At 43.2% G+C, this 895613-nt stretch overlaps 58 protein-coding genes, 2 long non-coding RNA genes and 1 pseudogene across 176 annotated transcripts in view; 27 read left to right on the top strand and 34 right to left on the bottom strand.

Annotated features, from left to right (window-relative positions):
- b3gat1a (beta-1,3-glucuronyltransferase 1 (glucuronosyltransferase P) a) overlaps positions 1 to 23303 on the bottom strand; it is a 66031-nt gene extending 42728 nt beyond the window's left edge. For 2 of the 3 annotated variants that reach the window (XM_086035876.1, XM_086035882.1), the window contains exon 1: positions 22805 to 23303. The gene's annotated coding sequence lies outside the window, so the exon portion shown is untranslated. The remainder of the gene's footprint in view (positions 1 to 22804) is intronic. The other variant, XM_086035883.1, reaches the window with a different exon arrangement.
- siae (sialic acid acetylesterase) overlaps positions 1 to 92382 on the top strand; it is a 93369-nt gene extending 987 nt beyond the window's left edge. Inside the window, exons 1-10 of one of the 2 annotated variants that reach the window (XM_086035865.1) lie at positions 84451 to 84715; positions 86944 to 87111; positions 88486 to 88640; positions 89711 to 89849; positions 89924 to 90089; positions 90201 to 90286; positions 90375 to 90508; positions 91015 to 91169; positions 91510 to 91696; positions 92060 to 92382. In XM_086035865.1, coding sequence (XP_085891991.1) covers positions 84604 to 84715; positions 86944 to 87111; positions 88486 to 88640; positions 89711 to 89849; positions 89924 to 90089; positions 90201 to 90286; positions 90375 to 90508; positions 91015 to 91169; positions 91510 to 91696; positions 92060 to 92359 — 1602 coding nt within the window. In that variant the 5' untranslated portion in view covers positions 84451 to 84603 and the 3' untranslated portion in view covers positions 92360 to 92382. Of the gene's footprint in view, positions 1 to 84450; positions 84716 to 86943; positions 87112 to 88485; positions 88641 to 89710; positions 89850 to 89923; positions 90090 to 90200; positions 90287 to 90374; positions 90509 to 91014; positions 91170 to 91509; positions 91697 to 92059 lie in introns of those variants that run through there. The other variant, XM_086035866.1, reaches the window with a different exon arrangement.
- A 250-nt stretch (positions 92383 to 92632) lies between these two features.
- Positions 92633 to 99433, bottom strand: tbrg1 (transforming growth factor beta regulator 1). Of its 4 annotated transcripts, none has more exons than XM_086035860.1 (15): positions 99126 to 99433; positions 98869 to 98987; positions 98639 to 98696; positions 98463 to 98545; positions 98305 to 98341; positions 97993 to 98055; positions 97420 to 97668; positions 96143 to 96213; positions 95756 to 95988; positions 94981 to 95117; positions 94759 to 94905; positions 94544 to 94641; positions 93858 to 93968; positions 93614 to 93753; positions 92633 to 92941 (listed from the first exon to the last, which is right to left on the bottom strand). In XM_086035860.1, exons 2-15 carry the CDS (start codon positions 98985 to 98987, stop codon positions 92862 to 92864), a joined length of 1626 nt encoding a protein of 541 aa, XP_085891986.1. In that variant the 5' UTR covers positions 99126 to 99433; the 3' UTR covers positions 92633 to 92861. The 4 variants fall into 4 exon arrangements, with proteins under 4 accessions (XP_085891986.1, XP_085891988.1, XP_085891989.1 ...); XM_086035862.1 differs by having other exon boundaries at positions 92633 to 92936; XM_086035863.1 differs by lacking the exon at positions 97993 to 98055.
- A 1206-nt stretch (positions 99434 to 100639) lies between these two features.
- On the bottom strand, positions 100640 to 106152 carry LOC147144386 (collagenase 3-like). Its single transcript, XM_086035875.1, has 11 exons — positions 105941 to 106152; positions 105656 to 105772; positions 105390 to 105517; positions 103293 to 103441; positions 103093 to 103218; positions 102848 to 103009; positions 102556 to 102739; positions 102335 to 102465; positions 102104 to 102269; positions 100956 to 101059; positions 100640 to 100815 (listed from the first exon to the last, which is right to left on the bottom strand). The coding sequence occupies exons 1-11, from the start codon at positions 106055 to 106057 to the stop codon at positions 100712 to 100714; spliced, it is 1488 nt and encodes a 495-aa protein (XP_085892001.1). The 5' UTR covers positions 106058 to 106152; the 3' UTR covers positions 100640 to 100711.
- Positions 106153 to 107091: 939 nt separating this feature from the next.
- On the top strand, positions 107092 to 128065 carry mmp13b (matrix metallopeptidase 13b). 8 transcript variants are annotated; one of them, XR_015087470.1, is made up of 15 exons: positions 107092 to 107565; positions 107652 to 107719; positions 113931 to 114163; positions 118215 to 118275; positions 123095 to 123171; positions 123961 to 124088; positions 124193 to 124341; positions 124579 to 124704; positions 124786 to 124941; positions 125061 to 125181; positions 125261 to 125394; positions 125493 to 125652; positions 125865 to 125968; positions 126061 to 126293; positions 127812 to 128065. XR_015087470.1 is itself a non-coding variant. In XM_086035868.1 (15 exons), the coding sequence occupies exons 5-15, from the start codon at positions 122873 to 122875 to the stop codon at positions 126159 to 126161; spliced, it is 1383 nt and encodes a 460-aa protein (XP_085891994.1). In that variant the 5' UTR covers positions 114018 to 114163; positions 114249 to 114312; positions 114919 to 114986; positions 118215 to 118275; positions 119510 to 122872; the 3' UTR covers positions 126162 to 126563. The 8 variants fall into 8 exon arrangements, 7 of the variants coding, with proteins under 7 accessions (XP_085891993.1, XP_085891994.1, XP_085891995.1 ...); XM_086035868.1 differs by lacking the exons at positions 107092 to 107565; positions 107652 to 107719; positions 127812 to 128065 and adding exons at positions 114249 to 114312; positions 114919 to 114986; positions 119510 to 122965 and having other exon boundaries at positions 114018 to 114163; positions 123061 to 123171; positions 126061 to 126563; XM_086035867.1 differs by lacking the exon at positions 127812 to 128065 and having other exon boundaries at positions 126061 to 126563.
- Positions 107662 to 112603, bottom strand: LOC147144385 (matrix metalloproteinase-20-like). Its single transcript, XM_086035884.1, has 7 exons — positions 110737 to 112603; positions 110482 to 110643; positions 110276 to 110405; positions 110056 to 110189; positions 109820 to 109976; positions 108683 to 108786; positions 107662 to 107804 (listed from the first exon to the last, which is right to left on the bottom strand). The coding sequence occupies exons 1-7, from the start codon at positions 110780 to 110782 to the stop codon at positions 107704 to 107706; spliced, it is 834 nt and encodes a 277-aa protein (XP_085892010.1). The 5' UTR covers positions 110783 to 112603; the 3' UTR covers positions 107662 to 107703.
- A 5824-nt stretch (positions 128066 to 133889) lies between the features above and the next one.
- tsku (tsukushi small leucine rich proteoglycan homolog (Xenopus laevis)) lies at positions 133890 to 141863 on the bottom strand. Of its 3 annotated transcripts, XM_086036251.1 has the most exons (4): positions 141348 to 141404; positions 137663 to 137668; positions 136848 to 137198; positions 133890 to 136159 (listed from the first exon to the last, which is right to left on the bottom strand). In XM_086036251.1, the coding sequence occupies exons 1-4, from the start codon at positions 141402 to 141404 to the stop codon at positions 135422 to 135424; spliced, it is 1152 nt and encodes a 383-aa protein (XP_085892377.1). In that variant the 3' UTR covers positions 133890 to 135421. The 3 variants fall into 3 exon arrangements, with proteins under 3 accessions (XP_085892377.1, XP_085892374.1, XP_085892376.1); XM_086036248.1 differs by lacking the exons at positions 137663 to 137668; positions 141348 to 141404 and adding an exon at positions 141641 to 141863 and having other exon boundaries at positions 136848 to 137165; XM_086036250.1 differs by lacking the exons at positions 137663 to 137668; positions 141348 to 141404 and adding an exon at positions 140005 to 140173 and having other exon boundaries at positions 136848 to 137165.
- Positions 141864 to 145918: 4055 nt separating this feature from the next.
- Positions 145919 to 161720, top strand: gucy2f (guanylate cyclase 2F, retinal). Of its 2 annotated transcripts, XM_086035697.1 has the most exons (20): positions 145919 to 146538; positions 146614 to 147396; positions 148790 to 148883; positions 148962 to 149088; positions 150048 to 150402; positions 150770 to 150854; positions 150951 to 151047; positions 153222 to 153344; positions 153503 to 153583; positions 154364 to 154540; positions 155000 to 155156; positions 155237 to 155386; positions 156237 to 156385; positions 156478 to 156641; positions 156724 to 156916; positions 157193 to 157367; positions 158059 to 158157; positions 158235 to 158329; positions 159187 to 159272; positions 160183 to 161720. In XM_086035697.1, exons 2-20 carry the CDS (start codon positions 146670 to 146672, stop codon positions 160286 to 160288), a joined length of 3240 nt encoding a protein of 1079 aa, XP_085891823.1. In that variant the 5' UTR covers positions 145919 to 146538; positions 146614 to 146669; the 3' UTR covers positions 160289 to 161720. The 2 variants fall into 2 exon arrangements, with proteins under 2 accessions (XP_085891823.1, XP_085891822.1); XM_086035696.1 differs by having other exon boundaries at positions 145923 to 146538; positions 148790 to 149088.
- Positions 161721 to 162992: 1272 nt separating this feature from the next.
- serpinh1b (serpin peptidase inhibitor, clade H (heat shock protein 47), member 1b) lies at positions 162993 to 167721 on the bottom strand. Of its 2 annotated transcripts, XM_086035040.1 has the most exons (8): positions 167561 to 167623; positions 167100 to 167131; positions 166465 to 166614; positions 166194 to 166386; positions 165094 to 165364; positions 164268 to 164366; positions 163946 to 164178; positions 162993 to 163756 (listed from the first exon to the last, which is right to left on the bottom strand). In XM_086035040.1, exons 3-8 carry the CDS (start codon positions 166581 to 166583, stop codon positions 163454 to 163456), a joined length of 1218 nt encoding a protein of 405 aa, XP_085891166.1. In that variant the 5' UTR covers positions 166584 to 166614; positions 167100 to 167131; positions 167561 to 167623; the 3' UTR covers positions 162993 to 163453. The 2 variants fall into 2 exon arrangements, with proteins under 2 accessions (XP_085891166.1, XP_085891164.1); XM_086035038.1 differs by lacking the exon at positions 167100 to 167131 and having other exon boundaries at positions 167561 to 167721.
- A 2163-nt stretch (positions 167722 to 169884) lies between these two features.
- Positions 169885 to 206082, top strand: gdpd5b (glycerophosphodiester phosphodiesterase domain containing 5b). Of its 10 annotated transcripts, XM_086035034.1 has the most exons (18): positions 169886 to 170196; positions 186144 to 186316; positions 192030 to 192133; positions 193031 to 193124; positions 193215 to 193274; positions 193535 to 193633; positions 194192 to 194285; positions 195921 to 196066; positions 196626 to 196708; positions 197494 to 197644; positions 198195 to 198416; positions 198504 to 198661; positions 198754 to 198901; positions 200387 to 200469; positions 201675 to 201689; positions 203306 to 203418; positions 203540 to 203577; positions 204740 to 206082. In XM_086035034.1, the coding sequence occupies exons 1-17, from the start codon at positions 170157 to 170159 to the stop codon at positions 203551 to 203553; spliced, it is 1797 nt and encodes a 598-aa protein (XP_085891160.1). In that variant the 5' UTR covers positions 169886 to 170156; the 3' UTR covers positions 203554 to 203577; positions 204740 to 206082. The 10 variants fall into 10 exon arrangements, 6 of the variants coding, with proteins under 6 accessions (XP_085891158.1, XP_085891160.1, XP_085891161.1 ...); XR_015087373.1 differs by having other exon boundaries at positions 169885 to 170196; positions 203306 to 203577; XM_086035032.1 differs by lacking the exon at positions 203540 to 203577 and having other exon boundaries at positions 169885 to 170196; positions 203306 to 203539.
- On the bottom strand, positions 197371 to 201690 carry LOC147144380 (uncharacterized). The gene is made up of 2 exons (XR_015087377.1): positions 198167 to 201690; positions 197371 to 197656 (listed from the first exon to the last, which is right to left on the bottom strand). It is a non-coding gene; the product is annotated as an uncharacterized LOC147144380 (long non-coding RNA).
- Positions 206083 to 206315: 233 nt separating the features above from the next.
- hspa13 (heat shock protein family A (Hsp70) member 13) lies at positions 206316 to 208865 on the bottom strand. Its single transcript, XM_086035037.1, has 5 exons — positions 208682 to 208865; positions 208188 to 208528; positions 207823 to 208036; positions 207567 to 207734; positions 206316 to 207368 (listed from the first exon to the last, which is right to left on the bottom strand). Exons 1-5 carry the CDS (start codon positions 208815 to 208817, stop codon positions 206806 to 206808), a joined length of 1422 nt encoding a protein of 473 aa, XP_085891163.1. The 5' UTR covers positions 208818 to 208865; the 3' UTR covers positions 206316 to 206805.
- A 1026-nt stretch (positions 208866 to 209891) lies between these two features.
- On the bottom strand, positions 209892 to 225290 carry samsn1a (SAM domain, SH3 domain and nuclear localisation signals 1a). 3 transcript variants are annotated; one of them, XM_086035354.1, is made up of 15 exons: positions 225161 to 225290; positions 222623 to 222778; positions 222242 to 222288; positions 221159 to 221199; positions 220847 to 220933; positions 220461 to 220555; positions 219902 to 220025; positions 219140 to 219549; positions 215330 to 215410; positions 214076 to 214204; positions 213885 to 213984; positions 213204 to 213355; positions 212874 to 213113; positions 212008 to 212155; positions 209892 to 210685 (listed from the first exon to the last, which is right to left on the bottom strand). In XM_086035354.1, exons 1-15 carry the CDS (start codon positions 225182 to 225184, stop codon positions 210531 to 210533), a joined length of 1989 nt encoding a protein of 662 aa, XP_085891480.1. In that variant the 5' UTR covers positions 225185 to 225290; the 3' UTR covers positions 209892 to 210530. The 3 variants fall into 3 exon arrangements, with proteins under 3 accessions (XP_085891480.1, XP_085891482.1, XP_085891481.1); XM_086035356.1 differs by having other exon boundaries at positions 219140 to 219546; XM_086035355.1 differs by having other exon boundaries at positions 220847 to 220930.
- LOC147144377 (uncharacterized) lies at positions 212798 to 214449 on the top strand. The gene is made up of 2 exons (XR_015087431.1): positions 212798 to 213660; positions 214066 to 214449. It is a non-coding gene; the product is annotated as an uncharacterized LOC147144377 (long non-coding RNA).
- Positions 225291 to 227211: 1921 nt separating the features above from the next.
- LOC147144375 (P2X purinoceptor 5-like) lies at positions 227212 to 234403 on the bottom strand. Of its 5 annotated transcripts, XM_086035361.1 has the most exons (12): positions 234113 to 234403; positions 233176 to 233326; positions 232522 to 232593; positions 230765 to 230840; positions 230028 to 230124; positions 229854 to 229931; positions 229629 to 229767; positions 229420 to 229556; positions 229249 to 229342; positions 228203 to 228268; positions 228032 to 228114; positions 227212 to 227958 (listed from the first exon to the last, which is right to left on the bottom strand). In XM_086035361.1, exons 1-12 carry the CDS (start codon positions 234247 to 234249, stop codon positions 227910 to 227912), a joined length of 1179 nt encoding a protein of 392 aa, XP_085891487.1. In that variant the 5' UTR covers positions 234250 to 234403; the 3' UTR covers positions 227212 to 227909. The 5 variants fall into 5 exon arrangements, with proteins under 5 accessions (XP_085891487.1, XP_085891486.1, XP_085891484.1 ...); XM_086035360.1 differs by having other exon boundaries at positions 229420 to 229767; XM_086035358.1 differs by having other exon boundaries at positions 227212 to 228114.
- Positions 234404 to 234512: 109 nt separating this feature from the next.
- Positions 234513 to 242598, top strand: dhx40 (DEAH (Asp-Glu-Ala-His) box polypeptide 40). The gene is made up of 17 exons (XM_086035351.1): positions 234513 to 235333; positions 235448 to 235593; positions 235675 to 235794; positions 236423 to 236659; positions 236834 to 236900; positions 236982 to 237113; positions 238124 to 238223; positions 238310 to 238396; positions 238474 to 238656; positions 239957 to 240037; positions 240120 to 240277; positions 240529 to 240643; positions 240737 to 240845; positions 240933 to 241027; positions 241800 to 241869; positions 241965 to 242193; positions 242285 to 242598. Exons 1-17 carry the CDS (start codon positions 235162 to 235164, stop codon positions 242404 to 242406), a joined length of 2223 nt encoding a protein of 740 aa, XP_085891477.1. The 5' UTR covers positions 234513 to 235161; the 3' UTR covers positions 242407 to 242598.
- A 2616-nt stretch (positions 242599 to 245214) lies between these two features.
- On the top strand, positions 245215 to 258990 carry akt2 (AKT serine/threonine kinase 2). Of its 2 annotated transcripts, none has more exons than XM_086035350.1 (14): positions 245215 to 245682; positions 248273 to 248438; positions 248636 to 248767; positions 248871 to 248982; positions 251564 to 251717; positions 251854 to 251985; positions 252985 to 253050; positions 253136 to 253204; positions 253342 to 253464; positions 253855 to 253983; positions 254084 to 254298; positions 255718 to 255805; positions 255895 to 255997; positions 256976 to 258990. In XM_086035350.1, exons 2-14 carry the CDS (start codon positions 248393 to 248395, stop codon positions 257053 to 257055), a joined length of 1449 nt encoding a protein of 482 aa, XP_085891476.1. In that variant the 5' UTR covers positions 245215 to 245682; positions 248273 to 248392; the 3' UTR covers positions 257056 to 258990. The 2 variants fall into 2 exon arrangements, with proteins under 2 accessions (XP_085891476.1, XP_085891475.1); XM_086035349.1 differs by having other exon boundaries at positions 251851 to 251985.
- A 2738-nt stretch (positions 258991 to 261728) lies between these two features.
- On the top strand, positions 261729 to 267442 carry ccnp (cyclin P). 6 transcript variants are annotated; one of them, XM_086036823.1, is made up of 9 exons: positions 261729 to 261905; positions 262289 to 262441; positions 263387 to 263502; positions 263607 to 263718; positions 264165 to 264263; positions 265342 to 265428; positions 265498 to 265656; positions 266742 to 266920; positions 266996 to 267442. In XM_086036823.1, the coding sequence occupies exons 1-9, from the start codon at positions 261855 to 261857 to the stop codon at positions 267162 to 267164; spliced, it is 1125 nt and encodes a 374-aa protein (XP_085892949.1). In that variant the 5' UTR covers positions 261729 to 261854; the 3' UTR covers positions 267165 to 267442. The 6 variants fall into 6 exon arrangements, with proteins under 6 accessions (XP_085892949.1, XP_085892953.1, XP_085892951.1 ...); XM_086036827.1 differs by having other exon boundaries at positions 265273 to 265428; positions 266817 to 266920; positions 267097 to 267442; XM_086036825.1 differs by having other exon boundaries at positions 265273 to 265428; positions 266817 to 266920.
- Positions 267443 to 267663: 221 nt separating this feature from the next.
- LOC147144371 (CLOCK-interacting pacemaker) lies at positions 267664 to 274050 on the top strand. Of its 10 annotated transcripts, none has more exons than XM_086036531.1 (5): positions 267664 to 268300; positions 268560 to 268690; positions 271267 to 271442; positions 271561 to 271785; positions 272426 to 274050. In XM_086036531.1, exons 3-5 carry the CDS (start codon positions 271268 to 271270, stop codon positions 273274 to 273276), a joined length of 1251 nt encoding a protein of 416 aa, XP_085892657.1. In that variant the 5' UTR covers positions 267664 to 268300; positions 268560 to 268690; position 271267; the 3' UTR covers positions 273277 to 274050. The 10 variants fall into 10 exon arrangements, with proteins under 10 accessions (XP_085892657.1, XP_085892664.1, XP_085892663.1 ...); XM_086036532.1 differs by having other exon boundaries at positions 267665 to 268300; positions 268560 to 268671; XM_086036530.1 differs by having other exon boundaries at positions 267665 to 268300; positions 268560 to 268671; positions 271263 to 271442.
- A 116-nt stretch (positions 274051 to 274166) lies between these two features.
- Positions 274167 to 282156, bottom strand: LOC147144370 (sodium- and chloride-dependent GABA transporter 2-like). Its single transcript, XM_086036528.1, has 14 exons — positions 281991 to 282156; positions 281794 to 281928; positions 280032 to 280172; positions 279720 to 279798; positions 279517 to 279649; positions 279294 to 279428; positions 279117 to 279220; positions 278788 to 278912; positions 277388 to 277500; positions 277178 to 277315; positions 276364 to 276466; positions 276029 to 276129; positions 274612 to 274782; positions 274167 to 274453 (listed from the first exon to the last, which is right to left on the bottom strand). The coding sequence occupies exons 1-14, from the start codon at positions 282151 to 282153 to the stop codon at positions 274355 to 274357; spliced, it is 1740 nt and encodes a 579-aa protein (XP_085892654.1). The 5' UTR covers positions 282154 to 282156; the 3' UTR covers positions 274167 to 274354.
- A 573-nt stretch (positions 282157 to 282729) lies between these two features.
- Positions 282730 to 293221, bottom strand: LOC147144369 (sodium- and chloride-dependent GABA transporter 2-like). Of its 2 annotated transcripts, XM_086036513.1 has the most exons (15): positions 293089 to 293221; positions 292015 to 293013; positions 291800 to 291934; positions 290353 to 290493; positions 290215 to 290290; positions 289996 to 290128; positions 289778 to 289912; positions 289590 to 289693; positions 288338 to 288462; positions 286932 to 287044; positions 286718 to 286855; positions 285608 to 285710; positions 284503 to 284603; positions 283192 to 283362; positions 282730 to 283092 (listed from the first exon to the last, which is right to left on the bottom strand). In XM_086036513.1, the coding sequence occupies exons 2-15, from the start codon at positions 292172 to 292174 to the stop codon at positions 282994 to 282996; spliced, it is 1734 nt and encodes a 577-aa protein (XP_085892639.1). In that variant the 5' UTR covers positions 292175 to 293013; positions 293089 to 293221; the 3' UTR covers positions 282730 to 282993. The 2 variants fall into 2 exon arrangements, with proteins under 2 accessions (XP_085892639.1, XP_085892640.1); XM_086036514.1 differs by lacking the exon at positions 291800 to 291934 and having other exon boundaries at positions 292879 to 293013; positions 293089 to 293215.
- A 732-nt stretch (positions 293222 to 293953) lies between these two features.
- LOC147144368 (sodium- and chloride-dependent GABA transporter 2-like) lies at positions 293954 to 303386 on the bottom strand. Of its 12 annotated transcripts, none has more exons than XM_086036517.1 (15): positions 303256 to 303327; positions 301560 to 301857; positions 301355 to 301489; positions 299456 to 299596; positions 299138 to 299210; positions 298932 to 299064; positions 298719 to 298853; positions 298534 to 298637; positions 297794 to 297918; positions 296925 to 297037; positions 296706 to 296843; positions 295627 to 295729; positions 295166 to 295266; positions 294313 to 294483; positions 293954 to 294173 (listed from the first exon to the last, which is right to left on the bottom strand). In XM_086036517.1, exons 2-15 carry the CDS (start codon positions 301717 to 301719, stop codon positions 294090 to 294092), a joined length of 1716 nt encoding a protein of 571 aa, XP_085892643.1. In that variant the 5' UTR covers positions 301720 to 301857; positions 303256 to 303327; the 3' UTR covers positions 293954 to 294089. The 12 variants fall into 12 exon arrangements, with proteins under 12 accessions (XP_085892643.1, XP_085892641.1, XP_085892642.1 ...); XM_086036515.1 differs by lacking the exon at positions 303256 to 303327 and adding an exon at positions 302288 to 303114 and having other exon boundaries at positions 301560 to 302188; XM_086036516.1 differs by lacking the exon at positions 303256 to 303327 and adding an exon at positions 302689 to 303114.
- A 60-nt stretch (positions 303387 to 303446) lies between these two features.
- On the bottom strand, positions 303447 to 309926 carry LOC147144367 (sodium- and chloride-dependent GABA transporter 3-like). The gene is made up of 14 exons (XM_086036020.1): positions 309767 to 309926; positions 309562 to 309696; positions 309143 to 309283; positions 308840 to 308912; positions 308634 to 308766; positions 307974 to 308108; positions 307794 to 307897; positions 307551 to 307675; positions 306736 to 306848; positions 306267 to 306404; positions 305131 to 305233; positions 304659 to 304759; positions 303822 to 303992; positions 303447 to 303682 (listed from the first exon to the last, which is right to left on the bottom strand). Exons 1-14 carry the CDS (start codon positions 309924 to 309926, stop codon positions 303599 to 303601), a joined length of 1716 nt encoding a protein of 571 aa, XP_085892146.1. The 3' UTR covers positions 303447 to 303598.
- An 838-nt stretch (positions 309927 to 310764) lies between these two features.
- On the bottom strand, positions 310765 to 324626 carry vwa7 (von Willebrand factor A domain containing 7). Its single transcript, XM_086036504.1, has 17 exons — positions 324496 to 324626; positions 322983 to 323259; positions 322665 to 322898; positions 322474 to 322570; positions 321682 to 321816; positions 320798 to 320993; positions 320335 to 320504; positions 318680 to 318792; positions 318497 to 318613; positions 316957 to 317178; positions 316765 to 316897; positions 315836 to 315988; positions 314895 to 314987; positions 314424 to 314725; positions 313354 to 313490; positions 312180 to 312339; positions 310765 to 311374 (listed from the first exon to the last, which is right to left on the bottom strand). The coding sequence occupies exons 2-17, from the start codon at positions 323220 to 323222 to the stop codon at positions 310871 to 310873; spliced, it is 3006 nt and encodes a 1001-aa protein (XP_085892630.1). The 5' UTR covers positions 323223 to 323259; positions 324496 to 324626; the 3' UTR covers positions 310765 to 310870.
- On the top strand, positions 323123 to 338521 carry LOC147144365 (von Willebrand factor A domain-containing protein 5A-like). 6 transcript variants are annotated; one of them, XM_086036506.1, is made up of 22 exons: positions 323123 to 323150; positions 328094 to 328174; positions 328465 to 328667; positions 328738 to 328960; positions 330201 to 330367; positions 330458 to 330572; positions 330686 to 330834; positions 331428 to 331516; positions 331614 to 331758; positions 332686 to 332765; positions 332840 to 332954; positions 333032 to 333193; positions 334542 to 334645; positions 335179 to 335387; positions 335613 to 335639; positions 335782 to 335814; positions 336048 to 336170; positions 336428 to 336457; positions 336903 to 337028; positions 337286 to 337422; positions 337507 to 337630; positions 338156 to 338521. In XM_086036506.1, the coding sequence occupies exons 2-22, from the start codon at positions 328132 to 328134 to the stop codon at positions 338233 to 338235; spliced, it is 2484 nt and encodes an 827-aa protein (XP_085892632.1). In that variant the 5' UTR covers positions 323123 to 323150; positions 328094 to 328131; the 3' UTR covers positions 338236 to 338521. The 6 variants fall into 6 exon arrangements, with proteins under 6 accessions (XP_085892632.1, XP_085892633.1, XP_085892631.1 ...); XM_086036507.1 differs by lacking the exon at positions 323123 to 323150 and adding an exon at positions 326524 to 326598 and having other exon boundaries at positions 336072 to 336170; XM_086036505.1 differs by lacking the exon at positions 323123 to 323150 and adding an exon at positions 326524 to 326598.
- A 449-nt stretch (positions 338522 to 338970) lies between these two features.
- On the top strand, positions 338971 to 345394 carry LOC147144364 (WD repeat-containing protein 20). 2 transcript variants are annotated; one of them, XR_015087552.1, is made up of 5 exons: positions 338971 to 339775; positions 340547 to 340729; positions 341490 to 342875; positions 343833 to 344004; positions 345313 to 345394. XR_015087552.1 is itself a non-coding variant. In XM_086036512.1 (5 exons), the coding sequence occupies exons 2-5, from the start codon at positions 339362 to 339364 to the stop codon at positions 343878 to 343880; spliced, it is 2031 nt and encodes a 676-aa protein (XP_085892638.1). In that variant the 5' UTR covers positions 338971 to 339248; positions 339326 to 339361; the 3' UTR covers positions 343881 to 345394. The 2 variants fall into 2 exon arrangements, 1 of the variants encoding a protein (XP_085892638.1); XM_086036512.1 differs by having other exon boundaries at positions 338971 to 339248; positions 339326 to 339775; positions 343833 to 345394.
- Positions 345395 to 346976: 1582 nt separating this feature from the next.
- hif1al (hypoxia inducible factor 1 subunit alpha, like) lies at positions 346977 to 357452 on the top strand. 2 transcript variants are annotated; one of them, XM_086035710.1, is made up of 15 exons: positions 346977 to 347137; positions 350009 to 350199; positions 350283 to 350455; positions 351139 to 351220; positions 351320 to 351435; positions 351572 to 351756; positions 352675 to 352781; positions 352873 to 353020; positions 353348 to 353526; positions 354370 to 354530; positions 354601 to 354690; positions 355539 to 355687; positions 356272 to 356392; positions 356491 to 356605; positions 356846 to 357452. In XM_086035710.1, exons 1-15 carry the CDS (start codon positions 347100 to 347102, stop codon positions 356902 to 356904), a joined length of 1914 nt encoding a protein of 637 aa, XP_085891836.1. In that variant the 5' UTR covers positions 346977 to 347099; the 3' UTR covers positions 356905 to 357452. The 2 variants fall into 2 exon arrangements, with proteins under 2 accessions (XP_085891836.1, XP_085891835.1); XM_086035709.1 differs by lacking the exon at positions 346977 to 347137 and adding an exon at positions 349506 to 349736.
- Positions 357453 to 357801: 349 nt separating this feature from the next.
- On the top strand, positions 357802 to 363530 carry LOC147144362 (uncharacterized). 2 transcript variants are annotated; one of them, XM_086035711.1, is made up of 10 exons: positions 357802 to 357868; positions 358500 to 358590; positions 358667 to 358790; positions 359514 to 359662; positions 360563 to 360705; positions 360772 to 360964; positions 361228 to 361361; positions 361436 to 361598; positions 362359 to 362426; positions 362523 to 363528. In XM_086035711.1, exons 1-9 carry the CDS (start codon positions 357831 to 357833, stop codon positions 362422 to 362424), a joined length of 1101 nt encoding a protein of 366 aa, XP_085891837.1. In that variant the 5' UTR covers positions 357802 to 357830; the 3' UTR covers positions 362425 to 362426; positions 362523 to 363528. The 2 variants fall into 2 exon arrangements, with proteins under 2 accessions (XP_085891837.1, XP_085891839.1); XM_086035713.1 differs by lacking the exon at positions 357802 to 357868 and adding an exon at positions 357914 to 357966 and having other exon boundaries at positions 362523 to 363530.
- Positions 363531 to 364203: 673 nt separating this feature from the next.
- Positions 364204 to 370098, bottom strand: LOC147144361 (sushi domain-containing protein 6). Of its 2 annotated transcripts, none has more exons than XM_086035714.1 (5): positions 369943 to 370098; positions 369189 to 369278; positions 367719 to 367919; positions 365232 to 365376; positions 364204 to 365147 (listed from the first exon to the last, which is right to left on the bottom strand). In XM_086035714.1, the coding sequence occupies exons 2-5, from the start codon at positions 369268 to 369270 to the stop codon at positions 364874 to 364876; spliced, it is 702 nt and encodes a 233-aa protein (XP_085891840.1). In that variant the 5' UTR covers positions 369271 to 369278; positions 369943 to 370098; the 3' UTR covers positions 364204 to 364873. The 2 variants fall into 2 exon arrangements, with proteins under 2 accessions (XP_085891840.1, XP_085891841.1); XM_086035715.1 differs by having other exon boundaries at positions 364204 to 365144; positions 369943 to 370097.
- On the top strand, positions 365762 to 419908 carry sptbn4b (spectrin, beta, non-erythrocytic 4b). Of its 7 annotated transcripts, XM_086035704.1 has the most exons (47): positions 365762 to 365974; positions 369894 to 370157; positions 372508 to 372665; positions 375707 to 375863; positions 377721 to 377880; positions 378166 to 378317; positions 378701 to 378874; positions 381346 to 381437; positions 381561 to 381641; positions 382331 to 382446; positions 382519 to 382631; positions 382705 to 382892; positions 383680 to 383797; positions 383870 to 384028; positions 384815 to 385117; positions 385736 to 385886; positions 385977 to 386113; positions 386182 to 386331; positions 387365 to 387733; positions 388849 to 389063; positions 389302 to 389439; positions 389744 to 389984; positions 390377 to 390535; positions 390656 to 390786; positions 391490 to 391715; positions 391794 to 391996; positions 393293 to 393383; positions 397230 to 397376; positions 402175 to 402438; positions 403580 to 403804; positions 403928 to 404017; positions 404913 to 405191; positions 405358 to 405488; positions 406280 to 406484; positions 406866 to 407111; positions 408271 to 408405; positions 408480 to 408724; positions 410041 to 410179; positions 410382 to 410466; positions 411386 to 411582; positions 412508 to 412843; positions 413859 to 414352; positions 414463 to 414523; positions 415106 to 415362; positions 416383 to 416553; positions 417692 to 417734; positions 417816 to 419908. In XM_086035704.1, the coding sequence occupies exons 5-47, from the start codon at positions 377736 to 377738 to the stop codon at positions 418101 to 418103; spliced, it is 7890 nt and encodes a 2629-aa protein (XP_085891830.1). In that variant the 5' UTR covers positions 365762 to 365974; positions 369894 to 370157; positions 372508 to 372665; positions 375707 to 375863; positions 377721 to 377735; the 3' UTR covers positions 418104 to 419908. The 7 variants fall into 7 exon arrangements, with proteins under 7 accessions (XP_085891830.1, XP_085891833.1, XP_085891828.1 ...); XM_086035707.1 differs by lacking the exons at positions 365762 to 365974; positions 369894 to 370157 and adding an exon at positions 370707 to 370874 and having other exon boundaries at positions 416386 to 416553; XM_086035702.1 differs by lacking the exons at positions 365762 to 365974; positions 369894 to 370157 and adding an exon at positions 370707 to 370874.
- Positions 370999 to 374910, bottom strand: blvrb (biliverdin reductase B). Its single transcript, XM_086035716.1, has 5 exons — positions 374707 to 374910; positions 372486 to 372647; positions 371789 to 371878; positions 371578 to 371709; positions 370999 to 371342 (listed from the first exon to the last, which is right to left on the bottom strand). Exons 1-5 carry the CDS (start codon positions 374789 to 374791, stop codon positions 371188 to 371190), a joined length of 624 nt encoding a protein of 207 aa, XP_085891842.1. The 5' UTR covers positions 374792 to 374910; the 3' UTR covers positions 370999 to 371187.
- A 1657-nt stretch (positions 419909 to 421565) lies between the features above and the next one.
- On the top strand, positions 421566 to 428605 carry LOC147144358 (uncharacterized). 2 transcript variants are annotated; one of them, XM_086036475.1, is made up of 6 exons: positions 421566 to 422060; positions 422441 to 422772; positions 422869 to 422938; positions 423604 to 424034; positions 424845 to 427516; positions 428457 to 428605. In XM_086036475.1, the coding sequence occupies exons 1-5, from the start codon at positions 421688 to 421690 to the stop codon at positions 426015 to 426017; spliced, it is 2379 nt and encodes a 792-aa protein (XP_085892601.1). In that variant the 5' UTR covers positions 421566 to 421687; the 3' UTR covers positions 426018 to 427516; positions 428457 to 428605. The 2 variants fall into 2 exon arrangements, with proteins under 2 accessions (XP_085892601.1, XP_085892600.1); XM_086036474.1 differs by having other exon boundaries at positions 423598 to 424034.
- A 3978-nt stretch (positions 428606 to 432583) lies between these two features.
- Positions 432584 to 441002, top strand: LOC147144357 (uncharacterized). 2 transcript variants are annotated; one of them, XM_086036757.1, is made up of 9 exons: positions 432584 to 432923; positions 434044 to 434145; positions 434652 to 434814; positions 435122 to 435171; positions 436178 to 436282; positions 436633 to 436792; positions 437862 to 438622; positions 439887 to 439991; positions 440160 to 441002. In XM_086036757.1, exons 1-9 carry the CDS (start codon positions 432771 to 432773, stop codon positions 440418 to 440420), a joined length of 1860 nt encoding a protein of 619 aa, XP_085892883.1. In that variant the 5' UTR covers positions 432584 to 432770; the 3' UTR covers positions 440421 to 441002. The 2 variants fall into 2 exon arrangements, with proteins under 2 accessions (XP_085892883.1, XP_085892882.1); XM_086036756.1 differs by having other exon boundaries at positions 436588 to 436792.
- Positions 441003 to 441745: 743 nt separating this feature from the next.
- LOC147144356 (uncharacterized) lies at positions 441746 to 449082 on the top strand. The gene is made up of 8 exons (XM_086035658.1): positions 441746 to 442220; positions 443173 to 443274; positions 443909 to 444077; positions 444226 to 444275; positions 445043 to 445153; positions 445889 to 446087; positions 446685 to 447424; positions 448711 to 449082. Exons 1-8 carry the CDS (start codon positions 442068 to 442070, stop codon positions 448975 to 448977), a joined length of 1791 nt encoding a protein of 596 aa, XP_085891784.1. The 5' UTR covers positions 441746 to 442067; the 3' UTR covers positions 448978 to 449082.
- A 1212-nt stretch (positions 449083 to 450294) lies between these two features.
- mark4b (MAP/microtubule affinity-regulating kinase 4b) lies at positions 450295 to 482839 on the top strand. 5 transcript variants are annotated; one of them, XM_086035657.1, is made up of 20 exons: positions 450607 to 450652; positions 451103 to 452047; positions 459525 to 459722; positions 460168 to 460221; positions 466977 to 467025; positions 467099 to 467164; positions 468223 to 468293; positions 468508 to 468564; positions 469166 to 469402; positions 469483 to 469602; positions 470418 to 470517; positions 470592 to 470701; positions 471287 to 471470; positions 471548 to 471768; positions 472487 to 472578; positions 474647 to 474934; positions 476170 to 476252; positions 478021 to 478065; positions 478685 to 478706; positions 479621 to 482839. In XM_086035657.1, the coding sequence occupies exons 2-20, from the start codon at positions 451997 to 451999 to the stop codon at positions 479952 to 479954; spliced, it is 2382 nt and encodes a 793-aa protein (XP_085891783.1). In that variant the 5' UTR covers positions 450607 to 450652; positions 451103 to 451996; the 3' UTR covers positions 479955 to 482839. The 5 variants fall into 5 exon arrangements, with proteins under 5 accessions (XP_085891779.1, XP_085891783.1, XP_085891780.1 ...); XM_086035653.1 differs by lacking the exons at positions 451103 to 452047; positions 478685 to 478706 and adding an exon at positions 450295 to 450504 and having other exon boundaries at positions 450581 to 450652; positions 478029 to 478065; XM_086035654.1 differs by lacking the exons at positions 476170 to 476252; positions 478685 to 478706 and having other exon boundaries at positions 450638 to 450652.
- Positions 482840 to 483660: 821 nt separating this feature from the next.
- ckmb (creatine kinase, muscle b) lies at positions 483661 to 488326 on the bottom strand. Its single transcript, XM_086035661.1, has 9 exons — positions 488262 to 488326; positions 486770 to 486882; positions 486444 to 486540; positions 486206 to 486360; positions 485914 to 486046; positions 485045 to 485216; positions 484605 to 484728; positions 484339 to 484528; positions 483661 to 484105 (listed from the first exon to the last, which is right to left on the bottom strand). The coding sequence occupies exons 2-9, from the start codon at positions 486860 to 486862 to the stop codon at positions 483927 to 483929; spliced, it is 1143 nt and encodes a 380-aa protein (XP_085891787.1). The 5' UTR covers positions 486863 to 486882; positions 488262 to 488326; the 3' UTR covers positions 483661 to 483926.
- Positions 485950 to 501673, top strand: klc3 (kinesin light chain 3). Of its 2 annotated transcripts, XM_086035659.1 has the most exons (17): positions 485950 to 486063; positions 486192 to 486380; positions 493400 to 493455; positions 493699 to 493776; positions 495164 to 495404; positions 495486 to 495551; positions 495631 to 495798; positions 496899 to 496977; positions 497046 to 497197; positions 497308 to 497390; positions 498139 to 498226; positions 498297 to 498398; positions 498983 to 499156; positions 499244 to 499343; positions 499651 to 499825; positions 500293 to 500359; positions 500441 to 501673. In XM_086035659.1, the coding sequence occupies exons 4-17, from the start codon at positions 493751 to 493753 to the stop codon at positions 500519 to 500521; spliced, it is 1602 nt and encodes a 533-aa protein (XP_085891785.1). In that variant the 5' UTR covers positions 485950 to 486063; positions 486192 to 486380; positions 493400 to 493455; positions 493699 to 493750; the 3' UTR covers positions 500522 to 501673. The 2 variants fall into 2 exon arrangements, with proteins under 2 accessions (XP_085891785.1, XP_085891786.1); XM_086035660.1 differs by lacking the exons at positions 485950 to 486063; positions 486192 to 486380; positions 493400 to 493455 and having other exon boundaries at positions 493719 to 493949.
- Positions 493261 to 493373, bottom strand: LOC147144353 (U2 spliceosomal RNA; annotated as a pseudogene).
- A 396-nt stretch (positions 501674 to 502069) lies between the features above and the next one.
- Positions 502070 to 512062, bottom strand: ercc2 (excision repair cross-complementation group 2). The gene is made up of 23 exons (XM_086036723.1): positions 511939 to 512062; positions 511676 to 511775; positions 510991 to 511068; positions 510857 to 510919; positions 510669 to 510782; positions 510475 to 510591; positions 510283 to 510399; positions 508821 to 508944; positions 508645 to 508741; positions 508368 to 508501; positions 508129 to 508297; positions 507927 to 508045; positions 507578 to 507647; positions 506813 to 506882; positions 506630 to 506731; positions 506161 to 506224; positions 505657 to 505778; positions 505463 to 505555; positions 505321 to 505393; positions 504100 to 504170; positions 503872 to 504015; positions 503092 to 503235; positions 502070 to 502676 (listed from the first exon to the last, which is right to left on the bottom strand). The coding sequence occupies exons 1-23, from the start codon at positions 511941 to 511943 to the stop codon at positions 502584 to 502586; spliced, it is 2283 nt and encodes a 760-aa protein (XP_085892849.1). The 5' UTR covers positions 511944 to 512062; the 3' UTR covers positions 502070 to 502583.
- Positions 512063 to 512718: 656 nt separating this feature from the next.
- On the bottom strand, positions 512719 to 517584 carry LOC147144350 (cdc42 effector protein 2). Its single transcript, XM_086036842.1, has 2 exons — positions 517414 to 517584; positions 512719 to 515136 (listed from the first exon to the last, which is right to left on the bottom strand). The coding sequence occupies exon 2, from the start codon at positions 514977 to 514979 to the stop codon at positions 514200 to 514202; it is 780 nt and encodes a 259-aa protein (XP_085892968.1). The 5' UTR covers positions 514980 to 515136; positions 517414 to 517584; the 3' UTR covers positions 512719 to 514199.
- Positions 517585 to 524915: 7331 nt separating this feature from the next.
- Positions 524916 to 536903, bottom strand: zc3h4 (zinc finger CCCH-type containing 4). 3 transcript variants are annotated; one of them, XM_086036544.1, is made up of 14 exons: positions 536565 to 536903; positions 533552 to 533867; positions 532253 to 532360; positions 531979 to 532177; positions 530767 to 530912; positions 530616 to 530694; positions 530375 to 530511; positions 529663 to 529776; positions 529468 to 529579; positions 529277 to 529386; positions 528716 to 529182; positions 528039 to 528253; positions 527642 to 527845; positions 524916 to 527442 (listed from the first exon to the last, which is right to left on the bottom strand). In XM_086036544.1, the coding sequence occupies exons 1-14, from the start codon at positions 536642 to 536644 to the stop codon at positions 525836 to 525838; spliced, it is 3894 nt and encodes a 1297-aa protein (XP_085892670.1). In that variant the 5' UTR covers positions 536645 to 536903; the 3' UTR covers positions 524916 to 525835. The 3 variants fall into 3 exon arrangements, with proteins under 3 accessions (XP_085892670.1, XP_085892671.1, XP_085892672.1); XM_086036545.1 differs by having other exon boundaries at positions 528039 to 528250; XM_086036546.1 differs by lacking the exon at positions 536565 to 536903 and adding an exon at positions 535431 to 536551.
- sae1 (SUMO1 activating enzyme subunit 1) lies at positions 536065 to 540793 on the top strand. 3 transcript variants are annotated; one of them, XM_086036549.1, is made up of 10 exons: positions 536065 to 536330; positions 537988 to 538097; positions 538220 to 538331; positions 538882 to 539055; positions 539407 to 539552; positions 539625 to 539727; positions 539873 to 539978; positions 540095 to 540239; positions 540316 to 540385; positions 540575 to 540793. In XM_086036549.1, the coding sequence occupies exons 2-10, from the start codon at positions 537997 to 537999 to the stop codon at positions 540665 to 540667; spliced, it is 1050 nt and encodes a 349-aa protein (XP_085892675.1). In that variant the 5' UTR covers positions 536065 to 536330; positions 537988 to 537996; the 3' UTR covers positions 540668 to 540793. The 3 variants fall into 3 exon arrangements, with proteins under 3 accessions (XP_085892675.1, XP_085892677.1, XP_085892676.1); XM_086036551.1 differs by lacking the exon at positions 536065 to 536330 and adding an exon at positions 536467 to 536485; XM_086036550.1 differs by lacking the exon at positions 536065 to 536330 and adding an exon at positions 537554 to 537572.
- Positions 540794 to 542436: 1643 nt separating this feature from the next.
- LOC147144347 (bridge-like lipid transfer protein family member 2) lies at positions 542437 to 561933 on the bottom strand. 3 transcript variants are annotated; one of them, XM_086036540.1, is made up of 40 exons: positions 561439 to 561933; positions 560854 to 560963; positions 560645 to 560771; positions 560491 to 560540; positions 560056 to 560200; positions 559286 to 559404; positions 559153 to 559213; positions 558900 to 559089; positions 558629 to 558752; positions 558427 to 558551; positions 558290 to 558357; positions 558082 to 558218; positions 557814 to 557968; positions 556663 to 556856; positions 556295 to 556583; positions 556020 to 556225; positions 554563 to 555604; positions 553980 to 554171; positions 553501 to 553703; positions 552635 to 552753; positions 552049 to 552272; positions 551758 to 551948; positions 550661 to 550760; positions 550173 to 550372; positions 549802 to 550099; positions 549380 to 549537; positions 548995 to 549201; positions 548412 to 548511; positions 548014 to 548196; positions 547822 to 547943; positions 547586 to 547741; positions 547038 to 547159; positions 546753 to 546933; positions 546364 to 546450; positions 544981 to 545091; positions 544752 to 544887; positions 544526 to 544650; positions 544346 to 544447; positions 543323 to 543457; positions 542437 to 542661 (listed from the first exon to the last, which is right to left on the bottom strand). In XM_086036540.1, exons 2-40 carry the CDS (start codon positions 560919 to 560921, stop codon positions 542470 to 542472), a joined length of 6744 nt encoding a protein of 2247 aa, XP_085892666.1. In that variant the 5' UTR covers positions 560922 to 560963; positions 561439 to 561933; the 3' UTR covers positions 542437 to 542469. The 3 variants fall into 3 exon arrangements, with proteins under 3 accessions (XP_085892666.1, XP_085892668.1, XP_085892667.1); XM_086036542.1 differs by having other exon boundaries at positions 557814 to 557932; XM_086036541.1 differs by having other exon boundaries at positions 561444 to 561933.
- Positions 561934 to 562075: 142 nt separating this feature from the next.
- Positions 562076 to 565438, bottom strand: glod4 (glyoxalase domain containing 4). The gene is made up of 9 exons (XM_086036552.1): positions 565065 to 565438; positions 564910 to 564959; positions 564734 to 564854; positions 564501 to 564645; positions 564277 to 564413; positions 563621 to 563707; positions 563120 to 563233; positions 562687 to 562773; positions 562076 to 562403 (listed from the first exon to the last, which is right to left on the bottom strand). The coding sequence occupies exons 1-9, from the start codon at positions 565146 to 565148 to the stop codon at positions 562338 to 562340; spliced, it is 891 nt and encodes a 296-aa protein (XP_085892678.1). The 5' UTR covers positions 565149 to 565438; the 3' UTR covers positions 562076 to 562337.
- Positions 565208 to 568237, top strand: mrm3a (mitochondrial rRNA methyltransferase 3a). Its single transcript, XM_086036547.1, has 4 exons — positions 565208 to 566041; positions 566134 to 566378; positions 567417 to 567578; positions 567642 to 568237. Exons 1-4 carry the CDS (start codon positions 565686 to 565688, stop codon positions 568187 to 568189), a joined length of 1311 nt encoding a protein of 436 aa, XP_085892673.1. The 5' UTR covers positions 565208 to 565685; the 3' UTR covers positions 568190 to 568237.
- Positions 568238 to 568757: 520 nt separating this feature from the next.
- nxn (nucleoredoxin) lies at positions 568758 to 604168 on the bottom strand. The gene is made up of 8 exons (XM_086036548.1): positions 603638 to 604168; positions 582660 to 582777; positions 576749 to 576882; positions 575416 to 575516; positions 575230 to 575336; positions 572582 to 572761; positions 571460 to 571584; positions 568758 to 569283 (listed from the first exon to the last, which is right to left on the bottom strand). Exons 1-8 carry the CDS (start codon positions 603944 to 603946, stop codon positions 569101 to 569103), a joined length of 1257 nt encoding a protein of 418 aa, XP_085892674.1. The 5' UTR covers positions 603947 to 604168; the 3' UTR covers positions 568758 to 569100.
- A 1583-nt stretch (positions 604169 to 605751) lies between these two features.
- txndc17 (thioredoxin domain containing 17) lies at positions 605752 to 607181 on the bottom strand. The gene is made up of 4 exons (XM_086035739.1): positions 606855 to 607181; positions 606692 to 606773; positions 606279 to 606354; positions 605752 to 606206 (listed from the first exon to the last, which is right to left on the bottom strand). Exons 1-4 carry the CDS (start codon positions 606997 to 606999, stop codon positions 606138 to 606140), a joined length of 372 nt encoding a protein of 123 aa, XP_085891865.1. The 5' UTR covers positions 607000 to 607181; the 3' UTR covers positions 605752 to 606137.
- Positions 607182 to 607667: 486 nt separating this feature from the next.
- On the top strand, positions 607668 to 630743 carry kiaa0753 (KIAA0753 ortholog). Of its 5 annotated transcripts, XM_086035263.1 has the most exons (21): positions 607668 to 608056; positions 609220 to 609522; positions 609877 to 610074; positions 610157 to 610354; positions 610997 to 611335; positions 611421 to 611483; positions 612199 to 612420; positions 612495 to 612660; positions 613472 to 613629; positions 613723 to 613838; positions 614537 to 614689; positions 615960 to 616049; positions 616173 to 616260; positions 618669 to 618740; positions 618840 to 618962; positions 619039 to 619114; positions 619797 to 619917; positions 623645 to 623866; positions 626476 to 626635; positions 626771 to 626811; positions 630590 to 630627. In XM_086035263.1, exons 1-19 carry the CDS (start codon positions 607949 to 607951, stop codon positions 626633 to 626635), a joined length of 2976 nt encoding a protein of 991 aa, XP_085891389.1. In that variant the 5' UTR covers positions 607668 to 607948; the 3' UTR covers positions 626771 to 626811; positions 630590 to 630627. The 5 variants fall into 5 exon arrangements, with proteins under 5 accessions (XP_085891389.1, XP_085891393.1, XP_085891392.1 ...); XM_086035267.1 differs by lacking the exon at positions 626771 to 626811 and having other exon boundaries at positions 609877 to 610035; positions 630590 to 630743; XM_086035266.1 differs by lacking the exon at positions 626771 to 626811 and having other exon boundaries at positions 613508 to 613629; positions 630590 to 630742.
- Positions 630744 to 630785: 42 nt separating this feature from the next.
- On the top strand, positions 630786 to 686290 carry LOC147144341 (membrane-associated phosphatidylinositol transfer protein 3-like). Of its 5 annotated transcripts, XM_086035268.1 has the most exons (21): positions 630786 to 631008; positions 631098 to 631160; positions 636987 to 637082; positions 646733 to 646840; positions 655189 to 655259; positions 655804 to 656030; positions 663075 to 663264; positions 664639 to 664767; positions 665641 to 665822; positions 668217 to 668389; positions 669581 to 669751; positions 673695 to 673862; positions 673964 to 674112; positions 677119 to 677235; positions 679487 to 679603; positions 679663 to 679811; positions 680738 to 680887; positions 680967 to 681150; positions 681227 to 681355; positions 682022 to 682392; positions 683292 to 686290. In XM_086035268.1, the coding sequence occupies exons 2-20, from the start codon at positions 631136 to 631138 to the stop codon at positions 682334 to 682336; spliced, it is 2850 nt and encodes a 949-aa protein (XP_085891394.1). In that variant the 5' UTR covers positions 630786 to 631008; positions 631098 to 631135; the 3' UTR covers positions 682337 to 682392; positions 683292 to 686290. The 5 variants fall into 5 exon arrangements, with proteins under 5 accessions (XP_085891394.1, XP_085891396.1, XP_085891397.1 ...); XM_086035271.1 differs by lacking the exon at positions 631098 to 631160 and having other exon boundaries at positions 630787 to 631008; positions 646736 to 646840; XM_086035272.1 differs by lacking the exon at positions 631098 to 631160 and having other exon boundaries at positions 630787 to 631008.
- On the top strand, positions 684833 to 717557 carry LOC147144340 (multidrug and toxin extrusion protein 1-like). Of its 11 annotated transcripts, XR_015087425.1 has the most exons (20): positions 684833 to 684973; positions 693602 to 693764; positions 693832 to 693933; positions 694818 to 694886; positions 694964 to 695112; positions 695191 to 695233; positions 696111 to 696155; positions 696620 to 696717; positions 696815 to 696912; positions 697079 to 697192; positions 697896 to 697963; positions 698044 to 698152; positions 698225 to 698300; positions 698780 to 699087; positions 699179 to 699450; positions 703896 to 704129; positions 705708 to 705789; positions 710049 to 710116; positions 716512 to 716663; positions 716947 to 717557. XR_015087425.1 is itself a non-coding variant. In XM_086035276.1 (19 exons), the coding sequence occupies exons 1-18, from the start codon at positions 684936 to 684938 to the stop codon at positions 706128 to 706130; spliced, it is 2169 nt and encodes a 722-aa protein (XP_085891402.1). In that variant the 5' UTR covers positions 684833 to 684935; the 3' UTR covers positions 706131 to 706157; positions 706247 to 708053. The 11 variants fall into 11 exon arrangements, 9 of the variants coding, with proteins under 9 accessions (XP_085891402.1, XP_085891401.1, XP_085891404.1 ...); XM_086035276.1 differs by lacking the exons at positions 710049 to 710116; positions 716512 to 716663; positions 716947 to 717557 and adding exons at positions 706030 to 706157; positions 706247 to 708053; XM_086035275.1 differs by lacking the exons at positions 710049 to 710116; positions 716512 to 716663; positions 716947 to 717557 and adding exons at positions 706030 to 706163; positions 706247 to 708053.
- On the bottom strand, positions 704359 to 721094 carry slc47a3 (solute carrier family 47 member 3). 2 transcript variants are annotated; one of them, XM_086035285.1, is made up of 17 exons: positions 720675 to 721094; positions 718355 to 718565; positions 717059 to 717294; positions 715115 to 715263; positions 714971 to 715013; positions 714680 to 714724; positions 714507 to 714604; positions 713838 to 713935; positions 713220 to 713333; positions 713073 to 713140; positions 712890 to 712998; positions 712111 to 712186; positions 708739 to 708808; positions 708538 to 708670; positions 708372 to 708466; positions 706684 to 706717; positions 704359 to 706500 (listed from the first exon to the last, which is right to left on the bottom strand). In XM_086035285.1, the coding sequence occupies exons 3-17, from the start codon at positions 717152 to 717154 to the stop codon at positions 706271 to 706273; spliced, it is 1458 nt and encodes a 485-aa protein (XP_085891411.1). In that variant the 5' UTR covers positions 717155 to 717294; positions 718355 to 718565; positions 720675 to 721094; the 3' UTR covers positions 704359 to 706270. The 2 variants fall into 2 exon arrangements, with proteins under 2 accessions (XP_085891411.1, XP_085891410.1); XM_086035284.1 differs by lacking the exon at positions 718355 to 718565 and having other exon boundaries at positions 717059 to 717127; positions 717193 to 717294.
- Positions 721095 to 724811: 3717 nt separating this feature from the next.
- Positions 724812 to 735839, bottom strand: slc13a5b (solute carrier family 13 member 5b). Its single transcript, XM_086035283.1, has 12 exons — positions 735584 to 735839; positions 734980 to 735108; positions 733366 to 733502; positions 731665 to 731864; positions 731410 to 731590; positions 731123 to 731245; positions 730838 to 731050; positions 730654 to 730760; positions 730467 to 730588; positions 729277 to 729438; positions 727088 to 727225; positions 724812 to 725798 (listed from the first exon to the last, which is right to left on the bottom strand). The coding sequence occupies exons 1-12, from the start codon at positions 735680 to 735682 to the stop codon at positions 725673 to 725675; spliced, it is 1737 nt and encodes a 578-aa protein (XP_085891409.1). The 5' UTR covers positions 735683 to 735839; the 3' UTR covers positions 724812 to 725672.
- Positions 735840 to 737899: 2060 nt separating this feature from the next.
- tada2a (transcriptional adaptor 2A) lies at positions 737900 to 747240 on the top strand. 3 transcript variants are annotated; one of them, XM_086035288.1, is made up of 15 exons: positions 737901 to 738054; positions 739007 to 739113; positions 739199 to 739258; positions 739640 to 739731; positions 740415 to 740572; positions 740736 to 740824; positions 741001 to 741073; positions 741162 to 741225; positions 742447 to 742490; positions 743799 to 743909; positions 744604 to 744675; positions 744755 to 744887; positions 745021 to 745064; positions 745251 to 745330; positions 746046 to 747240. In XM_086035288.1, the coding sequence occupies exons 1-15, from the start codon at positions 738030 to 738032 to the stop codon at positions 746229 to 746231; spliced, it is 1338 nt and encodes a 445-aa protein (XP_085891414.1). In that variant the 5' UTR covers positions 737901 to 738029; the 3' UTR covers positions 746232 to 747240. The 3 variants fall into 3 exon arrangements, with proteins under 3 accessions (XP_085891413.1, XP_085891414.1, XP_085891412.1); XM_086035287.1 differs by having other exon boundaries at positions 737900 to 738054; positions 745021 to 745330; XM_086035286.1 differs by having other exon boundaries at positions 738912 to 739113; positions 745021 to 745330.
- A 5473-nt stretch (positions 747241 to 752713) lies between these two features.
- Positions 752714 to 757628, top strand: dusp14 (dual specificity phosphatase 14). 2 transcript variants are annotated; one of them, XM_086036897.1, is made up of 3 exons: positions 752714 to 752877; positions 753499 to 753619; positions 755008 to 757628. In XM_086036897.1, exon 3 carries the CDS (start codon positions 755081 to 755083, stop codon positions 755738 to 755740), a length of 660 nt encoding a protein of 219 aa, XP_085893023.1. In that variant the 5' UTR covers positions 752714 to 752877; positions 753499 to 753619; positions 755008 to 755080; the 3' UTR covers positions 755741 to 757628. The 2 variants fall into 2 exon arrangements, with proteins under 2 accessions (XP_085893023.1, XP_085893022.1); XM_086036896.1 differs by lacking the exon at positions 753499 to 753619 and having other exon boundaries at positions 752717 to 752877.
- A 992-nt stretch (positions 757629 to 758620) lies between these two features.
- synrg (synergin, gamma) lies at positions 758621 to 785884 on the bottom strand. The gene is given in 25 exon segments (XM_086035438.1): positions 758621 to 759111; positions 760282 to 760314; positions 761897 to 761935; positions 762018 to 762128; positions 763206 to 763354; positions 763433 to 763529; positions 764371 to 764424; positions 764510 to 764682; positions 767302 to 767787; positions 771459 to 772343; positions 774055 to 774117; positions 774204 to 774310; positions 775377 to 775516; positions 776159 to 776398; positions 776623 to 776819; positions 777172 to 777252; positions 778416 to 778697; positions 779545 to 779768; positions 779770 to 779920; positions 780954 to 781065; positions 781143 to 781248; positions 782332 to 782459; positions 782685 to 782866; positions 784156 to 784196; positions 785799 to 785884. Coding segments are annotated over 25 exon segments (4248 nt in total). The 5' UTR covers positions 785834 to 785884; the 3' UTR covers positions 758621 to 758979.
- A 3713-nt stretch (positions 785885 to 789597) lies between these two features.
- On the bottom strand, positions 789598 to 837460 carry hnf1ba (HNF1 homeobox Ba). 5 transcript variants are annotated; one of them, XM_086036668.1, is made up of 13 exons: positions 837339 to 837460; positions 835738 to 835869; positions 829752 to 829954; positions 815919 to 816274; positions 812674 to 812873; positions 810985 to 811258; positions 809793 to 810019; positions 800586 to 800740; positions 799641 to 799767; positions 798992 to 799168; positions 798075 to 798193; positions 796542 to 796586; positions 789598 to 792273 (listed from the first exon to the last, which is right to left on the bottom strand). In XM_086036668.1, exons 3-13 carry the CDS (start codon positions 829920 to 829922, stop codon positions 792253 to 792255), a joined length of 1872 nt encoding a protein of 623 aa, XP_085892794.1. In that variant the 5' UTR covers positions 829923 to 829954; positions 835738 to 835869; positions 837339 to 837460; the 3' UTR covers positions 789598 to 792252. The 5 variants fall into 5 exon arrangements, with proteins under 5 accessions (XP_085892794.1, XP_085892797.1, XP_085892795.1 ...); XM_086036671.1 differs by lacking the exon at positions 796542 to 796586; XM_086036669.1 differs by lacking the exon at positions 835738 to 835869 and having other exon boundaries at positions 837339 to 837416.
- A 783-nt stretch (positions 837461 to 838243) lies between these two features.
- Positions 838244 to 841658, bottom strand: dynll2a (dynein, light chain, LC8-type 2a). The gene is made up of 3 exons (XM_086035460.1): positions 841469 to 841658; positions 840894 to 841065; positions 838244 to 840228 (listed from the first exon to the last, which is right to left on the bottom strand). Exons 2-3 carry the CDS (start codon positions 841023 to 841025, stop codon positions 840091 to 840093), a joined length of 270 nt encoding a protein of 89 aa, XP_085891586.1. The 5' UTR covers positions 841026 to 841065; positions 841469 to 841658; the 3' UTR covers positions 838244 to 840090.
- A 421-nt stretch (positions 841659 to 842079) lies between these two features.
- On the bottom strand, positions 842080 to 849022 carry srsf1a (serine and arginine rich splicing factor 1a). 2 transcript variants are annotated; one of them, XR_015087432.1, is made up of 5 exons: positions 848580 to 849022; positions 846688 to 846908; positions 844392 to 844564; positions 842802 to 844197; positions 842080 to 842511 (listed from the first exon to the last, which is right to left on the bottom strand). XR_015087432.1 is itself a non-coding variant. In XM_086035459.1 (4 exons), the coding sequence occupies exons 1-4, from the start codon at positions 848765 to 848767 to the stop codon at positions 843982 to 843984; spliced, it is 798 nt and encodes a 265-aa protein (XP_085891585.1). In that variant the 5' UTR covers positions 848768 to 849022; the 3' UTR covers positions 842080 to 843981. The 2 variants fall into 2 exon arrangements, 1 of the variants encoding a protein (XP_085891585.1); XM_086035459.1 differs by having other exon boundaries at positions 842080 to 844197.
- A 1433-nt stretch (positions 849023 to 850455) lies between these two features.
- Positions 850456 to 856317, bottom strand: aldoca (aldolase C, fructose-bisphosphate, a). Of its 2 annotated transcripts, none has more exons than XM_086036011.1 (9): positions 856211 to 856317; positions 855134 to 855278; positions 854303 to 854514; positions 853349 to 853403; positions 853071 to 853231; positions 852848 to 852931; positions 852602 to 852776; positions 851529 to 851728; positions 850456 to 850872 (listed from the first exon to the last, which is right to left on the bottom strand). In XM_086036011.1, exons 2-9 carry the CDS (start codon positions 855243 to 855245, stop codon positions 850780 to 850782), a joined length of 1092 nt encoding a protein of 363 aa, XP_085892137.1. In that variant the 5' UTR covers positions 855246 to 855278; positions 856211 to 856317; the 3' UTR covers positions 850456 to 850779. The 2 variants fall into 2 exon arrangements, with proteins under 2 accessions (XP_085892137.1, XP_085892136.1); XM_086036010.1 differs by having other exon boundaries at positions 855134 to 855281; positions 856211 to 856280.
- Positions 856318 to 858400: 2083 nt separating this feature from the next.
- On the bottom strand, positions 858401 to 865949 carry bbc3 (BCL2 binding component 3). The gene is made up of 4 exons (XM_086035837.1): positions 865671 to 865949; positions 864406 to 864628; positions 860997 to 861193; positions 858401 to 859519 (listed from the first exon to the last, which is right to left on the bottom strand). Exons 2-4 carry the CDS (start codon positions 864614 to 864616, stop codon positions 859424 to 859426), a joined length of 504 nt encoding a protein of 167 aa, XP_085891963.1. The 5' UTR covers positions 864617 to 864628; positions 865671 to 865949; the 3' UTR covers positions 858401 to 859423.
- A 6106-nt stretch (positions 865950 to 872055) lies between these two features.
- On the top strand, positions 872056 to 889130 carry ccdc9 (coiled-coil domain containing 9). Of its 2 annotated transcripts, XM_086035688.1 has the most exons (16): positions 872056 to 872356; positions 873167 to 873229; positions 874310 to 874414; positions 874514 to 874672; positions 877252 to 877596; positions 877680 to 877763; positions 878536 to 878700; positions 879925 to 880106; positions 880192 to 880256; positions 881023 to 881067; positions 882789 to 882897; positions 883528 to 883636; positions 883696 to 884149; positions 885107 to 885298; positions 885800 to 886108; positions 887683 to 889130. In XM_086035688.1, exons 2-16 carry the CDS (start codon positions 873227 to 873229, stop codon positions 887685 to 887687), a joined length of 2331 nt encoding a protein of 776 aa, XP_085891814.1. In that variant the 5' UTR covers positions 872056 to 872356; positions 873167 to 873226; the 3' UTR covers positions 887688 to 889130. The 2 variants fall into 2 exon arrangements, with proteins under 2 accessions (XP_085891814.1, XP_085891815.1); XM_086035689.1 differs by lacking the exon at positions 881023 to 881067 and having other exon boundaries at positions 872058 to 872356.
- The last annotated feature ends 6483 nt before the right edge of the window (positions 889131 to 895613 follow it).

The raw sequence follows: 895613 nt of genomic DNA, 5'->3' as shown, positions 1-895613 counted from the left end.
TGTGTGTGTGTGTGTGTGTGTGTGTGTGTGTGTGTGTGTGTGTGTGTGTGTGTGTGTGTATGTATGTAAAGTGAAACCTCGCATTTCAGTGGTTCTACATTATGCATATTCACAAAAGGTTTTTACTTGTGCATTTTTGTTTCTTCATGGCAAAATTCTGTCTGCAGTACACATTTTGAAAGCCAGACTTTGGCAAAATACGGCATGTGAACGCTAGCACACAGTCGGAGTGGAGCTACGACTTGTTTCTGCAGTGTTGGCGACGTTTTCAGTATATTTAGCAACTTTTCCAACCGCGTTAGCCACAATTTTTTCAAAAAGAGACAAGCAGAAAGGACAACAGTGCTTTTAATGGGGGCAACATTCTAATTTCCTACACAGTGGAGGGAAGATTTGACCTGATTATTTTGTATACAAATCTACAATTTAACTTCCTGTCGTGTACACTTTGGGTGTATTCGAAGCCATCGCTGTATCATTATGAATCACTGTCAATATGATACTTCCCATTCACCGATATATTTGGGAGTCCTGAAAAGGAGCGGCTAATGAGTGCGCAGTTGCTGGACAAAATTCATGTTCTACGTTTTTTAGAGTGTAAAGACAAAATTTTTAACTTCTGCTCATAATTTGGTTTAAAATGCGTATTTCCTATTTATAACAACACAATCCGTATCTACAAACGCAGCATTTCATCAAAGCAAGACAATACGCGAAATAAGTTTCAAATAATATCGACAAAATTGAGGTTAGCATGTTCGCTTGGTTCCAGTTTCTCATGTGGCCCCTTTGCAAAATGAATTGCCCACCCCTGGCTTAAACGATTAATATAGACATTTATCATCATTATAAGGGGGGGGTTAATTATTTGCGGATTTTCAACATAAGTTGGTCCTGGTAAGTGGCATCCCATGTCAATTGCAGTGGTCCACTCTAGTTACAATATGCCTCTAAAAATGTCTTGAGCGCAAGTGAATGAGACACAAAATGAGATGACACACAATTACTGTGAGGGTGCATGACAACACAAGTGAAACTAAGAGAGTCTTGCAGGCAAATAAGCAAGATAATTGGGAATCACTCTGACGTGAAGCTGACAACTGCAGGGGCTGCGCGAGTACGTGTAGGTGTGTGTGCGTGTGTGAAAATTCTCATTACAGATAACTTTGTTGCTTCAAAATGATTACAACACAAATATGTTGTTATACAGTACTGGACTTCAATTCGAGATAAAGTGGAAGCCCCCCAAAAAGGAACACAATCTGGTCTTTGACTTCTTTTGACCCCACCCCCAACTTCAAAGCAGGGGCGGAGCCAGAACGTGGCTAATGGGTGGGCCTGGAAAAATCAGGGCGGGCCTGAATATTTCTCTCACTGAGCATATATTCAAATAAAATGACAAATTGAATAATATGAAGTTCAGCTCTTCCTTCGGCAACCACAATTAAGCCATTCTTAATATTCAGTCAAATTAAAAAAAAACATCAAAACACAAATTCAAAAATAATGTATTAATAATTTACCAAAATTTGAAAAGTATATTTATATTTTTTTTAAGTCTGTCAACATCCTGAACTGCCATTACTCATGTAAAGAGAATTTAACCACCTTATAATGAAAATGAATAAAAAAATAAAGTCAAACTACTCCACAGTCAAACAATCGTAGTTTTTGGGAGTTCGGCGCTGAAGGGGGCTACGCTGTAGCACAACAGCCGCAAATAACAAAACGTATATTTGACGAAAGCCGAGCCGAGGACCCAATTAAATCAGACCACGCGCTTGCTTTTCCATAGGAGGCAGCGCTGCTTAGCGCACACAGTGCAATTAAAGTATCTGCCTCGGTAAACAAAGCTAAAGTTGCATCAAAGGCAGTTGATCCTCAGCGATTATTTACCACCCTGAGCAGACAATAAAAATCCATAACATGAGCAAACATCAAAAGCAAACGAGATATGAGACATGCCAGCGAGCTACCGGCGAAAAGAATTATCCCGGGAAGACCTTTATGGATTCCTCTACATTTGGGCCACGCTTGGTTTAAGCCGCAAATGAAAGTCACAGTCAAAGTCAGTTCATAATTAAGCACACGCTGTGTGTGTGTGCGGGTGTTTGTGCGTGGGCGCGTGTGCGTGCGTGTCCTTGAATGTGTCTTTGTGTGTGTCCTGTCGGCTCGACTTGTTAATGGAGGCGGATCAGCTCGGCCTTTATGAGCCAGGAGATGCCGTGTTTGACAGCATCGAATAACGGCCCGAGCACAAAGACAGACGATCGTGCTGCTATGTACTACAAGTAATAACCGGGGGGAGAAGAAAAAAAAAAAAAAAAAAGTCTCCAGATGGATTGCCGGTTGGGGTGCATGTTATACAGTCGCAGTATTGGGATGTTTGTCAAGTTCTTTTCAGATTTCAAGCAATCTGAATTTAAAAATGCTGAGGACGATTTATCAACTCGGCGTTAGTATATTGAGCCTGATTTGACACTTGCGGTATTTACGGGAGCTTGATGCATGCTCGATGACCTTGAATCAAAAACAAAAGACAAATGTCGTATGGAATTATTAGCATGACGACACATTGACACCATACAATGGTTTGTAATTCCATCGTTTGATCCACATCACAAACAAAAAAAAAGAACTCGATCGTTAGCCCATCTTCGAACTCCTTCACTTTATTGCTGTGTCTGTGACAGTATTTGGAAGCATGATGGCCTCACTTATCCTTCACTGAGCTGATGTGCATCACTAAGTGATGTCATCTCACCGCTGTAAAATATAAACTTCTATTTTAAAGCGGGGGTCGAAGTCAACCCGAACTTTTTTTTTTTTTTTTTTCAAGAATATGTTCTATGCAGGCCCACTAGTTGATACAAGGCATTCTGATTAATATCGCTTTTTGTGTAATATGAGAAATCCACCCGTTTTTAGCTAGCTCGGGGGGCGGCCATTTTGTCACTTCTGTCGACTGAAAATGACATCACAACTGCTCTCAACGACCAATCGCGGCTCAGCTTCAGAAAACAGGTCAGCCCTGATTGGTCGTTACCTGAGCCCTGAGCAGTTGTGATGTCATTTTCAGTCGACAGAAAGTGACAAAATGGCCGCCCCCTGAGCTAGCTAAAACCGGGTGGATTTCTCATATTACACAAAAGCGATATTAATCAGAATGTCTTGTTTCAACTAGGGGGCCCGCATAGAACATATTCTTGAAAAAAAAAACGTTTAGGTTGACTTCCCCTGAAGTTGAACCGACTTTAAAATACAAATTAACATTTAGATCAACTTTGTTTACTAGCACAACAAAGCAAGCAAGTTTTTTGCCCAAAAACAATTTGCTGAGTTGTTTACTTACATCTTGAAGTTGGAGGACAATTAATTCTGTAAACTTTTATTTCTTTGTTAAATGCGGGAAAGACCATTTTCACAACAAACTTCAACTATTCTGTTGAATTGCCAAACTTCAAATTTTGTTGCCTTGAAATTTTGAGTTCACCCAACTTCTTTTTTTTTTTTTTTTTTTTTTTCTTTCCGGTGTGAAGAATGTGTATGAATGGTAGTCAAAGTGCTCTCAGCCTCTCAGCAACGCACATTGTGAACACACCTATGACACCTGAAAGCTTCATTTAAATACCCTTTTTCAATAATGTATACATATTTTGGAAATGTCAAATGCGATTGGATGCAAAGTATGAATAATGAGAGTCATGGCGGCGACTCTTGCCGTAATGGTGACAAATAAACACACTGCTCCCCTCATCAATCACAGACAAGGTGCCCTTCAATAAAATATGGAATAAAAGGAGAAAATGACAAAAGTGTTTTCCTCACACTACTATGAAGTAGATGTATTATGAACGGCGTTTTTTCATACATCTACTGACTGACCGGCACGACGTATTATTAGTCTCCAGTCTTGCTCGTCCTTTAAGCAGTCACAGTTGAATAACCTTTTAATGAGTTTCAACTTTATGTATTGATGAGAGCGTAATTTCAGACTCAAAATCACTGTTCAAGGCATGGCCGCGACTGCTTGGCAGTAACTTAAGCAATGACGTTTATTATGAGCTAAAGAGGCTCGTACGGAGTGTTTTTAAGGTTAATTCATTCGAGGCTACATCAGCACGGATTGTGTAAAGAGACGATTTTGGAGCGAGTCTTTAAAATAAGCTGTGTAGTGCTGCTCCCACACCGTTAGCACATTTGGAAAGGTAATCATCAGCCATGATGCTTTTGTAAGGCATCGGCGCTATTTCGTTGCTTTATTGCTCCATTCCGTTTAGCAAGTCACTTCTGCTTTCCTCCTCCTCCCGCTTCATCCCACTTTCCAACAAAGCCTTCGCTTTCCAGTCAGCCGCCTCCTCTCCTCACTGTTCCAAATGCAAAAAAAAAAAAATTGATTTACGTGGCTGCAGGCTCCCTGTGCCGCATCCATCCAAGTTTCAGGGCGCACCTTTTAAAGTGCCAATTTTGGGTCGTTATTGAACCCGCTGGAACGCACAAAGAGCCATTTGTCATGCAATCCGTTGCTGGAGACCAAAAAGTTCAGAGGACTTTTATGGACTTTTGGTGTAATAAGTGTCCATTTGGGCACCTATGGCCGCGTTCAAGAGGGCCGTGTCCTTTTACGGGCAAGCTGGAACTTCTCGCAGACGTTTTTCAGCCCTCAGCGGGGTGCTTTGGAGGCTCATTTGTCAGTCGAGCCACCAGGCCTGAAGAGCTTGTCTGGTCCTTGATGAATGGAGCGTGGTGGCTCGCTTCTTACGCGGCCATCCATCAGCTTCGATACATTTACACCCCTAAAATCCCACAACTGTTGCTGGATGGACTGCGGATTACGGAGCAGGCTCCTAGTCTGGCCGCTTACGTGTCACGTCTGCTTCTTTTTAAAAAAAAAAAAAAAAAAAAAATGACAGCATTATGTCAATGTTTGGGATGAACGTCAAATTTGGTGAAATCATTTCATGTCACACTGGATTGTACAAAGGTGAATGGTGCTGCTCTTGTTGCCATGGCAACTGCGGGCCACTTTTTTTTTGGGGCAAAGGTCCATAACAGTCGTGGACTATGCAGGAGTGTTGCGACTGTGATTCAGCATTAGCATGGAAGCTAATGCTATTAGTGCGGTGGCTTAACGCCACGAACCAGCTGTGCGTGCTAGCCAGTCAGCATTTTTTTTTTTTTTTTTTTTTTGCGGCAGTGATTGACAATTGAGGTAAAAAAAAAAAATAATAATAATCCTCCAGAGGCTCAAATCTTCTCTTCCACTCTTTACGTCAAGAGCACAAATGTGAGTTGTGTTTGTAGACTCCCTGTTAATAATTGCATTGTTTGTCCTCCGGAAGCCAGGATGATGACAGTTATCGATTTTGGAGAGATTTTCTCATAAAGTACCAAGAAAAATATTAGATTTCATTTTTTTCTTTTCCTCCTTTTTGCGAAACATATTTCAAATGTTGAGCTGATCTATATCGTTAGAACTGATCCGTATCATAAGAAGAACAAATGGCCAGTGTTGCTTTTAGTTCATTTTGATCTTTTTCCTCATTAGATGTTCAAATGTATTCTTAAAATGATTGCGTACTTAATTAAAAAAAAAAAAAAAGCTTGCTTTTGTCATTTTGATTTGAACTGCCTGTGAATGTCCTCATTTGTCCAGGTCATTGAATTCTCAGGGCATTGAATCGATCCCAACAGGACTGTTGTGGATGAGAGGTGAAAAATCTTCTAAGACAACCAGAGCAGTCCACTTGCGATCGATTCAACGCCTTGAGAGTGAGTTGGACAAAGCCTCTGAAAAAGTTTTTTTTTTTTTTCTTTTTTTTTCTCTCCTCAGCTTGTTAGTAATTCATGAAGGCCACTCAATTTCCAAACCCCACGTGCTTTATTTGGGATTCCATGCATCTTATTAGCTGTCGTAGCATTCCGTAGCATCTTTTGTCCTCTATCTCCCCCAATGAGGCAGAGAAATCAACCTTATCCATCTAAATGGTGCGATATTGAATTCACCTACGGGCATAGGTTCATCTCCGGATAAGCTTCGCTGTCACGGGACATTCTGGATCCTATCGCTCTATCGTCTGCGTACACCCCCCCCCCCCCCCGCCCCTTCCACTTCAATTAACAGCACAGTTTGACCTCTTTGACTGTTTGGTATCAGGTTTGCCTTTGACAAGGTGAGAAACCACCTGCATGTTAACAAATGCCTCCCAACCGGTGGCACGGTGGTGCAAAGGGACGCTCGGTAACAGCTGTGTCCCGAATCAAAGCACAACGCCTTCAGGGCGGAAGTGAAGTGACGTGTGTGCAGATGGAGTCAGAATGTGAAGCATCTTATGGTCTGCAAAAGCAGCGTGATAAAAGCACCATGAGCGCAGTGACTTTATTTGATTTTTTTTAATTCATTTTATTTATTTTTTTTTATATTAAAAAGATGGGTTACAGATCATAGTACTCATCTCAAATTTGTTGAACATCAGTACGCAAATGTCCTAATTTATTTACTCAAGTGCAGCTGGGTGGGGCTAAGTCCTAATGTTGTTGTTTTTTTCTGGAGAATAATATTGAACGACATAACTTGTATACTAGTGCAGAATAAAATTAAAAGGATAGTTTTGGGAAAAATACAGACACACTGCAGGAAATGATGCGGGACAAATACGTCCTACATGACTGGGGGGGGGGTCACATGAATTTCTACTCAAATGCTTGATTGTCGCTCGCCGCAAGATGCTTTTTTACAGAAAGTAAACTCATCTTGTTTTGAAAAAAATGAAAGAAAATGGCAAAAACCAGATGAAATTCATAGCTCAAAGATTTGGGAAAGTTGGATTCACTGAATTTTTCTGGATTGTTTTGGGTGCTTTTTTTTTCATTTTTTTTTTTTTTTTTTCTCAATACATGGAAATTATGCAGAAGATATGAACTACTGTCACGCTGACTACTTTGATCTCCATCTCATTTATTTAGTGTAACACAGCTTTATTTGGATTTGACACTAATAGGGGGAAAATCCAAATGTGAAGTTATCTTTAAAAATATGCATAGTTAACTTCTTTTTACACTTAACAAGTTAGAAAAAACAGATGTGGAAGGTACCGTTTGCGTTTTTTATTTATTTATTTTTAATCTTAATCCTCCCAATACTGTACTCTGAAACTATTTCTATTTCCAAATGGGATTTTTTGGGGGGGGGTTGGAAAAAAAAAAACGACCCCGGCATCCTTCAAAAGAATCTATTCAATGCTAGTCAACATTAACATATTTGATGAGATAACTCACTCAAGCTATTTGTGCTCATCTGCACCATAGTCAAATATTTTGCCTCCTCATCTGGGATTTTTGATCAAAGACACGTCGCTCTTGTCTTTGAGTGTCACAGTTTGTTTGGATGAAGTCACGGCCGCATGACGAGTGCGAGATCGGGTTGCAAATATCGCAGCGCTTTCTAATCATCATTTCAAACTGCATTTCGCGCTCGGACTACATTTGCCGCGGGTCTGTCGATCTGAAAGTTTCGACGTTGTTTTGTGACTTCTTCGATCTTGACCGGCACCTCTTTGCTCGAGACGCTGAACTATTACGGTAGATAAGACCTATTTCCCAGATTTCCCGTGGAGGAATGAAATGTTTTCTGTTCATGGTAATGAGGATTGATATGTCATCCGAAATCCAACCATTCAAAATGCCTTGAACTTTTCTGCTTTGATTCCTTCTGGTAGATCGAGAGATAAATAGCTCGAGAGACAGTCAGACAGACGACCTGGTTTATTGGATTCTTAATGAGGGAGCCGCGAACAAAGAAAGTACGGGATTGTCTGCGCTTGCCGTAAATTCAGCCTTTATTTCCACTCGGCGTTACAGCCAATTTTTTCTTTTTTTGTCTTTTTTTATTGTCAGCAGGAAACAAACAAAAAAAACCAAATAAGCTGAGAAAAGATTCAATAAAGTCGGTAGTGCAATTACTGCTGCCAAATAAGAAAAAAGAAGAAGATGCTCTTTTTGGATGAGGAGCCAAACCGGCAAATCTTCAAGCAAGGAAGATGCAAAGTTGGATGACTTTGAACAATTCTAAAAGTGAGACTCTCAAGTCATGGTGCGAGCACGCTGGCGAGTATGTGAATTTCGTACCAAACTCATCAGTGAAAGGGCCGCTGGCGCATATCACTCTTCAACGTGCACACAAATGAGCAGACCAAGGTCACCTGCGGAGTGGCTAACACAAACACGGCGATGCGCCACTGCTACGTCGCTATTGTCCCTTATCTCTTATCGTCTTTTATTCTGTTTCACGTGCACATCCCCCCCCCCGCTTTTCTCACAGTTTAACAAGCGTTTGTGAGCTCCTGACGGTGAGAAAACCTCAGTCCCGTTCCTGACGGTCACAAATGCTCTCATCTGGTTCATTTTGCAGCATGACGCATCAAAAAAAAAAAAAAATGGAAGCTGTACGTGGCTATTCATCATGTGCCACACACCCACAAATCCATATCCATTATCGAGGCGTGCATGCTTTTCATTTGCACCGTGGCGTGGTTAGACCCGCATTGATTTTTATCCCATTACCAACCACCCACCTTCCCTTTTGACATGCTGTAATAAACCTTTTCACCATTTTTGCCTTTGACTTTTGCATGTTCAAGAAAAGCCATTATCCATGGCTGCGGGCCATCCCCGTCACATTCAAATGACAAAAGCTGTCAATATCTGTCTTGTTATGATTTATCTTCTCGCTAAAAGTAAATTCTCGGACCCGAGCACGAGCCCCGATGTTTGTCATTCTCTGATTGATTCCGTTCATTTCATTTCCATATGAGATCAGTCATGTATTAAGAATAGGCACTGCTTTTTGTATGCCTTTTTTTTTTTTCTATTGTGTTTAAAGAGGAAGTCAACCAAAAGTGTTCTTTCCAATATGTTCGATGCACCTCCACTTGAAACGAGGCATTCTGATAAATATTGCGTTTGTGGAATAAGAGTTAATCCATCTGAGGGGGCGGCCATTTTGCCACTTTCTGCCGGCTGAATATAACATCACAGCTGGTCAGTAACGAGCAATCACCAGTCTATACACGGCCGTCTGATTAGCATTGAGTTTGTGGAATATGAGTTAAATGGCGAAATCCACCCGTTTTTGTCCACCTCGGGGCGGCCATTTTGTCACTTCTGTCGACTGACGATGACAACAAAGTTGCTCAGGGCTCAGATAACGACCAATCACGGCTCACCTGTTTGCTGAAGCTGAGAAAAAAAAAAAAAAAAAGACAACTTCGATGTCCTCTTCATTCGAAAGAAGTGACAAAATGGCCGCCCGCTGAGACGACTAAAAACGGGTGGAGTTTACTCCTTAACTCATATTCCACAAACGCAATATTAATCCGAATGGGCCTGCATAGAATATATTCTGGGGAAAAAAATATGTTTGGGTTGACTTCCCCTTGAGCAACGATTGAAAACTTAACAGAAATGAGAAACAAGGACATTTGGTGCGGAATTTGGCCATGTTGGACGCTCCAGTGGACCAAAGTCCTGTTCTTGTTCCAAATGTTACTGCAAGAAACGGTGATCCTACTAAAGTGAGAGCGTACTAGTGCGGTCCTTCAAACCGACATCGAAGGTATCGAACGAGAAAAAACTCCGACGCCTCTCCATAGTTTTAGCTCATTTGCGCGATAGTGCTGCTGGAACAGTAAGAAAACATTTTTGACAAAACAATTTATTGTTTAGTCTTATTTATTTATTGTTTGTAAACAATAAACAGCTCCAGCTGTTATGAAACGCGCTATATAAATAACATTGTAATGACACTTTGGTCAGGGTTTCGAATCTAACGACGAGAGCGTCCGTATTTGACCGGTGTCATCAACGCAAGTGCTTTCATCAAGATCAAGATTGTTCCAGCACGTTATTCCTTCCATGAGGCTGCCTTCAATGAAACTTGACTTGATTGAAGAAGTGGCTTACACAGTAATTGCTAAGCGGTTCATCTTCCGTAGCGAGAATTGAAAAAAAAAAAAAAAAAAAAAAAAAAAGTGGGCGATGAGGAGACGCCGCTATTCCCGGCCAAAAGTGCAGCTCGTCGACTCGCTTCTCTGCGTGGAAGCGTGTCCACGCAAGCGCACGTCCGCCCTGGCATGATTTCCGCCCCCCCCCCCCCCCCCCCCCCCCCCCGCTGAATCGATTCATCCTCTGCTTATCTCATTAGCTTGTAGTGTGTAATCAATGACACAAGGGCGTTTTGTTTCTCGTGCCCGCAAGCCGGCGCGCGTTAGCGTCGCAACTTGCCTTGCCGGAACGTCGCGCGGTCTCCAGTTATCCTGGGCGGTCGAGGGCCGCACGCTCGGCTGAATGTCAATGAGGCGAAACTCTTGGCGCTCGTTCAAGCGCTCCATCGGCGAGACGCTTGGCGTGCGCCGCTGCTGCGAAACGTGTGCGTTGGCCATGCAGCCAAGGCGCACTTGGTAGTGACAAATAACTTCTAAATCAATGAACTCGGGCTCAAGCAGGAGTAAATAACGAGATGTTTGTAAGTGGCTTTTTCCAAAGCGATATCCGTTCCCGCAGCCTATATTATGGGACGAACTAGTGTATGTATTTGATGGTGAACGGGCTTAATTGCTAGGAGACAACTGCTCCAGCGAGTCGCATCGGGACCGCAGATCACAGATGTTAAAGACGACACACAAAAACACGCGCGCGCACACGTGCACGCGCACGTGCGTGCCCGAGGCCGAGCAGCAAATATTGTATTTGGCAAATTCACAGAGCCACTTTGATCCCCGCGCAGCACTTCACACGCACCACCACATCGCACAGATGTGTCACCAGACAGCACAAATGATGATCAGCAATGCTAAAAATACCCACGGTGCATTGCGTGCACCGGAACGAACACTTTTGTCTTCATCTCTACTTGCAACATTGACATATTTTCCCGTTTTTGATGAAGCATTTGTTGCAAGCATATGTTTTACAAGAATCCGTATGCTTGGTCGATGTGTTCAATAATTAGTTTGTATCTTTTAAGACAACTGAGTTTTTTTGTTTACTTCGACTAGTTAAATAAGAGATTAATTGAAGTTTTATAAGGTATTAAAAAATATATATTTATTTAAATAAAAATGTTTTATATATATATATATATATATATATATATATATATATATATATATATATAAAAAACATTTTACCGCATTGTGGGTTCCCTCCGCTTCCACTCTAATAATTGTCTTATAGCCACTAAATGACCATAATGTGAGCCTTCATATCTGCAGTCCGAAAAATACGTTTCATAGCCGTGCCCTAAAAAGAAAATAAAGGGCATCAAGTGGCAAGCTTGAACGTTGACATACTTTTTTTAAATTGAAGTGGCTTTAATAGTTGGCCAAGTTCGTTTGACTCGTTTCAACTTTGCTCATGGGCTCCCCCGCTTCAATTGTCTGTCTTGAAACGTTCTCCAATCACGAAAGCATGCGTGCCACATAACTCGAAATGCAGTCGTGTTAGCCTGGCACAACATGAGAGGTGTCCTGGCTGGTCCAACTTTTATTATCTGGCCCAGACGTGGCATAGTCTCGATTTATGTGACGAGATGGTTAGAAAGTAGGACACAGTCAGATCTCCCGACAGCATATCACTCCTTCGTATGAATTGAATCCGAGAATGTCGCATCCCTTTTTTAAATGAATTTTTGCGTTTTCATGTTATTTTTCATAGAGCAACAAATGGACACAGATGGGTTCGCTTTGCTTTGCGGTGATATTTTTTTTTTTTTTTTTTTTTTGGGCGGGGTGAGGGAAGCTACGCCTAAAACAAACTAAGACAAATGTACAACTTGCATCAACCGTGTCACCTTGCCCGAGCTTGAGAAATCAAACGCTCGCAGGTACGCACGCGACCTGCTCCAACAAAAACAAAAAAAGTCTCTCCCTTCTGAACCGCAGTAGGAGTTGGTTGAATACAATTTTCCACATGAACAGAAAATCCAGGAAAGAAAAACCAGACTAGGCGGGCTTCTGTCCACATTTGAACGATGTATTTTCAGAGCTTGTTGGCGGGAACAAGTGACACGTATGCATTTGTGTGATTCACAGATGCGACACTTGAGCGTGTGAGGTAATTGGCACCTAACGCACACGAAATGCCATGCAAGCAATATAAAATAAAAAAAAAACAATCATGCCGACGCTGACACTGGTTGGCAGCTCAGTGATGCAGGCGACCATTTTTTTTCCCCCAGCATTCAATTGTACCTTTTTTTTTTCATACCTGTTTAAGACTACCAGCCTGTCACTGCCGTAGCTAGCAAAGAGGTTGCCGTGTAAGGCAAGACGACGCACGGCAGTTTTATTTATAGAGCACATTTCATTCGCAAGGCAACTCAATGTGCTTCACACAAGCAAAGACACGACACCTACAAGCGTTAACAAACAACAGTTCAAGGGGGAAGTCAACCCCCCCCCCCAAATTATTCACAATCATGTCCTATGTGCCTTTCCATGTGTAAACATGGCATTCTGATTATTAATGCGTTTGTGGAATATGAGTTAAAGGAGAAATCAACCCAAACATATTTTTTTCAAGGATATGTTCTATGCAAGCCCACTAGTTGAAACAAGGCATTCTGATAAATATTGCGTTTGTGGAATAAGTGTTAATCCACCCGTTTTTAGCAATCTCTGAGGGCGGCCATTTTGTCACTTCTGTCGACTGAAAATGACATCACGGCTGCTCAGGTAACGACCAATCGCGGCTCAGCTTCAGAAAACAGGTCAGCCGTGATTGGTCGTCACCTGAGCCCTGAGCATCTGTGGCGTCATTTTCAGTCGAGGGAAGTGACAAAATGGCCGCCCGCAGGGATGGCTAAAAACAGGTGGATTAACACTTATTCCACAAACGCAATATTCATCACAATGCCTTGTTTCAACTAGTGGGCTTGCATAGAACATATCCTTGAAAAAAATATGTTTGGGTTGACTTCCCCTATATTGAATCAACCTGTTTTTCGCTCATCCTATCTCACCTCAGTGGGCGGCCATTTTGTCACTTCGGTCGACTGAAAATGACATCACAGTTTCTCAGGGCTCAAGTAACGACCAATCACGGCTCACCTCTTCTCTGAAGCTCAGTCATGATTGATTGAGAACTTTGTCGAAAGGTGGCTCATGAATTTTCCAGGGGAGCCTTTTTTTTGGACCGCATTGAGTCCTCCCCAGTCTGCTAGCTAACAAACCGATGCACAAACAAACCCAAATTAGATATGCCACTTTTTTTTTTTTTTTTTTTCCCCCCCCTCCACTTTTGTTAACAGTTGGCGCTTGGCAGTGGTCTGCTCTCATCTGAATATCAGCGCTTCACATATACGGAAGCATTGTGTGATTGAATGCATGGCCAGCTCATTCAGTCAAATAATTCCGCAAGCCAACATTTGTGTAATTAATTTTACTCTTCGAGCAACACCAGACAAACCTTTCATACCCAATCTTATTTCACACTGTTTAGCAGAGATGATTGCGCCATGGTTAAAAAAAAAAAAAAAAAAAAATGAGTGCAGTTCATTCAGTGTCGGTGAATAAAAACATGTCATGGTTTTAATAGTGTTTTCACGGCGTAGATTAGGAACGGCGACTGATCTAACATCTCGTAAATCGCAAAAAAGATGATGCCACGTTAAAACGCTATAGCGATGTATGATTATGCTTTCTGAGAGGGGATGCTAGTGGTCCGTGTCCAATGCAAAGTATGCATTCCCATTTTAAGCTTGCAAAGATACAATTGTTGTTGTTGTTGTAGATAATATTTAGACAAAGGTTCAAGTAAAGAGCCTATAGAAATGGACGCAAAAGGATGTTGTCCCTTCCGTTATTCACACTGAAACAAATGTTTTAGACTGTGACGGATTTTGCGACTGTTTCCGTTTTTTGGCTAATTTTCGCCTCCATTAGAGGGAAAAAAAAAAAAAAATGAAAGCCATCATTCACTGATTAGAAGCTACAACTAGTGGAATACATGTCAAGCAGACATAATTGGAAATCAATCGGGTCGTGGCTCCGAGAAGATTTGAAAACGATCACTTGGAATTTGTGACTGACGTGTCATGTCAATAAGGAACGTGGACCGATTCGATCGCTGGCCATCGGAACAACGATCGGTCGAGGCAGGAAGCCTCGACAAACAAGCTTGACGCTTGATTCGTGTTCGGCTCTTTCCGCTGAACCTGCATCATTGTCGTCATCATCATGCAAAAGCTGAGACGGTTCGAGAGATTGAAAGTTAGTTGAGAGGCTCTCTGCATACAACGCGGCAGCTTTAGCACATTAATTATTTATCGTCCTTAATTATCCCAGCAGGCGACAGGATCAGTCAGGCTCATACGGTTGAATCACAATATGCTTCCGCGTATTCCGCGGTCGTATTGCCGAGGCCGCTAGGTACATATTCACTTTTCTCGCATTTGGCGTGTGAAAGTAAAAAAAAATTCTCCAACGTAAAAGCCAATTACTTTCGAATTTAGCTTTAAAAATGAGGGAATGTGGCCCAATGTTCCAGCGTCCCGTTTCATCTCGTCAGGATTGATGGACACGTTGTTTTCATTCAAAGTGGGCGATTTTAAAACAAAGCCCGAAACCCTTCTTAACACGCTAATTACGAGAGCTATCTTGTGTCTCAAAAGCAAGACTGTTTTTGTTGTTAGCTGCTGTGTGCCCTCGCATTTACCTAATCTCCAAGTCATTACTGAAGCCGTCCCTCGAAGGACAAGATGTTTACCAGGCACACAGCTAAAAACCATCACGCTGTCGGCGCCGGCAACATTCACGAAGAACATTGAACAAGAAAACAAAACAAGTAATGGCTAACATGATAATTATTTCGTTATGATTATTATCGAACCGTTTTGAATACCGTGAGGTGGTGTGCCTCGCTTCTGAGCCGCTGTTGAGCTAAGAAAACACATAATGATGATTACTGATTGTTGAAGTCAATAGACCATTAAAAATCCTTTGAAATCACTATTTTAAAAGCCAATTCAAACCAATTTTTGTTGATTTAATATTGCGGTTGTGGAATAAGAGTTAATCCACTTGTTTTTAGCCATGTCAGGGGGCGGCCATTATGTCACTTTTGTCGACTGAAAATGAAATCACACCACCCTCAGGGCTCAGATAATGACCAATCACAGCTCACCTGTTTTCTGAAGCTGGGCCATGATTGGTCATTGGTCACAAATCCTGTCTAACATATGGAACGTTCCGAATGTCCTGTTTTTTTTTGTTTTTTTTTTGCTTAGAAGAAAAAAACAGAATGACATCACAACTGCTCACAAGGACCAATCACGGCTCAGATTCCGAAAACAGGTCAGCCGTGATTGGTCGTTGTGAGCAGTTGTGATGTCATTTTCAGTCGACACAAGACAAAATGGCCGCCCCCAGAGATGGCTAAAAACAAGTGCCTTTTGCTGCTTAATTTATATTCCGCAAACGCAAAATGAATCAGAATGCCGCGTTTCAACTAGTGGGCCTGCTGGGAACGTATTCTTGAAAAAAAAAAATATGCTTGGGTTGACTTCTGCTTTCATAACAATCAACACTAAAAAGTCCTTATTTAATATAGTACACAGTATGCTGAGATATAGTCCAATATAAATGTAGTATGTCAAGTTCCAGAGAGGGTTGAGGGATTAACCGTGTTTAAAGCGTCCTCAGTAGGCCGCATCCCCAAGACGAGGGCAAAATGTTGACGGGGGTTGACCTCTGTCATTATGTCAAATGATTCTCTCTACGGCGTGCGCCGTCCCTGCCGCATGTTCCACCTCCACCGGGCCGCACTGACTGCAGGCTAAGCCAGGGGCGGAGCCAGAAGGTGGCTAATGGGCGGGCCTGGAAAAATCAGGGTGGGCCTGAATATTTCTCTCACTGAGCACAATCCTCCTTTCACGACACGATCGTATATTCAAATAAAATGACAAGCTGAATAATGTGAAGTTCAGGCCTTCCTTAGACCACCACAATTATGCCATTCAATAAAATAAAATTCAAATTCAAAGATAATTTACCAAACATTTTCAAGTTGTTTGTTTTTTTTTTCCATGAATCCCACTGGGTGGGCAGTCTGTCAATCAGGGTGGGCCCGTGCACACCCAGGCCCACCCATGGCTCCGCCCCTGGGCTAAGCTCCTTTGATGTAATTGAACCAATCCGGAGGGAAAGAGAGGTGATGCCGGGGGGGGGGGGGCTCGGGGGGGGGAGGGGGATTTAGTCTGTCGTCTGCTGTTTTTATTCGCTGTGTGTGCGTGTGCGTGTATTTGTGAGAGGGAGATCGCTCGAGAAGCTTTGCTTATTGTTGTTTTGTTTTTTTGGGGCCTGAAGACATAGAATATGTGTCTTTGTGGGGGTGTTTGTGGGGGCGGGCGTCTTTATATTAATACACCATGTGACTGCGCCTCCGGTAGCATCCAACCACTGTCCCCTAATCTCCGGCAGGCCTGATGAATGTGAACACAAGTGACACCGCACCGCCAGCTGTCCCTAATGCTACCTCCCATTTCCCAGACAGCGGCACTTGCCCGAGGCAGCATGGCCAAGTACAAATAGACATAATGAGATTATGCTAAAAAAAAAAAAAATCATTATGAATAAGGAGAGTGGGGGCTGATATGAATTGTTCGGCATTTGTGAGTGAATTTGTAAACAAGCTTCAGTGGCAAGAATCGTATGTTTTTTTTTTTTTGTTGTTTTTTTTTTTTTAAACCTTGACACCAATGATAGGAATTGAAATGAAACCCATTTCATGAGCATCGCATTATTTCCCCTTTACAGGGTCGAGCTGCTTCAAAGTCAACCCAATTCCGCTGTAATCGATCCTGCACTATTTCCGTCGCCCTTTTAACTAACCGAGAGGTAACCAACTTAACGGCGCGTCAATTTGTAGCCTCGTGCTCTTCACGCTTGGCGCGGGCCAAAATGCACTCGCGATTTTGGCGCTGCATTATTGATCAGCTCGGCTGGAAACAGTCGAGCGAGGGAGCGGGTCTAACTTCCGCCCGACTGGCGTCACCTCCCGCTCGTGATCGCGGCGCTGTCGAGTGCGGCCTTTGTCAGCTTGCCGAAACAAACGCTGATGAAATTCATCTGCCGCAGGACTTTGCAAAATCCCGCATCTTATTATTCAGTGTCGCTGGTCAAGAGGCTTTGATGCACCTCGGGCAAACAACCGCAGTCCCCAGAGGAGAAAGGGGGGGGGGGGGGGGAGCTGCCTGAGGGAAGGGAACCGGTCATCGCCAAGCACACGGACACGTTATTCCAATAGCATCGGAGAAGCACGATAATATATCGAATTTGAACGCACAATATCGAATCGTTAGCTCTCGCTAGAGTATCGATACGCCAACGTTGATAGTCTCGCCGACTGACAGCAAACTGACTACCGGTAGTCGGTACTTTTGAATATGACGGTCGAGCTCACTTATCTGTGCCATAGCAACATATTTCCAAACAATCGATGAATGTGACGTCCTTTTTGAAAAGAAAATTTGACGTGCCAGTTCTTTTCTTAATGAAAGCGTGGACAACCTATGAAAAAGTTCCAGGACCGGAGTCGCAAAAGATCTTTTTCACTCGCAAAGAGCAAACTGCCCAGTTTTCCTCTCTTGAAGCGATCTCTCTGGAGTGGGGGATGCATTTTCCCCGGGCCTTTTCTGCCACACTTTCACACACTCCTGGAAGGATTCTGTGACATTGCAAACAAACACTGTCGGATCTCTTTGTACACTCGCTGGTTGATCTGCCGCTGTGGCAAGAGCTTACTCGCGAGTGAGCAAAGTCGTTGAGGAATTTTGATTTTTGGATTTTGATTTTTGGACTTTGACTGTCTTGCTTTCTTCAGCCCTGGCGACGTTGGACTTTTCCATTGACGTCTCTGGCTTTGGTCTCTTCTTGGTCATTGTCTTGACTCGCCGTAGCAAACTCTGGTCTCGTTGTCGTTATCGCTCACTGTGCTCATTGCGTGATGACCCGACATGTATGTAAAAGCATGTGGGGGGCGGGGGGGGGGGAAAGTGTCGTGGCAGCAGAGATCTGAGCTTGCAGTGGAAAGGCCGTAGTTTGTAGTTCGGGTTTGAAAAGACACCGTTTGCGACTCCAGTCCTGGAACTTTTCCGACACGTCATTCACTGCTTTCGTAGCGTTCGTGTCGCTGAGATGTGCCGTTGGCGTTCGGTTTGTATTCCATTGTCAAATTGTTGACTTGGACCAGGGAATATAAAGACGACCTCATCCACATGCTGTTTTGCCGAGACGGCGTCTACCTTCAATCAAAACTCCCGTCTCGGCAATTTTCTTTGTGTAATTATTTTCTCCTTCACCTTTATGGCGAGAATATCAATATTGCAATTTAGTCCGTTCCAGTTTCTAGCGTTTGTCCTGCATCTGCAGTCATGACTACGTACAGTATCGTTTTCAATGGAATTCAGTTACAACAACAACAACACCGCGACTGTTAATTTCGGCAGAACGTGGTTCAAAATCCTTCTTTCAGTCAAGCAATGCACACATTGTGCATGCCGATAATGTTGTGGGTGGTTTTTTTTTTTTTTTTTTTTTTTTTTTGAAAACACTGTGTTCATTGTTCCGAGCAATTGTTCTTCTTACCCAGTGAAACAAAAGCAACTAACACCTCCTTTGCAGAGGAGGATCTATTTTATATTTCGAGATTTTCAGCGGCCGTCCACCACTTGCATTTTTAGCTTGCGCAGCACCCACTGCTGCCTTTTTTTTCCCCCTCTCTGTACAGGTGAGATGAAATGACAGGCACCCACATTCTGACCCCCCCTCCCCCGTTTCAAACTTCCACAGTTTTGTCATTAGCTCCCCAAACATAATCCCACCTTCTTGTCTGGCTTCATACATGTGATGCAGTCTAACGTCATGTTGTCCAAATAGACTTGCGCAAATGATAATGATGTCGTTTTCAGAAAACAAGATGCGCACGATCCACTCGTGTCAAATAGTGGTCTGCTTTGTCGTATGCGAATGATTTCTATCAAATCTTTTTATTCTATGTGACTATTTGACACCCCATTGATATTGAATGCCAGCCTACACAAGATGGTCAACGTCAGGACAAGAAGTAGATTGATTGATGTTCCCTCTCACATCCCTTTAAGACCGGGATGTAGCGATTCACTCAAGGCGCGATTCGATGTTCAGTTCCCGATTTTCGATTCGTTTTTTAAAATGTTTTTTTTTTAATTGCTACCATGCTTGTCTCTGTGCACTAACGTGGTTCTACAGTCATCCACAAACGCAATTATGTTCGATGCAAAAGCATAATTTGATCGACACATTTTCTAAATGAAGTTAATCAACTCGATTAATCGGGGCGAATCGATTTTCGATTAATCATTACATCCCTACTATCATCATTACAGCCCCAATATTCAGCTGGTGTTAAAAATCCAGGAAGTCAAGGGAGGAACGCTATTTTTCTTGGAACAACCTACAACACTTCAAGGTGCAGTGTGCAAAATGCCGTCTAGTGGTGAACTAGTAGAAGGTTCAAAGGGCCTGAGAGAGGCCGAGGCGGACCGCGACTTCGCAAGCCTCCCACCAGTTTCTTGCGAGCAAAATGTTGTCGCAAACGACCTCTAGTATTCCCTCAAGTGACAAAGTAAATGCGTTGCATTTGTTACACATGCTATAGTCATTGATCCAGTGATTTGTCTCCTTTGGGTATCCGTAGCAGAAATGTGTCAGCCTCCCGTAAGGTGAGGCGCCACCCATAAAATATAATTAGCCATTTTTAGAACTACGATTATATAACACATTGATGTGAAAGAACTTTTTATTTTTTGCATATCATTGAATTTAATAGCAGGTTTTTGATGAGGTAAGTTAAAAGTTCAAATCAGAATGTGCTCCTTTGAAGCACTTGACAAAGTGTCTGAGATTTTTTTTCAGTTAAAGCAAGCACTTCAAAAAAAAATGTAATTATTTGTTGCATTTCTACCAGGTGTAATTTAACTCATTCCGCTTGCCAAGACTCAATGATTCAAGATGGGAACAATATAACCTAAACAACAGAAGAACTTTTCGACCATTGTTGTCTTTGCTTCAAGTTGAAACAAGAACCCTGCTGATTTGGAATAATATTTGACAAAGTAAAACTGTAAGGTCATCGCCTAACCGAGTTTATTTGTCTGCACTTTCCATAGTGTTTTGTCTCAGCCACCCCCACCCAAAAAAAGGTCACTATAATTTATCTGATTCATCCATTATTTGAAGATTCATCCGCGATGCGAGTCAATTGTATTCTCTTGTCTGCACAAGAAGTGCCGCCCGCCTCGTGTTATGTGTTGGCGGGCCCTTCAGCCGCGAACGCAGATGACACGCCAAGGTGTCCGCTTCCATAAGTGAGATGCGCATGCTATTTGCTGACATTGGCACATTGAGCAGAAACTAAATATATGCACGGTCAAAGAGTGCGGTGCCACAGGAGCGCGCTGACACCAGCGTCGCAAACAGCCGGGGGCAAACGCGCGCGCGCACGCACGCACGCACGCACGCACGCACACGTACAGTACGTGCAGCACACGCACTCCTTTCGCCGCACGGAAGCCATCCAAGCAGAGGAACGGCCGAGGTGTTGTTGCGCGCTCACTGTATCAGACAAAAATGCGAAGCAGATTAAAGCAGTAGCGGCCGGATTAATTGCCTGTGCATATAGCGTGTTATATTACGGGATGGATTGAATGAGGAGAAAACACGGCGGGGTTCATTTCACCGCACGGCGCCTAAGTGACAGCAGCGGATTGAAATAGCGCCGGCATTGCTCACGGACGTGTATAATTATTTCTGAAATGAGATTAACTGAACATTATTATGATGAGTGAATAGGTTGAGTTGCATTCGGAAGGAGGCGAGTCAGTACTGGAATCTGTAGCAGAAACATTTTGGGGTGGGGGAATTAAAAATAAATAAATAAAAAAAAGTCACGGCGTATTTTACCCAGCGTGCCTGATGTCATGCTGGGTGTCAGCCGCCTGCCACTGGACCAGTCAGATCTTCCAGGCAGTTGGACTGATGCGGACTGACACATGACTAAGGATTTAAAACTGGAGTTCGGACCTTTTGGCGGCGTATTCACACCGTGCGAGCTTTTCCTATGGCACTAAATGCCTGAACTCGCTGCAAAATTACGCATAGTGACGCAGGTAAATAAACATTTGGACCAACTGCAATAATAGAGAAGCTCTTGCAGCTTGCTAGCAATGCCACACTCAGAAATCCATCAGCCTGTAAGACGCATCGGCAGATGTTTTTTGCCAAAGAAACCTCGTGATTTGTTTCCATGCGTCCGTGGAGCCTGTCCCGGCTGACAGCGCAACCTGGATTGCAAGAGTACATGCAGACCACCAGTGGAGGATTTGGAGTCTCCAATGACTCTAACATGGGATGCAAATACCAGACAGTAAGGCCAGAATCGAGACTCAAACCTAGGGATGCAACGATTCAACGAAAATCCATTTAAAATGGATTCGCCCCGATTCATCGAAAGTCCAGTTGATTTAAATTCATCTGGAAAATGATGTCTTGAAAGTTTTTTTTTTTTTTTTGTTTTTTTTTCCATTCCAGACGCAGAGCACATTTTGAACGTGTAGATCAAATTATGCGCTTGCGCCAAACAGCATTGCGTTTGTGGATGGCTGCGGAACCACACTCGTGCACAGAGATGAGCAATTTTTTTTTTTTTAAATCGAATTGAATCAAATTGGGAACTGAAAATCGAATCGGGGCTTGAGTCAATCGTTACATCCCTACACAACCCCGAAATGAAGGTTCTTTCAAAACCAGAGGTTTTTAGCTAACCACGACTACCAGCTGACCAGTCCGGGGTGTACCCAACCTCTTTATCCAAAATCAGATCGGCTCCAGTCCCAAAGCAAATTTGGACTTTTCCGATTCTGCTGTACTTTTTTTTTTTTTTTTTCCTGACACTATGACCACACCTGGATGAGCTAATGTGACGTAAAAAGGCTTGACAATAAGATGTCAAAGTGTAGCTAGTGAGTCTAAAAGCACATCTCAGCGCAAACAGTCTCGGTTCTTTTTTTTTTTTTTCTTTTTTTTTTCGGCAGGTATCAGAAAAGCAATCGTACAAGCCACTCACGCTTCCCTTTTTTCCTGCGCCTCTTTTTGTTTGCCTCTGCAGACAAGTTGTTAAGCGAGGAAAAGGTAGCGCGGCCGGTGCTCCCCTGGGGTCACGAGCGAGCGAAAGTGGGTCTGTCAGGTTTTGGAGCTTGAGAAAACTCCCAGCAATGCGCGCAGCCTTCTCGCCGGATGAAACTTCGATCTCGTTTTCGCTATCGGGCTGCAAATTCATCCGCGTCACTCGCACAATTTGAAAATAAACAGAGCCGTGCATGTGCATCTCCTCAGCTGCTCAGTTAAGCGCAAATCGCCACAATTGCTATCTCAGCGGGCTGATCCCGAGGATTATCTTGCCCGTCCTTTTCATCAAGACTCTTCTTGTTGTTCGGAAGAGCTTCACCAAAGCCTTCACTGCAGCAGGCACGCTTGCAACACAGCGCCCCTAAAACCCCGGAATCGCCCCCCCCCCCCCCCCCACCCCCGTGTCGTGCACAACCGCAAGCAAGGGACAAAGATGGCAATCTCCTCCTCGCCGCCTGATCAGCATGGAAATTGCCTCACGTCCGTCCAAGCTCCTTTGCATCCCTTCAAGTGGGACCGAATCAGACAGAGGAAACGGGAAGATAGACTGAGCTTTTTTTTTTTTTTTTTTTTTTTTTCTTTACCTTTTCAGCGACTTGAGTGTGCGACTGCTATTCCCAGTGTGCGCGCGCGCGCGTGCGTGCGTGCGGCAGTCGAGCAGGATCCCCCCCCCCCACCCCCCTCCATTCATTCCAGAATTCCCGGTTTTGACTCCCTCTCCTTCTTCTTGCGCGCGGTTCAAAGCATCCTTTTCTTTGAGTCTCTCGTCCTCGTGATGGGGACGTTTGTCTTCCCTTTTGACTCCCGGGATGTGTTTCCTTCCTTTGCCTTTTTCCTCCTCTTCCGTGGTGAGTTTTTTTTTGTATTTTTTTTATTGAGTGGCTTCGCAGCCCTCCTTTCTATTCCTCCCTCCCTCCTGCTTTTGTCCCCCTCTGCCTCTCCGCTGCCGGCCGGCTGGTCCACTCTGAAGCCGAGCGCTCTATCCAGACGGATGAGGCGGCTCTACGCTTGCCAAGGCATATGTGAATGTGCTTATGCTAAGGCGGGGGTGGTGGGGAGGACTAAAGTAGCTTCTTAGCTGAGACGGAGACCACCCCTCTTCCTCCTCCTCCCTTCTAGGGATGGGCTTTCTAATGGCATGTACCATTAAAAGCTCAGAATAGGGTGGGTTGCCGCTCTGAGGGGGGGAGGAGGAGGAGGAGGAGGAGGAGGAGGAGGGGGAAGGGGGGGGGAATAGAGAGAATGTGAGCGAAAAGGGAGGATGGATAAGGAGGCAATTGGTAAAGGCGGTCTGTTTAAATGCGTCGGACTCGCTCCTACTTCCTCTGCGTTCATGCCTGTCAGCGGTGTTCTGACGAGAGCATGGCGTCGCGTACGAGCGTTCCACATCCTACAAAGCCCTCATTGAAGTTGTTTTTGAGAGAGCGTCTTGCACACTAGTAATAAGACATGGATAATAGTTGGATCATAACAGAGAGTCGGTCGTTTTGGCAGTGGGGCGTGTGAATGCCGCACGGTGGACGGTTGTGTCGTATGTGAAGCGTTCCCACATTCTTGAATGGCTGGACAGATGCAGGCGTCAGGGATTGGGTGGGACGAGGGACACTTTGCATTGGGTGCCAACACGTTCGGTGCACCTGCACAATTTACTGTGATGCAATAAATGTTGTAAAAATACATTAAAAAAAAAAAAAAAGATAAAGCTTAGTTTTTAATTTTTTTTACAAACACACACACACACACACACAAGAAAAAGGTTCATATTTAAAACTAAATTAAAAAAAATCCTAATAGCCCATTGCAAGGCATTTCAAATTGACTTAAAAAAAAAAAAAAAAAACTTTTTACCAAGACACTTACTGAGTATTGAGGTAAGAGTTAATTAGTAGCCTACTACAGGTTGACCCCGAAAGAGGATTTGGATTCGGAAATTTGAAATGGCTTTCCGAAGAAGACGAGGCCAATTAGTATAATGTTTCAATGCGATGTTCAAAACCCAATAAACTAGTTATACCCCAAGTTGCATTTGATTCTGTAAAAAAAAAAAAAAAAAAAAATTTTTTTTTTTGGGGGGGGGGGTCAGCCTGTACTACTTTTATTCTACAAAATGTCAACACATTTTATAGTCAGGATCAGATAATTCATGGTTGAGAAATCATGCGATTTTACTGTTTCACTTGAAGGTCTGTGAGCACCCTCCTAAGTTACCTAAATGGTTCATTTTCCAAATGAGGAACTACGTTGAAGTATTTTGTCCCTAAAAGACGCTGCCATTTTCAGCCTTATAAACACCCATCCGTGATTTTCTGACTTTCCTGTGCCAAAGCAGCCAATGTCTTTGTACGACTGCGGCTTCAGTGATGGACAGAGCCTGGCTTCTAAACGCCAATTCCACCACACTTCCATCCCATAAAACATCTCATTTCAGGCGTCACTGAATATAGAGCTTGTCAGTGGCGGAGGTGAGACAGCGTCTGGTCGGAGGGTCAGAGGCATCCTCTTGGCCAGCTCACCTCCTGTGAGCTAACACAGCACAGACTTGGCTCCGCTAGCTCCTCGGGGATTGGAACATAGAGGTGGCGGGACATTACCAGCCCTGGACGCTACACGGGGGGAAAATAAGACTGAAGCGGTAATAGTGGAGCACTTGGAAAAAAAGAAAAAAAAAAAGACTCAATACACAGACCTCTTTAGTTGCAAGTAGAGCCGGATTCTGAATGCTACACACACACACATATATATATATATATATACATATGTACTGTATATTGTCGTTGTCCTGTGAAAAACACTAAAGTCCATTTTTCTTATTTTTCATGGGAATGGTGTTGAAGCGTTACGGACATCGCATTAATGTGAAAAATAAGGAAAATTTAAAAAATTGACGTGTTTTTTCACACGACTGCGACGACATGCAGTAGACATATACATATACACACACATATACTGTATATCGTCGCTGTCCTGTGAAAAACACTTATCTCCATTTTTTTTCCCCCATTTTTCTTATTTTTATGTGAATTGTGTTTCTGTGTTACAGACATAGCATTAACGTGAAAAATAAGAAAAAATGAAAATAAATGGACATAAGTGTTTTTTCAAAGGACAACGACGATATATATATATATACTGTATATCGTCACTGTCCTGTGAAAAACACTTATGTCCATTTTTTCCCCCATTTTTCTTATTTTAATGTGAATTGTGTTTCTGCGTTAAAGACATAGCATTAACGTGAAAAATAAGAAAAATGAAAAAAATGGGCATGTGTTTTTTCAAAGGACAACAACGATATACAGCATACATATACACACATATATACTGTATATCGTCGCTGTCCTGTGAAAAACACTTACGTCCATTTTTTTTCCATTTTTCTTATTTTTATGTGAATTGTGTTTCTGCGTTACAGACATAGCATTAACGTGAAAAATAGACATAAGTGTTTTTTCAAAGGACAACGACGACATACAGAATACATATACACACGTATATACTGTATATCGTCGCGGTCCTGTGAAAAACACGTATGTCCATTTTTTTTCCCATTTTTCTTATTTTTATGTGAATTGTGTTTCTGCGTTACAGACATAGCATTAACGTGAAAAATAAGAAAAATGAAGAAAATGGACGTGTGTTTTTCACAGGACAGTGACGATACACTGTATATCTACAGTATACACTGCTCAGGCTGATTGCAAATTTAATTAACAGTTTTCACCTGTGACGTGTAGCCAGAGACTTGGCAGAATCGTGTAAAAAAATAACCATAAATGTGTATAATTTTGCAAGGAGTGTCTTGGTCAATCTGAAATTCAACGTAAAGCAGTGACTTTGCGCATTACAAAATCCCAAACTCAGTACAAAGCAATCTTTGCTTTTTTGCAAATCGTGAGTGGTTTTGCATTAGATATGAATCGTTTTAGAAACCGTGCTGGAAGTATCACAGTTCGAGTTTCAGCATTCCCCTAAACAGTCCTAAAATTGAAGTGACAAAAGAAATGACTTTGCTTGCAAAAACCTCTTCAGTTTCTTGACAAGTTCCTCAACAGTCCTCATATTCCCGCACGTATACATTTTGGGTTTTTGTTTCACTCTTCCCACAAGTTGAGATTTTTCTCACAACGGTTTCGGTTCATCATTCACGAGCACTGGTGAAGAGCATAGCCGCTAAATGATACGATGATGCGAGTCCAGACAACAAGAAAAGCTCTCCGGTGATTTAACACCTGCCCGCAATATTTCACTGCGAGGTGTTGTGCAGTATTTTGAGCTTCGCTCAGTCGGCCGTCTTGGACTCTCATTACATGAGCCGGCGAATCAAAAGGTGTGAGAGTGTGACACGGATGTTTGATGGGACGAGCTCCTAAAATTGGAGTCTGTTTCACGGAAGCTTCATCGCTAGGGGGAAAAAAAAAAAAAAAAAAAAGACGTGTGGGATGGTGCTGGGTAGGGGGTGATTCATAATCTGCTATCTTTTAGCCAACACTACATTTTGAAGCTTCAACAGGTTTGTGCTGAGTGCTGAAAATATAGAGAGGTTTTACTTTTAATATATGAGGCAAAGCTATTTAATACCGTAACCATTCAGAATTGGTTTTAGCACATAAAGTGGAAGCAAATACCGTACACACATCGATCACATTTAAAGCAACAACGTGTAATAAAATTGTAGCTTAAAGCGGAAGTCAACCCAAACATTTTTTTTTTTTTCAAGAATATGTTCCCAGCAGGCCCACTAGTTGAAACGCGGCATTCTGATTTCATTTTGTGTTTGGGGAATATAAGTTGAGCAGCAAAATGCACTCGTTTTTAGCCATCTCCGGGGGCGGCCATTTTGTTGACTGACAATGACATCACAACTGCTCCCAACGACCAATCACGGCTCAGATCCAGAAAACGGCTCAGTCGTGATTGGTCGTCATGGGCAGTTGTGATGTCATTTTCAGTCGACACAAGACAAAATGGCCGCCCCCAGAGATGGCTAAAACGAGTGCATTTTGCCGCTTAACTTATATTCCACAAACTCAAAATGAATCAGAATGCTAGTAGGCCTGCTGGGAACATATTCTTGAAAAAAAAAATGTTAGGGTTGACTTAACAATAACTTCAAAGTAGGGTCCAAAATATGAAATAGTGACACTGTCGACAACACGGAGCAGCCAATATGTCCACACGGAGACATGACCACACTCTTAAAGATGGGAGCAGACCCACAGGCAGACAGTCAACAATATTAGGGATGAGAAAGGTGCCAAACGATAGCATCTCAAATATTTTTTTCAAAAGATAAGATTGTGATTCTGCGAAAGGAAGTGATAGCGCACTAATGTAGGGCGCCTGCTGTAAAAACGGCTCACTGTGAAAATTACAGCAACATTCTGTCGTAGTGAGCTTCAAACGATGTGTAAAAAGCTGGTGTGATTTCTTTTGCGCATTGAAAACATTATTTGTCAACTCAAAGATAACGGCAATGGTTAAATGTCAATGGAACATGTTGAATCTAAATATAAATGTTGATGATACTTATAAATGTAAAAATATGAATGCGTTTAACTCATTCACTGCCAGACATTTTCGGAACCCTCTTTTTACCCTAACGTTTGAAAAAAAAAAAAATTAAATCAGCTCCTGGGATTGAATGGCCGGACTGTGAAAAGACAAATAAATACGTCAATGGCAGAGAATGCGTTAAATGTAAATAATTCGGGTGAGATTAAGCATGCGTGGAAGGTCCAGTGAGGATTCAACACAAGAGCCTATGCCCAAGAAGAAAAAGAAAGGTGCATTTTACAGACAATACCAGGAGACAACTTGAAATATGGATTTACAGTAACCGGTGATTCTGATGAATATTGTGTTCATGGATTATGAGTTAAGCAGCGAAATCCAGCCCTTTTTAGCCATCTCAGGGGGCGGCCATTTTGTCACTTCTGTCGACTAAGAATGACATCACAACTGCTCGCTGCTCACGAAGCAGTTGTGATGTCATTCTTAGTCGACAGAAATGACAAAACGGCCGCCCCCCCAGAGATGGCTAAAAGCGGCCGGATGAACTCTTATTGCACAATCGCAATATTAATCAGAATGCCTGGTTTCAACTATAGTGGCCTTGCATAGAACATATTCTTGAAAAAAAACATATGTTTGGCTTGACTTCCACTTTAACAATGCGTATATCGATTTATTGTGGGACCGTGATCGGAATTTTTGGGCCAGTCCTTCTGTGACGTCATTTTGACGTCTCTCTTTTCTGACTCACGAAGCAGACGCCGCCTCTAAAAAAAAAAAGACGGCCTGCCACGGATGGCTAGCACAAGTTTGTACGAGGTGGCTATAAAGAACATTAAACTGATACATGGGCAGGGGCCCGTTCCATTAATGGCCCGCTACTGTGTCCACGGCCTTGGGCTATATCATTACTCGGAGGTGAGATTGTTGCCTGGTGACCTCCTACATAGACGCTCGCTGGGACTGATGGATCGTTTGGATGCACTGGTCCCCATTTCCTCATGACGGATGAATGGCTGATCCACAATCACAATCGGGTGGCATCTGAGGAAATGAGACTCAATCTTATTAGTGGTCCAAAATCTGAAAGCGGCCAGTCTGACGTGGAGACTCTGAATAATTTAAATTAATTCAATCGTGCCTGAGTATATTCTGTGGAATAAAACGGCAATGCTGTGGGCAGCAAAAGAAAGAGGAGCGGCGTGCTAGCATATTGAGGCACCAGCGAATGCGGGATGAAACGCACGATTTTCACGATTTAACCACACTGCAAAGTGCAAAAATATACTAGAGGTGTAAAGGAAGCATCGTGGATAAAATGTTGTTTACGGTTGGGTGCAATCTGGTGTTGGGGAAGTGTACTTGGAAGTAGTTCAAACTGAAACCTAAAAAGTGGTAATCTACCCACACATTTTTTTTCAAGAATATGTTCCCAGCAGGCCCACTAGCTGAAATTTGATAAATACTGCGTTCGAGGAATATGAGTTAAGCAGCAAAGTACACCGTGAGATATCTCCGGGGGCGGCCATTTTGTCACTTCTGTCGACTGAAAATGACATCACAACTACTCGTTGCTCAGGTAATGAGCAATCATGGCTCAGCTTCAGATTGGTCGTTACCCGAGCACTGAGCAGTTGCGATGTCATTTTCAGTCGACAGAAGTGACAAAATGGCCGACTCCGGAGATGACTAAAAACGGGTGGATTAACTCTTATCACACAAACGCAACATTCATCAGAATGCCTTGTTTCAACTAGTGGGCCTGCATAGAACATATTCTTAAAAAAAAAATAAAAAAATAAAAAATAAAAAAAAATTGTGGGGTTGACTTCCACTTTAACGCAATTTTATTTACATATTTGTGTCATAGATTTGTGTTGCAACTTGTAACTTGCTTTATTAATCGACCAAAAAAATAACATGACATCTATTCTATTCAACCAACAGAATATTCAATTTATGGACAGATGGAGGTCAGGTCATTCGTAGATGCCAGCATTGTGAAAACGTATCCATAACATAACGGACCAATGTGATAGGCGTTAAGAAAAAATGTCCGCCAACAGTCAACAATTAAATACAGTACTTTATTGCGCAATCATTTCAATAGAAAACAATCCCCACATTACTTGAATGAATTTGAATATGCACAATGAAAAAAAGCCTACTTAACTTTCAGTTCCACGTGACTAAAATGTGGTCAACTGATGTAATTTGCTACTCTCTTCCTGAAAAAAAAAGATTGTTCTGAAATCACGCGCAACCTTACGTACAGGTCCGAATTAAGTAAGCTCCAATTGGACCAAAGGATATTTTTTTTTTTTCTTCTTCAGTGCAGTATGTAATCTTTCAACCACGTAGTTTGTCCAAGTGCAGTAGCCGTAGAAATGACACTGCAGATTTGAGTTCGTATGCATTTTGGGTAACCATGAGGACCAAAACCCAACATTGAGTAACATTTGCCTTCATGATGACAATGACCAAAACGGTTCCGTAAGAGTTGATGGACAAGAACGTTGCTGACTCGAACCCAAATCCTTTTAACCACCCGTTCCATTCAATTCAATGTATTGAACTTTTCTCCTCTTGTCCATTCCCACAGATCCCCGAAGTGAATGTATTATTCTTTTTGTGCTCTTGAGGTTTGAAAGGATAATGGGTTTTTCAATTTTTTTTTTTTTTATGGTGGGGGTGGGGGTGGGGGTCAAAAGCAACCTTCAAGCTGCCTGGCCATTCATGTTGTTTGTTTTTTTTTAATACGCCGGTAATGTTTTGAATTCCGTCTTTGCTAATCTTCAATACAATTCATGAAAAGATTAACTTTTGTGAGCAACAAAAAAAAACAAAAAAAACAAAAAAAACTGGCTTTTCACTACAACTCCATCTGCTGGATCTGGCATATCCAAATCCCATATCGTGCTCTTATTTTGGAGTCGGGACAGACGTTTGCAAAAGCAATGTTGTCGCCAACGATGCATCATTCTGGAGGTTTGCTTCGAAATGCACACGTGCAAATCATTCATTAAATGCAGCCGCGCGTGACTTGGCGCGATTTACATGTTGTCGCAGCAGTAATAATCACGTATGTATGAAATGTATTGGACACGGGTATCGAGCCCAATCACGACGAGGATGTTTCTTCACCAATTATGTAAATTCGCATAATCTGCCTCTTTTGTGCCGAGACAATGCGGTTAATCACGTGGCGCGACGCCGGCGCTGTTTTCCCGCGCTGCGTTATTAACGAGGACGGAAATATGCACGTTTCATGTCAGGGTCACACATGGCGCTATCCGCGATGATGCCTCGCTTTCCAAGTAACAATCTGCTGGCCACGGCGGACTGTTTTCGATGAAAACACCGGCGTCAGGATGCGCTGCTTTGCGGCGAGGACCGCGCGTGTCTCAAAGACATCAAGTACTGCGCGTTTCTTATTCCTACGCTCAGATAGAAGTGAAATTACAGTCGTTGACCGCCAAGCGCCTCAGAGGCCTCGAAAAAGCTAACTGCTACGAGTTGCTTCACAATAACGCCAATCATAACCATTTGATAAGAATCCATCTTTCGATTCCCATGCAAGTGTCAATAACAGCATATTTTGACTTTGGAAATAATATATAACATCATCATTTCCTGCTGCTTGATGAAGCCCAAAACTAGTTCATGCTTTTTCTGACCTTCGGGCTGGATTATTGTGACTCATCGCAAATAGGTTGCCAAAATTAGTCTGTAAAGACCCTCCAGCTGTTCCGAAATGCCTCTGCACGAGTTCTAACCATAACGTGGAAAAAAACAACATATTTCTCCTTTTTTTTTTTTTTTTTTTTTTTTTTTAAATCTGACTTCTTGTATAATTTGCATCCCCCTGACACAAAAAAGCACCACATGACAAGATGCCCTTTTATCAGCCTACCACACTGGCACACTCCCAGCGCTTACGTTGACTTGATTTTACTTGCTTGACTTTTCAATTAAATCGTGCGATGTTTTCCCACACGTTATATTAACGGATTATGACAACTGATTTTCTGAATCAAATGGAATGCTTATTACATTAAAATGACATCCAAGTCTGTTCTTGAATTAAACAATGCTCTGCTTACGATGCGTTTCAGACGAGTTTGGGCGTCAGTACATCAAGTGTCGAGTTAAACAACATGAATAACCTAGGGAATATCATATTGCACAATTAGACGCTTATAACGATTATAGCTGAGGAAGGCAATTTGTTTTCAAACGTTCAGAACATTATAAACATGTCATTTTAGTCAACTTTATATACTGTACAGTTGAAGCCAAATTGGCCAAAAACCTCTGGCCAAATGTGAAGTGAAGTTTTATTAAGTGGATGGCTATTGATTAGCTGGCAATGACACCAATAAATGGTAAAAGATTGTAAGATCGCAAATTCTGTTAAGATTACTGCTGTCAAACGATTAGAATGTTCTAACTAATCAATCGCAAAACGTTCCATAATTGATTGCGATTAATCGTATTTTTCAACTCCGTTTTTTTACGAGGCTTGGAACAGATATTTACTTGAGCAAAATCTTGGAATTAGTGTGTGGGGGGGAGAAAAAAAAATGAAAAAAAAAATTCGATTCAAAGACTGTTCAAATAGCTTTTTTTGATCCTTGAGTCCGATACTTTCCCTGTAAAATACAACTGTTGAACGATACACCAAAGACGTGTAACTAATATGGTATTTCAGTTTGGCTTTTGGAAAAAGTGTGCAAATTACTTTGGATTTCTCCAATGAGCCATCAAGCAACTTTTTAAAGTAAGACTACGTAAAGTTCCGTCCTTACAGCAGTGACTCTCCGCTGAGTTTGGCTGTAAAGTGAGCAGAGGGAAGCTCCCACAGGAAGTAAATCAAACGGAGTTTACTGAGTTCTTTTTTTCTCAGTATGCACCACACGCTGCTGTGGTGGGCCCAGAACATTAAAGCAAAACTGTCATAATTTTGTTGATTATGACTGCGCCATGTGGACAAAAGTGGTAGTGTGGCCTGGAAGTTGGACTGGAATTACATTTCTATTTCCAGCGGCTGTGTGAAAGATGAATAGCGATGAGGTCATGAATCTAATTTTGTTTAGACAATACTTTTGTTTTTTTGTTTGTTTTGGGGCTCCTGCCATGACACCAGCAATAGCGCGTAGACGCTCGAATCGACTTCCGTCCTTATAACGAAAGGAGGAAGTGAGTATGCCGTAAAGCAATTCAGGACATTTGTATTTTTTTGTTTGGTGTGCCAGGGTTGCTCCCACCCTCCTCAAAGTTACTTAGTGCCAGTAAAAACGACACAGATCCCCCCCCGCCCCCCCCAGGACATGACAAAAGTCCCATTCAGCTACTTGTTAGTCAATGTTTCATCAAAAGAGTTGTGGAACAAAAATTCGGAAGGTCGAATTCTTGCCCAGTGTTGCTTTAAGGAATGTTTTCCCTGTTTGACCAAGTTGTGCAAACATTACATTGCTGTCCCATCGGCAAGCTAAGCAGAGGATTTTTTTTTTCTTTCCTCTGGCTGGAAATACCGTCAAACAACAGTGATTTATATACGGCATAATAATAAAGCTCCACCTTTCAATCTGAAGGGAATTTGCGTTGTTGCCTCACTTCCTTAGAAGAAAGAAGTGGCGTGACAGACTGAGAAACTGCTGAAAAGGGAAAATATTCAGCCGTTTCAAAACCAGCACAGAATGCTGTGGGGGGTGGGGGGGGAATGGCTAAAAGACAGAATCTAAAAAACAAAAAATGTACACAATGCTTTTTTTTCTGCCCTCAGCCCTTTGCAGACAAAGAGCTCACATGAGCGTCCTAATACTCGCAGCGGAGATGAAGACAGATGAAGAATTACGCAGATATAATTACAAGTTGATTCAATATAGCCACAATCGCACCACTAATCCCCCGATGAGCCCGAATGGTTTGCTCAGTAATATTGCATAACAATCTCTGGAGTCAGGCCTAGTTTAGTCGAAACATGGCCTAACTGGCAATGTAGTCATCCGGCAGTGAGAGTTTGCGGGCATGTGGGTAGTGATGTTAAGCACAGCAGAGCTGCGGGAATTCCCAAAAAAAAAAAAAAAAATCACTTTCAAAGAAGTGCATGTATGAATGGGAAAAGTGGGTTTGTGTGGCTCGGCATCTTATGAAGGATAACTGATGACTGTGATGTCAAGGTCAAATCGGTCATTCCAACCACATTATTGATGGAAAGATCAATAGCTTTGCACTGTTCTGGTTTCAGCACTTAAATAAATGATGAATGGGACTCTCAATGCAAGCGGGCACATCAATAGCAGCCAGCAAAATATACAATGTCATTTGGAGCGTTTCCAGATTGAGGTTTTCGTACTTGACATCTTTCCTGTCTTTGGCAGTGTCGCATAAGTGCTTTGCTTATTATTTTGTTTAATTGCTTTTGCATCACGGCGGTCGGCTTGTGTTCTGTTTGAATCAATGTCATTAGCAGAAAAAAGGCATGAACGGGTTTTTTTTTTTTCTGGGGGTTTTTTTTTCCGGGTTTTTTTTTCCCAAAATTCAAACTCACTTAGGAATCAGTTTTATGAAATTTGAAATATTTGATTCTCATCAACTAAGATGTTTTGGTCCAGGGAGAAACCATACTATAGTAACATGAGACTACATGGTTTTTAGATCAATTAAAAGCAAACTGATGGCAGAAGGAACACCGTAACCAAGGCAACCAGTGTTGGCCATGAGTGACAGAGTATTGTTTTGAACTGAGGTTACAATAGATTTGATCAAAATGCTGGGAAATTTGAAAACAAAACAACAACAAAAAATCGTGCTATCACTGGCTTCTCTGGTGGCATGATGTTTTTTTTGGGGGGGGGGTGATGAATAGTGTTCACTGTTCTTTATCAAATTATAGTCATAAAGGTTTCCCAAACAAATGTGGGAAGATGTGGAATGGACCCTCATGAGTACTCCAGAATATGAACAGATGGACAAAAACTTAGGACAATGAGAAACCCGATCGTGCGATTTCGATCATGCTTTATAAATACAATTGAGTTGAGTTGAGAATGTTTGGTGTCGGATAAGCGCTATCGATAATGGATGGATGGATGTTTGGTGTCAGCCGTGTTAATGTTGGCCTGAGCTCAGTGTAAACGCCTAGGTAGACCAATCCGGCGTCCGCCAACTGTGACCGACGCTTACCCCCTGTGGCTGGAAAAATACACCGCGACGCTGACCATTTAAAGTACCTTCTGCGCATGCTTGAGATGTAATACCCCTCCATACCATCGGCGGCGGTAATCACTATTCCTCATGGTTAGAAAACGCCAACCGGAAAGCTATTGCCTGGAGGGGGGCGGATTCTAAAAACTTAAACAATGCATTCAGTTATATTTTTGTTAACGATGAACTCCCCTGCGAAGCTAACCCTCACTCTCTTGACACAGTATCGTGAAATATTTACATCGTCAACCCTCGCTCTTGTACTTGTAAGATTAAGGCAGCAAAGGCGTGCTCACTCTTTATCCGCATTTGTCACTTCCTGTTATTGCCCCGTGCGCTGATTTTGCTAGCTAGCAGCCAATCAGTGTGACCAAATCTCACTTTGTGTCCACGCCGTAATCCACCAGAGGTCAGGGACACAGGAAGGAGAATTGAGCCCGCGAGAACAAACGGTATGCAACAACACAAACACGGCGTCCGCACGGTGTAGTGCAGTCATTCTTCTGCTGCTTAGCGAAATATAGAGGACATGTTCAAACTGTCATATCGGCAGCAAGATCGTTAAAGTGAATAAATATTGCTCCCCTGCGATAGGCGGATGCTGGAAGGGTTGACACTCATCACTCCGTCGAGGTACGGGGCGACACCATTTTATAAATCCAGCCACCCAAATGACTGTGATGCGGTTAGTTTGAGGCTGTAGTTGCGACATGAAGGTTTGCCCGTCGTTAAGAGCCAAATGCGGCGTCGGTTTTACTCTCATTCGCACTTAATCGTGGTGTAATGGAGTGAGTCGTGAAAAATAAAGTGAGATCCATGTAAAGCTATACTCTAAAAACAGTTGAGTTAAAAAAAAACAACAACACAAATTTGGGTCGAAAATGTATCCACAACTTGGGTCAATTCGACCAAACTTTCTTGGTTGTTTTTCAAAACAGCAGCAAAAAAATGGGCTGTTTTGTACAAAACAATGCAAGAAAGTGGGTCAAATTGACCCAAATTGTGTATTGGTCCATTTTTGACCCATATTTGTGTGAATTTTAACCCAACTGTTTTTAGAGTGTAACTTAAGACATTAGAGTGTCGCTTTACTTTATGTAGCAAGCTAAATGAAAACTTTTAGGCATGTACCTTTTTTTTTTTTTTTTTTTTTTTTTTTTTTTTTTTTTTTTTTTTTTTTCTTGTTGTTCGGAAGAAGCCAAATGTATCTGTCCTTGAGCCATTATCTGACGAGGCAAACTCAAACACCACGAGAGAACACTAAGCACCATGCAGAAGGTTCAGGATAAGATACAGAAGTTTGCCAGTTAGCATAAACTCAGACGTGTGAGGGACACTCTGACATCTGCTATCAAACTTGGCAACCTGGTATGTATAAGCATTAACCTTTTTTTTGTTTTTTTTTAAAAAAGACTGTGAGAAAGTGAGAAGACCCTCAGGATAGCGGTGATACTGACCCGTCCGTTGTTCGCAACTGCTCTTTTGCACTGGAAAATGAAAGCCGTAAAAGAACACTTGTGACTTCATGTCAATTTCTTTTCGTTCGAGTTCCATCCATCCTTATTTGATCAGATTGGCATTGAGAAAGCTACCGTTCAGGAACCAGTATTGATATTGGTGCTAGCATCACACATTTACACACGGGTGCAAATATGGGTTAAGGGTACTACGACTCATCAGACATCAACAATGATACTGTTCGAAATGATATTAGAAGACGGCTCCCTGGCATGTCCATTTGAAGGAACGTTTCTGTGAACCGTCGATCGACCGCCACTCCTTCAGTTTGCCCTCTCCTCGTATCTTCGACGTTTTTCCGGGCTTTTTTGCTGGCCATGCGGCCGGCGTCGAGTCGCTCACGCCAACGTGCGTCCCCGCAAACTGGATGCTTTTGATCCTCAAAGTGGAGCCGGCGACTCGCCAGGCCTCGTCCGTCATCCTCGCGTGCATGTTAAGATCCCTTCCGGCGCTGATAGCAGCAGGCTAAGCAAGCAGCCCGGGTGTCCTTCCGCCCCCTTAAACGCCTCCTTGGGGGGCATCTTGTGGCGCTCTTACCGCCAGATGGGATGTCAAATGCCTGCAGTGGGTCTGGGTCTCTTCCTTGTTGGCATTGGTGTGACTTTAGACCATTTTGGTTCTGGGATTCCTTTTTTTCATCTAGGATCGTTTTTTTTTTTTTTTCTTCCCCCTTGGATGATAATGATAGCCTTTATAAATCTAATTTCTGCGAAGGATGGGTGATTGGGTATTATGATTATGAAGCAAAGGACCGTGCAAGGAAACTGAAACCAGACAGTAAGATAAAAGACTGTTTGCTCAGGTTTTTACATTCCTCTTTCCTCTTTGCCATAAAGATATGACAAGTCTGTGGCTCTTGGGGAAGGCAATTAAGTGAAATGCAGTGTACGTGCGTGTGTCCTCAATAAGACTCTGCAAATGAGAGTGCAGAGTATATATGTAACGGTGAGGTAATATCTTAAAGGACATTGCAATGGCTCTTTGCCAGGAAATGTTGATTTTTGATGTTGTTCTGCTGAATAAATGAGCTCAGCATTTATTCGAGCAAAAATGAAGTGAAAGTTAAGTATAGATTCTTTGTTTTGTTTGATGCAACCCTTATTTTGGCTCATTGGGTAACGCAGGTGTCCCTAATGGTTTGACCGCCACATGCATTTAGCTCACTGCGAATCTATTATTTATATGCCCGTGTTTTTTTTGTTTACTTGACTTTCATTGAAGCTATTTATGTAATTGCTTTTAACTGCAGCATTATCATTTTGGACAAATGACAACACCCACATGTGGTACTCCAGACGACAGACGCAAATACTTTTAACGGAAGTAGCGGAGGAACCGGCATTAAGCTAATGCAAGCCCAATTAGCCTAAGTGATGTAATACACAACTTGAACGGTCGGTCAAATTGGACGGCCAGCCCTTTTATAGATGCCATCAGTCTATTAAATAAGCATAATGTTGCTTGTGATCACCACCGGGAATGGCCCCGTTATTAATTCGGCGCAATATTTGGATACATGAAAACTTTGGAGTTTTAACAGCTTTGGAGCTGAGCAGCCTTGCGCGAACGTCGAGAGACAGAAGTTCGGATCATAATTCCTTCCTATTTAAAATGATCTGTGGTGAAATGAAATGTTTTAACAAATGCTAGAAAGACATCAACATCATCGCACTCAAATGAGCTGATTTAAAACTTATTTAATCACGTGTTTGATATATATATATAACTTGGTTGTCGTAGGCCAATAAACCAATGACTGAAAATGACTCGACTTGTACGATTAGTGTGCCGCAGTAAACATGAATCCCTCTACTCCCTCAAAGCTCTTGTTCCGTCCTCATCCAATAAAAACAAAACCATCACAAAGTTCCTATAAGGTGAAGGCTTCGAGACTACAAGGAATGATTAATGACAGAAGCATTCCAAAGTGTTCAGACAGCTGAATTATTTCTCGCTTCAGGCCAGAAACTGAGCTCAAGTGTTATAGCGCTGACACAGCCGGCCTGCCGCCCTCATATTTTCCCACTTTGTCCAAATCCTCGCCCTGGCCCAGCTGTCCTGCCGAAGCAGGACCCGCATTCAACAGAACGACAGGCAACGGTCGCATTTGCAGAACAACCGGACCGCGCCCAGGCCCAAAAAAAAAAAATCACACATCAATTGTAATCTGTCAAGCGTCACGACGTAAAGATGCAGCAAGATGGCGTTGCGTTGCAACGTTCTCCTTCCACTGCCGAGCGTTGAGCTCAAATCGAATTTCCGATGTTTAATTTCTGCTTGCGTGCTACAGAGGATATTGACGTTTGGATTTGAGCACACTTTGGATTTATGATCCATCAGGGTAGAGAAGGACCTGATTGTAGGTCGCCTCTGCTGGGACTCGCCGCTTTCACAGATAATACAGCCCCTTACTCCGAATCGGTCCCCCCACCGCTCCCCCCCCCCCTCGGAGACACGCCGCCCGCAAGCACATCGTCTGCTACGCTCAGATCCAGTCGATCATATCTGGGTCGCAACATTTGCCTCATTAAATGCGAAAAATAGTCGGCCGCCGTTCCGCAGCCGAGGCACAATGTGGATCTTTTTCCAGGAGAATTCGAACGTGACAGCGGATATTCGACGGGCTGTCGTGCCTCCGCCGATGACGTATCGTATCTCCTGCTCATCAGCGCAATCATTTCCTGCAGGAATCGCATTGAGGCCTTTGGTATTCAGTGGAGGATGTTTATCACGTTGCACGAGGCGGCGCCGTCTCATTTGCATGTTTCGCAGGGCCAAGCAGCAGAACTCCAGAGCTCGCATCCGAATGAGGAAAGGAACGGCGCACGCGTACTAGTTCAACGTTGAGCTCATTCACGGTATTCCATCCAGTCATTTTCTTATCTCATTTATTCTCACGAGGGTCGCAGGTGAGCTTAGACCATCCCACCTAACTTTGGGCGAGAGGCGGCGTACACCCTGGACTGGTTACCAGCCAACTGCAGGTCACAAACAGTACTGTAGACAAAGAAGCAGTATCGCTTACTTTTACTTTTAAGGGCAATTTCGAGTCTTTAATTGACCTCAACGGCCTGTCTTTGGAATGTGGGGGACGACCTGGAGGGAACAGACGCGAGCACTGGGGGGACATGCTGGTGGCATACGGGCTTTAAGACAAATAAATGCCTCTGTTTTCCCATCGCAGAAACTCAAGTGTAGTAGTAGTAAAACTTGTATAGCATTACACAGCAATTTTAGTGATATACAACACCTTTGAAATGAAAAAAACGTCCTTGCTGTCTTTCACACTGAACTTAAAGGACTGATAAAAAAAAAAAAATCCTTTATTTTCTATAGTGGTTGTCCTTATTGGGTTTGCGGAAGTGCCTGGAAATTAAAAAAAAAAAAAAAAAAGAAATTCGGTAATTAATCAAAACGGCTAAAGAAAAAAGGCATGAGAGTGAGCATTTTGAGTTGATGCATTCTTTGGGGGGAAAAATGTCTTGTGGCAATATTTTCTATATTACTATAAAAAAAAAAAAATGGAAAAAAAAATATAAATAAGTTCTTGTGATTGATTGGCTGGACTACGAAAAGACGAAAAGTAAATTTGTCAATGAGTCAATATGGAACCAAGGAACTTTTTGATTTATTTGGCAACTTCTGATGAAGAGAAGGAAGAAATGATCTAATTTCAGTCTAAAAAAAAAAAAATCTCTCCTTATTTAATTCATATTTGTTGTAAAGGGAAATACAGTTGTTGCGTGATGTGTATTTTTATATTGCAAAAAGCATTAAACCATTAACTTGTATGTTTGTATTTACCCTTGAATTGGTTCACGTTTACATTTTGTCTTCAGACTGCTTGGTAACTGTCGGACTAAGAGTGTAAGATTCAGCTGCTTTGAGCAGTTTATATCCCAGGAGTAAGTGTGAATTGCTGCGCCACATAAAAGCCCAAAGTAGCTATTTCGAACCACGCCGCACCTACTGACCCATGCGGAGTGTTTTGCTGTTTGATCTGCAGTTGTTCTGCAACATAGATCCCTCGCTCCATAAAAAGGTAGAGAAGTGTCTTCTATTTTCTGGCCCATCGGACAGATGGTCGCTTTCTTCTGTGAGGCATAATCTCCCGGCCAAGCCGAGATAAAAAAAAAAAAAAGTTTAATACCGCAAAATCCTGGGGTTTTATCCATGCTCTGGTCATGCCGCACATATGGTTCAGGCATCTGAACAGCGGCTGGCCAGCCGTCACGTGACCATTCAATATTCCCACTGAAGCAATTTATATTAATGAGGATGAAAAAAAAATAAAATAAAAATACAATATTTGACTCCTATTTTGAGAAAATCCTCACCGCCGGGATTATTTCAGAAGCAGAGATTTGTCTTGCACGTGTCACACAAGTGAAGGCGCGCTTCAGTCGTGACCGCAGACTAGCAGTCAGTTGGATGCAGACACTCGCCAAGGCGCTTGTCTATTGAGGACCAAAAATGTGCTCCAACGCGATCAATAGGTGCATCGTTTCAAAACAAAGGGTAGAATGTATGTATTCAAGTTCACCTTGAATGGAGAACCAACGGTGACAACATGAAATAAATCAAGAAAATCATTATTACGTCATTACTGAAGTGTGTCATGGATGAATTGATATTGGAGCAGAATGTAAATAAATAAGTATGCGCTAAAGAAAATCACGCCCACTCATTTGGCAGGGGGAGCTTGACAGATAAAATGGATTCGAGCGTGACAAAGTAGGAATGAATTGTCAAGTTAATTAATGAAAAACACATTGAATGACATATTTGATTACTTGTTTATGTAATTATGTTTTTATCCATTTAATGTTGTACGTTTGATTCCCCGTCAGTGTAAAATGAAATATACAGTTCAGTAACTAATGATGTTTTTTTTTTGTTTGGTTTTTTTTTTGTTTTGGCACTAATTTGGCACTTTTGGTCCCCCATAGGTAGATGTCTGCCTACAATTGAGAAAGAGTTGAAAACAAGAACACAAACCAACTTGGACATTGATTTTGTATTTTATGCAGCACCCTCCTAGCCACGAAACATATCGACAAACGGGAGCGAAAAAAGATATCCATGCAAGTAATTAATAACAGCATAGCAACAAAAAGCTGCCAATAACTCTAATGGGTTTTCATTAGAGGGAGCAAAGGAGTTCTTAAGCGGTAAACTTGACCATTATCAAATCACATTCCATTAAATCGAAGGCATTGCCTGCTTCCATTAAGAGTAACTTGCTAAGCGTCATAAACAGCTGAAACCACGGCTGCTGTGCGGATGGAATCACGTTCTGTCCATGCGCAATCTCACTCTCTCTCAAATTCACCAGAAAAAACAACCAGTGTTATGAGGATACATAATACCTCAAATGTGATGTCATTAGCAAATGAGTTGACGCATTCACTGCCATTGACGTATTTATTTGTCTCTTCACAGTCCAGCCATTCAATCCCAGGAATTTATTTATACTTTTTTTTTTTTTTCTATTTTTTTGAAACGTTAGGGTCTGAAAATGTCTGGCAGCGAATGAGTTAATTCTACGTTATTTTTGCAATGATATGAAGCACCATGGCCCGTATTTGTCAACGTTGCGGTGATATCACGTCAGTCAACTGGAATTTGAATGGCCAGAAATGATAGCATTCCCGCAAACCGTAAATTCATCTTTTTTTATCATATGTAATTTACTCGCAACTCCATTAATTGATCTGGGGCGAATGGATGGCATGATTCGGCCGCTGCTTTGATTTGCGACAAAGTTCAACATGTTCAACATTTCAAGTCTGTGTGTGTAAACAATGATATCGAGGTACAAGTACAGTGATTTAAAAAAGTGACAGACGGCTCCCTCAAATTAGCATAACTGGTTTACCATTTAGGAAAAAGCAAGTTGTTTGTCCCCTGCGAACAATTTGAGACGCGGCCACAATTTGATGAAATGTGTCCATCCGTACGGGTGAGCTGGAGCCTAGCCAAGCTGACTTTAGGCGAGAGGCGGGTTGGCCAGCGCAAAGTGCACATGTGAGCTTGCTGCAGAAAATGGCAGTCAGTCAGTCAGTCAGTCAGTCAGTATAGGGAGCATGTTTCATTCCAACTGATGAGCAATGAAATATTGGAAAAGGGCTCAGAAGCTGCAAAGGCAAAAGACATTTATTGCTCTATCTTGGAAATGGATTTCACTATTCATTACCCAGAGGAGCAGCGACATGACTTTTAATGCTGAATCATTGCAGCGTGACTTGTCCTATCCATCTTGCCTTTCGATACCGAGCGGCAATAAGATGTTGGCCACTGCGGCATCTTTGTGAATGCTACATATGAGGTCACTTCTACGTATGATAGCAAAGGCGATGGAGCTGCCTTAGAAAATGGCAGATCGCTACCCAAAGAAAACAACAACAACAACAACAAAAAATATCCTGTTCAGTGAAGCTTTTTCATGCTTTCAGGTTTGAGAATTTGGCAGCCCACTTTGCATCATGGTGGGCGTTCTGGCGTGCCAAGGACGTTTCCTCCTTCATTTGCTGGCTGAAAGTCACCTGAACATGGCTGGCAGCACGTCTTTTTTGGGAAACCAAAATATGGCCACCCGATGTTATGCCACTCATGCACGTTTACGAATAAAGGCCTCACACTTGTACATGACTTTCCTCATCTACAATTGACTAAGAGACTATTATGGTAATTTCGTTATCAATGTTATCTACTGTAGCTCGCTAACTGGCTAGCTAGCTAGCTATCCTTTATAGCTATCTAGGGCTGCGTCCTTTGAAGGCCACATGACATAACCTTCAAATCTGGCCGTCGTCTCCATGGAGACAGGCCCTGAGCGCCTACATTGCTCCGCTCTTCTTCTTCTTCTTCTTCTTCTTCACCACTTCACCGTCACGTTTACCGGCTGAGCGCATTGCCGCCATCTTGCCACGGAACAGAAGGCAGCCAAATGTGAGTCCAGATTCGCTTTACGTGATCCACGGAGGCAACGTGCAGAAGGGGCCTTTGAAGGACCCGAGCCTGCGAAGGACCCTTTGCATTCCAAATTGGACACGGCTCCTCTAGCTATCCAGCCAGCTCGCTTCCAAGCTATCTCGCTACGTTTAGCTATCCTACACTACAGTTGTGGGCAGGAGGCAAGAGCATTTATATTTGCATTTTTTTTTTTTTTCCCCCCTCCCCCTCCAGCCTTTAACCAAAGTTAGCTGGATAGTAAAATGATGCCGCGTGTGACGTTTCATTGGTTTCATGGTATCAGAGTGTCGCTGTGGGCAAAATAACGCCATCTGTTGGCACGGAAGCAACAGATGGACCCGGCGTGGAATCGAACGTGGTGGCAGCGGCGATGAAGCGTCCGAGAGGGGCCTCGAGGGCCACAGAGGAGACGTCACGAGGGGAGGAAATGTGTGAGGGAAACGATAGGTAGGGTGGTGGCATGAGACGCGCTGATCCATGCCGCAAAGGGCACGTTGAATGGCAGCGTTTGGGCTTGGGATTGCGCGCTTATCGTCTCGGCTGCTTAAAAGGAGAACCGACGCGCGTACGCACACGTAAGTGTCCTCCCGTCTGATTCACTCCCCAAAAAAAAAAAACCTGTCCGATTTTGTGGACTGCTTTCCTCCTCTTGGCTGTAAAAACGTATCCAACTCGGGCAATGAGTTATCACCGCATCATCAATCGGATTTGTCCTTTTCGGTGTTTCCGGCCGAGTTTGCAAAAGGATTTTGCGGCTAAAGATACAGAGACGCCGTGCACATTCATGCAGTTTTCGTCGCAGCGTTGTCTCCTGCCATGTATGGATGATTTAGCACTCTTAGCAACTAATGTATTACTTGGCTCTTATCGGTGGCTGCTGGACTTGCTCCTGTTGCACTAAAGATGCGGTAGGATGACGATATTGTTCGCGTTTGCTCCCGGGGTCAGTTTGAATCTTTTTTTTTTTCTTCTTTTTTTTATTGGGAAATATAAGCCCAAATTCTAATAAAAGCGGAAGCCGTAGCGTCTTGATGACTGCGTAAAAAAGCATTCAAATCTCATTTCCAGAGTTGGAAAAACATAATTTATCAAATTAAACACGTACCAGCTGGCAAATTATTCAGCAATTACACTGTAAATCACAGATGACTGTGCGGCATGACAGTGACTGCACACTGCTCCTGATCACTGCTCATCACGACGGGATTGGGCGCGTGCTAAACTGGAAGCACCCTCGCCTCCATCTGCAAAGCCCCACCCCCCCCCCCCCCGCCGCACGCGCTAATACTCTCGAGTCGGACGTAGACTGTTCCCGAATGTACGCTTAACTGTGTGCTTGGCTGGCTTTTATTAGCCGAGCCTTTCCACATTATCCATCATTTCTCTCTGGCAAAGTCGGACACTTAATTAGATGCCATGCTGGCTAGGGAACCACATGCAATGCTCAAGGAAAAAAAAAAAAAAAAAAAGCAGGAAATAACCATTTAGATGTTGATGGGGTTTTTTTTTTATACATCTCATATGGTCCAATTTCATATATGTGTATGTATCTCTCTCTCTCGCTCTCTGCTTTATGTATTTGTATATACGTATATATGTATATAATGTATAGCGCTGAAGCGTAATCCATCCATATTCCGTCCAATTTTTACTTCCCTATTTTGATGTAAATTGAATGACATTGCACCATGCAAGGTTCCTGTCATGTAAGTGTGCTCTAATAAAACGGCAAACAGTCATTTTTATTGGCTCCGAATACCCATCGAGGTAAGCATAAAAACGCTTCCCGGCCGTGATGTCCCTGAAGAACATGATTAATGGTGTGATCTCGCCCCGCAAAATATAAATAGCATTGGCCTCATAGTGCTGGATTATGATTATAGCGATGTGCGGGATCAAAGTTGGGCTGAGGGACTTTCACTATGTGCCAAAGCTTGAGGGGGATGTCTGGAAACAACCGCGTTCACCCATCCCGCAGTCCACAAAAACTGACATTAAATCAACATCTTCACTGTTTTGGCCCTGCTTTAGTTTTTTTTTTTTTTGAAGTTGCCATCAAAGGACTGATCACAATTGTGCTCGCTTGGACTAGGTTCACACCGCAGGTCCTAATGCTCAATTTTTATTGATTTATTTATTTTTTTGTGTGAAAGTGTTCATATTACATTATTATAATAATAATAATAATAATAATATATCTTTTCTGCTGTATGAACACGTGTCGTCAACGTGGCCCGCCTGCGCAGAAGAAGAGACGGTCGACGGTCACACTCGACGGTGTGTTTGCGGAAGTAAATGTGGTGCAGCGTGTCGGGGCATTCAAGCGATTAGGTAATAATTAATATCTCATTTCATAGAAACATCACTAAGGATGACGTCACGTCTTAACCGTGCGTTAAAAAAAGGAATCGATCTGAGCCGCGGCTGGATTACTACGATCTCCATAAATGTCCACTTTATGCTTCATGTGTCAAGGTGGATTAAATTCGAGTCAAATATAAAGTCAATCGTGTTACTAAAAACAACTTTGCAGATTTGATCCCCTGCTGCCAGCAGTTTCCCTGTGCCTGCGCGGAGACGGGTGCTTATACAAACCAAACACAAATTTACATGTCTTTTTGCAACTGAATATTCTGAGGGATCTGGACTTGGAGACAATTCCAAAATAACAACTTTGAAGGTTAAAGCAACACTGTCTGTCATACGTTAGTTTCTGTTGATTATGCTGGCGCCATGTGGACAAAAGCGGTAGTGTTTTGACAAAAGTCAACCACATTGTCGTGAAATCCTGAGCTCTCGCTGGCCTGCAAGTTGGACTGAATGACATTACTATTTCCAGTGGCTGTGTGAAAGATGAATAGCGATGAGGTAATGGATCTAATTTGGTTTAAACAATACTTTTGTTTTTTTGTTTGTTGTGGGGCTTCCGCCACGACACCAGTAATAGCGCGTAGACGTTCGAATCGACTTCCGTCCTTATAGCGAAAGGAGGAAGTGAGTGTGCCCTAAAACAAATCAGGACATTTGTATTTTTTGGTGTGCCAGGGTTGCTCCCATCCTCCTCAAAGTTGCTTAGCGCCAGTAAAAACCATACAGCCCGCCCCCCGGGGCATGACAAAAGTCCCCTTCAACTACTTGAAGTAAGTCAATGTTTCATCAAAAGAGTTGTGAAAAAAAAAATCTGAAGGTCGAATTCTTGCCCAGTGCTGCTTTAAAGTTTCATCGCCATAAAAGCTGGCAAAAGTCTCACTTCTTAAGTGTGGTTTTATGTGTACTCTTAGTTTCTGATATCTTGAATTAACCCTAACATGAAGAGAAGGTTGTTTCTATGTCTGCTGTCAAGACTGTGACCGCACAAGCTAATTCGTTTGTTTGTTGTTTGCGACCGTTGCCGAGCGTGGTGACGCACGTCCGCGCGAGCGCTGATGCTTATTAAATGGTGTGACGAACGGTCAAAGAAAGTGCCTGTGACCTTTAGTGGGGCTTTAAACCTCCGAAGTCCAAGTGGCAACTTCAAGACTAAGCAATTACCATCCCAAATTGAAACATGCACTTGCATATTCATTCTCCATTGCAGGAGTAGGCAGGTGTCACACCGGAGGAGACGAGAAGGTCTTGTGTTCGGATTGCTGCCAATTGCGGCGAGTTATTCTGTCACTGCCGACTTCTCATTTCATTGCGTGTTTTGTTCCAATGTGACTTTCTCCCGGAGAGTATATTTGAAAGACGTCAAGTGAAGAGACCCCACTCGACTTGAAGGCGTAAACGTCTTTCCAGCAGTCAAAGTCAGGGCTCGTAATCAGCGCAGTGTGACGAGTTACACAAAAGGCAAAGTGAGATGCAAATGGGAATTGACTCTGCCTTAATCAAAGTCAATGATTGTACAAGATGCATTGATCCGACTTCAGGGAGCCACTGTCCACGTTTGTGTTGAGCGCGGTGGACGCTCATGGAGAGACTCACCATGAAGGCATAAAATGAAATGCCATTATTATCTGTAGAAGTAGTTTGTCGTTCAGCAATTGGAATCGCGATATGGGACAAAGCAAATAAGTGAATGGCAAAATTTCCACAGGAAGAAAATCAGGAGTAAAATGTCCATTTTTAGCTTTGATTTAAGAAAAACGACACCGTGGAGGAGTCGCCAGACAATCGAAGGGCACATAAGGACAAAAAGACATTCTATGGACATTTTAGAGTCTTCATTAAACCCAAACCGATCTTGTTCTTGCCCTATTTCTTCTTTTATGAAACTTTTTTTCTTTGCTTCTAAATGTCTTAAATTCTTTTGTTTGTAAATGCTTTTCAATGTTGTCATTTCTCATTATGTGAAGCACATTGCACTACCTTGAGTATGAAATATAGGTGACATTAGGACAGCTCGATTATGGGGGGGCAAAAAAATATGAATCACGATTATTTTCGTAATGATTGAAATCACGATCATTCAAACAATCGTTTACTTTTTGGGACAAAACAAGGAAATGGTTAAGCGTAAAAAAGTATAAAGACAAATTTCTTTGAAACACTATCATTATTCAAGTTCCTTTTGGACTAAGCAAGAGTTATCGTATAAAAAAGGTTCAAATATATCAATTCAAGTATGATTTCCCTGTGTAAACTGTGCGATATATTAATAACCGTTTTTTACGATTATGCCAATTTTGTAATCATGGAGTGTAATAATCGTAATTGTAATTGAATTTCAAATAATTGCACAGCCCAAGGCGATATAAATAAAGCTGACTTGCCTTGCCTAACATGTTTTGAGCAAAGTAGCCAAGGAATAAAGTCAACGCGACTGGGAACAGGTCATGACGATTGACAGTAACGGCAATGAAATAATGATCTGACGGAAAGAAATTTAGCTTTCTTCTGCATAAACATTTATGAATTCATATTGCTGTGAGCAACATCCGGAAGCGCACGCACACACTCGCACGCACGCACGCACGCGCGCGCATGGAATGTCTGTCCGAAGTGAAACCGGCGTATGTGTGAATATGTACCCTTACGGAAACATCAAATCACTTCCATGGCTGTCATCAAATCCAAGAACATGTTGCCATGGCAACTGCGTCCCTGGCACGAGCCTTTGGTGACAGCCTGTCAGTCAGACACACACACGAAAACACACACGCCACAGACACGGGCCAGTTCGCTTTTCCGCCGTTGTGTCCCGGTGGGGGGGTGGGGGGGGGGGGGTCGCGTGGAACCTTCCTAAAATGGTGGCGTCAAATGCCATGTAAAGGTGGCAGCTTCCTCGGATGTCTCACTTGGCATTTAAAGCACAATGTCATGATTTACATCACCGAGAGATCGCTGGCGACGACGCAATCTTCCGGTTGTGTGAACTTGCACTCTTGTAACCTTGCCGCTGTGAAATTAACTTCCTGAAAAGAAATGTGGAAGAAAATGAGGCAACACTTGAGAGAGGCAACCTGAAACCACATGCCGGGCTTCAAATACTTGCGCAGTGTCCATTTTTGAAAATAACCCTGTTTTACTACAATTTTTAAGTAGAAATGCAAGTTACATTTTGTAGATTAATTTTTGGGGGCTGATTCAGAATCTGCCCTTGATTTTTCTCTAGCACATCACAGTTTTCATAATATTAATAGAATAACAATCATTTAATATGTCATTTTAATATATTAAGTAATTTTATGAATTAGGTTCAGTTTTTTTGTGTAACGTCATAGCTATAAATTACAACGCATGGTAAAATCCGTATTGTGGAAGCTTTTATAGGTCAATCTTAAAGCGGAAGTCAACCTAAACTTTTTTTTTTTTCAAGAATATGTTCCCAGCAGGCCCACGAGTTGAAACACGGCATTCTGATTATTTTTGCATTTGTGGAATATAAATTAGAAAAATGCACTTGCTTTTAGCCATTTTGTCTTCTGTCGACTGAAAATGACATCACAACTACTCACAACGACCAATCACGGCTGACCTGTTTTCTGAATCTGAGCCTGGCTAAAAAACGATAAGGCTAACACTTATTCCGCAAACGCAATATTAATCAGAATGCCGTGTTTCAACTAGAGGGCTTGCGTAGAACATATTCTTGAAAAAAAAAAAAAAAATTGCGTTGACTTCCGCTTTAAAAACAAAAAATGAAAATATTTTATATTAAAATTTCAAAGTTATACAGACATCTAGTACAGAGAGGGGGTAAAAAAAAATCTAAGAAACTATTAAGTAGGGCACAGTGACTCATTCTTTTATATATGTATTTATATATATATATATATATATATATATATATATATATATATATATATATATATATATATATATATATATATATATATATATATATATATATATATATATATATATATATATATATATATATATATTTTTTTTTTTTTTATAACATACACCAAAATTATTCCAGTTATTCTTAAAGTAACAGTACAATTGAAGCACCACAGATGTTGCACAATTTTCAACTGGAGGTAGTGGTAATGTTGCTAATGTTAACCGCAATCTAGCTAGCCGCCAACTTGCTAGCCGCTGTTGACGCGTTACCGAATGCACAGTGTACATATTTTACATTTTACAGCAATAGAAGCATTGTAAAAAAAAATATATAGATCTAGAACTTGGGAGTGCTGTATGACTGTGGTAACATTTTTAACCCTGGAAAGAATGATTAACATGTATTTGTTTTTTGGTCATTCTAGTTTCCTATCTTCATTCGGGTCATGAGTGAGCTGGAGCCTAGCCCAACTCACTTTGGCTTAGCGGCTGGGTACATGCTGGCAAGGCGGTCGCGGGACACCTGAGTGCAATTAGCGAGTCGACGTGAATAGCTTCAGGCGACGTTGTTAGAAGGAAATAACATGGCTACTTCTACGAATGAGTTATGACACATAAATTAGCAACGGTCGCTCTCATTTCGACTAAACTACCTTGAAATGTCACCAAACAAATTGATTTGTAGTTGCGCTGACTGCGCGCGCCACCACACGAGAAATTACTGTAAACATTTGGAAGAAAAGCAATTTTCCCTGCTGCGCGCACTATTGCAATGAACTCCTAAGTTGTTTTGCGATTTAATCTCTTTTCCATTTATATGCTAAGTCCGCCCGAAAAACGTTTTTGTGCCAACATCATCTTGGTTGATCTTAATCTTTGTGACGCTTAACGGCAGCGCAGTGGTGGCAGGCGAGGGGTGACCCGAGCCGACTGTGCGCCGCTGAATGTCATGTGACCACTGGGGAATCACGAGAGGCTTGACGGACATTTTGGGAGTGTCCAGACGGGATCGTCGTCGGGGGGGGGGGGAGAGTGAGAGTAGAGACTCACTGAGGTGATGAAGTGTTCAGTTCAAAAACGCAAAACGGGCGTTCAAGACAAGCAAGCCCGTTATGGGCCCATCACCGTGAATAAAATGCATGCTTGTCTTGTAAAATTGACAGATGGAAGACGTTATCCGGAGATCCTCCAGCTGATTGTCTGTCTTCAAGCCTCTCGCGGCTCGCACAAAACAAGCTCAGTCACAAGTATTGATATGCCTTAATGTACTGGGTTTTTTTTTACATTTCTGGTCAAAGTGTAGCGACTATAAGCTTTTTGTATTTTTTGGGTCAAATGATACTTCCTCGTGTCGGCTCTCGATATGATATTATTATTAATGCAGCCGAGTGTCGAATGTCTACAGTGTTTCTTTTAATTACTGCTTTTTCTCTGTGATACCACTTTGACACTGACTCTGACTGACACTGGATTAGAGTATGGAGTTAGGATTAGGGTTGAAGGTATTTTTTTATTTTTGTCATCGCATTTATTTTTCTCTTTTTGTACTTAGTCACTTTGATTGTCAGAGAAGCAAGCATCACACAACCACATATATATATATATATATATATATATCTCTATCTCTATCTCTATCTCTATCTCTCTATCTCTCTATCTCTCTATCTCTCTATCTCTCTATCTCTCTATCTCTCTATCTCTCTATCTCTCTATCTCTCTATCTCTCTATCTCTCTATCTCTCTATCTCTCTATCTCTCTATCTCTCTCTCTCTCTCTCTCTCTCTCTCTCTCTCTCTCTATCTCTCTCTCTCTCTCTATCTCTCTCTATCTCTCTCTATCTCTCTCTATCTCTATCTCTATCTCTATCTCTATCTCTATCTCTATCTCTATCTCTATCTCTATCTCTATCTCTATCTCTATCTCTATCTAGATATATATATAGATATCTATCTCTATATATATCTATATATTATATTATATTAGTGCTGTCAAGCGATTTACATTTTTTAACTAATTAATCCAAAAACTTTCCACAATTGATGGCGATTAATCCTATTTTTGAACTACAATTTTTTTTCACGAAGCTTGGAACCGATATTGACTTGAGTTCAATCTTGGAATTAATGTCGAAAAGAAATAAAAGTCTATTTCCATTCAAAGACTGTTCTAATAGCTTTCTTTGATCCTTGAATACCATTTATTTTCCTGCAAAGTGCAACTGTTGAACGATACACAGCCGATATGGTATTTGAATTTGGCTTTGCAAAGTGCGCAAATTATTTTGGATTTCCGCGATGAGCCGTCGAGCAACTTTTAATTAATTTTATTCTAAAGTGAAACTCCGTAAACGTCCGTCTTTGCAGTCTCCTCCGAGGCCGTGAAGTTCCCCACGTTACACGCATCACAATGAGCAGTTGTGACGTGAATACCTCTCCGGCAGTGCGAAGCAAAACCAAACACGAATGACTCTGTGATGCTTGATTAATCTCCTGTATCGTTGTCCCATTCCGATGTGCTCGCTATTAGGCCCGCGCTCCTTTTACCTACGTGCTCATCGAGACAGAGCGATGCTCCTTTATTATTCAGTGGACGTGCAGGAACTGAAATATATTTTAGAGGGAGTCTTACCTCATTTACCGCTGCATACCACCATGAAATTTTAATCCATGTGCTGGAATGTCTGAAGCTTTCTCTTTTCATTTATTAAGACACAAAAGTGGGCAAAGTCCAAGAAGTAAAAGCCTATACAAGCTCCTAGGATATTTATGAGCACTCAAATGAGCCAGTGAGGGTTGGTTGTTTTTTTTTTTTTTCGTGTCTATAGACAAAGAACATGTCAGATATGTCCTGGTTTGATTCATATTTCATACACTGCACTTGACGGGCACGTATATTCGGTCCGCCGAACTTTGCTCCACGCGGTGACAATGGCTTTCGTTATGCACCAATGAGCAGAGCGCTGAAAGGAAAACCCGCATTTGAATCCAGACAGAAAAGCCCGGGTCAAGCTTCATACGCCGCAATCCAGGAGCTGCATTAAAAGCGAATTGGGTTCGACTATGTGCACACGTGACCGACGAGGTTGGTTGTAAAGGGGGCAACTCGCTTTATGTTGAGCCCGACTGTGCTTTCGGCATAAAATGACGGCGCACCCGATACACTCTTGTTTATACGACTAATAAAACAGTCGGAGCGCTGTTGTTGAAAAGTGAATCATCGAGACAGGAGAAGGTTGCATGCCCGATAGTGGAAATAAATCGTACGCTATTAGCAATTAGCATTCTTGAATAGATGAATCGAGAATGTGAGGCGATGGTGGAATGCAAAATATGTATATATTGAATGTAACTGGATTTCGAATGAAACTTGTGGATGCCTGTTCCTATGACAACGCGCCCTCGTGGGAATTTGGTACAAAAGTCATGCGCAGCGCTCGGAGCAAAACGTTGCAAAGTACGTACATCGTCGCTGTCCTGTTAAAAACACTTACGTCCATTTTTCTTATTTTACTTTTCTTATTTTTACGTGAATGGTGTTACAGACATCACATTAATGTGATTTTTTTTTTTTTTTTTTTTTTCACTTTTCTTATTTTTACATTAATGTGATTTTTTTTTTTTTTTTTTCTCCCAAATTTGGACAATTTGCCACAATATACAGTAAATCGCGCGTGTTCATTTCTCTAACTACACATTAAAAAGTGGACGGACTGCACTGAAATCATATCCTGCAAATAGGCGTTCAAAATGCCATTATGTGCCTTTCGTATGCACTGCTGTTTTGGTTAGCAATAGAGTTCAAATGGGCTAAGCAGTTATTGCTTTAATGTTCCTGTGCGGGGAAAAATACTTCTGAATCACATCTATTATCTTTTTTTTTTTTTTTTTTTTCCCGATGGGATAAATGATGTGATGTGTTTGAGGTAGCCGTTCTCCAGTCGATGATAAACTATTAGACGGGATAAATAATAAACAATTTGAGGAGTTGAAATCACAACAACATTTAGTTGCCATCGTTTCATACAATGTCAACTTCCCTGGGATAACCCGGGAAAAAGAAGACAATGTTTATAGTTCTTCTTATTCTCTTGTGTCCGCAATGTTTAACGTGACAGCAAATACACATCCAGACTGAATGTTGAGATATTGTGCCAGTGCTCAAGCGCTTGTAAATGGAAGCAATCACATAGCTCACACGCACACACACACGCACACACTTGGATAGTGTTTCTTTTAACAAATGAAGGCCCGGTGGTAGTCAATAAAAAGGTCATTAAAAAAACTTACCGCAGGACCTAAAACACCCATTTGAAATAAGAATGAAAAAGCAACACCGCACGTAAGGTATTTTTTCAGTATTTCTTCAATGGGCTCATTCCCACGTGTATAAAACGCTGATTTTGGAATCGACATGAGCAGGGCTTTCTTTGGCCTAAAGTTGATTTATTTGAACGGTTTGCAGGAATCATTACACATAAACTCTGCTCAATGAGTTCTAACATCGTCTGGGCTGAGAATAGAATAGGATGGCGGCAACTCTCGGACAAAACATTCTCCTTTTTTTTTTTTTTTTATTCCCCAAATCTCAGCAGATGCCTGCATGGAGGCTTTCGCTTCTTCGCCTAATCAAGCTCATCAACGATGAATATCATATTTTCGCAATGGCTTTGTACAAACCAATGTATTCCGAGTCAAATATTTTAAGATTACTTACTTATTCAATGGTAAGATTGTTGCAGCACTTGACTCATTCACTGCCAGACCCTCTTTTACCCGAACGTTTGAAAAAAATTGGAAAAAAAAAAGTTCCGGGGATTGAATAGCTGGACTGTGAAAAGACGAATAAATACATCAATGGCAGTGAATGAATTAAAGGTACATTTTGTTCCTTTGGATCAAGAAAATCAAGATAAAGGAACAGCAAGCCTTATGATAATTAAGGAAAAGGGGATTAAGGAAAGGAGTGCAAGAACCTGCTTTGGCTTCGATTGGAACGTGCTATCTTTTACCGCAAACCCGAAAAATCTACAACAGCCACAAATGCTTTTGGAGCGGCAATGGAGGACAGTCCCCCGACTTATTCCAATGTGATGTGTTTAAACCCCCTGTGTGTTGTGTAAACAGTGAACATCCCTCAGGTCAGTGGAGTGAAACTCCTTCCTCAGCATGTTGAAGTCCTGCTGTGCTCCTTGTCTCACTTGACTGCTTTGCCTTATTGGAATCAATGGGAAAGCCAAGTTGACTCACTCACCCCGTTCAGTTGGTATCATGAAACTGCCACAACGTCAAGCCACCCTCACCCCTCCCAAAGTTTTATAAATCAAACAAAGCCACAGCTGCTTGACTTTGTACGCAGGACACTAACATCCATACCGATGTGGCAGGACAGCGCTGGTCCTGATTGAAAGCTGACCTGCAAAGTGACAATTCCCTACCCTCTCTGTTGCCCGCCAAACAACAAAGGGGCCACCAATTTTTCGTGTTTACGTGCACGTCGATAACTAATATTAATTATGGTGATGCACAATGCGATGGACGAATGAATCTGATTCGATGCTTAGGTTGAAGGGACATGAATGTATTTCTTCCGCCAAGTCTGTCTTGTTTCTTACCATTTCACAGCATTTCTACATGGCAAGTCATATTTACTTAGCTTTAAACTTCAGTTTCACTTGGCAAAATAAACACAAAAACTTGCTTGCATAAATTAAGGCAGACTCCTCCCCTGCGGCTGCTGTTGAATAAGTAAATGCCACTCTTTGCATTAATATGGCGCAACTGTGACATTATTGCACTTGCCGTCATCAAGCTACAAAGCCACCTAGTTAAGCATGGGCTGGTCACCGGTTTCTTAATATTTGTTGTCTGATGAAGGTATACATCGGTGTAGAAAGAAAAAAAAAAAAAAAGAAATTAAAATCTTCCAAACGGCCAAATCCCATCTCCCTTTGCTACTGTCACATTCAGGGACACACAAGCTGTTCGCTCGTCAACATGGCAAGAAAAGTAGTGGCCATGAAACCAAATGCTCCGCGCTGCGATGTAGCGGAACACCTGCGCATGGACTCACATGAATATGGAATAGCGCAACAGCCTCTGTGTGACAACGGGCTGCAAAAGCAGCTTTGGTTCATTTGGGAGAATTTGTTGGGTCCCTTTAAAGCACCTCGGTGAGGCGTAAACAACTGCAATCAAAAGATAATGGCTCATCCTGCAAGTTGATCATTGAAGATGAGTCGAACTAGCACAATGCAACCTAAAAATTGGCCGTTGAACAAATACGCCAACAGAAAACGCTTAAGATCTAACAGGGATGTAACGATTAAGAGAAAATCGATTCAAATGGATTCGCCCCAATTAAACCATTTGATTCATCTAAAAATCGAGTCGCTTAAATTCATCGAGAAAACGATGTCTTGAAATGTTTTTTTTCATTCCAGATTCATAGCAATATTTTGAATGTGTAGATCAAATGACGCTTTTGCGCCAAGCATCATGGCGTATTGCGTTTGTTGGATGGCTGCGGAACCACATTAGCGCACGGGGACAAGCGTGGTGGCAATTTTTGAAAAGAATCGAATCGAATCAGAAATCGGGAACCGAAAATCGAATGGAATCGGGGCTTGGGTAAATCATGACATCCCTAATATCCAAGTATTCACCATTCATGTTTCCACCACTTATTCAGTTCAGCGTAGCAGGGAGGCTGGAGCCTACCACTCACATTCACGCCATCACCCAGTAGGAATTTAACCCAGGCCACCTTCACAGACGTCAGACAAGAGAACCACTTAATCTATCTACTTTATCTTTATCCGTCCACCACCAACTCAAAGTAACGAAAGCGCTATGTGTGGCAGAAAAGTAGCATTCCTCATCGCCCTGAGCGCACCATGCCCACTGTGGAGCGTGGCGGTGACAAGATCAGGCTGCGGGGATGGTTTTGTTCAGCAGCGACGGGGAAGGTTGTCAGAGTTGATGGGAAGATGGATGGAGTTAAATACAAGGCCATCCTCGACGGTAAAAAAAAACCTTTTGGAGGCTGTAAAACACATCAAGGGGTGTTTTTGTGTTTCGACTTTCAGCGTCTTTTGGCCATCGGGCGCCTTTTCGTGATCCTCTTCGTCGCAGTCGAGCTAATGCTGGCTGATCATTGCCTCTCTCCGCTGACAGCAAAAAAAAAAAAAAAAAGAAAAAAATCGCGAATGACAATCTAAGTAAATTACACGAGCTTGTGACCAGGAGAGCGGGAATTGAAGGGAGGTGTGTTTAGATTGAATATGCCCGTCGCAATTAAGTTGTGCTGCTCAAGAGTTCCTATTTCCTGCCTCCCATCAGAGCGTTTGCTCATCAAGCAAATAAGATGAGCCTTTCTGTTGACTACTCGATTGTATTGGCTTTTTTTTTTTTTTAAAACAAGTCTGTGAGGTTGAGAGCTGTTTACTGGACCAAGACTGAGCTTGACTGTCAGTGTGGTTCTACAAAATCAGCTTGGTGCCTGCGTTCTAATTAGAAAGGGAAATATTAAACAGCTGTGATGGACTGGATTACTTCAGCGATGTGGAAAACGTAGGAACAGACAGGCATTTAATCCAACCCCATATGAGCATGCATGGAACTTTCTTTCCTTCATCATTTCTGGTTTGAGAAATTTGCCTACTGAGGGGAAATCAACCCAAACATTTTTTTTTTTTTTTCAAGAAAATGTTCCCAGCAGGCCCACTAGTTGAAACGCCGCGTTCTGTTTGTGGAATATGTGTTAAGCAGCAAAATCGAGCCCTTTTTAGCCATCTCCGGGGGGCGGCCATTTTGTCTTCTGTCGACTGCAAATGACATCACAACTGCTCAGTAATAATAATAATTCCTAATAATAAAGAACTCCACAAGAACCTTTTTATGAAATACCTGGCAGGAGCTGCAAGGGCAGCAACTTTGCTTCTGTATGAATTATCATAAAAGCGCCGGCTCTCAACTCAAACAAGGAGCACAAAAGTTCCCGGCGCCGACACTGCCGACATCGCGCAATCTTCACTCTTCAAATGCTCCCCTGGCTTTGAACATCATTAAGAGCCGACGTGGAGGGACTCGTATAATTCAGAGGCACAATTTAATAAAGCTTCACAGGACACAAGAAGCCGGCTTAGCATTCAAATAAACGTCTCATTTAAGGAATTCCAAAGGAATAAAGTCCTTGGAGTTCCGTTGTGCAACGGTGGTCATATTTTCACGCCAGATGTTTGCGCAGCTGGTGATTAACCTGAGAGGAATTGTGATGAAGCCATCTGTTGAGTCGTTTTACGCAAACACTTACCGGACACTTCATTGGATGCGCTAAGTAATCACCTTATATGAGCTGTGTGTTCTGCCTTTACAAAAGATCATGCAGCTCAGTTGGCAGTGTGCTTATTTGTGATCGCATCATGCTGACATGGGAACAGTAAATGCAGTCGGAAAATAGAATCACACATTAAATTCTATGAGGTTTAAAGTTGATTTGTTACTAAGCTAACACACTCCTCGATTAATAATATAAATTAACATATGTGTCACACACACATATATGTGTACATGTATATATGTGTATATATATATATGTGTATATATGTATGTATATGTATATATATATATATATATATATATATATATATATATATATTAGTGTTGGAAAAGGCTCAACATTGATTTGGAGTCCTTTGGATCAGTGCTGATGAAGTGGGTGCATTGTCCCCTTTTTAACCTTGTCAAGTAAACTCACCTTTGGATCCTGGCTGCATCACGCAGTCATCCGTCACAAAAGCAAACAATGGATCCACAGTTGCGCTTGTGTCCGTCCAACTTGGCTTTTTGGGTGTCCAATTTATTCCACTTGATGGATGGGTATTGATTTGGGACGAGCCAAAATATCCGTGACAAAGTCGAGGAAAACACTGCAGCAAAGAGGACGTTTCGTGCCTTTAAAGTCATTCTCACTCTGTTATTTGCATCAGGGCTGCACAATTACAATATATCGACAAAATATGGATATCGCCATATTGGCTTATGCGTATCGCAGCACATGCAATCATTTTCTTATGGAATTGTATGCTTTTATCCGAATTTGACCAGTCAGACTTAAATGCGCAACGCCACCCAATAGTTGAACATTATCTGGAGTAATTACAATTAATTAGCAAAAAAATACTTTGAGCTCGTTTATTCAAATTCTTTCTTTCATATAGATAATAAAAATGCCATTTTTTTCGGAATGTTAAATATCGCAATAATATCGCTATATTCAACAACCGTATTGCATATCGCATTTTTTTTCCCCCAATATCGTGCAGCCTTCATTGACCTGACTTTTTAGCTTATCAACCGTTTGACGCCTGAGTCGTTTGAGACCTCAAACGAGGGGCATGGTATGCCTTAGGCAGGACGGTCATCTCTCATCAGCTCGTCATGGTGCGTTTTAAACAACAACTGCAACAGTATGGACACGGACACGCACAACACTCTGCTCGTCGAGCTCGAATTGTGCCCCGTGTGTGCCACCACTCCACAAAGTTTTATGGAAAATGTGTTTACTTTTGGCTTCATCCTACTAGCAAACCAGCAAAACATGGACATCGAAAAGCATGCTTACATGTCATTTTGGCTTTCACGCCATTTGGCCGTTCAATTATAGTCGCCGGATTTATTCAACGTAAAATGTTCTATCCTATTCTGAAACAGTTGTCCAGTTAGTGGACGCTGCGCTCTTTTCTAAAAGGGGGCGGGCTAAATTAATGAGCTTTGCTAGCCAGTCAGCAGTTTGCGAATGTGCTATCATTGCACATTAGATTGATCCAAACAAGCACTTAATACATTGCTTTCTGGCCCAAAGCGCGCCGGCGATTCGGGGATGCAAAGCGACAAAGAAATCAATTGGCCTGATTGAGAACAGAGGAGCGCTGCAGAAGGTGATCGGATCGCAGCCGATGACGAGTGGCTTTGTAGTAATTAAGTTTTGACATGAGGCCCCAAAGGAAATTGGTGAGCCGCTCAATATCCAATTTAATCAGTATCGCCGAGCTCTATCCGAAAGCAGCAATTTCTTAAAAAGCATCCTTTTTTTTCCCTTTAAGCCAATCTTCATGAATAATATTTGAAAGGTCGTGGGGAGGGCGTGCACGCCCAAGTTACCTTTTTGGTGAGACAGCCTTCAGTCAATGAGATTTTCCATTCGAGTCAACCTGGCGTAGGAAGCTTCTGCGTAAGTGAAACAAATAGATTGGTTTCGATTAGATGTGCTTGGGAAAGAAAAAGCGCCTCCGATTAAAATGTTTACATGACATCAATGAGTTTTTGCTCGTGCTGCCGTGAGCAGAAAAACAAATAAGGCTCTGATCTGGTGATTGGTATCTGCTCATCACCAATTGGATATTTTAAATGGCGCTTTCTGGGTGCTGGGTAATGTTGACAAATCTCATTAGACGGCATTGAGAGCATGTCAAAATGAGCTGGCATTTTCACGATGTCAGTGGCATTATCATGCAGCAAATGTGCGATAGCGGGAATCATCGATTGACGGCAGAGATTCATTCCTAAGGCGGCGGCGTCACACGGTTTTGTTTGAGAGTCGGATACCGTGTCACAAGAAAGCCCGAATTTACAGTTTTTCGGTTAGATTATTATTTATTCATGGCCTGGAAGTGTTATTCATACAAATGTTTATTGTAATTTGTCATAAACCAAAGACCACCCGTCCTGATACTTAAAGCTGTGTCGTATGCCAGTTTTTGTTGATTATGGCGGCGCCATGTGGACACAAGCGGTAGTGTTTTGACAAAAGTCAACCACATTTCCGTCGTGGGGTCTCTCTGGCCTGCAAGTTGAACTGAATGGCATTTCTATTTCCAGCGGCTGTGCGAAGGATGAATAGCGATGAGGTAATGGAGCTAATTTGGTTCAAACTATACTTTTGTTTATTTGTTTGTTTTGGGGCTTCTGCCATGACACCAGTAATAGCGCGTAGACGTTCCAATCGACTTCCGTCCTTATGACGAAAGGAGTAAGTGAGTGTGCCGTAAAACAAATCAGGGCATTTGTATTTTTTGGTGTGCCAGGGTTGCTCCCATCCTCCTCAAAGTTGCTTAGTGCCAGTAAAAATGAGACAGACCCCGACAGGGTATGACAAAAGTCCCATTCAACGACTTGTAAGTCAAGGTTTCATCAAAAGATGTTGTGGGGGAAAAAAATGTATTAAGTTCGAATTCTTGCCCAGTGCTGCTTTAACATGAGTGTATTAGAATTATATCATGAGAGAAGCTGTGCAATATTTTGTTGTATTGGTATTTTTCGCCCCTTATCCAAGAGATGATTTTAAACCAAATGGAGAGTAACTTGTGCTTACTCATGTCATGAGTGTCTGAGAAAAAAAAAAAAAGTTACATTAAAAGATTCTGTGTATTGTTGTGTAGCTCCAGTAGAGACATGTCTGCATTTGTTATATTTACCTGTTTCTATATATAAGAAGACAAATTCAAACCGGCATGCCTAATGAGCAAACTAAAGCAAAAAATCTGCTGACAGTAAAATGGGCGACGGACCTTAGCGACGAGAAAGTTTTGCAGGGATTACCAAATCCTTTTTTTTTTTTTTTTTTTTTTTTTTGCTGTAAAGATGGAAAAAAAAAAAGTCAATATAAAAATAAAACGGGAATTGCCATTTCCCCCCCCCCCCCCCTTACATATCAAGTACCTGTGTGACGAATGTGATTATTTCTAAAGGAGAGGACCTTCCCGACAAAAAGCCCGGACAGCGCCCTTCTGATGCAGTGCATAATGCACGAGCAGATGGCGTTCGGAGAAGTTAAACTAGCTGAGGTGGATGCATGAATGCCCTCGGAAACAAGAGCGAGGCAAAAGGCAGATGTTCCACCTCCGCGGCCTGCCATGTTTTCCTCTGGGAGAAGGCATGCTGCTGTGCATCATGCACATGGATGCATATCCATACACTGAAGCCACGCTCATTGACATTTGCGCATCGCTAGCGATTAAGTGGAAAGTGTTTACAAAATGCATTCCCCCGGGAGTCTTACTATTTAGCATACAAACCGCAAGACAAAATGTCGACTTCACATGCACGATTACGATGTACGCCGAGCCCATCGACATTCACACGGCAGTCATCGATCCGTTGAAATATTTGTCCACTCGACCTTTTTTTTGCATTTTCCCCTAAATACACTAACATTGTATTTGCTGCGATCATGATATATCGGTGCAATATGAAATGGAACGGTTATCGGCCCGATAAAATCTCACATGAACTATAGCGCGGCAACCAAATTATTAGCAGGCAACAGTAAAACTACAACCACGATAATTATATGCAAAATTGTTACCGAGCAGACGGTGGCAATCACAACGGAGCGTGACTGTCTTTGGGCTAACTTTTACTGCCTGATACCGTGAATAAAAAGTTCATCCGTTTCACATTTAACTATATTCCAGCAAGTCAAATGCGATTTAAGCGAAGACCTTTTCAGAGCAGGCAGACGGAACACCAAACGCGTGGTCGAAAGAGCTCTGCGTTTATTCAGGATGGAAAAGTTCCAACAGGCCTCCATGCATAAGAGATCTTTGCCTTGATGACTCTTCGTGCTTGCACTTAAGCATTTCTTTGAAAACAAAGCAGCCAGCTAAGAAATATAATCCCTTTTTCTCGATTAGCCAGATGGCTGCACAGATGGTGGTCACATACATATCCATATATAGATACAAATTCCCACATTTAATTGTCGTGCTTGGCCTAAACAAATAAATGGATGAATAAATAGTGCCGGTTTGCTGCTCCTAAAATTATAGAATGTAAAAATGGCTGTAAAAAGACAAAACCTTATAAAGTAAACCGAGATGGTGAAAATGTATTTTCTGGTGTGCGTTCCTTTCTACATTTTCATGAGAACAAGCTGTGACTTCTCATACTTTGTCATTGTTGAAATAACTTAGTCGTTAAAAAGGCTTTTGGATCACGCGCACGCTCGCTCGCACGAAAAAAAAGAGGAAAAAAGGTGAGAAATGGTGAAGGAAGCGTGAAAAAAGTACTCCCAAGAATTCAGCTATCTCTTTTTTTTTTTTTTTTTTCATGCATTCATGTCTTTAAAGTCAAGTTTGCGTTGTTGTGTTTGTTTGTGTTTCCTTTTCATCGCACGGAACTCATCGACCTTCAGAATTTTGATTTATTCCGAATCCGAGTCACCTTTATCGGCCAAGTATGTTAAAAAAAAAAACCACCAGTAATTTGTCTCCAATAGCTTGAGCCACTCCACTATTGCAGCAACAAGCAACTATAACAGAAGAAAAAAAAAATTTCACCCAAGTACGGAGAGTTGTCAAGCCAAAGTAAACAGTGGTGCACTAGCTATGATACTTTGACAATTTTTCAGATGATGCGGCACTTGAACAACTTACGGTATAGCAGACTGGCGGTGCAATTCTTCCAAGTATTATTAAATTATACAGCACATTAAGCTCCATACAGTATCGGCATGTATGCGTACAAATGGCCAAATACGGGTTTGTGTTGCATTTTCTTGCCGCCCGAGGCAACAATCAGAGTGAATTCATGACTCCATAAAGGCTATTATGCTCCCATTAAAAGTCCATTATGAGATGATGTTGTTGGACGGGAGGAGATGTTTACGGGTCCTCTGGGTATCAGTCACAGATGCTTAAGAGACAAACAATTGGCTCACTTTCACATGTTCACTCGTTTCATTGCTGTAAATCAAATTAGGAAGTGATTGATCCATCTAATAGACATACCACTCAGACTCCGTTAGTTTGGACGTGTTATGGATTCTTTCATGATACGTGCTTGGCGAACGGTGTTGGGGAAATGCGCGGAGGGCCACAGCAGACGACCATCAGGACACGACGGCTGGTGGGCGACGTGAGCTTGGTTTTTGGAACAGAGGAAATTAGTAAGCGCAGGGCGCTGTCATCCGGCTGGCAAGCGGGAGGACCGTTTGTGTCTTCGCCTTGCTTCAAAGGTGTTGTTTCAGAAGGGAGAATGATGTGGCGGCAAACGCTTATGCTGTAAGTAGAATGCACGCAAGGAAAAACGGCAGTATTCTTTTCCTGTTTACTAGAACGTACAGAAAACAAATCTCTTGCGTAATCATTTTAAAAACTTCACAACTGAAAAAAATATATGTGTGTGTATATGTATATATATGTGTATATATATATGTGTATATGTGTGTGTATATATATGTATATGTGTGTATATATATATGTATATGTGTGTGTATATATATATATATATATATATATATATATGTATATATATATATATATATATGTATATATATATATGTATATATATATATATATATATATATATGTATATATATATATATATATATGTATATATATATATATATATATATATATATATATATATATATATATATATACATACATACATACATACATACATACATACATACATACATACATACATACATACATATATATATATATATATATATATATATATATATATATATATATATATATATATATATATATATATATATATATACATATATATATATATATATATATACATACATACATACATACATACATACATACATACATACATACATACTGACGGAAGTGGATTTTCATCCATCAGAGTAATTTTGGGGGGGGGGGGGGGGGTGATGGGGGGACGGACCGACGATTACAATTCAATTCGGCTTGAAAAAATGCCGAATGACGGGCCAGCAAATTTTAATAAAAGGCCCACCTCTGCCCGACAACACAAAAATCGTAAAGACTGAAGAAACCACACATACAAAAAAAAAAAAATCTGGTTCCTAAATTTCATCCATCGATTCAATATCTGTATTTTTATGTCACAGCTACTCCCAGTCACACCTATGAACAATTTCAAGTCCCCAGTTAAGCTAACGTGCATGTTTTTGGAAAGTGGGAGAAGGCTTTTGCTGTGGTTTTTTTTTTTTTTTTTTTTTTTTTTTACATTCATTCATTTCAGGCAATAACATTTTAACAATGAAACATTGCTTCCTTCATATCAATATTTCATTTTCCAAATGCATTACATTTCCAAAAAATGGCTGAAAAGGAGCGGGAAGAGGAAAATCTTCCACTTTCTCCTCAACATTGTTCCAACAAACATATTTGGTGCTTCTCGCGAGGTCAACTCCATTGTTCGAGCAATCGTAGAAAAGAAATGAGACACTGAGAAATCTTGCGTTATGGTTACAAAAATAAACACCAGCAACGGCTATGCTAGCACATACAACAAAATGGTAAGTTTGAGGCGGAGTTTGCATGTTGTTCCCATGCCATGCTTGCATTGCATTTCTGTGCACCAGTTTGTGAATGTGAATGCAGTCTCAGCTAGGATCCGCTCCGGATAATAAAACATCAATCAAGAGGTTTGAGATCTGCGATGATAGTGTTTTCTGACGTGACCCTATTTACCGTAACTCACCGGCACCATTTCACACCAGCTCCCCACTTTCTGAGCTTGATTTTCCATGTCTGCGTGCACGCTCCCTCCTTCCAGGTGCGAACGCATTTATCTTTGCTTCATCGCTTTTTGTCCGAGCTCGTTCAGGACGCCGTCACTTACCTCCAAAGTTGCCGCACCGCAGGCGGAGGAGTATTTGTTTTCATTGTCTCCGTTGACAAAGCAGGGCTCATTTGTCAAAAACAACAACCGAAGAGATACTGAGAGGCATCCCAGGGCCCTGCCCCCACGCCGTTAGTCTTGTATTGATTGTCTCCTGTCAGGCCCGCCTTTGCCGAAGGCGCCGGCAACTTTCTCTCCGCCTTGTCATCCTCGTTGAATGAACTCGCTCGCTGCCAGACGTTTTCAGGCCCCTCTTTTAAACCTCACGGTCGAAATAAATATGAATAGGTTCCGTGGATTTAATGGCCGTGGCAGTGAATGAGTTAAGAGAGGGGGCTGCCTTCTCTGAATTTGTTTGATTAGTGCATAATTAATTGACTGCAATCACAATGGTGTTGGAGACGTTACTCTCAAAGGACATTGGAACGGTTTATTCCATCCACATTTGGCTAAATGTAACAGCAGGTTATAGATTGTGCCAATTGTATGTATCGATGTGAAAAAAAAAAATATAGGAACACAATTTTATTTTTGATGTAGCTCGACAGAATTCCTTGGATTTCCTTTCCTCTTCCGAGGAGGCAGAGTTCCTGGCCCAAAACTGGCCTTAAACCCATGAAAATATTAGACTGATGTGGGTTTTTTTCAGGGCCGATACCAATAGCGATTAGTCGTCAAGGCGGCGGCCAATATCCGATATTTGGAGAGGATTCATTTTTCGTCCAAAAAAGAAAACGTTGGCATCAAATTCTAAAAAAAAAAAAAATTAAAAAAAAAAAAAAAAAATTTTAATTAAAAGTCTTTAAGCTTATGTTTATTGAACAATTTTTTTCACATTTGCATCATGTTGTTTTTTGGGGTTTTTTTGTATTATTACTAGAAATTTTTGACAGTATCCATCTTTGTTATAAAATTCTAACAAAAAGTTCAGGGAGCACCCAGGGTCGTTAGCACGTCTTAAAAAAGTTCAACGAAAACTTAAATGAAAACTGACAAAAACTGCTCCATGTAGTTTTCTACAGGAAATGAAGTTCTTCAAAATTTCAAAGTGACAGAAAACTTTGACATATCTTTATTTTGATTTCAACACAGTTTTAATTTGATTTATCATCGGCCATCAGATATTTTTAAAAAAATTAAAAATCAATCAAAACGCCGGATATCGGCGCCGATATTCGGCCCGGACGATAATGGGCCCATCCCTAGAAAACCTTGAAATAGGCTCGTCCATTAGGTTGTCCAAAAGGACAGACAGCATACTGTCTACTGCATACATGACATTGGGTGAACGTGGCACATGGACATATGATCCTGAAAGACATCCCAAAAAAACATCCCGGTGCCTACGACACTGTCGTCCAGTAGCCGGCCTCCTGCCGTGACTTGAAAGTCATTCGTCAACTCTGCAGCCTACCCGATCATGTCATTTTAAAGTTTCCTCTTCTATTGAATAGATAATGTGATGTTCGGTAGCAGGTTTTCTTCCCGCGCGTCGATAATATGTCCGTCTTCCACATTTTCTGTATTCGCAACTGGAAAGTGTCAGCGCCACTATTATTCCTTAGCAAGAGTACAGTATGCAAGATGACTCAGACTAACACGGCAGCCACATGTGAACGCGCGCCACCTGCCTGGCGCCAATAAACATCTAATTGTTGGAACGGAGTCCAAAAATACCTTTGAGAATGAGCCACGTGCTGCGCGTCATCATCAAGACCGACATCATTATCCGATCGCAGCGATGGCGGTCGGCAAATGGCATCACACTGGCCAGATGATTTGACCTTTTCCTAACAGCGCAAACGCAACCACTTTTGTTGTTGGATGTGTGGAATAGTTCCCTGAATAGTATCCACCGGTCATCTTTTAAGACGGATAAAAGATCACGAGGTCGCTTGTCGGTCGTCGGAACGCTGCCCCGAGCGCGCGTCACTCTTCTCGCCTCTGTGTCATTAGCATGCCATGAAGGTGAATAGCCAAGAAAACAAAACAAAACAAAAAAAAACACTCATTAGTGCCGATGCGTGCAGGGGGAGATGTGAGCCCAACACAAAGGCTGTTAATGGCTTATCAGGACGTCGCACAAGCGCAATGTGTGGACGCGTGGCCCGCTCAAATGTCTAATTAGGTCTGCCTTCCTGCGGCTGTAAAGGGGCTGAAATGAAACGTACACAAAAAAAAAAAAAAAAAAAAAAAAAAAAAAGGGCAGCCATCATGCTGCTGTTAGCATCGCCATAGCAACCCTGAATGGGCGAGGACCTCGATTTGCACGTACGTCCGCTTGCAAGCCGCGTGCCGCGTCAGTGCCGCGTCGTTCGCAGCTTAACGCTTCCGTGGAACGCGGCGCCGTGTGCAAATGAGAGCAGCAGTTCAGTTCATCTTTCTCAATGTCTCCAAATGACTCGCACAAAAAGCTTCAAACAGAATACGCTCGGGTCGGACATCACACAAAAATATGTGGAGTGGGGGGGGGGGGGGATCATTTATTTCATCCCTTCCTACTACACTGTGAAAAATGGAATGTTTACACTGTGCAATACCTCTGCAACACTTGAATAGTTTATATATATATATATGTATATATACGTATATAAATATATATATATATATATATGTGTGTGTATATGTATATTTATATATTTATATTTATAACAAAAGACATTAAAAAAAAAAAAAAAAAAGACGTAGTGGTGGTTGTTAGTCTAATTTTAAGCAGGAATCTTCCATTTCCAAGAAGGCCATCTTTGCTGTTACCCCCCCCCCCAATCGAATATTAATATTACTTCTATGTAAAAGGACAATCAATTGCCTGTCTCTGGTTAATTAAGCTAATGAATTGAATGAGAATCCAGCTGTTAAAACAAAAAACACATGTACTTTAATTAGATGAACTAGAAAAACAATCCTTCAGGCATTGTTTTGATCGTTTACATTAGTTTACGTGTAGTAATAATTGGGACTTGTTGAGTTAAAAAGTCTTAACATCTGGCATCTCGTTCCAGACTCATTAGGAGAGTCGTAATGGTTCAACATCACGAAGATATCATCCTGACACTAATTCCCGTCATGTAGACGAATCTATCTCCAGGATGACTGCTCTATATCTTCTGACACGTAATACAATAAACACAATTTACTGTGTTCATTAATACAAATTGAGCGATCAAACCTCACAGTGCCAAAATGCCTGCTGAAAATCATCTGTTGTTTACTTAGATGTACAAGAGTTGTAAAATGGTAGAAACACCTCCAAGTACGAAACAAAATAATACATGACAAAGTCTCATTGAATGAATGGACCCGTTGCTCAATTAGTAGCCACGCGTGTCATCCACTTGAGCGAAATAAACACCTCAAAGTTGTTAGTGGCAATTTTTTGATGTTCCGGTAGCACATGACTTCATTTCACACTTGTTTGCTTTGCTTCTTGCCGTTTGACTGGATTTCTCCTTGATAGTCAGTTGTATTACGTTTCACTCTCGTTTGAAAGAGAGACTCGGCCAGAATAACAGTATGCCATTTTAAATAACAACAACATTAAAGGAACATAAAGCGTGACAAACAAAATAACATGACTGTGTACAATGACACATTCCAAGGGAATTGGATACAAATGAGCTAATGAAGGTTTTAAACACAGGCAAGGAGTCGTGCTTTTAATGCTATTCCAGGAAAGTGGAGCACAGCACAAGAAAGTGTTTTGTTTTTTTTCTAAATTCAGTCCTGAAATAGGTTGGCAAGATTCTCACTTTTATCTCAGAATTCTGACTTTAAAGTCAGAATTGTTCTTTAAAGTGAGAATTCCGACTTCAAAGTTAGAATTCTGACTTTATTCTCAGAATTCTGACTTTGTTCTCAGAATCCTGAGAATAAAGTCAGAGTTCTCACTTTTTATAATTCCCACTTTAAAGTCAGAATTCTGAGAATAAAGTCAGAATTCTGACTTTAAAGTCGGAATTCATATCATCTGCATGAAATTGAAAATTGGCTCCATCCACAGTCCAACCTAAATTATTAATACAGTATAAAGATAGAATAGTAGTGGGCCTAAAATTGAGCCTTGAGCAACTCCACTACAAATATTGAGCTATTTAGATGCGAGCCTATCAAACTGAACACACTGAGATTGTTCAGACAAACCAACCCACAGCTTGCTCGGGAAAAAAAAAAAATATTCAGGAGTGTTTCTATTTCATGATAAGGCCATCAAATGTAACAAAGGCCTTGGAGTGCACAGCTCTGATATCTATTCAGAAAGCTGAACATATTTTACGCTTTCCAGGCAGCTTTTCTGAAAACGAATCGATGTGAAAATATATCGTTTCATGGCAAGGAATTTCTTTCACTTTCTTTTTTCTAAGGAAACCTTTACGATAAAGTGGTACACAAGTTGATGTCGACAGTAGTACAGTCGTATCATCCAATACGGTGTCTCAAAGCAATTTCCCCATTAAAATGAAAGTAAATGACATTAGTCCGTTCCAGCCCCCCACTTGAAAAAAAAATAATAATTTGTTACATGTTTTAAAAATGTGGTTTTAGTATTCTTGTGAGTGACACGTAGCTAGCTCTTCTGTCCCGGGAGGAATATTTTTACTATTTGTCTGAATATTTTGCTGGTAAATCAATTTGTAAGTGAACCAAGGCTTCACCACACGGTTCCACTTTAATTGCTCCAATTTGTTTTCACTTCGCAAATACACATTCATTTCACAATTGAATCACTTCTCTGTATTAAATATAAACTACATACTGTATTGGCGTTTTCCTCTTTGCGCCGATTCCCCACCAGCAGGAGGGTGAGCCAGCGCTGGATACAGTGCTGCATGTCTCCTCTAACCTTGCACTGATCATGGCGCCCCCGAGGTGTGCCGTGACATTCCATGTTTCTGTGAAACTACATTAGAGTGAGTCAGCACTCTGCCGCCACGGCATTACCATAACCGTGACTCAGTCTGTCCTCTTTTGTCCCACTCAACGTCCCGACCAATCCTGCCTAGTGTGTCGCTCGCTCGCTCGCTCGCTCTTTTCCTTTCCACACCGCGTCTCCTTCCACATGAGCCGTCCTTTGCCACTTCAGATTTTTCGATTTGCTTTGTCTTCGCTCGCCCAAATTCTCTCTTTGTCCACATACTTGCAGTTCTGAATATCACAGTTTACCCCCCCCCTCCCCATTTGAAGCACGGATTACCCAAAAAATATCATTATATTGTTATTTCATCATAGTGGATATGTTTGTGTTGTGAAATGGGAATATTGAGCGTATGGAGTGAAGGATTGGTAGTTAAAATGAAATAGTGAATCTTTCAACTCTTTTGTCAGTCCTCGATTGCTCGATTTGAAATATTTTGATGAGTGTCTGTTCTATTTTGGGCAGTATTTAATATTACAAATGACTTGCCTGTATCTATACGAACTCATGGTTACTACGCTGTCGTTTTATCAAACGCATTTGGCGACATCAAGAAAATGAACCGGTGTTGATCATTGTGCACTGTTTTTGCATTTCGCGCAATACATAAGCAACAACATTTTTATACATGTTGTATTTGTAAGTCACTACAACAATACTTCTACTTACAAGATATCCTCTTGTTTTTAATTAAAAATGGAACATTATAAGATAGACGCTTTTTTTTTTTTTTTTTTAATTAAGAATGTAGAAATAAAAAAGACAACACACACACAAAAAAAAAAAAAAAATCATTTTTTTGTGGGGGTTGTATTTATTTTGTCTGTGGCGGTTGAAAATTCTAAATCCCCCAACACTGACAATTGTACAGAAGCTCAGAGTTGTTTCATGAAGAAAAAGACAGTCGGCAAAATTGTCACACATCACTCCACTGTAAATATCAAATAAGAAGGTCTTAACATTGTGTTAACATAATAACATTCAAATGACGTATTTGTGTGGCTTTACATCTTTTTCATTACTCGCTAGATTAATCGGTAACTCCAGGAACGTTTTAGTTCATATTTTTCCCCACCAAATGCTTGCTTTTACCACAAAATCACTAAACTATAAAGTGGGTGTCAGCCTTGGATTTCACTGGTTTCCCAATATTATTTCTCGCAAGATAGCAAGAGATTACCGGTAGAAATGGAAAAGACATTTAAAACCTGAAGGCTTTTTGTTGATCTGTTGTTCCATTATATAATTGTAAAGCTAATGGCCCTTTAAAAATGCGATTCACTAGGCAAGAATATCTTTTCTCCCCACTTTTTATTCTTTACAAAGCAATGCCGGAGCTGCCATGCATGTCTGTCTCTGGGAAGTGCATTTTTTTTTCCCCCTTTGTGTCAAAACAGTGGCGTTACCAGGATGCCGGGTATCAAAAAAGTGCTACGATGCTCAAGTAGGTCGAAATCCAGCGTAGGGCTGCTGCACCTTAAAACGTGTTTTGTTTTCTCCTTAAATGAGGATGTTGTTGTGATTTGGGCTAAACAAATACAACTTGATTTGATTTAGATTTTTTTTTTTTTTATTTCCCATTCATCAGAACTACATCCAGTTTTCTTCGGCCGATTTTTTTTTTTTTTTTTTTTTTTTTTTTTTTTTTTTTCCCGGCAGGGAATGTTAGGTTTTAATTTTTTTTCCAGGAGGTAATGTTTGAACGTCCTTTGTTTTATGTTGTAATGTGTAAAAAAATTAAAAGAGATAATATTGGTTGATTAAATCAGAGTGTGTCCGTAGGACGTCTTAAGGATCGTCAGATCTTCACGCAGAACAAAACGCATCAAAGGATTTGGACTGGTGGAAATCAAATTAGAAGCTCGCTCTATAACGGAATGCCAGTTCATTCGCTTGCCTTTGTGAGTCTAACTTGATGTCACTGAAAGGAAGATTATTAGTTTACAACCAACGCGCTAATTGATTCTGATCCAAATATAACAACTGTCAACTTCCACCAGCTGCTGTGAAAGCTAAGATTCAAAATGCGTACACAGTTCATTGCGCGGCTTACGGTGTCCATTCCAACAGCATTTGTAATCATCAAAAATACAAATGGTGACTCGCATGAAGCGTTTTGGTAAAAAACGGAAGGAAAGTCTTACTTGTGTCAGTCATGTTTATTAGACCCCCCCCCGCGTTTTCTTTGATTCTATGACATCACACATTATCACGACTGCATTTTCACCAGCCTCTTCTGAACATAGTCAAATATGTAAAGTGATTTCATGATTGGGTTAGCAGCAGCTTTTCATCAGCACGCGGTTTAGACGCCGGCATATTGTCCAAGCACTCACTCTCAGCCCTCCGCTAATCTTCTTATCAGCCACTGATAGTCTCACGTCAAATGGGCTCCATTAATGGCTGCTCGTCAAATAATGATCTGTTGTTGTTTTTTTTTTTTTGTTTTTTTTGCACCTTAACACTTGCCAACGTTGCACAGGAAATGGAACGACTTAGCGTCTTTCAAACAGCTTAGGGCTAAAAACGTCGTTAGATCTTATACGGTGTCTTGAAATTCAAGATTTGATGTGGTTGACCAGAAGTCACTGCTTATGTATCGAATGTGTCACCAAAACCAGTTGGACCACGGTCACCCTGTCCTAAAAATAGCCCACCAGTGATGGAACATTGTGATTTCCAAGGAATGTCGCCGAAGCGACCATTTGAAAAATAAACACTGGCAAAGATTTCGACAAAGAAAAATGTCGCATGGTGATTTCTGTCTCCTACCTTGGAAATCAGCGTTGCTGATTATTCGGAGAAATCATTGACTACGTTGACATGCAGTCAATAGCCCTCTCGGTGCGTTCGACCTGCTCTCGGGTTCTGCCATTTTTGCAAGCCAGTCGGAAATGCTTTCACCTGTTTTTACAAATCCCGAATTTGGACGTGTCTTGAGCGGATTGGCTCGCTTTTACCACAACGTTGGAACCAAAGGTCGGAGAGACGTGACAACATACTCGACCGCCGTTTGCTTCCGAACTTTCTTTCGAGGCAACTCGTGACCGTTGCCTCCAAGTATGCGAAATAGCACTTGATCCAGGTGGGACGGAAATATGCTTTCGTACATATTCTGTATCTTTTATATGAATTATGTACGGCGTGGACCTGTCCAAGGTGCACACCCGCCTCTCATCCAGGCAGCTGCGGCAGGCTCCAAATGATCCACAACCGCGATGCTGGCTAACGGGAGGCCTGTAGAAAATAGTTTTTTCCTTCAAGAAAGTTCAATTCTCCAAAACTTTATAATATCAGACAGCAATTCTGACATTCCTCGGTAGCTTTTCTAAGAATGACTTGAAGACTTTTCTTTTATTTATGAGCGTCTTTGCTGCAAGTAAGCCCGAGTCTATCAAAGGCATCCGTTAGACCGTGTTCTTCTTGAGGAAACACCTCATCAAAGGAATAGAACGCCATTATCGGCATTGGGGGGGGGGGGGGGGGGTGGCGGCGGAGGCCCACTTCCATTTTCTCCATGACACCATTAAATACGAGCCAGAGAAAGGGGGGGTGGAAATATCTGCTCGTCTTCAAGAGACTGCTTTAATTAGCCTTAGCACAGTTCTGACTCTCGGTGAACAACGGTTATGCTTCCTAGGTTTTCTCTCGGTGGCTTCTCAATAAGGACACAACAGGAATATTTTTTGTCGAAACGTCAAAACTCACGAAACCGGGAGCGCTCGCAGCTAACCACGAGGTGCTCATTTCGCTTTGTAACGTCGCAGCCTCATCAATGTCAATGACGGTACAACCTCTGACTTCTGAGCCCCAGCACGACCAGTACGTTTTACAAAGGAAGCCCCGCTGCTACGATAGAGGCTCATTTGGCATCGTACAAGATTTTTATTTGCATCGCATTCCTTTCTAACGGAGGGAAAAGACACAGAGGTCCCCGTCGAAAGAGTCCAATGTGGATTTAGGGTGAAGACTTCATCGACACAGAGGGGAAATGACTAATTCCCGCTAGAGGGTGTCATATCAGGAGATTTGCTGTGATGGATTAACCGACATTGTTGTCCTCAGTCAACTTCTCGCATCGATTTACCGAGGGGAAATCCACGTAATGCGCTACTCGGCCTTTCTGTTGTTTAATACGCACGGACAAATGTTGGGCGCAAACATGGCTGCGCTCATTCCGTCGCGTACGACTGAGCGCCCGCAGGTCTCATTAGATGGTGATCAAATAGCACGTTCCGCTTCATTTGCCTTGTCGTGGCCTCTTTCTGTTTGCAATATTTGCCAGCAGGCTTGCGTTGTCTGATTTAAAAACATGACACGGTGTTGACGCTGTGACTCGTCACCAGGCGTCGGTCTTTAGGGGGGCGGGGGGGACATAAAACGACTGCATGCATGCGTGAGTGCATATATGATAACGACGGACGGGTACCCCGGGGCGCTGTCGGATGACGAATGACGGACCGGCAAAATTGAGTAAAATGCCCACCTCTGCAAATCAGTAAGTGTAGTAAAGGTTCAAATACTTGGTAGCATTTTCTACAATGGTACAATCAAATAATTTACTTCCAAAAAAACTTTTTAGAGACCCACGCCTCAAGTGGGGGGGGGGTGCACAAGCAACTTTCCGGGCAAGCACGGGCCCCCCATGACCCGCCTGAGGCGATGGGTCTCATGCAACGTCGAGCTTCTTAGCAGTGGATTTAAGATATCTTGGTGGTTCCTAAAACTCGGAGATCTTACCTTTTATTTCCATGTAGTGTATTTTTACATACTGCTGCCTTTCACATAAAACAATGCAGATTTTGAGGGTCTAAACATGCACGAAAATCTCACGAAACTTTGCGCACACATCAGGCCTGGCGAAATCAACAATATATCTTTTTTGTTTTAGCTCGCTAGCGCCCCCTAGATTTTTTTTTTTCTAAAAATCAGCCCTGGATGCGTTCAAATCCCAGTCATTTGTGTCAGGGAAGGCATCTGGTTTAAAAACTGCCAAACAAATCATCCAAGTGACTTAACTGTGATGCCGGTCATGAAGGTCTGAAGTCGACCTGAAATCTGCTTTAAATATAAACCACGGGAACGCATAGAGAGATTGAACCGCATCGCACTAGGTGACTCCCTATTGATTTTGATGGATGAGTCAGTACTTTGTCGCTGAGCCCATGAGCGTGTTTTAAAAAGTAACCAAGCTGCCGGTCCAAAAATGTGATGGCATCTCCTGGCACCAAATATGGGTCAACAGAAGAAAAAAAACACCAGCACTCATCCTGTTCTCGGCATCACATATCAAAGGTAGGAGCGGATTTGTTGTTTTGGTTGGCTGGCATCTATCAGTGCAAGTGAGATGACTTTGGGCGAGAAGTGAGGACCGGTCGTCGCTCAATTGCAGGTCTGCGAAGTATAATTTGCTCTAAATGTCAATGATGCGAACGTGAGGAGGGATTGAATTGCATTGCTTGAGATCAGGGGTACTCCGAAAGGGTTGCTTAGATACTGGATGTTTCTTAAAAAAAAAAAAAAAAAACTGTCCCATCCCATTCTTCCCCCGTTTAGAATAACTCGCACTTTTGTACCGCTCCCACTTTGGAAGTCAGCTACATTTAAAAAACTAATAATTAATTAATAAATAAATAAATAAATAAATAAATAAATAAAACAGTTTGCCCCACTTGATTGAACTTTATCAGATGACCTCCTCGCCTGTTTATCTCTGGACGTTAAAAGTCATTGCCAACTATTATAGTGGTCAGTTTTTGTTTTCCCTCACGCAACAATTTCATCTTGTTACCAAATGAAGAAGAGGAAAAAAAAAAAGTGACCTCCTTTTAGCTATCACAGGTGACAAATGTTGAATGCTGGCGTTTTGTGTCCTTTGAGTGCTTTTAGCGATGTCGTTCTCGACTAATGCTCTTAACTTTGTCACCATTGTTTCCATTATATTATGCATTATTCATCTATCACTGCCAACTTTCGCTGGTGTAGTGTATGACAGTTACTTAGTTACTCGCTGGCCAAGACAATGATGTATTGGAGTACTGCGCACCAAGCTGTAAGTGTCACTTTCATTTATGTAAAAGGAGGTGATGTGGAAAGCCACAGCTGCAACATTGGTCCGCTCAACTCTTTTCCCAGTGCCGAACCGAATAGATGTCATCCTCGGTTTACTCTGACAACATAATCACCTGCCCATGATGACTGCCACAAATGCACACAGGTTGACAATTTACTAACACAATCAATACAGGAGCGCTAGCAAAATATCGTGTATGTCATTTCCCTTAACACGTCAGAGGCACGTTAAGAAAATGAACCAAATAGTAGTTTAGAACTATGGAGGGCGGAAAGTGCCAAAATTCAATAAATAAATGCACCATTAAATGTTGAATTCAAAATGTCATTCGTTCATGAAATGTTCCAGTCATTCATTAAACGTAGAATTAAATCAATCAAATGAATACATGCACCATTAAATACATGTGTCATTAATTCATTCGATGTTGAATTTATTAATTAAACATGGAATTAAATGAATCAATGTATGATTAAATGTGTCGTTAATTAATTGAATTACCAACAATTTTATGTTTAAAAAATATATTTTTTCAATGATTTCACTACTTGATTAATTATTTCATGGTCCTGTGTTCTATGGAGGACTGAAAGTGCCCAAATTAAATAAATAAATAAATGCACCATTAAATGTTTCATTCAAAATATCATTCATTAATGAAATGTTCCATTCATTCATTAAATGTAGAATTGACTCAACCTAATGAATAAATGCACCATTAAATAACTGTGTCATTAATTCATTCAATGTTTCATTTATTAATTAAATATGGAATTAAATAAAACAATGTATGATTAAATGTGTCATTAATTGATTGAATTACCAACCATTCTATGTTATTGTATTATTATTATTGTATGGAGGACTGCCAAGTGCCAAAATTAGATGAATACCTCCATATAGAACTGCACTCAATCTTGCTGAGATGCGTTTCTAATATTTAGCCCTTCATTTGTACGGTGGCAACTTGGGACTGCAAATACTAGTTGCACGTGGCAAAATAAAGCTCGATGCGAATCTCGGCAAGCACAACAACAAACAATGAATACCTCTCCGACACTGTGAGCGCGTCGAGTTGTCATGTCGGCGGAATGTGCGGCGCTATGTAAATAAAAAAAAAAAAAAAAAAAAGCTTTGCACGGCAGAAAAGAAGGATGTAAGATGCATGAGGGAGAATGTGCGCTGCATGCTAAAATGTGAGTGTCGAAGATGCTGCTTTGCCATACTGCTGTTTTGTTCTCTGAATCCACATGAGCTGTTTAAATATTTATCACCACATGTGATGCAGTATTTCCTGGAACAGTCAGCGGCCATGTTCCTGGTAAGCGCTGCATTTATTAACCGACTGAATTAAATTAACGTAGCAGGAAGGTGGAACACAACCCCGAACTTCAGTGTGTTCACATTTAGAAGACATCGTGTGACGTAATCGCCATCATAAAATCTTCATGAACTATTCTGGAAGTTTTTAGGTCAAATTTGAATGACCGTATAAGTACCCAAGGAAGAACATGCAAACTCGCCACTGGCACTTTTTGACTGTGAGGCTATCAACTATTGCACTATTCTGTCCGTGTAGAGATGTAGTGGGTATACATGTCCGACTATACACTAGCTCCCATGGTGCATTGCAGTCACCAAAACACTGCAAGACATCTAGGAAGGTAAACGCATCTGATGGTGTGACAATCCTGCTATACAGTTTCCACTATGTCAACACAAATATATTCTTGTCTTAGTATGATTATGGTTGTTTAAAAAAAATGTTTGGAGAAAGGTGGATCAAGTATCGTTGCATGACTTTGTCGGTTAATGGTGCCGTTCTGACGGAGTTTTTTTTTGGCGTGTGGTCTGACTTTTCGACCGGAAATGCGTAATACTAAACGCACGTTGCACTTTGGTGCCAAAAAAAAAAAAAAAAAAAGCATATACTTCTTATTTTCAGGATTCTCACTGGGATGTACATCGTTAATAAAAAAAAAAATAATAATAATAATACATTTCCTCCATGGTGTGTTATTCAAGCTTCCCTTCAGAAGATTTTAATCAGCTACTTACCACTAGCTGCATGTTCCATTAGCCCCCACTGCGCAGGGGTTCAATTCCTGCAAGATACTGAACCCCCAGTTGCTCCTGATGCTGCGTCATCGGTCGGTAAATGCGGTAACAGGATCAAGCGTTTTGAGTACCGACGGTAGAAAAGCGCCAGCCCATTTACCAATTGTGGGTGCTCAAACTAGCACTCCAAAACCATGCATATTAAACAGCCATAAGACAGAAAAGACCAGAGAAATATATATCTTTTTTAAATCAATAATGTATCGTCCTTTTTTGGGGGGGTTTTATTGCATTTTTTTCCCAACATATAAGGTATTGGAGTAACCCAAAAATAATTGAGCATATTTAACCCTTTCATGCATAGTGGTCACTACAGTGGACAGCTATTTAAAAGTTGCTTTCGCCTATATTAAGTAATCAACATTTTTAAAAATATTTTTAACCCTTTCATGCATTAATTATGATTTAATGTTATTATTTAAAATCGAAATATATTTTTTAGATTAATTAATATAGGCGAAAGCAACTTTTACATAGCTGTCCACTGTAGTGACCACTTTGCATGAAAGGGTTAATTAAAGCCAAAGGCAACCCAAACATCTTTTTTTCAAGAATATGTTCTATGCGGGCCCACTATTTGAAACTCGACATTCTGATTCATTTTGCGTTTGCGCAATATAAGTTGAGCAGCAAAATGCACTCGTTTTTGGCCGTCTCCGGGGGCGGCCATTTTGCCTTCTGTCGACTGAAAATGACATCACAACTGCTCACAACGACCAATCGCGGCTCAGATTCAGAAAACAGGTCAGCTGTGATTGCTGAGTGCGGTGAGTGACATCGCTTGGCACTCAAGATGGCTCAACAGAAGACGTTTCACCAATTGCTCTTCCTGTTCTCAGCAGCACACATCATTGGAGGCGACAGATTCCTTTTCACGGGTGGGCTTCCCTCCGTCTGTTAGCCCCAGATGAGATTGGGTGGGAGGTGGGCACACTCTGAACTGGTCACCAGCTGATCAGAGGGAACATAAAAACAACCATTCACACGTATTCATAATCTAGCAAATAGATGCAAATGGCTGGATCATTTGTCATGAAAAGATCTCTTTTTTTGAAAAAAAAAAGCTACAAGCTGGGGTAGCTTTCACGGCACCATTTATGAAAAATGTATCTATTGACTTTACTTGATTGATTGGTGGATTGACATGATAAATGACTCCACTAAGCCACACGAGATGAGGAAAAGCTGCATAAAGTAGGCGAGGCTCTTGGGGCGGGGGGGGGGGGGGGTTGAGTATTTATCACCTCCAGAGCAGCAGAGCTGAGTGTGAACTCAGAAATAGAGTAAATAAATAAATAAATAAATGAACAGCTAATTCCGTTCAGTGTGTGACCTTTACCAGCCCGGGAGTTCACCGCCTTTTAATTCACAGAGGCTTTGCCATGAAGGCTGCTGATGTCGTTTTTTTTTTTTTTTTTTTTTTTGCAGTGCGTTGGGAACCAAAGCAATATTTGATTCTTGCTGTAGAAAGCCTCTCTTCTGCTCAATCTGCCTTCGCGACGACTGCAACAAATGCACAATGGAATATAATTCCTGTTTTCTGCGGTCAAATGAACACAATGCATGAAAGCACGCTGGCTCACTTATGTAGACGGCTAGAGCTGAAATAAAGATAGAAGCGTAATTCTGTGGCCCTGTGTTACATTCTTATGTGGAATGAAGAATTCTACAGTTTATTAGACAATGCGCTTGAACCATACACACAGTTTCAATGATACCAAATTTGAAAATACGAATATGTCACCCCTTTATGAGCTGTATGTTCTAAAGGGCACATACCTGTAGTGTACATTGTCTGTCAGGCATATTTTCTTGTTGCACTGCCATGTCATGGGGGCCCTCTAGCGGTCAGATGTGTGAATCATGTCTCCGTTTTTATGCCTCTTCGACAGTGAGGGAGAATGTCCGTTTTTCTTGAGAGGGAATTGTGCCTTAATTATTCACTTCTTCCCTTGGTCAGATCTCCCTTGTAAAAGAGATTCCTGAGCTCAATGTCACTTCTTGGAGAAATAAAGAGAACAAAACAAAGGACAAATCAATTGTACAACAACAGAGCAGTTTCTCCGTAGTGTGTGTGCAAGTTGCTTCAAAACCAAATGACTATATCTGTCAAGCTAATGCAATACTCATTTACTTTGTGCTTTGTATTCAGCTCAATTCCACTTATGACGACTTAACGATGACGATACTGAAAAAGAAAGTTCATTAATAATTGTGTGATATTGGAATAATGACCAGAGAGGCTGAAGAGCTGCTTTTTTTTTTTTTTTTTACACACAGTGTGAGCATAAATTAAACCTGCTAAATGGGGACACGTACTTTGGATCATTTTTGCACTGTGTATTCAAGCAATATCAAAATATCAGTGTGATACTGTAAAATAAAGAACTCATCAATAAATAACTTACTGAGTCATAGAGGATGGTGGAATAAATGTTTTTTTTTTTTTTTTAATTGTCACTTTGTTAAATTAGTGCAACTTATCCAAAGAGAACATGAATATCTTCACCGACTATTACACAGAGAGAATTTGAGCCTGCTCTTGAAGAAAAAAAAAAAATAGATGTCTTCAAAAAGTGGCTTATAGTTTCCCTTGGGTGTCGACTTCTTGCGCAGTCACTGCAGGTCAAGACATTTGAGGCACCTCAGTTACTTTTCGTTCAGTCGTGTAAAGGTTTACGCATCTGACTTGTGCATTTTACCCAACGCCATTGTTGAGAAAATGGTTCTATGGAAGGATTCAGTCATTGTAATATGTGGCGGCAATGAGTATCATCCTAATTATAATGATTACAGGAAATAATGGAAGGGAAAATACATGGTCATTATAAAACAATCAAATGAAACTAAGTGGGGCGTAAGCACAATGATGATTGAACATGACTTCTTGTGTGAGCAACAATTATATGCAGTATTATCCAAACATCCGTTATTCTGCTGGTATATAAAAGCTATATTATGAACATTAGCACTCGGTTTATTACAAATGCAAATTAAATGGTGAATTTCAGGGCATATACAGGCAAATAAGCATTCGCACTTAATGGATAACTTTGGCTAGCTTCACACCTCAGGTCTAAATGCTCAATTTGGATTTTGGGTCAATTCCGATTCTTTTTTTAATTTTGTAATTTTTGGGGGGCAGGGGGGGAAAAGCGTTCACATTGCATTATAAATTCGGCCCCGGGCTTTCTCTTGTGTGACCACATGCGTCCCGAAAGTGACCCACGTGCGCAGAAGAAGAAACGACATTCTCACGACGTAGTGTTTATGGAAGTAAATGTGGTCCAGCGTGTCGGGGCATTTCTACAGTCCAACGATTTGGTAGGAGGTAGAAATCTAGCATTTGGAGGAAATGATGAGGAGAGGCTTTTCGATCTCATTTCATGGAGACGTCAGTAAAAGATGACGTCACGTCATAACCGCGCGTAAAAAAATGAATCGATCCGTACCGTGGCTGAATTACGACTATGACCATAAATGTCCACTTTATGCTTCATGTTTCAAGTAGGATTAAATTAAAGTCAGATATAAAGTCAATACTGTTACTCAAAACAACTTTGTGGATTCGATCTCTCCACTGTCCCTCCGCCCACGCGGAGCGCATTTTGGGCTCCGGATGACGTCAATGTCGGATATATGCAATTAAAAATATCCGATGCGTATCCCATCTAGGACCACACATGGAAGCGACCCAGGTCGCATTTGAAAAAATAGTAATTGCGCCGCTGTCATTAAAAAAAAAAAAAAAAAAAATCTGATTCAAATCTGATTTGGGTCTCATTTGCCTGCGGTTTCTACTGAGAGAGGGCAAACTACTGTATAGAGCACAGGTGTCAAACTCAAGGCCCGGGGGCCAGATCCAGCCCGCGACATAATTCTATGTGGCCCGCGAAGGCAAATCATGCGTGTTGACTTGACATGTTTCTTTCAAATTCATTTTTGACAGTAAATATGAGATATTGCAAGCCTTTATCAGTGATCCCTCCTTTAAAATAAATTGAAAAATAGTTGAACAAACTATTTACTAGCTGATGAGTTCAAAAGTTGTTATCCAAAAATGCGTCGTGTGTACGCCTTGATATAAGGCAATCGTACATTTACATGGCTTCACAGTTGTAACGGCCCTCCGAGGGATACCAAAACTGTGATGCGGCCCGCGACAAAAATGAGTTTGACACCCCTGGTATAGTGTCAGCAGTCGAGGCGAAGCTCCGCCTCCTCTCTTGCACGTAATAGCTGCTGAGTGTCTTAAAGGGAGGCGCTAATTCGAGAGATTCATCACATGACGGATGTTGCATCAAGGGAGCTACGAGGGCCTTCGACGGCGGTCATAAATCTTGGTTCACGCATGGTGCCACAAACACATCTGCATCCGTCACCGCCGCGCATGAAATTAGCTGCGAAATTTGATGGAACGGCCCCGGGCCCATTCCACTGATCGCTGAAGGAGCCCGTCGCTATTTCCCAATCCTATTTTCTCCTGTCTAATTTGCCCTTGGTTTGAAACGCTCTATCCACGTTAGTTCAATGTTGTCTGGAGGAACATGATAAATAAATCCACACATATGGAGGTGACGCTGAATGATTGCAGTGTTTCTTTTATCAGTGCGCCGTCAACGGCATAGTTTCGGAGCTACTGTAGTGAGGAAAGAAGGTCGTGAGTCAGGATCGGTCAGTGTCAGTCAAAGCAACACACAAATCATACATTGAGGAGAGAAAACGCGTTATCATCCGAATGATGTGTGGTATTATTTATTCATTTAAGATGATTAAAACTCAGCCTGGCCTCCCTCGATCTATTCAGTCGTGATTGCAGCCGACTTTTCGGGGCGAGGATTGAATTGAACAACCATTTTCCACAAGCGACTATAGTGAGACAAGAAGAAGTCGAGGTTGCCTTCGCCAGCAAAAGATAATCAAGATCGCATGAAATTACACTAAATTTCAATGCTGTTGTCACTCAGTGGAAGTTATTGTAAGAGGAGGTATAAATGATTGACTAAAGTGGAAGTCAACCCCACAAAAATTCTCCCAAATGTTCTATGCAGCCCCACTAGTCTAAACGCGGCATTATGATTGGTATTGTGTTTGTGGAATATAACTTAAGTCGCAGAATACGCACGTTTTTAGCCATCTCGGGAGCAGGGGGGGGAGGGGTCGTCCATTTTGACAAAAAACATGACTACTCGCACCCAACAATTCATGAAGTCAGTATTTTGCAAATATAAATCATTCACAAACCAATGCATTTTGGGTTTTTTGTAACTATCGAACAAATACATCCTGCTTCAGAAACAAATCGTCGCTGTCATGTGAAAAACATTTATCTCCATTTTTTTTAAATGTTCTTATTTTTACATGAATCATGTTTCCGCCTTACAAACATCGCATTAAAGTGAACATTAAAAAAGTTTCCAAAATTGGAGATACCCGGTAAGTGTTTTTCACAGGACAGAGATAAAAATCGAGCTTATTTTTCACAGACAAGGAAACATTTCTTCAATTACAAAAAAAATATCCTTCAAGTACAAAAACAAGACAACAATCACGTTTAAAAAATAAAAATGTCACGTGCTTGTTCTATTTTTTTGCTTGTTTTTTTGTTTTGTTTATTTTTGTGTACTTGAAATATTTTAGTTTGTACTTGCGCTTATGTGCAAAACCAAATGCATTGTTGAGTGTGAGTAAATCATGTTTTGTGTGTTTGTGAGGCTTTGGCATGATTTTAACCCCATATTAAACTCTCTTCCGCCACATGAGACGCACGAGTACCGGGACCGCGCACGTGTTCTGACGTCATCACGTCGCTTTCCCGCTGGGGCGCGCAGCCGCGCACACGCAGTTTAAGTAAAAAAAAAAAAAAAAAACGTTGTAACACATTCCACTACTGTGAATATGTACAAAAAGACCAATGTGCGTTTTATGAAATCAAGTCCATCTTAACTTTTTGACAATTGTCCAAAACTTTATCGAACGGCAGTATGTAATTCCTCCCCCTGTGGATGTGCTCTCACGCCCAGCCTGTGGAAAGTGCAACCTGTTCCTGGGTCGAGGAGGTGGATGCATAATGCATTCACGCATGCAAATCAGGAAATGCACTCACAGTTGTCTCTGTCACTTTTCCACTGTAAACGTCCAGTAGAAGTTGGAACTAAGCGCGTGTAAACATGACAAGATATTTTCCTAAACTGGCATTTCTGTTGTGGGGCTACCTGCTTACGTCGGTTTTGCTCTTTTGTGCATTGCTTCTTCTGTTTTTTGCTTCCTTTCAACGCCGCGGTGAGTAGAAACAAACAAAACAAAAAAACACTTTGTTTCGGTTCTTCCTCGGTAAAACGTATCGGGCTGAAGTAAAGGGAAGATTACTATCTTGATTTTGGGGGGGGAAATACTTTCGGCATTAACATTAATACAACGTTAAGGATATTCACGGGGCCCAAATAGGAACCGTCTCAATATTTGAACGGAAAGACACCGCCCGTCTCACTTTAACGTCATGTACAATAGAATCATTTGGTCCATTAACTAACGAATGGCAACAGGTGGCTATAAGCAGGTTTATTGTATTTTATGGCATGTAACGGAAGAACTGCGAATTGTCCTGCCTGTAACTATGTGCTGCTAGCATTGATTGGTAAACAAATCCATTTGTCACCAAAAGAACGCCACACTGTACCTGCAGTCAAGTATTGTCACGCTTTGGGGCTGTCGTTCTATCGAGCTGCAAGTGGAGCCTTAGACAAGGTAGAGTGAATTTTGCACGGTTCAAAATGGCTGTCCGTGATGGCAAAAAAAAAAAAAAAAATACTCAAACCTTCAGGCTTCTGCTAGAAATCAAACGCAAACGCATGTCAAGAAAAGCCTACTAGAACAACTGGATTTAGGATTAATCAGAGACACGTAAAATTGGGTAGGCGTGTGCGGATACCCATTTAGAAGGAGTTTGAATGCGTATGGGTAATTCTGGACACATATTTTCTTCTTCAATTGATTTTAACTTGGTCTCATTGTTTATATCACCAAAAAATGGCATTTGAAGGGGGTGGGGGGGGGGGGGGGGTTACACCATATCCACAGTAGTTGAGAATGTCAATTTGTTTAGAAGTGCTCTCTCGGCTGGCTGACCCCGCCTTCCACCCAGTCAGCTGAGATTGGCTCCAGCGCACCCACAACTCTAATGAAAAGAAAGGGTCGGAAATGGATGGGTACTTATGAGCACTCAAGTCAAAATAATGTGGCCGAGCAGAGTGAGAATGTACATTGGAACTAAGGGATTCAAAGTCTGATCCGATCCATTAGCAGTACGCTGGGGAGATCATCGACCGCACTAAAAAAAAAAAAAAAAAAAAGAAAAAAAGGAGCTACCTCGGTCCTGATGCTATTCTGAAAGCTCTGCTAAAGTGAGCTAGCATAGTGGACGCAATCTGGACGAAGCTTGTCCTCGTGAGTCTAAGGAATGCCCGTCTCAAATTGCGGTCCTGAGATTATAGTTAAAACTGAGCCCAAAGACAGAAGTCAATTGCAATAACTACTTAAATGCTCCAATATTAGGGACCAGTTCAATCATGTTATTGATTGTAAGAATTGCAGTAGGTCGTCATTTCTTTAAATGGGAAGTAAAGCCTCAATTTTGATACTGAAGTCACATTTTTACCAGAATCAATCACAGTAGCAATTGACGTATTAGTTGTACTCTAAAAAGTAGTAATAGGGCCAAACTAAATCATATGGAAACAATAAGAACCAAATTCTAATTGAACTGGAATCAAGTCATAAATTCCGATTAATGAATGTAATTTTTTTTCCCAGAATAACGTGGGAATTTTATCAGGAAAAAAATGGTGAATATCACAGATGGAATAACTTGTACTCTACAAACGTATACAGTATTAGGGCTTCAGTAATTCCCAATAGTCTTAATACGACGATAATAAAGTCATATAAGAATAATACATTTGTACTAGGGGAAAGTCATCACAAGCGTGACATTGAAATTGAAGTTAACTTTGACCTCTACTAAGCAATTTTAAGACCACACTAAATGTGAATACTATAAAGGATATAAGAAGGATTAAAGGCATAAAATATATATATATATATATATATATTTTTTTTTTTTCCAGTTTTGCAATAGTGGCAAGTTGACAAATCTTTTTTTCACTGTTGAAACTGGAGTACTGATTGCCTACACGACAAGAGCAAAGGCAAATCCTTTCAGTCAATGTCGTAATTATGAGAACAAACAAACAGTATGGCAACGTTAAAATGGGAACCGTTACCTTCGACTGCTATCGTCAAATTATGCTAACTGCTGCTTTATGGTATGGCCCACTCTCACTTGAATAATTCCCCTTTGTCTTCTTTTTTTTTTTAACTCATGAAACAATGGTGATGAGTCAGTCTTTTTTTTTTTTTTTTTTTTTTTTTTACACAGTATTTGGCAAGTTTGTCTAGATGAACATGTAAGGCTTTGTTTCAAGAGCAGCCGTGTGTCCGTGTGTGTGTAGATGCGGTGTCTTTTGGCTTTGCATCCTACTATGGCAACCACATGGTGCTGCAGAAGTCTCCGGAGAGAGCCATCGTGTGGGGCTACGGCGAGCCCGAGGGTGCCCAGGTCACAGTCTACTTGTCAGGACCGATGAAATACAACAGCTCACCGGTCACTGTGGAGAAAGGTAAATGTCGAGCGGGAGGTTTTGTACAAACATCCACAGGGCTGTGATTAAAAAAAAAAAAAAAAAAAAAAAACTAAACAAACAAAAAAAAAAAAAAAAGAAAGAAAGGAGGTCAAACCTGACAAACCTGATCCTGACAGAGGCATAAAGATGTACTTCAAGTGCCTTGAAACTAATGGTGACAACAAAGTACAGTGCACCCCCCGCAAACTCGTGGTTCAGCATTTGCAGACTGATCGAATTGCTGATTTTATTTAAAAAATTAGAAGGAAAAAAAAAAAAAAATCCCAATATGTATATACCGTAATTTCCAAACTATAAGTCGTTCCTTTTCCCCCACTCTTTGAACCCCGAGACTTTGAAAGTAATGCCGTTCATTTATGAATTTTTACTGACGTCAATAGATTTAAATTTAGACTCGTCAAATCTGACCAATGAAATTGGCAAACGCGTCACAGCCGATCAAAAAATTGAGAGCGAAAAGAACAATCTGGAGTTGAGTTTAATGAGCATAGGGAACGAGTGCCATAAATACATCCTTCTCTGCAGTGCTCTCTGTTGTCCGTTTGGAGACCGACTCCCACCACCGCTGGCAACGTTCAACAGGATAGCAAGTCCAGCTACGGGGATGTATAATGAGCGCGTGCGTCCCCCGTGTTTTTTTTAAGATAACCCCATTTTATTGTGAAAATGCTTTTTGAGGTATATTCCCTTTTTAAAAAAAAAAAAATAAATTAAAATGGTCGCCAATTATTCTCACATTTTTGCAATCCTTCGGCCGGCCCGGCGAATAGCGGGCGTCCACCGTATTTGCATGACGAGCATCAGGTTTGTTCCCTCCGCTAAATCACAGCTTATTGTTCCTGTTAAGTTTGCGGGATTTGATCTCAAATCTTCTTTCCTTCTTAAAATGAATGGAACATTCGAAAAAATAGAAAAAGGAAAAATAGCATTCTCCAATATTATGCTTTTGTAAAAAAAAAATATATATATATAATAATATGCAAGAAAAATGTGCATGCATACAATAATAACAATGATATTAAATGTAAAAAAAAAAAAATGAAAATTGCATCATAAGGATAGATAGAATAAAATAAACATCAGGCAAATTGAAGAGGTGTCACTGCAGAGGTTCTGGGGCTATGTGTGAATTGACATTTCTGTAACTGACTTTGTAAGCTGCCGTTTCAGGGATCCGATCGACATTTTTTTTTTTCCACAAGCTAGCCCCTAATTAAAAAAAAAAAAAAAAAAATGTAGAGATTTATACTGTAAATTGAGCTATAGTTGGTGGGTGTGGAATGCGTCTCATGCAATGAATGAGGACTAAGTTGAAATTGAAAGCATTACGGTCCACTGTGACCCATGCAGGCATCTGGCGAGTCACCCTGGACCCCATGGAGGCCGGTGGTCCCTACAACGTGACGGCAAGGCTTCACAACACTTCGGCCACTCTGACGGACGTGCTGTTCGGCGACGTTTGGCTATGCGGTGGTCAGAGCAACATGTACTTTAAAACATCGCAGGTCAGCAGGAAGCATAGAAAATCCAATTAGGGATGGAACGATTCACTCAAGATGCGATTCGATTTTCGATTTTCAGTTCACGATTCGATTTCTTAGATTCTTTTTTTTTTTTTTTTTTTTTAACAGAATAAATGGTCATTTTATAACCGAAAGATGTTTTTATTTTAACATCTGCATTTCGTCCTTGTTACAAACTTCACCAAAAATTATTATTTTGACTTTATAACGACATTTTTGTCTTGTGGGTGTTTTGTTAGTGCCAGAACACAAAACATGAAAATAAATAAATGTACTGTTAGCATTTCAAATCCTTTTGTGATCAAAATTTCAATATCGATTCTTGTATTTTTGTTTTACACCGATGCATATTTAAAGCAGTTTAAATCGATTTTCGATGAATCGTTACATCCCTAAAATGCATACATGACTGACTGGTTGACAGATTTAGAAAATGTATTGTCTATCGTTTATGTTGAAACGCGTCGTTTGGAAATTCACACAGAATGGTCAAGATTTACAACAGCGAAGGGTTATTGCTAGGGATGTAACGATTAATCGAAAATCGATTCACCCCAATGAATCGATTCGATTAATCGAAACTCGAGTTGCTTAATTTCATCTAAAAAATGATGTCTTGAAACGTTTTTTCATTCCAGATGCACATTCGGAATGTGTAGATGAAATGATGCGTTTGCGCCAAACGTCAATTTTTAAAAAATCGAATCGAAAATCGGGATCTGAAAATCGAATCGGGGCTTGAGTGAATCGTTACATCCCTAGTTATTAACTATACAAAAAATAACAAAAATCCGCAAAACCCGTAGCCTGCGATGGAGGGGTATTTTCTGTCATTTATATGAAATAAAATTCTAGAGTGTCGATTTAAAAAAAAAAAAAAACTGCAAGTATGGCGGTGACCGAGCACGTGCCACGTAACAGTGCCGTTCGCACCCTCAAAATGATGAATGCCGGGATCATTGTAAACCGAGGACCCGCCTGTACCACTAGGTTAGGTTTCAAAAATGTCATTTTTTTTTTAATTTTGTTTTTTTTTTAATCCCCGTTAACAGATTTTCAATGCATCTGAGGAACTGTCTCTCGCATCCAAGTATCCTCACGTGAGGCCTTTTATGGTTTCCTTGAAGACGAGCGACCGTGAGCTGACTGATCTGATTGGAGTGACGCTTCCGTGGTCCGTGCCTGAAGCGGGTAAGGAAGTGGTTTGTTTGTCCATATTGCGGTCCAAAGACTGCTTTTGAGAAGGCGGCGTGTTTTGTCGCCAGCCGGCCTGTCACACTTCTCAGCAGTGTGTTGGCTCTTCGGCCGTTACATGTACGAGAACCTCAAGTACCCGATAGGACTGGTGGAGTCGTGTTGGGGGGGCACGCCCGTCGAAGCCTGGTCATCTTCGAGAGCGCTTCAGCAATGTGGACTGGACCAGAGGGAAAAGTAGGTAGGCAAAGAACGTTCACCGGCGATAGGCAGATGGTTGCCAGTCCGTGGCAGAATAAAAGGCTGGGGGCCACGGCTCTGAAGGGGGTCTAAAATCTTCGTCCCCAGTTCACAAACGGACAACTCCGTCCTGTGGAATGCGATGATCCACCCTCTGCTCAACATGACACTCAAAGGAGCCCTCTGGTACCAAGGTAACGTGCACAGTCGGAACCGATTCAATAGATCGAAACACACCGGTAGAGATGGCTCGCTTTTTTTTTTTTTTTTTTTTTTTTTTAGGTGAGAGAAATGCTAATTATCATCAAGACAAGTACAACTGTTCTTTCCCTGCCATGATTGATGACTGGAGGATGGCATTTCACCTGGGCTCAGGTGGACAGACGGCTATGGACTTTCCCTTTGGATTTGTCCAGGTACTTTTATGAGCAATGCTGGATTCTTCTGCGAAACGATTAATCGTTTGCAGACCTTGTTTAATTTTTAAATTGCCCAAATCCTTGGAATGTCAGCGTCTTAACGGTAAATATTCTCGGATGACTTCTGCAGTCCTCCATGAAAGCAGACTGGTTGCCTTTGCTTTGAATGGAAATAAAAGGCGTGCAAATGCTTTTACTTTGGAAAGCATTCGCTCGACATGTTTGCTTGTTTTCTGACACGCTGCGGGCCAAACCAGGAACTGAATCCTAATTTATTGTGCGTTTTTTTTTTTTTTTTGCACCGTCGATTTGAAATAATGTCCCGTTTTTAGTAAAGGGATGGAAATGAAAACTTTAAAAAAAAAAACTCAATTATTGAAACAATCTATAGTTAGAGCTCCTCTGAGTTTTAAATACCGATAACAGGAGGAGTCTTTCACCAGTCATTGTCGCTATCTTGTCAAGTGCCTTTTGGACAGTGATCGACTTCTCCCCCGATACAGCTGTGCACCAACATAAAAGGCTCCGCGGATGACGGCTTTCCAAACATCCGCTGGCACCAGACAGCCGACAAAGGCTTCGTTCCCAACTCTCGCCTGCAAAGGACCTTCATGGCTGTGGCTTTGGATTTACCGGATGAGACCTCACCGTACGGCACGTAAGAAAACCTTTTAAGAATAAAGGAAAAGGGAAGGAACTAAAGCTACGACGATTCATCGATAATTCGTTTTGAGATTTGATTATCATTGAGACACCTTTTATTTTTAGATGCAAATTTCAGCCCCTCAACAATGTTTATTCAGATTTCCGTAGTCACGAAAGCAGACTGATGAGCTTTCTTTTTTTTTTGTCGAATCAAAATAAAACATTTGGAAACGGGTTCACGTGACATCTTTGAAAGTGAAACTGCTCTCCGGAGCCGACAAACGGTCTCCCACGTGGACGGTGTGACATCAAAGCGTGCGTGTGTGTGTGTGCGTGTGTGTGTGTGCGCGCAGCATCCACCCTCGCGACAAGCAGGACGTAGCATACAGACTGACACTTGGAGCACGGGCGGTGGCCTACAACGAGAAGGGCGCGGCCTTCCTTGGACCTTTCCCCAAACAGATCCTGTCCACTCGGACGTACGTCAACATCACCTACGACCAAGCCGTGGCTGTCAAGTCGTCCAAAGACATCTTTGAGGTGATGAACGCGGACGGTGGGAGGCTTCCATTGACTTTGCAGCCGTATATATGCGGTCGACGGAAGTGACAAAATGGCCGCCCCCTGTGCTAGCTAAAAAACGGGTGGACATCCACAAACGCAATATTAATCGGAATGCAGTGTTTGGACTAGTGGGCATGTGAAGAACATATTCTGGAAAAAAAAATGTTTGGTTTAACTTTAAAAAAAAAAAGAACAAGAACTCAAGTGTAATATTTTTTCCCGTGAGTGTATAGTATTTTACCTTGCCCTGAGCTCTTGTGTCCGTAAATTGATAAATTGTCTCAATCAAGCCATTTATCGCTAAAATATTCTTTCTTTTTTTTTTTCCTCACCCGCAAGATCTGCTGCTCACAGTCACGGGTTCCATGTGGGTCCAAGTCCATTTGGGTGTCAGCTCCCATCATCCAGTGGGCTCCCACCACCATCCAGGTATTAGCCAGCGTCTGCAATGCGACGAGTAAAGCGGCAGCTCTGCGATACGCGTGGAAAGACTGGCCGTGCGATTTTAAAGCGTGTCCTGTTTACGGCGCCAACACCGCCCTACCTGCGCCCCCTTTCATCGTCAATCGCTATCGAGCTCATGGCGCGAGCGTCACAACCGCTAACAACTATTCTATCTGGAAAGATGTTTTTATATAAATAAAAATGTGTGTATCGTTCAACAGTTGCATTTTACAGAAAAAGAATTGTACTCAAGGGTCAAAGAAAGCTATTAGAACAGTCTTTGAATAGAAATATTTGTCTTTTTTTTTTCCCCCACGTTAATTCCAAAATTTTACTCAATATTGGTAAAACAATAGGATTAATCGCGATTAATCATGGAAGATTTTGCGATTAATTAGTTTTTAAAAATTCAATCGCTTTACAGCACTAACCGCTGTCAATAAGAATAATTATTATCCCAGGACTGCATGAATGCCACATGGTTTTATTTCAATGAAAGCTTGACCACACAAATCACTGCTTCTCGTTTGCAGAAATTGAACAAATACAAAAGTCCATTTGAATTGAGCTCCTATTTGGGAACAACGCAGGAAACACGCGGTCGACGTTTGTGGGCCCGGCTAACAGATGATGAGTTTTGCCGTCCTTGTCCCGTCAACTGTTGCGACCTCGGAGGCCTTTCAGGCGCAAGGAAACGTCAGGAGCTGAAGTAGGAAGTGGACGGCTTGGCGGCTGTGGCGGTCAGGTGCGAGGCGCTAGAACACTGCAGTGTCTGTGCTAAAAGAAAGAGACCACACGATGAAATATTCAGAGCGCTTTTGAGACCTACGTTCTTTCCTCGTCTAATCAGGGCACCGACTAGAAACTCAGAGATGAAGTCAACACGCATTCCGGCAACAATCGTTTGTCCTTATTCACTTTTAGTTAGAAGCGAAGACAATAACTTTTGTCTCTTTAGAGTACATACATTCTGGACACTGGCCTAAAAAAAAAAAAAAAAAAAAAAAACGTATTTTCCGTACTATATTTTGAACCAGGCGGCTTCTATAAATAAAGGTGCGGCTATTCTGTGGCTTTTTCTTCCAGCGCTAGGGGGCGGTCTGACCGGAATTGCAATACAACACAATTGCCATGAACAGGCTGTGACTGCAGGTGCAGGGGTTGAACAGGCGAGGGCGCTATGCACTAGGTCAGCAATTAGGTGGTATGCGCAAGTATAGGTGGACGTTGCCTGACAAAGTGGAGTGCTAGTGGGCCGTGAAATGAAGAGGAGTACTGTTTATCGTCTTGGTTTTGTTCTGTGAGCAAAGTTGCTGCCGTGTTAAAAGACACTGTTGGGAAAGAATCTGTTTCAGTGCATACATGTTACAGTCACAGTTCAAAATCGTTCTGCAAATGCAGGAAATATCGACGGTTCTTTCTTTTCAAATCAGCATTTGGCAAGCATACCTGAGATTTGCTCCGGCTCGTCGCCAAAGCGCCGGTGCCGCTGATAGGCCTCAAAGTTGATGGAGGCGTTGTCCTCCGACAGGCTGTGAGGATTCTGGCCATCGCCCGGGCGACACACTTCGAAACGTATCCATCGGTAGCTGGGAGGACAAACGAGACGGCAAAACGGAAAGCGGATACGACGTGCCGGACACGTGTGAGAGAATGCAAAAAGCAAAAAAAAAAGTATCGTAGATAAACATACTTGTTACACTTGCGCGCTCCGGGACAACTCTGGATGAGATTCTGGACGGCGGGGTGAGAGAAGCCAAAGAAGTCGGCTCCGGATGGCACGATTGGGGCAACAACCTTGGAACTGAGAAGAAAAAAAAACAGTCAAAGCCCATTTGGAGTAGAACTAAAATTTATAGGAAGAAAGCCATATCTCGTGAGACTTCAGCTCAGGGAGCATCTAAACTAGGGATAGACGATTATCGGACGGGTTCGATTATCGGCGGCGATATTCGGCGTTTTGACGAATATCGGCATCCGCCTTTTTTTAAAAATCTGTTGCCCGATAAATCAATTCAAAACTGTTGGAATAAAAACAAAAAATGTGAAAGCTTAACATTTCGGACAAAAATATTGTCAAATTGTAGTAATAATAATAAAATAAAAATCACCATTATGCAAATCTGAAAAATTGTTCATTAAACATATGCTTGAAGACGTTACAACAAAGTTCAGAGGTTTTCTTTTGTTTTGTTTTTGTGACTGCCAATAATTTCCTTTCACTGAAAATGAATATCGGCTCCAAATATCGATTATTGGCCACCTTGACTACTAATAATCGGCCCTGGAAAAAAACATTGGTCTCTCTCTAACCTACACTAAAGCAAGTCCACGTTTCTTTTGTCTGTTCTTAGTTGTGACGATTGATCAGTTTGGTACCTGGCGGCCGCGATGGCGTTGAGCAAGTTGGAATGGCACGTCAGGGCGGAAGAGGCCACGATGGCATTCTGGGGATCGTCTTCGGGCACAATCTCAAACTAAGCCAAAGCAAACGGGAAGGGAAAATGATCACGTTTAAACTTGACCTTGAGAGCATATCCCCTGCAACGGACTTAGTTAGCACATGCTCAAAACGCGTCATGCGTGATGATTACCTGCGGTCCGCTTCCTCCGTCTTTGATTTGGCAGGTGTAGAGGCATTGCAGCTCGGGGTTTTTCATGCCGGCAAAGACCCGCGTGCTGCAAAAGCCCACCGGGTAGATGGCACATTCGTCGTGGAAAAACATTCGGTCCGTGATGATCTGCGGAGAGGTCGGCAAAGGTTTGCGTCCGCCGAGGCGCCGCCGGCGCTGCGTCTTTTGTGTGACTTGACTGACCTCGCCCAAGCTGTAGAGCGTCAGGCCCCCCAGCACGATGGGGAAGACGGGGCGGCCGCAGGAGTCGAGCGGGATGGGCTGCACCAGCTTGCGGGATCCGTCAGCCAGTTTTCTCTTCTTTGTCATTTTCTTTGGAACTACAAATCATTGAAATATTACAATTGGAGACGGGCCGATATGACTTTTTCAGGGCCGATAATCGATATTTGGAGCCGATATTCATTTTCAGCAAAAAGGAAAATATTTGCAAAAAAAAAAAAATCTAAAAAAAAATGAAAGCTCTTAACGTTGTTTGAACGTATTCAAGCATGTTTTTGAATTTTTTTTTCAAATTTGCATAATGTTGATTTTTTTTTTTTTAATTATAATTATTATACATCTTTGTTGTACAATTCTAACAAACAGTTCAGGGAGCTCCCAGTGTCATCGGCATTTCTTATAAAGTTTTAAAAACTTAAAACAATAGCTCAGTGTATTTTCTACCGTAAATAAAGTTCTCGAAAATTTCATAATGACAGAAATGTTAAAATTTCAGTTTTTTTTGTTTTGATTTCAAACAAAAACAAAAAGTGCAGAGTGTTGCCAGGGCCAGTTAGAATCCCTTATAAAGTGATCTGAAATTTAGATTGATTTCTTTTTTTTTTTCCAAAAGGCCGATACCGATATTCGTCGCCGCCGATAATTGGCCCGGCCGATGGTCGGTCTACCCCTGTTTAGAATATCAACTTTTTCACAATGTCACGGTCCCCCCCAAGTGCTTGACAAGTGCACTCACGCTCATCCTTTCCGTTCTCCCGGCCTCGCTCTTTTCGTTCCTTCTTGGGTTTTTTAAGCTGCCCCTCGTCCACCGCCGGCGCCACAGATGTGAGGATGTGCGTCCCGCACAGGCCGGGGGGTCCTCCAGCGCCGCAGCTCGTCGCGGCAGCCGCCACGGCGGGATGAGTGGTCGAGCTGGGCGTGGCCAGGAGGTCGCCCTCCGACAGAGACTGGTAGTGCAACAGCAACAATCTGGACATTCCGAAAAATTCCCATGCCATGTGAACACATTTTCAAGCCGACCATAGATCAAAAATACGACTATCGAGCCATTCAAACAATGATAACTTTCAGAAGAAAATGTGACTTTAAGGGATTAGATCGATCAAGCTGTGTATTTACTTACTGGCGCTCTTCCTTTGCTCTTAAAAACTTCTCTTCTAAATGGGCAACTTCGTCATGCAAAGCCGCGTTTTCCTGCACGCGGATGACAAATGTCACAGACAAGAAAAGGTTCTTGACAGTAGAACCTCAGTTAAAAGTTGGGCCATCCTGAATTTCAGTGGAATTGCTGGATAAAATATTGAGCTGCTCACCTGCACTTCCAATTTTTTTTTATTGCGGCAAGACGAGGGGACGTGAAAATGAGGGACCGAACCCTCGGTGTGAGCATTTTGATATTAGCCGATGAAATGCCTGCCAGTCGCCGAGCTCCTGAGCTATTTTCGAGGATTTTGAACACAGAATATTGTGTTTTATGGCTAGAGCTACCAATAGAAAGATACGACTATCTTCTTTCATCGGGAAAAAAAGGTTGTTTCAAGCATTTGTCATTCTTTAGTAATCCGCAGTAGAACATGGGCAAATTTCACTGAAAATCTTGTTTCTTAGAAAAAAAAAAACGGTGAAATTGAGGGTTTTGTGAAAAGACTTCAATTAAAACTTTGACACCGATATTTGTTGCTTTTATCACACCTCAGATATATAAACAGTACAGTAAAAAAATTGGAATCTCACGATTTGCACTAAAGTCACCCGGAAAGGCCGTTAGTAGCTTCTTCCTGTTTCTTTTTCTAGCCACAAAACAGTACTGGCTATGGTCTGATAAACAACACTGATGACATCTGCTGGCGAATGCACGTCATTGCAATGCTTCCCAGGCCTGAAACTTTGTGATTAATTGCATTCGACCCTTGAGCATAAAAAAAAATGCATTTCTCAAGTTAACCTGTGGATGGCGCTATTCGATTGGTTTATAAAAATTTTTTTTTTAAAACACGAGTTAGCACGAGGTAGGCATCAAATGAGTGAAAGCGTTTGTGGAATATGAGTTGGGAAGTAAAATCCACACGTTTTTATCCATCTCGGGGGGGGGCGGCCATTTTGTCACTTGCTGTCGACTGAAAATGACGGTTGCTCGGGGCTCGGGTAATAACCGATCATGGCTCAGCTTCAGAAAACAGGTGAGCTGTGAATCAGAATATCGAGTTTCAACTAGTGGGGCTGTATAGTACATGATTGTAAAGAAAATTGTGGGTTTAACTTCCGCTTTAAGAGTATTTTAACTTTTTTATTTTTTTAATTGCCTATACAGTGAATAAAGGTTTAATTTGAAAGGTTCAACTGTATTTTGTCCAAGTCCGACAATGAAAGCAATTCTCCTGAAGACCTTTGCCTACTCACAAATATCATGGCACGCGCTGCTTTGCGTAGTCGAAGGTACTTCAGCCGGTACTTTTCGTTCATTTTTTTCCGTGCTCCTCTCCTCATCTTGGCTTTGTTCTCCGAGGGGACGGCAGGCGACGGGAAGGGGGCGGCGGCGGGGGCGGCGGCGCCGCCGGATCCCGTAGCGGAGACGATGTTCTGCTGCGGTGTGCCGAGGAAGGCCTGAGCGGTGAAGGCCTTCAGAGCCTGCTGCCGCTCGGCATCTGTCTGAGGGAAAAGACAATGAACACCGGGAGATCCCACAACCCCCAAGAGAATGGATCAAAACAAAAACCATCGAGGAAATGGCGAAATGATAACCGATGCCATGCGCAACGCACAAAAAGAATGGGACACAAAATGATTTCGACTGGGGATCTGAGCTGTGAGTACGCGTCAATGTTTACAAAATCCCACTCCAAACAAGCACCGACGGGCTCTTCAACAGTCGAACAACGTGGCTCAAAGCATTGAAATCATTCAATCCTTGCAATTATTCTACGACATTTGAACGCAGTGCGACTATTGCGTTACTGCCCCCGTTCAACTCACCAGCAATGCAAAGACTCCATTTCTGTTTTCAATCCTCTTGAATCTCCTGCTGCCTTTTTGTGTCTGAAACATAACGTGAGACTGAGGCAGACGCGTCCGGGCTGGAGGATGCCGCATCGTGGCGGTCAGTTTACTAAGAACTTGCTCGTGCAGCTCAACACGAGGTTGCCTGCACCTTCGTTATCTGCCCCAGTTCGGGTGAGCGTGGTGATGTGAGAGGATGGAAGCAAGACTAAATTAACTCAAAATGAAGTGTGCGTAGCATCGACTGAACAGAACGGGTGAATGTACAAAGTGTGAGGTCCCGCTTACCTCGCGGTACATGACAGCTTCCAGACTTGACTTTGCGCTGCAAACAGAGCAAAGTGATTATACGCAGTTTATACAACAACCTTGATTTTATTCAAGCTTGGCTATTTATTGCTTCTTATCGGGCGATAAGATGAAGCAACTGTAGTAAATGGCCATACTTGGACTGAACAAGTCCCCGGTCGATGATCCTCTGCTTAATCTCCTTTATGTGCATGGGATGTCCAGCTTCCTCCAAAACAATCTACATGTCGTCCGCAAAATAAAATAAATAGTCAACGTTTTCTGACCTTAGTCTGTTCACAATAGTAAAACGGGGTGATGGAAAAGCACAAACCTGAGCAGCATCGAGCCAGGTGAGGTTTGGCTTCTCTGCGATTTCACTGGGTGGCTCACTGTAAACGCTCATTCAATTAATAGAAAACAAATGTCCCTCAAAGAAAACTGAACCTTAATTCAACATCATGACCGTACAGGTGTACCTAATGTTGTGACCCGTGGGTGTATATCAACAAGCAGTGGTGCGAGTGTCATCCTGTCCCCTTTATCGCAAAGACGACAACAAACCTTTCGAGTGTGTCAGCCGTCCCAGACAGACCAGCAATGCTATCCAGAGATGGAAAAAGAGAATAGCTGCCCTGCCCGTCAGCCTCCATCTCCGATTCAAAAGTGTTGAGTGACTCCATCTTTGTGAGCAAGAAAACGAAGAACGTTTAAATAAGTCATCAGAGTTTACAATCACACAGAAAATTCTCCTCTGAGCTGAACGTCACCGCGGAAACTGTCATTGATTTTAGGCATGATAGGAAGAGAAAAGGACTCACCTCTGTAACAGTTGACTAAGAGTTTATTTTTGTACTGCGCGTTCAGGATCGTTCGTGTTTAGCGCCGTTGTTTACGTACAGATAAGCTAAAGGCTAACGTTAGCAAGCGGCTGAGAGTAGCAAACTCTTGCACCAAAAACTGGTGTAGAAAACGTCTGCGAGCGGAGTTTGAGCAAAAAATTACATGATTGCTCAGTGTAATTTGTTGCCGATAATCCTTCTTTTTTCCCCCGTTTATCAGTTGTTGCAAAGAAATTTCACGACGTTTCCGCCTCCCCTCTTCTTCTACTTTCGAAATTAAACTGTTATAACAGACGCGAGAATCACTACCGCCATCTTCAGCGTTACAACGTCAACTACATTTAGTTGTTTTAGATGACATTTTGTTTGGTGGTGCGCCATCAAATTTTGCTTGTGTAAAATGGGTGCCTCTGCCCAATAAAGGTTAGGAAACACAATGCACTATATTGGGCCAGCCGGCTCGAGCTTTGTGCAGTTGATGGAGCCCGTAAGATATAATTCTGTGATTTGATTTATAGAAAGAAGCGATGTGTCTATTGATTTCCTTTTGCATTAGATGTTGAATTATAAAGCGTCTTCATGGATACTGTAAGAATAACACCCTGTGTTGTCATCACAAAATGGCTTATAGTTTGTGGTGCTCAGATTTTCCTAAGAACAAAATGTGATTGCATTATTAAAACACAATCTATTTAAGGCTGCGTTTGCAAATGAAAAAGTAATTATTATTTTTTTGACAGACAGCTTCTGACCTTCATTTATGGCTCATTAATTTTCTGAGCCAGAGGAAAATTAAATTTTCATCCACAATCAAATGTGGGTGATGCGGCCATATTTTGAAGGCCGCTCATTATGGTAGGAAATTGTGCTTTCCATGTTGAATGTGGACTGGCTGTGCATCTCTTTCTGTCATCAAATGTAAGTATATCAAATTCCAAGTGCACATTTTTTGCGCATTCGTTTTTGCACAATGTTGTGGTGCTTTCGTGGTCACTTTCATGTGCAATGAACAATGCAGATTACAGGGGATTTTTTTACAACTAACTGGGGCATAAAAAAAAACATGTTGACATCTCTGTGGTGTGCCTTTTGGGTATTTTTGGGCATCATATCAGATGTTAATGATGTGTTGTACTATGTCACTTACGTACTAGTTCATCTGATTTCTTGTTTGGCTGTCAGTGCCAATTTTCTAATTCTAAAAATGCAGAATACTGGCAAAAGATGGAGTTCATGCAAGCTTGCATCATGTCACAAAATAACTCCAAGTAATTATTTTTTTAAAGATTCTTAACTATACATTTCCCATCTTTTGTGTGTTCAGAGGAAACCCCCTCATTTAGGTTTTTACATTAAAAAGGCTGTTAATTTTCAAGTTCATAAAATAAAAAAATAAAAAAAAAATAAAAAAAAGTAGAATAGCTTTGCTTCCAGAACTTGACATGTAACATTGTGGTGCTGTGTCCTGTTATTAGAAAAAGCAGAAGCGGCCATTGAGAAGGAGATCATTTATTGCGCAGTTTTCTAACAGCAAGAAAAAAAAAGTATACGCAGTGCTCTTACTCTTAGTAACAATTGAGCCAGCCGTAGTTTAGCAGCACTCGCACCACTGTCCGATACGACGGGTTGTATTCCATCTGCCTCGGGCCGGCTGAGAAATAAAGGTACCCTAAGAGAGAGAAGAATCACTTTTACGCAACATACTGTATATTTGTCCATACATCACTTTTAAACCAAAAGTAATCATGTTTTCAAGGCAAGGCGCGGTCAACCCCTGACTGGATCAAAACATGTTTTCGTGTTCCTCACCATAATTCTCAAAAACGGCATCAACTTTGGAACCCACGCCAGGAAAGTCACCGGCGATGGATCGTGGGTATCCAAAATCCATTTGGTTCCTGGCCTCATCGTAGCTGCGGGAGAGCAGAGAGACAGTGTCAGAACGCCTTTGAAACAAGAAACGCTAGTGTCCGAAACGATCAAGAAGTTGCAAACTAACAGCACAAGCGCTTTCTGCTCATCTACTTTCAAAATCTCTTGGACAGAGCTAATGAAAGAAAGATGTTTCTCATGTTCTATGCTAAGATATCGTTTTTCTATTCTAATCTCATTCTTTTGGTCCAGTCTGTGTAAGGCGTCCACTTAGTAAGTGTCGGCGCATGAGTTGCGGTCGACAGAGCGGATAGACCGATTATCGGCGATTTGATGAATATCGGCATGGGCCTTTTTTAAAAATCTGATGGCTGATAATAAATCAATTTAAAGCTTTGTTGGAATCAAAACAAAGGTATGTGAAAGTTTACCTTTTCTATCAAATTTTGGAGGACTTCATTTTCTGTACAAATATATACGGAGCTGTTTTTTAAGTTTTCATTTAAGCTTTCTAAAACATGCTGACAATCCTGGGCGCTCCCTGAGCTTTTTGTTTGAAAAAAAAAATTATAAAAATGTATAGTATTAATAAAACACAAAAACAATGCTTAAAGACGTTTCAATAAATTAAAGTGTTTTAGTCTTTTTTCTTTTTTTTTTTAGATTGTGCCGCCAACCTTTTTCCTTTTTACTGAAAATGAATATCGGCTCCAAATATCGGTCATCGGCCTACTAATAATCTGTATCGGTATCGTCCCTGAAAAAAAAAAACCACACCGGTCTATCTCTAGTCGACAGCAGCTCCTGCATGAGTGTTCTCGTTGTGTTTGTGTTTTCCTTTGCGTACAAGAAACAGCTGACGAGTCAATCGGCAACTGTGGCTCTCCTGTCCCATATTTGAGGGCAATACAAGAAGTGAAGTGTATACTGTACTGTCAAACTAAAAACTCGCTATAAACCACCCCCCAAAAAAAAAAAAAAAAATCAATATACGTATAACGTACATATAATCTACAAAATGATTTGAAATCCAAATCAAAAGTTCCCCGGCAAGGAAAGGATTGTGTTGAGCAACTTTCCCTCACCTCCAATACTGTCTGTTGGCGAAAAGCAGCGTTTTTCCAGTCGTTGCCACGTAAACGGCTGCATCCACCTTCGTGACAGTGGCGGGCAGGCCCAGGGTAGTCAGCGACTTTGGATAGCCTGCTAGCAGTGTCTTTGCATAGGCCCTTATGCCCCAAAACTGATTACCTGGAGAGAAAGGGGCGGTAGATATTCACATCGTCACAATGCAAGCACACTTGCCTGACCTTTACCTTCAAAGAGATAAAATGCATCTTTGTTTGGGACTTCATATGCAGCATCAACCGTGTTGATCCGTGACCATTTTGTGCTCACTTTAGTAAAACGGATTTCTTGGAATGTGGTACTCTTCCTCCAGTAGTATCTGGGGAGGTATATAAGAACATTGATGAAGTACTCTGATCCGATACGAACGGAATGGGGGTGAGAAATAAACAAAAAAAACACAAGGTACCCGTTTTTGAAGAAGAACAAGTCTCCCCTGATGGATGCGGCGGCATCAAAAACCAAATCGTTGCTGCACTGCTCATCACGTGGGTTTGGGAGAGGGTCTTCTGGGTCTTCCGTTGGATCCTCAGGCTCTGGTTCAGGGGGTGGATTGGGTTTGGGGGCTTTTGTGGGCTCTTGTGTGCGGCTACCTGAGGGTTGGAGAGCAATCCAAACGTCTAGCGACTGAAGCGCAGGCCTTCCCGGTAGTGCACAATAAATCTAAAATGTGAGGTGAGGTTAAATTGTCTTGAGCTCACCATAGAGCGCTTGAACCCCTCGCCTGTCGTCATCCGGCAGCCTGTAGCCGTTTGTGTTGACGTACCGGTAAGTGGGGAACATCAGTGCACGCCTGTCCCTGGAATGGTCCAATCCCAAAGCGTGGCCGAACTCGTGTGCGGCCACCAGCAGCAGATTCACACCTGAACCCAACGAGGACAAGTCAGGCGACGAGAAGTTAGCCGAGTCCAAGGCGTACGATGACTCCGTTTTTGCCACTTGGCACCTCTTTGACTTAGCGTCCATTGTTCATCGTCATCAAAGTGCGTGTCCCCTCCCTGCTGCCTCCCGGGAGAGTTAGCGTGAGCTAAGACTCCACCGGCTCCGTCAAAAGGATAAAAGTCCCCGTGATCTACGGAAAAACGGAGAGGACTACAAAAGCACGTGTCAATGTGTGTGGGTACCCTTTCTTGCGTCCGGACTTACATCCACCCTTAAAGAGGATCATGATGTCCGCAGTACCGCTGTAGATCTGCTTGAAGTCCAGTGGGATGACGTCACTGTAGAGCTGGAAGGCTTGACCAATGGTCTCATCCACCTGTCTCTGGCTCAGATCTGGAGTGTACTGAGTGATCCTGTTCGAATCACGTGGAAACGCAACAAACAAATAGGTCGGAGGAGGAGGATTGTTTTATTTTGTCACATGTACAACATGCATCAAATTCGTTCTCTGCATTTGAACCATCCCCAATGACAGAGGTGGGCATACGGTCCGGTCTGTCAGTCCGTCAGAGACGGCAAATGACGGGACACCTTATAAAAATGACGGAAGTGGGTTTTCATCCATCGGCGAAACTAACTACGGCCGTTAGTGACGGACGCCCGTTTTGCTGATGATTAACAAATGACGGGACACCTTATAAAAACGACGGAAGTGGGTTTCCATCCATCGGTGTAATCGTCACTAACCACGTCCGTTAGTGACGGACGCCCGTTTTTCTGATGATTGACAAATGACGGGACACCTTATAAAAATGACGGAAGTGGGTTTTCATCCATCGGTGTAATCGTCACTAACCACGTCCGTTAGTGACGGACGCCCGTTTTTCTGATGATTGACAAATGACGGGACACCTTATAAAAATGACGGAAGTGGGTTTTCATCCATCGGTGAAACTAACTACGGCCGTTAGTGACGGACGCCCGTTTTGCTGACGATTAACAAATGACGGGCCACCTTATAAAAATGACGGAAGTGGGTTTTCATCCATCGGTGTAATCGTCACTAACCACGTCCGTTAGTGACGGACGCCCGTTTTTCTGATGATTGACAAATGACGGGACACCTTATAAAAATGACGGAAGTGGGTTTTCATCCATCGGTGAAACTAACTACGGCCGTTAGTGACGGACGCCCGTTTTGCTGACGATTAACAAATGACGGGCCACCTTATAAAAATGACGGAAGTGGGTTTTCATCCATCGGTGTAATCGTCACTAACCACGTCCGTTAGTGACGGACGCCCGTTTTTCTGATGATTGACAAATGACGGGACACCTTATAAAAATGACGGAAGTGGGTTTTCATCCGTCAATGTAATCGTCACTAAACACATCCGTGAGTGATAGACGCCTGAAGTTTTGCTGACGATTAACAAACGACGGGACACCTTATAAAAATGACGGAAGTGGGTTTTCATCCATCGGTGTAATCATCACTAACCACGTCCGTTAGTGACGGACGCCCGTTTTTCTGATGATTGACAAATGACGGGACACCTTATAAAAATGACGGAAATGGGTTTCCATCCATCAGTGTAATCGTCACTAACTACGTCCGTGAGTGATAGACGCCCGTTTTGCTGACGATTAACAAATGACGGGCCACCTTATAAAAATGACGGAAGTGGGTTTTCATCCATCAGTGTATGCATCACTAACCCGTTTTTCCGCTGTTTTTGTGAGGGACCGAGTGACCGACCAACGGACGTCTTACGGACTAACTGACGGCTTGCCTGACGGACTGATGATTACAATTCAGTTTGTCACGGAAAATGACGGACTGGCGCATGACGGACGGGTACCCTGGCCGCTGGCGAATGACGGACCGGCAAGATTGAGTAGAATGCCCACCTCTGCCCAATGAGCAACGGGCAACAATTGTGCCAACTTTACATCATCCGCAAGTGGATATCTTCTTGTAGTTCCTTATAAACGTACTTTGCGCACGTCGATCCAGACTCCAGCCAGTCTGTTCATACTTTTGCCATGTGGACCGCGCGCCGCTCCAAAACTAAATTTAAAGGTAATGAGACGAACCGCTTCCATTGGCCGGTAAGCAAGTCAGCGCAACTGTGCCCATCTCCAAAAATCCCAAAAGAAAGAATCCCACCCATACACAGTTACACGGCGCTTTGCGCTAAACTGAAGCTGGGCACGAAAAATGGTGTCAGTACAGTATCTTGGTCAATGAAGCTGCTTGGAAATTAATTAGCCTGTTTTGGGAACGCCACACCACTTTTTCCACATTGCCACTAGCCAAGCTCGGGCTTAGTGTGAATATTAGCCATCATCACGCTTCACCTGTAAGTTATTAGTCTCTTGTTCCATTTGGGTTTCCCAGCAAAGTGTCCGTAGCGGCTGAGGTCCGACACGCCGCACCTGGGAGCTTTCATGACCTCCACCGTCTCCTTGTTCAAGACCCCCGTCACCTGTTAGCCCATATTCACGCATGAAAGGCAAAAGTCTCATTTATGCCCCAACGCAGCAACTTTTCGCCAATGAATACGTTCCAGCAGGATTGTGTCCATGGTGGGTTTTTTTTGGTTTTGTTTTTTTTTTTTTTTTACCTCCAAGCCGAAAAAAGCCTGCATGGATTCCAGATCCTCGCTAAAGTTGCTCCTCATGAGGCTTTTTCTTGTAGCGTTTCTGGTCCCGACATCGATGTAGAACTGAGAGATGTATTGCTAACGCAAAGCAAGACACATTGAAGGCATTTAAGTACAAACATTTGCTTGGTCTTTTTTGCAAGAAATATTCCATGGGGGGGGGATCAGAGTGGAGGAATGTTTTACACAACTTATTTCTAATAACTCCTAGTTTCGGGAGTTTATATCTGCATGGTTGCGTATTACCTCTGCCAGGTGGTTGTCCTCTGGTGAGATGGTCGGGGCGATGGTGGGTGCTGCGTGGCTCACTGCCAAAAACCCCACAGCCAGCAACGGCATCCATAAAGCTGCTCCCAGCATCATGTTTCTCCTCTTACTACTCTCTTTTCCACTAAGCCGATACCCCCAGAGGTTGCCGCGTCCTCGGTGGTGTTCTCGTCAATAACGTGAAGACAACCCCGCAGTGCAGTGGTGGACTCGGGGCCTCCTCCGATTACTCAATAACAAAGAATCAATATGAATTGAGCAATATACTGCCGCTGTGTTCAACTCGACTGGCCTACACGATGCACTCCATCACATTTATTCATCCGAATCAGTAATAAACATACGGCGGACTCTTGCTTGTGAGTGCCGTGAAACAGTTGAAAATTTGGCAAGTTACATTCTAAAAACAGTTGGGTTGAAAATAACACAATTTGGGGTCAAAAATGGGTCAATTTGACCCACGTTCTTGTGTTGTTTTGTACAAAACATCCCAATTTCTCAGGTCGTTTTGCATAAAACTACCATTTTTGGGTTGTTTTCTGCAAAAAAACAACACAGAAAGTTGGGTCAACTTGACCCAAGTAGTGGATCGGTCCATTTTTTTTACGCCAAATTGTCTTATTTGTAACCCAACTGTTTTTAGAGTGATTTGTCACAAAGACCGCTGCCATATTTTTGCTGTGAACAGCGGTCTCTTCACTTTTATTAAAAACAGTTAGGTTAAAAATAACACAATTTGGGGGTCAAAAATAGACCGATTCACGAATTGGGTCAATTTGACCTGCGTTCTTGTGTTGTTTTGTACAAAACATCCCAATTTCTCAGGTTGTTTTGTACAAAACTACCATTTTTCGGTTGTTTTCTGCAAAACAACACAAGGACGTGGGTCAAATTGACCCAATTCGTGGATCGGTCCATTTTCTTAACGCCCAAAATTGTGTTTTTTGTAACCCAACCGTTTTTTAGAGTGATTTGTCACAAAGACCGCTGCCATATTTTTGTTGTGAACAGCGGTCTCTTCACCTTGATGATAACCTTTGATAGAGAAAAAACATAGTCCAGCTGCTTTGGTAAATAGACTCGGAGTGAAGTCCAGCATTGCATTGCGTTATTTGGACCCACTGAAATAAATCTGGAGATAGTGAATGCGCGACGTATTTGACAGCATTTTCAGATGGAACAAATTCAAGTCCAGACTGCGGCACGTACGTAATAACGAGGTTGCGCCGATAAAACTGTCTCATGGAGGCATCGTCAATCCTTCCCATTGTCGCTCGTGCGCGGCCATTTTCTTGGACGGAGCCAACACGGCTTTACTGCCAACAATCTGGAAAAGCTCCACCATGTCACAGCATTTCGGGATGCCGCGAAAGAGCAGCAACATACCGCAGGACGTCTGCCAACTCGGTCGGCTTGAACTGCGACGCGGCTCGCTTCGGCGTGTAAAATGAAGACGCGACGACAGAACATGGCCTCGCTTTTGCCAAGCTGGTCAGGCTCAAGAGAGTCTTGCAGAGTGCTCATTACCACGCCGGCTAAATATGTTCGGCCATATGTTCCTCGCTCCTAAACGGCATCGATGTGAAAAGTGACGACCCAACTATGTGAGGAATTTGTTACTCCGCTTTTGGACGCGAACCAGACACATTCTCGGGTTTAAATGGCAATCCTTTATTTTTACTGACTGCAGGTCAAGAAGCGAAGAAGAAGAGTGTTTCTCATGCGAAGAATCGTGCTGAGCATCAACAGCCAAGCCAGGTATTTGCCCTCTCCACTCCAGCAATGTGCTTGTTGGCGTAGTCGTACTTGTAGACTTCTGGTCCAACAAAGAAGTAGATGAAACCTAAAATGGGGGGGGGGGGTTAAAAATGACTTATGCGATGGTTTTTATTGAATGTGGTTTATCGTTGGTGATCATACTGACAAATGATGGCCGCTCTAAAGCCAGAGGATTGCAGATTGTCTCTGTCCTGTGACAAACACTTATGTCCAATTTTGGAAAATGTTTTAATTTTGTAACAGGGAAACACCATTCATGTCAAAGTAAAAAAAAAAAAATGGAAAAAAAGTCTTTGTCACAGGACAGAGACGATTTTTCTCTTTATTGAGTATTTGATATTTATTGCAGCTCACTAAGTAGATTTTAGTGCAGTTTTCAATACGAGTTCATCCCAAACATATTTTTTTTCCAGAATATGTTCTATGCAGGCCCACTAGTCTAAAGACGGCATTCTGATTAATATTGCGTTTGTGGATACCCTCCCGTTTTTAGCTAGCTCAGGGGGCGGCCATTTTGTCACTTCTGTTGACTGAAGATGACATCAGAGTTGCTCAGGTCTCAGATAATGACCAATCATGGCTCACCTGTTTTCCGAAACTGAGCCATGATGTCATCGATGTCATCGTCAGTCGACAGAAGTGACAAAATGGCCGCCCCCTGAGATGGCTAAAAGTGGGTGCATTTTTGCTGCTTAACCTATATTCCACAAACGCAATATTAATCCGAATGCCGTGTTTCAACCAGTGGGCCTGAATAGAACGTATTCTGGAAGAAAAATGTTTGTTTTGACCTCCCCTTTACAGTATATAAATAAAAGTGTAAGACAGAGTTTAGGGGCACTGGGCAGTCAGCCGCTAGTTAGCCGTTCAAATAGCCAAGGGGGTTGCGCGGTATACACTGTTTGTTCATGTTTACTGTGGGTGATAATAACTAGCGCTTACCTGCTTTATGAACGGCTGCATTTATTGTTGAGTTGAGTCCAGGAAAGTCCTCGCTGATGTACTTTGGGTAACCAAAGTCCATCACTCTTCTGTTGTCATTGAAGCTGCATCAGTAATTGAGAAATAGTTATGAGTCCAAAAACCAAGTTGGGACCTTTGAGGTTGCAACTGCGGTTCCGTTCGGAAAGTATTCACAGCGATTGACTTTTCCTACATTTTTATGTGACAGCCTTATTCCAAAATGAGTTTCATTCATTTTTTTTCTTAGATATTGAGAACACAGCACCTTATTAGGAAAACTTTTTTTTTTTTTTTAAATGATTAAATCAAACAAATAACGATCCAATCTGGATGTCACATAAAAAATGTGGGAAGCCTTGTGAATACAAAAAATCGGTTTTAAATTCTACAAATAATGATGATGTCTGTCTAATGTCTATTTGCACTTTGTCACTTCTGTCCACTTAAAATGACATCACAGTTGCTCAGGGTTCAGGTAACGCCCAATCAGGGCTCAACTTCAAAAAGCAGCAAGTGACAAAATGGCTGCTCCCCGAAATGGCGAAAAACGGCTGGATTTTACTGCTCAACTCTTATTCCACAAAGGCATTATTAAAGCAACACTGTGTCACATGTCAGTTTTTGTTGATTATGGCGGCGCCATGTGGACAAAAACGGTAGTGTTTTGACAAAAATCAACCACATTTGCCAGCGCGTAGGTCGTGAAATCCTGAGCCGTCCTTATAGCGAAAGGAGGAAGTGAGTAGGCCGTAAAGCAATTCAGGACATTTGTATTTTTTTTTTGTGTGCCATGGCTGATCCCATCCTCCTCAAAGTTGCTTTGTGTTAGTAAAAATGATACAGACCCCCTCACGGGCATGAACTCCCATTCAACTACTGTACTTGTAAGTCAATGTTTCATCAAAAGAGTTGTGAAAATGTTTTTTGTTTTTTTTTTTTAATTAAGGTCGATTTCTTGCCCTGCGCTGCTTTAATCAGAATGTCACGTCTAGACGAGTGGGGCTGCATAGAACATATTCTTGTGAAGACCATTTTTGGGTTGACTTTCCCCCTTTAAAAGGCCATCTAAAATAACCTCAAAAGAACCAAATATGTAGTCTGGCGTGTATGTTGTACCTCCAATAAATGTCATGCATGAAGAAGAGGGTGCGTCCTGTTCTGGCGATGTGCACCGCGGCATCCACGTCGTGCACCCAGGCAGGAAAGCCAAAGTGGTACAGAGCTCTGGGCTTTCCTTTCACGATGGAGCCTTTCACCGTCCAGAACGTTGATTCTGTCACAAAATATGGCATCAAATTCATACAAAATGCGCAGTGAAAACTTTTCACTCCATAAGCCTAAAAGAGAGTTACCATGAATGAGGTAAACGGTAGACCTGCGCGGCACCCAGAAGGCGGCATCAACGCCGCTTTCTATCTTAGGCATAAAGTTGCTGATTGGACCTTCTTTGATATCGTGCGCCTGATTGTGTTTCATCCAAAGGTATCTGGATGGGAACAATGCGCTCAGTTAAAGGCTGAACCGTAATGAGCGAGCACAAAAAAAAAAAAAAAAAAATCATCATCAACGCACCTGCCTTTGAAAAAGAGAGTGGCATCCCCGATCGTGGAGACGGCGTCGAATGTCACACCAGGAGCACATCTGTTTGCTACGAGTCGAGGGAACGGTCTTGAAAGGTAGTCCGGGCCAGTTTGGAGCGGACCTGACACACATGAGCACACGTTTGAGGCACAGGATTGAGGATTATAAATGTCTCCCAAGATCTTAGATGACTTTACGGTAAAGTGCGTTGATATTGGCGACATCCTGTCTGGAAAGGAGGTTGTCCCCCGAGTGGTAGGCCTTGTACGTGGGGTGCATCAGTGATGCCGGTTTCCTGGAGTGCTTTAGACCCAACACGTGGCCAAGTCCATGCGCGGCCACCACGAAAAGATTCAATCCTGCACGGGGAAGAACGATATGGAACCGATTGTCGCGTTGTCGGATGAAAGCCGCTCTTGCCTTCTGGGGGGTTAAAAATGAGAAGAACCAACCCGATGTGCCTGTTGCTGTCCAGCGCTCGTCATCATCAAAGTGCATTTCTCCCGCGCCGTCCTGTCCTGGACCAAAAGCATGAGCCAGCGAGCCACCGGGTCCGTCAAATGGATATGAATCACCGTGTTCTTCATGATGTAATCCAGAACAAAGATGTAAGGGAGTACTCAATAGAGCGCAGACCCCCCCCCCACCAAGGGAGAGGTGTCAGAATAGTTCCAGGACCGCAGACCCGAAAGATATATTTCAAACCCGAACGACAAGTTTTACCCTTTGAAGTCATCTTTCTGGAGTCTAACGCACTTTCCCAGCCTTCTCTGCCACAAAGTTGCTCGAGCGCGGTAATATCGTTGGCCTCTTCTCGCACACTGAATGAAGCGAATGCTGCAGAATGTCTTTGTAGATGTTCTGGTTGATCGTCCGGCCCCCTTTGAGTTGTCAATTATATCTTCTGCGATACTGGTCCTGGAACCTTTCCGACACACCTTAGGCTCTATTTATGTCGGCAGCCCACGTGCACTCGGCGTTAAAAAACTGGACTAGACTAGTTTCATACTAGACTTTAGACCAAGTGAAAGCAGGTCTAAGTCGTGGCGCAGGTGGTATAACGCATTCGGGCATTGGCAGACAGATTCTGCGCTCTGCTGATATATGGTGGATGTCGTCGTATTTGGTACGGACATCAGCTTGTATCGAACCCTCTGAATCGTAGAAATCAATTCATTGAATGTATTATTATTATTATCATCTTTAACTCATTCGAAGCCAGACATTTTCAGACGCTCTTTTAAAGTAAGGTTTGAAAAAAATTTTTTAAATAAAAAAAATGACTGGGATTGAACGGCTGGACTGCGAAAAGACAAATAAATCCGTCAATGGCAGTGACTGAGTTCATATATTTTTAAAGGCAAACCCCGTATTGCGGCACAACTGGTGTGTGTGTGTGTGTGTGTGTGTGTGTGTGTGTGTGTGTGTGTGTGTTGGGGTGGTCACACACGAACTCATGATTGAGGGCTGAAGGCGGTCTCCAAGTGCCCATTTTACAACATCCGCGAGTGGAGATTATTATTATTATTTTTTCAGTTCTTTCAAAACCAGACCACACGCCTGTCCTGCGCTGAATTTAGAGGGAATGAAGCTTCGATTGGCCGGCAATCAAGTCAGCTGTGTTCAGTCTCACAACAGCGCAAACGCTCATTTCTAACTGCACCCCGTCTACGAAAACGCCACAAGAAAGAAAACTTACTCCACCCATGAGCACAGTTGGACTGCACTTTGCGCCCGACTTGCAACCGGGCATAAAAATAGGTCCCCATCGTGTTCACAAAAGTACGCGTGTGTGCGATGAAGTCATATTTGTTTGTGTCCAACTGCCTTGTGGCTTTTTACCGCCATCATCGGTGTGCACGCTGACAAGAGCGAGGCAATGGATGACAATTCAAAGACACGCGCAAAACACAAAAAGCCAGGAATCGGACGATTCACGGCGGGAAAAAAATCGTCCGACGCCAGGACCGTGTCGTTTTTGATTCTGTAGTGGAGGAGCGCGTCGCCAAGAAAAGAGATCACAATCCATCCTCCTCGACGCAGGACGACATTAGAATTCAAACAACAACAACGGCAACAAAAAAAGCCAAAAACAAAGCGCCGTGTGTTTTTTGTTTGGCAGTACATCTAAAAGTTTCCTAACTGGCCGGCGACTCCTTGGTTCATGCGGAACGGCGGAAGACGTTAAGATTAGACACAGAGGACCGCTTCCATCAAATGATGAAAAGGAAAATACAGAAAAATGTACGGGCTCCTTGCCCGGTATGTGTCTCAAAGGTTCCATGGAAATCGAGTGAGCATTTCTGGCCCAACGATCAAACACAAAACGGCTCACGTCGCTTTCTCATGCTTGGGCCCGGCAGATTTAATCATACTCTTTTTTTCACTCGAAGAGACAATCGCTGTTTTCACTTGGCGTCATCTAAAGTGCATCCCGGTGAAGGCGAAAAGCCTCATTCCTGTTGGAGCGCTCAAAGGAGAGGAAACCCACCCAGAGTGGCAAAGTCCACCGTGATGTCAGCGTTTGGGCTGCGCGAGCGGACAAACGTCCGACCGCTGGCTCCGGCCCAAACGCCGAGCGCCGACTTGAGCGCCGAGCGGACGGTGCTGCCGGGCACGTCTCCGGTGTGCCTGCCGATGCTGAAACATGACAAAATCTTCATTGCATCGCCGGCACGACGGCCCGTCACAAACTGGTTCGCAGCTTTGGACAATTTAGAAACGGAATCAAATATTTATTCGCTATGATTTTTCACAGTTGGCGTTTTTTTTTTCCCGTATTTGAAAGCGTTAACGCCGTCAGGCGGTCATTTTTGCAAAGTTGCCACTTTTGTCACAGAAAAAAAGGAACAAAACTTGGCTTTGTAATGAATCCTCCTCTCAAGCGGATTATAAAGTTCCGTTTTTGGGAAACGTGTTTAAAGGTGAGGACAACCCAAACATATTTGTATCCAGAATATGTTGGCCCACTAGTTGAAACGAGGCATTCTGGTTAATATTGTGTTTGTGGAATCCGAGGAATCCACCCGTTTTTAGCTAGCTCAGGGGGCGGCCATTTTGTCACTTCTGTCGACTGAAGATGACATCACGGTTGTTCGGGGCTCAGATAACGACCAATCTTGGCTCAGCTTCAGAAAACAGGTGAGCCCTGATTGGTCGTTATCTAAGCCCCGAACAACCGTGATGTCATTTTCAGTCGACAGAAGAGACAAAATGGCCGCCCCCTGAGATGGCTAAAAGTGGGTACATTTTGCTGCTTAACTCATATTCCACAAACGCAATATTAATCCGAATGTATTTCAACTAGTGGGCCTGAATAAAACATATTCTGGGGGAAAAAAAAACCTTTGGGTTGACTTCCACTTTCAAATGGATGCTTTTTTTTTTTTTTATTTGAATTGGACGCCTGGGATCGGTGCCACTGAAGTGAAAAGTTCTCCTGATTATAATTCACATAAAAACAATTGTATCGTATATTACAGCCTCCCGGGCGACTATTAAAATAATTCAACACCCTAAAAAGAATATGAGGAGCTTCTACTGTAAAGTGCCCTCTTTACACCATAGCGTACGGGTTTCATCAAGGTATTTATCCACCCAATCAAAAGCGAAATTCTCAAGCAAAGGAATCACTTCTCACCTGTAGGTGATGACCTTGCTGTTCCATCGTGCCCCGGCTTGGATATGACTGCTGTCCTCTTGGGAATCTGGAATCCCGCAGCGGGGCCTCCTCATGACCTGCAGCGTGTCGCCGTCCAGCCTTCCTGTCGCGTTGAGCCCGAAGAACGTCTGCATGTCTTTCAGCTTGGACGCAAAGGAGAGGCCGCTCTGCTTCCGCCGTTCCACAGGATCCGCTCGCAGCTCGTAGTAGCGCTTGAGGTATTCCTACCGTAAAATGACATGCGGAAATATGCAAAGCAGTCGTCCATCTCATGTTGTGTACACTCAACTGACATTTCAATAGGCGGTACCTGCACAGCTGTGTACATGAAATGTGAGAAAATAAGGAGAATCCTGCTTATGGCGAGGTACGTTGGTATCTTAAGATGCGAGTTCAATTCATTCTATTCATGACAGCCGTATCTAAAAATGGCCTTTCCAGACTGAAATGAATGGAAATGACAATTGTCCATTCCGGCGTCACCGCAAAAAAAAAGAGCAAAAAGGTTGGCAATGTATTTTTAGAAATGCAACTAGCATACTACAACATTGCACTTAATGAAAACATAAAATACAACCATTATTAAATGATAGGTAAATAACAGTTTTGTGCATCATGAGTAAGCCATTCCCAGTGTGTGTGAATTGGCCACGGGTGGCAGTAAAAGTCATGCAGACACAAAATGAAGAAGAGTTTCACAACGACTGTAAGTGACTCAGCAAACTAAGATGAAGAGTATGTTCCTGTGAATGTTTTTATATTGTCTGTCAACGTGTGTTGATGCACCACTTGTTTTCACGTATCAGTTGCTTAATGCGTGATAAAATCGCCACATAGTTGCTGTTTGTTAGCACGTCTATGCCACTTTGCATTGTCTGTTAGCATTACGCTAGCACGTTCTTTTTTTTTTTTTTTTTTTGTCAGTGATTTAGTTGAATACACAACATTAATCGAGTTTGATTTCTCCTTACAGGGCTCATATTCGGCTCCCAAGTCAAAGTAAAAAATCGGCCGGAAAACGACTCGTATCTCAAAAAACTTGTAAGTCGGGTCACTTGGTGGAATCTCAATGCGTCATTGTATTATTCACATCAATATGTTTCCATTCCACTCTGGTGGAAAAGTGTTGATGCCTTTTTTTTTTTTAGGGCTGATCAAGCGCTGTAAATGTCATTGTGGTATCCTTAAAAAAAAAAAAAAAAAACGTAGGTGATATTGGCCTTCAATTAAGCCACACCACAAAAACAAAGGCGGTCGTGATTTTTAACAAATGGTCTCTTCGGGCAGACTGCGTGAAAAGATTAAAAGTAAAGTGAAAGAATGAGTCCAAGTGTGGGGGGGGGGGGGGGAAAGAATTTCAAGAGAACTGTATTGACATACCTCTCCTACGTCCCTTGGTTTGCAAGTGATTTCACAAAAAACACCCCCGGGTTTTGCCATTGCCAAAAGAGACGCCATTTCAGGCTAAATCCCATGCAGTCCTGTCACATGAATCTTTCCTCCACTTACTGTGGCCGTTTTCAAGTCGGCGCGTGCGGTCGGGGAAGGAGAGGCGGCTCCCTTGGCCACGGACGCGGGCGCCGCCGGGGCCGGGGCGACTATGAGCGAGAGCAAGAGCCAGATGGAGAGCGCCATGACGTTCATTGGAGCACACAGAGATGCCACTCGCGCTTAATGAGGCTTTTAAACTCTTTGCGGACTCGCCCGGCCTCAGATCTTACTGGCGGCAAAGGGAGGAGTTGGCGGGCGGCGAGAAGCCAAGGGGAGCAAAGGCGTGACATTTAAGCCGTATTCAGATGGCAGAACATCATGTCACTTTTTATTTCGACAGGCGGCTGTCAAATGTAAATAGTTGCAGTTGTCTGATGTAGAGTACATATGCACTTTAGGACACATTTTGACCCACGTTTATTCGTGTAGCGCAATTCGTGCACAACACAAGTCCGTAATGGTTCACAAAGGCAAATGAAATAATGAGTCGAAACACGATTACACGAAAAGGTTCAAATGAAGAAAAACGACAAGATAAAAGCAGAAGGAAATGAAAATGAAAAATTGTGTAGATTATTGGAGTTAAATTCGTAAAAATCGAAGCAAGATGGTGAAAACAGGAAATCATATTTTGGAATTGTGAAGAAGTGGCCAATAAAGTTTGAGGAGATCTCAAATGTTCAGGAAGTTGGTTACACAAAAGCATAGACAGCAAAAACTGCTTTAGTTTGTTTGGTTGTGGTTCTGAAACCAAACCGCTTTATGAACCCGAAGACCTGAAGTCTCCGTGGGAATTCCAAGAACTTTGTTAAATTTCCAATTTCACTCTGCCCTAAAGCGAAAGTCAACAATTCTGATTCATTTTGCCTTTGTGGAATATAAGTTAAGCAGCAAATTGCACTCGTTTTTAGCCATCGTTGGGGCGGCCATTTTGTCTTCTGAAAATGACATCACAACTGCTCACAACGACCAATCACGGCTGACCTGTTTTCTCAATCTGAGCCGTGATATTTTTTTCAAGGATACTGTTACCAGTAAAAACTCAAGACATAGTTTAAGATGTTGATTTTTTTTTTTTTTTTTTTAAATCATGGTAATAGGTTTGGTATTTTATAAGAACCGATTTTGTGTCAAAGTGTACAAAACAAAACTGGGCCTTTGTAGTGTTCTATGAAATTATGGAACTTTATTAGGATTAATGTGCACTTTGAGCGTAATCTTTTGCAACACAACCGCCCGGATGATTCCCACAGACTGAGGAGGTTCCCCCAAAATAATCCCATCCTGAGCCTAGTCTGAAACCTTATCTCACGAGAAAGATGACATTATGGGCATTTTTTTTTTTTTTTTCCCCCGGGCAGACTTGGGCGGTGCCATCATAACTTGAGTCCACAATTAAGGTTGATGGGTTATTGTGGGCCTTTATAGGACTATTAACATTCCTCCCAAGGACAATTTAAGCCCCGCATTCCTTCAGGAGGAATTTCTGTCATTCTGGTTTCACGGCGGGAGCGCACAAAATGCAGTCAAGTCAAGTGAAGCGTAAAAGTGCAATTCATTTTTTAGCGGCACGGTAGTTGAACAAAAAATAAAACCCCACATTTTCTAAACTTAACATAACCCAAGAATTCCACAGCTGTATGAAATGAGAAGAACTCACTCAATGGTCATTTTGTTACGCGCACATGCTTGGGATCATTAATGTGAGCAGTTGATTAGAAGCACCTGTGGCTCGAGACAAACCGCGGCGTGGTTTTGAATTTCCCATCTCTACTCCTCAACAGAGAATATCCTCACCTCGGTGCTTCACCACATGGCATAGTGCAGGGGTCTTCAATCCTGTTCCTTGGGGGCCCGCTGTCCTGCCTGTTTTCCATCTCTCCCTGCTGCAACACACCTGATTCAAATGATCAGATAATCATCAAAGTCTCCAGAAGCTTGATAACGATCCACATCATTTGGATCAGGTGTGTGTGTGTGTGTGTGTGTGTGTGTGTTGCAGCGGGGAGGGATGGAAAACAGGCAGGACAGCGGGCCCTCGAGGAACAGGATTGAAGGCCGCTGCTTTAGGTGGTTGTTAGTTCAATTTCATTTCATTTCAGTTTAAATGTATTGTTAAATTTCCAATTTCACTCTGCCTTACAGTGGAAGTCAACCCAAACATATTTTATGCAAGAATATCTTCTATGCAGTCCCACAAGTTGAAACAAGGCATTCTGATTAACATAAAACGTGAATAAAGCAGCAAAATGCACTTTTTAGTCATCTCAAGGGGCGGCCATTTTTTTCCCCTTTCTGTCGACTGAAGATGACATCACAGACCCGCAGGGCTCAGATAACGACCAATCACGGCTCACCCGTTTTCTGAAGTTGAGCTATGATTGGGAATTATCTATGTTGTCATTTTCAGTCGATAGAAGTGACAAAATGGCCGCCCCCGGAGATGGCTAAAAATGAGTGGATTTTGTTGCTTAACTCATATTCCACAAACGCAATGTTAGAATGCTGTGTTTCAACTGGTGGGCCCGCTCGGATCATATTCTTTAAAAAAATATATGTTTGGGTTGACTTCACTTTAAGCGAGTAATAATGCACTGCCATGTTGTTAAAGTAGTTGATTTCTTTCACACGGTCGCTGTGCTGTGTTGATATTGACCAATAATCAACTCGGTGAGAAAAAGTACAGATTTGTGTTTTCATGATATTTTTCACGACTGAGCTCATGTGGCATTTATGTCACTACTGTAATATTCATGACAGATGTTCTTTCTCCTGCAGCTAAGGTGGGCGCAGAAGACTGCAGTCACTTTCACCTCTGGATCTCTGCTGCCCTCTTGTGGTGAGTTTTCAATTGGTTATTGCATTTTGTTCCGTGCGCCATTCTATTCAACGTTCAAGATTACAGTACTGTACAACTTCCTGCTGGAGACGGTTCGCCGTGACGTCACACCTCCTTCCGAGTGGCATTCGTGCCGATGGCACAAAAGTCGTGCATGTAGAATGTTTGAGAAAACAGAGTACATGACTTGAATGACTTATTGTAATGTCATCTTTGCATGCCACTGGCGCCAAACAAACTTTTGGCACAATTCCAAACATGAATTGGTCTATTGCATTCTACAGTATAGTTAAAGCGGAGGTCCACCCAAACATTTTTTTCATGAGTATGTTCCCAGCAGGCCCACTAGTTGAAACAATGCATTCTGGTAAATATTGCATTTGTGGAATAAGTGTTAAACCACTCGTTTTTAGCCATCTCCGGGGGCGGCCATTTTGTCTTCTGTCAACTGAAAATGACATCACACACCCTCAGTGCTCAGATAACGACCAATCATAGCGCAGCTTCAGAAAACAGGTGAGCCGTGATTGGTCGTTACCTGAGCCCTGAGCAATTGTGATGTCATCTTCAGTCGACAGAAGTGACAAAATGGCCGCCCCCAGAGATGGCTATAAACGGATGGATTTTGCCGCTTAACTCATATTTCCTATTAATCAGAATGCCGTGTTTCAACTAGTGGCCCTGCATAGAACATATTCTTGTGAAAAAAAATGTTTTGGTTGACTTCTGCTTTAAGAGGGAATTACCACAGAGTCCAACTGATGGTTTTATTTATTCTTTCTTTTTTATGTACCGGTATATTTCATTTTTGGTACAGACCAGTGATTCAGGTGCATTAGCAGCTGGAAAATGAAACCTCGGCAATCCATGTCACTGTCCTAACAAATTAATTTTTTGCTAATTCTCCTCCAGGATTAAGCCAATAATCAAAATAAATAGCCTACTACTTCTACAAATACATGTTAACATCCATCCAGCGTGAGTTTTTCAAAAAAAAAATTATTTTTTTGGGTTCACCAGTGAGCTGGGGCAGTTTAAAGAGATCATCTTAAAACTTACTTTGCGGATGGAATGTCAAACATTGGATGATCACGGGACACCTTCATTGTACTGCTCACAAAACGAATCCATGTTTCAAAACTTTAGCCAGAAACAAAGTGGTGACTTTTTTTTATCTATTTATTTTTTATACATGACTCCTCTGTGGAATCTGGCTCGTGTGCAACAACGGCAGAGAAATCTTTACCCGATTGACTGTCACGAAACATCTTCCGGGCAGCATGAAGAGAATCGCTCTTACGGCATCGCTCTTATCTGACACAGCGGGGCGGGTGATCATTTTCTACAGCAAACGCGGGGGCGCGCGCGCACGCGCGCGCGACACACGCTTGGGCGTTTTCAAGGAGTTGAGAGAACGGCGAGGGGTCAAGTGAAGGACGTATGGGAAACGGCGTTTCATGCGTCGACGTCACCGCTATAGAAAAGCTGAGGCTGAGTGGAAATTTCAGGAGCTCGGCACATTTCGGCCACGGGGACCGAGCAAATAAACAATTCCAAAATATGCAGACGAGAAGTGACGCACTATAAAAACACAACTCTGGCTTTGCAGACCTCAGCAACCAGTCAGCAGCAAATACATAAATCAACTTTGTAGCATCACTTGACGTCACTCGAGGAGGTACGGACAACATTATGGAAAGTTTTTGATATTATTTATACTGCAGGGGCTTTGAGATATGAGGTGTGGAAAAAATGGATTCTTGGGCTCGTTACAAGTCATGTTGACCCTTCTTATGAAAACATAATTATGAAAAGCAATCATCATGATATGAATAAGGTCTGAGTTGACTTTTTTTTTTTTTTCTTTAGCTTTGACCTGAGCTGTTTTTTGGTTGGATGGGGGCACTGCGTGTTGTAATCTTTTACATTGCTTTGACTTTATTATCATCTCGTTTTTTTTTTCCCGTTTAAAAAGACATTATGCCGTGGAACTCATATTGTTTTCGTGTCTTAAGAGGACATCTGAAAAACACTCACCAAGACCTTTAAAATCAGGTGTGAGTCAATTTGGTTTGCTCCAAATGACAAAAACGTATTCCGGTGAAGCTGGTCACATTTCACCCGAAAGTAAAATGCCACAATGCCAAAGAAGTGATTTATGGAATATTAAGTGTTTTTGTAACTTGTAAGATGTACTGGAAAGCACTCATGTATACCTTTAATATATTTATATATAAAAGTTGATGTGCTTTGATTTTTTTTTTTTTCTTTTTTTTTTTTTGATGTGAACTGAACACTTGAGATGTTTTATGCTCGTAAACACAGAAAAAGATTCTAATGCTTGCTAGGCGCGGTGTTAATAATGTAACTGTTACTGACCCTCAGATCTGCAATCATGTCATCCGGGGGTTGCAGAAAACGGGTCACACGCACACATGCAGAACATGTGCGTGTTTGTCAGGGCCCATTTTAAAATACGGTCCAAATTCCCCTCGACGGCCAACTTCCCCTCAATGAGTCACAACGGTCCGCATCGTCCCGCGCAAGCAGCCATGTCGCTCCAAAACATGAAACCAAAGTGTGGATACAGCATTTGTTTACTACGTGATATCAGGACGGGTGCAGATGGTAGCATCCGATGTTGAATGGGATATTTCCACCCAAAATTAAAAAATTCCAGTCAATCCGGATGAGTCGCATTCAGGTCATCCGAGCACTTTGCTGAACTTGAACACAAATCTTTTTGAGCACTGAACATACGGTACACTTGGTACCTCGACAGGGTGTCCTCGCGTTTAGCATCTTTTCAGCATCTTTTCGTGGACGGAAGCCAGCTGGCTCGATCATATCTTGACAAATTCATCAGTTGGGGCAGCACTCAGCCAAGATTGTTTTTTTTTTTTGTTTTTTTTTAACGGAAACAGGCATCAAGGAGCCGTCAAATAGAAACATTCATGTGTTCGTTTCTGAACATTTGTACTCGGAACGCTTCCATCGCAAAATGTACATTTACGGCACCGCCAGACCTGGACTTCGCTTTGCTGTCATTGGCACCATAGAATAATCATTGACAAACCTAGAAACCTGCTTTAAGCCATTTAATAAAAACTCTTCAGCCTCCAAATAATGTGTAATAAGTAGCAGGAGTCCATTGAAGTGCATTGCCGCCGGCCAATCGCAGTGCGCAATTTGCACTTTGTCTTCAACTGACCTAACATGCGTGTTTTTGATTCCAAAAAAGGAAGCCGTGTAACTTGGAAGGTTCTCATATTTACTTCGATTTTCATGCAACGTCACCTATAAGGTACTTTGCTCGCATGTGATGCTACTGCACACAAACCCGCTCCAAACCCGCTGTGATGCGCAACAGTATTTAGGTATGTGCAAACATTCGCGCCATCCTGGATTATATGCATATTAAGGATGTAAGGATTCATCGAAAATCGATTTAAAATCGACTCCCCCCCGATTAATTGAGTCGATTAATCGAAAAGTGCGTTGATTAGATTCATCTAGAAAATGATATCTTGAAACATCACTATATGTTTGTATATGTATATATATATATACACACACACACACACACACACACAGTATTCGGGGTGTGCATCTCTCCACAAAAGACGACGCAATACAATATCCGATACTTTATGTGGGAAACGATTCAAGGAGACTCTACACAAACTTAAACACGTTTGAATGAAGTTTAAATGTGCCATTTCCTTCAAAGATCTCTCCCACAAAAGACGATTTTTTTTATGTATATCCCGATTTTATATATGTATATCTCATCGCTCTCCTGTGAAAAACATGCATGTCCGTTTTTTTCAATTTTCTTATTTTTACAGGAACGGTGTTTCCGCGTTACAGACATCGCATTAACGTGAACATTTATTTCAAACGTTCCCAAAATTGGACATAAGTGTTTTTCACAGGACAGCGACCATATATTATGTTGTGTGAATATAAACAGGTGCTAACACAGGTTTATTGCACCTTCCAAGGGAGAAAGTTGTTCTGCTTGTCACTATACATCACTGGCATAGACAGATGGGCAAAGATCTTTCCCTGATGAATAAGAAATAATGCTCATGGAATGGAAATTTTCCCATCAGCACCCCGGATGGGAATCGCTGACGTGTAGACGGCAGAATCAGAGTGATGATTTACACATATTCTTTTTTGTAATGTCAACTGCAGCTGTCTGATTGAGTAATAAACTCATCAGCTTATCATTCCCATACGTACATCTTTTTTTTTTCTTTTTTTTTTGTTAACCCAACAAAAAAAATGTGTTTATTTGTGACGCTGCCGCATATCGCCTGCGTCCCATCATGAAATGCAACATCGGCATTTTATTTATTTATTTTTTTTTTGCCACACTGACATTTGCCAAGTGTGTTTGGCACTTCAGAAGCAGGCGCTCAGACAAACACGAGCGCCTTCTCGTCACTTAGGAGGAAGTGGCGAGGTGCTTTTACATGAATCACTTGGATCATTTAAGGGAAAAAAAAAAAAAAAAAAAAAAAGAGGAGGTCGAGCATTATAAATACCCCCCTTCCAGACGCACAGTATCAATGACTTGTAGACAGCCACCATGTTATTTTGGCTGCTGCTGCCACTGGCCACTCACTCCTCTCTGGCCGGGCCTTTGCTCGCCACGCAAAAAGACGAGCGGCTGCGAGCTGAGGTAAGAGCCCAGGCTGGATGAGCCCCCCCCCCCCCCCCCCCCCCCCCCCCCCCCGTCGTCGTCAATACATTCATCGCCTCTTTTGTCATACGCAGATGTACCTTCGACGCTTTTATGACCTTCCCGTAGGTCTGCAAAGCCAGAAGAGGACAGCAGGGGACTTTAAGTCCAAGCTGAAGGAAATGCAGAGGTTCTTCAACCTTGAAGTGAGTATCTGAGTCCGTATCGCATTTTTCGAGACTTCCACTGGCCACGTTCGCTCGTTTTATTTTTGCGGCGAATTAACTGGACGTGCAAACAACCAAATATGTGAGTGCGCCGACGGGGGGCGGGTGTGATCATTCCGGCTGACGTTAGCTCACGATGAGCATGTTGTGGACCTCCACTTAGCAGCACGATCCAGTCAGCGAGCCGAACGCGTACTCGCTGTTTAACAAATGAACAATTTCCGTTTTTTTTTTTTGGGAGGTCTTCATATCAGTTGACATTTTAGCGCGACAGAGTGGACACGCTAAGGTTTGACAAAATCCAGCAATCTTGTGAAAAAACATAAATGTAAATATTTGTTTCAGCCTTGATTGATGAAAGACAAAATGCCGGTTGCCTAGTCGCCGATGGTGTCAAAGTGTTTCTCAAAGAGCAGTTGTCCCATCATGACAGGGTGGACACCAATTTACGGGACGTGCATATTGTTCAAAAATGATTACGAAAGTGGAATACGCGTGATGAAAATGACTCGTTTTAGCAAATAACTTTTGGGCAAACAGCACGTCCAATTTTTTGTTTTTAGCATGATAGCAGGTAGCCGAGGTTCACTTTTCCTCCAGTTGTGAGTGTGAATGCTTGTCGCTCTCGATGAGCAACCGGTTGAGGGGGCAGCCTTCCCAAAGTCCGCTGCTCCAGCTCACCTGCGATACTGAACGGGATAACGAGTATCGAAAATGGACAGGTGGATTTACTGGAGCCGTGTTTGTGTCTTTTCGCCTCCCGTGCAGGTGACCGGCAGTCTGGATGACAACACTTTAGACTTGATGACTCAGGCGAGATGCGGCGTCCCGGACGTTGGCGAATATAACCACTTCCCTCGGCACCTCAAATGGAAAAATAACTTTGTGACTTTCAGGTATGCTTCCGGAGACGTAAATGTGTAGAAACGTTTTTGGGTTTTTTTGTTTGTTTTGTTGTTGTTTTTTTTCTGATCCGTCATTCATTTCGTAACGGTTTCAGGATTGTAAATTACACACCGGATTTGAGGAAGTCCGACGTGGACCGAGCCATCCGCGCAGCGCTCAATGTGTGGTCTGATGTGACGCCGCTGACCTTTAAGAAGCGGTACTCTGGCACCGCTGACATTATGATCAGCTTTGGGAGGAAAGGTACTCACCCCAAAAATGTCACATTCATCCGAATTTACTAGCGAAAGCCAGAATAACGCTTAAATCGTTCAGTGCCAGACTCTCTTTCACCCTAACGTTTGTCAAAAATATCTCAAGTAAGTCCCTGTGATCGAATGGCTGCAGTGTGAAAAGACAAATAACGGCAGTGAATGAGTGAAATGAATGTTGATCGATTGACACATTTAATCCCAACACGTCTGTAACCGCGCCACACAGAACATGGCGACCACAACCCTTTCGACGGTCCGAACGGGCTGCTGGCTCACGCTTACCCGCCGGGCCAAGGCATCGGAGGGGACACGCACTTCGACGAGGACGAGCACTGGAGCAAAGATTCGTCAGGTCATTAAACTGCCTTTGAAGTCGAGTTGGCATTTCGTGAAAAGAAAGACGATGACAAATGGATGAATGTTCTCCTCGCAGCCTACAACCTGTTCATCGTGGCAGCACATGAGCTGGGCCACGCGCTCGGTATGTCGCACTCCACAGACTCGGGCGCCCTCATGTACCCCATCTATTCCTACGCGACGGGGTACCCGCTTGCCGAGGATGACGTTAAAGGCATCCAGGCGCTATATGGTGACGACTACCAAATCAATCACGCGTGACAAAAACCCAAGGTTGCTTGCTTTGTCTTTTTTGATCAAATATTGAGATTTTTTTTTTTTTTTTTTTTTTTTTTTTTCTCGAAAATGCAGGCCCAAACCCAGATCACAAGAAAGTCAAGCCAAAGCCAGACGCCCCCAAAAAATGTGACCCCACTTTGAGCTTTGATGCGGCTACGGAACTCAGAGGAGAAACCATCATCTTCAAAGACAAGTGAGCCCAGGTCAAGTTGGTCAAATATAATATGAATATCCAATTTTACCAAATTCTTGCCGATTGTTTGACGTTGCAGATTCTACTGGCGTCTTCACCCTCAAATGCACGAACCCGAGCTGACACTGATCAAGTCCACGTGGCCGTCAATCCCCAACAAGGTGGATGCAGCCTATGAGAACCCAGAGAAGGACCAGGTCATCATTTTTAGCGGTGGGTTAACATTTTCAACACATTAGGATTTAAAAAAAAAAAAAAAAAAGATATACATAGAGTATATTTGAAGCAAAATCTCGCTGTGTGTTCGGCAGGGATCCGCATGTGGGCTTTGAATGGCTACAACCTTGTGGACGGTTATCCAAAATACATCCACAAACTCGGACTTCCCAAGAGTGTGAGGAAACTGGATGCGGCCGTTTACATCAAAGACACGGGGAAAACGCTCCTCTTTCACAAAGAGGAGTATTGGAGGTAGTGTATGTGACAATTACCGTATGCTAGCTCATAGTAATGTTTTATTTTTTTATTTTGTTTGATGCAAAAACTACCCTAATATATATATATATATGTACATACACATGCATAGAGAATACTGCCACTGTGACATTGTCTTTATTTTAAATTTCGTATTTCTAATCTGTGTGAATCATTCCTCACTTTTTTTTTTTTTTTTGAACTCCCAGTTATGATGAAGCAAGCGGCACCATGGATAGAGGCTACCCGCGATCCATAGAGAAAGATTTTCCCGGAATGGACGACGAGGTTGATGCTGCAGTTTATCACTACGGTAAGCAACTTACTTTTCCCTGTCACTCAATTTCAATCTCAAGTGAAATTTCAAAGTAGTATTTTTTTTTTTATTGTCTTTTTTTTTTCCAGGATTCTTGTATTTCTTCCATGAGCACACGATGTATGAGTACAGTTACACGGCAAGGAAGGTCATACGTGTCCTGAGAACCAACTTTATTCTGGGCTGCTGAGGTTGCCGACGAGATGCAAATGCATCCGTAGGGAAATGGAAATCCATAGCAGGTGGCGTAGTAGCAAAATGAAAATGTTTATTTGCAACAGTGCTGGACACAGACAACTCGAGATTCCCCATCATTGTGATGGTATTTATATTTATTCTTTTGGTTCATCATTTGTTCTGTTTCACAGCAAGTTTGCCTGTCTCGCTCAGTATTTGTACTGTAGAGGATAATGTGATAGTGCGAAAAGGTCTGCACGCTCTTGTATATGAAACATTTGTATTCTTTTTTTTTTTTTAAATGTATTACAAAAAGAAGGGATTGACAACTTTAAACACGGCCCATTTCTAGTACTGTACTTGTTATGATTTTCGTGCTATTTATTGCCAATGATAAATAAAACATGTTCAGTGAGTTTGCTTTTCATTTGAACATTACTTCATTGATGAACTCCCTTTTTCTGTCCTTTTGGTATTTTTGTCATTTATTTATTGAAAAGGGACAGTGCATATTAATGAACATTTACATGTAAATATGCCAGAATTAGCCAACGGCTACTTCCCATCTGCAGTCCCTGCCATATGTTAAAAACCGGGCGAGTTATATAAATATATATATATATATATATATATAGTACTACATTTTTTAAGGATTTGTCATTCTTCTGGTGTACACAGCAGCTTGTTAAATATTTATTCAAACTATTCTATAAAAGGTTGCAACCAACTGGGTGTACTACTGCCCCAAGATGCATTATTGTACTTACATGAATGATTTACGCCTTCAACAAGCAAACCCACGATGAAATTAGCTGTTAACCTTTAATTGATAGTATATTAAGCTATCTGAATGAAGAAGAAAGAAAGAAAGAAAGAAGAAAAGGGTCAAGTTTTGTTGAAACTCTGATTTATGTAAGTCCAACCTTTCACACTAGAGGGGGCCCGTATTCAGATTTTGACAGCATGAAACCGCCTTGTGTTGTGACTCAGCAGCTAAAGTTGATTACTGTCAATTTGATATTTGTTGACTGGATATCTTTTAGCTTGAAATGACACAAAAAGTGGCCCAGAAATTGTGCTATCAATGAAAACTCAAGCATTTCCGTTTATCCTTATTCATCTCAATGTTCAGCGCCAGGGGTAAAAAAAAAAGGTAATTACTTTTAACTAGATAATCAGTAATAGACGATTTCACAAATAAACGTTAATTAACTCCTGAGCCGTTCTGAACTCCGTCGTAAACCAAAACAGCAGCATCTATCATTGCATGTAAACAGTCTCTCGGATGATTTAAAATGTGAAGTCTTGTAAACAAGCCATGTGCACTTGTGCAGTATTAAAGATTCCCACGTTGAGATTTCGTGTCCCAAAATACTCTTGACTCAAGAGCCACTTTTAAGCCCGTTTTAGACGTCTGCCTCCTCCAACACACCTGATTCAAATCATCAGCTCATCAGCAAGCTCTTGCCTAATAACGATTCTTATCATTTCAGTAAGCATATTGTTGTTGTCATTGCTTTTTTTCTTTTCATTTGGTAACGGTAAATTGAAAATGACTTCGGCAATTATGCTGAGTGCAGATTATTCTTGTGTTTTCCAAAGGCATTCGTCAGCTTTAAATACGAAGCTCTAATTGCTTTTCTGCGCGATTCAAATCTTTCAGGTTGTGGCTGAAGCGATGGAACTTTTGGATGGAGAGTAGAGAAGGACAGCTGAAGGGGGGAAAGCCATAAAAAGCGAATGAGCAAGCATCCTTGGAGGAAAACCTTTGCACATTCCCGCCTAACGACGGCTGATGGAAACCAGATGGTGGGCGGAAAACGACAAATGAATCATAACAATGACTCCTCTTAACTCCTGAAAACTCCCCCCTTGAGGTCAGCAGGATGAGAGGTGATGATGCAAACACTCCCCACAAAATCAAAACAGACCTGACTTCCTCTTCGGTCCCTCGACTCGACTTCTTGCTTCAAAGCTGAACACAGTGCAGCCGACGTTTTGCAAAATGACTTCTTCTATAGTGAATACACGATTTGTATGTATGTTTTCACATTTTTTTCAAGCGTTAGGGTAAAATAGAGTCTGAAAATGTCCGGCAGTGAATGAGTAAATGAATGATATTTATCTCTGTGAAGTCACGCATCACGTTATTTATTTCTCACAAAGATTACCAACAATAATTTAACAAGGTCGGAAACAGATAAATATCAATATGCAAGACTTTATTTAAATTAATTTTTTTTCTTTATTCTTTCTGCAGTGATCTATTTTTAAACAGGCACCACAAGGTACTTTCTGCCCGAGGGCACCATTTTGATGCCCCCCGGGGTTTATGTAAATCCAAGTAATCCAATCATCTTCTTCTTCTGCCCTACTATTTATGATATAGAAAGCAATAACCAAATAATCAACCTGAAATTTAAAGGGTTAAAAATCTTAAAAATGACCGACTATTTAATCATTTCAATCTGGGATGAAGTTTATTCAGACATAAAGTCTGATCATTTTCACTTGACGAAATGAACATTGCCGCGCTAAAGTTTAACCTATACACTTTCATTTCATTGATATATCGTTTTTCTGAACTTCCTGAATTTTCATAAAGTGATCAAAGCGGTCAGAGTGACAGTAAGAGCTGCGCACGTGCACACAGGCACACACATCTGCCAGTGCACGGTGTTGTCCTGTAGGCTGCAGCAGAATGCAAAGTAGATTTGGAGCAACAAGTGACGAACGATACGAAAACACTTTTTTTTTTTTTTTTTGGCGATGTATCGGATTGGGACTTGGTACTTCAAAACCAAAGACTCCAAAAAATGTGATCAGGACATGCCGAGTAATTTGGTGTCCATACACCAACAAGTACACCGGAACTTCCTCCTCCTTGCGATTCCTGAGAATCCACTCGTGTGTCGTGTCACTAATCAGAATTGATAGTGTGGCCAAAATGATTAGGCCGATCACATTCTTTCGAGAGGAGAGATAAGAAGCAGCAATGGGCAAGGTTTACGGTTCTCAAGAAAAAAACAACTACAGCACAGCTGTGAATAAGTTGGCAATAAAGTAGCAGTGTTATCGGCAAAGTGACCCGGTTGCACTTGGACTGAATCCGATTGGATGCCGGGTGCGGCCTATATCAGGATGACCCAAAAGCCTTTCTCAAAGGGATCATCTGAAAACAAGAAGTTATAGAAGAAGAAAAATGAGGATGTGAGCTCGCCTAGTTGTTGTTGTTGTTGTTGTTGCGCCTCAACATGCAAAGTCATGTCCGCTCCCCTCCGTTGATGAAGATAACCGCTTGGGGATTACATCGCAAACCGGAATGGATATGCAGGAAACTAAGTAATAATAACTATGATGTTTTGGTTTTGGCCCCACAATAGACACACCTATAAACTATTATTACTTCTCCACTTGACTCAACATGAAGTCAGCCTACGGAAATGTCAGCCGTGAATACAGGAGAACAAAATAAGCCGTTTCCATCAACCCTGTGGACAATAAAGTGCGGAGGTGGGAAAAAGTTGGTGTTTAAAGGGGAAGTTAACCCAAAGATATTTTTTTCAAGAATATCTTCTATGCAAGCCCACTATTTGAAACAAGACATTCGGATAAATATGAGCCCTGAGCGGGTTGTGATGGAATTGGACTAAAAAAAAAATTTTTTAAATGCAGGATGCATAAAGTCAAGTCAAAGTTGGACACTTTGTCTAATTGTAATCTTTTAATGGAGCCGTAAAGAGATTTCAGGAGGTTGAAAAACACTTTTTCAATCTTTTGTCACCGTGTTGAGAGGCAACCAGCCAACAAGCCGATCTTTGTGCTGTGCAAGATGAGCCGAGCTTTTGTTTGTGTGACCAAAAAAAAAAAAAAAAAAAAGTCTGAGCCGAGCTGCAACACGCTGACACGGTTCATCTGCGTCCTTCATCACCGCTGCACCAACGAGCCAGCACGGCAATCGGATCAATACCACCAAGGCAAACATATTGTAGCTACCAAAGTCCGTATAAAATGAGATGGATTGTTGTTGTATGTAGACTTTATTCATATATATATATATATATATATATATATATATATATATATATATATTATTATTCTAAAAATACAGTTAGAATGAAGACTACTGTATACATAACGGTGGCCTTTTAGGGTTAAAAGGATTCGGGTTAGAAGCAATACTGGACTACAGGCGTAGTCAATTATGGGTTATTACTGGAGCTTAGTAGGGGACCTTCTCTGTCTCTTCTTCTTGCTCTTTCTCTTCCAGAACAGCTGTGCTGCCTGACATGTTGTGCCAAGGTGTGCTACACCTGAAACTCTTAATTCAGACTTTACTTTATAATATACTGTCAGAATCTGTTTAAAAAAAAAAGAATCTCTTCCAAATCTACAATATAGCGGGGGTGCAAACGATAAACCGACATATAGTGGGCGAACACTGTCGGTAAATTCTTCAATAGCAAACCTTGAGCTAGTCAGCGGTTTAGCGTACATCTGCTGGGATATTTATGAACATAGGGACAAGTGAAACCAAGGACATCTTTTAAAAACAAACCAACCCAAAAGGTTCAACAGCTAAGCTTGGACATTTTGATATCCTCGGTGAGGTCTGATTCAATTTGTGCGAAATTAAGAGCGCAGCGGCGCTTAATAAAGGCGGCTCCGACCGTTAATCCCTCGCCATCGCGTCTCACAGCGCCGTTGATGAGCATTTCATTCACTGCAGCCACCTTTCTCCGGTCCAATTGTTTATTGCCAAAAGAAAGATTCATTATCACAGTCCTCACACTGCCGGAAGTTGACATTTCTTATTGGGAAGAAGCCAGTGGCAAGGAAAGAGAGTCTTGTCCCGTCTTGTTCCACCAATTGTTAGTCTGTCTGTGATTACACAACAAGGCCATGTTGTATCAGCCTGTTGATCTGGTGGAAAAATCACTGCAATTTTGTCATGACCCACTTTCAACTCTGTCCACTGGGAGGGAGCAGAAATGGCTCCGTCTTGTTCTCGACGCCAGTGTCAGTCAAGTTGCGAGTGGCCTTTGACACTCAAACGCGGGGGAAGTGGAAGGGAAACGACCGCAAAAACGAGACGTGGGGAAGTCGGGATAAGCCGACGCAGCGGCTCGCTGCTCGTTCAGTCCATAATTTGAACAGTCACTTAGCAGCCGTCAGTGGTTAGGCTCCTCCGTACTTGGTGGTCATTTGCGGTCTGCTGACTGCCCTTCACGTACTGTCCCTCACACAAGATTAAAATGCTGATAGAGACTTGCAGTCTGTTGCTTTGCTCCCACATTGTGGAATGTGCTGCCTTTGGTTCAGCCCGTCCAAGTGGCTTGACTTGTTTTGATTTTTAAAAATATACAATAAAATGATTTTTTTAAAAATGGTCTCTCTAGGCTTCACTTAACATACATGTGTGTTTTTTAAAGCGCAAATCAACCCAAACATTTTTTTTTTCAAGAATATGTTCTATGCATTCTGATCAATATTGCTTTTGTGGAATATGAGTTGAGCAGCAAAATCCACACGTTTTTGGCTATCTCCACTTGCGGCCATTTTGTCACTTCTATCGACTGAAAATGACATCACAAATGCTCAGGGCTCAGGGAAAGACCAATCGGGGCTTAGCTTCAGAAAACAGGCGAGACGTGATTGGTTGTTACCTGAATCCTGAGCAAACTGTGATGTGATTCCCAGTCTTCAACAAGTGACAAAATGGCCGCCCTCTCAGATGGCTAAAAACGTGTGGATTAACAAACGCAATATTTATCAGAAGGCCTTGTTTGCACTAGTGGGCCTGCATAGAACATATGAAAAAAAAAATTGAAAAAAAAAATGTTTGGGTTGACTTTGCTTTAAGGCCTGACATACAGTAATTACTGTTAATATTGTCATTTCAAACTTAACATTTATACTGTACATTGTTTCTTAATATGTTTAAATTAGTCACAACCTTGTAGGTCTTTTTCTTTAAGCTTGAATTTGCGGCGATCCTTGTTTATTTGTTTGAATTTGCCACCCCTGTCAAGCTAGCTTTTAACACTTTGTCAATAGCACAGGGTGTGCGACGCACCTTATTTTCTTTAGCTAACACAAACTCAAAACAGTGACTGGATTTTCATCTTGAAAACACGAGTCTCCCTCCTTTTTCCATTGTTATTATCCACGTGTCCTTTTTTTAAAATTATTATTATTATATTCATGCAGTCTAAACATAACATGGCGCACACGTGACGTCACTCTCCCAGACAGGAATGCCAATTGTGAAGTCCCAGAATGCCCAGAATTATTGAAAAAAAAAAATGCATATACAAAGTACATCCATTACCAGCATTAGTGAAACCAAACAATAATTAATCCATACATTTATTTGCACTTCTCTTAACGGTTTGTCCTCGATTGACTGCTCTGTTCTCTTTGTGGTGGAGCACAATTGAGTATGTTTTATGTTACTGTAATCCACGTATTCTGAAATCGAATCAAGTCAAAACAAAACAGATTTTGTACATAATTAAGCTGATTTGCAGTGCTGGGGAATTCCACGAATGACTGCCTTTTCACGTGTTTTTTTTTGTTGGTTTTTTTTTTTTTTTCTTAGCGAGACTACGTGTAGTGGGAGAGAGTGGGGGACATTTTGTGATGGATGACCTTCTTCACTTGTAACATGTAAGTGCTTGAGGAGAAAACGCACACATCTGGAAGTGCTTAGTGCAATGGGCTCATCCACTGAGGGCTCACTTACCCTCCTCTCCTCCCCCATGCAACACAATCGTCACTTTCGCAAATAGACACTCCGGTGCGAGGCAAGTGTGTGCGTGTGTGTGTGTAGGGGGGTGGAGTGCTTAAAGACCTATCCGAGCATTTAGGGCTCCTCCCCCAAACCCCGCAAAAAAAAAGATGGAGTAGTGAAAAGCCCCACACTTGTATTTAATCTGTAAAGCCACTTTTATTTTTTTTTGAACGTGAGAACATTTTAGGGGGGATCTCAGGATGTTGTTGTCAAGAGAAAGAGGGCATCATGTGAATGTTTGCTTTGTGTAGAGCCACTTTTGTATTTATTCAAGCCTCTTTCTCTGCTTGTCAGCTTGGCAGTCGACCAGCCTAAACTGGCTGGGTAACATGCCAAACTCCAGCACGCCTGCGTAGGACCCACTTGACCGTTCCTAAGGCCCGTTACGCAGGACCGGTCCATGTGTTTTGCTCTCAACTTCGGAGAAAGCAAAATCTCACACAATTCTATCTCACGGCAGGTATATCGAGACAACTGACTCAAGTCAGAGAGCACTAAAGGAATGATTCAATATTCACATGAGCTTGTTTTTTTTTTTTTTCTTTGCCTTTTTAGCAAGTTTTTCAAGCTAAACTTGGGATTACGCCTGTCATCAGTTTGTTTTACTTGTATTAACAGCAGTTAGCACGGCGCTTTAGTGGTTAGCACGTCTGCTTCACACTTCAAGGTACAAATCTCAGCTGTCTTTCCTGAGCAGCTCAGCTGTGTGCGCAGGCCCACCCATGGCTCCACCCCTGGACCCAATTGTGCCTTATTTTGAAGAGAGACACAACACGCCCTGTCGGTTGCGAAGTAGTCATTGTGCTGAGACGCACATCACAACGACAAATATAGAGTGGACGGTGACACAGTCTTTACTCATGGGTGGTTTTTTTTTGTTTTGTTACCACTATTTACCGACTGACACACCTAACGTGGCTATGACGGACAGAACACGAGTAAGCAAAATAGGGGAAAAGTCTCAATTTATTACACGTTTGTATATATTTGCAAAAATACACACAGCATTGTGATGTCGATACAAATATAAATCTTTCCACAGAGAATCGCGGTACATTATCTGGTTGTGTTACACAGCAAGGAGAATGACAATTTTGAGGTCAGAACCTCATTCTGTTTTGAAGACCTTCAAACATGCGGTCATGAGCCCGCCCATTTATTCGGTCCACAGGAAAAGATTCATTCGTCATACTTCCTCCGTCATGCGTTACTCAAATGAGGACAATCAAAAGTGAACTGCTGGTCAATGTGGTCCCTGTTTGTTTGTTTGTTTGTTTGTCTCTAACGCGCCCGAGAAGGAAGTAGCCACCACGTGGAAGGGTATGTGACTGACTTACACAATGAAGAGCACATATGGACGCGTTGACCAGCTGGCTTTTTGGAAGTCCATTCAAGTTATGAAAATAGTCGTTTTGTATTGAACAAGCTCCTCAAACTCAATTAAATCGGTTTGCAAATGTTCATATCCAAGCAAACCGTGGTCATATAGATCAACTTGTGGATCAACTTCATTAACTCCTGATTTAAGTTGCAGTATTAATTAGACTTTTGTGAAGCTGTGCGACATCTTAGCTTAGCATATCTTAGCATAGTAATAAACTGCGGAAGCACGCTGCCTCGCTCTGAAAACTAGTGGGGTGTGGAGCAAGATTTTTCATAGCTTAAAACGGAAGCCAACCCAAACATACTTTTTTAAGAATTTGTACGCAGGCCCACTAGTTGAAAAACAGCATTCTGATTAATATTGTGTTAAAATCACCCTATTTTTAGCTATCTCTGGGGGCGGCCATTTTGTCACTTATGCCCACTGATAAAATGACATCACAATTGCTCAGGGCTCAGGTAACAACCAATCGTGGCTCACTTTCAGAAAACAGGTGAGCTGTGATTGGTCGTTATCTGAGCCCCGAGGATCTGTGATGTCATTTTCAGTCGACCGAAGGTGACAAAATGGCCGCCTGAGATGGCTAAAAAACAGGTGGATTTTGCTGCTCACATTTCATATTAATCATATTGCCTTGTTTCAACTACTGGGCCTGCATAGAACATATTCTTGGGAAAAAATATGTTTGGGTTGATTTCCACTTAAACATTTAATCAAGCTAATGTATTTGTACAGCCTTAAACTTAGGGCAAAAAGTACCTAACTGAAAAAGGCAGCGAAGTCACTAAAGACCCTCCAAATTGGCTAAAACGATGCCTTAATGTAGTGGTAACATGGTCAGTGGTGGTAAAAGGTGCGTACCATTGAGGTAATCAGTAGTTCTACGAACAACATTTGGATGACTTTATTTGTGACGAGAATAAGTGCAAAAAAAGCTAGCTATTGTGTGTATTCAGATGAAGAAGAATATGACATTACGTTTTGTACCATCTTAAACCATTTTGTGTCCATCCATTTGTGTCTATAAAGGCAACAAAAGAAAAAAAAAAAAAACCAAACCTCTTAAAGCTTGGGAAAGAGGGCCGTGTTGGCAAGATCACAACACAACGCCAACGCAGTTGAGCACCTCATAGTGTTGGGTCTGACCCAGCTGCCTGTGAAACTGCCCTTGTTTCTGGGTCCTCAAGCAGCGGATGTTCTGCCCTAGCGTAATGCTCTTTATAGCGGGGAGCTGCGAGAGCATGTTGTTTGGTAAGGACGTCACTCCGGAGCCGGATAAATTCAGCTCCTGCAGCGAGTCCAGTCCGGTGAAAACGGACGGACTGAGCGACTTCAGCTTCGGATTGTCGGAGAGATCCAACGCCTGGAGGCTGCGGAGGCCCTTAAAGCTGCGCGCCTCAATTTTCTGAAGCTGAGGAAGGCTGCTGAGGGACAGGAAAACCAGATCTGTCAGGTGGGCAAAGTCTCCCTCTTTAATGGCGCCGATGGGGTTGCTGTCCAGGTTGAGGTACCTCAGTATCTCAAGACCCGCCAGCCTCGGTATGCTCGAAAGACGGTTTGCCGTTAGATTCAAGCTTTGAATGTGTACAAGTTTCCCGTGCGGCGTAGTGGAAATAGACACAAGCTTGTTGTGTGACAGGTCCACGCTGACGGGTTTGCCGTTGACTTTAGCCACAAACGCGTCCAGGTCGAAGTCCCGGAAGCTGTTGTGGCTGAGGTCCACTTCGGCCAGAGGGAGGCCAAAGAAGCAGCCCGGCGGGAGGCCCTCCAAGTCGTTGTGGCTCAGGTCCAGAGTCTCCAGGTAACACAGCTTGGACAAAGCATTGGGGCTTACCTGGAAAACAACACACTCTTCAGCAACAAAAACAAAAGACGGTCAAAGACTGCGTCCGTGGTTGACACGGACGTTTGACTCAAAAGGGGAAGTCAACCCAAAAATTGTCTTTACAATAATGTCTGTTCTGTGTGCCTTCACTTGTCAAAACGCAGCATTGTGATTAATATTGAGTTAATCCACCCGTTTTTAGCCATCTCTGCGGGCGGCCATTTTGTCACTTCTGTAGACTGAAAATGACATCACAACTACTCAAGGATCAGGTAACGACCAATCACAGCTCCGTTTCTGAAGCAGGTTAGCCGTGATTGGTCGTTTTCTGAGCTCTGAGCAACTGCGATGTCATTTTCAGTCAACAGAAGTGACAAAATGGCCGCCCCCTGAGATGGCTTAAAACGGGTGGATTTTGCTGCTTAACTTATATTTCACAAACACAATATTCATCAGAATGCCGTATTTCAACTAGTGGGCCTGCATAGAAGATATTTTGGAAAAAAATAGGTTTGGGTTTACTTCTTTAATACCTTTTTTTTTTTTAAACAGCAAAACACAACACACAAACAACCATGTGGAGGTCATAAACATGACTGAGTGTCTTTAAAACAAACGTAAATAAACCATACAAATCAATCACATTGTTGCAACCATTTGTGATACAATGAATAGTTTTGATTTTCGATGTGCTCACCATTGTAATGTGGTTGCTGCTAAGGTCCAAGCTAACCAGGGTGGTGTAGCCCGGCCCAGCCAGCATGGTGTCGGTGAGGGGGCCCATGGCGTTGGAGGACAGGTCCAGGTAGGCCGTGTCCAGCGGTATGGGCACGGGCATGGCGGCGCCGGGGCCCAACCCTCGACAGTCCGCTGTGGTCAGGCTGAAGCTGTCGAACAGGCCGTAATTTTCCACCTCGCAGCGGCAGCCCGGGTGGCAGTTTTTGACCGAGGTGCACCGGACGCCCGCCAGCAGCAGTAGCAGCAGGTCGAGCCACAGGAAGAGCGCCATTATGTTCTGCAAACACAGCACATTATTTACAACAACGCCCTCGCGTCTGACAGTGGAACTTACAAAGCCAAATTGAACCTTTTTCCAAAAAAAAATAATAATAATACACTTAAATATGGATCCAATTCAACTGCAATGCACATAAAAGTTCAATAAAAAAGGTGTGAATTTATTATTATTTTTTCAAAATCAGTTCTTGAAGATTAAATGCAAATGTCCATCCATTTTCTGCCCAGATTTCCCGCTCCCCAGCCACTTCATCCAGATCTTCCTGAAGCTTTCCCAGGCCAGCCAGGGTACCGTCTCTCAAGTGTGTCCAGGGTCGTCCACGGGGGGCCTCCTCCTCCTCCTCCTCCTCCAGAGGGAAGCGTCCAGGAGGCTTCCTAACCAGATGCCCGAGCCACCTCACCTGGCTTCTCTCCATGCGTCAGCGGCTCTACACCAAGCTTCTCACCTTAACCTCCACTTGGGGTAGGATCTCATTCCCGAGCCGTAGAGAGCACTCCACCCTTTTCCGGATACCATGGTCTCACATTTGGAGGTACCGATTCCCATCCAAACCGCTTCACACAAAGCGCTATAGTGAGAGTCGAAGATCACGGCTTGATGAAGACAACAGAACCACATCATCTGCAAAAAGCAGAGACGTAATACCGCGGATAAAAATAAAACCCAGACCCCTTCAACGCCTTGGCTGTGCCTAGAAATTCTGTTGATAAAAATGATTAACAGAATCTGTGAGGGCAGCCTTGGTGGAGTCCAACCCTCACTGGAAACGAAGATGATTTACCGCCAAAGTCGGACAGCGGTAACACAGGTAGCAAAGCTCACAAATGCAAATGTAACTGAACAGTATGTCGGCAATAGTTTCACAAAGCACAAGAACGAGCCCCAAGAAGACAATCAGCTGATTGTTGCAACCTCAGAAGTTCCACAGGGAAAAAAAATGGCAAGTGTTTCACTTGATATTTGATTAAACAGACGCACGTTTGCGACAACCAAAGTGAACAAACCTAAGCCACATAATCAAAATTGTCATCAAGACTACCTTGGTTTAAATGCAAACCTCCACGTTCACATTGTGTTACCCTCCAAAAAGCAAACAGGGACTCGGTCAAACATAACAAAATTGACCTTTGATGTTTCTCAATCACAAACAGCACAAAACGCTTATCAATTGACATCGGCGGTCAAAAGCTTTTGGGTAATTTTACCGAGCCTTCCTGTTCCAGGCCAATTCTTATCAAGCACATGGTGTTCTCTCCCTCCAGAACTTATTTTCAATGAAGACGCCCTCGTAGCTTTACTTTGTGGCGTTGACTTGACGGTCACACAGTGTGCATGGTTGTGAAGGGAGACGGAGACAGAAGAGACAGCCCCGGCCGACACCACAGCGGTCACGAATGTGACAAGTGAGGTGGCGAGGGGAAATGATGAAGTGTCACGGTTGGGCCGTCCTGCCATGACACAGCAGGCCAACGATAAAAGCCACTTCTCTTGTTTGACAAACGACAGCCACATCTTGATGGCTTCGAATGCATCGTAAATTGTTTTTTCTGGCAATGGATCAGCAAGTCACAAGCTAAAGTTTAGATTTTTTTCAAATGAGTTTATTTGAAAGATTTCACATAACACATGAAATGATTAAAAAAAAAAAAAAAAATGAAATGAATTTGCTATTTTTCATCTGTCTTCCCTGGATGGCCATGATGTAAAAAAACATTAAAAGGGGAAGTCAAAAGAATATGTTCTATGCAAGCTCACTAGTCGAAACAAGGCGTTCTGATCAATATTGCGTTTGTGAAATAAGAGTTAATCCATCCGATTTTAGCCATCGCCGGGGGCGGCCATTTTGTCACTTCTGTCGACTGAAAATGACATCACAACTGCTCAGGGAACAACCAATCACGGCTGACCTATTTTCTGAAGCTGAGCCGCGATTGGTCGTTACCTGAGCCCTGAGCAGTTGTGACGTCATTTTCAGCCGACAGAAGTGACAAAATGGCCGCCCCCGGGGATGGCTAAAAACGGGTGGATTAACTCATATTCCACAAATGCAATATTTATCAGAACGCTGTGTTTCAACTCGTGGGCCTACATTCTACAACAAACATTCGAACAAGTAATTCACAATATTTAAGAGGCACACAACAAAAAAAAATCACAATTAAAAACGATAAACACATGAAGACAATGAGAGCACAGAAGTGTAGTTATTTCTGTAAACACCTGCTCAAATTTTCAACCAAGGCCTTGTTGGTTGTCTGGCATAAGAAATGCATGTTGTTGCTTCACTTGACAGGCAATGCAATAAATAATGTACTCAGATTCCTGGACAACTGTTCACGTTATTAACCGGCGATGTTTTATGGAGCACTACCAGTGGGTCAACAATCATTCTTGCTCAAAGTCCACTCCTCGTACCTCTGTGCAGTTTTCCTTTTGAACCCTGAGATCCAAACACTACTGGCTGCTTGCGTGCCACAAATCATCTCTTGTCATCACTACGCTCACTGTAAAGCTGAAATAGGAACGGTCAGCTTTTGGACTTTTCACGGGCACGTCTGTTGCTGGGAAAAGTTTTACAAGCAAACCGCACTTGTGACCGTAAAGACGTTAAACCACAATGGCTGTCCGGTGGCGCTCTGCAGTCAATCCCGTCTGAAAGCTGAACGTAATTATATGGCAAAAAAAAAAAAAAAGAGACATCATTCTGTAGAAAGAGCACCACTGTACACAATATGGGACCGTGCACATTTTTATCCGCACCAAACGCACGTGCCTTCATCGATAGAAGCCCAATTGGCTTTGCGATGGCAAAGGAAGAGCTTGGGCGGGGTCTCACCTCCTTATAAAAGCAGAGCGGCCATATGCTGACTCAACAACAAAGTGCCGGTGAAACAAAAAAGTGCAAAAAGCCACCGAGGCGCCTGATCACCTCAGTGATTTGCAAGCCGCGTTCACACTTTCTCCAACCTTTGCTCTGTTACGACGAAGGACTGAACGTCCCCTACCAGGTGTCCGCCACGCCCCCCCCCCCCCTCCCCTCCCGCCAGTAAATCTCCTCCATGCACCAAACGGCCTTTTGACTCGCATGCTGTCTGACAACAGAAAACGGCGAGGACACTGACCCCCCCCCCCCCCCCCCCACCCCCCACCCACCCGGGTGAACAGTCAGCACAAGCCTGCGAAAGAATGCCCCGGCACACTCTCACTTTCCAAGCCGAACGGAAAGTGAAAAGACAACTTCCTCCGGAGGAACGTCAACATTTGGCTCGTTTCGGCGTTCGCGTCCGCTGCAAACGACAAGAATCCCATTTAAAAGTCTCCGCCAATGTGATGACGGAGTTGTTGTCAGTGCAAATCCATTCGATAAAATCCCTCCAGTCGAACAAGTTTTTATTGCTCTAAAAGTGAGGCACAGGTATACCGAAGAAATGATGTAAGGTCAGCCAGTGATAATGCAGCGCTAGTCTTTCACCTCCAAACTCAGCTGGGCTTTTGCTCATTACACTAGTCCCGCACTCACATCGCATCGCATCACTCTGATCTTCGGGCTGAAAAGTGCTCAATTAGACGATGAATGCCAGGCTCAATCCCGTTGAGCCCCAAGTAATGCGTGACTCGAAACGGGCCCTCGAGGCTTTCAATGAAACCGATGGAGCTTTCGCGTTTTTTAACAATCGGGCAGCAAAGGAGACGAAAAGGGAAAACGATGAAAGAGTCAGCGAAGAGACACGTCTGACAGCCATTGATTCTGATTTTAACGATCGTTCCCGTAGTAAATTGAAATAGAATTCATCTGTAGCACGGTCAAACTGTACTGTGACTCACATTAAGCACTGGAATTCACACACACAAAAAAGTCAAGTACATTTGATTGATACAACGCCAATTCACAACATATGTATATTGTAGATTGTCCTTTCTCGTGTACTGTGTGTTTAAAAAGTGCAAATCAACCACTTATAACACCCACTTAAAGTTTCCTTGCACTTGAGTTTGACGGCAACTGTTAAAGTGAAGCTTGCCTGTGAGAATGCTGGATTCTTGGGAAACAGGCACTTTCAGGGAAGTGGCCCTTTTGCAAGCGCTTCCAGATCGCATTCCTGGAGCACATCAAACGTGCAACTTGCTCGATGGAGAATCACCTTCGAGGAACGGATTACGAATGCGTGGAAGTCCGACGCGGACGTCACAGTCGCTCACGATGCCCGACAAAGTTGTCCGAGCTTCGGGGGTCATTTGTGGCGTCGGTTGTGCGGTGGCAACACCGTGGGCGGTTTCTTAAAACACAGAGGCCAAATGAAACCTGAGCTGACCGCTGAGCCCCGAGCGTTTTTTTTTTTTTTTTTAAATGTTTTTTTTTTTTTTTTTTTTTTACCGAACTTCTAGAACAGAAACTTTTAGCGACTTTTACCAAATAAGAAAGTAGTGGGAAAAACTTCATTTTGTTCGGTTGGCTCTCGTTTTTTACTCGCCTTTCATCCAGAGTGTCCTCGCTTCTTTCTGACCGTTTTTCCACTTCACTTCACTGCTCCCATTTTCCAGCCCCCCGCTGAGCAGGGCTCCTCTGTGTCCGAGCGGAGTGTGCCTCTACGCGGCTACATGAGCTCCGTAGGTCCCTCCTTCCTTCCTTGCGTCGGCTCCGCTCTGTTCGAACCGTCAGCGGCCGTTAACACAAAAACCCAGACCACGTTTGCGACCCTCCCACTTTCCAGTCCTGCCTGCATGGCTGAGTCAGCCGCGGCTGCGGAGCTCAGTTCGAGGCGTGGCTCAACCTCAACGTTTGACTCCGCCCACACGAGTTCTCGACATCTAGGTTTTGATTTCCCCCCCCCCCCCTCCTCCTTCTTTATTTTAAAACGTAGATGATACAAAATGAATGAGTAAATAAGGAGCAATTGTTGTAACCAGTGCTAATACAAGAACAATTAGAACAGTCAGTCAAGATTGTCTAAAAATACAGAGAAATAACTATGACGGAAGGAAAAAAAAGAAAATAAAAGTTTATAGGAACAAATTGTTGCAAATCTCCATTGTTTTCAAAGCCTTTCGTTTGTTAGAATACTTAATAGAATGAATGTACTCAATTCGTTATAAAAGGCAGGAAAGCATGTCTTTCTTCCACGGAATTTCCAACAATATATATGATATTTTGCGATATTTCCTAAGAATCTCATCATATGTGAATGAAAGTCTTTCATCATTCAACAACTGAACGAACCAGATGATTTTGTTTTGAAACCAATACTCCATAAAGAAAGATTCATGCTTATAAAGAATGTCTTTGTTATTCCAAATCGAATAATTATAAGGGGGGGAATTATGTTTTTAGATCAGTGACCAAGAAAGAAATGCCTGGCGGTGCAAAGCGGACATATTAGCAGAGATCAATGTCATAATTGCAAACAAGAGAAAGTCAATACCACCTATCTTTGGTAATCTATGGAGAGGAATAACATTCCAGATTGAAGTGGGGTTTTGATAAATGTGTTTTATCCAATTGATCTTGAAAGTGTTATTCAAAGTAATAAAACCCAAGAAGTTAAGTCCACCATTTTCACAGGAGTTCGTCTTTTTTAAATAATGAGGCCTGTTTTTCCGAATAAAGTTAAAAAGTATTTTGTCAATCATTTTAAGGATCTCCTTGTCGACTTGAAACGCCATAGCCGCATATATAAGACGCGCCCTGATTCGGTGAGTAATATCCTACCTTTCAAGAGCCATTGGTTTAATTTATTGCTTTTTTTTTTTTAATACTTGGAGTAAAATTTGCCTTGCATCTCACGTTTTAATTTCTCGACATTTATTGATGTCATATTTTTAAAAACACGTAACTAATTTCACATCGAAAATTACAAACTATCAACTGACTGAACCCTAACCTCAAACATACAGGGAGTGCCCCCTCTGCTGGTGACATGTGGTACTACATATCCAACTCATTTCTGAGTTGAGGACGTCTTTTGACCACAACGTTTGAACCCGATGGCCTCAACAACACACAGAACCATCAACGACTGCCCCGTTTTCAGGGCCCCTTAACACGCTTTACAAGCTTTCGTGTCAAGTTCCTCTGTTTGGACATCAAATGGCCTTTCCGATCTTTCGTCCGACCACTTCCGTCCAACAGTTCATAGCTCCGCTCCGACTGACTGAGGATTGAGAGTTTGTAATTGTCTATGTTGATCAAGTGTTAAAAAAAAAAAAAGTAAGCGTGACGTCATAATACGGCGCATCATTAAAATCACCAAGGAAACAGTTGAACAAAAAAGGAAAAAGAAGGCGTTTCGAATCCGCGAGGGCGGAGTCAAACGTTTAGTGTTTCAATCGGAATCACTATCTGTGTTAATTTATCTGTGCCATGCGGTGATAGATACAATAAAACGCAACAGAAATGCGTTATGATAAAACATTATTGTAAAATTCTGCAAAGATTATTGCATTATAGTGCAAAGTATTGCGTTTTATTGCAATCTGAAATATTCTCGTGGCGGGCTCGCAAGGTTCCCCACCGTGAAGGTTGCTCAGGCAATTTTACAAGTTTAGCCAGAGGAGGGCGCAATAGTTAAATTATCGTGATATTGGGCTGACTGCATGACAGATACTTCTCATCGTTACATTTACAGAAAAGTGTAAAAAAAAAAAACAATCGAAGTGAATCATTTTCCCATCCATTTTCTATACTACTTTTGTTCACTTGCGTCGTGGATGATCTGGAACCTATGCCAAGTGACTTTTAGTCTTTTGACATTGTATTGGAATCTACAGTTCTAGACACCAGGCATTGTTTTCATTATTTCACATTGTAAAGACATAAATGGTGAAGTCTCCATCCGTTCATCCGGACTGACCTGTGACATGCTCCGTCTTTCCCCCAATGATTGTCATCACTCACCTGTTTCCAATAAACCTGTTCACATTTGGAATATTCCAAATAGGCTTTTTAAGCAGTCTTAACTTGCCGGTTTTTTGTTGGCCTTGTCCCAGCTTTTTTGGGAATGTGTTGCAGGCATCAAATTCAAAAAGAGAGAATATTTGAGAGAAAACAACAACAAAACAATAATGTTCATCAGTTAGAACATTAAATGTTTTGAGAAATTGTCATGTATTCCAGTGAATATAAATGAATGAAAAAAATGGCGTGTTGAATTTACCCTCTTTTATTTTATCGAATAAAATCACCTGGATTCAGATCCATTTATTTAATAGACGTATGTATCTACTTAAAAAATGTCTCTTTATCCAGATGATTATATTTTGTGCAGCCACTTGAAGAAATAAATTCAACAGAAACTTTTTTCAGTGGAAGTTGAAAAGGATTTGCAAATCATTTTATTCTGTTGTTTATTTACATTTTACACAATCTCCCAACTTTGTTGGATTTGGGATTTGTAAATGATTGTCATTAATGATTAAAAACATTGCATGATTAAAGGTAATATATGAGCAAATTTGTCATTTCAGAATTGCGTATCAAGCTGGTAGTCCTTACTGGTAGTTGAATGGTCAGTGATTTTTTTGCAAATCAGATGATTAAAGTGCAATGGGAAAAAAAATCGACTCCAAATTACAGCTACCCAAGAAGTGTCTCTCAGTTTCACAAATGTTGATGACCCCTGCTGTAAACAAACGACCATTCACACTTGCATTCTCATCGATGGGCAATTTAGAGCAACATTTAGAGGAAAAACATTTTGTTCATCAATTTGTATATTTTTAACACATTTGAAGTGCATTTTTATATTGGTGTGAGCTGTGGTGCATTCGCTGGGTGGCGAGAGTGCTGACTCATCATTTCTGTTTTCTATTCCGGCATGCATGCAGTGGTGTCAAGGTGTTACGTTTAAGAGGCTCATTGGCTTACCTGGGATAAGGGTCAGCAAAGGTGGAATCGTTTTTGCCACCGCGAGGAATATTTCTGTGCATATGAACTCAAATGTGTCTTTAAAATGTATTCAGAGAATCAACTTATTTCTTTATCCCTAATTCTTGTTCATGATTTCGGATGAATAGTGGTCCTGTGTTTTGGACTGCAGCCACTTGCAAACGCGTCACCATGGCGGATGTCGTGGCAACCATCTGGTGCTCATTTGCCAGGCACCCGCCCGCCTCATCAGCGAAGGCGGAGCCCTTTCCAAAAGTATTCGAAAAGACTGACGCAGTGAAAATCGGCGGCCATCCTCGGGGGGCGGCCGCATCGCATGCAGGCAGACTCCTTCGTTATCTTTAATTACCACCACTCCACTTAGGCTTCCAATTCATTTAATCTGCAGGAGCTGCCGGCTCCTAACAAGTACAACACAACAACAACAAAAGTATATTTTAGAGAGAGGAACTAAAGCTCAACTTGGATCATGCGGTTGAACTTGATTAACCTCAAATACATTTCTGCTGTTCTAGTAGGCTTTTCCCGGCATTTTGGTAAGCGCATTTTACAGCATGAATCATATTCTGCGGACAGCTTCACAAGGATCTCATTGAAATTATTTTTTTTTGGGGGGGGGGGGAATTATGTACACACAAATTGACCCACTACAGCAAAGGTTGAAACGCAGCATTCTGATTAATGCTGTGCTTGTGGAATATGAGTTAAGTAGCAAAATCCAGCCATTTTTAGCCATCTCGGGTGGGGGGGGGGGGGGCGGCCATTTTGTCACTTCTGTCTACTGAAAATGACATCACAACTGCTCGGGGCTCAGGTAACGACCAATCGCGGCTCAGCTTGAGAAAGCCGGTCAGTCGTGATTGGTCTGAAAATCGTCAACCCCTAAAAAAACAGTTTGGTGAACCCCGTTAGATACAGTCCACGGTCATGAGAGTTGTTGAGGGTGTTAAGCGATAAGAAAGAAGGCCTTGTCGCAGCTCCAGCCGCACCACGACGAGGCTTCTGGACAAGACTACGGCCGGCTGTCAATCCTCTTACAATGCTCCTCAGTGAAAATGGATTAGCGAGTAACACCTACGTTTTGGCCCACGGTCACTTTGGCCGATTGGATTGAACGAGGCTGACACCCTCCTCATAACGCAATACACTAAATACACTTGTGGTCGTATTTCAAGGCGGGGACGTTTTTCAACGGAGATTTTGGATTTTTTTTTTTTGTCTTGCCATATGAGTGCAGAGGATCACAGTTGTTTGTTGTCATCCAGATAGAAGGCGGAGTTGTTAAAGCGGGTGGCTGCGGGGCGTAAGTAGCTCTCCAGGGTGCTGAAGTCGTCTCCAAACGGCTCCCCCCGCCTGTCACTTGGCAGCCTGGCGGTCCAAGCGCGATGACTCGGCTCCCCGGCCGCTCACGCAAAGACGGTAAGGTCGCGAGGATGCTGAGGTGACGCCCGGACGGACGGACGCCTGATGACTTCAAAGGAGGGCTAGGTCAGTCATTTGACTTCATTCGTCCGATATCCATTCCAAATGTGAACATTCTGAAAGCGCGTGCTTACTTTTCAGACGACTCTCCCGCAGTGACCCTGAAACATCACTACCTCAAATTCACAGCCGGGACAATGCAACATTTTCGGCCTCTATGGGAGTCCAACCGTCCTTTTGTGCCTCTGCTTAAAAGACGGCGTTCGTTACCGGCGCCGCCTTTTTACTACTTTCTCCTATGGGTCCTCCTCGGATCGTCGACGTTCCCTTGCCGCGGCGGCTGCTCGGTATTCAAAGTGGGCGTCCTGGGGCCTTGGAACTGCGACCCGGTCTTCTACAGGACGCTGCCGGCCGCTGCCGCGAGGCTCGCGGTCTCCAGGATAAACCGAGACCTCAGTTTGAAATTGGACCTGAAGATGGACTTTGTCATCCTGCAGGAGCCTTGCGAAACTTCCAAAGCTTTGACTGAATTCATACGCTATGAGAATACGGCCGATGCGTTTGTGGGCCCCACTAATCCCGGATACTGTACCGCGGCGTCACTGCTGGCAAAGAACTGGGACAAGTCCATCTTCTCCCACGGCTGTGTCAATTTTGAGCTGGACCGCGCCGCGAGCTACCCGACTTTTTCCAGGACGGTTCCGTTTCCCCCGGAGGTGCTCTTCGCGGTGCTGAAGCACTTCCGGTGGGCTAACATGGTGGTGGTCTCCTCCACCGAAGACATCTGGAGGGACACGGCGGAGCGAGTGGCCGCCGCCATGAGGGAAAAGGGGCTCCCCGTCGCCTTGGTTACGTCGGTGGGCATCGGCGAGATCCAAGTTGAGAGCACGCTGAGGAAGATCCAAGACGCAGGGGAGATAAGAGGTGATGTTCATATTATTTCATAAAGTACATAAAAAAAAAATAAATAAAAGTCAGACTTCAGTTCAATGATGAAAGCACAATGCAAAGATGTTACCCGTCACTTTACTCATCGGCGATTTTTGTGTGTAAAAAGTAGTTGCCCGCCTTTAATATTACAAATGGAAACTCAGATTGCCTCAACTCCAAGAAAAGTGAATCGTGGTTGTTGCTCTCGGTGGGGGGGGGGGGAATCTGTCAAAATCTATGAGAAGCTACATGGACCATTTTTAATATAGTTTTCCTCTTCTTCATCGTTGTTCAAACATTTCAACTCTTTAAAAACGCACTTTTTTAAAAGTATTCCTGAGCACTTGTGCTCACTGCCTGGCACATTTTCTCCAAACAAGAGGCCGGGCGTGCTCGCTTCAAGTCGTTTGTCACTCCCATTTGGAGTGTTCCGTAAAAGTCGAACAGGAAACGCCGAGACAATAAATAAAACACCGTGTGTTCAAACGGCAAAACACTCAGCCAATCGATGTAATTTTGTCCAACAAAAGTTCAAAACATCTGCCCATACACTCTCTCCGCTTTTATCAGCAGCCTGCCCAGCTTGGATTCCCTCTCCAGCCCTCATGAACTGGCCACGCACCACAATGATAATCCCCATCATCTCCTCAACATACTAACGACATTAAAAAGCGGATCAGTAGCTTTCGCCGCCTCGATGCGCTGGTCCGCACCTGCTCTGTGACAGTTCAACTCCAAAGGACATCAACTGAAACGCCGTTCACTTCTCTCTCTCTCTCTCTCTCTCCACTGTTATTGTTCCTGCAGCATTCAAAACAGAAGCCATAACCCCAATCACGTAAAAAAAAAAAATGGGTTCAGATTCTAATCATTTCAATCGCAATCAATTCCTGGTGTCCGAACCCACCACGGTGCAGAAACAGCACTCGTTTTTTTTCTTTCAGCCGACTCCGGCCTACTCAGCGGCCGTATCCTGCGCGACCTGACTGCAACTTTCGATGCCATTTCTCACATCATCCCCCTGAACAGACTCCATAACATTGACATGACGCAAATTCTTTCAATGGTTTGGTTCTTTCATGCGCCCGGTTTGTTCAAATGAAAACGTCCCCCCCGTTGGTTCCGGTGTCCCCCAGGGCTCTATCTCGGCCCCACTCCACTTTATCATCTTCATCTTGGCAATGTTTTCTCCAAATTCAAATTCACACTTGTGACATCATCACCAGCCCACGTTTTTTATTTTTTTTTTTCCAGCGCACATAAACAACATCGCCCAGTCTGCATACTTTCACTTCCGTAACATTTATCGGTTCCATCCATCCCTCACCCCGTTGTCCTTTTGTCCGTATTGTATCATTTAAGAGGTCATCCCGCGTGTGTGTTCCAGTGATCGTCATGTGCATGCACTCTGCGCTGCTGGGAGGGGAGCAGCAGGCCACTTTCCTGGTCAAGGCGCAACAAATGGGTCTGACTTCGGGCAAGTACGTTTTCGTGCCCTACGACGCCCTGCACTACAGTTTGCCCTACAGCGCCCCCTACTCTCGCCTGCAAAACAACAGCAGGCTGCGCGAGGCCTACGACGCCGTGCTCACAATCACCATCGTCTCCGAGCCCGCGTCCTTCAACGAGGCCTTTTCGGCAGCCAAAGAGAGCGGCGAAGTGAGGCCGGGTGCGGCGGCCGAGCAGGTAGGAACCAGTTGGCGAGAAGCGTTTGGGTCGAGGCCAGCGTTGTGCAACCTTTTTTGAGCCAAGGCACGCACAAAATTAAAAAAAAAATGGCACACCAGGTGGATATTAGAGCATTTACCAATTGTTGTGCCTGTCGATATACGTCACCGCCATAGATAGATGAACAAATAATCAGCGCGTTATTCGTAGTAAAGGAACGCCTTTGGATCTCTCCCGGCTAATGCAGGTAGAGGTCGAGGCACGGTCTGGATTGGAATATTCCAATTTCTCTCTCAGGCTAACACGGAAGTGCTGATGCATGCCTTTATTTCCTGTCGTTTAGATTACTGTAATGCCCTGCTCTCTGGCCTCCCGAAAAAGAGCATTTCACCACTGCAACTACTGCAGAATTCAGCCGCTCGGGTGCTGACGAGAACCAGAGGGCGGGAGCACATTACGCCGGTTTTGAAATTGCTGCATTGGCTCCCTGTGTGTTTCAGGATCGATTTTAAAGTACTTTTATTAGTTTATAAATGTGTTAATGGTCTTGGGCCATCTTATTTATCTGATTTGCTTTTATCATACCAGCCCTCGCCGATCCTGAGGTCCTCTGGCGCCGGCCTTTTATTTATTCCAAGGGTGAGGACCAAAATGCATGGCGAGGCTGCGTTCAGCCGTTTTGGTCCTCACCTTTGGAATAGCCTGCCAGAGGACGCCAGGTCTGCAGAGACTGTTGATATTTTTAAGAGGAAGCTCAAGACGCACCTTTTTAGTTTGGCTTTCAACAACTTTTAAATAATTCATCTTTTCTTTTGATTGAAGATAATTCTATGTTTTGCGTTGAATGTTTTAAAGCACTTTGAGTTGCATTTTTATGTATGAAAAGTGCTATATAAATAAAATGTGATTGATTGATTGATTGATTGATATTCTCGACTGGACCTTCTCGTCCCAACCGTGTCCGCTTTGTATTGCAGGTTCACCCACTGTTCGGCACAATCTACAACAGCATTTATCTCCTTGCCAAGTCCATCCACAAGACCAAGAGAGCCGGCATGCACCCGTCAGGCTCAAACTTGGCCTACTTCACCAAGAACATATCCTTCAGTGGCTTCAACCAGAAGGTGCAGGTGGACAACGGCGGCGAACTCAAAACCGGCTACGTCATCCTGGACACCAGCAACGCCGGCAGCCAGCTGTACCCGACCTACGCGGTGGATCTGACATCCGGGCGGCTGCGCTTTGCTGGGAGGTCCATTCATTTTCCGGGAGGGTCCCCTCCACCGTCTGATTCCAGCTGCTGGTTTGTTAAGAGTGCTCTCTGCAAAGGAGGTAAGGGGCTTTGGCTCAGGGTCTTCGTTTGAGAGGTTGTCATTTGATCTACCGAGGATTCATTTAAAGGGGGAAGTCAACCTAAAAAAAAAAAAAAAAAAAAGTTGCGATATACGCACACAATGCGGTAAACGACGTCTAACACGGCAGCTGCCGTAACACTTAGCGATACCAAGCGGGCCGCCTCACGACCACATACATGCAATCGTCGACGCTGAATTTCACTTGAAGCGAGGCGCGCGAAAATAACTTTGGATGATAAGCCGCGCGCCGCTTCTCAGAGCCGTTATTATCCGATCATATGTAACAGCGCGCCGTGGTAAATTTCCAAATCGATCAACCGGATCGCTAACCTGTTGTCGTGCAGGGGTGGAGGTCACCTACATCATAGTGGTGTTTGCGGTCATCTTGGCTCTGGCCGTAGCAGGGCTCGTCATCGGTCTTTTCATCAGGTACAAGTTCAGGCTCGCCACTGCGTTTGGGAGGAATCCCATTTTCTGAGATGTCATCGATTGACGTTCTCATCTTTTGCGGATCTGACTCGACAGGAGGAGACTGCAGCAAATCCAGCTGGTCAAAGGCCCAAATCGGATCCTGCTGACCTTAGAGGATCTTACTTTCATCAACCCGCAGATTAGCAAAAGGGTGAGCGTTCATGTTGCATCCCACGCTCTGGCTTTGCTCAGCATTTCATCCACTGGCAGAGGAATTACACTAGAAACTATACTAAAAACATTCGAGAAACCTTCCATGGGAGGTGTTGGAATTTTGAAAATATTCAGTTGGATGAATTGGATAATTATAGCAGGGAATTCATGATCATGGAAATTTCTTTTACACAATATTTTTTTGAAAATATTCAGTTGGATAAATTGGATAATTACAACAGGGAATTCGTCATTTGGATAAATTGGATAATTAGAACAGGGAATTCATGATAATGGAAATTTCTTTTTCACAATATTTTTTCGAAAATATTCAGTTGGATAAATTGGATAATTACAGCAGGGAATTCGTGATAATGGAAATTTCTTTCACACAATATTTTTTTGAAAATATTCAGTTGGATAAATTGGATAATTACAACAGGGAATTCATGATAATGGAAATTTCTTTTTCACAATATTTTTTTGAAAATATTCAGTTGGATAAATTAGATAATTACAACAGGGAATTCGTGATAATGGAAATTTCTTTCACACAATATTTTTTCGAAAATATTCAGTTGGATAAATTGGATAATTACAGCAGGGAATTCGTGATAATGGAAATTTCTTTCACACAATATTTTTTTGAAAATATTCAGTTGGATAAATTGGATAATTACAACAGGGAATTCATGATAATGGAAATTTCTTTTTCACAATATTTTTTTGAAAATATTCAGTTGGATAAATTAGATAATTACAACAGGGAATTCGTGATAATGGAAATTTCTTTCACACAATATTTTTTTGAAAATATTCAGTTGGATAAATTGGATAATTACAACAGGGAATTCATGATAATGGAAATTTCTTTCACACAATATTTTTTTGAAAATATTCAGTTGGATAAATTGGATAATTAGAACAGGGAATTCATGATAATGGAAATTTCTTTTTCACAATATTTTTTCGAAAATATTCAGTTGGATAAATTGGATGATTACAACAGGGAATTCATGATAATGGAAATTTCTTTTTCACAATATTTTTTTGAAAATATTCAGTTGGATAAATTGGATAATTACAACAGGGAATTCATGATAATGGAAATTTCTTTCACACAATATTTTTTTGAAAATATTCAGTTGGATAAATTGGATAATTACAACAGGGAATTCATGATAATGGAAATTTCTTTCACACAATATTTTTTTGAAAATATTCAGTTGGATAAATTGGATAATTACAACAGGGAATTCATGATAATGGAAATTTCTTTTTCACAATATTTTTTTGAAAATATTCAGTTGGATAAATTAGATAATTACAACAGGGAATTCGTGATAATGGAAATTTCTTTCACACAATATTTTTTTGAAAATATTCAGTTGGATAAATTGGATAATTACAACAGGGAATTCGTGATAATGGAAATTTCTTTTTCACAATATTTTTTTGAAAATATTCAGTTGGATAAATTGGATAATTACAACAGGGAATTCGTGATAATGGAAATTTCTTTCACACAATATTTTTTTGAAAATATTCAGTTGGATAAATTGGATAATTACAACAGGGAATTCGTGATAATGGAAATTTCTTTTTCACAATATTTTTTTGAAAATATTCAGTTGGATAAATTGGATAATTACAACAGGGAATTCATGATAATGGAAATTTCTTTTACACAATATTTTATATGATGTTATATTTTTATAGTAAGAGGAACATCATGGATGAATGGATCATTTTGTCCCTGGGTGGGAATTTGGATAGGAATTGTGTTTGTCATGCGTGCTGCAATCTAGCAACCTGTCCATGGTGTACAGTGTCCAAAACTCGGTGAAGGGTGGCTCCAGCTCACCCGTGACCTTAATGAACAGAAGCGATATACAAACCGGATGGATGGGTTTTGATAACATTTTGATTCTATTTTGTGTACATAGACTAAATCATGCTCTTAGACAAACTTGAATTCCTCTTGAATTCCATATTTTTCTATTCTTTCCCAATTTCTTCCTAAAGTTTATAACTTTGAAAAGCCATTGAATTTTACTCCCTTCTTAGTGGGGTTGAGGTGCCACAAAATATGCGCCTACAGTAAATTCTTATTTACTGATTGCCATTATTATTCCATGTTTTATGACATGTTCCGTTTGGTTTCATGCGCAGAAAATCACTTTAGAGGACATGAGTGAGTCCAGTGCTCTTGAAGAGAAATCTGCAGACCGCTCACATTCAGTCAACAGCATGCACACGGCCACTCACGAGACCACCAACGTTGCCGTTTTTGAGGTAAACCACCCTGACAAAGGCATGTCTAAAAAGAGAGCCTCACATTTGAAATGTTAGCCCCAATTTTAAAAAGTAGCTTGATGCTCAGTGATAAATCATCAATCATAAAACATTTCAATATTAGCGGTATCATATTTAACATGTGACTTCTCCTCCAGGGTGACTGGGTGTGGCTAAAGAAATTTAAGAATGGACAGTTTAAGGAGGTGAAGCAGAGCGGCACAAAGATTTTTACCAAGGTCAGCGCTGTTAAATCTGAAAGTTTTTTTGTTTGTTTGTTTTTTTGTCCAAAAAGAAGCCTCAAGCTGTTTCGCCACTCCCTGTTGACGTTTACTGTCAAACTAAACTTAAAATGAAGAAAATGAAACATTTTGTATTAAAAACAACCACACACGATAAGTTTGCCTTTAGGTCTGCTAGCTTAATGCTAACATATAATGGAATACGCCTACTTTGTGTATTAAAAACAACCACACACGATAAGTTTGCCTTTAGGTCTGCTAGCTTAATGCTAACATATAATGGAATACGCCTACTTTGTGTATTAAAAACAACCACACACGATAAGTTTGCCTTTAGGTCTGCTAGCTTAATGCTAACATATAATGGAATACGCCTACATTGTGTATTTAAAACAACCACATTATAAATGTGGCTTTAAGTCTGCTAGCTTAATGCTAACATATAATGGAATACGCCTACTTTGTGTATTAAAAACAACCACACACGATAAGTTTGCCTTTAGGTCTGCTAGCTTAATGCTAACATATAGTGGAATACGCCTACATTGTGTATTAAAAACAACCACACACGATAAGTTTGCCTTTGGGTCTGCTAGCTTAATGCTAACAAATAATGGAATACGCCTACATTGTGTATTTAAAACAACCACACTATAAATGTGCCTTTAAGTCTGCTAGCTTAGTGCTAACATAATGGTACACGCCTGTAATGTTGTGTAGATTTTGCAACCAAAACAATACGAGGTAATCCAACCTCCTGTCTATTGCCCCTTTCAGATGAAGGACTTGAGAAACGAGAACGTGAATCCTTTCCTGGGCTTCTTCACAGAGAGCTCCATGTTCGCGGTGGTGACGGAGCACTGCTCCAGGGGAAGTCTGCAGGACCTGCTTAGGAACGAGGACGTCAAATTAGACTGGATGTTCAAGTCCTCGCTTGTGCTTGACCTCATCAAGGTAAACGCCAACGCCGTCCCGCCCGCCCGCCCGCCTGCCTGCCTTGCACGTCATCATGTGACGCTTCTCTATTCACTCTGGCACACTTGAGTTAAGCACTGACATTCCCAGTGGAAACATGCTGCCGCTCGCTTCACTCTATTATTCTTGTGCATGGACACATTATGCTGCCTGCAATGATATTTGTACAACGATGTTTTTCTCGAATATGAGCATAGAAGTAAAGCAAGCTAATCATATTTTTACTTCTTCATAATGACAAAGTGAGTAAAAGATCAAAGTATATCATAATACAGTTATTGATATTGGCTAAGATGAAGATTTAGATGAAAATAACAGTGGCGCCGTAGCGTGAAAAGAATCGTCAAAAGCTTGACTCGTAAATATTTTATAATTCATCAATGCGTGTGGGTGAAATTGGCTCATAACATAACATAATAAGGCACATTGTGCTTGCAGGGCATGAAATACCTCCACCATAGGGACTTCCCGCATGGGCGTCTGAAATCTCGGAACTGCGTGGTGGACGGGCGCTTTGTGCTCAAGATCACGGACTACGGCTTTAACGAGCTGCTCGAATCTCAAAAGGCTCCTGTCGAACAACCTCCACCTGAAGGTAACATGTCTTCCGCAAACATCGCAACTCAAGCGTTCGTAGCGAGTATCCCGTACCTCATTTTCCTCTGCTCCATCCAGACCTTTTTTGGACCGCTCCAGAATTCCTCAGGGATCTCGCAAGCGCCCGTAAAGGCACCTACAAGGGGGACGTGTACAGTTTTTCCATTATTCTCCAAGAGGTGGTGGTTCGAGGAGCACCGTACTGCATGCTGGGACTACCGCCCGAGGGTGTGTATTGAAAAAGGCATTGTTGAAAAACTAGCCATCCATTTTCTTTAGCCGTTGTCCTCATGGAGTCATGGGTGAGCAGGAGCCTACCCCAGCGGACTTTGGGTGAGAGGCGGAGTACACCCTGGACTCAATGCGTACATACAGTACACACAATTGACACGTATTAAAAAATAAATTGCTAGCGTGTTTTTGGAATTAGCGCGTGACTTCCTGTTCTTGGTTCTCAGCTTTGTGGGGAAACCCAAGTTAATAAGGAAACGGTATCAGGTGCCACCCCACAAATTCTGCCTAGCAACAGGTCTGATTTTGTTGCTATTGAACTGCTGTGACTGATTGTGCCATTTTGGTTTTGGACCTAAAATAAAAATGGCAACAATTTTTTTTTTTAATTAAATAAAAAATTATGTATGTATATATATATATATATATATATATATATATATATATATATATACAGATGCTAATGAGTTTTGCTATTTTGTCTTTCTCCGTGTGATGCTGCACCATTTGTGTTTAAATATCTGTTGCTTATAAAACTGCCACATGGATGCTAGTTATGCTTGCCTATCTATGGCATTTTGCATCAAGCTAGCGGGTCTTTTGTACGAGGCAAAGTATGTAGTTGTCTTAAATACACAACGTGCAATTCTCTTTGTTTTATTATTAGTTTGACAGTCAACTTCAACTGTATTGATTTGAGCTACACGGCTAGGCCTGCTCACTCTCTAAAAAATAAATTGCAGATCATTTGTCAATAAAAAATTTTTAAAAAAATCCTGCTTGTTGCCGAGCGAAATGTCAGCGCATTGTTCCTTTGTGGCCTGATGCCTTATATTCGTGTTTTCAGAGATTATTCGAAAGGTTAAGAAGCCCCCTCCAATGTGCCGGCCCACTGTAGTTCCTGACCAGGCTCCTCTGGAATGCATCCAGCTGATGAAGCAGTGCTGGAGTGAGCTTCCAGACCGAAGACCAAATTTCGATGAGATTTTCGACAGGGTTTGTTTGAAATTTAAGAAGTGGTGTCATCATTCTCTCTGTTTTCACGTTATTTCCCCCCAACACGTAATTGTTGCTTTTTTTTCTTGTAGTTCAAGATCATCAACAAGGGTAAAAAGACCAACATCATTGACTCCATGTTGAGGATGTTGGAGCAGTACAGCTCCAATCTGGAGGAGCTCATCCGAGAGCGAACGGAGGAGCTGGAGGTTGAGAAGCACAGGACAGAGAAACTGCTCTCCGAGATGCTGCCGCCGTCAGTTGACACGCGCCCGCGCGCAAAAATGAACGTTTGAAAAGAAAAAAGAAATGGCCTGATGGTCCTCTGCGTCCTTCAGCTCGGTGGCCGAGGCGCTGAAAACCGGCACCACGGTGGAGCCGGAGTACTTCGACCAGGTGACCATCTACTTCAGTGACATCGTGGGCTTCACCACCATCTCGTCGCTCAGTGACCCCATCGAGGTGGTTGACCTTCTCAACGACCTTTACACTCTGTTTGATGCCGTTCTCAGCAACCACGATGTCTACAAGGTGAGGCAAGACTCACTCAATAAAACGTGACCGTTTGTTTCTTGTTATCAGATTTTAGACGGCTGTACGTATTCGGGGTGTTTTTTTTTTTTTTTTTTTTAATTTTGTAGCAAGCCTGACCTCTTTATGCAAACACGGCAATGATGTGGACAATTGTTTGATAGCATATCCTGTGCAGCAGAATCCAGCATCTTTTCTAGACACAGTCAGCATAATAAACCCTCATTTTATTCCCCCAGCGGATGATCCCGATTAATGCGTCAATGTGTTATCCAGGTGGAGACCATCGGCGATGCTTACATGGTGGCGTCGGGCCTGCCCAAGAGAAACGGCAACAAGCACGCCGCCGAAGTGGCCAACATGTCTCTGAACATCCTCAGCTCGGTGGGAACCTTCCGGATGCGCCACATGCCCGACGTTCCTGTCAGGATACGGATCGGGATCCACTCAGGTAGTTCGTCCATGTCGATTGACCAAAATACATTCCTTCTTCTGTCTTAAACTGAGCTCGGAATTTCCCATTGTCCGGAGTATTGGTCGATCCAATGCAAAGAGAGACTACCAGTAGCAGTCAATCCAAAATGAACAGACATAAATGAATTTACAGTATACTGCGTTTTCAAATATTTTGTTCAATTTAGTTGGATGCCGTGTCAGGGGCGCAGCAGTTTGACGGACTGTCCACCCAGTGAGATTCATGAAAAAGTATAGACTTGTAAATGATTATAAAATGATTTTTGAATTTGTGTTTCGTTGTGTTTTTTATTTTATTGAATATTAAGAAGGGGGAATTAAAAGGGGAAAATCAACGCAAACATATTTTTTTCAAAAATATGCTCCCAGCAGGCCCCCTAGTTGAAACACGGCATCCTGATTAATAATGCGTTTGTGGAATATGAGTTAAGCAGCAAAATGAACGCGTTTTTAGCCATCTCCGGGGGCGGCCATTTTGACTCTTCTGTCGACTAAAAAGGACATCGCAACTGCTCAGGGCTCAGGTAACGACCAATCACGGCTCAGTATGTAAAAATTTGGCACTGTGTGGATTACAGAAAAATCCACCAATAGTGCAAAAGTCTGCGAGGTCAAATTTACCGTTAGCGTAGCTCCCAAACAAGCATCCTAACCTTGCGCCTTCCCAGGGCCCTGCGTGGCTGGAGTGGTGGGCCTGACCATGCCTCGCTACTGCCTCTTTGGAGACACCGTCAACACTGCCTCCAGAATGGAATCCACCGGCCTGCGTGAGTTTCCGGCGCTGTATTTTTACTTTGCTCTCCCTGATCAGTTACAGTAACTCTGGAGCGTCTTGTCGTGTCAGCTTACAGGATCCACGTAAACTTGAGCACTGTGAACATCCTGCGCGCTCTCAAGGAAGGTTATAAAATTGAAGTCAGGGGCAAGACAGAACTGAAGGTAACATTCCGTCGCTGTCCACTAGTCTAAACACGGCATTCTGATTGATATTTTGTTTGTGGAATACGACTTAAGCAGCAAAATCCACCCGTTTTTGTCCATATCAGGGGGCGGCCATTTTGCCACACTGTGTCGACTGAAAATGACATCACAGCTACTCGGGGCTCACCTGGTTTCTGAAGTTGAGCCGTGATTGGTTGTTACCAGTGCCAGGAATTATTTTCGCAGTGAGGCTTCAATGGCCGCAGCAAGGTCGGCCGAGGTTTTTTGAGCTTCAGGGTCCTAAAAGGAGATGCATTTAGTCCGACCGCGGTGAGGCTCCCATGCCGCGGTGAATCTTTTCTTTCAAATATCGCTCAGCGGGGGAGAGGCGGGTGGGGTGCTAGTGCAAGTTAGTCAAAGTTGGTCAACATAAACGCTAACGGAAGCCCGTTTAAAATGACAGGCAGACTGGCCTATAGGCGATTACTATTTGGCAGATAAACGAAGGGCGGAAGGGTATCCCGGCTGCAGGTGGAAGGTGATAAACGGACCAGGAATTTTTTGGTCATTTTAGTGCCCAGCTCTGTTTGTTACAACCGTGGTGTGATTTTTCAGTCGACAGCAAGTGACAAAATGGCCGCCCCCTGAGATGGACGAACTCGGCTGGATTTTACTGCTGAACTGATATTCCACAAACGCGATATTATTCCGAATGCCGTGTTTAGACTTGTGGGACTGCATAGGACATATTCTTATAAAGAACATTTTGGGGTTGACTTGCTTTTAAGATCCGTCCATTAAAACAAATGATTAAATGTTGCGTTCCCGCACATACAGCCACGCGGCCTGAATTTAAGAGTGCTCTTTATTACCAGGGGAAAGGCATTGAAGAGACGTACTGGCTCGTGGGGAAGTCTGACTTTGCAAAGCCCTTGCCAAAACCGCCAGAGATCAAACCAGGGTAAGATACCGCTCAGCATTTTTCACATTTGAACCCCCCCCCCCCGTCTGTACTGCGAATGCACTTGGGCAAAACTTGCACAAACTGCGCCTGTGCTACCTCAGCGAAGACAATCACGGCCTGAGCCCCGAAGACGTAGCCACGTACAGGAGAAAGAAGGCGGAGAAAAAGGCTTGACACGAAGGTAGAGCCCTGGCATGCCAGCCAGCTGGTGTCGCGTGGTGTCCTGTGGGAAACCTTGGCACGCTGTGATGTGATTTCCAAGTCTTGGCTTTGTGATCTTTTTCCCCCCTCATCTCTTGATTTGATCAACTTCCGCGCCCTGCAAATCCCTCTTTGTGTAGCGATTTAGCCTTCGTGATTGAACACTTATTGTGGTATTTGTGCTGTGTTTGCTATTGCGGTGTTTTGTGTGCTTATTAAAGCGGAAGTCAACGCAAACGTATTTTTTTTCAAGAATATATTCTATGCAAGCCCACTAGTTGAAACAGGGCATTCTGATGAATATTACGTTTGTGGAATAAGTGTTAATCCACTCGTTTTTAGCCATTTCTGTCGGCGGCCGTTTTGTCTTCTGTCGACTGAAAATGACATCACAGCTGCTCACAACGACCAATCACGGCTCGGATTCAGAGAACAGATCAGCCGTGATTGGTCGTTGTGAGCAGTTGTGATGTCATTTTCAGTCGACAGGAGACAAAATGGCCGCCCCCGGAGATGGCTAAAAACGAGTGCATTTTGCTGCTTGACTTATATTCCACAAACGCGATATTCATCAGAACGCCGCGTTTCAACTAGTGGACCTGCTGGGAACATATTCTTGAAAAAAAGATGTTTGGGTTGACTTCCGCTTTAAATCCAAATACGCCGTTTCTGCTCGAGATCAATTCCGCGCTCTGTCTTTGATTAGGGCCAACTGGCAGGAGATGGTGACGGACGAGATCAAGACCCTTTTCCGCAAGGCCAACAGGCCGGTGGACAAGCAAAAAGTGAGCGGAAAAGAAGGAAAGATGTGAAAGGAATGACGGCGTAGGACAGATTCCTACTGGGAAAAAGGAGAGGCCCGGCGGAAGACGTGAAAGCGGCACCCGGCCTGGCGGCCTCTGGCCCCCGTGGCTTACCGCGGACTCCTTTAAGAGGATTGCCCCATCGACCGGCTAAGCTGCGTTGCAGCTGACACGGCAGAACACGACGGCGCTAATGTAATGAGACTCGGCTCGTGACCTGCCCGCCGAACGGCTGCCAGTAGACCGGGGACCGATCTTCAGTCAAAGACTCATGCACTCTCTGGCCACTGCGTGGTCGTCCAAATGAGGCAAGGCTTCCCCCATCCAAACAGGGGAGTGCCCTGGATGCCTATTTGAAAATCTAATTTGTCTTGTCTTCTTAGATTGGACGTGAATGCTCATAATAGAGGACCTTTGGCTCAGGTAACAACCAAACACGGCTCACCTGTTTTCTGAAGCCGAGCCATGATTGGTCGATACCTACGCCCCGAGCAACTGTGATGTCATTTTCAGTCGACAGCAAGTGACAAAATGGCCGCCCCCTGTGATGGATAACAATGAGTGGATTTTGCTTCTTAAACTTGAAATGAACCCAAACTTGTTTTTTTTTTCAAGAATTTGTTCCCAGCGGGGGCGGCACGGTGTTCGACGGGTTAGCACGTCCGCCTCACAGTTCAGAGGTCGTGGGTTCGATCCCGGCCCCGGCCTTCCTGTGTGGAGTTTGCATGTTCTCTCCGTGCCTGCGTGGGTTTTCTCCGGGTACTCCGGTTTCCTCCCACATTCCAAAAACATGCACGGTAGGTTGATTGGACACTCGAAATTGCCCCTAAGTGTGATTGTGAGTGTGTGTGTTTGTTTGTCTCTGTGTGCCCTGCGATTAACTGGCAACCAGTTCGGGGTGTCCCCTGCCAACTGCCCGATGACAGCTTAGATAGGCTCCAGCAGGAATATGTTCCTAGCAGGCCCACTAGTTGAAACACGGCATTCTGATTAATATTGCTTTTTGTGGAATATGAGTTAGGCAGCAAAATTCCACCCATTTTTAGCCATCTCAGGGGGCGGCCATTTTGTCATTACTGTCGACTGAAAATGACATCACCGCTACTCAGGTCTCAGGTAATGACCAATCATTAGCCCTGAGTAGTTGTGATGTCATTTTCAGTCGAGGGAAGTGACAAAATGGCCGCCCCCAGAGATGGCTCAAAACGAGTGGATTAACTCGTATTCCGCAAACGCAATATTTATTTATTTTCATCAAAAATCTGGGGTTTGCGTTGACTTCCGCTTTAATCATTCCACAAATGCAATTGTAATCTGAATGCCGCGTTTAGACTAGTGGGGGTGCGTGCAACGTATTGTCAAGAAAATTTTGGGGTTAATTTAAATGAATATTCGGAATATTTCTAAATGTCTAAATAAATGGTCCACACGTGTGAATGCATGTGAATTGTTGTTCCATTGCATCCCCAATGAGGACAAGCACTAGAGAGCATGGATAGATTATTGGATAAATCACTACTCTGTATTAGATATAAAACACATAATACTGTACTATTCCTATCACAGCACCAGCTGCTGGATTTGGTGGGCCCCACGCGCCCCAGGAAAAAAAAATCACCACTGGTTACTGCTCTTTGTTACTATTGTCATCATTTTGTTTGGCTTAGTCTTGTTCATGAAGGCGTTAGTCAACATCTATTTATATACCCCAGCCCAATGATTCTTAACTGGTGGGTCAGGACCAAAAAGTGGGTTGCGGATTTGTTTTTGGGTGGGTCGCTGACTGGTAGGAAAAAAAAATAGCAGGTCCTTGGTTTATACTGACATATGACTCACTGCTTTTCATTAAATCATGTTCATCATGTTTTTTTGTATAAATAATGTACTGTAATCATGAGTTTGCTCATGTGTAAGTGTGTGTTTAAAATATGATAACATACACAATCTCTAAAAATACATTTTCTTTTATTGTTCTTGTTATATATAAAAGTGGGTCACGACTTGACGTGATAATAGGAAAGAGAAATGCGGTTTCCAGGGTGACAACAGTTGAGAATCACTGGCCTTGCCAATCCTTTATATTTGAATCCTTATTCAAGGAAAGTCAAATAATCGCTGATAATGTTCAGAATTTTTAATGAGCCAAACTCATTTTAAAAAAATCATTTTATATGTTGTTTATGTTCTTGTAAGAGAACACAACAGTGCAATAACACCCTGTACATAAACAGAAACGTCATATTAAAATTTAAGGGTTATACAAATTTCTTTTTACATCGCCTGTTTGTTCTGACATAGGGTGGCACATTTTCCAGAAGATTTTCATATTGTTTTTCATGTTCCAAAAGTCACTTAACTCCATATCATTTATTAAAGAGACAGGAAGGCAGAAAGTCAAACAAAAAGATTTTTTTGTTGTTGTTATATACCAGCATACAAAAGAGCCACCGGAGTGAGTTCCCAGCTCACCATGAGGACCCTGCACTCCGGTTTCAGCCCAGCCGCTCCTTTGTGCAGGTCATGGCCCCCAAAGACTTTTATTTTGTCTAGCAATGGCTGAACAAGTCAAGCCTGACATTCTTGGGATAGTTGACTGCAGCAGATAAGCCCTGGGTCAACCCCCCCTCCCCGTTCATCCCAAACATGGGAAAACCATCCACTCGAAAAATGATGATATGCCTTCTTCTTCTTAATGGCGAAAAAACAAGTCGCGTTTATCATTTTCTATGTTTTATTGAAAAACGACACTCGTTCATAATCACACAATTCCAACAGCATTTTCGTGGACAGCAATAAACAGGTTGCGTGTGCGAGGCATGTGAACACAAGTTCAACTCAAAAATGTAACATGCAAACTTAGCTTGTAAGATTCAGTGCAGGCAGGAAGACAAAATGATGTGTTGTTGATTTTTAGAGGGAAGCGCCAAACAAGATCTTTAAACATTAAAGTTAATGCATGTAAGAACCAACGGATCATTGCTTGACCTATGCTGGCATTAGCATTAGCATTAGCAGGCTGTGAGAGAGATCAAAAGTTCAGATATTCAGTCCACATCTGCTTTGATGGAATGTGTTCCTGAGGTAAAGCTAGATTTAAAAAAAAAAAAACAACAACAAAAAAAACAGTTTTCTTGACACAGTTTCACAAAATAACACTAGCCGGCGAAATGAACATTATAGCTCGTCACGCATCTTGTCTCCATTGGGTCGAACCACACGGCCGATGTACAGGATGGACTTGGTCTTGTTGTCCTTGACCAGGAAAATGAAGGGGTGGTCCACGTAGAAAAGCTTGGGGTCCCTCAGCTTGTCGGTGCCGAAGATGTTGGTGTCGAACGGGTTGCCTTCCGTGTTCAGCTCCAGGGCGGACGCGTGGAAGAAGTCGGAGAGGTACAGGTCCTTCTTTCCGGAGATGTTAGACAGGTCCGCCTTGGCCTTGTCCACCGCCTCGGTCAGGCCCAGCTCAGCCAGATGTTTCTACGGAGACGGAGAGAGAGGAAGAGACGACCGAGGGAATGTAAGGACACAAGCGCTTTAAAAGGGTGAGGACGGAAGACGACTATTTTTATGGATAAGGATTACAAAGTGGCTGTGAACAGCCAAAAACAAGTGAAGGAGAAGCCGCTGGCTTCCTTAACATTTCCACGAGATGTTTGGGCATCTTACCTGCAGGTTGTGGCTAACTTCCAAAGAGACTTTGGGCAGCGAGATGGCCACGGCTCTATTCTCCATCTTGCTGAGCCAAGCTTCCACCTGCATCTTAGTCAGCAATTTTTCCATGCGCGCCAGGGGCTCCAGTTGGTAGGGCATGAGAAGGATCATGGAGGCCTGCTTCTGTCCCAGAGGCATGTCCAGAACATAGACCCTATTCTTTGTGTCTTCGTAGAAGTCGTACAGACCTGAGGAGGAGCAGGACAGAGTGATCGGATCGCTTGTCTTGGCGGGGGGGAAAAAAAAAAAAAAAACACAAACAATTGAGTAAACGGACCTGTGCGGTGCATCATTGGAACTGCAACAGTGAAGGAGCGAGTCACCATGAAACCACGATTGTCCACCATATTTTCGTGGAACCTCTGATCCCAGTGAGCTATAAGAGAAAACGTAGCCCACTTAGAATTGAAACTGTTCGTAGGTTCCATCCTCAACTTGAGTGGCAGACCTCCACCAAGGCTGGACTATCCTAAATAGGATCAACAACATATTGTACACCTTCATAGCCACCCATTCAGATTTAATTAAGAGTAGCCATGTCTTTTCACTAGAATTCCCCCTCTCAGGGTCAAAGATTCGCCTCATCTTTTTAAGAGTTGTCGAGAAACGTGTGGATTTCACTGCTTATCTCATATTCCACAAACGCAATAGTACGTAATCAGAATGACATGTTTAGAACAGTGCAGGCGCATTGAACATATTATTCCAAAGAATTTGAGGGGGGTTGACTTCCCCTTTTAACGTCTTTGCTTTTTTTTTTTCGAGCACATCAGATTATTGACCTTTTTTATTTTCAAATTCAACCAATAAGAGCTTGCGCAAGACTGATTTAACTACGTGTTTCATTTATAGCTATGACGTTTCTGAAAGATACCACCTGCTGTTGCACCTGTCCCTTAATACATATTACTAAATATTTAACTACTAAATTGTTATTATTACTAAAACTTGATGTGCTAGAGACAAAACAAGGTAATCATTCATCCAAACATTTTTTAACTTTTATCTCTGATTATAGCCTCAATATAGTTTCTCCCTCTGCACAGCCCCGGCTAGCAAACACGACCTTGGCGGAGGTCATCAAAACAAGACAGGATACTGACGCTTGAAGAACATAGCATTGACGATCATGGCCCCGTCGGTGTTGACCACCTCCTTGGTGATCTCGGGCAGCTTGCCGCCGGTCGACTTGGCCGCCCACTCGTTGATGGAGTTGACGGCGCTCCTCTTGTCGCGGAAGTTGATTTTGGAATGGTCGTAGTTGTAGTGCTTCTTGCTGGTCTTCACAAAGTCGTCGGCAAAGGCCACCGAGCTGGGCCCGTACAGGCGGTTGTTGATCGTCCATGTGGTGTTGCGCGTTTTGGCGTCACTCACCTGTGGATGAACCACAGAACAATTGTGACAATTGCACGCGGCCTTTGATATTTAGAAAATCTGGCGGATACGGTCTAAGGCGGCATATTCATCCGAGACAACGAGATGAAAGTGTAATGGCAGTTAAAGTGTTCTTTCACTTCAACATAATAAATGGTACACAAATTGGAGCAGCTGTTGAATATCGTAGCTAGTCCCATTTGAGCATTATTGTGGTCATGTCCCTTTTTTTCTTCTTCTTTTTTTCAATATTTCAAGAGGCTTTGATTAAAACACTCAGGATCATGAAGGGGGGGTACATAGCTCTTAAAGTGGAAGTCAGCCCAAACATATTTTTTTTCAAGAATATGTTCTATGCAGGCCCACTTGGTGAAACAAGGTATTCTGATAAATATTGCGTTTGTGGAATAAGTGTTAATCCACCCGTTTTTAGCCATCTCTGGGGGCGGCCATTTTGTCCCTTCTGTCGACTGAAAATGACATCTCAGTGTCTCAGGTTACGACCAATCACGGCTCACCTGTTTTCTGAAGCTGAAGTCGTGATTGGTCGTTACCTGAGCAGTTGTGATGTCATTTTCAGTCGACGGTAACAAAATGGCCGCCCCCTGAGGGGTGGATTTTGCCGCTTAACCCATATTCCACAAATACAATATTAATCAGAATACCTTGTCTCAACTAGTGGGCCTACTGGGAACATATTCTGGAAAAAAATATGCTTGGGTTGACTTCCGCTTTAAGTTCCAAAGTTTTCATTGACGGTGTGGTTTTTTTCCCAATTTATGTGTTCTACATAGAGTCCGATTAAGACATCAAGTATTGCCCGTCTTACCTCTGAGAGCAGCTCGGAGAGGCCTGCGTGCAGATGCTCATCCTTGAGTTTGTCTGCGTGCAGCAGGGTTTTGGCCTGCGAGGCGGTGTTTGATTTGCCGCCGAGGGCAACCATGCCCAGCGAGGAGGCCAGCACCACAGGCGAGATCAGGATGTTCTCCGTGTCTTTGGCCTTGGCCATGTTGCGGTACAGGCTGCGGAGAAAAGGGATTGTTTGTCACAAAAATGCACCAGCTACGATTGCAATTGACGGTGGCGTCCGCCGACCTGACCTGAATGCCAGGTTGGCGCTGTTGTCGGCCAGTGTGGAAGCGAAGCCGCTCAGCTTCTCGTTCCCTGCGGAGGCCGCGAGGGCCAGCAGGCAAAGAGCTACGAGCTTGCTCAGCCACATCCCGTTTGTCTGCGAAAGAAGCTGTGATAGCCTGCAAACAAACGGCAAGTTTAGTGCCGCTTTAATTTGCGCGTGACTCAGAGCCAGTGTCGTTTATTGCATCGTCATCAGTATTAAATGAGGGCGAAATGCAAGGGTGCCGGCGTGAGGCGAGGTCAGGAGGTGGGCTTCCAATCGAGCAGACATGTTGCTCGCCACGTCAGCAGCGGGGCCTGGAATCTGCCGCCCACTCAGTGCTCACACCAAGATGTAACCTGATACCTTCTCTCGGTTGTCTCTCGTGTATGATGCTGCGAGTTTGGTTTCAGGGGATTTTTTTTTTTTTTTTTAAATTTAAACCATTTTTAATTTAAATCGATCCCAACTCTTTATTTAAATTAACGACACAGACATCGTTTCAAATGTCCTTTTCTGCATTGTGAATGGGACGCAGGGTGTCTGTACTGGAACAATTGGGATACTGCAGAAATCAGATGACATTACTTTCACACACATTTTTTATGTACTGTTATATACCTTGAGATCTTTTGATGTCTGTGATTTTCATTCTGAAAGACAAGAGGTGTATGCAGTAATCCCCATAAAGGTGGCAGTAAAACATTGTTAACTCTTGACTGCCTTTAGACGTAAAAATGGACTTTTTCCTCATGGGGAGAAAAAAAAAAAAACCCGACTGATTTTCAGCTGTGCCACATTTATGCAACACATTTCTAAAGGGCAACCAAGAATCTGATAGGTTGATGGATTACAGTTTTGAATAAAGTCAGATTTTGTTGCAAGATTGGAGAATATAGTAAGCGGTTTCTTTCCGACACATTGATTGGCTTGGATAGTTGCAAGAGCAATAGCAAACGTTAAAAAAAAAAAAGAAGAAAAAAAAAAAGAAAGACAAAAAAGCAATCAAAGAGCGTTGCACTATTCAAGACCTGCTAGCGTTCGATCCTGCAAGTTAAAGTGTGTTAGCTTCCTCTCCTTACCTGGCAAAGATCTGCAGAGCTTCTCCTCTCGGATGGGTCTTGTGAATAGTTCAGCTCGGGCGAACACTCCCTCTTTATATATTCCCTTGGAGAAAGAACTTTCTAGAAGTGGGAATGGGCTATTCAAATGTATTTTGTCGGGAGGTGGGAGGCGGAACGTCCTCCTTTGGAATGCAGAAGCAGTCCGCTGATCTGGGTTCAGTCCTGAAACTTTTGTCGACGAAATGTCTGTTTTGGAGAAATCTGACTCTGGGTCAGTTGGTTTTATGGTGCGCAGAACCACTTTTAAGTCTCTTCTAGGTCTCCCTGTGGCTTGCTGACTCAATCTCTAACGTTTGTTTCATCATATTTAAAATGGACAATTTCGTATTTTATTACAAAGTCGATCACTATTACACATGCAAATACCGTGCAAATTGAACGTGTGTTTTGACATTTTTTCTTCTAAAGTTGGTAGATTTGTGTAAGAATGAAGCAAAAACTGTAAACCGTACCTCATCTTTCATCAATTTGCTACCAGGACCTGTGAAAGCTTTCCTTGTTGCTGTGCTCCAAAGATTTAAAAGTAAAAGCCCTTCCCCCACCACTGCCACGTCAATCCAACTCAGATGGATGCAGGGCAGAAAAGGTGAGGGAGATTGAGATGACATCAATTGCAGTGATTCATGGCTCACATAATTGACTACTTTCTGCACAAGCAGCAACAAAGTCAGAATCATTTGAATGCAGAAAAAAAAAAATTTGACCGAAAATTTGTACATATTCTTTGAACCCTAGCCATAGATTTCAATCGTACGGATGCTACCATAGAACCAATGAAGGATTCTATTTTGAGTAGTGAGAGTTTTCCAAACAGCGAAGAATTCCTTGAATCTCACAATTCCAAACTTCCTCGTTTGCAGCCGTGTCCAGACAAGAAGTGATGTGACTCAGGTTCTGCAAAACCATTTCACACTCACCACCCTCATTCTGAACAGTTCAATTCGGACCCTTTTACAACCTTTGATCTGTGTTGCACTTCAGTGTGGAATCAAATTGCGGGGAACAAAGGCCAATTTTGCCTTCTGATGTAGTGTCAGAGTCGTAACAGAGGTGGGACGGTGACCGTGTAGGGAAGAGCAGAAAACCGGGTGTGAGATGTTCGACAACCGACACAATACTTTTTTCAGTGTTGTGTTGAAAGGAATTGTCGCTGTTTGTTTCAACACGTCTCATAAAACCCCACTTTTGATTGTGTGAAAGGCAAAGCTGTGTAAATGATGCAATTCTGTTGAATCTCTGTGTAAAAGAGGGGATTGCAAAGGCTAATTTGGGCCTGTCTAAAAAAAAATTAAAAAAAAAAAAACTGCGCCACCACCAGTTGTTTGTAATCTTGCCTGAGACTGAGAACAACAGTTTGCACTGAAATTCCTCATCTTGGGGGGAATCAAACATTTCTGCAGTGGAATACAGGGAGATTTCCATGGTGCGGGAAAGGAATAAAACAACTAAGGAGGAAACAAAACAAGACCACAATTACTTACAAATGTTTTTCATTCTTTAATGAAGCAGACCCCCAGAGGTTATTTACACACGTTTCCCTTATGCTTGCATGGCGAGTGGAGCAAAAAGAATCTTCCAGAACCTCAAGCTCAAGGAGCTAAGTTGCAGATGTAGTCAAAAATTGAAGCCTTTCAAAATTATATGATTTTGAAGATATTTATGCAACTAGTTTTTATGCATTTGTTGTATTTATTTATTCCTACCAATGAAACGGATGTACTCAAAGGGGAAGAGCACCATTGTGTAGGTCAATCAACTGTTTTGAAATTTCAGCCTAATGATGGCTAGAGGCAGCTGTTTCTAATTCAATTCCTATACGACATTCACCTGATTTGGATGTACAGTAAATACACTCGAATTAAAGCTGAAAGTCTGCAGTTAAAGCGCATCTTGTTCATTTCATCTCAAACCCATAGCGGCTGTGTTTAAAACCCAAAAGATGCTATTTGTATTGATGTCTCAATATTTATGAACCTCACCGTAGATTCTGACGTAAGTAAGTCTTTCACAAACTGTTGGAACTAAAAACATGCCTTAGTAAAGTTTTTATTGGACATAAGTTGTTTTTTTTTTAAAATCAAAACAGGCAAACAATTGCATGTAAAAGCCTGTTTTGATTCATGTTTTGTTGAGTTAGTGTCTGTGTAGTTTGTGCCATACGATTGATGGAATACAGCGCTGCTGTAATTCATTTATTTCTATCAGCTTTTGCGTTGCACGAAAGGATAACAGTCACTAGGTGGGGCTCAAAGCATCCAAATAAATGACACGTGGCCTCTGTATCAACATTGTTTGGCAACGCCACTATGGAACTGGGAAATCAAAGCCATGCTATTGTTATTAAACGCTGAAGGTTTACTTCCTGTATTGATATTCTCACCTAAACCTTTGTGGCATTAAACACTCCCACCTGCAGAGGAGACCCCCGCCAGTCATCCGTCCCTTCCTACCAGTGGATGCTGCCGGCATTTTGAAGTATGTGAAGATCAATAGAAGCTAAGCAGCTGGAACTCCTGATTGATATGCAACCTGTGGAGAGGCACAGGGACCACAAATGGGCAAGTGGCAAAACTGCATGTTAAAAGAAACCAGTGGTGAGCGCCTCCTCTGATCACCTACATTTACAACCACAATTTCTAATATTTGTTCCATCAAATTTCATTTATTACCAACCGTCTATTCTTTTCATTGTGTAACTTTTCTCCTGGCTGCTTCCAGTAGGTATGTGTGGATGTTTGGGTTTATGCCCCATTACATTTCAGCTATGTGCTGCCATGTGAATCTCATTTGCCCAGGGCCTTAAGAATCCAATAACTTGAACAGCAATGGGACTGTTACTTTATCTCACAGATTTCCTCCTCTGTAACCTCACCATTTGTCTGCCCTCATATGGCCTGGTCACCGCACACGACAGTAGCCTGCTTAGTTCTTACAGAGGCTTGCGCCTCCTGAAAGTATGTTTGTGTACAATTAGTTGACCCCTAATTGTGACTGACAACTAATAAGGCCAATAACGTTTATCAGACACGCTGTGTTTTCTCAGATTATGATTGCACATTTCTTGTGCAGTCAGTCATGCGTTTCTTTCGAAATAATAACCTCGATGTGCAGAACAGAGACCCATTTGGAAGTTTGGGAGTTATGGTTTCATTTAACAACGACTGGGAGATCCTTTATGTTTTGTTGTGAACTACATCGTAGGTCAGTTTGAGAAACGTAAAGGGGTTTGGGCGAGATCATTTGCATGTGTGGGCAAACACACAACGCATGTAGAAGAGGCATGGGTGTATTCATGGCCTTTCATATAATCTTATCTCTCAATGTCAACACGGTTTTATTTGATAAACAGACAGTAAACAGAGCATGCTCCTTGGCTACTCGCCTGTGAAATGTACTACTGTTGCATTCAGGCACCCTCGGATTTTCTGCTACAACCAATTCACGTGACTGTAAAAAGACAACGATGGGACAAAGTGTAACACATATACCACACTTGAGAATAAGGATGTCATCCCATAAACGCATTCGCTTGAATCGTTTTGTTGAAAGCCGTACAACTTTAGCTAAATTAAAGTTAGAAGGTTAATAAATTGCCGGGATTTCAATTTTCATTGAACGCACGCCGGCCGGGAGTAAAGTCAGTTTGGTGACGCTCTTCGCTGTGGCAGGAGAGCAGCAGATTAAAAAAGCACCCACACCCCTCCTACCTTTCACTGCTTTCAATTATTTGGCCGGCGGACGACTCGGCTCCCACGCCGAGGTGGAAGGAGGAGATACCGTTAACCTTACGGGGGGGGGCGGGAGCGCTAAAGGGCGAAAAATCGCTCTTTTAAGCTTAAGGGGAAAAAAGACGACGTAAGCACTCGTGCTGCTATTTTGTCTTTTTTGGGGGAGGGGGTTTCGACTGTCAAATTTCGCACTTTTACCAGGCTACCAACCTATCATCTCCTCTTAAAAAAGACAACAAAAAAAAAAACACGCCCAGTACCTCCACTTATCGGGGGTCTTCTCGCTGGGTAAAAAGAGACGTCAAATTCCTCTTTGACCTGGAAGAAAAGTGATCGCACTCCACGGACAGGTGAGTAATGTTGTCTCCTGACATTTAGTTGCACTCTATGAGTTTTGTTTTTACGCCCTGTGTTTTTGTCAGACCTCTGAACGCCACACACTAAAACCGTCATCAACCGTTGTTTGAACGTCTGATAAAGTCCTTAACGTTAAAAAATGTGTGTATATATATATATATATATATATATTCAAACATTTTCATGACCCAGATGTTTTGAACTATGCACCAATTTATTCTGCTTGTGGTGTTTACACTCCACCCTGACATCTAGCGCAACATTAGGAATGATTCACTTCGGTGTCATACTCAGTGCCGGCGACGTCACGTCATTTTGTCCCGCGAAAGCATTGCGTGACTTCTGTTAACTCGCCAGAAGAATGACAGCTAAATGTTGAGGAGCTTCATAGTGGTTAATTATTGTCGTCTTGTGGCATCTTTGTGCCAAGGAACTAAGTCAAAGTGAGTTGAGGAACTTCATTTAGACAAAGGTAGTGCCTTACCGCCACCTTGTGTCAAATATAGGCAATTATAAAATTGTTGGAGGGCGTCGATTACTCATGGAATTTTTCTTTCCGCAGCAGGGCAAATGGAACACTGTGTTAGAATGCCCATAACGTATGTAAGGGGCAAGCTAGTCCATAAACGCAAAAAGTGCAGTTCAGCTATGTCTTGGCTAACCATATGTTGAAAAGAAATTTCATAAGCAGCCGCCGCAGCTTTTTCAATTGAAGCCAAAGCAATAACAAATGCCAGTGTTTTATAGCATAATGATTCACACCATTCAAACAGTTTCTGTCTGGGCCATTGCCTAGAAAGAAGACAAAGTGTTGATGTTGAGCTTTCCGAATAGCAAAATACTTGCGCTGTTGCTGTGTCATTGTAAATGCCATCACATCTGTTACCGTTGACCAAAAAAGACAAGCAGTTTGCTTTGCTTGCCGTTCCAAAACCAAAGTACGTACGAGCCGAGTGATTTGTTGCGTGCCGTTACACCCCTTGCTATGTTGTACGGTCACTGTATTTGGTTTTACCGCTGATGTGGTCCACGATGAAAACAAGTTTGACACCCTCGCTTTAATGGCTCAAAACGGCAAACAGAAAGTGAGTCAGTGTTGGCATCACATGAAGTTTAACTTTGCCCAGTTATTCTTTTGGTATAGTTAATCCCGGAGAGGATTCAAAGTGCAATATTGTCCCGGGACTCCCATTGCTCAAGGGCCATCCGAGCAGTGCTTGTGAAACAGACCGACAGCTCTCTCGGAACCAGTTTAACTTGGAGTCGGACTATCAAGGAAAAAGGCCTAATTATGTCTTAAAAATTGTATTTTGGCACATCAAATTATGTATCAAACAATATAAAGGCTGAGCAATTAAATTCAAATCGATATGGCAATGTAGTAGAATGCAATTTTCAAATAGTAAAGGCTGCAATCCAGGAAAAAAAAAATCTGGCTTTATATATATATATTCCAGTCGACAGTTACGCGTGTTCGCTATCTCACTCTTACATGGATTTTGTTTTTGCAGCATTTCTTCATGATGCCTGTTGATTTTATTTTACCTCCAGTTTCACTCGAATTGCAATAAATTGTTGTTCCCAAAATACATTCGACCAACTAAACACTTCCTAATAGACAAATATAGACGCAACCCATTGGCAATTGATTAAGAGCGCCGCCCTGGTAACTCATTTAGTCAATTTCCATTATTTCCAACGGGGGGGGAATGTATTGAAAGCCGAACAAACGAGAGGACGAGCAGCGTTTTTAAGACTGGACTGCGTTGACCCGCTTCCACCGCATTTGGAACTGTGCCATCTTCACTGTGTTTACTCTTTGATAGCTGCCCTTTAAAAGGTCCGAAAACAGAAAAAGCACGTGATGCCATGCCTCGCCTGCATTCGCAGCGTCATCCCACCATATAGCCACCTGTACGCTCCGTCAAAGCAGAACAGACGTATCGAGAGGGCGTTGAACTCCGATAAACAACCACTTGTTATTATTGGCTGCCCTGAAGCAATGAGGTCACGTTCAACCCTGCGCGACGCTTTCGCTCGCACTCAAACACAAACATGCGCTCGTGTTGCGAGCCTTTCCCCGAGTGTGGGACGAGGAACTGCCCAAAAAAGATCTGGCGTTTGTCTGAATGCTTTCCCTGTTCGATTGCCCCCGAGAGACAGGTCGGCTTTGTGCGTTGTTACAAGCTATTAAAGTAGCTTAAATGCACCTGAAATGAGCGAGTCTAACGCATACACGCAGTACGTCCTTTAACGTGGCACTTTGCTGAACCCAATTTTACCCGGCGCCGATACATTTATAGAGACTTGGAGCCAGGTAAGAGAGCTGATTTGTTGTAGACAGAGGCGCAATTAACGCTTTGCTTGGAAAAGTCAAGTCAAAAAAAAAAAAAAAAAAAACGATTTTAGGCCGGAGCGATATTGACTACACTTACGACATCATTTGAAAGTTGACGCGTAGGGTGAAATTCCAAATTTTATTGCGGTGAGATGAGCACGTTTCTTGGACGTTTCCGATTGTAATTGTCGCAAATTCCCGTTGTAACATTAGAGGCTGCAAGGCGGCAACTTGAGCCGGCTTCAAAGTGCTCACACGAACGGAGAGACGGCCGGCGTTGACGTCCATGCGGGGTTCCCCTTTTTCAAACTGGCGACAATGCTCCCTTTTTAAGAAAAAACAATCAGACTGTCCTTCCTTTTAGGCTTGGTCATATTCCCACCATTTAAGGTTCACTTTCAGCGAGGGATGTAACAATTCACTCAAGCTTCGATTCGATGTTCAGTTCCCGATTTTTTTTTTGATTCGATTTTAAAAAGAATTGCAACCATGCTCGTCTCTGTGCATTAGTGTGGTTCTGCAGCCGTTCACAAACGCAATACGCAATGATGTTTGGCGCAAAGGCATCATTTGATTTACACATTCGAAATGGGCTATGCATCGGGAATGAAAAAAAAAAACGTTTCAAGACATCATTTTCTAGATGAATTTAATCAACTCGCTTTTCGATTAATCGAATCATTTAATCAGGGCGAATCGATTTTCAAATGGATTTTCGATGAATGGTTACATCCCTACTTTCAGCTGTTTTCCAATTTTGAAAACAGAACTTTTGACTGAACTTTCAAGCCCCGCGGAATATTTTGTTCTGTCACAATATAAGCAACGTATGATCACAAGGCCATTTGCGTTTGTTCTCGGGTTGCTCTTGCTCACGTTTCACATCCAAAGCACGTTCGGATCTGGCACACGGAACCCGTCTCCTTCCTGAGCTGTATGATGACTGGACATTCCCATGGCGTTTATTCTGACCTATAAGTGTTTGAAGAGATGAACGTGGCACCTTCAGGAATCTAGATATGAGCAAAAACGATTTTGTTTTGTCTAATCACGACCTTGAACTAATTGAAAATGTGTAAATAAGATCAGTTTTGCGCTCAAAGCGTTACTCACATTTTGCATTTTCCCGCCTTTTCCCATGTCGCAGTTCTGTGCAAATGATACGGACCAAGCAGATTTTCACCTTAGGCGGTACTATTTGAGCTTTAGCCGCAGATGACAACTCTTGTGTTACTTTTTTTTTTTTTATGCGACGATCTCTGTGTGAAAGAGGCCACTGATGGCACCCGCTTTCCTGGCCAAATCTTGACAAATCCGCGTATAATTAGATTTAAATGCATCGGAGAGGATGCTTATCTGGGGCATGGTAGCTGTCGGGAGTTTGGGGAAAATATGTGAATTTTCTCAAACGGCCGGTGTATTCCCGGGCCATCACGGCCGCCTGCAGCCGTCCCAACCCCCCGTCAACGATTACATTATATACTTCCGATTACTTATAGACTTCCTCTATATACACGTATACACAAATGTGTGTATACTATCTATCTATATATATATATATATATATGTATATGTATAAACCCTTCAACCCCCCAAAAAAATATACATATTGAAAAATATATCTTTTTTAATGAATGTGCCAAACCGCGACGAGACTATGCGGTGGTCCACTGTGATGTCATCGCGCATTTGTTAGTGAAGAGCCCTCATGCAGATATCCTGTCGGCGTCTCCAGTTAACATACCAGACCACCCACTTTTCCGCCTTTTCCCCCACATTGTCACGAACCCGTCAGGTGCTGAGGGGCCACGAAGCGACGGCGCCGCCTCGTTTGCCCCCTCCGACAACAATCGTTGCCGTCATGCCTGTGCATGCCGCGGATGTCTTTGTCAGCTGTTTGCTCTCCAGGCCGCACTATCAGCTCTGCAGTTACCTCCAGTCAACACCAGAAATATGCTTTGTCCGACACCCCAACAGGCAGTCACGGAGAGAATAACACTTTTATACCATTAACCCAAATACGGGTATATCCCAAGTAAGTAGACAAACGAGTTTAATATTACGGACTTGGAATACAAGGGTGTTCACGGCAGTTGCTGGTGTGGCTCCGTCCTGCTTCCAGGTCGTCTTGTCTTTTGATGTTTTAATGGTCATTAACAAGGAAATTTATAACACAAGTCAAGGCAAGGTGAAAGAACAAACGCTTCTTGGCTGACGAGACTGCTCGTTATGCTCTTGTGGAGTGAGTGCTGTAGGAAGGTAATGCGGACATAAGCAAGGTTACCACCAGGGGCGGAGCCATGGGTGGGCCTGGGTGTGCACAGACTGCCCACCCAGTGGGATTCATGAAAAAAAAAAACAACATACTTTTAAGTTGTTAGTAAATTATTTTTGAATTGTGTTTTTTATTTTTACCCAATATTAAAAATGCCATAATTGTGGTGGTCTAAGGAAGGTCTGAACTTCACATTATTCAGCTTGTCATTTTATTTGAATATACGATCGTTTCGTGAAAGGAGGATTGTGCTCAGTGAGAGAAATATTCAGGCCCACCCTGATTTTTCCAGGCCCACCCATTAGCCACGTTCCGGCTCCGCCCCTGGTTACGACCTAGTACCTAGTACCTCATGTCAACACAATCGTAATCTGTACGATAAGGACACGAGTGGGATTGGTGTGTGAACCGAAAATACTCGGCGGGTCAGGGAAAGAAAGCATCACGTCAAAGGTGGCTCAATTTTTCAGGTTTTACGTCGGTGCGAAAAGTTTGTACTTTTGAATTGCCATCCTTACATTCAAAATCGGGGTCTTGTTTCAAATGAACAGTGCGGAAAATGCACAACCGTAAACTGATCAGGAATCCATTCCTGCTGTGCTCTATAAAATCGGCAAAAATGTTGCTCATTGTTTTCCAAAGTAAAGGCACATGTTTGCAAATGTTTTATTTGGATTCAACGCAAAGTTGATCGAGGACGACAGAAAACGACGGCGACTGTTCCAAAGATGTGGATCATTTTAAATGAAACACCAAACGATTAATTGACAACTTATAAATTCAAGCGACGGCCCTCCATGTCCCGCCTTGTTTTTGTTCTCGGTTGAGCAAACTTGGTGAGATTGTTATTTTTAAATGGATCTTGTCGTGTTGCGACTTTCTTCATCTAAATGGGTCATTGATGTTCCCAAAACGCCGCGGGTTCGTCTGTTTTGAATCCAAAATGATCCCAACACAATTTTCCCTTTCAAATCGTTTTTTTGTTACACCCCCCCCAAATAATTATCGTAACAGGCCTAGCAACAAATTGGGGTACGTCCTTCATGATGGCCAATATTTCCGGAAATTCGATGTACAATTAGCAGAAATAGCCGCAAGCTACTCTCTTGTATAACTTATTTGACCAAACGTTTTCCCGTGAACACGTCCAATACGTGTTTTCTTAGCTGGAACCGGTTGTTCACTGGGTGAGGCTGATATGCCTTTATTAGGCCTTGACAATCAGCAGGGGGGGGGGGGCGGGCACGTCAAATCCAGAGGACGGCAGCTGAAGAAATGAAAATGTCTTCATATAAGGCTTGAATGAGTGGCGGTGTTTTACACCTGCTGCGTGGCCAGCGCCCGTCTCTCAACTCCGATTCGAAGCCTTTAGAATCAAACTCACATTTGGTGTGACATCCTTAATGGATGATGATGATGATGATGATGATGATGACGGTAGCTGCGCTTTTTGGGGCTTTGTTTGGCGTCCAGTGCCACTCGCAGGTCCTCCTCGAGTATCTGGTTCAGGTTTGCGGCGCGGGTGGAAAGTCGACTGCCGGCATTGCTTGGTCAAGCGCTTTCCGTGCCTTTGAATCAACGCAGCCCTGAAACCAGAACTTCCCCTCGCCGATGGAGGAGGCTCCATTATGTGTGCTGGAAACTATTTTTAACTGGAGAGCAAAAAACGAGAGCGATATTTTTGCAAGTCTCCACCCACTTGTAACTCCTCATGTTTCCTCGAGAGTCGGTGCGTATCATTGGTTTTATTTTGTACATTTTAGTGGTGGAAATGAATAACTTCCACTGATGGGCGTATCGGGCCCGAATAATTGGATCTTCTTTTTTTTTTTTTTTTTTTTTGTGGATAATCTGTGTCCTCCATTTGTAGATTGTCACAACGTTGTGACGATGTTCTGGTCTGGTTCAATCCCCTCCATTAATTCTCTTCTGTCAGACGGCTGGCCCGTTTAAAACGTCTGCGGTCCTCTCTCGTTTTCTTGCTAGCATTGAAAGGCAGCATCACAAGTCACTCGGATAAAGTCAAAACACGATTCTGTGTTAGTCATTGAGATTTGTGACAAAGAGAGACTTATCAAATGACGCAGCGTCATAAATGCTGACCGGGCATGTTCAGCCTCAGACAACTTCTTGTCCTCTTGGAACTGATTCTCAAATGCAATGTCGCGCTTGTCCTCTGACATGCTCTCACCTGAAGCACTGGCCTTTTTTTTTTAGCTCCGCCTTTTCATTTTGTAAATGTTGCATGCACATTCCCTCGCCGTGAAAGGACAACGGCTCGGCATTTTTTTTAAACGTTCTTACTTGTCATGCAAATGTCGAACGAAGTGATTTATCACTAGAGCAGAACACTGAAACACACGCATGGACACGGGGGGAGTCAACCCAAACTTTTTTTTGTTTTTTTTAAATCATGTTTAACATTTATATGTTCTATGCAGCCCCACTAGTCTAAGCACGGCATTCTGATTGATATTGTGTTTGTGCAGTATGAGTTGAGCAGCAAAATGCACCCCTTTTAAGCCATCTCCAGGGGCGGCCATTTTGTCACTTCTGTCAACTGAAAATGTCATCACGGTTGCTCAGGTAACGACCAATCACGACTCACCTGTTTTCTGAAGCTGAGCCGTGATTGGTCGTTACCTGAGCCCTGAGCGGTTGTGATGTCATTTTCAGTCGACAGAAGTGACAAAATGGCCGCCCCCTGAAACGGCTAAAAACAGGTGCATTTTGCTGCTTAACTCATATTCCACAAATGCGATATTAATCAGAATGCCCTGTTTCAACTAGTGGGCCTGCATAGAATCTATTCTTGAAAAAAAAATAGGTTTGGATTGACTTGTGCTTTAATACCTAAAAAAAGGAGGTTTCGTGTGAGGTAACGTGACAGCAGCTAGAACTTTTGGACCAATTCCATTTTCGTACCACTTGCTTCAACGGTTACCCCAGAACTGATCTTTGCGCTACCCTCAACTTTGAGTTTTGTCCAATCATGCTGAATAGGGCTGTGCAATGAATCGAAATTCGATTACAATTAGTAAACTCAACAATTACAAAATTGCTACAATCGTAAAAAACGATTACAAAGATGCATATATATCCAACGCGCTGTTTGTTTACACGAGGAAATCCAACTTGAATTTGCACCTTTTTTTAAATTTTCTTTCATTTCATCATTTTTTGTTTGGTCCAAAAGTAACTGACATAATTATAGTGTTTCAAAGAAATGTATTTGCCTTTTGTATTTTTTACATTTCAACATTTTCTTGTTTTGTACCCCAAAATAAATGATCCTTTGAATAATCGTGAGTTCAATCATCACCAAAATAATCGTCATTCATATTTTTTTCATAATCGAGCAGCCCTAACGCTGAATTGTCATTTCCTCAGCTAAGTGTTTGTTACTTGTGTCTGAAAGGTTTTTGCGACGCATTACAGGCAGCTGACTCGGCAATGTGAGAGTGGTTTGTGGCGGCGCTTTGTCAAGGTCCTCAGCGCGCGGGCCGGCGGCCATGACGGATGCCAGCAGTCGGTCGGGAAGTATCGAACGGCAAATATTTACGACGGCGCTTGAGGAGCTGTAGAAGAAATCCATCCGCTTGCTGGAGTTCGTGTCGTTAGGCAACTGTTGCCAAGTTATGCCAAGCGGCAGGTTACGCCCCGGACGCCATTTTGACCTGTTAATCACCTTGCTGACAAATAGAGAGACACAACCGTATATTGCAATGAGGTGACGACGCTTTTAATACACACGCTTGTATGGAGGCCAAATGATAATACTTTTAGGTGATGAGCCTTCCGAGATGATGTCATTAGACTGAGTACATTATAAACGCCCGGGTTGATGCGGTGGACAGGCCGGGGCGTAAAATGCAGGCGCTGCTAACAAGCAATGTGAGTGTGAGTCGAAAAAAAATAATCCCACGAGAGTAGGCTCGCCAGCACAGTGACTGAAACGAAAAGTGCGTTTTGCGCTGATTGTCTATCCAGCCTGGTATTGAGTTTAACCCAATAAGGCCTAAAGCGCCTGGGTCAACATCTCCCCAGAAACGAAGGGCGACTATACTGTAGAATCATCCTCTTAAAACGGAAGTCAACCCAAACATATTTTTTTCAAGGATATGTTCCCAGCAGGCCCACTAGTTGAAACACGGCATTCTGGTTAATATTGCGTTTGTGGAATAAGTGTTAATCCACTCGTTTTTAGCCATCTCTGGGGGCGGCCATTTTGTCTTCTGTCGACTGAAAATGACATCGCAACTGCTCACAACGAGCAATCGCGGCTGACCTGTTTTCGGAAGCTGAGCCGTGATTGGTCGTTGCGAGCACCTGTGACGTGATTTTCAGTCGACAGAAGACAAAATGGCCACCCCCGGAGATGACTAAAAATGAGTGGATTAACACTTATTCCACAAACGTAATATTCATCAGCATGCCCTGTTTCAACTAGTGGGCTTGCATAGAACATATTCTTGAAAAAAAAATGTTTGCGTTGACTTCCTCTTTAAACCTGAGGTTCTCCCAGAAATTCAACACCTACAAAATAATTGAGAGCTCAGGGTTCGTTCGGGGCCGCAAATGTTCGCCAAAGTTTCGTCAGACATTCAGCGGACGTTTGCCTGTGCTTTTCTTGTCGCAAGGGAATTTTGAACATGTTCAACAAGAAAAATCACAAAAACTCTTGGCGAACGTTTTGCCAACATTTGCGGCATTGAACGAAATTTGACGCGAAAACACACGCAATTCTTCGGCGCCGTGGGATAGGGGCTTCAAGGCTCAGGTGACGACCAATCACGGCTCACCTGTTTTCTGAAGAAGGGCCACGATTGGTCGTGACCTGAGCCCTGAGCAACTGTGATGTGATTTTCAGTCGACAAAAGTGACAAAATGGCCGCCCCCTCCGATGGCTTAACTGCTTAACTCATATTCCACCAACACAATATTCATCTGAATGTCGTCTTTAGACTAGCGAAGGTGCACAGAACATATCGTCGTCAAGAACATTTTGGGTTGACTTTCCCTTGAACAATCTTTTTCATTCTAAAATCAAAATATTGTCTTTGTTGCGCAAGTGTTGGCGACGTCTCAGTGCTGAACAGACTTTAACAGCTCTGATGAAACGACTGTCATAGCTTGTTGTGACTTTATCGCTCATGTGTCACCAATCAAGTCACTTTCTGTCGCCTCGTGGCTCAGTTGCCAAGCAGGCTGCTTTCTTACTTCATTTGGCTTTCCGTTTTACATCTCGCCAAGCGGCTGAGCTCATTCAAACATCTGCTGACGTCCTTGTACAAAGTGATTCTCATGCACTGACTCTTGGATTTCCCTTTTTTTTTTTTGGTGTGTGTCTAAAAGCACTTCAATATAAAGACTATGAATTACATCACTAATATGGGAACAAATTAAATTAAAAAGCGAATTTATGTATTAAATTGTTCATTCATTGAATTGTGGACACGGGAAAAAAAATCTGCGTGCAAAATTGTGTAGTTCGCCGGTGAAAATAGGCAAAGGAGAGAAATAATGTTTTCATCATCATAATCTATGGAATTTTCAAGTTTTGTTTTTTTTTCAACATGGAAGTGATTTTTTTTCAAAAATATATTCTATGCAGGCCCACTTTTTGAAACAAGGCAATATGATTAATATGAAATATAAGTTAAGTGTTTCACTAGCTCTGGGGGCGGCCATTTTGTCACTTCTACCCACTGAAAATGACATCACAACTGCTCAGGTCACGCCCAATCAAAGCTCACCTGTTTTCTGAAGCTGAGCCGTGATTGGTCATTACCTGAGCCCTGAGCAACCGTGATGTCATTTTCAGTCGGCAGAAGAGACAAAATGGCCGCCCGTTGAGATGGCTAAAAAGGGGTGGATTTTGCTGCTCAACTCATATTCCACAAACGCAATATTAATCAGAATGCCTTGTTTCAACGAGTGGACCAACATATTCTGGAAAAAGATATGTTCGGCTTGATTTCCCCGTTAACATTCAAGATAATGCCGTGATCTCCAACTCATTCCTCTGAGCAGGTACCGACATGTGCTTTTCCCGCTCACTTAATGACTCATTGTCGTTCGAAACGTCCCTTCAAGTTGAGTTCTCTGCTGCTCAGAAGAAGACCCTTGTTTGCGGGCAAAATGCTGAAGCGTTTCCTCAATGTGACTTTTTGGATGAGAGGAAGTGAAGCAGCAGAAACGGAGTTCACAGCCGCCTCGCGAGTTCCGCCAACCTTTGACAGATGCTGCAGATGATTTGGCGGCTTCCTTTTCCTTATTTCTTGCGGGGATAAAGATGCTTATCAACGAATAATCTCACTGCCTGTGTTTCGTCTGTCCGAAATTCCTCCTTTTCTGTGCTCAGAGGCGTTCCATCAAACATTAGTAAAATGAGGGCTGGGCAATGTATCGATAAAATATTGCGATAATGGCCTACGCGATACGCATATCGCAAAGACATGTAATCGTTTTTCTTGTTGAATTGTAGGCTTTTAACAAAATTTGACGAGTCAGATGCAAACTTAAATGCCCAGTAGTTGGGCATCATCTAGGGGAATTGCAATTCATTAGCGAAGACAACGTTGAGCTTGCTTATTTTGCTGCATGTAAAAATATGTACTTCATTCATTCGATATTAAAAACGCCGTTACTTTGGGTACACGTTAAATATCGTAATAATATCGATATCGCTGTAGTCAACAGCCATGTGGCACGTTTTTCCAATATCGTGCAGCCGTAAGTAAAATCATTCTTTTGGGTATGAAAGAATTCGACATCTTCCACCTGCTTTCGCTCTTGCTTACTGTTAAATCTAGTTGATTGATGATTTATTGGGTATTGCACTCCAGGTCGTAAATATTTCAACGAATAATCAGAAACCCGTTTTTTAAATGCATATACGGCACCGGTGAAAAACCAGAGGCCCGGGGGCCAGATCCGGTCCGCCGCGTTATTCGAAGTGGCCCGCCGAATGCAAATTATGTGCATCGACTTTATGATTCTTGCTAAAATATGAAAATTGCAAATTGTCTGCACTTATAACAACGCTGAGATATCGCAAGCCTTTTTTGTTCCCGAACCCTATTTGAAGAAAAAATGTAATCGTATTTGAGCAGAGAGTTTTGACGAGCCGGTGATCTCGAAACTCGCTATTCGTCAATTTTTTGTGATATGTAACAGGTGATCATACATTTATGTGAATTCACAGTCATAACGGCCCTGCGAAGGAAATCAGAACGACCATGTGACTCGCGGCAATAGTGAATTTGGGAGCCCTGATATACGGGATAAACATTAAGATAGCTGAATTCATACTGGGTCAGGCTGATGAATTGCAACACTTTCAATTTGTTTTCAGAAAGACGGGGTAGCTACAGTCTTGGGTTACTACGCTGACTTTGTGGTCTGAAATTAAAAGGGCCGGGCTCCCCTGTTGTTTGTGTCGCAACGTTAGATGGCTTTCATCTCTCAGAAGCAATTTTTTTGAAACTGCCCTTTTTTTTTTTTTTTTTTTTTACAACATTTTCACTTTAAAAGTAGCGTAGCCAGGCTTATGTAAATAGACTGGAATCTAATCTGAGGCCATTCATCATCTGTATGCAGTACTACTCTGCACTACACACTACTCTCATGTGACTCGTTTTACAAAATGTATTCGAACAGTGTCCGCAGGGCTGTGCAATTCATCGAAATTCATTGACAGTTACGATTATTACACTCCACAATTACAAAATTGGCACAATCGTAAAAAGCAATTATTAATATGAATTTATATCCCACACACTGTTTGTTTACACAAAGAAATCATACTTGAATTTACACATTTGCACCTTTTTTTAAAAAAAAAAAGGTTATAATAACAAAGCAGTTAATATGCAGGATTCAATTATTGCCAAAATGATCTTGATTCATATTTTTGGGGGGGATAATCAAGCAGCCCCAAAGTGTCTGCACTGCACACGTTGGCTGTGTGTCAGAAATCCAGGTGACATATTGATCGGTCGACAAGACCTTCGGAGCGTCCTTTGCAACATTATTCCCCGAATGTATGGAGACACACCTCTTCATTCCTTTCGATAATCCCTCGAATCTCTTGTGCAGTTGGATCCCTGCGGAGGATTCATGTGTGGGAGCAGTTATGTCAGGAACTTGTGTGGTCCTGCCTGGGGTGGGCCAGGTTCATTATCGCCTTGACTCCGACCCGCCCTCACCAGAGCGTTTGCGCTAATAACAGGAAACGCAGCCAGTGCGGCAGATGCTAATAAGATGCTGCCCAGAGTTGAGGCGCTGCGATTACAGCAGGAAGCGTTATCGCCATTCTCTGGGACACGTGATATTAGATGTGCGTGCTGCTCCGCGTACAGCATTCTTCATCGCTCCCGAGGTACAAGCACAGATTGACTTGAGCCTTTCGCAGCAGCAGGCCCGGTCGCGTCAAAATCGAGGAGCGATATTGTGATCGGAGCGCATTGCAGAGTCCCGATGCGGACTCGGCATCAGCTCAAAGCGGGCTGGGAGTTGGAATATTGACAGCCTGCACTCTTTGGTAGGTTTCACTGAAGCTTCACAACAGAGGGGAAAGGACGGAGAGAAAGACTTGCGACGTGCAAAGACACGCACAACTTCAGTGTAAAGGCTCAGTTCCAACACTTGTACCAATTGTGGCAATCATTTGGCTCGAATATTTGAAGCTGGATTTTGCCGGCGCACCTTTTTTCTGGGCTTATTTGACTCAAGCTCGGAAAGCGTCGTCGGTTGAGTCGTGAGTTTCTGGATTGCCTTGAAGTCATTGGGCTTCAACGGTCATCTGACACAGCTGTAAGAAAATGACAACTCAGTTTTACAAACGTGAAACTTTCTCTGTCAATGCCCAAGAATATGTTCCCAGCAGGCCCACTAGTTGAAACACTGCATTCTGATTAATATTGCGTTTGTGGAATATAAATTAAGCAGCTAAATCCCCCCCCCCCCGTTTTCAGCCATCTCAGGGGGCGGCCATTTTGTTTGACGGAAAATGACATCACAGCTGCTCAAGGCTCTGCTAATGACCAATCACGGCTCAGCTTCAGAAAACAGCTGAGATTGCATTTGTGGAATGAGTTAAAGGGGTCAACCCAAACATATTTTTTATAAAAATAAATAAATATTGCGTTCGTGGAATAATAGTTAATTTACTCGTTTTTAGCCTTCTCCGGGGGAGGCCATTTTGCCACTTCTGTCGACTGAAAATGACATCAGGTAACGACCAATCACGGCTGACCTGTTTTCTGAAGCAGAGCTGTGATTGGTCATTACCTGAGACCTGAGTAGTGGTGATGTCATTTTCAGTCGACAGAAATGACAAAATGGCCGCCCCCAGAGATGGCTAAAAACGGCTGGATTTTGCTGCTTAACTCATATTCCACAAATGCGATGTTAATCAGAGTGCTATGCTTGGACTAGTGAAGGCGCATAGAACGGCCACCATTCGTCAGTCTGTCACTTTTAGCGTCGAACCGAATTGTAATCGTCGGTTCGTCAGTTAGTCTGTCTGTCCAACCCCCCCAGCTCCGCACCGCCGAAAAAACCCGTCGGAAAACGGGCGTCCGTCAGTGACAGACTTAGGTCCGTTCCTGACAAACGTGGTCGGTGACGATTGCAATCCACTTCCGTCACTGTTCAGTCCGTCATTCTTAAAAAGTGTCCCGTCATTCGTTAACGGGCGTCCGTTAGCGACGGGCCGGTCCGTCAGTCTGACGGAATGCCCCTCCTCTGCTGATTTGAACAAAGTTTTGACATATTGTCCTTGCGCTGTCCATTGAAAAGCAGCAAGCATTGATCTGTTTTCCAAATATTATATTCCAGTGCCCTTCCGGTCTGTGGGATGTTTGACTTGCGGAAGCGGGACTGACAGAAGGAGCATGGTCAAACACCAACCCCTCCAAGTCTATGAGCGCCAGCTGTGTTTGTCTTGCATCACCGGGATCTACGGTTGCCGCTGGAAACGCTATCAACGCTCCCACGATGACAGCACCAAGGTAAGGAAGGAGAAGACGAGCGTTGGAATCTTAACAGGTTAAGCAGGCAAAATGGACCCATTTTCAGCCATCTCAGGGAGCGGCCATTTTGTCTCTTCTGTCGGCTGAAAACGACAACGCAGATGCTCATCAATGAATATCGGCTCCAAATATCGGCCTCCTTGACGAGTAAAATCGGCATCTGTATCGGTCCTGAAATGCGCTATATTTAGCGACGTTCCAGACCTTGGCTTGAAATCTTTCCGGACTGGACCTGTTGTAGGTTGTGGTTAATAGTAGCTACTTCTTATTATGTGAATAGTTTTCTCTGTTAGCTATCATTTTCTTCACAGTTTGTCAAAACAAAATGGCTGTGTAGGAGATGGAAAAAGAAAAAGAAAAAAAAACACACGCTGCACACAAATGCTGCATTTTGCAATCTGTTGTCGGTTGGGATCCATAAGAGCACTCTCAACCCTCAGGGACCCTTCGGTAATTACCATCTGAGCAAAAGTGTCCCGGCCGCGATCATACAATGACCTTCATCCTGTAACGCTTTGCGCTAGATCACAATACTGCACAGTTCTCCGGCGGGTCTTGCGTGTGCTCCACCGGCCATGTAGAATTCATGGAAATAGTTCTTAGCTTCTTTGCAAAGGGTTTTATTTTGCTTCATCAACTTTTAGACATTTCATATTTGGATTTAGTACCGTATAAATGTGAAAAAGCTGCATGAGGCAATTTTTGCCCAGTCGCATGCCAGCATAAATATCAATCCGGCAAAAGCATTCGTCCTGACCTTTTCCTTTGGCTCTTCATTTGGACGCAGGAGTCGTGTTGTTGCAACAATCCCACAAGCGCGCAGCCTGGTGTCCGGTCCCCACACTCGAAATGCACTTCAACGCCGACTTGGATTATTTGTTAATGCTCACACAGTCACGTCCTGTCACTCAACCCATCAGTCAGATCCACGAAAGACAATTTACAGTAGGGAGAGACCGATTATCGGCCGCGTGGGCGATGATCGGCTCCGATTGTCGGTGTTTTAATGAATATCGGCATCGGCCTTTTTTCTTTAAATCCGATGGCCGATAATATATCAATTTAGAACCGTTAACTTCAAGCAACTATTTATTAAAATGTTATACTGACCGTGGGAACACGCTGCACTTTTTGTTTTTATTTGAAAGCAAAGAGTCAGAATCAGATAAGTGAAATGTTATCATTTGTCATTTTGAAATTTTGGAGAAGAGCTATATAGAGCTATTCGTCGCTGTCCTGTGAAAAACACTTATGTCCAATTTTGGAAATGTTTTAAATGTTCACGTTAATGTGATGTCTGTAACGCGGAAAAATACGCATTCACGTAAAAATTTTAAAAAATGGACATAAGTGTTTTTCACAGGACAGCGACGTATTGTTTAAGCTACCATTTATCTTTTGAAGACATGCTGATGACCCTGGGAGCTGCCTTTTTGTTAGAATGTTACAACAAGACGTATAATGGCATACATTTAGAATAATAATAATTAAAAAAAAATCAACATTATGCAATTCTGAAAAATTGTTCAATACACATATGCTTAAAGATGTTTCAACAAAGTTAATAGTTTTTTTTTCGGGTTTTTTAGATTTTGACACCAATATGCTTTTTGCTGAAAATGAATATCGACTCCAAATATCGGTTATCGGCCTCCTACTAATAATCGGTATCAGCCCTGACAAAAAAAAACATATCGGTCTGTCTCTAATTAACAGCATACATTCATTTTCCAATGAGGGATAGAAGTACGGAAGGTGCTTTAAAATCAAAAGTGTTGCAGAATAAAAAAAATAAAAAAAACAGAGGTATCGATTTCTGCTCTCCTGTTTACAGGAAACGGGACACCGTGTAGCTCTATTTCCTGTTGCAAGTGGTAGTCCTCTCCGCTCTGCAGATAATGCTGAGTCAGCATTCTTTCTTTCGGCCGCTCATCCTTTTGTTTTGTACGTTTGAGCTGCTTGTCTTGGACGCTGCATGTTTCTGGGAAGTTTGTACAAAGTACAATATAGACTCTTAAGATTACACTCCTGAGGTTGAGCACAATCCATTGTGAAACAACTTGTTATGTCGCATTTTCCTTGCTGTCTGTCACTGGGACCCTTCTGGGCTTCATAGGCCGAGATTTGCTGTCAAATCTGGGGCAAATTTTGGTCTGCATTGGTCAATTTAAGGTGAGAATGATGGCATGCCTACCTTGTAATCTCCACAGACGGTTATCTGACCCTGAGCTTTGCGTTGAGCGTTTCCGTGGCAACGAGTGGAACAAAATCCAGCCGTCTGCAGCCCGTCCGCCGCAACTTGATGTTGTAAAATGAACCAGGAAAAGTTTGTTTGACTCAAATGGAAGAGGGGCGCTGGATTTGGGGACGAATGCGATATTGGTCGGCGCCCTCAAGATGAGCCCAAGTGTCAAAACGACAGCTTTAACGAGCCCCCCCGCCCCCAAATTAGAGATAGACCGATATTCTTTTTCAGGGCCGATAACGATTATTGCTAAAGGAGGATACCCAATATTTGGAGCCCATTTTAATGTTCAGTAAAAAGGAAAACATTGGCACCAAAATAAAAAATAAAAAAACAATTCAAACTCTTAACTTTGTTGAAATGTATTTATGCTATTGAACATTTATTCAGGTTTGCATGATTTTTTTTTTTTTTTTACATTATTACAATACATTTTTGACAATGTACTGTACATCTTTGTTATAAAATTGTCACCAAAAGTTCAGGGAGCACCCAGGGTCGTCAGCATGTCTTAAAAAGTTCAATGAAAACTGAAACGATGGCTCCATATAGTTTTCTACAGTAAATGAAGCCCCTCAAAATGACAGAAATGTGAAACTTTCACGTAACTTATAAAAAAAAATTCAACACAGTTTTAAATTGATGCCGATATTTATCAAAACGCAGAATATCGGCACGGATAATCGGTCCACCCCTACCCAAAACGAGTGAGGCCCAACTAAGAAGGCGTATCAGTTGCAGGTAACTGGACCTGAGTTATTGGTGGCTGCGTGAGAACTGACAATCTGATGCTGAAACAGTCGAGGAAGCATTCATAACTCACACACAAGGTTTTTCTGCCTCTCTCATTTTCCTTTTTTCATCTTTTCTGCGCATTCAGGTCGGCATTATGTCCTCCGTGAATCTGCTTTTGTGCGGAATTTGTGCGCGTGGGCGTCCAAGGTGCTTTGTAGGTGTCAGGCCCGCGTCACGCAGTGCAAGCCGATCTGGCTGCTCAGTAATAATTGAAAGTATTTCCATTGAGTCGCACAAAAAGCCTTTAGAAATTGCATCCACGCTGCTCCTGCTCTGGTGTCATTTGCCGCCGTCATATGTGACAACACCAGACGCCAAAGCGCTTGAACACTTTTTGTTACTTGCTACCATTTCGATTCCACTCGATTGCTGCTTTTGTCATATCTTCACAAAAATCAAGAACTGAACGATTCGAGTCAAGCAAAATATACAAAGTCAAGAATAAATCGAAGAAATTGAAATTAGGGCTGGACCGATTATCGGCCGGGCTGATTATCGGCACCGATGTTTGGCTTTTTGATGAATATCGGCTTCGGCCTTTTTTTTAAAACTCTGTTGGCTGATAATAAATCCATTTAAAACGGTGGAAATCAAAACCAAGATGTGTGAAAGTTTAACATTTCTGTCATTTTGAAACTTTCATTTACTGTAGAAAGCTACACGGAGCTATTGTTTAAGTTTTCATTTATCCTTTTCAAGACATGCTGACAACCCGGGTGCTCCCTGAACTTTTTGTTAGAATTTTATAACAGAGACGTATGTTGTCATCAACATAATGCAAACCTGAAATGTTGTTGCATGTTTAAAGACGTTTCAACAAAGTTAAGAGTAAATTTCTCTTTACATTTTGATGCCAATATTTTCCTTTTTACCGAAAATGAATATCGGCTCCAAATATCGTTTATCAGCCTCCTTGACAACCAACAATCGATATCGGCCCCGAAAAAAAGCATATCGGTCAATATCTCTAATTGAAATGAAGTGTGAATTCTACTATCATTCTCGAGAGGTAAAAATGGCGACGCATTCTTTTCAGTCTCACCCCCAGCGCTCTCCTTGCACTTGCACGCGCTAGACTGTCACTTGTCCGGGCGATATAGCGCCATTGTCGTGTGAAATTCCAGCGAGTTATCTGCAAACGCACAGGAATGTGACAAGGTTCGGAGAGGTTAATTCCAGCCACGATGAAGGCTGAAGCAATGTGCCTCTCCGTTCACGCCGTTCCCTCGCTAGCTGATAATGATGAACTCGGTCCCCTTTTGCTAGTGAATGAAATCCGACCCGTCAAGGACAAATCGATACGTGCATTAATCTCTTTTTATTTATTTATTTGTTACGCTCGGAATAAGCCAAGGACTTGAACTCGCTGTCTTCCGGATTTCTCACTTAAAGGCGAGCGGCTTCGCACTAGTGGTAACGATTATGTCATCGGGAGCAAAGTCTCCTTGGCAGCCTGATACATCGAGATTGGAATGTTCCCAAGGATTTTTATTGCCGCCAAGTCGCTTTATGCCACAGGGTGGGATAAATGCCAGCCGGGCAGAAACGGTCACGTGACGTCACCGGGGGCAAGTTCCGTGCGGCCTCAGCCTGCGCCGTTGCCGAACGAGCTGCGCAAACAGGAAGGAGAGTGCTTCGGTTAACGTTTCAAAACACACTCTTTTGTTTGACGTCGCCACCGGCGCTGTTTGCGTCCCCAAATCGGGACGATTGGGTGAGACTTTTCTGGAGACAAATGTGCCTCAAGAAGCCTGATGACAGCTCACTGAACATTTTCAGGATTCATTTCTGCCCTTAAAGCCGGGAGAGCGTATACGTCATTTTTTTTTTTTTTTTTTTTTTTTTCCCCTAATCCAATTCTCGGTCTCTCAACCAATGAAATGAATCCGAATATACACGTGACGATGTCGTGAGCCCGCGGAGGATGTTTCGGAATTCTTTCGAGTCACAATGGCGGCTGCCGTCGATCGCCGGAGCTCTGAAATTTTGAACCAGTAAAACTAATCGAACGTGATATATGTTTGTAGACAATGACAATATCGACGGCTTTGTAATAGAACAGAGGATGCTAATTACCACTCGATTTTTTTTTTTTTAATTAAAAATTGTGTTTCTCTTGCACTCACACTTTATTTTTACATCTTCGTTTGAAACAATAACGATTAATTTCTACCCCCCTTTAATAAATTAATTTGCATCGGGCCGCTTTGATGACTAAAACAAATAGACGTAATGGGCTCCACTCGCACCCCCCCTCATAACAATCACCAAATTGATTTTTACACCCATCCCTATTTTCAAATATGCATTCGGGCCCACGGGAAGCAAAGTCTGAGATTTCCCACGCCCGATACAAGCCCGCATACATTTTTGCCTGGGGTGAAAGAGCGGGACAGTAATTAGCGGCATTGCAAGTTTTAATGAGCAGTGTGAATAAGGGAATCATTTGCGCAAAAAGGTTGCTGGCTCGCTTCACCTGACGTGCTTAACCTCGGCAACACGTTTCTTGCAAAGGAAGTTAACTTCTAATTGGCTCTGACGCTGACAATATTGGATTCGCTAAGTGCTTTGAACACACAATATCCGTCGGCCATTTCGGTTGATGCTTGTCGAACTAACGATTGATTGTGCGTTTTACGTGCGTGTTGTCAGTGGGAGTTGCTGTGGTCCGTCATCCTGCTTTTTACCTTCTGTGCTCTGCTGGTCTGGTTCTACTTCTGGTTGGAAGCTCACAATGACTACAATGAGTTTAACTGGTGAGTGCTTTGATTTTATGTCTAAAAAATTTTTATGTCTTGTGCAAAGGCACAAAGAAATGACGTATGTGCGGTGCTCGTAAAATGCATTTGTTTTGGTTCGTCTAAATATACTGATAATACTACAATTACTTAAAATGCAAGTCAACCCAAACATCTTTTTTTCAAGATTATGTTACCAGCAGGCCCACTAGTTAAAACGCGGCATTCTGATTCATTTTGCGTTTGCGGGATATAAGTTAAGCAGCAAAATGCGCTCGTTTTTAGCCATCTCTGGGGGCGGCCATTTTGTCTTCCGTCGACTGACAATGACATCACAACCGCTCACAACCACCGATCGCGGCTGACCTGTTTTCTGAATCCGAGCCGTGATGGCAGTTGTGATGTCATTGTCAGTCGACAGAAGACAAAATGGCCGCCCCCGGAGATAGCTTAAAAACGGGTGGATTAACTCTTGTTCCACAAACGCAATATTCATCAGAATGTTGTGTTCCAACTAGCGGGCTTGCATAGAACACATTCTTGAAAAAAAAAAAAATGCTTGCGTTGACTTCCCCCTCTTTAAGCCTGCACTTTTTATTTCTTGCAACAATTTTCCCAGCAAGTATTAATCTTACATTCCCAAAAGTCTCGCCGGGCGCTGCGGCCGCGTTCCGGGTCGTGTCTGTGCTGACTTTATTACACCAATAACGCATCAATATCCACGGGACTTGCCAGACGTCTGAGTCACTTTTCATTTTCTACTCGCAATCTGTTCATGTGTAAGCAAGCACACAGTTGGGATTGGCGCTTGGCAAAATTTCATCTCGCCAGCAATGCAGAAAGTTGCACACGTTTGATGAAATGCGGGCGAGCACGCAATATGACAAGGCTTCTAAAAAGGCGTCGTCGCTGCAGGTCCCTCTACAACCGCTCGGGCCAGTGGAGCGATGGCACCGTTCCAGTCTTGGCCACCACCGCTGCCGGCTTCACCTACATCGCCTTTTTAATGGTCAGCGCCTCCGTATTCATCTTCACATTTCCTCGACAGCATCACATAGCCACTATTGTGTGTTTTTTTGTTTTTTTTTCCCTTTCCCAGGTTTTAGCCCTTTGCCACATTGCGCTTGGCCAGCAGCTGAATTTGCATTGGTTGCATAAGGTAATGTTTCAACTGTGGCTTTTTTTTTTTTTTTTTTTTGTGTGTGTGTGTGTGTGTGTTACTTCCAATGTGTGTCATGCTTCATCGTATGCGTGGACGCTCATTCGCGGATGACCGAGCTTACAGTTTAGACCTCGATGCCACAGGGAGGTTACGAAAGGCGAACGCGGGCACCGAATTCGGGCCGGGTTATTTTGCGATTGATGTTTGTCCGCGTTGATGGCCTGTTTTATTCTCTCCCTCTCCTCCTGTCCTCACAGATAGGAGTCACGGCGGCCCTGCTCGCAACTGTTGTCGCGGTGATATCCATCAATCAAACATGGCGGCACGAGTGGGACGTCATCCCCATCTCCCTGCAGGTCAGCAGGAAGTATTTTCCGTTTGACAAATACAGCGGAGGCAATCTGTTCGGTAAAAGATTAGTCCACTTGCGGTTTGTTTCGATTGGCATGCACAAATTTCCCATCGTGATCAATTGTAGTTGGAAAAACGTCATTCCGGGGTCAAAACTGCCGGTGTTATGAAGCCTAATTAACATTTTAGATACAAGTCATACAAGAACAAGCAGAAGTATTCATAACGTTTTCCGGTGCTAATATTCCGGGAAATTGCATCCTGTGTGTGATTGGAATGCGAGCCTGCAACTTTGGATGGAAATGGACTTGTCAGCTGTGTGTTAACTCTTAAGTCGTTTGAAGAAGTCTGCAATTAGCATCCCTGTGAGACCGTTGCAGCAGTAATGTGTGATGTGCAATTCCGCTCCAAGCGTCGCGTTTTTTTAAGGAAATGCCCGGACAAATTACAGCCATTATCTCCCACGTCTGTAATTCCACGACGACGTCTTTATCTTGCCCTCTTTCCTCGACATCCGCTTGACTGTTTGTGCGTGGGCTTCTGCCGTTGTCGGGCCCGCGCAGGCCACAGGTCCGTTCCTGCACATCGGCGCCGTGGCTGCAGTCACAGCCCTGTCCTGGATCGTGGCCGGGCAGGTCGCCCGCGCGGAGAAGACATGTAAGTTAGCAACGCTAATTAACGTTTGTCACTCTTGTTTGTCCGACTCGCGTGTGCAATGATTAACAGTTTGAAGACAGCGGCCGAGACCTTCCACCCGTTGAGTTACGCATAACAAGCATTCTTTCTGGCTCATGTCAGACAGAGCACTTTTGAAGATTTTGTTTTTCACTCTGGGATACAGCGAGCCACTATTAGCATTCCTCAGTGCGTATTCATGAATTTATTTTCTATAAAATCAAATGAAAAAGTCAACCTGAACTTTTTTTGTTCTATGCAGGCCTACTAGTTGAAACAAGGCATTCTAATATTGCGTTTGTGGAATATGGGTTAAGCAGCCAAATCCACACGTTTTTAGCTAGCCCAGGGGGCGGCCATTTTGTCACTTCTGTCGACTGAAAATGACGTCACAGTTGCTCAGGGCTCAGATAACGACCAATCACAGCTCAGCTGTTTTCTGAAGATGAGCTATGATTGGTTGTTATCTGGGCCCTGAGGGTGTGTGATGTCATTTTCAGTCGACAGAAGTGACAAAATGGCCGCCCCCTGAAGCGGCTAAATACGGGTGGATTTCTCATATTCCACAAACGCAATATTTATCAGTGGGCCTGCATAGAGCATATTCTTGAAAAAAAAAAACCGTTTTGGTTGACTACCGCTTTAATTTAACATGTGGCTGATTGTTATGCTACTCATACAACTGAGCCATTTACTCCGAGGCCACACCCCTAATCGCGGAGATATTCTTCCTATTGAGAGTTAAAAGCATATTTATCAAGACTAACATCTTTCTTTGTCGACAAGGCCCTCTTCTAGCTCTGTGTACGCGTGATGAGGTGGAAAGGTCTCTGACAAAATGCTTGTCTGTCTCCTTGCGCATGCGCGCGCGCACACACACACGCACATGCACAGGCACACACCTTGCCTTTCTCCCATTACCCACACTTAGACACACACAGGCCCGCCACAAAGACTGCTGACCTTGAAACAAATTCCTCTGTGGTGGCGTCTCGCTCACTCGCTGCTGCAATTGCTCAGTGGGGCTGCGGTTGCTGTCAGGTTACCTTCATGTAAACGTCCTCACACAATGTACAAAAACATACCCTGAATGGCACAAATGAAAGATTTAAACCCATTTCTTGAAATTACAGTATAGTGATATATTGTAAAAGTTGAAGTGGATTTGTATTTGGCGTCTCTTTAAGATGGGAATGACGCAAACATTTATGAGTCAGAGTTAAGCAGCAAAATCCAGCCGTTTTTAGCCATCTCAGTGGGCGGCCATTTTGTCACTCCTGTCGACCGAAAATGACATCAAAGTTGCTGAGTGCTCAGGTAACGGCCAATCACGGCTCACCTGTTCTCTGAAGCCCGTCCATGATGGGTCGCTATCCAAGCCCTGAGCAGCTGTGACGTCATTTTCAGTCGACAGAAGTGACAAAATGGCCGCCCACTAAGATGGCTAAAAACGGGTTGATTAACGCTTATTCCACAAACGTATTATTTATCAGAATGCCTTGTTTCAACTGGTGGGCTTGCATAGAACATATTCTGGAAAAAAATATGTTTGGGTTGACTTCCACTTTAATACCTCCGACTTGTGGTCCAATAATTAAAACGTGTGCTTTCTTGCAGCGTTCCAGGTGCTGGTCATGCTCCTGTACCTCGCTTTGTTACTGGGCCTGTACGTGGTGCCGCTGTCCATCACCTCGCCTTGCATCATGGACCCCAGCAACCTCAGGCCCCGACCCAATGTTATCGGTCACCAGGGGGCCCCCATGGTGAGTGCCAAGTGTGGGCAAAGCAATCGCAGTGTGCAGTTTTTGAAGTGATCTAAAGATGATTTGATGCGGCTGGCACAATCGCTCGCTCAATGTCTGCTCGCCAACGCAAAACACGCAGCCTTCGATTTGCTGTGTGGCGGATCGATCCTCTCAGCGGCTGCTGAAAAAATTGGGAGCGCTTCCGTGCGACTGTGAAAAACAAATCACGCGCCTGGACCGGGTTTCCCGCAAGTTGACTTGTATCGATGGGAGCATTCCTCCCGCGTTCCCGCTAGCTTGACTCACTCCGTGTCCACGGGAGGAAGCGTTTCTCGCAAGTGATGTTTAACCCGTGGGATCGTATTGATTTTAACCAGGTTAATTTATAATCCGAAGAGTTGTTTTCCCGCACCTTTCACAGCATTCCTTGTGTCGCAATCAGTGTTTTTGTCCTCAAAGTATAGCCAGGAATAAATCATCCAAAAAAGACACCCATTTTGTTATAGGCTCACTAAAGTCGTCATTTTCATGTTGTTGTTGTTTTTTGTTGTTGTGTGTGTGGGTTTTGTGTTTTCAGCTCGCGCCAGAGAACACAATGTGGTCCTTTCAGCGAGCGCTGCAAATGAACGTCACAGGGTTGGAGGCAGACGTTACAATCAGGTAGACAAACACAATCAACTCGCAGGGTATTTGTGCCTTATTGTGTGTTTGTAAGTTCCAAAGATGCGGTTGTTTAAGGGCAACTTGTTTCATAAATCCCAATGTCGTCACCATACTTTTAATTAACTGTACAGGAAATTGTTAGTTAACCTTTTCACATTTTTGACACTCAGGCTTGTGGTCACTTTGTTGCCTGCCTCCATGTTTATGTTACTGGGCGTTAAATGACATTTTTGTTCCATATTGTTTTGTGCCGTTCTCAATAAACTTGATTATTTATTATTCTTAGCCTTTATTGTTTTTTTTTTTTCAGAATTGTGTAGTTTCACTTTTGTGACAGAAACTCCACAGTTCACAAAATGTGAGTGGCGAATCAAAGGAGGTCCTATTTTTATGATGTGAATTCAAGATTTGAATGTTAGCCACAAGCATTGTCTTTTGCTAGCCTGTTCCTAATGTGATTCTGGAGATTAGCATCTAGCTAGCTAACGCCTGTGCCCTCACACTATGGTCATGTGACCTCGTCCACAACATACGTGATGACAAGCATCTTGTCAGCAAGTTCTGCCTCTATAAAGATAAAAAGTCTCACGTTTGATGAACTGCACCGCATATTGAAGTACAATACACAAGAGGGACAAAATATAGAACAAACATCTCAGTGTAACACATTGCAGTTTACTATTGGAAACTACAACCACAATAATAAACATGCTCGGAAATTAAAACCTGAGTCTATGAACTCCGGAAAACATTTTTTTTTTCCCTTTTGTGTCACATATTAGTGTTGACGGCATTCCGTTCCTGATGCGCGACCGCACCCTGCGCAGGACGACCGACGTGGTGAACATTTTTCCCGACAGGCAGATGGAGGACGCCGCGCTGTTCAACTGGACCGATTTGCAGCAGCTCAATGCAGGACGGTGGTTTCTAAAGGTGGGACCACAACTTCAAAATGTCCAAAAAAACGAAACAAAAAAACAAGTTAACCCAAAAATGTTTGATTCGGGCCCGCTAGTTGAAACAAGACAATGTGATTCATGTGAAATATGAGTTAAGCAGCAAAATCCACCTGTTTTTAGCCATCTGCGGGGGCGGCCATTTTGTCACTTCTGTCGACTGAAAATGACATCACAGATGCTCAGGGCTCAGATAGCGACCAATCACGGCTCAGCTTCCGAAAACAGGTCAGCCGCGATTGGTCGTTACCTGGGCCCCGAGCAACTGTGATGTCATTTTCAGTCGGCATCAGGTGACAAAATGATGTCACTGAGATGGCTATAAATGAGTGGATTTTAATGCTGAATTCATATTCCAAAAATGTTACTCAGAATGTCATGTTTAGCCCAGTGGAGGCGCCTAGAACATATTTTAAAGAAAATGCTTAGGTTGACTTCCGCTTTAAAAGCCTCTATTTGTGCAGAATGTAATGATAGAAATGAAATACATGCTTCTTACTTGTAAGTGTTTTGCGACCGTTGTTCAGGATGACCCCTTCTGGACGACGCACACTCTATCGGCCCACGAAAGAAACCTCATCGCCAACCAGAGTGTGTGCAGCCTTGAGCAGCTTCTAAAACTGGCCTCCTATCATAACACCAGTGTGGTGTTCAGGCTCAGGAGACCCCCCCTGGGCCACCCCCGCTACCACAGCTGGATCAATGACACTCTGCAGGCTGTGGAGCGATCGGGGGTTCCTCAGAGTCTGGTTGGTGTCGCCCGACTTAACGTAGCAGCCTTTTGCGGGTCTTCCTTCTGAGTTTGAATGTGGTTCTACCTGACCTGTGTTTTGCAGGTGATGTGGACTCCAGACGAAGACAGGGACCAGGTGAGACAGCTGGCGCCCGCTCTGGTCCAGACGTCCTTGGTGAAGCAAAGTCCTCAAAGCCTCCGAGAGGCGGGCATCAGCAAGCTGCTACTCAGATACAACCGGGCGAGCACTCAGGAAATCAGGTAGGAATACACGCCTCAGGTAAGCGCGCGCGCGCGCGCACACACACACACACACGCACGCCAAGGTGTTTAAAGACAAACATGTCTTTCAGGGACTTGTCAGAGAAAAACATTAGCCTCACCCTCTTCACGGTCAACGAGCCCTGGCTCTACTCGGTACTGTGGTGCGGCGACGTGTCGTCCGTGTCATCCGAGGCACCGCACGTCCTCAAAAAGGTGCCTTACCCCATCTGGCTCTTGGTAAGGACGCAAGGCATTGTCCTCTTTTTCCTCTTTACACTTTACTCGTCTTCTAAACTGACCACAGGAGGTGAAGTTTAATTCAGTGTAACCTCCTGCACACAGTAATGTTTATTTCTTTTTTCAAATGACTTCGGTAGGTATCCTTTATGTGGATGTTGCCGTCAACGTTTTAGCTGGGAATACACGCCCCCAAAAAATGCTCCGAGATAGCATTTAGCATTAGCCGCTGTAGTCATAACACAACCGGCAGATTGACTAGCGATGTTCAGACTTTTTTTTTTCCCCCCCCGTCCCTCAGAGGATTGCCTCCTCTTCTCGGCTCAAAGCGACCCCCGCGCAGTCGCATGGCGAACAAAAGCAAGCGAGACAAGACTCGATATTTCGTGTCCTGTCTGAAGCTAGCATATTAGCGCTAAATCTCACAAATCAACATACGGGACAATTAGGATAAAGTATTTAACATGCATGCGTCAAAAAATATTATTTGCCTTGCTTTATAACCTGGTGCGGTGAAATTTTTGTAAAATGGATCCGTTCATTGACTTTCCGCATAATGTTCTTTAAAACGGTACACATGACTTCTGTGTGTTTTCCTTCTTTCTTTAGGGGACCATAGTAGTTGTTGAACAGTGAACGTGGACATTTTCAATGTCAGTATCAAGCAAATTACATCCACGTATTAGTAACAACTGACGAAAAGAATCGGATGGTATCGGATCTCTGTTGGCTGATCCTGGAGCGTTGATATCGGATATGAAAAAGTGGTATGGAGCCGTCCCCATTTAATAGTATTGTTAGCCACGATAACATTATGCGCAGTTTGAATACTTTACAATGCGCTTAAATAAATTAAAAATGGGAAAAAAAATGCACAGTACACTATCGTTCTGAAAAAATAGATAAATGAAAATGTACCAATCATATGGAGTGAGTTTGTAATTTGTATGATTTTTACAGTTGCCTTGTCTGTAAAAGAAACGGCATGGCGACCTTTGAACTATAAAGGTCCTCGATCGTAGTTTGTGCACTCTTCCCTTTTGTCCTGCTTATTTCACTTGAGTTCCATCCCAGTCGAGCACAGAGTCTGCCCGCATCTCATCGACCGCTCGTCTCTTTGGCTTTTGCGGCAGCAGATCAGCCGCGGCCTCCCCGTCTCTCGCCATATGGGAGCTCAGCGTGGGAACTCCTGACCTCGGAGTCTCGCTGCGTTTTGGCAAAGTCAAACCCACCGGCAGATGTCGTCGAGTGGAAGTGTAATCCAAGTATTAAAAAAATCAAAATGAATACAGATTAATTCCCGGTTTGCAGGAGTCAAGTCCAATGTTAAATCCTTTTTCCATGTGATCCCTTTCGGAGTGTATCCTTAACCTACAGCGCCATCTGGCGTTGGATAACCGTACTGGATACTGTGGGACACAACCAATTGCATGAGTAAATTGCGTGTTTTTTTTTTTTTGTTTTTTTTGTTTTTTATTCCACCAGAGACCAGATGAATACTGCCTGCTGTGGGTGTGTGCTGACCTCATCTCCTTTGCGGTGGTCATAGGAATATTCATTTTACAGAAGTAAGTTCAGCAGTTGCGTTTCACTGGTGGACAGACACGTTTCCCTCACTTTGGCGCTTGAGTAAATTCACACTGTCACACTCATGCTGACTGCTTATTAACTCCTTTGCAATATCTTCCCGATTCCAGCGCTCCCAATTGTATGTACGTCGGGGTTTGTGCATTTGTTGGTGAGCTAACTTTGCGAGGAAAGCCCGTGGGCGGGGCCTCAATATGTACATATGTACATATTGTGTAAATATTTAGTTTTGTATTCAATTGTACTTATATGAATTGATTTATTTGACTCGATTTCAGTATTCTTATTGTTATTCTGCATTTTATTTCATTTTAAGCGGTGCCATATCGCTGGTGCGGGGCCAAAAGCGTGTACCGCTGAAGTAGCCACTTTTCAGGAGAGCCCAAAAATGGCAAGTTTATTCAACCATCAGCATTGCATCATGAAAGAGAGCGCGCCATTTTCGACGCTTTAGATTGGTCAGTAATGTGTAAAAAAAATAAAATAAAATAACACCAACGCGAGTGGACTGAACAATAGTATCGATTTTTGAAAAAATGTGAAAATTTCTCTCACCGAGCACAATCCTCCTGTCCCGACACATCGTGTATTCGAATAAAAGGACAAACTGAATAGTATGAAGTTCAGATCTTTCTTAGACAACCACAATTATGGCATTCTTAAAAGTCAATCAAATAAAAAACACAACGAAACACAAATTCAAAAATAATTTGCTAGTAATTTCCAAAAAATGTAAAAGTTATTTTTTTTCATGACTCTCACTGGGGGGGCCCGTGGGCACCCAGGCCCACCCGTGGCTCCGCCCCTGCTCACAAATCTTTTGGCCTGACGCCAGCGATTATGTGCGCCGCTTAATGACCCAAAATAAGGTGAACTTTTGTGTGTTCATTTTACCTCCGCCATTTCCTCATCATCTTTTATACGCCAGCAGTTCATTGTTCCTCAGCTAAAGTCTCCCCGGTCCCTCGAGGATATGTTCAGAGACGGATGATCAGATGATGGCAGGCATCGCTTTAGTTTGACGGCTTCCCGAGCGTCCGGCCTCTGCTCCCCGGTGGCTCGTGCCGGCTTCTAATCTTGACCTCTCTTGTCTCCCGCCTTCTTTTGTCCTTTTCTTTCTTTGTCCTCTCTCCTCCGCCCGACTGCATGCTCGTGTCCTCTGCTGCATTCTGGCATCTTCTCTCAGCTATCACGTGATCAGGTAACGCTCTTCACCGGTTAACGGCGCGCCCCCGCTTTTTCATGTAACCCACGTTTGGTTTGAGCATCTCTTTGGTTCTTTTTTTTTTTTTTTTTTTTTTTTCCCTTCCCCCGCGCTGCTCTTTTCTAAAATCACATCTATCCATGTTTATCTCTCCCCCCCCCCCGCTCTTCATGGCTTAACTAAAGTGCTGCCACTTCTCCAGTTCACATCTCAATTCTCTTTTACACCCATAACGCAAATTGGGGTTTTACACCAAAAGTACTAAATGTCTCAAATGAAGTATGAAAGCGCACCTAATAAGCCAAGTGCAGCTCTTTGATTGACGCTGATGGACTTCAGCCTTTCCTGCTGCTGGGCCACTTCTCTTCATTACGCTTCAATGAAGGCAGGCACTCTTTAATTAACAGTCTCACGATTACATTTGGAAGTTTCCAGCTTATTTCATTTATCAAGATCGATACAGTGTAGAAGCCCTTCACCCCCCCCGCCGCATATTAAATCAAGGATGCGAAACTTGAATGCTGGAGGGGGCCACCATTTTTCATCAATACTACGGGGTGGGGGGGGGGGGTCCACATAGGAGCTTGCACTTCCTAACCAGATGTATGACAAAAATGCTATTTGAAATCTGGACAAAATACGTCTTCATTTTTGACAATATAATGCATGTAAAAAAAATTTTTTTTTGAATTAAAAATAAATAAAAAGATCCACAATCCTAACCCAACAATAAAGGGTTTGAAGCAAACAACAGAATAACCTCTTACTGGATTTTTTTTTTTTTCCGGTGCAAAAGGCTCTACTGCATAAAAATGACCATTCAAGAATGGCACAAAACTGCTGAACAAGAAACCAACATTAAGTGCAAGAACTCATTTGGTGCATTTTTTTTTTTCTCAAAAATCAAGTCTTAGTTGCACTTGTCTTCCATTGCCCTATATTACGACATGAGCGGGCCTAACACATTTTTGCAGATTTGGAATCTTGTCTGCCATCTAGTGGTGATCGGTTATATTGAGTATATTGCGGATTTACATGTTCTCTGTCTCCTCCCTCCTTTTTTAAAATAAATTCAAATTAAATAAATTAAATTAATAAATGTAAATAAAAAAAATTCCCATTCCTCCCTTTAATTGCGGAAAATGTATATTGAATGTTTATCTGTTTTTTGAAGAATTTGCGAGGTTTGAAAAAAAAAAAAAAAAAATCTAGATTTTATTTTGGGGGGGGTGTGGAATTATGGCTGCCACTAAATATTTGTTTCTGAAAACACACACACAATAAAATGATGAACTTTATTTTTTGAAGTTTACATTTTTAAATGGCACATTATTATGTTCGATGAAATAGTTAGTGTCAATTACATCTTGACACATTTCCAATCACAAATGCCCGCACCCCCCCCCCACCCCCATGTCGACGGCATTTCCCTCAACATTTTTTTTTTTTTTTTTATGTTGCTAATCGGAAGCTAACGCTGGCCAGATTTCATTCCGCAGCAGCTAATCTGCACTCAGACTGTCAGCGTGTCCGAAAACGTCGGTCGGCTCTTATTTGATGACGTGCTTTTCTTCTTTGGCTGACATTTTGGATTCCCCCCCCCCCCTCCGCAGGTACCGCACCAGCGGCATGCGCGGCTACAACCCCGAGCAGATCATGCTGAGCGCCACGGTGAGGAGGTCCAGTCGCGACCTCAACGTCATGAAGGAGAAGCTCATTTTCTCCGGTGAGAAGGGACCTGCTCTGGTTTTGTCTCGCACTCCCGTCGTCTTCCTCCCGGCATGCCGTCGTCCGTTGAGTGTCTGGTGAACCTCCTGCTCCTCTTCCTCCTCTTCATCCCACCAAAGGTCGAGCCCGGTAGTCGCCTCAGCCTGCGCATCATCCCGTATGTGACGTGCCCATCGTCTGCACCATCATCCTTTTTTAATCCTGCGTCCCCCCCTCGCTACCCGCCGCCCGTTTTCCGAGTGCGCCGTCCCTCCACGCGACCCGCCTTCCGCGCTTCGCTCCAACTCCCTTTTGGGCAGAGCGCCATGCTTGGGGGGAGCTTACATGTGCCACGGTCTGTTTTTACACTGTGGGGGGGTGGGGTGGGGTGGGGTTGAGGTAAGACACAATACAGTGATGTGAAAACTTTCCATGCTTTAACCCTTGCGTGATATGTACGCCGAGGGGCTTGACTTGACCCGTGCCGTGCAAATCTCACAAAAGATAATTCGATACGACCCGATTGCATGATGTAACGATTGCATGTAATGATTTTATAAACGTCTTTTTTTTTAAATTTTTTTTTTTAACATAAACAATTCGGTTCTATTCAGTGGGATTACGATTCGACGGCAGTGGTTCCAAACCTTTTTTGATTTATTTTTTTTTTTGGCGTACCCCCTCACTCATACGTAGTGGAGATTCTCGAAAAGTAGAACGTAACAACCAATTATTCAATGAAAATACATATTGTTTTAATGTCATCCGTCTAATTGGACTGAGAATATTTCCTTGTCATCTTAGATGTTTCCACGTACCCCTGCAATGTGCTCGAGTACCCCTTACCCCGGTTGGGAAATACAGCCGCGGTATCTTTTGTCTTGCGTAATCGCCGTCCAAAGCCCAAAGTATCCAAGTTAATGAAATTCAAAGACAAATCATCGGCAGCGTCAAACCGATATCTCTCTTATATCTGGTGTGCATCTCCCATAAAAAGGCTTGTTACATGGAGTACAATTCAAGAAGGCATCGACTGCTTCGTCGAATGAAAACCGATTTTCAGATTAAAAGCGTTATTTGTCACACCTCTACTAAAAACATACAAAACTAAAGGAACTGTTATTTAAAAAGCCCCCGATAATGCTCCAAAAACGATAAGGCAATGAACCACGCATACTCGCGGATTAGCATTCACATTTTTTTTTTTTTTTTTTTTTTCATTCTAAAGAATACTGTAATAAATCCCACTGTTAGAAGTCCGTCATGAACTGAGGACCGGCGTGCGCTACGATGTAACTGATTGCCATCTGAGCGCTTGTATGTCTTTTGGCTCCCTGCAGAGGTGGGGAACGGCGTCGGGAGCGGCGAGGAGCCCTACGCAGACGGCCCCAGCGACTATGACTACTACACGGACCGAGGTGGCAGCCAGTGACGGAGGCCGCCAGCCGCCAGGTGTACATTTTGTAAATGAGCTTCGGCTTCCCGGACGCGCATGGGACTCAGCACTTTTCAAGCCGCGGAATTTCTTTGGCTTGTCGTTTTTAATAGACTTCCATATTCTTCATTTTAAGCTCATTTTCCCAAAATGGAGTTCCTTCCATTTGAAGCACTGTTGCCTTTTTTTTTTTTTTTGTGTGTGGGGGGGGGGGAGTATTTAAATGTAAAATCCACTATAGATAGATTATATACGAAACCAAACTGTATTTCAGCATGAAAAATGCTTCCAGCTCATCAAGTCAGTCAACCCAAAGCTTTTTTTTTTTTTTTTTTTCAATAATATGTTCTATGCAAGCCCACTAGTTGAAACACAACATTCTGATTAATAGTGTTAATCCACTCGTTTATAGCCATCTCCGGGGGCGGCCATTTCGGCACTTCTGTCGACTGAAAATGACATCACAACTACTGACCAACGGCTCACCCGTTTTCTGAAGCTGAGCCGTGATTGGTCCTTACCTGAGCCCTGAGTAGTTGTGATGTCATTTTCAGTCGAGAGAAGTGACAAAATGGCCGCCCCCTGAGATGGACAAAAAGGGGTGGATTTTGCTCTCTTATTCCACAAACGCAATATTAATCAGAATGCCGCGTTTCAACTAGCGGGGTCTGGCTGGCAACATATTCTTGAAAAAAAAAAAAAATGTTTGGGTTGACTTCCGCTTTAAGGTGTATAACAGTGTAAATGCTGTATAAAGAAGTCCTGCGGGTGCATGGAACAGTTATGATCATACAGGACATATGTGAGCTGTACAGCCAGGACGTAATAGCACAAAAAAGTGTTACTCCTCTTTTTTTTTTTTTTTTTTTTAAACCACTTCAAGTATGTACCCTAATTGTTTGGGTGTGTGTGTATATATATATATATATAAATGTGTGTGTTTAGCCCGTGCGCCGTGTCGTGCATGTGATGCTACGCAGCGCTACAACAGTGAAAATCGTTGTTTGCAAGCCAACACAGAACACAAATGTGAGTCACGTGACTATTGATGGACCTCGGCTGCAGTCAGGGCTACGCTAGTTGTTGTTTACAAACCAAAAGCATCTTCATGTCACTTGCTGCTGTAAAAATATGAAGTGTGAATAAAACTAAGTTAACTGAAAGGGACACTGATGGGGGCAACTTGCCTTTTTGTGTTTGACTTGTACTTGTGCCTCAGAAGTGGAATAAAATTTGAAACAACTTCTAGTCCAGTCCGCAAGTGCTTTGTTTGTAAACAACTTTGCGGCGGTTAAAATGGTCCAAATGGCAGCTTTTTTTTTTTTTTTTTTTTTCCATGCTTTGAATTATTTTTGAATACTGCTTGTTGGCCTAAAAGTTGACGATACGCAAGACTTGCTGACTGAGGCTTAAACGGTATGCTGGCAAGAAGACTGCGGTTGTGTTTGTGACAGGCACACCAAGTAAAGCAAAGCATTTCCTTATGATAAATAGACATCAGTTTTTAATTTATTAAATTACACTGATATTCAGGTGAGGGTGGGGGGGTGGGGGCAGATGTATGCACTTCATGACAGTTGCCAATGTCCCCATTGGGTGTTGAACCGACAACCCTGCGGTCCGGTCCCCCTTTAGCCAAGTCCATACACTTCCTGAGATTCTTCATTCCTGCCGATTTGGCCCTTTGATGTGGAATCGAGCCACTGAGACAAGAGTGGGCCAACTACGTTCTGGTCATTTCATAGCTTTCAGATGAAGACTGCTTTAAATCGTGGTTGGAATTCCAATCACAACAAACGGGAAGGCCAGAAGGAAAGAAAGCATTATTGCCCTGAGCCCTTTTTATAGCTTGAGCGCCAGCGCGTCTGCAGGTCACTTGAAGTCAATGTTATCGTTCTCATCATAGCCCGGTTGTCAGCGTCTCCAACGAAGTACATTCAGGCGGGTCCCCGCACTGTCCCGGTTTGTCGACTAGTTGAAGTTGGTCTTCCGAAGTTGCCTGTTGGGGATCTCGATGGCGCTGACTTGTAACGGCCACGATCCGCCCACGATGCCGGCCTGGAGGGCCACGCCCGTCACCACGGCAAGGTCGGGGTCCACCGAAGTGTTGGGCTCCTTGCCGAAAAACTCGGCGATGAGCCGGCGGATCCGCGGAATCCTGGTGGAGCCGCCCACCAGCACGATCTCGTCCACCTGGTCTTTGTCCAGGCGGCCCTCGGCGAGCACCGTCTCCACCGGGGCCAAGATCTTCCGGAAGAGGTCCTCGTTGAGCTCCTCGAAGAGCTCGCGCGTGACCGCCGCCTCGAAGAGCGTCGGCTCCGGGGCCGAGTCGTCACGGGCGAGCAGGCGGAGCGGCACCCTGACGGTGGCGCTGGCCTGCAGGGTGAGGTCGATCTTGGCCGCCTCCACGGCCTGGCGGAGGCGATGGAGGTCCTCTTTGAGAGTGGGCACGACGCCGAATTCCTGTCGCACTCGCTCTGTGGCGTACTGCAGTAACCTCTGGCTGAAGTCTTGACCGCCCAGCTTGTTGTTCCCTGCAGGAATGCACGATTTGAGCACAATTAGCAGGGATCGACCGATTATCGGCCGGGACGATTTATCGACCGGTTATCGATTATTGGCCGGGCCCGACTATCAGGCAGACCGATTTATCAGCCAGGACCGATTAATCGATTATCAGCGCCGATATTCTGCGTTTTGACGAATATCCTGAGGTAGAGAGAGCATTTTACCAGCCATGGCTCTGGTGAAGAACATGCCACCCTGTTTGTTGAGCAGAGACACGTCCAAGGTTCCTCCGCCGAGGTCCACCACCAGCACGCTGAAGACGTCCACCTTGTGAAGTCCGTACGCCATGGCCGCCGCCGTCGGCTCGTTGATAACACGCAAGATCTCCAAGCCTGTGAGTCGGTTTGTCAAATTAGTCATGCGACTGAGAATGATATCAAAATCATGAAGGATGGTGGTTGTTGTTGTTTTACGGCGGACCAGCGAGGTTGGCCGCTCTGATCGTGTACTCCCGCTGCCTCTCGTCGAACTCCGCGGGCACCGAGATGACGGCTTTGTGGACGGGCACGCCCAGCTGCCGCTCGGCCATCTTCCTCATCGTCAGCAGCAGCCGAGAGCCGATGAACTCGGGCGTCACCGTGAATGTGACGTTGGTGGTGATCGCAAACTCGGCACTCCCGTTGTTGCAGATCACCTGGAAAAAAGTTTTGAAAATAAACCTGTAAAATGCAGCATAAAGCTAAAGCGTCACTCGCAACCCGCCGCATGCCACCCTGACTGTTATTTTTTTGGGGACGATAACGTCCTATTGGAGTCACGTGAGCTCGGTCACGTGTCCAAGTCACCTTGAAGGGATAGCGGCTGCTCTCCTGCTCCAGCAAATGCGGAGTAAAGATCTTCCCGATGAATCGCTTGGCGTCATAGATGGTGTTGCGGGGGTTGTTGTCGGCCACGTCCACGGCATCGTGCCCAGCCAGCACTGTTGTGTTGGTGAAGGAGACAGCGCTTGGGATGCTTTTCCTGCCCTCCTCGTCTGCGATCACCTCCACCTCGCCGCTGCCGGGGTGGAACACGCCCACGGAGCAAAAAGTGGTGCCCAGGTCCAGGCCGATCACTTTGGGCTTAGGTGGAGGTAAGTACTGCTGACCCAAATAACCAGCCAAGAACAGAGCCAGGATCATCGATCCTGCAGTCAACATAAACAGCGATATTAGCACGCCCCTTTTCATTCGATTAGATTAGATTTGATGAACGTACATATCCGCAGGCAGACAGACAAAGATAGACATATAGGCAGGCAAATACTTTATTCATCTAAGTCGGTTATTTTTCGACTTACCAATTATTGACATTTCTCCTGCCATCGTCACGTCCGTTTGCAAATCCGCCCCCAGTAGAAATGACCAGAAGCGGTTGTTAACACCACTGAATTGGTACTTGTTACTGTCAATTTTGCCCAAAAGACGATGCGACATTCGCACTTCCTACTAAATACACGTCAGCACTGCATTTGTGTTGCGCGGGATGCTGGATAATGTAGTCAGAGAGCCGCACTGTCAACGGGGATAAGGGCGACAGGAATTGTCGTTTAGTACTACATTTCCCAGAATGACATGCGAGACGCTCGCGTCATCAAATAGAGGACTCGCTCCTATTTGTCACAAACGCACTTTTGATATTTGTTCATCATCATCGTTAAATAATGCAGTAACAGTAATGAAATAATAATGTTTTGAAATTATTACGTATGTATTTGCAGAGCGAAAGTATATCCTTCTTTTTAAGAAATAAGTGTATTTTTAAATATAATAAATATATTTAAATTATTAAATGTACTGCAGCGATGGTGAGGCCGTGCACATAGTTCCCAGGATATTTTCCAGCACTCCTTGTAAATAGTTGTTGCTCTTTATTTGCTCTGTTGTGACTGTGTTTGAAAGACAGTCGTGGAACTTTGTGGTCTCTCTCGCAACCCTCCGGCCACCCCATATTTATGGAATTTAGGTATCTAATCTTTAGACTCAAATGTTAGATTCTTAATCATTGTCAATCAAAAGGATTTATTTCACATGAGATCAGGCAAATAACATGGCTAAAAATGTTCTAATTGTTAAAACAAATATTATTTTGTAAGCAATTTTAATCCAAAGTGTTTACAGTATCATCGTGAAAATAAATGTAATTCCTTTCACAGTTACGCTTTGCACTTACTTTATTGTCATTTTAATTCATATTAATTCAGAGTTTCCAGTATTCAATTCAAACATTCAATTATTTGTTAGTAATAGTCTTAAAAGTTCATTTAAAATGTATTTATTTATACAGATTTTAACTGTTAATTCAAAATGGTTATAGTATTTCAACAAAATAATGCATTCTGAATTATTCAACATGTTTTAAATTAGTTTGGGAGAATTTCTATTTTTACCTCATTTGTACAAATACAAATGTTGATTTTATCGAAACAAATATATTGCTATTATGGTTTTGATTTGCATGAATTCAAAGCGTCTCCGGTACTGTAATAACAACAATAACGACAATCTCAATTAGACGGTTGGCAGTGTTTATTAATTGTTATTTACATAAATATTCACATGAATACACTGTTTCCTCCCTCTGCCATTCAGACAAGCATATTTAACTCCCTGCATAGTATACAGCAGCAGCAGCAACAGCAACTTTATTTATATAGCACGATCACAACAGCTGCAGCTGTAACAAAGCGCTCTCCAGACAGTAACGTATATATATACAATATAAGGCAACTTTGGAATTTATACATCATCCAAATACCATGCCGAAAAATCGTCCACTTTATTCAATCATTTTTTTGTCACTTTATTCATAGAAAATGAAAGTCACAAAGGTGGCAACATATTTAAAGGATGCATTAAGGGAGTTTCTAATGTGATAAAGCATAAAGAAGTACAAGTACTGAATGATTTTCAATAAAAAATAAATACAATAAAGTGGTGATTTTGAACAAAATGTCACACAAATGACTCCACCTAGAAATTAGAATTGCATGTTGATTATTGTAACAAACAGCTGCTCAGGATATCACCCCGAGTCAAGAGAAACTCTGTCCGCCGTGACGCGAGTTGCGTACGAACCGTTTGCGAATATCGAGGAGGGTCCGCATCTTTTTTTTTTTTCTTTTTTTTTTTTTACATTAAGTGAAAATGTTAAGAAGCCACGGCGTCTGTGAGCTGCTCTGCGTCGTCCTTGCCGTCCGAGCACTCGGACGGGATGAAGCAGCCCGAGTCCCTTGGACAGTCGCTGTCTTCCTCCTGTGGACCACCGGGCGATTTGCTCTCGTCCGCATCTCTGACATCATCGCCTGCAGGCACAAAAGTCCAAATTTGACTCCCAAACGGCCACTCGGGAAAGCGGTTCAATGATGCGACAAGCACAAGTTGCTTTTGGATGTTTGCCCTCTGTGACTTCCATCCATCCATTTTCTAAAATGCTTTAGTGCTTGCCTTCATTAAGGTTACAATTTTTGCCAATTTTAGTGATTATTGACCATTGTTGATTTTCTCTTTCATTTGAAAAAATAAACAAAATTCCAAGTGTAATTCAGAATATCATCGCGGTAAAAAAAAAAAAAAAAAAGTCATAAAATAAAACCAGTATACTACGCATTTACGCATTTAAAAGTGTCACCTGGTTCATTACTTTTGGTTAAACAAAAAAAAAAAAAAACACAGTAACAGCAAGAACAAAGTGCAAGAAGAAATAAAATCATTGATTTCAAAATAACTCATAATGTCAAGCAAATACTTCATAATGATGATGATGATAAATTAATGAAGTAACTGAACAGAGTCACTGGAAATAAGGTGACAAAACACAGTCTCACAAACAAATAGAAACAAGGGGAAAATGTCCAAATCTTTAGTAATGGAAAAAAAATATATATATATATATATATATATATATATATATATATAAATGGAGTCACATCTGATTAAACAACCGAGAAGGACCGACAAGCTGCCATCTGCCAAACAATGACCTTTATTTAGCCTCGGTCACATCTGCTCGGTTGGGTTCAGTGTGGTAAAACAACAAGCGAGGCTTAATTTAACCCGGCAGTTTTTGTTCTCTCTGAAAACTAACGATGGATATTTTTGGCTTTCTGCTTTGCGAGAGCTGAGAAAGAAAGAAACCCCTTCTGGCCTCTTCAGCACTTTCTATGTGACTAGCAGGAAGTCACCGCTTAAGAGTTCCTGTAAAGACTTGAAACGTCATGGCTTCTATCTGGCCTTTTACATTTGAAGGTGTCAAAAACATTTCCAACTAACCGATGGGGGAAGTTTGAGAGGTTCTTTATTAGAGTGATTAAAATCTTGTGGGCAACCTTTTTCCTCTTAGTCCTCTGAGGGTCATACTCAATGTGTGAAGAAATATGACACCGCCGATGTTTACCGTTACGGTGTGCTGTATATTGTGAGCCTTTTTGGAGTGAAATGTTTCGGAGCATTTTTGTTAGAACAGATTCTCTGATGTTTCGATATATAATATACGTGCATTTAATCTTTGAGAACAGTTTGTTCTCATTTTTTAAATCACAAGAAGGGCGTGTAGACTTTCTATATGGACAGAGATAGATTGCTAAACTATTGAATAGACTTTATTCCGCGTGTGTTGTGTGCTGACCTTCTGAGTAGTGACACTGGGAGGCGGCAAGCAGCTTGCTTCTGTGCTCGGGGTCGTTGACGTTGAGCTCGATGAGGTGTTTCTCTTGTAGGTGGGCGAGGTCGTCCACCGTCTGGTAGCCATTGAGCAGCAGGGCAGAGGCGTACTCCTGCGAGAGGCAACACTTGCAAATTATATTGTCAAAAGTGAATCGTGGCATTAAAAAGGGGCAAACACTTGCCGCCGGCCTAGTTGCGTTACGAGCATGTGCGGCACTACATCCAGCAGGTGGCGCTGTGCCGAAGGCAAGCCTGTTACTTTCAATATTTCTTCACCTATGGCATTTGCATCTTTTGGAAGGTCTGCCTTTAAGTCTTTAAGGAAAACTCAATGATATGACGACATCACGGTTTTTGTAGGAATTCCTTTGAGGAGGAAGGCAACCCCAAAAAATGATTTGCAATCATATGTTCTATTGTTCCGTCACTAGTCTAAGCATCGCATTCTGATCAATATTGCGTTTGTGGAGTATCAGTTTAAGGCAGCATAATCCACCCGTTTTTAGCCATTTCAGGTGGCGGCCATTTTGTCACGTCTGTCATCTGAAAATGACACCGCAGTGGATTTTACTGCTTAACTCGTATTCCACAAACGCGATATTAATCAGAAAGCCGTGTTTAGACTAGTGGGGCAGCATAGATCATATTCTTGCAAAGAACATTTTCGCGTTGACTTCTGCTTTAATTCTGTCTTACTTCCTGTTTCTCTCCTTGCCCTTTCCCTGCCCCTGCTTTTTCTTTCTTTCTTTCTTTCTTTCTTTCTTTCTTTCTTTCTTTCTTTCTTTCTTTCTTTCACTTTATACCAAATGTTAATGCAGACATCCTCACCTCCAGATTGAGTCGCTCCAGCAGCTCCAGCAACGTCTTGGGCCGAGGTCTTTTGCATAGTTTCTGTTGTCGTATCGTGGGAGCTTCGTCGTCGTCGTCATCGTCTTTTTCTTCTTGTTTTTCCTCCTCCTCCACCAAAACGTCCACATAGATGAACTTAAAGTTTCCGACCCTGTTGTTGAGCATGCCCGTCCAGATGCCCATTGGAGGCTTACTGATGATGCTGATAATGTCACCAGCCTGGAATATGGATGGAAATCAAACATTTGGATCAGACTTAAGTTGTGCACAAGCCATATACAAGTACAATTATCATGACACGCATCTGACCTTAAGTTTGAGAGAGTCTGTGTCATACGGGCTGGGGACAAAGTCCGTGTGGACACGGGCTCTGCCACAGAACTGACCCTGATAGGAACCGTCCTCCTCCAACCTCAGACTGTCCCTCTGACCAGAACCATTGGACTCACTGGTAACCCCACCTGAAGCAACAATATGCATAAAGCAAGTCTCATCACATAGTCTGCTCTGCATATCAATGTACCATTAACAGGGCAGATTTGACACATTCAATATGGCGGACATGTTTACGTTTTTGAGCAACTGCAATGGCAACACATTTTATTTTATTTTTTTTTTCCAATGGCAATACACATGCCAGACCACAAGATGACGCTGTGACGTTGTAATAGAAACACCGAGCGCAAGTGCACCATCTGCTCGTCTTCGTAACTGAAAGAATTTTGGCCCCTTAATCGGCATACATACGTCAAATATGAAGACTTTGGTGAGTAATACAACTCTACTGGCGACGGTAGTTGTGTCACAACAGTTCATTTAGTTGAGTAAGTGCCCCAAAAAATAGTACACATCTGTGTTCCGCCATTTAACTGTGATGTGTGACGTACATCGCTTATGCCAGAGGTTTTGCGCAGTAAAATAAAACAAAAACTGTCGTGTTGGAAGTTAATGTGCTGTTTTACAACTGGTAAAATATGATTATTTGCGTACTTGAGGAACTTTGGCCGCTGTAAAGACTTTCCAAAGAGTTGCTGGCCCTTGTCGAGTTTTTTTCAGGTGCAGGTGTCGTCTCTGTCTCGGTGTCATCACCCTGTCACACATAAACGAAGAAAATGTTCATTAACCTTCATTTGTGAATAGTTCAGTTAACTGCCCGAATTCTGCTTTTCAGGAAAGCTCACCATCTCTTCAGAGAAGGACTTGGCATGTTTTTTGCCCATTTTTCTGCGCATGGTCAATGAAATGGCTTTCATTTTCTTCCCAATTCCCGCCGACTTGTTTGGCTCCAAGCTCTCACTTTCTTCGGGGAGCTGTGAAAAAAGTTTTGTGAAAATGTCTCAATTTTACACACACTCTGCAATCCAAATGTACTAAAACCTGTGAAAATATGTTCCCCAGATAACATGTTGAGTTTCTCCCTCTTAAAAAAAAAAGCAAAATCTGATTTGCCAAATTAGTCGCTATATTAAGTGACTTTTCGGATTATTATTTATCATTTACTGTTTGTAAAGTGCTTTGTTATGAAATGCGCTATATAAATAAAATTGTAGGTCAATAGCGGAGTTAGTTTTACTTTCACATCAGCTGTGACATGTAGTTTGACTGTGTTGAATTCTGAAACATTTCAAATGTTAACCTATTAAGTATCACCTTTTACATGTTTCGACTAAACTCAATTATTTTCTGTTATGCCCTCGCTGTGAAGAAAAAAAACATTTTTCACTCCACCTAAACCCTCCGCTGCAACTATAAATCGTATCATTTGTTGAAAAAAATGTTGTAAGGGCACCTCTGCCTCACATTGTATCCTTATTGACATTAAAGAAAACTAAAAAGTAAAGGACTATAGATCAACTTACAACAAATAACTTTACTAACATGTAATTTCAGTCTGTCACAGAAAAAAAATTGTAGTTTGCCTGTAATAAATAACAAATGAGAGGGCTACTGCCACCTACTGTAGTGGATGTGCAATTACAATTTATACAATTGACTCTAGTATGTCAATTAAAAAAACATGTTTCGCCCCAAGGTAGGCCCGCACCACTATTTGAGAAGGACTGGACTGAAGGGACATTTTTATTTTCATATTATTGGTAATGAAAATAATATTCAATTATTTCTGTGGAAATTGATACACGTTATTTTTCATGGGTAAGGGGGGGGGGGAACTTGCCTGAAAACAAAACTTTTCAAAGCTTGTTTGGTGTTGGGAGAAATCAAACAAATCCCAGGAAGGAAAAATGACAACAAGCATTTGTTTTGGATAATGTAATAATGATGAATAATAATTTCATCAAGCAAAAAGGCAGGAATAAATCAATTGATTTTTTTTCTTTTATTGATTTTTTTAACGGGAAAAAGTTTTTTTTTTTAAATATATATATAATTATTGACAGCCTTTACAGCCTGACTGAAAAGTGAAATATACAAACCATATTTGTTCCATTCTCTTTGGCTTTGTCTGGAGATGGATTAGGTCTCAAACCCTCAAACCTCCCAAAGCTTGTGGAGCGCTGTGGAGGACATAAAATAGTATTAATATGGTTTTGTGTGGGGTTTTTTTTTTGTATTGGTGCCATTGTCAAAACAATCGCTCTTAAAATGTGACGACTATGAACACCGTTGTTGGATTGCACTGTATCATGCGGAGGTGTTTCTAAAATGTTGCAGTTCTTCAGAACTTGTTACCATTTAAGAGGTGTTCAATACTGCTACTATTGGATGTGCTCGGATTGCGCAGGCAGGTGCCAACTGTTGTGGCAGATGAGTATATATGAAGTAACACATTGTCGTGACAAGTATTTATGTAATATGGTAAGCAGAGTAAAGCCATTACGCACTCGTCACGCTTGCTTCCCTTTCTCTCCTTGTTATTTTCCAGCCCCAATTTTCCATAAAACTAATGTCATTATAATCTCTCCCAAACCCTCTGTCATCTGCACAACAGAGCGGCGAATAATTATATAAACCAAGTAATCCCTGGGAAAATCCTGGGTTAAATATGAGCCGCCCGCTCCTCGATAGTCCTCTGTGGATTGATTTAATGCCGCGACGGGGCTGAACGACATCCTTGCTGTCCAAAAATACAAACAGGCCAGTCGGAGGCTTTCACCCTAATGTGAATTGAATTGTCTGATTTTGCTTCATATAAAAAAAATTTTTTTTAAATGAGGAAATACAAGAACGCAACTAAATGATAACCGTTTTTTTTTTCCTTATATTGTCAAAAATCATTGGTAGAATTTGAATACACTTGATTTCCCGAAGGTATATTGCATTAATAGTGTCACCTCCTACCTTTGGTTTGCTGCTCTTTGTTTTGTCGGACACGTTGGAAGCGGCCCTCTGCAACATTTTCTCGTTTCTTTTTGGTCTCCTGACTCTCAAGTGCGGACTGACGCTGGGGCTGCGCGAGTGTGCGTCTGACTTCCTTGCAACACACAGGGTGTGAAGCAACCGACTTTGTGTCTGTCATTGCAGAAGCGCTTTTGAAAGGGGGAAAATTGAGGCTTTACGGCCCCGCTCGACTTAAAAAACATTGACACCACATCCAGGAAGAGTCGCATTTAGTTTTGAGTTAAAAGAAGCGACGTGACGTCGCAGATAGCAGCAGTCGAAGTTGTTTTGGTTTTACTGCGGTTCCACGCTAATGCGGTATTTCGTCTTTTTGCAGTTTCAAACATGATGACGGAAATTCTTAATGTGGGATAAACCCCTTGAGATGCAACGTCTCTTTTGCGAGGGGGTCCCGTTGTTGAGTTATTTATAACACTACAACTGACTTCAACTGCCCCCCCCCCTTGCCCCACTTGGGAAAAATGTAGTAGTCCTCAAACTAGCATTGGGGGAACAAATTGAGGTTACATTATGCCTGAAGATTTGAAGTTTCGTCTGTATTCATTTCTTAATGTTGGGCTTTGCTTTTGAGGAAGTGCTGCCGCTTGAAGTGGTAACTTTGTTGTGTCGAAATCCATTCCCGTCTGTCACTTGTTACTTGTTGGGCCTTCTCCTTTTATGAATCGTATGACACACTTGAGGGTTTTCACAGTGGGATGGAAAAAAAAAAACACGTGCCGGTGTCCACAGCAGATGACATTGCATTTCAATCACTCACTCGTTGCAAGCAGGGAATTCTAAAGACAAAACGCTTGCTTAATCCCTGCCTGCCTTTTCAATCAGACGCAAATTGCTGTCAATCAAGATTACGGTTTCAATTTTTTTTCCCACGCTGACCCACAGGGCAGCCGTTTTGTTTACAATTGTTGTGGCTGTTTTTCTATTGTGTCTTTTTGAACTTTGTGTCTGAGCATGACTTGGAATCGGCCTCCCTAAACATATTAACCATGCATGCACAAGACTCGAAATAAAATGTTTCATACAGCAGTTTGTGAGGCAAAATTTAAAAGAAAAAAAAAAAAATCATGTCGCTCACCTAACGCGGGTAGTCGGCGGTCGAGCGGGCTTGGTGCTACCTGCGCTACGCCGGCTAGCTAGCAACGAGCTTCGGCTGGCTTCTAGTGCGTTGAGTGTACTGCACTCTTCAATTAAGTATTGCCACTTCAATTACTGCCAGTAACTTTCAGACTTGCATACTATTTTCAGTGCAAGTATTTCATACATACGTAGCTCTACCTCATATGTATTTGCAGTGGGGGGGGAAAAAAAAAACTGAGCGTTTCCTTCTCTTGCATGGCCTTTTGACAAATGCTTCCTACCGCACACGTCTGCACGGTTTCACATACATGGGCCTACATATTTTCTGTTGACCTGAAAAGCCACTTTTCAGATACAAAACAAGTCTTCAATGATTCTCAGGAGGCGCTGCGTTTCAAACGTTCTAAGGATCAGTGACACTATAGCTTCTATAGGGATCTTGTCATCTATCTGTGGCGATCATCCTAGTCATTGTAAACAATCGCCCCACAAGTCTTGTTAAGCCGCAGAAAACGTGGCAAAGAGGACGCACGTGCCCAACCGGGAATTCTCATCAAGGGTCTTAAATTGGTAAAGATGTCAAACAAACGCATAAAGCTCTGACCTCTGAGGTCAGTCTGTCAGTACTTAGACAACGTCGAAGCTGATTGATCTGGATCTTGCATTAAAGCGGAAGTCAACCCAAACATTTTTTTTTTTTTCAAGAATATGTTTTATGCAAGGCCACTAGTCTAACCACGGCATTCTGATCAATATTGCGTTTGTGGCTAATGTGTGAGCTAATCCACCCGTTTTTAGCTAGCTCAGGGGGCGGCCATTTTGTCACTTCTGTCGACTGAAAATGACATCACAGCTGCTCAGGTAACGACCAATCACGGCTCAGCTTTAGAAAACAGGCGAGCCGCGATTGGCCGTGCCCTGAGCCCTGGGTAGTTGTGATGTCATTTTCAGTCGACAAGAAATGACAAAATGGCCGCCCCATGAGATGGCTAATAACGGGTGGATTTTGCTGCTTAACTCATATTGCACAAAAGCACTATTAATCAGAATGCCGTGTTTCAACTAGTGGGCTTGCTGGGAACATATTCTTCAAAAAATGTTCAACTTTAAATAAAGACATGAAGAGGTTAAGCTACAGAGTAAAAAAAAAAACTGTGGCTCACAGGATATTGGGTAAGGGGGCACACCGCATTCAGTAAATGTTGCCATGTTTCTCTCAAATATGAACGTTATATGAAGACAAAAATCACTCGTAGCCGCTAGTTTGCGTTAAACTGAATTTTGATGTGTTGAATGGATAACGTTCGGCAGGAAAGTACACATGGCAAATATTTGCGTTTGCAGTTGTAGTTGCCGTTTTCATTGTTCACCTTTACATTGTCATCAAGTTGACTTGCACCCCAGAGAGTTTTTGAGCAGCTCATGCTATTTGACTGTGCTTCATCCAAATAAAAGTGCACTTTCTCGCAATGTTTGGCTGCGGTATGGATAATGATGCCCTTAATTGATCAGACCTTCACCTGTGAAATTCAAGTATTAGAAATGAACTAGAAATTAATCGATCAGAAATGATTAGAAAGTAATTCCCTTGTGTTGTGTCTGTCTTCCAGTTCTCATTCAAACATCTTAGTGGGTGTCGCTGATATTTGGCAGTTTTTTTGGGGGGGGGGGGGGGGGGGGGGTCTATGGAGCAGTCCTGATCGAGCGTTATGACTGCCGCCTAGCAACGAGTGGCAGCAAACGTGACGTTATTACGAAAAAGCTCAAATATATGACTTGTGTTGTTGAATGCACTGCTGGAGACTTACGTTGGGTTCTGACAGATGCAAGTCGGTGACGGACCGCGTCACCTTTGGGGGAATCCGGGGTTTACGCTTGGTACCCGGGCCGCCTTCCTCGCCCGCCTGCCGTTCCATCTCCTTCTGGCGAGGGAGGCCGAAGTCATCGGAGTGCGCGCCGTACTCCGTGAGCGGCCTGCGGCATTTGTGCCGGACGGCGGCGCCCCAGGCGGGGCTGTTGTCAGCTGAGCCGCTCCATCGCCGGCTGTGCTGGTGAGTTGGTGTCGCACCGCCCGGCAGGCTGATGGGGTCGCTGCGGCGGCCCGGAGTTGTGTTTTCCTGCACGGGAAGCGTGCAGGACTTGCCCAGGTAGAGCCTCCCGTCGGACTCGTAGGGCGCAGCCAGGTGGTGTGGTCCCATTGGGGGGCTGGCGGCTCCTGCTGGGGAGTGAGGACAAGAGAAATATCCCGAGTTCTTAAACTGCAGGTCAAAGAGTAAGCTCATGTTAGCTTCCGTGTCATTTAGAGCCTTGCCTTGACAAATTTGACATATTTTGCTTATTGGTCTTCCAAAATGCATACGCCTAAATTCCCCGACCACGTAGCTGACATGGTACCTCGTAGTGCCTGCTTTGGACAGTTGTAATAATTAGTTGAGCCATGTTGGTATGTTGCAGTGGAAAAGGAACACTTATCGACAACATTGAGGCCCGCGCAGGATGTGGGTGGGGATTTATGGACGTGAATAATGTGGCGCTCTACTGAGTCGCATTTAGTTGTAAAACTTGATTACCTGTGCTATTGTAACTTTTCTTCGCCCCCTCTTTTCCACTCTTGCCAGCCGCTTTCTTGCCAGGTTTTTGGTTCCTTTTTGCTGCTTGTTTATATTCTGTTGCTGCTGCTTTGGCATTGATGTTCTGAAACGAGGTATAGAGAGACAACAATATATATATATGACAATCTTTATATATACATATAACTAATATGGCTGCTGCTCATGGCCTGGCTTTGTTTGCTTCTTACTGTTTTGAGCTTTAGCAGGAATGGACGCTAGGTGACCTGCCACAAGGGCTCTAAGCCCTTTCTCTTGCTCTGCCATGTGGCTCAGAGATTACACCGAGCAGTGGCGCTCTTTGGACCATCTGCACTGTATTAAAACCCAATCGGCATTTTTGTTCGATCTTCTGCGATTTTGCTCAGCAAAGACACACAGTTGCATTGCATCTAATTGCTTTTATTTGTGCGTTTATTTGAACAACTAGCAAAACATGGACGACCAATGACAAATTTGGACATTGGAACAGTTTAGTTTTAACAGGTTTGAAATAAACTGAAAATACAGAATGATTTACCTGGCTTGGGGAAATTTTGTCCCTTTTTTTGGTACCAGATTGATGAGCGGATTTCCCGCCTTTGTTGTCCCCCCTGTGCTTCGTCCTTTTCATCTCTGCAAAAAAAGAAACGTAATCAAAAGCAAATATAGCATATCATCACCGGAAACTGACATCCATCGATCCATTTTCGCTGCTCCTCATTTGGTGAGCTCGAAACTATTTTATTAAACTATTTTGCCCTGTTAATGTTGTCTATTTGTATTGATGATTATTCGGCATTGCAAAGCCCTGCACAGTTTGGGCCAAACTGTCTGCTAAAGATGGAGTGGGAGGGGAGCACCCTGCTGAGATCCCAAATGAACATTGGCCTATAGATCAGCTTAACCGATTTATTCCCTATTTACCTTCATTGTGATGGTTGGCGATGTGGACTAAATCTTCTGGGCTCTTGGCAGTCTTCCAAACCGTCGCATTATCGACGGCATTATCTGCTGAGCAGTGGGGGGGGGGGGGTTGCAAATCACAAATGTTAAGGATTTTAGTTGAAAAGTCGGGGTGAACTGAACGCGGGCAAAAGTGGAATGTCAGCAGAGTAGGCCAGTCAGTCAGAAAAATTGTCCACCCTTCAAGATTCCACTGGATTTAGATTTTTAACAATGTATAAAGAAAAGAAATTCACATCAGTTAAAAAAAAAAAAAATTAACAAAAGACTCACCCAGCGCCTCATTGTCTGATGCAGATTTGGATACTTGTGTTCTGAAAGTAAGATTCAATGAATTATATATTTTTTTAAAAATCATTTGCTAGTTTCATTGAATATTTTCGTGCGTAAATACAACCAAATATTTATTAGATGGCCTTCAAAAGGCCAACAAGGAGGCAAAGGAGTGGTTCTTAGAAATGAAGGTGCATCGGAGTCTGGCGACTAAGAAGGTGGGCTTTCAATCCGCTTAGTTCAACGATCCCAGAGCCATAATCCGCTTGATCTATTTTCTGCATTGGAAAAATGACATCTTCATAACTCGTCTTGTGCAATCAACAACGACTCGTTTCGATCAAGCTGTCAGTGTGCCTGCTGAAGGCCGCTTGCAGACAGATGAGGGAAGGATGCGCAGATCTTCGCGTCGCTTATCAAGAGCCTGTCGGCTGTGCTACGGGAAGGATTTACAGCATTGGCGTCAACCGAATGTAAACGTAGAGCCTTTCAAGCCATGTGGGGAAACCCCCTTTGGCTTGCACGTTTGCACGCACATCCCGCAGTTGAGGACGCTCGGGCAACGGGCCCGCATGCCAGGCTGGATTATGATTATGATTCACAATACAATTTAGCCTCTATCGTACAAGAGAAATATGTCGTAGATTTGATAGGGCTGTTTGATTATGAAAAAAAATATGAATCATGATTATTTGGGGAATAATTGAAATGACGACGATTCAAACGATCGTTTCTTTTTTTTTTTTTGGTTCAAAACAAGGAAATGTTAAAACGGAAAAAATATAAAGACAAATAAGTGTTAGTAATTTCCTTTTCGATCAAACAAAATCTACCAAATTAGGTATAACATTTTTAAAAACGGTACAAAATCTATAAAATTCAAGTATGATTTCCTTGTGCAAACAAACAGTGCATTGGATAGAATTGAATATTAATAATTGTTTTTTACGATTATGCCAATTCTGTAATCGTGGAGTGTAATCGTAATTCTAATTGAATTTCGATTAATTGCACAACCCTTAGCTTTGCCTTTGATGGCAAATTCTAATATGTTTTGGTAGCATGTAGGAATCGGAAGCTTACCTTCTTTTGGTTTTGTGGGCGCTGGTGCCTGGCCTCATTGTCATTTCCTAATGTAAAACATGACATCGTTCATGTTGCTTAAAGTCATATTATACTAGAGAAGTCTTGTATGTGTTGCACATATAATTATAATATGTCGCTACAGAGTACTGTGCAAAAGTCTTAGGCCGTCACCAGTTTTGCTGTTTTATTGGCATGTTTCTGTTCGTCATCCTTCATGAACCAGGATGTGGCCCGCAATTGACCTTGAAACAATCATGTGCTGAGTATAGCTTTCTTAAAACAAATCTAATTGGTGCTCCAAGACATTTGCACAGAGACGTCAATTCTTTGTGGGCTCGTGAACCTTCCAAATTCCACGGGCACTTGAACGCCTCTCACCATGGAAATGGACCTTCTAGAAGCCCCCCAGCTGGCGTCATCGTCGAGCAGGAGCGCCGGGCTGCACGAGCGGCTGGTGGAGCGGCTCGGGATGGGTTGAGGGGGGCTGTCGCCGGAGGTCTGGACAGCCTCATACAGGCTGTCCATTGAACCCTCCTGGTGTAAACACGCACACAAATCTTGGTCAGCCATTTTGGAACAGACTCACAGTCATTATAAGTGAATGTATACACAGAATTCATTTGAATTGGGTTTAGGTCTGGGTCTTTTCTCCTGATGAAGCCTTTTTTTTTTTTTTTTTTTTTTTTGATGACTTGGATGTAAGCTCTGCATCATTGACAGGTTGATAGGATTAGGGTTCTTCTTTAGCTTTTAGCCTAATGACAAGCCATTGCGCCCCAAAAAGTCCAATCATTTTTTTGGAAGAGTGAATGACTTGGGTTGGCAAAAGTGGCATTCGTGCCTTTGGTCGACACTTTGTGGAGTCATTTTAAGGTGGTTTATTTCCCCCAGCCACTCTAATTTATGAATGGATTTAATCTCGTCTGTGTGCTAAATCTGACCGAGTTTCAGCCATGAAGTACTCAGCGTGCACACCAAGCAGCTTTTAAAGGTTACACATGTGGGGAGGAGGGGTGTCGTAGTCGGGAAGTCATAGTGAATGATCAAGTAATCATTTTAGACGGTGGAGCACACACAACCGATTATATAATGCTGTTTTTTTTTTTTCTCTCTATACTGCTTATCCTCATTCGGTTTGGAGTTCAAGCCATTATCATTTGTGGAGTCTCAGCTCTGAGCATCCAAATTGTTAACCACAATAGTGCGCTCTACTTGTTCTTTGGCTTTCTGCGTTTTTGAGATGTGGATGCCAGTGATGGCGAGGCGGTGTGACAATAGCCATAGAATCATAAATGCAATGTAAGAAATGATCTGGCCGCTCAGTGCAATATGAGTCATACATTTAAAGTGGTGCCTTGACTAATGAGTGATGCTTGTAAATCAAAATACTCAAAACTTAAATCATCTTTCTTCACTGAAATGAGTGCAAATGCCATTAGTATTCATGTGCTCCTATTGGTCTCAGTAAACTGCAGTAACATTAGTCTTTTTTTTTTTTCTCTGAGGATAAAGAATATATGCCAATAAGTATTGTTGTCTACACGTGCAACCGGACAGTTCGTGTTCAAATCTCTATCGCTTAAGCAGCACTGCTATTCGTTAGCACGTCCGCGTTATTGCGTGTTGCGTTGTCTGTTAGCTTTTTAGAACACCTGTTTTCAACACACACCATGTAATTCTCTTTGCTTTATGTTTAGTTTTTTTGCAGATACTTTTGAACAGTGTGTTCGATTAAGGAGTAACACGAGACCAAGTATTGGATAGCGCACGGCTGCGTCACGCTAATGCCGCTCCAAATCGCTGATGTCGGAGTGGATCGAAATTCCTCCGAAGAGCTTTGAGTGTGGCTTAAAAATGTGTTTGGCTCCAGTTGTAACCAGTTTTTAACCCGCCCGTTTTATGACAAGGCCCACTTAAAGATGGCAATATGTTTCCTAGCCGCTGCAGCTATCTGCTCTGTAACAACTCATCGTTACACAACCCGAAAAGGTTATCCATCGCCGTTGCGTGCCTCCAATTTCCTGTCTCTATTAAAGCCAGTTTTCGAAAAACAATCGCGCACGTGACGTGGAGTAACACACGACAATCTAGCCAGAGGTTAGAGAGTAATCCTCATTATTGGTGCACAACCGTGTGCAACAGCATCTGCGCACAGATGTGTTGAGTCGCGTGCGCTCTGGGCCACAACATTAGGCACACCTAGCGTCGGCGCGCTCGGCTGTTAACCGAGATGAGGTGTGTGTGTGTGTGTGTGCTCGCCCAAGGATGAATACTTTTGACTTTTGCTGTTGTGTGACTGTATGGGTTGTCTCTATCTATCTCTCTTATCTATCCATCCATCCATTTACCTGTCTACCTATCAAAGTCTACAAAGACAAATGCCATAAGAAAAGTATTTCTCTTATACGTTGTCGTTTACGGTGTGCAAAATTTGTAATATTTGACACCTCTTGTAGCTACTCATTTTGTCCAATCACATCTTGGGAATAATAATAAACGTGTATGAACTGAAATAATAACATTTTTTTATGGCAAAGGCAATATCCTTCTCATTATTATTATTGTTGTTGTTGTTATGATCTCTGTAAGGATTTGCAATTAGAGATACATTTTGATCCCACTTTATTATGCAGTTGTACATAATGTGTGTGCTGCATCATTAGCGTGAGCGAACCCATTTAGCACTCTACAGTCATAAGAATACAATCATATACACACACACACACTCACACAAAAATCTAGATATTCAGTCGTAAACAATAGCTTTAAAAAAAAAACCAAAAAAACAACAACATACAGCAGCAGTCGTTCCCTTCCCATGCCGCATGCCCAATTTTAAATGCAACACTTCCTCAATCACAAAAGCGATCACATAACACACACATACACGTGCAAACGAGGTGGTACGCTTCTTACCAATGAAAAGCAGAAGAGGTTCATGTTGCGTCCCGATGGCAGCCAAGCAGCGGAGCGAGCGTCGCATTCACTACAACCCGACTCAGTCTGAGTCCAGGCAGGGTGGCCGGCCGGCCGGCCGGCTGCTGTCTTGTCAGATTAATACCGCAGTGAAATCCCTCCTCTAATCCAATAGAATAGATGGACCATCATTACTCGAGCTAGCAGATGAGGCATATTTTGACAACACACGCACACCCCTCATGCAAGTAACTACTGGAGGTGCTTTTGGACCTTTCACCATTCTTCCTCAAATAGCCACTTGTTGATTTTTCTTTTTTTATTTATTTATTTATTTTAACTTTTCGTCTGACCAAGGGCATTCATTGCTAACCACAATACATACCTGATGACAGAAATAATAAAATTCATAGTAAAATGTCAAATGTTTAAAGAAGCAGAACAGTTATTGATAAATGAAATGATTTTAACGCTCTTAATAATGTATGATATTTGATGGTATGCATTATAAACGGATGAATCCCTTCTCAATGGTGTGAAGACAAAAAGGTCAAACAATTTGCTCATATGAAAATGATACATATTGCAACCATAACTTATTTTGTTCATTGCTGTGCATGCTGAGAGTCACTATTCATATTTTTTTACTTGAAGTCTGTGAAGTGAAAGTAAGACTTCAATTAGCACAATGAAAAATATTCATATTTCTTGTGCTGTATACTATGTATGTAACAATTAAAAAGTAAAAGTCCCTCAGCATATTATTAGATCATATTAATTAATTGAATATATTAATGTACAAAAACAGTGTACTGTAGTTTAAGGTGTTCTCTGTGAATTCCATTTTTATTAGATGTCATGTGCACATTTGTGTTTACTAATCCTAAATATTTACTTTTGCGCAATGATGACGTCCTTTGACAATATTAGACAAACCAATAATAATGCGTCTACCAACAATGATTGTTGTTAAATATTGCATTATGTATGCATGCAGTGGTGTAAAATAATCATTCACGGGGATTTCTTCGGATATTCCATTGCCACTATCAAGACTGCCGTTATTATTCATTTCATGTTAATTATGCATATTAGTGCATTGCGTCCTCAGTGTTGGCAGACGGTGACTTTTAAAACTGGATGTGTGGGGAAAAACATGATGCCAAGACTGAGGCAGCACTGTATTGTTCAAAAATGGATGGATGCATTTTTGTCCACATGAACTAATATGAACCACTTTACACGTGTGGAGCAAAGGTTACTCCTCCACAGCTGCCCATTAATCCATCCAACCTTCACCTCTGCAGTCTGAGCTGATCGAATGAGGAGAAGAAGCAGCTGGACAGATTAACACATATGACCCATATTTGCACGCCGACCACCGCGCGCGCGCACACACACACACACGCGCGAACCCGTATGGGATAATGTGTGACGCCGATGCCAAGTGTGAATCCACTTTGCATATTAGAATCAACGCCGAGGTCAGTTTGTGTGTCAGCTGAGGACACATTTATGGGAGTGACACGGTTATTACTATGGAAGTGTCACCGATTGTTCTCCCGAATTCAGTCATTCCTCACCATAGAGGCTGTTACGCAACACTGACGTCAATTCTGTGTTGGTGTCTTGGTTCACTCCAGTTTAGCAAGCGCAATACACCGACAAAAAAAAAAAGGTCTTGATTACGGATTGCGCACGATTAAAATATGCTAAGCTGGCGTTATGTTCCCCTCCCCTCCTCAAAAATAATATTTCAGATCATAAGTAAACAGTCTAACTGCATTAAGGTGAACTGAACCTCCAGTTCCACACTGGTGTAAAAGTATCACAAATAATTCAGCGTTTTGTCACATTCACCCCACCATCATTTTTGCCGTAATATTATGATGTTATTCACAGAATTTTCTTTTTTTTTTTTTTTTGTTCACTGAGGCCCCAGTACTCCTTTGTATTTGGTATTGTGCAAAGACCATTGAATTAAAAAAAAAAATCCCTTTATAACATTCAATCACTCCATGGCATGTTATTAGAGGACAGCTGACAGACAATAATGAGATGAGAGGACGTCTTTTTATTATGACATTGGATTGACTACAGCGCATTGACAGACAGCGACCCACATAGTGACGCACTAAGCAACATGAGGGACGGATTAAGTGTGTGTTTGTCTATGTCACTTCTATCGACTGAAAATGACATCACGCACCCTCAGGGCTCAGGTAACGACCAATCATAGCTCACCTTCAGAAAACGGGTGTGATGTCTGTGATGTCATTTTCAGTCGACAAAAGTGGCAAAATGGCCGCCCCCTGAGATGGCTAAAAACGTGTGGATTTTGCTGCTTAACTCATATTGCCTTGTTTCAACTAGTGGGCCTGCGCAGAACATATTCTTGACAAAATACGTTTGTGTTGACTTCCTTTTGAAGTCATCCCTCCATCTATTGAGTGCAGTCTAAATGTGCGCATGGGTGGAGTGCTCCATCTACTGGTATCTTCGTAGACAGGCACAGTTAGAGAGGGGCCTTTCCACCGCTGTGGGAGTGAACACAGCTGACTTACTTTCTTTCGAATGAAAGCGGCTCCACCCATTCTCTTTAAATTCAGTGCAAGAGACTAATATTTCACTACATGACAGTATTTTCATTGGTACATTTTACTAGAAAGAATTCATACTTTGTATTAATGAGAAAAGTCTGACATTTGCAGTACACTCAAAAATACTTCGCAAAGTCGAAGTTAAAGTACTAAGATGCCAGAGTGGTTTGCTCGTGGCTGCCTCCAGCTGCTGACTGCCTGTGGACAACAAATTGACATTAGCGTAGCATCGGTGGTGGCGAGTGGTCCTGAAAGTATTAGCAGCACATACTGGGACCCTTCAAATTTTCTCTCCCGATAAGCGGTGCCGTTCTTCATGATGTAGAGAAGGATCATGTCACACAAGAACACTCCCTGTTCAATCCAAATTAGCATTGTGTCATGCATCTAAAACAAGTTAATGTGGGGAAAAAAATGATAATAAAAGATGGCTGCTACTTACCGCGCCCATTAAAGCTAACCCTGAACCGACACTGATGGCTGTTGGGACAATATTGAACATTCCAGCCTAAGAACAAAAGGAGAATTTATTCAACCACTCTTATTTCTTACAATTACATGTTTTATTACATTCATTAACTACGACACTTTGCTTGAATAAAATATATTTTATAGGTACTCTGCTATTTATACATTTTTATATAAAAAAAACAATGTCAAGTTGTAAGGCAGGTTGTTGTTTTTTTTTATTTAAAATGTAAACTAATTCTCTCTCTCTCTCTCTATATATATATATATATATATATATTATTATTATTATTATTTATTTTTATTTTTTTTAAATACCTTTAAAAATCGTATGACACATTTTTTTTTTTAAATGCACCAAACAAAAAAAGCTTTTAAAAGCGCTAAATGATAGTTGTTATAAATATAATATAAATTTAACAAATATCATGGTGCCAAACACGACAGCAACTTCAGCATGGGAAAGGTAACACGCAAATATAATAGGGGATGTCACAATATCGACAATATCGTGATATTAAAATTGCCACAATATATCGTCATGTCACGATATTAAGAGCAGCAAATCTGTTTAAGAGTCCCAAGTTGTTTTCCATTTGTGCAGTTTGAGCTCCCTCTGGTGGTTAGTTTATTAGTGCAGTTTAATTTGATGCAAATTTTTTTGCCACCCATAATGGATGGATAGATGTTTAAGACCCACGCTAATTGCCAGATAAAGAGGAAACATAACACATTTGAGTTCCCCCACAAATCGACCCGATTCACAATGTGTGCATTAGCAAGTAAGTGCCTCGATATTAGGTGTTCGGTCATTTTAGGTCATCTATATCTTTGTGAATGCTGTTATTATGTAAAAAAAACCGAATATTGTGATGTTTTATATTGTGATGTTTTTTTTGTTTTTTTTACAATATCGTGCGCTTTTAATATATCGCCAACCTCGTGATAATGATCGTATCGTGATATTATCGTATCGTGACATCCCTAAAATATAGTGTAAAGTGATTTCATTTTGCTTACCCTCCCATTCACCATGATGTTAAATCGGACTCCATAGACTTTGTATAGCGATCGATAACTCTCACCAGCGGAGTTTTTGTAATAGCGAGCGTGTCTGTGTGAAAGTAGGAATCGTACAATTAGCCAACATTTCAATGCGCAAGGGATCCTTTTCTCTTGAACTGCAAATACCTAAAGTTGAATCCCATTGCAATGGTCTTGTTGGAGGCGGCCATGTCCTGGCGGCTAAATTGGTACTGTGGGTGGCACTCGGAGTAGCCTTTGTCAAGGTCACAGTCCCACTGGATGTGGATGCCGATGGAGCCACCCTTTTGCGCAAAACAATACGTCCATTCATGGCGGACCTGCTCACGTGACGTCATAATAATGATAACACCAACATAGGTTGCCACGTCCTTGAAGTTGTATCCTGCTCGCGCGGTGATGTCTCCCAGGCGAAAGATGGGGCAGTAAGGATGGAGCTTTTCGTCATATCTGCATTTCAGGTAGGACACATCCGTTGTCTCCAGAATGTTGGACCTCAGGAGCACAAAGATTAGCACGGCGATACGGTGTCGCTCACTTTTGGATGCTTTGTCTTTGTTGTGTGGTGATGAAGAACTTACTTTGAAAATTTGAATCTGGGAAATTGTATAAAATTCTTGATGTAGATGGTGAAGTTTTCTGCGTTGGTCAGCAGAGAACTGTTGGGAAAGACAAAGTCATGGACGTCCCGACATTAAGTTAAATCCAATAGAGCAAAGTGAAAATGATCCGAGCGAAACAACATGGCTCCTTACTGTGGTTTCAACTTTCTTTCAACGGGACACCAGCCAAAGATTTCACAGGTTCCAGTTGCGTTTTCATCCCCGCGTACGCATCGCCCACTCATGGTTCCTTCGGGAAAAAGACAGAAGAATTCAACTTGACTTTAAAGCGCAAGTCAACCCAAACATATTTTTTTCAAGAATATGTTCCCAGCAGGCCCACTAGTTGAAACACGGCATTCTGATTAATTTTTGCGCTTGTGGAATATAAATTAAGCAGCAAAATCCACTCATTTTTAGCCGTCTCCGGGGGCGGCCATTTTGTCTTCGGTCGACTGAAAATGACATCACAACTGCTCACAACGACCAATCGCGGCTGACCTGTTCTCTGAATCCGGGCCACGATTGGTCCTTGTGAGTAGCTCTGATGTCATTTTTAGTCGACAGAAGACAAAATGGCCGCCCCCAGAGCTGGCTAAAAGCCAGTGGATTAACACTTATTCCACAAACGCGATATTTATCAGAATGCCCTGTTTCAACTAGAGGGCTTGCATAGAACATATTCTTGAAAAAAATATGTTTGGGTCGTCTTCCGCTTTAAGTGCTTCATCGAATGGCCGCTGAATTTGTACAACTGGAACCATTATCAGGAAAAATATGCCTCCAAAGGTGCACAAAGGTTTGGAGTTTGAACCGCCATCATGCGAGCGGTGAACAAATGTTGCGAGAGGACTTCTTTTGTGGCCCATGATGAGGGTTGAGCGTCCTACCGTGGCCAGACACTACGAGCTTTCCCTCGTCGCAATCGGCGTCTTCCTGGCAGAGGCCATCCAGCACTTTGGGGCTCTGGGGGAACACGCGCAACAAACTTTCAGTGACTTCCAATCAGGGATTCGCAACTTGTTTCAGCCACATTTTCTCATGATTATTAAGTCCTGCCCCACTTTTTACGTGAGTCGACCGGGTACAGTTACATTTATGTTTCAATTCAAAACAGCCTTAGAAAACAGCTCATTTTGAAACATAAATACACCTGTTTAAAATCACTTATCATCCATCCATTCCTTGTCCTCATTGAGATTACATTTAAAATTCCATTGACCCATATCAGAATTTTTTTTTTTTTTTACAATAAATGTTTTTCATTTTATCCAGTTTAAAGTATTACAAGACACACTCTGTACATGCACAGCAAAAGATGATCACTCGGTATGCAAAAGTATGACATGGCCAGGACGCAAAATTGAACATTTCACTTACCTTTGTTTTGCGCACAAACTGAGAAGGAACATGACAATTGCGCGTAATAAAGGACTAGAAACTGCTTAAATCAAAAAGGCCTACACTTCACTCACTCCCTGGACTTTCTATCGCACAACATTTTATAAATATAAACAGCGAACACGCATTACTGATTCTTGGTTTATGGCCCGTATTAGTTGATGTTATGGCAATACATGATCAATTGAAAGTTTGAGTTGCAAAATGTGATACTTGATCTGAAGTTGCGATCAATTCCAAGAAAGCCCTCTTTGGAGCCCTGACGCGACCGCTCTCGCAAATGAGCAACTGCGCTCGAGCGCCACAGCGCTTTGTGTAACTGCAATTTGATTTATAAGGACAGAGCGAAGTAAGCGGACACAAATGTACACAAGCCAAGTGCCTGCGTGACATGTTGGTTGTTTTTCTTGGCTGCTGCCAGGGTGAAGTGGCGGCGAGTGTGCGTGCGTGCCAGGAACCTTTTACAAGCTCAACATAAGGGTGAGCAATATTAGTCGGGTAAGTAACATTGTTTATTTGATTATTTACAGCAAATGCAATATTAAAACTCTTGTTGTTATTTCATTAGATGAATGAATACAAACAAATGAAATTAGGAATGGATTTGAATCTAAAAGACTGAAATGATGCAAGAAATGTCACAGGACTCAAATGCTCTGTCGGTCGGATGAAGGAACAGAGCGAGCCATACTTTTGAGTGTGTGCGGCATCCTCACACTCAAGGCCGTCCGGAATAGTTTCCAGATGATCGGGCGTCAGGAGAGCAAATAAAGTATGTTGAAAGTAAACGCTCCGCGACAGCTCGGCAACATGCGCGACCTGCGAAGACTTGCGGAGAAAGTACACAGTGACTTCCCGCCGCGTTGGCTTGCAGGGCTGAATTTGAGCGACTAGAATAAGGGAAGACAAACATTTCTGAGGCCAGCCATTCAGCCATCCATCCGTTCCCTATACCGCTTATCCTCATTGTGTTCCTTTTCTGCCCGCATTTTTTTTTTTTTTTTTTTCCTGTCCAAGTCAAGTGACCAAAAAAAAAAAGCCAAGAAAAGTCTCTTTCAAGTTTCAACTGCAATAAACAATCCCTGGTTGTGTTCTCCAGATCCACACCCAAATTTGAAATTCAACTTCTGAGTTGCATAGCGTGTGCACACACAGGTGACTCTCAATCTTTTGGAATATTGTGAAAAAAAAACTTTTCATTTATATCATTAGCTCAAATTAAAAGAGTGAAATATTCATACCATACCTCCGCACAGTATCCCAGCTTCTGATTGGGGGTCTCTAGGAAATTAGTGACAATAAAAAGAACAGCTTCACCCTGCATGTAGAGAGCAACGTAGGTCATAAAAACAACAAGTATGTTGAACATGGACATCTTTATTAGTTTAGGGCCTAAACTGCATACATAACGGTTTGCCTTTTAATTTAAGGCTAAAGGGATATGGGTTTTTTTTTCTGTTTAAGATGCTGATAGCTAAAAATTATATCATCATGCTAGTGGCTTGGTTTGCGCTTAAACAATAATGCTGTCTTGTAATAAAGATGAAGTAAAGTGAAGAGGAGGTGTAAAAATGTACTCCTTGCAAGCTTCCTGTAGAGCGCAGATGCAGGTTACGAGGAGCATCAGTTGGAAATAACCGTCGCTACGAAGCAGTTCTGCAAAACCACAAGTCTACAACCCTCAACCGAGGCCATGGCAACGACCATCATTCTGCATGACAACAAGGGCGTCAGTGGACTCTGGACCAACCAGACAAAGACATCTTTATTCTTTCACTTTTGATGCATTGTATAAAGGCTGGGTCTAGAAATGAAATTGTGTCGTTCCCGTCTACACCATCTCTGCTAAGGCTGAGATAGGCGTAGTGGGTGACCCAACTGAGGGTGTGTGTGTTTTTACCTGCGGTGGGATGACGTAGTCTTCTGGCCCCCACACCAGCACGCCCGACTCGGTGGTGTTGGTCACCGATGCCCCCTTCAGTTTAGTGATCACTGTGCTCTGGATGGCCTCGTCTTTCTCCTGGTAGCCCTTCTTGCTTAAGAAAACCCACCTGGGGGCGGGGAGAAAAAGCCAAATGGCGGTCAAAGCAATTACACAAATCATTTGGTGTTTTGGACAAGACACCCGTACAAATGTATAGTGCTCGTCCTTATCAGGGTTGCATGTGCGGTGGAGTCTACCCTGGCTGACAGTAGGTGAGAGGTGGGCTACACCCTTGACGCCGACCAATCGCAGGGTAACGTAAATATATAGAGTGCTGTATTTTTAGACTTAAAAAACAGATTAGTTTGTGAATGAACACATTGTAAAATAATCTATCACATCTGATGTAGATACCACTATTTTTCATCAATGCTTCTAGTGGGCCACATAGGAGTACACACCTCCCTACCAGATGTATGACAAAAATGCCATTTTAAATATGGACAAACTACGTGCACAGAAATGACGCCCATTGACATGCATAGGGAAAATTGGGGAAAAAACATTTTTTGTCAACTCCCAAAATTCTTCAAAAAAAAAAAAAAACCTCCAATGTGCGCTTTCAATAGAACACGGGGGTTGGCTTCCCCAACTAAAATACACACAAAAAAAACAAAATATTTAAAAAAATAACAATAATAATTCAAATCCGCGACTAGATGAATTTATATTTATATGAATTATTTTATTATTATTAAGTGGGGACCATCAGACTGTGGGGATGAGCCACATGCGGCCCACGGGCCGTTAGTTGCATATCCCTGATATAACCGTACGTTTGTTATCAGAACGTTACGGCCCATCCGTATAGACAGACATGGAATAAGACAGACTAGACAAGTGTCTCACTTACCCTATAATGTAACCGATGATAGATAACTGGATGAGTCTGTACAAAATCCCAACTTTTTTATTTTTAGCCACTATGTATTTTTCCGTTTTATAGTCCAAAAAAGATAGAAGTCGTCCTTTACACGCACTCGCGGCCATCCTGCGAACGTCGTCACGTAATGTGTCGGAATGGCCCCTCTTGGAAGTCAACGCGCCCCTGCCTCATCTCTGCAACTGGAGGTTGACGAGTCAGCTGGTTATTACCCGTGGCCATCCTTCGCTCCCACCCACCACCACCTGACCTGTTCTGTCTTGTGCGTTTTTTGTGTGTGAAGTTTTGGAGGAGATGGAGCCGCGGGGCGACCTTTTTTTTTTTTTATCGTTGCGTCATTTCCACGTACCGGCGCAGGTAATCAAACTTCAAATCAAAATGTTTTATTTATTTTTTAAAGTGTCGCTAATACGAGCTGTGGAATCAAACGTTTGTTTCTGCTTTTCCCCTATTTTTTTTTGTTTAAATAATCGTTACGTATGCGTCTTTGTTGTGTCCTTACGATATGTGAGAAGAATTGTTTTTTAAAAAACGCACGCGAGGGGAGAGTAGTAGTAAGTCGTATGCTTTCATCAACATTTATTATTGACAGACTCCTCTAAAAAAATTAACACCTTAACACCCATCGGGAATATATTTATCTGACGTATTGTGACTAAAGGCAGGAAAAAATATTTATTCCTTATATCTTAGAACTCCAGATTTCACTTTCAACGTGTTTTCTTGTTTTGTAACGTTATGTTGGTTAATCAGATGACAGTAACAATTTAGCACGATTTAACGAGTTTCAGCTACAGTTTACGAACCGGACCTGTTTTCTGGTCACGTGTCCACAGATCAACCAATAGGAAAACGCAAAGGAGTAGTTTGCGGAAATAAACGTGAGCGTGTCGTTTCCGAACTGCAGGACTTGTTGGCAAGACACAGTCTTAATATTAGAATGGTTTAGGGCTCAGTAGTAAACTGCATAGTTTGTATTATATTTTTTATGACTTCCTGTAATAACTTCCGGACCAGTCATGTCCAAATCGACGGCGAAGTACCGGAAAGACAACGAGTCAAAACAGTTGCCAATCTACAAGTATAAAGCTAAACTGGTAAAGGCTGTGCAGGAGAGCACTTTTTTAGTGGTCACCGGTGAGACTGGCAGTGGGAAAACAACGCAGCTTCCACAGTATCTGTACCAAGCAGGTAAACCACTATTACTGTGAATGTTGTGAATTGAAGAACTCCGATCGCCATTCCAGGGCTATATGTGCAACATTTTAGTTTGCGTGATGTGCGATTGCCATGTTTCGTTGGCAGGTTTTTGTAAGAATGGCAAAATTTGCATCACCCAGCCCCGCCGTGTGGCTGCCATCACGGTGGCTCAGAGGGTTGCTCATGAGATGCATTGCACTCTGGGAAGAGAGGTGGGCTACCAGGTGCGCTTTGACGACTGCACGACACAGGTGAGCCGGCACCACAGGGCCACCCCTTGCAGACTGAGTTGTGAGAAAAAGTGATGTGATGTTACCGTGTGATTGAGACAGGACACGGAGTTGAAATACATGACGGATGGCTGTTTGCTCAGAGAGGTCCTGGCAGACCCTGGACTTTCTCACTACAGCGTCGTGGTCTTGGATGAGGTCCACGAACGAAGCCTCAACACCGTGAGTCACCAAATCTTCATGAGAAATAAAGGAGAATTAGGACCACAATCAAATTCAACATTAAAGTCCAAAGTTCTATGCAAATAGGGTGATCATTTAAAAGCGTGTGCCAAAACTCTGCACGTTCCATTTTTAAAAAAATGATTATAGTCTTGCTAAAGCCATAGCAGTCGTCATTGTAACACTATCATAAAATTATGCTTTATTGCTGGATTACTTTTATCTACCAATGAGGTTATTCTGAGAATATTTCATTAGTTGTACTTGTACAGTTGCTGTGCAATTCTCTTAATACCTCTTCATGATGAATAAGAAATACTTTCTTATACTTATGTACTGACTTTATTCTCGAAAAATAAAAGTGGTCTCTTCAATGTATAACTATATCCTTGTCAAATTTCATTTGCTCGTAACATCTCTTAGTCATTGTAAAATGATATCACTTTACTTGTACAATTCAGACCTAATTTTTGTAATACGTACTACTAATTGTTTTCAAAGCATTTTATTCATTTTGTTGTTGTTCCTGTGGTCCCTCCATATTCTACTCAGCTTGGCTTTGTCTACAATGACCATTTTGAGTCTTGAAATGATGCACGCACTTAAGTGGAAGGTCTTTTCATTGCAGGATATCCTCCTGGGTTTACTGAAGAAAGTCTTTTCGAATCCGACTGAAGCTATGAAGGGCCGAGTTTTCCCACTAAAGGTGGTGGTGATGTCCGCCACCATGGAAACGGACAAACTTTCTGCCTTTCTCTGTGACTGCCCCGTATTTTCTATCCCTGGAAGGACTTTTCCTGTCACCTGTACGCTGGGCACTGCTGTGGGACCTAAAGACCTGCAGAGCACCGGTTATGTGAAAGAGGTACACGGCTGAACTTCTGCAGTTTTTGTTTAACTTTTGATCCATATAGTTACAGAAGATTTTGCACAAATTCCATGCTGTACCATTTTGGAGGTTCTCAAAAGTACTTAAAAAAAAAAAAATCTTTTTAAAGTTCAGGATTACTGAGGAAGCTTGTTTTATGTTTCTATGCAGGTGGTGTCTCTGGCTCTGGATGTTCACACCAGTGAGAAGGCCGGCGATATTCTGGTGTTTTTAACAGGTCCGATACACTCGTCACTTGGACGTCTAAGTCTGAAGCCTGTTGACACCAAACTGTAAGCGATCTATCCGTGTTTGACAGGTCAGTTGGAGATCGAGCGAGCCTGCGATTTGCTGTTTGAGAAAGCGGAGTCTATCGACTACCGCTATGATGTACAGGACAAAACAGTGGATGGACTCCTTATCTTACCCCTCTATGGGTCCATGCCAACTGGTAAATGCATACAACTGCCGTCATGCACTTTGTTCTATTGACTCTATTGAAATGCAGCATTTTCCCATTTAAATACAATGGCACCTTCATTTACAAGCTTTCCCTGTATAATTTTCTACTTTGCTGTTGATTTCTTTCATGGTCCTACATTAATAAGCCTTTTGGGTGGAGGCCCTGTATATTATGATGTAATACAATAGTTTTCAATTATTTCATATTCATTGTCTTTATACATATTACGTCCGTGTAGTTACTTTTTTTTGCATGCTCTGTTTTTTTTTTCCAGTATAAATTCATACTGAATATTTACCATTTGACATTTTCTAGGCTTTTTATCTTCTTCAAGCCATTCCTTATAGAAAGATTTAACGTGATATGCAAAAAATGTGTGCAGCCGATCATTCATGTTTGATCCGTTTAAGTGTATAAAACTCAAGATATGGAATATGAAATATTATAGAAGCTAGAACGTCTTGATTTCATCATATTGATTGATGAAACTTGTTCAGTCTAGTAGTGGCCTCAGTCCACTGTTAATGTAAATAGTAATTGACTGATATTCTTTTTTCATGGCTGGTACCGATTATTAGTCAAGGAGGCCGATAACCGATATTTGAAGCTGATATTCTTTTTTTTTTTTTTTTTTTTTTTTTTTTTTTAATGGGCGGGAAATGTCATCAAAATTTTGAATGATAAAAAGTCCATCCCTAGACTTTGTTTAAATGCATTCAAGCACATTTGTTAAACAGAGCTTCAGATTTGCATCATGTTAAAGGAACGTTTTTTTTATAAACCAATCCAATCCATCTATTTACCCCCCCCCCAAAAAAAAAAAACTTAGAAGATACATTTTTAAATATTGGGCAAAAATAAATAAATAAATAAATAAATAACCTTCGACTGCATATGCTGAGAAAACTTGGATTATTAACGATGGAGGCGAAGAACATTCCAGTCGATCAAATCTGTCATGTAGTCTACTTTGCATTATCCGTCTTTGTCCTCCTCAGAGCAACAGCGGCAGATCTTCCAGCCTCCTCCTGCGGGAATAAGGAAATGTGTGGTGGCCACCAACATCGCTGCCACATCCCTCACCATCAATGGCATAAAGTGAGCATGCCGCCTTGCCGTTATGCTTCCATCACTGTTTACGAGCCGAGTAAGATGCCCTTTAAGTTGCCGCGTTGTGTTTTCAGGTACATCATAGACAGCGGCTTTGTGAAACAACTCAACCACAACTCCAGGGTGGGCATGGACATTTTGGAAGTGGTACCCATTTCAAAGTCGGTCCTACCTCCCGATGGGTTACGCTTCTTCTTTTGCCGGCGACAGCCGATGAATTTACTTCTGCTGCCGTTAGGAGTGAAGCTCTGCAGAGAGCAGGCCGAGCCGGGAGGACCTCAGCTGGGAAGTGTTTCCGCATCTACACCAAGGAATTCTGGGAGGAATGCATGCCCGAATATACGATTCCTGAGATCCAGAGGACGAGTCTGACTGCAGTGGTCCTCACCCTCAAGTGCCTGGGTGTACATGATGTCATTGGGTACGACGCATGTGTCTTCTGCAGTCAGTTCTGTGAGAGTGGGTGACTCGGAAATGATTTTAATGTCAAAACAATTTGTGGAAACTCTGTAAACGCTCAGCGATTCACGACGGGGGATAGGAACCGAACCTTGCCTGCATATTGATTGTTTAATCAGGAAATTTGTTTCTGCAACACCTCAAGCTAAATTTAGCTCCTCCCCGGCATATAATCATATCATCTCAAAACAGTTGGGACGTATGGTCTCAACAAACCAACTTGACACCAATGACTACTTTTTACTTGGGCCATAACAGAACAAGCGCAAACATTATGCAGAGAGCCGGTAATAGGTGAGTTTTCAGGTTCCACAGAGGGGGAAAAAAATGCAAATAGACTAGCATGTGAATATGAAATTCACTATAATCTAACGTAAATAAATAATAAGAATAAGAAGGCCTTTATTGATCCCGCAGTGGGGAAATTTTCAGTGTTACAACAGCAAAGATATAGGTCACACAGAGACGGCGGCATAATGTAGCCATTCATGTATAACATTAACGGCAAACATTCATTCAACGTGAATTCATTTGTTCCGAGTTCAAAATGATCCGTCATAAAACCTTATTGTCAAGACAAAAAAATTCTTGACAATAATATGTTCTATGCAGCCCCACTAGTCTAAACTTGATATTCTGATTAATATTGTGTTTTGTGGAGTACAGACAAAGCAGCAAAATCCACCTGTTTTGGTCCATCTCGGGGGGCGGCCATTTTGCCACTTGCCGTCGACTGAAAATGACATCACAGTTGCTCAGGTCACAACCAATCATGGCTCAGCTTCAGAAAACAGGTGAGCCATGACTGAAAATGACCTCACAGTTGCTCAGCTCACAACCAATCATGGCTCGGCTTCAGAAAACAGGTGAGCCATGATTGGTTGCGACCTGAGCAACTGTGAGGTCATTTTCAGTCGACGGCAAGTGGCAAAATGGACAAAAACGGGTGGATTTTGCTACTTAGCTCATATTCCACAAACACACTATTAATCAGAATGCCGTCTTTCAACGAGTGGGCCTGCATAGAACATTCTTGTAAAGAAAAAAGTTTGGGTTGACTTCTGCTTGAACGCCGTCTATGACTGGCCCATCTGTTCCTTTTTTTTAAAAAAAAAAACCAACTCAAAATCAATCAAAAGTTTTCAGTGTCCCTTCTTTAAATGCTCACTCAGCTGCAGTCTCAAGTCTCTCTGCGAACATCTCACAGGTAACATTGTTGATCAGTGAGCTTCTCTCTCTCTCTCTCTCTCTCTCTCTCTCAGGTTTCCCTATCTGGACCCTCCAGAAGAGAGGTTTATCCTGGAGGCGCTGAAACAGCTCTATCAGTTCGATGCCATCGACAGGTTTGTTTGCGCGCGCTTTGCCTTTTTCGCCGTTGTTGACACAACAGTGCCAGTTGTCACGAGGGGGCGTGTTGTCTGCCAGGAGAGGTCGGGTGACGCGGCTGGGGGAGCTGATGGTGGAGTTCCCCCTGCAGCCGGGCCTCACCAGGGCCCTGCTCAAAGCCGCCTCGCACGGCTGCCAGGATCTGCTTCTCCCCGTGGCCGCCATGTTGTCTGTAGAGAATATCTTCATCCGGCCTGGTAATGTTCCTCTGCATCACGCCAACGTAGATGATGAAACTCAACCAGGAGAAAATATTGCTTCAAAAACATAAAAGACGGCGAACATGCACTTTTCACGGAAGATAGCAATGCAATTGACACCCCACCGAAAGGGTTTATACTCTTGCTTTATTTTTGTCGAAATGAAGCCCCTCAACTCATTTCAGCAGGAACCAACCCCTCGTTTTTTTTGTGGAAAACAAAAGGCGCCTGCTTTACCTCTCACCCAGGCCACGCTGAGAAGCAGAAAGAGGCCGATCAGAGTCACGGAGCCCTGGCGGCCAACAGCGGCGGCATAAATGACTTCGGTACGCTTCTTAGCGTGTTTCAACAGTGTAAATCCAGGTACTGGTCACAAGATGAGCATATGCTCTTTGTTCTCGTCTTTGTTTTAGTCTTCTGCACAAAATCAAATCTTCTTACTCTTGGATTGCGCAGCGAAAGGCCATCAGTGTGGTGCAGGGATAACTGGATCCACTGGAGGGCGCTCAAGTCTGCCTTTAGTGTGGAGACTCAGCTGCGTGACATCCTCCTCCGCTTGCAACAAGTATTTATTGATTTGAATTCGTTTCCGGTAGCTATGGCAACTCACGCTGCTTGTCACCTCATATTAATTTTGTGCTTATCGTGCCAGAGGAGAGATTTCCCTGTGGAGAAATTTGATGGCAATAAGAACGAACTCTTCCGACGGTGTCTGTGCACAGGATACTTCACCAATGTTGCCAGAAGGTAATATGAAGACTAATTACAAATCCTTTGAATATTTAGTGGCGTTTTAAAGTGGCAGTCAACCCAAACATATTTTCTTTCAAGAATATGCAAGCCTACTAGTTGAAACAAGGCATTCTGATTAATATTGCGTTTGTGGAATAAGAGTTAATCCACTCGTTTTTAGCCATCTCAAGGGTGGCCATTTTGTCACTTCTGTTGACTGAAAATGCCATCACACCTGCTCAGGTAACGGCCAATCACGGCTGACCTGTTTTCTGAAGCTGAGCCGCCCTGAGTAGTTGTGATGTCATTTTCAGGTTGCTGTTTGATTTCCAATTCGTTCAACTTTCAGATGAACATTCCCCTTCAAATCAATTATATTTGGAATCATTTTTTCCGAAGCCCCCAACTTTTGTCACCATAGTACGGTCTAGACTTTTCAGCGTGACGTCACACTACATAGTAAAAGCTTGAATGTGTGAAGTGTGAGTCAAAAAGAAGACGTTGCTCGAAGGTCATTTGCTTGCAAGTGAGATGGGAACGCTCGCTGTAATTCACATGACAGCAAGCTGATTTTTTTTTTTTTTTTTTTTTTTTTTATCGACATGGCGGAAATTCAGACGACAGTTAACATGATCGTTGAGGAACCGGCTAATCAATTGAATGTCCTGTTGCTCGGATAAAGTGGAGCGTAAAGCAGATTTCTGTATTCATTTATGTTGAGAGGTGCATAGTACACCATTACTCTTATTTATTTCTTTCTTTATTTTTATTTCTTTGCCTCGCATAGATCTATTGGAAAAGTATTTTGCACAATGGATGGTCACGGCTCCATGGTTCACATTCATCCGTCATCATCGGTGAGCTGATTAAAATTCCCTTTTGTAGCATCGCAATGAAGTCTTCCCCGTTTCCACTTTCTGCGATGCCCTCTGTGTCCTTTTCTCTTTGTCAGCTGTTTGACAAGGAGATGGAGCTGGATTGGATTCTCTTCCATGACGTGTTGGTGACGTCACGCGTCTACGTCAGGACGGCGTGTCCCATCCGATACGAGTGGGTGAAGGATCTTCTGCCCAAACTGCACGAGGTCGACGTTTACGAACTCAGCAGCGTGGCGAGAGAAGAAGTCACCGATGAGGAGGTGACCAAGTGGGAGACGAGGGAGGCCGCCAAAAGGCAATCAGGTCTTTAGGAGTGCTGTGAAGTCCGCTCGATTTTAGGGAATTGCCACGTTCTTGCGCGTGTTGAGTGTCGGCGCGATGTGTTTTCTTTCAGAGATTTCTGCCGAGGACGCCTTGAAGAAAGTGGAGAAGCGAAACGATGACAGTAGTGTCAGTGACGCACGCGCGCGCTATCTTCAGCGGAAGCTGCAAAGGCAGCAGAATAAAGTCCTTTGAGAGTGCGCTTGTTTTAGCAGTGGAGAAAATGTCTTTTGCCGGTAATGGGATATCAAAGAATTGCAAAAACAAGGAGCCATATGCAAGGATTAATGGACCTGATTCACGGTGTCCACTAATGTTTTTTTTTTTTAATTAGATCCTGACAATATTTTTGATACATTTTTTAATAAAACTTCTATCTTGATCCACCTCTTAATATTGTGCAGTGCCTGTTTTAGGGTAAACCTAACCCTAACCCTTTATTACAGTGTTCAAGGGGGTGTTTGGAACAGTCCCGAGAACTGTCTGTTAGCCGTGAGATCTGCACCTGCAAAAACAAGTATCTGCACAGTAGCAACATTAAAATACACTGAACGACATCTACTTATTTAATTATTTGTGATAATTACAATTGATGTAAACCGGGGTCGCCCAAAGTCCATTGGATGACATTTCAGCTTTGATAGTAGATGATTTTATCCAAACACAAGTGGTGTCAAAACCATTTTTTTTTAGATAAACTTTATCCTTTTTCCGAAACATTAATCATCCATTTATTGATGACAGACTAGCTATGAATACATTTTGCAAGTATGTAGGCCTAGAATAGTTCCTAGTATGAAAAGTGCTATATAAATAAATGTGATTGATTGATTAATTAAGAGTGGGCCATAGATTGATTCGATCGTAATACTCTAAGTGTGGTATGCGGGCTCCCTCTACTGGTAGGTGAATGAATTACTCCGTGATGCCAATTCAGCTGCATTTATCTTTCCAGTCCACCTCATTTGCATCTAATTAAAAACATTTTTTTTTAATCTATAATTTCTATTTACGTTTTATGGATGGCAGTGTAGTGGTGCATGCCGCTGCAGCGTTGCCTTTCATGCAGATGGCACGGGTCCGATTCCCGGCCTGTGCCTCTCTGTACTTTGTATTATTTGTTGAAGCACAAACATGCCTTAGTTGTCAAGGAAGAAGCAGATTGCATTGGCTACTTTAGCTACTATATATACTATAATAATCAAAAGGGAGCAAACAGGTGAGAAACAAAGAAGAGTGTGGATATTTGAGAGACCCTTGGCAATGATGGCCCCCAGAGACTCGCCGTCAGTTTTGGGATACAAGTTTGCATCTTTGATTGTTTGTTGCATCCGCAACATTGCAACGGCGTTTGTCTACTATTTTGATTTGAAATCGCTCCAAAACTAATGACTGTCGGTCGGTCATGAAAACAAGTTGCTTAACAGTTCAGTCGCCTTGGGTGTGTGACAGGTGTTAAAGGGGGGTTTTGTTTTCCATTTTTGAAACCGCTAGCAAGAGGTGACAAACTTACCTGTCAAGCAAAAATGTTGTGAATGTCACGTCGCTTCGGCATCCTCTCAGCTGCCTGCGGCGCCTCCACCTCTGAACGGGGGCTCTTTTGTCCACCCTCGGGATCTGTCCAATTCCGTTTGTACTTGGTAACTGGAGGTGGACATTCCGCCATAGATTCAGCAAAGCTCCTCAAGCCACACTTTGCAAGGCTGCTGCGGGAGTGCCAATAGAATGATTGACACCTTGTCAATCACGCCGTCCGTCTCTCATTGGTTGGTTTTCCTCAAGCGTGGTGCTTTCTTGAAAATCCAATTGATTTTACTATGTACTGACAGTTTTAACAAAAATATTTAATACAGTGGTGTCTTGAGATAGTGACTCGACTGATGAGTTTTTCAAGGTTCAACAGATTTATTTTTATTTTTTGCTTTGACTTGTGAGCTCAGACTAGAGGTTCAAGTGTGACAGTATATGGTGCTTAACAAAAAGTAGCAGTTTGGCAAATAATAAACAATTCATCACAAAAGGAGCTTCAAGCTGTTTATTGCCACTCCCAGCTTCCGTTTTCTGTCAAACTAGACATAAAACAAAGAGATACACGTTGAGTATGCAAAACAACTATTAAGCCTTAGGAATGGCCCGCTATCTTAATTTAAAGCGGAAAACTAGTCAAACGTTCTTTACAATAATATGCTCGATGCAGCCCCACTCATCTAAACATGGTAATCGGATTAATATTACATTTGTGGAATATGAATCAAGCAGCAAAATCCACCCGATTCTTATCCATCTCTGGGGGTGGTCAATTTGCCACTTGCTGTCAACTGAAAATGACATCCTAAGTGTCTAAGGGTTCATCTTGCGAACGTCACAGGACCAAAACCAGAAAACAGGTGAGCCATAATTGGGTAGCATATTGTAAAGAAAATGTTTGCCTTGACTTCCCTTTAATGCTATAATATATCCATTTAATATAATAAAATGACATTGACATGCTAATGGTTGGCTTTGCCAAATCCTTCACGCAACGAATATTTGAACAAAAAGTACAGTACTGTGTATTCTTTGTCCTGTCTGAAAGATGAGTAATAATAAATCTTACTTATAGTAGTAGTAGTCTTTGTTTGTAGTATTATAGTGCCTCCTGGTGACCAAGATAGGCACAACAGGAGGAGCAGAACAGTTAATGACTCCGTAGTATGAAGGCATTGAACATTTTCTGTCATGCGTCTGGTGTATTACCCGGCAAACGACAGTTTGCTACCCACTGAAATGTATCATTTGATGGTGTGGTTGCTGTGGATGACCCCCACGACCCCCTGACATGACCAGCGCCGCTCCCCCTTTGCATGCCACTCTGAATTATTAGCAGGTCATTGCTGACCCACAATTGCCCGGGACATACTTTATTCAATGAAGACTATATGAAATGGTTATTTCAGAAGCTGTACTCTTTTACTTAGGTATAGGGTTCGAATCACAAGTATTTGTAGCGTACTTTGTCTGTTCAGGTGCTCGCTTGGTCGTGGGCTTGTACGTCACTTCCGACTGGAGTGCCTGCGGGGCTCCTGTGTTGCCTGTCTGCTCGCTCGCCTGCCTTGGCTGGGAGGGGACGGTGTCACGGAGCGGAGGACTTTCGCGCAGAGCAGCAGTGAGCAGACCTCACTAAACCAACAGAGACGCGGTTTAATATGTCCACGAGTTGAACATTATTTATAGCCGCCTTTCTGCGCTCTCTAGTCCACCGAGTCGCGGCCCGGAGGACTTGCTGTGGCTCTCTCTCACTGGCTCGCTTCGGTGACAAACCGAGCACGCCGCCGCTGTTATTGTGAGAAGGAAAAACAAGCTAGTCGGCTAAGCTTGTGTGATCATTGACAGAGTTCAATACACACAAGCAGAGAGTGATAACCGGCGGAGGGAGCCTTGTCGGCCCTACTTGTGGAACTCTTCGAGAAGTGGGAATATTTCACAGCGGAGGTACGTGGTAATGTGAGGAAGAGGAGAAACACCCCGGCGTGGTGGTAGTAATAGAACGGCAGACGAGTGAGGTGGCTAGCTCGCATGCTAACTAGCTGTTAGCTTGGGGGGGGGGGGGGGTGATTGTATTTAGCTGCTTTGTTTGTGAATAAATGTCACGCTCGCCATCCACCGGAGGTTTGTGGTGAACGGTCAGGCCCGCTATGACGGAGAAATTAGTTTCAGCGTGGGAAGCACTTTTCCGCCTTGTGGACCCCGAGCGACACTGTTCGCTGACCCGTGCTAGCTTAGCTTGTAGCCTCCACGCTAAACGGATGAGGACGTGTTATGGGACTGTTATGCGGCATGCTTTTCACAGGTTCATTACAGCACCATTTACTCTCGTAGCCGTACGAGTCCACTCCGCACTGTTAAGCGGGTTCCCAGAGTGACCGATAACTGTGTTCTTGGTGTTTTTCGTCAAGTCCTGTCTTTTCACGACGACGGCAGAAAGTTTTGTTGTGCTCCATATGCTCCATATGTTTCATAGTGTAAAATCACTCACCCTTTGCCCACATTAGAGCTGCGTGAAATGGCCTTAAAAATCTCCCACAATCGCGGTGTTCAAAACAAGTTTGTCTTTTAGTTTTTAGATTTGAGTTTGTTTTTAAGATAGGAATATGAACTTGCATCAACCATCAGATAAATATCAGGAATACATATTTTTGCTTAACATATATATATATATATATAAGCATCTTTTTGCATTTTGTCAAAAAGATATATATAAATATATGAACCTCGTTCTTAAAGGTACAGTGTGTAAAATGCACTTTCCATCTAGTGGTGAACTAAGAATACAGTGACCTAAGTTTGCGGCGTAGCACGCGCACGACTACTGTACCTCAGAGAGACCACTCTGCACAAGCTAGTTAGTGTCGTGTAAAAGTTACTGTAGAGCCCTGCAATAATCAGTAGAACACTCCATTTTTAAAATAATCGATAGCCGCAGTCCTAGTTTTACAGGTAAGGCAAGGCGGCCTCTGTGAAAATATTTGTGGCTTGGAAGCACATACCTTGGGTCAAAAGTTTCTAGCATGTCAATAAATCAAGTAACGTATAAATGGGCACCTTGTCAGGCGGACTTGTTTCTTGTCATACTGAAAAGAATGTTAAAACGCCTCAGCTTGTGTTGTCCATTTCTTAGCAGGAATAAATTCACTAATTTGGCAACACGGGCTGACTGTGCTTTCCTAAATTGCAGTAGCTCCATTCTGTCCGCAGCCATGATGTTAGCGTCAGCCGGAACGCGCTTTGAACGACAGCCGCAAAAAGAAATTCCGTTTTTAAAAAATTGATTAACTCCAATTCATCAATGAAATTGATTAATCACCCGGCCCTAACCCACATATTACATTTGATCAAATTGATTGGGAAATACACGACATCATTGTGGCAAACAATAATCCGAAGCCAGTGACATTTGCATTTCAGCTCTTCCTGGTACTGCTTTAATAATATTAATATCCACTATTTATAACTTGGCACTGACACCCAAAAAAGTGGATGAGGTATCCAGTGGTGAGCACTTTCCCATCGTGTTGTCATAAATGTCAGATGGTCAGATAGGAAGGAGGTGACGTGCACATTTCAGCACTTTTCTGTGTTGTGGGCTGCTGGTGAAACACAAGACAAGGTAAGGACATGGTTGCAGTACTGTACTTGTAGAGAGCTCACCCGCGCAAATCGCAGAAAGTGTCGTTTGTTCTGGGAATCGGATTTTCTCAATGTGGTCACATACGCCTCGGCTGGCTGGACTTTAACTCGTTTTAACACAGCCTGCCCTACAGAATAAAAACCTCTACTTTTGTCTCGTGTTGATCCCTGGCACCCGATGCTATCGTTTTGTCGCACATCGTACGTCTTAGTTGTCACCGAGCAGGTTGCGCAATGTAGTACGTACATTTTGCCTCAGCTCTTAAACTTCTGTGAGTCGCGTTGCCAGCTGATTTTATGCAGACATTAAAGTCTTACGAGGAAACGTTCAAATTCAGAGGGGAAGGTCACAATGTTCCAAGAAACAAGTGACGATATTATGAGAAATGTATCATATGACCGTCGTTTCAACCACTGTGACTTGTAATATCGCAAGAAAATGTGTAATCATTGCTTCATGAAGTCATAAATGTGATTGGAAGTCGCCATTTTTGAGAAACATGACAATGCCAAATGGAATGGCGTTAATCCTGTACTGGGCGCAATTTCAAGGGCGGACTTTCATTATGGGCAAGTAAAAACCGAAAAGGTCAAACCCAAATTTTTAGTTTCTCGATTGCAAATTTATTGCAAAACATTGCGCCTTTTTTTCTTAGATTTTGCATTCATTCTTGCCATTCTGTGACTTCATTCAATTTTGCTTTCTTTTCAAGCCTGGCCTTAATACTTCTACCCGCAGTTGTCAATGGAGTCAATTGAATCCACTTTTCCCACGTTAGGTGTTCGTGCCGTTGTCGTCTCGGGCCCGCGCGTATGAACTTTCCTGTCACTAATGATGACCAAGTGGCTTATTCCTCGCCCTGTGGTGTTTTTCCGCCGTCCTTGTCCTTTCCAGGCCTTTTAGACGCGTGTCGAATCCGAGCCGCTGTCACTCTCTGGAGCAGTTGGAGTTTTGAACAGTTTGCACCAGCCGGTCTGCCGCCCCCTCCCAACCCAGACAGTCTTCTGCCCCAGCATGAATGAAGTCAGCGTTGTGAGAGAGGGATGGCTCCACAAGAGAGGTACTCGCATCGTTGATGCTCCTGTGTATTCCCGAATTTTTGGGACTTTCTGCCAAGCTTGCTCAGAAACGTCGCGGGCGTGCAACACACGATTCGCTCTTAATGACTGACTTTAGCGCACGTTTGTGCTAATACTAAATCCCGAAACGCTTTGGATCAGACAAACGTGAATTGAGCTCTGCTTTTTGTGTCCCCAGGTGAGTACATTAAAACTTGGAGGCCTCGTTATTTCATCCTAAAGAGCGACGGCTCCTTCATCGGCTACAAGGAGAAGCCCGAAGTGTCCAGCGATCACAGCCTGCCACCTCTCAACAACTTTTCCGTCGCGGGTGAGTCCCGCCTCCCGGCTGGCGCGCGTGAGCGTGCGTCTCTCCGTGTTTCGGCGAACGCCCGCCTCTCGTCGTCTTATGTGGCGGCGCTGTGCTTTTGTAGAATGCCAGCTGATGAAGACAGAGCGGCCCAGGCCCAATACGTTTGTGATCCGCTGCCTCCAGTGGACCTCGGTCATCGAGCGCACCTTCCACGTCGACAGCAACGAGGAGAGGTAGGTTTTAAAAGCACATCCGCACTGAGATCGGTTCGAGTTTGAATAATTCAGGTCAGTTTACAAATGATCACTTCATCTTACAACCTTTTTTTTTTTTTTTTTTTTTTAAACTTTTCAGGTAATGTTCTCAGTAACATTCGAACCTATTGACTGCCGTATAAGCAGAATGGGAAGTCTATTATCGTTGCATTATTATTAGGGCTGCAGCCCATCAAATATTTTGGTGTTCAGAGAATTCGATGTGTGAGTGGGAAAAAAAGAGCGCTTTTTCACTGAACAATGAAAATGAATATTTGCAAAATAACTGCCTGAATATTTATTTTATGTGGTTGATGGGACTTCTGCTCCTGAACTCTGCGCACAGCTTCTGCAAATCAGGACTGCCACTTTCGTCTTTGTGCAGGACTGTAAACTGCCGTCTTTAAAAAAAAAAAAAAAAAATCGTTTTTTTTGTCAGTGTTCATATTACATTATAAACGCACTTTCGCGTGTGAACATAATGCGTCCCTAAAGTGACCCGCATGCTTAGAAGAAGAGACGACATCACGGTGCAGCACGTCAGGACATTTTGACAGTGGAGCGATTCGGTAGGAGGTAGAAATCCAGTATTTGGGGGGAAATGATGAGGCGAGGCTTTTTTCGATCTCATTTCATGGAGACGTCACCAAAGATGACGTCGCGTCATAAGGCATCGCGAAATGAGCCGTTCTTAGCCGTGGCTGAAAGACTACTATCGCCATAAATGAATGTCCGCTCTATGCTTCATGTTTCAAGCGGGATTAAATTAAAGTCAAATATAAAGTCAATACTGTTGCTCAAAACAGCTTTGCAGATTCGATCTCCCGGCTGCCAACAATTTCCCTTTTTGGGCTCGGATGACGTCAGTGTTGGATATAGGCGACCTGGCGCTGTTCAGACTGCTGTCGCATTGCAAAAAAATCCGATACCTATCCGATCCAGGACCACATATGAAAGTGGCCAAAAACTTTGACTAAATAAGAAGACATGATGCACATTTTTGAGACAAATAAAATAGACTTCAATCGGACACTTAATTTTCCGCGAGCCGCGACATCCAGGTGAAAGCGCCGCGGGTTGCCGAGCCCTGGTAATATAGCATCAACAATTGTCGCTGGGGGTAGCTCGACTGCTTCTTCCTGACAATGTACACGAAAATAAGCAGGTACTCGAGGCAGGGGGAAAAAAATGCCTCGAGCGTTTTTCTGAACTGAGGTACTCGAATTACTGGAGGACCAGTTTCAGCCCTAATTATCCCTCCATCCATCCATTTTCCAAGCCGCCTATCCTCACGGTGGTCGCGGGCGTGCTGGAGCCCAACATTGATTTTAATTCATTCATTCCCCTTCAATAAAAAAAAAATCATGTTTGACAATTGAACATCAAAGTGTGCGAAACCATCTACGACATTGTCTGTTTCCTAGCGGAGGTTTTCCCTTCCGTGCTGCTCGCTTTGCTTTCGGCGGTCTTTCAACATACTTTGCTGCGGGCCGTTTGTTGCTCAATGTGCGACGCGGCTAACCCGAACCCAATTTCAAATGAGTGACAAAAAAGTAGCGCTTCCCTCTCTGTTCGGCGCTAGGTCTTCAGTGTAAACATTGTGCATCACAAAAAAAAAACAACAAAAAAAACCACCTGTGACCCAAAAAAAAAATTATTCATTAAATTGATTAATCGCCCAGCCCCTAAATTTGATGCCAAATTTACAGTACCTGCATGTTTGGATCATTTGTGACAAACATGGCAGCCAATAGACCGCGGCGCCACAAGTGAACATGATAACATAGCAGTCGGCAGCCTTGTCGCAGAACATCCGCATCCATGTTTAGTCTCAGAAATCGGGTCAATGCTGCCTTCAATTGTGAGTCTCATCAAGTCAATGGGAACAAAAGCGGGAAGTAGAAACCGACCTACAGTCAAATTAGTAAGCGTGTTAAACAGCATCTGAACAGATGCGGCGCGTCTGCCGGGCGTGTCCGTCAACCAGCTACTCGCAATCATCTCTGACTATCGAAAAAAAAAAAAAAAATTGGGGCGAGAATCCAAATTTTATGAGCTTTAAGATATTAGCTCAAGACTTGAAGTTCCACTGTAGACTAATGGAGCCGTTTGTGTTTAAATCCAATCTTGATTTTACAGTTGCCAATGTTCTCCTGGGCGACTCGCAAGTTTCAACACTAGAAGTAACGCGCGCTCCCCTCAGAAACACAGCCGGCCTAAATGACTCATTGTTTTTTGAAATAAAAGGCAGGGAAATCCATTTTGGATAATTACATTTGTGCTCAAAATAGAATTTGCGGATAAGTAGGCCCGATTACAACCGAGCGGGCACTTTTTGCTTATGTAACCTTTGCTAAGTCTTGAAATAACAAACATGGCCTGATGGGCAGTTGCGGCGGGTTAAGTTTTTGCGGTGCGTTTTGTTTTTACCAAGCGAGTTTCACTCGCTGTTAATTGTGGCTGATTCCGTGCATGTGGCAACCAACGTCATGGCGCCATTTTTATCCGAACGCGAGGGGACTTTGTCATTCAAGCGCGTTGGTGCGCGCCGTTGTTTCAGGGAAGAATGGATGCGATCGATCCAGGCGGTGGCAAACAGCCTGAAGAGTCAGCAGCATGACGAGGAGCCCATGGAGATCAAATTTGGCTCGCCGAGCGACAGCAGCGGCGCTGAGGAGATGGAGATCGCCGTGTCCAAATCTCGCTCAAAAGTGGTCAGTCAGCTCGCGTCTTATTTTGAGCTCGTCTTTTCACGCCTCTTGATTCACACCAAAGGGGGATTGTTTTTCCGCCCCAGAATGCGATTTGATGTGTTTGGTCATTGTGGCTTCTCTGTCATGGCCTCAGCAGACCATGAGTGATTTCGACTACCTGAAGCTACTGGGCAAGGGGACGTTCGGCAAAGTCATCCTGGTGAAGGAGAAGGCTACGGGCATGTACTACGCCATGAAAATCCTCCGCAAAGAAGTCATCATTGCTAAAGTTGGTGCTTGTATTTTTGAAATGTCTTCAAAAGTGGGGTTTAAAAACAGGCTTTCGTGTCTGGAATGATTACTTTGCCGCGGAGGTAGATTATTCCATCCCGACGGTATATACATTACAGTTGTAGTTGCTGGTGCTTAAAACGCATTTTATAAATCGCTTCTTTTTCCTCCGCCTTCTCTCACATACACTGTCACCCACAACGTTATTGCCTTGAAAAAAATACACGGGGCACCTCCAATAAATGCAAAAATAGCCGATAATATCCTAGTTGACTGTAGTTAGCTTGACTACTGTATATGACACGACGTCAGATAGCGCCAGGGCTGCACACGATATCGAAAAGATATCGCGATAATGGCCTAATGCAATATGCATATCGCAAAGACACGCAATAATCTTTTATCTGATTGTGATCGGGTACGCATCACCACCTAATAGTTGGACACTGTCGAGGGGAATTCATTAGCTAAGAACACATTGAGCTTGCATATTTTGCCGCATGAAAATTTTTTTTTACTTCTTTCATGGGATGGTAAAAATGTCATTTCTTTAGGCACATGCGAAATATCGCAATGATATCGCCAAATATCGCAATAATATCGCTATAGTCAACATCCGTATCACGGATTAGATCCTCGCCATGTTGCTCCTCATCTCCAAATTTTCGTTGTACTTGAACTTAAGCACAACACAAACTGCCTGTCCAGCGGGCGCAGCATATGTAAAGTTTACGGTAAAGCTGACATTTGCGGTCGAGGAAGTGCTGCTGCGTGCGACGCAAAGCATTTCACTCTTGACGTGAGTCACTTTAAATGCATTCCAAAAGAATCTGGACGATGAGAGTCCGGCGATGTCAATTAGAGGCCGTCCATGCCCGTACTCATAAGTAGGTTTGTTTTTATGCTGATTGAATTTGACTTGACAATCCGTGCATTGCTGCGTGTTTGCACGTGTGCATACTCCCGTTACATTGTGCAAAATGTACGTTTGCTTCAGGACGAGGTGGCGCACACGGTGACAGAGAGCCGAGTCCTCCAAAATACGCGGCATCCCTTTCTCACAGTAAGTCATCCGGCCCCCCCCCCGCTTTGGCTCCCCGAAATCCGACACTTGTCCGAATGATGCTGTTTTCCTCTTTTCCACACAGACACTAAAATATGCTTTTCAAACAAATGATCGTCTGTGCTTTGTGATGGAGTACGCAAACGGAGGAGAAGTAAGTCATTCTCTGCTTTCTCGCTCGCACTCGCGTTTATGACACGAGAGTTTGCTCGTCGGTGCACCAAAAGCGCGTCCGTGCAATTTCGGGACTTTGTTTGGAGTCTCCGGTGTCACGTCTTGGTTTATTTGCAGCTCTTCTTTCACCTATCCCGGGACCGAGTGTTCACAGAAGACCGGGCCCGATTCTATGGTGCGGAAATAGTATCGGCACTGGAGTACCTACACTCATGCAATGTCGTTTACAGGGATTTAAAGGTGAGCTGTCACGCTGCCGCATATTTTCAAGTGAAGCGATGCATTTGTCCATATGTGCTGTTGAATGCACGGAAAGCGATATCATGTCCGTCTTTACTCTTTCGACCCCCGGCGTCCTTAACTGGGGCTGAAATATAAGCCTTTGAACTCGCCCTTTGTGTTCAAAATGTCCTTTTACCTGCGTATAATTGTGGCATAGCCTTACCTATTCAGTACGTAGTTAAAGAATACATTTAGTGATATCAATACACACACACACAAGCACGTATTTAGATTTTAATTAGCCCGATTGAGCTATTGTTACATTGTCATGTCATTGAGTGTTGTGAATGCCTTCCGCGTGTTTTTTCTTTTAGCTGTCGACTAAAATTGACACCTTTCTTTGTTCAGCTGGAAAATCTCATGTTGGACAAGGACGGCCACATAAAGATAACAGACTTCGGCCTGTGCAAAGAAGGCATCACAGACGGCGCCACCATGAAAACCTTCTGCGGGACCCCCGAGTACCTGGCACCCGAGGTAACCCGCACGCCCGACGCGACGCGAAGTGTTCACGTCAAAATGGCCGCCAAAAATAAGGCACACTTTGAGACACTCCCCCTCACTCGACTGCCGACAGGTACTGGAGGACAACGACTACGCTCGCGCTGTGGACTGGTGGGGCCTGGGCGTGGTCATGTACGAGATGATGTGCGGCCGCTTGCCCTTCTACAACCAGGACCACGAACGACTCTTTGAACTCATCCTCATGGAGGAGATCCGCTTCCCCAAGAACTTGGCTCCTGAAGCCAAGGCACTGCTGGCCGGCCTGCTCAAAAAGGATCCCAAGCAGAGGTTTGCCCCGCCCACCGCCACCATTTCTTGCCGTGGGGTTTTGCAAAGATTGCTAAACGTTGGCAAAAATGCTTGCGCGTGCTTCTCTTGATGCTTAGTAAACAGTACACAAGTCGACTTAAAATGTGGCTTTCATCTCCAGATGGAAACCAAGCAGCAGCTGTAATCTAGCGCATTTACATGCAAATGTTCATTGATGTACACCCTCACCTTGTAACTTCTTTTTAAATGAGAAATATATATCGTAAATAGGGGTGGGAATCTCTGGGTACTTCACGATTCGATTCAATTCCGATTCAGAGGCCTATGATTTGATTAGATTCCCATTCTGATGCATCACTACATTGGCTTACATTTTATTTTTTTATATATTTAGAATTTATTTTTATATATGTCATATTTTTTTAACATATATGTTATAGTCCATGCAAAACACTGGTGCCTTTTTAAAAACTCAAGGAAGAGCAATGATTTTATACTGCGCTCGTATGAGGTTGTGCTTGTTCCGCCATCTTGGCACGTACTAGCTTAGCCTAGCACAGACATCTGACGTACAAACGCACTGAATCACTTGCGCGTGCTTTTAGTTTTTTGATTTAAACTTTAAATATCGATTATTAATGCGTATGAATCTAATCAGATTCTTTTTGATACGCCGAACGATGCATCGAAAAAACGATTATCGTTCCCACCCCTGATAGTAAAGAAGTTGTTGAAATAGACATATTGCTCCGTCTTGTGATGGCTCGAAGATTGTTTTGTTGTTGTTGTTGTTGTTTTAAACACTTCGATGGGTGATCTCCCCCCCAAAATCCTGATTGTGTTAACCCTCAAAAGAGAAACACAGATCGGTACTGGAGCACTAATTAGATACCGTTCTGGACCACAAAGAACAGGCGTTGAAATGCTCCATAACATCGTATAGCAAAGTTTAAAATGTTACTTTTCGCCGAAACGTTGTTGTTTTTTTAAGGATTAGGTAAACGGCATTACCTTTTGGCAACACGGAAGCAAGACGACGATGCATCCGTCCCCATTTGCTGCGCTGCAGCTTGTCAATAGAACTTAATTCGTTTTTTACGAGCCATTCTCTCTCGTCTCGCCCTCAGCCAGCACATACGCGGTAAACCGCATCATTTGAGCTCTCTTCCTTGATTCGTTTTGTTCGAGGCAAGTGGCCATAAACAAGGATGTCATTGATTGTTGTTTTGGAGGAGCTTCAATGTTTTTAGGTAACTAAAATAGTGTCAGGGCGCTCTGCCTGCAGGCGAGGAAATTACGAATGAATTTGTCGCAAATTGGCCATAATATGGGAACAGCACATTTTTAGTGTGGTGTTTACGCAGGCCGTGGGATCAGAAGGTTGCGATTAGACTTTTTCAAAACAGAAAAATATTTTAATGTGCGTGTTGTTTCCAGGCTCGGAGGCGGACCTGACGATGCCAAAGAAGTGATGACCCATAAGTTTTTCACCTCCATCAACTGGCAGGATGTCTTAGAGAAGAAGGTGACGCACTAGGAGAGGAATTGGCACGTTTTGGACCTTTTGACTCGAAACACAATCCGAATGTCAACATCGCTCGTTGTTCCGCACAGCTCGTCCCACCTTTCAAGCCCCAGGTCACCTCGGAGACGGACACGAGATACTTCGACGACGAGTTCACCGCACAAACCATCACAATAACTCCACCGGACAAGTGTAAGTACATCAACCGTGGTGCATCTTTCTCACAACACAGCTCACAAAATCCTAAATTTGTCCACATTCTCGGTCCGATCATCCCCAAACTCAGTGGCGGTGTAGTAAGTCGTTAGACTCAGGGCTGTGCAATTAATTGAAATTCTATTAAAGTTGCAAATTATTACAAAATTGGCATAATCGTAAAAAAAAAACGATTATTAATATTCATTTCATATATCCAATGCATTGTTTGTTTACACAAGGAAATCATACTTGAATTTTATACATTTGTGCCTTTTATTATTTTATAACAAAGTTTATGAATTTTGTTTGGTCCAAAAGGAACTCACTCACATTTATTTCTTTATTATTATTTTTTTTTACGTTGAAACATTTTCTTGTTTTGTATGATTGTTTGACTAATCGTGATTTCAATTATTACCAAAATAATCGTGATTTATTTATTTATTTATTTTCATAATTGAGCAGCCCTAACTGACAATTTCTGTGGCCAATTGAGCTTGACTGTCAAGTAACAAGCGCTCAGGGTACCACGCGCTGATTTTTTTTTTTTACATGAGAGTCCCCACATATGATAAGCGGAAATAAATCAAGTGCGTCCTTATGCTCTTACTGTGGCGTTCCCGAGATCACCAACACAGCACGCCGCACACACAGGGGCGGAGCCGGACCGTGGCTAATGGGTGGGCTTGACTATTTCTCACTGAGCACAGTCCTCCTGTCCCGACACATTGTATATTCAAATAAAATGACAAACTGAATAATATTAAGTTCAGATCTTCCTTAAACAACCACAATTATTAAATTGTTATTTTTATTATTATTATCTCCACCCGCAGTCGTGACCAATTCCCCTAACTGCAATTCTGGTGTCGTACCAATACTCACCTGTGAGAGGCAGCATGGTGTCACAGGGAATCCAGACTGTCATTCACCTTTGTTGGGCTTTGTCATGTCTTTCTCGTGTGTTTCCAGATGACAGTTTAGACCCGGAGGACTCGGATCAGCGTACACACTTCCCTCAGTTCTCCTACTCTGCCAGCATACGGGAATAGTGGCTCAGACCGTTGACCAAGCAGGCAGCAGCAGGCATGCTAACACACCACCCGAATCTCACGTTTGCACTTGCACTGCTGAGGACAAATCGAATGACACACAAACTGGCACAAGACACATTTTCATCCAGTCTTTTACCCAACGACACCCCCCCCCCCCACCCCCCACCCGCCCAACCCGCTCATCCTCCATGCATACAGACACATACACACTCAGACCAGCAGAGAACCATGTACACAATGAACACGCAGACTGTGAATTGTCAAGTTTGCGAGTGATGGACCTCAGTGGGGTTTTACGTGGACAGACGGGCAGCTTCGTCTCCGTACATCCTCTCAGGGGGGGCCCCCCAGCCCCCCCACCCCCCGCCGCACTACACTGGGCACACTTTGAAACCAGCAAGTACCAGCTCGTTACCAGCCGTAGACAGACACCCAGCCCTGACGCGCAGACTGCATCTTGCATAGGCACCTGATTGATACCATTTGGAAAATCCAAAATGAGAAGAATGGACGAGAGATTGGGTGATAATTGACCAGTTTTAACTTCGATTGTTACAGTTTTAAATACAAAGCCATATTTCTGCTATTTTTTTTTTTTTTTTTTTTTTTTTTTTAATAAGTGCTCTTTCTTGAACTTGCTGTTACAAATCAGTCGTGTGTGTGTGTGCGCGTGCATGTGCGAGAGAGAGAGAGAAAGGGGGCTAAGGTTGCCGTTTCTGCGTACGCACTGCATGTGTGTGGCGTCCGAATGAATGTGCGAGAGAAGCTACGAACAATTTTGTTTCGCAACCATCCATTTTGTCTGTTTTCACGGATGCCGGAACACGGGCAAGCAAGGACACTACACTGCGACGGCCTCCGAAAGGGAACAAACGTGTGATTTGTGAAAAGGGTAGCGAGCGGCTAAGTGCTAAATTGACTCTTTGGCTTTCTCTTGCATGGCTTTTGAAATCGCATCGCTTCAAGAAAAATGGGCGAGACACTCGGAAGGGCCCATGTCGCCGCGTGTCACAATGGCAGTAACGTGGACAAGTTCGAGGCCGCTTGCCCGGCGTGCTAAGAGAGCGACAACTCGACCTCGGCCATTCGCCGCCATCAGTCCAGTCATCTTCACTGCCAGGCTTCTTTCAGTTTAGCCACCTTCGTAATTTCAGTGCAACTTTTTATTTGACATGTTTTCAAAGAAGCCTTCTGAATGTTCTTATGTTTAAAAACAGCAAGTGTTCATAATATATATAGATATATAATGCGGCCCAAAAAAACAACAACAAAATACAATTGACTGACTTTGGAAAGATTCCACGTCGGATGTCGGTTTTGTGTTTTGCTGGGAAATTCTGACTCCCGAGCACGTAGACCTACATCGGCCTGGAGCATGCAGCTCGGGGGGAAAAAAAAAAAAAAAAAAACAGATGCAGCTCGAGTAACCTTCAGCCTAAATATGGGGGCGTACTAATCAATGGCCCCTTTCACACCTGTATCTTTCTGCCCTGCTCCCACGTTGATATTCTGTATAAATAGCACCGGTGTGTAATTGGGGTGAAGACACGGGAGCTGTTTGCAGGCAATGCCCTACTTTGCTGGGTTCTGTGTAAAAGGTAAATGCAGATAGATGCCAGATCTTCCGTAAGCGCTCTTGAAGCAGACATTTTAGCGGGAGAGTCTCATTTCGGCAGATGTATAATTTAGTCAAATCAAGTGCTGGCCAGATTTGTTACGCAATTGAGCACCTATTTTATTCTTTCTGGAGAACATGTTGGCTAAAATTTGAGCTTTGCTAAAGGAAAATCAAGTCCTTTTTATTTTTGTTTTTTGTCATTCTTTGTGTTTTGTTCCTCCCCGCCTTCTTTTTGTCCATATATTTCTAAAGAAAAATTGGAAAATGTCATGCATACGATCTATCAAATATATATTAAAATGTTTTAAATTGCATTCTTTTTTTTTTTTATTTTTCATTCAATTGCTTTTCTACAGTGGCCCGTGAAGTTCAAAACAACAAAAAAAGAACACAGCAGGCAATAAAAAAATGGATAAAATATAGCTAAACAAAGTGTTAAATACAGCCGCAAAAAAAACACAAATATAATACAAATCAGAAAACAAAACAAAAAATAAAAGCAAAACAACAGCAAATCAAAAACAAGTACCGCTAACTACAAAGTGAAACAGCAGCAAATTAAAAAAATAGCAAATCACACAAAAATTAAATTTGCCCTTCTGTTAGGTATTTGTGTTTTGTTGTTAATTTGCTTTTATGTTATTTGTTGTGTTTTGCACTTCAGGGCTGCTGTAATTTCCCACCGGCCGCCTCTCATCGCATATCAGCAGAATTTTTTGGGGCGTGTTTATTTTAAAATAATGGAATCCAGACAGGACGTAGACACTAAACCAAACAATTCACTGGGCATCCTCATGACCTTTTAATTTACTCTCATCCTTTTTTGTGAGTGATGGTGTGTTTGTGAGACGTTTGAATGAGAAATCGTGGGTCATGCAATTCTAAAACAAATTAGTCATTGAGTATGAGTTATGTGGGTGGCATACTCGTGGTTCAGCACCCGCGGAATTGCATGTTTGCGGGGTTTTTTTCTTCAAATTGTCTTTTCTGTGTTATCAGGATTTGTTTTGGGGGGGGGCGGAACATATATTGAATGTTCATCAGTGAATACCTTTGGGGGTTTGTTAAAAATATTTCTTTCCCCCCCCCACAATGCTTTTCAACTTGCGTAGATTTTCGCTATTAGCTAGCCGACCCGGTCCCTGTCCCTTACAAATAGTGGGGTCGACTGTAAACTTCTGAGAAACTTAAAAAAAAAAAAAAAAATCCCCCCACACACACACACAATAATAACCCACAATAATATTCAATAATACAAAATGATGTGGTTGCGATGTATTTTTCCTAAAGGCCTTAATGGAAATGAAACAGCCCCTGAGCGGAAAATGGTTGACCATCGGTGCTGTGATCAAATGTCTTTGAATCTCCAGTTGCCAACTGCATCACCTCGTTTCAGCGGCTCAGGCACCGACTGCAGTCACAGCCTCGCTCAGTGTCCTTCTTTAGTGTGGGCCACCACCTGGACATCAGAACTTCTGCACTGATGCACTCTACTGTGGATTTGCCATTATTTGCTGCCACGCCCAAAAGGGGGCGCTGCTAAACGTTTATTTATTTATTTTTTTGGAAGGGGATTTTTTTTTTTTTTTTTTTTTTTAAAGTTAATTAGTTGTGAAGCCATACACTGAACCTCGCTGCTGGCCACGCTTTAAAACTGCTTCATGGCTGAACATGCAAGTGGACCTCTCCTGTGGGGCATATGCTGGCACAACAAGTGCCTTCTCACTATTATTGTGTAAACACACGCATTGGTGGAGAATGCAGCATAAGTAGTTTGGGAAGTGTGCAGCTTTTGTAGAATTTGATTTGCAGCTTTATCTTGCTTCTCTGTGTATTTGAATGTGATCATTAGTCACAAATATCACGCTGGATGCTGGTATAACAAGACTACGTAGTTGTTTTTCTTCCGTTTTGCTTATTGCAATTAGTTAAGGCTCAAAGAGCTATTAAAAAAAAAAGTCATTTTAAAGGCAGGAGACTGTCCTGTTGGACAGTACCAGCCCCACATTTGCAAGACAATGTAACGGTTGAAACCTGCTACAGTACAGTAGCTTAAGACATTTGCAATGATAATGTGCCAGTAAACATTTTTACTGAACCAACCTGTGTGTGGATTTTAAATTAGTTTTTTTTTACTCTATTTAAACAGTTCATCTTAATGTATAGACAATTAATTTATTATGATTAAATTGTTCCCCAAGTATACAGTACACATGAAAAAAAAACAATTCAATTAGGAAAATGTCAACAACTGGTTGTGTGATCATTTTAGCCATCCAGTTCATTGTAATCATATTTTTTGTTTGGGGAGCCTTTTTCCAATGACGTTCGGTGTTCTTTAAGATCTTCAAGGCCCATATTAAGAGTCGTAGAATAATGTAATGGTCAAACAAATATTTTTTAATAACAATAATCCATCCGTTTTATATAGTGCTTTTCTGGACACCCAAAGACACTTTACAATGGATAAGCATAATAAGCAGGCATCACAGTGAGTGGTCACAGATCTGAGGTTTGACGTTCAACTCTGCTCTCTCTCTTTTCTGTATGGTGTTTGCATGTTCTTGCTGTACTTGTACGGGTTTAATTTCTTCAAGTAATCTGGCTTCCTCTCATCTTCCCAAAACATACATTTTCGGTTAATAGAACACTTAAATTATCCCAGAGTGTGAGTGGTTGCTTGTCTTTGTGTCCTACGATTAAATGGTGACCAGTCCGTTGTACGTGTACATCGCCTCTTGCCCAAAGTCGGCTGGGATAGGCTCCAGCTCACCATCATGGAGACAAGCAGTATAGAAATATCTTTTGTACATTCTTTATGCGATGTATTCAGAATTGCATGGCGGACCGTATATTCCCCACAAACCGTAAGTTCCAACCCTTGGTCAAAGAAGGTACAGAAATATTTTTTTGTAAGGAGTAAAACATTTAAAATGCGTAATTAATCCAAACGATCACTTCATTTTTCAAAATATGCCGAAACCGGAAGTCGTCATCCGGCTCCTGGCCCGTGACGTCACCACGCCAATCATTCCCGTCGAGCCCACCTGAGTTGCCTTATTTAATTGGCGCCAGTGGAAGCGCGCAATGGCGTCTCTTCGTGTTGCAGTCCTCCGTTGACTCCCGTGCGTAAGTAGCTGCAGTGGACCGGCAGCGAACTCCGTCTCAGGCTGTGAACATGGCCAGAATCGGGTTCTGCGACTCCAAGCCTCTGCTGGACTTACACAAGGTTAGCGTGGGCTCCAAAAATGCAACTTTTTATCAACCTTCGTCGTGACGATTTTTTCCTCACTTACTCCCCGCCCCCACATCAATAAAAGATGACGCATATGAATACCAAATTTCTTGAACCCTTAACTGGGGTCGAAAGTTTTTGTTTTTTTGTTTTGGTCACCTGTCATCTCATACTTTTACTGTATGAGTCACACGCGAGCATTTACGAAAATATTTTTTTTAAACTGTGGTGCTAAAGCGGCCTCCTTCAAGGCCAGACAACCTTTATTTCGATCAGCACCGACCGCAGCCAGAAGTACAACTTGTATTAATTGATGTGGTTTAAAAAAAAAAAAAAAAAAAAAAATCTCGTTGTCTCCTATTTGTTTGATCCTGCAGGCGGACGAGAGGCGATCACTAATTAGAACTTTGCCGACTGTCTTTGGGCCCACCGATTGCTGGCAGCCAGTGGAGATGTCAGAGTCCAGATTGGTGCCTGAAAAGAGGGAGCCAGAACCCACACGGGGAAATGCGCTGCCCTCTCTCCATACAGTACAGAACTTAAATTTGTCTTTTTTCCTATGATTTGTTTGAATTTCATCCCGTTTTGCCTCGTGAAAAAAAATTGAAAAATTAAGGTAACCATTCCCTGAGTCTGCTGGGCGGCGCCAGCTAAAACTGTTAAGTTCCAGGCAAGTCGTCTCATCAATACGTTTAAATGAATGAATGAATGAATGAATGAAATAAAGCTAACTTTAATGACAAATCTGGAGTTAGTGGATTTTGTAAAATGAACTCGTATGTACGTATGTTCCCAGCAGGCCCACTAGTTGAAACACGGCATTCTGATTTATTTTGCGTTTGTGGAGTATAAGTTAAGCAGCAAAATGCACTCGTTATTAGCCATCTCTGGGGGCGGCCATTTTATATTCTGTCGACTGAAAATGACATCACAACTGCTCACAACGGCCAATCACGGCTCAGATTCAGAAAACGGGTCAGCCGTGATTGGTCGTTGTGAGCAGTTGTGACGTCGTTTTATGTCGACACAAGACAAAATGGCCGCCCCCCAGAGATGGCTAAAAAACGAGTGGATTAACATTTATTCCACAAAACTCAAAATTAATCGGAATGCCGTGTTTCAACTGGTGGGCCTGCTGGGAGCATATTCTTGTATAAAATATGTTTGGGTTGAATTACGCTTTTAAGTGTAAATAGATATTAACCTCTTGCGTAAAATGATAACGGCTAGCTAATTGCAGCTAGCTAATGTTTGGGTTCACTGTCACTTTCTGTTATTTGGGGATTTGTATTTTATAAAAATGTGAACTGAGTTCTAGTGAGAAATGCTGACGTTTCACACGTGCTAGGTTTTTGATGCCTACTTTTGGAATCGTATCTTTTTTGAGGTGTTTGAATTGTGCGCTTCCACAAAAGCCTTCGTAGCAGATTCGTCTGATCTGATACAAAAAATGTTGTTTTTTTTCCTGTTTGCAGGACAGGATGTTATCGGCCAAAATGAACAACAGCCTCTTTGTTGGGTTCAATGACAAAGTGTGGAAATTCTCATCCGACAGCCTCACTCCTGCCCAAGGTGTTGAAACAATATGGAGGTGATCACTTGTGGGACGCGCCGCTCGTTTGCTTGCACTTGACTCTGCGATGCGCGTGGGGCTGATGGCTTTGTGGATGAGTCTGTGAGTGTTTACCTTCCCAGGCTCCAGGCACTGGTGCCCAGCCTCCTGCGCCATGAAGTGGAGCTCGCCCTTGAGAAGCTGGACCTCATATGGGACCGCACGTTCGCCTGGGAAATGTTCTTAGACATGATGGTGAGGCTGAGCTTGGACGCATGTGCTTTTTTCAATTTTTTTTTTTTCCCCCCTCCACCATTTGAAACAGTTCCCTGGTGACTTAACAGGTCTGTGACATGCTTTTGGTTAAATATACACCAAGGTTTAAGAATTACAATACACTTGACACACCTGATTAAGTGCAGCAAAACTCAATGCAGCTCTGCTTACCTTGTGTAAATTAGGAGTGGAAAGCAAGAACATCTTGCTCAAGGGCACACTTTGAGAAATGGGCAGAAAACATTTTGGGGGTTAATTTCACACTTGTTCGGGTGAGCAGGCAATGCAAAGAGCGACATTTAAAAAAAAAAATAAATAAATAAAATAAAAATTTTTTAATAAAAGCAGGTAACAATGTCGATCGTCTTTGACATGGAAACCAGTTTCTTTTCTTTCAATGAAGGATTTGCTGTCTTTTTGTGCAGAGAAGTCAAACTTGTCAATCTTTGCCCATCGCTGAGCTGCCGCGACACTTCACTGATGCCACTCGAGCTGTCCTGGTCGACTGGCTCGTTCAAGTCCACGTGAGTCGACCGCAGCCGCCAATGCAAGGATGCCAAAATGTCCGCCTTAACTTTGGGACTGCAACGATTGGTTAACTTGGCATCCCATAATATCCGCTTCATACGCAGGGTTCGTCGGCTCATTGTAGTGGTCACCAGACCACTACTTTTTCTCCTTAGCTTCTCTTTTTGTTTTTGTTTGTTTTTGTTCAGGAGTGACTTGTGTGTGTGGCGAACTAATCAAAGTTTCACTTTTTGAAACAAATTATTGAAATAAATGGACTTTCCCTCGATTTTATTTTTGGAGGCACCCACCTGTTAAGTTGTGCCACTATCAGATCCTTGTCTAGTTTACTCAATGGGAATGACACACTTGTCATTTTTCGGTGTGTTTTTATAGGCCTGGAGCGCATTACCGCGTTTCTACCACTGGAGTGCTGTTGTGTATTTCTAATTTTGCAGCCGATAAAGCTGATTAATGATTTTATTTTTTTTTTTTTTATTTATTTATTTTTTTTAAAAACCAATTCGTGTCGTGAGCTGTCGTAGTATATCCTGGACGTTTTTCGAGCCGTAATGGCGGCCGATCGCGAAAGCTCTGAAATAAGCGACTGTACTGATATGGTTGACATGTTTGTATACAATGTCGACGGCTTTGAAACAGAATGGAGGATGGTAACTACCACAATTTTTTTTCAAATTAGAAATAGTGCACTGCCACTATTTTTACATTTTTGATTCAAACGGTAAATAATTCAACTCGTGCCTTGTGTGTAAGCTCTCAAATTCCTTTGGAATGTTTCTATCTGCTCCAGGGGCTGCGATATCAACCATTTTGTAAGGTGTTGAATTTCCGGGAAAACTTGCAGGTTTTAGATTCCAAAGTCAGCCCTTCTAGGTTTTAGCTGGATGTTTGGCCAGGCGCTTTAGGCCTCATTGGGGGTCATGATCAAGCATTCCGAGTAGTTTGTACGACTTGAGCAAATGATGCGGCAGTGTGAGGCGCGCGTGCACTTTGTTTCCTTTTCAGGAGATGATGCAGTTCCAGGAGGAGACGCTCTATCTGGCCATTCACCTGCTCAATCGCTCCCTCCGTCAGATCAAAGTGAGCACAGCCAACCTGCAGCTCCTCGGCATAGTCTGCCTATTCCTGGCTGCCAAGAAAGAGGAGTGTCTCCTCCCTGAGGTATGTTTAATGGGCTGAAAAAAAAAAAAAGCGCTTTTCTTTGAACGTCAGCTCCCCCTCCCTCCTCAGGTGTCTGGACTGTGCTACCTCATGGAACACGCCTACACCAAGCATCAGCTGCTGCGCATGGAGAGAAAAGTCCTCACTGGGCTTAAGTTTAACTTGTCCTACTGCCCCCCTTTGCATTTCCTTTTGCTGCTCGCCTCCATCGCCCGCTGCAGTGCTCAGGTGAGTGTCGGGCAGCAGATGACGGAGTGTAACGTTTGGTTAGCATCTCCCAAATGTTTTTTTTTTTTTTTTTTTCTGCAAACGCCTTCCTGCTCTTGCGCAATTTGTCTGCACACTGGCTTGGACGAATGTCGGAATCGGCCTTAGAATCTGATGGCCGACGAATCAATTTGTTACTGTTAACTTAAAGGAACTATTTCAATTTTCAGTCGACTTTGTAAGAGATTCTACTGACCCCTGGGAACACGCTTCACTTTGTTTTTCTTTCAAAACCCCCCCAAAAAAGTGAAATTTTAACATTTCTGTTTAGAAATTTTGGAGGACTTTTACTATAGAAGGCTATGACGTTTTCCTTTAACTTTTGACCCTGAGAGCTCCCTTTTTTATTAGAAATTTACAACAAAGATGTAGATGTAGGCAAATATTTATTTAAAAAAAAAAAAATTATGCAAATCTGAAAAATTCAAATCAATAGACATGCTTAAAGAATTTTCAACAGTTAATTAAGTTTTTTTTTTAAACTTTAACGCTAGGGCTGTGCAATTAATCGAAACCCAATTACGATTATTACACTCCATGATAAAATTGACAATTGTAAAAAACGATTGATATTCATTTACAGCCAACATACTATATTTGTTTACACAAGGAAATCATATTTGAATTTATACTTTTGTACCTTTTCTTTTTTTAATTTTATGAATTTAGTTTGGTCCAAAAGGAACTTGCTTACATTTATTTGTCTATTTCTTACGTTTAAAAATGTTTGTTTTGTACCTAAAAATAAATCGGCACACAATATGATCGTGATTTCAATTACTACCAAAATAAGGATGATTTTTTTTTTTTTCCACTTTAACAGAGCAGCCCTATTTGACGCCAATATTTTCCTTTTTGCTGAAGATGAATATCTGCTCCAAAAATCGGTTATCGCCCTCCTTGACTACTAATTATCGGTATCGGCCCTGAAAAGAAATCGGTTCATCGCTACTCATTAGCGTATGGTGTGGCTCTTTGCCGTAACACAGTCAAAAATGTAGCGCTTGGCCACGGATTAAAGCACTGCGTCCTCACTTTGCCACCAGACGGTGTGGATGGCTCGCTACCTGCTCGAGTTGTCTCTCCTGGAGGGTCAATGTGTGGTGTTTCTGCCCATGCAGTTGGCGGGGGCGGCCCTTTGCCTGGCCCGCCAAGTCCTGCGGGAGCCCCTGACCCCGGAGGGCCAGGCCGCCTGGTGCCTAGCCTCCGGCATCCACGCCGGCAGGTATGCAGCTTTTGGTCTTCCACCACCTTCGTATCCGTCCGTCCCTTTTTGAATCTGCGTCGGCTTTATTTGTAGTGAGACCGTCCTCCTGAGGATCATGAAAATTCTGGCCGGCGCTGCAGCCAGAGCACGCGCCCGAGAGACCTGTGCTACTTTTATCAAATTCTCCTCCCCAGAAACCATGCATGTCAGCAGGCACCCTGGTCTTAACAGCGCCTCTGCTCCGCTGGGCGTGTGCACTTGACTTGCACTTGTGTCCTAATGCTGGACAGCAATGACGTGCTCAAGTCCTTAACTTGACTCCTCTGACCTGGGGAGGAAGATGGGTGAATGATATGATAGTAAATATTGTTAACAGCCTACTGCTTGTACCAGTTTTATGATCTAATATTGCAGCTCATTTAGAAAATTTCAAATTGTATTCATGTCTGTCTTTTCTTTTCTTTTTTTTTTTTTTGTGGCAAGAATGTGGCCTCTTTGTGGAATTAACTTTTAATGTAAAAATAAAGTGTCTGCTGCAAACCACTTGAGGAGTTAGTCAAACACGAACACAGAAGTAAACAAATATTCCTCACGGCATAGCATGTTCAGGAGCTATTGTGCAATATTGAATGCAATGACGTGTGGGGGCAGCAGCTGTCCTAAAATGACCTCTCCGTCGGTGTACACTGGGCCTGTTTACACTGACGCTCATTGCAAGCCAACCCGCAGCATGCATTGGACAGCTTTAGCATATGCACAACATACACGGCGGAGCCTTAGTTTTCTTTTCAATTTTCAATGCACGGTTACCTTTTAAAACTTACCGCTGCCCAAACGACATACGTTTGCTAGGATTACAAGGGCCATTGTTTTTACGACAGAGTTCAGTTTCCACACTAGCGAAGTTACCCGAATTTCTAAGTTTTTATCACCAACCTTTTTTTTTTTGTTTGTTTTAAATACTTTTTATTAACTTTGATTTTAGCACCAACATACGCCGACACAAATTGTCACGTAACAATTACAGCATATTTTGAAAAACATGACGCCGTAACCAAGGTCGTTTTGTTTTTGTTTTTTTGAAATGATTGTAAGACCTTTCACTTCCGACAATTTTGCGTGAGCCAAGCTCTGATTGGTTCTTGAGTTGTAGGCTGGCTCCGTGTGGGTTCAGGTCGGGTTACGCAGCAAACATTACATTCGTTCCAATGCCAAGCTGATCAGCAACTAAATTGTGTGACATGCGGAGTCCAAGCGAAAAACACGTTTATTAGTTTTGTTACACTTTTTAACAGTTCGTGGTCGCGTCGGGTTGTATGGCATCAAGTTTACGACAGTGTACCGATCGGAATTTCAAAACAGTGGTGTTCGAATTACCATTGATGCAATAACGTCAGGGTAAGTGTAACGTTAAGAGTGTCTTAGCATGACGGTATTTTGCTATGTTTGTAAAGGTTACGCATTTAGCTTTTGGCGTAATATGGTGGGTTTTTTTTTAAATTTTATTTAGTTTTATTTTGAAATAAACCGTGTGTGCTGCAGCTGCGTTCAAGCCATTTTGTCCGTCGGACATATCACAACCCGTTTCACTTTTCAGTACCCGACAGCCTTTAGAGATGAGTTGAAATTAAGTATTTCTTTTCTGAAACACCGACAGATACTTCCAACATGGCTCTGAGTGAGAAAAGCGGCGTTGCTCGGCGTCGTATAATCGAGCCGATGGGGAGAAGCGGCTGTTAGTGTTGGGAATAACTGGTTAACATCTGGAGGTAAATTTGTGAACACTAGGTAAAGACACTGCACACACACAAACACACACAGCCTCCAAATACACGATATTATCATAGGGCGCAACTATTTTTGTTCAAGCCGGCGTTTGTCTTATTTCACTCACGGTTACCCGTCTGTTAGCAGCACACAATTGTGCGCGTCGACCATTACAATTCCTGTCTAGGGTGATTTTTTTGTTTTTGTTTTTTTGTGCGTGCGAAACAATAGAAAATGTTTGTTAAGGAGAGGCGGCTGTGAAGTTGGGTATTACATAATAGGAAGGGGAGGGCGGTGTGCTGCCTTCACGTACTTCCTGTAATTTCCAAAGAAGGGGTGAAGATGAGATCACACGTGCTTGGAGATGCAGTGTTCGGACCTGGGCGATGTGCTTAAAATATGTTTTTGTCGCCATAATCCGATTTAACATGTAATATTTATTTTTAAAAAACAACACGTAAATTACATTATTCAAAATAAGTGTTGCCTTTTTAAATTTTTAACCACTTTGTGTATTTCTCCTGATACCAAACAAGTTCTGTATTTTTTCAACAACTAGCTTGAACCAATTTCTACAGAAATATGTTTTTTCTTAACAAATATGTGGGAAAAATGCTTCTTGGAAAAGAGCTTTTTGTGAAAACATGTATCTAAACAGTTAATTTATTTTTAACATATCCTCCAAAAATAGCCACTTTTCAGGAAACCCCAAAAATGGCAGCTTTGTTCAATTTTTATGCGGAGCTGACTTTGCAGTGTGGTTTTTCACTAACTAATTGACGCCCATGAAATGCAATGGTGGCGGTGGTGGGCTGGGGGGGTTATATATTTTTTTAGAAAACCAATGTGTTTTCCATGCAAAACAGAGGTTGCCTCCCCGCAAAAATAAATAGTGGGAACAAATTCTGTGGATAGGTAAATCTGCGGTTGCTGAACCACGAGTATTGGGTGTGGGATCCCACCATACATATATATATATGTTTTTTTTTTTTTTTAAATGTTTAGGATGATTTCATATAAATGTGTGAAAGTCACACTGCTTTGTGGAATGTTATGGCTGTGCATCATTAGCATCTGACTGCAGGTCTTTTTTAGTTTACATACATCATGTAAGAAGTTGTATACGGCCTATAAATATAGATACATAAAAAAATAACTTTAAATGAATGACTTCTTTGACACTGTCAGTCTCAAGATTGATTGTTGGAAATGACTCTTATAAGGGCAGCAGTTTTGTTCCATGACTTATGTAATGTTGTGACTGGTGCACGTATGACATTGCGCAACGTCCACAAGGTTGAACAGAAGGCAACATGACTGAGGACAGGTTGTCGTCGCTCACATCGCACGTCCTCCGCTTTAGTGTGAAGGTGTCAGCATACGACCTGGCTGCTCTCCCGAGCTGTTCTTTCGCACAAAGCACACGTCCAGAGCGGTGAACAGAAGCGAACGTTCCAAGTTGAAGGCTTCCAACTGGTGCAAGTGACCTTTTTTTGCCGCCGTCCTGTCAGTAAGCGGACATGCGCGTGATGTGTTTTTGTCAGCAGGGTGACCTTTTGGGGGGTCGAGCACTCACAAGTTCAAATCTGCGTACGCTTTCTGTGCTTTTTACCCCGTAACTTCTTCCCGCAGTCCAAAAAAAAAAAAAAAATGCATGTTAGGCTACTTGGTCAATCTAAATTGTACTAATGTGTGAATGGAAGTGGCAATTGTTGAGCCCAAAGCCATCGTGGACACGCTCCAGCGCTATATTTACCCACGCCAAGGAGGACGTAATGCGGAAATGACATTTGGTCCCAATCCTCGGTCAAACCGCTTCCTTCGTCAAACCGTTATCGTACTTTTGTCTTTGTCATGCCTTTCACCACATCACAACCTCTGGCCAAGATTGTTGACTTGGAGGAGTTTGACGCAGGCATTCGTCAGTTGATTCCACTGTTGAAGAATGTATCCACGGTGTCATTTCTATTGTAGTGGAAAGGCGAAAACACCATGACAGGTTGTGTTCCAGGTTGTTGAGGGGTGAAAGGCGGGGGCTATAACGGCAGGAGTTTATTATCAGCAACACACTGAATAGACATGATACCCAAAGTCAGCTCAGCCGTGACCTTGAAGTGGAAATATATATATATTTTTTTCAATATGTTCTCAGCAGGCGCACTTTAATCCAATTTGAGTTATTCCGCTCATTTTTATCTATTTCAGGGGGCGGCCATTTTGTCACTTCTGTCGACTGAAAATGACATCACAACTGCTCAGGGCTCAGCTAAGGACCAATCACGGCTCAGCTTCATAAAACAGCTCAGCCGTGATTGGTCGTAACCTGAGCCCCCGAGAAACTGTGATGTCATTTTCAGTCGACAGAAGTGACAAAATGGCCGCCCCCTGAAATAGATAAAAACGAGTGGATTAACTCTTACTCCACAAACGTAATATTTATCAGAATTCCGTGGTTAGACTAGTGGGCTTACATAGAACATAATTCTTGAAAGAAATATGTTTGGGTTGCTTTAATTGAGGAAACATGCTGTAGAAAATGGATGGATGGATGATGAATAGTTCAGATGTTGTTGTTGTTTTTTGTCTTCATAAGCCAGGATGGTAAAAGAGAAGCTCGGCCTGGCCGGGTGCAGCTGTCATCGCGAAAGCAGCAAGAACGCCAAAGACAAGAGCAACAGCTCGACTCTGAGGGCCATGAGAGGGAGCGAGGACTCTGACGACTGCAGCGAGCGCGGCTCCCGCTGCAGCTGGGAAAAGGACTCTGGCTACTCCGGTGAGTTGAACGGAAACATTTGGCGCGACGCCCGCTTTCAGTTGCCACTTTGTGCTCGGGGAGCACTGACCTAAAGGTCTCTCACAAAGCGGCGTCCCTCGCAATGCCTCCATTCTAGACAACGGCTCCGACCGGCAGCAGGCGGATGAGCGGAGCAGCAGACGTCAGACGCGAGAGGGCGCCGATGTGCAAAGCCGAGAGCGCGGCAAAGGAAATGCGGGCAACCCGAAACGGTCGCCAAGAGGCCAAGCAATCCAGCCGATCTACATCCTCAACAACGTCGCACTCAAGCAGGTAAAGACACATCGCATCTCAAAACGGGAATTGACGCTGTTCTTGCACCGTAAGTCGCTCCTGAATATAAATCGCATTTTGGGAGGGAAATTTGATAAAAAAATTAGACCAAGAACAGAAAAACTCTGACTTCTTCTCCTCCTTCTTTTTGTTCCTCTGATTTCTAATTCTACTGCTTATTTTCTTTTTCTGATCCTTCTCCTCCTCCTCCTCCTCCTCTTTCTCCCTTTCTTCTTTTTCCTTTTCTTCTACTTTCTTTTGGCAGTTGGCAAATACTTTTGGTGCATTTACGCCGCTTGGCCAAAGTATTTGCCAGCCCGCCAAAAGAAAGACAACGCGACGAGGGAACTGTGATTTTGAGCTACAATTTTAATGTACACAAGTCGCTCCTGTGTATACTGATGAAATAAAGTGTGACTATATAGTCTGAGAAATATGGTCATCAATACAAAGATATATGCCTTGACATTTTCCTATCATCCATCCTTGCGCAATCCAATGACTTACTTTCCCGCTGCGTGAGAGACACAACACAAGCCAGCGTTCCGTATTGGCTGCAGTAACCAGGCCATATTTGTCGCCTTTGTGTACTTGCCCATGAACAAGCGCGTTCGTTTGTGAACTTTTCCACTTCTTTACTGCCGTCCCTCCTGATTCCTATCCTTGTCTTGTCAATCCCCCCCAGCCAGAAAGCACCCCCAAAAGCGGGCCAGTTCTGTGGGCAACCGGTGGCGGCGAAGCCACCGGTTCCGGCGACGCCCACGTGCTCCTTTTCCAGCGGCCCGGCGCCCTTCAGCTTCACAAGTCCTCCTCTCAGAAGAGCAACAGCGCAGGGAAGAGAGTTAGCGCCTACTTCCCCATTCTCAACTCCTACCCCCGCATCGCGCCGCACCCCAGCAAAAAGCCCCCCGATAAATCGCTGTTGAGCGGCGAGGCGCACAATTTGAGCAAGAGGGTGTGCACGGAACACAAGGGAGATTTCCGAGCCATAGCCGCGAGTTTGCATCCCGCAGGCTCCGCCTTGGAGCGGCCCGCTTCCTCCTCCTCCGGTCTCACTCCGGAGTCCTCGACTTCAGCGCCCCGCGCTCCGCTCGCCGGCAAGGCGTCTCCGAGAAGCGGAAACGTCCGCCAGCGCCGCTTCCTCAACACGGTGGAGATCCTGCGGCAGTGCGGCCTGCTGGACATCACGCTGCGCACCAAAGAGCTCGTGCGCCAGAGCAACGCCACCGAGCGGGAGATCGCCGAGCTGCGCCGGCACACCGAGCTGCTGTGCCAGGCGGCCGCCGGCGGCGACGGCTGGCGCAGCGTGCACGCAACCATGGCGGAGTCCAAGTGCTACGCCGGTCTGCAGCTTTTACGATCGCCAGCTGAGCGGGAATCAGCCGGACGTGACGGCGCGCGGGCTTCGGGGCCGTGCGGCCGTCCCTCGACGGCACAGAAGCAGAACTGTGCGTGCGCGAAAGCGCGCCGAGAGGTCTTGTCAAGTGAGACTTCCCCTGAGAAGTTCACCTCCATGCCTCCTGATAGTTCCACTGGTTAGTGCGCGGTGACAGACGGTGCTCAGTTTGTGCACAAATTGGTGCTTAAAAGGCCAGGGGAATGTCAACCCAAACATTTTTTTCCAGAATATGTTCTATGCAGGCCCACTAGTTGAAACAAGGCATTCTGGTTAATATTGTGTTTGTGCAATATGAGATAAGTAGCAAAATCCACCCGTTTTTAGCCATTTCCGGGGGCGGCCATTTTGTCACTTATGTCGACTGAAAATGACATCACAACTGCTCAGGGCTCAGGTAAAGACCAATCACAACTCACCCGTTTTCTGAAGCTGAGCCATGATTGGTCGTTACCTGAGCAGTTGTGATGTCATTTTCAGTCGAGCGAAGTGACGAAATGGCCGCCCCTTAAGATGGCTGAAATCGGGGGGGCTTTTTCTGCTTAACTCATAGTCCACAAACGCAATATTAATCAGTTTCAGCCTCTATAAAAGCAGTTTCTTCTCACAGAGATGATCAGCTATTGATGCCTACATGCCTTTTAATCCAAATCGTGAAATAATGCCTTAAAAACAGTCTCACATCATCACACTGCTCACACAAGTTCAACAATCTTCGTTTCCTTTTAGGCAGCAGGTGTGGTTTGTGGTTTCATGATCCTCTTTTTTTATCCATTCAGCAGGGCTCCTAATTGCTTGTCTGAGTCAACACTGAGCATCCTTTTTATTTTGCACACACACACGTATGCTTTTAGTTATTTATGCACTGCCAACAATGCATTGTTCATACGACTTTTTAATAAATGTAAGGTGAACCAACCATTGTCAGTTTTTTTGTATGTTTGAAAATTACAGTATCTTGGTTATGCCCCCCCCCCCAAAAAAAACCCCCAACTATCCACTTAAGTACTGAAAACAAATGTCTCTGATGTATAGTGGATTCAGTTGTCTTTGTATGTGAATGACACAAGCCACCATTTTAGTTGATTTGGGAATCTTGGGACACCCTGATAGAAACATTGGATTGGGATACTTTCATGTTCTCAACTTCTTCTAGTGGGGAGTTCAGGCTCACTTCATCTGTTGTATTTTTCTTAAATTTTTTTTTTTTTCAGCGTCTGAATCATTCGAGATCCTCCTCGGTGATGTGATGCGACGCTGTCTCCCTCTTTAGGGCCAATGAGCAGTCCGGAGGCTCGGGCCAGCACAGGCGATGGAGACGCTAACAGACAAATACAAACACCGTTGAACTGAAACATGGCAAAATCAAACAGGTATACTACCAAACAGTTGATGGTGTTTTCTTTCTTTTTTTTTTTTTTACTCAAAGAACATGAATCGTTCTTCCACAGTGCAAGGTCATTGGTGAACTCGCCCCACCTGACTGAAGGTTCCGGTGACGGTGCTCAGCTTGTACAGTGCCCAGCATGGAACCAGCAAGATGGAGGACAGGGCCATCATCCAGCCCATCACGTGGGCCCAAGTGGGGTACACGTACCAGCGGTTGAATGTCAGTGGCTGGTACACAACTAGAGAACATGTAAACGAGCCCTGGACAAAAAAAAAAAAATGGAAATCTTTCTTACGTGTTTGGGTCATTTAAGCAAAATGTGGCAATTGGTGCTGGCCTCCCTCAGAAGTTTCTCTGGTGTGCTGTCACAAGGTTTACAGGACAGGCTGATGGATTCAATTTCCACACAGTCGGGGGTGAGTTAAGTCAAACAAAACTTGGCTTTTACGCATTTGCTGGCTTCCACAAAGTAATCGGCGCAATGGGGTCTTAGGGAGGCTTTCCGCCCTATTGCGCATGCCCAAATCAAACGCAATCTGTTTGAAGGAGAGAGCACGCAATTGAGTAGTAAATCTGGCCATTAGTGGGATAGTGAAAATCAACTAGGCCAGCTCAAAGTGATCAAAATAAACCAGTTCACTGTAAAGGGTCCTCTCACTTGTTTGTTACAACAAAACAAAACATCACCTCAATGTGGCGAAAAAAGAACATCGAGTTCTGTAACATTTTGTTCCTAATATTGGGTGTTGTATTTGCTGGCGTGTGTTCACGGAGTGAGGATAAAACAAGGAAGCGCAACTGCTATACTTCTCTTCTCGGCAGTTCTCCTTCTTTATTTGGACGCATAACGCCCTCTAGTGGCATCTTCCTTGTACAACAACCATTTCAACATTGGGTTTATTTATTAATTAAATAAATTGAAATAATCATAGGGGCGAACGTTTGTGAAGGTAGTGTCGATATCTCGTCTATGTTTGTCAGGGTTCGTTCAAGGTCGCGAACATTCGCCAGGCGTTCGCCAACGGTTTCAGTGTTTTTTTTTCTTCCAAATTTCCTTACGTCAATAAAAACTGTCGGCGACCATTACAACTGTTGGTCTTTGTGACCTTGAACGAACCGTGACGAAAAATCATGATCCGCTACCCTTAGTGTCAACACTTGTTTTGGTGGTCAAGCTGAATGTATGCTGGTGTACTGTAGCATCCGAGTGCCTCAATATATCACGACCGTGTGGAAACGGCAAAAAGGCAGAAATCATCATCTGAAATCTGTACCACAACAACACGTTCAAAAATCTCCCCCTGGATGTGGGGGCGGCCGAAGCGTCAGCCGCCATTGGCCACCGCGTAGCCCCGCCCATACCTGTCTCAGTTTCCTGTATTCGAAATTGGATGTTATCTTTGGGAAGAAAAATGTACCCAACCCTACATTAGATGGTGCAGGTATGAAACGAATCGAGAGCAAATTACTCCAGCTAAAAGCTCAAGAAAGAGAAATCCCACTCACCAGTGAGATCAAGGGGGTCAGGTAGCGCCAGCAGATTTTGAAGAAAGGGTTGGGGCGCTCGCCTGTCATGTCGGCGATGATGCCGCTCAGCCGCTCTGCTCCTTCGTGGAGAAGCGCATCATAATCAGACCAAATTGGAGCTGCTATCATACTTGAAGTCGTCAAGTTATTAGTAAAGACAAGCACTGGCAGGCCTGGAAAAAAAATGTGTGCGATTGGCGTTCACTTTGATTCGTTTTCGGTAGCGATTCACTTTCATCGTCGGGGGAGTTGCTACGGTCAAAGTTGACCGTTCATAACAAGGCTCAAGAAACAAAGACGAGCCATCAACCTACCAAATATCCAGCCCACCGACAAGCTTTTAAAGACACAGAGAAAGAGGATGCAGGCCCCATTGCACGCGTAGTAGTCGAAAATCTGGAAGATGTACATCCCGCCCTGGGGACGACATCAGGGAGAATGATTTGCATTCACTGGCCACAATATTAGGTACACCTGTACAACCGATTCTAGACGTGTGCGGGTATGCCCAACAAAGTGATGCATTCATTTCACTCAGCATTGTAACCTTTTGCAACTTCACGTTGCCGTAAAGTGTCATTTCTTCATGGGCTTACTCGCTTTTGCCAGATATTGTACATGGGAGGTAACAATTTCATCACATGCTTCTGCCGAAGACAACCCACACATTTTTATTGGAAGAATATGTTCTATGCAGGCCCACTAGTTGAAACACAGCGTTCCGATTAATATTGTGTTTGTGGAATATGAGTTAAGCAACAAAATCCACCCGTTTTTAGCCTATCGGGGCAGCCGTTTTGTTAATTCTGTCGACTGAAAATGACATCACAACTGCTCAGGTAACGACCAATCACGGCTCAGTTTTAGATAACAGGTGAGCCGTGATTGGTCGTTACCTGAGCCCCGAGGCTCTGTGATGTCAGAAGTGGCAAAATGGCCGCCGCCTGAGATGGCTAAAACGGGTGGATTTGGCTTCTCATATTAATCGTGGGCCTGCACAGAACATATTCTTGAAAAAAAAAATATGTCTGGGTTGACTTCCGCTTTAACATGTTTTTTTTTGTTTGTTTCCCCCCCCCCCCCACAGCCCAGCCTGATTCATTGCAAGTGCGAGCCAATAATTCCGACCTCGGTGATCATGACGAGTTGTGAGAAGAAACACGTGAAGCAGAAGAGCAGGAGGAAACGTTCCCGTCTTCCCGCGCGACGCATCACTGCAGGAAAAACGTCAGTGATGGATGTCATCACCACCTCCATGCAAACAAACTGTGAGGAGAGAGCAAAGCCATGCTCCAGGTCACGTCCGGCCGACAAGGAATGCCAAGACAGTGTCGCAACCTGCGTGTCCAGGCCCAGGAGGATGACCATGACGAAGAAGCAGACGGCCCACACTTGAGGCAGCGGCATCATGGCCACCGCCTGAGGGTACGCGATGAACGCCAAGCCTGGACCTGGCAAACGACATCCACGTTCACCGTCAACCTGTATTGGGCGTTAAACTCATTTTCTTCATAGTTATGGTTCCCCTTTGGGGCCTTTATGACTGGGAAAACATAAAAGTACAGTTACAGGGCTTGTTAGCGGTTGTTGATTTTTTTTTTTAAGATACTATCACCCCTGAGGACCTATTACCTACAGGTCTTCATAAACATTTCTGGTCTATCCACCTATGGAAAATAAAAAAAAGAATCCCCATCCCTCAGTTAACAAGTGGGCAAGACGAGCAAACAGAAGAAAACGAAGCAGCCCCAGACAGCTGAGAGGATTCAGAAGTGATGCAGAATTAGCAACATTTCTGCTCAGCAGGAAGAATCTTTTTGATTTTTGATTGATTGTACGGTCCAACAACAAAAAAAAAAGTAACTTCAAATTGATGATGCTTAGTGTTATAGTCAAACTCCATTATGACTAATGCTACCAATGTAGCATGTAGCAACCGCTAGCTAGCAAAGTTTGCTTGTTTACAGTGCTAATGCTAGTTTTGCATTGCTAGCACTGCTCTTTGGTTGAAGCTAGATACAGTATGTGTTTTCTGTGACTATCTAGGACAGCTTTAGTCGGACACCCGAGGGGGCGGTGGGCAGAGATTAGCAAAGTCAGGCTACATTCAAATCTTGCTATAGCGATTTGAAAAGTCGTCCTTTAAAGCAGAAATTGGAGAGTAATTTACGCCCCTTGAAAAGGGTCTGTAATTGATTGTGTATGCCAGAAGATGCTGGCAAATGACTACTAATGTCTAACTGAGGCCCCTCAAACTTGTTGGCAAAAAAATAGGAGGAGGAGGAGGCAGGAAATGTTGGCGCAAAGCCTCCTCTGTCTAGTTTAACTAGTACATCCACCCCTACAGATTTGTTTGGATTTTCAGTTGTGAAGGCAAAACTTCATCCATGTGAACTCATTGCCAAACACAAATCCAGTCAAGATTCAAGCTAACTCAACCACAATGTCAAATGAGCTGACTAGTTTCCTTTAAGAAGTAATAGCAGCTCCATACTCGTTTTTTTTTAAAACTTTCCTCTTCTTTTTCATACTAAAGAGATTTACACTTGCTTATAAATGCCACAAACTCCTCATGTTACTTCAACATAGCTGTTTGGCATCAAGACGCCACAAGACGGCGCCAACGCAACACTTGAATCGGCGCCAAAACCGTGAACCGGTGTCTTTTTTTTTCAGGATAGGTCTGCGACCACGGCATTTTTCCCCAATGCCGAAGTGCGAAAAATGCGTCACTCTACCTGACTCGGCCACGTCAGCAATAGGAACGCCTTGCTCATAAGCCATGAAGCCCAGCACCGAGAAGACAGCAAAACCAGCGACCACACTGGTGCAACTGTTCAACGTGCACAGCCAAAAGCAGTCCCTGCAACACACAAACACGTGCGGCATTTTCTGAATAATGCCTTCAAACTACTGAAAGGTGTGTGGTGGTCGTCTTCCCAGAAAAGTGAACGTTCACAATAGGGAAGGAAGACTCCATGGACCTACAAAGACTTTATTTGTATCAAAATGCTGCAGCAGTTGAGAGAGTTTAGTAACTGTTTTCTCTCTTTACTGTGATGCTTACTTGTAGCAATTGTTGTTGTGTTTGTTGTAGCTGCCCAGTACAGTCAGGGTGCCCACACCAAGGCTGTACGAGAAGAAGATTTGCGAGCCGGCCGCCATCCACACCTGTTCCAAAAAGGCTGTCATCGAGTGTGTTTGCCCTCCATCGCAGCGCATGTAGGATGGAACGCGGTCCTACTTGAGGGTCTGCGAGCCGCGACGGCTCGGGCAGAAGGTAGAACTCCACTCCTTGTCTGGCTCCCGGAAGAGTCAGTCCTCGGATCAAAAGGACGAGGAGCATCACGTAAGGGAACGTGGCAGTGAAATACACCACCTGGACGAGAAGTCTGGGTCACGAGACTGCCGCGGTATTTAAATGAGCTTTTTTTTTTTTTTTTTTTAGTTAGTTTGATGGACTTGACCTTTCCGGTGGATTTGACCCCTTTCCAGATGCAGAAGTAACAAACGACCCACATAGCCACGAGGCACAGGAGCACCTCCCACCTGACGCTGCCAATTTCCTCGATGCCCCCTGTGATACTCAACACTCGGCGCCTGCACAAAAACAACAACAATGACCAATCACATTGTTTTTTTTTTTTTGGGAGTGTATCATCTTCCTTACTCCCAGAATTCGGTTGCTGCTGAGGTTCCTTTTGTGTGGTTGGTGTGATTTTTCATTGTCATAACGTCGAAACAATCCACTGACAAAAGCGACAAAGGTACACACACACACACACACACACACACACACACACACACACACACACACACAGGATTGTACAACTTTAAAGGACATTATACTGTGTATTTAGTTATTTTGAGAGGACAGTAACTGGTCTTGTACTTCACATTGTAGCAAAGTGTGATTTTCTCTCCCATGTAAGAAAGTGCAAACAGAGGCTTCCTTGTCCCAAAAGAGAAAAGCTGACCTCACCTGTGTTCCAGGCGTTGTCGCAGGTGCTCCAGGGCAGTGGCGAGTTGAAGGAGAAGAGCAGGTAGAAGAGAGCCCAGGACAAAATAATGATGTAGGTCATGCAGCTGTAGAGCAGGATCAGCTGCCCCCCGTAGCCGATACCTGACACACACCACGCTGCTTTTGAGTTTTTTCAACATCGTGTTTGATGTCAGGCTGACCTCTCTTGAGGTCACGCCGCTGCATCGTGATCAAGTTGAGCTCAGCTCTCTGTCTCGGCCGCTCCAAAAATGCGTATTTTCTTCTTTTGAAGCCGTTGCGCCAACGATGAAGATTGAAATTCTTTCTTCTGTCCTTTGGCTCATTCTCCCGTTGCATCACCCCAACTTCCTTTAAGCTTCAGTTGGCAGACAGATGCTCGTAAGTTCACCTCCAAAATTTCTTGCCATTCATTTTGCATTCGTGTCCAGGCCCTGAGCTAACAAAAGCAGTCCCAAAATATGTCGCCCGTGTACTGCAAAATTGCTATGAAGTTTTACTGCGCTTTTTATTCTCCAAACATGAACGTGACGCGTTCCATCCAAACAAGTAAACCTCGGTTTCATCCGTCCGCACAATATTTTGGAACGTCCAGGCGCTCCGTTGCTCGCTTCAAACTTGCAGTAACATTTGCGGGGACAGCGGTGGCATGACTTCCATTCTTGTTGAATGTATCACTTATTGTCCATTTGTCAACAGAGATGTTAGCATTTGCCAGAGATTTCTGTCAATCTTTAGGTGACACTCTCACCTTGCTGACGAGTGAGAGAGGCAACAATCTGTCTTGCCATGGACTGACGTCTAGAAAGGCCTTCAGAGCTACTTTTGTGAGCCTTTCCAGATGAATGAAAGTTCATTCTTGATTTTAGCTAGCTGGTACAGTTATTCCGAGACCTCTTGTTGTGCGAGGCCTGGTTCACATTGGTCATCAATGCTTGTTAGATAGCAAACGCAAAACTGGCAACTTGAAGCAACAACTCCAATCTCCTGTGGACTCGAAATTGGTGGACTTGTAATTCTTAGAAAAGTAATTAGCCGAGGGATTAGCGTAGATGTTCACATCGTGTTAGGTTAAGCGGACTCCTACTGGCTTGAAGATCACATTTTAAAGCGGAATCAACCCAAACATATTTTTTTTTCGAGAATATGTTCCCAGCATGCTCACTCGTTGAAACACGGCATTCTGATTCATTTTGCTTTTGTGGAATATAAATTAAGCAGCAAAATGCACTCGTTTTTTTAGCCATCTCAGGGGGCGGCCGTTTTGTCTTCTGTCGACCGAACATGACATCACAACTGCTCACAACGACCAACCACGGCTGACCTGTTTTCTAAATCTGAGCCGTGATTGGTCGTCGCGAGCAGTTTTGATGTCATTTTCAGTCGACAGTCGTGACAAAATGGCCGACACCAGAGATGGCTAAAAACGAGTGGATTAACACTTACTCCACAAACGCGATATTTATCAGAAAGCCCTGTTTCAACTAGTGGGCTTGCATAGAACATATCCTAGAAAAAAAAAATGTTTGCGTTGACTTCCTCTCTTTAAGACCAATTTATTTAGAAAGCCAGGTAGCTGTAATTCCAAAAGGTTGCAACATTGCAACTGTATACCAGCATGTCAGTGAGCCGGCATATGCATATTGCATTGTAAGATATATAAAAAAAATATAAACATAAAAACATACAAGTAGGTCCAGCTTCATGATTTGTGCTTCAGAGAGGCGGACGGAGTGTTGCGCACCTTCAGCCAACGGGCAGATTTTCCTCCAGCAGGTGATGCCCCCCTCTTGGGTGTGCTGGCCCACGGCGGACTCCAAAAGGAAGATGGGTACGCCGCACGTCACCACAAAAACCAGATACGGCACCAGGAAGGCGCCTGAACGTCGCACACTCTTTTGTCATTTGTACAAGTTTTTTGGATGGCAACATTTTGCTTACCGCCGCCGTTTTTGTAGCACAAGTACGGAAACCGCCACACGTTGCCCAAGCCCACGACGTTGCCGGCAACAGCCAGAAGAAATTCCACTTTGCTGCCCCAGTGTCCTCTCTCCTCCAGTGCATCTTGGCCTGCTTGTCCACCATGATTTTTTTTGCTCCACATTCCTTCAACGCTCAACGTCAATCCGGCTGTGCTTCCAGCCGCGCATATACGCCACACCGGCTGGCCACTTTTATATGTAGAGAACATTTTCCACATCACGTAATGAGCAACCGGCCGAGCGGTTAAACAGTTTCGAGGGGGAAAAAAAATAAATCATCTCCAGAACATCCATCCATCCATTATCCAATCCGCTTATCCTCACAGGAAAGTTTAAATCCACAAAAAAAAATTATGTAAAAGACCTTTGACTGCGGGAATGAATTGAGGCACAGCTTCAATTAGGATCGAGCCCACTATTAGATGGAATAAATGAGTTTAGTCAATCAGTTGGCCTTGCTTGGCTTTGCCTACCTTAGTTCACCCTGAATTGAAGTTCTTCATATGCCCAAGAATGGGTGGTTACCAAGTTTGAATCTCCAGCCACGGCTGGACTGGTCGTCTGGCATAGCGGGCGGATGCCCGGTGGGCCAGCGTCTTTGGGAGCTGATGCACTGCAATTGTTGACTTTTTCAAGAATTTTTTTAAATTAATCATTTTTCAAGTATTTTTTATTTTTCCCCTTCATAAATCCTTACTTTGGCACTCCAGATTCAGGAGGGAAGGACATGAGTAATAAAAGAAGAAATTCAATAAATGAAGACACCTTTATTCCAAAATAAAAACGAGAAGAAAAAAAAGAGAAAAAAAAAAAAGTCAAGAAAAAAGGATCCTGGAAGATTGGGAAGCCAGGTGAAACACAATGTTGTTTTCATGTAGCGGATGAATTCATGTACATGACCGCTTCTTTTGGGGCGTTGTGGATGACTTCATTTTTTTTTTGTTTTTTTGTCTGTGTCAGAATCATTCCGGATCCTCCTCAGTGATGTGTTGCAGCGCCGTGTCTTTCTTGAGGGTCAGCGAGCAGTCAGGCGGCTCGGGCCAACACAGGAGACGGAGACGCTAACAAATGGATGCAAATGACAGCGTTACTGAATTATGTCACAATCCTACAAACAGTTTTTTTTTTTTGGTAATTCATAGAAAGCATATTCCGGCCACCTGACTGAGGGTTCCCGTGACGGTGCTGAGCTTGTAAAGGGCCACGCCCGGCACCAGTAGGATGGAGGAGAGGGCCATCATCCAGCCCAACACGTAAGCCCAGTTGGGGTACACGTACCAGTGGTTAAATGTCAGTGGCTGGTACTCAACTATGGAGTATATAAAAGTGCCCTGGAACAAAAAATGACAAAGTGACATGGGAGTGGATTTTCACTCCCGTCCCATCACACTCACAGGTAAAAAACCCATTCCGGCCTGTCCCGGACCATAGTAGAAGAAAAAAAAAAAAAAAAAAATCCTGCTTTTTGGTGAAAATGAATCCCGTTCTGCTCCCGTTCAGACTACTTGGGGATTATACTTAATTGACACCAAGTGAAACTTTGATCCCCGCATTGGCTCTGTTTGCGCCATGTACAGTGTAAACGTGGCTATAGAGTATTTTAGTCGACTTATATGAATTATTAATTGTCACCTCTTGTGTTGGAGCCATGATTCACGTTAGTTGACTTGGTGCAACAGCTCTCTAAGGTGTGATCGCCGCTGTTCAAAGCAGAAGTCAACCCAAAGATATTTTTTTTTCAAGAATATGTTCCCGGCAGGCCCAGAAATTGAAACGCGGCATTCTGATTATTTCGGCGTTTGTGGAATAAGAGTTAATCCGGACGTTTTTAGCCATTTCCGGGGGCGGCCATTTTGTCTTCTGTCGACTGAAAATGACATCACAACTGCTTACAACGACCAATCGCGGCTCAGATTCAGAAAACGGGTCAGCCGCGATTGGTCGTTGTGAGCAGTTGTGAGTTCATTTTATGTCGACAGAAGACAAAATGGCCGCCCCCAGAGATGGCTAAAAACGAGTGCATTTTGCTGCTTAACTTATATTCCACAAACGCAAAATGATTCAGAATGCTGTGTTTCAACTAGTGGGCCTGCTGGGAACATATCCTTGAAAAAAATATGTTTGGGTTGACTTCCGCAGTTTAACTGCAGTCTCGCGAGCAGATCTAATCTGATGCCGGTGTTAGTTTTGCTAATGCAGTTTTGCTAATGCAGATTTACAGGGTGATCCTGTCATTCTTTCCCCCTCTGCTTGGTCTAAACAAGTAACTGTCGCTGACTACAACATTTTCTTTTTGGCGTTTCTTAAAGCCAGAACGTTGCCATTTGAAATGACTTTAGTTTTTATGCCATGTCTTTATTTCTTCAAAGTGAAACCACCGAACGCACATCTTGGCAATTCCATCATTTTGTACCTAGTTGCAGGGTGTCACGCCTAAAAGCTGAAGAAACAGGCCTACAAATCTGACTCACCAGTGAAACCAGTGGGGTCAAGTAGAGCCAGCAGACTTTGAAGAAGGGGTTGGCACGCTCGCCTGTCATGTCCGTTACGATGCCGCACAGCCGCTCGGCTCCTTCAGGGAGAAGTGCAAATGCATACAACAAGACATTGTATGTAAGCCCATATTAGAAACAACGATAGTCATGTAGTGCTTAACAGGGTGATAATAAAAGGGTTTTGGACTTCTCATTATAGTACTGTAGTTATTTTTCATTTTTGTTTTTGACTTTAGTTTTTAAATTCAGTTTTTTTTTTCCTCCGCTTTATTTTAAACATGTAAGAAAAAAATAAAAAGTAAAAGAAAAAGGAAAAACAACAAAAAAGGAGTGTAATTTAAGTGCATAAAAAAAGAAAAAAGACAGACATACATTACATGTTCGAAAAGGAAAGTATATGTATACTTTTATATTCCTACCCCTTTTATCTCAATTTCATCAACAAGATATTGCGATACTTTAAAATTTTCCGCTAATTCTATGACAAGAAATAGTATTATGTATAATAGAAACTACAGGCAATGAATACACTTCCATATCTACTACTGATTACTATATTAATAAATGCTGGTAAGCGTAGTTCACTATTCGATTATACTGGATTCTGTTAATATGGATTGGCACACCTATTATTAGAAATATGGTTTTAATTCATTTCTGAGTGTGTTTGTTAGTTTTTATTAGATTTTTTTTCCCCCAAAATGCATCCTTTCAATTGAGATTTTTCTTTGTTTTAATATTAGTTCTTTTTAGACCACAATTGACCTCGCTTCTACCATCCAGTCATACCAAAATAAATACATTCAAAATCAACCCCAAAAACTCATATATGAATTGATTTGACAAAGACGAAAAATATTTTTTTGCTGTAATTATAGTTTGTTTTATTACTGTAAAACGTGGTTTCATTCATCGTTTTTTTTAAAGCACTCTTGTTTTTATTTTATTTCATTAGCATTTTTTTTTTAATTCTTGTAGCCATATTATTACGCCCTTGACAAAAACTTAACAAATCTTTAGTCCTTTTCACCAATAAGCCATAAAAGACCTCATAATGAAGTAAAAAATAAAATCAACCTACCAAACATCCAACCAGCTGCCAAGCTTTCAAACACACAGAGAAAAAGGACGCAGGCTCCATTGCAAGCGTAGTAGTCGAAAATCTGGAAGATGTACATCCCGCCCTGTGGACGACATGTTAGCTGTACTCACTGGCCACAATATTAGGTACACTTGTATCGTGGACTGTACACTTTGTGTCTCTTAGAATTGCACAGGTGTGTGCAATAAAGTGTTCAACGTGAGTTCCCAGTTTATGTCACTCATCTGGGAGGTTTCATCACGTGGTGATAAGCTACCAAGACGATTATGGCCTTTAACGTGGAAGTCAACCCAAACATATATATTTTTTTAAGAATATGTTCTCAGCAGGCCCACTAGTTGAAACACAGCATTCTGATTAATATTGTGTTTGTGGAATATGAGTTAAGCAACAAAATCTACCCGTTTTTATCCATCTCAGGGGGCGGCCATTTTGTCACTTCTGTCGACTGAATATGACATCACAACTGCTCACACCGACCAATCACGGCTCGGCTTCAGAAAACAGGTCAGCCGTGATTGGTCGTTAACTGAGACGTTGTGACGTCATTTTCAGTCGACAGAGGTGACAAAATGGCCGCCACCTGAGATGGATAAAAACGGGTGGATTTTGCTGCTTAAAGCGGAAAACAAACCAAACACATTTTTTTTCAAGAATATGTTCCCAGCAGGCCCACTAGTTGAAACACGGCATTCCGATAAATATTGGGTTTGTGGAATAAGAGTTAATCCAGACGTTTTCAGGCATCTCTGGGGGCAGCCATTTTGTCACTTCTGTTGACTGAAAGTGACATCACCACCGCTCAGGGCTCAGGTAACGACCAATCACGGCTCAGCTTCAGAGAACAGGTCAGCCGTGATTGGTCGTTACCTGAAGCGACAAAATGGCCGCCGCCACAGATGGCTAAAAACGTCTGGATTAACTCTTATTCCACAAACGCAGTATTTATCAGAATGCCTTGTTTCAACCAGAGGGCCTGCATAGAACATATTCTTGAAAACAAAAAAAATGTGTGAGTTGACTTTGAAATGTTTTTGTTTGACAGCGGCACAGTGAGATTTTCACGCTAACGCGAGGCAACATTGCGACCTGAGTGATCATGACGAGCTGCAGGAAGAAACACGTCAGGCCGAAGAGCAGGAGGAAACCTTCCCGCCGCCCCGTCCGCCGCATCGCCGCAGGGAACACGTCTGCAACTGACGTCATCACCACCTCCATGCTGACAAACTGCGGAGAGAGCAGAGGCGGCCGGGAGGTCACTTCCGAGCGGAGGAGAACAGAAGGCCCAAGATGGACGTCGAACCTCCGTGTCCAGGCCCAGCAGGAGGAACATGACGAAGAAGCAGACGGCCCACACCCGAGGCAGCGGCATCATGGCCACCGCCTGAGGGTACGCGATGAACGCCAAGCCCGGACCTGCCAAACGACATCCGCATGCAGCACAACTTTGGGTACGTTTAAATGATGGCAAGTGGATGAAAGTCCAGGTGGATTTAGTGTTTAGCACATCGGAGGTTCCGAGTTAGAATCTTGGTTCCTCCCAAAAACGTACAAAAACAGGCATTAGCGTTGGGGTCATTGAAGACGCTTCATTTTCCACGGATGGGAACGCGAGTGCTGGTTTGCGTTGTCGCACGGATTGATGACGGGAAGTCAAGCAAAATTGTGAGCCCATTTCGAAAACAACCAGGGCTGCCATCTTGTCTTCATGTCACACAATGACGACATCATGCATTGTTCTTTGCGTCGTCTCGACCACGTAGAACAGCAAACATTTGCAAATGGAGCATTTTGGGCGCTTCCAGTGGATTTTTTTTTTCTTTCTACGTCTCTGTATGTTTTGGGTGATTTATGCCAAGAATGTTAAAAAAAAAAAAAACAATAGAGACACAACATGCTTTATTTTCTTGCCTTGTAGCATACACGTTTTAATAGTTTATTCGTTAGATGTGTGTGTGCGCGAGTGTGGTCACCCTCTCGAGGTCAAAAACAAACAAAACCAAAAAAAAATGATAAAACGCAGCATTTGCAATTCTTGACTTAAAAATCAACTCTGTCATCCAGAAAGGGTTTTTTCAGGGTTTCAAAGTTGGGTTCGGGTCTCAATGGAGGGTTTCAAATCAGGGTTAGGGTTTCACATTAGGGTTTTAAACTAGGGCCAGTTTTTCAAAATAGTTTTAAAACTGGGGTTAGGGTTTCAAAGTAGGGTTTTAAACAAGGCTTTCAAATAAGGTTTTAAACGGGTTAGTGTTCCAAAGTAGGATTTTAAACTTGGGTTAGTGTTTCAAAGTAGGGTTTTAAACTATAGGGTTAAGCTTTCAAAGTAGGGTTTTAATGAGGGTTAGGGTTTGAAAGTTCAATTTCTAATAACGACGTACGATAACTATCAGACGGATTAATATCGGGCCAATAATAGGGAAAAAAAATGACGTCACATTCATGGGACCGATATCAACAAAACAAGAGCCGCCTCAACTACAGCGACGTTGGTCCGGTGCCCGTCACTTTAAGAGCGTCAAGCACTTTGGCATTTTGGAAAGATCAAAACATTGTTTTAATGACGCATTCCGATTGCCGTAGTGATGGGAAATGAAAACGGCCATAAATTGTGACATTTGAAGACTCAGAACTGTTATTGTGGTTACAGTTGCAGGAAAGTCGGATACATTGGGTCAAGCGTGTACGTCGGTAAGAAGATTTCAGGTTTACCTGACTCGGCCACCTCTGCGATAGGAACGCCTTGCCGGTGAGCCATGAACCCCAGCACGGAGAAGACGGCAAAGCCGGCCACCACGCTGGTACAGCTGTTCAGCAAACACAGCCACAAGCTGTCCCTGCGACGCAAAAACACACTTTTGTGCTGAACTCGCGTTCAAACTATTGAGATGGAAGCTCGGCTCTTCAGCTGCGACGAGTTTGCGCTCTCAGTACGTTTGTCCAAAGGGACCATTTGTTTGACCGACGTTTGTGATTGAAGAAGCTAAACAAGAATTAGACCAATTTGGACCACAACACTAACATATTGATTCCATTTTGGGTTGCAGTTTGTTTTTTTTAAATTTAATCCCTGTTTTATAGTTTGCTAATTGGCATCAAGCAAGTGAAAAACAGAAAGATTTCAGTGAACGGCAACTTTTATTTGCATATTTAAAAACGAGACCTATAATCGTTATCATTTGATAATAGTATAAAAACGCAAAGCAAATGTAATTACTGCATCGGTTTTTAATTAACACTGTAAAAGACATTTAATTGTTTTTAAACTTTGCAGTGGTGTATTTTCATCATTACTTTAAAGCGGAAGTCAAACCAAACATCTTTTTTTCAAGAATATGTTCCCAGCAGGCATTGAAACACGGCATTCTGATTCATTTTGAGTTTGTGGAATATAAATTAAGCAGCAAAATGCACTCGTTTTTTAGCCATCTCTGGGGGCGGCCATTTTGTCACTTCTGTCGACTGAAAATGACATCACAACTGCTCACAACGGCCAACCAGGGCTGACCTGTTTTCTGAATTCCGAGCCGTGATTGGTCGTTGTCAGCAGTTGTGATGTCATTTTCATTTTCTTATTCCACAAACGCAAAATTAATCAGAATGCCTTGTTTCAACTCGTGAGCCTGCTGGGAACACATTCTGGAAAAAAAAAATGTTTTGGGTTGCCTTCCGTTTGAAGGTGTTTATGATTCTAGAAAACTATAAGGAACAGCTCTCAGCATGATGCAGTGCTGTTCAACACCATTGCAAAGTACAAGCACAATAATACACAGTACGTGCTCTAGTGTTAAATTAATACCTTTCAAAAATAGAGTACCGTACAAATGATTATTTTTGTATAGGAAGAATTTGTTCCTTCAGCTCTTGAATTGGATCCCCGGCCAGTCCAGGTGTGCCTAATGTTCTGGCTGGTGGTGGTGAGTATGATCATTCTTGTGTTTTCTACTTTAATTGTTGGACATACTTGTAGCAATTGTTGTTGCGTTTATTGTAGCTGCCCAGTACTATCAGGGTGCCCACGCCGACGCTGTACGAGAAGAAGATTTGCGAGCCGGCCTCCAGCCACACCTGTTGAAAAAAAAAAAAAAAAAAATGTCCGCAGCCATTGAATGCGTTTGCCCTCCAATCCGTTAGAGTGCAACGTAGTCCTACTTGAGGGTCTGCGAGCCGCGACGGCTCGGGCAGAAGGTAGAACTCGACTCCTTGTCTGGCTCCCGGAAGAGTCAGTCCTCGGATCAAAAGGACGAGGAGCATCACGTAAGGGAACGTGGCAGTGAAATACACCACCTGGACGAGAAGTCTGGGTCACGAGACTGCCGCGGTATTTAAATGAGTTTTTTTTTTTTTTTAGTTAGTTTGATGGGCTTGACCTTTCCGGTGGATTTGACCCCTTTCCAGATGCAGAAGTAACAAACGACCCACATAGCCAGGAGGCACAGGAGCACCTCCCACCTGATGCTGCCAATTTCCTCGATGCCCCCTGAGATACTCAACACTCGGCGTCTGCACAAAAACAACAACAATGACCAATCACATGTCACGTAGAATTGTTTTTTTTTTTTTTGTTTTTACTGGATCATCTTCCTTACTCCCAGAATTCGGTTGCTGCCGAGGTTCCTCTGGTGTGGTTGGTGTGGTTCCCTGTTACAACCTCAAAACAATCCGCTGGAAGAATGACAAAGATGTTCAGATTAAGGCAAAATGACAAAAATGGGTCGGGCCGTCACCCGTGTTCCAGTCGTTGTCGCAGGTGCTCCAGGGCAGCGGCGAGTTGAAGGAGAACGCCAGGTAGAAGAGAGTCCAGGCCAGAACGATAGTGTAGGTCATGCAGCTGTAGAGCAGGATCAGATGACCCCCGTAGCCGATACCTGACACACATCACACGTCTTGACGATTCTCATTCTTTTCGGTGCCGAGAAATGCGTCTCGGACTTTGTGACAGCAGCGTGCTTGAATACAAAGAATCCTTCATCAATGTTACATAAAATTATAAACCCCCATCTCGCCTATTAGGGGTGTGCGGAGTAAAAGACGATTCGATACGTGTCTCCATACATGAGCAACGATACGATTCAAGGATGGATTCAACGATGACAATATGATTCCTGGGGGGGGGGATTAGGATTCTATTTGCTGTAGTTTTCGTCAGGTCGATTCATATGCAAGATTTCAAATCCCTCCAAAGCCCAAATGATTCAAGTTCAATACATTCCAAGAAATCCTCAGCAACGTCATTTATTTCATATTTGACGCTGCTGAGTCTGCACTGCCTGATAATATTACAATCCAGGAACACACGTCAATGTTTCATGCCGATGTGCCGAGCGGAGAATTTCGTCATGTCACGATATCAGTGTTTTGAGACTCAAAACCGTATCCAAACAGAACCATAACAATGGATCACAATGTTGATATTTGACGCGGTCGTTTCAGTGCTGGAGCATAACAGATGACTATAGCATTTATCACAAAATCAACATTTTGTCCCACCACGGTTAGGAAAGTATGTTTTGTGCTGTTAATGTTTGCCTGATGTTTACATTAACATTACATTTACATTTATGTTGCAGTCAGTGGGTAATGTGTCACTCACACTCCTCAACGCGTTTTCACCTCAATGAAACATTGAAGCACCTTCAAGTGGAAGTCAACCCAAACTCCAAACATTTTTTTCAAGAATATGTTCCATGCAAGCCTACTAGTTGAAACCAGGCATTCTGATGAATATTGCGATTGTGGAATATGAGTTAATCCACCTGTTTTTAGCCATCTCTGGGGGAGGCCATTTTGTGACTTCTGTCGACTGAAAATGACATCACAGTGCCTCAGGTAACGACCAATCGACTTGTTTTCTGAAGCTGAGCTGTGATTGGTCGTTGCCTGAGCCCCGAGTAGTTGTGATGTCATTTTCAGTCGACAGAAGTGACAAAATGGCCTCCCCCAGAGATGGCTAAAAACAGGTGGATTAACTCATATTCCACAATCGCAATATTCATCAGAATGCCGTGTTTCAACTAGTGGGCCTGCCGGGAACATATTTGGGGAAAAAAAAACATGTTTGGGTTGATTTCCGCTTTTACTGATGCAAAAATCTACAAGTGGCTCATTTTTGGAAAGAAGCAGCTCCTTTGTGTGCTAGAATGTCAACCTCGTACATGACGGAGTGTTGCCCACCTTCAGCCAGTGGGCAAATTTTCCTCCAGCAGGTGATGCCCCCCTCTTGGGTGTGCTGGCCCACGGCGGTCTCCAAAAGGAAGAGCGGCACACCGCACGTCACCACGAACACCACATACGGCACCAGGAACGCGCCTGAGTGCCACACGAGACCGGACGTCGCCATCTCGACAAATTTCCGAAGAGGCGCCTGCCGATCGCCACGTTTTGCTTACCGCCGCCGTTTTTGTAGCACAAGTAGGGAAACCTCCACACGTTGCCCAGGCCCACGACGTTGCCGGCAACAGCCAGAAGAAACTCGACCTTCTTGCCCCAGTGGCCTCTCTCCTCAAGCGCATCTTGGCTGGGGGTCACCCCGTGTTTTTTCCCCCACATGGCCTACGAGCTCAACGGGAGTCCAAAGCGTCTTTGTAGCCACGCGTACGACACTCTTCAGTTTGACTAGGACGCCAAATTCGGACTCTGACTTGCTTAATGAGCAACTAGCTGAGTTGTTCATCAGCTGCCCAGAGCCGCCATCCCCAAGGGGGCGGGTGGGGGTGGGGGGAGTGAGTTATTTGACTACTTAATACTTAATTTGTTTGTATTATTTATAATTTATTATTTGTAAATCGTTAAACTGTACTTTGATTTTTTAAAAAAATTTTATTCCATCCTCTTTGGCTCTCTTGTTTTAAGAAAAATAAATGATAAATTGTTGATATTGATATTTGATCAATTGTTACATCTCTAGATTTTATTAAAGGTGAAGTCAACCCAAAAATGTTCTTTAAAAGACTATGTTCTAAAGCGGCCCCACTAGTCTAAGCACGGCATTCTGATTGATATATTGTTTGTGGACCATGAGTTAAGTAGCAAAATGCACCCATTTTCGTCCATCTCTGGGGGAGGCCATCACAGTTGCTCCAGGCTCTGCTAACGACCACTTACGGCTCAGCTTCAGAAAACAGGTGGGCCGTGATTGGTCGTTACAAGAGGCAAACAGCTACAAGTGGGCTCTTTTTGAACTTGACTTACTCGTTCATGCTCCGTGTACTACTTCTGAACGACCAACTTGTACATGACAGAGTGTTGCACACCTGCAGCCGGTGGACACAGCTTCCTCCAGCAGGTGATGCCCCCCTCTTGGGTGTGCTGGCCCATGGTGGTCTCCAAAAGGAAGAGCGGCACGCCACATGTGACCATAAACACCAAATATGGCACCAGGAACGCACCTGAGTGTGACAAATATTGTCGTGATCGTGTATGGACAACTTTTGGAAGAAACGCCGACCGCCACGTTTGCTTACCGCCGCCATTTTTGTAGTATGGAAATCTCCACACATGGCCCAAGCCCACAATGTCCCCGGCAACAGCCAGAAAAAACTCGACCTTGCTGCACCAGTGGCCTCTCTCTTGAACCGGATGCCGGCTTGACTTTAGGCCACAATGTAAATTGTCAACATTATGGATTACAGGTTAGTCATCCATACCTGTCAACCCCGGGAGGGGTACTTTGCTCGTGAAAGTCGGCCGAAGTTTGCAGTCGCTCCGGATTAGAGCCGAAATGGGCAAGACGAGATCGGTCTAACAAATAACGAGTTTTTAAATTTTGTTTTCCCGTACAAAAATTGTTATACGGCATACACAATTTGAAATGATCAAAAAACATATAAAATACGGGGAAAAAGTACAAGTTGACAGGTATGGTCATCCAAATGAGTCACCTTCAAGTAAACATACTTGTTTTTGATAGGCCATTCAACAATTTAGGGTTCAATTCGGAATTTGCGCTCTCACACTTGAACCTTGACCCGACCAACCAATTTGTGGTAAAATGCATCATTTCTGCAAGCTATGAAGTATTGACAAAGTACATTCACGTTTTGGGGAAGGCAAATGTTGCTAAATGTGTATTAATAAGTTATTTAAGACGTTAGAATTTGCTAGCATCCTATGCTAGCGGACCTTCCATCCATCAATTATCCGAAGCATTTATCCTCACGAGGGTCGCGGGCGCGTGCTGGAGCCTTTCCCAGCTGCCTTCGGGCAATAGGCGGGGTACACCCTGAACTGGTTGCTAATTAGGCTCACTGTGTGGTTGTGTTATTTATTCTAATTAGAAGGAATGTTTTATCAAAAATTCATGCTGTAAACCATGTAGTGCACTTGACGTTGTGATAATTTGCACTTTATTTGTTTGCATTTTTGACATAGATGTGTGTTAATGAAGCTAGAAAACAATGTTATGTACGGCTTCTCCGTGCTGAGTTGCCCGCCTACGGCAACGTCAGCTGGCACAGGCGCTCCTTCAGGGATGATCGTCCTCAGTGATGCGTTGCACTTCTGTGTCCGAGCAGTCAGGCGGCTTGGGCCAGCACAGCCCGTGGAGACGCTAACAAATGGATACAAACAACACCGCTTTATTGAAATATGCCAAAATCTACAACCATTGAGGACATTATTAGCTTTTTGATTCATAGAAAGCATATTCCTCGTTTCATAGTGCATTTCGGTGGTAGACTCCGCCCAACCTGACTGAGGGTTCCGGTGGCCGTGCTGAGCTTGTACAACGCCCAGCCCGGTACCAGTAGGATGGAGGAGAGGGCCATCATCCAGCCCATCACGTAGGCCCAGGTGGGGTACACGTACCAGCGGTTGAATGTCAGTGGCTTGTACTCAACGAGAGAGTAGATGAAACAGCTCTGAAACAAAAGAAAAATACCGTTGGTATGTCCTCAACATCACCTGTGCGCACTCAGCAAAATTGGATTTTGAGGCCCTCTATTTCTGCAAATACAACTGATAATCTACTTTTCAGAAGCCTGATAATGTTCCTGATCATTTGAATTCGGTGTGTTGGAGGAGGGAAACATCTAAAACAGGCCGGGTAGGTGCTCTCGAGGACCCGATTTGGGCACGCCTAATCTAAGTGGACTCAAAAACCGGGCTGATCTCGTATCTGAAATGGGGCATCGCTGCCATCTACTGGTGGTTGTGTGTCGGTAAAGTTGTTTCCAAGTTGGAAATTTACAGTGGAGCAGCATCAGAGCCTCCAGCACCCAAAAACATAATTGACAAGTACGGTCGTCAATAGCAGTGAATGAGTTAATTAAATATTTATGTGATCTAAAATATATTTTTTGTTTTCTTTCATATCTTTAAATAATGACTTAATTCATCATAAATAGTGCAATACAAAGAATACATAATAAAATGTAATATCTTACTACAAAAATGATTGTATGTATACATTTGAATTTGTTTTACCTTCGTCGCCCATTTGTTCACTTTAAAAATCAAATGGCCCTTGGCGACAACTCATCCCTGCACCAAATGCAATATCCGATGAGCGTATTACAGATAAAATCTAAAAATCCCACTCACCAATGAGACAAAGGGGGTCAGGTAGCGCCAGCAGATTTTGAAGAAAGGGTTGGGAAGCGTGCCTGTCATGTCCTGAATGGCGCCATACAGCCGCTCTGCTCCTACATGGACAAGTACGTACAACAGCACACAATAAGCAAACCCAAATTGCCACTGCTATCATACGTGTCAAGACATTAGTCATGACAAGCACAACCAGACCTAGAAAAAAAAAGGTGCACGAGATAGGCATTAGTGTGATTCGTTTTTGGTAGTGATTCACTTTGACCATCAGGAGATGCTATCAATCATTTCAAAGTTCACTACTGCACGACTACCACGGCAAAATATGATTTATCAACAAAGCGCATAAACTTGACGTCAGATTCAAACCCTTGATGAGATCTTACCATATCTGTAATACTAGGAGGTATAAATGGCCGCACAATGAAGAAGAAAAAAAACGACAGCCATCAACCTACCAAATATCCAGCCCACTGCCAAGCTTTGAAACACACAGAGAAAGAGGATGCAGGTTCCACTGCATGCGTAGTATTCGAAAATCTGGAAGATGTACATCCCGCCCTGTGGACGACATCAGGGAGAATTGTTTGGACTCGCTTGCCACAGTTTGAGGTACAGCCGTGCAACATATTGTCATAGCTATAACTTGCATTTCATTAACTTGTATACTGTAGGTGTGCCTAAAAAGTGTCACATGTGAGGACTGCATTTATTTCACTCCATTTACAGGATCTCACAAACAGTGACTATACATCCTGCATAAGAAAATACGTTTTGTTACAGTCGGTCCCAAATTGGGCTCAAATGATGGGCCTCAATCTTCTTCAAGCCAAATTGTTGGATAATCAGAAGCCATAAAAAATGTATTGTTCAACTATTACTCAATTTATTTTAAAAGGGAGATTGTAAAAAAAAAATGCTTGCATTATATCCACTTCAGTAAAAGTGAAGACAATTAGCAATTTTGAATTTTTTATTTTTTTTTAAGAAACATGAAACATGATTTGCCCTCGCGGTCCACTTAAAATGTGGCGGGCCTAACCTGCCTCGAGCCTTGAGTTTGAAAACTGTCATGTAGACCAAAAATGATTTTTCTTTTTTCCAGATCCTCAGAAAGTTTTTGGATCAATTTGAGAGCGTGAAGGCGATGGCACCAAATTCAACACACTTGCTCCCCATTCATAGCTGAGACCAGGGAAAACTAACAAGTCACATGAGACTGAAGAGCGGAACTGGCTTATTGCGGCCCACGTGGACATTTTCACTTAGGGGTGTACTCGCTTTTGTTGCTAGTGGATGTACACACTGACGGTTGTACAAGCCGTACTCTGACTACTTTACATTTTAGAAAATTGTCATTTTGTCAGTGTGGTCCCACGAAAAGCAATAATAAAAGATTTGCCAAAATGTAAGGAGTGAACTCTTTTTGAGCTACTGTACATGCGAGGTACAAAGTGTGGTGAGAAGTTATCGAAATGCTTATGGACACTTCTTTGGCACATAGCGACTCATAGCGAGTGTGAGTCAATATTCTGACCTCTGTCATCATGAGGAGCTGCATCAAGAAACACGTAAGGCAGAAGAGGAAGAGGAAACCCTCTCGCCTGCCCGACCGACGCATCACTGCGGGAAATATGTCGGCGAAAGACGTCATCACCGTCTCCACGACCACAAACTGCAAAGAAAGCCATCGAGGTGGCATGTCAGGGGGGGACATTTGAGACCCCCAGGTAACATGTTTGTTTTTTTTCCCCACCTGCGTGTCCAGGCCCAGGAGGATGACCATGACGAAGAAGCAGACGGCCCACACTTGAGGCAGCGGCATCATGGCCACCGCCTGAGGGTACGCGATGAACGCCAAGCCTGGACCTGGCAAACGACATCCACGTTCACCTCCAACATGTAGCGCTCACATGGCAGTGCTGCCTTGAGATATGACTTTCATTTGCTTGTCCACAACGCTTGTAAGTCAAAACACTTGTATCCCAAATCCCCACTGAAACAAATGCAATTGGCCTCCCCACGCAAAAGAATAACCCCCCACAATAGTGTTTGTTTATTTAATCAGGAAAACTAGCTCTGTATAATTTTATGAAAACATAGAATGTACCAAATCAAACAAAGTTTGTGCATCATGATTTAATGACGCTTTTGTTGAACCAAAGAGATCAAATGAGCTCAGCTTAATTTCTACGAATGATCGTTTCGTTTACAGCTAGTAAGATAAATGCTATGTGGGAATAGGAGTTAGGCAGCAAAATCCATCTGTTTTTCGCCATGTCAGGGCGCGGCCATTTTGTCACTTTCTGTCGACTGAAAATGACATCGCAGTTGCTCAGGTAATGACCAATCACGGCTCACCTCTTTTCTGAAGCCGAGCCATGATTGGTTGTTACCTGAGCCTCGAGCAACTGTGATGTCATTTTCAGTCGACAGAAAGTGGCAAAATGGCCGCCTCCTGAGATGGACAAAAACGGGTGGATTTGACTGCTGAAATCATATTCCACAAACGCAATATGAATCAGAATGCCGTGTTTAGACTAGTGGGGCTACATGGAACATAATACCGGCGTTGTAAAGAAACTTTTTGGGTGGACTTTGGCTTTAAGAGGATTTCAAGTTTACCTGACTCGGCCACCTCTGCGATAGGAACGCCTTGCTCGTGAGCCATGAATCCCAGCACGGAGAAGACAACAAAGCCAGCTACCACACTGGTACAACTGTTCAGCAAACACAGCCACAAGCTGTCCCTGCAACACACAAATACACGTTTCTTCTGAACATCGATTTTACTGGCACTAAGAAACTTTGAGGATGGGAGCAACCCTGGCACACAAAAAAAAAAAATACAAATGTCCTGAATTGCTTTACGGCATACTCACTTCCTCCTTTCGCTATAATGGATGGAAATTGAAACTACGCATTACTGGTGTCATGGCAGAAGCCTCAAAACAAACCAAAAAACAAAAGTATTGTTTAAACCAAATTAGATTCATGACCATCGCTATTCACCTTTCACACAGCCGCTGGAAATAGAAATGTAATTCAATCCAACTTGCAGGCCAGCGAGCCCCCTGGATTTCACGACACTACGCGCTGGCGCGCATAGGAAATGTGGTTGACTTTTGTCAAAACACTACTGCTTTTGTCCACATGGCGCCGCCATAATCAACAAAAACTGATATATGACACAGTGTTGCTTTAAATCAATACCTTTCAAAAAACGGAGCAGCACATTATTGTCTTTAAAGACAGAATCTTTCATTCACTTCTTGTGTTGGTTCCCATTGGCTAGTTTCGGTGTACCTAATGTCGGGACAGTTGAATGTGTGCATTATGTTTTGTATCTTCATTGTGACACTTACTTGTAGCAATTGTTGCTGCGGGGGTTGTAGCTGCCCAGTACGATCATGGTGCCCCCGCCGATGCTGTACGAGAAGAAGACTTGCGAGCCGGCATCCATCCACACCTGTTGGGGGGGAAAAAAAAAATGTCCGCAGCCATTGAATGCGTTTGCCCTCCAATCCGTAAGAGTGCAACGTTGTCCTACTTGAGGGTCTGTGAGCCGCGACAGCTCGGGCAGAAGGTAGAACTCGACTCCTTGTCTGGCTCCCGGAAGAGTCAGTCCTCGGATCAAAAGGACGAGGAGCATCACGTAAGGGAACGTGGCAGTGAAATACACCACCTGGACGAGAAGTCTGGGTCACGAGACTGCCGCGGTATTTAAATGAGGTTTTTTTTTAGGTAGTTTGATGGACTTGACCTTTCCGGTGGATTTGACCCCTTTCCAGATGCAGAAGTAACAAACGACCCACACAGCCACGAAGCACAGGAGCACCTCCCACCTGATGCTGCCAATTTCCTCGATGCCCCCTGAGATACTCAACACTCGGCGTCTGCACACGGACAAAATGACAACATGCTTTATTTCATATATAAGATGATATATTGGTGTATCATCTTCCTTACTCCCAGAATTCCATCGCTGCCGAAGTTCCGTTGGTGTGGTTGGTGAGGTTCCTTGTAACAATGACACAATCAGCTGAAAGAATGACACGTGTAGACACACAAGGGCACATTTAAGTACAGCATACTGTACATGTACAATATATGTTGTACACATAAGACTCTGAACATGTTAAGCAGTACCAGTAAAGAAAATGAATGGACACATTACCGGTACAGCATACATTCTAATCTATTTGTTTGATTTAGGGGTGTACTCACATTTGTTGCAAGCAGTTAAGGGTTAAAATACTGCCGCCTATGAAGTGTGCTCGACCTCACCCGTGTTCCAGTAGTTGTCGCAGGTGCTCCAGGGCAGCGGAGAGGTGAAGGAGAACGCCAGGTAGAAGAGAGCCCAGGCCAGAATAATTATGTAGGTCATGCAGCTGTACAGCAGAGTCAGCTGCTCCCCGTAGCCGATACCTGACATTTGAGGTTCAAGGATTCTCTCGATGAGTCTCCATAAGGAGATATTTGACGTGGAGCGAAGCACAGCTGCATATCGATATATGACGCTGATCTGTCCACACCGCATCATAACAGAGAACTGTCCGATGCATATCATAATAGCGCTGTTTGATGCTGATGTCTTAATACTGCATTTTGAAATATTACGTCACTACTTCATGTGGATGTATCAAGTATCGTGTCGGATTTCACCCCTAAAGTCGAAATTTACGTCAAAGTACTTGGTATAAAAAAATCGAAAATACATTAAAATAAAAAGCATAAGAGAAGTGGATGGAAAAGGAGGAGAGGCGAAAAAGGCAAAAATGCTGCCGTGACACTCTGCGCATGCTCAATCGCGAGTAATGCTGGTCTTTGTAGTACAGCAAATGCTTGTAAGTGCGTTGTTTGGCGCGAAACCCATCGCAAATACACAAGCAGAGATAAACAAGCTCACAGACGCAGCAAAAAAAGCACATTTTTGGAGCGAGGAGGAAACCGGCTGCTTCATTCATGTGGCGAGTGACATGAATATCAAGTGTTTTATTGACAGTTCAAAGTAACAAGCGGAAATGACGTACGTTTGTGTAACCGACTCATAAATCTTCGTTTATTACTTTTGACAAGTTTTTTGTTTTCTACGGTCAAAATCCTGTTCTCGCCATTAAGTCGTAATTTTTTACACCGTGCGCTTTTATTTTGGTGCTTTTCCGGTAATTCAGGAAGTGCTGATCCACAAGCGATGCACTGACTTTACTGAAATGCTTCTAGGAAAAGGAGGTCATCGTTTTGACGCGTGGCTGATTGAATAGTAGTTGTTCGTTGTTGCTTTGAGATGTTAACGACTTGTATACGGCCGCAAGGACCTGGCTGGAACGGGAACAAGGTATTTGTGCTGCTTGATTTGTTTCATTATTGTTGGGTTTTTTTGTGATGTGACTTATCCGTGGGAGTGTGTCTTTTTTGTTATTTGCGTCGTGGTTACGCTAATCATAGCCTCTCACAAGTGATGCGTCGTAGCTACTGAAGTTTTTTTGAATCACTGTCTACTTTTAATGGCTTTCATTTATGTTTATTATTGTTTATTTCATGCTGTAACTCTTACGGCGTGTCCGTGAGGAACAAGCCTTCAATAAAGATGTATGTATTAATAACTGTGTTTGGTTTGTTAATGGTAATCAAATTTATTTTTAAAAAGTGGATTATTCAAATGCCGGAGCAAGTCTGTCTGCTTAATCATGTAAACGTGATATTAAGAATGTTTCAATATTTTATCCCGGCATAACCCAGACATGAAAGTACATTAAGGAACTCATTTTTTTGTTTGAATTCAAGAAAGAGCTCTTGCTGTGAAAGTTTGCCTCACTCCCACAACCACATTTTGTGTTTATGTTTGGGGTTCAATTGTTGGCTAACGATTCACTCTCATTGCACATTTCTCGACGTGTTTTGATCTCAATTAAACATTCAACTGTCCTGACTGATGGCAAAAGGTACAAGTGGGTTTGTCTCTCTAAATTGCCCCTAGGTGTGATTGTGAGTGCGGATGTTTGTCTCTGTGTGCCCTGCGATTGGCTGGCAACCGATTCAGGGTGTCCCCCGCCTACTGCCCAAAGACAGCTGGGATAGGCTCCAGCACGCCCCGCGAGCCTTTTGAGGATGAGCGGTATCGATAATGGATGGATGGATGGGTCCGGTTTGTGTTTCGGATCAGCAGACTTATACATGACACACCTTCAGCCAGTGGGCAAATTTTCCTCCAGCAAGTGACCCCACCCTCTTGGGTGTGCTGGCCCACGGCGATCTCCAAAAGGAAGAGCGGCACACCGCACGTCACCGCAAACACCACATACGGCACCAGGAATGCGCCTGAATGTCACACAGACTTCTGTGATATGTACAACTTTCGGAAGAAGCGCCGAGCGCCACATTTGCTTACCGCCGCCGTTTTTGTAGCACAGGTACGGAAACCTCCACACATTGCCCAGGCCCACAATGTTGCCGACAACAGCCAGAAGAAACTCAACCTTGCTTGCCCAGTGGCCTCTCTCCTTAAGTGCATGATGGCCAGACTTGGAGACACGTTTTTTACACCCCATTCCCAAAGAGCTCGAAGTGAATCCTACCTTCCTTTCAGCCACTCACACCACACTGGCTGTGCTGTTCACAATCCAAGTTGTTGTATTTGTTCATTGTCTCTACACGTCTTTGGTGCCATCAAGTGGACACTGCAGGTGCTGCAGAATGGTGGATTGTAGGAGGCAAGAGAAAGGTTATGACAATTTGATAATGTTCTCTTTGATAATGTTCTCTTAATGTTTTCATTCTGATCTTTAAGGTCCAGGCAGACACGTAACTCAGGGGAGTTCCTGTTTTTATCACACGTGATGGAATTCACCCCGTCGGTGGGTTCTGCCACTCTCTCTATGACTCCCATCTGTGTGATTCTGTTCAGTGCCTTTTTTAATCCAACTTTGAGAGGGGCTGGCACTCTCCTCGGGCCATGTACTACAGGTTTCGCACCTTCCTTGAGCCGTATTTTGTAAGTGTAAGGTAGCGTACCATGTCCTTTGAAGACAGAAAAGTATTTGTTCACTATACTCTTTCTACCTTCACTTTGTAACAGTTTCTTGTCTTTTACTGCATTTACAGCACGCTCTCGATCACCTTTAGTTTGTTGCTGCGCACAGTCTTCCTCACATGACACCATTTTGATGAAAAAAGTGTCACTTAAGTCATCACTGTCATCTGTGTCTTCCCGCACTGTGTACCTTTTTCTTGGTGTGGCACATCTTTGCATGGTGATTTTGCTTCTTACACTTTTCACACGTTCTCCCAAATGCAGGGAGCCGCTTCGGCTTGTGCATTTCGACATTAAGACAGACATTCTCGTGTCTTTACTGCACTTTCAAATGTTAAGTCCGCTTCCCTCAACAGCCTCTCTCGTAGCTTCTTTTCATTATTAACGAAGACATTCTGAGCCCTTATCATTGAGTTTTTCAGATCGCCAAAGTTACAGGACTTAGTTTTAATGTTGAGATCGGTGAGGAAAGTACCAAAGGACTCACCGGGCTGTTGGGAATCTTGAACGAAACACATCTCTCATATGTTTAGTTTTTTCTTTTCAAAATTTCTGTAGGACCTTATCAAACTTGTCTTTGTCTTCGGGATCATCATATACAAACGTGTTGAATACCTGGATGACCTCCACTCCGGCAATGGTTAGCTAAAGAGCTATTTTTCTTTCTGTTACCGACTCCTACGGCGGCAAGGTAGAGCTGGAATTGTCGCTTGAAAGCCCGCCAACTCGCGTCCACATTTCCCGTCATTTTCAGCGCTTCTGGCGGCTCTACGGAGTCCATCTCGCGTCAGTCCTTTTCTTGACCCGCGACCTGGTACCATGTAATGTTCTGCCCTCTGTTACTCATGAAGTCACGCAGGAACAGTAATGCTGCAAGCTGTCTCTTTATTTTTCTAACTGCATTCACGTCTAACCAGCATTCACACTTGTTCGTGTAGTAATCTAAGACATATAAGGCAATACTGCCAACTAGTGTCTACTGATATAACTGCTGTCATTACAATAACGAATTATTTAAGATGTTAGCATTTGCTAGCATCTTGTGCTAACATACCTTCCATCCGAATGACTTATCCTCACGCGGGTCGCGGGCGCGTGCTGGAGCCTTTCCCAGGCGCCTTCGGGCAATAGGCGGGGTACACCCTGAACTGGTTGCTGATTAGGCTCACTGTGTAAGCGTACCATGGTTGTGTTATTTATTCTAATTAGAAGGAATGTTTTATCAAAAATTCATGCTGTAAACCATTTAGTGCACTTGAGGTTGTGATAATTTGCACTTTATTTGTTTGCATTTTTGACATAAATGTATGTTAATGAAGCTAGAAAACAATGTTATGTACGGCTTCTCCGTGCTGAGTTGCCCGCCTACGGCAACGTCAGCTGGCCCAGGCGCTCCTTCAGGGCTTATTGTCCTCAGTGATGCGTTGCACTTCTGTGTCCGAGCAGTCAGGCGGCTTGGGCCAGCACAGCCCGTGGAGACGCTAACAAATGGATACAAACAACACCGCTTTATTGAAATATGCCAAAATCTACAACCACTGAGGACATTATTAGCTTTTTGATTCATAGAAAGCATATTCTTTGTTTCACAGTGCATTTCAGTGGTAGACTCCGCCCAACCTGACTGAGGGTTCCGGTGGCCGTGCTGAGCTTGTACAACGCCCAGCCCGGTACCAGTAGGATGGAGGAGAGGGCCATCATCCAGCCCATCACGTAGGCCCAGGTGGGGTACACGTACCAGCGGTTGAATGTCAGTGGCTTGTACTCAACGAGAGAGTAGATGAAACAGCCCTGAAACAAAAGAAAAATACTGCTGATATAGCCTTATCATAATCCTGCACGCACTCAGCAAAATTGGATTTTGAGGCCCTCTATTTCTGTTAATACTACTGATAATCTACTTTTCAGAAGCCTGATCCTTTGAATTAGGTGTGTTGGAGGAGGGAAACATCTAAAACAAGCCGGGTAAGTGCTCTCGAGGACCCTAGTTGGGCTCACCTGCTCTAAGTGGACTCAAAAACTGGGCTGATCTCGTATCTAAAATGGGGCATCGCTGCCATCTACTGGTGGTTGTGTGTCAGTAAAGTTGTTTCCAAGTTGGAAATTTACAGTGGAGCAACATCAGAGCCTCCAGCACCCAAAAACGTAATTCACAAGTACACTCGCCAATAGCAGTGAAATAGTTAATTAAATATTTGTGTGATTTAAAAATATATTTTGTTTGCTTTCATATCTTTAAATAATTAATTCATCATAAATAGTGCAATACAAAGAATACATAATAAAATGTAGTATCTTACTGTAAAAATGTTTTTATGTATACATTTGAATTTGTTTTAACTTCGTCGCACATTTGTTCACTTCCAAAATCAAATGGCCCTTGACCACAACTCATCCCTGCACCAAATGAAACGTCCGACGAGCTTATTACAGCTAAAAGATGAAAATCTCACTCACCAATGAGACGAAGGGGGTCAGGTAGCGCCAGCAGATTTTGAAGAAAGGGTTGGGAAGCGTGCCTGTCATGTCCTGAATGGCGCCATACAGCCGCTCTGCTCCTACATGGACAAGTACGTACAACAGCACACAATAAGCAAATCCAAATTGCCACTGCTATCATACGTGTCAAGACATTAGTCATGACAAGCACAACCAGACCTAGAAAAAAAAAGGTGCACGAGATAGGCATTAGTGTGATCCGTTTTTGGTAGTGATTCACTTTGACCATCAGGAGATGCTATCAATCATTTCAAAGTTCACTACCGCACAACTAACAAGTTGCAATATGATTTATCGACGATGCACATAAACATCACGTCAGATTCAAGCCTTTAATGAGATCTTACCATATCTGTAATCATTTTTTGGCAGGAGGTATAAATGGCTGCGCAATGAAGAAGAAAAAAAAAAGACAACCAAGTCAACCTACCAAATATCCAGCCCACTGCCAAGCTTTGAAACACACAGAGAAAGAGGAGGCAGGCTCCATTGCATGCGTAGTATTCGAAAATCTGGAAGATGTACATCCCGCCCTGTGGACGACATCAGGGAGAATTGTTTGGACTCGCTTGCCACAGTTTGAGGTACAGCCGTGCAACATATTGTCATAGCTATAACTTGCATTTCATTAACTTGTATACTGTAGGTGTGCCTAAAAAGTGTCACATGTGAGGACTGCATTTATTTCACTCCATTTACAGGATCTCACAAACAGTGACTATACACATTGCATCAGAAAATACGTTTTGTTACAGTCAGTCCCAAATTGGGCTCAAATGATGGGACTCAATCTTCTTCAAGCCTGGAGGCGGCCATCTTAATGGTGACAAACTCATTTTTGCTGCAGGCTACATCGGAATTATGTTATGGCTGCGAACCCATATGAATGTAAGATTGCGACATATTATTACGTGCTCTAAACATAACAAATTGTTGGATCATCAGAAGCCATAAAAATTCATTGTTCAACTATTACTCAATTTATTTTAAAACGGAGATTGTAAAAAACGCTTGCAATATATCAACTTCAGTAAAAGTGAAGACAATTTGCAACTTTGATATTTTTTTTAAGAAACATGAAGTTGACAAACATGATTTGCTCTCGCGGTCCACTTAAAATGTGGCGGGCCGAACCTGCCTCGAGCCTTGAGTTTGAAAACTGTCATGTAGACCAAAAATGATTTTTCTTTTTTCTAGATCCTCAGAAAGTTTTTGGATCAATTTGAGAGCGTGAAGGCGATGGCACCAAATTCAACACACTTGCTCCCCATTCATAGTTGAGACCCGGGAAAACTAACAAGTCACATGAGACTGAAGAGCGGAACTGGCTTATTGTGGCCCACGTGGACATTGTCACTTTTGTTGCTAGTAGATGTCGACACTGACTGTTGTACAAGCTGTACTCTACATTACATTTTAGAAAATTGTCATTTTGTCAGTGTTGTCCCATGAAAAGCAATAATAAAAGATTTGCTCAAATGTGAGGAGGGAAATCTTTTTGAGCTACTGTACATGCAAGATACTAAGTGTGGTGAGAAGTTATCAAAATGCTGTCAATATTCTGACCTCTGTCATCATGAGGAGCTGCATCAAGAAACACGTAAGGCAGAAGAGGAAGAGGAAACCTTCTCGCCTGCCCCACCGACGCATCACTGCGGGAAATATGTCGGTGAAAGACGTCATCACCACCTCCATGCCCACAAACTGCAAAGAAAGCCATCGAGATGGCATGTCAAGGGGGGACCCCACATTTGAGACCCCCAGATAACATGTTTGGTTTTTTTCCCCACCGCACTAAAATAAAGTGTTATTGCACACGATACAAAAACGTAACTCACAAAAGCAAATTCCCCACTGAGAATTGAAAAAGTAAAGAAACTATGTAAGAGCTGTAAGGTGGCAGAGAGAAAATGAAGGACAAATACAACCACTGTGAATCACCAAATACTATGTGACTATATGTGTTATTTGTCGTACATAAATGAGAGTTTTCAGCTAAATGAAGTGAGACTGGATCATTAGTCGCTGGTGCAACCTGCGTGTCCAGGCCCAGGAGGATGACCATGACGAAGAAGCAGACGGCCCACACTTGAGGCAGCGGCATCATGGCCACCGCCTGAGGGTACGCGATGAACGCCAAGCCTGGACCTGGCAAACGACATCCACGTTCACCTCCAACATGTAGCGCTCACATGGCAGTGCTGCCTTGAGATATGACTTTCATTTGCTTGTCCACAACGCTTGTAAGTCAAAACACTTGTATCCCAAATCCCCACTGAAACAAATGCAATTGGCCTCCCCACGCAAAAAAATAACCCCCCACAATAGTGTTTGTTTATTTAATCAGGAAAACTAGCTCTGTATAAGTTTATGAAAACATAGAATGTACCAAATCAAACAAAGTTTGCGCATCATGATTTAATGACGCTTTTGTTGAACCAAAGAGATCAAATGAGCTCAGCTTAATTTCTACGAATGATCGTTTCGTTTACAGCCAGTAAGATAAGTGCAATGACCAAAAACTGTTTTTGGACAAGTCTGTTTGAGGGAGGCGTTTGTCTTACATACGCGGTGGCTAATTAGTGCATGCTGTTGAATAGATGAATAGCCACTATGAGTATAGGTCTTACATTTTGGATAATACCTTCCATTCCCTTAAAAGGGACGTCAACCCTAAAAAATGGCTTGCAATAATATGTTCTTTGCACCTTCACTAGTCTAAACACAGCATTCTAATAAATATTGCGTTTGTTTTTCGCCATGTCAGGGGGCGGCCATTTTGTCACTTTCTGTCTGAAAATGAAATCATTGCTCGGGGCTCAGGTCACAACCAATCATGTTCAAGTTTACCTGACTCGGCCACCTCTGCGATAGGAACGCCTTGCTGGTGAGCCATGAATCCCAGCACGGAGAAGACAACAAAGCCAGCTACCACACTGGTACAACTGTTCAGCAAACACAGCCACAAGCTGTCCCTGCAACACGCAAATACACGTTTCTTCTGAACATACCGTACCGTACCGAACATATGTACCTAATGTCGGGACAGTTGAATATGTGCATTGTGTTCTCTAGCTTCATTGTGACATTTACTTGTAGCAATTGTTGCTGCGGTGGTTGTAGCTGCCCAGTACGATCATGGTGCCCCCGCCGATGCTGTACGAGAATAAGATCTGCGAGCCGGCATCCATCCACACCTGTTGGGGAAAAAAAATGTCCGCAGCCATTGAATGCGTTTGCCCTCCAATCCATTAGAGTGCAACGTAGTCCTACTTGAGGGTCTGTGAGCCGCGACGGCTCGGGCAGAAGGTAGAACTCGACTCCTTGTCTGGCTCCCGGAAGAGTCAGTCCTCGGATCAAAAGGACGAGGAGCATCACGTAAGGGAACGTGGCAGTGAAATACACCACCTGGATGAGAGGAGGGTCTCATGAGACTGTCAGGGCATTTAAGGTCAACCCCAAAATGTTCTTCACAATAATATGTACGATGCACCTTCACTCGTCTAAGCAAGGCATTCTGATTAATATTACCTTTGTGGAATATGAGTTAAGCAGCAAAATCCACCCGTTTTTAGCTAGCTCAGGGGCCGGCCATTCTGTCACTTTCTGTTGACTGAAAATGACATCACAGTTGCCCAGGGCTTAGGTAACGACCAATCACGGCTCAGCTTCAGAAAACAGGTGAGCTGCGATTGGTCGTTTGCTGAGCCCCGAGCAACTGCGATGCTGTTTTCAGTCGAGAGAATTGACAAAATGGCCGCCCCCTGAGATGGCTAAAAACAGGTGGATTTCGCTGCTGAACTCATATTCCACAAATGTTCAGCCTACTGGGGCCGCATAGAACATTTTCTTGTAAAAAAACCATTTTGGGTTGACTTCCCCTATAAGTGACATTCGTTTTCAAAGTAGTTGTAGTAGTTTGATGGGCTTGACCTTTCCGGTGGATTTGACCCCTTTCCAGATGCTGAAGTAACAAACGACCCACATAGCCACGAGGCACAGGAGCACCTCCCACCTGACGCTGCCAATTTCCTCGATGCCCCCTGAGATACTCAACACTCGACGTCTGCACACGGACAAAAAGACAACATCCTTTATTTCATATATAAGATGATATATTGGTGCATCATCTTCCTTACTCCCAGAATTCCATCGCTGCCGAAGTTCCTTTGGTGTGGTTGGTGAGGTTCCTTGTAACAACGACACAATCAGCTGAAAGAATGACACGTGTAGACACACAAGGGCACATTTAAGTACAGCAGACTGTACATGTACAATATATATTGTACACATAAGACTTTAAGCAGTACCAGTAAAGAAACAGATTATTACCGGTACAGCATACATTCTAATCTATTTGTTTGATTTAGGGCTGTACTCACTTTTGTTGCAAGCAGTTAAGGGTTAAAATACTGCCGCCTATGAAGTGTGCTCGACCTCACCCGTGTTCCAGTAGTTGTCGCAGGTGATCCAGGGCAGCGGCGAGGTGAAGGAGAACGCCAGGTAGAAGAGAGCCCAGGCCAGAATAATTATGTAGGTCATGCAGCTGTACAGCTGGATCAGCTGCCCCCCGTAGCCGATACCTGACATTTGAGGTTCAAGGATTCTCTCGATGAGTCTCCATAAGGAGATATTTGACGTGGAGCGAAGCACAGCTGCATATCGATATATCACGCTGATCTGTCCACACTGACAACCACATTTTGTGTTTATGTTTGGGGTTCAATTGCTGGCTAATGATTCACTCTCATTGCACATTTTTGTTGGATCTCAATCAAACATTCAACTGTCCTGACTGATGGCATAAGGTACGAGTGGGTCCGGTTTGTGTTTCGGATCAGCGGACTTATACATGACACACCTTCGGCCAGTGGGCAAATTTTCCTCCAGCAAGTGACCCCGCCCTCTTGGGTGTGCTGGCCCACGGCGATCTCCAAAAGGAAGAGCGGCACACCGCACGTCACCGCAAACACCACATACGGCACCAGGAATGCGCCTGAATGTCACACAGACGTCTGTGATATGTCCAACTTTCGGAAGAAGCGCCGAGCGCCACATTTGCTTACCGCCGCCGTTTTTGTAGCACAGGTACGGAAACCTCCACACATTGCCCAGGCCCACAATGTCCCCGGCAACAGCCAGAAGAAACTCGACCTTGCTTGCCCAGTGGCCTCTCTCCTTAAGTGCATGTTGGCCGGACTTGGAGGCACGTTTTTTACACCCCATTCCCAAGGAGCTCGAAGTGAATCCTACCTTCCTGTCAGCCGCTCACACCACACTGGCTGTTGTACTTTTCATTCCACGTCACATAATGAGCAACCAGACAAGCAGTTAATCAGTTCCGAATACAAGTGTCAATTATCTCCAGCACGTGCAAGTCATGTCTGCATTTTTTTTTTTGTCTGGTACATTCAGCTATAGAAGGTCCAATTACCGATAATTGAGGCACAGCTCCAATTCCCTCCAAGAATGGGCTATGCTTCAATTGGAGCGGAGCCAGTAACCAATTCTGGCAAGGCCACCACAACTTGGCTCTAGACATGTAGCGAGTACCGGTTTATCGTGGTTTTAAAAAGTCCAGGTTTCAACAACCGCTAATAGTGGATGTCACTTAGCTGCTCGCAGAGTTGATTAAACGAGCCGTCACTTTGACGTTTATTGCCAGAGTAGGAATAGCGGGCACTTGGAAGTCCCACGGACAACTTGAGGGACCACGGGTCTTTTCGAAAAATAGCTCACCAGTGATGAGACACTGTGATTTACTAAGAGCAATTAAAACAGAAGGCGAATGTGAAAGGAAGTCAACCCCCCCAAAAAATCTCTACAAGAATAAGTTCTGTGCCGGCGCACTAGTCGAAACATGGCATTCTGATTAAGATTGCGATTGTGGTGGTGATAAGCAGTTAAAGCCACCCTTTTTTGTCCATCTCAGGGGGCGGCCATTTTGTCACTTCTGTCGACTGAAAATGACATCATAGCTGCTCAGGGCTCAGATAACCAATGGTGGCTCAGCTTCAGAAAACAAATTTTGCACTCCAGGTCAAAGAGGATAGCGCAAGAGTGATAAAAGAATACATTCCGTTTATTTAGTGCATTTTCAATGACAGCATTCTTTTTTCTTCATTCCTGCAGCGATATGCTAAGAGCAACAATTTCTGACCTGCGCGACACTAGGAGAACACCTCCGAGCAGAGCAGCAACATTAAGAAAGACAAGCCAGTGGGCGTCGCAGACCCGGCGCCACTAAATTCTGTCCTTGTGCCACTCAGCCGCCTGTGCTGAGCAGATGCAAGACGGCAGCGCTTCATGTTTCCGGCATTGTCCCACACCAGCAGCTCAGCCTGGACCGAGCAACAGCCGGAAGTATAGTTCACCCACAGAGGCTCCAATGAGCCCAGCCCCCACCCGGACACGTTCAAAGGGGGGTCTCTCTCCCCTAATGCGGCCTTGTGCTGGACATGTTGGTCAGGAGGCGCCTCGCCCGGTTTGCGCCCTGCAACCGGTGGGACTAACGTCAAAGTGCCTTGTCCCTTGTGTAGTTGGAGAGCAGCCAGGCCGGAGCGACCCCTGTCCGACACAGCCAGTGACATGCTCCAGGTGGACTCATTGCAAGCCGGGGAGCAGGAGGACAGCAGGCGGGTGGCCGAGCACGATGGAGGGGATGTGTCGGGGTCCTAAAAGGGACATAGTCAAAGTGCAATTTATTTATGTAGCCCTTAATCGCGAGAAAGTCTCAAAGGGCTTCACATGCCATAGTTGGCAAAATATTAACGACATCCCCTGACCTTAACTTGCAGGAGGGCAAGGAAAAACTAAAAAAAAAAAAAAAAAAAAAAAAAAAACAACCGCGTAAAAATGAGAAACCTTGAGAAGGGACCACAGTTGTTGGTTAAAATAATGTGAAAGCCCATCAGATGAAGTGTTGTAGAAAGACGATCGGTGAAGTCTTCATAGCAGCACCTCCGAGGGTATGGACGTGAGAGGACATGAGATCCGACACATCGGGGGTGCTCTAAACTGTGTCCTAGGGGCGAGTTTAAAGCAGCACTGGGCAAGAATGAGACCTTAATACAATTTTTCACAACTCTTTGGATGAAACATTGACTTGTAGTTGAATGGGGCTTTTGTTATGCCCTGGGGGGGAGGGGAGCGGGGTCTGTATCATTTTTCCCATTAACAAGCAACTTTGAGGAGGATGAGAGCAACCCCGGCACACCAAATAGAAATGCCTGAATTGCTTGGGAAATGTGGTTGACTTTTGTCAAAACACTACCGCTTTTGTCCACATGGCGCCGCCATAATCAACAAAAACTGACAGATGACAAAGTGTTGCTTTAAGACATGAAAAATGTCAGAGTGGCCCTTGCAACCTTCAATTTTTCTTTACACGTCCTTCGGAGAAAGGAGTTTGGGCGTCCCTGCGACAGATCATCTGCTAACATGAGATCAAAACGATGCAATCGATGAGATGCTACTCACAGGCGGGACCACTGTCAAGTAGACCACCGCGAAGTTTGTGTCTGCAGAGTCGAGAGCGTACACTGAGAGCGTCAGCGTGACTGTGGCTCCAGCCTGAGCTGAGGCGGGGGTGTGGAGGCCCACCTGACTGTGGAAAAGATTGTGGGCAGCAACATGGAACCTGATGGGAAGAATGACAAGCTACTTTGGAATCAGGTATAATACATCCATCTTTGAAATTTCTATAGCACTTGTCCTCATTAGGGCCGCTGGTGAGCCGCAGTCTGACTTCGGCCGAGAGACAGGACACACGCTGAACTGGTCGGAGCCCCGCCTATTCATGTTTCCGCATTTGCAAATTCACCATTTTGAGGATTTCAATCAATCACATTTTATTTATATAGCACTTTTCATACGTAAAAATGCAACTCAAAGTGCTTTAAAACATTCAAAGCAAAACATTTAAAAAAAAAAATTAAATTATAATAAAAAATAAATAGATAATTAGAAAAAGAAAAAAAAAAAATCCGTTCATGCTCTCCCTCCCAACAAACTCAAGACAGATATCCATTAGTACATCAGCATTAGTACATCTTATTGATTGATTGATTGATTTCCTGTGACATTTTGGAGACTTCAGGATTTCACACAAGCCATCAATGCCTTGAGTAAGATTTGACAAATGTTTTATTTTGATTTGTGGGCCTCAGTCAGGACCCGATCCTCCGTTGACCATTTTTCGCTTTATTTATTTATTTTTGCTCAGGCTAAAGCTATGTCTACTAAAAATAAATAAAAGTATTTCCTGAAAAATATTGCTTTGGGGCTTGGTGTCAAGTAGGCGCTTCATTTCGTTATAGCCTCGTCTAATAGGAAAATAAAGTGCTTTGCTGCCATTTTGTGGCATCTATAGGTAATTACAAAGCTTTTGGGGTGGGCGTCGCCAACTATTTGCAGATTTTGGTGATTTTAGGCAGGACTCAGTCTCTATCCCTCATGAATAGCAGGCATTGACTGCATTAAAAAAAAAAAACAACCATTAACACTGAAATGCACAACTATGGCTACTTTTGAGTCTTTGGTTGACCTAACATGCATTTTTTTTGCAATGTTGGAGAAAACCCTCGCAAGAACGAGGGAGAACATGCCAAGCAAGAAACGCTGAGCCAAGAATGGGATGGTCGAATGGTGTTACCTGTGAGGTCCTCTCGTATGGAGATAGCCCGAATCATCCTCAGCTGTCAGACTGAAAAGTCTGTCCGGGCCGTGGTTCAGGATGTTGAAGTCCACAGTGGTGCTGTGACCAGGTGCTAGAGGGGGTGCGGACAGGACCTGAAAGGAGACACGAAAGACACAATATAACAACATTTAAAGGTCCCGCGCGCATTTTTCTATTTGTAGATATATAATCTTTGATGATGTTTTAGTGAGTTTTTCAAGATAATCTGGCTTGGAAATGGGTTGGTCCAAAATGCCTAGCTACTGACGCGGATGGATTTTTCATTAAAGGAGCACCGGGCAAGAATTTGACCTTAATAAATTTTTTTTCACAACTCTTTTGATGAAACATTGACTTACATGTAGTTGAATGGGACTTTTGTCATGCCCTGGGGCGGTGGGGGCGGGGGGGGGGGGGGGGGGTCTGTATGGTTTTTACTGGCACTAAGCAACTTTGAGGAGGATGGGAGTAACCCTGGCACACCCCAAAAAAATACAAATGCCCTGAATTTGGCATACTCACTTCCTCCTTTCGCTATAAGGATGGAAGTCGATTCGAACGTCCACGCGCTACTACTGGTGTCGTGCCAGAAGCCCCAAAACAAACCAAAAAAACCAAAAGTATTGGTTGAACAAAATTCGATTCATTGCCTCATCACTATTCATCTTCCACACAACCACTGAAAATAGAAATGTCATTCAGTCCAACTTGCAAGCCAGCGAGAGCTCAGGATTTCACGACAATGGGGTTGGCGTTTGTCAAAACACTACCGCTTTTGTCCACGTGGCGCCGCCATAATCAACAAAAACTGACATATGACACTAGGTTGCTTTAATATCAATAGGCAAACAAGCTTTGCTGTGATTGGATCGCCGTTGCCCTTCATTGAAATGTGTTTTTTGGGGTCACGTGGTAGCCAAGTGTTCATCTTAACCTCATCTATGAATGACTTGTCCCGTCGGTGTTAAAAATCAAATATGGCCCTTGAGCACAAGAGTTCACCGATCTAGAATGGGTGTAGCGCGTCATCACGCCTCCTTACTTACTTGTATCTGAACACGAGTGGGCTGCACCATTTCCGCGGCGACCCTCTCCAGCTTGTTTCCTCCGCCGTCCCGGCCCGTGAGGCTGACGCAGAAGGGCTCCCTGGGAATTGAGTCCACCCAGCCGATCAAATCCACCGTGGCGTAGCTTGACAGCGGAGAGGACGAAGAGGAGGAGGAGGAGTTGAGCAACACTTTTTTGAGGCTTTCGCCTTCTGCTCCCAGCAGCGTCGCGTGACTGAAGGAGACCTCCTTGTCGTGAGGGGACAGGCCAGTCACGGCCAGCACGAGGAAGGCGGGGACACCTAAGGGATGAAAGAGCATACCAGTAGTTGAACATTAAGATGGATACCATGCAGCGCTGGATTGGCACAAAAAAAAAAAAAGAAAAGCAAAGCCGTGGCATTTTGGCTTAGACTAGCAAGGGTTGAGGGCGCCACAAATTAAAATGAACACTAAATAAAAGACGCTCACCTGACACAGGACTGCCCTCCACTCTGGCCAATCCAGGGTGAGTCTCGTTGGTGACAGTAGCAAAATGATACAGGAAATCCACGCTGCTATCAGCTGAGGGGATCAGAAACCAGTCAAGCTTGCAACACTTGAAAAGATTTGCTCAGGAATCGAATTCGCAGAGCAGAGCTGGGCACTTGACCCTTTTTTGCCCGTCCGACCTTCCACCCTTGACCTGGGTACCCTTCCGGCCGCGACCCCCCGGGCATATTCATAAACATTGTCGACCCCCGCCCCCCCCCCCCAAAAAAAAAAAAAAAAAAAACTTGCATGATGCTCCCGCGGGACGGATGCTAACGGAAGAGGTTTATTTAAAGACAATTAGCTGGCTAACTTACTATTCAAACCCGCTGCGGACACGCTTCAAACGCGCCACTTACTCACGTACTTACCCAACTGCGTGTACTAACTTCCATTGCGAGCCCGGGGGTTGGTTTTGTCGTATCGTATAATTATTTGTGTCCAACAGACGACAAGTCTGTAAGCATTCAACAAGTTACCTATTTGGCACACTTCCCCTCCTTCACACTTCCCGGCCTTCAAAATAAAAGCATGCCGGCAAACCACTACACAGCGGTTTCCGGAAGTAGGAAACTGCATGATGCGCCCAACTTGAGTGCTGCGCGCAGCTTGAATATACTCCCGGATACAGGTTGTTTTGAAAGAAGCCTAAAAAGAAGACTTTCACCGAGTAGGCTGAGATGAAATTTTGGCCGCCTCGCGAGCACGTCACACGCATGAGGGCCGATTAGTGGGCCGGACTAAAATCCACTTCCGGCCATGCTTAGTCCAGCCATAGTTTTTTTTTAAATTTGTCACCCCACACCCCTCCGCCCCAAAAATGGGCATCCGGCCGGGCCGGAGGGTCCGACCGGTCCGGCCCAGCTCTGCTAATTCGGTACCTATTATGTTGAATGCAACGTGTCCATCAGCCTTAGCATGCAGGTACCACTGGCCCGGCTGGAGAGGAGGCAGAAGACGAACACGGTACAGACCGTTGAAGAGCTCCAGAGAGGCCAGAGAGCCTCGCTCACTCAGAAGCGACTGACTTTGGCCTAGGGGCGGGAAAAAAAAAAAAGGTGCAAAACATCCACGGATTGTCTACAGCGGTGCTTATCAACCTTTGCACATCGATTGACACTGACAAAAGTACCCCATACTTGGCTCTCCAAGTACCAACATTCAAATTATACTGTAATAGCACAGTAGGCCTAAGTATTCATCAAAAATGAGACGCAGATTTTAGTCTTGAAAAAAAAAAAAAAAATGATGTTACAAATATTTTAAGCCACTGCAATATTATGTTCAGTCTGTGTATTAAAACTGCAATTAAATAGTGATTAAATTCAAATTTACTGCACATAAAAGTGAATTTATAATTGCACCTAAATAAAGATTGAAAAACAAACAATTCTTGCAAATGTATTGGAATTAAAAATAGAATATAACTGAACTGTACATAGGTAGTAGCGAGTCGCCCACAGGCCTGTCCTAAAAATAGTATAAAAATAATAGACGCCAGCGATGGGACAAGTCATTTGAAAACGTAAACACTGGCAGAGATTTATAGCAACAATGCGTTGCATATGATATGATATTTATGTTTCCTAATTATTGTGACAAATCACTGACACGATCCTCTTCCTCACATAAACGAATATCAGCGATTATTAACAATGGCATGCAAAGGTCATTTGAGCAAATGTGTCATTTCAGAAGCGTGTATCAAACTGGCAGCATTCATCAGTAGCTACGAAGCATCTCTCACTTTCATCAATGTTGGTGAAAGTTGGTCTAAAGAGTTGTGAGTTGTTGATTCTCCTTTGTGTACCTGAAGGATCAATAAGGACGCAGTGGCTCAACAGACCGGTGATGTGCGCGGTGACGTCGTTAACGGAGCTGTCGACCCTGAAGGAGTGCGAGGACATCTGCTCCTGGTCCGTCTCGACATGGAGGAGGGTCACCTGGCGGGGAAGGAATCGTTGAACAAATGCGAGGTTGACAGCACACCTGGCTGCCTTACCTTTGCTGCTGCCGTGCTGTCCTCCACTATAGAGGAGACGCTGTGGATGTCAGAGTTGCTGGTGAATATCGTCAGTCCTCCCGACAAGGACGACAGCGCCGAGTAGAGGGAGAAACGGTCAGGGGACAAAGGTCCTGCGCTACTTTTCCTCCTCCTCCTTGACCTCCGACTTGCTGTGCTCTCTCTGATGTAATTTGGGTCTTCTGTTAGGAGAAACGTCACCTGTAAGAACAGCAGGTTGAGTGTGACTGACAGCAGAAGTGTCCTTGTCGATTGTATTATTATTATTATTATTGTTATTATTATTATTATGACTTAACTCAGCTTTCTTGATTTTACGTCCCTCTCAGCATGTTCACAGACATTTTTTATTTGTCTGACACAGTAGTTGTAATAATAATAATAATGATAATAATAATTTTCAATGTTTTAAAATTATTCATCATCAGTCCTTGTCATTCGTAGAAAATACCCATTCATTTTTTTAACATTTCAAATTCCAGTTTGTTTTTTAAGAATATATTCTCAGTAACATCTTTTCGTTTTTGTTTTTTGTTTTAATCTCGTTAATCCAAGTACAGTAGTACATCTTTCCCACAGCCAGCAAAGGCATTTTATACACTTTTTCAATTAAATAACGTCGTCTGTTTGCTTCACTCGATTGCAGTAAACCACTACAGGTAGTTGTGCGTCCTCTTGCGACAGGTGAAAGAATAACTGTACTTTTAGTTGTGTGTTTAACATTGGGCGCCCTCTTGTGGTAGGTGAAAGAATAACTGTACTTTTAGTTGTGTGTTTAACAAAGTTTAATATTTCATTCATCTTAAAGAGCAGCATGTTTTTTTTTTTAAAATGATTTAAGTCCACTTATTTTTAATAACATTTTTAAATGCAATAATGTTTTTTTTAATAATGATTCCAGTATTTTTTGTGTGTGTTTTCTTATATTTAAGCGCCTTGTTAATGTTCAAACCGCATAATGTGGCTAACAATAATACGACATACTTTTTAGGAATAAAAGTTGGAGGGCTATGGATTGTTTAGGTGGTACTTTGAGTAAGAAGTTTGAGAACCAATGCAGTAAGATACTAAACACCTCTGACAAGAACTTTGCAGGTCTGTTTTGATTCATGCTAATATTGTATGTACTATTCTTTCCGCAACAAGAAAATATTCTACAAAATTTCCCCAAAAACTGATGTATGATTTAATCTGGTTAAAAAAATAAAGTGTATAACAAAACAGCCAAATTACACAATTATAAAAATGGTATCATATAATCCCGGAAATAACATGGAATTTCAAAATGTATTTTTCATAGGACACAAAAATAGGCCCAAACACAGATAACAGGTACAATTAGATGTAAACAATATATTATTGATATAGTATAAGAGCTGAAGTAGGCAGACAAAATCCCCACCTGGGGCAAGTTTAATTACTTTTGCATTATTAACACAATTAAAATGGTTGAAAAGAGGGAAGCGAGGTGAACATAAATGTCCATCATAGATTCCAGAGGGTTCACGAACACTCTTACTTTGCTCTGTTTGGCAAGTGTGAGGGCCTTCACCACGTCAAACATGTGGCTGTCCTTGGGGGAGGCATCGGTGAACACAAAGATCTCCGACAGCGGCGGGCTGTGAGTGAGGGCCAGCTGCAAACACGCGACAGTTAGTACACGCACACGCACGCGCCCACACACGCGCACACACGCGCACACCTGAATGGCTGTGAAGCACATCTCAGGTTCATCTCCTCCTCCAAGGGCCATCAGGTTCTCCATGTGTTCCATAAACTGGTTCGGGTCATCCGTCTCATACACTGGACCGACTTCTGCACATAGCAGTGACATGAATCTATTACATTTAGTAACCTTAATTCTGGTTGTCTTCAGTAAAGTGTTTGACTGCAGTCTCCCACTAGATGGCGCCGTTTTTCTCCTACTTGACGAGATTTAAGTCACATGAGAAAAAATCTCGCGGCACACCATATCCTGTAGTAGCGTAGACGGCCCAAGTGTTCATCAAAAATGACTCCTATGGACAATTTAGATGGGCAACGTAATAGGAAGTCAACCCAAACATATATTTTCTCAAGAATATGTTCTATGCAGGCGAACTAGTTGAAACGAGGCATTCTGATAAATATTGCGTTTGTGGAATAAGAGTTAATCCACTCGATTTTGGCCATCGCCGGGGGCGGCCAATTTGTCTCTTCTGTTGACCGTAAATGACGTCACAGTTGCTCAGGTAACGACCAATCACAGCTCACCTGTTTTCTGAAGCTGAGCCATAATTGGTCGTTACCTGAGCCCCGAGTAGTTGTGATGTCATTTTCAGTCGACAGAAGTGACAAAATGGCCGCCCCCTGAGATGGCTAAAAATGGATGGATTTTTCTGCTTAAATCATATTCCTCAAAGGCAATATTAATCAGAATCTCGTTTCAAGTAGTGGGCCTGCATAGATTTTTTTTTTTTTTTATATATTTGAGTTGACTTCATCTCGAAATGCAGCAGGGAGCCACAATTTTTCATCAGTTCTATTGGTGGTGTGGGGCACATGGGAACACACCCTTCCTAACCAGATGCATGGCAAAAATGCCATTTGACATATGGACAAATACATGCAAAATATGTGCTCTTAATATATTTCATTTTTATAATACATTTCTCAATGCATGCATAAAAGATCACTATCCTAAGCAACAACAAAGGGTTTGAAGCAAACCAGTGCGGCACGGGCTATTTCTTTTCCACCAAAATCTTCTCATTCAAAATGTTAATACTATTGAGGTACTATTTTTGTCCTGAATGTCATTCCATATCTGCAAAAATTATTAGACCTACGCCTGTTGTAGTGTAAGCCAGTTTAAAAACCCCGTCCAAGTGCAACTAAGCCATCTGCCGTCTAGTGGTGAATGGTGATATTACAACTTAAAACGATACAGTTGCTAATCTCTGATTTAGAGTCTTCAAGTTGTCTCCAACTTGCTCCGTGTTAATCTCCAAATTGTCCACATATCAAAAATGTTAGTGTGGATTGTTGTTCTGTCTGTATGGGCCCGGCAACTGACAGGCGACCACGACCAGTTTTTTTTTACCTAAACTCATTTGCTTTATTGCAAGATTTATTTGCTGATTGTTAGCTTCAATATTCCCTCATAGTAGTTTGTTTAATTGCTGCCATAAATCTGCGGTTTTCAAGTTGGATTGTTGCGCTCACGCTTCGGTTGCCCGGCAGCCTGTACAGAATTTACTGCCACCCTGCTTCCGTTCTCACAGTGTCCATCTCCGGATGATTCGCAGTTGAACTTTTGCACTACTTTTGGGCCACTTAAAAAGTAAGGTGCAAAACAGCGATGGGCATGATCCTCACCGGGGTCATGGAAGGGTACCAGCACGAAGCTTCCAGGTTGCCCAGGGAGGTGGGCTCGGTTCCGGATGATGGAGTGAGCCCGCAGTCGAGCCGCCGTGATTTCCTCAAACATGCTCCCCGTGGTGTCCAGGACGAAGACCAGAGCCGGCGCCTGCTTCACGCTGAACAGCCTGTGGAGGTCGGAGGAGACTAAATTTGACTTTTGCAGAGGTTCAAGTTCCGATTCAACTCCTGTAGTTATCTATTATCATGCAATGTTTTTACGGGTTAGGATTTTGGATTTTTGGCGGGTTTTGGAGATTTTTGTTTCGTTCAAATTGACTTTCCAGTTCATGATAGACATGAATTCTTAAAAACCTTTGCAGCGCACGGATGAAAATATCAGCAACTCAAGCACAGTTGCTAAATATTCATTATGAGTTGAGGACTGACATGGTTTTGCTTGAGATTTCTGCGTTGTCACCTGAGGAAGGTCTTGCGCCCCACTGTGTCCCGGAGATCTCTCAGTACAGCCAGCGTGGCTTCGGAGGCCAGCTTGGCTGCTTCCACGTGGAGGAAATGATGAGGCGAGAAGAGAGGTGATGTACTGTCTTTGTTGATGCCCCCTTTGGCGCCCGAAGAGCGGCTGCTGTCCAGTATTCCTCCGTGACTGCATTTGCCTGACCAACAAGTTACATGTTCAGTGATTCTGCTGAAAAAGTTCATTTTAGAAAGCCAAACTCATCACAACTACGTTGGACACAGTTCTGAGGTTGTGGGTTTGAATCTCTCATCCTTTGAAAGTTCTATTGCGAGAAGAAAAAAACTGTCGCATTAAAAATCTGGCAATTTAGTCAATCTGTCATCAATAGTTCCCTTTATTTTCTTGCCCCAAAAAATAAAATTAATGACCAAAAATATGTAAAATTTTGCATAAATAAATCAAATGCAAATGCTCACGATTCATGATGGTTTATTAAATAATAAATATAACGTGAATAAATATTAGCAAATAAAACATCACACACATTTTTGAAATATAACTTTTTTAACTGACAGTCAAACTCAAGAATGTTTGTATTTTGTGATTTTTTATGTATTTATTATTTATTTTTATTCCACTTGTGTATTGGATTGTGTATCCAATGTTGTGGCCAGCGAGCCTGTCACACTTTGAGGCATTGATGACTCTTTGCTCTTACAACTGATTTAGATTTTTAAATATAATTTCACAATAAAGTTATGATTCCTTAAAGCCAATCTAATATTTGTAATAGAGACACATTTCTGTTGTTCAGCTGTTTATGGGAGATCTTTTAGTCCTTTTGGGCTACCAACAATTATTCGGGGTTATGTTTACTTGCATACCTGCAGGTTTTGGAGGGAAGGTGCTGAAGTAGCCGGTCGTGAGCAGCTGGGACTCCCTCTGTGTGCTCGTCAGTCTTGGGAGGAGGTTATTTCGACAGGTGATGCTAAAGCACTCCATACAGGTGGGGGTGTCACCTGCGGAGAGGACACAGTGAAGAAGGACCAGCACACTGAAGGGATTGTTTTCCATGTTAGCCACCAGTCACTTTCCTGTATCCCGGATGTACTTTTCAACATGAATAGTGCCTTCACACGTGCAAGTAACCCATGGCACGGGCATTAACACCGGAATATATTTTTTTCAAGAATATGTTGTCTGCAAGTAGTTGAAACAAGGCATTTGGATAAATATTGCATTTGTGGAGTAAGAGTTAAGCTGCAACATCCATCCTTTTTTGTCCTTGTCAGGGGGCGACCATTTTGTCACTTTTGTCGACTGGAAATGACAGCACAACTGCTCGGGTGAGCAACTATGATGTCATTTTCAGTCGACAGCAAGTTGCAAAATGGCCGCCCCTTGACAAGGACAAAAAAGGATGTATTTGCCGTGTTTCAGCTAGTGGGCCTGCTGGGAACATTTTCTTGAAAAAAATGTGTTTGGGTTGATTTCCGCTTTAAGTTTGTGTTGCGTGTGTTTATCTTTATTCGACTCCTCTAAGGGCCTTTCTGCTTTCAAATCATGACTCTTGAGCTAGTTGGGCAGGGCTTAAGTCACCATTTCAGAGAGACCAAACAGGAGGTGTTGAACCATTGTAAAGCTAATGGCGTAGGTACTGTATAGGTCCGCATTACTTTCAGCTACAGGGACGGCTGGCTCCTCAGGCTGTAGCAGGTGGAGGTAAATGGAGCGCTGGCCCATCTCCACCCAGTTACTGTGACTGTAGAAATCCTGATGTTTCCACAAAAAAAAAAAAAAAAAAGACAAAAAAACAAACATGTCCAAACGCCATCCTTATATCTTTTCAGCCATTGTTGTTGTGTACCTGCAGGGAGTGAAATAATTGCCCCAAGCTGTGACGAGCACTTTGGTACTCATTGGCCCGTAGTGACAGCAGAGTATGAGCCCAGAAGCGTCGCAGCATCGCTACGGCGCTGTCGACCCGCTCGGAATCAAAGTGGTACACGGGGTCCGACCTCGTGGAGCTCAGGAAATCCATTTCAGCATTGGAGTCAACCACCTCCCCCATAGCCCTCCAGAAGCTTCGTCCCAGTCTGGCCTGAAAAGGAATCCAAATATCAAACTCAAAAAGGTCAAGCTATTTTTTTTTCGGGCGAATATTTCCAGCGAATGCGCCGTCAACCTCTTCCTGCGCGCGCTGCTCCGGGTGCAGTTGCAGAGTGTCCAGGGTGACATTGAGGATGGCCTGCTCTGTGATGTATTGGTGCGTGTACGAGTCCCAGGACAGCGTCAATACCCGTGACCAGAAGTTGGGGAGGAAGCACGTGCACGGTGAAGCCAGCAGCAGGAGGTAAGCAAACATAAGCCGCTGCACGCTCCTCTCCTTGTCTTTGCAAAGTCTTCTTTTTCTTCCCTGTGACATCACGGCTCACGCGAACGGTCGCTATGTCGCATGCTACCTGCAAGAAAGCTTAATTCATTTCTAAGGCTGGACTGTAGAGTAGATGATGCTCTGTTTTCAGACAGCGTCCATATGCAAACACTTCAATAAAGGAAGTACAAAGTATCTAATTGTTTTTACTGAAAAATTAATACATCCCGCAAATACAACTGCATGTTTGTATTTATTTGTGGGGCTAGCTGATGCTGACTGTTAAAGGGGAAGACAACCTAAAACCTTTCTTGACAATAATATTTTCTATTGTAGAGTAAGAGTTACTCCAGCCGTTTTTTGCCATCTCCGGGGGCGGCCATTTTGCCACTTCTGTCGACTGAAAATGACATCACAACTGCTCACAACGACCAATCACGGCTGTCCTGTTTTCTGAATATGAGCCGGGATTGGTCGTTGTGAGCAGTTAACAGAAGACAAAATGGCCACCCCCAGAGAGGGCTAAAAATGAGTGCATTTTGTTGCTTAACCCCACAAAGACAATATTAATCACAATGCTGTGTTTCAACTAGTGGGCCTGCTGGGAACATATTCTTGAAAAGAAATATGTTTGGGTTGATTTCCCACTTTAAGCAGCAAAATGCACCCATTTATAGCCATCTCAAGGGGCGGCCATTTTGTCACTTTATTCTGCCGACTGAAAATGACATCACAGTTGCTCGGCTCTCAGGTAAAGACCAATCACGGCTCAGCTGTTTCCCAAAGCTGAGACATGATTTCAACATCCGACCATCATCATCATGTGCAACGCAATGGCAATCAACTCAATCATAGTGATGGTCCAGTCGTGTCATGTGTCACCCACTCCTCATTAAACCGCCCCCCCCCCCCCCTCAGACCCCAAAATAAGAAGAAAACCTCCTCTCTCACTTGTCTCAGCTTGGCCTATTGTCCTTTTCATCTTTATTCCGAAACAAGACTTTTGTTCTTGCGGCTTGCGCTTTGGCAAGGACTCAGCCCGAAACAAAGCACCATGACCCCACCCTGCCCATCACCACCCCCGCCAAAAAAGTGCATCCGTGGCTCTTTCCACCCTACAAATCTGTTTCAACTGATTAGTGTGGACACTCCTTGCACTCCAGGAGCGGAGGAGCTCCAGGCTTGGTGCAATTAAAATAATTTCTCCTTTGCAACAATTAATTGCCCGTGTCATAAAAGAACAGCAAATACACTTTGACTGATCCGACGACAACTTCATGAAAGTTCGTAAAGGATGAATGCAAACGAAGACAAAACTTCTCACCCTGCTCGCTGTCCTTCGTCTTGTCAGTCTGTTCACACTTGACGCAGACGATCCCACAGTGAGCACCAGACACGCACGCTCATTTGACCGCATAGACTTTCAGCACAAAGCCACGATTCCCACGGCGAGCAAATGTACAAAATGTAGCCGCGTCTTTCTCCGCTTTTCCACCGCGTACATCTAAAATGTAAATATGCTCCCAAAAAGCACGTTTTAGGACTCACGTGAGACTCCGGTTGACGCCGAGTGGTCAAGAATGTCTTTCTTGGGACCTTTCGCCAAAGCCCGCCTTCGGCCCTGTGTACCCCTCTTTGCCCCCCCCCCCCATTAACGCACGCTGCATTGATTCCCCACAATAGGGCCGCATATATTACTATCCATGGGCCTTCCCTAACTGCCCAACCCCTTCATCCTCCATCTATCACTCTCCCTTTTTTTTTCTTCACCACAGTTGATCACAATTACAAACAACACAGTACCTTCCTGTCTCCTTGGTTGCCGCCACTTTTAATGGCCGTTGCTAGCCATGTCTTTCACATAGTTGGACCCAGTGTCATAAAAAAAAAAAAAGCCCATAATCATTTGTCCATTTTTGGGGGGTCCGTGCATGACATTGGCAGGTAAACTGCAAGATGTCCCCTTGCAGATGATGTAGTTGGCCGTGCATGTGCACATTTTTTGGAGTAATTGGAGATTGACCACCGATTGCGTGTGTGAAATGTTAGCCTACCTTGTTGCACTGTAATAACAAAGACAAATGTGTTCTTTATTTTTATTCATATTCTCATTTGCAAGGCAACGTATTCAGTGATATGTTTGAGTTAAAAAGAAGACACGACCAAAGAATTATTTTCATTTAATCGTCGGTTTTACGTTCTACTTTTTGAGAATCGAACAACACGTATGAACGAGGGGGAATTCATGCTATTACAAAAAAAGATCGGGGGTACACACCGCAAAAAGTTTGTGGGAACAACAACTTTTTGCACAATGCTGCTATGGTGAACTTGAACTGCAAGTAGCGCATGAAGGTCTCTGCTGATGTGGTCGGGTGCACATGTCTCCTCTCATTTTCTTTGCTGCAAGTTAACCACATGGCTCAGTTTCCTCAATCACATAAACAACAGTGACATAGATCCTCATCAATTGTGTGTGGTTTTTTGTACCTCCTTTTATATGAACATTAAAACAAATGGCCAAAAGGTCAATTTTGTCTCTATGAAGGAATTTGGGCAGAAAGAAAAAAAAAAGTAGTAATTATGATAATATAGTGTAGTATATAGTCATACCCATCATCATACCCTTGATTAAGATCCTCTAAAAAAAAAGAAAGAAACCCACTTTTATTATTTGACTTTACTTTTAAGTGTTTTTTTAGTTTTCTGTTAATGTGTTTAAATGGCAATGTACATTCTAGAAATTTTTGTAAGCTACTTCTGTTCTCTTTGCTTTGCTTCCGAATGTCGTTAACTGTTGTGTTTCTAAACGCTTGTAGGTGTTGTGTGTTTGCTCGTGTGAAGCGCATTGAGTTGTCTTGTGTAGGAAATGTGCCATATACATAAGCCTTGCCTAGTGTAGCTCAATAAATTAAAATGTGAAATGTTTTTTTTTTTTCAATTTTCATGATAATAGCCTCATCTCGCTGAGGCTTTTTGTGTCGCAATGATCCTACACAGTACATTTTGTAGAGTACATTTTACTCTAAAACGACCATATTTGGTCCCAGTAAGCAGAGTAAAATTTGAGAGCAAAATAATCAGCGTAAAATTGACTCTTAGAATTGTACGCTAAATAGTTTACTCTGTTTACTAAATTACCATCACAATAAGATAAATATTATTACATTAATTCCTAACAGATTTGACACGGTTTGCAATTGTAACGAATTAAAGCTATAATGCACAGTATTTTTTGAAAAGGTTCGCCAATCGTTTGCTTTGAATCGACTCATATCTGCAGTTTCCCCAACTAGTTTTTTTTTTTACTGAAACCGAAGCAGGAGTGGCAAGTATCGACAGAGTGGGCGTGTTTTTTTTTTTCCTTCTGCTCTTCCGGGTTGTCTTCCCGCGGACAGCAAAACACTTTCCACGCCACCTCAGCAAGGTAGGAGCGCTATGCTCTCAGAATATCACTCTTCTTTGGTTATTATCTGTAGTTATTTGTTGTACTTTATCATGTATAGCGGCATTATCTCTAACTACGTTGTATGTTATCTAATGCGTTATAATAACAATCCTCATATTGTCCAAGGACCTGACTGCGTCAATCAAAAGTGAACATTAATATCTAAGGCACATATTTTGATACAGCTTGTGTATCGGATGCCATTCGATTGTGCTAGTTGTATGCATATTATTTCATAACCTTTATTAGGCCAAAGCACATATTTTATATTAGGAAAATCTCACGGCACACCACCAAATAAAAATATCTCAGGAAGTGGATACAAATGTCATTTATGGACCTAGATGGAAAAATACTGCATATTTTTGTTTATCCGTAGTAAATAAATAATCAGTTTTATGACCAATTTGGGTGTAATTTAGGATGTTCTGAGGCTACAAACGCAATTAATTAGTTGGCGTAGTGGCATGACAATACTTTACATATGCACAGGAAGGAACGTGTTTTCATACAAACACGTATTATGATTATAAGATGGCATTATTGTAGGTTCGTGACTACAACAGGCACAAAGAATGCGTTTCATGTGGTATAGAAAAACATGCTTACTCAGTGGGCATCTGGTGTCAACTCAACATCAATATGACATCAATTAACTCACTCTATCCCAATGACATATTTATGTCATTTCACAATGAGTGTGAAAAAGTCTGGTACTGAATTGACACCGTACTACTGTTTATTCATATTATTGGGATACGTTTATGAGGCCAAAGCAATTTTTAAAACAAACATGTATCGTAATTATGACTTTCCTGGGGCGTTGGTGTCAGGAAACACGTTCTGACTTCATTTCGCTGCCATAGGAACAGAGCTCCGCAGTATTTCCGTTCAGCCATTTTGCTTATCCTCATTCGGATCAAGGCTGAGCTGGAGCCTATCCATCCGACTTTGGGCAACGGTCAGCAAAGCATGTACAGACAAACTTATGTTGACAATCACATTCACAACGAGGAGTCTTCAGTTAAACCAAATATGCATATAAGATAAGATAAGATAAGAATGCCTTTATTGATCCCACAGTGGGGAAATTTTCATTGTTACAGCAGCAAAGATATAGGTCACACAGGGGCGGCGGCATAATGTGGCCATTAATGTATAACATTGACGGCAAACATTTAGAATCAAACCTATGTAGATATACGCAGTAACATGTGTATATACACATGTGTATACACACCAACCTACATCTACATAAAAAATATTTGGGGGAAATGGAAGAAGAAAAGTGCGACAGCGAGGCCAGCGATGAGATTCAAACCCAGAAGCTCAGAAATGTGACGCAGGATTCCAAAACCCCGATATACCATTCTTTCGCCCTGTGTGAAGTTCAAGTTATTATTCAAGGATATGCTCAATTTGTGTATGTCAAGCAAGTGTTAATTGTGTCTTTTTTTTCCTTTATTGTGTGCAGCAAACCAATATTAGGAAGTTACGCGTGGACTCGTCATCATGTTGAGCCGCTGTGGTCTGCTCACTGTCAACAAGGAGCCAGGTACAAGCTGGAATCACAGTTCAAAAACAAATGGCTGTTAATTAATTACAGGACAGCTCCCCAAAACTGCATACGTGTACTTGTCCATCCATTTTCTGCTTGTCCTCATTAGTGTCGGGGGTGAGCTGTATAGTGTACTCGTCACTAAATATTGAAGACTTAGCTTATCCAGGCTGAGAGCATTTTGATTTATGTGTGAATGTGTTTGAGCAGGAAGTATGCAGATGACGGAAGTGCATTTCACAGATGCCAGTGATTGATGCGTGTGTGTGTGCGCGCGTGTGTGTCAGTTCCTCTGAAGGCCATCGAAGTAGAAGTGGAGGTGAAGGACCACGTGGCCACTGTGGCTTCCACGCTGCGCTATGAGAACAAGGAGGACAAAGCCATCGAGGCGGTTTTTGTCTTCCCTCTGCCTGCCGATGCTGCCGTCTGCCATTTTAGTGCCAAGATTGGACAAAATGAGATTGTAGCGGATGTGAAGGAGAAACAGGAAGTGAGTGAGTGCCCAAAAGATGAGCGAGCTGAAAAGGACAGCGGCAATTTCATCAAGTTTTGCTCTCCAGGCTCGAGAGGAGTACGACGATGCGTTGAGCTCCGGGCAGCAGGCCTTCCTCCTGGAAGAGAGTGAGCAGAGCCCGGACATTTTCTCTCTGAGCGTAGGGAGTCTTCCTCCGGGAGAGAGCGCCTCCATCAGGTTGGAGTATGTCACTGAGCTGGCTTTGGAGGCAGATGGCGCGCTGAGGTTCTGTCTGCCTGTGGTGCTCAACCCTCGCTACCAACCTCAGGGTAGGACAACACATCACCACTTTCAACGTACACTCTACTCGAAAAACAGTTGGGTTAAAAATAACACAATTTGGGGGCAAAAATGGACCAATCCACTATTTGGGTCAATTTGACCCATTTTGTTGCATTGTTTTGTACAAAATAGTCAATTTTTGGGGGTTGTTTTGTTCAAAGCTGCATATTTTGGCCGTTGTTTTCTGAAAAAAAACAACAAAAAAACCCCAGAAAGTTTGGTCAAATTGACCCAAGTAGTGGTTTGGTCCATATTTGACCCCAAATTGTGTTATTTTTAACCCAACTGTTTTTAGAGTGTACAGACAGATTCATAGTTATTACGGTCATCCCTTTTTCATCGACATCTATTTGTTTATTTGTGCCTATTCTAGAGATAGACCAATATGTTTTTTCAGGGCCGATACCGACACAAATTATTAGTAGTCACGGAGGCCAATGACCGATATTTGGAGCCGGTATTCATTTTCAGCAAAAAGGAAAATATTGGCGTCAAAATCCCTCCCCCAAAAAATGACAACTCTTAATTTTGTTTGAATGTGTTTCAATATGTTTATTGAACATTTTTTTCAGATTTGAAAAATGTTGATTCTTATACATTTTTGCATCTTTGTTGTAAAATTCTAGCAAAAAGGGAACTCCCAGGGTCATTAGCATGTTTTATAAAGTGAAATGAAAACTTAGACAATAGCTCCCTATATTTTCGACAGTAAGTTCTCCAAAATTTCAAAATGACACAAATGTTCAAATTTCACTTCTCTTTGTTTTGATTTCAAACAAAAACAAAAAGGTGCAGAATGTTGCTAGGGTCAGTAGAATCTCTTATAAAGTTAACAGAAAATGTACATAAATAGTTCCCTGAAATTAACACAGCTTTAAATGGATTTATTATCGGCCATCAGATAAAAAAAAAAAAAAAAAGCAGATACCGATTCGTCAAAATGCAGAATATCGGCGCCGATAATCGGCCTGGCCGAAAATCGGTCTATCCCTAGCCTATTCTACAAACGGTGTGTTGTTATGTAATAGCATTATTATTCAGTGTCATCAGTTTTGTCAGAACAGCTAATATGTGTGTGTGTGTGTGTGTGTGTGTGCGCGGCATCAGAATATATCAATGGATGTATCCAAACTTGTAGTCAAATAACATTGGAGCTACTGGTAACTTGTTATGCTTTGGGGATGGATTTTTACATTCATTCTTATTCTGAATGTTGAATGTTTCCAGGAAGTGAAGGTGACGGCGTTCAGGTGACGTCTGTCCCCGCCTCTCAAGTGCCGTACAGTCTGTCCTTCTCCGCGCGGGTGTCGTCGCCGCGTCAGGTCTCCAGAGTGGACTCCAAGTGTTCCCTGGAGCCTCTGCAGTACCTCAACCAGGAGCAAACCCGGGCGCTCGTACGTAGAGCACTCATGTGATCCGCTGTTGCTCACGCTGGAGGCATGCTGTTTACTCAGGTTGCTTTTTTTTTTTGGGGGGGGGTTCAGGTTAAACTGGCTGCAGGACACACGTTTGACAGGGATATAGAGCTGTTTGTTTATTACAAAGATGCCCACCGGCCAGCTGTTGTTGTGGAGGCAGGAAAAGCCTCTGCCCAGCCTGGTGAGTCCAAATAGCTTTCACACACACACACACACACACACACAGACGCACGCACGCAATGTGTTTGGATGCCTTCAAATTCACCTTTCCCGTCCGTCTGTGTTGTGATTCAGGCACGCTGATGGGGGATGCGGCGGTCATGCTGAGTGTTTACCCCGAGTTCTCGCAGGAAGTGATGTCTTCACTCGCCACGAGGGGAGAGTTTGTGTTCTTGCTGGACCGATCCGGAAGCATGCAAGGTGCTCGCATCGGCAGTGCCAGGGTAATCAAAATATCCGTGGCGCCGCAAAGCAGGGGCGGAGCCGTGGGCCGTCTGCAGATTGACAGACAGCTCGCCCAGTGGGATTCATGAAAAAATGAATCAAAATTGGCATAATCGCAAAAAAAAAAATCGATTATTAATTTGCATGTATATCCAACGCACTATGTTTGTACAAACAAGGAAATCCTACTTGAATTTATACATTTGCACCTTTTTTGATAAATTTTGTTTGGAACTTAACATAATTATCGCGTTTCAAAGAAATGTATTTGTCTTTTTTCCACGTCTAAACATTTTCTTGTTTTTTGCACCCGAAAAAATAAATGATCGTTTGAATAATCGCGATTTCAATGATTCCCAAAATAATTGTGATGAACATTTTGTTCATAATCGAGCGGCCCTAGTGGTGTGGGGACTCCGAAAACCTGTCAGTACAGCACAGCGCGGTACGCAAACGGGCTTCCGGTAGCGTTTCCGTGAACAAAAGTGCAAAAACAAGTTCCGTTTCTATTTTTGCTGCGTATAGAACGCTGGCAACGCAAAGCAAAAGCGCTCGAGTTTCCCCTCACTCTTTATACCTCACTTCCACACAGGATACTCTGCTGCTGCTTCTGAAAAGCTTGCCAATGGGCTGCCACTTCAACTTGTACAGCTTTGGCTCCTCCTTCGAACACATCTTCCCGTAAGAATGCATCCACCCTTTTGTCAGTCCAGTCAACGACAACCTCCGACAGATGGTCTCGCAGCACGCGTGCTTGTGCGTGTGTGTTCGATGGCAGGAAAAGTGTGGAGTACAGTGAGAAAAGCTTGGAAAAGGCTCTGGAGATTGTCAAGACGATGCAGGCCGACTTGGGAGGAACTGAGATACTTAAGCCCGTCAAACACATTTACAGCCAGTCCTGCATTCCCGGTCAACCACGACAGGTAAAACGCACGTTGAACACTTTCAAAAGTATTGAGCTACTTTGACAAACTAAATTCGACCATTTGTTCCATAAAATTGTCTTCATTTTTTTTCCCCATCAGTCTCTTGTCTTATTTTTGTAGCATTTACAAGCTACATTTAAAAGCTAAGTTCGACAATTTGTTCCATAAAATTGTTTTATTTTATTTTTTTCCCATCAGTCTCCTGTCTTATTTTTGTAGCATTTACAAGCTACATTCAAAAGCTAAATTTGACAATTTGTTCCATAAAATTGTCTTCATTTTTCTTTTTTCTTTCTTTACAATCTGTTCTATGCGCCTCCCCTAGTCAAAACACGACCTTATGGTTAATGTTGCATTTGTGTAATATGAGGTGGACAGCAAAATCTCTCCGCTTTTGTCGTTTTCAATTTACAGCAAGCGGCAAAATGGCTGCCCCCATGGGATGGCTAAAAAAAAAAAAAAAACGGGTGAACTTTACTCCTTAATTCATCTTCCACAAAACGCAATCGTAATCAGAATGCCGTGTTTTGACTGGCGGAGGCTCATAGAACTATTTTGTAAATCATTTTTAGCTGTTGACTTCCCCTTTTAATACTTTTGACAATCAGCATCTCTGGTGGGTCTAAAATATTTTTACTTAATTGCTTTTGCTCGATAAATAATGATTCTGAACTGTTCCGGATGATGTACAGCTGATGTTGTACTGCATGTCCGGTCACGCCAACTGCTAATACAAAGACATTGTAGCTTATAACACGGCAGCGCACGCGCGGACACACGCACGCAAATTCTGCACAGCAGGTTGAGCAGGTAGCGCTCGCCAAATCCTTTTGTGTGCACTTTTGAAAAGGACATTTGCTCCACTTAAATAATCGCAGGATTGAAAAGTGTCACTTTTAAGGCCAATGTAAACTGTCCTTGCAGCTCTTTGTCTTCACTGACGGCGAAGTGGGGAACACCAAGGAGGTTCTAAGCCTAGTGAAGAAGAATTCCAGTTCCCACAGGTGAAAACCACATCGAGCGTACGTTGTCGGCAATAGTCACGCCGCGTTCCAGGCCCAAAGTCACTGTATTGCAGGTGTTTCTCTTTCGGGATTGGACAAGGGGCCAGCACTGCTCTCATCAACGGTTTGGCGAAGGAGGGAGGAGGTCACGCTCAGTTTATCGCAGGCTCTGACCGGATGCAAGCAAAGGTTCACAAGTCAAACGGTTTTAGTCAAATGCGACGGAAATGTACAGCTGGATTCAAGCATTGATTCCATTTCACCAGGTGATGCAATCGCTGCAGTTTGCTTTGCAACCGGCTGCGGCGGACATCTCGGTCACGTGGGATTTGCCGAGTGGGGTGTCCGTCACGCAGCTGTCGCCGCCTCTCACGGCAATTTTCCAGGGTCAACGCTCGCTCGTTTATGCTCAGCTGAGTGGAGCTCAGGTAAGCTCTGACTCCATGCGCAAAAGCAGGCGTCTGACGCGTCCTTCAAAAATTTCAAAAGGCATAGAATCCATGAATGTAGAAACAAGGCCGCGATTGGCATTAAGACGTCAATTCAAGCCTTCAAAAGTCTTTAAAATGAAACGGAATTTTATGGCCGTAATTGGTTTCCATTCTCAAAACAAATGAACATTACTTAACTATAAATGTGTTTACTGAATGACTGTTGTGGTAACCAGAGCTGGGCATTCCGCCTATGTGACGGACCCGATCGCCTATCCGCCTATGACGGACACCCATTTGGTAGGCGATGAATGGGAAATTGAAAAAAAAATAGTCCCGCTCAGCATAGTCGGAAGGCCATTTTTTTCCGTCTATGTAAACGTCGAGGTTTCTGTAACAGTAGTATTGTTAGATTGAGTTGTTGTTGTTGTTGTTGTTGTTAGGGGGACAGATTGGGGTGAGGGAACAGGCGAGAGGAAGTGACGTTTTCCCAATGAGACTTACGACGGCCGGACTAAATGTGTCTCAAATTGCGGCGAGGCTTCCAAAGTTCTTAAAGGGAAAGCAGGGGCGGAGCTATGGGTGGGCCTGGGTGTGCACAGGCCCACCCAGATTGACATCTCACCCAGTAAGATTCATGAAAAAAGATATGGTTTTAATTTTTTGGTAAATTATGATGAAATTGTTTTTGAATTTGTGTTTTTTATTGTATTGAATATTAGGAATGGCATAATAGTGAACTTCATATTATTCGGTTTGTTATTTTATTTGAATATACAATGTGTCGGGACAGGAGGATTGTGCTCAGTGAGGGAAATATTCAGGCCCACCCTGATTTTTCCAGGCCCACCCATTAGCCACGTTCTGGCTCCGCCCCGGAGGGGAAATCAACCCAAACATATTTTTTTCAAGAATATGTTCTATGCAAACCCACTCGTTGAAACAAAGCATTCTGATAAATATTACGTTTGTGGAATAAGAGTTAATCCAGGCGTTTTTAGCCATCTCTGGCGCGGCCATTTTGTGACTTCTGTCGACTAAAAATGACATCGCAACTGCTCAGGCCTCAGGTAACGACCAATCACGGCTGACCTGTTTTTTTTTAAGCTGAACTCTGAGCAGTTGTGATGTCATTTTCAGTTGACAGAAGTGACAAAATGGCCGCCCCCTGAGATGGCAATAAACGGGTGGATTTTGCTGCTGAACCCATATTGCACAAACGCAAAATTAACCAGAACGCCGTGTTTCAACGAGCTGGGAATTTGTCGATGGACTCCAGCAACTTTGAACATGAGACATTGGCAATACAACGTAGCATGCTTTTAACCCTGCAATGTTTTCTCAGAGTTCGGAGGAAAGAGATGCTTGTGTAACGGTCAAGTACAGCCTAGCAGGCCATCCGTCCCAGAGCAAGCTTGACTTTGCTTTCCACCCCACAGAGGACACCGGGTAACTTTATTTATGCATTGGACACGATACTGCAACACATCAGCCTCACGGGCAAGAAGTTTTGGGTTTTTCGGGCCTGATCCCGTTTTTGGGTGGAGTTTGCATGTTCGCCGGGTACTTCCTCACACATTCCAGAAACATGCACGTTAGGTTCATTGAAGTCTCAAAACTGTCCAAATGTGTGAGTGTGAGAATGAATAGTTGGTTGTGCCATCAGAATTTTTTTTTTTTTTTTTTTTTTTTTTTTTAACTTTATAGAGCCACAGTACTTTTTTTTGGCATGCGAAAGATCTCATCGCACTCCAAAGAAAAATGTCACTCGAAATATATTACGTCTCCTGAAACGATGATGATCTCATCACAATATACTTAGATGAGCATTTTCATTGTTCTGTCTCTCACTATACGTCGCTGGAATAGATACAAAAAAAAAAAAAGACATTATTGTTAGTAAGCAAACATGAATAGTCTTTATCGAGCATTCATAGAATTTGTGATTGTTCTGATAGTTTGTCCCTCTTTGCTTTCTGCAGCTTGACAATCCACAGGCTCGGTGCTCGAACTTTGATTCGCTGTCTGGAGTCCAAGGAGACTGAGAAGGATGAGGAAGTGAAGAAAAAGGTGGTGGATGCCAGCATCCAATCAGGAGTGAGCAGCTGCTACACCGCCTTCATTGCCATCAACAAAGCCAGCAGGGAAGCCGTACAGGGACCTCTGCTGCACAGAAGTGTTCCGGGAGCCCGTGAGTGCTAAAAAAAAAAAAAAAAAAAAATGTCCCTCACTCGGACAAAGTTAGCGTAGCAAAATTGTCACTTGGTGATAAAATGTGTGCTCACTATTCTTTCAGCCACTCTGTGGAGGGAAGGCTATTGATTTCCTAAGGCTGGGATATTATATGACATAATTCTAATATGATATTGTTGCTTACCAATTCCCATGTAATATTCTTGTTTTATTTCCCTTAAAGGCGATTTATATGGATCCGCACTTACAGGCAAGTAGCATCATGCCTACTGGGATTTTGACTGGAACTGTATAAGCAATTGAAAAATCACCCATTTCCCATCCATTTCCGAAATGGAATTGTGGATCACTGCATCTCATGTTTTTCTGTTGTTGCTGTTTTTTTTTTTTAGCTCCAATCGCATTTTGTTGTCTTCAAAATCAAGGCAAGTAGCATCATGCATACTAAGATTTATTTATTTTTGTCATTTATTTATTTGGTCGGGACAGTGCATGTTAATGAAATGCATGTAAACACACCACACTGGATTGTAGCTATAGGCTAATTTCCATCCGTTTAGAAAGAACAATTCAATACTATAGCAGCTACCTATTGCAGTCCTAATGACATGATATTATATTTTCACGTAATTCCATTTGGAAACATCCATCCATCCAGCCATTATCTCCCGCTTATCCGAAGTCGGGTCGCGGAGGCAGCAGCTTCAGCAGGGAAGCCCAGACTTCCCTCTCCCCAGCAACACCCTCCAGCTCTTCCGGAAGGATCCCAAGGCGTTCCCAGGCGAGCCGGGAACCTTCACATTCATATAGTCTCAAGTGCATTCCATCAATATTTCTTCATAATGCTGATGACATAAGTAAAAATCTACATTTCAGGAAGTTTTTCAATAATTAAAAAACGCTGAATTAGAGGGTGTTTCCAAACTTTTGACTGATACTGTATATGCAATTGAAAAATGAATGACCCATTTCCCATCCATTTCCAAACTGGAAGTGTGGATCACTATTCCTCATGTTTTTTTTTGTTTTGTTTTTTAGCTCCAATGAGATGTTTGCTTCAAGGCGAAGGCAAGTAGCATCTGGCAGGCAGAGATTGGAAAGGATAATTCATTTTTTAGCCGCTACATATTGATTTCCTAAGGATGGGATATTATATTACATAATTCCAATATGATATTATTGCTTACTAATTCCCAAGTCGCATTCTTATTTTATTTCCCTTAAAGTGGAAGTCAACCCAAACATATTTTTTTCAAGAATATGTTCTATGCAAGCCCACTAGTGGAAACAAGGCATTCAGATTCATATTGCGTTTATGGAATAAGAGTTAATCCACTTGTTTTTAGCCATCATCGGGGGCGGCCATTTTGTCACTACTGTCGACTTGTTTAAATGAATGATTGAATTGCTAGATCATCAAACAAACCAGTTCAACAAGCAACTAAAACACTTTCACTTGGTCTTGATAAAAAAGTCGTTTTTTTTTTTCTCCCTCTGTTCTTGATCCAACCAGAAAAAGGAATCAAAGGTCTTTTTCAAAAGAAGAGAATCAGTGCAGCAGCGCGTGCTACGCCAAGCTGTTTGCCTTTCACGGGTGGAATAAATGACTTCTCTTCCAAGAAAATGGATGCTGCTTCTTGTGAGTTGGACATGCACACAGACACCACCAAGCTGCATTTAGTTCGATAAACATAGCACATAAAGTTTTTTTTTCATCCGAGTGCATTTTGCTGCTTAACTTATATTCCACAGACGCAATATTCATCAGAATGTCGTGTTTCAACTAGTGGGCTTGCAACTATTCTTTTCAAGAATATGTTCTATGCAAGCCCACTGGTTGAAACAAGGCATTCTGGTAAATATTGCGTGACAAGACTTGCTTTCCCCACAACCCAGCCATCCAGACCCCCCCGGACACTTTGCTGCAGTTGGTGTCCCTCCAGAAGGCGTCGGGCTGCTGGGAGCTCAGCCCGGCTCTGGCTGCTGCGCTGCAAAAGACCAGCAAGCAGGTGGAACAGCCCAAGCCAGCAAAGGTAGGACCGGGTTTCAAACGTGCTCTGACACCTTTTCTACTTGTTTGTGTAATGGTTTTTTTTTCTTCGGTTGGGTGAGCCCAGGTGAACGGCAACGTGTGGGCCACCGTTCTGGCTCTGCTTTGGCTTCATGGGTTCAAGTCGGATGCGGAAGTCGAATGGAAGCTTCTAGCTCGGAAGGCGGCGTCATGGCTGCTGGCTCAGAATGGTAATTACATGTGCCTCAGAGATTACCTCGGAGTTTGCAGTCGGTTGACTGGTTTCGTTGGGCTGGGCATTGAGAAATATCTCTCAATTCGGTTTCGATTTTTTTTTTAGGTTGTGATTCAATTCGATTTCGATTGTTCTGGTCGCAATTTGGTTCGATATCGATTTTAGCTCCAATTTCGATTCGGTAAGGAGTAAAAATACACAAAGATGAGACAATTTTGAAATATTTACGTCATATTTTTAGCAACAAAACATCTGGAAATGAAAACTTAAACATAACTTATTTGCACATTTGGAGTACAAAAGAAAAAAAAAAGAAAGTTGTGTTACGTGCATGTAAACCTAGATAGTATTTATTGCCTCTTGGAAATTGCAATAAGAATGCACAATTACTTATTTGTGCATATGGAGTACAAAAGTAACAACAAAAAATCAAATAAAAATGAAAAAATAGATATTGCGATGCATTTGATGAACTGATATTTTTACCCACCCTGATTGTTTTTTGTGTGTTTTTTTTAAGCACCGTGTATCACAGAGTGTGTCCTGGCTGGAAACACTCTGTTGGGCTGCAACGTGCAAAAAGACACCCTGGGTCTTTAAAGTCTCCGATACAATGAACGACATACTACTGTTTTACTCTCTTTGCTCTGCATTTACCATTCCTCATTATTTGGTTGTTGACGGCTTTATTTTATTATGGTTTTCCAATTTAATGTAGTCATTTCATTCGATTGTATGTATCATTGAATGGCTTAAATATACAAAGGTACAGTATATGTCATCTTGGTTTTTGAATAAGATTCTAAATTCTGTTTGTGTCATTGATCTTTCCCATGTTATTCTGTCAACAACAAAGGACACCATTAAATAAAGACTTCACTGGCGATGTCATTTATTCATTCATATTTTTTTAAGAGTGTAGTCACTCACGTCTCTTGTCCCCTACTTGGAGCCTACTCAACTCACTGACGTTCATGAACCATCCAAGGGGAAAAGGTAAGGCTTTTGTTACCATGGCAACAGTAACAAAGGTTAATGTTTCAAAACAGGCGGGTTTTACAAACGAGGATTATGATTTTAAGACAGGGTTAGGGTTTCAAAGTAGGGTTTCAAGCCTGGGTTAGTGTTTCAAACAGGGAAGTAAAAATGTATGGGTTGGGACAGGGTTCGAAGTTTATACAAGGGCTAGGGGTGCAAAATGAGGTTTCAAGACGGTGTTAAGAGTTTCAAGCGAGAGTGATAGGAAAGTAGTAATCCCTTTCAATAAAGTTAAAGTGGGCCTTTAGAGGACCAAGGGGGTCCAAAATGAAGCCCGGGTGCCTCAAGTTTACTCGGACTGATTTTCGCGTCAGTCAGTGCGCAGCTGCACCAGGCAGGCAGGCAGGCACAAGCGCGCATTCCGCTCACAAGTCGCGGTCGAGTGGAGGGAGGCAGCGAGCAGCACGAGGATGATGCCGTCGCCGGCTCGGAGGGGCTCTCTGTCGGCCTTGAGTCTTCGGCCAGCGGCTCTCTGGTGGCCGATACTGGCGTAAAATGCAGCGGGTCACACTGGCAGCGCTGGTCGGCCTAGCTGAGCCCGGCAGCTCGCCTCCGCCGCTCCCGTTTCAGCTCTAGTATTTGCTTTATTCTTCTTTTTTTTTTTTTTTTTTTTTTTTTTTGCAAATTATTCTCGCGGCGTTATTGTTTCCAGGTCAAGAGTTTCCCAAGCGGCTCGTCTGGACTAAAAATGGCCGGAGATGGCGGCGCTCTGAAGGATATCAATGAAATTAAGTCGCAGTTCCGGACCAGAGAGGGCTTCTACAAGCTGCTTACCCTCTCGGACTCGCAGCAGCGGGGCGGGCTTCCGAGGGGTCCCTCCGCCGGGGCCACGCTGGGCCCCGCGGCTGGAGCCGGCCCGATACCCGGCGGAGCGGTCGGGCTGCTGCAGGGGCCCGGAGCCGCCGCCGCAGCAGCTGCCGCAGCCGCCGCAGTCGCCTCCTCTTCGAATGCCGCAGCCAACTCCTCCCCGGCGGGTTTCCTGCCGCCGGTGCGGGTCTCCATGGTCAAGCTCCAGCCCGAAGACCCGGGCGAGGAGTCGGAGCGGGTGTGCTTCAACATCGGCAGGGAGCTTTATTTCTACACGTACACGAACATTAAGAAGGTGAGCCCCGGCCGGGCGGCCCTGGCCTCCCTGGTCACGGGAGTGGACTGTCGGCTAGCCTCGCATGCTAACTAGCCTAGCACTTAGCTTCCATTTCACGGCTTCCGGACGAGCTAATGTTGCCGTTTGCTGCCAACAAACACCACGTTTCATTTATTTGAGCAGTTCTTGGTGTGACGTGGTGCTACAAGTAGCGCTAATAGTTAAGAAGGCAACAAAAATTGTGTTTGGAGGCCCTCTGAGGTTGAGTCATGTAGCAGAAGATGGACAGAGGTGGTCAAGGTGGTTGTCAAAACAATGCCCTCCAACTCAATTCATATATATATATATATATATGACTCATCTTGGTTGGTTTAAGTGGGGCAGTAGTATAAAGCACCTTCAATGTCATCACATTCTAATAAAACAGAGTAAGGACTTCCAACTTGGGGTTTCAAACAAGGGACAGGCTTTCAACTTAGGGTTTCTAACCGAGGTTAGGGTTTACAGTCTTGGTTAGGGTTATCCAAAGACAGTTTCAGACAAAGGTAAGGATTTTAAGACGGGTTAAGTGTTTTAAAGCATTTCAAGCAATGATTATGGTTCCACACTCAGATTGAGGTTTCAAGCAATGGTGAGGGCATCAAAGCCGCTATTAGGGTTTCAATCCCTGGTTATGATTTTCCGACACAACGCTACAGATTGATGTGTATATACTTGCTTTTGTTATTATTTGGTCTCACCCTGTATTGTCCGACTACCTGTGCGTGCGTGCGCGCGCGCTCGCGCCAGGCGGTGGACCTGAGCAAGCCCATCGACAAGAGGATTTACAAGGGCACGCAGCCCACGTGTCACGACTTCAACCAGTACTCGGCGTCGGCCGACAGCGTGGCGCTCATCGTGGGCTTCTCGGCCGGGCAGGTGCAGTACCTGGATCCCATCAAGAAGGAGACAAGCAAGCTCTTCAATGAGGAGGTACTGAATGCCATTTCGAAAGAGGCTTTCAAGACAGGGAAGTGGGATTTGGAGACAGGGTTAGGTTTTCAAGTTAGACACTTTTAGTATGATTTCATTGGTATTTTTATGCGATTTAAAAAAAAAAAAAAAGGCTTTCATGAAGGATTACAGAAATCAAAATAATTACTGTTGAGAGGCTGAAATCAAAGGATTTAGACAATTTCAAATTCAACAATGGCTCTAAACAATTACTCGATGAATAAAATAGTTGTAGATGAATTTGATAATTGGTTAGTTGTCTATTCATCACTTCTTTTTGAAACCTGGTTTCAAAGCAAAGTTGGTGTTTCAAATTCGGTTTTCAAACTAAGGTCAGGTTTTCACATTTGGGTTTGAAGGTAGGCTTTGGTGTTTCCATCTTGCCATCCATCATCCGAACCGTTTATCCTCATGAGGGTGGCGGGCGTGCTGGAGCCGTTCAAGCATTCACTTCGACAACTTGACCAAATTCCACCAAACAAGTGTGACTTCAACATGGGGCCGTAAATCATAAATCAGATGACACAAATGCAAACTAATCTGTGGCTTTTTTTTTTTTTTTTTTTACTTCAAAACGTCAAGAAACAGTGCTGTGTAAATGTACCTAGACAGCATATAAATCAAATATGCTTAGAGTATATGTAAAATGAGCGCAATGAAGCAAAGGTTGTTTTGTTTTGTTTTTTTTCTCTCACATTGCGACGTCGATTTGATTTTGTCTCCTGTCTTGCATGTGCAGCGTCTGATCGACAAATCCAAGGTGACGTGTCTGAAATGGCTGCCCAAGTCGGAGAACCTGTTCCTGGCCTCTCACGCCAGCGGCCACCTGTACCTCTACAACGTGGAGCACACGTGCGGCACGGCCGCGCCTCAGTACTCGCTTCTGCGCCAAGGCGAGGGCTTCGCCGTGTACGCCTGCAAGACCAAGACGCCCCGAAACCCTCTTCTGCGCTGGGCCGTGGGCGAGGGCGGCCTCAACGAGTTCTCCTTCTCGCCCGACGGGGTCCACGTGGCCTGCGTGGGCCAGGACGGCTGCCTGCGGGTCTTCCACTTTGACTCCATGGAGCTCCAGGGCGTGATGAGGAGTTACTTCGGAGGCCTGTTGTGCGTCTCGTGGAGCCCGGATGGCAAGTACCTGGCCACGGGGGGCGAGGACGACCTGGTCACCGTGTGGTCTTTCGGCGAGAGCCGGGTGGTGGCCCGCGGGCACGGACACAAATCCTGGGTCAACGTGGTGGCGTTCGACCCCTTCACCACCTCCCTGGAGGACGAGGAGCCCATGGAGCTCAGCGGGAGCGAGGAGGACCTGCACCAGGGCGGGGCGCCCAACAACAGCGCCCCGCACTTTGGGCGGGTGCGCACCAGCAGCACCCTGTCACGGCTCTCCCGGCACAGCTCCAAGGGCGGCGGCTCGGCGGCCGTCACCTACCGATTCGGCTCCGTCGGGCAGGACACCCAGTTTTGCCTGTGGGACCTCACAGATGACGTGCTGTACCCTCGTCTGCCGCTTTCCCGCGCCTTTACTAATACTTTCGGACCCGCGCTGCCCAACTCCGGGGGTGGCGGGGTGGAGGGCCACCACCACCCGCCTGTCGTGGGCACTTCCAACCCGCCCACGCTGCCTCTCCCGCTCCCTCGCTCCCTCTCGCGCTCCAACTCACTTCCCCACCCGGCGGTCGCAAACGCCTCCAAGAGCCAGGGCGCCACCGAGGGCGGCACCGGGGGCACGGGCGGCGGGAGCGGGACCGCGGGCGTGGGCCCGGCTAACGCGGCGCCGTTCAGCATCGGCCGCTTCGCCACGCTCTCCCTCCAGGAGCGCAAGTCGGACAAGTCGGCGGTGGGCGGCGGGGTGGAGAAAGAACACAAGCGCTACCACAGCCTGGGGAATATCAGCAAAAGTAACGATAAGATCAACGTGGCGCCGCGGGGCAGCGGGCGGCTGGATGCCGCCAAGGTGCTGGGCACCACGCTGTGCCCGCGCATGCACGAGGTGCCGCTGCTGGAGCCGCTGGTGTGCAAGAAGATCGCCCACGAGAGACTGACCGTGCTCGTCTTCATGGACGACTGCATCATCACGGCGTGCCAGGAGGGGCTCATCTGCACCTGGGCCAGGCCCGGCAAGGCGGTACGTACCCGCGCGGCCACGCCGCCGCGACATGCTTTGAGCGTGTCCACGTCGTCCGTCGCAATCTGACGGCCGGTTGCCAAAGTTGCCAGGTCTTTTATTTTCATGACAGTCAAAGTCTGACGGGCATCACGAAACCTTGATGGGATTTTGTTGTCGAGGCACTTTTTTCCTTTTTTTTTTTTTTTTTTTTTTAACCACCCACCCTCCAAATGCAAGAGATGTTCCAAAACCATAAATACTGTACTATTGATACAGGCCGATTATCGGCACCGATATTTGGATTTTTGATGAATATTGCCATCAGCCATTTTTAAAACTCTGCTGGCCGATAATAAATCAATTTAAAACTGTGTTGAAATTTTTTTTTAAAGTTACGTGAAAGTTGACCATTTCTCTCATTTTGACATTTTTTAGGACTTCATCTACTGTAGAAAACTACATGGAGCTATTGTTTAAGTTTTCATTTAACTTTTTAAGCCATGCTGACGACCCTGGGTGCTCCCTGAACTTTTTGTTGGAATTTTATAACAGAAATTTATGTTGCCCAAAAATTCTTGTAATAATCATTTTTTAAAAATCAACATTATGCAAACCTGAAACATTGTTCAATAAACAAGCTTAAAGATGTTGCAACAAAGTTAAGAGTACATTTTTCTTACGATTTTGCCAATATTTTCCTTTTTACTGAAAATGAATATCTGCTCCAAATATCGGTTATCGGCCCCCTTGACTACTAATAATCGGTATCGGCCCTGAAAAAAGCATATCGGTCTGTCTCCATACTGTACATATGATACATACTCTCTATTTTTGCCACGTTAATCAAAAATGGAACCAAAATGACACAAGACGAAACGCGTATACCAAGCGGATTCAATTTTGAAAAACGTACTGTTACCTCTCGCCATCTAAATTGCCCGTTTTGTTTTTATTTTTTTGTGTCTGCTCCTGCAGAACTTAACCGCGCAGAACGGCAACTCTCCAAGTGGCACGGTGGTATAGCTGCACCTTCATCCCTCCTCCTACCATCCCAAAATGGAGGGCAACCATCAAGACCGGAGCACCTCACCAATGCAGTATTATACCCGCCGCTCATCCTGCAGAAGCCACGGCCAGCTGTATTTAAGTAATTTATTTTATCATGAGACTGTGTCGTAATTTATACTGTAAATAGTCAAAGTACTCTTAACGGCAAGCAGACAGGAAGCGGGTGAACACATTGTACATGGCAACACACTGAATGTCTTTTGGGGAGTTATGTCATGATGTCACCGTCTCTTTAAGTTCTCGCCGGTTGCTCTCGTGATGCTTCGACGGGTTCTCGAAGCGGCGTGTCGGGTCCAAGTCACGTGACCATATGCACAAAACACACACACACACACACACACTGTTGCTGGCGGCGTAGCTGCAGCGTCATATATGTATGTCGCACTCATTCGCGTTGCACAAAGGAGTATTAGGAGCCTACTGGGTGGGCAATACTACGAAGATAACGAAAAAAAAACTAGAAAAATGTTCAATCAAAATGAAACTAATTAAAGTTAGATTTTTTTTTTAGGCGGAGAGTTCTTTTTGAAATGGCACTTTTCAAGAAAAAAAAACCTAAGAAAAATGACGCAAGTCTTGAAATGAAATGAGTTGTAAAAGTACATTTTCAAAGAATTCTTTGAAAAATGTACAATTTTTCAAGACAACTTTATTATATAATTTGAAAGAAAAAAAATAGTCATATTTCAGTCGGGGAAAATTTACATTTATTTTTGGCATAATTTTGAGGGGGGGAAAAAGTTGTTTGAGAAAATATTTTTTCTCACAAATGTCACAACTTTTTCCAAAAAAAAAACGTAATTCCTGAATTTTTAAGTTTGATGAAATAGTTGCAAGGCTTTTTTTCTTCCTTTTTAAATTTTTTTTTTTTTTTTTTTTTTTAAGGAAAATGTTTTGAAAAAATCTACATTTTACAAGAAAAATAAAACTTTTCAAGAAAGGACATACAGAATTTGATTTTAGGGGAAATGGAATACTTTGTGAAAATAGTCTCAAGTAAAAAGCATTTTTTTTCTTTTCGTTTTTTTGAAAGGAAAAAAAACCCACTATTTTGTCGACACACTTCCCTACCCTTTCTTGCAATATTATGCCTTTATTCTTGTATTTCATGATTTTTTTCCTTTCCAGTGTGGCCCTGATACTCCTTTGGTAGTGTTGCACCTGAATTGCCTCTTGCAATAATTTGCACACGCAAAACCCAATTCACGGACCCCTCCACTCGCCGCTCGGTGGACTTGACTCACGATATCTGTTACCAGATAAAAACCACATTTGTTTCCAAGTCTCCTGTGATTCTTTTATGCTTTGCAGCGACAATAAAGACGAGCCAAGTATGTTTGTGTGACCACGATGATGCCATTCATGTTTTTTTTCTCTCTCATTCCAGATCAGGAAGTTGTTCCGATTGCCTTGCTTGATTTCCTTTTGGATAATAAACATGATACTGTGAACACGCAGCGCACACGTGATGATGAGGACAATGAGGATGATTTTTTTTTTTTTTTTCAAAGTGATTTACTTGCACGCTACCACACGACAACTCCTAAATTGTGTAAACAAGCCGAAGCTGTTAGTTTAAAGTACCTTTGTAACTATAAGGCCGACCTTGCAAATAAACAGCTTAGTCCTAATAGTTGCCTGGCACTGTGCAGTTGACGAGATGAAACACCTTTGTGAACTGCACTACGTGAGGAGATAGAGACAATATAACATTGTGGTGTTTACAAAGCGACCCTTGCCCTAAAAGCTGTAGCCTGTCATAAGCATACGCTATGCTCTGAGATCCCCTCCGCTTGAGGGAAGGCCTCAAACAAAACAAGCTACTCGCTGACCAAGGAATGAATACAGTTTTTATACTATAAAGCTTCATAGGTCTTATATTCCCACGATGGCGCCCAATGTGCAGTTGTTGCCAGTACACGAGTTAAGAGCCAGTAAAAAGTCAACATGACGGATGCTGACAATTACAGCCACTGTGTTTTGTTATTGTAATTTTTTTTAAATTAAAGTAAAGTATGCCATTACAATAATACAATTAAAATATGGATTCCAATTCCACGAACAAAGTACAAATTCAATGAAATTAAATAACTATTCAAATTCAATTTACCTTGAAATAATTTTTATTTACATGAAATAAAACAGCAAGAATTTCACCAGTCTGTTAAATTAAAAACTATTTCGTCAAAAATATTTTATTCTCAACAAGTGCAAGTTAAAAAAAAAGATTTTTTACGTTTTTCCAAAATGTGTTTAGATTTATTGAAGAAAAAACATTTGCACAACTTCTCCGTAAAAAGTATCTTTTAAAAGTGTTCTTTTTCGAAGATATTTGTGTCACAATTTTGAAAATTTAGTTGCATATTCAACATTTTTTCGAGGAGAAAACGTTTCTATTTTTTTTTTTATGATTACATTTTGGGGGGGAAATTTTCCGACATTAAATAAAATCTTATCAATACGTAAAAAAAAACGTAGTAAAATGTTATAATTTCCATTAAATAATTACAATGACTAGTAACTGATCGCGTTCGCGTAACCACATCTCAACCTTCATCGCATCTTTTTGCTACTGAAGATCAACAGCCAAGATTAAAGGGGGGTGGGGCGACCCAGAAAAGCTCTCCGATCAAATCACAGACCAAGCGGAAGCTGCGTGATTTTAGTTACAGAATAAAACAGATTTTTAAAGCAGAAGTGCGTTTGTACGCAGTTGTCATAAATACATAGCAAATAATATTTAAATGATTCTTGCAGCCTCGTCTAAATGTAAAAGTTTGATGAAATAAATAAGTATAGAAACTAGTGTTTGGTTAGTAACTCATGTCTCAAGCACATGATCACTAATGTACTTGATAACGATTTAATCTTGATAAAGTAAATGCTCAGTGGGCCGAATTAAAGCTTTGACTGGGCCTTTCGCCTTACATTTCCCGCCCCTGCTCTAAAGCTTTCATGGCTCGTGTTACATGATCAGTTTGGAATCTCAGTGCCCTTGTCTACCGGGAAGCCCTGTAACACGATCTCCTGTTGACTTTAATCTTGAAAAAGTGCAACCGGAAACAGTATTTTTCTCGGACACTTGACACTTGAGTGGTGTGTTTTTTGTGAACATACCTGACAAAAAACAAGGCAAAAGACACAAGACATACCTCTGCACCGGCCAACGATAACATGGACGACGGAGACGAAGCGAATGTGACCGTCAAACGGTAAGGTTTGTTTTACCGTCAAAGAGCGTCTTCGTATTTTCCTGCCGTGCGTGTGTGGAAACTTTTGGGAAGCACGAGTCGAGTGGAGGCAACCCGACGGCGACTATCAATGGTGGCTCACTGGTTTCTGTCCAATAATCGATCATTTCAAGCCAATATGTACTTATTGGGATCAATTGTGCTTTTGTTTACTGCAGAAAGTTACCCTATTTGGATGCTTGAACGCTTTCAATGAGTAGTTACAGTATGTACACAAACATAACAAAATGCCATGTTAAACATTACACAGAGTAGCCTTAATTGTAACAATCGAAAAAAAATAATAGTAATCAACATCATCATCAGAATAATAATGCTTAGACAATGCAGTTCCAGTAGGAATTGTATGTGAATGCTGAGGTGCTGTGTAGTTTGTGTTGTTGAAATCGAGTGTCAGCCTTGACCTCGGATGGCTTGAATTGGTCAAGAAATCAAATGTGGAAGAAGGAGGTTAGTATGCAAGATATCACTTAGGCCTACTTGGGAAATTTGTTGTGAAAATGCGGGGGTTTGGGGAGTGAGAGTAGTGCCTCAATGAGCGGAACAGTTTCAAGTTGGAATGTTTTGAATCCGTCCAAAAATGTGGAATGAAAAGGTTATTGCAAAATATCTCCTTATTTGGCAGTTTTGAGTAGTGTGGAGTTATTGGAATGTTATAAAAAGACTACAGCAACCACCCCAATGTTGTGCAGGGTCAAACAAGGTTACTCCAACGACTGCAAAAGTTGCATATAGGTTCTAATATGATCATAAATGTATGTTAAAATGAGATCATTACGATAATTCCTCCAATAGTTGCACAGGTCAAACGACAGTAAAGTAACACTGACAGGCATACATCTTCATCGTTTGAAAAAAACCAACAACTAATATTACTGCAGCTTGTCGGTCGCCTATTTGCATTATTGTGTGTATGAATGTATCATAGCGCCTTTCGGTGGCCAAGACACACACACCAGAAGAAGCACAAGGGCTTGAACAACAGATTCAAGGCATTTCCATTCATTTCAAAGGGAAAAGCTGATTTGGGAAATGAGTGCTGTGAGTTTGTGTGTGGTCATGGAATCAGTTAAACTCTAGGTTAAGCAGGGACTAACTTAACCCCTCCAAATATGTGCAGGTTGATTAAAAGAAGAAGACTGTAAATCCTTAACTTACCAGTAACGGGACTACTTTATCTCACAATACTTGCCCAGGTTCAAATAAGACTCCTGTAGTCTTGCAAGTTGTGCAGGTCACGATCATTTTTCACATTTTTCTTTACAAGAACATGTTCTATGAGAGTCCACTGGTCGAAACGTGGCATTCTGATTAATATTGCGTTTGTGGAATATGAGTTCGGAAGCAAAATCCACCCGTTTGTATCCTTCTCAGCGGGCGGCCATTTTGTCGCTTGCTGTTGACTGAAAATGACATCACAGTTGTTCAGGGCTCAGGTAACGACCAATCATGGCTCAGCTTCAGAAAACGGGTGAGGCGTGATCGGAGAACTGTGACGTCATTTTCAGTCGACAAAACTGACAAAATGGCCGTCCCTTTACATGGCTAAAAATGACTGGATTTTGCTGCTTAACTCATATTCCTCAAACGCAATATTAATCAGAATGCCATGTTTAGACTAGTGAAGGCGCGTCGAACATATTATTGCAAATAATTTTCGGGGGTTGACTTCCGCTTTAAATCTGCAGGTTTAAATGTTGACTACCATAATAAGTGCACAAAAGTTGCATAAATTACAAGTCAGAGTCAAAATGGCGTACGGAATAATAAATCTTGGTCAGTGTAAAAGATGCCTGATTTTGGACCAGAGTCTGCCGGTTGAGAGCTTCTCATCCACAGCAAAACAAACAAGTGTGTGTGTGCGTGTGTGTGTGTGTGTGTGTGTGTGTGTGCGTGCGTTACAAGGCAAAGCACACACACACACACACACTTCCTGTTTTGATGAACAGCGTGTTCCAATCCAAGCGGGGCGAAAGTTTAATTTGCAATTCCCAGTTTAATCCCCGCCCGTGTCCTCTCCTTGAAATGTGTCGCGTGTGCGTCCCCGTCTCCCATTCACAAAACACACTAATACAAACAAGAGTAGCGCCCGCTCTCACTTATCACATCTGCTCACACACACAACACGAGCCAAGTCGCACAAGGACTGAGTGTTCCTGCGTGACGGCAAACTGCACGCGCACGCGCTATCACTTTATTGCGCAATGTGTGCGCGCTTGCCAGAAACGGACTTAAAGTGTGTTGTTGTTCTGTCTGCAATGTTCTCTGGTTGCGGGGGAGGAGGCGGGGGAAGGCCGAGAAAGAGAGGGGTGGGTCAAATGGCGAGTATTCAACCGTTTGTCAGCGGCTGAGAAGCTGTTTTTGAAACGTTCGCTCCTCTTTTGGACTTTTCTCTCATGTTTGGCATGCCAAAGTGTTTTTGCAGCACAAGGGTCGTTCTCGGTGTAGAAGGGGAGGAAAGAAGGGAGATGGGGTCTTGTTCTCAAGGTGGACCCACCGCATGCCCAAGGGACATTTTTAACATTCCTGCGCTAAGGCGTTTAAAAGGATTCACCAAATGGTATGCAGGGGAGCCGGATTATTTTGAAAGGCATTGAATAAATCTGAAGCAAACTGATTTCCAATCATGTGAGCCTATCAAGACATGCCGGGTGCTTACTGTTTTTTTTTACTTTATCAAGTGTTTTTCCCGTTAGTTACTATAATTATGAATTTACTGCTGTACTATGTCAGTGTATATCCGTGATGGACTACGGAGCATTGCGACTTGCGCACAAATAGGTACGTTTTGTTTTGAACTGACGATGGTGTCCTCCTTTCTTCCTGGTTCAGGAGCAGCTCTGAGCAGAGGAAGTTGCGTTCTCGCGATGCTGCTCGCAGCCGGCGAGGCAAGGAGACAGAACTCTTCTATGACCTGGCTCGAACCCTGCCCCTACCAAGACGCGTCTCCACACATCTGGACAAGGCGGCCATCATGAGGGTCGCCCTCAGCTTCCTGCGGATGCACCGCCTCCTCCATCCTGGTAGGAAGATTCACTCCAAAGTGGCCGCTTCCAACCCCAACGGCCGCTTGGACCTTCATTCATTTTTTGGGGGGCGGTCGCAGGGGAAGAGAGTCCAAGGGCGTCTGAGGAGGAGGAGGAGGAGGAGGAGGATGACGAGGACCCGGCGGATGTGCTGTACGCTCAGGCGCTATCTGGCTTTATCGTGGTGATTGCGGCAGAAGGAGACATCGTCTACCTGACCGACAACGTCAACAAGCACGTCGGCATCCCGCAGGTAACAATGCTGCCATGGATTACAAAAAAAACAGACGCTTAAAAAAAGTGCATAAATATTGGGGGATAAGATTGGGGAGCAAAAATTACAACAAAATACTATTAAAACATGTATGTATTGTTTAAAAAAAAAAAAGCCCCCAAAATGCCTAAATAGGAGGTGGAAGATATAATAATCCAAATAATATTAGTACAAAAGTAATATATATTCTTTGTCCTCATGAGCTGTTGAGCTTGTTGAGCATCTTTTGACATTGAAAAATGTTGCACAGTCCAACCAGATCCAAAGTAAGAATGCTCAAAATAGAATCAAATATATCCGCATGCAAAGTAATAACAACAATAAATAGAAAAATAGTCAAGAGAAAATGCAAAAATATTTGTGGAAAACTATTCAACAACATGCGATGAGAACAACACAAATATTAGAAGACAGAGAAATATTTTGGGGTAAAATAGAAAAACATGACCAGCAGTGAAGTACCACCAAAAAACACACAAAGAAAAAAAAAAAATTACAGATTTGTGAAATATGACAACATGCACATATATCAGCAAAAAGTACATACATATTGTGACAAAAATATGAAGTAGTATTAAGTTGGTTTCTCCTCCTGCCCCCTTTCTCTGTGTTTTTGTAAACGCATATCAATAAATGTGATTCTATTTATGTTTATTTTCCAGTTGGAGCTTCTGGGTCAGAGTGTGTACGACTTTGTTCATCCGCGCGACCAGGAGGAGCTTCGGGACCTCCTACTGCACCCAGGTTAGTTACACCCAATTATATCGGGAATTATTCATCTCATATGTATCGTATATAGGATAAGTTTAGCTTTAAACGAGCATTATTTCTCTTTGTTTTTAGTATGCAGTAAAAAACTGAGCGGGGGTCAGCTGAGCCAGATGAATTTCTTCCTGCGAATGAAGAGCACTTTGACCAGCAGGGGGCGCACTGTTAACATCAAGTCTGCCAGCTGGAAGGTACTTCCATTGATATACTCTTTGTAGTTGGTGTGTTTGAACAGATTTGGCTTAACTAAATGGTGTGTGGAAAGCCACTTGAAAAGTGAAAACCAGCTTTGTCATTTGGAAGCCTTCGATTGTCTTTCTCTGTCAGGTGTTCCACTGCACGGGTCACATGCGTGCGCTGGGCGACTCCTCTGCAGCGCCCCCTGTGGACACTGTGATGACGCTGCTGTGCGAGCCCGTCCCCCACCCATCCAGCGTGGACTTCCCCCTGGACACGCACACCTTCCTCACCCGCCACAGCATGGACATGCGCTTCACACACTGCGAGGGCAGGTCAGCACCAAGGCGCCGGTCTCACACATCCAGATAGAGGAAAAAAAAAAAAAAAAAAAAAGCTCCCTCAAGCACATGTTGAAAGTGTCATTTTATTGTGATTTGAAGTGAACTTTGTTTTGACTTTTGGTAAAGTCCGCTTGAGGCAGTGAATCAGGTGGAGCTGTTTCCAACTTAAATAGTTGAGTATAAAAAGATGCTGAAAACTGCAAATAGGCGAAATTTCAGCCAATAATGGAGGATTCGTCCCCCCCCAAAAAATGCAAATAGTTGAATTCATGAAGACTGAATTGCAAATATACGTGGAGTTCCTTTAATGTAGGATTGGCAATATGTAAAAAGGTAAATGTGTTTAAAAAAAAAAAAAAAATCTGCAATATAAAAAATAAAATAAAACAAGCAACCCACAAGGTGAATAAATAATTTTTATGTAGAAAAGTACTTACATTATAAGGCATATTTTTTTTAAAAAATTGCAAAATAAGAAGTCGGAAAATACCCTGCAGTGTATACAAAAACAAATTAAGAATGTTCAAAAAGCACAATGTAAAATCACCCAACAAGTCATGTATGTTAAAAAAAGCACACCAATGCAATATACAAAATAATTTGTTTTTCTTAATAGATAGTTAAGTCAGCTGAAATGAAAATGACGAATAAGTTAAATAAGTGATCTGGAAATAAAGCCAAAAGTCGTTTTTATTTTATTTTTTTGTTTTTTTTGGGGGGGAAGGAAAAAAAATCACCTTGGATGTAGGTGGCAGTCAAAATGTATTTTTTAATTTTTTCCCGCCACCAATTTTCCCTGTACGATGGTTCGAATATTAATTTGTAAGAGTTTTCCTGTTCTGAAGCATGAAATTTTAAAATGTATTATTAAAAAGAAAAAAAATCACTTTCTGTTAATTTGTTTTCCAGGTTGAACGAGCTGGTGGGATACGAGGCGGACGATCTTATTGGCCGCTCGGCGTTCGAGTTTCATCACGCGCTGGACTCGGTTCATGTCAACAAGAGCATTCACACGTGTAAGTTCTCATGATATCATCCCGCGGGGGAAAAAAAACCTCAATGTTCATGTCACTTTGGTTTACTTGATTTTTTTTCTTCTCCGTGCAGTGCTGGCCAAGGGGCAGGTGAGCACCAGCCCCTACCGCTTCCTGGCGAGCGGCGGCGGCTTCGTGTGGGCCCAGACGCAGGCCACCGTCCTCTACAGCAACAAAACGTCACATGCCGAGGCCGTGGTCTGCCTCAACTTTGTGCTCAGGTACGCAATAGACCAAAGCTGGGCAAAAAAAAATCCAAATTGGCCAACTGTATCGGATGTCGAGGACCACCATGATAACCTCAATTGTGTTCAATGTGAATTCATTTCCAAGTGAATTGTTTTACAAGCTGCTTGTATATGTTGTTATAAGACAATTGCAAAGTGAATTTGAAATGATATAAAAGTGTTTTCAGATTTTTGCTTGTAGTATATTTACGGTTTTAGCTTTTTCGCTATTCCTGGCAGTGCTCGTCACTATCCCCCGCAAATAGTGCGAAATAACGCATGATTAAATAAATAACAGTTACACATCAATCTTCTTTGCAGCGCCGTCGAGCAGTCGGACGTGGTTTACTCGTCTGAGCAGATCCGCGCCGGCCGCCGCCTCAAAGCCGAGCGCCCCGACGAGGACGCTGATGCGGGCCAGAGTCCCAGCAGCAGCACGCCGGAGAGGCTTCTTTCGCCTTCTCCAGAAGACACGGATGCCGTCGCTCCGCTTACAGGAGGTGGGTGCCATTGGCTGTATTTTTTTTTTTTTTTTTAACATTAATGTTTTTGTGACTTTTTTTTTTTTTCATACCCATAAATCTGTGTTGGAACTCTAAAGAGCACAACTAAACAAAAATAGACACTTGGCTTAGTTTAAAAAAAAAAAAAGAGCATAAGATATTTGTAAACAGTGATATAAAAAACATTCCAAAAAATGAAAAAAAGCTCCAATGTACTATTTTTTTTTTTTAAACTAACAACAAAATAATTACAAAAATGCAGAGAAATACCTGCAAAATGTAAAAAAAAAAATGTTGATGGATTTGGTAAACACTGATTTGCATCAAAGAAGTATATGGAGAGAAAACTACCTGCTGTTAAAAAACTATTTTTTTTAACCCTCCAAAGTAAAACGTTTTTAAAAAGTAAATAAAATCACCCACAGTGTAAGAAAGTAAGTCAATCATAAACAACGTAAAAAATAAATAATAGTGGGAGAATGTTTAAAAAAAAAAAAGCTGCAATACAAAAAAATACATTTTAACTAAAGTAAATAACTTCAACAGCTGTTTAAAAAGTACATGAAATCACCATAAAATGATTTTTTTGTCATCTGAAAATGATTCCTTTCTACTCTCTATTCATTTCTGCATTTAACTTCAAAATGACAAAAATGGAGTTAGCCCATTCGAGTTCTCAGTGGCTGATTGTACAATAGTCATTTTTTTCTAAATGTAACAAGCATGGTGTTTTGTTTTCATTCTGGAACAGATTCATGACATTTCATTGAGGGAAGTTGATTTGGTACCGTCGTACGTATCAAATTGTAATAATCATTGCGCCTGTTGTGCGTGTGGCAGACTTCGTAGCGCTTTCTTTCGTCACGCCACGCGGCCCAAGCGACGTCCCCGAGGACCCTCAGGACCTTTGCACTCCGCAGCTGCGCAAGCTCCTCCTTCCCATCTTCAATCCCGACACTCCCCCGCAGTCTTCATCATCGTCGGATCCTGAGCCAGCACCAGTAAATCCTAAAATCGCTCGCTCGCTGTACATGAGACACGAGCGGCGCTGACGTGATGTTTTTTGTCCAGAGCGACAGTGGGGATGCCAGCGAGGTCGAGAAGTGTTTTGCCTTTTGGCCAGAAGATGGCGACAAGACGCAGGATAACATGCAGCAGCAGGTGAGCGCAATAGTTTATTGTGCTTGTGAAATTGTATTGCATCATACTGAAATTTGCGAATGTTTCTTATTTTTTGTAAAATCTTTTTTCAAATACATATTTTGACTTTACAACAAATGCAAAAAGAAACATTTTTTAAAATAATCAAATACAGAACTCACATGGCATTTGATTTTTTTTTTAAGTATTTGAATTGAAATGAAATTACGGTAAATGCATAACGTCAATTTAAAAGGTATTCTTATTTTATTTTTTCCCAAAAATTTTTAATATGCTTAATTTAATATAAAATACCACAAATAACATCAAATGTAAGGAAAATTATGAAGCAAGATGGCGTCTTTGAGTTTTTAAAAGAATTCTTCAATATTTATACTATTATAAAAACTATTATAAATACATAAAATACATGTATTAAAACATAAATAATAAATACCGTAAATATAGACAGTTCTGGGAAAGATTTAAGAACCCCCGCTCCCACCCAAATTGTCCTTTTGGTGGTATTTTGACCATTTTTGGTTTTTAGCAAATACATGCTCTAAATGGCAATATATATTTTTTTTTTTATGAATTAATTCATTTTTAAGAAAACGGCACCTGGTATAATAATTAGCATTCCAGTGATACTTTTATGTTGCATATTGATATTTTTCCTATATAGTGTTATTTTGTTTTTAACTTCACATTATTTAAGTATCTATCACAAACATTGCTCAATATTTAAAAAAATGAAAATAAAGCCCTCATTCCACTATTTGTATAGTAGCTTTTGTAAAGGCCAAATTTTAGTATTGGCCGTTGCGCGGTGTCTCTAATAAGTGTCCCGTGGGTGTTTGTGTTGTCAGGTGATGGACGGTATGGATCTGGACATGTTGGCTCCGTACATCTCTATGGACGACGACTTCCAGCTCAGCTTCTTCAGTGCCGTCCCAGAAGCTAACACTGATGATAACACAAAGCCACCACCTGAGCTCGCTGCCATCAACAGGAAACGGTAGGAATCATGTAGAAGGAAAAAAAAAATGGAAGAATGAAGTCACAAGATTATAAGAGAAAATCTGAATTATGCTAGAACAAATTCAGAATTTTGTAAGAAAATACATCTATACATTTGCAATGTAGAAAATTAATCATTATAAGTCGCTTTTAAATAATTAAAAAACAATTTCATTGTAAGAAATGTAGAAAGTAACTTAAAGGCAACGCAAACATTTTTTCTTCAAGAATATGTTCTATGCAGGCCCACTAGTTGAAACAAGGCATTCTGATTAATATTGCATTTGTGGAATATGAGTTAAGCAGCAAAGTCCACCCCTTTTTATCCATCTCAGGGTGCGGCCATTTTGTCACTTGTTGTCGACTGAAAATGAAATCACAGTTGCTCATGGCTCAGATAACGACCAATCATGGCTCAGCTTCAGAAAACAGGTGAGTTTTGATTGGTCGTTACCTGAGCCCTGAGCAACTGTCATGTGGATTTGTATTCCATAAACGCAATGTATGTATTTAAATAAAATTTTAGATAGACAGATAGATAGATAGAGCTGCAGTGGTGGTTACAACGCTGATGTCTCTCAGGGCTCACAACCCGGACGAGGATACTCTGTCCCAGCTGATGGCGGCGGGCGACAAGCGTCACAAGTATGACAGCGACGCCGCATCTCTGGAGGACCAGCTCCTGCTCAGCCACGCGCTATTGGTGAGCCAGATGATCACGTGGTCGGCCGGCAGCCAATCAAGCTGGAGGATGTGGATGTAGTTCAATGTGGATGCTGTTTTTTTATTGTTTTCACACAGGGCTGCCTGGAGGAGAGCCAATCAGGAGGGGAGCCAGACACCAAGGGGCGGAGTCATCTTCTAACTGACAGAGATCCCATCTTGGGGGGCATGAGAGGACTCTGTGACAGCACATGTGGGTTTGCGCGACTAAAATGGCTAAAATAGGATGGAAATGCAGTATCATACATAAAGTATAAATATTACATAGACATGTACACATGAAAAATATTACCTAAATCTAGGGTTCATAGTGATTAAATGTGATGTAAATATTACACATGACTACATTACAGGTAAATTAACATTAAATTGTTTATACTGTACATAAATAAGATGTATTGATATGAAATCTAACATTTGATATGTTTGGTAGTACTGATGCTGGACATCTTCAAATCCCAGCCGCCACCTGACTTGTCTCCGATGACCTGACCAAGCTTTCATCATCGTGGTGGTCATCGTCTTCATCGTGGTCTTCCGTCTTCTGCACACGCTCAGACGGCGGCCCGGCCAACCAGCTACATCTTAAGCTCAGAAAATGATGATGATTTGCTGCTCTGACGCACAAAGGCCTTTCACTGACATATTTTTCTATATGTAAACCAATCATGTGTACATTCATCAAGTCCAAGTGCCAAGTCAAGGGCATTTTTTTGTATTTCTCCTGCATGTGCTTGGAGAGTGATAGTAACATGATTTAGCACTCCTTTTAATGGTCATTGAAAAAGTACATGTATGTAGTCGTCTTTTGCCTTATCCAAGTGTATTCTACTATAAACATGCAGTAATTGAGTAGTGATCTTAGCATCAACTAGATTTAGGCCTACAGTAGAAGGAATAAACTGCTGCTTTTTTTCTGAACTGTAGTTTTGGAAATGTTTTTCTGAACATGAATTTATGAACAAGGTTGATGCTACTTTCAATGACGTGAAAGATTGTTTTTAATGTGTTTATTGAAATAAACGGTTTTAGCAATGGCAGCAATATTCAATGTGTTCACACTAACAAAAACATGGGGAAAGAAATGTATGTGCAAGGCTGTAAAAAGTTTCTCTAAACGTCTTTGTTAGTTCAGGACTCCCATCTGCACTCTGGTGTTAATCAGGATTTGAGTCATTTGGGTGGACACACAGTTGATTATATTTTATGTTTGATTTGCTTACAATATTTTAATTTAGCTTCCTGAACAGGGTTTATTTTATTTTATTTTTCAGGTTCTTCCTTTTTGTCACTTTTACCAAAACACAAGGTGACGCTAAAGCCACTTTTAAAAAAAACGTTGGTCGCGTGTTGCGGACGTCATCAATGTCATCAACGTCATCAACCAACGGCCTCGCGCGGGGGATTTGAAAACAAAAATGTCGGACAAGACAGCAACAATGTTAGCCGTTCGAAAGTAAGTTTGACGTTTAAATGTTTACTTTTCGACGCGATTCAGCGTAGTCTGTTTTTTTTCAAATGTTTTAAACGCGGGATGCTCTTTAGGGAAAAAATGTACGCAAAAAGTTAAGAAATACAAATGTCCATTCAGAAGTCTGTACCTCAAAATGTCTTTTGAGACAGGATCCTTTTGCTAATTCCATCTGCATCACACCTACACGATCAAGCTATCATTTGGTTTTGTCCGAATTAATATATGCCCCAAAATTAAAATGTTAAATCGATTAAAAAAAATAAAGTTAAACACAAAGCAAGGGACGCATAACGTAATGGCGTCATTGATAAAATTACAAACGTCTCACGGCTGGTTTGTTTCCATCTGTCAAGCCTTCTGATTGACTCGGGACCCGTACATTGTTAGTCTACATGTGCCCAGCCATTTTGTCTGTCTGGCCACCAGCCGTCAGTGTACCCCGTTTCTCACCCGAACTCAGGTGGCATAGTCCTCAGCCCACCTGCGAGCCTAATGAGGAGGACAAACACTCTCGATCGTGGATTGATGGAAAACTCTAGATTCCACATTGTGCTGATTGCATTTGGACTGGATTCTGTGTGTATTTAATCATGAGTGTGTACATGTATGCCAGTGTGTTGCAGAGCTGTGACCTCACTCTCCCGGCGCCGTGTGATGAGGGGGAGGAGCTGGACCCTGCAGGAGAGAAACTCCTCTTCCTCCAGGTTTTCATCTTCTTCTGAGGGTTTTGGTCACCAAAACATCCACATGCTCATTCTTTATCTGTGCGTGTGTGTATAGGACAGGCGACGTGTGCAGAAGGTTGTGTGGCGTCAGTTGTTTGTTCTGGACTCCAATATGAGCGAGCTGGAGTGTCTTCAATCAACCCAGCAACTGCTAACACAGCCCTGTCCCCCGCAGTCAGGTAACAATCGAATCCAAAGAATGCGGAGGGGGGAAAAAAAGCTTCATTTCAGTCAGTAGGTAGGCATGAAAAGTTGAAGTAATAAGAAGTGAGAAAGCCATAGATTTGTTGGCATTGTTGTTAAATTCTGATTACAAATTTATGTTCTGGATCACATTTATATTATTTTTCAAAATTGGTCAGCCCTAGTTTTAACACAGTTAAAACACCTAAACAAACTATAGTGCACTTTTTAACGTTTTTCTAAGCACATTCTCACTCGCTCGCTGTCAAGAAATGGGAGACTGTCATATAACATCACTTTGAAAAAAGTGAAGCGAAGACTCTTGCCTGCACAGTTCTCCAAGTAAGATCCCACAGTGTGCTTGCTTCAAGCAGATTGTCATGTTATGGTCATTATAAACCTTCATACAACTACTTTAAAACACATAAAGCGGCGTCACATGCAAACGGAGCATACAACAATACTCACAGGCATATATTCTCTCTGTTCTGTGGGAAAACGGCAAAATCTCTTTTCTTGATTAGCTCCTGGCTCGTCTGTTTGTGTGTTAGCTCCTCCCACCAGAGTCGAGTACAACCCACGTGTGGTGAAATGAGAAGTTTGCGCCTTGATTTTGTCATTTCATGGTGACATCAGTTAAAGATGTCGTCAACACATTATTTTATTTTGATTGACATGTAGAGTATCATGTCGGTCACTTGTCTGTTTTCTGACCGCAGAGGGCGGAGCTCGAGGCCGCTGGAAGGCGTTGAAGGCGGAGAGCAGGAAGACATCGCAGCAGACGGAGGAGCTGGTCGACACGCTGCAGCAAAACATCATCAACAAACGACACAAAGTCACACAATTACTGCAACGGCTGCAAGCCAAGGTACACGCACAATGACGCACAGACGCACAAGGTGTGGACAAGATTTTATCGGTTGACTTTTTATTTCTATTTTTGACTTTTTTGCAACAATTTGTCAGGAAGGTCTTTTTTTTTTGGTGTTGATCAATTACATTTATTTATGTATTTCTACGTATTCTGTCGTTGAAACGGCGTCCTCGCAGACGTGCACTGCTTCCATTACATCAATTATTATTTTTTTTTTTTGACATTACCTTTAAATAAAAAAATATATAATTTCATTTTTTTCTGTTTAACTTGGTGCTGGGAAAAAAACAATTTGGTTTGTAGTGTTTGGTTTAAAAAAAACAGTATAACAAATAGCAGTAGGCCCAAAAAAAGCAAATTTTGTTTTGAATAATTTAGAGATATCATGATTAATAGTCTATAATCAAATTAATTGATAATTGTTTTTGAGAATCGATTAATCGTTTAGAATTTAAGTTTTAATTGTCCAAATTTCATCCTCTCAACAGCAAATATTCTCAGATTTCTGTAGTTTTTATTGCAATTATCAACATTTTTCCCTGCTTTCTAACATGTCAAGGATCAAACCAGTCACTGAATCCTAATGAATTCATGTTTGCGCATTTTCTGCACTGCTGATTTGAAATAATGTCTGGTTTGTGGATAAAGGGATGGAAATTCAAACTTTAAAAAAAAAAAATTCAAATCAAATTCATTGACTAATCGACAGAATCATCAATGATTAAAATAATCGTTAGTTGCGACCTTGGCATGAAAAATAAATTCTATAATATAGAAAAAATCAATTCAAATTGGAAGTGTTTTTTTTTTGTCACACCAAAAAAAAAAAATCTGATGTGCCTTTAAGGCCATTCCACCCAGCCCTATTACATGTGTTGTGTACGTGTATTTCAGAAACAGCGAAGTGAGGAGTTACAGGCGAATGTGAACGAGGCGCGCAAAGCGTTGCAGGCACATGATGGTCAGCTGACCCTGCTGAAGGCGGAGCTCGATGCGGAGCTGGGGCGCGTGGACGTCTGGCAGCGTTCCAGAGAGGCGTGAGTGTCGTCGGGTCACATGACGGGTCAGGCGACGCGTCAAATGACGCCACGCGCTCTTGTCAGCTTGCAGTCGTTCGCGGCGGCCGCGCAGGAGGTGGCGCACGTCGGCCTGCTGTCCTTCAACCAATCGCGGGTGTCTCTGGAGCTGAGGCCGCGCACCGCCGCCAACGCAAACCTGGCATTCGGTGAGCTGGAGCCGTTGAAGCTGTCGATCATCTGGAGCCAGGACGAGCGCTTCACACTCGAGATCGATCCGGTACGAAAAACACGAGTATGGTTTGGGGCCATTTTGATGCCAAGGAGCTTTGCTGAAGTGAGTTGTGTGCTTTCATTCAGACAAAAGTAGTGCTTTTCTGCCAACTTTTTAGCAGGGGGGGGGGGCGTCAATTCCCTTCTCCTTAATCACTAAAAAGGTTTTTAGTGGAATTTTTCCTGAACAATATCGTCCACTATATAAACATCTCAAAAGTAATAAAGGATTAATAATAATTGATGTGTGACTTCCTGTCACGTGATCAGGCAAGCCCGGCGAAGCAGCTGCAGGAAGACGTGTCGGGCCGCCCCGCCGAGCTCAGCGCCGCCCTGGTGGGGGTGGTGGAGAACTACGTGGGTCAGGCCGACCTGCTGGCCGAGATCCAGAGTCTGAGATCCAGGTGGGCTCCGCATGCGTGCGAGCCCCCGCCGTCCTCCGTGACCTGACGCAGGCGCTCCCGCTTCCTTTTTCCAGCTTCGCCATCGACTGGCGTCCCGCTCAGCGCGTTCTGGTGTACCTCAAGACGGCGTCCATCTTGTGCCATCTGGAAGTGCAGGAAGGCTACCCCGGTGACGGAGCCGTACGCCTGCGAGATGTACAAAGAGACGGACGACCATTGAACACCGCCGCATTGCAGGTGTGGCGCTCGGCCACCGTTGGCATTCGTCATTAGCCTCAATTATTAGCATTGATCGTTGTCGTAAAAATTTTGCGGCAATCCGTATCGCCAATCATCGGAGTGTCATTGACAATTGGCACCAATCAATCGGGCTAATCACTAGCATGTATCAGTTGCATCAATTATAGGGATGTTTGAGTCCTACTTATTTTCAGACCGATACAAGTACTCACTGATACGATACCAAGTAACCGATACCACTACTGTTTTTGATACATAAAATGTCATTAAACCAATGACAGCTCATTTTAAAGACCCTTTGTTTATTTCTCACAAAAAGGCAGAGCAGTCACGCTGCATTAGAGAATTAAAGTCCAAAATAAAAATTAAAAAAAAAACACAACTCTCTCTGAATTTAGGATTCGTTTGGAGCGAATTGACAATAATGCAACTTCCTGACAGTGGAACGGCCATAAAAGGGCGCCTTACGTATCAATGACTGGTATCGCCAGCCTTCGTGAGTTCCCGATAAATTGAAATTCAGCTGGTATCGACTCGATACCAATAACTGGTATCGATACTCGTCCATCCCTAATCGATCGCTAGCATCGAGTATTAGCACAAATGAGTAGCTTCAATTCCGTGATGTGCCTCAATTGTACGTAGCATTTATCATCATCAATTATTGACATCAATCAATAGCATCAGCAACAATGAACATTGATTTTTTTTTTTTTTTTTTTCTTTTTTTCTCTGTCTCTGTCCTTTTTGCCCTCAGCCTCGAAACCCCGGAGGCAGCCTCACCGAGTGGCTGTTTTTTCTCTGCACCAATCCTCTCATTTGAAGGTTCGCTGATCATGTCCTCATTTGTGATGTTCAAATAAACAACTGGCGAAGAACCGCTGTCATGTGATGGATGTTTTAATGTATGCACGTGTGTAGGGCGGGAAGGAGGAAGTAACGCAACACACCGCCCTGGGTCGGACAAACAACAAAGTAGCCGTCCGATGCAATCCGAACGAAGATACGGACGAAGAGTTTTACTCCAAACACCAGGCAAGAGCCCAAATTGCAAAAAAAATTGAAGAGCCGAGTCTTTTGACTTGACTTTAGCTGCACCGCGCACGGCGACAAACACTTGTGACGATCTGAGGATAATAGTGAAAACGTCACTTGGGGAGTTATTTCTGATGTGACCGTTTGAGCCTGAAAGCCAAGCTTGAGCCGCGTGCCGCAAAACCACAAACTATTTCAGTAGCATAGCGTTAAAATCCCCCATGTCGAGCAGCTTTTTCACCTTTGCTGCTGGAGAAGCTGAATTGACCAATTTCGGGGATTAACAAAGACTCATTCTCTCCTATTGTGTTCGTAAGCCTGACTGAGGTCATGTAGCCCTTTCCTCCTGAGGATGCTCACACTTGAGGAAATATTAGTCACGGTGACGAACTTGACTCAAACGTACCAAAATTTTCCTCTTTTTCTCAAGCCAAGACGACAAATGAGTAACAACTCATCAATGGCTTGTCCTCATTCATGTATTGGTGCGCGTGAGAGGGCGCGCGCATGCGCGTGCGTGTGTGTGTGAGAGAATGGGTGTGTGGTCGCTTTACAGTAAGTCAACTTCTCTTTTTTGGGACAAACCACAATTGAACTGCAAGCATTGTAAAGAAGGCACCTTTAGAAGAAAAAAAATATATATTTATGAGCTGTACCTCGAAGTGACTGGCGAATACAAGTCATTAGATCACTTTTTGAACCCAAGTCCGAATCAGAGACGTTTGTTTTTAAAGCGGAAGTCAACACAAACAAGAATATGTTCTATGCAAGGCCGCTAGTTGAAACGGAGCGTTCTGGTAAATATTGTGCTTGTGGAATAAGTGTTAATCCACTTGTTTTTAGCCATCCCTGGGGGCGGCCATTTTGTCTTGTGTCGACTGGAGATGACATCACAACTGCCCACAACGACCAATCACGGCTCAGATTCAGAAAACAAGTCAGCCGCGATTGGTCGTTGTGAGCAGTTGTGATGTCATTTTCAGTCGACAAGAAGTGACAAAATGGCCGCCCCCACAGATGGCTAAAAATGAGTGCATTTTGCTGCTTAACTTTTATTCTACAAATGCAAAATTAATCAGAATGCCGTGTTTCAACTAGTGGGCCTGCTGGCAACATATTCTTGAAAAAATATGTTTGGGTTGACGAAGTATTTGTCGATACAGAGTCTCGATCCGATACTTGGGCAATACATTACAAAATCAAAAAACAAGCGCGTCCAAATTCTTTCTTTCTTTTTTTTTTTTTTTTTAATTCAAATAAAGGTATCCCAACATGATAACGTTTTATAAGGCTGTAAGTCAGCAGTGGTTTACATCAAGAAAACAAATAAAATATTTTATTCTTGACTTTAGAAAAGAAGGAAGTCCCAAAATCTTTTTCAGCAAATACCGATCTGCTCAAAATCACGTGATCGGCCCCAATTTCCTCCTGCTCACACCTCATCGTAATAAATCGATATGAGACATTGTGTGTGCGGTGTGTGTGGTTTCTGGTTTGCTGTCGTGGTGGCAAATTCCACTCACTGGAACTGAAATGTCAGAAGGGAAACTTGAAACATGACAGAATAAACGGACGTACAGATATGTTTATCAATTATGTCAATAAAGGGAAAATACATTCAGTGTGCAAGTTACTCTCCTTCATATAAATATCATCTCATCTTCTAATATTCTGTTTGCGGATACAGGGGAACCTCTCAAGTCGCATAGTTGCAAGCCTAGCTTACCGTTTCAAGCCTGCGTTTAAATTATGGTCTCAAGTTAGGTTTCAAATTTGGGTTTCAAGCCTGAGCGTGAATTTTAAATGAGGGTTTCAAGTCTGGGTTAAGGTTTCAAAGTGTATAGTTTTAAGACAAGGTTAGGGTTTCAATGAATGATTTTCAAGGTTTGGTTGCTGTTCCAAGTCAAGGGTTTAAAATGTGGCTTTTAAATCTGGGTTCGGGTTCGAAGCCAAGCTTATTTGAATTGGCATTTCACGTTGGACCTGAGAGCTGCCATTGCACTTCTTCAGAGGAATCAGGCAATATGAATAAATTGTTCAAAATAACATCATGCGCACACACACAGGTACAGTACAACATAAGTCGGATGAGTGCAAACTGGCCAATCAGCTTTGGTCTGGACGCCGGCCCGCTGCGTCCGACCCAATACGAGACGAAGAAAAAAAAAGAAAAAAAAAAAGTGCCAAGTCGTCACATCCGGCAGCTGTCAATGGAAACCGCCTCGCAGTTTTGTCCTTCAAATGTCCTTGTCGTCCGACAGAGGAAGGCGTAGCCGTCGGCTGTCGCCCGTTCGTGATTGGACCTCTTCGTAAGGGGGCGGGGCGTTGTCGGGGCTGGGTTGCTCGCCGGGCGGCTCCCGGGCCAGCAGGAGCTGGGTGGGTCCCGGCGGGGGCGAGCGGGAGGCGGGGAGGGGCTGGCCCCAGCTGCCGTACACCGCCTCCTCGTAGGACGGCAGCGGGACGGGAAGTCCCTCGGCCATCAGGTCCAGCTGGTCCGAGGACCCGCGCCTGCTGGGAGATGTCACGGTAATGTGTCATGTGACACACGGGTCACGTGACGCATGTCCTCCCACATGCTGACAACAGGGAGCTCACCTGTGCGAATGGCAGGGGCAGAGGCGGGACTTGACCACCAGGCAGGCGGTGGTGGTGAGCAGGAATATGGACACGCCCACAGCCGTCGTGGCCACGTTGGGCACGCCGAAATCGACCCCGCTGTCGGCGTTGACGCGAGCGCCCCCTGTGGGAACGAGCGGGAGGCGTTCAAGCCAGCCTTAAGGTCTGGAACAGGAGTTGCGCTTTCACGATACGTCAAAGCAAAGGTGAGGCTTTCAAGTTACGCTTTCAAGACAGGGTTGGGGTCTCAAAGTAGGGTTTGAAATCTGCGTTGGGGTTTCAAACAAGTATTTGGGTTTCTTACTAGCCAGACTCTGGTATTCCATTCAGTTCTGTCTAAAGCACTGCAAAAAAAAAAAAAAACGTTTAAAGGCTATGATTTCAAAATAGGGTTTCAAGTCAGGGTTAGGGTCTTCACTTAAAAGTTTCAAATGAGGATTTCAAGATGTGGTTATGGTCTCAAATGAGGGTTTCATACTATTGAGTGTTGTTTGGCAAGTTAATTTTCTTTTTTTGTCGCAGCACTGCAGGGCATCGTGGGTAAAAGAGTGGACAGGTTTTTGATGTCGGTGCGGTTTGTTTGGTGCTTCCTGTCTGTCAGCTTCGCATTTATTCTGGTGGTTTCTTTCACTTCCTCTTCTGATCTCTCACTTCGTGTTTGCAGAACCACCGACAGACAAAGAAGAAGAAGACTACTTGGCACCAAAACCACAAACAGGATGGTAAGTAGATCAAACCGAACACTACGTGCACCCTTTAGTGATTACTAGGGTTTTAAGCCCGGGTTAGGGTTTCAAGCCAGGGAGATATCAAATTAAGGTTTCAAATGTTGGTTTCAATCCTGGGTTACAATTCTGATTTATGGTTTCATATTAACGTTTCAATGTTGGGATTCAAGTTAAGGTTTCAAATTAGGGTTTCGCGCCTGGGTTTGGGTTTCAAAGTAGGATTTCAAGTTAGGGTTTGAGTTTGAAAGTAGGGTTAGGGTTTCAGACTATGGTTTCAAACAAAAGTTAAGGTTTCAAGTCAGGGGGTGGACCTTAAACCTGAGTTAAGATATCAAATTGCATTCTGAAACCTGGCTTAAGGTTTCAAATTGTGGTTTGAAACAAAGGTCATGCTTTCAAATTAGGGTTTGAAATCTGGGTTAGGGTTTGAAATGAAGGTTAAACCTGCAGGTAAAATGTGTGTATGCGCAATCCTATAAATGTAATTCAGTGCTCAGTATGCGGCCTGGCCAAAAAGAGGAGGAATCACACTAATGCTAACGAGACTGAAACTGAACCAGCGTTTGCACTTGCGGAAGGACCAAAACAAGAAGGAAGAACTTTTCAGAGAAACTAGGTCAGCACGTTTAGATCTAGGTCCATGTTATGAAACACTTCAAATGTGCTCTCATCAAATACAATCGCATTTATGGCAAAAAAAAAAAAAAATGCAACCATGCACGCCCAAAAGTCAAATTCTTAAATGTTATCCTAAATGTAGGAGCACACAAACAAAATCTCAATGAGTCTAAAATGGACATTTTGGACCAAAATGGCAGCATTTTTGTGTCTTTTCACATATTGTATGGCTTTTTGAGATTTTTTTTTTGTGGGTCTACTCATGGTAAACATCTCGGCCAAGTTTTATGTTGCTAAGTCAAACTGAGTTGGGGGGCTGAATTTTTCAAATTTGGCAGCAATCGGACAAAATCTCTTCGGAATGTTCGTCAATAAAGGAGTGGAAATGAGCCTAAAATGGACGCTGTGAACCAAAATGGCAGAATTTGTATGGTTTATCGGACATGCCTTCTTAAAACGTTTTCGTGCGTCTAGTCAGGACGAACAAATTTCATGTTAAGTCAAACCGTCTTCACGAGCTGAATTTTCAAAACATTCATTAGCTAGTTTCCTGTTTTATGGCAAGTCATCAGAATTCACTGCCATGCTCCGCCCTCATGCAACGACCAAAACTCAAATTCGTCCGTCAAATCCGTCTAGTGTCCATGGATCAGACTTAGGAGCAAAAAGACAAAATCTCAAGAACGAGTTAGTCTGCGAAGGAGCCTGAAAATGGACTCCATGACATAGTTTTTTTCTGACATGGCTTCTTGAGATTTTTTTGTAGGTCTATTAATGATAGACAAGTTGACCACATTTCTTATTGCGAATATAAACTGGCTTCACATGCTGAATTTTCCAAATGTGCTAGCAATTGGACAAAATATCTTGACGGAGTTGTTCTTTGAAGGACACCCAAAAACGGCAGACTTCCTGCATCTTTTCAGACTTGTCGAGACTTTTTTTTTTGTGGGTCTGCACGTGATATTTGTGTTGACCAAATTTCACGTGGCCAATTTTAAACTGAGCTCAAGTGCTGAATTTTTCCAAACTCGGTCGCAATCGGACAGAACCCCCAGAAGAAGTTCCTCTTTGACGGACACGGGCAAAAGGTCGCTTTGAACCAAACCGGCAGACTCACCCCTGCTGCGGACGCAGGCGGGAATGGGCGGCTTCCAAGCTCCGTGATGGCACCACGAGACGGGAGACTTGGCTGTGTGATAGCCGTCCTCGCAGAACAGATGCACGGAGCTCTTGTGGGGGAAACCTCGGCACGGGGACGGCTCACAGCGGAAGCCCCCATGCTCTGGCACCAGGGGGTGTGTGCAGTTGCTCGGACGGCCTGCAGAGGGGGCGCAGCATTGTTTATTTATTCCTATTCTCTTGATTTTGTGCTTGATTTTTTTTTTTTTTTTTTTTTTGTCCAATCAGATTTCAGCCTCCATGTGCTGCCGAGTCAATCTAATCTGCCCAGGCCCTTCGGAATCAGTAGTTCTGGAGACCATGTAATTTATACACGTCTCTATCGATCTGCATACATTACAGTTTTTCTCAATCCGCTTTGGTAACAATTTTGATTTGCAAAACAGTAAGTGCATTTCCCAATAGAGTTTGTACACAAAGCAAAACATCACGGTCCACCTGCAAAGGGCATTTTCTCCCCCCAAATCCTTAGCACATCCCTCAAAAGTAAATATTTGTGTCGCTGAACACGTCAGTGCCATCCGAACGACAAGTTTTTGTGTGGTTGTGTACAGATGACACAGTTAAATTGCTTCGGCGTGTTGTCAATATAACAGTGTGTCCTCATGTGAACTGACGCTCAATGTTTTGATGACAAATTCAAAAGTCTCAATCGAAAGTTTGTTATGATGTCACTGTCCGAATGTTGTGCGCTGTGAGACCATTCAACAGAGCTCCATTGTCGCACATTTTGATCAACATGTCGAAAACGGCAGAGAATTGTGCATCATCATTTGCACAGATGTGCTAAAGCAGTTACAACTTCTTCGGAGAAATGAGGAACTGCTTTTTTTTTTTTTTTTTTTTTTTTTTTAGGTGCAAAGACAGATGCCTTTTTGCTCTGATTAATGTGCAATTCCCTAAAAAAAAAAAAAGAAAAAAAAAAGATGGTGCCAGCTGATACTAGTTAGCCCCAAGGACAACATGAGTAGCCCAGGATTCTCTCCTAAAAATAGCTCACCAGTGATGAGACATTGTGACTTACCAAAAAAAATTAAAACAGAAGAAGAATGTTAACATTTATGCATTTAAATTTAACTGCTCTATATTTTGTTTAAAAATAAAACAGATTGTGCTCAATTGTTTTCATGCCATTTTGGAACTGTGACTTCGATACCATGATATCTTTATCACAATGTTTTTGCTCACGGTTATCATACTGTAAGAATCGACTATCGGCCCATGCTTGGTTGATTCTGAACGGCTCCAGATGATGGTTCCCTTACATTGCGTTTTGAATAGCATTGATCGTTCGTTTCTGAAATCGCGACCCGATAGTGGCAGTACAGTATCAAGAAATAAATTCACTCGGGTAAAGCCCCCTGGATACCAAATGCATGGCCCATCATTGGGTTAGAGGTGTGGTTACCTGCAAAGAGGTGTGGTAAGGAGGTCAAGAGAATGATGATGATGCATCGACATGGCCATGGAGACGACAGTGATGCAGACATTCAACTTCCTGTAGAGCACATCAATTTTTGAGCACGACAATGGCTTGCTGTCCTTTCTGATGCATTGCCTAATAGATTAAAATACATTTTGGGGGAAAGTGATTGGTTTGGAGGTGTAAGAATTCTGCCTAATGTGTGTGAGTGTTTGTGTATAGTGTAAATATTCGTGTGTGTGTGTGTGTGTGTTGTCATGTCAACAGATAGGACAGCTGTGTGAGGTCAAGTCATCACACACACAGAGCCGCTATGTGTCACGTGACCATTTGCTGCGTAGGCGCGCATCATGTTCGCCACTCAGGCTTGTTGGATATCGCAACTTGTACTGAAACCAAGGAATTCTTTGATTCGGCTGGGGAAAATGCACACACACAAAAAAAAAACCATTTACAGCGGGTAATTTGCTTTTAGAATTGCATAGCTGTGGCCCACCGGCCATAGATTGTTCACCCCTGTTTAAGGGACCTCTCCAGAAAGTCGACAACATAAATCACCCCAGTATTATTATTATTGTTGATTTTTTTGTTACAATTGTTTTTACAGTGACATAACCTACCAATAAACCTACAATCACTTCTATGGATCATAAATGTAACATCTGCTGCTTGTTTATGTCGTCATGATAGTCGGAAGCTGACATTAACGACGAGAAGAGTTGAACCGTGAAGGTCTCACCTGGAGGCAGCGGAGAGGTGACGAATGAAGCCGACGACCGCCGCTCGCTGCTCGGCAACAACAAGTGGCTGCTTGGCTTGTCAGCTTCTTGGCTCCTTGCTTTTCTCCCCACCTCCGCAGCAGTTCCAGGATCAGCTGCGTGAGCGAACAGTCGCGAGGAGACTCCGATTGGCTGCGGGCGAGTAGTCAGCCGCTCCCCCACCGGAACTAACTAAGTGAGTCACGTGGGTGCAAGGGACTGCCCGGAATCTCCCACTTGATGACATTTTCCACGGGGAAAAAAACGCCTTTCGTGCGCTTTCTCACTTTTTTAACAATTTAGTCACACTAAATGTAACAAATACATGTACACACGATGGGGTTTAAGACGGGGGAATTGAATTAAGTTGAAACAAATCGCATGTGACCTCACTAGTCCAAAACTAAAATAAGGCCGATGTGAAATGTATATTCTCAAAATAAAGCGCCGAAATACAGTGTACAAAGGCGTCTTATGGGCCTACTCAAAAGAAATTTAAGACGGATCAAGTATTTTTTTCCGTGATTAAGAAAAATTGATTTTATCAAATAAAACATCATAATACTTAATTACATAATACTTCAACATTTTTTACACCGTTAACAGAAGGAGAAATCAAAAACACTTGTTGGACGAATTAAGATGTGGTCTGCAGTCGTGTCATTCTGGCCACTAGGTGGCAGCAAACGACTGCATGAAAATTGACAAACAGCAAATCTTTTTAACAATTGTGTACAAATAGTTGGATCTCTGGAGTGCCTGCCTGCCCATCAAGTGTGAAATTAACAGTGGATCTAATTAACATAATAACCACCCGCACACGGAGTTCCTCAGTGAATGTTATGACCAGCTCGTCTGGCCGAACATCCAAAGCGAAATGATCACTTTGAAGCAATCATGTGAAAGCCTATAGGTAAGTATAGAGCGGCAATATCTGCTTAGGTTAGCATTAGCCTCTGATAATCATGTTCGGCTATGCTGTCGACGTGGGGGTGGCTCTTATTCGTGGTTGGATGAGGACGAAAATTTCTCACATAGACATTTTCAATTTCATTTATTTGAAAGACACAAAACTGAACAATTGCGATGAAGTTTGGCACTTCGAAAATTGACTTTCATAGCATATACTGTATATGGTGGCTTTGACTGTAAGAGAGGCTGGTATCCTTTTTTCAAAAATATAGCTTTTGTTCATATGTTTAGAAAAAAAAACGGTGCGATGTGAACTATTTGTAGTCCCCCCACACGCCCACCGTCTTGGCATCCCACTCGTTGGTGGACAGACACTTGACCATGAAGTGTCCCAGGTCGTGTTTGGAGATGGCTCGGCCCCTCAGCGCATTCTCAGTGGCTAGGTAGCACTCCGTCAGAGGAAGATCATCTGTGCCGCATCAGAAATTAACAGAGGGAAATAAGGCATGTTAAAAGGTCCCTGATTTTCTTTTTGAAGGCACTGATAGCTTGATACAGATGTTTGTGTATAACACCCCCTTTGAGATGTATTTTATACATATATATAAGATATATATATATATATATATATATACAAAAAAATTTGGGGGGCAGAAAACGTGCATGAATTTGACAGAAATTTGTATTATTTAGTCCACACTCACTGCCAATGTGAGGCGGCATGACGGCCACGTAGTCCAGGCCGGACGACTTGAGGACGTCGTACATCCTGTCGTGGTCCTCGGTGACGGCCAGCATGCGCGGCGGCACTTTGGAGCGGTCCCACAGCAGGAAGGCTGACCCACGGGAGGAGGAAGAACACCGATTATTCGGAAACATCGGGGAACGTACAAATAGGATGAAAACGTGACGTACCCGACATGCAGCCCACCACTTTGCGGATGCCGCGAGCCTTCATGGCCTCCACGATGTTTTTGGTGCCTTCAGACATGGCGGTGGTCGGGCCTGACAGAAACACAACACAGACAAGTTTGATAGTTAGTCTGGGTTTTTAAAAAAAAAATTTTTAGGAGGTGGCATATAGGCCAAAAATAACTTTTACCACACACACACAGTTGACTTTTACAAAAATGTAAAGTGACCATCCTTGGAAAGGAAAACAAGCCAGGCTTGGTTGACGTTGCTCTTCACTAGAGTTTTGGGTGAATACGAGAACATTTGTGATGTGAGAGGTTTTTGGTGTGTTGAGTTTTTGTGCCTATGAGAAGTTTTTGATGCAAACGTTTTTTTTTCGAGTGAGAGAGGGTTCTTTCAGTGAGTGATTTTTGTGCTGTGTGAGTTTTTTGAGCGATAAGAGATTTTTTCAAGTGAGTGAAATCGGTTTTGTGTGAGTTTTGTTAGTGCGTGTGAGAGTTTCTTTGTGTGTGTGAGGGAGGTTTTTGGGTGCGAGTGAGTTTCTATGTGTGAGAGTTTTGGGGGGTGTAAATGAGAGAGGATTTTGGAATGTGCGTGTGGGAGCTTGTGTGTTTGTGAAACTTTTATGTGAGAGTTTGAGTTTTTGCAGTTGGATAGCGTGCGTTGACCATCTTGTGTATGTGTGTTTTCTTCTCACTGAGGTCGTTTCTTGTTCCCAGGATGATGATGACGGCGTCCTGTCCCTCCATGGCCTTCTTCACGTCATCCTTGTTGAGCACGTCGCCCACCACCACCCTGGAGGCCTTGTGGTCCGCCGGCAGCCTGGCGGGGTCTCGCACCAGCACCGTCACGTTGTAGTCTGCAGGATGGAGAGCAGGTGAGCCAAGGAGGGCCATGAAATGCGCCCTTGGCTGCACTATAATAAAAATGCAGCGCTAGGATAACATCATGAGAGTGGAACCTCCAACGCCCAAAAAGCCAATTCAGAATTGGCTTTTCTTTGGCTTTTTTGTGTTTTGGGGATTTCTTTTTTTTTTTAGCAATCCCACCATTAATAGATACGGGAGATGACTAAAAAGGAAAAAAAAAACTGTGATGATATCAACAGAACCAGAAATGTGCCTTATTGTGACGTAGGAAAATGGTACACAAACCAAAGCGAAATGCAAACTAGAAAAACAAAAACCTGAACTCAGGACGAATACTTCACTTGGGACAATGGTGATTACAGTCAACAAAAACGGATGAAGCAACTAAAACTAAAATTGAAAAAAAAATTTTTGTTCCTGAAACGAAATGAAAAATGAAAATGCTATAAAAAAAAAAAAAAAAAAGAAACCTCATCTTATCGTCTATGTAATATAATTCTAGCGGAAATTTCTTTGGTTTTCATCTTTGTCAATTAATATCATATATCAGCTATCAGGGTTCATTTCCAATGTATTTATTTCGGTATTGCTGTACTTCCGCACAGACGAAGGAGGAAAGTGAAACCATTGCTTGAGAAATGTAATTTACTGTACTTTATTTCACAGTACCTTTTTTTATTATCTTGCACTCAAAAAATACGCTGTATAATTTGACAAAAAACTAAAACTAATAAAAACTGACCTACAGTATAATGAAGCATTTTCAAAAAAATTTAAATGAATAAAAACTAACAAACTAGCTCTAAAAACTAATGAAAACTAACTGAATTTTTAAAAAAGAAAGCCAAAACGGAATAAATAGTAACTATATATTAAAAATGCCAAACTATTATAACCCTGCTTAGGACTTGTGTCTGGACTAGAACCTTCCCTCAGGACTCAAACCTCTCTCTAAACGTTCTCTTGGGAATAGAACCTTCTCTTGATGATATGACGACCAGTCGATGTACCTGATAACTTGTCCTTGTCTATCACACCCCCACACATACACACATTTGCCCCCCCCCCCCCCCGCCCAAATTGGACCAAACAGTCAGAGTGACATCGCCCCTTCTGTACAAACAAGATAACAAGCATCTATCATCACCATGCCCACCTAACATGACTCAGCAGTTTTTGAACCAGGACTATGATTGCTTAGTCACATTAAATTAAGTATTAAAGCAACTAATTATTGTTATTTTTACAGCTGATTGGTCTATTTGTCAAATTAATGATAATTAATTAATTTTCTTTTTTTTTGGGGGGGGTGGTTTAAGATAAAAAAATGCAAATAATTAGCATTTTTTTGTGTTTAATAAAATGAATGTAGAATTTTAAACAATATGATAGGATATATTTGTTGAAGGTCAAGATTGATCAAATAGTCAATACTACAAAATACACTGTGTCAATACAATACAAATTTCTCAACCAATTCCAGCCATTCACATTGAAAAAAGTTTACCTTATTCAGGACATTTTGGGAACCAGTTTTCACATATAATTTCACATTGAAAATGCTCAACATTGCAAATAAACAAAATCCTACTTTTTGAATACGTTACCAATTTCCATTAGAAATTATTGGAAAACTATTTAGTTTTCGCCCATTCAACATTTACTACATTTCCAATGCATTCAACAGCGTTAGCTCTTCTGCATTCACATGCAAATTTCGAGTTTGGATGATGATGATGATGATCATTATTATGTTACTTTAAGCGGTACAGACAATGTCTGGCTGGTTGTACTACTAGTAGTAGTATTTTATTTTAATAAATGAATCACACAACTATTGGTAATTACTTTATACGATATATTGTAATATTGTGACCCAAGTTCAACAATGACGTCACATTCTGCTTTCAATCTAGAACCTTTTTATGATTATGACTTTTATTATTATTATTATTATGATTATTTAACAAATTTAAGCGTAAGTCAGCGTTTTTTTCCCCAACGAGACAGTTACGTCATGGCGGCGTGATGTCATCGGTGGTCTCTCACCTGCAGCCGCTGCAAGAGGCAGGGCGGCCAGGCCGGTCATTCCCGTCGCCCCAAAAATGAGCACGTTCTTAACGGCGTCCGACATTGTCAACGATAAGACCGTCCTGAGAGCCAGAGAGTCCAAAAAATAGTTACATAGATTAAACTCACAAACATTAGTCGGTCAAGCAATGCTCAGCCTCCTTGTGCCGCTTCCGCCTATCATTAAGCTCCTCCCCTCAAATTCATTTAAAGATACAGTATCCCCTCCATCACTTTAGTTTACAGTTGTTATGTACTGTACTTGTCTGCGTTACTTTTAAGTGAGATTTAATATTTCAAGACAGTATTCTTGTCCATAGTTATATTTTAAGATAATATTTATATTCTGGTTGGATAATTGTTACCCTTTGTATTAACTTAAGACAACTTTATATTAAAACACATATGTAAGGTAAAATAAATACGAGTTCTAATCGCGTAATAATTATTACACTTGTCAACAGCCCATTTTAATCAAAGATGGCTTTATGCGTCCCAACGTATTTTTGATGCTGATTTTAAAAAAAGATTGACCTTTTTCTTGCACATCAGATTATTTATTTTTTGCTTTTAAATTTGACCTATAAAACCATGCGTTGTCATTTAGAGATACGGCGTTCCATAACAAAAAAAACTACTTGTTCCTAAATTATATTACTAGATATCTTACTAAATTATCCACCCATCTATTTATGAATTGCTTATCATATTATATGACTGTATTTTATTACAGTACAGTATTGCAGTCTTGATTGAAATGTGTTTATTCGAGAGCGCCCTCAAGTGCCAATTTTGTGATCTGTCGCTCTCTCGGCCCCTCCTGTCCCCACTGCTGCTGCTATTTCCCGCATCTCCACGTCGAGGAGGAAGCCGAGGAGGAGGAGGAGGAGGAGGAGGAGGTTTTGTCAGGTGGTAGCGGTGGTGGGGGGGGAGAGGAGCGGGTCCGTCCTATGGATGTCATCATCATCCTCCTCCTCAGCAGCCGCAGCCAGGCCAGCACCTCCCGGGCCGGCGCTTAATTGGCGGCCTCCTCGGCTCGGCTCGGCTTGCACCGACTCGCCGGGTCTGAGCAAGCCGGCGACGAGCACTCGATCGCCGGGAGACACAAAGGTCCGTCCTCGGCACACGCGCGGAAGGTAAGACGAAGCACTGCCAGGGAGGGAGAAGGAGAGAGAGGTGGGCTAGACTGAGAGGATGAGGTTCAACTCGGACCGGTGGGTGGGAGAGTCGGCATCCGGGTTTGCGTCAGGTTGCAGGGGTACCATACCGCAGTGGTCCGGCCGCGCACGCTGCACATGTGATGGACGGTGCACGCGTGACGAGTGTTGACGGTGCACGTCAGAGGGCGCATGAAAGTGAAAGCATCCTTGGCCACAGAAGCAGCAGGCCTTTTACTATATAGCAGCAGCAGCACACACTAGGTGCACTGCTTTTTCGTACTTTCTACTTTTAATGACATTGTTGTGATGGGCAGCGGGGGGGGGGGGGGGGGTGGGGGGTTGGGTTTGAATCTGATGGAGTTTGCATGTTCTGCCTGAGCATGAGGGGGAGCTTTCCTCCCTCATCCCAAAAACATGCATGTTAGCTTCACTGAAGATACTAAATTGTCCATACGAGAGTATCAATTGTTGTTTCTATTCTTGACCTGTCATTGACTGGTCACCAGTTGTGTTTAAATTAGTTGAAGGTTCTAAATGACCCACAAATGTAAATGTGGCTGCTTTTTGTCAGTGGTTGCCCTGTAATTGGCTCTCGACCAGTCCATTGTACCCCACTTCACACCCAAAGTCAGCTGGGAAATATTTGCTAAGCAATGAATTTACAAAGGAGTATTAGGAAAAGAAAAAATAAACTTTACGCAGGAAGGCCTGAGCCTAGATTCAAGCCCCAAACCTCAGAACCGCAAGGGCTAACCTCTAATCCACCATGCTGGATAAAGTCATAATATTACACGATATACAGTACAAATATGGATGCAAGCCAACCACGCACGCGCCAGAGCAAGGAACAAAAGTACTGATGATGCCGATCTCCTCGTCAATGCCTCTCATTTCTTGCACCACTGTGCTGAATCCTTCCGTCCGTTCTCCTTTTCGCGTTCAGTGGTCAGACATTGTATGTTCGTTTGACTTTTTCCTCCTCCTCAGCTAAATAAAAGAAACACAGGAGCCATTTTGATTAAATCTGCATGCGTTAAATAAAGTCAGGGACCAATGTGCAAGTGTGCAACACGTAACCTACCAACAGGAACCCTGAAATGTATTATGAATTGAACCAAATGTACATGAATGGTCTGCGGACATACCATGTGGAGGAAAAGTATGAATTGGCCGGAAGTACACCTGGCGCCATCTGAGCAAACAGGAAGTAGTTTAGTAGTTATCCCTTTCTAACACCTTTAAACGTGGTCTTTATATGAGCTATAAATTAAAATCAGGTATTCTAGGGTAATTTATGAGTCAACGTAGAACCGCAAAGTCATAAATTAACACTCGAAGATTGACTAGCTTAATAGTTAGCTTGTGCTAGTGAACTTGGTGCCTTCTTAGCAAACAGGATGTCGTAGCTTGCACGTTTCACCCATTTCCAACACACTTGAAATGATCATAAGCAATATATGCAATATGAAATATAAAATAACAAATAAGGTGTTTATGAGTACTTTATGAGTTACCATGGACCAATTGCAATTGACCTTGTCTGTCTCACTGGTTGAAGCTAACGGCTAGTGGCTACATCTACAAAGTAAATATACATGTTCTCATTCAACATGCTGAGCAGGCTCCTCGGGGCCAGCTGTTGGTCAGGTGTGCGCGTCATCTGGATTTTGCTTTTTGACATTTTTGACGAGAAGGTGACAGCTTTGATGAGGACTCAGATCAAAAAGGGGGAACACGCCCGCAAGGAACAATGTGACTTGATAAATTCTGGCAGCTGTCTCGCTCTTTCTTACATGATATGACTGCGTGTGTGTGCGTGTGTGTGCATGGTAGGGCGTCGGGGGCGCCATGGCGAATGCCTCACCAGACCTGGACAACGCCGACGCCCAGCGCCAGCTCAACAACAACAACCGGCCCGTCAGCTCGGCATTTTGGGAAACGGAGTGCACCAGCGCCAAGTTGTTTGAGTGCTCCCGCATCAAAGCCCTGGCGGGTAATCAGAAACGTGGATCACATGGCCTTCAAATAAAACAATTCAAAAAGCAAATGAAAATGACATTAGTCAAAACGAGCTTTTTCTTCCCTTTTGCGATTTGTTGTATTCCTCCCGATACCAAATGTTTTCTGGATATGAATCAGAATCATTCCAAAATTATTTTAAGATCATTTAGATGAATCGTTAAAATCAATTAATCGCCCAACCCTATGTAACGTTCTCTTGCCTACACTGAGTGAGTACAACTTCTTGTCCCAATACCTTCTGTCCAAATCCCCTCAGAGGAGCGAGACGCCGTCCAGAAGAAGACGTTCACCAAATGGGTTAATTCCCACCTGGCCCGAGTGTCCTGCCGCATCTCAGACCTCTACAACGACCTGCGCGATGGCTACATGCTCACGCGGCTGCTGGAGGTCCTCAGCGGGGAGCTGCTGGTGAGAGCCTGGGGATTTGCCATGCTAACATGTGTGCTAGCAAGGAGCAAGATAGCAATTTGGGACTTTGTGGCTGAGTTGTTGGGCATTTGGCCCTTAAACGTTTGAAAATCTTAATGGCGAACATCTAACATGCTAGGAGTCTGTGCGGAGTGCCCCCTATTTTGAAAGAAAATGCTAACAATGCTATTGGGCTAAATATGGGCATGCTCGAAACCTGCATGGATCCATCATACCAATAAGATATGGAGGATTTTAGATGCATTTGAAGTGCTCATTCCATGTTTTCAGCCACTTTTCACGTTGCTAATAAAATGCTGGCATGCTATCAATTGGTATGGGTAGCAAATGACAGCGATTTATTTGTTTTCTCGTCCCTACAGCCGAGGCCGACGCGAGGCCGCATGCGCATCCACTCTCTGGAGAACGTGGACAAAGCCCTCCAGTTCCTCAAGGAGCAGAGGGTCCACCTGGAGAATGTGGGCTCACATGACATTGTGGACGGGAACCACCGCCTCACACTGGGCCTCATCTGGACCATCATCCTCCGCTTCCAGGTACCAAGCAAAAACACGCCATGTGCTGGAGGCCCAATATCGACTCTGCTAGCATGGTAACAGTTACTTAGAAATGCTAACAAGATAGAAACTTGAGTAGGTAAAGCACCTAGGTTGATCCATCAGCATTATACATCATACCCTGTAGCTGGGCACTGTTTTAAAAGCCTGCTGGAACTAAAATACTAACATGCTAACAGCTAGTATGTTATAATCTAGCAGCCTGTATGGAGCCGTCATATGGAAATATGATTAAAAATTCTACGACCCTTATGAGTATATGCGGTTCGGATAAATGAATGGCTGGATGGAAAGACTAAAATGTTAATATGCATACATGCTAAGAGCTAGTGTGCTAACATGCTTACAAGCTAACAGCTAGTATGCTAAGTAACATCTAGCAACCTGAGAATATTTTGTAATACAACTCAAATGCAAACAATGCTAATGCAATATGCTAACATTTTCCAACCTCTATGGACCAATCATAGGGTAAATGCTAAAGGCTAGTATGGTAACAGCTGGTATGCTAACATCTAGCAATCTGTGAAATATCTTGTAATACTATAAAGTGTAATAATATTTTGTTGGGCATAGTTGCTAAAACTATTTTGAATATAAGAGGAGTTTAACTGTTAGTATTGTTAGAGTTAACTGCGGCTTTAGATAAAGCGCAGTTAAATAAACAGCAGACATTGGATGCACTTTGATTTTTATGTTGAGCTTTGATCTATGACCACCGCTGCTGTGGAGGATTTAGTGGTATCCTCCCCCAAGAAAAGCACAGATGCGCAGATACACAACCCCCTCAGCCCCAATGTAATAATAGTGACTGACCATGTGGAGCCCCCAGGCTGAGCTGCATTTAGGGCCTCAATACTGCCACCAAAACTGCCAAAATGAATATAATGAGCTGGCCTTGTAGCCACCCAATCAACTGCTTATTTTATGAATGTCACTCACAGCTGCAGGGGTCATTCCAGGCCTCACACAATGGAAAGAGTCATACACACACACACACACACACACACACACACACACACACACACACACACACACACGGTATTTGATACAGGATGATCCAGGGTGGTCTCGTGCTTCTCTGTTTATTATCAGTCACACTGTGCACATAACAGTAAAATGCTTATATGGCATCATCCAGACCCTCGCGTGGCATCTCGCCGTCTCAGGGGATTCCCTATTGTCATGTGAGGTCAACAATGTGAACATTTATGAGCCACATGGACCGTGTGTCTATACTTTATTATCTCATTATTCAAATGATCAATCCTACATGCTAATCTGTATATGTAGTAGCCATAGGGCCAACACTATGGTATCTATTTGTTTGTGTTTATTTCAAACATGTGACTAGAACCACCGTTGAATCAGTGATCAACATAGATTAAATGGATGTAAATTAAAATTTGAATAAAGGGGAAAAATTATATACAATGAAATAAAATAAATGTCAACAAGTGAATACACAGTTGAACTGTTCCATGTACCGCAATTAAAAACAATGCAATAAATAACACATCAAACATCAAATAAATAACATTGTATTTACATTTAAAACACATTTGAAATATCGTATATATTACACACACATTGCAAAGTTCTTATTTAGGAAAGAAAAACAATCCTTCATGTTCCTTCAGAGGTAGCATATAAAAAGTTATTTTTTAAATTGCTATTAATAGTGATAGTGTAGTAAAAGGGTAGTAGTAGAAGTAGTAGTACTTCTACCATAAATAGAATGTGCGGTGTATGAATCTACACAAAACTACTCATTTACCGTAGTATCCAAAACTATCCAAAATACTGTATAATAGTATTACATATTCAGGTTCAGAAAAAAATATATGCTGTACTGTATATGTTAACTACATACATCACATACAGAAGCATAAAGTGATCCATACATGTAAACTTTACCACATATTTCCTCATACATGTCGTTCTTTCATCAAGAAAGTCAAGTAGGTAGGAGTTTTGTGGGTTTCTTATAAGGAACAATTCCTTCTCGCACTTCTTGTTTCCGCCTTTCCTCTTTGTGCCGAATGCAGAGAGGTTTGGCAGTACTCTGATGAAGAAGACAAGGGAGATTAAGAAGAAAATGACAAGGAGGAGGAGGAGGAGGAGGAGGGAGTAACTGGAAAATGTATTTATAGAAGTGCACTTCCAATCATGTCAAGTGTTTAAAGTCAAGATGACACAAAGGAGTCGACTGAGGTTGTTATTTGGACTCTCACCATAACCTTGGATAATTAGCCACATGCTGCTTCACCCAGGCAGCATAATTTGACCACATAAGAAATAATGGAAAATATAATACAATGTGCAGCATGAGAAAAATGAAATAGTGTGCACATTATAAAAAGGGAACATGTTTGGGAAAATTGGCTTTTTTAATGACTTGTCTGCCAATAATTGTAGTTGTCAATCGTCATTGTTGTGTGTTTGCACAGATCCAGGTGATCAAGATTGCCACAGCTGACAACAGAGAGACACGCTCGGCGAAGGACGCTCTATTGCTCTGGTGCCAGATGAAGACTGCCGGGTGAGGGTCCACATCGCAGGAAACACACTTAGAATGTTTTATTTATATACAGTATATGTATATATACATATATCTTTTATATATATCTATATCTTTTTTTTTTCTTTTTTTTTTCCTTTTTAGGTACCCTGAGGTGAACATCCAGAACTTCACCAGCTGCTGGAAGGATGGCCTGGCCTTCAACGCTCTCATACACAGACACAGGTTGACATGATTTTTTTTTTTTTTTTTCACTTTACTAAGTGTACTTTTTGCACTGTGCATGAGCTAGACATGTACAATATAAAAAGAGCCGCCAAACAAAAAAGAGCCACCAAAAATGTAGTCCCCTTAAAAACCTGATACAACAAATATATATTTTTCTTTTTTAAAGCAAAAGAAAATTAAGTAAAAAGCTATCCGTCCATCCATTTTCCAAACTTGATTTATTTTGTATTTGTTCTAAATAAATATTTTTTAAATAACACTGTAAATAATACAACACGTTTACACTAATAATACATATTTAAAAAAAACAATACATGTATTCAGTGTAAAAATATATATAAAATAGAAAAAAGAAAATGAAATTTGTGAATTTTATTTGTTATTTTTTAGTATATAAATATATAGACTTTTTGCTAGTAGATGCCGCAATGTTGTATGTGTCCATGTTTACGTTATAGGCCACTTAGTTTGACCACCCACTTTGCCTCTTCATTCATTCTTTCTCCATAATAGCCTTTTTATTTTTGTTTTAAACTCCTCTTTCACTTTCCATAATAGACGGCTCGCATTATCTCCGATAGAGTGAATTCCATTTGTGGGAATACATTGCACCCAGATAGGGGTGCAGGTGTAATGGTCTTTTTAAAAGTGAGGCGTGTCTGAAGTGTCCTACTTCCTTACTGCAGGCCGGATCTGATTGAGTTTAACAAGTTGACCCGGTCCAACGCCACTCACAACCTGCAGCAGGCCTTCAACGTCGCCGAGCAGAACCTGGGCCTCACCAAGTTGCTGGACCCCGAGGGTGAGAACTGGACCTCACTCTTGTCACTCATTCACATATAAGTGTTCTTTAAATAATTTCTTCATGTGGCAGATGTGAACACGGAGAACCCAGATGAAAAGTCCATCATCACCTACGTGGTCTCCTACTACCACTACTTCTCCAAGATGAAAGCTCTTATAGTGGAGGGCAAGAGAGTTGGCAAGGTAACAAGTGGTTCAGACCCCTCGCCCCCTCTTCCAGTCATGTTTTGATTCAACCGGTTATAATGCGCGTCAGGTCCTGGACAACTGCATCGAGGCCGAGAAGCTGGTGGGCCGGTATGAGACGCTGGCGTCGGACCTGCTAGACTGGATCGAGAAGACCATTGCCGTCATTGGCAACCAGAAGTTTGCCAACTCGCTGACCGGCGTTCAGCAGCAGCTGCAGGCCTTCACCACCTACTGCACCGTCGAGAAACCCATCAAGTGAGTTGAATGACTTCTTTGTCCACAATGTACTTCTTTAAAGGAGACACGTTATGTCAAAAGTGACTAGTGCTAGTGAAAGTTTAGACGGCTACTATTTTTTTCACCCCCCCCGGACAAAAGGCGAATGACTTTGTAAGATTCCCAGCTCTGCGAACAGCGTGATGTGTTTGCAAGTTCCCGACATTGTGAAAGTAACCTGAATGCACCATGTTAGTTGCGCAGCAAGCATGTGACTTTATGTGATTCTGCCCTCCTTTGCTTCCTTTAAGCTGTTTAATGACACACCGAGTTGGAGTTTGTTGTCAAATGTGACTCACAACAAAAGCAACTATACACATTTTAGATTTAAATACAAGAAATGCTTCGTTTAAAAGACATCCTCAGAGCTAATGCTAAATTCAATGTTAAATCCCATTGACATGCCAACGAGAAATTAGCATCGAAACCCGGAGTGATATTCCTTCAAATAATGAACCCGAGGTCCCAAGTTAGCCCAGTGAATCCCAAGACATATGAAAATAAAAACAGAACAACACAGTAAGATAAAACTTCAATCACGTTTTTTCTGGCTGACTCGACTATGTAATAATTTGACTTGATTTAAACCTGAATTTGGATTTGATTTGAATCTCCAATGCTATGTAAAGGCAATGGCATTAGCCGCAGCAGCTGTATAGCTGTCTGACTTTGACACAGTAGTAAACACCTCCGGTGGTTCTCCGAAAACCTGTCTCATAGGATCAAAAATGACGTCACATGTCAAGATAACTTTTCCTAACTGCAGGTTCCAGGAAAAAGGGAACCTAGAGGTCCTTCTCTTCACCATCCAAAGCAAACTAAGAGCTAACAACCAGAAAGCCTACATGCCTCATGAGGGAAAGCTCATCTCCGACATCAACAAGGTGGTCTAAACAGATATTCTTTTCTACTTTTTAAGCACATTTACCAGTTAGCCTCACGCCGTCTCTTTCCAGGCGTGGGCGCGGCTGGAGAAGGCGGAGCACGAGAGGGGCGTGGCCCTGCGCAAGGAGCTGATTCGCCAGGAGAAGCTGGAGCTGCTGGCTCAGCGCTTTGACCACAAGACCACCATGAGACAAGCGTGGCTCAACGAGAACCAGAGGCTCGTGTCACAGGTACTGTGAAGAACAACACCCAAGCGTCCGAGGCTTCTTCATGTCACAGAATGACGTGGTAGCGTTGGAAAGCTCACCCCTGATAATGTGGGTCTAGAAGTTCCAAGAAGATTCATCCCTGTATGACTTTGCATTAAAAAGTTATTTCCAACTGTAATCGTCCGTGAATAGCTGAAACAGCTGAAAATCTTGGCTGGGAGGCTTCCCTATGTCATAGAAGAAAGCTCACTCGTAAAAATGTCAAGGTAGCAGTGAGATTCATCCCTGTATGACTTTCAGTTCAAAAGTAATTTCCATCCGTAACGATCCGTGGAAGGCCGAAACAGGTTGGATACTTTCCGAAATCCGAGAAGGACGCGGGCGATACCGGCGTTCACGCTCATCTCTACAAATATAAACGTCGAAGTCAGATTCAGTCCTGCATGATTTCAGACCGTCTGCCCGATTTGCTGATGGGGCTTTTTTGGGTTGGTTGGGGTGGGGTGGGGGGATGGACCGACGGACCACTGACGAATTGACCAACTGACGATTAGAATTCGGTTCGGCAGGAAAAATGACGGACTGATGAATGACAGACGGGTTTGCCCAGCCATTGATGGATGACGAATAACACACCAGCAAAATTTAGTAAAATGCCCAGCTCTGGTCATCGGCAACTCTAACAACCAAAAAACACACTCAATCCCAAACTTGCATATTTTCCTACATCCCAGAAGGAGGTGTGTATTTGGGCTAGAAGTTCAACAGGTCCAAAATGATCCTCAAGATGTTCTCCGTGCCTTCCAGGACAACTTTGGCTACGATCTCCCTGCGGTCGAGGCGGCCATGAAGAAGCACGAGGCCATCGAGGCGGATATTGCCTCGTACGAGGAGCGAATTAGCGTGGTGGTGGAGCTGGCCGCCGAGATGGAGGTGGAGAGCTACTACGACATCCGCCGCATCTTGGCCCGCAAGGAGAACATCCTGGGGCAGTGGAGTCTGCTGAAGGAACTGGTGGCGGGCAGGCGGACCCGGCTGGAGAAGAACCTGGCCCTGCAGAAGACCTTCCAGGACATGGTCTACATGATCGACTGGATGGAGGACACACAGGTAGCCGCTTTTCGAACGGGATTGGCCAAACGTTTGCGCTTAGGGGGCCACGTTTGACTTGGACACATGGTCCATCGGTCATTTGTAGAGGAGGTATAAAAAAAAAAAGTAGGAAATACTGATGATATACAAATTAAATCATACAATTATAATTGGTCATTTGTAAACTTGTCGTCAAGTCATGTTTATTTTGCTCATATTCACAAAAAGAGTCTCAAAGGGCTTCACATGCCCACATTGACAATGAATAGCAACATCCTCAGATCTTAAACCGCAAGCAGGCAAGGAAAAAACTTGAAATAGGACCGCAAATTTATTCAACAGCCGGGATAAGCTGCAGTGCGGAGAATGTTTTAAATGAAAATGAATTTGCCAAGTATTTAATAAAAAAATCTTAAATGTGTTTGTTAACTAGTTTTTTTTTTTTTTTTTAATGTTATTTTGTATACAAATATGGTATTGCTGTATTATGTATTTCACCAATTTAATGACATAAATTAATTAAAAAAAAAAAAGAACTTTACAAAATTTCAAAAACAACATTTTAATCAACCGGTTTTGGGGAAAAACACTTTCAAATCCCTCCATCCACCGACCTCGTTGCCATTTCCCTCGTAGGCCCAGCTGCTGTCCAAGGACTTTGGGAAGCATCTTCTGGAGGTGGACGACCTGCTGCAGAAGCACAGCCTGCAGGAGGCCGACATCGGGGTGCAGGCCGAGAGGGTGGAGACGCTCAATGCTGCTGCGCTCAAATTCACCACCATCGAGGGTACGCCTACACTAATTCACCCACATAAAGCCGGGATCCCGCGTCCTAGCGGGCGACGTGATTGACTGCATCGTTGTTGTCTTCTCCAAGGTTACCAGCCGTGCGACCCGCAGGTGATCTGTAACCGGGTCAATCACGTCTCGTCCTGCCTAGAGGAGCTCAAGGAGTTGGCGGCCAAGCGGCGCGCCGAGCTGGAGGAGTCCAGGCAGCTGTGGGCCTTCCTCCAGGTCTGAGATGGAGACTCAACTTCGATGCTCAAATGCTAACGTGCTAACGGGCGTCTTCCTCCAAACAGGAACTGGAGGAGTCTGAGGCGTGGATCCGTGAAAAGAGCTCCATCCTGGGGGCTCAGGGCTACGGGAAAGACCTCAGCAGCGTGCTCAAGTTACTCCAGAAACACAAAACCCTCGCCGGAGAGCTGATGGCACACCGAGCCCTGCTGGAGGTGTGTGTTTCCTTGTCTGCGTGTGCGTGCCTTTCGTGCGTTTCGTGTGTTTTTGTCCCATTACCTCTGTCAAGCAGAAATGGAGTAAGGAGAGAGGCTTTCAAATGTGAAGCCCTGACCTGAGCCTGGCTGGAAACACTAAATTGATGCCCCTAACCAAGCTGTTGAAACGTTAACCCAGGATTGAAACCCTAATTTGATACCCCACTCATTGTTTGAAATCCTTACTTCAACCCTAACCCGAGATTGAAACCCTAACCTTGTTTTGAAACCCTCATTTAAAACCCAGACTCCAAGCTCGAAACCCTAACCCAGGCTTCAAGGCCAAATTTGACATTCTTAACCCAAGCTTGAAAACTTAACCCAGGCTCGAAGCCCCGATTTGAAACCCTAACCCAGGTTTGAAACCCCAATTGGAAATCCTAACACAGTCTGCAAACTCTAGATTGAAATTCTGACCCTGTTTTGACTGACTTGTCGTTAATCTAACGCTAACCTAAGGCTTGAAGCCCAAATTTGAAACCCTACCCAGGCTTGATCCCCAATTGGAAATTCAAACCCAGTCTTCAAACTCTAGATTGAAATTTTTACCTTGTTTTGACTGACTGATGTTAATTTAACACTAAATCAATCTTGAAACCGTAACCCTTGTTTGAAACACTAAATCATTGCAGCAACGTTTAGGTACTGGGTTCTCATAAAGGCTGCTCAGCCACCGATACAAAAAAAAAAATCTGACATCAAGTAAGTCCTCCTCTGCTGTGGGTGGCGCTATTCTGCAGCAGTCTGACACATCGCCGAATCATTATCTGCGCCAGAGAGAGGTTTTGTTCACAATTTGTTGTCATTGTGCAAAATGAAATATTATATATTCAAAGGTACTCGAGGTATCAGTACTTTGTATTGGTGAGTGCTCAAAGAGTGAATACTCGTACAGGTATTGGTTTGAAAAAAAGTAACGTACACCATCCCTGCTCCCCATGGAGCCCGAACTCAACGACGAGTCCGTGTGATATTGTGGTAACGTCTCCAGACGACCATCCAGCGCGGTCAGCAGATCCTGACCGAGAAGAGCTTGGGCACGGCAGGCATCCACGAGCGCATCCTGGACGCGACTGACGAGTGGACGCGGCTGGAGGAGCAGGCGGCGCAGCGCCTCGCCCACCTCCAGGAGGCGCTCAACTTCTTCCAGTTCTCGACCGAGACGGACGACCTGGTGGTGTGGCTGCAGGACTCGTACCGCCTGGTGTCCAGCGAGGACTTCGGCCACGACGAATACTCCACGTGCTCGCTGCTCAAGAAGCACCGCGGCGTCAGCGAGGACATCGACAAGCATCGGCTGCATGTGGTGGCGCTGCGCAAACACCAGGCGGTGCTGCCGCTGCGCTACAGAGAACAAGAGGTAGCTGGTGTTTTTGCACTTGTTGCCCACAGCGGGTGCCATCTGTTTAAGGGAGCCAACGCGTAATTTAGCGCCTTCTATTTTTGATCTTGGAAAATTTGTCCCATACAATAAAAACAATGTTATTCGCGGGAGTTGCAGACCACTAGCTTTAGCTTCGAACATTATCCTAAACATTAGCTTGCAATGTTAGTACTACTATTTACTTTACTTTCCATCTTTGTGTATTTCAGAAAAAAAGGCATACATTAACAAGGGCTGAACGATTATGAAAAATAATCGCAATTTTTTTTCCCCTCAATGTTGTGATTGCGATTTATTAAGCGATTCTTTTTTCCACGGTTCTCTTCCCACGTGTTTTTTTTATGAAACACAGGCAGTAAAATAATCTGTATTACAATGAACAATGTCAGATTGATTATATTTTAATGTTTTGGTTTTATAGCAAATGAAGCATGCAGTGATATCTACTTAGAGTTGATTAATTTACGAAGCACTGTGACTTACTGTGTTTCAAGCTTTGACTACGACAACTTCAGAAAATTCTACTAAAAAAGTGTGTCGTAAACATGAGTACTGTATTTTCCGGACTACACGTCGCTCCGGAGTACAAGTCGCACCAGCCATAAAATGCATAATACAGAAGAAAAAAACATATATAAGTCGCACTGGAGTATAAGTCGTTATGACTGAATCCATATCAACGTATGATCATTTTATAGTATCACATATACACAAAAAATTGATGGATAGCTACTTTTGAAATCAGAAGCCAGTAAATAGTTTGTTGTACTATTTTTCATTGGATTTTAAAGGAGGGATTGGTTACAAATGCTTTCAATATCTCATATGTTTTGTTAACAGTGAAGACAATTTGAAAAAAAAAAAACGTCAAGTCAACACACATCTTTTGCCTTCGCGCGCCACATAAAATGATGCCGTGGGCCGGATCTGGCCCCGGGACCTTGAGTTTGACACCAATCGCGATATTGATTTCAATTTGATTAATTGTTCAGCCCTAACATGAAATAAAGATGTATGGAAATGGGAGAATCAGTGAGGGTTTAGTGTAATTGTTTCATATGTTGACAGCTTTTCCGTGCGTTTTTTTGTAGGAGGTGCAAGTTCGGATGGTGGAGGTGGAGCAACTGTACACGGAGGTGGTGGAGGTGGGCGTCCTCCGCCAGCAGTGGCTCCACGACGCCCTGGCCGTCTACCGCATGTTCAGCGAAGTCAACGCCTGCGAGCTATGGATAGACGAAAAGGAGCAGTGGCTCGACAAGATGGAGATCCCCGAGAAGCTGGAGGATGTGGAGGTGGTGGCGCACAGGTAGGGCACTGCCGCAAAGACCGGGAACGTCTCTTTTATTTCTTACCTATGTTTGGCTGCTTGCTCATGAATTGAGCTTATCTTGACCTTTTTGGAGTGGCGACAAAAAAGTGGCAAAATGAAAAAAATAACAGAAAACAATAGCAGAACAAAATGATCCATAAAAGTGATATCATTACATAGGAACTGTAAAGTGTAACGTTAAATTGGACATTCACCTTTTTTTTTTTGGTCGCAGGTTCGAGTCCCTGGACCAGGAGATGAACAGCCTGATGGGGAGGATCTTGGATGTCAACCAGATAGTCCAGCAGCTTCTGGATGGTGGACACCCGTCCTCGGCGGAGGTCCGAGGCTGTCAGGACCACCTCAATTCCAGGTAGTGACACAAAATGAAGTTCCGGCAAAAGTTGGGGGAAATGAGGAGCACGATGGAAAGCACGATGCGGAACCTCTTGAGGAGGCTAGTGATGAGGGGTGTGATGATGGTTCGCAGTTGAGGACCTTGGATGTGATGGCCACGGGAGCAAAAGCAAGGTGGGATTCATATATTGGAGATGAGGAGAGAAATTTTGAGTGAGATGGAAATGAGGGTGGGGAGAGGGTATAGTGGTGGCCACATACACACACACACACACACACACACACTATATGATCTCTTTAACATGTTGGTTCCTTGGCAGGTGGAACAGCATCGTGGGTCTGGTGGAGCAGAAGAAGGATCAGCTGGACAGCATGCAGCGTCTTCAGAATTACCTGCTGGAGTGTAGCGAGATCAAATCTCAGATCCAGGAGAAGCGCAAAGCCATCGACGCTACGCAGTACGCCGGCAGCGATCTGGGCGGCGTGCTGGCTCTGCAGCGACGCCTCTCCACCATGGAGGGGGCGCTGTCTGTGCTGGAGCCCAAGCTGATGCACCTGCAGGTGAGGCACGACGGGGGGCAGTTCAAATTCTTTTGTTCAGTGCACTTATAATGGGTGTCAATTATACATGCATTTTTGTTATTCCCAAGTTGGCCTGGTCTATCCCCCACAAATAGTGGGAGTCTTTCGTATTTCGGAAAACAATCGCTGCATATTTTCCAAAAGTTGTACAGTACATTTCCGATAAAGTCTTATCTTTAGAAAAAAAGAGTTGCACTGTATACTCAATACAAATCATTGATATCTACCAAAGTTTTATATTTTAAAAAACGTTGCATATTGACACAAAAGTTGTATATTTCCAAAAGGCACCATACTTTGGGTATTGAGGGAGAAAAAAGGCAGGAATGTCTCAGAAACTAAAGCCCTGGCTTTGTTTTTTACTGATGCAGGAGGAAGCGGAGCACCTGGCCACCGCCCACGCTGGCCGGGCCACGGAGGTCCTGCTTCCCTTCGACGGCATCAGCGTGGAGTGGGAAGAGCTGAAACGCACCCTGCAAGGCTGCGAGGACTCGCTTATGGTGGCCAGCAGACTGCAGTGCTTCATCCAGGTCAGCGGGTGGCGCTCATGCCAGTTAACTGCACCACAAAATCCCCAAATAGCCAACGACATACTTGGTCTGGTATATCTGCGAAAACAAACGATTTCTCCTGTTACCGCATGCCATCAGGACCTGGACTTGTTTCTGACCTGGCTGGTCCAAACGCAGACGTCCGCCGCCTCGGACCAGCTGCCCAATGACTTGGAGGAAGCCGAGAAACTCATCAACAAACACGCTGCACTCAAGGAGGAAATTGGACGGTGCGTACCTTACCTTTCCGTACCTCCTTTCTTCACAAAAAGTTGAACTCAAATGCTCTCTATTCAAGGTCTTTTGTTCACAAAAAGGTTGATACAAACGCATCATAATCAAAATCCTTTGTTCACAAAGAATTGAAGTCAAATGCAACACAATCAGCCATTTGATCACAAATGGTTGGACACAAATTAACCACAAAGAAAAATGCTCTCTATTCAAGGTCTTTTGTTCACAAAAAGGTTGACACAAACGCATCATAATCAAAATCCTTTGTTCACAAAGAATTGAAGTCAAATGCAACAAAATCAGCCATTTGATCACAAATGGCTTGACACAAATGAACCACACTCAAAGTTCTTTGCTCACAAAGTTGGACTCAGATTCATCACGCAGTACGTCATTTGTTTACAAAAAGTTGACCTCAAACACACCACAATAAAAAACAAAATAATAAAATCCACCACTGTCCAATTTCTTTGTTCACAACAAATGACTCGGATACTTTGTTGAAAACCATTTGAAAACAAAGTTGTGATGCGAAGCTGCTGTGACAAGCTGCTGTTCTCATACATCGCCCAAACATTGGAAGGCCGCTACGTTCTCTGCCTCCCCCCTATTCTGAATCTATGCTGCGCACTAGTCGCAGAAGCTCCCAAATCCAAGTCCTTTGTTAAAAAAAAAGTTGACTTGAGTTGTCCTCCGCAGGTACGAGGAGGACTACGAGCGTCTGCAGGCCATGAACGAGCTGCTGGAGTCGGAGGAGGCGCCTCTTCCGCAGGCCGCCCTGCAGCAGTGGCTGCACAAGCTGGACGTGGGCTGGAACAAGCTGCTGGAAATGTGGGAGAGCCGGCGGGACGTCCTGGTGCAGGCGCACATATTCCACCTGTTCCTGCGCGACGTCAAACAGGCAGAGTCCTTCATCAACAACCAGGTGAGGAAGGCCAAGGGTCCAATCGACTAGTCGGCCAGTCCATGTTGGCAAAAAGCATTTGGCGTGTGTGACTTGCAGGAGTCGGCGCTGGCCCACGTGGAGCTTCCCACCACGGTGGAGACGGTGGAGGCTGCGGTGAAGAAGCACAAAGACTTCACCACCACCATGGAGCTCAACCTGCACCGCATCAAGGCCGTCATCGAGGCCGGCGAGAGCCTCATCAGCCAGAACAACATCTACTCGGAGCGCATACGACAGCGCGTGGACACGCTTGCCAACAGGTACGCAACCTTAATATCGTTTTGATTGATTATGTCAAAAGACAATTCTGACCGTCGATTAATCGGCCCCGTTCATTTAAAAAAATCGAGCTATGTCAAAAGGAAATTCTGATCATCGATTAATAGACCGATTAGCTTAAAAAAAATCTTGCGAACAAAGTCACTTCTTTTTTGCCTGCTTAACGCTTCAAACAATACAGATATGAAGTACAGGCAGAACATTTGTCTGTTTTACGATACGTTGTCCTTTTGTATTTGTTTGAAGGGGAAATTAACCCCGACATTTTTGTGGAATATGAGCTAAGTAGTTTAAACCAGCCATGTATGTTCATCTCAACAGGTGGCCATTGTGCTACTTTCTGTCGACTGAAAATGACATCATAGTTGCTCAGGTAACGACCAATCGTGGCTCAGCTTCAGAAAACTGGTAAGCCGTGATTGGTCGTTACCCGGGCAACCATGATGTCATTTTCAGTCGACAGAAGTGACCCCCCGTGAGATGGACAAAAACGGGTGGATTTGACTGCTTAGTTTATAATCCACAAACGCAATATTAATCAGAATGCCATGGGCCTGCGGAGAATATATTCTTGTTAAGAACATTTTTGGCTTGACTTCCCTCTTTAACTTTACAACAGACAGATAAAGCAGTAAAAATTTCCCACCTATTTTGTGGCGGTGTTTGAACGTCATTATGTTGTAGTGTGTTAATGTGTACAAAAATAAATACATACAAATAACCGTAATTTTTTTTTTTTTTTTAAGATTTTTCTTTTTTTTTTTTTTCAGACTAATATGAGTGCAGCTGTCATATTGCTATTCAGCCACTATACAACACAAAGTATTAGCAGCCGGAACACAACTGACACCTGCCCGTGAAATCCGTCTGATTGTGTGCGTGCACGTTCGTGTGCGTACATGTGCGTACATGTGCGTGTGTGGTGGGGGCAGGGCTGAGTGTGTCGTCGGGTGAGGGGTTTGCGTGCCTCGCCGCTCACTACAAAGAAGCAAGTACGGCACGTACTCGCTATTACATTGCCGTGAAGGAACAATTCTAATGACCATGCACCCGCTTATGCCGCAATTATTATTTTTCATCGGTTATTGTTCGTTGGCATGCACCGAATTTGATTAAGATGATCATTGTGTGTAGTTTTCTTCGAAATGCTGCATTTCTGCTCATAAGTTGGCTAATATCACAGTACCGAGGACACTTGGCATCGTCCCTACTGAAAGATGCAGCGTTTTGAGCTACAGAGAGTGTTTTAAATTGACGTGCCTGCGCGTTGTGTTCAGGGGCAACCAGAACCGGGAGCAGGCCCAGCAGTGGTTGGAAAAACTCAATGACCAGTGGGCTGTCCAGAGGTTCCTTCAGGACTGCCACGAGGTGAGCACGTCAAATGATTTCTTCGGAACCTTCTTTCTCTGCTCCCACTCGGTCGGTTGGTTTGTAAACAAAGTATGTTTTGTTCACAAAATTCCAAACGTGTCGAAATGTGTCGTCACAAAGCATGTTGACCAAGCTATAGCAGATTACGTCCAAATTCAAATCCTCCTTTTGTGAAAATATGGACTCAAATGCTCTATACCAGTCACACATGATCCAAATCAAAGACGTTGTTCACAAAGTTTTGGACTTTAATGCACTGCACCATTCGCAGAATATCCCAAATCTGTTTGTTGTTGACAAAAAGTCGCAGTCAAAAATGCACCAGTCATGGAAGATCCAAATCAAAGCAAAGAGATGCTGTCAAATGCACCATTCCAGTCTTGTCGTAGTTTTTCTTTTGTGACTTTATTCGGTTTTCCAAACAATATGGAAAACGACACCTATCCACATATTACAAAATTCCCCAATAAGGGAGAGCACCACACCAGTGGTAAAATCTCAAAGCCCTTTGTTCACAAAAAGTGGGTTTCAGTTGTATCACATTTGATGACCCAAATGAAAGTCCTTTGTCCATAAAGAAGTGGCACTCAAATGCACCGCATCAGTTACAGATAATTTCAACTTTCTGTTGTTCACAAAATGTTACGTTCAATTGATTTTAGATTTTGTGATTTTATTCGATTCGACGTTTTTCATAACAACGAAGACAACAGTCATGAACCACGACAGCCAGAGAAGATTCAAATCAAAATCCTTTGCTCACAAAAGTCTACTTCCAGTTTGTTCTAGTGCCAGTTTGAAAGAGTACTTGTCCATTTGCTGATGTTTTGCCAAATTTGTGTTTTCTTTGTGTTTACATTCCTACGACCAATCAGAGAAGAGAGCAAGGTCACGTGATTTAAAAAAAAAAAAAAAAAAGGTAAAATTAAGTTTTTTTACTTGCTTGGCTTTTCAACTAATCTACAGCGGGAAAAAATGCACACTTGGATTTCCAAAGCACTCATTCTCTGTAAATTTGGGGCAAGTCCCATTTCTGGATCCCAAAACTGCTTTCGTTTGTGCAAATTTGTCTGAGTTGGCTCTGCTCAATTATTCATGAGTGCGGCTTCTCATCACTAATTTACTCCATGAAAACGACTGGACCTCACTCTCTGGATGTAAAAGTCAGATCTTCAAGAAAACACAAGAAATGTGAGAAGGGTTTTTCAACAGATTAGATCCACATTGGAGGTTTATAGACATTACATATGTCAATATGCTCTGTAGCCATTAAACTGCTAGCGTGGGGCGGAACCTCCGGAATCAGCACTTTTCAGGAGAGCTAAAAAATGCTGTTGGTCCAACCATTAGCATTGCGCCGTCAACAAGAGCAAGCCATTTTTCAACACTTTCAAGTGGTCCGTAATTTGTCAAAATGACACCCACACGTGTGAACTATAGTGTATATTTACACTATTTTTTATTCATTTTTTTTATTCATAAAAGAAATATGACATTTACCAAATTGTAACATCGGATGTTGCAAGTGAAATATGATGTCAACGTGGTGCATTAAAGTTTATAGCACATTAAATATACAGTAAATTTCTTTCTTTTGGTATTTTCATACACGAGCACAGTCAGAAAGGGTTGTTTGTGCCGTTGTGGGAGTGAACACGGCCGACTCGGAACCAGGCTGCTTCGGGGTAGAACTGGTACAAAAAAAAAAGGGCTTAAATGTATTAGCTCCGGGAACCACAAGTACCAAGGAATTAAGGCCTGTAGAACTTCAAAGTAGCGATGCAATTTCTGAAAAAAATCGTACCCAGAATGCCTCCCTACCATGGGCGCTGTGCGCCAAGGCTCGGCGTGCCGGCTCGTTGAGCGCAAGCCGTTGTCCGATTCCCCCTCGTTCGATGCAACTGCAGTGGGGAGTCCATCTGCAGAGGTGCGGGTGGGGTCTGGAGACGTGCGTGTGCGTGTGTGTGTGCGTGTGCGCGTGCGTGTGAGTGAGAGAGAAGTCCCTTTCAAAGAAAACACACATACACACACATTGAACCCCCTCCATCATCAGCTGTGTCCGGTAAGCCCTCCCCTCCTCTCCCCACCCCTCCCCCCTCCCTTCACTTCCCACCTCCTCCCTTCAATGAAAGGTGGGAGGCGCCAGCGCATCAATTCAGGCCGTCTGCCATTTTATTGTTTTGGAAACAGGAGGGAGAGGAGGAGGAAGAGGGTTTTTTTTTTTGTTTTTTTTTTCCTCCTCTTTCTCCCGCGCACGTGCTGGGATGCGGACCCTGGCGACGGACCCCCGCGCCCCCTCCTCTTCCTCCCCCTCCTCCTCCTCCTCTTCGTCCTCCTTGGGCCGTCCCCGCTAAGGAGCGTCGCCGGTAAAAGCCAGTTTGAGTTGAAGGCGATGCTGCATGCGGATGCGAGGATGTTGTTGCCGGGAGACCAGCATGCTGCCGCGTGTGTGTCGTGCGTATGTACGTAGGGTTTCCTGCTTGCTCGACGCGTGTACTTGCTGACTTCGTACAAGCACGTGTGTGTGTGTGACCTTGTCCACGTCTGCTGCTGTGGTGTCTGTGTTTGCCAGTGTGTGTGAAAAGTGACTTATGACAACATGCAGTGTGTTTCTGTGTGTGCGTGCGCCTCCTAAACTGTGTTAGGGAGGCGCGGTATAAAAAAATGTTTGGCTCAGTTTCATGGATTTTGTTGTATAACAGTTTTTTTTTTTTGCTCTATTGCTATATTTTTGTCATTTGAAAGGGAGGAGCATTCTTAAAAATGTTTGCGTCATTAGTAGTAGCGTGTGTGGTATTCGCTGGCGTCGGGGCAAAACCTTGTACCTCCAAAAGGGTCACTTCTCAAGAGAGCCCAAAAATGCCACGTTTGTTCACGCATCAGCATTGCATCGTGAAAGAGAGAGAGCAAAGCCATTTTCAACACTTTACATTGGTCAATAATGTGTCAAAAGAACACCCACGCGGGTGCAGCGACCAATAGTATAGATTTTTTTTTTTTAAATATGAAATTCACCAAAATGTGACTTATGAGGTTTTGGCCCAACGCCTGCCATATATATTAGAGCTGTAAAAGTTTAAGCGTTAACTTTGAAGATTCATTCAAATGATTTCAAGTGTTTAAAGAGGGGAAGTCAACCCAAAAAATGTCTTTACAAAAATATGTTCTATGAGCCTCTAACTAGTCAAAACACACCATCTCGATAAATATTGTGTTTGTGGACGATCAGATAAGCAGCAAAATCCACCTGTTTTTGGCCATCTCAGGTTCACACGTGCGCACGACCGATAAGTGTTTTTGTGGGAATTTTGTAACTTTTTGTACGAGCTGTCGTACGTTCGGTTAAAAGCAGGGAGTACTTTTCGTTTTTATAGAGTCGAAAAAATAGACACAAGTGTTTTTCACAGGACAGCAACCATTTGTGGAATAGTTGAGTTAACAGTAATATCCAGCTGTTTTTGTCCATGTCAGGGGGCGGCCATTTTGTCACTCGCTGTCGCCTGAAAATGACATCACAGTTGCTCACGGCTCAGGTAACGACCAATCACATCTCACCTGTTTTCTGAAGCTGAGCTGCGACTGGTCATTGCCAGTCAACTGTGATGTCATTTTCAGTCGACAGCAAGTGACAAAATGGCCGCCCCCTGACATCAACTATTCCCCAAATGGTTGCTGCCCCGTGAAAAACACGTATGTCCATATTTTCAACTCTATAAAAACGAAAAGGGTAAGTACTCCCTGCTTTGAACCGAACCATTGCCATTGCTTCGGCACGACAAAACTTGTTGGTGGAATTGATTGACTGACTGCCATGGTAAAGTTGTCTCTCCTCGCCCCCCTTAGCTGGGCGACTGGGTGAGCGAGAAGATGCTGATGGCGAGGGACGGAAACCGCGACGACGCGCAGAAGCTTCACAAGAAATGGCTGAAGCACCAGGCCTTCATGGCCGAGCTGGCACAGAACAAAGAGTGGCTGGGCAAGATCGAGCGGGTCAGTCAATCTTATCAAGCTGCAAGCGGCAAGCCGTCCTGATGTCTTCATTCATTGCAAAACGCCGTCTTCATTGACATCGCAGTGCGAACGCTGCTTCATCTTCTTTCTTTCTTATCACCGTCACCAGGCTTTCACGCGTATTTTGCTTTCCGAATCAATCCCGACAATCTATCCCGACAATCTATTCCGACTTTCCTCATTCCCGGCGGCAAGTAGCATTTCATTTTTTTTTTTAGGGGGCATTTTACTGTGATATACTGTACATACCTGTCAACCCCGGGCTGTGCTGAATCTTACAAAAGTTGTCATTTGCCCACACAATTCTGTATATAATCTTACACAGTATCAATTTTTAATCTTACACAATGTTTCTCTTTGCTCGTAAATATCGGCCGAAGTTTGCAGTCAGAATCGCTAACGGACGCTCCGGGTTAGAGCCAAAATGGGCAAGATGAGATTGATCTAACAAAAAATAAGTTTTTGATTTTTGTTTTTTTTCCCCCCCGTACAAAAATTGTTATACGGCGTACACAATTTGAAATGATCAAAAAAATCGTATAAAATACGGGGAAAACGTACAAGTTGACAGGTATGGATATATCTTTTTTTGTTGTTGTCTTTGCTATGTTTCATACTTGCGATATGTTACTTCAAAATCAATCCTAACATTCTATCCTGTCGTTCCTCATTCCTTGCAGCATATCATGTGCTGTCCATTTTTTTTTTTAATGCTGTATTGCTGTATTGCGATTGATCTTTTTCACTGTCGTCGATACCTTTCACACTCCTTTTAGTTTCAAATCAATCGCCGCAACATATCCTGACCTTCGACAACGAACATGTCATGCACTGTCAGGGTTTTTGGGTGACTGTGACTCATCATCTTCTTTCTTATTGATACCATTCACACTTTTTTCAGTTCCAAATCTACCCTGGCAATCTAGAAGTATTTTCATGTTCCCAGCAGCAGATCGTGAACTGTCTCTGCAATTTTGGCAGAATGCTGCAAACGGCATTTTATCCTCTTGTGGTTTTGTTGTCATGTAGAGCTCCACATATTTTTTTTTAGCTCTAAATCATTCCCAACAATCTGTCATGATTTTCTCCCTCTTTGCGGCATATCATGCATGCGTCGTCTGGGATATTGTGGAATCATATTATTAAAGCGGAAGTCAACCCAAACATATTTTTCTTTCAAGAATATGTTCCAATCAAGCACACTAGTCGAAACAAGGCATTCTGATTAATTAATCCACCCGTTTTTGGTCATCTCAGGGGGCGGCCATTTTGTCACTTCTGTGGACTGAAAATGACATCAAAACTGCTCAGGTATCGACTTATCATGGCTGACCTGTTTTCTGAAGCTGAGCTGTGATTGGGTGTTACCTGAGCCCTGAGGCGTTGTGACGTCATTTTTAGTCGAAAGAAGTGACAAAATGGCCGCCCCCTGAGATGGCTAAAAAGGGGTGCATTTTGCTGCTTAACTCATATTCCACAAACACAATATTAATCAGAATACTCTGTTTCAACTAGTGGGCCTGCACAGAACTTATTCTTGAAAAAAATATGCTTGGGTTGATTTCCCCCTTTAAGTCTTCTTTTTTCTTCTTCTTCTTTTCTTATTCCTAGCAGCAAGCAGTATGTCGCACACGGTTTTTGGTATAATACTGTGTTGTGTACTGCCTTTTGTCGTGTGCTTGTTCTGTTTCGTATCAAAACGCATCCTGACAATCCGTCAGGATTTTCTTGCTCCACTCTTAGCATCGATGTTCCGGCACAATACCGCAAACAGTCTTTTACCTTTTTGACCTGGCCAGTGGGAGTTATTTCGGGCTAACTTGCAAATCGCCTTTATTGGCATTCCTCTCCCTGATTGTGCTTCCATTGCCTTCACTGCTGCCTTTCGCGCTCATCATGAAAGTCCATTCTAGCGTCGAGCAGACGCTCCAAATGAAAGGAGATACCATTTGGCTCATTTCATGCTAACTGATGCTAATGCTACATCAGATGGCTTGCATTTCTTTTTGTGACAAAATGTGTTTGCCACTCCAAGTCAAAACAATCTACATAGCGCAAGCCTAGCGCGGCGGGGACTCAAACAGGCGACTTGTCGGCCGCGAGGCGTTCGCTGAAAACCAAAAGGAGGTCAGGCGTGCGCTCACTTGCGGCGCGCCGCATCGCGCTTCCTCTGCAGTGTGCGAGTGGGCAGGGCTGAAACTCAACTCCTCCGCCGGGAGTGCAGAGAAAGAGAGAGAACGGCCGGCACACCAACCGTGACTTCACATCACAAGTCGTTATCATATCCACGGCCAAATAATAGCAAATATGCCGTCTTTGTAATTGTTGTGATTGGCCATGAAGAGCTCTCCAATCAGTGAGGAGAACGGCTGCCTGATTAAAGGCCGGCCGTCTTGACGTGGATCGTAAGGTTTTTCGCTGTCCTGGTTACGTCTCCTCTGAGAGCTCGAGGACTATTTTTGTCCTGAATGAAGACACGCGCCCGAGGCCGCTTTGAAGGCAGCACATGCGTGGCTAACAAGCGAACGCCTCCACGGGCCTGAGAGGCACTTGACGGTCCGTTGTCAAACGAATTGTCCCAAACAAAGGGATGTATGCACAATAGGATGGAATTTAAAAAATGTTAGCGTAGTGCTAGTGGTAGTTTTCAATTGTAGATTGCGCAAGTGTTGCTTCCATATGGGCGGCCAGGATGTGGAAGGAATGACTGTCAGGTTTCTCACACTTGGGGGTAAATATTGACACGCGAGCTGCTAGCAACATTTGAAGGCTAGCAGATGTCTGCCGCGATGACAGACTGCACGTGTTAGCTTGTGTCAGACGGCCTTGTTCGCTGCGCTCCGTCTGCGCTCCGTTCGGCATCTCCTCTTTCATGCGAGGAGTAAACTACAAATATGGTTTGGCGGTGTTTCCCATGAAACAATTGTACGTTTGCGATCACGAGGTAGGATCCATGATTAGCGTAAGAGTGAAATCACCGCCCATGTGAGACAGAAAATCTTGTATGCTAAATTCCGGGCTTCTCTTTGTTATGAATAAACCAGAACGGCAACTCACGGCTGGGAAACAATTGTAGTTTTATGTCAACCATGACAGTGGCCGTTGTGTTAGTTAGACCTTATGCGCCGCATTCTGATCACTATGTCTCCTCTTTGGTGCGAGATATCCACGAGATTTGTAATGTTTGTAATCACAAGGTGGCTCACTGTTTAGTTAGAGGACCTCGGAAACTGCATTCCGCGCCTGGGTTCTTTTCAACGTTTCCTCTTTCTTATAAAGAATGACCTAGAAAGACAGCAATTGTATGTTTGTCATCAAGAAGAAGCTCAATGTTTAGTGAAAGGTCTAACCTATGGAAGCATGGAAGCGTCTGCTCTGGACAACATCTCGTCTTTCTTGCGGGGAATCCACGAGGATTGAATTGGTGGCGTACATTATGAGGAGCAGAGATAATATTTCCTGAGTGTGTGTGCGTTCGTGCCCGCGAGCAAACGTGGGGGGGGGAGTGTTGCTTTGGCCCACGCGGTCCTCCCACACTCACAAGGCACGTTTTAACAACAATTTAGCATCGCCGCAGTGGTGTCAATGCTGCATTGTTGCTGTTTTGCAGGCCAATAACTGGCCATACGATTAGGAACACCCGTGAGCTCTGATACAATGGATTTGAGGAGCATTGATCCGATTTTAAGATGACTTAAACATCTCAAATCCACCCATCCATTATCTATTTCACTTGTCCACATTCGGGGGAGTTGGGGCCTGTCCCAGTTGAATTTGAGGCGAGGGGCCCCTTGGACTGGGTGCTAGCCAATGTCAGGGCATGTGTACGCACGTCACACGCGGACAAACTTGCAAGCAGTCGGTGTGACAATGGTGTGGAAACGCACTAAACATGGACCAAAGAGTTGTCTCGGGAAATGTGAGAGATTATACCAAAAAAAATGAAAAATTATAGGCAAGCATGTTCAAGGTAAAATCTCCAAGCAGCTTGATGCTCCTGTGGCTGCAGTTGCACATATTTGTCATTTTTCTAAATCATTCTGTCAAACAACAATTTAAAAGCACTTTCAGATTTTCATTGCTTAATTTTCATCAGATTTTTATTTATTATTATTATTATTGTTATTATTATTGTCAGAGGGGTACTAACAATTTTGTCCATGTGTGTATTTTTGCCTTATTTTATATACCCGACACATTTTTTCAGGCTTGTGAAATGTGAACCACGCTCTAATCCGTGGTGCGTCAAATTTATAAAACATTTTTCTTTTCACTTTCACAGGGACTTTAAAAACACCGCATGAGGCTAATATTGCATGTTGGGGTTTCTTCTTGAAAAGTAGGGCGTCCGTGAAAAATCAGCCTTTCTTTCTTAGTTCTGTGAAATATAACACTTTTGAATTCTAGTAAGATTTGGATTTTTTGGAATGAAGATTTTCTATTCAAATAGCATTTTTTTTTTGTCCTGTATAACGTCACCCTTTTGCTGCTGGCGACAAGGCGACAAATGGTGAATAACATTTGGCTGGGGGGATGGGAGGGAGCAGGTGCATGTGTGTGTGTCTGCGTGTAATATAACGCTACATTATCTGCACTCACCCCCCCCCCCTCACCCCCCAATTACCATGCTATCTCCTTTTCATCCGCAGCCCCCGTCACGGACAGACTTACTCACGCTGGCGACATATGTCCGTGTTGTCTTTGTCTTTCATTTATAAAAATACAACAAAAAAAAAGTATGTGGTGTTGTTGACATGTAACGCGGTTGGCCTCGCAGGAGGGCCAGCACTTGATCCAGGAGAAGCCTGAGCTGAGCCCGCTGGTGCGTCAGAAATTGGAGGAAATCCGCGAGTGCTGGCTGGAGCTGGAGAGCACCACGCAGGCCAAGGCCCAGCAGCTCTTCCAGGCCAACAAGGCCGACCTGCTGGCTCAGAGCTACCGCAGCCTGGACCAGCGGCTGGGGCAGATGGAGGGCCAGCTGGCCTACGTGGACCGCGGCCACGACCTGGCCACCGTCAACAGGCAGCTGAAGAAACTGCAGGTTGGTCCCGTCGCTTGTCCTTTGCCCGCCCACCTGCATACCTTCGCTACCCTACACGACTCGCCTATCTAGTCATGCAATTCCGCGGAGGACATTTACACTTGGAAGGCAGGGGCGGAGCCAAAATGCGGCTAACGGGTGGGTCTGGTAAAAATCAGGGCGGGCCTGAATATTTCTCTCATTTCACACAATCCTCCTGTCCCGGCACATCGTGTATTCAAATAAAGTGACAAACTGAATAATATGAAATTCGGATCTTCCTTAGACAACCACAATTCTGCCCTTCTTAATGTTCAATAAAGTAAAAAACACAAATAATTTGATAATTTACAGAAAATGTAAAAGTCTATTTTTTTTTCATGAATCTCATTGGGTGGGCAGTCTGTCAATCGGCTCCGCCCCTGTTGGAAGCGAATAATATTCCGAGTAAATTTTACAAAGAAAAACATTGGAGAGTTATTGACTTGAAAAAACAATATTAACGATTTTTCACTCAGAAATTCAAAGTCAATTTTACAAGGAGAGTTTTTGAGTCGATTTTACTTGCACTGTATTAGTTTATTTTAAAAAAAAAAATCACACAAGGGTTGAGGAATGTACCAACAACCTTCAGGTTAGCAAATGGCCACTCCACCACACGAGCTATGTCACACCTACTGTGAGGTTTTTTTTTTTTTTTTGGGAATTACTGGTGTTTCTAAAAAGAGAACCCCCCCAAATCCTGTCGCCTTTTGGAGATACAAGTATTCCACTTGACATCGGCGATTGACCAAAGTCACATCAGGAGCGCAATGGCTCAGGTGGCAGGGTGGCCGTCTCCTCCTCTCTGTTCCTCAAATCTCAAGAGACTGACAAAAAAAAAAAAAAAGCTAATAGTATGCAAGTCAAATTGACTCAAAAGCTCCCCTTGTAAAATTTACTTCAGATTTCTGAGTGAAAAAACTTGAATGGCTTTTTTCAAGTAAATTACTCTCCAAAGGTTTTTTCTGTGTAAAATTTACTGTGAATATCATTTTCTTCCAAGTGTAAATTTTACTCTTGGTTCGACTGGGACCGAAACCTAGTCGTTTTTCGAGTCAAATATCCTCGAGGAAATGTATTGTGTCCCTTCGCTCCCTTCATGGTCTTCTTGTGCCTTCAGACGATGGAGTGCCAGATGGAGGAGTGGTACCAGGAGGTTGGTGAGCTGCAAGCTCAGGCGTCCGCCGTGCCGCAACAGACGCGAGCCAAGGAGACGGTGGCCGAGCAGCAGGCGGCGGTGGAGGCTCGCATGGTGCGCCTGATCGAACCCCTCAAGGAGCGCAGGCGCCTGCTGCTGGCCTCCAAGGAGGTGCACCAGGTGGGGCGAGACCTGGAGGATGAGATGGTGAGTGTCGTCCGCCCGGACGCAAGTGGAAAGATGTGCGACGCAGCGACGCAAAGTCATCGGCGCGTTCGTGTTCCTTTTTGGTATGAACGCCGATGTCGGACTTGTCATTGCGTGTTGCAGTTGTGGGTGCAGGAGCGCCTCCCACTGGCCATGAGTCAGGAACATGGTTCCTCCCTGCAGTCGGTGCAGCAGCTCATGAAGAAGAACCAGGTGGGAGCATCACAATCTCCATTTAGCACCACTCAAACCTCGAATGCAAAATACGGCTCACGGAACACATCCGGCACTCCCAGTATTCACATGATCAAGACTTTTGTCTTTTTTTTTTTGCATTAGTTCGCTGTTTTTTTTCCCCAAAAATTGGTTTGAAAAAAAAAAATTACATATTATTTATTTATCTCATTAAATAATTGGTTGATTGAATTATTGTAAATAATTGATTTAAATATGTGTTAAATTAAAATACATACACATTTTACAATGCTTTATTTATTTGAATAAATATTGGTTTATTAATTCTCATGAAATTATTACAAACAACAAAATTAAAAATGAAAATATATTTTTTCATAGTTAAACACTATTGTAAGAATAATAATCTAACACATGAATCATGACATACATTATTATTCTTACATTCCCCCCTGTTTTTGTGTAATATAAAGCGAAACCTACAAAGCTAATAAAGCTAACAAGCCTAATCATGAAAAATCTAACACATGAATCATGATGTACATTATTATTCTTACATTCCCCCCTTATTCTTACAACTATATTCCACATTTTACATGCTTGAACTTATTTTGTATTCATTTATCTCCTTATATAGTTGGTGCATTGACATACTGTGAACAATCAAATAAAATGTCTTAGTAAGATACACAATTATTTTAATAAATAATTGGTTAATTAATTATAATTAAATTAATTATAATATTAACATTTTTTAAATGAGGATTAATGACTATATTAATAAGTTCATTTTAACTTTTTAAAAATTTGTTTAACCTCATCTAAAAATGACCTGGTCCATTTAAAAAATGAAACGTAGCCCTTAAGCACTTGAGTCGAATGCGTCCTTTGCTTTTTTTTTTTTTTCTTGCAGACTCTCCAAAGGGAGCTGCAGGGCCACCTGAGCCGCGTGGAGGAGGTCTTGGAGCGGGCGGCCGTCTTTGCTTCGGTCCGCAGCCCCGATGCCAACGCCGTGCGGGCGGGCCACCAGCAGCTGTCCCAGCTGTGGGCGCTGCTCTGGGCCGAGACGGAACGCCGGCAGCTGGTGCTGGACGCCATGTACCAGGCGCAGCAGTACTACTTTGACACGGCCGAGGTGGAGGCCTGGCTCAGCGAGCAGGAGCTGCACATGATGAATGAGGAGAAGGGGAAGGTGAGGGGGGAAAAAGAAAAAAAAAAAAAAAAGGCGTTTTAGGGATCCGCAACACAACGCCACACGTAACACAATCAGTCGCATTTATTGATGCTCGAAAGTTCTTTTCAGAGGTGCCTCCATAAAACGGCTCCCTTCTTCATCACCTTTGCCTTCTTCCGTTCAGGACGAGCCGAGCACCTTGCAGCTGCTGAAGAAGCACCTGGTCCTGGAGCAGACCATCGAGGACTACGCCGAGACCATCGGCCTGCTGTCTCAGCAGTGTCGGCAGCTGTTGGAGATGGGACACCCTGACTGGTTAGCCGCATTACTATCTAGAGACTTTTTTGGACAAGCTCAAAGACTTATTAGATCGATTGAAGAGTGAGGGGAAAAACAAAGACGTTTTAAACCAACTGAAGCGTCTTTACAGACTTTTTAGACCAAGTGAATAGGCATTGAATACTGTTTGGTAGGGGTGTAACGATGAATCGAAAATCAATTTAAAATCGATTCAAAGTGCTTAAAATATGCATCGACCGAATCGAATCAAGATCGAAATTTTGATCACAAAAGGATTGGTAATAAAAACAGTCAAATCTATTGTAAATTGATGTATTTTCATGTTTAGTTCTGGCACTAACAAAACACTGATAACAAGACAAAAATGTTGTTAAACAGTCAAAATGATTAGTCCATTTTCAAGTTTTTTTTTTTGTAAAGTTACAAAAATTTACTGTTCGTAACACGGACAAAATGCAGATGTTAAAATGAAAACATCTTTTGGTTTCAAGATCAGTCATTCATTTTGTTACAAATAAAGGTTTTTTAAAAAAATCGCATCGAGTCCAAATCGGGTTCTGAAAATCGAATCAGGTCTTGAGTGAATCGTTACATCCCTACTGTTTGGTCTAACTAGAGAATCCAGAAGAAATTTGTGATTAAAGTCTTCAGCGACATTTTGAAGCAACTGAGAGGCCCGAGCAGACTTTACGGAACAATTAGAGAGAAGCTTTTGATTACAACGAGTGACGCTTGGAAGTAAACGGCACGATGTGACGTACTTGGAAGTAAACGGCACGACGTGACGCATTCTGTTTCTGGCACAGTGAACAGATCAGCAAGCGTCAGTCGCAAATGGACCGCCTGTATGTGTCGCTGAAGGACCTGGTGGAGGAGCGCAAGAGCCGCCTGGAGCAGCAGTACTGGCTCTACCAGCTCAACCGCGAGGTGGATGAGCTGGAGCAATGGATCGCCCAGAGGGAGGTGGTGGCCAGCTCGCCCGAGCTCGGGCAGGACTTTGAGCACGTCAGCGTAAGTCGGGACACTGACAATCCCTCATCAGCTGCATCAGAAGCGTAAATAGTAGCCCTGGGATTTTATTTGCGCCTACCTTTCAGACAGAAATCAGGGGAAAGTGTTGGAGGCCCTTTCACACAGACATTGCAGCTTGCCACATTCATATCTGGCTTTACATCACCAGTGTGTCGGGAACTTCAAGACCCCAAACTCACCCTGCCATGCCCCCATTATATTGAAAGCAACACAGGTGTCTCATTATCTAAATGCGGCAAGCTGCAACAACTCTGCGAACACATGTCAGGAATGGTATTATTCTGTCTGAAAAGAACAGCGTTGCCGTTGTTCTTCTTCTGAGGCTGCAATTTGGTATAATAACAGACGTTTTTTTTTTAGTTGCTCCAGGAGAAGTTTACGGAATTTGCATCCGACACGGGCAGCACGGGTCTGGAACGCGTGACGGCCGTCAACCAGATGGTGGACGAGCTTATCGATTACGGCCACGGCGAGGCCGCCGTCATCGCCGAGTGGAAGGACGCCGTCAACGAGTCTTGGGCTGAGCTGCTGGAGTTGATGGAGACACGAGCGCAGATGCTGGCCGCCTCGCACCAGCTGCACAAGTTCTTCGCCGACTGCCGGGAGGTGAGCTCGGAGCGCCGGACGCACAAAAGGTCGCACTGATGAAGTTACCTGGCCACTCTTTTTTTTTTTTTTTTTTTGTGAGCATCAAAGGTTGAAAGGAACAAAATTATACATGCGGAAACACTTGGGAATATCAAACGGTTCCTAAGACATTGCACACAGGATGTCCTGAACTCATTCACCGCCGGACATTTTCAGACCCTCTTTTAGCCTAACGTTTGAAAATATTTGAAAAAATATATAAATACATCATTGGGATTGAATGGCTGGACTGTGAAAAGACAAGTCAATTTGTCAATGGCAGTGAATGAATGAAAAGTCCCGAAAATTTTAATACGATGACATTTTTTACTATTGACGATTATTGTACAGACTTTTTAAAAAATCTTAATAGAAGCATATGACGTTTTAAAATCTTTTAACCTCTTGAAACATCTTTAAAAAAATCATATATAGTTTTCCAAAAAAAAAAAGTCTTGAAAATTTTAAAGTCAACGCAAACATTTTTTTTTTCTAGGATGTGTTCAATGCAAGCCCACTAGTTGGAACAAGGCATTCTGATCAATTGCGTTGCGTTTGTGGAATAAGTGTTAATCCACTCGTTTTTAGCCATCTCTGGGGGCGGCCATTTTGTCGCTTCTGTCAACTGAAAATGACATCACAACTGCTCACAACGACCAATCACAGCTCAGATTCAGAAAACAGGTCGGCCGTGATTGGCCGTTGTGAGCAGTTGTGATGTCATTTTCAGTCGACAGAAGTGACAAAATGGCCGCCCCCAGAAATGGCTAAAAACGAGTGCATTTTGCATATTCTTGAAGGTGAAGGTTTCCAAGTGTTTGTGCGCGAAGGTTGGAATGTTTTCACTTAAAATCTCAAACTCGTCTTGTGAATTTTAAAGGGAATATCAAACAAGATGTAAAAATCTAGTCTCAAAAATGCTTCCATTTTCAAAAAGGTCTTTATTATTCAATACAGCGCTTACATCTGTTGATCGTTTAAAATACTGAAATGTATCAAGAGTATTGTTGGAAAATGCGTCACATAAAATGTTTTATTATCATTATGTGTGACTTGACACTCCTCATTGTCCCAGTTAATGTAGGAGAGGTGCTCTTATTGGACGTCGTATTGGAAGTGGTGCTTCCGTGTTTCCCAGGTTCTGTCTCAGATTGAGGACAAGCGGCGCAGGTTGCCGGAGGTGCGCGTCCGTCAGAGCAGCGCGGCCAACACCAGCGCGCTGCAGAGGCTGCTGCACGCCTTCGAGCAGGACATCCAGCTGCTGGTCACGCAGGTAAACGGAACGCGTGGCCGCATCCGACCGGGACGCTCGGGACGTTTCCCTCCTCAGGCGTCGTGCTCCGGCAGGTGCGTCAGCTGCAGGAGGGCGCGGCCCAGCTGAGGACGGTGTATGCCGGCGAGAAGGCGGAAGCCATCGCCTGTCGCGAGCACCAAGTCATGCAGTGCTGGAAGGAGCTGCTCACCTCCTGCGAGGAGTGCCGGCTGCAGATCACCACCGAGACGGACAAGCTCAGGTTCTTGGGCCTGGCCCGCGATCAGATCACGTGGATGGACTCCGTCCTCTGCCAGATCCACACGGGCGACAAGCCAAAGTATGCGCGCGCCACCCTTTCAGAACCTTTTGGTTATTTGTCTTTTGATTGATTATGAACCCGTCGTGGTTCAAACTGGGGGGTTCGAGCCTGGGTTAGGGTTGCAAAGAAGTGGTAGCGCCTTGAAGGAGGGTTTCAGGCTAGTTCTGGGGGTTTCAAAGTAATGTCTCCAGTAGCCAGGTTTTGAGTTTCAAGCCAGGGTTAGAGTTTCAAAGTAGGGTTTCTAGACAGAGTTCTGGTTTCAAGTCGGGTTAGGGTTTCAAATTACAGTTTCAAGTTAGGGGGTTGGAATAGGGTGTCAAGTGTTAGGGTTTCATTGCAGGGTTGGTTTATTAAATCAGGGTTAGGGTGTCAAGCCAGAGTAAGGGTTTCAGAGTAGAGTTTCAAACCAGGGTTAGTGTCTTAAAGTATGGTTTCAAGTCTGGGTTAGGTTTCAAGCCTATGTTAAGACCTCCAATTAGGGTTTCAAACCATGTTTGGGGTTTTAAAAGGTTAGGGTTTTGGAGTTGGGTTTCAAGTCCAGATTAAGGTTTCAAATTAGCATTACAGTTTCAAGTTAGGGGTTTGAAGTAGGGTGTCAAGTGTAAGGGTTTCATTGCAGGGTTTGTTTTTAAATTAGGGCTAGGGTGTCAAGCCAGAGTTAGAGTTTCAAACCAGGGTTAGTGTCTTGAATTATGTTTTCCAGCCTGGGTTAGGTTTCAAGCCTATGTTAAGATCTCCAAGTAGGGTTTCGAGCCATGTTTGGGGTTTCAAAAAATTAGGGTTTTGAAGTTGGGTTTCAAATCTAGGTTAGGGTTTCACACATGGGTTTAGGTTTTGAAGTTAGGATTTGGGTTTCAGGTTGGGGCTTCAATGTAGGGTGTCAAATTCAATGCAGGGCTTCAAATTTGGTTTTCATTCAAGGTTTAAAGGGGGATTTCAAATCAGGATTAGGGTTTCAAGCCTCGACTAGGGTTTCAGACAAGGGTTTGGGTTGGACAACTCCTTTATGGTTTCGAATTAGGAGTCAGGCGAATTAGGAGTTCAGACGAACTTTTTTTTTTTTTTTTTTTTTTTTTTTTAACTAGCAGCACAACGACCCCTGACCTGAAATTTATTCGGGCGCACACCGTAAAGTGACTTGCAAAGTAAACATTCACATTTCCACTCATTCTCACTCCATGACTGATAATTGGGCTGACGTGTGGAGCACAAGTTTGTCGGCAACAAAAAAGCTTCAATGTGACTGCAGTTCATTGACAGCTGCGCGAGTAAGATGGAAAATGTTTTGGGGCCGTCTGTGCCCCTCCACCGACGTGCGACCGTGTGGTGTTCAGGGACGTGTCGTCGGTGGAGGTTCTGATGAACGACCACCAGAGTCTGAGGAACGAGGTGGACGCCCGCAGCCGCAGCGTGATGGAATGCATCGACATGGGCAAGATGCTGCTGGCGGCGAGGAATCCCGCAGCTCAGCAGGTCTCGGCTCACGACTCACTCTACTAAATCAACTGCAACACTCTTTCCCAACTTTTAGCGCGCCAAGGCACACCTTTTACATGAGTGTGGCGTAGAATGTTAACATAGCGCGACATAGTACCGTGCGCGTGGCGAGGACAACCTGGGCGCAAACGCTCACATGATGACGACGACGATAACGCCGGGCAATTTTTGAGCGCAGATCAAGGAGAAGCTGGACCAGGTGGTCGCTAAGCAACACGAGCTGTCTGTGAAGTGGGACAAGCATTGGGAGGCCCTGCAGCAACGTAAGCACGCCGACAGGAAATTATGCAAAGCCGCGTGAACATTTATTCGCCAAAGGCCCGTGTACTAGTGAGCTCTTTGTCAGCACCAACAACACAATTCAGCACACTGGCAGAATAACTTCCGTGTCTTCCACTGCTGTAGGACAACTTCGGCGTCCGAATGGGACAAGAAACGTGTTACTAGCGAGGCAAATGTTCGCTAGTTGACATCCGCGCACTTGAAGCGCAAGTCAACCCAAACATATCGTTTTCCGGAATATGTTCCCAGCAGGCCCACTGGTTGAACGGCGGCATTCCCATTGATATTGTGTTTGTGGAATATGAGAAATGCAGCCGTTTTTAGCTAGCTCCGGGGGCGGCCGTTTTGTCGCGTCTGTCGACTGAAAATGACATCGCAGCTGCTCGGGGCTCAGAGAACGACTAATCGCGGCTCGGCAAAACAGGTGAGCCGCGATTGGTCGTTACCTAAGCCCCGAGGAGTTGTGACGTCATTTTCAGTCGACAGAAGAGACAAAATGGCCGCCCCCGGAGATGGCTCAAAACAAGTGGACTAACTCTTATTCCACAAACGCACGTCCGCCTTCCCGTTTCCCGTTTAGTTCGAAACTGTAAAATGAATATCGTTGCTATGTACGTTGATTTGCTCAATTTCATTTCCATCTAGACGCGCACTTACGGAAAACTATTTGCGCATTTATTCAGCAGCCTTGCCATCCGACGTACTCTTGCGCCCCCCCCCCCCCCCGGCCATTCTACTAGCGCGCCGAATAGTGAGGAAAAAGAGCGGATGAGCGCATGGCGCGGAACCTCGATGACAAGGATAACAAATCAAATTCCGTAATGACTGCGACGCTCGCGTGTTTTTGCTGCTCCCACTTGAAGACGGACTGACGGACGGTGTGAAATGTTGTGCGTGCAGTGCTGGAGGTTCACCAGTTTGCTCAGGAGGCGGTGGTGGCGGAGGCGTGGCTGGCGGCGCAGGAGCCTCTGGTCAGCAGCAAGGAGCTGGGAGGCAGCGTGGACGAGGTGGAGCAGCTCATACGCAGACACGAAGCCTTCCGCAAAGCCGCCGCCACCTGGGAGGAGCGCTTCAGCTCGCTCAGGCGGCTCACCACGGTACGGCTCCGCGTCTTCTCCAGGGCAATGTTTGGTGTCTGTGTCCCAAGGAGTCCACAAACATTTCTGACACCTTGTTCCAAGCCTGCCTTAAGGGTTGAAAATTGGCGTTTGGGGTTCCTGCGTTAAGGTTTCAAATGTAGCTTTCGTGACAAGGTTGGGCTTTAATGTTTGGGTTTCAAGGAGCTTTTAGGGTTGGAAGTCACAGATCAGGGTTAGGCTTTCAAAGTTAGGGTGTCAAGACAGGGTGAGAGTCTCCAAGAAGGTCAAATAAGGGTTTCGGGGCTAGGTTGGAGTTCCAAAGTAGGATCTCAAGTCAAGTTTGGGTTTCACGATAGGTTTCAAATCTGGGTTAGGGTTTCAAATTCAGATGTCAGGGCAGGGTTGGGGTTTGATAATAGGGTTTCTTTTAAGCCTGGGTTAGTGTTTCAAATAAGGTTTTTGAGCTCGAGTTAAGGTTTCAAACGAGTCAAAGTCAGGATTTCAAATTTGGATTTCGAAGCAAGAGTAGGGTTTCACGTTAGGGTTAAGGTATAAAAGTAGGGTGTCGAGTCAGGGTTAGCGTTTCAAAGGTGGATTTTGTTTTCAAATGAGAATTGGAAAAAGTGTGTTAGCATTCACGTTTCAAGCCTGAGTTTCAAGTGTGATTTTCATACAAGAGTTTCAAATTAGGGTGTCAAGCTTGGGGTAAGGTCTTCAGAGTTGGGTTTCAAGGCAGGACTGGGGTTTCAAATTGTGATTTCAAGTTTCAAAACAAGGGTCAAGTTTTGAAGGCCAAAATTTGATGTCTTATTTTGGTTTGAAAGACGGGCTTCAAGCCTGGGTTTGCGTTTTACGAATTAGGGGACTCAGGTTAGGGTTTCGAGGTCGACTGTTGTGTTCTTGGTCATTTGTAGATGATGAAGTGTTTGCGTTGTTTGCGCAGGTGGAGAAGCTGAAAGCCGAGCAAAGCAAACAACCGGCAACGCCTCTGCTGGGTCGTAAAGTCTTCCTGGACCCCCAGGATGCGTCCGCGGCTCCGCCCCCCGGCCTCCCCCGCCTGCCCGTCTCCCCCGTCATGAGACAGACCATCTATGAGCAGAACGAGGCCAGCGTGCCGCCCTCCCCCTCGCCCGCCACACCCACGCCGTCCCCTTCGGGGGTCCGGCATCCCGTCCATCCCGCCCATTCGTCCATCTTGTCCGTGGCCACGGCCGCCATGTTGGTCTCGGCCAATCAGGCGCGAGAGAGCGGCGGGAAGGCGGGGCACCTTCAAACCAAGGTGAGAAGAGTTGAGCATTTTTCATGAGCTTCACTTTGCAGATTCTGTTAGATTCATTTCTTTTTAAAGTGTTTATGCTTTTGAAAATTTTCACAATTAGATAAAAGAGAAAAGAAAAGACAAATTGTGATTTCAGACCAGGGGCCGAGCCATGGGTGGGCCTGACCTGATTGACACACTGCCCACCCAGTGAGATTCATGAAATATATACTTTTAATTTTTTGGTAAATTATTATTAACCTCCTAAGGCCCAAGATGTTTTTTTTACATCCATTTTTTATTTTTCATCTTGCTATTTGGGCTTATTGGAACCTAATTAGAAGAAAAACTAAGCATCATCTTTTAGTTTTTTTTATTGTATTGTACTGTATTTCGTATACTGTATTTTGACTGTATGTAATACTCTTCTGAGACCACAAGATGGCAGTGTAAGTGCCCACATATGTGTCCAAAACACCCACAGCTCCACAAGACACAAGAGCTAGAAATCGGTGTCCACGTATGTGGCCACTAAGCCTTATCAGGTTAAATTATGTTTGAATTTGTGTTTCCTCGTGTGTGTCTTTTTAAAAATTTTTATTATTGTATATTAAGAATGGCATAATTGTGGTTGTCTCCAGGGAAGATCTGAACTTCATATTATTCACTTTGTCATTTTATTTGAATATACGATGTGTGGGGACAGGAGGATTGTGCTCAGTGAGAGGAATATTCAGGCCCGCCCATAAGCCACGTTCTGGCTCCGCCCCTGTTTCAGACGCTTCCTGAATGCAACACCTTTAGTTTAGTTTGACATACGATAGATGGACAGACAGAGAGATAAATGGATATAGTCATACAACAAAAATTTGAATATGTTATTTTTTGAAAATCCTTAGTTCTATGGTCTAATGATGGATGGTTTAATTCTGTCGATAGAAAACGCCGTCGCTATTGCATTAAAAAAAAACACCACACAATCGCTCCCACTATTTCAGTGAATAAAAATCGATCAATTGTGCTCACCTTTCTTCAGCTCGAAGTGGACGCCAAGCCATCGCCGTACCTCCGCCAACCCAAAATCAAACACCTGGACGACGCCGTGACGCCGCTTCTGGTTGCCAGCCGGCTGGAGAAGGTCCGGGAAAAAGGCAGGGAGATGATGACGGGGAGAGCCGAGGTGGCCGTGATGGCCGAGGTGGTCCTCCAGGAGCCCAACCGGGACCGGCTCCACGCAGGGCCCGGGCCCTCCAGGACTAACCCCGAGCCGCAGATTGCCCGGCTGGAGCGTCGGCTGTCTGGCGAGCAGCTGATCCAGGCCCGCAAGAACGAGCTTCCTCAGGAGGTGTGGCGGGAACACGCCGAGCGGCGGGAGCGCCGCACCCTCGAGAGGCAGACGTCCAGCGAGCAGGAGGGACACGGAAGCCACGAGGGCCGGAGGAGGGAGCGAGACCGCCACCGGCTGGAGAGGCAGGAATCCAGCGAGCACGACACCGGCAAGGAACATTCTGACAGACGCTCGGGAGGAGGGTGAGATGTTAAGCCCCTCATTTCTACAATTAAATCGCATCTCATCATTTTATCTCGCATATGTATTCATTGCAGTCGCCATCTTGCTTTGCGTGCTTTTCTTCCCGCAGAGAGAGAAGAACCACCATGGCAGAAATAGTGGAGCAGCTTCAGGAAAGAGAAGCAGCACAGGTTGGAAATTTACGCACTTCCTTTAAACGCAGCGTTTCCCAAAACGGCACAACAGGTGTTTAGAATCACAATCAGAATATATTGAGTGCGTCGTTTTGTAACGCTGTTTGAATGTGTAGACTATGTAGTTTGTCATCTATACAGGACCCTCATTGGCACAATGCATCTTGAAAAGTATAATAGGTTCACTACAAAAGCAATATCTCCCATCATGCATTGCAAAAATGATTTTTCTGTTCTCGACTCCCGTGGTATTGTTTGGATTTATGGCACAGGATGAATTCTTGAATTTCGGTGCAAAAATCGCACAAATAGAGCAATAAATGACAACACAGACGGGCAAAAAATGCTTTTGTATATACCGGTTATGTTATTATGATGCCTTTTTTCAATATTTATTATGGACGGTCTACCAGCTGACGATTTTTTTTTTTTTTTCTTCTTTTGAATCCCCAAAAGTGCTTCATAAAAGACTGGTAAATTCCCAGTATGCATTCCCCAGAAAAAGAGAGGTTCTGAACGCAGCTACACTATGTGTATTAAGCCATACGCGAATCTTCTTCCTGACCGCCTTTGCTCCAGGCCCGAGGCGAGGTTCCCCGCCTGCCAAACGGACTACCGGAGAAGTCTTCCCGTCCCGACCGGCCTCGAGCCCGGGACAGACCCAAGCCGCGGCGCCGGCCGCGACCCAAAGAGTCTGGAGAGACCACGCGCCGATCCCGCTCGGCTCCGGCTCAGAGTGGCCCCGCGGCCCCCCAGCCACCCACATACAGTGCACACCACGAGGGCTTCCTCTTCCGTAAGCTGGACATCGAGAGCCTGAAGAAGAGCACCAACAGGTGGGTATTCTGGGTCCTGATGCCACGCAGGACACGTCTGACAATACTCACGGCAGTTCACCGCAAGGTGGTCTTACACGCCAAACTTATCCAGCAAAAAAGGAATTTCACCAATGTTTCCCCTTCAGTTGGTTGGGAAAAAAAAATCTCTTGACATCCTTCAGCCAGTCCACAACGTTTCTGAAGACTATTGAGTTGGTCTAAAGTTTCGACTAAAGTTTAGAGAGTCAAAAGACTCTCCATTTTGTCTAAAATGCCCCAACTGGTCTTAAGTCTCGAAAGACTCTTCGGTTGGTACAAAACAAGCGCTCAAGACTTCTCAGTTCATCCAAAAAGACTCCAAAGACTATTCAGTCGCTCCAGAATTTTTCTAAAGGCTTTTCAGTTGGGCTAAAAGTCACCAGACACGATTCAGTTGATCCGAAAATTCTCTGAAGACTCTAAAGTTGATCCAAAATGGCCTGAAAAAAGTCTCTGAAGTCTCCTCCATTAGTCCAAACTCTGTCTAAAACAGAAAGTCTTTTTAACACGCTTACAAAAAGTCTTCAAAGGCTGTTCAGTTGACCTAAAAAAATCTCAAATTACTTTTTTTTTTTCTGGTTCAGGAAGTCTTTGAAGACTCTTGAAAAGTCTCTTCGGATTATTCAATCGATCAACTCTTTTTTTAACCAAACTTTCATACCGTTTGTTTCCATCATTACTGCTGCTGGCTGCCGCCCCCCTCATCACCTCCAAGGTAAGTGCGATTTAAGCTCCCCCCACTTTACCTCAAACTGTATGCAGCCCCCTCCGCCCTGCACGTGCCCCCTCGTCCCCCGTTGGCGTCCGTCTTGTGTTGTTCTGCAGTGTGTTTTCTCCCTTGTTGGTGTTGGTCCTTCTCGCCCACCTACCTGTAAGATCAGGTGAGTGAGGTGTTAGCTTAGCAGCAGGTACTCTGCAGAGCCCGCTAACTCTTCACGTCTCCACCCCCCTTCCCTGCCTTTTCCACCCAACCCCACCCCCTCCACCTTCCCACCTCAGCAGGTCTTGGGTGAACCTGTACTGCATACTGAACAAAGGCGAGCTGGGCTTTTACAAGGACGCCAAGAACACCGCCACGGCGTACAACAATGAGCCGATGCTCAACCTCGCACACTGCCATTGCGATGTCACCAACGGATACAAGAAGAAGAAGAATGTCTTCACGCTCAAGTACGAGCTTGTTCTCGTCCCTACGCTGTATATTTGGACCACCTGGTCTAAAAACTCGAAAAACTCCAAAGTTTATCTTAAAAGTCTTTAAAGACTCTTCAGTTTGTCTAAAATGTCTTTGAAGATTTTTCAGTTGGTCTTAAGAGTTTCAAGAGACTCTTCTGTTGCTCAAAGAGGTCCCTAAAGACTATTTAGTTGGTCCAAAAAGTCCATAAAGATCCTTTAAGTGGTCTTAAAGTCTGGTAAGACTGTTGAACTCCCAAAACGATCTGATTACTCTTGAGTTCCTCTAAAAACTCTCAGAAGACTCTTTAATCTAAAAAGTATCATAATTTTCTTGCAAATGTCCTCAATGTGGGACTACTCTCCAAAGACTCCAAAGTTTATCTTAAAAGTCTTAAAAGACTCCTCAGTTTGTCTAAAATGTCTTTGAAGATTTTTCAGTTGGTCTTAAGAGTTTCAAGAGACTCTTCTGTTGCTCAAAGAGGTCCCTAAAGACTATTTAGTTGGTCCAAAAAGTCCATAAAGATCCTTTAAGTGGTCTTAAAGTCTGTTAAGACTGTTAAACTCCCAAAACGATCTGATTACTCTTGAGTTCCTCTAAAAACTCTCAGAAGACTCTTTAGTCTAAAAAGTATCATAATTTTCTTGCAAATTTCCCCAATGTGGGACTAATAAATCTTCTCTTATTACAGTATATCTTATCCAATTCTCATCTTAATCTTATCTTCAATTGGTCCAAAAATGATATATACTCTCCAGCAGGTCCTAAAAAAGAATCTTTAAAGACACTTCTGCTAATTGACATCATTTTGAAATACTCTTCCTTTGGTCCAAAATCTCTGAAGAAACTTTGGCTCCAAAGTCTCCTAATTTGGTCTGCAAAGTGCCAAGTGACCCTTGGTCTAAAAAGTCTCTAAAGACTCTTCCATTGGCCCAAAATGTCTCTCAAGACTCTTCCATTGGCCCAAAAAGTCTCTCAAGACTCTTCCATTGGCCCAAAAAGTCTCTAAAGACTCTTCCATTGGCCCAAAATGTATCTAAGGTATCTCTCCAGTTGGTTTCAAATGTGTGAAAAGATTTTTCTTACCATTTTCCTCACACCTAAATAACATTGATTTGTCTACTGTGCTCACAGGACGAAGGACGGCAGTGAGTTCTTATTCCACGCTAAGGACGAGGTAAGTCATTCTTGTGTTTTCTAACACGGCTACAGGACTCGGCGCAAATTGACGTCCGACTCGTTTATGCGTTGGTGTCAGGAGGACCTGAAGACGTGGGTGAACAACATCGGCAGCGGCATCTCGGAACACGAGGAGATGGCCAAGTGGGGCCAAGCCCAAGCAACTACCTCATCCACCGACGAGGGCACGCGGCGCGACGGCAGCAAGGCTGGGTCGGAGCGCGGTGGCGAGCGATCGGACCGAGCCGACAAGGCGGAAAAAGAGAAAGAAAAGGACAGGGGACGGGACAAAGACAGGGCGGAGCGCTCAGAGCGCGGCGGAAAGGCGGAAGCCAAACGCTCAGAGAAGTCCAGTAAGAAAAAGTGATGTCTTCTCACCGCCTCCCAGGTGGAAGCGATTGGATGCAATGTGACGCAGGAAGGAAGAACTTTTTGAACTCACTTCTTCTCCTGCTGTGTCTATGCGGTAACGCCCCCCCAACTGGCTGTGCAGGGAAGTGGAGCGGGAATATGATTGCCGCTTGTGAGATAGAGTATCAAGTAGCTCGCGCTGTTCCTTTTTTTGATTTTCTCGTATGGACTGTGCGTGTGTACGTCTGTTTGTGTGTATGCGTGTAGAGTTCAGAGTAATAGCAGTGCAGTTAAAAAAGTGAGTAAAGCTCAGAATTCTCACAATGGCCTTTGTTTTCCGTCCCAGAACATTTACTGGCAACACTTCTACTCCAAATTAGCATCAAAGCTAACAATTTATCAAAGGTGTCACCCCTTTGAAGAATGTGAAGGGAAGTGGAATTTGGGCTGTTGGGGAGAAAAATGATCAACGATACAAACTTAAAAATGTTTTAAGATTTTTGCTTTTCTGTGATGCAACACGGATATGAAGCACGCTACAGTTGGTTTAAAACGTGTGAAGATTCTGGAGTTAGTCCCAAAAGTCTCTCAGGGCACACTTCAGTTGTTCTAAACCATCTTTGAAGATACTCCAGAACAAAGATGCTTTAATAATTTATGCTAATTAATAATAAATCATCTTTTTCAATGTGGTCTAATCTTTTCTGTAGATGGACTCCAGTCTGTAAAAGCCTGCAAAAACTAGCTAGTCCAAAAATCTCTTTAGACCCTCAAATCTAAAAAGTCTTTAAAAACTCTTAGTTGGTCCAGAAAGATAACTGTGAGATTTTGGACCAAATGTTTTGGGTTTCATCAAAAGGTCTTTTAAGATTCTCTACTTAATCCAAAAGGTCTCAAAAGACTCTTTGGTGGGGCTGAAAATTATTTGAAAGTTTTCCAGTTGGTCTAAATAATTCCTTGAGACGCTTCAATTAGTGCAGAAAGTCTCTATCGACGGTCTCTTAAGACGCCCTGTTTTGTCCAAAAAGTCTAGATTTTATAGTTGCTTCAGAAAATAAAATAAACACTCTCCAGTTGACTATTGTGTTGATCCAAACGTCTTTTACAATGCTTCAGTTCTTCCTAAAAGTCTTTGAAGATTCTCCACTTGGTCCAGAAAATGTCTTAAGATTCTTCACTTGGTCCAGAAAATATTTGATGAATCCGGGGGGGAAAACTCTCTTACCCTCCACTTTGCCAAAAAGTCCAGTTGCTTCAGAAAATCTCCTAAGACTCAACAGTTGATCCACAAAGTCTCTAAAGACTCTTAAGTGACTTCAAAAATAGTGGACTAACATCTGGCCCCTGTGAATTGTCATGCAACCTAGATGTGGAGCACTTTTTTTAAACACACTGCTATTATACCCAACACAACTGTGTATGTCTTTTAGTGGAGGAAGTCCTCTATGCCAAATTAATCTCATTTATCATCCCACGAAAATCATCCAAAGCTCTTTTTTTTTCTTTAGGATAATTTTTTTTTGTTTCCATCAAAAGGGAATCTGGTTGATGTGTACGTCTGTCCATGGCTCTCAGGTTTCTTACAGTGTTGTAAACGTGTGCTTGGCGTGTTCAAATGTCTTCCAGATGTGTGGTTCCAAACCAATGGAACCGTCAGCAGAGTGAAATCAAGGAGTGTTGGATGAGTGACTGAATGGATGGATGCATGGATGAATGAATGGATGGCAGACCGGAACCGCTTCAGCTATCACACCTTATGACTTTGCATGTCTGATTCGACGTGAAATTACATGTCGAAAAAAAATAAAAACAAAACACTGATTTGTTTTGTGTCTCTAGACTTATATTCAAAAGAAACTACTCCTTTGATTGGTTGCTTTAAGTCATCAACTGTGCACAATTGGACCCCTGTTTGCATGGCAAATGCTTGAAATTTTGTCTGGGATACCTGCTTCTGATCAGGGCTAATTTGATCAAATTTTCTCAATCAAAGAGAAGAAGCTGGTATTCGGAGCATTTTTTTTTCTGACTTTCTGATAATTCTCAAAATGATCATCAAACTTTGGCACCAGGATTTGCCCACAACGGACGGCATCGACAAAAAACGTCCTAGTTTGCCAACACCCATCCGATCCACCGCCCAAACAGACGGCTTTTGATCTTGGCTCATTTGGGCAAATGCCATAGTAGAAATTCGTCACTCAAGTACAAGCCATGGAATTTACCCCGGATGGCTGCTTCAAACCAAAATGGCCGAATTCCTGTTCAATATAGAGCCTTTTTGGTGTGTCCTTCAGACATTTCCACCCAATTTCATGTTGAACTGGTGTCGGGGGCAACTTTTTTTCTATCTTTCCAGGAGGTGCTACTGATTTTATTTTGGGGGTATTCCTATTTTGGACCCCTGATGAAAAAGTAGACATATTTAGCCTCATGCTAACCAATTGATGTCACTGCAACGTGCATTTCATTCTTTTTTTCTTATGCATTACGTGTGAATGGCAGATCAATGCAGTCGTGCTTGTCGGACACAACTAGCAAAGCCAGACAAAATGCAATGTTCTGTTTGGATACCGACAACCTGAAAATAAACTCCGAATTTGCAGGCTGCACAAAAAGAGTGTGTCAACAGTGTGGTTAGTCCATTTCAAAGTGGCAGCGGATGTGTATTGATGAATAAAATAAATACATTTTGGTCTATCAAGGAAAACATTCACAGTGTCTAATTGTGACAATTGAAACGCTGTACAACTGTACATGGATGCATTGGAGCACATAGGATCGTGTACCTAATAAAGTGCCCATTGAGTGTGTTTCTATTGAGAATACACTTAATGTTATTTGAAAAAACGCTTTATTTCTATTCTGTTCTGAAGTAGCAAAAAAAAAAATAATAATAATAATAATATATATATATATATATATATATATATATATATTACACTGTAATGCAAAGTATTAGAAAAAGACATAATAAATTAATATATTACATCCATTCATCCATTTTCAATATCACTTATCCGGTTCCGGGTCGCGTGGTGCTGGAGTCCCAGCTGACTTCAGGCAAAAGGACCTGAGTGGGAACTAAACCCACGGTGCCTACACAGAAGTCACGTATATTAGTTAAAAAATGCACAAATATTAGAAAACACAGACACAGTTAGATTAGAAAAATATAAGACATTTGCAATAATATTATTGTTGAAAAAACAATTTTCACTATCCAATTTTAGGGGGAAACGACTATAATACAATACAACAACAAAAGTTACGGCCCGTTAGCCAAAGGTTGCCTGTTTTAATCCAAACACTTCTAAAGAAAATATAATTATTTATATTAGTATATTATTTGTGACTTTTGTGTGTTTGACCATTATTTGAAATAGTAGCGAGATAGTTAAGGCCATCGAAACGTATCAGCTAGAGGCGGAAAAAGGAGACAAAGAAGAAAAAGAAACCGGAAGCGGAAATGAAACACGGAAGTTTTATAGAGACGCACAGTCAGCCATAGTCAACATGAGCCGTCATTGATCACAACACGGCTGTATTCTCGATTTGAGTGTTTTTTAATCGTCGGTTCGGTGTACAGTTGGCACAAACATGGGGGCGAGGTTCGACGGCGAGGTGGCGTCGATCGTCGATCTCGCCTTCCAAGCCACCGTGTCGATCTTCAGGGGCGCGTTGGAGAAACAAGCGCCAAACTTGGCGTGTGAAGAGGCGACGCTCGGCCTCGTTGGCGACCTGCGGGATATCGAACGCGATCTGCTGGCTCAGCTGCATCGGGTGTTCGCCGAGTTGTGCGACGAGAACGAGGCGCTGAAGGCCAAAGTGGAGCAGCTGGAGGACGTGATGCAGAGAAAGGCCGGACAACTGGAACAGGAGCTGCACGTCCGAGTAGGACGGCTAGGCAGGGATATGGAGCTGCTGGAGAAGGAGCTCAAGATCATCAGCGATGGAGGAGCTGTGGCAGGAGGCAAGACTCCCCTAAGCACCATACTAAAGTGCCTACTACACACTAGGACTGAACCCTGATTAATAAAACACAATCTTGCCCCCCCCAAGCAATAAATTAATCTGTATGACAATAAAAATCAAGTTTATAATACATAAATAGTTGGAAATAGGTTAGGCATAGGCTCAAATAAGAGCAAATCATGAATTAATATGAAAAACTGTTGACTTAAATTAGTAATTACCTACACTGCATTCTAACTATGCTCGTAGTAACCATAATGAATGGCACCATCTGAAATTTGCTTGCTATAGTCCGCTTATTTATCGGGATGAATTGGAAACTAAAAAAGTGATCTAGTCATTAATTTGCCATTATTTTCTCTCTGCGAATGAACACAGAAGTCACACTGTTGTCAGTCTCCGCCGACCAGACTGCCGCTGACACAGAATCCAGTCTGAGTGTCTCGGAAGTGGGTAATGACGAGGCAGTCCGGAGTCCCAAAACGGACCCCCAGTCCGAAGTTGCCCCTGTGATGATTGTCAGCGGGCTCGGCGACGCCCCCGCCGTGTTCATTGTGGAAGATGAGGAGTCTGCTGCTCAGGAGACAACGGAGGCAACGCTCGTCACGCAACTTGTCTTTCAACCTGCGTCCTCGCCTCAAGATGCTCCAAATCCCGATTCCTGCTCCCTTAGCAATAAGGAGCCGGCCCAGGAACAAGCACAAAAACAGGTTTGGTGTCTCCAACATTTGCTTGTCACCCTGTCATGTTTATTAATCTGTGTTTATAACGAGAAAAGCACTTTTAATATTTGGTTTGTGTTACAGGGCTCAGTGGAAGAATCTTCATCAGGAAGACCGAGAAGAACAAGGAAGCCGAGCTTCAAAGTGGAAATGGGTAACTAAGATGTTACAGTTGAACCTATGAAGTTAGGTAATTTGGAGGTCACCGGCTTTTGTGGTAAATGGGCCTTTAAGTCGCTAAACTCCTAAAATATTAGGAAAATATATGAAATACTGTTTCGACGCACAAAAAAAAGCAAAAACAAAAAAAATAAATATTCCTAAACTATTCCACAGTATGTTGGATAAAAAATATAGTAAATATTATGACAATGGTGCTAGACAATTATACAAAATATTAGGCAAAAAAATTGCACAAATATAAAACATTTGAAATAATGCAAAAAAGTATACCAAAAAATGAAAATATTAGGGAAAAAAATGTCTACCCACATTTTTTAATTATGCAAAATATCAGATTAAAAATACCCCCCAAATACGACAAAAACATTAGCAACCAAAATATTAAAATGGTAGACAATAATAGACACGTGTTAGGAAAGAAAAAAAAATTAAGAGTAATTTCAATATACACTGTATGTAGGCAGAGCATTTTTTTTCCCCCTTTTTGCAGCCTTGAGCAGATTATTTCCAATGAGAATTCTTTCTCTAAAGTGTTGGATTTATGAGGTTGTGCTGTATTTGGATCACGAGGAGACAAGTTTCTTTCTTTTAAATGAAGGCGTTGGCTTCCGTCTCTCTCTCTCTCTCGAGCTCGAGCTCTCTCAGCGTCCGCCGACATAAGCGAGGACGAGATGGAGTCCGGCGAAGAGGAAGAAAGCCCGAGAAAGAAGGCGCGGCGGAACGTGAAGCGCTTCTCCTGCGACCAATGCGACGCCGCCTTCTCCTGGAAGGCGGACCTGAAGAAGCACGCGGCGCTCCACCAGCGGCCCGTCGCCTCCCAGCGCTGCGTGGAGAGCTTTCTGGAGAAGTCTGTGGAGGATGACGCGCTGAGCAACCAGGCGGCGTCCAAGGCGCCGCTGCCCTTCCCCTGCCCGCACTGCAAGCGCTCGTACCGCAAGGAGGAATCTCTGCAGAACCACCTGAAGCGCCATCAGCCACCGGCCCAGCCCAAGCCTTTCGCCTGCGAGCAGTGCGGCAGGACCTTTCGCGTGGAGCGCTCTCTGGAGAACCACCTGCTGCGCCACCAGGTGAAGACGCCATTGCGCTACACTAAGAGCAACGCCGACATTTTATTCCATATCCCGCTGCAATTTTTCTGCATTTAGAAAGTTGAATCCTGATTCTGCTGCTCTGCGACTGGCCTTAAGTCTCTAAAAACCCAGCCAATCTGACGATTCTCTCCAGTTATTTTGTATTTACACGTGTTGCGATGTTGAGTATAATTTTTAAAAATACACTTCTATGTTCATCTTTTTCATTAAAAAAAAAAAAAATGTACCGTACTTCAAATTCAGATTTTACTATAGATGCTTTAACATTTTCAGTTAAGAGTCATTTTAAAAATCATGATCATAATCGAGATGTGACAAAATATATTGTGATTTTAATTTTTTTTTTTTTTTTTTTTTTTGCCGTATCGCCAAGCCCTACTAAAAACGATCCAAAAAATATAGATCACATGTATTTTGTGGGAACTAAAATACCAAATTAGTACGGCGGATGTCGCAGCGTCAGCCTTTTGTGGCTACGTTTTTTGTGTGCGTTATATCTACTGTACGCTGTGGCCTAAAAATCTGGATTTGGTAAAAGTAAAATATTGTGGCCCCAATATACTGAATTGTTGCCGCAAATGACTCGATTCCGGCCACAATACTCCCAAGTTCTGGCCGCACCTTCACACCAAATGCTAATTTGGACGTGGTTGCCAATCGTTTGTGGACACAGAATTCTACTTTGTGAGCACAACATACTTATTTGTGAACACCAAATTTGCGCCGCCTGTTCCTAAGACTGAAAAGGTTCTTTTGCTTTCTCCCCGGGATTTGTGCCCTGCTCAGAAGTGGAAAGAGCCGCTCCAGTGCCCGCTGTGCAGCAAGACCTGCAAGACGCCGGTGCAGCTGCGCGGCCACATGGTGGTGCACTCGGACGAGCGGCCCTTCAGCTGCGCCACCTGCGGCAAGGAGTTCAAGAGCAAGGACACGCTGCGTTTCCACCAAATGGTCCACACCAACGCCAAGAAGTACAAGTGCAACGTGTGCGACGAGACCTTCAAGTACGCCCACTCGCTGACCGTGCACAAGCGCAAGCACACGGGCGTCACGCCCTTCGTGTGCGCCGTGTGCGGCCGCTCCTACCGCACCGGCACGGCGCTCAAGCGCCACAGCGTGGTGCACACGGGCGAGAAGCCCTTCACCTGCCACGTGTGCGGCGCCCGCTTCAGCCTCAACAACAATTTGAAGCGACACCTGCGCATCCACACCGGCGAGAAGCCTTTCACCTGCAAGGATTGCGGGCACAGCTTCTCGGACAACAACAAGCTCAAGTCGCACATGCTGGTGCACGGGGCCCGCAAGCCCTTCATGTGCGACCTGTGCGGGAAGACCTTTCTCTTCAATTGCCGCCTGCAGATCCACCTGAAGTACGTGCACGCCAAGGGCGAGGACAAGCCCAAGGCGTTCCCGCCCAGGCAGAGGAACAAGCTCCTGGTCAAGCCGTACAGCTGCAAAATCTGCCTGGCCAGCTTCAGCGCCGCCTGCTCGCTCAAGCTCCACGAGAAGGGCCACAGCGAGCACAAGGAGTTCTCCTGCGCCCTGTGCGGCAAGGCCTTCCACAACAAGTACTCGTTCCGCTCGCACCAGCGCTCGCACTCGGGCGAGAAGCCCTTCGTGTGCGACGTGTGCGGCAAGGGCTTCATCCACGCCGGCAGCCTCAAGCAGCACGAGCGCATCCACACGGGCGAGAAGCCCTACAAGTGCGAGCAGTGCGGCAAGGCCTTCCGCACCGACGGCAACTTCTACCGCCACCTGCGCATCCACACGGGGGAGAAGCCCTTCCAGTGCGCCTTCTGCCAGCGCAAGTTCCACCAGTCCAACCAGCTCAAGTCGCACTTGCAGGTGCACACGGGGCAGAAGCTCTACTCGTGCCAGGCGTGCGGGCGAGGCTTCTCGGACTCCAGGCAGCTCAAGAAGCACAGCTGCGACGGAAAAGCCGTCTCCGTGTTGTTGACGTAAAACGCTTTGGAAGATGGCGGGAAAAGAGGAAAAGGATGTCCCACGCACTGGTGCTGGTCTTTTTTTTTTTCTGGCAAGACTAATCCGCAGAGGCCCGCGCCGCCAAAACTGAGCCCAAAAAACACTTGGTGGAAGTCAACCCAAACAGTTTTTGTTTTTTTTCAAGAATATGTTCTATGCAAGCCCACCAGTTGAAACAAGGCATTCTGCTAAATATTGCGCTTGTGGAATAAGTGTTAATCCACTCCTTTTTAGACAACTGCTCACAACGACCAATCGCGGCCGACCCGTTCTCTGAATCTGAGCCGTGATTGGTCGTTGTGATGTCATTTTCAGTCGACGGAAGTGACAAAATGGCCGCCACCAGAGATGGCTAAAAACGAGTGCATTTTGCTGCTTAACTTATATTCCGCTAACGCAAAATGAATCCGAATGCCGTGTTTCAACTATTGGTCCTGCTGTGACCATATTCTTGAAAAAAATACGTTTGGGTTGACTTCCGCTTTAAAGGAAAATAAAAGTAAATAAATTATTTGCATATAGGACAGGAAAATCTTTTTAAAAATAATTCAAAGGAGCTATCTTAAAAAAATGTCTTTACTGTACAACTAGTATATTTGTGCATCCCTTTTTCCTCTGAGGGCAGCACACTAAAAAAATTATGGAGGCACTGCCACTTTGGCATTCTTTGACTTTAATTAGTTGAACACGCAAAAACTAACTCATGTATGAATCCATCCCTTGATCAACTTTCTTCCGCTTATCCAGGCTCTGGTCATGGGGCCAGCTACTTAAGCAGAGAAGCCCACACACAGTCCTGTTGCCTTGATATGGATGCAAAGTGTGCACAAAATGCTAATTAGTGGTCACAATATGCGCATTTGTGGCAAGATTGGCTAGTTGCCCCTTGCCAGTCAATTGCAAGGCATATATAGACAAGCATTTACATTCACACCTATGCACAGTTTAGTGTCTTCATTTAACGTAACATGTTCTTGGATTGTTGGAGAAAGTTGGACTAACTGGAGAAAATGCACACAAGCATGGGGAGAACATGCAAAGTCTGCAAGGCCAGATTTGCATTATTAATTCAAAAAAGGACATATCTCCTATTTTCTTAGGCTATTTTCATAAACAGCTCTACTGAAGTATTTTAGTACGATACAGGAGTATGATTTGCTCTTTGCATTATAACATTGCATTAGTGAAGTGTGTTGTGGAGAATGTGCAAAAGAAAATATTTTATTTTGAAGTGTGTGAAGTTTTATTTTGAAATCCCAAGGTCGAGCGGCCTCCCATGTGGGAGTGTTTGTAAAAGGGGCTGCGATGCGAATTTACTAAAGATCTTGTTAGCGAGAGTATGCAATAAATCCAATGTCAAAAAAAAAATGTCGGAAAGTTCGGTGTTTTATTCCCAAACTAACGCCATTTTGGAGACGCTTATTAGTTGTACGCTGGATTTAACGACTGGACATGCTACAAAGGACCATTCTGCGAAGGTAAACTTTTTAATGTTGTGTTTATTTGACGTTTTCGGTCAATACGTATTGACGTTTGGGGTAGTTCCAGGTTGTACAGAGATGTTACATTTGAATGCAAGAAGAAACCTAACCAAGATGGCGCCTTGTCACGTAGCTTGGGAAGCAAGCTAAAGTTTCCACCGAGACTTTAGCTCACTTTGATATTGTCACGTTATTTTCTTGATCAGTGTTGGTGGTGTCAATACTTAGTTTAAACGGTTTAACTCGTGTCTCTCGAATCCGACCGTACGAATTGTTATATGCCTGAAACTTCGGCTAAATGTTAGCTTTTTGTGCTACTTGACGCCAGTGTAAGCGCCATCTAGGGACCTGGATGGCCACATTTATCAGCTAGCAGTAGCGCCATCTAGAGACTTGGAGGACGACACGCGTGCTGTTGCGTTTCAGTAACCTAAGAAAACACTTTGTGAACTCTGCATAAATTTGTCATAACGTGATCTGATCATCAACTAAGCTACAACAATAGACAAACACGATATTCTTAAACTAATGCAGTACCACACACAAAAGAAAGTTTTCCATGCATTTTAATTGACAGTCATTGACAAACCATGTAAACATTCACAGTGCTGGATGAAAAAAGTATTACCCTCCAAGATAGGAGTCCGCCAACCTAGACTCCATTCACTATTGATATTTGAGGGGTTGGTTGAAGCCCGATGTGAGCAATGCATCACGCAGTCAACAACGATATTCATAATACAATTGCAGGTAACAATGACACTCAAACAGTGCAGCACTGGCCGGAAATGTGCTATATAAATACAATTGTATTGTAAATAAAAGTTTTGATGATGTCAGAGCTTAAATGGACTGAAGTGGCCTGAAATTAGGTGACGGTATCTGCATTGAAGTTTTATGCAGAAAATAACATGTTCATTGTATTTGCTCCAAACAGGCAGGATTTGACAAAATGGTGGAGCTGCTGGCTCGGGAGGCGAGCAGAAAGATCAATGACGTTTTCCTGCAGCTGTTTGACACCACCAATAAGGAAAAGCTGATGCTTAAGGGCAAAGTAAACGAGCTGGAGTGCCATCTGAAGGCGGTGATGGAAGACTTTGACGCCGTCAAAGTATGGAAGGAGAACGTGTTGAGTGGATGCCCCGTGCTCAACGAGCAGACGGGATGGGTCTTCACCCTGAAGCCTTTCGGGGTGTTGGTGAAATCGGATGAGTTGGCGAAAGAAGATGCTGAGCACACAACATCAGCCGTCATCGTACGCATTAAAGGTTTGTTTATAAATATATTGCGATGTTACCGTCTGAATGTTAACCACTAAAAAAAGTCAAATGATCCCTTTAGAAGAGTCGGGGTTGGTGGAGGTGAATTGTGGAGCGGAGTCATCATCAGCCAGTGGACAAGGTGAGATCATGGGACTTTTTTCTGAGTGTGGTGACTCTGCATTTGGAGCAGGAGAGGATAGTGCCCCGCCAAGTAACATTCTTCTTCTTTTCTGACCAATGTGTAAAACTTGATTTCTTCAAATCATGTGTTGCATCCACTCCGCTTGATGCCGTACACCTAATTTGTCGTACTTTCAAAAACAACACTGAAGTGGGCTGACAGATGCCGCAATATCATATAGAAATCTGTGTTTCCTCAAATAACATGTAGGCTTTGCTCCACTTGAACAAATATTTGTCGCACCACAACAACCAATCGCGGCTCACCTGTTGTCTGAAGCTGAGCCATGATTGGTTGTTACCTGAGCAACTGTGATGTGATGTGAGTTGACAACAAGTGACAAAATGGCCGCCCCCCCGAGATGGACAAAAACGGGTGGATTTTACTGCCTACCTCATAATCCACAAATGCAATATTAATCAGAATGACGTGTTTAGACTTGTGGCTTGTAGTTGTTGAATTAGTTTAAAGATTATGAGGGGGTCAAAAAGTTTGAGAAGTTCTCCTACACACAGGCCATTGAGGCTGCCTTCGATAGCCAGTGTGTCAGAAACTGATTCGTTCAACTGTATTTTGCAGACATCGCCGAGGATGTCAACACGATTCCGTCCTCAGACTCCCAGAATCCTTTGCAAAGTGAAGTCACTAAAAAGGTATTTGAATGCGACGTGTGCGACAAGAGCTTCAGCCGTCAGCTTCACCTCAAGAAGCACCTGGACACCCACAAGGAGCCTCTGCGCTGCCACCTGTGTCCTAGGATCTTCCGCCGCAGAGCTGCGCTGGAGCGCCACCTACTGCGTCACAAGGACAAAACGCTACAGTCCTTCACGTGTCCCATCTGTGATAAGACCTTCAAGAACAAAAAACTGCTCAAGTCACACGAACCGGTGCACGGTGAAGACGCGCAGAACTTTGCCTGCGGTATGCTGCGAAAACTAAAATCCAAACAAGATCAAATCACAAAAAGTTTGGGATATTCGGCTTCCGGGTGGAATTTATGCATGAATTTCACGCGATGACTTAGCCACTCTGTAATGGCGGTTCTAGCTTGAGCTCGATTGATCGCTAAACACGTGTTTTGGCAAGACATGGGCGCCTTGCTAAAGTGAACAGGTGGTGGGTTTGCACAGCTAAGCTGTGGCAATAATTTTACTAAATATGACACCGGTAGCATGGTTTCTCGTAAAATATATACAAAAAGTATCCTCAAATATAACAAAAGCACAAGTGATATGTAAAGGCCATCTGAAAAGGCACCTGCTAACGCTAGCCACGGTGAGTCTAAAAGTATCCAAATATTGTCCAGTTGGTCCAAAAACCCTCTTAAAACGTCTTCCCTGTGTCTAAAAAGTATCCAAATAATCTCCATTTGGTCCAAAAAGCCTCTTAAAATGTCTTCACTATGTCTAAAAAGTATCCCAAATCTCCATTTGGTCCAAAAAGTGTCTAAAGTAAGTTCATCTTAAAAAGAAGCAAGAAGCTAAAGTTAGAATTTGCAGATAATTGTGTTTACATGAACATTAGTCCTGCTTTAATTACTTTTTTATTTTTATTTTTTAAGAGCAAGTTTCACGGGGTAAGGCGTTCACCTGCGAAACGTGCGGCGCCGGCTTCACGTTGCAGCAGAACCTCAAGCGGCACGCCCGCATCCACACGGGCGAGCGACCGTTCAAGTGCCACGTGTGCGGCGCCAGCTTCGTCCAGGACAAGCTGAAGGCTCACATGCTGCTCCACGGCGCCACCAAGTCTTTCATGTGCGACTTGTGCGGCAAGACCTTCCTGTACAACTGGCAGCTCAAGAAGCACCAGAAAGTGGCGCACCAGGAGGGCACGCAGGCGGCGGGGCAGCGGAAGGTCCGGGCACGGGAAAATCGCACTGTCATCTTCAAACGCGACAGGTGATGGAAAATTGATACGAACATAGATCGATTGACTTTTGTACCTTTGCTTGAAGATTAAGTCAAACATTTTATTTTCAAGGATATATTCGATGCAAGCCCACAAGTTGAAACAGGGCCTTCTGATAAATATTACATTTGTGGAAAAAGTGTTAAGCCACTCGTTTTTAGCTATGTCAGCGGGCGGCCATTTTGTCACTTCTGTCGACTGAAAATGACATCACAACTGCTCACAAGGACCAATCGCGGCTCAGATTCAGAAAACAGGTCAGCCGCGATTTTCAGTCAACAAGATAAAATGACCGCCCCCCAGAGATGGCTTAAAACGAGTGCATTTTGCTGCTTAACTTATATTCCACAAACGCAAAATGAATCAGAATGCCGTGTTTCAACTAGTGGGCCTGCTGGGAACATATTCTTGAAAAAAATATGTTTGTGTTGACTTTCGCTTTAAGCAGCAAATTCCACCCGCTTTCAGCCATCTCAGGGGGTGGACATTTTGCCACTTTTCTGTCGACTGAAAATGACATCACAGTTGCTCAGGTAACGACCAATCACTGCTCGGCTATCGAAAACAGGTGAGCCGTGATTGGTCGTTACCTGAGCCACTGTCATCTTCAGTTGACAGAAGTGACAAAATGGCCGCCCCCTGAGATGACTAAAAACGGGTGCATTCGGCTGCTTAACTCATATTCCACAAACGCAATATTCATCAGAATGCTGTGTTTTCTTTTCTTTTTCTTGTAAAGAACATATTTGGGTTGATTTCCACTGATAATACATTTCTCAATGCGTGTATAAAAGATCCACTATGTTAATGATTACCTTTAACAACAGGACCACCATGGAGTTGGCAGCGTACGCCTGCAAGACGTGCCACCGCGGGTTCGATTCGGAGGGGGCGCTCAAGAAACACGAGCTGCTCCACACGGGCGGCACCCCGTACGGCTGCGACGTGTGCGGCAAGGCCTTCCTCTACAAGACCACCTTCGACTACCACCTTCGCACGCACTCGGGCGAGCGGCCCTACGCCTGCGACGTGTGCGGCAAGACCTTCATCATCCGCCACGCGCTCAAGTCGCACCGGCTGCGGCACACGGGCGAGAAGCCGCACGCCTGCGAGCAGTGCGGCAAGGCCTTCCGGGTGTACACCAACTACCGGAGGCACCTCAGGATCCACACGGGCGAGAAGCCGTACGAGTGCGAGGTGTGCGGCGTCAGATTCCGCCAGCTCGGACATGTCAAGTTCCACATGCAGGTGCACACGGGCGAGCGGCCGTACGCCTGCTCCGCGTGTGGACTCGGCTTTTCCGATTCCAGACAGCTGAAGAGACACACGTGTGCTGGCAAAGAGCTGGGGAAGACTTTGATAACATCTTGACTCACAACGATTGTTCGACACAAGGAAAGAAACATCTTTTTTTTCAATTAAGTGAAAGTGGATAATTTCACATTAATGTACCATAGCACAGTCATGCCCTCTGTCTGACCTATCTGCCCCCACTCCACACACATGTACTTTTACAGCCATTAAAATAATTTAAAATCCCTTTAACATGTCTAAACATGCCTTTCTGAGCTGCTCTTGAACACCTCATGAAAAGTGTTACGGGATACGTTTAGGCAATTCCAGTCCTCATGGGTTCGAGGCATACTTGGTTCACAGTCCTTTCCAGTAGGTGGCGGTAACGCGCCTGGCAGTTTCTTGCCAACCAACCGCCATAGAACTCTCAAAGAAGAAGTACGTCACTTCCGGTTATGGATAGCGAGTGTTTTCTAATCTAGGGACAAAGTTTGAGAGGCAAAATTCACATGATGCTCCAGTTGTGTACTTAATTAGTTTCACTTTCTGCATTGTTGGAGTGGTCCTTGTCGCACGCCTTCTGTAGTCCACTTCAAGATTATAACAAATGGGGGACTTTGAGGCGAGAGCCACATCCATTTTGGAGGATATGGCGAACAAGGCTGTGGTGGAAATGTGCAAAGTTGTCTTTTCTTCCGACTCGACGCAAGAAATGTTTTGGAGCGAGGAAGAAAACGCTCTAATTTCATATCAGGATGTGGTACATTTCTTTACCTCCTTTCTTATTGCGCCCTTTCCGCCAGATCATAGAAGTGCAAGGGCTAGCTCGCTAGTAACGGTAGCATCCGACTTTAACCAACGAATGGACGATTTAGAATGTATTTTCTAGCTACAATCAGTTACAGGAAGTAATTTGTATCGCTCCCCATAACGAAAAAGCCACATTTAGGCCAAGCTAGTGGTTGGTTGTATGTCACGTCAGCCACATGTTATTGACCAATCGAAGAAAAGTCACTACATTATTGTCTTAAACATTGTCAGTAATGTCATCAAACAGATTAGTTTGCATGACAGCAGCATGACAAGTAATCATGACGAATGTGACGTTTGATAGCCGCGAGCAGGCCTGACTGACCAGCTGCTTCCACAACCTGCCGATTCTGAATGTCTTCTTTTGAAGTGGATTTATAGACCAATCTTTATGGAAAACAAAAACATTTATTCAAGTGCACAACAGACAATATAGTTATTAATACTTAAAATAATACAAAAGAGGAGTCGCCTTTTCGCCAGGACGTCACACGTTCTTCCGAGTGGCAAAAACTTTGATTAAACAAGCCCTGACATGTTATTTTGACCATGGCCAAGCTACTAAGAGAACATAAATGACTGTTAATGATGTTTTGGCATTCTTCTCTACTACTGTAGTTTAAATGTGTGACATGTCTGCCGAAAAAAATGTGTTACGTCACGTGTGGGTAAATTGCTTGCAAAGAAGACAGGTCACCGCCCATAACTAAAATTTCAACTGCAAAGTAGATTCCAAATTAGAAAGGGTGGAAATTCAGACAGGTGGCACGAGTGGTTAGCAGATCCGCCTCACAGTTCTGAGGTTGCGGTTCAAACCGTGCTTGTGTGGGTTTTCTCTGGGTACTCTGGCTTCCTTCCCCATTCCAAAATGCTTGTTAGAGTCATTAAAGACTATAAAATTATCCCTAGGTGTGGACAGGTGTTTGTCTATATGTGCCCCACTTCTGGCCCCAAGTCAGCTGGAATAGGCTCCAGCACACTTGCGGCCCCAATAGTGAGCTGTAGAGTTGACGAGGGCTTCCAGACGGACTGTGTATATATATTAATACATCTGTTGTCCCCCCCATCAGGTGATCCATCTTGCCAACACCTTCATGACATTGCTGGCTCAAGAGGCAGTCAACAACATCTGTCAACTTTTCCATGAATGTGCCGCTCAGCTGCGGATGAAAGTGCGTCACTTTAGTATTTCAAGTTCACACCATTTACACAGGGATTCACAAGCAGGGGTGGCCTAATGGTGAATGGGTATTTACAGCTTTTTAAGTGTTGGCGTTTTGTTAAAAAAAAAAGAACATTTGCTTATTAAAATGTAGTTTCTTACCCCCTTCTGTGAGTATGCAACATACAAAGTGTAATGACGGTCCGGTCAGGTTTTGTTTTTAACTCATTCAGTGCCAGACTTTTTTCATACCCATTGTGAAATGACATATAAATATGTCATATATGACACATAAAACAATACAAATTTTAAATGAGAAGGTAAAAATGCAGTGGGAGAGAGGTTGCGCAAATTCTCAAAAGTGGTCAAGGAGTGGTGTGGCTTCAAAACTCCGAGGAAAGACTGCATGTACACGTGACAGCATTATTGTCTTTTAGTTCTTCATTCCGTCTGATATTCTCATTCCTTCCCGGAAGGCATGAATGAATCTGAATATGACTCCTGTCGTGTGTGCAGGTGACGCAGGGGGAGGCGCAGCTGCAGGAAGTGAAGGCGAAGCTGGACGTGGCGGAGACATCGCTGAGCATGTTGTTGCAAAGCGCTTGCGTGCTCGTGGAGCAGCAGGCGCAAGAGCACGTCGGAGGAGAGGGCGCATCGGGAGGAGAGACGCAGAGCTCAGGTGGCCAGCAGTTCGTCGTCAACGTCAGAAAGAAAGTGTGTTTTAACGCGTTTAAATGTGTCTAAAGAGTGTGAGAGCCGTCAACTTTTTTTAAAAAAGACAAGTCTTTATACGTTATTTTTATTTCAGCTTTTCATTGATTTGTGGGTGGGACTGTAACCCCCCCCCCCCCCAATCTCGATAAATGAGGGTTCACATTACATGATTTTCTTCTCGTAGTAATACAGTGTAAAAGGCGCTGAAGAAAATGTCTTCCAAAGCACTAACCATCTTGTTCCTGACGTCTTGCCATGATTTGCGTTTGCAGCTGTGTCGGGTGAGGTTGAAAAGTCGTCCGGCGTTGACCTAACTCCTGAGGTACTCCAGACTCCGAGACACCTCTGGCTTATTTTTAGGGCTCCATTACTGTCCAAATATCACAGAGCCGTTTCATCTTAACGGCAATCATCCATCTTACAAACTTCCAGTCCTAAACAAAAAAAAGTATTACATTCCATCAAAATGACCATAAAAATAAAAATGTCTTACTTTTTAACACTGGACTAAAAAGGGTCCTACAAAGCTTGCATTTCATTATAAACGGCTCTTTAAAAGGCCCTCAACTCTTTTGTTTTGATTTTTTTTTTTTTTTAAAGTAACGTTCAGAAATTGTATTGGTGGGCTTAAGTCCTAAGATTTTAATTAAATCAAATTGGTATTACAAAGTTTCTAATAAGCTTTAAATTGATCACCAATGTCCTAAAATTTTTAATGAGCTCAAATTGGTCTTAAAAGTCCTAAATAAGACTTGCATTTCATTAATATTGTCCTAAAGAAAATCCCTAAGAGTCATACAAATTTGAATAATCAAAGTGGTCTTAAAAGTTTTATAGTTCATTAAAAGTGCCGCTATAAATGATCCAAAAGTCCTAAAAAACGTGAATCTGATCCAAAAAGTGACTTGAATTCTTCTAGTGGTCTTAAAATGTCCTTAAAAGTCTTAAAATAGAACAAAACGTTTTTTGAAGGTCTTCGATTAGATGAAACTTTTTTGGAAAATGTTCTGACAACCCACACACTCATCAAAAAGCTCTTTAAATCTTTTGAATTCAGTCAAAGTGGGCTTAAAAGATGGAATGTCACTCAGTATAGAACAGACCTCCGCCAAGGCCCGCCCATCCCACACACACACACACACACATCCACTTAAGTCCCTAAAGTGGGAACCGCGCCCCATTTTGTTTCACAAAAGAAACTGTGAGACTCAAAATAGTACTAAACAACTACAAACACTTTTGCACGCCAAATTAGTATCAATAAAAAAAAGTGATCAATACTGTGCATTCCATACATTTTGGACCGCATTATTTTGTATGTTTGCCAGGACAACGTGCTCGCAGCTCCGTCGCGGGACATCGTTGTTGACCAGGCCTCGTGCGATTCCAGCCAGCGGGAAAATAGCGCACACCACGATGAGCCGGACTGTCAGGTTGGGACTCGCATCAGATCGAGCATTTGATTTGACTTTACTCTGGTTTATCGTGAACATAAAAGGCACGAAATATCGCTTTATTTACTTATTGCGGAGCACTTTTGCTAATCAATGACTTCGTTTGACGAGGAACTTTCTAATTGCGTGCAGATTAATCCCAGGAACCTGAAGCCAGGGTTTTATATAAACATTACAAATATGACGATATAACGAATGAGCCGTTTTTCTTTTTCGTACAATCAGCAGTTTCTCTTTCTTAAATTGACATTGTATACAGCGGCCAACTGTCTTTTCTTGTGTAGAAACATTTTCAGTGGGGCAATTTCAAACACAAATTTGACCACAAGGTCCGAGCCAAAAGCGGAGTTCCATCCGACAAGCAGCTCCGAGTGCACCAGGCAGCGCGGCGCCGGGACAAGAACTTTGTGTGCTCACTGTGCGGGTGCAGCTTCCCCCTCAAACGCAGCCTCAGCGTGCACATGCGCAAGCACACGGGTCAGCTCACGGGTCAGTATTATGCTGTAGTATGTCTTTTACTGAGGTCTTGCATTTTATCCGGCTGGACTGTCAAAAATCCTAGAAAATCCGTAAAATACATTCAATACAAGTACCGGTCGTCAGAAAAAATAAAAAAAAAGTCTTGGGTTTAATCAGAATTGTCCTAGACAGACTTTCGTCATAAATGTGATGAAAATTGCCTTTTTAACGTGTTACAAAAATCTTTAATTTTACAATAGTGGTCTTCGTACTGTTCTAAAAAGTTGCAAAAGCGGCAAATTCAAATGACTTTGAAAAGCCACCGAGCAAGCAAGGCTCTCTCGGTGTGTGTGTGTGTGTGGGGGGGGTCTAAAATGTGTGCCTGGCCATGGAAAGGTCTCACATTGGATCAAAGTGACCATAAACGCTCTTACATTTGATTCGCATATAATAAATTCAAGGTTTTAAAACCTTTCTTTTCATCTGTGGTCATAAAACTTCCTATAAAGTCTTACATTTGAATGAAGCTCATATTGGCTACAGACGTGTGAGGTAGTGTAAGGCGCTGAAACGGATTCATTCTATGCCCATTCATTTAAATAGTAAAATGAATTCAGTTTGTGAACCAAGTCACCAAAGTAATTCAGTTAGTGCAGTATGGCAGTGTTTGATTGAAAGTCACAAAAAATTCTTGGTTGATCCAAGGTCTTGATCGATGAGCCCTAAAAAGTATGACATTTGATCCACGTAGTTGAAAAAAATGTTGTTTTTTGTAGTGGAGCATGTCGTCGTTGTGAAAAACACTTTTTTTCCATTTTTTTTTCCTTTTCATTTTTCTTATTTTTATGTGAATGGCGTTTTCTGCGTTACAGACATCGCATTAATGTGAAAAATAAAAAAAATGGACATAAGTGTATATAGGAATACAGTCCGATGTGGAATATGTTAGCGCCACCTTCAGCGGTTAGTTTCCAATCGGGGAAAAATAAACATGACCGGCCCTCGTTGTCGTCGAGAATCTGTAAGCGCCACGAAGGGGACCGCCGCCCTACTTTGTCTAACTCTCGGGACGACGTGCTGCTCTTGTTCTTTTCCCCAGGCAAACATGCTCACACGTGCGACAAGTGCGGTAAGGGCTTCACGCTCAAGCAGATCCTGCTGAGCCACCACCAGCGAAGGCACAATGACGAGCGACCCTTCAAGTGCGCCCAGTGCCCCAAGAGCTTCTACCGAGCCAACGGCCTGAAGACGCACAAGCGCCTGCACGTCTCGCGCGGCGCCAGGCACGCGGGCGCCGTCGGCGAGCACCGCTGCCACGTCTGCGACAAGATCTTCAGCCAGCAGTGCAACCTGCGGCGCCACCTGCGCGTCCACACCGGCGAGAAGCCTTTCTGCTGCGAGATGTGCGGGAAGCGCTTCAGCCAGGCCGAGACGCTCAAGATCCACCGCAGGATCCACACGGGCGAGCGGCCGTTCCAATGCGACGCCTGCGGGAAGAGCTTCGCCCAGAAGTCCACCCTGAACTTGCACGCGGGCGCCGCCTCCTCGCCGTGCGTGGCGTGCGGCTCGGCGGCGGCCTGCGCCGACGGATTGCGCAACCACCTGCGCACGCACGCCGACGCCACGCCGTGCGCCTGCGTCCTGTGCGGCCAGCCGCTGGCCGCGCCGGCCGATTTGTGGTCGCACCAGCGCCGCCACAACGCGGCCAAGCGCGCGCACGGCTGCCCCGTCTGCGACAAAAGATTCAAGACGGCCGGCTCACTCAAGTTGCACTCCAAGTTGCACAGCGGGGATAAGCCCTTCTCTTGCGACATCTGCCACCGCAGCTTCCCACTGCTCTGCAAGCTCAAGTCGCACCAGGTGAACTTTTTTTAAAAAATTTTTTTTTAGGGCTGTCAAAATTAAAGCATTAACTATGGAGATTCCTTTCAATTTCATAACGCACTAAAAAAAAAAAAAAGAACTCGGTTAACTCGGTTTTATTTACTTCCTGTATCAGCTGACCTCTGCTCACTATGCAGCCAAACTTAGAGGAGAGTCACTGCCGCAAAGATGGACTTTTAACGTAGTTGTACTTTAAAAAGTTGCTTGACGGCACATTGGAGAAATCCAAAATAATTTGCACACTTTCCACAGCCAAATTCAACTACCATATGAGTTGTAAGTCTTTGGTGTATCGTTCAACTGTTTCAACTCATTTTTTTCTGGAAAAGAATCTTATTCAAGGACCAAAGAAAGCTATTACAATAGTCTTTGAATCGAAATATATATTTTTTCCACTTTTACTCACGTAAATAATGGTTCCAAGCTTCGTAAAAAATTGTAGTTGAATAAAATACGATTCATCGCGATTAATTACGGAAAGTTTGCGATTAGTTTAAAAAAAACAAAAAAACGTATGACAGCACTTGAATAGGTTAAAAAAAGGTTCTGAAAAGTGTTCCATTTGATCCAAGTGGTTTTTGAATGTCATTAAAAGAGCCGCTGTACATCCAGCGACGCATCCAAATGCAACTGAACTGTTACACAGTGTGCGGGGTTCAGCAATGAATCTTCATGATTGGCCCACTGTCAGCCAGATTTCAAATAGGTGATTGAAAAGTCTTGCATTTTATGTAAAAGTCCTGAAAAGTCTTGGATTTGATCAAACTGCTCATTAAAAGGTGACAAAAATGACAGTTGAATCAAGATGGCAAAAATAGGTCCATTACAAAAAAAAAAACAATGACACCACAAATTTGGACATGTGGTAGCAGATCCTGATTGTGGATTAAAAATATGACACAATATCTTACCTTTGATTTCTAAATTGACTTTTTTTCTGTTAAGACTTTTGAGTTTATTTTACACATATGTAAACAGGTGTTGGGATTGGAATTATTTTTGCCTGCGTGTGGATTTTTTGACCATAAAACGTCCTAAAAACGCCCTTGAAGTTGTCCTAATAAGTCTTACATTTGATACAAATAAAATGTTCCATCTTACATTAGATTGACAAGTGTTACAGTTGACCAAAGTGGCCATGAGGGGGAAACCCAAAATCTGGCGAGTTACATGAGTATGTGCATTGTGGTGGACATTGCATGACAAAACCTTTTTTTTTTTCTCTCTCTCTCTTCTCCAGCAAATGCACACTGGTGGCAAACAGTTCTGCTGTGACATTTGTGGCAAGTTTTTCAGCAACTTGACCATGCTGACCCGCCACCAGCGCATCCACTCAGATGACCAGGTAAAAAAAAGATATTGCTCGAAAGGTCGTGAACTCATTTATTTTCTGACCCTCTTTTACCCTAACGTTTGAAAATAAAAAAATACAAATACTTTCCTGGTATTGAATGGCTGGACTGTGAAAAGACAAGTCAATTCTTTTATTTATTTTCTTTCTTTCCCTCTTCAGGGAGAGTACATGGGTGAGAAGGAATACGCCTGCGACATGTGCGACAAACGCTTCAACCACAACGCCAACCTGTCCCGCCACCGCCGCACCCACACGGGCGAGAAGCTGTTTATATGCGACGTGTGCGGCCGCCGCTTCAGCCAGAGCAGCAGCCTCAAAACCCACCAGCTGGTCCACACCGGCCACAAGGTCATGTGCGACCGCTGCGGCAAAACCTACAGCGAGGGGAACCTCAAGAACCACGAGTGCCTCGAATGCTGACTGCCCGAATGGTTAAACTAGAACCGACTCGGTAAATGTCGGCGTGCACAGAAGGAAAGTCTTCTTTGGTTCATTTGTGATGCTGAAATCTTGAAATGTTGCACAAGCTTTGTAATGCTCCGTGGCATGAATTAATAATGACCTTGTGTCAATGTACTCACAAATGTACAGTAGGCCCTCGATTATCGCGGGGGTTACATTCCAGTCCGCCCCCACAATAGACGAAAAACGCAAAGTAGCGACAATTATCTGTTTACTTCATCACCAACAAACAATACAGTACAGGATGCATGTCAGGCGCAGTTATTGTTTCTGTCACTTTGGTGTCGCTATGCACACATTCTGCACTTTAATTATGACTGAACGTTTGCACGCCTTTATAAGGCGAGTCGGCTCTGCTGACTGATGTGACAGTGAACGTATGAGCACATACTTCTTCCAACTATTTCCTGGCTGTAGCATTAGCGACTGTGGTGTGCAGCGACGTTGTCTGTTGAGGCTACCGACAGGGTTGCTACGAATGTTTTGATGACTATTTACGTTTTTCTTACTGTTTGTTTAATAAAGCCATGAGAAGAGGGAGACTGTTTTACCTGATTGTACGTTGCTGTTACAGATAGATGATCAAACTTAGTTTTTAATAAATGAATAATTATCAGACAATTTAATTGGATCTTTTCCCACATGACACCTGATCTCTCCTGAGTGGCGGCGATTTACTGGTTTATACTGCAAATGTCAGCCACATCAAAATTCAGCACTTTCAGTGGTGGCTGCTGGAGCTCAAAGGGACACTAGAACGTATTAGATAAATAAGTATTTGAGCATGTAAATCTCAATGACATTATTCAATTAGCGTTTCGACTAAATTATTACATGATATTCAAATCACGAAAATTATATTGTTGCCCTTTTAATTTACCCATGCAGACACATTCTTATGAGTAAAAGAGGAAGTCAAGTCAAAAATTGTCTTTACAATATGTTACATGCAGCCCCACTTGTCTAAACACGGGATTGTGATTACAATAGCAAAATTAAAGGGTAAAACCCATCAACCTGCCACTTGTTGGCGACTGAAAATGGCGTCACAGTTTGCGAATGTCACATGACTAAACCCAGAAAAAAGTTGCACTATGATTGACTCTAGTTGGAAAAATAGACTAAAAATACTTTAGGGGGAGGATACCAAAGAACAGGGGGCTTTTATTCGAGGAAAAACATATTGTTTTAACAAACAAAACAAAAAAACGATTTTAGGATTTCAAAACGTGTGCTCTTATTTTGAAACGCTATTCGGAAATACAGTAACGGCATATTCTTGAGAACGGCGAGCTGCAAACTGGAACCGGATACGACACAAAAGTCCCTATGAACTCCTTTTAATGCAATTTACATAACGCGGACTTTGTTTGTTATATTGAATTACTTAATTTGAGACATTTTGTACATTTTTAAACGTTTCAGATTGATAAACAAAAATTGCTTGTATTTTGAAGCAACCAGTGAGGAGAATGCGACTTCCGGGTGTGCGTTAAACGCGGTTCCTTGTGCATAAAGTTAACGTTGTTACGGTTTCTGTAATCTGTTTGCAGAAAATTGTCTTTTTTTGCACGTCGTCTATAGTCCATTCCTCGACAGTGTCAAATGGGGGACTTTGAGTCGAGAGCCACGTCTATTTTGGAACAAATGGCGAACAGGGCTGTGATCGAAATGAGCAAAGTTGTCGTTGACGGCAACACGACGCAAGAAATGTCGCCGGGCGAGAACGACAGCACTCCAGTTTCATCGATAGATAAAGTACAATTCATTACTTATTTTATGAATGTACTTAATTTCCTCCCGCCCCTTTTCCCTGGCTCATCATAGAAATAGAATAGCTAGCTCGTTAGCCATTGTAGCATCCGCGTTTAAGTCACGAATAGATGCATTACAACGAATTACAACATTCAAATGAATTAAAATGTATGAATTCATTTGTTGAAACCCCTGTGAAGAAACATGTTCGGTCGCCATTTTGTGTCGGGACAAACACGAATTAATCTAGTTGTTGTAGGTCTACAAGTACGCCATCCACATGTTAGCGACCAGTCGTACTAAACAAGTTACCCGGAGACATAACAGCCAGCAAATTGCTGACTCAGCTACTCATACATTAAATGTAATCTTGTATTGAATACTCAGAAGGCGTTTTTAATCGTTTCAGAAATATGGAAAGCTTCCAAAGGCCCTGTTCATACAGTCTCATGTTTATTTTTGTGTCCCTGCTATGAACTGATCTACTGCTCCTGCCCCAAATTAGTTAGTAAAATCCATTATTTAAAATATACAATTAAATAGAATCAATAAAACAAGAACATTAAAACGTATTAAAAAGTCGTACATTTGATCAAAAACCTTCTAAAGTGCTAATGCAGGTCATTTTAAAATGGCCATTTAAAGCCTAATCTTGATCAAAAAGGTCCTAAACCATCTTATATTTGAACAAAGGTCTTTAAAAGGTTCTAGAATGTTTAGCATTTCAACTAAAACTGTCTTCAAAGGTCCTAAAAAGTCTTAAATTTGTAAAGTGGTCTTAAAAGGTTCCTGAGGGAGTGATAGGAACAAAGAAAGAAAGGAAGTCATAAAAGTGGTATGGCGCAGAGATATTAGAGGGAGTGAAACAAATGTAATCAAATGAAACTTTTTCTTTTTAACTGTATGCCTACTGTTGATCCACCATGCATTTAATCTACCTATTGTCTCCCATCAGGTGGTCCATTATGCCAGCAGCTTCATGACGTTGCTGGCTCAAGAGGCAGCCAACAACATCTGCCAGCTTTTCCACGAATGTTCATCTCCGCTGCACTTGCAAGTATGTTACACAATGCGACACAGTGGCATTCAGGGTGCTTTCACAATGCAGGAACTTGCAGACACGCGCAGCGCCGTTCGGCACGTTAATCGTTTTTGTTTGATTGGAATGTTCTTATGATCGTGAGAATCCAAAATTGAAATCACAATCTCAATTAATAGCTCAGCCCTACAATACAGGATGAGCAAGATTACATATAATGTTATATCTTTTTCCCTGAAGTGATTTTTTTCCCAATACAAAAGCATAAATCTGATTAAATTGAATAATTAAATAAAATTTAGTTTTGAGCAGTCTCCAGGGGGTGAGCGCAACTAAAACGACTTAATGATGATTTGCGCTGATATATAGTCATATACAATAAAAAGCTTAAATATGAACATAAATTGTCATTTTTAATTCCACTAACATTTTTTGAGGGTGGTTTTTGGGGAGAGTGCCTGTGTCAACTCTCTTGGGAGGGTATTGGAGAGGGTACATGGATTAAAAGGAGTTTGAATTAGTCTGTATTTTACTGGATCGCTTCTCCTTCCCTCTCATATTCTGATTCCCCCACACCTGCCGTTTTGCGAGTCACAGATCACGAATGTGAACAATTTGAATGACCTTGAATAAGATTACGGCCTGTGTGCAGGTGATGCAAGGGGAGGCGCAGTTGGAGGACCTGAAGAAGAGGCTGGAAGTGGCCGAAACGGCGCTAGGCATGGTGACAAGCGCTCACACCGTGATCGAGAAAGAGAAGGTGCAAGAGCAGGAATTGGACGGAGAAGTCGGCATATCGGAAGGAGACGCGCATAGCTCAGGTGACCTCCAAATTTTTGCCGGTCACATCAATATGGTGATGGCTTTCTTCCAGTAAACTATCGTAGAGTGTAAAATGGGCTGTACAAAATGGCTGCCAAAGCATTCGCCGCCTTGTTACTGACTTATTGTCATGATTTGCGTTTGCAGCTGTGTCTGGGGACGTCAAGAACCTGGCCATCGTTTACCTAGCTTACAAGGTACTCCAAACCAACTCCATCATGTTGACTTGGCCTCAAATTCTGTTTTCTGCACTCGATTACTGTTCCATCATCACAGAGCAGTTTCAATTTAACAGCAACCCTTCATCTTAATAATTGCGCCTTTAAAACGTTGGAAAGCTGGAATTTCGCTCAGTAAAACGCAGACCACCAGCAAGGGACAAAAGATTTGATACAAACTACAATAGAATGTTATATAAAGTCTTGAATTGTGTCACTGGTCTCAAAATGGTCCCATAAAATGTTGAATTCAATCTAATAAATTTCAAAAGTCTTCATCTATGTTAGTGGTCTTCAAAACGAAATTACAGCCTGAAATTACATAAAAGTGATCTTAAAAACATTTTTTTGGGGGGGGGGTGAAAATAGTGCTAAAAATACGAAAATGTCCTTCAGTCTTAAATTTGATTTTAAAGCAATAGGATCCAAAACCTATTAAATTATATCAATGGTCTTAAAAAAAGGTAGCAAAAAGTTTCAAATTTGATCCCAAAGTTCTGAAAGGCTTGTCATTGATCAGAGTGATCTTTAAAAAGTCCTCAAATTGGACTGACAAGGTTACATGAAGACTTAAATTTGATCAAAGTGTCCTTAAAGGGCTCCAAAAGTTATTACATTTAATAACTTTAGAGCAGCGGGTGACTGTAGACCACTGAACACAGAGAAATGCACAAAAGGAATACCCTTCGGACAGTGTGACTCAAAACGTGAACGTTATTATCGTTGTGTGTGTGCGTGTTTTGCAGGACAACGTACATCCAGCGCTGACGCAGGACGCCGTTGTTGACCAGACGTCGTGTGGGTCCGCTCAGCAGGGAGGCAACTCGGACCCCATTGATCTCGATGATCCAGATCAGGTCAGGACGCGCAACAAGTATCACATGGGTTATGACATTTATTGTACTCTGATTTGTATTTAACATATTGGTATCAAAGCAATTAGCACAGGGATTCCCAAACTGCTTTGCTGCGGGAAATTATTATTGAGTGGGGAAGTCAACCCCAAAAAATTGTCTTTACAATCATTTCTGTCCTATGTGCCTTCACTAGTCGAAACGCGGCGTTCTGATGAATATTGCGTTTGTGGAATATAAATTAAGCAGCAAAAATCCAGCCGTTTTTAGCCATCTCTGGGGGCGGCCATTTTGTCTCTTCTGTCCACTGAAAATGACATCACAACTGCTCAGGGCTCGACCAATCACGGCTCACCCGTTTTCTGCAGCTGAGCCATGATTGGTCGAGTCACAACGCAGCCCGGCAAAGTAAATTTGCACATCATCATTTCATTATTATACTGAAATTGTTCTTTTACTGTATAGACTTTTTTTGTGCCATTTTTGTTTGATGGTGTGACGTATTTTTATATTTGTTACGTCAAAGGTGCCTTGGCTCAAAGGTTGGGAATTGCTGGAAAGGGAGCACGAATGACCATTTTAAGGCTTTTCGAAATTGCGTGTGCATACTGCAACCTTTCCACCAGCAGTTAAAATAATGACCATAAAAGACCTGGACACCCCCCCCCCCCCACCCCCCCTAAAAAAAAGAAACTAATGACAAGTAAACGACACCGTGGTCCTTCTTTCATGGGGCAGGAAGACGCCAATGACGGCGACATGGACGGCCCCGAACATGGCGTCCAAGCGGGCAAACGGAGCGGCAAGAAATTGAGCAATCGGAAGCCCAAAAGCCGCCAGGCAGCGCAGCACCGTGACAAGAAGTTCTCATGCTCACTCTGCGGCTGCACCTTCGCCCTCCAGCGGAGCCTCAACGTGCACATGCGGCAGCACACGGGTCAGTGCTCTCTCTCCTTATTCTGTTCTACATGCGCGTTACTCAGCTCTTACGTCTAATCAAGCCGGTTTGAAAAAGGTCCTAAAAAATCATCAATTAGATCCAAATTGATGTAAAAAGTCTTCCATTTGATTTAAAGAGTGTAGATTTCTTTCTCAGCAGCTTTTTTTTTTTGTACGTTTATAGCTGTTTCCTGACCAACTAAATAACCTGACAGAGATCATTAAACCATATTATGTGTATTTAATTATTGATTGTGTTTTTATTTTGGTGCGTTTACCTCATTGAATAATTGGCTAATTCATTTATTGTGAATACAAGAATATTATTGAAAAAACGATTTTGCTTATACGTTTAAGTTTTTTATATATTAACTGGCTCATAAATAGTTAAAAAAAATAATATTTCAATCTTATTGTCATCAAAATGAAGCATTCTAATATATATAATTACATTTATTTTGTACCTAATCTACAAATACCCTGACGTGATGTGTGTGTGTGTCTGTTTTCATAACCAAACGTGGCCCTTGAGCAAAAGAGTTAGCGCAGCCATGCTATGTAGCGATAAGAAACGGCCGTTTGACCCCTTTCCCAGGCCAGCGCGCCCACACGTGCGACGTGTGCGGCCAGGGCTTCACGCTCCAGCAGCTCCTGCTGGAGCACCTCCGGAAGCACAACGAGGAGCGGCCCTTCAAGTGCGCGCTGTGCGACAAGAGCTTCTACCGAGCCAACGGCCTCAAGTTGCACCAGCGCTTGCACGTGGCCCGCCGCGAGCGCCTCAACCGCTGCCACTACTGCAAGAAGAGCTTCAGCGTCGTCGGCAACCTGCGGCGCCACCTGCGCATCCACACGGGCGAGAAGCCCTTCGGCTGCGACACGTGCGGGAAGAGCTTCAACCAGGCCGACACGCTCAAGAGCCACCAGAGGATCCACACGGGCGAGCGGCCGTACGGCTGCGTCAGCTGCGGGAAGACCTTCGTCCAGAAGAGCAGCCTGGAAACGCACACGGACGCCTCGGCGCTGGCGTGCGTGGTGTGCGGCGCCGCCGCCAACTGCGCGGAGGAGATGCGCGGCCACCTGCGGGCGCACGCCCACGCCCTGCCGTGCGTCTGCATGCTGTGCGGCCAGCGGCTGAGCGCGGCCGCCGACCTGCGGCCGCACCAGCTGCAGCACTACGCGGCGGCCGGCGAGCACGGCTGCAGCGTCTGCGGCAAGACGTTCAAGTCGGCAAGCTACATGAAGAGCCACTTCAAGTTGCACGTCGGGATCAAGCCCTTCTCCTGCGACGTCTGCCTTCGCACATTCTCGCAGAAAAGCAGCCTCAAGACGCACATGGTACGCCCTTTTTTCTTTTTTTTTTATTCCTCCTTTCACACCGTTTGTTAAAACTTTCCTTAAAAGTCTCCATTTGAGAGATCCGAAAAAAGGTCTCGTTAATCTTCTCATCAATCCTTTGATTGACGGGATCATTGCAAGGCTGTGTTTTAAGTTGCAAGGCAGTTTTGTTTAGAGAGCGCATTTCATAGACAAGCAAAGGCAACGGCTGCAAGCGTTTACAAACAAAACATGTAATATGCATGTCATATTTTTTGCGGTGAGAGGGCCTGGGGTGCGCCAATATGTTCCAGACACCAAAAACAACAAACATGTTTTATATGTACATCTGTAGTTTCACCACTGCCACAGTCTTTAAAACAGATTTTTAAACTTGTTACAACACACTGTTCAAAGTTTTCCTCCGCCCTTGCTCACCAGTTCCCAAATAAGAGGAAACGTGTGCTTGCTTCAAGCTGTTTACTGTGAAACTGACACATAAAACAAAGAGAATTAAAAATTGTTTATTGAAAGAGGAAGTCAACTCAAACATATTTTTTTCAGGAATATGTTCCCAGCAGTCCCACTAGTTGAAACGCGGCATTCGGATACATTTTGTGTAAGTTAAGCAGCAAAATGCACTCGTTTTTAGCCAACTCTGGGGGCGGCCATTTTGTCTTGTGTCGACTGAAAATGACATCACAACTGCTCATAACGACCAATCGCGGCTGACCTGTTTTCTGAATCTGAGCCGTGATTGGTCGGTGTGAGTAGTTGTGATGCCGTTTTCAGTTGACGCAAGACAAAATGGCCGCCCCCGGAGATGGCTAAAAACGAGTGGATTAACACTTATTCCACAAACGTAATATTCATCAGAATGTCCAGTTTCAACTAGTGGTCTTGCATAGAACATATTGTTGAAAAAAAAATGTTTGCGTTGACTTCCCTTTTAAGCATCAAAATGTTCAGCCAAGCCATAGAAATTCGGCTAACAATTGTCCACTAGCTTAATGCTAACACAGAATGTAAAACACCATAGACAGGCTGACAGAAATTAGCATCGGTTATTTTAAGAATACATCTTCAAACAAGTGCTACTTTCGCGTTCACGGATCAGCAACACATACAAACAAAGCGTGCAAAACTACTCGCATGCATATATTCTCTCTGCTCTGTGGAAACGACGTGACTATTAACTGGAGGGCTCATTTTGCAACCTTCTCTGCCTCTTCTTAAAGTACAGTTTGGAACGAACGAATTCGGACTCGCCGGGTAAATCTGAGCCTTTTTTCCCCCGCACTTTCCAGGCGTTGCACACGGGTGAGAAGCCGTTCGCCTGCCAAACGTGCGACAAGCGCTTCAGCAACATGGGCAACCTGACCCGCCACGCCCGCATCCACACGGGCGAGAAGCCGTACATCTGCGACGTGTGCGGCCGCAGATTCAACCAGAGCAACAGCCTGAAGGCCCACCAGCAGGTCCACACGGGCCACAAGACGTTCATATGCGACCGTTGCGGCAAGAGCTTCAGCTACAGGAGGAACCTCAAGCACCACAAATGCACCGATTACTGACTACCTGAAAGGATTGAACTGAACTTGACCATTGGTTGAATGGCGGCTTGCCCTCAAGGGATGCATCCTTTGCTTGTTGTTTTTACAGTAAAATGGTGACATACAGCACAGGCTTTGTATTGCTCCCTGGTACGACTGGAAAAAATTCCACAGTCGAGGTCCAAGACCAAAAAACTCTTTATTGCAGTGGTCCTCAACCTGAGATCCTAGGCTGAGACCAGTGTTATCATAGTTTGTGATTCGTTTTTATTTTGTTTTGACTTTTGTTTTTACCCTTTGCTAATATTTGAAAAAGGCGCCCAATGTTCCCTATATTGCCTGGAGGACCATTTGGCTTGTTGGGGGGGGCGTGTTGCTGTGATTGGCAGCAGCAGTGGCAAACTGCGACCCAAATAATTTCTACACTACGACACACGACAAGCGATGCTAAATAAACGAACCAAATCCAATGCTAATGACGTTCTCCAACGCCCAGAAAGCCAAATTCGCATGCAGTGCCGTGTTTAACCTGAAGATGGCTCCACTCAAACGGTTTTTGCACCAAATTCAAGGTTTCAACAAACGTGCACTAAAATGTCAAAATAATCATCAGGTGTTAAAGACAGCGTTAGTGAATATTGTTTATCAGCAAAAAAAAAGGGGGGATTTGGGGATGAGTACCACTTTAAATTCAGTAAATAAACATTAAGTTATTTGGAATGTATTTTTTCCAAAAATGCTTTGTTTTTTTATTCTATTTTATAGCTTTATAAAGTATTTAATATATATGAGTGCAAGATTAAAAAAAATAAAAAAGTGGTCACGGGGTAAGACATTCATTGCTTGCAGGTTTCTAAATAATCTTCAATAAATTGTTTTCTCATTTAAATAAGTCCAAAAAGGCATATAATGAGAGGTTGAAGGCGTCCTTTTTTTCTGCTGATCAAAGTTCACCAACGTCTTAGGTCTCTACTGCCTCCGGAAGCTACGACGTGCAGGAACGTGTGGATCTTCTCCAGATTTGTAGTGGAGAGCGTCCATGGGCCCAGCATCCCTGTGTGGCGCAGCTGCTGCACTAAAGACTCTTCAAAGGACAGTAAAGCAAGGACGTGTCAGGGTAGGCAAGTGAGGCAGTGCCGCCCCCTGCTGGCTGTTCTCTGCATGCGAAGAGTCGGGGAAAAAAAGCGTAAAATGATTAGAAACGTACGTTTCATTTTAGTTCTATGGTCGGTGCCTACATTGAGTGTATTTTTCAGTCCAATAATTAACAATCATTTCATCATAAAATAGTTGAATGTAGGAAAGTCCTCAAGTGCCTCTTAAAACATCAAAAGATTTTGATGACGTTATTTTTATGCCGTTTGTCCGAGCTTCCCACACGGCTCCCATATCCTGCTCGATGTATTGATGATTCCACATCCATTTTTTTGCCCTCTAATTGCTTTATCCACAGCTGACCGGACAATTCTGCAGCTTCATGGAAATATGGATGTTCTTTCCGGCATCGATCCCCACAGACGGAGCAGCGAGCTCTCTGCGGTCCACTTTGTAAGCTTCTCTGACAGATGACAGTGCTGCTTTGGACTCTTTGTTTTTTTGACTTTTATTTACTTTTTATGTTAAGGAGTTATAACCACGAGGCGACGATTAAAGGATGAGGCCTTGGGTTCGGTCCATAAGATCCAGATCGGTCCAGGTAAGACACTATCTAAAATCAGATGCAAATGCAAATACACATTTCAATGCATGGATGCATTCAAAGGCGGAAATGTTTTTGAATAAATAACAATTCCTTTGGGGATAGTCCAGATGAAATTTCCAGGCTGTGTGTGGTAAAGTAGTGGTAGTACAGTATTTTTTTTTAAGCAGGCACACCAACGCAGTAGTGAAGTTATAATTACAGTAAACGTTTTTAGGAAAAACACTAATTGGCCATACTTTACAATTAAAACAACCAAATGGAAAAACGGTGTACGCACCGTTCTGAATGTATGTCCCATAAACCGAAGGCATAGATGACTTTTGATGTGTTATAAAAGAAAATACGGCAGTGCAGTACAGTTACATACTGTTCCAATACAGTAATGTGCGAAATAATCACCTTTCGATTACGTGGTGACATTGAACGCATCGCCACCGTGGGAAGACTGATGATCGCCGATTACGAGGCGCCAGTGAACGCATCGCGGCCATTGTCGGAGGGGGTGAGCGAGTGAGCAGGGAGGAGAAGAGAAGAGGGAGCGTCAGCCTGTCTTCCCCTCTTACCGTCATCACAGTGGACGATGGACGTCCGCCGGCCTCATTCTAGTGTCGTAAACTAACGCTCCGGTACCGAACGACTCTGTCAAGAATTCGAAAGACGCCGCGGAGGAGATAGTAGCCCTTTGCTTTGTCGCCGCACGACCACCAGACACCGGCTACTTTCCATTCGCCGCATCCAGAAGCGGCGCGGAGGGGAGCTTCTGGAGGCTTTCTTCGTGACAAGGCCCCCCCGGTACATCAGTGGAAATGTGGACTCTGGATGTGTTATCGTGACAATTCCAAATCTAATTCGACGCCTTTGTACAGCCTGGGGGCAAAAGCGGCTTGCCCGTTAGCCAGCTAGCTTCCTAGCCCGCTGCGGCTTCGCTCGAGTTTCTCTCCGTGTTACTGAGGACATTTGCTTCTTAACCTCCGGGATCATCCTGTTAGCGACGCCGTCTGTCCACCGGAATGCGGCGATAGAGCTAAAGGGCCGGGTGACTGCGAGTCCTCATTAAGTTGGGGTCGAAAGTCGGGCCCCTCTGTACAGTCTTTATTGTTTTCCTCGATGATGCTGCGTTGGTGGAGCTGCGTGGAGCTCACCGGACTCTTTGCCGTGCTGCCTTCACGGACCGTCACCATGAAGATTGTATGAGAGACCCCCCCATTTTCTCCTCCAATACGCTGCGTCTGCTGTTATTGACAGCCAGAGGGTGACTTGTCTGGCCTTGTCTAGTTACACACAGCAGTCTGCTCATTTCCCTTCCTATCCTGACCGGAATCGCACTCAGGGACGAGCATGTCTTTATTACGCGCCGCACTGCCCGGAAACGAGCGGAACCCGGATCATGTAAGTGCACGTAAACAACACACACACACACACACACACACACACAGGGGAGATGGGACGTTGAGAAAGTGATGCCTCCCATCATGTCCATTTTGAGCTATGACACACCCCACCACCACCCATGCCCAAAAGCCAATCAATATTTAATCCAGTTGATGCAAGACCACCCTGAACTAACCCACTCAGTCCCTCATCGCCTCTTTAAATCATTGGCCTCTGAAGCACGCACAGATTAAACTGGACGGTCAAAACGATCAGTGTGTAATCAGGATATTGTGAAAACGTGGGGGGAAATTACAAATACATGCACTAAAAGTACTAAAGAAAAAAAGAAGACATTTGTAACCATTTTGCCATTTGAAATTGTAAACATCAACAAGCGGGATGAATTAATTTTTTTTTTTTTTTTTTTTAAACCCTGCAAGTTTGCCTACATCCCACCAAATTAACAAAATATTATAAGAAAGTAGCTTCATACTGACTTTTCCCCGTGGCATGTTCTGAGTAGTTTTCTAATTTTCTGTAAACATACAAAAAAAAAAAAGCTTCTCGTGAACAGGGACAACAAAGTCACTTGACTTGACTTCTTGTTTGTTGACCATTGCCTTGAGCGTGGACGGACTCTTCTGCTCTAGTCCTCTTTGTAGGTGAAAAACAAATCGTCTTCATCTAAGAAAGTGATGTTTGTAGCATCGGAGATGTGTAAACAAACAAATGTGACGTCTTCATTTGTTTGAAATAGTGGTGCACATTGGATGGGCGAAGCAGAAACACTTCGGCGGCTCCCTGGCACACTAAACACACTATAGTAACAATAATAAGTAATAATAATTTAAATTTGCAATGGCAGTATCAACAGTCTGAAAGTTAGGACAATTTGTTGGTAAAAAGTCATCTTTCCCATTCTTCGCGTTTTACTATGACTTGATGGTCTTAGTAAAATAATGCCGAAATTTTAAAGAACAAAAAAAAACATGTTTTTGGATTCTGTGCATCCTCTTTATCTTTCAGCTCCTTTCTTTGTCCTGGCGTATGAAATATCTCGTTTGACTCATTTTAAGAGTGTCTAGTAATATTTCCTAGTTAGACTCCTCCATCTTCAGATCGCGTTTCTAAAAACAGGTTTAAAAAAAAAAAAAAAAGCTTCTCGTGAACAGGGCCAAAGTCACAAGCCATGGTAGTTAGTTAGCAACCTTATTCCTTTCCAGTCATTTGCATGTCCTTGTACGTTTTCATGACCATTCACAAGCTCGTCGAGTTCTGATGAATTAATTGAAATAATTATCCCAGGGTTGAATGAAGTGTGACCGTCAAACCTTTTTTGGTCGTACAGGCAATCTTTTATAGTTTCCTGGTCATAGCTACAGTAGTGTGACCTTGCCATATGACGACGGGTTTATCTTTACAGTCATTGCTGCAGGACTGAAATATTTTTGCTCAAGGCGAGTCGTGAGATTTGATCAGCATGTGTAAAGAAGTCACAAAGTGGGCGTGGCTTAGTGCCTGTGTGCACATGCACGGCTTTGTTGTTTTTCCTCTATAAAGTCCGCTCTATGTGCTCATGCTGTTTTCATTTTATTGTTAGTCAACTAAATGGACATTTTGAGGACATTACCATTCTCCAGAATGCAAAAAAAAAAAACAAAAAAAAAAATTCCAGTCTCGCTTGGCAACACATTTGGTTGTCATGTCTATCATGAGTAGAACCAGAAATAAGACTCATGAAGCCATGCTTGAAAAGACAGAGGGAGTATGCCAAATTGGTTCAAAGCAGCCATTTTAGGCTTTGACAACTCTTTGTACCAACGTCTGAAACGTTTGGAAATTTCTGCCCCTGAAGCCAGTTTCAATTAACAATATGAAATTGGTTAGGCATGTCAGTCATGAGTCGACCCACAAAAAAAGTCTCAAGAAGCCATGCCTGGATAAACAAATGGAAGTCTGACATTTTTTTTTTTTTGAGAGGGTGTGGGGGGGGGGGGGGGAGCAGGGACATGATTGGGAGTCCTTCAAAGATGAACTCGATATTTTGCCCGATATTCTCCAAACCAGTCTGGCGCACCTCCCAACCAGCTGCTTTAATTTTGCCTTTCACATTTGCCGGCCTCACAGAGTTAAGTCACAAACTTGCTGTCACGACTTGTTAAGCCAGCGCGAGCAGCACACCTCAGGCCCATCATGTGCTCCACTGAGGCCCAGTCAGCCATGTGTGACGCCTATAAACTTTGATCTGCGGCGACCTATATTTTGCACTTTAGTTTGGTTCGCCCCGACTGCGCGGTAAAGTCGAACAAGTGGGACAGTGACTGCGACGTTTCCGTCTTAAAGCTTGCGCTCTCGGGGGTGATTGAGGTGCCATCTGTTTGCTCTTAGCGTCTCCTACCAAGATGGCCACCTGCGAGTCGCTGCGTTTATGAGTGCTGATAAACCTCCAGTAAATTATATGACAAAGCTCTTTCCTTGGAGGCGTACTTGCTTGTGATTGTGACGTCACATTTTGCGTTTAGAGCCTCCACCGGGGCGGGCATCTGTGGCGGTTTTCCCAAATTCTCTTTCTGTTCATAAAACTCTCCTTGGCGGCACTCTGATGACACTTGCTGCGTGTTTAGACCAGTAGAACCCACAAATACTACATGTGTGTCCTGAGTGCAAATAGAGAATCAATTCTGCGGTCCTCAACTAACCCGATCCAAGACGCCTTGAGCCAGCTGTAGCAAAGCGGCGCCAGACAGTGTTAGGTCATGAATTTGTTCAGATTTTGCGCCAAGGTCATTTAAACGTAGAGCTGCTCGAGTATGGAAAAAAAATATTCATCAGGATTGTTTGGGTAATAATTGAAATTACGATTATTCATACGATTTATTTTTTGGTACAAAACAAGGAAATGTTTAAACGTGAAAAAGGTCCTTTTGGAACAATTAATAAAATTTGTTATATAAAAAAAAAAAAAAAGGTGCAAATGTATAAATTCAAGTATGATTTCCTTGTGTAAACAAACATAGTGTGTTGGATGCAAATGAATATGAATGATTTTTACGATTTTATAATCGTGGAGTGTAATAATCGTAATTGTAATTAAATTTCGATTAATTGCACAGCCATAACTGAATGTAGTGTTTCTCTGCCCGTTGAACATTTTTATGTACTGGCTTATTCTGGCATCTGGGAAGAGTTTTTAAATGGCAGTTCATTTTTGTTCAAGAGTGACGGGTTTCTTTGGACTTTGAGGACAAAACCGGCTGAACACAATGGGAACGAGCATTCATATTTTGGGTGAGAAACGCCTTATTTGGCAAGCCCGGCCATCATGGAAAAACAAAACGCTGAACTTGATTGCAGTTCATTTTTGCAACAATGAACTTTGTTCAAAATTTTGAAGTATGAACCAAGAGCTGAACTGGTTCATTTTGAAATCTATGAATGGAACTTTGAAATAATTTGCATCGAAAATGTACTTTGCCAACAGTGGCCCCGGAACATAACCGATCCACCTCCAAGTTTCACAGTAGGCACAATGTTCTTTTCTTGGTATGCTTCATTTTTTTGCATCTATCTTTTATTCATTATAGGAACATGTTTCCTAATACGACTACGGTTGCTGCCATGGTGCAGGTCAAGCAACATACGAACGCACATTCTGTAATGATAAATGATAATGTTGATGCCGAGTACGCATATGTTTGAGCGGCGCCGTCGAGCGTGTTTTCACCTGCATACGCTCCAGAAAGTCATTCCTGAAAAATGTCATGACAAGGCAACTGCTCCTCATACAGTGGAAAACTGGTCTGATGCTAAGCTGCGCTGTTAGCATCTACGGCTCAAATGTTGACTTGGTTGTCATGTACACGCGCACAGCAGATGGAAATATTTGTCGTATGTTCATTTTCTGTGGGAAAGTTTGAACGTGCCTTTGAAGTACGTGAGGAAAGGGGGGGGGGAGAATGTGTGGTCTGTTCTTTCTTCCAGACCACCCAACACTGTCAAGAATCCTGTAGTATTAGGCAAGGCTCTAGATTTTTGTACTAGTCGCACTTAAGTTGCACCCAAAATTTTGGAGTGGACGAGTGTTTTATAAATAATTCATATTAATGCTTCAAATAATAAATCACTCCCAAAAATGATTTACTTAGCAGTGACATTTCAACAATGCACACGCGTACGCTCGCACACGTGCTGTATTTTTACATAAAGGCAGAAAAACAAACGTTTTAGTGCTACGGACCAAATAAATACAAATGATCCATTTTCCATTCATTCACTGTATCTTTTTTTTATCGTGCACTAAACTATGGCTAAAGGTTACATTTGATAAGCCATTCAAAACAGTATAGCAAGTACCGATATTTAAACCGGCATTTAAAAAAACAAACAAACATGGCGTCTTAGAAACAGATCTGTTTGATTTGAAAGAAAATATATATTTTTAGCGTTATATATTGTACGTGTCCTATTTGGCATAATTGAATATTTAGGGAAACAGGAATTTGTCGTTATCAGCTTGATTGACACCCGCCAGATAAATACAATTCTTCAAACAATTCTTTTGGCATCCTTTGAATAACCGATGAGTCTTAGAATGTCCCGATGTGAAAACCCGTGTGACAATCTGCCAATAAGACGTCATGTGCTTCTTTGCGTCCGTCACACAAGTGTAGTGCTGGATGATTGAATCATTTAGTCCATTTTGTGGCAAAAGCTTCGATTGAACCCCTGGCACGTGCTTGTATGCCGCAAGTATTTTGTCGAGCTTTCGTCTTGCCTTCCCTGCGCATTACAAATGGTCATCATAATTAACATCACGTTGACGTACATCTTTTGACAAACGATACCGGAAGTGCTGCAAAGGAGCTTCGTGTGTTTCTTTCCATTGCTATAAGGACATCGGCGGCATGTGTGACGAGGCTGAAGTGTCGCGACGTGAAAAGTCAAGAAAAATGTGAAGTTGCGCAACACTCAAACCTTTTTGGGCTTTGGCTCTCAATTGCCTGGCAACAGTCGACGTGCGGTGTTGTAACAATGCGACGCCGTGGCAATCAATCAAGTTCATTAACAAAATGGATGTGACTTGTTAAATAACACCTTGTGTCAAGCGGTGACTCACCCGCGTCTATTCTCGTCATGCCGGGAGAGGCTCGCTGTTTGTATGTGAGCGTACCAACGTGTGTGTGAGTGAGAGCGAGATGTTGTGTGCTGCATTGTTGTATGAGCGAGCGAGCGAGAGAACGACCAGGGAGGAAAAGGAAACTGGCGTAACGGCAGCAAAGTCAAGGTTACGCCACTTTGCTTCAGCTGGGCCGTGACGTCACCCTTCCTGGAGTCCACGCACTTCCTGTTACAACACGCACACAAACGCACCTTCCGTGGTTGCTGAGCCATTCGCGTTGCATCATCAAATTTTAGCACTTTATATTGGTCAATAATTTGTCGAAACAAAACAACAAAAAAAAACATTCGTAGCGATTTCTGAAAAACTGAAATCGACCAAATTTGGACGTAGGTATATAGATATATATATATATATAAAACAATATATAACATATATAATTAATATTATATTAATATAATATATATATATGTATTTATATAATAACTATAAAAATAAAATATATAAAAATCACAAAAATCTGATTTCCTTCAGCCTTAGCAAAGCAAATGACAATCAGATGCTTCAGAACAGGTTTTGCTTTTTTTTTTGTTCCTTTTCTGAGATTTGCTTTCAATCCTCATACCAAACAAGCTTTGATACATTTTTTTCCATTTTTTTTTTTTTACCCAGCTTTAACTTTTAGATAATGAAATCCGTTCTGTACATATCATATGAAAATAATTATTGAAAAAAGTTTCCCTTTTGTCAAAACATGTATAGAAAGACGGTCCTTGGCAAATTAATATTTGAAATCTTCAATAACTTGATCATAAAATGAACTGCATGCGTCTTTGTACCACCTCAAACTCTGCCACGCTCCTTTTTTCCTGTAAAATTGCACAAGGTAACTCCAAAGCACATACCTCGGGTCAAAAGTTGCCAATATGTGGAGAAATGACTGCACACGATTGCCTTCGAGTGGAAATGCTTTTAAACCCATGTTAAAAACAACGCTTTTTTTCCCCTAGGGATGTTTGATACCACTTTTTTTTTTTTAATTCGCTGATGTGTCAGACTGCCGCAGTTTGCCTTGCCTTCTTCCAGGTTCTTTTCTTGTCGTACGCAAAACAACTCCGTTTAATTTGCAGCCGCTGCGATTGGCTGGCAACCAGCCTAGACAATTGAATACATCTTTCTTTATATAGCGCTTTGGCTTTGCACGCCTCTCACCCGAGGACGTCAGTGATAGGCTCCCGCACGCCTCCGACCCCGGTGAGGATTATTGAGAAGATTGATGGATGCTTGTTTGCAGCCATTTTGTCAGTGGAAGCAGAGGGGTGCACTTTGAACTACAGAATCTGCAAAAAAGAAAAAAAGAATGGAAAAAAAAATCGGCCCGACAAATGAATTTGAATGAATCGATAAACCGTCAAAACCGCCATATAAGTGTAAAAATACTGTAGTCCAACAATTCCCTACTTAAGTGTCATATGCCGGATGAAGAGTTGGCTGTTTAGTGGGGGACGGTTGGCTGTGTGTGTGACGTGACGGCGGGCGGTGAAAGCTCAAATTGATGTGGGGTCACTCAAAATGAAGGTGGTGCCGCGAGAAAAAAGGGAGGGCGGGATGGCAGGCAAATTGCTTTGTGTGGGGGAGGGCAACAATAGGGGGGAAGGGATGGCAAAATGAGAATAAAAATCGGTAGATATATACATAATTCATGTTTTTAAGTTCATAAATAAGATATGAATGCCCCATCTGCACACCCCATTGTTGTTTTGCCACTATTGCGCAATAATTGAGCTGTATAATTTCTTAATCCGAAAATTGTCTTTATTTTTTTCCACATTTTATAAATAAATGTTTTGGCATTTTTTTACCAAACAAACAAATAACGTACAGCTCAGCCTCACTTGTTAATTTGTTCATTTGCCACAAAGAAAAACGTACTAGCGACGTTTCCTACAGAAAAAAGATGAAGGCGGTGATACATGATTAAATGTTCATTTGATTTATCACTCCATTGAAAACGGGAAGAAGGCAAGCCTGTGTGTTTCCTTTTCAAACAAAATGCTAACGGTACAAGTAGTAACATTGCAAAACATCACCCACCAGAATTTTGCATATCACCACACTGTGCATATGGAAAGTTGGTATGAATTAGCAAAAAGGTCAAATAATCGAGCTATTTCCCATTGTCATGTCAGGGGTGTTGTGTGCAAAATGTTGACAGGGCAAAATGAATTGAATCCATTTTAGAACAAAGCTACAATACATCAAAATGTGGAAACATGAAATCACCGTGAGTAAGGCGGCGAATAATTTGCCGATGTGTGCTGCCCAGCGAGCCTTTTGTGATGCCGAGTGTGCCGCCGTCTGTTGTCTCGCCAGCACGCCTCGCTGTCCGCCAGCCGCTCGGACAAGGGCTCGGGCTGGTCCAGCCGCTCGCTGGGCGCCCGATGCCGCAACTCCATCGCGCTGTGCTCCGACGAGCAGCCGCACATCGGAAACTACCGGCTACTCAAGACCATCGGCAAGGGCAACTTCGCCAAGGTCAAACTGGCGCGACACATCCTGACGGGGAGAGAGGTATGTTCTTGGAAGACTGGAACTTCAAGGCTGGATGGCGTTCCACCTCGAACGAAGCATCCCGGCGCCCGATTTCACGTCCGTACAAGCGCTAATGGGCCCGATCGTGATGTTTGCCATGCAACATGGATGTGAAAACACGTGAATGCTTTGACTTCCATTTCTGCGACTTTAACTTGTTTCAAGAAGTTGAGCAAAAAGAAAATGAAAAACATCCTGTCATATGAGTGTTACCCGGCCGCACACACACACACACGCACACACATGACTGCACGTTGTGGTGTTGGTTTGACAAGGTCACTGTTGATCCTGGTTGGGTTCTTGTCTTTTTTCTCAGCCAAACAACTGTAGCTTGTTTGTTCTCTCCAAAGTGTGGACTGCCTTCATGGAATCTGCTGTTTTTTTTAATGGTCATTGACTTCTGTTCCTTTTGTTTGTTGTTTAGGTTGCAATAAAAATCATTGATAAAACACAACTCAACCCTTCAAGCCTACAGAAGGTGAGTGAATTTTATTTTGATTGTTTAATGAATATTACGGGTCATCATTTCTAAGAGTTTTATTTTTGTAATTTTCATATTTTCTTATTTTGGTTCTTTTGATTTTTTTGTTGTTGTATTTTTATATATTTAAATTTTTATATTTCAATATTTACAATTTTGTTTTTAATTTGTGTCTTTCAGTATATCGGAATTCTTTTATGTTCTTTATTTTTTTATTTTCTCTATTTTTGTGATCAGGGCCTCAGGAACTCATTGAAGTGAGGGGGAAAGCATTGTTCTGGCCTAGCATCGTTAGGCCATAACCTTGTCTAAATGGAGGGGGGGAAAAGATGTCTACAAATGTGTACAAACTTTTTTGTGGGCTGGGTGTCAGTCACTCTCCGGTTTCACTATTTAAAAAAATACATATTTTACTGTCTTGTTCGAAATGTTGGAAAGATTTCAATCAATCACTATTCGCAGAGGTACTCGGTCCATATCGCTCGTGAATAGCAGCGTTTCACTGTAGACTGGTGATCTCAAACAATTTGATTTATTTGCGCTCTGACCTCTTATGATAAGTTTGTTTTCGAGAGCAGACCCCTATCAAGGCCTCGTGAAATTTTGTGCTTAGTCCAGATCCATTTTTGGGGGTTTTTTTTTCTGCTTGCAGATGAACCAACCAGACCAAAACCAAACACTAGCCTCCTTGAGGGAGCTAAAAATTGTGTTAACTGTGCTTTTCGTGTCCCAGGATGTTTTTCCAGAGGCTCGAGAGTCACAGTCCATTATTGATTTTTGAATCAGCATTTCCTGTGTGGATTACAAAGGTGGCCACACCCACAAATGTTTGAACGGCTTTTTCTTTGTACAAAGCCCCCCCCCCCCCCCCCATCAAAATTTTCTCAGTTTCTATTGTTTAAAAACCTTGGTTATAGTTTCTCACACTTGGTACGAGTTGTTCTTTGTACGAAAAACAAGCGTAGCCTTTGTCGGATTATCGGCTGACTCTTATCATCGCTGTCCCAACAACAAAACGATCCATACGCCATTGCGCGCACACACACACACACACACACACGCACACACACACAGCTGGCGTATTGATGAGTTGTCTGCTGGTTAGCTAACAGGAGTTGATAACACCCGAGTATCGATGGCGTCTGCCCCCGCCGCGAGATAGCAATCAAGCTGATTGCTGTTTCTACTGTGAGAATGCGAGCAGTAGCGCAAATTGTCTGCAGTTTTTAACATGGGGACATCTGTGGCGTTATCACGTCAATTTGTCGTTTTTCGTCAAATGATATGTAAACATTTGGACTTAAACTTCTTCAGCACGGAATTTGTGTCGACAGTATCTAAATCAATCAATCAAATATACATATATAAGCCCACCGACAGCCCGAATTGAAGCAGAGTTTTTTTTCCTTCCAAAATTGCAGCCTTTGCGATTTGAAAATGGCATTCGACTACAGAACATTGCGATTTCAATTGGAATGCAATTAACTGTTCGGCCCTACGACACTCGACCAAAAACTTCCTGAGGATTTGCCACCAGCGTCTGTTCTCTTGTTGGTTTTGAATTTCACATATGCAAGCAATGCATATCCGTCTATTTTTTTTCCCATCTGGAACCACAATTGCGGTTGCAACTTTTCAGTAGATTGTTGTCATGGAGATGTGCCCTTAAGCGGCCCCATCGTGACACTGATAAAGTGTTTGGAGATTGTTTTTGAACCCTCATCCAGCAATGCTGGAAAGCTTCTTTTTTTTTTTTTTCTTCCCCTTTTTAGTCCCCCCAGCGCTGGCCCCCTAAACCCGGAGCTGAATTCCAGACAGGCGAACAAAAGGGCAGCAGGCTGCGGTGCGGAGTTGTGAGGCCTTAGCACAGGACAGGAGAAAGACGAGCTCGAGAGAAGGCGGACTGCACGGACTTGGTCGTCTGTCTCTGCGCCTTTTGTCTGCATGTGTAATGCAATTATATGCATTGCTATTGTGGCATATTGTCAGCCCAGAGTGCTTTGTTGCGGTTATGTGTGGAGAAGATGTAGACAAGGGGACCGACGTGTTGAGAGCAGCTTTTCCCACAAGCAACATGAACGCAACACCGACAAATTGGCCCACTTCAGGTGGAAAATGGGCCTTTAACGTAGACCGTGGGTCCCGCCGTCCAAGCACCACCAAGACGACCCTGCTAGGTGTGGCGGTGTTACTTTCAAGAGGTCCAGGAACCTTGCGGCTAGGCTCTGCACCCCTGAAAATAATGTAGCTGATTAGAGTCGTTTAGTTCCAGGAACTAGAAGTAAAGAAGAAGTCCCAAGTGCCTGGAACTTTAAGTGGAAATGTGTTTTAGACCATAATTCCGGCAGTCCAAACACGCAGTTGTACCCCGAAAAGTTCACAGTTCCTGGAGAAAGTTACATCATGGGATTCCACCAATGTCCAAAGGTGTACTACAGAATGAAAGCGCATTTTGAGAGCGGGGACTTTGCCCTGGAACCTGGAACTTCACCAGGACTAAATTTAGCTCGGTTGCATGGTAATTTATCGGGGGGCCTAAAGATCTGTCAAAACGTGACCTTTCCTTGTTAAGAACAATTAAAGAGTCTTTCTTAACTTTGCAGTTGGTTCAGTGAAACACTTTTGTCATTGAAACGGAAGAGCCGCACGTTGTTTTGGTGGTTAGCCCATTTGCCTCGAATCGTCGGGTTTGGGGTTCGGTTTGTGTTTTTTTTCTCCGAGTACATAATCCTCCTACATTTCAAAAACATGCATGTGAGATTAAAAAAAGACTCTTGACCAAACGTTTCACACAAAGGAGCGCCTCAAACGCTCCGCCATTAAAATGTAATTGGTGTGCTCATCACAAACAGGCTTTTATTCTGAAAAAGCGCATTTATTATTGTAAAATGTGCGGAAAATTATTCACTCCACTTAAATATTGGCGGGAAACTTATACTTGAATAAAAAAATATGTATTCAAATGTATTCACGTAAGAGCTAAATAAATATTGGACTTAAATGTTTAAAACCAAACCGACATGCAAACGTATTATACTGTACTTAAAAGTGAAATACAACTTAACTATGTTTTTTTAAAAAAATGTAGCTGAGTAAGAAGTAAAAAAAAAAAACTACTGCACATGAAAAGTAAAAAATGAACTGTGGCTGCTTAAAAAAAAAAAAAAAAAAAAAAAAAAGTAAGTTCATTTAGTGATTTTTTTTTTTTTTTTTTTTTTTTTTTTTTTTTGGCGTGCCACTGTAGCGAGCCCGCTTAGCGCCAGTGGCACCTGCACCACACCTTGAGAATCACTCCTCTACATTGTCCATAGGCGTGAATTTGAATGGCGGTTAGTCTATTTGTGACGCGATTGGCTGATAACCAGTCCACACCTCTCGCCCAACGGAATGTGCTCTCGCTAGCTCCCGCTAACACGACCCTAGTCAGGGCGAGCGCTATTGAAAATGGATGGACAAAATGGATGACACGGCATACTAGTCTGTGCGAGAGTGTAATCAAATTAAGTAAGTGGAGCATCTGAGTACTTTAAGAAGAATTAAGGGGATGAGCCTGTCACGTCTACTTTACATTTTCTGCGTCCTGTCACTCACGAGCCCAGATGAATGAGCTTTACATTCCTCTCCAACTTTGCCATCCCGCCTTGCTCGTTGCAACCCCGTCTGGGTCTTTTCTCACCTACCGGCCAGCTGCCATGACAACGGCCGCGCCGCGTCATGGTTGCAGTGACAATGCCGGCATTAATCCCCCTGAGGGCCACAACGCTGGCTGCTGTGCTTTACCCACAAAATGTGATAACGTACCAAGCGGTTAGCGTGGTCCTCGGTTTACGACGAGGCCAATCCTTGACGCCACTCACATTAGCTGACGTAGGCTAGCTCGCAACGTAGCCTTGCCCGTATGTCGATTGATGCTCATTTGGACCAGTTTGGCCAAAATGACTCATTCAAACCAACGTTTTGTTCAATGGCTTTTTTCGTGCATAGTGTTATGATAGACATATTAGCACAATTTTGTGCTGTCAGCATGTCATTCTCGCAAACCTTCTAAAAATCCTCAAAATGAACATGAAACTGTGACACTCTGCTTCGCCCACATTAGGTTGATAAGATTGCATCGGCAAAAAAAAAACAACCAAACATCTTAAAGACGCTTATCCTCCCCATCTGTCAAATGTCATGCTTCTGATTGAGACTTGTTTGGAGTCAATTCACTAGCAGGACTTTGTTGAAGTACGAGTCCTGGAATTAGCCCAAAATGGCAGACTTGCTGTTCAATTTCATGAATGGGCCTTTGAGCCTTTTATCTGTATCCTTTTTTGAACATGTTGACACAATTTTGCTGGTGTGATCTTTTTTTTTTTTTTTTTTTCACAATATATCATGGCCCATCTGTCTTGCTTCCAATGGGGGCTTATTTGGGTGAATTCCCTACAAGCTGTTGTGGATTTTTTTGTCGATCAATGAATTCAGCGTCCTCGGCAAATTTTTTTTTTTTTTTTAAACTTCCAGGGGCACAACTTTGTGACCTTTTAGGTGGTGTGGAAAAGTCGCGATAAGACTTTTTTTTGGTAACAATTTTGTATTCTCTATTCTATTTACCGTAAATTCCCACCACCTTATAATCTTCTCCTATTTGCTTATTGTGACATCATTTTAGGGAGTGCTGCAGAATGTTTTGATTCATGCGTCACTTGATGTCTGGAGACTCTGGACCTGTTCCGCCAGGCCAAGTGTCTCCTCTCATTTACGCCAATGAAGAAAAGTGCAATGTTGCAATGAGGAAATAAGGAAGTGAAGCTTCTTTGTGTTCACTTGTTCTTACCAGCTGCAGCCGTATTAATCGTGTTTTTCACCTTTTTTTTTTTTTTTTCTCACCCTCATGTCGCCATTTTGCTTGAGTGCCGTTTTGAATGGGGATTTGACCATGGAATTTTCCTTCCCCCCTTTTTTTTTTGTATTAGAACCCTGCCAGAGGGGATAAAGGGCTGTTTCGACAGCTGGTTATTGTTGAAAATAACATTTGAACGAAAAGTCACACATGGATGACTCCACATACGGCCCACTCCATTCTTTAATCTGACCTACTAAACATTTGCATGGTCAAAATATTTAGCAGGGTTTTTTTTTTTTTCTCGCCATAAAATTGGTTAAATAAAACGTAGTTATTCATCTCATTAAATAATTGATTCAATGATTTCTTGTGCATAATACATTTGAAAAAATATGAGTAGAATAAACAGTTTAAATATAAGCAGTTTTATTTCAATAAATGTTGGGCTAAAGTAATTTTTTTTCAAAATATATTTTTTTTAAATGAGTGAATTCATTTAATAAAATAAAATATTTTGCTCGGACAAATTTCTTATGTAATAGAATATAAATTCATAATCATACTTACATGAATTATAAATGGCACATTTCTATACATGAAAACGTCTGATTTTATTCAAATGAAGCGTTTTATGCCCACATTTATTGCACGATTTCATTGTAATAAATTGAATTATACCTAATAAACTTAAAGGACGAGAATTATTGGATTATTACAGCAAGCCATTTTTTGCGACTCTCACTCGTCCCGCCTGTTGTATCGAAAGTGGTCACTTGCCAAGTATTGTGCTGTGTGAAAGCGTGCGCAGGGTTTGGTGTAACAAGCGAAGGCGGGACTTCGGCATGAAACTGGCTGGAGAAATGAAACTTTAAAAGCGGCCGCCCATGTTACTGTGATTAATAACAAGAGAAGATGCAGGTTCTCAGTCACTGGTGTGTGCAAGCGCTGTAAAAGTTCAATCAAGTACAACTGGACTTGGTTTGATGAGGCATGACTACACATGACTAAAGCAAATTAAAAAAGAAGGAAATATTATTGTCAGTGCATCCGGAAAATATACACAGCGCTTTACCTTTTAAACGTTTTGTTTGTTACAGCCTAATTCCAATAAATCCATTTTCCCCCCCTCAAAATTCTGCGTACAATACACGAAAGGTATTTGCAGTTGTGTGACAGCCTTCTTCTAAGATTTTACAAATTCATTTTCCCCGCCTTAAAATTCCACACAAAACATCCCGTAATCATTATGTGAAAAATATGGAATGTGTGTTTATGCGTGAGTTTAGTGTTAACGAAATGATTTGTCAAAACGAAAATCACGGGTCCAAAAGTGTCCACGTGAATGACTTGATCCGATTTTGGAATAAGGCTGTTATGTAACATATCCAAATACGGAAAAGTTGAAAACCTATCAATACTTTGCGGGTGCTTTTGTATTTACGTTGCGTTTCCATCATCATCATCATCATCATCATCAGACTCCGGCGTATGCTTTCCAGTAGCTTCCCCCTCTGGTATGTCGTAGTGTGCCACTTGTTACCAAGCCTGGTGAAAGCATGATGTACAGTATGCTGCAGTAGATCATGTCATCATGAAGCAGCTCTTAATCTTGAAGCGTTTATTGACAAAACGCATCAGCCTTGTCGTCACATTTGTTGCACATTTGGGCTGGAATCGAAGCATTTTATTGTCCGCCCGCCTTGCACGCTGCTAAATGCATTATGATAATGAGGCAGAAGGGTGGGGCCGTGTGGCAGAATGAGACGGCAGCGTAGGGCGCAGTAATGGATGGACGGGGAAGTGGGGCTTGGGGGCGGGTCCGCGGGGGCTCTCACACCAAAGGGAGGGGGCCGACTGCTGTCACCAAAGCTGCTTCAATGTGTACATATGAATCTGGTGATACATCCTGTGCTTTTTCCAGCTTTTTCGTGAGGTGCGCATCATGAAAACCCTCAACCATCCCAACATAGGTGAGTTGCACTTTGGACTTTTGTCTGTCGCTGGCCTTTATGTAGTGTGACCTTTTCCATCTGTGTGTTACAGTCCAGCTTTTTGAAGTCATCGAGACGGAAAAGACTCTCTACCTGATCATGGAGTACGCCAGCGGAGGCGAGTCATGCCCGAAGCACACAAACAGAACTGATTTCTAACATCTTAGCCATTTGTGTATTTTATTTTTTAAAGCGAGAGAGAACCGTCCCGTAACGAAGGAATAAATGGCCATGTGTGTGTTTTTGCTGCTCTTCCGCCGTGTGTCATCTCTGTAACCTCTTTGAGGACTTCCATCATGCAGGACCCCACAATGAAGCCGAAAACGTGCTCCTTCCCAATTTGAACCCCTTTGTTTACCTTTCTTCTTTCATCTCCGTGCCGCTCTCTCCTGTCTGCCTCCCAATACCGAACAAGGAGAGAGCACACAAAAAAGGAGACAAGCTCAACATCACATGACCTGACGGAGCAGCCAGTCGTAATCTACTCACCCAATAAAGAAGTCCACATCACAAGCTGGAGTGAACTTGTGACTCCGTTTTTTTTTTTTTTTATGAATAAGAATTAATGTCATGTGTTAAAGTCAATGACTCAATTTTAGTTGTTTGGCCAACATTTCAGACCAGATAGAGGCTTTCCTTTTTTCCGCCAGATGGATGAACATTTACATCAGCTCCAGCTGTCGGACTTATTGGAGCTTGCAAAGATCGAGTGTGCTTTAGTGTATGACTGAAGAAAGGACAAAAGGCAGACAGACAAATTAGGCATTTTTTTCCCCCACAATTTTTTTTCTTCCTTTTTTTTTTTTGACATCCCCAAGTATGGCGTCTGTTACCATGGCGCCTCAGCACTTGTTAGCCCTCCCTGAGTCTAAAAAAGTGACAAGCAATTAAAAAGGTCCGCGCATCTATTTGATGAGCGAGAGTCTATCCGAGGGCGAGGTACACCCTGGACTGCACGATTTCAAAAGGCAATTTTTCACAAAGTGAAGGTCGATGCACTTAATAGCTCTTTATTTATTATTCTACGCCCCACGGTCTCCACTTAACTGCAGCGATTGGCTCAGTTTCTTGAGTACGGTTAGCCTTGATACTGCAGCGGCCTGCAGTATCACTTCACAGTTGTTGCTTAAAGCTGCAATAGACGTCGTTGACATTCAATCTTGTCGTTCCTCGCAGGGGAGGTGTTCGACTACCTCGTGGCTCACGGCCGCATGAAGGAGAAAGAGGCCCGCGGCAAGTTCCGACAGGTCGGTTCCAACTTCGGCCCACTTGCGTTTGTGATAAGGAAAAAAAAAAAAAAAAAAGAAGAATGACGCATTTGCTGCATCGTACGCAGGAAAAAGTTGGTCGAGTTGCTGTAATTTAGCAGAGCGTGACCTTTCCACCGCGGCGCCCTGCAGAATAAAGTCAACAGTGAAATTCTCTCTTGTACATGAAGCTTGTTTTATTGTCTTTGCGCAGATCGTGTCAGCCGTGCACTACTGCCACCAGAAGAACATTGTTCACAGAGACTTGAAGGTGAGCACACAAAACGACCTATAATAATTGTGGGAAAACTTGTTGGATGTGGCCATTGATTAATTGAGCGTGAAGGATTCCCTCATATGTGTGAAATTGATTGTGGATGAAATGTGGAGTTGACTACTCGCTGCAGTGAATTCGCTCCACAACATGACCACACTGGCACAAAGAACGACGAATGAGATTCTCTCGTTCCTTTTCTATATCGAGGGAGAAAAAAATCATGTATGAATTGTTGATTTTTCGCATATTGTTGATCAAGTCACTTGATGATGCCTTTTTTTTTTTTAATGTTTTTTTTTAATAGTTTAAATGTAATTAAGTGGTCAAAACTGTAAATAAATGTAATTGTAGAAATTCAACATTTATTACAATAAACCAATGATTATATAAATAAATACACGGTAAATAACCAATTTTTTTGAAACGCAACAAATAGTATGTAACTGCTTGGTGGGCCGCATTTAAGAACGCCGCGGCCACACTTTTCCCACCTCTGCCTTTGCTTACTTGTGAGCTACGTCAGGTCTTTTTGCAAGGTCATTCAAATATCAACATGTGCCACTATGACATCATCTTTTGTGCTCCACCATCCAAGGCGGAGAATCTGCTTCTGGACGCCAACTCCAACATCAAAATCGCCGACTTTGGCTTCAGCAACGAGTTCATGGCCGGCAGCAAGCTGGACACCTTCTGCGGCTCGCCGCCCTACGCCGCTCCCGAACTTTTCCAAGGCAAGAAGTACGACGGCCCCGAGGTGGACATCTGGAGCCTGGGCGTCATCCTCTACACGCTGGTCAGCGGCTCGCTGCCCTTTGACGGACAAAACCTGAAGGTGGGCGGATCTTGTCGTTGCTCTCTCAAGCCTCGCTCGTCCCTGTGGCTGAATCTCATCTGGATTTGTGTTCCATTCAGGAGCTGCGTGAGCGTGTCCTGAGAGGGAAATACCGCGTTCCCTTCTACATGTCCACGGACTGCGAGGGAATCCTGCGCCGCTTCCTGGTCCTCAACCCGACCAAGCGCTGTTCGCTGGAGGTGAGCGGGAACACTTGGAGTGGGACTGAGCCATTAATTCCACTTTATTTGTCAGTGCAATTTATTATTTCTTTAAATGTTGATGTGCACTGCTTACACTTAACATGTTGTGTGAACAGAGTGGTGCTATAAAACCACATCTGATGTGGCCACTTGAATGATTTGATCGCTAGACTTTTTTTAGTGACCAAAGTGACTGAATTAGCGACTACTTCCTGCAAAAAAAATAAAAAGGCACAGACACAATATGAGTCATTTTTACATTGTTTTCCATATAACAAGAGAGGAGCCTGGTGGAAGGGAATCACGGAGTCAATCTCGCTGAACATTGCCAACGACGACGTCCATTTATATGTTGCAAAAGCAGCGATTTATCCACATTGGAAACTTTTGCCCAGAGTTATGTTCTTCCAAGCTACAAATATTATGCCAAAGTCACTTTGCTGCTACATTAAATTAGAGCAGGAGGAGGAAGTGTAGTGCTGCTCTTAGAAAAATACACATTCCCGCACTTTGGAAGGTTTAGGTACTGAAATGAATGATCTAATAATCGATTGAGCGCGAAATTCTCCATTATTCTTCCATTATTTAGGTAGATGCTGGGAAAAGTACAAAAAAAGCCGCTTAAAAGCCTGCTTGTTTGTTATTCGCAGAGTAATCGAGCAAATCCCAAAAGGGAGTACTGTTGTTGTCATTTTTTGGGGAGGAAAAACGATTCAAATCCAAGATTTTTTTTGAAGGTTATATAGCCCAGTCCTATGACAAAATGTACACAGAAAAAAAAAAGTACTTTTTGGCTGTCATCTTTTTACCAGCAAATCATGAAAGACAAGTGGTTGAACGTGAGCTACGACGGAGAGGAGCTGAAACCTCACAAAGAGCCCGAGGCCGACTTCAACGACACCGTCCGCATCGGTGAGTCGAGACCCGCGGAATGACGCGAGCGCCGATTTGAAGCCTGCGTGACTTTTGGACGCGCGCTCTTGCAGACGTGATGGTGGGGATGGGTTTCACCAGGGAGGAGATCCGAGAGTCTCTGGTCGGTCACAAGTACAACGAGGTGACGGCCACGTACTTGCTGCTGGCACGCAAGAACGAGGCAAGTGTTGCATGTCCGCGTTCGAGCTTGTTTCTGTCTGATGCGCTCTAATTGGATAGGATGGCCTCAAATTTCAATACGATCCGCTTTGACATTCACTCCCAATTGTGATGCTATTCGCTCCAAGTAGTATTGGCTGCAATTACGATACAATTCACTCCACTTGCCATGAGTTGAGATACCATCTGACCGGTTTGGTCCATAACATGTAAATAGGCAAAGCATGTTGGTCGGTAAATGCCAATTTTTTTCAAAAGTCTCACTTTGAACAGACAAAGAAAGTGAGAATGTTTACTGTTGAGAGGCTGAAATGCCAAGCATTGGACTATTTGAAGTTTAACGAGGTCCCCAAATGATTCGTGGATGATCAAAATAGTCGTCCATTAATCCTCCGCTTACGATACAATTGACTTCAATTCCGAACCGATATAATGCCGTTTCAAAGCGATTGGGTCCCCGCCTCCTTTCTGGATGAATTCAAAACGAAGCCGAACGTAGCTGCGCTTCTTCCGTGTCGTGCTCTGTTTCCGCTCCCGACACAACACCGCAGCAACGTTTGATCGCGCTCCCTCTCTGTTGTCCCAGGCCGAAAGCACCGTGTCCCGCTCGGGCAGCAGCCTCAGCCTGGCTCGCGTCAGGCCCGGCACCCTCGCCAACGGAACCAGCAAACACTCTGCGTCCTCCTCTGCGGCTACGTCCTCCTCCTCCGCCCACAAGCCCCAACGCAGCGTCTCCACCTATCAGCGGCAGAGACGACACTCCGACTTCTGTACGACTCGTTGACATGGCGTCCTTGCGGCGTCAAAAGCGGTCTTCACCACCTTCGCCGTCTCTCGTCTCTCGCAGGCGGCCCGGCAGCTCCCGGCTCGGCGCACCCCAAGCGCAGCCCGAGCGGGGCGGCCGAAGGATCCGGCCTTAAGGAGGAACGGCTGTCGGTCCGCAAGCCCGGCAACAACGCCGTCGGTTCTCGGAGCATCCCGACACCCTCCAGCCCGATGGTCAGCTCTGCTCACAATCCCAACAAAGCCGAGATTCCCGACAGACGGAAGGAGGCCACCTCCGCCACGGTACAGGACAAAAAAACCTGAACATTTAAATCCGTGCATCCATGTGTCGAGATTAGCATGTGGCGGATTTCGGGGAACTAAAACGGCGGGCAGATTAACCTTGAATGAACCCTTTAATGTGGTTAAAAAGCTGCGTTCAAGAATCCTCTTTCACATCAACTGCGACATGATACAACTCCAGTTCAAGCGAAAATAAAACATAACCTCATCCTTCAAAGTAGATGGGACCCGATTTTCACAAATTTTAATAAGTTGCGTTAGAAAAATATTCATGTCGCAATGAACGGTTTCTCGAATTGATACACGCTGAGCGAGTATTTCCTTCATTTAGCAATTACAATTGAGCCATTTTGTCACTTCTGTCGACTGAAAATGACGTCACAGTGTCTCAGGGTCAGGTCACGACCAATCGCGGCTGACCTGTTTTCTGAAGCTGAGCCATGATTGGTCGGTACCTGTGCCCTGAGCATCTGTGATGTCATTTTCAATGGACAGAAGTGACAAAATGGCTGCCCCCAGAGATGGCTAAAAACGTCTGGATTCTTATTCCACAAACGCAATATTCATCCGAATGCCGTGTTTACACTAATGGACCTGCTGGGAACATACTCTTGGAAAAAAAAAATGTTTGGGTTGATTTCCACTTCAAGACTTATTTGTGACTTAATCCCACCTCTGCTATTTCTCATTTTTTATTTCTATTTTTTTCTCTCCCCAGAATAACGTCGCCGCTAGTGGCATGACGCGAAGGAACACGTACGTGTGCAGCACAGACAGACACTCGTTGTTGCAAAATGGCAAAGAAAACAGGTGAGAAGCATTTCCGACCGTATGACTCCTCTTCTTTGTGAACGCTTGTCGAACGACGCCCAAGTCATTTGGTGTTAAGGCCAGCGTTAAAATGACCGCGGCAGATGTCATTTCGCTGGAGATGTTTGGAGCGGAGAACTGCACGAGTCTGCGTGTTTACATAGCCAGTATGAGTCGCGTTTTGTTGTGGCAGACGGCCTTGCGCTGCTGCGGAGTCGCCTCTTGCTGTTCTTTCCGCGACGTTCACTGGAGTTGGCTCCTGTCACTCCTTACTTTTCACGCCTTCACTGCAGCATTGTAGGCCACAGCCTCCGCTTTGTTGCCGTGCTCCGTTTTCTTGCACTCGGTGAAGTTGCTGCGGCCGGTGACCACGTCTTATCAACGAAATCAGTGACACCGCAAGCACCAGCTCATTTTTCACGTGATTGGGCAATCATCGGAAGAACAAAACACAACCTTAACTTGAGAGTCACCCACCGGCGTAATCGCATTAATTTCAACTCCAATAAAGTACGATTACTTGTCCTCGGACCACTCCCGATAGTCACGCAACGGGGAGCGAACGGGAAGAAAATCAAATGAAGAAATCTTTGCAATTATCGGGAGTAGGTTCCATTTCTTGCTGCGCGCTAGATGCGTGATTAGCATCTGCCCGACCGTTCTGAATTTGGGGGTTCTTTCTGGACTTTGCATGGGGATTTCCGCTCCCAAAGCATGCTTATGATTAGTTACATTGAAAACTCTCAATTGTGCGCGTGATGCTCATTTGTCTACATGTGCCCCGTGATTGGCTGGCGATCACTCCAGGGTGTACATTTGCCAGGCGTCAGCTGAAGTTAATTGAAGACGCTCAATCGTCCATAGCTGTAAATGCCGCTTCGTTTATTTGTCGTTTATGTGCCCCGACATTTGCCGGCGAAGCGCCCAAGGTGTAATCCACCTCTCGCCCAAAGTCAGAGCCGGGATCGGCTCCAGCGGAGCTGCCACCTTAACGGGGACCAGGCACCGTCGGAAAATGGACGGATGCATGTTGCATTTCCCGGTCTATGGAGCGTGCTTCCTCTTTTTTGACTCTAGAAAAGAAAAGAATAATTCATCGTATTTGTATTGAAGCCAGCGTTAGAAAGTCAAAGAGGGCGCATAATAAAGTAGGAGGAAGCGTTGTGGTGATAAAGTGGCAACTGGCACTGTGCCCACATCACCCCCCCAACCGTACATTTGCCTCTGAGGCTTTGTCAATGCGATGCCAAGCCACAGTGCTTGATGGGCTGAACACGTGCAGGTTCACGCGCGTTTGATTTCTTTTTCTTTTCTTTTTTTTTCATACCTGAGACAAAACAATTGTGTGGCTACAGATAATGTCTGTTGTTAAATTTGGTGAAGCAACACGTGGCCCATTGGCCAAGGTTACTTTTCTATTCTTCCAACTCAAATCACTCATCTCTCAAATCAACTTTCTACATCGAGAAAGAATCGAAATGGCGTTCATTTCTTCCAGCTAGCCCACAAAACACCAACAACTTTTTTTCATCTTTTGTTTATTTAATGAGAGAGAAATGGCACTCTACAGTAGAATGCTGCACAAAGCATGCAATATTTACAGAATTGAATAGAATGCGAATAACAAAAACATTTTTTGCAACATGCTTTAATTTACTGGCCTTCGTGCTGCTCCTTCTCGCCTGCGCGCCATGGCTATTGGGGGGGCAATTTAATATATTCAGAAATATAATTGCGCATAAATTTGACGACATAGGACATTCGCTTTTGGCAGAGCAAAAAAGGAATTTATGCCAATGAGTATTGTTAAATCCTTTGTTAACGTTTATATTTACCGCCGCATCAGCGCTCCTCTGGTCATTTTACGTACTCGTTTTGTGCGGTGCGCATATGAACACGCGTCTGTGCGCGCGCGTGTTTGCTATGTAGAGCGTAACGGAAAGCAGCCTGAGGGCAATATTGGGAGGTTAGGTGTGTCCGTGCTTTAATGCTCAGTGACAAGACGAATGTCCTCCTGCCGCTCCATTCAGCAAATCAACGTTTTCCCTCCCTTGAACCCCGACCCCAGTTCCCTTTCCCACCGGCTGCCCCCCGCTTCTCCCTCCACCCACAGCATCGCCGGCGCGTCGGCCTCGTCGTCCTCCTCGACCTCCTCGCGCCTCTCCCGGGGCTCGGCGGCCAGGAGCACCTTCCACGGCGGGCAAATCCGAGACCGCCGGCCGCCCTTACACGTGGCGCCGGCCTCGCCCACGCCCTCGCGCGACAGCGGCGGCGGCGGCGCCACCCTCCCCGGCTCCAGGACCCCACGCGCCACCAGCAACCTGCTCAGCAAGCTCACCTCCAAGTTGACCCGCAGGTAAGCGGAGAAGCCGCGGGAGAAAATGGCGGCAAGAGGACACGTCTGCTCACTGTGGACTAGCGCTGTGGCTAATTGGCTAGCACGCTAAAAACGGACATTTTTAAGTGCACTGGAAGATGTACTGTGGACTGATGTTGATGACTTGTTCGAGTACATAAAAGATCTCATCTACTAACGGCGGCTTTTATTCTTTTTCAGCAACGCTTGGCAAGTTGTCCGCCTCAGGTTCACATGTTTAGCCTCGTTTCCAACGGGCACGGCGAGTTCAGTCCAATCTGGTTTCGGGAAATCCTGATCAGGTTTGGGTTTCCGGCGCCAGGATTGTGTAAGCTGGATGGCGATAGCTGCGTAAGCTGTCTCAAAAAGATAAGGAGAATCTAAAAAAAATAAGATGAGAACAAAATATTCATGTATAATAAAACTAATGTTGTTTACTGTAAAGCGGATGAATTTGTTTCTTGTAAAATAATCGCATGTTATATCGCACTTGAGGGGGGCAAAAATTGCAATTGGATTATTTTTCAAAATGGTTGAGCCCTAGCTTGCACGTGGCAAGGAGCGAGTCTCTCACAGCATCACAGGTACGCTGCGGTACTGTTCCTCGCAGCTCCTCAGCCGGGCGTTCCCAAAACGTTCTTAGGACGCTAAAGTTAGCTTAGCCTGTTAGCTTAGCCTGTTGCCACTCGGCCGCAGCGCTACGAGCGCCTTGATCGTATTTGACACGGGAAACCAGCGATTGTGTCAGACTGTTTACGCATTAAAATGCGTGTCGAACTGAACTGTTTACGCATTAAAATGCGTGTCGAACTGAACAGAAGAGGACGGCCTGTTGGGAACGAGGCTTTAACAAGAGGCACCTCGGGTCACTCCAACCGAGGTGTCCGTCTCGGTGTATGACATCACCTCCTGTGTTGAAGTGCATCCGTGTAGTTTTTGTGACGCGTTCCAAGATCTTTGTGGCTCGTCGCGGCGTCCATCTGAGGCGGACAACTTTGCTTTCCGCGCGTGGCGTTCCGCTGCTTGTTGTTGCTTTTGCGTGTTTGTTTGATTGTCTAACCACGTTTGCTTCCCCTCACCAGTCACCTGCCGATCCGCCATCCTGTCTTCTTCTTCAATCTTCTGCTTTGTTTCCTCTCACCTCCATGTTGTTTTCCTCTCCCACTTTCTTTCTTTCTTTGCCCCGACACTCGGCTCTCGTTGCCATTCCACACCTCCTCTTCCTCTTCTTCCAGGGTCACTCTTGACCCTTCTAAGCGTCAGAGTTCAAACAAATCCGTGTCGGGCTGCAACCTCCCGCAGGCCACAAAAACAGTTAGTAAGTCTTCCTTTCCCATCTTTTCTGGCTGCCGTGTGTCTCGCTTCATGTTCGTCTTTGTCTACCCGTGTGTTTATCTGCTGTGTGTGTCCATATCACTGGTTGGAGTGTACTGTAGTCAAACAAACATGTACAATTTTTGGTAACATTTGAAATCATAACGAGCTGTCTGACGACAGCTCTAACCAACAACAACTCGATTGTTTCTGTGTGTGCGTGCTCGTGTCATCAGTAATTGGTTGTGAGAGAGATGGCTGTGTGTGGGCTACAGTTCCGCCCCCTGTGGGTGGATAAAGGTACAACAGTTTATTGGGTTTTGGGGCTTCGTACAAAGGCGTAATATAATAATGATATCGGGCCTCACAGATAAAATAGTCAAATCATGAGCGCAAAGGTGTAAGGTTGTTTTTAAGGGGGGAAAAAAATACTTTTTAAAGATGGAGGCTAATGAACGAGTAACTGTCGAAATTAATAATCATTTGAACGCTTTCTGCACAATAATAGAACTTTATTTTTATATTTAAACCAAATGATTGCTTTCTTTCTGGTTGAATTTAAACGCTTGCGTGATTCCAGGCAACTTATGCCGTTCTTGGTCAACATAGGACATTACAAAAACAATTTACTCTCGCAATACTGTATAACCTAACATAAGAGAAATATAACTTTGTTCTTGTGATGTTTCAACTTTTTTCTTGTGAGAATACAAATTTATTCGGACTTTGTTCTTGACTTTTTCTCTCATATTTTCCTTGTATTCAAATTTGTTTTTCTTTCCGGAAATGTGACTTTATATTTTTCTCGCAGAATATGATCCCTGATACTACTGCTTTTAAAAATGGCTATTTTTCCTATTCAGAAAAACGTTATTGTCATATTTAAACCTTTTTCACAACATAGCTGAATTCTGATATTTTGTTCTCAAAAAATGTTACTGTACTTTGTAATATTAGCCAAAATCTTCTCACAGAAATGTCTTTGATCATACAAAAAAAAAAATCCTCACAAAAATCATTAGGTTCTTGTAATAATTACTCCCACCGAAAAATGATTGTCTTCTTGTATTAATTACGCCCCCCAAAAATCTCACTTTTTTTTTTTCCTGGTAACAATTAGATTAGTCATTTTTTTTAATCTTATTTTTTTTCCCTTCACTGTGGCCCTGATCACACTCCTCTCTATGTTTGCTCGTCAGCTACACAAGTGGAGGTGACTTTTAAAGTTAACAGTCGTTGCCAAAGACTAGAATTGTGTGTGGTTTAAGAGGGTGGCAGCTTGTGCACGCCTCATCCTGAGCGAGCGAGTGTGGTTGTGTGTGCGGTTTTCCAGCAAGATTAGTGCTGCTAATCTGGATTTACGCTGCTGTTGAACCAACATCTCGCACAGCTTTTGTTTTGTTCTGCCATTCTTTCTCTTCTTCCGCTGTCCTCCCATCATGCACCCGCACTCTTCTCCAAATGTAGTCAACCTCACTTTGTTGTCGTTAACAAACAAGTCCCGCAAAACAAGTCTGCGAGGACGTAAGGATAAGATCAGTAACCGCACAGATGCAGCAGATCACGTGACTATTTTTGTGCGAAGACTTGATGGTCCTCCTATTCATTGTGTGTGCTGTTTACATCTGATCACTGTGGTGGATGAGTAGCCATGTTGTGTGTTTTAGTTGGTGGACTCATTGAAGTAGAACTTGAGCAGGAAGTGTTAGTTTTTTTGTTTTTTGTTTTTTTCTGGTTGTTTTCTAATAGACACCTTTTGTCTTGCTCTTGAGGGTCACAGACGAACCTGAGAGAATCAGCAGATCTCCGGTCACAAGGTGAGTCACAAACATTTTCAGTGTACAATTATCGGCACATATTTGTGATTTTTTTTTTTTTTTTTTTTTTTTTAATTTAATAAAAGCCTAACAATGATAGCAATGGTAATCACAAAAGTAGCAGTCGGGTCATTATTTAAAAAAAAAACAAATTATATAATTTAGAAGAAATAAATGTTATTTTTAGAGAAAAAAAAGGCACATATGTAGAAGGGGAAAAAAAGTCAATGAAGTCATTTGAGGAGGAAAAAAGTTATATTAAAAAATGTTTTTTTGTGGGGGGGTAAAAAGCATTCTGAAAAAAGTGATGGGTGTTATTTGAGGAAATGGAAAAAAAATTTTTAGGGAAAAGGCTGTTTTGAAAAGGGAAAAAAGTTTAGTGAAAAGTAAAGTTGTATTAGTAAGACAAAAATATATAATTCATTGTAATCTTAGAGTAATCTGTGGTCTTTTTTTTTTGTTAAGAAAAAAAACATTAACAATAATCTTATCAAACAGAGATGTGTGGCGTCCATTTTAAATATATTTCCGTACGCCAGATAAGGATGTAGCAATAATAAAGCTTTCATGCACAAGCGCACTTTTGTTTTTTCTAAAAGTTGTGTGTGTTTGGTCGCAGTGTCTCAGGCTAACAGCAGCAGGTAACGTTAGCTTAGTTAGCCGTGTTGTGGTTGCTTGTGGTAGACCACCCCATAAAACAAAAAGAAGAGAAAAAAAAACTCTTTTCACATCTTGGACCTCTTTTTTCACCCTCTCTCTACATGTAATGTAGAAAGTGATCATTAGGAAAAGTTAAATATTCTTTGTGTATACAAATGATTCTGAGAACAAAGTATTTCCTCAATTAGTGGACTCAGCAGATGTGGCATCTGTAAGGCTGACGTTTGTGTCGCTTGTAAAACAGAAGCTGGCATAAAGTCAAGCAAGTCATAAATGACAGTAATATAAAAATATTATTTTTTTCTTTGCGGAGCAGTTTTGTGAATCAATTTCTCAATTTGAGGAGCAACTTTTTAATTTCATAGAGCTTTTTTAATGTTCTGTAATTTAATTTTGAGAATATTTACTGTGCAGACCTCAAAAGTCACACTCAAAACTCAGGACTCTGTTTAAAAAACAAACGCATAAAATTTTCTGTACAATTTATTGCAGACGCGCATAAAAATAAGAGCACAATATAATACAGTAACTTGTGAAAAAAAAACTGCAACATTAAATCGGTCAACAAATAAAAGAGAGGAAAAAGCAGAGCAAAACAGTTAGAAATAATCAATACAACAGAGGTAAAAATGGACCTGCTTACGTATTACTAATATGAATATTTCATATAATACTAACCCTATACAAACAAAGGTTGTGTAGCGCCTAGTTCTCTGCAGTTAAGTAAATAAAAGCCCTTGGTTTCGAACTATATTAAGAAATGCTGCTAGCTAGTAGAAAGACATTGTAACACATGTGTGATGTTAATCAATTTTTCCTCTTGCTTTCCCTCCGCCAAACTCATAACTCATCTAACCTGCATTCACCCCCTCCTTTCACCACCCATTTGGTTCAGTCGCCATATATCTGGGCATCAGAAAGCGGCCGAGCCCCGGACCCCCCGATGCGGCTGGGATGTGAGGGTGCGTAGCCCCCGCGACCCGGCCGAGGTGGTCCTGGCCCTGCGGGAGGCGGCGCAGGGCTGCGGCTGCCAGGTCCATCTGGCGGGCCCCTTCCTGCTCTCCTGCACGCACGGGGCGGCCGGCGCCCGCGTGGCCTTCGAGGCCGAAGTGTGCCAGCTGCCCGGCGGGCCGGCGCAGAGCAGCGGCGTGCGCTTCAAGCGCCTCTGGGGGGCGCCACTCGCTTTCAGGGACATCGCCACCAAAGTGTCCAAGGAGCTGGAGCTCTGAGGGCTAAGGGCCAGGGGCTGAGTCGGGAAATAATGATGGCGGGGGAAAACGAAGCGGGCGCAAACTCCTCGCTGTGCCTCCGCCAAAGACCCTCATCCCGTGTCCCATCTTGAACTGCTGAAAACGAGCGAAAAGAGAAACATCACACACTCACACACACTTTATTTCATCATCTCTGACTGATCAGCTACCAACGGGTGTTAAGACCACATTAAAAAAAAAAAAAAAAAAAAAAAAAATACTCCTGATTAATACCACCAGAATCAAGTCATAGTTTTCAAAAAAGGAATCTCATGAGAATTGTCAGTTTTTTTTAAGGAAATAATGTATTTTTCCGGGGGAAAAAAATATAATGAAAAGAAAGGCCCTATCAAAAGCGAATTGTCATAATTATGGGCAAAATTATGACTATATTGTTTTTTCTTTAATTTTTTTGGCAAGTCAGAATTTTAATTCGAATACTACATTTTTGTTGAAAAAAAAAACTGATTTTCAAAACAGAAGAATTTTGAGAATAACTTTTGTCTCGGAAAAAGAAAATCCTATCTCTTTGATGAAGAAAAACAATTTTGTGAGAGAAAAAGAACCAGTCTTTAAAAAATGGAATCATGTTTTCAGGGTTTCAGGATAAGAAATTATTGGGAGTGCAAAATAGTCATTGTTTCAAGTGAAAAGCAATTTTGTTCGAGGGTGAAAAAAATTGATTTGTTTGAGAGAAAACAAGACATACCTTGGAGGATTGTCATTTTGGCCCTTTTCAAGAATAAAATGATAATTTTACAAGAAAAGGAAAGTGAAGATAGTCCAAAAAAATTCACATTAAAATATGACTTTTCTTGAAATGTTACAATTTTATTTTCATAAGTTTGTTCTATTTTCTCCTCCTAAAAATGACTTGTGTAAGGTTCCAACTTAATTCTGGTCGTATAATGTGTTTATTTTCCCGATGTGGTCCTAATACACGTTCATCATTAGCTATGGTTTTTGTTCCCCGATAGCTTTGTCATCATTCCTTTTTGAAGCGCTGCTATTTATAGTCACGTTTATCAACTTTTGATAAAAAGGACCGACAGACAGCAAAAAATGTGTGTAGCGGACATCACATGCTGAAGTAGCGATGCTGCATTCTGACCTCCAACCTCTAGAGGGAGGACGTGAACACAGGTCCACTTGTCATTACAGTTAAAACTACTTCCACCTCCTGTAGTAGTTTTTTGTTTTGTTTTGTTTATTTTTAAGATGAGGCAGAATGGATTTGTTGGTTCACGCTCACACACCTTTGGCTACCAAGCATTGCGATGTTAGCATTAAAAAAGTATATAAATAATTTGATCTTGTCGACAATAAAAATGACAGTGTCATTATCTCAATGAATAAATGTATCTGATTAATGCTGACACTCTTTTCACTAACCATCATCCCAGCGTTAGCTTTGTCACACATGTGCTGGTTAACGTTAAAAAGATATCGGAAATATTAGATTCATTTTCTCTCATTGTCTTCAAGCAGATTGCAAGTGTCCGCTCTTGATTTCGGTGGCCTATTTGTTGGTTAATGATCATTGGCGACCTAGCATCGCAATGTTAGCATTAACAGGCTAATGCTGCCCAACGTTAAAAAGTATCCAAAATATTGGACATAATATTCCATCGTCGTCTCCAAGCAGTCAACAAGTGTTCAATCCAGTTGCTGTGATGTCTTTTTAGCTAAGGCTAACACGCCTTCTGCTGCCAAGCATCGCCATATTAGCATTAGCACACAAATGCTATTTTACATAAAAAAACTATTTAAAATATTGAATGTGATATACCGTCATTTGTCTTAAAACAGTTAGGAAGTGTCCGATCCGATTGCTGTGATGTATTTTTTGGCTAAGGCTAACAGACACTTCGCCGCCGAGCATCGTTACGTTAGCATTAGCACACAAATGTTATTTAAAATTAATACCCAGAAATTTTCGATGATTAAATGATATCCCATCATGATTTTAAATTCGACTGCTGTGATGTTTTCGTTGGCTCACATTTACACACTTTTGGCGACCAAGCATTACAATGGTAACAATAAATTTGCATAAAATTTTACAAACGTTTGGCTTTACATATGGATACGGTAATGGTATTCCGTCGTAGTAAAGCAAGTGTCGAATCTGTGAAGTAAATGTTAGTTCACACTCCTTTCGCCATGTGGCATTTTATGAGCCATAACACAAATACTGCTTAAGGTTAAAAAAAATAAAATTTTTTTTAAAAAACACACACAAAATATCCAATGTGATGTCATTTTACCACAGTTAGCATCCAACCCGATTGCTGTGACTAGCCCCGGAGGGATATTTGTGCGATAGTTGGGTCCTATGATAGACTGTAATGTATGAGCCTGCGCCATAATCCTTCATTTTCTCTAATTTGGGATTTGAACATTCCTGTGAAAATTCTCAGGAAGTGGACAATTAAATTATACAAATGGAAGTTGGTCCGATAAATTGTAAAACAGCACTTTCGACTCTAAAAAGCGTTAAAGGACACAACGTTGCGTAGCGGCCGTTCTTAGCAACACGATGCTATAACAACCTCAATGGCAACACATTAAAATCATTTTGTCGTTTTGATCGTTCTGCGTGTGCATCAAATGTAGGATGATCTGCGGTAAAGGGGTGTGACTGTCAACCAATGCAAAGACAAAAAGCTTCAAGTGTCAGTTTGTGGCTCTTCAGCTGGTGACTGAAGACAATGCTGAAGCTGTTTTTTTTTTCCTTTTTATTTAGGGCCTACAATACATCATTTTACCGCCTCTTGTAGCCGTCACTGTTTTTAATTTATGGAGCGAGCTGCAGTCGTCCAAACATCACGTGTGACACAAATAAAGAATTTGAACCTCTTTGATATTCGCACATCATCTTTTTTCTCACGGCCTTATGTTTTATCTGGCAGAGATTTAATTATTATTATTATAATTAGATTTAATCTAATTAACTTTGGCTAAGCGACAATCAGGAGCGTGTACCTAGCTTCATTAGATTATTAGCGCACTGGATACTAAAATGTGTAATGTTTTGTGCTAACAATAGCATAACATTTAACAGATCAAGTATGCCTATATTGTTTTCTTTGAAGTGACAAAGGTATGCGTAGTTTTGCCAAATGACAATGCAAACAGCATTTGGAGGGCTTGAGGTGTCGTGGCAAAAAAATAAAAAATTTCAGTATGTTTTGGGGGGTTTAGGAAATACTTTTTTGGTAAAAATTCAAATTTGTTCTTGCTCAAAAAAGAATTGGGGTGGAAATTTGATTTTTACTGTATTTCTTTAATATATATATACATATATATATATATATATATATATATATATATATATATATATTTTTTTTTTTTTTTCAATCATATGCTTTTATTTTTTATTTTTTTAAGGAAACATTTTTCTAAGAAAAAAAGTTTTAGGCCGGAAGAAGTTATTTTTCAGAGACAGGGCTTGAAAGTATCATCTTTTTTTTTTAAATTAGATCAATTTTGCGAAAAAGACCGTTTAAAATTGCAAGTTCTTTGAGGAAACAAAATATAACTGATCCCAAACTTAAAAATCCTTGCAGGTCGTACGTAGTGCCACCGTGAAAGTGTCTTACCGCATGTGCTCTGATTGGCCAGTCCCCATTTCAGGGGGTGTGGCTAACAGTCAGTCAGCAAAAAAGAAATCAAGACAAAGTAGTTGGTTTTTAAATGGGGCATTTGTTTATTAGTCCAGTTCCAATTTACAACCAGAGAAATAGTGAGCGGGTGGATTGATCCCAGGATGTTACAGAGGAGAAAAAGTCAAAGAACGGAAAGGAGGACACTTGTGTTGTCAAAGAACAACCAGGCTTTGTTTTGGCTTTGATATAATTATATATGTGGATATATATATAAAAAAAAGAAGAAAGAAACGGCAACAACACAGACAGTCATGGTCACCGTGGCGGTTGTTGGTCTTTTCGTTTACTTCTGGGCGGGGATCATGCCGTCGATGGACTCGCCCTTCTCCAGCTTCTTCTCCATCTCCACCATCAGCTTGACGCCATCAACCACCAGCTGAACCTGGTACACCTCGGAGGAGCCCAGACGGTCAGCGTTGGAGATGTCGAACACGCCGCCCACGGAGGCTGTGTCCACGCCACCTGGGGGCAGGAAGAAAGATCAAGTTTGGTTGACCGCCACGCGCAAAAAATGGCCTTTAAAAAGGAATGAACAGCGGAACTCCGCGATTCGCTGGGATGGGGATTTTTTTTTTTTTTTTTTTGACTCCAAAAATTCTTCCCAAAATGCTGATAAACATTAAATATGCACTTTCAACTTTTTTAGAAGAAGAAAAATGTTTGTTTTTTTTCACGCCACAGGTGCGCGGTGGTACCTGTGCCGCGCTTCTGCAGGCGCAGTCTGGTGAGGATCTCGTCGAACTTGGCGTGCGTGCTGAGCTTGGGCAGCTTGACGTGGACGCCGCCGCGCAGGCCGGTGCCCAGGTTGGACGGGCAGGTGAGGACGTAGCCCAGATGCTCGTTCCACATGAAGCCGTGGTTGTGCTTCTTGAAGATCTCCTCGATCTGAGAAGAAGCCCATCCGTTAACACCTTCATTCCTTGTTGAGTATGGTTTTTTTGGGGGTTTTTTTTTTGCTTACCTTCTGCAGACCCACGCAGAAGCGCCTGAACACCTCCTTCATGTTGCCGCCCTTCTGCATGGAGATGACGCGCAGGTGGTCCTCCTCGTTCACCCACACCAGGAAGGTCTTGTTGTCGTTGTGCCTGCGCAGCCAAATCAACGTCAACATCGACACACTCCCAGCTAGCTAGCTAGCTAGCTAGCTAGCTAGCTGTCACGTTTTCCAACTTGTCAAGTAAGCCAATGCATATCTTTTACATGAGCAAATATAAATACTATATACTTAAAAAAAAAAAACGTTTTTTTGCATCATTTAATTGTTCCATCTGTCACTGGCCAAGATTGACAAATTGTGGTCAAGAAATGCCGATTTTGGGACCAGTTGCACAGCGTGTTGGAATCACGGCTCAGGAGGTTGAGAAAAGGCCATTTTTTGTCCTCTGGCTGTTTTGTCCTCACCAGATGCCCCTGGCGTCGGGCCAGTCGCGGGCCATGCCGGCGCACGTCAGCAGTGGGGACACGGGCTTGTCAAAGAGGAAGTGGTCGGCGATCAGCTGCTCCTGCTCGGCATCGGTCATGCCGTCCAGGGGATAGTACTTGCCCTTGAACTCGCCCTCCAGGCTGGCCAGGGCTGGGGGAAGCAGGTTAGCACTGTGAGCGCTTGTCTTAGCATTCTTAGCAATTTGCGCGTATTGGGATTCATAATGAATGATTTTTTTGTTTTTTTTGCACCGATTATGATAACGATTTCTCACAAGAATAAGGAGACAGATACCGTCAAGACATGCAATACTTGATTTCGATACATCTCTGCCAGTGTTTACATTTTCAAATGATCACGTCTACATCATTCCTAAAAACAAAAAAAAAATCACCATGTCCCTCCCTGGTGAGCTATTTTCAGAACAGGCCCGCATCCTCGGAGGCTAACTGGTGCCCGTGGGCATCACGTAGGTGACCCCTGCTTCAGCGCTTGCGTTAGCACTTTTAGACCATTTGTGTTACGGCTTGTGTTAGCACTTGTATTACCATTTTTAGCGCTTGTATTGCCATTTGGGTTAGCATTTGTTTTCGCATTTGTGTCAGAGCTTGTGTTAGCATTATTGTTGCTGTTAGCATCCGTGTCGATGCTTGTGTTAGCGCTTGCATTAGTTCTTATATGCCATTTGTGTTAATAAATATGATGTCGTTTTTAGTTTGAGCAGATTTTTTTTTTAAATTTACATTAAGCCAATTATTTCATCAGATAATTGATTCTTTTAAACGAATGAATAAATATGTTTGTTTGACCGGAGCAATTTTCGGACAAATGTTGTCCAGCAAGTCACCCTCAATGGACAGCTTCTCGATGCATCTGCGCTCTCCACGGCTGTTGTGTGGCGGCAGGGTGAAGCCCTTGATGCTGCGGCCGGTACGCACGCGGCTGGACAGGACGTAGTTGGGGTCCAGGTCATCTCCGCCCTGCGAGAACAACACGCGTACGTACCCATTAATTCACAGTGTCATCTACGCAAACCCCAAAAAATATACATATATTTGTTTTTCCTTTTTTTTTTTTTTAATTTTTTTTTATTGTATACTTTTGTCTTGTCTGTGTACCATCTAGGAAGAAGAACTCGCCTTCAGGTTCTCGAAGTTCAGGTCGGTCTTGTGCTTGTCGTTGGGTCCGTACCCGTTGTGACGGTCCGAGATGACGGGGTCCAGCAGGTCCTTGAAGACCTCGTAGCTCTCCTCGTCACCGGCCACGCAGCCCACGGTCATGATGAAGGGGTGGCCTGAGGAGGAGCGCGCCCAGGTTGGTGACATCTTTTTTTTTTCTTTTCCGTCAAAACTGCAAGGCTTTTGGAACTCGGCTTACCGGGGTTGTCCACGCCGGTCTGGATGATGTCATCCAAGGTGAAGCCGCTGGGGGTGGACTTGCTCCTCAGCTTGCCGTAGATGTCCTTGGTCAGAACCTGCATGAAGGGCAACAACGGTGGCTCTGTATTCATTGTAAAAATGATTTCCTGCAATTTATTTATTTAGATATAATGTATTGCATATATATATAACACTGTATTCATATACACACCCGTATGCATTTACATATACTGTATGTATACGCATATACGATACATACATGTACACTTATATACATATATACTGTACAATAATATGCAGTATACGTGTGTGCGCGCACGCTACCTTGGCCATATGGTTGTTGTGCTGGGAGAGATCTGGGTACTCGTCCTCCGCAGTGAACTTCATCTTGTAGTCATTATGACAATTCTTGGCCATGGCTGCGATTCTTGCTCCAACTGTAACAACATTTATTCAAAATGATGACCTATTGATGAAAATAGCGACGCAACGATTCACAGAAAAAATCGATTTAAACGGCTTAAAATAAATCATCGATGTAAAAAAAAAAAAAAAAAATAGATTTTGAAATTTTGATCACAAAAAGATCTGTAATGATAACAGTAAAATCTATTCATTTATTGTCATCTTTAGTTCCGGCACTAACAAAACACTTAACAAGACAAAAACTGTGGTAAACCTGCAAAATTTTCAAGTTGTTTATTTTTTGGTAAAGTTTCAAAAAGTTACAGTTTGTAGCAAGAACAAAATGCAGATGTTAAAATAAAAGTATCATTTGTTTTTAAAATGAGTCATTTATTTTGTTAAAAAAAAGATTTTTAAAAAATCAATCATCCCTAGAAGAAAATGACTTTTTTTTAATTTTTTTTTTTTTATGAATGAAACACCCTGAGCATCGTCTGAGGTCTCTCCGAGCGCTTCGATGGCTTTGTTGATGACTCTCTGTGCGAAGAGGAGACATCTTCTCATTGTCCGCTAATCTCGCTCCCTCCTTTTCTGTCTTTCTGCGTCACCACTCTGATTGGTGCAAGTGGAAGCCCAGAAGTGTTTGCAAAAAGTCGAAGGTATCTGTGTCTCAGTGTCACTCTGTCAATGTCTTTCTCAGCTGTGCCGTTTCCCCCTCCCCCCCACAGGAAGGGTTATTAATAGTCGAGAATCCCCCCCCGCCCCCTTGGTCGCACCTTCGGCCTGGGCACGAAAAAGGAAAGGTGCATCTGTCGCGTCTCGTCCGAACCTCAGAACATCGCTCTTGTTCCACTCTCCAGCCCGAAACGCAATTCAAAAGTATGAGCAGGTATTAGAAGAAATTAGGTAAAATGAAATACAGTTTAAAACCTTTACCTTGCTTTCAAATATATTTTTATTGTTTTTTTCTTTAATGTTTTGTCATTTGTGCAATTATTTTCATCATGTGTTGCATTAATATAATTGGAATTTACAATTAATTTTTTTTTGTTTTTTTTTGGGAAACTTCTTTTGGTACTTTGCAGCATTAAAATAATAGGAATTTAAAATTAATATGATGGTTTTTTTTAAATGTTCTTTTACATTTTTTTAAAATTCTTATCTCTTTTTAAATGTTATTTTCTTTCTGATTGGCAACTCTGAAAAAGTTTTCCTATAAAATGTGTATTTAATGCTCATTTCAAACGAAACGTAAAAGTCACACTTGAGGCCCACACGGTCGTCATGAGCTCAAGTGTGATTTTTGCAGCAAATTTCCACCGACAGACTCGGCACTTCCACTTCTCTTCAATGACAAATTCAATTGTTGAGCACGACGTAGAAGAAATTGTGACATGTTTGACGGCGTTACCTGCTCGGGAGGAAAGAAAGAGGTAACAGATCCCGGGATCAGATCCTGTCCACCAAATGTAGGGGTTGCCCAAGGGTGGCAGGTGTTGGACGCGGACTTTTATAGCGCCGCCTCCAGCCCGACTGGCTGGGAGGACTCGGGCCGCCCGGCTGCGATTGGACGCGGGCGGGCCCGCTGTTGCAAAAGGCAACGGGGGAAACGCGGCGGAGGGGCGACAGCTGCACAAGGAACGTCCAGACCTTTCACCTCTGCAGTCTGCGGGACCGGCGTGTGCGTGATGTGTTCGCGAGCGCCTTCTCAGCTAGATTCAACTGAGCGTGTACGCGCCGCGTTCAATGACTGTACGTTCGACTGTTTTTAACGATGCCGTGTTCAAGTTACCAATCGGTGGATGTTCGACGATGTTCTAGGGCCCGACCGATTAATCGGCCATCCACTGATTCGCTGGCTAACAGACACTCGGAGTGATCGATTGTCATCGATGGCCGACGCCATTGTGCATACTTTGACCAATGGCTCATTCGTTGGAATCTAAAAAGCACAATGACACAAAAACATCTTAATTCTTCGCAATTGCCACCATTGCTGCGTTTCAGTTTGTATTATGAGCGTGCATTTTATTTCATGAAAACGTGGCGATAAACAATGGGCTCAGGTAACGACCAATCGCGGCTCACCTGTTTTCTCGAGCTGAGCCGCGATTGGTTGTTATCTGAGCCCTGAGCAACTGTGATGTCATTTTCAGTCGACGGCAAGTGGCAAAATGGCCGCCTCCTGAGATGGACGAAAACGGGTGGATTTTGCTGCTTAACTCATATTCCACAAACTCAATCTTAATCAAAATGCCCTTTTTAGACTAGTGTGACTGCATAGAACATATTTTTGAAAAGATAATTCTGGGGTCGACATCCTAACATATTACTGTGAAGAACATTTTTGGATTGACTTCCCCTTTAATGAAAACATAGTCAGGTGGCCACTAGGATGAAAGTTCCCGCACCTATTTTCAAATGAGTTTTCTGTGATAAGATAAATCACCTGTACAACTCTCGTGAATTTTTTTTTTTATAGAGGCAAAGTAAAAAATGAATATCTGAGATAATGTGGTTGCACAAGTGTGCACACCCCCTCCGAAATGGTAAAGTGGCTCCTCGGTTTACAATGAACCAATTACATCCAAGCTCATGTTAAATGGGAGTCAGGACACACCTGCCGCCATTTGAAGTATTTTTCGCGACCACCCCAAAAAATTGGAATGTTTCAGCGGGCTTTTCTTAACAGTCTGATTTTGTGCTTCCGCCGTCTGACGTTTGTTTGTAAGTGTGCAAAATTCCCTCCACTTTGAGCAAGGCCCCGTTTCCAGCTGAAGAAAAGCAGCCCCAAAGGATGCTGCTGCCACAACCACTTCGCCGCAAGTATGCTGCCCTTCTGATGATGAGTAACGTTGCCTTTGTTCCAAACATACCTTTCGGAATTGTGGCCCAAAAAGTTCGACTTCGGCCCATAACACGTTTTCTCTTCGAACTCTTTGCCGCTCGTTTTCAGCGGTAGACGTGTGGCCGACTATACACTAAGACTTGAGCCGTTTCCAATCGTTTGGCAGCCAGCCGAGCATTTCCTGCGCGTTATTAGCTTGATATCGTCACTCAAGCGAGACTCCACACTAGCTTCTTGAGCCATGGAACGGATCACATGACTAAAGATTTGATTCTTTGGGGTGGGGCTACACGGGGTGAACTTCCTAAAATGCCCCCCCCCGCCCCGCCTCATACTGTGAAGCTTTGCTCTAATTGCTCTCAAAGCTTTGCTAGCGTTAGCGCCGGCTGCTAATTTGATAAACTTCAGTCATCCGCCTGAAGCTTCTGAAATCAAATCGGTCGGCGACCACGCGTACATGTTGGACACGTCACTAGCAGTGCCGCCCTTTGAGAATTTGTACTAATATGCAAATCAAAATGTTAACACGGCGACTTGTCTGTGGCTTGTGTCGCAGCAGAAGACGTCAGTTTGTGTTGCACATGAGCGTCAGGTGTCACGCTCTAAATCCTGCCTCGGGGCTCGGGTTGCACCGAAACAGGCCTTGGCGCGGCCTCCTAAATTAAAGACGACACCTCGTTGCCGGGACGACGGCGGAGCATTGGCCCGTCCGAGCAACTTTTCAATACAACGTGTGCGCGTAGTGACAGCAACTATTTCGCGCCGACTTTTATGAGACTATCAATAGGACGAAAGGTCGTGTCTGATGTGCGTGCGCGTCCTCTTGCTCATATGCTGACCGTGGCACAGATCCAGTTTCCCACTTTAGATGCACACTGTATCCGCACACACCCCCACCTAGCACACACACACCCCGCCACCCTGCCCCCAGCCCTCACCGCGCCGCCGCCGCAGCTGCCCACACCGACAAGGGCACTTATATAAGCGGCAACGGCGTGTCAATCTGTGCTTCGCGTCTACGCAAGACATGAGGACAAACAACATTGTGGTCGACGACGTTAATGCGTGAACCAAAACGGCTCACGACATGAATGCATGCATTCTACTCGACGACATTACGGAAAACAACTTTAGCTACGGATGACAATGTTATGACAAACAAGTGGGTACATAACATTATAGTACACAAAGTCATGGTTCAAACCATTAAAGAGAAGCTATATGTAGGCCCACTCGTTGAAACAAGGCATTCTGACGAATATTACGATTGTGGAATAGGAGCAAAATCTACCGTTTTTAGCCATCTTATCCAACAACCAATCGCAGCAAACCTGTTTTCTGAAGCTGAGCCATGATTGGTCGTTAGCTGAGCAACTGTGATGTCATTTTTCATTCCACAGAAGTGACAAAATGGCCACCCCCTAAAATGGCTAAACACGGTAGATTTTGCTCATATTCCACAAACCTAATATTAATCAGAATGCCTTATTTCAACAAGTGGGCCTGCATAGAACTTTTTATTTTTTAAAAACATGTTCGGGATGACTTGCCCTTTAATGCATACACCACATGAATATATACTCAGCTTTAGACTACACAGCATTAATGCATACAATGTTTAGTACAGAACATTATGCTAAACAACATGACGAAAATACAAATAAATTCCTGGGACTGAATGGCTGCACTGTGAAAAGACAAAAATGAATGTCTTTGGGATTGGATGAGTTAAAAACCTCCATCGGTCACGTGTGCTTGCCTCGCTTTTCTTTTCTGCTTATCATCCATGACGTACTTGTTTTCGCACCGCAGCGCCCCCTGTGGTGTCACGTTTTATTGCTCTCGGTGTGGTCACGCAAGCTATTTTTATGGACGTTCTTGGCACGTACCCATGCCACGTCACATATCATCGCCATGGCAACGTTCACTGCCAAATCTTCACTTGGCTTTTTGAGATCATAAAAAGTTGTGTTGTTAATTTTTTTTGTTTGTATGGATTACTTTTCATGAAACCCGAACCGAACAAACTGACCAAGTCACACTAGTGCGACTTTTTACACTCTGACTTCTATTTTAGTGGCGCCTCCTGCGCCAGACCCGCGATTGGATTGCGTCGACTCAGCTGTCCCTGGGTATGACCCGAACACACTCCCTGCTCGCACACGCACGCGCACTGCCTCCCGTCATGCATCTGTTCATCCACCCTCACTTGTTTGTGAACTCTATGACAGTATTAGGGCTAACAAATGCACTATTACTCGTGTACTGCTTGTGTGCGTGAGTGTCATGTCGGGGTGCACAGGTTCCAACAGGCCGTTTTAAGAAAGTGGACAAAGTGTAAGCTATATTCAGCATGGTGTCTCACGCTCGGCCTTCGGCTCTGGTGGAAGCGACGTTTTTCAAAATGTAGTCATACAAGTGTGCGTGTGTTTGTGTCAAATTGTGTGCGTCTAACATGCACAAAATGTGGATTTCGTGTTGCCTTCAGGGACTATCTGAAATCACATTTCCCCCCCACCCATTAGGTTATCATTACCTAATAACCCGTCTGAGATAAAAGAACCAACTATTTCAATTAGAAAAAAGAGACGGAATGAACTTTATTCAATCAGTTGCTAGAGGTGTCGTGTGGAAGTGTTTTGCGTGACTTCAGTTTTTTTTTTATTTTAGTAGACACTAATGTGACGAAAACTCGAGTCGACTAGTCGCTGACGATGTCATTGTTGTTTTGTTTTTATGAATCCTAAAATTAAAGGAAATGACAGGAGGGAATGCTTTGCAATCATCTAAATTCACACAACAAATGTTCTCATCGTCTTAATGTACATGTTAGAACACAAAAGCATGAGTGAAGCCTCATGTTGTGTGATGGACTTTCCAGCCAGAGGGGAAAAAAATGCTCTTGCAGCTTGCTGCTGTGACATCCAGGTAACATTTGCTCCTGTCCTCATTCTGGGCCCAGCACGGCAGCAGGTTCTGCATTTGCCGTGTTTACAAATAGTCATGGACTTTTTTGCGTGTCAGAGAAAAAATCCTCGCTCACCTTCCCCTTTGATAGTGTAGCTAAAAAGTTGTTCAAAATGCTGCTGGAGCATGGTCTCCAACTTGGAGCCGAGCTCTTGGTCACCCGGCTCATGAAACACACACACACACCCACGCACACACTATGCTTTGCTGTCCAATGTGACTTTAACGACAATCTGCTCACATTCTTCAGTGGATTGGCTGCTTAAGCCCCCTCACTAAATATGTTTAAGTAACTAATACTTTGCTCAACTCCAATGAATCTCACTATATGTTTAAAAACACACACACAGTTGCATGTAATTTAATACCCACCATTTTGTATTTTATTTGATTCAACTGTAAAGTTGAGCCAATGTTAAGTATATGAGTCCCCGGGTATGGAATCATATTGCATTCGCTTGGAAAACAAAAACAAAACTTTTTTTTCTGCATAATTTATTTTGGAGCTTTGTTGTTTTGGACTATTTTTTTTTAGTTTCTGTTTTTCAAATTTTTTTTTTTTTTTTTTTTTTTACTGTTTTTTAGAATATTAAAAAAATGTTTTTGGTATAATTCTTTTATTATACCTCAATTATGCTCACAATAATTGCTCACAATTATATTGAACAGATACTACACTTGATCTTAACCAAAAGGCCGAGAAGCGATCTCACAAATATGATATTCGATAACAGCAGTATCCAGGTGACGTCGTTTAGCTGCAGTGGATGCTGGGAAAAAATGGGATCAGGTAAGCTCCTCCGGTCACAAAGCAAGGGGTGAAACACAGGAAGTTAGCAGCTTTTGCCTCCACAATAAGACATAAACCTAAAAGTGTATTGGTAATTTTGTTAAGTTTATTCAATATTATTGATATTATGCATAATTAGAGGCAGGAATGTACCTAATACAGAGAAACATTTTAATTACGGCGTTATTTTCCTGTGTTGTGGCGTGCCGTCGTAACCTTTATTTTTCGACGTCATCTTCGTAGGCGGAAGTAGGTGCCAGTTGGTGTTAGCACGACTGCTGCTGGTGTCTGTGCGATGACAGCGAGTCGAGGAGGCAGCAGGTGGATCATTTACACTTTTATTACTTTTTTCACACCAAAAAGCTCCACAGCATCACATACACCGAGCGAAAATGTCCCACAAATCATAAATAAGAGTCACCTTAATGTAAAAACAGCACCCGCTCGCAGGGCATTAAAGCAGACGAGATCCCGACGGAGTGTAGACTTAGCAGGTAGGCTAAAAATAACTTTTAGTGGGAGTGGAAATGAACCTACGTCTTTGTGTTTGTTTACTTCTGCTGCCAGCTCGCAAATGTCAACATATGTTGCTTATTCTGCTCCAAACGTCCCTTCGTTTGGCCTATAAACGACTCGAAGTGTCAATTTTGGGGCATTTGTGTGTGAATTTGGATTATTGCTTGCGGGCCCGTCGCACTTAGCGTGATAATAAAAAGATACATTTTTTAGAAGTATGATGTCATCGGAGAAGTAAATGAAAAGTGACTATGCAAATACAGTAACAGGCAAGTCAACATTCGCGCTGCAGTGTAGTTTCGGAAAGAAACTCTATTTTTCTAGTATTCGTCTGTGTGTTTCTGCCTTTTCAATTCAAAATTAATGTGATACAGACATATTTACAACTCTGTCAGCAATAATGTGAAAACGTGCCCCACATTTTGCATTAAAAATAAGGTATCAATATTTTCTGAAATTAAAAAAAAAAACAACGTTTTCAATGTTTATTTCTATTTTAAAGTCACACTTGTAATATCAGAGCCATTCATCATTTTTTTATTCAAAAGTTTCAATATTTTTCCATATAATAGTGTGATATCTTGTGAGTCTTTTTTTCCAAGTTCATTTTTTAAATTGCTAAAATAATTTGAAATGCTTTAAATCAAAGAAATAGTTTGTAATTTTAAATTTTATGAATAAAACAAAATTGATATTCTATAACATTCAAAAATGTTAGCATGACATTCTGGAGCATTTCCTTTTTTAATTTTAATTAAATAGTTAATTTAATGAATTTAATTAAAAACTGTCATATCTCTGACCCATTCAACTTTTCAAAGGAAAAAAAAATGTGTGGCAACCTTTAAACTTCACCAAATCTTTAAAGTCCTTCTTGTTACCTTGATTTGAATACAAGGGCATGTGGTGGCTGATAAAAAAAAAAAAAAAAGGACTACAGGAAGCAAATAGCCGGACTTTGGACAACCATTCAATTCTACGAAACATAATTACGTTTTTTTTTTTGTTTTTTTTAAATCTCCCGTAACATGTGTAAATGTATGCAGAACGTTTTGCTGGACTATCCGCTAAAATCTAATATCGCAGCTCAACAATGGCAATGAATGTTTTCAGGGTCTATCAAGAAATTTGCATTCGAAAAGACATTCTATTGTTTTCGTTTGATTGTGTTTGCGGTATTTCCTTTTTGCAGCGCGCGAGGAGGTGCGGCCATGTTGTCGGCGGAGGAGATCCTGTGCTGCACGCAGCAGGTGATCGCCGGGCTGGAGGCGCTCCGGGGAGAGAACCGCAGCCTGCTGGAGAGCCTGCAGGGGGCGGCCCAGAGCCCCGAAATGCCGCTCGACAGCGACGGCGGCGGCGGCGTGGAGCGCGAGAAGAGCGGCATCATACGACAGTCGCTGGAGAGGATCGAGTTGGGACTCAGCGAAGCGCAGGTTGAGCCCTACGTAAAAAAAAAAAAAAAAAATTTCGAACAAGGGATGCCGTTTGACTTAGTTTGTGTGTTGCGCAATCAGGTGATGATGGCGCTGTCGGCTCATTTGGGTTCTCTGGAGGCCGAGAAGCAGAAGCTGCGAGCTCAGGTGAGACGGGAGAGCGCGCGTGCGAGGACCAGGAACCGGAGGTTGATTTCTTTCTTTTCTTTCTTTTTTTTTCTCTCAGGTGCGCCGCCTGTGCCAGGAGAACCAGTGGCTGCGCGACGAGCTGGCCGGCGCCCAGCAGCGTCTGCAGGAGCGCGAGCAGGACGTGGTGACGCTGGAGGAGCACAATAAGCATCTGCAGTTCATGGCCTCCATGCGCAAGTACGACCAGGAGGAGGCGCCGGCGCCGGTGAGGTGGCGCACAGCCAAGCGCACGTCACGTAACACTCGCGGGAGGCAAGCGTTCACGGAGAAAGCGTGACCACGCTTCAGATGCTTGATTGGACTGCTAAAAAAATCCGGAAAAAAAAGGGCGTGTCGCAACGACAAACTAATCGACAAAGGAGAATCTTTCCCCCCCCCCCCAATGATTTTTGTTTCGCTTGATATGTGTGTGTTTTTACTAATATTTTAGTTTTTTACCTCATTAAAAAAAAACAACTTAACTTTTCAGTCAAAGTTTTTCAATCTTCAATTTTTTAAAAATGAGTCCGCTTATTTGAAAGTCTTTTTTTCTGTTTTTTATTTCAATTTAACTCATTCACTGCCATTGACGTATTTATTTGTCTTTTCGCAGTCCCGCCATTCAATCCCAGGAATTTATTTCTATTTTTTTTCAAACGTTAGCGTAAAAGGTCTGAAAATGTCTGGCGGTGAATGAGTTCATATTTTTTCATTTTCGATCTAGGATCTAAGTTGTCATATATTTTTTTTAACTCCATTTTTTAGCTTAAATCTCTCAAATGTATACAGTCTGTTTTTCTGATTGTTTTGTCATTTTCCATGTAATACCTTTTATGTATATATGGTATACATGTAAAAAATATATAAAAAAATCTATGAATTAGGGCTGCGCCTAACTCTTATTTTAATAATTGGTTCATCTGTCGGTTATTTTGTCAATTCATTGATGAGTTGGATTACAAAAAAACAAGTTTGAATTCCCATCCCTATATTGCAAAACATCAGGACATCATTTGAAATGGACAGTCTGGAAAATGCACAAACTGGATTCAGTTACTGGTTTGTTCAATCAAACAAAAATGTTTTGATTGAACACAAACATAACGTGTCTGAACAGTCACTTTTTTTTTTAAATATTTGTATTATTTTTCAATATACAAATTTGTCTTTATAATGTATTTTTGCATCCAAATATTTTTGCTTTGTTTTTTTTTAACTTAGTATTTGGGGTACTTTTTGATGCTTGTGCATTTCCCACCAATCTTACTCTCAAAATGTTCTCATATTTGTGATATTTTTGTCTTTTTTTTTTTTGAATATTTCCAGGATGACAAGAGCACATCTTCCAACAAAGAGTCTTTGGACGATGACCTTTTTCCAAGCGAGGATGAGGACTCATCACAAAGTAAGAGCCACGCACGCAGAATAAAGCGAAGAATGTGAAATGACTCGAATATGTTTGCGCGGCGTCAGTGTCGCCGTCGCAGCATCACCACAGCAGCGCGGCGGCGGCGGCCCAGCAAGGAGGCTACGAGATTCCCGCTCGCCTCCGGACGCTCCACAACCTCGTCATCCAGTACGCCTCGCAGGGACGATACGAGGTCGCCGTGCCCCTTTGCAAACAGGTGACTGCCGCCGACGTGTCGGCAACGGCGCGGCGCCCCGAAAACCGCCCGCAATCGCGTGAGCCAAACGCATTCGAGCTCACGTGAGCCAAACTTGAAACGCTCCGCAGGCCTTAGAAGACTTGGAGAAGTCGTCGGGCCACACCCACCCGGACGTGGCCACCATGTTGAACATTCTGGCACTGGTGTACAGGTGAGGCCGGTTACTACGGCAACACAACATTCCGCGATACACTTCGCCCACCGCGCGTCGCTTGAATGTCATCCAAGCTTATTTGACTGACTTGCCGTTAACACTTTTTGCGCTTCCAATTAAAAACGTTACAAAAACATGTATCTATCTAATATTAATTTAAATTTTATGACGCACTAAAAAGATTTAACTCAGTTAACTCCGTTTTATTTACTTCCTGTGGCACCTTCCCTCCGCTCACTTTTTATGCAGTTTTACTTTAAAAAGTTGCTCGACGGCTCATTGGAGAAATCCCAAATAATTTGCGCATTTCGCAAAAACCAAATTCAAATACCATATTAGTTGTACATCTTTGGTGTATCGTTCAATAGATGTATTTTACGCAAAAAGAATCGTATTCAAGGTTTAAAAAAAAGCTATTAGAACAGCCTTTGGATCAAAATGTACTTTAAATGTTTTTCCATATTCATTTTACTCAAGTAAATATCGGTTCCAAGCGTTGTAAAAAAATTTGTTGACAAATACGATTAATCGCGATTTCTTTGGATCAACATATACTTTCAATGTTTTTCCATATTCATTTTACTCAAGTAAATATCGGTTCCAAGCTTTGTTAAAAAATTAGTTAGTTGACAAATACGATTAATCGCGATTAATTATGGGAAATGTTGCGATTAATTAGTTAAAAGATTTTAATCGTTTGACAGCGCTAATATTTTCACACTTTGTTTTTTTTTTGTAAATTTAGAGACCAAAACAAATACAAAGAAGCCGCCAACCTGCTAAATGACGCGCTGGCCATCAGGGAGAAAACGCTGGGAGTGGACCACCCGGCTGTAAGTTGGACGCAAAACACACACGGTCGCGGGACAGCTTCTGAGACACACTTTGTGCGCGTGTTTGAAGGTGGCGGCCACGCTCAACAACCTGGCGGTGCTTTACGGGAAGCGAGGCAAGTACACAGAAGCCGAGCCGCTGTGCAAGCGAGCGTTGCAGATCCGAGAGAAGGTGAGAGAAAAGTTGAGCCGCCGCACAAAGCCTGCGAATCAAAACAAAGCCACGGGCCTCCACGTTCTAACTTTATGAGATATTTGCAAAGAAAGGCGTCACACAGACGTTGGTTTAAAAACTTTGATTTACTTACACTTTTTTTATAGTTTTGTCTTATTTGCAAATATTTCAGCATAAATATTACTCCCATCTTCCAGTGTTTACTTTTCCCCCAATATTATTTCATTTTCACCTAATAGTTAAGAATTTCTTGCATTCAATATCTTGGTATTTTCAAGTTGTATTATTTACTTTGCAATATTTTGAATTCCCCCTACTATTTTTTTTTTCATATTTAAAAAAATGTCATCTAATATTTTTTGTAAATTTCATCAAATGTTTTCAATTGTTTTTTTTTGTTATTGTGACTACATGAATATTCAAATGTTCTCTCATATTTTGCTTATCGCCCTAATATTTCTATATTTTCAAAACGTTACATTTCTTTGTATTTTCATCCATAGATTTTTTTTAAATTCTCCCCTTTAAAAAAAAAAAAAAAGTGTGAAAAAAAATAAGTGGTCCCTCGCGTGGTTTGTCAGGTGCTGGGCACGGAGCACCCCGACGTGGCCAAGCAGCTCAACAACTTGGCGCTGCTGTGTCAGAATCAGGGCAAGTACCAGGAAGTGGAGCGCTACTACGAGCGAGCGCTGCACATCTACCAGAGCAAGCTGGGACCCGACGACGCCAACGTGGCCAAGACCAAAAACAACCTGGTGAGCCCCCAAGCCGCGTCGCCGCGGGACCCCTCGTCTCGCTCGTCTCCCACGTCTTCTCGCTCATCTCCTTCTTGTTGCTGTTAGGCCTCCTGTTACCTCAAGCAGGGCAAGTACCGCCAAGCGGAAGCGCTCTACAAGGAGATCCTCACCCGAGCGCACGAGAAGGAGTTTGGCTCTGTGGAAGGTAAGCCGGAAACGTTACCATGACAACCAGCATTGCAAAATCTCCTCAGGTGACTAAATCTCTCTCTCTCCATCCATCTTTTATGCACATATTGTTTAATGCAGTTCTTGGCGGGGGTCAACCTTATTATTTTTTTTTTTCTTGCACACTTTTTTTTTTTTTTTTAACCATCCATTCATTGTCGTAATATTTCTGGACAGTTTTTATTTTACATCTAACCTTTTGCGGTACGGTCTAATGTGTTCTTGTTGCCTATTTTTCGTTGTCCTAACATCCGGTGTTTGCCTCACCCTCTCCCGTCGTCCAGGCGACGCCCGGCCGAGCTGGTCGGGCGGCAGCGAGCAATCCGGGCAACAGGACGGCCCGCTAAGGCGAAGCGGCTCCTTCACCAAGCTGCGAGAGTCCATACGGCGAAGCAGCGAGAAGCTGGTGCGCAAGCTCAAGGGCGTCGACGTGGAGGAAGCCACCCCGAGGAATGCTGGGTAAGTTAAGTCACGCTTGGCTGTCGGCGAACGCAGCAACAATAGTCCCAAGAATGATCCATTTATTTTAGCACACGGCTCATTTTAAGCCTCGATAAAATCTGTATAAATATGGTCCCAAATTGTCCTCTCATACATAATGGATAGCATGTCATTTCATGAAACGTCCACATTTCTAGTCACCCGACCTCTGAAACGTGCGAAAACTGGTGAAAGTTTTGACTTGCCGACGGACGGCCTTTTGAAATTAGAGGCGGACCGATTTTTTTTCCCCACCCTGGAAAAAAAAATGACGGACGACGGATGAGTACCCGCGCTGCAGACGGATGACAAATAACGGACGCTCGATTTGTAGTCATGCTCAGCCCTGCATAACGACGTGAAGAAAAGGCCGCAAGAGTAGTCGGCGGTTTTGTACGCGGCGAAACTAAGTGTTGAAGGTTTGTCATGTGACTTCCTCTTTTCAGGATGAAAAGAGCCAACTCGCTCAACGTGCTCAACGTCAGCAGCGGAGAAAGTCAGGACGGCGGCCAGGTGAGCGAATGCCGTCCAAACGCCGAGTTGCCGGCGCAGGCTTTGACGCCATTTTGCCCTGTTTTGCTTTTTGTGGCACAGCCGCGCTGCCTGATGGACCATCGAGGACTCAGCTCCAGCACGCAGAACCTAAACAGGCGAGGATCACTCGGGACCAGCTAACCGTCACGTGCACTACGCACACTTTTAAGACCATTTTAATGCAGGCGGGATTTTTATTTATTTATTTTTTCACCCCCCCATGACCAAATTGCACTTTTCGCAACAGACTAAAATGCTCGAAAGGCGGGATGACGCTCTGTTTTGCCCGGCAAATATTTTTTCATGCGCAAGTACACAATCAGCGGTTTTGCTGGGTTCTGCTAAAAGTTTTCTGTTATGGCTCCAATGCATAAACGGGGCGTCCGTTTTCATGACCAACAAAAAAAAGTTCTTTTGGCTGTGTTTACTTGCCGACATCATTTTAGAGCCTCGAAAGACAAACGTAAAAAAAAAAAAAATGGACGGACAAAAAAAACAAAACATAACAGCAATGGTGGACCGCACGAATGTTATTGAGTCCAGTTGTGCTTCCGCATCAAAGCAAAGCGAAATCTATTCAAGAGGTGCATACCAGTAAGCGTGTAGTGTTCTGCACATCGCCAACTAGTGGCCTGGCATGCTTACTGTCTTTGGAGATCATTTCGCTTTCTGACCAACGCACATTCCAGTTCTTGTGATTAACTGATTTATGATTAAACCTTGGCCTCAATACTAAGTTACATTCCAGACATTTCCAGAATAAGTTTTCATTTCGATTAAGAAGTCTAATAGGTGTTTGCCTTGAAATGAAAATGTATTTTTATCATCTCCTGCAAAGTTTGTTTACATGAAACGGTTGTGTTTCTCCCACACTACTGATGGAACTGACTTTTATTTCACTTATTTTAAACTGCAGCAAATCAAGAACTGACCCAAATAAACAAAATATTTAATGTCTGCTGCATTGGACGTGGAACTCCTGAGACCATTTCATAGTTTGGTATGATAAAACTTGTGATGGCACAGGTTTTTAAAAAAAAAACTATTTATATTCTGACACTAAACTTTTTACTCTTATTGAAAGTTTTCACTGGTTTATTTTTTTTTTTTTACTTGCTGTTTTGCTTTTACAATCTTGATTGTAGATATTGCTGTGGTGGAAAATGTCACATTGGTTGACAGAAACGGTGTGAAACGGTGTGTCGCTTATATTTCTATAGACGCTCATTCTTGATTCTAGTCAATATGAATATTTTTGTTGTTGGAAATTTAAATAAAGTCCGATATGTTTTAGTGTTTGTGTTCTTTGGTTTTGTTTGACACAATAGCTCCTTTTTTTAGGTGATGTAATAGTTGGGTACCTCAGGCATTGTTTTTCAGCCGTTACGTCCTCAAACAGTGGCTGTGCCCCAATTAATTGACACTAAACAAATATGAAACACCTCCCTCCCCTTTCCCATCTACATGTCATTTCATTCAAGTTAATTGCTGTGAGCCATTTAAACTCAGCCGCGAACCAAAACAGTTGTTTTGCCCAATCTGCCTCGCTTCTTACTTATTGTCTCAAGCTCACTTGACATTTAGGTGCAATTACTGTACGTCGCAGAAAACGAGCAAAAAACAGATGCTAGAGTCACTATCACCATAAGGTACCTTTGACTCCCCCCAAATAAAGATGGACCAGTGAACTTGGTATGGATAGATTTAATTGCTGTTATGTTAGAAATGCTTACTGGGCAAAATCCCACACTTTTAACAAATTAATCATTCAACATGCAATAATGTGAGTGTGCTGACAGAGTGGACAATGACAGGTTGGACTTGTTGCTAATGTTAGCATTTAAGAAGCGCACAGTGGCCCTTCACTCAGCAACATGATTCAGTAAGCAAACTGACCGTGTACTGTAGAACACAGCTCCAGCTGTTATGAAATGCGCTCTATAAATAAAATTGTATTGTATGATGACAGTGATTCTGATAAGGACACTAAAGGCACTTAACAGTGATACTGACCCCGGTGTAACGGGAAAAAGACTAAATGACAAGCTATACATAAAATGTCAAATGAAGAGTTGGAGTACAAAAATGTCTGTACAACAGACGGTCTGCAGAGTGACTTTCCACTCGTGTCTTGTCACTGCTTTATACAAACAACATGATGATGATGATGATGATTATTATTGTGGTTATCGCAGTCCATCTTTTAGCTCTGATGAGCCATCTGAGTGATCTTCTTCAGCATGTCCTCCGACTGCAACTGCTCCAGCGTCAGCAGAGACAGGCCCAGTTGGTCCTCCTGTGCACCAGGGGGCGACACACAGTGCACGCAACGCTTAGCGACATTAATAGATGCAAATTTTCCTTAGTCTTTCTAAGGCACATCGCATTGTATGTTTGCATTAAGCTAGGCTGAACATTTTGGTGTAGACAATGCTTCATTTTCTTCTTTAAATGTGTCAGCTTTACAGTAAACTTTGAACTGAGAGTGACAAACACCTTAAAGCAAGCATGCTCGGCCACTTATTTGGAGAACCGAATGAGTGAGAACAGACGTTAAGAAATACTTTAAAATGTGTCTTTTAGTAAGTATAGGTACAAATGGAAAAAAATAAAATAAAAGATTGATGGTGTCTATGTTGTGTCTTCCTCTACTGCAGGTGGAGCTCGGGCATATGAACGGGAGTTTACTGGAGCGTCTGTTTGAGTTTGACCTGTCTGAAGGGCTGAGCCATCTGTCTGAGGAAATGTTTGGACAGTTGAACCGTCTCATCCACAGTGAGGTTGAGGCTGCCGTCATTGATGTGCTCCTGGATCCAGCGAGGAAGCTTCCCGCGTTTGTCCGCTCGGGCGTAACGCTGCCGCAGGAAGAGGAAGGCCATCACAAAAGCGCAAGCAGAAAATCCAAAGTGGACGTGAAATGGATGAAAAAAGGTGTTTTTTTGGGACCATATAGTAAGGCTTTTTTGGCGAAAAAAAAAAAGACCATGTATAGTAAGGGTAAAGCAAGGTGTTTTTTTGCAAAAAAAAAAAAAAAAAACGACCATGTATAGTAAGGCGTTTTTTATGAGAAAAAACAACCATATATATAGTAAGGCATTTTTGTGTGGAAAAAAAATGACCAAGGCGTTTTTTTTGTTTTTTTTTAAAAGACCATGTATAGTAAGCCGTTTTTGTGAAACAAAAATGACCAAGGCGTTTTTTTTTTTTTTTTTTAAAAGACCATGTATAGTAAGCCGTTTTTTGTGAAAAAAAAAAAATGACCATGTATAGTAAGGATATATATAGTAAGGCGTATTTTGGGGGGAAAAAAACGACCATGTATAGTAAGGCGCTTTTTTGCGCGTTGTGAAATGCGCTATACAAAATAAAATTGCATTGCATTGTATTGTTTGTAGCGGGTATGATCTCAGCTAGCTCCAAATCAATCCAATCAGTGTCCTTGTTTTGAGCAGTCACCCAATATTGACGACGCAAACAAAACAGCAAATTACCTTGTCAGCAAAAATCATGAGTCCATAGTCGGTCTTTCCTCGGATGGCTCGGCCGACGCACTGCGCAGCGTGCCGCATGGCGTCGAAGGTGAGAAAGTCGTTCTCCCGGATCTGGAACTGATCCCTCAGGTACTCCAAACGGGCCTGCGGCACGCCACGCATTTACACGACGCGGAAAATATCAACAAAGTGTCGATACAGCACAAGGGGGAGGAGGATCGATGTTACCTTGAGGATGCGGCTCTGCGTGTAAACGTACGGAACGCCAAACATGATGACCGCTCGGCCAAAGTGGTGCACTGGTAACAAACAAAACAGTTGCTTTATGTTTTTCATTCAACGTATTTTCTTATTCTCACGAGGTTACGGAAAGTCCCCCCAAAAATATCTATCATTTTGTTTTGGGGAAAAATATTCAAATTTATCAAGCTACATTATTTCCTCCCCCCCAAAAAAAGACACCCAAAATATTCTCATAAGATTACTTATTTCCCCTAAAAAATAAAGCTTAATTTTGAGGGAACTTGCTTTCTGAAAAAGAAAACGTGTTTTTTGGAAGATAAAAAAATAAGACCATTGTCATACGATTGCTACTTTAAAAAGAAAAAATGAAGGAAAAAAAAGACTTATTAACTGAAGAATCTAACTTTCTCAGCACCCCCCTCCAAAAAAATCCATTCAAATTTTCCAAAAATATTTTCCCTCTCAACAAAATATTCACTTTTTATTTTAAAAATGAACAAAAAAATGCAAAACAACTTTTCTTTGTGAATTTTTTTCACATAGAAAAATGCCTTAAAACTTTTATTAGAAAAAAACATGATATTTTATCGAAAGAATAACCCTTTCAAAAAATTCAATTTTTCCACCCAAAAAATAACATACAAAAAAAAGGTTTTGCTCCAAAAATACTTATTTGAATGGTAAATGTAACTATTCACAAGAGGATTATTGCTCTCCCTGAAAAAGCTAATGAAAACTTTATTCTGAGAAAAAATATGACTGTTTTTTTTAATTCATTCACAGCCATTGTCAATGACGTTTTTCCCCTGATGCTACTCCACTCTAAATTTCAAACGGATGCACAGCCACCAGTAGATGATGACAATGCTGCATTTTAAGTATGCGATCAGCACAGTTGCTGAGTCCCCTGGGAGAAACGGCACCATTTTGTGCAAACTTTTTCTACTGCTGATTATAAAAGAACGGAAAAACAAAGAATCTAACATTTTTTTTTCCTGGTGAGGAGAGTCATGTCTTTCATTTGTCAGTTTGGTGTATATAAAAAAATCACGACCACAATATCCTGTCTAGAAAAATGTTAAAATTATCTAAAATGCCAGGCCGCATAAAAAAAAAAAAAAAAACTTTTTTTTTCCTTTACTAGTTGATCAGGAAATAGTTGTACTTGGATGCAACACCATGACATCCCATTTTTTCCACATTTACCAAAATCGATCCCCTCCGACACTTTTCCTCGCGCCACCGACAGCAGGATGGCTCCTCTGCCGTTCTCACACGCCTGTAAGGAGAAAGAGAGAAGAGTGGGAAGAAGTTGACTTCAAACGCCTGACCGGGATGCGGACATCACCTCCTGGTACTTCTCCAGCGCCATGCTGGTCTCTGCCGCATCCTGCGTCTCGATGAAGATCAGCTTGTTCTTCTGAATGTTCTCCAGAATTCCCTAGAGGAAGCACACACAAAAAAAAAATCCTGAACGTGGTTTGCTAGTCGCTACGTTAGCACGAAGCTAACGGAGAGCTTGCGAGTGAACGAAATGCTGACCTGCTCGTACCAGGATGCCACGATGTTCTCCATGTAGACGTAGCTGGTGAAAAACGCCACGATGCCGTCAGGAACCACAGCGGACATCTCCAGCAGCAGGTTTCCATAGTTACGGATCACAGCTAGAAAGACAAAAAAAAAATTCCCAAATCCATTTTTACTTGTGTTTTCCTGCATATGAAAGTTGGATTTCAATTTTCTTAGAATGTGTCAGTGGCACGACTCAAGACAATGTTGGAATACCACTTAGCAGGGCCACATTTAGCCAAGTTGAAGTTAATTAATTTTGCAGTGTAACTGCACACCACAAATGCACAAACGCACACACTTTTTTTTTTTCATACTTAATCTAATCAAAGTGGATTCCATACCACCATACATTTTAGTATAATATATAATTGAAGAAAATATTACATACTAAAATGCATGTAAACGTCCCATTTGGACCCAAGAAAAAGCCGGTTAATATTTCCACAAAGTTGGAAATGATGTTTTTCTACACACCGAAATCCTCTCTGGTCTCAAACTTGGAGCTCAGAGCCACCTGGTCGTTTCCTCGCCCGACAATCTGGAAAACCGAAAGACAAAAGTGCTGAAACAAGTTAGGAGGCCAGAAATGACATGGGGGGTGGGGGGGGGGGCTCTCTATAGATAATTCTAATGCATGCACGCACAAAATACAAATGAGTAATATTTATAATTCTCCTGAACAGTTGGGTGAGACAATCAAGTGCACCTTCTGTAGAAACTGTCAAGTAGAGGGCATCGCAGATTGAAGATCGTGGCAAAGCTGCGTTCCATTAGCTTACCCAGATGTCATACCCATCATCCGTGCGCACATAATACCCAATTGGTGGCCACAAATAATGTAGCCACAAATTAGTGGCCCCAATAATATTTTTGGGGGGAAAAAGTTTCCATGTCACATGTTAGGTTGGGTACTGTCGCTATGCACACTTGGGAAAAAACATACCAGTGGGCAGAGGCAGGTTCGCGCCAGCGTCATGGTGAAAGACGCCATGGTGACGGGCCGGAAGTCCAGGATGCGAGGGTAAATGTCCAGCGGGGACAACGTCTGGCCAGGACAAACGTGGCAGATGGTGAAGGAAGGTCAAGGCCGGGGGGGAAACACGAACGCGGAGGCCGGAAGACTTACCCCTGACGTGATGACAACCGATTGGAACCTTTGAAAGACGGGTTTGATGGCGATGGACGGGTCCATGCAGCTGAGCAAAGAGCAGACCAGTAAAACGTCATGTCGGACATTTTAAAACTTTAAAAAAAACAAAACAAAAAAAAACATAATTACTTTAGAAAAGGAATATCCTTTACTACTGTAAAATGAAACTTTAATCAGTTGAAAAATATAAAAACATTTTATCCTCTAAAATTAAAGAAATGTCTTTCTCTAAAATTTTTATATTTTCTCAAATGTAGTTGAATGATCAAAAAATATTTTTTTTCCCTCTATAACTTAAGTTTCTCTCAAAAATGTTTTAAAAACGTTTTTTTTCCTATATGGAATAAGTAAAATATTTTTTTCTTTAAAAAAAATACAAAATTCCCACCAAAGGTCCAATTAAAAATTAAATGTGGAGCAAATATCTCTCCCAAGATCAAACAATCTGAAGCACAAGTGTCGGTCTGATTTATTTGATTGTAAAATATAACGAGAAACGTAATTGACCAGATTTTGTGTGGAATTGTGAGTTACTGCAAGTGCTGTCGATTTAAAAAAAAGTATTTCTCGTTATTGTGTTCTCATTGAAGGCATATTGCCCAAAAATTTAAATCAACAAAAAACAAAATCCTCAATTCCAGGTCGTTTGCTGCAAACAAGCTTGAACGGCAAAGTTTGAGGTGATACAATTCTCCTCCAGTCCTGCAGGTGGCAGGAGTGCAAAAGTGCAGAGCCACCTACCTGAAGTGCAACACGGGGTTGGCGATGGTCGGCGTTCTGTCTTCAAAGGGCTCAATGATGATGGTGAAACCTTTGAGGAGAAACGTTTCAACGCTTCAAGGGTTAAAATGGCGGTAGCTTTCAATCAAAAGCGAGGACCTTTAAACTCAAAACGGAGGAATTTTGAACTTTTCAACCAAAATGGGGGCTGAAAGTTCAATCAAAACGGAGGAACTTTTGAATAAATATCGAGCCTCTTTTAAATATGAAACCCTCCCATATATTTTTTTTCAATTTCCAATTTCAAGTCAGTCGAGTGAAAATGAATGAATCGTTCTTCAAAGGTAACGGCGGCCATGGCTGATCGCACCTTGACTGTACGTGCTGACCAGCGTGGCAAAGTTGGAGATGAGCGTGACGGCGGAGAAGTCAGCGATGTCTGTGATCTCCAGCGTCCGTAGCAGCGACTGCAGACGCTCGGCGCAGAACCTGCGAGACGCCGTCCAATCGGGAGTGAGGCGGCATGTCACGGACGTGTCACGGGAGGCCGAGGTGACGGCGGCGCCGGGGACCTGAGGGGCTTGCGGTCGATGCAGACTTTGTCGAAGATGTCCTTGAGGAACTGCGGGGCGCTCTCCTGGACCACGTGCTGCACCCTCAGGCGGGACTTCAAGTACTCCATGAAGCGCCTCAGGAAGCCCACAAAGTGCTCGGCCGTGCGGATGGTGCCCGGAACGGCCTCTGCGACCATCATCCAGCCAATCGGGAAAATGTACGATATTCACGTCGGGGGGCGGGGCGTTCTTTTTACCTTTTAGGATCTCGTCCGGCAGCACGGGATTGGCCAGGTAGACGTCTGTCTCCCGCGCCACGTTGGCTTCCTTCAAGCCCTCCACCAGCCGTCGATATTCCTCCTTCAGTTTGGCAGCGTCCGTCTCTTTGATCCTGTCAAAGGCGGGAAAAGACGGTTGCCTCAACTTGCGTCCTCGGTTGTCCCTGAACCCCGAAACCGCATTTGCACCTCAAGTACCAGAATGTAAAGTAGCTTTTAGTTCCTCGAACCAAAGGCAGACCAGAGGCGTTCTTACTTGTGTATGGTGTTCTGCAGCGTGTCCACGTTACCCTGGCAACGGTCCAGCGTCCGCCTGGTGATGTTGACGCTCATGGAGTCGATGCACACGTTGTCTGCCGAAGATGGGGAAACGCTGCGTAAGTCACGTGCGGGATTTCAGTCGTAGGCGGGACAGAGCGAGGCGACACGCACCGATGTTGTGCGCCTCGTCAAAGACCACCACGGATTGCTTGGCCAGCTCCTTGGACACCAGGTCTGCGATCTTGGGGTCCAGCAGGTAGTGGTAGCTGTACACCACGATGTTGGCGTGCAGGATCTGACCAGAGCAACACAAACATGGACGCTATCGTGAGCTCCATCAAGGTACTCATGTTTCCAGCATTGTTTTTGGGACAATATCGTGCCTTTGTTAGGTTTGGTGTAAAGTGGTAGGGCTCTATGTTGGTTTGGATCCTATTTGGCAGACAGGAGCATACAAGGCTAACAAAAAAAAATTCTAAGAGTCCCACTCTGCCCCACTGTCGTACGGTGTTCCGCAGGGTTCAATTTTGGGGCCCCTACTGTTTTCAGTGTATTGCTGCTTGCTGGGTTGCATCTTAACAAAAGCGCGGGTACGACAGTCAGATTTACGTCCCACTGAGCAAAAAGGACGCTTTCTCCTTAAGGCTACTTTTGTCCTGTCTGGAGAAAATCGAGGCCTGGATGGCACTGAATTTCTTGAGCTTCATTGGAAAGAAAACAGACGTTATGGTGTTTGGTCCCAGTGGCCCTTGTACATCCTGTCCGGTTGACTTGGGCCCCCTGGCGCCTTATCTAAAAGCAACAGTGTCAAACTTGGGTTTTTAATTTGACCGGCAAATTGGTGCCGTTGTCAAATCCCGTTTTTTTTTTTTTTCATTTTAGGCAGCTAGCTAGGAAAAAAAGCCTCTCCTTTCTCAACAGCAATTCAGCAATTACATCTTGGCTGGATTATTGTAACGTACTTTGTTTTGGAGTCAGCCAGTCCTCCTTCAAGCATCTCCAGTTGGTCCAAAATGCTGCTGCGTGCCTTCTAAGTGGAGCCCGTAGGAGGGATCACATAGCTCCACATATGGCCTCCAGTACATTTTAGAGTTCATTTTAAGATTCTTGTATTTGCTTTTAAATCTTTTAATGGCCCCTGCGTAACCTGTCAGAGCTCCTCCGCCCCTACGCGCCTGCCCAGTGCATCAGGTCAGCGGACGTGACGCTAATGGAGGTACTGAACGTGAAGCGGCGGCTCAGAGAGGATCGAGCCTTTTCCATTGCAGGTCTCTCTCTTTGGAATGACCTCCCGCTAAAAAGTGAGACAATCTCCCTCTCTGCCAAATTTTAAAACTCATGTTGAAACACATTTTTATTCTATGGCTTTTGACTCAGCAGGAGACTCTGCATTTTTTATGGTGTTTACTGTTTTTATGTCATTCATTTACTGTCTTAACTGTCTTTGCTTTTGGATGTCGGATTTTACTCCCAACAACAGCACTTTGTATGCAGTGACGCTTGTTTTTAAAGTGCTCTATAAATAAATTGGGTTCGGTTGAGTTGAGTAAAACTTTTTTTGTGATGGGTCTAAATGTGGTTATTTTGCGAGATCTCAGCGCGGAATGGTGATGTTTTCTCTTGTAGTTTGTACCGAGTAGCGTGCCAGGTAGTAGGGACACCATCCTTTCCTGCGGCCAAAGTCCTTCAGGTCATCCAGGTTGTAGATGCCGGCGGGAAGCGGCACCTGCCGGCCCACCGCATCAAACTCCTGCCGGGCACAGCGGAGAACTTTGTTCAGATCTCGTCAAGCAGGAAGCGAACGTAGGCGGGTGGGGGTGTTTACCTCATAGAAACGACAGGATGGCTGATTGGGGTCGCTGTGGCGTTGCGCACGAATGTACGACGCCGTCAGACTGTGACACTTGCTGTCCACCTCCTTGCCAAAGCGCAAGCTGCTCACCTGCAACAGCACTCGTCATTTTTATTGTGAAACAATCCTAAAAACGGACGAAAATAGGCTTATTGTTGACGGCTCGCCTCCGGGTGGACGCAGAGGTTCTTGCGGGAGGAGAGTGCCAGAGCCAGGAACTTGTTTTTCTCGCCTGTCTCCTTGGAATAAAACTCCATCAGCTTCCTCAGCTCCTCCACCACCTAGACGCACACGCCATCAAAAGTGAGCTAGAAAAGTTACGTCTTCTCCTGTCGACGGGGCTGATTTGAGTCACCTTTTCAATCTCGGGGACCGTTCTGGAGCAGTAGATGAGCTTGGTGACTTCCAGAGGGAACGCCTGAGGAGAAAAAAAGAAGGAGCTCTCAGGCAAGGAACCGAAACGGAACATAAACACTGGGCGAAACTCACCCTCTGGTAGGCAACGATGAGCGCCAACAGTGAGATGGTCTTGCCAGTTCCTGACGGCATCTCCAGGACGCCATGGCCCTGAAAGTACAAGGCGACGAACACTATTGTCATTGTTCAAATGCTGGTCTCATTTATTCCTGTATAGACACAACAGACACACTGTCTTGCCGTGGACTGGTGAACATCAAGGCTTGTAGAGACACTTTTGCCCGTCTATCCGCCTATGACAGATGCCCGTTTTGTAGGCGATAAGCGAAAGACGGGAAAGGAAGTTGGTCGACAGAAACGCTAACGGAAGCCCGTTAAAAATGATGGGCGCGACGGCCTATAGGCGTTTACTATTTGGTCTGGCTGGACAAAGAGGCGCATAGACGGACGCAGCAGGCGGAAGGCGATAAACGGACCGGGATTTTTTTTTTTTTTTAGCAAAGTGCTCCGCTCTGCTTAAATGTAGGTATTGTGAGATCTCTTTTACGTAAGCTATGGTTCACATCAAGCAATGCTTTTTATGGATGGCAAACTCAAAGCTGGCGTTTCTCTAGGGCACAGCAGCTATAACCAACACTTCCACCACCTGGCTGACTCGTGACTCCAAGGCGAAGTCAGCCCAGGGTTTTTTTTCCCCCCCAACACCCTGCTGACAGTTTACCCGGTGTGTTATTAAATCCTTATGTACTTCTCCCACCTTAGCATCCAGCGTCCTCTTGAGCTCCAGCATGTACGAGTATTGTTCAGGATAGATGTAATCGTAGGGGAAATACACCAACAGACCATCGATGTTAAGCCTGAAATAAAAATGTGAAGAAAAAAAACATTAGTCTTTACAAGTCAATTACGCTAGCTTTGAGTTAGCACGCGAAGCTAAATAACAAGCTGATAAGAACCGGCAGTTACGTCTACAGGCGTTGACGTCGAATAAGGTCAGTGTTAGGAACACGGGATACTCACTTCATCGTTGCTAAATGTGTCCTCTCCTATGACACTTGACTACTTCATTCATTTACGAGCTTTCATGGACAAGCTTGTTGTGAGGGGAAACCTGCACGGCACGCAAGCCTTCTTCTTCTTCGCTTTGTTGAATGACGACGCAAATTTGTTATACTGCCACCTAGTGTAGCATGGGACTACATACAACAACAAACAAATGAGTACAGTAATTAAATTGTCCTGACTTTTTAAAACTTATTGAATGACATTGGCATATTTATCTAATTTTGGCACACAATCCTTATTTAGTGTAAATTCTCACGACTTTCAAGACAGCTACATAAGAGCTTAGGTCTTAACAAAAAACATGTAATAATTTGTTTACTGACCCCCGTTGGTCATAACTAAGAACTGTAATATCCATTCATAATCATTGGAAGTTTTTAATGATGAAGTCCTTCCTCATTAAAAATGACAAAATCTTTAATGACTAAATATCTAAATAACATTGTTTAATTAATTGCATTATTTGTTGAATTAAATAGGTATTCATTTAAAACATTTATTTTTCTATTTCATGGAATTTCTAATTAATTGCATGCTTCATGACGTTTTTGACAAGCATTTGATTTGTTTACTGACCCTGGTTGCAACTGTATTTATTATGTTAAAAACGTACGGGAAACTGATTTAAAAACTGATACTGATCCCAAAAAGACATGAATCAATAAAATCATACTGTGCCGAGTGCAAATAAATATAACTTAGTTACTTTGATGTGATGAAACACATATTAGACTCTTTAGTGTCACCATTGAAAGACTTTTATTGATACATTCACAGAAATGTACACAGCATGCATGACTTATGGAACAAGAGACTACTGTAATTACAGTATGTGTCAATCAACATTAGTTGTGCAAGCACTCTAAATATTTTTGTTGTTGTTGTAAAAACAGCAATCTATGTATGTAAAAGCATTTTTCCATGAGCCTCTGAGACACAGCAGGTTGAAAAGACAATATTGATGTGAGTGGCCAATTTAGACAGAATATACATACAGTAAATACCGCAACGTTATTGTAGAGCAATGGTGTTATTATGGGGACACATTATTAAAAGCGAGTTTTGAATGGTTTATGTATAAATAGTTGTGTCCTGAGAGCCTATCAAGTGTGAAATTACTACTAGAAATGTGTCTGTGGGGGAAAAATGCCTATGCCTCTTATATTGTAGAAGTTAAGCATCTGCATGATTTTTGACAACAGGTGTTCACAGCTTCACATGAGATAAAATGACATTACCGGGTATTGAAGATGGCTGCTTTAAGGCTCTTGACGACCAGCCTGAGCCTGTCGCTCCCAGCGACAACAGCGCATCCGCAAAGTATTCACAGCACTTTAATGTTTCGACGCTTAATGTTATAACCTTACTCCAAAATGGAAAATGTTCATTTAACCACTCAAAATTGTACACATAACACTCCATAATGACAACATGACAAAAGATTTGTGGAAATTTGGGCTAACCCTAACCCTTACACACACACACACACAAAAATGAATTTACCACAATTTGCACTAAAGTTCAATTTGTACTTTTACGTACATTACGTACGTTATTTTGTAGTTTATTTTAAATACCTTTGAAAAAATATCAACCAAACTTTTGTCATGGTGTGTTGTGCTGTGTGTACTTTTTTGGTGGGGGGCAGGGGGATTCTTTCCATCCATTTTGCCATGAAGCACAAAAGTAGACTTCAGTTTTTATTCAATACAGTTGCAAAAAATTGGGTCATTTTGGGATGTTGTGTGTAGAATTTTGAAGGAAAAAATGCAATAAGGCTGTAACATCAAAATAAAAATGAGTGAAGCATTTTCCAAATGTGTTGTACAAATCATGTTTCCCACATAGTTTTTTTTTTTTTTTAATTTCCTTTTCGCATCAAATGGGGTATTGTATGTAGGAATTCTGTGAAGAAATATTCATTCGCAACACTTCACTTTTTCCACTATAGTTCACCATTTTTGACAAAATTGAAAAAAAAAGAAGATCATGATATAAATCATGTACCTTTGTCATTGTTTTGTGTGTACATTTTAAAGAATAATAATAAATTGAATCCATTTTGGAATAAGGCTGTAACATGTCAAATGTGCAAACAGTTAAGTGCTGTAAATACTTTCAGGAAGTGCTGTATCTGAAATGTCCGCCCTGTCGTTGGGTTTTCGTGACATGGACTCAGTAAAAGGCCTTATTGTCCACCTCTGCCTTCCATTTGCTCACAGCTCGCATCGATGGTCCACGTCCTTGTAGCGGTCCATGATCCTCAGCACGTCATCCAGGATGGAGGGCCCCAGATCCAGGTCCAGGTCCAGGCCCGCCACGGAGTCCAATCGCAGGAAGAGTCCACAGGGCGAATCGCTGCGCAGGTCCTCGTTGCTCAGACCGGCGTCCGAGTCCAAACTGAGGCCGCGCCGCTCGTCCGGGGGCCCGCAGCCGTCCGACACCGACTCCTCCGACGACACCTCCGAGAAGGATCCGGACGAAGGGACCAGTCGGCGGAGGGAGGGCGACAGGGAGATGTCCTGGCCGCCGCTCTCCGAGGGACGCCGCCCCTGCTGCTTGTCGTGGGCGTCCGCAGGCTGTAGGTGGCGCACTTTGCCGTCATCCAGGTGCAGGCGTGGCGGTTTGGGCGGCGCTTGCTCATGGGCCATGAAGACGGGCATGGAGATGGTGGTCTTCAACAAGCCAGAGGACGAGTGCTGGTAGTGGAATCCGTTGTATGAGTAGTCGGAGGCGGCGGCCTCGCCCCCGTGCCCTCTGTCCATGCTGTGCGAGCGGGCGTCGCCATTATTCGCCGGTAACATGTCCATTTTCCCACTAAGGAAGCCCACGTCCCCGAACATGTCCCGCTCGCCTTGCGGCCCCACGTGGGCGCTGTGGCGCACGTCGCCCAGCGGGGGGCTGATCATATCGCCGGACAGTACGTCGCGCAGTTTAGCCTTCTTGCCACGTTTGGGCGTGGTGGTCTTCAGGTACATGGGGGTCTTGGCGGGCATCCTGCGGGGTGACTGGCCGCCTCCGCCGGACACCTCGGACCACTCGGCCGTGCTCGGAAGAAGTCGGAGACACCACCACGATGGCGAGCAAACGGTCCAAGAAGATGCTTCCACACCCAGGACGCCGCAAAAGTGCGTTTGGAGACTTCTTTGTCTTCTTGAATGTGAGCAGAGAGAAAATAATATTAGTCAAATAAATAATTTGACAACTATTATTATTCTACAATTTATTAATGATATCAAATTAATTATAACAACAGAATTCAAAAGGACTTTTCAAGTTATATATACATACATATATATATATATATATATATAGTATATACATATATGTGTATACACACACACGTAATTTAATGGATGTTGGATAATGTTCTTTATCATTCTATATGATTTGTAAAATGTATTTCATAATGCTTGTATTGAATTAATGGCATTTTTATGAAATGAATAATTTTTAGTCGATCTATATTCGTGGTCGGATTCCTTCAAAAGCAGCCTACCAATGGTTTTCCTCAGTTAGCCCAACATAATTGTGGTTTGGCCAAGTTACAATCAGTCAGTGAGTTTTCAGTCGGTGTCGTCATGACGATGGCATGTGAAGCGGCCCTGTGAATGTTCACACTCACCCTCAGTTTTATCTGTTTTGTGTGTAACAGTCCATAGAATTGTATTCGCCGCCCAGTCAGAAAGCCACACACACTGTACGTTCACTGGACACTTCATTAGATACATAATAAAACGTCAGATACTGTAGTAGTACTGTTAGTAGGCTTGTGAGCATCAAAGGATTAACTCATTGCACGTGACGGTTTTGCTTTTTATTTGCCTTTTTTTTTTTTTGCCCATATTTAAAAAGTAGTCCTCTAGGGAAGAAAGAAAGGAAGTGATGTCACATACAAAGCAGCAGTAAGCGTTTTTTCTTTAGTATTAAGAAAGTCACATAACACGGAGTTGCATGTAAATCAAAGTTTGACCAAATTCCGCGTACAGTGCTCAACTGCTGAACTTTTAAGAGTTAATGTGTGCATTTCAACTGTGGAAAAAGCTTAACTCGTAAAGTTTTTCTTCTGACTGTGTTCACAAACAAACAAGCATTCCACCACCTGGTGATGTCATTATTGTGACATCTGGTTCTGCTCTAAGCATCCTTTTTGGCGCCAAGACCATACGGGCCCCCTCCTCCCTCTTTTTTAGCTGTTGACTCAGTTGTCATAAGATGCGCACACGTGAAGGAACGCATGAGAGCACCAATTACACCCCTTTTTGTGACTAGATTTGACAACTCTTCAGACTACCCAAGCGACTTTTTTTTCCCAAAAGGCACATCCAATCCGATCACATGATCAGGGCAAAAAGATCGGTTTTCCTTTATTTTCTGAAATTGTACACGTCACAAAGTGACCGATAATCCAAAGCTTTAAACAGATTGCGAAATGGAACAGTAATAGCAATGTTGCATTTTTGTTTATTTTACAGTCCAGATAGCAGAGGCTCACACACACAATGCTCTCCCTCTGGTCCGCAGCAGAACGTAAATTGTGTTTTGAGCAACAAGGAGTCACAAACGATGTGAAAACATTCAGGGTAAGCCAAAAGATACTTCTAAAATAGCCTTTGCTGTTATAAAACTGCCTCACTTGATGACATACCTTCAAATAGAAGTTTAACAATTGTAAATTTTGGGGGGACAAGCTTTGCAATCAACAAGTAAATAAAATTGACTCAATAAATATATATATATATATATATATTTTTAAATAAAATAAAATAATATAGGTCTTATTTTATCTTTTTTTAACCTGCGAACAGGTGAATCCGCGGGTGCCAAACCGCGAATATGTGGGGGTCCACTGTAGTGGATCAGGAGTGATTTTGAGCAAAGCCAAGAATTTAAGACTACCACTTCTGCCGTGTGCGTGTGTTTGTGTGTGTGTGTTCCACACGCAGCCCCTTGACGGTGATGTCACGATGTCTCACCGCGCTTCCCTATTACGCAAGAGTGACGTCACCAGCCGCCTCCAGCTCCTCAAGTCTCTTGAGTGGCTCCTCACATCTGAACTGTCACGCATGTTACATTTGTACCTCCCGTTGAGCCTTTAGTCTTTAACTTTAAAAACAGATATAAAAACAAGCCACTCTTGTGGTCTTTCCCCCACTTTTCTGATGTCTCCACGAGTTTTTAACCCCACCAACATGTTCACGTGCGTCCAAAGCGACTCCGTCACAATCATGCAACACAGACATTATTTGATTTGAAGGGATTTTAAAGAGAAATGCGGAGCACCTCCTGCTCGCAAAGGGCGTGTCACAGTATGTTCACAGCTCACTCTAAAAAAAAAATCTAATTATTATTGTTATCCATGTTAATTATATTGAGTGTATAATTGAAAGCGTCCACATCTTGACTGGTGTGCGCGCGGCTGATATTTACCTACAAAGTGACGCGTGGTTCCAACGGCATCCTCTTTTGTTTCATATTTTCCATCCTCTTTCGTTGAAGCAAACGTTGTTTTCGCGGTGGTGGCGACTGACTGCACCTTCAAGTCAACCTCTTGGCGACAGACCGTCGCTTGCCACTCCTCGAGTGGGCAAGGCGACTACTGTGCAGCGACCAAAAAGTATTATGTTAAAGTGATGGAGACAAACACATCCTATTAGTTATTTTCAAAATAAAATACACCAGTAGCATTCCCTATTCATTAAAACACTGCTTGTTAACAAGTGTCAATTAAAATTGATTATATTACGTATACAATTAATTTACAGACTTTTTATAACTTGTAAAAACGCAATTAAACGGGTGCATTTACTCTTATTATTTTACTTTGGCGTTTTGGTTTAGAATTACATTGCTTCCGGTGTGACTGCTTCTTACTTGATGGCCCATAAAATGCTAATCAAAGCGCTGTCGTAAGAGGATTCGCGCTAGGTTATTTGATCAAATAGGTAAAGGTGCTAAAGGTGCTATAAAGGTGCTTATGGCCGTGGGGGGTTTAAAATAACCGCTTTGATCACTTCCGGATCTCTTATTTTGGATTGTGTGTGTGTGTGTGTTAATTAAGCATTTGTGGTTTAATTTGATTAACAGCGTGATGGTAGAAAGAAACTAAAAAAAAAACAACACAGAAAGATCCAAACCGGTCTATCTGAATAATTACTTTCTTATTCGTGACATTTTAAACATTTTTATAAGTGGGGTAAACACACTCTGAATGTAAATCTTCATCCAGATTTGCACCAAACCTGTACTTTGAATCTTGCTATAAAGTTGCACTGTATTTGTGTATACTGTAAATCCTCCTATTGAATTATTGTACAATATATCCTGTATTTGGACTGTACACTGCGTAATTAAACTGTACATACTGTATAGTTAACATTAACATACTATCATACCACATTAATCATGAGCAGTGTTCATAGCCTGCGCATGCATGTTGAAATAAGACACTCGCGGTGACTTATTTCTATACCTTTTCATGCCGCACTCGCTGTATGTGACTATACAGTATGATATTTTATCATGCACTTCTGGTTAGACGATAAAATCTGCATTTCGTTGCTTTGCCCTTCGAACGCGTGTTCTAATCGTACCCTCATGTGATGAGGAAGATGAAGATAATTAAGCAGATGTGTTTTGTCAGCATTGTGTCTGCAGGCTCGCGGAGTTTACAGTCCCGAGGGAAGCTGCAGGGAAAATTAAACCCACACACCTTCCAAAACATTTGTGTGTTTTTTGCTTGAGCAGCATCTTTTGTGATGAAGCAGCAGCGCAACAAAGCAGCCTCGTCCCACCGACACCGCAACATCGCTGCATTGTACCGTTACAATATCGTCGCATGATAAGCGCTAACATCATTGTAGCATGCCGACATCGTAACATCAAACATTGCCATATGACATCATTTGACAATATTGTGTCATCGCAACGTCGCAATATCCCAACTGCCTATCGCACTGATGTTAATGCTATGATGTTGGGATGGCACGTGAATTTTGTCATGCTACAATGTTGAACGTTACGATGCTATGCTAAGATGTTATGACCGTGCAATTCTGCGATACGGTGCCGCGACACTATGATCACATTAAACATCGTGATATGTCATCTATGTGACAACATTGTAACGCCACAACATCGTAGCGCCGCGTCATAAAATCACAACATTGTAGCATGACAATATGGTAGCTTCTCATCACGTCAAATCCCTTCATACTTTCACAACATCCTAATGACAAACATTGCTGCATCAAACATCATAGCATGACAATAATAGCATCTCAAAATCATATTTGTAACATCAAGCATTACGCCATGACAATATCCGAACATCCAGCATCGAAGCATTACAATATCATTGCATCACATAATAAACAACATCGTGGCATCACAATATCGGAACATCTCATTTTAGTTTCACAACACCGTTATGCCAAATCATTGAATAACAACACTGTAACATTATAACGTTGTACAAACGCTCATTTTCTCTGCTGACTGTTTGAAAAGGGACTGGAATGTGCAGGGAAGATACACAAAAGGACTCTGCAACGTGCTTACATCACACACGCACACACGGGGGTATGACATCACCAAAATAAATCCAAATGTAATCGGCGCGGCCCCCCCACTTGGCCTCACGGCGAGGCTGCGGCCCCGCGGGTGTCACCACATGCTGAGAGGCCCACACCGAAAGCCCCTCCAGCCCAGCCAGGAGGCCCCGAAAGCCCCCACCGTGTGAGCTCCACAACAGCACGACACAGACCGTCCCTTTCACCCTGACCAGCAAGTTTGTCCCTGCTAGTTTCTCCTGAGTGAAAGGTTGTCATACACAATCGGTGATTGAAGTTGACCTGTGACTTTGCAGGCCCCCGACATAGGGGAAGTCAACCCCCAAAGATCCTTTGCAGTAATACGTTCTACGCGCCTTCACTATTGTAAACATGGCATTCTGTGGAATATTACGTTTGTGAAATCTGAGTTAAGCAGCAAAATCCAGCCGTTTTTAGCTATCTCCGGCGGCGGCCATTTTGTTACTTCTGTCGACTGAAAGTGACATCACAGTTGCTCAACCTGAGTAGTTGTGATGTCATTTTCAGTTGACAGAAAGTGGCAAAATGGCCGCCGCCGGAGATGGCTAAAAACGGCTGGATTTTGCTGCTGGAAAAGGGACAACAATTCTATAAACTCTTCGTTGTTGTGAAATTCAGGAAAGTCAACTTTCACAAAATCAAATTCCCCACATTTAAATTGTCATTGAAGTTTGCTGCCTTGAAACTTTGAGTTTGCCCAACGTTTTTCTGTACAATAAAGAATAATGCCACCAGTAAACCCTTTCACATTGCCCACCAAAGTCAACTTTTTCGTGGGATCGTTTATCCAGAATGTGACATTACTGACGTAGTATCACAAGCAAAATGCTGCCCGTAGCCCATCAGATAGCATTTGGCACGCCCACCACTTCAATCTATTTATTATTATTTTGGCAACCTTCAGGATGTGCTGAAAGTTACGGGAACACAAGGACAGGACGGCAAACAGGAAGTGGTCCATGTTCATGCAGACTTTGTGTTGTTGGCGCTGTGTCAAAGGACATCACCCCCACCCACCCATCCACCACCCCTTTTCCTGCAGATCCTTCTTCTCTAGCTATCTGCTATTACGCAACAGGTGGAACAGAACCTTCCCGGGAGTTCTGAGCGTCCTCGGTTGTTTGGATCCGAATGTAAACACTCAGAACCTGGACCAGGACTCACATGCAGCTGTGACACTGGAGTGAGGTCATCATAATGGGGAATTCTGGGAATCTGTGAGTAAGACGTCCATGTGGATCCACTTTACTGTGATTGCTGTCAGGAGGGGCCCCAAAATGAGAGGCTTCACTTTGCCAGTTGGTTGATCACGAACTGCGACATTCCCAACCACGAATGAGCAAGCACAAAATAAGGATGACGTCACCTCACTTAGGAAAAAGAGCAACACGGATCAATATGGGACTCGAGTAGCTCACACGGAATGTCATAAAAAATACAAGCAAATCTATAGACAAACAGTTACATAATGTGCTACATTACATCACGGCACATGGCGAAGAAAAGCTTACAGGGCTACACTAACGTTGTAAGTGATGATAATGGGACGGTTGCAAAAAAAAAACGGAATAGAAGCTCGTCCAAAAGTAGCGCAGACATTATAAATGGTGTGGTTGATAAATATTATCGCTGGTGGTGGTATGCATGGTGAACATAGGGTGGGGGTCTTCCCAATTAGTGTTTTAGAAACATGGACCAGGGTCGTGTCATTCCGAGGGTGGTATTTCCTGCGTTAAAGGTACGGAGACAGAACGAGGTGGAAGATTAGCAAAATTTGTCTCAATGTTTTTAGTCGACCATTGAAAAAAGCCACGGCAAAATAAAAATGGACAAACGGGTAGCGTCAAAGGGCCAGCCGAGATTCCACGTTGCACTTTTATGTTAGAGGCGCACAACTTTGCGTGTTGACTTCAACGGCGCATTTTACAGCGATACGCTTCAAGAGCTGCAAAAGGCGAAGCCACTTTTGACGCCCTGTGTGAAAGATTCCAACTCAGAATGAGACGATTAAGTCGACACTCAAAAGTAGGATCAAAGTCAGAATGTCACCTGTCGCCCCTTCACACTGCCCATCAAAACTCTCTATTCACCCCCCCCCCCTCAAGTGAGTTACATAAAAGCATGATATCACTAATTGAAGATGGGAAAAGAAGCTCCGCTCTCTCCCTTTCGCCGCCCTGCAGAGTCGGATGGCCCCGCCCCTTGATCCTTCATTCCCACAATCCGCCCTCCCCACAACCCCCTCCACCCCCACCCCCTCCACCTCCGCTGTTCTCGAGGCTCCGGGGTAGCGCGGAGGGTCAGTGACAAACATTCCGAAATAGATGAGGGGGAGGAAGACACAAGGGGAAGTGGCGACCAATCGGCGCTGTCGCGAAAGGGGATCAAGACGGGGTTCAAAACTCAAAACCGTTTTAGTCTGTGTGTGTGTGAGTTGGGAATCTTAGCAATTGGAAAATAAACCAACCAAACATCACATGACTTAGAAGTGTGTGTGACGACAATAACAAGTTCCTCGGAAGTGCGGGAGGGGTTTCAATCCCGCGTCAGCGTTCGTCGGGAACATTCCGGGCCGAGGTGGTTTCAAGCTGGTGCTTCACAACAGGAAGCGGAGATGTTGTTCTTGGACTGAAACGCCCAACAGTTGTCTTTATAGTTTATTGCTTGCAAGAAAGAGGCGAGATTTTGCGTAGTAGTCACATAAATGCAGTAAACAAGGTCTTGTGGCTAGCTCAGCAGTTGCGGGCACACTTGGACTAAAAGCTGTGTAAAATGAAACCCTGTGGGGCAGCGATCTCCCCTGCAATAGGTGAAAAAAGTGTATATATATATATATATGTATATATATACATACATACTGTATGTATTGTGCAAGGACAGCGACATTGGCGGCAAATTAAGGACACCTTGGAGTGACTCATTGTTTGATTTTCTCCAAATATGAGAAAATTAAATTTTTCGTTCTTTTGGTGAACATATGGGCACGGTTCTCCTCCCTGTGTGGGAGCTTCCCCGTGTCCTTATATTTACGACGCACAAGGAGACATTAAGAGATTAAGGCCTCCGCCAGAGAGTCACGTATCTGCTATTTGAAGCCATGGCAGGACGCGAGCCAACACCTAAGTGGCTACTTTTGTTCCCTCGGGTTAATCGAGATTAACGTTACCTCCATTCTCTCTCTTAATGTCTCATTTCAGTTTCATTTCAAACCAAAGTCACTGACTTTTAACCATTGTGTCAAGCATGACGTTTCCAAGGTCACTGTCGGTCATTATGAGAGTATTGCCAAAAATAACGACCGATCAAGTCTTCATCACTGTCTTTAATTGATTTCATATATTTTTTCACCTTGTTAACTTTAACAATTAACTTTGGTAATGCCATTTCCTTGGAGTTAAGGTCAAGTCCCGTCATAAACGAGTCAGCTGAGCGGCTAACGATACTGGATATGCATCTGCCAAGTTTTGAGATGATTGGGACCACGAACTTGGGGACCATGTGCAGCAGGCTGCACTATAAGTAGCCTATTTAAAAAAAAATTTTTTTTTTTAAATCATGTTGTCATTACTTGGTGTGGTGTGTTGATTTTCAAGAGAGAGGGGAAAATAAAAAAAAAGTGAAGGCTTGTGAATACTTCCCAGATGCCCTGTAAGCCTCTAAAGGTGAATATCGACTGTCGTGCTGCTTTGATTTGCGAGACAGCCAACTCCAAGCTCACATGACACCATCTCTAAATGGACTGAAAATGGCCACTATTTATACCCGGTCACTTGACTCCCAAAAACAGCGCCCCCACAAAATCACAGCCAGCGTGGCAGGCATGTTTGCCGTCGGCAAATCTCCAAATCCCGGCCAAAGGTTTAAGAGGATTGCGTGAGCTAAATATATATGTACACACTTCCCGCAGGTAGCGCCATCTAAGAAGATTAGCCATCAAAGACAATTACACATCAACCCAGAGTAGCATACAGTCACTGTCACATAAAAAAATGTAAAGATGCAAAAAAAAATAAACAACAATAAACACGTAAATCTTCACAAAAAGGAATTCACATTAGACACTTCTGAGACCATTCGAATGCTAACCAAAACAGCAGCAAAAGGCCCATAAAACTCCACCGATCAGAAAGTAGGGCATAGTTGTAAATGAGTTTTCCCTTGCAGTCTTAATGATCTTCAGTAGTGTTTTATTTACATGTATATTAGTGTTCCACTGTCATGGGATCACTGTTGTGAGCATTTGTTTGTTCTATTTGTTTTCAAACACCATCTTCTCGGAAGACAATTTGTACAATAACAGTAACATGGTTTACTGTAAGTCCAAAAATGCATTTTGAGTAACCATGTTTTATAAATAAAGTGACTTGTTTAGCACAGTTGCTTTGTGTAACTAATTTAGTGACCCATGTGCAGTGTTGGCGGTAACGCGTTGCAAAATACACTAATATATTACATTTAGGCAGTATCAAAGTCATTTTTTGCAATATTATTGGTTACTGAGTCTGGTAACGCATTACCAATTTCGGGACCACAACACAAACTTATTCACATAACTTAGCTTACATAACTTACACGGTAAAATATAATAAAAAAATAAAAAAATGAAAAGGAGAAAAGTAACTTTCTTGAGTAACGCAACTTATTACTTTCACATGCAAATAATTTGTAATGTGTAATATATTACATTTTGGAAGTAACTTGCCCAACACTGCCAGTGTGTGTATTACATGGACATTTATGGTAGATAACACAGATGCATTCCAATAAATATGAATATGGTTGCAGTTTATTTCCGTGGTTAAATACATTTTAAAAAAATCAAAACTCATATACATCAGTACAAAGTGCATCCCATTTCCCTCACCATGTCAGCGTTGGTTCATTGAGGGCTCAAAATTACCCAAAGGCGCAAACATAAGTGCGAACGCTTCTTTGCCTACACTGTATGTGCCCTGCCATTGGCTGGCAGCCAGTCCAGGGTGTATCCCATTTCTCGTGTCAAAAGTCTGCTTCAGTTGATTGAATAGTCTAAATTTAGCTACCTCGAATGTAGAGTTTTCCAGAAGGAGGTGTGGAGCAGTGAGAGGAAATCTCTGAGGTGCACTCACCAGTCCCGCTGGAGCCGACCCGACTAGGACGGGGGGCGGGGTTACAGGAAGCGGCGGTGAGGGATTGCAGTGAGAACAGGAAGCGGGCCGCACGCCGCCGGCAGCAGCAGCGCAGACCCCAAAGGCGCCTTTGGAAAATGATTCGGAACTCAGAACGCAACAAGGTATGAGCACAAATCCAAAGTACCTCACTCTGACGGTCAGTCGGAAAAGAAACGGAGAGCCATGGAGCTGCATTGAATCTGGTCGGAGTCTTTATTCAAATACTCACCGATGGTGTACAGTTTGAAAGTCCACCTCACCATTGTAATGGACAAGAAACAGCTCACATGGATATTGTTATTGCAAAGAAATGAAAGCAGATTTACAAAGCCCAAAAAAACAAAAAAAACAAAATGGAACGACAGAACCTAATAAAAATACATTGCTAAAACAAACGGTAAGTATGTGGAAGTATGTTTTAAGTATAAAAATAAATTAAAAGGAACATTTATTTATATATATATATATTTTTTTTTTTTACAAAAAAGGGTCCTGTTTGATGGAGTTGGTCTCAAAACAAAACTCACGTCTCCCGAGAAAACATGATCGTGTTCTCAATGGCGAGCAGCGGTAAAAATATTTTGATTGTCACGTCGCCATCAAAAACGCCAGAGACGCAACATTGAGGCTCCCGCTCAGAATCGACTGATTTCTCTTCCTCGGCAAAAGGAGCAACAGGACTGGGGCGGGCGGGGGTTTGTTGGGGTGGGGGGGGGGGGTTCAATGAGCAGAAGGGACTACCTTAATGATGAGAGACATTAAAAACGGGGTCCTCCCCTGGGAAGACAGTGCACGGAAGTAGAAAAATAAATATTCAAAAATGGAAACAAAGCTGGTTATGGAGAAACGGGCAGTGGTGCTGCTGAGTTAATCGTAACAACATAACACAAATCATGAAATTTCGGATTCCATCAGTATTCAATGCGTTGGTTGGAGGTGAGACGAGTGAGGTAATGAGCGGATGCTAAAACGCTGTCTGTTCTGTCCACACGTATACAACATTTCCTCGGTTTAAAATAGACATTTAACTCTCCCGCATCCCAAAAAGTCTTTCGCACTTCACGGCGTGCGTCCATGTTGGATCGACAACACGTCAGGAGTTGACTGGCATCACTGGCAGAAGGGCGAGGCGGTGGGATCGAAGCCCTTGAAAACGTCCTTGAGTGACCCGTTGTCCTGCTCGGCGGTGGGCTGCTCTGCCTGGGCCGGGCTGCTGCCCCCGAACGGGCTGCTGGTCCCGCCGGGCTTGCCGGCCTGCTTGACCACACCAAAGAGGGTGGACACGGGCAGGTTGTGGACGCCGGCGGGCGCCTGTTCCGCCGGGGCTCCAGCAGCGGCCGGACCCCCGGCGGGGGCCCCTCCCTGTGCGGCAGAGTTGGGCGAGGGTGCGGGTTTGGGTCGGGGTCTGTTGTAGCTGTTGTATCGGTCGGTGCCCTGCTCGCCGCTTTTATCCGGCTCGGGTTGCTCCAGTGCAGATTTGCGGACGAACAAGGGCTCCTTGGGTTTGGGTTTGCCGGTTGAGGCCTCGCTCTGCCGGGACTCCGAGTTGGGGGAGTTGTTGGGGCCGCCGGCGGTGCCGGGGCTTCCTGGTTTATTAGTCCGAGGGTCATACAGACTGATGCTGCTCAATACGTTGGCGCTCCCTGGTGCGCTGGGCGCCGCACTGCGTCCTGTCCCGCCAGAGGAAAGGAGCCTTGGATCATAAGGAGCGATGGTAGGTGGCGAGGAGCCGGATGTGGAGCTGACAGACGAAGAGGATTCAAGTGGGGGGGCCGGAGAATCCGACGGCTGCTTGAGGGCCGACTTCTGCGGCTGGAGGCGGGGGTCCGTGGGACCTTTCCGCGCCATGCGGGGGTCGACGGGCTTTTCTGAGGGTGTGGGCGGAAGAGATGGAGGTTGAGCCAACAGCGCCAGGGGGGGAGCGGGGGTGGGCGGCGGTGGAGGGGACGAGGACTGGGAAGGGCTGGAGCTGACCGTCTTGAGGATGCGAGACAGCAGCTCAAAGTCCGGGAGCGAGGAGGACGACGAGGGGGCGGGCGGCTCTGAAGAGGGGGGTGCCGCTATGGGAGGAGACTGCGAGTGGGGGTGGACGATGCGGGACAGACGCGGGTCAAGGGAGGGGACCGGAGGAATGCCCGGGGGGAGAGGAAGCAGATCCTGTTTGGGGAGTGGGAGCGGGAGGAGGTCCTCGGGGGACCAGGTGATGGTTTTGGAGAAAGCGGGCATGTGGAGAACAATGTCCTTCTTGATGTGGCTGAACTGCTGCAGCTGCGAACGGGGGTCTCTCAGGGCCATTCCCATCAGGGGATCCAGAGGGATCGGGACCGGCTTGTCCCGCAGGACTCGCTCCGTCTCCTCCTCCTCTGCTGCCGGCGCAGTGAGCGGTGGCGGTTTGTAGATCAGCGGCTGCTCGGCTTTGGGGGCGGCAGACCCGGCCGAGACGGAGGCCAGTCGGGCTAGCCGCGGGTCTGCCGGCGGGCCCGACGAGGTCACGGCCGGTGCCAGGTCGGGTCCGGCGGCTCGGGACAGACGCGGGTCGCGGGCCAGGCGCGGGTCGGCGGGGCGACTCGGGGGGTTAGCGGCCTTTTGGAGGCGAGGGTCGCTCGGCGCGTCCGTCTTTGGTGGTGCCTGCGTCTGCTGCCGCAGCGTCTTCAGGATGGACGTCACGCTGCCGCCGCCGTCCTCGTCCTCGCTGGAGTACCAGTTGCCAGAGTCGCCTGGAAACAACGCAGACAAATCCGGAAATTCAGCGCACCGCAGGGCTGGGACGTCTGGTCTAGCGGTCAAATTTCCACTTTGCCACTTGATTCGATATTTTCCCTTGCGTGACAATGTACGTGTAACGTTTGACGCGCTTGGAACAACTCAAATCGATGTCATCGAAAATGTACGGAAAAGGTGTTTTCAGACGTTTACCTTCAGTGTCTCTGCTCTTCTCTGTGCCTCCATCCATGCGTCGGGCTCGCTCCTCCTCCTCCTGTTGCTTTTGTTGGATCCTCATGAAAAGGACACGCTGTGCCGGAGGCAGGAGGTCCGAGACGGATATTCCTCCCTGACTCGCTCCGTTGGTGGAGTCCTCCTGGCTGCTTAACTTGCCAGCACCTCCTTGGTAGTTGTCACCTGGGGGGGGGGGGGGGGGGGGGGTGACATCAGACCTCAGTAAAGCAAATAATCCCAGTAATCAAATGGAACAATTGATAATGGCTTCTAAAAAGGCCGAAATATAATGGAGGGGAAAAAAAAAACAGATTTGATTTAAGGGCATATCGCCCAACCCGAACTGAAAGTGTTTGATCCTTGTGATTCTTCTCACCCTCTTCCACCACTCCTTCCATCTTCATTCCCTCTTGATTGAAGAATGTGTTGAAGTAGTTCCCTCCAGCCTGAGGAGGCTGCATGGCACCCCCGTGAGGAGGGCAATCGCCAGACGCAAAGGTGCCCATGTTCTCGGTGGGGAAGCAGGTCGGGGGGGCGCCTGGTGCACCAGCCGCTGGGGTTGCTGCCTGGTTGTTGCCGGGCGCCTGGCTTCTGAGGCAAAGTACCCCATTAGTGAATGCAAAACAATGCGCAAACTACTTAAGGGGACGTTTCATGGAAAACGGACTTTTTATGGCCTGTATACAGATAGTTGTCCCTCTGGCACGCCCAACCATCAAGTGTGAAATGAAAGAATCGAGTAAATCTTGCAGGTTCATGTGAAAATGTGGGTGCGAGTGAGCCATACCGAGATGTCCCAATTTGTCTAATTTACATAATAACCGCAGAAATATCATGTTGGAATGAAAGTACAGCTATTTTTCTCAACATCTAGGTCCGGGTAAACGTCTGTTTTTTTTTTTTTTTTTTTATAAATGATAATTATTTTTATGAATCAGTGTGTAATACAGTGGTATCGTTTTGGATCATTTTATATGGGAAAAAATGCGCCTTATTCACGGGGATTTATGGTACATGTCTCCTTTGAAATGAAGTAAATTTGTGTGGACTCACTTAACAGCCAATTTATGAGCCAGCTGTCCGGTTGGTTGCACTTTGATCTCAAACAAGGAGGGGATCTTCTTCCCGCCGCCCCCTCCAGCACCAGCAGGCGGGGGGACCATGTGAGGGGGTTGTCCACCGGGGTTCAGTGGTGCTCCTTGGAATGGAGCTCCCTCAGGATTTTGTACTGGAGGACCACCAGCGCAGGAATTGGGAGAGGGAACCATCCCGGGAGGACCTGGGGGAGCCATGGTGGCAACGGGCACCTGGTTGGCAGCCGGGATGCCCCCAAAGTCACCGGCCGCGGGACCTCCGAAGTCCCCCGCCCCGGCGTTGGCTTCGATGGGCGCCGGGCGAGGCGGAGTGGGCAGCAGTCCCACTCCCGGCGGCGGTTTGGGCAGAGGGTTGATCCCCTGCTTCTTCAGTTCCTCCACCTCCTTCTCATCCTCGGCCCCGGCCTCCGCGTCCTCAGCCAGCATCTGAGCACGCAGCAAAATGGCAAATATTATTAGTTCATCTCCCCTCTAAAAGTATTGGAATGACAAGGACAATTGTTGTACTTTGTTGTCAGACCTTGTTGAGCAACTCCTTGGTATCGTCGTTGAGGCCTTCGTGGGAGAACATGCACTCGTCGCCATTGACACAGTTGCCTGTGGTGTGGAACAGCTTGCAGGGGAATTCGCGTGGCGTCAGCGTTAAGGCGGTAATGCGCAAAACTTACGGACACGTGATACGAAATGCTTTGAAACGCGGCGAAAGGATATCATGCATGTAAGGGCAGTGGTTGGCTCGAGCACAGTAACCAGTGATGTAAAACTTGCACAGCTCTTTGTTCTTGGGCAACTCAATGTCGTGGCTAAAGTTGCAGTATTCCTCCTAGTGATAAAAAGAGGAATCATAAATTAAAAAAACTCACAACTATATGAATAATAAAAGAATGAGATTTTTGGGGGGCTCACCCAGGTGCATCTGTTTTCCATGTAATACTTGCAGATGGCTTTTCCTTTCTTATCTTGGTACTTCTCGTTCTGACTCCTCTTGCCCATTCCTGATCCAGCATCGCCTGCTCCATCCTTGAAAAATGACAAACACACAAGGAAAGGTCAAGACATCACGAGTTGTAAGTAAGGGACCGCGTCCATCAAAACTGCAAGCAGCAATGAAGCCCCTCACACCCACTTTGTTGTTCATCAAATTGTGAAGCTGTGCTTTGTACAAGTTGGCAGTTTGGCATCGCCCATCTGTCTAGTACAACTACTTGGGCTTGGACTTAACCTAAAAGAGCTGCTTCAAACAAAATGGAAAACTTCCTTCCTTTAATTTCACCAGTGGGTCCTTAAGACTTTTTTGTGCATTCTGTTCTGATAGCCTTGTCCACCCAGTTCCGGGTGAAATGGTGACCCTGGTGTTTGTGGAAGACATGATCAAATCACGTAGTCACCAAACGGTAACGAGTGATTCCCAATCACTATGCTGCAGCGCATTAGTTTGCTGTGAGAGATCATCCATTAAATGGCAGAAGGTACGTTACAAATGATGCATGTGTACCAAGCTATTGCCATTCGTAAAGCAGAAAAATAACAGGCCAAGACTTCGAACTGAGGACGTATATAAGTAAACTTGCGATGAGGTGTGGTACACCCAATAGCTACAAGCAGATGGGGAGCGTACCCCGTTGTCCACGTCTCCGTTGTTGTCGTCGTCGTGAGCAATGTTGTCTCCTCGTCCACGTCCTCGGCTCCTCATTTTGCCTCCTCTGATCATGCCACGTCCTCCTTTGCCTCGACCTCTTCCGCGGCCGCCTCGGCCTGGGGGACAATCCAGAGACAAGCGTTCAGGGTGGGCAATTCAAAAAAACAAATTTAAAAAAAAACAAGCTGAAAACGAGCTTGCAAGGGAGCCAAGGACTCACCTCTTCCTCTGTCTTTGGACCTCTTGTACTGATAGTCATCATAGTCGTCTTCCCCCATGTTGTCATAATCGTTGTCATACTGAAGAGAATCAAACAGATGAACGCCTTCCACTCGTCCACAGCAAAAGAGTCGCATGTGAAGAGCACTCACCTCCATGTCCTCCCCGTAAGCGTCGCCATCATCATCTCCCATCTTTCCGCCTCGCCCTCCTCTTCCTCGGTTGCCTCCTCGCCCTCCTCGCCGCCCGCCCCGCATTCCACCGCGGCCTCTCATGTTCCGCATGCGGCCACGGCCTCCTGGAAGAAGAACAGGATGACTTTCACTTGAAAACCAAACTAATGCCTCCGTTGCTGCTGTCAGCTCATCAACATAAAACTAAATCGTCACCCTTGTTCATGCACTCTACTTTAAGGTTGGATCAACACTACTGTAGCTAAACTAGTTCGACCTAGTTTATGATGAAGGTAATGTTGACTCATTTTGATGATCCCTGCTATGCTAAGATGCCCCAAAAACAAGAAATTCTTGCCAGAGAAACCATATCCATGCTTTTTATTTAGGAAGTCCGTTATTTTCAAGGCCTCTGAATGCCAAATTTAGTGAATGACTTTTTTTAAGGATAGTACAGGCCTTTCTTTATTTTGGAAAATCACTTTTTGACCCCTTTCTCTGTCATGTTTGCCAGTCGTGTTTGTGGGTCAATGTGACCCGCTGCCTGTTTAATCATCAAGCAAACGCAAAAATGAACGCATTGCAACACAATCACTACCTTTTCAGTCGATATTTAGTGGACGACAAAAATCTCTTTCACCGCTTTAGCCAACTTGGGTTGTGGTGAGTTCAATAAAAGGAAATGCAGCATCTGCTTGCAAATTCCCCAAACCATTTAAAAAATATATATAAAACAACAAAAATGAGGTCAGCAGAAATGTTGGGATTAAAAAAAAAAAATACAGCTACATCTAGATAAATCTAAATATTATGGAAATTACTCCATTTCGGTAGTTCAATGCAAAAACAAAAAGTCAAAAATTCACAAAACAAAGATTGACATATTTTCTTTCTCATAATTAGAGAAAAGAAAAACTCAAAATTCACCATCACAAGAAATGTGAATATTTTGTAATAATCTCAATTCTTTTTACCTTACAAATTAGACAGGAATTGGCCTTATGAAAAGTATTTTCCCATGTGTTGGATAAAACTATACTTAGTTCTACTTTTTTTTGGCATTACTAAAATAAATGAACTTTTTTCCAATTTATTGAGATGTGCCACAATTTTTTTCTAGCACCTCAAACTTTCAAATTGGCAATTTGTCGCACAATATAACAGGAGGGTGAAGATTCCTGTCCCACCCACCTCGTCCTCCGCGTCCGCCCTCCTTGGCCTTGCGGTACATGTTGAGCTCCTTGGTGAAGTCATCGTACTCCTCGCCGCCCATGTCCGGCTCCTCCTCCCCCTCGAAGTTGTCCTCCTCATAGTCGTCATAGCCGCCGTAGCCCTGCTTGTCCATCTTCATGTAGCCGCCCTTTTTGGAGCCGCCGTAGCCACCGCGAGACTGCGGGACGGATCGGCCAATCACGTGACGTGACAGGCCGAGGCAATGCTTTGTGTGTGTTGCTCGTTGACTTACGGTGGGGGGGTACTGAGGGCTGTACTCTCTGTACTTCCTCTTCTCGCTGGGAGAGTAGTCGGAATCATCGCTGAAGTCTGAGAAGTCGTCGTCAGATGAAGCGTGACGCTGCAGGGGAAAGTTTTAGAGTTAAAGCGGGGTACATACAAACTGATAATCGGGCGGAATTGAATTTTCTCACATTTCTGATCAAGCCAGGGAAAATCCAACTATGGGATTATTTTTTTTTTTTTTTTTAAAGATGATCCCGAGCAATTATGACCACTGCATTACAGTTATCAGACTATAAGGCTATCTTCTATTATTTCTACTCCTACTCCTTTTTTTTCTCGCATTCCACATAAGTCTGGGTGTCCTGCAGCAACATGCTGCCCCTCACAGGTCAGTCTTGGTAGGACAGCAGCCAGTGGTTACCTGTGGGGTGTGTTGTGTTGCTAATATAGATCAGTTTAACAACCGTTATTGCGGCAACAATTTTTGTAACTATATATATATATATATATATATATATATATTTTTTTTTTTTTAATCTCGCAGCACACCACTGAATAAGAAGGTTACAACAATTGACTGAAATACTGGTTATATTTCAATTCAATTTGCAAATGTCCCCCATTGTGGGGACTATCAGAGATAATCTAGAAAAGGCAGAATAATAGTGATTGAGAGTACTCAATGAATCCAACATGATTTTCAAGTTTAGGTTGCACTGATCTAGAGCAATGACTCTCAATTGTGGAGACGGGGCTCAAAGGTGGGTCACAAACCCATTAAGGATAGGTTGCAAAAAACTGAAATATTCAGTGTATTCCAGGTCAGCCTTTGATTTATTTGGAAAATAAGATTATTTAGACTTTCCTAAAAAGAAGAGCTCAGTGCCAGGATAAGTGAAATTTGATGGTCATATTGTGTGCAGTTGTGATAGCTATTTTTACTAAAGTCATTTTTGTACATGGGATTGTCATGTTCATCCTTAGTTTTCTAATAAGTTTCTGTGGAAGGCACTTGGAACGTATGTCATGTTTGAAAATATGCTACGCACATGATTTCAAAGTCACTTTGGAACAATTCATTATTTTTATTGTTCTCCACTTCTGTAAAAGTTGGTCGCGACTTATCAAAAAAGTAAAACGTGGGCTCCAGGGTGACAAGAATTGAGAAGTACTGATCTACAGTCTACCACATACTTTAAGAGCAAACGACAATTTTTCCTTTGTCGTGTGGGCTCTCAAACATTTTCACAATCAGTGAAAATGCAAAAAATCAGTGTATGTGAAACCTCACAGCAGTTTTTCTTACTTTGTGCTTGGACTTGCGTTTCTTCTTTGTGCGCCTCTTCTCCCGCTCGCGTTCCCTCTCCTTCTTCCTCTTGCGCTTGCGCCGGTGCGAGCGCTCCTCGTCCGAATTGCTGCTGGCGTGGCGCTCCCGACTTCGGGGGGGACGCTCGCCGCCGCCGCCGCCTCCGCCGGCGTCCCCTGCCGCGCCGGCATCACCGCCGCCTGCTTCCTCGCCCACCTCTGCACTTCCTCCTCCTCCGGCAGACGCATTGCCTCCCATCTCCACCTCGCCCCCATCGTCTTCAAGCTCGCCCTCCTCCAGTTCGCCATCCTCTGGCCTGTGTGCACACAACAAAGACACGTTAATGTAATTATATTGACTTTTCGCTCCATGTTTTGCAACACAAAAATGATGCATCGTGACCCACGACCATTCAATAGGGCGCAGTGATTCCCAATTTGCGTGCTGTGCAAGGAAAATTATTTATTTTTCTTAATTGGTCTGAAAATTATTCATTAACTACAAATAATGCATCTTTATCTTTACCACCAATGTTTAGTGACAAGTACGGTAGAATAATGAATTGCTCTTCCACTAGATGACAGAAGGTACCTACAACATTAAACTGCCTACCCACTTTTTGTGATGTTTTTCTTGGTGTATCAATACTGAAATAATGACGACCTTGTCTCAATTTACTCATAAATCATCCAGTGGGAAATCTGGGATTTTTTAAAATTCAACACAAAGTTGATATATTTGCAGGAAGGCATGGCTTATTCTGCTGAATGAATGGCAACAGGTGGATTCACGTTTATTTGTACCTTTTGACATCTAATGCATACGCATTTCATTGTTCTGCCTGTCACTATACATCAGTGGCATGGATAGGTGAACAAAGATGTATTTGTAATTAATAAGTAATTCTCAGACAAATCAGGTAAAATTGGATAATTCACACTGTGGATGGCTCAGGTAACAACATTGAGCTGCTGACCTCGCCAACAACAGTAGGGACTATTATGCACGTTCTTAATTCATATAATATGCATGACAGTGCAATGTTTGAATGGGACATGTGATGCTACATTTAAGGGATAGACAATGCTGGACCCTGCTGGAAGCGTGATAAATATAACATGGACCACATCAGATTGGTGCACCACAAGCTTGTGCCTGGGGTACAAGGAGGGGTGGGGGTATTAATGACTAATTAACAATTAAGCACATATGAGCAATTATTACCACAGCTTCACAAAAAAAATATGAAACTATTTATATCTTCAACTTAAAACAACGTTTTTGCTAGACTGGGGTGTGTATAAAATACAAAATAAAGAGCCCCTTTCACACTGAATGTTAAAGACAACATTTTCCAACTAGAATGAGGGCACAAATTTGACAGGAATATCAATTGAAAGCTCCAGCCGACAATTCTGACTGAACGCTTGGCTGTGTCTTTTTGTGGACATTTAGAAGCCAGTTTGGACAGCAGCAACAGCTTGACAGTCAACTTTTCACAGAGAATTATTTATCCTGAAGTTCAGGGATTCTGACTACCTTATAGAGAAATGTTGGCGTGACTCACTATGGACACTCGCCAATGACCTCTCGGGCCCACATGCTAAAGTGCAAACCAGGTTATTCTGCACCCTGCCAGAAGATTTAGTTGAACTGGATAAAAAGGTTCTGATTGCATCTCGGTGGATAAGCAACAAAGAACATCACATTTCTTCATTATGTCTAATTAGGAATCTGCAACACACCCTCACCAAGCTTCTAAGAGCAAACAAAGCACAAGATTCTTCTCTATGCAAAAGGCACCATGCACAATGGTTAAAGAGGCATAATTAATTAGAGAAGGGCCACGATTAGAAAAAAGGGGAGGGGGGATACTTACTGTGACAGGCCTTCTTCATATTTTGCACTCACAACCATTAAAAAGTCCTCCCCCTAACACTTTGGGGTCACTGGTGGGATTTGTGGGGGCTGGGAATTGGATTGACTAAAACATTCAAGCAATTTGCCAACTGGGTGGTTACATTACAAACTGATTTTTGTGTTTGACTTCTGGGATGCTTTGCAGACATTTTACACACAACATTGGTACATACAATTTTTGAACATGTTAGACAAACGGCACAATCTCGGGTGGGGGGAAAAAGCGGAAAAAGCTGCTTGACAGCTAGTGTGCCCTTTAACTTAATGTTAAACGTGACATCGTAGGAAGAATCCGATCCTGTAGAAGAATGTTCGCCAGGTTAAACGTAACCAATAGGTAGCGCTCCTTTGGTCACTGGGACATTTGTTGAATCAAGTTGGTATAGTGGCTCGTTGATCTATAATTGACAATAATAACACGTTTGTGTCGTGTGGGGTTAGTAGTGTTTAAAGAACTTTGAATATACGTTGGTAACGTTGACAATGTTACTTGTTCTATGACGTGAGGACCGACGATAAACAACGCTCAGATGTTTATGGGGGCGGGGGGGGGGGAGAAACACTCTTACGGTTAGCCGTTGCGAAGCTAATGTGGCTAGGCTAGCTGCCGGAGTGGGCACACCTAAAATCCACAAGTTTTGTTTTCGACACCAAAATAAAAATGTAACCCACGCACAGTTATTTTGAACAATTGGTTAGTTAGTTTACGGCACTCAGACAACCGGGAAAGCCACTCAACGATGGTTTTTGCATTCGTCGAGGTGGTCGACGGCCGTGCCAAAGAAAAGTGCGTTTAGGAGCGTCGGCCTGCTCTTTTGGGTCGTCATATCAGTCCGCGTCGAGCCGGTTCACCGTCGAGGTGAGATAACGTAATAAAATAAAGGGAAAACGTTATCTCCGACGTTATTTTGGCCTCCCAGTTGGCGCCGTCGTGTCAATGCACAAGTCCGTTACCGCTTTACCCGTTTTCCAGAAAAGGCGACTTTAATCCCTCTTTGACAAAAAGAAAAAAAGGTATCCCCGGGCTTTTTGTGTAAAAAAGCAGAGGACAAATAAATAGTTTCATTGAAATATGATTGTAGAATTACTCGACCTTTCGTCAGTCAGGAGACTGTTGTGTTCGTGGTTGGTAGTTGGGGAGTTTGGATGGACAGTCATGCTTTCCACAGCCATTTCCTCTCTCTAACCCTTAGCTAACATGGAGGTGCCCAAAAATTCACTCTCTCGACACTGGAAATCTACTGGCTTATGCGTCACTTCACAAGGATCTACTTGGTTTTGGATTTAGTTGAGTTTCAGTTCATAGGCAGTAGGCAATTCTCCACTACAGTTGTAAGAGAAATTTGATGAAATTGAGTCCAGACGTTCTCTTTCCGTCCTACTGAAGCGCTGTGAAATGACGACTGATGCACTTAAAATGGCCGACCGTCTTCTTCAGAGACAAACTGGGCGGGTTTTCCCCGCCGTGACGTCACTGCCTCAACGCTCTTGTAATGCGTCTCACGGACATTACCGAGTTGTATGGGGCAAAAATGAGCCCTTCATTTTGACTAGTAGACGTTTGTTTGTATTGCATCGTTTGTATTGTGTTTTAAACACTGTAAATTTTACTTGAATTAAGTCAGCGATTTTTTTTCGCGGACCATTACTGCTACTCGTTCCACACTTCGAGAATCACTGTACTAGTCTATCAAAGTGTATCATTTTAGTGTTTCTTTATTTTAAATTGGATAGTTTTTCTATAATTTGATCACAAATGTGCTGTATAGACCGGAGTGTAATATGCATAATCGGTCAATTAAACTTGCGTCTAACTATGTATGCTTGGACATAAAGCACACAACCTTGTCTACAAATACATTCTTTGATCTGACTGCAGACAGATTTTTATCCAACAATGTAAAATCAAGAAAATTTAGTCGTTTATCCTCTTTATTTCTATTTAGGATTACAGCGTTTTATTTGATATCATGATGCACACCATACTCGAAACATATTCAAAACATGATATGGTTCCCTTCCTTTCCCATGATGCTTCCAGTTGTGTCTTGATGCAAAGCCTTGTTGACAGCCTGTGTTTTTTTTTTATGCGTTGGTAAAAGTATGACAATTTAAGTAGCTGCTTAACAACATTTATGGTGTTAATTTATCAATTCATAGTATTCAACTAATACTGTTTTGAAGAAACACTTAAAAATTGTAGTAAGTCGACCCTCAGGGCAAAATTAGCCCATACAGCTCCTGGATCAATTTAGATTTAAAATGTACAATTAAACATGTATATGAATCGATCAGAGTAAATTACTTTCACAGGGAGGCCAGTGTCGAAATAACGTTACTTGAAAGAGGAAAAAACAAACAAACAAACAAACAAAACAACAGAACGAAAAGACATAAGTTGTTCTTGTAACGTCATCACCTTGCGCCCATTCAGCGGGACAATCGCGGCTTTTGAAACAATTGGTGTAGCCTCATCGAAGGATTACTTTTAAAGCTGTTTCTCCCCATTTTCCAAGAAATCTGACATGATCGATATGATCGAGAAGGAGGACCCTGTCATCACCGAAGAAGAGGCGGCTCAGTACGACCGCCAAATCCGGCTGTGGGGCTTGGATGCCCAGAAGAGGTAAGTTAGCTTGTCGTGCTAATGCTATTCGTCTCGTAGGGTTTCCGTCATTTGTCGCTATATTGTACGCTTAAATGAATTATTTATGCTACCGATGTCATTAAAATGCAATTTTCTTGCAGACTGCGTGGGTCCCGGGTTCTCCTGGCAGGTGTAGGTGGTCTGGGGGCAGAGGTGGCCAAGAACTTAATCTTGGCTGGAGTGAAAGGACTCACCTTGCTGGATCATGAGAAGGTAAACGCCCAGAATATAATAATACCTCACACAATTTTAAACTCTCACAGTATTTCAATGAACAGAGCACAAGTAACCAATTGTAATTATGTCCACTAAACTGCGCCTGTTGCAAAACTGTTCTTATATGTATGTAGTGAAACTTGTAGGGCTATTAAAAACGAGGCAGATGTTTTATTAGTCAAGTATATTTATCACCACACATTTCTATTCTTCGACTTTTGATCCGACATGAGACAGACGTTTTTCTGCTGTTTTCCGGTGTGTATTGTAATCTGCTTTAATTTATTGCTTTCACGTGTCATATTATTGCTATTTTGTTGTAATGTCAATGTAACAGCTGCAGCTGTTATGAAATGCGCTGTGTAATTAAAGTTAAATTGTATTAAGTATAGTCAGTAAGACTTTGGTAAAGTGAGCATCGAAAGTGTATCTTTTTTTTTTTTTGCGATGCCGCCATTGATGTGTACTCGGGGTGCACTGATCTATCGATCGAGACCGTCCCCTATTTCCTGATTGCTGTTGATGTTTGGTGTGTTTGTCTCACCAGGTGACGGAGGAGTCGTGTCGCGCTCAGTTCCTGGTCCCGGTGACCGAGCGGGGCCGGAATCGAGCCGAGGCGTCCCTGGAGCGTGCTCAGAACCTCAACCCCATGGTGGAGGTGCTCGTTGACACAGACAGGATAGAAGACAAACCCGACACTTTCTTCTTACAGTTTAATGCGGTGAGTGAGCGCGAAGTCGTTGGGTATATGGTGTAACCCAGTTTATCGTGAGGATATATTGTAAACCCACCTTTTGACAGTAAGACCATATAGTATTTATACATCTATATTTTTTTTTTTGCAGTTTTGATTTTTAGCAAAATGCAGCATCCTTTCTTTTTTCTTTTTAATACATGTTTCGTTACACTCCCGATGGACACTGATCATTTTGTTGAGCAACTTTCAAGCTACCTGTCAACCATTAACCGCATCTCTATTAGGGACGTTGGTAATACGTGTCATTGATTCCTGGAAGAATCGGCGCCATGGTGCTGTAGGAGTCTAACTAGCAACCTACTTTTTTGCCCTCAGGTTTGTCTGACGGGCTGCTCCAAAGACGTGATGGTGCGCGTGGACCAGCTGTGCTCGCAGCACAACATCCTGGTCTTCTGCGGCGACGTCCACGGTTACTACGGCTACATGTTCTGCAACCTCGGACCTGAGCACAACTATGTGGAGTGAGTTGAGAGTAAAAAGCACCATGCGTCAAGTCGCATCCATGCTGCTATAGGCTCCGCTTTGCTCTTCAGAGAGAAACCCAAAGTGGTGAAGAAGTCGTCGGGAGACTCCAATGATGGGCCTGATGCCAAGAAGGCCAAAGTGGACCCCAATGAGACCACCATGGTGAAAAAGGTTAGCAGACCACCTGTTTTGGTCATAGTTGTTGGTCAAAATTGGCTGTAAAAAGCTTGTTGTATTCATTTCTTTTGCAAATGTATGGAGTTTGAATGAATTCACCAAGTGTGTAAAAATGATGACGCGACGTCATTTCAACCAGACGTCCAAGTTCTGCAGGTTGAAGGATGCTCTGGAGGTGGACTGGACCAGTGACAAGGCCAAAGCCGCCCTCAAGCGCACGCCCGTTGACTACTTCCTGCTTCACGGTACTCACCCTTCCATCGTTTTATGTGGGGATAATTGACACATATTTTGTTTTGAAAAGCTTGAACCTTCGCAAGCATGTAGATATTTAATTTAAATAACAATCAACGGTTCTTAGTACTGCTGAAGTTCCGCACGGACAAGGGCCGAGACCCCGACCCACAACGCTTTGCGGAGGACAGCCAGCTGCTGAGTCAGATTCGCCAGGACGTCCTGGAGACTTTGGCGGTGGGCAGCGATCTACTCAACAACGACTTTATAAGGTACGCTACTCACCCATGAGGCAGAGGCCACGTCCTGTTTGTCGCCACCCACCGTGTCCTGGTGTGTCCTCCTCAGTTTCTGCTTCTCAGAGATGTCGCCAGTGTGCGCAGTTGTGGGAGGAGTACTCGGACAAGAAATTGTGAAGGTAAGCTCACGTTCACACATGTACACCCAGATCTGGTCTTTAATGCTAAACTAACCGGAACCCTAATGCAATCTAAATCTACCCTGACATCTTAATGAACAGCCCTGAATCCTGAACTGACACCACCCACTAAAATAACCCCAAATTAGCCCCCAAACTGTAACCCGCAATGTGTTTGTTGTTGTCCAGGCTCTGTCGCAGAGAGACGCTCCTCATCGCAACTTCTTTTTCTTTGACGGCCGCAAAGGAAACGGCATGGTGGACTATTTTGGACCAAACTGAGTGTGTGCAGACAGCTCGCCCTACCACCCATCCATCCATGCATCTCACATCCAATAGCGTTTGTGTATTTATGGCATCACTCATCATTTTCTAACTTTTGCTAATAAAGAATGCTCCAGAAAAGCATCCTTCCTGCCGACTCCATTTCCGGTGTTGTTAAAATGATTGTGATGAGAATACCTTGCTTGGTTATAGTTAATTAGCAGGACCACTGCAAAGCTGCTTAACCAATTTCCTGAAAATGCAACAAATGGAGGGTTTTAGTTACAGCTCTACTTTTTTTTTTTTTTTTTTTTAATGAAAACCACAGATATCTTTTGGTGAAAAACAAGTATGGAGTTTCAGTTTGGAATTTATGAGTTTCATTACTTTTGGTGGGGAGTGTATATAAATACAAACATTAGCAACCAAGACATTCAATTCACTTTATTATATAAAAGAAAGTAAAAAAACCAAAAAAAAAACCCAGTCTGCATCTCAATAAATTAGAATACAGAGAACCTCCGCATATTCTTGGAACTTCTCAATTTTTTTTTTTTCCAGTGAATGCTTTTATTAATCACTGAAAAACTCACCGGTTTGCCTTTTTGGTCTGCAGGTCAAAACTATGTCTAATATAAACATGTTGCTTTACCACCATCTTGTGGCATCAATAGTCAGAAACAAAACTTTTTGATTTTGAATCAATTAGTTTTCATGGCAGAACTTGGCCCCTACCCCCGAGAAGCGAGGGTTCACTGTATGGTAGAAAACTGAAATAGTTCAATTCAAAAAGGGAAAATTGTATACAGTAGATATTCATTGAATCATTTCTACCTTCTATCCACTATTGCCACACATTCCCGTTATTTTATAGTATCCAGTCATCCCCCGCTATGATGCATATTTTTCTGTTAATGGTGTTAGTTTGGTTTTCCTGCAGGGGAAGGACAATATCAGTGGGTGGCAGTAATGAGTCAATCTGGTTTGCCAATTATCATGAACAGAATTACAAGAAGGAAAAGGACAATACATTAGGCACAATCATGTTTTGTGCTTAATTTTATAGGTTTTTTTCCCCCCAAACTATGGGTCCTATGAAAGTTCGTGCTGAGAGGAAGTGTCTTTTGGCCACGGGCGATGTACCGGTCAAGTCGGGCTGGTTTTACAAAGAGGACCGGGCTTTCACTCCGTCATAAGGTAAAGCAGCGGATTACCACAAAACAGTTGCCAAAATGATAGCAGCCAGATGCTTGTTAGCTGACTCGAGTTCACTGCCACCATACATCGCTCGTATCTCAAAATTTTGCTCGCAAGTCTTAGCAATAAATTGGCCTAACGACACCTCACACCTCAAGGCAGCACAGTGTACTGTATATTTTTTTTGTGACATTTTTTGTTTGATGGCATCATTTATGTACCAGATATTTTACTTATGTAAAATAAACGCCTTGGCTCAACGGTTGGGGAAACACTGTCCTAATTTATTGAGATGCATCTGTTTGTATAAAACAGTCACATATTTGTGTGTGTGTATTAATGGTACTCTTACAGCAGACGACATGAGAGGTTCTCACACGTGCTCCTGAACCAGCAGGAACACGCTCACAAAGAGTTAACAAGCAATTGTGCTCATTGGCTGAAATGCAGTGACGATGCTTAGTTAGCGTTTGGTCATATTCATAATCAACAGGCACCCGAGGGCTTTGCTTTTTGACCACTTCAATGTGAAGTTCAGCAGGATCACATGATACAACTACCATCCCCCCCCGCACCCATTTTTAACCCCCGCCCCATGTAGGTTTGGCCGTCCCGACAGCGACTCACTTGCGTCGGCTGAAGATGCTCTTTTTGCCCGAGGTCTTGTCGGCGGCGCTGAGGCCAATGAGCAGCCGAGCCTTTTCGTCCTCCTCCTGCTGCTGCTGCAGGCCCGAGTCCGCCTTGCCGTCCAACGTCTTGCCGCGCGGGTCGGAGCCACCGGCGGCCGGCTTCAGGCGCAGCTTCTCCTTGATCATCTAATACGGAGGAAGAAATCAGGGCTGAAAAGTTTTGGAAAATGCTCTAGTAGCACTCGGTGAAATGCACTTCAAATAAAATCTCTGAAGATTTCCGACTGTTACGACAGTGAGTGATTTCCAACAGAGTGCCATGAGAGATCAATCAGCTGTGCTGCGGGAAATGATCCAATGTCAATTATTTGGCCGAAAAATTATTTCTACGATTTTTTTTTGTTTTTTTTGTTAATTGGTCTATGCCAACCACACTTTTAACAAAAAGAACAATCATCACAAGATGACAGATGGTACATAAATAACCCGTGTATCCACTATTATGAATCGTTTCACTAAGTGGTGTGCTGTGCAATTTTTTTTTATGTGAGATATGTGCTTTGGCTTGATAAAGGTTAGGAAACACAGAAATAAGATAACGACCACCATGTTAGCTTCTTGCGCGGGGTAGCCACCGATTCGTTAGCAGCCATAAGCCCGCCAGCCGTGATGTCATGTTTTAACATTGTTAGTAGTTTTATTGTAGTAGGTTGCTACTTCCTGTTTTTGTTGTCATTTCCACTGGCTTGCTGTGAGCGATAACCCCGAAAAAAAAAGCACTTTGTATGGACCTGGATCTAGACTGCAATGGTTTGTGTGCTCTTTTGCTAGTTTGCCAGCGCCATACTTGTGCAACCAGAGCCTTGCGGCTGTCTCTCTTCACGGCCATTGCGAAGTCCAACCACGTCCAGGTGTTGTTGTGGTACTCCAAGCATGGCAGCACCAGGTTGAGGTCCTTCCAGTCCACACTGCTTTTTTCTCCCTGAGGAAGATCATCGGTTACATTAGCTCAATCATCTTTTGTTTGGTGGTTGTAAAAACGGCTTGTAAACAAGGAGCCTAAGAGACAGGGGCATAGACTCTCAAGTCCAACAACTAGGGGCGGGCAATCGGCAAATTTTCCTCGGTTGATTCATTCTCACAATTAAATGTAGTTTAATAATAATAAATTAAAAACACACACAGAGTATTTTCCATCACACTTTTTTCCTCCTAGTTTGGCTGGTCTTTCGGCATACACTCAAGTGGGACTTGTATATAAGAAAATTAAAGCTCGGCCCTAAACCCCAAATCTCCGTTCCCGAATTGTGTTGACGGCAGCAAACAAGTTCCAGTTGGATGAGAAACCTCCGCTTGTAACTAGGGAAATATTTTTTTCTTTTTTTAAAATGGCTTGGCATTTTCAGATGTATGGCCCAGCCCAATTCTCCACCTTCATATTGTCATGCTTAACAGGTGAACCTGTTTTTATTTGCACCTCAGTTTATTTTGAACAAAGACTCAAACTTTGCTAGTTGTTCGATCTATATTGCACTTTTGTTATTTCATTACTTATAATGTAGTGTGTTTCGTTTTGAACTGAAATTGTCTATTGCAGAGTAACTGTTCTACCTTTTGTTAGAAATAAACAAGAGGTCTTTGAAATCAGCTGACATTGGTTCAATACAAATTGTCTGTGTCAAAAGTACGAGTGGTCGCAGCTACTTGGTATCGGTATGTGAGTACTCAAAAGTTGAGTACTTGTACTGGTATCAGTCTGAAAAAACAAAACAAAAGTGGTATTGAACATCACTAGCAATGAATGAATCAGCCAGTTTCACATAATCGATGCGCTCTGAAGCTATTATTACGTCCAGCCAACACCAGTCACCTTATAACTGACGCAGAGGGGCACTTGAGGAATCTTGATGTAAATGAAGGAGTTGTTCATGGCCGCCCGCTCCTTCATCTTGTCGATGTCGTCAACGGGATGCTGGTGAAAGAAAGAAGACACAGCACGTTACAATCTTTTGTGGTGAATCCCAACGCGCTCAATAACAAGTCTCAATACCTCTGGGGGTTTCCTGAAGGACCTCCTTACGCCGGCGCTGCGGTTCATCCCCTGGGCGACACCTTTACTGGGGCCCATCACGCCCATGGTGTCCTCGGAAGACTGACGAGTCTTGACGGGGATACCTGCCACGTGGACGTTCGAGATCAATAAAACAAATGAACGGGCGGAAATCTTAATAGAACGATTATCACAACGAATCAGTGACACGAATGGAACAACAAACCCGTGGTGACCAGTCGGAACTTGTCCTCTTCGTCGGCCACCTCCTCTTCCTCGACGTTCCTACCCGGGAAGAAGAATCCCATCATTCTCTTGAAGAAGTGGTACATGAGCTGGATGGTGAGAGGCACCACATTTATCTGAAAACATGAGAGCGTTTTCATTGTCAGTTTTTGGGGGTTTAGCCTCCTGACAAAACGTTGATGATAAGCTCATCTGTGACTTTTTTTCACCTCAAAGTGCTCCTTGACAGAGATCCCTCCCACTGGGGGGCGCACTTTGCTGAAAATGCGCAAGGCGAACTGACGTCCTGATTGGCAGGCGCTCTGCGGGCGAAGCACCACCTATTGGAAGAAGAAGTGTACTGAAACCAAAAACTAGGACTACTGTACTCTATCCCACTCAAGGCCATTCTAACTGTGCTTGAGCCTAGTTGACACCTAAAGTCGGGTACATTTGAGGAGTGTGATTGCGCTGATCCATGATTATTAACAGTTATTCATAATATCGGCCACCTTGCATCATTTCAACACGACGACTCAAAATAATCCAGAAATTCTAAAAATTCAACTGGCACAATGTGCGTGTCCCAAAATCAATGCTCTTCTTGCCCTTGTAACCTTGCACAATAGAAATGAACAGAATGACTAGAAATGATGGGCAAAATAAAAGCACCCGCCCTGGCGCATGCATGCGTGCAATGTATGCGTCAAGATGAATGATGACCGCCACCGTGCACAATATTAATAAACGCAATAACTAGAAATGAATCAGAGTAAAAAATAAGTTTGAACGTGGGTGCCGACATGAATAAAGCAATCGCTCCTCTTGGCAGCTATTCATGATGATTGCCACTTTGCATCATAGAAATAAACAAAAGCTACAAAAAAAAAAAAAAAATTGTCAAATAACGGCACTTGGTCACGCGCGAACACCTGCAATGCAAGATAAGATACATGCGATCGCCGATAACCTCCACCTTGCACAAAAGAAATACAGTATACACAACAAGAAATAATCCAGTCCAAAAAAAAAAAGTCCATGTGTAAGTCTATGAACGTTTCACTCATCTCTCTAGTGATTGATGATACCCGCCACCATTCACAATAGAAATAAACGACTAGAACCCAGGAATGGCCTCGTGTGCGTATGAAATGTAACACACATTTTCATGAGTAAGGCTGGATGATGACTCCTGTGCATGCGGCACTCAAGGACCGGCAGGCGATGTCATGTGGACAAACAAGATGGCATCCGCACAGACTGACAACGGTGTGCATACATACCCTCACACGCTGCATGTGGGGAAAGCAGGAAGAAAATATAAAGACAACAGATAACGCATTGGATTCAATATGTTTTAACAAATGAATTAAAATTAAAAAAAAAAAATCTTGAAATATTACACCTTTATTCTCTAAAGAATAGAAAAATACTCTTGGGAAAAAAAAAGACTTTTTTTTTGTTTCAGGAAAAAAATAGGACTTTGCTCCTATAATAATACAATTTTTTATACATGACAACGGAATTCATTGCAAAGACCCAAGGCTACAGCGAGCGGACTCTGGAGGTCCGAGAACCACTGCTTCTCATGACCATTTCGAGGCCGATGTTACCTTGTAGGCGGCATTGGGCAGCAGGTTGTTCATGGTGAACCAGCCCAACTCCAGCAGATGCTCAGCTGTGTCGTCAGACTTGTTGAGCTGCGTGTGGGGAAAACAAAACCATTTCAGAAATCCAGGTCAAAGACCGGCCTTGTTTTCCCTTAGCCTAGCGATTCATCGGTTAGATTTATGAATTCGATTTCATTTATCAAAGCGGAACATTTTGCTGGGAAAAAAATAAAAATAAATACGTTTCAAAGCTTGCTTGGTATCAGGAGAAATAAAACATATCCAAACAAACAAAAAACAAAACCTGTTTTGAATACTGTCACTGTTGCAGCAAAAAGAAATTCAATGAGAATTGGAAGCGGTGAGATTTAATTGCATTAATTGTCCCTCACCTTGCTGTACATGAACCTCTGCAGCTCCAGCTCAGCAATGCCCAACTGGCCATCCTCTTCGGTCAGACACCAGCGCGCCTGAGCAAAGTAGATCTCCGTCCTCCTCGCCACGCTCACGTCCTCCGGCGGCTTGCGCAGCTCCAGCTTGTTGGCCCGCTGCAGTTGGAAGTCCTTAAAGCACCTGAGAGGGAATGAGACGCTAAGCGCGGGTGGCCCACGTGCAATATTTGGCCCCTCCCTGATTTCGAACCGCCGACACTGAATCGCCGCCGATGTGGTGAGGACCTGATGAGGATGTTGAGCTCCTCGCTTTTCATCTGCATATCATTTTTCTCCTGGTTGAGTTGGTTCTGCAGCTGCGTGTTGATCTCGTTCAACTCGTCGATACTCAGCTCCTCGGGTTGCGCCTGATTTGGTGACCAGCAAAGAAAATATGGGACAGGGGTGGGGTGAGATGCATGGATAGCTATGAAATTGACATTCTCTCTCTCTCTCTTTTCCCATCTCTCTCTGACCATTCCCCCTCTCTATCTATCTATCTAGATCTCTCTCTTTAATTCTTTCCCTCTCTTCCTCCTCTCCCTTTCCCCTACTCCCTGTTTCCCTCTCCCCCTCCATTTCTCTCTTCCTCTCCCCCTTTCTTCCCTTCTCTCCCATCCCACCTCTCTCCCTTGCCCCTCTCTCTTTCCCCCCCTCTATCTATATCTATCTAGATCTCTCACTCTCTCTTTCTATCCCTCTGTCTAAATCTATATATCTAGATCTCTCTCTTTCTTTCTCCCCTTCCCCCCCAAAAACACATTGGCACCAAGTGCAAGGTGAGTTCAACTCACCCTAATGTTGGAGTAAATCTGCTTTTCCAGGCGTCTTATCTGGGCCAGGTGCTGCCGCACCGCCTCCTGGAGATGCAGGATGCTGCTGCGCTGCTCCTCGGGGTTACTGGAGATCTCAAGCTGGAAGCGCACGCGCTGCTTCTTCTCGCTATGCTCCTGCATCAGGAACATTGACGGAAGACACCATCAGCAAGAAAAAAAGGTAGCGAGAAGCAGCCGCTCTCGTGTCCGCCCACCTTGCGTCTGGGCTCCACGTGGAGCAGGAGGTTGTTCACAATGTCCAGGATCATGGCATACTGAACAGGGTTGGTGGATATCTCCAGGTCGTGGTGAATGAGTGTGAAGGTGTCCACAGCGCCTGGGGAATGCGTACGATGGTGAGCAAATTGAGGCCGACGACGCAGAATCCGGATGGGAAGCGCTCATACCGGCCTGTTTCTTCAGCAGGTCTTCCTTCTCGCGGTGGTTTCTCAGCTCTGGCGGTTTGATCTGCGTGGCCAGCTCCGGGTTGATGTCGTGACTGTAACTGATGTAGTGCATTCGGCAGCTGCAGCGGGAGATAATGCGCTGGACCTGCTGGGCCTCGTTCACCTGCGCCGGCTGGTTCCAGTCTGTACGCGCACAAAATGTTTCACATCTTGGTGGTTGAATTCTGTTTATATGCTACTCCAAAAAAAAAAAAAAATCTGGATATTCAGCTTTCAGGTGAAATTTTAAGACGAACCGAAAATTTACAGGTGAACTTAATTTGACCAGCTGTTCAATGTTTCAGTAATTGACAGCAGTGCGTGTGTGTGTGTGCGTGCGTGTGTGTCATCAGTCGTACCTGTAGTGGTGCTAACCATTCCACCCACTGCCTGGCCACTCTCCATCAGCTCCAGCACTGAGTCAAGATTCCGCTGCCGGTGCTCCTCAATGTTTTTCACCTGAAAACAGAAAGTCATAGTGGGCGGGTTCACGTGGAGCCCTGTATTCCGACAAAAATGAAATCAAATGGAATGAAAATACTCCAAATAAAATCTCAATCGGAATAAAAAGGCTGAATCTGAATGGAATTTCATTAGTATTCGCTGGGGTGGCATATTCCTTTGACTAATCTGATCAAATGTCATGTAAACGGTGCAATCGTAATAGCTCGGCTGTGTCTGGTCTGTGCATCTTGAGTAATGATGCCGTTTACGCGTCTTCTGGGACTGCGTTTTCTCAAAAGTCCAGCAAGTGCTAGGAGGAGTAATGAAAATTAGCCGCCATGCTCTGCCCAAAAGCAACGATAAAAATTAAAAATCCGAGGTGTAAATTTGGCAGGGGTCCGACCAAATCTCAAGGAATTGTCGGTCTTCGAAGCACCTCAAGTAACCGTGAAAAGGGCGCTTTTAGCCAAAATGGCCGACTTCCTGTGTTTGGCCCACCTCCAGCCACAGCTGTCTGTCCTCTTGCTCCGACGGGTTTGGCTCCATGGTAGCGAAGTACTGCATGCCATCCAGCAGGCAGGTCCAGGTGGTCTTCTGCTTCAGGGTGTCGTTGTACCAGGCCGGATGGTGCTCACACTGCAGCAGCTGCGCCTTGGCCGCAGACACCAGAACGCAGCCGGCCGTCTCTGTCCCACGAAGCATCATCTGTGTGTGCAAATAAGGGGGATCTTAGCAAAAAAAAACAACAACATTGCAATATATAAACACAAAACACGCCCGTCCACAGCGCACGCAATCTGTTGGGAGTCAACGTGCAATTTAGCGGCTGCCATTTGGGACCTTGGTAAATCAGGCCCTCAGCGTGGCCATGAAGGCGGTTTACCTGGCAGTTGACCAACTCGATAAACCAGTTTCGGTTGTAAACGTCATCGGTCTGACAGGCTGCGATGCCGCACAGCTGGTCACTGACCCCCGAGTCCTCTTCGGAAAACACCACAAACTTGTCCGTTTCCTCAATCAGCTTCTGGAGCATTGACGTTCCTACAGAGGGTCGCAACAATGCCAGAGGAATTACTGCCATTTTCCTTTCACGTTGCGGATTATTTCCAGTCGTCATGCTTTTTTCTATAAAAGAATAACGGCTGAGTGGAGTGTTTGCATTAGTGATATGATACGTTGCACGTGATAGCGGACTTTGGGGATTTTGTTACTTTTATAGAGAGCATCATGAATGGATATTGAACTGGATATTTTAGTGTGGTGTGCGCCCTAATCTTTTTAAATGAACAAAAGCGCAGTCCTCACCCTCATGTGGACTTTTCTCGGCTCGGCTTAGCGTGGGCACGACGGGTGTGGCGGGGGCGGCGGTAGGCGAGTAGCTTGAAGGCGAGCGCTTGAGCTTCTTGGCCTGTAGCTGCGTGTCAATGCGCAGGCCCTTCAGCGCCTCCGTGGAGAGGTTTCTCTTCAGGACCGAGGCCTTTTTGTAACCGTCGTACAGCCCGAATGCGATGTTCCTGTTGGTGGTGGTCCAGGAGGCGCGCAGGTCCACCAGGCGCAGCTTGTGAGTGTACGTGGCGTTGGTGTCGTCCTTTGGGTTCACTTCCTGCGACCAGCAAAACAAGGCATGGGGCAAAAGCAGCACAGCGGCCGGCTTGCTCGTAGATGCACGGCATCACCTCTTCCACGCGGTTGCTCTGCCGCTGGTAGCTCAGGGAGGACAGGCTGAGCAGGTGGGTCTTGTTGACCTGAGCGTTGATCTGGTGGTCGGCCGTCTCGTCCCACGTGGAGGCCATCAGGTGCACAGTCACCTGCGACAGCTCGCTCACCATCTGAGTCACGTTCCATTCCGAGATCAGCCTCCTCATCACAGTGCCAGCTGTTTGAGCAGACGGGTGTGATAATATATAAGAAGAGAGGGGGGGGGGAAAAAACAAAAAAAAGTTGAAGAGGTGCAGGACTGTTGTGTGTGATCTGGTTTTCTGTGTATTGTGCACCAAAAGTATACTACAGAATGTAAGTTGGATTTTCCCTTGATGGATGTCAAGCACTAACATTCATTTTTTTGGAAGTACATACATATATATATTTAAAAAAATAAAATAAAATAAGAAAATAAAATAATAATCAAACAGGATACATTCATTTGAAAATGATAGAAGAATACCCTGTGGAATTAGTCTCTGAGCCCCTCGAGTGAAGACGTGGCCTTTGTTACACTCCACTTGGATACCTCTATGCTGGGCAAAGGATGCCCAGTAGTGAACCTGCAGCACACGCAAATGCGTAGAAGATTCAGTCGACAAGGACGACAATTGGAAAATCTGTTTGCTTTAAAGGAAAACACATTATTCTCTGGAGTCTTAATACAGTGTTACCAGACACAATACAGTATACCTCAAGGATAAATAATTATAGCACATACACGCGCGCTTAGTCATGGGCAGAGAAACGAAATGTGGTGTCAGGATTATGTAAATTATCCCATCAGTTATGCCTCACTTCAGCAAAATTCAGAATTGCTCACTTTTGGAAATACAGTCGTGTTTTGAAATACAAGTTGAAATCATTCCGTGACCTCCGCACCAATTTTTTCACAAAACATGCGCATGCAATAATTAAGTAATCCTTTGAGCACGAGGAGATTTATGGTTGAGTTTTGAGTGAATAAGGCAGCAGCCGCTGTTGATTCATTCAAGTTTGTTGCCGCATGTGATGCCGGTCGCGATGTGTTTCACTCAGTATTTGCTAAGCCTATACACGGCAACCGTTTTGTCAAGACGATCGCGCGAAAAACAAATAATAGTTGATTAACGACTCATTCGGTGCCAAGGACTTGACTGAGTTAATCAATCAATATTGGCTTAACTCATTCACTGCCAAGGAGATATTTATTTGTCTTTTCACAGTCCAACCAATCAATCCCAGGAATTGATTTATATATTTTAAAAATATTTTTCAAACGTTAAGATAAAAGGAGGGTCTGAAAACGTCTGGCACTGAATGAGTTAAAAATAATATTCTAACTTGAATTAAAAAAATTTTTTTAAAAGGGCATTGGGAATTTTGAGTATAAAATAATTATATCGATTAAATTGATCAATAACTTATAAAAATGATGTGTCAATGTGTGGCCAGCTTCGATGTCAACTAGTCCAGCGCCGATCGATGTAGCTGGATCAGCACGGCAGACGCATCGACTAAACAGATGTATCGTTACACCCCTATTGCGCACATAACACAATGAGGACAGGCTACACATACTTGTAGTTGTGGAAAGGCAGCAGTGTAGGACATCTGCTTATAATGCTGACCCAGCTTCTTCCGCACGGGCCTGAGGCTGTGAAAGAGCTTCCCTCTGCATATGGGTCGAGACACGCTGGTCCAGGTGGCCCAGAAGTTCTGCATCCAGCGCAGAGTGCTACCGTACAGCAAGATTCTCGGCTGGGAGGATTCTGGGTAAAAAAAAAAAAAAAAAAAAAAAAAAAAAAGACAGAAGCATTGTTTTTAATGCGGCACGCACACACGCCTAAGCGCACACGCGCTCACGCTTACCGGAGCCACATTGCTGGTTAAGGTCCATGGTGATGGAAAGGTTGAGATTCTCCGAGCGAAATGCCCTGTAGGAGTCGTGAGGCTGTCCCGAGGTCACACTCGCAACGTTGTCGGCGGAGCAGAGTGTGACGGCATGGTGATCGTGAGGGTTGCCGTGACAGAGCCACTGCAGGTCGAGCGTCATGCACAAATTGGGAAGGTGCAGAAAGCAGATGTCGTCGTACCTAAGATGGCGACGCCGACGTTAAGAGTGAACATTCGCACTGAAACCCTGTCAAGCACGCTCTTATACTCATCATGTATCATGTCAAAGCCAAATGCTTTTGTAAATAGTCACTTTAAGGGGCGGGAAAAGGAGCTAAATATGGCATCAAATATGCCAAGCACTGCATCAAACTTGCTAAATATAGCATATAAATATACCCTCTCCCCCATCCCACAAAACCAAAAGTGGGTGTTGAGTAAGTGAGCTAAATTTCTTTGTGCATTTTCAGGAAAGAGCTTTCATTGAAACACCTGGGAAATGTTTTAAATGAAGAAAAAAAAAAAAAAAGTTCAGTTTGACTCAAACTAAAAACATACTCACTTTGATGCCGTCCTGACGTTGACGTTCAAATCTCCTTTGAAAACAAACTGTCCAGGGTTCCAGTCAAAGTTGAGCTTGCTCCATTCCCAGTGCAAGTTCTCGGTGGTGTTGTAAGGGTCCTGGGACCAAGGCAAAGTTCTTGTATTACATCGGGTGAAAGGACAGCGGGACTGACATTTTGTTCAATCTCCTGTTATGTTTTTGTTTCTCAGGAACATCATCCATCCGTTATTCGATCCGCCTAGCGTCATTATTAACTCATTCACTGCCATTGATAAATCTACTTGCCTTTTCACAGTCCAGCCATTCAATGGCAGGTGAACCTTTTTAGGATACATGGAAAGGCCTATCTTTAAAACTCAATGGTTTTAAATGCCAGTGACTATTTTTTTAGTGGGAAATGTTAATAAACATGAGACACCTCTTTTGTTCAGGGTCAAACTGACCAACCCCCGCCTTAAAATCAATGCAAATTATGAGGCTTTATATGAACGTGAAATAATCGTGCGTCAGCTTGGGTCGCAACACCACTTTTTTGTCCAGGTTGAAATCCGACACGCAAATGTACTGTATTTTCTCATATGAAGGCCCCTCCTCTAAAAGATGACGCGTCTCAATTAGTTGCTGGGTTGAATAAACGCTTCCCGCAAACACACCTCTTTTTTCCCCCCGAATCAGGGAATTAAAAAACGGCGTTACATGTAATTACCTCAATTTGTCAAAGTGATTGTTCAAACATTGACCTTTAAATGCTAACAGCTGAGCTCATTCGGACGCAGTTTCTCTTCAAAAGCACCGACCGCCAACCTCAATCAACATTGAAAATCTGGTTGTTCAACAGTGATGATTATCTTGTGTAGTTTTACCTCTGTGGCAAGCTGATGCAAGTTGGCCTGGTCAATGTCCATATCCCAGCGTCCGTGCAGCAAGAGGCGACTTTTGTCCCACCATGCGAGCAGAGGCGAGGGGTCCGCCGTCACTTTGGTGAGCAGGTCAACCGACTGGCCGATCAGGGTCCACGCCGGGTCCCAACATGGCCCCCAGACGATGGTGTAGAGGCAAATGTTGGCTGCAGACAAAAATCCAGTCTTCTAAATAGCAGGGTACACTCAATGTGATTTCTAACACCCCTCAAACCTCTGGATAATGACTCTTAACATACCCACAACATCGGACAATCTCTTAGGATCATGTTTGAGAGAAATCCGATAGTTTGGCCTTTGTTGACTTGGACCCCGCCGGGGAGGGAAAATGCTGAAATTTGTCCCGATTTCCGGTGTGTGTGTGTACTTGACTCAAGCTAGCCACAACGTGTGGGACATTGCGAAACCGCATGATGACTCACATTTGAAGTCGTAGTAGAACTTGAGGGGCGGCATATTCCTGTGCACCGTCACATCTCCCCACGGCGGGCCTAGCCGAACCGTTTCTTTCCGGTGGGCCCTGGCCTGTCCGTCCTGCTCTGTCCCGATCAGGCGTCCCGACAGCGACCAATCGCGTATCTCAAACAGGTAGCGCGGGTAGTCCCGAATTCTCACTGGAAAGACAGAAACAAGGTTAACTGTGAGGTATAAAGTTGAGATTTTGTCAAACTATCAATGGTGGGAAGTCATGAAGAGCAAATACTTTCTTTACTCTATTTTTCGGACAACTATTTACTCTTACACCATTCGTTTGAAAACGGATAACTGCGCTTTCTATTCCGTATGTGTCAAACTAGGCTTTTCACTTTTTCAACCTCCATATACGTCGACACAATTAAAAAAATCGAGAGTTGAATGCAACAAGTGATATACTTTCAGCATAAAAGCTGAATTTGTACTTCTACTTTCACCATCGTTTTGTTGGTTTTTTTTTTTTTTATCACGCAAGCATCTGTACTTCTAAAGTATAAAGCGTTAGAATTTTCGACACCTCTGGAAACGAACCCAAAAATGAAGCCAGTGTGAACTTGACAGCGCGGCACCACTGGACGACCAAGTGGAGCCCCTCTCTGGGCAAGGGGCTGATCCTGTCGATGTCCCTCAGCTGCTCCCTCACCCGCTCCGGGCCGTGAAGCGACTGGTCGGCCAGCACGAGCAGATCCAGGTCGGACACCGTCCACGTCAGCAGCGACTTCCTCATGGGCGTGTTGGCGTAGAGGCGCCGCGAGCGCTGGATGTAGATCTCGATGTGTTTCTTCTCCAGCGAGCTGTACAGCTCCTCAATCTTCCTGGCGGGCAGAAGCTCGCCGTGCTGCTTGCGCAGGTCGGCCACCTTCTTGTCCAGCAGCTGCAGGCGCTTGGCGCTCTCTTTGCTCTCGTCCTTCATCAGCTCGTAGTTGTCGCGCAGCTTGATCTCAAAGACGTCGTCCAGGAAGACGAAGGAAAACTGGCTGATTCGGAAGACCAGGTCCGGCGGTGGGCGCGGCGGCTGAGAGGAGGAGGGCGGGCCCGGCGGGCGGTGCAGGGTCTTGAGCCATTTCTGAACGCCGATAGCCCTGTCGAAGGTGTCGGAGAAGTTGTACTGGTAGGGGAACTCCACCGAGAGGAGCGGGCATGTGAAAACCCAGACGCGGTTGTGAGGCGTGACGAAGGAGGGGAAGCCGTTCCTGTGCAGCTGCATCTCGGGCAGCTCGCCGTGCGCCTCCACATCCAAGCCTTTGAAGGAGAGGATATCATGGCCGTCCAGGTTGAACGCCAGGGCGGGCGTTCGCGCGTGCACTGAGCCGGCGTGCTTGGAGAGGGACAGCGCCTCGGCGTGGAGGACGATGTAGTTGCGCTCGCCCACGTGCGCCGTGGCGCGAGCGGCGCCCAGTTCCAGCAGCACGCTCAGACCTCTTTGGTCGCCTTCGGCTGGTCCGATCGGGCGCTCGCCTTCTGGCTCGCCGCAGAGCATGTGCCAGCAATCCAGTGCTTCCATCATGTGCTGATACAAAAACATGTGGTCCGGGGGGGTCCATACCACCGCCAAATTATCCTCACACTGAACCTGTTGGGAAAAACGGTGACAAATATGAGGCGTTTTTCTCCAGCCATCTATCTATTTTCGACAGCAATTGTATTATAACATACAGTAACATGGGTATGACCTCTTTGCAAGGATAATTAATGGCGCAGGATGCTCCGGAATTCCATATCAGAGTGAGTACATAACCCGTAGAAAATCCACACATGCACAAGGAGCACTGAAGAGCGATTCAAGTAGTTAGCGTCTGTATTTTGTATTCCCTCTTAACTTTTTTTAAATATCAGGTCACCTCACAATGTTGTTTTTTTTTTTTTAGCAGGGCGACTACCGATGGAAATTAGCCTTTGACGTTTACATTTTATAATTGAAATGTTGATTAAAGCACATTGCCCCTTCCAACAAATAAAGAGGAAAGAAAGAAAGTGAGCGCGTGTACCTGCAGCGTGCGGGTGCTGACGTGGTAGCAGAGCGCCGTGGCGGCGAGCCCGACCATCGGCTCAGCGATCTGAGACGAAGGACAGCACGTCTCTGTGTTCTCCGTCAGCGTCTTGACGGCGGCGAGGCCGACGCCCTGCAGAGACGCCTGCGAGCTCTCGGCCGAGCTCGTCACTCGGACGCCATCCATTCGCAAAGACAGAGCTCCTGAATTGACAGCAGACGGGCTCGATTCGAAGGAGGATATACATGGAAGGCGGTTTGGATCGAACTTGCCTGCTAGATTCGAGACTGTGAAAACGTTGACTTCCTCCAAATGGAAGTTCAGTTTGAAAAGCAGAGGCGAGGACGACGAGTGTTGTTGTCCCGTGTAGGCAGTAGGGGGAGAAGGCGAGGAGTCATCTGACGGCCTGGCTCCATCTGGAATGCGGATGACGGAGAGCAGGCGAGACAAACACAGCGCGCACGTCTCCGACAGCTCCACTTGGAGTCCCTTCAGGCTGGACTCCACACTCAAAGACGGAGCGCTGCCGTTCAACTCGCCGCTGGCTCGATTCCAGCTCCCCTTGAGCGAGCGGACACTTATGCTTAATTCAGCGCTCGAGCAAATGCGTCGCCGCTCGATTTTCTGGAACTTGTCTCACCTGAAGGTCAAGCGAGTCGAGAACGAGCGCTTCACCCCACACGTGTTTGCCGGGAGGATGTGGGGCTTGCTGGATGTGAGAGCCCTGGCCCACTCGCCACCAGAAGCTGTCCAGGTTTAACGAGGCCCGCTGGTGCACGTTGCGGGACTCTGGGCTGTCTTGGTCCACCTTTAAGTCCAAAAGATGCTGTAGTTCTGCACATACAGAAGGAAGTAATAAGATCAAAGATGCCAGATTGTTTATCTAAAATGGGGGACCAAGTCAATAAATAAATAGAATAAAATAAATAGTAAAAGCAAAATAAGACAATAAAATTAATACATTTAAAAAAAAAAAACATCTTTTTTTATTTTATGAATAAATCAAGAGTAATAATAATATAAAAATATATACAAAATAAAGGGAAATATATCAATGATTTATTTGACTTTTTTTTTTAAATAATCATTTTTTAAATTTAAATACTGAATAACACGTTTTCAGATAATGTTCAATTAAACAAGTAATACTAAATTAAATTTGAAAAAGTTCTACAATAATATACTCAATGACAATTAAAAAATAAATAAAATCCATGACAAAAAAAATCTATAAAACCTAAATAAAACAATAAATAAATATTGTCTTGACTTGTATCCGTCAGTAATAAATAGTAAATGATGATTTTGAATTAAAATTATGATCAGTATCATATTTAATGGAATTTTTGTGATCAAAAATGTGTAAAATACATCATTTTATGTATCGATAATCACAAGAGTAAAAGAAAAGGATATATAAAACACAAACATTTAAACAGCAATACAAAAATGATACTTTCAGAAATGAATCAGATATTGAAAGTATAGATAATAAAAACAAAATGCGATAAATCTGTTTGTGAAACCATTGTGAAAAAAAATTAAGTGGAAGCCCACATATTTGTGGTTTGGCGAATTTAAATATTGTATTTGCTGCTGTATATTTTTTTTTAGCATTAATGCATCCACCGTTTTTTTGTGGGGACCCTTTCTTATGCGCTTTTTCTTCCATTAATACTGAGAAATGATTCGCACATTTGCTCTTTAGAATAAAAGTAAAATTTCCGCCTTGTTTTTTTTTTTCCCCCCATCACAGCTACAGCACGCCATGACATCAAGACCGTGCACTACCTGCGCTGGCAGAGAGGAAACCGAGGGTAAAGGGCGTGGTGTCTCCAAGCTGCACGGACACGTTGAGGTTGGACACTGAGGAGGAGATCATCACGGGGGCGTCCAGATGGGGCAGGCGCCTGAGGAAGAGGAGGGTGGGCAAAAAATCGAATAGACTACACACGATAGACAGAATGATGCGGGCGTGGATAAGAGACACACACAAAAAATGGATGGATTATAATTACCGCTGAGAATTTTTCTTCCCCCACCCCCCGCTGCCACTTGCCTTTTTCGACGTGACGCCTTCCTGTGCACCAGCTGTCCCCATGGCAGAAGGTCGAGCCAGTGGGAGAACTCCTGGTGACGATAATGGACGATGCAAGTGTTGACAGCGAAAGAGCCAGAAATGTCCATGGATGTGACCTACAATCAAAGAACCGCACGTTTGTAATCTTCCCGTGCTTTCCTCCGACGACCAAGAAAAGCGTCCTTGCCTGCAGGGATGTCTTGAGTGTGTTGACACAGACAATTCTTTGCCTGCTTTGTGACAGAAGAAGTCCGTCTGCCCAAAAAAAGGAATGTTACTTGTTGCTCTCTATGCACGTCACGTGAAGTCCAGCTGTGCACTGACCCTCCAGAAGGAGCCCCAGGCTACTCTGGGGAAAGCTCAGCTCCGGGGTGAAGCTCTTCAGAGGAAGCTGCTCACTGTCACGAGTGTAGCAAAGCTTTAAAGACTTCAGCGTCCAGTTCAGGTGTCTGCCCAAGTGAGGCAGCGGGGGTGGTAAGACTCAAGAATACCACGTTCCGGAATGCACAATCAAAGTGTGTCGCACCTTTTCTGACTGTGCATGGACAAGGTGACATTTGTGTTGTCAAACTCCACGTTGGCCTTGTGCGGGATGACGTTGTGGAATTGTTCAACGGCTTCCGTTTGGATGAATTCGGTGTCCAAACACTCTGAATAACACCCCAAAAAAAAAATAATAATAATAATAATCAACGGTAAAATGTACTCATCTCTCACCAGCTATTCATGATAACCACCACCGTGCGTCATAAAAATCACCTAACCTAGTTTGTTCAGTGGAATAACGAATGTCTTACCTTGCATTTGCTCACCAGACGGGTCTTGAGTCGTCCTCGGCGTCACCAATACGGGGCTGAGGAAGAGGCCCTCGTGCAGCTCGGCCAGCAGCGTTCTGATGCGCAGCGACAGTGAGCCGGGCCTCATCTCGGGGAGACTCACATCGCCCGACAGCAGCAGGTTGAACGCCACCTCTGCCAGACATATGTCCTGCAGAATGGACACCGCGTTAGGCACGCTGACTTAGAACGCAGGCCCTACTGGGAAGCTCACCAGCTGGCTGCTTTTGAGCACTTTGCTGCTTAATTGTCCCACCGAGAAGTCCCATGCTAGCCTGTAAGGAACGACATGTTGGTTCACGAAAGGTCATTTAACACATTTGTGTGACCGGGAAGTGCTTAGTCACCTTTTACTGTGGTGGTCCAACAGCAATGTGATGCAAGTGATCGTCATGTGCCACAGCGACTCTGACAGCGCCATGTTCAGGACCATCACGTTGACCGAGCTGATGTGGAAAGACAGCAGCTGCCGAGAAGGGCGCGGGAACTCAGTTGCTTTTTCGAGCCACTTGTATCATATGCTACTCATTAATAGTTACAGATCTTCAGCTTTCGGGTGATAGGACTTCAGCTGACTCTCAGTCAGCTGCAAAATAGATTTTAAGATTCAGCTACTGGTCTATAAATCACTGAATGGTTTGTGTGCTGAATATATTAAGAAAATGATCAATTAATAAAAACACAGTTAGGGCTCTGAGGTCTCCAAACTCAGGTCAAATAGTGGAGCCCAGGTTTCAAAGCAAACACAGTGAAGCAGCATTTAGCTGTTGTGCTGCCGCTTTTATTTCCTTTGCTTTTAAACATCATTAAATCTTTTGTTTGTAAATGTGTTTAAATATTGTCAATGTCAAATAAAAAAAGGGGGGGGGGGTCAATTAGAATCAGATAACATTTTTGTATTTCATTTTAAGGACAACTTTTTTTTTTTTACACTTGTATGACAGTTCAGAAGGGTAAAATGTTACCTTAATAAATTGCCTGACACTACATGGTCAAATAGTGTAAATGCTTGTTTGTTTATGGTGGCCCTGCGATTGACAGGAGACTAGTCAAGGCATTTCGTGACTCTCACCACAAAAAAATGGATGGATGGCTTCCATTGTATTCTGATACATACTTGTGATAGGAAGCGAAGTGTTGTGGCACTGATGTAAGCCTTTCTCGTTTTCTTCCCATGGCTCGTCTTCTTCATCAGTGGCCCGAGAGGCACTTGTAAGTCGAAGCGAACTCTCGTCTCGCCCACGCACAACGCCAGGTATTTCCTAATAATAATAATAATAATAATAATAATAATAATAATAATAATAATAATAATAGTAATTTTGGTCCCAGCACATCCGTGATCTTATGACAAGTATGTTGCGCGAGGTCATGTGGAGTTTTATTTAACTCTCTGGATGATTTCTAGTCATTACATTTGATTCCATTGTGTAAGTTGTATGTTATCAATAATAACTCACAAGGAACGATCGGTGCAAGTATAAGTATGCCCTAAAAGAACAACAATATAATGTCAACATGTTCAGTCAAAATGCAGAACATGTTTACTCACGGTAAATCCGGTCTCTGAAGTTTGCTTGAAATCCATATTCTGTCAATTTCCTGTCATGAAGAAATAACTGTTAGGGCCAAGTGCCCTGTACTTATCTTTTGAGGGACATTGTGGTGACTGCAATTTTGTCCCACATAGACAGTGTGTCACTTACCACAGTGTGCAGCGGGTGAAACTGGATACTGACTCCTCGGACTGAGAACAGTCCCACTGATTTGATCTTCAAGTCTGCATTCAGCTTTGTCTGGAAGAATCGTACTGCCAGAGTGTTGACCAGCCATCTTAGATGGGAAGGGGGAAATAATACACAATCACAACCAAGACTGCCAGTAGTTGGATGCTCCTAAACTTAAGAACACTTACCGGAATATGCATGACAACACAATGGCAATAAACAGGATTAGGAGGAAGGAAATGAGCAGTAAAGACATGACGTCTCAAGTTGTGTAGACATGGAGCTATTTTATCAGCTTCTGCCATGGAAAGAGAGACATAACGATGCTTTAACTTGACACCTCTTACTTTCAAATGTATTCAGAAAGGTATGACCCCACCACACAGAGTTACAGGTTAAAGTGTAAGCCGTAACATTTCCTTGCGTACAAAACCTGCAAACTATACATTCGGACAGTAGTAAATTATTGTGTACAAAAAACATTACAACGCAGATTAGCACCAAGCTAACAACACCTCGCGAAAACTTACTTCTAACGTGCATGTGAAAAATGACAGTACACAGTCAAGTTAGATAATGGCCTAAATGTTTGGTTACTTCTAAAACTCGGGTGCCGCGTCATCAAAGTAAAAAAAAAAAAGCAGCAGTAAATCTGTGCTAGCAAGCTAATGCTAAGGCTAATGCTGTTAGCTTCCACCAGGCGAGAGGAGACAACTTTCTTCCTGAGTAGAGAGGATGCCTTTGTTTTATCCGCCCAAAGTTTATAAACTCACCTTGCCTGGCATTTTTTGGGGTGTGGGCTCCGCGGCACCGCAAAACAGAGCGGTGACAGCTGACAGTTTAGCCCGCACAGAGACCGTCAACACTCCGCCCCTCTCGGCTCCAGAAGAGGCGGCGTTGTGGAGCATATAATTATACTTTTCCTTTCTTTTTTTTTAAACTTCTAATTTATTCTGCCTTCATCGAAATGACTAATAATTGGCTTGACACAAAACAACGGCTTTCATAGGGTTAGAAGTTAAGTTTGGTTTGGTGTTGGACGTTTTAAAAAAAGAAAACATTTATAAATGTCTTTATATACATTAACATTACACATTTCAACAATAAGGTCCGGCTCACTAGTTGACACAGACACACACAATTGTGACTCAAGTCAATGTCATGAATCCACATCTCTGTTATTTGGCCACTATTCTACCGATCATGAGCTTTCACTGCTGCTGTTCATAAAATCTAATGACAAATATGTTTGTTTTATTCTCTTTTGAATTGTAATATGAAAAACAAACTACGAATAATTCTGTTCTCCCCTTTCAAACTAGCAAAAGCTGCAGTTCTATCAGTCAATTTCCAAAAGTAGTTAAACATGCAAAGTGGTGCCAAATCAGTTTGCTATTAATACAAATCAAACAAAAGTAACGATATGATTTATTCTTGGATTTGAACAAGAACAGTATTTTCCAAACTCAGTGCAATGTATGTGGCATTTCAGACCCACATCCTTCACTTTTGCAGAAAATAATTGTCCATCTAAATTTATGGAATAACATAACCTGAAAATGAAGAGTTTTTGTCCTTAAGTGCTATGTAACTGAAAGTGAAGGGACCCAATGAGTAGCCTTTGTATTAAAGCGCTGTGAAAGTTCAGTTTTTCTAGACTGCGTCGCTCGCTTCATGCAGCAGCTTTCTGTCTGTTGTGCTTGGCAAACCACTCGTTGCTTTTGTCATCAGCCATTCCCTGAAAAATAAGTAAACGAAGACTGTAAGCATTATTAAGCATTTTCCATATTTATTAGGACACTTCCTTCTGAGCAAACTATGTTTGTTGCAATACAGGCCATAACAAGAAAGCCACCACCCTCACAATTTTCACTAGTGTTTTTCGTCTCTTTCAGCAGTTACTTTGTGCTAGAATAGTTAGAAGCATTAGTTCATGTGTCTGTGCTCCCTGCAACATGTTTTACATTATTGTGATACTGTTTATCTTACGCTTACAAATAACATGTAGTAAAAGTACTGACCTTATCAAGCAGCTCATTTCCTTTGGGGTCCACCACAGAAAGCTGTTGAAATGCTTCATCACCCACAAAGCAAATTTCATGACCATCCTAAAAGGGCGGGGAATAACAAATATATAAAAATACAGTGATACTTTGACTTACCCATTTACTTCCTTATGTTTGTAACTCTGATCACTCTTATTTTAAATCAACGTTCCAACGTTGGCTGGTGTTATTACCTTTATTGATTTCAAACTTTAATTCAGTGGACATCAACACATTCTTAGTGCCCATGTTTACAAAAAACTTACTAACTGGCAAAAAATACTTGCACAAAAAACAAAAAAAATAATATGTGACCATAAAACACAACATACTTTCAAAACATACTTTAAAATACACATCATTACAAGTTTGTTACTTGTAGTTTTGTGTATTTTTGTAATGTGCTTACCGGGTCGGCCAGAATCACCACCTCCACGGTGGCTTTTCCTGGGGTGTCCAAGCTCACTAAAGGCGTGAGAATATTCTGATTCTCCTTTTTCATCAAGGCCTCCAGATCAGGAAGCTGTGGAAATTGGCGGCAAATTAATATTGAAGAATAATATTATCAGCTGTACACCTTGTTTGCGTTACAAGTCGCCGCTTGGTTAATGTTATGCTTTGTGTTGCCATCTTAGCACTATCGCTGCTCAAATAAAGTGGAAAAACAAAGTCGCTAATGCACCTTCAGCCTTTCAATGAATGGGACAAGCAGACAAACACGCAAAAGCAAAATGAGAATTTGCCGTAGACACTCGCGTCGGCTGTCATGACTGATGCACAACTTTGACAGCAAGACTCATGCATATAGATAAAAAATGGTTTTGAATATCTGTCCACTGTAGTGACGGCAACGCATCAAAGAGGTAAGTAACTCATACATTAAATAATAGCAATAAAAAATGTATGTTACTTGATCCCGAGGGCATGAAAAGGCAATCCTTCCAAATGCTGTTCCATGGTTTACCGTCCCGTTGATGTCACGAAGCTCCAGTTTACACTTGAAACACAAACAATTATGTATGAAAATTCAACCCGGAGTCTTTTGAGATTAAAGTCCAAATTCAAAGAAAAAAAGTCTTATATTAAATGTGAATTTCCTTCACTTCAGCTTGTAAAAATACATTTTGATTTTAGTTATATTACAGCTGTTTTCACACAAAAAAAGACTGTATTCTTGAAGGAATTTGAATTAATTTTCATAGTATACAGTATGTAAATTGTTTCTGGAATATTATGGAAGAATAATGACTTTATTCTAATATGTCATCATCCTCTGTATTATATGCTTATTTTCCTCGACTTGATTCCCTTAATATTACACATATTTTCCTGAAGAAAGAATATGTCAATTCTGAAGAAAAAAAATACAATTGAATTTTTCTAATATTATGCCTATTTCTTAAAATAAATGACTAGCTTATTCCTTTAAAAATTATGACTTTACTCTGAAAAATTGCAACCTTATTTTAATAACATTGTCTTTTTTTCTTATAAAAAAACCCCACACTTTACTCTACAAAAATTTAAAGTTAATCTATGATCTAATCAAATATATCTATGAGCTACCTGTGTGTCTCCAAATCCCAGCAGCACTGTTTTCTTGTCCTCGTTCTTTTCCATCACTGTCATTCCCAACAATTTTGACCAGTAATGAGTGGACTTCAGGAGGTCCGATACTCCGAGACAAACTTTCTGTACGGGATCTGGAGTAAAGAAATCATGAAAGTAACGATAGAAATAAAAAAAAATAAAAAAGACGCCCTTCCACAAAAGAAGCCCGTGACATTCACCTGTGGAGGGCTGTTCTTTGTCCACCAGGTAGAAGCAATACCCTCCTGGAGCCTGCGTCAGGTACAGACTGTCCCCCACCTGAGTGATGGGCCAGCCCAAACGTTTGGCATTACTGACGGCCTGGCTTGACTGAAGGGTGAGACCCTGCAAAAACACGATACCACTAATAATCATAACTCGACTGCAGAGTCAGTTTGGTACATGCTTACACCCCAGATGTCATCAAACCTACCAAAAAATCATTTCCAAGTTGATACTCAGCCACCCCATAATTGTAGGTCAGCTCAGCAACAAAATGATTGTCCTCTGGACCAAAACCAACCATAGTCTTGCTCCATTTGCCGTCATAGGGACTGTGTGGAGAGTAGAATTTAAAACTTCATAATGTGCACACTCTGTGTAACTCACCCGTTGCATGTTGCTTTGCAGCCTTCAACAAACTCCTCGTGACGCAAAACCTGAAATTCACATGCGAGAACATTTGTGATGAAACTACTAGAGTTTTGAAACACTTCCATTGTCCACATTGTGCAAGAAGAAGATGGAAAACATAAATTACCCACCTTCATGCCTAAAACATCTCGGTAAAAAGTAGCGGTTTTGGATCGGTCGCCAACTTTAAAAACAAAATGTAGCGCTCGTCTCATGTTCTTTTTTAGAAAGGTGTTGACGTTGTTTCTCTGTTATTATGATTTTCTGGGTCACGTGAATGCGACTGAACTTCCGCTTTGATCGATTTCTCTGCCGTCGATTAGCTGCTGTTAAAGCGCCAACACGACGGCGAAATGTACTCGTAATGTTGGATTGCTGAAAGGCTAGCTCGTGATAATAGCACACAAGGATGAAGAGCTGAGGTAATATAATACGTAACTTTAAGAAAGCGTGATAATGTGTCGTTACTATAAAATACAGCAGTTAGGCTCGTTTCGGGCTATATGTAAAGTTCTCGCGAGACCTCAGCTATCCACGCGAAAACAGGTGGAGGGCGGTGGAGAGAGAAGACAGGGGTCATTTGATTTTGTTACTACATATCTTTGAGACATTTTATAAACTTATCGTGGTGATTAAATATTGAATCGTACTCACAGTCGTTACGAGTCGTACGTAAAACTCTCGCCAGACTTCAGGTGGCGCTGTAGGTTAGCCAAGCGATAACATTCGAAAATAGAAGAAGACAAGGCAACATGGCGACCTACATGAGTTGCCTCTTCTCGTTGGAACGAGCCGGTTTCTTTTCACGGGGGAACGTCTTCAGCGTGGAAACCAAACGATACGTACGCGGACTGAGAAGGAGACCGGTCAGGGTGATATTTCCAGAAAATGAAACAAATAAAGGAGACGTAAAACTGCCAATTTCGGGGGAGAAGAAGGAGGTAAAAGTTCCACCGAGAGCAGCAGAGCAGCACCCCGGAGACAGAAGTGTTGTGAAGAGCAGCGATGGCGAGATGTCATCGACAAAACGGGCTCGGGTGGATGGTAAAAGTGATCACATTGATGGAGTCTCCTTCGAGAGAGCTTCAGCTGGAGATAAGAGACTGGCGTGAGTGTCGTTCTCGCTTGGCTTTCTTGCCCATTTCTGTCAAATATTAGTAACATAATAAATATCATAGCGTCGTGTCGTTTGCCTTGCAGGAGGTTGGTGAGCGTGGCCCGCTCCAGAACGTTCCGGGAGCAGCAAGGCAAGGTCCTGCTGGAGGGTCGTCGTCTGATCTGCGATGCTTTGAACGCGGGCGCCATCCCGCAGACCATCTTCTTCAGCACCCCGGAGCGCTTACGGGAGCTTCCTTTGGACAGGCTGAGGAGGGCCTCGCTGGTCAAAGTCAAGTTTGAAGACATCAAGCTGTGGTCCGACCTGGTGGCGCCGCAAGGTGTCATAGGTGAGAATGGCCTTTACAGTAAACGTTATGAATCCCAAGGAGTACTTCTGCCATCTTGCAAATGAAAGTACATTTACATTATTTTACAAAAATAAAGTCATAGAGGAAAAAGTTCTATTTCTTTTGAGTAAGAACTTCTTCCGTGGGGGAAACTAGGGAAAAAAAAAAACTTTTCAAAATGTAACCTTGTTAAATGCACTGAAATTTATCTCAGATTTTAACAACTTCTTGTAAGGTGACCTAAAAAAAACGTTTTTCTTGTAATATTATAACCTACTCTCACATAAATGACTTTATTTTAATATTTTCTTTATTCTTGTAAAATTCAGACTTTTTTTCCTAGAGAAAAAAATCACATTCTCATAAAATTAAATACGAAATGTTGTAAAATTGCTACTTTTTTCTTGGTAAACATTAGGTTTGGGCGGTATCCAAATTTTGACACCGTTTTACCGTCTTTTCATTACACCTGGTGTACAGCAATACCGTCACTAGTTTTAGTCTTTTGTAGGGTTTTTTTTTCATTTTGGCCCTAATTATGAATTACAGGTTGTATTTATTTTATTTTATTTTCATTTTGGTTCTATATTACTTAGAAAATATGAATTTATTAGAAGCTAAAGTACACATCTTAACCATGGGTGCCAATAATTATGGAGTGCAATCTATATCATCTAATAAGAGAAAATTTGCATTTTATTTTTAGAGAGTGAAAATAGACATATTACATGAGTAGTTATATTTTTTTTGCGGGGGCGGGGTAAAAGTCACTTTAAGTTAAGTAATTTCTCTAAGACTTGGGAAAAATAATACAGCGTTGTCATGAAAATACTTTTCCCTCAAAATCCAACTTTCATAAAAGTTTTTATAAATTTTTCAGAGAAAACGGCATTCTCAGAATTAAAACACACACAGATTTACAACCTGTAAAAAAACAACAAAAAACTATACAAACAATCTGAACTTTCTTCTTATTTTCCCCCCAGTGTAGTACTGGAATCTGCATTGCTGTCGGTTTAGTTTTGTTTGTGTGCGCAGGTATATTTTCTCGTCCCGACGTGTCTCGACTGAGCTTTGCTGCCAGCAAACACTCTGTGCCTCTGTCACTCATATGCGACAACATCAGAGACCCCGGCAACTTAGGCACCATGCTGAGATGCGCCGCCGCCGCCGGCTGCCACCAAGTGCTGCTCACTAAAGGTGATACTAAAGGCATTCAAATGTTAATTGTCCTATGAAATAATTGCCTCCCGTCATCTCCAGGCTGCGTCGACATGTGGGAGCCCAAAGTTCTGCGAGCGGCAATGGGCGCCCACTTCCACCTTCCCGTTCGTTCGAGTTTGAAGTGGGCGGAGGTGGAGGATCACCTCCCCGAGGACGCCGGTGTCCACGTGGCAGGCAGCCAACAAAACCGGGAAGTGAACCCCTCTCACAAACCCAGCGATTTCGGCTGGATCAGCACGACGCGCGCTCGCCGCGACGCCGATTTTGAGGACTCCGACTCCGACCAAGAAGAGCTCTCCCTGCCCAGAGTGGACGCGGCGGCGTACCACGAGGACTGGGCGCGGAGCCCAGTCGCTTTGGTGGTCGGCGGAGAGACGCACGGGCTTAGCGTAGAGGCGCTCCAACTGGCAGAGAAGAGGGCGGGACGCAGGCTCTTCATTCCCATGGTTCCCCACGTGGACAGCTTGAACTCGGCCATGGCGGCCAGCATCCTGTTGTTTGAGGGCAGGAAGCAACTGTTGACAGCTACGCCAAACTCTGCAAGGAAGCGGGCGACCGATGCCGGACGACACCTTTCAGAATGTTAGACATTTTCCTCTGTACTCTTCCTCCAAATTAAATGTCTCTTATCTCAAGCGTGTTTCTGAATTAATTTGCTTTAAAACGCCAAAATTCCTTCGACTGACCACTGGAATGTCATTTGAGTCCATGTCACACATAGGGCTTTATTTTCACGCCCAGTGCAAGTCGAGTGCAAAGCGCAGTCTGTGTGCATGGGTAGAATTTTTTTTTTTGTTCTTTTATGGGCGCAGATAGAAAGGGGCGTTCGCGCCATTGTGGGAGCGAACAGAGCCTGCTTGTTTCCCAGCTAATGGAAGTAGTAACTTCACTTATTCCCTTTAAATTCAGCGCTGGAGTGCCGTGCACAGTTTTTGACACTGCGGAAGGAGAAAAAGACTCACTGGAGTCCATGCAGAGGATTGAAGCGCACAAAGGTGGATCATCAAATCACTGCTGTCAAGTGGGCTCTTGGATGGGGGGGGGGAAAAAAAATCACAGCAGTCACATGCATTGCAATGTAAGCGTCATAATGCAATAGCTCCTATTGCCAGTTACCACAATAAATGCCACTTTGCAGAATAGGAACAAACAAAATGCTGCAATCACTTTATTCTTTTTTTGTTTGTTTGTTTTTTCTTTTCAAAGTTCCATGGTCCAAATGTGAAAAAGACGTGAGTGACAAGTAGGTCCGCTGGGCTTCGCTAGAATCCAGAAATGCTATTTAATAAGGTCATGATGTGGGAAAAAAAACACAAAAGAATCTTTGTATATATTAACTGTAGGGGGCGACAGAGTCAACGCAAGGCACCACAGGAGATGGAGAGAGTAAAAAAAAACAACCAAAAAGTTAAAATAGTAAAAAGTGAAGGATGATGCTGAAGGAGTGCATTGATGATTGTGAAAAGTCCCGCTCTTGTCCATATTTGGACCTCCTGTCTCAGATGGGCTCGGGTTTGAGCTTGTCTGCCAGGAAGTCGCCCACGAACTGCTCCACCACGTCCGGCGTGATCTCCTCCACGTCCCGCACGTATTTGGCCCGCGCCGACATGTCCAGGATGGTGAGCAGCGGCGCCGCCTCTGGCAGATTGGTGTAATCGCGCAGAGAGTCACTCATGTCGTCCTGTGGAGACAAAGACGTTCGGGAAGCAATGAGCATTTGTCGGCAAATAGTGGCGCAACACGTAGCCAGACATTAAGACTCATTGGCTTGTATTCTTTATCTTCCGCGGAGAACGATTAATATTGTTGGGCATAATGAGGAGCAGAGACCATCTCTGTATTTCCATACACCTGTATTACTCTTCCCCCAGGTGGCCAATGTGTACACAAGGAGCAGCACGCTATCCATTGAATTGAAGCAAAAAAAAAAAGTGGCCAAAACGGTTGAATTCTTTGCATTGTAATTACGGTACATAATCATAAAGCAATATATCATAAACTTCTATTTTTCTTAATAAAAAAAGTGAATATTTCTTATTTTTTGGTAGCTGGAATGGATTAATGACGTTTCCATTCATTTCAATTGCTAAAAATGAATTGAGTGATTTGAGTTGTGAGCGTGGTGATAGAATGAATTACTCGTATCTAAAGGCACCACAGTACTCGCACAAGACCGGCCAACTAAATACAGTAACATAGTAGGTCTAGATGTTCCTAAAAATGAAAATAATACTACGGGCAAGTCACTATAACATTACACACAGTTTGAACATTAACACCGTGCCTAAATATGGGAAAACTGGACTAAAAAGTTCAGTACAACGTCTTTGTAAACTGTACTTGTGCAGTGATTTCGCCCCCCCCCCCCACCCCCAAGTATCGCTGGAGTGAGCCCAAGTACAAATCGTGGTAAGAATGACTGCATTAGAGATTTGAACAGTGCCAAACTCGAAACGCATTCCCCGCCTTCCCCATTTATTTTGCCCTGATCGGGAAAAGGAAGGCGTCTATTTGATGGAAGTTGTTTATTTGTTATTTGTTATCAGCTGGCAACTAAATGGAGCACCCGTGGTCCATGTGAGGACGGCCATTTCACAGGGCGCAGGAAAGCCAACAGCTTGCTTGGCACTGATGAAACGTGTGCGTGCGTGCGTGCGTGCGTGTTCAGGAGTGTGCGCCAAGCGTGTTTTCCCCAAACGTCCCGAGACAGGAAGTGAGATGTGAGCGCGATCAGGAAGTGAAAATGAAACTCGCTGATCTCACAGGCGGCCGAGGTAAAGGCAGGAAATTAAAGTGAAGGCCTTGTGGATGCAAAATATCAGATTTGGCTTACGAGGGATTCACATTTGGGGTGTAGTCACACAAGGGCGTTTGGGCTTACATCGTGCTATCTGGCGATTGTCATTCATGTGGACGTGCCAATCTTATGACAGCAAATTTATGGCTTGAGTGTACGCGCTAGCGTACCTTTTTGTAGGGCTGAACGATTTTGAAAAATAATCTACGAGTATTTTTTTTTCCACTCAAGATTGCGATTGCAATTTAATATACAGTTCTTTTTTCAAAGTCCTCTTACTCTGTATTATTTTCAACAAACACAAGCAATACATCTGTGTTCCAAGAAACAATATGAGGTTTATTATAAATAAATGTTTTGCTCGTATAGGTTAGGCTTATGCTAAAATAAAGGCAATTAAACCATGAATTCATATGAGGGATCGAGTTCAGTTAGCGTTGTCAACTTGCGAAACGCTTTTGCTTGCAGTCTTAAGTGCAACTACGGCAACTTCACAAACTTCGACCAAACAAGCGGAGTGCAAACTTAAAAGAGAAATCAAACCAAACATATTTTTTTCAAGAATATGTTCGCAGTAGGCCCACTAAATAAATATTGCGTTTGTGGAATATGAGTTAAGCAGCAAAATCCACCCATTTTCGCATTCTCAGGGGCGGCCATTTTGTCATTTTTGTCGACTGAAAATGACATCACTGCTACTCAGGTCTCAGGTAATGACCAATCACAGCTCGCCTGTTTGCTAAAGCTGAGCCGTGATTGGTCGTTGCCTGGTGAGCCCTGGTTAGTTGTGATGTCATTTTCTGTAGCCAGAAGTGACAAAATGGCCGCCTCCGGAGATGGCTGAAAATCAGTGGATTTTGCTGCTTAAGTCACATTTGGGTTGACTTCCTATTTAAGCCCGTAAATCGTATCAAATTGCAACAATATTGCAAACTAATCTAAGGCTTTATCACTTTAACTTTTCATGTTACATGAAACTATACATAAGGTATACTAATGAATAGGTATATAAATGCCATTTCCTCAATCATGGAAGGGCCGTTTTCTTTCTTTTCCTCACCTCTCCGGCCACAAAGAAGAGCAGCGGCGTCTCCTCCTCCTTGGCTTTGTACTTCGTCATCAGCTTTTCAGCGATGGGCCGGATCAGCTCCTTGGCCGGCTCCAGCTCGCCTTCCTCCTCAGCGTCTGAAGAGAACAACAGATGGTGCGCGTCAGGTTTTGCTTTACGTTTCGACCTGGACACACATCAGGAGGGTGTTGAATTTAGCCGCTCCCTGCAAAATACTCTGCCTTCTTCCACAATTTCAAAGACATGTCCATCATGAGCGCACCCCCCCAAAAAAAGGCTCAAGAAGCCATGCCAGAAAAGACACAGGAAGTCGGCCATTTTGTCTGGAGGCGGCCATTTTGGGCTCATTTTGTACATTTCCAGGCGTTCTTCAGTGATGAACTCGACCCAGATTTTGACAAATTTCAACCACTTGCAATACACCCGCCGTGTCATTCTACTACCCACACTGCTCTTGTCATGAATATTGTCCTATTTATGCAAGTTTTGGTGCATGTATAAATATTATATTTCAAGGTGTGCTCTGAGTAGCAAATGAAACCAAAGGGTCAAGAAGATATGTTGAGAAAGAATCAACTTCTACTGTTCTACTCTAATTTAAAGGTGTTTTATGACCAGATTTTCTAGAGACGATATCACATAAAAACGATCAGCAAAAGGCCGATATTCCCACAGAAATCTCAATTTTACCAGAACCCATCATCTGATTTTCAAAATTCTTGACGCATTACATTCTGGTTAAAGTGGCCCTTCCAAGACTCAGCGTTTTGACAGACGGTCATTTTGGGGAAATCCGGTCTCATTGCTCCAAAACATGAAATAAATTCGAATTTTGCTCTTTATCTGAATGTCAGTCGCCAAAACCAGTCTGACTTTGCAGCATCGAGCCAAAAAGTCTCAAAAAGCCAGGTGTGAAAAAAACAAAACAGGAAGTCTGCCATTTTGGTTTGAAGCGGCCATTTTATCCATTTTCAGGGGTCCTTCAAAAGTTGAATTGGCCTATAAATGTCGACGGACTGCTACCAAATTGGAAGTGCGCATAGTCGACGACGGGTGGCCGAGAATTAATTGCGAGAGAGATTTGACGGACAGCAACAACGGCCGTGGACTCACCCACAAAGAGGACGAGGCAGGGTCCCTCGTGGAGCTGCGCGGCGTTGGCCTCGCTGAGCTCCAGCACGGGCCGAGGGTGCCACGGGAACAGCCGGCACTCGGGGTCATTCAGCACCTCCACGCGGCCCTGGCGCGTGATCACGTGACCCTCGGCATCCAACAGGATCAGGGTGGGGATACCTGGGGTAAGACCAAGAGGGTTACGGCAAGTCCGACATTTTAGGCTCACTTTTGACATTTCTTAAAAAGATGACAGTTCAAGAAATGGTTTTGTTTTGGCCACTCCCACTTTTCTGCACACAACCTGAAAAAGTAAGAACAAAAAAAAAAAAGAAAAATAAGACCATTCATAGACCCCGAAGGCAACATTTATAGGTTTAAAAAATGAAAAATGTTACAGGGATTTTTTTCATTTTTATGTTTTTCTACAGTGTTTTTCTACTCACCGAAATGTTCGAGGCAACAAACGTCGATAACATCTTAAGTTGGGCAATTCAACTAAATGTTTTGCGGTTGTGAAAATTGGCTTTCTTGCATTTCACCACAAAGAAATAAGAATTGGCATGACAGTTGTCCCTCCCTTTTATGGAAGCCCAATAAAACAACTTGCTCGCTTTGTAGCGCACACTGTTGCTATAAATGTCAGTAATTTGTATTCTACAGTTTTCCAAATTAAATTACTGTTTGAGCCAATAAGTTGTTTTTTTTTGTGACGTTTTTTGTGCACGGTCCAAAATTAGATCACTCCAAAGTAGGCCTGATTTTTACTATGTTTATTTTTTGGTCATAGAAGACGACAAAGGTCAAGTGCATTTTGGATCCATCCATTTTCGATACTGCTCATCCTCAATCGGCTCGCTGGTGACTGGAGCCTGTCCTAGCTGACTATGGGTGATCCTTGCAGCAACCCTGACTGGTTGGCAATCAACTAGAGATAAAACACAAAGTTAAAAAAAAAAAAAAAAAAAAAAAAAAGTTCACGGTGCGCTCAGTCACGTGCACAACAGACGCGTCCTACAATGCCTTCAATGCAATCGCTCCTTGCCAGTTCTTCTTGCTAAGGTCCAACTTTTGCGCAGCAGAAGTAAACAAATAATCCCCGGAGTCGAAAGTGGCGCACATTGTCCCCCCACCCCCCCCACCCCACCGCGGGCCGCTTGCGATGGCTGCGATCACAATCTGTCAGCCTTATCAGAAAGAGCCGTGATGCAGGAGCACAGCCGGGGCGAGTGTCACCGACTGTTCGTCTTGTCTGCTCATGCGGACTCGAGGCGGGCCAGGGTGGGTGGAGCGGCGGCGGCGGCGGGTGTGCCGTGTTGACATCTCGCTGCATTCCTCACATGCCTCGCAGGAAAAACTGGCAAACCCCCTCCGCCTCACTTACTTCAGGCAGGGAACGAAGAGGAAGAGAGCTGAGGAGTGTCGAAGCGCAAACACGACGGCAGATCAAATGCGGGAGCGCATCAAAATTTCCGAGCTGCGCTGAGACAAACAATTCTGACAACTGAGGATGTCTACCCTGAAAATATAAGAGTGGATGTTGTAGTAGATAAGCGGTTCAAAAAAAAAAAAAAAAAAAAAAAATATCTCAACCCAGAAAGCTCAAAAGCTGTACGGCTGCAAATTTTCTGACTTTGTGGATTGTTTCTAGCCATTGTGTTTGTTTCTATTGTGCAGGCTGCCGCTACATTACAGCAATTACACCAGACGTGAATGTTGCATGCACACCTGTGTCCTTGCTTTACAGGGCATGCCGTGGACTTTTTTTAGACCGTGGATTATTTTGACACTTGTACTATTTATTTTCTTTGTCCAACATGGCTTGTTCGAATGAATAAGCGGCAAGCAGCGATGGCATCAATCATATAATAACAAGCACATTTCTCTTGTGCTCCTGCGTGAGCGAGCGTGCCATTCATTTCTTTGACTGCGGATTATTTTTAGTTGCAACTGAACTGCAGTAATAGTTGTTTTTCACAGCATAAAAATAACACATTAAAAAAAAAAAATTAAATCAGACATAAAAAAAAAATTGTATTTTTTTATTATTTAAAAAAAAAAAAATCTTAATTTTTCTAAAAGATTTTTTTTTGCACTGATTCCGAATCTGCCCTCATTTTTTCTCTTGCGCATCAGGTTTTCATATTAATAATAATGATGATGGGTGAATAAGGTGAATTATTTTGAGTTATTGTCATCTCTATAAATTAGAAATGTAGTAATATATTTAATATATTTAGTAATATTTATGAATTAACGGTTAGGCACAGCAACAGGTGCATTTCTTTCAGAACCATCATAGCTATAAACGAAAAATGAAAATATCCCAAAAACCTGATGTACAAAAAAAGTAAAGTCATTTTTTTAAATCGTTCTGAAAAATACATTTAGGGGCATCTAAAGCCATCTCTGATTAAAATTTGCTGTTGATATTGAATATATGACTGGGAGTATCGTTATATGCTTGGTCTATATGTGTTGCCTCACTGTTTGTATTCAAATATCAGTCGTTTGTTTGTTGTTTTATGTTTAGTCAAATTTGATCAAATTATGTCAAATCTTCATGTGCAACCGATCGTTGCTCCAAAAACCCGTCAGTTGGGGCGCTAGTGAGCCAAGGTGTTTCCATGAGAGGAGCACATCATTACCTTGAATCCCATACAGCCTGTTGAGTCGCGAGCGTCGAGCCTCGTCTGAATATGGCACCGCCAACCAGGGCATCTCGCTGAAGTACTGCTGGAAAGACTCCTCAGACCTACGGCGAGGAGAAATTATGACTATGTGTGTGTCTCCATACATAGACAACATAGTGTATGAGGCATAAAGCATCTTACCTGTCAGCACTGACGAACACGATCTCAAACTTTTGACCCGACTCTTTAACGGTGCGATACGACTCCACCAACACTCTTGTCAAACTGCGGCACGGTGGACACTAAAAAACATCAAGAGCAGTCGTTTTTTCGGAGACTAAAAAAAACAAAAACGCATTACACCTTGAGGATGAAGAATGTTTCCCATGGTTGTCGTTCATAAAGTAGTAATCTCTTGAGAACATTTTTTGCTGTTATTTAGCATGACGTAGTGATAAAGTTATCATTTATAGTGTATAATTACGAAATAAAGTTGTGTTTTATTTTTGAAGAAAGTCATCCTTTAAAAAAATAGTCAGAATTGTGTAAAATGAAGAAAAGGAAATTGACTTGTTTTTAACTGTTCATAAATGTGAGATTCCGACTGATTATTTTACTCTCCTTAGATTACGACTACGACATTGTAGTATAATGACGTTTCCCTCCCCCCCCTAACACGACAGGAAGTCCCAAATACTCAACTGAATTCCACAACCCTTTGCCAAACCTTGCAATGGCAATTTTTCACCACTTGGAGGCGCTTTACAGCTTATGACAGAACCTTTTTTTTCTGCCTTTGCACTCCGAATGACTTAAGCGCTTGGTGGTATTGTGGTGCAAAACAATCTTCTTTGTGCTCCATCGCAGTGTAGTGTGAGATTGTGGTTTGGTCAAGGCAACCCCCCAATAGGGGCTTTCTGGTTCTGGCAGTTTCAGGGCCAACTGGGACCAGCATCTGCGCCAGTGCTGGGATGCAAGCACAAAGACTTCCCGACTGTACTTGAGTCACTTTTTCATGTATTTGGACTTGAGTCATTATTTTTGGGACAATTTGTCACTTTTAGTTCCTACATTTCCACACGGGGATCTGTACTTTCTACTCCTCTCTTTGTCAAAATAGGCTTGTTACTTTTATCAGCCTACTCGTGGATGACGACACACTGTGAAAAAAGATGAAAATAGAGGTACAATCAACGGTGGTTGAGATCTTGATTCGTTGATATTTTCGGGAAGGCAAAATTGAGGAATGTGAACGAGAGAGCATTAAAAAACAGAAACAGGTTCAGAGTCGCAATTAGGCTCCCCCTGTCTGATTAACCTGTAATGTGTGCAGAAATGATTAGCGATAATATTAATTAAAAAAAAAAAAGAAAATAAAAATATTCTACTTAAATATGGAGTGGGAGTACATTTACCATCACTGGTCCGCCTTCGGTAGGAACACGTTCCCATAGGCTCCCGTTGGCCTCACACGAGCCTCACTCGCCGCCTCCGAGGCGAGAGTCAATAACGTGACGCAATAAAAGAGGCTCACCCAGTGCGCCGAGAAGTAGACCCCCACATAGTGGCCCTCCAGAGAAGCGCTGTCGGTCGACTGCCTGTTGCTCCTGAGCAGAGGCCCCGCCACCACCTCTGCAAACGGTTTGGGCCCCCAGGGGAACTCCAGGCCTGGGGAGAAGACGGAGGCGACAATATGAGGCAGGCCAAGTTGTCCAAAGTCCGGCCGGCACGCTGAAATTTGAACAGCTTAAAGACCCTTTGGAGTCAACTATGAAGTTGAAGTGGATGAATCGATGATGTCATTGGGATTTTTTCAGCCCAGTTTCACATATTGTTCTTTAAATGTAAACATTTAAATGAAAATTTGGCACACAAATTGCAAAGATATTTTTTTTCTACGTTGAATGTTACAATAGCCCGCTTTTTATTATTTCAATTTTTCAAACAGTCGAATGAAAATTTGTCACATTCTATCATTCAAAATTGCACATAAACTTGAATGTTAGACAATCGCACTTCACTAAAATATTTTTTTCAAGTGTAAAAAAGTTTCATGAAAAATTGCCAGTTGACAAATCTTTTAATTTTTAAATGCATAAATACTCACACAATTCATTACATTTTTAAATTCCGACGCCACACTAATACTAAGAACTTGCTTGGTCACCAATAAAACCAACCTGCGATTTTTATTTTTTCATTTTTTTCAAATGCTCGGCATGTTGATCTAAAGCAAAGTTGAACACGACAAGGCCAAGCAAGCCTTATCGCCCTCTTGCTCGTAATCGCGACCGACTGCAGCTGCGAGTTTGTTCTTTGCGAGCATAAAAAACAGTGCTTGCACGATCCACCAATACTTAGAACAATAGGAGAATTCCAAGGAAGTTGGGGAACATCTAGGAAGGTCAATTGCAGATTTGCAAGCCGAGTTGGGTAAAAAGTCTTTAGGAGCCTTTTCTCACCAAGTGCAGATTTCAAGAGCATCACTGAAAACAACTGACAGATCGAGCAATAAAGAACTATGTTGACATCCTAGGAACAAAGAAGGAGAAATGTAGATTTGCACTCAAATAGTTGTACATCAGAGAATTTGACAAAAGGCAAAAAACAATAAAGAAAGTTTCAGTAACACTGTGCAAATCTAAGAATGAGAATTGCACATTCCCACACTGCGGGGAAAGCCTTTTGGCGCTATTCAAGTAATTTGGACGTGTCAGCACTTCAACCAAGGTCTGGAACGACACTCAACATGAAAGACTATTGAGAGTCTTTGAAGATTCATTTAAGCAACATGTTTCCAAAACCATCAAAAACGAGTTTCTGCCTTTGAAGAAGCTACCGCACATTGTGCCGAAATCCGTTTGGAGGTTTCAATGGACTTGACATGGCCGTTGTTTTTCTAAACTTTGACGACAGAACCCAATGTGTTTTTGTAACCGTCAAGGACAATTTCCAGTTTTTCATGAACATAACACATGCATTTCATAAGCATCAAAGAGCATCTTCAACCAATTTGTTTGACGCCACAAATTGGGCAATACTCACAACAATGGGAAAAGTCCAAGGAACTCCGTGAAGATCTGGACCGAGTTACTGCAACTCTACATTCCCTGCGAGTTTCTCTCTGAATGATACTTTGAAGAATGGCCACACGGACCAGAAATTGGTCACTTCGCATCAAAATGGCAGACTTACAGTTATTACTAGTTGGGGGTCTTGTGGCTAGTCCTAAAACTTTGCCACCCACGTGCAATGAGACAAAGTAAAAATTCTAAACTAAATTCCAAACTAAAAAAATGAGCACCCATTTGTTTAGTAAATGTTGCTCAAATGTGGTAACTATTGAATGAAATCTGTCGTAGGAGTTTGTGTTTGAAAAATGGCCAAAGTGAACCTAAAATGGCCGCTTCAAATCAACACGGCTTCCTGTGTTTTTTCAGGAAGTACTTCTTGAGACTTTATTGTTGGATCTACTGATGATAGGCAATGAGACATAGCTACCAAATTTCATGTCGTTAATTAAAACTGGCTTCAAGGGCAGAATTTTCAAATAATTGAAAGAATGGAGTTGTTACTGGTTTTGTGTTTTACGCCGAGTCATCAAACTTCCCACACAAACACACATGAAAACCCCGAAAATCTTGTAATCTAGCGTTGCCCAGCTGTCAAGTATACGTGGTTCAAATTGAGTAGAAAATTGGACAAAATCTAAAAGAAGAATTTGTCTTTGAAGGAACCCTGACAAAATGAGCTAAAAATGGCTGCTTCGAACAAAGATGGCCGATCTCCCGTGTCCTTTCGGAAATGACTTATGATAGACATATCTAGCTAATTTCACGCAAGTCAAACTGCCGTAGGGGGCTTTCAAAGAAATGTTATTCCTAGTTTCATGTCTTCTCATCAGTCAGTCATCAAACTTTGCCATCACGCACATGCAAAACCTTTGCCATTAAACATCGTCACTCTATTTCCTATGCAAGGTTCAAATTCGGTAGCAATTGAACAAAACCCTTAGGACAGGTTAAGCCCTCAAAGGCGCCTCGAAATGGACAAATGGAGCCGACAATTGTCACTTTCAAACAAAATTTCCTCTATTGAGTATGGCTTCTTCTTTCATGTCACAAAGTCCAAAGACATTTGGGGGCGGGGTAAAAGAAAAAAAAAATATTAGCAGACTTACTATTTTGTGGAAGATTTGACCTGCCATAACACAATGATGAAAACTAAATCCACATTTAGTGCCGTGTCTCTGACTAGCACACATGCCTCAAATGCTAGCAATCAAAACATTTGTAAGACAAGTTAGTCTCCAAAGGATGATTGGATACAGCCAAATTGAGCCCAAAGAGGCCCCTTCCAGTCAAAATGGCTGACGTCCAGTGTCTTCATGCATGGCTTCTTAAAGGGAAGTCAACCTAAACATTTTTTTTTCAAGAATATGTTCTATGCAGGCCTGATTAATAATATGAGAAATCCACCCGGTTTTAGCTAGCCCAGGGGGCGGCCATTTTGTCACTTTCTGTCGACTGAAAATGACATCACAACTACTCAGGGCTCAGGTAACGGCCAATCACGGCTCAGCTTCAGAAAACAGGTCAGCCGTGATTGGCCGTTGTGAGCAGTTGTGATGTCATCTTCAGTCGACAGAAGAAGACAAAATGGCCAGCCCAGAGATGGCTAGGAACGAGTGGATTAACTCTTATTCCATAAAAGCAGTATTAATCAGCCTCGTTTCAACTAGTGGGCCTGCTGGGAAAAATGGTCTTGAAAAAAAATATGTTTGGGGTTGATTTCCACTTCAAGCCTTTTTTGTGGCTCTAAGTGATGATGGACATGCCCGCCAAATTTGATGTAGCCAGGCCAAATCAAAGTGTCTCGGAGAGTGCTGTCTACTCCAGAGATGTGATGCAGTTCATGCTCTCCTTCCTTCCAGCTCTGGTTCACGCTTTCACTTCCTTTTCATGGTGTCTTCATTGTTAGCCCCCCCCCCCGGGGCACCAGAAAGTGCCGTTGTACAGGGAGGGCGGCCAGCGGAGGTAATCCAAAATAAAGGCCCGTATGGCCGCTCCATAATGGCGCCTTTATGCGCGGGGCTTCATTAGGCAGGAACGACACGTCTGCAGCGGCAGCGCAACAGCCGCTCATTGTGGTCCCGAGGCTAAAAGGGCCACTCGCGCACTCTCCCTCGCTCGCGCCGGCCGCAGGCACTCCAGTCAGCTTTTCCGTCCATTCATCCGGAGAATGCTCGCCGCGCTCATTCCTTACACCCACGTTGGCTAGCATGGCAGCTGCTGTCACACGGTGACTTGGAATAAACTCGGGGCTACCTCACGATGACAACAAACAATTGTGTACGGCGAAACGCCAGGAGCCGTCGTTCTAGTTCTTCCCTCCTAATGAGGAGAAATAGCAGAAGTCGAAGGTCTTGTGACTAAGACGCCAGCTACAGTTGCACTTTTACTACACAAGAGCTGCCTTGAGGTGACAAACATACCATTTTTTCGGGGAAAACACCGAGAAGCAAAACCATGCGTTTCTTTGTTTTTTACACCTTGCCGGAAATGGGAGACACTGTGACGAGAGAATGCACGGAAAGCACGTCAAGGTGCTTTTACACTGAACATGAGAAAGCGAAGCAGAGACTGTGGAAATGAGCCACATGCTGCTTCACTGAGGCATTGTTATCCAATCATGCCTGGTTGTGGATGTTTTCACTTACATTTACATTTTCCTACCCTGCCATCACTGGTCCACAACATATACACACACACACATGCATGTGCACACACACGCAAGCAAAAAAGCATTTTGTTTTTTACGACATGGAACATTTTATTAATTTATTCTACATTCGAATTATTTTTTCATTTGTTTATTGCTAGATTATAATGTTTATTTTACTATAAATTTTCTCTTGATCTGTTTATTGCTATTTATGTTTATTATGATTAATTATGTAATACATTTATTTGTAGCTACTGTATATACGTTGATTTATTTGACATTTTTAATTATTATTTTAATTTTTAATAATTTTTCTCAACCATATAAATTTTGTTTGTGCTTTTAAGTAACCTTTACAAATTATTTTTTACAAAGGACCAAGTACACTGAATTTGGAATAAATGTGAAAAAAAAAATCCCGTTAAGCAAATAAAAACACAAAACAAGCAAAATAATCCCCATAAAATAAAAATACATCCACAATAGTAAGTAAGGTACAAATGCATCGTAGAATGACTGTTCTGCAGCTGGAGATTTATGTCGTCTCCTCCGCCAACTCGTTTGCAAGCGCAGTTAATGAATCATGCAAATAGCACCGCAGGGTTGTTCTGGCTTTCATTAGCCAGACACTAAAAGCTGTCACAAAGAAAAGAAATCCACTGTGGTTCTCTGCTGGGTCGCCTTTAGCATGCAATTCTCTCACATGACTAATCGCTTTTTAGTACACCACTAGAGCTGCCAAGGCGTTGGAGAGAATGTAAATGTTATGTTAATCTCAATACTCGACGAGTGCGATGGCCGTGTGCTACACAGAAGCCTGAAAAAGAGGCGCATGGTGAAGAAAGTGGCAAAATGTAACAGCAGTGTGCTACACAAACTCTTGAAAAAGAAGCAAAGACTAAGGGGGTTACAGCAGAGGATGAAAAAAGCTAGCTACAAAAAAAATAAAAAAATCGCAAAAATAAGCACTGAGAGAAATGACACAGTGAGAGTGGCATGTTAACACAAAATCCTGAAAAAGATGTACAGAGTGACAGTCTGACAGAAATCTGCTACAAAAAAGAAGAAAAAGAAGCACAGAAATGACAACGCCTAACAGCACAAAAGTCTGAGAAAGTAGCAGTGGCAGTGTACCATGAATGTGCTCCACAAAAAAACGGAAAAAGATCACAGACTAGGACAAGTTACACAAGTCAAGTCAGTTATTTATATATTGCAGCCCTTAATCACAAAAGAGTCTCAAAGGGCTTTACGTGCCCACAGTTGACAAATTAACTGCAGTGTAGCACACATTTTCTGCAAAAAATGTGACGCACAAAGAGAAACGATAAAGAGTGAAAGCGGTGTGCTACACAAAATTCTGAAAAAGAAGCACAGAGTAAGAGCGGGAGAAAAGTGTGTGACGGAAAAGCCCAGCAAAAAAAGCATAACTTGTGCATGACACAGAAGTGTGCTATATAACAGCCTGACAGACAAGCACAGTGTGACAACATAAATCTGAAAAAGAAGCACAGTCAAAGCAGGATAAATGCATGCTACAAAACCCCAGAAAAAAAGTGGCAGAGATTAGACGTGACAGCGTGACAGCAGTGAGCTCCACAAGAATCTCGAAAAAGAAGCACAGTGTGAGTGAAGTGGAGAATATCGCAGCAGAATTGCGCAATTAGCCAAATGGCTTGAAGCCAGTCGGCTTTCTTCCGTACGCCACCACGCAGGCTCACCTTTGGGATCGTCCCTGACCACCAGCAGGCCGTTGCGACACACCACCTTCCCCGTGGCGGCGTCCACGAACACGAGCGACGGGATGCTGGTCACCTTGTACTTGTTCCACAGCTTCATCTACAAACACACCGCAGGGGAAAAGCAATGGATTTAGTCGTCCGTTTTCAAACACACCGCTCGCTCGGCGTTTCCCGCGCCGCCCTCAAACCACTCGGACACGAGGCGGGGAGCGCGGACGATCGCTCTGGCGGTGAGGGTCCCTGGAGGAGGTGATAAGCGGGAACAATCACACGCCGTATTGATCCACTCCCACCCCCACAAACGGGCATTTCATTGAACGCGCTTACAGCCAAAGCAATGAATACAGCATTCTGTCTGCAAAGAAAACAAGCATCAATCCTAAGGAAGACTGTGTCGACTGGATGAAATATACTTTAACGTCGACAAAATGTCACTTCACGTGGAAAAAAACGACCATGACACAATTTGAGTGTCGAGCATAACTGACAGCAAGTTGATTTCTTCTCCTTCAGCCAGCCGCTGAGAACAACAACTTGCCTTGCTCATGCTAGAATGCTAGATGCTAACGTTAACGCCGGTGTTGCTACGACATGTTTTCATCAAGGTGTTAGCGGCTCAAGGTTGTTGTTGTCATTAAGCTTTGTCTGCTACTCCAGGGCAGAAGTCAGACTGCAGATTTGTTCGCCTTTCAGGCACAACATTTACAAAATGGGACTTTTTTTTTTTTTTTTTTTTGTAAACAATTTAAGGTAAGGTTAAGATTAGGACACACAAAATTATTGGACTGACATTGCCCTAAGAGCCTTAAATGGAATTGGGCGCTAGTTAACGTGGAAGCTAGGTGAACTGTAACAAAGCAGCCTACACATCACGCTAAAGTAGCAATTACATTGGCCAACCTACTGGAATCAGCCGATTCACGGCTCCGACGATTGACCAATCAGAGCCGTTCACGGCAAAATACCGCTAGCAAAAGAGTTGCCGGTCACGGCAAAAGAACCACTGCCAATTTAATATAGCCTTCCATCACTAGTTGAAGAAGAAAAAAAGTTTCATGACTTCCCATTTTTTTCTTTCAACAAAAGTACGATACACACCACAAGCATACGTATGGAAATGTGGAACTGCTAATGTGGAGTAAACATTTTTGACTGGAATGTTATTTGCAAAGTACGTTCAAACATATAGAATAAAATACAGACTAAATGCAAAAAACAGCATTTTTCCCCATAATGCCACAGGGCACTAGCTTGCGCGGGCTAAAGCAAATTAAAAAAAAAAAAAAAATGCTCGAACGTACTTTGCAAAATACACTCTAGCACCCCGCAGCCCAGGATTAACGCCGTCATGCCACGATATAAATAAATATATATAGTAAGTATATAAAAAAATGAAGCCTCCCATCCAATTGTTTGGCTTGTCATTCTACTACATTGCAATGTCGATTTGAATTCAATTCATTGTTCAGCTCATTGGTCAACGTGGACAGACACAAGACTTGCTGATCAAGGCTACAAAAGGGAGGATCCTCGCGCGAACTACCACTTCAGATTCCCCCCCCAGAGACGGCGACAACGTCAGAGGTCCTAACCTCTCTTCAAAACTCCATCTTGTCACGTTGATCCAAGCGCTATCACGCGGGGTGCGGACGGGGGGGCGGGGGTTGTTGGGGTTCTCCGCGCCTTAAATTCATCCTGTCATTTTAATCACCCAAAGAGCGGCGGGATAAATAGCATTTTGTGATGATGATGATGATGATGACTACACCCCCTTGAGCCCCCATGTCTAGCCACCTTTACCACCGCTCCTGTTGCCACGGCAACCTCCATGCCCCTCAGTGCCAAAAGAGCGCCAGACGTATTGTGTGCGCTTCCCCCGCTTAATAATTCAGTGATAAATTAATGGTTTTGTGACGGGAAACAGGTGCTAGAATGTCAGAGTGCTTAGGGGGGAAAAATTGAGGTGGAGGAGAGGAGAGGAGAGGGGAGAGGAGGGGTCCCAACCCCCCCCCCCCCCCCCGGCACCACCTCCGTGCGGGCACAAAAGCAACCTGCTTGAATTAGAGGCCTTAAACTTTGCCTCTGTATAGTGAACGGTTAATGGAGTTTAAAAAAAAAAAAGGTGGGGGTGGGGGTGGGGGGGGCATAAAGGCGCCCAAAAGCTCTCAGGAGCTGTGTGCTGCTTTGTGACTCGACAGGCAACCTCCAGTAACAAAGGCAGCGAGTACATTCTTCACTCTTATCTGCTCTTTGTTCCTCGGTTTGATCACAAAGAGCATGAAAAGGGTTACATGCAGAGTCATGTGGAAACTATTTGAAATCAACCAATCGGGCATGTCGGGAGGGTGGAGGTGCGCTGGAACAGGACGACTGCGTGTGAGCAGTAAGATCGCACCCCTTTGGAGTTTGGGGGTTTGGCGTTGCACGGACGGGCAATCAAAGGCTCGGCCCACATCCGTTGCTTTCAGGCCTGGGTTGGGCTTTCAAATTAAGTTAGGGCTTCAAATTTGTAATTCAAACTAGGGTTAGAGTGTTTACGAGGCAGGGTTGGGGTTTCAAATTAGGGTTTCAAGAAAAGGGTTGGGGTTTCAAAGTTCAAGATTGGGTTAGGGTTTCATATTATGGCTACAAGGTAAGGGTTTGAATTAGGGTTTCAAGACAGTATTGGGTTTCAAACTAAAGAGAGTAATATGGTTAGGGTTCAAATTAGGATTTCACAGTGAGTGTAGGGTTTCAAATTAGGGCTTCAAGTGCAGTTTCAAATTCATATTTCAAATTAGGAGTTCAAGAGCAGATTAAGGTTTCAAGTCAAGTTTAAGGTTTCAAGTTGAAAATTGTATCATGACAAATGCAATGTCAATTATCCATTTTCTGCTTCAGGTTAAGGTCGTGAATTGAAAAAAAAAAAAAAAACATTCTGGGGAGGGAGCGGGCCAAATTGTAAAAATAAAACAATTTGCAAAAGTAAAATAAATACATAATGAAAAGCGTCATTTGATTACACCACGAAGGAAGAAATAACGCCTGCTCCAGCAGCCGCGGCAAAGTCAACCTGGTTCTAGTCTGGACCGGCTGGAACCAGCCCACATTTCGACTTTTGTCTGGACCAGCTGGACTCTCTCCACGCCTTACCTCAGGCCCGAGTCTGCTGGGCCGACCCGCGGCTTGGAAAGCCAGGTGCATTCTTTGTGTCTGCCGGCAGTAACGTGAGCTGATTAAAAAAAAAAAAAAACACAAAAAAAACCTCCAAAGACTGAAAAGAAAAGCCAAACGTGGCCTCATTTATGCCATATTAATAATGGCACAAAACACATTCATGAGCTTTGCTGCTCAATTAGCCGCAGTCAGCATTCACTCCACGCACGCACGGCGCACACATGGCACGGCACGGCAGGGCGGCAGTAAGTGGTCCCCCGCTTTCTGCTACAAGAAGCGCAGGTTGGGGGTGGCTTGGAAAGCTTCCCCGCTGTGACCTCCGTTTGACCCTGAATCTAAAGTCCCACAGCTCCTCCTCCTCCTCCTCGTCCTCGTTCTCCTCGCGTGCTCTCGACATCACAACACATGAATATTGATGTCACTTTCAAAGGGGAACATTTCACACGCATTAGCAGTCTTTTGCGCCTCATTGCGACAGCGAAGGCTCATTTGAAAAAGATTATTCTCGCGCACGTTCCACACCAAAATGGCTGCCGGGCTTCAAATGTGGCAACCCTTAAATATGCTGCTAGCTTAGGGCTTCAAAGTAGGGTTGCAAGACAATGCTGGCTGTGAAATTAAGAGTTCAAATGAGGGTTTCAACCAAAGTTAGGATTTCAACACAGTATTAGGGCTTGAAACAAGGACTAGGTTTTTAAGATATGCTTTCAAGCGAGGGGTTAGAGGTTCAAATTAGGGTTTGAAGAGGGGGTTTGGGTTTCATGCTGTGTTAGGGTTTCAATTTAGGATTATACACCAATAGGGTATCAAAAAAGGATTAGGAGTTCAGGTTAAGGTTTCAAGTCATGGTTAGAGTCTCAAATTGGGTGTTTTACAATAGGGTTTCAATTTTCAAGACACTGATTGGTGAAGTGATTTAAGATGGGATTTCAAATTAGGGGTTGACCACGGTTAGGGTTTCAAGCTTGGGTTAGGGTTTCAAGAAACAGTTTGATTTCTAAGTGGAATTTCCAGCCTGGGTTATAGTTTCAAATTTGGGTTTCAAATTAGAGTTTCAAAAGAGGGTTGAGGTTTCAAATTAGGGTTTCAATTTAAGATTTTAAGACAGACTTAGTGCTTCATTTAGGTTTTCAAGACAGTATTAGGGGTTTAAACAAGGACTAGGTTTTTAAGATAAGGTTTCAAGACAGGGTTAGAGTTTCAAATTTGAGTTGAAACTCTGGGTTAGGGTTTCAAATTAGGGTTTCTATCAAATTGAGGGTTCACGCTGTGTTTAAGTTTCAACAAAGTTAGGATTATACAACACTAGGGTATCAAACAAGAATTAAGGCTTCAAGTCACAATTGAGGGCTTTAAAATAGGATTTCAAGACAGGTTGGAATTTCGAATTAGGCTTTAAATTAGGGGTCCGGGTTGTGTTTGGGTTTTAAGTCATTAAGTGGTTTCAAACCAGGATTACGGCTCCAAGCAGGCGTCAGAGTTTCAAATCAGGCTTTCAAGCCAAGCGTTAAACAAAGCACATTTTCCACAAACAGCCGTCACAATGTGGGATGGAGCTCATATTTGTGACCCACTTTTTGTCTGTCTTCCCACAGCGGACTGGTCGCCTCATAAATCATGGTGACACAGTTCTTTACTTGTCATAAAAAGAAAAGAAAAAAAAAAAGGAAAGAAAAAAAGAAGAGCACACAGAGAGCTCCGAGGCCTAGCGCGTCAACGTCCATTCAAAGCGTCTTTATTTATAGTCATGTCACCGTTCTGCTATTGCATGCAGGCTTCCCCTTTTCCCTTTCCTGAGGGCCAGGATGTTGGCTGTGCGGCGCATTACCCGAGCGCAGTGGCATTACGGCATCAAGTGACACCTTACAGCCGCTCGTTAAAGCCTCGCATCGCTTTTTTTCCAGCTTCGGTCCGCCTCATGCGTCGCCTTGCAAAGACTCAATCGTAGCGGCTCAAGTTCAAGTTTCAAGCTTGGGTTGGGGTTCAGCTTGTGACCGGCGGCACATACCACAATCTTTGGTCAGGTTGTCAACGTGGTGCTGGGGGATACGGTGCTGCATGCGCATCAAAGGATCCGCTTCACTTATTGACAAGTGTAATTCGGCTCCATGAGGGAAAATAAAGTCTCTCTCGGGGGTCTCGTGTGCTTCATTCGATTTTATTTATTTATTTTTTAGACTACGGGCTCTCAGTGACGAACAACCAACGAAAGCTGTACAAAGCATTGGCCCTGCCCAGGGGCGGGGGGAGCAGTGGCTCATTTGCATGAGACTGGAACACCTCCTCACAACAGGCTAGTTTCAGCTTGAGTTTAATGTGAAATTCTTGCTCCTTGTGGTATTCCAATGAAACCATGTGAGAGACATGGAACTCTTCAAATTGTGAAAAAAAAAATCATTTTTTATATTTATACATACCGGATATTCTACACATACTGACTAATGGAAGACCACAAATGACAACAGAAAATCAAGTGAAAGAAATTGGTAAGAAATAACTAACAAAGAAGAAATAATAATAAACAATGACCATCTGCAGCTTTTTTTTTTTTTTGGTTCTTTCTTGAATGGTGTCCACAAAAAGGATGTGCATGGTCTGCGGCAGCCCGGAATGTTCTGAGGCCTTACTCACTTTATAAATAACTAGGCCAAGGCGGACACGCACACAAACACACACACACAGACACACAAAAAAAAAAAAAAGCCTTGGACTCTCTGCATCGGTTCACAATGGACTTGTGCCACCAAGCTAGCTGTTAGCATAACAGCGAGAGCTTTAGACCCCAATTAGCACCATTAATGGCAATTCCAAAAAAATGTCATACTTTACGAGCCATGTATTATTGTTGAAGCCACGATCATAGTTGCGTTTTTATAACATCCAAAGCAATGCGTGTACCCATTTCAGCACATTAGCCACAGTAAGCATGTAGCACAACAACAGAAAACCAGCACAGAACGGCAACAAAATGGAAATTACTCTGAACGCCCACTATAGGGATTTGTAAGCAATTGTTTTTTGGGAACGGTCTACAAAAAGAGTCCAAATTTAGAGTCGTGCAACTTCAGTGTGGTGCCTCACTGTACGGCAACATGTTGGCCGGCACTCTCAGATCCACTTAACAGCCAGACGTGTAGAAAATTCATCTTTTGAAACACACTAGTTGAGCTGCCACAAAGCACTTTTTTCGTGTTTTAACAACCCTGCAAACCATTTTGAAACATTAGTGACTAGCATTTAGCCCAATGACAAGGAATGAACGCAGAACAACAACAAAATTGAAATGACTTAATATCTTTGTGGGTTTAACACATTTATAAAACATAAAACCATCTTACCCATATTTAGCCACTGTTAGCATTAAGCTTGACAACAGGAAATCGGCACAGAACGACAACAAAATGGAAACTAGCCGCATGGAAAACTGTGCATGACGTGAAGTAAGACTGCAACGTTTGAGTGCCGTTCCAGCGCACCTTTCCTGGTCAGAGGTCGGAAAAGTCCGACTTCCCACTTTCCTGGAATGCAGCTTACGCCATTGAGCTAATCGTTAGCCCCATTTAGCATCATCTTTGCTCACGTCAATCAGATTTCCCCCATTACTAATGTACATCTATGATTAAGAGCTCCAAATCACTTTATAAAAACGTCTTCTTTCACTCATATTAGCACATTAGCCACGTTTAGCTTTTAGCTCACTGTATTATTAGTCATTCAGTGCAAGCAGGTTTTCTTAACATGATTTTTGGGCATTTTCCTTCGACTTAAGTCCATCAGTCATCGCAAAAAGCAGGCTGCTAAGAAAAACAAGCGAGCGGCCACTCTGCATGTGTTTTATTGCGTTCATAACATTCATATATCTGCTTTATAGACACATTAGTGGCGCTGCTCCATATTTCCATGTCAATTGAAAATGCAGAGAGATTGGGATTTTGGAAAGAGTGACACAACTGGACAGCAAGGATGTGATCCTGGCCCGGAGGACGTTACGAGGCTAATCAATCTGCCACATTGCAAGCCTTCATCCCTCAAGACCGAGATAGACATCAGCCTGCTTTTTATCCGTCAGGCCCAACCGGCAAGGAATGTGCGGTGCTGAACAATAGCCAGTCACTGCCTTTGAATCATTCCCGTCGTACGAATGGAAAGCGAAGGCAAGGGGTGTAAAGTCCTGTTTGTCTCGATGTGGAAAATTGGATTGTGCTCGCAAAATGTGACCCACTTCTTCTCGCGCCACAAAACGGAGTAAGCACAGCCCTGGGATCGGCTCATTTTACCAAGGATTTTTTTAAATACGAAAAACGAGGCTGAAAAGACATACTACACACTTGTCAATTACCCTCAGAGGCCAGTCGTTGTTTTTCATATATAAATACAGTATATCATTCATGATTATTCCTAACCATTAATATGTCCTGAAAATCCGAAAAGCTTGTTCTTGCACCCCTTTAAAAAAGGTACAGGGAGTACCGTAGTCCATCACTAACCTACAGTAACAGTAGTATACGATAATTATAGTGAATAAGAATGGACAACTCTGAGTGTTTCCCAGCAAACAATTGTACGTTTGTGATTGCCAGACTCTGTTAAGTACATGCGTGGCAGCATCTGCAGTGCGCACCGTATGCCATGTTTCTGCTCTATGCAACTTCTCCTTAACAAGCATGAGCCTCATCATCCGAGGTCAATTTTTGTACTTGCCGTTCCAATTCACTGAAAACAATTGCACGTTTGTGATCATGACGTGGCTCCGTACAAGTGTCGGCCAGACGACCTCGTGTACTGCACTCCATATCTCCCTTGCGAAAAATAAACTAGAAAGAAAACTTGGTGTTTCCCAGTAAAAAAAAAAAAAAAAAAAAATATATATATATATATATATATATATATATATATATATATATATAAATATAAAAAAAAGCAGTTGTACCAATACCGAATATACGTGCTAGCATGACAAACTTGAACCGACTTGTAGCCTACGACTTTTCCAGTGAGACATTCCGTAACCATAGCGACATGTCACTGTAAACAAAGTTGTCCTTCTACACTCTGGTGGTCCATTGTGCTCTGGCTGTAGCCTGCCCGCAGTCATGGCGTTCCAGTGACGTTATACAGACATAGCGGCCGAATGCGAAGCGGATCTAATTGGTCGCTGTTCCACACTAACAGGATTGAGCGCTGCCGGCGCACTGCTGAGTGGCACTCGGTGTAATTCGTACGAGCAGGAACATGGTCTTTTTTGCCGGAATACACGCAACCTGCTGGGCAGAACGGGGCCGAACAAGACAACCGTGTGTCGGGGTTGCTCGGACATAAAAGGCCACGACGAGAGACCGTCAAGTTAATAATTGCACGTTTAGCTTTACTTCTTAATCCAGGGTTCTTGAAACTTTTTCTTGCAAGGCCTGCATATGGAAAATTGGAAGAATGCAAGGGCCACGTTAACATGGTTCGCCTTTATTCCATGTAACATGATAAAACCAATCCATCAGTGCTGGTAACGATATGCAAATAGAAATATTGTTATGTTATATAATGTATATAGCTGGTGTCGGACTGATACCTCCTACGTTATGTGTACATGTGTATTAGGGTGATGCGATATGGACAACATTTTACCTCTCTATATTTTTGCCAGATGATAATGATATTACTATGGGTTCATCAGAACTAAGCTTTTTTTTTAAGAAGACATAATATAATATAATATAATATGATATAATATAATATATGGAAATTTTATATTGGTCAGTCCACACGTGTGGGTGCTATTTTTTATTATAATATATATATTTTTTTTTAACAAATTATTGACCAATCTAAAGTGTTGAAAATGGCGTGCGCTCTTTGACGATGCAATGGTTATTATGGTTGAACAAACATGCCGTTTTAAGAGTTCCTGAAAAGCGTTCATTTTGGACGTATAAGGATTCCATCCGACGCCGGCAATATATTCTTTTAAAACCATGGCTAGGTGATAAAGCAAAGATTTTTTGTAGAACAGCAGAATTGATCCACCCATGTAGCGAGCAGCAGCAGAGTCCCATTTCCACATTCAGGACCAAAGAAGCAAATCCGTACAAATCTGACCTCGTCACAGAACAGAGTGGCGCAAACAATTTGGATTCTGAGGCGCGTCTTACCGAATGATGTGTGATTGGTTGAGAACAAGGAAATGAAAGATGATAACTAATAGTTTCTTCTTCTCTTCTCCTCCTTTGCCACTCAGTGTAGAAAGTATGTAAAACGATGCAGTCAAACCACACAGGCCACATCAATTGTTATTTTTAGTGCAAGTTGCAGGCCGCTGAAAAACAGAGGATGGGCCACAAAGGACCCTGGCGCCGTAGCTTGGACACCACTGGCTTAGTACAATTGCTTCATGGCATTTCATGTATCTTCTGGCCTCATTGCAGTTGAGATGTTTTGCCCCACAAGACGCCAACGAGCAAGTAGGAAGCTGTGGTGTGTCCAACACACAGTCGCGCCGCTGTGTCCATGCTGGCCCCGTGGTTTCCACGCTTTACTTAAGCCATGTTCACGCGTAGTTTTAGGGTGGCGTTTGCTAACCTTTATTGATCTAAAGGCTCACAGCACACCACCAAAGGAAAATGCCATAGAAAGCATATAATCCCGCTTGTTATCCATCCATCCATTTTCTCAACTACTTCTTCTCATTCGGGTCACGAGTGCTCAATGATCTGCTAAATATGACTCATAGAGAAAAAGTAAAAGGGGGGGGGGAGTGAAAGGATAAAATGTTCGCCTAGCTCTAATTTATCGAAAACATCAAACTGCCTTTTGATCACAAAGACACAATTGTTTGCGAGGAAACGCCAACAGTTGTCATTCGCTCACGCTTCGACTAAACGTCAAGCCACCTCGAGATTAAAAACATCAAATTGTTTAACGTGCAACAGGGGCGACAGAAATACTTGGGGTAACGAGCCTTGAGCTGCTCGACGCAGACGTTAGCATAGCAGCCTGCCCTGGTAAATTTCCACACTGAAGTCAATCTGTGCATTGATGCTCAATAAAGAGCCCCCGCCTCTCCCCTGGGGGTCTTTCTTTCAGCATGGTGGGATCTTGATGAGGCGCTCCGGGAGAGCGGCATTCCGCAACAATGCGCTCACAGCCACACACACATGCGCATACACACTTCCTGACGTTCAGACGTCACCTGGAAAAAAAAAAAAAAAGCACAAAAGCTCATCTCGCCGCCACGTCCTCCCCTCTCGGCGAACGATTCGACACCCCCGAAGCGCTAATGACTTGTTTCAAGTGGATCTCGACACCATGTTGTACTCGGAACGAAGCAGGGCGGACGCGCGGAGAGCAAGAAGCAGGGTCGCTCCAGTCAAGCATTTTTAGCTCGGGAGAGCCCCCTCCTCACATGATTAACAATTACCATTCAGCCAGCCTCAAAGGCAGTTTCACTTTTGGTCATTACGTTATGTGGGTGGGGCATGACAACGAAATGACTCTTCATGGTGCATCGTGGAATTTTTTGGGGTGTGAAATATTTTGCCGCCAAAAGTCCATTTGACTTAGGCCGGGTACACGCAAAGGCAATTGGGCTGTTTTTGCCCTGATTTTGACCCCACCCCTTCCGCCCAAGGATGTCAAACGCCCGACAATCTGATGTCTTAGAAGATTGTCCGATAAGATCATCCTTATGTCCAGAGGTGCACTAAAACATTTTGTTGTGCTTCTCCAACCAGCATCAGAGGTTGTTCTTTCGTGGATGAAGAGAGTTGAGACACTTCTGGGAATTTTTTATTAATGTGTGTAGTCATTTTGATATAAAGGAATAAACTTTTTTCATTTTGGGGGGGGGGGGTTTGCAGTTTTTATTTCCTAACTATAACAACCTAATTATACCAGAGCTACACAATGGCATCTTATTAAAAAAAAAAAAGCGGCCATTTTGTCACTTCTGTCGACTGAAAATGACATCACAACTGCTAAGGGCTCAGGTAACGACCAATCACGGCTGACCTGTTTTCTGAAGAGAAGCCGAGATTGGTCGCTACCTGAGCAGTTGTGTTGTCATTTTCAGTCGACAGAAGTGACAAAATGGCCGCCCCCCTGAGATGACTAAAAACAAATGGATTAACTCTTATTCCACAAACGCAATATTTATCAGAATGCCTCGTATCGACTATTGGGCCTGCATAGAACATATTCTTGATAAAAATATGTTTGGGTCGACTTCTCCTATAAATAAATGAACTGCAATATTTACGACCAAAAATGAGGCCATTGAGTGAATTTGCTCCGCTTCTCATGAGTCAATGATGACAACACAGTGGAGCAATGGGGGTAAAGAGCTGGAAGTGAAAGAGTGGCACAAAGAGGATTATGAGGGTCCAGCATTGGGGGGGGCTTTTGTCTGACTTTGAGAAAGAGTTCAGGAGTGCTACTCACACTAAATAGAAACATGAACAATTGCACACTAACCAAAAGACTCCAAAAGGTAAGACTTGCAGCACTTCAGTCAACTTCCATTTCTGTCATTTTTAAGGTAAGTATAAGAATGAATAAAGCTTCAGCATAACTTCCAGATGAATAATGTTCTAAATCAAGCTAAAGTTGAAAGTTTGACACATTGGGGCAGTCCATTATTGCAACCAGCCAACTGCCATTTCCAAGATGGATGCGGCCATGAAACCACACTTAACCGCTGAGTCGCAGAATGACAACGTTTCGCTTCCTCCTCCTTTGTCATCTGATGCACGCCGATTCGCCGAATGAGGACTTTCATCACGTCCTCCTATTGTGCAGCCAATCAAAGGACCAGTTCATGTTTTGTTTAAAGACAGTGTTAATACTCCATGTAAAATTGCGCATCGCGTAAAGCAACATTGACGATAATATCGGTGACGATATATATACACACATCACCCCCCGCCCCAATCCAGACTAGTAGAATAAAACTCAGGATTTACGTCCTGTATTGACTTTCTTGCTTCCGCCCCTTATGCATTAGACCAATCAGAGCAGAGAAGAGATGTTGTTCTTTAACTAGATCATTCGGCTATAAAATTAAAGCACATTAACGGCTCTTTGCCCCAATTCTCCCTATGGCAAAGCCTCACCATTTAAACTCTAAATACTTCACTTATGGGTCGTTTCAAACGGGTGATGGATAGCTTAATAGCTGCTTTTTGCTCTTTCGCCGCCTCTGCCCATCACACACACACACACACAAAAGAGATGTGAAAATGGCAGCGCATGAGACAGAAACCTGACCCACTTTGCTAGTGCTGTCCTCTTTGTGTCGCGAAGAGGAAGAAGAAGAAGAAATGACTCTGGGGGATTGACAAATATTATGACGGTCTGATTCAATCTCACACGACACGGAAATTGTAAATGTTTTAACGTTCAAGGAAAAACCCCGCTATGTAGCTTGGACTTTGCAAAAAAAAAAAAAAACAAACATTTCCAAGTCAACACTTTGAAATTCCTTGCAGAGACAAAAGAGACAGCTGCAGCCCAACGCCGTCGACGAAACGGGCATGCGGCGGCAATTATATCCAGCGTCCGCGTACAGCTGCTCGTCTCTCACAAAATGCCAGGATGTTGCCTCTCAGGCGTCAGCTCGACCGCGCGCCAACGGCGCTGAACCGCACCGGTTATCATCCAAAACACTCCAACAACAAAAGCCAGCGTGTTTCACTCCGGCTTGTATGAAGATACCATCTTCGATATGCAAATGTTCATGGTTTCCTTTCCTTTGTGCTTATAAATGTGGAATGAATACATGAAAGTGGTACAAAAGATCTTTGAGGCTTTCATTACTTAATTCCCTTGCCGATATGTATTTGACAAGTGTTTAGCATTATCTCAGTCATACTGAATCTACCAGGCAACCAAATTTGATTAAACTTTGTTATGTTCATGCTACAAAACAGACACTGCTACAAATTCTGAATCCTACGGATCCAATTTCATCCTAATCCAGACAGAAAGTTCGGAGTTCTTGGATCCGAACCCAGATCAAAAGTAAATCCATTTGGTCTTTGGTCACACTGACCAAATTTAAGACAAATCTGTATGAATGGAATTTGCGAAAGTGATCCAGATTACAAGACATTTGTCATCATACTAAAGCTGTGGCACACCATGCGACGCTTCTGCCTTTCAGTTTCGCCGGATTAAAAATATTATACATGCTTTTCAAAGTCAAAAGCAACCCAAAAGTCCCAAAATGGAGGGGAAAAAAACGGAATGGCGGACATTGAAGATCAACTGAGCAAATGTGTTTCGCAGACTTTTGTGTTAGAGCCAGAGAGTTAGCATGGGCTAATATTCCAAGAAAGCGCACGGTCTGCCGCTGTCTAATCTGCAATCTCGGCACACGCACACACACGCAAGTGAACACACACTCCTTTTTTTGCTGCAATAACATCCTGAGCTTTAAAGGCCCCCGCCAAACGACTGTGTTTAACTTGGCTCGAGAACAACGGCTAAAGTGTAGCGCTTTTGTTAAAAAACACAAATTGCGCTACATGGTCCTCTCTCTTAGCTAAGGGAAATGACAGCATGACTTCATGAACCTCCGCCATCACTTTGCACCACAGGAAGAACATCTTGCTGCTGCTGCTGATGATGATGATGTATTTCCTGGACTGTGCACCTGAAGCAACAAGGGAAGCGATGAAAACACCTTTGCTCAAAAGATTCCAATTTATGCAAGGACTCCTGCTCCAGCCGAAAGCCTTTTTTTCATCGTCTGTCTGCCAAAGTGCAGCAACCCAAGAGCCGGGCTCTATGAAGCGGGATTTTGCTGTGTTGTAGTATCTAGCTGTTGTCAGAGGTGGCAAATGAAAAGCCATGTATAGGGGAAGTCAACCCAAGCACACGGTAATTTTTTCAAAAATATGTTCTATGCAGGCCCACTAGTTGAAGCAAGGCATTCTGATTAATATTGCCTTTGTGGAATATGAGTTAAGCAGCAAAATGCACCCCTTTTTAGCCATCTTGGGAGGCGGCCATTTTGTCACTCCTGTCCACTGAAAATGACATCACAGATGCTCAGGGCTCAGATAACAAGCAATCATGGCTCATCTTCAGAAAACAGGTGAGCCGTGATTGGTCGTTACCTGAGCCCTGTGCAGTTGTGATGTCATTTTCAGTCGACAGAAGTGACAAAATGGCCGCCCCCCAGGGATGGCTAAAAACGAGTGGATTAACTCTTATTCCACAAACGCAATATTAATTAGAATGCCTTGTTTCAACTAGTGGGTCTGCATAGAACATATTCTGGAAAAAATATGTTTGGGTTGACTGATGTTTTCTGAAACTGAGCCATGATTGGTCATTACCTGAGTCCTGAGCAACTGTGATGTCATTTTCAGACGACAGCAAGTGGCAAAATGGCCGCCCCGTGAGATGTACAAAAACGTGTGGATTTGACTGCTTAACTCATATTCTAAAATTGCAATATTAACCAGAATGCTGTGTTTCGACCGGTGGGTCTGCATATAACATCTTGGAAAGACATTTTTTGGTTGACTTCCCCTATAAAAGAGTGTGTGCAACTATATTATCTCAGTTGTTAAGTTTTACTACCCATCTGAAAACAATAATACACTGTAGAGACCGATTTTTTTTTTTTTTTGAGTTGTGCCAGTTATAAGTCACAATACGATTGAAAGAGTTGTAAAAACATTTTTTTGGTCTAATTTTTAGTTTATTCGATTCCTTTTTTTTTTAAATCACAAAAAACAAGTATTTTACCAGGGACGTGTCATCTTTTTAATACCACGATACCCATTACTAGTGGGGCAGAACTGCGGAATAGTAACCAACTGCATGCCACTACTCGTGGCAATATAAAATTGTACAGGTTAACATCCAGCACTTCACCTGTCGTACTAGCAGTGCACAGATGTCGACTCATGTCCTTACGCACAGGGCGGTGAAGCAGTAAAAAGTCAGGAAAATGGTAGTCGACGGCCAGTGCGCAAGGGGTTACTGCCTGTAAAAGCCAACATTTGCCTGACTTCACAGAACAGATGGAATTGGGAAGAAGGCCAACATTCGTCACATGAAACATTTTCATGCTTTCTCCCCGTTAATCCTCTTTATCCCTGCAGGTCACGTGCGCGAGAGCGTTTGTCTGTGATTACACACGAGCACGCCGGATGATGCCGCGCCGCGCCGCGCCGCGCCGCGCTCACCAGAAGTTATCGTCCGCATCAGAGCAGAAGAGCACCTGCTGCCACCAACACAGCTCTGCTATCAAAGTGAGCAGGTGCTGAGTGACATCCAGGTGAGCTACCAAGCTGCAAAAGCGTCCCGTGGACTCGGCCTTTGTGGGCTTGCCGTGTTTATTTCAACTGAGCAAGGCGCCGGTTACAGTGAATGAGCGCCATGATCAAAAGTTCATTCATCCATTGATCATACTGAATACGTCATCATGTAATTCAGCAGGGTAAAAAAAAAAAAACTACGCGTGTGCGTGTAATCTCTCTTTTTTTGAGCCAACATCTTTAATTGGCCAGATGATTGTGCGTGTGCGTGTGTGAGTCCTCAGAGGCTAAGCATGAGACCTCTGGTGCTCCTTACAACAGGCTTAAGCTGATGAAAGCCTTTCATGCAACATGGCCGCCACATCACCACGCCGCGTGAACAGATCGGGCGAGAAAAGACCAATCGAAGCGACGATTAGCCCCCCGACGGGGCGGTGGAGGAGCCTCGACGGGGGGGCGGCTCCCGGGACTTGACAGCCATTTAGTGCGCTTTAAAATGTTTAATTGGAAGCTTCAACAATTTGGAATATGCGTGTGCCCTGGGCGAACCGATTATTTTGGCGATGAGTACATTTCTGTTTATTTCTATCGTGCATAGTGGCAACTCTCATGAACAACCGGCAAAAAAAGCTATGACAACACTTAGATAACGTTCACCCGTATGCTGATGTGTGACGTTTTTTTTTTTCTATATGTGAATTAGGGTTCACAGCCATTGTCTTGTGCACATTGGTGATGATCAAGAACACCTGGCAAGGGTTGTGCACTGTGCAGTACTGCATTTATCATATGACACACACATAAATTGCACTTGCGCATGACCTGGACTGTTCTTTACCTTTGTAGGTTATTGTAGTCATTCGGTTCATTACTATTGTACAAGGTGGTGGTTATTATGACTAACTGGCTAGAGGAGCCATCGCATTCATTCAATGACACATTAGACAGCCATCTGAAAAATAAACTGGATTTCTTGTTAACGCATCTTCATCTTTTTACGGCATTGGCTGGCTAAAGGCCAACCCGGAGAATGGAGTACTCTGGCCGACACACACATACATACACACACTGTGAGAAATGCCCACTAGTGATATTTACATTTACATTTCGTCGGTGCAGAGGGGTCAGTTTATCTCGGGGAACACGGCTGCAAATGCTGCTGTATTTTGACAAATACACCTAAGAACGCTAATGCATTCAATGATGCGTATTCAAATGCGTGTAAAATCTCAAGACTGTGTGTGTGTGTGTTTATTATAAAAATAATAACCGAGCAAAAGGCCATGATGAGATTATCTTTGGCTGGATTGTTTGTTGCTTTTTGATAACACAAACAAGCTCCAGCTGCCTTTTCTGGCAGTGCACTTGGCCCTCCTTGAGCCCCCATGATGGTACCATGCGGGGCCCCCGCTTGCGCCCCCACAATGGACGTCCGACGGGCCCGACTCGAACAAGAGCTCCTTTTCTTCTGCTGAATGCCCGGATGAAAGCGCCAACTGCAGCAGCCGTTCCGTTGGCCGCGGCTTGGAATTGATTCACACGTGACACTCCAGCGCAATGAATCCATCGTGTCAGCAATAAATCCATCATGTCAAGACAGTGGCAGCAAGCAGACAACTGGCCATCGCTGACGTCGCGCACGCTAGTTAGTTAGCTTAATGAATTGCTAAACTTTGCCGCTATGTCTAAGTCAAAATCGTTGCTATTTTGTCTAGCATACGTTACGTACCAATTTGGTACCAAACTCTTGAGGGCGGATTTCTTATTGAAAGAGACCTAAAATGGCCGCTTGAAAAACAAAATGGCAGACTTCCTGTTTGTTTTCAACCATAGCTTCTTGAGACTTTTTTGTGAGTCTATTCATGATAAAAATGTTGACCAAAGTTCATGGTGGCACATCAAACTGATTTCGGCGGCTGAATTTTCAGAGGAAAAAAACGAATGCGCCTGTCTCATCTTTTCTGGCGAGCTCTCAAACGTTGTTGATGACAAAAACTCAACACGCTCCCAATTTTACATCCAACCTCCATTAGTATATATGGTTTAAATTTGGTAGCAGTCAGACAAAATCTCTACTCAACTCAACTTTGTTTATAGAGCACTTAAAAAATGAGTGGCAGCTATTAACAAAGTGCAGTTGTAGTGTACATAAGATCAAGCATTCATCTTCTGATTTATCCTCAATAGGGTCAAACACAATACATATAATAATAAAAATGACTACATAAATACGCCAAAAATTCAATAAACAATATTATTTTCTAATTAAATGATACAAGAACAGCTCCTTTCACATTTGCATTTAGCATACAGGAGGTCCAGATTTTTATTTCCTCTTACATACACTACATGTGTCAATATATGAAGGCGCCAAAATGCTGACATTGTAATATCTCGATCACAGCGTGCATGACGTCACTCGCTGCGAGCTGAAGATGACTTGAATGTAAACAAACGCCATTTTCTAGATGAGGTTAGTTTGTCCGTTGGCGAGTAACACACATATTAGGAATGGTTTCAAATCTCAGGTCCCATTTACCCTCTCTCGTATTTTCACTTTACTTCATTTCAGCACTGGCTCTCCCTCTCCCTTTCCGTACCTTTAGGACAAGTTCGGCTTGAAAGGACCCCCGGCATGACTAAAATGACCCAAAAATGGACGCTTCATGTCAAAATGGCCAACTTCCTGTGTGCTTTGCATCATGACTTCTTCAGACTTTTTTTGGGTAGGCCTACTTATGATAGATATGTCTACCGAAATTCATGTTGCCTACGGCCTAATCAAACCGGCTTCAGGGGCTCAATTATTTGTCTTCACTTCATGAGCCAGTTTCCTGTTTCATGGCAAGAGGTCAAAATCAACTGCCGTGCACCGCTCTACATATGACAAAAATCCCTCGTAATTTAGCAGCGTCCATCTTTCTAATATACTGTTCATGCTTTACATTTGATAGCAAAACCCCTTCCATGAGTCAGTCTGTGAAGGACCCTTGGAAATGACCAAAATGATGCTAATACGGCATCTTAAAAAAAAAAAAAGGCCTGTGTGTTTTCACACATCTTTTTGAAACTTTTTTGTAGACCTATTCATCATACACATGCTTAGCAAATTTCATGTTAGCAAGTCCCACTTGAAATACATTTTAAAATCTGGTTTCAATTGCTTTAATGCAGTCGTACGGTTTTCTTTACTGCATGTAAACATGCTGAATGACTAATGTTTCCCGTAGTGGGAAGGCTTGGATGGATAACCCCAGATAACCTTGGGGGTGGAGGGGTTGTAGTTAGGGCAGGGCCCACAGAAGAAAGAGGAGGTACAATGTGAGATTCCAAAAGGGGGGTGCTGGGCAGTGGTGTAAACAATAGAAGATAAATTGCTGCGCTGGAGCTGAGCTGAAGAAAACAGAGAGAGTCTGGCCGGAGGCCTGAGGTGGTCACATGACCATTGGGTCAACAACAGCAACCACAAACTGGTTCTGTTAATAGCACACACTTTATTTTATTACACTAACTTGTAACTGAGGACTGCCGAAATGGAGACTTCCATCTTGGATGGAACTCGAATGACCAAATATGGGAATTTTGGGACGAACAAACAAGAATACAGTTTTAAATATATACGATATTATTTTTTAAATTTACTATACTACTTTGTTACACCAACAAAAAAATTCAAAAAAATTAAAAATGTAGGTTTAATGAAGAAAGTATTATTATGCTTTCATCTGAAATATAACAGAAAATTTTTGTATTTTATTTTATTTTTTTAAATCGCATTTTACAAAAAGTAAAAAATAAAAAAAATAAAATAGAATCTTGCAAAAACATTATTCCTTTCTTAAAATTATAAATACAATTTTATTAAAACAAGAAACAGTTGCAACACAGCTTAAATGAGCTATGTTATTATACTAACGAAATAAAAGAAAAATCCTGTAAGTTTATGAAAAAAAGTATATAAAAACTTAAGAAGATACTGTCCCGCAGTCATCTTAATGACAATTATATTTCAATATTTTAAAAATAGTTTTTAAAAATTGCATTTTAATTTTTAAAAATGTTTAAAAAGTCTAATTTTGACAAAAATCTACGTTTCACAAAAAAAAACATTTACATTTTTTTTCCCATACACAAGTCAAGTGAATGATTTTTTTCATATTAAAAATTGTTTTTTTTAAAAAAATCTTTTCCTATTTTTTTTTATAAATATCAAAAGGTGTGGCCTCAACCGGTGGGCTAGAATGCTGCAGTGAGAACTAAAAATCGCACGGACGAAGCACAAGTGAATTACACTAAAATCCATTCTAAATATACCGGTAATGAGCATAATGTATGCCGATGATGGGATGGAAATGGATGCACCACATGCTGTGGACATGCCACATGTTTGAAATATTGCTGACTGCTGCATTTGATTACAACAAAAGGCAAGTAAGGGGAAAAAAAACTATTAGGGCTGTGTATGAAGCGGACATTGTTCGAGTCCAGCAGGAGACCGACTACATCCTTCCACAATGGCTTCTCTGTCGATAACACAGAAATTGCCACAAATTCAATAACAAGTCGCTGGTGGTGGAGGTGCTGCTGCTCCAGAGCCGAACAACACAACAACAATGACTTAACAGCTTTGCAGTGTCACACCCCTGAAGCGAGACTTCACTAAAAACCATATCTTTGATCTGCATTTAAAAAAAAATAATGGGGCAGCTGAAAATACACAGTTTCTACTTACACTTGACATATGAAAAAGGACAGTTCAAGTATTTATTTGATATTAGTGTGGGAGTCTATACTAGCATCTATATATAATAAAGTATAGGATTTACAGAAGTATTTTTTTATTCAATTAGAAATTGCCTAAAGGTAAACACGAACAGTAACATTTTTTGTATGGGCCTCATTGCGTTGAGCATATGATGGCCTCCTTTTTTTCCTCTCTCTTTGTTGTTGTTATGGCAGTTTAGTTTGTTGCTTATATATTTTATCATTATAATAAAACGAGAGAAATTGTAATTGCATGAGGTTTCGAGTGAGGGAATAAAGGAGGATCCATTATATTCTTATAAAAAAATGTGTATATAGTATGCAGGTCAAAGAAGCAATAACTGACAGTAGGGTAGCTACCCAAAAGTTCTAGAGAGAAAGAAATACAAGTAATAGCTAATTAAAAACTGTATAATACATTAGAATATTTTGTTTCAAATCATCTTTTGCCTTTGGGCGTTTTACAGGACACAGTTTATATGCAATTGGTACGTGAACCATCTATTGCAGACATGTGAAGGCGTTTTCATGATGAAACAATCACGTGTTGTCTATTATTATAAATGGTTACTGTAATTTATTAGTTGAATTAATGGCTACAACATGACGAAAGAAAATGTGTTGGGGCGTGGGGGGTGAGAACAAATCAGAGCTCTCAAGTGTTTGGAATTGAAATGTCCCAAGTTTTCTGTAAGATTAGATGGAAGGGAAACAGACTTTGTGCAACTAGGATATTCAAATGAAAGCACCCATGCATGTAAAAGCTCCAATTCTTACCTTTTTATGTCTGTCTTTGAATGGCAAGGCGGGCCAGGGCATCTCCTGCAGAAAGTCCTGCCACTGCTTCTGCTCCTGGTCCGACGAGACAAAAACCACCTCCAACTGGTCTCGGTGCTCCGAAGTCTGCTTGAAGCGGCCGTAGAAGTCACACAGGCTGCCGTTGAACTGCCGGCACGGCGCGTTCAGGCCGCAGCCGAAGAAGAGGCCGAGCAGCGACACCCGCTCGCCCAGCGCCTGCACGTCCACCTCGGCTTTCTCGCGGTTGACGAGCCGCTCCCCGAGCACGCTCAGCAGAAGCTCCGACATCTCCGCTCCCGTGGCCCGCAAACCGCGGACAGGTCGCCGACGATTCCCCCCGCCTAGCTCCGCGCGGTCCGACGTGAGTTTAGTTTTTGGGGTGAGCTCCTCCGGGCCCCCTGCGAGCGAGGCGTCGCGGTGTGTCTCCCCCGCCTGTGAATCTTCGTCCGCGGGTACCGTGCACAGGAATGTGCCGCACTTAAACGCGTCCACTCTCGCTCACAGTGTGGCGTGACTCGATACTGGCTGTCGATATCCCGACACGCGTACTTAAATGACAATACAATCGATTCCCCTGGTAAAGAGCAATGTTTTGTGTATCTTTTTACATTTTAAAAATGTAATTATTCTTTTTTTTTCTAAATTCAGTCACAGGACTGTAACACACCTTGCTAGTAATGTAGTGTGGGTTCATTTTATAATCAATACCCATGACAAATTACTAACATTTTATTTCTTTAAAAACATTCTTTAACCCTTTGTGCGTATGTGTGTGGCGGGGGGGGGGGGGGGTTGTAATAAATTTGGAAGCAAAAATTTTAGCACTTTGGTGGGAGTCTGGGATGTGGTTATCGCAAACCATACCAAAAATATGATACTCTTGATTAAATTATAAAATGTCAAAGTATTTTGAATTGTAATAGCATCGTACCATACTGAAAGGTCGATATATTTTTTTGTAAAATTGTGTTTTAAATATTTTACTTCTCAATTATTTTAAAATGTAGTTACATACAGTAATCTCATCTGTACTTCTGCGCTTGTGAGGCGGGTTGATACTGTAATGTCGCTATCCCGATACCATAAGGAAATGATGTTACTTTGATACTAAAATCAATACTTGGATAAAATGTCGATATTTTATTCATTAGTTATTCTTGAAATATTAATTCGAGGGTATTTTCCTATTTGAAAGTGGCAAATTTCAAAAGAGTGACAATTTAACCACTATTGGCCTAAAAGTTAAATTGCTGGTCGGTGGGATTCCAGCCTCTTCCCCATTCCAAAAACATTTATCGAAAACTCTAAATTTGTCCATAGATGTAAAGTGATACTGTTGCGAGTGATTATGTTTTCGATCTTTAATAATAACTTGCAAAAATACTCATACTCGCTCACTCACTCACTCACTCACTTACTTACTTACTTACTGTCACTATTATTTCACTTTAAACTGAATTCCTGTTTAAACTATAATCCAGGCTCGAAATGCTAATTTGAAACCCTAATCCTGTATTGAAACTCTACAACTTTGAAGGGCTCATAATGGTGGGTAGATTAATACAAATAACATTCATAGTAACACAGGCAGATTGTATGTAGTGCTGCAAGTTTCATCATGCATATCAAATACATCTTTGAATTTTTTAGTTATTTACACTTAATACAATTTAGTTAGAAAAGTTTTTATTTTTATGTAGGAGTTTCCTAAGGTATCGACGAGACTGGCAGTATCGACCATAATAACTTGACTTCACAGCTGCGTCTGCGCGCTTCATCTACACTCACAAGACTTCCTGTCACGTGATGCTCCATAATGAAAGCACCTAACACGCAGTACACGCCATGGATATTTACATTAAAAGCTTTAATAACATGCAATAACGTTATTTTCGTGTCCCCTATGTCGTATTTTTTAGCCGTAAACAACTACAAAATACATTACAGTATACAATATTGTTCAACACACGAATGTACTCATATACCACGACGACAGCTCGCCATCTAGTGTTCACAGAAGAAACCTACACGTAGTAGGTTACTTAAAACGAACAAATACATTAAATACATATAGCCACATTTGAAAACAGAAATACATTTTTGAAATGCATCTTTCTTTAATGAGATTTTAATTTATTACATTTTAGTATTTCAATCACTATGATGAATATACAGCATTTAATCTGGAGGAATTTAATGAAAGTGTGCAAGTGTGTTGCTGTAGCGCTTAGTTTCATTATTAATTAATCATTATGAATGTACGCAAAAACAGATTGATGTCCATTGATACATGTATGTTCTTAAATTGTGATGACAAATACCTGCATCAGGCAAGACTTTATTAAATGCGACAACAAGACACGAACACAGATCATTACAAAAAAAGCGTTACATCGTCACTGGATTGCGTGTAATTAAGAAGTGCTTTACTGTGGGTCTTCGTTTATTCGATAATGGCTGAAGGCACATGTTGTCGCGCTCAGTCTTCAGTGAACATCATCCTCACTAGATCCTCTTTGAAACATTCCTCCTCCACCAACCTCTGAGGCTGAAAATACACACACATACACACAGACACGAAAGAAGAAGTGACTACAGTGTGCGCGCGCGTGTTTCTTACAGTGCCGTATCGCAGCAGGGTGGGCACCGCAGTCAGCTTCAGCGTCTTCTTGAACTCGTTGCTTGGGTCCTTCCAACTGCATAGAAAACAAGCGGCATTAACGTTCATATCCTACGCTTGAAACCCTACTCTGAATCCCAACCCAGGCTTGAAACCCTACTTTGAATCGTTGATGGTGTGTGAATCGTCTTTATCAGCTGATGTAAAGACGAGTCACACACCACCCATGTGACACTCTGAAGAAAGTGAAAGTTTTCGCCGAAACATGTCAGGTAAATCATAAACTAAAAAAATCACCTGTCGGAGACATAAGAAACAACGATCCCAATTGCATTAAAAATCGTATACAAGGGAGGAACACATATCAAAAATCCCGTGTAAACTTTAAAATAAATAAATAAATAAATACTGACTATTTCTTTTCACCAACTTGACAGTAGATGAAGACCGAGCCCTGGGGGAGTGCACTCATTGCTCCCTTTAAAATTGGCTCAGCTGCATTGGAAAAAAGGAGAACCGTTATGAACAAGTCTTTTTCCAGATTCCAATATAATAATAAAAATAATACATTCATACCTTTGACACAGTCTGGACACCAGCTCTTGCCCTGCTCGTCTTTGTCGCCACAGAAGTAAGCAAAAATATCTTTGCCAGGTCTGTCTTCTGCAGCTTTGCAGAATTCGCTATAACCATGCACATTCACTTGTTCGTACTGGGCCATGGTTCGGTTCGGCGAAGGTAGTCTTGCGTTTGACGAAAGTGAAGCGAAGGGAAGAATTGGCGTCTGTGGCTTGTGCTGTCAGCTGCTGTCGTGTTTGCCAAGGTAGGAAAACGACTATAGTTCTCCAGTGCTTGGAAAAATGTGACAGAAGCACTTCCGGTGTAGTGATGTATCCATTACCGTTTTGTTGTTGGGGTTACTGTCAACATCCTGGTCAAAACGAAATTTACAATCTTAAAATAAAATAAGAAGGCAAGGAATACCTTTAGTGGGTCATATACGCCTTTATATACAGGTTTGTAAAGACGTTTCTTTAATTTTGGAGCTCTGGCTTGCCGTACTACAGTTGAAAGAGTATTTTGCTTAAAAATGTGGAAATGGTCCTACTACTGGGTAATAATGCTGTAAAAAAATGTTGTAAAAAAAAAAATCCGTCGTTTATAGTATTATAAATTTAAGTTTCGTAAAATTGTTTTTTTTTATTCAGACATGACCCTTTCTATTTTCCGATTGAATCGATGTTAGAATATTTTAATGTCATGAACAAAATTCATAATATTCAGACAGTAATGCAACGTCCATCTTGTTATTTTCTAAGTGTACTAAACGCATTTATTACAATTGTAAATACAGTTTAAGTGATTTTCGTACTCTTTGACCTCTTTCGCTTTCCGTACTTCATACTTCCTGTCAGCGACGATATGTTGTCACGGCGGCGACTGTTTAAATTCATCGAGTAGTTTGGACAAGTTTAAATATTGGCTTTTAAATACTGAATATCTTTACTTAAGGACACAGTATATACTCAGGTTTCGTAAAGACATATCCATTTGGTTTGGATTCATTGGTTTCACAGAAAGTATCACACACGCTATTTTGAGGCTAGTTTGGCCCAATATGGCGTACCTTTTCGCTGTTTCGGATTAATTTTTACACTACAAGAGCGGCGATGATTTCCATTGGACAACAGACTATTGGCAGGGAATGGATTGTTTTGCCTTCAAACCGAAACTCCCACAAGGGTGGCTATTTAACTACTGGGACATCCCAAACCAAGGTAAACGATGAGTTCAAACCCTAACTGTCCTGTTGTCTAGTCCAGTTTTGCCCGACCTGTTTTGAGCCAAGGCATTTAATTTTCGGCACATTAGAAAAATGACCCTCAGAATATACATACTGAAATAGTAATAATTTCACCTCAATGTACTCACAATTTTACTTACTTTGTGAGTGGCTCATTCTGTTCTATAAATGGCAACAGTTTTCTTCTGCTTTCAGTTTTTTTCTTACATCTAGTTGAAGATAATCTATTTGTTTTGCCTGTCTGTATTAGTCGCTGTCATAAGTAGATGATGAAATATAATTTGTTGTTGGAAATAGCGATTCATTTAAAGACCAGATAAGTCAAATGGTACAATTTCCAGCCGCATACCCGATGAGCTTTCACAGAAGTTTACTTGAATACTTGAATGACCAATTCAAGCTTACTTTCACAATAATTATTTTTTCTTACTTTGTTCATTGCTGTATGCTTTAAATGTCACATTTTGCATCACAAGCTAGTATTTGCATATTACTCAGTCTCAAACTAGGGATACAAGTCATGTTAATATACATGTAGAAGTCAAATAACAAGCTATAAAGTAACTGGATCATTGCGACTGGGGCAGTGACATCATCCACAACACACTGTATGTAACAAAATTGTCAAGAAAGCAACGGTTCACGACTCCCCAAACTGACCAACTTCAGATTAAGCAGTATTTTGACAGAAGACAGAGACAAATATCCACCCATCTTCAGTCTCTGATCAATAAAATGTTCTTTTGTTTAGTCTCTCTGTGGGGACCAGTATCAGATGTTCTATGGTCCTGTACTGGTATCAGACTGATGATTGGAGACTGCTTTAAAGGCAAAAAAAAGGTCCACAATTTCAAACATTTCCCAGGTGTCTTTGGCATGCTTTTGACAAAATACCGCAAGGGTCAAGACTTATTGTCAAACTTCACAACTTATTTATTGCCACGGTGAAATTGGCTCATTTTAGCGGCGGATCTGTGTCTCATGTAGTGCACCAGCCCTGGTCACAGTTTCACAAATATGCAGATAAGTGAAGATGTGATTAGTTGTTTAGTTTCACACTTGATGGGTAGGCAGGCAGACTATTAGTTTACAAAGATTAAAAAGTATATTTTCCATACTATGTCCCCTTTATCGCAGCTGTTGTTCAATGAGGCCGTGCCCGCCAGCTTAAGGAACCGTGCCACAGCCGTGGGTCCTCCAGCCGCCATTGTCATCGAGAAGCTGCTTCCCCTGCCGCCGGGCGAGCGGCAGAAGGACGCGGACAGCAGTGTGAAAAGCTCGCCCAACTTTAGCAGTCTCTCCGAAGAGAAGCTGCAAGCTGCGGTCGACCTAGCCAAGAGGGATCTGAGGCGGAGCCGTTTCCAGGCCATGTGCAGGTCGTCTGTGGACGCCCTGGGAGATGCCTCCGTCTTGGACACTTGCAATAGGACGCTGCCTCAGGTAATCAACGTGAATAAACAATGTGTAGTGAATCCCCACCTACTCGTGGTTTGCTCGTCACAAACTCACCTGTTTGTGTTTTTCTTTCCTGGGGAACCTATTGAACTCTTTGGGGATCATATTTTATGGTATATTTATTGTTTAAAGTATTAATACAGTGGTACCTCAACTTAGCTTTGCGCCAACTTCTGAGTTTTCAAAGTTACAAGCCATTGCTTGGTCGATTTGTTTGTTTTGTTTTTAGTTGCGGGCAAAAATTTGAGTCACTAGTGAGCTTCAGATAAGCCAGTGCTAGAGTGGAAAAAAAGCAGCAAGACTTGCCTTGACTTGGTCACTTCTTCTTTCCCATGGAAGATGACAACCAAACTGAGTCTGAAAGAGAGACTGGCGAGACCTGGATCCAAACAGCCAGCTTCAAAGAGCCGTCCCGTGCCTTCCATGCAAAAAGGCCGTCCCCCCACCGCATCAAGGCCGATGGCAGGTGCGGACCAGCGCGATCTTTTAAGGCAGGAGGTCCGCAAGCTTCAGAATGAACTCAAAAGTCTAAAAAAGGTACCTGGTAGTCCTGGTACCAGATTTCCTGGTGGATCCATTCCATCTGGCATCTGGTCCCATATTTCCTCTTTCTTTGCAGGGTCTGAATCCCGAGGTGAACTCACCTGGAGCCAAACAACAGCAAGGCATGGCCAAGAAGCCCCTCACGGCATCCAGGCCGCACATTCATCGGCCCCCCTCGATGAGACATCCGATTCTTAGGACATCCGATGTCCCAGCCCAGCTGAGACAGGAGATATTCAAACTGCAAAATGACTCCGACAGCGCATTTGTGCAGGTACTTACCGCATTGTTATTTTATTGAATCTATAGAGTAAGAAAAAATAGTGGTATCGGTGCATCCTTGCAGTAATGCGGATATTTCTTGCCAGTCAGCCATTATAACCACCATCTTGCACAACAGAAAAGGCTTCAATTAAAAAATAAAGTCTATGGAATGCTTGGTCATGCATACACGCAATTTAGATGTGTCAGACAATCACACTGTCATGTTATTGTTCTTGCCAGTTATGAATCCGAAACACCACTTTAGTTTGCCCCGTAGAAATAATCACAATAATTAGAGTTAATCCACAGAGTCAAATCGGCCAAGTCCAGCACAGTTCAAGTAGAGTAGGCCCTTTGTGCTTATAGAATATAAGATAAGCAGTAAAATCCACCCATTTTTGTCCAGCTCAGGGGGCGGCCATTTTGTCACTTGCTGTCGTCTGAAAATGACATCCCAGTTGCTCAGGGATCAGGTAACAGCCAATCATGGCTCACCTGTTTTCTGAAGCTGAGCTGTGATTGGTCGTTACCTGAGCCCCGAGCAACTGGGATGTCATTTTTAACTTTTAACGTTTTTTTTTTAACCTTTAACTGTCTCGATAGATCCAATGACTGAGTCCAATCAATGACTGAGCGATTTCTTTGCTCACAGGACGGTGTGACCAATTGGAGCGAGGCTTCCCCTCCCAAGAAAAATGCAAATGACGCTTCCAAAAAACCTCCGGTTGCTTCCAAGTTGTTATGGACGCAAGATGCTGTCCCGAAGCCACCGGGGCCCGTTGGCCAGCAGGACCTCTTAGGCCAGCAGATGCACAAGCTTGACGCCGAGCTGGAAAAGTACATCCAGCAAGTGGAGAAGCTGTCCGACACGTCATGTGTTAAAAAAGAGCACAATGAGGAGGAAGAGCCCAGTGAGCAGAAGAAGCGGGAGGTGCGCTGGCAGAAGCAGTCCGAGCGCTCGTCACGGACCATCTATACTCTCCACCAGCAGGTTCTTCACTTTGGCTAGTCATGAATTCAAAACCGTCATTTTCAGAACCTAGAATAACATTCAGATTTGTTTTTTTCCCCTTCAGATTAAAGCGATACAGCAGTACATCGAGAAGCTGCACAACCAGGGCACGTGGGATGATAAAAAGGTTTGTTTTAAATAGCACTATAAGCATCAGGCATGAAAATGCTCAACATGTTTATATTGTTGTTAATAGGAATAATCCTATTAAATTTACCAGAAAAATATTTCGAAAATGCAGAAATGTAACTGCAATTATTGCCGGAGTGCAAGATAAGAAAAAAAAGGGTCATTAAGTATTATGTAATTAAGTAAAGTAACCTACAATTCTCAAACGACTTTTTGACCTTCCTTTTTCTGTACGGCCGTAAAGAAAAACCAGAATAAAAACATTTAAAATTAACCTCAAAAGCTCAAGTATGATATTATTAACTGACAAAGACGAAAACATTTTTGCCGTCACTTTAGTTAGTTTTATAAAAGTCAAATGTAGTTTCAGTTTATTTTCGTTTTTTTTTAAGGTATTTTCATTTTGATTTGATTTTATTAATGACTGTTTTTTCAATTTTAGTTTAAGTTATTTCATTAGTTTTCGTTAACTACAGTAACCTTGGTATTGACTAAGAAAATTGAATTAACTGAACCCCTATTTTATAACATTGAATAATTGTTTGTTGTTTTCATTAAAAATGTTATTTACAGTATTCTGGAATGTTTTTTTTTTTTTTGTTGAACATTTAAAAAAAAAAAGCCTCTGTATATCATTTTTGGACACAGCCAAAGGTATTGATAAAAACGTGATTCCCAAGAGTTCCGGATTGACTGTGTTTTTAATCCCCCAGTCCACAGCCATCCAGCGTCTCGCAGGTGCCCATCGCGGCACCCTGAAGGCCTTGCAGGTGGTCACCCGCCAACTCGCCGATCAGCGTCACAGCAAACTCCCGTCTCATTGTGAAGAACTGAGCCGACTCATTTGCCAGCTCTCTCTGTGCTCGGCCAGGATACAAGTAGAGCCGGGCTCGCCCATGCCGCAGACGGCCATCGAAATCCTGCGTAAACTCGAGGTGAAGGAAACATAGACGTAGGAATGACGGTGCCACATCGCAGGCAGGTGTAGCTGATGATTGTCTCCCGTTAGATTTTGGACTACGCTATCAGCAAACACGAGACACAGCAAGCCATGCAAGAACGAGCTTGTCCTTCACAGAAGAAGCCGTCCGCTTATCCCAGCATCAGAGCACCGAAGGGAAGCGGTGCGGCTCGCGGACTCCCTACAGCCACCAATCCACCGGGAAGTAACCATGGTGAGAACTCATCGAAAGTTTGCACTTGCAACTGTGTGACAAAATCGAATCAATATAAAGACAATTAATTCAATAAATTCAATAACTTAAGAAATAAGGATTCAAATGTAAAATAATCATTGACTCTATTAACCATTTTCAAATGTAGGCAAGAATTATATCATGGCCAAGTTTCCAATTAATTAATTAGTGACATTTTTCTTCATTTAATAGATTTTTAAATGTATGATTATGGTTTAATAGAATTTGAATTTAATAATTTTAATTGTTTTATTTATTCAATAGCGTTTTTGGGGCATTTTCATGCTTTAACATAATTTGTAATTATTTAATTTAAACTGAAATAACTTACTGGATAAATATATATATTTAAGGGCATTTGTACAATTTAATAGCATTTTTAAAATTTGCTGGTAATTGTGAAGTTAAGCGGTTCGGATAATGGATGGATGGATGGATGGATGAATTTCATTTGATTTTTTTCACGTTTTTGGACATTTTTGTTTGGTGATGTGCCCTTCCTTATGTGGAATATTTACTTTGGCTCAATAAAATTTGGGGAAATCTGGTTCAAACGCCTGGGGAGGTGGGTTGGGGTCTCACATGATTTGCTGACATGATGTATGGTTTGACTTTTGAGGCATCGTTTTCCAGAATGTTTTGGTTGAGCTCCAAATAGAATCTATTGGGGTGTTTTTTTGTTGTTGTTGTTGTTTTTTTTGTATTTTTTCAGTTTCAACTGTTGCTATACCAACTGTTCCTTCAAAGGTACTCCTGCTGTTGGTTCATTTACCTCCCCAAATGAATGCAGGCACCCCACTGGTTGTCAACCATTTGTTGTTGGCAGCTCGGAGAACGCTGGCGCAGAAGCGGCGCGGACCGGTCAGGCCAGTTGGCCTGCAGAGGGCGCCGCAGCATCTTAAGAGAAACTCCCCTGGCCAAAAAAAGCACCTGGCCACAAAAGTGAAGGTATTTGTTGGAATTGTGAATGTCACAATTATCCCATGCTGACACACAGCATATGAAATGGTTGATGTCTTGTTCGGGCAATCCGGGAACGAGGACGCGCACTTCAAGGAGCCCACAGTGTCCTCTTGCCTCCGAGTCAATCAGCTTCCTCGCAGGGAGCCGTCAGTGCCGTGGATACCGGCGTCGTCGCACTCTCTCTCGCCGCCACGGTGAGCCTCTTGCTGTCTATTCTTCTCATATGCAATGATTACGGAGTCTGTGTAGTGTTGAAGTTATGCTTACACTCTCAGGGGGTTCTTGAACTGCTCTAAAAGAAATTTTGTGTCCTTTTGGCGACACTCACTGGACACTTCATTAGGTACACCTAGACATAATGAATGGTTGCAAACAGGCGCCAAAAAAAAAAAAATATTACCATATGCATTATTATTGTGTTTTTGTAACTATTTAGTCAAATATTCATATTGCAAAAATGTCTTACTAATGTGGGTGTTTATAATAGAGCTTGTTTGTACGAATCGCGTGATGTGTCCCAGCCAAATGAGGAAAAAATGATTATAATGAAACATTGCAATGGATTTTCGATTACATTTATTTAAAAGGACTTTTGCATGAGCTGACCATTGGCACTTAATTTAATAGGTCTGAAACTGTGATTGCCACCAAAATTCATATGCACATTCCCCTTCTTGTCCATTTTAACCTGTGAAAACATAAAACCGATCTGCTTTTAAGAGCACGTATTTCGACCGTTTGCATTTTTTGTCATGCATCTGGTTAGGGTATGCATGGTCCTATGTCGTTGCCCATCCCGGTGCTGGACAGATGGACAATGCTAAATTGTGTTGATTGCGATTTTTTTGTTGTTGTCATTTCTGATTTATCGAAATCTCTGTCGCCTCCACAGCTCTCGTCACAAGACGGCAGCCGAGCCGAGATGCCTCTCGTCTCCCGCCAAGCTGTCGGCATCCTCGAGCCCCCAGAAAGCGCCCGTGGGATTCAGCGAAGAGGCTCACCCGAGCTCAGAAAAGAAGCGACAAGCCCAGAATGAAGCACTAAGGTAGCGTCAATTTTAATCTGCTTTCATGCTTAACAGAAACAGTATGTCTGGGTTAAATATTTACACAGGTTTGACTTGGGTTTTTACAACAGCCAGCCAAGAAGAACAATTCTGAAACAATGGACCGTTTAACAAGTCCCTCGTTTGTATTCCCAGTTATTTGCAACTCCTTTGTCAGATTGTACTAACCCGCAGCCGCAGGCATCGCTCCCCAATCAAATTTATTTTCTGGCCTCCGCAATAAATAAATCAAACCGCTCGCTCAATTCTAAATCGAGGTCATTTGTCTTTGTGGGGATTGATTCGGTTTTCTGCTCCCCTTGTGTTTTGTGTTTATTCAATCAAAACATGATTTCTGCAATTGGGCAAAAGAATCGGGAGCCTGTGAAAATCTTTACTTACTGTGCAGTATTTACACCTCAACGGTCAACTATAAAGAGAAGCTAACAGATGTATGCCACTATGATACTAAATTATCGTAAAACTGCTCACATCTGAAAGACAGAAGGGGAACATGTTTTCAGCACAATATAAATGTAGCTATTTGCGTTACATGCTAATTAAGTCACCACCTGCTTGGTCAAATTAATTATTGTTGCTAGTTATTATTTAGCCAAGTTCATTGCTCATGTTGTACTGAGGCGTTCCTATATCGCACTTCCATTTCCTGCTCTGTGGTTATCATGACAATTTCGGTGGTGACAACACAAAAACGTTTTACAAGACAAAGTAATAAATATTACTAAAGTAGTGCAAAACTAATTAAAAACTACTGCCTTTTGAAAACGGGGGGGAAGAAAATGCAGTAAAAACCTGCTAGTCACAAGCCATCTACATTTCACTCAGTCAAATGAATGCGTGTGTAATTGATGCTCTAATTAATTGCATTGGTCACTGATATGTAGTAGTACGTTCGCCCGTCTTGGGTGCAGACACCCGTGTGTTCAGCTCCCACTAAGTGACGCTGTGAATGTGAGTGCGAATGGTGGTCCGTCTCCGTAGTCTGCCTTTTGCCCGAAGCCAGCCGGGATCGGCTCCAGCATCTCGCGACCCTGAACAGGATAAGCAGGATTGTAAACGGATAGATTAATCAATTAATTGCATCGCTCATGTCGTACAGTCCCTTTCTTATGTCACATTAAGTTCGATTTCTTGTTCTCTGGTTATGGTCACACGTCTCCTTATGCTTTCACTGGTTCCCTCTGTAGTCACCAAACGGGGATTTGTCTGTATTATTACTGTAAAATACTGAACACTTTGCTCACCGTAGAGCCGCCTGGTTGGACAAGATGACCACGCAACGACTGAAGGACATTAACCAGCTGACACGAGAGGAGGCCGAACGCATTCAACGACTGAGGTACGTGCGGTTAAAGGCAATGGGCGGACGCATGCTAATCCGGCCTAGTTGTGACCTCGGAGTAAGGGAGCACATGCTCACAACCGGATACAAATGAAACTAATCAAGTGTTTTGGTGTACAGGGATGAGGTTGTCTCGCCGACTCAGTGGGCCAAGAGGGCTGAGCAGCAGGCGCGAGAGAGAATCGGCCCGCTTCTGGATGAGGCCAAGGTTGGGCGATGTCTCAATTTTTTACAATTTAACACAATTCCCAGGTGTCCTAAGAACATGTGTGGGCCATGCGTTCATCACAGTACCCCCAAAGATGAGGAATTATAGACATTTTTACTGTCTATTTAAGGATGCCCATTTGTCTCTACCAGCGCAGAGACTGTTCTTCGAGGAGTCCACTCACATTTACTATAAAACTTTAATAATGACAATTGGTAGATTTACAAAGCACAGTCAGTAGAACATTAGGCACGAGTCAAATTATGTTCAATTCAGCAACTGTCAAGATACAAGCAGAAGAGTGAAACGAAAACTAGACAAGCGAATAACAAACAGAGCTACACTACTTAAAGTGGAAGTCAACCCAAACATATTTTTTTTCAAGAATATGTTCTATGCAAGCCCAATAGTTGAAACACATCATTCTGATTAATATTGCGTTTGTGGGATGTGAATTAAGCAGCAAAATTCACCTGTTTTTAGCCATCTCAGGGGGCATCACAACGTCTCAGGTAACGGCCAATCACGGCTGACCTGTTTTCTGAAGCCGAGCCGTGATTGGTCGGTGTGAGCAGTTTTGATGTCATTTTCAGTCGACAGAAGTGACAAAATGGCCGCCCCCTGAGGTGGCTAAAAACGAGTGGGTTAACTCTTATTTATCAGAATGCCGTGTTTCAACTAGTGGGCCTACTGGGATCATATTCTTGAAAAAAAAGATGTTTGGGTTGATTTCCATCTTGAAGCATAATTTCACCATTGATCACAGGTTTGTTTTCAAGATAAGCTGACTGCTTATTGACATCATTTGTGGAGGTAACATGACATGGCTCGGTATTTGAAAGTATTTTGAATGCATTAGTTCTTGGTAAAGGCAAATAAAAAGTAGTATTAGAGGCTTGTCATGTATTAAAGCCATGGCTGTTACAGGTGGGCTGTAAATTAGAGAGCAGGCTGAAAGGCCTGTGGGGGGTCCAGAACACAGTCGTACAAACCAATCTGTCCTTGCCTTTCAGCCATGACAGCTTATGACGCGGTCCATACACATCTGTTTGAAAAGGGCACCCCGTAGCTAACCCAGCTGCCTGATTTTGTACAATCTGTCTTGTACACTGTCTTGTGTATTTCTTGCCCGGGTGAAATTGGCTCATTTTAGGGGCAGATATTTCTCATGTCTTGAGCCAGCCCACATTCAGTACTGCCGGGTCAACGGCAAGTCCTGCCTTTATTTGATTGACCAGCAGTGAGTGGGCTGGATCATTCCTGCCGCCGTTTGGCCGTCTCGGGCAGCGAGTGTTCACGGCGGCCAGCTTCGTGCTTTGTACTAGCTGAAGCAGAGCCCGACAATGCGAGCAAGCAGGACAATGAAAGCATTTTTCTAGCACATTGCCAACCACAAAAGACCCGCACCCACCCTTTCTTTTTGACAAGCCGAGGTCATGTCATGTAAAGTGAAACTTATTAGCGCGTGAGTGGGTGTTATGTAAATGAACCCCACTCTTACATAACAGTTTAGTTTAATAAACAAGCAGTTTACTTGGTTGTCTCACGTCACACTTGATGGGTGGAGAGGCACTCCGGAGACGCAACACAACAATAAAATCTTATGTGATATATGCCTTTTTACTCATATAAAATTCAAAGTTTGCACATCGACATCCAAGGCCTCGGCAGCATGATCAATCTTGATTTGCCAGCTGCCTTTGTTGACTTTTACGCGCGAATAAATTAGCCGAGTGATTGCAGAGCGAGAGTCTCGCTCATGTTCTTCTGGAATAAAGACAAAAAAAAAAAAAAACAGCCTAAAAAAACAAAACAAAAAATGCTAGACACAAAATATTTAACTGGTGGCTAAGAGCGTCACCGTTTCTCATCCAATTCAAATGCAATTAATTAAAAGACAAAATGTGACTCGGCTTCACAGCAGATGTGGGCTTGTAATTATTTCTCCCCAAACAATTGAATTTACAATCACTGGACTTTTTCCCTCAAAGGTCAAATACATGTGCCTGTTGCGTATCTTCTGCTAGCGTTAGGCCTACAAAAGGCGACTGAATAGTGGGACTCTATGATTCAGACACAAAAACATGCATAGCGTGCATCACTGAATTTGTACCGCTTGGCGAAAAAGTTGGTCCAATATAGACTTTTCCCACTTGAACATCAAAGACGGTAGCATGTCGATAAATGCCAGTGACGCGACAATGATGTCACGACATTTCAGACTCCTGGGAAGTCTGTCAAATGCCATCGTCCATTTCCGCTCTCAGCTCCTCGGGGGGGCATATTTGATGGTTTCCCTGGCTTGCTGTCATGCGTTATTCAGCGGTACGGTTTCTCTCGCTGGCTGTTTGGGGCGTTTGTAGCAGCGTCGCAAGTGCCGTTTATCTTCATTTGTGTGTTTACCTCAGCATCTCGGGGAGTCGTGGAGCAGGAGCAACTCGTCGCTGAGGAATAAGCTGTCAGAGCAGCCTGCAATGAGGGTGAACCACAAAGGCTATTCTTAGCCGGGCAATTAAACCAACCGCAGATGCACTTCAATTCAATTCCCTTAATGTGCCTTCACGGTTCGCGTTCCTCAGGTGGCCGAGCGAGGCCAGGAGGCGGGCGGGGCCCTCGCGGAAGGCCTCTTGGAGGAGGCAGCGCTACGGGTTCTGCAAGCCCCCGCCCTGGAGGGAATGCTGCAGCGCATGGAGGAGATACAGGTAAAGATCGCCGCGGAAACGCCCTGGCGGCGGAGAGCCTCAGCGCGTTTACCCAATGAATGTGTTTTCCGAGCAGAGGGACCAGGAGCAAGTGAGGAGACGATTCGCCTCCATCGCCTACTCAGACGCTCTTCGATGGGAGCAGCCAGCAGGTACTCGTCATCTCGCCATGCGCAAGCATTCGAAACGCTCCATTAACTGCGCTCAGGCAATTAGGGCGAGCTCAACCTGGGCCATGTTTGGGCCTACTTGACACCTCAACTCATCTTGGCTGGAGTGTTCTTCTGCCTGCTCAAGTGCGGTACACTTACCCGCCTCTGGCATGCTGTTGGGGCAGTTGGGACAGAAATAATCAACAGAGTGATTAAATCCACGCCAGTCGCACGCAAGCACATGCGCACATGCACGTGCAACATACACGTCGTATGATCTTCGCACCAGTTTTTCATGATAACAACCACTTGCACAATACAACAGAGTGACGTGGAATAATCCAGAGTCAATTAGAAATAAACAGAACCACTTGAAATAAACTACCGTAAAAAAAAAAAAAACTCCACGGCAGTATCGGTCACAACGAGGGCAGGTGGAATGTTTGCGTCATGACTAATGCGAGTGTTCCCCCTCACCAAGTTCTTGAGAATAATCGCCACCTTGCACAGTAGAAATAAACAGAACCATCTGGAAATAATTCATGTACTCTGGCCAAGTGTGAGTACGCGCCTTAGTTTTCCTCTCCTCTCGGTGGAGAACGTGTTATGCTGGTAACCCAATCCAATTATTTCCTCACACTCGCCTCCGCCGCTACCTCTGCCCTCTTTCTGTTCTTCCCAGGCTCTCAGGTCGAGGTTCCGCGCTCGGGGCCAAGCTCTCCTCAGCCCATTAGAATGAGCAGGCCCGTGCTCAGGCAGGCCGCGGCCGCTGATATTGTTCTGGAAGAACCCGTGGAGACAGGGTGGGTTTGTCTGTCCTTTCCTCCTTTCCTGCGTTCCGCTTTCGTTTGTCTCTTCTTCTCATTCATTTCAACGATACAGCCGATTTAGGAGCCAAGATATATCACGAAAGGTACAACCAGTTACGTTTGAATGCATGAATAATCTTTTGCTGTAGTGTCGATTGTGCCCTGAGGGACAGATGTGAGCTCTGAGTGTGCAAATGACAGTAGGAGGTATCCGGCTATTTTACCATAATTAGGCTTCAAGACTGGATGAAATGTTTTTTTTTTTTCCTTCAGCATGCAGTTTTGTTCCTGGTGAAGTGTCACTGTAAGTGCTTTCCCAGGAGGAGGCCTCGTTTCTTTCTTAGACGAACAAAAATGTTGCTTTGTGACTGTGCGAAGGACTGCCTTGGGCTTTGCCCGCAGCTGCCCAACTGCTGGAATTAATGAAGAACCTGAGAGAGGCACCGCTGGGCGAGGAAGATGTGACATGCCGGTAGAATGGGAAGAAATGACCAAATGCAGACTGTTTCTGATGGCAAAAATATGGACATTTAAAGCGGAAGTCAACCCAAACATATTTTTGTCAACAATATGTTCCCAGCATGCCCAATAGTTGAAACGCGGCATTCTGATTCATTTTGCGTTTGTGGAATGTAAATTAAGCAGCCAAATGCACTTGTTTTTGGCCATCTCCGGGGGCGGCCATTTTGTCTTCTGTCGACTGAAAATGACATTACAACCTCTCGCAATGACCAATCACGGCTGACCTGTTTTCTGAATCTGAGCGGTGATTGGTCGTTGGGAGCAGTTGTGATGTCATTTTCAGTCGGCAGAAGACAAAATGGCCGCCCCCGGAGATGGCTAAAAACAAGCGGATTAACACTTATTCCACAAACGCAATATTTATCAGAATGGCCTGTTTCAACTAGTGGACTTGCATAGAACATATTGTTGAAAAAAAAAAAACTCCCTTTAAATTCATCGCGACAGAGTAATGGGTCAGAAATTCTTCAAAATCAACAGAGTTCTTGAGTTCTGGTGAATAATCCCTCCAAGTTTGAAGAAGCTAGGCTTAAATTTGTGACTGGTAAAATCACTGGGCCTTGAACCTTTTATATGCATCAAAAGCAAAGAAACGCCAAAAGCCATTTCGAAATAGTGATGACAAATCCTTAATTTGAGGATCGTTTTGTGAGAATTATGACTGAAAAACCATGAAATTCAAGAAAAACAACAAGAAATGCCTGTTTGTAGTTGACCACAATGTATCCCAGCCGACACACCCCTTTGTCATGAATATGTCAAAATCAAAAAAGGAAGGTCATGTTTTTGCTGTGTTAGAAACATACAAAAAAAACCCCAGTAAAAATGATAATTAATAATATAAATTTTAGGGTGCTTAAACCATAGAAAGCGATGGATACACAAAAATGTATTTAGCTTATTACAGGGAATTATTAAGACGTGTCTGCATAGTTAATGTTTGCTTTTTATGTACCATCACTGGAATCGCTTTTAAGTGCTACTAGATTATCATCATTGTTAACATGCTTCCCATTCAGAGGTCTTATCAGAAGGACTAAGTGAAATAGATGACACTTGTTTTGACTGCAGAACAGCAGCAGAAGTGCTCTCAAGTCACGCAATGAAGCAACTTGGTTCGTAGCGAATGAAGTGCGTGCCAGGCTCCCTTCAAGGCAAATAAGTTGAACACGGGGAGTCATTAGGGCTGAGATGGTTGGAGAAAGTGTTTACCGTAGTTGGTGACTTTTGCATGCTGCACGTTGCCGCTTTGTAAGATTAGCGCGTGTACTTGAGTGCTCAAATCCATCAAACATTTGGCATACGCTGTCATGCTGGGGGGGAAAAAAATGGTAACGTATCCATCCTCAAGGAGACGTCGGAGTGCGCCGGTCCTCAAGAGGAAGTGATCGGACTTGAGTTTTGCAGCCGGAGGGAACGAGCTGCGGGTTGCGTGTGCGGCACAATATAATAGTGAGAGATTTCCTGTTGCAAGATAACATTTATGTATCCATGGTGAAGAGTCCAGACGCCGGTCAGGCCGCCACCCTGGCTGGCCCTGGGCGTCATCCAACAAAATCGATAGTAAGATGGAAGACCCACTCGGTAATATTCCAAACCTTTCGTGTGTTCTTTCTTTGTTTTTTTTCTCTTATTTGAATCCCCTCGCCTCTCTTGTTTGAGACTTCCAGTCAATGTGCTCTCCACTTGCACACAATCACTTTACGACATCATTGATTGCCATGCATTCAAGTGTTTGTCAGTGTCATAGACTGCCGGCTAGTGCCAAGATGAAACACTCGCCTTATTTTTTTTTTTAACCTTACATTGATTTTTTTTTCCCCCATTCTTCAAAGCTCAGCAGGCCTTCAATGAGCTGTCCTATCTCGAAGCTATCGTTGTCTTTATTCTGGCTGAGTCCTTTTTTTTTTTTTTTTTTTTTTGACGTATCCTTGAGTCAACTTTGAGACTGAATGCACACTTTCTATAATGAATGTCTACCACGGAAAATACGATTCAAAACTTGTGGAATTACTTTTTATATTCCCGTAAAGCACCAAAAGATGTATTTTTTGCAAGAAAGGGAAGAAATTGCATCAAGTAGGCATCTACTCTGACCTAGTGTGGAATCATTGCGGTAGCTGTCACAAACTAATCATGGGAGTCGCCACTTGATCACAAACATGCAGTTGGTCACTGGGAAAAACACAAGGGTTGTCTTTCTAGTGTATTCCTTGCAATAAAGACCAAAAAAAAAAAAGAAGGCTCACAAAATGCAGTCACTAACATGGCAACTTCTAGCACACTTCTATCAAACATGGCACCACTCCGTGATCACAAACATACTGTCCAAACTGGAAAACAACAATAGTTGTCTTTTGAATGTCTCTCTTGTAAGAAAGGAGAAATTACAAAGAGAAAATGTGCAGTATTTAGTACACAATGTCTGCTGACTCATAAAGCAGCTCCCGCCACTAAACACGGAGCTGTGTCCTGATCACGACCAAAGCACAATTCTTCACTAAAAGAACCTTGAATCGCATGCTGCTTCACCAAGACATTATCTGTTGGACGAGCTTGTATACTGCATTCCGTGGATCTGTGCTGTACATTGTCCCTTTCTTCCAGGGAATTAACAACAACAACAAAAAAACAGCTCTTGGTGTTTCCTGCCATGTTAGTCGTCGTCTTGCGTACTGCATTCCGCGCATCTACTCCATGCAATCTCTGCTTTTTCTAACATGGAAAGACAAGCAGCAAAATCCCCCCACCGCACCCCCCCTGCGAATCTGAAGCAAATTCTTGTATGTTTTGGGCCACAAGTCAGTTTTTAAGAGCACAAGTGGTTCCTGATCAAGGCGTGTGTGTGGGAACTGTCGCAACACTAAATATAGCTCAGAGAGCACAAGAAGCAGGCCGATCCGTCCAAGTAGGGAGGATTAGAAAGCGCTCAGATGTGCCCAGCTGAGCCCTCTGCAAACCGTTGCTTTCCGAATTCGTCATCGTGTCCTCACACAACACCACGCTTAAGTAAATTGACGTGTCGGACCCAGCTCACACTAAATGCTTCTCAAGGCCTTTATAAGAAACACTATATCACATATTTTGCATGCTATTTTATTTTTTTTTTTAACCTCAGCCACGAATGACTTGGTCCATGGTGATGAAAGGCCGCCACGACACACGAGCGTCTCTCTTTTTTTTTTTCCTCGCCCTAAAGGGTCCTTTCCGAGAGTAGCCTGATGGAGGAGGCACCCCGGGAAGAAGGCCTTCGGATATTCCCCGGTCCCAAGGGGGAGGGCGCGGTGAGGACGGTCATCAGCGTGCCGGGCGACATGCTGAGAAGCGTTCGACACTACCGCGACGACTACGATTCGTACCTGCGCCGCGCGGCTCGCGAGGGCGCCAGCAGCGACGTCAACTTCTGGTCAATCGCAGACAGGTAACAAGACTCCCAAATGCTTTTGGTGGCCTTTGCCGCAGGCTTCTGGTTGTAAACCTCTGAAATTCTCTCACGAGTGTCGATATGAGATATGTAGTTGGCACATTGAGGCATCCATCAGTGGCCAAGTGGTTATCAGTGTTAACCCCTACCGCTTAAACTTAAACTTAATGGAACACACTTTCTAAAAACATCATTCACATATTTGAACACCCAAGAAATGAAAGCACAGGAAGTGGGCTGTGGTCAGCAGCAGCTCCTGCATGAGTCTCCTCATTGTGTTTTTTTTGGGCTAGTCTCCTGGCTTTAACGAAACAAGTGGAATTAAATGAAACGCAATTTAAATGTGGTACATTGGAGACGTATTGAGATTAAATATTGACACTGGTGACTGGAAACCTCCTGTTCAAAATATATTCCTGTTCTTATTCCCCCGGAGTTGACGGCTATGTGTATTTAAAGGGTAAATTAGAGCTGCGCTATATAGACATTAAATGGAATGTTAACATATTCCGCTAGAGGTGTATTGGTATTAATAAGATGTAGACATGCTACATTAGCGGTGGAAGGAACATTCAATAAGGAAGTCATCCCACTCCGATTGGAACCTTACACTATATCATGTTTAATATTTGTGTAGTATCGTTTATTTCTGTGTTGTCACCGGAGGGACTAACTTGCACTTTGAAAATACAGTCCAAAAATGGAATGTAGGCCTGAAAATCCGAGTTGGGCACTTGCCCCGCAGTACAAACCCAACCTGTGACACATATTTTCTGCCATACTTTCCCCCTCTGCGCTTAGCGAAAACACTGTGTGTGTGGTTCTCGTAGTTAGACGTGTATTGAACTGCACTGCCGGTCTGTTTGTTGATGACATGGCGTTCTCATTCCCAGAGAGGATGAAGCGCATTTTTATGGTTCGCTCGCTCTCTCCCCACTCTCCCATTTACATACTCAACAGATTTGTTGAGTTGCTGCAGTGCAGAAGACGGCTCCCACCCCGTCGCCCATCTTTTGATATTCAAATGCGCTCAAAGATTCATCATATTGTTTTATCGGCTGTTTGTATTGGAGCGCATACGGACCGACGAGTCCTTATTACGAGTCCCCCGCTAATGATTGGAGAGACGCGTCTGTGCCGCGCGTCACGCTTAATATGCAGAAGCATTTCAATAATGTCAGCACGTCACATCTGCCTGCTGCTCGCGTATGCAAAACACTCATTTGCGTGCTTATTTCTTTGGCTCCATGATTATTCACAAACACTCTCCTAGGCGCGGGGCTCGGGCAAACAAGGGTGTTGCGTAAACACACTGGGAAGCTCATTTCAGCCGTGCTATTTGACTCGCGTGCGGCTTGCAGGCGTAGCCGTTGTCGATTCGTCTTGAATAATTGTGTTGTAGATCCAAAATAAAAAGATCCTCGTAAAACGTTTTCACCCGCTAATGCAGAGCTAAAACTCAACTGAAAAAGATATGAAATCTTTTACAGAGGGAACATAAAATTAACAACCGGGATAATGCGGTTGCCCGAATGTGCAGATTCTCTTATAACCGGGGATGTGGCTGTGTTCGGAATGAATCAGTCACGTTCAAATTCATGTTAAATGGGAGTCGGCACACACCTGCCAACATTTGAATTGCTTCTGATTAACCCCAAATAAAGTTCAGCTGTTGTGGTAGACATTTTCATTTTTTGGGTCATCTTATGGCCTGCAGAGAGATTGCACCGCATCAGAGGGATCTCATTAATTAGACCATACTATACAAACAACTGTGGCATGTCCCTCCAAAATTTACTGGTCCAAGCCGATAGCAATATTGAAGGAGCCGCAGGAATTTCTGGCAAGTCTGGCGATGTTTCCTTCATGGGACAACAATCTCCCGTCGTCGTCATATATCTGAGCTATGAGGTGGGGTGGCGAAGCAGAAGCCTAAGACACACATTCAAGCCCAACATTTTTCCAAAGCAGACTTAAAATCTCACAGGCAAATGTGGGGAAAACGCGGTACGGTCCGATTATTTAGCACAAAACCTTCAAGCTTTTGCCGAAAAGCAAAAGACATCTCAGAAAAAGCCTACTAAAACACCTGAACTTAATTTGGGGTCAATCCCATTTAAAATGGAGTTTAAATGTGATTGGTTAATTCCAAACCCAATAATAATTGTGCAACCACATTATCCGTTCATTTCTATTCCCCCTCTAAAAGATGACATTTTCCCCCTATTAAATTGGACAGGTTATGGTGGGAAACGTTTGGAAACCATCGATCTTGGTCTCATTTTGTAACATGGCATTTGAACAGGAGTGTGCAGACTTTTTATATCCACGGTACGTAAACAGCGTGGAATGAAAACACCGCAAATATTACTATCAGCAGTGGTGTGACAAATACATATGAATAAATCGCGACTGGTCACCAGCAATTATATGGCGCAAAAACGCGCGTATCAATAAAGAGTCTATACGGAAGCAGTTGAGAATGAAATCGACACAAGCGCACTTGTTTGCATCTCATCATTGATTCGCGCCGAACGTTTGAACTGCCTGTGCATCTGTGTGTGTGCTTGCGTGCGTATGTCGCCGTCTCCTTTGTCACGCTGCAGCCTGGCAGACGAGCTGTTGCGGGACGCGGCGGGCGACGTGGCTGCCGAGTTCCAGGACGTGATGGAGGAATGCGCCGAGGCCGTCTTCACCGCCGAGTTCCTGCAACTGATCCACTCGCCTCGCGTCGCCTCCTCTTCCTCCTCTTTGGTCAACCAATAGGTGCTCGCAGCTCGCGCGATTGTCTTTTTAATGTATTTTGTACATGAGGGAATTGAATTAATTGGGAGTATGTGTGTGTGTGTGTGTGTTTTATTATTTTTTTTTTTTAATAAAATAAATCTCCCAACGGGGAAGATTGCTGCAGTCCATTTGATGTGGTCTTCCCGCACCATCGGGTACGTGAGATTGTATTCCGCCGGGAAAATTAGTTTAGATAAGCTTGGAGAGACCATTACTACATTATGGCGGAGGGATTATAAGATTACTGGATCCCTCGCGCGGATTACTCACACTTTCTATTTCCGGCCGGGAATAACGGGAGTGTGTGATTGCGTCGTGACGTCGCATGTTAAATGACTTTTGTCTCTTTGTCCACCTGTCAGGGAGGGGCAACTTCTATTCTTTTTAAATTCTAGAGGGGGCCAAATTTTCAACAGGGGGCCACATAGGACCACGCACTTCCTAATCTGATGTATGACAAAAATGCGTATGTACAAAATACGTGTATTTCATTTTTTTTTATTTTTTTTTTTTATTTTATTAAACCAAAGTACATCATAGTATCTAAATAGATTTCATTTCTCAGAATACATTACTCCGAGCATTTATATAAGATCCAGCTTTCAACAACAAAGGGTTTGAACAATCAGTCAAGCTTTTTATTTTATTTATTTATTTATTTATTTTTTGCACCCATGTGCCCTTCATGGGAGAATGGCCTGGTTTGAGAGGTGAGACAAACTCCTCCAGCAAATCTTCGTTACTTTCTCTATTTATTTGAGATGAATGTCCTCACAGCGACTGTGCGAGTGTCGTTGCAGGCTTGCCAGTGCACTTCATGCGGATCAAAGGGTAAATAGAAGAATCCTGTCACAGGCAGTGCTTTTACTGTACAGCCATTCCAGTGGACGATCTAGCGAGTTAATGAGCAAAAAGTCTGCCTACTCAACTTTAATAATTAAGCCGCCTACAGGCACACACACACAGGAGCCCTCTTGGAATTGCTGTGTGAATTATTCAACTGCCGTTGCCTTTTTGGGGACATCATGCCTTGAAAACTCACTAGTTATTTTTAAAGCTGAACACAATCCCCAAAGCGCACTCAGTAGCATCTCGTGGACTATTAGAGAGAAAAAAAAAAAAAGACCCTAACACCAGTTCATCGAATGGACACTCAGTTGGGCGATGGCTGAAATTATACTGGAGTTAGCCGTTTTGGTTTGAAGCAGCCATCTTCCAGGACTCCAGAAAATTGTAATTCTTTGCATTTTCACATCATCCACGTGTCTCATGAGTGGTTCAAATGTGAAAAAATGCAAAATGGTCTTGGCGGAGCCCATTAAAGTACTAAGCGTATTTTTTATCCTCGCTGAACATTTCTTTATATGCGTATGTACATTTTGTATATATATATATATACACACACACATATATATATCATTACAAATATATATATATGTATAAATATACAGCATATCATTATAAATGCAGTATGTAAAGCCCACCAGCCTTAAATATGGGGCAGTGCGATTCAAGCGTCTGCAAACCCTTTTAAAAAGTTCTCTGTGTGCTTTTAATGTTTGAATAAATTATATGTTAATGGATACCTATTGTGTGTCTCCACGTGGAGGAAAAGAGGCAGCGGCTAATAGAACGCCGATTGTGTGGAGACAATACAGGGATATTTATTTCAATTATCCCTCCTTTGCACTGGGCTCCAAGAACAAGCTGTTTGGTGAAATCGAAATCGAATCAGAATTTACTAGCCAACACACTACATGTACACGTATACATGCACTTTTATCGTACTTTATCAACACCATTTGTCGTCCAGAGCGCTTCACCAAGCAGAAAATTCACATTTTTGAAAAGATACGCAGCTAACGGCAACGCAGCAAGTTATTTCAAACTCCAAAATCCCTCACCGTACACCGGCGAACGGCAGAACCCACGGGGTTCTTCCATCCATCCATCCGTCCATTTTCTGAACCACTTATCCTTTTGGACCAATTTTGAATCCAGACAGTGTTTATTTTGCCGTGACCGGTTAAGGCAATGTCCGTCCGGTTATTTTGTGTTCCTTTCTGCAGATTTGCCGTCGTACATTCTAATTCTTTGCAATTTTGCGTCGTCTATCTATTTGTATACGTGGGTCAAATTTTGGAAAAATTGCCTGTGAAGGAGACATTAAATTGGCCAAAATGACCTGAGAACAGTCTTGTGTTTTCCCTGCTCTAGCTTTTAGTGTTTGTTTTGTTCACATTTCTTCCATGGCTTCTCCGTCCTGTTGTGCTGATGAGGTGAGACGGCTCATAAAAAAAGGTGACATAAGCTCACTTTGAGGTATGTCGGTGGTGGTATTGAGGTTCTGGACCCTTTTATTTTACAGCCCGTGCGGGTCGATTGTGGCAGCGGCCATAAAGTGTCATGTCAGATGAGTGCAGAAAGATCACTGGCAGATTTCATGCCAGTCATCTGCTCCATTATTATTTCGTCCCTAGAAAGCGCAAGAGACAAATAGCGGGCTTCGTGCTGGTGTTATTTTAAAGCCTTTCATACTTAGTGAACAGAACAATGGACTGCTAGTCAAAAGCTGTTTTGTTGAATATTCATCTGTCACGCCAGTGGACAGCATTGAGTCTGGTTGTCAAAGTTACACATTCGTCACGACAGTCGACAGATTATTCAAACGCTTTTGTCTTCCATGCCACGGCCGCTCCAGGAAACGGCTCGTTTAAAAACACAGTTTTCGTCTTGTATGGATCAATTGATATTAGAGATGTCCAATATCACTTTTTATTTGATTCACTCTTGAATACTCACGATACCTAGTACTGATACCACTTGTACTTATGATACATAAGTAACATTCAATCAACACAATGACAGATCATTCCAAAACAAAGAACTTTCTGTCTAAAGCGATTTTTCAACTGGCCACAATGTAGCACCGATTCCTGGCAAGGACGACTTAATGTCAGATTATTATTTTTTTTCTTTTCTTTAAGTATCGGGGGCTGGTATCAGCATCCTACATGAGTACCTGACACGATACCTGATAGCGGCACTCCCTCATCCTTGATATCGACCGATGTGCAACGCTGACATCAAAACTCTTGCATATACAGTCGAAGTAAATGGCTCTTTGAATTGCCGTTCACTGTAATGACTGATGCTCAGCTTTGACAAGACTCATTCATCTGGAACAGTCATTTATATAACAGGCATGTCAATTATTTATTTGGATCTACCGCCCAAAGACAGCTGAGATAGGTCCCAGCATGCCCGCGCCCCTCGTGAGGATAAGCGGTTCTGATATTGAACGAATGGACATTTTAAATGCATGTTAAATATTTATTTTCGAGGCAACGTGTGTATTTTAATGCTCAATTTCAGTTAAAAAGAAGATAATGCCCGAGAATTCAATGTCGTCGAAATAAAATGACTTTCATACACTAATCAGTTGTTTTCCGTTCTAGTTTTTGGAGGTCATCATCAAGCCGTGTGAGTGCGGGGGTCCACGGGGTATGACAAAAAGGGTTCTGGGGTATACAAGACCAAAAAGGTTGCGAACCACTGATCTAGTAGAAAACAGCAGTTGAATAAATAACTGCAAGTGATCGATATGTCGTGTTGCCATCAAGACTTAGTGAGGGAAACCAACATTTAGAAAAGCAGTCCTACTGCAGTGAGCAAAATGCTCTTCGAATTGCTATTCACTGTGGTCACTAGTGAGTGATGCTCAACTTTGTTATCACGACTCAGGCATGTAGAGATTAACATTTTTAGAATAGCTGGCCAATTAGTGACTGGTGCACATACGCGCACTGTAGTCTTGGTGAACGCGCGTGATCGGCTGCACTTGATTGACGTTAATTCGAAAGGAGCTTTCTGCATCCAGGGACTTGTGAAGTCGGACCACCGTTCGTGTTTTCGTTTGTTTCTTTGCGGCAGTGTCGCTGGTGGTGGTGACCGCCGAAGGGACGGACGCCCTTCAGCCGCCTCGGACGTGCGCACCGCTGGAGGCGGTGGCGCTGCAGACCTGTTCTCGTTTACACTCTTCTGGATTAACAAACGGGGAGAGACGAGGACGACGACGACAAGGAGGAGGAGGAGGAGGAGGAGGAGGAGGAGGAGGGAGGAAGCAAGCAAGCAAGCAAGCAAGCAGAAGAGCTGCTGGGTGGCAATGTGAGCCAAGTCTGCACAGAGACAACAAACCCTCCCCAAAGTATGCGCGGCGGCTGCGGTGTCGCCGGTGCGGGCGGGGGCGGCTGGACGTCCGCTTGACACAGGTGGATGCGGAGCGAGGAGCGCGGCAGCTCATCGCCGCGAGAGGAGGCGCACCAGGCGGCTGCGGCGTCAGCATCGCGTCGGTGAGTTCCCGGAGCGTTTTTCGAAGCGCCGCTCGTCCCTCGTCCTCCTCTTTTTCTTCTTCTTCTTCTTCATTTTTCTGCTCGACTAGTCGAGTGAGGACGAGGAGCTCTCTTGGCGGAGGACAGCATGTCTAAGGAGGCGAGAGGAAGAGGTAAGGCAACATCTGCATGCATGCCCGCCCTGTGTGCTGTTAACAGGTAGCCAGCCAGCCTACCGCCAATCTGCTGGAATGTGAATTGCGTTCTGCTCAAATGCCAGAGAATTTAAGGTTAAACAAGGAGAAGTGGCCGAGGCGAGATGCACAGTTTTTTTTTTTCTTTTGCTCTGATTTGAATGCAATAAGTAACATTGTTAACCAGATGGTGATGAACAAGCTTGGAGCCAGGGGTAAGGTTTCAAATTTAAGATTTCAAGGTAAGGTTGTAGATTCAAGTCTGGGTTATGGCTTAGCGGCGTCGTTAGTGTTTGAAGGCAAGGCAAGGTTAGGGTTTCAAATGAGGCTAATCACACATTATTAGGATGCCCAGCCGAAGTTAGGGTTGGATGGCAAGGTTGGGGCGTCAAGACAGGGTTTGGGTTTGAAAGTAGTATCAGGGTTTTAAATTAAGATTCCAAAGCTTCAAGAATAGGGTTAGGGTTTCAAATGAGGGTTTGAAGGCAAAGCTCGGGGTTCAAGCTTCAAGACAGTTTTAGTGTTTGAAAGTAATGTTAAGGTTTTAATTCGGGCTTCCATAGCACGATTAGGGCTTCTAGACAGGGTTTGGGTTTCAAAACAGGCTTTAAAAGCAAGATTAGGGTTTCGCATTAGAATTTGAAGGTAAGGTTACAGTTTTAAATGAAACTTCTCATTATGATTAGCGTTGAAAGATTAAGGTTCACAAATAGGGATTCAGAGAAGGTTAAAGGTTAAAATTAGGGTTTGAAGGTAAAGTTCTAGTTAAAGTTTTAAATTGGGGTTTTGTGACTGGAGTAGCAGTTCAAATTAGTGGAAGCTTTTAAGGCACACTTGGGTATTCAAGACAGTGTTAGGGTTTGAAGGCAACGTTAGGGTTCCAAATTAGGATCTGAAACCTGTGTAAGGTTTCAAACAAAGGTTCGAGCTTGAAATTATGGTTTGACCTGAAAATGAGGGTTTCAAGTGATGTTTTTTTAAGACGGCGTTTCCAAAGAATTGGGGATTTCGAGATAGCGTTAACACGGGTTTAGGGTTTCAAACTAGGGTCTCAAGCCAGGGTTTGGATTTGAAATGACAGTTCCAAACCTGATTTAGGGTTTTGAGGTAGGGTTTCAAGGCAGGGTTAGGGTTTGAAATTTCAGTTTGAAGTGAGGGTTCGGGTTTCAGCTGATTGATTGATTACAAGTGATGCATCTTTGTTTATCTATCAATGCCAGCGCCGTTTAGTGACAGGCACAGCAATTGCGTGCTCTTCCACTAGATGGCAGAATTGTGTTCCAAAGTACATGGAACCTGTGTAGCCACTGACCAGTTGCAATTCCACCTAATCAATAGCCTTAAGTTCAACTACACTAAGGCCGGATTTCACACCGACGACATTTGCGAGTCAGTTGAGACAAGCTCATTACTTCCGTATTTTTTGTTCGGTGGTTTCCCGTGTAAAACGTTGCGCCTCTCTTGCAACAAATGTTGGTCGGCACTGGCTGTCTGCTGTTGATGTTGATTACATCAAACGTTTGGTTGTTTGGTGTTTGAGTGTCCTGGGGCGAGGCCGTATCCTCTCAGTGTGTTCGACTGGCCTTTCTCCCCGCGTGACATTTGCGCTCCGACCTTTTCCGCAAGGCGAGAGCGGAGGAAGGAATCTGCCGCGAGGGGGTCCATATACTCTAATACAATTCCTCCACCTTATGACTCGCTGCTGGGACGGACGGCTTTAGCGGCGCGAAGATAGACCGATACGTTGTTTTCAGGGCCGATAACGATGATGATTATTAGATGCCTGCGATTTGAATATTTGTATTATCGTTTGTAATACACTCAAACTTTGTGGTTGAAACGGATCGAGTCGTGACGGTACGTGATATTAAACATTGACATTGACATGAGGTGCATTCAAATACAGTCGGACATTTCAAACGCAAACAGAAAAAAAAGTCCCTTGCTGCATTAAACGCTAATAGCTACAAATCTCAAAACGATATTGGCTTTCTATCAATCTATAAAAGCGGATGCCTTTCAAGAAGAATGATGGGGGTGAAATCACTTTGCTATTTGACTTAATTACAATCAAAGGCGGCGGCACGGTGGGCGACCGGTTAGCACGTCCGCCTCACAGTTCAGAGGTCGCGGGTTCGATCCCGGCCCCGGCCTCCCTGTGTGGAGTGTGCATGTTCTCCCCGTGCCTGCGTGGGTTTTCTCCGGGTACTCCGGTTTCCTCCCACATTCCAAAAACATGCATGGTAAGTTGATTGGATACTCTAAATTGCCCCTAGGTGTGATTGTGAGTGCGGATGTTTGTTTGTCTCTGTGTGCCCTGCGATTGGCTGGCAACCAATTCGGGGTGTCCCCCGCCTACTGCCCAAAGTCAGCTGGGATAGGCTCCGGCACGCCCCGCGACCCTTGCGAGGAGAAGCGGTACAGATAATGGATGGATGGACAATCAAAGGCCCATCTTGTCACTTATGTTCTAATTAATCAAATCACTCGGCTTCCGTCCTTCATGCTAGTGGTTGGGATGTCAAATACTCAATGAGATTTTATACTCCCCAAAGGCGTAGAATGAACAACATATTTTGGTGTCCCAAGACTTGAAGTCCCGGATATAGATAAAAAGTAGCGTGCAAAAAATGTTCATGTTTTTGTGTTAAATTGTGTTTATTGGGAGTTTATGGTGCATTCTAATTTGATCCATATCGTGTGTTCAGTGCTTTCCGTAACAAAATGCAGACAATCTGCAACGTTTGGCAGCCCTTGGATCAAAATAAAAGGCTTGGCGTGCTCCCGTGCTGCTAGCTACATTTTAGCCACAAGCTTTTGCTATTTCACTCACAAGTACGCGACATTAAAACCTGCTTTAGCGCGTTTATGCCATCATGTGAGGACAAAATAGACATCCTTATCCTTTTTAAGTGACTGATCAGCACTACGAAGCTTCTCCTCAGGCCATATTTCCTTAGTTTAGTCAATACGTCTGCCAACGACAAACAATATTAGCTTTTCTTTCCAATTTGCTCCCAGTCATCGCCGCAGCTCGTCCTCCCTCTCACTTCAACTTAATAGCGTGAGTTAGAGCCCCCCCCCCAAGCATTTTATATCCCTGCCATTAAATGAAAGGCCATCGGTCTGGGAAGTTTTCCTTTTTATTTGTCTCCCAATTGAATAAACAGGCACGGACTTGTCGTTCCGTTCTGCGGCTGGCTAAAAATAGCGGCGCCTATAAACGCCCGTCTGTGTGCCGAATGCTAAGGCGCCACTTGGGCTTGACGCCGCCCAGTAGCGAGTGGCGTATACAGGTATGTTGCGTGGTATGGTATGGTATGGTATGGGCGCGTTTAACATGGCGGACGCCATTCCGCTAATGCATTCAGCCGGTGATCTTTGCCGCGTTGTGTCAGAGCACACAAAGCCGCCTTAATTGAAACGTAACGGAGGTTTGTCATGCCGAGGCCGATGTTTCGGGTCACGGCCGCGGCACGCTGGCGGCAACCCTTTTCGCGATGGATGGATGGATGGATGGGTGTCGGACGGCCGATTCGTTGGGTTCATGTATGGATTTAGATGGGTGGCTGGTGCGATGGATGAGTAGGTCGGCGGTCAGGCGAATGAACGGTTGATGATTGATGGGCGGCTTCGCACGAAGAAAGCGACGTCGGGGACAAGAGGGCTAACGCAACCCAACTGTGGGCTGTTTGCAAGCGGGGGGGATTCAGCGAGGAGCGAGACCCTCCGTTCCGCGGCCGCCCGAGGACGGACGGCGTCCAGCGTAATTGCGTTCCAATGCATGCCAGTGTGCGGTTGTGTTATAATGTGCGCCACTCATTTGACATTTCTGGAGGGCAGATTAATGCGGTGTCCGCCTCTCATCGACTGCAGCAATTGATTGTGCCGCGATGAGTTTTGATCGAATTGGAGTGCGGGCTATTAATAGCGAGTTTTGGCGGCTCACCAGTGCGAGTATCGTCATCCTCCCCATCCAGTCAGATTTTCACCGATTGCAACCCTCCCGTGTTTTGTTCGGAGGCCTGCGGTGCGTTTGGCTTTACGAGGCCTCCTCCCAAGGGACTCCAAATGGGAACTGTCCCATTTGTAATCTTGCTGAGTCATGCTACAGCCCAGGCATGACGATTCCAAAATTCAGCGGGTTAAAAGAAACCACGTTCTGTTAAAGTGAGGTTACGCCTGAATTTTAGATGTAATATCACCATCCCAAATTTTTTATCCTACAAGAAAATAATTCTTAATTCTTTTAATATAACAGTAGCGTCAAATGTAATACTAGAATACTTTGAGGAAAATATTCCATTTGTGATTTTACAATTGTTTAAGCAGTTATTTTAGTTTCATTACTAATGAAGTGACTTTTATTATGAGCATTATTGCAATATTACTGGGGAAAAAGCTGGAAAGTTATTTTACGATGATCCTGGAAGGGGGATTGCCCCATCTGTGGTCCCTTCTCAAGGTTTCTCATTTTTCCACATATGACTTGACTTGACAATGTAAAAGATGTCATTTTACAATATCAGTAAAGTTTGTGGAACATTAGGTGAAAAGATTCATAATATTACAAGTTGTACAGTATGTAACTGAAAAAATAGTACCCAGGTAAAAAAAAAAAAAAAAACGTATCAGAAGATGAAATGCATTTACAGCACTTCAAAATGAAATACAACTGAAAGGCACTCAAACAAATGCACTGTACTGGATCAAAAAGCAGTTTCCGTCATTGCCACCATATTAACCGTTTGAACATTTACATCATTTGAATTTCTATTCCTCCGCGCACCACTTGAGTTAAGCGTCACGCACTTTGTGAATCATGGTGTTAGTTGACGCAAAAAAATCTGCAACCAGCTGAGTATTGAATGCTTGCTGCGTCCCTCTTTTCATTGCAAAGCTGAATGAGTTCCAGGGATTTATTGAAGTGTTTTCATGTATCCAGTGCACGCGCGTGCTGCAGGCAATCAATAGAAAACACCCACCGAGTGTTATTTTTGTTGCCATTGTGACCGTCATCATAACAAATGGTGTGACGTAGTGTTTACCGTTTGTTTCTTTCAAGCTTTCGCTTCCAGAAGTACACACGCGGCTAGTCATAAAAAAAAAAAAAAATAATCAAAAAAATAAATAACGCGCGAGCCGGCGCTGAATAATGATTTGATTTCATCCATTTCCAAGCCAAACACTCTTTATTGATCCCACTTGTAATCCGCACAGAATGTTAACCTTCTTTGCAGACATCCCATTCTGATGATATATTTGAGGAATAAAACTATGCATTGTTGTATTCTACACGAAAAGAATCGTATTCAATGATCAAAGAAAGCAATTGGAACTGGCTTTGAATCGAAATATACTTTTATGTTTTTTCCACATTCATTCCAAGATTTTAAGTAAATCTCGGTTCCAAGCTTTGTAAAAAATTCATCACGGAATTTTTTTTGGCGATTAATTAGATTAAAAGATTGCGATTAAAAATTGTAATCGGTTGACAGCACTAATAACATTCAAATGGAGCGTTCAGAATTCAATAGTTTGAGCATCATGATTGTGAACTTTGATGCCCATTGACATTGTACCCCTTGTGGTGTGCCCGCCTTGGCCACTTGGGGACAGTATAAAACAGACATACAATACATAAAGATGAGTAACTAAGTGAGTCGCTAAGTTGCAGTAAAATGTATCCTTTTTCTGCAATCAAAATATGCTTTTGAGTATTGTTATATTGTCTGTGTTGCTGCACCGTTTGTGTTCAATTATCCGTTGCTTAGAAGATGTTTGCTTGTTTGTGTGCTCCCAAAGGTTCGTCACGCAAGCACAGCGCCACCCACTGGTGCCTGCAGAATATCGCGCAAGAATCTGTGGACAGCTCCGATGAAGAGTTTTTCGACGCCCGAGGTTAGTGTTGCACTTACTTCCTCGTGTTGCCTTTTGCTTATTTCTTGCAAAGTGTGTGCCAAAAGGTATTTGGAAATAAAAAAGAAACAAACACAATGTTTGCGTTTACCAGTAAAAGACATTTTGGGCAATGCAGCACAGAGGAAAACGGACTACCTGTAGGATTGCACATCTTTCACTTTGCCTGGCACGTAAATAAGGAAAAAAAAAAAAAGGGCCCCGGGGTGCACGTTTATCGACGGCTTTGCCAATCAAGAAAAACAAAGCTGACGATATCAGCGGCACGGCCGGGTAATTAAACGCAGCGCAGCGCGGTGACGGAGGACGCGCTCGGCCAATGATGAAGCGGCGCTGGCGCCAGCTGGAAGCGGGGAGAGATCCACGCGGGGTATTTACACTGCCGATGGCACGCACCTCGAGGCTAATTGACGCCGTTAAAGGAAGACGTTTGGACATGAATTAAAGGAGGCAAGGCAACATGAGCACGCTGCGAGGATGAAGTTCAGCAAGGATTGCCTCATTGCGTGTTTGAGGTTTTTTTTGGGGTTTTTTTCACTTTAGCTTAAGTTGTCAACTAAACGTTTCTTCTTCATCTGGCCAATAGAACATATCATGGTTATGTTGTTTAATGTCAAGAGTAAACCTCCGCTTGATCTGCATGTACATTTTCAATTTTTTTTTTTTTAACCAAACACTTTGAAACCAGCTTTCTTCAATCTTAAACCGAAGGTTGTTTTTAACAGAATTACAACACAGATCAGTCCCGCACATAGATCTTGAAAAATTAAACAAAATGTTTCTGGACCAAGGACGTTCATGTCATTCGCTCCACGGAAACACTTTCCAATTGATTCTCCCCGCTGCCATTCTAAAAAAAAAAAAAAAAAAATCCATTCCACAGCCCGAACGTTTCACATTTCCGTCAGCTAGAGGCATTATCCTTGAATCGCTACCATTGGAACAAATCTATGGACACAGAGAAGAAAGCACCTAATAGCTCTATTTTGTTTATGGCACCTATGGCTTTATATTCTTGAGTTCCCCACAGCCGGCCGGGCAGCATCATTTAGAGTAAGTGAAACGCAAACATTGTACATGACGGGATATGAGGCGGAATAATCAAGCTTGAGGATATTTGAGCTGACACTCTGTATGTCAACGCTTGCATGCAGACCTCCAAGGTCCAACTGCTAATGAATCAGTCCTACGATGAATGCCGTAGCAAAGATGCATGACGAGATGACATTGGACATCATAAGACTGGTGGGTTTTTTATTTATTTATTTTTTTTTTTTTTGCAAAAGCTGCACGTGTCGACCCCTGATCGGCCACAGGTCGACACCGACGTCCCCGGTGGCTACTACACACACGCACGCACTGAAACGCCATCACAACACTCTCTCCTCCATCTCAGCATCAGGAATAATGAAAAAAAAGGAGCTCCATTGTGTCCGCATGCGAGAACTCAAAAGAAAGGCGCCAAACAATAGTGTAGCAAAATAGGAAGCCGAATAATATTCTCTTTTTTTGTAAGGCGGCACCTCCATGGCAGAAACGACATATGGTTTCGCTTTGACTTCGCCGAGCTGACTTCATTAGCGAGTGTGGCGAGTCAAAAGTAACATTTTAAACAATTTCATGTTGTTATTCTTCGTTCAGCATCCGCGGATCGAATTTGGAAGCAATTGGGAAAAATCTCGAGGACAATGGCCAAAACGACTAAGATGGCCACTTTGACCAAAAAATGGCTAACTTGCTGTGAGTTTTCAGGGTGAGCTTCTTGAGGCTTTCTGCGGCTCTGTTTGGGATTGACGTGTGCTACCGAATGTCATGTTTGGAAGTGAAACTGGAGGAGGAAACCTTGAAAATTGACATCATGGCTCTAAAATGGCTGCTTCAAACCAAAACGGCAAACTCCATGTGTGCTTTCAGCAATGAGATTTTTTTGGGTGACTGTTTCGTGGGTCTGCCCATGACGGACATGCCTACCAAATTTCACGTTGCAATGTGAAACTGGCGTCAGGGGCTGAATTTGGTTGGCTTTTCAAGGACCCCCGAATATTGCCAACATGATGCAATAAAATGGACGCTTCGAATCAAAATGACAGAGTTCTTGTGCGCTTCCAGGCGTGTTTTTTTTTTTAGTTATTTTTTGTGTGTGTGTGTGAGTCTACTCATGATAAACACGCCCACCATCTTTCAGTAAAGTGAAATTAGCTTTGGGGTCTGAATGAATTTTTTTTCTAAAAGACCCTGGAAATTGGCAGCACTACGCTTCAAAGCAAAATGGCAGACTCCCTGTTTATTTTCAGGATTTGCTTCGCGAGACTTTTTTTTTGTAGGTCTGCTTCTGACTGACATGCCTACCAAAAGTCATGCTGCAAAGTGAAACTGCCTCCAACGGCAGAATTGATTTATTGATCATTTAATAAATTGATTCCAAATTGACAGCCGTCCTTTGAGTTTCCACCCATTTTTATCCATCTCAGGGGGCGGCCATTTTGTCACTCGCTGTCAACTGAAAATGGCATCACAGTTAGTCAGGGCTCAGGTTTCAACCAATCACGGCTCACCTGTTTTCTGAAGCTGAGCTGTGATCGGTCGTGATCTGAGCCCTGAGCAGTTGTGATGTCGTCAGAAGTGACAAAATGGCCGCCGCCTTAGATGGACAAAAATGGGTGGATTAACTCTTATTCCACAAACGCAATATTAATCAGAATGCCCAGTGAAGGCACATATAACATAGTATTGCAAATACTTTTTTTTTGTGGTTGACTTCCTCTTTAAAGGACACCAAGAAATTGCCAACAAGACTTAATTAAAACGGAGGCTTCCAACCAAAGTGTCTGCCTTCCTGCCTTTACGGACATGAGAGCGGCATGTGCACGTGACGCTGCACAATTTTTCCACACCGCATTATACGAGCATTTCCTTGGCTACGCGGCATATAAACATCCATTCCCGTGCGGCGGATTTCCTTTCACGCTCCGTCTGTCAATTCGCCTCATTATGCAAATGCATGCCATCAAATTTGGATTAACAATGCGGCAAATTTGTCAAGGACTTGCGCCGATCGACAACGTGGCGATTGAATTGGCAGCGGCGGGGGCCCCGCGGTGGCAGCCTGTCAAGATCAAATATTAGCATGACTCGGCAATACAAATAGCGTCTGTAGCGACAAACGGGACGTCTCGTTACGCGCAAATGAAAGGCCCCTTAACTGATTCTGCAGCGCGCGGGAACAGACTCGACCGCAAAAAATCCATTCCGGCACACCGCGCAGCAATGAGCCGACGCCTCACCGTGTTAGGACAAATATTGAAAATTGGTCTCTCGCTGAGCATCTGATGACGATGAGATGCTGCCGGCGGCTGCGCCAAGCTCCGAAAGAAGAATACGATACACGGCGGAGCCGGACAAATGCGCGGCCGCAACCCGTCTGCGATTGCGTCGTCATTCTGAGGCCGAATAAATCATTTGAAATGATTTTGAAATCCAGCCCCCGAATGCCAGATGAAATTGGTCAGACAGGTCGATGGCAAGCAGGCCCACCTAAAAAACAAACAAAAAAAGTCTCTCAAAGTGGCCATTTGAACAGCAGGCGGGTCATTTCCACGGATCCTTCAAAAACAAATGGCTCTCATTTGATCTGATTGCCGCTGAATGTGAACCAGGTCTGCTGGATAGACGCACAATTGCAAGGGATTTGAGTTTTTTTTGTTTTTTTCATGCTTGCAGGGTATGGCAGGAAAGTTTGCTTTGTTCCCAGAAAACACGAAGGTCAGATGTTGACAAAACGTCCCGCGCGGGACGGAAGGTCTTGCGCTCGACAGACTCAACGAGTGCTGAAGTCCAAAATCGGAGAGGATGGCACAATTTGCTGCTTTCGTGTCCTATTCTGTTTTTGTTTTTGTTTTTCCCCATCTTGTTCCTGCGTCTGATTATTGATTAGAAATTTGGGGAGGCCCTGGCTCAGGAGCTCCAGTGAGTCATGCAGAAAGCGAAGTTGGAATCCCGCTCTGGCCGTGGCCCGATTTGTTTCCTTGCGCCTATTGTCACACTTCATACCGGTAGTGAAGGTTGGCCTTCTCCTGCAGGCGTTTGCCGACAACACGTTTGCACACCGTGTACTTTCTCCAATCCAAACACTCAAAGAGAGCTCGAGGGAGAGTTGTCCAAAAAAAAACAAAACGTTCCAGGCCTTGTAGAACTCGTGTTTGTCAAGAGACTTTCAAGCTCTTGTCACTCTTCTTTTGCGTCGCACCTCTAAGGACACTTTGAACGTCCTCTCGTCTGTTCTCCAACTTTCGGGCTGTGTTGTAAATTTGTCAATAGATACTGGAGGAGCTTTCGTTCGGAGCTGCTGCAAACTTCAACACCTTTGGGATTTATTTGCAGCTGAACGTGTTTTTCTGGGGTTGGGGGTGAATGACATGAGTTTTTTTTTTTTTTTGTTTTTTCCCTCTGGCTTGATTTAATTGAGTAAATTGACACCTAAATCATTTGAGAGCGGCAACTTCATTCTGCTCACCAAGGTCAAGATGCGACCTTGTAGACTCGCGTCCGTAGTGTTTCCTTTCTGTGGTGTCGGCGCAAAGGCTTTGCCATTTCGTTTGCCCGTCGGCGTCGGATACCTGGCTCCAATCTGATTTGGCTGAATAATTTAGTAGGTGTTCCTCAAAGTAGGAGCCCTGGAACGCACCCAGAACAGCCACTTTCAGCCCGACTTGCTTTGCCTTTTGGGGAAAGCGTCTTGAGACTTTCGGTGCCTCCTCTTATGATAGACCTGTCCAACCGATTTAGTGTCAATCTGTAAAATTGGTGTTGGGGGCTTATTTTTTGAGTTAAGATTTGACCTTGTGGAGATGAGTCATCTAGCTGTGTCTACATACAATGATGACAGCTACAGATTTTTTTGCAATTTAGCATCATTCATGCCAGGTTCACATTTGGTCACAATCGGGTAAAAAAAAAAAAAATGTGTAGTAGAAGTTTGTCTTTGAAGGACCCTTGGAAAGGGCCCCAAAATTTGCCGAACCGAATTGTTTGCCGCTTTGAACCAGATGTGTCTTTTCAGCCACCGCTTCCTGAGTCGTGTTTGCGCGCCGTCTTTTTATGACAGATGTGCCTGCCAACCAATGTTAAAATGTGGTGACAATTGAACAAAATCTGGAGGACGAGTTTGTCTTTGAAAGACCCCTGAAAATAGCCAAAACGACACTAAAATGTCTGCTTGGAACCAAAATGGTTCCCTTCCTTGCTCTTTTCAGACAACTTTTTTTTGTCTACACAGATGTGGCCACAAAACTTGGCTTTGGGGGTTGAATGTTCAAATAATACGCTAGCAAGAGGAGTCAAACTTTGCTGCCATGCTCAGCTCACGTGCGTTGACGAAAACGAAAGATTTCATTTGATTGATTGATTTTACATTTTTGTCGCACCGGTATAAAAAGTTTGTGTTTGAAGGACCCGTGGAAATGGCCGGAATGAGGATGAAAATTGCCGCTTTGCGCATTTTCAGGCACAGCTTCATGAAACCTTATTGTGCGTCATTGCTAATGTACGCACCAACCTTCATGTTGAAACTGGCTTTGGGGGCTGAATTTTCACATAATACCTACCAAGACTCTGCAAATTTTGCTACATGCTCAGCCCGCATACAAAGATGAAAATAAACATTTTTGGGGCAATTTAGCCTCATCCGTCTGTCACCATCATATAGATGCTTTAAATTTGTAATCTAACAAAATCTTTAATCCAAGTTCATCTTTGATGGACCCCTGGAAATGGCCGCAATGACAACCAACACCTCCAAGGCAATCATTTCATGCAGGTTTTTTTTTTTTTTTCGGGGGGGTCTGTTTGTTAAATACATAGCAAATAATGCAAAATGAAGCGCCTTGCGGAATTGCAGCTGTAAAATAAAGGTAATTACAACTCCCCAGTGGTCCGACTTAACCAGTGAATCACCGAGCGAGGCCTTTATTTTTCGGCGCACGCAAGCTGCTGTTGTGTCGGGAGTCGGGTTAAGGCCATCGGAATACTCTTTTTATGGCCGCCATAAGTGTCGCAGAGAGACTCCCAGCACCCGTTTATCGGCGGTGGCAGCGGCGTAATGACGGTTGGACTCCATCATGGGTATCGCGGCGCCGTCGGTGACGACGTTACATCATTGAAATGACCCTACCCAGGGGGCTCGTTGAAGTGGATGTAGACGCAAGTGTACTGTGAAATCACCAAGAAATAACACTGCAACGAAGACGCGCCAGTGTGTACATTGTTAAGCTAGCTCCGGATGCCCCCGTGACGACGTGGCTTTGCTGGCCTTCGTTGTTGGGAAGTACACGGCAAATTATGGCTACGTTTAATAGACTAAATAACGGAAAAATACTTGAATATTTTTTTTCAAAGCAATACCCTCCTAACGCGGGGACTGTCAAGCTTATTCAAGCGCTAAAGCTAATCGTTGCTCTCAGTAATGTGTAAGGCATTCTGCTGTCTCGTTGTCATTTCTCTGCAACTTTCGCACATTATGGGGAAATCAGGCCATCTCATCTGATTGCGCGTCATCAAATGTCGAACGACGCTCAAACAAAAGCTGTCACATAATTGCAACTGGCGCCCACTAGATGAGATTGAGGAATTCCCACCATTTTTTTTTCTGGTCCTTTAACAATCACGCTTTCGCCCCCGTGGCCGCTCACTGTGAGCTGACAGCTTGAGGGATGTCTTGAAATCTTTTTTTTTTTTTTTTGGGCTAATCCCTGGAGGCAGTATGCTACTAACATGCAGGGCAGCGCCTCACCCTTCTTGCTCCTCACCTCCACGTCAAAGCACTTTCCCGTATTGCCTTTCTTTCCAAGGCTGCTGTCAGCCTCCCTGGAATGTAAAAAAAAAAAAAAAAAACATAAAGAGAGCTGCCAACAGCAGCTTCATCAATCAAGAGAAAATCGAAATTTGGTGGGGTTATCTTTCATGACAGACAGCTCCAAAAATGATCAGGGGCCTACTCCAATGGGATTTTCTCTGACGGCAGGAAGTGTGAAAAAGTCTCAAGGATCTGTTTCCCAAAATGAACAGGAAGCCACTAGGGCCGGCGGGCTGCAAGTGATGATGAGGCCAAGGAAAAGGTCTCAAGGACCCATGGCCTAAAATAGAAAGTCAACCATTTTTGTTTGGGCGCTTCCCAAAGGGTCGTACTTCAACTCCTCTTTTTTTTAATCCATTTAAATGAGCCATCGTTGGAATCGGGGAGACCAGACCAATAAGCCATGAAAACGATCAAAGTGGGCGGAGCCTTTGATCAGTCACGGTGGATTTTGAAATTTTCTATTTAATGTTCTTTGTTTTGACAAGGTAGATAAGTTTAACGAGTGCCATGATATAGCGGGGTTTGTTTTTGTGACGAAGCTTGTAAATCAATTTATTTTTATATTTAATGAATATTCCCCCATTGAAATGAATTGCAAATAATCCATTCTAGCTCCCCATTAAACGTTAAAAAAAAAAAATATATATATCAAGTAGAAATAGCACTGTGTTGTATAAAAACCTAATAAAATAAAACGGAGTTTCTAAATTGTAATTACTGTTTATACTGCTTGTGTATGCGTGCCTTTAAGAGGCGTGTCCTAGCGACTGATGCCAAGAGTCTTTTAGTCTGCGTCTGGCCGCGGGTTGGCAGCCTGCATCACCTCCTTGCGAGCATTCTCCTTTTGTGCTTCTGTTTGCCTTTTCATTTTGTTCTTGATTCGGCTCCAAGTGCATCAGCGACCTTGGCTGTCCTTGCCCACGCGGTGCCTTCGTTTGCATCAAAATCCTGATGCACTTGCAGCTAATTGTTGTTATTCTTAGTTGAAAACCTGGCTCGGCTTGCTTTCCAGTTGCTTTCTCTCTCTGGATTTGCGCGTCTGAATTCATTGCGGTCACTGCCAAGTCCATCCATCAGGCCTCCAGAGACTACGCAAACAAGTTTATATCGATCAAAGTCCACGCAATGGACAAAAATCCATCGTTTCATCCATCATGGCGATCCCAAAGTCAGTTGGCAGCCAGATTGAGGCACCCGGCCGAGGGAGGGGCGCATATTTGCGGGGCGCACTGACCAAACGGCGATCCGATCGCGAGCGGCAAACGCTGAGCATTTGAGCCACGCAAACGGGCAGCACGTCGGCGTCCGTGGGAGGAAGAGTGAGAGCTGAAAGAATCTGTCATTTTTCTACTCCCCCACCACCGTGTCATGACTCATCCTGAGCGAGCAGACGAAAACACTCCGACCAGTCCAAGCGGTTCCGCCGGTCCTCGCGCTTTCAGCCTCGCAAGCATTTGCTGTTTTGTGTTTAGCCGCCGCCGCCGCCGCCACCGCCGCAGCAGGGGGTGCTCTCCATTTAGGCCGCACCGCAGACACAATGGGACGAGCTGAAAACAATTACTGTAGCTTTCGCACGGTCACAAAAATCAGGAGCTGTTAAAAAAAAAAAAAAAAAAAGAAAAGCTTCTGCCAAAGCTTCTTATTTAATCAACACAAAATTAACCTGTTTTCTATGGTAAAACGCATTAAAAAAAGTGTCAAGGACAGGACGTCAGCCGTTTGGGTTGCAATATGGCAATTTTGGGCCAGTTTCTTTGATTCCTACATGACAAGATGCAAGGAAAAGTCTCAAAGAGGCGTGCTGTAAATTGGACAGGAAGTCATACAATTTTGGGCGGCAGTCCAATGGGTTCTTCTACTTTTAAAGCGGAAGTCAACCCAAGCATATTTTGTTCCAGAATTTGTCCCATGCAGGCCCACTAGTTGAAAAACGGCATTCTGATTAATATTGCGTTTGTGCAATATGAGTTGAGCAGCAAAATTCAGCCATCTCAAGGGGCGGCCATTTTGTCACTACTGTCGACGGGAAACATCACAACTGCTTAGGGCTCAGGTAAGGACCAATCACGGCTCAGCTTCAGAAAACAGGTGAGCTGTGATTGGTCAACTTCAATGTCATTTTCACTCAACAGAAGTGACAAAATGGCCGCCCCCAGAGATGGCTAAAAACGGATGGATTAGCTCTTATTCCACAAACGCAATATTGATCAGAATGCCGTCTTTCAACTAGTGGGTCTGCATAGAACACATTCTTGAAAAAAAAAATGTTTGGTTTGACTTCCGCTTTAAGCAAGTCCTCCGAGGTTAATTCAGCCAAATGAGTCCAAACTGGAATCAGGGTCGGGCCACCGTAGATTGGGAAGGTTTTCATTCCCCGATGTAGTATGTGGGCGGAGCCTTTTCAACGCTGGCCATGACGCATGATTTGAAATAGTCATCACGACGCATCTTTTACTGTATGCATGTTCAACCATGTTTGCGTTCCTGTGAATCACCAAAGTGGTATTTAGTTTTATAAACATGGTTTGCGGGAAGCGCTTGACATTTCTGTTGAACCCACTTCAATTATTCTCATCAAAACCGCGCAGGGAGAAAACGTGACCAAAAAGCGGTGGACAAACGATCGACGGCGCAATGTATCCCATCACTGTGCTGCACATTTGGCAACCGGCATCAAATCACTCAGACCATAAAGTAGTAATCAGATTACGCATTTGTCGCCAAGTTGAACGGTTTGATTTTGTGTGAGTTTCACAAACGTGTTTGTGGTGTGCCCTAGCAGACGTGATGGAGGGGAAAAGTGCCATGCTGCTGGGCATGAGTCAGTGGAACTCCAACGACCTGGTGGAGCAAATTGAAACGCTGGTTCACATGGACCCGTCTCATGGTAAGCGCGCACACAAGATTGCGGTGGACAACCAGTTCAACAGCAAGAGTTCATTCCTTGCTACGAGGGGAGACATTGCACTGGGCAAACACAGAATGCAGTGCACAAGTTGGCTCTGACCAAATGTCCAACTGCTGTCACGCTTAAAGCGGAAGTCAACGCAAACATATTTTTTTTTTCAAGAATATCTTTTATGCAAGCCCACTAGTTGAAACGGGCCATTCTGATCAATATTGCGTTTGTGGAATAAGTGTTAATCCACTCGTTGTTAGCCGTCTCAGGTCGGGCGGCCATTTTGTCTTCTGTCGACTGAAAATGACATCACAGCTGCTCACAACGACCAATCGCGGCTCAGATTCAGAGAACGGGTCAGCCGCGATTGGTCGTTGTGAGCAGCTGTGATGTCATTTTCGGTCGACAGAAGACAAAATGGCCGCCCCCGGAGATGGCCAAAAACCAGTGCATTTTGCTACTTCATTTATATTCCACAAACGCAAAATGAATCCGAATGCTGTGTTTCAACTAGTGGGCCTGCTGGGAACATATTCTTGAAAAACAAAATGTTTGGGTTGACTTCCGCTTTGAAGTCAACATGGAGTGGCCTCCTGATCACAAACCTACAATTGTTTGCAGCGACGGCAATAGACGTGAGCCACATGCTGCTTCACCGCGTCAAGGACACGAGCTAATCCCGTCGCAGCTTGCTCTTTTCTCAGTCAAAGTGAACAATTGTCATGTCATGTCATCTTCCAAACCGCTTATCCTATATAGGGTCGCGGGGAGTTGCTGGAGCCTATCCCAGCCGTCAATGGGCGAAGGCAGACTACACCCCGAACTGGTCGCCAGCCAGTCGCAGGGCACACATAGACACTGTCACTGAGCGGGAATCGATCCCACGCTGCCCGCACACAACTCAGGCGTGTGTACCACTACACTATCAGCGGACTGAACAATTGTGTGTTTGTGATTTTGAGTCAGCGCTTTGTCGAGTTGTGCACGTGCAGCTGTCGGGTTAGTCCGAAAACCTCGCGGACTGCATTCTGTGTGTGTGTGTTTGTTCGGCAGGCTCCCCTCAAAAATCATTTTGGGGGGGGGAGGAAAAGTGAAAAAAAAGCGTCTTTCTTGCAAAAATAAAGACATGTAAGTGTAATCCAAGGTTTTCGAAACTATTTCCACAACAGTACAATAGATAAGACTGACAGATGACGAGCACCATTAATGTGCTTGAAGTGGTTTGGCTTTTTCTTCCCAGGTTTGTTGTTTGCTGCTGAAAATGCCAAAATGCCACGGCCCTCCCGCTTCATTTGAATACCACAAGCAATATTCCAAATGTCACTGGCCTCATATCAACAAGCAGCCCGGTGGTGGAGAGGAAAAAAAATGAAATAAAAAAAAAAAAAAAAGCACATGCGAAACAAAACGAGGATAGGGAAGCTTACAGTCTGATGCTTTGAGCGGATTCTTTGGCGCTTTGGAATCAAAGGAGCTTGAGCCTAGTGAGCCCAAGATGAACAGAAGAGGGGGGGGCAGATGATGACATGCAAAATATGCAATCTGTTTGAACCTTACAGCGCTTTCCCGCTTGCTCTGGCCGACCGCGGGCTTCAATCGCCGCTGCGAGTGGGAAAAACAGCTCGCAGCCGTCCGTCCCGAGCCGCTGGAGCGAGTGCAGGATAGTGTGCGAGGTGTTGCGAGCTGACTGACACGGCAGCTATTTCCGCATTTCAGCTCGGCACGGACTCGCCGCGTCCTCACATGCGATTAGCTCACAAGGCGTCGGTCGGCGATTCCCCGGGTTGCCTTTTGTGCGGATTCCGCGCAATTTCGCCAAATTGTATCGACCGAGCGCAGACGACGCGGCGCACCGAAGATTTGACCTAAGCGCCGACGGGAGAATATCCCCTCATGATCGCACACATAACAATCGTTTACAGCTTTTGCTTGTGCCCGAATAACCTTGGCCATTGAACCTCGTTACTGTTAAAAAAAAAAAAAAAACACCGCTCAAGCGAAGCAGCGTGTGGTTTATTCCCCGAGGCTGTTCTCGTACGCTCCGGTCAAAGTTCAACAATTGTACGTTTGTGATCGCGAGGCGGCCCCGTGTTGGGCGTGTCAGCGTTTGTCCGAACGCCTTGCTTGCGCACTCCAAATTCTTTCTGCAATTTCTCCGCTTTCGTGCACGCAATCAATTAGGAGGACAACTGCGGGCGTGAGCCGCGCATCCCCAACGTGGCGTCCTCACGAAGAACGCAAAGACAATCCATTCGGCCAAATCGGAGCCGTACCTGAGCGGCGCACGCAATGTGGCGCTGACTCAATGGCAAACTTTTTGATTTGTTCATAAATCAGCCCGAGCTTTGATGTAGATTTATGCAGCGTGTTTTGGATTTTTAATAGCAGCTGCCGAGGGATTTGATCCATCGCTATGAGGGAGGCATTGCTATGAATAAGAATCCTAATCATGTTCATGCTTAAGCCTTTTGTCGTCTGTACTTAACGTCTGTCAAGTGTCGCTTCCGGTAACGCACAACGTGCTGCATTGGCGCCGTGCCGCTGCAATCGCTCAATTCCAAGCCACGGAACCTCAGCTCGGTGGGCGTCGCTACAAAGAAGTCCTCTTGGGTGTTGCGTGTGTGTGCGTGTGCGCCACCACAGAAGGGGTCGTTTTAAGGCCAGGGTTCGAGTTTCAAGAAATAGCTTAAACCCAGGTTAAGGTTTTAAATTGGGGTCTCAAGCTTGGTCTTAAAGTTTTTTTTTTTTTCCATGAAGGTTTCAAAATAGGCTTCGGGTTTCATGTCAGGTTTTCATGCTAAGGTTAAGGTCCTAAATTAGCCAGAGTAAGAGTGTCAACCCAGTTTAGGGTCTTTAATTAGGGTTTCATGCTTGGTTTTTCCAATGAAAGTTTCAATCTTGGGTTGGGGTTTCAAATCAGGTTTTAATGCTAAGGTTAAGGTCCTAAATTAGGTTTTAAATCCAGGGTTAGAGTTTCAAGGAACCCAGGTTAAGGTCTTAAATTAGCTTGCTCTAAAAGTTTTTTTCATGAAGGTTCGAAATGGGCTTAGGGTTTCATGTCAGGTTTTCATGCTAAGGTTAAGGTCCTAAATTAGAGTTTCAAGTAAGAGTTTCAACCCGGGTTAAGGTTTTTAATTTGGGTTTCAAGGTTGTTTTTTTTTAATTCAAGTTTCAAACTTGGGTTAGTATTTCAAACCAGGTTTAGGGTTTCAAATTAGTTTCAAAATAGAGTTAGGGTTTCAAATCAGGTTTTAAGGCTACGGTTAAGGTCTGCAATTAGGGTTTCAAGACAGGGTTAAGGTTTCAAATTTTGATTTTCGACTACAGACTGAAATTGGGATTTCATTTTAGGATTTGGAAGCATGGTTAGGATTTCAAGACAAGTTTAGGGTTTGAAATGAAAGTTTCACCGCAGCGTGAAATTAATTCATTTGTAATTGCTTTGTCATGATTCCATCACAATCAATCGTCTTAAAGTTGTTGGCGACAGTTTGAGCCTTCCCGTCATTTTTTTCCCCCAAAATGAAAACAATTGGAGCTGCACAGGTCAGCCGCCTTCGCTTCCGAATCAAAGCTAAGCGGAAGCTTTCAGTGACTGAACTTCAGTGGGACGCGTCCGTCAGTGTGCTCCCGAGGAGATCAAAGAAATATCTCCTGCCGAGATGCCCCGCAAAGTGCCTTTCGTCCACACACACACACACACACACACACACACACACACACGGCAATAGGAGGCCACTCAGGAAAACATTAAGGACCTGTGAAGTGCCCTACTGTCGCACAAGTGCTGGCCTCTTTTGAGCATTTGATGCGCACGTGTGCCCAAGCAAGCGTGGCCGAATGTGCAGTGGATTTTTTTTTTTTTTTTTTTTTTTTTGGGGGGGGGGGGGGGGGATGATTTCATGTCATCGCTTCGTTTTCTTGCGCAATCCCGTTAAAATGATCGTATGGCATGTTCATGACGTGCTTTTTTTTTTTTTTGAGGGGGACTTTAAAAGACAGGACTCATCTGCACGTTTTTTTTTTAATTTTTTTTTTTTACTCTCCTGCGGATGATTCAGTTTGTTTCGATTCGCCCGATTCTCATGAATAAGCGGCAAGCGGAGTGATCGCAGTAATAGCTCGCAGCTGTCCATATTTGAGTCCCATCATCATCATTTGCGCGCGCTGACATTAGCGCGGGTCACATGGAGGTGCGGCGCGGCTCGGCGTGGCAGCTTGAAGGGGAAATCCGGCCGCAATTACCGCCTGAAAAGTGCGGCCGGGCTCGTCCGGGGCAGCGCCGCCCATTAGAATGTCGGGCTCGTCTATTTGTGGCTTCCTCTGAAGCCTCGATGGCTTGCTAACCTCGTCAATTAGTCCTTCGTCTCCATTTTTTCCAATTGTGCTCAGCCTGCGTGCTCTCATTTTATTCCCCCACTCTGGCCTTTCCCCGCCTGGCCTTTATCGCCATTATGTCCCCCCCCCCCCCCCCCCGTCCGACGTCCGTCTGCATGCGTTGCATTTGCCACCGAGACACTTTGACTCAAAGCAGAGCAACAAGAGATGGAAGACCTCGCGCGCAGTCCAACTGGATCGCCGGGATAGAAAGTACTTGGAGTGGGTTTTAAGTTGGAATGCGCAAGTGCCAAGAACAAGCGTCGGTATCGCGGTCTCGTGGAGGCTGCCGATACCGGCCGACGATACTCGAGGCCCCCGAAAATCTGATATTGAGTAAGTCCTAATCGGCAGTAGTTGGCGCAACACTGCGGCAGAGTGACACATCATCGGCGTCAGAAAGAAAGGTCTTTATTCACATTTTTTTCCTCATTGTGATGAATTTAAAATGTTATATATTGAAAATACAAGAGGTATCGTACTCTGTGTCGGTGAGCTCTCCGAGTCTAGTTTTTGGTTTCAAACTAGGGTTGTTGTTTGGCCATAGTGAGTCACGTGTATGATTTGTTTTGGTTTTATGGTGGATGCCCCTTTTTTTCATTCATTTACCCAGGTAAGACGATCAAGAATCGATTCTTTAGCAGCAGTTCGAAATGTCAAGTTTTTAGCCACACTAGTTTGAAGAGATTTTAAGCAGGGCTTTGGCTTTCTAATGAGCGGTCCAAGACAAATTTGGTGTGTCAAATTAGGCTTTCAAATCAGGGCTTCAAATTTGAGTTAAGGCTTTGAAATTAAGTTTCGGAGCCAAAGTTGGGGTTTCAAGATGTCGTCCTGTTAGGGTTTCGAATTGAAGACGCAAAACCTGGGTTAAGGTTGTTTTCTCCCGTCAGATTGAGATATTCAAGTTCTGGTTTTGAATTACAGATAGGGTTGTTAATTAGTGTGCCAAACCAAAGTTAGGATTGGAAATTAGGGTTTCGAGACAAATTTGTCAGTTTCAAAGTTGGTCTTCCTGTCAGGGTTAAGGTTTCAAGTTACAGTTTTGAATTGGAGGCAGGGTTTCAAATTAGGATTTGAAAACAGGGATTGGGTTTCAGATTAGGATTTTATGACAAGGTTAAGGTCTTAAATTAGGGTTTTAAGACGGGGTTAAATAGTGCAAGCATTTTAAACATTTTGTCTCTATGGCACCGAAAAGAAAGTCGGCGTGCGTCTCCCGGCGGAAGTGGCAGCGGGCAATCTTTGGAGATGAGGAAGGCGGCTGGCTCGCCGGCTTCCCTCACGTCTGCGTTCTCCTGCGGCGCTCGTTTTCCAACCATCTGCTCGGCTACACAAGATAAATGCGACGCGGCGGCAGCGAGACACCTGAGGGGGAAAGAGGCACGCTGGAAACGTCACGTTTTAGGAGCCCGTCGTGAAGGCGATATTTCACACGCCGCAAATCCCGGAAGTCCTTTGGACTTCAACCGCCCGCTCTCCCTCACTGACTAGCTAAAAAAAAAAAAAAAAAAAAAAAAAAAAAGAGAAGAATTTGCAGCCTTTTCCCATCACAGTGTGTGCTTTGTTCTCGGTGTTGTTGTTAGCATTAGCATGCTTAGCACACAGATGCCCTGAAAACCTTCTTCATGTGTTTTGGCACCTACAGGACTTCAAGCGCAAGTCAACCCAAAGATATTTTTTTCAAGAATGTTTTGTATGCAGGCCCACAAGTTGAAACAAGGCATTCTGATAAATATTGTCTTTTTGGAATAAGAGTTAATCCACCCGTTTTTAGCCATCTCAGGGGGCGGCCATTTTGTCACTTCTGTGGACTGAAAATGACATCACAGTTGCTCAGGTAACGACCCATCACGGCTGACCTGTTTTCTGAAGCCGAGCCGCTACCTGAGCCCTGAGCAACTGTGATGTCATTTTCAGTCCACAGAAGTGAAAAAATGCCCCCCCCCCCCCAGAGATAGCAAAAAAACGCGTGGATTAACTCTTATTCCACAAACGCAATATTTATCACAATGTCTTGTTTCAACTAGTGGGCTTGCATAGAACATATTTTTGAAAAAAAAAAAAAAACGTTTGGCTTGACTTCCACTTTAAGTGTGTATACATACAGTAAACTGTGGTAACGGATAGTTGTAGAAGCCACTTTTCACCAATGACACAATTTTAGCGCCAAATTGAAAGGAGAAGATGTGAGTGAGAAGGCAACTAAGATAAGCCAGTGGCACATAGTTGCGGCAGCTTTTGTCCGTACGCTGGACACTCTCAATTTGGCTTCAAGGCAAAGCGCTCGACTGAGTCTTCATTTGTTTTGAATCGCATCCGTGTTTTATGAAAGTGTCGTCGTCATTTACCGACGACTGGGTATCAATACCAAATATTGCAGTAGCGGATCAATTTGCTGTCGCAGCAGCCTCTCATGACTCAAAAGTGCGGTCGGTGGTATCGGTATGAGTATCAGCAATCCTTTTCCTCGGTATTGGATAGCGATAGCAATGCTTGCCATTTCGCACAGCCTCTCGACAATAACTGCTGAATTGCATTTATCATGCGTATGTGGACAGATGGCCGCATGATGACTTGCAGCCGTTCAACCCGGCCTATAACTCCGGGCATGTACGAGCTCTCCTCTTCAAATAGTCCTTTTGCGGGACCCGACAATGTTTTGCCTCCTGGGAACTTTCCGCTTTCCTTCCTTCCTTCCTTCCCTGCCGCTACTTTTTTTTTTTTTTTTTTTTTTTTTTTACAAGAACAGAAAACCTCCCTTCATTGATTTCCTATTGCTTTGTGACCCAAAATAGAGTTGCCGCGCAGCGAGCTCCCTTGTGTGCCAGGGCTGGGAATGGGGGGACAGAATAAAGCCAAATCAACATCCAATTCAGAGAGGAAACGGAATGAGATGACGCGGTTGCGCAGACGGGGGAAAATAACGCTTAGCAAGTGACCAAATAGGAGCAGCAAGAGAGAGTCTGCAGAAGCAATGAAGCCAAATGAAGAGGCACGAGTTGGACCACGTTCACAGATCGATATCGGTTTGCGGTGGTGGGAGTAGCTGGCGTGCAAGTCTCAGGTAAATGTCAAGTCGTAGCCTTCGGTTTTCAAGCAAAGGCGGCTTACTGCGGGGAAGTCAAGCCAATCAAGCGCCGTCGCCCCGGCAAATTTCAAGCAATTTGAGTCACGTCCTGACTTTCGTGAAGCCGAAAGTCAAGTCGTACAATCTTGCTACGAAACAATGCACGCTGCTCACCAAAAAAACGACGTTTGGCATTTTCAGCCTGTAGCTGAAATTGCAGGGTCGACTTTAAAATTCAGCCTAACTTTTACACCCGAGCCTAATTGGACCTTCTCTCAACTTTTGAATGCCAGCCCTTGTTCAGTGCTGCGGTTCTTTTTTGCATAACTTGCCATTCCCGAACAGCAAAATCCACACGAACGGACCAATGGACTTCTTAATTCATTGATCATTTTTTATTCAAACGGCCGTCGCCGTCATGCTGTGACGTTACGACCTCGTGAAAGCAAGACGACGTGTGACAATTGGTCAACGGCGCTTGGCCATTGCGCGGCTTCAAACCGAACGTTTGGTTTGCAACGGAAAAATACAGCAAAACTGGAAGAGGACGTTTACATTTATTTTTATGTTCCACTCTTTGTCGGAAACCGCAAGTGGTGCCGAATACTGAAAGGCCGAATGGTTGGACGTGTGCGCTCAACCGTTGAGAAAAGGTCAACTGAAGTAAATGTTCTCCCTCACACAAAAGCTCAAACTTTTTGTGTTTATTCACACATTAGCCGCTTTGCAATCGGTATGGGCAAATGCAGTCCCCTGTTCCATTTCGTTCAAGTCCTCAAATCGCCGATGGACTTGTGACTCCAGTCAAGTTACGCGACTTGAGTGCCCCGCCTCTCTCTGTTTGTGCCCTGACTTAGCTTGTTTTTTTTTTTTTTTGTATCACCCCTTACAGAGGCTCTCTATCAGCTGGGCGATCCACGCTGTGCCCCACAAAGCAGCATCGAGGGACTGGAGGACGGAGAGGTATGATTCTCTCAACGCTTTTCCAAAACGTTGAACCTCACCCGCGGATCGCAAACACAGAATTGTTTGCGCTCACTAGTTAGCGCTTAGCATTAGCGTGCAAGAATAACCACAAAGTGCAAGTCGACGAGGTCTAAGCAGAACCAGCTGGCGATCGCTAACGGCACAATTGTTTTACTTGGAAGATGGCGTACAGCAAGAAAAAAATCTTTGCTAACGAGCCACAGCCGATCGGTCAAAACTTTGGCTACGTATATGCCGATTAAATGCCTGATCGGGATACAAACGCTTCATGTACACTCCGCATTGGGGAATATTCCGAACCGATCGAGCCCATTCAGTTTATGTCAATTTTCCGATTTGTTAATCCGATCGGCGCGCACCAAAACACGTATTCCGGCATTTGTGAACAAACCGTCTTTACCGTGCATGTCTGCGCCGTCATTATACGCGGTTCTGTTATAAACTATAAACAGTGCATCCGATCGTGGTTTGAACCCGAACCGCGATGGGATTCAAGCCATTGTGTCCATGTCTTGTGTAGAGCTCCAAGTGCGGGACGCACGTGCTGCTGCTGGTGGTGCACGGCGGCAACATCCTGGACACGGCGGGCGGCGACCCCGGCGCCAAGGCGGGCGACGTGGCCACGCTGGCGTCGGTGCTGGACAAGGTGACGCGGGCGCACTTCCAGGCCGCCGCCGCCGAGCACGTGATGATCAAATTGGTGCCGTGCCCCGCCGTGTGCGCCGAAGCCTTCTCGCTGGTGTCCAAGTGAGTCTTTCCTCATCCCGCTTGGAATTTGCCACCCCGCATAAATGTACGATTTGCCTTTGTTTTATGATCTCGCCCTGTGTCCCGACAGCCCCCTTTTTCTCGTTATTTCTGCTTGCGTTTGCACTGGTTTGGTCCCGCTCCAATGCGGCAGATTGAACGTTTCTTACCGGCGTCGTCTTTTCAATGATTCATTTCACCTTTGGACGTTTTTAAGCAGAGGTTGTGAATTAATGTTCCCTGGCAGCAGCGCTGTCTTTGTGGACTCGGTGCTAATTGATTTGAGTTTGATTTGCATTTGCCTTCCATTTGTGGCGTTCTTCTCCTAATGGATGCGGACGGCTGCCGTCAGCTCGGCCCCTCGCTGCGAATTATCATACAGCCTCGCCTTCAATAAAACAAGCTTTTTTCTGCGGCGCGGAGCTCCTTTTGTTGAATATAAGAGGAGAAATAACAGCTTTTACGACATTCTGTTTGTTTGTTTTTTTTAGTGCTCATGATATCGTTTCACATTTGGACCGCGTCGTTTGAGTTCGAAGGCTTTGCGCGTTGCGGTCGAATGGTGCCGACAGAACATTGAACGACGTTCCGCGGAGCAGAAGGAACAGAGCAGCCCCTTCGGGTGCGCAGGTTTGACGCTTGATGGGTTAGGGCTTCAAATTGGTGCTAGCTTTTCAAATCGGGAAGTAGACGGTCAATTCAGGGTAAGGTTTTCAAAAGCGGATTTCAAGCCTTGGTTATGATTTCCAAGTAGGGTTTCAAGCCATGGTTGGGATTTTAAATTGCAGTTTCCAAGTAGGGATTTCAGATGGAAGTAGGGTTTCAAATCAGTCTTTATCAGACCAGGGTTAGGTTTTCAAAGTAGCATTTCAAGCCACAGTTAGGGTTTCAAGCAGCCGCAGTTAGGGTTCCGAGCAATGATTCATTTCAAAGCGGTGTTTAAAGCCACGGTTAGAGTTTCAAAGTTTGGGTTTCAAGCCCCGGTTGGTGGGGGGTTAAATTGGGGTTTCAAACCAGTGTTAGGCTTTCTTGGTAGGGTTACAAACCTGGGCTTGGATTTTAAATCGGCGTTAGGGTTTCAGACAAGGATTAGGTTTTCTAAGTAGGGTTTCAAGACATGGTTAAGGTTTAAGACAACTCCATATAACTACTTTATGTATACAGTTGAATGATCAAATTTGAACAGATTAAAAAAAAAAATCCAACATAAGACAATTGAACATAATATTGTTTAAAAACAATGAAACAGTAAAAAAGTTAATAACAAATACAAGCAGGTTGAAATTTCAAAGTGTGACAATTTTGTGGACCCGAAGCTACGTCTCGCAGGGGCCCGCCCGGGAACCTCATTTTGAGAACCGCTGTTAGGAGAAGCGATCTCTGCGATGACGTCATTCTAATCTTGAAAGCGGCGCTATCTGGTCGGCCATTGTTGCTCGGCCACGCAAACACAAACGTCGGCCCAACGGGTGGGAAGCCGTCGCTGGCTGATTTCCACTCGCCGGCGGCCAACGCCTTGGCGCGCGTTAAATGCCGTCCGCTAAAGGGAAACGGTTTCACACCAACATGGCGCTTTGGACGCCGCCAGAGGCGGCGCACCGTCGGGCATCCCCTTGGAGACTCTTCTGAGCTCGTTGCTTTGTCGGAGACAGCCCGTCGCACCCCCGAGAGGCCCGCCGTTACCATCCAATTAGCCACAGGAGCTGCTCAAGGTGAACCGTCAAAACAACACACCAGGGGAGCTAGCTTGCCACGCTCTTCAGATTTAGCTTTTCAAAACAAGGTTAGGATTGGAAAAGGGTGTTCCAGGACTGGATTAGCGTTAGCGGGGGTCCGACGTTGCGCCTTTTTGGGTTGCTGGCCCTGACTTCAAACAATAATTCAGGAAATTGACAACTCGATGGACCTGTGGATGCAATAGTGACGCGTGGAGTCCCAGAGGCCGAAATGCACTCGAGTACGAAGGCGGCCGCTGGAACAAATAGACACTCCCTCCACTCGCCAGTATATAAATACTGCGATTGAAAACATTTTGGATGGATGGAATAGTTGAAGCGCGTCGCCTCTGCGGCCAAAATACGTAGCGCACACTTGATCATGTGGCCATCTGGCAACTGTTAATGTCGGACTCTGGTTAAATTGGGGTCTTTAGCCTGGATTAGCGTTGCAAATGAGTTTTATACATCTGGATTAGGGTGTGAAATTGGGTTTCAAATTCGTGTTTTCAAGCCAGGGTTTGGGTATGAAATGAGGGTTTGAATTGAATGTTTCAAGTCTCGTTTTGAGTTTCAAACTAGAGTTAAGGTTTCAAACCTGTCTTAGGTTTTCAACTGTGAGTTTAAGGTTTTGAGTGTTAAAATAGGGTTTCGAGTCAGGTGTCGGTTTAGGTTAGGTCGGCCGAAGGCTCCATCAGCTGCATTCCAGTGTCTTGATTTTGGGGGGAATGTCGGGAATCGATTGGCAGCTGTGAGAGAGCGAGGTTCCTATTTTTTTTTGGGGGGCATGTTTATTTGGCAACTTTGAAGCAGTGTGGTTAAATGTACAAAACGTAAGGCGCAAATGTAAAAAAGAACGCGTCTGTACGTTGCGATGACTTGACTTGTACTGTCGCAGCTGAAAAAGCCCTGGAAAATCATTTCAAGAAATGAGCGGGACGTTCCAAATGAGCGGGACGTTCCAAATGAGCGGGACGTCAACGAGCACTGAGGTTGAAAAGCCAAGGTTAGGATTTGGAAATGGTGGCGGGCGCCTGAGCCCGAACAGCGTGGTCAAAAAAGGCGGCACGGTAGGAAAATGCTGCGCGGCCAATTAACGGCAAAAGGTCTCCACGTTGATTTCCTTTGACGCCCAGCAGCCTACGGTGCCTGCCCGCCGCCTCTGTGCCACCTTGATGGAAAAGAAAGACTCGGACTATTAAAAAGCCGACGTGAGCGGGAGGATGGAGAGAAGCCCCCCGGAGGACGGATTAAGAGGGAAGAGGAGGAAGAGGAGGTTTATCTCAGACTCTCATTATTCTGGCAGGTAGCGCGTAACAACTGCGACTATTTACGCTCTCGCGCTGCTAATGAAGAGACGCCGAGGAGCACATTAGCTTTTATTTCTACGTCCAGAGTGCAATTAAGCCACAAGCTGACAGTCAACGCCCCCCCCCCCCCCCCCCTTGTGTAAGATGTTTTATCTTTTAACAGCAGTGAGGGTGTCCGGGTTGATTGCTCTTGTTATCTTCTGCTTTTAATGGAGCCCCTTGGTCAGAACGCCTTCGTCGAACCTGCGAGAGCATCTCCAAAGGCGCTCCAGAATGACAACCACGAGAACCGAATAGAAAATAAGACCGCGATCGAGGAGCTTGGCCACCAGGGGGCAGTGTCAGACATGACAGAGAAGGATTTCACAACTGACTCGGTCAAATGCAGTATTGTTAGTCGATTTTCGCAGAGGATAAAGAAGATATGCTTGTGGGTATTGTTATATTATCTGACAAGCTGTTCAAATAGCCGTTGCTGAAAGGCTTAGAACTACCGCAACCTCGATGCTAGTTTCGTTAGTCGGCGTACGTGAGACGGTGAGATTTGAAAGTGGAAGGATTCGATTCGGTTTGACTCGATGGGATTACGATTCGATTCGATATGGTGCGGCTCAGTTTGCGAGAGTATGAGGCAATGACTTTTTGGGGTTGTAACTTTACTTACATTTGAATGAACACGTCAATACTGTTCAAGTGCCATTTTCTTTTATGAATGGAATACGATTCGATATGTATCTCGTTAATTTTTCCAAATTGGAATGCTTTGGTTCAATTCTATCTTTGCATCTTTTACCGGTAAATCATCAAAAAAGATTTTCTGACTCAAATCATTTTTTCTCACAGCCCTATCGTTTATAAGTGAAACAAATCATTCATCTCCACCCCTGAAATGGAATTTATTTATAAATCTAATCTAATCGGAACTTGGTTCCGTTTTTCGTGTTTTCTGAAAAAAATGAAAAAACGACATTATTTTAGGAGGGTGACGATACTGAATTGTTCACTATCTGCTGCTTGCTGCGAAGTTAGCGGCCACCATTTAGCGCCCGTACCTCAAATTTTGCTGTCTACTCAAGACAAAAAAAAAAAATCGTCCTCGCGTCTGTTCGGATCTTGAAAAATGCGCACGTCAAATCGCTCGTAAATCGACGCGCCGCCGTATTGTCACGCATTTGACAAAACAACACAAACATGACATACTTACTTAAAATGAGTGATGCTCACAAAGCCTTCAAAAGTTAAAGGCTTTGAGTATCAGTAAAAGGCTTTTACAGCGCTTCCTTTCAAGTATTCCAGAGTAGCACTTGTCTGCATTCACATCACATTTTCCAATATGCGTGTTCGACTTTATCTTACAAGTGTGCCGGGGCTCGGCTTTAAAAAATGAAAAATAAAAAAATAAAAAGGAAGCAATCTCTCACATAGGAGGCCTCAGAGAGCGCCAGTCAAACGGCACCTCCAGAGGCTTTCGGGTGCCTCCTGCATGCTAGACAGCCGCACAACATCACGCAGTCCACCCATCGTGACGCATCCCGAGCCGCTTCGCGGCTGCGCGTCCTTCTTGATAACTGCTCCGCTGGGACGCCAGCCAGGCTTTGAAAAAAATGTGAATACATTTGCTCACAGAGTATTAACAAGCGGAAGTGACAGGAGACGGTGAGCAACTGACAACCGCTCTTTTCATGGCCATTCGTGAATCTGCCTGCGCGCTGTTATTTGTTTTCGCAAGTGTCTGCGCTCGTTAGGAAAAATGCGTCGGCAGCGTTTTTTTTAGCTACATGAATTGAGGCGGTACATCCAAAAGAACACGGGAGTATCGAATTGTGCTGGAAAGTGGATTGAGTAGACTTTGATCTGATTTGAGAAGATCATCTAGAAGTGTGTTTCCCAAGCTTGTCAGGTGTGCTGCGGGGAAATTATTAAATTACTTAAGAAGAAAATGATCTGCTATATGCCAGCTAGCATGCAGTAGCAGGCAAAAACAAATACTCGCAATTACTCCTTTACTAGATGGCAGAAGGTACAATGAATGTGTGTATTCACCTTTTGGCTTTCGTTCAGTAAAATAAGAGCTTCGTATTCAACTAAACAGGCCCAAAGTGCTTTCATTAGTAAATTAAAAGTAAAATCTTTTTGTGACATTTTTTGTTTGCTGGTGTAGGATGCGTTTTTTTCAATAAAGGTTGGGAAACACTTGATTTATATCAATGTTTTCTTCAAATGTTAAAAGGGCCACTTTCTCCACTTTTTGAATAATTTCATTTTCATTTGCTTTTTATTGAAGGGGGGGAAATGGTTAAAATTGGAAATCAGTTTTTTAGGGGGGGAGAAAATCTTGAGGTTCGGAGTAGGACTGGTGTCATGTTGGGTTATGTGAGTGTTAAGTTTGGGTTAGTGTTAGGGCAAGCATACACTCTTAAAAAGTAACCCAAATTGGGTGAAATCCCATTGCTGGGTCCAAAAGGGACAGATTCAATGCTGGGTTATTTAAAAGGTAACTTCGACATCGGTACAGCACAAAAGTGTCTGAAATGGCTACCGACTTCAGCTCTTAACTCATTCACTGTCAAGCCCTCTTTTACCCTAACGTTTGAAAAAAAAAAAGAAATAATTTCCTGGAATTGACTGGCTGGACTGTGAAAAGACAACTAAATCCGTCAATGGCAGTGAATGCGTTAAGTGCAAGTTACATGGGCTTAGATTTGCTCCAACAAAGTGGTGATTGTTGACATCATCTACAGCACCAGCTAAGTGCTGAAAAATATTGCATAGCTCCTTGAATTTGCGGGTAAAAGGCTAAAAGTTTCATAAAACAAAATGTTAACATTGTTTGATTAGGATTCTTTTGTACATAGGTGACTGGAGTAAGGCCAAAGTCTCACTGGGACCTTTTCCCCTGGCTCGCCATCTTCCTTTATGTCGGCACCCTTGCGCATTTACCAGTTAAAACCAGCTATGACCCTAATATATATATATATACACATATCGTGGTAGCATGTTATTTTGGTCCATGATCAAATCTAGAGTTCCAGATGGCCGACTCTGTGGATGATCCTTATTGAGTCGTTAACTGACTGAATCGGTGTAGTTACGTTTGTTTTTATTGATGCATCTGGCACTAAAGGTAAAAAGGATCCAAATAATTCATTGCAAATTATTCATGGGAGGGAGCCCCAGTTTGAGAAGCAACGTTATCGATGCTTGAACACGCGCACGTCGGCGGCCTTGGAGCGAGCTTCGCTGCCACTTCCTGTGATCCCACCGACTGATGGATGGCGCTGACAGCCAGTCGGCGCAAGGAGAGCGTGTCGGCCGATGCCATCTTTTCACCGGCGCTATCACACCCCCGCGCGCACACATCCATTCAAATCAAGTTGGCTGACACGCACATGCAGGCGCTCACTGGCGCAAGGAGCTTCGAGTCTTTGTGACACAACAAAGCTTTTTCTCCTTAAGCACCAGCACCCAGACCAAATTATTGGGATGCCTAAAGGAAATTCAAATGTGGACCTTTGGATTGAATTTATATGTATTTTTTTTTAGGCTCTGTCATTATAATTAATATCCATGCTGCTGATTTAAAATTTGGTTGAAGTTTTTTTTTTTTAACTCAATTAAATTAACTTGTATTATCTGTCATTATTAAAAAGATAAGTGTTGACAATTCATTTTTTTTTTTTTTTCAAAATAAGTGTAAGATCTATTTATGAGCTCATGTTCTCATGTTATTGTTAAAATATATATTTTTGAAAGTCAGTGACGTTGGATAAAATACACATTTGAACTATTCTTATTGATTCATTTAATAATAGATAGTAAGATAACGATAATGCACATTTTGGTGGAATAGCAAAAACACTGAATTACATTAATAAATAATAATCTACTTTTGTCATTATTTTTTAAAATGAAAAAGCAAATTGAAAAGAACATGCGGCGCATTGAATTCAAAGAGCAGTTTGATAAGAATGCTCACGAGAACAACGTGTCGAGCTGATGACGGTTTGTTGCTCCCGCAGTCTCAACCCATACAGCTACGACGAGAGCTGCGTGTCGAGCAGCGTGGACCACCTGCCGCTGGCCGCCCTGCCGCTGCTCGCCATCGTTTCGCCGCGCTACCAGGACGCCGTGGCCACCGTCATCGCCCGCGCCAACCAGGTCTACCGCAGCTTCCTGCAGTCCGACGACGGGCAGGGCTTCTCGGGGCAGGTGCGTGCGTTTGCTCTCCGGACGCGCGTCGTCGCTTTTTCTGCCTCCTTTGTTCCCAAATAGGTCAAATTGCACTTTTCCCTTTGTTCCACTTTTTTGTCCACTGGTTTTCGAAGCTGAAGTTGAGGGATTTGACAATATTTTACTCGACAATTTGACCTAAGATTAGCTCAGTTTTGTAAAGGGAGCTTGATTTTATTTTATTTATTCATTTTTTTTTGTCGCTTTTAAGTTTGCTTGGCAGCGGTTTTTCACAAAAAAAAAAGCCTCTCGCGGGGGTCGATACACTGCCTATTAGCCAATCAACCAAAGGACAGAATCAAGAGCTGCAGGTTAAAAGTGGCAAAGGTGATTACAATAACGGTATAATTACAATCTCACCAATGGCTATTACTCTTGATTAGTTCGACTTTTGTGGTCTCAGTGACTGCACAGTATATTTTGGAGACAACAATTTACTCTAATGGAGGGAAATTAGACTCTGAAAAAGACTATTTGGTTCCAGTCTAAACCGAGTCAAATTTACACTCGGAAGAGAGTCAAATATTCAAAGTAAATTCTGAGTGAAGGGATCTTGATCAATTCTGAAGATTTATTCCCGCGCTAGTAGCCGGGGAGGTAATTGTACTCCAAAATGTTTAAATACAACTCAATTAGAGAAAAAAAAAATGTGACTGAAAAAAAGGACTCTGTGTGCATGTGTCCGTTTCTACACAACTAGCGCAGAGTGTTTCTACCCAATAATTGGGTTTTAATGAAGAGAATTGATTCTTGCATTTGTCGTTGCTAATTGTTGTCATTGTGATGGTCCTCCCAAGCAATGGGGACAGACACCAGGAGATTACACAAATGATTCATCGGAGAAGCTCATTTCAAACTGATACCTTGGAACCTTGACTTGATGTTTAAAGTGGCTAGTCAAAGTACACTGCAGTACATTGCAAGAGGAACTTGCGGTACTTCTTTTGTAGGGCCCCGTGTCGTCAAAATCCAAATGTTTGCACTGTTTTATGCATAACGTAAAATGAATCTGTGACACAAAGTTTGACATTTTTGCGGCTTGTCATTTGCACGCCATAGCCTTTGAAAGACAAATGCCTGAACAAGGAGCAGATCTGAATTCTGCCCTGACGTACGTTCGTGACTCATTCAAGTACCTGCCCACTCAACTCTGGAAAAATGTCTGACAGTAGCAAGGCAACTGCGTCTTGTGCAAAGTTCAATTGTGCTGCGCAATGAAAGAGAGACCTTGACACACATGTACTTTTCTGCTTTCAGAAAAACAAACATTTACAGCCCTGGAGTCTCTTAAAATCCTTCCATTAAAGATGTGGTGGAGGCTGATTAAAGGCTATGTATGCGTGTTGTATGCAGGTGTGCCTAATGGGCGACTGCGTGGGTGGCGTGTTGTGTTTTGATGCGTTGTGCTTCAGCAACCAGCAAAGGCCTGGCAGCCCCAACAACACCAGCGGCAGCAGGAACAACAGCACGGAGAGCCTCAAGGTGATTGTAAATCCTACTCAGTTAGGCACGATGCTAACAATTAGAATGCTAGCAAGATAGCAACCTAACTACAAAAAAAAACCCACAAAAGGAGGTCCAAAAGGATTTTACATCATGCCCTACCGTCGGCCACTAATAAAAATGACACTTGATTACATGCTAATATGCTAACAGCTGCTATGCTAACAACCAGCTAGATAGCAACCAAAGTGCAAAAAGTGCTAACGTGAATCGACGCAGACGCTACATCTTGCCTTGTGGTCAGGTACTATTTCAAATGATCAGTGATTAAATGCTAACATCTTACCAGTTGGTATGTTGGAAATTGTCGTACAAAAAGTGCCCCGCAGTCGGTCGCGACTATTTCAAATGACAAATGATAAGATTCAAGCAAGCAACTTGGCTGCCTGAGTCCAAAATCCGCCAAGGCGGATCGGGTTATTAAATCACGTCTTGTGGTCAGGTCCTATTTATATAACAAGAACAGATATAATGCGAACACGCTAACAGTTTGTTTACAAACAAATGGCTGGATAAGCTAATAAGAAATGTGCCAAGGCAGATCGTAATGGATACGACACCATGTCCTGTGGCCAGTTAGAATTCATAAAATGCTAACAGTTGCTATGCTAACAAATGGCAAATCGTACCATACTCTGTGGCCAGCTACTAATACAAATTACAATTGACTAAATGCTAAAATGCTAACAGATGGTATGCTCGCAAATGGCAGGATAGCAACCTGAGTGCAAAAAGTGCTAAGGCAGATGGCTCAGGATTGAAGATCTTACCCTGTAGACGGGTACTATTACAAACGAGAATTGATCAACTGCTCACATGCCATAACTGTGTCGGTTCGCGTTCTCCTCTCAGGAAAACCCGGGCCTACTTGGAGAGTCCAGTCCTGGTCTAAGCAAAAGGCTTAGTAAGAGCAACATCGACATCTCGGCCCCCAACGAAGGCCGTTGCCAGGGGCCGCCGTCCCTCAGCCGTAAGCAGAGCGACTCGTACGACGGCGACACGTCGTCCGCCGGCCAGCACGTCTTCTTCTCCAGGTGATCCTTATTGCGCTATTGGATTAAGCGTAATCCCCAACCCTAACCAAAAACCGCTAACTACTACTACAGCTAACATCTCAGGGCTTTTGGATAGGAGGCCCAATGCTAAACCTCAAATCCCAACCCGAACCTTTTACTATTACTATTTATCTATTGCCGTGAACCAACCAACAATCCTTGACGGCGTGGCAGAGAAAGCTGAGACAATGTGTTCGACGAGTCAAAGGGGATTACTTTGAAGGAGAAAAAGTTGTGGTTTGCATTTGAAATATTTATCTTTAGTGACAACAGTCGAGGGCTTTGTTTGACACATCTGCTATCCGCCGCCCAGCACTGCCAGCATTTCCTCCGTCGCTCTCGATGCGCCCGTGCGCGACGAGCGCGTTTGGTATTCACATTCCGACCTCGGCGTCGCGCTCTCATCCCCGTCCGCGCGGACCGTCTGGCTCCTGCTTTTCATCAATATTTGCAGCCTGGCTGCTTGCATCGCAGCCTCCGCCATCGCTCACTCGCCCGTCTGCCTTTGCTATAAATAGTCACTTTGTGTCAGCCGTCCTGTATCGGCTGCAGATGGCATCCCATTAATTCGCCGGGAATGTCGCAGCGCTCACCTTTTGGCTCGTGATTACGTAGCGAGCAGGTTAGCCTCTGCTCTTTTTCCTCTCGGTGGACACGACCGCTCGCACGTTAGCCGCTCATATATTAGATGCCGCCTCCCGGTTGCCAATCTTTTCTAAAGGCGGCATATTATGGAAAAGCGACCACAAGGAAGCGCGATCGTGTCAAAAGCACAGCTGTAGTGTTGTTGGATACGCACATTAGCGTTAGCGCTACTTAGTTTCCGATAACGGGCACATGCTGTAAATGCCCGTTGCGCACGAGCCATAAAGCCCATTTTAGACGTCTTCGTCTTTTGGCCTCATTTCACTTGCGCACTTGTCAGAGAGCTTTTACAATTGAGTCCGTGATGGCCTCAATGCAAAGTAGCTCATTTGTTGTTGTTGTTTTTTTTTGTTAGCTGCAGACATAGTGCCGAACTAGTGTTGACCAAACTTTTTAATTGGTTGTGTTATAGCCCCAAGTGGTTTGCCACCAACAAACACGAGGACAGACGCTCAACTCACAGTGGACTCGTTTTTCTCACCCCGAGGATTAAAAAAATAAATAAAAAAATGCTACAGTCCAGACGTCTAGCGTGCGTGTGGCTGAGTCATGGAGTCGAGACGCTGCCGACTGCCAGCGAACGCTAACGCGAGCCACCGGCTTGAAGAGCGAGCACCAGATGCTCATCTGCACGACTCCACCGTGATCATTAGTCATATTTGTAGTTGCGCACGATGAGGCAATTTACAGTACAAACAAACTCGTTTACATTCAGTCATTGAAGACCTTTGGCTTTAATAAAAAAAAAAAAAAAAAGAAACATCAACAACTCTACTTTATTTGTAGAGCACTTGAAAAACAACCAAAGCTGCATGTAAAAAAAAAAATGGTTAAGGTTTCAAATTTTTTAATTAGAGTTTTTAATTATGAGCCTGGGTTGAAGTTTCAAATTAGGATACGGTATTAAATTAGGGTTTCAAACCAAGTCTTAGGCTTTCAATTTAGAGTTCCAAACCTGAGTTAAGGTTTCAAACAAGGACTAGTGTATCAAATTAGGGTTTCAAGCTTGGGTTATGGTATCAAACAAGGATCAGGGTTTCATATTAAGGTTTCAAGCTTGGGTTAAGGTTAAAACAAGGCTTAGGGTATCATATTAGGGTTTTAGATTCAGTTTGGTGTTTCAAACAAGAGTTAGGGTTTCAAACCTGGATTAGGATTTCAAATGAGGATTTTAAGACTGTGTTAGGGTTTCAAACAAGGGTTAGGTTTTCAAACCTGAGTTAAGGTGTCAAATTGTGGCTTAAGGCAGTGTTACAGTTCAAATAAAGATTCAAGCCTGCGTTAAGGTTTCAAATAAGCGTTAGGGTTTCAAACAAGGCTTAAGGTTTCAAATTGGGGTTCCAAATCTGAGTTAAGGTTTCACACATGGGTTAGGTTGTAGAATTAAGGTTCCAAGATTGGGTTAGGGTTTAGAATTAGGATTATTCGGTTTCAAGCCTGGGTTAGGGTATCAAATCATGGTTTTAAGACAGAGTTTGGCTTTGAAATGAGGATTTCAAGCCTGGGTTGGGGGAGCAAATCAGGGTTTTTAGCCATGTCGAGGGTATCAAATGAAAGTTGAAGGTTTGGGTTGGAAGCTGGGTTTAGGCTTTGAAACCATGGTTACGGTTTCCACGGCAAAATGTCTGGTTCGAGGTTTTCCCTGGAGTAAAAATGCGCCGCGTAATGTTGAAGCGTGCGAGCGGCGCGTGACGGGATCTTCCTGGCGCCTCCTTTCTTTGTGTGCAGTCTGATGAAGGAGAGCGCGGAGGCGCGCGCCTGCAGCGGCGGCGGCGGCGGCGGCGGCAGCCTGCTGCTCAACCCCGGCCGCTTTGACTTTGACGTGTCCGACTGCTTCCTGCTGGGCTGTCCGCTGGGTCTGGTGCTGGCCATGCGCCGCACCGTGCTGCCCGCCGTCCAGGGTGAGAGCGCCGCCGCACTCGCGCGACATTTTCCACGCGGATGTGTTCCGCCCCAGCTGCAGGCAAAGAACGTGAATTTGAAAACTGCGATTATAGTTTCAAGCCCGCATTTGGGGTTTCAGAGTCGTTTTTTAATGGCAGGTTTACGATTTCAAATTGGGGCTTGAGAGTAGGCGGGGTTGTGGTCTCAAATTAGGACTTCCAGTTTGGGTTAGGCCTCATTTTTGTCGCGGGCCACATCATAGTTCTGATTTCGCCCGCAGGGCCGTTACGACCCGTGTAAATGTATGATCGCCTTATGCACAACTAATTGATGGATGACTAGTTTGGAAATCAGGAGCCAGTAAATAGTTTGTTCGAGCATTTTTCAACGTATTTTAAAAGGAAGGATTGGGAAGGAATGCTTGAAATATCAAATTTCAATTTCAAAAAAACACAAGTCAACACATGATTTGTCTTTGCGGGCCACGTGAAATGATGTCGCGGGCCGGATGTGGCCCCCGGGCCTTGAGTTTGACACCTGTGGGTTAGGGTGTCACATTAGGGTTTCAATGTGGGTTTAAAATTAGGTTGCAAGACGGGTTTAGTCTCTCAATTTTGGGTTTTAACGTCAGGTTCCATGGCTGGGTTACAATACGCGTTGCATACGGGCAAAAAAAATTCGCAATTGAGCTGCAATGCGAGCGTAGCCTTCGGCCTGCTTTCACCTGGTCGAACCTCGAGTCTGTTTTCTGTCACCAAATTGCCAGCTGCGCCTGTCTACAAAAATAAGGCCTGAGTTAGGGTGTCAAACAAGGGTAAGGACTTGAAATTAGAGTTGAAATCCATGTTTAGGTTCTCGAATGAGCATTTCAAACAAGTGATAGGGTTTCAAATGAGAGTTACAGGTCTGGTTTATGATTTCACATCAAGGTGTCAAGCCGGGGTTACGGTTTCAAGTTAGGTAGGGCCTTGAAAATAGGATAAGACCAGTCTCAGGCCTGTGTTGGGGCATCAAACAAAGATTTGTGTCACCCTGCCTTTCCAATGGTATAAGTACTGTCATTGATGTAACGGTGTTTATGATTGCGCTTGGCCAAGGGCTCATCTCAATTATTGAAGTTGTTTGGTGTGGGAGGAGAGAAAAAAAAAACAACAACAACAACAAAAAAGTGACCCATGATGATGTGCAAGGCGTCTCTCTCCTGTCAGTGCATCAGCTCCACCCAGCCTGCTCTCAGATCTTCAACCTGTTCTTCCCGTCGGACCCGTCGGCCTCCCGGCTGGAGCCTCTGCTGCAGCCGCTTTTCCACAAGCTGCCCCCCTTCGCCGTGCCGCGCTACCAGCGCCACCCTCTGGGCGACGGGCGCTCCTTGGTCATAGGTGAGACGGGACCTTCCGTGACCGGGGTCAAGTCATATGACTGGAATCCGGAAACGCCGCCCGGATGGCCTAGTGTGACTACAGCTGAGTGTTTTTGCATGGCGCGTTAGCTTGACAAGCCTCCGGCAGGACTCAAGGCCCTAAACGACGTTGCGCTCTCCTCCCCGCTTAGGTGGTGGTACAAAGGATGAAAAGCCGGCAAGGGCATCAACAGCTCGCCGCTAAAGTGTCATTAAAGTTGAATAAGTGATGAGCACGGTCAAGTGGAAAATGAATTAGAGGATTAATTTTACTGCACGGCTCAAAGTAGTTTGAAGGTCTTTCGCGCCCGCAAACTTGAGCGGGTCCTATTCTTCGCCGTCTTCAGCACGCGGGCAAAGTTGCGCACGCGTCTGCAGCTGAATTTAGAAGCATGCTGAGAAAATTGATTTATTCGGAAAGGTTGTCATTTGATGTTCAATAAAACGAGATTTTTGCTGTCAAACGGAGGAGTTCTTCCCGACGAAACCGATTAACATGGTATTTGATTATTTTATTTTTATTTTATGACATTACATAGTTACATATAACAAAAACAGACAATAAGGTTCTTTGTATTTGAATTTTTAATTAATTAAATTACATTGTACAAAATAAGATAGAGCGGAACCTCCGTTTTTGTATGCCCTAGTAATCCGATGATTTGGTGTACGACAATTTTTTAAAAATATTTTTGTACAAAATAATGCATGAATTTCCGGGAAGCGATCTGCGTTCACCCGAAACATTTCGTAACTTCGAAGGTTCAACGGACGTCGAGGCGTATTCCATAATGCAAACTTTTCTTAACAATTCAAAGTGACAAGCCTCCCGGGCAACATCCGCGTACCACATCCTGTCAAAAGTCAGACCTTCAAAATAAAAGCATACAGTATAGTAATACAGTTTCAGCACACTGTCTTGGGCCACATGGTGGCTTATTTAATTAATGTAAAATATCGCCGATAAAATGTCGCCATACTGTTAATATAATTGCGAGCTTTTACGCCGACATTACGCCGATGTCACTCCAACTTGTCCGTGTGTTGCCGAGCAAACCGAGAGGCTTCTTATTGCCTCAAGTTGCTAGTCAAAGCTTTCAGTTTGGAATATGCTTTTGCCGTCTGTTGAACATTTTTCGCACAGTACGACAAAAAGTTGTAAGGGCCAACCAATTGACCAGAAATACCGTTGAAAAAGGAAAGCAAGAATTTGGAAAATGGTTCCCCTCACTCCCCTTTTCGCTATCAAGAATCTTCAATCGGTGTAAAAGTGATGTTAAATGTTGATTGATTTTCGTTGGACTTTCTGGACCGGATGAATGACGAAAAGCGAGGTCGCGTCATTCCTGTGACTGCTCCTGGAGCGTCCATTGCTCCGTTCGGTGTCAGGGTAAAGAGACTCGCCTCCCGGGCAGCGAATGCCTCAGCCGGTCAATTGCATGTGAAATTGTTGGGCGTTTGATCCTTTTGGGCCAGCTGTCGAATCCGATGGCTGTGCGATACGCAAATGAGCTGCGGCGACCAATCGCGCGGCGGCTGCGATCCGCTTTGACACGCTCATCCATCCTGGGTGGAGCTTTGACGAAGATGAATGCATGCAATAAGGAGCAGAGGAAGAACCGCCGTCTCTTGTTGATTCCAGCGCTGCGCCAATGAGGAGTGAAAAAGGAAAAAAAAAAAAAAAAGATGATTAGTATTGATCACATGGCTGACAAGGCTTTATGATGAAGGTCATAAAGTGTAAAGCACGTAATGACTTTCTAATAAGATGAGCCCATGAGCCGAGATTCGTTTTTATATTAAATTGTGTATTTTATGTTTGTGCTTCTGTTTAATTTATTTACGTAAAACGCATTACCATTTAAAATGGCTCCTACTTGAGTTATTCTTGGGTGGATTTTAACATTGATTTCTTTCATTTTTGTATTTGTTTGTGAAATGACTCCTGGCTTTAGTTAATCATTTATTCTTTTTTTATTCTGGTCGCGTCAGCTATTTTTGCAATGGATTTATTCTTGTATTTGAATACTTACAGACCAAGGTAATGGTTTTTAATGCCTCTCGGTTTTATGTATTTATTTAGCTTGAAAATTATTTATGTCCTCGGCTTTTTCGTCCACTCCATTTACTTTAACTTTTTAATTTTAAAGATCAGACTAATACTTTACATTCTTTAATATTTCTATTGATTTACCTATTCCTTCATTCATTTTTTCTTTTACTCATTTTTTAAGACAGAGATAGTTATTTAAATGAAAAACATTTTAAGACAGAGAGTTATTTCAATGAATAATCACCAAAACAGTTCCGTATTCACTTGTCCATTTGATAAGCAAAGGACTTCTTTCAATGACTCTTTGCTACTTTATTCGTTCCTATACTTTTTTTTCTTCAATTCTTTGTCAAAAGCAGGGCAACGATTCAAATGACTCATGCAGTTATTGCTTGTTTATTTATCAAACATCTCAATAATTAAAATGGTTCAAATTGTCAATAATTGACGTCTCTAAGCTATTATTTCTAGAGACCGTTTGGAGGCCGCGGCGTGCTCAACTCAACTCAACTGGGCTCATTTTTTATCTCTTTCTTTCTTTTTACAACCGGTGCCACAGCCTCTGCGTCACCCTCCAATAAAAAATGAATCGGCGGCCTCATTATTTCTTCCTCTGCCTCGATCTTGTGGTTTTTTTTTTTGTTTTGTTTTTTTTTTTGTCCGCGCTCGCCTTCCTGCCTTTTTTTTTTTGTTTACGTGCGCGCTGGAGCACCGAGGCGGCGTGGCGGAAATGTCGCTCAGGAAGCGGAGTAACGCTCTTGACGGGTGTCCTCATTAGCCGGCGTGATGCATTTGCAGTCACACGCGAGCGTAAGGCGGGGAGAAAAAAAAAAAAGATGAACCTCAAGGAATCCGAGCGAGGTGTTAATCTGCCTTGCGCGCCTTCCGTCTTCATTAGTGTAACAAATCCACTTTGAATGGGGCCTGGGTTGAGAGGATTTCCGCCTCCCACCTGAGGCTCGGGATCATCTGTGTACTCGGGGTCGTAACAACGAGCACATCTGCTGCTTTATTTCCACAAGCTCCAGCTGCCAACTTGTTTGCCTTGTTTCCAGCTTGTTATTGTGCTCCAGCACGGACGTTAGTCGGCATTCGCGTGCGCCGTCAAGGCAAAGGAGAGAGGCAGGGGGAGGCTTTCAAATTAGGATGCAAGGCAATGCAAGAGGGTCTGGAGCCTGATTTAAAAGCCGAGGACAAGCCGAGCGTATTTTTTTTCAAGAATATGTTCCCAGCAGGCCCACTGGTTGAAACACGGCATTCGGATCGATATTGCGTTTGTGGGATAAGTGTTAATCCAGCCGTTTTTCGCCATCTCCGGGGGCGGCCATTTTGTTTTCTGTTCGACTGAAAATGACATCACAGCCGCTTTACAACCAATCAAGGCGGGATCTGTTTTCTGATAAGCAGCGATTGGTCGTTGGGAGCAGTTGTGATGTCATTTTCACTCGACGGAGGTGACAAAATGGCCGCCCCCAGAGATGGCTAAAAACGGCTTGATTAACTCTTATTCCACAAACGCGATATTTATCAGAATGTCCTGTTGCATAGAACGTATTCTTGAAAAAAAAAAAATGTTTGCGTTGAGTTCTGGGGGGCCAAAGTTCTACTTATAGGCCATATGTAGTGTTTTGAGTCTGGGTTGCGTTTTTTAATTTATTTTATTATGTTCAACCTACTGCTGATTATAAAAGAACGGATCAAGGCTCGTATTCACCAAAATCAACTGCGACATCCATGTCAAAAATGTACTGATCAACACCCGAGTGATCAATTCCTTTCTTTGGTCCCGTGTGAAGGCGAGAGCATCCAGGGCCAAAATGTACTGATCAACACCCGAGTGATCAATTCCTTTCTTTGGTCCCGTGTGAAGGCGAGAGCATCCAGGGCCACCCCGACGTGTTTCTGGAGGGCGAGCAGACACCCGTGGCCCCTCAGTCGTCCTCCGAGGACGGAGGTCGGCGGGCCAGCGTGATCAGCGTGGAGAGCCAAATGTCCATTGGCTCCATTGGCCACCACCTGGGCGATGCCATCGCTAACAGTGAGTGCCGTCAAACGCCAACCCCATCAACACCCCCCCCCCCCCCCCCCCCACAGCTTGTCATCTTGTCCGGGCATTCTCGTCTGCTTCGGTGTTTGAAGTTTCTAGTAGCTGGTGGGGCTCCAAGAGGCTGGACTATTCCCTCTACTGCCCCGACGTGTTGACCGCCTTTCCCACCGTGGCGCTGCCGCACCTGTTCCACGCCTCCTACTGGGAGTCCACCGACGTGGCTGCCTTTGTCCTTCGACAGGTAGGCGTCGCAACGGATTAGCTGAGGGATCAAACACTTGACTAAAACACAATGTTCATAAAGTTATTCTTTGTTAGTTGATCCATAATCCTTATTTTGGTGTACTTAAAGCAATTAAGCACTTTTATAGACGACTGCTTCTATTATACTATTCCTATTTATAGTCGCAGCAGAGAGTTGGGGGGGGGGGGCCCCGAAAAGATTTTCTTCTCCTTGGTGGTTGTCCCAATGAGAATAAATAGGAGAATCGAAAATGAATCCGCTGGATAAGCAGTATCGATAATTGACTAGGAATCACTAAATTGATATGAAATTCCCGTCTGTATTTATGATGCTATCGAAACACTCCTAATGGCATTTGATATGGCTTTGGCTCCATCTGAAGAGCCCGCCAGAGGCTGTCGAAGCCATTTCGGCCCGGAGCATGAAATCGGTCAATTGAGACTTTCAAATATGTTTGGATTTTAAGTTGGCATTTCAGGCCTTGGTTAAAGTTGTCAACGTTTTTTTCAAATGAGTTTTTTTGCCGTTGCCTTCATTCTGGTTACCGTTGTATAATAAGTGTTCACTTATTAATAGCTTCTTCTGTGCCACAAAATGGAGCAGACTTGATGTTCCGGCATTGTAGTAGTTGCTGTTGTGTGCGTGCGCGTCAGCCCTCTTCATGAATTTATTAAACTTCCCTCCTGAAATGCGTTCATTCATCTGTGAGGACTTTTCACATCCATCAAGTGCGAAGGCTAATCGACAACATTAACAGCACGAAAGCCGGCAAAAGCTTACAAGTTTAACGCCGCCTATCGATCCATCACGGCCGACGTGCACAAAATCAATTATGCGCTTTGATTTTGCTTTCCTTGGGGCAAGTGGCGTTCTGTGCAAAAAAAAAAAAAAGGCCTGCTGTGTTTACAGGCTTTGACGCGGAGGGACAGATTTAGATGATATACGAGAGGAGTCCACTCTGACGCAAAAATGAGGACAAGAAAGTGAGCGGAACAAGGGAACAATCGCAAGTGGACCAACAGGGGGGACGCGAGGGACAAACACACGAGGGCACTGCAAAATAAGGCACGTGGGAACAAACGGCACGACACGCGGGGGAATGCGCACTGGAACGCTGCAACAAAAAGGGAACACAAGGGAAGAAAGAAAGGAAAAAAGACCAGATCCATTGAAACAAGGGAACAAGTAGTGCAACAAATGAGAAAATGTGGGAACCAACAGGGTAACTAACACATTGCGGCGCGCAAGGAACAAACACGGCAATGAGGGGACAAACTAGGTAATACATGAATCCAAAGCAGAAAATATGGGAACACGAGAGACGGAACGGGGAAACGAAGGAATAGAAAGTGTAGCGCAAGGGAACAAAAAGGGGAAAAGGAGGCGACAAACGGGGGAACAGACGGAATAGTGGGGTAGCGCAAGGCAGGCGAAACCAAAGGAAAACACTGGCTAACGCAAGGGAACAATGGAAAGTCACTACAAGAGAAAATGAGGGAACAAACAGGGTTACATAAGGGAAAAACTGCCTAACACCTACTTATGGATAACAGAGGGGAGCAAACAGGAAAATGAAGGAACAAAAAGTGAAACAAATGGGAAAATGAGGGAAGAAATTGGGAAACGCAAGGAAAAACCAGGGTAACACAAGGGAACAAAGGGAATAACATAAGGGAAACAAATTACGTAATGTGGTAACAAAAGAGGAAAATGAGGGAACAAAAAGGATAATACAAGAAAATAACCAGAGGGCAAAGGTGTCAAACTCCGTTTTTTTTTCCCGTTATGTCTGCCAACCCATACAAATGTATGATGGCCTTATATCATCACACAAACAAAGTGATGCGTAACTCGTTTTGAAATCATCAGCCAGTAAACAGTTTCTTCAACAATTTTTCCCCTTCCAAAAAAAAAAAAACGCCGTTCTTGACCGCGAACGAGTTTGCGGCCTGGATGTTTTTGTGCAAACCGTGAGCGGAATAAGGAATGAGTCAGCCAAGCCAGCATGCTATCCGCACTATTAGCGCGCTAATTTAGCGCGCTAATTTAGCGGAATGCTAATGCAGCTCTCAGCAAAAGGCTCAACGCGCGACTCGAGGACCGCCGCGGCAGACGAGCTAATTTTTGGCAATCAAGCAGAATCATGTCTTTTGAAAAAAAAAGTTTTAATCTCCTCTCACTCTCTCGCCTCAAAAGAAAGCGTCAAGGTTCAAGCCAATCATCAAACGCTCAGCCTGCGTTTCAAGTCGAGAGCCGCAATTTTCATCAAGTACATTCAAAGCGTGGCTTTGACTTGTGTGAGTTGCTTTCAAATAAAGCATCGCTTCAAGGTTCCTCCAACACTCGGGCATCATCCAACCACCGCACCACTGGAGGTGCGCCGTCGCTCTCCGGATCTTAACATTCGTACATTCCTCCTTGAGGCAAAATGTCTTAAAACAAGCATTGTTGAGCGGCGGTGCGTCCACGTGCGGTGTGTGAGGTTGAAGGTTGACATTTATTTTGCTTTGATTTGTTTTTGGACTATTTTGGGCAGCGACGCGTTGGGTTTGAGGGGATGCGCCGTCGCTTTTGAGATGATAAAAGGGATGCGTAGCCCAAAAATATCTAAGCTAGAGATAGTGAACCCCCTCTACCCCCCAACCCTTTTATTTTGTTGGGACAAAAAAACAAATGACTTGTTTAAAACATTTATTTGCATGAAGAGGCTTTAAGAGTTTTTAAGCCACGCACCATGGCGCACCCCCTGCACACCGGCTAAAAAAAAGGGAAGAACATCAAAACAAAGTGAACCGACCACAATAGAAACAAAAAGTTAACATGAGGAAACACAATGCAAACACAATGTAACAAATGGTCACAAAAGGTCCATATTTATTTGATCACACTCCGGCCCACCATTCCACTTCTCATCCGGTGCACCCCAAGTTTGGCAATCTGTGTTTTAATACACTGGCCTGAAGGTATTTTGCCTCGTGTCACCTGTGATTATTTGTTTCGCAGCTCATGCGCTGCGACTTTGTGAAGACGCAGGAAGCGGACAATCTGGACTCGGCGCCCTTCTCGCCGTCCAGCCCGCGAGAAAAGTGGCTGCGACGCAGGACGCACGTCAAGCTGAGGGTACGCCGCGCCGCGCCGCGCCGCGCCGCGCCGCGCCACGTCACGTCACGTCACGTCACGTCACGTCACGTCACGTCGCCATTGTGTTGGATAAACGCGGCCCACTTTTCTTTGCCTCTCTCTGTGCCCTTACGTGGTGAATAGAGTCCACACAGACGACAAAAGCAAGTAGCTTAACGGCGGCCGCTAACTTAAAATCGTTTGGCCTCATTCGCGATTGTTCCCCACCTCCGAGGTTGCCCGACGTCTGTTGTAGCTGCCCGTTTAAAAGACGGGAATGTATTTAGCCAGGCTTTGTCCTCCTCACTCTGACTTCTATAAATAGAATTGTGTCAGCGGGAAACCATGGTAACGCGGCTGCCGTTTCCTCCCATTCCCCGCAGGAAATCAAAGACAAATAGACAAAGTAAAACTTGGTAGACGGGAGGCAGCTTGTTGTTCAGTGCGAGTGTGTTAGCATGTTAGCGTGTTAGCAAGAAGAATTAGCCTCATGTTTGCGGACGCTTCCAGGCCCAAGTGAGCCGCTTTCGACTGCCACGTTGTTTGACCACGTTTGGCCGCCGCCCGCTCAGCCGCCGCCGCGTCCGGAGACTTCTTTCCGTTGCCGACTCCCGGCGCACTTGTTGAAAGGGTTCCTCGTCCCAGCTGGAGGCGCCGGCGCGCTTGTTGGCTCGTGCTCCTTCGCAGTCAGGGGTCAGAGTCGCCCACTTCTCGCTCCCTCCCTCCCGCCGCCGCCGGGTCGTGCGAGCTCGCCGACATGCCGTTCGACCGAATGAAGGAGGACAGCTGGCCAAGTTGGACTTCCCGGTTCCATGTCACATCCTTGAAATCAATTCTTATTAGCGGTGGCGGTGAAATGCGACCCGGTAACTCAGCACTTTATGGCCCATTAGTGTTTAGGAAATCTGTGAGAATGGTTGTCAGTAAAGCCAACTACTAGAAGAAACGGGAAGTCTGACACGGGGCGTTTCCAGGGGGTCCATCAAAGTCGTTTTTAGGGATGGACCGATTATCGGCCGATATTTGGCTTTTTTATCGCCATGGGCATTTTTAAAACTCTGCTGGCCGATAATAAATCCATTGAAAACGGTGGAAATCAAATATGTGAAAGTTTGAACATTTCTGTCATTTTGAAATTCGAAAACTACCCGTACATGGAGCTATTATTCAAGTCTTCATTTATCCTTTTTAAAACATGCTGACAACCCCGGGTGCTCCCTGAACTTTTTGTTAGAATTTCATAACAGAGATGTATATTGTCAACATTTTCTTTAGATTTTGATGCCAATATTCTCCTTTTTACTAAAAACGAATATCGGTTATCGGCCTCCTTGACTACTAATAATCGGTATCGGCCCTGAAAAAAAAAAAAATCGGTCTGTTTGGCCAAATTAACCGCCGTTTTTAATGGCCTTTTGATACTCAAAAACGTGCAATATTTGCCAAGGCCATTTTCCATCAGAAGATGAAATTTGCTAGTCAATTATGAGTTGGACCTGCGAAAAAAAAAAGTCTCATGAAGCCATGCCCCAAAACGCACGGGATGTCAGCCATCTTGGTTTCCGGTGCCCATTTGGTACCAAATTTGCACCAGACGGATTGCCGACGAAGAATTTTATCATTGCAAAGTTTGACGATTAGTCATAACGCTGCACTTGAATTTTCTTCAAATTTAAGACAGTTTCCCTTTGGAACATGAAATATCAATCACCCCGAAAAATCCCAAAGTGTTCATGTTCAAAAAGACACCAAAAGTCTTTTTCCCGTTTTTTCCCTTAAGGTAGCCAGTATAGGCTCATTTGAGACATTTTTCCAAGCGTCTTTTATAGACAAACCAAATTTGATTGACATGAACTAGACAGACAGGCGACGCAAATTTGTGAGTGCGCGTTGAATGGCTCACCATAAAACATGAAACTAAAATGAACTCGGCTCATGATTTCTTTGGCTCCCGGAGCCAGTTTCCCTTAGCAACATGAAATTTGGTATGTAAAAAAAAAAAAAAAAAGTCTCACGAAGCCATGCCTGAAAAGACACAGGAAGTCTGCAATTTTGGTTTAAAGGGACCATTTTTCCAGATGCTCTTCAAATCCTCCTTTTCGAGATTTTTCCCAACTGCCTTGAAATTTGACCCACTCTGACTAAACGGACGGCAAAACCGACATAAATTTTGAAAGCAAATTGGCCATAAAACCGGAAAAGTCTCCTTTATGACGACACGGTCACCCGTCCGCGTTTGTGCTCTCGTTAGAACGTCACCGGCAACCACCGCGTGAACGACGTGATGGCCACCGAGGACGGGCCGCAGACGCTGGTCGGCCGCTTCATGTACGGCCCCCTGGACATGGTGACGCTGACCGGAGAAAAGGTAACCGGCCGAGCGCTCCCGAACCCGGGCTGCCGGCTCACAAGTTTCGTCTCTCGAAGGTGGACATCCTGCTGATGACGCAGCCCCAGTCGGGTCGCTGGGTGCACTTTGACACCGAGGTGACCAACGGCAACGGCCGGGTCACCTACACCATACCCGACGACAAGAAGCTCGGCCTGGGAGTCTATCCGGTTAAGATGGTGGTCAAGTAAGCGTCTCCATAGCAAGAGTGTACATTTTGGAGAGTCCCAACGATGCAATTTAGCCTCTCACCTACCGCTGCATATCGTTTCGATCGTTTAAAAAAAAAAAAAAAATGGAAGACAAAAAATGAAACGGCACCGCATTGGCCCCGAAGGACGCCGGCCCGCCGGGCATCTGCCCTGTATGCCAGATGGACAGTCCGGCCCTCGTGTCAGCAGATAAAATATTTTTTGTTCGGTGCAGTGGAACCTTTACTTACAAACTTCATTGGTTTGTAAATTCATAAATCAAGGTAATAACTCCCATTGAAATGAATGGAAATTGAATGAATTCATCCCAGACCCAAAATTAAAATGATACTTAAAAAAAATATATATATATATATATGATAACTAGTTATGTTTATTAAATTTAGCAGAGGAGGTGAAAATGGGGAAGAGGCCTCAAGCTCCTCAGTTGAAAAAGAGTCGTCTTCTATAATAACACGGAGACAATCCGATTCAAGTGTTTCTTCTTAGGTCTGTTTCTTTTCGTATTCATTGGTTCATTTTGGCATATCAATTCAGGAAGAAAAATAGATATTTATAATAGATTGGCATGTCACATTGTCGTTGAAAAGATTCATTCGCTACAAATTTCTTTTGAGTGCATCACTTCTAAGGATTTCACGTCAAATTGAAGGAAAAAAAAAAAAAAAGATTCCAAATCCAACTTCAATCAAAACGCGACATAAGATTTCTCACCTTGAAGAGGTGAAAAAGTCCTTCATGCAGCCTCCTGAGCGCGCAAGAGGAAAGGCGCTTGGATTTGATGCCCTCATTTCATTCTTAAAATGTGTAAGGTTGGGGAGTATCCCGCCACCTGACATTTTTCCCAGCACACACTTTGAAGATTGCAAAAGTGCGCAGCCGTTGTTTCCCCTCCGTCAAGGGGAGATCAAACGTCGGCCGAGGCCTACCTGACGGTGTTGCCCCGCGGCATGGAGTGCGTGGTCTTCAGCATCGACGGCTCCTTCGCCGCCAGCGTCTCCATCATGGGCAGCGACCCCAAAGTCCGCCCCGGAGCCGTGGACGTCGTAAGGTCCGCCCCTTCTCCTCCCGCGCTCGCCGGACACCCGATTGGGGACACCCGCCTCTCACCGAGCCTCGCGTGCGCACAGGCACTGGCAGGACCTGGGCTACCTGATCATTTACATCACCGGTCGCCCCGACATGCAGAAGCAGCGCGTGGTGTCCTGGCTGTCGCAGCATAACTTCCCTCACGGCATGATCTTCTTCTCCGAGGGTCTGGTTCACGACCCGTTGCGACAGAAGACCATCTTCCTCAGGAACCTCATCCATGAAGTACGCCAGACACTCCCGACCCAAACTCCACTCCACTCGACTGCGCACGCACGTCACGTTGCTTCTTTTCCTCTAGTGTCACATCAAGATCAACTCCGCTTACGGCTCCATGAAGGACATCTCCGTTTACAACATGCTCGGTCTGGGGCCGCCTCAGATCCACATCGTGGGAAGACCTTCGAAGAAGTACCAGAACCAGTGCCAGGTAGCACGGTCGATCCGTCATCGAATACAACGCCGCTGACTATTCTTGCTGCTCCCCGCGTTCACAGACGATTGGGGGTGTAACGATGAATCGAAAATCGAGTCTCCCCGCGTTCACAGGCGATTGGGGATGTAACGATGAATCGAAAATCGATTTAAAATCGATTCTCCTCACGTTCGCAGACGATTAGGGATGTAACGATCCATCGAAAATCGATTTGAAATGGATTCGCCTCACGTTCGCAGACGATTAGGGATGTAACGATGAATCGAAAATCGATTTTAAATCGAGTCTCCCCACGTTCACGGATTGGGGATGTAACGAAGAATCCAAAATCGATTTAAAATCGATTCGCCCGATTCATCGAAAATCGAGTTAAATTCATCTAGAAAATGATGTCTTGAAACGTCTTTTTCGTTCCAGATGCGTAGCACATTTTGAATGTGTAGATCAAATGATGCGCTCGCGCCAAACGTCATTGAGTTTGTGGATGGCTGCAGAACCACACTAGTGCACAGAGACAAGCATGGTTAGCCATTTTTAAAGAATCGAATCGAAAATCGGGAACTGAAAATCGCATCGAATCGGGGCTTGAGTGAATCGTTGCATCCCTACAGACGATATGCTTTTTTTTCTCCCGATTCTTTCTCTGCGGGCTCGGTGTAGTTCTTGAGTGAGGGCTACGCGGCGCACCTCTCCGCCCTGCAGTTTGGCCACCGAGCCCGACCCAAGAAGTCGCCCTCGGTCCGCATGGTCCTCAGGAAAGGCTCCTTCGGTCTCACCGCCAAACCGGACTTCCTGTGCAAGCGCACCCACCTGCGCAGGACCATGTCGGTCCAGCAGCCCGACCCGCCCTGCACGCCCAACCCCAAGCCCGAGCGGGCCCAGAGCCAGCCCGAGTCGGACAAGGACCACGGAGGCGGAGGCGGGCCGGGCGGGTGGGGGCGGGGCGTCATGCATCGTGGGGACACCACTCCCTGACGTCGGGCCACGAGACGGATGGATCGCTGGAGGACGGCGGAAGAGTCGAGGCTGAGGTTTGATCTTCAACTTTCATTCCAATCCTGAGGAAAAATGACACCCACGCATTATCACGAGCGTATATAAATACATTCAAAATGTTCCCCCGAAAGCTCACGCGCGATAGTCATCGGCAAAGACAAACATTTTCACCCAAAAAAAGCAGTTACTTTTCTAAATGTTAAATGCGGTTTAAAAGCACTCTTGTTTTTATTTTATTTCAACAATATCAATTTTTCATTTTTTTCTTTTCAAAGTTTGTGTTTTTCATTCGTTTTCGGGGACTACTCAACTCCCCAAAAAGTCTCAAGAAGCCTCGTCCGAACAAAAGGTCTGCTGTTTTGCCCTAAGGCGGCCGTTTTAGGGCCATGTTGGACATTTCCAGGTTTCTCTTGAAAAATGAACTACTTCTTTTCCACAGCTATACAAATTTGAAGCACGTAAGCACTAGACAGACGCACAATACTAAATTGGGAAGGATTTGCTTTTGACATTATGTTTTCATGACTCGCCATTGAAAGGAAAATATTACCTACCCAAGGTCAAATCTTGTTTGGCCATTTCACTTAGCGGCACGAAATTCGGTGGGCATGGCTATCGTGAGTTGACCCACCAAAAAGTCTCACAAACCCATGCACAAAAATTGTGGTTTGAAACAGGTCATTTTCCTTGTAAATTCTGAACTCAATGTTGCCCATTTCCTTTCCCCCCAAAAAAATCTGCATAAGGGTTTTGCATCTACAAGAGAATTTCCCGATTTAACCGTCAATTTGTGTTCTGAAGCCGACAAAGTCAAAGGAAAAAAGTCCGATAGCAACCTGAGCGAGAAATGCTATTATTAGCAGCGGCACCTCCGGAGGCGGCCAGAATTCAAATGCGCTCATGATTATGTAAGAGCTGCTCCACTTGTTTCCAGATCCGGGGACGACTGCGACTGCGACGACGACGGCGGCGGCGGCGGCGACGCAATCACGGGCCATGGCGGCGCGCTGCCGAGAGCCTGCGGGAGCAAATAGCGCTGACGCGGCCACGCACATTAATCACAACTTTGCCGCCGATGTGACAGACTTCATTAACTCGCGCTCATATTCGCAGCTCGGTGCCACTATATCCGCCATCCCCCACCCCGCCCCCCCCCTCCCTTTTTCGGCGGATGAAGCCTCACTTTTGTCTTTTGGCCTCGACTCGGCGGGCGTTTAGCACCAGTGAGGTGTCGATTCCAAAGTTGGCAAAGATCCCCGCCCGTTTGGAGCGCTGGACTCAGAAGCACTTTTTTGGCCCACTCTTCTGCTGAATGTTGTGCTTGGCTCTGCCCCCGAAGGTTGCACTACCAAAGTCTCATGCAGTCGTTGATGACTGCGCGACACTAGAGCAGCGGCTTGTGTTGTTGTTTTTTTGTTCATTTCAAGGCAGCACAGTGCCCATGTGGCTGGCGTGCCTGCCTCACCGCTCTGAGGTTCGGGTTTTGAGACTTGGCTTGGGCCTTGCTGTATGGAGGTTGCATGTTCTCGCTGTCCCCCATGCGCATCCGTTTTGCGGGTATTCCGGCTTCCTCCTACATTCCTACAACGTGCAAGTTAGGTTCAAGGACTCTAAATTGCCCATTGAATGGTTGTTGGCACTAATGACAAACACAACAGATCAAGGATAGGTGGTTTGGATTTCTTTTTTTAAATTTTATTTATATATATATATATAAGATGTTTTTGTTAGGTATTAATTTATTTTATTGACATTACCTGAGCAATGAAAGGACTATATGAAAAGGGCAATGTGTATAATTCAGCGCCATCTAGTGGTCAACTAGTAGAATGCAAAATGAAGGTTTTTTTTGTTTTGTTTTTTTTAATAATCATTGAAAAATCAAAACATTCTACACATTGTCCTTTAAAGGCAGCGAGTTGCCATTTGAAATGACTTTAGTTTTGTGTCTTTTGCTTCCCCCCCCTACAAATTAACAGAGCTAGGCATCGCCTAACCGCCACCGCGTTCCGTCCTGCAAATTCAATCAAACGCGTCCCGGTCCCGCTCTCGTCGGCGATAGCCAATCGGAGTCGAGAACGTGTACTACGTCACAGGCAGGCGCCGTACGAGCAGACACTCCGCCAAACAAAAGAAAAAAAATGAAACAGAAACAACTGACACACAATATGGGGCACGTGTCATTTCGTCTGTGAGCCCGCAGGGTACACAACACTGTTTTATAATTGATTTCTTCTTTTTTTTAAAAATGTTTTAATTTCTTTCCTTACTCGGCCGCGTGCCAGGAGTACGGCACCTACGTGTGACGCGGCACAAGTTAAATCCGTTCTCGACGTCCTTTGGCTGATTGGTCCGACTGGGACCACGTGGTACGATTAAATATGCAGACGGGAAATAAGCGATGCTTAGCTCTAGAAATTAGACACAGGAATGAACATCCTCTGAGACCGTTGCACCTCAGTTAGTTTTATATCCCTCTTATTATTGTTTTCCTTATCGAGCGTTGAAAAGAAAAATGTAGCAACAATGTTTTCAATTGAGAGAGATTGAACGCTCGTCATCCAATCACCTTGCTTTGATGTCACCCCTGCGCGTTTCATCTGGAGATTGTTGGGGGTAAGCTTTGAAGTTGTCATCTGTGTGCAATTCAGGTTTTGTTGTTGTGTCGCAGCCTTACATGCAATGTCGGCTGCATTTCCACCCCCAATTATCGTTGTGGCTTAGTAGCTATTGGCACCCGTGTGAGGAGTCAGTCCGTCCGACTGAGTCTGCCTGTGAACACGTGACCACTCTGTGCAAACCTATTTTTCTAAGAGCAAATATTGTAAATTAAAAAAAAAAAAAAAAAAGAAAATATTTTCATCATCTTTTGGGGACTCGGAACAGGTCTCAACTTGTCGCTTCTCTTTTATTTTTTGTTTGTTTTTGTTTTCCTTCAGTCGTTTGTTGTCGTTTTTTTGACCAAAGTATTTACACTGCTGTGCAAAGTGTGTTTTCTAGTTGATCTTATGTGATCGTGTGTGTGCGTGTGTGAGAGAGAGCGAGCAGGTGTGTGTGTGTGTGTTGCTGGTCTTTTTATAGCTTTGAAAGGAGGTTTTGTGAATTTGAAAAAAAGGTGTAAAAAGAATACAACAGGAGGCAACAATCTGTATCTCCTGTACATGTACTTAATGTTAGTAATTAGCTCTTTCATGTGTGTGTGTGTGTGTGTGTGTGTGGGAGAGACTCCCTGGAGTCTAATTGCATCAATTAGTGTTGCACGTACCATAATGTAGAAATGATTGTAATTGAGTGTATAAAATGTTGCTCTAAGCAATTACACAATAAAAAGATGGCAAAATGAAACACTAAACGGTGCGTTTAATTTGCTAATGTCCACTTTACTGACCGTCGGCTGTCTGGTGTAAATACTCTTGTGGTGAAAAATGGCTTTATTTAAATAAATGAAGAAATAAAATGCAATTTCTTGACATTCTGTCTGAAGACATTATGCTTGCCGGACACTTTATTAGGTACTCCTGCAAAATCTAATGATGTATGGGAAACATGATAACATTTTTTAAATAGTTAATAGCGTTGACAAAGCTAACAGTCGAATGTTCTTGCTGTGTTGAGCAAGGCGATTGATTGCGCAATGTCTTCACATGACCTTGACTCATTTATGTTGTGCAAGTGTACCTAATGCGGTGGCCGCCACCACTGCTGTATTTACAAATATGAATGCATTACAGATGCAATGTAATGCAAAATCACCGCCCTGTTTTGTTCAGTATCTTTCATTATTTCAAATGGATTTTTTTTTCTTTTTCTTTTTCATATTCTTTGTATAGTCGGACGGAGCCTTACAAGGGAAGGACGAATGTCATTGTTCAGTGCTACCGTTTTGTTTTTACTGTGCATATACCAAATAAACATCTTGACTCATCCATTTACAATGTGATTGATTAATTATGAACAAAGTGGTGTACAGGCTTGTGCAATCTCAGGATCTCACTTGTCTGGTTTTACTTCCCCTCTCAAGATTTAACGTTTTTTTTTCTTTGCATTTGAGCGGCAGTGGATCAAACCAATTTCGAAGCAAAAGGGGTGTACTCTACTTTTCTTGTTAAGTTTGCTGTATGTTTGTTTTTATTCTGTTTGTCCGTTTTTACTTGTTTGTTAAAAAGAATACTAAAAAAAAAAAATTGGTCGGGGGTGCTTGGATCCCCTTTAGGAGTGCTTCAGCAATCCTAAAAATGGTAATGAGCTCCTAAATTAAAAAAAAAAATGGGCTGGACACGACCCAGGATGGATGGACGAATTGTACACGGTATAGGTCACATTTATGGTAGGAAAGGTTTTTAAATGATTCATTCGTTGTTCCATTTTTAAAACATGACACAAACCTGGCAATTGAAAAGAGGTGTGTAGACTTTTTTTTTTTTTCACCCAGTGTATAAAGAGTGGTATCTGCCTATAGCAGTGTAAAGTGCCGCAATGCTTAAATGCTCCCAGTAATGAGATGAATATTCCGTATGTGAACAAAGCATTAATCATTAATTACACTTCATGTGTTTTGTGCACTGGGACCACTTTCTTGGAGTCATTGTGCGTTTTTTCCTCACCTGCTTTTACATTCAAAGCCAAAGTATGGGACGTTCCGTCAAGCTAGGCTGGCCACCTCAGTAGCTTGATAACACATCGTTTGGTTTGGTCAATTATTATACGAGAGCACGTAGAAGAAAACAATGCGATTGTGTCAAAGTTGATTGGACGACTTTGATTGCGTAACTTTGTAGAGATTAGCAGCCGAATAGGATGCTGTATACAAGCAAGCAACTGCTGGAGAAGCAGAATGTGCCACGCTGGACTTTGTGCAGGTGCACCTAATGAACTTTCTCGCCTCTGCATCTATTTTGTGCTCGCTTCACATTTTCTTTGACGTTGGCGTTGATGGTTATTAAATTAGCACAGAAACGGATTTCCAATAAAACTGTTCTTTTTTTTTTTTTTGCAGTTCTTAAGTGTTCTTGAAGTGAAGGCGTATTTCGCAACCAGCCGAAACACATTTTTGTTAGCTTGTTAGCCTGTTAGCAGGTATGTTAGGTTGGGTTTAAAATGGCAGTCAGGAAAACAAACTAAAATACTCCAAAATAATTCAGGCATGGTATTTACCTTTTTTTTATTTCTATTTTTTGCGCTACCTACTGCCTTGTTTTTTTGGAGAAAGAATGGCCCCTGTTTGGGGGGCGGGGTGGGGTGCTCTTTATGCTGGTTGGCCCCAGTCCAGTTCTGAACATATTTTGACTTTGGCCTCATTTTCCTGGCGTTATCTTTATGCTATGGATGAAATTATAAGAGAGCTCTTTCAATGTTCACCACGGACCTTGCCCTGGCATCATTGCGAGGCCATTGAACGCAATTCGATGGCTCCAAAACCAATCCACCGAGAAACAGTGATTTGAATAAATGGCGAGGAAATATCGAAAACATAAATAATGTTAAAGATCAGAGAGGCATGTTTTGTACTGTAAATAAATGTGAGGGCACCTATAGGATTACTCCAGAAGAGACATGTTGAAAATGCAATCAAAATTATACAATTTAAGAAAGTTGTTTAAAAAAAAAAAAAAAATTATAATGTAATCATTGTGCTATTATTTACTATCTCCTGCAGACAGTAAATGGATGGATGTCCGAATATTCATCATGTCTTTTTTTTTTTTCAGCATTTGTTATTGAATTAGTTCATAACACCATGCGGGCTTCTTAAGAGAAGATGTACAGCAAGCAAATCCTGCAAACAACGGCGAAAGGTGCCATATTTTGCTAGCGGGAACATCCAACCATCCTTTATCTGAACCGCTTGACCTCACGAGGGTGACGGCACGCTGGAGCCGATCCCAGACGTCTTCGGGCAGTAGGCGGGGGGGACACCTTGAACTGGTTGCCAGCCAATCGTAGGGCACACGCAGACGAACAAGAATTCACACTCACGGTCACGCCGTTTTAGAGTATGCCATTAACCTAGCATGCACGTTTTTGGAATGCGGGAAAGCCACGCAGGCACGGGGAGAAATTCCACACAGGAAGGCCGTTTGCCCGGGGTCAAACGCACTTGTGAGGCCGATGCGCTAACCAGTTAGCCACCTGGTGGAAACATACAAATTTCAAATTGAAATCACCAACTGCGGTTCAAAACTTAATTGTTACCATAAATCATTGAAGGACAACATTTTCAAATGATCTTGAAAGGCAACTATTTTCGATTCCAAGGCACACACTGACCGAAAACAGGAAAAAGGCGCAACATTTTAAAAAGTAGCGCCATCTGGTGGAGGAATGTGAGCATGGAACGCTAAATAGAAATGTTAAAGGATAGAATTAATTTATGTTAAGGTAAATGCGGGGGAAGGAAAAAGACAAAATGACATTTTGAGCGGGGCAGGTTGTGCGCGCGTGTGTGTAACTTGAGGCGGAAAGGCGCAAAACGCTTTTTATGGAGTGACAAAGGCGAGACACGGCACGCTAGCAAATGACAAGTGACGGGGTCCAAATGGGCGGAGGTGCTCTGTGCACATGGCGGCCGCGTGGCTTTTATCACAGTAATTGATTTGAAAGCCAGGTGGTCTTCGGCCTTGTCACACTCATTGCCTGTCAAAGACAAAATGCCGCCAGTGGACGTGTTGTCATTTCGCGCTGAGCTCAGGCGTCAGTTCCACTCGGCGTCTCTCACTTTGCTCTGAGTGGGCGTCACGCTGCTTGTTTTTATTATTACTATTACTAGTATATGGGCTGTGTGCATTGCTCTTGTTATCAGACAATCACATGAATGGAGTTTTTTTTTTTTTTTTTTCTCAGTTGGTTACCGTGTTTCCTCAATTAGTGGTCCTCGCTCAAGCATGAACAAATTCCTTTAAGTACCACATATAAGTCTTTATATAACTATGACTAGTCCCAACAAGTGTCGTGCCAGCTTAATAATAATAATAATAATAATAGCCTGTTGCCTGAGCCCTGAGCAACTGTGATGTCATTTTCAGTCGACACAAGTGACAAAATGGCCGCCCCCCGAGGTCCAATCACGGCTCGGATTCAGAAAACAGGTCAGCCGTGATTGGTCGTCGTGAGCAGTTGCGATGTCATTTTCAGTTGACAGAAGACAAAATGGCCGGCCCCAGAGATGGTTAAAAATGACTGCATTTTGCTGCTTAACTCTTATTCCACAAACGCAAAATGAATCAGAATGCCGTGTTTCAACTAGTGGGCCTGCTGGCAACGTAATCTTGAAAAACAAAATGTTTGGGTTGACTTCCGCTTCAAGCAGTGAAGGTGCCTGAATGCTACCTTTAAAGCGGAAGTCAACCCAAAGATATTTATTTCATGAGTATGTTCCCAGCAGGCCCACCAGTTGAAACACGGCATTCTGATGAAGATTGCAATATGAGTTAACCCACCCGTTTTTGTCCATCTCAGGGGGCGGCCATTTTGTCACTTCTGTCGACTGAAAGTGACATCACAACTGCTCACAACGACCAATCGCGGCTCAGCTTCAGAAAACAGGCCAGCCGCGATTGGTCGATACCCGAGCAGTTGTGATGTCATTTTCAGTCGATAGAAGTGACAAAATGGCCGCCCCCGGAGAGGTGGCTAAAAACGGGTGCATTCTGCTGCGTAACTCGTATTTCTTATTAATCATATCGCCTTGTTTCAACTAGTGGGTTTGCATAGAACATATTCTTGGGCTGACTTCCGCTTGAAGGCCCCTTTTAGCATAAATTATGTTACTTCTGAGCAAGCTTTATGAAAGGATCTTAGCCACAATTCTGTACAGCAGAAACATTTGAAGCAACAGAACACTGACGGAGTTGACAGTTTCACACTCAAGACTTTAAAGAATTCATGTTTGAACCAAAAAAAAAACACTCATTGAAAAAAAATTAATAGGAGTAATGATTTTTCAGGGGTGGCCAGTAGGGACTTGCGTCAGCAAATGCTCGCTGTGGCGCGATGACGTCAGTTAGGCAAAGTGGAGTCGAATTCATTTGAAACGATGCCGTCCTTTCCTGTGCTGCAGCTTTTCATCATTTCATTTTCATTCGACAGCAAGTGCCACAATGCACTTTTTTTCTTCTTGAATTAGGGTGTTGCCATTTCGCCTCCCCCGCCCCCCACCTTGTGGTGTCTCTGTTGCCAAGGAGACAGCGAGGCTCCATATTTGGACCCTTTACTTGTTATTTACTTGATATTGCGCTGACGGCTGAAATGACGTCCTCCATCACGCACCGCTACACATTTGTGCCTATCCAGTGAAAATGAGATTTCTCCGGGGGGGGGCCTTCAAGGCTCTTTGGAGCGCATCTCAACGAGAGCCAATCCGACGCGACAGGAGACGGCACTCGGTCACGCATGGAAATCATTTTGTGCATTTCACAGACACCTGCGAGGAAAATAATATTCCCTGAAGCTGCAGCGGGCGCCGGATTGCATCGGCGCTGGTAAAGCCAGACACCGATTGGCAAGAAGTGGAGTGCATCATCATCATCATCATCATCATCATCATCATCATCATCATCATCATCAATAGGCCAGATGTGGAAATGATGTTTCCCTATCAAGGAGCAGGCCGGCGGGCCATGACGGCTCGCCGTCGCTTCACGTTTGCGTCGTGCGTTTACCCATCTGCAGATAATAACGCAGGTTTCACTTTAGAGCGGCCAGAAAAGGGAAGCCACATTGTTATTAGCAAATTATGTGTAATGTAGTCACAGGAGGGGCCAGATTTCCATAGGCAGGTGCAAACACTGGCGCATCTTTATTTTGGTGGCCTCACTGGGAGTTACGGAGCGTGGCGTGGAGCTGCCGCGCCACACGCGGACGCACGGTCGCGGGTTCAAGGCAGGCCCCAGCTGCCCAGGTCACATGCGCGGACGACCGCGTCATCCGCAAGGGGGGGATCTTGCAGTTGACCCGCCGGTGTCCTGCGCGGACCCCAGCGAGTCGATTTCTACCGAGCCCTGCGTGCGCTTGGACCGCCCTGATTGACATGCAAATGAGGGGATCGGCCACTTCCCATCCCACAATGGCGCACGACGGTGAACACGCCCCCTTTGAGCTAGACTTGCACTCATCGCAAAAATAGCTAACATGCTGCCCTGCTAACAAATGCCATACCCATGAATAATACTCTTTTTTTTTTTTTTTTAATCATCCCAAATTGAGGGAAGGGTATTATACAGGGGACCTAATAAGAAACAAACATTTTTCACTTTTAGAAGTTCACCAGTTCCAAGCGGTTGTAAAAAAAAAAAAAATAGAATGATTTCTACCACGTCATACACAACGTAACTCAATATGCTTCACATACTGTAATTAAAAGTACATTTAAAAGCAGTTACAAATTGAGCTGAAGAGATTTAAAAGCAAAGTGAAGAAATAACAAATAGTTTACCAAATTTACTAGAGCGTACAGCGCAAGAACAAGATTTGCAAAAACAGTATTTGAAAAAATACTTTGAAAGTGTGGGAAAAGAGCGATCGATTTTTAGCTGGATTTAAAAGCATTGACCCTTTTTTGGTATGTTTTGAATCTTTATTCTAAAGTGCACCAGCAAATGGGGGGGAACACAAGTAGAGAGGATTTTTTTTTTTTTAATAGCGGAGTCAAGCCAAACATATTTTATTCAAGAATATGTTGCCAGCAGGCCCTCGAGTTGAAACACAGCATTCTGATCAATTTTGAGTTTGTGGAATATAAATTAAGCAGCAAAATGCACTTGTTTTTAGCCATCTCCGGGGGGGCGGCCATTTTGTGTTTTGTTGACTTAAAATGACACCACACTGCTCACAATGACCAATCACGGCTGACCTGTTTTCTTAATCTGAGCTGTGATTGGTTATTATCATGTTCCACAAAGGCAAAATTAATCAGAATGCCGTGTTTCAACTAGTGGGCCTGCTGGCAACATATTCTTGAAAAAAATATGTTTGGGTTGACTTTCTTTTTAAGGGTGATTTTGTGGTGGGCGTATTTTACACGGGTGCGTGTTGATCACAGGATGTTATGGTATTCACTGAAACTGCTTAAGGAAAAAAAATGCCTCCCTTAGGTCATTTGACCTCTTAGAAAAAAAAAAAAACAGGTTATCAATATATGCTACAGACTGGGGGGCTTAATTTTAACTTTGTTGCTAACCAAAACAGCAGCACTGAAGCCTATAAGGTGAACTTACGAACTACGTGTGAGGTAGTAGTATTAAGTTCCAGTAGTTAGTGGCTTAGTTTTTTATTATTATTAGTTAGCATATTTCCTCAAATGGTGTCGACGAGCGTCACGGCTCACCTGTTTTCGGACTTTGGTCATGTGACGCTTGCAAGCTGAGCCCTGAGGCACTGTGACGTCATTTTGAGTGGGCAGCAAGTGCCAGTACCACAATGCCGTTCTGTGGAAATGAGTCAAATGAGACAATTCTGCATTTATTTTATAATTGCCCTATGCCGTCAAAATTTTGGAGAGATTTTCAAAGGTATATATGTGAAAAAAATGGTCATACTATTGCAATTGCTGTAAAAGATATTGTTACAAGTTTTATATATAATGACAAATCTTTGTCCTTTGTAATCGATCTTATGTTGCTACTTGGCAAGTTTTATTTCCACAAGATGAGGATATCCAAATCCCATCCAAATGATCAAGTACTCCTTAGTGAGTTTCGACGATATGCGGATACCTTAAAATTAACGAAAAATGAGAAAAGTGTTTGTACATCAGAGTTTCTTCGTGAATTATCTCTGATTGATCTCGAATGAATGTTTATTGTGCTTTACATTATTTTTTATGTTGGTTATGTGTGTACATGGATATTTTCACTTTGTTACACAACAAAATTTGTGAATGTTTTGAAAGCATCAATAAAAAAAAACATTTGAAAAGAAAAAAAAAAGTATCACAATGCCGTGTTTTGACTACAGGGGGCGATATTGTAATGACAATGTTTGACATGACTTCTCCCTCAAGCAGTATCATTATATTGAAATCAATAAAGAGACTACACTAGTAATATTGTAACGTAATGTTTGCTCGTATTCAATTGTAGTTTGAAACGGGATTGCCGACGGCGGCAGAATACAATGACCATTGAAGTGTGTCAAAATCAAGATTATTTGACGGCTTGCCGGGTTAGCGCGGCGGCTAACTGCCTGGCGTCCAGCTGATTAATGAATAACCTTTAAGGTTTGCATAACAAGAGCCGATGTCTTTGACAGAGTTGACAAAGGGGCGGCACTCGAGTGTCGAGCGCTCGACACAACCATGGAGAAGGAGAAGGCCGCCAGTGACGAGATGTTCTGCTGCAGCCGGCCGCGCCGCAAACGCTCCGGGGCCCTCAGGGAGGAGGTGGACCACCTCTTGCGCATGATGGGGCCCCTGGTAAGCACGCCCGCTTTTACTCTGCAAGCCATTCGGGGGTCGCTCATCCTCCATCGCGTCTTCCTAGTTGATGTCTCGAATCCTCAATTATCTGCTTCCGTTCGTGGTGACCATGTTCTGCGGGCGCCTGACCAACGAGGTGATGGCCGGCTACGGATTAGCGTCTGCTGTAAGTAGTTGTATCATTACATGAAGGGAGGCTTTTTTTCCCCGCCACCTTGCTTTCACTGTTTTTGTTTTCCCCAATGGGGATTATTGGGATTTTTCGCTGTAAAGTGTGTACTGTATTTGTCCTTTTTTTTTTAAATTTTATTTTATTTATTTATTTATTTATTTTAATATCCCAAACCTATACACCCCCTAAAGTGACATAGGGATTGGGGGGCAAAAAGTGAAATACGTTTTCTCGTTAGGATGAGAAACTTTGTCGTCCAAACGATTGAGTACGGAGCTCCCAAAGTGACATGGGGGGTGGGGAGGAATTAAAATAGTTTGCTATCTCTTCCGTTGAATAGAGACAGCAACACTAGAAACTTCCTCATTAGAACGAGAAAGGTTTTTCTTAGGACAAGAAAGTTTCTCGTTTGGATGAGAAAGTTTCTCGTCCTAACGAGAAACATATTTCATTAACCCCCCCTTTGTCACTTTACGGGCTCGTATAATGTAAATATTTGGCAGTGTCCAATGAAAAGTGTATCCTTTAGAAAACCAAGGAGGAAACTAAAATAACTTGGACATACATGTTTTTTATTCTGAGATGCATGATTTCCATTGAACAATTTTGTTGTTTTCTTTTAAGTAAAACCAGGACAAAATAACTATAATTATTTATTTTAAGAAAAAATATTTTCCTTTTTTGGGAGAATGTTTTTTTATTGGACAACACGGTTTTTTTCTTCCGAAAATGCTTGGAAAAATGCTTTTCCGTCGGAGATGCCTGCGTTTTGTCGGATACAATTGTGATGCAATCAAATCCGTGACTTTTGTCACCATCGTTGCTTTGTGACTCTCATCAGACCTCATCAAGTCTTGTTTGTCGTCTTTCTTTTGTAGACCATCAATGTGACCACTGCATCAATAGGCCTGGGTTTGGGCTGCGCGCTTGATACTTTGGTTGCTCAGGTCTGGGAAAACTCACTTAACACATTGCCACCCCTCGTACCCAAACTGGAAGGCTAAATCAAGGCAACGTGCGACAGACCTTTGGCGGCAGGAACATGCTGCTCGTGGGCGTGATCCTGCAGCGAGGCGTCATCATCCTGCTGTTGTTCTGTCTGCCCTGCTGCGGTCTGCTGCTCAACGCCCAGAGCCTCCTGCTCCTCATGGGCCAGGACCCCGAGGTCACCCGGTAATTACTGCGACGCCATCACCAACGCAGCCTGCCGTCCAAGCGCGGTGGTCCTCACGCTGACCTTTGTCATTTCAGAATCGCGCAGTTATATATTACGGCATTCCTCCCAGCAGTGCCGGTAAGTTGTTTTCAGTGCGAAGTCCGTTTCTACGATTGTGACTTGGAAGGTGGTGGTCTTAAGAGGTGGCTTAAAGCGCAAGTCAACCCAAACGTATTTTTTTTAAGAATATGTTCTACGCAGGCCCACTAGTTGAAATACAACATTCTGATGAATATTGCGTTTGTGGAAGAAGAGTTAATCCCCCCCTGTTTTTAGCCATCTGCGGGGGGCGGCCATTTTGTCTCTTCTGTCGACTGAAAATGACATCACACACCCTCAGGGCTCAGATAACGACCAATCATAGCTCAGCTTCAAAAAACACTTGAGCCGTGATTAATCATATTGCCTCGTTTCAACTAGTGAGCCTGCATAGAACATATTCTTGAAAAAAATATGTTTGGGTTGACTTCCCTTTTGAGAAGAAAAATCCCCCCGTTTTTAGCCATCTGCGGGGGGCGGCCATTTTGTCTTTTCTGTCGACTGAAAATGACATCACACACCCTCAGGGCTCAGATAACGACCAATCACAGCTCAGCTTCAGAAAACAGGTGAGCCGCGATTGGTCGTTATCTGAGCAGTTGTGATGTCATTTTCAGTCGACAGAAGTGACAAAATGGCCGCCCCCTGAGATGGACAAAAACGGGTGCATTTTGCTGCGTAACTCGTATTTTCTTATTAATCACATTGCCTTGTTTCAACTATTGGGCCTGCATCGAACTTATTGTTGAAAAAAATATGTTTGGGTTGGCTTCTTCTTTAAGTCAGATGTTTTCCCACTGCAGGTACCAAAATCACGGCCTGCCACTGGTTGCTTTGTACGCACAGTTGAGCCTTTCAGTCTTTTACTGTCTTCTGATGTGACTAGTCAATGTCTCTCTGTCTTTCTGTTCTTTAGGCAATGTTTCTATATCACCTGCAAGTGTCCTACCTTCAGAATCAGGTGCACTAACACACCTGCTCCCATCGTCTTATGAGTGCCTTCATCAAGTCAGATTTTGTGGGCTTTTGACATGCTATCACACTCACCACTTTTTATTACACTGCGACACCAATCCTTTTCGCAAAGTCTTTAAGGGTGTTTCACATTGTTTGTGATTGTTATGAAGCTAAACGGACTTACCCAAAGCAAAGCAATGTGGTTGTTTGAAGTAAGTGTACCGAAGCCGCTTGAAGCTTCTTTTTTGAAGAATCGTTCATTATCTGCCAAACTGCTTTTTGTTGTGAAGTAAATTGAGTTCACTCCCACCACACAGCTTACAGCGCTACAATTTTTGCAAAAGCAAAAAATCTGCCAATTATGGCGAAAAACCTTCAAATGGGGGTCGCTGGTGTCTGAAGGCAGTGGTGCGTTACAAACCAATGCCATCCCTTCTGAGTCATTTTACTGCGCTGTGGTCGTTTAAGGGGATAATACTACCGCAGATGTACGCCGCCGCCCTGGCAAATGTGGCAAACTTGCTGACAAACTACATCTTCATAAGTGTGCTCGATCTCGGGGTGTAGTAAGTCCAACGCGCACATACGCATAACACGCACGCACGCACGCACGCATATACCGGATGCGTTGCGCTAGACGACATTTCCGATATTTCCTTTCAGTGGATCTGCTGCAGCAAACACCCTGTCAGACATCTACATCTGTACCTTCCTGTTTGCTTACATCTGGTGGAAGAAGCTACACAAAACGACCTGGGGAGGTAACGTCAACCATTTTTACAAGGACAATGATGCTCATTTAAATCTGATTTCAGAAAGGGCCTAGACAAATACATGGCAGCATATCATAGCAATTTCCAGATGCTTGAGCGGCCTGATGCCATCCGGCACGCGGCTCCGTAAGTGCGTGTCTTGCTCCCCCTGCAGGCTGGTCTGTGGAGTCGCTTCAGGAGTGGGGCTCCTTCATGAAACTGGCCATCCCCAGCACACTCATGACCTGTTTTGAATGGTGGATTTTTGACTTTGGCGGCTTCCTTGCAGGTGAAAATCTCATTCATACTTTTCATTTGATTTGATTTGACACTTTCAAGTTTATTCAGTGCTTTTTCATGAATTTTTTTTCGCCCCATTTTTTTGCTGCCCAATTATTTTTATTGTATGCTCGCCAATGTATTTTTTACGGAAGAGGATTAGGGCCAGTGGGGGGGAAAAAATAAGGTTGGTAAGATTCTCATTTTTATTTCAGAATTCTGACTTTATTCTCAGAATTCTGACATTAAAGTCAGGATTCTTAATCCTATTCTCTGAATTCCGACTTTAAAGTGAGAATTTTCACTTTAATGTCAGTGAATTCTGACTTTAGTGTCAGAATTCTCACTTTAAAGTGAGAATCCTGATTTAATTCTGAAATCAGAACTCTCACTTTAATGTCAGAATCCTCACAATCTTGACTTTAGTCTCAGGATTCTGAAATCTGACTTTAAAGTGAGAATTCTCACTTTAAAGTCAGAGAATTCTGACTTTAAAATGAGACTTCTGACTTTAAAGAACAATTCCGACTATAAAGTCAGAATTCTGAGAATAAAGTGAGAATCTTGCCAACCTATTTTTTTTCCCCTACTGGCCCTAATCCCCTTCCGTAATTTTGTGATGTCCACTTGATTGTATTTTATGCTTTGCTATTCATTTTGAAGTCCAATTTTAATTTGAAATATTGCTGATTTTTTTGTATCGTGTGTGGCAGGGATGCTGGGTCATGTTGAGCTGGCGGCCCATCATGCCTTGATAACCGTGGGAAACTTAAACTACATGGTATAGTGAGGAAATCTCGCGCAGGACTTTATTTAGCCAGCGCCACGGCGTGCGCTTACGTGTCATCCCAAATGTGGCAGGTGACGCTGGGCATCCATGCGGCGGCGTGCGCCCGAGTGGGCAACGCGCTCGGCGCCGGCGACACGGCGGCAGCGCTCCTCACCTGCAAGGTGGCGCTGGTGCTTTCAGGTCCGACCATGCTGAGCTGCGGCTAGCGTCCCGTGACGGGCGTCACGCAATGTTTGCGTTCTTTGTTTGCAGTCGCATTTGGCCTTGTTCAAGGTATCGTGCTCGGAGCGACTAAATCGGTCATCGGCTTACTCTTCACCTCTGACCCGTGAGTCTTTTGGATAATTTTACACCTTGCGTAATTTCACAAGATTAAATTGTAATTTTATGAGAATAAAAGAAGGAATAACAACTTCTGTTTTTTTCTGTGAGAGAATTTCATAACAAAGTCGTAATATTACAGAGAATGTTATGAGAATAATTTGCAGTGATATATTGCTTAATATGATTTTGTCCTTTTAAGAAAAAAGTCGATATAAATTAAGAAAAAATGGTAACCTTACGAGGGGGAAAAAGTCATCTGACCGGAATAACGTCTGAATTTTATATGGGGAACTGCTGTACGATTATAGGAAAACGTTTTTTTTTCTTTTTTTTTTAAATCAGAAGTTCCAATAATACACTGAATGTTTTGTGAGAACAAATTTGCAATATTGTTACAGCCCACCCTGTGAAAGTACAGATTGGGTTGCTTTGAACCCATAGTGGCGTAATGAAAAATATTTTCAAATAAAAATGTCCTTTCAGGAAGATCATCACTTTTCTGTCCCCCTTGATGAGCATTTACAGCTTCCTACAGTTATTTGATGGCATTGTGGTGCGTAACAAAAACTTCCCAGAAACCCAGAAAAGTATTTTCAAAAGTGCAACAAGATGGAACTCTTTTGTTGTCGTTGTTGTTGCTTGCCTTGCTTCGCTTCAGGGTGTGTCCGCAGGCATCTTCATGGGAACGGGGAAGCAAAAGATAGCCGCCGTGTCCAATTTCATCGGCTACTACTGCATCGGCCTCTCCATCGGTGTTGTGCTGATGTTTGTCACCCAACTCAGTATTTTAGGTATTTACCCGATGACTTGTTTTGACGCAAACACCGCCACGGACGGGGTCATCATCACTCCGACTTGTTGTCGTTGTTTTTCATTCCGCAGGCTTTTGGCTGGGGCTCCTCATTTGTGAGGTTCTCCAATCGGCCTTCTTCGTCGCGGTCATATTCAAACTCAACTGGAAGAGCATCACAGAGGAGGCGCGTGCGCGGCCCGGCCCGTCCGTGAGTTCCGACAAACAACAAGTAACAAGTAAGTCTCGCTTGTGCGGTCGGCAGGCGCTGGCACGAGCCCGGGCGAAGACAAATGTGCCGTTACTGAACACAAGCGATGCAGCGGATAACCAAAGCGGAGAGCAGACGCGACCGCGGCAGAAGGTAAGTCAAACCTTTTTTTTTTTTTTTTTTTCCGACTCGGACCAACTCACCACTGAAATCTTACTGACTGTGGCTGACTGACTGTCCGACAAACTGACGAGCAACCTGGCGCCGTATCTGTTGATGCAATAATTCTTCACCGTGAACGTTGGCCTCCGGAGCTGGGCCGGCCGGCTAAATACGCAGACGGGAACGCGGCGGCGGTTCGGGCCATGCCCGGCGGGCAGCTGTGCTGGCCTCACTCTGCAGATGTCAACAAGAGTGCAGGTCACATTCTTCATCATATCATCAACATTCGGGGTGAAGGGGCCAATCCCTTCCAGCCGTTAGCTATAGGAGGGGATCGCAAATAAGAGACAGTCCTCCAAAAACAAAAACAAACAATCCTAATGTGGATACAGCCAACTCAGAGGGTCGACGGGTTGCCAGATTGACTTGGTGAAATCTCGCGCTGCGGCATTTGTCATGCAAAGCTTGCAAGAAAAAAAGTCCTCCTTATCTGCAAGCCTGCGTCAGCGGAGTCGTCCTTGACCATTGTCAACATCCAGCTGTCTTCTTTTCCGCCAACAAGAGGGGACCTGATCATATTCACCGCAGCTATCGAACTAAGACTGAAAGGCTAACTCACTGAATGACTGACCAACCGCTTGGCTAACTAGCTAACTAATTCTGACCGATGTGACTAACACCCGACTTGCTGGCTGACTGCCTGACAAACTACAACGAACTGACTAAATGACCAACTGGTCAACTGAATGACCAATGACTCTCTTAGTGACTGACGAAGGGACTGGTTAACTGACTAAAGAACTAATTAACTTTCATACTGTTAGTTACCTGATTAGCGACTGACTGGCTAAATGACCAACGAATGACTTACTAGATAACTAACTGACTTACTAACTATTACTAATATACTGACTCGCTGGGTTAAATGACAACATCATACTAGCTAAATAATGGAGTTGAGTGACTGATTTATGAACTGTCTGACTAACTAGACAACTAACTAACATACCAAGCAACTAGCTAACTCAATTTTTGATTTAGTGACTGAATAATGAATTGACTGACAGACTCTTACTAACCGATTAATTAATAATGATCCTGCTACCTAACTTAAACTAGTTAAACTAGCAGACATGAGTGGCTCACAGACTTACTATCTAAATGAGTGACTGACTATGTAGCTAACTAAATAACTAACTGACTGAATGACTAAATCTCTGACTAACTGCTGAACTGACTGTCCAATTAACTGAATAAGTAACTAAATGGCTGAATGACTGACTGATTGACTGACGAGCTGATTAACTACTTAAGTCACCAACTGACCAGCTAAGAGATTACAGATTGAGCATGTTCAATCTGTGCCTGTCTCCTGCTAAAAAACGATAGTCAGTTGAGGGCTTCATGCACGTGAGCGGCCAGCGTCCCGACGGCGGCTCCAAGCGTCTGCCCGGCGACAAGGAGGACGCCGGGCATCTCTCCGTTTCCCAGCTGGTCCTCCGCCGAGGCATCACCATGGTTACGGCGCTGGGCCTCCTGGCTGTGGGCATCTGCGTGCACTTCCTGGTCCCGCCACCCGCTCGCTCGCTGCTGCTTCAGGCCAACCTCACCAGCATCAATGGCACACAAAGTCCCCTGCAAACTGTTACAATGCTGGACTGGTGAAGACAGACGCCAGGAAACTTGCGCACTCCGCAGCGTTTCTTATCGAGGTCATACAGAAGAGAAGACTCTCAGTATTCATCACTTTATTCTCAGCGCTGCTTTGTGTCACTTCAAGGTCACTTTAAGTGCATTTTTACTCGTTTGATTTGAGCTTATGTTTCCTTTCTTTTTTCTTTTTTTTAATTAAGTATGTTTGGCTTGAGCAAAATGAACTAATGGGACTGAATGTCTTTTCTAATTTATGAAATAAATAATACTGTATATGCTTTTTGCTATTGGGAAATGGGAATTTAACAATGGCCACTTCATGTCAGTTGTGTGAACCTCACTCCACATAACCGAAAGCAACGAAATCCAAGAAAAAATATGGGGGGCGGGGTTATTAGTAATTGACGCATATATTTCTGAAGGTCTTAATAGAAGAAGGGTAGAATTTTTTGGGGTCTGCACTTGTAAACAAGAAACATAACAACACAAGCGCGAATGGCTATTCCATGAAGTATTTTTAGCCATTTTTACATGACGTTTTCTAACAATGCTTCTTTTCTAATATCAATAGTTTTATAGCTGTTAAAATAACAGCAAACCGTTTGTCCAGCAATTTCCAATTCCTAAATGTCAGGGTGACGCAGCCTTATCCGTTGAGCTTTTACACACCAGTGTGCCGCGAGATATTGCCAGGTGTGCCGTGGGAAATGATCTAATTTGTGTGCTTGTGCGGTCTAGCGCCTCGCAGCGTAATCATTGTAGTACTCTTCCATACCAGTAGGTAGCAGCAGCCAGGTAATTGTCTTTGTTTAGCGACAAGCGAATTAGTAACGCATGTTCCAAACAGGCCCTTGTTTCGCACTGAGTAAGTACTGCAGCAATATGAGACATTATAAAATGCTTTTTTCTTTGTGTTTCTTAAATTCCTATTCAAGACGTTATAATATAACGTCATTCTTCAATGTTAAGAATGCTTATATAAACAATATAACACATATTTTGTTGAAATAAGCTTTTTTTTTTTTCAGAATTTCAGATGGTGGTGTGCCGCGGGATTTTTTCAATGAAATAAATGTGCCTTGACTCAAAAAAGTTTGAAAAACACTGAACTAGAGGACCATATGTGATGTGGCCCTGGCCCTAACCTAGTTGGGACTAAGCTAAAAAGGCTTATAGACCTTTGTCAAATACCAATAACGACTTTCAACTGTATGTAGGTGGGTAGACTTTCCATTTCAGGTGGTCCAACCAATGTAAAACTAGAAAAATGCAATTTTATCATAACACTCTTCACAAAAAAGTGGTCAGTTTGAACTTGATTGACAATGGTAGAAGCTAATGCTAGCATCCAAAAGAGAAGCCTGTTTAATTTGAGATTAGTTGCAATAGTCTGATGGCACAACTGCAAGGAATGTCACTACAGACTATAATGCTATTCAAAGCTTGAAAACTTATGAAATACTTGCAAGTTTTGAATTTGCAGCTGTGACTCATTTGAAAATATTTTCAATGAGAATGTGTACGTTTTCCATGCTATTATCATTTTAAGAAGAATCAGCATGACACGGTAAGCGAAGCATTTCTTGAGGTAGGAGAAAAAGAAGAAATTCTTGCCTCTCTGCGATGACTAGTTTTCAAAAGTATATATTAAAAAAAAAAAAAAAAAGAACGCCACAATGTTTGAGTTACCAAACTGCTTCTGCCAATTTGGTATTATACCTTAGATTGCGATCATACGCTGTTGCGCACTAACTTCAAAAATCATGGCTTCAATTGCAAATGTAACGCACTCAACACATTGACAACAATAATGGAATTGTCACCAGTTTGCAGCTTTGCACTCACCCAAAAAGTCTTTCATACTTCGCAAAAGCAATTGAGTGTGTTACATCATCTCCACAAACTCTTATTCAAAGGTCTTATGGCCAAGTGTGCGGATTAGGCTAACCCAGTAAAAGGAGCCCTGAGGGGCACCGCTGGGGATCTCTTGAGTCCTCCCGAGCAAACAAATGAGCCGCCCTCTTCAAGACCTGAGCGGCAAGCTTGGCAACATGACCGCCATGTGGCCAATGTCCCTCAGATTGGTGGAGAGGAAGCTCAGGTCTCCTCACACTGAGTTGGAAGTAACTTGCGCATGTGGTCACAAACTGATATCATTTACGATGATAAGAAGGATGTGTTTGTATCAGGAAGGTGTTCTGTTTGTTATTGCAGAATCTGAGCTGACTGGATTCAAGTTCAAGTCAGCGCCTGGAGTCCAGTTAACTGTTAGCTGTTTAGTAACTGTTAGCTATTAATTAAACATGTAAAAACCAAATGGAAAAAAAATCCTGGTCTCAGAGGAACCTCCTCTGGTAACGGTTACAGTTCACAGTGTTACTTAAACAATGTACAAGATCCGTAATGCTCAGTAGACATGTGCAAAATCTTAACGAAAGCTTGTTTTGCATTTTATTTTTGGTGGCATTTATTGTTTTTGGATCTCTGTATAACTTCATGTCATTTGGTGCAACCAATCAACATCTAAGCTGAAAAGCGAAGAATCTGCTTTACAGAAGAATAACTGCAAGAATGCTAGCTCAACTTAAATGTACAAGTACTATATTCAAAAAATGTTTTCTTGATCTCTTCCTCGCTGAGCAGACTTACAGCTTGTTCAATGTGAGAATAAATGCGAAAGCTCTTTCATTCCAAACAGTGCCCGAGATGAATTCTTGTGAGCTATAGTTTGGATTGCAACACGCACTCTGTGGTCTTGTTTTCAACTTTCTCCGTTGTTACAGCTGCACTTGGCGGGGCTCCAAAGGAAGCAAGCAAGCAAGCGCTCCATCCTTTGCGCCACTCTGGAAGTGGCTTTTGAAGCGACAGCAAGAGATGAAAAAAGTCAAAAGACACATGAAGTGTTGTGGTGTCGAAAAAGACGTGGCGGCGGGATCGAGCGACCATCAGGGATCCAGGTGCCCCTGAGCCACAGAGAAGAAGTCGACCACATCTTGAAGATGGCCGGGCCTGTGGTGGTAAGGTGGCATGTATGCACGCGTGTATATGGATGCTTTATTCTGCATGCATTCATTGAGCAGAGTTATCTATTGGAAAACGTTTTGGTTATTGTGCTTGAAGATTGCAATTTGTTGTTTATTCGGCACCGGACTTAAATCGCACCTTCGCGGGAGCCCATAACACCAAAGAAACCCAATCTCCAAAAAAAGCGATCCAAATTCTTAAATAATTAAAAAGGAAAAATGATGAACATAAAATATCACATTTTAAGAGTTACAAATATGATACCAGATATAATAGAATATCATGTATGATACATCCATACGCAAAGCACAAACATGAGTTTTATATATATTTTCCATGAAAAAAAATAGAACTTTATTCCCTGAAGAATACTATGTTATTTTCTCTAAATATGTATAACATTTTATTCTCATACCTTTGTGTGTGCGTGTTTCGTGTTTTTTCATATTGTGTAGCTTACACTGGCTCCATCTAGGAGTAAAGTAAATCCATTTTAGTTGAAGTCAATCCATAACAATTCGCACACACTATTAGTAGTGTGCGGTGGTGCGGTGTGCGTGCGCCCCCTAGTGGATCCGCAGCTGCCAACACACTCTCGGGCTAGCATCTGTGCTTCGTTGTTTGCTTACATTCGCCGGAAGAAGCTGCACGTGTCAACTTGGGGCGGTGAGTCTTTGGTGACCCGCGGTCCATTTCACAAAGCATGTTCATCAAATTCTGAGTCTAATCCTTAAATCTGAATGTTTCTACTCTGAGATAGGAAACTGTGTGTTTCCTGTTCCAGAACACCTGATTTGAATCAGTTTACTCAATTCGGAACACTTCAACTTGGTTAAGTTAGTTAAACGCGTGCGCCACATCTATGAAAAGACAGCACGAATGGAGCCCCGATTAAAAGCATTGTTGAAAACGAACATGACATGGACTCCCTGGACTTTTTGTGTCCTGTCGTGATCAAAATTTTGAATTCGTCTGTTTTTAAATGAGTTTTTTTTTTTTAATACACTGATTGTTTTTCTTTGTCACATCAACATTTTCTGTCATTTGTTGCTAGGCAGAAGGCTAATCACAACCGTGTAGGTGTGTGTGTGTGTGTGTGTATATATATAAATATATATATATATATATATATATATATATATATATATATAAACCCAGTGTGTGCACGTTTCTGGACTGATTCAAAACATTCCAACTTTGAAATGTTAAACTCATTCAGGAGATCTTGTTGACGTTACATCACATTCCACAAATGTTTTCTGTAAAATTGCCAAATTTAGAGATATTTGCCTATTCACTTCTGTACATCTTTATCATATGAGCAAATTTCCCACGTTTTCACAGTAAAATTCCTGAATTAAGAAATGTTTTACATACTCAAACTCCTTCCACATTTCTCGACAGATTCAAACGTTACATTCCAAGTTTGAGTCTCATTTTGCAAATGTCAACAAACCCATTGCACAGCTTTTCAGTTCAACATCAGCTCCCAGTATTCAAAGGCAATTTGTACAGAAATTGCATTCTCTAGTATTGTATTGTTGTTTTGATATGTGTCTTTGTTTTTCCAGGCTGTGAAGCGCGCCCAGAGGAGGAAACACTTGACTGCACATATTGTTATGGAGAGAGGGCCTCTGGTATTGTCTGTGAAATGTATCCTTGTTTTTCTTCTTGGGCATAGGCTCTTGTGTTCAATTCCTCACTGGGCCTTTTCCTCATTGCAAAGAAACTTTCCAAATACGTCTATTCATTTGACTCATTTGCTAGCTTGTGCATTTAATATTAGCGTTAACGCGACCGAGACAACTTGACATGCGTTAACAGTCAAAGATAACAGAGAGAATCGGGTCGCATTTCCAAATAAAATGTTTTTCAGCCTCAGATAATAAATAGATTCGGAAGGACTGCGCCTTTTTGTGTGGCCCCCCGCGGCCCGGTCCAAATTGGCCTGCGGCCTGGTACCGGTCCGCGGCCCGCTGGTTGGGGACCCCTGATCTGTCTGTCTGCCTACCACAACTGATGTAAATGTAAAAACTTTGATACAGTAAAAGGAACAAAACACAAGAAAATAAAATTGTAATATTGAGACTAATCCTATCGGGTTTCAAAGGAGCTTCATAGACTGCCAAACGGATCATGTGGCCAGGTGGTTGGTCAACAGCAGGTTGACCACAATCCCAGCAGCCAGAATAAAGATCATGAGAAGGACAAGAAGACCCCGACGCAGGATTAAGTTCCCTTGGTCTGCAGCGCTCACTTCCGCCGCCGCCTCCTCCTCTTCCTCCTCCTCCTCCTCCTCCTCCTGCGTCTCCTTCTCCTTGGTGAGCAACAGCTCAAGTGCATCACTTTGATGCTGCGAGTCTACTGTTGGGGGGGAGCGATAACTAAGTCAAAAACAATGTCTTTTATGGATGCTTTATTTCAATTTTTATTTGAAATAGATTTTTGTGTTTCTTTTGGGGATGTTTTTCTTTGTATTTTACTCTTGTGTTTGACATGCTTAATGTTTAATTGATAGATATTAAGAAGCGTCTTTTTGCATCTTACCTGAATTCCTGCTAACTCCAGCTCTGATCTGAGCCTGGGAAGCAAGAAATAAATGAATAACAATGAGAGGAAAAAGATTACTGTGGTGGTGGTGGTGGTGCCTTGAAATACCTCTGCCATAGTGTACAATTCTTGAAAAAAAGAGGCTTCAATCTATTTATAACCGTTGGAAGTTGAAGTGTCCCGCCAAGCTAAACATAAAACAGACTAGCGAGAGGCTGCGATGATGCGCAGCCAATCGGCTCACGGGATAAATCCACTTGTGCTCTCGTTGCCGGGAACCAATCACGCGCTTTTGATGAGTGTACAAAGCCTCCGAGTCTTTCTGCAAAATGGCTGTATTTTTCATTTTTATTTTTTGATGAGTACTTTTTGAAAACCCGCAATGCACTGAGACCGCGAAACTCGAACCGCAAAGTGGCGAGGGGTTACTGGAATGCGGAGGAAAAAAAATGGGCACATGCATGGCTGTCGGGTGTCACGCGAAGTGGCAAAAGCGTCAAGCTCCACAGATTTCCCCGTGTGTAAGGAAAAAAAACTAAGGGGGGGAAAACACTCAGAGAAGCAAAATACGGGCCGAGAAAGTGCGTCGCCAGGACAGTTGGAAACCAAATGCCAACTCCTATCTGTGTGAAGTTTTTATTCTCTCTGACGTAATGAATAAAAATGAATAGAAAAAGAATAGGTGTTGGTTTAGCGACGCCACCACATCACATAACCCCCTCGTGTGATGCTTTGCAGCAGTCTTTTTGATGTCTGTCCACCTATAAAGGAAGCGACGATTAGTTCAGCCGTTTCATAAAGGGTGTGTTGTGATTCTTACTGGCTCAACGTTCCGTTTGAGTAAACAAAGCTCAGGCGGGGCACTCCAGTCTTTCGAACAGATTTCGTTAATGTCATTTTGAGAAAGATTGAAAATAATGGTCTGAGTAGTAAGACAATTTTGAAATTTACAGTGCTCAAAAAGCCCAGTTCAATTTGGATTATTTGTAAAGTGCTTGTACCGCAAATGTACTTGTTTTGTGGTCACTCATAAGAATACTATAAACAATCACTATTGGTTCTTGGTCTTCCCGAATAAAATCAAACCAGAAAAAGGTTTGCGGGCATTGATCTTCTGCTGCCCACGGCCCGTTATGACCCGCTCATTTGTTCTAATCGGGCAAAATAAGAAAAACCAGCGGCAAGATCGCCTTCCAGTCCATATGTATGGCAGTTTTCATGATGAAATTCTGATTATTTAGGGAACAGTAAAAAAAAATTAAAAAGGCACACCGGTAAGGTGTGTACTGTCGAATCGTGTGCATCATGCAGGCTGGGCTGCAAGATGGCGCCGGTCGAGCGAGTTGGCCAAGCTCTTTTTAGATATGGTGCTGTCTTATACTGCCCCCAGTTGGCCAAGGCACATACACCTGAGGGGGCAACTGTTTACATTCTATTTAATTATGTTACTACTGTGTTTTTATAATGCAACATTAGTGTACCATTTTTTCTTCAGAAAAAAAAATACTTTTTTTATAATATTTTTTTGTCGTAGTCTGGAATGGACTAATGGCATTTGCACTCATTTTCAATGGAGAGAAATGATTTGAGATGCAGCTGTTTTGAGTTATGGGCGTGGTCACGCAACTAATTTAACTCGTATTTCAAAGCACCATTGTTGATCAAATTTGCAGACAATTGATTACCTCAAGTGTAACTTGCTCCCAGTTTATCCTTGCCAAGTAGACAGCCATGAAGCAGCACTGAAGCAACAACGAGCAACAGAAACCTGTCCACAGACCTGCAAACAAGTCGTTAAAGACAGAGAGTGAAGTTTGTCAAAATAATCCAAAACATATGAAGAGGACGTACCCTTGATTCCTAATTTGGCTGCAAACATCAGCGGCACTCCGACAGGTAGACACACCCCATAATAACCCAGTATGGTGCAGAGTGCTCCGACTTTTTGCTTCCCTATTCCTCTGACAATCCCTCCTGCGGCCGCCTGTGAAAACACACTCAACAATGCCGCTAAATCATAATTTAATATTTAAATAAGTTAAACATGCTTACCACAGTTGCATCCATCAGGATGAACGGAGTGTAAAACATCACAACCTCAGCGACCTTTAGCTGTATTTGTCTGTTGGAAACACAAGCTGTTAGAAACACAAGGACAATGACAACATATGACAATCAAAATATTAATGACATTAGATATAAAGAGAATGAGTAGAAATAACCCAGAAAAAAAGTCATGAATGGACATACAGGTGCACACTGTACTTATCATATAATTAATGTGATGACTCTTCTTGCTGGTTATTTATAATAACCACCCACTTGCACAATGATAGAAACAATCCACACATTTGTAGTAGAGCTGTGGTTATGAAATGGGGATGGGGATATGAAACCCACATGAAATGCGCTATGTAAATAAAGTTGTATTGCATTGTAAAAAACGTATGATTGTAAAACTTTTGTATGCGCTTTGGAGGTAATACCGTATTCCTCCACAAGGTGGCGCATATCTCTAAAACATGGTTAAGGAGTCACGTCTTGTCAGCACCGTGATCAAACAAAGCAATCTCCCGTGAAAATCAGATAAAACAATGATTAATTCGCTCATATCCGAATTTAGTGAGTTGCTTGCTTTTTAGGACAACAAAGTGTACATGTATATTGACGTGAGGAGCTGTTTTCCATCGAATAAGCCCTTGAGCTCCGGCAAGCAAGCCCTCATGTTTGCTACGAGGCTAGACCTCTACGCTAATGTGCTATAATAAGATGTTTTATCTTATCTATGTCTTGGTAAAGAAATCTGTCAAAACCCACCAGAGTCTTATAAGTGCTGAACTCTGTTTCGCTATGTTGTGTCATATTTTACTGTGATAAAATGAGTAGAAGGGGATGCTAATTGTTGATTAGCAAGATGATAACGACAATCGTGGCTAACCGCTATGCTAGCACATACATTACATGTACTAAACTGGTTACTTCTTTGGATGCTAATTGTGAAGGTAGGTAAGCTGAAGTGCTATTATTGATGTTACCTCAATCGCTTTGGTTATATAACATCTAAAAATGTTCACTGCTCATTGAAAGTGATTCATTTCAATTATTAAAATACCGAACGTGAAATGCTTTACTCCAATTTTGTCTACCAAATCATTTTATATATTGTATTGTCTGTGATGGTTAAATTGTACATGATAGATACTTTAAGTAATAGAAATATACATTGAGTAATACAAGAAATTTGATTTTAGGATATATGACCAACATAATTGATTCATAGTGATTATATATTTCTGCACGATATGTTGATTGCTTTCTTTGGATTATAATTGATCTTGGATTAACCTTGAGTAGCTAATCAGCAAGCCAAAACCAAGGACAAAGACCGTGGACAGCACTGTGGCGTGGCCAGCCATGGCATCTGCCCTGAGTAAGTCAAACTTCACATTTATCCTTCTCATTGACACAGATAAGAGGGAGGGGAAAAAAATCTTATTTTGCAGCATTGGTTCTCCTGAGAATGTCTTCCATATGAGAGTAAAATTGGTACCGCATGAAATCTTGAATCGAATCGAGCCTTAGTGAATTAAATCGAATTGATTTTGGAAATCTGAATCGATACCCAGCCCAAATTTGAAGGCATGGTAACGGTTAAAATAATCAAGTCTACTGGAGATAAAAGCATGGATAAGATCCTCCTGGTCAGCTTTGAACACGCAACCCTTCAATGATGTTTTTCAGATGGTAAAAGGCTGTGTTAGTGATTGAAAAAGTCTACGCCGCACTCCGTAAATGTACCGTATGTGTCAGCCTACAATTAATGCGATAGCTCCTCTTGCTAGCTATTCATAACCATCACTGTGCACAATAAAAATAAACAAGAAAACAGTGGGTATAAAAAGTCGGTACACGCCTGTTTAAATGCCAGGTTTTTGTGACTTCAAAAATTGGATCAAGCTTTATCGTTTCAAACTTTTCCCACCGTGAATGTGGCCTTCAACCTGTCCGACTAAGTTGATGACTCCGATTAACCCCACATAAATTTCAGGCTGGATGACTTGCAGGAACCTGTTAGAGCTGCTTAGTTGCTGAACTTTATCAGCATAAATGTTAAATGCTATTTGAACTTAGTAAAGTAGCTGCTAGTAACTGTTATTTTGTCCCATGTGTTTTGCTGTGTTGCCTCTTGTGTAACGTTTGTGCTTTTGTGACATTTTGTATTTTGAAACATACATAATGCATTGTATTTAGCATAATTACAGACTTCCTAAGTTTTGAGTGGTGTTTGTATGAAAAAAATAGAGGGACCTTGATCATCTCTTTAGTGTATGATTCAAATCTTACAAAGTTTCTTCAAGTTCGTATTTGATTGAACCCCAGAAATGGCCAACATGACTTGGTAACTTCAAACTAAAATAACTAAAATTAGACTTTCTTTCAGTCTTTCTGGAACTTTTTTTGTGGTGTCTCCTCATGATACCAAATTTCCTTCTGCCAACTGTGCCGACTTGATGTGACTGTTCGGGCATGACTTCCGGAGACTTCTCCTTGAGACTTTACTTTTTTACTTTGTCAAACATAAACTCAGCAATTCAAATACAACTAGTGGTGTTTTTTTTATGTAGTTGGGTGGTTACATTTTATATGCACAAAGTGCTTTGCAAGCATGAAGTGCACAGAGTCTGGGGACAGAATTTGAATGACCATGTAACAGAACGGCAACCACAACCTCTTCATCGAACGTGACAAAAATAATCATGAAAAGTATGGTGTGATCGACTTACCCTAAGTATGGTTTAAGTTGCCCTTTTGAGACCATTCAAACATGGTATATAGTTGAGATTTTGCACTTTTGACAGAAGTTTGAATGGAAACTCTGCGAGGCTTCCTTGCAAAGCCGACAAACCGCACTCGGCAGCTTTGGATTTTGGAAAGATGCGCGGCAAAGCGGCTGCGTAGATGTGGCGCGCTCCGCGAGAGCGACAAATTGGCCAACTCGTCACATTTTTGCTCTTGTTTTTTTTTTTTTTTGGGGGGGAGGGGGGATTTTATATATATATATATATATATATATATATATATATATATATATATATATATATATATATATATATATATATATATATATATATATATATTTTTTTTTTTTTTTCTATTAAATTCTCTTGAAAACTTCTTGGGCGGCACACCCAAGTATTAACATGATGTGGGAAAGTCTGGGCAGTGCCTGAATAGAGTGACTAAATTTCGCTCTATCCATGTTTGTAAGTGAACCAAACAAGTGAGCACAGCTGCCAAGGGCAATCACAAATGAATATTTACAAGAATAAGTAAGCCAAGATCAACATATCGCAGGGAAAGCTGCATGCGTGTAACCAAAGCGTTATCATATTCAATAAGAAGAGTCATTAATTATGTACTCACTCGTCATACGTGAAGATTAAAGCAATGTGATGCCTCAGGCTGCCAACAATTACCGCCAAGCAAACAGAGACTGACACTGTGGGGAAAGGTGGAAAGTTCAATCCGTTTGGCGCCACTCCAATACACACTGTAGTGTATGTACATACAAGTCATAGCCACCCTCCCAAAGTTCAAAAACACAACTTAAAGAAATGAGAAAACAAATCATAAAAAGGAGAACAGTATTGCTTAATTTGAGCGAAATCATCTGCTAATAGAGCAGGCAATGTTGTCTACGTAAGGTTTATGAAAACAAGTACACAAAGCTACCCTTATGAACACGGATGTTTTAAAACCAATGTATCTATAGCAAAGAAGTAGATCTGTACTCATACAAGAAAAACTGCTTGAATCGATCATAGCTTAGTGCAATAATGCAGTCAGCCCCTTAATTTAAGCTAAACTTGCAGTAATAAAAGCTCGCTAACAAAAATTGCCCCTTTGAGAAAAGAGATCCGACAAAGAACAAAGCATATTTTGCCTTGACATGCTGAATCTTTAGAAAGTCGTTTTTGCAGTAGCATCTCATATGGCGTCTTAGGAAGAAAATATCCATACCCGCCACCAGTGCATCCCATTGATTCGAAATCCGACACGCATGTTCATCCTGACAGGATGCACGAGAATTGGCAAGAGTAAAATTAAGAGAGTAATGTAGCACTTTTTGGTACTGTATGTAGTAGCCTGGTTGGCCCAAGAAATGCAGAGACAGAAGAAGCAGCGTTTGCAGTCAGACTAACTTGCGCAGAACATGCACAGTTTTGCAGACAACTTGGCCAGCTGGGAGTCTCCAGCTCCCAGAGCGTTTCCCACTCTTATGGATCCTGCCACGCTGGTGCCCAGAGGAAGCTGACAGAAAAGCACAACAGTACATTAGTCATCCCTCACTGTCGATATCTGACATAAAGTTGAGTTCAAATCACCATGTAAGCAAAGTTTGAGAGTTCATAGACGACTGACTGAGCTCCAAGTTCTACCTCACTTACGAGACCTGTCCAGACGGGGGGGAAATGGATTTCATTTTGCTGCTGACCAAATTTAGCCTGCCAAAATATGGTGGTTGACAATACCTGCTAGTAAAATGGCAATCTCAAAGGACCACCACTCCACGCACATCATGACCATGCCAGGGAGAGCCAAGTGGATGAATGAGCCCCAGTCCTGTAGGCAGTCTTTGGACCAACCTGCAGACAAGTACTTCAAAAGCTTGATTTGGATTCATATCAAAAGATTTCATCCCTCCGTGCTGCGAGCTCTACTGTCCTACTCTGGTCTTCGACTCAGACTTTGTTTTCTGCTGTACATTCTCAAAATTACTCTGTTAAAAGTAACTCGAATTGACTCAGCCTGTTGGGGGAAGATTTTGATCCAGGAGGAGTAAAAACCTCCCATACTGATGAGTTTAGGATCTATAACGTCTTCACCCAGTCTGCTGCGTCAAAATAATTCATCCAAAATGGGTCAAAGTAACCCGATTCACTCAAAATCCACAGCTACCCAGTGAGTGGATTGAGGAAAATGACCCAGTGTTTTTTTTCTGTTTGTTTTTTTCTTGTCAGATGACTCTATATGAAATTTCTTCTCAGCCTTCAACAAGTGTTGATTGGAAGTCATACAATCACCCTCCTGAAAGAACGCCTGGTGGATATCAATGACTTGACATCTCCACCACAGCATGTTGCACTCACCTCCCCAGGTGACCTTGTGAAGACCTTTCCACAAGATGAAAACGAAGAGAATGCCAGCCATGGAAAACCGTGTCACGGTATTGGCAAGAGCAGAACCTCTGCCAAGGACATTTAAATTAGGGGATTTAAATTTGCAGAAATGAGTCGAGCGTCAACATTAGGAATGAACGAGCAATGTCAACTTTGAAGAAACACCGACACGTTTCTGACAACAGTCTATGGCAAACAAGACGGTTGGGCGAGATTGGACTTAAGTGGCTTTCTGGGTTGTATGGTGAGTGATCAACCTTTGCCATCATGCTCCGCTCACACGCTATGACAAAAACTCTTCACGCCTTGCAATTTAGCCTCATCCAACTGTCTCGTACTATGTATACAAGGTTCAAATTTGCTCGGGATTGGACAAAAACTGTTTGCTTTTAAAGGATCCCTGGACATTGACAGCATGAGTGCATAACTCTAACATTGTTTCGAGCCAAAGTGACTTCCCGGATCTGGAATTATAAAATTGTCTACTCACAATTGACATTTACCAAAATGTCATAGTGATGAGTGACATTGGCTTCGTGGGCTGGACCAGTTTTTCCAGTCACAACAAAACATTTCTAAACTGAATATTGTTAGTAACAAGGAAGGAGAAGCGAAGCAGTTTCAGTGCTCAATACTTACACAACTCCCATGTTTAATGCAAAGAGAAGGACGTAGTTTATGAGGGCGTTGATGAGATTGGCCACAACGCCTGTGATCACTTGTGGCCAGACGATCCCCTGAAATAGAAGATCAAGATGTTTTGAGAGGTTTACAGTATATTGGGACGCCAGTTCAGACTGAGCACAAGTTACCTGGTTTTGCAAGTATCTCGACTGCAGTTCATACATGAATGTAACCTGTAAACAAAGATATCTACATTTAACGGAACACAAAAAACAGAAGAGTACTACTTCTGGGCACCATGTTACTACAGAAGTTTCTTGACAAGAATTTATGGGTCTCAAAAGCCAGAAAAAAACAAGGACACATTGGAGGGACGGCCTTTAGAATTTTTGGATGAAGATCCTGTACTGAATCTCTTTTCCAGAATTATCATTATTCAGGATTCAGTCATCGTTTCTGTGACCTCTGCGAATACTCACAGGAAGTGCTGGCATGAAGATCTTCACGTACAAGTGCGTCAACCTGAGGAGGAGACGATGACCACAAAAGTGACAGACACCGTTTTTAAAAAGCTGAACATAAAGGAAGAAGAAGAAGAAGAAGAAACGCCGCCGTCCGCTGACCTTGCCACCTCCGGTTTCTGTCCCAAAACCAGCAGAATGGACTTGGTGTTGATGAGCAAGGCCCAGCATGGGAAACACGTCAGGAGGAGGATGAGGATTGCTTTCTGCAGGATCACCCCGACTCTCAGGAGATTGCGGGCACCGTATGTCTGACACACAATTCTATTTTTAATACTTTCAACAGTGGGCAACTATTCACTGTTGTCTTCTTTGACCACAAGTCTCGACATCATGGTTGTGCACCAGTCACTATAGTGGACGGCTATACCCAAAGCTTCCCCCCCCCCCCCCCCCCCCCCCCCCCCGAGTCAAATGACTCCCGTCGACTCAAGTCGCAGACAATATGACTTGCGACTTGCTTGGCTCTAAAACTTGCGTAAGACTCGACTTGACTTTGACTCGGCATTCATGACACTCAACATGATGTTGACTTGACCTCCATGGCTTCATTCTGTGTACATTAGAAAACCTTTTTTTTTTTTTAATTTACTCTGCCTCTTGTTTCTCAAAGAAAAGTAATTTTTTTGTGTTGACCTGTTGACCTGACAACCAGTAAGCTACGCTATGATGAGACGAGTGCTAAGTCTGACTTGATGAACAAGACACGTAGGACTGTCCAAAGGTGAATACATTTGGATCGAAGGATTATCTTTTTGATGAAATCGGGATAAAGACAATAGCAACATGCAAGGTTTGCATCTAATCTGCTAAGAGACTTGACCTCTAGGACGTTTACCTTCATCTGTCAGATGCAGGTTAAGATAGCTGTGTGAACTGTTGAGTGTGAACCAAGACAGCTAGATTAGCTTGACATTCTAGCTCCCCTACTGCTGGCCAAATATGAACTAAAATTCACGTCGGTTAAGCATTTAGTTGGGAAGACGATAGATTAAACACCATGGAGTTAGTTAGTTAGTAATCTTGAAACTATACCAGCGTAACCATAGACATGGATACAAAAATAGACTCCACTTGAGTTACTTTATCCGGTTGAGTGTCTGTCATATTTGATTTGGCGTGGCCCTCCTAAACTAATATAGGTGAACTTTGCTGAGCGTCATCAAGCGAACTCCTACAAAGTGTACACAATGAATGCCTCTGATTCACCCATCGACACACACTAATATATTTGGGAAACAGATTTTGCGCCGTAAAAATCTTGTGTAGTTTTAAATGTGATGATAACGGTACGTTTAATATCGTTTATCATCACAGTAACAGTGTTGGATACATTGCTCGACGTCAACGCATGCAAATGTTAGTAAAACCAAAAAAAAAACGTGCATTTTTCGAAAAAATACAAGTATATATGAATTTCTTTCAAAGCCTTTTGTTGTTTGCGTCATTTTGTAAATGTGTCATGTCATGTCATTTTCGACACCGCTTATCCTGCACAGGGTCGCGGGAGCCTATGCCAGCTTACTTTGGGCGAAAGGCGGACTATGCCGTCAACCCGGTCGCCAGCCAGTCACAAGGCACACGGAGACGAACAACCGTACACACCGTCACTGTGCGGGAACTGATTCGATGCTGCCCGCACACAAGTCAGGTGAGTGTACCGCTACACTACCAGAGGCGTGGATGTACCGGTAAATGTCAAAAGATGTCATTGTCAATTTATTTTTTGGTATTACGATCAAAAAAAACATCATATCACTCCCAACATATTTTGTGCCGAACAAGCTCATATAACTTGACTTAAGACTTGCTAGAGATTTGGTGGCGATTCGACTTGTTTGATTTCCCACAGTAACTTGAAACGTGAAAAAACCACCTCTGGCAAATACACTGCTACACATTGGTGTATATATCCGTCAATTCCTTCAATATAGGAGACCAAAGCGGGTGGCACAGACAGTAGATGTCAGTCGATGGAATTGCAGTGACTGACGCACAACCTTGGCATCAAGGCTCTCGCAAATGGATGGAGGAGAGTTCTCATACCTGAGAAATCAAAGTATCACACGCTGATGACAGCCCGACACCGATAGATATGCCTGTGACATTCACAATCTGTGGATGAAATGAGATCATGTCCATTCACGATGTGCAGGTCAGTGGCATAACATGACACTTACAGCTGTGGCCAGAGCGACCGCATCCAGCTCCACCCTTCCCAAATGGCCGCAGAACGCAGCGCTGACAAAAGTCACAGAGATCACCAGGAGCTGGGTCAGACTCTGCGTAACGGATGAAAGTTGTTAGGCTTGTAAACCTCAGTTTGGGTTTCGAGCAAGGGTTAAGGTGTTAAACAAGGCTAGGGGAGATTTGGGTTTTCAGCCTGGGTGCCTGGTTTCAAACCTGAGTTAAAGTTGTAAGTTAGGGTTACGGTTTTAAACATGGAATGAGGTTACGTCATGTGTTCGAGCTAGGTTAGTTTTTTTTGTTTAAGTTAAAGGGCCGGTATGATGCTATTTTAAACTTTCCACAGTTAAAGCGGAAGTCAACCCAAACATGTTTTTTTCAAAAATATGTTCCCAGCAGGCCCACTAGTTGAAACACGGCATTCTGATAAATATTGCGTTTGTGGAATAAGTGTTAATCCACTCGTTCTTAGCCATCTCTGGGGGCGGCCATTTTGTCTTCTGTCGACTGAAAATGACATCGCAACTGCTGACAACGACCAATCGCGGCTGACCTGTTTTCTGAATCTGAGCCGTGATTGGTCATGGTGAGCAGTTGGGATGTCATTTTCAGTCGACAGAAGACAAAATGGCCGCCCCCAGTGATGGCTAAAAACGAGTGCATTTTGCTGCTTAACCCATTAAGAGAAAGAAAGACGCAACGGCGCTCTCAGCTCTAGTGGTAGAAACGCGGTTATGCGCTCCCGTCCTTAATGGGTTAATTTATATTCCACAAACGCAAAATTAATCAGAATGCCGTGTTCCAACTATTGGGCCTGCTGGGAACATATGCTTGAAAAAAATGTGTCTGGGTTGACTTCCGCTTTAACTTTCGGTATGATTACATATTACTTTTGGCACAATGGCGATCTAATTTCTTATGAAACATGAGTTATTTTGGTGGCTATTTTTCCAAGAGTAAAGTGGCATCCTTTATACAGCATTGATGTACTATCCATCCATGCTCATGATCATGTGTGTAACAAGTAAGTTTTTTTTTTTTTTTCTACCACAAAATACATCTGACATATCGTGCTTGACATCGAAGCAAAGGTTAGTGCATTAAGGCTAATATTATGTCATCGTTTAGCTTTAGCTAGCGGTTTGATTTACTTACAGCTCTGGCCTCTCCAGCCGATTTGATTGTGGTAAAAAATGTTCAATGTTTAATCTCGCAGCCAATCCACTTTTGTACTGGCCAAGGTTCGCCATGCAGTCCTCTTAGGAATGACGATCACAGACAAACAGCCGCTGAATGGTCTGCCACCTCGGCCGAGATGACCGCTCATAGCGCCGCTTTCCCGGATCCGCTTGTCGGGGTGTTTAGTCTGCAGGGGCGGTATAAGATTGAGGAGCCAATCGCTTTCTTGAATTGGGCATTGGTGTTTTGAAAGCAGGAATGCTCAAGAGTTGGGTGGAAGGGAAGAAAGCACCACTTTGAGGGTTTTTGGTGAGGAATTAGTATTTGAACCCATTAAGGCCTAAAGCGCCTGGCGAAGCGTCTCTCAAGAACCTAAGGTCGACTTTGGAATCAACCTCTAAAAACTGACGTTTTCCCAGAAATTCAACACTTCCAAAATAATTAATATCTCAGCCCCTGTAGCAGATAGAAACATCATTGCAAAAGAATTTGAGAGCTTAGACGTGGCTTTCACACAGGACTGAGTTTGTTATTTTTCACTGTTTGAATCAAAAATGTAAAAATAAAGTGTCAGCGGAAGAGAAGCACTAGTTTTCATTTTTTTAAAAATCGAGTGGTAATTACCATCCTCTATTCTGTTACAAAGTCGTCGATATCGTCATTGTTTATAAACATATGTCTTAACTATATATCACGTTCGACTGGTTCCCCTGGTTCAAAGTCGACAAGCGCGTCGTCTTTTTCACTGCCATTACTTATTTCAGAGCTCCCGCGATTGTCTGCATCCGCCATTACTGCCCCCCAAAATTCCGGACATCCTCCAAGGGCATACGATCTGCATGCTGTGCTGCGCCCAGTGCCCACAGAGAGCTTTCCGGAGCAGGTAACGGATTTTGCGTGTTACTGTGAAATAGCTCTGCGAACGTTAGCTACATAATGCACAAAGTTGAAACACAACACGGCGTAACTTTGACTGCAAACCGCTGCTTCGAGAAATGAAACATAACGATGCAGGTTAATACGTCGAACACAACAGCAATTTCAGTAAAACCGGGGGATATTAGTTAGTAAGATAGACTAAGGATACTCCAGCTTTCTGCTTTCTCTCGTCTTCCAGTAGTACTCCTGAGTGAATTCGCTTAAGGTGTTCATTCATGACTGATGTGCTGCTGCGGTCAAGCTATCACGCTCTCGTTTATCCGTGGTCAAGCTATCCGCTCCTACGTTTTTGAGTGCGCGCGTATTCCAAAGCTTACGGTAAATGCTTTCCCGCATGTCGCAACTGTGCACAAAATACAGTGCACAATGCATCACGTTCGAACTGCCATAAAAAACATTACTCCAATAGGTAGAAAATCATTCCAGTGGATTCTTCTTCCAGGTGGCCCATTCTATCAGCATACGAAGTTTGGACTGATTTTACTGTACAGTTTTTTAATAAATTAGACGCAAAGTCTGCACAAAACACAGTACAAACAGTACAAAAATCAGCATTTCCCTCACGTTTGGACTACCATAAAAAACATTCCTCCAATAAGTAGAAAATCATTCCAGTGGATTCTTCTTCCTGAAAATGAATACTATCATCATGTCAAGTTCAATCAAGTAAAATCAGTCCAAAAGGTTTCTATCGACAATCTGAGTTCCAAGCCTGGGTCAGAGTTTTCAACAAGGAATAGGGTTTGAAATTATGTTTTTATGCCAAGGCTTTGGCTTCAAATCAGGATTCCAAGTGAGGATTAGGGTTTCAAAATAGGGTTTCAAACCATTGTAAAGGTTTGAAACAAGGATTAGGGTTGAAATTATGGTTACATACCAGGGGGTCGGGTGTCAAGTTAAGGTTTCAAGCGTTAGGAGGTTAGGAGCTGAAAGTTGGGTTAAGAGCCGGTGGTAGGGTTTGAAATAAAGGTTTCAAGCTAAGTATAGGGTTTCAAACAAAAGCCGTTATTTGTAATTAGGGTCTCAAGACCGGGTTAGAGTTTCAAAGTATGATTTCAAGCCAACTTTAGGGTTTCAATTTATTGTATCAAATTAATAAGGAGTTTCAAGTTAGGGTGTCAGGCCTGGATAGGATTTCAAAGTGCGGTTTAAAGCCATCGTTTGAAGGTTTAACGAGGGTTAGGGTTGAAGTGTTTGAACGAGGGTTAGGATATAAAACTAGGGTGTTTGAAATTAGAATTTCAAGGCTGGTTTAATTTTCATTGCTGGGTGTGTCTTTTCCAGTACATTACATTGTGATTGATTTACTAGCGCTTATTGTCATGGTTTGTAATTATAAATATCAGTGGTTACTTACCGCAGGCACAGCCAACACTGACAGGTTTTTGAGTTCAGCCCCGAAGCCGACGGGAAGTAATGGGCATATTCTCCGCGGAAAACAAGCTCTTCTCCAGGACCACGACGGCGATGAAGAGCTTTCCATCATCATTTGCACCAAAAAAAAAGGCTAGTCTACCTTTCGTCCGGCAAAAGAGAATGCACCAAGTTATCAGTCAGTGATGCCAAACTATAGAGATCAAGAAAAAATAATCATCTTTTTTTTTTTGCGAGCATCGAGTGAGAAGTTAGTCCGTGGGCAAACTAGCTATCTAAATTGGCGATGTGTGGAGGAATCAGAATCGAGCAATGAAGAACTAAACTGCTCAAGTACGTTGAGCAAACTCCGCCTAAAGCCCTGATATGGGCTGCCATCTTGTTCCCAAATCAGCAGGTACAGTACTCAACTTCCTTATTGCTATCTGCATTTTGCCAGGAGATGGAGCCAGTGTACTTTTTTAAAAAACCCTTTGCATTTAAGTGCTGCTTATACTTCAATTTGTTTGCAAGCAAGTTATTTCAATGTATACCTCGAAACTGATGTCTCCGAGCATACTAAGTTATTGCAATGAAAATAATTATAATTAATTAAAAAATATATTATTGTATCATAGTATTGTACAACGTTAGTCCAGTGGCCCTTATACTATTGTTACTAAATGAGTTAAAAAAAAAAAAAAGCCAATTTACTTGCTAATAGATTGTGTGTTTTTCTCTCGTTTTCTGAAAATGTTCAAATATATGAATTGTTGACAGTGTTCAACTATGCTATTAGAGTTGCGTTACATATAATATTTTTTAAATGAACTCAGATTTAAAAAACATACAATTTTGGAGATTTAAAATAAAACAAGAATGCAAATACATCTAATTTGCGCATCCTACTCCTCATCCTATGATTCTTGTATCAGTAGCTAAATATATGTATATTAGGTTGCGATATTAAAATTAAATAAAAAATCAATACTGGAAATGGAAAAATAGAAAGCAGAAAATAATCACGTAGTGACGGGAGTAATTCAAATGAAGGCAATACATGTACACACATGTTTATATGCTTGAATCTAATTTATATTTTTTTTCCTCTCCTTAAATTAATATAAATATAATATTAAATGTAAAAAGAAATTAAGTGAAAATAATCACTTTCTTTGTGCGCTTAGTACCAGCGGTACAGGTAATTTAAAATCATATAAATATATAAAATAAGCAGTTTGCATAATGGATGGATAAATCTAAAAATCAAATTTACATTATATTATTTAACAAATTATTGTCTCCTTAAATTAATAAAAACATTAAATAAAATGTTATTTAAAAAACATGAGAAACAGTAAAGACAAAATAGAAATAACATATTACATTAAATGACTAAAAATATCAAAGAAACAGAAAAATTAGGGGTGGGGTAAAAAAAAAAAATCACATTTTCAACTTTGCTGTTAATTGTCATAATACGTTAAAGGTTTGAATGATAGTAGATGACACACTTTGCTAGTGTGTTTCTGTGTGTGTTTCTATTGTCAAGAAGGGTACCACACATGGGGATCCTACACCATTGGCAATGAAGCCAGGGGGGAAAAAGCCACATGTTGCATGTCCTCCACATGGCACCATGTCAGGTTGAAGTACGACTTGAAAGAAACTTTAGGTGAAGTCAAATATTTTCAGCTCACTGAATGCAAAGAAAGAGCCTCTGTCATCCCTCCAGCTGCTGAGTGTAAGCAATCAGGACACCGTACACAAACCTTTTTGTATGAACCTGATGCTCTCACACAGGGGCCACATTGTCCACCTGTGCAACTGCTGCACCGAATCCTTGGAATGTGATTTTTAACCTCTCCGTCAGTCGCTAATTAAGCGCGCCGTCCCACTGGATGGGTGACAATAGGTTAGTAATTAGAAGCATGGCAGACCTCCGCCATCACCCCCTCCCCCCCAACAAAAAATTCTGTAGAAGTGGCTCAAGTACTCACATATTCTACTTAAGTACAGATTTAAAAAAAAAAACTGGGAAAAATAGAAGTACTCATTCAACTCCTTTACAAAAATAAAAGAGCACAGACTCTGTACTTAAGTACAGAAAGAGAAAAGTCAAATCAGATGTTTTGTGTGTATATATATATATAATACCCATTTTATGACTTTGAACAATGAAAAAAAAAAAAAACTTCACGGCACACATGCGTTACAAAATCTAATATAAAATAGTACAAAATAACATGTTATGTATTTGCCGCAAATTTTTCTTGGACCTGACAATATCAAACAATAAAATAACGATAAATAAGGCCAAGGATCGGGTATATTGTATCTTGCTTCGCCAAATCTGTTGCGTCTTCATTAGTGGCCCCAGGTTCATGTTCCTCCAGGTCGCTGCTGGCCTTGTTTTTTTTTACTGCCTTATGACCCCAATCAATCAAACAATCAAGATCTCAACCATGGTTGACTTTACCACTCTCTATGAGTGTCATGTTTTTTCACTTCCTGTCATCATTTGCAGTGGTTGAAGAAAAATAAGCCTATTTTGACAAAGTAAAGACCGGAAAGTATAGATATTGCATCTTGTTTTCAAATGTAAGGAGTACAAGTGAAAAATAAAAATGGCACAAAAAGAAATACTCAAGTAAGGTACAAATAAATGAAAAAGCTGCTCAGTGTAGTAATGAAGTATTTGTACTTTGTAGGTTCCCACCACTGACTTTAAGTGTGACTCTTGAATTATTCCGTGAAAGGCTCATTTATGCTACCCTGGACGTAGCTGACTAATGCAGGCAAAACAATGGTCATTTTGCGCAAGGTCTAAAAAAAAAAAAAAAAATAGATGACACACGGAATAGGAGTGTCCTCCCATCAGTGTTTCACTCACTCTGTAGTTACAGGATTATAGCCACACACGGAAGACAAGAAGTCCTAAAATTAACCATCAAGCATGTCTTCCTATGAAATTGAGAAATGCTCACCCAGTCCCTTGGACTCTTTAACGTTGTTCAGAAAAATAAACTATTTTTAGGGGTGTTATTTGAAATGAAACATTTTTAGAATTGACTTGGTAGGTTACATAATGCACCAGAAAGTTTCTTCTTACTGTCCGATCGATGTAATTTTAAAATAATTTGCACACACAATATAATTATTTCAGATTGATTAAAAAAAGGAACAACTGAAATAAAAATGTAAATTGATCTAGCCGTGATTTTTCTTGTGTATCAAATTGATTTTTTTAAATTTAGAAAAATCTCAATTTAGAGATACATGTTTTTTGTCTGACAGCAATGACCGGGAAGATTACCGTGCTAGTTGGTCTTGGATTGCTTTTCTTCTTGGGCTTTTGAGATCTTTGAACTTGTCTCGTTGTTGGTAATAAAATTTGTATTTTTTATCACAACTGTACTGTTAACCAATTTCTTAGTAGCTTTAACTCATCAGTGTGTGTCGTTTTTTCCAATTGTTGGATCAAAATCTTCCCCCAGTGTACTGGGTCAAGTCCTCAACCCAATGTGATGGGTGTAAATAAATAAATGGATGTGAATAGGAAAATTGCACAGAGAATATCTGTAATAATGTAATCACGATTGATTCTTAACAAAATTCCATTGATCGAGTGTTCAATAGTCATTGTTTTCTGGTCATATAATACATTTGTGTGGCCCCTTGTTAGCGTAAAGAAAAGTAAATAGGGCATAGTTGTGACTGACCCCCCCGCAGTTAGTTTCATACTTGAATTGCTCTTCGCCTTGGACATTGTGAGTTTATTCGTCTTTTCACATAATTCCCAGAATTGATCGATCCAACAAATCTATTCAAAACACTTTTTTTCTTTGTTTCTAATGAAAAAAAATTGCGTCATGCTATAAACTGTAAAATTACAATAATTCTGCTCTCTGTAATTTAAAAAGAAAATCCACTTCCTCTTCAAACTGCACAGAATGTGAGTCATTATAAAGCTTCAAATCCAAACTAAAAATATACAGTAACTTGAGCTAACACAATCGCTCAACAGATTTCTACTGGTCAAATCCCATTTGTGTTGTTGGGCAGAGTTTTTAGGGCTTAGTGGGAACTGTCCTGCAAGTAGACCAACACTCAAAAGACATGACGTCATGAAATGGCACTATTTGAACTACAAGATAACCTTTATTCATGCACTTGAATTGCTGTTCTGTATTAAATATAAAAAGGAAATCAATCAAATACCTCATAGGAGCGCCATTTATCATGTTGAGAAATAAGAGACTTTGAGACTATTTTGGTAAATATTCACGTACAAAAACACGTCTTGAGAAAAAATATATACCACAGCAGTTCAGACAGAACTCATTATTGCATACGTGTATAATCATTATTTTTAAATGCCACAGCATTCATTTGAATAGTAAAAGAAATGGGAATGTTGACACAAGTCTTGCTGTTATTCACAAGATAATTGAAAGCTCAAATAATGTTGAAAGTTCATGTCTATTTGCGGTCTATTGGTCAAAATGATTCGCATCATCGTCACCGTCAGTTCGACAATGTTTTACATGTTCATCTTTTAGCAGCATAGAATTAAAAAAAGTCAATTTGTACTACAAAGAAATACATCATGTAAACAATATGTAACTATACAGTACTATTCGAGGATTGTTATATAACTTAAGCGTGAACGGTTAAGCAGCAGCAGCATTCGTCCATCTGGTCGATGTCATTTATTTTAAACGCTTTGTTTTTCACCTTCTCTTGCTCAATTGTTGCTTCTGGTGACACGCGTTTGTTACAGTGCTCGGGTTAGTTCTAATTAAAACCTTGTCGACATTTTAATAACAGGGAAAGTGTCACATATCACCGTTTGACATAAATGAAGGTGTTTCCCTCTCCGGCTGATCCATCATCCACCAGGCTTGAGTGTGGACGGGAAAATAAACATTGCGCGAGTCAAATGGTGATGTGGCTCAGAGCTGGGAGCAGGAGACCGATACGGTGGGGAACCTGGTCGCTGTCACGGCCCGGTTGCGTTGGCCCATGTAGGAAAGGAGTCCAGGTGAAACATTGCCCGGCCCCAGGTGTTGATGGACAGTGTGATGCACAATATGCCAATGATGTTCATGACTATTCCAGTCCTGGCCTGAAAGATGAGAAAAGGTTGAACGGACGTGGACAAATGGACAGACAGACTGCCGGAAAGTTAGAAAGGTAGGGAAGGAAGAAGACGGCAATCACTTTCCCACAGATAATTTGAATAGGTTAGGTGAGTTGGTAGATAAGATGCGCAGACAAGACAGATTGATGGACGGATAGTCAATAGACTGGTTAAGTGGATGTATGGATTGGCTGATGGATGGATAGGTTGGTAGGGTGTTAAGCATACAACTCACTCAGTGACAGATTGAGACGGTAGAGATGAACAGACCAGCTGATTGACAGGCACATAGTAAGTAGGCAGGGGGGTAGCTAGAGAGTTAGTGAGTAGATGATTGGAAGCAGCAAAATGCACCCGTTTTTAGTCATCTCAGGGGGCGGCCATTTTGTCACTTCTGTCGACTGAAAATGACATGACAGACCCTCAGGGCTCAGATAATGACCAATCACGGCTCACCTGTTTTGATTGGTCGTTACCTGAGCAGTTGTGATATCATTTTCAGTTTCAGAATTGACAAAATGGCCGCCCCGAGATGGCTAAAAACGGGTGGATTTTACTGCTTAACTCATATTGCACAAACACGATATTAATCAGAATGCCGTGTTCTATGCAGGCGGATTAGTTGAAACACACCATTCTGATTAATATTGTGTTTGTGGAATATGAGTTAAGCAGCAAAATCCACCCGAGCAGTTGTGATGTCATTTTCAGTCGACAGAAGTGACAAAATGGCCGCCCCCAGAGATAGCGGATTGGCTTTCAACAACTTTTAAATAATTTATCTTTTCTTTTGATTGAAGATAATTTTTGTTTTTCTTCTTTTTTTTCTATATATTTGTTGGGAGGGAGGGCATGAACGGATTTTTTTTTTTTTTCTTCTAATTATCTATGTTTTGCTTTGAATGTTTTAAAGCACTTTGAGTTGCATTTTTATGTATGAAAAGTGCTATATAAATAAAATGTGATTGATTGATTGATTAACTCTTATTCCACAAATGCAATATTTATCAGAATGCCTTGTTTCAACTAGTGGGCTTGCATAGAACATATTCTTGAAAACAAATATTTTTGGGTTGACTTCCTTTTAAGTAGCTAGGCGGGTAAACGCTGTAGATGGCAAAACCAACGGATGGATGGATCTACTAACAGATGGGGTGGTAGGTACAGCGGCTCACTGACAGATTGACAGATAGCTAGATCAATTGACTGGTTAGCTATGCTAGCTCTCTGCGGTCCCTCGGTATGACTAACCGAGGCCAACAGGCCGCACTCACCATGTCGGAAACCTTGAGGTATCCGTAGGAGAAGACGATGGCGTTGGGCGGCGTGGCCACGGGCAACATGAAGGCGAAGGAGGCGCTCAGGGTACAAGGCACCATGACGTACAGCGGGTTGATTCCGATGGACTGCGACTGTGGAATCAAACAAGGATCAACTTCAATCCTCCACTCCACGTCAGCTGGTAACCGCCGGAGAGAAAACTCTCATTAGACGGGCATAATTTCGATGTATTCCAGCAAACTCGAGGCTGACTCATGGCATCTGAAAAAAGATAAGTGGAACTTTGCTAGCAATAATAGCAGCTTGCAAACATGACTCCGCAAGTATGGCACCTCACAAGGGCACAGTAATTTCTGCTTCTTAAAATAAACCAAATAGGTAACAGCCCTTCATTGGAATTGTGGCCGCACTGATTCATAGGTTGTGGCCAACAACATGTCATTGAACCCTTCAGGAACAGTTCTCATTGCGTGTGGGAAGACATGGACTTTACTTGAAATGATTGGCCTACTTCAAGCAAATTCAACAATGAAGGAGGTTGCTAAAACCACTAAAAATACATAATGATACTGAATTTGAATTATTAAAAACCTCAACAGGAGAAGATATGACTGACGTTGCAAAATTTTATCGAAACAATCCGAATATTCCACCTAATATAGGATGAGCCCGTCCAAAGATTTTTTATTTATTTATATTCTGCCCCCAAGCCGATTTAAGTTAGCAACATGAAATCTGGCAAGCATGTCTGTCCTGAGTAGAACCAAAACAAAGTCTCTTGGTTAGGGAAAAGGTTTAAGGCCCAGTGAGCGGCGAACAATTGCGAGTGTTTTCGAAGGGAAGCGAATGTTGCGTTCACGTCAGAGTTCGTTCAATGTGGCAAATGTTGGCAAAACGTTCGCCAACAGTTTTTGTGATTTTTCTTGTCGCAAATTTTGAACATGTTCAGAATTCCCTTGCGACAAGAAAAGTTACAGGCGAACGTCTCAACGTGACCACCCTTTGGCGAACTTTTGCCAACTTGAACAAACCCTGACGTGAACGTGGATTTTTTTTTTTTTTTTTTTTTACCTTCATCAACAGTCGTAAATGTTCCCCTCAGTGGGATAGGGGCTTTAAGGCTCATTTTGGTCTTTTGGCCATTTCCACATGTACTTGAGGTATATGATAATATAGAATAATTTTGACATTGCATAATCTTTACTTAATTATGAAGGGGGTGAGGAATGATTAAATTGTAGCATCTTTGTCAGGACCTGGGAGGTGTTGAATATTCAAAGTGGAGATCCACAAAGGCTAGTCGAGTATCAGACGTTCCAATGAGTACTGAGTATGAGAGTTGACTGACACAAGTGAAGAGTGCGTGATCCCAAATTCGAAAACTCGCCAGATGGTGGATTGCAAAAGTATTGAATTTCTGCCACTGGAATTTGGGAGGAGCATGGCGGTAACATTTTATTACTCAACATAAAATATGAAACTGTAATGAGTCAGCTTCACAAGATCGACAAAACGTCTTGCGTGTGATAATCACACCCACTTAATATTCATAAGGGCCCCCGACTAGCAGAGATGTCTAGCTTCAATAACTCGGAATACTTGCAACTTTGAATATTTGCATTGAGAACGTCCGTCCGGTGATAATCAATTCACTGCTTATGGATGCACATTTTTACTTTTTAAAGCCTATGCAAATTGTTTCTTTTAAGTGGAAGTCACATGCTTTGTCCCACCTCACTTTCAGCTGCATGTAACTCTTTTTCTTATCTTGACTCGGAATAAATATATCTAAGCAGCCCTTTCCCGGTACTGTCTTTCGCAAACCCGTCTCGCTGGCGCTCGCTCGCAACCCTCGAACAGGGTGCACAGTAATGCCATTCTTCAGCCCGTGGCGGGGTGGGCTCCATTGCAAGGCCCAGGAGCTGAAATGGCATGTTGGCAGCTTACGAATGGGAGGAGGGGCCCCCGGAGAATGGGACTAAACACATTCAGCCTGAATGAGCAACTAGACGGTAACAAAACAGGCGGAGAATGGGCTGATTGTCACTGGGAGGAGTTTGAACGCTGGACTCCCATTGGAGGAAATCACGTGAAAAAAAAAAAGCACTTCACCTCGCCGAACCAAACGGTGTCGTCTTTTAACGAGAGCACGTCTTTTTTGTTTTCTTTTTGTATCGCTTACCATTGATGCTAAGATGGGCAGGAAGAGCGTTGCGGTGGCTACATTGCTGGCGCACTCGGTGAAAGTTGCAATCAGGAGGCACAAGACAATGGCGATTGCCCAGGGTGGGATGCTTTGCAAGGGGCTCATTTGATCTCCCAGCCACCTGGAAAGTCCCGATACCTGGACAAACAAAAAAAACGTACACTTGTGTTTGGGTTAAACTAAGGTCTCCACTCAAATGGAATTTCATAGTATCAGAAATTGAAGGAATGTGTCCATGCAGTTTGGATGATTACTATTTGGAAGTCTTAGCAGCTACAAGTTTGTTTGTTAACTTCCTTCTGGATTCAACTAAATCAACGTTAACATGATGTGATATGACTGCCATGTGACATGAAAAAAACATAATCAAAGCACATCTGTTCACACATGAAACATCAACTAAGCTTTTTCGGCCAAGTTGGTCTGTTGGTAGGTGGATGACCAGACCAAATGACCAGACAGTGGATACACTATAGAAGCACCTGGACGAACCAACTGACAAGTTGGTAGGTAGGTAGGTAGTTACTTAGACAGGCAGGCAGATAAAGGAGGTAACGGGTGGGTAGGCAACGATCATAGGGTGCATGGACAGTGAGTGTGAAGACTTGTACACTGACTAACACATAGTAACTAGGTAGGTAGGTGCGCAGATAGGTATGTAGGTGACTGAGGGACCAACAGATGGTTTGGTAGCTGGTCCGACAGGCACATAAGCATTTTCAAAGTAGAAGTGTACACACACGGTAGGTAAATTTGTTGACTGTCAGATAGTTGGGTAGGCCTACAGCTAGGTAAGTAATCTGGTCAACACGTCGGTGGACCACGGAACCAACCCACAGAATGGGTAGGTGGGAGACCGACCAACAGACATGTAGCTACTAAGTACTGTAGCTAGAAGTGTGGCTTAACTCGCAGTGAGGATTCGTTGACGGATAGACCGACAGATAATGTCGGTAGGTAGATGGACTGACAGATGGACCAGTAGACAGACCAAGTGAGTATGTCGCTAATTAGACGGATGGACAGATTGATAGCAAGTACAGCAGGTAGATAGCCGTCGTCACATGTTGTGTTAGCACTAGCATCTGAGCTAATGTGAAATCTTCAGATTTATCCGAGGTGCTTGCACCAACTTGTAGTCGCGTGTCACCCTGTCGCCCACCTACCTCACTCCCTTTGGCCAGGGCAAAGCCTCCACCAAGGAGCAGCACGATTCCCCACGGTAACTTCTTCTGGGCCACCTTCCAGGTGAGCAGACGTGGAGCTGAGCCGCACGTCTGCTGGGACGCTACACAGTGAGTCGAGTGTCAGTGTTGTGTCATTGCACAGCGACAACCTTTTTGATGGACCTACCTGTGTCAAAACTTTGCGTCCTCCATGAGCAGAAATGTGGACGTTTGGACGGCAGGACAAAGAGGAGGATGGCGACAAATATGGCCACAGTGGCGTCTGTGACGTACCTGAATGGCACAGGTGGGCGGTTCATGAAAATAGAGCCTAGAGTGTGATTAGGGGGGAAAAAAAGTTGTTGTTGTACTCTGCTTTGGAGTTGAAGATGTTTGTGGCCCATCCGTGCATAAAGCCAGGATCCCTGGAGAACCACAGGACCACCAGCAGAATGAAGAGACCAAGGACGCTGAACTCGCCAAAGGACATGGGCCCCAGCCGGCGATGTTGCCTTTTGATCACGTCGTAGGCGGCCACTTCCTTCTCCGTCTTTTCAGCGCCGCAGCCCCACGTCTTCTTGAAGCTGGAAACGAAAGCGCCTCGACGTTCAGTCCCCGTCCCCCGCCGTGTGCTTTCTCGGCGTCCGTTCACTCACTTGAATCCAACGAAGACAAACTGTAGCCACAGCCACGCCAGCGCCAGCATGAGGATCATGTTGGGGAAGGCGAATCCAAACCAGGAGGCGAAATTGATCACGTCGCCATTTTCAGGAAATAGTCTGAAGGACAGCAACATTAGCTTTAACTTAGTTTCATGGTCGAAAACCGCGTCTCGTAGTTCACATTTCATACACCGCACTTTTCGGGTGTGTTGTAATTAACAGAGCTGGGCATTTTACTAAAAGTACACAGTCCGCCACTGCCATCAAAGCAAAAGACCCACTGGCTCATTTGTCCATTGAGCACCAAGTTGGGACCAGTCCCCGTCAGCGTGGCGGTGCCACCAATGCTGGCGGCGTAGCAGACGCAAAGGGTCATCCCTTTGCACATCTTCCGTCTTTCCGCTGCCTCCTTTTGTCGGGTCACCTCAACGGAGCTGTCCAGGAAAGTCACCACCATAGGGCCTTCAAACAGGAGGTCAGATTGTGAGAGGGGCAAGCGAAAAACACCACAACCGCAGAGTCCAGCAGCCTCTTACCCTCTGTCTCTTTCTGCTGCTTGTCGCTCACCGCCGACGTCTGGACCTCCTCCGAGCTCAGGATGGCGGGCATCTGCGCGTCGCTGTTGTTGAGCTCCTCCAGGACGGCTTGGACGATGGGCACCATCATGGCTGTGGTGGCCGTGTTGCTGATCCACATGGACAAGAAGGCCGTCACGCCCATGAAGCCCAGCATTAGCCTGCCGACAAGGGTCAAAATATCAACCGACTTAAACGAACGCCCTCGAACCACCCGGGCGTTTGCGAGCCGTACTGGAGTTTTTTTTCCTTTTCTACATTGCAAGTGTTACCTTGTTTTTACAGGTAAGGCTCTCACACCTGTGCCCCTCTGACATCTATATGACTTTTGTTCCTCGTGTTTAGTATGTATGTACGATCATTCTCAAGAGCCGGAAATTCCGTCAGACGCTCCGTCGCTGAAGGACACCCGTTTCGCTCACAATGACGAATGACGGGAACATTATAAAAATGACGGACTAAGCGTTGACGGAAGTGGATTTTCATACGTCAGTGTAATCGTCACTAACGGGGTCAAGTACCGACGGACCGCTCAGTCACTGACGGACGCCCGTTTTGCTGACGACAGAAAGGAACACACTTGTACAGTAGGTGGCGGTATGTACTAAAGAGCTGCAATCTGCCCATTAACCAAGATGACGACGAGGAGTAGGAGCGAAAATAGATGATTACAAAGAAAAAAAAAAAATGGGCTTCCAACTACGCTTAGTCCGACTCACTTTTTTTACTTTGTTTCCCATCTATCGTTTATAGCCTAGAAAATGGGCCGTCCGTCATAGGCAGACCGGTCCCTCGCATAGGCAGTATGCCCAACTCTGCTGGTTAAGGTAAGCCATTTTAAACTTTGAATCAAAATGAAAACATTTGGGCATTGTAGGAGTTAAAACGGCTGCAGGTAGCCACCGGGGTGCTCACAGTGACCACTTTTACAGTTTAATGGATAAGAGAAACGTGGAAATGCTTCAACTCAACCGGCAGGTAAACAAGCTCTTGAGGAGCACCTGTGGCTCAAGACAAACTGTGGCAGGGTTTTACTTTCTGGACACGGATTTGACACCTCCGTCAGATAGGAGGATTTGCATTTTGGACGTATATGTATATTTTACATTAGAAATAATCTGAAGGCACACCACCAAAGAAAAAAATGAAATAATGCTCTGGTTTAAATTTACAGTATTGACGTATTTACTTCTGGGCCTGTTGAATTAAACAAAGCTTTTACTCGATTGTATGGATGGCAACAGGTGGGTACAGAGGTAAATAGTACCTCCTGCATCTAGAATAAAGGCATATTTCAAAAGCCTTAATATGATGAGAATGTTATATTTTGGATATTCACTTGTTAAAATGTGACTTTCTTGATTGATTTTATATTGTAAGATTAAGACTTTATCTTGGAAAAATATGACTTTGTTCTTATAATTTTACATCTTTTTTTGAGAAAAGAAATTTTCGTGATTTTTGGGGGGGGAGGTGGGGAATTGGCAACTTTTGAATTCTTATGGCATTTTGGGCACATTTATGTCGAGATGCTGTTTTGAAAAAAAAATCTCCCTTGAGTCACATAGTTCCCCTGCGCTGTGCTTGAGTGTGAACAAACCATCAACAGGGGACAAAAATGTGTTCCTCGGCAGTGGAAACGGGACACCGGATGCAACTCACAGTGCCGGACGCACGCCGACGAAAAGGAGCACCCTGAGGGCGATGCGCTTGTGCAGGTTCCAGTGCTCCACGGCCACGGCCACCATCAGGCCGCCCACAAACAGCAGGTTGGTGTCCTTCAGGTACTGCATGCACACCTGCGAGACAAGCGGCACAGTACTGACGCTGTCAAAAAATCCACCGTCACGCAAGGGCACATGCGTGTGCGCAATGTGTGTCATAATGAATCAAATCAAATGAATCCTTTTGCCAGTTTGAGAAGCCACCCAACACGAAAAAAAAAAACAGAAGGCAGTTGAATTACTTAAAAAAAAAAAATAGGGTTGTATGCCAGTACGACTACGACTTATACGGTTTTCATCTTAAAAAACATACACATTAAAAAACATTCTTTATAATATACTGCTTTTTTTTAATGGAAAAGCTATTTTTTTTCTTGAAACAAAATTCTGACTTGTACTGAAAAAAAAAAGACTTCTTGAAAAGGATCAAACTTTTTCTGAATTTTTTGGGGGCGGGGGTACTTTTTCTTATAAAAAATCTAATCTTCACTTGAAAGAACCACACATTCTTGACTAAAATCTGAGTGCTGTAGGAATAACTGACTTTAAAATGTATTCTTTTTCTTGAAAAGCCACAACAACTTTAATAAAAGCACACACAAGACAAGGTGGCTTTTCTGAACTATACAATGCTTTTCTCACAAAATAAATGTTTCCCTGGGGAAAAAAAAACAATTTTTGGAAACCAAAATCAAACTTTTTTGTTGTAACAACTCTTCTGGAAAATGATACAAATGTTTTCTTGAAAAAAAACATGGCTTTTTACAAAAAAAATCGGACTTTTGTAAATCCAAATATGTGTAGATTTTTGATCATGAAATAAAAGTTGTTGTTTTTTTTAATTTACTTTTTTTTTTGCCAAAATACGCCTTTCTCCCCAAAACTTGACCTTTTCATGATAAAATAACTAACTTTACTCCAGTAATATCATGACTTTATACCCCCGCTAAAATTCTGTATGGTTAAAATGTTATAGTTAGTGCACTTGTACACCACATTCTTCACTTTGCTGCAGCACTGTCCTCAGTCTCCTCTTACATGAAATATACAGACTACCCCAATCTACACGAATGAGGTTGTCAGAAAGGTTCCAAGGTTAGTGCCACAAAAGATATATTTCTACAAGCTTTCCCTTTCTGAAGCCTCACACTTTCCCAGCCTTCTTTGCATTGCTTTATGGACTCCTTGAAAGATTCTTTGCATGCGGCTCTGTCGTCACGGCCGCCGTCCTCGTCTTTAAAACGGGTCCCCTTGATGACTATCTCGCATTCGGGAAACAAAATCACACAGCGCCACTTCGGGTGAGGAGCGATTCAGAAAATGTTGGAGCAACCTCAACCAGGAACTGTCAGATGCTCAGGGCATGGTGGGACCATCAGCACGCTCGCCTCTTCTCACACACTGAACAAAGCAAACGCTGGAGCATCTCTTTGGGGAAAACTCGTCTTTTGGGATTGTGACAGTCCTGGAACTTTCCTGACACACCTCGCATGTCGATGTGTTGAAAAGAGGAAAAAGAAAGGGGGGAAAAAAAAAGCCACTTTTCACTCACACTCTGGGAATCCATAACGCCGAAGAGCGGGAAGAGGAGCGCAGGCAGCAGGGCCGTCACCGCCAGTGGGAGGACCTCGGTGCACCAGTACACCGCCATGAGGATGATCACATAGGCGCATGCTGCTTCCTGTCAAATCCAACACCTCAACATTAATAATGCCTCTTACATAATTAAGCGATATGACGGTCAAAGGCTGCTGATGAGTGTTTATCAGGACTTTGATTGACTTCTCTTCGTTGATGCTGATGAGCTAGCGACTATCACTTAGGGCAGAGCACTTTGTTCATATACGCACTTAAGCAGCTATAGTGTCTTTATAAGTCTTTTTTTGCGACGTGCGTGTTGCGTGTGCGCGCCACTGTTGTCACAGCGTGGACGCGGAGTGAGTGGTTCCCACGCTGGGAAAGACCCCTCGTGTGAAAATCACAGCTTGTTACACCAAGTCACGTTCGCGTGCGTTTCGTGTACGCACGAGCAACAGGTGCAAGTCAAACACATTCGAGGGGAGTCAAGGAGAAACGTTGAGGACTTTTGCGTCATTTTAGCATCCCGTGCGCTCAATGAATCAGGAAGGGACGGATAAGAATGCATAATAACGTACCGACGTGCCGATGACGAGCGGCAAAGGCAGCAGAAGCAGCGGAGCCGAGAAAAGGATGAGCTCGTTCTTGGCCGACAGCAGAAGCTTGAGCAGAGGCATCCTGATGAAGTCACAAGCTCCAAAGTGCTCGGCTCTTTTTATTGCGTGCGTGGCTGATAAAGTCACAAGCTCCAAAGTGCTCGGCTCTTGTTATTGCGTGCGTGGAGGTGCAATGACGGAATAAAGAGAGAGATAGTTCCACGCCAATAAAAGAGGGACTGGGGGGGAACCAGCGTACAATGGAAAGGGGCGGTGCGAAGTTGTGCGCCGTGCAGGCAGGGCTGGTGACAAAAAAAAAAAAAAAAAAAAAGAAAAGAGACTGAACGTTGAATTCACTTACTGACCCAGGGGGTCCCACTGGAACCTTGCCTAAAGAGAAATAGTTTTATAAATCATTTTAGCTATAGTTTAGAGATTTTTTTTTTCAAGATTCGTTTTCCCCAGAAATCTTGCATTTATTCAAGAAAAATGAAATCATTGCTGTTTTTTTAAAACTAACTTTTATTTCTTTTTTCAGGAACATTTTTGGGGGAAGAAAGACGTTGTTTTTATGTTTTGAGTGTCAGACAAACAAGAAACAAAAAAGAAATTTCGCATTTTCGACAAAAAGTTTTACATTTTCAAGAATAAAAGCTATTTTTGTAAGAAAGAAGTTGAGAAAAAAAGGCATGTAATTTTGAGAGAGGTTGTATTTAATTTTTTTTTTTTTCAGAATTAATATTTTCAATTTAAGGCTCTAGAATAATAAAGAAATTTCGAGAACAAAAGCCATATTTTTTTTTGTAAATAATTTTCACCACAAAATAATGTATTTTTTCTAGGTTGCATATTATCGCGGTCACATTTCACAGAAAAAAAGGCATAATTGAAAAAAAATATATACAGTTCGTTTTGACTTGTTGAGTTAGTTCTGAAGTTTCTTAAGCTGAACAAAAAATTGAGGGGTGAAAAAAAGGTGTTTTCTTTGGTTTGTTTTTACTTTGTCTTATTTGTTTAAGAAAATAGGCTACATCATTTTTTGGGGGGGGTCCCGTATAAGTTGTATATTTTCAAAATAAAAAGTTGTCTAGTTTTAATTTTTTTTAAATTAAGAAAATAAAAGCGTTTTGAGATAAATGTCAGATTTTCAAGAAAAGGTCATACATGCATATATTTATCTTTTCCAATATATATATTTTTTATCACAATCTCATGATAATATCTAGTCTTTTAGAATGTATAAAAGTTTTTTTTAGGGGAGCAAAGTCATAATTGTAGCCAGATATCAAAAGCTAGACCCACCCTTTGAATTATTATTATTATTATACGAATAAATAAATGTTGGGACAGTCACATTAATTTTAACTATTTAAAGTGGGTTACAGGGTTTAGTTCAGTTGACCAATGACCTAACATCCACTTTGTGTCCCTTTCTATAGAACCACTTTAAAACGTAAAAAACGTTGTATTTTGTACTTCACTCCACTAGGTAACAGTATTTTCCATGTTGAAATCGTCGGTTCTTTTATCTCAGACAGATTTTTACCTGACAGGTAAATAACAACCTAGAAATCTGTCTGAGATAAAATGACCAACGATTTCAACATGGAAAATACTGTCACCTAGTGGAGTGAAGTACAAAATACAACGTTTTTTACGTTGTATTTACCTGACCGCTAAATAACAACCTAGAAATCTGTCTGAGATAAAATAACCAAGGAACCAATTATAAATAAGAGATAGAATGAACTTGACTTAATCAGTATTCTCCTTAATCTCATGTTAGAACTTGATTCCTGTCGTATTTAACGTACGAAAACTAAGACGAGTCGATTGTGAATGAGGCCAGAAATATATGTTCAAAGCAAAAGGAAAGGTGGTTCCACACAAACGAAAATAAAATTATAAACACTTTTCCATAATTTATTAGAGAATGGGCAATTCCGAAATCAATGAACATCATCAGTGATCTTTCACAAAAACAACCATTAGTATCAGAATTTTACAATCATAGCTAATATTTTTCAGGCAAAGTCCACAAGATAGGACTTACGTCCTCAATACTCGTCGTAGCACGATGAAATCAGTTCAAGAAAAGTGGAGTTGAATTCATTTTAAACAGTACTGTCCTGTCTTATGTTGGAAATGAATCATTTTTTCACCTCTTCCCAACCCGATGACGTAATCCAGCAACGCTAAAGATGTTTGAATTTCCTACTGAAAAAAGTGCAACGTCGCCATCTGGTGGTCAAACTAAAAAAACGCTCCACTTCTTGCGATTTGTACTCGACTAATTTGGACTGAGGAACCCAACAACAGGGCGACGTGCCGAGTCGAGATAAAGCGATCACACCGTAACGTCACTTGTATGCCTTTCTGTGTCGTTTCCCTCCCCCCCGGCCCCAAATACATAGCTAAGTGAAGTCACATGGACCATCTTTCTTCTTTCGGGAGTAAGTTCAATTGTTTACCGTGGTTTGCGATCGTTACATTGCACAACAAGCGAGTTAGCTTTGTTATGCTAACATGATCATCGTACGGCTATATACCACTGAAATTGTTTGATTAGACGAAACTATGTTTTTTGCGTAGACTGTGTCGCTAAAACCCAATTTTGCCTTTTATTTTTTTTAGATTTGGTTTATAATTGATAGTTTTTATAATTATGTGGCGGAATTCAAGGCTGCTCGTTAGGTAGCATGAGCATAGCTCGCTAGTTGGTCGGAAATGGCATTAAAAGCCGTTGTATTGTCTTCGGAGAGCTGCAAAAAGTCTGTTATAGCATATAGTCTCGTCATAGTTGGGGGGCATTCACATTTTTTTTTAGAAATCATTTATATACTGTTGATGTGCCATTTTTTAAACGGACAGACAATACAATACAACTTATTGATATAGCGAATTTCATAACAGCTGCATCTGTAACAAAGCACTTAACACGGGCTAGATCATTCGTCGATGTGAAAAAAAATAATTGTGGAAGTGTAAAATAAGTAGACTTAATAACAAAATATTCCATGCTATTGTTTAATGGAATGATTTGGAAGAAATGTAAATATTATTAATTAACCAATTGTTTGATACATTTTTACATTGACATTTTCATTTACGCTTGGAGCTGAAACCTATCCTGACTGTAGATGTAAATTTAAAAAATCATAACTATTTCATTCTTATTTAAAAAAAAAAACTCTGCTCACACATTAGATAATTCAAAACAAACAAAATATTTGCGTTATTGTTTCTCATTTCATTCATTATGATTTATGAATCTATTATTTAATTTTTTTTTTTTTAAATTAAAAAACAGGGCAGCGCTGCATATGTGGGCCCCGGGCAGTAGTTTGGCAACTTTGACCTCCAATCAACATCTCCTGCCAATGATGTGCTCCATGTTCCCCTCAGACGACCCCTTTGATAAGCCACCCTGCAGAGGCTGCTCGTCTTACCTCACCGAGCCGTACATCAAGTGTGCGGAATGTGGACCTTCACCTTTCCTCCTCTGCCTCCAGGTGACACTCTGTCCACTCCAGGTAAAGAATTTCCTCTTGATGCCCAATAATGCCTCAAACGGCCTCTCTCTATTTTTTTTTCCAGTGTTTCACGAGAGGCTTCGAATACAAGAAACATCAGAGTGATCACAAGTATGAAATCATGGTAAATTTGAAGAGGCCGTCATTTGGGATTGCCTCAATCCACACAATACTGAAACGCTGCCTCTTCCACACACTACTAAAACACTCTCGCCACACCGTTATTTTTGCTCTCACACACCCGAAATGATCACACACTAACTACTGAAATACTCTCGCGCATCAGGTCATTTTAGTGACGTATGTAAGCGTGAGAAAAATGTGAGCGTTTATCAGTCGTGTGTATGAGCCAAAGACATAGTTTATGAGGGAACAATTGAAAATGTATATGCAGTTGCTCCTCTCACCAGTTTGTCATGGCAACCTCCACTTTGCTCAGTAGAGGTAAGAACTGCAAATAATCCACCAAATCAGTTTTGAGTGCTGTTGCGTGTCGTTGATCCAGACGTCAGACTTCCCCGTTCTGGAGCCCGGCTGGACGGCGCAGGAGGAGATGGCTCTGCTTGAGGCCGTGATGGATTGTGGCTTTGGCAACTGGTCAGTGAAGTATTTCATTAAGAATTGTTTGGAAAGTTCAACACCACTTTTTTTTCCTTTTTTTTTTTTTTTTTTTTTTTTTTTCTTCTTCTTCAGACCAATGTCAGGAGAGTATTCACTCTTAAAGCGGAAGCCAACCCAAAAATGTTGTTTACAAGAATATGTTCTATGCAGCCCCACTAGTCTAAGCACTTAATTCTGATTAATACTGTGTTTGTGGAACATGAGTTAAGCAGCCAAATGCACCCGTTTTTAGCCATCTCAGGGGGCGGCCATTTTGTCACTTCTGTCGACTGAAAATGACATCACAACTACTCAGGGCTCAGGTAACGACCAATCGCGGCTGACCTGTTTTTGAAGCTGAGCCGCGATTGGTCGTTACCTGAGCGTTACCTGTGATGTCATTTTCAATAAGACAGAAGTGACAAAATGGCCGCCCCCTGATATGGACAAAAACAGGTGGATTTTGCTGCTCATACTAATATCCCACACACGCAAAATTGATCAGAATGCCGTGTTTTGCTAGAGCATATTATTTTGGACTTGACTTGCTTTTAATGGACGTGTGATAGAATACAATTGACGCAGGCAAATGTTGTCACCCGCTAGCTTGTCTGGGCGCGGGCCCCTCCCCGCGCTTGGTTTCCCTTCTTTTGACTGTTGCTGCTGTGCTGACTCGCCAGGCAGGACGTGGCCTACCAGATGCGCAGCAAAAGCAAGGAGGAGTGTGAGAGTCACTACATGAAGAACTTCATCAACAATCCTCTCTTCTCCTCAACGCTGCTCAGCCTGCGCAAGACCAAAGACGCGCGCTTTGCCGACGGCGCCATTCCTTTTAAACGTCAGTCACGCCACACCCGTGCTTTTTTTCCTCTCCTTTTTTTTGGGGGGGGGGGGCTGGTCAAGCTATAGAACGCATTACAATGCTTGTAAACAATCGGCGGCAGGGTACTTCTGGGCGGCAGTATGTTCCTAAATAATAACAATATTTCATTATCCGACAGCGACCGAAGATCCACCTCGGCCCGCGTTTGACTCGGTGCTGTCCAGGGACATGGCGGGATACATGCCGGCCAGAGCTGACTTCATGGAGGTGAGGGAAGAATATGGCCCGACCTGACCCTGAAAGAAGGCCAGTTGGTGGAGTGACTCGCGACGTTAGGAAAATCACTCATCCAAACCTTTCGCTCTGACACGTCAAATAGGAGCGCACACTCCACTCATAATAACAACAATAATAATAATGATGATCTTTGTCTGGCCACGCAGGAGTTTGACAACTACGCCGAATGGGATCTGAAAGACATCGACTTTGTGGACGATGACTCGGACATCCTTCGCGGTGAGTATCGCGCGGCCTGTGATGCTGTGATGCGATCTGTTTTTTTTGTTGTTGTTTTTTTTTTTCAATGTGTGTGCGTGTGTTGCAGCACTCAAGCTAGCCGTGGTGGACATATACCATTCAAGATTAAAGGAGCGACAACGCAGGAAAAAGTAGGTTGGCAGCACTGTGCGATGACGCCACTTTGTCACTAGGTGGCATCCTTGGCATCTGAAGTGTCTTTACTTGGTTTCAACATCCAGGCATGAATGACAAAGTCAAAAAGACAACTGGAGTGATCACAGTAGTTTGCCCGTAAAAGTGCAATATGATTCAGGAAGACCCATCCACACCTTAAAGCAAGAAGTCAACCCAAATATATTTTTTTCAAGAATATGTTCAATGCAGGCCCACTAGTTGAATCAAGGCAATATGATGAATATGAAATATGAGCTCAGCGGCAACATTTTTAGCCGTCTCAGGGGCAGCCATTTTCTCGCCTGCTGTCGACTAAAAATGACATCACAGTCGCTCAGGGCCCAGGTAACGACCAATCGCGGCTAACCTTTTTTTCTGAAGCTGGGCAAAATCTGCGAGCGTGCTTAACCGCGAGTATGCGAGGCTTCACTGAATCAAGAAAAACAAGACTTGGGAATGCTTTAGATGACAAAATCATCATTTGTTCTCAGCTAAAAAACTATGAAAGTGCTGTGAACAACTTGGACGGCCTTTTAACATGGCGTCCGTCATTCACTTCTCACACGTTTTATTCCGCCTACCACAACACATACTTATTATATATACTATATATGTATTTATTGACTACATTTATATACACTTGTTTGAGTGTGAGCTGCCTAAACTTGCCCTACTTGCAACGTTCTCTCCTTTATGTTGGATGTGACAAGCCAAGATTCACCGCCTAATCTTTACCTTCTACTCAAAGGCTGTGCTGATCTCAAATCCAAAGTGATGCAACGGCGCCATCTACAGGCATGTGGTGGTCATTACAGTGGTTTTCAAACCTGAATTTCACAGCCAAGCTGGGAGAGCGCCGCTTCCATGCCTACGCCTTGAAAAACAACGCCAACTTTTCCCAAATATGTCAGTGGAAGTGAACGGCTGCGATATAGCCATTCACGCCACTCAATGGATTACTTTCACAGCCAACAGAATTTTGCAGGATTTCTTTCTTTTTTTTTTTTTTAATTTGATTCATGCCGTCCTCTCGCTTGTTATACGCCTGCTACCTTGCGCAACAGAAACGAGCAAACCAACTCGAGTCAAGGTCAAACATGTCCTTGCTCTGATCCCTTGACTTTATTTGTTTAAGACGTGCTTGAAATGAGACAGAATTCAATTTTTTTTTTTTTTTGTCTGTGTGTGCCTTTCAGGATTATTCGCGATCACGGGCTCATCAACATGCGCAAATTCCAGGGTGAGTCGGCCTCTGACGTGTGCGCACGGTCGCTATGGCTACAAGCTAACAGCTGCGGCGCCAACGAGCCAACGCCTGATGTCGCAGCACGCTCGCGAGGCGCGCCACGCGTGTCCGCCGCCGACACTTGTTGCTGCCGCTGCTCGGCCGAGCTTCCGACTTGTGCGCTTATGATTTATTCATGTCAGACGACCCCCCCCCCACCCTTCCTCCCCCCTCCTTCCCCCAAATCGCATCAGTCTTTATCTCTCGCGGCACTCGAGAGACAAAAGACCCGCTAGCTGTCGAGCCAAACGGTCGTCATGGAGACTGTCCGAGATTGTGTGTGCGCGTGTGTGTTGATACCCGAGCCTGAGAGGCGCACGAGCGCGCGCACACACACACACACACACCTCCTCTGTAACGCCCCCTCAGCAGCTTTCCTCCACTGTGTTCCTCAGCTTTTGAGACAAACAAGCTCCAAGGTGGCCATTGCGCCACACACTACTTGAGGTTTCCGCATGCAACAGCAGGTGCAAACAGATGTGGCAGCTGATGTAACGCGGTTAGAAAAAGTCGACACACCCTTGTTCGAATGCTGGGGTTTTTGTGATCGGGAAAAAAAAAAAACAGACGGCGATCAATAGTTTTTCCAACATGCTGTGACGCATAACCTGTGCAAGGCGGGTGAAAAATAATGACGTCGTTCACAGAGGGGGAGTAAAAATGAACAACTGAGATCATGTTGTTGCACAAGTGTGCACACCCTCTCATCACAGAGGATGTGGCTGGGAATCAAACAGTCACATTGAAACGCGTGCAAAATAGCAGTCGGCGGCGCGCGCGCCACTCCTGTTAAAATGCTTCGAAATAACCCCAACTCAACTTTGGGTGTTCTGGTTGGCTTTTCCTGACTGATCACAATTCACTGGGCGCACCCGGGAGTTGGGTTGCTAGACTGCCAGGACATTTCAAAGTTCCAAACAGGAATAGACAAAACAGAAATACACAAAACTGAAGGTTGTCTCTTCCATATGAAGTTGGGGGAAATATATTTGAGCATTTTCCGGACTAATACAACCAGATTTCGACTTATTTCTATTAGCGCTGCTGCTACCACTACCGGCACTAGTGCAGCGCTCAATGTTAACTTGAAAGAATTTGATGTCACTAGTAGCGTGCAGTTGTCCTGCTAGTAAGGACAAAGTGCAAAAAAGTGCCGTCCGTTTTCTTTCTGGCTGATTATCGTTGCCTTCATTCGTGAGGAGGCGATAACATTTGTGTCTGCGGCGTTTTCTCACTCCGCTCTCTCGCCTTCCTCTCTCGCAGTCCAGGAGCACTGCTACCCGAAGGAGGTTCAGGATCTCTATGACATCATGCGACGATTCGCCAGAGTCACCGGACCTGTGGAACACGACAAATTTATCGAGAGTCACGCGTGTCAGTATCTCGCCTAACGTCGTGTTTTTGTACACCCCAAATCATTTTTATTCGTCCACTTTTCATCAAACTAGGGGTGCAATTAACCATTATTTTAATAATTGATTCATCTGTCGATTATTTTGTCAATTAACTCATTCACTGCCATTGACGGATTTATTTGTCTTTTCACAGTCCAGCTGTTCAATCCCATTTGTATTTTTTTTGCACATTTTTTCAAACGGGGTCAAAGAAGGTCTAAAAATGTCTGTCAGTGAATGAGTTAATCAAGGAATCGGATTTTTAAAAAATATACATATTTCCTTCCCTTAAATCCAAAACAATTTGAAAAACTGACACTGCAGAAAATGCACAAACATAAATTCATTGTGATCTCTAACATGTTGGAAATTTGGCAAAAATGTGCATCATTATTTTCCAAACTAAAAGTAGACACACACACAAAGATAATCAGCCTGCTGTCACGAAGGACTCCCGAAATCTGAGTTTAGTGTTGAGGGGCTGAAATTCTGACAATTTGGCCAATTTGAAATTAAACAAGGCTCTTTGGTTGTGCGTCTGATGCACCCAATTTGGAAAGTTGACAAAAGTTTTCCAAGCATGTTTATCTTGGTGAAAATGAATCCAAAATGCCTTCACTTTACCTTTAAACAAATGGGCTGTATAAAAATGTCCTTTTTTTTTCTTCCCCTAGTGGAGTTTGAGCTGCGGCGGGAGATCCGCAGGCTGCAGGAGTACCGCAAGGCCGGGATCAAGTCTTTCTGCAGTGAGTCCCGGCCCCGACGCAGCAGGGCCCGCCGCTCGTAGCGTCCGGCGCTTAGCGGCCGTGTTTTTGCGTCGCTCAGGTGCCAAAGTGTACGAGCGCGCAAAGCGGACGCGCGAGGACGAGCGGCGCAAGCGCACCATGCTGTGCGACGTGCTGCAGTACATCCAGGACGGGCGAGCGTGCCAGCAGTGGCTCAGCAAGCAGGCCGCCATGTAAGACACACAAAGGGACACATTTGCTATTTTTAGCCGTGTTGATTTTCCCACCCCGGTCCTTTTTCTCTCAATCTACCGTGACTTTGTGTGTGCGTTTATTAATCGTGTCGATTTAATCTCCCGCTTGCAGAGACGCTGGCATCACACCGGCTGTCACGACAATCACGACATCAGGTAGCCGCGAGTTTGAGTTGGCGATGTCGCTCGTGTCGAATGTCGCAAAGAACCGGCGAGAGGAGCGGTGGCCTGGATTTTGTAAAACTTGCGCGGCGACTGCAAGCAAGCGTGTCGAGTTGCGCTGCGCTGCGCAGTTCCACCCCCTCTGCTCTCATTGTGTTGTGTTGTGTCGTGTCTCCATAGCAACGGGTAGAAGGAGCGCGCCTCCCCTCAACCTGACCGGACTGCCTGGTACAGAGAAGCTCAACGAGCGAGAGAAAGAGGTACGGGACAAGGTTAGGGTTGGAATCGGGGCGTCAAGGCCGACAAGGGATACGGTGTCAAGTGAAGGTGCGGTCTTTACGGCAGGGTGACGATTTTAAATAAAGGTTTCAAGCAAGGGTTAAACTTGGATTCGGATTTCGAGACAGATTTGGGTTCTCGAGCCTGGGTTAGGGTTTCGAAAGTGTTGGGTTCCAAATGAGGATTTGAAGCCTCAGACATCGCGATGCAAGGCTCCAAAAAAACGAAGAGAACTTTTGGTAATCGGTGACTTCATTTGAGGAGCAACATTGTCATTTTGAAGAGCAATTTTTTGCAGGTTCATCGCAGAGAACTGAAGCATGGTTTTTATTAAACAAATTCGCTTCACACATTTTATTGTCAATCGGGCAATTTAAAGCACAATTTTAAATGTCAGTTTAGACTTAGTATTTCTGGATGGGTTTTATGTTCTTTTAGCAAAGTTAAATTGATTGAAAAAAAAAAATGTAATTTTGAGAATTATTGTATTGTGTATTTTGTGAAGTTTTCGTAGTGAATGCTTTCATCTAAAATCTTAAATCTGAATATTGGGGGGGGGGGGTAAAATCTGAGTAAGTTATTTTCAAAATGGCTCATCCTGAGATTCAAAGTGTCTTTCGGATTCCAAACCTCCAAGCGGGCGTCATCAGATGTTGTGAACGTTGCTTTTGTCGCCCGCCGCCTTGTTGCTTGTAGTTGTGCCAGGTGGTGCGCTTGGTGCCCGGCGCTTATCTGGAGTACAAGCAGGCCCTGCTGAACGAGTGTCGGCGTCAGGGCGGCCTGCGGCTGGCTCAGGCGCGAGCGCTCATCAAGATCGACGTCAACAAGACGCGCAAGATCTACGACTTCCTCATCAAGGAGGGTTGCATCACCAAGGCCTAGCGCCACGCCCACGCCCAAAAAGCAACCTTGCATTCAATTTGCTTGTTGAAATCACAATTATTGTCCGGTTATATTATTTTTTTTAGAGTCCCCCCCCTCCCCCCCATCCAAGTTACTGCTGTTCCCAACTCCCCCTAGTCCACTTCGGCACGTCTTGTCCTCTCTTTCGCTCGTTCTCTTGCTCTTACCCTTATCACCGTGGCAACCAAGATGGAGTTCCCCCCCAACACACTCGTGCCCCCCCGTGCTTCTCGTCACTGACCATATTTTCCGATCACCATGACAACCATCTTGCCACTGAGAGTGTATGCGTGTGTCAACTGTTGCGTAACTACATTGGCACCTCAAACCTCTTATCTGTAATACTTTCAATTGTATAATTTATTCTTGAAGAAATGTTTTAATATATGAAATGATTAAAAAAAGACTCACTCAAAATGTAAAAAGCATTTTTCTTGTTATTATACAAGCTGAATGAAAGTTAAGAGTCGTACCGGTTGCATTTTGCATCATGACCAACGAAGCATTCCGGAGCGTTGAACGTCTGGCATGATTTGCGCTTGGCGGAGGTAAAAGTGGCGAGTTGTAAAAGCAGAATGTGTCGGATGCGATTGGGCGTGCCGAACGTTGCGTCCGTGGCGCGCGAGTGCCCAAGCGGCACTCCTCGTGGGCTCCGTGTTGTGTCGGGGCTCTCGAGGCACCGCTGCCGGAGAGTGTGAGCGGTCACGTGACTGTTGTCAGGAGCGCCAAGGCCAACTAATGTCAAACTGCCGTGACTGTGGCAGCAGGTGCTAGTCGTCGTGGCGACGGGCGCCCGCAATGGGTCGGACTCGTGACATTTCACCGCAACTCAACGTAGCTCTTGGTGTCACCCTCATATTTTTGAAATCAAGCCTAGTTTTACTTTATTTGAATATGCAGCGGTTAACGTCTTTTTACACTTGTATGATCTTCATTTTTTTTGTGTTTTTTTTTTTTTTTTTTACTTTCAAAATTATTTAATAAACAATTTACCCAACAAATTGGAAAAAGTATATGTATTGTCTTTTTTAATTACATGTATGTCATTTCTGAAATATTTTTAAACTCATGATTTTAAAATACGGTATTTAATATATTTTTATTTGAATTTAATGTTAACTATAAACTATTGTTAAGGTTTCAAAGTAGGGTTTAAAACTAGGTTTTGGGTTTCAAAGTAGGGTTTCAAACTAGGGTTAGGGTTTCCAAGTAGGGTTTCAAACTAGGGTTAGGGTTTCCAAGTAGGGTTTCAAACTAGGGTTAGGGTTTCAAACTAGGGTCAGGGTTTCAAAGTAGGGTTTCAAACTAGGGTTAGGGTTTCAAACTAGGGTTAGGGTTTTAAATTAGGGTTTCAAACTAGGGTTAGGGTTTCAAAGTAGGGTTTCAAACTAGGGTTAGGGTTTCCAACTAGGGTTAGGGTTTCAAAGTAGGGTTTCAAACTAGGGTTAGGGTTTCAAACTAGGGTTAGGGTTTTAAATTAGGGTTTCAAACTAGGGTTAGGGTTTCAAAGTAGGGTTTCAAACTAGGGTTAGGGTTTCCAACTAGGGTTAGGGTTTCAAAGTAGGGTTTCAAACTAGGGTTAGGGTTTTAAAGTAGGGTTTCAAACTAGGGTTAGGGTTTTAAAGTAGGGTTTCAAACTAGGGTTAGGGTTTCAGTTGGGTTTCAAACTAGGGTTAGGGTTTCAAAGTAGGGTTTCAAACTAGGGTTAGGGTTTCAAACTAGGGTTAGGGTTTCAAAGTAGGGTTTCAAACTAGGGTTAGGGTTTCAAACTAGGGTTAGGGTTTCAAATTAGGGTTTCAAACTAGGGTTAGGGTTTCAAATTAGGGTTAGGGTTTCAAATTAGGGTTTAAAACTAGGGTTAGGGTTTCAGTCGGGTTTCAAACTAGGGTTAGGGTTTCCAACTAGGGTTAGGGTTTCAAAGTAGGGTTTCAAACTAGGGTTAGGGTTTCAGTCGGGTTTCAAACTAGGGTTAGGGTTTCAAAGTAGGGTTTCAAACTAGGGTTAGGGTTTCCAACTAGGGTTAGGGTTTCAAAGTAGGGTTTCAAACTAGGGTTAGGGTTTTAAAGTAGGGTTTCAAACTAGGGTTAGGGTTTCAGTTGGGTTTCAAACTAGGGTTAGGGTTTCCAAGTAGGGTTTCAAACTAGGGTTAGGGTTTCAAACTAGGGTCAGGGTTTCAAAGTAGGGTTTCAAACTAGGGTTAGGGTTTCAAACTAGGGTTAGGGTTTTAAATTAGGGTTTCAAACTAGGGTTAGGGTTTCAAAGTAGGGTTTCAAACTAGGGTTAGGGTTTCCAACTAGGGTTAGGGTTTCAAAGTAGGGTTTCAAACTAGGGTTAGGGTTTCAAACTAGGGTTAGGGTTTTAAATTAGGGTTTCAAACTAGGGTTAGGGTTTCAAAGTAGGGTTTCAAACTAGGGTTAGGGTTTCCAACTAGGGTTAGGGTTTCAAAGTAGGGTTTCAAACTAGGGTTAGGGTTTTAAAGTAGGGTTTCAAACTAGGGTTAGGGTTTTAAAGTAGGGTTTCAAACTAGGGTTAGGGTTTCAGTTGGGTTTCAAACTAGGGTTAGGGTTTCAAAGTAGGGTTTCAAACTAGGGTTAGGGTTTCAAACTAGGGTTAGGGTTTCAAAGTAGGGTTTCAAACTAGGGTTAGGGTTTCAAACTAGGGTTAGGGTTTCAAATTAGGGTTTCAAACTAGGGTTAGGGTTTCAAATTAGGGTTAGGGTTTCAAATTAGGGTTTAAAACTAGGGTTAGGGTTTCAGTCGGGTTTCAAACTAGGGTTAGGGTTTCCAACTAGGGTTAGGGTTTCAAAGTAGGGTTTCAAACTAGGGTTAGGGTTTCAGTCGGGTTTCAAACTAGGGTTAGGGTTTCAAAGTAGGGTTTCAAACTAGGGTTAGGGTTTCCAACTAGGGTTAGGGTTTCAAAGTAGGGTTTCAAACTAGGGTTAGGGTTTTAAAGTAGGGTTTCAAACTAGGGTTAGGGTTTCAGTTGGGTTTCAAACTAGGGTTAGGGTTTCAAAGTAGGGTTACAAACTAGGGTTAGGGTTTCAAACTAGGGTTAGGGTTTCAAAGTAGGGTTTCAAACAAGGGTTAGGGTTTCCAACTAGGGTTTCAAACTAGGGTTAGGGTTTCAAACTAGGGTTAGGGTTTCAAATTAGGGTTTCAAACTAGGGTTAGGGTTTCAAATTAGGGTTAGGGTTTCAAATTAGGGTTTAAAACTAGGGTTAGGGTTTCAGTCGGGTTTCAAACTAGGGTTAGGGTTTCCAACTAGGGTTAGGGTTTCAAAGTAGGGTTTCAAACTAGGGTTAGGGTTTCCAAGTAGGGTTTCAAACTAGGGTTAGGGTTTCAAACTAGGGTCAGGGTTTCAAAGTAGGGTTTCAAACTAGGGTTAGGGTTTCAAACTAGGGTTAGGGTTTTAAATTAGGGTTTCAAACTAGGGTTAGGGTTTCAAAGTAGGGTTTCAAACTAGGGTTAGGGTTTCCAACTAGGGTTAGGGTTTCAAAGTAGGGTTTCAAACTAGGGTTAGGGTTTCAAACTAGGGTTAGGGTTTTAAATTAGGGTTTCAAACTAGGGTTAGGGTTTCAAAGTAGGGTTTCAAACTAGGGTTAGGGTTTCCAACTAGGGTTAGGGTTTCAAAGTAGGGTTTCAAACTAGGGTTAGGGTTTTAAAGTAGGGTTTCAAACTAGGGTTAGGGTTTTAAAGTAGGGTTTCAAACTAGGGTTAGGGTTTCAGTTGGGTTTCAAACTAGGGTTAGGGTTTCAAAGTAGGGTTTCAAACTAGGGTTAGGGTTTCAAACTAGGGTTAGGGTTTCAAAGTAGGGTTTCAAACTAGGGTTAGGGTTTCAAACTAGGGTTAGGGTTTCAAATTAGGGTTTCAAACTAGGGTTAGGGTTTCAAATTAGGGTTAGGGTTTCAAATTAGGGTTTAAAACTAGGGTTAGGGTTTCAGTCGGGTTTCAAACTAGGGTTAGGGTTTCCAACTAGGGTTAGGGTTTCAAAGTAGGGTTTCAAACTAGGGTTAGGGTTTCAAAGTAGGGTTTCAAACTAGGGTTAGGGTTTCAAACTAGGGTTAGGGTTTCAAATTAGGGTTTCAAACTAGGGTTAGGGTTTCAAATTAGGGTTAGGGTTTCAAATTAGGGTTTAAAACTAGGGTTAGGGTTTCAGTCGGGTTTCAAACTAGGGTTAGGGTTTCCAACTAGGGTTAGGGTTTCAAAGTAGGGTTTCAAACTAGGGTTAGGGTTTCAGTCGGGTTTCAAACTAGGGTTAGGGTTTCAAAGTAGGGTTTCAAACTAGGGTTAGGGTTTCCAACTAGGGTTAGGGTTTCAAAGTAGGGTTTCAAACTAGGGTTAGGGTTTTAAAGTAGGGTTTCAAACTAGGGTTAGGGTTTCAGTTGGGTTTCAAACTAGGGTTAGGGTTTCCAAGTAGGGTTTCAAACTAGGGTTAGGGTTTCAAACTAGGGTCAGGGTTTCAAAGTAGGGTTTCAAACTAGGGTTAGGGTTTCAAACTAGGGTTAGGGTTTTAAATTAGGGTTTCAAACTAGGGTTAGGGTTTCAAAGTAGGGTTTCAAACTAGGGTTAGGGTTTCCAACTAGGGTTAGGGTTTCAAAGTAGGGTTTCAAACTAGGGTTAGGGTTTCAAACTAGGGTTAGGGTTTTAAATTAGGGTTTCAAACTAGGGTTAGGGTTTCAAAGTAGGGTTTCAAACTAGGGTTAGGGTTTCCAACTAGGGTTAGGGTTTCAAAGTAGGGTTTCAAACTAGGGTTAGGGTTTTAAAGTAGGGTTTCAAACTAGGGTTAGGGTTTTAAAGTAGGGTTTCAAACTAGGGTTAGGGTTTCAGTTGGGTTTCAAACTAGGGTTAGGGTTTCAAAGTAGGGTTTCAAACTAGGGTTAGGGTTTCAAACTAGGGTTAGGGTTTCAAAGTAGGGTTTCAAACTAGGGTTAGGGTTTCAAACTAGGGTTAGGGTTTCAAATTAGGGTTTCAAACTAGGGTTAGGGTTTCAAATTAGGGTTAGGGTTTCAAATTAGGGTTTAAAACTAGGGTTAGGGTTTCAGTCGGGTTTCAAACTAGGGTTAGGGTTTCCAACTAGGGTTAGGGTTTCAAAGTAGGGTTTCAAACTAGGGTTAGGGTTTCAGTCGGGTTTCAAACTAGGGTTAGGGTTTCAAAGTAGGGTTTCAAACTAGGGTTAGGGTTTCCAACTAGGGTTAGGGTTTCAAAGTAGGGTTTCAAACTAGGGTTAGGGTTTTAAAGTAGGGTTTCAAACTAGGGTTAGGGTTTCAGTTGGGTTTCAAACTAGGGTTAGGGTTTCAAAGTAGGGTTACAAACTAGGGTTAGGGTTTCAAACTAGGGTTAGGGTTTCAAAGTAGGGTTTCAAACAAGGGTTAGGGTTTCCAACTAGGGTTTCAAACTAGGGTTAGGGTTTCAAACTAGGGTTAGGGTTTCAAATTAGGGTTTCAAACTAGGGTTAGGGTTTCAAATTAGGGTTAGGGTTTCAAATTAGGGTTTAAAACTAGGGTTAGGGTTTCAGTCGGGTTTCAAACTAGGGTTAGGGTTTCCAACTAGGGTTAGGGTTTCAAAGTAGGGTTTCAAACTAGGGTTAGGGTTTTAAAGTAGGGTTTCAAACTAGGGTTAGGGTTTCAAAGTAGGGTTTCAAACTAGGGTTAGATTTTCAAACTAGGGTTAGGGTTTCAAAGTAGGGTTAGGGTTTCAAACTAGGGTTAGGGTTTCAAAGTAGGGTTTCAAACTAGGGTTAGGGTTTCAAAGTAGGGTTTCAAACTAGGGTTAGATTTTCAAACTAGGGTTAGGGTTTCAAAGTAGGGTTTCAAACTAGGGTTAGGGTTTCAAAGTAGGGTTTCAAACTAGGGTTTGGGTTTCCAACTAGGGTTAGGGTTTCCAACTTGGGTTTCAAACCAGGTTTATGGTTTCCAACTATGGTTTCAAACTAAGGTTAGGGTTTCCAGTCAGAGTTTTAAACTACAATTACTGTTTGAATTGAGGGTTTTAACCTCGCGTTAGGGTTTTAATTACAGGCAAAATATTTGTTTTCATGCACTAGGCCAACTTTTAAATATTTGTACACAAAACGTGTGCGTATACTGTACTTGCACGCTTCAGCCGTAGGAATTGACAAAGTACAAATACTTTTTTAAAAACAGTATTTCATTGGGATTTCCTTATATCAAGGTTTTACTTGCGTACGTTAGTATTATTTTGTGTGGACTTTTATAGTGCAAGTTGTCTAGGTTTTAGGTTTTGTTTTTGTTGACCACTTCTATTCATAATAGCGAGTCTAGGACAAGAGTAGTCCAACTGAATTCAAATTGTTGTAGTCCTGAGCGTGTCCTCTTCGTCTCGCTGTTGTTCTCTTTCACACGGTAAAAGGGGAGGAGCAAAGCAAGAAGGCGGACGGATCGCATTTGCGTGGACTTTGTCGTCACGGTGGGGTGTCGCGTACCTCGCGTGGACCTCCCCCTCTTGCCGCCACCCCTTCCGTCCCCCTCCCAGCGCCCCCTCGGCGTGATTTCGTGGACTGAGTGGACGCCGGGTGCCGAGCACGGTGCGTTGATGCGGGCGTTGTGTTGAAGAACAAACCGTCATCGTCACTATCACCATCATCATCTTCATCTTCCTTCACAGGGGTGAGTGGCGACTTTCCATCTATGCGCCAACACTTCTTATTTAAAAACAACATGTTTTGTCAGTGTGCTGCTGCATGTGTGGATGTCTGGGAAAAATTCACAGATTATTATTTTTTTTAATCCTACTAGTGGATCTTAAGAGGTGTTTGGACCATTTTCTGCAAATGACAATATTTGCGTTTATAATTTGGGAGTTGTCTGGACTTTATAGAATCAAACAAAATTAATAGCAAATAAATAGAAAAATCGGAGAAAGTGCTAATTTTGCAGTGGTCTCTATTTTTTGTTTGTTTGTTCTTTTTCATTCTATTAGTTTTTATTATTATTATTATTATTATTATTGTTATATAATCATTCGAAATTCCCACTAAAGCAGCATAAGAAAATTGAGTTGGTTAATCTGCTTCAAATTGGTAAATTTATGTGCATTATTTATATCCCCTATTTTCATGAATTACTTACACTTAAAAATGGTTTCATTTTTTTTTTTAAATAAAAACAATTTTCCCAAAATAACAAACTATCGGGTGCATTGTATTTTGAACGATCATTTTCCAAAATAGAACTCACATTTTTTTTTTTTACCTCCGAAAAACCTTCTCACCGTTGTGGAATCAAAAGTGAATGAATGAACCAGGAAGTGGCCCGCTACCATGCACCATTCAGCCTTGGGGGAGGTCTGCGCTCCACTCAGTTCCACTGTAGTTGTTCTCCTGCACACTCCCGTGTCAATCAAGCCGAGGTATTCCCAACGTCATTCCTGATCTCGCAGGGAGTGCTTTTCTCGCTTTGCCTTTCCATCTCATTGCTGGCTCGAGTTTCCCAGTTTGCACGACTTGTAGAACCAGAGCCCTACAGAATGTTTACACGCAAACAAGCGCACGCACACGCACGCTTGGCAGTGCTTGAACACGTGTTCAGATGATTACAGAGGAGCCAGCATGTGAATCAACATGTACATAGCGCTCTGTAGGTTGCCACGGCAACATCGGCAACGTTCTGTCTCGGTGCGCTTTTCATGTAGAGAGCAGCAACTGCTCATGATTCCAAGAAGCACATGTCGAAGAGCCAGGGAAGAAAATGTGCCTGTTTTGTAGTGATGGGAAAATGAGGCGTCGTGTAACAATTTCCGAGTTGAAATCCCTTTCATTTAAACCAACAGTGCCATCTTGAGGAGTCAAAAATGACAACAACTAATTCATGAAGAAAATTTGAAGCTTCATTTTACCATCACTATTGTTTTGGTAATTTTGCCACTTTTCAAGTGCTTCTTTTAAGAGGTTTCCTTCCATTTCCAGTTGATTTTAAGCCTAAAACAAGGAGAGTTACACATTTTGTACTATACCGCCCCCTAATGGAGCACAACGTCAACGGTCATCAAAGCATGAAATCAGGATGCACGAGCTGCGTAATTCTATACGTTCCATTTGAAGACCCTGTCAAGTTGAATTCAGGGATTTGTTTCTAAATACATTCAACATGTTTGAAGTTTGAAACCATGTGACGCTTCATTGTGATCTTGCGTCACCATTTCAGTTTCCCAGCTTTTTGGGGCGTGGCCAAAACAATGACCAGTGACGCACTTTGGAGTCACCTTAAACTCAATCAATCCCAAAGACATATTGACTGTAGATGTCTTTTCGCAGTCCAGCCATTCAATCCCAGAAATGTATTCATGTTTTTTTTTCAAAAAGGGTAAAAGAGGGCCTAGAAATGTCCGGTACTGAGCGAGTTAATTTGCATCGGCGGTTCTCCGGCCACCCTTTTCTCACACTTGAAAATGCACCATCCCTTCGGGAGTCTGCTGGTGCGGCTGCTTTCGAGCGCCTCATTGTTGTTCACAAGTGTGTGCAGGATGTGGAATTTAGAAAAATGAAAACTCAAAAGGTTGAAAGCCGGTGTGTGCAACAGGGCTTTGGGTTGGCGTGGACACTTTTCGAGTGCCTCGTTGTCGCACCGTGGAAATTAGCCCCCAAAATTGGTCTTTTTTATGGGGCTGTAACAGCTTGATAAAATGTCTATTCGTTTTAACGGGGAAAGTCGATTTAAGGGTTCACGGGACTTTTAGGAAAACAGCTGTTTCATCGAATCTCACTCAGTAGTGACTGATGTGCTTTTGTTGTCTTCTAGGAGTCTTTCCCGTCTACTATGACTTTGTGCTCCTGAGGATTCTCCTGTTCTTGGTCTCTTGTCTTCTCCGTCCATGGGTTCCCGCAGCCAAGGCTTCTTCCCGCCCCAGCAGCACAACCCCCACCAGCATCCTCATCATCCTCATCCTCACCACCATCGGAGCTCCTCCTTGGCGCCGCTGCCGTCGGCGCCCCGGCTGCTGCCCGAGGGCGGCATGGCCCAGATCACGCCGGGCCTGTTCCTGAGCCGCGGCAACGTGGCGTCCAACCGCGGCCTGCTCCTGTCCAAGGGCATCACGTGCGTGGTCAACGCCACGCTGGAGCTGCCCAACTTCAACTGGCCGCACGTGGAGTACGTGAAGGTGCCGCTGGCCGACGCGCCGCACTCGCCCATCTCGCTCTACTTCGACGGCGTGGCCGACAAGATCCACAGCGTGGGCCGCAAGCGGGGCGCCGTCCTGGTGCACTGCGCGGCCGGCGTCAGCCGCTCCGCCTCGCTGTGCCTGGCCTACCTCATGAAGTACCACCGCGTGTCGCTGGCCGACGCCCACGCCTGGGTCAAGGCCCGCCGCCCCGTCATCCGGCCCAACGGCGGATTCTGGCGCCAGCTCATCGAGTACGAGCGCAAGCTCTTCGGAAGGAACTCGGTCAAGATGGTGCAGACGCCCTACGGGGCCATCCCCGATGTCTACCAGAGGGACCGCCGCAGTCTGGCGCCCTACTGGGGCCTGTGAACCCCCCCCAACCCTCAATGAACTCTGAAGACAGAGAGAAGGACCAGGACACCGGTTCGGTCCGTCTCCTGGTGTTGACTGTGCTTGTCATGATGTCGCGTGTAGAGTAGCTTTTTTTGGGAGAGCGTTGTAGGGTGAATCCCGTACCCCCCAACCCCCCCCCCCAGGTGGATTTGTCCCGTGTGCCTTGATTTACGCGTGACCACGTTCGGACATCAAAACATACCCAACCTCTCAAATCAACTTTTCCAATTGAAAAGAATACATTGGGAAAAAATGTCACCTTCGGGGTCACATGCGAGTCGAGTCGAGGCATATTAAATCGGCTTTCCCCATTGAAATGAATTGAAATGTCATCAATCTGTTCCGGCCAGCCCCGAAAACTACCGCAATCGTTTTCAAGAAAGAAAAGTAGCACTGGATTGTAAAATAGGAATAGAAAAACATGATCGTACTGCGTGTGTGGTAGCATTTTAGAACTGTACAATGTTTACTTTACGGTTTGAAATAGAAAAATATTTATCGTAAAGCTTTTGAGGATTGCTCATGGAGGGCTCGGTCCCTAACCTGTGTGAATATCAGGGCTTCGCTCTACACAAACTAACTAAATATTAGAGCTGTAACGATTTAAACTACTTGAAATATGCATAGATTAAAAAAATACAATCGATCAATCGAATAATCGATTCGAGTCGCACTGAGCGCTTATGAACTCGGACAACTCAGCATTTACAAGCCCTAAACAACAGCAACAACTGACAAAAGATATCTTAGGTCACTAGAATAAGTGCTAAAAAAAATGAGGTTTCTCCTAATCTTTACATTTTTTTTCCATTCCAGATGCTCAGCACATTTGGAATGTGTCGATCAAACGATGCGCTTGCGCCAAACATTGCGTCTTGCGTTTATGGATGGATGCAGCGCCACACTAGCGCACACAGACAAGCAGGGTAGCGAGTTTTAAAAAAAATATAATCGAATTAGAAATCGGGAACTGAAAATCGAATCGGGCTTGAGTGAATCATGAATCCCTACTAAAAAGAAAAAGTTGCATTTGGGTGTACCGATGAGCTGTTTCCACCAAGCATGACAATTTGTCACACTATTTCTTTTACATTTCCAAATTTAAGTTTTATTGGAGCATTTTTCCCACTTTGGCATTCTTTCAATTTGGTAGCTACAGCAAAAGCTACACACTGCAGTCTAACCCTAAACTTGGCCTAAAGCCGAACCCTCAACTCTAAAAATTGAAGCTGAGCCACAAAATAATCTGTTAAAGGGTTCCTTGTGATGTCAATTTTCTGAACGAGTTCCTGTGTAAATGGTGTCCAACAGGAACAATAACTCCACACTTGCCATTCACTGGAATTCTCCCGCCTCCCTCTTTGTAAATGCTCAATTACAACTGCTGTGAACTGTAAGTAAACGTTTGTGGAAACTTGATTAGATTCAATTAAAAGTCAAAATAGATGAATTCTACTTTTTAAAAGGATGAACAAAACTTGATTAGATTCAATTAAAAGTCAAAATAGATGAATTCTACTTTTTAAAAGGATGAACAATCTGTAACAAAAAAAAAAAAAAAAAAAGAAAGGATGTAGAGGAAGTTCTTGTGCAGCACAGGACTGCTGATTCACACGCACACGTTATTGTCGTGCTCTGTGGTGCTGCGGTGTTAAAAGTGGATTCAGAACAAATGACGAAATGTTTGTCTTTTGGTGAGGCAAACTACAAAGCACATAAATGATATGACAACGTTGATGAACCAAGAAAAAGATTTTTATGGCTTGCCTTCCTTCATCTTGAAAAAGCCCCTGAAGAGCCGGTGCCAATGTTTGTCTTTGAACTTGTAAAAAGAAAGAAATAAAGACACGTCCACGCAACACGAGTGCTGTTGACGTTCCCGTTCGGCTTTTTGTGTGCTAGGCGAGATTGCATCGGGGAGACACGGGCGCACCGCGCCTTTGGATTAACGCGGCAGCCCGTGTCACTAAACACGGAGCCGCCTGGGGAACAAACACAAATTGTTTACACAAATGTCCAATTGTTTCACTTGGAAGAGAGCGTGCGGCCACGTGCTGCGTCACCCGGGACGCAAGACAAAGACATGATTTTCTGATCACCGGCCCCAATTCTTTTTCTCTTTTGGGGGTGGAGCCCTCACATTAAACGGAGTCTGCCTTGACGCTAACCCGAATCCTAATCCACGTTCCCAATATAATATTGTCCTACGTGTTCGGTAGATTTTATTTTTCAAAGAAACTAAGGTTGAACTCCAAAAGGATGATGCTACACCATTTGGTTTTACGGTGGAGTACAAACAGTTCCAAAAAGCAGTCAGTTGGAGTCCTTCAGCCTTCCGCTAGAAAGCAATAAAATGTCAGGAAAAGCCCACGTGAACTTCAGAACTTTATTTGGGCTTATGGGGGTGTGCACACTTTTGCAAGCACAATATTTCATCTTTACCCGGCCTCTTGAAAAGATTTTATTTTTTTTTTTTTTCCCATTTGCGTTGCACAAGTAACGGGGTCACACAAACAGTGGAATAGGTTTTGAAATCATTTCTCATCATCGTCACCACCACGATCGAAAAACTGGCATTTGAACAGGGGTGTGTAGACTTTCACTACTGTATACCGTGATGCCCACTCCACTTTTACTATGAGTATCAACACATCTGCATTTCCATTTGAATACAAGCACAAGGCTATCAAATGATCATCCGTCGACGAGCTCGTCGACGCTGCTTTTCACACGCGCGCACACACACACACACACACAGCCTAGGATCAGACTGACTGCACCGCAGTGCATCCTGGGAAAAGAAAAAAAAAAAAAAAAAGATGTGGAAAGGTTCACGCAACAAAAATGACACAAAAGTCAAACCGCTGCACTTGTTTATTTACATCATAGCACAGACAGAAATTCCCCAAATCAATCCCAGCCTGCGATTAGCTCAAATGTACACCAGTTAAATAGTCAGGGAGACATTCACAAGTAAAAACAACAAAATCAAATAAGAAAACAGGCGTCTTCCAGCCAAGAAGAATTAAAAAGACGGAAAGTGACATTTAAAACAATCAGCGCACATTCAAGTCAGCATCCAATTTGGTACATTCCAACGGACAACGAATAAGTTCAAGCTTGAAACAGGATCCAGTCGTGAGAGTAAAATGGCCGCCAGTGGACGTGACTCGATGAAGGAATAAATAACAAAGCAAAACGTCAACGTTGGCGCTTCAGAGAAGGTCGGGCAGGATGAGTCCCGGCGGTTTGGGCTCCACGCAGTTGATCCAGAAGTTGGCGCAGCTGGCGTGGTACTGGTGGCCGCCGTACGCCAGCTTCAAGTTGTCCGTCTCCGAGTTGAAGGCCTGAAGACGGCGGACCAGAGGAGGACGCCGTCCTTACGTTCTCATCAAACATTGGAAACATTTGGCGGCGATCACGGCGGGGGTGAACAAACGTTTTCGTTGGAGGGCCGCGCACAGAAAAGTGGCGGGACTCAAAATGACGAACGTTAAAACTCATTCGATGCCAAGGACGTATTTTCACGTCTTTTTTATCAACCCTGATATCCAATCGTATTTTATTCATTTTTTTCTTCAATCCGTGACGGTATCACGAATAAACGAGACCGCGGCCTTACAACCTCAACTTTGACCTGAGAAAAGTGAAGAAATTGACATCCTAGCAAAGAAAAAAAAAAAAAAAACGCTTGTTCGAGTGGAGATCACACTTGCCTGACTGGAATTTCAAGTCGCGTAAACGGCGGAGGCGCTTCATCGCAAGCACACTCGTGTGTGTCGGCTGCGTAAAAACAAACGACTCGCGCTTCTTTGTCGTGGCAATTTTCTTTGAGCGCACAAACAAGACGCCGGCGACTTTGGCAGCGAAGCGTCGTCGCGCACGTCATCGTGGTGGCACTTCCGAAAGATCCGAAGGAAACGAAACTCTCTTGTTATTTCTTAAAAAGACATTTTGAAAATTGGCCTGACGAAAAAAAACAACTCGATGAATCGATTAAGGTTTTCACGGCAGCTGCTGTCTTGCAGGAAACACCGAGACGCCTTGTGATGACTAAAACGGGGTCACATGCCGCTTCGCCGTGTCTGAAGACGAATCCATTCGTTGTGCAAGTTTTCATCGCGTCACAAAAGAAAAAAAGGAGAAATGTAACGCCGCGGTTGTGAATTCTGAAAAATGATTCCATGTTTCAAGATAGGATTTCAGTGTGGGGGTTTAAGCCCGAATGAGGGTTTTGAATTTTGGGGTTCCAGTTAGGGTTTCAAACAAGCATTGTGATTTAAAGATAGGGTTTCAAGCCTGGGCTGGGGTTTCAAATTAAAGTTTAAAACCAGGATTAGGGCTCCAAATTTGGGTTTAAAGACAAGGTTTGGGATTACGGCCTGGGTTGGAGGTTCGAGTAGGGTTTCAAACAAGGGCGAGGCTTTCGCAATAGGGTATGGAAGAAAGGATAGGGTTTCAAATTGGGGTTGTAACCTACAAAACGACAAAGTAGTTGAATGTGAGTCAATATTTACCGTGGACCTCCGAACACTTTCTGGAGTCAACGCCTGAAATAAATCACAACACAGTCGGCACATGAACTCGAAGAAGAGAAGAAAAGAGAAAATCGAGGAAACAGCGAGAGACCAAGATGGAGCCTCACAGCACAAGCGCAAAACCCGTCTTTATATATATATATTTAATATTATATATATATTTAATATTACATATATATATATATATATATATATACACATTTTTTTTTTTGCTATGAATCGACCAAGTAATCGGTTATCGGAATGTTGTTCTGCCAAATATTGAAATGGGTCGTGCCCTAGCCTCAATTATTCCGAATTGAGGAAAAGGCCTCCTGCAAATAGCGAAGGTTCACCGCCGCGCATTTCAGGATCTTTCCAAACTTTTGCCCGAATTGCCAGTGCGGCAACGTTTGGGGGACTAATGTACACTAGCGCAGCTAAAGTGGCCAACGGGCAAAGAAATAGAGAAGGTGCGAGACCTGCACTATTTGACACAACGGTGAAATGACAACAGTCTTGAAAAGCTTCAAGAATCCACACAAAGGAGCCAAAGTGGCAAGTGTGCTTTCTCTCTCTCTCTCTCTCGCTCGCTCGCTCACCTTTCAAGAGTACAGAGTGAGCAGACAACAATGAGCCACATTGATTGTGTGCTAAAAGCGCCCCGCCAACCGCTAATTGCTCCATCGCTAACGTGGCAACGGTTACTAAGGCATTGCCACGTCAAAGCTTTCGATTGGTCCGACTGCTGCAGCCCGGGCCTTACCTGACATTTCGACACTGCGGCAGAGAGGAAGTCGAAACATTTCAACAGAAAAGTCATCAAGTTGAATGAACCCAAATCAAGGCCCCCCCCCGGGGGAAAAGACCCAAACCACCCGAAAATGGCTGCGTTGGAGCAAAATGGCTGACTTTGTGTGTCGTAACAGACATGGCTTTTTAAGACGTTTTTTTTTTTTTTTTGTGGGTCTACTCATGATAGACATGCCTACCAAATGTCGCGTTTCCAAGGTCAACTGACTTCAGGCAATCAATTTTCTGAATGTGTCTGGAAAGGACAACTGGAAATGGCCAAATCCAGCCCAAAATGGCAGACTTCCTGTGTCTCATTCGGTATGGCCTTGAGACTTTTTGGTGGGTCTGCCCATGATAGACAAGTCTACTCTAATTTCATGTTGCCGAGGTCAATTGGTTAAAAAAAAAAATGAAATAAAATCAAAGTTAAAATTAAAGAGTCATCAAAGTTGACTGCCTTCTTGAGACTTTTTTTGTGAGTCCACTCATGATTAACATTCCAACCAAATTTCATGTTGCTATGTCAAACTGGCTTTTTTTGTGGGTCTACTCATGATAGACATGTCTATGAAATTTCATGTTGCTAAGTGGCACTGGCTTCAGGGGCTAAATGTTTTTTTTTTTTTTAATTGATTTATCGGGCACTATTGAGGGGGCAGATCTCGACTAAACGGAGCCACATAATGGGGAATTGTTGGAGAGAATTTGCGTCAGTGCCACTTTAGCCCCACGCTCATCCACAAGCGAGGAGCAGCCCGGCCAACAGCTCGGCCCCCACCTGGCGGCACCACAGCAAAAAGTACGGCGACATTTCTCATACTCGTTTAAAAAGGCGTCCAAGCGCGCTTGCTTCTTTCATCTGCAAACAAGTTCCACAGTCGCAGAAACGTCACACAAGACGCGTGTGTGTGTGTGTGTGTGTGTGTGTGGGGCGTTCAAACCTTGCTGCGAGAGTCGACGTTGAGCAGGCACACGCCACACGCCAACTCCTTGGCGTTCTTGATGCCGTGCCGCAGAACGCAGGAGGTGAAATCCAGCGAGCTCTCGTCAGGCTGCACAAGACACGGCAAAAATGTGCTCGGGGAAAAATGACTTTTTTTGCCAACGCCATGTAAAAAAAAAAAAGCCATTCCAGTGCAACTGCCAACCCAAGTTCTCAAGATGGTGACGAAAGAACGGAAAACACGGGAAAAAACGACAACTTTTTTTTTTCCTGGTGAAAATCGCTCTGCGCGTCTTGAAAGGTCGGCCAAAAGGTTCGACATTGAGCGGCAACGGGCTGGGATCGATGGCAGTTAGCATTCGCTAACTTTCCGTCACGTTATCGGCAGCCGCGAGCGTTTCAGGCGCAGTCGTGTGTCAGTCGGGCAGACGGGAACGAGCCGCACGTGCGAGCGTCAAGTCGCGATGATAGCAAACTTTTATTTCACACTTTTTCGCCCCCCCCCCCACCCATCGCCCATTAGATGTCAATGATTTTTTTCGGCTAACGACAGTGCGTCCACACATTTGTGCGTGTGTCCCTGAAATGACTGTCCACCCTGTCATTAGCGTGTAAGCGTCCCTTCACGAAAGCCTCTGAAGAGTTCGGCAACTAGCCTGAAGTACATTTGACGTCACGCTATTGCGCAGGGATAGACCGATCATCGGGATTCAATTCAAATTTGAAAGAACCGATTATCGTTGGACAAAACGCCAAATATCGGCATCTGTCTTTTGGTTTTTTTTTAAATTTGCCGTCCGGTAACAGATCACATTAAAATTGGGTAAACCTCAGGAAATTATGATTTCTCTATATTATTTTTTTTCAAAGCTTACGTGAAACATTTCAGCATAGTGACATTTTGGAAAACTCCAACGTAGAAAACTTTAAGGAGCTTATTTATTTGTTGAAGTTGAATCGTAGAATTTTCCAAGAATTTGAAAACAAAAATGTCTATTTCCCAAGATAAAAGGCTAAAAACATTTAATGTGTTGCAAATATGAAAAGCTGTTTAATAAACACGCTTAAAGACATTTTGTATTTTTGCCCGCTCAGCTATTAATAATGGGCATCGGTAGTGGCCCTGAAAAAAACCCAATATCGGTCTATCTCTACTATTGCGTATGATATCGCGTGCGCGTCTCACCGCCAGCTTGGCCAGCGACATGAAGCTGGTCAGGTTGTTCCACACGCGGCTGACGTCCTTCAGCAGCTGCTGCAGCTTCTCCGAGCACACGGCCGTCGCCTTGACGCCCAGCTCCACCCGCCTGGCCACGCGGTACACTTCCACCACGCCTGCCGCGTGCACGCCTCATTAGCATACAGGTTGCGAGGTGCGAAAGCGCGCGTGCGTGCGCGCGCGTGCGCGCTTACCCAGCAGATACTCCATCCCCTGAGCGGACTGGATGACCTCAGTGCACACGGAGGAGCTGCTGATGCCGTTCAGCGTGTTGTTGGCCTTGGTGATGACCTTGAGGCGGGACCATAGGCCATGCGGTTACCTCACATTACATTTTGACAAATCAGTGAAAAAAAAAAAAAAATCAATCAAAAAAAAGTTTATTACTTCAAAGGTTGAAAAATGCATTTGTACTTTGCCAACCATTTGCTGTATCCAAAGCAGTAATTCTTTAAATGTAAAACTGGTGGACTCCCTCTAGTGGTATGTGAAAGAATCGCCGCATTAAATGAACTTGTTTTGAATCCAGTGCAGTCAATGTTTTCACACAGCTCAATTAAGCAAATTCAAACCGACATCGCAATGAAGTAGAATGCAAAAAAACGAACAAAAAAAAAACCCGCTTCAATTTGGTCAGCTTTGGTCTCTATTTCTTTTATATACTATATGTATATTTTATATCTTTTTTATATTATGTCTTCAAAATCTCAATGCTTAAGAAGCGCAGTCCATATGTTTACAAATCATTGTAACATGAAATGTGGAAGTGATGAAGCCACACATTTGTTTGTATTGTTGTTGCAAACTTATTTATGAGCTTTATTATTTCTATTATTTTAAAATCTATTATTTATTTACTTGTGTTGAGGCAACACTTGTGAACGCTTAAAAGACTGCAAGCCAAAGTGTTAATAAGCAGATGCGATGTCATTTTCGGTCGACAGAAGACAAAATGGCCGCCCCCGGAGATGGCTAAAAACAAGTGCATTTTGCTACTTAACTTCTATTCCACAAAGGCAAAAATGAATCCGAATGCCGTGTTTCAACTAGTGGGCCTGCTGGGAACATATTGTTGACAAAAATATGTTTGGGTTGACTTCCGTTTTAAGGGAATAAAATGATAAGTACAAACCTCAAGAGCGCTTTCCAAACACCTCTGCCACTCGTACGCATAGCGCTCGCTCTCCTGCCGCAAACACAGAGGTGTTAAGGCAAAGTATTTTTGAAAAGAGCTGCGATCTGCCGGCGCCAACGCTGGCCGTGCGCTTCACCTCCACCTCCCCCGTCAGATCCTTGTACTTGTCCCGGATGACGGGCAAGCTGGGCTTGTCGCTCAGGGTGCTGGACCGGTCGCGGAATCGCGGATCGGGCTGCTCGGGCGCCGGCGACGCGGGCAGGCGGCCCATCTCCTTCTCTCCCAGGCTGTGACTGCGCTTGTGGGAGCCTGAAGGGGTCACGGGGGGTCGGGGGACAGCTTTTCATCGCGTTCAAACACATGCTGGACACCAACTTGACTTGGCTGATTTGGTGGCTTTGTGTTGCGAGCAAAAAGGGGACAAAATAAGATTTTGGCAAACGACGATGCACATTCGGGACAATTTTCTGATATGTTACAAACCAAAACCGGTAACTAGGGCCCGAAACAGTTTTTTTTTTTTTTAAGGCCTAAGCTGATACAACGAATGAATAAAATTGAAACAACCGATCAATCGGCTGATTAGTTAAAATATGTATATAATGAATAAAATAACTTATTTTTGGTTCCTTAATGGTTGCGACAATAAAGACTTAAATTACAGGCAGAATATTTGAACGTTTTACAATACTTTCTCTTTATACTCGTTTCATTTCACAACAGCGAGAAAAATCAGCAAAAGTGTTTAAAAAATTTTTTGGGGGGGGGCGGGGCAACTGTTTGAATAGCATTATCTTTGTTTTATGTTGTGATGTGTTCATGTGTAAAAAAAAAAAAAAAAAAAGGCAAAAATTTGAAAAATGTTCACATATTTTAAACCAATATTATAAATCATAATAATATTAATAATAATAATAATATTTTCCGGCTATTCAGTCCAGCCTGACCAGCAACTGATTTGCAATCAATTTCTGTTTGTGCGTTTACTGCACTTCACTGTCTATTTGAAATAATGTCCTGTTTTTGAATAAGGGGATGGAAATTAAAATATTTTTGAATCATATTCATGAATTTAAAAAAAAAACAATGAGCATATGAATCTGTTGAATATATTATGAAAATAGTTGTACAATACCGTGCAGTGCTTTTTTTCTTGTCAAACAAATACTTTTGGGGGCGCGATGGCCGCTTTGCAATCCAACGCGATTGCAGTGACCGGCATGTTCACGGAACAAATGAAACACAGAAGTCAAGGCGCCATCGCATTTTGTTGTCGCTCATCATCCCGCCTGAACAAGAGCGGAATGACTCGACAATTTGGGACAAACAATAATTACATCATTAGTCGTTCTGAATAATTCATTAGCAGGCCAGCACAAGAAAGCAAAATATGCCCGGTGAGGCACGTGAGCGGGTTGGCCGGGCTCAGTTCATCCGACCGGCGAAGACGTGCTTCGGCCGGCCTACGATCGCGTGGCGCTTGCACTGAGCGCAAAGGCAAATGAAATTCATCAGCGGGAGCTCAATCTTGAGCAAATGAGCTTATATGACACCGCGGGAGACGTGAATCAATTATTCACAGCGCACCACAGCATCCTCAAAGAGGAAACAAAGCGGATTGATCATGGCGCCGGCCGCTGCTGATCCGTCAGCGCATTCCTCCGTGCCGTGAAAGCTGTCGTCTCAACACTGCCATCTAACGTCTGGCAGCTTAACTGCGCCCTAATGTACCGTCGGATCGACATTTGCAGCATGTTTGGAAAAAAGGGGGGGGGGGGGGGGGGGCCAGGGTGCTTTCAAGTAGGGATGGCCGAGTAGCGCTTTCGCAATCAGGCAGAGACTGGCCCGATATGAAGGGATCCAAAATAATCTGGGATTGGTCCCAAAATGTGTGACTGTGCAAAGTTTGGAGGTGCATGGCCAGATAGAACCCAAAAGGTTTTCTTGCTTCATTTCCTGAACAAAATGTCACTTCATCAAGGGGGACCTGTAGGTGAGGAGGGTAAATCTAGCAGAATTTTTGAGGGAAAAGCAAGTTTTGGAGATAATGCTGCTTGAGTGAAGCTAAAAATAAAAATTTAAAAAATAAAGACACTGTATCACCCTTGCATGTGGGCTAGAAAAATGTATCTATTTTTCATGGTTTTACACTTGAGACTAAATAAAATGTTTCTATTTGGGCTTGAATTATCCCAGTTAATTCCCATAGTTTCCAACTCTGAATATTTCCAAAATTTGCCATCCTATCATCTTAAAATAATGGCCTATGTGATTTTTTTCAGAAAACACGAAAAACTGAACCTCATTCTGAAGATGTGTTGAGCTAAGGATGAAGATGATTTTAGCAAAGGTGGACTGATCAGAGGTTTAAAGGGGAAGTCAACACAAACACGTTTTTTTCAAGAATGTTCCCAGCAGGCCCACTAGTTGGAACACGGCATTCTGATTCATTTTGCGTTTGTGGAATATAAATTAAGCAGCAAAATGCCCTCGTTTTTAGCCATCTCTGGAGGCGGCCATTTTGTCACTTCTGTCAACTGAAAATGACATCACAACTGCTGACAACGACCAATCACGGCTCATATTCAGAAAACAGGTCAGCCGTGATTGGTCTCATTTTTAGTCGACAGAAGTGACAAAATGGCCGACCCCACGGATGGCTACAAATGAGTGCATTTTGCAGCTTAACGTTTATCCTACGAGTGCAAAATTAATCAGAATGCCGTGTTTCAACTAGTGGGCCTGCTGGGAACATATTCTCGAAAAAATATGTTTGGCTTGACTTCCTATTTAAGGGGGAAGAAAAAAAAAAAAAAAGGAAAAAGGCAATATATGACGCAGGGGCTGACGATTTCCTAGTTGGAAATTGAACTGGGTTTTTGATCACTGATAAGGTTGTGCTACCAAAAAAAAGAAGCACTCACTCACCTTGGACAGACAAGTCAAATGTGGCCAGCTCGTTCTTGATCATCTCTTCGCTGGATTTGACTTTGGGCTGAGCGCTTGCCTTGAGGAAGTCGGACTTGCCAAACTTTGGCTTGTCTCCCTGGAAGGCGCCAAAGTCGTCCGAGGTCTCGCTCGGGTCGGCCCCCGAGTCGGCCTCGGCGGGCGGGTCGGCCTTCTCGCAAGCGGTGCCGGCAAAGTCCCCGAAGTCGTCTTGGTCTCCGCCGGCCAAGCGGGCCGAGGCTTTGAATTTGTCACCCTCGGCGCTCGGAGCGGGCGAGGCGGCAGAGCCGCTTTGCGACTTGACTTGGGCTTTTGGAGCGGGCGTGAAGGGCGGAGGGGCGGCGCCCCCGTGGCCCTGCGCCTTCTGGAGCTCGCCAGCCACGCACTCCTCCCGGTCCGACCAGTCGTAATTGGCCAGGCTGCTGAGGCCCGACGTCCCGAACGGGTCAAATTTCGTGTCGTCTGCCTCTGCAATGACAACACAGACATGCCAGTGCTTCCGTGATGCCACCGCGACAAAACTGAAGACCGTCGACGGACATTCCCGTCTTATCGAACGCTGTCGTGTGTTCAAGTCGTCACTCTTCTGTTCTAATGAGAAACGGCTCTTTGACAGTTGACCACACTCGGAGTGGCCCCTTGATTCAGTGAACACGCCCACTGCACAATAGATGTTTTTTTTTTTTTTTGGGGGGGGGGGGGGGTATTATTCTTTTTTATTATTATACAAACCCCTCAAATAGCACTGATAAACACTCAATATAGATTTCCACGAAAAACAGAGGGACATGGAAAGGTAAAAGTTGCGTAAAAAAACTGGAAAAATCTCAAATGTGAAAAATAGATTGACCCCCCCCAAAAAAGAGAAGGAATCTGCAAATATGCCAATCCATGATTGTTGAATTACAAATATAAGGGTCGACTGCAGTTTTAAGTTGTAATATCAGCATTCACCACTAGATGGCCGGTATGCCTTAGTTGCGCTGACACTGACAACATGTTCCAACATGAGCAGGCCTAATATTTTTGGTGTATTTGGAATGATATGCAGGACAAACGAAGTGCCTCAACATTACCACAATTTGGAGTGAGTTGATTTTTGTGAAAACATGTAAAAAAAATAAAAAATTCTTGCACTTAATGTTGGTTTCTTGTTCGGCAGTTTTGTGCCGTCCTTGAATGGTAGATTTTTTATGCAAGACAGCCCTTTGCACTGGAAAGAACAGCATGTGGTTATTTAAAAAAAAAAAAAAATTCTCCTAAAGGCATTTTTTTTTTTCTCCTAAAGACTTTTTTTTTTTTTTTTTTTTTACGCCAATAGCTCCAAATATCGGCCTCCTTGACTATTACGGCCCAGAAAAAAAAATCTGTCCATCTGTCGTTCATATTAGGATTTACAGCCTAGTTTAGGATTTCCAACAAGTGTTAGGGTTTGAATCCATAGTTAGGGTTTCAAACAATGGTTTGTATTGATAGCAGGATTAGTGTTTTTCATTCATTATTCTAACACAAACATGCAATTACACATTACATGTTAACTAAATCAAATAATTAGTCATTGTGAAAAACCTAAAATATATTAGGTATAAAAACACATTACAAAATGTACAAATAAAAGCTTTCTTATAAACACATAAACACACAAACAAAACAGCAGCACCTTTAAATGCCGCCCACTTTTCTGTAGTGTCCCAATGCAGCCCAAAAGAAGCAATTTGTGAAATTGACAAGCATCTAGAGCTGTATGTGAAACATTTAAAGGAAGAAGAGAAGAAGAAAAATAAGACGGCACCCATTTTTGAGCCATACCAAGAGGAATATTTATTACCACAACATGAGAGAAGAGAGCCAGAAAAGGTCACAAAGTAGAATAGAGGTCTATCGTTACAAGAAGAGCTTTCGGCAAACTAACAGCGTAAAACTAGACTTGAGATTTGCCGCGCGTTATACAAGGGCATGCAGAGTCAGGTGCCAAAGGGCAGAAAAGAAAAAAGTGACACCAAAGAGAAAGAAAAGCACAAAAACCAGAGTGAGAAGGCACATTCACAGACTCAAATCAGTCATTCGGAGGAGGAGGAGGAAGAGGACCCCATTCGGCTACCAGCTTGGAAAGCAACACGTTTTTGTTTTGGGGGGAAAAAAAAGGAGCAAACACTACGTAAACCCTTTGAGAACTCGAAAGACAAAAAAAAAAAAAAATTGCAATACAGAGGCTATAAATTGGTCATTTTCTATGCTTTTCAACAATGATGTCACGTCATCAAGCACTCAAAGGGTTGTAAAGCAGCCAAACATCTCTGGCAACCCGCAAAAAGGACTTTAATCACATCCAAAAAGATTTTTTTAAAGAGACAGTATCCTTTTCCCTCTTGCTTTAGTGACGGTTTCAACGAGTAGTCTTAGGACTGCTACTCCAGCGTCAGCAAATGGAAGCTCTTCGAATCGACCGCATGTCCCACGCGCGCACACGCACACGCACGCACACACACACGCACACACACACACTTGTGTCTGAATGTGAAAATAAATTGAGAATCTCGGGCCTCAAAATACAATCGTAAAATCCAGTACATTTGTCTCCCTAACACATAAAATGGCATCTGGGATGGTCTGCGTACTTGTCAATTTCACAAATTGAAAAAAGGCAGCATGAAGCAGCAGGGCGTGATGGGTATTAACAACCGAGGAACATGCCGTCGAAGCGGACGTGACAATTCAACACCCCCCCCCCCCCCAAAAAATAAATACAATAACAGTTTCCTTCTGTGCACCGTACCGGAAAGTCATTTGACAAAAGGAATACTGTCTCTTTAAGAGTACGTCTCGTTCGGAATCGGGCGGCGCGTCAAATTGGTCTGAACAACATAAGATGCTCGGTGGCGCTCCAAAAACAGTATTAGATAAAAATAGACTTGAAAGGAGACAGTAGAGAAGGACGAGAGCTTAGTTGGAGTTGTCTTACGGCTTCTTGATGTCCGACGTGTCTTCATTTATAAGGCAATGACGATGCACAACTGGATTAAATCGCCTCGAGAATGGGAAAAAAAAAATGACTGAGGAATGCGCTAAATGAATGGCTGAATCAATGGGTGAATGTGTGATGTTAACAAAATGCAGCAAGATGAAACTGGCCTGATTTGCTCAAGGGCAGCACGGGCAAAAACAAGCGCAACCGTCAACAGCGGGCGTATCATGTGCTAGTGGGAACTCTTTTACGCTACCTTTTTTTTCCCCATCTTATGTCCCCGTCACCGATGTTTGAAGTAAGTCCCGTGACAATCAAACCGACTTATTACTACAGTCTGACCAAAAGAGACAGACAACGCTAATAAAGCCAAATAATGATTATTATATTATCGTTTAAGCAATCGTAAATTTGCATATTTTCCGATATTTTGGGGGGGGTTTCCTATTCTCTGTTACCAGCTTTTGTGCTAAAAGGCCAAAGCCATGTCTAATGTGAGAATGTTACTTTGGCGCCATCTTGTGCAATATTGGCGGCAAGGCTGTTGAAGTCAAGGGAAGCAGCTTTACCGAGTCCATGTCAGCCTTGTCTCATGAAAAAAAAATGCTTTGCCACCATCTTGTGCTATCCATATGAAATTACAAACCGTTTTGGGTGGACATTAAGACATTTTTGCTTTACATATCAGAGCTCGGCCCCTGAAAACTGCATTGTAAATATAAATGATAAATCACCTCAGCGACACTTAAAGGGAGCGTTTGCAGATTTTTTTTTCTAGAAACCACTGCGCCCGAGGAAGAACAACCTATCAGAGGCAGAAGGTGTGAGACTGAGATGAGTGAAGTGCCACTTCAAATCTTGCATGCGGTTTTAAAACAGCAAATCCCTCCTTCAAGTGGACATTAAGAATTAGCAAATTATCACGGCAAGAGAGTGAGAACAAAGTGGACAGCAATGGCGCAACAACGACTAAAACTAAAAGGATTTAAATAAATAAACAAAAAACATATAAATAAATAAATGAATGAGATGAATGCTAAAAGTTGGAATGGAGGATGATGCCTAACATCCATTTTGATATGTTAACTAGATAGTGTTTGAACATTGTGTGTGTGTTTGCGCGTGTGCGTGGGTGGGAGGGCCCCTCACCAGAGCAAGCGCACTAGTTCCTCACCTGTGGCGGGCGGCTGGTGGGACGAGAGCCCCGTCAGATCCAGCGAGCTGTCGGACATCACGTGCTTCAAGTCCCCGCCCACATCGGTGAGCTTCATGTCCAGCTGCACCGACAGCGCGTCCTCAGAGTCGTCCTTCCCGGCGCTGCTGCCCCCGATGGACGGGAGGTCCAGCGACTTGACCGAGGCGCAGTCCTCCTTGCCCTGCTTGAAGGCCGACACCTTGTCCGCCGGCGTCTTTTCCGAGGCGCCCAGCGCCGTGCAGAATTTGGACGACTGGAAGTCGGCGAAGTCGTCGCCGCTGTCCTTGGCGGCAGCGGCGGCGTCGTCGTAGGCCAGGCCGCCGCCGCCGCCGGCGTCCAAGGACAGCTGCTTGAACGCGTCGTACTTGTCCGAGCTCTGCTGAGAGGAGGTCTCGGAGGTCTGGCCGCCCGGCGCCGCGCTGCTCTCGCTTTTGGGCTCCCCGCCGGAACTCCCGAACGCCATGAAGTCGGCAAAGTCGTCCTGCGCCGGCGCCGGCGCTCGAGCGGCGTCTGAGGGAGAAGAGCCAAATAGGGCAAATTGGCCAAAGCCGTCGGGCTTGGCGCCGCCCGGCGGGACCACCAGAGAAGGAGGTAATGTGCCAGTTTGCGTGTCGGTGGCAGGCAGAACGGAGGGAGCGATTGAGGAGAAAAGATCCAGGTCGGCCATGTTGAGAGGGTTTTTGGCTTGAGGAATTGAAGCGGCTGGCGGCGGCTGCTGCTGAGAGTTGGCGAAAGCAGAAGGGAAGGCGGGCTGGAAGATCTTGGCCTGCTCCGAAGGCTCTAGTGGTGAGACGCTGTCGGCGGTTTTGAAGTCTGTGAAGCCGTCGTCAGTTCGGACAGACTTGAAATCGGCAAATGCCTCACCTGAGAATCAAAACACAAACATCAAACTGTAGCGTACAGACTGACAGCATCCACCGCTAACTTACAACGCAAAAGAGATGAGCACACTGCACGCTTGGGGCAAAACGAGTCCTCGAGTCATTTGAGTACTTCGATTCCCCCTAAAAATGCTCAGAGGAATTTTTTTCTGCCTTTGGTACCTGTTGATTTGGCGCGCATGGTCAGGAAGACGGTCAAGCCAGCCGCAGCAACAATTGTTCACGCCGTTCTATGATGCTAACATGCCAGAAGGCCTCCTTCAAAAGAAAATCTTGCCAAATAACACATGGACACCAGTGCCTTGGGACGCTTTTATTTTGGCGGCTGACTTGACTTGTCTTTGGTCTCCAGTTTACATCGTCGTCAAATCAAGTTCAATCGCTAATTAAGGACGCTAAAACACCCCCCCAAAAAAACCCTAATCAATTAGGCTGACATTGCATAACATGGTGGCTGTTAACATCGTTAGCGGCTAATGGCTAGTAGCTAGCTGCTACGCGAGTGCCCAATATAGGCTGGAAAGAGCTGTGGGAGAACTTTTCAAAGGCAGTTTCATTGGGAAAAAGTGTCTTTGATGCTGTCAGCCTTACACAGTTGCATTTCCACGGAACAATTTTGAAGAAAACAGGCCGACTCAAGCGTGCCGTTTTAGCCGTCAAAATCACAACTGCGGTTCTGACGTCTCTTCGCCCCAAACATTTCACGACAAGAAAATATCGTTTGCGGCTATTCACAGTCTATATTTCAGTAAAAACTGTTGATAATCTAAACATGAACATGAATTGGATGTTCATTATTAAGTCAAATGTCTTATTTTCTGTTTTGTGTTTTTGTTTTACCGAGCCAAAAAAAAAAAAAAAAAATCAGCCGCACACATTGGAAAAATACTTCTGAGGAAGGATCTGAGGAAAACCGAAATCATTTCAAAATGTCTGCCACTGACAGTAGTTACTTCCCAAAAAAATCAAAACGAATCCGTCACATCACATGGGTGAGGATGTCGTCAGCGATTGTCCAGAGAAGACTGTCTACAGTCGCGTGTGAAGCAGAAACACTCGAAATGCACTTCACAAACGAGCGGCACTTCATCCAACGTTGCATCAAGTGGAAGGCGGACTCTCGGCACACTGCAGACTAACAACATGACTTACTGGATTTGTAAAACGGGTCCCCATTGGAAACTGTTCTAATGAAACAGGGAGGTGAAAAAGAATTGGGATCAACATTGAAGGTGTAAAAACAAAAATAAAAAAAGTATTGCGTAACAAGTGAATTGCAGTATAGCAAGCTAATAGCGAATCTCCACTTGTGAGTCCGTGATTTTTGCTTCGTGACGCAGGGCGCACTCACTCCGGGCAATCGGTGCCATGCTTTGCCCACTACTCAATATCTTTGAGTTGCTACTTTAACTCATTCACTGCCAGACATTATCAGAGCCTCTTTTACCCTAACGTTTGAAAAAAAATCTGAAAATAAATAAATAACTTCCTGGGATTGAATGGCTGGACTGTGAAAAGACAAATAAATACGTCAATGGCAGTGAGTGAGTTAAAATACAAGGTCGTGTCATTGAATGTCGGTCATGATGGCGCTACTTGGAAAAGTACCATTTCTGAGGTTGAACATGATGTAAAAAGTTGAACAACACCTTGCCTGGTGAGAATATGCAATAAATGGAGAGGCGAAATCTTACCTAGTGGTTTCTTGTCAGTGGGATTTTCTAAGTGTCTAAACACACTGTATTTGTCTCCTCCATCTAAATGGGGGGGGGGGGGGAGAATAACATAAGGGTGAAATTATAAAAGCATCTAACAAATGCTAACGTAGACGTAACTCTTGTACCTGAGGTAGGGAGCGTGACTTGGGAGGGCTGATCCACGGATAGCTGCTTGAAGACGGCGTACTTGTCAGAAGAGGCGCCGGACAGGGGAGTCAACATGGCGGGTGCGCTGCAAGACACGAGGCGGGCGTTGGGCTTATCAAAGGTACGAGACCGTCGCATGAATACGCCTCTATGGGCTGAAGAGAAAGTTTTATGGAAGGATTTTAGGGTAAGTATGCCGGAATTAAGGTTGCAAAGTGGTGAACATTTCCAGTAAAGTTCTCAGTCGTTGCATACGTTCCCAGCAACTATCTTTTAAACATGCCGAGCATTTTTACAAGCAAATCTCTGAATTCGCTATAGAGGTTCTTGAGCAGAAAGATATTATTTTGAAGCTGAAATGTCAACATTTTGCTTTGTCTTTCAGCGCTAACCACATACAAAAAGGAACGAGTTGGACTGATAAGTGCAGTGTGAAAAGGGCTTCACACCGAGTCACTTTTTGATGACAAATGTATAATTGTTGCCTCGTTCAAACAAGCTTTTTTGTTTGTCTAAGCGCTCTTTATTAAACTACAATGTCAGTCTTTGCGTCATTGCTCAAACGTCTCCGCCGTCCTTCCAAATGTGAGGGGAAGTTAAAGGCCCTGATAGACCAAAATGTCAACAGTGACAGACGCATTTGTCACATCCCGTTGGTGCTGCGAGCGCTGATTTGCTAGCTAACAGCCAATCGGAGTCACGACTGGCGACGCCGAGTCAACAAACATAAACGCCCCCAAGACGCTTACAGACGGCTTACGACACTACGACGGTGGCCACTACACCAATCAGACGGCGCTTAAAAGGCGCCACGACGCTTCACGACCTCCGACGCCGGTTTGGTGTATCGGGGCCTTCACAGCGCTCTGATGCCGGCTAATTCAGCTCCGCCTCATCTTCATCTCTTGATGTATAATTGCCTTTCCGTTTGGGCCGGTGAAGCCATACGGAGAAATGAACTTATCCAGCGCCCGCTGCAACCAATTCATTAGGCGCTGAGCCCAACTCATTGCTATGCTGAGGGGCTTCGGCCAAACGATCACAAACGATCACAGACGCGATCACTGACGATCTGACACTGAAGTGAGCACAATATGCAGGACGACAACGCTTGAATGAGGAAGCACTGGCGCCAAATACGAAGGCGTTACCTGTTTTGATGCTGCGCCGCCGTGCCGGAGGGGAACTTTGCGCCGGATTCCCCCTGGAAGTCCGTGAACGCCTGGTCGCCGGTTCCGGCCTTGGGCGCCTCCTGGAAGTCCTGGAAGTCGTCGTCTTCCACTTTGGTCGCCTTAAGGTGTGGGTGGACGAAACGGTACAGGACACGAACGATGGCAAAGTGCCTTTTGAATGGCTTGTATGCAAATAGTTACATCTCTGGATACGTCAAGTGTCAAATTAATCATCTATTTTTGCCCCCCAAAAAAAGTGTCCTGTCTGGATTTTTGCATCTGTTACGTACCAGTGTGACTAATTTACATGTTTTTCAACATGTCAAACAGTGCTTTACCTCAACACAGTCGCAACATAATAAAATGCTTAATTCAATTAGTTGTAATTGTTTCTTGAGCATTTTGTGTCAGCGCTGAGCTAGCAAATTTCACAAGACAAATACAGTGTAATTTGCTCAGTTTTCTGTTCAGAGTTACAGGAAATTTCAACTGATGTGACAATAAGCAGCTTGAAGCAAGCACACTCGGTGCCTTTTTTGAAGGCCTGTTCGCTATCTGCCAAACTGCACGTTGCACACTCAGGGAGGGCAGGACAGACGTCATCTGGTTCTTCCCAACGCTCACTTTCTTAGAGCAAGAAAAAGCTCTCTCTTAAGTCAGATTTTTGCTTGTAACTCAAAGCAAAAAAAACCCCCCAAAAAACTAGTACTAGACTAGAGTACATGGAAAAAGTCATTTGGTGACAGTGGATCAAGTGTTACCTGAACAGGAGGGAAACTAGCAACAAAGTTGGCGGGCGCTGGAGCCGGTGCCCCCGTCATGGGGGGCATGCCAGTCGGCGGCGGGGTGGCCATGGGCATGGACACTGGCGGGTGGCTCATCATGGCTTGCTGGTGCTGGGGCATGACGGGGGCTAAGGCCATAGCGAGGGCCGGCAGGTTGGGCACCGGCGGAGACGGGAACTGACCCAGGATTTCCACGTTCATCGCAGGCAGCCCGCTCTGAGACACACACAAATATTCTCTTGGCGTTCTTGTTTTCTTTTGTAAACGTCAATGTCGCAATTCAACCAATCTGATCGCTGGTCCCGCCCACCACGTCCTCGATTTCCTTTCTATTTAATGTTACCGCAAACAACATATAGTACATGTAATAATAAAAGACACATGGCCTGCCATTCAATTGAAGTAAACACATGATTTTTTTTTTATTTTATTTTTTTTACCTGCGCCACACCGATCAGCGCCAGCACCGTGTAGAGCTCCTCCTTTGTCAGCATGCCAGGTGTTGTGCGGTTGGCGGACGCCCATATTTGGCCCAAAGCCTCCCGGGGGAGACCCGACGACATGAGTAGCGGGTACAGCTTGGCGGTGTCGATCCCAGCCGGAGTCATACTGAACTCCAGAACCTTCTTGAACATTTCTGAGGGCAAGATGAAGAAAAAAAAAATGTTCTTGAGTCAATTTTATCCTTTATCAAAAAGTATCAGAATCAAAAAAGACAAAAAAAAAAAAAAAAGACATTGAACTCCATTACTAGGTCTTGGTGATAAAGCAAGACGTGATCACTATCAATAGAACCTCCGAGGGCCCGACTGATAAATCGGCAGGTCAATTGAATTGGCTGATATTAGCTCTTGATTTCTTTCTGTCACTTTGGAATGTTTCAATTTGACACGCAAGCTAACAGAATGCCTTTGAATGTGTGAACATCACCGTGGAGATTCCACCAAACAAAATCCAGCGTTGCAACACATGCAAAATGCAAAGATTACCTGGGATGAGGCTGTCGTTGTAAAGCCAAGCTGGCGGGATGGACTGGATGTGTTCTTGTTGTGGATATACGCCGACGCCGCCTGCGGTAATTAAACACACACACACACAATCATTTGCTGTAGTAGCTGCTCTGTCGGGGAATACGAGTTGCCAGCTGCCAAGTCTCTTGGCAGCACAGCCTCTGCTGGGAACCAAAATTCCACAAAAATTGTTTCTGGAAAGCTCAGTGCAAGATGTAACACACACACTAAAGGAATTATGCTGTGAGCCACAACCAGGGATTCAACATTTGACTGTACTGACCTCCTTCATGGTTTTAGCGAAGTAAATTCAATAGTAGATTAATTTACAAGTTTTTCAGATTATTGTAGAAGCCATCGCTAGGCTGACTTTTTTTTTTTCTTTTTTTCAACCCAAACATTTTTTTAAAGAATATGTTCTATATAGGCCCACGAGTTGAAACATGGCATTCTGATTATTATGAAGTTTGTGGAATATGAGTTAAGCAGCAAAACGCATCCGTTTTTAGCCATCTCTGGGGGGGCGGCCATTTTGTCACTCCTGTCGACTGAAAATGACATCACAGATGCGCAGGGCTCAGGTAACGACCAATCACAGCTCACCTGTTTTGTGAAGCTGAGCCATGATTTGACAAAATGGCCGCCCCCAGAGATGGCTAAAGACGGGTGGATGAACCCTTACTCTACAAACGCAATATTAATCAGAATGCCTTCTTTCAACTAGTGGGCCTGCATAGAAGACATTGATGAAAAAAAAATGTTTAGAGTATCTTGACTTCCCCTTTAATAATGGTCAAACAACAAAATTGCACATCATTGCTCATTTAAATGCTGGAATCTCTATGAAGAGCCTCAACGCTTGCATTGGCAACACAAACCATTAAAAAAAAAAACAGTAAAAAGTTAAGGCGCATCCATGTTAGACCAAAGCAGGCGGCATGAAGCAGCAGGAGCTCAAAAGACGCATTGGACGCAGAAAACCCGCAAACGCACGTAAGTGTAGCAGAAAAGGGAGAAAAGTTTGAAATCCAGATATCGGAAAGCCCCGCTTGACAGTGATCACAGTTGTTCAAGTCGTCAGCTTGCCTTGATGCGATTCGAATGCCAGCAAATGGCGCCACGAAAGCCGCCGATGGCGTAGAGGAAGAAGGCAGGAAGCTGAGCTGCGCTTTTAGCGGCAGAAGCTGCTGCGGAGGTCTCGTACGCAACGGAACGTCTCTCACCGCTGCTCGGGGGGGAGGCTTGGGCAGCCGGCGGGGCCTCGGCGGGCGCCGGCGCCGGGGCCGGGGCCTCGGCCCGCCTTTCCGTGACGAAGGCCGACTGGAGACTCAAGTCCCCGGAGGACGTGAGCCAGTTCCTGGCCTTACTGCTGCTCTGAAACTGGGCAGAAACGCGAGCCCTGGGACTCATTTCCGTCAAAGTCCGCCTGGGCTTGAAGTTCAAGCGCGCCGTCTTGCCGGCCGTCAGGTCGCAAGAGGAGAAAAGCTTCTCTTCCAGGGACGGGCCTAGAGGGGGCGGACGGGGAAGCAAGCGTGTTTCTCATCAGCCAGGCTGCCTCCGATTCAAACGGGACCGACGGCTGCTTGGAATGTTTCAACGCACGCACTTCCAGGTGGCAAACGATCACGCGATGTTGGATCGCGCCGCTCGTAAACAAACGGGAGAAAATCGGAAATGTTTCGAATGATGATTTTAGCCGCCGTCTCTTGCCGTACTTAGTCGGCTCCCGTCCGACTCGTCGGGGGCGGGGCTTCACTCGCTCACTACATTTTGTTTGCTTAATTAGCAGAGGAGCCAAAGTTCATTTTAACTTGCTGTCACAATAACCCCAAAATTTACAATGAGCTTACTAAAAACTTTTTTCCTGAATAAATGATTTCTCATATAGTCAAAGAATGATTATATTATAAGGGTGCGCTTGCTTACATTTTTTTTTTTTTTGCAAGCATAGCGGTGTTTTTAATTGATAACGTTGGGATAATAATTAGATTTGACATGGACATTTGTAAGAGTGTGCTAGTTTTTTTTCAAGCATTTTTTTTCTTGTTTTCGTAAAACCCTCAAATACAAAATAAGGGCTAGGTAACGATACTACTAGGCTAGCCATAAAAAAAAAGTGAATTCACTATAATTCATGGTAAGTAATAAACTAAAACATGAAAAAAAAAAATGTGTTCATGATTGAAAAACTATTTAGGAAAATTTGCATGCACATTTTAACTCCCCGAATGTCCGTTTTTCAATGTCAAATGTAGGCCGCCCTTGCTTTCTCTGTACTACACATCCAAAAACCTTGTACGCATCCCACGTGAATTTATGGGCGGATGGAAGATGAGCAAAAGAAAGAATTACCTTGAAACGAAGTTTGCGAGCTGCTGCCGACGACAGAGTGAGGAGGAGCGGCAGCGGGAACGGACACAGAGGAAGGGAGGGAAGGGCGCACTTGAGAGGGAAGGCGCGAGTGTGCCGAACCGACGGGACCCTGAACAAAGTCACTAAACTCATCGTCCTCCTCGGGCAAAACGGTCGTGAGGGAGCCCATCGTGACGGAGGCCGCGGAGGAAGAGGAGGGGGGGGGAGGAGGAGGAGGAGGAGACGGAGGAAGAGCTGGGCCCTTGAAAGTCACTAAATTCATCATTGTCCTGCTGGGACAAAGGCGGGGGGAGGGAGGGAGTGGCGACGGACGAGTGGGATGACGACGATGATGATGATGATGATGAAGCCGAGTCTGCAAGAATGAACAAATGGTGATGATGGAACACGACGCACACGCACACGCACACAATCCAAGTGAAGAAGTCAGGCTCCAACGGTAGAATGGAGTTCTTCCTCCCAGAAGGGGGCGCGGTCGTAGATTCTACTACATGGGCGGGCAAAGTACGGCTCGCGGGACACAAGCAGACCGCTCCATTCGTTAATCGGGGTCACCAAGCATTTTCATTGTTTGCATTTTATTTGTTGCATTCATTTAGGCATTTGTTTTCTTTTGACCAAAGTTGGCTCATTTCATTTGATTTGTTCATTTTTGTATCTTGGGTTACCTATAATAAGATTAATATAGAAAAAAAATACCAGTTTTCAATTGGACATTTTTGCTGTAATTAACTTAACTATGAAAATATATATATATATATATATGAATCAAATAACTTATGAATTAATTCTTTTTTTGGTCCCTTAATGCTTACAACAATAAAGATATTAATTTCAGACAGTGCATATGACTGTTCTACAAAATTTTGTCCTTCTGTATTTGTTTATCTTTTTAACAGAGACCCCCCCCCCCAAAAAAAAATCAGGGCATTTTTTTTATTCAAAGGGGTGTTTGAATGTCATTATCTTTATCTTATATTGTAATGTGTTACTGTGTTAAAAAAATGGCAGATTTTCACCGTTTTTAAATAATCTAATATCAGCCGATTGATTGGTTGAGCCCTAATAAGTACTACTTTCCTATCAGCAAGCACCTTTGTGGCATATAAGGGCATTACAGATAGAGCAAAAAAAATGTGTAAAAAATGTAAGCATGTGAATGGTGAACCACGAAAAGGTGGAGGATCACTGTAATACAAATGTATAAATGAGAATTAGTACTTTTATCGTTAAACCGTTCTGCATCCATATTTTAATTTTTACTTTTTTTGATTTATTTTTTTACAAGTGATCTGATCCATGTGTTTATTTTACAAATGAAATGTGGCCCTGGAGCACAAGTTTGCCGACTCGTGCTCGAGTCAGGTGACGAACGTGAAAAAGCGTACCTGTCTTTTTGCTCTGCGATGCCGGCGCGGGGTGCATCTTGGCGTCCCTGCTGAAACCGTCCAGGTTCCCCTTTATCGCCTCCAGGGCGTCGTCCCGGCTCTTCTCCCCCATCTGAGTACCGCCCCCCCCCCAAAAAAAAGTAAGCGAGTGATTGGAAACAAAAGCGGGCCAGCGACAATGTTCCTGACCTTGGGTTTGACGCTGCTGAGCAGCCGCAGTTTTTGCTTCTGCTCCTCGAACTGCCGCCGTTTCCTGTCCTCCTCCAGCATCTTCTGCTGCTGCTCCAGACGCTTCCTACAAACAATTAAACGGAATTGGAATGCAGACGCCCTTGAGGATGCCATTCTATAAATAGATCAAAGATGTTCTTGTTGAATCGAGTGGAAAGCAGACTACTTTCTTTGTTTTTATGATTCCTTTAACCCTTAACCTACTGTTTCGGTAAAATCTGACCAGTTTTGATATTTGAAAGTAATAAAAAGACCCTAAATGTCATTCATTCATCCTAAAATTTGATGGCTTTTCCTTGAGCGACCCAAACTACACCCAAAAATTGAAACATTGAAAAACGTCATCTTTGAACACGGGCTACTAAATTTGTGTATACTGAGGCTGTTTACAAAAATGGATTTTGGATTTACCAGTGTATGTTAAATGGTGGTCACCGGCTGCAGCTAGCGATGATTTTTTCTACCAAATATCCTAGCAATTAATCGGATAAAAGTTGATTTGTGAGATGCAGGTATTATTTTGTCCACTTGAGAGTGATAAAAGGGGGTGCCTGGCCCGGTGAGTGCTATGGGTGTCAGCAAATGCGAGTGTACAGTTGGCTGGCTATTAACTGGCTAAGCAATTAGCCAGTCTGCGTGTTGAGCAAATGTGTCAGTCGCAGCATGTTTATAACAAACTTTTTTTTTTTTTTTTTCAAATCAGATAACTGTTTTGGTTTTTTTTAGCCTCAATATTGCAATTGCGATTTCATGTGTTTATTTTTTCCAAGCTCCTCTTCCCATGTATTTTTTTTTAACCAGCACAAGCAATAAATTAAACTGTACAATAAAATAAAAAATATCAGATGTTTTGTACATAAATGATTTGGTCTTATATATTAGGCCATGAATTCATACGAAAGATATTTTATTCATCCACTTTAATTCAAAAAGTTAACTCAAGAAAAAGGTTTTGACTTGCAGTCTTTTCATCACTCACTACGACAACTTAACAAATTCCTATCAAACAAGTGTGGCGTAAGCACAAGTCAGTAAGACATAAAAAGATGCGCAGTTCATAATTTGCCCCAGAACATTCTATGCGCGCATGGAAAAGGAACAGTATGTAAGCTTGCATGAAGAGAAAGAGCAGGTGCGTGTTTCTTACTGGTGCTCCTCGGCCATTTGCTTCTGCATGTCGGCGCTATACTGTGGGCCCGCAGGTCTCATGGCCATAAACTGGGGCTGGCCCAAAAACGGCATCCCGGGGGTCTGCATCCCCATCGCCATCCCAGCCTGTGAAATACAAGCACGCCTTTTATGCTACCTGCTAACTGAAGTGGTGCCTCGAGATGCACGTTTAATTCCTTCCGCGAGCACGCTTGAAACGCAAAACCGCAAATCATCTTTCCTCATTGAAATGAACGGAAATGTTATTCACCCGGTGCAGCCCCCCCCCCTACCCCCCGCACCCCAACCACCCGCCACCTGTAATAATGAGTGACTGTATCCACAACGCACCTGCATGGGCATGGCTCCTGGAGGCATCTGTCCCCCAAAGTTCATTCCCATCATGCTTTGCATATTTGGCTGCATGACCTGAACCATTGGGAAGCCCTGCGGCTGCTGCTGTTGCTGCGGCGGCTGCGGATGTTGTTGTTGCTGCTGCTGCTGCTGCTGCTGCTGCTGTATGGGCACCAAGCCTGCACAAAAAACAAACAGCAAAAAATGACATGTTGCTGTATATTTAAAGGGCTGTCTAATCCGAAACACGCCAAAGGTGGGAAAAGCACTTGGAGAAAAAAAAACAAAAAAAAAACGACTTGATCAATTTACAGTAACAAAGTAATTGTACTTTGCCACCACTGAAACAAACGGGAGGGAAAAGCGGATAGAAACGTAGTTGATGAATTTGTGATTCGGTTTGTCGAGCAGCTGGGGAAAGACACGAGACCAGCAAGAAGTCAATCTGGTTTTCGACAGCTTGGAGCAAAACGAGAGGCAAGGGGAAAAAAAAGAAAAAAAAAAGGGATCATCCGCAATGTTTGTCAGAGCAGCCGTTGAGTTAAATGACAGCCGGCGCCTTCTGGAGCCACCATGTGATTCCAACATTTTACAAGGGGGGGGGAACACAATCTTTGCAGGCATGACTGCGGATAATATCCAGTTATTGTGTCCATTGTGCAAGATGGTATTTATTGTTATTAACGGAAGAGGACCGATCATATTTACAGTATTTGTAATCTCCTCTCTCTTCACTGCCATGTTGTCAGTGTCAAACAGTATGCAAAGTTTGTTCATAAATTCTGACCTTGCCCGCTAATCCTTTCAAATCTTTGGGCTGCAATTAATAATTATTTTAATAATTGATTCATCTGTTGATTATTTTGCCAATGAATCAGATAAAATAAAAAATAAAAAGACGTTTTAATTTCCATCCCTTTATTCAAAAACACGACATTATTGCAAATTCACAGAGAAGAAAATCCACAAAATTCAATTAATTATGATTCAGTTATTGGTTTGAGCCGTAACGTGTTCAAAAATCGGCAAAAATGATCATCATTGTACTCTAACCACTTGCAGCAGTTTCACACAAGTAACATTTTTAGCATTATTTATTAAGTGTAAATCTCTATCATTCAAAACAAAGCAAATCTTGATTTTTACAAGCAATGCTTGGATGAGCAATGCAAGTAGTGCAAAGAATTGACTTGGTTGTCACTATTTTACACACAACCTAAAGTCGCAGCTTGTTTAGAACAAATTGAAAAAAGAAAAAATGCATAGTGCAACATAAATCAAAGATAAATGTGTTAAAGTGACACATTCAACTACTGGTCATACAAACACACGTATGACAAGGATTAATGTGCTTATAACTTCATTAATTAAATGTCATGCACTATGCATTGCATTCTGGGAACCACAACGTCAATGAAGAATTTTGAAAGAAAGCAATAAAAGCTTGATCGCTTCTATTGTGACTCACCTTGCGGCGGTCCCAAACTCCCTCCAACGGGATACATGAAACTAAAGGAGGAGAAAAACAAAACAGGTTATGAGACGCACATGTTTTCAACTGGATTTCCTCAGTCCATGTGGCATTTCATGGCTCAACAGATGCTGGTATTAGCTACAATCCCAAAGCTTGGCATTAGCCAAGTTGTCCGTGTGTGTGGTGGGGTTTCTTAGAAATGACCCTATTTTGGAACGATACAGTTTACTTCTACATGAACTCATTCCCTACTATGTATGTTTCTACTCGTCAAGTGGAATCCAACCGTTCTTTGCCACTGACGTACATCTTCATCTCGTCTGATTTTCAGCAGCTAGGCGTGGAGGAGGATGGTCTCACCCAGCTGGTCTCAACGTTTGGTCTCAAAATAAACCTTGGTGGGCTTTGATGATAAAGTCGTCACCAGGCGAACACACGCAATGTAATTGCATCCATGATCTTTCCACCCACACTGGCTGGGCTTGTATGTCACCTGTGCTGTATCAGTGTCATCCAGTCATTCATTATTTACGCGGCTCAGGCTCACGGCATGAAAAATACATGAAAATGAATAAATAGTTTGCACGTCCGGCTAGCTGCTCGCTGGGACGTAACGCAAAATATTGTGAGGATGCTGACTGACGTTGGTTCACAGACTTCTCTATAATATTGTATGCAAGTTTTTTTTTATTCAATTTTATTTACAGAATTTTGTTGCAATTCACAACTACTGTACTGTTATTTCAAGGCATTTCTTTTCTGTGGAAACAACATCAACCTAAAAAAAAATCCCCGTTGGTCAGGACCTACAGTGTAGCAGGTTGGCTGAAAGTGTGATTTTAGCATGCTTTCCGTTGTATCATTGTCAAATGCAATGCGTTATTATATGATGGTAATCAGTTCAAACTTCGCAGTAATCCATCACCGGAAGTAGTGTGCTTCGTCTTTCAGAATAAGAGCCTTATACAGGTAACGCTGCGCAAATATTGATACCTTAATAGTAGTCTTGATAGATATCGGGTGGAAATCGTCTCTTTTGATCATTTTTGTTCACTACTGTTCTATTCTGTGTTTATATTTAAAAGTGTTCCTAAAACACCTCCTGCTTCCTGTTTCAGTTTTACCGGGGTCTTTTTTTTACTCCAAAACGGAAGTGACATTTTACTTAATTCCTATTTTGGGTTGTTGTTTTAAATTTAAAGGACATTTTCTTTTCAATATTACGGTACAGAATTGGCGTGTTTGTATTTGAGCAACCAGTTATGGGCCAGTACATGTACATTTTAGCGTTACTAGGACGACATCATCACCGTCTTAAACGTCATAACTAACTACACATGAAAGCTGGCTCGATCTGTATTATTGTTACGAAAAAAACAATAACAATAACAATATGAGGCGTCAGTCTGACTTGACTGTAGTGTTAAAATCCTCCTGTGACAGGACCCAGCTGCTAACGTTAGCTATGGCAGCCAGCCATCTCGTCAGCCGGCTTCGACCACCAAACCAACCGGTGACGACGTCCCTTTAAAGCCACCACGGTGACCGCTTGGAGGCCAAAGCCTGTGTAGGTGGTGGATAAATGTCGAAAAAAAGTCAAAATGGAGATAGAGAGGATTGTAAAGGCGCTCGAGTACCTGCCGCCTCCAGATGATCCCGGCCGCAGCGCCATCTTGAGAAGGGCAGTCGCCAGTCTAGTGATGACGTCATTCAAGACAATAGACTTTGTGTATCCCGCGTTGAGTCTCGCAGGCGCCTCTTAATGTGGATTTTCTTTTGCAGTGAGTGTCTTGACCTACAGGTGTCACTGATTATCTATCTGTCTGACATTACAACAGCGGCGGCCATTGTGTGTCAAGAGTCAGACGAAGTAGTTGCATTCTTGCCAGGCTGGCTGTCAAAATGGAACAGTAGAAGCAACGCAGACCGAACACAAACTCGAAACTCTTACCCTGGCGGAGAATACAAACAGATGCTTGAAGCCCTACTTTAAAACCACAACCGTTGTTTGAGACTTTAATCCAGATTTGAAACACAAAACCTTGTTTAAATCCCCAATTCAGGTTTGAAACCCTCATTTGAAACTCAACCATGTCTTAAAACCCTACTTTGAAACCCCAACCCTGACTTGAAACCATAACACACTTGAATTCCTAATTTGGGATTGAAACCTTAATTTGTAAACCTAATCCAGTCTTGAATCCTTACTTTAAAACCCTAACCTTGGATTGGAAACCTAATCCAAGCTTGAAACTCCATTTTGAAACCCTGAGGTTTTTGAAACACTAACCCAGATTTTCAACCAATTTGAAACCCTAATCCAGTCTTGAAACCCTAACCCTGGAATTGTCATGTGATGATGTCATGAATGTAATTGCTTCAGAAAATGAAGAATAAAGCGACGGAGAGGGAAAAAAGAACTAGACTTTGGGGGTCCTGAATGGCTTGGCAACAATGCTCGCAAGCCTGTGGGCAACCCTCGGCGTGGAGGCGCTATATTTTCAACACTTTAAATGTCAATAGCTGAATAACCATTATTAGTCTCACGAGGGTGATTAATGATGTCACCCATTAGTGATTAGATCGCAGCTCATTACAGATGTTTGCATGTATTCACGCCTCCAATTGAGGTTCATTAGAAGCCCAATGAGGCTCCATCACTCTGGAGCTGTAGATGTCTCCTCCTCCTGCTCGGCCGGGAGGCCATTCGCAGGTCTGGGATCAGATCAGAGCAGACCCCCCTCCAGGTTGCCCCACACCCAAAAGCCGTATGCCCCCGTCCTGGTGAATGGTGGTGGGCTGGGAAAGGTGAACATTAACCGGCGTGCCGTAAATCAAGACAAAGCTACGACAGCATCAGCATGACGACATCAGTCTGTCAGACATTCGCCTCCAAATGTGGGAGCAGTTTAACACCTCGCATCACAATAGAAGAAAATGGCTTTTTTGTCATTGTATGGTACGGATACAAAAAGTAGGGGTGCAAATCCGTGTTATCAAAACTAACAAATAGAGTCAAAAAATCAATATAATATCGGAACAGGACTAAACAAGCCTGTTATGTAGTACATAACAGCATACAACAACAATGCAGATAGAAAATTGACCCTTATATGAAACCCTATCCCAAGCTTCAACCCTGACTTGAAATCATATTTTCAAACCCCAACTTTGATTCAAATCGTAACCCTTGTTAGAACTCCAACCCAGTAATGAATATAAAGTCCTAATCCAGGCTTGAAACCTTGACCGAGACTTAGAACCTAATGAAAAACCCACTCCCTTCTTTGAATCCCTAACAATGGCTTGAACCCCCATTTTAAAATACTAACCTCAGTTAGAAAACCCAAACCTAAAAACTGAAAAAAGACACCTACCTGCATAAATGTAAACAAATGGTTCTAAAAAAAGTAAATGCAAATATATCAGACCTAAAAGTTAAATATAACTGAACTGTAGTTAGCAAATGTAATGTACTGTACATAAAAAATGATGCACGGTTTGAAAACTTAATTCCGTGATATTCGCATACTACTAACGTGAGCCCGCATACCACACTTTGGAGAAACATTGAGCTATACTTTCAAATGTTGTCAAGAAATATCAAATAAAGTTTTGCGATTGACCTTGCGGCGACACTGAGGGCGGCGCACGCAACGAGACGGAAAGTGGAAGGCGCGCGCCGATTGCAGCGGCGTGTTTAGCGGCGTCACAAGAAAGGATGCTACATCAACTCCAGCTGGGCCCCAAAGGGCCTCACGGAGGAGGCGGCCCACCGGGGGGGTCAGGGGTCAGGAGGCTAATTGGTCACCACTGCGACCCCGAGACTCATCTTTGCCGCGCTAACACTTGCATACGACATGGAGCTCTTCCATCATCACGCCTCCTCTTTTCTTGCTGGTGGTGTTGTGCTGCTTCACGATGATGCTTGCACAGTCATGGAGATGAGGCTGGTTGCCATGGTGACACTTTGGAGCGCCACCTACAGTGACGTCGACAATACTCTTCAGGATATTTTTTGGTGCTTTTAGAAGAATCTGCCTTTATATCTATCTTTCAATTGAAATTGGGGCCTTGTCAAATTGGGGGCGGGGGATTATGAACAGTTCCAAATAGCAATCAGTAGTAGTACAAAAAGCTACAGATTCTGCTAGAAAGCAAATAAATGTCACAAAAAGCCTACTGGAGCAGGTCAACTCTAGCTATCTACCAAGCTATCTATCTATCTAGCTACCTAGCTAGCTAGCTAGCTACCTAGCTAGCTACCTACCTACCTAGCTATCTAGCTAGCTAGCTACCTAGCTAGCTACCTACCTACCTATCTATCTGATGGTATAATATGAGCGATATAATATAATACGATTGTTGCTAAATAAAGTGTCGTCATTCTTTGTCATAGGCCGCCATCAATCAGCACAGAGGCTAAAGACAAGAGCTGAGATGCCGGTTAGCATTGAGGCAGCATGAGTTGTGATGTTGAGAGCTTTTCTAACACTGGCAAACAGATGCGTGCAGGCCCCCTTTGTAGCTGGCAGGAGAAAAAGCTAACAAAAAAAAAAAAAAAAAGTGTCCCGCTCAGATCTTTGCAGGCTTCCTGGGTGTGAAAATCAAAGGCCTCATTGAAAAGCAAATTGAGCAACATCAGGGGATTACAAGACTGAGCCCAGCGGGACGCCGGGGCTGCAGGTCAACGTGGGGATACGAGGACACACTGCAGGGAGAGATTTAGGTTGTGTGTGTGTGTGTGTCTTGGGGGGGACATTGCACTACAGACAACTGCAACCACAATTGAGGGTCTTATGACGAGTCATCAAACTTTGCCGTTATGCTTTGCGCACATATCATGATGAAAACCACAAGTCATGATTTAGCATCACTGGAGTCTGTGCACCCTTCCAACTAGTTCATCTCAGTTGGGCTCAGGATTCAAGCTAGTTTACTCGCTGTGCAATTTTTTCATGTTTTAAATCCAGCCCCCAAATAGAGTTGGACTGAACAACATGAAATTCGGTGGTCATGACGATCATGAGTAGACCCACAAAAGAAAGTCTCTTCAAGTCAAGCTTGCAAAGTCACAGGAAGCCATTTTGGTTAGAAACGAACAATTTGGCCATGAAGGGAACAAAATGCCCCAAAAAACTTTACTTTAGAAAAAAAAACAAAAGAAGACCAAAAATGATCATTTTATATGAACTGAATTAAAGAGCAAATGAAAACAATGCAAGAAAGGTAAATCCTGCATAAAATGAAAACTACAAAAATGAAAACAAAAAACACATTACAAAATAAAATGTCAAAACAAACAAAATAATAACCAAACAACAACATTAAAAAATCAAAGTAATTCAAAGAAAAAAAATATAAATCGATTTAAAAGATTCAAAATAAAAAGGTCAGCACGGTCAGGCAAAATAACGACAAGCGCAGCATTTAGTGTTCACTTTGAAAAACCTTTACTCAAAATATCAACATTTTCTCAGCACGTATAAATAATGATTTAAGATTGATTTCCATTTTATACAAAAATAATACATTAAGAGAAGAAAATCAGACGCGCACACACACACAATGTGGGTGGAATAAGCGCCGCCTGGATTGGACGGCAGTAAGCACATGCACCTCATAACAGTCAATAAAGCGTCAAAGCGCTACCAACATCATGACCTAATGTTTCCGCGGGAATGTCTAATACTGTTGGGTGTCGGGACCCCCCCCCCCCCCCCACCCACCCGCCCGCCCCGATTCCATTGGGTTCACAACATGAAAGGAGTGGTCGCTTCTCAAACTGGGGGGAGGTCTCCAAGTTTATCATCAACAATATTCCTATCAAAACATGGATGATGGGGAGAAAAATTCTTGTCTACTTTGGCCTTTTTTCTTCCTGCAGGCAGCGTTACGGCAAAAAAAACAAACAAAAAAAAAACGCTTGTGCGAGTTGTTGTTGGTGCTGTCATTCACGTAGTGGATACATTGTGTGTGTATATATATATATATATATATATATATATATATATATATATATATATATATATATATATATGTATATACACACACACACACACACACACACATATATTCATTTTCTCATCTTCCTGCGCTGAATCTTTGCATAGTCCTCTGAAGATTGTCAACAAACAAACATACAAACAAAAATCACAGTATATACACACACACACAAGTGAGCGCCAAACAGGAAGACTTTATGGTGGCGGTAATACGCCAGATCAACAAGCGTCAGGATTGTCGCGCAGTCCGAAGGTGTGATTCGTTTTCCTCGTATGGTCACTTTGGGCAACAAAGTGGGTTTGGCAAGTGAATGGACCTCTTGGTAATGTTTGTAAACAACAGGCGGCAGGTTACTTGCGGGTGGCAGAAAGTGAGTGACTACCGCTGACCTGAACTGAAAATGACAACAATTTTTGCTGTGCCGCCGGATGTAACTTTATTTTGAGATCGAGAGACTACCAAGTAGCGGACTGACAGGGGACCGAACCACCATCATCAAATTTGAGGAAGACATATTCATGACAATGTTTGTCTTTAGCATAATGGCTAGCATGCTAGCTAACATCAGCTCTATAACATTCATTACAGCGTCAAATGTCTACGCTATTATTTTTATTTAGATTTTTTTTGTTTGTTTTGGGGCTTCTGCCATGACACCAGTAATAGCGCATTGATGTTCAAAACCATACAGACCCCCCTAGGGCATGACAAAAGTCCCATTCAACTACTTGTAAGTCAATGTTTCATCGACAGAGTTGTGAAGATTAAGTTTTTATTAAGGTTGAATTTTTGCCCAGTGCTGCTTTAAACAGTTTTTCACCATTTCAGTTATCTTGATTTTTTTCGGGGGGGGGGGGGGGTTGTTAGCGGTGTGGGTGCATGCCATGAGTCGACCATGCACACTATATAAGAACCGGAGCGCCTTTGTTCAAATTAGCGGCTATGCGCAACAATTGCGAAAAATCCATCTTCCCTTTGGATGGTCTGCTGGCTGGCCACCTTAGGGTGCCTCGTTGTCAGCCATAAGTGCGCGAACATCAAAGAGAGAAGGCAAAGGAAAAGCAAGGGGAAAAATAAAAAGCCGGACGTGACAGCCAACATGGGCTGGCGTGGCCATTTTAGAGCGCCTGGTCGTTGCAGCGTGGAAATGTCACGGGATATGGTTAAGCAGATCTATTTTTGCAGCTCAAATATGGAAGACTGCGTAGGCAGAAGAAAGATGCCAGACATAGTAGCCAGTCGACACTTGTGGCACCGGAGAGAACGGTGCGATGTTTCACGATTTTGAAGCCTCGTTTTATATTCTTAGCAATTTTTTTAATTCATCAAATTCGGTGGGGTTGTTGACAACACGCTTCTCAGTGGTGTGTCAAATTTACAAGACATATTTATTTTTACTTTGCAAGGACTTTATAATAATGCTGGTTTCCAATCAGAAAGTAGTACCGTCTTGAATCTTAGCCCTGGAATATAATCAACAGCAGTCTTCAAATATGGACGACCGATATCTGGTGCGTCTTGTTCAAAAAAATCCTACGTTGTCTTAATGATCGAAAGCTATTTCTCTTATAGATCGCTATCAGGCCATGATCATAATCTCAGATAAACATGAAATATATTATTGGGAGGTTTCTGTAGAAAATTTCCCTCAATACGTTTCGACTGACACGAGAAAGCCAAAATCATATTTTAAGCCATTTCCTCAATTCTTTCAAATTCACGTTCCTCCTGCCTTGGTCAAATGACATCGAAGAATTTGATGACGAGTTAAAAGTCTTCTGCCACCCGGAAGTACGTGTGATGTCACAGTGAAAAGGTTTACACCGCTCTAACCAATCGTACGTCTTGCTTGATCATGAGCCAGCGCCACGGAGGCCCCGATCCTCGCCTGACAGGCACTCTGGTCCATTCCGACGTGGCTGCCGCGTGGTCGTCACCCCTCTTGGTCGCTCGCCCGATTCGCCATCCGTCGTCATGGTGACGGGCAAGCAGGTAAGGTGGAAAAAAAAAAAAAAAAAAAAAAAAAGAAGAGGGAAAAAAAGCACTGGGGTTGCCGGGCAGCGAGGAGGTCAGGTGCACACGCTCTCACCACGCTTGAAGAGGACACTGTGGAAGAAAAACAGCAGACGTGAGTCAAAAAGTAGGGCAACGGTTTACAAAGTCAGGTTCGGGGGTAAAAAAATGGCTCCCGCTTTTTTCGAACCTGGATGGAAGCCAAACCTCAGAACTGTGTGGCGGATTTTGCTAAGCCACTCGTCCACCATGCTGCCATTTTTTTGAACAATACTATATACAATCATTTTGGTAGTTACTGCAATTTCCCGCGAATAATACACCCTTAAAAAGCATTTTTTTTTCTCCGTACTTGTATATGGTCTCCCGATTACACTTTATGATTATTATGTTAGTATAATTATAATGTATGAATGAATAAAAAATTTAAGATTCCAAACACACTGAACCAATCAAGTGTAAATGCTTTTCAATCCAGGTTAAAATGATCGAGGTCGTTCAAAGCATTTTTAAAATCGGGTTTTCCCAAATCGTGTTCACTTGTCTGCTCGTAACAGCTTTTAAACTTTTAATTATGCCAAGTACACTGAGTTAGCTTGTGTAATAAATTGCGCAATATAAGTCAAGCTGTGACTGCCTGCGTACAGATATGCTGCACTAAAATACTGTATTGGCATTCACTAAACATGTAGGAGCTTAAGAAAAGAAGACAGGGTCATGACACCAACTAGTGGCCGTAAAAAATAATGACACTTGGTGCCGTTAAGAAAAGCTTAGGTCGTAAATTCCACATCGTGCCACAGTGACTTCGCAAGGAGCAACAATTGTTCCAACGTCGGGTGACTTTACCGTATGCAAATAGCCAGCGATATGCCCTCATGGGCTCATATGTGCCGCTAACGGCTTGCTAGCGGGCTAATGTGGCAAACCGACGCACGACCATACAGACTAACTGCAGGATATGAGCAAAGAGCTTGTGCTTATTTTTCATGATGAACGCAGTGCTGAGAAGAACATCAACGAGCTAAGGAATACGGCGTTAGAAGGCAACTAAGCTCTTATTTAGCGGTACTGCTGCGACCGTACTGGAAACAGGAAATGAAATGTTCGCAACATTGCCGGAAAATGTATTATGTCATCTAAATTTTATATTACATGAATTTATAACATTATACATTAAATATGAACTATCAGGAACTGGTGAATGTCGATTGAATGTGAACAATTTTCATAATTTTTATCGACTCTTGCGAGGGACAATTTGGGATCTTTTTTTGCCCCAAAAATTGTGCATTAATAACAGAAATAAGAGTAATAGCTGTTTGGGCCTGTCATATATTGGGTGCATTTCCACTGTCAACCAGTAGATGGTGACACACTTTGCAACTGGTGAAAGAAGAAGAAACTGGTGAAGATTATTGAAAGTCTTCCGCTGTGATCCTGCTTTTTACGTCTACAGAAAGCAACAGCTGTAGTTTTTTTTTTTTTTATGATGTTTTACGACCGGGTAATAAATGAGCAAATTATTTTGTCAAGAAATTAGTAGGCGTTGAATCAGTACTTCTCCTGTTACTGCACAATTAATCGGACCCTGGCAGCGACGATTGAATGAACCTGATCGTCTGCGATTTTTACATTTCAAAAGCGGGCTCTTCTGCATATCTACCCAAGTATTCTCAACTCAACTAGTAGTCTGCCATCCACCAGAGGGCAAAATCATGATCAACGCTTCATTCGGCGGCCTAAAAAACAAACGAGTGAAAAGTTGTTTGGACTTGTTTCAGGTTCAGGGCATTAAATTATTATTTTTTTTTTTTATCATGTCCTCTAAAGTTATAATCCATTTGTTTTAAATGTCCATGTTGCGTTGCAAACTGTTTACATATTTTTGTTGAAAATTATTTGTGAATACTGTGATCATGATTACAATATTGATTCCAAAAAAAAGATGACTATTAAATATTTGAATTATAATAATGGTAGTTATTATTTTGGCCATAATCAAGCAGCCCTTCCACACCCTTTTATTTATCTATTTTTTTACACAACTATCAGTCCTTCTACTTAAGTACACAGTGTGAGTACTTTTGCCACACACCTGACCAAATAGATGCAGCCTGTTTGGGATTGTTTGTGGAATTTATTTGGAGCTGGCTGGCGGCGCAAACAGCTGATAACAAGGTGACCCGCAGGGCGGAGTGGTCAGCGTCAGGTGCAATAATGGAGGCTTTGTAGGTAAACAGGGAGTGTTGTTAAAAAAAAAAAAAAAAAAAAAAAAAGTGTCGTGAGAAGAAGGCGGGCCCGGCCAAAGAAAGCCCTGATAAGGAAATACCTGGGAGGGCCCGCCGGCTAATTGTTGCTTAAATAAATCACATGCCGGCCGGTATAAAGAAATGCTTGATTGCACTTGCATTCGAGCACTCCAATACAGGTAAAAAAAAAAAATCCAGGTCAAGTTTATATAAGGATACTACACTACACCATGTTACATTTGCCTCAGTTTCACAATTGTATTATTTTAATTTCCAACCATACAATAACATTTTTCGACGGCGTTCTTATTATTTGAAAATGATTACACTTTTATTACTTTACTTTTCGAGATTTTGACAATTTTAGTCATCAAGTTGCATTGATTTGTTTCTAAACATTTTTTCAAATTTAAAATCATGAAAAAGTAAATGACTTGGTGAAAGAGACGTGCAACTTTACATTTCGTCACGCACTTGTATGACTTTATTTAATTGTTTACTTCAATTGAATGTATTTGTATTTATATTTCATGTGCTTTATTTTACACTCATCAAATCTAAGACAAAACTATTTTCGACAATTATTTGGTGACAAGGGACTTATGACTTAACAATTTATAATACGATTTGGACATTTGCATCAATTTCAACATGTTAAAAAAAAATCATATTATATTTTTATTTATAATCTTAGAAAAAATACTAAAATAAAACTATTTGCCTTATGCTACTGTATATATATTTCTATTGACAATTATTTGTCTCAATTTCAATTTTATTTCTACTATTATTGTTATTATTATATAGCAATTTACAGTTTTCGGCAATAATTATTTGCTCAATTTCAATATTAGTTTTTTGATTTTCTTTGTTCCATTATTTCACTGTCAATCACCAAAAATTGAAAACAAATTGCTCGGCACCGCGTTTGTCTCAAAGTGACAATCCAAGCGAGTGCACGTTTGGAAGCATCTCGCGGAGCGTCTTTTGCACGGCAAGCACTCGACTGAAGCTTCTTTCCTTTGCCCTCCCTCCCCATCTGTCACGCGGCGTGGCGCCGTCAGCGCTCGGCCTCGCTCAGCGTGGGAAATTGAGCGTGTGAACGCAGCGACGACATTTCAGGCCACGGCCAGAAAGAGGAAGCAGAGCAGTGAAAACGACACTTCGGGCTGTCGATATGGCGTGGAGCTCATGAGTCGATTTTTATTTTTGAAAGATATTCTGGATTGCTGTCAATCTTACAACAGACCCGTGTTTGCAGTGGATATAAAAAGTCCGGTTCAAATGCCGGCTTCTTGTGATAGAAAACAGCGTGACCAAGATAAGCAATTTCAAAACTTTTCGCGCCATTTCAGTGAGCCATAACCTGAAAATGTTGATAGGGGCAGTAATGTGTTTGCACACCCTCATAACTGGGGTGTGGCTGTGTTCAGAATTTAAATTCATATTAAATGGGAGTCACCTCACACCTGCCACCAGTTCAAGGATCTAAGCTAAAACCCCCCAAAAGTTTAGAGTTTCCAGTAGTCTTTCCCTGACATTATTTGTGCATTCCATCAGACGCTAATGCCTTGAGTTGTTAATAAAAGCTAATAATATACTTTGCCGTCTCTTGTTGCCTTTTTTTACACAATACGACAAAGTTCAGAGGGCCGACGATTTGAAAACGAGAAACATCGTTTTACAATTGAAAGCCGAACCCGTTTAAACCATCAAGAGTCTTCACTCAAATGAAAAATGATGTCCAATGTTCATTTATCCACTTGGTTGGATATTCATACAATTTTTTTCGATATTTAGAACGTGTGTTTCACCAAAGTTTACATGCGATAAAAACACTGAACTGAACTAAATTGGGAGGAGAAAAAAAAAAAAAAAAGAAGAGGACAATGCTCCCCCTCCCCCGCGTACTGCTCGCTATCTACTGTAGCATGACACCGAGCTTGAGAAGTTGGATTAAAAGCCTCATTTCCTCACGCCATCAATCAACGCGCGTTCAGCTCCAAGGAACGAGAGGCAGATTGGACAGGAAATGGAAGGACGGAGGAGTATATTTGCGTGTGTGTGCGTGTGTGTGCATTTACTGGACTAATAAAACAAAGTATTTACCCAGGAGAGACCCCCGAGTTGCACCATCTTGTTTACCGGAGCATCCTAATGTGTGACAGGAAGTCAACAAGTCAACACGCCATCATAGGAAAACACTGTGTGTGCTGTGTGTGTGCGCGTGGGTGAGCGCTCATTAGGATGCGTGTGTTCATCTCAGAGATATTGAGGAAAATGTTAAGCAAGAAAAAAAAAAAAAAATGCAAAGAATGTCGGTTTATTCATCCATTATTGAAATAAACATTTTGATACAAGAACTTTAACCATAATGAGTTTGTCAAAATTGGAATTCATGTGTTAGTCGCTGAGAAAGGAAGGGAAAGGGAAATGAATACATATGTGAAAATAACTAGGACATGGGCAAAAGAATCTTAAATAAAAGTTAGAAAAATATATTTTCGCCATCCATTGAAGGACAAATAATAATGAATTTTTTTTTAATAAAGATGATCGTTTGTAAATAAACTAGTGTCTTCAAAATAAACATATTCGTGACATGAAGGAAAATCCCGAAAAAATGTAAAACGTTCAATTTCAGTTCAAAACAACACTAAAAAAGCCAAATTGGAATAAAATAAATAGAATAGTTTTGGCGTATATATGTCTCTCTATTTTCGAACGGCAGATATTATTTGAAAACCATTGATATTTTAATAGAATTTCTTAAACATTTTCTTCAAAACATTAAAACAACTAAGACCTTTTAAAAACACAAAAATAACCATTCGAGAGAGAGATTTTTTTTTAATATGCCTTTTTTCTTTTTGTGTTTTTTTTAGAGGTCTTGGAAAATATTATGTCTGTTGTATTATGTTTTAAAGAAAACCAATCCATCAATTATTTATTGTTTTGAATGTAATATTTTTAAATATAATATGTAACTTCTTAAAAATAGGTGAGAAATACGGTGAAAAAAAATGTAATTGCCTCTATCAATGAAATATATTTGAATCATTTTTATAGGTTATAGTGTCTTCAAAACATATCAAAATAGGTATGACAGGATGAAAAATACTTTAAAAACTATTTTTTTTAAAATACAGTCTATCAATTTAGTATTAAAAAAAGAATAATAGATAAGTATATACAGATCTGGAAAAAGAGACAATTTCGAAATATGAACTTGATTTTGCTATTTATGTGTACTGTATATGTTTTAGACGGATGAGCATTTTGGTCTTATTTTTTAAAAAAACTTAAAACTTACAGTAACTCACAGATTCCTAATATAAAACATTGTTATTTTGAGCATTTATTTGAAAAAAAAAAAAAAGGGTGATAAGAAATGGAATGCTTCTTCCTTGGCCCACGTCCCAGCCGTCTGCAAAGCTTCCCCGTAATTTTTTTTTTGCAAAAAGCGTTGGCATGTTAGTATGTTAATCATTGTGCTTCTAGCGCCAATATTGTCATTTTGTGAGCTCAAAGAATGTAATTAAGAAGCTACGCCCACGCGAATAGCGACCCGATCGTGAGCCGCGAGCGCGGCGCAAAGTGTCGAGCGGGCGCACGGGAGCCGCTTTGGCCGTCGGGACTGACCGTCTTGCTGGCCGACATGGAGCCGAGTGCGGCGATGCTGTTGGCGTCCGTCACCACCATGGCCGACGGGAAGCGTGACGGATGAGAATATTGCGGCGGCTCCTGCTTGTGAGGGTACACTGCAGGGGGATGGGAGAAGAAGGAAAAACAAAATAAATGCTTGCATTTGGAATGAATGAGAACACAAGTAGAACGTTTGTACAACAATAGTCGCCAGGGTGTTGATCGGACAGGAAACGCTGCTGTCCAAATGCCACACCTGTGAGGTGGATGGATTATCGCTCTCAAGGACATATTCCTTATCGTCTGCGAAAAACAACTGCTATGACTGCGGCATTTCCATTGATTCCAACGGGGAAACACGCTTTGAGAATGTTTGGGGTAGGGCCCCCGACATTTAGGTCGATGCTGATACTGGACCGAAAAAAAAAAAAAAAAAAAAAATTCTGCTGCATCTACTGATTACATTTATAATGAATAAAACAAATTCGTTTTTGGGTCTCTTAATGCAGACATTTTCAAGTACAAAAGCAAAATTAAAGGCACGAACCGATTCATTTCGCTTTGGTTTTGGGCCACAAACGTGCGCGGTGCCTCGGCAACATAACGAGTGAAGCTACTGGCAAAAAAACAATGATTCATCATTCGTTCAATCGATTTCTTCGCCACGACGCCTTTCTCGCACGTCAAAACATGTCCTCTTTGACAAAATTCTTCATCTTTGACAGCCCGATAAAAAATGCTCTGTCAGCCCGTGCGGACGGGCGCACTGAATTAGGAAATATTTTGCCAGCAACGCACCAGTGATGCAGTCCAAGCCCAAGTATAAATCTGATCAACAGATGCAGTAGTTACAGCAGAGATATTATTTGCTGACGGGCACCAAGAGGAGAAGAAGCGCGAAAGTTGCTACGTACTGTGCGAGTGCGTGACGGCGGCCATGAAGGGCTGCTGGCTCATGTGAGCGGGCGACTGCTGCATCAGGCTCTGCTGGTGGGGACTGTGAAGCTGCTGCGAGAACTGGACGGGCTGCAGGGCGGCCAGGCTGCCCGCCACGCTGTTGATCACCGACTGAGACTGCGACGTGTTCAGACCTGGACGCAAAACACGGGTTAGGGTTTTAAAATCGGATTCCAAGCCAGGGTTAGAGTTTGGGCTTCAAACATGGGAAAGGGTTTGAGTCAAGGGTTCAAAGTGGGGTTTTCGAGACCAGGTCGGGGTTTCAAAATAGGGTTTGAAGCCAGGGTTAAGGGTTCAAATCAGGGTTTCAAGTAAGCGTGAGGGTTTCCAATAAGGGTTTGAAGCCAAGGTTAGGGTTTCGCACATGGGTTAGGGTTTTAAAATAAAGTTTCTAGCTGAGGTGAGGATTTCAAAAAAAGGGTTAGGGTTCCAAGCTAGGGTTGGCGTATCAAAGTAGGGTGTCAAGCCTGGGTTAGGTTTGTAAACACGTGATAGAGTTGGGGTTTCAAGTCCATCTTAGGGTTTCAAAATCAGGTTGCAAGCAAATGTCAAATGTCGTGATTGAGGCTTTTTTTTTCCTTTGTTTTTGTTTTTTTTTGTACGTACTTTGCGCGATGGCCATGACTCCAGAAAGCGGCATGATGGGGTTTTGCGTCTGCTGGTGGCTGTGATGCGAACTGTGGATGTTGGTCAGAGTGCTCACCGGAGGGAGGCCGCCGCCCGAGCCCGAAATCTGAAACCACACGGGGACCATTACTGCTTCGACCAACTCAGTTACAATAGCATCATTTCTTGCACTTTGGCAAAAATAAAAAGGAACAAAACGTTAACATTTGGACCACAAAATATATCCATCCATTATCCAATCCGCTTCTCCCCACAAGGGTCGCGGGCGTGCTGGGGCCCATCCCAGCAGTCTTCGGGCAGTAGGCGGGGGACACCCTGAATTGGTTGCCAGCCAATCGCAGGGCACACAGACACAAACAAACATCCGCACTCACAATCACACCTAGGGGCAATTTAGAGTGTCCAATCAACCTAGCATGCATGTTTTTTTGGGGGAATGTGAAACCGGAGTACCCGGAGAAAACCCACACAGACACGGGGAGAACATGCAAACTTGAGGCCGGAGCCGGAATCAAACCCACGACCTCTGAACTGTGAAGTGGACGTGCTAATCAGTCAACCACCGCGCTGCCCCCAAACAATATATTTATTTGAAAAATCTGAAATGTCCACTTGTATCGTTACAAGCAGCATCTTTCTATCGTTTCCTTGTCATAAAGCAAATATTTGAACAAGGCACAGTACAGAACCTACAAAAAAAAACAAAAAAAAAAAAAAAAACATACACCTACGCGCCATCTATCTGTCGGTGTGGCGTTTAATCGATGAGGACAGAAAGTTTCTTTGTCCGCCGAGGGACCAACATGGCAGCATAATGTGCTACTTGTGCTAAAACGCGGAGTGGCTCTTATCTAATCTGAGGGCCGGCGATGTCGGGAGTCGGAGTCAGGGTGGGGGCGGGGCCACCCAGGCGCGCTCACTCACCATCTTGGCGTCGGGTGACAGCAGACTGTGGCTGGGGTCCAGGCCGCCCGGAGACACCTGCTGGAGCACCGACTGGCTGGTGGCCATGCCGCTGCTAGCGTGGTGGCTAATGCTAGTGGACGACGTCACCTCGCCGGGCCCTTGGCTGTAGCGCACTGAAATAGACAACAAAACAAATCAGATCTAAGTTTACTCTGTTTACTCAAATATTATGCTAAACAAAGCCTTTTTTTATTGTATTGTTTGTTAGGAAAAAAAATAACACAAAAACAGGAAGTCTGGAGGAGCGGATGGTACTGGAAAGAAGCGCAAATTTAAAAATGTGTCTTTGAAAATAATAAACATTGTACATTCGCAAAACAACATTAACACGGGGAGGCTAGCTCACTAGCAGTAGCTTCCATGCTGCGAACGTTAAGAATTTAAGAAGAAAGTTCATTTCTTGTCTACTCCGGCAGACGCTTTTGAAAACAGCAGTTTCGTATGTCAGCATAACAACATCAGATCCCGCTCTCGCGCCGCTTCTTTACCTCAGCCTGACAGAGCAAACAAACACATTGCCCCCGTTACCCCGGTCCCTGCTATCTATCTACCTCGTTCGGCCAAGGCCATCCCGCGTGACGACATGTGCTCGTCCTCACTGCCATACGCTATGCTAGGCTAAGCTATGCTAAGCTAAAGCCGTGGAATGCTAGGCGACAACACTGACTGACAGTCGACTGTTTGCCGATGCAAGGCCCCCGCTGTGATATCAACAGAGTCAACATTACACAATTACAAGCAATGTCAAACACATTCTTATCCACGCATGCACACACGCACACTCACACAGACTGTTTGCACTCAAGATCTCCCATCTTCCTCTCTGTCCATGACCCAGGTGTGACAGCGGAACGCCCTACCTACCTCCCTACCTACCTACCAAACACACACATACACACACTAGAGGTTGTAGACTAGTTGACTGAATTACTCTACGAGGACTTTTAGAGCGTGACGTCAACTAGCTTAGCCCATCGCCCTCTTTGATTGAAATTGTCTTTTAGGGGATTGTCAACAGTGGCTGAGTACTTCCCACGGCCTACAATCATGCTCTTGTATTCTAGCATGTACATATGTGGTGTGTAAATTTCATGTATGAACTGTCCATTGTCGATGAACACGGATTTCAAAGCATCCCCCTCTCCTTTAGTTAAAAAATAAAAATAAAATCATAGTTCTATACTAAAAAACATCAATGACGTCATCAGCAACTAGCGACGTAGACTCGACTTTCCTCACATTAGTGTCAATTTTTTTTTTTTAAATATGACGTCCAACCTGTAACATGAACACCCGCACACACTCACACACGATCATCGATCGTGTCATCGATGCTACCGTAGCAACTGGTAGCATCTTAGCAATTGTCTTTTGACACAGTTGTCAAGAACAGGGCATGACATCAAAATTTTCATTCATCAGACTTTTCAGAAGTCTCGCTTTAGTTAGCATAGCAGCTGTTAGCATTTGATTTTTCAGATATCAATATATTTTACTCCTTACTTGTTCACGTTAGCAAAGCTAGAAGAACGTTGTTTTGATAGCCAAAGCTAGGCTAGGTTTGTTTACTCCTCAGTACGTGCGCAATGAAAGTTAAAAAAAAAAAAAAAGAGGGGAAACTATTTTGTGTGCAGGGAAGTTTTTAAATGATCCTCTTGTGCTAACTAAGCAGGTACCGTATACAACTGACAATAAAAATAAATAAATACATGTTTACTTAAGTACATTTGAGCACTGATGGTGTAGTGGTCTCATGGCAGTGACTCACTGCGGTGACCCATATTGGGACAGACCTAAAGTCATAACAACTTAAGTACATTTCTGAGTCTGTAGTTTTTTGTTTTATTTTTACTTTTACGTTAACTAGAGGTTAACGTTTAGTTTGTGATTGTGTGGTACAGGGTACATGATATACAGTATTGCGTTTTAGGGGCCACGTGCATTGAGCGTGTGCCTTGCGTGTCTTGATGCAATATTTGCCCAACTGTGCACTAACTGCTAATTGTGTTGACTGAGGTTAATTAAGTCATCCGTCTTGTTTTTTTTTCAGGGGGGGGGGGGTTCACGGTGAGGTGTGAATCTCCACAAACATGGTCACTTCACTTCATTTGCTCACAACTTAGCAACCAAACACCGTAGAACAAAGATTTGTAAACATTTTTTTTTCTCAGGAGCACCTCATAATCCCGACACCAACCGAAATATTTACGACCTGCTTCAGAGAAATTAACTGCAATTCGTTTTTGATTACAATACATATTTATATACTGTATGCACTTTTTTTTTTTATAAATGATACAGAACACTAAGACAAATTATTTCCCAGACCCCTCACCTACACTCGTGGAGCCCAGTTTGAGAACCACATTTTTTTTTTTAGAATCCAAATGAGTCAGCGCCATGTAAGCGCCTGGTAGTTGACGGGGCGGTGGGACGCTTAGGGGACAACATCCGTGGGCCACCTCAGGCTAGCTGGAGGACAGGGCCGCATTGAGAAAAGACAAGGCCCGCCCGGCGCCGCGCTGACAAAACAAGAGGACGCGATACGTCCTGCGGAGACCCAGGAGGTCTGTCATATGCAGGCCGGACACAATGAGCGCTGCCTGGGGTTGGGGTAGGCGGCCTTTGGTACTACCTGGCTCTCACGTAGGGCAGCTGCAGTTTTCTTGCAAGAGATCAGATCATTCACGAGAGATTGGTTGAATTTGTGTGAACAGACCTGTTAGCAATCGACGCCAAGCTCGCAGTAAAGAGACTGACTACTGATGACCTGAATTGAAACGATGGTAGCTTGTTGTTTGAGGTCGAGCTGCCAAATATATGCTAAAAGGTTTCGTTTTCTTTTTTTTTTTTTTTTTTTTTTTTTAGAATCACTTAGTAAACAAAATGAATCCAGCAGAAACAAAATGAATCCAGCAGAGCCTGTGGGTGAGGAGAAGGACTGAACCGATTAGTTGACCAGTCAAACAAACGAGTCAACTTTACTACACCGCATCGACATTTAAAGCTTCGTGTCAACTAACTGCTAATCATGTATGATTGTACAGAGGACTTGCAACTTGGCCATCTTCCGCCATTGCTGGACTCTTAACACATCAAATTGTCTGCCCAATAAGGCGCCAAAGTGCTCATACGCCTGCGCACGTCTGACAGTATGAAAAAAAAGCCAGTTGTGGATGAGAGAATGATGATTAGCCTCGCTAGCTTTGGCTATTCCAATCGCTGCTAGTTGTAAAATATTCATACTGGCGGGGCACAGGTATGTACCTGTGCATAATGTTTGCTTTGGTTGTCTTGGAGTCATTTAAAAAAACATAACGGCTAGCCGACACTCTCCATTTTCAGCTTCAAAAGAGCAAACTGTGCCACTAATCGGAGCAACATAAAAGTCAAATTAGTTCCTCAATGGCCACGTTAAAGTGGAAGTCAATCCCCAAATTGTCTTGCCGATATGTTCTATGCGACCCCACTAGCCGAAACATGCCATTCTGATGAATATTGCGTTTGCGGGATATGAATGAATCTGCAAAAATCAACTCGTTTTCATCCATTTTGTCACTTGCTGTCGACTAAAAATGACATCACAGTAACTCAGGGCCCAGGTAATCATGCCAATCAACCAATCACGACTCCGCTTCAGAAAGCAGGTGAGCACACGTCTCACGTCACGTCGGACACCGGCTGCATTGGAGAACGAATGTGCATGGGAATATTTAGCCGCTATCGAGCATTGAATTCAACGAGCAGTCCATGAAGCCCAGCTAGACAGTTTAGCAACTTTCGTCTTTGTTACTGGATGGCTTGTCTCACACGCCGTCCCAAGCGGCAGACGACGGGAGTTTGGCCGCTTGACGCGATCCCAAAAAAGCGACAAATCCTCATTCAAGCCATTTCCCCTCTTTCCTCGGTGGCTCCGCCTCGGTCACATGACATGGACATGTTTGTTTGCAAGTGGAAAGCGCTCTCTCTCGCCACCTGAAAGTACAAAAGTTTGGTTGTTGCATTCGGCCAAAATCCCGGAGGGGGAAAAAAACCAAACCCAAACTCCTGATTGAAACTTGTCAAGTGTACTTGCAGAATTTGTCCCTCGAGTTGCCTCCCAGCAGTTGGAGTTATGAGCGGCCCTGAACAAAGCGGCATCCTGATGCTTTTAGAGGTCCAGATAACTGCCCTTTTATGAGCGTCCTTCCATTGTGTGCCGAGCGGGGGTCAGCGTCCAATGGAGTGCTTTATTGTCCCGCCGTCGTGTTTACAAGGCCCGACCGGCCCAGGGTTGCGGGGCCCTCCAGTATGTCCGCGCAGACAATATGAAGTCGGACAAACTGGAGGACGGGCGCTCGGGGACAATGAATCAGGGTTAAACGACTGGTTTGTCTTTTGATTTGGCGTTTTGAAGCTGAATAGTCCTCATGTTGTGTTGTCTTAGCATAGCAATGAAGTGCTCCAACATGTTGCTGTTGTGCTACCTTATAATGCGGCCTTGAAATGAAATCGCGCCAGTTCCAAAAGAAAAATCTGATTTCCAATTGTAAAAATGTGCTTCTTGAGACTTTTTTGTGGGTCTACTCATGATAGGCAAGTCTCCCAAATTTCATGTTGCTAAGTAAAACAGTCTTCGGGGGCTATATTTGACTCCCCCCCCCAAATTGTTGTGGTTGGGTTTTTAGAGTTTTGTGGTGAGTCATCAAAATTGGCCATCAAATCTAAATCCTTTGCAATATAGTGCATCCCTCTAATGTCCATGGTTCAAATTTGGTAGCGATCAGACAACGTTATGGGAGGAGACGGTCCGAGAAGCAACCCCGGAAATGAAATGATTGGAAAATGGCAATTTCGAACTTCTTGTGTATTTTTGGGAATGGCTTTTGGAGACTTTACGCATCATAAACATGTCTACCAAATATCATATTGTTACATAAAACTCCCTTCGAGGGCTGAATTTCTCCCTAAAACATTGTAGTTGATTTGTGAAGAGTATTAGCTTTTAAAAGTTAGCCATTCAACTTTGCTGCCACATCCAAAGACGAAAACTCGAGTGTTTTAGAATTTATGGGGGCAATGTGTTTATGCCGTCCACCTGTTTAGAGTTTGTGCTTCAAATCTAGTCAAAGTCGAACTAAATCTTTCTGGTTATAACATTTATGAAGGACTCGTGGAAACGGCCGAATGATCTGGTCCGACCGCTCGCCATGGCCATCGGAATCGATGAAAACTCACAAAGCGAGAGGCAAAATCGTCGATCCGACCCACCGGTGAACTCTCGGGCATGAGCGAAGGTGCGGCGAAGGAAAGAAAGCGGGTGAGGCGGGAGGGGTGCGGGGGTGGGGGGCCGGCTGGTCGTGGGGGATTAGCATCTCTCAGCCTTTCCTAGGGGCTCATCAGTCCTGTCTGGCCCAAAAAGAGCCAATACCCCAGTGGACAGCTCCTGCTGCTCCAAGTCTGCAACCAGCCTCTGCAGCCCATAAAGGTAAAAGGGAGGGGAGGGGGGCGGGGGGGTGTAAAATGTGACCCAGCCCCCCCCCCCCCCCCCACACTCTCCTTGAGGGACTAGCAGAGATAAATGAACCTAGTTTGCAGTCAGTGCAGTCTTCTAATACAGCAGACAATGGGGACCCCCGCCGAGGAAGGGGATAGTCCGAGCAGCTCCTTATCAAAGGCCTGAGAGATGTCGTAGCAAAGGACTTTAATTGTCCATTAAGCATGCATAATACAGGCCGTGCCCCAGCAACGCAATGAGACACCCCGCCGGGACATTATGGGCCGACACTGAAAAACAGCTGATGCCGTCGGAGGGACGCCAGCGGGACGCTTTGTAAGCGGCCAGCTGAGAGCCGGGCCCATGGCGGAGGTCGACGCTTGGTCGGGTGAGCGCGGCCAGCGCGGCAACCCGCGGCCGGCCGGCCATTCGTACACCACTCGCCGGGAGGCGCAGGGAACTCCGTGGTCATTGGATTATGTAGATCGGGGGTGGGAAATTTAAACGCTGGACCACCTAACCAGGTGTATGACCAAAAAAAAAAATTTTTTTTTTTTCCTATTTGGATTATGGACAAAATACATGCAAAAAAAAAAACGTTCTCATTATATGATAACGCGTGTATCTACCACCCTAGCCCAATAACACAGGCTTTGAAGCAAACAACAAAATAACCACATGGCACATAACTGTCATTTTTTTTCCAGGGCAAAGGGCTCTCTCGCGTCAAAATGACCATTCAAGGACAGCACAAAACGTCTGAGCAAGAAACCAACATCAAGTGCAAAAACTCATTTTGTACGTACATTTCACAAAACTCACTCCATATTTTACTATTATTGTGATACTATATTTGTCCAATTCCGCGAACAATGATTAGGCCTACTCACGTAGTATAGGGCAGTGTAAGTGCAACCAAGACATGTCTGCCATCTAGCAGAGTTTGCTGATATTACAACTTAAAACCACAGTCAAGCCCTGCATATTTGCATTTTGGCTCCCACGGATTTGCATATTTGTGGATTTTTTCCCCTTTAAATGTTCTTTTTCTTTCATTTTTTAATTTGGGGATTTTGTCCGTCTTTTCCAAGATTTTCCCCCCTTTCCCCGGGTTTCTCGTATATTGAATGTTCATCAGTGTTTTTAGACTCAGTGACTTCCATACTTAAATCGACTTCATCGACAGGGATGCGCTAGTTGAACAAATTTTGATTCGTCATTTGAAAAGACCACATTTTGCTCAACGAAGTTTTGACTGTAAAAAGTCTAACCCCCCTTTCAAAAGCCAGGTTTTTGTGAGATTTGAAAAAAATGAGACCAATATAAATCACTTCCAAACTTTTTTCACCATTAATATGACCTACAACCTGGACAATATTTTCTCGAGGGCAAAGACAAATCAACAACTGAGATAGTGTGGTTGCACAATTGTGCACACCCTCATATAACTGAGCATGTGGCTGCGGTCAAAATTAAGCAATAACATTCAAGCTCACATTAAACGGCAGTCAGCACACACCTGCCACCTTTTAAAGTAGGGCCTGACCGTTATGGATATTTTGAGGCCGATTTTGATTCTGATATTTGGCAGGATAAAATTGAACCATTTAAAAGACGGTAAAAACCAACCCATTTTTTTGCAGATTCAGTTTTTTTTAAAAGAGCTAACTGTAGTCGACTAAATCGGCCGGCCGATTAATCGGTTGTGGTGTAAGTTAAAGTGCCTCTAATGAACGCCAAATAAAGTTCGGATGCTCTAGTAGGCTTTTCCTGACATTATCTGAAAATAAAATAATTCTATTGGTTCAATGGAAGTTGACCCCAGTTAATGCTGGAAATAAAACCATATAAAAGTCTTTGTTAGGTTTCGGGAGAAATAACGCATTTACCGTATCTTTGCTTTTTATTGTAGGCAAATCCTCTTCAAATTCTAGCACACATTTTTGTGGGAAAAAAAGGTGGGAGCTTTTATTTTCAGGCCGTATCGCTCCGCCCAACAGCAAGAAAAGAAGGCAAATAGACAACGGAGCGGAGAGGTTTATCAAAAGGTAAAAGAGCAAAGCCAAGGCAAACACTTTGTTTTCCCTCGTGTTCGGACACGAGTGGACACAATAGTGGCGCTCGCCGCCACTTTTATGGCGGCTGAGTGATGGCGCGGCGGATAAAGCTATCAGCTTTGTTGTTATGTCGTATACACGGCAGGTAGACTTTGTCAACAGCCATCACTCGCAAGGCAAACACCGGCCTCGGGGTGAAATGGTCACGGCGGTACGGCGACCGCTTTTCCTCGCGGCCAAACGCGGAAGTGGCGGCGCGGCTGGGCGGCGACCCGCCGCCGCCGCCGCCGCCGGCCCCTCCCCGGATTGACCCCGGGCCGACCCCGAGCCCGTCACAGGACGGCCGCCCTTTGTGCCCTCTCGGGCCGGCGCGCTGACTTTGGAGTGGAGATTGCAGGTACAATGCGGATTGTTCTCAGTGTGTTGTCCGAGATCCGAATGACAATGGCATTTGCTCAGCTCCACTCACTCACTCACGCTCATTGATCACTCGTCTGTCTTTCTCTCGCTCTGTGATCGCGTCAACGCATGCGGCCTCGTCAAACAACAGCTCTCATACCTGCCTGCGACTATTTCAGGAAGTCACCCGGTGCCCGTGATGCACATCTCACCAATAGAATATACAGACACACACACACACACACATATACATATATATATATATATATATATATATATATATATATATATATATATATATCGGGGCAAGCCAAGTTGAGACCTTTTTAAATTGCTGTAAATTAGCAGTGTTTCAAATACAGTAAAGAACTTCCATAAATAAATCGGCACCGATTTGTAATTATGATGCGTTTTATTTATTTTTGTAACTTACGTCACAGCCATTTTACGTATTTAATTATTCTATTTAATAGAAAAAATACTGCAGATGAATAAAGTTGTCAAATTATGCTCGTGGTTTTGTTTTTCTTTTGATGGATTTATTTTTCGTTCAATTATTTATATAAACATTTTGGATTTATTGTAACATGCATTGTAATCATTTTTAAAATCAGTTTCTTTTATTTATTTTAGCTTGCACATATTTCAATTTTTAAAAATTTCTTTTTATAACTTTATTTACATTTAGTTTTGCATTATTTTAATATTAATTTCTATAATTACTTGTTTTCTTTTATTGTTTTTACAACTGTTTCAATCAATATATTTTATCATATTACTTATTTATGATTTTAAGGTATTAAAATTGTGTTTAGTTAAATGTATTTATGATTTTAAGGTATTAAAATTGTGTTTAGTTAAATGTATTAATTGTTATTTTACTAATTGGATTCTTTACCATTTTTTTTATAGATAATAGTATTCATTTTCAAAAATCCCAAATTCATTTATTTGCCTGCCGCCTCTCCCTGTCCTTTCTCTGTGGGGTGTTTCATCAAAGTCCCCCTGCCGCCGAGTTGTCGCGGAAACAGCAACTTGAATTGTTTGTGCCCGACAAATTTGGCCTAGCAACAAGGCAAGGTGTGACCCAGTAAAAAAACGGCGCAATTCTACCATTATTTTATAATGAATACAGAGTTGTGTGTAATATCAAAAACATGCTCTGTTATTGTCGCAACTACGTTTTCAAGGAGCCAACCCTTTTTTTTTTTCTTTCTTTTTTTCTTATCTTACTTGGGGGTGAAGCGCTGGTCTGCGGGTGGTGCGGCGAGCCGTGGGACAGCAGCGGGTTGATGCTGTGCGTGGCCGGCGTGCTGTAGGCGTCCATGGCCAGCTTCTGCCGGAAGGCCTCCTCTTTGCGTCGGTTGGCGAACCAGTTGTACACGCGCACCTCCGTCACCAGGTTGGAGCCCAGGCCCTGAGCCTTGGATGGCGACACGCCCCTCTGGAGGCACTCGGCTCTGAGGGAACACCCACGTTGATTAGCAAGCCTCCGAATTTTGGCATCTGTGCATCTAGTAGACAGCCTGACAACTAGAGTGGGCTGACGCCATTTGAAATCAAGGTGTAGTTCCAGTTTGGACCGATAGGGACAGTCTATTATTGCGCTCCGTACTTTTCCTGATTCATCAGAGCAGAACTCTTGCACTGAACTTGTTTTCCCAGTTTGCTTCATTTGCCTGAGATGACCCACAATAAAGGTCTCAAGAAGCCATACGGGAACGGACAAAAAGGAAGTCTGCCATTTTGGCTCATTGGGGGATAAGAGGAACTTTCCTCAGTTTGTGAGTATTATTTTGAAAATGTTGCCCCCCGAAGCCGGTTTGACTTCGTTATATGAAATTTGGTACAGGTCTATCATGAGTAGACCCACCAAAAAGTGTCAAGAATCTAAGCCTGAAAACACGCATCATGTCTGCCATTTTGGTTTGAAGCAGCCGTTTTTCCATCATTTTGGACCTTTCCGCGAGCTTTTTTCAACGATAACTTCCTTCTTGAGATTGTGTTTGTTTGTGACAAAATTTGGAAAATTCAGCCTCTGAAGCCAGATCATGAAATTTGGTAGGCATGTCAATCATTAGTAAAGCCACCAAAAAGTCTCAATGACCTGAATAGAACAGGAAGACAGGATCATTTCCGCTGCTCCTTCAAAAGAAAGAAAGAAAGAAAGAAAGAAAGAAAGAAAGAAAGAAAGAAAGAAAGAAAGAAAGAAAGAAAGAAAGAAAGAAGCAGAGCTGGGCATTGTCCCTCGGTCCCCGAGTTTCCGTCTTTTCAGGCATGAATTCTTGGGACTTTTTTTGTGGGTCAACTCATGACAAACATGTCCACCAAATTTTCTAATGGAGCTCAGACAAAGTCAATCTGTATTTGGGGCCGAATTGAATCGGGTTGCGTCGCACGCATGCGCGCGCGGGAGCGGACCAACCTGTTGCACTCCTCTACCAGCGCCTCCCTCTCCTCCTTGCTGGGGTTCTTCTGTCTCTCGTAGGCCTGGTAGAGGATCTGTTGCGAGGCGGGCCCCCACTTGAAACGATTACGTCTCATTTTCTTGGAGGAGGGCTCGCCGCCGACCTCGTCGCCGCCGCCGGCCTGACCCGTGCTCTGGCCGGACGGGTTGAACTCTGGGAAAAAAAACACCGGATCCTGATTGCCTTTGTCTGTCATATTGCTGCCAGAACCTTGCACAGCCTGGTTGAACTCTGCGGAAATAAGAAGAAGCACACACGCGCTTGTTATGACGGACCGGATGGCGTTGCGCAATGTTTGTCAAGACACTCAAGAAACACCCGAAGACAATCCGATACAGCAGGGCTGGTTAACCTACGACCTACGAGAGCAGCGGGTGCCATCAGGGGGGTGCAAAAGTCTGTGTTTGGTTGGTGTTGAGGGGGTGCCCCCCTGGCATCCACCATCCATATTGACAGTAAGTCCCTGCACTGTGTACTTAAAAAGGGGCATCCCCAAAAATGTGCGATTTGACGTACGTCATCAATCTAATAGCCGAAATTGCCCTAGAAATAAAACGGCCGACTCGATCCAAATAAAATGGCCGCCTACCGATACATTTCACAGCATAGGTTTTTGCGTGTCCTGGCATAATGGACACACGTGCCCAATAAGGTACACAGTGCATGCGGCGCGCTGCGACTCGCCTTTGTCTTAATTGGTGAGTTTGAATAAAATAGAACCTGAGAGGAAGTGCCAGAAAAAAGACCAATTCAACGAACAAACGCTCATAATGAACACTTTTGTGGGCAAAGGTTGCCCGGCCCTGCTGTGCAAAAATCTTGGGTCACATGTGCCAGTGAGTGAGAATTTAGGGCACATTTGTGTTAGCAGACGGTGAGCAGCGTCCTGTTTCGTGGAGGACAACCAAGAAGGGACGTAAAGGTAATCATCCAGATTATTACGAAATTAGTTGAACGATCTTCATAGAAACGTTGCTAACTGCAGTCGGTAAATTCCGTATGTGTCCCACTGTACTGCAGTTTCGCTGGGGAAATTTCAAAGGCAAATCGTGACCCGAGACTTTTGTACACTGTAAAAATAAATCAAGCAGTAAATTCAATGTAAATATAATAAATACATTACTATTAGATTACATTTTTTTCCACATTGAGAAATACTCCGTATTGAATACAACAACATTTTGTGTGTATACAGTACACATGTATATATAATCAAAAAAGTAATTTGTATTATAAATAATATAAACAAAACAATTATTTAACCATATATTAATATAATATAAAATGTGTCATGATAAAATATCATATAAATAATACATAAAGAAATAATATAATCAATAGAATATTCTAATTCAAATAACAGAGAAGACAATAAAAATGGACTCTCTAGAGGGCAGGTGTTAAACCCAAGGCCCGGGGGCCAGATCCGACCCGCCATATCATTTTATGCGGCCCGCAAAAGCTACGCGTCAACTTCCACGATCCTTGATCAAATCTATACCAACATTTCAAATTGGCACGTGTAACAAATAATAAAGATGCGATTTTGCATCACATATATTTTAATGAGTGACACATGGTCTGCGACTGAATGATTTTTATTTTTTTTCCCGTCCGTCCGTCCGTCCGACTATCTGTTGACTTACGTCTGAGGATCTCCCGCTGCTTGCGCACGTACCAGGTGTAGAGGGCGGCACGCTTCTGGGTCTTCATGGGCGTGCCCTTGTTCAGGTGCTGCGACAGGTGCGACTGGTTGAGGCCCGTGATGTCCACCACCTCGCGCTGCGGGATGTTGTGCTGCTGCATGTAACCTTTGATCATGCGGGCGGCGCGCCACGGATCCTCCCTACCCCCCCCCAAAAAAAAAGAGACAACAAACAAGTTCAACTCACCGACAGCCACAACACAAAGAATAACAAATTTTTGACTGGTCTTCATTTTCAGCAAAGAAAGAAATGCTGGAAAGCAGTTATTATTGGCAGTGTGGTATGAGTACAGTTGGTGGTGCGCGCGCGCGCGCCCTCTAGTGGTACGCAAATGAATCACAGCTCAAGTAAAGCTCAGTTGTATTTAACTTTGAAGTTCAATGCTAGGGCCCGACCGATCGATTTTTTCGAGACTGATGCCGATTCTGACACTTGGCAGGGTAAAATTCCGATTAATCAGCCGATTAATGAAAAAAAAATTGTCGCGAATAAAATACGTCATTTTTTGTTCTGTTAACGCTTACAACAAAAAAGACATGCGTCTACATGCAGAATATTTGAGCGTTTTACAAGACTTTGTCCTTACGAGAGAAAAATTGGAAAAAAATCGTCTGAATTTTTTGCCATTTTTATTTTTTTAATCTTTGAAATTTGGATGTTTAAAATTTTTATTTAAAGTATGTAACTTTTATGTGCAAGACATTTTCATTGAGTCATTATTAAGGTACTCATTTTTTCTTGAAATTCAAAGGTTTTTGGTATGACATTTTGACTGTCCTCATAAATAACAAATGTTTTCACAGAATATAATGTTAATGATATATATTTTTTATATATTTCTTTTAGCATTCCATCTTAAGTCTCAGATCACTTTAATTTTTCTCTCGTGATACTTCAACTTTATTCTTGTAAACCTGTTGTTTTTCCCATAATATCACAATTTTGTCATATTGTTGTTTTCTCTTTCGCCTCTATTCTCATTAAATTGTTTTTTTTTGTGTAATATTTTTACTTAGAACTAAGAAATACAACCTCTGTCTCATTTTTTGGTAAACATTTAGGCCTACTACGCTCCTGTATTTAAATGTTGGTCATTATGGTGGTACTTGCAGAGCCAAATTTTCTGCAGAGCCAAAAAAAAAGAATGCACATATTACTCAAACAAACCAGATCATTTTTCCACAGCAGTATCATAATCTACCTTTTTTTAAATCTGTATATTTTACTACAAAGATCACAAGTCCCTGTGACCTGTTTGGAAGAGCTATATAACAAGAAAAAAAATGAGGCCACTCTATCAAGCTGCAGTAAATATTTTCAAAAGGTGCGCTCAAGTGCTGCATGGAAAACTTTGGACTTTACAGAACAGCATTGGATTGGAAAACACCTGAAAGTTCACCTTACTCCGTCAGGAATCTGCTTTAAATGTCGACAAAATGCATCACTTTGGCTAATTGTCGTTATGAATACGTAATATAGTAGTAATAACAAGAATAGTCTTGATCATAATAAAAACAATAAAGTGTTTGAACTGGACTTTTCAATGCAGATTGGCAGCCATTTTGTGACCGAGCAATTCCCATATCAAGCATTTCAATATACAGAAACAATCGCGGACCTAAAACAATTCAATTAATTGAGCAAAAGACATATTACGTCACCGGTCAGCCACTTTTTCATCAGTTAACAACGAAACACAACGCGCGCGTGTGTGTATTTGTTTTGAGAATGTGGAGGCCCGCGTGTGGAAGTGTGAGAGATGTTAGTTTATAACTTTTTTTTTTTTTTTTTGACAATGAATAACCTGATGTCCATTGAAGCCTAATCGCGACACTGTGTATCTTCCAGTTGATGATTTATAGAATAAAATTAATAAGAAGTCCACGCGCTGGCTCGCTCGCTCCACGTGGTTTGGACTTGCTGGCGTCGATGCGGCTCCGGTGATTTTCTCTTTCGGCTCCGCCGCACTCACGCAAAATTCATTTGCATCGCGGTTCTTTGTTTTAATAACAATAATAAATAGTGTCAAGTGTAAACCTTTTTTCCAACACTTCTCCTTCATTCGTTACGGTTTCGAGGTGGTAAGTTATTATTTCGTTATTTTTTTCCCCCCTTCAACCCGGTTCATTATCATATCGAGCTGGTGGAAAGTAGAAATTATTCTTTTAATGATGTTGTTAGTCGTAGTGGTAATAGTAGCAGTAACTAGTAGACGTAGTAATATTGGTAGTATTACTAATAGCATTCGTATATTTATTTTTTCCCTAAAACCTTCTCTTCAGTTTCCATTTTGCCATCGTTGCCAAGTAAAAAAAGTCGAAATTGCATTCTTTTAATTCATTACTGAACGTTTTGTTCCAGCACTTTTCCTTGCATTCGTTCCCTCATCGAGAGGTGGAAAGTATAAATTATGCTAATTGTATTCGATGTTGCGGACAATTAATATTAATATTACTACTGTAGAAGGAGTATAGTAGAGGACTTATTTCCGACGCCTTCCCTTCACCTTCTTTCTTATCCCTGGAAGCTAAAGTAAATCATTCTTGCTTTAATATTAGCACTACAGTAATAGCACCAGCAGCAGGCCATACACTGCTTTCAATAACATTTCACCTGAAACTTCCTTTTTCAACCTTGCAAAGTGGAGAGTAAAATGTTTTTAGTGGTATTAGTAGAAGCAGTAGTAGTAGTTGTTGTTGCACTAATAATAGTATACTGTCAAAAAAAATCTCAAATGGAATGTGTTAGGATGTTCAACTTCAATTTTGCTACTCTTGCGAGGTGGAAAGTAGAAATGAATATTATTAGTTAATCATGATTGGTGTTAGTAGTGTTAAGAGTTAGTAATCGTACAGTGCCGTGGTAATATTAGTAGTGGGGCCTAGTGTACACTTTTTCCCAACCGCCTCTTCAACTTCCTGTTTCATCGCGAGGGGGAAGCGATAAATGATCATTATTATTGCAAAGGCTTATTATTTGACGCACTCAATAACGTGTCCAATTTGTGATGACGCGCGTGCAAAAGTCGAGAACGCCAACGGGAGCGCGGCCGAGATAATCGTGTCACTTTTGCAAATAAATTCGGAGTCAACTAGTGCGGGATCGCTCGGAGGCAACGTTCGCCATTTCTTCACTCCAAATGATGATCACGAATGAGTGAAGCGGGCAAGTTGCGAGGGACTCACGCCAACATGCGCTCGACCTCGGCGCGCTGCTCGGCGGCCTCCTCGGTGTTGAGCGACTGGAGCTCCTTGAGGATGGGCGGCGTGTCGTAGTCGTCGCCGTCCTCCGAGCCCTCGTCGCCGGACAGCTTGGTGGCCGCCTTGCCGTGGCCGTTGCTCAGCGTGTGGAACACCGGCTTGGCGTCGCACGCCTCGCCGCTTTTGTGGCGGGGGGACAGCGGCGGCTGCAGCCTTTCCAGCTTCACCCCGAAACCCGCGGCCGGGTTGGGGTCCAGGTCGTCCAGCGCCTGGATCAGGACTTCCCTGGTCAGTCCGGAGTCCAGCAGTGCGCTCAGGAGCTCCTGCTGCAGGGACGTCAGCTTGGACACCATGTTGGAGAACATCAAAAAAAAAAAAAAAAGGAATAGAGGAAGGGAAAAAAAAAAAAAAAAGAAGTGTATAAATTCCGTTCGGGCTCTCCGGTCCGTCTGACACCTGTTCGAGGGCGAGGAGGATGGATCTACTTTGCCATGATGTTGCCGCCTGGCTCCGCGGATATAAAAGATGCTAATGAGTGGGCCGGCTGATGGGGACCTTATGTAAATGAAACAACAGACGAAGAACAAGAAGAAGAAGAAGAAGAAGAAGAAGAAGAAAGAGGAGGAGGAGGAGGAGGAGGAGGAGCAGGAGGAGGAGGAGGAGGAGGAGGAGGTAGGACTCGGAGTAGAAGAAGAAGAAAACGAAGAAAAAGGGAGGGAGGAGGTGGAGGTGGAGGTGGAGGCCTTCTCCGGGCCCGAGATGTTGACACTGCCATGCAGGCTGCAGCAGCTTTTATTGGTCCCGCTTATCAGAGCCGCGACTTTGCTGGACTTTGGACGGCTTATTGGGAGCCATAAAAAGCGACAGCATGAGCCGACATATTTTGCACAGTTTGCCGTGCGGGCTGCGTTGCTGCCATAATTAGGAGCTCCGACGTCGACTTGCAACTCGCGGGATCGTCCTGCTTAGCTAATTGGGCGAGCCTGCATGCATGGGGCTGATCTTCGGGTTTAAGAGTTTTGTCAAAAGCGACGACGTTTGCGTGGAGTAAAAGGAAGATTTTGCCGCGTTACACTTCGCCCGTTTCAAAAAGTTCGTTTTTCCCCATTTGGAATGAATCGAATTAAATGTCATTCTTTGAACGTTTAATCGTTTTACCGCAGCGATATAGCTTTGAAGCAAATGCCAAATTTACGGTAATCAGTCAAACACACCTATTACACACACATCCGTATATATAAAGTTTAAACATTCCCCTTAAATGGAAGAAATGTGTGTGTAGGAAATAGGGCAAATGTTGAATTCAATTCATATTTTTAGTTTTCACATTGATGTGGAAATGGGATATGTTCATTATTAAAGTTTTATACATTTCTAATGATTTTTTCATTTTCATTCATTTATTTAGCAACTACTTTCACCATTTTTCTTTACGAGGCTACATGACTTTATGAGATTTTCTTCTATTTGGGTATAAGGATTTTTTTTCTGCATTAATTACATCTAAAAACGTTTTCTGTCATTTCCATTGGATATTGAAAATTTGGGGGGGTGGTTAATTTTTCTGTGAAAAAATTAAAAAACAAGTAGATATCTTTAAAAATCATACATCCTATTCATATGATGTTTTAATATAATATGAAACTATTTTATTTCTTTTATTTGGGTGTAGGTAGGGCACATTTTGTTGCATGAATTTTTTACTACTAAAATATATATATATTTTTTTTAAATATTTCTTATCAATTTTTATTTTTTAAATGTTTTAATATTCAACAAGTGTGACCCTATGGCAAATTTGTTTAATTTGTGAGTAGCAAAGGGCAAATTTTGCTGCGTTAAAGTTTTCCCATTGATAAACGAGAATTCCACCATCCAAGACCAACAGGTGCATGTTTTGGCGGAACCTTTGAAATGGTGGCGGAAACACACACAGTTCTCGGCACTGTTTCAAGCTCCCCCTTGAACAGTGCACACAAACTTTGTAGCGCGTGTACAAATTCAAATTCGACATTTGTAAATATTTTTATTGTGGTGTATTTGGGTCAAGTTTGAAAAAAAGTCACCAAATTCCAGGATGACTTGAAAAAAAAAAAAAATTGCTGTCAAATGTCAAAAAAGGTCAGACTGGTCAATAAAATGCAAGCAGCAGTTGCCATGGAAACAAGCATTTGGCTTGCCCTTTCCGCCGACTACTTGTATTCCTCTATTTTTATTTGCCTGACAAACAAACCGGAACAAACTCTCCCTCCCACGACTGCAGGTTAAATAAGCCCTCGGTGGATGTAGTATCAATACGGTTGATCATTAGTAATACTGCGTGGACGCTTTGTTGTGAATTATCTGCTAAATTAGCCACCTTGCATGTAAACGTCAGCCGATAAATGGCCCATGATGGTGGCTGAAAAAAAAAAGAAAAAATCCAATTTATTGTCCTGCACCTTCAAAGACCTGACGGCATATTCTCTTATCTGCTGCTTTTGTTGTTGTTGTGATATGAAGTTGCGGACACGCACCTCAGCTGCCCTTCGCTCCGCCGTAAAGAACAATGTCGCTCCGTCGCACTTTTTGATTTTCAGGCGATTTGAGTTTGGACAGTATAACGGCCAGTCTGAATTTGGAATTGCGCACCTGCGGTGTGGTCCCCTCGTTGTGCCACGCGACATGCTGGGCTCCACTGGAAGAGATGAAGTGGAATTAAGTGCAAGAAGAAGATTGTTAGCGATAACGTAGACAAACAAAGGGGACGGACGGGATGGCGAAATGGGACAGGCAGTGATTGCCGGGGATGCCCGGCGACAAACGCCACAAAAATGGAGTCCCATCAGCGAGCAGACTGCCTATCATGGCATTGTTCAATGTTGCATTTCCAAATCCTGCAAAAACAAACTTCTACTGTGTAAAAAAAAAAAAAAAGCAAAGCATTAATAATGGTCCCTTTAGCAAGTTTTGGTAAGAAACATGTCTAATAAATGAAGTCATAAACAACATCAAAAATGTATTGAGCTGAACAATGTTCCCCCCCGCCCACCCCCCATGCTGCCGCTGAGCTACATTGAACTATTCCGGGGGCAGCGAAAGTGTTCCAAAAAAGGCCAGCGTCCAAGAAAACTTGGCAATATTTGATAGGAAGATAATTAAAAAAAAAACGATCCCACAGTGGACTAGGTTTTGAGCGCACTAATCTGTAGCCAGGAAGGGCCATAAAAAAGCATTCATTTAAAGTTATTGTGACATCAATGCTAATTTGCTTTAGCCTGTCTATGGCATTTTGCGTTGTAGGTTAGCATTAAGCTAGCAAATTTACAAATAGTTTTCGTCGGACATCTATTGTGTTTTAACAAACAACTTTTAATTCTCTTTTGTTATACGCGTCAGTTTTTCTTGGCGTGACAAATAAACACCTTGAAGCAAGCACGCTTGGCTTCTTACGTGGAGGACTGCGCAAGTGAGGGAGTCTTCTCTTCCTCTGTCATGTTACGCAGAATGAGGAACAGGTTCGAAAGGATTAAAGCGTCTTAATAAAGCCAAGTGGGGGTTTTATTAGTTGGTGTTTTAAAAGCGTGTTTTGCATGGTCTCACTACATCGCAGATTTTCATCTAGAATAAAGGTTAGGGTGAGGATTAGTTCGGGTTTGGGATAGTAAGGCATAAAATGCTTGGGTTAGTCAAAGGGTTAGGATTAGGGTTAGTTACTCTATGTTCGGATTGCTCAGGGTTTGGTGATTAGTCAAGGTAAAAATCTGTTAGGATTAGAGTTGTCGGAATTAAAGTTATGGTTAGTGTGGTATATTTTGGAGAAGTATATGTCACCTTCAATGTCAAATTGAGTGTTTTAAGCATGACTCAGAGGCCAGGAGGTCAGCCAGACGGCAGCCAACAAACACCCACCTCTGGTTGACACACACAGGTGACGCACGCACGCACACACACACGCAGTGACACTTTCTCAAGTCTCCGTGATGTAAAAATCCATCAACCATTAACGACAAATAATAACAAAAGTCTGGGGAAAGTTGATCCAGTACACAGAGGAGCATCCCGCCCTGTTGCGAAAGCGACCCGCGCACTGGAGCGAGCCTCGGAACATCCACTGCTCAACACACGTGTCACCCGTTTACATAAACTCAACTGCTCTTTATTATTTGATTTGTTTCACACATGTCAATTGACACTTTTAATGAGTTCTCATATTCAATATCACAAAACAAGGCGCAAAAGTTCATTCAGCCTTTTTTTTTTTTTTTTTTTTTTTTAAATTCAGCCCCCATAGCCAGTTTGACGTAACTACAAGACATTTGGTAGGCACGTCTACCATTATTAGACCCACAAAAAAGTCTGAAGAAGCCATTCTTGTAAAGAAGTCTGCCAGTTTAGTTTCAATTCTTCTGAAAATTCAGCCTCGAAATTATGTTTCACTGATCTACATAGAATTTGGTAGAAATCACTAGAAATCATGAGTAGACCCACAAAAAAAAGCCTCGAGAAGACATTCCTGAAAAGAGACAGGAGGTCAGCTATTCTGGATTGAGGCTGGCAGGTTAGTGTCGTGCGTTCTTCAGAGATAACTTTCCAGTTGGGTAGCACCTCAAGACGCCAATTTTATTTCGGAACATGAAATTTGGTAGACAATGGCTATGATGAGTAGACCCACAAAAAGTTCAAAGTTGGCCAGTTTAGGGTCACTTTGGCCATTTGCAGGGATCCCTCCATTTTTTTGAAAATTCAATCCCAAGATTTTGTGTCGCTGATCTGCATGAAATTTGGTAGACATGGCTTAAATGAATAGACCCACAAAAAAAGTCTCAAGAAGCCATGTCTGAAAAGAGACAAGCAGTGTGCCAGTTGGGTTCAAACTGACATTTTAGGTTCAATTCCAAAATTCCTCATAGATGAAGCTGGGTCGCACTACAAACCATGCACAAAAAAAAAAGAAAATCAACCCCTGAAGCCATTTTGACCGAGCAGCATGAAATTTGCTAGGCGTGTTTATCATGACAGTACATACAAAAAATTCCCATTAAGTCATGTCTGAAGGCACACTGGAGGTCTGCCATTTTGTTTTGAATCAGCCACTTTCAGGCGAATTTGTCTCCAAAGGTCTTTCAAAGAGGAGCTTATCCGAAAGATTTTGTCCCACGTCTACCAAATTTGCTAAAAGTGTGTTGGACAAATATGTGGGACTAAATTGTGAAGGGTTGGAGTTTTGTGGCAAAGTTTGATGACCTGCCATAAAGCGCAAAAACCACAATAAATAAGCTCATTAATTTGGGGAGAAAATTGAGTGTGACGCAGTAGCACGACAACAAAAAAGTCTTCAGAAAAAAAATTACAAAAAGAAGTTGGCCATTTGGGTTGAAAGCGGCCTCCTTAGGCCCTCACTGTGTCCTTTTCTGAGGGTTCTTCAAAGACCAGCTTGTCGGATGATTTCTACCAAATGTGGAAAATTCATCTCGGAAGCCAGTTTACCTGAGCAGCGTTACATTTGGCAGACAAGAGTAGACCCACCAAAAAAAGTCTCAAGTAGCCATTTTGGACCAATTCCAGGATTTGTATTTTGACCAAAACCTCTGGAGAATTTGCCTAAATGGACATTATTGCTCACACAGATTTAAGTGTGCCCTATGAAGGCAAGCAGGTGCCAATGACCTCTCGCAACCTTTTTCGGTCCGTCCGTGGCTTGCGGGCCGCGTGGGCGCACGGTGCGGAACATTGGGAGCGTTAGCGAGCTCCAAAGGGCAAGGGCTACATGGCGTGTGCGTGAGAGTCAGGAAGCAGCGGCCGTGTAGCGTTCCGCACACTGAGTCGGACCTTAGCCTCAACCTGAACTCTCTGCCAGTATCAGACAACAACCGCCCCCCCCCGCCCTCCGCTATGCCCCCCAACCACCACCGCCACTACCTCAGTCGCCCCTTTGGGGACTGATAAATGCTGCAACTGTTTGATTGACCACATCATGGAATTTGAATGTTCCATTAGGGACGCTTACATTGATCCCATCAGATGGCATGAGAGGATGATTTAGGCAACAAGCTGCGCGGCAGTGGGAGCTCCTGCAAGCCTCACCTTCAATAAATCAACATTATGCACCGGACTGGAGAAAAAAAAAAAAATGAGACAAAAAAAAATGGAATTTTTGGGGGGTACGGTGAACATTCATTTCCTGCAACTTAGTGTTCTAAATGAAAATATTTGCATTTGAAATTTGGAAATATGATGAATATTGGTAGTAGAGCAACCCCCCAAAAATGTCAACACAGATTATTCAGAGAAGAATTTTTGCGGCTGTCTTTTCATCCTATATATAATGTGGATGTATTTATTTGATTATTCATTTGTTTAATACATTAATAATACATGTGGTTTTATTTACATATGTTTATTCATTTGTATTTGACTTTGTTTTTATTTTTTAATGCAGATGCGTATTCATTTTTAAATGAGGATATACTGACGCAATTAATCATTTTTGTATTTTTGCCTTTTTATTTAGGGCCTATTTAACAAATATTTTTGCAGTTATTATTTTGAATATAGATGTTTTTCTTTGTTTTTGTACATATACATTTGCATTTATCTAATGGATTTTTTATTGCTACTTTTAATGCAGCTTTATGTATTTAATTGTTTCCTATTCATTTATATGTGTGCATTTATCAAGTGGATGAATTTAATTATTCATTTTTAAACATGTATTTTCTAATATATATATATATATATATATATATATATTCTTTTTTTTTTTTCCCCAATATTGTCATCAATGTAAAAACTATTTACTTTGCTCATGGAAACATTTTGCTGTATGTATCAGTAAACCTTTTTCCTTTTAATCATCCAAGTTGAACTTTTTTTGCTTTCTTGCTTCCAGGAAGCAAAGAACATTTGTGCACCTCCTCTTTGTGTTTCATTTTGTCCACTCACTAAGCCACACAACAGGGTGTGGCAGCCAGGGAACAGATTCCTGCGAGGAGAGAACGTCTCATAAAAGTCAAAGATAAGAGCCGGTCGTCGTTGTCAAGATCGCACAAAAACCCAATTAATCATGCAAATCACGCGGCGGCCATCTTGTTATGTGTCATAAAAGCGCCGTGATTGCATCACGGCCTTCCCGCCCACACTGGCAGCAACTTTGATCCCAGACGAGCTCGCCAGATTGAATCACCGCTACAGCAATCCCGAGACAGCATCAGATGGGCTGTGGGAAATTTGATCCAATTTCAAATCACTATTTCATTTCAAGGAAAAAGGATCTATTCACTCCAAATAATGCATCGTCTATTTATGCCAGTGACCAATAGTGACAGGCAGATCAATGAAACGCCTTTCCCAAGATGGCAGAAGGAACACATTTTCAAACCAATTCAGCCCTCGTTGGTTTGAAGTTGCCATTTTGGCATCTCATCTCCAAGGGTTCAGGCGGACATTTTAGGCTCATTTTGACCATTTCGAGGGGTCCTTCAAATACAAAGCGGCTTTTGAGATTTGATCTGATTGCTCCCAAATTTGAATCTCATGTACCAGACAAACAACAGGCTTTTTTTTTTTTTTTTTTTTTCCTTTGGAGGAAAGTGATGGAGGAGGCTGGCTCCTCCCGATTCCTAAACATGACCCGCCGGTGATCTTTGGCGACGCTGAGGCCTGAGGCGAGCGATCTCGTGGGCCGCGACGTGTGCGCTCTGTCAACACAGCAAAGTGGGTGCGTGTGTGTGCCTCTATGCGTGTGTGTTCAGATTGGAATCGGGCCCAAGACTTGAAAGTCGCTCGGATGTGTTTGCAAAGTGTGTGTGCGTGTGTGTGTGTGTGTGTGTATGTGTGTGCGTGTGTGGCCAAGGATTGAGCATTTCCTGCTCTTTTCTTTTCTTAAATCGAGTCACATCAGCGCAGCTTTGAACTTTCTGAGTCATGACACTGAAAAATAAATGTCCTGAGAGTATATGTACATACTGATCGCTCCCATTCTACTACATTGCCTTTCGAGGTGGGGGGGGTGCTTCGACCACTACACCTTGAGCCTCTAGGAGTAGCCCATTTTTTGAAGTGGCCCAGGGAAATGGCCAAAATAACCTTCAAATGGCCGCTTCAAACCAAAATGGCAGGCTTCCTGTTTTTTTTCAGGGATTTTTTTGTGGCCCCACTCATAATAGCCACGCCTACAATGTTACTGGGTTCATTTGGTTTCAGGGGCTGAATCTTTCAAATTTGGTAGCAATAAGACCGAATCTTTTGGTTTCTTTTTGAAGGAGCTGGAAATGGACAAAATGATGATCCAAAAAGTGTGGCTTTGAGCCAAAAATGGCAGACATCCTCTTGTCTTTTCAGGCAATACTTGAGTTCTCTTTTTTGTCAGTCTACTCACATTTTTCCAAATTTGGTAGAAATCCCCCAAAAAAGAATTCCTGGAAATGGCCAAAAAGAGCCTACAAAGGCAGCTTCAAACCACTTCTTGTATCTTCGCAAGCAAAGCTTCTTCAGACTTTTTTGTGGGTCTACTCATGGCAGACAGCACTTGCAAATTTCATGCTGCTAAGTCAAAATGGCTTCAGGGGTGCCTGCATTTTTTTTTTTAATTATGCATTTTTTGGCAAGTCAATCAAGATGTTATTTCGGCGCCTACTTGTGGCATTTTCATGCCAAAGAACTAGGTTGAAGTGAATGTAGGAGTTTCATTTAGACAAAAGTAGTGCTTTTAGACTGGGCATCAATTATTATCCACTATTAGTGCCAATACAAGTAATAATTCGCCTTCAATTTCAATGGCATTTTCTTCACTTGTGCTGCGTTTGGCATTGCCTATATTGCTTACACTTACATCAACAATTGAGATACTGACATCATCATCAAAAAAAAAAAAAAACAAGTGGCTACTGTACCAAAATCTGTATAACATGTTCAAGACACGTGCACACGACGAGCGCCAGATTAAACAACAGCCATCGTTACAAACAGGAAGACTCGCCAATCTTGATCTGAGTGACTCAGTCGACGCTAAGCTAATGTTCGTGCTTTCCATTTCCTTTGATGGGAACATCGCCCCTGCCAACATGGCCGCCATGCAGGCATGTCTGTTAGCCTGCTCGAGTCTGGGCTGAAAATCAACCATCGGTACGACGCAGAATACGTGGAAACGGTTCCGTCTGTTGATTGTGCCACAGCGCCAGTAAACAACAGCGAAGAATTCTGGAAGTAACGGACTTTGACAACTACTGTACAAGGCAACATTTGGAGTGGGTTGGACGTTGTTTTCTGTCTGTGAAAGCCGAAATCGTTGAAATGGACAGTGAGCTATAGCACCACACCAACACCGTCAACCCCCACCAGGACCCCCCCCCCCCCCCCCCCCAAACTGCCACTCTCTCCTGCGTGCTGGCCACTGGTCAATATTGACTCAGGGAAGGAAGCGAGAAGCACTTTGTCACGCTGCCATGTCGCTGCTTTGGTTTCACCGTGACTCGATGCGCTGCTATGGCGGGGCACGACATTAGGTACACCTGCGCCCATGCCCTCAAAACGAAACTGGGTCACATATAACAATTGAGCCACTGAGAACTACAGCCCACACAACCCCCCCCCCCCCCATTTCTAATATAACTTTTGTACTTTTGTGTAACAGCTGTGACACCGCAACCCGGTTCATGACACTTTTTTCAACTGGTAAAATAAAAGATGGATAAAATAATATATATATACATATACTGTATGAAGCAAGTAGCTGCACATTCAAATGTGTTGCTAGGTTATCCATTAGCGAGGTTTGAGATTTGCATGCAGCTGGTAAAGCTCACACTTTGCATAGTTGTGTGCTCGTGCTAGCGGAATTCAGTACAGAAACGGGACAGTATAGTACAGTCCTCTTTTGTTAAGAACTAAGAAGCTTTTTGGATGCCTGGGGCTGAACTCACTGCTGCCCCCTGGTGCACTGCAGGGGACATGCGCTTGTACGGTCCAATGAAGTGTCATTTTTAAAAATAGATTATTTTCGAGGATGTGTTGTTGTTATTACTATTATTAATTATTAATTGTTAATGAATTTTCTGAAATACGCTATAATTGTTATCGTTTAAACGGTAACTGCACTTTCACTTGTAAAGCGCTTCTTTACCTTCGGGACTCAAAGTGCTTGAACACTGTTTCTGCATGTACTGACTGATGACGCAGCATCAGGAGCAACTGAGGGTTCCGTCTCTTGCTCAAGGGCACTTTGAGATGGTCACAAGGGTTGAGGATCGAATCCACAACCTTCGGGTTGGGAGACGCCCACTGGACCACTGAGTCAGCGGCCCCAGTTTTTTAATTTGCATGTATTTTCAAGAATTTGCTATCATTACTCATGCATTTATTACCCATTTTTAAATTTTACTTTATATATGTATCGTACATGTAATGTGTTGTGTGTGTGAATGTATTCATTCATTTTCTTTACTGATTTATCTCAATAAACAATTGGTTTGGTATTACCAAAAAAAAAAGTACAAATAAGTAAACAATAGCATATACTGTATATATTTAATATTTTGAATTAAATAATTAGTTACTGATGCATAGTTGCATATTTTAAATTTAGAATGAATTACTACTGAATTGATATGAAATAAAAACAAATGTACAAAAACACAGCATATGCATTTAGCATTTCAAATAATTCACATATTTTCCATGCACATTGGAACTTTCTTTCTAACCTCATCTACAAATGAGCTGGCCCAGCTGTCTCGTTTTAAAAATCAAATGCGGCCTGAGAGTACAAACGTTTGCCCGCACAACAACAACAACAATAATAAGATTTAATATTTCATAATACTACAAAAAATGACCGAAAAGTGCAAGTCAAATGTCGTCATATAGATTTTGAGTGGCCTTTAGCATGCAATGTTTGTCCAGAACATTCCATCCATGGCCGGCCGCTAGCGCGGTGCTAACGTGGCGCTAACGGCATGCGTGCGTGCCGCCGCATTAATGAGCCGCGCTGTGACCCCGACGTTTAGCGGCCGAGGAAGCCGAGCAGGTAATGACTTTTCTCACAAAGAAAAACACGAGCTCCAGCAGCACGAGGAAGGGAGCGTCCCAATAATCCTTTTCTCACAAGCGCGGCGATAATGTTGGAGCGTCAAAACGTTCTTTAATCCGAGCAACAGAAAAGTCCATTAACTAGCCAGTTTCCTGCGATGACTGAATTTCCATCATGTCTATTTTAGAATGAACTGATTTGTTGAATGTAAATTGCGGCTGTCGTTAGGTCTCACTTGGAAGCAATTGAGTCACTGGGAACTACAGTGGGCTAACTCCATTTTTGTCAATTGGATTGGCAGGAAAGGTTTTCTGGCTTCAATAAAATATGGGCAGTTTTTTTTTAACATCTTGGTGATTTCTACGACAATGATTACTCATTCTGGATACTTATTTTCAGAAAAATTGGTGTTTCCTCAGATTTTGGCGATAGATAGCTACATAGCTAGCTAGATAGACACACACACACACACACACACACACACGCTATTTATATATATCATATAAAATGAACAAAACCACTCCTAACAAAGATGTGAATTACAGGCAGAACATTTGACTGTTTGATAATACCTTGTTGTTTTTTCTTAACAGAGAGTATCAAAGAAAAAACTCCGAAAAAAAAACGGCAGATTTTTGTGGGCAATGTTTGAATGTCATTACTTTGTATTATGTTGTAATGTGCTGATGTGTCATTTTATTGAATTTTTAATGTCTTTTTAATCAATTTTAAAGAGTTAATACTGAGGTCAATGAATCCGTTTGGCCCTATTCACTGCAGTTGCATTTCATCTTTAGGAACTGTTTGTTTTTAAACTTTTATTTAGGTAAAATTATTTATTTACCTTTTATGCACAAGAAATTTACTTGAATCAGTACAAAGTTACTGTTTTTTTGCCCCCTAAAATTCTTTTTGTGTTATGTTTTCCTCTCTCAACTTTTAGTGTGTGTAACAAAGCAATCCCGGGCATATTTCTTGGCCTCAATTAAATTTACGAGCAAAGCGTCTCTTTTTATTTTGGCCCATAAAATGTCCAATAAGCAGAAAAATGTGACGGTAGCCGCGTCGACCTTTAGTGTGTGGAGATTATTCTTTCTGTCAGCCATTTGTGTGACAAGACGCAGTAGCAGGTTATCTCAAGTAGCAGCCTAGCCTCTTTTTTTGAAATTTTATTTCCGTCTTTCTTGTTCGGTGTTGACGGTTAATATGTAACCCGTCCGCGGAGGAATCAGCACATTTCCTTCCTCGTCATACGCAGATCGATGCAGGCCAGTTGAGCTCTGTCATTGTCAATATTGAAGGCTAAAAAAAAAAAAAAAGGGGGGGGGGATGATTGTACATCATAAAAGTACATAGCCGCTCAAATGTGCCGGACAAGTTTTTTGTTGTTATTTTTATATTTTTTTTGCACTTATTTGAATGCTGCGGACCATTCTTGCTGACTGTTTGGTTTCTGTATAAATGGTTACCTCTTGTATAGTTGCCTTTCCACTGCTTAAACAGTATATGGACTTTTATTGACATGTGTAGTTTTTTGTAACATACAATGCTACTGACTATTCTTACCAACTACTCACTTCTCTATACTTCTCACTTGTTCTTTTTACGTTGTCATTCCTTTGCTTATATATGTATATAGACTTTTATTGACACATGTATATATATTTTTCTGCTATATATCAACTTTTATTTTTTATTTTTACATACAATGCTGCTGACTATCCTTGGTGAATCGCCACTTCTGTATGTATGATTCATTCATGTTAAGTTGTCACTCCACTGCTTACACTATTGTAGACTACGGTATGATCATATTTACAATAATAGTCGATACTGTACATGTAGAGTTTTTGTTACATAAAATGCTGGTACTGTAACTATTTTGGCTGACTATTTACTCCTGTATATATTATTTATTCATGTATAGTGATCATCATGAAATTTCTGTTAAAACTGCTTGTTTTATGCCATACTTAGGTGCTGGTATATACAGTATATACCATTTTATTGAGACAGTTTGCTAGATAAGGTGATGCACCTGCTGTGGCTAAAGCCAAACTGTGGCACGTTTTGTTTTACATTCTGGACCTGAATTTGACACCAGTCCTCCCTTCTAAATATGTCATTCATTCGCTTGACTCCACTGACAATAGTGCATGTGTTTATTTCATTCTAGACTATTGATTGATACGTACAGTATCAATACAGTACATTCCTGCTTATTACTCACTTCTCTGATATGATATTCTTCATCTACAGTTGTCACTTGACCGCTTATATGTTGCCGACTATGTATTGATACAAGACTCGTATAGTTGTTTTGTTACATCCAATGCTGCTGACTATCCCCGCTGCCTTTCACAATATGTGTGCAGCAGAATAGCCAGTATAGTCCACTGCAAAATTATCCGTTTCTATGATTTTGCTATTAACTGACTATTTTCAATTACATATGGTACAGTATTGAAACGTTCATCCAAGAATGGACCAAACCCACATTGATAATTGTTACAATTTTTTGTCAGTAAACACGGAGTTTAATCCGCTTGAATGAAGGTTTTTTTGTTCCTGTGTGTGTTGATTCAGCTACAGAACGATTAAGATTCTGGCCCGGCGCCACCTAATGTGCAAGCTGCAGTTATCTATTATTTCATGAGTGAAGACAAATGGCTTCACACTCGGTGGACCGCGACGTCTGTCCTGTCCCGGTGTGGCGTCTTCAAGCATCGTCCGCCTCACGTTCACTCACTAACCTCTCCAATCCAGTCGAGTGTCTGTTACTCTTTAAACTGACATTTGGCGGCGCTCACCGGCATCGACGGCTGCTCAAAGTTCAATTTTTGGGGATGTGTAGATGATGAAGGGGATGATGGATGTGAGGGGTGACCGGCAGGCGACGATTGGATGAGGAAGATGAGCGGTTCAAGTGTGAGGGATGACACATCAATGAAATGATCTGTTGACAGCTTTTGGGCGTTCATTGGGCCTACACAGCAGTGTGGCGTGCAAAAGTCTGAAAAAGAAGCACAGAGTGAGATGAGATCAATTATAACGGTCATGTGCTACATAAAAGCCTGAAAAAAGAAGCACAAAGTGAGAGAAAGGACATGCGACTGACGTTTTCTACAAAATAGCCTGAAAAAGAAGCACCGAAAGAGACGTGGCAAACCGAAAACAATCATTTTCCACATAAAAGCCTGAAAAGAAGCACAGATTGAAAACTTGCCAAAATGTGACAACACTCAGCCACACAAAAATCTGAAAAAGAAGCAGAGTGTGAGCATGACAGCAGTGTGACACTGAAATGCTGAAAAAAGAAGCACAGAGTGAGAGAAGTGATAAAGGGTGACAACGGTGTATGACACAAAAGTTTGAAAAAAAAGCGGAGTGAAAACTTGCTAAAGCATGACAACATACGCCAGACAAAAGCCTGAAAAGGATGCACAAACTGAGAGAAGTGACAAAGTGTGACAAATTTGCTACAAAAAAAAAGCCTGAACCAGAAGCAGCGTGAAAAAGTTGCCAAAATTTACAAACAGTCTACCAGAAAAACTCTAAAACTCTGTTTTAGCCACACCCGAAAAGAAAAAGAAAAAAAATCAACAAAACTGAAATGGTGAAAATCAGTTTACTTCTATATTCCCACAATTAAGTACCACATAGTTCTTAGAGTACACGCTTTCAGCAGCAGTTATCTACCAACATGTCAAATGTATTTAGAAACACATCTCAGTTTAATTCACAGGCTCTTTACGGTTCTTTCAGTCACAAATGGTGTACCCCGGGACCTGTCTACTTCCTGACGATGACAATTCCTCACGTCTTTCATACTCAGGTGGACATACTGTATACGTTACAAGTTACACTGAAGCCCTCCCAGCACCTTTGCCCCAGTGGACTCTGTCACTCAGCCTCCACACTCCTCTGCTCATCCTGAAAATTAATTCATATGCACATCTCTAAGTGGTCCAACAGCACATTAAGCCCCCCACCCCCACCCAAGTTCAGGAGGCATCCTGTTGGAAAAAAAAAAAAAAACTCTGTTAGTTTAGCTTTACCCTAAAGGCAACTGAGAGTATATAAAAAAAAACATCAGGCGGGACTCCGTTTGCAAAACTTTCAAAATTGTTAGCAGACACACAGAATGTCTCGGATGAGTTTACTTTTGAAGGTAAGAAGGAGAAATTGTAAAAATGTTCTCTCGAATGGCCACTTCAAGTCAAAATGGCAGACTTTCATGTGTCTTTTCAGGTGTGGCTTCTTGAAACAGTTTTGTGGCTCTACTCATGTTGCTAAGTTAAAATGGCTTCATGGGCTGACAAGCCCAAATCGGGCATAGACAGAATCTCTGGGATAAAAGACTCTTTGAAGGACACCTGGAAGGCGGAAAAATCATTTCTTCAAACCAAAATGACACGACTTGACTTCTGGAGACTTTTTTTGTGCTTCTACACATGACGGACATGTCGACCAAGGTTCAATTAGTTGCTATTGGGCTGGTGGGGAAGACTTATTGGGTGAGCCGGGGGTTACGCAACACTGGCTGCTTTGTGGAGGACAGAGAAACTAGAATTGGGGGGCCATTAGGCAGCTTGGCCAGGGCCACTCATGCACATCCAGTTTGTAGATTGAGAACACGGTGACTGACTGCACAGTCCCACCGCCCGTGTCCATGTCCCCTACCTGTGTGACTTACCCCCTGCGTGACCCTCCCCACACAACACGTATACCTCCCCGTGTCCTTTGTCTCTAAATAAACCTTGACTAGAGTCAGGGACAGACTAAAAAGCAATCAAATAAAAAAGGCACTTTTACGGCACTTTGGGGCAATCTATTGGCCATCGCTTGCTTACCTGTCTGACACCGCCTGCCACGCTCTGTCTGGAACATTGAGCAATTTTTTGGGAGCATTCAAACTCAAGATTTATAAAAGATGCATGGTTGAAATTAAGAAGATAAAATGTAACTATAAAGCACAAAATACAGGAACTATTCAGCAATTTATGACACTGTTTTATGAATGAGGATTTTACATCCAACAATGTGATGTATAAAGCACACTCGGCAGACTATTACTGTAGGCCCCAAAAAAACTAAAAAAAAAAGCATGAATGCTTTGAGGTACGATTTCATTGTTTCAGATCAGCCTCCAAATTGCCGGACCTGAGGACCTTTTCGTGCATACATGAATGCTAGTTAGCGTGATTGGATTTAGCGCTAAACACCTCCGAATGGTCCACGAGTAGCCGTTCAGTTTCCACAACAAATGACGTCGGCTAACCACCACAATCAAAGCTAACTGAATAAAGCCAAGGTGAGCAAACATCCAAGTGACCACGCGTAAAGTTCAGCGAACGAATGCTAACTTAATAACGTGAAGCTAAACTAACAGCCGAGCGGTAGTAGGTTGACTTTAGCCGGACGAATGTTAACATCGACTACCGAACTCACAGACCAGACCACAGTGTGTGTGGACACACGGCTGAGTGTCAGATGGAGACGTCTGCAGCACAGGAGCCCCTCAGGGGGCCCCTCAGGGGGCCCCTCAGGGGGCCCCTCAGGGGGCCCCTCAGGGGGCCCCCGGTGCTCGACCCGTTCCTATTCACCCTCACTACGCTCGGACTTCAGCCGCAACTCCACCTGCAAACGTTCTCCACCGATTCCACCGTTGCCGGCTGTACACCTGAGCACAGGATTGAGGACTTTGTGGACTGGTGTGAGCAGACCGCCCGCCTGCTCCTAAACACCGCAAAGCTCCACCACTGGGACGGTGGACTCATTTAGGCACCTGGGCGTTCGCCGGCTAAACAAGGAACAGGACTGGACGGACACCCGATGCTCTGCGGTCGGCAGGAGGCATCGCGGACAGAGATTTTTTTTTTTTTTTTTTTTTTCAAACAAGTGGTTAAAAACGCTATCTCTGTCCTGGGCTGCCGATTAGATGTCACCGAGGAGGAGGAGGGGCAGGCAGAAGGACATTAGCCAAGCCGACGTGCGTCATAAACACTTCCCAACTTGCCGCACTAAAGTGTAGAGTCCCTCGGCGGCTCCTTCAGCGCCAGACTTTGACACATTCGGGCGCAGGAAGAAACGCGGCCACAGGTCATTCCGGCCAACAGCAACAAGACGGCTCCATTGCAATAAATAAACAGAAAAAAGAAACTTTCAAATGCCACTTATGTGCCATGCTCACTCTACATGAAACCCTTTTTTCAGATGATACTTGTAAATAATATTTGATACCCTTTCACCTCTTTTACCGTGACGATATTTTCCTCGACGGCTCGCGAGCGTCGGAAACGTTTCAATCGTTGACTCGGCGGCTGGAACGGATGAAATGGCATTTCCGTGCGGGAAGCTGATTTGAGTTACGGGCAGGGTTACGGTCCGAATTCAACTCCTAAGTCAAAGTAGCGCTGTATCACGGCAAGGGAGCGAATCCCAACACAGCCGCAGTGAGGGTCCAAAGGTACGAGAACAACTTCCTTTCATGGCGCCGCCATCTTTTTTTTTTTGTGGTTCGAGCTGATAGCGCACGCGACGCACAACGCGCTGCAAACATGTCAACATATGTACACGCATGCCATCGAATCACACAATCGCACCGTGCGTTTGTGTTTTTTTCCGTAGCGTGCTGGAAGTCAAGGAAATGAGCTGAAGTCTTCCTCCCCTCTCGCAAACAAAAGCGTTCTTATCTGAGCCGAAGCCTTTATGGACCGTCACCTCATCACCTCGTAATCTCATCAACTCATAATCCCGCTGCTGTCAAGGATAAGACCGTCCACTTATCAGAAACACATGATTTATACGAGTACTCAGACGAAGCACAAGTACTCACGCTTGGTACTTAAGTAGAAGTACGGGTATTTACGTAAAACAAACTACGATAATTATACTGTGCAAAAAAAGTAGAGAGGCTGAAAAGCGTTTAAGTACCAGAGTAAAAATGAATTTGAACAATGAACGAATGAAGAAAAAAATTCTCCTACAGAGAGGACACGGACAGTCGGGGAATATGGTACTTGTGCGAATCGCATTGATGCTCCCACGATCACGACTTCACGTTGCCCCATGTCGCTGCCGTCCCGGTTTTTGCCGCCTTATCATGTAAGCGCCCAAGATCTAAACAGTGGTTGACTCGCCCTCATTCTATTTTCAGCGCATGTCAACACCAGCGGAGGTTGATAAACATAACGAGGCTACATTTACAAAGCAAGGAGAGGAAAGTACAGAAACCCGTTTTCAAATGGACTGAGTCAATTTACACAGGTGTCAGGACAAGCAATAGCCCAAGTACACCAACCTGAAATATCTACTTAAGAATCAATGAACAAAATGTCAAATAAAATCTTTCCCCATTGAGGTGAATGGAAATGCCATGAATCCGTATCAGCCTCCCTCCAAAAATCGGAGAAATAGCACTCGATAATATTGTCATTCATCAAACAAAGTCGTGATGTCATTAAATAGAACGTAAAGAATGAAGGCGTTTTGGCCCAATCCTTTGCGTCAATTCAATGGACCTTGTGCTGCTCCTTCTGGTGTGTGTGCCACAGCCACCTGGAGGCAGTATAATACACACATACGCATGTACAGCACAAAGAGACGGTCACAAGTCACACCTCTGTAAGCCACAGTAAAAATGTGTCATTCTTCGCAGAGGACAAAGAACATATGTCTCTAAGTATCGTTATATTATCTGTCTACATGTTGTATTCGAATATCCGTACTGATCCTCCTCTTTGATAATGTCAAGAGAAAAAAAAAAGTCTGTTTTCTTTCCAATGACAGCTTGAAAAACGTCAGCCGTTGTTTCCGATGTCTCGCTTTGGGTGACATTGTGCTCTTATCTCCCGCCCTATCGCAGCACCGCAGGCAGGCATGCGACGTTGGGTAACATGAAGCCATAAAGCTTTACGAGAGGCCCGCACAAGGTAGGCTTTGGCAAAAAGACGCTGGTTACCGCCGCCAAGCGACAGCTTGCCGATTGGCTGCTTGGTCGTTGGTGGAAATATGCTTGGAAATGCCGTTTGAGGTTGTTTTTTTTCCCCTCCCTTTGTACTGCACCGGTCATACTATAAAGCAGGGGTCACCAACTCCTGTCCTCAAGGGCTCCTATCCTGCATGTTTTTGATGTGTCCCTCCTCCATCAACACACCTGATTCAAATGATCGGCTCATTAGCAAGCTGTGCAGGAGCCTGATAACAATCCTGATCATCTGAATCAGGTGTGTTGGAGGAGGGAAACATCTAAAACATGCAGGCTAGGGGCTCTCGAGGACCGGAGTTGTTGACACCTGCTCTCCACATAAGATACACTAAGTCCTCTCCTTTATTTTTCACATTTTGTTCAGTTGTTTCAGCTGTGCCACTCAAATCAAAGCCGAATTTATAAAACACACTAAAAAAAGAATCGCACATTCATGGAATTTAGATGCATTTCAACGGGGAACGTTGATTTGAGATACTGCATGAGTGTGTAACTATAATCGAGCACAATTAAAACATTTCAAACCGTACCGATTCGTCTTTTTAGGCCGATGACGATGGTCAATTTTTCATGAAACCATAACAAAAATGAGCAAATAAATGGTGTGTTTTTTTTTCTTGGGACCTAAATTGTTCTCTAGATGTGGAATGACCCACGCGCTGGTGCTTCGGCGTCTCAGTAACAAGGAAAAGTCAACAAGATATTGCGACAATGCAAATGTCTTCCAAGCGGAGGGCCTTTGGTTCCTTCCTAATCCGTTGAATGGCTCCATTAATGAGCCTAATGGCATGTGAGCGATACCGCACCTGAGCGAAACCGCGCGGGGTGACCGCCTCACAGATTTGCTCCATGGTGCAGCAAAGCAGACCGGGCAGGGAGGTAGGGAGGGCGTCATTTATGAAGCATGTCTGGCCCCCCGCCCACCCCCTCTGGGTGCCCTACACGCAAGGACAAAAACACACACAGTCATTCAGACACATCCGACTATTAAACTCATAACAGGGCGTCCATTAACCTTTGAGTGGCATTTGTATAAAGTCTTTCAGGCATAGCTACATGTGTGACATATTTTGTATTTTACCGTATTGCAATACTGTAACAACATCGACAAAAGCTCATGACAGGGGACAGCTACTCCAAAAAAGCTGTGCAAATAATTCGTCAAGTTTAAATCGGGGGCACCAACATGGTGCCTGTTCTAAAAATGGCGGGGTACACCCTGAACTGGTTGCCAGCCAATTGCAGGACCATGTTAAACCATTGATGAGAATTAATTGGTGAGAAATTATTGATCAGTCTTCACAAAGATGAATATTGTTATGTATTAAGAAGTACGTGATTAAAAGTCATTTGACCAAATTTGTTGTTTCAAAAGTGCGTTGTCAACCCCAAGAAAGTAACTCAGTTTCAAAAATGTTGGAAACCCCGTTTTAAATGTAAAGTACATTTTATTTTTGCATATCATTGTGCATTTTAACATGAAATTATAATTCATCTAATTACACTCATTTGTAGACATTATGGGGCCCTCACATTGTATATATAATGTGTATACAGTATGATAAACCTATTAAATCTATTTACTGCTTATATTGTATACAACATGTAACTTGGGTGGAAAGGACCTCCGGAATGAGTAAGTGAAGGGCAAGGCTGCCGTCTTGTGGTCAGAATTCTGAGCTGCATGGACTATAATTACAGTATAGATTTTTCAAAGTCAAACATGTAATTTTCATGTGAATTCAGTTATATGTTTCTTAGAAAGTCTTTTGAGGATAAGATCTATTTTTAGAACGTTTTTAACATTGCGATATTTAAAGCAGACATTACGAGATTAAAGTATTATTTGATTCAAGTAATATTGAGAATCAAATCTTACTTTTTCAAGACATAAAGAAACTATTATTTGTTTCCATTTCCATGATGAAGCTGACATTTTCATTCAAAAATAAAAAACACAAATGAATCAGTTGTGCTCCTGATTAGCAGGAAGGTCCCCAGCAAGTGAACAACATGCATTGCTGACGAGTTAAATGACGCAATTAGCTCTTTACAACCCACACGCGTTGGCATTTGTTTTACTTGGCATTTTGTCTCCTTTGGCATTTTGCCCCGGACCCTCCTGACGTTTTGACTCATTTGTTTTGTTCAAATACGCCCACTGTCATCCTTTACTCACTTGTTCTAAAAAAAAAAAAAATTTCCTCCTAAAAAGGCTGCGAAGTCAGAAATCAGTCATTTGGATAACGAGTTCAATCTGTTGCGCTTGGCCAACAAAGGCTATGCTAAGCTAATTGGCTAAAATAAGTATTATTTTTCCGATGGAAAAACGAATGGGAAAACTATTGGTTGTCTTGAGGATTTAGTCCTTTTTTAATCCCAGGTATATCAAAAACCGTTTCCTCACCTCAGTGACACTAGTAGCTGAGTCTTGGACATACTGGTGAATGTTCAGATCTTTGCTAGGTAACCCAAAACGGATTCTGTTACTGTAGTCCCGGAGGGATGTGATCAAGGCATGGATGAGGGGATCCGCCATTTATGTAACAAGCTTGCCGTTTACTTGTTTGAAAGGATAATCTATGCTGAGGTAACTCGTTTAAATGTTGATGTTGTACTATAAACATTTTCTTTTAAAATGGATTTAGACATTTAAAAAAAAAACATTTTTGTATTAGGCTTGCTGTTCAGTGTTCATTGGTTTCTACCGCTAGGCTAAAGTAACGCCCAAAAAAGGCTAGCTAAGGTAGGCTAGGCTGACTGATTCAATAAAATGTTTACTTTACGTGAAACCTTTTAAAAATAGAATTGACTTTAATTTTTAATCCTCTATTTTAGTATAAAGTGGCTTGCTGTGTACTTGTTTACAATGCTGAGCTAAGTGACACAAATATAGGCTAAACTATGCCAAATTAACAAGCTAAAAATGTTGAAAAGATAGTTTAAGGTAGGTTTTAATGCACCATTTGTTACAATCAGCTTGCAGTTTCCTTGTGTGAAAGAATAAACTATACTAAGACAAGACAACTGGCAAATGCCAGATATTGAACTTTTATAAGATTTAGACACTGTTAATCCATGTATGAAACAATTTGCTCATTTGCATTGCTATGCTAACGTAGGCCATGAAAAGCTAAGCTTTGCAAACATTGTATAAAATGTTGATTTTCTGCAATAAACATTTTTTTAATGATGATTTGGGCATTTAAACCTTCCAAGTTTGTGACAATCGAATTGAGCTGTTTTTTCTGCTGTCCAACTAAGAAAAAAATGCCTGCTTTCAGTGCAAACAATGAGAACACAAAAGACCAGTTTATAAGTCAAGTTATTTTTATTTCCTTGAGTTTTCTATGTTGTTTTGTTTTTTTAGCAACAGCTAACTTTAAATGATGAGCGACTGTTCTCAAGCCAGATGCACTTTGTGCGAGGAGCAGCTCCAATATTTACAACAGCAACAACAACATGCCGGAGGCAAACAATCCAGGAAGAATTCCCTTTTGACAAGAAAGAATATCACAGTCGAAGCTAAAGTTTAGCTTGTGTTAGCATTGCAATGGACAAGTCTGAATTTAGATACAACAACAGACAGACACAAAGTCAAAATGCTTGGTCTTTGCAGACAGAACTAAAACGCGGCATAATGTTAAACCACAAGAGCACCAGACGCAAGCTAGCTGCAGACTTTTGAAATTATAAATCTTACTGGCTATAGCCAATATGTAGTGTGTGTTTGTTTTGTTAGCATACATAATGAAAGCTAACAAAATTGTGCTATTTATTTGAAAAACAAGCAAAAATGTAAAATGATCAAAAGTCTCGCTACAGGTTAAGATGCTGATTTTTGTGGCGACAAACAAAAGTGCTTGAGAACATCATTCTTTCACATTGTGGGGAAAGTAGTCACAAAAACCTATCAATAAAAAGTTCTGAAATCTTCTCCCGAATAAACAAATTAGCACTGATCATTAGGATGTGCCGATGTTTTGATAAACGAACGTCAAAGAAAATTAAAAAAATGTGGACATTATCTTAGAATTTGGAGCATTGTTGTTTTGATTATTAAAGAGATAAACGCAAATCTTTATGACAACCATCCAACACAAACACATCCAATCTTTTCAACATTGATTTAAATAAATGTACACCAATTACTCAGATGTGACGCAGTTTCGAAGAGGACCGAGAAAAATCGGTGTGTTCAATCTTCAAATCAAACTGACAAAGATGATGAAAATTGGAATCAACGATTACGTTCAACAACAAACCTCAAATGTACTTTTAAAAAAAAAAAAAAAAAAAAAAAAACTTGAGTGCCGACATCTTCAGCCAAATGTGCAATCATTTTCAGGATGTGACGCTGTTTTGAGACAACGAAGACAAAAATTGACATCACATTAAGGACAAACACTTAAGAAAGCTTTTACCAAACTGAAGCATGACGGTTTTGTATTATTAAATTAAGAAAATAACTGTGCTCTAATTAAAGACAATGTTTCGATATGACGATGATAAGATATACTCAAATAAAAGCACACCATTTGTATTTTGTTAAATTAGCTGGAATTGTTAAGATGTGATGATGATTTTATACGCCGATGTTCTAATAATCACAATCAATAAAAAGCTAATTAAATTCATTGTTACAACCATTTAGTAGACGATCTGCACTTTTAAGGTTTTTTTTTTCATTTAAATAAACAAATTAGTCAAAAATTGCCCTTAACGATCACATTTGTCAACAATGGTCAAAGAAAAGGTAAAACATTTCAAATGTTCACATGCTTTCCACCAAATTGGAAAACTCGTTTTTTTTCTTCATGTAAACAAATTAGCACTAATTGTTGTGACCACGTTGCGACGGGACTATTAACAATCACGTTAATCAACAAACTCCGAGGCCACCATTCGAACTCGCCAACACCTCGGAATTCAGCAACATTACCAAAAATTACAAGCACGAGTTGCGCTGAACTGGCAACCGATAAGTCATCACACGTAGACGTATGTACGAAATTAAGTTGTCGCCCATGCAGCGCTGCATCGTTACGTTATGTTGTCATTATTATTCGAGGACGAGATGCGTTAGCCTCAGATAGCTTTGAGGAGCAAAAACATAACCAAGAGGGGGCGAAAAAAGGGGGAAAAAAAAAAAAAAGGTCTCAGCCCGACTTGAAGAGCAAGATGGCGACTTGGCCCAAGTAGAAGTAAATGAAATGTTTGGTCTCATGAGTCACGTAGCTGCCGAAGTTCCGACCCACGATGCAGTGCCAAGTGGGGTTGTACTTCTTGTCAAATTCCTAACAAAACACCAAAAGACGAACATAAGCAACAGTCACTACAGTGGACAGCTGTTCAAAAGCATTTTGTTTCCCCACATATGGATGAGTATTAATGTCAAAGTTGTGCAACAGGCACTTTGACGCTGCGTCCTATCACAGAGCGTAATTGTATGCCATGCGTTGAGTCGTTGATTCGCTCGCTAAAAATCACCGGGTGATCAATCGTCACCGACGGTCGAAGCCATTTGGACAAAGTGTGACAAGGGGCGGCAACGGCCACCACGTAGCTCCGCCCCTGCTTAGCGCCACAGTTGAGAATCAGTCGCTACAGTGGACAGCTGTTCAAAAGGTGTTTTCCCCCATATGCACGAACGAGCCTTGCTGTCAAATGTGTGTGAAGAAAAATATTGAATAGCTGTCCACTGTAGTGACTGATGAACAACTTTGACGTTGAGACATTGAGGCTCATCAATACAGAAAAAAAAAAAAACATTGTCGTGACACCAAAGCGAAATCTTTCAGAAAAACACATTTTTGAATAGCCATCGACTCTAGGGCCTGATGCGCAACTTTGGCAATGACTAATGCATATAGAAAAATGCTTTGGAATAGCTGTAGTAATTGAGGCAAAGTTTTTTTTTCTTTGACTTTCTTGAAAAGTCACTCGGCGTCCCTCCAGTCACCTTCTTGATGTAGGCTGCTATGTCCTTCTCGATGTTGTACTTCTCCATGGCCTGCGTGGCGCAGTCCACGGCGTCCTGCTGCATGTCCTCCGACATGTCTGCGTTCTTGATGACGGCCTTCCTGTCAGTCATGACGATGACGAGATGAAGAAGAGCAGGAGGATGACGGAGCCTGTGCGAGGAAGAGGGAGCACGCACATTATGATGGAGTGGAAGTCAACACACACACACACACACACACACACACGCCCACACAAATGACATGTCAATCACACGCAAGACGATTATTAGCACGGCCGAGCTAAACATGTAGCCTGGCTAATAATATAGCCTAGTTATTGCGTTTTAAAACTTACATTTTAACGCGTCACGGACATGACTTGGGGTAACTTGATACAGGTGGAGTGACATTACTCCGCCACATCAATTACGCAGAGAAGCACATTCGGTATTCGTCAATTTCAAACAGAAATTATTCATGGATCTCACGAGTCACACGTTTTGTAAATAAAAATGTCAAATCTTAAACATTCAATTCAGTCTTGCCCTTCAAATAAATACAAATATGAGCTTACCTTTGTTTGACACGAAGGGAAACGAAGCGTCCCAAATGCGAGTATAGGTGGGCAAGTTTGTTAAGATGTTCCCTTTTAATTTCTGTTTAGTTTTTTGAGGGTTTTTTAAGCACACTGGGCTTGAAGAAAGGTACGTTTGCGCTTTACTCTTGCTTGCTCCGGCGACCTACCCCGCCCCTCCGTTACGGGCTGCGGCTTCTTATTGGCCAGTCACCGCCTCCATGCGCTGTGCAGGCGTTTTCCAACAGCCCCTCTATGCCGGCATCTTATTTCCTCCCACAATGCAACATTCGTCCGTGACGAAAACATGTTCAGATTCACGTTGTTTTTTTAAATATTGTGATAGATCTAAACTTGAATCTTTTTAATATGCTTTTTTTTTTTATATATATATCAGTATAAGTGCATATTAATATAACTTTAAGCAAATATGCTAGTTAGCCAGAAGGCTGTCTTTCATCCGAAGGTAAGATATATATATAAATCCATTTTTAAAGCAAACTTCTCCAATGTGCTATCTTGTTTTTCCATACGTTGCTTGCTAGATGCAATTGCGATAGTATCTTAATGGCACAACGAAAGAAAATCAATCAGAAAAGAGGCATTGTAGGTCTTTTGTAAGGTGTTTTATTGAAAATGCTAGAAGAAAAAAGGATTGATTAAGCAAAGAAATCAACATTCAAACTAGTACCCTATATGAAACCCTCCCCAAACTTTCCCCGCATACCAGGCATCTACGATTCCATCCTTTGATCCAACTTCCTGGTCCTCTGTTTTTCGCTTGTCAATTTTCTCACCATTATCACTGAAAAACTTTATAAAAGATAGGCAGGTGGCAGGCTATAAAAAAAAATAAAAACAAAAAATAAACAAACAGTTGCTCCGGGAGGTCCCCCGTTAATTACTTGTGAAAATTTTGTTGGGAAATCCTGGAAAACTGATCCCGTTCCCGAGCATCCATCCTTGCCTATAATCCCTTTCCTAAAAATCGATCCAGCTCCAAAGGATTGCGATCCACTGAGCCACTCCTCTCCAATCAAAACCTTGAAATACCAGGAAGAAAATCAGAGGCAGACCGTTAGAACATAACGTACAAAAAAGTGGGGGCAAAAAAAAAATAAAATAAAACTGTGAGAAAGAGCAGGAAGAAGAAAAATCCCTAACACATTGCATCAAGTCAGATTTTTCATTTACATATGACAGCAAAGATGTTACACTTACATCACAACACTTTTTGCCTGTGTCACAGGCCAAAGAGCCGAGTTTCAATTCTATGACATGCACGACAACAAGAATAAAGCAATGACATGGATTGACGGAACGTGAAGCATACCATGGCCTCCATTTGATGTCCTATCCTGACCATACAAATGAAATGTGCTCCACCACAATGGGTTTTTATTCCAAATCACTTTAATCCTTCTCTTCAGAAGTCTAAAGGAAGACACAAGGTAAAATATAGTTAAAGCGTCGGTGTCTCTGTCCAAATATCCAATGACAAGAAGCCATGTTTTTTTTCATAAAACTTGCAAAAACATTGCGTGGCACAACATTTTTGCTCATTTTCTCTGTGTGGTGGCGGGGGGGTGGTTAAAATAGAAGGGAGGAGGGAAGGGAGAGTACAACTACATACCAAGCTTGTCTATAAGGACAAAAAATAGCGGCTAAAAACAAAACAAAAAAAAATAAAAACAGTGTTGGGTTTACATCTAGGGTTGCAAAATCCAGGGATTTTTTTTTCTATTTAAGTAAGAAACTTTCCATGGGAATTAACGGGAATTTGTGGGAAATTATCAACGGAAATAAAGCAGGGACTTACTGAATTGAGGGTTGGTTCTCGAACTTACAAGCGGTGGGAGAAATGCATTCTAGTATGTCCATAACTAAAACGACTTAATTTCTTGCAAATTAAGTTGAATATCTACGCTAATTCTTCATATAGATGATCTTGACTTTTTTGAAGGGAGGGGGGCTCTTCATATAAAAAGGGGGATTTTGAAAGTGTATTTTTGCCAAACACATTATGATCTGTTGGGGGGGCGGGGGGGGGGGGGTGGTACCCTTTTTCTGCCTCTAATTTGATATACAAGTAACATGTCTGAGGAAAAACAACCAATCAGAAGCCCCTTGAAAGAAAAACAGCCTATGTGCAAATTGCACACTCTCCTTTTAACATTTTAATAAATTGGCCTTGTTCATTCTTACATCTGTTTGGACGGGAGGAGAATAAACTTTTGATTCAACTTTTTTTTTTGGGTACTTCAATGACTTCAAGAAGTGATTGAAAGGGGGAAAAAAAAACAACTCACAAACAAAATCTAAATTGTATTCTGCTGATGACAAAACAAAATGCTTGATAACAATACCTTGCCAAAATTCCCCAGCTTAACTTCCCATGGAAATTTATGGAAAACTTTACAGAAGTGTGGTGCAAATTCCCCGCCCCTTTTGCAACCCTAGTTACATCACAGGGCGGGAGGATGGGCGAAAAAGGAGGAACCCCACGAGGCTTTCTAGGAGCGCGATCGCGATCGAGAGCAGCTGTGCCGCGGAGAGTAGCGTGGCGACGCCCGTCCGCGTCCTCGGGAGTCGCTGCGGCTTCGGCTCCTGCTCCGGCTCGGGGTGCGACTGCGGCTTCTGCTCCGGCTTCCGCGGCTGCGGGAGCGGGACCGTCCGTAACTCGGGCTGCGGGGACCGTCTAATTTCACGTGAACATACGCCGTCTCTCCCTGGCGGCACACAAGAGAACTGCACATTGTAGAAGGACGCAGATGTGGGGGCGGGGGGTGGGGCGGTGAGGGACGGGTGGCGGGGTGAGCGGAATGCGGACGGGGGGGGGGGGTCGGGGGCACAGGCTACTCACCTCAGTTGGCACACGCACACAAATCCACAGTGCCAAGAAACCAAAGCGCTAACAACATACCTCGTGCGAGCGGAATTTGGAGTTATCCAGCTTTCGGACGGCATAGGTCATGTCTTCCTTGCGCACAAATTCTACAACGCCGGTGCCGTCTCGGTAGACGTCGGCGTAACACACGTCGCCCGCCTCGCGCATGTGGTCCTTCAGGTCCTGCCAGCTGCCGCTCTGAGGGAGCCCTGAGCACACAAGATGGCCACCGTCATCTCACCAACATTGTCTTTCGACCGACTCATTTCTCTTTCGTTGTTTTGATTCGCTGCCAGTCATTTTGGAACGTGATCACGATTGATAAAAACAATTATCCATTGACTTCAGTATTTAGTATTGACCAAACTTAATTTTCCCCAAAAGGTCAACCGCTCAAATCGACCATCGTGCCTATTCATCCCTGCACGTTGAACATCTTATTCTGGAACACTCTACTCTTTTTAGTCAAGTACAAAATGAGCTCATGAATATCATGTGACATTCAAGTCTCTTGCATTTTCATTCTGCTGCTGCATTGCAATTTTGCACACATTCAAACTGTCAATGAGCATCGCCCTAATCTCTTTATTGGATTCCTTTTATTGTTCTATATTTACTAAGTCTTGGAACTAACTGGGCTAATGTGTGACCTCTGTATCATATTTCATGCTATGTGGAAATGACTTTCGCATTAGCACTGGCAACAGTTTTAAAACAAAGCATGTCTTGTATTTAAATATACAATGTGTGTAATTCTTTTTGTCTTGTGTTTAGTTGTGCAGTTAACTCCAAATGGGGTGTCATTAAAGTGTACTTCCTCCGGAGCAATATTGAAAAGATTGATTGACAGCTGCTGTTCCCATTTTTGTCTATCCTTGTATTTACCAATATAACCCCCCTGGTTACTTTTAATGCACGGCGCCGTGTTAGGAACGGATGTGATGTCAAGACGTTGACCGGGCCCTCCTTCGCACCCACAATTTGCCCCGTGAAACGGCTAAAAACGGGTGCATTTTGCTGCTTACCTCAAATTTCGTATGAATCATATTGCCTTGTTTCAACTAGTGGGCCTGCATAAAACATATTCTTAAAAATGTATTTTTGGGTTGACTTCCGCTTTAAAGGGGGGGAAAAAAAACCTACTGCCAGGCCGGCAGCGAGCAAGAAGTATATTAGCACCGCCCGCTTCCTTATCGGTCAGCAAGACATCCTGGGATCCACCTGGCCGGTTCGATAGCCATGAGCGTGGCATCCAGACTCGGATATCTATTTAGTCATTTATGTAATTATTTCAATGGAAAGGATGTAACGTGACCTGCATCACAGACAGGCTTCCACCTTCGCATGCGGCGGCCAATTATTTACTATGCGCTGCAGCACCTGCCTCATCTGACAGAGTCAGCAAAAGTGGCGTCATTTGATGGACTTTCCGTCAGCGTTGGCTCTGGAGAATTGCCAGAATGACTCAGACTTGTCAGAATCTGACCAAGAAAATGCCACGTTGAATCGGGGAGACGGCCGGGCCGACTCAGCTTTCAATGCCACTACGTCACAGCTCCTGTCATGGCATCTCAGCAAATAAAGTCCACGAGCCATTAGAAGCTTGCTTTACTACAACTACTGTAACCAAAACTATTTCTATATATATCTCTCTATCTATATCTATATATAGTATAGTATTTTTTCCCCTCTGACCATCACAGACTTTGAACAGCTTCAAGCACACTCAGGGACGGCAAAATCACACGCTTGCTGTGCAAGTAATATGGTGCACTCGGGATACTTTCACAACGTCGGGAACTTGCGCGCACACACACACACACACCGCTGTTTGGCACAATCATTCACATTTACAACAGACACTTGTTCAGCTTCTTATTGCACATGCAGGACAACAAATTCTGCTAAAAAGTTACTTTGCAGGTGTGCGCTGTATTTCAAACATTAATTGACAGCAAAAGTTGAATCTGTAGGATGCAATCATTTCATTTTCTTTGTTTCCAATTCTACGCATCCCATTGTGCGCACAGATTCATACTGATGCAGATTTGTCTCCTCTGTAAAACACGTGCTGGGCTTTTTATGGCATCAAAGTTGTTTGGCCTGAAATATTTCCATGTGCGTTGTCCTCGTGCTGCTGCCGCTCCTCATCGTCTCACACACACACACACACACACACACACAATGCTTTTCATGTCAGACCGACGTACTTCAAAGTATTCTAAACATGCCCTCACTTTTTAAGGAAAGTTGTTTTTAGACCAAAACTAAAAACAGTACAAAGCGCGACGGTCAATGTGAGCAGCATAGCACGACAATGCAGCAGGCTTACCGGACACAACCACCCTGTACTCTGAGCGCCTGGATGGGGGCCCGTATCGGCCTCTGGGGGCTCCGCCGCCGCCACCGGCGGCGCCGCCGCCGCCGCCTCCACCACCAGCGCCGCTGAAGCTGCTGCCTCTAGAGCCCCTTCCGCTCCGGGGGAACTCAACGCGCAGCCGGTAGCCGTCGTAGTCGTAGCCGTCCCGGCCGTAGACGGCATCCCCAGCGTCCCTGCCCATGAAACGGAGGATTTAAGTCACCCATTCCCATTTGGGATGAGTTGTAGAGGGATGGACCATTTCTGGTAAATTTCCATGGGAAGTTAAACTGAGGAATTTTGTAAATACTCCAGGTTGGAAATTTTCGATGGGAATTGATGGGAGTTAAAGATAATTGAAGGAAATCTAATGGAAAGGTGTCATATTGTTGCTGTCCTGTGAAAAACATGTTTGTGATTTTTAATTTTCACATTTACTGGATGTCCATTAATGTAATTTTTTTCTTTTTTAAATGGAAGTTTTTTTTTCCCACGGCACAATGACGATATTCAAGCATAAATCTAAGGCAGTGGTTATTTCCTCCTGCTAGCATAATTTTACTGCCAACAGCTCTTACTTGTCACTCCCCAAGGCGAGGAATTCTGGGCCTGCGGCGAATCCACTATTTTACCTTCTTTAATTGCAGTAGGGTGACCGTGAATAGGTTATTTTTGTTTGATGTGTAGGCTGCCGTGTTACATCCCCCATCCCATAAATGGGATGTACCGTTCCCGCCCCTGTAACAGAATGCCCAGCTCTGCTAATCATAACCTTACCATAACTTTGATTATATTTTTACAGGTTAAACTCATGAACCTTTCTTAATTCTAACCCCAACCTCTTATTTTTTAATTATTAATCTTCCACTTTTTTTTTTTTTTTTTAAGTTTTTCCTTGCTCTCCTGGGGGTTAAGATCAAGGGATGTCATTAATATGTTGTCAACTATGAGCATGTGAAGCCCTTTGCACCTTTCTTGTGATTGAGGACTATATAAATCAATTTGACTTGAATACTTATCCTTACACTAACATAACCCTTTATTTGTGTGGGGCCCTAATCCTTTTGCCAATTATTTTTGTGTTTCACAAACTACATCAAAATTATTCGGCTGCATAACTGTTCAATTCTTCACTAAAGACGTGAAACAAAACGGCTCGTTTCCAACTCCCTACTGACTGCACGCCTAATAAAAAGGTACAGCGCAGTATTTGAACCAGCGACGCGATGGGATCAAGCATCGACCGCTCTGCCCACTATAACACGAGCTGACACACTTTTGGGGGCTTTTAGTACTCACGGATTCACGGCAAAATAACCACTGCCTATTTTTAAACTACCCAACCTTTACTTGTGCAAATTCCCGGTTTGTGCTCGATTATTCCCTGGGAGAATTTCCTACTTTGAATATGCCCCGAATCTTATGAGTCATACAACAAAAAGCTAGGATGCTATTGAAATGGGGCGCATGGGTGGGGAAAACAGTTATTTGACAAATTAATTGTTGGCGTAATAGAATAGTTTACCAGGTCATATCTTCACACAGCAAATTCTCAAAACAGAAGTCAAGTTGCATCAATTCAACGTTTTAACGGATTACCATTACCTCAGCAAGTGAGAATATACACAAAGAGAAACAATTCTTAGCACGCACGTTGGTATCTTTCATTGATATCACGACAGTGACTTAAATGACTTGGCAATTACCCTATAAATTATGGAAATGTAGTCAGAGATTTAGGTATCTCTGTGTAGCGTGTCCGGTGTGTGGTCTGGGCCGCGAAAAAATGTTAGCAGATAGCCACAAAATGGCGGCTCACTGGCTGAAGAAAGATAAAATAAGCTAAGCTATCGATAGCGCCTTACCTCGGGTCTTCGAACTCAATAAACGCGAAGGGCGGTCCTCCTCTGCGGTTTTTGAGGTCGATATCTCGTATGTTGCCGTACTTGTAGAAGACCTCCTCTACGTCTTTGGTGCGGATATCGGGAGGGAGGTTTCCCACGTAGATTCGGCAATCGTTGTTCCCCGCCGGGCCTCGCACAACGCCAGACATCGTTCGTGGATGGGGCTTGTTCGCTGCTGCTGCTGGGCGGGTTTAATAAAGTGAAAGAAAAACAAAACACCGGATGTGCGGTTCCAAGCGGAAATTAAGTGTTAAATTCCCCGCAAGTAGTGGAAGGATTAATCCCGCTCAGTCCGATTGTTTAGTTTGCGGTTCACCACAAGGCACTGCCCCCGCCTCTGCCTCAGCCTTCCGACGAGCCTTCCCTCCTTCCGCCACTCACCGTACTTCCGGCGTGGCTCGGAAACTCAACTACACTCGCGTAACAAAGTAGTCCGTCACGTTAAACGAGGAAAGAAGTCGATTGCTAATGACGTCACAAAAAGCACAAGGAAGGCACTGGAGTGACTTGAATGTACAGTATATTAGAACTTGATGCAAAGCTATAGAGATGAAGAAATAAATATGATCACACATTCAACATGTTATGTAAATATAATTATATAATGCACATTCTGCAAGATTGATCAAGAAAGTGTAACTCATCTTTTCAGTGAATGTCTCTAGCATCAGGTTCTGGGAAAATGTAGAGAAGTACATTTGTTTTCTCAAAATACTGCAGGCATCACCAACTCTGGTCCTTGAGGGCCACCTGCATGTTTTAGATGTTTCTCTCCTCCTGCACACCTGATTCAAATAATCGGCTCATCAGCAATCCCTACAGAAGCCTCATAACAATCCTGATCATTTGAATCAGGTGTGTTGAAGGAGGGAAACATCTAAAACATGCAAGATAGGGGCCCTCGAGGACCAGAGTTGGTGACTCCTGGTATAAAGATTGAAGGTAAAAATATCATCACTTGTTTTGAATACAAAGATATAGAAATTTGCAATAGTGCCTTTTTCAGTGTTAGATGGAGGCAATTGATTCGCTGTGGCGACCCCTGAAGGGAAACGCCGAAAGGAAAAGAAGAGCCTATAGATTGATATAGAAAGTAGCCTATTTTATTGATATTCTGAAAGAGCTGAACAATTGTAACATTAGACAGAAAACAATATAATACAGTTTTATTGTTAGTCTGTATTTTATATGTGTATGACTTATATATACAGTGCTACTATGTACTATAATTCCATTACAATCACATTCAATACTCTGGAAATATGCCTACGCCGAAGAAAACACAACTCCAAATATTGTAGTTCATACACCAAGCCTGTGAGTGGCGCTCTGGTAATTCCGGCTAGAAATAACCGGAAACGAATACATGCAAATACAGCCAATGAGGAAGTAACGCTTTAAAACAAGTTTGAAAATATGAAATGTTGCTTTAATTTACTGCGAAATTGGTGTAACAGGAAGCTGATAGTAGCTCAAGGTTTTCGCGGGCAATCTACAGCAAAAGCTTACTTTGTTCTCATTCGTATTGTTGTCATGTACTCTGAGAAAAGCAAAACGTCCAACAATGTGGCTTCACCGGAACACTTTTATTAGGAGTGGAGTCTCTCTGAAACAATATGCACACAAACTTGTTGTTTTTCTATCAAAGAATGCAAGAACGGCACTTTAATTACAGCTAATGCATTTCAGTGTAGTGTTTGCATGTCATGTCATGTCATGTCAGGTTTGGGGTACTCAAGTTTGAGTTTCATTACTCGATGGGCATTTTAGTCTGGGTTCTGCTTTCAAGCGTTATGGTTTTAAATTAAGATTTAAAGCCAAGGTTAGGTTTTCAAAGTATGGTTCAAGGCAAGACAGTTTTATTTATACAGCACATTTAATACACAAGGTAACTCAACATGTTTGGCAGTTACAAAACATTTAAAGGCAAACCAATTTAAGACATTGAAAAACAGAAGGTTAGGTTTAAGGTTTCAAAGTAAGATTTAATAGTAGTATTTCATTTTTATTTATTCTATTGTTTCAAATCTCCAACACAAAATGATAAAAATGTTTTCAAGTACGATTTCTATGTTTTGTAATAAGTGGAATCACCTGACTACATCACTATATCTATTCACATTTGTATGGCAATGGAGGAGTCTCAGCTTTATGATCGTGTTTAGTACGAGTAACAGGATCCGTAAACGCCGTGCGCAGAATCGACATAGTTGTCGGCGCCCTTGTACTTCCCTCGACACGCCAGACTGTTGACCTGACACACACACATACACAACAACATCAAAAACATTTTGCTCAGTTCACACATACTGAATATTTGTAGAGCGCGGGGGCTTGAACCTGAGTATTTATTTTTTCTGTCCACTTTTTATTTTTACTCCTGACACTCAAAAACGGATATGCACGTTCTAGTCTTGCTTCGCCAAAACTGAACCGCTCAGGCCGTGTCTAGTCTAAAAATATTGCTTAAGCATCATCTGGTGACCTCTTGTGGTCAAGCCTTGTCTAATAGATTAAAGGCTTTGTCACCATCTTGTAAACAGGCTTTCACTTGTATAACGCTTTTCTACCTTAGGTAGTCAAAGCGCTTTAAGACAGTTTACCTACTGATGATGCAGCATCAGAAGCAACTGTGGGTTCAGTATCTTGCTCAAGGACACCTTGACATGGTCACAAGAGTTGATCCATGTCTATCTTAGCCTACACTGGTCTTAAGTAAAGGAGTTGAATCGGTACTTCTACTTTTTTTTTTTTTTTTACACAGGCACCTATTAGACATGGGCTGACATTACAGTCGATTCTCGTTTTAAGACGATATGATAACAGTGACCAAACGGGACAAGTCGAAAGACAAAGCAGATGTGTACTTGTACATAAGAGCAACATATGAATACTTTTGCCCCCTCTGACCTCGGCCCTCTTGATGAACTGCTCCGTGGCGGTCTTCTCGTTCTCCTTGTGTCCACGCCAGGCCCGCAGCGCCGAGGCCTGCAGGGCGCGGCCAAAGGAGAAGGTGAGGGTCCAGGGTTTGGCCAAGGGGCAGTTGTTGATGGCATTCAGGTGCACAGACGCCTCCTCTTCGCTTTGACCTCCCGAAAGGAAGGCCACGCCTAGCCGGGAACAGAACATGGTTAGTATCGACCTTTTCACCAGGACGTCACGGCGCCGTTAGCACCACTAGTAAACAAACCCTTTCTCGTCATTGCTTATTTAACCAGGAAGTCAACGCCCCCCCCCCAAATTCTTTGCAATAATATGTTCTAAGCAGACCCACTAGTCTAAACTCGGCATTCTGATTAATATTACGTTTGTGGAATATGAGTTAAGTAGTAAAATTCACCCGATTTTGTCAATCTCGGTGGGCGGCCATTTTGTGGAAATGTGATGTCATTTTCTGTCGACAGAAGTGGCAAAATGGCCGCCCCTGAGATGACTAAAAACAGTTGGATTTTGCTGCTCATCTCATGTGCCACAAATGCATTATTAATCCGAAGACTAGTGGAGGCGCATAGAACATATTTTTGTAAAGAAACTATCACGGCTTACCTGTTTACTGAAGCCGAGCCGTGATTGGTCGTTACCTGAGCCCTGAGTAGTTGCGATGTCATTTTCAGTCGACAGAAAAGACAAAATGGCCGCCGCCTGAGATGGCTAAAAAGGGGTGGATTTTGCTGCTTAACTCTTCTTCCACAAACGCAATATTCATCGGAATGCCTTGTTTCAAATAGTGAGCCGGCTGGAAACATATCTTTAAGGTTAGAGGGCTTTTTAGATGCGGTTAGGGGTTAGGGCAGGGGTGTCCGAGTCCGGTCCTCGAGGGCCACTATCCCATCCCGCACACCCGATTCAAATGATGAAGATCGTTATCGGGGTTCTGCAGTGCTTGTGTGTTGGAGGATGGAAACACTTTTAAAAAAATGCAGGCTTGTGGCCCTCAAGGACTAGATTTGGCCACCCCTGGATTCGGGTTCGGGTTGACTTACCTGCCACTGCTGGAGGAACGGTGCGGCGAAGGGCGGTGAGGGTTGCCATTGCCACGTCCTCTGGGCTGTACTTTTTGCTGCAGCCGTGTCCCGGCGTGACCATGTTGGGTTTGAGCACCGTGCCCTCCAGGTACACGTGGTGGTCCGACATGGCTTGGTAAACCGCCGTCAGCACCTGAACTCCAGCGCAATATGTTCTTTATTCATACGTGGTCGACTCCCAAATGTGAGAGAGGGGCCGCTCACTTTCTCCGTGACGTACTGGCAGCGCTTCAGGTCGTGCTCTCCGTCGGGTAAGAGCTCGGGCTCGATGACGGGCACCATGCCTTGCTGGAAGAGAAGGCGTCGCAATGTCGCACGTTTAAAAGCCAATCAAAAGTGACATCTTGTGTCACATGACCTTTCACAACAAAGATGACGCTAAGAGAGCTCCAAGATTGTTGAAAAATATATTAGGGGTGTGCGCCACCTGCTGGCAGATGCTGGCGTAGCGAGCCAGGACGTTGGCGTTCTCGCTGATGGCCAGCTTGGATGGGTTGGCGTCGCTGATCTTCATCACGCAGCGCCACTTGGCGAAGGAGGCGCCGTCTTTTTTGTACTGGGCGCAGCGCTCCGACAAGCCATCTAGACCTATGGGCGAACGTTTTAGACGGCTTGGTAGTTGACTCCTCGCAAGAAAGAGGACCGGCGGCATGGTGCGGGAAATTCAGTGTACAAGCAATGGTCTGCTACATTTGCAGTACTCACCCTGGGTGGTGGTTTCTCCGTAGGTTCCTGCCAGCGGAACAACACCTTTGTCAACCTGAGCAACAAAAAGACAAGGACGCGTCGTGTGTGTGTGTGTGTGTATGAATGTCCACATCAGTGCAATAATCATGCGGTCTAATCGGCATCTTGAGATTCCACACTTGGTAAGGTTGGCAGACTATCTCGGCCAAGGAGAAGTGCTTCCGAACATAGATTAAGAGACATATGGGAATAATATTTGAGAGAAATCGATCACATCCTGAAAAAAAATGCATTTTTTTTCTTTCCTAACTCACTGACTGGTAGCTGGGGATTTTGAACATGCTGGGTTACTTTTACCCAAGGTTGGGTTAATTATTTTGACCCAGCAGATTGGGTCGAAAATTGGATTTGGGCAGGTTGAAGAACTGAAGCTAGTCGGCATTCGACTTTGTGTACTGAAGATTAAGTACGAACATTGAATGTAACATTCCAAGAGCAATTTGGGGGAGGCTAGATAATCCAGTGGGTTACACTACAGACTTCAGAACCAGTGATATGCGTTCATATCTTGGTCCGCGGATATTCTGTGTCAGGAAGGTGTACACATTGTGCCAAATATTGTGTGAGCGACTTGCTGTCAGGACTCCTGACAAGGGACAGCTGAGTCTTCATAGAAAATGTTGCTACTAAAATGACTATTATTACAATTATTTTTAAGCACAGCTATAGTGATAACCTGCTAACCCGTATCTTGGTAGCTATAACTCATCAGTTTGGGTCAGGGGTGGAGCAGGTTGACAGACTGCCCACCCAGTGAGATTCATGAAAAAAAAAAAAATTAAATTCCATTTTTTGTAAATTATTATTAAATTATTTTAGAATTTTTGTTTCGTTGTGTTTATTCTTTTGGCAAATGGCTCTCGGGCCGTAGTTTGGAGACCACTGCCCGTTGGGGCCTAATTGTAAGCTGACCTTGACGCCGACCAGGATGCCTCTGTCTCGGATCATCTTGACAAAAGCGACCCCGCCGTCCGAGTGCTGGTAGAGCGTCTCGTGGAAGAAGATGATGCCGCCGATGCAGGCGTTGACGCGCTCGTCGGCGCTGAAGAGGATTTGACGGAACTGACGACGGTTCTCCTCCGTGTTCTCCACGCCCACTTGGGCCAGGCGCTTGGCCATGCTGCCTGCCGCGAACACCCATGCTCAAAAACTCACGCAGTATTCAAACAAATCTGTTCACCCATAATGAAAGCCATTAATACCGTCCAAAGGTATTATACGTAGGTCAGGAAAACTAACGAAAAAACTATTTTTGTTCACGAAATAAAATAAAAATGACTCTAAAAACGAAACTACAGCTGACCTATGTCATGTGTAGTACTGATAGTCTCCAATAGTAGCGCTACAATGTGCTATCACTGTTTAAGAACCAGCAATGTATGTTCGACCAAGTGTCCAAGTACTGAAAAAAAACCATTAAGTTACCAACCCCTCTGCGTCCGCCGTTATTAACAATCGGTCGCCATCCAAAGCTTGACTATAAACATCTTATATGACAACGTGTATAAAACTGACTACACGTGACTCCATCTCCTCTGGTCCTTTTTTTCAAGAAACAACATCTGCTTCATGCTTCCTTGCAAGAGTTTTCATTGTGTATTTTTGTGTTTGGCTGCTTGTCCCGTTCAATAAACGGCTGAAAGTGCACCCGTGACTGTTCCTCTACTTTTTTCGCCACCTTTTAAAGCGCCGCACCTTTCACTGCAGAAAATCGAGGTACCAGTATAAGTTGTGTAGACGTACCCACGGACTCGTCCGCAGCCAGGATGCCTTTCCCCGGAGAGACGATGCGCATGGCGGTCTCGTGCAGTTCCTTCTTCTGAGTGTCAGACAGCGCGGCGAACTGATGCGTCATGTTGACAAACTGTGCTCCCTTCAATAGCGGCTACTACTGAGAAATCACATTGAAGGACATTAAAAACAAGGAGTGGCCAAGTGTTTGAAATCAGTCGCAAAAAGTGCATTGTACAGTATAGTGAATTCGTCATTTTGTAGTGTTGTTCAAATATAATCGTTAGTTTTTATTATGTTGTCAATATATTTCAAAAGGCTACACACACGCACACACAAAACCTAAACAGGAAAATCTGCAATATAGTGGGAAGGGGAACTGCAAAATAGCAGAGGACTACTGTCCATGAGTACATGAAAATGCGTTTAATGATTTAATGATTGATGATGGCGAAACCATTTTCATTGTGTATAGTAAGGTTATAACTTAATGTTAAACATGGTTCCCAGCTTTTAATCAATAAAAACAAAAATGTCACATTTTAAAATGATAAACCAAAGGCTTTTTTTTTTTTTTTACATTTGACAAAAAATCTATATTTTAGAGAATGAAAACGAAAATTATAAAATTCAAAGCAGTCACGAGAAACCCAAATACTGTAATAAAGTAGAACAACTTATTAGGGTTACAATACTTCCAAAAGGTATTACAAATGAAATTTACATTTCGCAAACAAATCTAATTTGATGTAAAATTAAAAGCTGCAAACACAAGCCAAAAATTAGATTTCACTTAAAAAATGTTACAAAGACACTTGACCTCCACCCACATAGGCCACTCGCAGTTCGGCACCAGTTCAGTTATTTTCAGATTTTTTGTTTTCATTGAAAAATAGAAAAAATTGAATTATTAAAAAAAAAAAAAAAACATTGCTTTAACTTCATTTTTGGGTGGAGGGTAAAGCCAACCCCCGTTTTGCTGGATTGCTGGCTTAAAATGCCACTTTCTAGTTTGCACATATGATCCTTTACCTCGTGGGTTCGAGGGTGCGTATGTTGGGGGGGAGTAGAGTAGTAAATGTTTCCTACCTTGACAGGAAGTGAAGCGTGTGTCGGTTCGCTTGATGGGACGAACTGGAACGACTGCGGCGGCCTTTTCACAGAATCCGGCACTGTGGGCGGAGCTTGCTCGCCACGTCCCACACCAAATAAGGGCATCGCAATTTTGCACAGTAATCATAGCTCTTTTCCAATCGTGACAATAATAAAATAAAATCCACTTGGGCATCAAGTAAATGCAACATTATCAACCGTAAATGTCAAATGTCACATTTAACATGACGTCCATGGGCAAAGTATTGAATCAAGTAGCCTAAAGCAACCCAATTGGCGCCTTTAGCCGCAATTGCTATTTATATTCTAATTAGCTCAAATGTCCCCTGGGAAGCTGTGGTCAACCCTCCTGCTATTTGGGTCCTCTCTCTGGAATCCTCACAGGCCCTTTCAACAGTCTCAAAGCAATTCATCAACTCGAGCGAGGTTTGAACTGTGAATGAGAATTCGAAAGTCAAAAACCTTTTTACCATGATGCCACGCGGACCTCCGGATGGCACCACAAACCCTTCTGTCATTTCAAGGCAGAGCCATTGAGAAAACGTTGAAATGGCGTGAAAAATGACTTTCGACTTCTTCTCTACTGCCCTATATTTTGAATGTGAAAGTGTCTGTAAAAAAAAAGAGGTAAATTGAGCCACTGAGCGCTATAGTGCACTGAGTCCATTTGGTTTTCAAGAGAGCTATTTCAAGTTTTATGGCTGCAATAAAATCTCGGCGATTAGCAGGCTAGCTATTGTGTTTTGCTGAATTACTCAAAGGCAACCCGACGAAATGTTTTTCACATACGGTACCTGTGAAAAAATGTCCTCTGCAAACCACAAGGTTTGTTTCCCAGTCTGTCCTGTCCTTTTAAAAGTGGCGACTGCATCTTGCTTCTTTTAGGTCTTTAGCCACATTGATGAAGAGTCATTAAATGTGACAAGATGATCATTTGCTCATCGAAAATGATGGCTGCGTCCATTCCACAGTGGGTCAGTGCGGCTGTGCGAATGGCTTTGGTGGACCTGCTGAAACAAAAGCCCGAGAGACATTTCATGTTGCTCCCATTCATGAGTGTGAAATAGATCAGGAACACCAATTACATGTGGATTCCTCCACTGGGACGCCATCGCTGTCATCCAATTAAAAACACTTAATGACCCTACTTTATCTAGTGCTCTTATTGAGGCCGCCCTCATTGGCTGGCTGGCTCGGGCCTCCTCGAAATGGGTCAGCTGAAAATTTGCAGTGGTATACACGACGAAGCAAAGATGGATTATCCCCAGTCGTTTTGTTTGTTTCTATCACCTGCCACCATTTGAAGTGTCTCTGATTAACACCTCGGAAAAAAACTTCTATTAATTAATTAATTTCTATTAGCTGGCTTTTGATCGGGACCTGAAATTTTTGGCTCTTTTCGGTGTCAATTGTATATAGTGTTTTATGTTAATTTATTGACCAACACTTGTGTATTATGGCCTTTTTATTGTTTATTATTTTATTATTATTTATTGTTTGTAAAGTGCTTTGTTACAGCTGCAGCTGTTATGAAATGCACTTTATAAATAAAATTGTATTGTATTGTAAATTATTTTATAAATGACTGATAGTTTATGAGATTTCTTTTATTGTGTGGAAGTTTTCTGCTGACCAGGGCATGTGCTGTCAACACAAAAATGTCCAGAAAAGCCTACTAGAACAGCAGAAGCTTTTTTTTGGGGGGGGGGGGCGTGTTAATCAAAGGCACTTCAAATGTTGGCGGGTGTGTACTTAATCCAGTTTAACATAAATTTGAAATTGGTTAATTCAGTCCGAACACAGCCCCAGACCCCAGTTATGAGGGTGTGCACACTTGTGCAACCCCGTCTCAGTTATTTCAAGTTCCCCCGTTAAAATATACTTTCCAACTCATTTGTACAGTTTATAGGTCACATTAATGTTGGATTTAAAAAAAGATTTATCTTGGTCTCATTTTTTATAGATTACAAAAACCTTGTTTGAAAAGGGGTGTGTAGACTTTTGATATGCGCTGTGTCATGAAATGTGTTTTATATTTTTATATTATGAGGTGCCACAAACATGAAAACCAGAGATGCCTCAAGATGAAATACGAGCAGCTAGACTCACTCACTGTTGCAATACTTTTGTTAGGCAGTCTTTGTATGTAAATTAAAACAACAGAAATCAAAACGTTATCCAATTGACTTTATTATATAAAAGAACAAAGTAGAAAATTCCAGTAGAAACTTTACAACAGTAAAAAAAAAACAACTGGATGAGTTCAGTTGACTGGCCGCTAACGAGATGGCCCAACGGGAACTGACCACGTCATTAGCAAACGTGCGGCTAGCAAAGCTACCAAAGCAAAGCGGTAAACATGCTAAACAACGTCAAGAAACGCTGGAAACAAAACAGAAAGTAAAAAGTGCACTTTAATCGAAAGTACATCAAGATTTCTTGAGTGGCAAATCCTGCAGTTATGTCTTTTCGTCACTTTTGGAGTTCCGCCAGGCTAACGGCGCTGGCGGCTACTCATTTTGTTGCGCGCAGAAGGAATGTCCAGAACACAAAATAAATTAAAAAACATCATAGAAAACAACACAAACGACAACAAAAAAGCTACAGATATGCTACTGCAAAAATAAATTACCTATCAGAAAATAATTTCAAAACGTGGTGACTCAAATCAAATGTGTTCTTGTTTTGCGTGACATACATCTCAAATCCACTGGATTTATTTTCTAATCATCATTGCTACACAATTTTTTTGTTTAGGGTTGGCAACAAATATTTACACTCTTGAAAGTCACAACATGGAGGACCAACAGTGCATGTGTGTGTGTGTGAGAGAATATTTCCACTGCACCAAAAGTGCCAGTGTGTGTGTGTGTGTGTGTGTGTGTTTGCGTGTGTGTGTGTGTGTGTGCATGTGATTGGTACGTACAAAAGGCACTGGATGTGTCACTTGATGAAACCAAAACAATTTCATGCTTGGGAAGAAAAATAAAAAAAAAGCCCCAAAAATCTCATTGAACGTAACTGACTAGCCGTTAGCTATAGCATTGGGTGTGGACAAATGCCAAAGGTTTTGGACCCACTTTCACAGTTGACAACGAACAAAAAGTCAGCAAGTGTCGTCTGCAGTCCGAACCAGCAGACTCCTCGCACCGCCTAGCGGTTGCTGTGGTAAGCAGGCCGGGCCTACGCCTAGGCCAGCCTGTAGAGGGCGCTGAGGGTGCGCGCCGCCAGGTTGAGGAAGCCTCGGCCCGCCTCTATCCAGTCCTGCCAGTGGGGGGCGGCGTGCTGAAGGGCAGACACACGCACACACGAAGGTCATGTACTAGTCGTCCAACGTGCTAACTAGACTAGCCACCATGTCAAAGTACATGAAATGAGACGGCGAAAATAAATAAATAAAATAAAACTTGGCCAATGTGTGCCCCAATGACGCGAGTGTGTATAATTTTGGTGTGTGTGAATGAACTTTCCCCCACTGGCTGTTTACTGGTTTCCGGTGTGTTGCCATGTTGTGTAATATTTTTTTTCTCTTGACAATATCTGTGTACCTCTGGATTATTTTGTTGCTTTGTGGTCTTTAACATAAAGAAATTAATCTGTTAACATAGATCAATAATAATAATTTTTAAAAAGACCCCCCCCCCCACCACCAATTTCAAGGGACCAATCAAAACGTCCTGCGCGAATTACACACTTGCATGTGAGGACAATCGAAATGTCCCTACTGTAGGACATGCACCTGTCAAATGTCTACACACATGCACGCACGCATATTACAACCAGTCAAGCCCCCTTCACGCCCCCCCCCACACACACACACAGTCTTGAGCACGTAAACAAAGATGATGTCATCGCCTGCCTCACTCAGACATGCAGCCTGTGTGAGGTGGGGGGAGGTGTGAGGGGTGAGACTGTTGACAAGCCCTCACGGAGGGATGATGGGGGAGGAGATAAGAAAGGCAGCACAGCAGTTCAACATTTGCCCAGCGTAAAGTGAGCTCATTCAGAATTTGTCAAGACCCCATACACTGTGCGTGCGTGTGTGTGTGTGATGTTGAGTTTGTGATTACAACAATAACAACAACAAAGTCCTGGTGCCAGCCTAAAAGTCACACGGATGCCCAAAAAAAGAGGCGGGCTCACAACAGTCGGTCACACGCATCGTCCGTTGATCTTTGGCCTGTCACTTCCTTTATCAGGGGACCACGCGAGCGCGGGAAAATAAATCTTTTCAAAAAAAAAAAAAGAAAGAAAAAAAGCCAACAAGTAATAAAACAAGAATAAAATGAAATATCTAATTAGCAAAGTCCAAACAAATCAAATTTCAAGTATCCAAAACGCACACACACACACGGAAACCAAAACACCACTACAGGAAGCAAACATGACAACGGTTACGCGACCGCAGCACGCAATGAAAAGACATTACGTATGTCACGTTATGTTGTCATTAAGTCACACTAGCAAGCGACGCTATGACGTCATCACGCTTGGATGTCAAAAAACGATGTTCTGGGGTCATGCTGTGATGTGATGATGTCATGTTTTGATGTCATGCTATGACATCACACCATGACACGACATTAGGGATGTTCGATGCCACTTTTTGTCCAGAAAGATACCAGCGGAAGTATTCACTCACGGATACCAAGTATCGATACGTTGAAATAAGGCCGATATCGGCCCGATACTGATGCCGGTGCCTGGTATCGGCGCTTGCCCGTTCCTCCCCGACCGATTTGATTATGTGCGGACATCTTACCGCTCTCAGCACAGAGGCGTTAAATTGATCCCCGATGGTCCGGAGCTGCTGGGCCACGGCGGCGGTGTCTACGTGCCCCGCCTCCGGCGCGGCCCCGCCTCTGGTCCGCGAGCCACCCCCAAAAGGACGCTGATCCCGAGGCAGGAGGTCCGGCAGGGGACGGCGCCGGCGGGCCGCCTCCTGTCGCTGACGCCGGGCTACGCAGAAAACAAATCACAAATGGGAACTTAGGCTCTTTCTGATGGACTTGGGGTTTATTTTCTTTGCGTTTCCGCCCGGTTGCCATGGAAATGCTTGTCCCCCGGTAACCCGAGCGGCTTTTTGTGGTTGGCTTTGAGACACGGCCGCGGTTTGTGGAAACCAGCGCGGGGTTAATTCCCTTGAATTGTGTCTAATTTGACAGCTATGTGACACTTTTAGTTGATAGGAAGGCACGTTAATGATAGTATTTGACTTTGTGTGTTTTAATGGAGTGTTTGTGTGTGAGGTAGCAGGAAGTGCAGGCTGCTGGTGTGAGAGCATGTGCAGGACAAGTCTCAACATGCCCCACAGCTGAGACACAGGACAGAAGGCAGGAAGGGGGGGGGGGGCATGGAGGGAGGGGGGCAGGAGGGAGAGGGGGATTGTCCCACACAACCAGCTGAGCCACCGACATATCACTTCTTTACAAAACTCCCCCTAAGTTTCCATTCACGCCTTACTTGTGACACATAAGACAACACAAGAAAACATTTATTGTCATTCATGCTTTAGAAAAAAAAAAAAAGTAGCCTGTTTGTCATGAAAATTGAACATTTTATTCTAAATGAAATGAATAGTTATGCAGTTTCCTCTTCATTTTTTGTTGTTGTTGTTGTTAAAAATACACATTATTAGGACCCAACTAATTAATCGGCCGGTCAGTTAATCGGCTGACATGATCCCTTTTAAAGACATTTCAACATAAGGAAAAGATAACGGCATTCGAACATCCCGCCCACCCAAACGGCCGATTTTACTTTCTGCTGTTAAGTAGAACAAATAGTAAAAGTACGAAAGCAGTTCAATGTTGTGCCTGTTCTTCACATCTTCATCGTTGCGAGCGTCAAGGGACCAAAAAAGATGCTCTTATTCATCAGGTTATTTTTTATTGATTGGTGCCAAATACCGGAATTTGGCAAAGGTCCTGCAATACTCGTTAGAAAAATAATCACTAATAAGTACTTTTTTTTAGAACCCAATAGTACGAGGTCCAAAAAAACTGAACTTGTTCTAGTAATTGTCAGAATGTAACTAATCCTTAAAATACTTTCTCCGTATTTACGTCACATTACGACTAAATCAGTGTCCAAAGTGATGCTTGTTTTTTTTTTTTTTTTTTTTTTTTTAAAATTGGACTGCTGCATATGAAAATTCCAAACAATGAATTGTTGCCTTTTAGCTGAAACGAGTTCACATTTCTGAGCTCCGCGAACAAACAGAAAGCACGTGTCAACTTTTGTTTTCGTCTGCACGTGCCAACGATATCGTCTGCTCCACAAACTGGTCGGAGCACTTTTGGCTTCCGCTTGCGTCGGGCACGTGCGTCAAATGTACGTCAATCTACACATAAACGCCCCCCGGGACGACTATTGACTCTGGTTGATTACGTGGGAAGGACGACGTGTGGAAGACCAAGCGCAGAGTCGCAACAATTAGCATCTTGCCTTTCAAAGCGTGGCATGCGGAACACGGGCGGGCCCCGGAGAAACCTTGCGAGTGGTACATGTGGAATTTTAACGGATAAAAAGAATAAATGTCGTACAGCAAACAGTCACAAGTTGTAGTTGCGGTTACCCTTGGGTTTGATGTGCCTCACCATTGGACATTGTAAATAGCCGTCATAGTGGTGTTTATTTGATATTCATCTGCAATTTTAAAAAAAACAGCCTTGCCTTGGTTATACCTGTAAATATTCCCTCGTTGTACTCTATCACACATGGATCCATTTGCACTGTCTGTACTATTGCACATTTCTAGCCTCCATTAGAAATGCACAAAATGACCTTAAGATGCAATATACCCCCCACATATTTATGGACATATACTTAAAAGTAGGGCTGGGACGATACACTTTTGTCCCGATCCGATACAGATCCCGATACTTGGGTTGCGATCCGATATGTATTGCAATACTTAAATATTCTTATATTATATCTTGAAAAAAACTGAGGCATGTGTTTCCAAAGTTTTAACTTTAGTGCCATTTGACATTTATTCAAGTGTCACGATTGGGGCATCAACTGTTCCAGTAACTGTTCCCGATGCACAGGAGTGCAATAAATAAAACTCCATTCACAAAGCTCAACTTTAAGGACCTCAAATGTTCCATAAGTATCTTATAGTCCATGCAAAACATAACATAAGGTATCGAAAGTATCGATACTTGGTATCGGCATAAACAGTATCACGATACATCGCAATATGATTAATTTTCCCCAGCCCTAACTTACAGCATATTTAGAAAAATATGACAGCTTAGAAAAAATTCACCTTACTGAAGTCTTACAAAGGGCTCGATCGACAGATTTTTTTAGGCCGATGTTTATTTCGACATTTGGCACAGTAAAATCACGATCAACCGATTAATTTTTAAATTATATATAATGAATAAAGTAACTTTTTCTTGGATCCCTTGATGCTTACAACAATAAAGATATGAATTAAATTACAGGCAGAACATTTGAATGTTTTAAAACAGTTTGTCCTATCGGATTTGTTTAACTTCACAACAGAGAGAAAAATCAACAAAAATCAGACCATTTTTTGTAGGGATGCTTCGATCGATCGGCCAGTGATCGTGATCGCTCGATTTTCGGGAAAATGACATGATCGGAACATTTGATCAAAGCCTTTTATTGTCGATCCAAAAATCCGATCACCTGTAGCTTTGCAGTCTACAGCCATGAGAGACCAGCCTGTGTGCAGTGTTGCGTCAGCGCTCCCTCACGCAGTGCTGTCACAGCGCAGTACAAGTTGGGTCATATTTTTAAAATATAAAAATAATCCATGTGACCGGAATCGGTATCAGCCGATCTCACTCATGGATGATCCGTTGCGGTGTCATAAAAATCTGATCGCAACATCCCTAATTTTTTGCAGATTTTGGGGGGGCGCGTAGCTTGAATGTCATTAGTTTTGTCTTGTGTTGTAATGTGTATTAAAAATAAAAAAATCTGAAAACAAAATGGCTATTTGCATCCATTTCAGAAAAGGTAATATCAATCAATTGAATCGTCCGGCCGATTAATCGTTCAGGCCCTAGTTGTAACATTTGACCTCTGCACTTACGCAGTCAAATTGACTCCAATCATTACCATTTTCCTGATTTATGTAAGTATTTTTTGGCCCTTTTGGAGCAGACGTTTCCATGAGAATTTCGTGATCCTACCTGATTGTCGTCCTAAGACGGCGTTCGGCTGGCCTGGTGGTGAAGGCGGCGGCGTGGGCAGGTTGGGTTGTCCCCGGTGGTTCTGCTGCTGGTTCTGGTGGTGATTGTTGTGCAAGAAGGAGTGAGAAGCGCTGTGGCATTGGTGGGGCAGAGGGACGCCCGCCCCTCGGGCAGCCTCGCCCACGCTCTCCACGGTCTCAGCACGTGCCATCCCACTGGTTGCCTGAAAGAACAGCACAAACACAAATTTCATCACATTTTGCACATTTTACAATCAGTTTGCATAGTAATAGTGTCACTACACTCGACATAGTATACTTGTATATTACTCAAAATGCACATTGCTGCTATTCTGCTTTGTTGTAAACTTTAATGTCTTTGTTTTGACATTTTTTCATCCATTTTGTTACACTGACTTGTTTGGTTTGATTGGCGTTTGAATAGTCACTACATCTAATACATTGTGCTAGTTTTTGCTAAAGACATAACGTTTGAAACAGCTCAGATGAAGCAAAAATGACGAAATTGAATGTGTTTTGAAAAATCATTTGACAAATTATCAGATTTACGGGATTCAAATGTAAAAATCACTTACAAGCGTGCTCAAAATGTTTTAAACACCTAAGAATAATTTTAAATAACATTTTCAATTATTTTTTTGCACAAATGAATATCAAACACCACTTGATGCACCAAAAACACCTAAATATAAAAAAGTTTGAGTGATTGCGTAATGTAATTGTTTTTGTAAAATTAACATCATGGCTTATTATGCTACTTATAAGTTTTTGTTGGGGTTTTATGTGGTTCTTGGTGTAAAAAGTTTGATATTCTACGAATGAAAAAGAGTTCCAAATGGAAGAAAACGCCCAAAACTGCCGAGTAGTTATCATCCAAATTGCTTTGCGAGCAACATGCACTTATGATGATGCAAGCTTGACCTACATTCCTTCGTTGGTCGCCAGGGGGCAGCCCATGTCCCCTTTCGGATTCCAGTGTTTGTAAACAAAACGCACGCGTACTATTTCAATAATTCCTTTTTTTTTTTTCTTAAATCCACTTAGACTACCGCGAACATGTCCATTTGAAAAACTAACCACTGCATTTGTACGCGGGGGTTGCTTGAATGGAGGTAACACGCCATTTATAATTGTAAAGTGTTAGTTCGTGGCCTGGCTAGCATGTTAAAATACGATTAGTTTCGTATTGCACTAGTTTAGTATTGTACAAGTGCACCGAGTTGTGTGTCGACCGTTTTGTCTTACCGGTATGTGGTGTTTCTTCGTGTTGAGTTGTTCTTTGGGCGGGTGAGAAGAGGCGCAAACCCGGGCACATCAGAGGCGGGCCGCTGCGAAAAAAAGTGTCATGCGGTCGGTCCAAGAGTGTCACTTCATGTCAGACGAGCTCGCCCGATGACTTTAGGTGGCTAGTCGAAGACTGTTACGAGTCCATTCATGCGGCCGCTACCGAGGAGTGGTGAACATGCTTGCTGGTCTTGGTCTTTTTCGAGTCCTTGCCGCCGAGCACGGTCCGCTCATTTTTATACTAGGCAGCAACATCCGGTGTGGCGTTTCAAAATAACGGTTTAACATTTTCTGTTGGGTTTTCAATCATTTCACGATTTTTTCCAGGCGACCGTTAGGAAATCTGAGCACTGTGTTAATTTGTATTTTAAAGCTTAAAACGTCACTACAATGTCAATAAAAGTGGAAAAAATCCAACAAAGAAACTAAATTAATGAATTGATCTAAAATGGTATTACAACATTTAGGAGCATTTTATTAGTGTGTATATGCTTTTAAATCCAGATTAAAAACTTTTAGTAATTTAGAAACCAATTTTTTTCTCTACTTTACTTTTAAAAAGTTGAAAATGTTTTCTGTTAATGATTTTTTTTTTTTATGTTGTCATTGTGTTATCTTTTTATTTTCTGTTGTGAGCTCCTTTTTCGCGCTTTGCTTCAAAATGTAAACTGTTCTGTTTGTAAATGCTTGTTGGTGTTGTCTTTGCTTGTGTGAAGCACTTTTGAGTTACCTTGTGTATGAAATATAAATATAAATGCTATATAAATAACACTGCCTTGCCTTGCTGTATTAGGGCCAAGATGAAAAGATGAAAAATAATTACTGTGAGAAAACAGTTTTCACAGTTTTTAGATTAATGTACTAATATTGCGAGTATAAAGTTTTGTTTTTTCAAAGGAATATGGATGCGTTTTTTTTCTTCTCAGAACTATACAACTTCTTTCTTAAAAGTATATAACAATTGTTCCAGAAAAAAAAATCTAAAAACACACAAAAAATACATCCTTGGGAATGAATTATATAATTATTTTTTCCTTTTCAGTGTGATCTTAATATGTGTTTTTTTTATGTGTCTTTTTTTTTATGTAACTTTTAGTTCTGAAAAATTAGATGATTGTGTTTGCCTTCTCAAACCCAAGTGTTACACACCTGTTTGTTAGTATACAAACTATTGTTTTTGTATACAAATTCCATCAATTTATTGCATTGTATGAAGTAGGTCTCATGCACGTGGTCATTTGTTGTATACAAACACTGCAAGCACCTCACTTTTACTTTGACGGAGCATCGTCTTGACTTCCGGTGTGTGGTCCTCCGCTGGTCCACAACAAGTGCTGACATGCTCCCTGGCACCAGCTGCTGTCTCCGCCCCCTCTTCAGCTGCAGATCTCATTCACGTTCTTTTTAACACTTTTTCTTTGTATTTACTCACACTTACATGTAACTAACCCAACTCCTTGCATGCAAACTGTCACTGTCATCAAACGGGGCCTGCAGGAATTAGCATTTTAGCAGTTGGTTTCTTCTTCGGCATGTAAACAAACCTGCACCCACGCTGAGCTTTATCCCCAACCCCCCAGCCGGCTTTCCCCTCCACTACCTAACAATGAGTCAGCTTCGGGTGTCAGGTTTCTCTGTGTTGGACTGCACATGCTTGGCATATGTAGCAATAAAACAATTGACGTCTGTGCTTGTGGCTCAATTTAAGGCCGCAATCCTTGCTGAAAGACGCACAAGATTAAAGTGCATAAACAAGTGTAATGTGACGTCATTTACTTGACTCGGGAATCCTCGGGCGCACACACTTGCTACACAAATGAAATACATGTGACTAAATTCCAGCAGTTGGGCTACTACGCCGCATACTATCAGCGCAATGCTTTCGATTCACGGGCTAGTGACTGCATAGCATCGGTCACCTTGAAGCAGACAAAATCTGTTGATATTTGAGCTGCATTTCCACATAAAGTTCTGATAATTGTGTGCATTGTCGAAATATTGTCAACATTGTGGAAAATGTGGCGTCATTAATCATCGGATTTAATGGAGTGCTATGAGAAAAGTGTTGGATTTGACTTGACCCTCAATGGCCACCATACTCACAAATCATAAAATAGGAACTGGCAAGATAATCATCTTTAGTGGATTAAAAGAAAGAATAGGATTAAGTTGTGTTCTAAACCACTGATTTGCATCATTAAACTACCAATTAAATGCCACTGAAGATAAGTCAGATGTGTCTAATTATTTTTGTGTTGCTATTCTACTAAGCCCCACTTCTCATGTGAACTTCATTCAACTATTACTATTCTTCTCAAAATCACACTTGCATTGGTGTAAATTTGGAAATGACAATATCCCTGTGAAAAAAGACACTATAGTTCAAAGTTCAGTGGCGGAGCGCATGACCAAACCATAGCGTACATGAAAACGTGCACAAAGTGCTTCCCTAAAACACCATAGTGGGAGTTCACTGTATAATGACTAGAGAGATACAGTACGACCACATGATATCTTTTCAACAGTTAATGTATTATGTAAGATAACGTTTGGTTTTTTTTGGCTCTTGTATGACCAACCACACGGATTAATTTCCATCCTTCCATCATGTGCTTGTTGTGGCCTGGAGTAGTCATGTTAGACTTCATGTGATCGGACGAGAAATTCACATATAGCGTGACTTCAATTTAATTGAGCTTTTGCTTGGTTACTGTTGCTAAGCTCATTGACAGATTCAAATGTCTATGTGGATGGCTGCGTAGCTAAATCCAACTCCTGCTTTGTTCCCCAGTTTTGTTTACACTGTCGTGACACACATGTGGGCCACATGGCAGGAAAAAAAATGATGTCACTTGGAGCAGAAGTAGTAGTAGTAGTAGTAGTCGTAGTGTTTACAGTGACATCACGGAATAACATTAACATCACAAATGACTTGTGACACCCCCGCCAGGTGACCTTTAACCCCGCTCACATTGTCTACCCCAGCTGCAGGGCAGAGAGGGAAGAAAAGGGGTGGGTTGTTGCAGGGTTAAAGGCAGTCTAATCAGCTGGAAATGACCCCCCCCCCCCCCACAGGCCATGCCGGGTGAGGGGGGGGGCTGAGGGGGGTGCTAAGCTTCAGTCAGGTACATGCCCGGGCGAGTATCGTCTTCCATCGTTTCAAACAAACAAATGTATCCCGCTGTTACAAACTAGGTAAATGCAACTATCACAATTGATATTCTTAGTTAAGTGCAAGAATGAATCAAGAACATTAGTGCATTGAGACATTTGTAAACATAGTCTATACTAAACAATGAAATGGTTCTAAATAAAATCAAAATATAGTATGTTACATCAGTAAACCTACATATTTCTAAGAAAATGATAGCTACTTTTCTGCCCTACACTGCTTTGTGAAGTAACATCAACGCTTAAACGAACTGATGTTAGCTAATGCTGGTTAGCTAGTTAGCGCAACAGTAGTTATTTCCCCAATTATAGACACACGAACTCTCATGGCTGGTTGTAAATGTTCATTTCAAAATGTTATTGATGTTTAACCTTGAATTTGTCAAAGAGTGTCAGGTGGCACTCTCATAAATGTAAGTATAAGTATTGGTATTGGCCTCGTCTAGCAGTCACCCTTCATAAACACGTTTTGCATCTTTCTTCAACTCATTTGCGACACCACCAACTTTATTCCTGTCTAAGTATTGATACACCTCAGAGCTTTTACATTGACTATTTCCTCACTAGCAGAGTTCAGAAAGTAGCTAAAAATGCCTCTGTACGTTGTCACTGGTCCCTTTTTCATGTCATCCTCCTACCCAGCTACGTTTAGTAGGAAGCGGATCTTTAATGTTTGTCTTTGAAGCTGCGATAACTGGCAGTTGCCATGTAAACAAAAATGCAGGTTCTGGTGGCTCAGCAGTTCTGGCTCAGTGCTAACATACTTCTACGGTGCGTCTTATTTGAGATACTTAAATCATCGTTGCAGCCCTAGCACATTGCCTGCCAAAATGTAGCTTGACATGCTATAATATTACGTTGTTTGTGTCATTTTTGCAGGCGTGTGGAAATGGGAATCATATTAACAAGTGAAGGATCTGAATCTATATGAATGGCTCTATATTAGCCAACAGGTTAACCAAAAACCAAATTGGGAATTACACATCGCATAATCAGTCAGCGTGCCCTGATCTGAGCACGGGACCGGGGGGTGAAGATCAGCCCCATTGGCAGGGCCAGCCAGGGAGGAGACCAACCCGCATTATGTTTAGATTTTGAAGAGTATAAATGTGAGGGGCTGCATGTTCGACGGCGCCCCTTTTCTGCCCTCGCCCGTCTCGGGTGAGAGCTTTCGCGAGGATGGAAAAGCTGCCCAGACCTGATCATTGTATGATTCCTGAACTTCAGAGATGGTAAAGAAAACTGACGAGAAAATTCAATCGATTTGTGTGAGTCTTTATCTATATCGGATACCTTCTTGAAAGATAAAACGAACACGCATTGAGTAAGTAGTTGTTTTGTAAATTCCTAATTGGTCTTATGGACTCGTGACCGACAAAACATTCCGACGCAAGGCAAAAACGTCACACTAGGTGGCGTAAAGCTGGAGGAAACTTTAATGCTGTTGGCTATTGCATCTATAAACTGCCCGGAGACACACATCACAGCCATTTCCATTACACCCCCCCCTGGAGACGGCCTTGTGTATAAACAAAAGTGGCCTGCGTTGGTGTCATCTCTCCGTGATCACAACCTCAAGGGCTCCGGTGTTGTCTCCCGGGAGCTTGTTTGGCTCGTTCGGCAATGAGATCATCGGCCGGCATCCACCCCACCCCACACCCTCAGCCTTCATCCACCTTCAACAAGGAAGTGATGAGCATGACTGATACAAATGGACGACGACTGACCCTTGCAAACATGTTGTTATTATGTTCAACTTCTACATATTATATCATCACATTTGTCACCTGATGTCATGCCACTAACACCATGTGCCACCATGGTGTAACCTTTGTGTGACCCTCCAGTGAAGACACGCTATATTGTTCATGCACTGTCAACAATCCAACATACAAGGATACTACAGTTTTTTTCAGTTGCTTTGGTACATTTCTCAGATCAAAATTGAAATCCTCAAAACTACTCGTCCAATTTTCACATCACTGTGTCACGTGAGCATATCAAGAAAGCAGTTTCTTATTTCTTGGAACGAGTTGCAAATGCTTTGGCACATCCATACAAATGATTACGTACAACTCTCTGTTGTTTTTGACATGATCAATTGCTTATGTCATCTTGATCAAAATTTATTATAAATGGTCTCCGTTGAATTGTTTCACACCCAACATTTTGCCATTAGTTCATCGTTTAAGTCTTTACATGCAAAATGGATGGACATAATATGTTAGATGAACCAATGATCAACCAGTTTTCTGAAATAGCTCATAGAAAGTGATGATAACTGTTATGATGTGGATGAGAATTTGATGCCCAAAGGAAGTTGGAAGACGACACTCATTCCTACAGTGTTGCATGTACAATTTTCCCAAAGGAGATACTCCCATGTTCACATTAACTACAGTCTTTTCCCTTGTGTATCACAATGAGAAGGTTTGTCAACATATTACAGTGTATACAGAAAAATGCTGGCGTCATGCAGAACGCTGGTGCCTCCAAAATCCTCACTTTTCAGGAAAAAGTCACGTTTGTTCAAGCATTGACACTGCATCATCAAAGAGAGCAAGACATTTGCAACCCTTTAGATTGATCAACAATTTGGAAAGATAATGTCCAAACGTATAGACTGACCAATAGTATAGATTTGTGCGAGGAAAAAATACGAAATTTGCCACATTTTGACGTGGAAGGTTTTGGCCCAACGCCAGCGAAAAGTGAAACGTGAATCTTGCAATCAATCCACACAAGGGTGTAACTTAACTTCAGTTTGCTGAATTTGTCATCAAAACGTAAGTGGCAGTTTACACCAGAACAGCCTTCCGGAGCACACAACATGACTAAGCAATGTGATGGCACTGACATGTTCTGTGACACAGATACTGTATTTACTTTTGAGAGCTGCACTAAGAATTTTGAGGCAGAAAATGCCTATGCAGGGGAACCACGATTTGAACGAACTGTTTTGAGAAATTCGTACTGTTTTGAACATTTTAATTCTGATCTGAGAAATGTACCAAAACGACTGAGAAAAAACAACAACAATATAAACGGACCAATTATTCACATTTTAATGCACAAATGCAGTTCAAGAAAATGTCATATGATGACAAACGGACAGTCAAGAGGCTTTGAAGTCATCTTGCGCCATCAGTCGGAAAATACCCGCACTACATTTCCTCTGCGTCCTCAGAAATGCTTCTGTCTACTTTTGCTTATCAGTGGCAGTGAAAAACTATGTGAAAAATATCAGTGATTATATATGTAACCTTATATCACAGATATGATGACAAATGGAAAAAAAATATCTCAACTTTGGAAAAGACTATCGCCATTGTCACTTTAAATCCGCTGCGTATGGTTCACTTTTCGGCAGGAAGTGAACCTTACCTCACCGGAATCCAAATAACGTGAGCACTCAGAGGTGCTGGAAGTGGCAGGGAGCCACCAGAAGAAACTCATCGCCAGCACTCCGAGACGAGGTAATTATTTTGTAAAAAGCACGATTTTACATCCGCCAGCGTTGTCGTTCAACTCGCTTGTTTGACGGCACGCCGTCCGTTTCGCCGTCGTGGCGTGATTCGTGTGGCTCGCTTTGTGTCATGGCTCTTCATGCTTACGTTACGTTAAAAGTCAGACATTCATCGCATGAAGAGGCTGGGAAAGCGCTCTATATACGACGACGATGTTTCTCCAACAATTAAACTGTGCTTGAAATGATTTGAATAGTGTATTTGGTGACTCGTATTCTCCCGACTTTGGCTCGCTGGCCGCGGGTCCTCGTGAAGGATTTGCTTCCACGCATGCGCGAACCTGTGTCCACCTGAGCTCGGATTAGATTAGTAGTATGATTTTAAATAGCTTCACATGGCCCTGCCACTTCTATTATAATGCAGGCAACATGACTACTGCGTCAATACGTAACGTCACCAAGCAAACAAAGTTGGGTGAACGTGACGAAAAGTCATCTTTGATGTGCCCACTGTGGTCCTCAGTGGTACTCTTTTCAACTTGTATGCTAATACACTACAGACTACTTACATTTTCATGTGAAATGATTCAAAGGGGACTTCTTTGGTAAAGTTGACTTTATGTTTGTACTGCCTTTGAGCCCTTTTGCATTTAAGCCCCGCTGTGTTACTTCAAAGCCATCACCCCTGATTTTAAACAATCATGGCAAAAAAAATGTTTAGCTATCTTATCCAAAAGTGGTCCCATCCAAATCTGTATAAGGTTCAAATGTACAGTACATGTTTCGCTCAGGAACTGATGGACTGTTGTCTCCTTTTCAGTGCTTTATATCAAAAGCAATCTGCCCAGCACCCGTGTATGACCACAAGATTTTAACAGCCATGGTGAGTTGAACTGTTTTGTAAGTCAGTGTTTCTGGAGCCTGTCTCCAGAGAAAAAATTGAAAATTTATGAGAAAAAACATCACAGAAATTATGTAGACTATTAACTATTTACCGTATTTTCCAGACTATAAGATGTTACTTTTTTCCTAGATTTTGAACAATGCGGCTTATATAAAGGTGCGGCTAGTCTGTGGATTTTTCATCCACCGCTAGTGCCTCTCTAACCAGTATTAGAATCAAAACTAAGAAAAAATCAATGCAAAGAAGAATATGTTACTTTTTCTTTAGCAGATAGAAAACAGATGCCAAATTACAGTTATGTTAATTATTTTCAAATCCTTGCCCCTTCATCACGCAACCTGTTGTGTATTGATGACAGCATTAACAGGATGTGACTGCAGGTGGAGGAGTTCAAACAGGCAAGGGCCCTGTGCACTAGGCGACCTCCGAGTCAGATTCAAGTGATCTAGAAGGCGAAGAGATATTGCTTCGCCTTGTTCCGTTTCTGTTTGACCTTATGCACTGGGGACCTGACGTTGTAAAGCCAGGTGTAATCTTGCCAAAGATCAACTCATTTATCCTCCAGCAGAGCCTCTGAAAATTAACTTGATAAACTTTTTGCTGCCTTGTGAGGTTGATGTACAGCATTTTCCATCCACTAGTCGGTGCTGTTTCACTAGTGACATGTTTCCAAGGAATCACTGGCCTGTGTTTATGTTTTTGTCATACGTCGTCACCTGTCTTTCTTCTTCTGGCTTCAATCTTCTGTCTTTTTTCTTGGCTTCTTGTGTCTCCATATCTTCTTCTGTTTTTTTTTTTGTCTTTTTCTTCTTCTGTCTTTTGTCTTCTATCTTGTCTGCTAAACTCTAACCTTGTTTTTTCCCGTTTTCTTCTCTTCTGTCTTTTTCGATGTTTTTATTTATTTATTTATTTATTTTTTTAAATTTTTTGTCTGCTGTCATCTTTTTTGCTGGTGTGTTCTTCTGCCTTTTTCTTTTTTGTCGTATTTTGTTTTCTCATTCTTCTTTGTTCTCCTGTCTTCTAACATCTTCACATTGTTATTGTTTTTACGTGTGTCAGTCTTCAGCAGTGGATCTCAAAACCAAGGAGGAGAAGGATGCAGAGTTGGACCGAAGGATCGAAGCGCTGAGGAAGAAGAACGAAGCTCTGGTCAAGCGCTACCAAGTACGTGGCCAAGTCTCACAGATGTTCCTATTCAAAACAAAATGGATGCCTGGGGCCATTTGATGTATTCTCATTGGGCTGCGTTTGTGTTGCCAACAGGAGATCGAAGAAGACAAGAAGAAGGCAGAGCAGGAGGGCATCGCCATCACCACGCCGCGGAAGCCCCGCGCTCACGAGCCGGCAGAGTGGGACCGTAGGAGGACGGAGAAGGAGAACTTCACTGTCACGGTCGACCTGTCCAAGTCGCCGGCAGCGGGGGTAAGTTGGAATGTATTCCTCGGGATGTTCTTTTTCAGGCTACGTTGCTGTTTGCGTTGTCATGACTTGAGCCATCTTCCACTCATCATACCCTGCATCATCCACACAAAGGCTTTGGCTTCACGCTGCTGCTGCTTGCTTTTGGTGGCATTTTATTTTTGTTTGGTCAAGTGCGACTTCTGTCGCTGCAATGCGAATCACCGGCAAAGTGCCCCCTGGTCAGGAGGTGAACAGTAGGAGGAGATTCTGAATTGAGGGTGCGAATATTGGGATGCATTGATCCATTTTTTATTCTTCCCCCGCAATGGCACCCATGTGAATAGTTGAAATCCCAGACAGGAAATGAACGTTTACTCAGGTTTTACCGCATTGTTTTTCCTCTGTGAATATTTCAGTGTGATAAGCTTGAACTTGAAACTTCCAACTCTCTCTCGAGCATACCTATATTATAGCGTTCTTTGGCGTACCCATCAACAACTCCTGCTCCCCCCACAGTGTCAACAACTTCACCACGTAGTCCAGCATGTTCTGCTCATCAGAAGTTGTGAGTTAGCAGAAATCTGTGCATCCATCTCAACTTAATGCAGCTGTGCTTACCTTTTGGCTTTGATACGATGGTTAATTGGAGACTCTAAATTGCCTAAATTGTGAGTGTGAATGTTTGTTCGTCTCTGTGTGCCCTGCGATTGGCTGGCAACCGGTTGAGGCTGCACCCCGCCTACTGCCCAAAGAGAGCTGGGATAGTCTCCAGCATGCCCACGACCCTTGTGAGGATAAGCGGATTGGATGATGGATGGTGTCGAACCTTCCTGCCAGCGGCTGTGGATCCAAAGTAGTGTTTTTGCTCAGGGCAGGAGGACGCAGACTCGGCGTGAGCGTGGTTAATGTAAATTAGCTGGAAATTCAAGACGCATTTTCACTAATATTTCCACCTGTCTGTACAGTTACTTTCATTTAAAATGTAAAAAAAAAAGTTCCACCTTTCCACACTTCCTGAGTTTGCTTCTAAATCAGTACGTATACCGTTTTGAAAGTCCCCCCCCCCCGAAGCTGATCACTGTTTAATATGAAGACCGAGCACAAACAGTGACTGACTGTAGAATTTGTAAACAGGGGAAAACATGAGACTAGTCATTGTCTAGTGCAGAGCATCAAACACTTGATAAATCAGACCGGCTGACATTAGAGTCGATTTGCCGTTTGCTTCATGGAGCGGCGAGCCTGTGTTCTTTGTGAGTCCGTTAGCGTGCCTTGTAAAACGATAAACATTAAGACAGAACGACCTTCCCTGACAGTGGCTGGAAACCAGAGCAGCGGCATCAACAAGATGCTATAAAAGTCCACACACGCGCCTTAATCTGTTTATATCTCGCTTTTATGTTCTGTTCTGTTTGCGTCACGCTCTCCAGAAGGGAGGCCGCACTTTGTATTCAATCGCCAGTTCTGGACGGACGTTGAGCCTCCGGAAATCCGCCCCTTTATTTGCTTTCATTCACCAAATGCATTTTATGTTTCACATCTGCTAAGTATACAACTATGCCTTCACAAAAATCAAGCTTGTTAGTAATAGGCCAAAGGCTTATAGTTGAAACTATAAAGGCACTTGGTGAGCGCAGACCTTCATGAAGGTGGAACAGTTGTGGTCTGCATATCAATCCAAAAGTGTATTCATGAGGCAAAATGGCTCTTCACTCATCCACGTTGCAGCACATCTACTTTTGCCATCACTCCGTAATGCAACGCTGGATGACTACAACTTGCCTTATTCGTTATTTACATCGTTTATATCAATCAAGATGGATGATATGTAATGGTCAGATCAGGCGTCATGTATAGAGGAAATCCAATAAAACCTCTAGGACAAGTTAGCCTATGAGAGACACTTGTAAATAGACAAAATGACCCTCACATGGCTGCTTCATACCAAACGTCCTTTTTTTTCTTTCATGGCCTCGTGGCAGGTTTTTGGGGTCCACTCATGCCAACCAAATTTTGTGTTGCTGAGATAAACTGGCCTCAGTGGCTGAATTCTTTTGTTACAATCCGACAAAATTTTGAAGACAGTATGATTTGGAAGGACACCTGGAAATTGCCAAAATGGCCCTTAGGTTGGGGTTGAAGATAGTTGTTGAAAACTACTGCAAAGACTGAGAATTGTGCGGCACACACTTGTGGAGATAAAGTATGAAACAGTTTGTCACTATTACATTTTTGTTCTTTTTTTTTTTTTTTGGGGTGGGGGGGTTAAAACGGAGCCCAGTAGTTCAGTGGCTGCTTTAGAACGCCTTGTTGTTGGCTGTGAGTGTGCGCACGGCATGCGGAGAATTAAAAAAAAAATACAATGTTTTGTAATGCAAGTGAATACTAAAATATTCTGTGACATTTCATGAGCCTTTTACTCCCCCCTATCCTCAATATCACATGACATTTTTTGCATAATCCATCTCACAGTCAGAAGAGTTCATTAAAAAGCACCAAGGGAGGATTCATTCTCACTTCCTCCTCCAAATGTTTTAAAAACACCACACTTGACTTCCTCGCTAACGGTCCTAAAAGGCCAAGCACTTTGTTTGCTGCAGGACAAGCGGGTGGTGGAAGACTGGAAACCCGCCACGCCACGCGGTCGGAGAGCATCGGGGGACACTGATGGCCCCCGAGTGCCCAGCGACGGCCACAGCCCCCCCAGGAGGACGGGCTCCGGCCGGATGGCGAGGGGGGGACCTCCCAGAGGAGGTGGCGGTGGCCGCCAAGAGAGGAGAGCGCGGGAACCACGCGCGCCCAGAGATGGAGAGCCGACTGAAGCAGGAGGACGCAGAGGAGGAAGGAGGGGAAGAGGAGGACCACCAGCAGCAGCAGGAGGAGGTGGAGGAGGAGGAGGAGGAGACGCAGGAGGGACACCCGGTGGCGTGGACAGGAAGTCCAAGGTGATGCCAGTTTTTTTTATTCATTTATTTATTTTTACTTTTATTTTTGGGCAGTTGCGACACGTTTCTTTCTTGCCAAGCAGGAATGGGAGGAGAAGAGGCGACAGAACATTGAGAAGATGAACGAGGAAATGGAGAAAATAGCAGAGTATGAGAGAGGACAGCGGGTAACAAACACATTTGGATTACGTACACGTTAATCTCTGCAAGTGGTGGGCAATTAATCAATTTTATGGGTGAATGCCAGTTTATTTGTCAGGACATTTTTTTTTTTCATTTCAACGGCTCCTGTAGTTCAACGGAGGGTTCCTGCTGATGTGAGCGGCTCGCACGACCAACATGGCTGCGAACAGGGAGGAGAAATCTTATGAAAGTCGAGTCAGTGTTTGCACCGTTGCAATTTGGCTGCTGTTTTTAGCGACTTTTTACAAACCCTTTCAGCGACTATTTAAAACTAAAAATGACGATTTTGATTCCCACTAAGAAACAGATGATAGGAGAAGATTTTGTTTTCACATAGTTTTGCGCATGACAAGAAACAGAGCCCGGTGGAAGGCAGAACGTTGGCAAACACACGGTGCCTCCATAGAAAAGCAGCTCCTCAGAGGGAGGCCTGTTGACGTTCCTGCCACCTTACTCTGGCGTGATGCCCTCTGCCGGCACATTTGCTCGCTCCTTAAACCTGCCTACATGAGAAACTTGTTTTTAGTCAGCTACGTACGTGTACGACAACACGTACAAGTAGGGGCAGACACGGCTTGTTTTTCTTACAAATATACTGGGTGGCCCATAAGTTTCAATACATAAGCTGTATAATGTGTATGTTTTTTATGTTTGGCATGTCTTAGGTATCCTAGATATCATTGGTATGCAAACCCTTTGCGTGGAAACACATGGCCCACCCTGCATGTTTACAGTGCTGCCGTTTTCTCTCCTCAGGCAGACGGCGATCGGCCCCTGCGCAACTTCCTGGACGACCCGCGTCGCTCGGGCCCGGCCCCCGACATGGACCGCAAGGAGGGCAGCAGGAGACACGTGCGCAACTGGGGCGGGCTGGACTTTGACAATGTCAAGACCGGCGGTGATCTGGAGAAAGAGTGGACTGTGAGTCAAACACGGAGAAGGATAAGAAATGTTATTGTAAAAAAAATATCCCGTTTCAGCTGTGTGGGACTCCATTTAAAACAAAAAGTGATCTCACCAAAGTTTGGTCCACCTGCCGATTTTCTTTGTTTCCTGTTTTATGCCAAGTCATCAAACGTCATTGCCATGGTCCCTTTCCTTGAATAATGGCCTAAGTCATTTTTTCTATACTGATTATATTGTATTTATTAATAATTTAATTTCAGGGGTAGAATTGAATGATCTGTTTTAAGGATGTAGCCGATTTGAGCAGAGGTGGCCAATTTTTATCAAAACATGACCGTTTTTTTTTTTTTTTTAAGAGTGTGACTATGCAATGATGTTTAGCCAATTAGCATGCAAATCTGCTTCAATTTTCCACCAATTGGACAATGTCTCTTGGCCAAGTTTGCTTTTGAAGGACACTTGACAATGTCCCAACGCGTCTAAAACGACTGTCGGTTTGTGTGATAAATATGACTACCAAATATCATGCTCCCATGTCAAAATGGCTTTGGGAGCTGAATTGAAGAACTTCTAGGAGAATCATCAAACTCTAAAATGGCGGCTTTGAACCAAAATGGCAGCAAGCCTTCTCATATCTTTTTGGGTAGGGCTTCTTTGACACTTTTTGTGTGGGTCCACTCATGCTAGACATGGCTACCAAAATTCAAGTTCTGAAGTCGAACTGTCTTCAGGGGGAGGGAATGTCAGGGCTGAATTAAAAAAAAAAAAATCTGAAAATGCTACCAAGAATCATCAAACCATAACGTGGTTTCTTCAAATCAAAACTGAAGCCTTCCCCGTGTTTTTCTGATTATTGCTTCTTGAGACTTTTTTTGTGGGTACTCATGTTAGACATAATGGCCAAATTTCATGTTGTGAAGTCAAACTGGCTTCTGGGGCTGAATTAAAAAGAAAATAGTAATACAGGAGCAGGAGGTGCTACCAAGAATCACCAAACCCTAAAATGGCCACGTCAAACCATAATGACATCCATCCCTTGTCTTTTGGGGTATGACTTCTCGAGACTTTTTTTTTTTTTTTCGTTATGTCTTCTCATAATCAACATGACGGCCAAATTTGATGTTCCAAAGTCCGCGGGGGCTGAATTTTCCAAACGAATCAGGGAGGCATGCAATGATGAGCAGAGTTCAAATTGCTGACACCGCGAGTCAAAACACTCTGTTGTACTTTCCTCTCCAGAGTCGGCGCCCGGGGCCCAAAGGTTCGACGGACATGACCATGTCCATGACGGGCCGCGAGCGAGCCGAGTACCTGCGCTGGAAGAAGGAGCGCGAGCAGATCGACGAGGAGCGACTGGCGCGCCATCGCAACGCCACCGGACAGTGGAGGCGGGAGTGGGACGTGCAGAAGACGGAGAACATGTAAGACGGGAAGCAGCGCCCCCTACGGGCGCTCGTGGTCATCACATCAATGTCCAGACCACGAAAGTGTCTTTTGCCTTGACAGGTTCAAGGAGGAAGAAAATGCGGCGGCGGCGGAGGGCGGCGCACCGGAGCAGGGTGGCAGGAGAGGTATGTTACTGTTGCCGTGGTAACACAACACGCCATATACTAAAGGGACAGAAGTATTGGGACACCCTTAAAAATGAGAGCAATTCTTTTCCAACTGGTGCCATGTTAGTTTCCTCACATGATGAGCATTTGTGGGTTACATCTGATTTGGATCTTTTTATAACACTTTGTGTCCCCTCAGGCACACGCTCACTTACACACTCTTGCTTGCGCTTACACACACTTGCAAAGTCGCATGCTCATGCACACTCACACACTCGACACTCCTGCTTGCTCTCACCCTTTCTCATTCAGTCTTATTCACTCACTCACAGTCTCACTTCCTCATACACAAATGCAGATTCACTCACTCACTCACTCCGTTATTTTCCTTTCATGTTCCCTCTGCGCCAAGCAACGGCCATTAAGGCAAGCCCGGGTGAGTTTGGCGTGGAAAAAAACAAGTTGTCCTCTCTTTGAAATGGACGAAGGAAATGCCGCAGACTCTCAACATCTTGCCCAACATCTCGCCAGACGCCAGGAGCAGCATGACGTTTTCTGGCTTCAGGCCGTGTATACGGTCGGATGTACCGACGGAAGCCGTCATTTGAGCGGCCGTTCATTCAGCTCGTGAGCTAAGCGGCTAGCTGGATTTCCCCGGAGCGGCATTGAGATCTCCCAGGAGACCTCATAAGGCCCATACTGAGAAATGACCAGATGCATTGTGGGTAACGGCTCCCCTGATGAGTGACGTGCACCGCGGTGTCTTTGTGTGTCCTCCCTGCAGTCCGAGGGCGTCACTTTGGCGGCGAGCCTCGGGGCAGAGCCTCAGGTTAGACCCGAGTGTGGGCCACTTGACGCTTACACTGGTGTGTGTGTGTGTGTGTGTGTGTGTGTGTGGGGGTGTGTGTGTGTGTGTGTGTGTGTGCGTGTGTGTGTGTGTGTGTGTTGAAACACTATTTACAACTCCAGTGTGCTTGCAGTCGCTTCTGTGTGCATGTGCATGCATGTTTTGTGGGGTAAATGCATTGGTGTGCTTGCTGTCAGTTGTGTGCAACATTGGTTGCATTCCTGTGTGTTTGTGGCTGGTTCTTTGTGTGCATATTGTATGTTTGTGGCATGTGTTTTTTTGTTTTTTTTTGTGGTGGCAACGACTGCCCCAAACAGAACACTCAGCAACACATGTAGATTTGAACTCAAATAATCAAGACATGGATTGTAACCATTTCATTTGGAGCACTGCCTTGGTTACAATGCAGCTGTCACACGCCCACTTTGGCACGTCGCCGTCGAGGCGCTAGAAGACGTCCGCAGCGGATGCATCAATCGTCCCTCGATTTAAGCTAGCTTGTGAAACCCCTTCCACGGTCAATCCTCGCACCTCAGTGCGCGTTTAAGACAATTGAGACGCTCCTTAATTGAACATGGCAGCGTGAGAACAACTTCTGGGAACGTTGCAGTTACGAGACTTGAGACGAGCCCCTTTGTCTCCCACTCGGCCCGAGAACTGCCTGTGATTCCCCCAGGGGGGGCCGGATGGAAGCTGCTGCCCTTGCGACCCAACGCCGGAGAAGCAAAAGAAAATTGATTGATGGGTGTGGACCTGAATGCACAAACTCCTTCTCGTCGACAAACACTCTTAGTCGCTGTCTCTTACGCACTCACCCAATAGTTACTCTCATACGCTCTGTTTCACACACAGACACACACACACACACACACTCGGGATGTGGGTGAAGAGTGGTTGGCATCAGCCATGAGGGGTGTGAAGGTTCAAAGCTGAGAAGTATTTTTAGCGCCACTTGACTGCTGCTTTCTGAGTGTTTGCCAGACTCTTAAGTGGAAGAAGTGGCGTCTGCGTTACATCACTCACTGCCTCTTAATTGGCTGAATGACTCCTGTGTCCTCATCTCCAGTCTCTTTGGGACTTTTTTAATTTTTTTTTCCGTTCTCTCTCCTCGCTGATCCCGCTTCCCGCCTTCTCTTTGTAACCTTTTCATCACCGTCCGCCTCGCTCTTCAAGCACTTACCCAGCTCTCCTCCTCCTCCATCCCTGCAAAGCTTTCAGGCTGTGACCTTCCTCTCGCCTGCACCTCCCACTTCTTTGCTTTATACTTTTATGTCTTTTTTTTTTTTTTTTTTCCATTTCTTGGTTAAGATCACAGCTTCATTTCATAAAATAATGGCATTGTTGATTTATCGTAACTAATAAAATAAATGAATATTTGTGCGAGAAATCACATTTTTTATTTACTTTGGAACAATAGTTAGGATAAGTTCAAAGAATGGTTTAATAGTATAATTTAATTCCAAAATGGGAATGAATTATTTTAACATGAAAATGGGCTAATTTACATGTACTAACTTTTTTTAAAAATTTACTCCATCTACGAATGAGCTGGCTCATCTGCCCATTTTCAAATTCAAATGTGGCCCCCCGCTGAGACAAACTCCCCTTTGTCGCGTCTGAAGTTGCATGCGAGTGCCAACTGTCCTACTGACACGACATGTACTTTGTATCTTACGTTTTACAACAATGTGCCCCCCTTGCAGATGATACCAAGCGTCCCCCCAAGGTGCCCACCTTTGGCGACTTCCTGTCCCAGGGGCCTCGAGGGGAGCGGAGCCGAGGGAAGGGCAGAGGAGGGAAGCCCAGCTACAGGCACGACACCAGTTTGCATGAAATATATATATTTTTTTCAGACAAAGTTTGTTTTTACCTTTACTAGTTTCAACGTTCACTGCCGCCGCTTTCAGAAGTTGTCAGCTGTGATGTGTCTTTTATCAGCTGATGATTTAAAGTTAAGCGACGTTAACAGTGGAACACTATGCATTTATCCTGGATTGATTTTCAAATCAATCTATCCCATCATAAAACATTTTATCCGTAAATGCAAAAGTCACATTTGAGCATTTACCGCGCTAAAGTTTTATGAGAGTTGCACTTGCTTTGAGCTCTCTGGCTTTTGACTTTTGAGGCAGAACTTTACCATGTCAATCGGGTTGAACACCAACTTGTTCGACTTTTAGGGGGTTCCACTTTGGAGGTTCCACTTTAGCAGTACAACAAAGTGCATTTTCCTCCTAGTCAATCATGCAGTTTGTTTAAATATTAGGACTGTAGGTGTAGTCTAAAGTAGCGCTTGTGGCGTTTGACAGTTCGAACAGACAATGGAGATACTCGTTCAAAATGTAATGTTGTAAAACATGGTTTCATTGGTTGCGTGGCTACACACGTAACAGTACATGTCAAATCAGTGGACATTCATTTATTTTGCTTATTCTTTTGCAGTATGCATGACAACCGCTGGGAAGGAGAGAAGGAAGATGAGGAGAAGGAGAAAAAAGACAAACCCAAGCGAGAGAAGGAGAAGAAGTCCACACCTGAGCCGGCACAGAAGGTGGGCAGCAGGAAGCGAGCGTTTCAACTTCCTGTCACTCTCCCTGCGTCTTCTCTCAGGTGGAGCAAGCAGAAGACGAAGAGCAGGATGACGACCAGTGGGAGGACGCCAGCGAGGGCGAGGAGGAAGTGTCCGACCAAGACGAGAAGAAAGACGCGGGGAAAGAGGAAGCCGACGACGACGGCGGCAGCTCCCCGCCGCCCCCCTCGCCGCGCTCCCCCCCGCCGCCGTCTGACGGAAGCCCCCGGCAGCAGCGTACGCCGAGACCCAAGGTCCACATCCCGTCCCCCCAGGCGGCCTCACAGAATCCCCCTGAGATGGGAAAGCCCGTCAGCCCCTTCCAGCTGCTGGACGGACACCAGCCCGTGTCGGACTGGGGGGAGGAGATGGAGATGCTGTCGCCACGGAGCGGCATGGGGGGGGAGAGCCCCCTGAAACCACCTAGTGCTGAGAGCAGCCCTCCACAAAAGAAGGATCAGCAGGAGACCGCCGAAGCCATCGAGGAGAGTGCAGGTACTTCTGATACACACCTGAAGACTCGTTACGATTTAGGATTGAGTCTGAAAAGCAAGCACGGGCTGACTGTAGTGCGACACATGAAAAGCCTGGAAAAAAAGCGTAGCCTAATTAGAAATGACTGCAGTATGAAATCCTGAAACTGAGAGGGTGACAAAAGTGGCACAGCAGTGTGCAACACAGAAAGCCTGAGGAAGAAGCACTTATTAGGAATAAAGCAGCGGTGTGCTCCAGAAGTGCAAAGTAAGAACGTGAACCGTGGTGTGCTTCATTGAAGTCGGCAATAAATTGTGGCGGCAGTTTCTCACAAGCTCTGTTAAAAAAAAAAAAAAAAAAAAAAAAGAGGTACAGAGTAAGATAAATGACAAAGCGTGAGAACAGTGTGCGACACGGAAGCCAGAAAAAGAAGCACAGAATCAGGGTGCCAAAGTGGGAAAAGAGTGTGCTACACAAAAGAGAGCAGTGTGCCGCACGAAAGCCCGAAAAAGAAGTGACTAAGCTTGACAGTGTTCTACAGGAAAGCCTGAAAACGAAACACCGACTGACAGCGTGACAGTTTTGTTACTCAAAAGCCTGAAAAAAAACACGACAAAGTGAGAGGGGAGTGAAAAAAGCATGTGCTCTAGGAAAGCCTGAAAAGGAAGCATAGAGTGAGGGACGTTTGCTACAAGAAAATCTGAAAAAGAAGCATAGAGTGAAAAATGCTAAAGCGTGCCACAAAAACAAACAAACAAAACAAAAAAAAAAAAACATGCACAGTCAAAACGGGACAGCAGTGTGCTTCACCAAAGCCTGAAAAAGAATCACAGAGTGAAGTGAACAATATGATAGCAGAATAGTGGCCAACTATTCCCCATGACATAAGCAGGTGGCCCAGTGGCATAGTCATCTCTGTTTAAAAAAAAAAAAAAAAAAAAAATTGTAATAAACGCCTTCTTTCAACTCCCTTTTCAGTTCCCTCCGTCACCACAGCGGTGCCGTCACCTCCGGAATCGACACAAGTCCAGCAGGTTGTCATGGCGTCAGAGCCGGAGGCCGCCGTTCCCACGGTCACGTCAGACGCGTCGTCGCTCGAACGCGCTCCATCGGACGCGTGCGACGCCACCGCTGAGGTCCATCAGGATGTGGTTGACTGCCCCTCACAAGGTTGCCAATTACTCAAACGTGTGTGTGTGTGTGTATGTGTTTATGTTGGGAAGGGGTCAGCATTCATCAGACGAGGGCTGAACACTGAATCAAATTCAAATCGACACGGCGTTGTAGCGCAATGCAGTTTTCAAAACGCAAAAGCTGCACGACAAAAAAATGGCTTCGTTTTGGTTATTTATTTCCAGTATACAGCGTCTCGATGAGTTCAGGGCCGTAGTGCAGTCCACATATTTACATAGTCATGAAAAGTAGTTAAGACACAGGTTTGTTTACATTGTTGTTGTAATCTGGCTTTGGTTTGTGCCACACGTTTGGTAGAATTTTGTGAAGTCAAAAATGTATCAACTGTGTTTGTTCGTACAAGGAAAAGAGGACCTTGAAAAACGTAATCGCATTTTGAATCACAATATTGAGGGGGAAACAAACATTGCAATTAGATATTATTTTTCAAAATGGTTCATCCCTAGATCAGACCATTCATTTTATTTTGTTTTGTAGACAAAGCAGATAGTCCAGCAACACCCACCGTCCTGGTGAGCGAGCCCACCGAAGCAGAAAGCACAAGTGAAGCAGAAGGGGAGAAAGACGACAAAGATGACGACGCCGACAAAGACGACGACGCCGACAAAGACGACGACGCCGACAAAGACGACGACGCCGACAAAGACGACGACGCCGACAAAGACGACGACGCCGACAAAGACGACGACGCCGACAAAGACGACGACGTCGACAAAGACGACGACGACGGCGCTACGGCAGACGACGCTACGGCAGCAGAGACGTCCTCCGAGCAGCCCTCCTCAGGTTTGTTACTGCTGAGTCAGTGACTTAACACAAGGCCATTGGAATGAGGGAGGGACATTTGGCTCCAGTAATGTGCACCTTCTAAATTGCGATCATTTGGAACTTTGTTCTCACCAATGGGGATTATTTTAAACAGGCATAGTACAGGTGCATTTCCATCAATTTGGATATGGTCGAAAAGTTGATTTCAGTAGTTCGAATCAAAAAGTGTAACTTACCAGAAAACACAACATGGGAAAATACTTTTCAGAAGAGCAGCTCCTGCCAAATTTCTAATGCAAACGTGTTAGTTCTTTATGTAATCATCAAATGTATACATTTTAGTACACTATTTTTGGGAGGGGGGGGGCGGGTTGTATTAGAACTACAGAGATGAAAGTTTTCCACCATAGTCTAATTTATTCAGGTGCAAATTTGTATACATGAGTCACGGCTGTTTATGACAATTTTACATGCAGTTCGCAGGAATGTCAATGTCAAAAAGAACTTCTCCAAAGTGGCCCCACAAAGTTGGAAGCTTAGTTTTGTCCAAAATGTCTTGGATAGGATAAATAATTGATCATTCAGTGTCAACCAAGGACTGTGATCCAACTCTTGCTTGATCAATTAGTCCATCCGGTCACATCGGCCAGGCATCAAAAGTGGCAACGATAAGTCACATGATGTGTTTTTGCAGCCCATTGGGACCGCCCATTAGTGACCACTGCTGCTAGCACTCAGCTTGCGGCTGCGGTGGCGTCACCGGGGCTAATGGGCCACTTGAGAAGTTGTCACAGCAGCGCCCTCGCCGCTATTGATTTGCTGATTGATTGATTGACGTAACAAAATGCTTGCTATTGGGACCGAGTGGCAACTTTGTTGGCGTTAGAAGCCCTCATTTGCTTGAGAGGTCACAAGACCTTCTTGTGGTGTCTCCTCCGTTTCGTCGTCGTCGTCGTTGTTGTTGTTGCGGTGCCGGCTTAGGGCGGGGAACAGGAAACCGGAGAAATGCCGAGATGAGAGGCACAATTAGGTTTTTGCCAGGAAATGAGCAAAGTGCCGAAGCGTGATTGGATTAAGTCACAAGATGGATGACACACCGACACTAAAGCGGCATCTTTGTGTTGTAAAATTACTGCAGACTATCATCAGTAGGGTTAGGGACGTTCATCTCAACATTTCTACAACTTCTTGATAGGGCTGCTCGATTATGGGAAAAAAATATTAATCGAGGTTATTTTGGTAGCACTTGAAACCACGATTATTGAATTGATCAATTATTTTTGGGTACAAAACAAGAAAATGTTTAAACGTAAAAAATATAAAGACAAACAAATGGAAGTTCCTTTTGGACCAAACAAAATGTAGAAAATTTGTTGTTATAAAATAAATAAGGTGCAAATGTATAATTTCCTTTTGTAAACAAATATAGTGCATTGGATATAAATGCATATTAACCGTTTTTTTACGATTATGCCAATTTTGTAATAACTTGAAACTCTCAATGTCGAAATTGTGAGTCAGATGTGCTATCCAATAGTCCACCGTGCTGCCTTGAGACTAACTCCATTTTCTCATTATCTTTGTGTCAACAGTCTGAAGATGACAACATCTCTGAAGTGATGTCACGCGTTTCCCAGAAAAAAAAAAAAAAAAAAACCCAAGGGCAGGAGGGGCCGCACAACCATGTTTGCTTTCACACAGTCTGTCCGCAGAGAAGGTTATCTCGCCGCCATTGGTTTTATGTCTCACTCTTTGATTTCCTCCACGTCAACGGTGGGAGAAAAAAACCTCATGAAATAGAGCTGCTGGAATCAGCTGAAGCCCCGCCCCCTACCTGAGATCAACCATTCACAAGCCCATAGAAGCCAATCAGTCTGTAGTGAGTTTTTATTTGCAGGAACGCTTTAATAGGCTTCAGTTGTTTCAAGACACTTTTCTACCACTTTTTATCACTTGAAGCAAATATTACAATCAATTATCTGACGTATGACTACTATAAAGTCGTCCGTACATTTTAACATCTGAAAATGTAAAAAAAAAAGACTTTTATCAGGCTTGCCGTCCGGAATTTTTTTTATTTTTTTTTTTATTATATGTTTACCACAACACCCATATCACTGCAATAGCTGGCGCTCAGAATGGATCATGTAAGGTGGGCAAAAAAATGCCCTCATAAAATATGCATTTAAATTGAATTTTCTAGAAGGCAAGATGTACATTCATAGAAATGGATTTTATGTCATCATGTATATCATCGCTGTCGGGCGGAATTCTTGTCGTGTCAAATTGAAAACTTCACAAGAAAACAAAACGTCGTCATGTTTGAGTTCTCAGACACCGCTTCGTTCAAGTTGTTATACCTTATGTTGCTACCAAAAAAATCGCTAATTTAAAGCTGGCATCGATTAAAGTAGTACAAACAAATAGTTTGCAGCCGAGTACTCCAAAGTAACTTGATCCAGCGAACCTTAGTATTTTCACTCATTGTCTAAAAAAAACAACAAAAAAAAAAAACAGACATTAAATAGAGGCAGTGTATTTGCTATTTTTCCCGCTTTAAATGAGCTACAATTGTGTAAAATTACAGATGAAGTGTGGACGGACCATTAGTATCGTTTTGTGGGGGGGGGGAAATGAATTGGCCCATATTTGGGCATCCGAGGTTTCCGCCGGGCAGCGACGATATGTTCTAAGTACTCATCATGAAGAGGTTCATCAAGAAGCTGCTTTGTTTTGTCATGCTTTCAATGAAAATATAGATCTGATGAGAATTCTAAAATGTCCATGTTGAGGACCACCTTTGTTTGATAAGACGTCGCCCCCACCCCCCACCCCCCGGTTCATATCCATCACACTGACACGTTTAAAGCTGCTGCCAGTGGACCATTTTGACCTTGCAGAACAGGGAAAAAAAAGAAAATGACTCATCAGTGCAAGAGTGTTTATTTTTGTTTTTATTACAGCCTACAACTTGTGTTGCTATGTTGCCGTGCACGTTTGACCACAAACCCCCGTGGGCAAAATGAAGGCCCCAAACGTAGCGCACTCTCAGCCTCTCATTTCTACCCTCTCCTCCCACGTCAAGTTTAAGTAGGCGGGAAATGACGTTTCTCCCTTTTGCTTACGAACTTCTCTTTCCTATCCAAACGAGATGACTCAGAAGTACTTGGAGGAGACTTTGTTTGAAATCTTAAAATTCGTCGTAAATGTGCCTCAGTGCAACCTTTAAGCCACCTTTAGCATATGTTTTACTCCTGACCAACCTTTACCAAAGGAAAGGAGATAGGTTGCACTCAACTTTACGCAAGCAGTATTTAAAGCGGAAGTCAACCCAAATATATTTTTTTTTCAAGAAAATGTTCAATGCGAGCCCACTAGTTGAAACACAGCATTCTGATTAATATTGCATTTGTGGAATAAGAGCTAATCCACCCGTTTTTCGGCATCTCAGGGGGCGGCTGAAAATGACATCACAACTGATCAGGTATCAACCAATCAAGGCTGACCTGTTTTCTGAAGCTGAGCCTGGATTGGTGATGACCTGAGCCCTGAGCAGTTGTGATGTCGTTTTCAGTCGACAGAAGTCACAAAATGGCCGCCCCCTGAGATGGCTAAAGAGGGGTGGATTTTGATGCCTAACTAAAATAACCGTGTTGCAATCAGTGGGCCTGCTGGGAAGATGAAGATCGAAAAAGATGTTTTGGGGTTGATTTCCACTTTATCGCCTACAAAATGGGCGTCCATCATAGGATCGGCAGACCGGTCCGTCACATAGGCGGAATGCTCAGCTCTGTTAAAAAGGACAAAATAAAAGAAAGCACGATAAGGACTTGCCTTCGCGCGATAACGTCGGCTTGGAATAGTTGAGTCAAGTTTATTTTAGACAGAGCTGTCCTTTCCTACGTTGTGCATAATGTTAGTCATCATTTTGAACTTTTTTTTTTACAAAGGTACAATTCTCATGTGAAGTACAATTTAATTGAACATTTACATTTTTTTTTTTCAATGTCTGAGCATACCATCAGTCTCTTACATTATTAAATGCCTCGTTTTTTATAAACACTATGCCACTGTATTTTAATGTTTATGACGGTAGTACCGTACTTGAAGAGTTGCAAAAAAATTTTGAGGTGGCTTCTTTGGTATAAAAGATTGAGAACCTCTGTACTGTGTAAGTGGAAGCATTTTTGTGGAGCATGGGCACACCTCGCTGCTCTGCCAAGAACGTCACAGAATAATCAAGTAAGTGTTCATCATAAGAAGCTTATGCTGTTATCTCAACTGTGAGGCGTCACCATACTGCCTGATGAAGTATTAAATGTGACCAAAAAAACGCAGTCATGTATGAAGTCACCTCTCAATTATTTTTTTTTTTTATGTAAAATGGTGAACAACCCACCAATTTACAATGTGTGGGACAATATTTCTACCTCAATTCCTGTGTGCAAGGTCAGCGATCTTTATGAGCCACAGAGCCTCCCACCCACCACTAACATTTTCTAAAAACGTTACATTAAATTGAGGTAAACTTTAGAACACAAACTGTTCAAAAATAATTGACCAGCTTCAGCTCTTCAGTCCACCCAAATCCAATCGTCAATCTGCTGGGTCAAACTAACCCAACTGTGGGTAAAAGTAACAAAATCTGCTCAAAATCCAAAGCATACGTTAAGTTAAACGTCTCACCTTGTTTTTGTGTGTGTGAATGTGTGGTTTCATTTCCGTGAATGTCTTTTATTTTGAAACTCTTGCCGGAAACGACCTTCCATCTCATGGTTGGCATGACAGCTGTCCCGTCCCGCGGACGATATCCTGCTTGAGTTCACTTGTCCCGCAAAGCGCAGAGGACAAGCGGCCAAGGCAGCAGTAGGCCACCGCAGCCGGCGGCACTCGAGTGTCTCACCACGCAGCCCACACTTCGCCCCGGTCCGGGCTGGAGATAAAGGAACCGGGGGGGGGGGCGTCTCCCGGCTCCAGACCCATCCCGCCTCAAATGAGCTCCACACCGGTGTGGGAAGTGGCTCCACTCGCAAGATGAAAGCAGCCGACGGAGGGGCCAGCGTCACCGTGGACAAGCTGAACGGCGACCCCAAGCGGAGGCCCAGCTACCCGGGGGAGCCGCGCGCCAAGCACGCCAGCATGTCCGCCAAGGTGTGGGTCAAAGTGGCCATGGCCATCGCCTATTTCCTGTGCGTGTCCGTGGCCGCCTTCATCCTGGTCATCTACTACGTCTTCTTCTGGACGCCCGACCCGCACAACAACAGTACCACCACCACCAGCGGCGGCGGCGGCGTCACGGAGCCGCACAACCGCAGCGATTGCGCGCCGAAATTCGGATGACCGAGCTGGAGGTGACCGTCACCGCATGCGGGCGGGCGGTCGAGCTTTGCGTGAGGTGAGGAGGCTGCGGCAGGAGCGCGCGAGGATGGAGGACACCAGAGGCAGAGGGGGAGGGTCGTTCTGGATGTGGGGATGATGCTGACGGATGCACCAAAAAGACCCCGAAGTGCCCGCAACCTTTTGCTGCTCTTGAAGGACGTCCAGGACTAAATATTGACCTTGCAGCCCCCTCTTGAAGCTTGTTCAAGACTCAATTCACCTTGAAGGACCTCCAGGAATGGACTCCTAAATGTTTTTATTCAATATTTAGAAATCCTGAGTCAGCAGCTATGTAGCCACCCCCTTACATCTAGTGAAACACTTTATTTACCTTGAAGGACCTCCCTGTGGACCCTTACTACTACCTCTAGTACCTTTTTATTCTTTCTTTTTATCACGGGTTGACCAAATTTAAGGCATTCATTCCTGTAGTGTTCCTTTAAAAATCCCACCAATAGTAAAGCAACATTAACTTTTTTTTTGGAGGGGGGGGGGGCGGGGGCTAAAATGATGAATATGTAATTAATATTTTAAAATGTACAAACCTTGACTACTTACGATCATGTAGCCACACGTGAAGCTAGTTTGACACTTTATCGTAAAGGGGTTAGTCTGGCCCGTCCGGTGGTCCTTCAGTAGCTAGAGGATGGGATTAAGAATGCTAAAAGCAGGCTTTCCCAAACTTTTTCAGACGGCCGGGCCCAAGCTTGGTGGGAATCTTTTTAAAATCGGCTTCATGTTTACATATTTGGTACATAGACATTTGTGAATGAGATTTCCACCATCCTAAGAAATGAAGGCATTATCCTCAAGCAACACACTTCATCTTAATATTGGTCATTTAAAAAAATACCACAGACATACTTGAACAACAATGCCCTTTAATTGTCATTTTTGACAAATTTGTATTTATATTTTACACAGCTCTTCAGTGGGAGTCACCGTGTTGTATTAAATGTAATATTTTTCCAAATTTAAGTCAATTATGCGTCAAAATGACACTTGGCCCTAATATATCGATCATTTAAACATGCCTCAGACAAACCTTTTTTTGATCATATTTGATACATTTCTATTTTGCAAACGTTTTCAATGGGATTCACTTTCAAGCTAAGGTGGTCTTTTTTTTTTTTTTTTTTTTATTAAAATCGGGTCTAAATTGTAAAACAGTCAAATGGTCTACCAGTGATTCATATCTTAATTGTTGTAAGCATTAAGGGACCCCAAAAAGTTATTTTATACATTTTATATTTTTTAATTTACCGATTAATCGGCTATAAGACTTTTATTCTGCCAAGTATTGGAAACTGCAATGACCTAAAAAAAATCCATGCCTGTCAGGCCCTACTAAAAAGTCCTAAATTTGACTTCTTCCTCTAGCAGATAAGCCGTGAGCTTGATGATCAGCCACGATAAACCACATTGCCATATTTTGGGTTACATTTCACACACATAACATCACATTTTCTTCACATAATGTCTTCAATTTAATCCAAGAGGGTCCAAACAATTTGGGCCTTTGTCATCATGCCGATGACTAAAACGCCGTTTAACTTGGACCCGGGACCCTCAGTTTGGGAACCTTGCCTTTAATAATGGAGCCCATTTAGAACATAGCTTGTCTCTTGTGAGCTGATGTCTCACTTTGTGCACTGATTTAAGACTTGTTGGTCGTACTATTCAGGTAATATCTCCAGTGTAGCGGAACACGTAGCCTCAGTATAATCTAGTATATTTGTATAGCAGTGGGATGGGCAACCATGCACCCCTCCGCTATTGCGTTGCTTTGGACAGAGCTTCACGGGACGATGTGACAACACTTCCTTTGCTCGGAGTGACTGTTTTGTTGATTGCGACAATGATTATGATGATAAACTATGCATTTATCGCTGTGTGGGTGTGATTATTGTGATGTCACCATGAGCCTAGTGCACCCTAATGCCTAGGTAGTCTTCTAATCTATGAAATAAATAGGCCTAATTTTTTTTTTTTTTTTGCGGGTGGGGGGAGGGCGTACAATGTATAGAGCATCTGGAATTTGCAAGTTTGCCTATTCGCTCATTATTTTGCGGGGGACCTAGCTCCCCCCTTTATTCAACCATTCGCCATCTACTGGCGAGGAAGACTTACTCAATCAGATTTTTTTTTTTTTGCCTCACATATTGCGGCCGGTATCGGCAGCCTTGAAATATGGCTGGTATCGGCAGCCTTGAAATAAGGCTGGTATCGGTCTGATACTGATGTCTATAGTAACGATGTCTCGCCCATGCCTTCAAAGGTAACCGACCCCATGCTTTTTTTTTTGCGGTTTTTTTTCCAGATTTTTTTTTCATAGCAATTATAAGGGATTGTCAATTACTTGTGGGTTTTCGCTATATGCGGCCGGACTCGGTCCCCCACAAATTGGAGGATCCACTGTAATTCACTGTACTTCAATATTTCCACATATATGTTGCAACTTTTTATTGCTAAAAAGTCTACACATAATTAGAAAATAACATTTCAACACTTTTGTAATTTGCAATACAACGTTTTAAAAAAGTGATAAAACCTTGGAAAAAGCTTTTTCAAAATACCAATTTATTAACAATAAAATAATTAAAATGTGAAGCCGCAGTGCATCTGGAAAGTATTCACCAAGCTTCAATTGTCACATTTCCTAAATGTGTTAAACTGATAAAAACAAAACAAAGAAATCACAATTCTATAGTCACAATTATAATTTGAATATGATGCTACAAGCTTGGCACACCTATCGCTGGGCAGCTCCATCAGATGTCACCAAATTGGACTACATTCCATTTTTTTTTCTTAAAACAAAATGATTTTTTAAAAACAGATTTTTACAAATTTATTTTTTGAAATACGATGAATTAAGAAATCACACAAACAGGTGTATTCACTAATTAATACATGTGAAATTAAAAAAAAAAAGAATCTGAACTATGTGACATCAATTACAGAGTAGCACATGGGTCAGTTCTTGGACTTGTTTATATTCTACATTAATGACTTTGTAAATGCATCTAAGATAATTGGGAATACTTTACAGTGCTTGCTGATGATCCAACATTGCTTTATTCAGGATAAAATATACCAGAAGTCATGCAAGTTGTAAACTGAGTTTGAAAAAGTTAAGTACTGTACCTCAGCACCCCCAAACATTTGAGGGCTTTGTTGTTGTTTTACAGTACTTGGTTAAAAGCTAATATTCATTTTAACAAAGGAAATACAGCAATATTACTGAGGGTGGCATCAATTCCAACAAAAACTAGACTGCTGAAGTACTTCATGCTTTTTGTTCCTTTGAAATTAAATTAAGTAGTGATCCGCAATCTAGAGGTTGGCAGTGGAATAACACCCCAAAATAGTTGTGAGTTAGACCAAAATATAATTACTAACAAGACAAATATAAAAATCTGCAAAATAGCATGATCTGGAACCCACGAAGGACGGGGTGTTTCCTGTACCGTGGATAAGTTTATAAACCACAATAAACTAAAATAATGACTAATATGCAGTACATGTTTTGAACACTGTGTGGTGGTGTTGTACAGCTGGAGCAGTGACCGTAACTTGCTTCAGTAAACCTCAAAATGAAAACAAAGCCCTGCTTCACAAACATGTTGCATGATCACAAACAACATCAAATTATTTTTTATTTTGTGTTACTTTTTGCTGTAGCTATAGCTCAGATAGAAGAAAATGTGACGCCTTCTTGATGCAAAAAGGTCAACGTCACCCACATATTGTTGTTCATCCAACAAAAGAAGTTTAATTTAAAAAAAAATAATCATGTCATGCTCTTTCACAGCCCCTCGTAAAGCGATTATGTTTCTGTTCCCTGTGCTCTTGTGTTTTTCATCTTTTGTATCTGGAGGCCTGGCTTGTATAAGACAAAAGCATGCTGGAACAAGACCTTCAGTATAAACCAAAGCAGCGCGCAGAGACGTCTATCTCTAAATCTCGCATGCTTTTAGTGAGCTCTGGGAACTCAATCTCAAAAAGACACATTCAGGATTTTTCATTTTTTCTAGTTTTTAATAGCAAGCCGTCGTAACCTCCAAAGAGCGTGTGTTCAGACTGTCGTAATGACGCATTTAATTATTTTCTTTCTAATTTCTATTTTCCCCGAGATTTTTAA

The sequence above is a fragment of the Filicampus tigris genome, chromosome 7 (assembly GCF_054856515.1).
Source record: "Filicampus tigris isolate MCC_2025a chromosome 7, RoL_Ftig_1.0, whole genome shotgun sequence".
Lineage (NCBI taxonomy): Eukaryota > Metazoa > Chordata > Actinopteri > Syngnathiformes > Syngnathidae > Filicampus > Filicampus tigris.
Note: the sequence above shows the minus strand (reverse complement) of the source record. Positions and strands in the feature narration are given on the sequence as shown.

Coding starts and splice junctions, on each gene's coding strand:
- tbrg1 (XM_086035860.1), bottom strand. CDS start 98,987: ATGGAGTCACTCAACACTTTTGAATCGGAGATGGAGGCTGACGGGCAG. Junction 98,056..98,304: donor AAGCTGTCATGTACCGCGAG/GTAAGCGGGACC, acceptor GTTATGTTTCAG/ACACAAAAAGGCAGCAGGAG. Junction 94,906..94,980: donor CGCTCTACAGCTTGGGCGAG/GTCAGTCAAGTC, acceptor ACCTCTCCGCAG/ATCATCACGGACCGAATGTT.
- LOC147144386 (XM_086035875.1), bottom strand. CDS start 106,057: ATGATGCTGGGAGCAGCTTTATGGATGCCGTTGCTGGCTGTGGGGTTT. Junction 105,518..105,655: donor AGGCTTTTTTCGGCTTGGAG/GTAAAAAAAAAA, acceptor ATGGGCTAACAG/GTGACGGGGGTCTTGAACAA. Junction 100,816..100,955: donor TGCCGTTTTTGAGAATTATG/GTGAGGAACACG, acceptor TCTCTCTCTTAG/GGTACCTTTATTTCTCAGCC.
- LOC147144385 (XM_086035884.1), bottom strand. CDS start 110,782: ATGCACTTTGATGATGACGAGCGCTGGACAGCAACAGGCACATCGG. Junction 110,406..110,481: donor CAATATCAACGCACTTTACC/GTAAAGTCATCT, acceptor CATGTGTGTCAG/GTCCGCTCCAAACTGGCCCG. Junction 108,787..109,819: donor ATGCATGACATTTATTGGAG/GTACAACATACA, acceptor TTACTGATGCAG/CTTCAATGACAACAGAAGAG.
- mmp13b (XM_086035867.1), top strand. CDS start 113,969: ATGACTGCTGTCCTCTTGGGAATCTGGAATCCCGCAGCGGGGCCTCCT. Junction 114,164..118,214: donor AGCTCGTAGTAGCGCTTGAG/GTATTCCTACCG, acceptor TTTCTCCTGCAG/CTAAGGTGGGCGCAGAAGAC. Junction 124,342..124,578: donor GATCAGCTTTGGGAGGAAAG/GTACTCACCCCA, acceptor CGCGCCACACAG/AACATGGCGACCACAACCCT.
- tsku (XM_086036251.1), bottom strand. CDS start 141,404: ATGACCCCCGAAGCTCGGACAACTTTGTCGGGCATCGTGAGCGACTGT. Junction 136,160..136,847: donor GCAGCAACCACATTACAATG/GTGAGCACATCG, acceptor GTTGTTTTCCAG/GTAAGCCCCAATGCTTTGTC.
- gucy2f (XM_086035696.1), top strand. CDS start 146,670: ATGCAACATTTTCGGCCTCTATGGGAGTCCAACCGTCCTTTTGTGCCT. Junction 151,048..153,221: donor ACCCGCAGATTAGCAAAAGG/GTGAGCGTTCAT, acceptor TTTCATGCGCAG/AAAATCACTTTAGAGGACAT. Junction 154,541..154,999: donor TTGTGCTTGACCTCATCAAG/GTAAACGCCAAC, acceptor TTGTGCTTGCAG/GGCATGAAATACCTCCACCA.
- serpinh1b (XM_086035038.1), bottom strand. CDS start 166,583: ATGTGGCTGAGCAAGCTCGTAGCTCTTTGCCTGCTGGCCCTCGCGGCC. Junction 166,387..166,464: donor AGCGCCAACCTGGCATTCAG/GTCAGGTCGGCG, acceptor TTTTCTCCGCAG/CCTGTACCGCAACATGGCCA. Junction 164,367..165,093: donor CAATGCTATGTTCTTCAAGC/GTCAGTATCCTG, acceptor TTTCTCTTATAG/CTCACTGGGATCAGAGGTTC.
- gdpd5b (XM_086035031.1), top strand. CDS start 170,157: ATGGGCAAGTGGCAAAACTGCATGTTAAAAGAAACCAGTG. Junction 194,286..195,920: donor CGCCCGCGCGGAGAAGACAT/GTAAGTTAGCAA, acceptor GCTTTCTTGCAG/CGTTCCAGGTGCTGGTCATG. Junction 197,645..198,194: donor CAGGACGGTGGTTTCTAAAG/GTGGGACCACAA, acceptor ACCGTTGTTCAG/GATGACCCCTTCTGGACGAC.
- hspa13 (XM_086035037.1), bottom strand. CDS start 208,817: ATGTCGCATCGTCTTTTGGGCAAAATTGACAGTAACAAGTACCAATTC. Junction 208,037..208,187: donor GCAGCCGCTATCCCTTCAAG/GTGACTTGGACA, acceptor ACTTTTTTCCAG/GTGATCTGCAACAACGGGAG. Junction 207,369..207,566: donor CTTCACCAGAGCCATGGCTG/GTAAAATGCTCT, acceptor GCATTCCTGCAG/GGAACAACAAGCTGGGCGGT.
- samsn1a (XM_086035354.1), bottom strand. CDS start 225,184: ATGAACCTCTTCTGCTTTTCATTG. Junction 220,026..220,460: donor ACAAAATTTCCCCAAGCCAG/GTAAATCATTCT, acceptor ACCTCGTTTCAG/AACATCAATGCCAAAGCAGC. Junction 213,985..214,075: donor AGTCCTTCTCTGAAGAGATG/GTGAGCTTTCCT, acceptor TATGTGTGACAG/GGTGATGACACCGAGACAGA.
- LOC147144375 (XM_086035357.1), bottom strand. CDS start 234,249: ATGGCCGCGAGTGCGTGTAAAGGACGACTTCTATCTTTTTTGGACTAT. Junction 230,125..230,764: donor GCTCGTAGTGTCTGGCCACG/GTAGGACGCTCA, acceptor TTTTTCCCGAAG/GAACCATGAGTGGGCGATGC. Junction 228,269..229,248: donor ACATCATGGTGAATGGGAGG/GTAAGCAAAATG, acceptor TTTTGTTCTTAG/GCTGGAATGTTCAATATTGT.
- dhx40 (XM_086035351.1), top strand. CDS start 235,162: ATGTCCAAATCGACGGCGAAGTACCGGAAAGACAACGAGTCAAAACAG. Junction 236,660..236,833: donor GCACCGGTTATGTGAAAGAG/GTACACGGCTGA, acceptor GTTTCTATGCAG/GTGGTGTCTCTGGCTCTGGA. Junction 241,028..241,799: donor TTCACCAATGTTGCCAGAAG/GTAATATGAAGA, acceptor TGCCTCGCATAG/ATCTATTGGAAAAGTATTTT.
- akt2 (XM_086035349.1), top strand. CDS start 248,393: ATGAATGAAGTCAGCGTTGTGAGAGAGGGATGGCTCCACAAGAGAG. Junction 251,986..252,984: donor AAGAAGTCATCATTGCTAAA/GTTGGTGCTTGT, acceptor CGTTTGCTTCAG/GACGAGGTGGCGCACACGGT. Junction 253,051..253,135: donor CGCGGCATCCCTTTCTCACA/GTAAGTCATCCG, acceptor TTTTCCACACAG/ACACTAAAATATGCTTTTCA.
- ccnp (XM_086036822.1), top strand. CDS start 261,855: ATGGCCAGAATCGGGTTCTGCGACTCCAAGCCTCTGCTGGACTTACAC. Junction 261,906..262,288: donor CTCTGCTGGACTTACACAAG/GTTAGCGTGGGC, acceptor TTGATCCTGCAG/GCGGACGAGAGGCGATCACT. Junction 263,503..263,606: donor GGTGTTGAAACAATATGGAG/GTGATCACTTGT, acceptor TTACCTTCCCAG/GCTCCAGGCACTGGTGCCCA.
- LOC147144371 (XM_086036538.1), top strand. CDS start 271,268: ATGGTAAAAGAGAAGCTCGGCCTGGCCGGGTGCAGCTGTCATCGCGAA. Junction 271,443..271,560: donor AAAGGACTCTGGCTACTCCG/GTGAGTTGAACG, acceptor CCTCCATTCTAG/ACAACGGCTCCGACCGGCAG. Junction 271,786..272,425: donor ATTGACGCTGTTCTTGCACC/GTAAGTCGCTCC, acceptor CCCCCCAGCCAG/AAAGCACCCCCAAAAGCGGG.
- LOC147144370 (XM_086036528.1), bottom strand. CDS start 282,153: ATGTGGAGCAAAAAAAATCATGGTGGACAAGCAGGCCAAGATGCACTG. Junction 280,173..281,793: donor AATCTGCCCGTTGGCTGAAG/GTGCGCAACACT, acceptor GGTGTGTGTCAG/GTATCGGCTACGGGGGGCAG. Junction 274,783..276,028: donor TGACCCCCTTGATCTCACTG/GTGAGTGGGATT, acceptor TTTTTTGTCCAG/GGCTCGTTTACATGTTCTCT.
- LOC147144369 (XM_086036513.1), bottom strand. CDS start 292,174: ATGTGGGGGAAAAAACACGGGGTGACCCCCAGCCAAGATGCGCTTGAG. Junction 290,494..291,799: donor AATTTGCCCACTGGCTGAAG/GTGGGCAACACT, acceptor GATGTGTGTCAG/GTATCGGCTACGGGGGTCAT. Junction 283,093..283,191: donor TCACGGGAACCCTCAGTCAG/GTGGCCGGAATA, acceptor TCCATTTGTTAG/CGTCTCCGTCTCCTGTGTTG.
- LOC147144368 (XM_086036517.1), bottom strand. CDS start 301,719: ATGGGGTGTAAAAAACGTGTCTCCAAGTCTGGCCATCATGCACTTAAG. Junction 301,490..301,559: donor GTGCTACAAAAACGGCGGCG/GTAAGCAAATGT, acceptor TGTGACATTCAG/GCGCATTCCTGGTGCCGTAT. Junction 299,597..301,354: donor AATTTGCCCACTGGCTGAAG/GTGTGTCATGTA, acceptor CTCAAATGTCAG/GTATCGGCTACGGGGAGCAG.
- LOC147144367 (XM_086036020.1), bottom strand. CDS start 309,926: ATGGGGTGTAAAAAACGTGCCTCCAAGTCCGGCCAACATGCACTTAAG. Junction 307,898..307,973: donor CGCGGCTCACAGACCCTCAA/GTAGGACTACGT, acceptor TTTCCCCAACAG/GTGTGGATGGATGCCGGCTC. Junction 304,760..305,130: donor GGCAGTGGGCTGGATATTTG/GTAGGTTGACTT, acceptor TTGTCCATGTAG/GAGCAGAGCGGCTGTATGGC.
- vwa7 (XM_086036504.1), bottom strand. CDS start 323,222: ATGTCACAGGGAAGAAAAAGAAGACTTTGCAAAGACAAGGAGAGGAGC. Junction 321,817..322,473: donor AGCCGTCCCTGTAGCTGAAA/GTAATGCGGACC, acceptor TCCTCTCCGCAG/GTGACACCCCCACCTGTATG. Junction 318,793..320,334: donor GGTACCCTTCCATGACCCCG/GTGAGGATCATG, acceptor TGCTATGTGCAG/AAGTCGGTCCAGTGTATGAG.
- LOC147144365 (XM_086036506.1), top strand. CDS start 328,132: ATGTTGAGCCGCTGTGGTCTGCTCACTGTCAACAAGGAGCCAG. Junction 328,175..328,464: donor CACTGTCAACAAGGAGCCAG/GTACAAGCTGGA, acceptor CGTGTGTGTCAG/TTCCTCTGAAGGCCATCGAA. Junction 336,458..336,902: donor ATGTTTGCTTCAAGGCGAAG/GCAAGTAGCATC, acceptor TGATCCAACCAG/AAAAAGGAATCAAAGGTCTT.
- LOC147144364 (XM_086036512.1), top strand. CDS start 339,362: ATGGCCGGAGATGGCGGCGCTCTGAAGGATATCAATGAAATTAAGTCG. Junction 339,776..340,546: donor CGTACACGAACATTAAGAAG/GTGAGCCCCGGC, acceptor CGCTCGCGCCAG/GCGGTGGACCTGAGCAAGCC. Junction 340,730..341,489: donor GCAAGCTCTTCAATGAGGAG/GTACTGAATGCC, acceptor TTGCATGTGCAG/CGTCTGATCGACAAATCCAA.
- hif1al (XM_086035709.1), top strand. CDS start 349,573: ATGTTTGGCATGCCAAAGTGTTTTTGCAGCACAAGGGTCGTTCTCGGT. Junction 350,456..351,138: donor AGCACGTCGGCATCCCGCAG/GTAACAATGCTG, acceptor TTTATTTTCCAG/TTGGAGCTTCTGGGTCAGAG. Junction 356,393..356,490: donor TGCTCAGCCACGCGCTATTG/GTGAGCCAGATG, acceptor GTTTTCACACAG/GGCTGCCTGGAGGAGAGCCA.
- LOC147144362 (XM_086035711.1), top strand. CDS start 357,831: ATGTCGGACAAGACAGCAACAATGTTAGCCGTTCGAAA. Junction 361,362..361,435: donor ATCCAGAGTCTGAGATCCAG/GTGGGCTCCGCA, acceptor TCCTTTTTCCAG/CTTCGCCATCGACTGGCGTC. Junction 361,599..362,358: donor TGAACACCGCCGCATTGCAG/GTGTGGCGCTCG, acceptor TTTTGCCCTCAG/CCTCGAAACCCCGGAGGCAG.
- LOC147144361 (XM_086035714.1), bottom strand. CDS start 369,270: ATGTCTGCATCACTGTCGTCTCCATGGCCATGTCGATGCATCATCATC. Junction 367,920..369,188: donor CTTACCACACCTCTTTGCAG/GTAACCACACCT, acceptor CCCCCTCTGCAG/GCCGTCCGAGCAACTGCACA. Junction 365,148..365,231: donor TGCCCCTGCCATTCGCACAG/GTGAGCTCCCTG, acceptor GACATCTCCCAG/CAGGCGCGGGTCCTCGGACC.
- blvrb (XM_086035716.1), bottom strand. CDS start 374,791: ATGTCGGACGCCGTTAAGAACGTGCTCATTTTTGGGGCGACGGGAATG. Junction 372,648..374,706: donor GCCTCTTGCAGCGGCTGCAG/GTGAGAGACCAC, acceptor TCCATCCTGCAG/ACTACAACGTGACGGTGCTG. Junction 371,879..372,485: donor GGGAACAAGAAACGACCTCA/GTGAGAAGAAAA, acceptor TGTTTCTGTCAG/GCCCGACCACCGCCATGTCT.
- sptbn4b (XM_086035704.1), top strand. CDS start 377,736: ATGGCGAATGCCTCACCAGACCTGGACAACGCCGACGCCCAGCGCCAG. Junction 378,318..378,700: donor TCCTCAGCGGGGAGCTGCTG/GTGAGAGCCTGG, acceptor TCGTCCCTACAG/CCGAGGCCGACGCGAGGCCG. Junction 389,985..390,376: donor CCAAGCTGATGCACCTGCAG/GTGAGGCACGAC, acceptor TTACTGATGCAG/GAGGAAGCGGAGCACCTGGC.
- LOC147144358 (XM_086036474.1), top strand. CDS start 421,688: ATGGGGGCGAGGTTCGACGGCGAGGTGGCGTCGATCGTCGATCTCGCC. Junction 422,773..422,868: donor AGGAACAAGCACAAAAACAG/GTTTGGTGTCTC, acceptor TTTGTGTTACAG/GGCTCAGTGGAAGAATCTTC. Junction 422,939..423,597: donor GAGCTTCAAAGTGGAAATGG/GTAACTAAGATG, acceptor CTCTCTCTCGAG/CTCGAGCTCTCTCAGCGTCC.
- LOC147144357 (XM_086036756.1), top strand. CDS start 432,771: ATGGGGGACTTTGAGGCGAGAGCCACATCCATTTTGGAGGATATGGCG. Junction 434,815..435,121: donor AGGAGAGACGCAGAGCTCAG/GTGGCCAGCAGT, acceptor TTGCGTTTGCAG/CTGTGTCGGGTGAGGTTGAA. Junction 436,283..436,587: donor ACGATGAGCCGGACTGTCAG/GTTGGGACTCGC, acceptor TTTCTTGTGTAG/AAACATTTTCAGTGGGGCAA.
- LOC147144356 (XM_086035658.1), top strand. CDS start 442,068: ATGGGGGACTTTGAGTCGAGAGCCACGTCTATTTTGGAACAAATGGCG. Junction 442,221..443,172: donor CAGTTTCATCGATAGATAAA/GTACAATTCATT, acceptor GTCTCCCATCAG/GTGGTCCATTATGCCAGCAG. Junction 444,276..445,042: donor TCGTTTACCTAGCTTACAAG/GTACTCCAAACC, acceptor CGTGTTTTGCAG/GACAACGTACATCCAGCGCT.
- mark4b (XM_086035657.1), top strand. CDS start 451,997: ATGTCTTTATTACGCGCCGCACTGCCCGGAAACGAGCGGAACCCGGAT. Junction 468,565..469,165: donor TTGTTCACAGAGACTTGAAG/GTGAGCACACAA, acceptor CCACCATCCAAG/GCGGAGAATCTGCTTCTGGA. Junction 471,769..472,486: donor AGGAGGCCACCTCCGCCACG/GTACAGGACAAA, acceptor TTCTCTCCCCAG/AATAACGTCGCCGCTAGTGG.
- ckmb (XM_086035661.1), bottom strand. CDS start 486,862: ATGGCCAAGAATTGTCATAATGACTACAAGATGAAGTTCACTGCGGAG. Junction 486,361..486,443: donor GACCGGCGTGGACAACCCCG/GTAAGCCGAGTT, acceptor GCTCCTCCTCAG/GCCACCCCTTCATCATGACC. Junction 484,106..484,338: donor CCTGCAGAAGCGCGGCACAG/GTACCACCGCGC, acceptor TCCTGCCCCCAG/GTGGCGTGGACACAGCCTCC.
- klc3 (XM_086035659.1), top strand. CDS start 493,751: ATGACAGCGAGTCGAGGAGGCAGCAG. Junction 495,552..495,630: donor AGCAGAAGCTGCGAGCTCAG/GTGAGACGGGAG, acceptor TTTTTCTCTCAG/GTGCGCCGCCTGTGCCAGGA. Junction 499,826..500,292: donor GCCACCCCGAGGAATGCTGG/GTAAGTTAAGTC, acceptor TCCTCTTTTCAG/GATGAAAAGAGCCAACTCGC.
- ercc2 (XM_086036723.1), bottom strand. Junction 510,592..510,668: donor ACCTCTGCGTCCACCCGGAG/GCGAGCCGTCAA, acceptor GTGCTGTTGCAG/GTGAGCAGCTTGCGCTTTGG. Junction 504,171..505,320: donor GTCGGAGGGGATCGATTTTG/GTAAATGTGGAA, acceptor GTTTGTTACCAG/TGCACCACTTTGGCCGAGCG.
- LOC147144350 (XM_086036842.1), bottom strand. CDS start 514,979: ATGCCCGCCAAGACCCCCATGTACCTGAAGACCACCACGCCCAAACGT.
- zc3h4 (XM_086036544.1), bottom strand. CDS start 536,644: ATGGCTGTGGAAAGCATGACTGTCCATCCAAACTCCCCAACTACCAAC. Junction 533,868..536,564: donor AGTCTCCTGACTGACGAAAG/GTCGAGTAATTC, acceptor GTGTGCACACAG/GCCAGAGGATGGCGAACTGG. Junction 527,443..527,641: donor GAAGAGCAGAGACACTGAAG/GTAAACGTCTGA, acceptor CGTTGTTTCCAG/GCGACTCTGGCAACTGGTAC.
- sae1 (XM_086036549.1), top strand. CDS start 537,997: ATGATCGATATGATCGAGAAGGAGGACCCTGTCATCACCGAAGAAGAG. Junction 539,056..539,406: donor TCTTCTTACAGTTTAATGCG/GTGAGTGAGCGC, acceptor TTTTGCCCTCAG/GTTTGTCTGACGGGCTGCTC. Junction 540,240..540,315: donor CTCAACAACGACTTTATAAG/GTACGCTACTCA, acceptor TGTCCTCCTCAG/TTTCTGCTTCTCAGAGATGT.
- LOC147144347 (XM_086036540.1), bottom strand. CDS start 560,921: ATGTCTTTACTGCTCATTTCCTTCCTCCTAATCCTGTTTATTGCCATT. Junction 555,605..556,019: donor TCAGCACCCGCACGCTGCAG/GTACACGCGCTC, acceptor TTTTCCCAACAG/GTTCAGTGTGAGGATAATTT. Junction 543,458..544,345: donor CCCTCTGCGTCAGTTATAAG/GTGACTGGTGTT, acceptor GATCTTCCTCAG/GGAGAAAAAAGCAGTGTGGA.
- glod4 (XM_086036552.1), bottom strand. CDS start 565,148: ATGAGACGAGCGCTACATTTTGTTTTTAAAGTTGGCGACCGATCCAAA. Junction 564,855..564,909: donor TGCAAAGCAACATGCAACGG/GTGAGTTACACA, acceptor CTCTCCACACAG/TCCCTATGACGGCAAATGGA. Junction 562,774..563,119: donor TGGTGATTCTGGCCGACCCG/GTAAGCACATTA, acceptor CCGCCCTTTTAG/GATGGTCATGAAATTTGCTT.
- mrm3a (XM_086036547.1), top strand. CDS start 565,686: ATGGCGACCTACATGAGTTGCCTCTTCTCGTTGGAACGAGCCGGTTTC. Junction 566,042..566,133: donor GCTGGAGATAAGAGACTGGC/GTGAGTGTCGTT, acceptor TTTGCCTTGCAG/GAGGTTGGTGAGCGTGGCCC. Junction 566,379..567,416: donor GGCGCCGCAAGGTGTCATAG/GTGAGAATGGCC, acceptor TTGTGTGCGCAG/GTATATTTTCTCGTCCCGAC.
- nxn (XM_086036548.1), bottom strand. CDS start 603,946: ATGTCGGAGCTTCTGCTGAGCGTGCTCGGGGAGCGGCTCGTCAACCGC. Junction 582,778..603,637: donor TCAAAGACAGACATAAAAAG/GTAAGAATTGGA, acceptor GTGTGTTTGTAG/ATGAAGCTGTGGAACAAGTA. Junction 575,337..575,415: donor GTGTTCGTCAGTGCTGACAG/GTAAGATGCTTT, acceptor TCCTCGCCGTAG/GTCTGAGGAGTCTTTCCAGC.
- txndc17 (XM_086035739.1), bottom strand. CDS start 606,999: ATGGCCCAGTACGAACAAGTGAATGTGCATGGTTATAGCGAATTCTGC. Junction 606,355..606,691: donor CAAGTTGGTGAAAAGAAATA/GTCAGTATTTAT, acceptor TTTTCTATGCAG/TTGGAAGGACCCAAGCAACG. Junction 606,207..606,278: donor CCCTGCTGCGATACGGCACT/GTAAGAAACACG, acceptor GTGTATTTTCAG/CCTCAGAGGTTGGTGGAGGA.
- kiaa0753 (XM_086035262.1), top strand. CDS start 607,949: ATGATTTCCATTGGACAACAGACTATTGGCAGGGAATGGATTGTTTTG. Junction 612,661..613,471: donor TCCACCGGGAAGTAACCATG/GTGAGAACTCAT, acceptor AAATGAATGCAG/GCACCCCACTGGTTGTCAAC. Junction 619,918..623,644: donor GAAGAACCCGTGGAGACAGG/GTGGGTTTGTCT, acceptor CTCGCCCTAAAG/GGTCCTTTCCGAGAGTAGCC.
- LOC147144341 (XM_086035268.1), top strand. CDS start 631,136: ATGTCTAAGGAGGCGAGAGGAAGAG. Junction 646,841..655,188: donor TCACATGGACCCGTCTCATG/GTAAGCGCGCAC, acceptor CACCCCTTACAG/AGGCTCTCTATCAGCTGGGC. Junction 668,390..669,580: donor CGTGCTGCCCGCCGTCCAGG/GTGAGAGCGCCG, acceptor CTCTCCTGTCAG/TGCATCAGCTCCACCCAGCC.
- LOC147144340 (XM_086035273.1), top strand. CDS start 684,936: ATGTCACCCCTGCGCGTTTCATCTGGAGATTGTTGGGG. Junction 696,156..696,619: donor TGTCCTACCTTCAGAATCAG/GTGCACTAACAC, acceptor TGGTCGTTTAAG/GGGATAATACTACCGCAGAT. Junction 696,718..696,814: donor GTGCTCGATCTCGGGGTGTA/GTAAGTCCAACG, acceptor ATTTCCTTTCAG/TGGATCTGCTGCAGCAAACA.
- slc47a3 (XM_086035284.1), bottom strand. CDS start 720,806: ATGATGATGGAAAGCTCTTCATCGCCGTCGTGGTCCTGGAGAAGAGCT. Junction 714,605..714,679: donor CGAGATACTTGCAAAACCAG/GTAACTTGTGCT, acceptor CTTCTATTTCAG/GGGATCGTCTGGCCACAAGT. Junction 713,141..713,219: donor GATTGCCATTTTACTAGCAG/GTATTGTCAACC, acceptor CCGTCTGGACAG/GTCTCGTAAGTGAGGTAGAA.
- slc13a5b (XM_086035283.1), bottom strand. CDS start 735,682: ATGCCTCTGCTCAAGCTTCTGCTGTCGGCCAAGAACGAGCTCATCCTT. Junction 731,246..731,409: donor CTCAATGGACAAATGAGCCA/GTGGGTCTTTTG, acceptor GCTGTCCTTCAG/ACTATTTCCTGAAAATGGCG. Junction 725,799..727,087: donor ACCTCAAGGTTTCCGACATG/GTGAGTGCGGCC, acceptor CTCATCTTTCAG/GCCAGGACTGGAATAGTCAT.
- tada2a (XM_086035286.1), top strand. CDS start 738,925: ATGTGGGCCCCGGGCAGTAGTTTGGCAACTTTGACCTCCAATCAACAT. Junction 741,226..742,446: donor GAGCGACAACGCAGGAAAAA/GTAGGTTGGCAG, acceptor TGTGCCTTTCAG/GATTATTCGCGATCACGGGC. Junction 744,888..745,020: donor CTCAGCAAGCAGGCCGCCAT/GTAAGACACACA, acceptor TCCCGCTTGCAG/AGACGCTGGCATCACACCGG.
- dusp14 (XM_086036897.1), top strand. CDS start 755,081: ATGGGTTCCCGCAGCCAAGGCTTCTTCCCGCCCCAGCAGCACAACCCC.
- hnf1ba (XM_086036668.1), bottom strand. CDS start 829,922: ATGAACGCCCAAAAGCTGTCAACAGATCATTTCATTGATGTGTCATCC. Junction 811,259..812,673: donor GCAGCGGGAGATCCTCAGAC/GTAAGTCAACAG, acceptor TTATTTCCGCAG/AGTTCAACCAGGCTGTGCAA. Junction 800,741..809,792: donor GACCAGCGCTTCACCCCCAA/GTAAGATAAGAA, acceptor TGTCTATTTCAG/TGCGCTACAGCCAAGGGCCC.
- dynll2a (XM_086035460.1), bottom strand. CDS start 841,025: ATGACTGACAGGAAGGCCGTCATCAAGAACGCAGACATGTCGGAGGAC. Junction 840,229..840,893: donor TAGCAGCCTACATCAAGAAG/GTGACTGGAGGG, acceptor GTGTTTTGTTAG/GAATTTGACAAGAAGTACAA.
- srsf1a (XM_086035459.1), bottom strand. CDS start 848,767: ATGTCTGGCGTTGTGCGAGGCCCGGCGGGGAACAACGATTGCCGAATC. Junction 846,909..848,579: donor ATTGAGTTCGAAGACCCGAG/GTAAGGCGCTAT, acceptor TTTCATGGGCAG/GGACGCTGGGGATGCCGTCT. Junction 844,198..844,391: donor CCAAATTCCGCTCGCACGAG/GTATGTTGTTAG, acceptor GTGTGCCGCCAG/GGAGAGACGGCGTATGTTCA.
- aldoca (XM_086036011.1), bottom strand. CDS start 855,245: ATGACGCATCAGTTCGCCGCGCTGTCTGACACTCAGAAGAAGGAACTG. Junction 852,932..853,070: donor ACGCCAGCATCTGCCAGCAG/GTGGCGCACACC, acceptor CTTCTCTTCCAG/CAAGGCATGGTGCCCGTCAT. Junction 850,873..851,528: donor AGTTCATCAAGAGGGCCGAG/GTCAGAGGGGGC, acceptor TGTGTGTGTCAG/GTCAACAGTCTGGCGTGTCG.
- bbc3 (XM_086035837.1), bottom strand. CDS start 864,616: ATGGCACGTGCTGAGACCGTGGAGAGCGTGGGCGAGGCTGCCCGAGGG. Junction 861,194..864,405: donor CGTCTTAGGACGACAATCAG/GTAGGATCACGA, acceptor TTTTCTGCGTAG/CCCGGCGTCAGCGACAGGAG. Junction 859,520..860,996: donor ACGCCTCTGTGCTGAGAGCG/GTAAGATGTCCG, acceptor TCTGCCCTTCAG/CACGCCGCCCCCCACTGGCA.
- ccdc9 (XM_086035688.1), top strand. Junction 878,701..879,924: donor ATCTGGAGAAAGAGTGGACT/GTGAGTCAAACA, acceptor TTTCCTCTCCAG/AGTCGGCGCCCGGGGCCCAA. Junction 885,299..885,799: donor GGTTGACTGCCCCTCACAAG/GTTGCCAATTAC, acceptor TTTGTTTTGTAG/ACAAAGCAGATAGTCCAGCA.